At 37.7% G+C, this 1,153,433-nt stretch overlaps 8 protein-coding genes, 1 long non-coding RNA gene and 1 pseudogene across 31 annotated transcripts; 7 read left to right on the top strand and 3 right to left on the bottom strand.

Annotated features, from left to right (window-relative positions):
- The first annotated feature begins 14,658 nt into the window (after positions 1–14,658).
- On the top strand, positions 14,659–174,474 carry PPFIBP1 (PPFIA binding protein 1). 16 transcript variants are annotated; one of them, XM_045554127.1, is made up of 31 exons: positions 14,659–14,910; positions 64,658–64,743; positions 117,595–117,692; positions 121,689–121,894; positions 132,613–132,699; positions 133,770–133,883; positions 135,346–135,477; positions 139,635–139,727; positions 140,058–140,150; positions 141,816–141,930; positions 143,640–143,672; positions 145,066–145,127; positions 147,823–147,907; positions 151,091–151,245; positions 155,802–155,917; positions 156,536–156,592; positions 157,853–157,913; positions 158,271–158,300; positions 159,908–160,076; positions 160,551–160,583; positions 162,858–163,005; positions 163,315–163,443; positions 165,208–165,358; positions 166,042–166,153; positions 166,268–166,356; positions 170,211–170,333; positions 170,869–170,994; positions 171,589–171,777; positions 173,065–173,244; positions 173,922–173,987; positions 174,129–174,474. In XM_045554127.1, the coding sequence occupies exons 3-31, from the start codon at positions 117,629–117,631 to the stop codon at positions 174,213–174,215; spliced, it is 3,105 nt and encodes a 1,034-aa protein (XP_045410083.1). In that variant the 5' UTR covers positions 14,659–14,910; positions 64,658–64,743; positions 117,595–117,628; the 3' UTR covers positions 174,216–174,474. The 16 variants fall into 16 exon arrangements, with proteins under 16 accessions (XP_045410083.1, XP_045410092.1, XP_045410085.1 ...); XM_045554129.1 differs by having other exon boundaries at positions 14,707–14,910; positions 147,823–147,898; XM_045554136.1 differs by lacking the exon at positions 140,058–140,150.
- C6H12orf71 (chromosome 6 C12orf71 homolog) lies at positions 79,377–80,729 on the bottom strand. Its single transcript, XM_045555180.1, has 2 exons — positions 80,202–80,729; positions 79,377–79,685 (listed from the first exon to the last, which is right to left on the bottom strand). The coding sequence occupies exons 1-2, from the start codon at positions 80,727–80,729 to the stop codon at positions 79,377–79,379; spliced, it is 837 nt and encodes a 278-aa protein (XP_045411136.1).
- Positions 174,475–176,451: 1,977 nt separating the features above from the next.
- On the top strand, positions 176,452–177,868 carry REP15 (RAB15 effector protein). The gene has a single exon (XM_045554126.1). It carries the CDS (start codon positions 176,969–176,971, stop codon positions 177,677–177,679), a length of 711 nt encoding a protein of 236 aa, XP_045410082.1. The 5' UTR covers positions 176,452–176,968; the 3' UTR covers positions 177,680–177,868.
- An 8,461-nt stretch (positions 177,869–186,329) lies between these two features.
- MRPS35 (mitochondrial ribosomal protein S35) lies at positions 186,330–222,840 on the top strand. Of its 2 annotated transcripts, XM_045554124.1 has the most exons (8): positions 186,330–186,454; positions 190,367–190,404; positions 191,503–191,670; positions 195,258–195,318; positions 199,164–199,303; positions 203,261–203,370; positions 205,071–205,140; positions 221,716–222,840. In XM_045554124.1, exons 1-8 carry the CDS (start codon positions 186,355–186,357, stop codon positions 221,983–221,985), a joined length of 957 nt encoding a protein of 318 aa, XP_045410080.1. In that variant the 5' UTR covers positions 186,330–186,354; the 3' UTR covers positions 221,986–222,840. The 2 variants fall into 2 exon arrangements, with proteins under 2 accessions (XP_045410080.1, XP_045410081.1); XM_045554125.1 differs by lacking the exon at positions 190,367–190,404.
- A 4,491-nt stretch (positions 222,841–227,331) lies between these two features.
- On the bottom strand, positions 227,332–233,728 carry MANSC4 (MANSC domain containing 4). Its single transcript, XM_045554123.1, has 3 exons — positions 233,203–233,728; positions 230,569–230,703; positions 227,332–228,193 (listed from the first exon to the last, which is right to left on the bottom strand). Exons 1-3 carry the CDS (start codon positions 233,432–233,434, stop codon positions 227,520–227,522), a joined length of 1,041 nt encoding a protein of 346 aa, XP_045410079.1. The 5' UTR covers positions 233,435–233,728; the 3' UTR covers positions 227,332–227,519.
- A 6,681-nt stretch (positions 233,729–240,409) lies between these two features.
- Positions 240,410–262,541, top strand: KLHL42 (kelch like family member 42). Its single transcript, XM_045554121.1, has 3 exons — positions 240,410–241,633; positions 252,456–252,649; positions 257,340–262,541. Exons 1-3 carry the CDS (start codon positions 240,762–240,764, stop codon positions 257,789–257,791), a joined length of 1,518 nt encoding a protein of 505 aa, XP_045410077.1. The 5' UTR covers positions 240,410–240,761; the 3' UTR covers positions 257,792–262,541.
- Positions 262,542–321,605: 59,064 nt separating this feature from the next.
- On the top strand, positions 321,606–324,359 carry LOC123640580 (annotated as a pseudogene).
- A 73,958-nt stretch (positions 324,360–398,317) lies between these two features.
- PTHLH (parathyroid hormone like hormone) lies at positions 398,318–412,421 on the bottom strand. Of its 3 annotated transcripts, XM_045554119.1 has the most exons (6): positions 412,212–412,421; positions 411,631–411,722; positions 409,784–410,019; positions 409,121–409,243; positions 403,073–403,495; positions 398,318–398,794 (listed from the first exon to the last, which is right to left on the bottom strand). In XM_045554119.1, exons 4-6 carry the CDS (start codon positions 409,222–409,224, stop codon positions 398,785–398,787), a joined length of 537 nt encoding a protein of 178 aa, XP_045410075.1. In that variant the 5' UTR covers positions 409,225–409,243; positions 409,784–410,019; positions 411,631–411,722; positions 412,212–412,421; the 3' UTR covers positions 398,318–398,784. The 3 variants fall into 3 exon arrangements, with proteins under 3 accessions (XP_045410075.1, XP_045410076.1, XP_045410074.1); XM_045554120.1 differs by lacking the exons at positions 409,784–410,019; positions 411,631–411,722; positions 412,212–412,421 and adding an exon at positions 409,441–409,733; XM_045554118.1 differs by lacking the exons at positions 411,631–411,722; positions 412,212–412,421 and having other exon boundaries at positions 398,650–398,794; positions 409,784–410,114.
- A 26,230-nt stretch (positions 412,422–438,651) lies between these two features.
- LOC123639897 lies at positions 438,652–456,771 on the top strand. Its single transcript, XR_006735832.1, has 3 exons — positions 438,652–438,692; positions 439,723–439,774; positions 456,707–456,771. It is a non-coding gene; the product is annotated as an uncharacterized LOC123639897 (long non-coding RNA).
- A 173,804-nt stretch (positions 456,772–630,575) lies between these two features.
- On the top strand, positions 630,576–1,118,210 carry CCDC91 (coiled-coil domain containing 91). 5 transcript variants are annotated; one of them, XM_045554112.1, is made up of 15 exons: positions 630,576–630,632; positions 665,830–665,873; positions 667,948–668,026; positions 697,799–697,888; positions 698,830–698,960; positions 699,932–700,135; positions 700,876–700,980; positions 743,640–743,717; positions 765,489–765,596; positions 820,405–820,497; positions 820,593–820,661; positions 822,774–822,950; positions 840,897–841,010; positions 942,293–942,356; positions 1,118,087–1,118,210. In XM_045554112.1, the coding sequence occupies exons 2-15, from the start codon at positions 665,844–665,846 to the stop codon at positions 1,118,206–1,118,208; spliced, it is 1,464 nt and encodes a 487-aa protein (XP_045410068.1). In that variant the 5' UTR covers positions 630,576–630,632; positions 665,830–665,843; the 3' UTR covers positions 1,118,209–1,118,210. The 5 variants fall into 5 exon arrangements, with proteins under 5 accessions (XP_045410068.1, XP_045410071.1, XP_045410070.1 ...); XM_045554115.1 differs by lacking the exon at positions 697,799–697,888; XM_045554114.1 differs by lacking the exons at positions 942,293–942,356; positions 1,118,087–1,118,210 and adding an exon at positions 897,358–898,454.
- The last annotated feature ends 35,223 nt before the right edge of the window (positions 1,118,211–1,153,433 follow it).

Here is a 1,153,433-nt window from a genome sequence, read left to right as displayed (position 1 = left end):
CTCCTAGGTATTTACCCAAAAGAATGGAAAATCTATGTCCACATAAAAATCTATACATGAAAGTTCCTAGCAGCATTATTCATAATAGTCAAAAAGTAGAAACAACCCAAATTTCTACCAACTGATGAATAAACAAAATGTGGTGTGTCTGTAAAATTGGAGTATTATTCAACCACAAAAATGACCAAGGTACTGATACATGCTACCACATGGAGGATCTCTGAAATGTGTTAAGTGCAAGAAGACAGACACAAAAGGCTGCATATTGAGCTGGGTGCAGTGGCTCATGCCTGTAATCCTAGCACTTTGGGAGGCTGAGGTGAAAGGCTCACCTGAGATCAGGAGTTTGAGACCAGCCTGAATAAGAGTGAGACCCCATCTCCACCAAAAATAGAAAAAAATTAGCCAGATGTTAGGTGCTGTGCCCCTGCAGTCCTAGCTACTCGGGAGGCTGAGGCAGGAGGCTCACTCAAGCCCAGGAATTGGAGGTTGAAGGGAGCTAGGATCACGCTGTTGCACTCTAACCAGGATGACAGAGCAAGACTCTGTCTCAAAAATAAATAAATAAATAAAAAGGCTACATATTGTGTGATTCCATTTATATGAGTTGTCTAGAACAGGCAAACCAGTAAAGACAAGGTAGATTAATGCTTGGCAGTGACTACAAATGGTTATTGAGTTTTGTTTTGGATCCATGAAAGTATCAGAGTATCCTGAAATTTGATGGTATTGATGGTGACACAACCTTGTGAAGATACTAAAAACCACTGAATTATACACTTTAAAATGGTGAATTTTAAAGTGTCATCTTCTTAATAAGGCCTATATCACCATCATGTTTAAAATTGCATTCCTCTCATCCCCACTCCGACCCTCCCAATCCTTCATCCCTGTTCTATTTTTTGTCATGACTTCTAACGTAACATATAATTTACATATTTACTAGATTTATTGTTTATCTGTCTCTTTCCATTAAAATGTAAGCTCCCCAAGAGCATAGACTAAACTGGGACTATATAAACATCACATCATATGTGATATAACATCAGAAAATATATCTACTTGAAAGTGGGGATAATATTAATAGCATCACAATTAATAAGAAAAATTTCCTGAGAGTGATTGTTTTGCTCTGAATGCTAAAAGGCTAAAGACGAAGAGGAAGAAGCTATATCTAGGATGAGTAAGTCAAGGTTTAAAAGGGGTAGACATACATATAACATAGTATAACAATGTGTAATGATAATATAGAACTAACAACTGTCATGCTGTTTTTCTAAATGATTACTATGTGTCAAGCACTGAATTAAGCACTTCATATACATTTTATTATTTGATCCTCACAATTATTTTATAAGCCAAGTATTATCATTATCCCCATTTCTATACACGAGGTAATTAAGACACAGAGAGGAGAGTAGCTTGTTCAGGGTCCCACTGTAAATGGTGGAGTCAGGGTTTGAATCCAGATCTATCTGGCTGCAAAACCTGTGTCCTTTTCAGGTGACACAGAGCCTCCCCAAAGTGGACGGTAAGCTCTGTGAGAGCGGGAACAATGCCATGTTAAGTCCTGTATATTTAACATATAGCACTTAACTTAGAAGATAGTAAGTGTCCAAAAATATTTATTAATGACTCAATGAACTAACATTTACTAAATATCAGGTGCAGCTTCCACCAGTGCAATTGCCTTCAGAAACCACCCGCAGCACTGGCCTTCTCTGGCATCGTCTCTGCCATTGGCCACTACTCCCAGAAGCCCTATTTATTGAATCAAAGGTCACTGACATAGGCTAGGAATGGCCGGTGGCCCCACTCTCCACCCAGCCTGGGTGGGGGGCACAGGTACAGCCTGTATGTGAGACACTCCAGGGGCCACAACCTTCTCTGCTTTCTCCTCTTTCTCTACCCCAGGACTGAATCCCCTTTTGGAAGGCAAAGCGAGTCTCAAGCCCACTTACTTTTTCCAGCACTTAGTGCCTCTCCACACCAGAGAGTGACGTTGGCCTCCTCTCTCACTTTCTGGGCAGGAGCTCACATTGTCTGTCCCAAAGTGGAAACTTGTGTTCCCTTTAGCTTTGGCTGGCGAGATTGCCACATGCTCATAAATCAGAGTTGGTCTCATGACTTTTTTCCTTTGGAAGGGCTTTTGCTACGTGTCTTGATAAACAAGCAAAGTAAGCAGTTGCATTATCTTGTTTAAGAGTAGAGGTTTAACAGTTGGGATGCTTTTGTCTGTAACAGAATACCTAAATTATATTAGCTTAAAAACTAAGGACATTTATTATTTCATGTGGCAAAATTTCCACAGCCAAGGTGGTTCTGGGGTTGGTAAATTGAGCAGCTCAGTGATACGATTTCTCTGAATCATCATATCGTCCATTCTCCTTGGCTTTTCCCTCATGGTCCCAAGGTGGTGACCACAGCTCCTAACATCTTTACGTGACACAACACATAACAAAATAAAAGAATGAGAGAAAATCTTTCCTAGAAGCTCCCAGCAGACTTCCTCTTGGGAATCACTGATCAGACTCGATTATAGCCCCAATAAACCAGTTACTGGTCCTCATCTGCCACCCTTCCCACCACCCTGGACTTGCGAGCCAAAGCCCAACAAATGCTCACGCTGCCCAATTGTCATCAAAGCATTCTTTCCTTCTAAAGTCATCAGGTATACACAAAAAGCTAACAGTTATCTCTGGGTGGTGGGATTGCAAGTGATTTTTCTTCTTCAGAAAATTTTATGCAGTGAACATGTTTTTACTTTTTAAAAACCTTTTTATTTTAAAATAATCTCAAACTTGACAGAAAATTTGCAAGAATAGAATGAGGAATTTCCATATACTCCCTTTATCCAGATTCACCACTATTCAAAATGTTGCCACATTTGCTTTATTAAATTTTCTTTGTCTATATTTTTTCTGAATCATTTGAAAGTCTACATATATAGTTTCTCCATAATATTTGAATGTATACATCCTAAGAACAAAGATATTCTCTTACAGATCAACAGCATGGTTATAAAATTTAGGAAATTTGACATTGATATATTACTTTAACCTGGTACTCATATTCTAATTTTGTCAATTGTACCAATACTGTCCTTTATAGAAATTCTTTCCCATACAGGATCTTTTCTAGGATTGTGTGTTACAAGTCTTGTGAAGTCTTTATAATCTCCTTTTATCTGGATGACTTCCTCAATCATTCTTTGTCTTTCATGCCCTTGACATTTTTTAAGAATAGGCCAATTATTTCATAGAATTTCTCTCATTTTGGGTTTGTTTGATGTTTCCTTATGGTTAGATTCAGATCATGTATTTTTAGCCAGAATATTACTTAAGTGGTGTCGTATCCTTTTCAGGGTATCATCTCTAGAGGTGTACAAAATCCATCTGCCTCTCACGGGTGATGTTAATTTTGATTACTGGTCAAGGTGTTGTCTGGTTTCCCCACTGATGTACAATTTTTTTAGTCATAAAGGAAAATTATTTTAAAATAAGAGATTATAGCATCACATTATAACAACTGAGAACTGAATTTAAATGAAAAATTGCATCATGCTCTCTTGTTTGTGGAAAGAATACTTACTCCACCCCATCAATGATACTGAACTTGAGAGACAGAATAAGACTTGAAAGCATCATGTTGCAGAAAAGAAACTAAGGTCTAAAGAAGTAAAGTGGCTGGGCGCGGTGGCTCACGCCTGTAATCCTAGCACTCTGGGAGGCCCAGGGGGGAGGATTGCTCAAGGTCAGGAGTTCGAGACCAGCCTGAGCAAGAGCGAGACCCCGTCTCTACTAAAAAAACATAGAAAGAAATTATCTGGACAACTAAAAATATATAGAAAAAATTAGCCGGGCATGGTGGCACATGCCTGTAGTCCCAGCTACTTGGGAGGCTGAGGCAGGAGGATCGCTTGAGCCCAGGAGTTTGAGGTTGATGTGAGCTAGGCTGACACCAGGGCACTCTAGCCCATGCAACAGAGCAAGATTCTGTCTCAAAAAAAAAAAAGAAAGAAAGAAAAGAAAAGAAAAAGAAGTAAAGGGTTAGTGTCAGAGCCAGGACTAGCACCAGTGTACTCTGTCCCTGATCTGCCACCCTTTCCACTCCACTGTACTCATAAGCCAAAGCACAATAAATGCTTTCTCTGCTCAGCTGTCACCAAAGAACTCTTCGAAAGAAGAAATCCCATCCCTCCTCTCCTTGTCACTTGGCATGACTGGATAACAAACACTCCAAGTCTTCAGTCCAGACTCCAGATCTGGTCACATTAAAACACTATCCATGTTCAAACTGGAAATGAGTTTCCTGTTTTATCATTTAAATGAGTTACCTTAATCCCTGGTTATCTCAGCAAACTTATTTCTCACTGCTCACCACAGCTTGGAGCCAGCCAAGAATGAGATAAAGAGGCTAGACGACAGTAGGCTGGATTCATTCCACAGAGGTGCCTTTGTATGACTTGTGAGTAGAAGAGTAATGATGTTTTTTTTCCTGGCTCGAAACAGAATCGACTGTGCTATTTTGAAATCTACCAAAGGCAGACAGCCCAAGAACCTATAATTGTGGAGAGACACGGTCTTTTCTGGCAGCAGTGTCTGTGTGTGTGGGTTGTGAAAGGCAGTACTGGCCCAGCAGCACACGCGGTGCCAGGCAAGCTGAGATTTGGACCCGGTACTATCATTCTACTAACATATTTCCTGTATCACCATTTTGTTCCTGATAGCAAGTGATGACCTTTCTGTGCTTCTGCTTCTCCAGCGAGTGACAGTGAGAACTTCTCTTACATGTTACACGGGTATTTTATGAGGACAAATAGAGCAGAGTGAATGGAACAAATCTTAGTGGTTCTTCCACTTATTGGCTGTGGGACGATTAGGGGCCGAACTGTGTCCCTCCCAGATTCATATGTGGAAGTCCTAGCCCCCAGTACATGACTGTATTTGCAGATGGGGTCTTTAAAGTGGTAGTTAATTTAAAATGAGGTCATTAGGGTGGGCCTTCATCCTAAAGACCATGTGAAGAGACAGTGAGAAAGAAGGCAGCCATCTACCAGACAAGAAGAGAAGCTGCAGAAGACACCAACCTGCTGGCTTGGACTCCTGGCCTTCAGAACTGTGAGGAAATACATTTATGCTGTTTAAGCCACTCAGTCTGTGGGACTTTGTTATGGCCACCCAAGCAAACGGACACAGGGACCTCAGGAAAGTGACTTAACCCTTCTAGGCAGAATCAATGACACAAATTACAGGGACTACTATAAATGAAAATGTGGGACCCCTTGTTAAAAAATCATTAAGAATTTCAAGATGGTGGATGGTGACAGCAGAACATGAAACCAAGTGTGGGGACCCTTTCAGCTTGGGGCCCTATGGAGCTAGCTGCACACATCACCCGCCCACGGAGCCGGTTCTGCTTCTAGACTTCAGTTTCATCATCTGGAAAGTGGTGATGATAATTGCACTTACTTTTAGGGTTGTGGGGAGGATTATATCAGATTTCTAGGACTCAGCTCTCAGAGAACATGAAAGGGTGACCAGGAAGGGTGTTCAAAGTTTGACATTAATTGTCTTGCCTGGGTTAAGTGTCAGGATCACAAGAAAGATTAGTTTGTTTGCTTTTTCTCTGTTTATAGCCAATGAGCCATGAGCTTCCTCCGTGGGAGGAGAGAGTGTGTATGGGGAGGGAGGGAACATGGGCATTTTAGGGCTGAGAGATTCTGCTGGGATGAACAATGCAGATTGTTTGATAATTTACTTATAGTCTGAGGGTCTCTGCTGCAGGGCAAGCGATTTCTTTCTCCTCCTTCTCTCTTGCCTGCTACCCAGGAAGTATGCTCCGCTGAGAGTGGCATTTGGATCCGTGCTGCTGCCTGACTTTCTGACAAAAGTATTATTATTTCCACACATATGACTCTTTTATGCTATAAATAAATAAAGCTTTAGAAGGCAACTGAACACAACCCTGATGTCTAAAATAGGACAAGACAAATAAAGACAATGCTTATAAGATTAATCCTCATTAGGAAGTCAAGAAAGTGGGAGGATTTTGAGTGGCATTTTGGAAGGGGGCAATTATTTTATTTGACATATTTATAAGCTTCTAAAATAACTTAGAAGCCAGTGGGTTGAACGGATTAGAATAAAATGCCCAACACTAATACTTTTTCAAAGAATAATATCATTTGGCAATAACTTTTAGTGCAAGACATAAAGTTCTAACTACATCTTCTGCTGGTATTTCGGCAGACTTCACAGCGTAGTGAATAGAACAAATGTTAGCGGTTCTTCTTTGCAATTTCTTTGCAATTCAGCCTCTCCCGAGGAGGCCTCAATCTAGGTCCCAACTCTTTTTCTTCTTAAAATGTTGATGGAATCACTGATTCACGATATCCATTGATTGCCCTTTTTTTAGGAATGCTCAGAACTTTATAAATGATTCCTACAAGGAAGTAGCACTTTCCTTGGACCACGGCTGCTCTCACAAATGTACTCAATAAAAGTAAAATGGGCTCTACGGAGGGAAGTTGTTTTTTTTTTTTGTGACACGAGATATGATATCCCCTGATTTTGTTCTGATCATAATTAAAATAAATCTAAATTCCATCAAGGCTCTAAGTGATCTGGCTGCTGTTGTAAGAAGTTGTTGAAAGATAAAACAATATTCAAGCTCCTTTTCTCTTGGCCTTTGCTCATTGCCCCTATAATCATAGCCTCTTCATTCTAGTTACCCAGGGAAGGAATGAGGTAGAACAGGGCCATGTAATTAATATAATGATATTTAATGAATATGCAATGATAATTACACATTGTAAACTAAAGCATTCTAAAATTCCCGAAGTGTGTGGCAAAAATATAGTACCAGGATGGACTAGGCTGACCCAAAATAATGTCACAAAGAAACATCATTTATAGACAAACTCAATCTTGATCACCAGATACCAGCTTAAGAACTTTCACTTCGTTTCAGAATAAAAACACTTCTTTTTGTCTTGTCCATTTCTTTCAGGGAAGGTAAAATGCTCTCGCATTCAGTGTCACATTTAAAGTCACGGCATCAGTTAAGCTCTTTCAGGTGGCGAGGCATTAAGGCAGTCAGGTGTTCAGATTACCTCAGGTGGTAGAGATTTAGTGTGAGCACCTGAAGAATGAAGGAAATGCAGGAAACCACGGAACCATCAAGCCTCATGAGAAATGGAATACGGTTCAGGATGTGACAGTAACTCTCCTAGTCTACCATTCTGGGAACTCAGCCTCTCTCTTGGCACAGACTGAAATTCAAAACTGGGTTGGATCATGCTGCTTCCTAGCTATGTGACCTTGGCAAAAGAGTTACTTAAGCTCTCTGTGGCTCAGTTTCCTCATCTGTGAAATGGAAACAAGGTTGAAGTTAATATAGTCAAAGCATTTGGAATACAGGTTGGGTATCCCTTATCCAAAATGCTTGGGACTGGAAGTGTTTAGGATCTCAAGTTCCTTCAGATTCTGGAATATTTGTATTTTACTTATCAGTTCGGCACCCCTAATCTGAAAATTGGAAATCTGAAATGTTCCCATGACCATTTATTTCCTTTAAGTGTCATGTCAGTGCTCAGTTTTAGATTTTGGAGCATTTCGGATTTGGGAGTTTCAGATTAGGGATGCTCAACCTGGCACACAGAAATTGGCATGTGTTTGCTATCATCATTATTATTTTTATTATTGTTGTTATATTTTCGATTCTTTCCGTGACTGCTGTCCACTATACCCCCATGATGTCTCCTGCCTCGTGGCTTCTGACTTCGGTCTTTTCCATGTGTGTCTCTTAGCACCTCCCTCCTTCTGCTTTACATTTACTTCAGCTACTGACTACTTTCTTCTGACCTCATTTTCTATTCCTAATGCTCATGCTTTCTCATGCTTCTGTCTATCACCTATATTCTACGTGCCCCTTTGCCCTACTCTCTTGTCTGGTTTTCTGTGTGTCTCACACTCCACGTCTTGAGAGAAGATGTGATGGGCCAGTGGGTTGCTATTTGCATGGACCTCTGCTGAACGGTTCCTGTGCTTGTTTGCCCCGCGCTGTTGACAAGTTTGAGCCAGACTGTCTTCGATCCAGGTGGGAATTCATGCTCTAATCAGTACTGTGGGAGCTGCCAAGACTTAGGATGTCAACCGAGGAATCCTGTGTGTAGGGAACCATTTCAGCCTCTCAGAAGGAGGCTGTGGTGTAGCAGTACCCAGGGTTTCATGGATCCCTTTAATACACTTTTTTTTTTTTTTTGCATGAATGTCGTCCCGTTCATAGATGAAGAAACTGAAGCTTAAAAATGTCAAGTGATGCTTGGTCTTATAACTCAGAGCACAGACTTTATTTAATTTTATCAAGGAAGAAGTGCTATTTCTTACACTTCCTTTTATTCAAGAATGGGTGAGGATCTTTTTTCAGAAATGGCATCTTGTAATGTGAAAGGTACTCCCATGGCTATTACACTATATCTAATTTAGAATTCAAGCAATATAGGGCCAAATGGAAATTATCTAAGGTGAAATAAGAGTAGAGAGGTTTAAAGCATTGAAAAGACAGATACACTAAAGTGATGGTCTTGATACATTCTCTTCGCTTTCTTAATACCTTGGCTGGTTTAACAAACCACAGTACTAATTATCTGGCAATTGAGAAGCTGCACAGTCATCACCCCGTCAGTGGGAAGGCTTTTCTGAAGACAAAATCTGGAGGAACAAGGGAAAGCAGCAGAGAACCTAATTTTTATAGGACTCGGGAGACAGACGCTCTACCTTGATGATTTACTTATCAGCAACTTGTTTCCACTTGCCAGGAAAATTCCTTCAATGAAAGCATTTATTTAAGCCCATTGTCCCATCCTCATCTTACATCTGTTTTTTAGCTAAAACTTTTTCTTCTTAGTCCTCTTTGACAGAAGTTTCTGGATTGAACTTCACATATCATTTTAAAATGTAAATTCTAGTTAAGTGAAGAATTCTAGTTAAGTATTAGGCGAGACTAAATAAAGAAACAGTAAATTAATGATTGTCCCGGTGAAAAGGTGAACAGAGTAGAAATGAATGGATCAGTCTGAAGCCTGGGAATCATATATGGGACTAGTCTAGGGAATGTCAAATTGGATAATTTTGACTGGTAGTCAGCCATGATGTGTTATTTGAAAACTGAGCCTTCCTGAATATTGTGGAGGGGGGAGTTACTGGTTATCAGTAATTCTCTAAAGAAATCTGTGCACAGTGCACTGTGGTAGGAAGGATGGCAGTGACCTGTCACCCCTGGGAAAGGTCTGACAGCTTGGGGAAAGGCTTGGCCTGCTTGAGATGAACACTATGCATGATCCTCTGCATGGGATGGGAAACAGGAATTGCTCCTATGTATTGGAAGGGCTGGCTCTCCATCTTGGTGGGCTGTCTCAGAATATGGGAACCAGACGTACCTTTTAGGAAATTCAATTAACTAAGTTTGTAATGGGGTTAATTGTTTAAGGGAATTTAATGTGTTTAATTTAGCCATTCATTGAACATTAGTCAAAGACCATGAAAAGCGATTATTCTTATTCTTAATTAAAATTTTCTTCAACATTTAAGTAGATTAATAAAATGAGTAAGTTGAATGTAACTAGGTTTTTAGATGTATCTGGCGGGTAACTGGAGAATAACCAGGACAACTGGGCTGCAAGGAAACAGTGATTAAAATAAGACTCTCCTCTTGGAGCAAGATATTGTGCCTATTTCTGCCCCGCCTCTATGGGCAGGAAGGGAATGCAGAGGGGGGCTGGATTTATAAAAGATGTCAGTGGTGATAGCTGAGTAGTGGCTTAGTATTCAGCTGAAGGATATTAAAATACTGTCTGGATTATCACCAATGCCACGCTTAGAATCAGACAGAATAAGCAGCAATTTCCTTTAGAAGAAATTCTAAAGCTAAGCTTGTTTCATTTGGATTTGGGTTCATGATTCATAACATGTGTTTAACCCATTCTGTGTTTGGCAATGTGACTGGTCGAAGGCCCTAAGATCCTTTGTCATCAGTCTGGTTAAGTTATTCCTGACCTTCTGAAGACCTAGCTCATAGCAGGTTAGGAGTTTAAAGCAAAAGATGGCATTCATTCAGTGAATTTTTTTTTTTTTTTTTTTTGAGACAGAGTCTCGCTCTGTTGCCCGGGCTAGAGTGAGTGCCGTGGCATCAGCCTGGCTCACAGCAACCTCAGACTCCTGGGCTTATGCGATCCTACTGCCTCAGCCTCCCGAGTAGCTGGGACTACAGGCATGAGCCACCATGCCCGGCTAATTTTTTGTATATATATTTTTAGTTGGCCAGATAATTTCTTTCTATTTTTAGCAGAGACGGGGTCTCACTCTTGCTCAGGCTGGTCTCGAACTCCTGACCTCGAGCGATCCACCCGCCTCGGCCTCCCAGAGCTAGGATTACAGGCGTGAGCCACCGCACCCGGCCTCATTCAGTGAATTTTTAATGAATGTCTATAGGAAAAAACATGGTTCTAGATTCCATAAAGGCTGTAAAGATGAAACAAATTAGCATCCTGTTCCCAAGGACTGTGAGGAACTTATAGCCAGCGAGGACCATACGCCATCCATAAAAATAATAGTACAATTGTTTTATGTCATAAGAAAAAGGGAAATATGTTTACTTACCACCTATGATGTGTCAGGCAAGGTGTTCTGTCATCTTGCATATGACATCTCATCAAATCCTTGCAACAACCTGTGAGGTGGATTTTAGTAGAAATGGGAAAAAGTCATTAGTAACCGAAGACACATTATTAGGGAAGATGGGTGCAAAGTAATTTAGTTTGTACAGTGTGGGCACATGAAGAAGAGTGGAAAATAAGTCCAGAAAGGTAAGTTAGAAGCCAGTCAAGAGGGTTTGGGTTTTGTTCCTTGGTCAAAGGGGAGTCACTCTTGTGTTTTGAAAGGAGTCAGCAGTGGTCGGCTGGGCTGTAGAGACCGGCACCTGGAAGCCCATAAAGACCACACAGGCAAAGGACATGAACTTGATGAGTCTGGTGAGCCTTTCCTGGTATCTGCATCTAAACAAAAACTAAGACGGGAATGTTGTCCTCCTGTCTGCACAGGTTTGGGGATGGGGGATCAGAAAGCCTGTTCTCTGTTACTCCAGGGCAGAGGTGAAAGAATGTAAGTGGTGGACAATCAATGCTTTAGATATGGATAGAAAAAATAGCTTTGTAGTCAAATAGACCTTGGTTTCAATCCCAGTTCTGGGTGTTCTAGAGTAATTTACTTATAAAACCTTGCTGCGCCTTTGGCTCCTTATGTTAAAATGGTGCTAGTAACACTCACCTTACGGGATGTTTGTGAGGATAAAATGAGACACGAGACAGAGGTCTTTGGGGGAAAAAGGCAGTAAAGCAAGATCCAGCTTGATAGGAGAAAGATCTTTAGCAGTGGGCTGCTTTCTTAGCTTGGGTGCTCCTTGTTGCCAGGTACGACAAAGCAGGGGCTGGAAACTACCTGCCAGGAATGCTGGAGAAGGTGTTCTTGCATCCGAATAGGTGCTTGCATCAGATGACCTTTAGGGTCAATTTCAACTTCTACTTTTGTTATTCTTTGCAGGTTTTCTCCTACTTCACAGTGTCTCTTCCCCCCTATCCTCCAATAGTAATAGCATCTGGCAAAACTCACAGGTCCCAAAGGTAAGGCTGATTATAGGAATAAGTAGGCAGAAAATAGAGATCTAGACCAACAGCGCTAATTAGTGTTGAAACCACAGGTGTCGTAAATGTGCATTTCTATTAAGCCAGCTTGGATCCAGGATAGTGGGTAAGCTCTGGGTACCTGCTCTTTAGGCATCTTGTCTTGCTTCTGCTGCCACATCCTGATCCTTTGGAGTTTCCCCAAGATACCCAAAGCCAGTGGTTTTGCTATGTTTATTTAAGTGTTTGATTCTCTTTAAAAAAATATTGTGGTGGAGCCTAAATGTAGAACAGATAAGCGCTGTAACTCTGGTGAAAGGGAGGGGTGAAGGAGCCTGAAATCTCACCCACTCTGTGTGACCCTTGGTTTGAACACTACTTCTCCAGACCTGGCCTGTTTTCTGTTTTCCTCTTGAGTCTTTTGTTTTCTGGACTCTGGTGGCAGCTGTTATCACTCCAGCTGCAGAGGGATGGGAGGCAACTTCCTGTTATTCTATCCTGCCATCCCTGTGGGGGTGGGACAGTCCCTCCCCCATCTCCTGTGGCTGGCTGTAGTTTTGGAAGAATGTGAGCCTGGGTGCAGCTCGCCTGTGACTGCATGAATGGTTGCTGGCCACACGGCCACTGTTTGAAGGCATGTGGGGAGCAAGGCAGGCAACAGACACTGACAGTGTGTCCCTGACTGAGGGAGAGGGAAGGATGAGTGGCTAAGAGAGGTTAAGTTATTGATCCAGAAATTATCTGAGAGAGGTAGAGGTAGTTGAATGAATGGTGGATAGGGGAAGGAAAGGGCTCTGGCCAAAGCATAAAAAGAGGGAGAGAGAAAAAGAACAAGAAGAGATAGTTGAAGTTTTTGGCTGAGAGATTATTTGGGGGTTGAGTGCATTTAAGGAACGGAAGGGGAATAAAAGTGACAGAATGATCCATTTTCTGGCACCCTATGTTTTTATTGAGTCCTTTCCTTGGGTGTGAAAAATACAAAGCGGTATTAAGCATGAAACTTGCTCTTTAGAGTTTGGGAAGTCAGGAAAAGTACTTAACTGGACACAAATAACCCATGTTTCCACATCTGCACAGTCTCAATAATCCTTACAACAACATTTGATGTAGGTATTGTCAGCATCATTTTAGGGAAGGAGGGAGCTAGGGTTATGTGGATGGATATTTTAGTGACTTGCCCAGAGTTGGGCCAAGAACCCCAAGTCCTTTTTCTGTCTGCTGTAGCACACAGGTAAATCTTGGCAGAGGACCAGGACTTTAATTTAATTAGGCTTTGAGAGAAGGGTGGGACTTAACACCCAGAAGAGTGGGGATTCCAGTTGGGCCGAGAGGTGAGAGCCAAGAGATCTGTGAGTAGACCTGTTTGACTACAGCAGAGGGGTTCCCAGGGCTGAAGTGAGAGATAAGGTGGGAAAGGTAAATAGCTAGATTGGGAAAAGTTTTAAATAGCTAGCTAAGCATTGCAGGGGAAAGGGGACCTGATTTAGAAGGGAAGATGTTGATGCCAAAGCCAAATGTTTTAGAAAACTCATCTGGTAGTGATGCAGAGAAAGAAACAGAGCTGGGGAAACTGGAGTCAGAAATACAAGTTAGGAGTTTGGAATAGTGTAGGTGCGATAAGTAACCAGTGATAACATAAAGCAGGTCTGTGAGAACAGTGCCCCGAGCCTGTGGGTTTTTTGGAGCATTATGGTGTTTGAAAGAGTGTAGATCATGGACAGTCAATACTTTGGATGTAGAAAGAGAAAAATGGCTTTGGAGTCAAATAGACCTTGGTTTCAATCCCAGTTCGGGGTGGTCTGGAATAATTTACTTGAGCCTTTGATTCCTTATGTTAAAATCGGGCTAATAACACTCAATTTACAGGATGGTTGTGAGGATTAAACAAGACAAAATGCTGAACTCTGTGCATCCCTCTACAGTTTTTGGCAGAACAGTGAATTGTATGACATGTCATAAATCAAAAAGCAAACAATAAAAACCAACAGAAAGTTAATGATCAATTCATTGTATTTCTAGAAGATGATAGATAATATGCTACCTATATCTCATAAATAAACCTGCTTTCACCATTCAGTTCTGCCTTGGATCAGATATCAGGGAAATTGAAAGAACCATCTTCTGAGACTCTTTCTCTTCTGTCAGCCAAAAGGATTATACAGCAAAATATCTGTCAAGGGTAAATGTTAGTTAATTTTTAATTGATAGCTCAACCACTGCAATTGGTTCTATTCAACAGTCATTATTCTCATGTGGTTTGTTGAACTCAGTTGTGAGGTCTCCCCCACCCTCTTTCAGTTGTGCTTAAAACAGCAGACTTAAGGTCTTTAAAAAGGTAAATAGTAATTTTTCTTGCTCCAGAGATTCCATTTTATTTGCCTGGGAAACTTGTGTGGTGTGATTTTCATCCCTAAAAGCAAAAGCAGCCACATGGTTGCGAACGCCACCAGTTAACAATCCAGAGCTGGGTCTCCGTTTCTAGGATTCTCTTCCAAATCTTCCCCACGTGCGTTTGAAGTTCTCGATTCCCTGCCTAAGGGAACACCCAGCAGTCCCAGGATGCAAGGGCAGAAGGGTGAGCTGTGGTTTCCTTTATTTGCATGGCTTTAAAGCTAGCCATTTTCTTCACCACGCGCCGCGGGGCTCGGACTTGCCGGTGACACAGAGGCAATTGTTTCCCACTAAAAAGGGGGGTCGGGGGAGTTAGTTTCATTTCTGACCCGGAATATAGAGTAAATACGCCAGGAAAAGTTTTAAAAACCCGATCCGCTAGGTTCTCTCCCACCGCATTATCTGCTCTCTTCAGAGATAGCAGGAAAGGCAGCATTTTTTTTCCATCAACACCCACTTCCAGCCCGAGGCCGGCTCAGCGAGGAATGTATAAAATGAGTTGACTCCCGTGAGTGACGTTGGCGCGGCCCAATCCGCGGGCGCACGGGCGCCGCCGAGCCCGCCCCCTCGCCAACTCTCTTTGGCCAATTCCTGCAGGGAGGGAGGAGAGAAGGCGACGGTGGGAGGGGGAGGTACCTGGGACTGGGAGTGATGTCAGCTCCCGGCGCGGTGCCTGCCCGGATTCCTGCCATGGTGTAGGGCAGGCAGGGTGGGGAAGGCGCCGGAGAGGACCCGAGCGCGCAGAGCCCGCGGCGGGGCCCGAGTGCTGGGGCTTTGAACTCCGAGGGAGGGAGGACCAGAACTTTTGGAACTAGCGCCGGTGGCTCGCCACCCCCCAGGTAAGGGCGTTTTGCTCCCCTCGGTGACGGGAGAGTAGTGGCACCGTTGTGTGGTCGCAGCTGCTCCTCCTCTTCCCCGGGTGGATTTCCTTTCCCAACTCTCTCCCATTTCCCAGTGGGAACGGGCACTTTTTGGGGGGAGGTAGGTAGGGGTAGGGCTTAACTCCTGGGGCTCCGAGCTACCTTATATGCGAAAACTACCTCCAGGAGGATCGCGCAGGTGAGGTCTCGTCTGTGTCCTGAGACCCCCAGACCCAGCCTTCCGATAAGACTTGAGACCCTCAACCAGAGAGTGTGTGTGTGTGTGTGTGTTGGGAGGGTGATTTTAAAATGCCACAAAAATTTTATGAATCATCGACTCGAAAATTATGCTCTTTGAAAGAAAAAAAGTTCTATGTATTAAAAGCCCCCCCTCCGTGGCCTATTATATATCAAGTAAAATAATATCGACGTTATTCTCATAGCAACGTCAAATATCCTTTTATATAGTCCAGTCAGGATGTGAGAAATTCAATAGGGGTGTATTAATTATGAGCTTCTGGGAAAACTGGTCTCTTGGGGGCACACTTCTAAAACGCCAACTCTTATTCACTCTTACATTTTAACCGAGGATCCCTTTAGTGATCTGGAGGGGTTAGGTGAGGAAGGCTGCGGGAATCTTCAGACCTGTTTCCTGTGGCTGCTTGAGGGGCTGGTAGTTGCGTTTTCAGGGATGATTTTTGGAGAAGGGAGTTTTCACGGGGAAGTGTGGTGGAAGGCGTGGCATACAAACTCTTAATTACAGGGACGTGAGGTTTTCAACATGTGGGACCAAAACAAATCCTTGCTTTCCATAAGAACTGCAGAGAGCAACAGAAAGAGAACTTAAACGTCCACGTTTGGTATTTAGAGAGAGCAATTGACTGTTGGGAGGATGAGAAGTGGAAGAATATAATTCTGATTTGTGTTTGTTTCCTGTTTCAAACCCTTTTCTTTTTCCTGCTTGGGGATTTTGTGTGCGCCCAGGTCACTAACTGGGTGTGATTGATTTTCTGGGGGAAAAAAGTAACTCCATACACTGATTCGGAACTCTTGCTTATCAGTGCGTTAAGGCTTTTTGGGGGGTGGGGAGGAGAACAGAAAAAAAATGTATGAGCTGAGAAGCCTGAGTCAAGTTCCCCCTTTCTTTCACCTCTCAGTTCCTTCTCTGCAGTGAGGATCCTTCTGTTGCCAGGTCTGGAGGAAATGCCAGTGGACTTCATTGTGAGTCAAAATCCACATCCCAGACCTGAATGAAAGGGCATTTCCAGGAGATGGGGAAAGAAAGAAGCCACAATATTACTTATAATAAACCCAAGTCAGGATATGTGGTAGGGGACTTTATAGATGGGGTTATTTATCTTTCTAGCTAGATGAGAATTAGGTTTCAGTGCTAGAAAGAAGTTTTTGTTTTGCAGTTGCTCATTTAACACCTGGGTCTGTATTGTTCTTACCTCCTGAAAACAATTAACTAACACAGGGTGGTTAAAGAGCAGGCTTTTTGAAAAGGGAGAATGTGCTTTACTGGAAAGACCAGAACATTTTAATTTTGGTTTGTGTTTTGGACTAAGACACAGAAATTGCAAATGGCTGCAATAATGGTGAACAAGTCTTTTTTATGTTCTATGGGAAGTAAGTAAAACATACTGTACTTTCCAGTGTACTTTTCAGTAAGAAAGAGATATGGAATTCCTGTGGGCTAATTCCTAGGCTTGCTGTAGCCTAAGCTGATAGATACCAAAAGATGGAGTTGCAAAAACCAAAGTTAAGTAAAGTATCTTTGGGATGTTATCCTGATGTCTCAGATTCAGATTTGGACTTTCTTTCCAAGAAACTAGTTCTGGCTTAGGGACTTGAATGTATCAAAGCTTTAAATTTAATTCACAGGTTAATAGTAGTAATTTTACATATTTAATTTGAATGAATATTTCTCTTGGTCCATGTTTATGAGGCAGATGTGGTATAGTAAAACATGATATTTTTAAAGAACAACACTTAAGATGTTTGAGTTATTGAGAAAAGTGGGATCAGGTTTTGGTTAAATTCTTTTCGACCAACAACTATCATATTTCCAATGGCTACTTTAAAAATTAGAGTCCTCTGGCCTTACTGGATAAATGTTGACTTGAAATCCAGGACACTCTGTGTAGTTCCAGATCAATAGTGCCTAGTTTCAAAGGCATCATAGACATTTTTTGGGAACTAGTTCATCTAGAAAGAGTTAGTTAACTGTTTATGTAGTATTTTTGTCAGTCAGTGTACCAGTAGGAGATAAGGTCATTTTTCTCTCCATTAGCCGACCTTTCTTAAAACTTGTTTTTCATATTCATGAAATATTTGTATTTTTGTAAGTTAATTTAGATTATATTGATAATTTGTTACATTAAAATTAACTTTTTGAGCTTTTTAATCTCCCATGTTTAAAAGTACCTATATCCCAAACAGCACAATTGTCAAACTTTTAACTGAAAGAAGACCTCAGTCAGCATTGTCTTTACAAAGATGTTATTACATGTCTCTAGCCTGGTTTGAATTACCTTTTCAAAACAGTGAATGAAGGAGTGAATTAATGAATACATATCCATTCATGTTTGGGTCTGTGTCTTGATTCTTTATTAAAGAAATGTCACTTCAAGGTAAAACATAGGCAGGAAGTATTGCATAATGAGTTTCATTTCCAGAGATTTCCCTAGAAAGTCGTATTAGTTCTGAAATTAAGAATAAAAAATCACAGTTGAGCAGCTACTTGTGAAATCTTTCAGGGAACCATAATTATTGTTTTTATTTTTGTCGAACAGATGGGTTTAAATATGAGATTCAAAGTTATTTAAGGTTACCATCACATTTTAATACAGGATGTTGTTTGGAACTAAAGGGAACAAAGTGTCTGTCCCCTGGCTAGCATTTCCGTTCAGCTAAAGGTTGATAATTTCACAATGAAATCAGCCATCAAATTGTCTAAAAACTGACACTGTCCAAAAACTGCTCGGGGCTTGTGTAGTTCCCTGCATCTGTGGTGTGTTTTGTCATTTGTTTCTTAAATTCATTGCTGTGCATGTCAGAACCTTCTTCCCAGTAAAAAACCCTTACAGCTTTTGTCACATATATCACCGCCGCAAATATTGATGCTTTATTAAAATGGAGTTTGTGGCTTTAAAAAACTGAAGTGAATTAACCCACGCTATAAAATACAAACAATCTTCTATTTCTTTTACACTCTTCATTTTAAATGCAAATAATTATTGATGCTTAATAGTTTGGCGTTAGATGATGTTTCAAAAAGCCAAGTGGTGAGAGTTTCTTTACTTTTTTTTTTCCCACTTTGAAGGAACTAAAACACTGAACAACTGGATTTCAGATTAAAAAAAAAAAAAGACCTTCCAAGAGTTTTAAGCTTGCACACTTGTTAGTCAGTTTTGGGGAAGAGTGGAGAGTTCGAGTTAAATGTGTACTCGTCTATACCTGTTGAAGAATTTCTATTTCTGAAATGTAGATTTGGACTCTGGTCCAGGTGGGCTTGTTGTCACAGTTTGTGATCTTTGGTTATGTGTCTCCCAGGAACTTGATATGACTCACATTTTGACTGGACCACATGCAACATCCTTGTTTTCGTTGGCAAGTGTAATGAATTCAGAATAGAAAGATCATTTAGTGGTTTCTGTACAGTGGTACAACTAAAAATGCCTATGACCGAAGGAATTGTACAAACTCAAATTGCACTGAGCATCAGTCATTCTGGCGAAGGGTCATGTCTCAGATATAGACCATGTAGGGGGAAGATCAAGTGCTATAATGTTTGGGGCTGACTCTAGGTTTTATGGACACCCTCTGGACTCCAGAGTAGGTCTGGGTATTTTTTACCTCCTTTAATTTAGGGAAGTCAAGCATTTGACATAAAAACAGAATGCAAGTTCTGGAGAGCAGGTGTGCTCATTCTTTTGTGTGTGTGTATGTGTGTGTCTTTGTTAACAGGGCAAACTTAATTTCACTTGGTGAAAGAAAGACTAAAAAGAGGCTGTTTTTAGTGGCAATTCTGTTTCTAAAGAAGTAGCTATCTTTTTTTTTTTTTTTTTAAAGCATAAAAGTTGAACTCTCAAGAAGTGGCCAAATTCTTTAGGCAAGCAAGGTGGTTCTTGGAAAGAACTAGCTAGGCCTATTGGGAAGAGTAGGAACTGTTTCACTGCATGAATGTGATACACAGAAGCTAATACAGTACCAGATCACTAAATGTGCCTGTTATCTTCAGTTTCTGTGCCTAGGATCCAGCTCACTGAGGCCCTGTTGCTGGCACTTTGTCACTCTTCTCTCCGCCTGTGGTACTTTGCACAGATGTTATCTCACCACCACAGAGCTGTGTGAGTTTTTTGAGGAAAGTTTATTGTATTTACTTTATTTGGAAGACAGTTAAAAACAAGGATGAAACTCTGTGGCCTACTTTCTTCATCTAATAACTTGACAGTGTGGCTGCAGTTGCATAAATGATGTCCCTACAACCATTATCTTTCTGTAAAGACACTGATTCTTATACCAACACATAGTAGAGAATTTTATTTTGTTTGAATTGGAATTTGGACACGCTCTATTTTTTCTTATGAATGATGGAAAAGTCAAATGAGCCTGTTAGGTTCTCCTCTAAATTAACCTTGGAAAGTAAGAAGGGAGGACAGGAAACAGTGACAACTCGGAGGAAGCACTCTGGTTGAACTTGTGAATCTGCCAGGACCATTTGTGTGAAGTCACCTGGGTCTCAGTGTTTTTCCTCTGGATCAGCTGCCTGGATGCTTTTGTCAAACTTTTCAGGTTCTTCCATCCTCCACTTCCATCAATATGTGACTTTACACAGCCGGGAAAGCAACTAAGCACACAATTAAGTTTCTCATATTGTTTTTCTCCACTCAGAGTAGTACTTGAATGCTCAAGGACGACTTGCACGCCACATCACCCAATATCCGTCCCACCTGCTACTTCTCTACAGCTGAACCCATTTTGTTTAATTTACCACCTTGGCCAGTTAAAAGTGCTTGATTTCCCCAATCCCTTGCAGCTGGGGGGAGTCCGAGTGCCATAGTCCCGGCCAGTGAGATGTAAGTAGCTGGACAGCCTCTCTGAGCTTGCCTGGTAGGCCTTCTGCTCTGTGAACTGCTTCTTTCTCCCTGGAGAAAGTGGACCAGCCATCTTGTGACCACAGACAAGAAACTGGAAGGTTAAGGGGGACCGTGTAGAAAGTTAGAAGGAGGCAGGGAAGCTGACGGCATTTTGGAACTGCTGTACCAGACCTTGTCCTCCCATTTCTTGGCTTTATGTGAGAAACATAAAGTAAAAATAAAATTTGGTTAAACCACAGAAGTTGGATGTCTTGCAGCCAAATATGATCTTAACTGACTCTAAATTTTAAAAAATCATAGTTCATCTTTTCTGCAAGAATTAAAAGGCATTATTCTGTATGAGGAAAGAAGGGTAGGACTCTGGAGCCACACAGATCCATGAGCCCTAACTTTGCTGTCGATTACAGTCTAATATTGGCAAGTAATGAAACCTCTCTGGGTCTCAGTTTTCCCATCTGTAAAATGGCAGTACTGATATTTGTGTCACAGAATTTTTGCGAGGATTAGAAATTATTAACAGAACTAATAATGGCATATTTTGGCACATACATAGTGGATTTTAAACAAATGGTGGTTGGAGGAGAGTGTAGTAGGGAGCCTCAAGGAGGGAGGCAAGAATTCACCTGTGTCTCCTGGAAGGTTCTCAGTAAGCACAGGTGAGATGGCTGAGTGGTAGATGAGCTTTACAGCTGCAATCACTTCCCTCCGTCTACTCATCCATTTCAACTCCTGTCTCTTGTCCTCATCCCGCCTGCCCCAAACCAGGATGCTTGGAACTCTTCTGTTCTCCACCTTTGACTGAGAAAGCAAAGGGTGCCCTTGTGAAAACTTTATCAGCTGCAGCATAAGGATGGAGAGTGTGGGCTTCAGAATCAGACAAATGTGGATTAGAATCCCTTGTTGTTATCAGCCGTGTGATTTTGGTTAAGTCTTCGGTGAGATGGGAATAATTAGGTAGTGATGAGGATTAACTATGCTGGTAAAACACTAACAGCTGTTTTCCTGGCACACAGCATGCACTGGATTGGTGACAGATATTGTTATTATTTCATTGAACATTTGGTTAAGCAATTCTGAGCCTTGGAACAAAGTCTTCTCGGAGATGTAAGAACAAACACAACATCATCTTCACCCTTAAGAGTATTCATATCCGGGGGGGGCGGTGGGCAGAAAAGGGATGGCATGCCTTACACATAAGCATAATAAAAAGCAGATTAGAGTACTAGTTAGCTGTTAAAAAGATTGAAAAGAATATACTGACTTGTACAGATGTCTAATATATATATTAAGAAAAGAACAAAGCACATGCATATGGTTTACATTTGTCAGTGCAGGGAGAACTGCTAAATGGGTGACTTATGAGGGTTGGGATTAGGATGGTGGGAGGATGAAGGGGCTTTTTTTTTTTTTATAGTATTGTCTATTTTACATTACTCTTGAAATATAAAACAACATCCATTTGTTGGGCCTTTTGGGGGAAGATCATACTATGAACTAGTCTAGTCACCAGAGTAAAGGAAGAGATTGAGTTTAACAAGGTCCCACTAGAGGGGGTGGGATTTGAATGGGCCTTGAAGGGTGGGTAGCGGGTTTTGAAGAGGCAGTGGGGGGAGATGAGTATACTTGGGTTTGGAGCCAAGTGTAGACTATAGTGAGATTAGATTTAGAGAAAAGATAGATCAATATTGTTAAAAGAGATAAGCTATATTGGGGCCAGTTCTTAGAGGGCTTTTAGGGAGAGTGACAAGATTATACTTTAAAATGGGATATTTTTTTAAGGTGAGAAGAAGTGAGAGAACTATTATTTTATAAAGATGACTCTGGAAATAATGTTGAGTGTTACCAGGGAGTGTATGTGGCAGGGGGAAGGGGAGGGTGGAAGACCATAAATCAAGAATGGCCCACATGCTTAAGTTGAATTAAAAAAAAAACTTTTTTTAGAGACAGGGTCTTGCTGTGCTTCCAGGCTGGGGAGTGCAGCGGCTATTAACAGGCACAAACATAGTGCGCTGCAGTCTCAAACTCTTGGGCTCATGCGATCTTTCTGCCTCAACCTCCTTAGTAGCTGGGACTACAGGTATGTACCACCTTGCCTGGCTATGTGATAGTTGAATTTTAATGGGAAATATAAGTTAAGTTTTGAACATATGCGGTGTGAGATTCCATCGTGACCATGACAACCTACTTAGTTTTCTCATTGTGTAAATGGATAAAATAATAACAACTGTCTCATCAGGTTACTAGGAGAATAAAACAACAACAATAATAGGTAACAGCACTGGTTATGTATGGAGCGCTATTCTAAGTACCTTACATACTTTAACTTAGATTATTTGCATATTACAGGTGAGAACTCTAAGGCACAGAGAGGCTAAGCAACTTTCCCAAGGTCACACAGATTGTGTTTGTTGGACTTGGGATTTAAACTCAGGCAGGTACAGCTTCAGGGGCAGTATCTTCAACCACTTCATAGTCCTGCCTCTGGTGTACTTGGCACATTCAAAGCCATTAAGAACTGTTAGTATTATCCACATAAATATGTTTGGCAAGAATTTAGAAATTTAGATTTGGAGTTTAACCAAAATCCTAGATTTCTGGATCATCCCCATAGGGCAGTTACATAAAGAGTGAGGATAGATGAAGTCTCCAAACAAGAGCATGTAGAACAAAAAGAGAAGCAAGCACACAGTCTCCGGGGAACTCTCAACATTTAGAAATGGTCAGGCAGAAGAAAAGTTATTAAAAGACATAGAGAAGTGGAGGAGAAATGTGGCCAAGGGAAGTGACATGAGTGGACTGACATGAGTGGACTGTCCCTGCCATCCAGTGCAGTGACTCATCCCAAGGGTGGGTGTGAGAGGCAGCCCCTGGTCCAGCTGCCAGGTCAGTTTGTGAACTTGGAGAGAGCAGTTTTAGTAGCACTGCAGAGGTGGAATCTAAAGTGCAAAAAATTGAGGGCTACATGAGAGGGAATGAGCGGCAGGTGGCCCAGTGAGTTCATCCTTTCAAGGAATTGACCTGAGAGAGGTGGTCGATCGCTTGGATTTGAGGAGGGTGCAGGTGGAGAGGATGATGTTAGAGAATCGAAGGGCAGGAAGGAGTGAGTGCAAGGTCTAGGGGAGAAGGACAGGGATAGACTAAAAATCCGGGGGAAGGTGGTGGGTTAGCCTTGAGTTCCATAAGAACCCATCCTCAGCTGGGATGGAATAAGAAATGGAAAGAAGATGTGATCTGAAGGGGTGAGAGTTGAGTGAGTTCACTGCAGGCAGTCTGCACTTTTCTGTAGAGCAGGAAGCAGTGAAAAGAAATGCACAGACAGTTAACTCAGGCTCCTGAGAGGCTGGCTCTGGGGATTATTATGCAGGAGAAATTTGAGGAATGACAGAAGTCTCTCATCTAAACAATACAAACTGACACATTTGCCAGGATGTGTCTCTAGGCAGGAAGTTAATTTACTGAAGTGGAAAGTAGTGACACACACACACAAAAAAAAGACCAGGAGAATGAAATTAGACAAAGGAAAACTTGACTGTATTTGAAGGAGGAATTTTTAGGCAACCAGACTTAATGGTTCACAGACCAACTTCCTGGGGAACCCTGAGCACTGAGTGGTGAGAACAACCTGGTTCTGGAGCCACAGCCAGGGTTTGGTTAAAACAGAACCGCTGAGGCACCGGGAGATCCTCTGTGGAAAGGAGTTGTCCAGCAGAGAGGCCTGGGATTAAATGCTGCACCTGAAAGGTTGTCTTTAGTCTTCAGTTTCATTATTTCTAGAAAGATCTTTAGCTGAAAAGACATTGGGTTGTGGCGTTTTCAGCCTGTGGCATTTCAGCAGGTTCCTTGTGGTAATGATATCAGGGGATGGGAGAAAAAGATGGAAGAGATGCAGTAATTAAGAGTGTCATACTAAAAATCACCACCTCATCAGTCCATTGGTGGGTCTTTTGGGGGTTGCTTTGAAAGATGTCAGTAAAGGCTTGTCCAAGTCTGTAGATGTTTAGATAGGTGTAATATTCTTGAATTCAGTGGCTCTCAGCAGAGCCAGCTACATAATTTGAGGAGCCCAGTGCAAAATGAAAATCTGTGACTACTTATTCAAAAAGCAGCAAAAAAATGCGTTAAAGGTACTAAAAGATAATGCTTTTTCTTTTCTTCTACAGTCTTTCTCTCTTGACTTGTGTTTATTTGCAAATTAATGTCATTCTAAGTGAAGAAAAATTAAAATTATAGCATGAATTAAATGTAGAAATTAAATTTTAAAAATTAAAATGGCAATTATCGGCATGAATTTTACTGTTCATCTTTGTTTTGTGCATGCTGGTTTTAAATGCAAATATAAGAGCATAGAACTTGTATGCAGAATTGCTGAAATCCCACCATTTGTATTTTGTAGTTTGTACATGCATATATGTATATTGTTTGTACTAAAACAGTAGGAACACTGCACAAAACTAACTTATCTACTTTTATTTCACTTCTTGGCATGCACACGTTGTAGCAACACCATACCTTTGACTTACAGATGGGTAAGAAAGTACTGAAAGAAGAAACTATGAGTTGTCCTGTCTTTTTTCTTCTATGGTGTCATTTTTAGCAGAAGTGGTTAGCTAATACAGGGAAGTGACATGAGTAAGAGGATATGATAGGATTCCTTGGTCATTAGTGTTTCTTAGACATTTTTATGTGCAAAGCAAGTTCTGGTTCAAATGGAAGGCATAACTTCTTGGAGCTGTGAGCACTCACTCACTCAGTTGCATTTCTAACACACTTACCTTGCTCTTGGCTTAGAGTCTTGCTGAACTCCCATGTGTGGGGAGTTCACTGGCAGTCTGTGCTCACAGGGCATTGCAAACACTGTGTGAATGGGGCGGCCAGGGATGTTGGCCATGTGTATTATGCAGCTCTCTGTTCACATGAGGGATCCATTGTCCAATCAGATCTCATTTCACAAGTTCAAAGTTAAAATTATTAAGATTGTCAAGATGGTGACAGCATTAAACCAAGATCTTGCTCAGGCTGGTCTTGAACTCCTGAGCTCAAGCGATCCCTCCCACCTTGGCCTCCCAGAGTGCTAGGATTACAGGCCTGAGCCACCGTGCCCGGCCTGTAGCAGTGGTTTTGACTGAGGTGATTTTGACCTGTAGGAGTCATTTGGCAATGTCAGGGGACATTTTTTGTCACCACCTGGAGGTGTGAATGCCACTAGCATTTGGTGAGTAGAGTCCAGGGATGTGGCTAACTATCCTACGATGCACAGGACAGTACCCCTGCCTTCCCCCACAAAAATTATCTGGCCCAAAATGTCAATAGTGCTGAGGTTGAGAAAACCCTGCATTGTAGGGAGGGTTGTGAAGATGAAACGACATAATGAATGCAAAGAATTTGGCATAGCTAGCTGTTACTCTGAGAAAGCCACCTCAAAGACTACAAAATCAGCCCTTGAAAGGCGAACCTCAAAAGACTTCATTTCTGCAGCATCTGTGGTTCTCCCCAGTGGAAAGACTGATGTGAGGATCTCATGCTCTCCTGTTCAGAAGTGGTGACAGACTCACTGGAGATTGTTTATGTTACACTGTGTACTGCCCTGAGCTGGCATGGATTTATCAGAGCTGTAAAAACAATTATTAGTTTTTAGGGTGTTCCTAGTAAACTTCCTGCTTGCCTAGCTAGTTTGCTTTGTGGAGATAATTTTGGGGTTTATGTCCTCTGATGGAAAATGTTTTGGTTAGTGAAATCCCAAAATACATTTCGATGCGTGGGACAGGAGAAGTTTTTGTTTTCACATCAAGAAGCCTCCTGTTGTTTCTAGCCTAGCTTTAAAACAAAGCCGTTTTCCCCTCACTTACGGCCTTACCTGCCTGTCTGTGGGAGTGGGGTGGAGAACTGTTGGATTTCCACCTATTGTGTAGTGTGGATTTACACTTGAAATTGTTATTTCAATTTTTTTGTAATTATAAAAATACCTTATAGAAGATTTAAGTAGTATAGGAAAAATATACACAGTTAAAAAGACAAAGTCATCAGTAATCTTCCCACATGAAGGTATAACTACCTACCTTTGGTATGTTTCCTTCTACGTTTTCTATTCATATATTTTTTCCATAGTTGAAATATTCTGAGTGTATGTAAATTTATGTCCCACTATTTTTTTTTTTTTTTTGAGACAGGGTCTCACCTTGTCACCTGGGCTATAGTCCAGTGGTTTCATCGTACCTCCCTGCAACCTCAAGCCACTGGGCTCAAGCCTCCTCCTGCCTTGGCCTCCCAAAGTGCTAGGATTATAGGTGTGAGCCACTGTGTCTGGCCAGTGTCTCACTGTTTTTTGTTTTTGGTTTTTTTTTAACTGAACATTGTTTTATTTGTATTTACTCATACTGCAAAAATATCTGTAGATATTTCTAAGGACTGTAAAAATATTCCATCTGTGGGGACTATTTCATGATTTATTTAATCCCATGGTGAAGCATATAGCCTATTTTCAATTTTAATGAGCATCTGTGCAGTCAGCTGTTTCCTGTATTGGAGGTCGTTCCCATCCTTACAATGGACGACCAGAAGTAAAACCAAAGAGTTTGTATGTGTGTGGACGTTTTGATCAGTGTTGTTATCAGTTGCCCAAAAGCTTCTACTAATTTTTGCTCCCATTAGCAGAGTGATGTTCTCTTTTTAATAATATTTGATAACTTTTTAGAAGAAAAGTTATTTTTTCTTTTTTTATATATTTGCTATTAGTGAGATCAAACATGTTTATATGACCGCTGGCTGTATTTCTTATTTATCAAACTGTTCATGTACTCTGCCCATTTTATTTATTGAGAATTAGTATTTTTCTCATTTGCCATAAACTCTAGTTCATGTATTTCACTTATTAATCCTCTATCATAGTTGTTGCAAATATTTTCACCTAGTTTTTTTTTCTGATTTATTTGGATTGTCTTTTAATTTTGTTTTTAGTGATATAGAGGTTTAAAATTTTTATGTGGTCTAATTTATTGATTTTTCTTTTCCACCTGGGGTTTTCACCTTTCCTCTGTTTATATTAACCCTTTCTGCTCTGGAAGTCACTATTCTGAATAATCAGTGTTTAAAATTATGTTCCAAAGTGGGCTACCACAGAGTTTCCTAATGAGGATACATGGGCCTCAAGTGCTTATGGGCACCCACTACATATCATGGAAAAAACTTTCACATCTGTTTGTGAGAGAGAGAGAGAGAGAAAAAATAGGGAAGGTTGATGAGAAAAGATGAGGCTCTTGCTGGACCAATACTTGTTTGTTTGCTTTGGTTTTTAATTTCCTTTCCCTTAGTGTAGAAATGAGCTTCCTGAAGACAGGGGGCTTCCATAGATTCCTGAAGTGGCCGAGTAACTGGGACCTGCAGCTTGCTGAGCCAAAGGTAGCTCTGCCCAGCACAGAGTTGTGTTAGGTATTTGTTCAGTACGTGAGAAGGTAAAGAGCGCAAAGACTGTGGCCAAGTCCCATCTAATTATCACCCCTTCAGTTTTGCTCTCTGAGGCTCTGGGCTCTGCTCAGCTTCATCCAGGCTCTTCCTCCCTGCCCTGTGAGTGGACTCATAGGAGCCCAGAGCCCTACAGCTCACCAGTTGCACTAAGCATAGCTTGAAGGAGGGAGGTAGCAACTAGTACTTACCTAGCACTCAGCTGTTTTGCAAAGCCCTTTCACCGGGCTTTTATAGATGCTTCTCACCTCAACATTATGAGATTAAATACTGTTTTCATCTCTATTAATTTGGAGGAAACCACTACTCAATAGAAGCATCATTAAAATCTAGAGCTTCTGACTCCAGGGCTGATCCACTCTACTTATGAAACAATTCCATCAGTGAAGTTGCTGGCTGTAATTTCTTGGTGGTGCTATAGTAGGCAGAGGGTGGCACCAACTGTTTTAGATTTTGGAGTCACATACATCTTGGAGAGAACCCCAGCATAGTGGCATCTTAGCATTGTGACTTTGTTACTTACCCAGCCTGAGTCCTGGTTTTCTCATCTGTAAAATGGAAATGACAGCGTCTGCCTTGTAGGAATACAGTAAACCCCCCATATCTGTGGGTTCCGCATCTGTGGATTCAACCAAAGCAGATGGAAAATGTTAAAACAAACAAACAAACATAAAAAGTAACAATCTAACAATAAAAAAAATACAAATAGAAAATACAGTGTAATAACTGTGTAGCATTTACATTGTATCAACATAGGTGTTATAAGTAATCCAGAGACGATGTAAAGTGTAAGAGGATGTGAGGGTGTGTGTAGGTTATATGCAAATTCTACGCCATTTTACACAGGGGACTTGCGCATGTGTGGATTTTGGTGGCGGTGGTGTTGGGGTATCCTGGAACCAGTTCCCCATGGATGGATCCTGAGGGATGACTGTATTAGAAAGATTGAGGTCATATATGCAAGATACCGAGCACAGTTCCTGGCTCATTCCTTGCAGGAGCTCAGTAATGACTGTGTCCTAGTCTCAAAGCTGAAAATGCTACTGTTCTTTTTTTGTTTAAAAATTTCAGAATTGCTGGTAAATCTGCTTGGACTTGGGAAAGTTTAGTAAATGTTACTTATATTTAAATGCCAGGAACACTTCTTCTCACCGTATTTTTCAGTTCAGTAGATTTTCTTTTCTGTTGTGGGTAAGTCATCTGCTTTACTGAAATCCTGCTTAGAATTTCGTGATGAATCCCCAGCTGAGGACTGTCCTCACAGGCAGAATAAAACATGTTTTGTCTATGCGTTCATGTAAAAAACACAGACAGCTCTCTTGAAGGGCAAAAACCCAGTCATTCTTGTACACATAGTTGAGATTTTTGGCATCATTCGTGGAGTTGTTACTTGTCCTTGCTTCATAAACATTCAGGTAACAGAGCAGCCTTAAAAAAAAAGAAGACTATAGAAAATTATGAGAAAAGACAAAGTTGCTAAATAATTCAGAGGAGAAAAGTTGCTAAGTACATTTTCATTGTTCATGTCATTTAAAAGTTAGGTTAGGATTGGTCCTTATGCCAGACCTTCTTACCCACATTAAAAGATCTGCATAATATTATTAAATCATTTTTGCCTAAAGAATTGCAACATGAAGTTGTCTTGCCATTTAACTTATATTGTATGTTTATTCAAGCCTTTCCATTTTACTAAGCTGAGCCAAGTAATTACAAGTAGTAATTACTATAAATGCTCTAACTTAGAATTATATTATAATGCAATGCCGTCTTTTTTCTATGGAGTTAAAGGTAGACGCCCTTTGGGAATCTTCTTTAAACTCTGTCTTGGACCTTCCTGTTTTTTTGTTCCTGAAGCCATGCTTGTATTTTCAACAATAAATCAACTTAGTATTGGAATATGGGAAAGGTTATGTTAATGTGGATGGGGCTTTATTGGGTTAATAACTAACATTCTTGCTCCTATTCTGGGAATTTTAGATCCCTTGCCCTATATTTTTTCCATTTGTCCCCCTTTGGTAGAAATAGATGAGGATGGGAACAACTTTTTTATATAATTTATGTAAAATTATATAAATTAGAGTTTTAGTATAATTGATGCCATGTGTATATGCTTCACCTACAACATGGATACAGTTAAGTGTCAGTGTACATGGAATTTACATGATTTCTAGGTTCCCTTGATATCTAGAGTTCAAGGGTCAGAGTGAGTGAACTGTTGGGCAAGTCTTGTCACTATTGCAAAGCGAGTGCAGGGCATTGTGTTAATAAAATGCCACATTCAGTTTTAATGGTTAGTAGGAGATTATTTTCCTAAAATCCCAAGCCTGTTGCTTGATTTCTTAATTTGCAGCAGAAGTGGACATTTGGGGGCAGAGGTGGTGACAGTGAAAATGGTGAGGAGAGGATGGACAAATAAAATTGGTACAGACTGACTATTAATTGGCAGGGTACAAAGGTCTAAAGAGTACACTTTGTGATCCTGAGATAGCAATCCAGTTGGGCAGCCCTGTGCTGATCCCTCCAAATCATTCTGGCAGCAGCCCTTTGAAACAAAGCCCGGGTAGTACATATGAGAACCCAGCCAGTTTTACCAGGCACTTCTTGTTGCTGGCTGGTTGGCTGATGGAGTAAATAGAGTAATTAGCTCTCATTAGCACTCCCACAGGCTGTAATGCAACTACCTGAGGTGGAGAGATGCTTGTGTTCCTGAAAGCCCGAAAATCCCCATCTGATCTCTTCAGTCCAAGCATTTTTGCATTGCAGAAACAAAATGCCAACTTGGCGAAAGTAAAATGCTCCAAGTGCCTCAAGTAACAGTAGGTGAAACCTATTGACCAGAAATAGAAGGCTTTCCTAGGAACCATTGCTATGCCTAAGAAATAGGTGAGCTGTTTAAAGCTTTTCCTTCTGTGCTCCTCCTTCGGTGCACATGCCTAAAAGGAACCAGACTAGTCAGAGACGTTGACCGTGGGAAGTCATATTTGATCCCCTTAGCCTCTCCTCTGCACTTCAGAAGTTGTGGTGTGCATCAGCAGAGGGTCTGGATTGTTTAGGGTCATTGAAAAAGAGAGAGAGAGAGAGAGAGAGAGAGAAACCTTTGACAGGGATTTGTCAGGACCTTGTGCCTAGGAAATACCAATCTGTAATATGAAGGTGGAAGTCAGGTAGTTAGATAGAATGAACAATATTTGATAGCACAACAAAGTGACTACAATCAACAATAGGTTATACTTTAAAATAGAAGAGTAGAACTGGAATGTTCCTAGTGCAAAGAAATGATCAATGCCTGAGGTGATGGATACCCCAGTTACCCTGATTTGATTAATTCACATAGTGTCTGTATCAAAACCTCACATGTACCCTATAAATATATACAACTACTATATACCCATAACAATTAAAAATAAACTTTAAAAAGTGCTACATTGTACAATAAAAAAAAAAAAAAAGGAGGAGGGAACCATGTTTTAGGAGCTTTGTACAGAAGCCTCAAGAAATGTATAGACGAATTGCAAATCGGCAGATTTTTATAGGAAAGAACCCTGAACCAATAATGTGGCAATCTGACCCCTACGTCGATTGGCTGCATGATACTGGGCAAGTCACTTAACCAGTTATATGACTGATATAATAATGCCAGCCCAGCTCTTATAAGAAGGGCTTTAAGGGTCAAGAGATAATGTGTGAAATGCAGTAAAACATTAAGCAGCAATGTGATTTTTGAGTTGAGTTTTCATATGAAATACATTATCTACATTTTTTGACATTCTGAACCCAAACCTCTGGTAATAAGATACAGACACTGCACAAGCACCTGCTTTTGCTCGGAATTCCAATCCTGTGACAGCTGTAATGCCGTCCCCGTGCCATAAGCTAGACTGGAAGCTGTATGGGTACTAGGCAGTTCCCTGGGGTCTTCTGGAAGATGGTGCTGCCCCCAAGGCAAGACAGTACAGGCAGACAGTGGCAATAGCTCCTGATTCCTGCCCTGGCCTGTCTGCCATCTGCTTTCTTGAGGATGCAGTAAAAACACAAAGTCATGAATACTCCATCAGCTCCAGGAATTGTTCCCTGTTGTTATTAATACAAGTTTGGAATGTTGTGAAGAAAGTGTTCAGTACTCAGTTTCATACTTGGGTGTGAACTGTCCTCTCTGGGTAGTTTTAGAATGAGGAATTGCTAGGATTCGAGGTTAGAAAGCAAGTATGTGTTGTGTGGATGGCCGCACCCTGATGGTTAAGGTTGGGAACCCCAACTCTGGCCTCCTTTGCTCTGGTGGCAACAATGCCACATGATGTGACATGCCAATCGCTACCCTTGCTAGGTCTCGCTGCCCTTACCTGTGGACTTGTAGTGCTCCTGTGTGGGATTTAGCTCCTGTCCCTGCTGACCGGGCTGGGTGAGTGTTTGGAAAGTGATCTGAGCTGGTTATCAAAGATTCGTAGTTTTTTAAACTGAATGGCTGTATGACAAGTATTTTCAAAGACAGTTATCAGCCTTTCTAGGACCTCTGCAGGAGCCTGTGACTTCCTCAGTACAAGTTAGAAGATAATGCTCTCCTTAGGTAATTGCTGCCTGTCTTAAATTAGGTTCACTAGAAGCAGGCCCTGAGACCAGGAGTTGGGTGCTGAAGGATTTGGGGGACAAGTTCTCAGGAGATACACCTGTAAGGAAGGAAGAAGGCAAGGTGGGGCAGAGGAGATGCTGACTGGCAGATGCTGTTGCAACTGAGGCCCCAGCTGCTTTTTTGGGGTGCTTGGGAGGGCCCTCCAGAGTTGTCCCCAGTTGAGGCAAGGAGCTGGACCTTCATATGCCTCCATCACCAGTTGTTGGCAGCTGGCCACCTCTGCAGGGGGCATCACTTTGAGTGAGGTCCTGCAGCTGGCTGAGGACCTTCCCTGTGAGCCATGAGCAGCTGGGGTTGGATGCACCAGCCCTGAAAAGAGGGTCTGGGTGCAGCAATATAGCATCCACTATACTGTCCCGAAGAATCTGACCCCTTGAAAAAGAAACAAAACAATAGGTAGCACCAAAAGCCCAGCACATGGTAAGTCCCTTTATCTGCAAAGTTAGAAAGTTTGGATCCTTTGGCAAAACTGAAAGAAGATTTCATAACCCCTTTCTTAACTATTAAACAGACATCTCCAGCTTCTTGGAAGTTTATGAGATCCTTACATAATATTCACACTTGATTATGGTGTAGCAGGGCTTAGCTTCTCTATTTGTGAAATAGCTGACCCATAACTGAGTAATTTTCCCCAAACATGAATTACTGCATATTAAGAATATTTGTCTAAACATGCAGTACATAATGCAGTTGTTCAACTTACGTTGAATTTATAGAACTGATGGATCACCACAACAGAGTAAAGCACACAAACTGTCAAACCTAGAACCTTTCAGGGGATGGAGGGCAAATATAGGAGATTATAGCTTCTGCTGAGGTTCCCAAATTACCTGATATGATATTGTAGTCATGGTTGAGGATAATGATTTAGGAGTTAAATTGCCAAAGGATAAGTCAATATGCTTTGAAAAAAGTGAATCAGTTTTCTGGCATTTCCAAAAGCCATTTGCACTGAGCAAATGTCTGAAACTGTCTGGCATGGTTTGTGGTGTAAATGGGATGAGTAAATGAGGCCATACATAATCTCTTTCTCAACTGCAGATTTTCATATCTGCAAAAGTTAACATGGCTCTCCTTCTGCATTTTCTGTCTTCTAGTAAGTGAAGGAGGCAGTGGGTTCTGCTCTTCCATCATCTTGACAGTATCAGAGTGTTGCAGGGACTGCAGGTGGGAAGCCCAATGCTTAGGCCCTAGTGGGGGCGAAGAATGTGATGGGGTGTGTGTGTTCTGACCACTGGACTTTGCTTCTCAGCAAATCCCCCCAGTCCCTGGTATCCTTTGCCTACATCTGCATTGCCACCTGGGAGCTCTGTGCTGCCAAGTCCTGGAAGATGTTACTAACCTGTTTCCATTATGAGTGTAGTGGAAAAATAAATAGGTCACTGTTCCTTATTCAGAAACTGAACAGACTCAAGCTGCCATGGTGATGGGTTCTGTATAAAAACACCCATCTTGAAGGGATGTGTGATTTGGTCATTCAATGTGCAGTAGATGATCTGCCAGCTAGTTTATGGTACTGGGTTGAAACAGGAGATGGCATAAAATAAAAAGATTTCAAAGTTTCCTCAGATGAGAAGGAAATTAATGTAGCGGAGTGATTCTGCCCTAGGGGAAAGGCTAAAGGTGAGACGCTCTGATATGTGCACTGTTTCTTCTGGAACTTGTGACTTGGATGATCTTTCTCAGTGTGACCCTTAGAGTCTTGGTTGATCTGAGAGTGCAAGGAGCAAAAAGTTTTAACTTTGTGCACGTCGTCCTCCTGCTTCTCCATCTTTGGAACATGCCTGCACATGTGCCTATGTCCTTGGCATGCCAGAGTTGGGAAGATTACCTTTTGTATAGTTCAGATGAGGAATCTGCAATTCTGACTTTTCATTGTGACTCATGTCTGCAAAGGATGAATAAAGACGAGTTCGTTGGCCAGGAAGGGTGTACTGTGCAGAGAGAAATAACTGTTGTTAGGAGGGAAACTTTTGAAAAACCAGAATTAAAAAGAAAAAAAAAAAAAGGATGAAGAAAGCCTATCAAGAAAAGGAAAGAACCAGAAGTGATCTGTGGGGTGTTGCCTGGAGATGTAGGAAATAAATCAAGAACAAGAGAAATGAGAAAAGGTCAAATAAAAAATGCCGGATAGGACTGGCCCGAGTCCTGGAAAAGAGGCAGTTCCAGTTGGGCTTGGACCCCCCTGAAACACTCACTCACTCGCACAGAAGGGCCTCATTCTTCTACGTCCCCCACCCATTCACCTGTGGTAGGAGGGTCTGACACACTGCCCAGGGAGGATGCTGTTTGGCTGTTTTGAAGGTGAGACCTTGAAGCGTGGGAGAGCTTCGCCTCCTTCCTAAGCTGCTGTTGCGTAACCTCCCTGCGAGTCAGGATATAGTAGTTCAGGACACAGGCTTCGGAACCAGGCAGCTAGGGTGTGACTTAAATGCTGGACCTCAGAAAAATGGGTTATTGTGAAGGGTTTAGTGGCGCATAATGAAGTAAGTGCTCAAAACTGTTAATATTACGTGCCAAGAGTTGTAACTGAATTTGTAAAAAGCACCTTTGTACGTATTTCTAGGCTGCACCGTACAAACTTTGCACCTGAGCTCGGCCTCAGCAGAGAGAGCCGAACGCTAGCAAACGGCCCCGGTGGGAGCTGGGCCGCCCGGGCTCTGGGTGGGGTGTTTGAAGCAGCTTGCAGGTCCCTGCAAAGGGCTCTGGATGCCCATGCTTTGTCCCTGCTGAGAGTTCCTGTACTTAAAGTCCCAGATATTTTCTATAAGCAGCTCCTGCTGGGATGTCTGCACACTCACACATGTTAACCTAAAATAGATTCAGGCACTATTTTAAAATTTGCATGGCCAGTGGGTTGCTCTATTAAATATATATAAATATTTATTCTCCTATACACAAGACATTGGACCCATAAAAGTACAAAATTCGGTGGTGTTAGGGGTTTGTATGATTATGTTATTTATGCTTTACAATAACTCTGAGAGAGGCAGGTAATATTGTCAGTTTTACAGAAATTAAATAACTTGCCCAAGATAAACAGAGATACCCTATTGCACATGACTCTAAGCCACCACTAATTGCAAGATACATTCCAGTGTTGGAGATGCTGAAATGTGAAAAGATATACCTTTTTAATCAGTGAAATGTGTAGCAGAGCCTGGGTTCTATCCCATTCCTGTCTGATGTCAAAGCTTGTGAGTTTTTCCTCCATCACACACAAGGGCTTGCTGTCTGTCTAACTGGTGAACATATAACAAGCACAAATAAGAGGACAACTGACATGCGTAAGACTTGAAAGGGTGGCAATAACGAGAGTAGTTGGTATTTATTGGCTACTTTCATATTTATAAGAACATTTCGAATCCTTACAACTACTCTGAGGTGGGTCCTACTGTTATATTATCTTTTTTACAAACAAGGAAACTGAGATAGGTACTCTTATTCCCATTTTCAAATGACAAAACTGACACAGGTCGCATAGCTAGTACTAAAAGTGAATTCTGTAACATGGTCGTTAAGGGTTCAAGTTTATTTATTTCATGAAGACCTGGTTTGGGTTCCAGAAGAGTGTGATCTGACAGACAGGTGCTCAGGGTTCTCTGGGGGCACCTAAGCCGGCTTGTGGGGGTCAGGAAGGATTCCCAAAGGTGGGGGCACTTACACTGAGATTGCAATGTGCACCTCTCTATCCCTAGCCACTATGCTGCTAAAAATAATTGTGGTTGCCTTATGTTGCAGACCTCCCTTAGTACCATGTCTCTAACCCTGGCATCAGCTAGGAGGAGCTGTTTTTATTTATAATGTGCATGCTTTCCTCTCCCTGAGAGCAACTGAGGTGGTTTTAAAGGAACATTGTACATTAGTTGTTTGAGAACCAGGAGGATGGCTGCATAAAAGGTCTTGGAAATCCAAAACGTAGAAAAACGTATTATTTGATGCCATTGTATAGTGTAAGTCACCTGCGGATGAGTGGCCAGGTAATCTTTCTATAACTGTTATGCTATGTCATGCCTTCTCAGGGCCTGGCAGAGGCCCGTCTGTGCTCACATGCTGGCCAGCCAAAGTCAATCTCTTGGCTTTTCACATTTCTCTAATTCCTTTCATGGAATTAATGATTTTTATCTTGAGTTGATGTATTGCAAAAGGAGGAGAAGATGGTGCATCAAGCTGCCATCTTGAAATACAGCAGAATGTTTACAAATAGGTAGATTTTCTGTCATTAAAAATAAATTTTGGCAGACTTTGGTCCATGAGTAGACAGAGGTATTAGAAGACACTGAAAGAGTCTTCAGAACATAGAATCATAGTTGCTGAGTAACAAATTGCGTTCCAGGTATGTGTGTGCCCCCTCAGGAACCTCTGATCCCAGTTTCCTCATGTTGGTGGGGAATCAGATAGTCTCAGACTTCCTGGGCTCTAAAATTCTTTTGATCCAAACATTTATAATCAATTCTAACACAGCATTTGTTCTGACTTACTCACCAGGGTGCCTGCCTAAGACTAAATGTTGAATTTATTGGTCTCTGAGTTCTGTTGTCAATGAACTGAAGTGGACAGGGTGTGTGTGTGTGTGTATGTATATTTTATTTTTATTTATTTTTTTTGAGATAGGGTCTCTTTCTGTTGCCTGGGCTAGAGTGCAGTGGAGTCATCACAGCTCATTGCAACCTCAAGTGATCCTCCTGCCTCAGCCTCCCAAGTAGCTGGGACAACAGACGCATGCCACCACACCTCACACCTGGCTAATTTTTTCCGTTTGTGGTAGAAACGGGGTCTCGCTCTTGCTCAAGCTGGTCTCGAACTCCTGAACTCAAACAATCCTCCCTCCTCGGCCTCCCAGAGTGCTAGGATTACAGGCGTGAGCTATATTTTAAATTCCGATTGTCTGCATATTGCATTCTGCTGGGAAAGTATTGTGGACGTTCTTCCTCCACATCTTTGGAGAGTGAGACTTTCTTTCTTTTTCTTTTCTTTTTTTTTTTTTTTTGAGACAGAGTGTCCCTTTGTTGCCCTGGCTAGAGTGAGTGCCATGGTGTCAGCCTAGCTCACAGCAACCTCAAACTCCTGGGCTTAAGCGATCCTACTGCCTCAGCCTCCCGAGTAGCTGGGACTACAGGCATGCGCCACCATGCCCGGCTAATTTTTTTTTTTCTATATATATTTTTTAGTTGGCCAGATAATTTCTTTCTATTTTTAGTAGAGACGGGGTCTCGCTCTTGCTCAGGCTGGTCTCGAACTCCTGACCTCAAGAGATCCACTCGTCTCGGCCTCCCAGAGTGCTAGGATTACAGGCGTGAGCCACCGCGCCCGGCCGAGAGTGAGACTTTATTAATGAAGAGAATCAAGCTGCAATAGGCTTGGGGGTCAGGGAGCCTTTTTGCTGGAGTGATCCCTGGCAGTCCCCCCAGAGCCACCATCCCGTTGAGTTGTCCTGAATTGCAGTTGGGAACGCTGACACCATGTAGAGGTTTGTTGGAGGGATGCCTGGATTGAAGAACAGTTGTTTGGGTTACTTTGAGAGAGGCCCCGATGCAACAGAACATTGAAGGTGGGACTAAGGGACAGATGGGGCTGAGGAAGGGAGAGGAAAAACGTACTCATCTTCATCCCACTGTACCAGAGGTGGAATTCTAGTTGTGATTCCAAATCCATGTTTCTCAGGGGAAAAGGCTCTCTCCTCTCTTCTGGTACAAGGCTGTTTGATAACTCTGTACTTCATTCCTTTGATAAATCTGAACCTCTGTTAAAAAATTATTCAATGATACTTGTTAAGCCATGGTAAGGAAGACTATCCAGGACCATACATGTAGGGACCATGGCAGTGGCATTTTGCAGTGCTGGAGAGAGATTGGGCTCAACTCCAAATACAGGTTGGGCAAGTAGGAATTTATAGCCGGGGAGCAGGGTAGGGTGGGGGTGTCAGTGGATGGAAAATTGCTAAGAGGAAACATCAGGATTAAGGAGGATTCTGGCTAAAATGACTTACAGGATTCTTGCTGAAGACAGGGCAGGGTGATTAGACATCACTTGGGGGGGGGCCAAAAGGAGGAGGAACTGGATCAGCTATCAAGGGTGGGGGGTTCTTGCTAAACTGGCTTGTCAGAGTTCTTGCTGACACTAGATTTTACAGGGATGTGCACAGCTGGGCCTAGGAGAGGGTTCGGGAGCCTGGCTAAAGTTTGACCAAGCAAAGAATATTTGCCTCTTAAATAGTTTTGTGACTCTGAACTTAACTCTTTGCTGGATGACCGTGGTCACTGCCCAGGGTGGGGGGTAAGGGGTGTCTGAAAATAAAGATGAACTCGGGTTTATTACAAGTCTAATCTCTCCCACAGGCCCTCAGCAATGCTGCCTCTGTCACCACTCGGTCCAGCTGGGCTGGGGATGGCGCTCGCCAGTGGTCTGGATGAATATTCTGTTGTGCCCTGCCGTGTTGGTTCTTCTGCAGCCTTTCTGGCTTACTGATAGGTTGACCCCACTGCTCTTTAACTGTCCCGAGGCTCAAGGCCATTGGCTTGCCCTGTTGGATAACCTGTGTACCCTGTGTGAACTGATTTCTCGAATTGCCCTGTAGAAGCCAAGAGAGCCCAGTGAAGCTTTCTCTGTGGACGGGGCTAATATGTCATCTGACGTGTGTCGGAAAAGACCCTGGTGCTTGCTGAGTTCTCTCCTTCAGCAGCCTTGAAGTTATGTGGCTAACCCTCTAGGGGTCCTTATGAATTGGTAACCTATGAATTAAGTAGAAAGCCATTCTTGTCTACAAAGTTTATGTCCAATGATAAGGAAAAGATAGCTAAGAAAGCTCACTGATGCTCAGCGGCTCAGCATTCACAACTGCGGGGGGCGCCATTCACATCGGCCTCATTGGGTCCGCTTAGTAATTCTCCATACCTCTTAGAACATTTTCAGGTGATCCTCTGTCAGAACAGGCAGATGGAGATGGAGCTGGCTGCAGCCAATGATCAAATGATTCCTTGAACGTTGCTATTTTTTCTCTCTCCTGTAGCTCTTCCAAATGGAATGACTAGAATGCTTTCTGAATCATATGTGTTATTCAAAAAACTGATTAAAGAGGCAGTTTATAAGCAACTCTTGCTAAGTGCCTGGGGGAAACCTGCTGTCTCACAGTACTAAGCAGGGCAGGAAAAGGCATCTTATGGGAATGCCAGTGTTTCAGCAAAATGTCATTTGATACCAAGGGCTGCTTGACAACACCCATCTGGTTAACACTTAGATGTCTATTACAGTTGATGGCTTAAAACTCGCAACTCATAGACTTTTGCTGGCAGTCCTGTCAAGATTCCTAAGTCCTGGAGATGATACACAGCCTGGTATAATCGAGAACACTGTAGTGGAGACATCAGTGCTGCTAGAGCAGTTACACTCATCCCAACAAAACGGTTTTGAACCAATTATTCCTTCCTTACGTGTTGCCATTTGTCAGGTTTCTCAGCCTAGTGAAGCCATTCCCTCCATTTAAAACAAGTGTTTTCTGAAAATTCGATTTTCTTTGGCAAAAAGATGTCGACTACAGGGAAATGATTTGGAATTTGGAAGTGCTCACCACAACAATTTTATCAGTGACTGGGAGTTGTGGTTGAAACCCAGCTGGGAGAGACAACCAATGACAGTCAAAATTCAGGAAATCTTCCGTACAAGATGACATGGTAAACTGAAGCCGATGATACTTTAATTAACAGAGCTACATGTCATGTTGTGCACTTAGATTTTTAAAAATCAACTGAAATGGAGATGGTTTGATAAAAAGCTTCATGAGGTTTGTAGTTGAGTGCACGCCAAATTTGTGACATCGATGCTGATGGAAAGTTCGCCTAACCATGTTGAGCAGATTTAATGCAAGTTGCTGTCCAGTGTCTGGAGAGAATGGTCCCTTTGTGCTCTGTGTCGTAGAGTCCGCCTCTGCAGCCTTGTGCTCGACTCCATACAGTCCGGTTTAAGGGGAGTGTTGCCAGATTGGGACATTCCCAGTGTTGGGGTGTGGAGACAGTGCTGACCGGAAGGTCTGGAAATTTTGTTCTAGTGGGAGTGGTTTGAAGAGCTAGGGTTGTGATGTCCTAGGAAGTTAAGGGAGACAGGGCTGCTATTATAAAACGTTTGTCTGGTTGCCAAGCAGAAGAAGGAATAGGCTTATATTTTTTGATCCCTGAGGACAGTCCTCAAATAGGGCGTAGGATGCTGGGTTTGGGCGGGGAGGCTCCTCCAGAGAAGGCAGGCCATTCCAGAAACGGAGCCGAGCTGATGAGAGGAGGTGGCAGGATTTATCAAGGTGCCTCAGAAAGCATTTAGGCTCTGAGCCTAGATGTTTGCTGAGGTCCTCTTCAACAATAAGGGTCTATGGTTTTGTAAAACAGCCAGCACCCCTGGTTCTTTTCAATAGTTAATTTATTCAGAGAGGTAGTATGGTAGAAGACTGACTCTCTTTCCTGTGGCCCAGGTCATAGAAAGTACAATAACTGCTTGTTTCTGATGAGAACTGAAAAAGTTCCGGGAAATTCTCTAAATGTGGCTTTTCTTTTTCCTTATTTTCTGCAGATCTTGCCAGAACTATAGATTCCTTATTCCTTTATTTGGTTCGCTGTTGTACATGAGTGGGCTAAATAACAGCGATTATTATATGCAAAAAAGGTTGCTACAGTTTTTTTCCTGATGTGAAAGCTAAGCCTTGTTTTCCTCTTTTTGGCAGAAGTTGTGCTTTGGTTTTTTTTTTTTGGAGGAAATTATAAATCAGGATTTAAGGCAAAAGATACTTTGACCCAATGCTTTCCCATTTCTCTAGGGATTAACCATTACTTGGCTTTGATACAAACTTCAGATGCAGATGATCCAGAATTAAATAGTTTTATCTGTTAGCCAGATTGTATTTTCATTGACTAAAATCCTTTTAAGAAATATTATTTTGAGGGAAAAAACTCACATTTTATATTAATTTTTCCCGTTCCTATTGGCAAATAGGTTTGTTATTCTTTTAAGCAAGTTGGGTACATTTTACATAAAGTGATAGCTGACATCATAGCCTTACGGTTGAAAGAGACTGTGCATTGATAAAAAAGCAAATACTTATTTGCCAATGTTAAACTTAGATGCAGTGTTTAGAACTTAAATTGTAAAGTTTAAGCTGAATGATGAGTAATGAATACAGAAGAATATTTTGGAATTATCTATTAGTCCAGTGAATAAAGCTGCTTCCTAAACATATCTATTGCTTTTGGAGTATAGTATTTTCTTGGCATAATAACATGCTGGTTTTGAGTCATCTTGTTGTGGTTGATATGCTACTTTCTAGATCTGCTAGAGAAATCAAAGCTCCAGTGTAAGGTTTCTGATTTCCCACATGTCTAAGTGTAAGATTTCTGCCTTCCGGATGACTGATAATATTTCCCATAGCCACCTGGGAGTAATAAAGAGCATTAACATTCATTACTGCATGTTAATGAAACACATAAATATTGAAAGAAATAAATATTGAATGACCTGAATCTTTAACAATGTTTCTGTGCTTTGCCAATGATAACATTTGTTATCACAGAGTGAAAAAACCAGTTTTGGAGTGTCACCAGACAGGAGCTATCATGGTAATACCCAGAATATTGACAGAAGACTAGCTGTTATGGGCTTAGCTTGCATTATTAGTTATACAGATTTTTTTGGAGAGATTTTATAGGAGGTTCGGTTTATAGGAATTAGGAATTCAAAATGAAGTCTTATGTTTATTGTTCGTCCACATTAGGATTGTTGTCATTTTCTGAGGGAACAGGAAATTTCCATTGTGCTTTGCTGTTGGCAGTCTGGGTTTGTGTTGTTTTATGAGAGCTTTCCTCTTGCAAGCTACTTTTAGGCAAACACAGCCCTAGCATCCAGGCATGGACCAGGAGACGGCAAGTTAGAAGAATGACTCACAGAATTATTAATACGTCATCTAACCACTCTGCTTCAAATTTCAAACGAGTTACTTCTTGGAACTGTTGGGGGCTAATAAATTAATATGTGTAGGCCTGTGCCTCTAAGAACTGATTATTTTACATATGCTTGGAAGGAGGGGGAGAGAGGAATTAGAATCTTAAAATCTCAATGTAGACTCTCTTAAGTCCCCCCACTCCCCCCAAAATCTTGAAATAGGGCTTACTGATACATTTAAGTGGCTTGGATTTTGTTTAATTTCAAAATCTGAAATTGTGTTGAGTTTTCTTATGTGAAATCCTTCATGACTGGTTTCTATAAGTATTTTAGGAAAAAGAAGAGAGTCGGCTTTAGAAATCTCTTCATGGCTTGATTTGTTTTTAAATTAATGAAGGACAAAATTTTCTCTCCACTTGCTGACATTGTTTGTATCAAACTAAAGCTTTTAGGAAAAGGGAATAATCTGAAAATTTAAAATGTGGTGTTTCCTAGGAACATCAAAGGTCTCTGGAGTGATATTTAATATAGAGGTTTACATGGGTACACTTACAGCTTAGAAGAACTCTGTCTTTTGAATGTCAGCTTCCATACTCATGTTGTTTTTACCTTTGGGTCAGATCATGAAAAGTTTCTAACACTGTTGGCATGTTACATTTTGGCTATTTAAGTGCTAACTGCCCCTCTATAGGTTTTATATGAGAAGTGAATGATGCAGATTTTTGGGGGACAAACCTGCAATTACTAGAATGTGAACTGCCTTCTTTTTTTTTTTTTTTTTTTTGGAGATGGAGCCTCGCTCTTTTTTGCCTGGGCTAGAGTGCCGTGGCATCAGCCTAGCTCACAGCAACCTCAAACTACTGGGCTTAAGCAATCCTCCTGTCTCAGCCTCCCAGATAGCTGGGACTACTGGCATGCGCCACCATGCCCGGGTAGTTTTTTTCTGTATATTTTTAGCTGTCCAGATCATTTCTTTCTATTTTTTAGTAGAGACAAGGTCTCGTTCTTGCTCAGGCCGGTCTTGAACTCCTGACCTTGAGCAATCCTCCTGCCTCGGCCTCCCAGAGTGTTAGGATTACAGGCGTGAGCCACCAGGCCGGCCTGAACTGCCTTCTTATATTGCCAAGTACTCAGGAAAATTCTTTCTCCCCTAGAGAGATCTAGGTAGATTCTCCAATTTTGATTCCTGATAATTCTGGGAGCAGAGAATCACTGTCATTTAAGGAACCCCATTTTATTTGAAGTTCGGTTCCTTTATTTGCAAGAGTCAGTTTTGTTCTTCAACAGAGCCTTGTCATACTCCACAGGACTTTGGGTATTTTGAATGTATAAAGTGTATGGGTTCTTAGATTTTAGTAATACACTGGATATATTTGAGTGGACGTGGGTGTTTAAACTATTTTGGAATGAAATTATTCAGCATTTTATAGTTTACCGATGCTTTATTAGTGTGCTCACATATTCTGTTTCCTATACCTTTTTCTTTTCCCTGAAGATCTTCTGTTTTTTTCCAAGATCATTTGGTGCTTGGAACCTGTAATTATGATTTTAAATGAACAGGGCTACTTCCAGTAGTTAGGTCATATAACGAAGAATTGAAAGTGCTTATTTTCATTTTATCTGCCCCCTTCCCAGAATGGAAGCAGCACAGAAAAGTGGGACTATATGTAATTATATGATATTATGTATTATATAAGATTTTACACACACCCATAATATCTATATAGGTCAGGAAATGTCTTACTCATTGGGGAGGGCGTTGGGGGAAAGAGGTACATGTCCTCCTCCTCCCATGTCCCCACGCCCCCTTCACACAAACATGCGGCTTAGACTTGAGCAAATTATGGATTATATATATTTTAATTTTCTGCAAAACAGAAGCATAAAGAATGCTGTGTGAAGTGCATCGTTGAGCTCCAGTTCGGAAGTTGTTATTGCCAAGCCTTATTAGCATCACTAGACATAATTAGGTTAAACTTACTTAACCTAAACTTGCCATTAACCTATTTTTCTGGATATAAATCGTAGCCATAACAATGATTTTAAAGCACCAAGTATGTATACAATTCTTATCCATGCTAAATACTACTAACAGTTATATTAGCTTAGTTCTTTATTTACAAAAACAACTTCTTAACTGTAAGATTTTCTCATGGTTCTTGAGGTTTGAAGAATGTAATGGTTCAAGGGGAAAAAAAAGCCAACCCAATAACACAGCACCAGAACTCTCTGTTATTTTACAATTGGATCATAGGGATACCTATGGTATTTGAAAACTAATTATAGTTATACCTCATGGCATAATTATAAGCTCCTCTTCTTCCAGACACGAAAATTAAATGGTGAAATTTCTGTGCATATACACAGCACCAGCGTGGAACAAACCCTGCTATTTCTCTCCATGAAAAATAAATGTAATTGGGCTAAGTTGACATTCTCTAGAGAGGACACAAAGACTAGGAGATGACACAGTTGTTTATTCTTCTCCCTTAGAAAACAAAGCATTATAATTGTCATTTAAACTAGAATGTCCAATGCCAGCGGCTGAGGCTTTCCTTAATAATAAAATATGGTCTACGTCATGTTCTTCTGTGGAGAGAATTTGTGTTGACAGGTAAATATTACACATGGAAAACAACGCATTTGACTGCTTTAAAAATTTACAACCAGAAGTTTGGTCCTTGAGTAAAATATATTGTTACTTTTTCATCTTTAAAACACCAAGGTGTTTCCCTTTATTTTCAAATAGCAGTCAATGCCTTTAAATAATTTGAATTGAAAGCACTTTAAATTCAAATTATTGGCTGGTTTAGATCCTGACAGAAAAACTTGAGAGGAATAAAGGATCATGGATTTGTCTGAGGAGAGATGAGTTCACAAAACCTCAGGAATGAATTAAATGCAATATAAATCTATTCGTTTTGGTGGTTTGGATTTGGTATCCTTTGCAGCAAAAGCACATGTATTGTATCAGTTTGGATTTTGATAATTAAATTAGATGGGACTGATATTATCTGTGAGAGAGACTTGTTGAGGGCAAACCAACGGAGATAAGCTCAGGTGAACACGTGATTTGTATCCAGGACACATTGCAAATTAACTGGCGTATGTTGGCTGTTCCAAGCAGGCCTGGCTGAGTCTGTACTTGGAGGTGAAACTAATATAGCACGTTTTGAACTCTTCCTATGAGCTCAGTACTGTGTGAGTGCTTTACTTACATCAAAACAACCCGAAGAATTGGGTATTAAATATTATTACCTCTATTTTAAGACGAGTCCATTGAGGTTGGGAGGGATTGGGCAGTTTGAAAGGGCACAAAGTCAGTGTCTAAATCCAGCCCTCCTGATCCAGAGGTTCAGCCTTGTGACCCTAAGTGGAGCCACTTTTCTCATCTCCGTACTTGAAAACTAACTTGATGTCCTATGTACTAAACCTTTTTAAAAAATAATCAGTAAGTAAAACTGGAAAAAGAAATGCATCACTTTGCCATAAAGAGATGATTATTGCTAGGTTTGCTGTGTTGGGGAGGAAAAGCTTTTCCTCTAACCTCTTATTTTAAGTTCCTGTGGGCCTGCGAATTAAACTGACAAAAGACAGAGTAATAGCAGAAAAAATTTTCCTTGCATGCCAGTAGCTCCCTAAATGGTTAAAGTTAGAGGCATATATACCTCGTAGGGAATAGGGAGGGGTGAGAGAAGGCTTCTGGGAAGAACAACTGGGTTTCTTTAGGCAGAGGAAGGGGTTTCTAGAGATAAGAAAGTTTGTGATAATGTTTATTCATGCAGTTGTGAGTGGTTTTTTTGGTCTTTCTGTCTTTTGCATGGTCATAAAATTCCCTGGAGAGGGGATTTATGGGAGGTTTACTCTTGGTTTCCTTTCTGGGAGTAAAAGCCATCTGAAAAGGGAAATTATGGCAGCCTCATTTTCCAGAAGTTTCTGCCTTTATTTCGATAAGGGAAACTCCAAGAAAGCTGCTTTTTGTATCTGTTGAATCCCAAATGTCTTTAGCTTAAAGTAATCTTTATAACAACTTTGGGGTTCTGGGTCTCTAAAGGTGTTTTAAATGTCCATTTTTAATTTATGGATAAAATATGCCATTTTCCTTGTCTTTAAAACCTCTGATGGCTTCTCTTCTCTGTCAAAGGGAGATCACAAAGCCTTTAAAATGACACAGATGTCCCACATCATCGCCCACCCCCAACTTCTCTGACCTCTCCTCCTGCTTCTCCCAACCTTGTTTGTTACTTTGCTTCAGTGACAGCACCTCCTTTCTGTTCCTCTGGTTCTCCAAGCACACCTCTGTCCCATGGCATTTACACTTGCTGGTCCCTCTGCTTGGAATGCTTTCCGCCAGAGGTGGCATGTCTCACCCATTTCCTTCACAGCCGTCCCTGACTAGCGTACATAAAATAACCAGCCTCCTCTGAGCTCCCTTTTTCCTTACTCTTCTTTGTTCTCTCCATGCTATCACTCTCTCTCATATTTTCACTTGTTTATTTATTTGCTGTTCCTAGGCAGGAACTTTGTTTTGTTTATTGCTGTATCCCCAGCAACTAGATGAGTGTCTGGCACATAGGAGATGCTCCATCCATATTTGTTAAATAAAAGAAAGAAATGAAATTGTGTGTGAAAGTGCACATACGTGCACAATATTATACATGGTATTTTGTAGCCTGCTTAGCTTTGTATCAGGACTAGTATCACAATGTGTGGCCATTTTGTCATTTTTAAAATTACTAAGACTTTTGATAAGGTAAATGGTGTTCTCTACTTCCTCGGTAAAAATTGCTGAGATTTCACTGGACCTACATGATTTGTTAACTTCAGTTTGTTCTTTAAATGTTAGTTGGGTTTCATTTTATTTTTTTCCCTCCACCTTTAATTTACAGAACCGATTATTTGCTAATCCTGTTGTGTGCCCCGCTCCGCTTTAAACGTCAGTGCTCCTTATTCTCATTACTACCAAGTCACTCTTTTTCAAAGTCATGATTATGCCATGTTTTTAGATATATTAAAGGAAATGGACTTTTTTGACTGCTGAAACTGGGTTTAATCCTGATTCTCCCACTTCCAGCTCCTGTGTTCTTGGGCAAGTTACTTAACTTCTGAGCTAAAGTTTTGTTGATTATAAAAATGGTTATGATAATATATAGCAGAATCATTGGCATGTTTAATTGAAATAACTCATGTAAAAGCAGTGCCAGTTCATGATTATACCCTGAAAACTAACTGTCAGGTAGACTGGAATATTGAGGTCCATATTTATTTCACTTCATTGTATAAATGGATTTTTGTTGGCTTAATTCTAAAGATGGTCCTCCGCCCCTCCCACTCCCGAATTCCTCTCTTCTGGTGTTGAGTTGAACACTATGTACTGCTGTGAAGGAACTTTGCAGGTGGAATTAAGGTTACTAATCAGCTGACCTTCAGCTAGGGCTAGTTGCCTGGGTTATCCAGGTGGGCCCTATATAGGTAATTACATAGGCTTTGAAAAGCAGAAGGCTCGAGATGAGGCAGAAGAGGAAGAGACTCCTGTAGGGTGAGAGGGACTGGACCCACCATTGCCCACTTTAAAGGGGGCCATAAGCTGAGGAATGCAGGCGGTCCCTAGAAGTTGAGAACAGTCCCCACCCACAGCCAGCAAGGAAACAAGGACTTCAGTACTGCAGACATGTGGAATTAATTCTGCCAACACCTGGAATGAACTTGGAAGTGGGTTCGTCCCCAGAGGCTCCAGGAGGGAACACAACCTTACTGACATGATGTTTTCTGCTTTGCGAAACCTGGAGCGGAGAAACCAGCTAGCCATGCCACGGCTGTGCCTGGACTTCTGACCCAGGGAAACTGTCAGATAATAAAGGGGTGTTTTAAGCTGCTAAACTTGCGGTAGGGAATTTGTCGTGGCAGCCGTAGAAAACGAATGCTGTAAGTTTGAGAAATAAGATGGATATTGGAAGGGTGTTTGGGCATAGCCGCTGTAAAAGACATCTCATCTTCAGCTGTTGTGGTTCAGAATCAACATTGCCTCACACAGCATTCTCCTTTCTGGAAAGACTAGGAAACTTCTGTAGAATCAGTGAATGAATGCGTGATTCCCCTTGACAGAGGGACACTAATGCATTTAATGTCTAATTCTCCATTTTCTGAAACTTTTTCTTCTCAGCACTTCCTCATGACAAATGTATTATAGTGGTCCCCCTTCTCCAGGATCAGCTGGGGGTCTGAAAATATTAAATGTCAAATTCCAGAAATAAGCACTTCATAAGTTTTAGATTACATACCACTCCAAGTAGTGTGATGCAATCACTTGCTGTCCCACCCAGGATTTGAGTTTTTTGTTTTTTTTCCTAACAGTCACACATTTATTTTTCATGTGAAAGAATAAGAAATGTAACTAGTACATCAGCATGTGGCTGTGTGGATACGTGGCTCAGCGTAAGACTAAAGTTGGAAGAAAAAAAATAGTACATTGACATAAATAACAGTGTATTAAAATAATTTACACTCCCACCCATGATTTATTAATAATAGACTCTCTGGAAGGACACCCAAGAAACTCTTAACGGTAGTTGAGTTCAAGGAGAGTAACTGGGTGTCTAGGAAATAGGGAAGGGAAGGAGACTAAAGTTTTTAAGCCCATCCTTTGTACCTTTTAAATTTTGTTCCATGAGCACGAATTATCTATTCAAAGAAAGAAACCACATTGTTTAGCCTTCCTGTTTTCCCACACCTTTACAAAGATTATGTATTACCACTCTTTGTAGTACTTGAAACAAAGGCCTCATTTTAATTTACATTTCTTTGATTATTAGAAAGGTTTAATCCTAGCACTTGGGAGGCTGGAGGATCCTTTGAACTCAGGAGTTCTAGACCAGCCTGAGCAAGAGTGAGACCCTGTCTCTACTAAAAAAATAGAAAGAAATTAGCTGGACAGCTAAAATTATATAGAAAAAATTAGCCGGGCACGGTGGCGCATGCCTGTAGTCCCAGCTACTCGGGAGGCTGAGGCAAGAGGATTGCTTGAGCCCAGGAGTTTGAGGTTGCTGTGAGCTAGGGTGACGCCATGGCACTTTAGCCTGGGCAACAGAGCGAGACTCTGACTCAAAACAAAAAAATAAAGAAAAGAAAAAATTACAAGTACACTCCCATCATAAAAACAACTCAGACATTGATGGTGAAGCTTAAATTCCCCGATCACAGCTCCCTGGTGGCACTACCACCTGTTACTCTCTCTCCCCAGAGTTGCCAGGCTGTCAGTTGGGGTGTGACTTTATAGAGTTATTCTCTGCTTTTAATATGTCATCACGTGTTTGTGTTTTTAAAACATAAAGGGACTTAAGGAATACGCAGACCCAAGGGCTCAGGCGCTGGGCAAGCCAGCCATAAACACTGAGTTCTTTCCCGTTTTACATGTATTTGAAGTGTGCGACAGTGAGAACTTACTAAACTTTGAACTTTTGATCTCCCTTCTTCAAAATTTGAGATAACGTATACAGTCCTCTGCATATAAGAAAGAAAAAATGAGCACTTTTTTTTTTATCTCCAAAATCACATTCAAGGATATTCAAAAGGAAGTCAAGTGTGTAGTTTAAAAATATTCTTCTTAAACATTCCCATGTCTCATTTCACAAAAATATAATTCTCTGAACTTTTTTCTCATTATGATTTACCAAGTCTGGTCTTGTTTTCACTGTGTTTTTTTTTTTTTTCTTTTTGTTAAAGAAAATATTCTAGTTGATTTCTAGAAGTTGAATAGCAGGGAGACGAAGGTACCCTAAAGGTAAATTTTTATAGGACTTTTTCCCGAATGTGCTAATTATACTTTTACTTTCCTCCCAAAGTCTCCCAATTCATCTTGCCCCTAGCCTTTGATATGTATCTGTCATTTAATATTTTCATACAGGTAATATTTTCAAGTTCCTGCCAGAAAAATTCCAAGGAAAACCCTCTAATCTTGCCCTCACCTCCCTCCTTCTTCCTTCTTAATCTGCCCTTTGCTCTCGTGCTGTCCCCTTGTCACTCTCCCAGGCCACCAGCACCTTTGGTGGTGGCAGGGCCAGGTGCTGGCCAGTTGCCTCACCGAGGTCCCCACTAGCCCCTGGAATCCTTTGTCTTCCTGTCTTGTGCCATGACTGTCCTGTGACCTCTGCTTCAGGCTGCAGGGCACTGCCAGGCAAAATGACGACTCGCTACCGTCTGTTCAGCTGCCTGATTAATACACAGTAGTCCTTTGATTTTTCATCTATTGTTGACTTGCTAACCCATTTCCTTCAAAGGCTCTTACTCTATTTTTTGCATAGTTTTCAAGTTTTAGTCCAGAGTCCCCACTTTCTAGGGATGACATCATCGCCCTGTTTCATAGCAAAGATTTGGGTCAGGGGTCACAAATTCAAATGCCAACAGGGGCCATCGAAATTACTGAAATGAAAGAGGCAGTAGGCAGGGACTGTTGTAAACCTGGCCATGTCGGAGGAAGGGCAGCAGTGATTGTTGTCCTGGGGAAGCTTGGGCCTGGTATTGCTCCATCTTCGGTTTTCTCTAGAAAAATCAAATATCTGGTTTTTTTAGGTGAAATTTCTACTTGTTTAAGTCACATTTTTGGAAACACTGTTTAGGATAACAGATCTGGCAGCTAGTTGTCTTGATTCCAGAGCTTCACTTTCTTTTTTCAGCTCAACACCTTTTTCTGCTTTCATTTGTCACCATTTCTTTGTTTCCAGGGTCACTCATTTTCCTTCCTGTCTCAGGTGTTCATTTGTTTCCTCTCCACCTTTTGTCTGCATAAAAACATTCAGAATGTCCCCTTTCCTAAACAAATAACTAATAACTATTTCTTCAGTGCCCAATATCCCATCTTTTCTCCATTCTTTCATGCTGAGTTTATTAAACAAGGGGTCTATATTCATTGCCTTTACTACTTCACTCCTTCCTTTAACCCCTACAATCTGTCCTTTGTCTTCATGACTCCTCTGAAGCTCTCTCATTCTTTGAATCCTGTGCTTGTACTAACTTGCATTTTCCTCTCTGAACACTACTTCAGCTCACCTTGCTGTGTCCTAAACATTTTATTTCTCCAAGCTGTTCCCACTGGCCTTCTGCACACTGCATTTTTCCTGTTGGTACTGGTGGCCTACTGTGTGTGCTGGTGGCCTACTGTGTGTGCTGGTGGCCTACTGTGTGTGCTGTTGGTACATCAAATTCAACATGTTGAAACAAGATTCATTCTGTCACCCCTCTCCCAACCTCAGCTCCTCCAACTGACTTAGATTTCTCTTAACGACACCATTGTTTTTGCCAGACATTTGGGTTCAAAGCTTTGGAACCATCTCTGAATTCTCTTTTACCTCTTCCACAATTTCAGTCACCAGCTGCTATTTTTTCTTTCCAAGACACAGCTGGTATATTGTGTCTCCCTTCGAAGGCCTTTCTTTGACTTCTGATTAGGGTCTCCTGGCCTCTCTCTGCTTTCTCAGGCATCCATGCCGCTCTCTGTAAAACCCAACTCTGCTCCTGCCTCTCACTGGCTTAGAAAATCTCAGAAGCTCTCAATTACTCAGATGTAGTCCAAGCTCCTTACCACTTCTTGTGAAGTGTCTTCAGGGTCCAGTCCCCGTGAATCTTAGCTTGCTCCCACTGTCCCTGCACGTTTCCTACACGCAGCCGCCCAGAACTACTGAGCACCCTCCACACCTCCGCCCCTGTGCACCTGTTGCCTCTGTCTGGAGTTCTCTTCTTGTTTCCTCCATCCCTTCCTCTAGCCTGTTGAAAGTCTACACTTCGTTCAGACTTTTGTCTTACGCATCTTTCCTTCTTAAATAGCCCCCATAACTACCCTTAACTGTAAGTTATTTTTCCCACCTGGTTTTTCATAGCAGTTCATCTGTCCGCCTTAGGTGACGTCTGCCGTTATATTGTGTTAGATTACATTGCAGATCAATAATATGCCTCTCCTCTCTCCTAGTGAACTGCGAGTGTTTTTTTCCCAGAAAGAGACTATGTCTTATTATTTTTTACTCCCTACAGCATGTAGCCCCGTGGAAGGTACTGAATACATATTTTAAATGAGAACTTTCACCTTATTAATAATTAAAACATAAGTCCATTGGATTCCACACCCCCTGCCCCCAAATCTAGCACATTAGAACTCCTGGGGTTTTTTGTGCTACGTGCCAGGCTTGGCACATGATAGGCACTTAGTCAAAGAAAAAAAACATCTTTGTCCTTCACTTGAATGCTTCTTCCACAGGGAAGATCAGCTCTGTGGTTATATTCAAGGACAGCTGATTCTGCCTGCTGTTTGAAAAACATGGAAGATATATTATCTCACAGCAGGGGTAGCTTTCTGTTCAAAAGTATCACTGTAGATAGAAATTGGCAAAAATTCAAGTGAAGCAGAAGACTTTAGATTAAAATTCCATTTAGAATAGTCACTGAGGTTGGGGGTACAGGGGTAAAAAAAAGAAAAAGAGAAAAAAGAATAGCCACTGGGGTTGGGGTGGGGAGAGTAAGAGGTAGTGCCTCAAAGTGGAGCTTTAGTTTTGAGGAGGAGATTTTAGCTTTTAATTGGAGATAATAACAACTAAAAATGGTTAATAATGAAAACTTTTTTGGAGGTGAGGGAGGGCTTACCGTATGAATGATCTCACTTAAGTCTCACACAGTAGCTGTGTAGCATCTCCCTTTCATAGATAAGGACCCCGAAGCACAGAGAAGTTAAGCAAGCTAGTTTAAGGCCACACAGCCAGGTAATAGTAGAGCTGGCATTCAGCCAAATGGTGAGCGCCAGAGGTCACCCCACTAAGCTCTCTGTACTAGAAAAGGGAGTTGAGGAGGGAAAGGAAGGATCAGTCTCAAACATTTGTTTCCTCTCCCTATTCCTATGATCTAAATACTGCTTTGTAAGTCAGGAGCTCAATCTGTTCCTGCCCAAAGATAATTTTATGACACTTTTGCAAGTCGTCCCTCAGTTTGTCTTCCGTATTTCTCACTGTCAGCAGAGCTAGAAATGTCAGCAGAGACAGAAACACTGGTTTTATTCTATCCATTACCTACTAATCTACTTACATCTATCAATAAAGGACAGGATATCTATCAATAAGGAAAAATTACAACCCGAATTTTAAAGGTGAGCTGAAATATGCTGAATTGTACCTGCAAATGCAGTTCAGACTGTGAGATACTCTCAGGCCCAATAACCAAGTTTCTCAATAAATAACTTGCCAAGAAGAAAGAAAAAGAATGAAGGGGAAACTTATAGATTAAAGCATCCTTTAAAGATCTATCAACCAATTGCAGTGGTGGATCCTGATAAGACCCTAATTTAAGTAAATGGTTTTTAAAAATATAACTTTTATCAGACAATTGGAAATGTGATCACGGACTAGAAATGGGATAATATAGGCATAGAAATCCCTCTTCCTAACAATGGGAATTATGGCTAATTTGGAGGAGTATGATTAGCAATATCTCTTTTAGAGATATATATACTGAAATATTCATGGAAGAAATGATAGGGTTTCTTAGATTTGCTGCAAGACCATATCAAGGTGTGTGGTGGGAGGTCAGAAGGAACCAGGTTGGCATGGGTGGTGAATGCGTGCATGGCATCCATTGTATTAATCTACTTATGTTTGTATATCTTTGAGATTTTCCATAATGAAAATTTTTAGGAAAAGAGTGAGCTGGCAAATTCAACTTACAATACTTTTTAATTTTAATGAGAGTAATGTGATTGCATATACTTCCTTATTTTTAAAAATCTATTTCCACTTTATGATACAATAATTTTAAGATCTATCTGTAAGGTCAATTTATTTAGCTATTTAGGTTGTTAATCATTGAAAAAGTTAATTTATAAGTATATGCAGATCCAAATGTGAGATATATAGGGTTCACTGCTTGCTTGTTTTTTTACCCACTTTACAAAAGTTTTGTTGAAATTAGCCAGTACATTGTAATCTGATGTAGTATTTTAAATGGTCAAAAGTGGACCTTCTAGTGTGAAATGATCTAGGTTAGAATCCTCTCTTAACTATTTACTAGACTGGATAATATGCTTAATCTCTCTGTGTCTCAGTTTCTGTGTCTATGAAATGTGGTAGTAATAATAGTGTCTCCATCAGGGGATAGTGTTGAAGACTGACTGATGAACACACACCGAGCACTGAGCATGGCGTCTGACCCATAGGAAGCCCTCAGTAAATGGTAGCCACTAGTTTCTTCTTTAATGTTCCTCACTTCTTTAAAAAAAAGGATGAGAACATGCTGCATTTTCATACTTTTAATAGGGCTTTAAAAAGCTAGAACTCTAAATTTTATAAATTTTAAGATTGGTTAGAAAATTCTGTGTTTACCTTTTTAGAGTGATTTTTATGGATGCGACATTATTGGGGGGTAAAAAGATGGAAATATTCTCAAACGTCTATTTTCAAAATGCACATGTTTCTTTCAGAAAACTTTCTCACTGTGACACTGTCAACTTTATTTAAGCAGGACCGCTGAATGGGTTGTGCAATCTGAACTATAGGTGTCAGCTTTGCCAACTTCTGGTGTGCACATTATTGATGTTATGATTGCGGTTCTGTTCAGTCCACTTTGTGGGAGTCAGTTTGGTTAAATTATCATGATAACATCATCCATCCATCCCCTTGCCTGGGAGCGTGTAAACTGTACTACTTTGCCGTTCACCAGAGGAACAAGGAAGGAGCACCACTCTTCGCTGTGGAACTCCTGGCCTTTTCTCAGAGACCTCTTTTGTTCTGTGTGACCAGCTGGCACTGGACCGAGAGAGGGTGCCACTGGCAACGCATTCACAAATACTAGTGAAACTTGATTTTTCTTTTTTTTTTCCTTTTCTTCTAAATGGAAATAGAAGTCTGGTATTAACTTCTACGCAATAGAAATAGTTAGCATGGCCAACTGTGCCTTCTGGCCTGACTGCTGAAGGTGTGATGCGATCCGTCCCCTTGCTTTTCTACCGCTGCTCCCCTGTCTAGAAGTCTCCCCTCATCCCCACGTGCCCCTCCTCACCTTACTCATTCCTGTGCCTCTGTCTGTAAATTTTGTATGTATAGTCACAGAGTGTAGATATTTGGGATCCTGTTGCTTTCACTGAAAAGTTTATCAGACTACTTTGTCTCTCCGTGGTCGTCAGCGTTATAACCTTGATGGTTTTATTGCTTTGACTTCTTAAAATTAATTAAACCATTCACCATCTCTCTAGTAACGAGTATTCAGATATTTTCAGTTACATATTTTTATTTGGAATTCTGTAGTGAACACCTTTGTTCATGGCATTTTTTTGTTTGTTTGTTTTCTGTAGATTATTTCCTTAAGATAAATGCATTGGAGTGGAATTAGTAACTCTTACTGCATAGTGCATTAAAGCTTTCCTAAAGGTTTTTTTTTTTTTTTTTTTTTTTGAGACAGAGTCTCACTGTGTTGCCCGGGCTAGAGTGAGTGCCGTGGCATCAGCCTAGCTCACAGCAACCTCAAACTCCTGGGCTGAAGCGATCCTACTGCCTCAGCCTCCCGAGTAGCTGGGACTACAGACATGCGCCACCATGCCCGGCTAATTTTTTCTATATATATTTTTAGTTGGCCAGATAATTTTCATTTCTATTTTTAGTAGAGACGGGGGTCTCGCTCAGGCTGGTCTCGAACTCCTGACCTCGAGCGATCCACCCACCTCGGCCTCCCAGAGTGCTAGGATTACAAGCGTGAGCCACTGCACCAGGCCCAGCTTTCCTAAAGGTTTTAAATTAAATACAGTGACACTAACAATGAATGACCAGCAATTTTACTAGAGTATGCCACCAGTGAGTGTTAGATTTTCTCTGTGTTTTGGATATGTAAAATGGCTGTTTAATATGCATTTTTGGTTACCATTGCAAATGAAATTTTCCCCATGTTTTTATTTATATATTTTTTCTCCCATGAGACTGGGATTTAGATTTTTTCTCTTAAAAAAGTGTATATACTTAAATGAAGTTTTATTTTATATAGTATATGGTATATAGTAATCATTTCCTTTATCCAATATGGAATTCTGTTAGCTTCTCTAAAGATACCTGTGATATTCTGCCCATTTGTTGGATGAGCAAACTTGAGACTTAGAAGGCTCAGCAAACTTGACCAGGATCATGTAGCTAAAAGTTGTGGACTTGGGATGTTAAAATGCAGGCTGATTTATTCCAAATTCTACACTCTTTGTTATTATGCTCTGCCTCCTTTGACAGAAACAATGCATAATGTTTATAGTAAAGTTATAAAATTTAGATAATCAAAATGGAAAATAAAATTACATTTATCTGAAATTTTACCACTTAGAGATAGCCACTGTCAATATGTTGGCGTATATACTAGCATATCTCAGAGGGGGACAGAAGACCCACTGACTGGGAGTGGACGAGGTCTTGAAAAAACATGTGGCCACCTCTCCCTTCATCTCCATTCCCCCATCTCTCTAATTACAGATGTTACTGGTAATAGAGTGCTCTGGGGTCAGTGATGAAGAGGAAAAGAAAGCACTGAAAGCTATAGGTGGTTATCCTTCCTGACTTTTTACCTTATATGTATGTATATTTTCAAAAAAGGGATCATTTAATATATTGTGAATGTCCTCGTATGTCATGAACTATAGGTAACCCCTGTTAACCTTATTCTACCTAATATTCTGTCTAGTGGATGTACCTCAGTGTAGTTATTGTTAGGCATTTAGATTATTTCCATTTTTTTCTCATTATAAATAACATTGTTGTGAAAAGTATATACATTCATCTTTGCTCATTTGTCCAGTTATTTACTTGAAGCTTAATTAATGTTGGATGCTGGATCAAAGGTCATTATATTTTTAGAGCTTTTGATAAGCACTGCCAATTGCCAATGTACCCTCCAAGAAAGCAGCTCCCATTTTGGCCCATGCTAAAACGAAGAGGGGACAGTGGAGATGAGGAGAGAGTGAGCAAGCAAGCGTGTACACAATTTCTTGATCAGATGAGAAGTATAAAAAGGTAGGATGTTAGCCTGGGTTGGAATGGTTTTAAAAGTGGAGTTGCCTTTCATTGTTGACACCTTTCATTATAGAGTTGAGCTGTACCTTGTCCCTTCTAATTTTTTTTCCCCCTCTTTTTGATGGTTGGGTTATGTGCTAGTGAAGCATTAAATGTTTCATGCTATGCCCTTTTTTAAAAATTGCAGTGGATTTTCTCTGATATTTAGAAAATTTACAGCTCATTGTATCTTTCTGGCCCTCATGGAAGCTAAAAATGAAATGGTCAGGTATTTTAACTGCTGTTTTCTCAAAGTAGTGTATTCTATTCCAGTTTAAATAAGTCACTAAAACTCCAGGATCATATACTGGCAGGCAGGATTTTAGCAGGACCTACCTTAGGCAGAAAACCCCCAGCTTTGGACACAACTCTTGGGCACTGGTACATTGTAAATGCTACATTATTTTAAATGCCCCCCCCCCACTCTAAGCTTTTATATACATAGATAGATAGATAGATAGATAGATATAGACAGATATAGCCATTCCTTATAATTTAGTAGCTTAACTCTTAGGAAGTGAGTGGGTGAACTCACCAATTTATTTCTTTTTTAAATACACATGATGAAGAGACTGTGGTTCTAGTCTGACCATGAAAATATGTCTATTCTATGTGGGACAATTTAAGGGAGCAAGTCCTTACTGTTCTTGCTGGGTCAGCAGTGATAGAGTTCATAATGGGCCAACCCACTTTCCAGACCTATGATGAGCTCACTGGGGTATGTTGGTTCATGGAGTTCTGCTGGCATGATAAAGTGTTATATACCAGTGGGCTGAAGTCATTGTTTTTGTTCAAACAATCACTATACAAATTTCACATTTGTGCAGAATGGCCTTTCAGAATGCTTGTGGGATCAGAGTGGTTTGACTTCATGTTTTCTGAGTGATATTTACAATAACACATTAGTTAATGGTTTGGTAGAAGTACTTGATTCTACAAGATTTCTTGGGTTTGGGTGCCAGGGTTTGGGGAGTTGGTGCAATCATTTCTTCCACATTTTCAATAGAGATAGAACATATTTCACAACATTTATAGGATACTTTTCTCTTTGCAGACATGATGACTGACTATAGTCAGCAATTTTTGATTTCTACCAAACTACCCTGATGCTTCAAGAAGTGTGCAAATAATGGTAACATCTACCCTAAGGTTCTTGCCCCAAGTGTAATTGAAATCCACTGTTATATTTTGTAAATTTTACATTAGAGTCTATAATATTTTTATATGAATTCTGTATACAATGTTATGGAAACTTTGCACTAGTCCATGATTTTCATATAAAGTTAATACATGGTTATGTAAATTTTGTACTTTAGTCCATAATGTTTTCATATAAGATAAAGTTTTAAAGTATTTGCCACAAAGAAAGATTGGTACACTAGGATGCTGACCCATGTTTGTTCCCTTACCCCACTGCCAGGACACTGTCCCGTGCGGCACATAACCACGCCTGTGTTTATTTTTATATAAAACTTTATGGCAGACTTTATGGCAGATCATTTCAGTCAATTCAGTCACAACTTGCAAAGAATAACAACTTCTAAATTCCACAACTGCTCAGAATCTTTGAATTAGAATCCTTCTGTGGAAAATAAAAAATAATCTGCCAGGATTGGCCAAGAAAGCAAGCCATTACTAAACCCTACAAATATGATTGTGAAGCAAAATGTTAGTTTAAAAACATGTGGGCCTTGTTTGCTGTAATATGTCAATAGGCATTGCAAATAGTAAAATTTTGAAACATGGAGGGAAGTTGACTATATTGAGTTTTATTTTGGCATGGAAAGTGGGTTCACCGAGGACTTCAGGACATTTGATTATCAGATTATTCATTTGGCTCATATTTACAGCACAGTGGTTGGTACTGTGGGGACAAAAAACTGTACACTAAACCCTTTAAAAGCATGAGAGATGAATCCCAAGCCCTTCATCCATTCTCAGATTTGCAAATATACTATAACATATAATTTTGTTAACTCTGTAATGTATATATATTTTTTGGCTAAGGGCCACCACTTCCTTGTACTACTTAAGTTGATTTTCACTTTCATCACTTGCGCTGCCTGTTGGCTTTTTTCTGACCATCCCACAAAGAAAGACATTTTAAGTCTGCTCCTAAGAGTTACTGGATTAGGCACAAAACAAAGCTGTCTTGGAATGCAGATGTTTGTTGGTTGGCTGGGCCCTGCACAACTAGCCACACAACTCAAGCTTGTGATTTGAATTTGCTTCTCAGCTAAGTTAGCTCTACTCATCAGGGACCGTGAACCTAAAATTTACAAATGCCAAGGATCTATTTGAAAGAATCTATTATTTGTTAACAAAGTCTTATTGGGAAAACAAAACTGACTTTTGGAACATTTAAACAGTGAAAATCAACATGTGATTAAACACCCAAATGGATGGGTGGTGGAAATAGTAAATGGTTTTGGCACTGAGAGAAGCACAAGACTGTATAAGGACGTACTATGAAAAGGCTTCTTGATTTGGGCAAGATTTACAACTGGCTAAATGTGGTTTGGAGCATGATTAGGCCCAACTTCATTTATTTGATCTTAACTCCTACAAGCCCTATTCCAGCCAAAGGAGCCGGGATTTTGGACGTAGGTCTATCTGGCTCTGAAATCTGTGAGGTCAACCCTTCTATATGGTCACCCCTACAGCTTTATAAACTCGCCAACGCAGTCAAGTTTCTCCTTTCCTCGAGGTCCACGTCGGTGATGGTGTCTCTCTAAAGTCCTTCTAGACTTGCAGTCAGAGTCCTGCAGCACTTGAACCTTCAATATATAGATTTGTTTAGTTTTTTGTGTCCCTGTTTCCCCTGCTGGATTGTGAGGATCCTGTGGGCAGGAAATACAATTTTTATTCATGATATTTAGCAGAGAGATTTGGTCTATCCACTGAATGCTGCGATGTTGATAATAGAAAATAGCGTCTTTGACAAGCGTATGGAATGAGTGTGGCCCAGAAGCAGGAGTAGATATGATGCACTAAAGAAAAAGCAGGCCATCCCAGGTGCATGAAAGATCAAAAATAGAAGATAATGTGGGAAAAACAGGAAAGGGATAGGATATGGAGGGTCTTCAGTGTCGACCTCGAGGCTTTGGACTTTACTATGCAGACACTAAAAACCAGTGAAAGACTAGCCTGATGAAAAGGTTAAGACCCATCTCTCTCTGCACCCTATTTATTTGGAACCACATAAACCTATCTTTTAGTACAAAAGGGCACTGGGTCACGTTTAGGTGACACATTTCCTCCGGAAACCCAGAGAGCTTCAGGAAATGGTGGGGATGACTCAGCAAGGGGACATCCTCCTGACCAGGTGGTGGCTGTGGCTGGATGCAGGTCGTCTTACCAGGCTGTGAAGAACAGTCTTTCCATCATTTCTGTTGGTGCTGGCTCAGCCTCTTCCCAGATGGCAACTTGGGGGAGGATAAGACTAGATGGGAACAAACTTGGAAGATTTAGAGTCTCTCTGATAAGCGTTCATCCTTAAGACTTTCTGAAGGGCCTGAACTTCCTGGAGAGGCCTTAACTTACCAAGGAAAAGATGGACAGTGGCAGTTAGCTTGATTTTTTGATTACTTATGATAAAAAAGAAAGAAAATGATGGGCTTTTATAGTCCCAACACTCCGAGGTTAGCTCTAATCTTAGAATCAGAAGGGTCTTAAAGTCTATGGAAGTCCATTTATATTCTTCTTTTAGGTATCTTAACCTAAATTTTGCAGAGGTGTATTTTACTGGATTTAACCTTTTTGATATTTGCTTTTATTTCATATAACTTTTATAAAATTGTCAATATAGCATAGAGATTAAGAATATGAGCTCTGGAGCCAGATTGCCTGGGTTCTGGTCCTGATTTCTCTACTATTTAACCTTTGGCAAGGTATTTAACCTCTCTGCCTCGGTTTCCTCATTTGTAAGATAGGGATAATAATTTACTTCCTTTCTAGGGTTTTTGTCAGAATTAAATGAAGAAATTCATTGTTCATTTACTAAAAGCAAAGCCCTTAGAATGATGCCTGGTATATAAGTTCCTGATAAATATTAGCAAGTAGTGTATCATAAATGAGAAAATTAAAGCAAAATTAAAGGTTAAGTGACTTAGGTAGTTCTCCAGCAATATGACTTAACCAAGATCAGTGTTTCTTGTTTTAAAACAGTCTGCTGAAGTAGCTGGTTTTTTAAGACAAGAGGTTGGCAAATTTTTTCGTAAAAGGCCAGATAATAAACATTTTATACTTTTTGTGGGTCCTAGGGTCTGTGCTATTACTGCTCAAACCTGTTGTGTCTTGCAAAAATCTGCCACAGACAAAATGTAAATGAATGGACATGGCTGTGTTCCAATAAAATTTTATTTACAAAAACAGGTGGCAGGCCACATTTGGCCAGCTTACAGAGCCCTGCTTTAGATACTTAAGTCATGTCTGAAAGGAGACTTTGGATTCCATTTAGGTTTTAAGCATGAAGTATGGCATTATGCATTATAATAAACAGTAACTTCACTTCCTAATGATTATGTTTAACATGTTACTCTCAGTTATGATTATGCTTTGGAATATCAAAGGGATTTAGAAAATAAGCAATAGTAATAAATGCATTTTCCATCTCAAAGGGATATATAGAAGTCACTTATTTAATGGTTGGTGAATTTTCTTGAAATTTGAAACCTAAGGCTGTGGGCAAGATGTTAAGGGCTTGTTTTATTAAATGTATACAAGCATAGACTGTATTTTTTTTCTTTCTGTAATCTGTACAGGACAGGTTTGTGAGTCAAATAAAAAGCTATTTGTAATTATGCTTGTCATTACACTAAGGGTTTTTTTCTTCTAGGAATGTTGTTTGCATGGGTTGGGATTTTTTTATGGCTTGCTTTTCAGTTTGATAATGTGTTCTTGTTTTTAAATTAAACTTGTCAGTGAGCCGTTTTGTGCATGGCTGTGTTTGTTAGTATTTATAGCTTAAGTCTGTTTCTGAGGAAATGACTAAAGTCTCTTGCATTCGATCAAAATTGTATAACAAAGAGCATCTTTGACTTACTTAAACAAGGACTATGATGAAAACTCAAAAAATATAATGGTTTGTGTTTATAAATGTTTTTATGTATTCAGTCCGGTTGGGCCAAAGAATTGGAGCTCTGTGCTGAGGGAGGGATTGAATATACTCAATGCCTCTTAGTTAACGTGAGTTTCCCTGGAACAAGTTCAGGCAATGCTTACTTTCTCATAATGCTCCTCCTTTTTTTTTTTTTTTTTTTTTGCATTTTACATGTTGTTTTGAATTGGCCTTATAGAACATATATTTCTTCTCTTTAAGCTGTTTTACTAATTTTCTCTTTTCTCATTCCTACCCGAGAGCCCTGACATTAGATGAAGCATGTAAACCTTAACCTTGCCCGTGTAATTTTCAGCAGAGGCAGGTGGGGATTGGATTGGGGCAGGGCCTGGGGAGTGAGTGAGTGGCGGAAGCTCCGTGTGTCTTGCTCTCTGCTGGAGCACCCTCCCTCCCCATCTCTGGAATATCCACTGTCTCTCCCCGCCCTAATCTTGCCCCCTTGCTGTTGGTTCAGTCCTCATGGAAGAGTAGTGTCCTTCCTTCTGTTCATTGTTCCAGGGCAGGAGATGAAGGGGCTGCGCAGGGAGGAAGAGAAGGCCCAGCTCTGACCTGGGCTGACCTGTGCCCTGGCCCCCTGGCTGGTCATATCTTCCCATGAAGGCCCTGTGACAGGTGCTGGTTGGATTTTGGTGTATTATGAACTCACTGGGATTTTCTACAGTAGCTTTTTTTTTTTTTTTGAGGCAGAGTCTTGCTCTATTGCCCGGGCTAGAGTGAGTGCCGTGGCATCAGCCTAGCTCACAGCAACCTCAAACTCCTGGGCTCAAGTGATCCTCCTGCCTCAGCCTCCCGAGTAGCTGGGACTACAGGCATGCGCCACCATGCCTGGCTAATTTTTTCTATATATATTTTTAGTTGGCCAGATAATTTCTTTTTATTTTTAGTAGAGACAGGGGTCTCACTCTTGCTCAGGCTGGTCTCGAACTCCTGGCCTCGAGCAATCTGCCCGCTTCAGCCTCCCAGAGTGCTAGGATTACAGGTGTGAGCCACTGTGCCCGTCCTCTACAGTAGCTTTTAACCTCGTTAATGTTTTGGTTGCATTGATTATTTCAACACTTTCATAAGCTGCTCAAAGAACCACTTCTCCAACTATATCTTGGTTCAAAATACAAAATAGAAAACGATGAAATTACTCTGTCCACTGCCACACATCTCACTCCTGCCTCTGTTCTCAGAAGCACTTACAGGGTGGGGTTCCTAGGAGCTCACTTTGAAAACTGCTGACTAATATAACTGTTTACTCTTGGGGCACATGCCTGTCTTAAAATCAGCTTGCTTATGTATGTATCATTAATTACTTAAAATTTGCTAGGATTGGTGCATAGGTATGGACCATATATGAAGCCAGCTTTAGGAGAAGGTAGAATGGACAGATGATTACCTGGTGTGATTTGATGGGCTGTTGAGAAATTCCATGAAGGCAGTCTGCACCCCCATTCATGCCTGAAATTCCATCGTCAGTAATGTATTTGATTTCAATGTTGAGCATCTGCCTTTTCTGGAACACTTTTTTAAAAAAAAACATTAAAATATCCTCAGGAAGGATATGCATTAAGCTATTGCAGCCTTGGAGCTGATCCTGTTGCTTCCCTGCTTGATTAAACATCTGGGGTTACTGAATCCTCAGAAGGGCAGAGAGAGAAGGAAACAGCCACATTCTTACATCATGGTTTTTGTCTAGGACTGGACTTAACTATATATGCATTTGAAAAACGTGTGGCAATATCTCTTACATTTAACTTGGAGACACCTTGCTTTCTCCTTTGGATACAGGCAGTTATGAAGTATTTGAAGAGGGAGCATCTCAAAAGAAACTTTTACTGTTCTTAAATATTCTTTTACTATGAAAATATTAATATATCTTATTACTATATCATGGTGCAGATATATGTGTCCATATATACTAATGGGAATATTTTTAAGTGTTAGTTATTTAAAAGAGATAAGAGAATCAGAAACGCAAGTCTAAAAAATAGTGCAAATGTATCTGCATATTGTCTATACACTGTTCTTTTTGGACAAATAATAAATTACAAGCATTTTTTCATTTTTTTTCACCTTAACAACTGAATATTGTAAAACCACGATTCATTCATTTACTCAACATTCATTCATAGAGTACCTACCACGTGCCACGTACTTTGTGCTGTAAAAATTAATGGTGATGGTTTCAGCAGACAATTCTTCTTAAAGAAATATTTGAGGTTGTCCAGTAACAGGAAGGAAGGAAGAGAGGGAGGTAATGCTGGATGGGGAGAAGGAAGAAAGAGGAAGGATAGATGGAAGGAAGTCTTTAATTCATATTTTCTGGTTTTTAATGACATCCGTGTTATCTAGTTTGTTCTTTGTTTATAAAATAATTTACCATTTGTAGCTTTTATTTTTTTCTGGTGTGTGTGCTATAATTTGAAATTAGTTCTAATTTGTCATTTTTATATTTGTTTCTTTTCAGTATAAAAGAATTTGTATGGATCAGTTTGCTTAGTATAGTCAAGATTTGAAGAGCTAAAATCAGTATTAAACCTGTTTTTTGAAAATGTAAGTAAACTCAGCCCTCGTTATTGTTTATTTCTGACATCTTTAAAGCCTTTCTCTCTCAGTGTGTGAATGTTTTTCTAGTCGTCTGCTCATTAAGTCTACAAGAGTTTCTACCTTCTCCCTGCCTTTAAAAACTTTTTAATTATAAGAGTGGTGTGACTAGCCTAGGTGGTCACAGGATTTGGACATGGTACGGCTGACAATGAGCAAATCTCTTATTTGGCCCCGCGAAGGGAAACGCAGAGCTAGTGGCGTGATCCTACCAGGCACAGTCCTCTCAAGTCCTTCGTTGCTCTACCTCACAGGCCAGTTCTGCGCCTCATCTACTCCAGTGAGAATTGTTGGTCAACCCGTTAATGACTTAATAGGCTTAGAAAATGAGGTGGTGGTTTTCACAAGCCCGTGTACTCCCTTTCTCCCTATTCCTCTTGCTCAGTAATTACTATTTATTGAGGTTCTACCAAGTGACAAGCATCTGATTAAGTCAATTCAGTATTCATTCCACAGATACTTTTTCTGAGTACCAGATTCTGCTCTGATACTATGACCTTATCCTCAGGGCACCTTTGCAGAGTAGGAGTTAATAGTTTAGTGATCTATTAATAGATGAGGGTCCTGAGGGTCAGGGAGAGGGAAGGAGCGTGCCAGAGGTCACATAGCCAATCAGTGTGAGCACGGCACTGTCTCTTTTCCTGATTTGCCGTATCCGAAATAGTGTTTAGGTGCTCTTCTTGGCATGGATGTCAATAGGAGACTGGAACCTTCTGGGTTATGTTAAGAGGAATATGATCCTAATCCTTGGAAACCTCGGCTGTAGTCACAGCAAAGAAGGAGGTTACAGAAACATCCTCCCATGTTCGAGAGGTAGCTTTGGTACCTGGGTGGGGAGTTAAGAGATCTGATGGCCAGTCCCAGCCCTTCTGTGGATTTCCTCTGTGCCCTCGAGATATTTAAGCTCCACGGGACACAGTTAGTCTTCTGCCAACAAAGGGGCACCGACCAGACCAGATGATCTCGGGGGTCTCTCTGGCTCAGCTCTTTATTGAAATACCTTATACGTAGAGGAAAGTGCACACACCGTAAGTGGATGGCTTGATGGAGTCATTGTCACAAAGTGGACACACCTCTGTAACCAATGCCTCAATTAATAGAAAATTACTAGCACCCCAGAGTCTTCCTCCCCTCATGCTCCCAGGAGTAACCAATATGCAGACTTTGTTTAGTTTTGCCTGTTTTTTTAAAATTCATGAATAGAATCACGCAGTATATGCTCGTTTGCATCTGGATTGTTTTGCTGGTTATGTTTGTGAAAAATCCATCTACGATATAGCCTGTAGTCGTTTATTGTTTTCATTCTCCTTCCTCTAATGGTATTCTGTTGTACGTCTATTTTATAGACATTTAGATAGGTTCCAGTTTGGGCATATTACTAACAGTGCTCCTATAAATACTTTGTGTATATCTTTTGGTGATAATTGTATTTTGTTTGCTCAGGGACTACAGAAATTTAGATTCAGTGGCACTGTGGAGTAATGTTGAACTTCAGGTAGCCAAGTGATTTGTCTGCTTTAACGTGGTGTTCTAAGCCTGCTTGCTCAACAGGACGGAAGATGTTTGCATAGATTACTTTTGGTGGGTGTGACCAGGTGGAAGCCCTCTCTGATATGTGAGTGATGTGGTAAAGCCTGTTACCCTGGCAGAGAAGGGTTTTGGTTGCCTGGTACGGGAAAGGCTTACAGAGGGGAAGAGAAAATAGATCTAAAAGAGAGATAGATATGTCTGCACTCCCCCCTTGGAAACTGTCAGGATTTCTTGCCAGCCAGATCAAGAGCCTGGAAAAGTGACAACCAAGGGGAAGACTTACGAGACCTGACGTGTCTAGGGAGGTGAGTAGAGAAGTAAAATTTGATTTGATCAGACAGGCTGGAGCTCAGAAGGCACTCTTAGAGCATTTTCTGAGCAATCCAGTAAGTCCAACTTGTTTTAAGAAGCTTTGAAAAACACCAGTCCCTAAAGTAAGAATCTTGAGTCAAAAATGAACTAACTTAGTGAAACTGTAGAACCAGGAAAAAATGTATTTTCCCAAACAAATATGGGACATGAGCATGTGAGTTTTGCTGTGAGAGCATTCTGCATTCAGACCACGTCTCCAGCACCCTCCAGTCCTGTGACCTCTCTGGATCAGCTTCCACATCTGTGAAATGGGGATGGTAATATGCCCACCTAGAGAAGATGCCCCATCGATTTGCCATGACAGTTTATTACCGTGGTGTTAGCAGTGTGCTGCTGGGCCCATAGCCCCACCACTAAAAATAACAGTGTTTGTTATTATTTTTCTCATTCTTGTTACCAATATTACCTGTTTGTAACTGATACTTCATAGGAGTTTTCAGACAATTTTTTAAAAATATGAGACTTTTTTTTTTAAAGTATGGTGAATACTAACAAAAATGTTTTCCTACTTGCCTCACCTTAGACTGAAACTCAGAGGAAGGATGAAAGGACACATTAGTCCCTGTGTCCTTGGCATGTTGTTCCTCCCCAGGGTGAGTCAGTGAAGACACTCTTGGTTGTCTGAACTGGTTGACTTGGTTAGCTCAAAAAGAGGCCAGTGGAGCTGAGATTCGTGGAAAAGTAGGGTCATTTTGCACAAAGGAAAATCATAATTTTATACATTATGCTCTTAACTCTTGCATGGCACTTTGCAAATGTCCTGGTGTATCAAGAGGTAAGAGGCTATGTGGGTGGCTCTCTGAAGACCAAGCCAGTATAGGGTGTACGTTCCTACTGGTTGCGGTTGGTGCCTCTTTCCACCTCTGTCAGTGAGTTCTGGACTGGCTCTGGGGGGCATATGATACAGACTAAGTGTGATTTCCACCCACCCACCACCAGCTCAGTGAGATTTTGATCTAACAAATGAATAATCTAAGTGTTCTATAAAGGAAATTATTAGAGTGACTTGAGTCAAGGAATATATTTAATCCAAGAGTCTAAATTCTAGTACTGCCTTCTCTACTAACTACCTGTGGAAACTGGTATGTCATTTAAATTTTCTGGGCCACAGTCTCCTCATCTGTAAAATCAGGAGGTTAATTTACATTGAGACTTTGAGGCAGAGGTGGATTCTATGAATTCCCCCAAATGTAATGTCTAGTTTTGAGTACATTTGCATTTTTCTAGACGCTAGATTCTTTCATGGGCCTGTTCCAGATCCAAAGTTCTTGTGACAGCAGATTTTGGTACTTGTGATAGTAGGGGAAGGAATGGTCTTACAATTGGACCTAAGTTCACAGAATAGTTTATGTCCACAGCAGATTAAAAAGCCAAATGACCAGACTGTCATGACTGACTGAAGGCTACATTGAGGACTGTATATATAACTTCACTTTCACACCAATATTTACTTTAATGCACATGCTCTATTCATTAACATGTGTGTATATTTCTATCTAAACTACATAAACAGACATGTAAGACATTGCATATAAATCTGTGGCATAGCTGGATTACGGGAGCTGTATTGGACCTTATCTTACATCTCTTTCAATTCTCAGTCCTCCCATTGAAGTTGCACAACTGGGAGTGTCCCAGCTAAAATTTGGGTTTGTTCTGTTACTCAGTTCAAGAAAATATTTATTAAAATGAATACTTTAAAATCAGCATGAAAATCAGATATTGGATTAAATGGAATTAATACAATTAAAAATCTAAATACTAGTGGTATCAGTTAAGAATTACTTTTAAGTTCTGGTCTCTGTCCTCTGATACCCAGGGGCGTCTATATGGAACTGAGAACAGGAAAGAAATCATGTAGGAAAGAATTATAGTCAACGAAAAGCTTTGGAATATTTGTACTTTCAGTCTTGTGGCTGTTCTGGCAACTGGCAAATAGATGAAATATCATCTGCCTAAGAGTGTGGGCAACACCCTGGTCTCCTCTGTGCTAATGGTTCTTGAGTTCATGGACGATGGTGGTGAGAGCTGTCTGGTGACACCACTTTTGAGGCTGGATGGACCCAGGTACGGGAATGAGGTGGGGCCCCTTGTCAGGCTTCATTTCTGTGTTCTTTTCATTAGACCATGGAAGGCCATGGGATTGTATACTTAGTTACTCGCCCAGGCCTGCCCGTCCACCTTGTAGTGTAGTGGTTTGTAAGCAGGTGATTTGTAGCCTCTGAGATAATGTCATCCCCAAAGAAAAGCATCTATCGTAGCTCTGTCGTTTGTATCCTTTTCTCTAAACCCTTCCTGCAGTCTTTATCACTTTATTATGTGGGGATTGAAGTTTTCTATCTCCTGACTGTCTTTTATGGACCAAACATTGTTTATTTTAGGTAACTCATACTAAAAATTCTAAAAATATGGCTTGGGGCTGGCAGTCTTATTTGGAATTGTGTCACATATGGTTGTCTTGTGCTTTCTTGGCTCATTATAACTTGAAACAATATGTAAGTGAATTTCTTTTTATCCTGTAACTCACAAAAGATTTTCTCTTCCATATTTTTTTTCTTATTGCTCTCTCCTCCTCCTATCAAATATCTAGGCTCACCTTTGCAATCAAATGGTGAGTTAGTTCTGCCATTAGAATGCTCCCTTCAAGCAGATGCTTCTGGTGTGTGAGTGTGGATGGAATTTCTGGGCTGTTAGAAGCTATTTGCTCATCTTGCCAAAGCCATGACAGTCTTTTTATTCTCAGTTGCTTTGCTTTCTCCTCACCTCTTAGGAAGTTGGCAGCCAGTGACTTTGACTTTTTTTCCTTTTCTCCGTGAGACAGATATGCTAGAGTGTAACTGTAGACACAGAAGAACAGTTTACACATGTAGCAAATAATCAAACCAGTGGGGCTACTTACGCACTGGGTCTATAACTGGGCAGGTGTGGTCTTTCTCTCAAATCACCATGCATTTATACATTAACTGGAAGACCTTAGTATCTATGATGGCTCTTAGGTGCGTAGTGTCAACAGTTTCTTAAGAAGAGGGAAGAGGTTCCAAGAGAATTTTGACTCTTACTTAGTGAGTCTGTGGTTTAATGGTATAGGAAATGGGGGAAAGCTGGGTTCTGATACCAGAATTTCAATGAGCCAAGTTTCTCCATTGCTTCAAGAGCAGAGAAGTAGAAGAAGGGATTTCACTGGTTCTTAAATCTATTATTTAGCTCGAGGCTGTGTGCATCATAATCAAAGCAATGAGGTTGGGTCTTTGGGTGTGCTGTGCATTCCTTGCATACCGTAGTGCTATTCTGGTCTCTTGGTCAAGTCACAGCTCAGAGCTTCTTTAGCCAAGAGGAGACTTAAATTAGGGGTGTAGCAATTTATACCCATTGTACTATAGCAATATCCATTTAGTGTCTAGGCAGAAGATAATACGTGCTATCTCTTACAGTAGTTATGGCATCTTTCAGATTGAAACAGCCTTGACAACTTCCTGTGACTAGTACCTTGAACCAAGGTGTAATCCCTTGCCAGTGACAGACTGCTAAATACAGCATGAGCAGTAATCGTCTTCTGTGTTTTCATTTGTATTTCAAAACACAAATTGTAATTGTACCATCAGCTTTTCTTGTTGGTGTATGTGTTTTTTACCTTATTCCCTTACTGTTGTAGTGGTAATTATGTGCTTGGCTTTAGACACTTAGACCATTTGATACTGTGACATTAAGAGATTTTAGAGGAAAAGGTCAGCAGCTGTCTTTCTGGGCTATTCTGGGCATTTTGTACTATATTTGTTTTGGATCTAACTTTTCTTGCCCTGGATTTCTGATTAGCTGGTCTTCCTCTTTGCCTTGGCCTCTCAACTTGCTTGGAAGCTTTTCAACAGACGTGCACTTGTATGACTGTTTTGTTCAACAAACAAACATTATCTCAACCTTGGGGAAGAGTTAAGAAGACACAGGATGGAACTGTCCATTAAATGCTTCTGGGTCTAAGCATGGAATTCCTGGAGCAGGAGCTAAGCTGGCTTCCAATATGTTGATGTCTGGAAGCTGTTTCCTGCGTGGGGAGCTTAGCTTCTACCAAGGGAAATGTGAATTCTGAGGCATTCTCAAAAGTTTTGGATTATTTTGGGGGATTTAAATTGTCTTATTCTTTATGCATTTTTAGGAATTAAAGAATACATTATTTGCTTAGAAAAGTGGGATTTTTGGTTCTTCATGGTCTACATTGGTCTTACCTACGATTGGACAGAACACTCCTTTCAGAGACTTTTCACCCAGACTGGGCCCATGTGGGTGGGACAGTTAAAAACCAAGTATCAGGCAGGAAATAATAAGAGTACCTGACCTTCAGGCATTAGACTTCTCACAAGGGGAAACAGCTACACCCAAGAAAAACCCATTTACATTGACCCATACATAGCACCCCCTGGCCTGTTGACCCCTTTTCTTTCCTCCCATTAGCCAGCCAGAGCAGCAAGCTCTTCTTGGCAAGACTGTGAATGATTCTAGAAGGGCAGAAAATACCAACTATTTCTGCCAAAGTGTCACAAATTCCAGAGGGTGATATTTTTATTTCCTCACTTTTTGGCCCTACTGAATTCTCAGACGGTAAAGTTAAAAAAAAAAAAAAAAATCAATGAGAATGGCTGGATAGTCAACCAATTCTTGGGTTTTTATTGGATGGGCGGGGGCTTATGGTCTATAAAGTCACTGTGAACACTGAATTAACTGAATACTTTTCCGAGGGGAGATACAGAGAGAGGTTCCTGCAAGCCTCTGGTCACAACATTTTCAGCAACTGCTCGGTACATAACCTTGTTTTATGTGTGTTTCTGTATAAAGACACCATATTTAATATATTTACCATTGACCTCACAGCCAACAGCACTGTGAGTGTTGCCTGGACGAAGCCTGCGTCACCGTGTATTTAGTCCTTGAGGCACACGGCCTTCTTGCCCCAGGAACACTAGACAACACTTCAGCACTACACTTGGAGGCCATTTGAAACAGTGGAAGCCAGCAACAAAAAGCATGAAGTTGTAAAAAACACGGCACAGAATAAACCGTCAAAAGGACAGTTTATAGCGTGAGGGCTGAGCTCAAACAAGAAGGCAGAGCATCGCTTTCTTTGTCCTCAGCTGAGAACATGCATGAGGGAAACGCAGATTTTTTGCTGCTCTGTGCATGTCCATAACGACCACAAAACCACCTTGAGTAGTGATTTGGGGGTTGCAAGCAAATTTTAACAAGCGAGCAAGTTCACAAATACCGACTGTATGATGTAAGGAAAGTGATCCCATTATTGTGGCAGGACACTCCCGCAATCTAACTGTACAGTTCATGTAGAAAACCAATCACTTAATGACTTACAAGCTGCGATAGCCAGACCAACGTCCAGAAGACATTTTTAAATAACTTCATGTGAGATGAAGACAGACAAGGAGAACTTGCCCAAGAAATGATCGTTTTTTGGTGAACAAACAATAATTAACACCACTGTCAGGCTTCGGACATGGAGAGAATGGGAACAATATCTTGTGTATTCCCATGTCGTTGGCATGAGAGGTAATCATGGCCAGGACATGGGGACCTCCGCAAGGGGCTGAGTGCGTAAATAAATGAAAGGAAGAGCAAGGAGAATTCTCGTAGTCATGCCTGAGAGCCCACTGTAGGGCACCTTGCGAGTCTGATGCATCTTTTTAGCCTAGATAATTTCCTGTCCACTGTGTTCATTAAATTTTCTTGGGTAAATGCTTACCAGTGGTCAGAAACGGTCTGACCGTGAAAGGTATTAACATGGCACAGGGTGGGAGTCTGTCATACTCATCTTTGTGCACGGTCTCTAGCATGTTAATGTTCATTAAGTGCATTTGCATGCATGAATGAATGAATCTAACCCTCATCTGGAAGATTTAGAAATGCAAAGACTTTAAAAAATTCTTTTAAATTCACAAGAGAGGATAGACTGTAAGTCTCTATTCAGACAAGTAGAAAGATATGGGTATTCTTTTGTTAACTAGCTTTGTCTATTGTACAAAGCTGAGCTTTTCAACTCAGGAAACATCTACCCTATGCTATACTCCCGCTGCCCTTGGTCATCCCCCTAGAAACATTCAGGGACTAGACTTAAAGTAGAAACTAGTTAAGTTTTATGAGAGGAAATGACATTCAATTTCAGATATTATCTGTTTAAATTATTTCCTGCAGATTAACTGTTCAATTTACCAAATATTTGTCATGGAGCTACTAGGTACCGGAAACTGGGCCAGGGGCTTTGGAGCATGCAAAGATAAGTAGAACATAGCGGCTTTTGTCTAGTGGGAGAGAAAGATGTGGATGTGTAGATGTCTGTAAATCAGGATAAAATGTACACTTACTACAGGTAAAAGTGAAGTGTCGTGGCACAGGGAGGGTAAGATTAATTCCAGCCTACTCCATTCTACAGGTTAATTGAATTTAACCTGGGCCTTGAAGGCCCACGTGGAAGTGCCTTTGGGAGTAGGTGGGTCGCAGGGCAGACTGGAGAGGTAGCATGGTTAGGGTAGTTCCAAGAAGAGGGAATGGCATAAGCAAAGGCACTGGGGCAGGAGAGTGTGGGGAACAAGCACTGCAAAGGTTCTGGGGTGTCAGGGATGGGGTTGAGGTATGGCAGAGTTTGTGAGATTATTGGAAAATAGCATCCAAGTCCAATGACAGAGATGTTTATGGGCAGCTTACTTGGACTTTATTCTGTAGTCACTAGGAGCTGTGGCAGATTTTTAAAGCAAAGAAATCACGTGACAGCAACTAGCAGTAGCTAAAATTTGAAACCACTTACTATGTGCCAAGTACTTTTACCAAATTCTTACCACAACCCTTTGAGGTTAGTACTATTAGTATTGCAGTTTGTAGACAAGGAAATGGCCAAGAGAGGTAACTTCTCCAGGATCCACAGCAAATAAGTGGTAAACTGGAATTAGAAGCTGGGAAGAACTTAGATTTTTAACCTGGATTGAAGAGTAGGATTCAGAGAGTCTTTGAACGTACTGAATTATTTGCAAAGTGTTCAGTATATATGAACATATGCATTAGTTTAAGAGAGGATCTGTCCTTTAGTCATATAAGAGGTACATGCTAAAAATGTTAATAAAGGCTATAGTAGAGTACTGTCTTTCACTCTCAAAAGCATGGACAATAGATTATATGATGACTTTATGCCTATTCTTCTTGTTAGTTTTGGAAGAAGCAGAACAATCTAGCACTGCTCAAAATAAAAGGAAATGTCAAAACAGTTTGCAGGAATTATTACTACTGTGTCAGGCTGTTCCTGATTTGTGAGAAGCAGAAAACGTATAAGAATTTCTTTTGAAGGTAGACATGAAATATCCAGACCTTGAAATTTGTGATAATTTGAAAGGGCAGAAGACCTACCTCCCCATTTGGCAAAAATTGTTCTTTTTAATCCCAGCAAAAGCTAAATAAACTCCTGAAATCTCACATGTTTTAGAAAAATGCCTAGCTACTAGTCTGCTTTCAACTGGACCAATTTGCTTTTTATATAGTTAGGACATGAAGGATGAATATTTACCAACCTTTGAGACTAAAAATTCCTTGCAGCCGGTTGTGAATTCAAAGGCAGTTGCCAGGATGAATGAATGAATCCAGATTACAGAATTGCCTAGTTTATATCACTTGAGAAATCAAATTATTGTCTCAGTTTTATTTAGAGTAAATATCTTAAGGTTTTAAATACGTATATCTCTAAAGATATGTTATCACACAAGTATGGCAAATATAGTACTTTAATAGCAGATATCTGGATTCTCCATTTGAGTTTTTCTTTATATTTTCCCCATCTTGGCTTTCTCATTTTCTCTGTTTTTTTCCTGGATCACATGAAGGCAAGATGCAGATATCATGACACTTCAGCCTTTTGAATTTCCTAAGAACCAAGGACATTCTCTTACATAGCCATAATATTCTTATTATACCCAAGAAATATTTAATCATATTATCTAACGTGTAGTCCATATTCAGATTTTTCCAACTGTTAGAAAAATATCCTTTACCATAGTTTTATTTTGCTTTGCAGCTTTGATCAAGGATTCAGTCAAAATCACAAATAGCAATTGGTTGTCATGTTTCTTTAGTCTGTTCTATGAACTGTCTTGCCTCCCTGTCTTTTTTTTTTTTTTTTTCTTATTTTGTGTTTCATGACGTTAACATGTTTGAAAAGTCCAAGGCAGCTGTCTGGTAGAATGTCCTACAGTCTGGATTCACCTGACTGTTGGTGTCCTCATTATTAGATTCAGATTAAACATTGCTAGCAAGTATATACTGCTTCTCTTCAGAAGGTGTATGATGTCGGCTAGGCTAAGTTTAATCACCTGACTAAGTTGGTGTTCACCAGACCTCTCATTGTAAAGGTGCCCAATCCCCTTGATAGCTAATAAGTCATCCGGGGAGTCATTCTTAGAGATAATGTACACATCCTGTTCCCTGACAGTCATTCACCAGTCATTTTAACCATTAAGACATCTAAAGTGTTATCTTTTCCTTTGTGAGTGGGTATACAGGAAAGCTCTACCCTAGAGGGGAGAGAGCTTTTTATTTTAGAGATTTGTACTTAAAATAATAAATCTTTTTTGATGCAAATGAGGAAAAATGAAGTATTGCCATACTGATTTTCTGGACTGAGAGAATTCAGTAATAAAGAGATGAATTTTCTTTTAACAGCCACTGTCTAAAAAGATATATTTGCCCACTCCCATTTGAAAATGCTTTGAAAGTAGTTCTCCATAAAGCGTATTATGTTAAAAATCAAATGGGCATTAAAACCATGGAATTCCTTTGAAAGGTGGGATAAAACGGAAATGGTTTTGTCGTGGGACTTCTCGATCTAGGCTAATAATCTTTTGGGGAATGTATCCTAAGGCTTTTGTACCCACTCTGCTCATGACTGGTTCACTCAGTGAGTGTTATCTGATGAGGATCTTATTTCAGTTCTGAAAGCACAGCATTGTTCTGTTTGTTTGGGGAGTTAGGGGGTAACAGGACAAGATTGACTGCAAGCAATGCAAAATCAAACTCACCCTTCCATCTTGAAATTGGAGATTGTCCTGCATGCTATATATGTTCTCCCACTTGCAGTTCACAATGAGAAGACATGTTTTTTAAAGAATTAAGTATTTCTCCTAAGTAAATAAAATGGTTCTTTAATATTGGGGTAAAGACCTCAATACTCTGTAGGAATTCATTTATAATTTGCTTCATTTTTCTTTTAACTGTTTTGTAAGAGGATTTTAGGCACTATTCTTGTGGCCAGCTAGACTTGGTCCTGTGTACCCTCTTGAGTCATGAATTACCACATTCTGTTCTTGAAGTCTGGAAAAATTTTGCCCGTTTTGCAGATGTGGTTTGATCATACACTTTTTTCTCTCACTAGGATTCTACTGAGCAAGAAATCGGCATGGCATGGTTGGTCTGTAATATATTTACATTAGCCTATCTCAATTTTGTGTTTCAGAGATAGTGGATTACCCCCTACATTTGCTTGATAAATTCTCACACTATATTCTGGCTTATATTACGGTGGTGGTATAGATTCTAGAATACGAATGTTTAAGTTAATACATGGCTAATTCAAGCAGCTGAGCTTGAAAGGCTTCAAAGTTGAGCGACTCTTGAAGGAATGATTTTAGTTTTCAGTTATGAGATAATGGATCTCAAAATGTATTGGTTAATTAGATTAGCATGTCCCCGGCAATCATAATAATTCTATGGGAGGCTTGATATAGCACAGCTAGTATCTGTCAATGACCATTTCCAGTTGGCTGTCAGTCCTTTGGACACAAGCAGTGGGCCACCTCCAGCCCAGCCCTAGCCCCAGGCCCAGCCCCAGGTATGTGGCACAAAGCGGAGGACCTGGTCATAGATTGACCTGCAGCTCACAGCTTCATAACGTATTTGACACTATGATGAATGACGAGGTGCTGAAATCGTTCCTATTTTTAAATATTAATACTTTATCTTGCTTTCTGATGTGTAGCTTCACACTTAACCCCAAAGGGTATGTAAAGCTTACTTTATTGAAAAGGCTTGCAAAGTACATTGCTTAAATCTTAGCAACAGGTTCATACCTGTCAAGCAGGTTTATATTAATACAACACTGAAAAATACAAATATGTCAGAAATCTAAAGAACAGGGCATCTTATTCAGTATGAACAGCCTTTTAAAGTAGTTTGTTCTGGTTGAGTTTTTCTTAGAGCTTAATTGCTAGAGAAAGAATTAAAATAATAACAAAACTCTGATTGCAAGTCCCTTGAGGGTAGGAGATGTTGTCTTTCTTTTAGGCCCATCATCGTCTGTCTATCTAGTCTAAAGCAGCATTAAGTGTCCATGCATATTTGTTGAATTAAATTTTCAAATGAGTTTCTAAATTCCTCTGGTGTTACTAGGTTTCTCAGTCTGTAGGTTGCCGCCTCTCTTGACCTTTTACTGATGGCTATTTTCTCTTCTTCTGGTCTCCTTCCTTCCTCTATTGACCAGTTACTTTTGACTTAAAAGATGCAACTCTTTAAGCTGTTGTATTTCACTTTTTAAAAAATTATATAGATAGGACATACTGAAAACATTTAAAGAATTATATAGTGTCAGATAGAAGGTTACTCTGTACTAGACACAGTGTTAGGATTTTGCAGTAAAAAGGAACTAAAGACCTGGTGCTTGCCCTGGAGAGCTCACAGTCTATAGGTAAAATATACATATATATAGAGAGAGCTGAAAAGTACAGGTGGTGGTGTGAGTGTGGCAGGGTGGAGACTGGGGAACAGCTTATGGAAGGGCATGGTCAGCTTTACCAGGAGGGTTCAATATTGCCCCATAGTAACCCTACAGTAGGCTCTTTAAGGATGGGTTCCCTAGGCAGTCAGGGAACGGAGAAGGAAATCGCTATGGTTTTGTGTGTTGGCCCTAATGAGAAGCAAGTGTGTCCTCTTGGGGAATTTGGATTGAGTATGGATTAAAAGAAGATCTGGGAGAAGGAAGGGGCAGGGCATTGTGGATGTTACTAGATGTGCTGGACATGCCAAGTTTGGGAAGGAGGTGTATGGGTTGGATCTATAGGGAAGTGATTGGAAGTCAGGGAACAGTTGTGGTGATGGGACTCAAAGTCCCAGTGAAGTCAAAGAGTAAGGAAAGGTGCAGGTGAGTGTTCAAGTGAGCTGCTGGAGGGGGCAGGTATTCTCAGAAATGCAGACAGAGTGAGAGGTCTGGCTGGGAAGAGACTCAGGATATGACCTTGAGCACACATTGAGCAATTTGACCTGTTCCCCCCAACTGTACTATCTTTTCTGGGCCAAATGTGCCACACTGTCTCTCACATATGCTACCAACCAACCAAGATCTCACACCTCCACTCCACACCAATTTATCCAGCAGCTTAAAGTCCTCCACCTTAAACTAATCTCACTTGCAACTCAAAGAACCTTCCCTAGGAAACTTTCCAAATCAACCTCTCCCCATGCTGAATGTATTATCCTTTTTTTAGTACCCGAAGTGTACCCCCTACAAACCGTTAGCCATAACCCTTTATAGTCACATGTTTACATGGCTTTATTGCTTAAATAATTATGCACTTGAGCTCGAAGAGTGAGTCATTTTTTTTTTTTTTTGGTAAACAAGAAAAGTATCTGGCGCTCCTATGTGCTAAATATTTGTGGGAGGAAGGAAGAAAGAGAGGAAGGAAAGAGGATAAGGAAATTGAAGTTGAGAAAAGGAAGGAATTTAAGATCAAGGAGTCATGTGGTTTTCCACGTGAGCTCTGAAGGTCACCCAGGATGGTAGTACTAGCTGAACAAGGAGGATGTTGAGTGAACCTGTGAGTGAATGAGGATGATAATAGTGATACTGGAGGCAGGGGGTGTCGATAATAATAACAGAGCCTTCCTCAAAGCAGGTGACATTTAGGGGAAAGTTCAGTGATTACTTGCAAAAGACTTTCCAAGTCTTCTGGGGAGTTCCTCAGGAGAATGACTAATTGCAACAGCAACAATAATAATATTTATCACGTGCTTGCATTATCTCACTAACTCTCGCACCAACCCAGGAGGTATATATTATAATATTATCTCCCCCATCTTATGAATGAGGAAAGCTAGGCTTACAGTGGTTAAGTATTACAGCATTCCCAATCTTCATCTTCGTCCTAAGTGGGCCACTGTGACAGCCAAGGCAACATATGCTAGAACCAGACTGGTCCTCAAATACATCAGAACTGCTGTCTGAGTTCTCAAAACACTACCGATTGAAATTAGCTTCCTCAGTAAGTCACTTTCCTCTGCCACTTCTTCAAGCCCTGGATGTTCAATCAAAGTCATACTGCCACGGCGGGAATCTCATGGGTTGTACTGCTGCCTGCTGAAAATGGGGATTTGGGTTAATGATAAAATGGGTTAAAATACGTAAGATAGATAAAATAGGGTAAAATACAATAAGAAGATGGGAGAGCAGAGAAAAAGAATGCCTTTAAGTTTAGGAAGCATAATACTATTAATATTTCCTAAGAATAAATGTCAGCCTCTAGACACATGTATGCCTTCAGCCTGGGTCAAGATGGTATGCTAGAAGAGGAAGACGTGGGTAACAAGAACATTGGTTTTATTTATTGGGAAAACATAAATCCACAGGAACTGTGGAACAGGGGCTATCAAAAAGTTTAAAAGTCTGGTGGTGCTGTAGGGTGTCCTAGTGTGGGGGATTCTTGGGGTTGGATTCTCCTGCTTCTGCGAGAGTATCTTTTCTTTGGTGCTGGCTGAGGGGGGCTTTGGGTGGCTGTCGCGGAGGGCATTCTCCACTGCAGAGAGGAGAGGACCTGCTGCCTCAGCCAGCGGAAGACCCACCCAAAGTTCAGACAGGATAGGGCTTGTGTGTCGGAAGACGTGTCCTCCTCCTTCACCGCCTGCCCCAGCGAGACTAAGGAACTCCCTGGCGTGCTTGTCTTTTGGCTGCCAGTTGCCTGGCTTATCTGCGAAGAAAATGAGGGATGACTTAGGTATGTGTAACCTCCACGAGCCGTGGTGTCAATATTTACTTGTTTCTGGAGCTCAAATCCTTTTACCAAACATAGCCCAACTGTAAATGCAAAATTTCAATACTCATTAATATTTAAACACATAATTTTTAAAAATATACTTGTTAGCCCTTCTGCTTGCTTCTTACCCTGTTCACTCCCTCAGAGCTCTCTAGTCTTTCCCCTACAATTCCACCCTCACTCCTTTCTGTGTCGGGATTCTGCTCCCACTGCCAGTCAGGTCCCACACTCGGGGGGAGGCCAGCCTGCTTCACGGCAGGTTACAAGGCTCTGTGTGGTCCCACGTGGCCCCCACACTGGCCTGTCCCTTATTGTCCTGTGAGACACCTCTGTGCTTACCTCAGCAAGTTCATGCTCCTTAAGCCTTAGAGGGAACTGGGTAACATCTTCGTTTTTTGGTATTTTGCACATAGGCAAGTGTTGACAAGTATCATGTTCTTGATGGCTGGCCTGAGCCCTATCTGGAGGGGGATTGCTGGACAGCTGGAAATCTTCCTCCTGAGTAGATCCTGGGGACACAGAGTTATCACCTTCATGATCTTTCTGATTTTCTAGAAACGTCTCAAGCGTTTGCACAAGACCATCCAGTTTGCTGAGAGTCAGTTTTGTTCTCTCTCTTGGGTACTTGTCCATCCACTGATTGTCGCCATTTAGATCCCAATTAGTTATGGAGTCTGCACTGTTAGAGCCCACATCAACATCCCAGGCGAGGGCAATGCTTAGTTTGCAGAACTGCTCTGGGCGGTCCTCAATTTGGTCTCGTCTTCTCCTGAGTCTCCCTGTACCTCCAGTCCACCATGTCCCTTGGATAGGAGGGAGGAAGTGGATTGGAGAACCCTGGGAAGGCGTGTCTTCACAGGACATTATGTCCTCACAGAAGGTATCCTCACAGGGGAAATAGCCCACAGACAGGCTCAGGTTGGATTTGCATTCAGACCTGCAATCTTCTGTGTCGCTGCTAGAGGATGAGTCTGCCATGGAGTTCAAGGGCTCAATTCTCAGGTCTCCCTCAACTCAGTAACCTGCAAAAGAAAAAGTGGGATTGAGGAGAAGAGAATGGTGGTACTTAAGCAATAACACCATCTATTCCTTTTTCTATTCAGAACTGTCTCATTTAGATGGAAGTTCATCCTATTTTTGCAATCTCCCACTGAAGGGCAGAAAAGGTGGCCCTCTCCCTTTATAAACTTATTTCCTTGTGTTATAATCCTCTCTACTAAGCATCTCCACCTGGTATCTCTCACCATTTGTCTTATTACAGTTGAAAGAATCTGCATAATAAAGAAAAAGGTTACTATTGTAAAAAATTGGAAAAATACAGGAAAGTATGAAGACGAAAATAAACATGTATGTGATTCCATAGTCCAGGGGTAATGATAACCATCATTAAAACGTTTTGGTGGATTTCCTTACCGTCTTTTTATTTATCTATACATATATGTATACATGTATATTTATACGTGTATGCCCACATAGAAGATGTCACCTCAGTTGAAATTGAGATTATTAAATTTTATGACACAGCCTACAACAAACATGTAGCTATTCTGTAATTTTTAACTACTTGTTATTACCAACCATTAGGTGATTGTTTTGATAAATAAATCTGCAGTGAACCCCCTTGTCCATAAATCCATACCTCTTGTTATTTTCCTATATGTGGAATTAATGGACCAAAGACCACAAATACATTAAAATCTTGTGGTATCTGGTACCAACTTACTTTCCAGAAAGGTGATGCCATTTAGTTGCCCATCGTCCTACCACCTGTGGCACTTTTTAGTCCAGCTTTTTCCATGACGCCCAGGCTAATAAGCGAGGGTGGAAGAACACACACACACACACACACGTAGACTCTGCCACGCCCTGCTCTGATGGCTACACACACGGAAGAGGCGCTGCCAACTCCTGAAGCACATAAACGGGGGATGTTAGAAATCTTTCAGGTCCTGCATCTCAGTGGCTAAAAGTCCAACTGTCAGAAGTCTGTGTTCTGGGACTGTTGGTTACCTTGGCAACACGAGGAAATAAGTCAGAGCCAGAAATGTGGAAGTGGGGGAGGGGAAAGAAATAGAAAACCACAGGATCCTACCCCCTTGCTTTCAAAATATTCTATACCCATGCCATCTCGGGCTAAAGAGGGTCCCTCTTGAGAGCTGAAGGACAAACGCGTGGTGGTTACTTCCCTCTCACCACGTGGGTGTCTAAGATGGTTCCTGTCCTTAGGGAATGTAGAGCCTATTTGGTGAGATGGATGTAATCAGCCTATTATAGGACAGGGTGGTGACAAGAGAATTTAAAACAGATGTCAGGGGAAAATGAAAGGAGAGCACCTTATACAGCTGGGGCCAGGTTTGGGGTGGGGCTCCCAGGATAGGCCACCTGGGAGAGATTCCTTCTCATGTGAGTCGTAAGGGAGGAGTGGAAATTAGCAAGGTGAAGAAGAGGTAGGGGTGGAGGGAGAAGGCACAGTGTGAGCCCGTATGCCCTGGTGAGAAACAGCCTGTTGGGGGTGGGGGGTGGAGAGCAAGCTCCATGGGATCCGGGGCGTCAGTGAGATCATAGAAGGCCTCTTCCCCTGGGAAGGAAGCTGGACTCATCCTCTATGCCTGTGCTTGGATGGTGATATTGATGTATCAGGCATTCTTCCAGGCAATTCAGAATATACTGAAGTATTTGACATGATTTAAAACAAAACAAAGGAAAACTTCCAGTTGACTTGATAGCATGACTGTTGACTTTAATGAGAATGGAATCAATAGATTTGCAGGACAGGAGCCAGATTGTCCTGGGCTGAGGAATGAATGGGAGGAAAGGATGTAGGAGCAGTGAATATAGACTCCACTTTTAGGAATGTCTGAATGAGAATGTGGGGAGGAGGAAGCAGAAGGGTTAGTTTCTACACCTACCTTAATACAGGAAAGAGGTTCAAAACATAAAAGGTGGGCTGCTTTTGGAGGAGCTGAGGGTAGGGTCCATGACATGGTAGAAGGATTGGTTGTAATGAAAGAAATACGTCATCCCCTGATGACAGAAGGAAGCAAGTAGAGGTGAATGTGGAGCAAGGTTGGGGGAGTGCATTGTTGAGGACCTCTGTGTTCTTGTGTCGAGATTGTGCCTCATTCCTGAGATTAAGTCCGTGTCCTTTATGTAAATTCTGCTAACTGAATCTCTGTCCTTGTTCTCCTTGTGCCCATGTTTTACCTGTCTTGACGGCCTCTTGGGTCGTTTGAAGTGTCATGGCCCCGCAGACCTGGAGCTTTGCTTTTCCTTGTCTTCCGTGTCCTCTGTGCCCCCCTGCTGCTCACCATGCCCTTCCCCATCTGTGGTCCCACACCCAGGCTGCTGTTCCTTGACCGCTGTCCTTAACCCTTCCCTTCCTGGTGGCATTATGAAGTTATCTGGGGGCTGATTAAATCAGAGCCCTGCAGTGATCCAGTCTGGTCACTTTGCCTTCACTGCTACAGTGTTCTCAGTGGGTCCTTCCTAGGTGGAGTAGTAAGTCCTTTCATTGTCTGTTTCCAAATGTCTGATCCTAAGCACAAATGTGGGTCACGTAGGAGAGAAGGCTTTTATTTGCGTAGACTAAACCGAAAAAACCTTCTCTAAGAGCAAAATCATCTTGGCCAACGTAGTGATAGCAATATCCTGTCTGCTCTAAACTCTGGGGCGATGGGATGTTGTTTCTAGGTCTCATTCAATGATTCTCAGGAAGGGAGGAGGCAGCAACTCAGTTTCCTAGGAATAGGATACATGTGTGCTTTGAAAAAAGCATAATCTATAATGTCAATTGCTTAAATTTGCTTTTGGTCATTTCTTTATATTTCAAATTTCAAATAGCCCTAAAAGAAACCATACATTTTTATATTTATCAAAAAAGAGATGTGGGTTTGAACACATACATACACGTCCATAGAGAGAGAGAGAAGCCAAAAAACACTTGTCTGACCTAAAAGAACTTCAACTCATTGGACTCTATCAGTTTCTTAAGATCTTTTCCAAATATTTGTCTGTCTCTATTTCCATTTAACAAGATTATATTTAAAGTTTGCCATGATTCACTCTTGGGGTTTTCACTGTTGAACTGGCTTAAATTTCTAGGCTCTGTTAAATAAGATTGTTTTAGGTGACTCTGTTTTAGTTCTGATGGCATGCCATAAGAAGTAGGTGGAATTGGAGTTGGGAGAAACAGTTTCTATCACCCAAATTATGCAGCCTGGCAAGTGTCCACAGACTGCCCACAAGTCCCCTGAGAGATCATGGACCTGGATCATTCCCTGGGTGGGGAGGGGGGTTAAGTCAAGAGCAACATACTCCCTAGCATTTATTGAGCACTTACTATATTTCAGGTCTTGTACTAAGCACTTTACATGTGTTAATTTGTTTAATCCTCACAGCGACCCAGTCCGGTAAGTATCATTGTTTGCCCCCTTTAACAGAAGAAGAAACCGAGGCATGAGCAGTTGTATAACTTGCCCACGTTGCCAGATGATAAACCCAAGAACCTGGATTCAAATATAGGCAGTCTGGCTTCAGAGCCCACACTGTACCCCTACACACCCTTGTCTCTCAGGGGGCTGACCGCCCACCTCCTCCCTGGAAGATTCCTGGGATTGTTGACCCAGTTCAAAATCAAATCCATATCCTGGTTCCTTAAAAGAAAGTCCTTTGAGGGAAATAGCATGTTCTTAGAGACATACAAGAGGTGCAGGTGGTACACAGGACTGGCCCTAGACAATGCTGTTCACATTTGGGGCCGGCTAAAATGAGATTTAAAATAAATATCCAACTTCCTCTTTGGCATAGTGAGATCTAGATTCCTCTGCTCTGGCTTTTCATAAAAACTCTGTGACTGCCTTCCAGAACACTGGGGGCCTAGAGAAGAATGCATGTTAGTTAATAAGTAGCTTTCTCTCCATACAGCTGGGGTGGAGGGTAGGGGAGAAACTGTGTGTTGTACCACTGTATACGGAAATGGAGCACTTTGAACTGAATAGAAACATTTAAGGAAAAAATGATTTTCCAGCCTAAACCACCAAGTTTAGAGGGGTCCTGAAGATAAAAGAGCTTCAAGAGGAGGTAGCCTCTGAGAAAGCTTGAAATTTTATTTACTTTTACCATTTCTCTATAATTTCTCTCTCTCTGCCCCCCTCCATATACATATATATTTTTTTCATTTTAAATATATAACTCAGGTAGTGAAAGTCCCTGAGACCTTCTCTCCTGCCTCAGAAAAAGAAAATAATCATTTAGATTTTTTTTTTCCCCCAAAAGCATCATAGAAATAGGAACAATACACATCATTCTGAGGATGCCATGCGGAGGAGTGGAGTCAGTTCTAAATGACAATTTAGCTCTCACCTCTCAATAAAAGATTAAGGGATTTTTGGGTCCTCATTAACAATACTGCTTGTGTTAATTTCTTTCCTAGGGCCTTAATTTGACTTGCTGGTCTAGCTTCTCTTGGATTACAGCTCCATTATCTAAAGAGTATAAACTGCCTTTTCTCTTGAACCAAGATCACGCATAATAAAGCTTCTTGAGGTTTTAAAAATGATAGTATGTTGTGGATTTATGTTCTAGGCCCGAAGCCAGTAATAACTTTAAGAATTGGAATACTTCCTAAAATCCATTTGACTTGATGGGATTTGGAACCTAAATATGTAGAGTAGGAAGTTTCTAATTTAGAACTTAAGCTATTGTGGGTGGTTAATTTTGTGTGTCAACTTGAGTAGGCCATGAAGTGCCCAGATACTTGGTTAAACGTTATTCTGTCTATGTCTGTAGGGGTGTTTGGGGATGAGATTAATATTTGAATCGGTAGATCCAGTAAAGCAGGTTGCCCTCCCCAGTGTGGGTGGGCCTTAGCCGGTCTGCTGGAGGCCTGAATGGAACAAAAGACCGAGTGAGGGGGATTTTGCTCTACCTGACTATCTTCCAACTGGGAGGCCTCCAGGCTCAGACTGGAACTTACGCCATCAGCTCCCCAGCTTCTTCAGGCCTTCAGACTCAGAGTGGAACTATACCATTGGCTCTGCTGGGTCTCCCACTTGCAGATGGCGGATCTTAGGACCTCTCAGCCTCCATAACCGCATGTGCCAATTCCTCTTTATGTATAAAATCTCTTGTTGGTCCTGTTTCTCTGAAAAATCCAGACTAACATAGCTACTTATTTATTTTTGATTTTTTGAAATTATGAAATATTTTAAGAATACAAAAAAGGGCTATCCCGAACCTGTGATATGATATGCACTGAGGGCATAACATTGTTTCTATGGTGTTCTTGCCAACAATGCATAATTTCAATCCAGTCATGAGAAAATATCAGACAAACTCCTATTGTGGGACATTTGACAAAATAACCGACAAATGTCAGGTCAAGAAAGGCAAAGACTGAGGTACTGTCACAGGAGACTAAAAAGAAATGACCACTAAATGTCATGTGCAATTCTAGATAAGACTGTAGAATAAAAAAGGACATTAGTGGGAAAACTGGGGCAGTTCCAGTATTGTCTGTGTGTTTTTTCTTTTTTTTTTGAGACAGAGTCACACCTATCACTGGGGCTAGAGTGCAGTGGCTTCATCATAGCTCACTGCAACCTCAAACTCCTGGGCTCGAGTGATTCGCCTGCCTCAGCCTCCCGAGTAGCTGGGACTACAGGCACGCCACCATGCCCGGCTAATTTTTCTGGTTTTTGTAGAGACAGGGTCTGACTCTTGCTCAGGCTGGTCTTGAACTTCTGGCCTCAAGTGATACTCCCATGATGGCCTCCCAGAGTGCTAGGATTACAGGCATGAGTGTCTGACACTGGCCCCCAGTACTGTCTTTGTTTTAGTTGGTAGTGTTGTACCAAAGTCTTATCTTTGTACTGTGGTTGTGTAAAATGTTAACATTGGGGGGAGTGGTCTGAGGGGTATGTGGATACCCTGTTCTCTGTAAGTCTAAAATTAGGTCAAAATAAAAGGTTAAAAGAAGAATATATAAAAGTATAGAAAATAATACAACAAACACCTATATATGCAAGACTCAGTTTGGTCAAGTCTTAACATTTTGCCACAATTGATTATATTTTTAAAAAGAAAATGTGGATGAAATTTAAGCCTGCTTTTATTCCTTTCCCGATTCCCTTCTTTCCTTACTACTCCCATGAACACTATGTTGTGTTTGGTGTTTATCTTTTGCATGTTTTAATGCTGTTTTACATGTTAATATATTGTTTTAACTTGGGGACAAAAACTAATGTAAATTTGAATTTACTTGATACCACTGAACTGTACACTTAAAATTAAAATGGTAATTTTATTTTTCATTTTCTAAAGTTATTTTATTTTTAATTGACAATTATATATTTATAGGGTACAGTGTGATGTTTGGATACATGTATATATTGTGCAATTATCAAATCAGGCCAATTAGCATATCCATCACCTGAAATAGAGAACATTTAAAATCCTTTTTGGCTTATTGAAATATACAGTACATTATTATTAACTGTTGTCACCCTGCTATGCAATAGAATCCAGAACTTCTTCCTCCTGTCTAACTGAAACTTTGTACCTGTTGACTGACATCTCCTCTTTCCCTGTCCATGTCCCCAAGATGGTAAATTTTCTATGTATTTTACCATTAAAAATACTGAGGGGAAAAAAGAACCAATGTAAATGGACTACAGGGGTCCTCTTTAGAAAAGAGGAAGTTCCTTTATTCTGATTGCTTATTTTGTTTTATAAGAATTATTGTGACAGGGACATCCTTCTTCCAAAGCAAATTCTTAGCTGAAATATTTATAGTGTTTTTCTCAGGGGTGAGAAGAGGACGGGTACAGTTTCCCATGCTCTGTTTATATGTTCATGCTAAGACACCACCTTATCAAATCTCTTGGACTTAATTAAAGGGGAGGCAGGTGGAGAAAATGGAGCGTTTTGGTGTACTCAAAGTTAAACATTATTAAGCCCCTACCAAACAAACACCACACACACTGCTAGATGCTTTCTTATGTTTGGTCATTTAATTTCATGATAACCCTCCGAGTTATGTATTTTCATTCTGATATTAAGTTGTGCAATTCAGTGAACCCAGATCTGCCTCCCTAGGTGCAGGCGCTCTCTGCAGCCAGGCTGCTGCTACTGAGAACACTCAACTGACGTGTCTGTGCATCATGGGTCGATATGATTGGTGAACAGTGCGGGTACCTGAGAGCTGTAGGTCTCCTTTCCCACAACTTCATCACCTAATGCTGCCATAGAAGCAACTCAGACCAAATTCTGCCACACATACGAGCATTTACTGGCGAGCCACCATAGAAACATCATACAGCCTTGTTCTGTAAGCTCCAGAACCGTGCTGTCCAACAGGGTGGTCCCTAGCCACATGTGGTGACTCAAATTAACATTGAATTAAATAAAAAATTTGTTCTTCAGTCACATTAGCCATGTTTCAGGTGATCAGCGACCACCTGTACTGCTGGCTACCTTGAGAGCTTGTTTGGAGGTTCTAGCAGGGGAGCGCAGCTACTTGTATACCCTTGACCGAAGAACGGTCCTCCTCTATCGGGGAAGGTCGTCCTCTTCGACCAAGTGTGCAGCTTCAGCAGGGATGCACGTGGAGCGGTGAGGGAGGAAGGGGACAGCCGCCTAGCCAGCCAGATCGGCCGAATCAACCCTAGCGATCAATGGGGTGACAGATGTCGCAGCCAGATCGCCCTCACATCTGTGCTGGCTACCTTATTAGACAGGGCAGACAAAACATTTCCGTCATCTCAGAAAGCCCTGTTGGGCAGAGCTGTTCTAGAAAGTCCCTGTGCTCTGTCCTTCAATGCATTGGGAACAACAGGAAGTTTCATGAGAGGCAGATGGAACAATACTCTCCCGTCAGGATTTGACTAACTTTCTTGTCAGGATTAAGTGACAAAATTTCCTCCAAAGCATCCAGAAACAGGACTGATGGGCATCTTCAGCTGAGGACACCATTCTCCTCCCCAGCTTTATTGAGGTATAATTGACACATAAAAATTGTATGTATTTAAGGTGTACAACGTGGTGATATATGTATACATAATGAAATTATTACCACAGTCAAGTTAATACATCCATCACCTCACAGTTACCATTTGTGTGTGTATGTGTGTGTGTATCTGTGTGATAACACTTAAGATATACCTACTCTCTTAGCACATTTCAAGTAGATAAGAGAATATTATTAATTATAGTCACTATGCTATACATTAGCTCTCCAGACCTTATGGCTGAGGGCACCATTTTGAAAGGTTTAGACAACTGGGCTAGGTAGATTCTTTTTGTTTGTTTGTTTGTTTGTTTCTTTGTTTGGTAAAGACAGGGTCTTGCTATGTCACCGAGGCTGGTCTCAAACTCTTGGCCTCAAGTGATCCTCCCACCTCAGCCTCCCAAAGTGCTGGAATTATAGGCATGAGCCACTACACCTGGCCTGGATAGATTCTTATTTTCAGTTTATGCAAGAATGTCTGTACAGTGTTTATAGACCAGTGTGAACACCATTTTATCAGTGAAAATCATTTGCAGCAGCCTTTATGCTAAGTAATAGCCCTCTGGTGTTCATCAGAGATAAACATAGTTGACTCGGTTTTCAGTTTACATGAGCACTGGATTAGTCATTCAAATACTATCTACCCCAGGGTATAGGTTAAAAATAATTATCATCCTTGTATCATGTATCACAACTACTCATGTTGAAGCATTTTGAAAAATTACAGTCACTGTAACCACCTGTGTATAAATGGCCTCTTTCAGTCTTCACAACAGCTCTTTCCAGTAGACATTGTAGGTGTTAATCTCATTGTAGGCTTGATTGAATTCCTCAGTGTCCTGTGGCCAGGCTATTGCATGATGGAGGCAGTTACTTTTTGCTTCTTAAGTGAGAACAAAATGCAGATTATTTGTATAGTTGCCAAACATAGAAGCATATAGCCTTTCTTATTTCCTAATGTCAAGGCTCATAAATTCTTCAGGCCAAGTCTGATACTACCTCATGCAACACCAAATACAGGCAACCTCCAATCCTCTCCTAGCTCTCTGTTAGAATGTTTTGTAGATTTTTTAAAATTTTTATTAATTCAACAACTGTGCGCCTACCATTTGAGTGCCTATCAAGTCCCAGGCCCCATATCCTGCCACTTCTAGCAGCAGCAGATCCCTGGCTTTGCTTCATCTGTAAAATAGAGATGAAGGCTTCCTTGCAGAATTTTTGTAATGACTGGAGATTACATATACATGAGGTGCTTAGTAATGGTTTATTTTCATTCTATAATTGAAGAAACAAACTCCGTCCTCTGTCTTTCATTGGCAGTACCCCTCTGGGGAAAATGTTTTTATATCTTATTCTAAAATTTCAGACATAGGCTGCCTTCCAGCCCTAATCACGTATCAAAATCCTGTACACATGTAATAGTGAAGTCTGTATTTATATGATTATCTGATTCTTTCCCACTGGACTGGAGCCTCTGTGAGAGCCCGTGGACCCCAGTCGTTCAAGGCGTAGTGTCTGCATCCACCAGCATGGTGCCCAATCAGCGAACCTCTCCCGGGTTCTGGCCACCGTAATTGGGGAATCTTCAAAGTTAGTATCCTTCCCCAGTGTATCACTTGCATGAGGGCCACCCAGATTCTGGCGGCCATAATTAGGGAACCGTCAGCATTAGCATCATTTTCCAGTGTATCTCTTGCATGAGACCCACACTGAAGACGTTTCCATTTTAGTGCATTGTCGAGTTGGGTTGGAAATGCCCAGAAAAAATGGTAAGGGTGGAGAGTTAGTGCACGTGCGTTTTGAGAAAGGTTTCTCCAGACAGTGATTAGAATAGAGAGAAGACATTTATTTACTCTTCCCTAGGCAGAAAAATGGCCAGCACAGAAGTGAAGCAGGTGGAGAATGTTGGCAGAGTAAACCAGATATTCAGGCTTTTTGATACAAGGGGTGAAGAAGGTTTATGGCTGTAGCCAAATGAACAGGGTACTGCTGCATCTGCGCCGTACTTTCTTGTTGGTGGCAGCTGATAACAGAAACAAACTGTGCAGGATGTCAAAGTCCAAGAGTTGGCTTCCCCACCTTTCCTTGGAGACGGGATTATGGCAGGAGATGTGACTCTGCCCTAGAGATAGGACCGAGGCCTGAAGCTCATATCCTGCTGTTCACTCAGGAACTTTTTAAGACTGTAATAAAGCAGATTCTCAAAGCGATTTTGAAAGAGAGAGATTTAGAGATTTACACCTCTTTTCTGTCTGTTCAGCTCTTTTCAGAAGTTGTGCAAAACAGAACTCCTGCGGGGTGCCTGTTAGTGAGAGACATTCATAGGATTGGTCTTTAACTGTTACTAGGAAATTGTGGGATTCGATGTCTCCCTGTTAATTTTTGCAAGGCCGTCCCTTTCAGGAATCCTTGTGGGACTAGGCAGAAGTCTGGTGAAAATGAGTGTCATCTAGTCTGGATGTTTAGAAGCCATAGATAGAAATTCGTTGAGGCTAATCGTCGTTCTCCCTTTGACACCTTTCTACATTGAGGGGGGGACAATCCCCTTAGTGGAAAGAGTTTCCCACAAAAAATATTCCGGGCGAAGGAGCAGGGAGGTGAAGACTCCCCGGTGGTTTTAGTTAGCTCAGAGGAAGCCAGAACCCGCAGACCAGAGTAGAGTTGCCATTTTGCTACGCGTACTGGAAGGACTAGTACAGTGCTCAGAACGCAGGGGCCTTTGTTCTGGTTTTTCAGGGGACTATAAAGGAAAGGGGGGTGGAGGTGGAAGTAAGGGGTGGAAATGCTCGAGGTCGAGTCTCTGAGCAGGACCCCAAGGGTTCAGAGGCAGACGGACTGGCATCCAGCTCCCAGACTAATCCAATAGGAGAAAAGAGGGATAGGAGGTGGCTTAGCATGTTTTTCTTAAATTCTGGAAAATCAGAAAGATGGTATTAGGTATACAGTCTCTGAAGAGTGACTAAAGAATGAATGTGAATAGGAACAGGAAATGTGAATGCCTATTATAGTTAATAATCAACTTCAGTTTAATTACAAGGGACTTGAGGACAAGCAGGACAGGAACAGGGGAGCCTCGGATAGGGGCTGGGGTGAGAAGAGCGCTGGAGGTCTCTGCGTCTCTCTGGCCATCATCACCAGCTGTCACTGAGTTCCCACTGGTGGACCTGCCTGCCAGCCCATCTCCTGCCCCGCTCCTCCTCCCAACTGTAAATGTGTGTGCCTATTCAGCGCTTGGCATTTCTGTCCAACCTATTCTTAGCACAGATAAAGCTTTCTCTACACCTCCCTGAGGCTAAATAAAATTAAGCTACAGGAGGCTCCCCACCTCTGGCTCAGATCTCCCACAGCATCTGTGAATAGATGCGTTGTGTGTGCGCACAATGGTCGCCATTCAATTATGAACCACTTGTGCACATCTCTTGGAAGGCAGTTCTTTACTCGAAATGCCTTTGTAGGGCCCACCAGCTTGGGAATGGGTTAATGAAAATGACATTGGTTAGCGAAGAGTATCGGCAAGGCTTTAAAAAAATCTCATAAAGTTAAAAACAGGTTTTTAAAAATAATTATAAAATCAATGCAAGATGGTTGTGGAAAATTAGAAGCTATACAACAAAAGGGGGAAGTATTTTTAAAAACCTACTGAAAACAAAACTTTAGGGATAGAAATCAGATTAGTGGTTGCCAGGAGCTGGGGATAGGGAAATGGTGTAGGCTGCAAAGGGGCAAGAGGGAGCTCTTTGGGGGATAGACATAATCTATGTCAGCACAGTCCAGTGAAAATATAATTTGAGCCACAAATGCAAACCGTTAACTTTTAATTTTCTTATAGGTACAATTAAAGGGAAGAAGACATACTTAAAATTAATTTTACTATGTTTTATTTAACCTTATATATAAAAAATACTATAATTTCACTATAAAATCAACATAAAATTATTAATAAAGTCCTTTACAGTTTTTTTTTTTTTTTTTTACCAAGTCTTCGAAATCTGTTGTATGTTTTATACTTATAGCACATTTGATTTTGGACTAGCTACATTTCAAGTGCTAGCAGCCACATATGGCAACTCTTAATGAACAACACAGTGCAACACAGTTTTGGTGGTGGTTACATGACTGGATACATTTGTCAAAGTTATTGAATTGTACACCTAAAAAGGGTGACTTTTACTATATGTAAATTATATCTCAATTTAAAAAATTTTCCTCCTAGCCGTTATGAGCTAACATATGTTCCTTCCATGAACATATATTAAAATTATCCTCTTAACATGAATCTCAGAAATGGAATTTGACAATGGAATTGCCAAATTGCAACAATAAGAGTTAAGAGCATACTTTAGAATCACCCAAAGCTGGTAATTTTCATAGACTTTATGGGCGTGTGTGTGTGTCTGTCTGTCTGGGTGTGTGTTTTCATTACATGGTTTAGAAAGTGCTGGTGAAAATTGTATCAGACAGTGCAATTTAATAAAAAAGGATTTGCATGCATTTGGCAGGATAAAGATGAGCACAAATTGTTTTGAGAAAGACCCAGTGCTAATTTTAGGAAAGAGCTTGTCATTTTCTCTTTTGTTTTATGGTTACGTCTCTTGCAGTATTGAAAACCACTGTCTCTTGGTGTCTGCTTCTATTATATAACGTGTTTGGGGGTAACTATTTTGACAATGTCAAAAGGCATTTTGGGGCTGTGAGGAGGGTGGGGCTCACATGCCCACTTGGTAGGAGGAGGTTGTAGGGGAGTAGGTTCACCTTTCATAACTAAAGCTAATAAGATTTTTGGCTGTGAGAAAGTATGACACTAGTTATAAATGATGTTATTTGCTCTTTAATAGCTATTTTGATATTTTCTTTCTTTCACCTGAAATTCCATGCTTAAGTTTTGTTAAAGCTTTTACATAAACTTTGTCAATCTACAAATGAATAAGTCTAGGAGAAATAGCCAAAGATATCTTCAAAATGGTCTTAAAGGCCAGGTATCTGGGCTGAAAATAAAAAGGTAAAATTCATTAGGATTGAAAAGTCAATTCCGTAAGTTTGGTCTGGGGAAGAACCAACAGATAAGAAAAGTATCCCACGATATCCATAGACTAAATCTTAGAGAATACGGTGTGATGTAGTTGTTTTAAAACTTTACAACCTGCAGAATACATTTGAGATGTGTGGACCATAGGTGGGGAACAAGGTAAATCCTTCTTGGTTTGTTTCACTTTAGTTTAGGGTTTAGTTCAAGGCTCTGTTAATCCATGAAGCAGTTAATCCAAGTCTGTAGTTGCTATCAAGTAAATTTCATGTATAGCAATGCTAATCAGATTTCAGTGTGCATTGAAGGTGCAAATCCCTGTGCCCCATTCCTAGGAATTTCTGTTTTAATAGACTAGGAGCCTATAATCTGCACTCTCAACATGCATTTGACATGATTCTTACAGCAGCAGACCACACCTTGAGAAAATGGGATCTGGAACAACCAAGTAGACTTTTATTAGGTTTTCTATTAATATATAGAGTAGACACTGTTGTGAATTCCATCAAAAGACAAGACAACCTTCTAAACATACTAACATAACATTAATATAATACAATTACACTCTGTGCCAAGAGGGGTACAGCCAGTGTGAGCTGAAGGAGCTCAGAGCTGCGGGCAGAACCATCACCAACAGTTGAGTCAAAGATGTGGCTAAGATTCAGGTTAGCAGAGACAAAACTGCGTGTCCACCTTGTAAGAAATAGTGTGAGAGCCAAAAGGGAGGATGGCATTACCTAGGGAAGGAGCTTTACTTAGATATTGACCATAATTTTGAAGCACTGAGGACATTTTAACAGGAAAAAAATTATGACAATTAGGAAGCAGGCATAGAGGAATTCCCTTTGATCATTGTCACTGTTTTCTTTTTTTTTCTTTTCTTTTCTTTCTTTCTTTTTTTTTTTTAGACAGAGTCTCACTCTGTCGCCCTGGGTAGAGTGCAGTGGCATCATTGTAGCTCACAGCAACCTCAAACTCCTGGGCTCAAGTGATCCTCCTGCCTCAGCCTCCTGAGTAGCTGGGACTCAGGGCACCACCATGCCCTGCTAAATTTTCTGTTTTTAGTAGAGATGGGGTCTTGCTCTTGCTCAGGTTGGTCTCAAATTCCTGAGCTCAAGTGAACCTCTTGCCTCAGCTTCCCAGAGTGCTGGGACGACAGGTGTGAGCCACTGGGCCCTACCATGATCATTGTCAGTGGTTCTTACACTCCAGTGTGCATTAGAATCACCTGGAGGATTTGTTAAATGTGAGTGTCCATCAGAATCACTTGTCAGACTTATTAAAATACAGATTTCTGGGTTCCACCCTCAGAGTTTCTGGTTCAGTAGATCTGGGGTAGAGCCTGAGAATTTGCATTTCTAACACATTCTCAAGTTATGCTGGTCTTTGAGAACCATTGCTCTTAAGGAATTTGGTGTCTTGATTTATCAAAAATCCATAGATGATGATGGGAACAAATTATATGGGCAAGAATGGAGAAGAGGGTGATTACCAGGATGTTACGTGGCCTTGAACTCCTCCCACATGGGCTACGTTTTCCCCTATTTTTTCTTCTGAGGTTTTTTTTTTTTTTACTCCCAGAGCAACTGGTCTAACCAAAAATACTCTGGGTGTGGGGATAGGAATGTGGCTCTGGATGGAGAATAATTTGAGAGCTACAGATCTTATATTCAGCATGTGGCCAGAGTAGTTCTAAAAATCTAATCAGAATTATGTTTCTCAGATTTTATTCATTTTTTAAAACAAGTATGTACATCATATCTTTTATGAAGGCATTTTATTCCACTGCTTTATAAAGGTCTCAATTTTAATGCAGAACTCATGACCTTAATCCCCCCAATGTTGCTCCTCTTCCCATCTTTATAAATGGTAGTAGCATCTGTCCATTCTTTGGGTACCACAGACTGGTATCATCCTGGACGTCGTTCCTTCTCTCTCACACTTTCATTCCTGCATCCAGGTACTCGTGAAGTCCAATCAGTCCCAACCCCTGACATATCTTGAATCTGTCTACTCCTCTTGCCTTTCCCTGCCTCCGCCTTGTCCGGTGCACTGACTCTCAACTGGACCCTCCCATCTCTTCTCTGGCTCCCTTATGATTCATTATGTAAGAACCAGAGAGAAATTTTTAGAATCCTTTTGCTGAAGACCCCTCAATGCCATCCCTCTGTTTTGAGGATAATCTTTAAATTCTCAAAATGGCCCCATGGCATCGCCACGTTTGTGGCCTCATTTGGAGCCACTCCCCGTTTGTTCTTTACACTCCAGCCCCACTGACTGTTTCACTTCCTGAACTAAAGGTGTTTAAAACCACCGCTCTTCATGAGGCAATTCTAGACCAATATCCCAAGGGTATTTATCCCAATGGTATCAGTGAGAAGAGGGTGCATGTGACACCCTCAGATGACATTGTTATTAAACTTCAAGCTGACAAGTAGCCCCTTCTATTGCTTTTTGAAAAATAAGTCTTGAGAGAGGACCACTGCTTATCCTCAGAGAGCCTGTGCAAATTAGAGAATGGTGCCCCTCCAGGCAAATGCAGCCCCTGAGCTGGAACTGGCCGGGTTGCAGTATCTGCTTGCCCAGGGTAAGGTGCTCTGCTGAGGACATAACCTGCACAGCCAGAAGGGCGCCCCTGACTGGAGATTGGCAGTCGGTTTGCCTTCAGATTAAAATAGGTCTGTTTCTCCTATTTAGAGGCAGAACAATGGGCAACTTTTGGAAACCCCTGGTAGCCCAGTGATTTTGTAATAATAATACATGGGAAAGGCTCTCCCCATGAAGCTGTAGACATTACTGTTTGCATGACTATGGTGACATTGTATATTTGCCTTTGTAAACCAGCATGGTTCCATCTGTGCTGCTGACTCCATAGCTGTTTTTCATAGCTGATCAGGAATGGTTTACAACCTGGAATGTCTGTAGCTGCTAGCATCTAAGTTTGGCACTAAGCACTTAAACCCCTCAGACTATGGTGGTTTTACTTTGGGGAGGAGGGCCTCAGACTCGTTGGAGAGGCACAGCATTCTTTCATCTGACATGTTTGCTCTTGTGGAAATGACTAGAAGTATTTGAGACCTGGCAGCAGAAGAAATGGGAGGAGATCTAATTCTTGCTAAGGATGAGTCATCCTATAAAAATTAAAATTGAACATTTCATTAAGCAGTTTCATTGTTGGGCTAAAACTATTCATTAATCATTAGATTGCTTTGATGTGTATATCATATCTGTGTATCCTCTGCCAGGATCCCGGCATAAACCTGTCCCTGAACAAATACTGCATAAATACTGTTACAATTTTGCTTATTAATAATTTTGTCCTTGATTTGGAGATAGGTTTGTTGCTCATTTTAAACTCAGTGTTGAATACGAATTCACTTATTTTTCTTTTTCAGATTTATGGAAGTGCCTAAATTTTATTTGTAGGTGGGGGTGGAGGGATATAAGAAAAAATGGAAAACAACCACACACACACACTACCTTTGTAATTTCAAAAACTCTGATAGACACTCTCTGGAGGTCATTGCCAGATCTCTCAGTAGGAATAGAATTTGGGAGCAAGTGATAACTCTGTGAATGTTTGTTATTATACTGGAATCGCTGCATCTAATCAAATTTCATTACCGGAGCATACGAGGCAGTTGATTGAACGTTCTCACAGAAAAGAATATATTGTAGCTAGCAGATTGTTGCCTGTCTAGAGCTGCAGGAGCATTTTTCAGGCCAGTTGCCTTCTGAAAAATTCTGGACACTGAATGTGTTGGCAAGGTTGGGCCCTTCTGAGGGCCAGGAGGGAAGGATCTATTCCAGGGTTCTCTCCTTGGCTTGGAGATGGCCATCTTCTCCTTTTCTCTTCATATCATCTTCATTAAAAATTTTTTTTATTTGTAATTATTGTGGGCACATAATAGTTGGATATGTTGATGGGGCACATGTGATGTTTTGATACAGGCATACCTTAATCAAATTAGGGTAATGGGGTATGCATCACCTCAAGCATTTATCATTGCTTTGTGTTCACATCATCTTAATGCATATCTATATCCAAATTTCCGCATTTCATAAGGACACCAGGCATACTGGATTATGGCCCACTCTAATTATCTCGCATTGGTTATCTTTTTAAGACCCTGTGTCCAAATAAGGGCACCTTCTGAGGTACTAGGGATTAGGACTTCAACATTCAAATTTTGGAAGGACATAATTGAACCCATCACACCATCTATAGTTGAGCCTCAGTGCAAACGAGCCTCAAAAATCTAGCTATATTTATTTTGTATTTCTTTGGTTTTTTAGCTATACTTATTTTGGAATCTTGTATAAATCAGCAGCAACAAAATAATCTGTAAACTAGCTGAGTTTCACCCCTTTTCCAGGCCCAGCAAAGCACCATGGTGTTGGTTTTTCAGTCAACATTGCACTCTGTCTCATTTATTTCATGTGTCGTGTCATTAGGCCAAATAGCGTTAGGTAAGTGAAAACAAGCATGAGAGCAGCACCTTTCATAAGGGACCACTCCTTTCTCTCAAGTCCATGACCTATAAAAGGCTTAACACATTCCAAGTTCTGAGGATTTAAAGTGTAACATGTGGATGCGTAGTGTGTTGCTTGACACCTTGTTTTAGTTATAGCGCTCTTGCATATCCGTATCCATTGTTTTGCACATAGGCCTTGTGGAGCTGTGCGGTTTTGGCATTCACAGCTCTCCAGTGTTTTGGACTGTTTATTTCAGGAGTTTGCTTTGCAGCTGACTTTTCTGGCAGGTCATTCTGATGCTGTCCAGTGACTCTTTCAGAAAGGCTGGTTCTTGAGGGTGAAAGCCTCTTCCTTTCTCCTCTGGGCCTTTCCCAGTTCCTGGAAGATTGAAGCATCTCCCAATCCCCTCTCTCTGTCTCTGCAGCCTGTTGGATTCTGTCGTACTTGTGTGCTCCATTTATACTTTTCAACTCACCCCACTCCCCCTTCCCTAGCACGTCATGTGTTAATGTGACTGGTATGGACCTTCTTAGGCTTTTGGGCACTGAGCTACAATGCATATTTTTTTCCTCCTAGCCTAAGAGATCAGGTGGAATAGAAGCTTTTCTCCCCTCTCTGTTAGATGAGTCAGATTTTGTCTTCCTTCAAGTATATTCCAAAATATAGGTGATCTCTGTTAATGAAACTGCCCATCCTTACAGGAAACAGAATATAGGGCTGGTTAGATAACATATACCACCACCACCATCACCACCATCATCATCTGTACCTCTGTAAACCTGTGGAGCATGGATTAGCATGAGCTATTGATTGTACCCGAGCAGAGGAGGGCCTGGGACCCCATCTCTCCACTAGAAATTAGACAGCTTGAGAGATTCTCTTAGGTTTGGGTGATTCCAGGGCCAAGCGCTGAAACCCTGCCATAAGCTGCAGTTAGAATTTTCTTGATTGTCATGTGTGGCTTTCTGTTGGAGGAAATCCCGGAGGAGAACAGACACCCCTAAGGAGCTGGGTAGCCAAGAGAGAGGTCTAGACCTTCCAGCTTCTACCTGGTAACCCGATGGTTCTGATGTTTGACCTTAGAAAAGACGCCCAGGAGACCACATGTGAATTCTAATATCTGAATTGACTAAAACACTCTCTCCAGGGGATATTTTATATCTGAGTGTATGTATAAGGATGTTTTAGATTTTTCACCTAGATACATGAACTATCAGCCCCAGCAATAGTTCTCTGGCCCCTGATATCAGTCCTCTAAGCTAGTTTTCCAGCATTTAGGGGCTCTTGTGTGTAGTGTCCTGCCTCCCCCTGACCTCCTGTCTTTTTGGGGATAGAGGACAATCAAACTAATACCCGGTTCCTTCCTTTGGGTGAGTAAGGACCTCACCTTCCCCACACACTTCCATACAGCTCTTCACCTCGGACCCCACACCTGAGGTCTCTAACAGTCTAGGTGGAAGCTCTAGGTCTAAACTCTCTTCTTATCCCCAGGTCAAGTGACTTTAGCAGAGATTTGTCCCTGGCAGCTGTTAGCAGTTTCCTATCTCCTTACTGTATCAGGACCTCCTAGCTCAAGACTTCTTTACTCTCTGCTTACACATCGGGGCCTCCAGCAAGTTAAGAAAAACTTGATAAGCTCCTGAGCAGCTTTGCTAGGCCTTGGCGTCACCATGTACAAACGAGAGTCCTGGAATACGTTCATGGTTCTACATATGTAGCCTGTACAGAGCTGCCTTCTCTTTTTATTGCTGGACTCCTGGGCCTCTGATGGTCCGGGAGGCACGGCTGGGGGGAGGTAGAGAGAGGCCATCTACGGGTTTTCCCATGCATTCTCTGTCACGTGCTAATTTCAAACAGGCAGGAAAGGAAAGAAAGGTGCAGCCTGGGATGAAGTAGATCTTTTGCTTGGGAGGAGTTTTTTTTTGTTTTTTTAAACTTAGGATAGACTTTACTTCATCAGAGAAGGGTTATGTAACCAGGAGCACAACAATTCTTAGATTTATTTTGGAATAGATATTTGGAAGATTTATTTTCAACAACTCCAAAAGGACAGTTGCTATTTATTTATTTAACAGAAAACGTCCTCGCTGACTGAGAGGAGGAACTGGTGGCATTTGCTGGCGCGTATCCTTTATTCAGTGGCTATCTGAGAAAGCCATCTCAGTTTGGTTCCTTAACCCAGTAAATGAATCTTTAGTAGGAGAGCCAGCCACAGAAAACTGTAGTTCCTGCAGACAGATCTCAGGGAGGTCTGGGCCGCGGGGGTTCCTGGGCAGCTCATCACATTAGTTTCCGCTCCTTGGACCCCAAGGCCTCAGCAAAGTGTACATCTCTTAAGATCCTCTTATTCAACTTTAGCTTCTTTTCCCAGATCCAGAAAATTATACAAGTTGTTCAGAAAAGCCTTGTGATTACATGTTTGCAGAAAGATCTTGAGACGTGAACGATGGCATTCCAGCTTTGTGTTTTGTTGCACAGTGGGGGAAGAGAGTACAGATAAAGTGTAACATCAAAGAGACCATAATCGTGCATGCAGAATGTGTGTCCAAACCCCGAAGATGCGGGAGGGGGCACTCAGGACCAGTTTGTGTTAGATTCCAGAATAAAAAGAGACTAAATGGATATGCCTGTGTTTCCTCAAGGGAGGAATTTGTGGTATTTACTAGCACAAGTCAGTGACTTTAAAGCTGAGTCCAATATTCTCGTACCCATTTATAGGCATATTGTGTAATAAGGTAATGATTTATCTAGTTCCAACTTTAGGGTAATAATCTTGGGTTATAGATGTGGAAAGAGACATTTATCTGATTTAATCTCCTTTTACAAACAAGGAAAATGAAGCCTGGAAAATTTGCCTGAGCAATGTGCTCTCTGTAACATCTTGTATAAGTATCCATTGTCTCATTTTCCACAAAGGAGGTGGCGTGGGGAGAAGAAGATGGTGTCCACAGGCCAGGGGCAGGGAGCAGCCACGCTCCAGTTCCTGCTAGTGGCTGTCCCCAGGCATCCTGTGACCTCAGCGGTGCTTTTTGTTTGTTTTTGGCTGGGATTTTTAGGTTCAGAAGATTTTCAGCATGTTTATTGGTTGACCAGCAGGAAACAGGAATGGAAGAGGTTGAAGGTATAAAAGAGTGAGGGAGGCCGGGCGTGGTGGCTCACGCCTGTAATCCTAGCACTCTGGGAGGCCGAGGCGGGCGGATTGTTTGAGCTCAGGAGTTCGAGACCAGCCTGAGCAAGAGCGAGACCCCGTCTCTACTAAAAATAGAAAGAAATTAGCTGGACAACTAAAAATATATAGAGAAAAAATTAACCAGGCATGGTGGCACATGCCTGTAGTCCCAGCTACTCGGGAGGCTGAGGCAGGAGGATCGCTTGAGCCCAGGAATTTGAGGTTGCTGTGAGCTAGGCTGATGCCACGGCACTCTAGCCCGGGCAACAGAGTGAGACTGTGTCTCAAAAAATAAAAAAATAAAAAAGAAATAAAAGAGTGAGGGAGTAATTGTTTGAAAGCTTGGGGTGAGATCAAGTATATATGGCTGGAGAGTCTTCCCATGACAGAAGGCTAGGAGCCAGGAACAGGCAGTGAGTACCCATGTGAAGTAATGTGCTGAGATTAAGGGTGGGAGGGGAAGGAACAGGTTAGGGGAGAGTGTTATAGGAATTTTTAGAGACAGTCATTATGAGAAATGTGACAGGGAGGGAACTAATGATGCATAAAAGGATTCTTGAGTAACATAAGTGCCCAGTGAAGATTAGATAGCAGGCATTTGAAGTGGAGCCAAGTCGACTTTCCCTAGCCGTGCTTGGTACAGCTAAATCAAGACACAGCAAGGAGTTTCATCAGGAAAAATAAATTTTTAACACTCTATTACCGTTTAACAGAAGTTAGGAATTGAAGCACCCTGAGATGAAGATAATTCAAAGACATTCATTACAGATGCACTAAACAATAAAAATTTAAAAGCTAAGTAGTGTGTTATCCCCCAGCCTTGTTTTTATGCTCAAAAATCACCTTAAGTAGAACGTATACCCCAATACCCCAATCACTTAGAATACTCAAGTTTGGGGTTGTCACTTGCTGTCCTTAGCTGGGGAAAAGGAATGTCTCTGGCAGGTGGACTCCCTTAACCGGATCCATGAGACGAACTTGATTGGAAGCAGATACAGAATTGGAGATGGTAGGTAGAATGAAAGCTCCTCAGTGTCTCGGTCAGTTTCTGGCACGTGGTAGGTAAATGAGAAATATTCTTTGGCTACGGTACAGTTGTCCCTTGCTGTCTGTGGGAATTGGTTCCAGGACTTCCCTGCAGATACCAAAATCCATGGATGCTCATGTTCCTTAGTAAAAATGGCATAGTATTTTCATCTAACCCACGTACATCTCCTGTATGCTTTAAACCATCTCTATGTTATTTATAATGCCTAGTACAATGTAAGTGCTACGTAAATGGCTGTTATATACTGTATTTTTTAAAGTTTGTATCATTATTGTTGTATTTTTATTTTTAATTGGTTGTTTTGGGGAATATTTTCATTCCACACTTGGTTGAATCCACAGATAGGAAACCCATGGATGTGGAGGGCTGACTGTGTATGTGCATATGTGTCTGATTAAATGTATGAACTTATCCATGTCCCTTCGGAGCACTAGTCCTACCAGATTTAGTAAAATACGGAAAATCCTGATTGTATTGGTCACTTGGTAGTCCTGCCAAGTCACTCAACATGTAGCTATGGTAAAAGCCAGCTTTCGAATTCCCGTCAAGACAATTCAACATATTCACTCTTTCTGCTTTTCTTCTCCACCTCCCCATTCCTTCTTTCCTGGAGGCTGTGGGTTGCCAGAACTTTTACTGAAATGAAAACAAAGTCTAAGTTGATGATCTAAGATGTAAAAGAGCCAAACAAGTCCATTAATGGGCCGTTCTTTCCTATGCAGTTCTCCAAAGCTTGTGTGGTGCCAATGGATAATTTTGTCTTGATGGATATAAACAGTTATTCATTTATTCATCAAACCTTTAGTGATCACTGTGGTAAGCCTGGTGTAGACATTACTAGGAGTGGGACCTTGGTCCTTAAAAACCTCAGTCTAGTGGTGACAGCCTTTCACGGACCTAGTTAAGTGAGCCCACCTGCCAGACACATACCTTTTCCCTAGCCAAGCATAACATTTAGTAGAGATAACTAATGGTTCCTCGTGGTACTTGGTGGTAAAAGAGGTTGAGAGAGAGATAGAATGCTATGGGAGTACCTGATGATGTGGTCATGAGTTTTCCTTTGATATTCTTCTGTGACATACAGTTTTTATATACGAGATGCAGGCATGTCAGAACAGCGGGCTGATGACTTGCCTGGCATGGTACTTTTACAGTTCCTCTTGCCCCTTCCTTTGGTGGATGAGGGACGTGCTTGTCATGCTCAGAGTTGGGAGTGGGCAGTTAGTCACCTCAGTAAATGGCCACTCCATCCTTCTGTGGCTTAGGCCCGTCGTGAGGCTGTCCTTTCCCCCAATTCTATATCAAAGGCTGTGAGCATTTACATTAAAATATACATAAGGTGATAAAAATGCTGGTACCTCATCAGGGGGTGTGTTACATAGGTGTATGCATTTGTCAGAGTGTATCGAACTGTACAGTAAATATCTGTGCATTTCTCTCTCTGTAAATTATAACTTAATTCATATATATAATGTATCTTACCCTCTATATAGTGATATACATTTTATGCCCAGTTAATATATGTAATAACATACATCATATATGTATTTACTATATCTGTAGTCACATGCACATAGGGTCCAACCACCACTTCCGTAGCTCCCACCCTGCCCTGAGCCACCCATGGGACACCTCTCATCGGAATTATTGCAATGGTTTTGTAACTGTTCTCCTTGCTTCTACCTTCGCTTTGCCCCTGCATTGTGTTCTTAGGAGTGATACTTTTTAAAGCAGAAGTGAGATCATGTCATTCCTTGGCTTGAAACCCTCCAGTGGCCACCTCCCAACTCAGCGGTCAATAAAGTCAAAGCCTCGCCCTGGCCTGTGAGGCTGCAGGTCCACTGCTCCACCCCACCCCACCCCCCACGTCCTCTGTGTCTCTGGGCCCATGTTCTGTACCAATCCTCTGCCTCACTGCCTCCCAGCCCACCGACCTCAAATACCAAATACATCAGGCTCCCCCTCCTCAGGGCCTTTGCACTTGCTGCTGTTTCTACCTGGAAATAACCTCTTCCTGGCTATTCATGTGACTTTCTCCCCTCACTGTTCTCAGGGCTTTGATCAATGTCACTTCATCAGTGGGGCCTTTCCTGATTATCATATTAAAAATTATAACTCCCTGCCATTCCCTTTCTGCACACAGAGCCCACACAGTGTATAATTAAGAGCATGGGCTCTGGAGCCAGACTGTCTGGCTTCACATCATTGTCTAGCTCGTGGCTTGGTGCCCTGTCTGTGCCTCAGTTTTATCACCAATAAAGTGGGAATATTATGTCAATGAGGTTTTTGTGAGGATTCAATGAATTAATTAATATATGAAAAGCTCCTAAAACAGTGCCTGGTACTTTGTAAACTAATGTTATCTTTATCCCTCTTCCCATAGCATTTATCACCCTCTCACCTGCTATATACTTAAGGCACTTTTTACAGTTTCTTATCATTAGACTGTATGCTCCATCAGCGTAACAACTTTTCTTTTAATTTTTTTTCTTTTCACTGCTATACCCTCATCACTTAGAATACTGCCTGATATATAATAGGTTCTCAATAAATATTGTTCAATCCATGGGTAAGTGATAGGGGTCTGATCTGTGCACCTTCAGGAGCTCTGGGATAAAACAACACCCAAGTAAAATAGAAACCAACAGAAATTACCCATAAGACAAACCATTTAGTTTTTATAATTATTTATGAACACTTACTCCTCCTCCAAACGGTTCCCTAGGTTAGGGAAGGGGCTGAAAACTTTTTCTGCAAAGGGCCAGATAGTAAATATTTTAGGCTTTGTGGGTTATAGCTACCCAACTCTGCTGGTGTAGTGTGACTGTGTTCCACTGCAACTTTATGAAAATAGGTAGTGGGCCACATTTGGCCCGTAGGTCATAGTTTGCCAACCCCTGGGTTGGGGAATAATCTTTTGCTTTACTCTACTGATTCTTATGACACCTCCCTTAAGCCCAGCCCCCACTACAGCAATCAGTGCTGTCCACTCAAAACTGAAATGCACATAAGTTGAAAAGCATTATGTTACCCATTATTCACTTGATTCAGGACTCAACTGCACAGAATTTCCATATGTCCTTTAATATTTTAATCGAAAATAACGATGTCAAGAATACATTTTGTACTTTCAGCTGTATAATTTCAGGGCTCTGGTTTTCATTTTTTCTTCTCCAACAGCTGCGAACACATCGGTACTGATGCTTCTGGCCTGAAGCACGTGCACTATAAAAGAACAAAGAATGTTGGCATTCCCCTTACTATATGACCAAGAGTGTAACTAACAGCCAGTTGAAATAGAAACCAACAGAAATTACCTACAAGACAAACTGATTAGTTTTTAAAATTATTTATGAAGACTTCTCCGCAAAACTGTTGCCTAGTCCACAGTTATTACCACTTTTCCTAATCAATTTGGTACGCCGGCAAGATTCTTCCAGTTTATTAATACAGTGAGTTTTCAACCATGTTGTATGAGTGACAACCTGAAATTTTAACACAAAACGTATAGCTTTTATTGGTGTAATTAAAATACAGTGGACAAGCAATTATACTCATTCTGCTGCTGTGATGCATTGTAATTAGTCGTGGAAGTAGTTCAAGTATGTGACTGCAATTAATGTTAATTTTATACAATCAGAAATGGTTTTTGTGTCACCTCTTGTGAATCTAGAAGTGCATCATCATCATCATCATCATCAGTGCTAACAGTTTTCCACTTGCCATTTAATTATTTTCATCATTTTACCCGTGTGGAAAAAGAACGAACCTAGACCGTGTTCCCCAGGTGCTGGGGCTTTCTCACTCCAAGTGTTGCCCCTTCTTTAGAGCCCTGGGTGCAGTTTCCAGTCAAAGTACCACATGCACCTGTTCCCAAGACAGCTGGCCAACGTATCTTCCAGAGCAGTGCTGTGCAAACTATCTCTGGGGAAAAACCAGTTTGTATTAATATTTCTATCATGGATCTATTTTTTAAAATTCAATTAAAAAATAAAATTGTGTCGTCAGCAAAATGATCACGTAATTGGATATCACAGCAAGGACAAGTTGCTCTGAAATTTTCTGAATGCTTATCCCCAATTTCTATACTTATCTCATAGTAGCCCAGTAACAGTGTGTGGACCAGCTGTAGTCCACAGACCACGTTCTAAGCAGCACTACTTTAGGGTTTTTAAAAATGTTTTTGACCCAGTATAAAGTATACTTTCTTATATCGTGGTATAAAACATATGCACATGCATGTGTACACACACAGATGCACACACACACTCTGAAACCACTGGAATGTCAGTCACCTAACGGCACAGCTTAGCTTTTCTTGGTCTGTCTTTTTCATTGTTCTACCCACAGTCCCTGGCACACGGTAGGTCCTCAATCAATGTTTGTTGTAGGTGTCCGTGTGTAGAGCCAAATCAAAATTTTCACAAAATAATACTTCTTCTGAAATACTCTTTTTTTTTCTATTTTATTAAAATAAATGCTGATGTCAATCTAATAATTCTGTTTCACTATTTTCTAACCTTAGGGGTTGTGATTCATGGTTTATGAAACATTCCTTTAAAGGGTGCTGGTATGTAGGAACTTGTTCTTTTTTTCCTCCCCTTCAGAGCTGTGAGTAGGTATTACCCATTCCTGCCTTCCCTGGGGTGCACGTATCCCAGAACTGCTTACCTCTGGGCAGCTGGCCAGGCAGCCAGCATAGGCTAGGTGGTGGGCCTGGGTGGCAAAATAGGAGACAGATGAGTCTGTAGGTTTTTGAGAGCTAAAAAGAAGGGAAGAGTGGGGTTAGGGTTAGAGTGGGTGGAAAAATCAAAAGTTGAAACAGGCCCCCAGTATTCCTCCATCATATTGGGAACTACGCTTGCAAACTCTTGGAAATAACATCATTCTAAAGCAGCACAATGAATTTTGTTCACCTCCATCTTGAAGAGCATGAAATTTCTAAGATTGTGGGTAGCAAGGCTGATAGCAATGATCACATTTATCCAGATTTATCTTAAAAGTTAAGGTCAGGATGTAGGTTTCTGGTTTATGCAGCTAGGAGTAAGGTGATACCATTAGCTGAAACAGGGGTTCAGGGTCTGGAATAGTTAAGACAGCCAAGTGTGTGTGATTGAGGAGTCCTGGGGGCATAGTATCATGCTGCAAGCATTTGGTGTCCCCCACGCTAGCTACTGGGGAGCAGGGATCAGAAACACAGCCTATGTTTTCAAGGAGCTCACAGCTTAGTCAAGGAGACAACAGGGCTGTCCTTGGAGGCATTCCAGGATGCTGTGGGAGAGTTGGGGTCACCGGGCCCTGGAGGAAAGGATGCCTGAGCCATCTTGAAAGCATGTGTCCCAGGACGTAGAAGGGTGGTCCGGGCAGGGGAGGAGCAGCATGTCCAAGAGAAGAGGGGGCCAGCAGAAGTCGGTGTCCTGTGGGTAGTTTATAATGTTGGGTTGGAAGCTTATGAGAGAGGTCAAGGTCAGTGATCCTAACCAAGGTGTGATAGCTGTTCCATAAATACTACTGAATGAGTGAGAGGTATACTTAGAAACAACATGGGTTTTGCACTCAAATCTCACTTCTAGGGTGACCTTGGAGAGATTCATGACTTCTCCATGTAGTCATAATGACCGCTAGCAAGAGGAGACATGGAGAAATGGGGCATTCATTCAACTTATCACAAGATCATCAAATTTAGTAACATCAGTTTTTCGATAGCAGCAACATCCTTTTACTCAAGAAGTAAAGGATCTTGGCTTATTGTATGAACATTTTAATCAACTTGATTCTAGTTATTGTTACTAAATACTCATAGCAGAGAGCTGGAAGGCTCATTTCCTTCTACCTTGTCCTATCTTCCTTTGCTGCTTCACTTATTTGAATACTTCCCAGCTTTGCCTCTTTGCATTTTGTGGCATTTCATTTTAGCGAACAAGAGAAGTGACTTTTACTAATGCACTGTCATTAGTACGCTCTCTTTTGTGCTCTGCTTTACAAGTCTGTCTGAACAGAAAGGCTGTCCCATTTTCAGAATGAGTGTTTGTGTTTGTGCAGGTGGTTAAAATAAGAAGTATTTTATTATTTGGTCTGTAAATACTTGGTGAACACTTGGTATGCTTGAGGTTGATAGGAAAAAAAATATCTAAGACAATATATGATGGTCAAAGGTGTTTGAAAGTCCTACAGTTTAAATATATGGATTAAAAAATTTAAATATTACACAAAACTTCAAATATATAAAAATGTAGATAGAATTGTATAATGTACCCATCTTCAACAATTATCATTTTATGGCTAATCTTGTTTCATCAATATCTTTACCCTTATTCCCTTCTATTCTATTTTAAAGCAAATTCCAATTACATCATTTCATCCATGAATATTTTGCTATTAATCTCTAAAAAATAAGGACTCAAAAAAGATAACTTTAATAGCATTATTAATAACTTAAGACTAATAATTCCTTAATATCAAATACATAGAGTTCAAATTTCCATATCATCAATACTATGCTTATTTTACAGTTTGACCTGTTTTTTTTTTTTTTTTTTTTTTTTTTTGAGGCAGAGTCTTTCTCTGGTTGCCTGGGCTAGAGTGCCTGTGGGGTCAGCCTAGCCCACAGCAACCTCAGACTCCTTGGCTCAAACAATCCTCCTGCCTCAGCCTCCTGAGTATCGGAGGACTATAGCACGTACCACCACACCTGGCTAATTTTTTCAATTTTTAGTAGAGACAGAGTCTCACTTTTTCTTAGGTTGGTCTCGAACTCCTGACCTCAAGGGATCCTCCCACCTTGGTCTCCCAGAGTGCTAGGATTACCGGCGTGAGCCACCATGCCCAGTCAGTTTGACCTATTTTTAATATGTGTGTTATAGCTGGGTGTGGTGGCACATACTTGTAGTCCCAACTACATGGGAGGATTGCTTAAGCCTGGGAGTTCCAGGCCAGTTTGGGCAACATAGCAAGACTCAGTCTTTAAAAAAAAAAAAAAAAAAACAATTGTGTGTGTTGTAACATTAGATGTCACCCATGCTACCAACATCCCCAGCCTTTTCTGTTTTCAACACTTTCCCCACCCCCAACCCCCACTTCTTACCATGTTGCCCTTTCCAAGTGATTCTAATTAATTTTTTAGGGAGGCTAGAGCAGATTGGAGGTGAGAAGGGTTTGGCCTAATGAAGTGATGACAGATACAGAGCAGAGAACCAGAAACAAGGAGGGTTGTATGTAAGAATCTCAAAAAATGTAGATATGAGGACTTAGTAGTTGAGTTTAAAGGGAGGGATTTTTCGAGTTAGAACCTGAATTCCTTCTTCAAAGCTGTTATTTTTGGATCAAAAGTAAGAAGCCTAGGCGTGGGGGAGAGGAATTCTGCCCATATTTACCTTGGTAGCCAGTTCCCACCTCATCTGGGCGGGGCTCCTTATCCTGAGGAGGAGAGACAGGCGTGTGTGTGTGTGTGTGTGTGTGTGTGTGTGTGTGTGTGTGTGTGTGTGTGTGTGTGTGTGTGTGTGTGTGTGTGTGAGAGAGAGAGAGAGAGAGAGAGAGAGAGAGAGAGAGAGAGTGTGGGGTCCGAAGATTGGCATTTCTAACCAGCTCACAGGTGTCGCTGCTGTGCCAAAACCACCGACCTTGTAGCCTCTGCTACTCCCTTTTGGTCTTTCTGCTTCTAAGACAGTTTATTTTTGCTACGGTTGTATTGCCGCACGCATTAGAAATCATCGTGTCATCGATTAACCTCACTAGGCAGCATCTTGGGGAGGAAAACACTGGGGAGAAATGTGTGAGTAATTTGTGTGAAAATGTCATTAGTTTCCTAATGACCACAGATTAATACGGCGTTCCACCAGCCTCATCGAATATATATAAACATTTTCTCTTTCTCTGAAGGGATTTCTTCTACAGTCTCAGTGAGTTGTGTCTGTCTTGGGCAAGAAGTTGAAAGCTAGTTTTCAAACCCAAGCATTTTACCTAAGGAGAGTTGAGAAAGTTAGGACAAATGTTATTCTTACAAAAGTTTCAAACAAACTTGCTAATTTTCTTACAGCCTTTCTTTTCTTCTCTCAGAAAGCCTGGGCGCTGAGCCTGACCTAAAACATCAGTTAGTCAGCAACCTTGCAAAAAACTGTGGTGCCCTGCCAATGCTTTCGCCACCACACCCATGGCTGGAACTTTCCCTGATACTTTACCCTATTCAAATCCACTCTAAACGGGTCCTGACCAAACTTGAAATAAACTCTGAACATACTTTTGTTGGGTCTTTTTTTTTTTTTTAGTCCCTTACTATATGAATGTTATCCCCAAGAGATTACTCTTCTAAGGCTTTCCTAAGTTTATTTTTAGTAAGGCATTGGAACGGGAAACCACGAGACTGAGGACTCCTGCAAACAGAGCTTGACTTCACTGTTCACGTCACCCAACAAATAAGGGAATCAAGGGGTATCCTCAGTTCGAACTGTGACTTTGAACCCAAGCTCCACGCCTTTGTTCTGGTAGTTATATTTCTTGGTGTCTTGCCCTTCAGCAAGTATTCAGAGGAGTATACGTTAGCCATTTAGAATTCAGAAGTCATTTAGCAGGTTTCTGGATAAGCAAAGAATGAGGACAAAGGGACTTGGATGTTCTGAGCCTGTTATTTTGGACCTCAGGTACATGGATGCGAATTATTTCCCATCCTTGATCATAGGTCCATGTGTGTCCTACCTATATCCATCCATCTACGTATTTAGTTCATTTTTTGAATGTGATTTCATATCTGATTTGTAACAATCATCTTCATTCCTGATTTTTCAAGTACAAAAGGTTTATTTGAAAAGTAATTCTAGGGAACTGTTAGAGAAATGTTGGGAAGTAAAAGAAAAACTGATAAATGATGCGTTATCAAACACGTGACTACTCTGAGTAGAGCTTAATCCTCTGGGTAATTCTGGGAACTAGTGTAGAGTACGTGAATCAGGAGAAAATGTGCTGGGGTATTTAAAGTTGATGACTGCTCCCAGGGGATGGTAATTCCCTGGCATTTCCAGACCACCATGTGCAACGGCAGAGGGCTCCCTGATGCCTTGGGTGGTTAAAAAGTTGGGCTGGCATGCCTGAAAATATGCATGGGGCACCAATAGAGCAACTGCCCCGGGAATGGAACAATGCTAATAATACATGTGTTTTAAGGGAATTCCTGATTAAACAGACTCTGAATGAATTTTATGCTTTTAACATTTAGCCAGCAACTCATGGTTCTTTCCTAGTTAAAATAAAGAATTTAGATGGTATTGACAATGGGGTTCTTAATGCCTGACAAGTTGTAAAGACCATTGCTTAATTTGATGAGTTCGTGCAAATGTATAGACTTGTGTAAACAATACCCCAATTAAGATGTTGAACAGAAATTTTCCCAGTGTCTCCTTCATTCACTCACCCTTTCCTACAAGTAACTGTTTTACTTTCTATCATGGGTTGCCTGTTCATGAATTTCTTATAAAAGGAATCATATGGTACATAGTCCTTTGCGTGTGGCTTCTTTTGCTCAACATAATGCTGTGTGTGTTATTTGTTCGATCTTTTTACTGTAGAGTATTATTCCATTGTATTAGAATACTGTTTCATTATATTAATTATGTGAGGAAGCCCAGGGAACTTCCTCTCAGAAGAGTTTTTGAGGATATAGGAAAGTCTTTATAGAGAGCGTGGGGTTTTCTGAATGCTTTTTATTTTTATTTTTACTTACTGAGACAGGGTCTCGCTCTGTCATCCAGGCTGGAGTGCAATGACATTATCATAGCTTACTGCAGCTGAAAGCTTTTTATTTAGCCTTTTCATTTTTAAAAATACTTTGACCTAGCCATGAAAATTAACATAGCTTTATCAACACAGATGCCTGCTAAATTAGGCTGCCTCTAAAATAGCTCAAGCCATGGGCAAGGCAGAATTTTAGTAAATATGGATGTTCTATTCTTAGTATTAGTACTTGACCACTTTAGGTTGTGACTCTTCTGTATAGTTCTTTAAAACCCATTTGAAATTTATTGAAACTTATCTTGTGCCCTCATATACAGGCCATATCCTGGTGAATATAACATAACATGTGGACTTGAAAAGAATGTATTTTCTGCATTTGGAAGTTTTGTTCTACAAATTGAATTAGGTCTAGATGGTTGATAATGTTCCTCAAATCTATATTACTGGGGTTTTTTGTTTGTTTGTTTTTTGGGACAGACTCTCACTGTTCTGCCTGGGCTAGAGAGAGCAGTGGTGTCATCATAGCTCACTGCAACTTCCAACTTCTGGGCTCAAGCAGTCCTCCTGCCTCAGCCTTCCAGGTAGTTGGGACTACAGTGTGCGCCACCACACCCAGCCTATTACTGGTTTTTTGTTTTTTGTTTTTTTCGTACCTCATCTACTAATCCAAAAGAAGGTTGAAAAGGAGGAACAAACAATAGATGGGACAAACAGTAAAAAATGTCAGGACAGTAGATTTAAATCCAACCATATCAACAATTACGTTAAATATAAGTGGATTAAATTTAATTCTCCTTTAATTCTGTTTGTATTTGCTTCATGTATTTTGAAGCTCTGTTAGTAGTTGCAAAAATATTTGTGCTTATGACTTATTGATGAATTAATTCTTATTATAAAATATCTCTTTCCTTCTGGTAATACTTATTGATTAGTAGTTTTTTTCCTTATATTAAAATATCTACTCCTAAAAAAACCCCTTACTCCTGCTTTCTTATGCTAACTATATGCATGGTATATCTTACTTGTCATCCTTTTGCTATTATATTTAAAGGACACCTCTAAAAACAGCATATAGTTCTTTTTTTTTTAACTAGTCTGATGATTTCTGGCTCATTACTATTTATTCCATTTATATTTAATATAGTTTAATAGTTTAAGTCTAGCATCTTGGCTTTTGATTTTTATTTGTCCCATCCGTCTGTTGTTCCTCCATTACTGCCACCTTTTGGATTGAATAAAATTGAGGATTTTATTACTATTCAGTTTCATCAACTCAATTGGCTTGTTACTTATCTTTTTATTTTATAGTTTTAGTGGATTACATTATATTTTCTTATAGTCTGTGATGAATTAGTATTACACATCTTTGTGTATAATATAAGAATTTTACCCCTTTCTGACATTTGAGCAAGATGGGAGTTTTCTTCAGGAGTCCTAGCCACTCTGCATCACATGGATTGGGGTGCTCACATGTGAAAGCTATATAAATGTGAATCTTCTCTATTATGGTTCCCTTTTCTTTGCTTTTCTTGAGACAGAGTTCAGGTCTGTTGCCCCGGCTGGAATGCAGTGATGTCATCACAGCTCACTGCAACCTCAGACTCCTGGGCTCAAGTGATCCTCCTGCCTCAGCCTCTCGAGTAGCTGGGACTCCAGGCACACACCGCTACACCCAGCTAATTTTTTCTATTTTTAGTAGAGATGGGGGCCTCGCTCTTGCTCAGGCTGGTCTTGAACTCCTGGCCTCAAGCAATTCTACCACCTCGGCCTCCCAGAGTGTTAGGATTACAGGTGTGAGCCACCCTGACCCGGCAGTTCTCTTTTCTTAAGAGCCAGATTCCCTCCAGTTTCTACCTGCTTTTGCTTGCTCCCCCAAATATAAAAATGTTTTTATATTTCATCTAATGTTTTGAATCATTATCTGTGGGACAATTCGTCCACTAATATCTACTCCACCATTATCAAACCGAAATTCCTATTTTGTTATTTTTAGTACTATAGTAAGGACTTTTGCATTTATTCCCCAACTCAAAAACTTGGAGGTAACCTTTTTACTTGGTAACTTGTATGAATCTCTTTTTTCTTTTCTTATACTTATATTGAATCTGTATGTAATTCTAAAATGTATATATATAATCAAAATATGTTGATAATATGATATATATCAATTAGCTGATATATATATAACCAATTAAATGTATGTATATTTAATTGTTTTTAACTTTATAAAATGTCTTGCTGAATTTATTGGAGACTTACTTTTTTATTTACTATTATAATGTGTAAATTTGTCCATACTACACATATATTTCTTTAGTTTGTTTTGACAACTATATGTCATTCCCTTGTGTGACTGTCCCACAGTTTATTCATCCCCCTTGTGTTCATGGACATTTAGGTTGGTTATATTTTTGTTCTTGTAAAAAGAGTCCTTCTACAAACATTCGTGTATTGTTCTTGGTTATATACCTTGGAATAAATATTGGTGTATTGAAAATGAATGTGAATGTTTAATTTTATTAATAGATGATAATACCATGCTGTTATTCAAAATGGTAAACCATCTCACATTCCCACCACCATTCTATAAGAGATCCTGTCAAGCTGGGCGTGGTGGCACGTCCTTGTAGTCCCAGCTACTTGGAAGGCCGAGGCAGGAGGTTTTGCTTGAGCCCAAGAGTCTAAGACCAGCCTGGGTAACCTAGTGAAACCCCATCTCAAAAAACAAGCAAACAGTAAAAGATTCTGTGAATCCATATCCTCTACAACACTTGGTGTTAAATTTTTTTCACGAATTGACTGGGTTTAAAACAGTATCACGTTGTAAATTCCTCAATTGTTGATGGTATTAAGCATCTCATATTTTTATTGGTTAAAAATATTCCTCTTTCAGTAAATGTCTATTCATGTCCTCACCCCTCTCATTGCTTTGTATTGATTTGTAAACATACTACACTTGGAATACGACTGAAGTAGACCACCTATATTTGACTAGATCTTTGTCCTTTGACTCTGTCTCTGCTTTCTGGCCACCTAATGGTGTAAACTCTTCTAAACTGGACCCTCCTATCCTGTTCCATTTTTCCCCCCTTACCACCTACCACTTTTGCCATATTACATACATATTTATTACTTGTATTTACTGTCTTTTCCTTACTACTACCTGTAGGCTGCTATGTGATATATGTAGAAATTGAAAGTAAGCCTTTATAAACTTTCATAGCAATTTAACATTGTCATCATGTTTTTCTTATAATAAACAAAGGATTGTTCTCTAACGAATTAGAAATTTTTGTAAAAACTGGTTCTTCACTACTTTGAAAAACATGGTCTAGGTTGCCTCATGCCTTCACGTCCTAACATTTGAAGGCTCATTGAACAGAACAGAGGAGAAACAGATAACTACTTGTCATACCTGAAAAAGTGTTTGTGCTCTACACAAAATATAGCTGCTAACAAAGATGGATTTTCTAATTTAGTGAGATGGTGATTGTGTTTTTCTAATGTGGGCGTTACTTTGTTTTATTGGTATTCCCATGTTTATAGCTGAGCCTGGTGTGTGTCTCTTTGTTTTACCTATACACATATATCATATGAAATTCAGCTTAATCCTTTATACTCTCAATTTTCATGTTTTGAGTCTTCCACCCTCAAGTGTGGTTATTAAACGTGTGTCCCACCTCTTTGGACTGTACACTGGCTGAGTATGCAAGTCAATTTGTTAGAACCATCTAGGTTCATAACCTAACTTGTTGATTCCTTGGTTTCTGGGTAACTGTAAACACATACCTTGAGTATTTTTGGGTGGTAATATTTCCACATAAAATGGTAGTGACATTTTATACCTTCTGAAAGTGAGTAAAGTTCTAGAAAACACTTCGGTGAAACTACTCTAAAGTCAAAGTAATATTTCACAATAATTTTATGACATTTTGTTAGAATGAATGTACAGTGGGGAACTGATCCAAGAAACTGATATCAGAACTATAAATATATTTGGGAAAATGAGGTGGCAAGTGAGATCTGGCTGCTTGGAAACAGAGGGCAAAGGTTTCTATTAAACAGCGTGCCCTTTCTTTCCGGGTATTTTCTATTCCACAGTATCTGCAAAGTAGCAAGAGCCTTATTCAAGTCTGCTGGGAGAATCTACGTGGGTGCTTAGGCTGGTACCTGAAATTCACCAATTAATGTTGAAAATCATTATCTTCTCCTTTTCTTATAAATGACCAAATTTTTTGCAAGCATAATCTCAATATATTTTTAATAGGTGAAACAATAAGTAGATTGTGACACAATTTCAACATAAACCTATCCTTCAGATAGAATCAGATAAGTAGAAATTCAGTATTATAGTGGAAGTGAGACAGACTTAAAATAAAAATTAGTCGTTGCTGTATTTACTTGCTGTGTTCCATGCAAAAATCAGACATCTTTGATCCTCACTTATAAAATGGAGATGAATTTATCCATTTGATAGGTTTGTTGTCATTATTAAGGATTATGGATAACTTACATAAATGTGGAAGAACCACTATAGGCACTCAGTAATGTCTATGGTGCATTGTGATAGGTATAATTACATTACAAAATACCAATAGGGGTTTGTGTGTGTGTGTTTAATATATATGTTAGTGAATCCTTTTCTTAGACAAATTTTTTTGGAAACAGAGTCTCACTGTTGCCCAGGCTAGAGTGCAGTGGTATAAACCTAGCTCACAGCAACCTCAAACTCCTGGGCTCAAGTGATCCTCTTGCCTCAGCCTCCCGAGTAGCTCGGACTACAGGCACTTGCCACCACACCTGGCTAATTTTTCCTATTTTTTTTAAGTAGAGATGGGGTCTCGCTTTTGCTCAGGTTGGTCTTGAACCCCTGACCTCAAGTGATCCTCCTGCCTCGGCCTTCCAGAGAGCTAGGATTACAGGCGTGAGCCACTGTGCCCAGCCTTCTTAGACAAATCTTAAAGTAAACCCTTATGCAGAAAGAAAAAAAGCAAACTTAAGAGAGCAGAGATTGGTGGGGCTGGTACAGGGAGGAAGGAGTCTTGTCTGGCCAGCACCTCTCATGCCCCCAGCAAGCGTCCACGGACATCCCTGGTGCCCTTCACAGAGTCCTAGAGCTCTGGAGTACAGCACAGAAACCATTGTACTGGGCTTTAAAGACCTTGAGGGCAAGCTCTGAATCTTCTTTATTACCTGATACAGGTATGGCATGTGGTCTTGTGCTGCAGATGATTGGCCACAGCCTACTAAATGGCTAGGTTGATTCACCTCCACCACTTCTGAAGTTCTCTCTCCATTTTTGACTGCTAAGTGCAGGTCTAATTGGAAGCTGAATTATCAAACCCGTTTGCAAGCATGTGTCATGTAAAGGATGTAATGGCAACATCATTATTTTTTCAGATCTAGGTTGGACTTTGCCTTGACAAATAAGAAAATGATGAGTGACGCAAGTGACATGTTGGCTGCGGCGTTGGAGCAGATGGATGGTATCATAGCAGGTAATCTACATCCTCTGAAAGATGGAATCATGACATTTACTCTCTTCACTTGGCTTTTTCATTACAGTTCTTTTATTACCTTTTCACTTTCTCTCATTTCTTTCTTTTTTTTTTTTTTTTGAGACAGAGTCTCACTTTTTTGCCCGGGCTAGAGTGAGTGCCGTGGTGTCAGCCTAGCTCACAGCAACCTCAAACTCCTGGGTTTAAGGGATCCTTCTGCCTCAGCCTCCTGAGTAGCTGGGACTACAGGCATGCGCCACCATGCCCGGCTAATTTTTTTCTCTCTATATATATTTTAGTTGGCCAGATAATTTCTTTCTATTTTTAGTAGAGACGAGGTCTCACTCTTGCTCAGGCTGGTCTCGAACTCCTGACCTCGAGCGATCCACCCGCCTCGGCCTCCCAGAGTGCTAGGATTACAGGCGTGAGCTACCGTGCCCGGCCCCTTTCTTTCATTTCTTGGCTCTCTACAATGCCTTTCTGTTTTCTGTGGTTTTATTTTTGTTTCTCTTCTCCATTTTCTGCCAGAATTATTCTCAAACTTTATTTTAAAATGTCAAAAATTCCATTTACGTCCTAGGTCTCTGATCAAGGATAAAAAGTCTGCATCTCATGTGGTTCTGGTGTAGATGGTCTGTGGACCATACTTTGAGGGACGCTGTTCTACCCAATGTCCATGAATGTTCTGATCTCTTCCTTTGAATTCAACGTTCCCTTTACACCAGTGACTCTCGCATCTATTTTGGTTTTTTTAGAGACAGGGTCTTGCTGTGTTGCCCAACCTGGAGTGCAATGGTTGTTCACAGGTGTAATCCATAGCTCATTGTAGCCTCAAACTCCTGGGCTCAAGTGATCCTCATGCCTCAGTCTCCTGAATAGTAGGGACTATAGGCATGTGCCACTGAGCCTGGCTTGTTCAATTTACACCTATTTACTTTTCCAATTTTTTACTAGGCTTCCAATCCCTATTTCTAACTGCCAACCAGATACCTGCCCTGAAGTATCCTGTAGGCACATGAGCGTCATCATTTAATGCATTGAGCTCATTCATTATCTTTCCTTGGAAGTTTCTCTAATGGTCTTTATCTTGGTTCATTTCATAACCCTCCATCCACAGTTTCCTAAGCTAGAAATTGAAGTCATTTTAGACATTTTTGTCCCTCATGTTCTCCATTTACTTAATAAAGTTCTATCAATTCTGCCTCCTCCCAGATTCTGCCTTTTCTTTTTATCCTCCTTAAATCTGTCCTGTGTGTGCTACCATTATCTTGCTGTAGCCAAGTAACCTTTCCACATGGCACCCCTGAGACTCTTGCTCTCCTGCTCTAGTCCATCCTTCTCGACACCACCAGAATCTCCTTTCTAAAACACAGATCTCATCCTATGATTCCCTTGTCAAGGATCTTCAGCAGGTGTCTATCGTGAAAGCAGAGCAAATGCGGTAAACCAGCACAGCTTTGTCTCGTACCGTGGCAGAGGGGACTGACTAGCAAGAGAACCCTTGAGATCTCTCCAAGAATGGTGGCTCCCCGAGGTCTTGTGTCACATTATAGTTTTTGTCTGATGGGAAGTACTTTTATGTATTTAGGAACCCATTACAATGAGGAGAGGGTTGAATGGGGACCATTAGATGTGGTTGTCACCCTCTGATGATCAAGGTCAGAGTGCGGTTAAGCTCTACTCCTCCTGGATTCTAGTTGTCCTGGCCCCACCTGCTTATTTTTTCTGATCATAAATTTGACCTTGTTGTGTTTTGGTAGTTCTAAGTCTTGTTCAGAAGATTCTTTTTTTTACTAAGGAAAGTGGCATGCCATAGTTTATTATACTTCTATGTCCTGGAGACCCAGCTTCAATTTGACCTCCTTTGTAGCTTAGAGTAGTGCATTCAGTTCTTGTAATATCATTTGCAAAGAGTTCTTGGGAAGCCAAAACTTGTCTAGGGGAGGTGAACATGAAGGCGCAAAGAGTTTAACAACCAAATCTGGTAAGGAACTGGTTAAGTTTAGTCTAGAAAAGTGTTTTCTTGCTTAGGCCATGAAACATGTTTTCAAATACTAGTTGTTAGAACTATTATGTGGCAAAGATATGGACTGACTTAGTCACAATTTCAGAAAGTATTACTAGAACCAATCTAGGCACCAGAGGCTATAGCCTTATACTCTTAGAAAAAGTCTAGTTGAGAGACATGATATTTCTGGAATAGTATTTGAAGGTTTTACATTTTATATATTCTACTACGTTAGTGTATCTGTTCCTTAGCCCCAGAAGGGCTTCAGAATAATGTTACAGTTATTAAGAAACACAGAGTCTCACCTCAAACTAAATCAATGAGAAGCTTTGTGGGTAGGTAGGACCTGTGTTTATATGTTTTCAAATTAACATCATTAATTCTCCAACTGAGGGAGAGAAGGAGAAATGACTGTAAATGTTTGGGAACTTTTTCTAAATGTACATCTCTCCCCTCTGCCCACTTTGTTTTGTGAAGGGAATTTAACAGAAGGGGGCTGTCATGGACACATGTATTCTTAATAGTATCAGAGATCCTAATGCTCAAAACTGCTGGAATAGAACACCACAGCCTCACTGGGTTTTAATGCTCTTCTGTTCCTCCCTCCCCTTGACATACACTTTTCAGTTTATGTTTTTCTGGGTTCTCATCTCAGCCTTTGGGGCTCCTAAGGGGATTGATTCCAGAGGGTCGTGTAATGCAGTTAGCACTCTGCCTAGTGTATCAACAGTGGCCATAATCAGAGTTTGGCAGAATCTGGTCTAAATCATTTGGTCCACTGTTAGGAAGGTGAGTGGAATGGACTAGCTGAAAGAGAATTTCTGTTTCTGTTGTTGAAATTGATCAAGCCCGATGGCCAATTGGGGAGAGAACTCCCACATTGGTTTGTGTGTGTCATCCAACTGCAGGGCCTTCAAACACATGAGGTGATGGCCTGACTATCACCGTGACTGATATGTAAGTATAAAAGTAGTATGTATATTTGACACATCAGAAAATAAAAATCAAAGAGATGAAGAGGTATATATGATTGCTTTCAGAAAGGGCTATGGGTCAGTTGTGTGAATTTCAAAGTAGTAAAAGTGGCTGTAAAACTTTTTTTTTGAGACAGGGTCTCCCTGTATTGGCCAAGCTAGCATACAGTAGTGTCATCATAGTTCACTGTGACCTCAAACTCCTGGACTCGTGCAATCCTTTTGCCTCAGTCTCCCAAGTAACGGGACTACAGGTGTGAGCCACACACCCAGCTAATTTTTCTATTTTTTATAGAGATGGGGTCTTGCTCTGTTGCCCAGGCTGGTCTCAAACTCCTAGGCTCAAGTGATCCTCCTGCCTCGGCCTCCCAAAATGCTAGGATTACAGCTGTGAGCCACTGGACCCAGCCTGTAAAATTATGTTTTAAAGCTAATATTAACAAGAGCATTTGGTGCTAGGCTGCAAACAAAGTCATAGGGAAAATGTTCAGACACACATGCTTCACACATGTACAAACGCACACATGTCATTCAGTGAACTCCAGAGATTAAATTCTGGGAAGTTAACTGGAAACTGGCTTTCTTACCTTTGAAATTATGCTATGCAATTTCCACCTCAGTATAAATCCTTTTCAGGGATTTCTGAAGACTTTATTGGTCTGTAAAATTTGTATTTTCTGGAATGCGTGGCTCCACCTAACTCATCTGCCACCTTGTCTGTGGTTTCCATGAGGCCAGCACACCGCACACCTAAGCCCACCAGGCTCTTTTTCTTTCTATACCACACAATTGGCCTCCTTGTTAGGTATTGGACCATTTATATTTACCATCGATTTTTATTTTTGTACCAAACAGCTATGACTTAGAGAGATTGACGTGATTGGATTATCTTTTTCCTGTGCCTTGTTTTGATTATTCCTCAACGTGGCTAGACTGCTTTATCACCTTTAGCTTTGTTATTAATATTTCATCTACTATAAATCCCATTGCCTCTGTGATTTCTCTTTACCCTAGGTTCTAAAGCCCTGGAATATTCCAATGGGATTTTTGATTGCCAGTCCCCCACTTCTCCTTTCATGGGAAGCTTGCGAGCTCTGCACCTTGTGGAAGACCTGCGTGGACTGTTGGAGATGATGGAAACAGACGAGAAGGAAGGCCTGAGATGCCAGATCCCCGACTCGACAGCAGAAACGCTTATTGAATGGCTTCAGAGTCAAATGGTAGATGTCTACATGGTACAAATTCTGTGCTGTGAATCTTTTGCTTATTCCAAAATTAAGAACACAGCATAGCTGATTGCAACAAGAAAAAAAAATCATAGAGCAACAGGTTTACTCTGATTTTATCCCTTAAGAGATTCCAATTCCATTTTGACTCTAAGGATAGCTTTTTTAAAAGTGCTATTAGTGTACATTTTATGAGTGCCGACAGGTCACCTGATTCTGCTCATAAAAATGGCTTTTAGACTGTGCCTGAATGACCTACCGTGGCTTACCACAAATAATCCTATAAGAGAAAGAACCTTGCACATAATACATGTTTTCTTAGTGATATTAGGAAGGTCACTATAGAGAACCTAGTGGTAATTCTAAATGGAAAGTGTAGTGAATAGACACTTCGAAAAGCAAGAGGTTTGTAGCAGTATTTGATGTGAAGTGCCATCTAGTGGTTTGTGGCAATCATTTCAATTCCAGTTCTCAAGTTAAATTGATCTGGGTGTTATTCACTGAACAGCAAGCCTCTTTCTAGGCATCTTCCCCAAAATCGATGCCGTGGCAGAGCTGCCCTTTCTCCAGGCACAATGGTAAATACCATGGTTTGACCATGAGATGACGACATAAAATCTAAAGAATGTCACAAACATACCTAGATTCAAAGGAAAAGATAGGAAAGGTCCTATCTTATAAGCATTTAGAGGATACTCAATTTTCAATAAGATGCACTAATATGCTTGTGAGTTAATTGTGTTTATATGGAAACTAATGAAAATTGTATGAAAGAATTAATTCTGCTTGTGGATCTGTGGTAGAAATGAAAGCTGCTTGCTTTGGGAACCTTGGTAGTACATCGTATTGTCATGCGCTGTGACACAACCAGCACTCCCAGCCTATGCTAACTGTTCTTATGTCCCCACCCAACTTACCTCTCCACTTCTGAGTGCAAGTAGTACGATCCAGCCTTTCACGGTAGTACAGCTACACCACCTTGACAATTGAGGATGTTTTGCTTTTTGAACTACACAGCGCCTTACTGTTATACTTTATATTTTCTTTTTCTTTTCTTTTTTTTTTTTTCTTTGAGACAGAGTCTCACTCTGTTGCCCAGGCTAGAGTGCCATGGCATCAGCCTAGCTCACAGCAACCTCAAACTCCTGGGCTCAAGCGATCTTCCTGCCTCAGCCTCCCCAGTAGCTAGGACCATAGACATGTACCACCATGCCCGACTAATTTTCTTTCTATATATTTTTAGTTGTCCAGCTAATTTCTTTCTATTTTTAGTAGAGACAGGGTCTCACTCTTGCTCAGGCTGGTCTCGAACTCCTGACTGCGAGCGATCCACCTGCCTCGGCCTCCCAGAGTGCTAGGATTACAGGCGTGAGCCACCACGCCCGGCCTTTATTATACTTTATATTTTCTCTGCCAGTTTCCCCTCCAGAGATTTAAGGGTCCAGGTTTGCTGATTTCTTTGGGGATTGCCTTATGCTCTGAAATTAGGTGTTTTCTAGAATATTCCTTAGCCTGTTTTACATCCTATCTCACCCTTCTTTACTCACGTTTTCCTGATTATTTAGCATGTAGCAAGAAAGGAATTTACGATTGTTAGAAGAACCTATTCCCCTAGCCCACATCCAGAGGTTGCCAATGACAATGACAGCTTACGAGAGTACCTGTGGTTGCATTTTTGACATGTGTCCAAAACATTTCCATTAACATGAGCTTAATCTGTTCTGTCAAACTATTTCTAGAAATGATAAAAAGGGGTGATGATGATCCCTGAATATAAGTGAAATCATATCATTCACTCCTTTTTCAAAATTGCCGGTGGGGTCACATCTTGCTCAGAGTAAAATCCAAAGTACTTACTGTGGGCTGCTAGGCCATATAGGTAGGGTTGGCTCCCCATGACTCTCGGACCTCACCTCATTATGTTCCTTCCCCCTCTTCACTCTACTCCAGGCACATTGGCTGCTTCACTGATTCTCAAACATGCCAGGTAAACTGGCCTCAGGGCCCTTGCACTGGCTGTCCACGCTGCCTGGAAAGCTCTTTCCCCACATATCTGTATGGCTCTTCTTCTCCTGGCATTTATGCAAAAGCTGTGTGCTCAGTGAGGCCTTCCCTTACCACCGTATCTCAAATTACACACATTCTTTGTGTTGCATCCCCCTGCTTCATTTTGTTCTTAGCATTCACCACTTTCTAATGTCCTGTGTGTTTGCCATGTTTATGTCATTTATTTTCTGTCTTTCCAACTGGGATGTAAGCATCGTAAATCAGATTTTTACCTTTGTTTAAAAAAAAACTGTATCCCTTGTGCTTAGAACAATGCCTGGCATACAGTAGGTGCTCCATAATTATATTTGTAATGAATGATGCTCCATGAATGATAAGGGAGTACACATTGAATGAAGTTATTTTAAACTAACTTCTTGGATGGATAATGGCTTATTGGTGTGTGTTTTTGGTTACTTTCTATCTTAATATTTGACATTTTAAACTTAGGAATCCACAAAATGACAAATGCTTTACAGAACTTAAGAAGATGCAGTTTTCATTCTAAAAATAACAGAAACAAAATAAACTAGATGTGGATCCAGAGAGAGAGTAGGGGGTTTTTATTGTTGCTGTTAAATGTATTTATATCTATCTAGCTTATTTACATGTGTTCCCTCATCTTGACCACAGACCTTCCAAATTAAGTGTGTTTTCTCAAGCACACAGAGAATGAAAGTATAAAAGAAGAATGATGGTAAAGACCAAAGACCAAAGCAAGGAGAGCAGGAATGGGTGTTTGGGGTAATAAAGGAATAGGTGTGAATTGAGTGGTCATTGCACACCTACCATGGTAGGCTTTACTTTTAGAACCAAAAGGGTAGGCCAGGACTGATGATAGGAAAAAAAGAAAAAATAAATAACCAAAAGGGAACTTGAGGCAGCATTGAGAATCCAATGAGTATAGAGGGTCTTATGCTTATAATTTAATTATTTGTTGATAATGTTAGAGTTCTCCCATTTACTATTGCAAAATTTGGGATGTGTTTTATGACCTTAACATGGGAATATAGCTGGGGTCAATCCTCCCTCCCGCCCTCCATCCTTTCTTTCCTTCCTTCCTTTTTTATTAATAAAGTACTTAGAATAGTCAAATCCATAGAGACAGAAAGTAGAATGATGATCGCCGGGGGCTGAGGGGAGGGGGAAATGGGGAAGTTATATTTAATGGATGCAGAGTTTCAGTTTTGCAAGACAAAAAGAGTTCTGTAGATGGATAATGGTGATGGTTGTAAAACAATGTGGATGTACTTAACACCACCGGACTACACCCTTAAAAATGGTTAACATGGTAAATTTTAAAAATAAAAATTGATGGCATCTTAGAATTGAAGGAGCACTTAGAATCGTAGCAAATACCCCTTTATGTCGTACATGGGGAAACTGCCCAAATAACAGGTAAAAGGTTCTGGAGTAAGAAAGCAGTGAATGATAAAGAAGGCAGAATTGTATCTAGACAGTGACAGATGCAGGCTGTGGAAAGACCTGAATGTTAACGTTGGCTCGCTCTCTTAGAAGCTTGTATGACCTTGGGAAAATTTTTTAAGCTCTGTGTCTCAGTTTCCCCACCTTTAAAATGGGGGTGGTGGTTCTTGCCACTCAGGGTTTGGGGATCCCATGAACCAGTCTATGCTGAGTGCTTATCAACACAGCTGGCAGAAGGCTAGTCAAAAACGTAATACTGAACAGTAGGTCGTAGAGAGTCGAGGGAAAATGTTTAACAGGATCCCTTTGCAATAGGGAAAGAGAGGTGGGTCCAGTTACAAGGGGAGTTAGGTTACAAATCACCCATACACAGTTCAGTTCCTGTGACAATACAGTACAGGCATTTCTCAGACTGCAGAGATGCTTCTGCAATGTTTTAGAAAAACTTGTCAGTGACACCAGTTACATCATGAAGGTTTCATTCATAGTGTTTAACCATGGCCAGCTTGAGAGTCCATGGACTTTAAGACTGGTGCCAATCTTTTCATTAGTGCAATTGAGCGTTTGCAGCTTAATTATTATTTTGGCCAGGCCAGGGGAGATCCCCCGGTTTCCTGTAGGATGCCAGTCATTTATTCACTGCCAATTGCTGCTGCCTGTTTAATTGTTTCCTGGGATCAGGAGCTGGATGAGAGAAAAGGAGGCAGTAGCACTAGTAGCCTGTTACGGGGAAGAGATACTGAATCTATAAGAATGAATGTTTTAATACTGTTACTGTAGCTGTATCTCCTAGAAACAAATTTAAGACTCAGAAGTTTGTCTCCTGTGATTAAAAAAACCCGTAAAATATGACATATTTGTTCAATTACTGAAGCAGAATTCTATTTTGATTGTGAAATGTTATTGTATGTTAACACAAATATTAATAATGGAGAATTACGTGCTTTATCAAGCTCCAGATTTAAAAGGACAAATAGAAAATTGTTTGGGACAAGTGAGTGGTTTTTGTTTACTTTAGGCCTAACCTGATGAGTTGCCCTAGAACGTTCTCATAATGTTTTCTTCAACAGAGGAAACTGAGGATCATGACCTTGATCCACACCAGCAGGGGATCAGTTAGTGAAATCCCCAGAGTGTCTGATTATTTGGCAGTTTTAATTATGAGGCCATCTCAAAGTCAGCAGAGATTACAAAAATACAATTTTCCACGAAGTGAGTGAAAACACTAATGGTAATAACTGCAAATCAGGCGTCAGAACTCGTGAGATAAGTGGAGTGTAAGTGGGGGAAAGGAGGCATTCTTGACTGACTTCTGTTAAAGCACCTTAAAACATTTGTATCTTACTTAGTTCTACCTTTACTAAATTAGATAATTACAAATGCGTATTTTTAAAAGTTGCTGTAAAAATAAAAATGCTCATAACTTAAAGAGTTCAGCCATGGGACATGCTCTCTGCAGGGCTGCTGCCGCCTGTTGTCTCCGAGTCCCTGACCCCAGCCACACAGGCCAGCGCAGTCCCAGCACCCTCCCATCCCTGCTGTTCTCTGACCCGCTTTGCTTTTCATGTGCACCTCCAGGGAATGTTTTCTCAGGCCTTGACAAACAGGTGATCTCACTGAGACATCTTGGCTAAAATTAAGGCAGTTTCCCCCTTAGGCTTCCCATGAAAATTCTCCATAAACACAGGAAAATAAATTGACCAAGTCAGTAGAATTCTCAATCAAGAGAGATGAAAGATGTACTTTTAATGGAATCCTGGGGTACTGGTATTTGTTAGGATTGTTTGGAAAGAGACTTGCCTGTTCCTTCAGGAAAGTGAGTTAAGACAGAGTAAGAGACAAGAACAGTAAGGACAGCATTGTTTCTTGATCTCATGTTATCCTTCCCAGAGGAGAAGAGAGATTCTTTTGCTGGGTGACTGTATCCTGTCACACATAGCTGGCTTTCAACATGTATTCACTGTTGAATAAATGAATGAATGATGGGTGAATGAATGAATGAATGAATATGCTATTGTACTAGGATAGGGGCTGGCGCTTAGCTTCTGGGGACACTGAGACCTCTTTTCTCTGTCCTGCTATAACTCAGAGGACTTTGGAGTATACTTGTGACCAGGATGATGCTGTATTCTAAACACGTCCCCGTCCACCCACTGCAGAAGCTTGTGCCCTCATTCCAGCACGTCCGGTGCGAGGACAGGGGAGCAGAGTACTGCCTCTGCCTAGTGGCTTGATGTCCAACATTGTTGGTATTGTGTTCTTTGATTCTTTGGACAGTAGCAATGTGAGATGCTGGACCCAAATGCATTATGGCTGTGCTATTCATGGCTGAAGGAATCAAGTACTAATCTCTCCTCCTAGCACAGTGTCGAGTGAAAAGCAGGCATGCAGTAAGTGTTTGCATGCAGTGGTAGAGACACAGTACTGATTAGGACATGAAACACCCTTATAGCAAATATTGCTTTTGGTAGCTCAAGATAACATTTAATTAAAGGCGATTTCTTGGACTGAGCCCTTTCTTTTCTTGATGCTGAATTTTTAAAAATAGAATTCTGAAATCAAGACTGTGTGAAAGTTTTTAGAACCAGTTTTAAAAATAAATATATTGACCCGGTAGGATTTGTGCATGTGTGTATTTGTGTATATGCAATCATACTAACCCAACTATTTCTTCATATTTGTTGTCCTTATAAAATGGACTGATTTTCTTTTCCCAATTTCAATTAAGGTACTTACTATTCTGATTTGGGAATGTCTCATTCAAAAGGACCTTCTCTGTAATAAGTGTAATTGTGGCAAATTTCTGCTTATATGTTGATTTTGGATTTAGACAGGACAACAGAGCTCAGGAAAAAAGAACAAAGCAAAATGAAGGTGTGGGAAACAGGGGAGGTAACTGTAGACTAATGCAGACCAATAGAACCCAGAAAATCAAAGGAAAACGCAACATAATGCTTTAAGTAAAAATCATGGTCAAGACTTCTGCCCACCATGAATTAATAACTTAGTATAATAACTATGGAAATTGAGTGGTGACTACATGGGGTTTCATCTTACTAGTTTCTCTCATTTTACATATATTTGAAATTTTCTGTAATAAATTTAAAAACAGGCACAAAGGCAAGATGTTAACATTTGTTATGTCTTTATGCTTGATTGTGTGTTTATAGTACTCAGTAATTAGAAGGAAATTGATGAATAGCTTTCACTTTGGTAAAGGAAAAGGTAAATAATGCTCTAATGTTATGTGTAGCATCTGCTGTGTGAATTCAGGCAATTCATATTCCCAGCTGAGGCTCCTGGCTAGTTCTAGCATTCTGTAATTCTATGAGGAATAAAGCTTTTTTAGACACTTTTCTCTCCATCATGCCAGGAAAACCTGGTGAAAACCATAAGTTCTTTAATTAAAGTATCAATGTTATAGTCAAGCTGGATCTCCCACCCTGACCCTCCACACACACTGGTAGTTGGACACTGTACTGTTGAGATCCCCAATCTGATTCCAGTTTGACTTGAACTTTTAGCCGGGTTGAATAAGGGCTTGCACCATGAGCAAGGGTAGAAAGGGTTATTTTGAAGGCATCTCTAGGATTTTGCATGAAGTAATTTAAGCTGGTCTTCAATGCTTTGGAAATTAAATTGACTCAAGAGTTTATACTTGATACATTTTAAATTACATGTTCAGGACTTCATAAGTATCATGGAATAATCAAAAGAAATGTAAGACAGTTTTGCACTGAGAAACTATTAGGAAGAATAAATGACCAGCTCACATAAAATTACTAGTCAACTATATATGGCAGAATATGATGAAACACTAAAGTGTGAAGTTCGAGACAAGACACAGAAGGGAAGCCAGTAGAGGGGGACAAGAGAATGGCACACTATGAGAAGGAGGAGGTGGGAACTGTTTACGAAAGATGGATTTATAGAAGCGGAGGGGAGTAGAATGGTGGGCACAAAACCTTGGGGTAGGCCAGGCACGGTGGCTCACGCCTGTAATCCTAGCCCTCTGGGAGGCCGAGGCGGGTGGATCGCTCAAGGTCAGGAGTTCGAGACCAGCCTGAGTGAGACCCCGTCTCTACTAAAAAATAGAAATAAATTATCTGGACAGCTAAAAGTATATATAGAAAAAATTAGCCGGGCATGGTGGTGCATGCCTGTAGTCCCAGCTACTCGGGAGGCTGAGGCAGTAGGATCGCTTAAGCCCAGGAGTTTGAGGTTGCTGTGAGCTAGGCTGATGCCACGGCACTCACTGTAGCCCGGGCAAAAAAGTGAGACTCTGTCTCAAAAAAAAAAAAAAAAACCTTGGGGTAGGTGTTTGAAAGGAGAATGGAAGAAAGCTCATTAATAGGAAGAAACTGAGAATGATAAGTAGAGGCAACAATTATAGGTCTCAGGGAAACAGGAAATCAAGGGTCCAAAGTAGAGGTGGAATGATGAGGTTTTAAGAAGGAGTTAAAACTTAGTCCCCCCAAGGCTGGCAGGAAGAAAGGAAGGAAGGAAAGATGTAGGAAGCAATGAATAATATTGTGCATTGAAGAAGCAAGCGTATGAGGGAGTTCATGCGAAATAGCCTCAACTATTGTCCATTAAAAAGGCTCTGAGATCACCTCCTAAACATGATAGGGACAGAGCTTGAGGAGAACGGAGCTAGTCTAGAGGTCAGCCATGGATTCACAGTTCCTCTACGATCTGGAGAAGCAAGAAGGCCGGGTTAAAACTAAACATGGATTTATCTTTTTATTCAACCCATGTTTATTGAACACTTATCATTGTTCCTTCATTCAACAGGCATTTAGTTAGCACCCACTGTATGTCAGATGCAAAGACAAACCTACTCAAAGAACGCAGAGTATTAGAAGAGAGAAACGTGTGTAGCCAAGTCTAACCTCAGTCCATTCAGTGTGATGCTGCTGTAATGAAGGGTCCTCCAGATGCTGCAACTGACATATGAGTAAACAGTTAATTCAAGGAAGACTTCATGGACCAAGCCCCAGTGCAGGTGGACCTTAAGGAATGAGAAGAGAAAAGGGTGGGGAAGACAGCCCATGCAGAAGGAATAATACTAGTGTGTGAGAGAGCATGCCATGTGTGGGAGGTTTTGAGTGATTTGGTAAGGGAGAGCATGGGAGTTGGAGAAAGAATAGAGGTAGTAGGGCATTTACCTAATGGACTTAACTCCAACATTCTTAATCCAAAGGTAACAAATTGGCAGAAATATAAATAAACGTGGATAGAAAAAATCTTTACCTACTTAAGTCAACACAACTTTGTAACATCAGTGTCTCTTAAATTTTGCTTTATTTTTCCTATAGTAACTTTTAATGTTTAAAAAAAGAACCCCTAAACTACCCTTTGAGCATTATGAGTGCTTGTACATATCAATACAGTTGAAAAACGTTAAGTATTCTCATTTTGGAATCCAAAATGATTAAATGGGGCCATCCAGAGTCCGTTTTCAGTATCTGTTTTCATTTGGGGATAATTTTGGAGCGCTGGTTTTGGAACATCTTATTTCCATATCACATGCAGTAGTTTGAGAGGAAACACTGCTAATATTGCTGTAATTTCCTCCGATCAGAAGAGAGACAAGTTTTACTTCTTGTCCTTGCTGAACAGAAAGTGTTTTTTCTACCTAATGAGATGTGTCTGTTTCTAAAACATGGCTTTGTGTGGGTTTTAAAAACAGATGCCTGTTAATGTTCATAACCAAAATGAGGAATCTACAGCTGCTTAGGGCCTGTCGTGGTACTTTCTTAGATCGTGACGCCATGTATTTTGCATCCTGACTCTTCTCCAAAAAACTGTCCTCAAGATGCTGTGTACATTTCATTTCTGTGATAGTACCCAGGGATGAAAGTGGTCCAGGCACTCCATCACACTCTTCATGATACTTGTAATTTAAATCTGGGCACTTCAGTTAACAATATAAACAGAATTAATTATGCTGTGGTCATTGTGCAGGTATGTGGTCAAGCAGCGGATGTTAAACGTTTCATCTGCTTTAAATGTGAATTGCTCATTTACTAAATTGGCTTCTGACTCTTCTGTGGCCTTTTGGAAAATGTATCCAGTGTGCCTAAGTTTTTAGAAGAAACATCCTGAAATCTTCTTTTTCGCTAAAGCGCTGTTTTGTTGTTTTGTTTTTTTCCTTCCCAGCACATGACTTGTTATTCTCAGAATTGATACTGGAAACTGCATTAATTCAAGAGGTAGAATAATAGATTCAGTTAATTCTGAAAAAATAGCAGATGTCATATCAGATGTGCCCTGGGCAGTAAGAATGTATAGTTTGTGTTTTTTCCTGGTTCTAAGTCTAGAGGTGTTACTTGCTTTTTAAATTGGACTGTGGATGGCCTCATTTAATCATTTTGGATTCCAACTGGCTTTTATCCCTGTTTTATTTGAGTAAGGAATCAGAAAATCTATTGGGATTATATGTTTTATAGTTATGAATGATTTAAAAGCTATTAAACATCACGTATGCTACTATGTTGCAAAATGACGTTTTTTATGTTTCTTTCATGACTTGCATATGACAGCCAAGGAAAAAAAATCTGTACTTCCTTTCTCAGTCTCTACTTCCTGTGGCATGTATACCATGCATAAATATACCTAAATCTTATTTTAAGGGGGGGCAGGAGGAAGGGGAAGAAAGAGTGAGCATCAGTATATGCAGATGAGCCAGCTGCTAGGGAGGAGGGTACAAGATGATTTACAGGGTCTGCCCAGGAGCTGAACATAACATTATACAAACAGGCAAACTCACAAGAAGTTAATGCATTCAAGACAGAAAGTGATAAAATGCTGATAAGCGTGGCTAGTCAGCGCTACCAGGGACGTCGTTTGTGGACTGAGTGTTTGAGCTTTCTGGGGCAGAGAGAAAGGCTCAACAGTTCTGGGTGTCCCACTGCACACTCACAAAGCTTTGCCCGCTCCTGGGTGTGTGTCTGTCGTCAGTGAAGAATATTTCTAGCCATTGTTCCTTTGGGGTCATTATTTTCTCCTTGATTAGAAATTGTGTAGTGTGGTGAAAACATGCCTAAATGCTTCACGTGCCTGTCTTACCTATTTTGAGGTAAATGAACGAAATTGCATGCTCCTATTTTCTGTTTGGCAGTGACAGCTGTGCTGAATTCAATTCGGGCCCCTTGGATTAAAAACGTGTGATTTTCATTTGCCCACAATACATTGATTGTGAAGAGGGTCAGCCTCACCCGTGTTATTTCCTTTTTCAGACAAACGGACACCTTCCTGGGAACGGAGATGTGTATCAGGAAAGGCTGGCACGTTTAGAAAATGATAAAGAATCCCTCGTACTTCAGGCAAGTGATTTTTTAAGTGTTGATCTTTCCTCCTGACATAAAGACTGTTTTAAATTGGGATGGCAAATTCAAATGTTTCCTGCTGATGGCAATGAGAGCAGTAGGGAATGGTGAGTGAGGCCTGGGGCAGCCCGAGGGCAGGTGCACCCAGTCCAGAGGGAGCTGCCCTTAATCAGCTCCGCTCTTCAGGGCCAGTTTGAAGAGAGGCTCGGTGTCATCTGCTCTGGCTTTCTGATCTCATCTGTCATCTGATCAGATTTTTAAATACATTTTAATATATAGCAGAAAGTCAGATATATTAATATCCATAGTATAAAATCTGGATATATTAATACATAAGTATATATTTCTTAATCTGGATATCTACATTGAATTTTTCAATTTTTTAATATGAGACCACGGGCCAGACAAAACACAACAGTGAGTGGAGTCCTACTTGTGGGCTAAATTTCAGTTTGCTGCTTCATGTTTTAAAATGTTTGATAGTTATTTTTTTGTCTTTAGAACTAAATGAATTGAAGTGTATTTACTAGGCTTGTGATTGTTGAGGAAAAACTCGGAGATTTGCAATAAGCACCAAGGTTGAAGGAGTCACCAATAGCCTTTGGATGTGTTGAGTTGTGATCAGATTCATCTTGAAAGATTGCATGGAATTTAAATTCCCTTGTTCCTTTTCCATATTCTTCTTGAAGTATCAAATTGGAATACTGCTTTTAAACACTAACTTCATTTCCTCTCTGAACACCTAATACTATCTCCTCCCACCCCCAAGAAAGATCATTTGTGTGTACTCTTTCTCTCATAAATGGTTGAAATGGTTTTAACCTATAAAGTAGTGTACATCCCTAATCAACACTTTCTCCAAAATTGTGTAGGACTCTTAGATCAAAAAGCAACGTATAAATGGGAATGTGAGGGACCACTGTCGTCTTGTTAATTTTCAGATTATTTTTCTTTATAGCCGTATGAGTGGTGGGATCATTGCAGTGTTTGTTCCATTTAGAAAAATAAAGTGTGCAATAGGACCCACATTCTTTCTAACTCATTGCTTTATTTTACTCCAAACACAGGTAAGTGTGTTAACAGACCAGGTGGAGGCTCAGGGAGAGAAGATTCGAGATTTGGAGTTTTGTCTGGAAGAGCACAGAGAGAAGTTGAATGCCACAGAAGAAATGCTGCAGCAGGTATGTGTGGAAGCCGGCACCAAGGGGGATTTTCCAGCTGAGCTCTTTGAGATGCTACGTTTCTACGTTGTGTTTGCTCTGATGCAGCAGTAAATTTCAAGATACACTTAGACTAGCACATTTTAAGCAAAAATCTAGAGTAGCAGAGTCTCAAAACACACACCATATAAAGTGTTTATGTAATTAGACTCTGGAATAAAATATTAATAGGATTGTAGGTTATTTTAATTTTCTTTTTTTTTGGCATCCAGATGGTTTCCTAACTCTGAACCAAGAGCATATATTTTATGATTAAGAAAAAAGGCAAGCACCACATATGACCTTTGTTATTGGGGAAAAATTCATAACATATGCACATACACACAAACGGTGCTCACATAGGAGAGGCTCTGTGATACAGCGGATAGTGTACATGCTGGAGCAAAAACCGCTGGGGTTTGAATTCCTGCTCTGCCATATCCTTGCTGTATAACTTTTGGCAAATTCTTAACCTTTCTGTTACTCGGCTTCCTCAGCTTTTGAATAAAGATAATAGGAGTTTCTGCCTGATAAGATTGCTATGAGGATTGAAGCTCTATATGTCAGAACAGTGCCTGGCACATGGTAAATGCAAGGTGTGTCTGGAAAGTTTCCAGCCATTGTTAATACAACAAGAATGGTTTGCGTGACATGGATGTAACCTGGCAGCCAAGGAGAGCGGACTGGGATGCGCATGCATGAACAATGACCTCACTGTACTAATCAGTGGGGCGCTTGATGCCGTTGAGTGAGCATGCGTGGCCATCACATTCAAAATGACTGATGGACTAGAGTAACGAATCTCCGTCAAATTTTACGTTAAGCTTGAACATTCCTCTGAGGAAACTGTTCAGATGATTCAGAAGGCTTTCCGGGACAATGCAATGAGTGCCGCTTCAAAGACAGTCGACAATCTGTTGAAAGTGATCCACGTTCTGGAAGCCCTGCAACAAGCAGAGCACCTGAGAATGCTGAACGTGTACAGTTAGGTTAAGAGAAGCTGGGAGAACTGTGTGAGGTCTCAACATGCCTACTTTGAAGGAGACTGAAGCATCATTGTCCTATGTACAATGTTTCTTGCATCTTGTATCTTTTTCAATAAATGTCTCTATTTTTCATATTACATGGCTGGATTCTTTCCAGGCACACCTCATATAATATCGTCATCATCAGTGTTACCATCAGGCTTAAGAATACGTAAGGTTTATATATGTGTGTGTATCTATGTAATAGGTCTCCCCAATAAACTCACATGTGTTTATTGCTGCTCAAAAAAAGGGTACCTAAAGTAAATCATTTTTTTAAGTGTATATATATATATTCAGTAATTATACTTTACTACATCCTTTACTTGATGGGTGCTGTTTTGCAATCATAAGTGAGATAAATTCATGTGTGGCTGCTTCTAATAAAACAATTTTGGATGTATCTCTTAAATTAATAGGAGCTTCTGAGTAGGACATCCTTAGAAACTCAGAAATTGGATCTGATGGCTGAAATATCTAACTTGAAGTTGAAATTGACGGCTGTGGAGAAGGACAGATTAGATTATGAAGACAGATTTAGGGACACAGAGGTAGGTGACACTGTCTCTCTGTCTCTCTCTTTTCCCACCCCCTGCCTCCCACACACATTCCTGGGGAAACACTGAAATCCCCTGGAGGTGTTCAGAGGAGGTAGTTAATCACCATATGCCCTCATCCTGCTGTGTTTTAAGAATAAACTTTAATTACGTTGACTTCTGATTACTAAATGTGAATGGCAATTTTTATTTTAAGACTTTTACAAACATTTTTATAGACCTTTGATATGAAATACTAATTCTTTCATTAACCTTTAAAAATACTTTGGACTTTAGGCTATTTGGAGCATCCATCCATTCATCTATACTGGTTTTCTTAATTTTATAAATAATGGGTTTAAGTACATGGTTTTGCTAGTGTAGGTATTATTTAGGCACACTGATTACTTATTATGTTACTGAATTTTGTTTATCCATATAGAGAAGATGCTTATATTATATAATCATAAAATCATAGAGGTTTTTGGAGGTCATTTAATTTGGCCTTCTACTTTTGGTCTATTCTACACATAAATCCTTACAGTTAAGTAAGGCTTTCTATACTTTTATGAAATTCAGGGTATAAATCTACGACTTGAAGTACCCATTTTAGTGGCTAAACAAGCTTTTTTGTTTGTTCTCCCTATTTTGTTGTTAATCCAGATCTTCTAGTTTGTTTGTTTTGTTGGTGGGGGAGGGAGCATATCTATTTGAAATCTGTTCGTTTGAAATGAAGTGTGAAGAGCTGCAGAAATTTCTTCTGAGGGCCATCCTCCCTCCTTTTTTCTGTTTTGTTTCTTTCATTGGAATATAGAGAGATGTCACACTGGATTAGAAGACAGATACCAAGAAAGAGAGAAGAGAGGAAATTGTTTATTTTTGCTCTCTGTCTTTATCTCATTTATTTTACGCTGACCATATGCCATCATGATACTGGGTATAGTACTTATATTATCTGCTCTTTGAAAGTTCTTTATTGATTTAGAAATAATGAGGTTTACTCCATTGCTATTTTCAAAATTAAATTTTCTGTCACTGATCCAGCTATAATAGGAAGTCTTAATAATATGTCTTGCTTCCTCCATAGCAAAAGGAAATCTCTAACTTGGTCTTAATCTTAAAGCTCGTTGTCAGTCACCTAGATGAGCATGTTTTCCATTTGATTGAGACAGGGGCTCTTAAAATAAGACTTAGAAAGTTACTCAGTTTTAAAATTCTTGTTTTGTGCTTTCTTTAAAAATCTGCTCTGATGTTTTCCTCTTTCCCCTCTTTTTGTCATTCCCTGATCCCATAGTTGCTATAAAAGGTAGTAGTAGAACTCATTCAACAGATGAACAACACGGCAGTGGGGCTAGCTCTGCTGCAGGGAAGAAATTACAATAGATGGGCACAGAGATGGCCTTCTCCGTGTGCACGCAAAGTCTGGGGCAAGTCTTATGTGTGACTGTTGTTAGTTTAACTTGGGTACAAGATGTTAATCAAAGGTTGCGACTACATTATAGTAGTGTTTTTTTGTTTTTTTTGTTTTTGAGGGGTAAGACTCCAGAGTAATATTTACATCTCTTGAGTTTGGCTGCTGATTTTATCAGACTCTTCCCCCCACTGCTTCCCTGCTTCACTCATGCATCCCCAGTCACATGCAAAGTGATCTTGTCAGCAAACTTCCGGTAAACTCAATGCCTGATCATTTTCTAATAAAAATTCAACACTCCTGGTAAAATTTCGTATGCACATACCTGGAGATTATGGAATAGTTGATAAACTTTGTGGTGTTATATATGAAAATAATTAAGATAGTCCTCAAAAGTTAAAACTGAATTGAATATTCTTACGTTCCTGTTATTGTTCCCTTCATAAAAGCGAAATATTTTCCTGGATGTTTCATGAATCAAAAATCTTTAACTTTGTCTTAGAATTTTAGATTATTTTGATATTAATTTCTAAGAAAATATTGTCATGGGGAAGAAGTATATGCATTTCCAAAGGACTGGGGGTAAAAGTCTTGAAACCTTGGAAGATTCAGGCCTTGCCTGTCCCGGGAATTGTGGATGGGAGATGGTTAGCATCATCCAACAGTGCCCCCTTCTGGTAAGGGCACGCATGTCAGAGATTGAGTTCCTTGGGAGGCCTGGAGAGTTCTCTGAAAGGGAAAAGGGAAAATTAACAGGGATTTTCTTTTTTAAAAGAACTGAACTTTTGCTAAGAAATTAATTGAAATAATTTGTATTTTGTTTTTTAAAGTTTCACATTAAGGAGCTATTTCCAGATTTTCCAGCTTGAGTTATCATGGGAAGATAAGATTTTTTTTCAGGTTGGAAATCTAGATTCATTTTGAAAGTGTTGTAGCAAAGATAATTAGGTAGCTTTTTTAAAATAGAAAAAGCATCCCAGTTTATAATTTCATTTTCTTCAGTTGTTTCTTCTTTGCAAATTGCCACTATTTCTAAAAGTGGTAAAATATAACACATTTTCTCCCTCTGTGTGTGTGTGTGTGTGTGTGTGTGTACACACACCATATTGATGAAGGAAGACTACTAAGGACTCATATTGTGCAAAGATGATTCATTTAACAGTAAGTGGGAGAAACTGCCCTTTGTATAAACTTGAATTCTGAGCTGTTAGAGAAGGAATCACAAATAAAATGTTACTGAATGTCAAACAGTTCTTGTCCTCATTAATAAAAGGAGAAAGTAGATTTCCTCTTATTGGAATATTATATAATTATTAATGAGTAAGTACATAATAATGGTAGGTAATACTTTTCCCCATTTTACAAGGGATCAGAATTCAAAAGCCTATGGGTTTACTGGGAAGTGTATTTCAGTATAGCATCCCTTTTCCTAGTCTTTGTGAGGTCCAGTCATTACACTTGGAAGTTTAGAATAATCCCTAGTCACAAAGTTTTACTTCTTATAGCATTGTTCTACTTTTTTTTTTCTTTTGCACTCTTTTTTAATTCTATTATGCAGTTTATGAATTTTTGGCTCAGGAATAAATGTCTTGTAAAGAGAAGAGAGCAGAAAAAGATTGACCATCGGAGGGATCTTTGTTGCTTGTAATAAAGAAAATCATCTTCTACACAGAGTATATGAACTTCTCTTTTAGGGGAGTTGTTATTATTTAGCACTCTAATTTCCTTTTCCTACTCTCTGGGCTCTGGACAAAAATACAAGACTATTTCTCAGAATATTTAGGCAAGTTTTATAAGTGAATTTTTTTTAGGAACAAAGAGGCAGTAGGAAAGGTGTCAAATTGTATTGTATCGTAAAAACATTAGAATTGCTTTCTCTTTCATTTTCCAAATATAAAATTATACTATGATACTGAATATATGCATAAACTACAGGGCCCTCATCCATCTTCAAATTGAGAATCTGGCTTAAAGGATTTAAATTTCATTCCATTGACCCAGATTCAGTTGATAAGCAATCTGTATTTCTGTAGACCAAAGAAGTAATTATAAAAAATGTTTTTTTAAATACCCATATATCGCTAAAAAGGCCCTAAAAGTAAATGGCTTTCCTAAAGAACGTGGCATATTTTAAAAAGTAGAGTTCATACAGTCATTTTTGGTCTAGAAATATTTGACAGATGATAATAAGTCAGATATTAAGCTACTTTTCTTAACCAAAATTATAGTCACCTTTTATTTTCATAAGCCCATCTTTTTGGGACAGAGGCATTGGGAATTCAAAGCAATGTTTTAAATCAGCAGTCCCCAACCTTTTTGGCACCAGGAACCAGTTTCATTGAAGACAATTTTTCCACCCACTGGGGTGGGGGTGAGGGTGGCGGAGCTCAGGCGGTGATGCGAGCCATGGGGAGCAGTTGTAAAAACAGGTGAAGCTTCTGAAGCTTTGCTGGCTCACCCACCACTAACCTGCTGTGTGCTGCTTCCCCCGGCTTTTTTCTCCACTGACAGACTAGGGGTAGGGATACTCCACAGCCTGGTCCCTAAGAGGCCACAGACCAGTACCGGGTCTTGGGGACTGCAGTAATGGAAAGATGGATTGGTTCTTAAGGAAATACACTTACTCCATTCGTCTGATCTAATTCATACAAGTTTAACCTAGGAATCATTGTCGTCATCTTAAGATTTTCAAGCTGCTATTGTGGTATATATAACTGTGTTACCACTTTCCTAATGTATTTCCTTGTTTCTTTCTGGACAGGGGCTAATTCAGGAGATCAATGATTTGAGGTTAAAAGTCAGTGAAATGGACAATGAGAGACTTCAGTATGAAAAAAAGCTTAAATCAACCAAAGTAAGTTTTCTCACTGGTTAAAATTTTTAAACAAATGGCTCTACTACTCACCTATGACCAATGTTATAAGTAAAATATATTTTCTAGTTAATATATGCTAAAGAAGGCATTTTGTAAGTGAGTGAACTTTTCCCCCGAGCTGGGAAGCTTCTTGAATTTAAACACTGCTGTTCTGAATAAAAACCAAGGCTTAACTAATCGGACAGAGCATAACCTGCCATTTCTGTGAGTGATACCTAACCTCCTTGACAAACTGATGCTGTTTTCTTGGTTATTTAGCTTGTCTTTTTCTATCTGTAGTTTTCTTTCACTCCTCTGTCTCTCTACCAGTCTTTAATGGCCAAACTTTCTAGCATGAAAATCAAGGTGGGTCAGATGCAGTATGAAAAGCAGCGGATGGAACAAAAACAGGAGTCACTGAAGGTGTAGTAGTCTTGGGTCATGGGGTCCACGACCTGTTGCTTTCTGGCTTGTGTCGTTTTGCTGTGATGGTGGTTTTAGTGGTGTGTGCATTTGTTTGGTATGTGTGTCACCTGTTTATGAAAATTACATTTCAAGCTGATTAAAGGGACAGCGTGATTGCTAATAATTGTTTTCTAAAACATATGAAATAATTAGTGAAAAATAATACACAAGTAAATAAAAGCATTAAATCTAACTGTCATAGACTATCTGAGACCCAAGCATGGTAAAATAATTGTAGAAGCTCACCTGTAAAAGAATTCTCTTGTATATCAACAGCAGAGACTGCTTTCCTCCTTAGAGACTTTCTTGAAGGTAAATGTCCAGTAGTTTACTGTATCATGGCAGTGAACAGAAATTACTGCTTAGAAGCAGGACTGTGAGAACAGGGTAGCACTTCTTGCTAGTGCTACTGAAAATTTCTTATACTTGGTGTCCACTCTTACCATAAGTCAACCTAGGTTTTCTGGAGAGCCATGTTTTCATGTAGTTATATGTAATAAATATCTTTATAGACCTCTGAAATAAAATGGGATATCGAATATAAAGGTATACTTATTAGCATTGCATAGTTCTATTTTCTATGTTAAATACAGCCCACAAAACTTAAATTTGCTGAGCCAGGCGTGGTGGCTCATGCCTGTAATCATAGCACTTTGGGAGGCCGAGGCAGGAGGATCCTTCGAGCTTAGGAGTTCAAGACTAGCCTTAGCAAGAGCTAGATCCCATCGCTACTAAAAATAGAAAAATTAGCTGGGTGTTGTGGTGCATGCCTGTTGTCCCGGCTACTTGGGAAGCTGAGGCAGGAGGATTGCTTGAGCCCAGGAGTTTGAGGTTGCTGTGAGCTAGGCTGACACCATGGCACTCTACTCAGGGCAACAGAGTAAGTCTCTGTCTCAAAAAAAAAAAAAAACAAAAAAAAAACACACCCTTAAATTTGCTAAAGCTAATTCTTTACTAAAATGAAACTGAAAATTAAAACATCAGTAAATAGATCAATGGACTTGGGATCTTTTACAGTTGCATAGTTAAAAAATAAAAAGGACTTAAAAACCTGTTTCCTAAATTTATTTTTTCCCATTATTGTAGGAGATTCTGTTCTTTTATCTTAGTGATGAAGATGAATTATTTAGTTCTGAGATTTGGCTAAAGTTGTTCATGACTTGCTGCTGTACCCACTAATTAATTTCTGTGCTTGTCCAAGAAGCATGAGTGCCATCTTGAAATGCTGAGTAAATGTCAAGCAAGTCTTTTCCAATTTGCATTTTATTTTGCTTTTATGACTCTAAGTATCTAATTTGATTATCTTCCTTGATTAATTTTCTTTTTAAAATTTAACCTAAGATTTAAACTTTAGGGCTCCCCTGGCCCTAATTATACTGTAAAAGATTTAATTTGATCACAAAGAAACTTGAAATAATTATACTATAACTATTAATAATTGGACTTCTATTAATAGTCTTGCTTCCTGTTTCTCATGGCCCATAATTTCTGATGTTTGTGTTTAAATTCTCGTAGATTCTTGCTTCGTTTGTAAAATTTAATTATTGATTTAAAGAGCTAAGATGCTCTCTGAATATTCTCTTTTGGTCATAATCTATTTTAAAATGAATTTATAATTTATAGGATGAACTGGCATCTTTAAAAGAACAACTGGAAGAAAAGGAAGCTGAAGTAAAAAGACTACATGAAAAATTGGTTTCCAAGATGAAAGGAGAAGGGATTGAAATTCTTGATAGAGGTAAGAATATATGTTGAACATTTGTTATCTTGTTAAAATCCTCCAAAATCTGTAGAAGAAACTGATGTTAGTCAATGTGTAATTTTAGCATCAAAGAAAGGGTAACAGAAGCCAGGTAGGCCCGGGACCACAGGGAATTCTCCACGACTCTTCACTATGTCTGGGAATCCATGAACTTCCTCTTCTGCAGCTGGAGAAGGGCAATTCTGTAGTTTATGGGGTGGTCCTTTCAGATTACTAAATTGTAAATTCTCATCACAAGAATGTACTTGTCCCAACTGCAGCACAAGGGAATATCAAAATAACGGAAAGGAACCACTACTACATCCCAAGATTGTTTCCCTCAAAAGTAAAATCAAAACAAAATAAGGAATTTGGAAACCTTTCCTGTTCTTTTGAGAGAAGAGACAAATGGCTCTGTATCTTTGGAAAATTATTGAAAATTTCATGGCATGGGTTGAGCCCTCAACCTTCTAGAAAGCAAAAATAGACTAATTCTGCCTTTAGAAAAATGTATGAATTTATTCAAAAAATTTTTTTCATACCTGAGGAGGTTCTGAGTATGATATGGACTATAATTTCTAATAATGTAAGGTTATACATGATAGAAAATATCTTGAATGAAAGGTGGTTTTTTAAAAGTTGTATTTGGAAATATAATGCATGTAACATCTGACAGCACTAGGTCAAATTTAGCCTTTCTTTGTGATTACAAATGAGAACTGTGGCACTGAGACATGAAACCAACTTCTGACTCATTCAAAAGAGCCTGCTATTAATGTAGCTTTGGTACATTTTCATCTGTTGTGTGAAAATTAATGACATTATTGTCTGTCCATTGAGGGACTTGAATCAGATTACCTGTAAAGTCTTTCTTGGCCCTAGAATACCGTGGCTTTATATACCTGTAGGTCTCACATTTTCCTATCCATCAGAAAAAGCCAGTTCATCAAACTTGAGGGAAATGGATTCCCCTCTCCTGTATTTTGGCATAGGTAGAATTGTACATTGTTAAAGGACATTCAAAAACAGGTCATGCATTTAGGGTTTTAAGAATAAAATGGAATCACAGCACTTAGGGGCTAGACGATGTATTAGGGTAGTGCTAGCCAGAGTCTGATCCGGGGACCGGAACCAGTCTGGGGGCTGCTTGTTATCAGTGCACCCCCAGGTAACTACAGGGTTGACAGCAAGTGTTCAGAAACTTCCTGGCAATCTGCTGTTGGCACAGCATCTGACTGCATCCTCAGTGCCCTCATCTCATTGAACAGGAGAGAGACTGTGTCAGTGTTGTTGAACTTGAGTGGGGAGTTGGACGTGACACAAGCAGTGGAGGACCAGGGGTGTCACTGTGATGGAAATGTGAAAAACAGCCGAAGTGACATTGACTGGTTTTTCATCACATGAGTGCTTGTACTCCGTAAGCCTAATTTTAATGCGAGAAAAATCAAGGTTTAGAAAGATGATGTAACAGAGGTAGTAGCTCGAATTTAGGTCTTCTGATTAATTACAACACAATCTCTTTCCAGCCTCACACAGAGCATTATTAGACTGCCAATCCTGAAGTCACAAAATAGTGCTTAATGTTCAGTTTTTATGAGGTTAGAGTTCCTTTGTTTTAGGTTAAAGGAGACTAAATAATCGTGCTTTGGAAATATTATTTATTGTAATGTATGCTAATTTACAATTCGATGGGTTTTCCTGAACAGATGAAAATTTTAAAAAGAAGCTCAAAGAAAAAAGTAAGGTTTTGGAGTATTTCCATCAGCCTTTACATTCACCAAAAGTACTGCTTGGACTGTTCTTTGCATGTATTATAAAACATTTCTCTCACCAAAGATGTAAAGTTGCTTCATCAATAAGCCCTCCATTTCTTCAAAGTGTGCAAAATAGAGGGTAAACAATCAAAACAAGGGGTAAAAAATCATTTTGCAGATTTTGTTTGATTCAGCCCTTTTGCTCTACAGAATACAACAGGGCACACAGAGTAGTGGATATAAGAACACGTTTTCCTTGTGATCCAGATGACATAGGGTCAGAGAAGAAAATAACTTACATACTCCTGTGAAAACCCACTTTTGTAAAGGTTTACCAGAGTTGAAAAAATAGTTTTGAACTTTGTTTTTGCTTTTCAATGTTTTGAAGCCCACTGTTTGTCTCAGATCTTCACTGGAAGCTCCTTCGAACGTATCTTCTTGGCTACAGCAGAGATTTTATCCAGGCTGGTTAATGGAGCCTGGATTATTTAGTGCAACATCCAGATAAGTCCTTAGTGAGCTCTTTCCCCCAGACACTGAATTTTCAATTCCTGTAGGCTATATCTTAATCAAAAATGTTATGTCAGTGCTGAATGATGTACCACTGTTGTAAAAATTATCTAGAATAGTATTTTTTTTTTCCTCAGAAGCAGGCAATTTTAGCTGAAACTTTTTTTCTCTGTTTCAATTTTTTTAGTTTGTGGTTTCTCTTTGGGGTGACTTTTCATCTTCAAAATGTTTAAGTGTTTAATTATTCAAGTAACATGCTTTTGTATTTGAATATCAAATTTTAAGGAAAACCACATTTGACCTACTTTGGCCTTCATGTCTTGAAATCTGTTTTAAGATACTATTGGAAATGAAGTTTATAGATGAAGCAAATACTTACTGCCCTTCTGTATGGAACCACAACCAGCTTCCTAGCATGAGTACTCATGTAAATATCACACTCCCTCAGGCTCTCACCGGCCGTGCCTCCCTCTGGGTTATGACTGAATATCATTTTCTCTGCTTTTGTCATTATGTGTACCATTCATTGCTTTCACCCACTGCCTCATAGGTTCCTTTTTTGGAAAGTCTATATTTTCATTGTGATAGCACTGAAATTTCATCTTCAGTGTTCTTCGTGGAGATTTTGCTGTTGCTCTGAGAGAGGATAGCTAGCTCTCACATACCCTTATTTTCGTTCTGGAATGATGACTGTTGAGGGTGAGATAGAAGGTGTTCATCTTTCAGATTTTCCCTAAGAGAGAATCTGGTGTAAAAAACAAATCATTAACATCTCGACCTTAAAGTATTTCAATCTGAAGAGTAAGTAGCTTCTCATCATTGTCACATGTGTTAACTGACTTCTGACTTGATGTTGTGTTACTTTCAGATGTTGAAGTACAAAAAATGAAAAAGGCTGTGGAGTCTTTGATGGCAGCAAATGAAGAAAAGGTATTCAGATTCAGAAATTCAGAAAAGTAATGAAATATTTATGTGGATGTTTTGTAACAACATTCTGAGGATCCCATGCAATTTTGTGAGATATCCCATTTTGCAAGAACATACCCCAAACACTACTGACACTAAGGGGCAAGCGTGCCCTGTCCCCGCCCAGGTGTACACACTCCCACTGGTGGCAGCTGTCGTCGTGGCTGTGTGCACAGGAGTAGGCGCCAGTAGCACCAGCTCAACCAAGAACCCCTACCAGCATGAATTTAGGAAACATTCCAGCATTCAGATGAGTTCTGCATTTCAGGTGACAAATACAGGAAAGGATACATTCCACAGCACATCTTTTCTGTGGTCACTGGAAATTCTGAGGGAGGGAGCTCCATGACAGTCTTGGCTTCATAGTCAAATGGATTTCTTCTCCATAGACACGTTATTTCCTTCATGCTCCTGGCTGCTTTCACATCTGGGATTGTCTCTGCTCTCCTGAGAGATGAAATACCAGAAAACAGAGACACGGGCTTTGTTTTAGCTACATTGGCCTAATACCAAGGTCTCCACGGGTTCCCTGCCTCAGTTGGATCTCCTCACCCACATCTGGTGTTTCATCCTGCTAAGAGCACGGATGCAGTTACCCCACTAAGGCGTGTGTTTGTCATGGCTTACCTGACCATGCGTGTATGTGGCGCAGCCACAGTCAGGCTGAGCTCATGTCATCAGAACTGCTCTCCCCTTATGCGCCTGAATGATTAGAACAAGGGGATGTTTTCTCAAGAAAAGAGAAATTTCAAAGAAGTAAAAAACAACAAAATGCCAAGGAACTTTGGCTTGATCTTTTTCTCTTATTATAAGTTTCTTTCTTAAATTCTTACCTGCTCTGTTTTTCTTATTTATTTTTGCCTTTCGTTGTCTTTATTTGCTCTTTATAGAAATACACTCATTGTCATACCACTTCCCTATGTATAGGCTCCTTTTTGCTAATCTTTCCTACTCTAGAATGAAAAGTAATTAGCAAGCTGCCCATCATAGCTTTTATTTTTTAAAAAACAAACAAAAAAAATCACTGAAATTTATTTTGTTTTAATTTCTCTCCCTCAGAAAGCAACAGGCTGGGTGCAGTGGCTCACACCTGTAATCCCAGCACTTTGGGAGGCTGAGGCAGGAGGATTGCTTGAGGACAGGAATTCGAGACCAGCTTGAGCAACATAGCGAGACCTGGTCTCTATGAAAAATAGAAAAAATTAGTCAGGTGTGGTGGCACGAGCCTGTAGTTCCAGCTACTTGTGAGGCTGAGGCAGGAGGATCCCTTGTGGTCGGGAGTCTGAGGTTGCAGTGAGCTATAATGACACTACTGCACTCTACCTTAGGCTACAGAGCAAGACCCTGTCTCAAGAAACAAACAAACAAAAGCAGCAACAACCAACAAAATTCCCAGTGTTGAATGAGGGCTTATTAGATGCTCCAACTGCTACAGGAGAACCAAGAGTATACCCTAACTACCTTGGGGCTTCCAGAAGGCTTCAAAGAGGACATATTTGAGCAAATTCTAAGGAAGAGTGAGAAGTGTTCATCAGGAAAATGAAGCCTTCTGGGCAAATGGTCCATGAGTCCAAACATGTCTGAAGACCCAGGCTTGACTCAGCGCAGTGCATGCTGGGAAAGGGGCGGGGCATGAGGCACAGGTGGGGTGGGGGGTGTGAGGCTGACCTCAGAGCTCAGTCAGAGGGCAGTTGGCTTGGTATGCTAGGCTTATGATTTGGGGCTTATCTTACAGACTTTGGGCAGTGACATAATTAAACTGCCATTTTAGAAAGCTAACTCTGATAGCAGAAAGAAAGAGTGAGGACAGGTGGAACAATTAAGAAACTTATAAAAATAGTCTAAATGAGAAATGAAGAGGGCTTGAAACTAAGGCAGTGGCTGTGAGGCGGTAAGGATGGAAGAGATTTTAGAGAAATTTACAGGTTGACAAGGTTTAGAGATCTCTGGATTTGAGAAATAAGAGTAAATTTTTCTCGTTTGGGCAACTGGGTGAATCATGGTGCCCTTAAAGAGTTAAGAAATCCAAGCACAGGCTCAAGTACTGAAGAGAAATAATGAGCTTAATTTTAGATACCTTCAATCTGAATGGGACAAATTCAAGGGATATTTTAAAGGAGATTTCTCATAGAAAGTTGGAAAATGAATCTAAATTTTAGAATTAATGTAGAAATATAGATTGGTGGGAAGTGAACCCTATCAATTTTAGGAGAAATACAGAATTGTAGATAGGAGGTCACTGATGACTAATCGAAGCAGCTTTGGGGAAGTGTTTTGAAAAGGGAAGAGCCAGGTGGTGATTAATGATGACTAATAAAGACAGCAGATGTAGGCTTTCCTTTCAAGACTTGACTTAAAAGTTAGAGAGGGGAGTAATTAAAGTTGATTTTTTTTCTTGGGTTTTTTGGGTTTTTGTATCTTATTACCTTGTTTTCGTTTTTTAAAGATGGCAGCTAAAGGATAGGATCTCTACATTTAGAGGTACTTTTCCCATATTTCCAATGTATGTAGGAAACATAGTCTAGATACTACCAGTTTTACTAAAGTTTCAAAGTATCATTCAGCGTAAATAATTCATGTCTGCTTATTCTTTGTGTCACAATTACTTTTACTGTTTTAAGATCATCGGATTAAAGATGACAATTTATTTTACTCATAGGATCGGAAAATAGAAGATCTTCGACAGTGCCTGAACAGGTACAAGAAAATGCAAGATATGGTGGTACTGGCCCAAGGTAAAAAAGGTAGAGTGTAGCTCTGAAGATTTTTCTGCTTTGCGTGATTCTAAGTGGCTATGAATTTATACCTTTGGCCTGTCCCTCTCCTGGATCATATCCATTGTTCTAAATTAGGTAGCTCAGTCATTTATTGAAATGATATTAGGCAACTGTTCTCTGCTAGAAAGTATACAGGCGGCTGATGAGTGAGTCTGCTGTGATTTGGTCAGGGAGAGCCTCTCTAAGGAGTTGATCAGATAGCATTTCAGAGAGAGAAAACAACAGCACATGCAAAGAGCCTAGGGACAAAAGAACTTGGCACATTTAAGAAGTAGAATACCAGTGCCGTTGCGAGGCAGTGGGCAGGTGAGATGAAGTGAGACAAAGAGATGAGCAGCAGCTGGTTGTGCAAGGGGCAGAGTTCAGCTCTTGCTCAAGTGCAGAGGGATCCACTCATGGGTTTTAGAAGTCAGCAACACGATCTTTGTAACACATGGGCCGTGGGTAGGGAGGCAGCAGTATTGGGAGAAGGGGATTCCAGACACTCTCGCAGTATTCCAAGTGAAAAAAATCTGGTGGTACTGATTTGGAATATATTATGGTGTTAGAATCAACACGTGGTGTGATGAATTTGAGGAGAGTGAAAAAGAAGAAAAAATCAAGGATAGACATTTCTTTCTTTTTCCCCAATAGATTTAGGTGGTACAGGTCAAGTGTTTTTTATTGCATGGGTGAATTATATTAATATAATGCTGAAGTCAGGGCTATTAGTGTACCTGTTACCAGAATAGTGTACATTGTACCTGATAAGTAGATTTTTTTCTCACCTCCCTCCCAACCCCCCCTTTTCTTAGTTTTCAGTGTCCATTATACCTTTTTATGACCATAGATACCCCTCATTTAGCTCCCACTTGTAAGTGAAAATGTGAAGTCTTTGTTTATCCATTACTGAGATACTCCACTTAGGATAATGGTTTCCAGTTCCTTCCAAGTTGCTGGAAAAGACATTGTTTCATTCTTTTTTATGGCTGAGTAGTACCCTGTGGTGTATATACATACCACATTTTCTTTATCCGTTCATCAGTTGATGGCCACGTAGGTTGATTCCATATCTTTGCAATTGTGAATTGTGCTGCAATAAACATTCAAGTGCAGATATCTTTTTTATAAAATGACTTCTTTTCCTTTGGGTAGATAACCAGTATTGGGATTGCTGGATGGAATGGTAGGTCTACTTTTAGTTCTTTGAGGAATCTCCATACTTTTTTCCATAGGGGTTGTGCTAGTTTACATTCCACCAACAGTGTCTAAACATTCCCATTTCACCTCTTCCACACAAACATCTATTGTTTTTTGACTTTTTAATAATGGCCACTCTGACAGTGGTAAGGTGGTATCTCATTGTGGTTTTGATTTGCCTTTCCCTGATGATAAGTGATATTGAGCATATATGAGGGGGATAGAGTTCAGCTTTGAATATTAAGATCTAAAAATTCCCTTAAGACATGTAAGTAAAGATACTTATGCATTTTGTTCTATTTATTATTATTTTATCTGCACATAGGCTAATTGGCCATCCTCAAGTGTGGAAAAGCTTTGAGGGTTATTCAAACAAACAAAAAGTTAATAACTCTGAAAGTGCTCTTGTTTATTAACAATGCATATGTAGAGTTATTTGCTGTCAAGGTAAGCACCAGCAATAAATAAGTCTTCTGGAAGGTACTCATAAACACTCACATTTTGAAATTTTAACTCAGATGAGATGACAATATCCTGCTTTGGACTAGAATTTTGGTGAGGGGGTGGACAAAGGATCTTCATCTTTTTGTGCACAGGGCCTTGCATGTTATTAAGATTTTATGAATATTTGAGTGAGCAAATGAACATCTAATTATCAGTGTTGACTATAGCAATTCTCATCACCCAACATTTTCCACACCTTCGAAACTGTCTTTCTTCTAAGGAATATTGCAAATTTGCAAGTGATTAATTTTTACATCTGCATAGCATTTAAAATACTGTTTGATTTCATAGAACTTCAACACTGTAATTATTATGTTTAAAAACAAAGGAAGAAAAGATGAATTCCTGTGACTAACTATATTGTGAAATGCTTGAAAAATAGAGAAAAAGGGTAAAAATCACTCATCATTGCATTGATATGATCACTATTGGCATTTTTGTGTATTTCTTTCTAGTCTTTCTGTGCATATGAACATGCAGATAAAGAAAATAGTTTTTAACTATGTACAGCAGGAGAGATTTTCATAAACCATTGAAAGTTATGTCCTGTTCCAATGAAGAGTTGTATAAACAGTGATTTCTCACTAGGATTTATATTTATTGAGTTAAGCCTCACACAATTCTAATAACACCTAAATTCTAATAAAATCAGAATAACATTCTAGTAAAACCTAAGTTAAGAAGCTATGGTCTGGTTAAGATCATTAAACAAGTATGTGATTTACCATTTTCGTATTATTCAGAGATGAGAGATTTAAGTATCATTCTTTTATTTTTAGAAAAGAATATCTGTCTGGCACTGTGTTGTTCGGCCCTTAACCCTTTTCATTTCTAGAGATGTAAAAAGAAATTCTAAAGGTTGCTGCTTTAGTGGATATGTGGTTGCTTTTTTCTGTGCGACTCTTTTTTCTGCTTTAAAAATAGCATAAAAGGATCCTCTAGAGAGATCAAAAGTTGTCCCTCTGTCTTCCTTTTTTCCTTTCTATGTTTTTTCAACAGTACAGCAATGATGAAAATTGAGTTGTTTCAACGGTGACTTTGTTGCTATTCAGAATTAGTTTTTTGTACCAAGTATTTCTCAGCTTGCTCATTTCTAAATTAACATTGGTAGAGCCCCTAATTTTAGGACAGACTTACAGGAGTGTTACTGGAATACATTAACTTTTAACTTTCTTTCAATCTTATGATTCAATGGTTGTATCAAGTATGACTTCCTCTGTTAATGCCACTGGTCGGCACTCAGTGTGGCCAAGAGCCCCTGGGCCTTTGATGTTCGCAGTTTAAGATGCTGTTTCTTAGGTCCCATGTTGTTGTTTCTCAAGTGATGCCCGGGGAAGTTGACTTTTTGATTTATGAAGATCAGAAAAATGTTTATGTTCAATATAATTGGGATTCTTAATCTTCTTCCAAAAATGAAATACAAATGAAAAGCTGCTGTTGTCCTCTTTTCTCTTTGTCTTTTTCTAGGCAAAGATGGCGAGTATGAAGATCTGCTCCATTCCAGCTCCATCTCGGCTTTGTTGGACACACAGGGTTTTAGTGACCTGGAGAAAAGTCCACCACCTACTCCAGTCACGGGATCTCCCAGTCGTGACCCATTTAACACAAGTGCTCCCGAAGAGGTATTTACAGACTTTCAGTATTTCCTTCGCATTGAAGAGACTGTGTCATGGAAAGTTAAAGCACTATTGATAAGGCGAAAAATACGAGTTCTTTCTTCAGTTCGATCCCTTTCTCCATTTGTTCTGGCAGTCTTTGTGTTCTTTTTTTAAAATGTGTAGTTTTCCTCTGTCTTTACTAAATGAATTGGGCAATATCAAAATTGCTTATAAGATTCAGGAAAAACATATGACTCCCTTGGAAATAGATATTATCATAAAGATGAAATTACAATCTACTTCAGAATAAGTAGTATTAAGTAAAGTGGGGATAAAGTGAGCTTATAAATTGATTTTAGTCACTTCTTATTATGACTCTGAAAAATGATTGAATGAAATTTCCCTCTGATGTCTTTAGACTTGGAAAAAGTAACCAAAGGGGAATAAGCAGTCATAAACTCCTTTACATTGCATCAAACTGGCACCAAAATCTGTTATCTATTGTACACACCCAAAAACTCTGTTTCTTGAATGACATTTATTTTGCTGATGGCTCTGCAACTTGGACGGGGCTCAGCAGGAGCATCTGTGTTCGTAGACCCACCCAGATTCAAGGAGAGGAAACATAGACCCTACCTCTTGATGGACAAGGGACAACATCACATTGTAAGGACAGGTGGGATGGGATATATTGGTGCAGACATATTTGCTGCAACCAAAATACAATCTGCCAGTCCACCCTCTGGCTACAACAGTTTACATCCCTCCCCCAAGCAAAACGCATTCATGCCCTCTCCAAAGACTCTTAAGTCACACTCCAATGAGGCCTCCCAGGATCTTGTCATCTAGATCAGGTCAAGATGTAGGTGAAGCTCCTCAGGTACACAGTGCCTTGGGCACTGCTTCTTGAGTACCATTCCATTCAGCTTAAAGAGCTAGGATTTTAAAGGACAAGTTGTCTGGTTATCTGTCCCCCAGACACCCAGCATACAGTGGGGGGATAGGCATAATGTAACTGCTGTAGGCACTCCCATGTAAAAGGAGGAGTTATGGAAGGCTCACAGTGATTCTGAAATCCAGCAAGGCTCCTGTTGCCTGTTCCTGGATTAGGGCTCAGTCCTCTGGGCTCTAGGTTCTTCCCTCCAAGTCATCCTCCCTTTTCCATAAAAGGGAGCCTATATTTGCAGATGAGTAGTTTTCTCAGCTTTGTGCCTGCAAAAGTACCCGTAGAGGTCCAAAGCCTCTTTCATTTTCTGTTATCTCTGTCCCTTGAGTCTAACTTGGTATAATACTTTAAATGTTAGAAATTTCATAGGAATCAATTTGTGATCCACTCCATTAGATAAGAGCACATCCACAGATATCTTTACCATGAGCCTTTCTCTACCTTAGGTTTCCTATAAGGCTGCTGTGGAATTTCCCAGTGTTTTTAGAACCTTTAATCTTTTTTAAAAGTTCAACAGGGACAGTACTACCTTAAATCTTCCAGAGGTGTCATCAACAAAGGGTTTTACAGCCACACCTTTGGCTTCATCTAAAAACCCCATTTTCCTGACAGCACCTGTGCTTAATCTTTGCCCTGAAACCATTTCTTAACTTTCGTGTAATTTTCTTTCTAGAGAGTTTAGGAAGGGGAAATAATTTCATTGTTTAACTAAACAATCTTGGCTCCCCTTAGATTTAGCAGTTCCTTCTTTGGTCATCTCTCCTCTCAGGTTTTATTAATACTGTAGGTAGTAAGAAGGAACCAAGTGGCATCTTTACTCTTCGTATCTGTTGCTGGGAGTTACATAATGAGCAAACAAAATTTTAGTTGAATGAGAATGAATTCAAGTAGAAAACAACTTTTCTCTCTTAAATGTAGGCGAGGTCCAAAATGTTTCATTAATCAAGGAATTAGTTAAGGAATAAGAAATATTTTGGAGGGAAAAAATCTCAATTGTTAAATATGTGTTTATACTGAAGGGAAAAATAACGTTTGGCAGCCAATGAGTGTGCTGCATTTATAGGGAGGGGCTACTGTTACATGTAGGATACACCCAGATAATCTCATATCCTTTAACCAAAAACAAAAGTCTTTGCCATGTGAATTGTATTTTAATGATAGGTTTTGAGTTTGTAACAAGAACGGTTTGGTGAGGATTGTGTGAGTTCAGCCATATTTTTAAAGAAAAGCCAGGAGGGAGATTTGAGGTTGGAGTTGTCAATGGAAAAGAAGCCAAATTCTGTAAAATAATTTAAAGAGGTTTATTTTGAGCCAAACTTGAGGACCATGGCCCAGAGCCACACCCAAGAAGCCTTGAGTAAGTGGACTTGCTGTGGTTGGGTTACCGTTTGCTTTTATACATTTCAGGGAGACAGAAATTATACATAAAGTCATAAATCAGTACCTGGAAGGCATACATTGGTTTGGCCTGAAAAGGTGGGACATCTCAAAGGTGGGGGGCTTACAGGTTATAGGTGGGTTTAAAGACTCCAATTTGTAATTGGTTAAAGAAATGAAGCTAGAATGCTTTAAGTTAAGATTAGAAATTCTGTTAATGAGAGACAAGCTGCCAGACATACACACCCAGACTCAAGTGATTTGTTATGTAAATCAAGGACCTGCAGGTTTGTCTTGTATAGTCTTAGGCCTGTTAAGCATGTCTTTGACTAGAAGGGAGGAGGCATAATGAGGCTTGGCTGACCTTCCTTCTCATGGCCAGCAACTCAGTTTTAGGGTATCCCCTTGGCCAAGAGGGGGTCCATTCAGTCAGCGGGTGGCAGAGAGCCTTAAGATTTTATTTTAGTTTACAGACTAAAAGCCTTAAAATTTGAAAAAGAGATCAAGAAAATGGGTCAGTCTGTTGGTGTAGTTATTTTTCCTCCATGATTAGGAATCCAAGGAGGTAAATGAACTTCAAGAAATGTTACCAAAAGCTCGGCATTTGTCCTTGAGGCCTCATCAGAAGAACCAGAGTGAAGGAGGAAAGAGAAGTTTTATTACTTTGACGGCAAAGGGGGAAAATTGTAGACTCCTGTCTCAAAATCCAAAATTCCTGTCCATAAGCAGAATTACAGAGTTTTTAGAGGGAGGCCATTCAGCTTCAGGCAATTGCTGTTCAACTACATTTGATGATTCTGATCTGTCTCATTTCCAGGGAATACAATCTCCTGACCTCCTCCCAGACCTTGCCTGGAGAGTTCCACTTTAGCCGTCTCCAGCAGCACAAAGAATAAAGATCATTCCTTTGCCCCTCCCAACCAGTGGCCAGAGGCAGGGATGCAGGTTTTTTAGTTCTCAAAAAGGAGTGGAGGATGTTTTAAAGAGACAGAAAATATTTTGGCCATTTTTTTTCCAGGCCATTACCTCTGTTACAGAAACAGTGATAATGGCTAAGTAAGTTGCCCAGGATTAATCATAAAGATGCAAACTGAAAAAATTGATAGTGAAATAATCTCCTATTTTATAATAATATAAAATGTATAACCTTTTATAGTGTAAAAGATGAAACCACCACTCAATAACTGAAACAAAAATCACAAAGCTGAATATGTTACTTCCTTAAGTGAGCTTTGCTGGTCAAGTACATTTTCTTTAAGCTGATCATAGGTAGGGATTTTAGGCTGCTTAGAGCTAAAGGATTGGGGGCAAGAGTAAATTGACATCAGCTGTAGAATGTGAGACTGCTTCTGATTGGTTGGTGTGCAGACTGTGCTCAGTGATGTGAGTCCTTCCAGGGCAGCTTTCAGAAGTAAGAAGTTGTCACTGATTAGTTAACTTGCAGGAGCTCACTGAGGCAAACTTTGTTCATTTATTAGTTTATGATGTGGTCCACAATCTAACTGATCTACAGTTGTCAAAAATTATTGAAAACCAAAGTATTACAGTTCTTTCAGAGTCCATTTTTAGGATGCACAAAGCATTTGTTTGTACTTTATTGCTGTAACATTGTCATTATTAAGCAAAAGTGTTTTAAGTGGTAGCCACAGAGTACATTGTAATTGGTTGTAATTACACTTTCATCCATTCTGTCAATTGAAATTAGTCAGCTAGTTCAGAGATAGAATGATAATTAACTGACTTGAGCAGTGTTCCATGTTAGACTAGTGGTAGAAATTCAAGTCAAAATAGAGCTTTGTAAACAAAGCACATTAATCTAATCTCATGTTAAATCATTGCAACCCTGTAAGGTAAGCATTGTTCTTCTCATTTTACGAAGGAGGAAACCGGTGCCTAGTGAAGTGACCTGCCTAAGACCACCTGGACAAGTGTGTCAGAGCCAAGATTCCAGCCAGGGCTTAAAGTGATAGGATTTGCTATTAACTTGCTTAATGGTACTTAGTATATCTTATTCACAATATTCAGAGTCTTATTCAGAACTAAGTTCAAAAATCACCTTCCTCCAGAATGTCTCTCTAATTGATGCTTCTTCCCTGTAGATGTTTATATTCTGAAATCATTTTTTAGACATTAGAGTTCTAAACACAGGTGTATGAGATTTTATCAATGGACTAATCATCTTATTTATGTTTTGTTACTCTATAGCTTGTGTTTTGTTTGGTTGATTGATTTTTGACTTTTTATCATTATATTACAGTTCCATACCAGCATCTTGCAAGTTTCAATCCCTTCATTATTGCCAGCATCTATAGACGTGGAAACTTCTGAAAATTCAAAGTTGCCTCCTAAGGCAGAGACTTCATTTGAAGAGAAGTATGTCATTTATGATCTAATGTTGCAATGTGAATGTTCAAAAAAGTACAACAACCAAAGACAAGAGTACATTGCATTTATACAGACACAACTTTTACCCAGAGAAGAAAGAAACAGCAAGGCATCCATGGGCAGGGGTTGGGGGTGAAGGGTGGGGGGAGGGGACATAATCAGTTCTGTATTATTGAAATAAAAGGGATGAAACAGGAAGTAATAGGAGATGAGGCTGGGAAGGTGGGGTGGTCGGGTTAGAGAAGGATTTGAAGGAACAGTGATTTTTATATCCTAGGTCACACGTGACTATCCAAGGATTGTAAGCAGGATAGTCACAGTCATGTGCCATAAAGTCATTTGGAGGATGGGTATGAAGGTGACAGAAGAGGGATACAGTAGTTTCTCTGTAGACAAATAGAATTTGTTGCCAACATATTCTCAAATTAATTTGTCTAATCTTAAATGTAAGCCAAATAAAATAAAATATACTGTTTTTTTTAAAGAAACAGAAATAGTTTACTTTGCATAGTTTTTTGTTTTTGACAGTTTTGTTCACTTAAAATATATATGGTCTTTTATTCATGAAGTTAATAAATACCGATTTTTTATCTTTTAACATTTTAGTGATGGAAAAATAATCCTTGGTGCTGCTGTGGAAACCCAGCTATGTGATAGTGTTTTGTAAGTGATATTTTCTTGAATGTGAAAAATGTTATTGAGGCTTGAGAAAAAAGAAAGTTCCGTTATATTGACAATAACCAATATTAACACTGAATGACTGAGGCTGTTAAATTAATGAAGAAATGAATGCAGCCATAATGATTGGCTGGGGGTGGAGGTGAGAAGGCTGTAAATTTACAAAGAAATGCTCATTTACCATTATCTCATGCCAGGGTTTTGCAAATCTAACCTTTTTTCATCAGTTTTTATTTGAAGGCCTGTGCTTTTAATTCCTTTTTGTACTAACATTTTAAGTCCAGCAGAAAAGAATATCAGAGGATGTTGTGATGGCTGGAAAAGCTAAGATAGGTTTCTCTGCACTTTCAGTTTTATAAACTGAACTAATATCTATGTTTATCCAAGTTAAAGTCTGGACATAATTAAGAAAGTCTATTTTTAGAGCAATATTCATTGCTGAGATCTTCTCTGTTCTCAGTATTATCTTTTACTTTATTGTGTAGTTGACACTTCTAGCAACTTAAATACAGGAAAAATGCCTTGTAAAAGTTTATATTATTCTATTTCTTAGAGCAAATACATTCATATTCTCTCTCCCTCTTTCTAAACTGGTCAGATATTCCTTCCTTCAATTTTTGAGTAGGTAGCACCAGCTCTATGTAGTTGAATACTAATTATATGAAAGGAAGTCTCTGGATAATTATGGTGCCACTTTGCCTTCTCTAGGATAGCAAATGGATTTTTATGTGTAGAAATAGGGATTCCTCTATTATGTTTTGGTCAGAACTATGAAATGAATTGCTTTGCCACATACAGAAAAGTGATTCCTTTGTGAATTGAAAAATAAAACTTTCATTCTTTATTTTACTTAGAAGGATTAGATATAAATAGTACATGAGTATTTTAAAAGTTCTTGGTGTAAATGTGTACCTACAAAGGACACACAGTCACTCCATGGAAAACACTGGCTTATCTTCAAATGTTGACATCACAGGGATAGTCTTAAGTATTTTTCCAGCTATTCTAACATGTGCAGGACATTTAGAGTCATTGCCAGGACAATTAACCTCCCCTGCTTTTCAAAAAACTAAATGTTGTAATTTAGTTAAGCACGTAACTGTGACTGCCTGATTCCAGGTTTTCTTTTATTACCTGGATTCAACCCACACTCAATTTTAGTTTCTTTCCAAGACGTTCTACTTAGAAATAGCAGTACCAGAGCCACTTATTATTAATCCTAATTATTATTACTACTATTTTTAGAATTTCAAGTCTGCAAAAGTCCAGCAGCCTGGGCAATCTGAAGAAAGAGCAATCAGATGGGGTAGGTGCTGTGTTTCTTTTGTCTGTTATCCTGAGAAGAACATATTTAGGAATCTTCATCTTTTCCCATTTTGCAAATAAAACTCTTATGAAGGGCTTGTGGTTTCTTTAATGGAAAATTATTAGATGTTAGGGTTAATGATAAATATTAAGTAGTATGAATATAAAGCATAGAAAGTAGTATATAAAACCCCAAATGGAGACTTTAATAAAACATTGTAGGAAATAAATGAAGCTAAGATTTTATAGCTTAGAAGCAGATGTAATTTTTTTTTAACTTATGGAATGGTATATTACAAATTTAGAATATATAATGGATTCCTATAACAACCTTAAATATTGTTGTTGCTTTGAACAGGAAAAGGAGTCTATTCAGAAGCCTTCAGAGGTAATTTTTACAAATTACAATGTAGGAATGTTTTCGACTTCCAGTACATGTAAATTGCTTAAATGTTTCCAGTAGACCAAAACTCTCAGAACCTCCAAAACATTATGCTAAGTGAAAGCAGCCGGACACACAGGTCACATATTCTATGATTCCATTTATATGAAGTGTCCAGAATAGATCAGTGCATAGAGAGTGCAGATAGGTGGTGACCAGTGGGGGGAGGAGGGAGGAATGGGGAGACACCATTTAATGGTAAGGGACTGTACTTTGTGGTGATGGAAATGTATTGGAACTAGGCAAAGGTGGTGGTTGCACAGCCTTGTGAATGTACTAAATGGCACTGAATTATTCACTTTAAAATCATTAATTTTGTTGTGTGAATTTTACCTTGATAAGTTATTAAAAGACAAAACTGTTATCTTCCTGTCATGCTATTTGATGCTCTTCATGACCATAACTGGGCCTCCTTAGACCTCACAAAAAGCCCTTCTTAGCTTGCCGGCAGTTTATTTTATACAACCGTTGTCCACTGAAAGCAAACATTTTGGTATTTTTAAAAGATGTAATTAATAGGTGCTCCAATTCTTCTTGACCTTGATTTTCGATCAGTAACCTTTGCAGGTTATAGTCCAAAAGTCAGGCTACTTCCCGATGTGTCTCATGACTGTTGGCTCTTAGTGCCTGAGTCACGTGTGGACAGAACTGACAAAGCAGTCAGTGGCGACAGCTGTAATTAAAGTCCTTTTTGCCTCGTCGGTTCAATAAATGGTTAAATGATTTTGACGTCAGTGTTGAGACATTGATTACAATACCACTAAGTTGTGCCATCTATAAACTTTCAGTCACTATGAGCAGTATTAATGTAGGGTAAAATAATAAACGCCTGTGTCCCCTCGCCTTTCTCTCCACTTCTGCAAAAAGAGAGACAGAGGGCAAGAGATATCAGAGAAACGAAAACAAGCAAACCAAAGCATCTTTGTATAATACTAAAACAATGTAACATACTATATTACTATACCTGCCAATTCAAATAACCAAAAAGCTCAAAATAAACACTTCCTGATTGTGTCTTCATTTTTCATTCTTTGGGAAGAATATTTAAAATGAGTAGAATCTCCTTATATTGCTGGCAGAAACGCCGAGGAATAATACCTGCTTTCTAGAATAATTATTTTGGGTTTCTATGGATGTAATTTTAAAAGTAAGTGAACTGCATTATAGCCAAATCTGTGTCATAATTGTTAGATAAGTAAGAAATCCACTGGTAATTATTCCAGTTATGTGATATCTCCATGCATTTTGAGGAATAAGGCAAATAAAATTTGAGAATTTTTATATCCTTAATACTTAAGGCCCTAAACACATTGATTTTCAACTTGTGATGAATGTGTTTTTCTTGTTGCTTTTGTTGTTGTTTCTTAAGTAGCTCTCAGAACTGATTCTTTCAACTTCTAATGTGGCATTTGATATCAATAATCAATGTGTTAGTTCAGTTATTCTTTCAAATAAGTTCATGTGTGCAGCATGGCTGTGTAGCATTGAGCCTGGCAGGTACTAGCGATGGTGCACATTCATGCTGAGATTCATTATCCTCACCTACCCCTCAGGATAAACCTCCAGCGGAAAGCCCGTTCGGGAGCCTCCCTCCCAAAGCTCCAGGACACAATGCCTCCATGGATGACAACCCCTTTGGCACTCGAAAAGCCAGATCTTCCTTTGGCCGGGGCTTTTTTAAAATCAAAAGTAACAAGAGGACAGCAAGTGCCCCAAACCTGGGTACGTGTAGCCAAAATACCTTCACCCTAATTCTTTCAGAAGGAGGAAAGAGCAGTCTCTTCCCTTCCCTTATCCCCTTGTTCATTTATTCATTTCTCTTTCTCAGAAACAAAGGTGAATGACTTGGGGGGAAAGTTAGCAAAAAATGCTTTGGAGGATTTAATTTAGTGGTGGGAAGATATATAGCCGCTCACCCCGCCCTCTCCTGTGGTATAAACTTAGTGGAAAGACCTAAAATCGTGATTTCCTTTGACTTCATTATAGAGTTTCCTGTCTGTTTTGGTAGTGGATAAATTAACATTGACAGCCCTCCTGGAGCCTGTGCGTAACCTCAGCAGCACAGTGTGGTGCATGCCTCTCCTCCGCCGTGTGCATTTCGTGAGGACGAGTCTGATCTGTGTTTCATTTTGTCATCCCCCTGTGTTCTCTCCATTGGGCTGCGTGTGATTGTGTGCGTTGTTGGGATATCTGAAGATCGTAAACGAAGTGCCAGTGCACCCACCTTAGGTATCGTACCCCTGCATGCCGGTCTGTGCCAGTGCTGTGCTCCAAACCCGTCTAATCCCCGCTCGTGGCATCTGTGATCTGTAGAAAGCGAGCTGGCGGCAATCAGAAAATGGAGTTCTTGATGCCAGAGTGTTCCTTTCACTTTCCGCTAAAAGGGACTCTGTAGAGGCTTCGCTTCCAAGCCTAAACGCTGTTTTAACCAATGCTAAGGACACCCGTGAGTAGCACTGAGAGGACCTAGAAATACACAGCATCTCTCTGAGTGCAGGGCAGGAACGTCCTGGCGTTGTACCTTCCGGCTCTTTCACCCTTGAAATGCATACATACCATCACATGCTAACTCCCAAGTCTGCAATCCTTCTTCATACTTACATTTCCCCCACCCTCCAAAAAGAAATGTTTTTAGCCTAAGGTTTGTAGAAAATATTGAAGATGATAATTTTAGGCTTACTTCTGTTAGGGGAACATTTTTCCAACACTTTATTTCTTTGAAGATGGAGGTAATATCTAGTGACAACAGAGGTACCTGTACGTGTTATGTGATAAGTCACCCCCAAAATGATTTGAGGAGAGAGCGAGCTCCGTAGGGCACAGGACAGCTGTAGGGGAAAGTTCTCAAAATAAAAAGTAGAAATATGGTGGTTTTAAGATGGGAATGAGCGAGGCACCATTGTCAGGGGCACCTGTACCCATCGTGGTTGTAGGGTTTAAATTGGAAAAATTCCTTTGGGTTTTTCCAAGAGGTGCTGCTATCTCCTATGGATGTCTACGTATCTGTTCACGAAGAGTGACTTCTCTCTTTGTAGGCTTAAATGTCCAGAATGAACACTAGATGCATAATATAAATTCATCTATTCAGACAACTATTTTCAAATAGTTTTTTGCATGTTTCTTAGAAGAACTATATTGTTAACGCTGAGGCAAATGCTGCTTACTGTAACCTAGAATCACAGCTATGCTTTGTAGAAAAGTCAACTTCTGCAACTCGTATATCTCGCTGAAACACTGTTCTGTGATTTTTGTACAACTTTTACTTTCCTTTATAAAGTATTAAATCTCACATTGAGGAGAGCAGTAGCCCTTGTGTTTGCTAGTGTGGGATCGCCCACTAAGGGACAGCTGAAAGAACTCAAATACTTAAAGCTTGGAGATCTGGGTATGACACATATGGGTGTTATCCTTTTAAGGTAAAATCAATAGGCACTAAATCAAAAGTTGGTTTTCTTTATATGAAAAGAAACACGCATATCTAGTTTCTTGTTCTCTCAGTGCCTAGGACGTAATAGGTTGGAATACATTTCTTAAATAAAGAATTGCTAGAACTTGGTAATGTATTTGGTGTAAATGCCAGAGGAGAAGAAGGAATAAAAAGAAAATGACACCAAGTAAGGTAGCTCACGCCTATAATCCCAGCATTTTGGGAGGTTGAGGCAGGAGGATTGTTTGAGGCTAGGAGTTTGAGACCAGCATGGCCGACAGAGTGAGACTCCATCTCTTAAGAAAAAAGAAGAAAATGGCATATAGTCTGAACTAGAACAACAATGAGACTGTTAGTTAAATATCAAGTAAGAAAATATGAGAGGAAAAGACTCTCAGGGAAATCGGATGGGTTTGTAGAGTCCCAAATATCCCTGACACACTGAATTGGGAATATACACATTCAGATATGGAGGCTGGAGAGAGAGTTGAGGCCCAGGGGTTTTAATGTCACGTCCTTACAAATGAGTAAAGCCATTATTTAGTTCTGAGTTTAGATTTGAGTGAGCTTGTCAAGAGATCCTGCAGAGTGAACTTAGAACAGAATCTTGGAGCAGAATGGAGGAGGGAAAGAAAACACGACAGCTGCAGCAAAGAAGGAACTGTCAGTTGACAGATCTTAGGAGACAGTCATGACAGGAAGCTAAAGGAGATGATTTTAAAGGATGCAGGAGGTAATCAACGGTACCAAGTGCTGTAGCAATGTTGAGTCTGATTTTATGAATATTATGAATTCAGATCACTTGAGGAAAGAATATGGCAATCCTATCACACTCTTTTAATCTTCAAAGGAGTTGGAATTTTGAGTTTATTAACTTTACACACAATAAACTGTAGAGTAGAACATACATTTGTGTTCCATTTTTAATACTTACAGGGTGCCCTTTGTAAATCACTGATTTGTAGACCAGCAGAAGAAGAATTCTTAACAGTTGCTAACACCAAGAAGATTAACATGTAATCATGTTCATACCATATTTAAAAATTCATCAGGTCTTTATTCTATTCTTGGAATAGCTGAAACAGAAAAGGAGACAGAGCACCTAGATCTGGCAGGTGTGTCTTCTCGGCCAAAAGGTTCCCAGGGGAACAGTTCCTTCCAGATATCTCCACCATCTCCGGATTCCAAAAAGAAATCCAGAGGTATCATGAAACTCTTTGGAAAGTAAGTAAAACAGCAAACAAGTGGAGTGGGCCTTGTCTTATATGTGGCTCATATGTTAGGGATAAGTGGAAAACTGGCTGAAAATGGGTATAGAATTGTAAGACTTTTGTATTCCTCTTATGGAAGGAAGTTTGTGATTTGGGATTCGTCAACTCATTGGGTCTCAGCTAAAGTTTAAACTCAAATGTCTATGTTAATGACATACAAAGAGGATAGGCTCAAATATATGTGCCAGCTAAAAATGTTCTGATTAGCAAGTCTAAACCCTCCTCAGGGCTAATAAGGCAATTTGTGTTGTGTCTTCTTCAGACTTAGGAGAAGTCAGTCAACGACATTCAACCCAGATGACATGTCTGAGTCTGAATTCAAAAGAGGAGGGACAAGGGCAACTGCAGGGCCCCGACTGGGTTGGTCTCGAGACTTGGGACAGTCTAACAGGTAAGAACAGCCGAACTAATGGACTTTTTGCATCTGCACCATTCATCAAGGCCTCATGAGCTCCTGCAGTGTTCGTACCGTCATTGGGTTAAACAGAGTCATTGCTTATGCTATTCCTAGCGGAAGGGTCCATCATCTATAGAGTGGTGCAATTTGTCAGTGGTTGATGAATGACTGTACCGAGGTGAGGGCTATGCAAACTAGCTGAGGAGCCAGAGCTAAAGTGTCAACAGCATCTGTATTAGAACAGTTCTTGGACATAAATTTTACATAGATAGGAATTATAAGTACTCTACAGCATAGCTTTAGAAAGAGGGAATGGCATAGTGGTTAAGAGCAGGTTCTAAAAGGAGACAACTTGGATTTGATTTCTGGCTTTATGATTTTCTACCAGCTGGGTGACCTTGAGCAATGACTTCCATGCTCTGTGCCTTAGTTTTCTTATCATAGTAATTAGTACCTACTCGAAAGGGGATTAGTGCAGATTAAATGGGTTAATATGTGTTAAATATCTGGCAAACAATAACTGCTCCGTAAACATTAGTATTTGATGGAATCTGTGAAAGCACTTAAAGACATAAATTCTATCAGAATTCTTAGATTTATCAAGACTACATAATGTTTTACCTACTAAGTCTCTAAGAACAGCTGGGCACGGTGGCTCATGCCTGTAATCCCAGCACCTTGGGAGGCCAAGGCAAGAGGACCACTTGAGGCCAGGCTGAGCAACTAGCCAGACTCCGTCTGTACAAAAAATAGGAAAAGTTAGCTGAGCGTGTTGGTGTACTCCTATAGTCCCAGCTACCCAGGAGACTGAGGTGGGAGGAACGCTTGAGCCTGGGAGTTCAAGGCTGTAGTAAGCTCTGAATGTGCCACTGCATTCCAGCCTGGGCAACAGAGCAAGACCTTGTCTCTACTAAAAAAACAAAAAAAACCCACAAGACTCTAAGAACTTCCACAGTCTTATCAAAGTTCAGGGCTGGTTTATAGCTACTACACTGACTGAGCATAAAAGGGTGGGGTTGGTAACCATAAAGTACAAAGTGTTGATAGCAAATCTTTTAAAAGTACAATGGGCTAGAAACCTTTTAAACACAGTCCCTCCCACACGGGCAGAACACTGGACACAGGTTTCACCAAGGAGGAAACTGTCTTTGTCCTTCTTCAAATACCAAATAGTCTCATTTGCCATATGTTCTCTTAGAACACAACATCAGGGGACCTCCTTGTGCTGGTTTAAAAAAAAAAAGTTCATGTTCACCTTTTTTTTTTTTTCAAAGAGAAACAGTATTTGTGTGTCTCAGTAGACGAAAACAGAAATTTTGCTTTGATTGCTCTTTCAAACTACACTCAGCAGTGGCTTATTGCCCTCTTCTCATCTGGTACCATCTGGAGAGAAACCATAATTCTGCTAAAGTTAATTCAAGTTGGACTTGAGTTTCTTTCAGTCTGAGTTTCCTGTTTGGGAATCCAATCTTCCAACAACATTGGTTCAACCTGGTCTTTTTCTATAGAACGTGGTCTTGCTGTATCACATTAAATCTTTTGTGGTTTCATTGATATGAAGACAGTGGTCTTAGAAGGTAACTTTCAATTCCAGTACCACTTCCTCCTCCAATATATACTAAAAATTAAGCTTTTCATGGTGAAATGTGCATCATCAGGGAATTTCATATCTATGGAATGTACAGTTTTTCAGAACTGATGAAAAGCCAAAGGACTGGCTTTGGATTGTTTTTCATGCAGTTATTCATTTTCCCACAGTGACTTGGATATGCCATTTGCCAAATGGACCAAGGAACAAGTGTGCAGTTGGCTCGTGGAACAGGGCTTGGGCTTCTACCTGAATTCTGGCAAGCACTGGATTACATCTGGCCAAACGCTTTTGCAGGCTTCTCAACAAGATCTAGAGAAGGTGACTGCTTCACTATTTTGTTTACAAAGTGGATACTGAGGGGAAGCGAATATGAATGTAGGATTGTTTTATACTCCAGAAAGGGATGTGGGTGAAGCCAGTAAGTCCTCTTGAAAAAGTTTGGGTTTTCAAACTGCTCCGTGCTTGTTTTATATCATGGACTTAAAAGGAAGTACCTGGTCTTGATGGAACACTTAACCCACTGGGTGTTTTAATGAAAAATAATTATATAGGCATAATAATGAGCGTTAAGCTCATATTTCTCAAAATCATGTTGTGCCTTTATCGATGGCCTATCTTCTCAATCTAATAGATGCAATCCAACTTTACTTCGCAAAAGGATCAAAAAGCACCCTACATTTTATGTCCGGTTATTTAACATTTTATTTAACATTTTGTACAAAATCAGAGTAAAATTCCTATTACGCATGCTACAGATCCGGTCTTACAAAGAAAAGGAGTCACTAGGGAATGCCTACCACAACACTAAACTAATTGTGGTGGTCTTCGCTTTCTGGCGACCCTTTGTTCAACATTTTACTGGCCCAAGTTACTATTCTGATTTAATGAAGAACTGGGTCTTTAATGTTAGCTTTATTTTGGAGTGATTTGCATTCTTTGTCAGTGCCATCCAGCCTGTATAGGAAGCATTATAAATTCAGTGTTTCTGTTCATTGTTTTAGGAACTTGGAATCAAGCATTCCCTTCATCGAAAGAAACTCCAGCTGGCACTGCAAGCCCTGGGATCCGAAGAAGAAACCAATCATGGGAAGCTAGATTTCAACTGGGTCACTAGTAAGAAGTTTTATTGTTTTTTAAAAAATAATATTATAGATAGCTGCATCTTCTTTTTAATCCTAAGAAGAGGTGTTTGGTGGCCTGGTAACGACCCTGTTTTCTCTCTCTCAGGATGGCTGGATGACATTGGCCTCCCCCAGTACAAGACTCAGTTTGATGAAGGACGGGTAGATGGTCGAATGCTCCATTACATGACTGTTGTAAGTGATTCCCCTTGAGGGGCTTGGGGGAGTAAAACTTTTTTTCTCTGAAAAACACAGAAATAATATAAGCAAAATATAATGTTTTCACAATGATTCCACCAGAGTTTGAAGGTGTTGCTGAAGAGAGAGGTGCGAATATTTCCTGTGAAGCTTAAATTGTAACATTTGGTGATTGCAATGGCCTTGGGATAATTTGAAACCCTAATTTAATCTAAGTGAAACCTAATTGAAACCAAGCTCTCCAGAAAGTTAATTTTATGTATATTCAACAGTGTAAACATTGGAGTGTACACTTTGTCTTGTGTGTGCCTTTTTTTTGAAGTATATACTTTGAATGAGTGCCTTTTATGGTATGTGAATTATATCTCATAAACATATTTAAAAATAGAGAGAATGTATAGTGTTGAAGCCCTGGCCGTTTCTAACTTGTGTGTGTGCAGTGACCACTCAGAAGAGGCTGCTCTTTGACCTGACATCCACAGGGACTTGTCTTCTCTTTTCTCCCTTCCCCTCCGCTTTGGACAATGGTTAGGTGAAAACTTCTGATCCTTCTCCCTTCAGCCCAGTTCTGCTAGGGCAGAAGTTACTGGGGGTAAAGAAGGAGGGAAGAAGGCTGGACTCACTCTGGTTCCTTCCTTATTGTCCATTTCTAGCCTACCAGCCACTGAGTAGGAGGACTATTCCCTACTTTATAACAGTGGGAGAGATGGGTTCCAGCAGAACTTTGCTTTAGATTCCATGATATTAGTGTTGTATTTAAGTTATTTTTATTTAGATAGCCTTTTGCAAACTAGGCTATGGACCCAACTACCACAAGTATCTTCTTTAAATAAATGGAAAGTTTTGAACTGCCAGGGTAAGTAGGAATTTCTCAATATCAGCGAAATTTGGAGTTCAGCTCATGAGATTTGTTTTCTTCTCTATCATTGAGCCCAAGTCCTTACCTTGGTGGGCCCATCATGGAAACCTGCATATGTGTAGAATGTTGCACATTTACTCTGTGTCAGGCACTCTTTTAAGCATTTTACTCCATAGTCAATTATTAATTGAGTTATTACCATTATAACCCTCATTTTTTTGGATGCGTAAACAAAGGAATCGAGAGATTGGGTAACTTGGTGGCCAAGTTTCCAAAGTTGGAAAGTGACAGAAAGCCATTGAACTCAGGCTGTTTCCAGATCCCTGCTTTTAATAGCTCCCTGTTCTGCCTGGAACAAATTCAGTAAATATTTGCCTACCAATCTGACTGTGAATATATTCTCCTGGGAATGTGAGCGAATGCAGGCTTAAAATTATAAGAAGCATATGTATAACTTTAATGGCTATAAAAGAGTAACTTACTTTGGGAAATTTAACCCCAGAAGTTCTAGGTCACAAAAAGTCTGCTTTAATGTGATATCCTGGATTGCATCCTAGAGCAGAAAAAGGACTGTATTGGAAAAACTGGTGAAATCTGAATAAAGTGTGTCGTTTAGTTGATTGTACTATTGTGTATATTAATTTCTTAGTTTTGATTCATGTATCATGCTTATATAAAATGTTAATGTTACGGTAAGCCGGGTAACAGGTATATAGAATACTATCTCTGTCAACTCTTCCATAAATCTAAAATTATTTAAAAATAAAAAGTTTTTGAAAATCCAAAAATTTCAAAAAAAATCACAAAAAATTCTGTTTTGATTTAAAAGAAAACAGTCTTTCCTTTTAAGATCCTTTAAAAAATAATTTCAAAAATAATTAACATTTTGGTTACATTATAAACGTTATACATTTTTTTAGTCTGATAGACTTTAGTTAGATGAAAATAGTTTACACTGAAATGTTTGCAATGGATATCCCAATCTTAGATTAAAATATATTAAATATTGGCCAGGTACAGTGGCTCATGCCAGTAATCTCAGCCCTTTAGGGGAGAACAAGATGGGAAGATGGCTTGAGGCCAGGTGTTCAAGACCAACTTGGGCAATGTAGTGAGATGCCCCCTCTACAAAAAATAAGAAAAATTAGGCAGTTGTGGTAGTACCCACCTGTAGTCGAAGCTACTCAGGAGGCTGAGGCAGGAAGATTGAGCTTAGGAGTTTGAGGCTGCAGTGAGCTAATGATCAAGCCATTGCACTCTGGCCTGAGAAACCGAGCAAGACCCTGCCTCAAAAAAAAAAAAAAAAAGTAAATACTAAATATCTTTCCTAACTTATGAGACACTACTTTTAAGAAATTAATCCAGAAAAAATTAGGAAATACTTTTTGCTCAGTTAGTAGCCTCAAGAATTTAATCTGAGCCAGGCACCGTGGCTCACGCCTATAATCCTAGCACTCTGGGAGGCCAGGGTGGGAGGAACGCTTGAGCTCAGGAGTTTGAGACCAGCCTGAGCTAGAGTAACACAGCATCTCTACTAAAAACAGAAAAATTAGCCAGTGGCATGGTGGCAAGTGCCTATAGTACCATAGTCCCAGCTACTTAAAAGGCTGAAGCAGAAGGATTGCTTGAGCCCAGGAGTTTTAGGTTGCAGTGAACTATAATGCCACTGCACTCTACCTGGGGCAACAGAGCAAGACTCTGCCTCAAAAAAAAAAAAAAAAAAATTAAACTGATCGTCTAATATTTTTATTTTAAATGTATTTCTGTGGTAGACTTTTTCCTTTTTATTTGTTTTATTTATTTATTTATTTATTTTTGAGACAGAGTCTCGCTTTGTTGCCTGGGCTAGAGTGAGTGCCATGGCGTCAGCCTAGCTCACAGCAACCTCAAACTCCTGGGCTTAAGCGATCCTCCTGCCTCAGCCTCCCGAGTAGCTGGGACTACAGGCATGCGCCACCATGGCCGGCTAATTTTTTCTATATATATTTTTAGTTGGGCAGCTAATTTCTTTCTATTTTTAGTAGAGACGGGGTCTTGCTCTTGCTCATGCTGGTCTCGAACTCCTGACCTCGAGCGATCCACCCGCCTCGGCCTCCCAGAGTGCTAGGATTACAGGCGTGAGCCACCACGCCCGGCCTTCCTTTTTATTTTTCATAAGAAATGTGTTATCAGTAAGGTGTGTCTAAAATGGTTGTTTTCCTTGTTTATTTTCTGGGTGCATTTAGAAGTAGACTGGTGCTTATCTTGACACAGGACCCCAAATCACCTTCTTCTGAAACAATTTGTTTTGGTGTGTTTGGTGTATTTGAAAATGTTCCCAATAGCCACAGACTGGTGAAAGTTTTTCAGGGTTAATTGCTCATATATGTGATAAGTATAACTTCATTTCTCTTCTCCTCCTTAACTCTCACCAAAACCTTTGCACTGATTGACATAGTTTTTCCAAAATTGTTCACAATGTCTGCTAGATAAAGCATGATACTCTAGAACTAGAGAATTTTTAGGGCCAGAGAATAGTATAATAAGAGCAACTATTGTGATTTTCCCCAAAACTATGATGTGCCTTAGTTCAGAAAAACCAAGCCTTGATCACCAATGGGCATTGCTTGCTCTCACCTGTCTGCTGAAAGGAAAAAGAGAGGGCAGTTTGTCCAGTGCCCAAGGATGTGCTTTATCTGCAGATAAAGTTCTCAAAGCTCCTCAAAGCTCAGGAGGAAACATAGGAATTCCAGAGCGTGTCTGGAGGAGAGAGAAACCACTGGGAGTCAGCTTCATTGGGAACAGCATTCATTTGGGGTGCTGGAGAGGATTTTGTTCAGAACAGGAAAAAGGGTTCTGTTACTAAATAAAAGCTTTGAAAATACAGACAAGCCCTTGGGGCATGTTGGTTTGAGGGGCTCTTCTACTTCTATTGCAGTTTTCTGGGATTCCCTAAGAAAGTCCCCTGCCATAGGCCGGCACAATGAGCTCCTCCCTCTGTTCTTTTTTACAGGATGACCTGCTGTCTTTGAAGGTGGTGAGTGTGCTACACCAGCTCAGCATCAAAAGGGCCATCCAGGTCCTGAGGATCAATAACTTTGAACCAAACTGTCTCCGGAGGCGCCCATCTGACGAGGTAGCATTTAAGATCGAGGCTTACAGGCTGCACTTCCACACATGTGTCTGTCCATGTGTGTCAAATTCAGACCTGTTTCTTCTTGGAGCCTGCAGGAGAAGCTGGCCTCGCAGCCTCCAATCCAGCCGCATTTATTCTTAGACTTTGTTTTTCTGTACTCCTTCCTCCCCACTCCCGCGTGGTGGTGCCACTTGTGCAACTAAAGCCAAAGATGGTTTTTCAGTGGTGCTTCCTCTTTTCCTTGGGTGCATTTTTTTTCCTGCCTCCTTAATCCACAGACATAAATATCACAGTAATGAGTTCCTTTCCTAAAGCAATAGTTTATTAGTGTGAAGGAAAGCTTGAAACCTTGTGACATGAAATCTTTAAAAGAGAATTCAAATTAGCAAACACTTTTTCTCCTTCCTTTAAGCACTGAGTGAGATGTCGAGTCACTGTGCTCCATGGGGCAGACCTTTTAGACAGAACATGCAGCTTAATATTTAGGATCCTGTGGTCAAAAACTTATGCTCTTGGTGGCTGTTTGTTCCCATAGAATAGCATCGCCCCATCAGAGGTTCAGCAGTGGACCAACCATCGAGTGATGGAGTGGCTACGCTCCGTGGACTTGGCCGAATACGCCCCCAACCTCAGAGGCAGTGGTGTCCATGGTGGGCTCATGGTAAAACTCTGTTTCAATTTAATAATGATTCATTTTGTTTCCTTTGGTCTAATGTGTAGGATATTACCAGTTTGCATGTCATGATCCTAAAATCATCTGGCCCAACCCCTCCTGCATTATTTCTAGGGGATCTTTCCTTTCAGAGTATTTTTATTTATGGCACATAACTCTAGATTGCATTTAAGCCCAGTTCTCTTTTGTCGTCTTTCTTGCTGAATAACATGTAGCCACTGTGTCTCATACGATCATGTTTTAAAACCCCTGCAAAGATACAGATTGTATTTCTGCGTATTGATGTTGCTTGCATAAGGAGCTGGCTTCCAAACGCAGCACCCCAGAGAGACAGAAGCACTGACGTTGTAATGCCTGAAGCCTGGATTTCAAGACCAGCTCTACCACTTATTAACTCAGGCAAAATGAAGAAAAGATATGTAAATTAAAGGTCATAGTCCATACCCTGACTACCTCACTGGGCTGTTGACAGGGTCATTGGAGATAATCGAAATGAAAGAGCTTTACTAATTGTACAGCACAATACAAACACATATGACCTATGGTGCCTTTTAACAATCTGAATTTTTTTTTCTTTTATAGGTTCTAGAACCTCGTTTTAATGTAGAAACAATGGCTCAGTTATTGAACATCCCACCAAATAAGACTTTGTTGCGAAGGCATTTAGCCACTCATTTCAACCTTCTGATCGGTACTGAGGCCCAACGCCAGAAGCGAGATGCCATGGAGTTACCAGACTATGTACTACTAACAGCTACTGCCAAAGTGAAGGTTGGTTCAAGCCCATACCGTTTAGTAATTGCCTGAAACAATGACTCAGTTTTGACCATTACCTGGTTATTCTATCTTCTGAGGTTTACTAAGTGTTATAGATAAGTTGAAGGTATATGTATCTTTAAGAGTAATTGCGAAAATGCATTTTGAAGGTTTCTGCTAAGTCATTTATTTTATTAGGGTTAATAGTAATGAAGGGCATGATGTTGGTTTCTGTGATCCATGTATTGCTAATGCAGAAAGCAATGACTTGGGTCCAGATACTGCAGTTGTCCTGTTTCCCTACTGATAAGTCAAATATAAGAGGAAGATTTCTCCTTGCACAGATTCAGCTTGTCTGGCTTATAATTGACCAGCATTTCAAGTCAGGAAAAGACACTTAAGAAATGGTTGAAGGATGATCAGCAGAGACTGGATATTTCCTAATTTACCTGGATTTGTGGATCTTACCAAATTCAGACTGTTATTTCTTCTTTGAAATCATTCCTACATGTTATCTCAGCGAACTTAATGTGGAGATAGGATTTACAGCTCCTCCAGATATATGTACTAGTTTCTTTTTTTTTAAGCCCCTCTATCTGCCTGAGAATCTTGTCTTTGGATCCTTTTCTCCTTTAAGAGAGCTGCCAGGTTTGAAACCTCAGCAAGAGTCTGTTAAATCTCAGTCATTAGCCTGATCACCATTTCCTTAACAGGATAATCTCAGGGACAGGATAATCTTAGTCAATGGATATTGACTAAGATGGAATTTCTCTTTTAAGCATCACTGGAGTTTTCTCTCCAAAGAGTGAGAATTCTTTTAGCAGGCACTAGTACTGTATGGAAGCAAAACAGGCATACAAGATAAGCATAGCCTCACCCAGAGAGAAAATATGGTAAGGACCCTTTCCTTTTGCTGATCTTAGATTGGAAAATCTTGCAAAATTGTATTCAGCCCTGAGAAATCTCATTGCTTTAAGTCCTGTCTAATCAAAACTAAGATTCTTGGCATATTTCGTTTATCAGAATGACTATCCAGCTAGTTGGTGTGGATAAGAATAAGGTTAATCTTCTGAGATTTGGAACAAGGATCATTTAGCATATTTTAATGCATCACTTATATGGCTAGGATGCTGTTGTTTTTATTATACGAATTAACTCATCCAATTGCTTTTCTCTATATTACAGAGTGAATAATTATACATGTAGGGGAGGGGAGGTACAAAAAAATTACATGTTATCTATCCTTTGTCATATGAATTTTATTAAAATCCCTGGATGTTTTTGTTTGCTTTTCTTTTAAAGCCAAAGAAACTTACCTTCAGCAATTTTGGGAATCTGAGAAAGAAGAAACAAGAAGATGGTGAAGAATATGTTTGTCCAATGGAATTGGGACAGGCATCAGGAAGCGCATCTAAGAAAGGATTTAAAGCTGGTTTGGACATGCGCCTATATGATGAAGATGATTTGGACCGATTAGAGCAGGTAAATACAAGCCTATATGCCTCTTTGAATGTGCTTCCAGCACTCAAACACTAAATGGAAACTTTGTGCACTGTGTCTGCTAATCAAAGATGTTTTCTTCAAATAACTAAACATGAAGATAATAAAATAATAATGAACACTTTCAGATCACTTACTACATTCCGGTACTATCCTAAGCACTTACTATATGTTAATATTAATGTTCATGGTAATCTTAAGACATAGGGAGTATTGTTATCCTCATTTTAAAGATAAGAAAACTGAGGCATGAAGAAATAAGTGACTTGCCCAAGGTCTCCAACCTGTCAGGCTGGCTCCAAAGCCTGTGCTATTTACCTATCTTATACCATCTCAGTATTAGGGAAATCTATGTATTAAAACAAGTCAGGAATAGACAGGTCATACTATCTAATCTTTTCAGAGTAAAGTCACAGGACTGCATAGAGCTTTGGTACTGTTACCAAAGTCATTAGACTAGATGTGTCAGTAAAATAAATGTTTCTTATTTTTCACTTCCAACGGCATTAACAAGAAGAGATTATCATCAAAAGTGTTCTGTTGCTCCTACCTCATTCAGTACCATTTCCATTATTTCTTCTTGGACTTTTGTTCATTTTGCTGCGCTCTCCCTGAAATTATGAAAATGAATATGTCATGTTGTGGTTTGTTCTTTGCAGATGGAAGATTCAGAAGGGACAGTGAGACAGATAGGTGCATTCTCTGAAGGCATCAACAATCTGACGGTAAGTTAGTAAAATGAATTGAAAATGTTATTTTAAAAATGTCTTTCAGAATAACCCCAAAGGACTGCGTGCATTTTGGAGAATGCATAGTTCTGAGCTCTTGGTTCTCAGTGTGTGACTCCCTGTCTCCTTGTTTTCCAGCACATGTTAAAAGAAGACGACATGTTTAAAGACTTTGCTGCCCGTTCCCCCAGTGCCAGCATCACAGACGAAGACTCAAATGTTTGACCCTAGCACCTGGGTGAACATGAGGAGCTCTTAGTCTTTCCTCCACTTTCTTCTCCAAACTCTCACAGTATATATACAAGCAACAGTCTGTATATTGTTTATCCATCCAGCTTCTGCTTACTGAGAAGCAGGGGAGACGTGCCAATTCTGAAGGTGCCACGCAAAATGAGACACTGGCAAATGAGAGTATAATTGTTTTTCCTCTATTTAATGTAAAAATATGTGATATATTTTATTTAAAGTGTTGCATTTAAGATGAGTCCTTTACCACAGTGTTTTCATTCATACCCACAGTACGGAGGATTTGGGGAGCAGGAACCAAAACCAATGTGATTTTGTCACATCCGTGTTCACTGCAGCCATCTAAGTAGGACGTTGTGTGCTTTCGAAATGAGTACGTGGAATTCCTTTAAAAAGCATTCAGTGCACACACTAAATGCCAGCCATACCTCTACTTGCCTCTTACTGTCTTTTTCTATATTTTTCTAAATATATGTATATATACAGTACATAGAAAATAGAACTTTTATTTTGTGACATAAGGAAGATGGTGAAGAGGTCACATTTTTAAAAAAATATGGTGATCAAAATTTCCATATGCCAGCTGGTTCCTGAAGAGGTCAGAATGGTCTTTCTTTCACCACAACTGAATTTTAACAATGTTGATCATTGAGGCTAAATTAATATATAAGAAATAACCCCTTTTTGATGATGCACGACAAAGTTGTTGGACAGTTTAAGAATATCAGCGTTAATCTTGGATCCTTTTACCTCATAAGGAAGAACTCGAGGGACATTAATATAAGTATACTATTAACTTGAATACATCCAGAAGCCCTTCCCCCACAAAATTTGTAGAAATAATTTCTGAAGAATCCAAAAACAAAACAAAAGCCTTTACAGTGTTAAGTTTCTTATTTTTCTCCTTTTTTAAATACATCATCACATCAAAATACTAACAGTCTGCCTAAACATATTGTATATTTCTCAGGCTTTCAATGAATGGAGCTTTTTAAAAAGCTGAATATTTGTCTGAACATTTTGTTTCAGCATTCAAAAAAACTGAGCCTGCAAGGCCGGGCGCGGTGGCTCACGCCTGTAATCCTAGCCCTCTGGGAGGCCGAGGCCGGTGGATCGCTTGAGGTCAGGAGTTCGAGACCAGCCTGAGTGAGACCTTGTCTCTACTAAAAATAGAAATAAATTGTCTGGACAACTAAAAGTATATATAGAAAAAATTAGCCGGGCATGGTGGCGCATGCCTGTAGTCCCAGCTACTCGGGAGGCTGAGGCAGGAGGATCGCTTAAGCCCAGGAGTTGGAGGTTGCTGTGAGCTAGGCTGACGCCACGGCACTCACTCTAGCCCGGGCAACAGAGTGAGACTCTGTCTCAAAAAAAAAAAAAAAAACCTGAGGCTGCAAAATTAGTTTTATAATGGCTATTTTGCGATGATAAAATATAGGTCATGTTTTCCTGGAGCTAGCAATGGGCCCAAAAATTCTTTGTAAAGAAAACAGAAAGCTGCAACAAAAAAACTTACTGTTTAATGTTTTTTTAGGAATATTAGAAAAAATATTCTGTTTTTTATTCAGTGCTACATAATTACTCATGGTAGCCAACTCTGGAAAAGACAGGTTTTCACCAATTAGAATGGAAGTGGGCAGTTCAGGATATGCCAGTGGACTTGGTTTTAAACTATATTTGAATATCAGTGGTATTATCTTTTAAGTTACCAGCAAGTTACCAAGCTATTCATCAAGGAACTTCTAATACTAGATTACTATTTATTCATAACTAAAATGATTTGATGCTATAATAATAATTTTCTTTGAATCCTACCATTTGGTAACTGTATTGGCCTCTTACTGTATTTGGGTTTTATTTTAATATGACTATATGTCAATTTGTTGTTAGAACCTGATTGCAAATACCAGGAGACTGTTACAGATGCCAAATATTTTTTATTCCGGACAATATAACATAACTGATGATCTGTAATAAGGTTAAAAAATTGATGATGTATTTTATCTACAAAATATCATATACTGCTGGGATTACCATATGAAAGGAAATAAAGTCAACTGATAAAATTGCCTCATTTTTATTGTGGTTACTTCGTTTTCCTTTGTTTCTGTTATAGGAGACAATAACACAGACTCTTTATAATTTATAAGTGGCCATAGATTCATTTGAGTAGGGTTTATAACATGTATCAATAGATAGAGTTTGAGGGCTTTCTTTGAGAAACTTTTATAGGAAAGGAAATGGGCAGCTGAGCTGGGGAATTAAGGAATCATGGCACAAGGGCTACAGGGAAAGTAAACAAATGATTCACCTCTACAAATCTGAAGAAAGCAATTGTAGAAAGAGGTGTATGGGTCTTTAAAGAACCAGCACACTATATTTAATTTAACTAAAATTGGGAAAAAGGAAACATCTCTTGGAAGAGATTACCAAAGATTAAAAGTAGGGACTATAACCTAGATAGAACAGATGTTTTGTGTGAAATTTAATATCTCTAAGCCAGCAGGAATCTATGAATACAACACACCCAGTTGACAAACAGGGACACCTAATATGTTTGCTTAGCTGCATGTATATATGCTCAGCTACACCAGGTCAGCTGTAGAGTTAGAAAACTGGGACCGTATTAATAAATGTGACTTCATGGCAGAACTTTTGCTTTGAAAAAGCTAATTCTGAACCAAGTTCACATGTTTGATATTTGGGTACAGTATTAATTGGGTGCAGAGAAAATGGGGCAAAAAGCATCACAACAATTGGCTCTGAAGGACAGCAATGAGGTCGTCAGCATCTGTGAGGTGGTCAGTGGAGCCATAGTCCACGCAGCTCAGAAACTGAAGGAGTATCTTGGATTTGAATATCCTCTGAGCAAACTCTGCCCAGCCGCAAATACTCTGAATGAGATCTTCTTAATCCACTTCATCACTTTCTGCCAAGAAAAGGGAGTGGATGAGTGGCTTACCACCACGAAGATGACCAAGAACCAAGCCTTACTGTTTGGAGCAGACTGGATTTGGACCTTTTGGGGATCTGATAAGCAAATAAAGCTTCAGCTGGCAGTGCAGACTCTGCAGATGTCTTCGCTTCCTCTCGTGGACTCTAAGTCTTGTGACCTCTCCAACCCAGAGCCAAGGGTAAAGCAGTCTTCCTGGAAGGAAAGTAGATTTGATAAGCTGGAAGAATTCTGTAGCTTGATAGGAGAGGATTGTCTGGGCCTGTTTATCATCTTTGGTGTGCCGGGAAAGCCTAAAGACATCAGAGGAGTTGTCCTGGACAGTGTCAAAAGTCAGACGGTGAGGAACCATCTGCCAGGAGGGAAGGCTGTGGCTCAGTTTGTCCTGGAAACTGAAGATTGTGTCTCTATCAAAGAGTTGCTTGGGAACTGTCTGAGTAAGAAAAATGGGCTAAGAGAGGTGGGCCAGGTTTATATTAGCATCCTCTGAACTAGACATGTGTGATGTGACTGGCCTATAAGATGAAAAGAAATTTTATTCTAATAAGCTCATCTACTTGCATCATTCCACTGTGGGACATTTTTTTTCTTTTGTCATTGATTGAAAGTGATTACCAGGGTTAAAGCATATTAGTGTCACAATTGTGGACAGAAAAAAAGACCCTGGCTGTATTTCAAACTTATAAGCTTGTCTTCATTTTTTCAGTAATAAAAATGGGAGGAGAGAATAATAAAGTCATACTTAAAGTTTGATTTGCAAACAACCAGTGTCTTTGAAATAAGTCTGGCACTCAAAAGTATAAAGTGTATTTTGGTGGGAGGTGGGTAGGGTGAGGTGTGGTGGGTAAGGCTACAGAGCAGGTTTAATTACTTTCATAGTACCACCATAGTTCGGGACTCTGGTGTAAAACTCACATCAATCCTCTCCTCTAACCCTTGCTCTAAGCCCTTACTTGCTCCAGCCCCTCCCTAGCTGCTTCCTCTGCACAGAGAGGACTTGGGTGGAATTTACTTTGGGATTCACTTGAGTGTTAGCTTTACCTATGATTTAAAAAGTCATTCATATAACAATTCCTTATAGTATTATAATAATTAGGTTACTGGTTGCAGTAAGGAAAGTGCATTCACATATAATAACCATTTATACTTAAAACCCAATGTGGGATTATAACAGTACAAAGTGGAATCACCATTATTGTACTCATATGCCTGGCCAGATGCTTCACATCTATTAGTGGCATTTACATATCTCTTCCACGACTCTAAGAGGTTTCTATTTGACAAATCAAAGAGGTTAACTCTCAAGGTCCTAAATCCATTTAAAAAAGTGGCCCATAACAAGAAAAAGTGAAGTCTGTCCAGTTACAAAGCCCATAATCTTTTCTAGAGTCTTGTAAAGAAAATACTTTGACTAAACTACTGGGATTGCGGAGAACGCAAAGATGTTCGCCTGCGAAGATGCCAGCTGGGTGCTGCTGCTCACGTCTTCTCCGCTTCCTGGCCTTAATCTGCTCCTGTTGCTGAACAACCTGTTCGCTGACAGGCAGCACTTTGGAAACATGGGCTGAATCCTGTCAACTGCAACCAAACGCTTAAAACATTTTCTGTTTGTGACAGTCTTCCCATGACCGTGGCCCTTTCTGTGTTTGGGAATTTAGGGCACATTCCTGTGAGGCTGAATTAAGATACAGGAGGGCAATATGGTATCGGGCAGTGTATTTCAAAGTAAGAAATACATTCATTGTGGTCTGTAGGATGGAAACATGCTGAGGTGCACTCTGATAGTTTGTTGTATGTCATTTTTTAAAATGCTGATTCCAAGTCACTAAACTGATATATGACCAGTAATACATCACGACCCAGAGTTGTAAAGATTCTGTCATAGTGGAAGGGTTGAGAACTTTTGAGTTTGGAGTGCTCAAGATCAGAGAGCAGCGAGGTTGGGAATGTATTACCCCACTCTCCCTGCCTCCTGGCTCTTGGTTCCAGACACTCTATTCCACTGGCCCTCCCTCCTCCAAGACTCCGGCTCCCTTCCCTTGTCAGTTCCCTGGGTGCTCCACCATCCTTTGTCAGTCCCCTGCCCCCTGTCCCCACCTCAGTAGAAGTCCTCTTTCTTCAGCTAAACCTTCTGAGTGTGCCATTCATTTTCTTCTGGAACCTTAATGCCTCCTGATTCTCTCATCTAAAAACTGGAGATGACAATACCTACCTCATAGGACTGCTATTAGTTATCTAAGATTAAGAGTATTCGAAGTGCTTAGTACAAGAAAACAAATCCACTCTTTGATTCTTTATCCAGCACAATAAACAGGGTTCACGGAGAACACAGAGCTGCATCGTTAACTTCAGTCTAGAATTAGCCTCAAGAGCCTGCTACCGTTTTCTCTGAGCCTGGTATTCTTCAAATTAGAAGAAGCCTTGCAACATTAGGGAACACCTGCCTCCAAATCCCTCCTCCTCAGCTCTATGACCCAAAGAAGTCCTGGAGGAAAGGGAGGAAGGGAAGGTTCATGACCCTGTGACACCTCCTGCTACAGAGGGGGTGTGGCCTCTTCAGCCTCCAAGAAATGGCTTTGTTTCCCCTCCTCTCAGTGCTTATTCTCCCCCATAGAAACTGGAATGAGGAAGAGCACATCTGCAGCTCTGTGGTTGTCCTGCACTGGAAATTAGCATAAAAGGTAGGGTTTAATATTGTAATAAAGATGAAATATTAATATACACAATTATTTGTCAATTAAAATAATTATTTTGGCCAGGTGTGGTGGCTCATCCCTGAAATCCTAGCACTCTGGGGGGCTAAAGCGGGTGGATTGCTTGAGGTCAGGAGTTCGAAAACAGCCCGAGCAAGAGCGAGACCCCATCTCTACAAAAAAATAGAAAAAAGAAGCCAGGTGTGGTGGTGTGTGCCTGTAGTCCCAGCTTCTCAGAAGGCTGAGGCATGAGAATCACTTGAGCCCAGGAGTCTGAGGTTGCAGTGAGCTACACTGACACCACTGCACTCTAGCCCGGGCGATAGACGGAGACTCTGTCCCAAATAATAATTACTTTCTCAAAAGATGATGTGGTGTTGATGGAGAAGTCCATTTCTTCTTTCTGTCGGCGAGGTCTCCAATAGCATAGAGTCAAGCTCACCCTTTGCCATTGGGTTAATACATTGCAAAAAAAATAAAAGACTTAAAAGTATAAATGGAAGATAGATTCATTCACCCATAATTGCTAAACATATGCACATATATTTAAATGCGTATTTTAAAAATGTCAGAGATGCTGCAAAGAAAGCATGATTCAGGGGATAGAGAGTGCAGGAGGGGCGGGCTAGGCGTGGTGGCTCACACCTGTAATCCTAGCACTCTGGGAGGCCGAGGCAGGAGGATCACTCAAGGTCAGGAGTTCGAGACCAGCCTGAGCAAGAGCGAGACCCTGTCTCTACTAAAAAATAGAAAGAAATTAACTGGACAACTAAAAATATTTAGAAAAAATTAGCCAGGCATGGTGGCGCATGCCTGTAGTCCCAGCTACTCGAGAGGCTGAGGCAGGAGGATCACTTGAGCCCAGGAGTTTGAGGTTGCTGTGAGCTAGGCTGACGCCACGACACTCTAGCCTGGGCAACCGAGTGAAATTCTGCCTCAAAAAAAACAAACAAACAAAAAATATATATGTATATGTGTGTGTATATATATATATGTGTGTGTGTGTGGGTGTGTGTATATATATATATAAGAGAGTGCAGGAGGTACTATTTTGTATATGCTGGGTGGTAAAGGAAGACCTCGGCAAGGAGGGAGCAATTGGCCAGAGATCTGAGTGCAGAGAGTGAGCATCAGTGCAGATATCTGGGAAAGTGTTCTAGGCACAGAGAACTGCAAATGCAAAGGGCCTGGGGTGGGGGTGGGTGTGATATGTGAATAGCAGAGGAGACTAGTGTGGACGGAACAGAGTGAGCCCAGGGGGAGACTGGTAGGAGATGGGTTTGGAGAAGTAGCCAGAAAATTGGTCAAGCTGATCAAACTTGTAAGCCAAAGCAAGGACTCCAGACTTGATTCCATATGGGGAGAGGAATGCCTTAACTGACCTACACTTTGAAAATGTCACTTGAATGCTGGGTGGAGACCTGATGGTAGGGAGAAAAAGAGAAGCAGAGCCCAGACAGGCAAGTAGGAAGCTGTTACAGTAATCGAATGAGAGAAAAGGTGGCCTGGACCAAGGTGGTAGAGAAGGGGTGAAGAGGTCAGATTTAGGACATCGTTGAAAGTAAAGCACAGAGCAATTGCCGATGATTGGATGAGGGATATGAAACATGCCACAATTAGATACTTTACTTCCAAAGGCCTTAAATAATAAGAATACATGCAAGGGTAGAAATAATTTGTCTTTAACATTTTTGTATCCCAAGAAACCAAAAAATCAAGAAAAGCATTTTAGCCCTCACCGTCAGTAAATTGGACATGAATAGACCCAGGCAGCATCTCTTGACATTGTTAAGCAACGATTATTCCCACTTTGAATGCTTCTGGAAGGTTACAGTACCCAGTCAATGTTTTCTTGGTGTACAGTGACCCCTGTCTGCGGAAATGCTGTGTAGCATAAGCTATCAAGAAGGTGGTGATGTACAGTAAAAGAACATTCAACTTGGAATCAGATGTGGATTTGAGTCTCAATTCTCCTAAGAGCAGAGTCAAGTGGCTTAACTCTTTGTTTTCTTATCTGGAAAATAGGAATAAATCCAACTACATTTATGCCTTGCTTAACAATGGGGATGTGTTCTGAGAAATATTATACATTGTTAGGTGATTTTGTCCTTGTGCTAACATCATAGAGTACTTACATAAACCTAGGTGGTATAGCTTCCTATACATCTAGGCTATACGGTACAGCCTATCACTTCTAGACTACAGACCTGTACAACATGTTACTGTGCTGAGTACTGTAGGCAGGTGTAACACATATTAAGTGTGCATCTAAACATATCTAAACACAAAAAAGGCATAGTAAAACTACTGTGTAAAAGAAAAAAAACAGTGTATCTGCATAGGGCACTTATACTTACCATAAATAGAGCTTATAGGGCTGAAAGTTGCTCTGGGTGAGTCAGTGAGTGAGTGGTGAGTGAATGTGAAGGCCTAGGACATTACTGTGCACCACTGTAGAGTTTTAAACATTGTACACTTAGGCTACAGTAAATTTATTCAAAAATTAAATAATTGCACTACAATGTTACAACGGCTGCATCGTTAGGCAATAGGAATTTTTTAGTTCCATCATAATCTTATGTGATCACTGTCATGTGTGGTTGGTGACTGAATGAAATGTCACTATATGGCATGTGACTATTTCAAAGGGGACAAAGGTTGTGAAAATATTTTATATAGTAAAGTTTCAATTTACCAAAATTTCAGTGAACCTGGTACAAATTCTAAATATTCATGTTATAAATAGCTGGAAGGCATAAATCAAAGACATATCACATTTTTTTCCTAAGTGAAAATAAAAATGTGAAGCTTTTACTGACTTTAAAAATACTGCATTCTCATTTAATTTTTTTAAAAGCTGCATTCTTGGTGTAAAAATACAAGTACAAACATGTGGAAAGTGTAGTCTTTAGGAGTCTCACCTCTATCCCCATATCCACTTCTTAAAATTTACTGTTTACCCTTCCAGAACTTGTATTGCATATAAAAAATATTTTACACAAATGGGATTAAATAACCCATAAGTGCCTTATAACCTGCATTTCAAAAAACCATATATTGTGGACAATTTTCTGTGCTAATAGATTTATATCCACTTAATCCTTTTTAAGGCTGATATCAGTGGTTCTTAATCCTGCCTGAATATTCAACTCACTTGTGGAACTTAAGAAGTAAACAAAAAACAAAACAAGCAAACAAACAACCCCCCCCCCAAGCCAAAGCTCCAAACACACCTAGACCAATGGTTCAATTTCTCAATTAGGGAGAAGGTCTAGACAATTGTTTTTAAAAATCTCCTGAGATGATTCTAATGTTCAACCAGGATTAAAACCCATGTACCTTAGTACTCTATATTAATACACAGTAATATGTCTAACCAATATTGTTTTTTTTCTTTTTTATCTTTTTTTTTTCTGGAAGCCCTCTTTAGATTCTAGAAACCAATACTGTTTTGAGGGACATTTAGGTTGCAAGGTCAATCCTCAGACCTGATATTTGCATGCTGCCTACCATACTCGTGAATAGACATAATTTGTTCACCCACTTTTTATAAAGATGTTAGTTCTGATTAAAAGTACCTCTCTGCCAGGCACGGTGGCTCACACCTGTAATCCCAGCACTTCAGAAGGCCAAGGCGGGAGGATCACTTGAGGCTAGGAGTTTGAGCCCAGCCTAGGCAACAGAAGGAGACCCCATCTCTACAAAAAGAAAAAAAATTAAAGAAAAAGTAGATTTCATTGGATTAATCCTGGTTTTAAATATAGTAAAAGCCTACTGTAAAAAAGCTTAATCTTTAAAATTGTTCTACATAGGATTGGCTACATAATTTGTAAGATTCAGGGCAAACTGAAAATGCAGAACTCCTCATTCAAAAATTATTAAGAATTTTTAGCCAGGAATAGTGACGCAAGCCTGTGGTACCAGCTACTTGGGAGGCTGAGGTGGGAGGACAGCTTCAGCCCAGGAGTTCAAGGCTGCAATGGGCTATGATCATTCCACTGCACTTTAGCTTGGACAACAGAGCAAAACACCATCTCTAAAAAAAAAAAAAAAAAAAAAATTATTAAGAATTTTAAGACAGGGACAGCAGAGCATTAAGCCAAGCACAAGGCCTTCTAAAGTGTAGATAGCCTGGCTTCTATGATATGTTGCATTATTTGGTCATTAAGCTTGAATAAATGATTTTTATCATGAATGAATGAATGATTGCACCTCTAAGGTCCTTCCCAATTTAAAATATATGTAATTCTCAGCAACCCCTATGTGCAAGATTGTAAGTGCTTTACTCTTTACACAGCACAAAACAGATATCATTGCCTATTGATAGCATTGCAAATGAGTTTTTAACTTTTAATATAGAATAAAATTTACTGTGTAGGATGTCAGGGAAAACAATAAGAAGTATTTTTCTGGCTCCTCTACCTCGGGCCATCTATCCACTTTAGTCTTAGGGAGAGAGTAAAACAAAAGACAGAAACCATAACAAAGTAGAATGGAAACTTAAGTCTCTTAACATCTTGCTCAGAAATTAAGAAGTCTCTGAATATAATCATATTCCTTTTGCCCCTAAATTTCTATGGTATAGGGCTTGCCCTTTACTAAAATATACAGACTTGACAGAGAAAAAGAGGTTATTGCATTGACCCTTAGCTTAATTCTAATGACCACCATTTATATTATGCCTTCTGAAACATGTTTAATTAATTATACATGCTTAATTATAACTGTCCTGAGAAAGATATTGTTCCCATTTTCCTTGAAATTGAAATTCAGAGGGGTTAGGTGGATTTGCCCAACATCACAAAGAAGCAGATCCTGGATTCAACCCCATATTCATCTGACCAAAAAGGCTATGATTTTAATCTTAAGAATAGTTAGAAGAAAGGAGAAAACACCATGTGAGGACGGAAGCAGAAGTTGATGTGATGCATCTACTAGCCAAGGAACACCAAGGATTGGCAGCAACCATCAAAAGCTAGAAGAGAGGCATGGAACAGATTCTCCCTCAGAACCTCTAGAAGGAACTAACACTGCAGTCACCTGAATTTGACTTCTAGACTCTGGAACTATAAGAGAATAAATTTCTGTTGTTTTAAGTCACCCATTCTGTGGAACTTGTTACAGCAGCCCTAGGAAACTAATACACAATGCTTCTGCTTTGGAGACATAATGGGATGGGAAGAGTCCAGAAAAGGTGAGGATGGTGATTATTACAAATTCTTGTTCATCTCATGCCATTTATCCCCCTCCTTACTGAATGATGCCCAAGGCACACTGAATACTCACAGCTAGAATACTCTGGGACACCTGCGTACCTCTGCTCTACTAGTTGTATGCTTACTGAAAGTCAGTTGTGTTTATTCCCAGTTGTTCTTGTTAGTATAATTTTGTACTCTGATTTAAAAAATAGGGATAATTTTATTAACAGTTGTATGTTAATCCATTCTAGGGTAGAAAATAAGAGAAGAGAGTTCATTAAAGGATAAACATTATTTTCTAGCTCCTGATGAGTTCTGACTTTTTGTAATTCTAACCTAACCATGAACAAGCTAACCAAATCATTAAGTTATAGGCTACGTGCACACAATGTTCACTGTATGTCTATGCAGTACCCAGAGTTTTGTGGGTTTTTTGGTTTTTTTGGACACAGAGTCTTGCTCTGTCACCCTGGGTAGAGTGCAGTGGCATCATTGTAGCTCACTGCAACCTCAAACTACTGAGCTCAAGCTATCCTCTTGCCTCAGTCTCCTGAGTGGCTGGGATGACAGGTGCGCCCCCAGCTAATTTTTCTGTTTTTATTATAGTAGAGGCGGGGGTCTCGCTCTGGCTCTGGCTCAGGCTCAGGCTCAGGCTCAGGCTCAGGCTCAGGCTCAGGCTCAGGCTGGTCTTGGACTCCTGAGCTCAAGCGATCCTCCCGCCTCGGCCTCCCAGAGTGCTAGGATTACAGGCATTGACTTGCTTAAGATCACACATTCTGGAAATGGTGAAGTTTCAAACGTTAGCAGTCTGGCTCAAGGGACTATCCTTTTAACTACTACAGGAATACTGCGTCTCTCCCCTTGGTGTATATCATTTGTACCAGTTTAGGATTTCTTTAATCCAAATAAACGTAGAAAAGTAGCAATCGCAAAGAATCAGGGCCCTGGGGTAGACGGCCTAACTCCTCGGCCACGTGAGGTTGGACGCAGACCTCTGTGAGCCACATTTCCCCCATCCCTTATGGTCCTCCTTTGCAATTGTCTTGGAACTCACTGATTCAATTTCTAAAGGTCCTTTTTGTTTTCGTGTCATTATTTTTTCCTATTTTGGGGGTAGCTTCCTGCACATTAGATTCCGCGCTCAGTTTGCAGACCCACGTGGTTCCTGTTTCTCCATCCTAGGGGCGGGGCGAGAGCCGGTGAGCCCGCGCCCCCAGCCCCGCCCCCTTGGCGCCGAACACGTTTGTCCCCCGCGGCTCGCCGTCCGCGCAGCCATGGCGGCCGCCGCTCTCGTGGCGTGGCTGGCCTTGCAGCCGGGAGCCAGGACCCTGCGTGCGTTCTCCACCACCGTGTCCGCGGCCACTCGTAGCCCGCGTGAGTGTCTGTCTCGTCGCCTCCGGGCTGTGGGGGCGGTGCGAGGGCGGAAGACCGGCCCCACGATGGCTGCGGCGGTGGCTGAGCCAGCGCCGCCCTGGGGAGGCCGGTACGTCCTCTGGCAGCTTGTTGCTGGCCCGCCAGTAGGAAAGCTGCGGATGTCGCTCTGTCCTGTGCACCCGCGTCCCCTTGCTGCCAGTCGCTGGTTTCCCCTCTGGGCCCTCTGGGCCCTTGCTCAGAAAGCTTGCCCCTTCCCTCCCCCGGGAACTGCTCCTGCTGGGGTTCTCTCAGTTGCTGGCGCTCAGTAGTGATTATCGGGCAGTGTTGAACCATGGATTTTCGTGAACATTGAAAGAGGCACGTGGCTGTGCCAGAACAACCTGCAGCTCTGAATTCTGAGCCGGCAAATGGGGTGACCTTCATGTAACAGGTTATGGGGATGCTTGATAGTGTGTTTGCCACGGAGAAGTCTAGTGGAAAAGACAGATTTTTCAACGGTGAAGTACTGTGTAGAGTGAGAGGCGCTGTAATAGAAGTGTGAAGAGTGACAGGGCAGCGTTGAGGAGCTGGCAAGAGTGTGGAAAGGCTCAGCCAAGGGGTGGGCACCTCAGTGTATCAGCAGGTCCTGTCTGTGCTGCTTCCTGTAATATCTCCAACTTACTCTCTTCATACTATCAGCAGCCCAGTCTAGGCCACCATCCCTCATTTCTGCAATAGTTTCCTGTTTCCTATTTCCCCCTTGCTCTCCTGAATTGAATTCTCACAACAGCCAGAATGAGGTGTTCAAGATGCAGATCTTGTCTTGCTACTCCCTTGTTCAAAATCTGTAAATGGTTTCCACTGTTTTAAGATAAATTATAAATTCCTTAAAGGTTCATAGTGGCTCTTCCTAGTCTTAACACTTGTTTATTTTTTATTTTTCATTCATTCTTTCATCCTACAAATGCTTAACTCTCACTATATGCTAGGCAGTGTAGACACTAAGGATATACAGCAAGGTCTCTAATCTCATGAGGTTTCCATTCTTTTAGGAAACCAGAGTATAAACAAGTGAAGAACTAAACAAAATGTCAGGTAGTGTTTAGTGCTATGAAGAAAAATAAAACAGAGTATTGAGAATGATGGATTGGGGGAGTAGTGGCCATAGGGTAGGATAAGATAAGGTAGTCAGGAAAGATCTCTCTGAGGAAGTGACATTTGAGCAGAGCCCAGAGCCCTGCAAAGATCTAGGGGAAGAGCACTGTTGTCATAGGGAACTGCAAGTGCAAAGGCCCAAAAGTGAGAACAAGCTTAGGGGTGTGATCAAGGAACAGAAAGAAGGCCAGCGTGGCTAGAGCTGAGCAAAGGAGAGAGTAATAGTATAAGACGTCATAGAGTTAAGTCATGGCCTGATTTTATAAGGGCTTGTAGGCATTCTGTTTGGATTTTTGGCTTGGATTTTATTCTGAGTTTGGGATCACATTGGAAGGCTTTGAACAGGGCATGGAAGTGATATAAGGTGATTTACACTTTCAAAAGATCACTGGCTAGTATGTGGAGAACTAACTTTATTGGGGTAAGAGTGGAACCAGAGAAGCGTGTGGAGGCTGTTGCAGGAGTCCAAATGAGGTGATGGTGACTTGGATTGGGTGAATAGCGGAGAAGGTGGTGTGGTTGGATTTGGGATATATTTTGAAGGTAGAGATGATAGGACTTACTGATGGATTTGATGTGGGGCCTGAGGACAAGTCTCAAAAAAGCCTATGAGATTTTTGTCCGAAGCAGTTGGATGAATGGCAATACCATTTACAGGGATTGGGAAGACTGGAAGAAGGAAATCAAGAGCTCTGCCAAGGATGTAGTATAGTTGAGAAGCCTATTAAGTATTGTTTGCCTCTTGTTTCAGTGACTCTGTGTTCTACTCTTAAATTTCAGCCATAGGGAATTTGTGCATTTACTTTGATTTTCTGTGTTCTCTTGCTCTCCTGAAACTCTTTTTCTTACCTACCTGTCTCCATGGCTCGGTAAGGTAGGTGCTCATCCTTCAGGTTTTAGCTTAAGGTTAATATCTTCAGGAGATTTCCCCCCCACTGTATTAGTCAGGGTTCTCCAGACAGACAGAACCAGTAGAATAGATACAGATGTAGATAGAGATACACAAATATATCAGAGGGCATTTATTAGGAGAATTGGTTCACATGATTATGGAAGCTGAGAAGTCCCTTGATAAGTCATCTGTAAGTGAGAGACCCAGAGATTCTGTTGCATGGTTGACTTCAAGTCTGAAGCCTTCAGAACCAAGGAAGCTGATGGTGTAACTCTCAGTCCCTAGGCCGAAGGCCTGAGAGCCCCAGTGCCCAGTGGGGAAGTCAGGAGTGGGTGGGGTGGGTTGTGGTGCTAGTGTAAATCCTAGAGTCCAAAGGCTGGAGAACCTGGAGTTCTGGTGTCCAAGGGTAGAAGAAGAGTGTCCCCACTCCAGGAGAAAGAGAGTGAATTCTCCTTTCCTCTGCCTTTTGTTCTATCTGGGCCCCCAACTGATTGGACAGTGCCCATCCACAATGAGAGCAGGTCTTCCCCACTCAGTCTGCCAACTCATACAGCATTCTCCTTTGGAAACACCCTCACAGACATACCCAGAAGTAATGCTTTACCAGCTACGGAGGTATCCTTTAATCCAGTCAAGTTGACACCTAAGATAAACTGTCACATCAACTAGTTGACGAGGTTCAGTTCCCTGCTCTATGTGTCCATAATACGTATCACCGTTTATTGAAATTACTTGTTAAAAACTTGTCTTATTTGACAGACTCTACATTCTGTCAAAGTAAAGATTATGTCTGGTTCATTGCTGCCTTCTTATTTTCTGGTATGCAGTATCAAATGACTTTTTAATGAATGAATGAATATTGCAGGATAAATAGGAATTTGTCAGATGAAGAAATGGTATGTATGTGGGGGGCAGGAGCTAGGCAGATGGGAGGAAAGCACATTCCAAGCAGAGAGAACAGAAAGTTCAGAGAAAGACTAAAACGCCTGGTACTGGAAGTTCAGTGTAACAGCGGAGCCTTTTAAAGGGAGGTGAAGGTAGAGATAGTGGTTTCCAGTATGATGAGCTGTGTACACTATGCTAATGTCACCTTAATCCTTGCTTCTTAGTTTTCTTGACTGTAACTGACTTCTAAATAAGGATAATAATAGTACTTATATTCGTTGTAATGAATAAGATTAGATGAGGTAATAACAAAAAACATTTAGCACAGTATCTGCATGTGAAAGTGCTCAGTAAATGTATCTCTTGTTATTTTAGTATAGTAAAGCGTTTATTTAGAAAGGCATAAGGTTATATAATATTTTAAAACGTATTTACTGGTAAGTAATCTACCCTCTTCTACAGTAGTGTGTGATTTATTAGGAATGGCTGTGATTTTTGTTATTTATATTACTGTCGCATTGGCAATTCTAATATGCAATAGGGAAGGAAAAACTGAAGGAGTTTTTTTGGTAGAAAGAATAGAGCAATTCCAGATATGAACAAGTGTATGTATAGTTAGAACATTTCAAACCAAGTATCTTTAAAGATTCAAGATACTTCATTTCTAACTAGATATTTTAACTTGGGAGAGTGAGTTTATTTAAGTGAACCTTAAAATTTATTGAAAATATTTCTTTAGATAATGAGTTCATTATATCAGCAATCACAATAAACTTTATATTTAAATAACTAGAGAATTCTCTTAGCTACTTCTAATTTTTTGTTTTCCTTAAGATGGTTTTACTCCTTGAGCTTACACGAAATGGGTTACTGTTTCATTTTTGTGTCACCAAATACCTTAAGTTGTATTAATACTAGAATAATGGGATCATGAATGGTTTTGAAGAACTATATGTTGTAAAATTCTCTATAACTAACATGTTGTCTTTTGGGTACAACAGAAAGAACATCCAAAACTGAAAGGCAGTCGAAAAGAAAGGTAAACAATATTTATACTTCACTATATACTACCTTAATGGTTCCTGAAGTTCTAACGTGAGGCACGTGTTCATTATGAGGCAAAAGGGTGCTGTCAGAGAAAGCTTTACAAGGTCATGTTTACAGGCTCCAGCCCTGGCAGGGGTTAATCTTTAACTGTTTTTTTTTGGTGAATACTCAAAGAATAGATCATCTTTGAGAAAGTGGGCTCACTCACATACTCCCAGGAAACAGGTGTATAAATCAGAATATAGAACTATTTTTGATGATGGCTTTAAAAGCCTTGCAGCCTGGGATGTATGCATGAATCTAACCAGTTTAGTCTCACCCTGTGGGCATCTCTATGGAGAAATCCAAATTATAAGGTCAGTTGGTGAGCATGGAGTCAGAACAAAGCCATATTAGTTGGAAGTTAAATGATACCAAATTATAATCATTTAGACCAATCATTTTCACAGGAATATTACCTGCTTCTAAGACATATACAATACTGGTTTTGATATTGCTCAGATGGGCATTGCTGAATGTTGCTACTTTAAACCCTACTTTTGTATGCTGGTCTTCCCTTCCTATTTATTACAATTAAAAAAATGATTGACTAAACTATCAAGTACCAGTTTGTCTCTGAGCCTAGGAGACATATAATTTCTCATTATGTATTTATTCAATCAGTTTAGCCCTAATTTACTTATTTCCATGTTCCTATGCTTTATTTTCCATATTCCTATTTCCAAGTTTTTAATGTCCTCTCATATATTGACTTCCATCAAAGCAGTTTTAGAGATTATTTCAAAAATATATTAACTCACTCCTTCATAAATAAAATGTAAAAATTTTGCTAAAAGTCTAGTTAAATAAATAGCGAAATTTTTAGCGAAGGAGATGTAAAAGGAAAGGGGATCCTTGCCAGAGGGTCTGAGGAGAGCATGCAGAGATATTTACATAGATTTAGTGTTTTTTCATTTTAACAACAGCAGCTTTGTGAGAGGTTAGATTCGACATAAGTTGCAGTTCTGCTTTAACTTCTTGTAATTGCTTTTTTGCATCAAAATTAAAGAATATTTCCATTTAAAGTATGAAACTATTTTATGTTTTTTAGGCACTACCTCCTAGGACAGAAAAAATGGCTGTTGACCAGGACTGGCCTAGCGTTTACCCTGCCGCAGCGCCATTTAAACCTTCTGCAGTCCCTCTTCCTGTTAGAATGGGTTATCCAGTAAAACAGGGTGTGCCCATGGCAAAGGAGGGAAACCTAGAACTCTTAAAGGTAAGATAAGTTGTTGATTCATTGGCTAAATAAATGCTGATCTTCCCCCCCTTCCACTCTCCTTTACTTCAAGGCTTGGTATCTAGCAGCTTATCCTATTTTAACTTAAAAATTTGTCCAGGTCACAATGAATATTGTATTTTGATTATCCATGGTAAAGAAGACTCGAAGAATCCTAAGCATTTAAGAATGTAATTAGTGAGTCCTGTGTGTATCTTTCCAGTAGAACTAAGAAAAGTGAAATCACCTAATTTGAGAATGAGAATTGGGAGGTGAAAAGGAATTTTAAAACTTTCTGTCCAGAAAGATAGGTTATTTAGTAGTATCATTATAATCCACCAAATTTTCCTTCTTTATATTTCTTGAAGCAAAATAGGTTACAGTAAACGCTTCATTTGATAGAATCTACAGTGATTTATGAACTATAGGTTTTAAAAAGAAAATATAAATGCTGAGTCTGGGAACGCATATCTTAGATGGTGTTCTTTAACACTGTGGTCCCCAACCTAGCAGTCTGTGGCTTGTTAGGAACTGGGCTACTCAGCAGGAGGTGAGCAGCAGGGAGCAAGTGAAGCTTCATCTGTATTTACAGCCGCTCCCTATCGCTCGCATCACTGCCTGAGCTCTGCCTCCTGTCAGATCAGCGTTGACATTAGGTTCTCATAGGAGCCCGAACCCTACTGTAAACTGTGCATGTGAGAGATCTAGGTCTCGTGCTCCTTAAGAGAATAATGCCTGATGATTTGAGGTGGAGCTGAGGCAGTGATGCTAGCACTGGGGAGTGGCTACAAATACAGATCATCATTAGCAGAGAGGTCTGACTGCACAGAGACCATAATAAATCAATTGCTTGCAGACTCATATCAAAACCCTATCAGTGACTGGCAAGTGACAATTAAGCTGCATCTGGTGGCAGGCTTTAAGTCAGAATCTGACACTTATTTTAGTCCATGTATGGCCCTCCCCCCTGCCCCCATTATTTTATTTACCACTTCCATCCTCGCCACTTTTCTGCACTCCGCTCTTATTTCAGTCACAGTTTTGGTAAGCCCACAAGCTAACCAAAGCAAAAATGTGTAAATAACAAATGTCGCTGGAGAGCTTCTTTGAAAAGGGGGAAAGACCTAATGATGAGACAGCAGAAGACTCTAAGACTGCCAACAAAATGAAAGTTGCATTTATTAATAAAAGAAAATACCAAGAGTCCTACTTAAATTACGGGTTCATTGCAACAGGTGATTCACATTCTCCAAGCCCGCTTTATATGATATGTGGTGACCGGCTATTCAACGAAGCCATGAAACCTTCAAAACTGCTTTGCCACCTGGAGACCAACCACCCTGCATTAAAAGACGTGCCTTTGAAGTTTTTCAAAAGAAAAAAATGTGATCATGAAGAACAGAAGCAATTATTGAAGGGCATCACTTCATCAATGTGTCTGTACTGAGAGCATCATTCTTAGTGGCTAACTGCATTGCTAGAGCTAAGAAGCCCTTTACTATTAGTGAAGAGTTGATCCTGCCTACTGCCAAAAACATTTGCCGTGAACTTTTAGGAGAGACTGCAGTTCAAAAGGTGGCACGTGTTCCTCTTCCAACTAGCACCATAGCTAAACAAATTGATAAAACAGTAGAGGATATTGAGACACAATTGTTAGAGAGGATTAATAAGTCACTGTGGTATGCAATCCAGGTTGGCGAGTCTACTGATGTTGACAACAAGGCAACAATGCTTGTTTTTTTTTTTGTTTTTTTTTTTTGTGATACATTTGTCAAGAGGATGTGCATGAGGATATGTTATGTGCACTTTTGTTGCCAACCAACACCACAGCTGCAGAACTATTCAAGTCTCTGAATGATTACACATCAGGAAAACTGAAGCGGTCTTTTTGTGTTGGTATATGCGGCTGCCATGACTGGATGGCTTTCTGGTTTCACTCTTTGGGTCAAAGAGGCCACTTCTGAATGTGAGTCTATGCACTGTGTTGTCCGTGGAGAAATGCTGGCTAGCTGAAAAATGTCACCTGAACTAAAAACAACGTTTTGCAGGATGTGTTTAAAATTATCAACCAGGCTAAAGTACATGCTCTTAACATGTGTTTGCACAGCTCTGTGAGGAGATGGACGCAGGGCACACATGTCTTCTCTTATACACAGAAGTGAGATGGCTTTATAGAGGTAGATCACTGGCCAGAGTTTTGGAGTTACAAAGCCACTCCAGAGGTTTATTTTAGAAAAACAGTCACCACTGGCAGCACATTTCAGTGATATAGAATGGGTCACAAAACTTGCTTACTTGTGTGACATATTCAACCTGCTCAACAAACTCAATCTGTCACCTCAGGGGAGAATGACAAGTGTATTCAAGCCAGCAGAAAAAGTGGCTGCATTCAAAGCCAAACTGGAATTATGGGCACAACGAGTGAACATTGGGATTTTTGACATGTTTCAAACATTAGCAGAGATTTTGAAAGAGACTGAGCCAAGGGCTTCTTTCCCCCAGCTGGTACATGATCACCTATCTCAGCTTTCAAAACAGTTTAAGCATTACTTCTCAACTACAAAAGACCCCTGAACTGGGAAGGAATGGATCCGTGATCCATTTGTGAATAAGCCAGGTGAATCGACTTTGTCCGTGCTAGAAGAGGATCAACTGCTTGAGATCGCAAATGACACTGGCCTTAAAAGTATGTTGGAGACAACTTCAAATCTCCATGTGTTCTGGGTTAAAGTCACGGGATATCCTGAGATTGCCACAAAAGCACTGAAAAGCCTGCTTCCATTTCCAGCATCTCATCTTTGTGAGGCAGGGTTTTCTGCAGTGACAGCAGCTAAAACAAGATTACGGAGTAGAGTGGATGTAAGCAACACACTTCGGATGTCACTGTTTCCCATCACCCCCAGATGGGCCTGTCTAGTTTCAGGAAAACAAGCTCAGGGCTTCCACTGATTCTGCATTATGGTGAGTTGTATAATTGTTTCATCATATATTACAGTGTAATAATAATAGACATAAAGTGCACAATAAATGTAATGGGCTTGAATCATCCTGAAACCGTCCCCCTCTCCCTGGTCCATGGAAAAAGTATCTTCCATGAAACTGGTTCCTGGTGCCAAAAAGGTTGGGGACCACTGCTTAAACATATAGTGAAAGTTGTGCAATGAAAAATGAACCGTGTTTTCCCCTAGATGAGAGTCTTCTTGTCCTTAAGTCCTTTCAGTTTTATAAGAGATATATATGTACATCTGTAGATTCATGGCAGGAAGAATACCATAAAAATGATGTTTATTTTTCCAATATGATTGTCACCATAAGATACTAAGTAAAAGGTGAAAGATTTTATAATCTGAAGACACATCAGAACATCAGAGTATCATCACAAGTTACATGATACTGAATCTATATTTGAAGAAATTCATTTCTTGAATTGACAATATCTGTGACATAGAATTAATATTGTAAAAAACCTATCATGTTTTATTTACTACATGGTTTGCTGGGCCTGTGATTTAGTTTTATGAGAAAATTATCTTCTTTATATTTTTAATACATTTAGCTAATTTGTCCTTTAAATTTCTCTATTTTAGATCCCCAATTTTCTGCATTTGACTCCTGTAGCAATTAAAAGGCACTGTGAAGCTCTTAAAGGTAAGTGGTTGTTTTCTTATATGAACTTTATATTGACTTTGACCATAAATTAAGAATCTCAGTTTTAATATACTATATAGCCTTATATTCTGAGTCATTGTCAGTTTCTCCTTTTCTGAAGGATTTTTCAAGTTGTTTTCAGTGAATTCTTGGATGTCAACTCTGCAAATTGCTTTTGCCCACCCTTCTGCAAGGTGCTATGAATAATAAATAGAATTAGAAGCCATAACCCTTGCTCACAAATAGGTTTGAGATTTACCTTTGAGTTATAGAAAGCATATACATAAAAAGACTGAAGAAAATACTACAGAGTTTTGCCAACAGATACAATTCAGTGTTATCCAAACTGAAGTGTTAAAGCATGCTGACTAGCAGAATAGTCAGTAAGTTCAGTAATGAGGGACTTCACAGAGAAGAGTTATCTTGAAGAAATTGTTAACATTTTTTAAAAAATTAAGTGATTACATACATGTGTAAATCAAATAGATGTTATAGAGAAAACCCCATCCCAGAAATGTTCTCTTTTAATCATTATTTAGTTATAATAATTACTTCCAGAGAGAGAGAGAATAGAGAATGTATTATGTTTACTTATATTTATAATATATACTCTATGTAGTATGTGTATATATATTATATATTTTATATATAAAAGAAGTAATCACTAGAATATGATTATACGTCCAGTTCTGGATTTATTGATTTTGAACAGTATCTATTGATTCCTAGATAGAAACATAGATTTCATGCACTTATACTGCTACCACTTCTCCTTCCGATATGCATGGAGGTAAAGGGAAATAACATTTTTTGGTTCATAATTCTATGTATGTTTTCATAATTATGTACATATTTCAAGTTCTGGTCTGATTTGCACTAGACTGTATATAGGATAAGCACATCTGAATTGTTTCAAGTTCACAGATACTAGTGATTGATTATGTAGTTTAATTCAAAAGTTAATACCTTTGGATAAAGTCTTAATATATTCGTGCTTATTTCAAGGTGTTGTATAAATGCTCAGTATACTTTTTAAAGCTTTTCAGGAAATAAAGTGAAAGCTAGAAACACTTCACAGGTAGCCTGATTATGTTGGAAGGAGAAATAGGATAGTGAACATAATTAGGAATAAATTTGAGCTTTTGGAAAGGCCTTCCATTTAAAATATAAAGAGGTCCTAACATATAGGAATAATAACTGGAGGAAAATATATTTCTTTTCATTTATGCGGTTTTTTATTTTGGGATGCTTTTCTGTGCCTTTAGAGTGTATGCTTCTGTATTCATTTGTGTCCAGAATTGGACTAAAACTGATCAGTGTTCTAAATTTGTATCTTATTTGGCACAAATCATATATCACTGTTCGATCCTTTGTAAAGCCAGTTAACAGATGCATTACACTGTGATAAATTCCATTTTTCTTCTTTTTAAACATTATTTTTAAATGTGTTTATAATCTAGAAACTGTGTTTTAATGAAATATTGCTATAATACTTCCTAATTTCTAAATGAAAGGCTTTCACACAGCACATTCAGAAGAGTAGCAATGTATTTTATAATACTTAAATGAGTATTTTAATCTTTCCTTAATTATGCCTTTACACTTCTGCCAGCCTCTGGATTTAGATTGTATCCTCCAAATAACTCAAAGGCTTTTCGAATATTTCTTCTCAGTTTTCTTTCAAAGTAGGTCAGTTCAGATTTTATATCTAACTTGCAAATGGAAAATCTGAAGCGCAGGAAAAGTTAGGTAATTTACCAAAACCTTAATAATCAGCGGCAGAAGTTAAATAAAAACCAAAGTCTTCCAAAGTCTAGTCTATTGCTCTACCTATCAGATGAGTAAAGGCTAATAGGAGTTTATTATGTGCTTTCCAGTTGGCTGCATTTTTTAGACATATAACTTAGGTAATTTAAGTTAAAAACTGTAATTATCATCTAGTGATTGAAATGACTTATTCACAGTTAAAAAAAAAAATTCGGTGCAAACCCAAGAGCTCATAAAGTTCCCCAAACTAATTTCTCTCATAAAGTGCTTGGCAGTGTTTGCATCTCATAGTGTAGGATTTTGGAATTAGTATGTGTTGGGAATGAAATTTAACCTCAATAATCTTGCTCTGTTCATTTTTTAATGTCGAAATGTTCTTCATTGCAAAGATACTTCTTTCCCCTCAAAGTGACTGAGTACTGATCTTTTAAACAGAGTATTTAGGGAATGGTGTGAGCTATACTTAATTTGCTAATATGTATTTTAGTCAGATATCACAGAGTCTTTGTAACCCAGAGTGACATTTTGCTGACTCTGATTTTAAAGCCTAAATGGGAGCTAAATATATTACCTACTATAAGAAAAATGGTTAGCTTGGGGAAATGTTATTGGCAAAGTACCTCTGTCTATCTCTTAGATTATCACCTAGCACTCCCACATCTGCCTGTGATTATGCTGTTTTGGAGGAAGCGTGGATCCATGAGGTCCAACATGTTTGACCTAAGAAACCAGTTACTTTCAGCTGTTCTTAGACTGAGGCTATTTAGGGAATGAAATTTCCATTGAGGGGAGCCTGGGAGTACTAGAGTTTTCTTTTTTTTTTTTGAGACAGAGTCTCACTTTGTTGCCCGGGCTAGAGTGAGTGCTGTGGCATCAGCCTAGCTCACAGCAACCTCAGACTCCTGGGCTTAAGCGATCCTACTGCCTCAGCCTCCCCAGTAGCTGGGACTACAGGCATGAGCCACCATGCCCAGCTAATTTTTTTGTATATATATTTTTAGTTGGCCAGATAATTTCTTTCTATTTTTAGTAGAGACGGGGTCTCACTCTTGCTGAGGCCGGTCTCGAACTCCTGACCTCGAGCGATCCACCCGCCTCGGCCTCCCAGAGCTAGGATTACAGGCGTGAGCCACCGCACCCAGCCAGTACTGGAGTTTTCATCCCAAGTCAGCAGCCCTCTACCATACTAACTTGGTAGGAACAGGGAGAGATGAAATCAGCTGCTGATACCTGGGGGAGGCTGTCAGCTACCTCTTTTCCATTAAGTTGTTTTTTTCCCCCCAACTTGGGTCCTGAGTTTATACTTCTGTGCTATGGAGGTAGAGAGCCATGTTCACACTGCTTAGAGTTTCCTGTTGTGTCCTAGGTCTCAGACCTAATCCCACCTCCTCTCTAGGCTGGCTTGCCCGAATATGAGGACAAGAAATACCTCTTTCCATTTAGCCCCTTTGGAACATAGAAGTCACATAGAAGAAATACATATTATCATAAGGATGCATTTAGGGATGAACTAGGCTTTTGTACCTGTTTGAGTCGAGGCTCTGTTCAGCTCAATTTCTGGAAGATTGTTGAACACTTCTCAGTTCCCTCTTAGAGCCTTTCTAGAAGCTTCTTTTAATTCCCTTCAGCTGATCTTTAGTAACCTTCGTTTGGAAGTGAATTGATATTATCTGTTGCCTGTTCAAAACCAATAATGCTCTGGGCAATATGAACTGTTTGCTTTTAGTTGGTAAGGAAGAACTAAACTGTCCATAACAGGTCTGTACAAAGCTATAATAAGCCTTCATCAAGGTACAGTTCCCTTTTAACTGAACATACTACTCCCCACCAAACCTGCAGTGTCCCTTCTTTAAATCATCTAAATCATTCCCTTCTTTAAATTCCCTAATTAGGATGCACCTAATAAGAAAAGGGATGAGGGATGATGGTATATATGTAAAGTGCAGAAGACAATCTGTTCTTTCATTTCATGTGACCTGAAAGTGATCCTCAGTAACTTGCTATTTGTCTGGTAGTATGCATTACAATGAGAATGTACTTGCAAAACTGTAATAGAGATCATGTTTTTTAATTCTCAGATTTTTGCACTGAGTGGCCAGCTGCACTAGACAGTGATGAGAAATGTGAAAAGCATTTTCCAATTGAAATTGACACTGCTGACTATGTTTCATCAGGAACATCTATTCGAAACCCCAAAGCACGAGTAGTAACCTTAAGGGTAAGAGATTATTTTTAAAAATAAGAATCAGGCTGGGCGTGGTGGCTCATGCCTGGCACTCTGGGAGGCCGAGGTGGGAGGATTGCTTGAGCTCAGGAGTTCGAGACCAGCCTAAGCAAGAGTGAGACCCCGTCTCTACTAAATATAGAAAAATGAGCGTGGTGGTGCGTATCTGTAGTCCCAGCTACTTGGGAGGCTGAGGCAGGAGGATTGTGTGAGCCCAGGAATTTGAGGTTGTTGTGAGCCAGGCTGATGCCAGGGCACTCTAGCCTGGGCAACAGAATGAGACTCTCTTAAAAAAAATAAATAAATAAAAATTAGAATCACTATAATACATTGTTTTAAAATGCATTTGGTATGTGCGATTATAAAATTATAGTATGTATATGTATTTATAGAAAATTTGGAAAATATAAAAGTTTTAAATTACAAAATAAAATTGGCCTTTAAGAACTTTATTAATTGGCTCTTTGGTTCCTTTGCCATGCCCACATGGTTTGTTTTTTGAACACTTCCTTATTTTCTAGCACTACAAAATGCTCCAGGCTAATCTTACATAGTCTCCGTCCCAGTCCTAGATTCCACCATTTCTCCAAAGAGCCCCGACTAATGTATTTGATTTGTCTGGAAGATGACTGCCCACCTCTTTGAGGTGCCTTCTAGGACCCTCAAAAAATGAATTTTTGTACTCTGTGTAGCCTATATTTTAAGCCAGAACATTCTAAGTATACTGCAAAAATATGTTGAAAATCTATGCAGCCATTTTTACATTATGTGCTAATGAATAGACAATCTTTAATTTCGAGAATTTTCTTCAGTGATATAGCTGTGATTGATTTGTAATTTTCTTTCTTTGCTAGGTTTTGGTATCATGGTTATGCCATCTTTATGAAATGAATTCATGAATCTTTCCAGCCTTTTTTTATTAGAACAATTTAAATACCATCGCAATATATTCATGTTTTTAGATTGAAAATATTTTAAAATCACGAAGACAATACATGTTTACTGTATAAACTTTAGGAAATCCAGACAAAAGGAAAAAAGAAAAGAACTTAAAATTCTACAATGCTATGATTACCTGATATATTTTTAAGAACATGCTAAACGTTACCTGTTTTTCATGATCATGGTAACCACCACCAACAGTTGTTGAGTTCTGTTTTGTGTTGAAAAAGCTCTGAACAGGGAGTCGGGAAACCTAGATTCTAATTCACGCTGTTTGCCTCACTTACTGTGGGCCACAGTCTTCGGTACTAGGGTAGACATCTGGAGTCCCTGCCAGTTCTAAGTTTGCTTATTTTATTTCACACAAAAATAATCTCACTGCTTTATTTGTAGTATGGCACCAGATACCACTCACAACATCATGCTTTCCCTCTTGTCTCCTTTTTGTGTCTCATGCCACCATGTGATACCTTCATTGCTCTTTCTGTCCCCCCTGCTGCTGACTCATGTCAGCCCTACCAGGCTCTTTTTGCTACTCGCTGACTGTTGAGGCTCAGTGTTGTTGTCCTTGGTGGTGTGTAGTTCAAGTGTAAAAGTAGGTAAAACAGTTGGGCCAAAGCATGTGCAGTTCAGCATGATTAAAGCAACATTGTGAAGATAGTCAAATATTGTAAAATACTATTTAGAGATACTCAATTTTTAATTTCAGAGAAATAAAGGTATCATGTTTTCCTTGATAGTCATAAAAGCAGTTTAGAATTAACAACTTATATTTGTATAGGACTTTACTTTAAAAGTGCTTTCTTCTATTAATCTCATTTATTCCTGACAAAAGTCCTGTGAATTAAGTGGTTCTGAGGAAACTGAGTCTCAGGGAGGTAAAATGATTCATTTAAGGTCACATAGCAAGTGGCAAATGTAGAAATCAAACCCAGTTCTTAAGTGTGATACCAGAATTCTTTAACCACACTATACTTGCATATAGAGCAAATATTTCACATATTTAGACACTTCTCAATTTATGTAGCTCTTGTTTTAAAATATAGGCATTTGAAGATACACATATCATAGGAGTATGATTTGAAATGTCAACATTATTTTGGGGATAATGTTAACAGCACATTCTTTGTAATATAGCTTCCTGGGGAAAAAAGTCTAAGGATTCTTTTGAATTTTGATAAAAGACAATGAATGCCACTCAACTTTGAAAGTCTGAGTATTAGTCCAGTTTAAAGACTACAATTTTGCAATGCCTTTGAGTGCTAGCAGGTGGCGTGAGTGTACCATGCATGTGTTTCTGAAATATTTATGATTTTTGGCATGAACTCCGTGTAGTTTTGAACAGTAAAACATTAATGTGAATGTGAATTTTAAAGCATTTGTTACCGTAATGATCAGCATTGCTGCCATTTTTTGAGCCCCTCTTACATAAAAAGCTAGAATATATAAGTTTAAAAATTTTTTAAATTTATTGTTAAACACTATTATGAGTTCATTAAAGGGAGTTTTAAAAGAAAAAAATCACTACATTCTCACTATCCTAATGTAAAAACTTCATGTCTTTCTGTACTGCCTCTGTATACATGCATGTGTACATATATTTGCATAATTATAATAATAATGTAGATATATTTTATTATTTTCTTACAAGTAATTCTCCATATTGTCAGTAATAGGAGTTATCATAAAATGGCTTGTTTTGTCTATCAGGCCGATAACCTGGTTGTTGATACATATTCTTCCGAGGGCACTATGGTGTTTTACATTGTCTACAACTCATAAACATTCTCTTGGATTAATACTTAATAGTCAATATTCATACTACTTGAGTTCTTTTTAGAAGTCCATTTATATTTATTTATTTTCTGTTTTCTCTACTTCAGATAAAAAATACACAGTGTATTATTAAAAAACAATGTATCTTCCCTTTTTAAAATTTATGTATTCACTCAGCAAATATTTGTTGCATGCCTTTTAAGTGCTTGTCCATTGCCAAGAACAAGATAGACATCATTCTTATCCTCAAGGGTTTTGATTCAGTGGGAAAATAAATAGATACTATACTATGGTGTCCTGAAGGAAGTGCAGGGTTATTGAAGCTAGAGAGAAAAACCAAATGGAATTTCAAAATCCTGTTTAGTCTTTTTTTTCTCTATATGGTTACAGCTCTTTCTTACGCTTAATGCTCTCCATGGAAAATTAATCTATGCTTTACCTTATTTATTAAATAACTGTATTCTAGTGTGTAACATAACCTGTTTTCTTAGGTCAAACCTATTCATCTCTAGGTTTGAAGATAGTTTCAAATAAATTTGAAAATCCTTGCATACAAAACTGCTTCTTGACATTTCAAGGTACTCATTAGCATATTTTCATTCTAAACCCTACTAGCTTAAAGAACCCAATTTAACTCAGCATTTCCTAAATGTATTCAACAGAAGGATACTTAAAAAAAAAATTCTTAGCCTGTGGGACTAGTATTAACATTTTGAGAAATGTTCAGCTGAATTGTTTCTGTTGTTTTGACCCTTCCCTGATGTTATATTCCAGCTTCCATGAGATATCTGTAGCTCTTAATGTCCCTATCTAGTTGCAGTGATATAGGTCTCATAATTACATGGTAGGAATTCTTTAAAGCTCTTATGTTTTATCCATTTATTTCTATATTCCAGCTTTACTAACACTAATTGAGTTTAATTCCGTCAGTGCTATTCATAAGCACCATAATTTCATTTATTTAAAAGACATGTCATTAGCTCTTTCAGGGAAGGTACTAGTGCCCAGAACTTTCAAAGAACTTCAAACAGTGTGTTCCCTTCCTTTTTTTTTTTCACGAGTAAGATCAGTCTTCACAATGTGTGCCAACTGCTAACTCCGTATAGAGAGAAATTTTAAAAGGTTTCTTTTTAGTGGGTTTAATGTTAATATAAATAACATTGATACTTTTTTTCATTAAACAAAGTATATGAAATAATTTTTTTCAAATAATTTTTCTTTTGTGTTTTTAAGGTTAAACTTTCCAGTTTGAATTTAGATGACCATGCAAAGAAGAAACTTATTAAACTTGTAGGAGAGCGATACTGCAAGACCACAGATGTGCTTACCATCAAAACAGATAGGTAAAGAAAGAAAAGTTCAGCAGACTGGCCACTGGTGGTCCCTTATTGTCCTCTAATCCCCTGGCAGTTCTTTGTAAAGAAACTACATTGAAGATGGGAGTAGCCCTTTCTTATATCAACTTAGTGGTCAGAATTGTTGTATACTTCGTATTTTTAATATCCTCACACTTGCCTACTGTTGCTGTGATCTTTATATACAAGGGGAGGCTTGCTTAACTAAGTTAAGTTGATGTTATTTTTAATCTTGATTTTAATATATCTGTGTATATAAAACTCAGGGAAGATGTTAAAAGAAGATAGATTTGCTAATGATTAAACAGGCTTTTACAAAGTCAATGTATATAAAAACCTTATAGCCCAAAATTTAAATTATTAAATGATCTATGTGGAAAATTTTCAAGGTACTTTTGTAAATAAGCAGAATTTCAGAGCCAGTTTGTAAAAGCAGTATTCAGTTTTATTGTGTATCCATTTATAAATTAGATCATTTACATTTGAGATAAAGGTTATTGGTATATTTTTACTAAATGGCTGCTCTATTTCTAGAATTATATTTTGGGTGTTTCTAAATTATTTCAAAATATAAAAGACCTGCCTTTAGACAAAAGCAAGTGGGCAGATTGCTCTCTCCCTGCCTATCCTAGTTTCTAAGCGTTTGGAGGTGTCAATATCAATTAGGTCTTATATCACGATTCTTAGTGGTGGGAGGGAGGAGGCTGATAGACATGCAGAGATGGCAACATGTGGAGGCAGGAAAAGCTTGGGAACCATGGTTTTTGATTATTGCCGTATGGGGAAAAATTGATTTGAAATATATTGGGAATAGTCCTTTACTATCTTTAGATAATGTTGTATTTTTAGTTTGTGCAACTTAAAAAATACCTTTAAAATGTTATTGTTTGAAATTCTTTAAGTATACAATGATGTCGCTTCTGTTTCTAAGTTTATAAGTATTAGTGTGTGTGTGTTTTTATAGTAATAACTATTGAGAGTAGAGACATTTTAAATAAACTTAAGTACAGAATAAACAGTATAGTTAGAGTCATTGGTCATATGATGATTTTATTATTTTATATTTCAAGTGATTAGAATTGTTTCCTTTTCTGTATTATTTTATTACCCTAAAAGCTTAACATATCATCTCATATGTATGTAGAAGTTTTACCTAACTTTAGGTTATTAGTTCCATTTTAAATATAGCAGCAACAGTGTAGCATTGTATAGTGTAGTTCATTTTTAAAAGAATCACCTCTGGGGAAATCAAGATTAACATTTAGGTTAGCATCTATCATCTATTTATGTCTACCTTTTAAATGAACTCATCAGATATGTTCATACTGTCTGGTAGATTATTAGCACTGAGATGGTGAAGGAAACTTGGACTGGATTTAATCATATTAAAAATAGCATAAAGCTGTTATCAATACAGATACCTCCATTACTCATATGAAAGCAAAGAGATACTTTAAATTAAGATAAAAGTGAGATACTCTAAATTAAGATAAAAGTAACACCAGTATTCAATATCTTCAAGTAGTGAACTACATAGAATATTTTTATTACAAAAACAGAATTTTCCTGAAGCAGAGAAGGAATACCTGGAAATGTTATTTTCTGTATGTAGTATATTGTATATTTTGCAAATTATTCTATATACTGAGTTTTTAGAATTTTGACTTCCTCCATCTTTCTCTTTAAAGGTGCCCTTTAAGGAGACAGAATTATGATTATGCAATGTATCTACTAACAGTTTTATACCACGAGTCTTGGGTAAGTGTGTGTGAATGTTTAATGATTTTGTTAGTGTAATTTAGATGTCAGCCTTTCAAAATATTCTGTGTGGCAAGTACTCAATTGAGTATTTTATGAATCTAAGCATATATGAAGTGTCATAGGTAGCTTCTACTGATATTAAAGGTGAGAATCTTGAAATAGATTATTCAGTCCACCTGAGGACCTTACTGAAATCCTCTGTGTCTAAGCCAGGCACAGTGACTCACACCTGTAATCCCACACTTTGTGAGGCTGAGGTGGGAGGATCACTTGAAGTCAGGAGTTCGAGACTAGCCTGGGCAATATAGCAAGACCCAGTCTCTACAAAAAAATTTAAAAATTAACCAGGCATGGCGGCGCATACCTGTACTTCCAGCTACTCGAGGGGCTTGAGGCAGGACAATTGCTTGAGCCCAGGAATTTGAGGTTACATTTGAGTTTACAGTGAGCTATGATTGTATCGCTGCACTCCAGCCAGGGTGACAGAGCAAGACCCTGTCTCTTAAAAAAAAATAAATTAAAAAAAAAAAAAATTGTATGCCTAAAAGCCTTTAAAATTCAGAGTTTTTGACTTTGGTTTTTGGTTTGACTTTGGGTGAAAGTTCTCAGTTATGAAGACAGTTGTCATCATCTGTATGATTTAAGAATTTATATTAATAATTCATCCTGTTTTTTAAGTAAACTGTAGAACAAAACTCCAAAACTTTATAAAAGGTATTTTAAATGTTTACTAAAATTTTTAGTTAACATATAGCCTTTTATGTGAACATTTGTTAGGGATAATTAAAGGAAATTAATGACAGGTTGATATCCCTTATCTAAAATGCTTGGGACCAGAAATATTTTGAATGTTGGAATTTTCCAGATTTTGGAATATTTGCATATACCTAATGAGCTATCTTGGGGATGAAACCCAAGTCTCAACATGGAATTTATTTATGTTTCATATATACTTTATAAACACAGCCTGAAGGTAACTTTATACAATATTTTTAATCATTTTTGCATGAAATAAAGTTTTGACTGCAACTCATCACATGATGTCAGGTGTGGAATTTTCCACTTGTGGCATCATGTCCGTGCCCAAAACGTTTTGGATTTTTGAGCATTTCAGATTTTGGGTTTTCAGATTGGGGATGCGCAACCTATATTTAAATAGTACTAAAAATAGTCTTGTATCTGAATTTATTGGGTTTTAGTTTAAGTATATACATTTATAAGCAAGATTTTGCTATGCTTGAGCATTAACTCATCTGATTTAAAATTGGTAACTAACATGTTTAGGTAACTCAAAGTTTTAAATATTAATTTTAAAAATTAAAACTTTTAGATACACATACAAATTAAATTTTTTATAGCTTGCCCAACATAGACAGTGAACTCAGGACAGTGAACTCAGTAGCATTTCATATTAGGAACATTTGAAGGAGTAGAAATAGCTGGAGAAGGGGGTCACTCTCTTTAGATGTTCAATGGACTTCATACGAAATAGAGCTTAGATTGATTCTTTTATGACTCTTAGAGATACAACAAGGTGGAAATAATAGTGAGACAGATTGCAATTCAATAAGTGAGAACTTCCTGAGAGAGCCATGGAAGATGCAGGGGGCTACTTTGATAGGTAGAAAATGTTCTATTCATTAGCCACTTAGTGGAGATAGATAAAAGAAACATGCTCCTTGGATAGGTAGTGGATAGGTAGTTAGGTTACAAAGCCTTTGGAACCTCCTTTCAGCCCTGAGATACTGTGATTCTGTGAACACATGCAGCTATTCACTAAACCACTCACAGCATTTCATTGGTATTAATAATAGAACAGTTTTAACGCAAGAGGATAAGTGGGAAGTGAAAGGAAAAAACCTTATTGTGAAATTAGTGAAGAATAAAAAGTAGCTGGTAGCCCTTCTCTTCTTTTGAGGTGTTCTCATTATCATAATTCTTCTGGATTTTCTAGTTCCTGGCTTTAGAAGCAACATCATAATAGCAGTTAATCTCTGTTTCCTGTACAATTGATTTTAGAAATGCTTTTGGCTTAAAATGATTAAGTTCCCTTTTGAACCAGCAGTATGGCTGAAGTAGCTACAACTTGATGGCTGCCGCTTAAGGAATTAATAACAAACAATAAAAACCAACCAGTTTTGAGTCTCTTATTTTGCCAGCAGCCTGTAAAATGAATGTGCCCCAAAGGAAATGACAGGCATAAATAAATTCAGTGAAAGTCGATTTATTGGATTCTTTCTGTGGTTCCATGACATAAAATCCAAACAAGCTTGTATTCTGGATTCACTCAAGAAGCCTTTGATCTTTAATGCTAATTACATTGATGCCAGGATAAGTAAGTATATACAACTGTCCAAAGCAGATAAAATTAAAGAATTCCTATATTAAAATTGGCTCTTGGTCCTTTCTAAACAAGTACCATCAGAAAGAAGCTTTAAGAGAACGTAGATGAGCCGTGAAATTTTGCAGAGCTGGTGGAACAGAATTTTTATTGAATTGAAATTCTTTTTTTCTTCACCAACATGGAATTCATACTTGAAATTGATATTACCACCTGGTATTTAATCAAATATTTAGAGAGCCCCTTTTTAATCTATTGCTTTATTTTTCATAGGCTAGCTTCTGAGCATTTAATACCCAAATATGTGCTTCCCTGAGCTTTTTAACTTTCCCTTGGAGGTTACCTCTAAGTAACATTGAAAGGAAAGTAGTTGGTAGTTTTATGTAGCACATAGTTCTGAAACCCCCCTGAATAAATGTTCATCTAAACTTCAGTATGAGGATGCTTCTGTTGTATACTATTTAAAACAATTTAACTAAAGAGGTATCAAAGTAGACTTCAATAAGCATAAACTTCACAAAGCATAGGCTTCAGGCACACAGGCCTAGGTAATGCTTCAAAGAATGATTATTGCAGTGCTAGGAAGGTAACAAAAGACAAATGTTCACTAGACCAGTTATCCTTCAGCAGTTTAAAGAAGCAGAGAGACTTGTAGAAATTTGGTTTACTTTTTCAGTATTACATGTCGTTAGCATAGGAGTGTATTAAGTTTTAGTCTTTGGAGCCATACAGATGTGGATTTGAATCCCAGGTCCCTTACTCAGTCCTTGTGTAACAGTCAACCATTTAATCCTTGAGGCTCAGTTTTCTTCTAACATTTTTTGGGTGGATAAAGGAGAATTTACATAGTGTCTGGCAAATAGTGGGCTCTCAGTAAATGGCTATTAATATCATTAATAATACAAAAATGAAGAAAAAAATGTTTTTTAGAATTTCAAATTCATTTATTCTTAGTTCCTATATACAACTTATATTTAATTTGACAGAGTTTATACAAGTAAAGTCAGATCTGTACCCTGCTGTATTTAAATTTTCGAACATGTATCCTCATAATCTGACATAACCAATAATAAAACTTCCTTAATTTTAACTTTTTTGTGATATTCTTTAATTTAAACCATCCATAAGGGATTAGGTTAAGAAATGATTGATTGAAACATTTTGCATAGTGACTTACACAAAAGATAGACTAAAACACAAACACTGGGGAAAGGAAAAAGCACTTACTTTAGAAAACTTAGAGATCTGAAATACAGTTTCAGAGGTCCTTAGATGATTTTGATATTGAATTACTGATGGTTGCTTTTTTTAATTTTAAATTTTTGGCTCTTTTATTTGGATTTTTTGACAGTCTTATTGCCAAAACTTTATCTAGCTTTGTAATAAAGTGATTCTGAAAAGTCATGTTACAAAAATTTCTAAGATAATTGTACACTCACTAAGAGTCCGTTTTTAAAGGGGACCTTATTATAAATATTTGTGATAAAAATGAATCCTTTTGCAGAGCTATAATCACCGTTTAATCTGTGAGATTTATGAGTTCATTGTGATTGTGTGTATATGCTCATACACACATGCCTTTCCAAGGTCTATTAGAGACCACTTGAGCAACATTTGCTATGTTGTTTATTCTTTCTTGTATTCAACAACTATATAGTTCTTGTGCACAAGGTATGGTGCTAGATGTTGGTAAAACTCTCAAGAGTAACGATGCTTTGCCCTTACGTGCCTTGATTTCTGGAGGGAAATCAATGGTTATAATATAGTCTATTGAGCTAGGTAATGGAAGTGGGCACATACTGTTATGAGAGGCACAGACAAGGATTAATTCTCCCTGAAAGCTTCATAGGAGTGGTGACTGGTTTTGGAAGATGAGTAGGAGTATGCAGTAGAGAAATGGGTGAAGAACTTTCTAGCCTTATAGCAGAAGTTTGGTGTGACCAGGGCATAGGACTCACAGGGCCGAGGCAGCGGATGAGACTGGCATTTTAAGTGAGAGGCAGATTGTGAAAACCATTGTGTAGCTTATTTAGAGTGTAGATTTGTAACCAGAGGGCAACATTGAGCTGATGTAGCATTTTATGAGTTGTTTGACAATGTACCTTTCACTATTTTAGTGCTTAGGAAAAAGTGAACCATCCTATGTCAAATGTCAAGTGTACTTTCATTAAAAATGGCAAATGTTTGTTGATTGCAAATTATTTGCTTGGTGGTGTTGAATATGGGGGTTAATACATAATGGAAAAACATAATCTCTAATTGACGAACACTGTAGTGGAAGTAAGTGGGTTTGGTAATAAATATTGCAAAAGTGTTAAGGGTTGTTGTAGTTCAGGCTACTGTAACAAATGACCATAGATTGGGTGGCTTAAACAACAGAAACTTATTTCTCACAGTTCTAGAGGCTGGGAAGTTGGAGATCAGGGAGCCAACATGGTTGCTTTAGGTTAAGGGCCCTCTTCCTGGTTTCTGGATGGCTGTCTTCTTGCTGTATCCTCACATGGCAGAGGGCAGAGAGAGAGGAAGCAAGCTGTCTCCTATCTCTTATAAAGGCCCTAGTCCCATCATGAGGACTCCATCCTCATGACCTAATTACCTCCCCAAAGCCCCATCTCCAAATACCATCATATTGGGGAATGGGGTTTCAACATATGAATTTGAGGGGAGGGGACACAAACATTTAGTTTTTAGCAAGGGTTGTCTAATTCCCTATATCATTTTTTATTCTTCTCTTATTCATTTCTTTTATATCCTTCAAGGCTTTAACCTGCCTTGAGCCTCTTATTCTTTGTCTAACCCTTACTTTGTATAGGGTTTACAAGTTAAACTACCTTATTTTACTTTCTAATTATTGGTCACTAGAGCACTTGATTATAGGCATTTGTCTTAGTCACTGTTTTCTTCTATGTATGTTTTGTTTTTCTAACTAATTGTAAGGCCCTCATTAATAGGGATCTGACCTTATATTTTGTACTTCATAGTAGCTAGGTCACTGCTAAGTAAGAAGACTAAATGTTTAATAACAGCTATTGAAACATTGCTTATATTTTGAATTTACATAAATAGGCTTTTGAAATAGAAGGTTTTCAGCTCTACATATATTCTAACGTAAGGTGACAAATCAACAGATAAACTCTCTTTTCCGTAATATAAAATGGAGCACACTTGTTAGATGTTAGCAATAATGAACTTACTGGTATAGATTATTAATAATTATTAGTAAAATTATTACTAATGGTCAAAACTTTACTCTCAGTTTTTAAGAAATGTCTTTGCAACAGTTTGAGATGACAGTTTTCATGAATGTATGATTTGGATTATGGGTAGATAAGGTTTGTTTTTCATTTGATTATTTTTAAAAAATATTTAAAAGAGACTGTTGTAATACTACATTGTTTTGGAAGTTGTCCATAAATTTTTGTTGCCATGAGTTTCTTTCATAATGTAATTTACATTTGACAATATTAACAGAATTTCCTTTGACCAGTAACAGTGAAGAGTGATACCATGTTACAGTTTTACTTGATTCCAGACACATACATCTGGCTTTGTTCTAAAAATGGATCTGTGGTGTGGCTCTGAGAGTCAGCTGTCTCTCTCTGTCTGACGACTTTCTGAGGTTCTTTTTGAATTTCTGTGCTGTTTCAAATGATCACCTTGATAAACACAAAAAAGGAAACCAAAAGGGGGTGAGGTGTAGGAGTTGTTCCATCTTTTAAAAGTGCTTCAAAGTAAGTGCTTCAAAATGGTACTTTTTTCTTTGTTTTAACACAAAGCATTTCGTGTGGCCACCCATTTTAAATTAGTACTAACTTTGAAGATCAGGAGTTAAAAAACTTATCTTATTATAACCTCTTCATTTTATACCTCAGGAAATTAAGACTTAGAGGAAAGATTAGGTACTTTGCCCAAGGTTACAGAGCTTTTTAGTGGAGGAACAGAGACCTGAACTGCAGTTTCAGAGCTTCATATTCTTTCCACGGTATCATATTACTTAGTTTTGTTCAACTTTGACTTTCAGAATGTTATGAAATAAGAGATGAAATCAAATCTGCCTTTAACTGCTTAGTTTGCTCTCTTCTAAAACTTACCAATTGACTAATTGAAAATTCGTCTATCTCTATAACCTGTTTTCAGCTTGGAGTTATATCAGCATCACCTGTGAAGCTTTTTAAAATGCAGATGCTTTTGAAAATACAGAATCAGAATCTGTAGCTGTGAGAACTGGGTGTGTATGGTTTGAAGTCTCCACAGGTGATTTTGGTGCTGAGCCCCAATTGTGAATAACTTCCCCAGCCTTTAAGTGTTGTTCATATGGAAACTGAGTAGAAAGTTGGGATATCACTTTAAAAAAAATCCTTTTAGGCATATTGCTTTTAAGCTGGTTTTTGTACACATATAGGTTGAGAATCCCGAATTCGAAAATCCAGAATCTGAAATGCTCCAAAATCTGAAACTTTTTGAGTACCAACATGACGCTCAAAGGAAATGCTCATTGAAGACTTTCAGATTTCATATTTTCAGATTAGGGATGCTCATCCAGTAAATATAATGCAAATATTCCAAAATCCAAAAGATTAGAAGTCCAAAACACTTGTAGTCCCAAGCATTTTGGATAAGGAGTACTTGACCAGCATCTGGTATCAACTGAGAGTGAGGGGTGGGAATTAGGATGAGGGGCAGGAAGAAATGGGGGGATTTGTCTCTCATACGTACAGCGGAGTTTAGACTTATGTGGTGGGCAGTGGACAGCTGTTGTAGACCCTTGGGGTGGGATGATGCTACATTGAAGATGACAGTCTCATGTCTCTTTGCCTTCAGGCAAGACCTCTTTTTATTGTATAAAGACCTTTAAGAAAAACTCGTGTTCTTCTTTCCCACCCAGTGGTCATAAATCTGAGGGTTATTCTGTTTTCCTTCTCTCCTGATACCTGATAAGTTACCAAATCTTTTCAGTTTTTAGTTTTTAGATAATCTGTTAAAACTATTTCCCCCTCTTTATCCCTACTGCTACTGCCCTAGTATAAGGTCTTCATCATCTTTGACCTGCATAACTGTAATGGCCTTCTGATTGATTTCCTTGTCTCATCCACCTTCCATATTACTATCTGTGGTACCACAGTCGTTTATAAAATCCTTCAGTGGTTCCCTGTTCCCTAGAATAAAGTCTATACTCCTCAGTATGCCATTCACAGCAGTTTACTGCCTCATCACCAGCTGCTCAGTAAACAGGTTATGTACCCTTTACCTCAGCCATTATGGATATAATGTGTTCTTTCATAAATTGGCATATGTTATTCTCTTTGCTTGCAATCCTTTTTTCAAATTGATCAGCCTTGTAAATTCATACGAATCATTTAACACACCTCAAATGTAACCTCTCTTACCTGTTTCCTGCCATCCCTTTTCCCTCCTCCAGTTAGCATTCCTTTTATTACTTTTATGGTAATTGCCTGTGCATGAGTCTGCTCTCCCCATTAGACTGTGAGATCACTGAGGGCAAGAACTGTAGGTTTCATTCATCTTTATATTTCCAGCATCTACTGGAAATATTTCCCCCATCCAGTGTCTGGCATATTTGTGTTCAGTAAATGCTTTTAAAAATTGATCTAAACTGAATTGCATTTCTCCACATATTCAGTTAAAAATTTAGCTTTGGTAGCTGAGAGAACTGACAGTATTTTTTTTTCACTTTTTAATGAATATTTGCCTCTTCCCATTTATTATGATTTTCAAATTACTTGGGATTTTTTTTTTAATGGCTAAACTGTTTTCTCTCATATAGCACAAGGCCTTACTTGTAATCATGAGAAGTGGAATATTACTATGATTCATGTCCTAGGCAAAGGGAATTGTAAATAAGATGGTAGGAGTTGACAAATTTGTGTGTTTAGTGGAGCAGATATTTCTTTGCTTTCTATTACATCAGAATACATTGGCCATTGCATGAATGAGCTGTTATGTTTTTCTTTGTATTAAATTTATGTTTACAAGGAGACAAAAAGATGGTAAGTTCAAATTAAGTTATTCTTTTGTTCTTGTGATGTTCTTTTTAACATGTCTCTAGGTTCCTTAGAACATGTTGTTCAGACACTAACAAGCAGTGTGGTTTTGGGCAAATTATTCAATTGCTCTAGGCTTTAATTTCCTGTTCTGCAAAACAGATAATAGTACACATAAGGTTGTTGTGAGAGTTAAATGAGTTAATCCGTGTAAGGCACTCAGAATATGCCTGGCACATGGTGAGTATTCTAATAGCTGTTCAGCCTCATCCTGTGCCACTCCCCTCTTGTTGGCCTTCATTCACTTCCTTCACTGTGCTAAGCTCTTTCCTGCTTCAGAGCCTTTGTGGATGCTTTCTCCTCTACTGGGATCACAGTCTTCATCCGACTGGCTCCTGTCTAACTTCAGGTCTCTTGTTAGACTGGAAGTTCCAGGAGAACGCAGTGCCTGGCACAGTCATTTTGCAATAAACATATACTGAATGAATGAGTAAATGAATAATTGAGCCAACTGCAAAAGAGAACAGGATCTCATGGAATGCAAAGTTGCCCCTTCATTGTTTGTGGTCAGGGCAGGTTCTCTCTTTTCAGGCAGGGAAGAGAAGAAAGAGTGTGTGTGTGTGTGTGTGTGTGTGTGTGTGTGTGTGAGAGAGAGAGAGAGAGATACATAGAAATTAAATGGTGAAATTATAAATGTTTAATGCTTGAAGTATTAAAATAGGAGTCTACAAATTAATCGAGCTCTGCCTGAATGATAATCAATTTGAGCTTAAAATGATATTTTTACTTGCTCCCAGTAATTTGGATATGCTCTTGTTTGTGCTTTAAAATTAATACGTTCCACAGGCTGGGTACAGTGCCCCATGCCTGTAATCCTAGCACTTTGGGAGGCCGGTGCAGGAGGATGGCTTGAGACCAGGAGTTTGAGACCAGCCTGAGCAACATAGCAAGACCCCATCTCTACAAAAAATAGGAAAATTAGCTGGGCATGGTGGTGTATGCCTGTAGTCCCAGGCTGAGGCAGGAGGATCAGGTGAGCCCAGGAGTTTGAGGCTACAGTGAGCTATGATGATGCCACTGCACTCTAGCCTGGGCAGCAGAATGAGACCTGTCTCAAAAAAAAAAAAAAAAGAACAAAAGAAAAAGTCAGTACATTCCATCCATACTTCAAAAAAGAAGCTCTTAAACAAACTGACCACTTCACTGCCGGGTGTGGTTTTAGAAGCTAAAAATTTGAGAGTAAATTATAAGGGCACAAAATTGTAAATAAAATTTCATCATAGCAATGTTTTAAAAAATGCATTTAGGACATACACAAAGTGTTACCAGTATTGGATTGGCTATCTTTGGGTGATAGAATTTTAGATGATTTTTTTTTTCTTCTACTTTTTAGTAATTTCCATCTTTCCTGTAAAGATTTATATAAAATTGCAACTAGGACAATGTGAGGGTTCTTAGGCTCTGGGCTTTGTTACTTCATAGGCAGTTGCCTAATTTTTTTTCTCTCTGTAGACCAATTTCCTCTCCTCCTCCAATCTGTATGTCAGAAAGCATGACCTTGACTATTTCAGAATTTACAGGACTAACCACCCAGAGGCAGGGGACAAGGAGAGAGAGAAAACTAAAAACTAAACTAAGCTGAATTCTCTGTTTGGATTCAAACTCCAAGGAAAGTACTCTGTTTCAGTCAGGTTTTGTCCAGTAGCTGTGGTCAGACAGGCAAAGTGATACATAGCAGGGCAACAGCTGTCAGGAGGCAGCAACCTGCATGTTGGAATTGCTGGGTAATTGATTGTGAATGAATAAACTGACTTAACTTAGGCTCTTGTGCATCAAAATACTACCAAATTAATAATGGGATTACAGGTATTATTTTTTAAACCATCCATATTTTTTTAAAGAAAAATATAACATTATGGATGAAATGATAATGTCTAAGATTTCCTTCAGTATAGTTCAGTGAGGACATGGGAAGGGGCAGTGAGTGGATACAGGCATACATAATATGAAACAAGCTAATTGTTGAAACTGGGTAATGGATATATGGCAGTTGTGCTTTTGTATATGTTTGAAATATTCTTTAATAGACTTTTTAAAATCACAAAACCGTATTTATTTATTTATTTATTTATTTATTTTTGAGACAGAGTCTCACTTTGTTGCCCTGGCTAGAGTGAGTGCCATGGCGTCAGCCTAGCTCACAGCAACCTCAAACTCCTGGGCTTAAGCGATCCTACTGCCTCAGCCTCCCGAGTAGCTGGGACTACAGGCATGTGCCACCATGCCCGGCTAATTTTTTCTATATATATTTTAGTTGGCCAGCTAATTTCTTTCTATTTTTAGTAGAGATGGGGTCTCGCTCAGGCTGGTCTCGAACTCCTGACCTCGAGTGATCCACCCGCCTCGGCCTCCCAGAGTGCTAGGATTACAGGCGTGAGCCACTGCACCCGGCCCAAAACGTATTTAGTAGTATTAATAGCCTCGTGTAAAATGATTGGTTTATAAATGGAATTAATTTTGTTCCAGTATCAGTTGTGTTTGAATAATGAGGTGTTATTTTAGCCAACTCTATTCTTTATTTCAACTGAAGGGAAATTTCAGCAGTTTAATATGAATGAGCAAATGTATCTTTTTCTAAAATATTTGGATATGAAAACATTAGTTTATAGCTAGGGTGCGCCCTAGTGGTGTTCAGTTTCAGCTTCTCCTAGAACTGCCCAAGCACACAGTAGGTTCTCAGTGAATGTTTGTTGAAAGAATGCCCCATAGTGGTCACAAACCAAAAGAGAGGTTTGTGAACTGTTCTCTTGCAATTTATTTGTTGAAGAAATCTTGTTTTGTGGTTTTCTTGAGGGGTTTCTACCATTTTGATTTTGCTGATAGTATCACCATAGTGTAATTTAACATGTTCCACTGTTACCTATATATTTTTAAAATTGATAGTTGGATCTAGAGGCTTAATCAGATTCTGATTAGAATTTTTGGTAAAACTACTTCGTAGTTGATATTGTAGTCTTCCAGCAGGAGAAGTACTGATATCTAATTGTTTCTCTTTTTGTGAACTTAGCATCCTATCTTTTTAAAATGAGAAGTTTCAGAAAAATTATGGGTTTTTGAAGGTGAAAATTACAGATTTTTATCATAGTGATAGCTACTGTAAAATAAATTTAGGAATTGCTGATCCAGACTAAATTCTCCAAAATTTGGTTTTGCAAACTTTTTTAAATTTAAAAGTTTTTTTTGTATAAGACATATAAGAATTGTCTTCTCAGTTTTAGGTTTGTTGAACTTGGTAAATAAAATCATGGTAAACCTTAGAGGGAGTTAATTAGTATAAAAAAGCTTTAGAATGTCATAGTTGTAATCCCATAGTACAGATTTGATAACTATGTTATAAAGTAACTCTGTCATATATATATATCAATGTAGTTTTCAATTGCCGTCTTTGACTTCTGTTGTATCCAGACTACATTTAAACCCATCTAAGATTTATTAATTTTAGATACATTTTTCAATTCTAGATGTTCATTTGATTCATTTTTATAGATATCAATTATGTTGAAAGTCTTCATTTTTAAATCCATGTTGTTTATCTTTTTCTCTATTTTCTTTAATACGTAGTTATTTTAAAGTTTTGCTAGCTTCATTATCTGGATCAGCTAAAAGTCTGCTTATATTGTTTGTTTTTCCCTTGATTATTAATTACATTTTTTTCTCTTCCAATGTCTACTAATTGTTTATTGCATGCCAGACATTGTGTATAAAAGACCCATAGAAGCTCCATTTGATATTGTCCATCAGAAAAGATTTTCTCTCTTTTTTTCTTAGGCAGACAGGATCAGGGGCTTATCCTTTTAGTCCAGTCTGGATTGGGTTGGGCCATTGCAGCTTTTGTAAGATGTAGTCTTATACTACAGGCATAGCCTTCCAGGCTTTTGATTGGGAACTTGATAAGTCTAACTCTACATCTCTGACAGACTGCTGAAGAGTCACTTGGACCCTTGAGAAGTTTTGAGCTTAGCTTGGTAACCTGTAGCCCCCTTACAGCCTCAAAATCTAGCAGATGTCTTGAGAGGGAGATTGGTTGAGTGGTTAAGCGGACATTCTTCCTTTAGCAGGACTTTGTCTCCTAAACACCCAGATGAGATTATAGATTTCACTCTGCTTTTTAGAAGCCTGGTTGTGACTCTCTAGCTTTCCATATGTAGCCCCAGAATAAAACCAGTCATGTTTGGGGCTTCCCAGATTCCAATCTGTCACACGTTTCTCTTTTCCTAAGTAGAGTCCTTCTGCACGGGCCAAATTCTAGTCTTGTCTGCGCAGAATTAGAAAATGCTCTCAAGGAATAAAATGGCTAGGGATTTCCAGAAGGATCCTTTGACTATTCTTGTAGCCTAGAATTAATATTCATCTAGTCCTCATTGACTCCATAGCTCTCTGATATCCTTAGGATTTTTTGTTTTGGTCAGTTACCTGGGTTTTTCCAGTTATAGCAAAAGTACAACCGTGCTGTGACCTACTACATCCTGTTTGAAAGTGGAAGATGTAATGTAAAATTAAAAGAAAAATTTTTTGGAGCTTTTTCCCCCCAAGCATTTTATATTTATACCTCTTAAATGAAAAACATTCCAAAGTGACAAGTTTCATGGAAAATATTATTGCCTTTATGTCATTGACAAAGTCTAGAAGGTGTTTTGGAATAGCTTAAGACATCATTTCCAGAGCAGCAGCTATTCCAATTAGCTCTGTTCTCTTCACTGACAAGACCCATTTGGTTGACACTCATCTGTGAAAACTTACAGATTAATGACTAGAAAAGATTTCTGTCAAAAGGCAAATATAGTGATAATGCTTAGCTTTTATTTTTCCTGCTTGAAAAACTAAGAAATTCTAAAGATGTAAAGATCTTTTCCTACATTTACCATGGGACTTCAGAAAATTAGATGTCTTTATTAATCATAGCAGCAGCCTGGTGCACAGTCTTGAGTCTCATCATCTTTGTAAGAGGGGCATGTTGTCAGTCGTGTGAGAGTGTGTGTCTGTCTATGTGTGTGTTTTCTAATCTAAATTTGTTTGGACATAAAAAACTTTCACCCAAAGGAGACTGTAGGAAAACTGGAGATAACCTAGTTATGTTTAAGAACAAGTGTTGGCCGGGCACGGTGGCTCACGCCTGTAATCCTAGCACTCTGGGCGGCCAAGGCGGGTGGATCGCTGAAGGTCAGGAGTTCAAGACCAGCCTGAGCAAGAGCGAGACCCCGTCTCTACTAAAAATAGAAAGAAATTATCTGGCCAACTGAAAATATATAGAGAAAAAATTAGCCGGGCATGGTGGCGCATGCCTGTAGTCCCAGCTACTCGGGAGGCTGAGGCAGTAGGATCGCTTAAGCCCAGGAGTTTGAGGTTGCTGTGAGCTAGGCTGATGCCACGGCACCCACTCTAGCCCAGGCAACAAAGTGACACTCTGTCTCAAAAAAAAAAAAAAAAAAAATGTTTAAGCCAAGCATGGTGGCTCATTCCCCCAGTCCCCGCGCTTTGGGAGGCTGAGGTGGGAGGATCACTTGAGCCCAGGAGTTCAAGGCTGCGGTAAGCTATGATCATGCCATTGCACTCCAGCCTGGGTGACAGAGTAGGACCCTGTCTCAAAAAAAAAAAAAAAGCCAGGCATGGTGTCCTGTGCCTATAGTGCTGGCTACTCCAGAGGCTGAGGCAGGAGGGTCACTTGAGCCCAGGAGTTTGAGGTTTCTGTGAGCTGTCATTGTGCCATTGCACCCTCCTGTGGGCAACAGAGTGGGACCCTGTCTCCAAAAAATAAAAAAGAAAAAGAAGAAGTGTTTAACTGAGAAAATTAAATCTAATCTGTGATACATTTATCTGCCCTCTAAATATAATTCTAAAACCCAGAAGGTTTGGAAATAACTTATTTGGGGGCAAATGTGACCTGAATGGATGAGAAGCTTATTTATATTTTTTGTTTATCCCATTTAATGTGAATATTCATATATGTTGCTGCAAAAATTGTAATGTATTAGATTAGAGGCTGCTGCTGTGAACCCCTTCTGGAGGTGTTACAAAATATATGTGCACTGCACATTAACTTTCTAGAATACAAAAGGTTATGAAATTTGAAACCCTCCAAGAGATTGTGAACCTCTATTTAACTTCCATAATATTTAGTTTTCTTATCTGTAGAGATGTTAAAATCTATCCCAGTATGTCTTAATAAGAATTATATGAAATAATTAATATATATAAGCATTTGAGGTACCTGGTATATTGTAAGCATTCAATTTGTTGGGAATGTTTTTATCATTATCTTGGAATTTATATTCAGCTGTGCAGAGTTTGGATCCTAAAGCTAGAATATACTTCACCTGTAAGTTAGAATTGTGAAGAAATTGTGGCATTGTTTTGAAACATTTAAAACATTTCCAAGAGTGGATAGGACCAATAATATATTTAATTTGGAGCATTAGATTTTTTTAAGGGGCTGGCATTTATTCTTGCCCCAAATATTACAGTAAAAATCAGGTGGGGTAGGATAATTTTATCAGTTTTTTTTTTTAAATGTATACATTCAGAGTTTGACTGTTAGAAATTATTTGCAACAGTTATTGCTACCTGCCCCCGACCCTGCCACGGCTAAAGTCTCCTTACCAGATAAAAAAGGGACATACAGTTGATTCTCAACTGGGTATTTCTAGAACATGAGCTGGGACACTGTCCCCAGCCATAAATTCAGTATAGGGAGGTAGGGCAAACAGGCAGGAATTTTGAGTACAAATACCCCACTTGGTTCAAGAATTTGGGAGGCAGGGGTAACATACTCTGTATCTTTTTTCTTTTTTCTTTCTCTTCCTCCTCCCGACACCCTGTATCTTACTGGTTTCTCTTGAAGGAAAGGCACTCAGTTTGAAGGATTCCAAGGAGGATTTCTTCTTCTTGGGGGTCTCTGTGGTGTGGGGAGCCTCTTCCTTGAGTCTCAGTGATCTGAATGGGGTTTGCTGATTCAGTGACATCCCCAGTGACCTGTTTGTGGTTGGCGGGGCTCCTCTTTACCCTTTGAGGGACATATTTCCAGTGTTTTCTTCTCTTTTCATGGGCACTTGTAGTTGGGGTGGGAGTGGGAGTGTGGCACGGGTGGAAATTTTACCTGCTTCTTGGTGCTCACTTAGCTCTGAAGAGCCTTGGAGCTGTGTCTGGTGTCTCTCAAGCTGGTGTCTCTTTCAAGGGGACTTTTCAGAGGTAGAATATTGTTTCCGACAGCCTTACAAATATACTTCTCTTTTAATACTTTACCACCTTTAAAAGAAGTTACTCAGAATAATGGACTATTCCAACGTGGCTTATAGCTCAGAATATTGTGATGTGTTAATTTGGAAAGAATGTGGCTAGCATTCAGCACTTCTTTGAACCAGGGCATATTACTTATTGGCTGCATTGCTTGATTTTTCACATAATGTTACATCTCCATTTAAATCGTAGATCTGGATTATGCTGTATTACTATAGAACCTACCTGTGTTCCCTAGAATAGCATGGTAATAATTTTTGTAAGAAAAAACAAGTAGTAACAATACATTGTTTCTATTATGAGAACAGAAAGTAAAGATAGGCCAGCTGTGGAGGCTCATGCCTATAATCCTAGCACTCTGGGAGGCCGAGGAGAGCGGATCGTTTGAGCTCAGGAGTTCGAGACCAGCCTGAGAAAGAGTGAGACCCCCATCTCTACTAAAAAAATTGAAAGAAATTAGCTGGACAACTAAAAATATATATAGAAAAAATTAGCCAGGTAAGGTGGCGCATGCCTGATAAATACATTCTCCTCTCAGCTCTCATTTTTTTTAACCTCAGAAATGTGAAATATTTTTGTGTTGGGGTTTAGGGAACAAGAATTTTTGCCCTGCAAAAAATGGGTTTTCTATATGTTGGAAAACAGTATAGCTTCATAAATGCAATTTGCAGGGCAGGTAAATTGTAAATGACATGGCTGGCGTTAGTGAGTGGTAACAGAGCTTGACAGGCCGGTGTTGGCAGAACAGCGTGCAGCCCAGTGCTGCCCCAGGTGGGTGGCAGTACTCGGTAAGAGGGTCAGCCAGAGTGCACACGCAGGTGTTGGCCAGCGGCTGGCCACATTTTGCCCACTTCTCTACCCCTGAAAACAAACAAACAAAAAACCTTTGTCTTTTGAATATTTCTCAGAATTCAGAAATTATTTTTTCCTTTTCAGAAAACCGAAGAATGGGAAAAATATAAGACTGAAGCAGACATGGAAGAGTATGTATGGAAAAATAGCTCCTCAGAAAAAAATGTCTTGGAAACACTTCTCCAGATTAAAGCTGCCGAGAAAAATCTGGATGTAAATAAAGAAGAACTCCTTGGTACTAAAGAAGTTGAAGATTACAAAAATTGTGTTGTTACTCTGAAGAATGAAGGGGAAAATGAAAATACCCTTTCTCAGTACAAAGAATCAGTGAAGAGACTATTAAATTTGACATGAATTACAAAGTAGAAAACTCTGCTTTATTTGCTAATTTGATGATATATGTAATCAATATCTAATTGGATATAAAATTGAAAATGTTAAAAAAATCATATCAGAGTTAAGATTAATTCCTTTCATACTGCTCACTGGCAGTAATTATTCCAAAGTTTTCTTATTTGTACACTGGCACAGTTAGACTAATTAGATCTCTGATTTCTTCTGATGGTAAAGTATTTTGATTTTATTTCTACACAATAACTTTAGTATGCATATATACATATACTTAATTGTTACTTTGTCACCTGCCACATTTCTTTCCCCAAGCTGGCATTCAGTGGCTGCTTTCGAGTAATGATTTTGGTTATTTGGGAAGGTAGGCTCAGGACCCAGTGCCCTGACTTACAGGTCAGTACCGGTTCACATGGCTGCCGTCTAGCTGATCCGTTTTTCACAGTTGCCAATTCTGGTCAGAAACAGGTCCTCAGGAGTATTTTCTAACTGGAAATGTTTGTTCCATCCCTCCCTTTTGCGGGCACTTTATGTTGATTCAACTCTGTCGAGCATTCTACTTTCTACATTGTGAGGCTCATTTTGCCAGGCCCAAGCTTGCAGAAAAGTAGAAGTGGAGATGAGCTGGTTTTCATCCCTTTGGATGCCCCAGTTAGAGCTGCCACAGCTCAGAAAGAAGTGACATATAGGACCTTGAATTTAATTGGACTAAATGACAAAATAAGAACTACCCTAAGATATAGTCCGTTGAATTTCGCTGTCAGTTCAGTATTAAGTATACCTGTAAGCTTTTTCTTACCACTTCCATAGTTGTTGACAAGTGATTAATTTAAAATCAAAATAAAGGAATTATTGAGAGTTTATTTGCCTAACAGACTTATTTTGCCTAACAGAATTAGAGAATATAAATAAAAGCCAAAAGGAATTTCAAAACAGTTGCTTAAAACATTTGCATAAAATGAAGGTTGAGCTGGGCACACAATGGGTCCTGCCTGTAATCCCAGCAACTCTGAAGGCTAAGGCAAGAGGATCACCTGAGGCCAGGAGTTCGAGACCAGCCTGGGCAACATAGTGAGACACCCCGCCGCATTTCAAAAAAAAAAAAGAAGGTATGATTTGGTATTGGTAAGGCCAAGGCTCTATAGGATATAAAGGACAATAGGGAAGGAGATATATGTTGTATTCCATTTTATGGAAATAGTGAATGAAAAGCAAAATAGGTAAAACAATTTTTAGATCATGTTTGAACACACTTTAAGAAATATATCAGTTCATTTAGAGACTCATGTGCAGTTAAGGAAAACTCAGATGCAGAAACAGGATTGAAGACAGAAACATTTTGAAAAGAGTAGAAGCTAAGAAGAGGTGTCACTTGGGAACATGTGAAGAAGCGGTAGCTTAGGGTGGTCCATCTGTGTAATGATAGTGTAGATGAGACCAGAGGGAGTAATGATCTGTAATAAAGAATTTGACCAAAGAGAGTTCTGGCCTTTGCCCTCTCTGATAGGAGTGTCTTTAGTCAGGGTGGGTGCTGGCCCCAGAAGATCTGAGGATGGGGCCACCCATGCCAGAAAAACCAGCCACGTGATCTAGGATGATGGCTTTGGGTCAGGTTGTATCAGTCCACCTGGCAGCTGAGATCAACTGCCCAGGCAGACAGTCAATCATACCTACATAATGGAACCAAAAGCTCTGAATACTGAAGCTTGGGCAAACTTCTCTGGTTGGCAGTACTCCATGCATATTGTCACACACTGATCCTGGGAGCTAGGCATTTTGACCCTTCCTGAGCTTCAACCTATGTGCTTCTTCCCTTGGGTGATTTTAATTTCTGTCCTTTCCGTGTAATATACCATAATCATAAGAATAATAGCTTTCATTGAGTTATTCTAGTGAATTTTTGAACCTGAGTGTGTTTTTGGGATGACCACCAAACTTATACAGTCGATGTTAGCAGTGAAGGCAATCATGTAGAGCAGCGGTCCCCAACATTTTTGGCACCAGAAACCAGTTTCATGGAAGACAATTGTTCTACAGGCAGGTGGGGCGGGGGGAGGCAGAGCACAGGTGGTGATGCGAGGGATGGGGAATGGCTGTAAATACAGATGCTGCTTCTCACCCACCACTCACCTGCTGTGTGGCCCAGTTCCCAAGTTTTATGGAAGACAGTTTTTCCATAGATGGGAGTGGTGGGGGGAAGTCTGTGGCCTGGTCTGCGGCTTGGGGGCTGGGGACCGCAGGTGTGGAGGACTGTGCCCTCTTACAGTTTGGCCAACTCCAAGCAACTGACCTGAAGGCTCTGGGGTTGCAGTCATTGATGCCTAATGGCAAAATCTTAGAGCTGAAAGATGAACACAAAACGCCTCAAAAATATAACAGGTGCTATCATTGTAATTTCAACAATAATAAAGCAGCACTTTTTTTTTTTTTAAAGGCTGGTCTAGTGAAGCAGTGGAGTGGAGAAGGAACAAAGGAATCTGAACTGGTTGTGATCAATTAGTTGTAAACACCACTCAGACCAACCCAGCAGCACTATTTGTCATTAATTAAATCCTTGTCCTTTAAAATCTTAATTGATCCAGTGTATACAATGAACACTATCATGTTCATCCTTATAATGAGCATTCACAGAACACTGCTGTATTGATAATGTGGTTATTTCTGACTCCAGCCTCAAGTTGTATATAGCTCAGAAGTTGCTTAAACACTTAGGCAACTAAGATATAGATCAAATATCTTTCATTAATTGTAGGGTGCTTTAATTCTTTCTTTACATAATTTCTTTCCAACATTGGTATTTCATAATACTAGACAGTTATAGGGTTTTTATTGTTAGAAAAAAGGATCTTTTTTTCTAACTTTCTTCCAATAGTTACACCATTGGAAAGATTTTATGGTACTACATGGGAGTAACTACCTTAGCTTTAGTTATTGACTGGGCCCTGAGATCTTTGTTTTGTTTTGTTTTTAAAGAGATGGGGTCTAGCTCCGTTGCCCAGACTGGAGTTCAGCAGCACAATCATAACTCACTGCACCTTCGAACTCTTGGCCTCAAGTAATCCTCCTGCCTCAGCCTCCCAAGTTGGTAGGACTACAGGTGTAAGCCACCCTGCCTGGAAATTGTTTCTTTTTTTCTTTCTTTCTTTCCTTTCTTTCTTTCTTTTTCTTTTTCTTTTATTTATTTATTTATTTATTTTTGAGACAGAGTCTCACTCTGTCACCCTGGGTAGAGTACAGTGGCATCATCATAGCTCACTGTAGCCTCAAACTCCTAGGTTCAAGCGACCCTCCTGACTCAGCCTCCTGAGTAGCTACAGGCGCGCACCTCCACCCCTGGCTAGTTTTTCTATTTTTAGTAGAAATGGGGTCTCGCTCTTGCTCAGGCTGGTCTTGAACTCCTGACCTCAAATGATCCTCTTACCTCGATCTCCCAGAGTACTAGGATTATAGGCATGAGCCACTGGGCCAGGCCCTATTTCTTAATAAAATTTTATTCAGAAGTTCTCTTTGGTCCCTTATTCTTCCAGTAAAAGTGTAGTTTCTAGCCCCAGTTGTTTTTGCTTATTGACTGACTGGTCTGTTGTCTCTCTAGTCCAAGTTTACTCAGTTTGTCTGATAGTCAAAAGTAGGGACTGAAGAAGAGAAGGAGTATGTTTGTTTTCTTACAAAGGTAAATACGTTTGCCCTAATTATGGTCATTTCTATGAAACTGCCAACTTTAAGGAACAAGTAAAATTCTGAGAAACTCCAAGGAAGAAAATCTTTTTTTATTCTAGCTGCCCTAGTTTGTTGGAAGACCTCTAAGCAATTCATATATACTTAAAATAAAATAATTTTGTAAAATGTATGTATGAAAATTTATAAAGACAGCTTCCTGAATTATTTATTTAAATATAACTTTAATTCTTGATATCCCTCCCCCCAAATATCATGTTTTTTCCCCAATATATTACAAAAGAAATTAATAAAATTTATAACACCTAAGATAATCATTAGCAAGTTTAGATAAATTGATTATATTTTTAAGTCAGATTTTTATTTGTGGTTATTATTCTATTGATAGAAATTTTTTATATTAAAAGAAAGAGACATTCTCTTTTTCTACCCAGTATCAATACTAGAGAAAGAAAAAGAAATATCTCCTAAGCCAATTTGCTTTAACATCGGAGGGAATAGTAATATTTTGTAAGTCTTGTAGTAGGATTTCCCCTTATCTATTCTTTATTATTATTGGCTGTCTTTTAATATCTGTTCTCAAATGAAAAACAGGTTTCAGGAAGGAGATGAAGGGCCTAAAGTTTAAGTTCTTTAGTGACTTGAATGACAGTATTTTACAGGTAATAATCTAAGATTTAGGGTATAAATCTGGTGAAAGATTTGGACAGAGCTGAAATACCGAGCTGATGTTTACACCTGGGGAAACAGAATGTATACAAATGATAGATATAAACTAAAACTCCCAAGCTTTATTCAACAGAAATCAGTACAGAAAATCCAAAAGAGCTCAGTGCCATTATTATTGAAAGCAGGATAAAGATGGATTGGGACTGAGAGAGATTAATGAACTCAACCTTGAAAGCTAGATAAAAATCAGGAAACATTTTTTTATGGGTTAGTAACGGTAATAATGCTCTTTTGTTCAAACCACTAAATGTTTTTATTAACATACGTGACAATAATTGGACCTTGGCTAATGTGATGATGTTATGGTGTTTTCTTCCTGGTATCTTTTTTTTATGCTTATTGGGAAAACAGAGGTTCTTAGTCTAACTGTGATTTTTGAGCATAGACTTTTGAACCAGATTGCCTATGTTTAATTAAGTCCTGGCTTCACTACTTAATAGCTGTGTAACTTTAGGCAAAGTGCTTAACGTCTCTTCGCCTCAGTTTCCTCATCTATAACATGTGATAATAGTATAATGGTTAATAATGGTATAGCTAACTCACACAGTTGTAAGGATTCAGTAAGTTAATACCCTAAAGCACTGAGAACAAACAGTATCTCTCACTTGGCACTGAATAACGACTGCAAGGGTGAGAATTTTGGAACTTTGGCAAAAGGAACACTACTCAAAAAAATGGAATAGAAGTGGGTATGGTGGCTTATGCCTGTAATCCCAGGCACTCCGGAGAATGAGGCAGGAGGATTGTTTAAAGCCAGAAGTTTGAGACCAGCCTGGGCAACATAGCAAGACCCTTGTCTGTAAAGAAATTTTAAAAAATTGACCAGGTGTGGTGGCGTATACCTGTAGTCCCAGCTACTCAGGAGGCTGAGGCAGGAGGATCACTTGAGCCCAGGAGTTTGAGGCTGCAGTGAGCTGTGATTGCGCCACTGCACTCCAGCCTAGGCAACAGAGGGAGACTCTGTCTCTTAAAAATGGAAATAATCAAAAAAGCAGTTATGTTTATCAAGCACCAACCATTTTTTAGAGATTGGCAGGAGTGGGTATCCTAATGTAGTTTTCTTTAATCAAACTGCCCTTGTCTTGCAGAAAACTAGAAATGATAACCCTTGAAAGCTTACAATCTCACTACAACTTTTAAGAGTTCTCCTTCAGAGTGTTACATTTTTCAATTTGCCTGAATCCTGACTTTCTCCGTCCTAGCTTATATTGGCCCTGCTGCTTTTGACAGTGTCCAGAAGCAAGGATGGCCACACAACAGCAAAGAAAGATGACAGAGGTACAAAGGGCCACGGGAACCAGCCAGGCCTTTGCAGTCACAGATACCCCATCAGGGGTCTCGTTTCCATTCGCAGACGTGTGGTTTCTGCTGCTGTACCCCTTGGTTTTGTTCAGTAACTGTTTGCTACTGTTGAGTTGGGATAGGATAGGCTTATGGGAAAGTTTGGTGCTTACAGGCATAAAGAAAGGAAAAATAGTCTTGTTATCTGGATTGTTGATGAAATCAGTACTTGGTGACACCATATTTACCTTTGTGGTAATGGAGTCATTCAGGGAAGTGAATCTTGCCAAAAAATCTGTGGTTAACTCCTTGGAATAACCGGTATTGTTTGTATTCACAACCAAATCTTGATGTGTGGTTGATGATGGAGCCTCTATTGATGTCATCATAGGGTTTATCACGGTGGTTTGTTGTTTATCTAAATTCATAGCTTTTAGAATCCTTAGTCTGTCCCACCTATCAGAGGAAGAGCGGGTATTTAGGTATGTAGAAGGTGATTGTCCAAAAACCAGCAAATCTGGATCTATACCTGAAAGATAAAGAAAGCATCAATCATTTTATTTTTAATTTAGAAGAGAAAACCTTAAAGCACAGTTTGGAGAAGTGCTGGATTTTGCTATTATGAGTTACTGAACTAAGCTGAATTCAAGTTCTACCACTGCAGACTTCTGAAAGGCTTGGAAACATACTAGCTACATTGAATTTATCTGAACTTTCTAGGGCACTTTATGTTATGAACAAATGTGGCTACATCCAAGGAGAAGGCTTGGTGTCTGTCAGGGCTTTTGCAAAACAACGGGGAGTGTTAGTGTGAAAGCTGCAGAAACAGTGAACATTTGAGATACAATATCACATTTTTAAATAAAGTTACAGGAAACAGGGCCTGAGAAGGGTGCCCATATTCAAAATCATGAGAAAAGCCTTAAATCTCATCCTCTTTCAGTTTGAGGGTCCTGGTTTGTCTTTAGTATTTTCTCCCTTCTTGTATACTAAGTTCTTTCCCTTGGACTTCAGACGTGCACACAAACTGCTTTGTCTTTCAGCGGAAGAATAAAAACCTCCCAGCAGCTTTCCAGTGGTCCCTGCTGGCGACCATTTCTCTCTCTCTTCCTGCAAACATGCCCACATCCATTGCTTCTGAGGGAATTGTGTCCTCATTTCCTGCTCACTTGAGTCTCGTTGCTTTGGCTTCTTTCTTATCCTTGATACCTCTGGCCATCCTGTCCTTCAGATTCTTCTCCCAGGCCTCCCTGGACCACAGACCCGCCCTGGCATTTTACCCCAGGTTGCCTGCCTCTCCTTTTTACTTTCTTTTGCTAGTTCTATTCTTGTCCTAACTGGTTGTGCGGTTTCCGCAATCTTCACTCCTTGGTCTTCAGCGGTATTTTCTCTTTAATACCCCCTCCCCCTACACACACACAAAGAGATTGTCCTCAACTGTCACCACGACAGTAAAGGCACTGAAATCCATATTGCCAAGTTTTTCACTTTTTCTTGAGCTCTGATCTCATTTCTCCAATGCTCTACTGGAGATTTCCACCTGGGCATCTCACATCATCTCTACCTGAATATGCCCAAAGCCAAAATCATCACGTTGGCCTCCTGTCTCTTTTGTTGGCATCACCATTCTAACATCCCCTGCCGGAGTCTGTGCTGCAGAGTGATTTGGACTCCTCTCTCTCCTTCATTTCCTTCATTCAAAAGGTAACCAAGTCCTATTCGCGCTTTCTTCCCAGTATTCTGGTGATATCCCTCCTCTCTGTTGTAACTACGAGCACCTCGTCCAGACCCTTATGCTTCCCTGGCCAGAGTTTCTACCCTCTGTCCTGCATATAGTTATGCAGACTAAGCTAAGACTTAGTCTATCCCAGACTAAGATAACCAGACATCACTTTATGGTGTTTTCTCGTTAAATGTCTTTGTGGTTCCCTGTTTCTGACAAAGTCAACCCCAAACTCTAACCACAGTGCTTTAGATACCTGGCCTTACCCTACCTTAGCCATATTTTCACTGCAACTGCAAACGTCCCCTTATTGTAGCCAGACCAGTTTTCCTGCTTTCTCACTGTGATGTAGAACGCCTCATCTTGTCTCTGCCTTCCTCCATGAAGCCTCCCCTGAATAATCTAGTTTTCATTGTTCACCGCTTCTTGAGCCTTTGTACTGAGGCAGTTTCACACATTTTTGCATTTAGTTACATGTTTTACACTAATTGTAAGACTTGTCTCATCATCTAGATTATAAGGGAAATTGAGGGCAGAGAGATGACTGCAATCTTCCGCAGTGTGGAGACTAGCCTGGAACATTAGGTGTTCCATAAATACAGACTGTTAAGAAATGTATCTCCTTTGGATTTTGATGGCAAAGTCTATTCTTTTGTGGTGACTAATTTGCACCCTGAGATTACATACATGGGCGAAGGACACTTAAATATGTATTTTTCTAAAATACATTGGCTATCTTGGGACCAAGGATATGCTAATTTCAGTAAGTGGCAGTAAGTTTCCCTGTCCCTGACACCCATCTTTGCAGAATCCTTGGATGCAATGTCCACAGCCCTCAAAACTGCCATTTAGCATTTTCTTTATTTCCTAGTGGCACCCTCAGCCACTGCAGTAGAAATGCCTACTTTGGCTCTTATGGAGGGTTCTTGAGATACATGAAATACAGCGGGTAAGCTCTTGTTTAATCACATACGATTTATCATCTGGAATGAACTCACTGCTGAACATGCCAAACTAAAGGGAATTTTCTTTCAGGTTTCTGCCCTAGTTATCCAAAACTATTCCAGACAGAGTTTACTGGAAAATAATGATTTAGAGACTTATACACGGCTATTGGTGGCCAGTTTCTAGGCTACATGTCTTACTAACATTCTTCAAAAGTCTTTAAATAGAGTCCTTACCGTCTGTTACGTTGTACAAAATGGCACTGGTTCCAGGTTCCAATATGCAGCTCTCCAGCGTCGGGCAGTGGACATGCAGGCAGTTGACATTGTCATGAATTGGATCATGGTAGAAGACAGCCAAGTTACAGGAAACTGTAAGGGAAACAGGCAAAGTACATCTGCAGATGGTTTTGGTTTCCACCGGTGCGATGAGCTCTGAGTAACTTACAAATCTTTTAGGAACACCGGATAACCAATACGTGGCAGGGCTGTGTTCAGACATTTTACAGAATGTTATGGACTACTGTACCTGCTTCTACGAATATGGAAAATGTCTTTTTAAAAGAAAGTATCTACTGATTTCCTCTAAGTAACCTTTCATACCTTCCATTCCACACAGGATATCTGGAAGCACTATTTTCCAGTCGCCGTATTTTATGTTCATGAAAACTTCAACTAGCTACCAAACCCTCTCGGGACTCATGTATCAGGTTTCTAGGTGCCATGCCCTCTCAGAATGCTAAGGGACTGGGGATCACCAGAGAAAGAAGTAGGAAAATAAAGGGATAAATGCAGTAGAAGAAGAGGGAGGAACAGGAAGGGCGAAAGAGTAACTCCTGGGAGAGGCCCCGGTGCTGCAGGGCAGGTGAGCGTCTCTCTCGCTCCAGCTGCAGGTGCAAAACCCCATCCAAGGACAAGCCTAGTCAGTGTCGTCTAAAGAGGCAGTGAGTAGACAGGCAAGGATGTTAGCAGGTGGAATTCTAGGGGATGGGGGCACTCAACTGTCTTGTGCTGTCTCCCCTTTTCTAAGCAAGCTTGCTATTTAAAACATGTTCTCTTATTTATGGGAAACCTGAAGTCACCTTTGCCAAGTGTAGATCTTCAATCTATCCTCCCTAAACGGCAACACAGATTTTACTCCGGCTGCAGTGCAGTAGGACCACGTGATGTGAAATATCCATTGGCCAAAGGTATCGACTTCTTTAATAAACTAAGATTACAGAGGGATGGCGCCCGATTACCAGACCTCAGCACGCCTAAAGCTCTGTGGAATCGCTGCTGGCAGAACCTTTACTGCTTCTGTGTAAGGGAGTTACCTTCGGACATCCTCATGTTTCACACCCTTTATTTTTCCAGAAGGAGAAGAATAGAGCAAAAGCTAGTTAATAATACATTGCTAATACATTATAGTTTACAAATACATTCCCTGAGGATTATACTGTAAAGTTTAAAGGAAAGGAATAATTTTTAAAAATTCAAATTTAAGACGTTTAAATTTCTGATAAAGGAGTAGTTGATTCTGTAGAGAACAAGTTTGAAAGATGTTTTACATTCCTTATATAAATTTCAGAGTGCCAGCTCTGAGCAGGATTGTGGCATTTTAAAGTTATGGCTTCCAATAAAAACTGGGCTGTGCCTTCCTGCCCTTTCTTGTTGTGAAGGAAGAAAGCCACACAACTGGGAAGTTACAGAGGCTCTGAAATCATGGATTGTTCTGGATGATTACATGGGAGTGTCCCTGACAGTCCAGAGGCCACAGCTTCCCTGGTGTAGAGAGTCGGGTAAATTCGTGCCCTGGGGAGACTCAGAAACCGTACCGCCCTTCCCTCAGCTCCCCTCAGTGAAGGCTTTTGGGAGTTCGAAGCATCTAGAAGTTGAAAATCAGAAGAAGATTCCCCCTTATTAAGTTAATTGTTCTCTTTGTGCCTGATAACTTTCGAGGCCTTGGCCTATGATAGCTTCTCACATTGTGGTCTGCTGACAGTCTGTTTATATTCTCCAAGGAGCTCCGATTTTCATCTTGGAAATCTCACATGCATAATTGGAAAAGAGGTGTGGGCAATTAATAAGTTTGTGTCAAGCCATGGACAGAAAGTGTGGCACAACCAAGGGAATTATTTTAAAGTGCTATGTTGCTTTTCTTGTTTCTTTTCAAGTAGCCTTAAAATCTTGGAAAAATGAAAAAGAAATAAAAGAGGTCTTTAGGCAATTGTAACTTGAAATTCTGCAACAGTGAAATGTTTTCCTGATTGCAGCCCTTGATCACATTGTCTGGGGGATGACTACACCCAGATTCTATATGACAGACAAAACATCTATTAGGAAAATCTGAAAATATGATTTTTTTTTTCTTTTTGCTATTTGACATATATTGCCCTATTTCTTTCAAAACATGAATCACACTCTAAATTCCTGTTGAATACATTTCACATTTAGTTAACTCAAGCAAGCACATTTTAAAAATTTGATATGATACTAATATCAACAAAAGGTACTTTAAAAGGGAAATTATTATAAACATTTTTGAAATCATATATGTTATATTTTGGGCTGTAAAAATACTGTTAGTTAACCCTGGAGGAAATATTTTCATTTAGCACTTTGTTGAAGAAAGGATTCTCTGTTTCCTGCAGGTTCTATAGCATTCTGGGTCATTAATAGATTTGTAAATAGAGCCTGGTTGGGTCCAGACTGCAAAGTCAATTTCAATGGCGCCTCTCTCCTCCTCCTTCCCTCCCCTCTTCCTCATATCAGGGCATTTTCTCTAGTCCTTTTCAACTATTCACTTGCCTCTGCCTAGGACTCCTTACTTAGGTCTTCAGTCTTGGAAGTTTCCTCTTATTTTTGCTCAAGCATATCATTAATACTTACCATCCTTCCTAAGACAGCAGCTCCTGCTGCACTTCTGGCCAGTGTTTTCAGAATAATACTTCAAGAACTGGGCTCCCAGCTTCTGAGACTCCTCCAGATTGATCAGAAGCCCGGGGAAGCGACGGATCCAGCAGTCTCTGTAAAAAATGGTGGGTGAGCAGAGAGAGTCTGATGTCCACCCCATGCTTAGGAGCAATAATATCACATCTGCTGCCACCACTACCGCGTGCATTTCTCTGGTGTGCAGGAAGACTCAGAGATAAGTCTGGTTTCCAGGTAGAAGCTAAACATCAGGAGTTAGGACAGTCTCTGGAACTTCTGGGCTGTTGCTAAGGGAGAACTTCCTTGGGGTTTTTCTGGAGGGACACCGTCTAGAAAAATGAGGCCATTCTTTGCATATTGATTTTTCTTTTCTTTCTTCCCAAATGAGCCGGAGGTGAACATTTGACTTCTTGCCGTTCTTTCTGGACAATTTCCAGGCGATTTCAATACTTTGTCCCTTTGCCTCTTGAAGACGTGGATTCTCTCCTCTGCTTTTCTTCTTTCTCTGAAAGTGAATAGTCACAGACACCTTTTGCTAAGTAAATATAAAGACAAGTGGAAATCCTACTCCAGAGTCTTTCTGAGGAAAACAATAGTGTAGTCACTTGACGTCAGATAAAGGAAGGATCCATTTCACTAGAAACAAGACAACTTTTTGTGAGGGCACTTCTGTATGGATTTTAAAGAACTTGTGACTGCAGATTTTTAAAAAAATTATTTCTTTATTTTTTTGAATTTAAGTTCTGGGATTCAGGTTCCAAGAAAATCAGTTTGTATACTGGTTTAGGTTTTTTTTTTCCTTACTAAAAAAAAGCCCTTGAAAATAAATAAAATCTGATAATGAACTAAAATGTAAAATTTTAATTTTACAGGGATTGAGAAAACATTGAATATAGACCCTAGTTACTTCTTGGGGCCAGGAATTTTTTGTAAAGGACAGTCACAAGTTTCCTTCTTGAAAGAAGAGTAAAGATTCCACCAAAAGAATATGCTAATAATGTAGATAGAATACCCATTAAGGTACATACTGTTCAACCAAGGATAAAAAGTGTAATTTACAGTGAAAATTGTGAATAGGTTCAAGGTGGGTGATTGTCTAATCTGTTTTCTGATGTTCACATTTGCAAGCTATAAAGGAGATTCCTTCATGAATACATAGATAAAGGCATAGCATCTCTGATTGAAACAGAAGTAGTTACTAAGAAATATGCGTTAGGGAAATGGTGAAATGGTTTTAAATTTCTAAATATTAATAAAATCACTTCAACTGCAATGCCAAACATTTGAAAAGGCAGTGAAAAATGTCCTCTTGCTTTTGTGAAGGTTGTGGGTTCCATATCCCATGATGTTCGAGGTAACACATTAGTTCAAAGCATAGTACTGTTGCTTTTCTGTATCCATTTTTATATGAAGCATTAGTGATAATCAGTTTTTGGGATGAAGTACTGTTCCTTTAAAAAAAAAGATGAAACTTTTTCTAACCTGAGATCTGTGTTTCTTTTATACCTTTTTGTACAATGACTCATTCATCTCCTTAACACAAAAATGTTAACATTCTTTGAACTTTCGTCTTTCCACCTGTTTCCTAATAATAGGCAACCTAATTATCACATATCTTTTGATTTTTAGAAACATACAATATTAACAATTGATAATGAAGAGGAAAATATTTATGACTGAATAACTTTAAAAATGAAACATCACTTTTTTCTGAGCAAAAATTATATCATGCACTAATTCCTAAACTTGCATAAACCACATAAAATACACTAAGAATGACAAATATATCATTCTAATGAACTTCTTACAGAAAGCAAGTTTCATTGCTTACCTGCAAAGAGTCAGACTATTCCATCTGTTCTGAAGGGAAGAGAGATTTTCTAATGGCAAAGCATGGGACAGATGAGTAACAAAAAATTACTCTGTTTTTTGTGAGAATCTATAGCTATTTCTATTAGAAAATGCCCTTGAGACATAAACCGGAAAGTCTATTTTCTAATCTAATGACCTCTAAGTCTTTGAGTCAGATTAAATGTAGCTTCTTTTGTGTAATACGTAATTCCTTGAAGTTCTCATGTTCCCTGCAGGAATAATGGAACAATCCACAATTGTTTAACCCTTTTGCTGTCAAATAATATTCAAATGGAGGTCAAAGTTTCATTTTACAGGATCTACAAGTTCCAATATGAAAGCATGCTTCAAAATTTTAAAAACATATTTTTGTGGTGACTGCATAAAGATTAAGTCAAGAAATGGGTAACTTCTTGGGGCTAAGTATTTTGGAAAGGAATGGTAGAAACTGGAATGCAGAGGCAGAGAGAGGAACCCACAACAGTTTCAAACTTGTCCTTGTGAAATGAAATTGCAGAAATCAGGAAGCAACTGCAACTCTAAGTCAAAAGTCAGCATACAGCCTTTGTTACAAATCTTATCAAATACCCAGAACCATTACACTTTGCAATGTGGTGATATATTATTAACATATTTACTTCCAAGAAACTGCTTTTGAGAGGGGTTCAAACATGTGATTCAGACCTTAAAAACCACTTATCTCGTCTGACAGCCTGATTCTGTAGCCCCTGGGGGTGTAAGGGAGGGACCAGGATTCTTATTTTTACAAGTGTCCCAAGTGATTTCTTAATATTTTTGGAAAACACTGATATAGATGACTGAAATAAATGGAAGTCTTGCCTAACAAGTATGCTTAACTTGAATTAAATAGAGCCATTTTTAAGACCTTGTACTACTTTTATTTCACTTAAATCACTTCATAAGCTTTAATGAATGGAAGGCATTTCAGTTTTGCTTGTTAAAAAACAAAAAGAAATAAAGTTGTTTTAGAAATATTGGAGGAACTAAAAAAAACCAAAGATAAATAATTTTTAAGTGGTAGTGAAGTAATAGCATAGGTTTACTAAATTCAAAAGACATTTGGAAAATAGACAATATTTCACCCTTATTTTAAAATTGCAAATTATCTTATTTACTTAACATTTCCATTTCATTTGTGATAAAATTAATGGATATTACTTTTAAAAATGGGGCTTCAAAATTTTAATTATGTCATTAATTTTTGTTTAAAATCTTTTTTGCTCTTATTATAATAATTGGTATATGTTCACTTTAAGAATTCAAACCATAGAGAAAAGTACAAAAAGAAATAAAATAAAAACTATTTAAGCTCTTACAATCTTAACATCTTGGTAAACATTTTTCTGGATATCACTACTAAAAAATATATAAACTGTCAAAAGACAAAAGTATAACAAATTTAGTTTAAAGATCTTAATTGGCTTTTACTTGTGATTTGAGAATTGAGCAACACTTTATTTTATAAAATCCAATAAGCCCAGCAGAGGAGGTGAGCTTTATTGACAGAAAACAGCCAAGAAAGCAGAAACAAAACAAAAAGCAGATTGGTCATTTAAAGTAACTTTTTTGGTAAAAGTTAAAGCAGAGGGCCTTTCCTTACCATCCTGACTAAAACTGGCTGGTTTGGGGTTCTGGCTATTATCTCTCTTCTGATTAGATCTTAGTGTTGGCCAGTGGTGAAGAACTTTAGCATGATTAACCTCATTTTGGTTTGGTCTGTTGGGACTAGTGCAGTAGTCAGTTCAAACCAATGACCTCCTATAAATTTTATTTAACAGTATGTAGTTTTACTTAAATGGAATCATACTGTTCCAGAATCTGTTTTTTAAAAAACAACTTAATATAAAAATTTTCAGGGCCTCAAAAGAAAGATCTACATTAAAAGTTATAATGACTCTATGGTATTTCCTTTTACCATGCCAAAATGTACTCTGCAACTCAGCTTTCTCAGCTGTAAAAAAATTTGTTTTTAAGATAGGGTCTCCTTCTGTAGCCCAGGCTGTTCTCGAACCCCTGACCTCAAGTGATCCTCCCACCTCAGCCTCCCAAAGTGCTGGGATGATAGGTGTGAGCCACCACACCCTGTCATGCTGTAAAATATTATAAAAATAGTATTGTAATCCTTGTAAAGCATGCACAACAGTGCCTGGCACATAGTAAACTCAATAAATATTAGCTATTATACATTATATTGTTTCCTGGTTTTTTATTATTAAAAGCAATACTGTGATAAACATCTTGTACTAAGATTTTTTCCACTTGCCAGGTCAAAAGGTATGTTTCCCAAAAATTCCTTGAAAAATTGCCTGACTCTGTTTGACTATGACTTTAGTCTTTAGTAAAATAGATGGTGATATAAAGTGCTTGATCATAGTACCATGTTTAGTATTCTTTAGTATTCAATGATCAAAGACAGATCTATAAAATTATATCTCCAGTGATATAAAATAATGTTTTCATGAAGTCTGGAAATAATATCGTAGGTCTTTGTAAGTAAAGTAGTTTACATTGTTTTGACTTTACATTTCTAGTTTAATGGAAAAATTACTGTGTAATTTATTAAAATGATTTGATTGTTTAAGATGCTCCCAGGCCTAAGTGACGTTATTGTCATGTCGGGAGCCAAAAAGCTTGCAGGATCAGTACCCAGTATTGTCGGACTAACACCCCAGACTCCCTGTCCAATCTGATCTTGGGCTGATAATATTACTGAGCTTGAATTGCCTTTCTAAAGCACATCATTCTTTGAGCATGATTTTTTGGCCTGTTTTAAAAAGGCAAGAAAATACCAGTCTGAGGCATATCTATGACAGTTGGGAAACAAAAGCAGCCATTAGTAAAAGATTCTAGAGACAGAGAGAGACTAAGAGCCTGTTCTTCATGGCTGACCCTCGGAATCTGGCATTTGTCACTGATTCAGGCACAAACAAATCCCAGGTCCAAGTCTTTCTGATACTGGGGCACCTCCTAGCAAAAGTCCCCCAGCCTAATGCCTAATACTAGATGTTATACTTTACCTTCCCAAAGAGGCTGCTAAATCCATGGTCATTTCCCCTTCCCTCCAAAGCTTATAATGTCTCACTGCACTGTCATTGAGAATGGAAGTGTGAGAGAGGTCCATGTGAAAATGGAGTTTTATCAGTAATAATTTAAAGGCCAGATGGAACAAGGTGAAGAGCTGGACATGTAATTAGACCAGTCATAGATCCATTTTTGTTTCCTTCAATTTTTTCAAGGAGGCCAGAATCTACTAGAATTGTTTCTGTTTTAAATTTTAGTTCTTTATCCCTGGTGTATTATAAGGAAAATAATGGATGACAACACCTTACTGTGAAGCCACTCAATTACATAGTAAGAAGCACAGATGGGGCCGGGTGCAGCTTTGGGAGGCTGGGGCAGGAGAATCACTTCAGCTCAGGAGTTCAAGATCAGCCTAGGTGACACAATGAGATCCTGTCTTTACAAAAAAGTAATAATAAAAAAATTAGCTGGATGTGATGGTGTATGCCTGTAGTCCTAGCTACTCTGGAGGCTGAAATAGGATGAGTACAGGAGTTCATGACTGCAGTGAGCTATGATTGCACCACTGTACTCTAGCCTGGGTGAGCGACACAGACTCCATCTCAAAACAAAACAAAACAAAACAAAAAGCACAAATGTAACCAATGTGTTGTTGAAAGGATTTATGTTTTATCTATATGATTTTCTTTTCCGGTTGTTAACCCTTCCTCCTTCCTAACATAAAATGTTAATCAGCATAGGGGAAATGTACTCATGAAGAAAATATCATTTAACAACTCTTCATTCAAGAAAGCTGAAGCTTATAATTTTTTTTTTTTTTTTTTTTTTTTTTTAGAGAGAGAGTCTTACTCTGCTCCCTGGGCTAGAGTGCCATGGCGTCAGCCTAGCTCACAGCAACCTCAAACTCCTGGGCTCAAGCGATCCTCCTGCCTCAGCCTCCCGAGTAGCTGGGACTACAGGCATGCGCCATCATGCCTGGTTAATTTTTTCTATATACATTTTTTTAGCTGTCCAGATCATTTCTTTCTATTTTTAGTAGAGACGGGGTCTCGCTCTTGCTCAGGCTGGTCTCGAACTCCTGACCTCAAGCGATCCTCCCATCTCAGCCTCCCAGGAGTGCTAGGATTACAGGCGTGAGCCACCGCGCCCAGCCTGAAGCTTATAATTAAAAAAAAAAATCCAAACACATCTCCAAGGACTATTATAGATGGTTCTCAAATCTTCGGTCTGGGGAAGATTTCTTCAAGATTTTTTTTGTAAAATAAGAATGAACACACCCTCTGCTTCCTCCCAGTCTTTGTCTCTCCTACTCAAAGGTAGTCTGACGATATTTTTCTCTCCTGTCTTCTGGGATTAATCCATGAGCAGCACAGGTGCTTCCTATTACTATTTGGGGTGAGCCTTCTAACTGCAATGTTCAGTGAGAGAAGATGGGGAAGGAGCAGTGTCTCCTGGTAGTCCTGACGATGGGGCGAGCAGGTAGAGTTAAGAGGTGGCAAGAAAAAGCCACCTCCGTAGGCAAATACGAGCAAAAGCAGCCACACCTTCGGCCCAAGATAGCATTCCGTAATGGCTAGCCCAACCCAACTGAAGCAGGAAAAGCAATGGCCATTAGAGAATATGATTTTAAAACAGAAAGGCACGTGATCTAACTTCAGTTAGCTGAGCTGTACTTCTGTCTTTCTTTTCATAACAGAGAGCGGACAACGACCCGCAGCAGCAAACGCAAGCTGCCCTGCTTCCCAACCCTGTGCATGGTGCGCTGTGCACCCAGGCGCTGGGCCCTGCAGAACCTGCTGCCATCTGCCTGGACCTTGTGTAAGATGGCTCCTGCACAACGACCTACCGAGGAATCAGCTCTAGGTGCCACCAAAATGCCCAGAGACGGCCTGCGTGCCTCAGCGCACTGAGACAGGATGTCAGGCTGGGCCAGGAGGGCGACCCCAGATTTGATGTCTTTTTGATTCTCTGGTCCCGAGCCTGCCTTTGTCCCTTTCCCCCAACGCTCATTATTTTTTGTTTTGTTTTGTTTTTCCTTTCGCCCCCGTGAAGCAGCGTGGCAGAGAGGACAGGCTGGCTTCCTGCGCCCTCCTGTACCCCGCGAACATCGCCGCAGCCCCTGGCGGGCTGCGGGGCCGGGCGCCCCCGGCGTGCGGAGGGGCTGCGGCCACGCGCGCCCTCCCGCTTCCCGCCGCCCCTCCGCGCGCCCGCAGCCCCGGCGCCGAGGCCTGCAGCCTCCCGGGCCTCCCCGAGAGCCGGATCCGGTCGGCAGGGCTAGCGGGCGGCCGGGGTCCCGCGGGCGGAAGTGCGAAGGGCGGCGGGGGAGGAGGCTGCGGGCTGGGGGTTGGGATTCCCTCCCTGCCTGACGCGGCCCGGGGAGCCCGCGCGAGGACGCCCGGCGCGCCAGCGGCCCTTTTTTGGCGTTGAGGGAGACCAGAAGGGCAGGGCCGCCGCTCTGGCGGAGCGAGGCTGAGCCGCCGCCGCCGCCGGCACCGGGAGGAGGGGCCGCCAGACCGGCCGGGCGAGCGCGGGCGCGGGCGGCCCTTCTCCGCCCCGCTCCTCCCGGGCCGCCATCCCTCCGCGCGCACGGCCGGCGGGAAGCCCCGCGGCCCCGGCCCCCGGCCATGTCGGCCGAGGAGATGGTGCAGATCCGCCTGGAGGACCGCTGCTACCCGGTGAGCAAGAGGAAGCTCATCGAGCAGAGCGACTACTTCCGCGCCCTCTACCGCTCCGGCATGCGCGAGGCCCTGAGCCAGGAGGCCGGCGGCCCGGAGGTGCAGCAGCTGCGCGGCCTCAGCGCGCCGGGCCTGCGGCTGGTGCTGGACTTCATCAACGCCGGCGGGGCCCGCGAAGGCTGGCTCTTGGGCCCGCGGGGAGAGAAGGGCGGGGGCGTGGAGGAGGAGGAGGAGATGGACGAGGTGAGCCTGCTGTCCGAGCTCGTGGAAGTGGCCTCCTTCCTGCAGGTCACGTCCCTGTTGCAGCTGCTGCTGTCCCAAGTGCGGCTCAACAACTGTCTGGAGATGTACCGCCTGGCGCAGGTGTACGGGCTGCCCGACCTGCAGGAGGCCTGCCTGCGCTTCATGGTGGTGCACTTCCACGAGGTGCTGTGCAAGCCCCAGTTCCACCTCCTGGGGTCTCCTCCCCAAGCCCCCGGGGATGTCAGCCTGAAGCAGAGACTGCGGGAGGGCCGGATGACTGGGACTCCTGTCCTTGTGGCCCTGGGGGACTTCCTGGGAGGACCCCTGGCCCCGCACCCCTACCAGGGGGAACCCCCGTCCATGCTCAGGTACGAGGAGATGACTGAGCGTTGGTTCCCGCTGGCTAACAACCTTCCTCCCGACCTGGTGAATGTCAGGGGTTATGGGTCCGCCATCCTGGACAACTACCTCTTCATAGTGGGCGGGTACAGGATCACTAGCCAGGAGATCTCTGCTGCGCATTCCTACAACCCCAGCACCAACGAGTGGCTCCAGGTGGCCTCCATGAACCAGAAGAGGTAAGCACACCTGCAGAGTGCTACTGCTTTCTCATTCATTCACTTGTTCATGAATTCATTCCCCCAGTGTTTCCTGAGCGGTCAGGGAGATTGTGCTGAGGTGGGAATGACATCGTCAGGAGTTTGCTGGCTTTGACCCTGGCAAAGTTCCCGGTGAACTTAGAACTTACAAGGAGGAGGGAGGCCCCAGTGAGGTCAGCTAGCTGAGTGGTTTCCTTGCAGGTACTGTGCCGTTAGCAAAACTGCTTTCTTTGCCTCCATTATCCTAGTGGAAAAAAGATGTTGCAGTTTCCAAGAAGGATACTTTAAAAGAAAACTCCTTAATTTTTTTTATTTTCACTTTTTTCAGTTTTTAGGCTCTGATCCTGATTATGATGGCACGTTGGACAGTGTGTGACACTGACTTTGGGGGATGTTTTTGTTGTCAGTGACTTTGAAGCCTTCCACACTTGGGCAGAAGTCAATGATCAGGAGATATTCATTAGAAAGTGATTAATACTTGCCATGTAGGATTGCCTGTCTTATTTTTTATCTTCTCTTTTGCTTCTCACCTCTTTCCCAGACAGGCATCATCATTGACCCAAAGGTTGAGCCTGGCAGTGGTCAACTGCAGAATTGGAGTATTTCCACCCACCCCAAATTTCTCCCTTCCTACCCTGCAAATCTCTCCGGCCATGAGCATGGGTAACTCTTGAAGAAAGAAAAAGAAAAGGAGAAGCTTGGGGGGTGGGGAAGTAAGGAAAAGAGTCAGGAAAGGAATATGAAAACATGAGCAAAGAACAAATACAAGAAAAGTTGGTAGGAAATAAAGATGGTAGGGCCCAGGAGGCCTGAGAGCCATTCAGAAGTGTGGAGAAGAATCAATGTACCACCCCTCTAAAAAAAAGGCAGGATACCCTTTCTTTCCGTCCACCTGCTTCCATCTCAAGCCCCACCACATGGTCCCTGCCCTGATGTGTGGAGCAAGGAGTTGGGGGACTCAAAGCTAGGCAGAGTCCCAGCGTTAATGGGGAATCCTTTACACATGGTTGCTTGAGGGTCCCCCCAGGCCAGGGATTATTTGGGGAACATTTGCTTCATTTCTACTATAATATAAAATTCATTTTGGAAAGTATGCTTCTTTTTCCGATAAAAATAATACATAGTTATAGAAAACTGGAAAAGAATGGAGAAGCAGAAAGACTTTCACTCTTACTCCCCCCCCCCAGGCAATAACTAGAGGTTGGCACATTATCTTCCAGCCCCTTCTTAATGCATTAATTACATCATTGAGATGATACTGTATGTAAAATTTGGTATCAGAAGTGTTATTATCAAACATATTCTAAGAGCTTTAATTGAAACAACAAAGCAACGTTCAGTAGTTATGCATGGTGCTCAGATTGAGGATGGTGGTCCTGGGTTCTTTGTCTCCTTTTCAACATGTGTCTCCAGTGACATCAGTTGGTACTCAACATGCCACCCTGAGATCCACAACTCTAAACTCCTCACAGAGTTCTTTTTTTTTTCCTTTAGAAATCCTTGGTCATCTTTGTCTTTTTTTTTTCTCTAAGAATGCCCTTTCTGTCCTCTTCATAAAAAACAAAGCTTTCAAGTAATGCATGAATACATGCTTCTTAGAAAAACTACAGATGACACAAAAAACTACAGAATAAAAAGCACAAGTGTATCTACAAACGTATGTTATATTTATGTGTTATGAATGTGCAAACATTTATAAACTGTATGCTTATATAAATACAGTTGACCCTTAAACAATATGAGGGTTAGGGACACTGACCCCCACACCGTCAAAAATCTGCATATAACTTTTGACTCCTCCCTCCAAATTTAACTATTAATAACCTACTGTTGACTGGGAAGCCTTACTGATAACATAAACAATTGATTAACACGTATTTTGTATACGTATTATATATACTGTATTCTTACAATAAAGTAAGCTAGAGAAAAAATGTTATTAAAATCATAAGGAAGAGAAAATATATTTACTCTTAAGTGGAAGTAGGTTATCATAAAGGCCTTCATCCTGGTTGTTTTCATCTTGAGTAGGCTGAGGAGGAGGAAGAGGAGGGATTGGTCCTGCTGTCTCTGGGGTGGCAGAGGTGGAAGAAAATCTGTGTATAAGTGGACCCCTGCAGTTCAAACCCATGTTTTTCAGGGGTTAACTGTATAAGTATGTTGATAGTGCTTAACAACGGGGTAAAAATATATATGTATATTCATGTGCATTTGGGAGTGTGTATCACCTTCTACATACTTATTTTTACTCTAAGATTGACTAGATTATATTAATTATTATGGCACTTGCCATTTCCACTTAACAGCGTATTGTATCTGAAAGTTTTTTCTGTATCAACAAATGTCGATCTGTCTTACTCTAGTTAATGGCTGTGTAGCACTCCAGCCTCTGGATGTACTGTAATTAGCATTTCCCTTATACATGAACATTTAGGTCGCTTCCATTCACCATTATAAATAATGCTATATTGAACATCTTGGTGTGTATGTATCTTAGTAAGTAGGTATATGTGAGTTAGTTCCATATGTCAAATTCCTGTAATTCCTGGGTATGTGAGGCAAAGTGTATGCATGATTAAATTTTGGTAGCTCCTGCCAAATCACCAACCAAAACATTGTTCTAATTTCCTCTACCATCAACGGTGTCTGAGCTTGCCAGTCCCCCATACTCTTGCCAAGACAAGATATTATCATCTTTTTTTCAAATCTAATGGGCAAAAACACTGGTGTGATTTTCCCTGATTAGAAGAGAGACTATTCTTTTCATGTTTATTGGCCATTTGTATTTCTTTTGTTCATGGTCTTCTCCAGTTTTCTGAATATTGGCATATCTTTTTCACATTTATCGTAGAAATTCTAAGTATGATAATTATCAGATATTAATCTCTTATATGTACTTTGCATGTTTTCCTATGCCTCTGTTTTTCTGTAGAGTTCAAAAATGAAGTCTCAAAGTGGCCAGGCAGGTGGAGTCAGTGAGTAGAGGGGTGGGCGGAGTTATGAACCAGAGCGCTACTGCCCCACCGAGAGAGGACGCCACATATCAGCGACAGCTGGTTATTTCGAAGTGAAAGTGAGGAAATGGTGTTGCCATACATCCAAATATCACAATTTTTAAATGTTGGCAGCTTACTCCATTTAAAAAACAAATAATCATCAACAACAAACAAAAACCTGTAGACCAACGGTCCCCAACCTTTTTGTCACCAGGGACTGTTTTCATGGAAGACAAATTTTCCACGGACTGGGGAGTGGGGAGATGGTTTAGGGATGATTCAAATGCATTACATTTATTGTGCACTTTATTTCTATTATTACTACATTGCAATATGTGATGAAATGATTATACAACTCACCATAGGTTGGGGACCCCTGTTGTAGACCAAACAAAATGCAGCCCAGCCCTGGCCTCTTGAGCACCAGTTTTGGAGTTCAGGTTTATAGTATATTCTTGTATGAAGAAGTTTTAATTTTTTTGTAGTCAGATTTGTCATGTGTATTCTATGAATTTTGTCTCTTGTGTAAGAAAGGCTTCTCCAAGCCAAGAATATAAAAATACTCATCTGTATCAAGTTCTATTACGTTTATAATGTTATCTTTTTACATTTAGATCTGGATCCATATGGGATTTATTTTCATGTATAGTGTAAAGGTATAACATTTTTCCTGAACGTTCCAACAGCTGCCAATCCTCACCGTGATTTGCGAAATCAATTGTCCTATGTTAATTTTCCTGTTTACAAATTGGCAGATTGATTATTCCTGCACTAATAACACATTTTAAAATTATTGTAGTAGTTTGGTAATATATTGAATTGTCTGATAGAACCGAGACCCTTTTGTTCTATTTTGTTTTAATTCTCTTGGCTATTTTTTTTTTTTTTTTTTTTTGAGACAGAGTCTCACTCTCTTGCCTGGGCTAGAGTGCCATGGCGTCAGCCTCGCTCATAGCAACCTTAAACTCCTGGGCTCAAGCGATCCTTCTGCCTCAGCCTTCCGAGTAGCTGAGACTATAGGCACGCAGCATGATGTCCGGCTAATTTTTTCTATTTTTAGTTGTTTGGCTAGTTTCTTTCTCTTTTTAGTAGAGACGGGGGTCTCGCTCTTCTTGCTCAGGCTGGTCTCGAACTCCTGACCTCAAGCAATCCTCCTGCTTTGGCCTCCCGGAGTGCTAGGATTACAGGCGTGAGCCACCGTGCCCGGCCTCTCTTGGCTATATTTTTGCACATTTTTCCCTTCAGATAAACTTTAGAATCAGCTTGTTGCTGGGCATGTTGGCTTATGCCTGTGTAATCCTAAGCACTTTTGGGAGGCCAAGGCAGGAAGATTGCTTGAGGTTAGGAGTTCAAGACCAGTCTGAGCAATAAAGCAAGGCTGGAGTTGGAAAAAAATTATAAGTTAGGGTTAGGGTTATCCTACAAAAAGTAGAAAAATTAGCTATGCTTTGTGGCACGTGCCTGTAGTCCCAGCTACTGTGTAGTCCCAGCTACTCTGGAGGCTGAGGCAGGAGGATCACTTGAGCCTAGAAGTTTGAGGTTGTAGTGAACTGTGATGATGCCACTGCACGCTAGTCCAGGTTACAGAGTGTGACTCTGTATCAAAAAAAAAAAAAGTTAGGTTGTGAAGTCCTGTTGGGAATTCGAGTGGGATTACATTGTATTTGTGGCTTAATTTAGGTGAGGACAGTTTTATAATACTTTGTAGCCAGAAAAATGGTGTGTGCGTGTGTGTGTGTGTGTGTGTGTGTGTGTGTGTATTTAGGATTTTTGATCCTTTAGGAAAGGTTTCCTTTATTATCTTCATATAGTCTGTATATTTTTTGTTAGAATTATTCTTAGATATTTTATAGTTATTTTTTCCTATCCAGATACTTTTTCCATAATATTTTCTAATTGATTATTGGTGGTGTTGGAAATTGTACCTTTCTTTATCTTCCTCATGCTTTGCCTCACATCTGACATCATCCTTCCCAGGAGTTCCTTCCTGAGCTCACATTTGGGCTAAATGTTCAACGCTGTGCTAACCTCTCGTGCATACTTCCCACCTTGAATTGAAATTCTCTGTTTATGTTGTCTGTCTGCCTTCTGATCAGTGGGGAACTAGGACTTATTCAATGCCTATGTGTATGCCTACTGCTAACAAGGAGTAGGTGCTTAAAATACATGGGCGTTTTTTTTAAATTATGGAATATATTTTTATATTATTGTAATAAAAGTGAATATATAATAATTTTACATTCTTCTTTGTAACATTCTAGTGAACATTTTTACCTGGAACACTCATTATATTTATTTATAGTAGCTGAGAAATAACAATGGATAGCATTTAATTGAACACTGAGCTCTGCACTAGGTGTAGTTTCTAGTGCTTTGCATGTATTATCTCACTTATTCTTCACAAGGGCTCTTTTAGTCAGGTTCCGGTTTTACAGAGACAGCAAGTGAGGCACAGGAAAGTTAAGTAAATTGCTCAAGGATGTGGAATAAATACAGTAACCAGAATGTCAATATCCATTGACTAATTATAACCATTTAAATTATTTACAAGTTTTGGCTTATCAACTTGCAGCAACCATCTTCATACCAAACATTTTATCTCTTTTTTTATTTTTACTGTTTTGTAGAGACAGGGTCTTGCTATGTTGCCCAGGCTGGTCTTGAACGGGCCTCAAAGTGTTCCTCCTATCTCAACCTCCCCATATGCTGGGATTACAGGTATAAGCCACCGTGTTGATCTCCCACTTTTTTAGAAAATGATTTCCTTCCAAGAAGTAGAGCCCAGATAGTTTGTGGTACTGTTCTGCTTTTCAAAATTTCACCGTGTCTGCCTCGGCCTCACCAGAGCCTTTAAGTCCACATTTTTCTAGTCACTATTGGATATACAGAAACCCATGACACAGTTGCTGCCTTCAAGGAGTTTAAGTTTAGATGAGACAAATAAACATAAAACCTGGAATGGGATTGTTCCTGGACAATGCATCCAATACAGGTTCCTTGAAACTTGGAACCTTGAGTAAGAAAGGCAGGTTTTGGCCTCTGGCTGTACAGAATTTTATATCTACTTCGATTCACCTTTATCAGGGACTGCCTTTGGGATGTGTCAGTCCTTTTATTTTGGTAAAGGGGCCCAATGTAGAGCAGCTGACTTGCCCCGGGAGCTGAACAGCACAGTGATCCAGAATCTTACGAAGCAGGAGCTCTAGAATTGAGAAGTTTTATGAAGCCTTTTGCACCCTGGAGAAAACGGTGCTATATGACCAGCGGTGGGTGAAAAACAAATGTTTTGTGCTGTGCCCATGTCCTTAAAGATGGCAGCATGAGTACATAGCCTTCTTCGAGAGGGCACTTTGACGTCCCAGTGTCCTGAGGGCCTGAATGGGGATTTGATCTCACCAGTTTTCAGGATGTGTCTCTTCACATGTAAAAGCTTGTGTGACCACAAAATCGCTTGCCTTCCTGCCTCATTCTAATCAGTGATAATTTGCAGGAACTGGCCACTGTTGTGGCAGTTGGTTCATTAATGCTTTCCCGTTTCTAAAGTTGTTGCTGCTAGTTTCTTCCATTGCCCTGCACTTTTGTTCTGAAAATGGAGTTGGGGTGAGTCCTATTCTGTGTGTGAATATAGCAAGGCTGAGAGAGTGTCTCCTGGCAGAGATGGGGTTATGGTTGTCAGACGTAGCATTTCCTGAGCTGTTGCTTATCCTCCCAGCCAAAATTTAACATTTTCAGAGCATTTCTAGATTTGGGAAAGCCCTGAGAGGTTTTGTGCTCTCTGGTTAATGTTGCAGTGGAGCCCGGGAATGATTTGTGCAAAGCAAAGAAAACTGTACATCTATTCATCCCATCTCCCCCAACTTAATTTTGGCCAACAATTTAAATTGCTTTTTGCGTTTTTGATTTTTGAATTTCCAAGAGGTGGTAGTAGGGGTAGTAGGTAGCAACAATGCCTACTTCTGTTTTCTAATCTCCCCCCTCTCCTTGTCCCCAGGGGAGGTTAATACTCAGGGAAATGGCAGAAGGCAAGCAGACAAAGGGGAAGGAGGAAACAGAAAGACCTAGATGGTCCGCAGACTGTACAGTCACCTTGTGAGTGGTTGAGAAAGGACCAGTGGAAGGATCCTAGTATTGCACTCTAATTTTTGCTCTGATGGTAACAAACTTCTCTGTGTAGTGAGTTGTAACGATAGTTACGTTTCTTGCGTTCTTACCCTGGGTCAGGTACTGTGGTTACTACTTTAGGTGTCACTTATGTTTCATGCTCACAACATCTCTACAAGATACGTATTTTTATCGGCCCCATTTCCCCAAAGAGCACCGTGAGTTTGATTACCTCCCACATAATCGCGGCTACGCTCTAAGCCACTCAGACTTCTGTGTTATCCTGCCTGCCTACAGTTGTGTACGCTACTTTTAATCATTAGTACCTATGGACTGATACTTAGCATGTTTCCTGTTACTTAGGTTTTTTTTTTTTTTTTTTTTTTTTTTTTTTAGAGACAGGGTCTTGCTCTTTCTTGGCCAGGCTGGAGTGCAGTGGCATCATCGTAGCTCACTGTAGCCTTGAATTCCTGGGCTGGAGTGATCCTCCTGCCTCAACCTCCTGAGCAGCTGGGATTACAGGTGTGCACAACAATGCCCAGCTAATTTTTTTAAATCTTGTTTTTAATAGAGATAGGGTCTTGCTATGTTGCCCAGGCTGGTCTTCAACTCTTGGCCTCAAGCAATCCTCCCGCCTTGGCCTCCCAAAGTGCTGGGATTACAGGCATGAGACTTATCATGTTACTTATCTTTTAAGTATTTAAAGAACTTTTTATTTCTTTTAAGTGAAATTGAAATTAAGTTGCTGTTTTATCTAATTTTTCCTCACTCGTATTTCTATTTATTGCAAGTAAATCAAGTATATAGCTATGGCAAATGGCTTGTTACTTGGTTTTAAAATTCGTTTTCCCTCCTGAATGTAGAAAGTCAGGGATCAATATTAAGAAAACACTGTGGAGATAATAAATTTAAAAAGTGGTTGATAGCGTGGATTTATATCTTTACCATTCAGGAGGTGAAGAGTGGAAGAGTTATTTTCAGAAAGTTGGAAATGAGGCGCTAAGTGCCAAGAATTTGTGGATGAGAGAGCACTGTGTACAGAGTTCCAGAGTACATCATGGCCAGTGACTGTTGCAGTTGACAAATGAGAAACTGACCCTCCTGAGGTTAAGAAACTTAGACTTATGACACATAGAGAAGCATTCCCTAGAATGCCAACAGGGAATGACTTCTTTCTGCAAATGCTGTCCTTTTTAACTCCTACTGGATTGAAGAGATTTTGCTTTTTTTATCCCCACTTCACAGATGGGAAAACTGAGGCACAGATGAACAGATTCATTAATTTGTCCAAGATCACACAGCTATTGAACCATGGGTCTGAGATTTCTCTGTGCAAGCCTGGGCTTATAGCCTTTAGTAGTATGCCTTTTTTTTTTTTTTGAGGCAGAGTCGTCTCACTCTGTTGCCCAGGCTAGAGTGCAGTGGCATCAGCCTAGCTCACAGCAACCTCAAACTCCTGGGCTCAAGCAATCCTCCTGCCTCAGCCTCCTGAGTAGCTGGGACTACAGGTGTTTACCACCATGCATGGCTAATTTTTTTCTATTTTTAGTTGCCTGGCTAATATTTTCTATTTTTAGTAGAGACAGGGTCTCGCTCTTGCTCAGGCTGGTCTCGAACTCCTGAGCTCAAGCGATCCTCCCGCCTCGGCCTCCCAGAGTGCTAGGATTGCAGGCATGAGCCACTGCACCTGGCCAGCAATATGCCTTTTTAATAAATGATCTGTTTTTAGGTGGCAATTTCATCTTAAAATAAATTCAGCATTAAAAAGTGTTTCTCTTCAAGTGAATTTGAGCATGCTGGGGTCTAGAGAGATGGAATTTTTTTACTTTTAACTGCCTATTCATTCAGCATCAAAAAGAAGCCCCTTATATATTTGCTTAGGACAAATGATTATGCTGGATAAATACTAAATACTGTTTTGATCTCACAAAATTTACTATCTGTGTACTTTTGGGGAGCAAAAGCAAATTGTGGGCTGGTAAAATTTAGTGCTTATTTACAAGCTTTATTTCCTTTGGTTCCCCAAATTTGCACACATGGAGAGGGCATCATGGTCGGATTGTAAGGACCATTGGCAGTAGGAAGGTAAGCAACATGAATCAGGGACCCCCAGTAACTGCCACCCTGGCGGAGTCTGTTGGCTTGAAAAACTGAATGACTGGCTGGGTTTAATGGACAGGATGAGGCTATTGATGAAGAATACTCTATTTGCTCTGATTTGAAAAACAAAACAAAACTAAAACACATTTCAATATAAACATTATAGGAACCTTTTAAAAATCTTAATTTTTTAGGAAGTGGCCGTAACTAATATATTTGCTATGTGTACCAGATTGCATCAGTGTTTATTGAACACCTGTTAGGGAAATCAAGCATGGGCTGCTTGTTCATGGCTTCTTCTTAACTACTCTCTTATGTAATTTTTGTTTGTTTGTAGCCTCTACCTCCATTCTTTCTTAGGATATTGTTATTTTTGAAGACATCATTGTGTTGCAGTTAGATGTGGCCTCGAAATTCACTTGGTCTAGCAGCTTTATTTCAAATACTCGAAAATGAGAAACTTCAGTGATAGTGTCTTATCTCTGTGTAGTATTTTCCGATAAAGTATTTGATTTAATCCTCTCGACCACCTTGTGGTGGCTGTTATCGCCATTTTAGAGATGAGGAAGTGAAGCGGTTGGGCCAGGGTCAGATAGCAGGTGATCAGCAGAGCTGGGCCTAGGACTGACTGGGGTCTCCTGATTTGTGCTCAGGTCTTTTCCTGTTGCGTCTTGCAGCTGCTCATACTCCTGTGGATTGCGACTGTGGCACTTATCACAGCAGACTCGCCCAACACCCCCAAATGTTTAGCCTCCTGGCTTTCAAAAGACCAATTAATTCCTTGTATGCTTCATCAGAACAATTTAATTTCGGCCTACTTTTCAATTCAGAAGTCATGAGACTTATTTAGTGTCGGAAGCTGATAAGCAGCATTTAAGTCTAGACTGACTATGGGGCTTGAAACCAATGTATTGCTCTTTTTAAAGTTATTTACTATTATGACAGATGAGTGTCTGTTGATATAAGTATTTGTTAAGTTAAATATTCATGAGTGCCCTAAGAATGCTGGATCACAATATTTTCAACTGTCTTGTATGCTGTGAAGCAATAGGTTAAGATGCCCTGGGGGAAAGAGGCAGGGCCCGTGGAAAAGGGGTCTCCCAAACCACCCTTCAGGAACCAGCCTTTGCATTTGCCTATCTGTGTAGGCAGCACCAGTGTGCCCCTAAGATGGAACCTTCCCACTCAGTAGGAAGAGTGAGATAACCATTCTGAGAGGAGAAAGATGGAGGTGGGGGTTCAGGGGGCTGAGGTGGGTGCTTTCCTCCCTTGCCATTTGCACCTGCCCCTGAAAGAAGGTACCGAGTTTAGTGTATACAGTTGTCTTTGGTTCCTGGCCTAAGGCAGAGCAAGATTGCTTCTTGTTATAGTGAACTGCTTATCTTCAGCTGCTCATGTTTGGACGATGCACCATTCGGGGACAGGAGTGAAATGTGAGAAGCCATCCTTTCATCCCTTTGTCCTCAGGCAGAATGGCCCCCAACTTGAAGAGCTAATTGTCTTCAGCTATCCAGCAGGGTCCGCACTATAGTCGTTCATGCCATCCTCATACTTCTTCATGACCAGAGGAACTAACTTTGTGGGCCCTTGTGTCTCTCTTTCAGGTCTAACTTCAAACTTGTGGCTGTTAATTCAAAACTCTATGCCATTGGTGGGCAGGCCGTTTCTAACGTTGAGTGTTACAATCCCGAGCAGGATGCGTGGAATTTTGTGGCACCCTTACCAAATCCTCTGGCTGAGTTCTCTGCGTGTGAGTGTAAGGGGAAAATTTATGTCATTGGAGGATATACCACCAGAGGTAAGTGAACGGCCGAGTAAGCCGTCTGCTCGTGTGTAGGCTTCCGGAGCCTGGGAAGGGCGGGAGGGTGCCAGAGGAAGCTCTCTGGTGTACACAAGTGTCATTTTATGCATTAAATCCTATATATTTACACATCTGGAAGGAAGAGAGTCCTGCGTGACAGGAGGGGTTTGGACAGGTGGGGCCCCTGGTGACCTTGCGTGAGCATGAAAATTGAGTGGGTAGGGAGAGCTGTGAAGAAAACATGTATTTTCTTTCTGCTTCTGGAAACCCAGCCGTGTGGTCGGCCACCTTGTGACTGGGCCGGGCCTGGTGTGTGAGGTTTGCTCGGGTCTCCCGGCTGCTCTCTGAGGTTGGTAGGTCTCCAGAGCAGTGTTATCCAGGTAACTCCCATCCTCCCAACACACACCAGATCCGCCCCCATCCACCACTGTGGAATTGGTGCCAGAGCATCCTTGCAGGTCCCCGTTTTCATTTTCTCCCTTTGTGAGCACAAACGCAACAGATAGAGGTTCCAGAAACCCAGCTCCAGGGCGTTGTTCACATATCATAGAAGGAGCAAGAACATGAATACAAGAGAATTCTTTCCTGACCAGCAGTGGGAGGGGGATGTGTTAATTATTCAACTGCACAGGTGTGGGCATTTTATAGTTAATAATTTGGAAATAAAAACTTTCTCCAGCACGTTTTAAACTACTGTTCTTGGTAGGGAATCATCTCAGGTAATGGTGATAGAAACAGCATGGTTGTGGGAAGACAGCCAGTGGTCGACAGCCAAGCAGAGGGGTGACTTCCTCATTTCGTTTCCACATTACCTCTTAGCCAAGGAAATGTATTTCTGCATTCAGTCTGTCTGACTGTAAGCCTAGGACTTACAGAAAAAGTGTAGCGGGACTCTTTTTGGACTTTTAGCCACACTAAAGTGTTAGAGTTGCCCTCATATTTGACAGTATGAAGTAACCTAACACTCCCTTATGGTACAATATGGGCAGGACAGAGCATTCCAACCCTGGCTGATACAAGTGTGAAGAAAACTCTATTAAGCCGCAAGTGACCATATGTAACTTCATAAAGGACAGAAGTCTACATGCAGAGATAGTGTTCAATAGGTGACAAAAATTCTTTTCATCATATCCAAATATGTCCTGTTTTGGGTTTTAAAAAAATTATTATGGGTACATAATAATTGTGTGTCTTTATAGGGTACATGCGATGTTTTGATACAGGTATATAATGTGAGTTAATGTTTCGGGGATTTTTGTTAGAGAAAGAAGTTAAACGTAAAATATTTTATAAGCATCTGATTTTTTTTTTTTTATGTAACAGCAAAAGATTTTGATTAACACTTCTTGGAGTACCTTTTATGGTGGGCAGTGTATTCATTTCCTGTGGCTGCTGTAACAAATTAGTATAAATTGGTGTTCCAAAATGCCAGAAATGTATTCTCCCACAGTGCTGGAGACCGGAAGTCAGAAATCCAGGTGTCATCAGGATTGTGCTCCTTCTGAGGGTTCTAGGGGAGAATTCTTTCTTGCCCCTTTCGGTTTCTGGCTCCAGGTGTTCTTGGCTAGTGGCTGCATAATGCCAGTCTCTGCCTCCATCTTCACATGGCCTCCTCCTCTGGTCTGTGTCTTCTTCTATTCTGTCTCTTGTAGGGACACTTGTCATTGGATTTGGGATGGTCTCATCTCAAGATCCTTAATTACATCTAGAGACTCCTTTTCCAAATAAGGTCACGCTCACAGGTTCCAGGGATTAGGAGGTGGACATATCTCTTTGGGGGCCACCACTCAACCCACCACAGGTGATGTGTGTATTTATGTGCGTAAGGAGAGGCAGTGATGAAGAGGAGTACACTGAAAGCAATGAGCCTTCCTCCCACCCCACTCAAGTTTTCATCACTTGTGGAGCTATTCCAGTGTCCTTCTCTAGTGATTCTCCACTGAAGATAATTGCCACTTTTTTTTTTTAAACAAATAATTGAAAAAGTTATGAGCCTTAGCAGTCATTTCTTTTACCTGCAACATTGGTGTTCAGGTTGTAGTGACCAACTTTGTATTCTTAGACTAAGGCATAGAGCCCCCTCTCCCCTAGAACTCCTATGTGTGTATGTACTTCCCCTCTCCTGTGTGTGTGTGTTTTCTCCTAGGAAATTAAATACAGCCATTTACCTATGCACATTTCTAAAAATTCTGATTCCCCCCTAGTTTGAGTAACATAGAATGCATCCTGGGCTTGACGCACATATGTCTCTCGACTTCTCTTTTAACCAGGAGCTATAAAGCACCGGCAGGCAGCACTGTAACCTGAAGAGTACTCTGCTGGTAGATTTCCTAGTTTTTCCATGACCCTGGCTGAGCAAACGTTCTTTAGATTTGACCTAGAAAACCCTTCTTGTGTGTTTTGTAGCTTCACAAGCCACTGCTAATGTACCTTCTCCACTTGGGCCACCCACTGTGATTTCTCTCCTGGACTCCCTGAGCCAAATGCCCACGATGGGACGGTTAGGTGATGTGGATGGATGGCTGTTTGTGTAAGGGCTGAAAACTAGTTTTCCAAGATGACAGAGCAGGGCAGGTCCTTGTACGCTGAAGGCCTCTTCCTGCTCTCCTGGGGCTTTTCCCAGCATTTTCTAATAGTTCCCTGTATTTTAAAACGTGTCATCATGATTGCTAAGAAAAAAGAAATTAAGACTTAAAGTGGTGTTTTTAGCCTCCTGACTTAAGTTAGGTGAGACTCTTAAAATTCAGTAAATATTCATGATTTTTATGATTGTCATTTGATTATTTTAATTCTTTGGCAGGCACTGAAGAAATTCAAAGAAATTCAATAGAAAGTAATAGTAACCATCAAGGGAAGAAGGGTGATTTGTCAAACTTGAGAATCAACTTTAAATGTGAAAACAAAAAGATCATTCCACCAGCTCAAACCACCTCATCATGGTCTGAGCCCTTGTTGAGTGAGGAGAGAAAACATTTACAGGAGACCTGGAAAGACCTTCGGTCCTGGAACTGAGAAATATGTGAAAGCTTCACCAGAATGAGTCCTTTGTTCATTCGGTGGAAAGCCAGGTTACCAAGGAGCACTTTTTGATAGATTAGTAACCAAACTCTCCTTAGGCTATCTCCTAGGATGGTCTTTACCACGACAGCTGCAGTAAAAAGAAATATGGAAAGGCATTAATGTGGGTGGAAATCAGAGGGACAGTTTTCTAAAGCTATAACACTTCTGAAATTTCGACAGGCATAGTGACATGTGCACACACAGGGCTTGGTCTCTTGGACCTCTTAGGAGGTACGTTAGTCGGTACCAGCTCTGGCTGTGAAGCTCCTTATGCATTGCTAACTATGTGTGGGTCCTTCTGTCTCAGGCAGAAGTACTGAAGGAGGCATAAGCCTTTCTAGAAAATGAGCCGTCTTCTCTAACCAGCTTCTGCAGCAATCGAAATGCTGAAGTCTTTAGTCGTATGCCAGTTCCCAAGCTGAGCTGTCTCCTGCACTGATAGATTTGTTGTTTGTTTAAAAAACGATGACAAACAGAAAGTTCATTCTATGTATAACTCAGAGCATTTTTTTTTCATGCTGAGGCTAAACTACTTATTTATTCTTTCCTAGAGAAGAAAAGAAAAAAAAAAAAGAACAATTAAAGAAAAAGAAAAACTAGATATTCTAAATTTCACAAGCATTTTTCAAAAAGAGACTAAGCAGCATTTTTCCTTAAAGATAATTGCTATTGGCCAGGCACGGTGGCTCATGCCTGTAATCCCAGCACATTGGGACGCTGAGGCAGGAGGATGGCTTGGGCCCAGGAGTTTGATACCAGCCAGGGCAGCATGGGGAGACCTCTGTCTTGACAAAATATATTTAAAAAATTAGCTGAACATAGTGGTGTGGACCTGTAGTCCCAGCTACTCAGGAGAATGAGGCAAGAGGATCACTTGGACGTAGGCGTTCAAGGAATGAACTATGATTGTGCCACTGCACTCTAGCCTGGATGAGAGAGAGACTCTGCCTCTTAAAAATGTAAAAATAAAAAAAGATAATTGCTATTAATTAAAAACATCTGAGTGGCTGTTCATCTAGTCTTTGGTTCTGTTCACACAACAACTAACCATCTGTTGTGAAATGGGCAAGCGGAGAGGGACTTTTTTAAGTGCCTCTTGGGTGCTAACAATTGGGAAACAGAATTGCCAACTGATTCCATGGTTTGTTGGAAGGCCTGAGGTGAGACTTTCTTGCATTTCTCCCGACTTGTAACTTTGTGTCCTTCTCTCTAGATAGCCCCTGGAAATCCTACTTTTGAAATTGCTACTTGTCATGGTTTTTAGGATCAGCTGTCAAGAATAGATCCGCTCTAGGCATAGTCTGTTTTCTGTATTAAGTAGTCAGGAATTCTGTAGCTATTGATGCGGGTTCTGCAGCTCTTGTTCTTTTACATTGACCTGGTGGTTCGGAGGTGTGAGAGTACCACGTGCCGCTCACAGCTGCTTTACTGATTCTTAAGTCTCCCAAGGAGGGGACACGCCTAGGTGGGTGGGGATGAATCTAAATGTTTCTCCAACTTCTGCTTTTCTGAAATAATTTTGCCTCTTTGTTAGGAAATGATCCATGTAGAGCTAAATGTTTACCTGCAGCCCGGCAGTCAGTGGTGTTACTGGTGGCTGTGTCATTGTTCGGCTTCTTTGTTTCAGACCGGAACATGAACATTTTGCAGTACTGCCCCTCTGCTGACATCTGGACCCTCTTTGAAACTTGTGACGTCCACATTCGCAAGCAACAAATGGTGTCTGTGGAGGAGACCATCTACATCGTCGGGGGGTGTCTCCACGAACCGGGCCCCAACCGGCGGAGCAGCCAGAGCGAGGACACGCTCACCGTGCAGTCCTACAACACCATCACCCGGCAGTGGCTCTACCTCAAGGAGAACACGTCCAAATCGGGTCTTAACCTGACTTGCGCGCTCCATAACGACGGCATCTACATCATGAGCAGAGATGTTACCCTGTCCACCAGCTTGGAGCATCGAGTGTTCCTCAAGTACAACATCTTTGCAGATAGTTGGGAAGCATTTAGGCGTTTTCCAGCCTTTGGACATAACCTGCTGGTTTCTTCTCTTTATCTGCCCAATAAAACAGAAACATGACTGAGTTGACTTCGTATTTGAAAGAAACCTGGTTTGAGATAAAAACCAAAAAACATGATGCCCCATTTCAAGGGAGACTGATTTCTAAAGGGAAAATATGGGTTAAAGTACATCACATACATACACTAGTAGCTGTAAATAAGCTTACTTGAACTAATTACTTGAAAACTCGTGGAAAAAAGAGACCAACTTTGTCATTTTTTAAATTATGGGAGCAAATCCATGATGATGTTTTCTCCAAATGTGACACTCCTGGGCCAATGACTAAAACTGATCGTCAAAAAGTAGATTTATTTTGTCTGCTTGGTAAAGGGCCAAAGTCAATAATTGGAATGAATGATAAGATGATTTTAAATTATTTAGGTCCCTTGAAAAATATCATTAGTACCTTAAGTGAGAGATTTTCTTTTATCAGTTTACTTGATAAAAATGACATTGTCATTCTCCCTCCTTTCTCTCAACATATCGAAGTATGTATTTCTGTACATACTTCCAGCATATTTAAAATAGGGTTCTATGTTCAGATATTTTATTTGCACACTACTTTTCAGGAAACTTACAGTGATGGAAGCATACAGTGAATCCTTGCAAGATTCAATTCTCCCAAAAACTTGCATAAAAACATTATCAGCTATTCTTTCAGTCTGTTTTGTGATTATGAATGCTGGTTGAATAGACTGATATAACCTCTTATTTATGTGGCAGATTACGTATTTATGTGGTCACAGGTTGCATTGCTAAGCCTTCTGTATAAAAGAGAATTTGTTTAAAAGAGAGGACATACTGTGTAAAAGGACGGATGTGTGTATATTTTAAAAATTTAAGTCTTAAAATTTAAATGGAAAGGGAAGGAAATACCAAATAAGAAAAAAATTGCCTTTAAGAGTTACTTTTTTGAATGTATTTGACTTAGTTCTTATTTAAGACTGAAAAAACAACTTTATCATATTTACGTCTGGCAGTTTTTTAATTTAATCTTAGCTTTGTAATTCATGTTTTGCTTTTGTGGGCTAAGGTGAGGACAGCTGTAAAAAACGTTTGTGCTGGAGAGAGGAAGAAGCTCTTACAGAAGTAGAGTGGCCTCTGGTAGTATTTCTGAAGTTAGGTAAAGCGCTTTACTTGCCTTGGTTATTAACTTAAATAGAACTCAGCTCATGCAGTTATTTGCTTTCTCTAAGTCAGTTAACAATGAATAAAACCTTCTGCCAATCATAGATCAGCATCTCCTAAAAATATTTATACTCATACTTATGGCAATTTTATTTTGATTGAAACACACTTTCTGAAATTACCTGATGTTTTGTAATGGAATCAGTTTAAACTGTGAGCTGGATTCCGCCTTTCTGCACGAACAGCAGGCAGAACCACGTCAGTTATGGCGTGCCTCCCTAAGAAAGTCCCATAGCAAAACAACAATGCGTAGCAGATTCATGCCTTCAACAAACACGTACTGAGTGCCTGCAGTATGCCATTCACTGTGCAATTGGAGGACAGAGGAGCTAATACCGAACTGAGTTCTCAGTTTATTAGAGGAGTCACTACAGGGTTTCTTGGCAACTATAGCCTCTAATATATTTAAAATAAGGGTCCAGTTATAAAAATCCTATTTGCATAACTTTGCAGATATGTTTGTATTAGGTACAATGAGGTAAGCCTTTATTTTGGACATAGAAACAGATCTTTGTATCTTGTCACCAAATAACCTCACCAGTAGTCAACTTATAACAATTTTTAAGGGTTTCTAAGCTGTGCCCATTTATTCCCAAATATTATGCTTTTTTTAAAAAAAAAAGTCTGAACTAAAATCTTCCCAGGAATAGTACTTAAATAATAGATTTATATTTATGTTCATTGTAGAATTGAATTTCCAGTAACCTATAATTTCATTACATATATTTAAAAATCTAATTTATTTTAGATGGTGTTAACTTCTGTTGCTGTAGAGCTTAACTTTTTAAAGGTCTAATCCTATGTATTCGGAAGACTCCAGATAGTTGAATTAGTACTGGACAAACACTTGGATATTAGTTTGTAAATAACCCTATTGTATAAACTATGTGTTATTATTCCTGCCAACCAGTTCTCTTCCTGATGACAGTCTTTGGGTCTGTTTTCCTAATGCTGAGAATTAGATTCTTGGACCAAGTGAAGGTATACTCTGATCCACAAAGCTTTTTTATAAACCAGGTTTGCTGTGTGTGTGTATCTGTGTGCATATGTATGTGTGTGTGTGTATGTGTACATGCTTGCATATTGTAGCTCTCTCTAAGATACAGAGACTTCTAACAAGATTTTGTTGTTCTGGGCTGCCAGCAGTGCTTGGGAAAGGTGGAATGTGCAGTAGGAACAGATCTGTGCGTTTTGTGACATCGTCAGCTGTGTTGACATTTTAGGGTAGTTCTAATTTAGCTCTGTTCTCTTGTTGGTGCCAGTGTTACAGTGAAGACTCTACCTATGATGATGAAGGCAATGTTTATTTGAACGTCTCCCTTCATTCCCCAAGACTGTCTCTTACGTTTTGAGAATATCTTTCTATTTTATTCTTAGTCCCCTTCTCTAAATGCTTTATCCTTTTTTTTTTCTAAGATGCTTCTGAGGGACACTGACTTCCCACTCTGGGGAAGGGAGTTGCCGGGAGGACCCCGGTGGCAGCCCCCTGGCCCGAATCACCCTGTTGTACAGAGAATGGTCTCAGTGGCAGAGAGGGAGACCTGTGTGTGAGCTGGTAGAAAGAGGTTGCTGGTTCTTCCTGTCATTCTTTCTGGCTTTCCTTTCAACTCCCTTAGTTTCAGAGGCCTCTCCCCTTAGCATCTTTTAAAAGGTTTTCTGATGAATATGAGGGTTATTTCAACAGCATTGGTTAAGTCATACAATGAAGTACTGAGAAGGTTATGGATACTAGTAAGAAACAAATAAAAGGCATAAGATTAAGCATGAAAACCAAAGAGAATTTAACTCTGCCATTGTTTTTTTTTTAAACAACCAAGATCCCAAGTAATTTCAAATGCCTTAGATGATTAAAGCTATACAGTACCGAGATAGAGAAACTTCTTTCTCTCTAAAGGGAGTAATCAAGTAAATGCCTGTGCTCTTTCAACACACAATGCTTATTGAGCGCTGTGGATGCAGTGTTTTCAGATTTCTAGGTAAAGTGACGACCCTACCTGTTTGGCCAAAGAGTTAAATTGAGAAGAAAGGCTTTGGTCTTCCTGATCAACCAGCATTTAAGGAACAGTGGCTTAATGCAGATCTCTTGAGAGAGAGTGTAGCAACATAAAGGGAATACCAGTGAGTGTTGGATGCCTTTTTCCTAGACCAGGGATAGGGCGTATAGAACCTCTGTGCACCATTCTTTCAGGGTGGCATTATGAAAGAGTGTAGCACTCCTTTCCTCTGTGCCAGGAGTTTGGTCTTAGAATTCCTGTCAAATCAATGCTTCTAGACATCCATTGCCAATCCATCAGAGCAAAATGTAGCCTATTTGTCACCCTTGCCTCCGATACAGGAGTGGAGGACCTAGGTGGGTATACGTTGAGCGGATTCAGCTCAGCTCCCTGTTTACCGGAAATGCTTACTGAGAGCCTGTCATGTGCAAGACAGTGCTAAGAACTGGGAATACAGACCGAAATAAGCCACAGTCCATGACCTTGAAGAGTTTACAGCCTTGTAAAAATGTTCAGTGTCATTGTCTTTACCAGGGCATCCTTCTCAAAGATGCCTACTTTTGTCAGGCACGTTGGAGCTGTCTGGTCTGGTGGCCTCTTCAGCGTTGGCCAAATCTGTCTTTTGCTTCCATGATTTATTAACAATCATCACGAACCAGTTTTTTGTTTGTTTGCTTTTTAAATTTGAACACTACATCCTATGTTTAGTTTTTTACTGTATGCTTTTTCCCCCTCACTACTTTTCATAGTCTTGTCTACTTCATTTTTGTGAAAAAATGAAAATTACACGTAATCTGCTTTATTTAAAAATACTCACCAGGCACCACAGCTTTTGCAGCCAAGGGCACAGTTGAGCTAAGGGCTCAGCAGTTTGAAAAGTGCTGAGTGAAAAGGCGGAGGGGAGGAGGAAACAGAAAGAAATGTTCACTCCGACCCTGGTCCCCACTACGCATCAGTTGAGTTTGCCTTTGTGATGATCATGAAGGGTGTGGTTTTCCATCTTTATGTTTCATTCACATAAGAGTATTTGTTTTGTATTTTCTTGTGTTAACTTAGGAACACAATTAAAGTTCACAGTGACACATGCTGACTTCTGTACTTGACATAACCATTTTTATTCATTCCTACAGGAAACACTAAATATAAAAGATGGTCAGTTCTGAAGAGCAGAAGGGTGCTGAAATGACCTGTAGTGTTGGCTGGTGCTTTCTCAAATGGATGCCATCGCTTACTACTAGCAAAGAAAAGGAAGATGTGATTTGTATTATTGTGTCATTTTTTAAAATAAAAAAACCTTAAGAATAGGGCACTTTAGCTGTCACTACAATGTTTTCGTATCTAGTAGTCATGTTAGGGAAGATGATAATCTGTAGAATGAATAGTTACGTTTTGTTATGACTGATACTTTGTTCAAAGGTTGTATTGAGTCTTTAATTTCAAGTGTAGCTTAAAAATGTAAACATTACCGTATGATTCATTTGAATACAATGACGCCTGTGAAGCACTCGCTATAACAGCATTCATTTTGTGTTTATAACTACAACTATAGAAGAAAATCTCTTCAAATAAAATAGTTCTAAATCCGTTTTTGTTGTGTGTTCTGTGTACCAGCTGTGTGTTCAGGGCTGTGTAGGGGAAGCATGAGATGAGTCCTGCTGGTGAAGAGCTCTTGGTTCACACGGGATGGGAGACTAACGCCTACGAGCCAGGGAGGGAGGGAGCAACGCTGTTGGAAGGAAGAGCCAGACTGGGTGGTGCAGGTAATAAGAGCTGTTTGGAAGAGAGAGATCTGCAAGGAATAGATGTGTTGGGAAGACTAGTTGGGGTCCTTAGCATCCCTGGATCTTTCTTTAGCCGTGTCATATAGTCTTTGAGTCCTTATAATTCTAAATAAAAGAATAGAGCCCAAATCCCACAGGTTAGCAATTATGGTCCACCACTATCTGCTCCTGTTTTCAAACTTTTCCCACCTTTTAAGCACCCTTCACTGCAAGAACACAGAAACACAGGACTCCTTGCCTTTGTGTTGTTAGTTACAACTCTGGCCATGAGCCTGGGAGGGGGATGTGGGGAACAGTGCTACAAAGTTAAGGTTTAGTTACTAGGTGATGTTCCACAGATGTTCATTTCTTTCCAGTCTTTGATTGCCCAACCTGTGGGAACACACATTTGTGTGTGCACACACATTCTTTTCTTATACATACAATTTTAACAGTGATCCCACTGTTAAATAATGCTACTACCCCATAAAAAAACAAAGACATATCCGACTTTCTCACCAAGGGACACAATTAAAAATCTGATCCAGCTACTGTATCTAAAGGTGATATGGCTCACTGACTCCCAAGGCCAAGGTTATTAGGGGATATTCACCCCTGCTAAGTCCATGGGTGGCCACTCAGTTCTGACAATCCATGAATCAATAATCATTTCCCACACACCTAGGACATGGTGGAGAAGGACGATGGCTGGCCCAGAAAAACAACACCCAATGCTAGTTGAGCACTTATTCTATGCCAGGAATAGCATCTAGCATTTTGTATTTAACTTATTTAAGTCTCGCATCAATCCCATGTGGTAAATGTAAATATTATCCCCACTTTACAGTTGAGGAAACTGAGGCACTGTAAGTAACACGTGGCCATTTGGGAAAAGAGAAAACTATGGACAGTGCTCACTGGTCCAAAAAGTATACTTCTCCCTCCTGGTTGGGGCTAGCAGGGACCCTCCCTTTCCAGTAGAGGAGTGGGCTTTGGGGCCAGCCAATCTGGAAGGCCTTGGTTCTGCTTTGCAACAGGGTGTTCCATGGCTGTGCCTGAGTGGGGTGTACCTATGTGGTAGCCACCTTCCTGTTGGCATGGTTCTAGGAGGGAAGCCCGGAAATTTCTGTAGAGGCTAAGGAATCCCAGGCTCCTGTTTGCGGTCCATAAACATTTCCTTGGCAATAAAACCCCTTTAAAAACCCAGCTAGATGCTGGTAGATATGATCTCTGGCCACTCTGGGCTAAAAGCCAAGATGTAGTGGAGCCCAGCGTCTTGAATTTAGGGCCCACCTTTATGATTTCTGTCTCTTAGCCACAGGCTTCCTGCTCGTACCTTCACCCTCAGCCCGATGGCATCAATCTCTCCCTCAGCTTTGGGACATCTGGAACAGTAGGGGTCTGCCCTGGCCAGACGACATCCCAGGCAAGGCTGCTTTAGTGGGAATGATTACCTCTGTGTGGCAGGAGGGCTTTGGGAGGGGCTTGGAGAATGAAATTCCCACCCTATTTCTTTGCTTCCTGCAAGGGCCCAGTCCAAGGTGTTTATGTGAGCACCTTTGTTTGACAAGCGGAGAACCCGGCTCCTATAGTTCTGCAAGGCACATGCTGTCTGTCCCTCTGCAGTCTGCTGGCTGCAGGCAGAAAGGTTAAAAGCATGGACGCGAGAGCAAGACTTTGCTTCCCAATTCTGCCACTTTCTCAGCTATGTAGCTCTGCTCAGGCTACTTCTCTCTGGGCCTCAGTTTGTCTATAAAATAGAGATAACAATAGTATCCACTCTCTAGAATTCTTGCAAAAATTGTATGAGGAAATCCATGTGAAATGCTCAGAGTGGCATCTGGCACGTAGGTAATGAACATGAGCTGTTGTCATTACCAAAGCTGATGGCTGTTTCCTTTACACTTTCACATGGGCCAGTTGGGCTGGAAGCTTATGCCTTTCCTAAAACACCTTACTGAAGTCGTTAAGAGGTAGCTAACAAATTCCAGGATCCTGGCATGTTTCTATCACTTTTCCCAAAGAGCTGGCTTGAATGGTCTGAATCCTAAGATATGTCAGTATTGTCAGTTGGTTTGCTTCCAACATGAGGATAGGGATGGGAGAATCCTGCCTAGATTTAGCTTGTTGCATATTTCAGCTTTAGATATTTGCAACATCCCATCCCAAGTATCAAACCCTATATTAAGACTTTGATTGGACCAGCTCAGGTCCTGTGGCCGGGGGGATGGAGGAGAAGCTCCAGCTCCACCACGTGGAATGAATTCAGCTCAGATAACAGGGGTTCTGCTTCCCAGAAGAAAAGGGTGTTGACTGCTGACTTGCCAAAGCACCAGCTGAACATCCTGTTGATCAAACAAAGCTAATTTCTTTTGCTTATTGTGGTAAGGGAGGACACCACCTTGAAAAAGCCTTGGCAGGATCTCAGAAGGGGGAAGGTCAGGTTTTTGGGCCCAGGTTGGGTAATTTTAAAGTAGGTCTTAAGACTGGGCAGAGTTCGTGACTTTGGGCACAGGACTGTGTGGGCACAGTGCAGTGAAAGTCTTGAAGCTGGTCTTTAGGAATCAGCTGCTAGCCTTGGTAAGTGAGCTAATTAGTTGGTTCGTAGTGTTACGGAAGATAAGTCTTATGAAAAACCTTGTTGTTTCTCTCTCAGGGCACATGTATTTGTCTTACAGAACAGTTCTTATGTGCCTATCTTATTTTTGTTCTAGATTGTTTGTAGACAGTGTTTTCCTTAATGGTAGAGAAAGTGTTTCTTTTCTTTTCTTTTCTTTTTTTTTGAGACAGGGTCTTGCTGTGTCTCCCAGGCTAGAGTGCCATGGCATCATCACAGCTCATTGCAGCCTCAAACTCCTGAGCTCAAGCCGATCCTCCTGCCTCAGCTTCCCGAGGAACTGGGACTACAGGTGTGTGTCACTATGCCCGGCTAATTTTTCTATATTTTGTAGAGCTGGCGTCTCACTCTTGCTCAGGCTGATCTCAAACTCCTGGCCTCAAGTGATCCTCCTGCTTCAGGTTCTCAGAGTGCTAGGATTATATGCATGAGCCACCCCGCTCATCTAAAAGTGCTTCATTTATCTTTTTGTCATCTTATGTCAGGGGATACACAACAGGGTTTCATACACAGCAGATTCTTAACATTTGTTGAATTTGAAAGGTTTTAAAGTCTCCTCAAGTTTTCTTTCTTTCTTTTATTTTTTTTTTTTGAGACAGAGTCTCGTTCTGTTGCCCAGACGAGAGTGAGTGCCATGGCATCAGCCTAGCTCATAACAACCTCAAACTCCTGGGCTTAAGCGATCCTCCTGCCTCAGCCTCCCACGTAGCTGGGACTACAGGCACGTGCCACCATGTCCAGCTAATTTTTTCTCTCTATATATATTTTAGTTGGCCAGATAATTTCTTTCTATTTTCAGTAGAGATGGGGTCTCGCTCTTGCTCAGGCTGGTCTCAAACTCCTGAGCTCAAACGATCCACCCGCCTCAGCCTCCCAGAGTGCTAGGATTACAGGCGTGAGCCACCGTGCCTGGCCTCCTCAAGTTTTCTAGAAAGAAATATATAGGTTTTTGGTTTATACAGCCCTAAAATTTCGTTATGGGAAATAACATAGTGCTTTCTTGATGAACAACTTTTATTAGGAAAACAGTGTACTTTTCTACCAATGTATATAACCCTTCTAGCAGACGGGAGAAGTTTCAGCATCTGGCTGGGGCTACAAAGGAAACCCGCCCACTAACAATAGTGAAGCTAATGTCTAGGAGCTCAGGGGCACTGCAGGGAAATGGCAATTGAGCCATTATTTTCTTGTCAATGGAATCAATAGTAGGGCTTGCGTGATATTCCTGTAATTTAGAGAACCATTTTTTCCTAAAATCTGAACTGAATGTCACAAATACAGTTTCCAGAATGTGGATGCTAGCGGGAAAGAGATGTAGAAAAGGCAGGGGAAGTTGTCACAGCCAGTGTGTGGGTCTGTGACAGATGGCCGGCTTCCCGCCTGCGGGCCGGGCCCCTGAAGGGCTTCCTGAGGGGAAGGAAGTCTGGGGGCAGAGATAATTCTGCTCGTGTCACTTCCAGTCCTGGTGGATTCTGGGGTGGTTCTAGGTGGAAGGACAAGAAGTCAGAGAAAAAGACTCCATGTGTTTTCCCAGCTCTGTTTTCAGAGAGGCGAGATGTTTTCTAGTGGTGCTGATGTTTATTTGTTCTGAAGTCTTTTCTGTTCTGTTGTGGGTCTCACACTTCACCAATCTTCAGAGGCAGCTTTGGAAAGCAGCGCTTTAATGTCTCCTACTCCTGGATTGGTTGCCTTGCTTCAAAATATAATACTTCCCATCATGGTGCCTGCCCAGGGGTCTCCGTAAAGCGTGGTGGGTATTGTTTCTCTGGCACCATCACCCTTCTGTTTCCTTCTGAGCTTTGTAAAGTTATTCAGGCTCTACCATGTGAGGAGCAGGGTAAATCCTACTGGCAGGAGGCTACCATGAAACGGCAGCAGCTGCGAATGTGGTGTAAAGTAAAACCTGGTGCCATACACCCCCTATCTGCTTAGATCCAAATGCATTCAACACAGAAAAATCCAAGTGAAGAAAATTTCCACGTTGAAAGAGAAAACTGGAGAAAATTACCATAGGGTTAGGTTTGGTTGCATGGGACAGAAATCCTAAAATAACAGAACCTTAAGATAGAAGTTAATTTTTCCCCAAGGACAAAGAAGCATGGAGGCAAGCCCTCAGGAGCTGGGATGGCCGGTGGTGTGCTGTGGGTGGCGCATTGTGACCGTGAGAACCCACTGCTGGCATCTGGTCCCAGCCCTAGGGTCAGTGATGTCACACTGGTAACCTGAAATCGGCCATGGTGGAATATTTACATACAGACATCAGCAAATGCTACAAATAGGGCTTTCCCTACCAGAGAGCCAGTTGTTTACCACTTACCAGCATACCACTGGGGCTGGCTCTCTAACGGGGTTAGGGACTCCAGGTCCTGCTCCACCATCCTAGTATGTGACTCCCACTTTTATCATTATTTCATATCCCAAGTTGATGCAAGAGTTCCAGCCACTAAATTATACACTCAGGTGGCAAGAAGGAATCAAAATATAATGGGACAAATATTGAACACCAGCAGTATTTTTAAGGAGGTTTCTTGGAAGCTGTGATATAACATTTCTTTGGCAATATTAATACTTACATACATGGCTGCACCTAGCTATCGGGAGGCTGGGAAATGCTGACTTCATTAGGGCACCCAATAGGTTGAGCTAAAATGTGGGGGTCTGTGGTAGACAGAGCTCTAAGATATCTCCAGTGATCTTTACCTTGTATAATCTCCTCCCCTTGAGTGTGGGTGGAACTTGTGAATATAACGATATATCACTCTTGTGATTATGTTATGTACCAAATTAGTTGACCTTAAGAGAGGGAAATTATCCAGGTAGGCTTGACCTAATCAAAGAAGCCCTTTGAATCCAGTCTAGTGATCAGAGATGGAGGAAGCCAGAGATTAGGAGCATGAGAATGATTGGACATGCCGTTGCTGGCTTGAACATAAAGGGGCCCTGTGGCAAGGAGTGCGGACACCCTCTAGGAGCTGAGAATGGCCCCACTGACAGCCAGCAAGAAAATGAACTCCAGCCTACAGCCATGAACCAGATTCTGCCAACAATAAAAATGCTGAACTTGGAAGTGAATTTTCCTCCAAAGTCTGCAGATAAGAACTCAGGCTGGCTAACACCTGGATTTTAGCCTTGGGATGCTCTGAATAGACAACCCAATCATGCCATGCCAAACTTTTGACCTACATAACTGTGAGTTAACTAAACGGTGTTGTCTTAAGCTGCTAAATTTGTGGTAAATTGTTACATAGCAAATGAAAACAGATATAGGATCTATTCCTAAGGAAGAAAGAAAAAAGAAGATATTGGAGTATACAACTTGAAGTCATTGATTCATCAATGCAGTAAAACCCCCAAGCATGTTAAATTTGAAGGAAATGGAGGTCGGTGAGCCCTACCCCTACTCCCATTGAGAGCTCTGCCGTTGGTATGCCTTTGCTATATGGCCTTCTTCCTGTTGGAATGAAGAGAAATGGTATGGCCAAAAGAAGTCTCTGTATTTCTTTTCTTTTCTTTTCTTTTTTTTTTTTTGAGACAGAGTCTTGCTCTGTCACCTAGGCTAGAGTGCAGTGGCATCATCATAGATCACAGCAACCTCAAACTCTTGGGCTCAGCTCCAGCATATCTTCTTGGGGAACCCAAGCAGTTGGTGAGAAAATAGTGTGTTTTATCATTTTGTGAAGAAAGTCCTGCCCCCCTCTCCATTTAGACACTTAAATGATATTAAAGCTGTCAGTGTCTTAACTGCTAGCATATTTTGTGCTAATTTGAACATGTAAATTCTTAATCCACAAATATTAAGCAACTATACTATATCATGGCTGCCACTGGAATACAAAATACAGTTGACCCTTGAACAACATGGGATTGAACTGTGAGGGTCCACTTCTATGCAGATTTTCTTTCACCTCTGCCACCCTTGGGACACCAAGATCAACTTCATCCCTTTTTTCCTCCTCCTCAGCCTACTCAATGTTGCTGTGATTGCCACTGGGGTCTTTTTCATAAATTCTTTGCCTAGGCTGATATCTAGAGGAGTTTTTCCTATATTTTCCTCTAGAAATTTTATGGTTTCATGCTTTAGAGCTAAGTCTTTTATCCATCTTGAATTAATTTTTGTGAGTGGTGAGAGCTAGGAGTCCTGTTTCATTCTTCTGCACATAGCTATCCAATTTTCCCAGCACCATTTATTGAGTAGAGCTTCTGTTCCCCAGTGTATGTTGCTGTCTGCTTTGTCAAAGAACAGTTGGTTGTAGGTAGATGGTTTTATGTCTGGGTTTTCTGTTCTGTTCTATTGGTCTATGTCTCTTTTTTTGTACCAATACCATGCTGTTTTGGTTACTATAGCCTTCTAGAATAGTTTGAAGTCTGGTAACGTGATGCCTCCAGGTTTGTTCTTTTTACTTAAGATTGCTTTGGCTATCTTTTGCCTATCTTGCTGTTTTCTGGTTTCAAACAAAGCATAGAATTACTTTTTCTAGATCTGTGAAGTATGACTTTGGTAGTTTGATGAGGATTGCACTGAATTTGTAAATCACTTTGGGTACTATGGACATTTTAACAACATTGATTCTACCTATCCATGAGCATGATATGTTTTTCCATTTGTTTGTATCCTCTGTGATTTCTTTCCTCAGAGTTTCATAGTTCTCCTTGTAGACTTCTTTCACCTCCTTGGTTAACTATATTCCTAAGTATTTTATTTTCCTTGTAGCTATTGTGAATGGTATTGAGGCTTTGATTTGATTTTTGCTTTTGTTGTTATTAGTATATAGAAATGCTACTGATTCATGTACATTGATTTTGTATCCTGAGATTTTGCTAAATTTATTTATCAATTCCAGGAGACTCATGTTGGAATCTTTGGGTTTTTCTAGACACAAGATCATATCATCAGAGAAGAGCAATAGTTTAACCTCTTCTTTCCTGATTTGGATGCCCTTAATATTCTTCTCTTGCCTGATTGCTCTGGCTAGGACTTCCAGGACTATGTTGAATAGAGTTGGTGACAGTGGGCATTCTTGTCTTGTTCCAGCTGTTAGGGGGAATGCTTTCAACTTTTCCCCATTCCGTATGATGTTGGCTATAGGTTTGTCATATATGGCTTTTATAATTCTGAGATGTTCCTTCTACGCCTAGTTTATTGAGGGTTTTTATCATGAAAGGGTGCTGGATTTTGTTGAATGCTTTTTCTGCATCTAGTGAGATAATTGTTTGGTCTTTGTTTTTTTTTTTTTTGATGTGGTGAATCACATTTATTGACTTACGTATGTTGAACCATCCTTGCATCCTTAGGATGAAGCCCACTTTGTCCTGGTGGATTATTTTTTTGATGTGCTGTTGAATGTGCTTTGCTAGAATTTTATTGAGGATTTTTGCATCTATATTCATAAGGGATATTGGTCTATAGTTTTCTTTTTTTTGTTGTGTCCTTTCCTGGCTTTGGTATCAAGGTGATACTGGCTTTGTAGAATGAGTTGGGGAGGATTCCTTCCTTTTCAATGTTATGGAATAATTTCTATATTATGGGTACCAGATCTTCTTTGTAGGTCTATTACAATTCAGCTGTGAATTCTTCTGGTCCAGGGCTTTTATTATTCGGAGGTTTTTTTATTGCTGATTTCTTCTCACTGGTTGTTATTGATCTGTTCAGGAGTTCTATTTCTTCTTGGTTGAGTCTTGGGAGATTGTGTGTTTCCAGAAACTTGTCCATTTCCTCTTTGTTCTCTAGTTTATGTGTGTAGAGATTTATGTAATATTCATAGATGATGTTTTGTATTTCTGTGGTGTCAGTTGTGATGTTATCTTTTTCATTTCTGATTGAGCTTGTTTGGGTCCTTTCTCTTCTATTCTTTGTTAATCTAGAAAAAGGCCTGTCAATTTTGTCTATCTTTTCAAAGAACCAACTTTTTGTTTCATTAATCCTTTGTATTGTTTTATGTTTTCCAATTCATTTAGTTCTGCTCTGATCTTCATTATTTCTTTCTTCTTCTGGCTTTGGGTTTGGTTGATTCTTCCTTTTCTAATTCTTTGAGGTATGATATTAGGTTATCAATTTGTGATCTTTCTGTCTTTTTGATGTGGGTATTTAAGGCTATGAATTTTCCCCTGAGGAATGCTTTTGCTGTGTCCCAAAGATTTTAATAGCTTATGTCCCCTTTGTCATTCAGCTCAAAGAATTTTTTCATTTCCATCTGTATTTCATTCTTGACCCAATAATCATTCAGCAACAGGTTGTTTAATTTTCATGACTTTGTGTAGGTTTGAGTGTTTCTGTTGTGATTGATTTCTAGTCTTATTCTGCTGTGGTCTGAGAAGATATATGGTATGATTTTGATTTTTTGGAATTTGTTGAGATCTGTTTTGTGGCCTAAGATATGATTGATCTTGGAGAATGTCCTGTGTGCTGCTGAGAAGAATGTGTGTTCTGTAGTTTTGGGGTAGAATGTTCTAGAAATGTCTGTTAGGTACATTTGATTTAGAATGTAGTTTAAGTCCATTATTTATTTATTTTCTGCTTAGATGACTTATCAGGCTCTGACAGTGCGGTGTTGAGGTCCCTAGCAATTACAATGGTACTATTTATTTCTTTTCTTAGCTCTAGTAAAATTTGCTTTATGTGTCTGAGAGTTCCTGTTTTAGGCACATGTATGTTTAGGATTATTATGTCTATTTGTTGGATAGCTCCCTTTATCATTATATAATGACCCTCTTTATCTTTCTTTACGTTTGTTGGCTTAAAGTCACTTTTATCTGATATGAGAATGGCTATACCTGCTCTCTTTTGATTTCCATTTGTGTGAAATGTTTTTTTTTTCCATCCTTTCGTGATGAGTCTGTGTGCATCTTGTGGCTTAGATGTGTTTCCTGGAGATACTTGGGTTGTGTTTCTTCATCCTTTCAGCTAGCCTATGTCTTTTGAGAGGAACATTCAGTCCATTCACATTGATTGATAGCATTGAAATGTGGGATGTTGTTCTGTTCATCCTATTGGATAGTCCCTTATTGCTTTGTTTTACCTCTTGTAATACTGTTTTATAGGAGTTGTGTGTTTTGGGTTTTTTTTTTAGGTGAATATACACTGGTTGGTATCTGTTTTGCTGATTTGTACATAGTGCTGTTCTGAGTATTTGGTGTAGAGCAGGTCTGGTCATGACAAATTCCCTCAGTGTTTGCTTGTCTGGAAAGGACTTAATTTCTCCATATTGTGAAACTTAGTTTTGCAGGATTCAAAATTCTAGGCTGGCAGTTGTTCAGTTTAAGTCAATTGAAGGTGGGGCCTCAATCCCTCTGGTTTCCGCTAAGAAGTCTGCAGTTAGCCTGATGGGTTTTCCTTTGTAGGTTGTATGATACTTTTATCTTACTGCTTGCAGAATTTTCTCCTTCATTTTGACTTTGGCCAGGTTGATTATTATGTGTCTTGGAGATGACCTATTTGCTATGAATCTTCCCAGTGTTCGATGTCCATCTTGTGTCTGTATGTCTGAATTTCTGGTGATGTGTGGGAAGTTTTCCTCAATAATTTCCTCAGATAGGTTTTCCATGCTTTTGGCTCTTTCTTCTTTACCCTCAGATATAATTCAAATGTTAGTATACTTCGCATAGTGCCATATCTCTCTCAGTGATTGCCTGGACTTTTTTATACTCTTCTCTGCCTCTTTGACTGACTGGGTTATCTCGAGAGCCTTGTCTTCAAGCTCTGAGGTTCTTTCTTCTCCTGGGTTTAGCCTGTTGTTAAAGCTTTCAACTGCATTTTGAAATTCCCTGAATGACTCTTTCATTTCTTTAAGTTCTATTATATCCTTCCTTACGTTGTCTAGCTCCCTAGTGACGTTTTCATTTTTTTCATTGATTTCCTGAAATTTTTTTGGCTTCTTTTTGTTGGTTTTCAATTTTCTCTTTAATTCCAGTCATCTTATTTGCCATCCATATTCTGAATTCCATTTGACAATTTCCTCATGGGTGGAGTCCACTACCGTAACCCCATTGTGTTCTTTTGTGGGTATCGAACTATTTTGTTTTTCATGTTGCCAGTTTTTTTTTGTTTGTTTTTGTTTTTTGCTGATTTCTTCTCATCTGTCTTCTTTTCTCTTGTGCCTGGGTTAATAGGTATGCAGGGCACCTGTTCTCCTTTGCTGGGGACTCTTGAACCAAGTCCAGGAGTGACAGCTGCTCAGGGCTGGAGGTTCCTGAATGAAATGTTGGACCTCAGAGAAGTCCTGCAGGCCCAGTGGTAGTGGTGGGGACTCAGTTGTGGGGTCTTGGGGCTCCAGGCAGAACTCTGGAGTGTCAGGGGTGGAGTTGTGAGCCTGGTGAGGGCCCTAGCGCTACAGGGGCAGAGCCTCGGACTTTGGCACAGCGAGAGCTTCAGAGCTGGCTCTGAGGATTTCAGGAGCAGAGTTGCCCATATAGAGGGCTGTTCCACCAGCCCAGGAAGTGCTGGTGCTCAGTCACGCAGGCAGGGCTTTCTGTCAGCAGCCTAGGTTCCACAGAGGCGGGCTGGAGCTCCTCGTTGGCCAAGGGTCTCCTGCTACACCTAGGATCCACTGAGGCTGTCACCTGTGGCATCTGAGGCTCCCCGCTCTGTTTGCCTTCCATGCCAGGGAGGAGGCATGCTCAACTCCCAGTCACAGGGCTCAACACAGGGCGGAGTGTCTGTTTCCTCCCCAGCCTGGTGGGGGTGATGCTAAGGTTACTGCTGCATGGCTGAGTCCTGAGCGGAGCTGGCTCTGTGCACCAGAGTGATCAGGCTGTCGTCAGTTGCAGAAGCCTGGTGTTGGCAGGCACTGGATCTCTACCGCACCTGCTCTCTGGCAGAGTGTCTCTGCACAGACTCTGAGCAGCTCCCCAGTCAGCCCAGAGGTCTGCAGTGGAAGAGGGAGACCCCTCACAGCTTGAGCTGCCCATAACTTTTGTTTCTCTCCTAATAAACAGTGTCCCCTTAGACTGTGTCTATCCTGCTGTCTTCACCTCTTCCTAGCAGTGTGAATTATACTGGGTCCCTCAGCTTAATCTCCAAAATGGTGTGTGGTACTTGTGAGTGAGAATCAGGCACACCTGCTTAATTGAGTCGGTAGACGCTGTGAGGACCTATAGAGCTGTTCTCCTTGTCAGTGGTTGATGTTTGTATGAAAGAGCCAACTGCCAAGAAGTTCTTTTGTGCCTGTGGTAAACTCCAGTTGCTCGGGTGGCACATGGTAAGTACTCAGTAAAAGTCTGATGAACTGAACTGCAGTATGCCCTGGGCAGAAAATGCCAAGTGACATTATGGGATTGGAGCGTAAGAGCATGTGTGTGCATGCACATATGTGAGTGTGTAGGAGGTGGTAATGGGGGACAGTAGGGGATAGACTGTGGGAGGCTTTGCACACTACGCTAGGGTTCTTGACGTTGATTTTATAAGCAACAAAGAAATAAATGTGTTTTATTCATAGATGTAATTGGGGCCAGGGTTGGTAAACTAATTTGCAAGCTTCTATAATACATAGTTCAGAAAATAAATAACACATAGCTGAACTAGGGTGATAGCAGTAGAATTAGAAAGGAGGACTGGCTCGCAAGAGCTTATTGTTAAAATTTAACAATAAGTTATTTTGTAAGCCAGGTGTTAAACCTTTGGTAGCTTGAAAGTAGCTGTAGTGGGAATATTTACACCACAGAAATTGGCAAACATTACGAATTAGAGCTTTTAAAAATTTCATGTTTTGAAAAACCATTTTCCCAGTATATGACTGAGAAAGATGGCAGAGAGACATTTGGGTAGAACTGAGAGGGCTTCATGATTGGTTGGGTGGGGGTGAGTTTGGAAAGTTCTTTTTTTTTTTTTTTTTTTTTTTAAGAATATATAAGTTTATTTCTCTCATTCGCAACAGTTCCAAAAGAAGGAATCTATGTTGATAGGGAAGTTCTGTTCCATGCTATCTGTCATGAACCCAGGTTCCTTCCACATTATTACTCCCCTCATCGCTATTGCAGGCATTGGCAAACTATGGCTGGCCAAATTTGGCCTGCTACATGTTTTTGTTTGTTTTTTTTAATTTCAGCTCATCATGGGGATACATAAGTTTAGGTCATATACATTGTCCATGTCCCGCCCATCCCCCTGAGTCAGAGTCCCAAGCGCGTCCGTTCTCGTTCTCCAGACAGTGCGCCTGGCACTCATCATGTAGTCATACCTCCATCCCCTCCCCCCCCACCTCCCCGGGTCTGCACCTTCAAGCATGACCATTCCCCAGAGGGTGTGCAACGCACTCATTATGTAGGCATACACCCATCCCCTCCCCCCACCCCACATCCCAGTCTGATATCCAATTGGTATCCTTCCCCGATGTACATTTAGGTGATGATCAGGGAAACCAGTTTTCTGGTGAGTACATGTGATGCTTGTTTTTCCATTCTTTGGATACTTCACTTAGTATAATGGGTTCCAGCTCTCTCCAGGAGAACCAAAGAGATGTCGTATCATCGTTATTTCTTATAGCTGAGTAGTACTCCATGGTATACATATACCACAGTTTACTAATCCATTCGTGGATTGATGGGCACTTGGGTTGTTTCCACATCTTTGCGATTGTGAATTGTGCTGCTATAAACATTCGGGTACAGGTGTCTTTGTTAAAGAATGACTTTTGTTCTTCTGGGTATATGCCCAATAATGGGATTGCTGGATCAAATGGTAGGTCTACTTGAATCTGTTTAAGGTATCTCCATATTGCTTTCCATAGGGGTTGCACTAGTTTGCATTCCCACCAGCAGTGTATGAGTGTTCCTGTCTCTCCGCATCCACGCCAACATGTGTTGTTTTGGGATTTTTTGATAAAGGCCATTCTCACCGGAGTTAAGTGGTATCTCATTGTGGTTTTGATTTGCATTTCCCTGATGATTAGGGATGTTGAGCATTTTTTGATACGTTTTTTGGCCGTTCTTATGTCTTCTTTTGAAAAATTTCTATTCATGTCCTTTGCCCATTTTTTGATAGGATTGTTTGATTTTTTCTTGCTGATTTTCCTGAGTTCTAAATAGATTCTTGTTATCAGTCTTTTATCTGATGTGTAGTATGCGAAAATTTTTTCCCATTCTGTAGGCTGTCTGTTTATTTTCATGACTGTTTCTTTGGCTGTGCAGAAGCTTTTTAATTTAATCAGGTCCCATTCGTTTATTTTTGTTGTTGCTGCGATTGCCTTAGGGGTTTTCTTCATAAATTCTTTGCCTAGACCAATGTCTGTGAGAGTCTTTCCTACATTTTCTTCTAGAATTCTAATCGTTTCCCATTTAAGGTTTAAATCTGTTATCCACCGTGATTTGATTTTTGTGAGAGGTGAAATCTGTGGGTCCTGTTCCAGTCTTCTACATGTGGCTATCCAGTTTTCCCAGCACCATTTATTGAATAGGGACTCTTGTCCCCAGAGTATGTTTTTGTCTATTTTGTCAAAGATTAGATGGTTATATGAGGATGATTTTATATTTGGGTTTTCTGTTCTGTTCCACTAGTCTGTGTCCCTGCCCTTGTGCCAATACCAAGCAGTTTTAAGAACCACAGCTTTGTAGTATAGTTTGAAGTCTGGCAAATCAATACCTCCCATTTTGTTTTTATTGCTTAAGATTGCTTTTGCTATATGGGGTCTTCTCTGATTCCATACAAAGTGTATAATTATTTTTTCTAAATCTGTGAAAAATGATGTTGGTAATTTAATAGGAATTGCATTGAATCTATAGATTACTTTGGGTAGTATAGACAATTTAACGATGTTAATTCTTCCAATCCATGAGCATGGTATGGATTTCCACTTATTTACGTGTTCTGCAATTTCCTTCCTTAGCATTTCATAGTTCTCTTTATAGAGGTCCTTTACCTCTTTAGTTAAATATATTCCTAGATATTTTATTTTCTTTGTTGCTATTTTGAAAGGTATTGAGTCCTTAATTTGGTTCTCTGATTGAATGGTATTGGCATATATGAATGCCTCTGATTTGTGTGTATTGACTTTGTAACCTGAGACATTACTGAATTCGTTAATTAATTCCAGGAGTCTCTTGGTTGAGTCCTTGGGGTTTTCCAGATACAACATCATGTCATCAGCGAAGAGTGAGAGTTTGATCTCTTCTGTCCCTATTTGGACACCTTTGATTCTGCTCTCTTGTCTGATAGCTCTCACAAGGACTTCCAATACTATGTTGAAAAGTAATGGGGACAGTGGGCAGCCTTGTCTGGTTCCAGTTCTGAGTGGGAATGCTTTCAGTTTTTCCCCATTCAGTATGATGTTGGCTGTGGGTTTGTCATATATGGCTTGTATTATTTTTAGGTAGGTCCCATTTATGCCTATGTTGTTAAGTGTTTTTATCATAAAAGGGTGTTGAATTTTGTCAAATGCTTTTTCTGCTCTATTGAGAGGATCATATGGTCTTTATTTTTGCTTCTATTTATGTGGTTAATTACATTTATAGATTTTCGTATGTTGAACCACCCCTGCATCACTGGGATGAAGCCTACTTGGTCGTGATGAATTATTTTTTTAATCAGCACTTGGATACGATTTGCTAGGATTTTATTGAGAATTTTTGCATCTACGTTCATGAGAGAAATTGGTCTGTAGTTTTCTTTTTTTGTTGCATCCTTTCCTGGTTTTGGTATCAATGTTATATTGGCTTGGTAGAATGTGTTGGGGAGAATTCCATCCTTCTCAATATTGAAGAATAGTTTATGTAGGATGGGCACCAGTTCATCTTTGTATGTATGGTAAAATTCAGGTGTGAACCTATCTGGACCAGGGCTTTTCTTTTTGGGAAGGTTTTTTATTGCTGTTTCAATTTCAGTTCTTGATATTGGTCTATTCAGGAATTCTATTTCTTCCTGATTGAGCTTGGGAAGGCTGTGTGTTTCTAAAAATTTGTCCATTTCCTCCTCATTTTCCAATTTGTGTGCATAAAGATTTTTGTAATATTCATAGATAATGTCATGTATCTCTGTGGCTTTGGTTGTGATTTCTCCTTTCATGTTCCTGATGGAAGTTATTAAAGATTTTTCTTTTCTGCTCTTGGTTAGTCTAGCCAGTGGTGTGTCTATTTTATTTATCTTTTCAAAGAACCAACTTTTTGTTTTATTAATTTCCCTTATAGTATTTTTGTTGTCTTTTTCATTTAATTCTGATTTGATCTTAACAATTTCTCGCCTTCTGCTGGGTTTGGGGTCAGTCTGTTCTTCTTTCTCCAGCTCTTTGAGTCTATTCATTAAGTTGTCTATTTGTAAGTTGTCTGTGTTTTTGAAATAGGCATTTATGGAAATGAATTTTCCTCTCAGGACTGCTTTAGCTGCATCCCATAGATTTTGATAAGTTGTGTCACCTTTGTCATTTAATTCAAAGAATGTTTTGATTTCTGACTTAATTTCTTCCTTTACAAAATTGTTATTCAGAAGAAGGTTGTTTAGCTTCCATGACTTTAAGTAGGAATGAGAGTTCCTGTTAGGGTTCATGATTACTTTTATTCCCTTGTGATCTGAGAAGATGCAGGGTATGATTTCTATTTTTTTAATTTTTTTAAGACTTGCTTTATGACCTAGGATATGGTCAATCTTAGAGAATGTTCCGTGAGCCGATGAGAAGAATGTATATTCAGTGGATTTCGGGTAGAATGTCCTATAGATGTCAGTCAGGCCCATTTGTTCTAGCATTCTGTTTAAGTCTACTATGTCTTTGCTTATTTTCTGCTTGGAGGATCTGTCCTGTGCTGTCAGTGGGGTGTTAAAGTCTCCAACTATTAAAGTGTTGTTGTCTATCATTTGGTTTAGATTGAGTAGGATTTGCTTTATGAATCTGGGTGCACCTAGATTGGGTGCATATATATTAAGTATGGTTATGTCTTCTTGTTGAATTGTGCCTTTCACCAGTATGTAGTAACCGTCTTTGTCTTTTATTACTTTTGTTGGTTTAAAGACTAAGTTATTGGAAATTAAAACTGCCATACCAGCTTTCTTTTGGCTACCATTTGCTTGAAATATCAAGTTCCATCCTTTTATTTTCAGTCTAAATGCATCTTTGCCGGTTAAGTGAGTTTCCTGAAGGCAGCAGATACTTGGTTTGTGTTTTTTTATCCATTGGCCCAGTCTATGTCTCTTGAGTGAGGAATTCAGGCCATTGACATTTAGTGAGAGAACTGATAATTGGGACAGATTTCTGTTTATCTTATTGGGTAGAACTTCTTTGCTATGTTTTCTCTCTTGAGCCATTGTGGTGGCTAGAATTTGATCTTTAGCTCTTGGGTGGTTTTACATTCGTGGGTCTTTGTTGTGATGATCCGTGTGTAACTCTCCTTTGAGTACTTCTTGGAGGGGTGGTCTTGTCTTGGTGAATTCCCTCAGTCCTTGTTTATCTGAGAATGTCTTAATTTCTCCTTCATATAGAAAGCTGAGCTTAGCTGGGGGTACAAGATTCTAGGCTGGGCATTATTCTGTTTCAGAAGAGTGAGAATGGGGCCCCAGCTTCTTCTTGCTTGTAAAGTTTCAGTTGAGAAATCTGGCGTAATTCTAATGGGTCTCCCTTTGTATGTTACTTGTTTCTTTCTCCTTACAGCTCGAAGAAGGGTCTCTTTAGTGGATATTTTGGTCAGTCTGATGACTACGTGGCGTGGTGTTTTCCTATTTGCTATGAATCTGCCAGGGGTTCTTTGAGCTTCTTGAACCTGTATATCTAAAGTTTTAGCAAGGCCTGGGAAATTTTCTTCTATTATGTCTTCAAATAGTTTATCCAGCCCTTGCTTATTATCTTCTTCGCCTTCAGGGATGCCTATAACTCTCACGTTAGGTTTCTTGACATAATCCCACATTTCTTGAAGACACATTTTCTTATTTCTTTGCTCTATCTCTGTGACTGTCTTATTTAATTGGAAAGAGTTATGTTCGATCTCTGAGATTCTGTCTTCTATTTGATCTACCCTGTTCTTGAGACTTTCCACTGTGTTTTGTAGCTCCCTGAATAAATCCCTCATTTCTAGGAGTTCAGTTTGGTTTTTCTTCAATATTTCTATTTCTTTAGTGAATTTTTCTTCCAAATCCTGGAATTTTTTTGCGGTTTCTTTGCGTTGGATATAAATTTTTTCTTGTATATCATTCAGCTTACTTATAACCCAAGACTGAAATTCTTCTGGCAACATGTTGGTATTCTGAAACTGGCTGGTGCCAATTGGAGGAGAGTTGGTATTTCTCTTTGGGGGCGAGGTTTCCGTTTGGTTTTTTGTGCTCCCCATATTTTTCCGCTGAGCCCTTCCCATCTGGCTCTATTGTTAGATCTTTTCTCACAGCTTTAGTCTAGTTAACAGCACGTCTTGTACTCTGTTCTTAGGCTGTGAAACAGTCTAGGTATGTTGCTTCCTTTATCTAGAGGGGGAGACTGTTGTGTGTTGTTTAGAGTTTTTTTTTTCTATCTCAGTTGGGGGACTGCTTCTGATGGGTCCACCCCCAGAGGGTTGGCTTGACCTAAGACCAGTTTGGCAAGTTAAATCACTGTGTTGTGGACTTTCAGTTAGTAGGCAGGATTCACACTATTTGCAAGCAGAAAGCCTCTTCTCCCTCTCTTTTTCTTTTTCTTTTTTTTTTTTTTCCCCCCTGACTTTTGGTTCTTCCTCTGGATGTGTGGTTTCTGTCTCTTTCTGCAGGAAAGACACTGGCTAGGCGGAGGAGGCGGTGCCCTCACTCCCTCAGTGCCCCAGCTGCTGCAGCTCCCACGGACAAAGGTCTACCCTGTCCCAGTGTTCCCAAGGTCCGGGCTCCACACTCTTGCGTCTGGGGAAGCACTCAGTGTTCACACCTGTGAAGGGGACCTGGAGAGGGTCTATGGATCAGGGGATGGAGCCTCCTGGGGAGCCACCTGGCACCCTATGGCTCTGCAGCAGTTAGACCTTGGCCCGCACAATTGCTGCTGCCCACCCGCAGATCACTGGCACTGGGGGGCAATTTTCAGGCTCCGATAGGAATCAGAGCTGGGGGTCTGGAGCACTCAGGGGTGTACAGTAGCTCCAGGGCTGGAGGGCCACCGGAAAGGAGAAAAGAAAAAGAAAGGAAAAAAGAAAAAAAAAAAAAGAAAAAAAAAGAGAGAAACAATATGAATAACAAGGAGAAGAAAGAGAAAACAAGAAAGAAAAGAGAAAGAAGGAAAGAAAGAGAGAAATTAAAAAAAAAAAAAATCCCGCTTTAATATTTCACGCTCCCGGCCCCTCGCCTCGGTGCAGGTCCGCGTCTGTCCCTTTAAGAGATAGGGCACCGGAAACCCGCCAGAGTCCAAGGTTCTTTCCGCTTAGCTGTGGGAACCAAGATGGCGACCGCGCGTCAGCCGGTTGGAGGCGCTGGGGGAGAGTGTTCAGAGCTCGGCAGGCGCCAGGGCCCACAGCAGCTCCCCGGCCGGAGAACTGCCGTAGGGGCAGAAAAGAGCAAAAAAGTCCCGCTTTAATATTTCACGCTCGCGGCCCCTCGCCTCGGTGCAGGTCCGTGTCTGTCCCTCTAAGAGATAGGGCACCAAGGAGAGCCGCCCGAGTCCAAGCTCTCGCCCGCCTATGTCACCTGTCCTCGGAGCTCCACGTCTCCCGCGGTGATTCTGCACCAATTTCAGCCAGATCCCTGACCGAGTGGATGTGGGGGTCAGTGGGGAGATCAAGCCGCTTTGCTGTGGGGCTGAGCCCGCCCCACTCGCCGGTGAGGCAGGTACGGCCGTCCCGCACTCCGCTGTCTGTTTTCCGTCCCGCGCACTCCAAACTATCTCGGTCTGATTTCCCACTCGCCTCTGTTTTTTCCTGTTCCCCGTGTCCCACGGTGATTCTCCGTGGGTTCACCCCACCCTTCCTGTGGAGGAGCAATCCTCTAGCGTTGTGGCAGGTCGAGATCCACGCCTTCCTCTCCGGGAGCACAAATCCAGGAGGTCACCTCCACTCCGCCATCTTGCTATCTCCCCTGGAAAGTTCTTAAAGATGATTCTAAAGTTTCTTATCTAAGATTTTAACGCTGGGTGACTTGGAAGATAAGGATGTCTGTTGGTGGGAACCCCAGGAGACTAGGTTTTTGGGGAAAAGAGGATGAATGTGATTCCCCACGTGAATTTGGAGGATTTAATGTGCATGTGTTTTATCAAAAAAAAAACAAAATTGAAGCCTGTGTTTGGTGCTCCGATCATTCAGACCTGGAGTGGAGATTTGGAATCAGCTGTACAGAGATGGTGGTGGAAAATTTATGAACAGGTACAGTTTCCAAGGATGAGGATCCTAGTGAGAGAACAGGCAACAGAGAAGCTCTGGGGACACCTGCATGTAGGGGGCTGGCAGGGGAAGAGGCTTCTGAAGGAGACGAGACTCCAAGAAGTCAAGAACCGTCTCTCCACAAAACAGAAACACACCCACCTTTTCAAATCCTCATTCTAGTGTTTCTTCCAGACATATTGGCTTGGTCTTTTTCTCCGCTTCTGGCACTTAGGTTCCAAGGAAATTATCTGTCCAGTAGTTTCAACTCTATCAGATTCCATATTTCCTTTTTATTATGTTTTCAAATGTTTCCTTTACATTAATTGTTTAACATGCAATCTATAAATAATATAGCCTCCCTACATACGTAATTAAAAATCAATATTTTGCCCTGATGGTAAGAGAAAGGAGAAATAAAAGGAAAATAATTTATAATTAAATAATATGTAAATGTTTGGGTGCAACTACCCTAAAAGAGCCATTGAAGTAGTGAGATAATTTTAACTAGACACCGAATTATTGCCCGTGTGACAGTTACAAATGCAGAGTGATAATGTGTTGTACCAGTGACTCAAGTATGTACAGTGGCTTTGCCATAAATGACATGGATTTCCACAGTTGTAAACAACTCTTGGCAAAATTTTGAGTACAAAAAAGTACAAACGTCTCTTGATTTGTGCAGTTGCTGTATTCCTGGAAAACTCAGTATGTGTTCATACTATGCAAAAAAAGCCCTTGATGCCTATATGTTAAACGGACTTAGGTTCTCGGTAGGAAAATTATAAACAGATTTTTTTCACCTATGTACTTGGACCACACAGAGGTTGCATGGGATGCTGGACAATTCTTTGTATAGGACTGTTCTGTTTATTGCAGAATATCTAACATTTGACTCCTGTGCAATAATGTGTTGGAAGTGTTAACAATCAAAACACCCTGCCAGTTCCCTAAATCCCCACTAGGGGGCAGTACTGTCTGCATCGAAAACGTCTGGTCCTACTCAGTGCTCAGTGCTTTTGGTGATTTAAAAAAACCGGTGGAACTGAGATCAGATTGCAGAGTAACCATAGTGTATAGACACCTCCCATTCCTGGGGAACTTGGGGCAGATGGATCTGCAAGTCAGTCTGGCCAAAAGGAATAGACAAAGGATCATAACCAGGGAGGTGGTTTGCTTCCTATTAGAAAACATTCTTTAAAAAAGTTATAATAATGTAGTAATAACAACCCAAGCTGATTGTTTAAAATCCAACCACACACATATGTGCACACACACACACATACACACACTCTTCAAGTCACTTATTGCAGTTGTCTCTCCTCTGCATTTTGTTTCCTTCCTTTAACAAGATTTGAGAATATCAAAAAACATATATTAACTCTAATTCCTGGCATTAATTTTCTTACATTTGTTTTAAATTTTAAGACAGAGCAACAAAGAGGGATGCCAGAACGACATTGTCTGGAATAGGTATTCAAGACGTCCATGTCGCTATCCGTAGTGTAGGGGAGAGGCTGGAAATACCTGCACAAGTCCCATGCACTTCACTCCTCTCTCACTCTCTTCCTGCCAGTGACCTCCCTGCCTTCTCCTGAGGTTCAAAAGTGTCAGCCCCGACTTGGCAGCAAGTCTGGAGGGCAGCAGGAGCCAGGGTGGCAGCAGCTGTAACCTCTTGCAAAATCACTTCTTTCTCCAAGTCTTAATTTCACAAACACATAGTTCAGCAGTTGCTAAAAACACTCATTGGCTCTTGGCACCTAAAGAAGGCATTTCAGGACTCCTCAATTCTAATTAACTATCTCAAATATGAAAGCAGTTTGCTGAGTCTGGTGATGAGCCACATCCAGATGCTCAAGTGAGTCTCTCTGCAATTCCCGCCCTCACATCCCACATTTCCAGACGAAGCCTTCGGGTGTGGAGGGGAGATGTTCACAGAGACAAATGCCACTCATGATACGTGACCATTTACGAACACTTCCTGTTTCATTTAGTATGAATTAACCTCACAAGGGGAGACAGCTGAATAACTTTGAATAGGTATCTTTGAAAATAGATTGCTGATGTGCAATATTTGCCCATAGGATCAAATATTTCTGGTTTTCTGATATTAGTGTTAGGTTTTCCTTTGTATACGGGCAAGGAGATTTACTTTACCCCCAAGACCAAAAAAGAATGGCCCTACCATAACTACTTATTAACTACTTAACTACCTTAACTACTTATTACTCATTGTGGAGAAGTATATTTCCTCTTTAGTGTACTAGGAATGTTTAATTAATGGCCCCGTTAGAGTGCTAATTTGGCACTCTCGTGTCACTTATTGACTTCTTCTGGCCTTGCCACCACAGTCACTCCCACTGCCTGACTTCTTAATCACACAATCATTTTCCCAGACAGACATATTGGGAAAGGCAGCACTTCCCAAATGAGAGTGTGTATACAGTTCTCCTGGGCATCTTGTTAAAATGCACATTCTGATTCAGTAGCTTGGGAGGAAGCCCCTGGTTCTGCTTTTCCAACAAGCTCGTTCTTCATGCAGATGCTGCTGGTTAGAGAACCATGCTCTTGAGTAGCAAGGTATAGTGGAGAGACAACAGGTGGTACTAAAAGGGCAGATCACCTTTCAGAAACCCCCAAGTCACCTGGGAAAATAGTATACCAGGAAGAGGTGAGAATAGATGGGTATACATGATTATGTATTTATGTATAAGATATGTATAAATATATATTTTAAAAATAGCACCATTGAATGGATGTTTTTCAAAAACATTTGAAAAGGAGGCATGGAGCTGTTTAGGGATGTTTTATAGATAATCTTTAATATTTGGTATGTTGTAGCTTAAAATGAGTTATGTATTTACATATATATATAAAACACTTCGTATTAATATAGTGACTGGTTTATCTTAAGTGCAATGTGTTCCTTATATTTATTATTATTATAGTTTTATGCTGGTTCTAGGATTTAATGGTCTAGGAATTAGAATGGAAAGGAGTTTCTTGCAGAAAGAAATGATTGGCAAAGGACAGTTATGGGGATAGTCAGAGGAAGTGGAACAAATCAAAGAGCCACCTATTTCTTGCCTAAAAAAGGCTTCCATCACACAATAACCATTCTAGACTGCAGAAGGACTGGGAAGTCAGATCTTTCCAGGAATGTGCAGCATATGCATTAGCTGTAGCATGAGAAGCTGTTGTAGCTTTTAACTTCAGTCACATTTGCAGTCTGAGACTCTCCTGACAACTTATAAAAAAAAAGGAAACAGGAAAAAAAATTTAAAGTTTCCCTCTTAAAAATAGAAAAAGTAAAACCAAGATTAGATTCAGGAATAACCAGTAGTAATTGAATTATAGTGAGAAAAGCACCAAATTATAGCAATTTGAAAAAGGTTTCTCTTTGTCCAAAATCAGATTAGTTAATTGTTATGCTTTTGAAAGAAAGAGGTTATTTTTACAAAAGAGCATAATTAAGTTGGGATTTTGTGTTATAAATTAAACTGTTTATACCACATGTTTTTATTGTTCTCTCACCTCATTTAAATTATAAGGTCTTGTTTTTCAGTGGAGCTTATAGTCTTTAATTAAAGATGGTATAACCGTCCTTATAAATTTGAATGTTTATTGGTTGCTGGGGAAAGCTTACTAGTTATTCAGCAAAACCATTAATATACAAAGCACTACCATCCACCTAGTGGTAAAAATCCAAATTGCAAGCATTGCACCTAAATTGAGAGGCTCCAAACCGCTTTTGAGGAGTTAGCCAGACAAATTCCAGCCTACCCAACCGCAGGGGCCACGTGTGGTCACCCGTGGCTCTATCATTCCTATGGGGGTTCAGCGGACCCAAAGAAACATGGGCTACTCAGGCACTGCCTTTGAGGCTGGAGTTCATACACCTCCTGAAAAAGTGGGCTCTTCATTTCCCTCTTGATTCACTAATATGTGTTAGACCTGTCTGTATGTGGGAGAAAAGTAGATAATACTCTAATTATCATAACTGTACTCAAGATTGTGTGGTAGATACTTTCCCAACTTTGCGAATAGAATGGAAGAAATGAAATAAGTATTTAAAAGCTCTGTTACTACTGCTAGAGCTTATCTATTAATAAACTGAAGTGACAATGACCATACTAAAAATTATGACTAGGAGGCTCACAGAAGGCTTTGTACTATTTAAATTCCTGCTTACTGCTTCTCATTGGGAGACAGGGTAATATATATAATGTGTAATACTAATAGAGCACTGGTAATGTACAAAGTTGGCTGTGGGACTTTGGCAAGCTCTCTGAGCCTCAGTTTCATTATCTTAAAAATGGGGTAATAATTTGGGACACATACTATTATAAGATTAAGTAATATGGGCAAAGCAATTATTACAATATGACCGCAGAGCCTGGTTTATGGAGCAGGGGCAAAGGTCGTAAGTTTTTCCTTAGTTTCTGTCTATTTGTGAGACGTTCAGCACCTCCAGGAACACAGTATCCTCGACACCACCTGGGCTCATGAGCTCAGTATTGAGTCAGAGGAAAGGAGGTCTCTTTCTGATTCACAGTTCCACTTCCTGAGGTCCCTTAGTCATCTGAGCTGGTCCAGACGAGGCTGCCCCTACTGAGAAATGTTCATGTTCTGTTTTGAGTCAAGTTACATTATTTACTGATAGTCTTGCCTGGATGTCAATGCTGTTTGTGTATGGGTCCATGATGTGGCCAAGGTAACACATATGTTCTTCTGAAACTGGCGTTTATTCTTTTGGAGAAAGTTATGAATAGCCACAGAGAACTGGAAACTGTCTTTCAGCGCGGGGGAACAGCGGAAGTCGGCAGTAGGTGGAGCAGAGGCTGACTAACTTGCAGGGTAACCTCCGGGGAGGTGTTACATAATCTCTGGGTTTGCCACCTGTCCAGTGAAAGCCATGACTCCAGGGTCGCTCCCCTGCTGCCGGTGAGGGGTAACTTACTAGAGTGGTCTCCAAGCACTTTTTTTAAACGTTAGCATTTCAATAATAATGATCATCACACGTGTGGCTGTCAGCACTATCTGATTGTGGTGGTAAGTAATTTCAATTATGTGAATTTTGCTTTATGATTTGAAGGAAAAGAATAGACGTCCAAGAGAGTTAGAACTACAGGTTTCTTTCTTAAAAAAAAAAATGGTACACAATGCTGTCCCTCTGCTTCTTAAAGTAAAACATACTCAAGGCAGAATATTTGATATACAAATGCTCCTTAAGTTACAATGGGCTTATGTCTGGATAAACTCATTGTAAGTTGAAAATATCTTAAGTCAAAAATGCATTGAATACACCTGATCTAGCAAACATCATAGCTTGGCCTAGCCTACCTTAAACATGCTCAGAACACTTACAGTAGCCTACCGTTGGCCAAATTCATCTAACACAAGGCCTATTTTGTAATAAAGTATAGAATATCTCACGTGATTTATTGAATACTGTACCACAGATGGGCATCTTGTAGACATGATGGGATGTGAAAACACGAAACACAATGTCCAGAAAACACTGGCAACCGTGCGCTGGAGTCTTGCTTGTACCTGCGTGATTGCATGGCTGACTGGCAGCTGTGGCTCGCTGTCCCTAACCAGCATCGTGTAGAGTAGCCTACCGCATGTCGCGAGCTGTGGAAAAGATCAAAAATTCAAAATCTGAAGTTACAGTTTCTACTGAATGAGTATCACTTTTGCACCATCAAGTTGGAAAATTGTAAGATGAACTGTCACAAATTGGGAACTGTCTGTACATAGCATGATGAAAACAGTCACCCACAATCGGACTGTTCATCCTAGTGCACCCAGGACAGTTCCAGCCCACTTGGCACCACTTTCACTCTCAGAAGTGTCCCAGTTTGGGTGATAGGTTATGTACTCACTCTATTACTAGCGTGTCTCTAGTTCTGCCTCCCAGGAGTAACTGCCATGCACATATTGGCTAGAGAATCCTTTTTCTGACAATATGGTGAGGAAGAGCTATGCTGGGGAGATGGGCAAACCAGGCTCTGGAGTTTGGCTGAGTCACTTACTAGCTCTCTGACTTTAGGCAAATGCTTTTTTTTTATAAAGCAATTATTTTCTTGTCACGTATTGTCAAATGGCTGAAAATAATATATGCCTGTGATAAAAAATTTCTAACAGTATAAAAGGGGACAAGATCCCTTTCGCTGAACCCCTCCCTACTCCCCAGAGGTAGTCGTCAGCTGGGTTGGTTCTGTCACCTCTTTGTATCTCATTCTCTCATCTGAAAGTTGGGGATTCCAATACCCATCTTATATACTCATCTGTACTGACCTTATACACTCAGCACAGGTCCTGATGTATAGTAGATGCTAAAAAATGGTTATTAAGATTACTGGCGAGGTCTTTAGTAGCTTGCCTCTTTTCACTTAGCAAGTATATAGAATGGTTTCTCAACTTCATTGGTAATAAACAAAAATCCCCCAGTAAATATGGAAATGTGAGTTTTCTGAGGGGCCTCTATTCAAATGTTGTTCTTAAGCAAATATTGCCAGGCTCAATGAGCATAGAAATGGAGCCATCATCCCCCTGCTAGAAGCTGGTCCTTCCAGGTGGGGTTTGGGGCAGTCTGGGTGTGTGGGAGGCGGTGGGGTGGAACATTTACTCTGCTGTTTGTGGTGTACCTGTTCAGTCACAAACACAGAGCTTTAGTGTCCATCTGGCCCCTCTTACTGGCACTAAACTCACATTCAGAAGAAAGAGAGAGAGCAATGAAAAAGAAAGACATCTAAACTGCTCCTTGGAGAGGGTCAAAATAACTCTGGTCCAATGACCCCAGGTTCTAATGTGGTCAGAATGAAGCAGGAGATGGAGTTTTCTGAAATAAAAGAACCCAAGGAGTTGTATTTTGACTATGAAGAAGACGAGTTCTTGTCAGATCTGAGTGACGAGTGCTCCTTACTCTGTAGTCAAAACATCCCGCTGAAACGGAGGATTGCTGACAAGAACGTCCTCCCTTTCCTGTTGCTTTATTTAGTTGCAGTCAGTTCCAGCTTGTTTTGTCACAGTCAGACGCCGGGGAGATGCCTCAGTTATCCTCAATATCATGGAAACTTTGGTTCACAGAATTCACTCTTTTTAGGTTCTTCCAGCCCCCTGTCTCTGCTCTCCCGGGCTCCACCCTGACTGTTCTGGGTTTGAAAATCCTTTCTCGAGGTTGGGGATCCAATATTTGAGTTATGGTAATTCAAATGCCCGAACCCTGTACTCCTATGTCTTTTTAGGCTCTTTTAAGTGGATGAAAATCCAGTACCTCCTTACTCCTAGGTGGGGAGCATGTGAAATAATAAACACTAGCATCTTCCTCCAATTATAGAGCTGTTCTGGCACCCAATGTATATCAGTAGGAGTTTATTCAAGACACATTCTTGGCACGCCATCAAAAGCAAAAGATTTTTACCTCTCTGACGAATAATAAGTTATAGGTCTGTTTTCCTTTCTCCAGTAGCAACACCTTGACTCTTGAAAACATTTTCTGTATGTTGATGTCCTTTACATGTATATGGTGACATGTGACAAACAGGCCTTAATTATCACCCTCCATGTCTGTTATTAAAATTCATCTTTAGATTAAAAATATACACACTTTTAACCACACAGACATTTGCTGTTTTTAACCACATTAATGTAACACTTTAAAGAAGTTTTTCTATATCAGCTATATGTATTCGTGACCTAGTGCTAGGTAACAAATTACCCTGAGACTTAGCTTAACAAATATTTACTATTCATATACTTTCTAAGCGTCAGGAACCAGGAGCAACCTCGTTGAGTGATTTTGGGCTCAGAGTCTCTTGTGTGGTTTCAGTCACGATGTTGGCTGGGGCTGCAGTTGTCTGAAGACTTGGCTGGTCTGGAGACTCTACCTCTGGGCTCATTCACGTGGCTATTGGCTGGAGGCTCCAGTTTTCCACCATGCGAGCCTTTGCGTAGGGCTGCTCAGGACATGGCAGTTGGCTTCCTCCAGAATGAGTGATCCGAGAGAGAGAACGAGATGGAAGGCACAGTGCCTTTTATAACCCAATCTCCGGAGTGTGGTAACACCACTTCTACCATATTGGGGGGTCACACAGACCAATTCTGGTATGATGTAGGAGGGGGTTCAAGAGAGGTGTGAATCACAGGGGGCCATCTTGGAGGCTGGCCACTACAGTCCATCCTTTCGGTCCTAATGATCCACATCATTTTCACATGCAAAGTACACTCAACCCCTCATAAGTTCCCCCAAAGTCTCATCCCATTATGATGGCATAAGCTCAAAGTCTAGAATATTGTCATCTTATTCAGGTCTGGGTGCAGATGAAGCTTGTCAGATCTGGTGTCCTATGCACAGTTCCTCGAGTGCTGTTCCTCTCTATAGACCTGTGGGCGACAAAGACAATCATCTGCCCCACACACTCACCATACGATGTTTTGATGGGCACAGGATAGTCCTGCCAAAAGATGGGCAGAGTGGGAGGCACACAGATATCCCTACCAGCTCTGAAATCCACCTGGGCAAACCTGGAAGTTCCCTGATGGGGTCTCCGTCGTACTTCTGACTACAAGTTGTTCTAGATCACTCTTGGCTCTGCCTTCTGGATTCTTGGTTCTGTCCTCTGACTCATCCTTCTTCTTTCATGAAAATTAGTGTGTGTTTGTAGCTGAGCGTTTTTCTCAATCTGCTTCTCATCTATAGAATTTTTGGAGTCCAGTGGCTCTTTTCATTTTGTCTTTTTCTCTGTGCCTTTCCATCAAAGCTAGGTGTGTTTCTGCTGATCTCATTCTTTTAAAAATTTTATGAATCCTATTGGGGTTTACTTATTCTATTAGATAAAAATATGTAAATATCTTCAAAAGAAGCCCCCTTTTTACTATAAGCTTCTTCTGAGGAACAATGTCCTTAAACTTCTTAAAAGTCTTATTGTTTAATTGAATGACTCTGTGATTCAAACCCTTAAAATCTTTATAGGGTCTTTAGTCTGAGGCACAGTGTCTTCCTGACAGTGTCCTGATTCTATTTTTGCTTGAAACTCCTTTCTAAAATTTATTTGTGTGTGTCATCTGAAGGTGCTGAGAATTTTCAGAACCCTTGTATTTAATGGTTTTAATGGTTTCTTGGCTTGTTCAGTTTAAGTCTTTTATATTACAGTCTTATCTCTTACAAGCAGCAAGAAGAAACCAGGTGGCGCTTTAATACTCTGGCTGGAAATATCCTCAGCTAGATCATCCAGTTCATTGGGTGCATTTTCTACTTTCTGCATAATTACAAGTGACAGTGTCACTAAACTTTCTACCGCTACATAACCAGGATCTCCTTTCTTGTAGTTTCCAATAAGATTTTTCCTCAATTTCCTTTAAATCTTCACCAATAGCTAAAGCTCAGAATTAGATAACCCATGTGTTCAACGCATTTTAATCTTTCAGTGACATTCTCCTCAAAGTCCTTACAGTTTTCTGTCTGTTTCTATTAGTTCTAACAGTTTCTATCCAGTGCTCAGTCCTAAAGCAATTCCCCCGTTTTAGATTTTTGTTACAATATTCCACTTACAAGAGCCAAAATCTTTACAATAATTCTTCCAGATAAACATGTTCATTCCCAATTTATTCCCAGTTCCAGATTGGGAAAGGGAGGTGCAGAGGGCTTGTGACTCAGGGGCACAGCCAGTGTGTGGAAGAACCATGACTCAAATCTAAGAATGCCTGACACCAAAAGGCCTCTTCTTTTCATCACACCATGCTGTCTCCGGAGGAGAAAAGGCAAACAGAATTTATTCACAATTTGGAATCACACTGAAGTCTTGGCAGGAACATTAAGTCGCACAGTTCCAAATGGCACCATTTACGTCGTATTCGATTGTTTTGTATTGTGCAGTGCAGAGGTCCGAGCCTTTAGATGATCCCTCCACTTTAAAATAAACAAACTGAGATTTCTCAGGATCACACAGCTAAGAAGTGTTGGAGTCAGGATTTCAGCAAGGTCCAACTGACTCCAAAACACCTTATCTTCCGAGTGTTCACATACGCACAACGCATCTTATTCACTGGCATTCAGACGGGTGTCAAAGGCATTATGTTTACTGAGGAGGGACCTTAAATCCTCTGTACTTGGTGTCCCTCATGTCTAAAAAAGGGAAATGGTAGGTTTCTCATGGGGACATTGTCATGACTGAATGAGGCGACGCCTGCAAGAGTTAGCAGGGCCTCCGCCTCGCCTGTTGTAAGCTTCCCGTCACTGTCCTCGCGTAGCCGGTGCCCAGGAGGTTGGCATCCTAGCTCCAGTCCTCGCTGGCCCCCTGAGTTATTCAAGGCCCTGCTTCGGATCTGCTTGAAAACAAAGATGGAAATGATCTATCCTGGATGTCACTAGGATTTGATGCGAGAAAATGAAGTGACAAGCACTGAGGCGCTCCGCAGAAAGTTATTCCAGAAGTCTGGCCCCCTATATGGCCATGTCCGAGGGTATGAAAGAGCCTCATTCTGCGTCTGTAATGCCCCTTTGGCTCCAGCCGGGAGCCCACGCTTCATTAAAAACTGCGGGCTGTGCCAATTTGTCTGGGGCTTTATGAGGTGGATGAAAGGGGGCCTCGGAAGAGACTATCGGTTCCACCCTGGCCCAGGCTGGTGTTTGCCCCCAGACTCATGTGGTGAGCTGAGAGCCCCAGCTCACCCACTTCGCCTGGGCCGGACTGCTCGCAGGGCCAGGGCATTGATCTCGCCCCCGGGCTTGGAATGCGGCTCCGGCCTCCTCCCCCGTCCTCTTGAGGCTCCACAGTCGGCCTCACACTTTCACAGGTTTATTCTTGGTGGCAACTGGTCTCACAAGGTAGGAAAGTATGAATTTGGAGCTTTGCGGTCATTTTTATGTAACAATGTTTTAATACATAAGATGTTAGAGTCAAGCTTTCTATGCTTTCCAAACGGTGTCTGTATTTTGATTTTTAATGTGCTCCTGCACGAGGCTGTCTGCCAGCACCGGCCGAACCTGGTTAAGAAGGGCTCCTGTACCTGGAAAGGGTCCCTGGAGAAAGCACTTCAAGTCATTTATCCAGTGCTGGCCGCTTGTGCTCTTGGCTTGGAGACTGTCAACTTTCCACCAGACCTGCCGCATAGTAGAGCACATCCTCTTGGAGAGGGCAGGAGAGCCAGGCGAGAGCAGGTTGCAGGAATGATGGCTATAAAGCAGATGTTATTAGTGAGCGCTGGGTGAGGTTGCGAGGCTGAGTACAGTAGCTTTATTTCAGCCTCCAAGGTGGGCCACAAGACTGTGGTCTAGAAGGAAAGCTGCTCCCATTTGGCCGAGCCTGGCGTCCTGAGAATCCCCAGGCGGAGAAACACTTCTGCCTGGTGTGTAAATTCGGAGCTTGGGTCTGGAAGGAGCGATGTGGACGACATGCAGCATTTGGGGCACAGCCTTGAAAGCTGTCAGAAAGACACCAGTGGGGAACTAGAAGTGAGGAGTTGAAATGTCTCATGACCACCCAGTTTTCATTTTGCTTTGATTTTTCTTAAAGTAATAAACCTGATTTAAAAAAAAAAAAAAAAGGACAAGAGAAAAATCAGAATCATCAGAATTGCAGCAGGGTGGAAACTGGTTTGCCCTCATGAAGTGGGGCTTAACTGTGTGAGTTATACATGTTGCTGGGTCTGGCGACAAGAAGCTCGTATGTAATTTAGGCTAGGATATATGCCCCACATTTACTGCATGGAACTCTGGGTGATCTTTCTGTCACTCTGATTTTCTCACTCTGAAAGGGAATCTGGGTCAGTGCAGTGTCCTTCCCCTACCAGCCCTCTTGTTGTCCACAGCGATTCCCTCGTCACATGGTGAGGAATTGGACTACTCACTGCACAACTGAACACTTGCCTGGTAGTTAATGTTTGCATTTTTTTTCCCTCCCAGAGAATTGACATAAGGATAATTCTTTGTCTCTGAATTTGATTTGGCTTTAGAAAAGATTACCCTACATCATCTGGGGGTCTATAGTAGCTCTGAGCACTTTATGACCAACCCCCTGGGATAAAGCCTTCCCTGATACGTACCTTGCCATGGTCTCTCTCCCACCTCTCTTATTCATGTATTTCCTTAGGAAGAATCTAGTAAGTCTAGAATTGGAATCACACAATGAGATGGAATGAAATATGCCAAGACTGAACTTGACTCACTGAGTCGTGTTTGAGGATTCCAAACTCAAATGATATGACTGTCTGTATATAATGAACAACAAATCAATGATCTCAGAAAGATTTATGCATAGTACTGCATAGAATATACCATAGATGGAGATGTTGTTCCCCGTGGATTTGTCTGTTGTACAAAATTACCTTTTCAAAAATTAATTATATTTATAATTTTTGCCCCATTTCTTGATCTCATGGAAATCAGGGCCAGTTCTTGATGTTCCTTTTTATCTTTAAGGCTAGTACACAGGAGTGCTCTCTGTGTAGTGGTATCACTAATTAGGCTGCCCTGGTTATTTAATCTGGAGAAAGTTAATAGGAAGTAAGTCTCACTTTCCATACCTCCTCAAAGAGAAGTCTGGAGCCGTTGGGGGCCAAGGCCTAAATGTACAAAACTGAAAGCAGTAAGACAAACTGGAAGCACTGGGCACATACATGAGAATCATTTTTAACCTCCCAGACATCAAGTGTGTAGTGCCAAACCATTAATTCACTGCTCTGCGCATTCATTCATTCTGTAGTCCTTTCCTTGCACTCAGCATGGTTCAGCTTCAGTCTTCTAAGGTGGCTTCTCTTTCCCGCTGTGATTAGTGATGTGGCTGCATTAACTTCACAGTTGTGTTGGTGCACAGTTAGGAGTGGGCAGTTGACCTTTCCAAATATAAACAGAGTGGAGATTAACTCAGCATAAATAGGATTGAGGTTTAATGTAGAGAGAAGCATTGAACTAAGAAAGAGATGAAGCTGGGCTCAGGGAAAGATCTGAAGGCTGGGAGAGATGCTCTTTGATCTCAGCACTCAGCCTTTCCACGGTGTTCCTTTCCCACCGAGTGCAGTTCTGTGCTCCTGCCTCGTGCTCTCATGCTGCCCGTCCTGCCAGCCTCTGACCCTGGAGTCCATGCAAAAGTAATAGTGACTGAGGCCTCCCTTCCCTGGGGGCCCATAGGTGTAAAGTGTATTGAGTGCAGAGGAGAAGGCTTAACTCTAAGAGCAAATGCCTAATGATGGGCTTGGATTCTTGTGACAGACGATTAACACAGGCACTTTGGAGGGCAGGCCTTTCCAGTGAGCCCGAAAATCTACTGGGGAATTGTCTGCTCAGATCATTCGTGCACCATCCTGCTCAAGGAGCTTCACGTTTTCTATTTTTCAGTATGACATGAAGGTAGACAATAAGTTGACATGTTTCCCACTGTTTAGCCCACAGGAAATCGAGGAACAGAGATCTTAGAGAAACTAAGAGAATGGTCTAGAAACCATTGCTGTTTTTGTAAGCTAATCTCTTCTTGCTGTGTAGCCTCAACACATACTTGGCAATTTCCAGGAAACAGATCTCTTAGGCTCTTGTAGATGAAGGCTTTTAGTAATATGCTGGCAAATTAATATTAGATAATTACTGGCAAAACCACCTTTCTGTATGCTCACTATGGTTATAAGAATTTTGAATTACTGAATGCTTTCCCTAAGAAATTGTGATCAGGCAATAACCATACATTTTTTTTCTCTTTCAATATGTATATTTATTGTGAGAATTTATGATTATGTTGGATATCAGTGTCTGTACAAATGGATATTTGTAAATTAGCTTTTGGAAAGTTATTGTATTAGGGATAAAGGTGAATGGTTCAATATTTTTAAATTTATAAACTGAAAGCCAGCATACAGAACTCTTTAGAATTTTCTTTATACCAGGGATTACATGATCCGTTTTCAGTATTCCAGTATTTTGGTGTACTGTACTGTTTTCAAGTATCAAACAATCCCATTTTACTTGATGGGGTACTGTTATTTATTATTTTAAAAAGCTGAAATCTGACTCCATTACAGGCATACCTCATTTTTATTGTGCTTTGCTTTATCATGCTTTACAGATACTGCATTTTTTACAAATTGAAGGTTTCTGGCAACCCTGTGTTGAGCAAATCTATTTGGATCATTTTCCCAACAGTATATGCTCACTTTGTGTCTCTGTGTCACATTGTGGTAACTCTCACAATATTTCAAACTTTTTCATTATCATTATATCTGTTATGGTGATCCCCTGTGATCAGTGATCTTTGATATTACTATTGTAATTGTTTGGGGGCACCACAAACCATGCCCATATGAGACTGTGAACTTAATTGATAAATATTGTATGTGTGTTCTGACTGCTACACTGACTGGCCATTCCGCTATCTCTTTCTCTCTCTTTGGGCCTCCTTATTCCCTAAGACGCATTATTGAAATTAGGCCAGTTAATAACCCTACAAGATTCTCTACGGGTTAAAGTGAAAGGAAGAGTCACATGTCTTTCACTTTAAAATCAAAAGCTAGAAGTGATTCAGATTAGTGAGGAAGGCATGTCAAAAGCTGAGACAGGCTGAAAGTTAGGCCTCTTCTGCCAAACAGTTAGCCAAGTTATGAATGCAAAGGAATAGTTCTTGAAGGAAATTAGAAGTGCTACTCCATTGAACACACAGATGATAAGAAAGTGAAACAACCTTATTGCTGTATGGAGAAAGTTTGAATGGTTTGGATAGAAGGTCAAAATGGCCACAACGTTCCCTTAAGCCAAAGCCTAATGCAGAACAAGAACCTAACTCACTCAATTCTATGAAGGCTGAGAGAAGTGAGGAAGCTGCAGAAGAAAAGTTTGAAGCTAGCAAGTGTTGGTTCATCAGTTTTAAATAAAGACGATGTCTTTGTCATGTAAAAGTGTACGGTAAAGTAGCAAGTGCTGATGTAGAAGCTGTAGCAAATTATCCAGAAGCTCTAGCTAAAATCACTGATGAATGTGGCTACACTAAACAACAGATTTTCAATGTAGATGAAACAGCTTTATATCGGAAGAAGATGCTATCTAGGATTTTCATAGCCAGAGAGAAGTCAATGCCTGGCTTCAAAGCTTCAAAGGACAGGCTGACTCTCTTGTTAGGGGCTAATGCAGCTGGTGACTTTAAATTGAAGCCAATGATCATTTACCATTTTGAAAATCCTAGGGCCCTTAAGAATTATGCTAAATCTACTCTGCCTGTGCTCTATAAATGGGACAGCAAAGTATGGATGACAGCACATCTGTTTACAGTGTGGTTTACTAAATATTTTAAGCCCACTGTTGAGACCTACTACTTAGAAAAAAAAATTCATGTTGAAATACTACTGCTCATTGACAAAGTACCTGGTCACCCAAGAGCTCTGATGGAGATGTACAAGGAAGTTAATATTGTTTTCATGCATTTATTCTGTAGCCCATGGATCAAAGAGTACTTTTTGTAATGCTATCGTTGCCGTAGAGAGTGATTCCTCTGACGAGTCTAGACAAAGTAAATTGAAAACCTTTTGGAAAGGCTTTACTGTTCCAGATGCCAATAAGAACATTCATGATTTATGGGAGGAGGTCTAAATATCAATGTTAACAGGAGTTTGGAAGAAGTTGATTCCAACCCTCATGGATGAGGCTGAGGGGTTCAAGACTTCAGTGGAGGAAGGAACTGCATATGTGGTAGAAATAGCAAGAGAACTAGAATTAGAAGTGGAGCCTGAAGATGTGACTGAATTGCTGCAATCTCATGATAAAACTTGAATGAGTGAGGAATTTCTTCTTATGGATGAGCAAAGAAAGTCGTTTCTTGAGATGGAATCTACTCCTGGTGAAGATGCTGTGAACATTGTTGAAATGACTACAAAGGATTTAGAAGACTACATAAACTTGGTGGATAAAGCAGTGGCAGGGTTTGAAAAGATTGACTCCAATTTTGGAAGAAGTTCTGTTGTGGGTAAAATGCTATCAAACAGCATTGCATGCTACAGAGGACTCTTTCGTAAAAGGAAAAGTCAATCCATGTAGCAGACTTCATTGTAGTTTTATTTTAAGAAATTGCCACAACCAATCTAACCTTTAGCAAGCACCACCTTGCTCAGTCAACAGCCATTGACACTCAGGCAAGATACTGTACCAGCAATAAGATGACAACTTCCTAGAGGCTCAGATGATTTTTAGCATTTTTTAGCAATAAAGTATTTTTTAAATAAGTTACGTACATTGTTTTTTTTCAGACATGATGCTATTGTACGCCTAATAGACTGTAGTATAGTGTAAAATGAAACTTTTATATGCACTGGGAAACCAAAAAATTTGTATGATTCACTTTATTGCAATCTTAGTTCTATTGCAATGGTCTAGAACCAAACCTACAATATCTGTGAGATATGCCTATATATCTCAAGATTAAGAACAATGACTCATTTTTTTAAATCAAAATGAAAAGACAATCTGCTACACAGTCTACAAGTACAGACAGATCTGTTCTATGCAAGATATGATAATTGTATTGTGGTACTGCAAGCTTCTGTTGCAAGAATATTTCTCATCCTTGTTCAAAGTGTTTTCAATCCAGTGGAATATGAACATAATAATAATGTATTGTATATACTGTATGTAGATAGTATACTTTCCATATATAGAGTATTGAACTCTAAGCATGATAAAACAAAGAAGACGAAATAAATGATAAATGTATTCTTTGAAACAAAAACTACAGATTGCTATCAATAGAAGACACAACTTTTGCAAAAAAAAAAATAATGTTCAAAAAGATATCCTTAAAATTGTTAAATAAGAGATGGTATAATTTGAAGCTCTGAGAACCAAATGAAAATATCTGCAGTTGGTTCATAATTATTTCCTTACTAGTCCGCAGACTATTATAGTCATAAAAAGCTTTCTTCAGTGGCTGGAATATTTGTGTGAAAATTTATGTATGATTTAAAGATGACACACTTTGGTTTTTTTTTTTTAATAAAAAAGAGAGCATTTTCCTTATTAACTTTTCACTGTTCATTACATATGTATCTTTTGGCATTAACCCTGTATTTCAATCTTTTGTTTTACCAATTTTATACATTATATATTGACTTCCTCTTCTCCAGTCCGCAATTTCTACTCAACTATAATATTCAGTCTTTCCATTGTTATGACTGTGCTAATATTTTCCCACTAAGCAAAGTAGTATGCTAAGATTATTTTTCCTGTTGTACAGCTTTTTCTTCTTCCTGGAGGCAATATTATTATAGTGACTTCGTTTCTTTATCCATTTAGTTTTCCAAGATCATATGATGAAGTCGTCCCATACTTTCCAACAACTTCACAAAAACCTTGTCAATACATTTGCTTGTACAGTCAAAGCTGTTGAACATTTTTCTTACTTCTATTCCCTCTACCTTCAGGGAAGGGAAGGGTCTGAAGGCATAATCTGTTTATTCTGTGGAACATCACCCCCACCTTTCTCTGTGCCTCATGGCTGGAGTCTCTGGTTCAGTTTCTCCAGGGGAAACACTGTTAGAGAGAAGACCCCTGTCTCCTGCAGGGGTTGGAGAGGGAGAGTTCCTGACAGTGTAGGGTTGGGCAGGACTAGGATCTCAGACAGACTTTCCTTATAAAGACTTCCACACAGGCCTTTTCAGTGCCTTGGCCTCATCCCTAACACAGATGCCTTGAATTCTGAATTTCCCAGGGTTTGCTTCTCAAAGTCATATCTTCCCTCATCCCTGCACCCCACCATTTCAGCACTGAGTTTGACCTTCCTCCTCTCAGCTAAGTAACCTATAGTTCTATCCACTTTTACCATTTTGATTCAGGACTATAGATCAGTGGTCCCCAGCCTTTTTGACAGGAGACTGGTTTCTTGGAAGACAATTTTTCCATGGTTGGGCCTGGGGTCAAGGAGAGGCAGAGCTCAGGCGATGACCCAGCAATGGGGAGTAGCTGTAAATACAGATGAAGCTTTGCTGGCTTGCCCACCACTCACCTCCTGCGGTGCAGCCCCCAACCCCTGTTTCATGGAAGACAATTTTTCCGCGATGGGGATGGGGACCACAGCTATAGATGATTATAGTATCATCAAAAATAGGCCAGGCGTGGTGGCTCACACCTGTAATCCTAGCACTCTGGGAGGCCAAGGCGGGTGGATCGCTCAAGGTCAGGAGTTCGAGACCAACCTGAGCAAGAGCGAGACCCCGTCTCTACTAAAAATAGAAACAAATTAGCTGGCCAACTAAAATATATATAGAAAAAATTAGCCGAACATGGTGGCGCATGCCTGTAGTCCCAGCTGAGGCAGTAGGATTGCTTGAGCCCAGGAGTTTGAGGTTGCTGTGAGCTAGGCTGATACCATGGCACTCACTCTAGCCAGGGCAACAAAGTGACACTCTGTCTCAAAAAAAAAAAAAAAAAAAATATATATATATATATATATATACACAGTATTGTTCCGCATATATATATATATATATACAGTATTGTTTCTGTTCCCTATTTTCCTTGTTTTGAGATGATTTTTGAGAAGAGATTGGAAATATCTTTGTTTTTCCAACCTGGAACTAGATGCCTCTTATAGACTTTTGTCTTTTCAAGGCTTTGTTTTTCTTTTCTGGCCAGCAGTGTATGTGTGACAATTCAAGCTATCTTTCACCCATAAGGATTCAAAGAATTTTTTTGTATTCAGGAAAAGTTTCTGTTAGGGCGCTTTGGTAACAAACAACAGAAACCATCTCTGGTTAACTTAAGCTTATAAAATCCAAGGGCAAGCTGAGTGCCCAAGTCTCAGAAAGGGCAGAGACCAGGGAAGCTCCCAGGATCTAAGCTGCAGGAATAATGGGGAGTTTCTTTACTGGGATGTTTTGAAAGGATTGCCCCCCAACCACTCCTGTCCTTTTGTCACTTCACGGAAGGCTCAAATTGCAGGAGAGAAAATATGATTGTCCAAACTAGGATCCCATGTGCATTGCTTGAGCATTCTTAGCCAAAAGAAAGGGGAAGTGATGTTGGCAGGCAAAACAAAGCAAACAAATAAACAGATGTCCACCCAGGTGATAATTTTATAGGGTTGGAGAGGTTAATGGAAGCTGGGTTTGCCTTTTTGAGATCTTCAGGCAAAATTCTCCTTGGGACGTGCCAGTGCTATTGGCAGGTCACTTTTTATTACAATGTGCCTGGCTGGAAGAGGCTGTACACATTAGAGAAGCACAGTGCACTTGCCACCAAAAACTCCTGAATTCTCTTAAGTAGGACTCCCTCGAAAGGGTTTCCATAGGATATTTGGGCTAGGATTCTTTGGAGTGGAATTAAGAAATGTTTCTAGGGAGGAAGTCCTTTTTTTTTTTTTTTTCCCCACTTGAGTTTGAGCCGTTTCTTTCTAGGAAGGGTCCCTGAGATAATCACGCAGTTGTCAGTGAGAAAAAAGTTTAGTTCTTGACTCCAGGTTTCTGGAGGGTCATGCATCTGAAATCACAGGGCAGTCAACAGAGTGATTTATGACCCATAGCTTCAGGAGACAGCTCGACTTGAGCCTTTAAGAGAGGAAAGAACAATCGAATGTGTTTTCCTAAGTCCTTCTCTTTGCAGATCAAATGGTAATCTTTGTAGCCAAGCACCCATCTAAAATAACAACAATATTTCAGTCTCAAGGGGCAAGCCAGTCTCAAAAGCTTGTGAACTGTCAGCACACTTAAACCAAGACTCTGGCATGGCACAAAGACATTTCCCAGAAACCTTAGGCCCCAAAGAAGACTTATGTCAAACATCTGATAGAATAGTTTCAGATTTCTCAAGAAAAGGAAAATTACAGTAATATTTATAAGGGGAATCGGTACAAATCCAATGTTTTTCTAAAGTCATCAGTTCTCAGCATGAGAGTTTTTTTGAATAAATAATGTGGAGTTAGTGTGAGTTTTTGGTGTTTGGAAAATTTATTAGCAAAATTAACCTCAGGAACCTTGCCCTCTTCTGGAAGTCCTTTTAAATATCTTTTCTGCAGAGAGATGTAATCATGCAATATGAATTTAATGAGGAACATATACATACCAGGTCTTTTTTCTAAACCTCGCCAATCAAACATACATATTTCAGTCCTTTCCAGTTGCAATACAAATGGAAATGTCACATTTCAAATGCTGCTAACATTAGAGTCTGAGAATTGTAATGCATGCAGATTATTTTTGCTGTTTTCAAAAGACTTGGCATTTAGCAAATTAGTGTGTAACATCATTTATCTTTGTTAGCTTAAGCAATCTATATATAATTCTCATTTTCTAGAAGAGGAAGTGGAACAAGTAAAATAATATGAGAGACAAATATTGAAACTATAGAAGGATTGAATGAGGCAGATACCAAAATGACTTCAGTTTTTGTTCCCATTGGCTTTGATAGTGGAACACAAGCTCTGCTTATATGAAGCCAGAAATTGTTTAGGATAATGTGGCCTGAAAGTAGTAGACCGAATTGGGCAAGAAACAAAAGTGGATTGAGGGTTGGGGAGATTATCCAGTTAGCAAACTAAGTCTTACACAGTTACAATAAGATAGGAAATGATGTTTTTTTTCTTGCTAGACTTTTAAAAGACATGGCACTGAAAGGGCTTTTGGACAACCTTGTCAGCTAAGTGACCTAAAAGAGTGGAAATACCACGGGCTGCAACAGCTGAAACAGAGCACTTTGCCGTGCTGAGATGTAAGAGGTCTAAGCAAGGAATTTGTCCCACTCTAATGGCAGCCTCAATCATCCCATGAGGATAGGATGAAGTCTGACAAATTATGGATAAAACCAAATGCAATTGAATTTTCACTCTGATGCCCTCATGCTGTTTTGCTTAATGTGCTGCAATTCAGTTCAGTGAACATTTTTGAGCACCTCCAATTTTTTTTTAATGAACCCTAGTGCTACTATCAATGCTTCTAGAATATTTATAGTAATGAATTTCTTGTGCAACATAGCAGCAGGTCATTAATCTCTTTAAAGTACAATTTAATGCAATGCTTCATGACAGGAAGCAAGCAAGATAATAAAAACCTTTACTGCTTAAAACCACACTTAATATTTTTATAGCCCAGCCAGCTTGACAAAATATTCTTTGTGAGTCATCACTTCAAAGTGAAGCCCTGGGGACTTATTAAAGGCCTAACAGCAGGCCTCATGACCATTGTAGAAGGCCCCCCAAATGTGAACTGCTCAGGCAAGACCTTTTAAGCAAGAAGAAATACATCAGAGGGACCCTGCAGAATGCCCTTGCGTATCCCATGGTCTAGGAAGCCATGTGACCAGATGCATTTATTTTAAAACTTTCAATCATATGTTTGACAGCTTAGCTTTTGTATGGTTTTACCTTTCCTTATAACTGATCACATTCTACTGACTAAAGAGATTATAAAGCCTTACATCTGCAGTCCCCGACTTCCAGGCTGTGGACCTATACCCGCCTGTGGCTTGTTAGGAACCGGGCCACACTGCAGGAGGTGAGAAATGGGTGAACAAGGGAAGCTTCATCTGTGTTTACAGCTGCTCCCATCACTTGTATCACCGCAGAAGCTCCACCTCCTGTCAGATCAGAGGCATTAGATTCTCACAGGAGCAGGAACCCTACTATAAACTGCGCATGCGAGGGATCTAGGTTGCACGCTTCTTATGAGAATCTAATGCCTGATAATCTGAGGTGGAGCTGAGGTGGTGATGCTAGCACTGGGGAGCACCTGCAAATACATATTATCATTAGCAGAGAGGTCAGACTGCCTGATAAATGTACTGCACTTGAATCATCCCGAAACCATCCCCACACCACAGTCCATAGAAAAATTGTTTTCCATGAAACTGGTCCCTGGTGCCAAAAAGGTTGGGGACTGCTGCCTTACATGGTCCTATCTAGTTTGTTTAGAATGTAAAAAATTTTGTCAAGTTCATTAAGATAAAGATTTAACTTGGAGCTATTTGCAAAGCATGGGCTGAGAAGAGAAACAATTTGTAATGAACCAGCCATTGCCTTAGTCTTTGGGCAACAGCCAGGACAGCCTTAGCACTGATTGTAAACAAAAATAAGAGCAAATAAGGGAATATAGAAATCTCTTTGGCTTGTATATAGAACTTAATAACCTTACTATCACAAATATATCGATGATCTTTTTCTAGGAGTTAGAAATTCTGTAGCTTATATTGAAACTCTTAATACGGTCAGAAATATTTTCTATCTACATCTTATCTAAGTCTTACAATTTGTTGTTTGAAAGCCATTTCCCCTTCTCTTTAGATTTCAAAGGGAAGGGAGTCACTCCTCACTTACAAATTATTTATTGAACATGTTCCACGCACCAGATGCTATTGTCGACACAGGCCATTTAGCAGGGAGCAAACAGAGTCCTGCCCTTGTGGTGTTTTCATTCTGGTGAATGTTGTCTTACGTGGTGTGAACCTTCTTACATGTGAACGTGACCCACCAAGCTCTTCTGTTGCCCAACAGGAACCTTCCACGTTCCTCAAAGGAAGCCACTTATTAAAACGAAGTGGTTATCATCTGGCTTTCATCCCCTTTCTCTACAACTTTCCAATTTCTTTTTCCCCACTCTCTGCTTTCCCTACTGTGTAAATTACCTCTTGGGTTTCATTCTTCAAATACCCTCAAAAGGAAAAGAAAGTAGAAAGTAAACAAACACAATACCCCCATATAAACAGATGCTTGGGGATTGTTGTTCTCCACCTTATCTCTTCAGGAAAAAAAAGCATTTGGAAAACAGGAGCTAAACCTATTTCCAAGTAGACTTACTTGGGTTCACTTATTCACTCATTTATTTATTCATTCAGTAAGCATTTAAAATTATGTATTTATTTTTAGAAATGTCTATACTGTGGAAACCTACAAGGAGAAAGTAACGCACGCTCATATTCCCACCATCCAGAATCAACCACAGTTAACATCTTGGCATAATTGTTTCCAGTCTTGTGAGTATTTAACGTGGAATTGTAAGAACAACCCTAAACCTAATAATAAATACTTACCCTGTTCAACAGCACTTAGTAACAGTATCCATTAGGTGCTTAATTATACTCATTTACTAAGAAGAGTGAATGATTTTCGTGGAATCTTCTCAAAATGTTATTTCTTGAGATGCAGCTGAATGACTCGCTGTAGCTCTTCTTGCAAAGTCTTCATGTCCCGACTCCCACTTCAGGGTCCTCACCACACTGCCACAAGGCTTGTCTGTGTACATATGAGCACAACCCGGCAATGGCTCTTCTGTTATCTACAAAATATTTGGGTGTGGGTTTGGCGGTTGGACGCTCCTGAACTCAAAGACTCTTGTGAACTCAGACTTAACCGCAAATGATTAAAAACACACACACACACACACACTCCTCTCTCTCTCTCTCTCTGTAGCGCACACACACATACACACCCCATTGGCTAAAATAATTAAAAAATGTTTAAAATAAATCATTTTTGACAGTGATTGCCCCTGGGGGAGGGGTAGCAAGTTACACTGGGAACTGCCCCAGTTTCTTCCCAAGTCATGTATCCACTGGCTGGGAGGAATTTCCCAGCAAGCCTCTCCCACCCATTTGATCCTCTGGCAGCCTTATTTCAGGGGTTGAGTATGTCTGAGTTCAGTTCTGATAAGTGACAGAGAGAGAGGATTTCAGTGCTTCTCATGATTCTTGCAGGGAAAGGGATTTTTTTTCTGTCTTGGTTGGGGTTATGATGGGGTGTTAATATGGGCAGATTAGCTCCAGGTGCAGCCTGTTTCATTCCTTATCTTTCCTTCTCCCTTCACCCCTGAACCAAGTATAGGATCAGACAGGTTTGGTTGGCCCTTCCCCCTGCCCAAGAGGGAGACCGTGCTCACAGAAGGCAGCGAGAGCCCTGATCTGAAGCCCTTGTTTGACTCCAGGCCAAGTGTTTCAAACAGCAGGTCTTTCATAGCTGGGAAAACCCCAGCTAGACCTGCCGGACACACCACACAACCACATACGGCTCAGCTCATGTCAACAGAACTGATAACCAAATTGGGCTTCTTGGCTTCCTGTCCCGGGCAGCCTTGCCAGCCCGCTACCCTCCAAGTCCCAATTAACACGCGGCTACGCTATAACCATAAGGCAGGAGCCGAGGGTTTGTTTACCACATAGTTAACAGGCAAATACAACTTAATCACAAGGAAAACAGCTTTTATGAGAATCATCTTGAAGTCCTTCTACAGCCCTATTAAACTATCCGGAAAGCCAAAACCTAGCGTTCCCTCCGATTTCATCCCTGTTAGAGGAGAGGCCAGCGGGGACAGGTGGAGAGGCCCATGGTCTTGCTTCTTGACTATTCCAGCTGCCAGGCTACGTGAACCTCTCTCCCCACGCTGAAGGCCTCTCCAAGTGCACAAGTATGCTACAGGACCCTTCTGTGATGGGCTGTGGGTGACTTTGGAAAGAACCCCAGGTTGGTAAGGAATCTATCTTTTAAGCAGATCCTGCTTTTGCACACAATCTCTGTGTGGAAGACCCTTGTGTTACCCGCTTTTAAAAAGGAGAAAACCAAGGCTGTGTAAGGTTGAGTAACTTTAGAAGATTACACAGATTTAGTGCAAAAACTGGGATTTGAACACAGGTCAGATGGACTCCAAAGGCCATTTCTTTCTATTCCACTTCTTCTTCTATCAGACTGTCTTGATTCTATGAGAGGTGAAAGACGAGATCGGGCGCGTTCAGGGTGGTGTGGCCCTGGACTGTCTTGATTCTAGCTTCGGGCCTCATGGTGGTTGGTCACTGGATGCTGAGCAAATCCGTTAATAGCTTAGCACCGATTTCTTCATCAATAAAATGTGGTTGTGGGAGAATCAGGTTTGATAATGTATACTCGGAAGGTCTTAACGCCAAGCCCAGTGGTATCACTTGCATTGAAGAAAGAAGCACTTCCGGGCCACATAGTGGCCTCTCAGAATCACAGTTTATTAAGGCTTGTTGGTTGAAAATGAAGAGAGTGGATATTTTACTTGAAATTCTGATTTTTAAAAATTAGTAGACATTTATACAACATCCACAGCATGTTTTAAGCCATAGAATACTTATGAATAGAAATGATGTCTGTCCTTCAGGTTTATAATCTAGCCATGGGAACTCAAACTTAAGTGCTCAAAAGAATCAGTTGCATTGGGGAAGGGCTTTGCAGACATCCTTAGTTACTAACCCAGCATCCATTTGCCCGTTTCTCTTTCCTAACAGGGTTTTGATTTTGTCCATCAATTCTCCCTCCTGCATACTGACCTCATCCCTAGCTCCAGGTACAAAGGTAATGTGGGGGGAAATTTGCTGAGCCTCTGGGAAAAGTTCTTTAGGGAGAATTGGAATTTCAGACCAGGTTAGGAGGATTCATCATTTCTCAAACTGTGATCTACGCTTACTGAAGTTTTGCAGAGAGGTTTAAATCATCTTCCCATGTGAAAATTTTTTTTTGCTCCTTTTCACATATATAAATATGATTGTATTGATACTGTCATTTATTTAACCTAACTTTTAGCATTACCAAGACATGAAAAAATACAGGGAAGGAAAAGTTGTGGTCTTGCAATTCAATTTTCTGGTTGTAATGCGGTGGTAGCATGCATGACCCAAGTGCTGAATGATTTACAATGCTGAAGGTCTATGTGATTCAGGGCAAAATGGGTGGAATTAGATATTATTGCTACAGGAATTCTAAGAAGAAAGAGAGACTGGTAAAGTTGGAAAGGAGAAAAGTCTTAACTGGGGTCTTGAAGGGTAATTAGAGTTTATATATTTAAAGAGGCAAGGTGGGTCTTTTCAAACATGGGGAAGGAAAATAGCTTAAGTAAAATCACAGAGATAGCAACAAGGAAGGCATTTCTGGAGAAGAGTGTCCACTCTTCACTAAAGCTGGCTATGTAGGCCTTGAATACGGCAGTAAGGAATATGGCTTTTATTCTCTGGCATTGGTGAGCCATTAAAAGTTCCTGGGTGGGGAATTGCATGATGAAACCTTTGTTTTAGAGAAAATAATCTGAGGGCATTAGGAATTCGTAGTCCCCAAAAGTACCATATAGGTGCTATGGCCTATTATTAATTATCAACATGATAATTTCTTTTAGGTTTTCAATGATTTTTTTCTACGTCACTTGGGCTTTTGGAGCTGTGTTGATATACAGTATGCTAGCTGAGTCTAGTTTTTGTTGGCTCTTTTCAGTTTCTTTCCTTTTCTTTGTCTCTACCTCTGCCCACCTCTCTGTAGCACCCACCAACACACACACAGATATATGCATGCCCCCTCCTTCTCTCCCCCATCCCTAGTCAGGCAGACTTGCTTCTGTTACCGTCTACACTCTTCATCCTTGATTCTTCATTTCCCTGGTCAAGTCTTTTTTATAAAAGGTCATAAGAAAACCCTGGAATTAATTTACCTCTTTACTATTTCATCTATTCTACATTTATTGAGATCCTATTGGGTGCCAGGTACTGAGGTAGCTTCTGGAGACACCAACTTAAGACATATGTCGATACAGTGGGAAAGATGAATATACAGTGGGTACTCACTTAAGGTCATTGATAGGTTCTTAGAAATTGTGCCTTTAAGTGAAATGTGGTAGAGCTGGCCCTTGAATAATGTTGTCATTTCATTCAAAGTCATTTAGTAACAAGGTTGATGAGGAAAAAACACTGATTCCATTGTATGTTGTTTTGGTGCAGGGGAATTTGGGTCTTATTGGACTAAAAGTAGTAAAAAAAACCCAGAATATAAAGGCTGATAAACTGCAGTTCATGCAATACATAGAGAAATAACTAATTAAATTATGGTTTGTAATAATTTGGAATAAAGTGTGCCTTGAAAGCCATTGCTATAGACCAAGGTGAAGGGCATGAGAGCATCAATAGCCACGGGGTTAGTGTGCTGCTTCTAGTGGCCCTGAAAAGCTTAAAGAAAGAGAATGTGAAGTTCGAGTGTCTGAATTATTGGCCCCGAAACACAGCCTGAAATTCAGGGAGTTTCTATGATTGTGCTAAAATAATTCCTCGTCTCTTGCAGCTACAGAACTGAGGTTGCTGCAAACTGGAGTTTTATCCTGTGTGTTGTTAAATTACAATATCAGTTGGATTTGCAACCTTACCAGATCTCTTATTTGGTAATAAGGATGTATATTGGGAAATAATGGACTCCGGAGACTTGAAAGGAAAATTCAGGGTATGTTGAATACCTAACCTTAAATGAAGTTTCATTTTCCAGCTGTGGTAGATAAAATAATACCCCAAAGTTGCCCATGTCCTAATTCCTGGAACCTGTGAATATGTTCACTTACATAGCCAAAGGGCCTATGCAGATGGTTAAGGACCTTAATATGGAGAGACCATCCTTGATTATCTAGGTAGGCCCAATCTAATCACATGAATCCTTAAAGACAAATAATTTTTCCCGTGTATAGTCAGAGGGAACTTGACCTGAAGGAAAGGTCAAAGAGAGATGCAACATTGCTGGCTTTGCAGACGGAGGAAGGGAGCCACAAGCTGAGAAATGAGGGCAGCCTCTAGTTGCTGGAAAAGGCGAGGAAATGGATTCTCCCCTGGAGCCTCTGGAAGTGAGCACAGCCCTGTCGACACCTTGATTTTAGCTCAATGAGAACCACATTGGACTTCTATACTATAGAACTGTAAAATAATAAACTGGTGCTATTTTAAGCAACTACATTTTTGGTAATTTGTTACAGTAACAATAGAAAATACATCACCCAAAGAAGTTTCTTCATTTTCTGGTAAGGCTGTTCTTTCTTAGGTCCCATAACTCTCTCACCTAAGGGATTAACTTGCAAGAAGCCAATTTTATTTATACTCCTCCTTATCTGCTACTGATCTTCTTTAGACCTATAGCCAGAGTTAGATCCCAGCATGACTCAGGGACAAAGTATAAACTCACACTCAAGAGGAGAATGTTACACATCAAAAAAGTAAGATTGTTTCTAAATTATGTCAGCCAAAATCTGTCAAAGGTGTGTGGGTGTGGATTCTAAAGGGGCTAAACTAAGGAGAGAGGAGTATACAGTCGTCCCTTGGTGTCTTCAGGAGATTAGTTCCAGGACCCCCAAAGATACCAAAGTCCAAGGATGCTCAAATTCCTTAAATAAAAAGGGGCAGCATTTGCTTAAAACCTATGCACATCCTCCCATATACTTAAAATCATCTCCAGATTACTTATAATACCTAATAAATTATAAATGCTATGTAACTGGTTACATTATATTTTTGTATATTTTAAAATTGTTGTTATTTTTTCCAAATATTTTTGATCCACGGTTGGTTGAATCCACAGATGTGGAACCCATGGATATGGAGGGCTGACTGTAATTTTAAATCAATCTAAATTTCTTAAGATGGTAAGAGAGTCAAAATCCAATTGGCTAGCTTGAACAGCTAGGTGAATTCTTATTGACTGCTCACTGAGTAAAACTTGGATGCAACAATGTTTTATTTTGGGTGAAATAGAGATGTCATAAATACCTTGGTATAATATCGTGGAAGGAATCTTAAGACTTAGGAAGGGGCCAGACACAGTGGCTCAGGCCTATAATCCTAGTGCTCTGGGAGGTTGAGGAATGCTTGGGCTCAGGAGTTCGAGACCAACCTGAGCAAGAGCGAGTCCCTGTTTCTACCAAAAATAGAAAAAATTAGCTGGATGTGGTGCACACGCCTGTAGTCCCAGCTACTCAGGAAGCTGAGGTAGGAGGATTGCTTGAGCCCAAGAGTTTGAAGTTGTAGTGAGCTGTGATGACGCCACTGCAGTCTACCTAGGGTGACAGAGTGAGACTGTTTCCAAAAAAAAAAAAAAAAAAAAAGAACCACAAAAATGTAGGAAGATAAGGAGTGTTGGAATAGATTTATCATATGCTCCTTTGTTCTCACAGGAGACTCCAAAAGATGCTTCCTTCACCCAGGCCTTAGTAAGCACATGATTGTATTTACCCTGAAAGGTACTTTCCTGAATGTTTTTTACAGGCCAGGAATGCTAGTAGGAGGTTCTATACTTAAAATAAGCTCCTGTGTTTTGGTGAGAATGAGAGGACCTCAGGATGATAGAGGCCAAGTATAGGCACTTAAACCACAGTGAACATGGCCACCAGGACGTTTCTCAGAGTGGCCAATGGATCACATGTTCCCTAGGCCTGAGATAGATGGACAGCCCACTAGTATTCTGCTTGATTTGTATAACAGAAAAAACTCTACCTCTAGTGAGTAGATGAACAGTGACCTGACCTGGCCACCCTGATGGAGATCACTCTGCCTCTCCCAGTCCCAGACCTGGGCCAATTCACAGACCCAGAGCCCCTGGAGTAAAGAGGAGGCTGGTGGTCCTGAAGACAGGTATTAAGAAGAAACAGAAATACATACTGTGAATCTTCCTACTCTCTCTTCTTAAAGGACACTGTGGACATTTACTGGGTAATTGTGAATCAGGGAAAGTGATTATACCAAGGCTGCTTGAAATTATTGGACATGGCTTTGGGCTGACACCAATTTATGTGACCTGTGACCCCATTGCAGTCTCCCAGTCAGAGTGAAATCTTATGGGTGATGAAAAAAAAAAAAAATGGAGCTGGACCTGAATATGCCTAATGTAGGTCTAGGTAGACCTTAAACCACCTCCAGCTTATTTGTCCAGATCATGAATAAATAATTGAAGTAGGTATTTTTAACATCAGGCAGAGTTCTCACATTGACTATTTTGATATGAAGAGCCAGGTAAATAGTAAATCAAAGTAAAATGGTAATAGTAAATAGTAGACCAAAAGGAAAACCACATCCTGGGGGAACATGAATGATATCTCCATCCCTTCACCTTGCCTGTCTGGCTTGTGCAGAATATGGGTGGGTTTTGAAGAAAGCCAGAGGAGTGTTGCAAGCTCATGTAGGTGTTGACTTCAGTTATAGTTGCTGCTACTGGTGAGGTCTCTGCTCAGGTTAATGCCATCCTTAATACCTATTATATAGCTGTTGGGCTGACAAATACTTAATTTTTATTCCACTGAGCTAACAACACCAGAAAGGTTTCTTCTGATTGTCTCAAGCTTTCATCAGCTCTGGCTTTGGGGCACTATTTTGTCCTCAGAGATCTTAATCATCTTACTGTCCTTCAACATCTACTGGGCCACACACTCATTATACCATCTGACCATTTTGAAGGGTAGGAGGTAGCAAGATACATCCCTGTTGCAGGGTGACGGAGTGTGCCCACAGCACAGGGGCTGCCACTCAGTCATTTCTGGAGTCCAGCGATCAGCAGCATGTTAGAATAGCTCCTCCACGGTGAAGCCCAATTGGAGGTATTTTAAGTAAGAGGCACACCATTTGGTAGGCCTCTTTGGATTCTGAGAAAGCATGCACCACATTTGGATGTGTGGCTTGCAACTGGTTACCAAGTGAGCGCCAAAGCTAACAGCTTTGAATGGAGCCCAGAACCAGGAAGGCTCTCTGGTTAGGCCATGGCACAGTTCAAGCAGTTCTGCCACTTGGCCCTTCTCCCAGTGGACATCTGAGTACCAGATGCTGGAATGGAACCCATGGGAAACCTTGTAAAAGGGTGACAGCAAGGACCCAAGAGATTTGGGATAAGCTATGCTTTCTTCAGCAAGTAACTTTATCCTCTTGAGAACTAGCTATAGGCCAGCCCTAGGGTCCTGATAGAGACTGAATGCCTGACCACGGGGAAGCAGATTACCTTGCAGTCTGAGCTGTCCTTTATAAACTAATCTTACTATCAGTTAGATGTCTCTAGAAGCATTCCATCATCAAATGGAGGCTTCAGATGCAGAAATGCGTTTGAGCAGGTCCTGAAGACACAAGTAAGTAGCATTTGCAGGTGCTTATTCCTGTCACACAGCAACTGCTTCCCCAAGCCACACCTGTAGTGTTATAGGGAGTCTCCTGGGACCAGTTGACAGAGGATAAAGTAAGTTATGTTTAGTTTTTAGGTGACTTTGCCTAATGTGCTGGCACCAGGCAGAAGCAGATGACTGTGGCACTGCAGCCCCACTGACACAAAGCTGTTCATAATAGTGGGGAAAAGAGATGCTGAAATCCTCCTTGGGGGCAAAGTGTTGAGCAATGTGCCTCATCCAATTTGTTTGGAACAATGGGTGGCTTAAAAGAAATATACATACAGATCAATAGTCAGGGAAAGAGGAAGGACTGACAGGCACAGATTATTGATTTGACCAGGTGTTTAGAGATTTGGAATGATCAGGTCAGAGATTTAATGATAAATAGATTTGGGGGTTAGGTAGGGGAGATCTAAAAGATATTTAACAACTAGCATAAGATACAGCAGAGGCTTCGGCTCCCATGATCAGCCATGTAACGAAATCCTAGAGGGAAGCTGGTGAGCCATGAGCAGCTGCAGCCTCAGGACGCCCCAAGGCCCCGGTGAGCACAGATATCACCTGCTAAGGTGTCCGTGTCCCACCAGCAGGGCCTGCTCCTGGCATCTGGCCCTACTTTACCTAGGGAGGTATGCAGGTCTGGGACCAGTCTGAGGAGCCCCAGTGAGCTTGCTGGAGGGCCTGCAGGATGGCAGGGGCCAGGGTAAGCTGCTTCGCCTAGTGGAGACCTAGGGTCTCTAGGATGGGGAAACCAGGGTTCAGGGAGTGAGCACGCTGGTGACTTAAGCCACTATTTACCAACCAATATGGAAGCATTTCAGCATTTTAATAACTCATATAGACCTACTGGTATGTACTGGCTGAGTAACAGCCCTGGGAAACAGGATGTGAGTGGATCTTAGAATAGTCCCAGAGGGTCTATTAGTAAAAGAAAGCTTTTAATAAGCAGGTGAACCAAATGATTGATGCTGTGGATATCAGTTGGGCTCTCTTTCCACCTCCCCCAGTGCTAGTCTGAGAGGCTCAGGAGCAAAGTAGCCACAGAGACAATGGTGGAAACTGTGAAGGGCCATGGGTTCAACAAAATGAGCTTTGCTTCTCAAGGCAGACCTGGCTATGCCACTTCTGAGCAGCAGCAGAAAAATGGTTCTCAGCAGCAGAAACTATCCCTGAGCCTCTAAACCAAGGGGCAGCCAACTGGGAGTCTCATTGGACCCTGCTGTTGGCCAAGGCCGTGCCTGCTGCAGTAGAATCTCAAGTAGGCCCAGTGACGTAGCAAGAAGGAAAACTCAGCCATCTGTTACTGTGGTGAAAGAAGATTCTTTCAGGAGAATAACATGGGCCCTTGAATGTTGAATGTGAACTTCCCCCTATGTGAGCTGAACTTTGGGTATGTGCCTTTAAGAAGAATAAGTATCCTCTAGTACCGTGTCTGTGCCCACTGCCCAGGGTCTGCTAGTGCAGTAGAAAAACAAAGTGAAAGTAACACCAGCTGACAGCAAGTTGCTTGTTGATGTTAACCCTGGACCATCTCTGCTAATCTGGCTCAGCTCAGAGAGATTCTGACATAGAAAGGGCAGTGGTTTGTCCTCACTAGAATAGTCACTTATTTTGGATTTGGATTTGCTTTCATTGCCCACCACATTTCTGGCACCAGGGTTGATTTTACTGAATGCCTTACATACTGTCACGGTAGCCCACACAACATTGCTTCTGACCAAGGGAGTCACTTTACAGTGAGAGGAAGACAATGATGACTTGTCTTATTATGTGCCCCGTCCTCCACGCCACAGACTGTACAAACATCTTGTAAGGACAGACTGGAGAGAGAGAGAAAATGGAGGTAGGGGCCAGTTAGGAGGATGCTGAAATAGTTCAGTGACAAATGATGACGGCAAAAAATCACAGTGGCAGAAAAGGTGGAGAGAGTAGTAGGACGGATTAAAAGATATTTGGGAAGTAGACTGTCCAGGAGTTGATGACTAGATTGGCAGAGAACAAGACAGTGAAGAATCAAGATGACTTGAAAGCTTCTAACTTGCGTGAATACATGGATGGTGGCACCATTAATTGAGAAGCTGTGGGTTTTTGAGAGAAGAGAGTTTATGCATGTTGAGTTTATGAAGCTCTTATCCAGGTGGAGATGCCCAGTAAGCAGCTAGAAAAATGGAATTAGGAGACTGAAGAAGCAGATTTGGGAGTCAATGTAGTGTTGGGTAAAGCCCAATAAGTAGAAACCAAATAAGTACAGAAAATTCTCAAGGAGAAGGAACAAAATAGGAACTTCTTCAGGAATTTGAAGACTCTGAATTGATGTGAACCACTTATTGGGTAGGAGTTTTTATTTAATGCTGTAAGTGTTCACAGCGCCTTATGATGACCTTTGTGGACCCAGTTGGCTCTGATGTCTATACACTACCTGCCAACCTCTTGCCACATTTCCTCAGCACTCTCTGTTCCAGTATGCACCTCCTTTGAGCACCTGTGGCTCTCTGCCTCCCAGTCCACAAGGAGGGCAGCCAGAAGTGCCAGGGAGTTAATGTCCCTGGGAGCAGCCCTCAGGCATGAAGGATGAGCATTGGAGGATGAACATCCCAGATTCCTCATGCCTCATGTGGAATGGCTTGGAGGCCAGAGTTACCCAGCAGGACTGACCCTCAGCTGCTCACAGCGCTGAACTGCTCCATTATGCACTGTTGGCTTTCTGCACTACCCTCTCCTCTTCCCATCCCCCAGTGGTACTTCTCAGGATCACCTCCCAAACAAACTACTTGCTCTCAAGTCCCTATCTCAGGATCTGCTTCTGGGAGAATCTGAACTAAGACTGCCTACCTGCTCTTCCCAGTCTTCTGAGGGTGAACCATTGCAAATGCACACACTGCTCATAACATGTCTCATCTGCTGCCATATTTTCTGTCTTATCCTATGCCATCTTCTCTCAGTGTTGCCCCTCTATAATCTCTCCAAACAGACATGATATTATAAATGAGCCCCCTTGATGCAGCAGACACCAAGGGATAATAGACACCTGGATAAAAAGTCCCTCATCTGTTCTAGGAAACAGGTGTAATGATAATCATATTTGTATTTATTAAAATCTTTCCTTCTAAAGAGTTCAAAGTGTTCCGTGGGTATCCCCTGTGGGTAAGAGCAGGGCTGGCTTCTAGCACAACTGTCAATTATGTGAAGTGTAAATTACGTGAAATTGGGCTTTAGAAACCATCCCGTTTCCCCTTCAAGTGGCCTTCTCCCTGTTCCTTTGCACCCTGGCTCCGGGGTTCCTCCCTGCCACCCCGTCTCTGTTGTCATCCCCGCTGCACTCCTTCCCATAGTAACTTGTTCTTAACCATTTTTCAACCAATCTCAGCTTACGGGGTGATTATTAATATTATTAATATGGCATTATTTCCCCCAGGAATATTGGCATTTTAATAGGACACATTTACAAACGGGAAATCCAGTAAAACCCCTGAAATTGAATAGCAAGATCATAGGTAATAAGAACTTACTATAATAAGAACTTAAATATGGTATTAGGCCTGTTGGTAATCTACATGATTCCAAATTGACCAATGGGGAACTTTCAAGAGAAAAAACATGGATTTATGGCACTCTAGCCATTTCTGTTTCAGAGACAAGTTTAAAAATAAAAATGGAACCACAACCTTTTTACACAGAATGCCATGTAGAAAGTTCTGTGCATTTGATTACCCGAAGTGAGTTAAACTTGTGTGTTTTAGATTAAGCTTTACTGAATATTTACTGTGTAGACAGCACTCAGGCAGAAAGTGGAAGGAGAATGCGAAAGAATGGACAGGTTTCCTGTCTTCATGGGGCATACTTGTGACAGCTTCTCTTTAGATCTGGGCTGGGGAGGGATGACTTTAGTTCTCAGGATGGGCTCCAAAATTAGCCTGCAAGAGAGAGGTGGGGACTTCAGATCTGATTGGAATCCAGAAAGTCTGCCTGAGTTAAAGAAAATACTGCATTTCCCGTGAGGATGGTTTTAAAAAGGCATCTCCTTTTCCTTAAACTCAGAACTCGAGATGAAAGAGTGTAGCATACGTAGAGGGCAAAAAGCCTCTTCCTTCTACACCCTCTTTTCAAAAACAATGGTAGTGAGAGGATATAAAATTCTCCCCAAATATGTCTCCCTTAAAAAATATACTCCACCAAAGAAAGATGTTGATTGAAAAATAGCACAAATATATTGTTTGCCTCTCCCCTTCCCAAATATGAAACATCAACTTCAGGAAAAAAAAAATATTGTGCCAGCAACTTAGCAACACAAACAACCAACTTCAAACCAACAGGGAATTTCCCTGCCTAGGGAAGGGGGGTGTGTGTCTTTGCTGGGTACAGCTAAGACTTCCTGTTAGAGACAACTGTTCAATGCTGCTTCTCAAGACTGTGGGACAAATGCTTTGTTAGTCCAATGCCTCAGAATGTACTCAGCAGAAGGTTTATTTTCAAAATGTTTGAAGGCTAGAGAAGCAGCCACCCTGTTTTGGGGCTTTCTTCTCCCCCAAGCCTTCCCTGACCAAATTGATTTGAACTCTGTGAAAAAAAAATATATATATAATTTTTCTTCCAGAGACCATAACAACTATTTCCATAAAGAGGTCCAGATGTTTAATTTTTCCAAAAGAAATTTTAACAAAAACAAAATAAAAGTAACTGAGGAAGGATCATTTTTCCATTGACTTCTTAACCCAAATGGGACTGGTTACGCCAGTCAAAACCACAGATTCACTTCCCCCGAGCACGCATCCCTTCGTCTCTTCTTGTCTGTGCCTGGACACAGGTGCCTTCCCATAATGCCGCTGGCCAGGCGCTCGCTGCATTGAATTTCAACAAGCTGTTTTTCAAAGGCCAGCTGTGGACAGCTGTAGGTTGTCACACTGTCTCCCCAGCACTCTGGGTCTAATAATAAGTACAACATGGTTTCATCAGCTTGAGCTACATTTTCCTAAGTCAGTTAGGAAATCCCCACATCCAGGGGCCTGAAAAAAAAAAAAATAAACAAAAGCAGCCTCAGAAAGAACAGATTTTCAAACAGGCATTGACCCACCCATATCTCCTGTAAGCGAGAGAATTCACTGGGTTAATTAATCAGAGTGGGAAACTAGTCGTTTTAAATAGCATCAACCCAGTCAGAAAGTCATACTCTGGAGTTTTTATTTCTCTCTAAACATGTTGTGAAGCCTGAGCTTAGAAGGAGTTTCTCTTCCTGAAGATTTTAAACTTTCTTATGATTTTTATTAAGATTAATTTCTGTGGAAATAGTGAAGGTTTCAGGCCTCTCTGTGAGCAGTAGGATACCTGGACACCTACCTGGGCCTTCCTGCCATCCAGCGCCATAAAAATAAGAGATGCCTGTGGGTGTCCCATAGCTTGTTTGGTTAATGCAATGGCTCATAACTAAAATGCCAGTTTAACCACCAGTTTGTTTTGCTGGTGTTTGGTTTATACATAAACATGAGTGGGAAGGGACCAACAATTTTTTTTTAAGTACAAATTTTATTTTTATTACTGCTGCTTTGTTTTTTGTTTCAAAGGGATGGCATGGACTCAGGGTACAACAGCTGTACTCAGCCCAGCTGGAAGGCCCCGGATTTTGAACTTCTATTTCTTAAAAAGGGGTTGTGTGTTGAACATTCGAGTGTTGTTAACCATCTCTATTTTATTTTCCCTACAGCTCCTTGTAGAGCAGAATCCAAGACCACCTCCAGCTCAGACAGAGGGAAAGGCTGGGGTGGAGGAACTGGCAGAGGCAATTTAGACCAGGACATCTCATGAGGAATTGAGTGTCTCCCTTTGTCCCTTCTGACGTGCCCTTGTTATTCAGGGCCACGCATTGGTTTTGGCTTTGTTCCTCCCGTTCTCTCCCTAGCTCGGGGATTATGTGGCCCAACTTCTTACTATGTTGTGTCCATCCGTCATGAGTAGAACAATCCGAAACTATAACACATACACAGCAAGCACTCAAGGAATACTGACTGACTTACATACAGGACCACAAAGTGATTAGAGTAATTCATGGGTCTTTCTAAGAAAAAAACTCAATCTTTGCTACTTCTCAAGGCCAATTTGATCTTTTTAAAACGATCAGACACACAGGCCTAACCTTGAGCAAAATGTAATTCCTGAGGTGGGCCTGGAACAAAATAGGTCCCTTTGAAATGGGTTGGGGAGGCAACTGAATTCTCTTCCTTGCTTTGTGTTCACTTAAATTATTTTTATGTCAGCTATTTTATCAAAGCAAAATCCTGAGTATTTTTGAGTGACGGTGGTCATTCAGTGACAAAACAAGGTTTATAAGGATATATTTAAATCTAAATGAAATAATTTAGTAAACCTTAGAAGACTAATTTTTCAAATGATCTTATCATTCTTCCTGGACAAGAGGGAACCCAGGTTCCTGTGTTCTAAAATGGGTTCCTGCGTTCTAAAATGGGTTCCTGCTAAGAATTCTGGCCTGAGCTGAGGATATTCCTTGGCCATAGGTCACTGTATGGGGAATCAAAGGGGTTAATCCAAGAACAGCATCTTAGGAAGCAGATAAAGCTGAGAAAGACTTTCCTAGCCACTTGTCCATTTGAAGGGGCTGAGAAGTCAGGGGAGAAATCTGTGTACACGTGAATGAGATGAAAACTGGGGAGATTTAGCTAGAGTGAAAGTCCAAAACAGTGAATAAGTGACCAAGTCGAGAAATAGCCTGAATGGTGAGAAGGTAATGGAAGCAACAGTTTATGGGGTGGTGGTGGTTTTGGGTGTGGTCCGGGAGAGAGCCATTAAATGCTCCGACATGGTGCGAATGCCTCTTAAGTTTGTTTCTAGGAAAAACATATTAAAAAATCAATTAAATAAGAATAATGGGAAGATGAAAACAATGAGCAGAATCAAAAGAACAGGGGAAATAAGAGGGAATACGGTTAGAAGGTGGCTCATCTCACTGGAATAAAAACATCTCACAGTATGTAAGTGATCTGGAAGGAGTACAATCGAGCTTCTGGAATAAGTTATTTCTATTCTCCTTCCAGTGTGGACAGACTATAAAGTATAATCCTGGGTTATTTTGAGGGAGTAGCAGTATTAGTAGCCTGAAGGTAAGCCATTCAATAATTGCCAGGGAGACGAAAGACTTCAATTTTTATTTTATTTTAAATTTATTTATTTTCAGTTTATACTTTATTTCCTTTTATTTGAGTTTTTGGGTAGACTCATTTATTTATTTGACATGCAAAAGGTACACATTTGATGAGTTTGGAGATAAGTATACACCATAAAGCTATTTCCACAACCTATCCCATAAACATGTCCATCACCTCCAAAAGTTTCCTCCTGCTCTCTTTGTTGTTATTGGTAGTACTAACACATAACATGAGATTTCTCCTCTTCGCAAATTTTTAAGTATGTAATACAGGATTGTTAACTACAGCTACAATGCTTTATAGTAGATCTCTAGGACTTATTCATCTTGTATAACCGAAACTTTCTCCCCTTTGACCAATGTGCCCCCATTTCCCCCACCCCCTGCCTTTGGCAACTACCATTCCACTCTTTGCTTCTACGATTTTAAATATTTTTGATGTATCATTCGTTTTTTTTATTTTTATTTTTCTGAGACAAGGTCTTGCTCTGTCACCATGGCTAGAGTGCAGTGGAGTCATCATAGCTAACTATGACCTCAAATTCCCAGGCTCAACCAATCCTCCTGCCTCAGCCTCCCGAATAGCTGAGACCACAGGCATACGCCACCACACCCAGCTACTTTTTCTACTTTTTTGTCTATTATTTGTTTACTTGACAAGGTCTCACTATGTTATTCAGGCTGATCTTGAACTCCTGACTTCAAGCGATCCTCCTGTCTCAGCCTCCCAGTAAGCCATTTGATAATTGACATGGAGACGAAAGATGTGAGCCACTGCGCCTGGCCTCGAATTTGGTTTTTATAGAGCTTTTTCTCTAAGTACTAAGTAGGAACTCTACTCAAGATAGTGGACAGATCAGGTGGAGACTAAATACCACTTAATCTATTTTACAATGACAGAAGATGCCTTCAAGGCAGGACCAAGAATGTTATTGCTTCATGATTGCATTGATTAGAAGTTTTTATATTTGTAGCATTTTTTTTCTTTGCTATAGACACCTTATTGGTCACTGAGGTGCTCAGATTCTCATGGCTGTGCAGGGATTTAACCGCCACCATGTCTAGTAAAAGGACAAAGGCCAAGACCACAAGAAGCACCCTCAGCATGCAACACCCAATGTATTTGCCATGTTTGATCCGTCATAGGTTCAGGAGTTCAAAGAGGCTTTCAACATGATTGATCAAAACAGAGATGGTTTCATTGGCAAGGAAGATTTGCATGATATGCTTGCCTCACTAGACAGTTGGAAAAATCCAACTGATGGGTATCTGGAAGCCATGGTGAATGAGGCTCTTGGCCCCATCAGTTTCACCACGTTCCTCACCATGTTTGGTGAGAAGTTAAATGGCACAGATCCAGAAGATGTCATGGGAAATGCTTTTGCTTGCTTTGATGAAGCAGCAACTGGCACCATTCAGGACGGTTACCTGAGAGAGCTGCTGACAACAGTGAGAGACTGGTTTACGGATGAGGACGTGCAGGAGCTATACAGAGAAGCCCCTATTGACAAAAAGGGGAATTTCAATTATGTTGAGTTCACGCACATCCTTAAACATGGAGCAAAAGACAAAGATGACTGGAAAGAACTTCAGATTCCAGCCAACTGTTCCTTGTTGTCGCTTTGGGTACTTCTCAGATTTTCTCTTAGAGCCTGTTGCATGCCTTTAGCTTTACAGCTTTTGCTTTTGTTGTATTTATTCTCAGCCATTTTGGGCATATGTATCTCTATAATCAGACTGGAAATGGGACTTTTTATCATTTTCAGAATAGAAAATATGGTAATTTAACTTACCAGCTCCTCCTCCCCAATAACTGCAGTCTACAGAGTCAATATATTTTTTTCAGAGAAAGTTATTCACTCAATTTTTTCTGAACCATAAACTTTATAATAAAAATTAAAAAAAGCTTATTAATTTCAAATTATTTTGTTCACCAGTACCCTTAATATGAATCCAGTTCTATGCCTTAAAGATGCACATTTAACTTATTTCTATATTATTTCATATTAATTTAAATTGAAATGCAGATCTATTTTCTTCTGATTAGAAAATAAATACAGTTATTAAAAAACTGCAAATGATATAAAGGTATATAAATAAAAAGTCTTCACTAATCACTAGGCGATAATAGTTCTTAACAGTTTGAGTCAAGAAATTTTCATGGAGCACCTACAACGTATCATGCTCTGGGACAAGATCTGGGATAAAATATCAAACAGGACACAGCTGCTGCCTTTTAATTTGTTTGCATATTATCTATAGCTGCTTTGCACAACTAGAGCAGAGTTGAGTAGTTGTGACAAAGACTCTGGCCCACAAATCCTCAAATATATACTATCTGGCCCTTTAAAGAAAGAGTTTGAGGCCAAGTATGGGGGCTCATGCCTGTAATCCTAGCACTGCAGAAGGCTGAAGCAGGACGATCACTTGAGGACAGGAGTTTGAGACCAGCCTGAGCAAGAGCAAGATCCTGTCTCTACCAAAAATGAAAAAATTAACTGGGCGCGGTGGTGTGCGCTTGTAGTCTCTGCTATTTGGGAGGCTGAGGTCAGAGTATTGCTTAAGTCCAGGACTTTGAGGTTGCAGTGAGCTATGATGATGCCACTGCACTCTACCCCAGGGAGACAAGAGTGAGACTCTGTCTCAAAAAAAAAAAAAAAAAGAAAGAATTTGACAACCCTTGGACTACCCAAAAGTAGTGGAAATGGGGAGAGAATATAGAAGTGAGAAATATTTAGAAGTTGATGACTGATTGGATGTGGCTTGTACTGCTGGGCGGATGCGCATACTGCCATTTTCCGTGGTTGGTATTGTAGAGTTGGAATGGTGTGTATGTGTTTCTGTGTGTGCATGTGTGGCAGTTCCATCTCCTAGGAGGAAAGTTAGGATTCACAATGTACTTTTGCTGAAAAAATAGCTTTGGTGAGTCTTGGCGTGTGACTATTGTTATGCGCCCAAACCCATGGAAGTCGTTTTTAATATTTCTTCACAACTTCAGAAAGCCTAAGTGTTTATTTTCCATGTTTATTAAAAAGCGTGCATACAGGGGAGGAGGTTTTGATTCACTCTGTCTATGCTCGGTCTGGATATCTGATCTGTGTAACACATTTCCTATTTAATCCCAGAGGACGTGTTTGGGGAACAGGACAATTACATGAAACTGAGGCTCTGTTCCTCTATCTCCTTCTCTGAAACCAACCGGGAGATGGTTTCCTGAACCGGGAAGCATCTCACTTTCCAGCTTGGTGATTTATGATTCTGCTAGTTGCATCTGTTTATTTTGCTTGCAGCCAATTCATGTTGGTTTTAAAGAAATATAAGTGCAGCAAGAGAGGAAACATTGAAATGGCAGAGGAAGGAAGACTTTGGGATATGGTAAGGGTGAGAAGAATTTAGGAAAACATAAGCTCATCTGGATCGGGGCGGTGGGGGGGGGGAGGCTGCTCAAAATACAAAGACCAGAAGGATAAAGAAGTAAGAGGAGAGGGAAATGGAGGAACAAGTTGTGCAAAACCTTGTTGAACCGGGCCTGAATCCAGTCCAAATTGACCCCTGATCTCATCCAAGTACTGTCCGGCCCCTTTACAGTTTGTAAGATTTGATGGAACCGCAGGCCACAGTGGTGTGGCCAGAGGCCATTGGCCTTGGGGAAGCATCTTGCCAGTGGGGTGATGTGGGAAGACAGAGTGCCAAGCTGGCCAGACGCTGGTCTCTAATGCTATGTAACGCAGGCTAAGTGACAGACGGATATCCACTTAACTGCTGATTCCTTCTCTTTACACCCTGTTATCATCTGCAGGCTGCTTTGTAAAAGGCAAATTTTGCCAGAAAATGTATTTTAGGTCACTTGAGTTTTTTGGTTCTTGATCATGAAACAACTTCCCTTTCCCCCTCCACTGATGTCAAGCTACAAGCTTGAGATGGTGCCATTCCAGAGCTGTCCATGTAGTCATTCCCTGGAGATTTCAGATGACATTTGGGAAACCTGCAAAGACGAAGCATTAACTCTGAAGACAGGAAGCAATTTCCATACAGGGAACCCTCTGAAGCCAAAGTGACTCTTGTGGATTATGTGTGTGTGTGTGTGTGTGTGTGTGTGTGAGAGAGAGAGAGAGAGAGAGAGAGAGAGAGAGACATTTCAGAGGGCCTGGGATTGAACGGCTTGTCTGCACAATCACTTGTCTTTGCTTGTGTGTGAGCTGGTGTTGCACTTGTTCCAATCAGTTTGGCATCTGTATTTTTGCTTGCGGGAGCTCAATAAATCCTTAGCCATTGGCATGAGAGACTGAAGAGTTCAAGGAGTGCAGGAAGCAATTGGTAGCTAAGAGGCTAAAAATGAGAAATAAATCCCTTTTTACAAACTCTCTTTTAGAAGTAAGAATCTTTCTTTCCTAAAAACAAAACAGAAAGCAACCCTCCCCTTGCTTCTTTCTGGCTGTTTATTACTTGCTTATGACCTTTTAACATTCAAACTTGGTCTAACCTATGTAAACACAATCAAAATCAGAGAGGACTCTGCAAGTGGAGGCCAGGGTATTCATATGTAGTCTTTAGGTAATTTCAGATAATTGTGAGGGGATTCAACGCTGTCTTAGGAACAACAGAAATAAAAAATGCCCGGAGAGCCTGGAGGGATAGTGGGTTCTCCTGAGAGCTGCAGCTTTGTTTTCCATGTACAGAATAAACAACCCCCATTTCAGTGAGTGGGGTGGAGGTCCTTCTTCAAGGAAGGCAAATGATGGAGATGCTTTTTCTAATTCATAAAGTTCTTGAGCCACAGTTTGAAAAAGGTTCATTTGCCACCACCTTGAGTTCAGCCACTGCGCATCCTTTCTTCCACCCTTCTCTCTGCCCCACTGTTTTCTACGCTTCCTTCTTCCCACAAATGTTTATGGAGTGTCTATGATATGTGCAACATGAGTAGGAGCAGAGAATACAGCTGTGAATCAGGCAGACATGCCTTTATGGAACTCGCTATCGACACTGCCGGGATTTTCTTCATATGTTCTTTTTTTTTTTTTTTCTCTTCATATGTTCTTAATCCTTAAAATGTCTTATATATAAGGTCTTCTAATTAGATTACAAGTCCTTTGAGGACTAGTATTCTTTTTTGTATAGAATGCATCCAAAATAAGTGTTACAGAAACAATAACTGTCATAATAATGCTGATTATTGAACTTTAAGCTCTATGGAGAGTTCATTATGAGCATGAATTGCTGTCATGTCAAGTAAAAAAAGAAATTTTTTTTTAGTGATATATTCTAATATGCCTTCCTTTTAATGGACATACTTTGAGTAGCTTCCAGAATCCTTCCAGGACTGTCCAGGGAGTTTTGTACATGTTTATCTTTAAGGGGTTCCAACAGCAAAGGTGGTTGCACCCAGGGGGAGCTTTCCAAGAAAAGTCCTCCATCTTGGAGAGAGGAAAGCATAATTTTTGGGTGACACCCTGTCTATTTTAAATCACTGGAGAGGGGAAAAATATTTGTCTCTAAGACTGTAATTTTCCAGATGACGCCATATTGTTGCACAGTTGCCATACCATGAGAAAGAGCATTCTTGTGGTTTCTGTACTGGAAATCCTGTAGGAAAGCTATTTCTGGCATCTCTTCATAACGAAGCCCAGTGAGGATGGGGAACAGACAGGCCAACCAGATACAGTCTGTGGTCTGTCAGCTTTTTAGCAAAGTCCCTTCAGTACAGCATTTTTCATAGGACTTCTCCGTCAGCGTATGAGGTGTTGAGTGGGATGGATGATGAGGAGTAGAGGGAGGAAATGTTAGTCCAGATCGAATCCCAAAGCGGTGGTCTGGTCAGACATACAGACTTTCACATGATTATTCTCTCATAAAAATAATTTTGAATCTTCAATTTTGTCTATTTTGATAGACATATCTCTTTTCAAAATTACATTTTGATAGCTAGGGACCACAACTAAGTATGCATTCTCATAAAAGTAAGAGTGACTGGATGAATACACTGATATTCAATACTAATTTTTCAGATGGAGTTTGGTTCCTGTGAAAACCTGCTTTCTGAATCTGAGTTGAATGCATGTTTAAGGAAGTAATGATCTGGTAAAAAAAATTATATGGAACTCTTTTTTGAAATAGGAAAATTATAAATTTTAAAACTCTGGCAACATTTTGCCCAGGTAATATTTTTCTCTTTAACTTAGAAACTTGCCTTCCTAGGCTACCTTGAGTAGCAAATTCCAGAAATACTTCCAAATTGTATGCAGCCTTTCTCCTCTGGGGTGAAGACATTAATAAAGAAGGTACAATATTCAGGAGGGACTGTTTAATGTCTAAGTATAGGTCTAAGTATAGGCATTATTTTGTGAACAACACTATTTTAGAAGACATGTCCTGGGTGTTTCTGGCATCAGAGTGTAGAATTGATCTAACTCAATAGCTGAATTATAAATGAATTAAGCCTCATTCACAGCAGTCTATATGCCTTTTTGCCAAGTGTTCTTCGAATACAACTTCTCTCCTCTCTCTTTCTCTTTCTGCTTCTTTCTCTCTTTCTCTGGCAATTCAATAGCAGAAAAATAGAAACAACCCAAGCTCAGCCCCCAAACTTGCTCTTCCTCTGCCTCTGTGCTTGGGGTACTGTGGGTGGTTGAGGAGATGATAAGGTTGGCCCGAGGGGAGGGTGTGGAGAGACCATATGGTTTCTCTGGCAGCTGTTGACAGGCTTGGGAGCCAGCCGAGCCTGTCTCCACTGCCAGCAGGAGGACCACAGTGACTGACGCAGAGCCCTGTATAGTAGGAGTGAAGCAGGAGCCTTGAGAGGCCCAAGGCTCTGGAAGGTTTGGGTTTAATACCTAGTTAAACTCTCCAAGCAAATAACCTTGAAACGAAAAAAATCCCTCTCTTTGTACTAGGGAGGGTGGTCTCCATCTTTTAGGCAATTCTTTGCAAATGAGAAAACTGATGATTGTTTGTATTAGTATAATTAATGTAACTAAGAAATTTTAAATGTTAGTCTAGGAAGAGATTCCTCGTTGAATCATAACTTTTACTAGACTGAAGGAAGAGAGAAGGTGTGTATAGCTAGATCCTGGTTGTCATTTGAAAAACCTTTCCTGGATTTTCAAGAGAGGGATGGAAAATATTTCTGGAAATTTCTATAACTACGTGGGAAAGATGGTAAATTACAAAAAAAAAAATGGTGTTAAGAAAGTTGGGAAAATGGTGCTTGGAGCTGTACTTTTCAGTTTTCATGAGTTAATTAAGAAAGCAACAAGTGTTTTTGAGAAATGATTAGAGGTAGTGCATAGACAAAAGGAGAGATCTTCTAGTACAGTCCGACCCGAGGCTCTTAGGTAGGCTACTGGTCTGCTGCATTATGACTGGATGATAGAGGAGTCTGCTAGCACCTGTTTCCTTCAGGAAGAAAGTGGGTCTTAGGATGTCCCAAAGCAGAAGGACGTTAGAAGCTGCCCTTCGGTGATGCCATGGTCTGGCTCCAGGACTTCAGAGAGCCAGGGAGAAGAAGAAGCTCTAAGTGGAATTTCAATGGAATATTTTGGTCTCCTCAAGGGCCTCTCAGGTCACACATTACAGCCCATCCAACTGTGAGCCAGCAGAGATAATTTGCTCCACTCTATTTTCTTTTCTTATTTTCATTATGTCACTTTTTCTGCTTCTCTCCTGTTTTTTTTTTTTTTTTAAATAAACATGGAAGACAGATTCTCACTCACAGAAACTCAAGAGAAAGGCAGCAGGGAAAGAGGCAGAGGTGATTGTGTTTAACATTCTGATCAGATTTCTTCAAGCCTCCATCTGATTTCCTTTTGGGTTGCCCTGTTTTCTTTAGTATCCTGACAATATAATTATGTGCATGGCTGGTCAGAAAGAAATGACAGACTTAGACAAAAACATAATTTCAATTAAAGTCACAGAAAGAAAAATAAGTGACTATCACAATTACAAGTCATCTGTTAGCCAGCAGGGCAAGTATATTGTGCCATCTCTGCTGGTTGGCCATCCAAAGAGTTTTCAAGGATTAACAAGGACAGTTAGTGAGAAGATCTGTGGTCACATAAGAATTTGCTACATACCTTGTGGGCTTTTCTGGAACTAGATTTGTTTTAGCGGAAAATGTGAGACTGGATTAATGCCACTTGCGGATCTTGATACCTTGATCTCAGCTACATCTACAGGCCTGAATTGAAACCTATGTTGGATTGGATGGCCCTTCTGATGACAGCTTGACCAAAATATTATGAAATAATGGAAGAAAAAGTACAACTTAATGATGGAGAATTGGCCTGTGAATTTCTGGTTTGCTCCTCAAAATGGCAAAACTAAGTATAATAGTTAATGATCTTTTTGTAGCTTGTGGGAACAAAATTGTGAATGCATTTTTACTCATTGCAATTGTCAGGCTTGATGAAAAGATTTAAAAAGTTATAATTAGAGAAACGATGAAAACTGTATGTATCACAGATAATCTTTGATTCTTAGAAGTATGGATATAGTCTTGGAGCATATGATATTTTCTTGACACTACTAAATAACCTTCCAGGAAAGAATCATCTCTTTCTGGGAAGGCCTTGTGCTGTATAATGTGGGTTTTGACAAGGGTAGATCAAGCTTCTTAAGATTTAATAATTTTTTCACATTTAACAAGTCAGGGCAAACAAAAAAAATGGCAAATTAGGCTGAGTTTTCATTATGATGAATTAAGAGAGTCAAAAAGCACTCCCGTTTTGTACCCATGCACTGATTTTTTTCTTACTAGGCAGCCAATATGTTTGTTTCCAAACAAAATGATTTGATTCATTTTATTAATTTAACTTCACCCCCCCCATTTAAAAATTTAGCTTCTCCATGTGACCTTTCACAAACTGAAGAACATACAAGGATGTAATTATAATGAACTGGTATGTGTGAGGGAATCAAGCCCTTTTTCTGTTATGGTCAATTAAGTACCTGTCAAACTCAGGCAACCCTTAATTTTCCTTGAGTGAAAGCAGTTGATGAACTTAAAACTAATCCTACCCTTAAGGTTCTCTTTATGAAAGCCCTATAATTAGAAATAAAGGTTCATCCAAACTTAAAAGTTTTTTCTCTTTTTTCTTGGAAAGGTTTTTACTTTGACAAAAGCTGTAAGATTTTGTACTTAGTGTTGCTGGGCAGAGCAACCAGCACCTGAGGAACGGACGTGTGTGGAGTGTAACTGAAAGAGATGTGAGGGGATGTACCTGCCGTTGCTGTCTGTGACATTGCTGCTCAAAGTGTGGTCCAGGGACCAGCAACGCCAGCCTCTCTTGGTGGCTTGATAAAAAAAGCAGAAGTTCAGGTCATTTCCAGACCCACTGAAATCAGCAGTTACAATTTGTTAAGAATCCCACATACCTTGAATGCACATTAATGCTTATGAAACACTGTTTTATAAAACTGATTGGTTTGTTGAGGAAAAGGTGAATGTTAAAGGAAATAATTAGTTGATTCTGTTCTTAGGGGAAGAAAAGTTTGCAAATTAAGGAGGAATCAAATTTATTTCTGGAATATCTTTAATTTTTCCCAATATGGATAAGAAGTAAAATCTGTGGTCCAGAGGGCAGATCTAGCTCTTGGTTATTTTTCTCACAGGAAATGTAATTTCCATTCAAGTGTGTCTGGCTGAAAGTAGTTAGTTGCTCAGTAAGTACTTTTAGAATGAATTGACAATTATACTCAGGTCACAGGAAGTTTCATAAAGTGAAATGCGTGTAAGGGACTCCATCCTTGACTCGTTTTTCATCCCTGAGCTGCCAAAGCATCTGTGATTATCTCCATTATGGTGCCTATTGTTTTATGATAATTTATCTCTTTCTCTCTCTCTCTCATCATACTATGAGTTATCTGAGGGTGTCTTTGTTTCCCAGAGTCTTGTACAGGGCTGGGAATGTTTGGTTACTCAATGACGTGTTTTTTTTCAATTGTGCTAAAATATACATAACAAAATTTATTATCTTAACCATTTTCAAGTGTACAGTTCAGTGGCATTAAGTACATTCACATTGTTCTGCAACCATTAGCACTATCCATCCACAGAACTCTTTCATCTCACAAAACTGAAATGCTATGCCCATTAGACATTAACTCCCTGTTCCCTCTTCCCCCTGCCCCTGGCAACCACTCTTCTATTAATACTATCTGTCTCTGTGATTTTGACTACTTTAGGTACTTTATATAAATAGAATTATACAGTATTTGTCTTTTTGTGACTGTTTTTTTTTTCCTTAACATAATGTCCTCAAGGTTCATTTATGTTGTAGTATGTGTCAGGATTTCCCTCCATTATAAGGCTGAATAGTATTCTGTTATACATATATGTCACATTTTATTTATCTGTACATCTGTCACTGACGCTTGGGTCGATTCCACTTTTTAGCAATTGTGAATAATGCTGTTATGAATGTGGTATACAAGTATTCATTTGAGTCCCTGCTTTCAATTCTTCCTAGAGTGAAATTGCTGGATATGGTAATTCTATTTTTAATTCTTTGAGGAACTGTCATACTGTTTTTCATGGAAGCTGTACTATTTTATATTTCTATCAGCAGTGCACGAGTGTTGCAATTTCTCTGCATTCTTCCTTACACTTGTTATTTTCTTTGTGTGTGTGTTTGTGTTTGTAATCCTAATGGGTATGAGGTGATATCTCATAGTGGTTTTGATTTCCCTTTCCTTAATGATTAGTGATATTGAACATCTTTAATGTACTTATTGATAATTTGCATATCTCCTTTGCAGAAATGTCTACTCAAGTCCTTTGCCCATTTTTATATCACTTTTATAAGTTCTTTATATATTCTAGATATTAACTCCTTATCAGATATATGATTTGCAAATACTTTCTCCCATTCTGTAGGTTGCTTTTTCATTCTCTTGATTGTGTCCTTTGATGCATAGAAGTTTTAAATTTTGATATAGCCCAATTTATTTTTCTTTTATTGTCTATGCATTTGGTGTCATACCCAAGAAATTATTGGAAAATCCAATATCATGAAGTTTTTCCCCTGTGTTTTTTTCTGAGAGTCTTGTAGTTTTAGATCTTATGTTTAAATCCATAATTCATTTTGACTTCATTTTTGTGTATGGTGTAAGGTAAGGGTCCAATTTCATTCATCCAGTTTTCTCAGCACCATTTGCTGGAAAGACTGTCCTTTCTCATTGAATGGTCTTTGCATCTTTGTTGAAAATCATTTGAGCATGAATACGTGGGTTTATTTCTGGGCTCTTGATTCTGTTCCATTGGTCTATATGTCTGTCTTTATGCCAGTACCTCACTGTTTTGATCACTGTAGCTTTGTAGTAAGTTTTGAAATGAGGAAGTGTAAGACCTTCAACTTTGTTCTTCTTTCTTTCTTTCTTTCTTTTTTTTTTTTTTTACTTTGGAGATAGGGTCTTGCCCTGTTGCCCAGGCTGGAGTGCGATGGCATCATCATAGCTTTCTGCAGGCTCAAACTCCTGGACTCAAGCAATCCTTCTGCCTCAGCCTCCTAAGCAACTGGGACTACAGGTGCATACCACCATGCCTGGCTAAATTTTAAATTTTTTGTAGAAATGGAGTCTCACTATGTTGTCTGTTCTGGTCTTGAACTCCTGGGCTCAAACAATCCTCCCACCTCACCTCCCAGAATGCTAGGATTATAGGCTTGAGTCACCACACTCAGTTTTGTTCTTCTTTTTCAAGTTTGTTTTTGGCTAATTGTGGTCCCTTTGAGATTCTATATGAATTTTAGTATGGATTTTCTATATCTTTAAAAAACTTTGTTTGGGATTTTGATTGGTCAACAGTGTTTTTTGTATGCATAAATGAATGAACAAAAGATCAAATGTTAAAAGCTGGCTTATGCCTATGGTTATAGAAAACATGTTAACTACAAAAATCTTTAACACCAGTGTCCTAAATATGGAAGATTTTTCCATACAAGAGAAATTGAATGAAATTTATTATACTTTTTTCATTATAAATAAAGTTTTGTTTGATTTTACTTATCTTGATATTTCTATTTTTCAAAAGGATTTGACACAAGTCACAATTAAAAGAAAGATAAGAGAATAAAATTCAAGGAATTAAAAAGGTAGTAGAAATGGGAATAGGAAGTGAGATGAGAGAAAGAGACAGCCCTTCTTTGTGCATCAGCTTGGTTTTATGTTTCCTGGCAACTGAGCAAGAGGGAAACATAGCAAGGCAATTCAGCATCTCAGTACCTAATAAGAGGAAATAGTTTCTCTTGTTTATCAAGAAAGAAATTGTAAGCACCTGCCTTTCAACCTACCCCTACCTGTGCCTACCCCAGTGGCTATTGAGCTCCTCAACTGCAGGCTTGGTCTTTTATTGATACTGGGAACTGGCCCCTATTCATACAGCAATAAGGATTTCAGAATGGGAGCAGTTAAATAATCTCAAACCACACTATGACAACTAACACTGCTTAAAAGCTAACTTTTTTCCAGTGCTTACCATGGCCCACCACTGAACTTAACTCCAAATGATATCCCTACCAGATAAGTATGGAATCATGTTCTTCACATTTCCAACCAAGGATGCCGGGCTCTGGTGCTGGGCATAGGGCTTGAATCCCAGCTTCCATCCGCTTTGTGGCGCCCTCACTCTGTGCCTGGGTTGCTATGTCTGCCCAGGAGTGTAATTGGCCTTCTGCCTTGCCCACTCTTTCTCGGTTTATGTTGGCACCCTAGCTGCTCTTCCAAATCCAAATCTATCCTAAGACCAGGCCTTGTCTTGCTTTTGCTTTACCCCATCCTGGGCCATAATCCCAGCACTTGGTGGACCCTCTTCCCCTTGGGCTGGCATCCCCATCAATTCTACTCCATGGCTGTCATCACTGTGGAATATAATTTATTAGATGTATTTCTATTCTCGGCCTCTGGTGCTGACCATTTGCCTGAACCATAATGGGTACTAGGTCTCTTTACAAAAACTCTGCTGCCAGAGCTTGTCCTCTTAGGTGCTAGTCTTGCCCTGTCTATCTTGTCTTGCCTTGAGAAAGCTGCCATGGTTCATCAATGAGTTACAAAAAAATGACAGATGCATTCTTGATCCTTTCTTGTAATAGGCATTGATAAAACAAAGGGATAATGCTAAATTGATTTCTGGTGACATAACTTTTTTCTATTTTAAGGGGTTATTGGAAGGTTTAAATGAGCTAATGAAGGCAGAAGGCTCAGCACGATGGAATGACTTCATAAATGCTGCCCATGTTGATCATCAATGGTGCCCTGCAACCCAGGGCCATAAAGGAAGTTCTAGGGGCAGAGAACTCATATGCTCTTCACTCTCTCCTCCTCCCTACCTCACTGCTCTATCCCAAAAGGTGTCTCCCCTCATGTCCCCGTCATTCTGATTTACTAAAACTACAAACCCAGATATCATCCTGGATTTCTCTCTCTAGGAAGATATTTGGCTTTCTCACACAGTGACCCAATTTGGGTTTTCTAGGAAGCAGACTCTGGGACAGTGTAGTGTTGAGAATGTTTATTGGGTGTGCCCTTAGGATGAGCATCTGTGGATGGAAAGGGATGGAAGTAAGATTGGGCTGATGGAGAAGGTGAACTGTGATGCAAACCCAACAGCCACAGCCAATCCCCTTGGGGAGTTCTAGAGTTAAAAAGGCTTATTAAGAATGGTCAGGATTTTATCCTCCTGCCTCAATCAGTCATGGTAGTGGGCTGCTCCTGAAACGGTATGATGGTAGACCAGGTTGTGGCCTACAGCTGAGACAATCCCTGAAAACTAATAGCAGGAAGCTGTCTGCTGATCGTTCACCCAGCAGCTGGGCAGCAAGACCTTCCTTGAAGGAGGATCTGGGCAGTGTATCTGGGTGTCTACTATGCTCTAGAAGGAACTGGCACTATATTGTAGAAGTAAAACAAGGATTGGATTTGGCATAGAGATGGAATTTAGATAAATTGACCAGAGAAATATCCTTTAATCAATCCTAGAATATAGATTATCTCAGAGGAGCTCTTGACTGGCGCTGAACAACAACAAAAAATTAGAGATTGAACTTGCTGTGGAATGTGAAAATGAAGACATTCTTCATGATAAATGCAAAGAAGCTTCCTATGCTTAGATATCAGGCATGTATTAATAGTTAAAGGAGTTATAGTTAGCTATTATATAAAAATCAGGATTTTTTTGGTATGAAAATTTTATTTATTTTTTTAATTCATAAGTAAAAATTGTATAAGTTTGTGGTGTACAACACAATATTTTGATATATGTATATAGTATGGAATGGCTAAAAGATCAAGCTATTTAACATATGCATTACTTCACATACTTGTCATTTTTTATGATGAGAACACTTAAAATCTATTCTTTTAGCAATTTTCAAGTACACAAGATATTGTTTTTAACTGTAGTCACTATCACCATGATGTGTAATAGATCTCTTGAACTTATTCCTCTTGCCTAACTGAAATTTTGTATCCTTTGACCAACATCTCCCCAATCACCCCACCCCCATCCTCTGTTAACCACCATTTTATTCTCTGTTTCTATGAGTTCCACCTTTTTACACTCCACATATAAGTGATCATGTGCTATTTGTCTTTCTGTGCCTGGCTTAGTTCACTTAACATAATGTCCTCCAGGTTCATCCAATGTTGTTGAAAATGACAAGGTTTCTTTCCTTTTTAAGGCTGAATAGTGTTTCATTGTGTTCATGTACCACATTTTTAATATCCACTTATCCGTGATTGGAAACTTAGGTTAATTCCATATCTTGGCTAGTGTGAATAATACTTCAAAAAACATGGGAGTGCAGATATCTCTTTGACATATTGGTTTTATATCCTTTGAATATATACCCAGTGGTGGGATTGCTGGATCATATGGTAGTTCTGTTTTTAATTTTTTGAGGTTTCCCATATTTTCCATACTAACTTACATTCCCATCAATAGTGTACAAGGGTTCCTATTTCTCCATATTCTTGCCAACACTTATTATCTTTTGTCTTTTCCATAATGGCCATTCTAATAGGTGTGAGGTGATATGTTATTGCAGTTTTAATTTGCAATTTCCAGATGATTAGTGATATATGAACATTTTTCATATACCTCTTGGCCATTTGTATGTCTTCTTTTTAGAAATGTCTATTCAGGTCCTTGTCCATTTTCCATTGGGTTATTTGTTTTCTTACTATTGAGTCATGTGAGTTCCTTATTTTTTTGGCTATTAACCCCTTATCAGATGTATGATTTGCAAATATATTTTCCCATTCCATAAATTTTCTCTTTGCTCTGTTGATTATTTCCTTTGCTGTGCGGAATCTTTTAGTTTGATGTAATCTCATTTGTCTATTTTTGCTTTTGTTACCTGGGGTTTTGGAGACATTTCTAAAAAATCTTTGCCCAGACCAATGTTGTGGAGATTTTTCCGTCTTTTCTTCCAGATCTTTTATAGTTTCAGGTCTTACATTTAAGTCTTTAATCCATTTTAAGTTGGTGTTTTGTATATAGTAGGATAAAAGAGTCTAATTTCATTCTTCTGCAGGGGGATATCTAATGTTCTGGACACCATTTATTGAAGAGACTGTCCTTTCTTCATTGTGTGTTCTTAGCGTCTTTGTTGAAAATCAAATGTGGGGATTTATTTCTGGGCTCTCTTTTGTGTTCCATTGATCTATTTGTGTATTTAAATGCTTGTACCATGCTATTTTCATTACTATAGTTTGTAGTAGGTTTTCACATCAGGTAGTACGATGCTTCCAGTTTTTATTTTCTCTCAAGGTTGTTTTGGCTATTTTGGTGTTTTTGTGGTTTCATATGAATTTTCAGGTTTTTTTCTATTTCTGTGAAAAATGTCACTGAAATTTTGACAGAGATTGCATTGAATCTGTAGATTGGTTTGGGTAGTATGGACATTTTAACAATATTAATTCTTTCAATCCATGAACATGGGTATTTTCCATTTATTTGTGTTTTCTTCAATTTCTTTAATCAATATTTCATAGTTTTAGTATATAGATTTTTCATCTCCTTGGTTAAATTTATTCCTAAGCATTTAATTTTTCTGTATCTATTGTGAATGTGATTGTTTTCTTGATTTCTTTTTTTGGATCAGTTGTTAGTGTATAAAAATGCTACTGATTTCTGTATGTTGATTTTGCATCCTGTAACTTTATTGAATGTTATTAGTTCTAACACTTTTTTGGTAGAGTCTTTTGGGTTTTCTATATATAAGATTACGTCATCTGTGAACAGAGACAATTTGACTTTTTTCCCAATTTGAATGCGTTTTATTTTTCTCTTGCTTAATTTCTCTGGCTAGAGCTTCCAGTACTATGTTGAATAGAAGTGATGAGAGTAAGCATCCCTGTCTTGTTCCAGATCTTAGAGGAAAAGCTTTCAACTTTTCACGATTGAGTATGATGTTAATTATGGGCTTGTTGTATACGGCCTTTAATTGTGTTGAGGTACATTTCTTCTATATCTAATTTGTTAAGAATCTTCATCATGAAATGATGTTGAATTTTGACAAATGTTTTTTTATGCATCTATTGAGATAATTGTATGGTTTTTGTTCTTCATTATGTTAATGTGGTGTGTAACATTTATGGATTTTCCTATGTTGAACCATCATTGCATCCTACGAATAAATCCCACTTGATCATAGTGAATGATTCTTTTAACATGCTATTTAATTCAGTTTGCTAGTATTTTGCTGAGGATTTTTGTTCATCAGGGATATTTGCCTGTAATTTTCTTTTATTGTGCTGGCTTTGGTATCAGAGTAACACTGGCCTCATAAAATGGGTTTGGAAGTTTTCCTTCCTCTTCAATTTTTTGGAAGAGTTTGAGAAGGATTGATATTAGTTCTTCTTTAAATATTTGGTAGAATTCAGCAGTGAAGCCTTCAAATCCTGGGTTTTTCTTTTATGGGAAAATCTTTATTGCTGAATCAATCTTCTTACTCATTATCATTCTGTTCATATTTTCTATTACTTAATGATTCAGTCTTGGTAGGTTGTATGTGTCTAGGAATTTTTCCATCTCTTCTACATTTTCCAATTTGTTGGTGTATAATTGTTCATAGTAGATTCTTATGATCTTTTGTATGTCTGTGGTATTGGTTGCACTGTCTCTTCTGTCATTTCTGATTGTATTTATTTGAGTCTTCTCTTTTTTTCTTAGTCTAGCTGTAACTTTGTCAATTCTGTTTGTCTTTTCAAAAGAGCCACACTTCATTTCATTGATCTTTTCTATTGTTTTTCTAGTCTCTATTTCCTTTATCTCTGCTCTTACTTTTATGATTTCCTTCCTTCTACTAACTTTTAGGCTTAGTCTTCTTTCTCTAGTTCTTTGAGGTGTAATGTTAGGTTGTTTATTTGGGATCTTTCTTCTATTTTGATGTAGGCATTTATTGCTATAAACTTCCCTCTTAGAACTACTTTTGCTGCATCCCATAAGTTTTGGTATGTTGTGTTTCCATTTTTGTATATCTCAAGATATTTAAAAATTTTCATTTTAATTTCTTATTTGAGTAGGAGTATGTTGTTTAATTTTCACATATTTGTGAATTTTCTAAAATTCCTTCTATTATTTATTTCTGGTTTTATACCATCAATGGTCAGAAAGGATACTTAACATGATTTTAATCTTGTTAATTTTTTTAAGACTTGTGTTGTGACCAAACATATGACTTATCCTGAAGAATGTTCTGTGTGAGCTTGAGAAGAATGTGTATTTTCCTGACATTGGATGGAATGTTCTGTGTGTCTGTTAGGTCCATGTGGTCTAAAGTGTAGTTCAACTCCAATGTTTCCTTATTGATTTTCTGTCTAGATGTTCTGTCCATTGTTGAAGGTGGGGTATTGAAGTCCCCTCCCATTATTGTGTTGTAGGCTATCTCTCTCTTCAAATCTATTAATATTTTCTTTACATATTTAGGTTCTCTGATCTTGGATGCATATATATTTACAGCTGTCATATCCTCTTGATCAATTGATCTTTTTGTCATTATATAATGTCCTTCTTTTTCTTTTCTTTTTTTTTCTATAGTTTTTGAATTAAAGTCTATTTTATCTCATGTAAATATAGCTATACCTGCTCTCCTTTGGTATTTATTGGCATAATTTTTCCCCTATTCTTTTATGTTTAATCTCTGTGTGTCCTTAAATGTGAACTGAGTTTCTTGTAGGTATCATACAGTTAGATCTTTTTAAAAAGAAATCCACTCCATTTTGACTGGATAATTTAATTCATTTATATTCAAAGTAATTATTGATAGGTAAGGATTTATTGTTGCCATTTTGTTAATTGTTTTCTGGTTGCTTATAGATACTTTGTTCCTTTTTTCTCTTGCTGTCTACCTTTGTGATGAAATAATTTTCTCTAGTGGAATGCTTTGATTCCTTACTTTTATCTTTTGTGCATCTACTATAGTTTTTTGCTTTGTGGTTACCATGAATCTTATATAAAACATAATTTAGTTAAAGCAGGCTATTTTATGCTGATAGCAACTTACCTCTGATTGCATACAAAATCTCTACACTTTTACTTCACTCCCTGGCATTTAAAATCTTTGATATCACAATTTAAATATTTTTATATTTTGTATTCCTTAACAAATTATTATATCTATTGTTATTTTTTCGAACTCCTGACCTCGAGTGATCCTCCCGCCTCAGCCTCCCAGAGTGCTAGGATTACAGGTGTGAGCCACTGCACCTGGCCTATTGTTATTTTTTAATAGTTTTGTCTTTTAATCTTCATACTAAAGACATAAGTTACATACCACCATTACAGTATTACAGCATTCTGAATTAGAATATGTGCTTACTTTTACCAGTGTATTTTATACTTTCATATATTTTTGTCCTACTAATTAATGTCTTTTCTTTTAGCTTGATGAATTCCATTTAACATTTGTAAGACAGGTCTGGTAGTGATAAACTTCCTCAGCATTTGTTTGTTTGGGAAAGTAATTATCTCTCCTTCACTTCTGAAGAACAGTTTTTTTCAGATAAAGTATTCTTTGGTAGTTTTTTCCTTCAGCACTTTGAATATATCATCCTTCTCTCTTCTGGATTATAAGATTTCTGCTGAGAAACCTGCTGCTAACCTTATCAGAACTCCTTTGTAGGTAAGATGCTTTTATTTTCTTGCTGCTTTCAGGATTCTTTTTTGTCTTTGAATTTGGACAGTTTAATTAAAATATGTCTTGATATAGTCTTGTCTCTACTGGATTTGATTAGAGACTTTCACTTTCCTGTACCTGGATATACTCTTTTGCATTTTTCATTGCATTCATTGTATTTTTTAGCTTCAGAATTTCTTTTCTTTTCTTTTTTTTTTTAAGTTTTTATCTTTCTCTTAAATTTCTAATTTTGGTCATTTATTGTTTTTCTGATTTTGTTGAATTGTTTCTCTGCATTTCTTTGAAGGTTGCTGAGCTTTCTTAAAATAATTATTTTGAATTCTTCATCAGGCTCTTCATATAGCTCTATTTCTTTGGGGTCAAATACTGAGAAATTATTGTATTCTTTTGGTGATGTTATATCTCCTTAGTTTTTCATGTTTCTTATTGCTTTATGTTGATGCCTGCATATTTGGCGGAGCAGTCACTTCCTGCAGACTTCATGAGCCAGTTTCATGGTGGAAAGACCTTCCCTTATGGGCTTGGGGGTTGCAAGGCCAATTTCTTGGCAGGGGATGCAGCAGTTCTGGCACCAGTAAGGGTTCGTCTGTGTTGTCTCTGTGCAGCTCTGTCAGCTGAGGTTGATGTTGACAAAGACTGGAGAGCTCCTCAGTTGCAAATGCTGTGGATGTCTGCAGTGATAGTGAGAATTGTTGGCTTTTTTGGTGGTAATGGCTCTTAAGGTTCTCTCAATCTCTTTTTCTCCCACTGGAGAAGTTGTGACTGAAGGGATCATTCTTGGCACTGGTTCTGCCTTACATGCTCATTTTAGGTGGTGATGGCTCCAGTGTCTGATGAGTAGCACTTGTGTCTGATGGGCAGCCACAGAGCTGAGGCCTGAAATCATGGGCATGTATGGAGGACTAAGGCTCTGGTATTCAGACTAGTAATGGTACTTGTGCCCAGGGGGCAGACACCCCCACTGCCATGTTAGTAACAGTATGTGAGGTATAGATGCTTATGAAGCAGCCAGGTTGATTAGAAGGGGAGCACAGTTATGTGCAGAGTTACACCAGCTCTGGGTTTGGGGCAGGGTCTGGCTCTCTATGATGGCTGAACTGGTGCCTGGAGAATGAGCATGCTCACACAGACCTTGACTCTGGGGCCTGAAGTGTGAACTAGTTTGCTATGGCAATGACCCCAGGGTCTGTGTTGTGGGCAGGTGTAGTGAAGCCACACAGCTTAGGTCTGGAATGTGGGCACTCAAGGGGTGCCTGAGGCTTGGGGATCAGGGCATGCATGAGTTTGGGAGAGGTGGTGGCTGTTTTCTTGAAGTGGTTCAACAGCAGCTGCTTCTTGAGGGAAGAGGTATGTGTAGCCAACATCTATTGTTTTTTACATTTTTTTGTTTTTGTTTTTTTGAGACAAGGTCTTGCTCTGTTGCCCTGCAACCTCAAACTCCTGGGCTCGAGTGATCCTCCTGCATCAACCTCCTACGGGGGACTACAGGTGTACAGTACTACAATCCTAATTTTTTTCTATTTTTTGTAAAGATGGGGTCTCACTCTTGCTCAGGCTGGTCTCCAACTCCTGGCCTCAAGCAATCTTCCTGCCTCAGCTTCCCAAAGTGCTACGATTACAGCAACCATGCCTGGCCTGATTTTGGACTTTTAAATTATTACATTCTGATAGGGGTAAGGTGGTATTTCATTGTGGTTTTAATTTGAATTTCCCTGATGACTGGTGATGGTGAGCATTTTTTAATGTTTGTTGGCTACTTGTAGCTCTTCTTTTGAAAATGTCTGTTCATATCTTTTGTCCACTTTTTAATGGGTTTATTTGTTTTTTTCTTGCTGATTTGTTTGAGTTTCTTATAGATTCTATATATTAGTCCTTTGTCAGATGTGTAATTTGTGAATATTTTCTCCCATTCCTTATCTTGTCTATTTATTCTGTTGATTATTTCTTCTGCTGTACAGAAACTTTTTAGTTCAGTTAAGTCACATTTATCTCTTTTTATTTTTGCTGTATTTGCTTTGGGGTCTTAGTCATAAATTCTTTGCTCAGGCCAATGTCAAGAAGAGTTTTTCCTAAGTTTTTATGTATAATTTTGATGGTGTCAGGTCTTACATTTAAGTCTTTAATCCATCCTCAGTTAATATTTGTGTGTGCTGAGAGATAGGGATTCAGTTTAATTCTCTGCATGTGGCTCTTTAATTTTCCTGGCACCATTTGTTGAATAGGTTATCCTTTACCCAGTGTATGCTTTGTCAAATATTAGTTGGTTGTAGGTGTATGGTTTTACTTCTGGGTTCTCTATTTTTTTCTATTGATCTATGTGACTGCTTTTATACCAGTACCATGCTGTTTTGGTTACCATAGCCTTGCAGTATAATTTGAAGTCAGGTAATATGATGTTTGTGTCATCAATGGTTTCTTTCATTGGTGTTTTGTAGTTCACCTTGTACAGATCTTTTGCCTCATTGGTTATGTTCCTAGGTACTTTTTTTTGCAGCTATTATAAATGGTATTGAGTTCTTGATTTGATTCTCAGCTTGACTGTTATTGGTATATAGAGTTGCTACTGATTTGTGTACATTAATTTTGTACCTTGAGAATTTACTGAATTTATTTATCAATTCTAGGAGTCTTTTGGAGGAGTATTTAGGGTTTTCTAGATATAAGATAATGTTATTGGCAAACAGGGATAGTTTGACCTCCTCTTTTATGATTTGAATGCTCTGTATTTCTTTCTTTTGCCTGTTTTCTCTGGTTAGGACTTCCAATACTATGTTGAGTAGACGTGGCAAAAGTGGACATCCTTGTTGTGTTTCAGTTCTTAGGGAGAATGTTTTCAATTTTATTCTGTTCAGTATGGTGTTGGCTGTGGATTTGTCATATATGCCTTTTATTATTTCCTTCTATGTTCCTTTTATGCCTAGTTTTTTAAAGGGTTTTTTAAATCTTGAAGCATTGCTGGATTTTATTGAGTGTTTTTCTGTATCTATGAAAATGATCATATGGTTTTTGTTTTAAATTCTGCTTATGTGGTGAATCCCATTTATTGATGTGCAATGTTGAATCAGCCTTGCATCCCTGGGATGAAACCCAGTTGATTGTGGTAAATTATTTTTTGATGTGTTATTGGATGCGGTTTGCTAGTATTTTGTTGGGGATTTTTGCATCTGTGTTCATGAGGGATATTGGTCTGTAGTTTTCTTTTTGTGTTATTTTCTTTCCAGGCTTTGGTATCAGGGTGATATTGGGTTTGTAGAACGAGTTAGTGAGGATTCCCTCCTTCTCAATGTTATGGAACAGTTTTAGTAGGATGGGTGCCAGTTCTTCTTTGTAGGTCTGGTAGAATTTGGCTGTGAATCTGTCTGGTCCTGGGCTTCTTTTATGATTGGGAGATTTTTTTTGATGATTGATTCAACCTCACCACTTGATATTGGTCTATTCAGGATTTCTATTTCTTCCTGATTCAAGCTTGGGAGGTGGTGTTTCCAAGAAATCATCCATTTCCTCTAGATTTTCTAATTTGTGTGTATAGAGGTGTTCATAGTAGTTTTAGAATTTTTTTTTTTTTGTATTTCTGTGGCATAAGTTGTAATGTCTCCTTTATCATTTGTGATTGAGCTTATTCGAATCCTCTCTTTTCTTTTCTTGGTTAATCTGTCTAGTGGTCTGTTGATTTTGTTTATCTTTTCAAAGAATCAACTTTGTTTCATTCATCTTTTGTATTTTTTTTCAGTTTCAATTTCTTTTAGTTTGGCTTTGATCTTTGCTATTTCTTATGTTCTGCTAGGTCTGGGTATGAATTGTTCTTGTTTTTCTAATTCCCTGAAATGTGACATGAGATTGTTAATTTGTGATCTTTCTGTCTTTTTGATGTAGGCACTTTTATTTCCTCTTAGTGCTTCTTATGCTGTATCCCAGAGATTTTGGTAGCCTGTGTCACCATTATTATTCAATTAAAATTTTTTTTTCAAAATATTAAGGGAGTACAAGTGTTTTTGTTACATGGGTGAATTGTAAAATGCTGAAGTCAGGGTTTTTAGTGTGCCCATCACTAGAGTAGTGTACATCATACCTGATAGCTACACTTTTATCCCACATTCCCATCCCACCCTGAGATACTTCACTTAAGGTAATGGTCTCCAGTTCCATCCAGGTGCTGCAAAAGACATTATTTCTTTCCTTTTTATGGCTGAAAAATACCCATTTTTTTTGTGTGTGATATTTTCTTTATCCATTCATCAATTAATGGGCACTTAGGTTGATTCCATATCTTTGCAATTCTGAATCCTGCTGCAATAAACATTGAAGTGCAGGTGTCTTTTTGATATAATGACTTACTTTCCTTGGGTAGATACTCACTGGTATCAAATCATGGTCTGGATCAAATCATGGGTCTACTTTTAGTTCCTTAAAGAATCTCCATATGGTTTTCCATAGAGATTGTACTAATTTACAGTCCTACTAACAGTAAGCATTCCTTTTTCACCATATCCATGCAACATCTTTTGTTTTTTTGATTTTCTATTAATGTTCATTCTGAGAGAGGTAAGGTGGTATCTCATTGTGGTTTTAAGTTGTATTTCATGATGATTAGTTATGTTGAGCATTCTTTCATATGTTTGTTTGCCATTTGTCTATATTCTTCTGAAAAAACTCCGTCTTTTGCCCACTTTTAATAGGTTATTTATTTTATTTTATTTTTGCTTATTTGTTTGAATTCTTTGCAGATTCTGGATATTAGTCCTTTGTCAGATGTGTAGTTTGTGAATATTTTCTATTTACTCTGTTGATTATTTCCCTTGCTGTGCAGAAACTTTTATTTAAGTTCCATTTATGTATTTTTATTGTTACTGTATTTGCCATTTGGATCTTACTCATAAATTCTTTGCCTTGGCCAAAGTATTAAGGAGTTTTTCCTACAATTTCTTCTAGAATTTTTATGGTTTGAAGTTTTACATTTAAGTCTTCAATCCATCTTGAGGTAATTTTTTTATATAGTGAGAGATAAGGATCCTGTTTCATTCTTCTGCATTGGCTATCATTTCTGAAGGACAGCTTTGCTGGATATAATATTCTTGCTGAAAGTTTTTTCTTTCAGCACTTTGAATATATCAACCCATTCTCTCCAGAGTTTCTGCTGAAATATCTGCTGATAGCCTAATGGATATTCTGTTATATGTGACTTGGTGCTTTTCTCTTGCTCCTTTTTAAATTTGCAATTTGTCTTTGACTTTTGATAATTTAATTATAATGTGCCTCTGTGAGGACTTCTTTGGGCTGAGTCTGTTTGGAGATTTTTTTTTTTTTTTTCCAGACAGAGTCTCGCTCTGTTGCCTGGGCTAGAGTGAGTGCCGTGGCGTCAGCCTAGCTCACAGCAACCTCAAACTCCTGGGCTTAAGCGATCCTACTGCCTCAGCCTCCCGAGTAGCTGGGACTACAGGCATGCGCCACCATGCCTGGCTAATTTTTTCTATATATATTTTTGGTTGGCCACATAATTTCTTTCTATGTTTAGTAGAGACGAGGTCTCGCTCTTGCTCAGGCTGGTCTCGAACTCCTGACCTTGAGCGATCCACCCGCCTTGGCCTCCCAGAGTGCTAGGATTACAGGCATGAGCCACCGTGCCCAGCCCTGTTTGGGGATCTTTAAGCTTCATGTATCTGGATGTCCATATCTGTTCCAAGAGTTGGGAGGTTCTTGGCAATTATTTCGTTAAATAAGCTTTCTCTCCCTATCTTTGTGTCTTCTCCCTCTACATGTCCCATCATGCAAATATTTGTTTGCCTAATGGTGTACCATAAGTCCTGTAGACTGTCTTCACTCTTTCATTCTTGTTTTTTTTTTTTCTCTCTGACTGGGTAATTTCAAAAGACCTACCTTCAAGTTCAGACATTCTCTTTTTCTGCTGGATCTAATCTTCTGTTGAAGCTCTCTGTAACAACAAGAAAAAGTTTAAAGTTTTCCTTATTTATTGTTTGGGTAGTTTACTTTTTTCTGTCTCTCCTCTGGCCATTTTGAAACTCCTTATCACTGAAAAGAAAAAATGGCATTCTGATTAGTTATTTTTGTTACTTTATTTAAAAAGTTCATTTGGGGAGATATTATAAAAGGGAACACTTTGGAATGTGTGTGGATTCCAATTTTTCATGCCATTTCATTGTCCCTTTATTATGGATTGTTGGTTGAATTCTTGTTCATTTTGAAGTTATTTTTAAAATAAACCTTAGGACCTAAGATATTGTGTTCCAAAGTTGTGACTTGGGCATCTAGAGAAATTTAATTCAACACAGAATTTATCACATTGCAATTGTTTAGCTGCAGCTTCTATTGTACAAGGTAAATAATAATTGACGATTATAACTAAATAATATATTGTTTAGTATTTATTATGCCTTATTTCTAGAGGAAGAACTTTTAAAAAGTAATTCTTAGTGCTATATTGAGACATATTTGTGAATTGTTTGGTTTTTCTCTTTTTAAAAAAGAGAAAATTGATATGAAGGTAAATAATAGTAAAGAGGGATAAGTAAGAATACCATGAAAGATATTCGGTCCAATCTCTGCTGGTGTTTGCATCACTGATTAAATGATGAATATGAAAAGTGAAGAAAGGTAATGAAGACACAGAGCACCAACCTTGTGCTGGACACTCTGTCAGGCATTTGAGATGATCATATTTAGCTTTTACAACAACCCTGTAAGGGATTTATTGTCCCCACCTTTTAGATAAAATTCCATATCTAATATCATACAACTAATAAATAATAGGACCCAGATCTATTTCCAAAATACACAAAACTTTCTTTCCACTCGGTGGCCCTCCCAGATGGTAAGGCTATAAAATTGAAAAACATTTTAAAAAATCAATTGAACAAATAAGACTATACATCATGGTTATTACTGGGATTCAAAAAAATACATACACATTACATACTATATATTACCTACAATGTATATGTTATATTTTCTATACATTATATATACATATATGTGTGTATAATGTGTATATACATATATATGTACACAAACATTTTTTTGCTTCAAAGAGCTCACTAAAAAAAAAGTGGTTTCATTTCCACAGCCAGTGAATACCACTTAGAAATTTGCAAATGCATAATTCCCCTTAAGGACATAGAAGAGACCTTGAAAGAACTGGGGATTTTCCTTTTCAACTGTCACAGATTCCTTTTTTTGGACAGTGACATGATGTTCTTCCTATATGACCTCTACTTCCATAAATGTGCTCATTTGACTTTTTATGAAAACTGAATATATCTTTCTTTTTTTTATAAGCTAGTGAAAATGTTGCTTCTCCTGTTTTGCCCTCAAGCTTCCTAATTTTGGAATGATTTCATCTAGCCGGTGTTAAAACATTTTGTACATGCTGACTATGCCTTACCTTTATAAAATTCCTCACCCTTCAATCAATAGGATTTTGGTGTTTTGTCTATAGTCAGGCATAAAAAATGACTTTTATGTTGTAAGTAAAAATCCTGGTGTGATGTTTTAGCACTTTTTCATCAATGCTGAATAATTTAAACTAATCTGTTTAATGGAATTTATAATTTTTTTTTTTAAGAAAAAAAACCCCAAAATATCAATATCAGATTTTTTTCTGGGTTAGTTATGAAAAGGAAGGAAGTGACATGGAAAATTTTTAGAAGACCCAAGAGAGTTGAATAATTAACACTTAATTAATAAGTCAGCATTAAATGACAGTCCCTGGTATTCTGTGCTATTTGTGATACTGTAAACCTTATAGATTTTAGCCAAATTATTTAAGTGAAGGTATTTGTGCATGCAATGCTTTTTAACAGACCTGTTGGTATTGTTAACTTTCTCTAGGCAAGTTTGGAAATTGAGAAACCCAAAAGCTGTTTTAAAAGCCAGTGACAAAGCCAGAATTACAATTTTCCAACCCTGCATTTGAATCTTTGCCATGAAAATATTCAAAGGTTTTCAGGTGTTACAGAATCATAGAATTTCAAACTGGAATGAGTTTCAGAAGTCATCTAATTCAATTTCTTCATTTTGTAGGAAATGGAACTGAGGCTCAAAGAAAAGTTGAGCTGGTTTTCCCAAGGCAGAACAGAATGAAGGCTGAAACACGTTTCTCCACGAACATGTTTCTTCAGCCTGGGGCTCTGTGGCCTGGTCCACTGTCCCTGAGATGTTCTGAATTAGCAGCAAAACTCTATGGTGATGGGGTCAGATAAAATGAACGATAGACATTAAAATCTGTACCCATTAGTAGGAAATGTTTATTTCCCCACCCCCAGAGTTATAGTATCGTATTTCCAGTGGAAAAAGTTCTTTTAAAGGAGTAAGTCTTGAAATCTAAATAAAGAATGGACTTTAGTTAATAATAACATATCAACATGGGTTGATTAGTTGTGACAAATGTATACTAATACAAGAGCTTGACAACAGGGAAACTGGGCCCAGGGTAGAAGAGAACCCTCTGTACCATCTGAACAACTTTTCTGTAAATCTAAAACTCGTATAAAATTAAACCTTTATTTACAAAAAGTAAGTCTTGATGCTTTGTTGAAATATTAGTGTAAAATCTTTATTTTTCTTTAAGGAGTTTTCTGAGGAAGCACTTCAGATGAATGTGAAAATGACCAGTAAAGGGAGGTTAAGAAGGCAAATATTGAAAGTACTCATTTTTCTTCTCCTCTCATAGAGTGTGCAGTCACAAGGGGTCCAGGGGATAGAATGAAAAATATTAGAGCAGGAGAACCTTAACAACCCAAGTCAAATAGGCATTTTGCTATTAAGCAGCACAATATTGATTTTTTTGTTGTTGTTATTAAAACGTAGAGGTTGGGGAAATTCCAAGGTACAATTTCTTCTGTAACAGTCATTTGCTTGCAGAGATTACACTGATGTAGATTATGGTATCTGATTTATAGATGATAACATCTAAAATTTTTTATTCCCCTTTTCAATTTTTCTCCCCCTAAAGCTTAGGAAGAGTCCCTTCAATAGTCTAAGATTTTGGGTTGGCTCTAGTGATGTGAGGAAGTGGTTAAAGTGACAGGGACAGATCCCCCTCTCTGAATGGCAATGGTTTGTGCTACAAATATTGCCAGGAGGGATGGTCTGTTTGTAAGATCATTTATAATACTCTTCATGTTTATCCCCACCTCTTCCCCTGCTCAAAGTTGTATTCTATGTAACAACTTTAAAAACACATTTTAAATCATGGACTAATACACATGTAGAATTCAAAATAAATCTCAGAGTGAGCCTAGGTTTCTCTGTGCAGGGCTTAATTTGTTTTTAACTGGTCGGAGCCCCTAGCTGTGCCAAGTAACATGACAGCTAGCCCACTTGTTTATCTTCTTGAATGATCTTGCTACTCCAGCACCCGCTGTTCCAAGCTATAGCGTTACATGGGTGTTGTTTTTTCATGTGAAATCATCTGTCAGCATTGACTCTGAAGTCAGCGGGACCAACTTCCCGCTTCGTGTTCTCACAAAGGAAAATGTGAGCTGAGGGAGTGGGCTTGGATTTTCAGTCGCTTGCTCAGATGTTGTCACCGTGATGACTCTTCGTCCACGCATGTTATGGCTTGAGAGGCTGAAAACACAAGCCAGGCCTTGTCAACATTGTCAACCATGTGCGTGTGTGTGTGTGTGTGTTTGTGTGTTATGGAATAGGGGAGGAATTCGCCTTCCGCCTCTCTGTACAGCCCTGTCCAAAATACCTTGCTTCCTGATTATGGTACCCTTGGGGATGGGCCTTATTTTCAGATGACAGTTTAAACTTAACTTTAAACTATGGGATGGCTCCACCTCCTATAATTGATTTATTTGTCATACATATTCTGGAAAAGGCAGGATATGCATAAAGGAACCAGAATCTGATTCATAATTTATCCAACCATTTAAAAAATATCTCTTGAGCACCCATCGCATGCTAGACACTGCCTTAGGCACACAGTAATGACTGAGCTTGGTTGTTTAACATTGCAGCCTCAAATATGCTGTATTTCTGCTAATATCTTCTACTTGCCACTCCACCCTTCTTCCTCCTGGTCTGAGCCCCAGGAGGCTGGTGGTATAGTCTACATGGAAGGATGTTTTTATCCTCTGGCTTTCTGTTGTGTTGGCCAAAGAAATGTACCGCCAGGAGACTGGAGGGAGGGAGGAGAGTGAGGTTGGAGTGTTTATTCTCTGGCCTCTTCTTTGGGGGGAAGTTGCAGCTCCCGTTAGCCTTCTCCACACGGTCTTCCCTCTGCAGGTTCCTCCAGGCTGCTCTGAGGTCTGTACTATCCCCCACGCTTCCCCTACACCCGGCCCTACTGCCTTGGGGAAATGTCCCTTTGTTAGAGTCTTCTCAAGTAGCCCCTCTGTGTCCTGCAGGAACCTTGACTGATGCAGTAATCGTGACTAATACTGAGCACATACCATGGACCAACAAGTACGACTTTCACATATATTATTGGACTTGATTATTTCCCAAACCCAAATAAGGTAAATGCTATTCTCTTAACTATGACAAATAAAGAAATCAAACTTTGGAAGGATCTGGTGCTCTCCCAAGGCAGAATCAGGTCCTATGACTTCCAAATCCTTGTTGTTAATTGCCTTTGTTCTCTTTTCTGTCCCTTTCTGTGGGTTAGGGTTGTCCATTGCTGTCATTATCACAGAGCCAGGGCAGATCTTCCATCATCCTCCGTTACAGCTCACATCTCAGCATCAAGAGCTCTGTTACATTCTATTCAGTCTTGAGATGTGGAAGTAAGAACATGCAATTATGTTTGTTAATTCTCATAATTCTGGAGTTCAAGCCCTGGGATATAATTACAGAAGAAACCCTAGATCATTATGATAAATTTAATTACATGGCAAATAAGTAGCTACAAGGGCTTCTCCCCACCCCCGCCCCCATCCAAAGTCAGCAAAGCTAGAAGAAGAAATGGCCTAATTGTAACCCCAAATATAAACCCAGATATTAAATTGGCACACACTGACTTGCATTTCATGGGGCTCAGATGACTTTGGTAATCAGCATGGAGATGCTCCTTGTGTCTGTCATGCTCGTGGGCACAGTAGCCAGGGAAAATCTGCTACCAACAGTCTAGGATGTCATCCCCTTCCTCAGGAGAGAATTCTCCAGGGTGTCAGTTTTCATGCTTTGATTTTTTTCCAACATTATTCTCTGCCTCGTTTCTAGACAGATGTTGTAAATGCTCACAGGACAGGAAAAAAAATTAAACTCCTTGTAGAAATACACACACACTAGGAAGCAAAGTTAGGGTCATTTGTCACATGCTGGTAAAACTTTGGTTCTTATTAAAACACTTACAGAGTTAAAAAATCATTCAATCTTTAATATAGACCTGGACTCATGACAGCACGTGTCCCACTAATTTTTCCTCTTGTGAACATGCACTCAAGTTGTTTCCCCTTTCCTTCTTTACTGTCCTTTCCTGTCCTTTCTTCTCCTCCACCTTTGTGGTGTTTTAGTTTTGAGCTGATGCCTCCCGGGAAATCCTCACATTTCAGGAGTTTGGGGCAAGCTCAGAGACTCTAGTTTTCAGTGATCTTTTTTTTTTTTTGAGACAGAGTCTCACTCTGTTGCCCGGGCTAGAGTGCCATGGCATCAGCCTAGCTCACAGCAACCTCAGACTCCTGGGCTTAAGCTATCCTCCTGCCTCAGCCTCCCGAGTAGCTGGGACTATAGGCATGTGCCACCATGCCCAACTAATATTTTCTATATAGATTTTTAGTTGGCCATATAATTTCTTTCTATTTTTAGTAGAGATGAGGTCTCGCTCTTGCTCAGGCTGGTCTCGAACTCCTGACCTCGAGCGATCCACCCGCCTTGGCCTCCCAGAGGGCTAGGATTACAGGCGTGAGCCACTGCGCCGGCCTCAGTGATCTTTTAAATGGTTCTCTTCATATTTAATTAGCTTCTCTAAATCATCTTTTGAGTCTCTACTGCAGGCATAGGTGGGGACGGCAAGCAAAGGATGAAGCAGTCAGAACCCTGATGCTAAAAATGGATTTCACCTGTAGGACAATGGGGGCTGTTGGTAGAAAATGAGTGCTCTCTGGTCACCTCGGGGATCTTATATTTGTTAACTTAGCTGCTGATGTCTGCTATGAGACTGCTGCTAATGAAACTTTCGGACAGTGAGTTTGGTGGGGGAGGGAGAAGTGTTCGGTAAGGTAGGTCGTTCACAGAATAGGTGGCAAAAGGCCTGACTTTACAGAGTTCCTATAAATCCTTCCTTGAAAGATAGTGGCAAGCATCAAAGCAGCTTTCTCTCTCTGCTTAAGAGCCTTTTTATGGGATCTTATCTTCTTCCTATACCATCTCCTCATTGTTGTCCATTATGTTTCTACCTATTTCTGGCCGATAGCACAACTTCCCTGTTCATATCTTAATCTAGCATGAATGAGTATAAAACACCATATGGACTGCCTACACTTGACTTCTTTTTACTCTCATTTTTTTCTTCTTTTCACCGTTTGCTGCTTTGAAGCGCTACAGCCTCCCAATTTACACACCCAAGTCACAGTAGGAGGTAATTTCTAAATAAACTGAACATTAGACCTTTGACTTTCCAATAAGTTATTTTCCATGTTTGCTGTTTTCCCTCTGCCGGTCCTGTCTGTGTACAGTGTAGGTTTGATTTCTAAGGTTCGTATTGGAAGTTACTCCTTTGGGTTTTTTCCTTGGTGTTTTCAAAGGCAGGAAAGAATTTCTCACCTCTGGGGTTCTACTCTGCTGCAGGTAAAGAATTTAGCAGCTATGGGAGTGATAATTAGAGCCAGCAATAATTTGACTGACCTACCCTAGGCCCTAAATTGTAAGGCAGATCTCTCTTTCATGTCTTAAGATGGTTATTTAACTCTCTAAGTATGTAGTTTAAGAACTCTACAGTGCCTGAAAGTCACTGATAAGGTGATTTAGTCCAGGGCATCCAAGTGAATATTGCCATACACATTTGTGTGGTTGAGCTGCAAATTGTCTGGCATAAGTTATTTTGAAAGAATTTAAAAATATTTTCTCTTTAAAATGTTGGGATGAAGGGCAGTCCAGAAGTTGGTGATCTGTTTTGGCCTGAGTGTTACAGGAGGAGTTGGGGACCCCTGGGTTCAGAGAGGTGAAGCAGGTGCATTGATTAAGAGGATCCGCAAGGAGGACATGGAAATGGGTTCCCCCAGCCCAAGCCAGAGGCCTCAGATTCATCCTTCATTTCTTTCTTTCTCTTACTCTCAGATTCAATGTCATCTCTGAAAAGTCTCTGCAATCTGGCCTCCTTTGCCATCCCTATAGCCACCACCTTGATACGTCCTCATCATGTCTCACTTGGGTTCATTATTGTACTGACATCCTGACTGACTAACTGTCTTAGTCCTTTTGGGCTGCTAAAAGAAAATACCGTATGCTGAGTGGCTTATTGTTACAGTAAGTGTTATAGCAAGAGGTCCCTGAGGACAAACCGAGCGGCACACGGAGAGTTGGAGAATTACGGTTTATTTGTCGGCGGGCTCAGAGGGGTCTCGCCACCAAATTTTGAGCCCTCTCTACCCAATTTTTCCCACTTTTATTAAGTTGGGGTGATTCAAGGGGTGCGGGTCTCAGGTGACTAATGCTGGCCAGGTAATAGGTTAGGTTAGTTGCCATACCAGGGAATAGGTTTAGTGTTATGCAGGGGTGGCTCCCAGTCCCTGTGCCAGGTGAACACTCACCCCCGCTTGTGGCTTTGCCTCCTGTGACTTCTCTCTTGATGCTTTGTCTCCAGCCCCTTCTCTGTCATTTTTCAAAACACAGAACAGCAAGGCTGCTGGCAACTGGGGAACACAGAGGGCGATCATGGTGTCATGTTCATGGGTTGGCTTTTCCTGAGACCTCTCTGTTTCCATCTCAGTCAGGCACCTTCCTTCACCAAGACCATGTCCCCAGTGCCCTCATCTGCCCTGAGGTTCCTGGGTCTTTCATCCACTGTCCCAGGGGTGCCATCTGAAAATTCCAAGTTCCTGTTACTATATGATAGGGAGATATTTAACTCTGGCCCATTTCCTCAGTTCTAGGCCAAACTTTGTATATCTAAAAAGGCTTGATAACAAGTTCCTCTAGAGAGAAACATATAGAATTGATAGATCTGGAAAAATGCTTGGCAGTGTTCCTCTAACTTGGGTCAAGTCTAATTCTTATGCAGGGCTACCCATATCTGCTGCACACCCTCACTTTCCTGTTCCTGCCAAGACCACCAGGGAGGGATCTTGGCTTATTTCTTTCTTTTCCATTAAGATGACACTGATGATATTATTATAATAGTAGTATCAGTAGCCTGAGTAAATACAAAGTCTTGTGAAATGCTGATTTCAAATATTAAAATTACAAATAGAATTTTCTTGCATCATAATTTCTTTTCAATCCTAAATCTGAAAGTCTCTGTGTAAAGGAACAAGTACTCTTCATACTTGTCAGCAGGGCTTTTTACCTCTATTTGGTATTACTTATCTGTTTTTGATCTATAAGCAGAAAAATTTGAAATATGTGAAACTATAAACCATGGGTATGGAAATAGAAATGAAATGTACTATGTCGTAGGACCCTCAGAATGGAGGAGGAGACAGTGAATGTGAAAACACACATTCTTTAGCCTGAGGGGGGAAATCTAGGGCAGACACATCAGAGAGAAGTAGTGTGTTGGATGGACCCTGTCTTTGGAGTGAGAAAGACTTGGGTTTCAGTATCAATTCTGTTTCGAGTTTACTGGGCAAGTAACCTTGGACAACCTCCTCTGTATCTCAGTTTCTTTGTTTATACAATTGGGCATTCACCTCCATCTGAGAGTTATAGTGAAGATGAAACATATTAGCAATGTTCCTGGTACACAGCAAGTGCTCCATGAATACCAGTGTCCTGTTCTCCCTCCTTCTCTTCCTCCTTAGGTGAAATGCCGCGGCAGCATAAAAATACAAACTTCTGTAACTTAGAAATTTTTATAATTAAGATGAGGACAATTTTTCATAGAAAGTAGTATGCACACATATATATGCTCATATTTTAAGACAAACATTGAGAGGATAAACTAATTTAAAATTTTTTATGTACAAGGAATAGGAGAGAATATAATGGAAGGAAAATGGATGTAAACTAGGCTTCTCTGTATGGGATTGTTATGTGTGACTTTGGGACTGTGAAAATAGTTTACATGGTTGTAAAACAAAATTACATTTAAAAAGCAATCTCTAGACAGTAAAAACTAAATGAAACAGGATCAACCTTATTGGTATTCAGTTGTTGGTGGAAAAGAACTGTATCAAGTGACTTTAAATCCAGTAATTGGACAGTATATGCCTAGTGGGACATATTCTAGACAGAGGAGAGAATGAAAATCTTTTTATAAATTGTTTTCAAAAGTCATATTTCTGCTTGCTGCTATTCACCTGACACTGTTTCATGTGTATTGTGGGATAAAGAAAATGGATAATTATACGACATTCTAAATCAAGTCCTAGGATTCTTGACTTGGGAGATACAAGAGATTAAACGAAAATACTCTAGTCCTGGATTTGAATTGCAAGTATCAGTTGAATACATGAGAAATTTTATCTTAAAAGAAATTTTCTAGTTCTGCCTACTTAAAAGGCCTAGAAACAGTAGCTAACCCAGTAGCAATGAATAAACTTAGCATCTAGATTGTGATCTCCAAATAGCATTTCCCACTAAAAAGAAACTAGGACCCCTGTAGAAATGTCTGATGACAATTTGGGGCAGGCAATGTACAAAATGAGCCTAAGATATCTTGTCATGTCAGAAAGAAAAGAAGGTCTTTGACCCTAGTTCTTGGCACAGAACTCCTAAAGCCCTTTGAATTTCCAGAGTGATAGGAGTCCCTTGTGTTACTCATTAAGGGCTCCTTTCACCTATACCTGAGTTTATGCTAATGAGGTGGCTTTTGTTGGGCCCACAGATAGCATTAGAATGGGGGCCATTGCCAGAGGAACCAAGTACATGATTACAGGGTTAGAACTTTCAGCCCTCCCTCCTCAATCTCCAGGGAGGGAAGAGGGGCTGGAGATTGAGTTCATTCACCAGTGGCCAGCGATTTAATCGGTCATGCCTACATAATGAAACTTTGACAGAAGCCCTAAAGCAAGGAGTCTAAGTGAGCTTCCGGGTTGGTGAACACATGGGTGTGCTGGGTGGGTGGCATGCCAGAGAGGGCATGGAAAGTCTGTGCCACTTCCCGCCTTGCCCTGTGCATCTCTTTATCTGGATGTTCATTTGTATCCTTGATAATAGATTATATAAATATAGAACTTTTCTGAGTCCTGTGAGTCATTCTAGTGAATTATTGAACCTGGGACCGGGGGGTCATGAGAGTTCCTGAATTTATACTTGGTCAGGCAGAAGAGTGTGTAGCCTGGGGACCCCATTTGTGGCTGGTATCTGAAGTGGGGACAGTCTTGTGGGACTGACCCTTAAACTATGGGGTCTGCATTATCTCTAGTTAGTGTCAGAACAGAATAGAATTGTAGGACACCCGGTTGGTATCTCAGAATTGGAGAATTGTTTGGAAAACCAAACGGAAGTGATCAAAGATTACTTAGAGTCATATCAAATGGAACCAGGGGATACATTGGGACTCCTATTGGACATAGATGTGGCAATTTAAATATTAATAAGAATAATGACAGCAAATAAGTAGAACTCCATAATTCATAATCACAGTAGAAAAAAATTGATCACTATTGGAGGATGCTAGGGAATCACCTCATTATTTTGAGAACTGTTAAAAATATCAGGCATTTATCCTAATTTTCCTGTGTGAATTATACTATGAGGTAACCAGATAGAAGCATTGTAACTAATAAATGAAGAAGAAATGATAGAGTATCCCTATGAATGAATAAATGGATCTTGACATTCCATTCTACATCAAAGATGATTAACACCACAAAAAGAGAGAGATCTAAAAATTAACTACTTCTTAATGGAAGAACTCAATAACACTTATAAAGTTCTTGCCCCCCCCCCCAAATGAATCTGATCAGGTCTCTAGATCCAGCTATCAATTTACAGGAAGTGCAGTAACAGAGAAAATTATTAAGTTATACTGTGGGGATTCAATCAGCAAAATTCAGACTGTGGGAAACACTAGAGGATCAATGACTCTATTTCTTCAACATGTCAATTGCAAGGAGAAAAAAAAAGAGACAGAGGAAGGAACCTACCCACTACAAGAGGTACCAACAAGTTGCAATGTGGACCTCATTTGGATCCTAATTCAAGTAAAGAATCTGTTAAAACCAAAATAAACAGACAAGTCATTTATGACATTATGAGACACATAGAAATTTGAATGCTATTGCAGGTTTGCGTCTCTGGAAAGTAGACCGAGACAAAGATTAGCAAGCAGGATATTTCCTGGGGAGTTCTGGAATTAGCACCTGTGGGGGAAGGGAAGGCAGCAGGATTGGGCAGAGAGAGAAGTTGGGCTGAGATGCAGTTGCCACAAGTCCTCTGCCCACTGACCCCACAGGAAGTGCTGAAGCCTGGATAGCTCCTCAGAGAGGTCCTGAGTTGGGGTATGGGCTCTTAACCCTGCATTGAGCAGTCATTGGATGTGGGCTGCCCTAGGGAAAAGTGTGTGACCCTGAGGGAAAAGGTTAACAAGCTGAGGGCTGTCAGCTGGTAGCACACTCAGCAACTGGGGGCATAAGCCCTTCAATCCCAGAGGGAGACCTTAGTGCTGCAGCACAGTATCCACTACTGATGCTGGCAGGACATTTGATGAAATAAAAAAATTACTTTTCATTTTCCTTTAGGTGTGGTGATTTTATTATGGCTACTTTAAAAAAACAAGTCCTTATCTTTTAGCAATATTTACTAAAATTTGCTGAAATATTTGCTAATGAAATGATATCACAGATGGGATTTATTTTAAAATAATATTAGAGGGGATGTGGGAGTATAAATACAACATAAGTTGATAATGATTGAAGCTGGGTGATGGGCACATGAGTTCCATTGTACTATTCTATTTTTGAATATTTCAACTTTTTTCATAATAAAAAATGTAGGAAAAGATGATACAATTAAAAAATAATTTATAAAACAAATCTGTCAGTGTGGCACCACGGTTGAAATTTCTATGAGTAGGGGTTAATGTTTGTATCGATACAATTCTTTCTTTATATGTATAAAGTGTTATTAATTAGAGGGAGATTTACATTATGTTCTAATCTCACAGAGAATATAGTAAGAAAAAAACAAATTGGAGAGGGATGAATTTGGGTTTGAATGAAGGACAAATGCCCTAGGAAGGGAAGGGCTATTAAATATCAGATTACTGAAAAAGAGTATTGTGGGCATCTGAAGGATGGGGCAGACAGACATCCTTCTCAGTAGCCTCACGTGATATCTGACAGAATGCACTCAGGGCAATTGTAGCCCTCAAACTGTGTTTCATGTTCTAGCATACAGTTGTTGGGGTTTCTTCGTTTTCAACATACGGTAATTTCTCTGCCCTTTGAAGGGAAAAATAGCTTTTATGTGTGCCATGAACAAAAGATAATTTTTGTTTTTGGTAACAAAATATTAGTACATCCCATTTCAGAACCCATGATAAGTAAAGCCAAGTTAAAAATAACAGAGCTTTCACCGATGCAGAGAGTAGAATTGTGGTTATTAGAGGCTTGGAAGGGTAGGATAGTTGAGAGGGGAGGGAAGTTACAGCTAGACAGGATGAATAAGTTCTAGTGTCCTGTAGCACTGTATGGTGAATATGGGTCACAATAATTTAGTGCATATTTTCAAAAAGCTAGAAGAGAGGATTTTGAATGTTCCCAACAACACAAAGAAATAATAAATGTTCAAGGTGTTGAATATGCTAATTACCTGATTTGATCATTACACATTGTATACGTGTATGGAAATATCACTAAGTACCCATAAACAAGTACAATTATTACATTTATTACAATTATTACATGTATTATATACAATTATTACGATTATTACATGGCAAAACTAAAAGGAAAAAACCCAGAACATTGATGTCCAAATGTTATTTTATTTTTTAATTTCAGAATTTTACAGGGGTATGCACATTTTGATTACATAATTTGATTTTGTACAATTTGAGTCAAAGTTATAAGTGTGTCCTTCAGCCAGTTAGTGTGCACTGTACCCATTAGGTTTGAATTGACCCATCCCCTCTACCCCTATTACACCTATTTGATTTCCCTTGAGTTTTACTTCCATATGTGCACATAAGTGTTGATTGATTAGTTCTGATTTAGCATTGAGTACATGTGGTGTTTGTTTTCCACTCTTGTGATACCTTACTAAGAAGAATGGCCTCCAGTTCCATCCAGGTTGTTACAAAAGATACTAAATCACCATTTTTTAAAAATGGCTGAGCAGTGCTCAATGATATACATATACCACATTTTATTAATCCACTCATGTATTGATGGACATTTGGATTGATTCCACATCTTTGTGATTGTGAATTGTGCTGCTGTAAACGTTGGAGTGCAAGTGTCGTTTTATAAAATGTCTTTTTTTCCCTTGGGTAAATACCTAGTAGTGGGATTGCTGGATCAAATGGTAGGTCTACTTTTAGTTCTTTGAGGTGTCTCCATACAACTTTCCATAGAGGTTGTACTAGTTTGCAGTCCCACCAACAGTGTATAAGTGTTCTTTTCTTTCTGCATCCTCACTAGTATCTGTTGTGTTGGGACTTTTTGATAAAAGCCATTCTCACTGGAGTTAGGTAATATCTCATTGTGATTTGCATTTCCTTGATGATTAGAGACATTCAGCATTCAGCATTTTTTCAGGTGTTTGTTGGCCATTAGTCAGTCTTCTTTTGAAGTTTCTGTTCATGTTTTTTACCCATATATTAAGGGGATTGTTTGATTTTTTTTCTTGTCGATTTGCTTGAATTCTTTGTAGATTCTGGTTATCAGCCCTTTATCAGATGTATAGCATGCAGATATTTCCTCCCATTCTGTAGGTTGTCTATTTGCTCTATTTTTTGTGTTCTTGGCTGTGCAGAAGCTTTTAAATTTGATCAGGTCCTATTTATTTATTTTTATTGTTGCTGTGATTGCTTTTGGGGTCTTCTTCATAAATTCTTTGCCTAGGCCGATATCTATAAGAATTTTTCCAACATTTTCTTCTAGAATTCTTATAGTTTCATGCCTTAAGTTTAAGTCCGTTATCCATTGTGAATTGATTTTAGTGAGAGGTGAGAGGTGCGGATCCTGTTTCAGCCTACTACATATGGCTATCCAATTTTCCCAGCACCATTTACTGAATAGGGATTCTTAACCCTAGTGTGTGTTTTTGTCTGCTTTGTCACTGATAAGATGGCAATACGAGGATGGATTCATATCTGTGTTCTCTGTTGTGATCCATAGATCGATGTCTCTGTTTTTTGTGCCAGTTTTTGTGCTGTTTTGGTTACTATAGCCTTGTAGTATAGCTTGAAGTCTGATAAAGTGATGCCTCCCAATTTATTCTTATTATGTAGGATTGCATTAGCTATTTGGGGTCTTTTCTAGTTCGACACGAAGCATAGAACTATTGTTTTGAGGTCTGCAAAAAATAACTTTGGTATTATAATAGGGATTGCATTGAATCTGTAAATCACTTTGGGTAGTATAGACATTTTAACAATGTTGATTCTGCTGATCTATGAGCATGGTATGGTTTTCCATCTGTTTACATCCTCTGCAGTTTCTTTCCACGGTGTTTCATAGTTGTCCCTATACACATCTCTCACCTCTTTAGTTAAACATATTCCTAAATATTTTATTTTCTTTGTTGCTATTGTGAAAGGTATTGCATTCTTGATTTGATTCTCAGCTTGACTGTTATTGGTGTATATGAAAGATACTGATTTGTGTGCATTGATTTTGTAGCCTGAGGCTTTGTTGAGTTCAGTTATCAATTCCAGGAGTCTCTTGGTTGAATCTTTGGGGTTTTCTAGATAAAAGATCATATTGTCAGCAAAGAGAGATAGTTTGACGTCTTCTTTCCCCATTTGGTTACCCTTGATTTGCTTCTGTTGTCTGATTGATCTGGCAAGGGCTTCCAACAGTATGTTGCATAGAAGTGGTGATAGTGGGCAACCTTGCCTGGTTCCAGTTCTAAATGGGAATGCTTTCAATTTTTCTCTGTTCAGTATGATGTTGGCTGTGGGTTTGTCTTACATGGCTTTAATTATTTTAAGGTATGTCTCATTTACGCCTATTTTGTTAAGAGTTCTTATCATAAAAGGGTGCTGAATTTTGTCAAATGCTTTTTCTTCATCTATTGAGAGGATCATGTAGTATTTGTTTTTGCTTCTATCTATATGGTGAATTACATTTATAGATTTGCATATGTTGAACCATCCTTGCATCTCTGGGATAAAGCCCACTTGGTCATGGTGAATTATTTTTTTGATGTGCAGTTGAATTTGGTTTGCTAAGATTTAATTGAGAATTTTTGCATCTATATTCTTAAGATATATTTTTCTGTGATTTTCTTTTTTTGTTGTGTCCTGTCCTGGCTCTGGTATCAAGGTGATATTGGCTTCATAAAATAAGTTGGGGAGGATTCCTTCCTTCTCAATGTTATGGAATAATTTCTGCAGTATAGGTAGATTAATGTCCAAATGCTATTTTTTAAAATGAAAATTCTTATATATAGCATATTTCCTGACTGTGCTGTTTCTAATTTCTGTCTTAATACTTGCACTAAAGTATCTTATCATCATTAGGAGGAAAAGTGGATCATACTAGCTACAAACAATGTTACCTTGAGTCCTATTCCATTATTATGATCCAGTGGGAATCGTGTGTGTTTGTGTGTGTGTGTGTGTGTGTGTGTGTGTGTGTGTGTGAGAGAGAGAGATGCTGAAAAGCATTTATATAAAAAGCTTAAGTTAAGTTTTTAATTGACATAAATAATTTCAATGGCACAATAAAGTGAATTTGTGTACGCCATGTGCATCATTAATAATTGGAAAATATACCACATTTCCCAGGCTTCATGTCATTCCACATGGGGGACTTGTCTTCACATTAAAAGGATAAAAGAACATTTGTTCCCTGGCAGCTTTGGCCTCCCTGGAGTTCAATTTGGCCCTCTCTGTTTGGACCAGATTTCTACCAAAATGGGATATGGGCCCTACATCCTCTAATTAATCTTGCTGTATTTCTTGCTCTTTGCATGGCTGCTTTTCTTCTAACCTTCACTTTGGGTCCTTGTCTCAGATGTTATGCCAAAATAAGTTGAGAGAACCTATTGGTAGGCCAGGAGAAAATCCAATGTCTCATGGGTTTTCTGAAACATTAAGGTTTTAGACAGTGCTAAGTAGAGTAAAAGCAGAATATTAATGCTAATGCTCTAGAAATCTGCACTGAACCAAACATTGCTAATATTTCACTGCCATTATTATGAATACCTTGGTTAGGCACTAATGGGGTGGTTTGTTCTCTTCATAGCATGGATATGAGGGGCTCCATACTACCACAAGAGGCTCTCTCACCCAGCAATGGGCCAGGAAGTACTTTGTGAATAGGCATCAGCTGGTTCCTAGGTGATACTGCCATTCTGATACTTCATTTCCTATTTCAGTTCTTTGCTCTTCTTTCTACCATTTTCCTCTCTTTCACTTTCCTTCCTGTACTCACTTTCTCTTGTTACATCATCCTTTTCCCCATCACGCATCACTTACATATAAGGCTGGCACAAAGCCAAAGCCTGAAGTCAGACAAGATGTCTTGGGCTCCTTTCTTTCTCTTTGATTTCACACCCCTCCTTATGTCAAGAATTCCTGCCTCACCCTCCCACCTGTTAAAGCTTCCTGGCAGGTAAGAGGCTACGGGACTCTTGGAAACACTCAAAGGTAAATTATGATGTGGAGTTCCCCTCCCAGTGCTGTTTGTATTAACAATTGACCCCATAGACCCATTTTCATAACTGACCTTCCTCTTCATTACCCTTCCTTTCTACCTTTCCTTCTCTTCTTTCTTCTTTCTGGTTGCTTTTGTATTATCCTTTCCCCAAACTCTTCTTACCAAGTACCTGACATAATACCTTCTTCTCATTTTTGCTCACAGCATGGTCCTAGCTCTTTTTTGCTTGCAACTCTACTACTTCTAGAGTCCCATGTAGCCCAGTATCTCTCAAACATGAATTTCTTCTTTGACATTCAGGGTCTCTTAATATCCATCAGCTTTTAAAAGTCTGTGCATATACTACCCAAGGCAATCTGCAGATTCAATGCAATCCTTGTCAAAATACCAATGACATTCTTCACAGAAACAGAAAAAAAAATCTTAAAATTTGCATAAAACCACAAAACACCCCAAATAGCTGAAGCAATCCTGATCAAAAGGAACAGAGCTGGAGGCATCATACCACCAAACTTCAAAATATACTACAAAGCTGTAGAAGCCAAAACAGCATGTACTAGCATAAAAACAGACACACAGACAAATGGAACAGAATAGAAAACCCAGAAATTAATCCACATATCTATGGCCAACTGAATTTTTACAAAGGTGCCAAGAGCACTCATTGGGGAAAAGATAGTCTGTTCAATAAATAGCACTGGGAAAACTGGATATACATATGCAGAAGAATAAAACTGTCCCCTTACCACTCACCCTATATAAAAATCAACTTTAATCAAAATGGATCAAAGATCTAAATGTAAGACTTGAAACAATAAAACTACTAGAAGAAAACATTTCCCAGACTAATGTCTGGGAAAAATTTTATGAATAAGACCTCAAAAGCATAGACAACAAAAGCAAAAGTGAACAAATGGGGCTATATCAAACTTAAAACTTCCACACAATAGAGGAAACAATCAATAGAACGAAAAGACAACCTACAAAATGCGACAAAATATTTGTGAACTATTCATCTGATGGAATTGAAATCCAGAATATACCAGGAATTCAAATATTTCAACAGCAAAGAATCCCGAACAATCCAATTAAAAAAATGGGCAAATGATCTGAACAGACATTTCTCAGAAGACATACAAATGGCCAACAAACATATGAAAAAAATGTTAAACATCACCAATCATCAGGGAAATGCAAATCAAATCCACAATGAGGTATCATCTCACCCTAGTTAGGATGGCTATTATCGAAAGGACAAAAAATTGCAAATGTTGGAGAGGATGCAGAGAAAAGGGAACTCTTATACCCTGTTGGTGGTAATGTAAACTAGTACAGCCGCTATGAAGAACAGTACAGAAGTTCCTCAAAAACTACAAATAGAACAACCATATGATCCAGCAATCCCACCACTGGGCATTTATCCAAAGAAAAGGAAATCAGCAATATTGAAGAGACATCTGCGGCCCCATGTTTAATACTGCACTATTCACAATAGCCAAGATAGGGAATCAGTCTGTGTCCATCAGCAGATGAATGTATAAAGAAATTGTGGTATGTGTACATATACACACAATGGAATACTATTCAGCCATAAAAAAGAATAAAATCCTGTTATTCATGGCAACATGGATGGAAATGGGGGACATTATATTAAGTGAAATAAACTAGGAATAGAAGGTTAAACACCACATATTCTCATTCATATGTGGGATCTAAAAACAGTTGATATCATAAAAGTAAAAAATAGAACAAGAAATACTAGAGACTGATAAGTGAAGGAGGAAGGGAGGGATGGGGAGAGATTTGTTAAAGGATACAAAATTACAACTAGATAGAAGGAATAAGTTCTAGCATTCTATATCATTGTAGGATGACTATAGCTAACAATAATACACTATATGGTTTCAAATAGCTGGAAGGAGGATATTGAATGTTCCCAACACAAATGATAAATATTTGAGGTGTACTCCATCAATATGTACAATTATTATATTTCAAAGAAACTAAAAATCTATGCATGATTAAAAGAAAGAGAAGTATTTATTTCTTTGTAACTTGTTTTCCAGCTGCTTGGCACTCCCAATTATCATCAATGACAACAAACTTATGTGGTTGCAATAGAATTATGTGGATGCAGATACTTTAAAGAACCTAGCAATCTAAGGAAGGGAACAAGGCTTGCATCAGTTAGGGTCTTTGGTTGTGAGAAAAAGAGACACATTCTGACTAACATAGGAGGAAAGGAGTTTTTTAAAGGATCTGGAGAAGCTCAAGGAAAAAGCTAAACAAAGGAGTCCCAAAACGACCACAAATAGGGGCAGCTCTGGGTATCTGGGCAGCAGGAATTTAGGCACATGCTCTTTGAGGCACTGCAGCCTGATAAAAATACTGTCAGCCATTCTCTCCTGTCCTGGATTCATTCTGCTCAGGAAATGAATTCCAACAAGAGAGAATGAGAGAGCCAAGCTTGGGTCCCAGGCCTACCCCTCCACTGGTAAGGGGTGGGGGACCCAGTGGTGGTTGTGTGGGCCCACTGAATGGGACCCTACGCAGTAGATAGCCAAGAGCACAGGGGAGTTCCCCAAAGCAAAATCATGATGCTGTGACCAAAAGGAGCTGAGGGGGCAAAGCCCACAAATGGGCACCAGAACTAGGTAACTAGATTCAAATGAGGACAAAGTAGATTTAAACAACATCCATTTTTACCATTTTTCTGAGGTCCATTGAGAGTATTGCCCTTATTTTGTAAGAACAGAAAGCCAAGATGCTAGGGTGAGTGTTCAAGGTCACGCTATTCAAGAGGACTAATTGGATAAGAATAGCAAACTTGATATAACCCTATGAGTCAGTATATGCTAAGTGTCTTTCATATGGTAACTAATTTAATTACCATAACAGCCCAAAGAGATAGACATTACAGAGGGGCAACTGAGGCACAGAGAAGTTAATCAGCTTCCCCAGAACTATGCAGGTGGTCCCACATATGACAGAGTAAGTGTCCAAACCTGGGCAGTTCGAGGCAGTCTGGCCCTCATCTACCATGCTATGTACCTCTGGATCTTTGCATAACAAAATACTCAAAGAGAAATATTTTGAGGAAAATGTGGGACTCTGTTAATCTCTCCTATGTCGGAGCGAGGGATCAATAGGAAAAGGGACATCTTAAGTGATAGTTAATCCCTGCCACATGGACCTCACTTGGGGAGTTTATCAATAAACACCTGTTCCCACTCAAATGTAACACACGGAGACAGAAATTGCTGGCATGCGAGGACACAACCTCACATCCTGCGAAGCCGGCTACACGGTCGTATTTCCTAAGGGCAGTTATTCGAAAGTACTGTCATTTTATTTTTAGTTTCCTTCAGATTGTAGCCCAGAGCACATCTCTTCACTGTCTCTCCCAGACACTCCTCTGCTTTTCAAAAGGAGAAACACTGGACCTTCTCTCCTCCACACTAAAAGGCCTTTGTCCAAAACCACACATGTCGATTTTAAACAGAAAATAATATTAAAGCACAGTGCTTCCTTTATGTGCCTCATGCAGCTTTCTGAGTTCCTGTGTCCTTAGATTTATGATGTGCTCCACACTTTCCACCTTCTCAGTGCTGTTTTCCCACATTTGAAGGAGAAATGATCAAGAGATTTGTGCCGGAGTAAATTTATTCTGTCTTGAGCTGGGTGAAGTTTCCAAACTCACCACAGCATGGAAAATATAAATGCTGTAAGCATCGTGCTTCCTTCCTAGACCCTGCCGGCAGGGAGACACTGGGCCTGGGGTAGAAGTGAACGTTGCATTCTTACAGTCACTCGCTGCTCAGGAGCCCGATGGCTTTTCTGAATTGAGCGACAGAAACCTACCCAGATTTCATGACCCTCAGGCTTCGTTTCACACTGGAGAGAAAAATCTCCCAGGCCCCTTTTTAACACCCTCGCTTTCCTTAGGGATGAGAGAACCATGACTTTGGGGGTTAGGGGAGATTTGTTCCTGGGATCAGGACAAGATGCTGAAGTGACAGTAGGAGAGTATGTGAGGCGGAAGTTCATTTTCACCTTTCAAAGAAGAAAAATTAAACCATTGACGGTCACGCATAGCCACAGGTCATTCCACGTGACTGAGAAGCTTAGGCAGGGGAGCAGCTCAGAAATAACGGTTTGCGAGGTGGGATTTCCTCCCAGTCGTGTCAGGACACCTCAGTCTCCCATGTGTGATGCGACTGTCCACCTGCTCCCGCCACGTCAGAAGCCTCTTATCCAGTGGACTTGGCCCCTCAGTGACCAGAGGGGACAGTCACTGGTTGCATGGGGCATTAGTCACAGGTCACATCCTCGATGTCTGCAATCAGGCAACCCCCCACCGTAAAGCATCTGTAATACATGAGTTCGGTTATGCAAGAGGGTCCCGGCTTTTACATCCTTCATGCTGTGCTGCTTTCCTTCTTGCCCCTCTCTTATTAAAAACAAATCACTCCTGCCGCAGCTTCCTCCAGTGCCCTAACAGGAATGGCACAGCGCGAGGGCAGTCCGTGATCTGCCTTTGGGGATCTGCCGTGTGAGATCAAGAACACCTTTCATCAAAAGCAAGGGCCCCCCATCGAGTCTGTCCCGTTTGGCCCTCGTCCAGCCAGGCGGGGGTCCTCGCTGTTTCTGGGGCCCACGGGGCGCTCTCCCAGCGCAGCGTCTTTGCCGAGGCTGTTCCTGCTGCCTGGAACGCTCTTGCCCCAGGTCCGTCTGGCTAATATCCTCACCCTCCCCAAGTCTTCGCTCACTTTCGCAGCGAGGCCGACCCCAAGCATCCCATTTCATCCAGCAACAGTCTGCCCCATCCTCCCCACTTCCAGTCCCCGCTCCCTGCTCTGCGTTTTTGTTCCCTAGCGCTTTTCCCTTCTAACAGCGACAGCACCTGCTTAGTTACTGTGTTTAATGCACATGTGTGATGTTTCTTCCCACTGGAATAAAAGCTCACGGGGGCAGGGATCTTTCTCCGGTTCGTTCACTGATGTATCCCGAGTTCCTAGAGAAGTGGCTGACACCGTCACTCATAATGTTTGTAGGACCTCAACAATATTCCGGCGAAAGACCGTTATGGTCAGTCAGAGCTTAGCAGTGTGTCGTGACCCTCTGATGGGCCACAAATGGGTTACAGATGTGCTGAGCGGTTGACACCCTCAGCCTGCGAGGTGGCCAGCCAGGGTCTGGGGCACCCGAATGCCTCAACAATTATGTCCTGCCGCAAGCAGCCTCCTTCATTTACTCCAACCTACTTTATGATATTGCCATTTTCTAGGTGTGCCAGGATGTTAAAAAGTTTGGGGAGCACTTCTCTGGCTAAGCTGTGTCTTGCCATGTAACAATGGATGTCATGCACTTTTCTCTCTGTTAGGTGAATGCCTGTGTCCCTCCCTGGAGGTGCCCATATAGCTTGACATCAGTATTCTCCAAGTTCAATCAAGCATTAGTTCGATAACAATTTCTGTTTTTGGTCAACAAAATGTTCTTTTTAAACAAATGATTTTATGTCATAAATTACATATTTTAAAACATCAAGAGTCTATGTTAAATGAAGAAAAGAATTAGTGAATATGTAACAACAGAGTGAGGCTAACTATTCAAAACGTTGAAATTATTGACAGTTGGGGAGGTGATGGTGATAAAATCAGGAGGTCTGAAACATGGTGCTAATGGATTTTGTCCTAAATTTTTATGCCTGGTTGCTCTAAAATGGCAGTTCCTTTAAGAGGAAGGAAGTGTTGGGGGAGGAGGTGATGGGAGACTTTGCCTATAAAGACCTCAGTCTGGGGATCTGCTTCCCAAAATATTCCAACTCCCTCCCCCCATTTTAATCACAAAGGAAACTCTTAGCATCACCTTTAGGTTAATCCTAACCTAAGTATAATAAGAAGGGTCATGGTGCTAGATCTCTCTGTACTAGGTTGCTTAAAAAACAGCACTGTGGGGGCATATGCAGGGTCTTGGCTGCTTGGTGAGTGGGTAGTAAACCAGAGCTATAAAGGACTGAGAGGCAATGAGCCAGAGATTGAGAATCAAGACTACAAGAGCCAGGGGAAGCCTGGGAGGAAAGCTCGGGGCCAGACAAGGCACTTGGCTGGATTTGGGAGTGCCCGGAATCTGGCAAGCATGAAGGAGCTCAGAGCCAGGAGTTAGGCAGAAGCCAGGAAACTCTGGGTTCACGAGGTGAAGGCTAAATGGAGTGGGGAGAGAGGGTCAGGAACAAGACAGCAGGAACCAGCAGCAGGGATGTCTTGAAACCAGGACAACTGCCTCAGCCAAGACGCCTCATCTGTGCCTCTTGCCAAGGCCAAATGCAGTACCTGGAACAGTGTGCCAGGCCCTGCAGGTGGGAGCAGGGTAGAGAGGCTGACATGGCTTAATGGCCAGGGTGGAGCTAGAGCCAAGCGAAGGTTCTGGCAGTCAGCCTCCTTCTCTGGGAAGGCGATCGCTTCCTTCGCCTCTTTCTAGATCTTGTGCAGCACTTTTGACCTAAACTCTGGAGCAAACAGATCAGGAAGCCAAAAGTGAGGATGAATGATCTCTGAGGTCCCTTCAACAGTGGGATCATGGCCAGAGGAGCACTGACTGTCAGCTTGGAGGACTCAGGGAAAGCTTGACCTTCTCTGAATAGGGAGAGTTCAAGGTGGGATGCACCCGGGATCTGACCATCATACAAAGGGCCTCAGTTTTACAGTTCTGATTTTAAAAATTAATGCTCATTAATTGATACAATGAACACAGTTTTGATCCTCCATTTATTCAACTCTTTCTTGCTGAATACCGACTCTACACCAGGCCCCCGCTGCTCCCTAGCAGCGTTCACTGGACTCTTCTGGCCAACCCTCAATATTTTTATTTTGTCATTGAACTCCATTCTCCCTTTAGCTGATACTTTCCTCTGTGAATGGAGTTTGCTATAACTTCATTTATGTTACTCTTACCTGCTGCTGATTTTTGCTGGTATCTGCATTTCTGACCATTTTGCAGCCATTTAAAAGATGACTTTGGCTTTTGCATGTTCTTCTGCTATGATATATTCCAAAGCTATACAGAAAGTGTATTCATAAGGAAGATGGAACCCAAGAGGCAGATGGTTACAAGGCAGCCTGTACCCTGTCCTCCAGCCTCAGACTCACTGGGGCTTGGTATTCTAGGCCCTGTGAGCCATTAGGGCACAGATGATTTGGGTGACCTGATTGGAAACTGGGAGCAGATGGATTGGATAGAATTGGTCTGAGTTAGCAAAGGATGGATAGAGAAAGAGAATAGATGATGATAAAGATGGTGGTGATTATAACAACACTACTAATAACAATCTGAGAGTCACTATATCATTATCACAGAAAAGACCACAAACTTTGAAACCAAGAAGTCGTAAGTTCCAATACCAGCTATGATACTTCCTATCTGTGTAATCCTGACCAGGTCACTTAACTTTTTGGGTCTTAGTGTCTTCATCCTTAATATAAAAATAATGACACCTGCCTCACAGGGAGGATTGTTTTGAAGGTTAAGTTAGTGATGTCATGTATTTAAAGTGCCTAGGGGACAAATCCTATGGTTGTGATGTAAGATGGTCATTGACAAATGATTGTTAATAGTAAGAATAGCTGCTGATAACACTCTAGACTCTGTAGGTGGCACAATTTTGTTTTCTTATTTTCTGTCACCAGTGAGGAATTATCCCCATTTTAGAACTGGGGATCCTGAGACTTAGGGGAATTAAATAGTTTACTTAGGTTTGCACAACTAGTGAGAAAGCTAGACTAGGCAAGTAAGAAAGAGAGATGCAAATGAACATTTACTGAATGCTTAATGTGTACCAGGCTCTGTACTAGATGCATTACAAGCATTAATTCATTGAATCAACATAGTAATCCTAGGGGACAGGTGTAACTAGCCCATTGTCCATGAGGAAACTAATTTTCTCAAGATTGTGCAGATGTCTATCTGCGGAGAGTCAGAATTCCAGCTCAGATCTGGCCACCTTCAAAACTCATGATCTTTTTCATCTTGAAAAGAGGGAGAGGAGTTAGGGCACTGGTTTTTCCCAGTATGAGATAAAGTTTGGGTTTTTAGAATTAAAAAATATATACCTGATTTCAGGCATGGAGAAAAGATTTTTTGACTTTTGAAATTTGTGACTATTTTGAGATGCATATCTCCTCTGATGGTTTGTTTTGCTTCCATTCTTAATCACCCCGGGTCTACTTCTGGTAAAAATAGGAGCTATCCGGGCTCCTTCCTGGGGGATTACATTTTAGGGGCATTCTGGCACCTGGTCATTTGGAGAATCATTGTCCCTGGCTTATTGTGTGGTCTAGACTGATGTGTCAAACTAGTCAAGGCAGATGCTCTCTGTACCTGTAACACAGGACGGAGCTTTAAGAATGAAAAGAATGCAAAGAAAACTTATTTTATCTAGAGAAACTGAGAATATTGCTTTTTAGAAAAAGAAAACCTAAATAAAAAGTAGAGAGAGGGAAACTCAGGTCAGTGGAGCCCACTCGGTCTGGCAGGCTATCCGTTTAGGTCACTCTCTTCCCAGGATGGCTCGATCCTGACTCAGAATCTTTGGCAAAGTGACTGCAGCCGCGGGAGGTGTGACTGTTAAGGGAAGCAGGAAGAGAAAGCAAAGCGTTCTCCACCAAGTGCGCTGTGACAAAAAGCAGGATAGGGAGGAAGATGGAGAAAAAAAAACAGTGCTGTTGGAAAGTCCCCATCTAATTTATGTACCTCACAATGGCAGGGGTGGGGTCGTTGGTCATTGGTATGCTCTGAGCTGGAGGTCTTACCCACCAGCCCTGCGCTGAAGGCTTTACACCCATCCATTCAACATTCAGTAAGTGGTTATTGAGTACCTACTGCGTGTTGGATACAGCAGCGGGTAATCCTCATATGGGGTTTACCTTCTAATGGCAGTGGGATGTACAGATAATTAACCAAACTAAATAAATAAATCATAGAGTATTTTAGAAGAGGGTAACTTTCAAAGAGAAAAACGAAATTTAAAAAATTGGGATAGGAGCCGAGTGCAGTGGCTCACACCTGTAACGTCAGCTACTCCAGATGGGACACTGAAGAGGGAGGATCACTCAAGGCCAGGAGTTCATGACAAGCAGGGCAACATAGTGAGACCCCTGTCTCTAAAACAATAAATAAAATAAAATAAATGGAGATAGGGAGCGCCAATACAGCCACTGTGAGAGGAAGCTATTCTTCTTATATTAATGTTTCCGGTGACAGAACTGAGGCCTGGAGGGAGTTCATTTCTGGAGGTCACAGAGCAGCGTGGTAGAGCTTCAACTCTAAACCAAGTCTTTTTGAATGAAGCTCATTCTCTTCTTTGCTACCCTCTGCCTTCGCTGGATGTCGAAACAAAGAAAGACTAGAGAGTGCAAGGCACTCTCTCTAATTTTTAGCTTTTTCTAATTGCCTAGAGGGCAGTTACAGAACTCTTTAGCACATGGCAGGGGAGATTTTATGAGGACTATACGTTTCAGTTAAGAAACGCTCTTTTCCCTGCTAGCAATAAAGGTGTTTTTGAGGTCAGCCTTTCAGCCCTGGAGCTGAAGATGAGCTGAGATGAAAATCCAAAAATTCTATTTAAGAAGATAGTTTGTATTTCCATGAGTGCAAACCCACCAGCAAGCTTGCATTAAGTTCTGCACTTTGTCGTTGACAAGCGTTGATACCAATCAGCGACCCATTTCCAGCATTGTGGTAATCATTTGATCTTTTATTAAAGGAAATTCTTCCAAAAATATTAATTTAAAAATTAATGTCAACACTTTCTGACATTCCATCCCTGAATGGTGAAGAAGAAAAAAAGTTTTAGAGTTTTTTAATAATCTTGGTAAATATTATTTGAACTTTACTTCAAGCCAAAACAAGTTTCATGGGGGAAAAAAAATCCTTTCTTCGGCCATGGGCAATAAATTTGGCCAGGAGGGTCTGGAAGCGAGAAATGAACAAGCTAAATACTAAGTGGGCATTCATACCCACAGGCACTGTGATTTTCAGAGCCATCGATTCTGTTCCCCTAAAATAAGAAATGTTTTCAACCAAATACTCAATTCTTGCCTATTGGGTCTTTATCTTCTGTATGGCTATGTGGATATACCACATAAGCCTTTAGTTTTTTTAATAACCAGTGGTTAACAAAAAAGCTACTCACTGGACACATTATCCAGTGTTCCTCATGTTTGGTGGAAAGAAGAAAGAAATGGGAGGCTAATGATTCACTCAAAATCCAAACATCTCTCCCAAGATCAAGGTTTTGTAAGGATTAAGGAAAGGGTGTACGTGTGCGTGTGAGTGCATGTGCGTGCACAAGTCTCTGTGTTTGCAGAGGCTGGTGCAGTAGCTAAGCTTTACCTCCTTTACCGTAAATGGAACTTTTACTTTTCATCTCTTTTCACTGTTGTTTATTAGCAAGATATATCAATGCTTGAAGCAGGAGAAAGGGTCCCAAAGATTCTTACCCACCAAGGAGAGTGTGTTTACTGTCTCTTATTTAGTAATTGCTCGAGTCAGTGGAGGAAAAGGGAAGATAGACAACAAAAACAAATAAGAGTAAAGAAGAAAGTGCAAGAATGAAGGGAAAAGTGGTAGAAGGTCCTGAAGGGCTCTGAATTGGTTCGGAAGTGGAGAAGAATGAAAATGGTCTAAAGAATTGGACAGTAATTTTTTCAATCCCAGGCTCTGGATAAACCTGATCCAATAAAATAAGGTACAGAGGGTGAAATGAAGTTAGCTCAGTGGCATTACTTGGTGAAGAAGAAAACCAGCAACTTTTGTTTTCTCACATATTGGAAGTTAGATCTATTTACAAGAAAGCATGGGATGAGAAGACATATAACCTGGGCTTCAGTCTGACTCTGCTGCTCTCTAGCTGGGTGACGTTGGCTAAGCCACTTGGAATCCTTCAACTACAACACGCGGACAGTAATATTACTTCTCAGTCCTAACTTGTAGGCCTGCCTTGAGGATCTAATAAAAGAATTTATTACATATTTTTCTTTTATTCAATAAGCATTTATTGAACACCTATTATGAAAAAAAATGGACAAATCTCTGACTCATGAAGCTTACATTCTAGGTATATTCTAAAATAGATTTCAATATATATTGTGATATTGGAAGTATATATTTATATATACTATATAATATATTGTAATATATAGAATCATTTTATTATGTAAGGGCAATGATTATCCTACTCTCACTTATGGTAGAATTTAATAAAAGCATCTTTTTTTTTGTATTACATGCTATATATATTTGGGTGTGGATGTGTGAATTAAGTTGAATTTAGCCACATTTGTGGATGGGTGGCATGCCACCTTCTCAACACTTGGCTGAATGCAGCTTATGTCTATTCATTTAGGTTTTCCAATAGATAACCGGTGCTGTCAGAAAAAGAACACCTTAGAAGCAAGAATGGGAATGTTTGCAAGTCACCCACACTGAAGATATTAGCTGATTAAGTCAGCTTGAACAGAATGTTTTCGCCCATATAGGCTCATCGCTCTGAGTGAGCCCCACTGAGAGAAGTACTGTAGACTGCTTTCTTTTAGCTGAGACAGTATGACACCTTTCTCAAAGGCAAGAAGGGCACTGCTACAATTGTTAATATATGAAGAAAACGTACTCAGAATTAGCCGTTGCTTGAAAATTACAGGGTTTCTGGGAAAGGATCAAGGTTCTCTTTTAGCCTTCTTGCTCCTTTACCATTCCAGTTTTGTTCAGGTAATTTACAAGACAGGGGAATCCAAGGTCAGGGGCAATGGGGGTTCATCTGTTTGGGGTGTGTGCACTGTGATTCCATCTCCTGAAGGTAGGTGAAATGGCAGCCAAACAGCAAATCAGGAACTGCAAACCAAAGGACCTTGGCTCCAGGCCAGTGACTATGGACACAGGTGGGTCCCAGCTGCTGAAAGGGATGAGATGGAGGATGGGAGAGACAATGCCATTGGAGAGGGAGATTTGTCAAGTGGAAAACAAGTCTGTGAATTATTTTTACTTCTATTTTATAAAAAGGTGAATGAAAGTTCTAATTGAAGATCTTAGAAAAGTGATTGCCAAGAGGTATGTTCTTATAATTAGCATTTTTCTTCGGTCGTGGTCTATTCCTGGAAGTTGTGCTGTGGCTCCAGGATACTTTTTGCATGACCTTGTAAGTTTGTTCTCTGTCTTACTCCAATTGGGCTGCTATAACAAACTGCCATAGACTATTCTGTCCTGTGGCTTTAAACAACAGAAATTTATTTCTCACAGTTCTGGAGGCTGGGAAGTCTAAGAGGAGAGCACTGGCAAATTCAGTGTCTGTGAGGATGTGCTTCCTGGTCCACGGATGGCCATCTTCTTGCTGTGTCCTCACATGGTGGAAGGGGTCAGGGAGCTCTCTGGGGTCTCTTATTTGGGCATGAATCTCATTCATGAGAGCTCCACCCTCACGACCTAATCACCTCCCAAAGGTCCCACTTCTTAACACCATCACATTGGCAGTAAAGATTTCAACATAAGAATTTTTTTGGGGGGGACACAAACATTTAGTCTATTGTGCTCCCTGAATGCACTTTTCTATGCATCCGATTTCTGCTACCACATCTCTCTCTCAACACCAAAGAGAGAAACTCAACATGTAAGATTGCAGGAATGAAGTGAAGAAAATGAAGCTTCGGTTTTATTTCATTCTATTTAACCTCCTCTGTCTTGCTACTACTAATTGTGATAATAATCTGGACCACTTACTGATCACTCACTATGTGCCAGAAATTAATAAGTTAATAGTTTTACATCCATAATTTTAAATAGTCCTTCCAACAACCCCGTGAGGTAGATTTTAGTATTATTCCCATTTACCATTGAGAAAACAAGCTTAAAGAGTTGGTTAACTTGCCTAAGTTACCCAACTGGTGAGTGTCAAAGCTGGGATTTGAAATCTTGACTTAATAACATGTTCTTCCTCATTTGGCCATTCTTCCTGGCCTTCAGTTTTTCCCTTGTTCTGGCTCCACATCACTCTTCTTTCTTTGCTTCCTTACACCTCACTCCCACCCTCAGTCCTCCACCCTATTAGGTAATTATAGAAACCAATGGTAATATTTAATTAAAAACAACACCCTAAAAAAAGCTAAAAATATACAGAACATTAATTTTTTTCTCACTCTTTTATGTTTGGAAACATATGTGTTGGTTTTATGATTGCTTGAGAGCAGAAACAGTCCTTTCCCTTGGGTAGTCTGCACCAAGCCTACTACCGGTTTCAATGATAATATTCTTAGGCATCCTCAAGGAAGACTCCAGGCATGGCCGAGAGCTTGCCTTTTATTAGAGAGCTGGTGTCTAATGGCTTAGCCCTTGCCAAGAATAGCACTTTAAGATGATTACAAGCCATTGGTGGTCTATGGTAACCAAAGTGACAGGCCTTCCTGTTGCCCGCCAAGGAGAGACAGTGAATATCGGAAGACTTATGTGAACATGAATTTTCAAACTTTATTAAATGAAGTAAAAAACAAAGAGATAAGTGAAGCTTCCAGAAAAGTTTTCAAAAGTAAAAAGAGCAAATATAAATAACTCTGAAAGAAAGAAAGAAAATACCCCAAAGAAAACTCTCCATACTTATGAACAGTATCATGAGTATTTTTTTAAAGCAGTGGTTCCACTGAGTTGGAGTACTTGAGCTTGTTCCATTGGGATTGGGGTGGTCTGAGAAAGGGAAGGGCCTCCATGGTTCAAAGTTGGATGGGGTGTAAAGAGCATGGCTCCAGTTGAGGGAACAAGCAAAAACAACGTGGATTTACAATGCGCTAATCCTCCATCTAGACCTGGCCCAGATGTCAGGCCTGAATTAAATTAGGATGGAAAATTTTGGTCTGCTCAGTTCATTGCAACCCATCTATGTGAGGCATTTAAAGTATATGACTGGCAGATGTGTTGGGACTATTGCTAAGTTTTTTGGTGAATATATAAAATCTATTTATAAAATCCTAATACTTAATATTTTTGCCAGCAATTCACATATCATCCACTAAACTAGAGTTGAGAGCTGGTGTTAGACCCTTTCATGGCTCTTTCCCCTCCCTGGCTCAGGAAAGGTGTCTCCAAATGCCCATGGTGGCCTCAGGCTCTACCTCCCAAGCCTGATTTTTCTTGTCTGCCTCCTTGTGGTTTTGCCAGATTTTGTTTTGGATTTTTGTCTTGCCTTCCACTGTGATGCTGATTTGATGCTTTGGATTTGCTCTTGTTTTCTGGACCATCTTCACTTAAAGTAGAAATTTCAGTTATCATTTTCTTTGTGCCTTCACAATTGAAAGTCAACCCTGCCTGCTCCCAAGATCAGAGAAACTTCCTTCCACCCAAACCTAGGGCAGAAACCTGGCCTGTTGTCCCCACTCAAATGTGGGAAGAGGCTCCACCATTATGCATACTTGCAATGGATAGGATTTTCATATAGATTGTGTTTGCCCAACTTACATCTGCTCCTTACCTACAAATTTAGGGTGGGCCCCAGAATCTCCTTACTTCCTAAAATCAGAGATAAAGTTCTCTTTTCTTTCCTCTCCTTCATTCTCTCTTTTCATTCCCATCTCATTGTAGATGTTATTTGCCTAGAACTCCTCTGAGGCAATGCCTGGTATTGTGCCAAGATGATGTCTTGGTGTTTTGGAAGGAGAAAAACAAGTGTGAGAAACAGTTTCTTCCAAGCCTATCTAGCCACATGGGCATATAACACTAGGCTCTATACAAAAACATCTATTTACTAGAGACAAAGTGGAAAAGAAGGAAATCGGGGTACAGCACCCATCTCCACTGATCTTCCACCTTGGTCCTAGCTCATTCTGTCCTATATGTTGCATTGACTTTATTTGGGGGCTGAATTCCCTCATAGTTGCAAGATAGCTCTAACCATTTCAGACAGTACAACCAGACGTCATCACATCCAGAGGCAGAAACAGAACGATATCTTCCAGGGTCTTCTTAAAAGCAGGTAATACTCTCCCAGTATCCCTCAGTGGACCTTTTCTTACCTCAAATAGGCCCAAATTAAGTCATATGCCTGCCCCCAAGTGATGTGGCAGCACGGAAAATGGATGTCAAGTTTGGACAAAGCCAGTACCTAGAGTGGTGTGTATGCTGCGGGAGTCAGCAATCCGTGTTCACCACACAGCTCTGGTACACGAGGCTCACCCTTGTCTTTCTGCACAAGATGTGTATAAAGCACAGGAGGTTTGAGATGGGATGAGTTACGACTATCTGTGTTTCTATTTTTTGGTGGGGGATAAAGGCTTCAGAAAGTCTTGGGGGGCTTGGTTCAGAGTCAGGAGAGAAGATCAGGAGCTGTGAGATTTCATTTTGTTCTTCACTGCGAGTGGATGGATCTAGAAAAGGTGGGGAAGGGAAGTGACATTCCCTGAGCCCCTCTACTGAGCACTGACAGTCTCTATCTCACCCTCCCTCTAGGAGGCAAGACGCCGTAGCTGAGCCTCCTGGATGGGACGAGACTCAGGAGAAGGCCTAAAACTGCAGGATTTAGTAGGAAAAAGGAATGTAAAATACCTCGCTAATAATTTTTATCATAATCACATGTTGAAATGATAATATTTTAGAAATATTGGGTTAAATAATATATGTTATTGAAATTAATTTTGCTAGTTCTGTTTACTTTTTCAAAATGTGGCCACATTTTAAAAATTTTAAATTTTCTATTTGTGGCTCACATTTTATTTCTATGGGAAGTGCTGATCTAGACTATCTGTGTGTAGGTAGTTTTTTTGGTGCTAAGAGAGAGATCTATATACTTGAAAGGCCACAGGTTGCACTGCTCAATTATTGGCAAGTAGTATAAATTTACATAACACCTCTTTGGGCTTATAGGGACCTAGAGGTAGAGAAAGATACAACATTATTCTCTAAAATAGTTTTCTCATTTTTATTTTTTGGGAGAGGGTAAATACATGTCCACTAGAATGTTTTCTCATTCTATTTTTGGTATGTCTTTCCACCCCTGAAGATTTTATAGAGCTTTAAAAAATAGTGTGTATTAGGAGAGCAATAAAAATATTGCTTTTCCTAAAGAGCATATTTCTTCCCACCACCGTGGGTGATCATATCATCCATGCTTTGGAAATATTTCTTCCAAATTAAAACTAAAATAACAATTGGATACAGCCAACAGCTAATGGGTTTTTCTAAGTTGCAGCTGCCTTGACAGGGCAAAGAGTATCAAACTGTCGATCTTTGAGATGGTATATAATAAACGAGTTTGGGCCAGGTGCAGTGGCTCATGCCTGTAATCCTAGCACTTTGGGAGGTCGAGGTGGGAGGATCGTTTGAGCTCAGGAGTTCAAGACCAGCCTGAGCAATAGTGAGACCCCATCTCTACTTAAAAAAAAAAAAAAAAAAAAAACAACCCAGAAAAGAAAGAAATTAGCTGGACAACTGAAAATATATAGAAAAAATTAGCTGGGCATGGTGGCGCATGCCTGTAGTCCCAACTATTTGGGAGGCTGAGGCAGTAGGATTGCTTGAGCCCAGGAGTTTGAGGTTGCTGTGAGCTAGGCTGATGCCATGGCACTCTAGCCTGGGCAACAAAGTGACAGTCTGTCTCAAAATAATAATCATAATAATCATAATAATAATAATGATAAACCAGTATGGAGAGATAATAAGGCTAGATCAATTGATAGAAATTTCAATTTTCCTTAAAAATCCAGGTTGGTAGATCAAACACATTCAGATTTAAATAGAAAGATTCTCAGCAGTAAACTTAATAGAAATTGTGATATTCAAAATGTCTTTGCCACTATCTAGTTGGGTGGACTTGGTCAAGTCACAGAATTTAACTTCTTTATGCTATATATCTATTTTTAAATATTTATTTGCTTCTTTGAGTGGAAATAATGCCTGTTCTATTTAAGGAGAACAATGGATTAAAAAAAACATAAACTGTTAACAATAATACAAGGAATAAGGAAACAATTGCTAAGTAGAAATGCAAACAATGAACCTCAAGCTTAGAATTAGTTCTGTGGAAAAGCAAGTTTGAAAACTACTGATCTAAAATAATAAGTATAATAAGTAGGTGAAAGTCAAAAATAATATACTGAGTATGTGTGTGTGGGGGGAGGGGACACAGAGGCAGTTAATAAGGGGAGACTAGCCTTGCCAGGTGTTGAAACAGATTTTCAAGCAAACATCGTGAACCTTAAAGAACATGGGAATTCCTGGAACAAAGAAATAGTCTAGAAATTAGCCAAAGACAGTTAAATAGAGAAAGGATAGATTTTTTTTTTTTTTTTAAACAGATGGTGCTGGGACAACCTGTTATCTACATGCAAAATAATGAAGTTGGATCTGTACCTCACACCATATACAAAAGTTAACTCAAAATGGATCTTAAACCTAAATGTAAGAACTAAAACTGTAAAACTCTTAGAAGAAAACATAAGCATAATCTTTATTACTTTAGATTAGGTACCAGTTTCTTGAAATAACAGCAAAAGCACAAACAACTAAAGAAAAAAATAGATAAATTGGTCTTTCTAAAAATAAAAATATCTCATCTCACCACTGCTTTTCAACATCATACTAGAAGTCCTAGCTAATGCATTAAGATTGCCAAAAAGGAAATGAAAGGTGTATAGATCAGAAAGAAAGAAGCAAAACTTTCTTTGATCACAGATCAAGAGAATGAAAAGACAAGCCACAGACCGGGAGAAAATATTTGCAAGAGACACATCAGATAAAGGACTATTAACTAAAATGCACAAAGAACTCTTAAAACTTAATAATAAGAACACAGAAAACTCTTAAAAAATGGGCCAAAAACCTTAAGAGACACTTCATCAAAGAAGATATGCAAATGGAAAATAAGCATATGAAAAGATGCTCCACATGATGTGTCATGGGGAAGTGCAAATGAAAATGACAATGCCATACCACTACATACCTATTAGAGTGGCCAAAATCCAGAACACTGACAACACCAAATGGTGGCAAGGGTGTGGAGTGATAGGAACTCTCATTCATTGCTGGTGGGAATGCAAAATGGTATAGCCAATTTGGAAAACAGCTTGGCAGTTTCTCACAAAACTAAACATACTCTTACTACATGATTCAGCAAATTCTCCTGATATTTACTCAAGTGAGTTGAAAACTTATGGCCACACAAAAACCTACATATGATGGTTATAGCAGCTTTACTTATATTAATAATTGCCAAAACTTGGAAGCAACCAAGATGTCCTTTAGGAGATGAATAGATAAATAAACTGTGATACATCCAGACAATGAAATATTATTCAGCACTAAAAAGAAATGTGCTATCAAGCCACAAAAATACATAGAGGAAACTTAAATGCATATTATTAAGTGAAAGAAGCCAGTCTGAAAAGGCTACATACTGTGTATGATTCCAGCTATATGACATCTGGAAAAAGCTAAACCATGGAGACAGTAAAAAGATCCATGTTTTCCAGAGTTTAGTTGGGAGCGAGGGATGAAGAAGTGAAGACAGAGGATTTTTAGGGCAGTAAAACTACTCTGTATGATACTATAATGGTGGAAACATGTGATTATACATTTGTCTGAACTCATAGAATGCACAACCCCAACAGTAAACCCAACACTAAGGTATGGACTTTGGGTTATAATGATGTATCAGTGCAGGCTCACCAATTGTAACAAATGCACCACTCTGGTGTGGGAGATGTTGATAATGTGGGAAGCTATGCACACGTGGGATAGGGTGTATATGGGAAATCTCTGTCCAATAACTAATAAATGAATAAACAAAATGTGGTATATCCATATATTGGAACATTATTTGGCCATAAAATACAATGAAGCATTGATATATGCGACAGCATGGATGAAACTTGAAAATAAGTGGAAGAAACCAGTCTCAAAAGGCCACATATTATACAATTCCATTTGTATGAAATGTCCAGAGTAGGCAAATTTATAGAGACAGAAAGTAGATTAGTGGTTGCCAGTGGCTGGTGGGGAGGGGAGAATGGGAAGTGACTGCTAATAGGTGTGTGGTTTCTTTGGGGGGTGATGAAAATGTTCTGGAATTAGGTAGTGGTGATGGTTGCACAACCCTGTGAATATACTAAAACCACTGAATCGTACACTTTAATTTGAATTATGTGTCAAAGTTATTTTTAAAGTAATTAGTTCATGTAATGACTTTAATATATAATTGAAGCATTACAAAATAGTGAGGAAAGGAAAAATTATTCAATAAATGGCATTGGGGCTATCTATAATTTTGAAAAAGTAATAAATTTACATCTACATGCTTCAAAATAAATTTCAGTGGGATTAAAGATTTAAATATTAGAATTGGTTTTAGATAGAAAAACCAAAACAAGAAAGTAGAAAAATTCATCAGACATTTATATATGGAGATAGAATAAATTTTTATGCTAAGAAACAATAGAAGAAATCACAAGTTAAATAATCAACATAAAAATGAATATGTGAAAATTAAGAACTATTTGATAAAATTGGAAAAAATAATAAAAAGAAAATAACAAATTGGCAAAGCACATACTGCAACAAATATGATTGATGAAGGGTTAATATCTTTATTCTAGAAAAAGTTAAATTATTTGACAGGCTAAAAAATAAAAAGGCAAAGGACACAAATAACTCACAAAAGAAATAATCACACAATTCAAATAGTAACTTTTCTTGTGGAAGGGCTATGACCTATTGTTGTGCAGAGAAAGGACATATCCATTCAGTGTGGGGGAGGGGAACAGTAAGGGGCAGGGTAAACAAAATATGAAAAAATATCCATCCGTACATGTAATCAAAGGCATGTACTTTAAAATAATAACTATTCCTTCTCCTTCTACTAAATTAGCAAACATTATAATTCGCAAAGCTGTTGTGAAGAACGGTAAAAGTGATATATTCCCAAACATAGACAAGCAATGCAGTGTCATGAGAAGATCCATACTGGTTTTGCAGTCAGGCAGAATTAACATCAAATGATAATTCTGCCACTTACAAGTTGTGTGATCTTGGTAACTCATACAGTCTCTCTGACTTTATATTATTACCTATAAAATGGTGATATTTCCTACCTTGTAGCATTGATGTAAGAACTAATGACATTATGCACAAAGAATCTAGCTAAGTGCTTGGCACACAGTAGCTATTACTAATATAATGTTAATAGTTGGTCATGGAAATTAATAAGAAAGAAATTTAGAAATAAGTATTAAAACCCATAAAATGTTCATATTATTTGATCCAACAATTTTACATGTGGTAGTATATTCTGAGGAAATAATCATTAAGAAGAAGGAAAAAAACTATATGAATAAAATTATTTTTATGGCATTATCTAGAATAGGAAATAATGTTTCATAATGGAGGAATGATTAAGTAAATTATGATGCTACCACTTACTGAGTGGAAGGATGATGTGGCTGCCACAAAGAATGATAATTGGGAAAACTACGTAGTTTCCTTTTTAAAAAAATTTCATTACTTCTGTGCATCGAAGGACACAATCAACAGAGTGAAAAGGCAGCATATAGAATAGGAGAAAATATTTGCAAGTCATGTATCTGATAAAGGGTTACTATCTAGAAAATGTAAAGAACTCCTACAACTCAACAGCAAAAAAACAAATAACTTGACTAAAAAAATGGGCAAAGGACCTGAATAGACATTTCTCCAAAGAAGGCATACAAATGGACAACAAACATATGAAAACATGCTCAATATCACTAATCAGAGAAATGCAAATCAAACCCACAAGAGATATTATCTCACACCTGTTAGGATGGCTATTATAAAAAAAAAAGCAAAATATAAGAGAAGTGAGTACATAGAGAAATTGAATGTAAAATGGTGTGGCTGCTACAGAAAACAGTATGGGGATGTCCTAAAAAAATTAAGAATAGTATTACCATATGATTCTGCACTCCCTCTTCTGAATATGTATCCAAAAGATCTAAAAGGAGGATGTCAAAGAAATACTTGCACACCCATGTTCATAGCAGCATTATTCATAAAAGCCAGGAGACGAAGGCAACCCAATATCCATTGATGGATGAATGGATAAACAAAATGTGGTCTATACGTACAATGAAATATTGCTCAGCCTTGAAAAGTGAGGAAACCCTGTCTCATGCCACAACATAGATGAACCCTGAGGATATTATGTCAAATAAATCAGTCACAAAAAGACAAATACTATATGATTCTCCTTATACAAGCTATCTAAAGTAGTCAAATTCATACAAACAGAAAGTAAAATGGTGGTTACCAGGACTGAAATGGGGAGGGGAAAAAAGGGAATTGTTTAATGAGTATAGAGTTTCAGATTTGCAAGATGAAAAAGTTCAGGAGCTCTGTTGCACAACAACATGAATATATTTAACACTACTGAACTATACACTTAGAAATTATTAAGATGGTAAACTTTATGTGTTTTTGACAATTAATAATTTTTAAAAAGTTTTAAAAAAAGATTTGATAAATATAAATTGAATGCTTTTCACTGTGCCAGGTGCCACAGGCTAGGGAAGGTGACTTTGGAGAAGTAATGGGCCAGAAGGACCATCGAGGGCCATTTGTGCAGGAAGAAATCATTGACATTTTAAGCAGGGAGACCGAAGTTTCAATATATATTTTAAAAAGATCAGTCTGACTGCAGTGTGAAATGGATTAGAAGAACATAAAATTATATGTTCACCATAACTACACAAAAACATGTATATAAAGGAAAAAACTAAAGGGAATGAGACTATGGATGATTTTTTCCCTCCATTCAAAAGAAATTCTTGTTCTTGTCTTCTCTAAGCCGTGAAGGGACTGGTCAGCAAAGCCATACATCTGAAATTTATAACAGAAAGAACAGTATTGTTTATTCCTCTTCTATACCTTTCTCTGGCCTGGCTTAACCCTTCAGTCCTGCCAGTTCAAGTTCAGCTCAAGGATGAGTGTCTCCTGTGCTGCCACCTAGTGGTCACTTCCAGGCTTCAGCTGAATTTAAGATTATGCCTGTATTTTGTTTCATGTCAAGTAATCAGAACAGTTTATAAACACGATTGAAATTATTCTGATAAATAACCTTAAAAATATATCTCTTAGATACTAGTCTTAATTGTAAGTGGTTGGGGAATGAACCTTGTGACTTCTTTAATTCTCTTCCAGCTCTCTTTCGTGTGGTTTAAATTGGGGCAAGGGGGAATTTTTGAAACTCTGAAAATCTTACATTACCATGGCATAATTCACAATAAAAATTCTGTTGGTTTGGGTTTTTTAAAAATTCGATATTTGATAATGATGAAAATACACTAGAACTTTTACACAAAAAGAGTGATGATCTTTAGACATAGCTATCATGACTAACATTTTTAAGTTGGCAAATTCAATATTTTTTTTTTTGCCAATTTGTTATTTTGTGATAAAAAAACTTCTCAAAGTGGATGATCAGATAATCTTCAGGATGGTCTATGTTGATATTCAGAAAAAAATAATATTTTAATATAAGAATCTGTGCTGCTTGCTAATTAATCAATTTTAAATAAATGTGGCATGAAACAAGGATTTTATTCCATAATTTAGAACTGTTTTATAATTAATGGAAAATGTCAAATTTTTTCAGAAGACAAATAGACCATATATATCAAATCATTATAAGAAATTTCAAAATCTTACCTTGTGCTTCTGGTTTTTTCTTCTTTCTCTTTCATGTATATTTATCAATTGTAAAGACCATGTAGCAAACTTTTCTACTTTTTAAATTCCCGAATGATAGCTGAATTTATGAATTAATCCATATTTTAGGAAAGATAGAGGCTCTGGCCTCAGATTGTCTGCTTCCAGTTCTGACCTGACTCTCCTAGGCACATGTTCTTTGAACCAAAGAGTTTAATGGTCTTCATCTGCAAAATGGGATAAAAGCCCTACCTACCTCATAGGGGTTTTGAAGGATTAAATGAAATAATGTATACAAAGCATTCAACACAGTGCTCGGTACAAGAAATGCTCAATCTTAGGTAATATTATTACAAATGAAGAGAACCTATGCTAATGACAAAGAACTATAATTATCACAGCATCATGGTACTCTAATATCGCCCACCAGATCAGTGGTGTGATTCTGTAAAATTGTATGTGTGTGTGCATATGTTGAACGATTAACATCTACCTCTAGAAATTTTTACTTAGGAGATACTTTAAATAAATTATGATCACATATGCATGTGATAGCCCATTCTTCCTTAAATATTGATCCTGCACCAAGTGTTTAGAATAAAAACAAGAAAATGAGCTTGACCTAGCACATGACCTATTATATATTATATTATATTACGTTATAAACTTTTAATTTAAAAAGTATAATAAAATTTCAAATATTACATATTTAAAAGTTTTTTCCTACACCATGATATTTAAAAACACTTCTTGTACTTCAGTGCTAGGTAAAGCTTTAATATTTCCTGAATCACCATTTTTAATTAAAACCTAGAAATAATTCTGGTAAAAAACCCTCTCAAATACCACTTAAGATTTTTTAAAGTATTGGTTGTCATCCACCATGTTGTTGTCTAATTTGGGAAACAGAACAACTGAGGAATCTTTTATGATGTGATGTACCAGAAGTAAAAATATGTATGGTACAAATTAAGTACAGAAATCAGAGGGATGCAGAGAATAGCTCAAAGTCATGAGTAGAGAAGGTGGAAGTCGGCTAGGGAATGTTCCTGAAGGTGGTACATTGGTGAGGTTCTAGAGTGCTGGGGAGACTGTCTCTGGCAACCAGTAGTTCACAGGGAGAGGCCTGATGGACAGAGAAGGTGGAATCTCTGCTGGACCCTGAGAAACAGGCAAGACGGATCAGCGTTCTAAGCAGGGGAGATGGAGTGAGCAGAAGTGCAGTATCTGAACTGTACATGGTGTGGTCTGGCTGAAGAGAGAAGGTCCAGATGGTGCAGATAAAGATGCTAAACATCAGAATTAAGTCTCAGGTCCAAGTGTTCTGACCCAGATTCGGTGAATCCTGAGATCAGGGACGCACTGCTCATGTAGAGAGCTACGTCCCATTCATTAAGTCAATACATGTTTATTCAGCTTATTATCCAGCAGAAACTATTCCAGACACTAGGGAATACGACATAGTCCTTGCCTCAAGAAGCTTAGTGTGAACATACAATTGCAGAATAGAGTCATAGGTGACGCATAGGCACTATAGCAGGACGCTCAGAACAAGAGTTTCACACTTCTGGACACGGGCTCTTGCTATGTAACCTTGGTGAGTTGCTTGACCTTCTAAGCTTCAGGTTCCTCATCCAGCATATGGAGGCACTAACAAAACCTGTTTTATTTGGGTCGTTATGGGATCTGTGTGAGATGATGCCAGCCAAGTGCTTAACACAATCCTGATTCATGGTGGGGGGCACCTAATAAATGTTAGCTATTGGAAAGGAAACACAGAGCTATGGGATATAGAGGAAATAGCTAGTCTAATTATGGCAAAGGCAAAGAAGGCATAATAGAAGATGTGCCATAAGGTGAGATCCAAAGAAGTTAGCCTGACAAAGGGAGGGACATGGGGATGGCAGGAGAAGGAGTGGTTCAGAGAGAGTATTCTAGAGGTGAGAGAATAAAAGGCATGTTGAGGGAATTAAATATACTGGATAAATGAACAAAGGTGGAATTTGGAGAGTGAGGCAGGGTGCTGCTTATGCAAGGTTGCATATGTTATGAGTTCTTGAAACTCACAAGCACAGACCTACCTCACTGACATTGGCTTGACATTCCTTCCGCCTGGATGCTGTTCCTCCAGGTACGGCATGCTTCTGTCCCTTACTTCCTTCAGGCCTTTGCTCAAATGTCCCCACATCAGAGAATTCTTCCTTGACTACCCTGCATCAAATAGGATTTAGGCAGTACAGGACAGTGGGGAAATAGGTAGAATCGGGAGCCAGGTTGCCAGGATTCGTATCCCAGCTCTGCCCCTTCCCTGCAGCAAGTTCCTGAACTCTCTGTGCTGCAGTTTCCTCATGTGCAAAGTGAGGATATTAACAGCACTGCTGCACAGAGGTGTTATAAGGATTAAATGAATTAACAGAAGTACATCCTTGAGAAGATGGCTTGACACACACTAAGTATTCAGTAAGCATCTGTTGCTGCTATTGTCACTGTAATAACTATTATTATTAAAGATCGTAAAGGAGGCATGCAATAGAGGCAATTTCATAGTTAAGTCGGCACCCCTTTCAGTCTGCTCAATGCTTTGGGCAAGCTGCTGGGACCTAGAGTTCCATGAGAGGGATGACGTTTTTTTGTTGTTGATGCTGTTTTGTTTTCATTTTTGTAATTAGAAAACGTGTCAAACACATCACAAAGTATATAGAAGTATGGAATTAATATGTATATAACCACCAGCCAGCTTAAAAACTAAAACATTACAAATACAATTGAAGCATCTTAAGGTGTTTTCGTTCTGATGTCTTTATTATTGTTCTACACCAGTTTTTTCCAAGTGAGCCACTTGGAAGCCACTTCTATGGGGTGTTGACAGGTATTATGTGGGGAAAAGGTTGGGGGAATTCTGTTCAAGTAAGTTTAGGAAGTACTGGGTTTTAATGAAGTTAGATAGGATTCTTTTCTGCAGAATTTACTCAAAGCCTCCCAAACTGAATATAGACATCCTTTTTCATGCCATGTCTTTTGGGACTGTGTTTCATATAAAACAATTTTGGAAACACTAATCTATGTTATACTATTGCATCAACTCCAGAAAGTACCAATAACCTGATAATTTTCACATCATTCAAAGAGGATGAGTTAACTTTAAATATTGAATAAAAGTAGGGCTTAATAATTAATAATCTTAGTGCCAAGAAGATCAGTGCCAAATGGGCAGTCCAACTTTAATAACCATGGAGTTATGGCATGATTATTTACATTTCAATTTTCTCCATAATTTTTCTATTTTATTTCATCCGTGCTTTCCCTGATCTTAATATTTATTTATTTTTAATTGTCATTGTATTTTATGTTACTATAAGCCCTCTCAAATCCCTTGTGGAACAACATAGGGAATAAATTCATTAAACTCAAATGAAGTATACCTAATTGTCTTCATTTGAAAATGCTATATTTTACAATGCTAATTGCAAAATGACTATTGAACATTTCTTTTGGTTCTTTCCAAATTTAACATTGATTAATACTGAGATTAGGCCTTTTAGTATTGACGTAAGTCAGAAATTGGACGACAGCCACACCATACTTATAAATTCAGTCATTTCAAGGTTATGTTGTGGTAGCAGTCTGGGTCAGTGATGATCTGATGGATTGGAAGATGGGTGGGGAAACGCTGCTTGGAGCAGCTGGTCCTTGAGCTGTGATTTAAAGAGGAGAAAGTTGTGGTTTGGTTGTTGTTCCATAGATATGGAAAAAATTGAGCAAAGGCTCACAGCCAGGAGAGGAAGAACCCGTGGAAGGAACCACATGACAATAAATTTAGTTGGTCTGGAAGGTGAAGGCTAGGTTAGAGGAGGAGATGAAAGCAGTCAGAGAGGGCGAGTCAAGCTGGGAGAGGCCTTTTGAAAGAAATATTCGGAAAATTGTGTTTGACTCAAAGTGTAATAGGAAATCAACGTAAGGCTACAGTTCATCAGAGGATATGGTCAGAATGATGAACAAGGAAAACAAAAGGAGAAAAGAAATGACTTTGGAAATTGTAGCCCTACAAGCGTAATTTATGTTCCAGTAAATATCATATAATGTGTTTGAAAACAAGTAAACTGTAATTTGTTGAATGGATGGACATATGAATGGTAAGTGAACAAATGGTTATGCTCACAGTGGTGGGCAATTCAGCTTACAGAACCCAGGTGATACGTGACCATAACACGAGGGTGGTTTATCAGAGACTCCCCATGGGAAAGCCATGAGGAATGCTACTACTGATGATTATATCCATATATACACATGTATATAATGTCAGGCACTGCTCTGAGAAAACTATAGTAAAAGATGTGAGGTAGGGAAGGTCCTTGTCTTTGGAGATCTTAAATTTTAGAGGTAACACATTCATACTCGTTCAACAAATTCTTACTGAGCACCCCATACTGGCCAGAATATGCTGTGTGTTGGTGGTGGAACAAAAGATATAGTTCTCATGGAGCTTACAGTCTGCCAGGATATAAAAAAGTGGCAAGCAATTAACATACAATGTAAGAAGAATCTCTACAGGGAAAATCACAGAGAGCCACAGGAGACAGAACAGAGCGAGCTGTGTTTCTAAAACTCAGGGGTGTTATGGTTGTGATTGAAGAACGATAGGCACCTTGGTGGGAGTAGGGGAGACCTCCACAGGGCATGCTTGAATAACAATAATGGATCATTAAATTGCTTTCTAAAGAGGTTGAGGCTGGTCATTTTCAGGGCTTTTCTTTTGCTCAACTGGGGCTGCAAATGTGATGCTAGAGGGAAACTGTTCACAGGCAACAGAAGGGAAGCTAACTGCTGGCTGCTTCAGGAATTTTCCCTCTCTATTCTTCCGCCACATAGCTATGGCTTCTCCTCTATAGAAACATTTAAAGATGATTGATTTTAACAGGCTCCCATGGTTAGCTTGTATTTCTTGATCTTGATTCCATTCTGCAGTGTATTGTTGGGTTGGGGCTGGGGCGGGGGGTGGACAGTGCTTGAAGATATAGTCATCCAGAATGACCAAAGGACCTATGGTCCTAGGGGCCAGGTGCCAGAGGACGCCTTGAAACCCTTACCAAACAGGAAAAAATTATAGATAAGAATTATTTTGCATTACTCTCTGTTACCTACAGGTCACTGAGTTGTGAAATAGCTCCCACAGTGTCAGAACCTGATAATTCAGAGGAGTTTTCTCTAGAGTCTAGTTGCGCAGTTTTCAACTGGAAGCACAAATATTTTGCCTATACCAGGCAGACAAATAACATGTGTTCACTAAACAAGGGGTGTAGTATTTGAGGGAGAAATATTTCCCCTCCTCATTCCAGGTGATACCAGCAGAAAGCTTACCTAAATTTGATTATAGTAGGTAATCTCTTTGTTCCTTGAAATCGGGTCTATGCCTCAGTTGTCTCTGTGTCCTCTGGACATAACACATGAGAAATGTTTATTAAGTGTGTGAGATGAATGTTGAATAGGGCACCTGCTGTGTGGACTTTCTCTGAAACAACAGAAAAGCATCCCCACCTTAGGTTGCTCATATATAACTTAGAACCGTTTCTGGAGCTCTTAGTTCTCAGCTAGCAGGAAAGTCCTACAATTTTATTGCTACAAAGTATATTGCATGTATGTAAAACATTAGAAGCTTGGATTTGTGGATTCAATAATACTCTATGCATTACAGAGTACAAGGTTAATTTTGGTTCTGCATAGATATTATTTATATAGTGAATGGCTACAGTAACACTAAAGCATGAGAAATTATTGTTGTTGCCATTATAGCTACAGTAAAAAAAAACTAGTAAACAGTAAAAGATGATAGAAAATGGGATTTGCTTTAAACTATAGTCTATATTGAATGCAAGCAAATGCAACTTCCTACTTCAACCAAGATGATGTTTCCAAGGGATCTAGTCACTCCCAAACAATGAGATACATATGTACTAGACAATAGGTAGGCTGCTTCTGGGCTAATCCTCAAAGGAAAACATAAACTCAATAGGAAATAAAGGTTAAAAATGTATAGAGAATAAGAAGAGATAAAATAAACAATTGTGGATTCAGTATAGTGTCTAGAAAGACCAAGCAATATATGAACTGCAGGCCCAACAATCAAACTGGAATCAAGACTTCCTATTGTTTACCATAATCTGTTTTGACATTTACTTCTCATCCTAATTGCCTCGATTGTGACACCATACAACATGATTATCAGGCGAGTCAGATAACCAGCATAGTAGTTACCAGCGGGAGCAGATAGAATTGAATCTGGTTTTAGGTTCAAGGAGTAGCCTTCGCTGCTTGGGCGGATGAGTCTGTGTGATTCTTGGAAAATGTCTAATGAGAACTCGTTAATTTTAGGAACATGGTGGTCTTTTAACTAAAAAGGTAAAAGTATCTTTCCCCCCTATTCAGTGAGTCAACAAAGTACATTCAGCCATTATCCTAAGACTTGTGTTTTCCTTTGGGCAATAAAATATATAATTCGTTGTGAATCTCTTTAAAAGGTTCACTTAATGTAAAATGGAGAGACAGCTTTGAGCAGGGCACAATTCTTCACAACTGGACTGGAAGCTATAAAAGTGGAAGAATAGGTAACAGATTTTAAAAGGTAGAGAGTTTCAGGCTCTGGGAGAGGAATCTGGGGAGAATTCAAGCGGCTTCAGCAGATGGTGCTTTCAAACCCAAGGCAAGCCGGCAGGCCCCTCACCCCCTGACCCCCGGCTGATTTCCGAATGGAAAAAGGCTGAAACCCAAGTCAATCCTGGTCCATTGTCTCCACAGCGCCCCCCCGTGACGAAAGGCATCCTTCTTCCCTACAGCAAGTCGATCTCCATGGAAACGTTTTCTCTCCTCTTTTCCATGTAATGGAGAAATAAATACATAAGTCACCCAAAGTCAGCCCAGAGATGAAAGCCCACTGACAAGACACGCTGACGGCCCGTGCGGGCAGCGGCTGGGGGAGGGCGCCCAGCGGGCACGCACGTCTGTTTGCCGGGGAAATCATTAACTGCTGACATTATTTCTGACTGCTCAATGAAGGCGTAAAACTGCTCTGCCGTGTGCCAAGTGTTCGCATAGAAAATCAGCATACCCCAGGGAAGGGGGGGAGGCTGGGTGAGACTCGGAAAAACTGAATATTGGAGGTTTGGAGCAGGTTGAGAGGTAACAGGAGGGGAAAGATTTCATCTCTGAGGTGGTCCCATTTTAAATCTGTTTTGGCCTTCTTACAGAAAGTGGCTCTCTGTATACGTTTACATGCCCGCCTGCCAGCCAGGGCTCCCTCGCCTGCCTCTGCCACACTCCCTTTAAAGCAACAGCTGCCCATTCATGGGGCCCGGGCAAACACCTGGGCTTCTTGGCGCTGGCCCTCTCTCTCTCTCTCTCTCTCTCTCTCTCTCTCTCTCTCTCTCTCTCTCTTTCACACATACACACACTGAGAGAGAGGGAGAGAGAGAGAGAGAGAGAGAGAGAGGGCGCAAGCATTTCAGAGCTTTGTGGAATCTAAGGTGGCAGTCAGCCTTAGAAGATGCCCTGAAGGACAGGAGCTGGCAAAACGATGCCCTCCCCGGGATGCAGAGAAGTGAAGCAAAGTAGGATTGTCTCAGACTTGTGATTGCCTTGAACTTGCTGACAGCAAAACAAAATAGCTTTGTCTAAAAGATGTTTCATCTGAACCAAGCTTTCCTGCAACATTTGTAAGCTGTGGCGGGGTCAGCTGAAGTTTGCTTTGAGTCCCATCTCCACTGCTTACAAACCGTGTGATCTTGGGCGAGTTGTCCAATCTGTCAATGCAAATTTGTTTCATCTGTAAAATGGCGACAAAGGCTATCTTCCTCACGGAATGCTTGGAAGGATTAAATGAGATAGAGTACGGTATACATTAGTTAATGTAACACGTGTATAATAAACTCACAGAAAACAATATTTGCTCTCTATTTGTTGGCTAGGCATTATGCTAATTTATTTTGACATAATAGTTGTTATACCATTGTTATAAAATGTTGTTATAAAACACATATTCTAATCTTGGGGAAAATGGCAATTAAAAATCTTACTGTGTCATCTGAAGAAAAGAAAATTCTCCCTAAGAAACCTGCCTGCTTCTAGTTTCTTTCACCTGTAGGTAGCCAGGATACTACCCTTCAATGTATTCTTTTGTATTCTACGTTGACTCTAGGGTTCTGCTAAAACTCATGATGAATGGAAGAAAGAGTAATGTGAATATAGGGTTATTAAACCCAAGGTGGCATGGTTTGTTATTGTTTTGCTTTTATTTTGCAGAACATGGAACTCAAAAGAGCCACTTCCCAGCAGTTTTTCAATGACAACCCAGTGAGTTGTGACCATCAATTACCTTACTCAAATGGAAGATGAATGGACTATTTTGCTTTTCAGACCCCAAAGCAATGTAGATTTGGCAAGGAGTAGGAGTCACCATTATTAAAACAATCCATTTTTTAGGGGTGACATATTTTGTATTTATTCCAATTTATAAATGCCTTCCAGTTTAGAGGAAAATGTAAGAAAACTCTTTGGAAGATGTTTTGAAGTTTAATGAAAATGCAATTTGAAAACATATCCCTTATGCTTTGCACTTGTAAATGTGAGCATATCAGGAACTTATACAGAGATGTGAATGTTCTCATCCTGATGTTGGGTAGCTCTGGTTGGGAACTGTGTACATTAATCTTCTGTCAAAATAGCAGTGTGCCTCTTTTGCACAACTGGGCCCTGTGGGTAACTTCTGTACAGTGTATTCATAGGAAGAAAACCTGATATTTTAAATTCTCCTCCCTTCCTCTGGGAGGTTGCTGTATACTCAACACAAACCCTTGCTTCTTGTACTTACAGGGCTGGAAAAGTTCCCATTAAACCAGAGGCTGAAAAACAAAAGGCACTCTGGTGAATAGTTGATAACTCAGAGCAGTTATTCTCTAAGCTGCTCGTTATCTGAATAAGAAAAGGACATCCCATGGGAATCTGAAATACTCAAAATTCTGATCCATCTCCTATCCCTAGCACATTTTTTGTATAACTCTGCTTTTCAGTGGATTAATCCAGAAACTGAAAGAACTTTTATATTCTGTTCAGCAAATATCGATTGAACACCTGCTGTGTTAAACCAAACTAATGTTGTTTACTGGTGTTGGATGGTATATACTGAAAACAAGGTTCCTGCCCTTAACAAGTTCACAAAATAATTAGAGAAGTAATGTTGACAACTTGGAAGAAATAGTTCTCTTAAGGAATTAAACCTAGGACATAGGATAATATAATTCTTTGAAGTAATACCTTTCACCTTTGGAATCTCAGTGGCTGCTGGTGTTTAATACCTCCTCTGAAATGTTCAATTGAGTCTTTAGGAGTAACTTATCATATGGCAGCATTTTGCTAATTGGGTAATAGAATCTTTCATAATAGTCTTGTACTGAACACCTTCTGGATTATGACATGAAAGGAAATGGCAAACATTTGTGCTTGGAATGTCTTTTACCCTTTATTTGAGGAAGGAGTAATGGCTCTGCTAGGAACATTGCCTTCTTAGAGCTCTCAATAAAAGTGTACACCATTTACAGAAGATGAGCACTCTGAGTACATTGTTTTTGTCCACAGCTGGTTCTGTTTTCCCATGGCCTTTGTGACCAAATAGGGAAAAAGAGCAGTTTAACTGTAAGCTACTCTAAAATTAAATTCTAGATTACCTGAAAGTTAATATACTGTGATGGTATAAGTACTCTGGAATTTTTTACAAAAGGCCATGACTTGAGTTCTCTAAGCACGTGTGGGTATCTCTTAAACCAGCAATCCCCAACCTTTTTGGCACCAGGGACTGGTTTCATGGAAGACAATTTTTCCATGGACTGTGGTGGGTTTGAGGGATGGTTTGGGGATGATTCAAGTGCATTACATTTATCATGCTGTCAAACCTCTTTGCTAATGATAATCTGTATTTGCAGCTGCTCCCCAGGGCTAGCATCACCTCCTCAGCTCCTCCTCAGATCATCAGCATTAGGTTCTCATAAGCAGCGCTCAACCTAGATCCGGGGCATGCTCAGTTTACAGTAGGGTTTGCACTCCTGTGAGAATCTAATGCCACCTCTGATTGACAGGAGGAGGGGCTTATGCGGTGACGCAAGCAATGGGGAGCGGCTATAAATACAGATGAAGCTTTGCCGGCTCACCTGTGGGTCACCTCCTGCTGTGTGGCCTGGCTCCTAACAGGCCACCAACTGGGGATTGTGGACTGTAGTCTTAAACCATATTTTAGTAGTTATTTAATATATTGACTATAAAATAGGTATTGAAGTCATACTTGACTTTGTTGTTCTTGTTGTGTTCATTATAAAGAACACTACAGAGAGCACTTTAAACTTTAAAAAGATTGACTCCTTTTGTCCTTGAACAGTAAACACAGGAAGTTAAATAGCTGCTTTGCTCAATTCATACAATATCATACAAGGAACAGGGAATGGAAAATCAGAACTGAATTTTTAACCACCAAGGTTATGTTTACACTTTCTCCCAAGAAAATCTTCAGTTTCTCCGTATTTCTTAGATTGACGTGGCCTATATTCCAAACTAATTTTTATAACAAGGAAGGAAGATGTCAATATTGACTTTAAATGTTTTCAAGACCAATCAGTCAAAACTGATTTTGATTCATAACAATGTAGCTCTGAAGACGTTAGTTGTGTCCTAAGCATATGCTTTAAAATGCACTTCTTTTACAACAATGGCTAAGAAAACAGAAGAAAGGAATAGAATCTTCACACTTAAGTGTTGCTAGGTGTCTTTTGAAGAAGGCCTGCATAACATCCATAAGTAACAAATTTCTGTCTGAATAGAATGTGAGGAGAATAATGGTATGTTAATAGATTAAGTTTTATTTCAATTCCAGAATACTTAGTCCAAATTGCCTTTATTTAAATTGTTACTGCTTTATAAACATTACTTAAGGATAAGCTGTATTCACTTAGATCGTAATTTGCTAAGAGTTTAATTTACATTTAAACACTTAAATTATGGATTTCAGTTTTTCTTTCATAAAAAATGACATTTTTATCCCAAAGATATTTTGCTTCATCTCCACACTCCGTTTCTTATCCTATGATTGTACTCTTTATCTCTGCTAGAGGACTCAGGGTATGATGACGGGCAATAATGGTATCAACAATGCTTGGTAAGAATTGACAACTACAAATACCCAAGTTCCCTCTTCCCTCTTTTCTTTTTAGGAACAGGCTACTTGTGAAGAAAAACTTAAAGATGACTTGTGTTTGAAGGTGCATCTGTTGCTTTCTTGCCTTAATATCCAAGTATTTACAAAGCTAGTATTTAAAAAAACATTTTTCATGTGAACATTGCATAAGGATTTGATGCAATCTTACTTAAGACGTAGAATTTCAGGTGGAGTTTTGCCAAATGTGGTTTTAAGACGTTCCAAATTACTTGCTTTATACAGGGTTAGTGTATTGGCCTTAAACTTCTAAATATTCCTTGGGTGTAAAGACCATCTCCAGCAAATTCATAAGAGAAGCTAAGCACAAATTCTCTTATTTGTCTACTAATGTAGGTTTAAAATTCTTACCAAAAAATGTAAAATGAGTCCTATTTTGAAGGCTATAGGACTCAAGTAAAAACATGAATCAGTTCAATCTTAGTATATTCCTCCTCGAAACATAATCTTACTCATGCCTGGCCCATATTAATCTCTCTGTATGTGTTTCTTTTTATTTCCCCGTTTTAGACATTCACAGAATTTTAGATCATTTTAGCATGTAGTTTTTTCATGTATACACATGTATAGTCTACGTACTGGAGTGAAGGGGTCTCAAAGGCAGTAACAGCATTTTTATTTCTTGTTCACCCCCCAAATATTTAATAGGCATTGAACATTATATTGGGTATATTACTAAATATGTGCTTGCTCGAATCATAGGTTTTTTGTTTTGTTTTTTATTGATGTCCTAAGCTCCAAACAGTTAAAAATTCTGTAGAAGGAAATGTGTTTGTGTGTTCATCTGAACTTAGAGGTAGGAACAATTAGGATGATAGTCAAAATGGAACAGGGATTCCATATGGCATTATACCCATGCTGTTTGCCATCTGAGTTCCAGGAACTGTGATATCACAGGAAAGCAACCTTCACCTTTGAGAGCTTTTTGAGTGGTCACATATCTGCTGAACCTGAGTCTCTCTTCTTTCTCTGGTAGGAACCTTAACTGGCAAAACTCTCAAGTAGCTCTTTTATGTTTATTATTGTTGTTATAGTAAGAGTGAGATCTTTCAAATTAAACTTTACATTGGTTAAAATGATTGATGGCCTGGCCGGCGCAGTGGCTCACGCCTGTAATCCTAACACTCTGGAAGGTCGAGGTGGGAGGATCATTTGAACTCCAGAGTTCAAGACCATCCTGAGCAAGAGTGAGACCCCCGTCTCTACTAAAAATAGAAATAAATGAGCTAGACAACCAAAAATATATAGAAAAAATTAGCCAGGCATGGTGGCACATGCCAGTTACTCGGGAGGCTGAGGCAGTAGGATCGCTTGAGCCCGGGAGTTTGAGGTTGCTGTGAGCTGGGCTGACACCACGGCTCTCTAACCTGGGCAACAGGGCAAGACTCTCAAAAAAAAAAAAAAAAAAAAAAAAAAAATTATCAGTGGCCTTTGAGTCCTTGACCCGGCTCTTTCCCTTTTTTCAGTTCTGGCTGACTTTCTGGATTAAATTTCTTTAATCCTTTGTCCTAACTTTTCTCTGCTGCTTTTCTGGCTGCCCCTGTCTGCACTTCAAATTGAACATACTTTATAAAGTAATGTCTAGGTAGTTCAGCCATGCTGCTATTGACTTGAACTGAAATATCGGGTAAAATGCATTTTAAGTGGTTTTTAACTAAAAACTAATGTGGAAATGTTGGAATATGTACCAATATAAACATATTAAACTTAAGATTGTATTCAAATAGCATTTAAAAAACTATATCATGTTCCTTCTACTAGAAATTTTAAATGATATAATTCACCCTGAGTCATGATGTAATTAGATTATATTTTATTAGACATTCTTTACAAATTTAAAATACTGCTACTTTTACATGCACAGAGGGAAATCAGTTTGGATAATTATATTTAGGCATTCATTAAAATCAACCACAAAATAGAGACACTTTATTGTGTCATTTATCAACATACTTGATATGTATATCTAAAGTGCATTATGTTACAAAAAATATAGAAATTCAGCAGCACCAAGATACATTTACAAAATAAATACATCAGTTGACAAAATAAATTATGGTAAATGTGATAATAATAATTGGATTAGCCTTGGCAAAAAAAAAATATTCACAATGACCAATGTGCAGTTTCATAGAGCAATGGGGGAGACAGTTTTATTCCAATGCATTTACAGTATTTACAGACAATAAATATTTCTAATACTTTCCATATGTTCATTATTACAGAATTCTGCAATATGTCCTTGGAAGGTCTCTGCTGAAGATTTCAATGCCTCCTGCAAAAAGAAGGAAGAAACAGAAGAGGAGAAAACAGGTTAATTTTCCTTACAAATGAAAAGACATATAAAATAAAGGATATAAATTAAGGAACATGGAATCACAGTGGAAACAGATTCAGGGGACTCTTATAAATATCCCCTATAGGAAGTGCCTGTGGGATTCACCTGACTCTCCGAAACCTCTGCTACAGGCAGGGTCTTCAACCCGACTAAGTGATCAATGAGGTGCAGAAAGGCAAAGGGCCTGAGTTTCTACTTATGCTCTGTCAGAAAAAAAGGGACCCTGTGAGAATTTTCCATAGCTGGCCTTCTTTGGGAAAAGAAGGGACAAATTTGAGAATCTGGAAATAAGACTAGGTTGGGCCATCCATCATAACATACAACTCGCTTAGAAGTTTATTCCCCAGTTACACCTGATTTGGGTGATCCAAAGTTTATTTTGTCCAGGTGGTCTTTTGGCCAATTTCTCACTAACATAATGGACCGTGGTGAGGGCCGTGAAAGTATGCGACTTTGGGTCAAGGTTGGAAGGATGTGTAGTTAAAGAGTATGTTTAGTTGATGAACGGCTGACACCTGTCATTTCTTTAGTTGTCCTTAAATACTAGTTATTGAATTTTAGTTTTCAAAGCTAAAGCTAAAATAGGATCATTTGTCTCCACTCTGCTGATTTTTTCGATAGATACATCATTAGGATTGGGAAAAATCTATTTTAAATGAGAGAATAACTAAGAATAAATTGATTTAAAAGTATAAAAGAGCAGTATTTCATATCACTGTTTGTTTTATTATTCAGAATAAGTTATCACTTGGGATTGACACCTTTTCTAAACTATGTAAATAGTGCACTGATGGTATTTTAAGACAGGCTAGCACAGTTTCCTCTGCTTTTCTCTTTCCCTTTCTCTTCTCTTTGTGTGGTCCATTTCAGTGAATATGTATTCCTTTCTCAGGAAACAACTATAGAATGGAATTTGATTGGCTGTGTCATTGGATTAACGAGCCAGAGTTGTGGGCAGTTTTACACGGCAGACATGTGTGGGTATGAGACCTACAAAACAGCAAATTCTTAACAATTTCAAAGTTTTATGTGCAGCTTAAGGAAAGAAAAGCAAATTGAACATTAAGAGTGTTTTCATGTCTTAAGGAACTGACCCCTTCACCAATGGTTTTGGTTGGAATGTTAAAATACCTCCTCACTACAGAGAAAAGATGAGTTTAAGATTAAAATTTTAATTGGTAGATAGATGTGGATGGATGTTATGTATAAAGCCAAAAAGATGACCTCAAAAAACTCAATAATTTGTGTACTGTACTGATTTTTAAATGTTTTTGTACTAAATGGTATTAAGTAAATTGAGTTTAAGAATAACACAAAGAGAGAATGAATAATATTTTGAAATATTAAATCCTTAGAAAGAAAAAAGAAATAAGTTAAAGGACCAAGGAAAAATCTTTTAATTATATTTCAGCCTGCCCAGACAGTGTGTTTGTTCTCCTTCCTTTTAATCTTTCCTTTAACAAAGGCACGTATTGGAATAACCAAGTAAACCATATAACATGACCTACAAGTAAACGTGTTTACTTGTTTATTATATGTGTATGTATGACACCACTTTAGAGGCCTAGATGTTTTGACTCCTGAAAAGCATTTTGTATTTTTCTAAATCAATATTTACCAAGGCAAAACATATGATTTCTAGTAAATGAATCTGGTTGTATCTGGATCTTTCATTTGCAACATCAAAAATTCTAAAATGTAATTCCCCAAATTTAAAGCTATATATTTTCCACTGAATGGTTCATGTGACAGGAAACAGATAATTTTACCTCAGTAGTTTCCTTAAAAAAACACTGCATATATTATAATAAAATTCATGTTTGCCGTCTCATTAGACCTCTCAGATCATCATATAATAATACAAAGAAACTAAGGAGAGGACATTAATAAAAGATTGGTCACATAAAACTTTAAAACAGTTATTCTGAAAAGATTTTATTTGGGTTACAAAATTTACATGGCCCTATACATTCTCATCAATACACTCCAAAATTTCTCCACTCTTCCCTGCACCTCTGTTGGGTTGTACTGGGAGAGTGCCAACATCTGGCTGCCAAACAAACAGTTCTTTCCATGAATGTCCCTCACAAACAGGGAAGAGAAAGGAAAAGCAGAAACCTTCCATTTCTTTCAGTCCTACGTCTGGATTTGATTAGGCCACTGCCTGCTAAACCTACTTTAACTTAAGGGTAGCTTTGGGCATAAGAATTGATGAGTATTGATTTTCATCAATTCTCCAGATACTTAAAGAGCATTGTAAATTTTAAATGAATAAAAACCGTAAGAATTACTTATACTTCTGTTTTTATAAACCGTAAGAATTACTTATACTTCTGTTTTTATAATTCATATATATAGTAAGACAATGGATAAAAATAGGTTTTGGCAATAAAGTACAGTTCTTGTGTTATGAATATGTACAGTTAAAATACACTGAATATGTTCTGTGAGCCAGAATTTATAGGGTTTGTTACCCCTTACAGATCCATTAGATGTTTGCAGAATAGGTCATGAATAGGTCATTCACTGTGCTAAAGATTTTTCTAGTGCCACTGCCCATTGATTACTGAAGCTGTACTTCTTATCCAATCTAATTGCTATTAATATTGTATATGCTATTTAATGATGGGTTTGTCAACTTAACTCAAGGAGAGAAATAATGGTACGTAGCAAACCCCCTTTGAAATATCACCCCGTAACTCTATCTGAACCAGAGTCAGAGGAAAGGACTGAAGAAGTAACAGGGGACTCTTTAAATAATGACATCATTAGTTGCATATGATGTGTTCTTGTGCTGTTTTCCTCTTTCTTTCAAGCCCCATAGAAGTGCTGTACTGAAAAGTAAAAAACAAAACAAGGTCCTATCAATGAAAATCATGATGAAAAAGCAGTGAGGACATAGCGCAGGTCTAAGCATCAGGAAATGGAGAAATAAATCCAGTTCTAGGGCTACCTATTTCAATTCCAAGAGCTACTCAGGTTCTTTAGCTGTGGAATGCCTTCATTGTTTATTTCATAAGATGAAATGAGTATTTGCCCGCTTTTTTTGCCTCACAGAGACACCCCCACTCCAATATATATATATATATATATATATATGCATATATATATATACATATATATATGGCACAATCAGAGCTAGGTCTAAAAGCACCAGAGTAATAATATGTTGCCATTTATTGAGTGTTTACTATATATGATAGGCATTCAACTCATATGTAATATCTCATTTAATCTTCACCCAACTCTATGAGGTTGGTACAATTATTATCTTCATTTCACATAAGACGAAAGTGAGTCTTAGAAGGACTAAATAACTTGCCCTAGGTTGTGAACTTTAATAAGTTTAGACCTAAGACGTGAGCCTAAGTTGTTTTGATTCCAAAGTCTGTGAGTGTCATTATTAACTGCATCTGTGAGCTCAGGATAAACAAGCCACATAAGTGTGAAGTTTTATTATTCTTACTGCATTACCCTAGAAAAATTATTCAACTTGCCAGTAGACAAAGAGATACGTGAGAAAAACTTATATCCCTCCAAGGCAATATTGCAAAATTTTCAGAAACCATTGTTTTTTTTTCCCATGAGTTGGTAGAAACCAGAGTTAAATTTAATTAAACAAACTTAAAGCGTGTGTTTAAAAAATAATTTAATTTCTTTAAATTAAAATAAATTTAAAATTTAATTAAATACACTTAATTAAATAGAAAATGCGAATGGCTCAGAACTGTTCATGGTAAGGTACTGTTCTGCAGTGTTTGTAGATAACATCAAATCCTTCTGTGTTCTCCCTTCAAGTGGGAAAAAGAAAGAAATGAGAAACTATCAAGAAAGTTTGCCAAGGTGTGAGAGTGGGGGAATATATACACTTCTTCAGCAAGTTATGAAGATGGTCACTAGCTTCTGAAGCTTGAATAAGATATGGAATTATTTAGTAGCATATTAAAGAATCGGTGTTGGGGTTGGTGATGGTGGAGAAAGATTATGGGCTATAGAGCCTGTGTGTGAGAGTGTGCGCCCGCGCGTGCGCAGCATGCATGTTGGGGATAAGTTAGGGGGACATTGCTTTAAGGCAGACAGTATTCTGGCTTGTCATAAGCTTTTGAATCATATGGCGACTGACAGAGAGGAAAAAACACAAGGCAAGGCAGAAGGGAGGCTCCAAAGCCCAGCTGAGAGCACCAGGAAGAGGCCGTGGGCCAGGAAGCCTGTTACCGTGAATTGAGCTCCAGCAATGTCGCGGAGGGGTCAGACAGGTGGTCCCCTTCTAGCCCACTCCCGGTCACTCCAGAGTTTAACCAGGCCGATCGAGTTCGCCGTTTTTTCTTTTCCTGTTCCTTGCGTTTTCCGGGCTTGCCTTTCTTTTTCTTGCCAGGTGTCTTGAGTGGCTGCTCTTTGTACGTATCCACCTTGTTGGTTTCCTGAGTTAGGTATCTGCCCTCATCGTCGGACCCGAATCGGACCGGGTGGTTCTTTGTGTTGGGAGCGGGCTTGGAGTTAGGGGAAACCTCCGAGGTAGCTCTGATTTCAGCTGTGTGGATTTCTGCGATCAGATGGTGAAGGAAGAAGCGTCGTCGTAAATCTTGGATGGACTTCCCCTTGTCATGGAGGAGCTGGTGTTCAGACACAGCTCTTTTGCTGTAAGAAAAAAAAAATACCAAGAGGGGAATAAAACAGTTAAATTTTAGTTGTGGGTAGAGGCAACAAAGACATGAGTAAATCCCTTTAGCTTTCTAGTTGGTCCACACAGGACACAAGTGGAAGGGGAGCAAGCTGGAGGCACAGGGAGGGGACCGCGTGGACCCAGGTCCCAGTTCTGCCACTTACTAGTTCTGCCACTTACTAGGTGGGAACATGAACATTCTCGGGCCTCATGGGCCTCATGTGTATGAAAGGGAGGGGTCAGAGTCAGGGATTTCTATGCTCCTCTCCCAATTTCAAATGCTATGCTTCAGTTATGCCCAGAAATGGACAGAAACCACCGAGCATCTCTTCACATTTTTCAGAGTTCTTTTGGGGCAATAAACCCAGAAATCCCAGCTTGGGAAATAAAAAGGAGACTGCTTTTACCTGAGTACTCTCCCAAGCCTATAACACACACACACACACACACACACACACACACACACACACACACACACAGTTGCCTCATTAAGAAAATAATAATAATACTGAATTTCAAAGAACTGCAAGCTGTAAGAGTAAAAGCAAACAAAGGCTGAAGGATGAAGTGAGCAGTGAAGCCTGTCTAGGAAACCAACTGACTAACAGGCTGAACTTTAACATTTTAGACTACTGGCTACCAGGAACCTGTATTTGAAGGCCAACCGTCAGAAAGAGTATTTTTCTGTGAAGTAGTGGGTGGTCTCCTTAAAATGGGTTTCTTTGTGTGCTTAAATTAAATGAGATCATTCTTTCTATTTCTTCTGTGCTTCAAGATTTTTTCTCTTTAATTTAGAATTCTAAAGAGTATTATCCTTAGGACTTAACTGAGAAGTTCACTTTTCTCCATGCTCTCTTTATCTTAAAATATGTTTAGGAACAAATATAAAGTGATTTTTCTATTTAAACAACACTCTAACGAAAATCTAGTGAAAAATAATGAACTGATTCCCTATCAGTCCTTTTAGATGACACTCTGACTCTTGCTTCCATGTCCATCATGTATTCTTTTATTATTCTGTGTGTACATTATTAGCCATATTTAAGGAATGCATACATTAATCAGTCATATCATGCCTGCTTCAACTCTTTCTGACCTGACTCCAATCTTACAGTTAGAATAGCCCTCCAACTGGCTCAGCCTCAAAAGCATGGGAGGACAGTTCACAGGGCTATATCTCCTGTATTCTTACTTCCCTGACACAATGGTGTCTGGGTCCCTTGTTGCTTTTGTTAGTACAACTTCTTTAACTCCTTAGAGCAATATGACAATAATAAAAGGCATTATTATCTCCATTTTAGACATGAGAAAAGTAAGATCCAGAGAGATTAAATGACTTGCCCTAATTCACACAATGAGAATTGGCAGAGCTGGGGCTCCAAAAACTAGGCCTTTCTGATTCTAAAACCAAGATTGCTTTTTTAATTTCTTCCATCCTTTCTCCAGCCAAAGCCAAAGCTAAAGTCTCAACATGTTCCTCTGTTGAGGGAACAAGAATGGGAAGGCATAGGGTGATAAAACCACCATAACAATGGGTGAATTGGACAGAAATGCATCAGTTTCCTTGAAGACCAAGCTTATTGCCCCCAAAGTCCATTTTCATCACCAAAGTAAGGAACTTGGATTCCTAAGTTTGGATTATCACTGGAGGAATAAGCCAAAGAAGAGAGTAAGAAATGAAAATGCAGTCATCATTTCTCCAGCCCTTCTAGCCAGAATGCCAGCTTCCTTCTAGTATTTTAGTGTGTGGACTGACTTTAAGCCATGTAGCTTGTTCAAAAAAGACATGACTTCATGGAAAGGAATTTAACAGGAGCCTGGTTTAAATGAGGCATGAAGGAGTCTCTCTTCCTTTTTGAAGGTGCCACATGTGACTAGATTAAAATTCACTTACTTGGTGGCATAGTTAGTATTCTGGAAACTTTTAATAATCTACAAGTTTGAGGCTTTGGTACAATGTATTTATATCCTCTAATAACATGTTTAAAGAATATGGCTGATATAATTGAATATTGCAGAAGCATTGCAGTTTAATAAGCATCTTTTAGCAAAATGTCATGTTAAAAAGAAGTTCTTAATCAGTAATAATTTATAGTATTTGGGGCTTTTATTTTGTTCTCAATTCCTGGCAGATACCCTCCTCATCTGTACTGCTCTCCAAATGGATAATATAGCCCATTCCAGCTTAACTTGAAACCAAAACTTTAATGGTTAGTCTGTTCTAATCAAGCCACCATTGCTCATGCCCCCTCTGACAGGCATATACGCTTGTCATCATGGCCAGCCTGTCAACTGTGAGTCACTGTGCCTTCCTAACTCAAGAGCTGCACTTTCCCAGGATGGTTCTCATGGGAAATGCAGTAATCATCCTATCCTTCTATTTTATAAAAAGCCTACGATATGGCACAACTTTGTCCAATTTAAAATAGTACATCTCTTGTGAGGGACAAAGCTTTCCATCTACCGTTTAGGGGTAACAGTATATTAGAAAAGAAGTTTTCCTAAATGCTAAGTCTGAAATGCTGTTAGGTAATTTACCTAGTATTTCAAAGACTTCTGCACTTAAAATATTGTGAAGAATGAATCTGATTGGGAAACTGCATTAGAGGATCTGGAATATAATGGTATCTTTACCATCAACAAGGAATAAGGCCCATAAAGTGTTTTATTTATTTCCAAAATAAGACATAAACTTACAAAGGAATAAATGACTGGGCTTATGCAAACTAGATGTACATGGATACTGAGTAATAAATTCAAATTGAGGAGGTTTTCAATTAGGTAACTCTGAAATATTTAGGTTGTAAATATGGCCTGAATAATAGCCTGTTATTAAGTATGTCTGTAAATGTTACATAGCACAATGGTTCACATGCCATTTATTATATACCTAAGCTCCAAAATGGAAAAACAACTATGTTATATGTGATGCTCTCCTTTGATTATTATAAAAAAAAAGAAGTGCAAAAATTTGGGAAAAATGCTTAACACAGATAACTCTAAATTCTGTCAAAACATAGCTCTTCCTCTTTAAAGAAAAATCACTCTTAAGGGAGTTTTCAGGGAAGAAGATTAAATTTCTAAGAAACTATCAAGGAACAGAGGGCATAAACAGTGATGGAAATTCCTCTTCCAGCACAGGAAGAAGCAGCACACTTGTACTGATGCTGGGCTCCTCCGAAAGAAGGATTCTGTGTTTGAGAAGAAAAATTTTGTGGTACATAGAAGAGACAGGGTTAGGGTGTTAGAGTTAAGATGACTCACCAGAAGTCCCTTCCAACCCAAATGACTCAGTCAAAAGTTACGCTTCTCATTAAGTGGAGTAGACCCAGTCTGGCTCCCAAGCAAATCAGCCAATGATGTTTCAGGTTTCTGGAGCCGCTGGGGTTCCCTCTCTCACTTAAACACAGAGATAGCCACCTCCCAAAGCCTTGTTCATCTGCACAATAACATCCATAGGCCTCACTTTCCAATATCCAACTTGATCATGCTCTAGCTCCATCAATTAAAATCCTTTGGACTAACAGATCCAGAAGATATACAACTTATAATTGCCTCTTTCGTATGGTTTAGGAAATCTTGTCACAGCAGGGTCCTCTCCATTAGAAGTTAGCACCTAGTTAAAAAAAATCTATACTTCTAAAGCAGTTTTCCAACACTTTGTGTCAAAATTGAGGAGTAACATGGTTTGATTATATGTTAAAATTTCTTTGAGAAACTAGCTTGATTTAGCGTAATAGTAGACTACTGTTTTGTCTAGCACACAAAATTTACTGTTACTTGGCAGCAAAGCAAAAATAATGACTTGTTTTTTTAAACTCCATTTGGCTATAATAATTTGATGAAACATCTTCATCTACAGATGATTTCAGCCTCCCTGAAAAACCATGGTTGTAATGTGATGATCTATTACCCATTAACTATGAGAATGTTTTGTGGTAGTTTTATAACCATCTGCTGAGTGTGAGTGTTTAACTACAATATTATATTTCACCCACAAACAAAACTATAACAGTCTCTGGCTGCTAAATGGTTTCTGATGTGTATTTTGTAAGGTGCAACAAAGAAAGAGTTAAAAATAGCCTTTAGGACTACTTAGCAGTATTTTTATGCTGTAGTTGTGGATTTAATCATGGCTCATTTACTGTTTCTCAAAAGAGAAAACAGGTATTTCTTAAAGCAACTTTAAAGAAAAAATTGGCTCTGTTCCAAGATAGTATTTCTTAGCCAAATAAATACAGTATTTAAGTGTGCTTTTAAAAATTTAGTTTTCATCTGTATTTCTACATGGATTTTAAATTATTAAATTTAACACAAGTTCCAAAATGAGCAAAAAGTCTGAAGACAATTTTCAGAAATACATCAGCAAAATGTTGAAGAATACAATGAAGCTTTATCTTCAGTACAATGTTCTACATGATTTGCCTTAGGAGATTCATAATAGATTTTCATTTTGGTGCCAAGGCTCAGACATGTCTAAAGTAATTTCATTTAAGGATTTTCTGCTTTAATAATAGACCAGGGGCACATATAAAACAGTTGCCTTTTTGTACACCCTCGGGAATTTACAAGGAAGCACCATGAACCTGATTGTAAATATTAGATATTGCTGTTTTTATTGTTAGTGTAAAAGGTCTCCTTAATTCCTTCTCCAGAGTCAAACTCTTCTCAATTTTAAAACCTTATGGTATTCACATCCTGAACACTGAGTCCGCAGCTTAAAGATCACCCAAAGATGGTATTACACACATTAATGAACTGCTAGGTCCAACAGATTATTAAGATACTCTTACTCTCCCACTCTTCCAACTTTTCAGTCATACAACATAGTGATATTTCTCGGGTGTACTTGGATGTATGATTATTTCAAAGTCGAAATTATCCTTAAAAGAATCACCAAATGAGAATGCCAAAATACAAGTTTCCAGTCTACAATGCAAATATTTGACTCCAGATTAAAGAACTGCTAGCAATAGTTCCAAGGGGGAAAAAAAGTTTCCACACCTAAAACTCAGTTTGGAATCAAACACTCTAGCGTTCCTGAATTGTATCAATACTAACGTTGGAGTTGTGCCACTGCAAAGTTGTTACTACTTTATTATATAATATGCTTTCATTATGTAATGTGGTCCCATTTTATATGCTTAAAATTATGTCATTCATAATAAAATTAGATGTAAGGAGTTTGCTTTTTGCACACAAACTGCCACCCACATTCAGTATGTATATATACACGCGCGCACAGACCATATGTCCCCCGATCCCTCAGCTTCCTCCGACTTTCAAAACCTTCCCGGGTTCTGAAAGTAATCCTTTTCTTTCACTACAGGAGATTTCCTAGAGGAGATTCTGTAAAACGCTCCCTCTTATGGAAACACACACAAAATCTGTCTCTTCCCTGTCTCCCCTTGAAGTTCAACCGGTTCTCCCGCTAGGTTGGAGGACCCGGGCTCGCCCCCGGCAGGTAGCCGGATGGCCCCTCACTTTTAACCCGGGCGAGGAGCACCGGTGACCGCTGCGAGCCCTCGGCAGCGTCCCAGCCTGGCAGCCTGTCCCACTAGCCTCCCTACCCCGGCGCCTAAGGGAGGATGGGCACTTACAGCCGGCGGTTGAGCCCCTCCACCGAGCGCCCGCAGGAGGGCACCGAGTAGCTCAGCAGGAACACCGCGACGCTCCAGTGCTGAACCAGTCTCCGCAGCATCATATCCTCTTGCGCTCGGGACCTGCAACACAGTGGAAAGGGACCCGAAGTGTCAGTCCAGACTGTCCATCTCCTTGCACGACTCCGTCCCCCCTGTTAGCCTGCTCTCAAATAGCCTCTTCAGCATCAAGGGCATCTATCTCCCAAGTTGCGAAGAAAAGAAAAGAAAGAAAAAAAGAAAACAACACAACACTTTCTCTGGAGCCTCTCTGCACTTACTTATTTAGCAAGCAGCTACTCCAACTGTGCTTTTTCCAAACCACACAGGCAAAAAGAGACCAAAAAGAAAAAAAAAAAATCAGAGGCGCTTCCTCTGAAATAATAGCGAAAATGAAATGGTTTTATATATGCATCAAGGATGAATAGTGTGTTTACGTGTCTCCCATAGCAATGTCTAATTAATCTGGCCAGCAGCTCTCCTGAGTTCGTGGAACAAGACTAACCTCCTCCTAAAAGAAGAAAGTCTCCCCCCCTGAAGTCAGCTTCTTTGCGAACCCAGGCCCTCTTGTTCCTGAGCCACTTGTAGCGAGACCCACATATATATACATAGCTGTCTGTCTACCTCCTCTGGTGGGCTGGTTGCTTCCGGAAAGTTGATTCCACACACCCTGAGAACAAGTTTCAAGTGCGTGTGTCGTCGATCAGGAGGGCCAGGTGGCAGCGAGGGCGGGTCAATCGCGGCGCGGAGGGGCGGCGGCGGCCCCGCTTCACGGCCGGGGAGGCATGCTGGCCCGGCGGCGCAGGTTGGAGGCGAGCTGAGAGCCGAGCAGAGGAATGTTCACACGCTCTGAGGCAAACCTGCGGGAGAAGTGAGCGAGTCGCAAAGAGGTGGCGCCCTAGGAACGCGCGCGGGGCGAGCGAGGGCGCGGGCGGGCGCGCGGGGGGCGGGGGCGGCGGCGGGCGGCCCGAGCGGGCCCCGCGCCGCCGGAGCGAGCGGAGGGGAGCCCCGAGCCCGGAATGCGCCGCGAGCGGCGGAGCTCCCCCCTCCCGCCTTGCTGCCCCCGCCGCCCCCGGCGCTGTCCGGAGCACTGCCGGGCCCCACCCCGGAGCCTGGGCCCGGCTGCGCCGTCCCCCGGGCCGGGGGCGTGGGCGGATCCGCTTGCTCCCTCCCCGCCCGGCCGGCTCCAGCTTGCGCTGCGGATCCGGGAGCCGAGGTCCCCGAGGGCGTGAGGACCGCCTCTGGCAGCCGGCGGCCCCAGGCGCGCCTGGCTGGACGCGCGGGCGCCAAGACCGCCAGGGGCGGACGGGCGAGGAGGACTAGGAGCGGGGGCCGGGGGCCGCGGGGGCCTGGGAGCCCAGGCGGAGAGGACGCAGGGACTTTGGCCTGTGATTTTAAGGAACCCTGACCTCTCTTGGCAGTTTGGGGCACTAGATGCGCACCCTCCTCCCTGGCCCTTTCCTGGGACAAGCCGAGTAGAGAACATTGGCTAGGGAGGGAGAGATCGTTTCCTTGTAAGAGCAAAAAACGGTTTCAGACTTCAGGTCGAGATTCCACTTCTTGCTGTCTCAGAACAGCTGGGGACATCTGGAGCCCGTTCAAGAAAACCCGCGCATAGGATGGAGACCCTTTTTGAATTGCGGAGGGGGAGGAGGCGTGCATACGGCCCTTTTCACCCATCGTCCAGAGTCTGACCCACCCTCTCTCTGATACCCTACTCTGTTGTTCCCTCCCCATCCCCAAAATCCAGGGTTACAGATTCTAGGATGACTGTATTCGAGTCGCTTCGGCCGGCAGATGTAGCGGAACTATCGCTGTACGCTGCTCTGCCTTAGAGAAGCGAAGGGAGCGCGGGGGGTTCTTCCCAATAGCTTTCTGTTGGGCGGGGAAGAAAGACTGCGGTGAATTACTGGGTAGTATCATCTAGGAAAGAGTTTTAGCGGGTGTGGGTACCCGCCCCGGGATCTCTTCTGTCTTTCTGAAATGAGCACTGATAGCTCAGAACCGTTCCAGGGATGTTTGTCTTCTAGACAACCCTGCTGGTAGGTTTCATTACTCTCTAGAAGGCTAGTGTGATTTAGAGAGTCGATATGATTAAGGAAGTCTGACCTTTATCAAGCCTGACTTTCCGGCTGATGCTCCACAGAGTTTACCAAGGGTGGGTGAAATAGCGCCCTCTCAACTACCCTTGTTCATCTCGGCTCTTTTTCCCCCTCGTTCACTGCAGCTAACTAGCAGTTAACGTTTGCTACTTAGGTGGGGGGTTGGGGGAGGGCACTTCTTCCAGAACTCCTATCTCCTTCAGTTGATTACTTTAAACGCCATACTTTGAAAAACTTGGCTTCCTCCCACTGGAAAAAAAAAATCTCTGGGAATTTCCACAACTTCCCTTGAACGTTTAAGAATTTCTAAATGTTAGACCTGTTTGCATAGCATGAAAAGACAAAGTATCAGCACTTAGAAATGTCAACCTTTGAACCTCTAACACTTTCTGATTTATAATAAGTTCCTTCCAAAAAGACACAGGAGCTTTAATGTAATCATTAGATCTGAAGGGAGAAATCTGTAAAAAAAAAAAAAAGTACATCACAAATGAGCCATTTAATACTTGCAAGTTGTTTAACATTAAAATGATAATATTTGCTTCCACAATAAAAAATCCAAAGGTACTTAGCCAAGTTTCAAACTACGAAGCTTATGAAAGTCAACCCTCCCCCAATAAAAGGTTAAACCAAAAATCAAATTGAAAGTATTAAATCACTTATGATGTAAATAAATTCATTATACTCTCAGAACATTATAAATTAAATACTGGCATCAATAGACTGCTTTGATTTATGTTGCTTTTTCTACTAATTAAACAAAATTAACCTCCCTTTCCCTCCCTCCTTTCTTTTTCCTCACACACTTTTCTGATGTTAATGGCAAAACATCTATCAAATATTTTTAGAATTTCCTCTCCTCCACAAAAAGAGAAAATATAGACACAGGAAAAATAAATAGTCTTTATATACTCAGAATACCAAAGTTCTCTCCTAATTTATTACTTCACCTTTTCCTTGATTTACAATCTTCTCTGTGCTCTTCTGGCCAAAGAAGGGAGATCTTCTTAGCAGTCTCTTTCAAAAATATTTTTTGTTGTTCTTCAGAAAAGTAAAATTAAATCTTAAATGAATTAAAAACTTCTTGTATGGAGACTTTTCTGTTCCACTACAGGCAATCATTAGAAAGCAGGTATCTCTTTCAAGCTCCCCTGCTTATTACTTTCAGTAGAAATTCTCCTCAATATATACCCAGGATCCTGACTTTTTTCTCTCCTGAAAATGATGTTTTCTGACATCATAATCTAGCTCCTAATATAACTGAGTAACCTCCTTAATGCTGAGGACACATGACTGTAAATGAGACATGGTAGGAGTCCTTTTTTTTTTTCTTTCTTTCTCTCTCTTTTTTTTTTTTAGGGTTAGGAATAGAATAAGTGCCAATAGAGGCTAAATGTTTGCTTAGGCCTTGCTGTCATGTAAATGCACTTTAGCAAATGGGAGGATCTGAAGGCCTGCCTTTAATCTGAAGTATTTCCATGTGAAGACAGCTTGCATTGTGAGATCTACACCTACACGAATGCCTAGCCCATGAGCAAGCTCCAGACTTCCATCTTGCCATCCCCAGTGGCAGTTTATTACAGTATATCCCAATCTTAAAAGAGGTTTAAAAAAATTTGAAGTGTTTTATTCTTCAGTTTATGTTGAATAACCAGTTGATATAGATCTCCAGGGACATTTCCTCTTAAAACTTAGAACAAAATTAGCTACTATTTATGTTTAGCTTCTTCATCTTTCTCCCTTCTTTCCTCCTTAGCCCAAACAACAAACAAATACGCATTACAAACCAAGTAAGTATCTATAGCTTTTTAACCAGTGCACCTGGGCTCAGGAATTCTCTTATTACCAATAAACATCCAGATTTAACATTTGCTAATCTGTAGCTCCAAGTGTTATCTCTCAAATCCTCTGAAATCAAACAACTAAACTCATCCCTTTTCTTCTCCAAACTCCTTCGATATTTAGATGGAGAAGTTGCGTAATCAGCTCAAGTAATGTTCTCATTTGATTCCATTAGAACGTGACTTGCCTTGACGGAGACTTGAGAGGGGGCTATTGCCAGGTGACCACAGTGTAGCAGAAAAGAAAAAAGGGTGTAATGCCTTTAAACCCCAAGTAAGGATATCCTTATAAGAATAAGTCTCAAACAGGGGCTGTCTTGTCCAGGAGCAGTCTGGCTGCTACCGTCTGGAGGAATCGCCTCAGGGAGTAGTGCCCACAGCCGCATCAGGCTCATGAGATCCTCCCATGGAAAAGTGGGCCTCACACCCATCCTCACCCTTCCCTACTTCCTGGGCAATTCAGCTTCCTCCAGACAGGACCAGAATGCCCAACAGGGAAGCAGTTTTCCCGGGAGGAGCTCAAGCCAATGTGAAATGAGAAGGTCTTTAGGAAATGAGGGTCCTAAGTGCCAGTTCTTCGAGGTCAAGCACTGGTGTGCCTCCCACTGAAACATAGCTGAGGAATCTTCTCTCTAGGATGTGTGTGTGTGTGTGTGTGTGTGTGTGTGTGTGTGTGTGTGTGTGAGAGAGAGAGAGAGAGAGAGAGAGAGAGAGAGAGAGAGAGAGAGAGAGAGAGAAAGACACAGAGAGAGAGAGAAACTGAGAGAGAAGAATGTGCAGTGTCCCAGTCCTGCTCTCCTGGACTGGTGCCTGCTATGTGCCCTTGCTGGGTCAAGTTTTTGGCTTCCTGAAATAGGCAGCTCTGGACTTGTGCGAGACCACAGAGAGAGTTCCAATCCCCACCTGGCTCAGACGACAACCCTTCAACCTGAAACTGATCTCAGGCGGTGCCACAGAACCCTCCTGGCCATGGCCCAGCTCCCCAGTGAACGGAATAGCTCTTTCTTAAATTTTGAGCTGGGGCTGCCCGGAAGGCGCTGCCCCGGGGCGTCGCTGGGACCCTGGAAAGCCTTTTACCTCCCTAACACCATTTTCCACCCCTGCCAGACCGGCCAGCTCGCAGTCCCTCCCTAAGGCAGCACTGCGACTAAGATGCCCATCCTCTCAGGCAGGAAGGCATCCAGACACCCACATTTAGATGGGGTGTTGTGTCTACTTCGCTCTGAGCTGGTCATTACGGTGTCTTTGGACTCTGCCTGCCTTTCCTTGAATTTTTGTCAGAAATAAGGCCTGGGGAGAGCAAGCCTGACAGTTGCTGCTGCTTCTCTGGAGTCTCTTGGCCTCGTTGATACACTCTCGGTGCAGCGAGGGGAGGCTGGAGTCTCTTAGGGCAGAGTTTGGGGTTTTAAAACCGGCATTAGGACAACGGGATGATCTTTATCAGCCCCACCCCCACTTCCTGCCTCCTGCGACAGCCTTGGGTCGCCCATTGCGCACACGATCCGCAGGCAGGGGGCAGGCTTGGCTCCCTGGGATTTTAGGCTTGTTGGGAACTTCAAAGGCCTGGGAAGCCCCTTAGCGGGCCTGCATACATTTCCCCGATCTCGCTGGGCTTCCCTTCCCTAAGAATCTGGACTCCTGTTTGCCGCACAGAATCCGTGTTTTGCCCGGAGCGGTGTTATTGAGGCCCCTGCGCTCGGTCCCATCTGGCCGCGTTGTGTGCGTGGTTTCGAACCCGGCTCTGTCGGAGTGGCGGGCCCAGCGCGCGCCCCTCCTGCCGGGAGAGCCCCGCATCCGGCTGGGGGTGAGGGAAAGCTTCGGGCATAGCGAGATCCAAGGGCAGGATCCGTGGGCCAGCGTGAACTTCCTCTGAGCGGGGCTCTCCCTCCCCTTCCTTCTCCCTCCAGGTCAGTTTATGACTCAAACATGAGATAAACTCTAGGCAGACGGTGACGATAAATTCCCGGTGGGGGTGAGGGGAGAGAAGGGTGGGGCAGGGCAGACGTACCCCCACCCAGCCCGGCCCTGTCCGGTGCTCATGGGGTGTGGAGGGACAACTCCCCTCCTCCCGCAGCCCGGGGACCCGCTGTCTCCCAGCCCGCCTACCCAGCGCCCGCGAACTTCGGCGCTGCCGGAGCCCCGGGGCCCGTCTGTTTTATTTCATTTAACACGATCTGCAAAGCCAAGGCCGGTGAGGGAGAGGAAAGGAAATGAGGGACGTGGAACGAAATTCTGTCTGCCAACTCTCTCCGTTGGATTCTTAGAATCCGGTGGCACTTTCAAGGACTGATTTGAGGGCAAGGAGACGGTTATTAATCCCTGAAACCCGTGTCGGTATATAACTGCTCCGGTTGCATTCGGCGATCGCAGGGGGTGTAGACCGTGGAACACATGGCATCTCTCCAGGCTTAAAAATCAACCTTGCCGGTGGCTCCTATGGAGTTTGTAAATTGCGCGGAGCTGGCTGGGGGAAGCCAGTGAGCTGTCCATGGTGGTTAAGACTCCTTGACGTGCATGCTTGGGCAGTCCTGGCCAGGCGCAGACCCCCCCACCCAGGGGACGCGATGCCCTGGAGCCTGAGCCTGCCAGCGATCCAGCCCGTGTGCGCCGGGCACGAGGCTGGACGTGTTCGTCTGCACAACTCCGGGACGCGCTCTCGCACAAAGGCCGAATTCCAGAGATAGACGGAAAAAACTCCGGAGTCCAAATTGTGGGGTTTCTTTTAACTCCTTCCTGAAGGTGTCTTTCCCCCTCAGGAAACATTTCACATGCTTTAAGAAGCATCCGTCCATCACAGCAGCCTCCATCCCTTCGCTTTTCTAAGGTTCTGTTCTCTAAAGAGCGAGACGCTAGTTGATCTTGTTATGCTTCCCGTTTGTTAAAAGCACCCACGAATTGACCACTGCATTTGTACCCGGTGGCATGGCCCCAACGCTCATTTTTATTGAGTGGGGAAACTGGTGCCAGGAGGTTGTCTGATATCTCAGGGATTTTGGTCAGTTCCTTTCCTAGGGATGGTGGGGCCGTTTGTAGCGTATGATCGTTCAGAGGAGCGACTTCTTCATTGTTCACTAGAATCCTGAGCAGTGTCTGATCGCCACGCGAAGCAAACAAGAAAACAAATTGCCACGGGAGTTTCCTTGTAGGTGCATTGTTTGTGAGATACAATCATGCCCAGTTCTTGTGACATATACTTATGAAAAGATGTTTACAAACTTAATTGAGCTTTTACACATGTTTAAGGGAAAGGATGATTTGCTTATTTAATTATCACCACATTTTACCTTGTTGTCTTAATTTCTCCTGGCAATTTCATCCTTACTTATCTCTATTAGAGATCCCATCTCCATCTGAATAATGAATTACCTTAAATACTACAAAATTGCAAAATACTATAAACATATGTAACTCTTATTTGTGGTCTGTGCCTTTATTTATGGGGATGTGTTTAATAAACATCCAATACATACGAGAAACTTTTATTTAGTTCTGTATAAGACATCAGATTGGAACATATCATTGCTGCTTTTACCCTTCTTTCTAATTGTGATGTGATACTTTAAAAAAGTGTGTTTGTGTGTATGTCTGTGTGTACTTATAAAAACATTGAGAATGCCTGATATTACATAGAAAGTACTATGATTCAATAATTTTTAATAGCTTTTCTCTCTCTCAGTTTCTGGGTCTATAATATGAAAATATTCAGTGAGGAAAAATGGAATATTTCTATAAATTCTTCTAAATATTTTCACAAGTCAATAAAATTGATGTAAGTGTGTACCCAGTTCCCTGAAAAGTAAGAAATAAACCAGTATAATAATATTTTTTTATTATTATTTTTCAATTTAGAAGTTTAATTTTGTTCTATGAATTCTTTGGCAGTTAGCCTTCCCCTATGCATCTCTTTACTTTTCTATGAAAGAAAAAAGATTAATGACATAAATAGATTTCATTCTCTTATATTTTATCTGCTTATATAACTTAGGGTGCTTTTTTTTTTTTTTTTTTTTTTTTACCCTCTCTTGGTAGCTTAGTACTGGTGATATTAGTTGAGAATTCTCTTTAAAGTTCAATCTAATTTCCTTCATTTTCTTTTTTTAAAGAAAATTTTCTCCAACAGCTTGTTATTAAATTTCGAAGATCTCATTCTTTTATCCATTAAATTCAATACATTTATTAGGGAGAGTATGAATCCACTCCACCAGCAGCTCTTAAAGCTACTAGACTCCTCTGCCCCTTTCTCAATAGGAAAGGATTCAATTGGTAGGATTGTCCATGAGCTAAAAAACAAACAAACAAAACCTCATCAGTTTCTTGTTTGTATTCTGTTCACTCCCCCAATGTACCCAGCACTGCTATGAGCCCAGAGTAGGTCCTCTGAAGATATTTTTGGAATCAAATTGAATAGCAGTTTTTTTTGTACCTGCCTCCTCACTTTTGAGAGGTGAAAGCATATTTTTAATTTATCTTAGACCCCTTTTCCAAAAGTCATATGTAAAACTCTTTGATCCGTTGCTGGGAACCTTTTGTAAAGCATATTCTTTTCAAAATCGTGATAGATTTGGAGGCATCCTGTGTCTCATTTAGCCTGAAAAATCTCTCTTTCCCTATGCTTAATTATACACTCTACTGAAGATGGCTCCCCCTTCACTTCATTTGTGCTTCTCTTCCCAGAGACCAGCAAATAAGGGGGAAAAGTGTGAACTCTTGATGTATTATAATATATTGAGATCACTTATTATGTAGGAGTCCTTATGCTAAGAAAATTTAAACTGACCTTAGCTAAATTCTGTTGCACTTTGCTCTTTTTACTTCTCATCCTGCTAAGCTGTTAATTATACAGAGAACTGCCAAAGTACTTTCAATGGTTAAAAAAAGGAGGCTGCTTTTTGTGGAAAGGATAAAAAACTGTTTTTGTCCTATAAACACAGGTCACATTCTTTGTAAAGCTGTTCTGAATAGGCAAAAATGTACATGTCTATAGAAGTTAAATTGCTCTTTAAAAGACCTATGATGGCCTTAAATGGAGCAGGAACTCAAATGCGGTTGATATGGTTCCAAAAAACCCATGTCTTAAAAAGAGTTTCATTGTCGAGGTGCACCAGGGTGTACTTTCAGGTCTATAATACACAGTCTGGGCATCACAACCACATATTTCCCTCATCTCTTTCCAACCCCGGTGTGGTAAAACCAAAGAGACACAGGATCAAGGAAAGTTTGAGGATTCACAGGGAAAAAGCTGTGTAAGTACAGTGAGTACAGATCTTTAAGATCTTCCCCAGACTTCTAAACAGTTGAGAAGGTAGCTTGTTTGCTAAGTAGTGCAAAGTGTCTCCAGGTCTATCGCTGGGGCTGCTGACATAATTAATGATTTCAGTCGGAGCCTGAAAGAAGGTACTTGTATTCCCTCTGGCATGGGCACGCCAAGTTCATGTCCAAATTCTAATACCTTGGGTTGATTTTAGCTAACAAGACTGTTGGTCCTCTTGTTGTACACCCAAAACATGAAAGCCAAATATTATATTAGGCCTTGATACTTCCCAGCCTTGAGAAGGTTGACACATCCTAAATATACAGACAGCCACTATTATCTAAAGATGGATTACATTTGGAGGGGGGGAAGTCATTACTCTTAGGTCAAACAGGGAAAAGTAAAAACCATAGAATACCCCACCCTACCAAACACATAACAAACTACTTAAAAATCATTACTTTTCACTCAATCCTTATGAGCAAAACTCTCTTGCCCTATCTTATACTATGAGGTTAATGGCAATCCTTGAAAATTAATTATGTATTGAAAAGACTTCACTAATGTTTCTGCTAAAAATAAACTGGAGGCAGAGTAGTGCTCTGGATTCATGATTGCTTACATCTGGTTTCTATTTCTGTGAGTTTCATTTGGTTCTCAGAGAGTTCATTCACAGTCATCACAGGTCCAGTTTCCTGCTCTCCAATGGGAGAACTTGTCTTGATGACCCATATATTTTTCGTCTGAATGCTGCACTTTTCTACATTAGGATATGTGGAAAGGGAGAATGAAAAAATATATCAGGTCTAATCCAACCAAACTGAAACCTGAATAACATCTTTCAGCACCTGGCTTATCCAGAGTCCAACGGCAAACAACAAAAGAAGAAATCACTCCATCTTAGATCCTTGTAAAATGAAGTGGGAAAGAAAAAGAGAAAATATAAGGGAGGAAAAAGAAGGAAAGATGTAAGGAAAGGAAGGGAGAGGAAGAATGGAAGAAGGAAAGAAATAAAGGAAGAGCTTCCTTGTCGATGCCAGTCCACATGCCCACTCCATCATATTTCCTGTGCCCGTAAGCCAGGGGAGAGTGTGTTTCTTTCTTGCCATTTTAACTTTCAGACCTTTGTTAAAGAAGGGATTGAGTTTTACTGGCTGCTGGTTGAAAACAATCTCTTGTACTCTTTCACACACTTGGGGAGGAAGGGGCAGGATGTCACACATTAGTCTCTGCTGATCTGGACTTATGCAGACCAGTGTGACTCTAGCTTATAAGCCATCCTATTTAATATCCTTTTACACTATCTAGAAGTTCTCAATTGTTCACCTCTGTGTAAGCAACACTTGGACCCCTTTTGAGATGACTGTTCTATCTAAAGATGGTATCTAGATGATATTCCAAAACCTCATGAAGCCTGTTTTTTCACCCCACCATATGATTTTCCTACATTTCCTTCCTGATGATAGCTCAGAAACCAAGCCTCCAAAATATCCCAGATGCAATCTACATTTAATAACAATAATTACAAATATTATTGAGCCCATGTACCTAGCACTGTGATGGCTTCAAAATAGTATTATTTCATGGACAACAAATTGCTACCTTGCTTTGGACTAGAACTAGGATTGGAATTTGTTTTATCTGACATTACATTGTCACTTTAGGATCAGGCCCATCCATTGATCTCTTAGCATTGATTTGGCCGATGTGTCTGGCTAGGCAATTGGTATCTTCTCTCACCTATCCATGTGGGTTCCTGAAAGCTATGCACTGTGTCAAAGAGATTGAGAAGAGCCATCATTTCATAAAGTACTATTAAGATGCTGAACTCCTCTGCTAAAAAGGACACCATAGGATGCTCTAACTCTCCAAATCAAAATAACAGGAAGAGCATCCCCTCTTCTGCTAATTACATGGTCTTATTACAATACTGTAGAAATAGGCTAAGAATCAACTTCATCTGAGGGTCTTATGTCAACATTTATTGAGAGTCTACTTTATGCTAAGTTCTATTGTTGGAACTTTAAAGAAAGCCACAAACATTAGATCATTTCTCCAATGCCCATAGGAATGCTTTATTTGATCAGTTTTTTTTTCTTTTCTTTCAAAATCACATTTGGATCTGTGCATCTCATCTATTGTTAAGGGATATAGTATATTTTTTTAAGTCATGTGAAAAATATGTATATGTATTTTGAGAAATTGCTATTAAATATACTTTCACTTAAGCTATTGATCACCTTCTGTGTTCAAGCCCTGTGTTAAAAAAGAAAAGAAAAGCCATACACCATGACTAGATTTCATCCTTCATTGCTTGGGCCACATTGTTTAACTTTTTGTAGTAAGTTACTTCAAATCTTCTTTGGAAGTAAGCAGGTACAAAAACAAAACCTAGTATTGAGTTGAGATACAATGTCAGGGCTATTTACAGAGAACATAAAGTCTGTTCATTTGTTCATTCAGTCATTCAACAAATATTTCTTAAATGTGTATGAGCCAGGCGCTGTGTTAGATTCTGGGGTTACACTGATGATGTATAATTTGCATTCTATTCAGAACTATGAATCCTTTAAATCTTGTTTACTAAATTTTTTTGTATTTAAATTTTAATATTTATTTTTCCCCTTTTATTATTATTTTTTATTTTTTATCTTATTTTATGTTTTTAATTTCAAAATATTAAGGGGGTACAAATGTTTTAGGTTACATGGATCACTTTTGTAACACTTCAGTCCTGGCTAAAGGTGTGCCCATCACCCAAATAGTGTTCATACTACCTGTTAGGTAGGTTTTTATCCCTCACCTCCTCTCCCCACCTAGCTGGTTGATTTCCACTCAGTTTTACTTCCCTTTGTGCACATGTGTGCTCATTGGTTAGTTCCCATTTAATAGTGAGTACATGTGGTATTTGTTTTTCCATTCTGGAGACACTTCATTTAGGAGAATGGTCTCTAGTTTCATCCAGATTGTTGTAAAAGGTATTAATTTATCTTGTCCTTTACATACATATCTTGGCATATGGATATATATACAAATATATATTTCTTTGATAAGCCAGATTTCTATCTTAAGCTGACAATTTTCTTCATGATTACCACATCCTTATTATTATCTTCTGTCAATAAACTAAAGAATTACTGATATATGAAGAAAATGTCGGGGTAAACATGATGACCTGTTAAAATATCCTATGTGATAGTAAGTTGGACATGCCCCAAAATGAATTTTTTTTACGATCAAAGGCAAGTCCTATTTTCATTCCTGTGTATATTTATTTTACATCCCAAACTATAACACAATTAAAATAGTGTCTATGATCAGATCATGTAGCCAAAGGGGAGAATGGTGTTTTACCGCACCCCAGTAAGGATTCCTACTAGTGGGAAAGACTGACTATTGTCCTTTAGGTGGTACCATCATAGCTGAATCATTAATCAACCAAAGCTTTATGTGTGTTGAACTTGTCTTTTTTTCCCCGACAGTAAGTAAATACATTTCATTGTCATGGCAGATGAGTTGGGCAGAATAGTATCATACCTGAGTCAGTTCTCCACTCCTTTCTCTGACCGCCACATTCAATTGTCTAATAATGCCTATGAATGCGTTTTCAGTAATTTTTTTAAAACCACATTTTCCCCTCAAATGACCTATTATAGCTGTGGTTTAAGTGCTACATTTTCCTTACAATAGCTCTGAGCAATACCCTTCCACTTCACTGTGCAGTTACGAGCTTGATATATTGGCTATGTTGGTTCAGAAGAATGCAGAATTAGATTAAAAACCTAAAATAAATCTCATCAACAAATCCTATCTCTTATAATTCTACATACTATCTTTTCATTGAGGTTTCGGACATCTGTGAATATGTGAAACTTTATTAAATCCCATTAAAAATGGCTATTGCATGGCCCGATAGGTTAAAACCTCAAATGCAAGCAACATTACATTGCCTGTTAGAAACATATCATTGGATAGGACTTGAAAATCATAGTTGCTCTCTTGTTCAGTCATGATAGACCTTGGCCTAGTTCTTGGCAGGAAGAGTGTTTGAATGGGGGCTGTCTCAAGCTCTAATAGAGGCTGCTGGATGAATAAAAGTTGGCAACATTTTCTGCAGAGTGCCAAGGGTAGTGGAAACTACTTTCGTCTTATAAACTGGAGATAATAGAGCAACATGGCCTTAAATGTTGCTTTTAAAAGGAACATTAGACCACCCTATGTTTAATAAGGAGTCACACTCGTGATTGAGAGGATGAATCTCAAATATTTAGATCTTCAATGAATGTATAAATAGTGAAGACTGGGGAAAGGGAAGTGCTTTAACAACTTCAACAGGAGAATATTACCTATTGTCATTCTGCCAACCATGAGCACATTGTACTTTCCAAGTCTCCTTGGGAATATTGTTCATTCATAAGGTTTTCTCTCAAATGTCCTCGAAGAAACACCATTGTTAACTTACACTGAACCAAAGAGAAATGATAGTAAGGCAAAGCCACAGGCTCCATGTAAAGGAAGAAGCATCTGAATTGCAACCTGCAGTCTTCCAATTTTTGCTACATTTGTTTAGGTAATAAGGACTGTATTTATCTTTTGTCATGAACGTACATTGGCAATGTGAGCTGTGGAAAGAGTAAGTCAAGAATCTGGATTTTAGTCTTGGCTCTTCCTTTTACCAGCTAGTTTTATAAACTTATAAACGTCACAGAACTTCTCAGAGTCTGAATTTATTTATCTGTAAAATGGGAATAGCATTAGCACATACTTCATAGGGCTGTCATAATGATCACATGAAATAATTCAAGTAAAGTTGCTTTATAAGCTAGAAAGCCCTACTGAAATAATTAATTCAATACATATATTACATCTGACCATTATTCTATGTAGAAATATTAATATATAGATCTTAATCTAAATTTTTCCTACTACAGGCATTCAGATTAGCATTTAGTAACACATTGGGATAATTAGACAATGAAAATGACCTTAAGACTGGAAATTTTTATTGGGCTTTTTTTACTGTCTCAATATTTTCCTTTCTTTACCTGATAATATTAGTATTGTGTAAATCAGTTCAGGAAATACCATCCTACCTTGTTCCCAGCAGGAATACCATGCTGAATATCTTTTAAATAAAGGGTAGCTAATTGATTTGTAACAGGGTTTTGTCGTCTTCAATAGCTGCTATTATCTAGGCATCTTTGTTTGGACAGCTATTTCAGCCGTGGCTATTACAATCCCTGTGGCATCCCATGAGTCAGCAATGTTCAGTTTTGGGGAGAGTAAGTTTGACTCTTTGGGTAACCATGGTATCTAAGGACTTTTCAGACATAACAACAGACTTCTAGGCGGGGGTCAGAATAGAGAGATAAGAATAGAAGTGAAGGAATAAGAACCAAAGGGCATGAATCAGGATATTTAGCAATTACACTGTGCCACAGGAAAGGGGAAAAAATTCTCCAACGCTTTTAACTGGGGAGATTAAATAAGGGAACAGGATAGTAGAGAGAAAAAGAGAAAAATATCAAATTATGTAGAGAATTTCATTTAAACTTACTATTTTTGTGTACCTCTGTCTGAACTTGTTAATTTTTTGATATTCCTTCCTAGGGGATTTTCAGCCCACTAAATTCTTAGAAATGAGGATACATCTAGATGGGAGAAGCTAAAAGGACATGGATTGGTAAGATCTGATCAAAGTCTGAATTTCTCCGGAGATTACTTGTCTGACTTAGGGACTAATTTTTTCCCCACTTCAGCTAAACTTATGACCATAAACAGCATTAAATTCTAGCCTGAAAGGCCCTGCATCTGGGTGATATTTGTGATTGGAAATGTGGAGAGGAAAGTATCCTGAAGCCAAAGGATCTTTGCTAACGCACACAGGCTGGATACGAGCTGCACCTAGCTTGGAGCCTTCATTGTTGCTGTCATAAAATTTATGTTAGTCCTGAAAAGAATTAATGAGGTTAATAATTCAGCTTATCATTTATTATTGAACTGAATTTCATAAGTTACGTAAATATGAAACAGATACCATCTTTTCCCTTGAGGGGTTTACAGACTTGTGTGTATGGGGACTTGGGTTATATAAAATAATTAAGCCTTCCATTTTTACTCTTCAGAATACAATAAAATATTTATCACAGGAATATATCGAATAAATAAATTCAGCCATATGCAGTGTTGTTTCTATAATAAGAAAAAAAGAACATATAAAAGCCTCTAGCTCCTTTTCATGCCACCAGGCTTCCGATGGAGAAGAAAAGAGCCCAATGTGCCACAGCACAAAAATGCTCATTCCTAAAGAGCGGGGAGTAGGGCTCTGTTAATATTATCATCAATACTGATTAGAATGTACCATCTCTAAAAGAAGGTAATATTTTAGAGAGATTGCTTACATAGTAGATACCTTGGTTAACTAACATCTTCCTCATACATCCTTCCTCCTTTCCTAACAGGATCCTGATTTTGCTCAGAGACCCCCAGCCCCTTCTCCATGTGAATGCATTCTTTGGGGTGGGCAGTCCCCAGCACTAACCCTCTGCCCTGGGGGTGGGTCCTGGCTGGTCTAAGCCAATCATGGTGGTCCTATCCCCTTACCAGAGATTTATTAGGCATAGGCATGTGATCCAATTCTGTTCAATAAAATCTTGAGTGGAGGAGCACTGGGAAATTCTGGGAAGAGTTTCTTTGCTCCTAAGAGGAACATGGAGTATCTTCTTTTCCTCCTGTAAACACTGCTGTATCTGGATATGGTGCCTGGATCTGTGGCAGCCATCTTGCTCACAGCCAGAAGATGAAGCTAACATACAGAGGAAGGACCCTAGAGGGTCTTAGAGAAGTAGAGTGGAGGCCACTTATGTGACACCTGGAGATTGGCCTACCTATGAAATTTTTGTTATGAGTGATAATAAATGTTATAAATATTAAGCCATGTTAGGTTGAGTTTTCTGTTATTTGCAGCTAAGAAATGTCTAATGGGTGGTTACTGAGTGAGGGAACCAGGGATCCATAGCTCTCACTGATGTTCCATAGTTGGAGTTGGGCTGGAGAAACCACCTTCAGCCTTGCCCATACTTGAAGCTCATCTTTCACCCAGAGGTCATGAGATTGAGCAGAGGTCAGTAACAGTGCTGACATAATTGAAACCCAGGCTATGCCTTGAGATGGAGAATTCAGAAAGCAATCCAATATCAGACTCTATCCTGTGGAGGTAATGAAATTTTCCTGAAGGAAGAGTTGGAGGTGGTTGGTCTGAGAGCCTTGAGAAGGGTGATGTATGTAGGAATCTAAGTTTTAACGTGCCTTCCCCACTGTAATACAGTGAAAGTCCAAATTAGCTAAAATTATATCTTTTGCTCCTCCCCTCTGAGAATACTTGTTGTAACAGTTCATTAAAATACTTTGAATGTATATCAGTCTTATGTGTTAGACTGGTGGAAACTGTAAGACAATGGGCCAGAAGTAGAGGTGTTTGCTACATTTTATGGTCTTTTGAGCACCACTAACCAATTTTTCATTGGATGTACTATACTACATCATAGCAATGAGAGTCACTCATAACCCTAGAGTGACCAGAAAAGATAGAACACATTTCATTTTTTCTAAGACACTTTTTTCTTCCCTATTGTTGCCTATTCACAGGTATCAACACTCATAGAATTAGTTAGTGCTAGTGCCTTGGAAGAAATTCCTAGAGATGATAGTGGAGCACTCTTTTTTTTTTTTTTTTTTTGAGACAGAGTCTCACTCTGTTGCCTGGGCTAGAGTGCCGTGGTGTCAGCCTAGCTCACAGCAACCTCAAACTCCTGGGCTTAAGCAATCCTTCTGCCTCAGCCTCCCAAGTAGCTGTGACTACAGGCATGCGCCACCATGCCTGGCTAATTTCTTTCTATATATATAATTTTAGCTGTTCAGATCATTTCTTTCTATTTTTAGTACAAATGGGGTCTTGCTCTTGCTCAGGCTGGTCTTGAACTCCTGAGCTCAAACGATCCGCCCACCTCGGCCTCCCAGAGTGCTAGGATTACAGGTGTGAGCCACCATGCCCGGCCAGTGGAGCACTCTTTTAAGAAATGCTGCATCACTAACAGTCGCAGTGGCCCACAGGATGATATTATGTGCAAAAACATGAACATGGTTGATTTGAGTCTGAAAGTCACTCAGAAAAAACTCTGAATGTGAATAACTTAGCCAATAAATTTTATGATAAAACCTATGCCTATGTGTTTAATAGTTTTCCTATAAGTATTAAACAGAAATTCCAAGTTATAAGAACACCTCGTGTCATAGCTTCATTGGCAACATTAAAAAATTGTTTTAGAGGGACTTGAAGTAATGGTGCATTTTTAGTTGATGACATCTTAGAGTCAATGAAAAATGGTAACTAAGAAGCTCAGACCCCATTGTCACTGAAGAACCAGGTACTTCTTTTACCACTCTTGCCAGAAGATTCCTTTTCCTGATCATAGTCATCCCTCATGTTGCTTTTATTTTTAATCAGTGTCTCAAATGGGTACTCCTAATTGGCTAGACTTAGTCACATGACTGCTGACTGCTTCCTAGCTATGAAGAAATCTGGAGATATGATTTCTAAATTCTGTGGTGGGAGATGAGATTCATGATATGCGAATATCACAAACTGTAGAAAAGTAGCTATGCTTGAATACAGAAATAACATTTGAGACAGGCTTCAAAGGTTAGGTGCCATTTTTAACAAGTAGCAATGAATAGCGAAGATGTTCCTGGCAGAAAAATTAGCATAAAATCAGGAAAGTATTGCCTATGTTTAAGGACAAAGAAAGATTGTGACATGCTTATGCATATTACAGGAAGGTATGCTGGAGCTAAATGGTGGAAGGGTTTCAGGCTTCGGAGTTTGTTTATTTTCCAGGGCCATATAGATCCATTAGGCATGGGGAGGTGGAGGAGTCTGTGGTTGCTTTAGTCTTAGATAATCCATTGACATACCCAGAAGGACAGGATTGGTTCAATGATACTTCTGGGAACTTAGCAGGGTTCTGCATTCAAACTGAATTTTTCTTTGCAAATAGATTTTTTTTAAGGACCTAAAAACACATATATTTAATTGGATACCTCAGCTTCTGGGTAACTTTTTTAGTGAAATGCTTACATCATATGATTTTTTTCTAAAACAATCATTGTGGGGCTTGGTATGGATGTGGGCTCTATCCTTTATGCATTCCCCTACCTTTTCTTCTACCCTCTAGCAAGAGAATTTGAGGTAGTTTGAGGCTTGGAAGAAAGGTTGGAAGACACATGTTCAAGCATGCCAGTCTTCAATAACTGAATGAGTGTTGACATAACTATTTCTTCCTTTCTCTTTGTTCTTTTCTCCTCTTGGCCTTCAAACCATAATTCTTATTTTATGCTATAAAAAACTGCAAGTGAAGTTTCACTGTGATGGGAAATGGATGTAGGTAAAGGGTTATATTTAAACTTGAAAGAGTTGAATCCAATCACTTCAATAAGGCAGAAGAGCTGCCTCATATACTCATTACCAGCTTAGCTCTCTAAAAAGGATGCACTGGGAGAAGTAGTGAATCACAGCTCTTTGCTATCAATAAATCAAATGGTTGAAGCTGCTGTAGCTATTTGTGACTTTTTTCTGTTAGTACTTTCAAAAACAAGCCACTATATATAAAATTTATGTGCATTTTCTTCTTTAAGTATATTGCTAATGGCAACTACTAATTCTGAGTCTATGACATAAAAAGCTGATGTGATTAGCAGTCTCTATGCCACGCAGGGTGTCTTTTTGTTCCCTAGTTTTGCTGCTACTTATAATGGCTGTTGCTATTTGTAAATGGCATCTTAGCTTCATAATCTGCCTGATTCTTTTGCTTCCAGGATCTCTTATTGTATCAGTTAGCTGTTTCTATAGACAAAGCACCCAAAATACAGTGGCTTAAAACTACAACCACTTATTATTGCTCATGGGTTACGAGTAAGTTTGGTGCTTTTGCTGCTCTGAGGTAGACACACGAGTAGCAAGGCTCACTCATGTATCTGTGGTCAGCTGGCAGCCCAGCTGGGCACTGTATGTGGGTGTGTCTGGTGGTTGCCTGACTGTTGGCTGGGAAAATGGGCATGACTGGGTCATGTTTCTCTCACCATCCAACAGTCTGAAAGCTGTCAGGCCTGTTGAGGCTCAAGTGCAGAACTCTCATGTTGTAACCTTCTCCACATTCTGTTGATCCCAGTAAGTCACATGACCAGCCCAAATTCAAGAGGCAAGGACCAGCTCCACCTCTTGATGGAGCAGCTGCAGAATATTGTGGCCATTTTCATAATCAGTCACAATCCCTTTCTGTCAAGGTAGAGTGACTGTATGTCTTCCCCTGTAGTTTTCCAGTTGCAAAATCTATGTTATTCACTTTGTTTATGGCTGATTTTATGGTTATATAATAGATTGTAAGTTTCACTCTTTTTCCTTTTTCTTAAACACTCAAACAAGTACACCCTGGCTCAGCCAGTGTGGGTAGTGAAAAGAGCACTAAGTTTTTGGTTTTCTTTGATGTGTCAAGAGGCAATGAGAGAGCTCTTGCAAATAAGACTTTTGCTATAATTTTAGAAGTTATGCCCCGCACAAGGCCACATGGGTGACGTGGAGGGGGCACTCCACTCACGAGATCAGGATTCTGGTTGTTTCCCTCCAACTGAAGGGTAAAATTCATACATGGGCATCATATAGGCCAGTGGCATCATGTTTAAAATCTCTCTGAGTCCCAATTTCATCAACTGCAAATTGAGAGAAAAAAACTTTTAGTTCAACAGCCTTTCATGATAAAAATCCTCAACAGCTAAGTATAGAAAGAATTTACCTCAACATAATAAAGGCCATTAAGTGAAAAGCCCATCATACCCAAGAGTGAAAAACTGAAGGCTTTTCCTCTAAGGTCAGGAACAATGCAAGGATATACACTCTTGTGAGTTCTATTCAACATGTAACTACTAGAAGTCCTGGCCAGAGCAATTAAGCAAGAAAAAAGAAATGAAAGGCACCCAAGTTTAAAAGGAAGAAGTAAAATTATCTTTGCAGAGGACATGATCTTATATGTAGAAAATCATAAAGACTCCACAAAAATACCTTATTAGAACTAATAAACAAATTTAGCAAAGTTGCAAGATACAAAACCAAAAAATCAGTGGCATTTCTATATACTAAAAACAAACTATATGAAAAGGAAATTTAAAAAGTCCCATTTACAATAGCATAAAAAATAATGAAATATTTAGCAATAAATTTAAGCAAGGAAGTTAAAGACTTGTATACTGAAACTACCAAACATTGATGAAAAAAATTAAAAAAGACAAAAATAAATAGAAACATATCCTATGTTTATGGGTTGGGAGACTTAAGGTAGTTCACATGTCCATATTACCCAAAGCCATCTACATATGCAATACAATCCCAATCAAAATCTCAATGGCATTTTTTACAGAAATGGAAAATTCATATGGAACCGCAAAAGACCCTGAATGGTCAAAGCAACTTGAGGAAGGAGAAAAAAGCTGGAGGTATCACACTTGCTGATTTCAAAATATATTATTACAAAGCTATAGTAATTAAAACAGCATTGCACTGGCATAAAGACAGATACACTACACAGAACAATCAAACAGAACAGGGAGCCCAGAATATACCCACTCACATACAGCCAACTGATATTTGACAAGGGTGCCAAGAATACAGTGGAAGAAAGATAGTCTCTTCAATAAATATCATTGGGAAAACTGGATAGTCACATGCAGAAGAATAAAACTGGGCCCTTATCATACACCAAACACAAAAGTCAACTCCAACTAAATATTTAAATGTAAGATCTGGAATTAGGCCGGGCGCGGTGGCTCACGCCTGTAATCCTAGCTCTGGGAGGCCGAGGCGGGTGGATCGCTCAAGGTCAGGAGTTCGAGACCAGCCTGAGCAAGAGTGAGACCCCGTCTCTACTAAAAATAGAAAGAAATTATCTGGCCAACTAAAAATATATATACAAAAAAAAAATTAGCCGGGCATGGTGGCTCATGCCTGTAGTCCCAGCTACTCGGGAGGCTGAGGCAGTAGGATCGCTTAAGCCCAGGAGTCTGAGGTTGCTGTGAGCTAGGCTGATGCCACGGCACTCACTCTAGCCCGGGCAACAAAGTGAGACTCTGTCTCAAAAAAAAAAAAAAAAAAAAAAAAAATCTGGAATTAAATAACTCCTAGAAAAAAAACACAGCAAGCTGTGTTGCATGACATTGGGCTTGGCAATATTTCTTGGATATGACACCAAAAAGCATAAGCAACAAAAGCAAAAGCAGACAAATGGCACTATATCAAACTAAAAACCTTCTGCATTGCCAAGGAAATAATTGACAAAGTGATAAGGCAGCCTATGGAAGGGGAGAAAAATACTCACAAACTATATATCTGACAAGGGGGCTAGTATCCAAAATATACAAGGAACTTCTACAACTCAATGGCAAAAAAACTACATAACACAATTTAAAAAATGGGTAAAGAGCTTGAATAGACATTGCTCCACAAAAGACATACAAACATGTCAAGATTCCCAGCATCTCTAATCATCAGGGAAATGCAAATCAAAACCACAGTGAGATACTACCTCACATCTGTTAGGACGACTATTAACAACAACAACAACAAAGAAGAAAACAAGTGTTGGTGAGGGTGTGGAGAGATTGGAATGCTTATGCATTGTTGATAGGAATGTAAAATGGGGATCATCAGCTATGGAAAATAGTATACATTTTCCTAAAAAAATTAAAAATAGAACTACTGTATGATCCAGGAATCCCACTTCTGGGTATATACTCAAAAGAATTTAAATTGTAATCTCAAAGAGATATCTGCATCCCCAGGTTCATTGTAGCATTATTCACAATAGCCAAGATATAGAATCAACCTAAATATCCATTGATGGATGAATGGATAAAGAAAATGTGGTATATACTTAAAATGGAATATTATTCAGCCTTAAAAAAGAAAGAAACTCTGCCACATGCAGCAACATGGATGAACCTGGAGGACACTATGCTATGTGAAATAAGCCAGTCATGGGTGGACAAGTACAGCCTGATTCCACTTATACAGGGCATCTAAAATAGTTAAACTCATAGAAGCAGAGAGTAGAATGGTGGTTGCCAGAGACTAGGGGGAAAGGAAAATGGGGAATTATTGTTCAACGTGTATATAGTTTCAGTTATGCAAGATGAATAAGTTCTAGAGATCTTCTGTAAAACTTGGTGCCTATAGTTAACAATACTGTATTGCGTACTTAAATATTTTTTCAAAAGGTTAGATCTCATGTGAAGTGTTCTTACCACAATAATAAAAAACAAAAAATCAAAACCAAAAAACAAAACACTTTCCTCACCTTTTTCATAAGGGGATCCAATGATATAATTCCTCTGATATCTTTGGAAAACTATAAAGTACAATAAAACTACCCAGTAGCTATTATTATTGCTATTTTAATACTGTTTAATACTGATGGTCAGCTTATATTTCAGAATCTCCCGGTAATGACTATGCCTTTGCCTTTTTAAGGATCACTCATCATGATTGATGAAACTATTCAGGAAGACAATATAATGTGTTTATTGCCATTATTTAATCAAATAACTATTTACTAAACTTCTGTTGTGTATCCAGCAGTGTTCTACACACTGTGGGAAATAAAAGTACTGCACTAGATGGACAGCATTCTTGTCTTTAAGCAGTTGAACAATTTATTGAGGGAAATGAAGCAATCACGTACAAGACAATTAGCAGGGAATGAAATTGTAATGAATCAAGTAATAAGCAGTCTGGGAGCCCAGTGGGAGTTTGTAAAAGAGGACGATACTAGAGGTGTACGTGTTCCATAAAATCTTCCTGGAAAAGATGGGACCTTGAAGAGTTTAGAAGAGCTGGCTAACTGGAGAGGAGAAAGGTGATTGCAATGGCAATGGCCACACTATGGTGGCTGGTACCATTCTCCATTTTATTTATTTATTTATTTACTAACTTACTTACTTTCTTACTGACGGGACTCACTCCACTTCCTGGGCTCACTGAAGTTTCAAGCTCCTGGCTCCAGCAATCCTTGTGCTTCAGCCTCCAGAGTTGCTGGGACTACAGGTGTGCACCACCACGCCTGGCTAATTTAAACATTTTTTTTTTTTTTGTAGTGATGGGGTCTTGCTATATTGCCCAAGATGGTCTCAGACTCTTGACCTCAAGCAATCCTCTTCCCTCGACTTCCCAGAGTGCTGGGATTACAGACGTGAGCCATCATGCCCAGCCCATTCTCCTGTTTAGATTCTCCAAAATTATAAGAGCCTTCTTGATTTATTGTCAGTTATCAGAAATTGTGAGGTGTAAAAGCAGAATTCCTTCTTTAGCCTGGAAAGAAGTTTCTCACTACATGTAAGGTTTGTTTGGTGCAGGCTTGTTCATGACCTTGGCCCCTTTTGGATTACACCATGTTTTATAGGATCTCTGCAGCCAGCATAATTTTTGACAGGAGGTCATCTCTGATCCAGAAGATACTCTTCAGAAATTGACATTGTTTTGTTATGTTTTCAGAAGATGTGCAGTTACTAAGTAGATTTAACCGGAGAAACTTATTAGTCAGCAACAAAATTAATTGGTTTCCTGATCTCATGGTGTTTCTTTCTGTTTTCCTTCAGCAGTTTCTTAATGCAGTGTTTCTCAAAAAAAGCTTAGGTATTACCATAGCTAAGCTATGGTAATCTGTGGGGCATGTACACCAGAGTCCATTGGATGTGCTATTAAACAGTTAAAAATGTAGGTTCCTGAAACCCATTCCAGCCCTCCTGAATCACAGTCTCTGTCAAGGGCTCAAGAATACACATTTGTGCAAGCTTCCCAGGTGATCTTTTGCGCATCAGTGTTTAAGAATCATGCATTAATTCTTGGTGAGCTTATAAACATTCTGATATTCAGGTGTTCCCCCCAAGTCCCAAAAAGCAGGAACTCAGGCATCAGTGTTTTTAAACCTCTGTGGCAGTTCCAATGTGCAGCCAAGGCGGACGACCATTGGCTTACAATAACACTTTTAAAGTTTTAATGTGCATATTAACCACCTGGGGATCTTATTAAAATGTGATTCTGATTTAGGAAGTCTGGACTAAGGCCTTAAATTTGTATTTTTAATAAGTTCTTAGATGATACATATGCTGCCAGTCAATGAACCACACTTTGAGTAGCAGGGCTTGGAGAAAAATGCATTTAATTTTTTAATGATCCCATTCTTCACTGGCATGATCTTCTGCATGACTTGTATATGATTGAACCTAACACCATTTTAACTAATTTATGGCATAGCAAAAGCTCCATTCCAAAGGATCATAATTTCATTGACCTATTGTAAAGACAGAAATCTTTTTCAATAATTTTTTATTGAGGTAAAATATACATAGATAATTTACTATCTTTACCATTTTTTCAAGAGACAGGGTCTCACTCTGTCACCCAGACTGTAGTGTGGTGGCGTGATCATAGCTCACTGGTCTTGAACTCCTGGGCTCAATTCATCCTCCTGCCTCTGCCTCCTGAATAGCTGGGACTACAGCTATGCTCCACCAAGCCCGGCTAATTTTTAAATGTTTTGTAGAGTCAGGGTTTCACTATGTTGTCCAGACTGGTCTCGAACTCCTGTTCTCAAGTGATCCTTCTGCCTTGGCCCCCCAAAGTGCTGGGATTACAGGTGTGAGCCACTGCTCCTAGCCTATCTTTACCATTTTTAAATGTACACATCAGTGGTAACAAATACATTTTTTTATTTTACTTTTTTTCCCTCTAAGAGAGAAATATTAAAAAAAATTAAAGTTTAAATGAAAAAGCCTTCCTAATCTGTCAATGAGGCAACAGGGGCAAAAAATGAAGCAGGGAGACAGACAGAGTGAGTGTACAGGGCAGTAAGAAGAAATGCAGCCTGCCTAGGAGGGTGACAAGTAGCCAGGGTGAGCAACTAAGAGGGCACCAGCCAGCACAGGACATGTCAGGCTTTTGTGTCAAGTGAGCCAGGTAGGAGTGGGGTCATGCCTGCTGTCCTGGAAATCTAAAGTTCTGGATGGGTAGATGGGCATTGGGAAGACATCACTTCACACACCACTCATACACACACACACACACACACACACACACACACACAACACACCCCTCTCACATACACACCCTGTGAGGGTTGATTTTCTGGGCAAACTTGGCTAAGCTATGGTGCTCAGTTGTTTGGTCAAACATCAGTCAAAATGTTGCTGTGAAGGAATTTTTGAGACGTTGCTGACATTGAAATCAGTAGCCATTGAGTAAAGCAGATGATCCCCTACAATCTGGGTGGGCTTAGTTAAAGGCCTTAAGAGCAAAGACTGAAGTTTCCTAAAAAGGAAGCAATTCTGCCTCCCGACGGCAACATATAAACCCTGCCTGAGTTTCCAGCCTGCAGGTTTTGGACACAAGACTGCAACATCAACTCTTCTCTGAATTTCCGGCCTGCTGGCCTGCTCCATAAATTTTGGGCTTACCAGCTCCCACAGTTGTGTGAGCCAATTCCTTAAAATAAGTATCTCTCTTTCTCTGTGTCTCTCTGTTTTTCTCTCTGTCTCTGTCTCTTTCTCCCTGCCATCCTGCCCCGACACTTGACCCTGTTTCTCTGGAGGATCCTGACTAATACATCGCGCGCGTGCACACACACACACACACATGCACGCACACACATATATGCACGCACACACATGCACACACACCTCTTCTCTCCCACTTAAAATCTTTTGCTAGCTGCCCATAAAGTTTCTTTCAAACTTCTTACACTGGCCAAGAAGATCTGCATCTCTACTTTGATCTCATCTCCCTCATCTCTAACCTCTCCCTCTAAACCGGCCTTCTTTCTGTCCCCATGTGTGCCCACCCACTCCGGCTCAGGGCTCTTCTCCCAGCTCATGGCAAGGTGGGCCCTCTTTATTCTTCCAGAACTGCCTGAGATGTTGTCCCTTTAGTGGGCACTTCCCCAACTGTTTTCCTCTCTCCAATCCCAAATATACATTCTCCCATCATCATGTTTGGTTTTCTTTACAGAACTTACTATATGAAATTCCTGTCGATTTATCACTTTACTTTTAAGTTTGTGTGTCTTCCCCTCTACTCCCATGTAGACCACATGAGGGTGAAGGCCGAGTCTATCTTGTTCACAGCTGGGAGCCCAGTGCCTGACACATGTTGGTTGATCAATAAGTACTCTTGAAGGAATGAATGGCAGTCGGTAAAATCATCTGGAGGAGAGAACTCAGAATCTGTGGGGTATTCATGTAAAATGCGAATTCTTGTGTTGCAACAGCAGAATCTGTTCCAGTAGTTTTGGGATGGGCTCCAAAGACCCCCGATTGAGAGTCCTAAAGTGTGTGTTCCTTTCTTGATTGAATTTTCTTGGATAATCGCTGTGGATTGAGCACTTCTTTTAGAAAGACACAATTTCACAAAAACAGAATATTTGGGATGGATAGGTGAATCTCAAGGTAGCTCCCAAACCATGAGCACCACTTCAGACTGGATCCATGATTTACTGAAACAATATTTCTGAGTATTAGTTCCAGTAATCTCTTTTCTTAAAAGATCCCAGGTGATTCTGATAAGTATCCAGTATTGTTCAGCACCAGAGTGTGAGGGACTCACTATTAGAATTGATGAGACATGAAGCAAGCCTTGGTATGAATTCTTCACATGCATATGCATACAAAAGCCTGTGCATAACACGCCGTATCTGATAGAAGTGCTTTCGGGGCAAGCAACAACAACAACAAAGTCTGATTAACAGTAGATTAAACAATAGGTGCTTTTTGCCTCTCATGACTGGAAATGTGGGGTTAGGTGTTTGCTGGCATTGGTTCAGTAGTTCCGCAGAGTGATCAAGGTTGTTTCTCTCCTTATCTTCCACCATCCTCATGTGCTTGCTTCTTCCTCCTGCTTGTAACTCTAGGTTTGCATAAAGCGGACACAGCTTCAGGCATCACATTCACATACCAGGCGAGATGCAGAGTGAAGGACTATCTTTTTATCTAGAAAGAAAAATCTCTGCCGGGAGCTCCCTCAGTAGACTTTTTGTTTTTCTTCAACCAGAACTTGGCATTTTACCCTAGTGGCAAGGAAGCCTGAGAACGTGAGTAGATAGCTCTCCAGACTCCATAGTGGGAGGTGGCCAGTGAGAAGGGGATTGGAGTGATTTTTAAGTCGTCACGGAAAAGCATCTGCCACATATGTCTGTCGTGGGACACTGTCCAGCCCAGATAATGTCCAAGAGGGAGACTTCTGCCTTTTCCTGCTCTGTTCAACCTTTGCTTTTTTAGGATTATTTTTCTCTTTGCATAGAGAATTTTCCCCAAGTGATTGATTCTTACCTCCAAACTCTTCATTTACCTTTGGTGATAGCAACAACTTACTATATGCTAGGCATTATTAATAAGGTATATGTATTTATACACACACATATACCATATAAATATGTATATATACTTTATAAATATATGTACCATCTATAAACTCATTTAATCTTTACAACAAACTTATGTAGTAGATTCTATTATTATCCTCAGTCAACAGATGAGAAAACTGAGATACAGAAAAGTAGAGAAGTTAAGTAATTTATCACTCAGCTAGTGAGCAGCAGAGTAGAATGCAAAGCCAGGCATTTGGTTCAAGAGTCTGTGCTCTTAACCAGAATGCTATAATGTACTCCCTTGCATGTGTACTTGAAGTAAAGCTCACTGGCTAAAGGAACATAACTTTGTCAAACAAAGTCAGGTTTTGCTAGCTGCTGCAGGAAAGGAATTGCACATCAGGGTGACTGTGAGGCACCTCAAAGGGGAGAACCCAGGAAAGATACTTAAAGGGTTTGGGGGCAGGAGTTAGTCACAGGATGGTATTAGCAGGGGTCCCTCAAGAATTTGTAAAGTAGGTAAGTTACTAGCACTGTCAGGGGGTCTTACCTTTAGAACACATGAGTCCCTGTAAACTTCCTGTTGGAGCAATTGTCTGTGATCTTATTCAAAATTGATGGGTCTAAATGAGCTGGTGTTAAGAGAGTTTGTGCTTAGATGGTTTGTTTCATGTCACAGTTTGGTACTTTTTATCTGTTTTGTGAGTTGTGCAGTTTTGCAAGTTGTGATTTATATTTTAATTCTCGTACTCTCCTCACCAGTTAGCTGCCGGAGGAGCCATTCTTCATTGATCAGTCTCCCTTTTTGGTCATTCTTCAGCCTAAATGGAAGGATAAACCACTACTTTTCAGGAAAATAGCAAGTCCAGATCTGCATCACAGTTCAGTTGGTTGTGATCGCGTATTGACTGCTGGCTGTCTCAAGTGGCAGGCCTTCTGATTCTTTTTGTTGGATAATTATTTGTGAAATCTTCTGGAGTGAAAGTGAGTCTGGAGTTATTCACACTTAGTGACTGCAACACAGAAACACTGAGACAAGAATTATTCTTTAAGTGAGAGATGATTCATATGTCCCTTAAGCTACTTAAATCTTCTTTAGATAAACAAATGGCTTTTTCCTTTGATTTGATATAGGTAGTTCAACTTGGCCAGTGTCTAGAGGATGAATATTATTTCTGCTAATTGTTGGGGGTAAGGATATTGGGTGTACTATGATTATGGGGTAAGAATGTCTTTTAATAAGTTAGAATTTTGAACCATCAGAGAAGGAACAAAATGACCAAGAAGATAAGGAATAAAAACTTACAAAGAAGCATGTGACCATTAGTGGCTTTGGGCATCTGGGGGCCTTGGGCATAAGCCATTAATTTCACATTGTCTTCTGCTTCTGAACCAAAAACAGCCCTGCAAACCTCGAGTCAGTTGTGGGTGAATATCCAAAGTGATGAAGGCAATGATATCCACACATTTATTCTCTGTAGTATCAATGGTCCTTTACTGAAAGTCTTTAGATATTTTTTCCAGAAAACTTAATTCTTCAATACCTTAGTTAGTACTCCTAAAGATAGATGTTTTGGCCAAGAGAGAGGGAAACTCCATGACAAGTACTAAGAAACAGCTCTGAGTTCATGTTTTGTGTACTTAAAGTCAGAACTACACCAGTGCAAACACACAACCACCTATTTGTCGTTAATCCGTCACTAATTTCCCCTAAAACACACTTGCACCTGCAGACTTCCTGGAGGTTCTTGTTTATTAAAAAAATTTTTCCTTGGGGGGAATGTCTTGAAGTACAGGACTCATAAGCACCTGGAGGCCAACAACTAACTGCAGATGTCTGCCTGAAACCAAAGATTTGATCCGGTTTATGAAACCAGCATGGTATGTCCTAACAAAACAATGATCTACAGAGATTATACAGTTTGAAATGTTTTTAATTCTGAAGATATGAAAACCCTATGACTACAAAAGGCTTGGGAGATTCTGAAAAAAAGCATAGAATGATTTCTATCTGCATACTCAAGAACTAGAATTTTGGTTGACATTAAGAATTTTGTTTTATGCACATTAATTCTATGTTGTTTGAATATAGTAAGAAAGTCTGTGATGGTCTCAAAGGTGGCTTAAGTAGAGAAGAAAAGAAGGTTCTTTGTTGTCATACATTCAGAATCTGTATTATTATTAATAATTCAAAATTGGACTCTCTAAATTTTCCTCAGAATTTAAACTATCAGTTTTTTAAAATAAAAAATATCAATATTTACTTTAAAAACATCTCTAAAAACTTCTTGGCTACATAAAATCTAACCTGTCAAAGAACAATATTTGGAATAAGTCAGAATTATTAAGTATATTTTCTTTGTTTGATAAATTGTTTTTCATTTAAAACAAAAGAGGAAAACAAAACTGTTTTCTTAGAATCAGCCAAGATGTTTGTCTTAAAGCTATTTAGTTTGCCTATCAGTAATTTTTCCTTTCTGATTCACACAGAAGCCTATACTATTGCTAACAAACCTGACCATTTTGCTAAATTACTACAGTTGCACTGCTGCAAGTTAGATTCTTTATGGTACTGTGTAAAAATTAAGCATTTAGCAGGCTTAGTCACACCGCATAATTGCAAAAGTTCTTAAGTCTAGGTCAACTTGAACAAGTTTGTTCTTGATTTATGTGCTACCTCCAAAAATATGTCAAGGTATTTATTTGCTTTCGGAATAGTTTGCATCTCCCTTTCAGAGGAGAGGCGAAACATAGGTTGTGACTGGCGATTGCCCATCCACCTGCAACTCTAGGAGCTGTTTTTTTGATTTTTGTCACATGGATTTAAAAAAATGTAACTCTTATGATCACTTATTGTTTACTGATGCCATCTTCTCAGGTTTGTTCTGAACTATTTTCTTTATTTTTTAAGCCCAAGAACTATGAAGCCAAAACCTTCTGCTCCTCTGATCAGCTAAATGCAGGTAATTAGGTGGCAATGCCCCTTTAAACCCAGGTGTGAGTACACCAGTTATAATTCTCAGACTAATCTGCATCTAAGAGTTATCCTAAAGAATGTCCTGACCCATGCTATAAGATTTTCAGGAATATTTACTGGGAAAAAAAGTCCAAACTCTGAGCCAACTATCCCACAATCTCTTCATCCATAGACACCCACTATCATGCTGTTCACCGAGGTAGGGTGATACAATAGAGGACTGACTGATCATAATTTATGTAATTTTGCTTCAGGAGAACTAAGAGGCATCTCACAATGGAAGAGTCAAAAAAGTTGTTTTTTTTTAAACTGATTTCTGAACACTGCTTCAGACAAATTCTTTTCTATTGCTATCAATAGTACTTTCAGTTAACTGCAGAGAATGAAAACAAACCCATCCAACGAATAAAGCAACATATTCAGAAAGCATTGTATTTTTTAAAGAATGTGATATATTCTCTCAGATTCATCTAGGAACTGATAAAATGCCAGCGACAAAGGCAAAGCTGCCAATTGAGATTATTAAATAATGTTTCCAGGCTCTCTTTTCCCCTCTAGCTGAGTTGATCAGCTATTGTTGCTCTGTAGGGTAGAGCAAGGGTGACATTCACTCCTGTATTGTGCCTTGTTTGGCAAGAAGCTGATATTTGGGAGGGATGAGCTGATTGGACCACTTTTAGAGCAGATAAGAAATGACACACACCTGCTCAGATGCACACAGTGTGCTAAGGAGTAAGTTTCAGACACCACTCACCCTTCTCCACAGCTCTTTTGAACTAAGAAAATTCAAAAATTAACTGCATATAACCAACTGAAGCCATAAATGGATTGAGTGCTCTTTAGGAATAGATAAAGCTTTTTTCCTGAACATTTGATTACTGAGCAACCAGAGAGAACGCTGCCAACCTAGCCTTGAATAGGAGCCTAGGGAAGTTCTGTTCTAACTAGGATTTCAGAAAAGGTATCTTTTTAGCTTTATTTTCATAATAATATTTTCATTTATTTTCGTGAGCAATGGCTAGACCAAATGGCTATTATGGACTGTGCCTCCTCCAAAGTCACAGTGATCTAGGGATAAGAACACAGGGCTTCATGGCCCCATCTGCCAGCATCTAGTCAGTCTCCTCACTGTACTTTATCCTCCATTTTTTTGCCACAGTTATCTTTTTAAAATTCTAATCTAACCATGTTATCTCCTCACTGTAGTTTATCCTCCATTTTTTTCTTTTGCCAGAGTTATCTTTTTAAAATTCCAATCTAACCATGTTATCTCCTCACTGTAGTTTATCCTCCATTTTTTTTTTGGCCAGAGTTATCTTTTTAAAATTCCAATCTAACCATGTTATTTTTCTGAAAGTCTTTGATGGGTGCCCATTCTCTTAGAAGATAAAGTCAATCCCCTCAGCTCTGCCCTCGAGACCTGTCATTATCTGGTTCCAACTGGGGTTTCCAGCCTCTTCTTCTTTGACCCAGCTTGCCCTCAGTCACATGAAGCCTTTCACTATCTCCTGAACATAATCACTCTTTTTTGTGGTTCTCTCCACCTGGAATGCCCTCTCTCCACTGAGGTCTACGCATCTTACACAACAACCCCTCTAGGGAGTCAGTCCCTTGTCTTAGCTCTTCCTATTTCTGCCCAGAAAAAAAAAAAAATCAATGCCCCCACTTTGAACTTGTCACATGGCATTTTTGGTAGTTAGTTACACACTCCCCAGTTTGTCCTACCAAGTTGTGAGTTCCTTGATGAAAAGGATAATGTATTATTCCTCTTTATCCTCCCAATTTCTTGTGCAGATGTGGAATATAACCCTCATTTAATAATTGTTGAATTTTAAAGTGTATGTTGAATAGCAAGTTCAGGCAGGATCTGATGCAGATGTTTTGTGATAAGAGTTTTAGACTACTTATTTATTTTTGGTTCCCATTACTTATTCTGGGAGAGCAGCACTGCCCAATATAAATATAATGTAAGCCACAGATGAAAACCACATATATAATTTTAAATTTTCTAGTAGCTACATTAAAAAAGCGAAAAGAAACAGGTAGAATTAATTTTAATAATATATTTTACTTAACTCAAATATAGCCAGATATTGTCATTTCAACATGGCCTTAACATCAAAAATGACTTGTGAGATATTTCACATTCTTTTTCTTTTACCGTCTTTGGAATTCATGTGTATCTTTCACATCTCAGTTCCAACAAGCCACATTCCTGTACTTACTAGCCTCATGGACTTGTAGCTACCATGATGGACAGCACAGCTCTGAAGATGCCACTTGTATTCAGGACGTTGCTGGGTGCTCCTTGACAACTGCTTCAAGGGAGGGATGACAAACTAGAAGGATGGGAACAAGGGCTTTTTCCCTGGCTTTTGAGTTTTAAAATTCTAGGCCCTCCGTGGGGGAAAGGAAAGCCTCAGGCAGAGGAAATGAAACAGATTTGGGAGAAAGCTTATGATGCAAGAAGAAGGTTGACTGTGGCATCCTCCCATCCCACCTCACCCCCAGGCAAACACAATCAAGTGCCTCGACAGACACTGCATGTGCATGACGAGTACACACACGAGCAAAGATTCCCTAGCCTGGGAGTGGGGAGAATTTAAGGGGAAGCAGGAAGTGAATAGACAGTGTGGGTCCTTGAGAAAGAAGGGCTTATACCCTTCTCTCTTTCTCAGGTTCAAAGTAGGGGAAACTGGAATCCAAGCTGGTTTGGAGGATTTGAGGGCAATGGAGACCTGAGTCCCCTTTCCCAAGAAGAGGTTAGGGAGTTGGCTAGTAGAAAGGCTGCTATGCAGTGTATCCACGCAGATGGACTTGTGATGGTCTCACAGAATTTCCACATGCCCTTGGAGCTTTATAAACACATCCATGTGCCCAAGAGTAGCCCAGATGTGGTGATGGCCTGTCAACAGTCCCATTGGGTTTCCCGTGGTCCTTCCTTTTTGTGAGGCAGAAGGATCCCATGCCCCAGAAGAGAGAGCTAAGTACAGAGAAGCACATAGACAGAGACAGGCAGATAAACAGAGTAAACATGCAGACATGGAGAAGCCCTATGGTTAGGAAGGGGGACACCTGAGCAGTGACCTATGTGAACATGGCATCAAAGACCAGAGAGAAACAGAACAGCTGGACAGATGTCACCTGGATAGGTGATGACTCTGATAAGATGACGCCCCTCTCAGGCTTTGATACCACATAATCCTTCCTGGAAATCAGACACAACTCCTGGGAGAGGATGACAGGGCTAAACTGACTGCGCTTAAGCTTCTCCCACCTGAAGCTTGAGGGTTTATAATGAAAATTAAGTTCAGTTATAGAAAAAGGAAGTTAAACCTTTTACACAGCCCATTTTGTGGACTAAGATTCATGACCACCATTTGAAGGATATTCTGGGCTCTCAGTGACTCAGATATATATTTTTAATAGTATTTAGAAAATAGTCTTACTATCACCCTTAATTATTTTTTTATTTAGGAAGGCCTTAATGTCACAAAAGAACTCTGAAAATATTTTTAATTGTACATTATAGCTAACTGTAATTAACTACATGTCTCTAAGTGTCTACTAGATTCATAGAATCTAAAAATTAGAAGACAGATGCTTTGGCATGTAGTAAAGGAATGGATGGAAATTGAAAATTGATGGTGTTGATAGTTGAGAAATGTAGGGTCATTGAATTTAACTGTTTCTAGAGCTGTAGAGACGAGATAGTCAGGAGCAGATACAATCTGTCTACATGGCATCATTGTGCCTGTTTACTCTTGCTACCTTGCTCTAGGAGTTATTAGAGAGAGAAGAATGGGAAATATAACCTGTACAAAATGTGGACACTGTGGTAGATTTCTTATAAAAGAGGAACTAGAGATCACAGGGCCTAAATTCAGAGGAAGTGGGTGGTGCCCTTTGCCTAAGCTCCCACCCACCCAAATTCTGTGGTCTATCTAACCATCTCAGGTGGTTGGAGTTTAGGGGGCTGGAGAGGAATGTAGGTAAAACAAGCCTAGACTAAGGATAGACTATAGTTAAGAGCCAAGATTTGACAAGGTGAGAGATAAATGCAAAAGGTATGGTGAGTCTCAAAAAGATTTATGTCAGACATGTGACATCCTCTTATCTTCCAAAACTAAGAGAAATAATGAAAAACTTAGTGGTTGCAGAATAAAGATCTTTAACCCACTATCTCTGGAAAAACTTTGGCTCTAGTCATCCTAGGAGTCCACCTGACCCAATTAGTCAAGAGAAGATAGATTCAAAACTTTCAAAAAAGCTCAGAAACGTACAAAAGAATCAGCAGGGAAGTGACACACTGAGAACATTCTCTGAAACCCTACCTCAAATGACATGACTTCTCTGGAAGTTAAATATATTGAAAATCTTTAAAAGAACTAAGAAAAAAAAAAAAGAGAGAGAGACTAAATTACCAGGAAAACAGTTGTCCCTAAATAACGGTGTTGCTTATTGCCTCACAGGGCGCTTGCTTCTTTCTACCGTCTGCCCAGGGAACCCGCCTTCTCCCACCCCACACCACCGCCAGGGGCTTATTGAAGCCTCTTTTTTCCCTTTTTCCTTAAATGAGATAAAGGAGAGAGAAAGTAAATGCCCACTTGTGGGATGGGACAAAGGAACACAGAATAGTAAGCAGACATTTTTACTTGACTGTCAGAAGTCTTTCAAAAGATCTAGTTTTAATGATTATTGCTTGTGGAGGGAGTCGCAAATGCTCTTTTTTTCTTAAAAGGTAAATTAGCAACTTCAAGCTTTCAGAGGAAAAGAAAAGCTAGCAGGGAAGTTTGGGAGCTCGAATCAATACGAGCACAGAACATTCCAGAAGGCATGACCATGTCAACATCTCTTCCTTGGAATCCAGTTGATTTTCATGTTAGTTGTATTAGTAGTATTAGTAGTGGTAGCAGTAGTAATAAGTGGAGTATTGAATATTTGTTAAGACTTTATTTGTGTTAGGTGCTATAGCAAGCACTTTTATTATATATTGACAAATTATAGTTGTATATATTTATGGGGTACAAAGTGATGCTATGATTCTTGAATACAATGTGGAATGATTAAACCAAGATAATTAACCTATACATCAAATATTTGACAATTTTTGTGATGAGAAGATTTGAGATTTACTCTTACTGATATTAAAATGTATAGGATTGAATTATTAGCTGTATTCATCACACTGTAGAATAGATAAAAAAAAAAAAGAATTAAACTTATTCCTCCTGTTTAACTGAGGCTTTGTACCCTTTGATTATCATCTCTCCATTCCCTCTAGTGCCAGACTCCACCATTCTACTCTCTACTTCCATGAGTTCGATTGCTTTGGATTCCACATATGAGTGAGAACATGAGGGTTTGACTTCCTGCATTTGGCTCATTTCACTTAGCATACCTGCAACAACATGCATGGGATTGTAGCAAGCACTTAACCTGGGCTATATAATTTAGTTTTTATTATCACTATTATTATTATTATTGTTCCAGTTTTACAGATGAAGAGACTGAGGCTTAAGGAGCTTAAATGACTTTGTCAAGGTAACATAGATAGCAGGTGGCAGAGCCAGGAATCAGTCCTTGAACTATGTTGTTATTTACCTTAACACTCAATTTTATCTTAATACTGAGTGCTTACAACAACCAGAACTAGATACATAATTTGCAAGGCCCATTGCAAAATAAAAATATGGGCCTCTAGTTCAAAAATTATTAAGAAAGTCAAGATGGGGACAGCAGAGCATTCAACCAAATGTGAAGGCCTGTGTGGCTGGTAGCAGAGGTCACATATCCACCAAGCTGGCACTGACTACATTCTAACTTCTGGGGATACAAATGTCAACACTATATAGTTCATGTCCTGTCAGGAAAACAGACATATAACCAGGAAATTTCTATGCACAGTGGTAAGATAAGGCCACAGAAGTCAGAGACAGAGCAACCACCACCCAGTCTGGGCTTCTGGAAATGCTGGTTATTGTTCCTTGTGAAGGCAGTAATGGAGTGACCTCTCTTGGTTGGTCCTATCTTTCCCACTCTTTTCTTTCCTTGTCTGGTTGAGAAATATGGGACTGAGAGATGGAGATAAATGCCAGCCTTACTACCGAGAAGCTGACAGAAGAACGTGGCTTCAGACGTGTGGCCGAATGTACTTGCCCCCACGCCACTCCTGAAGGAGACAGGCAGCCGCCCGGTGGCAGATGCTGTGGGACAGTTTGGAGCCCTGCAGGCTGTCAGGGTAGTGGGGGACTTGGTCCATGTGGCCCATTGCACAATGGAGAGGAGGACAGATCCTCTCTGCAGGGTATGCGAACAGAAGTGTGAGTGAGTGGGGGACAGCTGTCAGGAGTGGTGTCCAGTGAGGCCCCTCTATACAGAGTCCCAAGGAGAGCAAAGGAGTGTTTCTCCCAGCAGGGCTTAATGAGCTTTGTTTTAGGTAGAATGGTTCGCATTTTAATCTGAGTACCAAACCTTTACCTTCTGGCATTTTGCAGGGCCATCGAGCAGGTTGAAAGTGCTTTGTTCTGTTTTGTTTTGTTTTACTAAAGTCCATGATCTTTCCTATAATTGTATTATGATTTTTGAGGAATGAGAAGAGTGTCTGAAATCAGAATATCATTCTCTCAATTGTTTTTAGTCCCCAGAGAGTAGGGAAAGTCTTTCTTCTCTCTAGATGGTGGGAAGCTTCTCCTTTATCCTTTTAAAAGCAAAAGGTTTCATTTTAATGATCTGGGTTAGATTGGAGAACAACAAGGCTTAGTGAACAGGGATGGGTCTGAATGGGGTAAGTGGATGAAGACACTAAAGGCTTCTTACTTACAGATGTTTATTATTCCAGTAATTAGGAATTAGGAAACAAAGTTTTATTTTTTTTTTTTTTATTTTTTTTTTTTTTGGTTATATAAAACTCATGAAGAGTAATTTTATTTTATTTTATTTTTTTATTTATTTATTTTTTTTAATATTTTTTTTTATTTCAGCTCATCATGGGGGTACATAAGTTCAGATCATATACATTGTCCCTGTCCCGCCCATCCCCCCGAGTCAGAGTCCCAAGCGCGTCCGCTCCCACTCTCCAGACAGTGCGCCTGGCACTCGCCATGTATTCATACCTCGATCCCCTCCCCCCCCCTCCTCCCCGGGTCTGCACCCTCAAGCATGACCATTCCCCAGAGGGTGCGCAATGCACTCGTCATGTAGGCATACACCCATCCCCTCCCCCCACCCCCCCATCCCAGTCTGGTATCCAATTGGTATCCTTCCCTGATGTACATTTAGGTGATGATCAGGGAAACCAGTTTTCTGGTGAGTACATGTGATGCTTGTTTTTCCATTCTTTGGATACTTCACTTAGTATAATGGGTTCCAGCTCTCTCCAGGAGAACCAAAGAGATGTCGTATCATCGTTATTTCTTATAGCTGAGTAGTACTCCATGGTATACATATACCACAGTTTACTAATCCATTCGTGGATCAATGGGCACTTGGGTTGTTTCCACATCTTTGCGATTGTGAATTGTGCTGCTATAAACATTCGGGTACAGGTGTCTTTGTTAAAAAATGACTTTTGTTCTTCTGGGTATATGCCCAATAATGGAATTGCTGGATCAAATGGTAGGTCTACTTGAATCTGTTTAAGGTATCTCCATATTGCTTTCCATAGGGGTTGCACTAGTTTGCATTCCCACCAGCAGTGTATGAGTGTTCCTGTCTCTCCGCATCCACGCCAACACGTGTTGTTTTGGGATTTTTTGATAAAGGCCATTCTCACCGGAGTTAAGTGGTATCTCATTGTGGTTTTGATTTGCATTTCCCTGATGATTAGGGATGTTGAGCATTTTTTGATACGTTTTTTGGCCATTCTTATGTCTTCTTTTGAAAAATTTCTATTCATGTCCTTTGCCCATTTTTTGATAGGATTGTTTGATTTTTTCTTGCTGATTTTCCTGAGTTCTAAATAGATTCTTGTTATCAGTCTTTTATCTGATGTGTAGTATGCAAAAATTTTTTCCCATTCTGTAGGCTGTCTGTTTATTTTCGTGACTGTTTCTTTGGCTGTGCAGAAGCTTTTTAATTTAATCAGGTCCCATTCGTTTATTTTTGTTGTTGCTGCAATTGCCTTAGGGGTTTTCTTCATAAATTCTTTGCCTAGACCAACGTCTGTGAGAGTCTTTCCTACATTTTCTTCTAGAATTCTAATCGTTTCCCATTTAAGGTTTAAATCTGTTATCCACCGTGATTTGATTTTTGTGAGAGGTGAAATCTGTGGGTCCTGTTTCAGTCTTCTACATGTGGCTATCCAGTTTTCCCAGCACCATTTATTGAATAGGGACTCTTGTCCCCAGAGTATTTTTTTGTCTATTTTGTCAAAGATTAGATGATTATATGAGGATGGTTTTATATTTGGGTTTTCTGTTCTGTTCCACTGGTCTGTGTCCCTGCCCTTGTGCCAATACCAAGCAGTTTTAAGCACCACAGCTTTGTAGTATAGTTTGAAAGGCTTCTTACTTACAGATGTTTATTATTCCAGTAATTAGGAATTAGGAAACAAAGTTTTAAAATATTAGACTCCATAGTAAGCTTTCATTTTCCCTCTTTTTAAATGAATGTTGTGAAAATGTTTCATTTTTGTTTGTTTACTGATAGTGTGAGCAAATTCCAAGGATAGTTTCCCTGGTCTCTGTGTATGTGTGTATCTAAGACAATATCTCTCAAAGTGTGATTCTTAGACCAACTGCGCCAGAATTACCAGGGGGACTAGTTAAAAATATATATTATTAGTAGCAGTATTAGTATTATTTTTGAGACAGGGGCTCTGTAGCCCAAGCTAGAGTGCAGTGGCATCATCATACCTCACTGCAATCTCAAACTCCTGGCCTCAAGTGATTCTCCTGCCTCAGCCTCCCAAAATGCTAGAATTATAGACATGAGCCACTGCACCCAGTCTAAGCCACTGCACCTTAGACTTCACCCTACTAAATCTGCAGAAATCTATATACACACACATATGTATATATGTATAGTATGCTATGCTACTTAGATGACTGTTTTGCAAATTGGAGTTTCAGAGGCCCAGAAATCCATTTAAAATGACTGATCTCTGATAATATTCAGTAACTTATGGTGCGTGTGAAGTGGGGAGCAGAGGTAATGATGGTGCAAGGATGCGATGGAAGAAGTGTCCACCTGTGGCTGGGTGGTTGAATGAAACTTTGAGCAAAGGAAGGAAATAGACTTGAACAGAGGGAAGGGAGAAGGGAAGGATGTTTCAAGTGGTGAGAGGACAAAGGCTAGGGGAAAGCTACTCACGAGTCCTCTTCACGAGACAGGAGATCTGTAGTTCATGTGTGGTTGGGGTGGGAGGTGGGGACGGGGAGCAGATGGATCCCTGACCTCAGAGTTGAAAACAGTTGCTCTTTCATGGGCCTGAATAATAGTTACCCCTTGGTCCTCCATAGATGGTGTACTTAGAAAGAAATGATGGATAGAGATGCTCTCTAGGAAGGAAGGTATTACAGTGACATATTGACCATACAGTCTCTTTTGTCTGCGAGACCAAAGAAAATGAACAAATCCATTTCCAAGCCTTCTTTGAAGCCATAATTTGGGGCTTTTCAATAGTTCTAATCTGGGGGCTTCACTTTGCTCTCAGTCTGCACACCAAGTCCCACACAGCTCTTTCACCCCCTACCTTGTGAGCACCTGCCGTTAGCAGCACCTTTCCTTGGGAAAGCAGAACCAAGTTTGAGGCCTGTTCTGGGGTTGAAGTCAAAGCTGGTCTGTCAGTCAGCAAGCTGGAGGTTAGTAAAATTAACTCATAAACCCATGACCTTGTATTAGAAATACATTTTAAAATTTATTTACAGGATTCCTGACTCCTCCCGTTTTATATTTTGCAGCCAGGGCTGAGCATGTTTTCTGTTTGAGTTTATAGCATCATTAAAAAGAGAAGGGGTAAGCCCACAGTGGGGACTGTGTTTTTATTTTAATATTATCTCAAAATATCACACATTATAAAATATGTACAGATGAAGGTGCTGTTTTATTTATTTTTACACCAGATTATTAGCCCAAGACTGAGGTCCAGTCACAAGGCTTATGAACAATCTTAGAAGAGCTGCCTTTCCTTGCCCAGGTGCAGGAACACCGAGATGGCCTTTGACATTTGGGCTGGGAAGAGAGCACCTGCATGACTGCCCACGGGCCATCTTGCATTGCATCACTCCCTGTCCCAGACAAAGTCTTTTCTTCCCCTTCTCCCCTTTCTCACGAGGAAATTCATTTGCTCTCTCCTCCGAGAGATATAAAAAGAGGGTAGTATAGTTGGTTGAGGGCATCTCCTTTGATCCTGGTGCCACTCAGGAAACTCTAAAAGGACTCTATTATCTGGATCCACACAAGACTTTCCCACCAATTGGCTCCATCCCGGGGTCCCTTGAAACCACCTTAACATTCAGTTCTTTTTCTCAAGGACTGCCTTACCTGAATTCTTTTCCTCCCTCTACTTCTAGAAATGTGCATACTTGGGGGTGTGTGGGGGGTGGTATAAGGTAGGAAAAAAAGATCAGAGGTCAGTGAGATGCTGGCAGCATGTCTTCTAGTACCGAGAAACCTGTATGTTGAGATTTGAGCCTCCCAGGTGAATCATTCTGGTTGCTGGGCTGCTGCGGTGAGTGGCAGTTCTGGCTTCAGGCAGAATTGTGGGGAAAGAGAAGTTTGTTTGAGTGTCTCCTACATTGCTGTACACACCCCTCTCTCTCCAGAGCTCTCTGTATTCTGTGGTACCTCTCTCTTCGGACAGACAGAACAAGGGATCATATAGACCAACACAATGGCATTTGATTTGGACTCTGTAGTCTTCATGTTTTCTCAATTGGCACGATTTCTCTTTATCATAGCAATCTCATCTTATATGATCCTATAACTCTTAGAGCATTTACCACAAACTTAAGCATAAAACTCAGAAAGTGCTCAGTAAATATTTGTTCATGGAGAACCAAGTTTTTTTAATCAAAGAATAAAATCTCTCATGGTGACATTTCAGTTATTTTGACATGAAGATGCAAGTCATTTTGGGGAAAGAAAGCCTTTTTTATACTTGCAGTCACATCCATGGTGTTCTTACAGTGTGCAGAGAACCAGAAACTTCTCAGAGCTGCAAAGATGTCTATTGGGGCTGTGATGGCTCAAGCCGTCTTATTGCAACGGTTGTAGCAAATATGAGGCCTAAATATTGGGTGAAAAATATAGAGGGATTTCAGGTCTTCTGAAGATATCTAAATTACTTTTAGATCTTTAAAAAAAAAGCCTCTTCCCACCATTCAGAAATAAACAACTTTTTTGGAATCAGGAGGTTTATAAATGCTAATATTTGCATCCTTATTGGTGTAGGCCCCTGAGAAGCATATACAGAATATCTTTTTAATAGCCATGGACCCCATTGTCTAATTACTTGCATTAATACTTCTTTAAAAACGTACACTTTCATAATGATTTTTATAGCGGACTCTAAACATTTGTTTAAGTGTCATAGTTTCTTAATCCCAACTAGTATAATTGATTATTAGCTGATTTTTCCCTTGTTGAATTATTATTTTTATTGCCAGCTAAAATTACTATTTTCATTTGCGTCACAAAACTTTTAAGTGGTTTGGTAAAGTATGAAAACATCGCAAAACTTCCCTTGAGGTGCATTAGATACTTACTGGAGTAATTTTTATTCCTCTGAGTAAAAAATGGAGAATTTGGCTGTCCTATGAATTCTTACCTCAGCAGATTTTTTTGGACAAAGATAATTGCCATAACAGAAATTATTTTCCTTATTCTATAAGGGTCAGTTTCTAGTATAGAGTTTATTCCAGAGACATTTCTGCTTTACAAAATGCATAGGAAATAGATCCAGAGATCTTTGGAGATTGTAATATGGCACAGTAGCTAAAGAAAATAGTGATAATTATTTTCTCGACAACTTGCGCAGTCTTGTCACTGTAAGAGGAAATGCTAATTAAAAGCTAGAATATTTAAATATATGGTTTCCTTGTAGCTGTGCAATGTTAATTAAAAATGGAAGGATACCTTTTAATTTTTAGTTATTTTTCACGGTTTCTAGGTTAAATTTCAAATTACAAGAAGTTCCTCATTTTGATTTATAGCTCTTCCTGAAATGGGAACATATTTCCATTAGAAAGAAAAAAAGTAGGTCAAGAAGTTAAATAAGAATCAACAATGCCCAATTCAAAACCTTGAGGCCAATTTATCTCACTGCGCCTCTGGCCCCTGTCATCCCTGGCCAGGACCCAAATGCATACCTCTTGAGCATCTATTTCCTTAATGCCCAGCCTGGAATGGCACTGTACTTCTTCCCCTGACCTATTCTTTTTCCACTGCGCCTTCTGAAAACCCGTTTCAGTATGTACCAGATGAAGTCCTGTTTTTTCCTCTTAGCAACAACCTGTGAGGTGTTTTGTTGTGTGAATGCCTAAATGGCCCCACTTAGAGGCTGGGGCTCCCGGACCTATGGGCAGACTGATGCCCAGAGAGAACTGGGAAAGAGCTACAGTGCTCTGGATAAGAAAGGAGCCGGGATAGATGTAAGGGCCAGGAAGAAGGCCAAGTGAAGTGTCTGGAAAGAGAGAGTGAGACTCAACAGTTAGTGGTCCAATGAGTGACTTGGAAAGATTTATCTAATGAGTATCTTTGGAAGGAAAGGCTATGTACTGAGTGATGTAATGTCCATGTTCAGTCTTCTCAAATTCTTAAGCAAATTGTATTCGTTTAGCTGATGCTCTAGGTAGTAGTTTTTCCTTGGGGGAGGGGAGAATGTGAATAAGTGCAGAATCTTACCTCATGTCTGGCATGAGGCAAAATATAAAGTTGCCTGCTATCTAATGTGTCCCAGAAAAATTTTTCAAAGGAATGATCCACTGAGAGAAAATGATCCATTTTCTCTCCCCTAGTTTACTTGATTCACTCTCTTTGGTCAACTTAACCCTATCTGTGGCTTAAACTACTAATAACATGTGTAGATGATTCTCAAGGCTGTTCTCTAATCCAATCTGCTCTCCAGAGCTTTGAGCTTGTATATTCATTTCTACCTGGATGTTTATAAACCTGAACTTCATCTTGAAACTTCCAGGTTCCTCATCAAAGTCAACATGTCCAATTCACAATTGCGTGAAGTACCCCAAGAATGGAAAAATAAGCACCACATGTACTCACCATCAAATTGGTTTCACTGATCAACACCTAAGTGCACATATAGTAATAACATTTATTGGGCGTCGGGCAGATGGGAGGGGATGTGTGTATACATACATAATGAGTGCGATGTGCACCGTCTGGGGGATGGACACACCTGAAGCTCTGACTTGGGGGTGGGGAGGAAGGGCAGCATACGTAACCTAAACTTTTGTACCTCCATAATACGCAGAAATAAAAAAGAAAAAGTCAACATGTCAAATCTGAACTCCTGCTCATTTCACTTCCCTTCGTCCTAAACCTAGTCCTCTTCAGGGTTTCCCCAGCTTAACCTTACCAGTATCTATCAAGCATTCTAAAGCAGACACCATATTAGCCTCCTTCTTTAATCATCCCACTCAGTCATCAAATGCTATTGACTTTAACCTCAATACCTTATAGCCCCTTGTAATTAGCCCTTTATAATTCCTTGCTTAGAAAATTGCATGAAACTTAGTATTCATTTCTCAAAGGATGACTTTTATGTTTGTATTCCTCACTGGTCTGTGAATTTCATGATGGCAAAGACTATCTTATTCATCTTTCTTTAGCTATCTCTTTCTCTAGAGTCTAGCATTTAATGTGGTGGATCAGTTATCTATTGCTACATAACAACAGACCGCCCCAAAACTTGTAGTCTACAAATACCACCTCTTTATTAGCTCATGATTCAGTGGGTCAACAACATGTGCAAGACTAATCTCTGGTGCTGGTCTCTATGTCATGTGACATTGGATAAACTCACTCACAAATCTGCAGTCAGTTGGTGCATCAACTGGGGACTGGGCTGGTTTTATTTGGCCTCGTGTACATGTCTGGCACTTGCTGGGGCTATTGGCTGGGGTATCCTGGTTCCCTGCCACATGACTCCTCATCTTTAAGATGGCTTGCCCAGGCTTCTTGGTATGGCAGTCCCCAAGCAGCAAGAGGAGAGCAGAAGCTGCAAGGTCTCTTAAAGTTTAGATTCTGAAGTTGTATAATGTCACACTCACTACATTTTTAAAGTCAAAGCAAGTGACAAAGTCAGTCCAGTTCCAGTGGGTGGGGAAATAAACTCTACCCCCTGAAGGGAGGAACAGAAAAGTCATACTGCAAGGAGTGTGCACATAGGGAGGAATGATTCACTGGGGCCACGCATCGTTTCTGGCAGAGTTAAGCTGCAGAAATGTCTGTAGAACACACTGAATGGACGGCTGGGTGGATGGACAGATGAAAGGATGGGCGAGAGGCTAGAACACCGGATTAGGAATCTTAGTCCTGATGCTAATTTTCACTAATTATTTGACCCTAGGCAAGCCACTTTACCTGTTTTACTTGTGTTTCCTCACTTATAAAATAAAAGTAGGGGACTGGATGTAGTCTAAGGCTGTCTTTGAGCTAAATTTTATGATTCTGTAGCTATTAATCATATTACTAATATTACGCCACAGGTAGCAAGAATTGCTTTCTTGACATGACTTGATTCATCCACGGGTGCTAAGGAAAAATCATGTTGGTGCTCATTTCATAGGAACATCCCAAATGGAGTTTCTATTGTTAGTCAGCCAGCTAGAAGTAAGAACATGCCCATAATAGGCATTCTTTCCACCCTATTTTTTTAAAAATTAATGATTCCTTTGAAATGACTATCAAGACTTTCTATTTAACACTATTAAAAATGTAATCCCTGTCCTGAAATATAATATAGACTGTACAGGCTTCCTGTCCATTCATACTCCTTAATGGAGACAGTTTGAGAAATATTGTCGGGTACTTAGAAAAGATTAGGTCTGCTTAGGATTGTACTTAACTTTGCAAAATACTTTCTTTTAACTCTTTTCAACTATGTCTGTGTTTGGTTTAAATCAAATAAAACATGTTGGCCTATGAGTTTGCAAAGGCTTAATTGCCAGGTATCGAGTAAGTTATTTCCTTTGCACACTGAAAATAATATTTAATCTTTTAACCCCCTGAAAGATCTTCAAATTACACAGTTGGATAGAGTATAACTATATAAATATTATTTGGGTTTTACTTTGCTAATTCCTTCTTTAACATGAAATAGCATAAGATGCTGTTGACTTTTTCAATTCTCTGTTAGATATCAATTTATACCAATGGCGGTAGGATGGATGGTAAGGGTGGAAGACAAGGTTGGTAATGGTCTTAGGGGTTCAAGGTCATTGTATCTGACTTAGTCATTTCAGACAATTAGTCATTTGATATTCTCCTTGAACTAGTCTCTTCCTATATGATTTAAGGCTGGTTTTATTTAGGTATCTTCTTTTTTTTTTTTTTTAAAGAAGCCTCCATAGAAAAGAGTGCTAATAAACCTTGAAAGAGAATCAGATACAACTAGTTCCTACATACTCTTACATTGGTTAAGTCCAAGAGCTGTGTTAAAATGAGCAACTTGGTTCTGTGAGTGGAGTGGCTTACAAAATGAACAACCGAGTTATGTGACTCTTGCTTTTAGTGAATGACAAAACAGCTAAAAATATAAAGCATTAAAATGGAGCAAGAAGGATTAAAGCAGAGGTCACATCCTGAGAGGAAAAGAGCTTGTGGGGGAGGAAGGGGGTGGTGGCATGGAAGGGAATGGGGGGTAATGTCCCGCTGGAAGCAGATGATGCCATGAGGTTCAGCAGGTCATTAATGCTGACGGCACATCCTGTGCTGAGGTAGTCACTGCTGTTACAAGTTTAAAATAAAAAAACGTCATGGGTAAGTAATGCACTGGAGTTTTGTGTAAGGGTGTTAGTGCTTCTTGGGGGAGGGAGGGAGGTGAAGGTTGGAAGTGCAAAGGAGTTAGCTTTAATTAGCATTCAGATGGTTTTCTAGACATCCAATGGCATCTGCTTAATTCCTTGAATAATGTCTTAGTCTTATGCATGGCTCACTCATTATATGGTAATCTTTATTGTTATTTATTTATAATTCTTCTACTTCCAAATAAGATTTGAAGCAATTTATTATAAAAGGCACAAATGTAATAAATTTCTTAAACTATTAAAAGGAAGAATAAAAAGTTAGAACTAAGCATTAATAGAGATAAAGGTTAAGGGGAAAATAATTATATTAGAAACAAACAGCTAAGGAAAGTTACTACAGCTCTGAACTTCTTAATGGTCAAGCCAGGAAATTTTGATAAATTTTAAAAAATTTTTCTTGGCTTCTGAATAATTTTAAGAGAAATTTAGGTCATTTTTTGAGATGAGCATAAGCAATTTAACAACCACATTAAAGCAAATTGTGAGAAATGATTGAAGAAAATCTCATCCAATCACTCTAACAGAACCATTAACTTTTGTTTTCAAATACATTAACTTCTAGTCTTTGTCCTATGCAAGCACATCTTACCATAGGGCAATAACACTACATTTATATTCAGCCTTTTTTCCATAATGGACAAATATTCTTCAAGTTTCACCGATGACTACATATTATATTGTTTTTAGACTGTGAAAGTCAGTCATGTTGTTATAAGGCCCTTCATTTAACCATTTCCATTTTCCTGACCTTGTTTCTAATGTTTTACTATTGTAAAGAATGCTGCAATGAATGCCTCCATACATATACCTTTTTTTCACTTCTGATGAATTATTTTTTCATTTAGTCAATAAGTATTTATTGAGAAATTTTTTGCACATGTCAGTCACAATTGCAATGCAGTGGCAACACAGAGATAAATATTTTCAAGGTACAGAGGAAGGGTGTATAACTCTACCTGGGCAAGGAGACACCAGAAAGGCTTCAGCGAATGTGATGTCTGGACAGTCCCAAGGAAAAACAAGTGATTACCAAATGTCTTTCCAGGTAGGTTTCATCACATCATAATGTTGATATGGTAAAAGGTTTCTTCCTTTTCTACATTCTCAAAACTATACTGATATTTGTGTCATCATTAAATTAAAAACATATTTTAGATTGCTTAAAATTTACCTCAGAACTGCTTTAATTTACTTCGGTTACATTTGAGGACATTATAACATCTACGTAGAGTCTGTTCATGACCATGCTTTTACTTATACGGCAATACCTGGCAGAAAAAATGTAGACTTTGGAGTCCCATTTAAAAGATGCCTCTGCCACTAACTAAGCTTAGGTAAGTTACTTAATCTTGCTTAGCTACAGTTTTCTCAGCAGCAAAACTACAGTAACAATACTAGACTTTGCATGATTATTGAAAAGATTAAATGAGAGAATGAATAAAACGTCTGGGATATAATAGGGGTTTTCATAGTAACTATGATTGCTTATATTGGAATATCGACATTCTCCTTATATATTTCAAAAGTTCTTTATATGTATTAACTCTATGTCCTATATGATGTTGCTCTTCTATTTTCAACTTATAGTATAAGAATTTTATAGGTTAAAAGCTCTCTACTTTTATTTCCTTTATGTTTTAAAGTTGGGTAAGTTATTGTTCTTCCACAGTTTTTTTAAATATTAGTGTTTCTAATTGTTTTTCTATTGTAAGATAATATGTAATTCTTTAAACCATCTGGGATCTATTTGGGTTTATAGCAACTTAATGTTTGACATTGCAAATATCAGTTGAAATTTTATACATATTTTTCTACAATAAAAGCTACTGCCTCAAGACATGAGAGTTCAATGTTGCTAGTGTTGTCTTTTCAGTACCCAAGGCTACAGATTTCCGAAGTAAGAAACAATAGATCTGCAGCTTGTTGAGATAAACTTTTAATATGAGACTGAACACCTGATGTGAGATCAATGAAATCATAAAGGCTGAGATAATATTTGCAGAATTATTCATGTCGACAAACATTAGTAAGCTTTGTTCGTTGTGTATTTACTTGTCATAGAGCCTTATAGAAAAGGTAAATATTTCTTAGAACTGTCTCTGTTATAGTCTGAGTCTAAAACCTTTAATAAAAGTCCTGGGCAGCTACAAGGCCTAACTTACATAGTCTATAAATTTAAATTCTATTTTTTTGAAATGGCATCTTATTATTTTATATTTAAGAGCTGAAAGATAAAGGACGAGTAACCCAACTTAAAAATTAGTGTTTTGTTTAATGGGAAAAAATCCTTTTGCAGTCTAAGCTTATCTATTTACCTACCGCAGCTTTGAACTTTATATTAGAAGTTCTCAAATTTGAAGATCTTTTTCTACCCCATATGCCTTTGCAGTTGTTAGTCTTTCTGCCTATAAAGGACTTTCAATTTTTAGAGGTCTGATCAATTTCTTATCCTTCTAGACCTAACATAAATACAAAAACTTCTCTAAAACTTTTAGGTATTATTGCCTGACTCTCTCCCTTGGTCACCTCTGGAGTTTTTATATACTTTCTCTGTTGCGTGAAACACATTGGATGTGCCTGGGAGGCAGTATTCACTGACTTTGGAGCAAGGACTCTTAAATCAGATGCAGACTTGAGTTCTAGCTCCTCCATTTACTAGCAATGTAGCCTTGAGCAAGTTAAGTGACTTCTCTATGTCTCAGTTTTCTCACCTATAAAATGGGAATAACAATAGTATCTGATAAAATTATTGTGAGAGATAAATGAAATGATGCATGTTAAACATTTAATCCAGTTTCTGACACATAATAAAGACAATGCATATGCTAGTTACTCTTTCCTTATATAGCTATATATTATTATTATAACTATATATAACTATACTGTATATAATAATATATGGCAGTGGTCCCCAACCTTTTTGGCACCAGGGACCAGTTTCATGGAAGACAATTTTTCCACGGACCAGGGGTGGGGAGGACTGTGAGATACTCACTTGCCACTATAAAGCCTGCCAATAGATGCAGATTAATTGTCATTTGCCACTCACTGATAGGGTTTTGATATGCGTCTACAAGCAGTTGATTTATTATGGTCTCTGGGCAGTCAAACCTCTCTGCTAATGATAATCTGTATTTGCAGCCACTCCCCAGCGCTAGCATCACCACCTCAGCTCCACCTCAGATGATCAGGCATTAGATTCTCATAAGGAGTGTGTAACCTAGATCCCTCGCATGTGCAGTTTACTGTAGGGTTTGTGCTCCTATGAGAATCTAATGCCACTGCTGATCTGACAGGGATTACATTTTTAATACTGTTAAATAGAAAGCCTTGATAGTCATTTCAAAGGAATCATTAATTAAAAAAAAATAGGGTGGAAAGAATGCCTATTATTGGCATGTTCTTGCTTCTAGCTGGCTGACTAACGATAGAAACTCCATTTGGGATGTTCCTATGAAATGAGCACCACCATGATTTTTTGCCCAGCGCTCACCTCCTGCTGTGTGGCCCAGTTTGTAACAGGCCACGGACTGGTACCGGTCCACGGCCCAGAGTTGGGGACTGCAGATATACAGTATATAACTATTACCCCCTTGGTTATCTATTGCTGTATAACAAATTACCCCAAAACTTGGTGGCTTGAAACAACAAAGATCTATTTTCTCAGTTCCTGTAGATCAGAAATCAGGGTGCCAATTAGCTGGGTGCCAATGGCCCAGGGTTTCTCAAAAAGCTGCAATAAGGATATTGGCTGGGGCTACAGTCACCTTAGGGATCTGCGGGGGGAGGATACATTTCTAAGCTCGCTCATGTGAACACAGGCAAGAGTCAGACTCTTGTTGCTGTTGACCAGAGACATCAGTTGCTTGCCACAGGGGCCACTCTGCAGGGCAGCGCCTACTGTGACAGCTAGCTTCCTGCAGGACAGGCTAGAGAGAGAGTGAGAGGGGATGCCCAAGATGGAAGCCACGTTTTTTTTGCCATCTCATCTCAGAAGTGACAGCCCATCATTTTTGACGTACTCTATTCATTAGAAGCGAGTCCCTAGGTCCAGCCCACACTCAAGGCCAGGACATTGAACAAATGAATACCAGGAGGTAGAAGTGTCAGAGGCCGTCTCAGAGGCTGCCTGGCCAAAGGAGCGCTGAGGCTTACTTACTAATTTTCGTGTTTTTATGTTTTCAATGTCTGACGTAGTATCTGGCTAGATAAATCCTTACCCCTATGGCTAAGATTGTCTTAGTTCTGGGAAGGTGTGAGAGAGTCTTAATTATCGGTTGCCCACACAGTGTTGTTTTTGTTGTTACACCTTAGGGGAACAGCAATTTCCAAAGCAAGACAACATGGAAAGAGGAAGAATGCTGGCAGCGGCCTGTCCTACCCTTTGTAACAGGTGGGATGAACCGCAAGCTAGCATGTGCAAAGAAGGTTAAAAAATGGGGGAAATTCACACACATCTTTTGTTCATCTAAAACAGGCGCTGGGCATAGTACTTAATCTTTCAAAGTCTCAGCCTCTTCACCTGAAAAGTGAGGCCCTTTACCTCACACAACTGCTGTGACAATTAAATGAGACAAATGAGTGTACCATGCCAAGATGCCAAGATGATATATGAAATCTTAACTGGTGCCCACCCATCTCCATTGCCCTCCATTATTTCCCCTTCTCTGTCCCAACCCCTGCCCCTTCTCCCTGCAGCCTTGCATCCGGGTAGAAGTGTGGCAGAGAACAAAGGAGGGAAAAAAGGGAGTCTCTTTTTGTTTCAAAATCCCACAGCCTTAGGGGAATGGAAAGGACTCTGTAATTATCCAAATTGTTGAAAGCCAGATGAGTATTAGGGTTCTCTAGATTGTCACCTGGATTCCCTCCAGGGAAGATGGGGCATGCAGGGTAGCCAGGCACTGGTCCTAGATGCCAGGTGAGTTCTGAAACCTGCCTTGTCCAGAGGACATGTGCTTAGAGCCCCCGGACACCACGTAGCCTTAGAAAGGGAACGGCTGTGCAGTGAGTCTCGGCAAAGAAGGCTATAGAGAGCCGCACAGGGAATCCCACACTCCACCCTAGCAAGAAAGCCACAGCATGTTTGCGCTGCTCCAAAGGGTGGCACCGGAAGTGGCCAGGACACTGGAGCTCTGGCTGTCTCAGGAGTGAGCTGGAGGATGCATGCCTGAGGGGCCACAGAGGACTCAGCAAAGACAGACACACTGAGACCCAGGCACATCATCAGGCCCTGCACCGGCTTGAGGCTGTGTGAACCCTCCGGTGCTCCATGCAACCCTTGAGAAAAGGGGATTCCAACCGAACTGACAAATTTCTGCAGCTCCCAAGAAATAGAAACTCCAAACAGACATAAAGTTGTTACAGGGAAAACAAAACTCAAGAAAATATTTTTCTTGCACATCAGGCTTGTGGACTGAGACGTATATCCACTATGTTATTTTAAAAGCTTCACATTGACGTGCAATGTTAAGTAGTAAAATGAAAACAACACCGGAAATCTAGGTGCTGACGGGTGTGCACTGCCCTGGAATAGCATCGTATAAGGGCTCTGAAATGGAGCCTGGCTGTTAGGATTCTTTAATTCCCTATTCTCAGCCTCAGAACAGTAAAACTGCGGCACAGCTGTTCTGCTTGTAAAGGGCAGCTATGTAGGGCAGTTTTCCCAGAAGCTTTCTGTGTTCCCAAATCAGCTCCATAAAAAAAAAATAAGTGTTCTAAATATCAGGCACGTCGATACTGACAACCACAGCAAATTCAGCGCCAAACGTTTTTATCACCGCGGCAGATGGTGGCCTGTTTGTGAAACAGCACTTCACAGAGCAAGGATGCCCTTCCACACTTGAAATAGCCGAGCCCAGCTATCATCCCTAAACTCAGGGGCAGCACCCGGGGCTGAGACAGGGCAGCGTGACTCTTGGCACAGCCGCCTTGTGGAAGACCACCATTCCCTACGGGCACTGTCTTCCCTTCCTTAGCTGAGCATTCCGTATTGATTCAATTAACTGATATTTATTCGACACCCTCGTTGGGCTGGTGATACACAGTAAAAAGGCAGGGCACCCTTCCTCCACAAACTTAGATAATTCTTATAATATGGGTTAGTGACAACAAACCTCTAAGGTAAGCAGTATCCTTACCCTCATTTAACAAATAAAGGAACTGAGACTTGGAGAAGTTGGGGAACTAGCCCGAGGCCACACAGCTAGGAAGAGGCAGACTAGAATCCGGATCAGCCTGGATCCGAAGCGCACGCCCCTCACCTCCCCGGCCCAGCGTGCCGGGGGGATGGAGACCGGCAGGTCGCGACTCCCAGGCAGCGACCCGGGAGCCGGGACCAGGCACCGCGTGAGAACGTGAGGGGCCTCACCTGTCACAGAAGCGTGGGGTTCCTAGAGGCAGCCACGGTTAACAGAAAGGTTGCCGCGCTAAGCGCGAGTCGGAGGGTTTGCGCTAGGTCCTGGGTCGTGGAAGTCGGTTTACTGCCTCCATGCAATCAACGCTCAGTGCCTATGTTGCCTCATATTTTCCCTCTGTGGTGCAAGAATAGCCTGGATTCTCTATCAGCCATCTTCTTACCCTGAATATAAACATGGGATATTCTGGGTCACCGTCCGCGGGTACCACCTCAGGGCTGAGGCGGAGGGTGGCCGGGCCGCCGTCACGCAGGCAGCATGTGGCCTCGGTCCAGTCCCGGGTCGGTGCTGTAACCCCTCGCCCGGGAACAAGACTGTGGGCGGGCGACTGCCGGCCTCCATAATGCCGGGGGAGGTGGCTGTGGGAGGCCACGCTGGCCCCGCCTGACCCACGGCCGGCCTGTGGCCTCCCCGCGAGTCTGCGGGGACTCGAGGCCCAGCGAAGGCGGAAGCGCGCCGGAAGCAGGCGGCGGGAAGCAGCGCGGGACCTTCCTTCCTGATTCGCCTCTGAGAGGAAGGAGGAAGGGAGCCTCTGGGGAGAAGCAACGTCAGACCCGATGTCACACATGCAAGTAGCGTTCACTGGGTGTCGCGCGGGAGTTGGGGGGAGGCGGGGAGGGGCAAATTCACACCTAACGGGTGCGGGGCGCGCTGACTGGAGGTGGGCACGTTTGTAGCTATGACTGAAACGGTGCAAGGGCAATACATGTAACCTCAACATCTGTAGCCCCATAACATTTTGAAATAAAAAAGAAAAAGAAAAAAAGATGATTAGGCATGGAGAGCCAATGCTCTCTCCTTCTAGGCTTAGCCCTTGAAAGTGCCCAGAAGTTCCTCTCAGCACTGCTATTGCTACCCACTATCTTGTCTTCTCTGATTAGATTTGTTTTTCCCTCAGGTGTCAGATTTAAAGATAACTAAGACCAGTTATCTAATTATGGTTTCAACATCAGTTAGTTACAAATGTCCCAGTACGTTTTATTTTTAAGATATATTTAGAAGGTGTAGGTTTAAATATACAGTACAGCTAATATTGTGACGGAAATCTGTTGTACAATATCATTTTCTCTTTTTGATTGCGAGTATAGTGTTTCAGCTACACAGGGACTGAATACATTTGGGAAAGAAGACAGCCTGGGAATCTCACCACCATTTGTGATGTTTCTTTGGAAAATATTAGACGTTATATAATAGTATCCACTCTTAAATTTTAGTGACACGTATTAAGTAGGGAATGGCATGCATGTGTTAAGGCACTTGTGATTTTCCATTAGTCTGCTTTTTGGGGTATATGTGATGCGGAGTTTAGCAATACGCACCAATTGGCAGCTGTTTTTTCTGTGTAGCTGTTGATGAAGGAAGGAGCAGCTCTAGCACTCTAGAAGTCAACAGAGTTGTTTAATACTCAGGGAGAAATGGGGCCACCCTCAGGGCTTTTGTGGCTTGCTTATGATGTTTTAAAGAGGCCTGCCTGGAACAAAACAGGCAATATTTGTGTAATTGTAAACAGATCCTTAGATCCTTTATAGCTGAGGTAATCTGCACAAGAAAGAGGCTCTCTTTATTGTTTGTAATGGAATGGGACCTTGTTCACTCACTCTGTAAGTGCCCATTGAGGCTGTGGGGTGATACCCCATGAATTAGAAAAGCCTTCTCTACCTAGCGGTAGGGTCCTGGCAGTGCAGTACCCTATCTGTTGCTGATGTCTGCACAGGTGGGTTAGGCAGAGTGCTTGGAGAGAGGCTCAGGTGTGGGGAAGACTGTGAAGTGGGCTTCCAGCAGGCAGGTTCCTGACCTTCTGCCATTTACAAATGATGTAGCCTTGGCCAAGTTCCATAACTTTTCAGGAGTAGGTTTTCTGGTCTATAAAACACATTGGAGCAGAATCTCTAAACTGAGGTGAATGCTAGCGTCAAGTTTGGTGGCGAGGAACACAGACTCTCTGGATCCAGCTTGTCTGAGTTCAAGTCCAGCGGTGTCACTTAATAGCTTTGTAACCTTCAGCAAATCGCTTAGCCCAGCACCTCAGTTTGGGTCAAACAAACATAAAGTACCTGTCGCAAGGTTGTTGTGAGGATTGCGTTAATATGTAAAGATTGGCACACAGTAAATTCTATATAAAAAAAGTTCCTTATCGTTGTTACTTTTGCACTTTCTGAACCCAGTTCTGCAAGTACCTGATTTGAATAGTACTTCAAAGCATGTTTTTGATTATTAAAAATAACATGAAAGCCAAAATACGTTATGTGTCACCACACAGCGCACTATCAACAACCTTTTAATTTGTGCTACCTGTTGAAGTTTTTTTCTTTGTAGACTTTGAGACAAAGTTTCTTCTGCCATGTCTTCTTGTAAATATATTAATATTGATTAAGAATGCTGGTGTTTCTTAAAATCTAGGCTTGCACATGTACTCCCAGTGCAGAAGTGTACAGGATACTACATTATTATAGCAAACATACCAGAGCCTCAACTAAAGGACAAGAAAGCCAGCCAGGCCCACACACATTAATACGTGACACTGGGATAGTTAAACAATAGAAGTGAGCCACTGGCATGTTACATAGTTTATATATATATGCAAATATATGAGGTATAACAGAGTTCTTACACCCTTCGTAAGTTTTGGATGCCTCTGATCTGACCTTTGCATTTGTTATAAAGAATGTGTTAGATATTGTTAGTGATTTGATATTAAAACAAACATTTTGCTTTTCTTCTTACAAGCCTCTGGGCCAGTCTAATTAGAAAGAATCCTGAGCTTATAAGGGAGACTGTTAAAATAATAGCAACAAACTATCATTCACAACTACTTATTCATGGGAATCAGAATTTCCTCAGTTGTATGACTCCAACATGAATAAAAAAATTAAGCTGGATTCTGAGACTCATATAAGAATGCAACTATCACTCCCAATATTATTCTTTTCTTTTTGTGGTTATGGAAATGGCCTTATTTTTTAACTGATTGACTTAATAAATGAATATATGAATTTGTATTTCTAAAATACATCTATACTGGCAAAACAGAGCTTCTGTGTAGTTTGTAATAGGATGACCAGCTGACCTGGTTTGCTGGGGACTGTCCCAGTTTTAGCCTTAAAGTCCTTCATTCTAAAGCCTCTCCTTTGTTCTGGTCGAACTGGCCAGTCACCCTGCCTATATATCAGCTCTCTGTGTAAGATTTAGTTTGAAAAGAGGATTCTGCTGCCAACATTGTTTTAAAAACACAGTGACAGATGATCTGTATGGTGAGCAAATGATTTGTTATCCAAACCCGGACAACCTTGATAGTGAAGGAGCATAAACTGGATGAGAAGCTCACACCCTATCTCTAAGGTTCCTTCCACTTCTGAAAGGCTAGTGTGCTAAAAACCTTTTAGTTGAAATCATTCCGGATCTCTCATACCACTTCATGCAAATGGAGCATTGATATGAGCATAAATTCACAGTCTTTATTTGCTCACAAATACAGAAAATGTACAAGATGAGCCAGAAAAAAAAAATACTTACTAATACCTGGCTACACCAGGTAGCCCCGTTAAAAAGATGAATTGCTAATGTCAAATGACTTTCCTGTGATTCATTTCATTTCTCATGGAAGCTAAATGAAAAGGAAAAATGTTAATTGATGGTTGTAGTAAGTCAGGCTCCAGTTGACTAAGTCTTTCTTTTGTCTAAACCAACCTCTAGGGTGAATAAATGGAACTATTCCATGAAAGAATAAAATTCATGTGGTCTGTTACCTCTGGATAATCTCAAGGAAGAATACTTTCAAAGCCTAGCAACTTGCAAACTTCCTGTCTCTGAAAGATTGGTGGCAGGGGTGCCTGGGGGCATGACACTCGTGCCCTGCACACCCCACTCCAGCTGCTTAGAAGGCAGAAAGCTGGACCCAGTCCTCTAGCAAATGTGCTTTACGGGATCCTGTCCACACACATGTGCGTCTTCACTGACCTTTGCTTAAACTGCTGTATTTTAGTGACAGTTATTAACTTTCTCAGCTCTGAATCAGCAAATCTGCTCACCCTCTTTCCCTGAAGGACACTCAAAGATCATCCAGCCCACTTTTGTTAAGGTAGGAATAGTGACATGGTGGCCGTGGGTCTGGTGGTGTCACTTCAAAGCAGATGAGATAACCTTGATGATTCTGGCAAGGAGTGGTCTCTTCCACTGTCCATCTTTCACCCCAAATAGGGTTGGGGTACTTTTTAGGCTGTGAAGCAATGTTCTTGCCCAGTGCTACTTAAGAATATATACTCTACATTTTAATTTTTTTTTTGTTTTGTGTTGAGTATCAGAAAGTTATATAAATGATGAAAATGAGCACCGCATTATTCTCAAGACTTTTCCTTAGTGTGTCTTTGCTGTCAGCATTTGCAAGGATCCAGATCCACAGCATCACTGATTCACCTGGCTGAATAATCTATTCTGTCTCTGGTCCCTTTGCTCCATTCTCCCAACTCCCTACTCAAGTTTGTTTTTAGGTGATTCTAAGACCCACAGTATCTTCTACAGAGAAAGCGCTTTTGTGAAATTCCTGGAGAGTGTAGTTTTCTGATCAGTGGATTTGAGCAATGCGTGGGTGGTTTATATATGAATTTTAATCTATGGATTTAAATGATGGAGAGCATCCATTTCTTTTTTATGGCTAGTAATTGGGCTATTAGTAGGACCATGATGAAAACAGGGAGGGGGCTTGTTTTGAATAGTTGCATATAAACACATACTAGAACTGACATGTTACTTAAGGTCACATTGCTGACTGAATAGATCACAGACAATAAAAATCACTCATGTTCTACACAATTTGTATTTATTACTCATTTTATCCTCATAGCAACTCTATGAGGTAGGTACATTTATTGCCCCCACAGAATTTAGGTACCGTATACAAGTTCTCCTAACTGGCAAGTTGTAGAGCTAGGATGAACAACTGGTCTGGTTTGCTCAAGACTGAGGAGGCTCTCCACAAATGGGACTTTTGGAGTTGAAATTGGGAAAGGCCCTGGCAAACCGGGATGAGTTGGTCTCGCTCTAAGTAGGCCCAGGCACTGGACCCAGGAGGTCAGGCTGCAGAAGGTACGCTGCTAACTATCATGCTATACTGCCTCTCTTGGATGAATTCAATAATAAGTCACAATTTGCAATGGGCATGCCCCGACTTTTTCCCAAAGCAAATATTCAAGAGCTTGAATAAACCATTAATATTAGGGTAGGCTTGGGCACATTCTCATTGACAAGGTGTCTTTGCTTCCCTTTTTAATTGCATAAACCTGAGCATGTTCTTATGTAAGTCAACTCAAAATTATTATTTCCCCCATTCAGGTTATAATTTCTTGAATCCCTTTTCTTGTTTTTCCTACCTTCCAAACCCCAATTCCTAAAGCTTAGTGTTTCCAAGCACCACTTTATCCCCACATAAAGACGGAGCTTTTCAAAAGTTGCTCTGTGCTGTAGAGCTCTGCTGTATCAGGCAGAGCAGTCTGGCTATTCGTGACTTTAATCTGCTGGTTTACATGATTAAGCGTGCAGAAAATTCAAGGGTTTTCTCCAAAATCCCTGAAAGAGGAGGGCCAACAGGGTTTCTTTCTTCTTTCCAAGCATGATTTCTCCTTAAATTCTGAGCTCTGAATTGGAGTTAATCTGTTCTTCCCCCAAAGAACTCCCTCTTAAAGACCCATCCTTCGCCTGAATATCTCCCATGCTGGGGTCCTTGGGAGCTTGCAAGGCAATCCTTTACTTTTAGAAAGAAATAATTCTTTTGCAGTATTGTGCTGAGATTTGTCCCTCTGCAATTTCATTAATTCACTCTTCTACTGTCTGAAGCAACCAGAATAAACAACTTCTCTTTCAGTTAGACAAAGTCAGCTTGAATGTTTCCCTTTAGCTTTTTTCTCTCTAGATTAAAGATTTTGGTTTCTTTACTTATTCTTCTATGTCAGTGGTTTTCACATACTTTTTTCATGTGAAATCTTATGTTGAAATGAGGGGATGAAGCTAGTGTCTAATATTTCCTTACAGTAAAGTCAATTAAGGATAGTAAAGGGACTATACATTAAAAACAAAAAATGGAAACAGAGGCTTAGAGATGATTGCTTAAAGTTTGCATCAGCATCCAGTTATCTTCTGTACTGAGGAAATCCTGAGTCGCTAATAGTATTCGTATCTTAAAGCAGTTTCCCTTGCAATCTTAGGATTCTCTTTAATTAAACTGAATCTTAATTAAACTTAGGATTCTCTTTAATTAAACTGATTAAACTGAAAGATGTTTAGTAGGACATTTTTGTTTCAAAATTTAACTACTCTTAATGTTAATAATACTGACCAACTGCTTGCTTTTCTTGAGATACATACATGAGTCATATAGAAAGCTCACAGTAATCCTAGCATTCTGGGAGGCCAAGGCTGGAGGATTGCTCGAGGTCAGGAGTTCGAGACTAGCCTCAGCAAGAGTGAGATCCTGTCTCTACTAAAAAATAGAAAGAAATTAGCTGGACAACTTAAAATATATATAGAAAAAATTAGCTGGGCATGGTGGTGCATGCTTGTAGTCACAGCTACTCGAGGGGCTGAGGCAGAAGGATTGATTGAGCCCAGGAGTTTGAGGTTGCTGTGAGCTAGGCTGATGCCACGGCACTCTAGCCTGGGCAACAGAGCAAGACTCTCTCCAAAAAAAAACCAGGAAGTTCACAGTATGTGCTCAAACTGTCTTTAACATGGTGTCACCATGACTATACATGTCATGGTGGTCTCTTCTTTTTATACCCCTGATTATAATATATACCATGATGAGGGCATGCACTGAATGTACGTGCCAGAGCCTTACCTGACATTTATTTGAGTGCGGCACACCTGTACTCAACTCTCTGCACAAAAGTAGTATGCTTATAATTTTATGTAAGTAGATAAAGATGCAGAACTGCATTTGTGTGTGTGTGTGTGTGTAATTTTGAGTAATTTTTTTCTCTTCTTTATTATTTTCAGAATGTTTCTCAGTAAGCATATGACATATTAACTTTACTCTCAAAAATTGTTTTTGATTTTTAATTATCAGTATATGCATTTCTTAATACACTAACAATGTAAAAATAGTTATTGAACAAGAAATTACAGAGAAAATTACTAATATAACTAATATACAAGGTGAGATTATGGGAATGTTTCTTCCTACTGCTTTTCCAGGTTTTCATGTAAGAATATGTAATATATTTTTTGATGATTTATTAACTTTTATTTAATGGGATAAAATTAAAGAATGACTACCAAATGTAGACATTAGTTAGGCAAGACTGCATTAAAAAAAGACTAGTGCAAAGCTGCAACATTTCCGATGATATTGTGAGTAATTAAAATATATGTACAGGAATGTCAGAAGTGTTATTCTGAGAGATACACAATAATGGTACAGTGTGGCAGTGCAAATTAATGGAATCAAGGCCTAACATGGGCCAAATATTAATACCTAATACATTTGAATTTTTTATTAAAGTTTTAAAATATTTAAAATATAATTTACAATAAAATTAAAATTAGGCATTTACAAAACTCTAAACTATCACTATGTAACCTAATTGAAAACCTATGATCTATTAATATAGTATAAAATTATCTATTCCATCAAATAACCTAAATTATGTTTTATATCTCTAGACATAATTTTAGGTGTAGAGTATATTGATTTGCTAGGGCTGCCATAACAAAGTCCCACAGAGTGAGTGGCTTAAACAACAGAAATTTATTTTCTCAGAATTCTGGAGGCTGGAAGTCTGAGCTTAAGGTGTGGGTAGGTTGGTTTTCTTCTGAGACCTCTTCTCTTTGGCTTGTAGATGGCTGTCTTCTTCCTGTGTCTACTCCTGGTCTTCCCTCTGTATCTGTGTCTGTGTCCAACCTTCCTCTTCTTGTAAGAACATCAGACATATTGAATTAGGGTCCAACCTACTGACCTCATTTTAAATTAATTACCTCTTTAAAGACCCTATCTCCAAATATGGTCACATTAAGAGGTATTGAGGGTTAGGACTTCAACATATGAATTTCTGGGGGACATAATTCAGCCCATAACATAGAGTTTCATAATTTTCTATATCCTTGTTAAAGAAATTTCTTCCTAGGCCGGGCGCGGTGGCTCACGCCTGTAATCCTAGCACTCTGGGAGGCCGAGGTGGGTGGATCGTTGGAGGTCAGGAGTTCGAGACCAGCCTGAGCAAGAGCGAGACCCAGTCTCTACTAAAAATGGAAAGAAATTATCTGGCCAACTAAAAATATATATAGAAAAAAATTAGCCGGGCATGGTGGCGCATGTCTATAGTCCCAGCTACTCGGGAGACTGAGGCAGGAGGATCACTTAAGGCCAGGAGTTTGAGGTTGCTGTGAGCTAGGCTGACGCCACGGCACTCACTCTAGCCCGGGCAACAAAGTGAGATTCTGTCTCAAAAAAAAAAAAAAAAAAAGAAATTTCTTCCTTTTACAGAAAGGACCTTCTCAATTTTTATTTAATTATGTATTTATGTAGAGACATATCTATAGAAATAAATGTAAATGTATTTATGGGCCACGTATTCTGCGCTCACACAAAATTGTTAAATGTCTTTAAAGAATCATTTGACATTTTATGAAAAAAACTGTTTGGGGGGTTCTGGAATGACTTCACCTTTGGCTATATGCAATTATCACATGGACTTGTATAAACCAACCAGTATCAAGTTAAAAGAAAATCAGATCAATGGTTAGAAAAATCAAAACAGATGCTCATTAGATTCGTCTAAGTCAGATTAACTCCACCTTTCAAATTTTGTGGGAATTGTGTTTAACATCTGCAGAACAAAGCAAATATATTTAATTCACCACAGGCTCTAGTTTATAGTTCAAATTTGGCCTCTCTGATCTATTATATTTGTGCTAAAAAGCTAAGGAAGTAAGTTATAAAAACAGAGAAACTAGAAATATTAATTTTTCTAGTCCAAGATAATCATCCTCCTTAGGTTTCACTGTGTGTAACTCGGGGAAGTTTTTGGTATTAAAATGGAATACTGTCCATTCTCAACTTACAAACCAGCTGTGTTCCAAAAATTCATTTGGAAGTCAGTTATTAGGCACTCTCAAGAAATTTTCCCATAGAAATCATGTTATTTATGATGATTACACTCTTAGGCCAGCCCATAAAACCCTGTTAAACTCCCATCACACAAAATACAATATTGATAGTATAGTGCTATGAAAACTCCTGACCAACTAAAACACTGTCTTTATGGAAAAAGAAACAGTGTCATGAGGACAATATATATTTTTAAATCTATCAATGTGCTTTTCTTGTTTGTATTTCTCTCTGTTTTGCCAGAGGCATCCATTTGTATCAGAGAGGTTTAGGATTATTACTGCAGGAATACAAAGAGTCTGTATTCAGTGCTTGACAACAGGAATAGAATTTTTGAGACCACAGCAAGACAATAGTCTTCAAATCTAGAATTTATCTAGAGAGGAAAGGTTTTTAAATTTCTTAAGCAGCTATTATGTACCTACATACCTACAGTGAATTTGACTTTTAAGGTCCCATAAGCCAGGGCAGGAGAGGGCTCAGTGTGTTGTGGAACAGGCCACGGGAAAGTGGGCAGGAGCTTCCCCAGTCAGCCTTGAGGGGGGATGGAGAGAAGGAGAGACAGGAGGGAAAGCAAGTCTTGGATGTTAAAGACCAAGGAGGGATTTAGAGGGATTCAAGGAAAAGTCACAATAAGGGAAGCTGCTTCATTTCACTTGCGATTTTTAGCTCTGGCAAGGAGACCACCACATGGGCAGCCTGCTGCAACAAGAGACAGCCACCACTGGTCATTGAGCAGGCACACTGAGCAGAGTACAGTCCTCACACCTGCCAGCCAGCCCCCAGCATAGCAGTTCCAGGAACTTGACCAGATGTTCTGCAATGGAAAGCGGTGACAACCAAGGGGCCGAACACAGATCCAAGACCCCTTGCAAGGCACAAAGTTGTTGTCACTGGACAAATGTGTCCTATTCAGTTCCCTTCATTTCACCCTGCCCCAAGCAGGGTGGGAGGGAGCTCATCTGGGGCATTCACTTAGTTATATGAAATAAAAGAGCTTTATTTTCTTTGTAAATCATTGCACATTTCGTACATCTATAAAACATTTATCATTTTAAAAGCATCAACTATGTTCACCTACTATATGATTAACCTCAATTAATCTTTCGAAGAGTCCTGTAAGATAAATATTATACCTTTACCACTGAGAAAATTGAAGCCATTGTGTCCAAAGTTTTACGGCTTCTGTGAAGGAGAGCTGGGATTTGAATCAAGATTAGTCATGCTGTGAAATCTTCCTGAGGATTCAGAGTTATAGTTTGGAGAGTATCTGGAGCACAGATTTCCCTTATCTCTTTTTTTCTGGAATGAGGAAACAGGGTGGCCCTAGGTGGTGGCTCTCAGGGCCTTGGGCTGGGAAAGGATGAGGGTCCAGGTGTATGGAATGAAGAATGAGGTTGAAGCCTTAGAGGCTAAGGCCGCAGGCTGATATCATTTCTGGATGGTTTTTCAGTTCTAAGCTGCTTTGTAGATACCTTCGTTACTTCTTTAGGAATTCATTTATCTGCATTTTTTTCCCACTGCCAGCACGTGACGAGGGGCGTGTCTCTTTTGTTATTCCGTACCTTCCTAAAGTCTTTTACCTTAGTTCTATTCATACTTTTTCAATGTGGCAATGTTATTATGAGGGGTACAAAATGGCACGTGATGATTTGATGCATCTTCCTGGAGACTATTTGACTCAATGGTAACTAAATCTTTCTCTTTTTTTTTTTTAACATTTAAATGCAGCATCTATATAGTAAGGGGGCAAAAGGAAAACTTGGGTGAAATTTTAAGTTATAGTACAAGAGACTGCTAGTGAGAGATGCTTTGGGCCACAACCCTAGAATCCTGGGGGATGCACTTAATTAACTCTCCTGTTTAGGGTAGTGTATTTTGGTGGAAAACTTAGAGAACCAGAATGCTAATGGAAGCTTTGATGGGCTTCTCTGCTAAGAATAGTAGACAAGCCAGGCATTCCTCCGAACAGTAAGTAGGGCAGGGATTTACCCCAGGAAACCAAAATATGGAGAGAAGGTGGCAAAAAAAATTGAACAATGATTTTAAAAGCTTAGCACTTACTTACCAAGAATAATTAGCTAAAATAGGAAGCTACCAGATGGCTCAGCCTTATTATTAAAACCCATCTGTGAGCCACATTATGAATTGGGGAGCTTATTGGAGGAAGCTTTGTCCTTATGTCAGCTGCTCTGTTCCAGCTCCAGAATTGCCAGAGAAGACTCTCTGCTCCTGGAGCCCCCTGGTCACAGATGTCTTCTTTCTCTCCTTCTACTATCCCTTGATCCACTCATGAGGGGGGAACCCTCATGACCTAAAGGTCTCACTTTAGGAAGGATTAAGTTTTCAACACGTAAACTTTTGGGAGACATATCCAAATGGTAGCAGGCTTGAAACTTGAATTTGAAGATTCAAATGACTTCACAGTGGCAGGTATTCTGATGTGCACATAATGTTTATTGCTGATTAACACATGGAAGGAAAAACACCCCAAACTTTTCATGAGACACTTTATTTACTAACTCCTAAGCATTCTCAGAGCCAGATGCTGCATTGGTGCTTAATACATGTATGTTTCTGTCCTTATAATAAGTTCTCCTTTTCTCCCCCTGAACCAAGAGTGGCAGAGGGTTATGAACCCTATCACTCCATGGGGCCTATATTGATTAGATTAAATGAGACAGTGCATGTAAACTACTGTTCAGAGTCCTTGACACACAGTGAAAGCTCACTGAATGTTAATCAGTACTAGTGTAAATGCTCAATGCATCATAATTATTGTTGTTCTAATTATGTGGTCATTAAATCTTCCTATATTCATCAAATACCCAGAATTCTTGGATATTGCCAAGTGTTGGAATAATGGCAAATACTTTATTCTAATTTTTGGAAAATCTCTGCACCTTTTTACATGGCATGTGCTTCTAGATGCTTTGGCTACAAATCATTGTTATAATAAAGGTATAATTAGTTCATGAGCCCCACAATGTGAGGGGTTCAATGTAAAGTCATTAGTGTCAATTTAATCGAGGCAAAATTTGATCTTAAAGGGTTACTAATATAAAGGAAGACATGAATTTCAAAGAGGAGAAAAACAAAAGGTCAAAAGTGGGTGTTAATTTATTATTGTCGGTAGAATGAACTTATACATTGTGACTGACAAGTCAGGCAAAACCACATAGGATATCAAGATTTCAGTTGGATATCATTTTAGTATCCCTAAGACTTGTGTAGATTTGATAAAATAAAAATGCAAAAGGAATACAGAAATGAGTCAATCTCCAAGGATTTTAGAGTTGGAAGCCAAATAAGAGCCTAGGATCATCAAGTGGCCACTCTGGGTAAGAGTTTCAGATGTCTGTGAGATAAACAGAGACGAGGACCATTTTGGGCATGAAGTCAGGAGGGCCATGCAACCAATTCTTAAGTTATGAGGTCTCTGTTATAAACTGTAAATGAGATTCAGTGTGTTCCCCCAGAGTTACCAACAAGAACCCAGGCAATATCCCAGGCCAGATCTCTGATGGAGGAACAACTTCAGCTAGCCAAGATTTCCTAGTGGGTAGATTTAGCACTCATTATAGATATTAAAGAAAATCAAACACATGGCATTAATACTTTTATAATAAAGAATCTATATATGTATTATTTTATCTTATAATATTTAGAAATATTGTTACCTATTGCAATAATAGGTCAATGTTATCATTCCAATTTAAAATGTATGATTGTATAAGTAATTTAGACTTGTGCTTTTAAGTGAAATTGTACCAAGATTCTTTAGAGTATGGGAAGAGTTAAAGAAACATAAAGTCCATCATACTTATAGGTTTAATTTACTAGAACAATAAAGTTCTAAAATTCTCAGAAAAAAGTCATAAGAGCAGTACTTTTAAAAAGCATTTAAAATGTATTAATGTAGTTAAAATTATCTGTGTTTAATTAACAAAGTTTATAAATGGAACAAAATATTATTCTAAATGATTTTCAAAGAAATTACTAAACATTTTTTGGCTTATAAATAAAATAAGAAGACTTCTAAGGTGAACTTAAAAGCCCAATGTTTTTAAGTTTGTAACTTCAATGAATTGAAAGTTAATTTTTTAAAACTCAAGTGAACTTACAAGTAATCTTTTTTGACCAACAAAATACTTGAGAGCTCAAAAAGTCACGTTAACACAATTATACACATTGGAAAGCAAGAAAATTGTTTTTGCTGGAATGGAGAAGATATTTAGGTAAATTTAAACACACACACACACACACACACACAAGAAATACAACATCAGGACAGGTCAGTAGTGCCTTCCGACCAACCTGCCTCTTGCACTGGCATAAGGAAATATTAATATATTGTGGAGAATCCCTCCATATACTGAACAAATTTAAACAACAAAGTGCCACATTAAGTCTTAATGACAGCAAAATGATGGTAATGCCATATAATTGGGGAATTCAGAATTATTAAACATTGCTGATGGCAAATCTTAACTGGTAAATCTTTTCTAAACTAATAGGGCAAAACGTTTTAAGAACTATAAAATGTTCTTACTTTATTTTACGCAAATTTTCCTTATTGGGATTTATCCTAAGGGAGTAATACAAAGAAAGAAAAATTGACCTACGTGAAGACATTAATTATAGAATTATGTATAAGAGCAAAAATTAGAAATATCATAAACATCCGTAAGATTCAATGAGCAAATTATGTGTGAGTAACATACAGGATATTATAAAATAATTAATTCTAAAAACACTGTTTTAAAGTTTTAAAATAAATTTAAATTATAAATTAATTTATAATTAAAGACTCTGAGGCAACCTGGAGAAGTGTGCATGATACAGATAAAGGGGGATGTTCAGAAAACATGACTATCTTTATGTTAGGATTTTACATATGTATGATCAAATGTTGGAAGAGGACGTAGGAAAAAATGAGTGATTTTGTCTTATAGAAATGTTTGTATTGCTATATATGTAAAACAGTAAATACTGGTTTTTGTTGTTAAAGTTAGGCCATGACTCATAATCCTGACTTCATTGACATCCTATTGTATTAATAGATCTACCATATATGAACTTATCTATATTTAAATCAAGACTCCAGGAATTTCTAAGCAAGTTTATTTTGAAAAATTTGATGACTCCTATAGCTATAACATTTACTGGAGTGTGTGTGTGTTGCATTCCTGCCTCACATGATCTCTTTTTGCTGGCAACAGTGTATGCACTGTGGTTCAAAGAACAGCCTCACCTGCTTCGTTGGATTCAGCCTTACTGGTATTGTCAATCAAAATGTTTTGACCCTCCCTGGACAATGAAAAAAGCATCTTTAGTGTCTGTTCCCTGGAACCCAAGAGCTACCCAGGTTCCTGTTGATTCTAAAATCTGGCTTTTTGACTTTCCTTTTCATTCTTGGAGTTGTTCCGTATCCTACCAATAAATTTCTATCTTTGCTTGTATAAGCCAGATTTCTCCCATTGGTATCTTTAAGTGTCTCCTTTTCTCAGGCCCTTTTCTCAGAAGTTAAGTGCTATGGCAGTACAGATAATGGGGGGGTAGAATTCTGACTTTGAGGTTAGAGAAGGGCTCCCATAGGAATTAGCTCTGAGTATAATAGAATTTGCACCAGCAGCCATAGGGAGGAAAGGACATTTCAGGAAGGAAAAACAGTTCCATAATTTTGCAAGGTTACCTGACATCTTTGAAAACAGTTAATAGCCTGGTGTTTATTGCTAGTGCTCAGGATACTGGAAATGAGTTCCTAGGAGGTTCTTAGTTTGAGAAATTTTCTTCTTCTTTGTGGTGCCAGCATATACCACAGTGCCCAATATATTTAGGAGTTTGATATATATTTGTTGAATAAATGGCTAAAGCAGGGAAATGGAAGTAGTGTGAAAAAATGAGAGGTAAATCATAAAGTTCTTGAAATGCCATGCTAAGGCATTTGGATTTCTTCTGAAGCCACTAGAGGGTTACCAGTGTTTACAGTAGAGAAGTGAAATGATCAGATGAATGAAAATATAAAGGAGGGAGACAACTGCATGATATTGACACAAACCTAAACATTGGAGCTGTAGGAAAACAGAAGTGGCCCATTCTGCAAACACATGGGTTGTATGTGTTGCACACTGAAAATATTAAAGTGGAGACTGGCCATCTGTTGGGGACGTGGTGTAGATTTTCCCACTCCTGAGTGGGCGTTTGAATCAGATGGCATTCCAACACCACACTGCACACTTCACTTACCTTCGGAAGAACTAACTTGTTTCTTTGACCCACTGGAAACAATCTCATGGTTCTATGATGTTATACTCGTTTCCATTTTCAGATCTAGTCAATAGGCACTAGTCTCATTTAAAACAGAATCCTGAGAAATAACATGATTAATGCATTTAGGAAAAGGTTTGGATCATAGAATCTTCTTTAGTGCTGTTTTATGCAAATCAGTAGAAATGATGTCTAAAACAATTGTACCATGTATTTGGGCGGTGAACTTGGCTAACTTTTCAAGTTACCAGGGAGTGGAGTGATTTTGGCTCTGAGGATGATAGTTTTATATCAGAAGCCTCAGGCAAGGGCTGGCCAGATAGAAAGGTTGAGCAATGAGTCTTATTGTGCCTTATTTTTAAGCCTTATTGTGCCTCACCTCTGCAGGGCCCAGCCCGGAAATTCTGAGGATGAGGTGTCAGCAGCAGTGATAGCTGTTTCAAATTCCCTTTCTTTCTCTCTCTCATCCTAACTTTCCTTTTTTTCCCAATCAACAATAAACCACTGGCAAAGAAAATCCTCAAGAGTCTGCCTTCTCTACATGCCCTTTCTTTGCTCTAGTAAGTATAGCAACTCGTGATTAGATGTCATTGCAGATATTTGCTTTTTACTCAGCATACACAATGACAGTAATCTCTCCTAGGAGAGCTGACGTGAACCATGCAGTCCATTCAGAACAGAAAAGAGATGTAGCTCCAGTGCAGAGCATTCTTGCTATTAAAGGAAGGTGTCTCATCTAATACTGATGGATTTGTTCACTTGGAAATTGTGGAAATTAACATCAATTCCCTGTTTCAACTTTTCTCTATTTATAAATCTTATAAAAAGAAACACGGACATTTACAACAGTGGTAGGAAAGGTAAACAACAAATGAAAATGGATTAAAGACAGAAAAATCATCTCAAAAACCTTGTAAATAGGAATGTTTTCTTAATTTATTTTTGCTCTACGATGTTGAACAAGAGGTAGGCATATGTGAAAGTAGAAACATATTGTGCAGCTTTTCAGTTTAAAACAACAAAAAAAACCCACCCCACTTCTTTCTTTTTCCAAGTTAAATTCTTCAGTTATACCAGTAGGCATTAACAGTTACTGGATCTGGGTGAATTCAAAGGAGCTTTCCTGTATGATCAGGCATACAATTCTGTTGGCCTAAAATGATACAGTAAAGGAAGCCTTAAGCTATGCACGATTATCTTTGTGGTTAAGATTATTATTTTTGAATGAACTATTTGGGTCTGAGTTGGTGATACATGTCCAATCAAACTGATAAATGTCATCATGCCAACCATGAAAGGTGGCAATTTAAGACTTAGTTCCAAATAAAACTACAGCCTCAGCTGTTGCATTCTTGTTCTGGAGTAAAAGGTAGAGTCACTATAGCCCAGTCCAGGGGGCTTGAGTCCTCTTTGCCCCTTTTGTGGTCTCCTGCTCTCATGGTGTTCTCCACCCCCTCCTCACATCCTCAGGGTGGAAGGATGCTCCTTTTGGAGCACTCCCCACAAGAATTCCAACACAGGGAGCACCCCTTTCTACCTCAAAAAGATTTTTGTTCTATTAAAGCTCGATGGCTTTACTCTTCTTTCTGAAAGCTTAAAGTCTTGATCCATCACCAAGCAACCTGGTAAACTGATGTGATCAGGAGTGTTCATGTGTCACCCTCCCAGGTAACATATTGGCCTTTTAACACGCGCCTCCGGGAGACCTGGCTTAACTGGGAGGAGTGACTAATGCGGGTGGGGGAGGCATGCTCGACAGTCACTGTGGGAAAATATCTTGGATCAGAGGCCTCCGAGTCCGATGTTTCTGCCCCCTTTACTTAGTTTTAGGCCTGTTATTGCCCCAAGGGAAGTTTCTATGGTGGAAAGTGTAATTTTTCCATAGATTTTCTGTATCTTTGGTCTTTCCACAGAGGAACTTGGGTCATCTTTGTTCCAGCTCTTATGGGGGTGGTTACACTTTACCCTTCTGTCCATCACAGAAACGATTTGCCAACCAACTTACCCAGCAGGTGTCAACAGGTAACCACCTGGGGTAACTGCTTTTCATCAACACCCTGGGATAGATTCGTATTAGGCTCTCAATGAGGTGGAAACTCCCCCTCAGCCTCTGATTACCTATCTCCTGGTTTAACTCTTTCGACTTAGATGGGCTTTATTTTCCTGAGGTTTTATTAAAATTGTTTAGCTTGTATGACAGCTAATAATTCTAGTTTGTGGGAAGGAATTAAGTGGCTTATGCTGTACCTTGGCAGCAGTACATTTGGAAATAAAAGCAGACTCAAAGCACTCTGATTAATCTAGGAAAGCGAGCCGCCTTCCCCAGTGGGTATGCCTTCCGCCTTGGCAGACTAATTCCTGATGCCAGAGCCTGATCTTAGGATTTTTTCATCTTTTTTTCTCCCCTCTGTTGTTGTTTTCTTAGAAGAATGAACTAAGCACTACAGTCATGGCAATTTTCCTGTATTGAATTAGGGTTGTGATTTTATTCTTTCTAAACTCCCTTTGATCTCGATGTTTTGGCTTCCCTTGGGGTAAGGGCTGAGCAGCTGCAACTCACTGAGCAAGGCTCTGTGGGATGCTACCTGCTCCCTTGCTGCCTTGCCCACTCATCCTGCAGTATGAATGTACACTTAGCACAGGGCCCACACTCCTAAGCTCTCTATGAGAGAAAGACGTAGTCATCGTAGAGTAGCGCACTATAAGCCTGTTCCAAACAGTGTGGTAATTTGGGCTGCAGCTGCTACAGTGATGGCTAAATCTTACCAGATGACATGAGAAAAAATGAGTTAAATAGACTGGAGCCCACGGATCCTTGCTGAGAATAATGGATTACATAAGGGGCACTATTTATGGACTCAGAATGCTAACATTTCAGCAGTGCCATCTCGTCCACAAATGTGGTACTTCCTTAGTTCATTTCTGTTGTGAATTCACACTCTTTAAAAATCTTTGTATAAATTACAATAAATAGAAAGGCCAAGAGAGTGACACTGCATGTCATATCAGGAGATTTAGGGATTAGCAGAGTTTCTGTTTGGGAAATGACTTGGTAGGTTGGAAAACAGACACCAAGGCTTTCATGAATAGGTCATCAGTTTAAATTCAGCACAGCCAGTGGTGGATAAATGTCACTACCCATGTGGCTTGAGTCCTTTGGAAATGCCTCTTTCTTCCTGCCTTATGGGGCAAGTACATATCAACCATGTGCTGGTGGACCAGGATTGAGAGGTATAGAAAGGGAAAGAGTAGCGTTGGTACTAGTAATTTGGCTTATCTTTATCTCTGTTATCTGATTTGAGAATCACATCTACGTCATTAGATCTTATCATCACCACTTTACAGATGAAGAAAATGCTGCCCAAAGAGATTAAGTAACATGCCTAAGTTTGTGCAGCTAAAATGGCACAGACACAATCAACCCCGAGGTCTCCAAGTACCTACCCTGGTTCTGACCCAACTCAAGTGGAGTGCAGTGTTTCTTCCCCAACCTGAACTTTTCAACTCATGGGCTGATCCAAGTCTGTGAAAACTGTGTTAGGAATCTGAGTCCATAGGTGTACTAAGCACGCCTGTGACTTAAAAATATCTTCTACATTTATGCACTGTGACACTTCAGATGGATATTAGATGCCCTTATGATTAACTCTTAAAATTAATTAATTGAAATATAAATTCATTTAAAGCTTTCTGAACACACAGTAGCATCTGATTAATATATATTTTACTAAATAACATACACAAGAAGTATAACCACAATCATGTGTGTTTGTATTTGTGTGTGGGGGTATATGTGTTCATGACTGGTTTTTAAATTAAAAAGTTATGGCAATCCTGGAGTTTGAAATTAGCTTGTTTTTTTGTATCTTTTTCTTTCTCTTTCTTGTCCAAATTAGTGGATTATATATACTGCAAAAAGGAGGTTACTTTTCATTTATCCTCCTTCCACGCAAGTCCCCCTGTCCCTGCAACAATGACAATTCAATCATTCAAGTATAAGAGAGGAGCTGGGATATAGACAATAAAAGAGGAGATTCTCCATGTCCTTTGTTGGTAACTGGCAACATCTGCTAGAGAGAGTAGACACCAGTCCCAAACTCACAGTGCTGACATTTTAATCACGAAGTGTCTGCACACCTGAGCATCAAATCCTACCCTTCTGCCTTAGCTCACAAGCAGGAAACAGAGGGCAGGCCCAAGAGAGGTGCCACAATCTTGGAAACAAACAGATACATGGAAACTTAATGGGTGGGGAGACAAATAATTTATAAACATGCATCTGTGTGATTTGGTAAGGTTGGTTTTCCCAAATTTAATTTTTGTAACTTGCTTATTTTGGACAGTTGTGGAGGAAAAAAAAAGGCATTAAGAGCTCTCTGTAACTTCCAAGGATTAGAAGGTTGAAGAGATCTATCTTCAAAAAGGCATCCAACCTTTTGAAGGCAGGAACTCTGTGTGGTAATTTGGGTGTGTTGTATTGATAAGGATGGGAGAAACCTGCTACACCCAGAAATCAGCTTAAAACATGCCTAGGGACACCCACACATGTAAAAATCATGGAGAAGTTTCCATGGAAAAGAGGCAGTGTTCCTTAAGACTGTTAGGGAAAACAGTCGTAATTTCTGAGTCCTTTCCAGTTAGATAGAGCATCTTCTAGGTACAGATCCACAAGAGGATGTGAGGGGGAAAAAAAGACCAAAAAAACTAAAAAAAAACCCAACCAACCAACCTATTGCCTCAGCATCAGCAGCGGGTTTAAACTACCTTCCAACCTGGAGACTCTTTTTACCTGAATATCACTCTAATTTGAGCCTGCTCCCATTATAATGTGAGTTTCCTTATCTTACAATATTTCACTGGACATGTCTTTCAGAAAATCATAATGGGGTTGTTAGTTCCTCTAGTCCTGGTGTAAAGCTAGGAAGTACAAAAAGACTTGAAGACATTCATTTGAAAAATTCAGATAAGAGGACTTTGATCCTCAGAAAACATTTCTCATTTCGTTTTCCTGTAAAAGTGGGGTTTTGTCTGTCTTGCTCAATGCTAAATCCCTAGCACCTAGAAGACTTGCCAAGTCTATAATAGGCACTCAATAAATATTTGTTAAGTGAATAAACGAGCCCATCTCAGTCCCACATCTCTTCCTATAAGATTAAAAACACAGAGGAAGCCTGGCAACAGTTGTTAGGCTGGGCTGGCTTCCCCTGGCATTCTCTCCAGCTGCAGAAAGGACAAATAATTGCCCCATTGCTTGATTTCTATTAACCTTTCATCATGAATACTGTTATTTTGCCTGTTTTGCCAGGAATCAAATTGCATGAGATGAATTAATCAAACAGTTGTTAAGTGAATATTATGTTTCTGATATCAGGCTCTCTTGACCTCTTACATCCTGTCTCTCACCTCCAGGGGCCCAAAGAGCCAGCCTAGAGGAATCTGAATTTGGTTCTATATGGAAAACATTTGTGTCGAATTAAAGTCTTGTGATTTTCTTGTATTGAGATATATTAACCAAATAAAACCATCCTATCAATTATGGATGACTTAATTATTAATAGTTTTTATATACTGTTTTATTTTCTAAATTATTTTATATCATGGATATATTTTTCTAATCACACACAAAAAAGTGAAAAACATTACCTACCCCACCTAGGACTTCAAATAGAATGTGGCATTTAGAAGACATGACCTGATTTTCTCCTCTGAAGGCCCAAATGGCACATCTGGCTATACAGAAGAGCAGTAAAACAATGTGCTTTGTAAATGAATGCAAAAAATGTGATCACTTCAGCAGTTGTTCTGAATTGGTATTTGTGACAATTGTTCTAGTAATAGCTTCCAAACTTGTCAAGGTCCACGGTCACACTGGTCCTTCTGGTAATGGAAAAAATGCTGTTTTATAGAAATTCCAAATTACAGAGAAAACACCTGAGACCAGATAAAGCAATACACACATATGAGGTCTGTCTGGAAAGTATCCAGCCATAATTTTCATAATTTTTCATATTACATGGCTAGATACTTTCCAGACAGGCCTCTCATCTATCTATCTATCTGTCTACCTACCTATCTATCTATAGCTCTCTCTTTCTCCATGATTTTTTCTCTTTCTCTGTGATTTTGGGCAACTTAGTTATTTTAGCTTCTGTTTACTCATCTGAAGAGAGGGCATACCATTACTTTCTATGTATCATTGTAAGGATAAAATGCACTAAAATACATGAATGCCTAGGGCAAAGCTTGGAGCATTGGAGGCACTCGGTGTTAGTTCTCTTTGATTCATAAGCGTTTTAGAGGTCCTAGGGAAGACATACTGTGTCTGTGATATCTCTCCAAAGAGGGCAGATAAGTGGAAAAGAGATATTATAAAAATCTCTGCCTTCATTTAGCAACTTGAAAACTGAGATATTTTGAGATCTCATTTGTGTGTATGTGAAGGAGATATTCTGCAATGGTTTAGATGTAATACATTAGTTTTTCATTTCTCTTCAAGGCTTATTATGAACCTTTAAATACAGGAAAAGAACCAGCCAACTGCTTCAGATCTTATGTCTACTAGACAGAGCGGAAGATGCATTAGACAATGTGACAAACCTATACCCTCTACCCAGGGAAATGCAAAGGAAGAGGCCAATTAATATCATGTTTGATTATACACATTCATTCCTGCTCTTTGGCCCATTGAAATGGTGATAAATGAATGAAAAGTCACAAATATTTTAGTAAACTAAGACCAACGTGCTGAAATAATTTTCTCCGTATTTTAGATGAACACAGAAGGCAATAAAGGAGATTACAGAGATGAGAGGAGTGGGTGAATAAATCTAGTAGGACCAAAATAAGAGTTTATGAGAGAGTTCAATCAAGGGGGAAATTATTTAAAAATAAGATTTTTAAATTTGCAAATGAAGTTCTAAATTTCAGTTCCCTTGAAGTTTTTAAATGTGTTGACATTTGTTTTTGCTCCTCAGAATCGGAAGCTCTCCCTATTAGGGCACAGAGAGCTAGGGTTGAAGCACATGACCCAGGCTCAGCCACCAGGATACTCCCACCTGGAAATCTGAATTTTGAGGGAATGGTTCAAAGACACAAAGACAGCTAAATCATTCCCAGGAGCAGTGGTTACTATTGTTTAGTATAGTGGTGTCCAGCAGTGGCCCGGGTGGAGATGTCAGTGGCAACGTCTTCCACAGTTTCTTCATGTGGATCCATTCACGGTTTCTATTGCCTGGTCTTCTTGGTTTCGGCACTTTTCTCCAAGTTTTTGTTCTACAGTCCTTGTATTGATTGTGTCTTATAAATCCTATGTACCTCGAATAATATCCTCTTTTCTTAAGTCGGCATATGTTTCTATTGCTTGCAACCAAGACCCGACTGATACATATTGAGTTTTTTAAAAATTATGTTTACATTCAACTTTTCAGGAACACATGCTTTGTGAGGAAAGATACACCTATGCTTAAGTATTGAGGAGTAAAGGAGAGTAGTGGATGGACTTAGGTTGATCTGTAGAGCCTTTCCAGAAGAATGTTTTCATAGTGTTTGCAAGGCACCAAGGGCTATGGATAAGCCTGAAGAAGGTGGGACGCAGGGCAGGTGGTAAGCACATCAGTCCCCATACCCAGCCTGGTTCCAGCTCCTTTAAAAGGAACAATTCTTTAAAAAAAAAGAATGAGAGCTGCTAAGTCCTCAGAAAGAGATCTCTAGTCTGCTTGGTTGAGTGCTATTCCCTATTCAATTCTTCATGCAATAGCCTCACTAACTACCACCCAATTTCAAACCTCCCATTCCTGGGAAACACAATTGAGAGGGAGGAAGTTGGCCAACTTAAAGAAACACCTGGAGACCAACAATATCTTTTTTCAATTATGCTTTTGACTTGGACAGGGAGTGGAAATTCCAACGAGAGCCCACAGGTGATCTCCTTTGGGCTATGGACAAAGGCCACATGCTCGTGCTACTAGTTAAGCTACCTGTTTTTGTGTCCCAGCCAAACACAATATGCTGCCTATCTGAATAGAAGATGCAGTGAGTCATGCAGCCTCAGAAAGTCACTTTCGTGAGAAGGTGTGTATCTGTGCCTGTGTGTGTGTAATCTGCTCATGACCACAAAATACCATTACTGGCTTTCTGAAAGGTAATTAAATAGCATATCCCCAAGGGATTGGAGAATCCCCCTAAACTTCCAGGAGAAATTGCAAAGTATTAGGGCTTTCAGTGCCTCTGAGAGATGAGAATTTCTATAGCCAGCTAAAAAAGTGGGCTCTCTTGGGCCCTTTAACAATTGGGGTACATACAGCCATCTGGAGAGTACGAGGCTTACTTCCTCCCCGCATTTGTTGTGTGGTCCTTAGCAGCTGTCAATACTTTGAGTCAAGCTAGTTAGGAATGAGAACAAAGAGCTTTTGTTTGGCCTTTAAATTTTTAAGATATAGAAATGGCAACTTCAAGTGAGGACAGGGTAGGCAATTGCTGTTGAAAGTCAACAGGAGACTTTGAAAGCACACATTAGAGTCTTTGCTTTCCTCTCACTCTGTGTTCTGTTAAGGCGTGGATGAGAACTTTGATGTCAGGGTAGTGAGGAGTGTTTAAGCATACAATAGGTTGTTTGTTTAAGAACTTGGTTAGTCCTCTACTCTCTGTTAACTTTCGGTCACTTTTTACTTTGTTGTAATTTAAAAATTATTTTTAAAAAAGTTGCAAGAATAGAACAAGGAAGTGATATAGATTCTTTTTCCAGATTTACTGATAAAATGAATGTCCTATTTGCTTTGTCATTTCCTCTTTCTGTTTCTAAATACACACACACACATATATGTGTGTGTGTGTATATATATAACTTCCTTGTCCTATTCTTGCAACTTTTTAAAATAATTTTTAAATTACACCAAGTAAAAAGTTACCAAAAGTTAACAGAGAGTAGAGGACTAACAAATTTCTTAAAAAAACAGCCTATTGTATGTTTATTTTTATATATATATATATATATATATATATATATACACACACACACACACATACCCATACACACACAGATAAATATATATACATATAAAGAGAAAAATACATAAATTTACATATTCATATACATATATAAATAAATATATGTGTGTGTATATATATATTTATACTTATTTTTTTCCTGAACGATTTGAAAGTAGGTCAGAGGTACCTTGACTCTTTATGCCTCTATATTTCAGTGTGTAAGAACAAGAACATATCTTCTATAATCATAGTACAGTTATCAGGTTAAGGAAAATTAACAATATTAAACTTTTATTTAATCTATAATTCATATTCCAATTTTTAATTGTCCCAATAGTGTCCTTTATAGTATTTTTTCTTTACTGCACAGAATCTAGTCCAGGGTCACATTTAGCGTTCAGTGGTCATGTCTCTTGAATTTCCTTTAATCGGTAATAGTTCTTTAGCCTTCACTTTCTTGATCTTGATATCTTTAAGGAATCCCTGTATTACTCTCAAAAGTGTGGAACCCCTACTCTTGTATTCTTAATTTCTCTAAATCTCATTGCTAAATTCCTGCTACATGTTTCAACAATCGACCCTTTGGCTCCCTTATCTCTAGTAGTCTTTCTGATTTCCTATTTGTTCCTTTTCTCTATCCTGTCATCAGATTTTCTACACTTTTTATAGAAAGTGAAGAAATTGTTCCTAACAGTGTACTGAAATACAATAGCTGGTTGCAAAACAGTGCAAGTGCTTATAAGGACATAATTGGTTTACTTCCTTCCTTTAATTGATCAAATGATTGGAAGGTACTTCTTTAAAATATAGAAGTTTGTCCACCCAGAAAACTTAGTACAATTTGCACAGCAACCTAGGTTTTTCTCCAACAGCTAAACATTAGGCTCATTTGTAAAGATTTTAGCAACTGGACACTTTAGAGATGTGCATTTCAAAAATTATTTAGGATCTGAATTCAATTGGGATAAATTCATAAAATACGGTAAATACAACCATCCAGATGGTCTCAATCTTCTCGCTCCTTTACACTGAAGAAAGCAAGGATCCCAAGTTAGTTCCTGTTAGTTTTCTCCTTGAGAGATTTCTTTTCTTGGAAACACTTGAGAGATGGAACAGCTCTATCTCACGGGGTTCCCAACGATCTGTGTTTGGCGTTCCTTATTTGCTCCTCATGGTACTATCTGAAGTCCAGTGGTAGCTCTGGCAGTTGGTTCCTGGCAATACGCAAGATTCAACTCACCACTCCAAGGTCAGTAAACAGGAGAATTATATGAGGTATGTGGAGATGAGCTCTTAATAATTACCCTTGTTTTTATGAAATTTGAGTGAGGTCAGGATGTTCAGAGTCAAATTAAAAACCTCTCAGCGTTCACTACAGTCTGTGTGAGAACTGAGACCCAGTGTTCTGAGTAGGGAGCCATGATTTCTGCCCAAGACCCGAATTTCCTGGGTATCAGAGCAAGTTACTTTACTTCCCTTAATTTCTTCCTCTGTAAAATGGAAATAATTGTATCACAGAGATAATCTGTGAAACAGCCAGAAAACTGGTAGCAAAGATCCAAATACAGCATTCCATAAATATTCAATCAGGGCAGTGATAATTTATGAGATTTATTGTGAACTGCTGACCCCGTTTCACACAAAGAGTGGCTTACTGATAGAGTGCTACTCACCTCCATTTATTTACAGTAACCTCTGCAAGAGATTATTGTGAACAATGTCTCTACGTTTTTGCTGTCAAACAACCTGGATTAAGCAGCATTATTCAGAATATAGACTGGCATTATAATGAAATGGGCATTTGTGGTGGCTGACAAAAAGATGAAGCTTACCTTATGAGCACTCTTAAAACATATTGGAGCCTTGTCTGGGCTTGGTATATGTTGTCCCCCTCCTCCCATCCGTCAAATGCATAGATTCTTGGTTGCATTGCACAGATTCTTGGTTGCATTGCACATGGTGGGACACACATGTTCATACATGTCACACACACACACACACACACACACATCCCCCAAACGTTGCCCTTTCTTCAGTCCCTCATTGCCTCTCCTTCCAACTGCTGCCTCATTTTCTCTCTCTGCCCCCAAGCCAGCCCTCTCTAGTAGCAATCCTGTCCTGGACCTTCTTGTTCTCTCTTCTCCACAGTGAAACATATCTAGTGGTGGTCTTATCTCCACAAAATCTTCTCCAAGGTGACAGCTGCCTACATTGCTAAACCAATCTGTTCTAATGAGATAGTGAACAATATTGGCTTTATGTGTTTCCCCTTCTCTTGCCTTATTTCAACAAAAGCTTCTTGCTGTTGTTGTCTTCAAGTATCATGACAGAACCGGTGAGGCGAGGAATACTTTTGGTGGTTGGAATTCTCTTTTGCTTTAAATCACACTGTTTAGGTGGATGGTCTGCCAGGGGCTAGCTCTCAGTCACTGCACTTGTTCCTAATCAGAGAAACATTCTGAGTAAAGGTAATCCCTGAAGTAGGGCCTCATGTCCCACCATTCTTGGTGATGGAGAATTTGAATTCAAGGCCAAAACAATGAAGAATGACCATGACCCATGTTGTACATGAAGTCCCTGGTCTGAACATTTCTAGAAGATGCTCTATCACTCATTTAGGATAATCTTCATGTCTTAACAGAAGAATAGTTCCTACTGTGCCAGCACTCACTATCATGTCAGCATGATCTTCTGTTAGGTCAGAAGGAGTTGCTCTTTTGATATTGCAGGGAAAAAAGTGACTAAGTGAAATAGCCAATTTGAACTGTTGAGGGTTTTGGAATTCCTATTTATAGTGACCAAGGTTAGTAAAAGTACTATTTGCAGGCTTGGAAAGTATAAGATTATTTTTCATTCATTGATTTTTCCCATATGTATTAATATCATCATCTTTCCTTAATAATTCACTTTTCCCTTCTCATTTTTGCATACATGTATTTTCCTCTTATTTATTTATTTATTTCCAAGCATGGTTGCTCACCTTTTATGACTGATTTCCCTGTTCCTTTATCTTTCAGTCCTGGCTCTGCGTATCTAGTTTTAAATGTATCTTCCAAACATACAGAGGATGTAGAATACTTTTCTCTGCCACATTACAACAGGCTGCCATTGAGACAGGAAGTGAAACAATCAGCCCTGTGTTGGAATGAGTTTACCTTAGCACCAGCCACTTTCAGACCATCACAGAACATACTCATTCTGTAGTAAAGGTGTCCTGATCAGCATTATGACCTTGGAGGGCATGCATTCCTGATTCACACCATGGCTACCTCCCTGCCTTTGTGTGTACATGTGCAGACTGACATATCCACAAACACACAGTTACTCTTATAAATGGGATTTCATACATCCTTTAATTTGTAGTTTGCCTTCGCAGCATTTAGTTGTAGTACTTTTAGACATGCTCCCTCAACTGAATCAGTTTTAATAAAACACAAATTAGTGGATGAGAGCTTAAATTTGCCAATCCAGATAAAGTGTACAGGATCATGGTAATGTGAGCTTTCTAAATAAGCATTTGCTGGAATAAATATGATGCCTGGGGGAGAAGTTGGCAATATCATCAACTAATTAAGGAGAAAGAAATAGTGACACCACCTTTGAAAGGAATCTAAGATGCCATATAATTCCACTTTATTCTTGGGAAACCTTGATTACTATGACATAGGTGATCCAGATAAAACATAAGACCTTGAGGGAGAGAGAAATTGACTTGTTTCCAGTTTCCGAGCATATCAGTAGAAGCATCAAGACTTGATCCCAGTTCTTGGCAATTCGCAATACAGATATTTGGATTTTTTTTTCCCCTAAGAATGTTACCTTAAAGTTCCTATGAACTCCTTTATTCTTAAAAGTCTTTATGTCGTCTCAGATAGAAGCATCTTCATGGTAGCTCTCTGGCCACCCAAACCAGTATGCATTGAGATTAACACACATGGAAGCATATGATTGAAAATAAAACACACTTGGAACCGCCCAATCTGACATTGTTAGCACTGCTATTGATGACATAGCCTTTTTTCCACCTGGCAACTCTTTCTTATTAGGTTTGATGTATATCCTCAGCTTTTGTTGAAAGGAGAATAACAACTTTATTCTGAAGTCAGGCAGAAGTTCACTGGCCTGGAAATTATTAAGTGGTATCTCTCCTACTTATGTGATGAGCAATCATTTGTGTAACAGTAGTGATAATAGGAAGTTTTCTACAGCAAATGTACAGTATACTATAATTTAGATTTATTGGTTCATGTTTATGTGTTTTTAAAGGTTTGGGGCAAATTCATACAGATGATAGCAAGCTTTATGTTTACTTATTAGGCCACCCTAACAATTCCATGAACATTAAAAATCATAAATACAGGAGTCAAAAACAGCATTTAGGGCAAGAAGTGAGCTTATTGATCATACAGTGCAACCCTTCATAAGGGCACCGGGGCCCAGAGAGCCTAACTGACGTCTTCTGACTCAGAGAGTCTTGTACTCTTCTCTCTGCTACCTGGTAAGAAGATGTCACAGAGTAAATCAAATTTCTCTGACATCAGAAAGACATTAGTAATTCTCTTTTTGAAGTTGAGCAATATGTTTCCCCAGTCTTTCTTGGGACCGAGAACTAACATTTGCTGGCAAATTGGCTAGGACGAGATATACAGGAAATAGCCGTAGAACAAGGAGTATTTCCTGGGCAAAGTCTACTGGCTTAACCAGAAATTGCACCCTTGATTTCACATTAAGTTGAGAGTTAAATCTTCCCACAACTTGGCATGTGGGGCCACATATCTATGAAACACTTGATATCCATGAAAATGGGGAAGATATAGAGATACTCTAGGAAAAGGAGAAACACAAATATTTTAGTGTTTAGCTTTTAAATGCAGTGAATCTGAAAAATCCACAGGATTAGACTGATTTTCAAGTCCAAAGAAAAGCTTTACACCATTCTATTTATAAACATAAATAGAACCATATGAAATTGCCTTTTTTGTAGGTCAAAAATGGTTAAATATTGGCAATTTCTTGTAGTTAAACCTAATATTATATAATAAAAATCTTGGGAAACTAGAATACGTATATACATTTTAAGTGATTATGGCTTTTGTTTTCCTACTGAGTTCCTTAAAAATTAATTGGACTATTATAGGACTTAGTTGACTGCAGTGACTTGATATTAATTCTGAAAAATAGCAGTGAATGAATAAGCTATGCTCGTCTGTTCTTCACATTGTCTGGACCTGACCCCATAACTGCATGTTTTTACCCCCACCAAAGCATTAATTTCTTCAGGATAATCTCATGGTATTGCAAGGAAGCCAGCTACCTTCTTCAAAAGTAATCATGCTGCTGTTTCTAGGCAGTTTGACTTGCCTTGTGCTTTGTGTTTGAGTGCTCCTCTTTTCCTCTTCGCTTTGTCCCTGGCGTGCTCCTAGAAACGTTCCATTGTCTCTTTGTTCCTACATGCTCTGACACTTCTCCTCAGCTAAACGATGGCTAATAGCGGTGGGATAGGCTGCCAGCTATTATGGGTGCTTTGTGTGGAGCCTATCTGACCTTTTTATTATATAAAGGTGTTAAGCAAGTTATTGAGAGAAGAGAAACTGAAAAGAACCTGTATAAAGAAAAAAATGGCAGAGCAAACCTGCTTATAAATCTGCCGACCTTTAATTATCTCGGAAGCAAGAACTTCCTCTTGAATGATGGAAGAAAATAAAGTGGAAGGCTTATCACCTGATGATAACCCTGTGTTGGCATCAATTACAGGTTTTATGGATTAATGCATTGCATTTCAGAAGCTCAGACCAGACTTTAGTAGTCAAGAAAGCAGGTTACTCATAGAGGGATACAGAAAAGCCAATTGAAATGTGGACTTTGCTGAAAAGAGCGTTACTGTTTGGTAACTTAGGTCTTGATCTTAATTCAAACAGGTGATGTAACCTCAGACAGCACAAGAGCTGATGTGTATTGAAAATGTCTAGATTTCACTTAAGTGCTTTAAGTATCCCCCACCGCCACCAAGTTAAATTCTAAACTGTGCTCGCTTTTCTCTCTTTCCCCTTCTTTTACTTATTCAATATATAGTAAAATTTTTGTTTGAAAAATACCAACCTTATTTTGGCAAAGAATAAAGAAAACTTACTTGGGCTTTTCACAATATATCTTTGCCCCTACCCTTTTAGCCTTCACCCAAGCATTCGCTAAACCAAACGTTTTTGGAGTTTGAAAGTGTCTGGTTCACTTTTTTCTTATTATTATTTTTCTTTTGGGTACACCTCTGCATTTCAAGATCATAGTTTCCAGGCCAAACACAGGCAAAAAGTTCTGGAAGAACACAATTTTGCAAACTAAAGATTTTTAAAAAAAATTAGATAAGCTATATATAAACATCTAAATTTTCGGGTACTTAAAATAGAAAGTATCAAAATGTATCACTAGCCCAAATCCTCATCTGACCCAGATCCTTTCACGGTTATAGTCCTTGAAGGTTGCCCTTCATCAGTCTGCCAAAGAGCCCTGTGTTCTAGTCAGGATTGATTTCTTGGTTTTGTAAAATACGAGGGTCAATGTCTCTAAGGAAGCTGCTGTTTATTTGGTAAGCCTTACTAATCGTTTTCTATTATAACAAAAAGACAATACAGTTTATCAAAGAAGTAAAAACAGACTGTTGCCAGATATTTTCACATGCTAACTGGCACTAAAGTCTTGTACGTTTTGTTTTCATGAGATATCTAGGTTACATGAATAATACACTGGGAGGTTTGGGTGATTTCTCAAACATTATTTTTGGTAGTTACAGAAACCAGACCCAAGAGGAATGTATATGTTTGTGAACATTTAATTACATGTCTATGGGCATAGGAGAGGAAACATCATTCAACCAATATTTAAATTCACCTTGTTAGGATGAAGCTAACCTGTGGTCTGTGTGTTTTGAACCAGATTCTATTAAGCTTTTTAACCTTTCTGATACTGTCATTCAAAGATATTTTGTATTCTTTTCTTTTTCTATTTATCTGATTTGACTCCAATCCATTTTGTGGTGTTGGCTGGGTTTTTGGGTTGAGTCAAATTTTCCATACAGCACAAAACTCCTTTGCTCCCACTGTGAGAATGTTCCTTAAATCAAGAATAGAGAGCAAGGGATGAGCTTGTTTTAACCTGTCTGGGAAGAGATTTTGTGTCTTCTTTTTCTTCTTCTTCTTTCTTCTCTTTTCATAAAACTAATAGCTAGAGGTCTGACTTGAAATAATGGAGATATTAAAAGCGGATATGAAAATGCATGGTAGCTACTTAATCATGCTTGAACTTTCGAGTGGCTCACTTGTCTCATGCTTTTTAATTGGAGCAGACATGCTGAGTGTTTGGAGATGAACTGATACATGCCTGGATTTATGTGGCCCAGAGGCTAAGTCTGAACTTGCTAGCTAGTGGGAGAGAGGAGTCGCCTTCAGCTGTGGTTGGGGCTGAACTGCTGTTGTGCAGTTCATTTAGGGAGAAAAGTCATTTTCCAAAGGACAGTTCAGTCTGCAGCAGAACCACAACTTTTAGTCCCCTGATATGCCAAATGCAGAACCAATGTAATTATCTGGGTAAATCAAACCACAAATTATTTCATACTCTAAGGTCACTCTGAAAGGTTATTGACAGTGAGCCCATGCATTTCCTTTTCTTTCCATAAGCTTTCTCTCTCTCCAAACCTCATCTTTGTTTGTTCCCCCCTTTTCCTAAAAGGTGTATAATCTCCGTGTGGTTCCTTTCTCACAGCCTCTTGGGGACATATGAATTTGGTGGATTTACTGTTTCTTCTCTTCAAATGACATATAGGGCTTACTGCCCTTCTCTTCAAATGACATGTAGTCCTCAAAATAGCATTTAACTGACTGATCCCTATATTTTAATTTATTAATGTAGGAGAGGAGTAATGAGTAAAAGGGAATAGAGAGGAAAAAGAGGAGAGGGAATTTATATTTATTGAGAGAATAGCTATGAGCCAGGCATTCTACTTGGAATTTTGTTAACATCGTCTCATAAACTTCTAGAAGTAATATAATCAATATATTGTAGGTTAAAATCATTATGAGTAACAGAGTGATGTCAGCAAGATGGTAGAATAGGAGGTCTCTGGCTTTACTGACTCTCACCCAAGAAATCCAACCAGCAACTATCCACAGGCAAGAATACCATCATGAAAATCCCAGAACTCAGGAGTGAGACTGAGACACATCTTTGGACCACAAAATTGAAAAATGCTGTGACTGAAGGATAAGAAGGTCAATTCTCTTTGATTGCACTGCCCATCCCCACTGGCTGGCATGGCACCACATGCAAAGAATTCCCCTGGGCCCACAGTTTCTTCAGTGGGAGGGACAGGTTAGAGGTGGACATTCAGCTCTCCCCGCCCCAGTCTGAGACCCTTTGCTGGAGAATTGGTCCTGTCTTGTCCTGTGGAAAATGTTGGCAGTGCCAGCAGAGCTGGACCACCTGGGGTCAGTTGGAGATGGACAATGAAGGTAGGGCTCACAGCAACTAGCATACAGATCTTGGTGGTTGCTCTGCATTCTGACCAATTCTGACCACACCAGAGAAATTAGCCAATAGCATTATGCTGCTGGAAACAGTACAAATTCCAAAAAACAGTATGTCCCAGCCTGAGAAGACAATCTGCAAATCCGCCCGATCAGAGAGAATCACAGAGACCAGCCAGCAGGCTCACCTAATGGCAGAGTCCAGCCAGTAGTCTTATCAAACCATGGAGCACGGCCAGCATGCTCATTCAACCTCAGCACAGGAAATGATCCAGCCCAACTAAAGAATCCAACACCAAGGCCTGGCTGTTCAGGGTTGCAGTCAGCTGGCCCATTCAGAATCCTAGGCTAGACTAAACAGTAAAGTTCTAACCTGCAAAGGCTAGAAGAGGTGCCCAGCTCCTCATATGTGCAGGCATCAATGTAAGGACACAACAAGTACAAAAAATCAGGGAAATATGACACCACCAAAAGAAACTAATGAAGCTCCAGTAATGGACCCAGAAGAAAAGAAGAACTGTGAAATGACTGACAAAGAGCTCAGAATAAATTCTCTTGAATAAATTCTCTTAAATAAATTTAGGTAACTGTAAGAAAATATGGATTGCAAATTAAATAAAACATGGAAAACAATTCATGAACAAAATAAAATTTGACAAAGAAATAGAAAAAAATGAAAAAAAAACCAATAGAATCATAGAGATAGAGAATAAAATAACTGAACTGAAAAATTGAATAGAAAGCTTTAACACAAGACTTGATCAAGGCTAAGAAAGAATCAGTTAGCTTGAAGACAAGACATTTGAAATTATCCAATCATAGGAGCAAAACAAAAAGAGAATAAAAAGGAATGAAGAAAACTTATGAGATTTATGAGATAGCATCAAAAGAGCAAATAAATATTTGTATCATTGGTGATCAAAAGGGCATAGAGAAATATAAAGGGGGAGAAAACTTAAAGAAATAATAGCAATATAATATTTATATCTTTCTCCAACTTTCTAAACCTGGAAAGATATAAATATCCAGGTACAGGAAGATAACAGGCACTGATCAGATTCAATTCATATTGACACCCCAAGGCATATTATAATCAAATTGTCAAAAATCAAAGACAGGATTCTGAAAGCAGCAAGAGAAAAGAAGCAAATAAATTATAAGGGAATTCCAATATGTACAGCAACAAACTTCTCAGCAGAAACCTTACAGGCCAGGAGGGAGTGGGATGATATATTCAAAATGCTGAAGAAAAAAAAAAAAAAAACAACCTGTAAACCAAAAATACTGTGCCCAGCAATGCTGTCCTTCAGAAAGGAAGAAGAGGGAAAGACTTTCTCAGACAAACAAAAGCCAAGGGAGTTTATCCCCACTGGACCCATCTTACAAGAAATGCTAAAGGGATTATTTCAAGCTGAAAGGAAAAAATGCTAATGAGAAACACGAAAACATCTGAAAGTATAAAACTAACTGTTAAATGTAAGTACCAGTCATATTTAGAATACTCTAACATTGTAATGGTGGTGTGTAACTCTCTCATATCTTTAGTACAAAGGTTAAAAGACAAAACTATTAAAAATAATAATTACAATAATTTGTGAAGGGAAATGAAATACAAAAAGTTGTAAATTGTGACATGGCAAGCTTAAAATGTGGGGAGGGGAGTGGAATAAAAGTGTAGAGGTTTTTGTTTTGTTTTGTTTTTGCAATCAAAACTAAGTTGTTATTGGCTTAAAGTAACTTGTTATAAGATATTTTTTTGTAAACCTTATGGTAACTAGAAAACAAAACCTACAATACATATATGGAAAATAAAAAGCAAGGAATCAAAACATACAAGTAGAGAAAATCACTTAATTACAAAGAAAGTAAGAGAGGAATAAAGGATCTATAAAACAATCAGAAAGCGATTAACAAAATGGCAGTAGTAAATCCTTATCTATCAGTAATTACCTTGAATGCAAATAGATTAATTCTCTAATTAAATGACATAGAATGGCTAAATGGATTAAAAAAAAAGACCCAACCATTTGCTGCCTAAAAAAGACTCACTTTACCTGTAAGGACACACATGGACTAAAAATGAAAGGATAAAAGTTACATTCCATGCAAATGGAAACCCAAAGAAATAATTATACTAGATAAAATAGAATTTAAGTCAAAACTATAAAAGGAGACAAAATTGATTGTTGTATAATGATAAAGGGGTTAATTCAGCCAGAGGATATAACAATTGTAAATATACATACACCCAACATTGGAGCACCTAAATATATAAAGCAAATATTAATAGATCTGAAAAGAGAGATAGACTGCAAAATGATAATAGTAGAAGACTTGAACAACCCACTTTCATTGATGGACAGATCATCTAGACAGAAAATCCCAAAGGAAACATCAGATTTAAACTATACTTTAGGCCAAATGAACCTAATAGACACATATAAGAACCTTCCATCCAACAGCAGCAAAGTACACATTCTTCCCAACAGCACATGGGATTTTCTCCAGGGTAGATTATATGTTAGGCCACAAAATAAGTCTTAAAAACTTTTAGAAGACAGAAATCACATCAAATATCTTTTCTGACCACAGTAGTATAAAACTGGAAATCAATAATAGGAGGAACTTTGGAAACTTCACAAAAACATAGAAATTACAAAATTTCTTGAGACAAATGAAAATGGAAACACAACACCAAAAATCCATGGGATACAGTAAAAGCAGTTCTAAGAGGGAATTTTGCGGTATAAATGGCTACATCAGAAAAGAACAAGGATCTCACATAAACAATCTAACATTGTACCTGAATGAACTAGAAAAATAAGAACAAACTAAGCCTAGAATTGGTAGAAGGACGGAAATAATAAACATCACAGCTGAAAGAAAGGAAATGGAGAATAAAAAATCAACTGAAAGGATCAGTAAAATGAAGAATTGGTTTTTTATAATATAAACAAAATTGACAAACATTTAGCTAGACTAAGAAAAAAGGAGAGAAGACTCAAATAAAATCAGAGATGAGAAAAGGGACATTACAACTGATACCACAAAAATACAAAGGATCATTAGAGATTATTATGAAAAACTATATCAAACAAATTGGAAAACCTACAAGAAAAGGATCAATTTCTGGACACATACAACCTACTAAGACTGAATTATGAAGAAACAGAAAATCTGAACAGACTCATAGTAAGGAGATTAAATCAGTAATAAAATATCTCCCATCAAAGAAAAGCCCAGGATGTGATGGCCTTGCTGCTGAATGCTACAAAAAATTTATGAAACAGCTAATACCAATTCTTCTCAAATTCTTTCAAGGAATTGAAGAGGAGAATATACTTCTAAACTTATTTTACAGGGCCAGCATTACCCTGATACCAAAACCAGACAAGAACTCAACAACAACAAAGAAGCTACAGGCCAATATCTTTGAACAGAGATGTAAACATTTTAATCAGTGTACTAGCAAACAAAATTCAACAGCACATTAGAAAGATCATTTGTCATGATCAAGTGGAATTCATGCCAGGAGTATAAGGATGGTTCAACATGCACAAAGCAATAAATGTGATAAATCACATTAAAAGAATAAAGAACAAAAAGCATATGGTCATTTCAATAGATGTAGAAAAAGCATTCAGTGAAATTCAATATCCCTTTATGGTAAAAATGCTCAAAAAATTAGATACAGAAGGAATGTATCTCAACACAAAAGGCCATATATGACAAATCCACAGCTAAAATCATAGTGAATGGGGAAAAGTTGAAAGCTTTTCCTCTAAGATCTGTGACAAGACAAAGATGCTCAGTCCCACCACTTCTATTCAACATAGTACTGGAATTCCTGGGAAGAGCAGTTAGGCAAGAGTAAGACATAAAAAGGATCTAGATTAAAAAGGAGGAAGTTAAATTGTCCCTGTTTGAAGATAACATGGTCTTACATATAGAAAGCCCTAAAGATATCACTGAAACACTATTAGAACTAATAAATGAATTCAGTAAAGTTGCAGGATACAAAATCAACATACAAGACTCAGCAAGGTTTCAATATACTTACAGCGATCTATCTGAAAAGGAAATGAAGAAAACAATCCCATTTACAATAGCTAAATATAAAATAAAATACTTAGAAATAAATTTATCCAAGGAGGTGGAAGATCTTGTATTAGCCCATTTGTGTTGCTATAAAGAAAATACCTGAGGCGGGGTAATTTATAAAGAAAAGATGTTTATTTGGTTCATAGTTTTGCAGACTGTACAAGAAGCATGGTACAAGCATATGCTTTTGGTGAGGGTTTCAGTGAACTTCCAATCAAGGCGGAAGGTGAAGGGGAGTGGGAGTGTATCATGGTGAGAGTAGGAGCAAAAGGGATAGGAGGTGATGCCAATCTCTTTTAAATAATCAGATATTACATGAGTAAATAAAGTGAGAAAGCACTTATTATTGCAAGGAGGACACCAAGCCATTCATGAGGGATCTACCCTCATGATGTAAACACCTCCCACCAGGCCCATATTCAACACTGGGGATCAAATTTCAACATGAGATTTGAAGGGGCCAAACATCCAAACCAATATCAGATCTCTACACTGAAAAGTGTAAAGCACTCATGAAAGAAATTGAAAATGACACAAATAAATGGAAAGATATTCTGTGTTCATAAATTAGAAGAATTAATATGTTAAAATATCCATACTATCCACAGTGATCTACACATATAATGCAATTCCTTTCCAAATGCCCAGGGCATTCTAACAGAAATAGAAAAAGCAACCCTAAAATTTGAATGGATCTACAAAAGACTCTGAATAGCAAAAGAAATTTGGAGCAAAGAGAACAAACTGGAGGCATCATACTACCTGACTTCAAAATATACTCTAAAGTTATGGTAACCAAAACAGCATGGTACTGGCATTAAAAATGGAAATATAGACCAATGGAATAGCAAAGAAAGCCTAGAAATCATGCATGCACATCCAACTGATTTATGACAAAGGTGCCAAAAAAAAAAACACATGAGAAAAGGACAAAATTTTCAATAAATGTTGTTGGGAAAACTGAATATCCACATGCAGAAGAATGAAATTAGATCCTGATCTCTCAATATATACAAAAATGAATTCAAAATGGATTAAAGACCCAAAACTACAAGACTACTAGAATACGACAAAGGGGAAAAGCTCCAAAATATTGATCTGGGAAATGATTTTCTTGGTATGACCTCAAAAGCACAGGCAACAAAAGAAAAAATAGACACATGGGATTGCATCAACTAGAAAGCTTCTACAAAGCAAAAGGAACAATCAACAAAGTAAAGAGACAACCTACAAAATGGCAGAAAATATTTGCATACCATACATCTAATAAGGGGTTCGTATCAAAAATATATAAGCAACTCAAACAACTCAATAGGAGGAAAACAAATAACCTGATTGAAAGGTGGACAAAGGATAGGAATAGACATTTCTCAAAAGAAAACATATAAATGGTATATGAAAAAATGCTCAAATCACTAGTCATCAGGGATATGCAAATCAAAACCACAGTGATATATCTCCTCACTCCTGTTAAAATGGCTGTAACAAAAAGACAAAAGATAATAAGCATTGGCAAGGATGTGGAGAAAAGGGAAGTTGGACACTTTCCTTGGGAATAGAAATTAGTACAGCCATTATGGAAAACAGTATGGAGGCACTTCAAACATTTAAAATTTACTACCGTATCATCCAGCAATCCTGCTACTGGGTATGTATCCAAAGGAAATGAAGCTAGTATGCTGAAGAGATATCAGCACCTCCATATCTATTGCAACACTGTTCATAATAGCCAAGATATGGAAGCAACTTAAGTATCCAACAGCAAATGAATGTATAAAACAAATATGGTATTTATGCCCCATGAAATACAATTTTGCCATAAAAAGGAAAATCCTGCCATTTGCAGCAACATGGATGAATCTGGAGGACATTATGTTAAATAAAATAAGCTAGGCACAGAAAGACAAATATTGTATTTATGGAATCTAAAAAAGTTGATCTCATAGAAGTACAGAGTAGAATGGTGATTACCAGAAGCTGGGGTGGTTAGACGGGAGAGGGGTTTGGGGAAATGTTCAAAGGGGAGGGGAAAATGAGGAGTTGCCATTCAATGGGTATATATTTAATAGTTTTATTTACACAAGATGAGTAAGTTCTAGAGATCTGCTGTGCAACTTAGTGCCTATAGTTTACAATACTGTATTGTGCACATAAAATTTTGTCAAGAGGATAGATCTCATGTTAAGTGTTCTTACCACAAACAAACAAACCAAAATACTAATCTGGTGGGTTATGGAAGGCTGTCTAGACCATGGTTGTGAAATTTGATGTTTAGTTCCTGGAAGGATAAATGACTAGCTCATTGATTCTTTTGTATATTTTTCTATGTGTAACTCTAGGATGGTTCCTGTCAAGGAAACCATTTGGAGAAGCAGATCAACTAAGAGTGTTATGAAATAAGGGATTTATTATAGGAAGCAGACTTTACGTAATTGTGACAGCAGCTTGGAAAGTTTAGGTCCAGAAGTAAGGATTGGAAAAGCAGAGAATTAAATTACTAACCAGTCCTCCTGAAGCACTGGAAGGGGTAGACCTCTTTCTTATTAAATAACAAGGGCCAGAGAGAGCAACTTTTAAATTCATCTTGTACCAGTAAAAATTTCACTAAGATGGTAGGTTAAGATTTGTTAAAAGCAACTTTATTGAAGTACATTTAAGTACAATAAAATACACCCATTTAAGTCTACAGTTTGATGAATTTTGGCAAATACATATATGCTTGAATAACTCCTACCACAATCAAGATATAAAGGTTTTCCATCACCCTAAAAAGTTCTCTTGTGTTCCTTTGCAGTTCATAATTCCCCACTCCTTGGGTCCAGACAATAGTAATCTTTCAGTCACTATAAATTAGTTTTCCCTGTTTTAGAATTTCACATATATGGAATCATTTGCTATACACTCTTTTATAACTGGCTTCTTTCACCCATGGTCAATGGTTTTCAGTTATTCCTTGTTGTTGCTGGCATCATTAGTTAATCTCTTTTTATTGTTATTATTCTATTGTATATACCACATCTATAAAACAATTAGTTTATTAATTTATTTTATTAATTCAGCATTTGAAATGATTCTAGCAAGGTGATTTTTATGTCTTGCGATTTCTACACACATAATCATTCAAATACAGACATTTTTACTACTTCCATTCCAATATTTAAGGGTTTAATTAATTTTTCTTGTTTTATTACACTAATTAAGACCTCCAATACAGTTTTGAATAGAAATGATGAGAATGTACATTATTATCTTGTTCCTGACGAGGGGAAAAACATTTATTCTTTTACCATTGTTATGATTTTAGCAGTAAGTTCTTTGTAGATGTCCTTTATCAGATGGAAGAAGTTTGCTTTTATCCCTAACTTGCTGAGGATTGTTGTAATAAGTATGTATTGAATTAGTTTTTCAAATATTCCTCCATGTCGTCTTTAATCTGTTATTATGGTGAATTACATTGATTTATTTTCAATAGTTAAACCAATTGTGTACTCTTGAGATAAACCCCAATTGATAGTGATAGACTATCCTTTTCAAATATTACTGAATTGCCGGGTGTGGGGGCTCATGCCTGTAATCCTAGCACTCTGGGAGGCCGAGGCGGGCGGATTGTTTGAGCTCAGGAGTTTGAGACCAGCCTGAGCAAGAGTGAGACCCCGTCTCTACTAAACATAGAAGAAATTAGCTGGACAACTAAAAATATATAGAAAAACTTAGCCAGGCATGGTGGTGCATGCCTATAGTCCCAGCTACTCAGGAGGCTGAGGCAGAAGGATTGCTTAAGCCCAGGAGTCTGAGGTTGCTGTGAGCTAGGCTGATGCCATGACACTCTAGCCCAGGCAACAGAGCAAGACTCTGTCTCAAAAAGATAAATAAATAAATAAAGAAATATTACTGAATTATATTTATTAAGAATTGGTAAAGAAACTTTTGTCCATGTTCATGAGGAATGTCAGACTTTAATTTCTTTTCTTGTAATGATTTTGGTTTTGGTATCAGGGAATTCTGGCCTTGTAAAATATGTTAGTTATATATTCCCTCTGTCTCTATTTTCTAAAGCAGTTTGTATAGGATTGTTATTATTTCTTCTTAAATATTTGATAGAAGTCATCATTGAGAAAAATTGGGCCTGGAATTTTCTTTGTTTGGAGGTCTTAATTTCAAATTCAGTATCTCTAATTGGATACAGGATTGTTCAGATTTTATATTTCTTCTTATGTTAGTTTACACAATTTTGTCTTTCAAGGAATTTATTTCATCTAAGTTGTTCATAGTAACACTGATGTCTGTAGGATCTGTGATAATGTTTCCTCTTTCATTCCTAATACTGGTAATTTTTGTCTTCTTTCCCCCTCCCACTCCTGCCCCATGGTCAGCCTAAGTGGGGAGTTTATCAATTTTTGTCTTTTCAAAGGAACAATTTTTGGTTTATTTGAATTTTGTCTATTTTTGTGCATTTTTTTACTTCAGTGATTTTTGCCTTTATTTTTTATTATTTCCTTCAACTTAGTTTGGACATCCCACAAATGTTGATATTTTATGTTTTAATTTTCATGTTGTCCAAAATATTTTCTTTTGTCCCTTATGATTTCTTCTTTGACCCATGGGTTATTTAGAAGTATGTTAGTTAATCTCCAAATTTTCCAGACATGTTCCTGTTCTTGATTATTAATTTATTTCATTGCGGTCAAAGAAGATGTAGAGTTTCAATAATCCTAATTATTGAGACTTAATTAATGACCCACAGCATGGCCTATTGTAGTGATTATTTCATGTCCACTTGTTACAAGTATACATTCTGCCTCTATTAGATGTAGTGATATATAAATACTAATTAAGTCAAGTTGGTTGATAGTGTGCAAATTTTCTACATCTTTACTGATTTTCTACCTGTCTATTTTATCAATTGCTGAGAGAAGAGTGTTGAAGTCTCCAGCTACAATTACTGATTTGTTTATCTTAGTTCTGTCAATTTTTGCTTCATTTTAAAGCTCTGTAACCAGTTATACACTTATTATGGTTGTTGAGACGTATATATGAATTGACCCACTTACTATGATGTAATGTCCTTCTCTATCTCTGTTAATGTTTCTTATCTAATTTATCTGATATTGCCACTGGAGCTTTCTTATCATTAGTATCTTCATAGCACATCACTTAGCACCTTTTTACTTTAAATTGGGCCTACATCATTGTATTTTAAGTGAGTTTCTGATAAATAGCATACAGTTCAGTCTTGTTTGTTTAGTTTAAAAATCACTGCTCTTCAATTAGTATTTTAGTACATTTATATTTGACTTAATTAAAATATGGTTAGCTTTAAATCTATCATCTCGCTCTCTCTCTCTTTTTTGCTGTTTTTCATCTTTTCCTGCCTACTTTTAGATTAACTGAATGTTTTAGTATACTTTTAAATTCTCTTTTATTGGACTGCAACATATCTTTGTTGGGGAAATAATTCAACCCATAACACCAGTGTCTTAGTCAGTTTGGGCTGCTATAACAAAGTATCTTAGACTATAAACAACAAAAATGTATTTCTCATAGTTCTGGAGACTGGGAGTCTGAGGTCAGGGTGCCAGCATGGTCGGGATCTAGTGAAGGCCCTCTTCCAAGCTGCAGATTGCTGTCTTCTCATTGTGTCCTCATGTGATAGAAAGACAGTGAAAAAGCTCTCTGGGATCCCTTTCATAAGTACACTAATCCCATTCATGAGGGCTCCAACTTCATGACCCAATTACCTTCCAAAGGCCCTACCGTCTAATACCATCACAGCGAGGATTAGGATTTCAGCATATGAATTTTGGGATGATACAAACATTCAACTTAATTGCAACTAGTACAGTTATCATTACAGATATTATATATACATTTTTTACTTCTAGAAGTTCTTTTTCCTTTTTTTAAAAGCCATTTTTATTCTCATATTTATAACAGCTGTTTTAAATTCATGTTGTCTTGATTCCATCATCTCTGATATTTTTGGTTCTATTTCTGTTGACTGATTTTTTTTTTCTTGATTTTCCCACTTATTCTTGATTGAATGTCATGTATTGATTGTGAATACAATGTTGTTGAGGGCTGGGTTTCATTTGTTTTTCTTTAAAGTTTATTGGACTTTATTCTGGTAGTCAGGAAAGTTATTTGTGTTTCCTTTTTTAAGCTCTTTTTAGGGTGAGCCTCATATAGCCATGACTCTAGGGCTGGTTTATCCCCATTACTAACATGTGGCTCTTTCTGGAGTCTCTCTTGAATGCTCCAGTCATTCAGTGAGGTCTGTCTGCTCTGATTGGTCAGAACAGGAATGTCTCTCTCCCCTGTGCGAGCACTGGCAATTGTTTATCCTATCTCTCCCCAGTGGTTTCTCTTTTCCTGGTCTCATGAAGATTAGCCCCACACATGCACAGTGTATTAATTAGCAAAAGACTTAAGAGAATCTCTTTTGTGCTCTCATGCTCTACCCTCTCTCTTTTTCTCTTTCTCTTTCTGTCCCCATAGCTCCCTTTTCTCTGGTACTCAGTCCCGCAAATTGCAGTTGCCTCATCATTCTCAAATTCTGATTTCTGTCTTCTCAACTCAGCAAGACTACTGTGCTATGTGCTACAGGCTAGAAAATACTTCCAGGCAGAAATCCAGGGTGTTCCTAGTCTTACCTTGTATGTTCCTTTTCTTATAGATCATAGTGTTTTGCTGCCTGTTTTCCCAAAGTCTGAACAGTGTTGTTTTATGGTTTCATGTATTTTGTTCAGTTTTATAACTGTTTATGGTAGAAGGGTAAATCTGGTATCATTTACTTTGTCATAGGCCCCTGAGTTTTTGTGGGATTTATATTCCATCTTCTAGTGTATATGTGTCTTACCAAGGTTTCCAGAGTAATTGCTATTTCTTCCTCACCACGTTTGTTTTGTGGAATAGAGAGATGACCAAGGTCTTGTGAACTAACTATGGTTGAATATAGCACTAAACAGTGGTAAAACAGTGAATGTATATTGGTGGCCCTTTAAGTTGAATGCACAAAGCTTCTGGTGATTTGTATTAACAGGCTAAATAACAATAACAACAACAACAATAAAACATTTACTAGATCAATAATTGCATACAAAGTATCAGGAGATGTATTGATTTGTTCCAGCAAAGAAACTACATCTGTAATAGCAGCTGCAATTTGAGTTACCACCTTATTGAAATTATGATTATACACTGTCATTTTCCAGAATCCATCTGTCTTATGCTCAGGATTAAGAGGTTATTTGAACAGGGATGTGTTAGGCATCACCATCTTCCATCATTCAAGTCCTTGATGATGTCATTAAACTCTACGGTCCTTCCAAGAATGTGGTATTGCTTTTGGTTTAATATTTTGGTAGGCAGAGGAAGTTCTAGGGTTTTCCACCTGGCCTTTCTTACCATAATAGCTCAGAAAACCAATATGGAAATTCTGCCAGTTGTTGTTTTATGTATGTTCCAGCTACACTTTCCGGAATTTTGAAAATAAACATGATATCGTTTTAGAGCCCCATTGGCCTATGTGAGACAGCTTTGTGCCAAAATTACATTGATCACCTGATTTCCATTGCCCCTATTCTGACTAATGAGCCATAGCTGCTTTGGGTCTCAGGGATTAGTGTCAGTTCAGAGTCAGTGTGCAATCATTTCCCCCTAAACCTGGTTATTTCCACTTCCTCAATGTACAGTCATGATAATAAATGGCTATAGTTTTCTTGCAGAAGAAGAACTATAATACAAATTTCTGGCAATATATCAAGCTGAATAATGGCTTCTACTAGAGGCACACAACATCTCCAGGGGACCTTTATGTCTGATGTCTTCGTGCTTATATTGATATTTCTATATCTTCCACCCAACCCAAACTTCTTTTTTTAAGGTGTGAGATAGTGGTGAAATGCAATTATGTGGTTCTGACCTCTTCAACTTACATTATTTCTTCTCATAATCCTCCAAGCTGGGTGATACTGGCTTTCTACTTACTTTCCCTCTGTGGAATGGACTTTGCCTACATCATATCCATTGTAGGTGGTGTAGGGGAGGCAAATCTTTTTCTTTTATTTTCAGTGACTGGGGTCCTGCAAATTAAGCTGACAAGAGACAGACTAACAGATCATATGTATATTGAGGCCTTTGTAGAAAAGAAGGAAGTGAAGACTCAAAGAAATGGTTAGACCCAGGGTCTTCTATGTCATTTTAAGAAAGAGCAGCAAGTTGTGGAGAAGAAACTAGACAAAGGGAGAAGTTTGGGCTTCTAGAGGCAGTAAATTGTGGGAAGGTAAATATATGAGTAGAAAGAATGAAAGATTAGGATTATTTAGAAAAATTGGTTATGCATACTCAAGTTGGTGCCTTCTTCATTGAAGAGAGTCTTCCTCTTCCTGGTATGGGAGAGGGAGACAACTTTACAGATGAAAATTTTTGGTACCTTTACAAAGGGAAATTTGTCCTTTGCTTTTAGATTGAAAGGGGGAAGGCTGAGAGCTTTTCCTGCATCTGCTATTTCTCAGTTAACTTCAGCTCAGAATAATTCTTATGCCAAAGTGGTATATTTTGGGGTGGCATCCTCTGATACCCTTCAGTGGCATCTATCCTTCTCCTCTCCTTAATCCATAAAGGTTGATGGGAAACAAAACAGGTAAACTTATCAGGAAAGATATAAAAATACTATCTCTATTACAAATTTATTAAAGCATTTATTATGCTTTATTTTGATTTTAACTAGACTGTGTACTCCATAAATTTTAACTAGACTATGTACTCCTTAACAGCAAGGACTGGTTGTTTCATCCTAGTATCATTATACCTATTACAATTTTGGCACATAATGGATGCTAATTAAATTTTGCTGAATGCAGAGCATGAATGCATGAGTGCAAATGTAAGCTAGTGTCATTATCCGTAAAAAGCCTGAGTCCTAATTGAAAAATTATGCTGATCCTCCTGGATTGGTAGTGACTATGGGTCACTGAGTTTCAGAGGTTTTCCTAGGGAATTAACCATATCAAGAATCCTTTGATATAGGTTAGGTAAGAAAGTCTTGGTACACTGAAACCAACTATGTGAAGAAAGAGTTACCAGAGCTATTAAAACAGAGGGAGCCTGACACCCCCAGATTTTGGAGAACAGAACTCACAGTCCACACTAATAGTTTTAATGATTCCATGTTTGAAGTCTGAAGTTCTGTGAATGACTCACCTTAAGCATATTTAAATTTATTAACCTTTTTGCTTCTGGCAATTTAGTTTTGGAAACATCTTTATTATGATTCGGTTGGGGAGTCTGGCAAGCAGGTATATAGCCAGGTCAGAGTTGCAGAATCAAAGGGAAATGTAAGAAAGAACTGACTTCCTCTTCTGTGCCTACTTCCTACTTATCCTACATACCTTCTTCTTCTGTGGCAGATCAATCCCTGCTGAGGAAAGGAAGTCCAAAGTTACTCTTTTCAGGAAAGAGAAAAGGGCGTGGGAGGAGTATGGTAGGGAACATGGCAGGCCAGGCCTGGCTTGCCTTTGTATAGCTACAAAATGCCTACGATAGTAACATATCATGTCCTTTCTTCATTTTAATGTCATCCAAGGCAGAGAAGTGAGGCCATAACAGGAATGAGATCTAAGTTTCCTCCTTTTTCTTCTATACCAGTTTTTCCTTTGTTGTGCCTTAATTCAGACTTTTTACCCTTCCTCTGTTTCAGGGTGTTCAGTGCTTAAGCTTCCATGACAGCAGGGAACAAGAGTGTATTATACACCATTTATAATACAAATAAAATTGTAATGTATTTATTCAGTTTAAAATTTTAAATGTAATATATATTTACAGGCATTTTTTTTAAAAGGCAAGCAGTACAGAAGAGTGTAAAGTGCAAGATATTTTATCTACACTTCCTTAACTCACTCCTCATTCTCATTCCCCCGGAAAACCACCCTAAACAATTCCTGTTTTTAGTTGTTCTAGTCAGTGTCTTCATATTTATTGATTTATCAGTTTTACACAGTATCTCTGACTCTGCATTACAAAAGATGAGGAATTTGCTCATTTATACCATCTCCCAACTCTTCCTTTCGGGTCCTGATTTTTATAGTTATGTTACTATTTTTGGAAAATAAATGCTGGTGGAATGGGTAAGTACATATTCCAGTTTCCTCCCTCATTTCTTTACCCAAACAATGGTACCCTGGTTTCTAAACCACTGGAAGCACAGGCTTTCCTCTGCCAAACAATGAAAGCACTTCCAAAGCTGAGCCATTGGTTTTTTTGTTAGTAAATCCCCCCAACACGCTTCGTGATCTTCTGATTAATTAAAATATTATCCTCCTCAGAAACATCTGAGGTTTAACAGGTCTCATAGCCATTAGCTGAAGGAAGAAGTCCTGACGCTGGAACTTGAAACCGTTGAGGCTTGCTCTTTAAATCCTCCAGGATGTCCTGTAGCTTCTTAGTGAGCTGCCGATTTGGGCTGGGCAAGACTAAGAAAGTGGAACTTATGCTTAGTGACTATGGATCATCTGCTGTTTTTATTATGTCTGTCTTCTGAGGCTTTCTCTTTGGCTGTTGTCAGATGTATCAAAACAAAACATCTCCAGGAAAAAATATCAAAGGACCTAAAATTAATGTGTTATTTCAATTTTCTTCTAAGCCAGCAAAAGAACGTCCCTCTCTGACTAACGTCTGATAATACAAACTTTTCAGGCCAGCCCCTTTAACGTGCTGATTTAGGGCTCATGCCCGTTTTCCTCTCTCCTCTTTTCATCTCTGTCTCTCTGATGCAATCAGCATGCTGGCCTTAGGCTCACCTCAGTTTTGTTTTATTTTTTAAGGAAAAAGAAAAAACTTCTTGGTTTTTTTCAAGCGGATTTAAGATTAAACTTTTCTCCCCTCTTCCAGCAGATTCCCTAAATCTTAGAGTTTGAAAGTTTTGATTTAAATCTCGCTGTACAAGGAGTCAGAGAAAAGCAAATTCTCATCAATTATCTGCTTTGGTAACACCGTTTGGTTCTTAGCCATGGTGCCCTAAGAAAAGCATTCAACTCAGAATTGGAAAATCTTGCTTGAGTTCTACATGTGCTGTTTACTCGCTGCGTGACTATGGGTAAGTCATCTGAGCTCTCTGAGCCAAGTTATCAACTGAAAAATGAAGATAGTAACATAGTACTTAACTTACAGGGCTGTTGTGTTGGTGCATAATAGGTGTCAATAAACTTAACTCATCTCAAAGTTATTGTGTCTAAAATTGAAGTTTTTATTTTGTTTTCCAATTCTACTCTACCAGTCTTCCCTGTGTCAGTTGATGCCAACCCAACCTTCCAGTTCCTCATGCTGTGCTTGACACGCTCTTTCTCTCTCATGCCAGATCCAGGACATTGATAAATCTTCTTGGCTCAGACTTAAAAATATATTCTCAGTCTTACACCTTGCACCATTTCCACCACTGCCACCACTGTTCACATTACCATTATCTCTCACCAGACTGCTGCCTAACTTATCTCCCTGTCTGTACCTTTGCCTTTGTAGGGTCTCTTCTCCACACCTCCGCCAGAGCGATCCCAATCACATCCCCCCTCCACACAGACCTAACCTGGATCCTTGTTAGAGCTGACATCCAGCTGGCTCACTCTGCAACTGGGGTATGAGTATTGAAATCCTTCTGTTCTTATTGGTAGATATCCCCTCCCAGTCGCCTTCCCCTGAAATTCCCCTGAAATCCATCAGGGAGTGTCTCTACTATGCACCAACTCAAGAGGCAATGCTTGGCATTTCAGGGGACCTCCAGAATGCAGCTTCTATGCAGAGGCCAGACATCCATGCTGATTGGTTAGTATCTGTGCTGTACTTGGCTGTTAAATATTTTGTATAATATCTGTGTTTGTCATCTTATTCAAAATAAAAGCCAAGCCCCCACATTGATGGGATTCATTTCTACATCTTTGACTGCATCTCCAACTTCTTCCAGACTTGTTCATTCCCTATAATCCATGAATGCCTCTTGGCATTTCTTCAATCAAGTTAAGTATGCTCCTGCCTCAGGGCCTTTGCACTTGCTGCCAGTAATGCCCCTATACCAGAGATCCATCTGACCAGCTCTTTTACCTTCTGTAGCTCTCTGCTCAACGGTCACCTTTTCAACAAGGCACTTTTCAACTGCCCTATTTAAAAAAGTTCTTCGCCCTTCCCCACTGGTACACCCTAATCATCGTCCTCAGTCATTATTTTTGCTCCATTGCATTACGTCCATCTGACATGCTATATACTGCACCTGTATATTCATCTATTGCCTGTGTCCCTTCTCTCCACCAACTAGAACACAGGTTCTTTGGGAGCAGAAATTTGTCTATTCTGTTTACTGTTTTACCCTAGTGCCTAGAACACAGAGCAAGCCCTCAATAAAGACTGGTTGGATGAATGAACTCTCCAGTGCCCAGTTTTCCCATTTAAGTAATAACAAAAATAATGCATCCAGATAGACTGTGAAGATTAAATAATTAATGTGAAAGCACCTTGTAAACTATAAGGCCCCAAATAAAGCTTAGCTGTCATCAGTCTCTCCTTGCTGATAAATATCTGTGGACTACAGACACTGTCCTCTGCCAGTGCCCATAATGGTCTCCATGTTTGAAGGGAATCTCTAAATATTCTGTCCTCATGTCCTGGGTGTCACAGCTCTGAATGATACTGCTTGTGCCTTGAACCCTGAGTGGACTAGAAAGTTTCTCAAGGAGCCAGGAAAAGGAGTGCAGGTCAACAGCTGTGTCGAGTGTGTGGCACATTCCCACTCGCCCTTTAGTGCCTCCCCTGTACACATATACATGGGCAGGGCCTCGTCAGTAGTCATCTCTGTTCTGGTCCTTGCATTAATAAGCCTTGCAAAGGGGAAGACACAGCGCAAGAGGAAGAAGTAGACACCTGCTTTATGTTCCACGTCTGGGAAGCAAAGTCCAACAGTAATAATAGGCTGAACATGTGGCAATGTCTACTTAACTTTACAGGAATGTTTTTAAAATTTAAAGATTTGCTTTAGGAGATCTTTTGGGGACATAACTAAGGGTCATGGGAAAAGCAAGAAGAAAACATGCAGTAAGCTTTAGGGGGGAAAAATCTGAATCCCCACATAATAGTTTCCGCTGAACTCTATTATCAATTCTTATTTCTTAACAAACAAATCAACGAACACAGAGTGATGTGTCCTGTGTATTTGGAGTCTAGATGGTAGGCTTTGCCCTTAAGTTAAATCTACTCAAGGTCTGTGAAGACACGTGGTCGATCCCACTGTAGGCAGCATCCTCCTCTAGCACCTTGGACCCCATATGTCACCACTATGTATGCTTGCTCATGTGAGCTAGGCATCCTTGTGCCAGTTATGAGATGAATGTTTGACTCTACAGGGATAGGAGTCTTTAGGTTTGCACAATGACACATAGCTTTAAGTTAGTGGAAAATAATTTTGGAAAGCAGATCTCAGTTTCCATGTCATAAAAATATTTCTCTCTAGTATTTTGTTCTGACAGCTCAAGCAAACATAATATGAGAATACTACCTGTGGCTTGTTTTTTTTTTCTTTTGGTTTCTAATGCTGAATTTATAATCTTCTCTAACTTTGTGTGACCACACATATTTAAAATTCCTGTATCAATTTGACTCTCTGCCACAGTTCCTTCTGTGGAGAAAAGGAAGCTACAGACCTCAAATGGCTTTTACATTGTCGGCATAATACGTTCTCTGTACATATGGAATATCAGATGCCTCATTTCAAGGCTGCTCTTGACATTGCTGTTGTTAATGATTGTTCCATTTGGGAATATTTCCATTCCATACCAAAAACCTATCTAAGGGTGAGTGAAAGTGGTGAAAATGGGTACTATGCAGATGCCAGCAAGTTTCCAAGTTGGTCCTGATCAACACATCATTCCAAAAGGGGGTGACCGCGGGGGGTAGGGGGAGGTAGAATAAAAACAAATTTTGGCAGACCCAAGCTTAGAAGAAAAACAATACTTTCACCGAATTTAGCCTCTGCTCTCTGTCATAGAAAATTATAATAAGTACACGAGAATCGTATTCAATTTTGGTCAAGTATTATTCTTGGAATATGCATTAGTCAGAATTGGCCTCATTAGAAGGGCACTTTTTGAGCAGCAGTGTAGTGGTTCATGAAGCATGCAGACTTCTGAGAGGGTGTGATGTGAAGTTTAACAAGTTTATTTCACGTCAGATATCATTTACATTTCAAACCAGGACTCAAACCAGGGCTTATATTGAAACTTTAAATGACAAGAGGTGGACCAAAACACATTCATAAATAAACATGGAATAATATTATCAGAATTGCCATGAGCCATTAATTACAAACATGGACCTACCTATTAACACTATTGATCAGGCACTGGGCTTTTTTCTCCTGCCCCTTCTTATAAATCAACAATCTCCACTGAACCTACGAATACAGTAAAATTCACATACCAGTCTACACTGAGACACATGTTTTTATTTTGCTTCCCTATTTATAAACTTTATTTTGAAAACAACAATTGTGGTTTGGATTTACCATGAGGCTGAATTTTACACACGGAAAGGTTCATAATATTTTTTTTTCCTGGAGGCTCTTAATTAATTTTTAGCTATATTATCTGATTTGCTATCATCCCATGAGTATAAAGTATGTACATGACACATGACCAAACATATTTAATAGATGAGGAAAATGAAGGTAGAAGAAAAGTAGCTTCCCCAAGTCAACAGGAAATTTTTAGGAGTATTTCATTGAGTTAAAACTGATCTAAGGGGCAGATTCAGAGAAGCATAGAGGAAACTTTTACCCACAGCAAAAAGACCAAGCAAATTAAACTTTTAACATATCCTATATCTTGATATTTAATATCACTTCAGAAATTTGGTAACCCAGAGCAAAGAAGCCAAAAACTCAGACGATATCAAATCTATTTATTTACCTCAGAAGAGATGTTCTGAGGAGAACTCTGGGGCCCTCACATAAGAACAAAGATATTTCCAACTGATCTGGACTCGCCCCTTAAAAAGTTGTTGTTGCCCTTTACTTGTACAATGTGGAAAAAAGCACATTTATGCTAGGTGCTGCTCAAACTATTCATGTTTTCAAGACTGACTCTAACCCTAGCACTGAAGTATTTTTTTCAATGACTCCGTACAGGAAATAGATTGACCTAGCTGAACCCACTCAAGCTTTTATCCAGATTTAAAGAGTGTATGTAAATTTACTTAAAGCTCGTTGAGTATCTCTGAGGTAGCAGAGAGAATGTCAGTGAAGCCTGGGTACTGTCTTCCAAATTAGTTTTTCTCACAGGATTCAAATATTCTGGTTTATGGCTTAAGCCTGGAAGTGCACAGGTGTGTGTAACTCAGTACTAAAATTAAAATCTATGAACTTTAGTTTTAGACCTCACAGGTTCAGGTTTGATTTTATTTTGGCAACTTGGTTTTAGGCAGGTTCTTATTTCTTTTGAACTAGGTCATTCAGGCCCTATTTTCCACCAAAGAATCTCACTTAACTTTGATTTTTAATTCTCAGACACCCTGCTTGCTGAACCACCCACCCTGCCAGTGCCCTGCTCTTTTATTCCATATAAGGTCTTGAAATGTACTCACCTTACTCAGTAAAAATCCCTCTGGGGTGGGAAGCTGCCAGCAAATTAGAAATGTGCTTTAACGTCGCTTCGCTTGAGGTTGGTCATGTCCAGGTTAGAAGACATCAGGTATAAAGTGAGAAAAAAAATTTTATCTCACAGCACTTATCAGACCATCTTCTTGTAAGACTTTTTCTCCTTTAGTTTTTTAGTTCATTTCTTGGTTTTTCTGGAAAAAATGCTGCAGTTATGTTGCTCATGCAGCCAAAAATCTGCACTTAATTGGGCACATAAAAAAATAGCAGACAGGAAGTCTATTTCCTCACAGAGAGATATTGTGGTTTATGGACTCTGCTTTTGTACTGCAAAGCCAGTGCATTATTTTATTTTTTAATACACTCCTGGTAAGATGTCCCTGGCAACCAAAAAGCTGTGTAAGTGCCCACCAGAATCAGTGTCAGCCCAGGTAGAGGTACTTGATTACAAAATATTAGTTTAATCTGGGTTTGATTTTGAATCAACTGTAAGTTCTTGAATTTTTCTGGATGCTAGAGAAATGAAGAATTTAATATTTGTGTATGCACTGATATATGTACCTATGTATGTGTGTGTGTGTGTGTGTGTGTGTGTGTGCATATGTGTGTGTGTGTGTACATTCTCGAGACAGACTGGCTGCGTCCTGCAAATTGAGCTGCGTGGACTCTCCATGGGCTCTGGGAAAACATTTAAGTGGCCTGTGTCACTTCCCCTGCACACACCCTCCTTCCTCTCCCCTTGGGAACCGGAGGCTTCCTGGGGCTATCAAATTACAAAGGGGAGGAAGCACTTATCTGCAAATTGAAGATGCTCACTTCTCCCATTGTCTTTCCTGCTCCTTAGCTCTCAGCTTTACCTTCTTCCTCTTGGTACTTATACCTCTTGTATTTGAGCACTAACAATTCAATTCCCAAGAATCCAAACTCAGATTTTTAGAGTCCAGTTTCCTATTTATAGATGAGAAAGTGAAACAAAAAGGAGTTCATTGATTTTTTTTTTTTCTTTCCAAGGGCATGGAACTCCAGGAGCAGAGACAGGACCAAAACCTGGCTCTTCCTTACACCACACTGCTTTTCTGTGCAAGTGGAAAAACAAAAATGAAACTGCTGTTCTTTTGTCACTTGGTTTGAGCTGTAAGACTGGGTACATTTGGTTCTAGGGCCTATCTGCCTGTATTGGGCACAGTGCCTCATAATTTGGAAAAATTATATAAGCCCCAAATTTTTCCTAGGGCATGTGAGAAACTGCCATTTGTTTTTAGCAACCTAGTGTCATAAAGTTAGTGTGGGCCTAATCCCACTTAAAAGTTAAATGAGAGCTTTTGTGTAATTGCTTTGCCTTCTAATTCAAACTAAGCCACAGGTAATCAAGTCTTTCCCTAATCCCCTGGGCTGTATAGAAACTAAAGTCATCCAGTTTGTATAGGTAGCACTAGTCTCAAACTGGAATTCCCTAACGCTCTGGTCAGCTCAACCCATGCAGGGGGTTTACATCATGCTAGTGTTTTTGCCTAGCCCTTTGTCTGGGACTAATTTTGATACTTTGCCTGCTAGAAAAGATAAAACTTAGAGGCTTTCTCCAGACTCTGTGTTGGGAACTTGATCAAGGGGAATCAGAGAGCTTAGCTTAGACTCAGTCTCAGTTTCTCGAACTTGTCTTTGATTCTTTGGCACAGTCTTCAAAGGAATAAACCTACCAGGAAAGAAACTATTGCATATGGTCATGGCTGGCTGTATTTTGATTTGGCAAACAATTCCCATGCTTTGGTTATTAGAAAGGGAAATCACATGTGGGACTGAATATCTCTGCCAGCTGATTTGGGGACTTGGGAGTGGGGTGGGCATTCTCTTATTTCTACAGTAATGACTGTTCTGGATTTTCTTGGTGCTGGCTTGGTGTAGTTCCCTCACATAAAAAGGGGAAAATAATGATAATTATGACAATTTATTATCAAGTTTTTACTACACATAGGGCTGGTTCCAGAATTTTTATCCATATTATTTAATCCTCCAAATCACTGTACAAGGTATGTTTTATTATCCTTATTTTATGAAGGGGAAAATCAAGTTCTTTCCATCACTCTCAGGATAAAAATCCAAATCTCTTAACAAGATGTGGCAGGAAAGCATAGTGGATAAGGGTATAAACCCCGCAGCTAGGCTGCCTGGCTTTGAATACCAGATCTGCCAGTTACTAGTTATACTAACTTAAGCAAGTTACTTAAGTTTCCTATGCCTCAGTTTCTGAATGTGTATTAAGTCATTAAATATGAAATGTCCGATTTCGAATCAAGTGTAGTTTATTATATCTCAAACAAGAAGCAGTACAATTAATCAAAGTATGTGCCCAAACCAATGACACAGTTTTGCCAGCTTAACGGTAGCTTGTTTATGCCAGCAGCGAAGAAGTCTAAAGAGTGAGGGGTAATGAAATTGCAAAAGGTGTTTTCCACAGCTTGTTGAGAATTGAATATTTTTCCTTGTAAGAAGTGGTCCAAAGCCAGGAAGAAGTGGTAGTCAGTTGGTGCAGGGGCTGGTGAGTACAGTGGGTGACAGAGTTTCCAAGTCCAGCTTCTGTAGTTTGAGCAGCGTTGTTTGTGTGACATGTGGTCAGCATTGTCTTGCAAGAGGATTGTCCTGTCTCTACTGACCAATCTTGGCTGCTTAATCACAAGCATCCTCATCATTTCATCCAGGTGGTTGCAGTAGACATCTATTGTAATCGATTTTGAACAGGTTTCATGAAGCTGTAGCGGATAATACCAGTGCTGGACCACGAAACAGACACCATTAACTTTTTGTGATGAATATTTGGTTTTGGACCATGTTTTGGTACTTCATCTTAATCCACCCATGGTGTTAAACGCTTGCAATTGTCAAAAAGAATCCATTTTTCATCACATGTGACAATATGGTGTAGAAATGGTACACATTTATGTCATGACAGCAAAGAAGGGTGAGCTTGGAGACGATTTTTCTTCTGATGCTCATTTAATTCATGCAGAATCTGTCTATCCAGCTTCTTTACCTTGCCCATTTGTTTTAAATGGTCCAGTATTGTTGGAATAATAACGGCAAACCTTGCTGCTAATTCACATGTAGGTTAAGATGTATTCGCTTCCACTATAGCTTCCAGCTCATCATCATCCACTTTGGTCTCAGGTCCCCCACGTGGCTCATTTTCAAGATTAAAATTACCAGAACAGAACTTCTCAAACCATCCATGTATTGTGCATTCTTTATCCACTTCCTTCCCAAACACTTTGTTGATAATTCGAGCTGTCTGTGCAGCATTAGTTCCATGATGGAACTCATATTCAAAAATAACACAAATTTTTGACTTATCCATGGTTTCACAAAAATTGCTGTAAAAAAATTTGAAAGATAATCACAAGCCAAACCATGTGTTTGAAAGAATGAACATGTATTAATAACTTCACAATAACAATGAAACAAAAAGTGTCAAAGTGAAATGTCAGAGATATCAACTGTCAAACCTAGTACTTAAGGAAATTGAATATTTCATACTTAATAATGTAATAAAATGGGGAGCCAAATTTATATGATTGCTAGAGGATTGACCATCCAATAAATTTAAAGTGCTTAGAGCAATGCCTGGCATGTAGTTATAAATGTTAGCTAATATTGTTTTTATTACCATTATTATTAATATTATTATTAGCAACACAATGTTGAATGAAACTTAAATTTCAGCTAAAGCCTCAAAGTTGGGAATACTAGATGCTAAGTACCCCCATATTTTAAAGAAGTCCCGCAGGACTTACTGAAAGGTACCTAATTCCATCACCCACTACCACTTATAGAGAAAAAAGACTAGAAATTCAAGAATTCAAGAATCTTTTCAAATAGAGAATTCATGGGACTATAATATCTAGTAGGTAGTGTTGTGCCATTTCCCCAAGACAAGTAAGAGGTTCCAAGCATTGTCAGGTGCCTGATAGGAGAGACTGGGACCTCATCCTTATCTAGCAGTTTGCTATTCTGGGACATCTGCAGGCTGCTGCAGTGTCTCCCCTGGAGCAGAGTGTGGAAAGAGGGTTCTGGGGAGCCTGCATGTGATCCTGGAAGTCAGGAGTCTGGTGAACAGAGAGATTTGTGCTTGCCTCTTCCCTGGTAGATTCGCAAGGAGCAGCCCTTGGTGGTAGAGTGAGGAAAGAGGACTAGAATGGACTATGCATGTTTATATTCACAAACATTCATAAAACTTACAGAATAAAAGAACTGGAGGGACATGGAGGTCATTTTGTTAAACTTGTTAATTTAAAGATGAAGAAACCAGACCTTGAAAGGTAAAGCTGGTTCTTTAAAGTCTCAAGGGATTAAGTAGTAAAGTCTTTTTTTCTTATTCCAGTATCTTAATCCCCTGCCCTGCATGATTACTTCCCGAGCCCCTGCAGCTTAGAGTGCTGAGTAGGGCTAGAGGAGACATGTTTCTGGGCAAGACAGCACAAAGAACCCCTTTCTAAAGTTCTGGATGTGACCTCTGCACCACAGGTGGTTACATGGATAGCCTCATGGACAGCCTGAAAGAGGACATCTTTTATTTGTTGGCTTAGTGAAAGGAAACAGGCTTTGCTGATGAGTTGGGCTGAAAGTGATAATTATTGGCAGGCTCAGGCTGAGAGTTGACACATGCTTGTGGGCCTAAGGACAGCTTGGAAGACTGTGGCCCGCAACCAGGAGCTGAGTGGTTACAGCTAGGAGTGAGTATGTCACCCACAGGCGCTCTTTTGACAGAATAGCAGGCTACCATTTAACACCCTTCTCAATGTGGAGCAGAAAAGTGGAAGAGAGTCTCCGCTATAAAAGAATCCTTCCTCTGGGAATCTAAGTGACACTGAGGTCCTTATAAAGATAGAACCTTTAGTCTTAACATCTATATCAAGACCAGACCCTTGGCTGTGATTACCCACACATGGAACTGAACAGAAACAAATGGCCTGGAAGGCATTCATATAGTTATAAGGGAACTGTATTGCCAAGCAAGCCAGAAAACTGGCCTGCTAAAACCTGTGACAAACCAACCCAACTTCTGAATCCATAAATCGACATCGGCAAAAAGCAGAGTGTGAAAGTTGCGGTGGCCCCAAGAAGAAATACTCTCCGATGTCTGCTTCAGATGTGGGCGTGGGAGACAATGGACAAAAAAATCTTCCCAGAGAGCTAGAGCTACAGCTGCCAAATGGGCTGACCAAAGGACACACACCACCAGCAGGGTAGCAAGTTTCCACAGTGCCTTTCCAACGGGACTTGATAAATCTTATAGATTGATGACAGCTGTGTGTTTCTCATTTTCCCTTTTCCAACAGAAGTTTTTATTTTTTGTCATCCTGTTCCTACTCCTTCATTTTATGTTGGGTGTCCAGGGATGGATCACTTGTCCATTAGTTTACAGGCCACAGTGTTACAGAGAGCCACATTGGGACCTTAGGTAGGGGGTGAGTCTCACCCAGAGAAGTGTCAGTCTTGATCTGGATGAGGCTTTGGGGTTGCATTCCTTGGGAAGGGATCCAGGGTATTCTCTGTGGTGGATGAACAATGCAAAACTTGGCCAAAGGGATGGGATGTAGTTGAGACTGTCAGCTGTGCCTCAAGATCTGTTTTTTGCTTTTCGTAGCTTTTGGGTGGACACAAGGGCACTCAGATTAAAAATATGTCCCCAGGATCCCTTTTAGTCAGGGTGGCTGTGTGAAGTTCTACCTAATGGGTTATGCACAAAAACAAAGAAAATAATTCCTTATTCATGTCTCTCTTAATGGAGGGCACATGCTCTTCCTTCTTCCACCTACCCATTTCTTGGAATGTGGATGTGGTGAGGAGCCATTCAGGACCACAAAGACAGAGAAAACCCTAGAATGATAGAGATATAAGACAGAAGGACCCGAGTCCCTGACAACCTCCTGGAGCCTTGGCCCGCCCATCTCTGGACAGTTACATAGAAAGAATTTTCTATATCCTTTATGCAAAAGCTATTTTGGGCTTCTGTTACACACAGCCAATTCTTTATCTTTTAATTTATGCTGTCTTTAAAAATAATCTTTAATATATGCTGTCAGGGAGTTTATAATCCCGGCCCTTCTTTCAATCCCTAAATGGGAATATCAGTTCCTTATACATTTTCGGCTGAACAACATAATGCTAAAATGTAAACTTTATGGGCTCAGGGACCTTAGCCAAGGTCCCTGTCTTGTTCACAGATGTACTCCTGGCACTTAGTAGGCACTCAGTCTTCATTTCTTTGTCCCATGCAAGTAACTGGTCATTGAATTAACCAGTTTAGACATGTTCATTAAGCACCAAGAATGTGTAAGATTTTGTGCTCAGAAATATAGAGGATGGAAAAAATAATAATAATTAGAAGATATTGAACATTTATTGAGTAGTAGGTATCACTTTAAGTGTTTTACATGTACAGTATTTATGCATTTAATCCTCACCATGAACATATGAAACAAGGTCTATTATCATACCATTGTATATATGAGAAAACGGAGGCACTGAGAAGTGACTTTCTTAAGGTCACACAGCTAATAAGGGGAGTATCTGGGACTAGAACCCTGGCAATTTCCCGCAGATTCTCTGCTCCTAAGTATAGCACTCTACTGCCTTTTCAAAGAGTACTGGGCATCATTCTCCTTGTTAAACAGTTAATTTAATTTCAAAAGACCATAGTCTCTCCAATGCATGTTCTGGAAAATGAATGTTCATATTTAAAAATCACAAAGCCCATTTTAGACAGAAAGTGTTATGTATTTGGTTAAAATAGCAATTATTTTGTCAGATAGTAATATAACTTCCAAAAAAACCTAATTTTAATGCAATGGAATTAACTTTCTAGTACACATTTACTTTCTAATTTTATAAACTAGACAATTTAACTTCCTGAGCATTAAACAAAGCAGATTTTAGAGCCTTTACTAATTATTTAATAACAATTTTGGCGAAAACAAGAATAGCTCTTTTTCCTTTAGTAACTACTATTTATATAAACTAAGTAAAGGAATAATTGTCTTATCTGAAAATGATTATCCAAAATGATATAAAAAGTTATGTACAAAATAATTGCTTTTCTTCAATAAATTAAAAATGACTTTTTGAAAAAATAAATATAGTTATTCAAAGTGCAATTCTCATAAGAAAGTCTTAGCTGCTAAATTTAAAACAGCTTAAAAGCTAGATGGAATAAAAAAGAAATAGAAGATAGAGTGCTTATAAGCAGAACACTTAAAATCAGTTGGACAATTTCTGTGGTATAAATGCTCCCACCATGGCCAGTTTCAAGCTACCAAGATGAGATCACTGAACATAGAGTTGGGAAGACATGTGTACAATCTGCTCTGCAGAGCTCATATGGGCAGGTCCAGCACCCTACTGGCTCATAAGTTAACCGGTCACATTCCAGATACAAACACGTGTTTCAAATGCCTACTTTGTGTCTCGTGTTGTGCTGGATACCTCAACAAGGGCTTCAATATGAGTAGAATGGGACCAGGACTCTATGAGTAAGGCTGTCTTGTGCAAGGTCAGAGAAGCATCTCCTGAGCAGAGGGATGTGGAAGAAAAGTAAAGGAGTCTTTCTTTCAAGGAATTTAGGAAGACAAGACGAGCACGCACAAAGCATTTCCAGTGCCTCTTTCAGCGAGTGTTAATTAGCAGTGCCAAGTGCACATTTTAGCTGCTCAATAACATGCATTATAGACCCATATGGATATGAAATGCAAGTCCCTGTCCACCCTACACAGGCATGCCAAACGTCTTTCAAAAGCACAATTTTTACTCTTAGATTTTGTAAGCACCTGTTTTCCTTAGTCTGTTTGGCCTTGTGTTGTCAGAACTCATGTTACTCTTTGTTTCATCTACCTCCTCTCACTCCAAAGGTGGAAAACTGACTGGAAGAAAATTCTTGATCTTCGTTTAGAGAAACAAAATCTAGATCCCTGTGGACTGGGTTTGGAAGTCACCATCTGGGTTAATCCTGGCACATTACAGTTATATATTCTTCTACTTTCGATGTAGAAGGATTACATCTGTGATTTGCAAAATGTGTTCAGGTATTGTTCAATATTATATTTGGATCTATGTATAGAAGTAAATACTACACTTAGTTTAGCAATGCATTTTGTGTGTATGAGGCAAATGGGGGCAGGAGTAGTTCATCATAGCTGTCAGTATCTATAGGGATCTTAACATTTCACCAAATCTCTTTTTGCTACGGTTTTACCAGTTTTTCCTTCTGGCTCCATAGAAAAGGATGATGAGAAGAAACAACAAGAGCATCAACAACTTCCCTCCTTTATTAAAACAAAACTCGGAACCTCTATCCCTAACTTTTCAGTTAGGCTGCTGTTTCAAATGAGCCCGTGGGCTCAGTAAAAACATACTCTTTGAAACCATCTCCCTGTTTTAATGGAAGGGAGTATTTGGTTCTACTGGGAGCTGTTGGCCCTGGCAGTAGTCCATCTGGTATTTTGGAAATGCAATAGCACTGCTGGTGAGAGACTCACAGAGGAAGAGTGACAGCCAGGAAGAAAGGGGAGAAGCTGTTTCATCAGCTGCCTCTTTCTACCTGAGACTTTCCTTCCAATGTTAACCTTGGAGATTCATAGATACAGTTTCACTTGAAGATAGCCGCCACCAACACTGCATTACCCAACTGCTGGGGGCCTTCAACTGTTCTCAACTCTTTTGGTAGTGAACAAATTTCTTTTCTTTTCAGTTCATTAGGGACAATATCAAACTTTTCCCCCAAAATACTTGCATAGTAACCTTTTGCCTACACCAATAGAAAATCTACTAGAGACTTTAAAACTCATCAAAACATGAGTTTATCAGTATACGTTTCTTATCAAAATGCATTTAACATCAGTTTAATTCTATAGGGTTTGGCTAGAACATCTAATGGGACACTTAGACTTTAGTTCCTTTCCTTAACTTGAATTCACCAGCAGTTTGGACATCAGACAATCTTACCCAAACCAGTGCGGTAAAGGAGCTTCCAAATATCCCCACTGCATATAAATTTGGTGAGGACCTCCCTCTTGCCAATAACAGTTTTCAGACTTCCTCTTCTCTGCACTTGAGCTCTCAGATGTTGCCTCCATACCCGGGATTCTCTGCACTTTTGCCTTCTGTCTCCTCAGGGGTCTGTGAGAGCTCCTAGCTCCCAGGATGCAGAAGGAATTTCTGGATCTTTCCCCAAAGATTTCTCTGCTGGGCTTTCTCTTGCTGTCCACTCATATCCTATCCCAGGAATTTTTACTTTTCTCTCTCCCTGCCAACACATTTCACCTTTCCCATCTCCTACAAAACATTCTTCCTGTCACTGACTGTTTCTTTGTACTATTAATGTTGTCTGTGATCTATTCACTAACTTTATGTCCAGGCTGGTTCTATTCTTGAGTCAAGCCAATATAGCCTTTGGGTCTGGTCTCTCTACCATCCAAGTGGTCTTAAAGGCTGCCACCAACTTCCCAGATCCTGTCTATTTCAGGTCACTTCCCCTCCAGGATTAACTGAAGACAATCAACTCTACACATTTCAAAAGTCTTCACCCCAGGGAATCCTCCACTTAATCACCTTTTTAGCTCCTATGTCCAGTTCATTTTTTGACCTTTATAGCTCAGCTTACCAACATCATTGATTACCCCAGGACTCTAATCATTGCCTTATTTGCTTGCTCTCTTCTTTCTTTCAGTAGAAAGAAAGTTCAAAATAGAGAGGAAAAGAATCTTTCACATACAGTAATGGCAGTATATGCATAGCAGCAGGTATCACTTTCCCGATAGGCAAAATATTTTCAATTTTCACCATGTGATATTTCAAATTTTCGGTGGTGCCTTGCAAGCAACAGATCTAATCTGATAACAGAGCAGGTGGTTAGGTCTGAATGTAAATCTGGAATCACTTAAATTTAGGAAGTAATTGAAACTACATGAGCAATGAGTTCATTAGTGCAAATATAAAATTTAAAAAGTAGTTGGCTAGTGTTAAATTGTATAATAATTCCTAGCTTAGAGAACTTCCATTGTTAGTTTATACCTCTCTAATGTTTACCATTGTAATATTTATAGGGTGATAAAGTACATTATACTCATTTAGAAAAAATTTCACAGTAAATAGTGACTAGATTTTAAGTCAAACACAGATTTAAAAATCAGTTCTATTTTTTGCTAGATGTGTGAACACAGACAAGTTAACTTCATTCTTGTCATTCTCAGTTTTCCAATGGGGGTGATAATAATATATATATTGAAGTTGCTCATGTAATGTTAAGATTAAAGTACATTAAATGATACATGTGTACAGTGCCTAGGAGAGTGCCTAATACTTAGTAACATTAAATAGACAGTAGATACTTATTAAAGAATAAGTAATGTTTTAAATATTTGTAGTACACATCTATATGCATACTTCTGAGACTTTTTATTTCTACAGTCCCTTACTTCACTGTTTACTACAGGTCGTGTTCCTGCTCAAAGGAGTGAGTGGCTGGGGGAAGAGAAGGAAGTCAAACACATTAGTATTACTTCTCAAGCTTGCTTTAGTCAGATGAATATGCTGAATTGTTTGAGTGATTTTCAGTTGACTAATTGCTAAGATTCACACTCATTGGTATTTTTATAGTGTATTGATTATGGTGTAGTTTCCCTTGCAGGAATTTACTCCCTTCTAAATAAATGGGTATTAAGTTAGAGTTTAAATACAAATTTTGATTAATATTATTAATTGTTGATACTTTATATTAATACTTCTAGTTAATAGTTACTAGGCATAATATATGACCAGAATAAATTTCTTCATCTTCCTGAAAATTGAGGAAGTGACAATAGTAAGAGGCAGTTAGTCTCATCCTTAGAAGCCAGGTCTCTCCTTCTGAAGTAAGAAGGAATAATTATTTACTAAGTGTGGTAAAACAGACAAATAATCTGAGTAATTCAGTTCCCAAGTTGGGTGGCAGGATGGTGGAATAAAAGGTGATGTGGTAGCACTTTAAAGTTGTAGGTATTAATCAATTTTTCATTACCTAAATATTTCAAAATGGCTGTTTACACTGGAAATATTCTTTAAAATTTTTTCTTTAGTTATGAACTCAGTGAAGGAAGAGTCCAAAGTATTTTACCCATCCTTGCGAGTATGTACTCTCCCATAAGCTAAGCACACGTGATGCTTTATGCTGAGTGAGGAAAATGCAGATTTGATTTGCTTATGCTTATGTCTCTCCTGGGAGGTGAAAACATTGGTAAAAATTTTAGTAGAATGATAAACTTACAAAACTCCTTTTTAATGTCCATCATTGGCAATCTCTTTGGCCTAGTTTTCTCAATTACTGTATTTGAGCATAATAGGGTTTTGCTTATGCCACAAAAAGTACTATACATGGATACATGGAACCATGTTATAGCAATTTCCTTCTGGCACCTACAATAACTGAATCTCTTTGGATGGGATCCAAGAATAAAAGCTTGCTATATCAAACTTCACACCATTGTGTTGTAAGGAGACTCTGGTGTACATGCAGTGTTTTTTTTGTTGACAGTTTATGAGAGGATCTTGATCTCCTGGTCAGTAAATGTATGTTCAAATCACTTTAAAAAATTCAGAATTTATTTCTTGCCTGAGAGGATCATTACTGGCCCCCAAAATGATTTTTTACAAGATTATTTGAAAGTTAAATTAACCTTCTTCCCCTCTGCCCCACCCCATGCCAATGGGAGAAATTCAGAGATTCTAAGGTCTTAAGATTAGTAGTTCATTATACCTCCTGGAACATAAAAGCATATAGTGGTGTTGGTGCTAACATTTCCATTTTTAAGGAAGGAGGGCAAGGAGAGAGCTAAGAAAGATAAACAGGTAGGCAAAGTATTGTCACTTCAAGTCATATTCTTGTGTTAGTTACCACAGTAGCTTTTTCTCAGACAAGCTATTGCTCAATGTTTGATATTGCTAGGTTACTTCATTTAAATTTCATTAATACCGAAAATAAGCCACAGGGTTATTGTTTTTATTTTGCATTTCCATTTTTTTAAATAAACAAATTATCTATTAATTCTAGTGGCTTCTCAACACATTGTACTCCTCCAAAATTGTCCACATTGGATTAGAATTCTAGCTGTTTTTTTTTCCCCTGAAACAGTGATGTGAACATGTCAAATGACTTAGTGGTTCATCTGGCACCAGTAACTGAAAATTTGAATGCTTATCTGAACTTTATCTGAACTATCCTGAGTTTTCTTGGGTCTTTAAAATTGGAACTGAAGTCTCATGGAAACTGGCTTTCTTAAGAAATTTTTGGTGAGCCAGAAATATTGTGAGAGCAGCCTTTCCCGTGGTGTTTTGGCAATTTTTACTTTGGCCCCAGACAGAACCAGGAAGTTCAGAGGTGAATGAGAAAGAAAAATAATGAAATGGTAACTTATCTTTTTTTTCTTTGCTACTTCAGAAAGGTTCAGTTCAAAAATCTTTTAAGAACATGTTGAGTTAGTCTTAACAACTATAGACCTCATGATATAAGTTAAGAGACATTTCAGACACAGTGAATAATTCATCCCATCTATGGTAAAGAAGGAAATTAAAAATTACCATTTCCTCTTATTTTTCACACTGTTTTGCTAAAACATCATTTTTCTGGAACTTCGGATTCTATAAAATTATCAGTCAGTTATATTAGCACATTTCCCCTATCATTAGTGATGACATAGCAGATATTTTAATGAATTAATATTAACTTTCCTTACCGTCCCTCAATTCAGATTTCTACCACCAGGTAGAGTGCACGTACATGGATTCTCACTTGGAGGTTTAGAATCTAGCATTAGAGTTAGTGAAGTTTTCAGCATATGGATTCTCACACATTGTCCTGGAATCCAAGTTGCTACTTGTAAGCCAAATTCATCTAAAAGGTGCATTAATTATATTCACAGAAGCATCCTGAAGGAGAAGGGGATTCTTGTTTATTAAGGTGGTAGTTCTCAAATCTTGGTCCACCTGTGGCACTTTTTAATAGAGATGTCCTGGCCCAACCCCAGTCTACTAAGTTTGAATCACTGATGGTGGAGCCTATGGTGCTATATTTTTATCAAGCTCCATTAGTAATTCTGATGTGCACCAAAGTTCTCATCATGTACCACTGATTTAAATGATCACTTAGATGCCATGAACTTTTCGCTAGGTTGTGAAAGGCAATTCAAAATCACAATTTGTATTTATACAAGCCTTGATTAATTCATCTCATACATTATTTATTTATTTTTATTATTTCAGCATATTGTGGGGGTACAAAAGTTTAGGTTATGTATATTGCCCTTGCCCCCCACCCCCCGGAGTCAGAGCTTCAAATGTGTCCATCCCCTAGACAGTGCGCATCACACTCATTATGTAGTTATACACCCATCCCCTCCCCTCCCCACATCTGTCTGACACCCGATTAACGTTATTCCTGAATGTGCTCTTAAGTGATAATCAGTGAAACCAATTTGATGGTGAGTACATGTGGTGCTTATTTTTCCATTCTTGGGATACTTCACTTAGTGAAATGGGTTCCAACTCTATCCAGGAGAACATAAGAGATGCTATATACCCATTATTTCTTATAGCTGAGTAATACTCCATGGTATACATATACCACATTTTATTAATCCACTCATGTATTGATGGGGACTTGGGTTGCTTCCACATCTTTGCAATTGTGAATTGTGCTGCTATAAACATTTGGGTGCAGATGTCTTTTTTATAGAATGTCTTTTGTTCTTTTGGGTCATCTCATATATTATTGTCTTCAATCCTTACCAAAAATGCTATTACTATTATCTTCATTTTATGGTTGAAGGGACTGAGGCTCAGACAGTTTCAATCATTTGCCCAGTTATTAAGTGATAGAATTAAAACTCAAATACTGCTCTTTTTCCTTGAAGCTGTGGACTTTTGGCACTGTAACACTGATGTACTGCAAGTAGGGAAAGGAGGAATACCTCTTCATACTTTGTAAGAAAACAATTAAAGAGGAACTTATCATCAAGAAAGATAGACTGCTACAAACAACAATAATAATAACATTCAACAGATGTTTATTCCTAAATGACTTCGTTGCCTAAAAAGACAGAAAGGGAATTTCAGGGCAATGTTCACAGATAACTCTTCTCAGATACCTATTCCAATCTGTGGGTGTTCAATGAATGCTTGGTGACAGACTATTGACTTGAAGTTTCTGTTCTCTTTGCAAACTTTTGCAAGTCATAGCAATTAGAGGATTAATTGCCAATTCTGGGAAATGTTCATCTGTCTTGTTAGCCACGCAATTAATTCCACGTTCATTTTTGCACAGAGGCTTGGACAACTACAACTTATAAATATTTATGTTATAGCATAAATATTTATAAATTATAATAAATAATAAGATAGAAATATATAATGTTCCTATAGTGTTCTATAAAGCCAAAGTTCATGAGCATCTGAAAATTTTCAAAAGTTTTGATGAAATTAATGCCCCCCAAAGATTCTTACCTCATTGTTTTTGCTGGCTATATTTTAAAAGCCATTCCCCTCCAGTGAACTAAAAGACTTTGAATAAATGATGGCATTTGGATCCGTTTGTCTGCTCTGTGATTTGCACAAGATTGGCACCCATCAGCTTGGCCTTCATCTCAGACATTCATTTGGAATGTAGTCACATAGGATAGGGCAGGGGCAATAAGACATGAGAGGCAGAGAGAGATGCTTTTCAAGCTGAAAGATGGTCAGCCTGCTGAAAAAGTCAATCCTGAGAGGAAAAAAGCAAGAAATATTTGGCTGTGATCAAAATTAAAGTATGTAAGGTTACTGAGAAACACCAAAGTGCATACAGGTTTCAACAGACTACCCTCAGGCAGGTTTAGCGAGTGTAGCTGGCACTCATACAAAAGATAACCTAACCTGACACTAACCCTGTCAGTAGTTCAGGGATAATATTTTCACTAGGATGAACTACTCTTGAACTGTTTCTGTAATTTATTTGGTGCAAACAGGCTTTCCTTCAACATCAGACATGCATGTCTTATGGCCACCCATTTGTTTATTGTAAAAACATATTTTTTATAGCCAATGCAAGCAAAACTCTCCTTTCCAGTGGTGTTTTAATTCCCCTGAAGCTTTCTCATACTGTGTACCACAGCCCTGATGATGAAGTATACGCAAGCTTGTTCCAAACCATGTCCCATGTTTTCTTTGGATTTAACCTTCAAAAATCTATTGCTAAAGAGCAACTCCTAGTGTTTTATGACCTTTTACCATGATGGTGCTTATCCTTTGGACTTGAAATGATTTTCCTTTTCTTGATGAAAATGTCAAGTGTGCCTGAGAACCCAGCCAAAAGTGGACACTAGGCTAAACAGAGAGAAAGGAGAACAGCTGACTAGATACAATAGAACAGATGTGTTTTAGAAAATCACAGGAGTATAGTAAAGTTAGTAGAATCTATGTAAAGCACTACCATGTATGATCAGTTTCATCGTCACTGTCATTAATATTTACCCTCCATGAAGTCATCAATACTTAGCCTTTGGACTGATCCTGAATTAAAGGAGACTTTGGATGATTCTAGAGATGATGGCTTCTATGGACATTAATTGATTCCCTAAACATTTTCATGAGTAACTTCTATGTAACAGGCAGTAAACAAGCCAGAAAAAGAAAAGTATCATTTCCTTTGCCCAATCCAGTTATTCTTTTCCTGTTTGTAACTGCCCAATCCCCATCTTGTATTAGTAAAACAAATTGTTTTGGGTTTATTCCCAATATTTTGGATGCCAACCATCTTTTTGGATGCCAAAAGAGTCCAAAGATCTAATGAGCATTTTAGACCTCATTTATGAACATGATAAGAAAAGGAAATGACGAATGAGTCATCTGTTCATCTGGCCAAGGAACATCTTAGATAGAGTTGAAGTGGTACTACAGAAGAATTAACACTTTTAAAATAATATGTAGTAGGACTGTTGCGAGCACAGATAACACCTTTTTGCAAATGAGAAAAAAGTGTCCCTTTCTCGTGACACTTTACTTCAGTAGAGAATACTGCCAAAATAAATATGCATATCAATGACATCTATGATGTGAATGTTGCCCTCTTAGATATTTTTCCTTTTGAAGTGAACAACCATATGCAGTGATTCTATAAGGCAGCTGTATCAGACAGTTTAGAGGGACTGCAACCAAACTGGGACAACACATCAATATTAACTATTATGTATCCTCCTAACAGGAAACATCTGCTGATAGTATTCTGTCACCAAACATTTCCAATAAATCTTTCCTTTTATATAGTTCTTTCCCAAGCATATATCTAGCTGGAAACCTGGGTTTATCCCTAACATTTAAACAAAAGCTATTTTTACTACCCTTTCTCACTAATCACCCTTTCCTCTGTAAATTTCCCTAGATTTTTGTCTCACTTGAAAGCTCTGCTCCACCAATTAATGCAATGTAATTTTGCTTTGCTATTCTCAAGATCTCTTCCTTGAAATCAAATGGATGAGAAAGTCCAAGAATTACCTGACCATAAGGTACTAAGTCCCTGAACTATATATCTAAACAGTGTTGTGTCATGGAAATTCTAGAATCACATAATCTCAAACTAAAAAAATAAAAATTTATTTTCCTGCGTATATCCTAAATATACTTTCTATCACATGTGCCATATACTTACATAGCAGAAGGAGAAAAGTAAATGCAAAATAAATTAATGAGGGCCCCATCCTCTTTTCTAGCTTCAACATCTAGTGACCAGAAAACCCCAATATCTAAAATGTCAGGTTGCTTTATACTTAGGTACCTACCTCATGGATTTTGGTAAGACAAAACAGAGCTGATCTCTCAGAATTTGGTTAATTTCTAAAAACATGATTTGTATAATAAGACCATGTTCGTTGTAAATCCAAGACCTATCTGAAATGCTCTAATGACTCCTATTAAACATGAGTCCTTCAAAGGTGTGGAGACATTTGCATGGTGTCTGTCTCATGGTACTCAATCAGCTGGCATAGTCATTTGAGGATAATTGAAGGACAAAACTGACAATAGTTCTTGTAAAATTTTATCATAGAAATTTGAATTTGGAAAGTCTGGCTTGTTTTTCTAACCATCAATTGGTTAGTTCTGTAATATGATAAGAAAGAAACTGTATCAACTACCATCTTTCACTCCTTTTTTTCTCTACATCCTCACTCCCCAGTTCCCATTTATTTCTACTTTAAAATATATTGTAGCCTGTGACATGCCTATTTCAACCCATACAGTGGGATATTGCTACCTACTAAAGTCTGGTAGCATTAAGTATATATGGCCCCAATTACTTGCACAAAATTATTGAGTATGAAATGTCTGGATAAGTTATTAGATTATTAAATATGAAGTGTCCATTTCCTTAAGTATGAAGTTTAACAGTTAATATCTCTGACATTTCACTTTCACACTTCTTATTTTATTTTTATTGTGAAGGTACATCCTCAAGTCTTTCAAATGCACATTTTGGCTCATGATTATCTTTCATTTTTTTAGAGAAATTTTTTTGAAACCATAGACAAGTCAAAAATTCATGTTATTTTCAAATATGAGTTCCGTTGTGGAACCAGTGCAGAGCAGACAGCTCAAAATATCAACGAAGTGTTTGGGAAGGATGTGGCTAATGAACATACAATACATGGATAATTTGAGAAGTTCCATTCTGGTGATTTTAATCTTGACAATGAGCCACGTAGGTGACCTGAGACCAAGGTGGACAATGATGAGCTGAAAACTGTAGCGGAAGCGAATCCACCTCAGCCTATGCATGAGTTAGCAGCAAGGGTTGACATTACTATTCCAACAATATTGTACCATTTGAAACAAATAGGAAAGGTAAAGAAGCTGGATAGATGGGTTCCACATGAATTAAGCATCAGAAGAGAAATCATCTTGAAGCTTGCCTTTCTTTGCTGTCACAACATAAAGGTGAACCATTTCTACACTGTATTGTTACATGTGATGAAAAATGGATTCTTTTTGACAATCACAAGTGTTAGGCACAATGGTTGGATAAAGATGAAGTGGCGAAACACAGTCCAAACCGAATATGCACCAAAAAAAGTTAATGGTATCTGTTTGGTGGCCCCGTGCTGGTATTATCCACTATAGCTTCGTGAAACCTGGTCAGTCAATTACAGCAGATGTCTACTGCAGTCAGTTGTATGAAATGATGAGGATGCTTGTGATTAAGCCACGGAGATTGGTCAATACAGACAGGCCAATCCTCTTGCAAGACAACGCTCCACCACTTGTCTCACAAACAAGGCTGCTCAAACTACAGAGGCTGGGCTTAGAAACTCTCTATCATCCACCGAGTTCACCAGCCCTTGCACCAACTGACTACCACTTCTTCCAGGCTTTGGACCACTTCTTGCAAGGAAAAATATTCAATTCCCAACAAGCTGTGGAAAACGCTTTTTGCAATTTCATTGCCACTGGCTCTCCAGGCTTCTTTGCTGCTGGCATAAAAGAGCTACTGTTAAGATGACAAAACTGTGTCTCCAGTTTAGGCACATACTTTGATTAATTGTATTGCTGCTTGTTTGAGATATAATAAAACTATATTTTTGATTCAAAATTAGACATTTCATATTTAATGACCTAAATACGAGGACTGTCCAGAAAGTATCCAGCCATGTAATCATTCTCATTGTATTAACAATGGCTGGATACTTTCCAGACACCCCTTGTATGTATATTCATAGTAGGGATTAGCAGAATTTTTTTGCCCACTGAGCTGTGCTCTAAAAACCCCAAGAGCCTCCACAGAAGAAACTAAAGAGCTGTAAGGGGTTAAGACAAGGAACCTAGCAGGGGAGATTCATGGCATCCCATTCTCATTTCAATAAGAAGGGCTTTGTTTTTATGTGTCTAATAAATTGGGCTTCCATATAGTATTTTAACTGGGAAAGGATTCAATGACTGCCACAAGTTTTAAAACCATTTGCTTAGGAAACGCTTTGGTATGTAATCCTTAAGTGATTACTTATTCTAACTGTGTTCTCACTTTTGTCTCCATCTAAACCCTCACCTCCTCAAGGCAGGCATTGGGTCATAACTCCAGCTGGCATACTATTTCTTAAATAAACAAGTACACAATACAATTATTAAGGTAAATTTTATTCATATCACCGAAAATAAACTGGCTATCTCATTTTTAATATAATTTCTGGGGATATTGGTTAGATTTAGACTGATTAAGACTGGCCTGAAAAGAATAAGGCAATCGTAATTATAAGATGAATAATTTTCAAAGGAGAACAATCATTTTAAAATGCTTTAATGAATGCTTGGCGTGCCTCCATGGCATTGTGTTAAAATGGCATTGTCTTAAAATGGCATTTCATGTTCTGAAACATTTTATTACTCTAAAGGCAAAAATATTTCATATCTGTGGGTGAGAGTGAAAAAATAGTCTTTGGATGTGTATTTATCTGTGCATGTGCAGTCTGAGTCAAAATGTGCTATCAGATTCTTTTGTGGTCTTCCGGTGATCGGGACCAAGTTGCTATGTATAAAAACAAACCGCATTGGCTTCCGGTCCCCTCCCCCAAATCACAGAAGGGTGAGATAGAATTGGTGCAGCTGTGACAACAACCTGACTGTTAGATAACAAGGATATCTAATTAAAATGTACCTAGGAAGTTTGAGTATGAAATGAAACTGTGCACATCTGGGCCGGGGACTTTTTTCATTTAGTAGGAAATGTTTAGTGGGAAAATATTCTTGTGTGTATTTGTTGATTAGTTATTTTTTCTTTAAAATCCAGATGTAATTTCAAATCTTTCATCTATCTTTATTAGTTTAACTAGATTTATTGAATTCTGGGATCTAGATTTAGTGTTACCTTCGGCCAAGTTGCTTTAATCATCTGGGGACCTAGCCTTCAACCCTTTCCAGCACAGATTACTTGTGGGCCTATGATGGAGAATATCTAAGTGTTCTTGGTAAGCATTAATCACACCACCATTGCCACCCATGGAAAATTTTCCAGAAGCCCAAACCAATATTTAGACTATTGACATTAATTCTGTCCCTCTCCTTCTCTAAGGTGGTGGACTGTAAATTTCAAGATCAAGTTGTTAGACAAGCAAAAACATTTTCATATTTCTGATAATTTTATCTTTCATTTTATGCCAAAGATATAAATTTACATCCAGCATTTGCTACAATCACATGGCTATCCACAGCTATCCAAGCAAGCAGCCAGCAGAAACAGGAAGTTTAATAAAACCCTACACTTCTGTAAATGCATAGTGGACCTAGGCCTCCCCCTGAAAAACCGATAAATGAATATTTTATTTTTTAAAGTTGCCCTATTATTCTAAATATATTTAATTCTTTAAGTGACTAAAAGAAAATACACTTCCAGTGGTTCTATTAATAGTCTTTAATATGAAAATGTATAAGGAAATACTTTTTTTTATCATTAATGGATCATTTATGTGCTACTTCAAAATAATACCTTTTTCTGTCAGCTTACCAATTTCAAATAGAGCATAATTTTTGTGTAATGATCCTTACAGTAATGTAGATATTTTGGAATGAACTGACATTTTATCTGTACATTATACATCATCACATTTTTGTGTGCCATCGAGAAAAAAATCTCTTCACAATTTCACTATCTTTTCATTGAACACATAATTGTAAAATTATCTTAACTATAATTCTATATTAAGAAGTGATAATTTAGAAAAATAACATGATCCTGAAATATACACTAGAGGTTTTAGGCACAGCTTTAAAACTACTCTTTATGTTTTGTAAGGACTATGCCTTTATTTCAATTTAATTGAACAGGATTGAAAATAAGTTGTAGATAGTAATAAAGAAAAAGGAATAAATATGACTAAAGAGTTAAAAATGAAAGAAGTGAAGAAATTCAAAGACAATACTAAAAGTTATTGATCATAGAAGTTCTTTTTAAAATTTTAATACATGATTTGCAGTTGTAAAATAGGTGAAAAAACAAAGACATTTTTTATCCTCTCCTTTTAGAAGTCACCCAAATCAACAAGAAGAACAAGCAATAAAAACCTAAAGCCATAACTTAGTTCTATGACATTAAGAGGTACCTCTAACTCTGAACCCTGCCATGGGAAGAAGGCTGCCAAATCTTTTGATGTAAAACAGGGATGCAGACTGGTGCGGAGGGAGGGCTCTGAAGGCTGCAGATCTAAATCAAGGCTGGCGAAGCCCAACTCTTCTTTGGGATGATACAGTTAGATGTATGGTCTAATAGCAAGAGCTTCCCTAGGCAGAGTTTGGTAAAAAGAAGGGGAAGGTGGGGCTGAATGAGGAAATACAAACACAAAGATAAGTCATGTTGTCAGGAAGCAGTCTATTGGTGTGACAGGATAGAGGAGGAAGAATGCATTGTGAGAAGCCCTGAAATATCAACCTTTGTTAGCTAGGGAGAAGTAACCCAATACTCACAAGCTAGTATCACAGAATTCCTGCCAGTCTAGAATATAGTCCTCGTCCCCCTCAAAATATCACCTTATAAATAGCTACTTCAGGAAGAAGTAACCTTACTCTACAGGAGGTTTCTTTTTTTAAAAACTGTTATAGAAATATCCAAATATATTATAAGAAAGAAGGAAAAAGAATGGCAGGTAATAAGCCCTCATCAGATAAATATTTCTATGAAGTTCTTTAAAAACTATGAACAAGTATTTGCCATGAATTTTCAAATGCTAAGAAGTTATTGCTTTTATAAAATAGGAATTCTAAACATAGACATTAGAGTGTCGGAAAAATAGGGTGAGGCAACAGAACACAATGAAACTTGGATGGCAAGTTCAAAAGAAGTAGAAGAGAAAAGTAAAACCATCACAAAAATAAAGGCCACATTTGAAATAGTATAAAGGAAACAGACTGTACTAAAAACACAGTAAGAAATATGGAATATTGTAAAGGAAGCAAAATCAAATAGAAAGTTAAAAGGACATAGAAAGGATTATAAAGGAAATGATAGACATGGAAAACAGATATGAACAACCCAGTAGACAGAATATCAAAGCTACAAATAATGTTGTCCCCAAGAATAGAAAATAAATTGTGAAAGAGGAAAAATATTTAAAGATATAATTAAAGAAAATTTTACAGCAGTATAAGTAACCTCAGATGTGTAGACTGAAGGGGCACACATAGCATGGCCTAGGAAAAACTGACTTAGAACAAGTAACACAGAGACACATACTAGTAAACTTTCTGGACTTTAACAATAAAGAAAATTTGGGCTTCCAAAAAGATAATAATTTTATATAAAGAATGGATGTTAAAACACAGAAAGAAATACCTTCAAAGACCTTTTAAAAAAGTATAAACTAAGAATTTTATGCCTACCCAAATTTGTTCCAAAATGGGAGAAGATAATATTTTGGAGGAAAACTTTCAGTCAACCAAGAACTAGGTGGAGAGAGAGAAGAAATTACTGGAGTGGTACATTGAATCCATTTAACTGTCAAACCGAAACTTTAAAAAATATAAGTGAGAGTATATTTTTCAGAATAAATATAAACATTTAAAACATCAACAATGTAACAAACAAGCAATTAAAGGAAAAGAAAAGACAAATGTGCCTAAACATTGGAAAATATACTCAGTTTCACTCATAAGAAAATAAATGAAAATTAAAACAGTGATATGCCATTTTTTTAAACTTATCAAATTAACAAAGATCAAAGAGTTTGAAGTTGCACAATTGTTGAGAAAGTGTGGGAAACAGAACTCCCACTGCTTTTGGGAGTATAACTTAATCTCTATGGAAAACAACTGTTCAATAATGTAATATCTATAAAATAATAAGTGCCTATAATCTTTGGCCCAGAAATTCCATTGTTAGAAATTTATTCTGCAAATATACTCCAATATTTCCAAACTACTTATGTACAAAGGTATTTGTTTCATTATTGTTGGTAATAGCAAAATATCAGGAATAACCTAAATGCCCATCTATTTTTCTTTGTGTATATTTATGGGGTACAGGAGCAATTTTGTTACATGCGTAGATTGTGTAGCTGTCAAGTCATGGCTTTTAGGGTGCTCATCACCTGGATAGTATACACTGTACCCATCAAATAATTTCTCATCTTCCACTCCCCTTCCACTCCCCTTCACCCTTCTGAGTTTCCATTGTCTATCATTCCACTCTATATGTGTATATATATATTTAGCACCCACTTATGAGTGAGAGCCAAATGCCCATCTTTATGGGACTAATTAAATAAATGTTGAAAATATACAATGAAATGTTATGCAGTCATTTCATATGTGACGACATGAAGCTCTATATGTACAGATAAACATCTCTGTGAAAAAGAAATTCAATAGAATGAGAAGGTCTGAAGACAAGGGCCTGCTGGGCTCCAGGAGATGGGATAGTCTAACAGTTGAGAATGTGACCTTTGGTATAAGATTACCTGGGGTCAAATCTGAGTTTGTCTGTGCATTAGCTGTATGTCCTTAGGCAAGTCTCATAACTTCTTTATGCTATGAATTAAGTATATGATGAAAGATACACCACACAAATATTAAACAAAAGAATGTTGCTGTATTAATACGAATATCAGACAAAACAAACTAAACAAAAAGCATTAATAGGAAGTAATGCTTACTAATAGAAGTAATGATCCATGAAGAATGTATGCCATGAACTTCTGTATGCTTAACATAATTTCAAGTTATATTCCACACATAAAAAAATAACAGGGATATAGATGCTTCAAATAAAATACATAGCTCTATACCCCCCCAAATAAAAATAAACATTCTTTTCAAGTAAATATGGAATATTTATTTTTAAAAAATTGACCCTGAGCTATATGCCACCAAGGACATCTCAATAAATTACAAGAAATTAATATTATATAGATCACATTCTCTGACCATAATGCAATTAAATAAGAAATAGATATTAAAAAGTAGTTTTAAAGAACACATACATGTTTGGATTTTAAAATATATTTCATCTGTTATGAAAATATTTAAATATAAATAACAGGAAAGTCATACTATACATAATACTTGAGGGACACAGTAAAAGTACATGGTGGCAAAAGTAGAACCTTTAACACATTTAAAGTAAAAACTTAAATCAGTTAAGTGTTCAGAAAGTAACTCAGAAAGCTAGAATAAAATAACAAAGAAAACCAAAAAGTGTATCTACTCTAAGGAAATAAAAAGCTAAGAGTACAGATTAATAAGCAGAAAATAAATAATATGGAGGATCAATAGGCCTAAAAGCTGTAGCTTTGGTAAAAAAAAAAAAATACAAATAATTAGTAACAAATGAAACATAAATGTAGACATAGTACAGATATTAGAAGTAATAAGAATATGCAATGTAAATTAAAAATTTATATAATATGGTAATTTCCTAGAAAAATAAAAGTTACCAAAATTGACTGGAGAAAAAATAGAAAACATGAATAAACCAATAACTATTAAAGAATTTAAATTTTTAGAAATCTCCAGCCCAAAGACATCAGGCCTAGACAGCCTTTACAGGTGTGTTTTAACAAATTTTCTATAGACAAAAATCTGCTATTTTAAATAAGTTATTTGATTAAAAAAAGAAGAAGAAAAGCTGTCTAGCTTAATTTGTAAGGCTAACATGCTGTTGACATCCAAACTAGGCAAGAACATTATAAAAAAGAAGATTACAGAATAATTCCTATGTAGACATAAAATCAAAACATAATATTAACAAATATCATTTGAGTATTAAAAGTACACACCATGTTAAAGTAGTGTTTATTCCAAGAATGTAAAGCTGTTTCAATATTAGAAACTCTATCAACCATATTAGCACATAATCAAATCATAGATGCAGGAAAAAGTAATAAAATTGATACTTTAAAAAAATTTGTTCAACGCATATTGATTTGTGTTAGGTAGTGCCTCAGGCATTGGGGATATAATACATAAATAAACGGAGAAATTCTCTGACTTGTGGATGAATCAGAAAATAATCACATAAACAGATAAACTGTATAGTGCCATGATGTAATAACTGCTACAAAGAAAAACAAAGCAGGATAATGAAATAGAATGTGATGAAGAATCCCATTTTGAGCAGACACCCAGATAAAGTAAGGAGACAAAAATTTGTTAGTCAGAGAGTACATCAAGTGAGGAGAACTGTGAATGCAAAGGCTCCAAGGTAGCAGCTTGCTTGGATCAAGGATCAAGGAGGAACCTTTAGGAGCCTGCTTGGCAGGCTTAAGGAGTGGTGATGTGGATGGAAGGGCTGAGTAAAAGATAGGACATGAAATGGTAGCAGTTGCTGGCACCCAGATCATGTATTATTTTGTATCCCAAAGTAGGGACTTTGGATTTTATTCTAAATGTGATGGGAAAATCTTGGAGGGTGTTCAGAAGAGGAGTGACATGATTTGATTTGTGTTTTAAACAACCTCTCTGGCTACTGTATGGAGAATAATCTATACTAGGGCCAGTGTAATTGATACCAAAACCAACCAAAAAAGGAAGCCCAGGTAAGAGGCAATGACAGTGTCTCAGACAAAATGACATGGTGTCTTGTCCTGGGGCAGTTGCAGTGGTGAGAGTGAATGAATTGATTCATGGATAAAATATATTAGCAAATGTATTAGTTGGGGCTCTCCAGAGAAACGGAACCAATGGGTTGGATGGAGAGAGAGATAGAGGTTTATCATAAGGAATTGGCTCATGTGATTCTGGAGGCTGACAAGTCCTAAGATCTGCAGTCGGCAAGCTGGAGACACTGGAAAGTTGACAGTGTAGTTCCAGTCTGAAGGCTGCAGGCTCAAGACCTAGGAAGAGCTGATGTTTTAGTTTGAGTCCTAAGGCAGAAAAAACTGATGTCCCCGCTTGAAGGCAGTCAGGCAGGAGGAGTTCTCTCTTACTCGTAGGAGGGTCAGCCTTTTTGTTCTAATCAGGCCTTCAACTGACTGGATGGAGCCTTTCAGAGTAGAGGGGGCCGTCCGCTTTACTCAGTCCACTAATTCAAATAGTAGTTGCATCTGGAAACACCCTCACAGACACACCCAGAACAGTGTTTGGCCAAAATGGCTGGACACCATGTGGCTCAAACTAGGAATAGTGCCTAATAACGAATATCTATGAAAAACCTAGAGATATCACACTTAGAGAAAAAATTTTAAAAATGTCCCCAGCAGCAAGAAAAGGATATTGCTATAAACACTTGTAGTCAACAATGTGTTGAAGGTCTCATCCAACGCAATACAAGAAGAAAGGGATTAAGTGGTATAAGATTTGAAAAACAGGCAATAAAACCATTCTTATACAAATAAGCATCGCAATGTGGTTTTAAACAAAGAAGATCCAAGTGCTTTTCTACTACTAGAACTAACAAGAAAAGTTCCATAAGTTTATGGAACTCAAATCAATGTCCAAAAATCATTGTAATTTTAACAAAATAATAATAACCAGCTAGAGAATTAAATAGAAAGAAAAAAACCTATAAAATACCCAGGAATAAACCTAGCCTATGTTCTTTTTTTGAAGAACAATAAAAAAATTGAATACAGAGATACACTTCAACCTTCAAGAATTGTAACGATGTTAACCCTCTCCTCCCAAATGCTCTATAAACTTAATAACATTCTAGCCAAAATCCAAAAAAGACTTTATGGAACTTGACAAGTGAATACTAAAATTAATAAGAAATCACAAAGAATCAAGAAGCGTCAAGATAAATTTGAAGAACGATAAGTTGGGGGAGGGGGATATTTGCCTTACCAAATATATCAAGAATTTATAGAGCTGTAGAAAAGGAGACAGTGCGGTATTGGCACCAGAAGAGGCAAATAAACCAAAGGAACATAATAGAGAGCCCAGAAACACATACTTGCATATGTGGAAACTTGAAATGTGACCAACATGGCACTACAACTCAATGAAGAAAGGCAGGACTAGATAAACGGTACTAGGACAATTGATTAACCATATGGAAAATACAAAATAAAATTGGATCCCATTCTCACACCATATACAAAAATAAATTCCAGATGGATTAAAGATCTAAATGTTAAAAGCAGCGTTTGGTTGAAAATATGGAATATCTTCACAACATTTATATGTGGAAAAATGTCTAAGACAAGACACAAAAATTAGAGCAAAAGATTGGTACATTTGACGACAGCAAGATTAAAAAGAAAAACTTTATGTTCAATAAAGACACAAAACACAAAGTGAAAAAATAAACCACAGCCTTTGAAAAGATATTCATAACATATATAAATAGTGAAGGATTGTTTTTTGCTGAATAACTCAGTACAAGAATGAACAAAGTGTGAACAGACAATACCAAGAAAGTAATCTAAATGAACATGAAACATATGAAAAGATGCTCAACCTACTCATAATGAGGGAAATGAAAAAATAACAGTAAGACATCAACTCAGATTGGCAAAATTTAAATTTTAATGATAGCAAGAGTTATTCTGGTTGTAGAGTAACAGTAACTCTCATATACTGCCACTAAGCATGTGAATTGGTACCACTTCTTTGGAGAGCAATTTTGAAATATCTTAAAGTTGAAAAGGTTCATGTACTCCAACTTAGCAAATCCACTTTTAAATATATAACTTAAGGAAAATTTCACTTGTGCAGAAGGAAATGAGTGCAAAAATATTTATTGCAGTGTGGTTTCTAATAACAAAAATAAAAACCAGGAATATCACTTAAAAAAAGGAATAGAGTAGTAAATTGTGATATAGTCATATAGTGTAGTACTACATAGCATTTTTTAAAATGTACTAGAGATACATGTGTTATGATAAATATCAAAAACAGGCTGATTGGGGAAAAAAGCAAGTTGTAGAATGATATGTTCAATAGTATACCCTTTATGTAAACTTTAAATACCAGTAAATATAACCATATTATGTAGTATTATCTATATTTATGGATATGTACATGTTGAGTGAAGACATAAATTATGCATGGGACTTATAACACACTAAATTTGTGACTATGGTAGGAGGGCAAGATAATACTGAGATCAACAAGTAATACTCAAATGATCTCAACTATATCTGTTAAGTTTCCCCAAACCTGGAGCAAACATTGCCATTTTGTCATGGCTTCATAAAGCTGTGTGGTGAATGGGATGCAAGGCTATTCATTTTTTATTTTCAACAGTGGACTGCCCAACTCCAGAGAAAACCATTCACATCACAGGCAATGTGAAGGTTACCCCGTGGAGCTGTGAGGTCCATGGACTGTCTTGTAATGAAGCAGAATGTTCTCATTTGTATGTGTGAAATGTTTCAAAATATTTTTAAAAATTTAATGAGAGGAAAAAGCAAATTGTCAAACAGACCGAATAGTATCCTATGATTTGTTTTACATATTTATGCTTTTATGAGCATAGCACCTCCCTGGAAGAATAATAAAGACTGCTAAGAGTTGTTCTTGCTATGTTTGGGGGACAAGGAAAGGAGAAAGACTTGTATTTACCGTTTACTCATTTGTACCCATTGACTACATTATACATTTTAAAAATAAAATAATACCTAAAAATTAAGTATAAAAGGTATTTTTCCTTTTTTTTTTTGAGACAGTGTCGCTTTGTTGCCCTGGCTAGAGTGAGTGCCGTGGCGTCAGCCTAGTTCACAGCAACCTCAAACTCCTGGGCTTAAGCGATCCTACTGCCTCAGCCTCCTGAGTAGCTGGGACTACAGGCATGCGCCACCATGCCCGGCTAATTTTTTCTATATATATTTTAGTTGGTCAGATAATTTCTATTTTTTTAGTAGAGACGGGGTCTCGCTCTTGCTCAGGCTGGTCTCGAACTCCTGACCTCGAGCGATCCACCCGCCTCGGCCTCCCAGAGTGCTAGGATTACAGGGGTATTTTTCCTATGTACTTTCATTTTGTGCTCTTCCATAAATCCTTTACCTGAAAGTTGTCCCTTCCCCAAAGGAAAGTCACCTCTCTTTCTTTTTCCTCCAGAATCTATGTTCCTAATTTGATAACTTAAGGAAGAGTTTGAGTTGTATGTGTGTACATAAATATATGTGTGTACATATAAAATAAATACATATACACATATGTGCATAACAGTATATCTTTTGCATTTATATGTCCGTACATTATGTGTGTATATATGTATTAATATACATCAGGAGCTTTACAGTTTGTCAGGGTTTTCACAGACAGTCCTAAGTACACAACTATGACTTGAAATCAAGTTTTATTGCTCAAAAGCTATAGTTCTTTTTAAAAATGCATATGTATATGTATATATATATGTCAGCTATGCACTGCATAGCAACCTTTCAGTGAGTGATGAACCACATATATGACAGTGGTCCCATAAAATTATAATGGAGCTGAAAAATTCCTATCACCTAGTGACATTGTAGCCATCATAATGTTGTAGCACAACACATTACCACTCACTGTTTGTGGTAGTGCTGGCATAAAAAAACCTACTGCACTGCCAGTTGGATAAAAGTACAGCACATACAATATGTACAGTACATAATACTTGATTATGATAATAAACAACTATGTTACTGGTTAATGTATTTACTATACTATACTTTTTATCATTATTTTAGAAGTGTAGCCCTTCCACTTATTAAAAAAAGTTAACTGTAAAATAGCCTTTGGTGGGTCCTTCAGGATGTGTTCCAGAAGGCATTTTTATCACAGGAGCTGACAGCTCCATGTGTCTTACTGCCCCTGCAGACCTTCCGGTGGGACAAGATGCAGAGGTGGGAGATGGTGGTATGATCCTAACCCTGTGAACCATAGACCAATTTGTGTATTTGTGTCTTAAAAAAGTTTAAAAAGTAAAACAATAAATAAATTTTAATTTTAAAAATAGAAAAAGCTTGTAGAATAAGGATATAAAGAAAGAAAATATTTTTATACAGTTGTACAATGTGTTTGTATTTTAAGCTAAGTGTTATTACATGAGTCAAAAAGTTAAAAAAATTAAAGTTTATAAAGTAAAAAAGTTACATTAAGCTAAGTTTAATTTATTGAAGAAAGAAACAATTTTTTTTTATTTCAAAATATTAAGGGGGTACAAATGTTTTGATTACTTGGATAGCTTCTGTCATGCTTGAGTCAGGTCTATAATTGTGCCTATCACTCAAACAGTGTTCATTGTACCTGTTAGGTAGGTTTTTGCCCCTCCCATTTGCCTCCCTCCCCCTACTTGATTTCCAATGACTTTTACTTCCTTCTGTGCACTTATGTGCCCATCTGTTAGTTGCAATTTATTAGAGAGTACATGTGGTGTTTGTACTTGAGATACTTCACTTAGGATATTGGTTTCCAGTTCCATTCAAATTGCTGTAAAAGGCATTAATTCATCCTTTTTTATGACTGAGTAGTACTCCATGGTATACATATACCACATTTTGTTAATCCACGCATGAACTGATGAGCACTTGGTTTGATTCCACATCTTTGCAATTGTGAATTGTGCTGCAATAAACTGTTGAGTACAGGTGTCTTTTTGAAAACAAATTTTTAATAAATTTTAGTGTAGCCTAAGTATGTAGTGTTTATAAAGTCTACAGTAGTGTACAGTAATGTCCTAAGCTTTCACATTCATTCACTACTCACTCACTGACTCACCCAGAACAACTTCCAATCCTGTAAGCTCCATTCATAACTGCCCTATACGTGTACCATTTTTCATTTTTTATATCATATTTTTACTGTACCTTTTTAATGTTTAGATAGACAATACTTACCATTGTGTTACAATTGCCTACAGTATTCATTACAGTAACATGCTGCATGAGGTTATAGCCTAGGAGCAATAGGCTAGACCATATAGCCTAGGCTAGACCACCTAGGTTTTTGTAAGTACATTCTGTGATGTTTGCACAACGAAATCACCTAATGACACATTTTTCAGAATGTATCCTATTGTTAAGTGACACATGACTGTACACACACACACACACACACACACACATATACACAAATACATATACACACACATCACCCATACTGCCCCATGGTTTCAAGAAATTGAGAACTGAACTGGGTGGTTTTTAAAAATCAAAAGACAATAGTATTACTTCTCAATGTAAATACCACATTTCACTGTCTTCTGGCTCCTCCCCTGGCTTCTCAAAGGATAGGACCATTTTACATTTGTCTTTTTACTCTCAGCATCGGAAGAAATGTTTGGTAAATAAATGAGCAAAATAACACTTCTCAAAGTATTTTTTACATCTATGATATAATTGTCTATAGACTACCATGTGTTTCCAGGGGAAATGGGAGACTACCTCTGAGAAACCAAAACCATCCTCATGGAAGATGATTTGTTAGAGAATCAGATACTACAGTTTTCAAATTAAATATATTTCAATTAAAATGATTTAAACTGGAAGTACCAAAGTCATAAAACAATTTCCTATAATGGATATTTCCTTCTCATTTGGGAATAAACTTGGAAGGTGAGACTTATCCTTAAATGAAAGACTGCGGAGAAAATTCAATCTGAAAATAAATGAGCTAAACAGACTGCCCCTTCCTTCAACGTCTTAAGACTACAGTTTTCATAAAGTACAAACTCAATACTGGAATTCACTGAGTTGGTTTTTTTCGCTCCTTTTTCCTGTGTGGCATCAACTTTGGGAGCTTTATTAAAACAGTGTGTCAGAGGCCTTGATGAGTTAATGCCCAGCTGGGTTTTAAAGTCTTAATTCTTCATTCAAATAGTAATTAAACTACAAAGCTTAACTCAGTTAAGACTTTTTTCCCCCCCCATCTGAACAGGTAGCATGCTTGTCATGGCAGGGGGTTCCTAAACTCTCTAAGCCCTGATTAAAATATTTTTTACAAACACACTACACAATCACCTGATGTCATTGCCCTTTTTTTTTCACCTTGTGGTAAAAATGTAAGCTGATAACAGCAAAAATATTTTTTTCTTTCTCACTAATATTACCTGCCAGTTAATTTTTACTGAAGATTTATTTAGTTGAAAAAGCAACTCATACTTGCTCTAGAAAATTTGGAAAATACAGAAAAGTAGACAGTGGAAAATAAATAAAAGCTCCACAGTCCCCTCACTCAAAGGTAACTCCTGTTTAAAGGTTAGTGTATTTCCGTTATTCCCATGTAATCTTTTCTGCATGCACAGTTCTGGGTTTGGGTTTTGGATTGTTATACCACACCACAATTAGCATCAGATTTTTTTGTTTTGTTTTGTTTTTGTTCTTTAAGAAAATGATACAAGCTAAAAAAAAAAAAACCCTTTCAGATCAGTAGGGCTGATCTTTTTTTTTAAAGCATGATCAAATAAATCAAACTTTTGTTGCATTTTCTTTGGCATGATTTTTAATTAGTTTCTTTGGTTCTTACTGATTTAGGATTTAAAGGCTATGTGTTGTAGCAGAAAGAACAGGAGCTTTGCAACCTCACCAACTTAGGCTTGAATTGTACTTTCACCTCCTAGTCTTAGGCATGTTCAGTTTAACAAACATATATGTTTTTGTATGTCAGTTATTATTGTTTAACATGTTTGAAGCAATGTATTTGACATCTAGGAACCCTGTTTCCTTACTTGTAAAATGAAAATAATGTTGTCTCCGTTTCAGGGTTAATATAAGAACTAGAGGAAACACATGAAAAGTGTGCACCGTCAAGTTAACATACACTGAATGGTACCTATTTTAGTCACTTAGGAAAATCTTCATAGATTTTAAACAGACTAGCCTTAAGTTACACAAATGAGCACTATTAATGACAGAAATGAAAGTAGTTAATTCCAAAGGAGTTAATTTACTGCTGAAGGAAGTATTTTTAGTAAATCAACAAAAGGGTTTCTGAAAGATTTCTGACTATCTGCTCTTTGCTCGTGGGGTCTGTTTAAGACCAGAAAGTTGAGACCAAAAAAAGGAGAAGAAAAAGAAAGAGGAGGAAGAGGAAGAAGGGAAGACTGGATGGATGGGTGAGGGAGGGATGAGAGAGAAGGAAGGAAGGAAGGAAGGAAGGAAGGAAGGAAGGAAGGAAGGAAGGAAGGAAGGAAGGAAGGAAGAAAGGAAGGAAAGAAGGAAGGAAGGAAAAAGAAGGAAGAAAGAAATGAGGGAAAAAGTAAGGAAGGAGAGAACGATGGATTTGACTCTGATGGGAAGATTAAAGAAGTATATGCAGTATGAATTGATTAGAAGAAATGAAAGTGTTTGTAAATGGGTGAAGGACATAAAATCTAGGAGAAGAGGAATTCCGCTATGAATAGCAGAAAAGAAGGAAGAAGAAAGTGTTAGAGTAGCTGCACAGCTGGTGGCAGCAAAGGATGAGTTGGGCACCAGTTCAGCTGAGTGGGACGGTCACTGTGATAATATTCCAATATGAAGACCTTTCAGGAACAAAAGCAGAGCATCAGTTGCCCTCTCCTGACATGGAAGTATGGGGAGAGTTTGTGTTACTTCCAGTCCATTGGGAAGAATTACCTTCTGAGAATAGTGTGACCTTAGTTACAGTGTATTATTCACAAAAGTCTTAATGTTGGCTAAACTGTCACACCCCCACCATCCTCCATCTGATCCGCCCCCACGCCCAGAGCACCTCTGAAAGGAAAAGGAGTTAGGAGAAAGGGAAGAAGGGAAGCAGTCGTATACCTTCCTCTCATTGAGGTAACTACTGATTGCAATGAAATAAATAACCTCATCATTAGATTTGTCTTTCTGATCTTTTAAACAAACACTACCAGGAAAAAAAAATATATATCATATGACAAACATATTTATTTATCAATACTAAGTTGCATTAACTTGGAATGTTATTTTCTTTGTTGTTTTTAAAAGAGATCCTTTTAAAATGTACCCACTGTAAGTATTAAAATGCACGTAGCATGTAAAGGCTAATGAAAAGATGAAACTATGAACTTGAATTTGGAGTTGGACAGAGGGCTGCTGCAGTAGATTTATGTGAATTGGTGGCAAGACAGTAAGGTACACTTCAGCGGCTTTTCCTCAGATCCCTTCTCATTAGAACAATGCCCTTGTGCCTGTAAAGAAGTGGAAATTTTTTAAGTATTTCAACATAATTGTTGAAACCATTAGATGGTACTCCCTGCCTAACTCTCTGGTTTATAAAGTTTTTTGTTTTATCTTTTTAAGAGAATTGCCAGCTTGGTGTATTGCCTACCAAATCAAAAGTATGAGCATTTTTATGGCACATTTGAATATTTTTATTCCTTTCCTCTTCCTTTTGCCTCTCTAAGGTAGGTTTGACTTGGTTCCATGTGAAAAATGGAATAAAATCATGAAGGTCTTTAATTCTTACTGACTTTTTCCATTCCTTAACAACTATAATCAGACTCACTTTTAACCAATTTTAAATCGAGGTTGTCTTTTTCTTTTTTCCAAAATGTGAAAAGCTCTATCTTTGCTTAGTGAATTTTAATCTGAGGTTATTAGATGAGTAAGAAAGTAAGAGCAAAACAGAAAAGCAATTTCTACCTGAAGCCAAAATTAAAAATATTTATATACAAAATAATGATGTGAGAAGAGAAATAAAAAAATGAAATAAATTTATAAGAATTCAACACATCTAGAAAATAACTGACGTCTACCAGAAAAGGCAGATAGCATAACAGTAGTTCTTTGTGATGTCCTATTTCTAAGTGTTTTCTTTAAGAATGGGGCTTTAATTATCAAAGGAATGTTTAAAATGAATTACTACATACATGTATTACCTAAAACACTCTATTGTGAATACCATATATCAATCATTTTATACCTTTGAAGTTCATACTTTTGACATCCTCAAAGCGATCGGGAAGAATCAAATTCAAGCCCCAGGGTATAAACAGTAGCAGTGAAAGGTCAGGTTGAATTTTTTTCCATGCTAATAATGGTGAGAGTGGGTTTACTTCTTTATTGAACAAAGTGGACCTTTATTTTGATACAGTTCCTCTTTAGAAAATGGGATGAAAACAACCAACTTACAACAGACAAGAGAGTTTCTTGCTGTAAGGAACAAACGTAATGCTTAATCAAATTTCTCATAGTTTGAGAAGTGCCACAGCATTCTACACAGAGAGGGTAGAATGCCAGCTGGCTTGGGCACAACTCTCCCAGCTTTGTTGAAAACATACACATGCAGTGAAAATACGACATTTCGTTAAATATCTCCCTTTCTCTTTTTCAATATATTGCAAACATTCTGGTAATGGGTTCCCCCCATGCGCTACCCAATTTACTAATAACGTTTCAAATATTGTAGTTCTAAATTCCTTGGCTTGTTACAACTGGCATAACTTGTTTATTCTTCTTCCAAGAAATATTTTATGTCTAACTTTCTTTCTTCATATTCTGATGAACGCTGATAACAAAAGGATCTCTGGTACTTTTTGCGTTTCAGATTAGAAAAGAAAAAAAAAAGGTATCCACACATCACGTATACCCCAAAATAAACAAAACTGCAATGCTTCAAACATCTGGTTTGCTGTAGCTTTCAAGGTGCTGGGCCTTTAAAGGAGGTTCTTTGAAAAAGCACTTTAACAATGGAGTAAACTAAAACAATAAATATTTCTATTATGAGAAAAAACTTCTCTTGAGCATTTTTTTAGTCACCTATGTGCAGTTATTTTTTTCTCCATTCTTATTTAAAAATGAAAGACTAGAAAGTTCTTATGTTAAGTAATTGCAATAATATTTTTCCTTGGTTATTTCAAAGGGTTCTCTAGATTAGAAACTGGTGATGATAGGGTTTGTTAATCTAACACTGTGCTTAACTTTCAATTGATAAATAATGTGTCATTAGTCTTAATTATTATGTGTCCCAAAAATAGCAGCACAGGTGTTTTTCCTTTTGCCGTTTCAATTTCCAAAATATGATTCTGTTTTAATTATGAAGCACTTATAAAATTTTCTTCCTTCACATAAGGAAAAAGTTGAAACATCCAATTCAAGATTTAGAGATTTGTCCATTTTATGGAAATAATTTTTAAACAAAAGATTGAAATAATGCAGATCTCATTGTATAGATGAAATAAAAAATATATGTGTATCAAGATATTTTTTATATGTTTGAATTTTTAAAGCTAATCACTAAATAATATAGGACTCTCTTGGTAATTATAGGTTCTTCAGATTTATTATAGTTGCAGATTATACTAATTTTTTTAAGGTTTGTATAGCTGTATTGTGATAAGGCATTCCTTTAAGACAGAAAAAAATTGTAAAGTTTTTATGTTCTAAATATTCTATACATTAATTACCATTACTAATCACAAAACAAGTCTATACTGAATATATTATACTTCATGTATCATAAATATGTTCTTTGATTATAATTTTCTATTATAGGGAAAATTTTATCTTAATAGTTTACAAACAACGTTGGTGAGAATTTATCTTTGCATCTACCATAAGACCTAGGCACAACCTTGTACATAGTGGGTGCTCAAAAAATAATTGTTCTTTGAAAAAGTGTAAACCCAGTATTATTTCATGTAAAACAATCTTATGCAAACTTTCCTGTTTTGCTTCTCAGAAAAAAATATTATATTGATTAGCTCTGGCCTTATTTCAACCCCAAGTTCTTCCTTTGTCAGCCTTCAACATGGATTTTTCTCCAACTTCAATGTTTGTTTGCAAATTAATTCATTCACATTTGATGTTTCATTTCATTTATAGGGAACATAAATATTCCGTATTCCTCCTTAAGAGACGAAGATACAGGTAAGGATGATTACCTGATTTATACCAGTGGTCTAATGACCAATATATTTTGTTTTCCTCTGCTTCAACAGCTCTGGAAAAAATTAAAACAAATACCCTCCAAATGTAATAAAGGCAAAATTGTATATGTGTGCCTCTTTCCCCTTAATATCTGATTTTTCAGAAATGACTAAGTGGTTTCAAGTGTAGGAAAACATTGAATGCCTTGCATTACAACAAAAATGTCTTTTTAACATAACACCCTTCATCCGAAAAGACTCTAGAATTCTAAATTCTAAAATGCACACACATCTAGAATTTAACCTTTATGGTTGTGGACGAACGCCCCAGCACACACCATCAGTTTCATTCTGCAGTACTGTTTCTGTACTAATGAAACCCTAAGCAATCACTGAGGACAACAGCTGGAACAAAAATGGTGTATTCTTTCTTTGACCAGAAGGATAATGACAGTAGCACCTTCATTTTTTAAAGAAGTGTGAAAGAGTTTTTTCATCAATTTCCATTTTGTTTTTCATCTACAGGAAAACTGTTTCCATGGAGATTACTGGTCCCCTCCTCTCTACTAGTATTAGGCTCAGGTGATTGGCATGTGCAACTTCTGCTTACAAAAGATGCGGAGGTGCAAAGTCCTGTGATCTCTGACTGACACAACCATCCTTACCTTCTATTTAGCTACCCCATGAAAAACAGACCTTTCATAATTACATGCCCATCAGCCAGCACACTGGACTGGTAAAGGCCACTGTTCTCACTCTCTGACCCACTGCTACCTTGAGTGTGTCATTAGCTGTTCTGGGCATCAAGTTGTTCAAATGAAACTGCTAAGCAAGCTATTTGCTGACGCCTACTTCGCAGAAGCCTTGGGAGGCTCAGCTATTAAGCTATTGTAAAGCAATCTCAGAACATAAAGTGCTGCATAAGCACTAATGTACTGACTCTGAGGAAAGGGAGCATGCTGTGTATTGAATCACCAGCCTTGTTTCCTTCTTTCAGGACTTTGTGGTCATTTCCTGAAAAAAAAAAAAAAAAAAAAAGTGCTGTTGCAGGATGACTGGATCTGAGCTTGCTCCTGGAAGGTAACTGAGGATTGAATTGAACAACCACAAAACCATGGGCTATATTATTACACTTTCTTAATTTGGGAAAATAGATTTTTAAAAATTTAGTAGACTTTTTTTAGATTTATAGAAAAATTCATCAGAAAGTACAGAGAATTCTTGTACACATACACACACACACACACACACACACACACATACACACACATGCAAATAATAGTTTCCCCTATTATTTGCATCTTGTATTAGTGTGGAACATTTGTTACGGTTGATGAGTTTCAGGACACGCAACCCCAAAATATGGCCTTTTGGCCATATTTTGAGAAAACAGCAGAAGCAGGCAGGTCACGCTCACCTTCTCCTTGCCCCTCTCCACGAAAGCAGGTTGTGAGACCTTCATGCGAGGGTTGCCCTCCTATATATACTCAGAAGAAAGGAACATGCTTATCTTCAAAGACCTAGGGACACAGAGGAATCTGAGCAAACAGACCTTGCTAAGTTCCCTCGGTTTATTACTATTAGATCATGCTCCCTTTGTCCAATCATACTTCTCCACAACTGTCTACCTCATCATCAAATCTAAGCATAAAAATATACAAGTTTACCTGTTTCTTTGAGTCTTCATTTCTGAAGACTCCGTTATCACATAAAACTTATATTGAATAAATTTGTGTTCCTTTTTTCCTTATTACTCTGGAATAAAAGGCTGGAATAAAAATGCACATTATCTTGATTACCTGGGAAAACAATAACAAAAAATTATAGAAATTTATGACTATAGAGTATTCTGGGGAGTGTGGAATGATGCAAAATTTATTTCAAGCAAATGAGAGAAGATAAGCCCTTAAAACTCTTGCCTACAAAGGGTAGTTAAACATCTCAAGTTAAACTGGGTGTGAAAATTGGAAAGATAGGGTCAAAGAAAAAGAAATTTAAAATGTACACTGTAGTAGGAGAATTTTGAGAGTAATTAGTATCTTTCAAAAATAAGAGCTTGATAATGTTTAAACTATGACCACATGAAGCCAAAAGAAATCTTCAAGAAACAAAATGTTCACCCAGCATGCCGACTTTCTCATTTTCCATTTTTCTTGTACAGAATCAACCTGTACAAGGGAAATCTGTTCAGGGAAAAAATCTTTATATTTTTCCTTCCATAAAATATCAGCTTGTAATTTATTGTAACTACCAATGAAATATAGAGCACTGTGAATAAAAAAGCATTTTTGTGAGAGTTCTCATTCCTTAATGGGCCCCAGGAAGGAGCTTGCTTGCTTTCAAATAAAAAAACAAAAAACCGTCTCTAATAATGAGATCACACAATAGAAAACGAATGTACAAAATATCAGGCTACTCTACCTTGAATCTCAGGAAGTCACCAACTGTAAAAAGCAAAACTATCTTACATATCACTAAGGAAGAGAAAACTTCTCAAGTTAAAATTTCAATAAGTATTTTAATTCAGGAAATGTTAAATATGAAAAGATGTGCTTAGAGCTGATGAAATACAGCTTAACGGTGTAATCTAGAGGAAGAAATACTTGATTCTTTCAGACTCCATTTAGAAATGTACTAAATTGCAGGTAACTTATTACATAGATCCCACAATATTTTCCCACTTAATCTCCATTAGAGAGTTTTTTTTTTGCTATTATGTTTTTTTCCCGTTAGATAGAAGTTATTTATCAAAAACATTACTGAGTTGACTCCGAGTTGACTCAATTTTAACCATCTCATTTTGAGATACTTCTCTTATCAAAAAAACTTTATATTTTGAATCAGTATCAGATTGACTTGATGTTATGAAAAGTTACTGAAACTCACTAAGCTTCAGTTTTTTGAACTGCAAAAATGGTATTATATTAGTGCTTATTTTAAGGGTTTTTTTATGAGGAACAGAAGCACAGCGCCTGGCATCTCATAAGCATTGAATAAATATCAGCTATTAGTTATTATTATTTGGCATGCAGGAATCAGACTGATCTGAATTTACTTCTGGCTCTATAATTTTCAGGCCACCGTAGCTTGGGCAAATTGATTATCCTCTCTACCTCAATTTCTTCATCATAAATGGTGATAATAGAACTGATCTTTCAGATTCTAAGGAGGGTTCAATGAACTAATAAAAACATGTCACCTCCCCTACATTATGCCTGCCATATTATGCTGATTAAATAAAAATTAGGTACTTGTAGATGACATCTATTGAGGATTTATGTTCTCAAATGCTGTATACTCTCTGACTCATTTAATCTGTACAATAATCCTAGGAGGTAACTACAATTGTTATTCACATTTTACAAATGGGGAAATTGAGGCACAAAATGCTAAGTAACAGTTATGAAGCTTTGACAGAACTGAGAACTGAGCCCAGGCACCACGACCCCAGAGCTGAACGCTGCTCGAGCTACTTCTTCACTTGCCTTCATTTCACTACTGGGCATACAACAAGGCAGCCTTACAGAATGAACAAGGCCTTCTGCTAGGCCAAAGCACTGGGGAAATAACAATAATCCTAGATATGGTTGGCCACCACAGACATGCATTTCAGTGGGAGGCAAAGGCAGGACGTACGACGTACAGCTACAGTGGAAGTTTGCTTGCAGCTACAGTTCTTGGCACGCAGCTAATGTTGAGTCATTGACAACTTCCTGCACAGCCACATAAGCTGCGGAATAACACGGAAGGTATTTAACAATCTGTATAAACACGTAAATCCTGTTAAATAATGAGCAATTTGTCACTTAAGTTAACAAAAAGGGAAATAGTTCTAAGCAAATTCGATCCCTTGTGAAGACAACCATGTTGAAGGGTGAAAGGAATGTAATGCTTGTACTTGGAAATATTTAATAGACAAGTCAAATGAAGTTCAGGGGAAAGCAGATTGACTAAAATGATACAGGGAAGTGGGAAGATTGAACTGTACGGGGCTCAGAAAATGACAAGAGAACTAGTAAGAATGAAGGATGAAACTGAAAAATCACTTCAGCTCATGAATGAACTCTGATCTTCCCCCTGTACTTGTAAGTAGCAGTGTAGAGTCTGAAGACTTACTTTTTCTTTGTTTCTAGTGTGTTTATGTGGATTCCTAAGCAAGATTGTAAACTGACGTGGTGCAGTGGAAAATTCATTAAATTGGGATTGGAAGAGCGAAGGCTAAGATCTGGTCTGCCCCCTCCACCAAATGACCACAGATGAGCCATTTACTCAACATCTTACTTTGTTCATTTGTGAAATAAAAATAAGAATATCTATCTACTTAATTAAGCATGTATGTGGAAGAACCTTATAAAATGTGTACTGCTACATAAATATACAGTATTCAGAAGTAGGAAGGAGAAAGAAGGCAGGAGATTAGAAGGAAAAACCTTAAGATCACAAGACGGAGATCAAGATTTTGCCACTTACTAGCTTCATGACATTGGTGCAGAGTAATCCGATGATGCCAGTTAACCTCTATTAACTTTAGATTCCTCATCTACAGAATGGGTTCACAGTACTTAAACACTCCAATGGACTTCTCTGCAAGTCACTTCAACCCCACAAGGTAGACGGCATCACCCCTTATTTTATAGATAAAAGACCATGATATAATATTTTTTCCTGTGATTGTTATAATGATCCTCATAAAGTCTATAACAGTTCTGGACATGAAATAAAAGCAAATACTTATCATATGATCAATTTAAGCGCATCATTATCTTAATGGAAGAGACTATATATCAAGTAGGATCTCTTATCTAGCCATGAAGTGCATGTTGTAAGACTCTTTCACGGAGTGGTTGGTCCAGATGATGGCTCAATGTTCCTTTCACTTATGTGATTCTGGGAAGTCAAATTTAAACAGAACAAAGAACATAACTGGTAGAAATGAAATTACTGCTTTTCTGGAGACAGTGCTATTTGTCTGAAAATGGTAAAATGTAGATGGGAGAGAAGAAATAACAGGTCTGTGATTCATGATACTAAAAGCTAAGAAAAGGTGGGTTTTCTTTGTGGCTCTGAAACAAACAAAAAAAGTCTATAAACCCAGTGTTTAAATGTTAATTTGCTAGAGTACATCGAATGTTTATAGTAAGAATTTGATGGAAGCATCGGATTGAAAAAAACAAATTCTTTCCTATTGCAACGTGCTTATAAAGAAGACACCCAACTGTCTCTAGCAATGCATATTTACATTTCTGCAAGGAACACCCTGACCTTATTTGCTATAATGACCATGAAACAATGCTGCCATAATGAGTCATATGAAATATGTTAGAAGAAAGGAAAACCTTGTGGTTTCTTAGATAAAAGACTACCCTATCTTGCGTGTCTCGTACTTGCTGCCATGTACTTGGTTTATCTATTAGCCAGTGTACCCGCGCTGTTTTGTAACCAGCCTTCGGACTTACTCAACTAACCACATTTTAAAGCAGAAATGTGAAAGTGAAAAATAGTTAACACATTATTTCATATGTTACAGATTTTAGAGAAACTTTTCCAAAAAATTAAATTAACAAGGGATTGATTATTCTTCTTAAATAGAAAGGTTGAGGAGACACATGGGAAGACATGTGCCTCCCCAATCTTTCTTCTCAAGACACACTTTTATTCCTTTCAAGTTCACCTTATACTGCAGCATAAATCAGAAAGGAAAAAAGAACTCACAAAATTTCATAGCATTCCATTTTACAAACTGTAATAACTAGGCTGTCCTGTAAAATGTCTGGTCAGGAAAAAGACTGAAACTACCAAGTAAAGTGAGGTCTGAGCTTCTTCTGAGAATTAGAATTCCTTGAGCTCTTCCAAGTGCTAGATGACATAGATAACGGAAAATTAATTTTAATGCTAATGATATGCTTAAATTGGCAAAGATCAGTAGTCATTATGGACTGGTTTTTGTTCATGACTTAATTTTGCCATTCTAAATCTTTGAGCAGGTTTTAAAATACTTAATACAGCATTCCCCAGACGCTGGTGTTTACCTTCCTCCAAAAATTCATTTTTCATTATTTTATTTTCTTTCTACACAGAGAAGTTAAGTAAGAGTGCTTTGGATCAAGACTGTGACTGGATTCAAATCTCAAGGTTTTTGGTTAGCTGTGTGACTGTGGATAAGTTATTAGGTTATTAAGTATGAAGTGTCCGATTTCCTTAATTACTAAGTTTGACAGTTGATATCTCTGACGTTTCACTTTGACACTTCTTTCTTTATTTTTATTGTGAAGGTACATCCTCAGTCTTTCAAAAGCACATTTTGACTTGTGATTATCTTTCAAATTTTTTTTTTTAGAGTGATTTTTGTGAAACCATGGATAAGTCAAAAATTTGTGTTATTTTCGAATATGAATTCTGTCGTGGAACCAATGCAGTGCAGACAGCTCGAAATATCAATGAAGTGTTTGGGAAGGATGTGGCTAATGATCACATGGTACATTGGTGGTTTGAGAAGTTCCATTCTGGTGATTTTAATCTTGAAAATGAGCCACGTGGGTGACCTGAGACCAAGGTGGATAATGATGAGCTGAAAGCTATAGTGGAAGCGAATCCATCTCAACCTACATGTGAATTAGCAGCAAGTTTTGACGTTACTATTCCAACAATATTGTACCATTTGAAACAAATGGACAAGGTAAAGAAGCTGTATGGATGAGTACCACATGAATTAAATGAGCGTCAGAAGAGAAATCGTCTCGAAGCTTGCCTTTCTTTGCTGTTATGACAAAAAGGTGAACCGTTTCTACACCGTATTGTTACATGTGATGAAAAATCGATTCTTTTTGACAATCACAAGCATTCAGCACAATGGTTGGATAAAGATGAAGTGCTGAAACACAGTCCAAAACCGAATATTCATCCAAAAAAGCTAATGGTGTCTGTTTGGTGGTCCAGCACTGGTATTATTCACTACAGCTTCATGAAACCTGGTCAAAATCGATTACAGCAGATATCTACTGCAACCAATTGGATGAAATGATGAGGATGCTTGCGAAGAAGCAGCCAAGATTGGTCACTAGAGACTGGCCAATCCTCTTGCAAGGCAACACTTGACCACATGTCACACTAACAATGATAAACTACAGAGGCTGGACTTGGAAAATCTCTGTCATCCACCATATTCATCAGATCTTGCACCAACTGACTACCACTTCTCCCAGGCTTTGGACCACTTCTTGCAGGAAAAAATATTCAATTCTCAACAAGCTGTGGAAAACACCTTTTGCGATTTCATCTCCACTTGCTCTTCAGGCTTCTTTTCTGTGGGCACAAACAAGCTACTACTGTTAAGATGGCAAAACTATGTCTCTAGTTTAGTCACCTACTTTGATTTATTGTACTGCTTCTTGTTTGAGATATAATAAACAAAACTTTTGATTCGAACTCGGACATTTCGTATTTAATGACCTAATATTTAGCCCCTCTGTAAGATGGGGATAAAATATCTCATAAGACTGAATGAATGAGGATTAAATGAGATAGTACATGTAAAGTGCTTTGAACAGTGTCTGGGAGAATTTAAGGCTTTTAAGAAATGTTAGCTGTTATTATTATTCCATTCACAGAGGAAAGTATACGAATATTTAAAAATTTTTCTAGTCAATGCCAAAAGTGCTTTTGAGTTTTCTCATTTCTGGGCTAAAATAAAAGTTGGCCTGTTACAACTATGTGAAATTGATGAGCTCCACCCAAAGGAAATATGCAAAATTATATATGTAAAATTAAAAAATTTTAATTAAATGCAAATTTGAATAATAGTAAATTGTTGGTTTTTTAAATTCCAAAGTCTTTTGTAACTCTATAAAGCATGCCTTCAAAACTCATAGATAAGAGAGTTTGGAAATGATTTTGGCTGTGATGGTGGGAAGGACACTTTAGAGTAAAATAGAATTTTAGGATTGAAAAGAACTTTGTAACATTGACTCTATCACTTACAATTAATAGTTTTCAGACCTTGAGCAAGTTACTTAACTCTTTTCCCAATTTACTTAACTCTTCTCATCTGCAAAATGGTGGTATTATTAGCACCAACGTCACAGTGCCACTAAAACGATTAAATGAGTTAATACATTTAAGGGTAGAAAAGTGCCTAATGCCTCCAAATTCTCATTAAATGCTAGCTATTATTCATTTATCATTATTATTATTTTACAAATGAGGAAATCAAGGTTAAGGGAGGAAGGGAATTTCCCAAGGATGGAGTTCATGGTAAGGAGTAGGGTCTAGGGCTTCTGATTCTGTTTACTGCTGTTTCCACTCTAACACCAATTTACGCTTCATCTTGGTCTTGCCTCTAAAAATACTTCAGTCCTTCCACTCCAGGTAAGAGTTTGCCTTGTTTATGGATGGCCTAGCCAGTGAAAATGTGGGTTGTAGTCATTGGTCTTTACTGCTAGTGTTGCAGAAAAATTAACTTTTGACAGTGAAAGAGTTAAGTTCTATACTAGATAGAGTTTGAAATTTGTGCTCAATCACTATCCATGGCCTTTTCCCTGCTCCATCATAAGATACTAAAAAGTCTTCAGCAAAGCAAGGACGAAGATTAAGAAAAATTGTCAAGAAGAAAGACAAACTGTACTTGCCCCCCAAAGAATTCATGAGGTGCTCAAGCAGACTACTTCAACTGCTTCCCAAACCTGCTAAGCATGGGCACATATTCAGAGAATTTTTGGTGGAGATAAACTGGAGAAGGGGCCCCTTTGCATAGTTTTCCCTGAGGAAATCTTCCCTGCAGGAAGTTTGCAGCCAAAAGAAAGACAAGCTTGTATGGGAGAATATGCTAAACCACATTTTCTGTTTATGTTTGCACATCCCAACTTCACCACCCACTGTAGCCCCTACCTACCCAAGCTCCTACTTCACAATCCCAGGTGCACTCATCAGCATGCAAGAAACACACATGAAGGTGGATATATTTGCATATGAAGATGGATAAATCAAATCTGCAAATGGATAATGACATGGGCAAGTCATCAATTTATACTTGTAAACAACTTTTCAGTTAGACCTTGGGAACAGGGAACATGATATTCTCTCTACAAACTAGTGTGGCTTTCTTATTTGAAAGTTTTTTGGTTCTGTTTTGAGGAAATTTTCTGAATCTATTTTGAATGTTAGAAATTGGGCATCTGCTAAAAGGAAGTTGCTTGAGCTTGGATGTTTGTGCTAAGATTTCTTTAGGCACAGCTTCTCCATCTTTTTCACCAAAGTAGTCCTAACCACAGCTGAGAATGAATATCAGGGGTCGGGGGCAAAAACTGAAGAGGTCAGCCAGAAGCAGAATTTTTTTTTCATGTTTCACATATGTGTAGCATGGAGGTTGATTGAACCAAATGGTCTGCTCTTGAGTCTCTGTTTTCCCACTTACTAGCTGGATGACCTTGAACAAGTAGTCTATCCTTCTCCTGCCTCAGTTACTTTATCTGTTAAGTGAAGATAATAATACTACTCTCTTCATAGGGCTGTTATGAAGATGGAATGAGCTAATTCAACTAAAGTACTAATAACAGGATCTGGCATACATGAGCTTACAATAAATGATAGCTCTGATTCTTTTGAGGATAATCACTTGTGTTCTTGCTGTGATATACCCTGGTTTATTTGAAATAAAAATAAAGGCCCCCTATCCCCCAAAGTCATCAAGTAATTTATCCATTTAGTGTTAAGGGCATATTGAGGACCTGCACTGTGGTGGACATTGTGAGAAATACAAATATAGATCACATACTACGAGAAATGCATGAAGTTAAGAATGGTTCCAATAATAGAGCTAGCCTACTTACTGACAACATACAACATACCAACTTTATGTAAATTAGCTAGACTCTAAACAATCTTGTAAGGTTGATACTATTTTCACCATTTGACAGCTGTGGAAACAGAGGCTCAGGGAGGTCAGGTAACATGCCCAAGTCACATGGATTGCAGATAATGGGGCAGGGACTTGGACATGCATCTGCCTGAGTTCATGGCCTACACATTTTCTGCTGCACTTCTGTAATTCCAATTTGTTAAGTCTGTGGCCTTGGTTTGGAAGTTGGAAGCCCCAGATAATGACTGTTAGCCAAGCAGGGGCAGATGTGTGAAAAATTGTATAGGGATGTTTAGAAAATAAGAGGAAAACGATTTCAAAGAAAACTCAAATAATTGGATCCAGATTGGAGAGCCTGGGCCTAGGCAAGGACAATGGGGAGGGGTGGGTTTCTCCTCTTGAGCAGCTCTGTTTGGGGGCTGCTGCTGGGAACACTAGGTAGAGAAGCTTCGTTGGTCACCTAGACTCAGTGGGAAGAGGGTCTTGTCCTATCAGTAATGTCTTCCGTGGGCACAGGAGAGGAAGTGGCAGCGTGGTATCTGCAAGCCCCCGCCTAGTGTAAACAGGGAGCCAGAAAAGCAATTAAAGCAGAAACAGATGAGGATAATTAGAAGGGACAGCTCCGAAGGGTAGAAGGAGGCAGTGAAACTAAAACAGAGAATTGAGTTATTTCTGTCAATCCCTTGATGTCTGGAAAAACAGTCTTTTTGGTCCAGACTATGGTACCACACCCTGAGTAAGACTGAAACATTTCTCAGCACCGTCCCCTAGTTTGGATTCCATGGCATCTCCTGGATTCCGCTACCAAATAACCCTGAACAGGACGAAGGCCTAGTAGACATCTTCATTTGGATGTCCTGCAGGTACCTCAAACTCTGCTTCATCACAGTTGTACTCATCATCTTCCTTCAAGGAGCCTACTCCTTTCTCAGTATTCACCATCCATCTAACACACCAAATGCATCCAGGCACCTAAGTTATAAACTAGCCTTTATTTTTTAATCATAAAATGCTTCCCTCAAGCTTTCTTTTTCTGTTTCTGTACCACTCCTTCCTTTCCCTATTTAAATTGTCAAAAGAGTCAATTCTTTGAATGAAGATATATCATTACCATTATGGGAGGAAAAAAACCCTGTTGGCCCATAGAAGTCCCCCAGAAAGCCCTGGGAAGCATTTGAAATAAAGTCATGGGTTGTCAAGGTTAGCTTCCCATTACCTTAGAGCAATCTAGAAAGAAATACACTTGAAAAGAGGGTCAGAAAAATTCGGAGACATTAAAAACCTTCCAGAAAGAGGAATGGAAAAACGCACGCACAAACACACACACACCCCTTTTCCTATTTGTTATTCTATTTGGAGAAGTTGGTCTTAAAGAAATGGGCTTAGAGCTTTTGAACCACTAGCTAGAAAAAAGTGGTGACTGAAAAAGCAAATTAGATCATCCACTTTCTTCTTTCATTTGCCTATCTCCACTACTTCTTTGACCTTTTAGATGTGTATCTTCATTAGATATGACAGAGAAATAGTAATTGCATAATTTGACTTTTCATTAAAGCCCTTATAAAATTGAGTTTTATTGATATAGCCCCAAAGCGTCAGTGCAATATTTCTATTATGAAAGCACTGACATCATTTTATATAACTTAGTGTTCTTGGCATACTCAATTCAGAAGAGACCAAAATCAAGGGTGCTGCAGGTCAGGACTGAAGTACACTGGCAGGGCTGTTTGTGAGAAACTTCTTGGGTGTCTGATCAGGCTTAGATTAAAGGTGCTACAAATTTCTAAATTGCATTTGTCCTAAGTTTACTGGAATTTTTAAAGGATAAATCATATTCACAGGACAAAGTCAGGGACCTCTGTGATGTAAGTCAATAAATGAGTTGTTCTTTTGAACTATGTTCCTTTACTGATTTTTTTTTTAACTTGCCGTGCTACCTTGAGCAAGTTGTATAAGCTGCTCCGAGCTTTGGTTTCCTCATACGTACAGTAGAGAATTAATACTGCTTAATTTATTGGATTGTTCTGAGGATTAAATAATTCTGGCACATAGTAAAGTGCTTAAATAATATTAGTTGCCTAATAATAATTATAACAATAATTCTACCAATGAATTATTATTAATAATTTTGAGACAAAAGAATTAATTCCTGGAAACTTCCTCTACTTCTATTTCAGGCTGGAATAGTGAAAAAATATCTGCAAAGTACCTTTAATAAAAAAAATTTGAATTTCTCCTTCCCTTTCTTCCCTTTCTATTCCTTTTCAATCAAAGTACTGTAGGAACATAATCTAAGAAGTCAAATAGTCCTATAGGAATGAGGTTAGAAAACAGCAATAACCTACACTGTCCCCCTCTCCACCCAAATTCTGCTCCCTAGGCAATCCTTTAACTCTTGATTTCTTCAGGCATTCTGCAATTGGAGAGGAGACCAGTGATCTAATTTCTGTTATAGGAATTTCAACTGATCTGCACTATCCTATTTTTCAAATCTACCACCCTCTTCTGAGGTACCTGGTGCCTCCAATTTCTGAGACTTTTGAGATTCTGTGGTATGACTCAGTTGGCTGGTGCTGGCGTTCCATCTATTTCTAATGGCAATAACTGCTACGAAGAAAAATAAATTAGGATGAGAGAACTAGGGAGTGATGGAAGTGCTATTTTACATGAGATATACAGGGAAGACCTCTCCCAGAGGTAGCCTTTGAACAGAAACCTGAAGACAGTTGGGGAAGGAGATATGCAGATATCTGAGTGAAGCGCATTATTAGCAGAGGGACATTCAAATGCAAAGAGCCTGAAGAAGGGGCATGCTTGGTCTGTGTAAGGAATAGCAAGGCAGCCAGCAAGGCTGGGAAGGAAGAGGTGAAGTCAGTCAGAGAACCACAGTGATGACGGTTTGTGCAGTCTTACAGGCCTGAGCAAGGATAATAGATTTTAATCTAAGTGAGACAGGAAGCTATTGATAGGTTTTGAGTATCCAATGTTATCTCTTTTCCTGCTATTTTGGTAAGCTTTTATCGTTTTATTGTAATTTTTATAAGGTTTGGTGTGTAGATAAAGGCGAGCGTTCAATCCACTCTGTCTGATCAGAAATCCTCGCCTGCTTACCTTAATAATCTTCTAACATTTGGAGTGGGCTTAAAAAATGAAAGGAGCAGAATGGCCTACGATAAAAGCCAGAATTATGGATAACTGCAACCATTGTAAATCAAATGGAATTTTCCTTTCTATGGCTTCCTGTGAATCTTCATAGCTAAAATGGACTAAAGAGACAAAGTATTATTCTCAGGATATCCCAAAGTGCAGTGGTTCTCACGTGGGCTGGGATGGACCTCCGAGGGAGCATTTGGAGAGGTACGGGGACTCTATAGTTTTCATTCTGATTGAATACCCTTCCTTCTGCCACTATCATGCCACAAAAAATTAGACCACCCAAAAATCCAATAGTGTGACAATTGGGAAACAGCTTCAGATCTTCCCCTAAGAGGGAATCCAGGAATCCTAAGAGTCTTTCCACCATTTGGGGATGTGAGTGAGTCTGGGTGCTGGAGTTGGGCGCTAAGCATTCAGTTCCTGAGATGCATTGATTTACACATGGAGATAGTGTTTTAGTCTATTCAGGCTACTATAACAAAATATTATAGACTGAGTAGCTTCTAAACAACAGAAATTTATTTCTCACACTGGAAGCTGGGAAGTCCAAGATCAAGGTGCCAGCAGATTAGGTGTCTGCTGAGGGTCCATTTCTTCATTCACAGATGGCGCCTTCTCACTGTGTCCTCACATAATGGAAGGAGGAAGGCAGCTCTCTGGGGCCTCTTTTATAATTCCATTCATGGGGTGCCGACTTCATGATCTGATCAGCTCCCAAAGGCTCCACCTCCTACTACCATCACATTGGTGATTAGGTTTTCAACATATGAACTTGATCGTGGCGGGGGACACAAACATTCAGCCTATAGCAGGTAGCTACAATCCTTGAGGTATAATGGATTGTAAAATTACATGTATTTTCAAGTCTCAGGCCTTTATCCTCTAAGTTAGACTAAGAACTTCTTAAGGAAAAAGAAGTGGTTCTAGCATTCATCCTAGTTACGGATACATAGCAATTTCTAAATAAATACTGGTGGAGAAATCTGAGTTCTGATGCTGATTTTGCCATTGGGGCAATAATTGTGGAGCATTAACTTTGGCAAGTCAGACTTCTGTAAACTAACTTTTTTAATGAAAACTTCACATGGCACTTAAGACTGTTACTCATATGTAGTCATGAAACTTACTTCTTCGAAAGTCTGTGAGAAATAATTGCAATATGACTACAAAGCACCGTGAGAGGGTGAAATATTATGTAAGAAGGAGGTGAGGTAGGTCGTTATTACATAATGCCGTTCTGCCTATCATGGCTTGGCTGTGCTGTGGCAAGCCGCAGAATGTCATCAACATACATCGGTTCTGAAAAATGAACACTCACTGCTTATAATCATAGATACAGCTTAGCCCACAGGAAACACCTAACCTGCAATCAGTTTCCTCCTCACTGTGGTCTGGCAGGACAGGTGATACCTGTCTTCATGAATTTTTATGTGGGAAATTCATTTTTATCTTAAAATCAAAAACACAAACCTTTATTGACTAGTTGGAAACATGTCGAAGGTCTATCTTGCTGTTATTTGTTTTCAGAACAGCCATAGACCATCCACGGCCACTGCACTTTGTTTATATGACAGTCTTTTTCATGTAAAAAGTTGTTTTCTTTCAAAGGAGTTTTAGAATCTGTATCTTAGTAATCCAATCTTCTTGTGAACTGGTTAGTAGAAGTGGCTAGACCCCTACAGCAAATGAAGACCCCTACAGCCCAGGATCGCAAATAATGTGCTTACCCTGTGTCATGAAAAAGTGAATAAACAAATGATAACAAACCCGTGCTGAACATGAGTAAAAACATCACATTATTTATGATATTGTAGTGCTATTTGCTATGATATAAATATTTAGTTTGGTTTTTCTGTCTATCCATTCCAGAAATTCTTATCAAGGGCCTGCAGTGTGTTGTGTTTTAAATCTCCTTTGAAATATACAGATAAGCCTACATTTATGTAGAGTATAGGAAAAGAAAATAAATCTTTCCATAGTTTTAAAAAGATATATATTGTTTATAGATCTAACAGACCTTGCTTACAATGGACAATAAAAAGAGCAAGGAAAAAATATGAGAAAGAATGAGGTAAAATACTATGTTTAATAGCATTAAACAATTAAGGAAAGCAAATACAAAATGGCTTATTTCAGTATTAATGTAATGCCTATTTAGACTGTGTTGAATATTCAGAAATTCAAGTCAAAATATTGCAGAATAATGTTTGCTTATAAAAGAAGCAAGAATATTTAAATAAATTCCAGATGGATTAAAAATTTTAATGCATATGAGAAACAGTAATATTGATAGAGATAAATTGTTCAATAATTTTGAGTCAGAGAAACCAGTAATTATAAAGGGAAGGATAAATAGATAAATGGATAAGAATTATACATTTCTATAATGAAAAGAAAACCTATGCAGACTAATGGCAAACTGCACATAAGTTTCATATTTATGTAATATATGGTAATGTTTAATATACCTAAGAAATGAGAAGCATTTACAAACTAATAATAAAAGTAAGATACCCCAATAGAAAGGTGAGCAAAGACCCTAAACAAGCAATTCACCAAAAAAGAAATATATATGACCAATTTTTAAATGTATAGACAGCTATACTTACCCCATTAGTAATCAAAGAAATGCAAACTTAAAGGATATAATTTTCACATATTAGATTTGCAAAGGTGAAAAGGATTGAAAGTACTCAGTGTTTACGAAGTTGTGAGAAAATGAACATTCTAATTGGTAGAGACAAATTGATAGTTTTTTTTCAGACAATACTCTGACAACAGATTCCAACTATTTTTAAATATATTCTGTTTGACAATGCCATTCCTAGGAATTCTGTTTAAGAACAAACAAGTTTACTAAGAGATAGATGATAGATACATTAATATTCAAAATAGCATTACTTATAAGGTTATTAAAAGGGAAATGTCAAGCAGAGGGAACTACTTTAAAAAATTGTAATTGATTGTCACAGTATTATGCAGCCATTAATATGATTTTCTACACCCATATTCATCTTTTCTAAAATGCAGTATTTTTGTTGCACAAGATTCTCTGTATTCTCAAACAGTACAAAAGTGAAAATGAGCCCAACATCCTCAAATCCCCAAATTCCAGAGATAACTTCTGTTAAGATAGACATATGTCTTTTTCAAAAGATTTTGCATGTATATAAATATACCTAGAAATGTATCATTATGATAATTGAGAATATATTGAATATTCTGTACTGTTATTTTTTTTTTTTACTTAAAATATATTGTGGACTTTTTCTTTGGAGACTTAATACACTATTTCATTGTTACAGAAAAATGTTTATAACATATGATGAGAGCTCCATCCCCCCTCAAAAAAGCAGGTTATAAAATATCATCACAGCCATGATTCTTTGTTTCTCTTTTTGAGATAGGGTCTCCCTCTGTTGCCCAGACTGGAGTGCAGTGCCATCATCATAACTCACTGCAGCCTTGAACTCCTGAGCTCAAGTGATCCTCCTGCCTCAGCCTCCCTAGTGGCTAGGACTACAGACATGCTCCACCACACCTGGCTAATTTTTAAATTTTTGTAGAGATGAGATCTTGCTATGTTGCCCAGGCTGGTCTCAAACTCCTGGCCTCAAGCTATCCTCCCACCTTAGCCTCCCAAAATGCTAGGATTACATGTGTGAGCTACCACACCCAGCCATAGCAGTGATTCTTGAATGGAGAGATGGGAAGAGTGGGAAAAGGGGACATATCTTTAACTCTTCTTTACTCCCATTCCTAAAAAGTTTGATTTGCCTTTGCAGAAGTCATATTAGAGTAAGACAGGGAACCAAGTATACTTTGAGAAAGATCCAAAGATGGTTCTGAATCACCATCCCCCACCCCTGTCCCCACCCTTTTTTTCCCCCAGACTCTTTTCAGGTTGAGAATCACGGCTGCTTTGTTTTTGTTTTGTTTTTTTCCTTTTAGGGAAATAATATACAAGAATACTAGCACAGAAAAAATATCCAGAAGAATGTCAATTGTAATTATCTTTGCAGGGAAGATATTCTGGATTTTCATTTTTATATTTTTTGAAATTTTTATTTGTTAGACTTTTTAATTAATAAAAACCATAATTTTATTTTAAGAAATCAAATAAACAAGATATGTGAAGTCCTTGAAAACTGCTGTTGGATAAATCAGGTGACAGCAGCCCATTAGGCAACCACAACCAAAACAAGTTTAAAAAGTTCCTAACAATGGATAGCTTTTGTACTAAACCATAATTATATGCTTTAAGCCAAGAAGCTAGATAATGAAGTGCACGGCATAAATAATCTAGACGAGAAGAAAAAGTTAAGAATCAACAGCTGGAAAATAATGGCTAAGTGTCAAAAAAATCTAAGTTTCTAAAAATCTTGAAGTGTACTGAAAATTTCCTATTAAAAATGGGAACATACAAATAAAATTTGTCAAGCAGAAATTTAGAAAAAAAAATGTGTATCTTTATATGATGGACAGAAAATTTGAAACTCACTCCCCCCAGAAGAGGATGGAGATAGCATAGATTTTTGCATAATAAAATTAATACTCTTTTATGAAGAGGAAATGAAGAATCTGAGAGTATAATTCTAAACATTTTAGTTTGACATTAGGAAAGTCAACCACACATTTCCCTGTAAAACATCTTTTATTCTTCCTGCCAGAGACAAGAGACCTGAGTTGAATGAATCTGGGTCTGACCAAAATGGCAAGGCTTTCTTTTTTTTTCCGTTATAAATTCCAAATTGATGGAACACAAAGTAATGATAGCTTACCATTTATTATTTGTGCTCAAAATTCGTAATTTAAGGATTTAAGTGGAAATATTAGTGGAATAATTTTTTATAGCTTTGCTAAGAAGATTCAAAAATAACACATAAGGTAATGCTACTCTATTTTTTGTTTTCTATGCATTTGCTGTTCAAGTTAGACTTGTGGTTTAACAGAATTTGGCTGTGCTTGTGCCTGGTGCTTCTGGAATCAGTAAAGTCACCCCTCTCCCCCAATACAAAGAGAAAAATTATTAGGGAAGATATAAGCAATTACTATAAACAGATAAAAGAGGGGAAAGGCATGGGGTTAAAAGTGGAGTATTGCAAGCGAGGAGTGAAGGAACAGTTTAAAATATGAGTATATTTAAGAGAGAAAGATTCTGGCCCAGCCTGTGGCTCGTGGATGTTCTTTCTTTCTGCTTCCTATTCGAAGAAATATTCTTTCAGCTTGTCACTGCTTTTTCAATCTAAGATTGCACATTGTCCAAAGAAAGAATTTTTTTGATTTAGATGGAAATTTCTTTTGCAAATTGATCTTAATCTGTACTTCTGATTGTTATTCTTCACTCCATTCTTGTCCAAGAATTAGTAGAAATCTTCTTCCTGAAAAGCTATATCTGTCATTACAATTATCCAGGTATTGGATTGTTTAAGTTCTTAATTCTTTGCTCCAATAGTTCCCAGAATTATGACAAGTCATTCTTTTGTTAATATGCTTTTTTCCTTGTTCCTTTTTTGCACAAGCATACAAATGCCTTTTCTATTTAGAAGTTTACCCGATCTAGGCTCTATTCCCCCACAATCTCCACCCCTGTTGAAGTCATAAGTTTCTGAATATGACCTCTTAGTCTAGACTTACTGTTGATGTGTTTATTGTCACGTACAGGATCTTATAAAACCAGCGACGTGCATGTAGATACAGGCCTGCTAGAGGATTTTGCAAGTATCATGGTGACGCACATGTCCATGTTTTGTTCACTGGGCAGAATTGACCCCACAGGCTGTAAGATCAGTTACTATTTTCCAGATATTTCTAGTGGAAGAATTAACAATGAGAAAGCCAGACCTAATTGCTCTTATTTCATCGGTTAGTAACAACAGGCAAAATTTTTTCCTTTACATTAGTTCAGATACTTGTCTTGTGTTAAGTAACCGTTTCTTTTGTTATGAAGGTGTTTGGTTTTCAACCTGTTGCTTTATTATGAAGTTCTCTGCTTCTCTGAAACTTTAGCTTTTAAGAGATTCAAGAAAACGATTGCAGATTATTACATGGAGTCCAAATGGCACAGGAAAGTAGCACCAAAAACCTCAATTAGCTACTCCCTTTTTCTAGTCATTTTCTTTCTCCATTTGTTATTAATTCAACCAACATGTGTTGAGCAAGTCTTATGCTCTAAGCATAATTAAAGACTGAAATAAAGATGAGTGTGACATGCTCCCTACTTTCAGGAGCCTCAAGGTTTTTGTTTTTTTTTTTTACTCATCCATAGAAGATCTTTTTTTTTTTTTAATTTCAGGATATTATGGGGGTACAAACATTGGTTACATGTTATGACTTTGCCTCACCCAAGCCAGGATTAGAGGCGTGCCCTTTCCCCTACAGTGCTCACTGCATCCATTAGTTGTGAGTTTACCCACCCCCACCTCCCCAACCCCCAGTGAATATTACTACCATGTGAGCACCTTAGTGTTGACCAGTTAGTGCCAATTTGATGGCGAGTACGTGTGGTGCTTATTCTTCCATTCTTGTGATACCTCATTTTGGAGGATGGGCTCAAGCTCTATCCAGGAAAATATAAGAGGTGTTAGGTCACTATTGTTTTGACTGAAGCCCCCTCATGTTATAAACTACCACACAATGAGAAAAATGCTAATGGAGACTTGTACCTCCATGCTTATGGGTGAGAATGGTCATAGGAAGATGCATGGGGGGTGATGTTCATGGAATCTTCAAAGACTGAACAGGAATTTACCAGGTACATAAGAGTTTGGAAAAGCATTCCAGGCAAACGTACCAGCCTGTCCAAAAACTTGGAAATATGAATCAGCATGCCATGTTTGGGAAATTGCAAGGAGACAGTTAAGGCTGAACCATAGGGAGTGAGTAAGAGAAAGTGTGGAGATACAATTAACAGGGAGGAAGGAGCCAGATCACCAAGGGCATTTATGTTCAAGGGAAGGAGCTGACAGTTTTTTCTCATGGGTGATAAAAGCCATTGAAAGGTGTTAAGCAGAGAGGTACCGTAAGTAGTTTTGTGCTTTAAATACTGGAGGCAAAAATGTAGACTCCAAATTCAAGAGGAAAGAAGGATGGGAAAGCCTGCAAACAGGGAGACTTGGTGGGAGGCTACTGCAACAGAATAGGCAAGAAATGATGAGGGTGAGCAGTAAGACAGAGCAGTGGTCACGGAGTGGATTCCACACATATCCATAGACTCACCCAGACTTAATGATTGACTGGATACGTGAGTAAGGAAGAGGAAGTGATTCTGAATTTTCTGACTTGGACACTAAGACATAATTAAATGAAGAGAAGCAGGATTGGAAAGAGGAAAAAAGAGAATTAATTTTGGATATGGTAAGTTTAGGGTGTTTGTGATTTACCTAGTAGGATGTCTATTAACAGCCCAGAAGCACAAGTCTGAAGTTCACGAGAAGGATCTGTGCTAAAGATAAAAAATCAAGAGTCATAAATATGTGGTACTTGATATTATCGGAGTGGATGAGATTACCCTGAGAGAGTGTCAAGAGGAGAACATACAGGCCAGGTACAAGGACAGAATCTTGGAGGAAAGTCAGAGGGTAAAAGAACCAAACGTAGAAAAAGAAGCTAAAGAAAGGGAAAAATATAGAGCAAATAGTGGTACAAGAAGATGAAGTAATGGCCACATAAAGAAACGTAAACCTTCCAAATGGCGTTTGATAAATATTTTCGATTCTATTGAAAATAGGTGGAGACAATAATTGAAAAGTGCTCATCAGATTTTGTAGCTAGGAGGTCTTTGGAGGTCATCACAAGAACAATGTTCTGGAAGCAAAGGAGGGAGAAGCCAGACTGTAATGGATTCAAGAGCAAAAAAGAGAGAAGAAAGTGACATCAAGGTGGATTGCTTTTTCAAGAATTTTGAGTATGAATAGAAGTAGAAGAGCTCACCTTCCTCCTCCTCCTCCTCTTCCTCCTTTTCCTCTTCTTCTATTCTCTCTCCCTCTCTTTTTAAGAAAGGAAACATTTTTGGCTAAAATAAAGGAGAGAGACTCTATTCCAGAGAGGTGCTTTGATTTGGGAAGTTGCTATAAATATCTGCTTTTGAGAAAAATTCTTAAACCTTAGGTTTTTCTCACCTATAGTTATGTTTCCAGGAGTACATTCTGGTCTGTAATACTTACCTCTCTGTTAATAGTCTTTTGTCCTACAACAAGATTCTACTCCACTTACACAGAAGAATATGTGGAGCGAAGCCACCAATTAGAAATTCCAAGAATACTGAAATTGAAAATCACTCAGTAAATGTAAATCCTTTCAGTTCAATATGTAAGAGTGTAATCCACATAGTATTCTTTATTATTTTTTCTTCACTAAGTTCATTTGATAGATCAATTTTTAAAACTACTCAATAAGCTTTTATTTTATACAAAGTTGGAAGTGTTAGAGGTAATTTTATGACCTCTAATTATGTACTAACATACTTGAGTTTCTCTCCTCATTTTCCTTATATATGTATTTTTTAAAAAAGCAATGCATAAAGTGCTTTGAATCCATATGGTTCTTACATTTGGGAAATTTAAAACCTCTTTCAGATATAACCTTAGCAATTCTCACAGCTTTTTACATTTTTTTTTCTGAACTTTATATCATCACCTCAGGTGGAAAGTAAGATATGTGTCATTATGACAAATTCTGCCATCCATCCCAGGAAATACAGCTTTTGCAAACAGTTTTGGCTGACTACATGGTTTTTAGAGTCCCACTAAACTGAACTACTCTGTTAACTGCTTTTCCACTTACAGCCTCTGTTTTGTAGATGAGAAAACTTGAATGCATAGCTTCACAGAATTTTAGGGCACAGGTGAATCTTGAAGACTAAGACTGCTCATTGCTAATAACTAAAGGCAGAACGACTGGAACTGGTAACAGGAAGACTGTCTTGAAACCGGGCAGATTCTCTTCCTTATCTCTTGTTCCTACTTCATTTTTCTGTTTTTCTCTAATCCTGCTTCCTCTGTATCCTGTGCAGAAAGGCAGATTATGGCCCAAGTTTATATGCTAAACATTAAATATGCCCAATAACATTAAATACTGAATCTCTCTCCAACCACAGGTCCAAGCCCCTGGGGGAAAGACAGTGACTGGCTCAGTTTGGACTTGATGCACTGTCACATAGTCCAGTAGGCTGTGGTCCAGAAATAGGGATCCCATTGTCTAAGCACATAGCTTCTAGGCATGTGTCTCTGTGGTTGGAGGGGGAAATAGTTAAGGGGGTCAGTGTAGGCTAAGCAGATATGTGTCTATCAGAAAAGCTACTCCCACCTTGACCCCCATCCAAAACACACCATTTTATAGATAACAGAACATTTCCTAAACGATGAAATTATTTGGCCAACCGCATTAAGGGAGAATTCCCAATCCAGTTCTCTTTTCATGATGTGATTTATCTTTCTCGACAGTAGGCTGATTAACTTTAAGTAAGCTGTACAAAAATATCACACTAAATCCCTTTCCTCAACTTTCCTTCTCCTTTCTTTCTAAGAAATTAACGAATATTCTAGATGTGAGAGAGACAATTTTTTTCAGATGCTCTTAGGCTAGTAAGTAACACATAGTTATTTTTTTGTGTCAAGTAGCTAAAATCTGCTTATTTAACAAAAATCTAACCCAATATAATTTTATCTTTAGTTTAATACAATTTTAACTTTGGTCCTCTTGTACATTAGTTCTCTAAACTTGTTTATCCTTCATATTGGCTATTTTGTATCCGTTGACCTACATCTCCCTATTTCCTCCCCTCTCTCCCCCACCTGTAGAACCACTGTTCAAGACTCTATCTCTGTGTATTTGAGAGTTAAAAATATACATATTTTTAAAAAATATTTTTAAAAAATTCTACATATAAGTGGGATCATGTAATATTTTTCTTTCTCTATCTGGCTTATTTCACTTAGTATAATGTTCTCCAGGTCCATCCATGTTGTGGCAAATAGCAAGATCTTTCTTTTACAAGGCTAAATAATATTCCTTATAAAAGGCTAAATAATATATGCACACACACATACACATACAATGAAATATATATATATATATCTCACACCATATTTTCTTTATCCATTTGTTTGTTGATGGACATTTTAGGTTGTTTCTATATCTTGGCTATTGTGAATAAAGCTGCAATGAACATGGGAGTGCTGGTATCTTTATGAGGTAGTGATTTCATCTCCTTTGGGTATGTACCCAGAAGAGGGATTGCTGGATTATACGGTAGTTCTAGTTCTAATTTCTTTGGGAACCTCCATACTGTTTACCATAATGGCTGTACCAATCTACATTCCCACCAACAGTGTGCTAGGGTTCCCTTTTCTCCATACCCTTGCTGACATCTGTTATCTCTTGTCTTTTTGATAATAGACATACTTATGGATGTGAAATGATATCTCATAGTGGTTTTAATTTGCATTTCCCTGATGATTAGTGATGTTGAGCACCTATTCATATACCTTTTGGTCATTCTTATGTCTTTTTTGAAGAAATGTCTGTTCAGGTCCTTTCCCCATTTTTAAATCAGATTATTTGTTTTTCTACTGTTGAATCATTAGAGTTCTTTATAAATTTTGGATATTAACCCCTTTCAGATATGTGGTGTGCAAATATTTTTTCCTAGTCCATAGGTTGCTATTTTATTTTGTTGATTGTTTCCTTTGCTGTGTAGAAGCTTTTTAGGGTGATGTAGTCTCATTTATTTATTTTTGCTTTCGTAGCCTGAGCTTTTGGTATGAGATCCAAAAAAATCATTGCCAAACCAACGTTGAGGAACATTTCCCTATGTTCTCTTCTAGGAGTTTTATGGTTTTGGGTCTTACATTTAGGTCTTTTATTCATTTTGAGTTGATTTTTATGTATGATATAAGTGTCCAATTTCATTCTTTTACATATGGAGATCTGGTTTTCCTATTGAAGAGGCTGTTCTCTCTCCATTGTGTCCCCTTAGTGACCTTCTTGAAAATTAGTTGACCATATATATTTGGACCTACTTCTGGCTCTCTATTTTGTTCCATTAGTGTATATTTCTGTATTCATGCCAGTACCATACTGTTTTGATTACTCTAGCTTTGTAATATACTTTTAAATTAGCAAGTACAATGCCTCCAACTTTTTCTTTTTCAGTATTGCTTTAGGATTTTTTTGTGGTGCCATACAAACTTTAGTATTGCTTTTTCTGTTTCTGTGGAGAATGCCACTGGAATTTTGATAGGGATTTCTTCTGCTCAACCAGCATGTTGTGTATGTATATAAAGTGGAGAGAGATTATCTCTAGAACACAAGGACAAAAGAAGCAAAACAAATGACTCTTACTTTCCCAAAATAAACTGTAAGAAAGATATAAGCTAAAAATCTTTTTAGTCATGTAGGTAGGAGATAACAGTTTAGATAAAGGTAGTAGTTTTGAAGATGGAAAGAAACAGAAAACAGGACTAGCAGGTTAAGACAAAAAGGGTTAGACAAGAACTCTGCAGAAATAAGTATGAGACTACTGTTTCCACAGAGAGTAAGAAAATTGGGGAGAAATGGCAGAATCTAACATTCTATTACAAAGGTGGTGAAATAAATAGAAGCTGGTTTTCATATTAGCACACAGCAGTTCACAGTCCTGTTCATTGGTTTATTGCCTTCCAGCATAGTTACTCATGGCTCTAGCTACTTGACCGTGCCGCTTGTCAAGAAAGGAACAAGCAGCCATATGGGGTCTTCTGTGTTTTATTCATTACAGCTTCTTTTATTTGTTGTTTTAATGTATTTAATTTACTAAATTATTACAGATGTTTTATATTACAATGCTAATAAGAAAAATACGAAAAGATTCCCAACTTCTTTTAAGTGTGGTAGAAGTGGAAACATTTTTCCTTCTGCCTGTTCGAGTTTCAGTTGATCCTTTTTGAAAATGCTGACTTAAAATGGATGGTCTATACTAATCTTAAGTAGAGGGAAAGGGGAACAAATTTTAAGTGACATTTTGAAGAAATCATTATACATTCTGCTTTGAGAAAATTCAAAACATTGAGAATTTGCAAGCCTCATGAAGAGCACCACAAAACGCATTATTTTTTTTCTAGTATCTTCACTACTATTTGAGAACATTAAATATATAGGAAATGCTTATAGTATGTTAGCATTTTTTGGTGTTCGTGCTTATTGGAGTGTGTGAAAATCTTAGAGCCAGTTTTTATGGATGGCTTTTGTGGTAAGTACTCTGCATGTTGAACAAAGGGAAATAGTCTTCCAAGCACTGCATTTATGTGTGATTCATATATGTGGATTAGACCACTTAGAAAAAAAAAATACAACAAAGAAAAGAAACTTTCCCTCTGGGCTTCATGATTTATATGAATTAAATTTGTCACTGTTAAGGTAGATGCAGAAGGCGCACTTAAGATTGTACTCTCCAAACACTGGGCTGCATTAAAGCTTATGATATAGCCACAGGTAACTATGTTAGATTTTCTTTGAACTTGTTTTCTAATTGGAGCCCTGTCACTGCAGAAAGCAGTTTAAATTTAATTAAGGGGCAGGAAACTCTCAAGTCTAATTTTGTCCCTGAGCTGCTCTATGGGTTGGTTGTCTCTCAGGACATTAACAGCTATTGAGTGAAGGTTTTGGTGCATTTGCTAAAGCACAGCCCAGTGAAGCACATCACAATCACAGTCCAGCATAGTGGCTTCTTTCTGTGTAGATGACTCTCCAACTATGTGGACCCATTGTGCTAAACCACTGGACTCCTGCTTACCTGGATGCTGTTTGTAAGGGCATCACCTTCAGGTAAGGACCAAATTTAATAACGATAAAAGTAAGTTATGTAAACAAAGAACTCAGTTTTTCTTTCTTCTATTCCAGTTGCATTATAATTTTCCTAGTTGTTTTTGGTACTAAATTCCCCCAAAATAATCAGCTCATCTGAAATGCATCTGAAAAACTGAAATGCAATCAAATGAGAAAATACATGTAAAAAAATCTTTTCAAAGAGTTAGGAGGCTTTAAGATATTATCAAAGTACCATTTCAATAAAAACAAACTTCCCGAAGACACATTTAAAATTTCTGTAAGATTGATGCCAAGGGTATAGCCAAACTCTCATTTCTCCATTAGCTCCTTGGAGTAGGCCCAATGTGCTCTCTTATGTCTTCCACTGTGGTGGATTTCTTCAGCCACTCTCCATCACGCGGGAAGGACTGGAAGTACCTGATTGGTCTAGGTTACACAGAACATAACTGATTTTTAGCAATCTAATAGACTACTCTGCAGAGTAATGTACTTTATAGATATGAAACTCACCATGCAAATCCTCCAGATAGTACTAAAAACATTGTGTTCATCTTTTCATAATGTGAATAACAATTGCCAATGAATAATTTCTACTTTATCACATGATCTGATATGCATGTGACTACTGACAAATTAAACTGGACTAAATTTTTGGAATGGCTAAAATCCTTGCAGATCAACTTGAGATGATAACAGTCATATAATGAGCAAAGCCCAGGTTTCAGAATGAACTATGCCAGGACAACCCTTCAAATGTAAAGCAAAGACTGTGAGTGCTGCTTTTGTTCACTTGGCTTCCTTAATATCTATGCCTATGGTATCAAATGGAGCAAAGTATAAATGTAGGATATGGCTTCTCACATATAATATTATAGAAAGTCGGATTCCTGAAATGCTTTTGGGGTACCAGTTCTGAACTCACTTAGCTGTTCCATTTGGGGGGAAATATTAATACAAGGGAGGCAGGGAGTTGGAATGGGAATAATTTGGGCCAGATTGCCTGGGGAGGCAAGAGCCTTGTGATGTACTGATATGGGTGACTTGCACTAATGTGAAATAAAATTTATAGGAGGCCATTGGTTTGGACTGAACTCCTGCACGAGGCCCAACAGACCAAACCAAAATGGTGTTAATCATGCTAAAATTTCATGCCACTGAGCCAAAACTAAACCATCTGGTCTTCCAAGAAATCAGGAGAGGAAGAGAGATAATAGTCAAAACCCTGAACGGGCCAGTTTTAGCTGGCATGATAAGGAAGTCCTCTTTGCTTTAACCTTTACAAAGAAAGTAACTCGGAAATGACCAATCTGCTCTTCGTTCTGTTTCTGCTTTGTTCAGCTCTTTTCTGCCTATAAAGCCGAAATTCTCTGTTCAGGTGGTTGGAACACTCTTTCTGTTTTATACAATGAGGTGTTGCTCAATTCTAAAATCACAAATAAAAGCCAATTTGATCTTTAAATTTGTTGTAATAGTCTTTTCACACTAACCATGGCTGTTTGACCTTTTTCAGTGGAAATTATGTTTGCATATAGAGGAGATATAATTAGTAAGCATTTCCAAATTGTCAATTTTGATGTTTCAACAATACTAACGCTTCTAAAAAACTAGAAGTTTTACTTCAAATGAATAAAACACTGGGATAATTTCATTACTCTTTCACTCTTCTTCCAGATATGTTGCTTTGAGTAAATACAGTTTAAGAATGTCCCTAACATATTGTTGCCATGTTACTGTGTGCTGTAAATGCAATAGATGGTTAAAGAGTAACTTCTAACTGCAACCATGCATTTCCTTTGTTTTATATATTTAGGTCAGATGCTTAACATGGCTTTAATGTATTTTCTTTGTGGTTTAATTTCCTTTGTGATTATTTCTTTTATTTAATGGGAGTGTAAAAATGTCCCAAGGACCGAAAACAAATTGTAGCTCGTTTTTTAACATAGGCATTAAGAGGTACTCTGTTTTTGGGTCAAGAATAAACTTTCAGGATCATTTCAGGGAAAAATGCAACACTGAAACATTCTCATTCTCTTAACAAAACACAGGGGAATATATGCATGTGACATTCTTTCGCACCCCCTTGGGTCCAAGTCTTATAACAAACAAGGAATGAGAAAATGTAGGTTCCTCAGTGTGCAGTACTACCCAGCAGCTCATAATGGCTCCCTGGAGATGTGGAGGGATTCCGGGCATATGAAGAAGGAAAGGCAAAGTAAGTCATCAGGGCAGCACCCCAGGACCGCCTTGAACTTCATAGCAGCACACAGGGTGATGCTTAGTGTTAAAGTTGCAAAGAGGTTTTTCACTCCAAATTTACTATCAAGCCTATTAATATGTGTTTGCTTCTGGCACTTTGTTCACTTTATACCCTGATAGTGAACAGGTCTGTTTTAAGGTATGTGTAATTCTCATTTCTCAGTAGAAGTGTTGAAATGTTTGCTTCTTAAACAGGGCAGGAGGTTTTGTTTTTGTTTTTCAACATTCATTTACCTGTTCATTTAGTAAGTAGCAGAAATATGCATATATTTTCTTATACTTTGGACTTTATGAACATGATGTATTCATCAAATCCAAAAATGCACCCCTGAAAGAATGTCCCTTGATTTTACCCAGGACTTAACAAAACTTTAACACCTGGATAAATTTAGAGTTCTTTTGAACTAAATGAAATCACTCGGAATCTAACAGTTACCATACAGCAATTAATAGTTTTAACAACTTTTTGTAGTTGCCGCAGAAGGAAGAAAATGCCGTCTCTTTCATATCTATATGTAAAATAAAGTGATTTTCAATGGGAACAATAGTTTAACTTTAATAAAAGGGAGGCTGATTTATTTTTATAGCACACGCATTTCAGTTAGTTAAAAACTAAGAATCATCACTTTCCTTAAATTAAAAATAAGAATCCCCTAAGAAGTAGATCTATCAAAAAGTTAGTAATGATTTTCTTCCTATTCATATTCTCATTATGGGTGGAGAATATATTTTGAAATAACATGGAAAAGTATTTTTCTAAAAACATTTATTATTTGAATCACAAAGTGTAATTTTTCTAAAATGTAGTAAAAGTCAATATTATGTTAAATTAATGGTGAAAATAAACATTCAGGCAATTTTAAATAGACCTTGTCTTTTTATAAGAGGATATAGGATAGTCAAAAAAAGAAAGATTATTAAATAAATATTATTCTAAAAAATACACAATTAACAAAAGCAACATTTAAATAGCTAATTAAAAAATTTTTAAGATTAAACTTTCATAAGTTCTTATTTTCTTCACCCAAGAAAGTTATAAGTATCACTTATTTGAGAAGATGTGTTTTATTATATAAACAAATAATTGCATGTAAACATGACTATGCAGATTCAGTTCACAATGTTGAAGACTAATCATATTGATTTTAATAAAAATATTTTCCTAATAAATTCTTATTAGCTTTTTTTTTCATGAAACATATGTTTCCACTACTTCCAAAGGTCTGGTAATCGTTCATGCAAATGAAAAAAAAATGTATGTTTTCCATACATGCATAAGTTGTTCCACAAACATCTGGTCATGAAACTTTGAAAGCTGCTAGATTCTGAGCCAGCCCAGGTGTTCACTACAACATCTCTAGAACTCAGCAATTGCCTGCAGTAATTTGTTGCAACTCGTATTGGCATTTTTACGGTTATGATGAGGCAAAGGGTGATGACATCATGTACTAATGTTACGAAGGTGCTGTGAATTCAGTGTGAAAATTCCATCAATGAGTGATTGTTACTGAAATTGACTACATTGGTGGCCATCGCATGTTGCCAACTGAAACATCTGGGCACAAAGTTAGCAGTGGCGCACCTTGTAAATAACTTAATTGAAATTAATTGCCAGAAGTTTGCAGCACTCTAGGCAGTTAGTAAGTACCATTTCTTATTCTACCGCAGTGTTTTAGGCTTAAGAATCTTGTATTCTCAGATTCTGTTGTAGCAGCCTGTGATGAAAGTGCAAAGTGTAGAAAATATATGATGAAACAACAGGACCATAAGAAAATAAAAAACATTATATAAGGAAGAAAACATTTAATTTTCAATACCTTCTTTCACTAATAAAATATTTTCTTCCCAGAAATAATTTTTAAGTCTATGTATAAAACAAGCGTTTAAAAAGAGAAATTATTTGAATAAAAGAGAAATTTTGCCCATGTTGTAAATGTCAAATGTTTACTGTGTTGATAAAAACATTTGAAATTATTATGTACTATAAAACCAAATACCTGAAGAGATCAAGAGGCTATTCTATAGAAAAACTAGGAGACTGATAGGGAATATAGGTACTATTTTTATTGTACAGATTCTTAGGCATTTAAAATAATTTTTAACCCAGCCTCTTTATATGTCATAAATTCAGGAAAAGATAACCAAAAATGTACTACAAGGATGCTGTAGTCAACACAAATGTATTGCTGTATACCTGATGTAGCATTGTTTAGCCTTTAGAAGTTGTTCAATAAATATTAATGTCAATTCCTTATTCTTTTTTCTTAGTTCTCTTTGCCTTTGAATTTGGCTTCTTAAAAAAGTTTTGGAAATGTAAAGATGTTAAAGATATTGAATGTTGATATTTTAAAATTGACTTGAAACCATGAAAATCCAATTAATAAAGTTTAAATTTGCCTTGAAAGTTCCACAATTTATATTGATACACTGTGGCATTAACTTCTGTAATGCCCTCAATATTTCTGAAACTTTTATAAAATCTCTGTTTTAAAAAATAACTATTATTTTGTTCTGCATGCTCAATATGAAGATTCATATGACGAACTTGTTTTAAGGTTTAATGCTGGGAAGACGTTTATCTAACTAGTATGATTCTTTTTCTTATGTATTTTAAAAATCCTGTGTAACTCATATATATATATATATATTTGGTGGGGGAGGGTGGCGGGGCTTGTCTACCAAGAAGGTCAAACCTAATTTTTTTTTTTCCTTGAATCAGTAGCTATACTGAGCTCAGGCTTTCTGGTGCAACCAAATTGCTTTTTCTGCTATTCCTGTTGTATTTCTTAGATTTTGTGCTTTTCTATTTGCTTCAATAATTAGTTATATCTGTGTTTTCCGTGTAAAATAGATAGAGTTTAAATAATAAATACTCTAGTTTAGAATACCTAAGACTACCAGTTGGTATTTTTCCATATACATATTTATAATTCAAAAAGTATGTTCTTCCTAGAACTGTGGGATATTTCATATCTAATTTTTTGTTCTTTGTAGCTCACTATAGCAAAAATTGTTCTTTATAAAAATGTTTTGCTTTGTATTTGATAAGAGACCCTTATGTTCACAAATGAGCTTTTGATATAACAATAAGACCTAGCTGTTACCAAAAAAAAAGATTAGGTTTTTGTTCCTGAACAAAAAAAATTTATATATCTATACCCATTCATAAAAGTAACCTTGGTACGTTGTCATAATGGACATATTATATTGTTCAGGCCGAGTGAGTTAAATGCGTTATCCAAATGTAAGAAAGGATTCTATTTAATCTTTGCTTTTTTTAGGAACATGCATGGAGAATATGGGCAAAGAAGCCATTTTCACTTATGGTTTTAATCTTAAATGTTTGAATTCCTGTAAGTTTCCTTGAGGATAATGTTTTAATGGTATCAGATCAAATTAAATAGAATTGGGATTATGTGGAAGGAATGGCAGACAATTAACAGAGCCATATGAAATCAATGACAGTGCTTTTTAATCAGATTTCCACTCAGCTGGTTTTCACTACAAATGAATGTATTTTCCAATAAAAATATATAACTATTTTGGAGTTGCATATAGACCTATATGATTTTAGGGTATATCTTCATGATTTAAGGACTAAAATAAGTTCTAGTTCTTAAGGATCTTGCTATTAATAACAACGGCTATATTTATTAAAGCTATACAAGAGCCGAAAGGAGAAAAATGAGTTAAGGATTTTGCTAATGAATTGCAGAATTGACAGACAATTCGGGAAGGTTGTTAAGAGGCAGTCCTGAGCAGCACTAGAAATAATGAGCAAGATGTGCTACAAATGCTGAAGGAAGCATCAAGCTAAAAGATATCTCTCAAATAGAGATAAATTAAGTTTTAATTCTTTTTTTTGATACAGCATTTTTCTTGCCAGTATTCATACACAGTAGGAGAGTGATTTTTTTAGCTTTTTTTTTTTTTAATCCTCAGCAGTTGCGATAGCCTTGAGAAAGTCAGATAAAGCCTGGGAAGTAGGAAGGTTATAGCATGGTAACCGACTATGAAAATCTATTCTTTCATTCAACTAATTAAGTAGCACCTATTGTGCTTCAGGCCCTTTGCCAGGATCTAGGAATATGAGGCCAATAAGGCTATGCCTTATCCTGTAATTAGTGCTCATAACAATGATCCTGAGTTATAGAAAAAAATGTTAAATTACTAATAGATTAGCTAAATTTCATTTTAAAAGACTGGGGAGTACAGAGTCAACAAACTGATCTATGGTATCAAAACTCAAGTTAATGGTTACCCTCTATAAAAATGGGGGATGGGTAGTGAAAGAAGGGATCACAAGAGAGGCTTTTGAGGTTCTGGTGGCGTGTTTCTTGCCTGTGTGTTGGTTACATGATTGTACCAGAGTGTGTTCACTTCCTGAGTATGCACTGAGTTGCGCATTTGGAATTCGTGTACTTTTCTGAATTTCTACTTTAATAAAGATTTACATAAAATGGAAAAACAAAGGCAGGGAAATGTTTAATAGGTAATTAAAAGATACATCTTCCTTTCCTTTCCTTTTTCACCCAAGCTTCCTCAGCTTTTTCTAACTCAAAGCCACTACAAAATCCCAGTAGATTCCACACAGTCCAATGACCCAGCTCTCTACGATTGTTAATGACAGAATCTCCATCTTCCACGGTCACTCTTCAGTCCTTAACTCCTGTGGTCACTCTGGTCCCTTCTGCTCTTTGGCCATTCTTCCCTTTTAAAACTTTCTCCTAATTTGGCTTTTGTGACACCATACTCTCCTGTTCCAATTCTAATTATTAAGTTGTTCCTTTTCAGAACTCTTTACCAGATTTTCTTCTAACCACTCTATATGTGTTGGTGTTCTGTGCTCTATCCTCTGCCTTTTCTCCTCCAATTCCCTCTTCCTACTTGTAACTACAGTCTATTGATGATACTCAAATCCATGTCTCCACCTCCAAACCTGAGATCCAGTTCCATATTTTGAATTGTCTGCTTGGCATTTCCACCTGTTTTTCTTATAAATTTATCTCAAATTCTGTAAGTTCCAACCTGAAATTATTGTCTAAACTCCAGAAGTCTGATTTTCCTCATTTATTTTCTGTCTCAATCAGCAATCTATCCTTAGCCCAGTCGTCTGAGGTGGATATTTCTGAATAATTCTCTGTTCTGCCCTTTTCCTCTCTCAGTCCCCAAATAAATAAACTACCATGTTTGTTGTTAGTGCCAATTAAGTATGTCTCAAATATACTTTCTCTTATCAATTCCATTTAAATAGCTTTAGTTTGGACACTCATTTTTTTTTTTGATAGAATATTTTTATATCCTAATAAATAGGTCCCCTACCTAAGATTTGAACATCCCTGTTGTCTATTTTTCACACGGCAGCTGGAGTCATTACACTGCTATCAATGCTGTCTTTAGCACCATTCAAAGGGCATTTCCTGATAGGATGGCAACATAAGCACAGATGTCTAACTCCTTAGTTAACATTTTCCTATCAAAATGCAAGAATGGTTTAATCCTAGCATCAGCCCTAGAACCTGTGGAAGGCTATCATTCACCTGTCACAACACTCAAAAGAATTTCTATTGGTTGTAGGGCAAATGGGACCATATTGAAGAAAAATTCCAGAGAATCTGCTCTTATGAAACAACAGAGGGGATAATGGACAAGTCTATAAATTGAGACAGAGGGAAGTAATGTAAAAAAAGGACAAAATTTAAAAGTAGTTGAATGAGAAAAGGGAAGATTTAATAAACTAAAAATGCTAAAAATGCAATGGGATTTTTTAAGTCTCCATAAGAAAAGAAGAAACATTGTAGAAAATAAAAATTGTTTTCAGAAAAACAGGGTAGGGAGACAAAGGGATGAGAGAGAAGATGATACAGATCTATTTTTTTGTTATAAACAAGAGTGTAAAGACCATCTTTATATATAAATATTTGCATGTTATCTGCTGATTTCTTTAAAATTTCTAATTGTGGAAATACTTGGTCATAAGTTATGCATTTAGAAAAATTTTGGAATGTGTTATTAAATTATCTTATAGAATGATTTTGTAGATTTATCTGTTTATCAACAGTGAAAAAACAAATTAACTCGTATTCAATCTCTTATGACTGTTATAAATTTTTTTATCCTAATGTTGTGATACTGTTTTAAATTCTATTAATGCTTACCTTCAGTATTTGAAAATATTTCGTATTACACATCTCTTAAAGTTTTTGAACAGTTGTGTTAAGTTTGCATCAGTAATTCTAACAAATATTTAATTCAATGTTGAACTTCTCTTGATAGTCATCCCAATTCTCTTTTTACTGTCATTTCTCCTCTCTTGTTTATTTTGATGTATCTCTCATTGGGCTGGGGCACCTCTTTGAGAAATTTCCATTAAGCATATTTGGGTGGCATGCTTTCTGAGCCCCTACATATATGAGAATGTCTTTCTGTTGCCTTCATATGTAAACAACAATTTGGCTGAGTTTAAAACTTTTGAGTAGTAAAACTTCCTCTTAAAAGGATACATTGTTTTTTCTCCTTTAATGTTATAGTCAAGCCCAAAGCCAATCTGATTTTTATTCCTTTAGAGGCAATCTGTGTTATTGTACCACATGCTGTAGGATTTTTTTCCTTTGTCTTTGAAATTTAAAATTTTGATTATAGTCTGTCTAGGTATTAGTATTTTTTCATTAATTTAGCCTGACTCAGACATTGAACCCTTTTGATTACAAATGTACACATTTTTTCAGCTTTGGAAAGTTTATTTTTTTCTATTATAATAACTGTATTGGTTAAATTGAGAAGAGCATCAATATTTACTTATGGAACTGAAAAAAAAGGTATTGGGCTCAGATGTTTTTGTGAGTTATTTCTAATTATCAGGCATCAGGTAATTATTACGTGATAAATTTAAATTCTTTAAGCACACAGAAAAAAGATGGAAACTTTTCCAATTTCCTTTTTAAAGCAAATAAAATCTTGGTTTCAAAATCAAATAAAGATATCACCATACAATATAACTGAAACACTTCTTCATAACACAAATAACCCAAAAGTATAAAACTCCTAGAAGAAATATAGGGGAACAACTTCATGACATTAGAAGTGGCAATTATTTCTTGTATATGATACCAAAAGTACATGCAACAAAAGAAAACATTGATAAATTTGACTACAACAAACTAAAAAACTTTTGTGCATCAAACGACAACCCTTTGATGAGTGAAAAGACAACCCAAGGACTGGGAGAAAAATATTTTCAAATCATATATCTGATAAGGGGTTAATATGTAGAATATGCAAAGAACTACCACAACTCAATAACAAAAAATAAACAACCCCATTTAAAAATGGGTAAAGGTTTTGACTAGATATTTCTCCAAAGAAGATATACAATAACCAATAAGAACATGAAAAGATGTTCAACATCACTAATTTATTAGGTTAATGCAAATCGAAACTACAATGAGATATCATTTCACAGTCATTAGGATGGCTACTGTCAAAAAAACTAGAAAATAAGTGTTGGTGAGGATGCACATAAATTGGAACCCTTGTGCACTGTTGGTGGGAATGTAAAATGGTGCAGTCACTATGGAAAACAGTATGGCAATTCCTCAAAAAATTAAAAATAGAATAACCGTATGATCCAGGAATTCCCAAACAATTGAAAGCAGGGTCTTGAAGAGATATTTGTACACCCCCATTCATAGCAGCATTATTCACAACAGCCAAATGGTGGAAACAACCAAAGTGTCCACTGATTGATGGATGAATAGATAAACAAAATGTGGTATATACATACAATAGAATATTATTTAGCCTTAAAAAGGAACAAAATTCTGACACATGCTAAAACATGAATGTACCTTGAGGACATTATGCTTAATGAAATAAGCATAAACATCAGTCAGAAAGAGACAAATACTATATGATTTTACTTACATGAGGTACTTAGAGTAGTCAAATTGATAAAGATAAAATGGAATGATGGCTGTTAGGGGCTGGAGAATGAGGGAAATGGAAGTTATTGAATGAGTTCAGAATTTCCATTTTGCAAAAATAAAGGGAGTTCTGAAGATAGATGGTGATGATGGTTGTACAATGTGAACGTATATAATGTCACTGAAGTGTATACTTAAAAATGGTTAAAATGGTAAATTTTATGTTGTGTGTATTTTGCCACAATTAAATAACTACATAAATTCACATATAAATACATAAAGATGTATTAGAGAGATATCTAATAAAAGAAAGACCAGAGATTTTTAACTCTCTTATGCTTTCTGATTCTTAGATAATAACTATAACCTCATTTCCCTGGTACTCCCTTTCTCTTTCGTTAGCAGAATGCCAATTAATATTGTGAATTTTCCCACTGCCAGAAGTCTTGGCACTAGATGACTTTTCCACTCTCTCCTTGTTTTCTAAAGAGTTCATGCATTCAGAACACTTGAACTAGACACTGTCCTTCCTCTCAGATGGCTTACATTCCACTGGGGTATATTAGCAAGAGAGGGGGCAATCGCAGTACAATGTGGTGGTCTCATTTTCTAAAACTTAACCTGATGTTCTGATGGTGTGGAATTGATGAATGCATTAGCACATGTAGGTGACCAAGCAAAGCAATGATAACAAATTGCATAAAGCCTTTCAATTCCCACTTGGCAAGACATATGCTAAAATATCAAGTACAATAGCTCATCAAGATGAGAGGCTATAATTTTGTGCCAAATAATTATATAGGTATGGGCCAGGATGGAGAGGACATGGTTAATATGTAGAAGACTCTTCTGTGGTTTATATGGAAAAAAAATTTCAAGCTAGAGGGTCTACAAATATGGATAAGAGATATATGATTAGTAGATGGTTTTTAAGGGTCAAGAGAGAAAGATAGGATTATAGAACTCAAGAGGAGAAAATTTGCTACTAGATTTACTTTTTAGTGGCCAAGAAATAAGTCCATGCCACTTATGATGTCATTTATTTAATTTGAGTACAAAAACTAACAGATGAACTCAAGGCAACTCTGAAACTTCCTATATGATTGATTAAAAAAATTGGCACAAAAGCAGATGCTTCAACTGGAAAAATTTCTTTCACAGCTTGGTCTCTGGGTTTTGTAACTGTCAGCTAAGTTGGGGAAAAATATTACAATGAATTTGAGCAGATGGAACTCTATCACAGCCATTTTCGGTTAATACATAAAAGAGATTTAAAAATATTAAAGGAAGTTATATTTTATTTTATATTTTTTATTTCTTCAATAAAATTATTGATTACTTTAAATGTTCTATCACTTTTTTCTATTAGAAAAAAATGTATAGAACATGGTTGCCTCAGAAAAAGATTATAATTCTTTCCTTTGTGTTAACCAGAAATTCACTATTTGCTAAAATTAGGACAGATTTAAATTTTTAATAAAAATAAAGTTTAATAAACCTTATTTTCTTCAGGTATGGGAGGACAACTTGCAGCTATTTATCATGATGATGTAATTCAAGTTTGTTTACCTTGAGTGCACAGTGTACTCCTCTTGGATTTTCACATTTAAAAATTTCAAACCATTTTAATAAACAAAAAAATGTATTGTTTGAGTAGACTTTTCATGGCTGGTATCAAGAGTAATGAGTCTTCCAAATTCACCTGAATTTTTTATTTGGAAAAGATGAAAAAATAAGTGACTTCATAAGATGAAAAGATATTTAGCTTCATAAAGATTTCGAGTAGGATTTTCTAGTTAAGATTTTTGGTAAACATATCAATTTCTTTCCCAAACCTGCTTCTCCTGGATCCTATATTTCAGTGAATGAAGTCATCATCCTCCCACTTGAGCTCAAAACCTCAGACTATGTTTTGACTCCTTTCTCTCTTTACCCCACCCACATCTAATTAGCTTTTATTCATACCAATTCTACTTTGACAGAATCTCTTGCTTGCCTTCTTGTTCAATCCCAAAGCCCAGAGGATTATTGAAATTAACTGATTTCCCTACCTTTGGGTGAACTTATCAGTCCATCACACACAAAGCTGTTAGATCAAATTTTTAGTATACAGTGGTAAAGCTGATCTTTTACTCCGGCAACAACTTCTCATTGTCAGTTCAGTTTTTGGAGCATGCCAGTACACTCCAAAAGTAGAGTGTTCAATACACTCAGGGACCTATTCACAATATAGCTCTCTAGCATTGTTTCCCACTGTTACCTTTCACATACCCTAAACCTCTAGGTCTTTTAATTTTGCACATCCATGATGTTTCCTTTTTCTGGGATGTGCTTTCATTATTCCCAATATGTCCAAATGATTTCTGTCTCACCTGGGAGACTCAGCTCAGATTGTGAACCCTTATAAGCCTTTATCTTTCCATCCTCTGAATTCTCTTAGTAGTTTATATGTATCTTTAACTTTATATAATTCTGATCCTGTATTTAATTTTTATTTACTCTTTAATCCTTTGATAGATTTTAAGCTCCTTGTGAGCAGGATTTATAGGCACTTTATCTTGTTATATCCCACATTGTATAATAATTGTTCAATTAATAGTCACTGAATTCATTAATGTATAGGTAAGGTTGGAAACCCTTGAGAATTCTGGTGTGAGATATGTGAAGGAAGGCAATTTATCCACCATTGGATAATAATATGTATTTTACATCTAACAGGAAGAATTGATTTCAGTAATCCCAAAGCAAATGTCATAAACTTGAAACTATAATACAGAATTTACTAAAAACATAACATGATATGTCATGTGGTGATTGAGTAATTTCTCAATATTAATGCTTCCATGTAGGGAGCACAGATACAACAAATCTAACAAACAACTTCTATAATCTATTATGTTGTCTGTTGGCTGGTTCTGATGATTTGACCTTGGCTTTTCCATAGGAGACATCTGCAGGAAGCAGTAGAGCCTATTACTGCACACTGCCCTCTGGTGAGCCACAACGGTAATCTAGAGAGGAAAATTCAGAGTTGAGAGTATAATTCACTCTCCATGCCCAGGCTGGCAGCTAGTGCCAAAGAATGATGTCACATTTTGTGATGTGATCACTTCTCTCAATTGTGTGCTCCCCTGAGTCTACTAATTCTTTCCATGCAGGTCATCAAACGGCCATCAGTTGGTAAAATTTTCCTCTTCATTTAGCCAAAAATGGATCCAGAATATTTGTAATGAATCTTACTAACCCCTGCTTTAAAAAAAAAAAAATGTACCATAACGTCTACCATGACATTTCCCTGCATCTTCAAATATCACCAAAGCATTACGTGAAAACAATGGTAAAAAATATTCTCCTCAGTTTGTAAGGAAGCCAGAGTCTTTGTAATTGACATCCTAAATTCTTCTACATTCACATAAAGGAGTCCTATTTCACGTATGAAAATCTGGAACTTTCTCATTTGTAAAGAGAAGGCCAAAAACCAAATAACTAATGATATTAGAAGTACTTTGATTTGGAAGGACCACATCTATGTCTGGCTTTTGAACATATCGATACTGCCATATTGTAGGGTGATATTAATTTATTCGTTACCACCTGACTGAATAACATCTAGGGCTGAATCAATACTGAAAAGTTCTACAATAGACATGAAACTGCTCAAACCTCACATTCTAGGTGGAATACACATAACCCACTGTCCAATGAGGTGTTTCATTAGCTTCTGTAACAAACTCTATTTGCTATTTGTACACAAATACATTTGTCATTTTCTTATACTATTTCTAACTTCAGGAAACTACGTTTTGTAAAAGTGATACCAGTAGTGGATGATCATCAAGTAAGTGGAAATTTCCCTTATGAAGCAAAAGAAAAAAAAAAACAGACTTGTAGTAGTATAGAATAAATGCCTTCCTGTTGGTTAATGAAGTGCTAATCTTGTAAAAATCAAATCCCTTTTTATCAAAATTTTGACTCTTCAAACTCCAGGCAACTGATTTATTATCCAGAACCTTCTAAAATAGAAGTGTAATTTTTCCTTATATTCTTGATCATGTAGTCGAAAGTTTAAATTATATTAGAACTACATCCTTTTTTGACTCTCAATCTTTTAATTTTCTGAGACTATTTACATATAAACCCAGTAAACTGGCTTTTACTTATTGTTAATTTATTTTACTTTCAAATAAGAAAGTCTTCTGTGAGAGAGTTTTGGGTGCTTTCTGCTGACTTGTTTAAATATGGGTAAGAGATTTCTGAATTTAGAGAGGAATTTAAATAAAATAGCATTTATTTTAAATTATAAAATTCTGTATTTCTAACAGTATCATACATTAGTGAATAATTATTTTAAACATTTAAATATTAAGTATATGTGTAATATGTATTTAAAGTCACCCTTTGTATTATATATTACATAGCTTAAAAACTACCATAAGGAGAAATGGTATAAGTCAAATTTTATTTTCCCTGTAGAAATAATGTTACCCAGTTTTGTTTTGATTTTGTCTGTTTGTTTTCAACCTTTACTTTTGACTATATTTGAGAGGGAGTTTCTGGCTGGCACAGAATCTTTTTCAGTTTATTTCACTATAATGTGTAGAAGATACACTTGATTAATTAACTGATTAGCAACCTCTTTAATTGTTTTCCAGTAGTTTCTTTTCATAAATAAAAGTTCAGTCCTTGATTAAATATCTCCCAATCTATGTCTAATCACTGTATATTTTAGAGCAGTTTTAGGTTCACAAAATAGAGCAGAAAGTACAGAGGGTCCCTATGTCCCCATATATTCCCTGTCATGCACAAGATCTTTTACTACCAGAGTTCACTTGTTACAGTTGATGAACCTGCACTGACACATTATTCCACAAAAAGCCCATAGTTTACATGAGAGTTCCCGCTTCATGCTGTATATTCTATGGGTTTTGACAAATGTATAATGACATGTACCCACCATTGTGGTACCTACAGAATAGCTTCGCTGCCTGAAAAATCCTCTGTACTCTGCCTACCTATTTATCCGTCCCTCCTCCAACTACTGGCAACTGCTGATCTTTTTACTGTCTCCATGGTTTTACCTTTTCCAGAATGTCACATAGTTAGAATCACAGTATGTAGCCTCTTTCAGATTGGCTTCTTTCACTTAGTAATATGCATTTAAGTTTCATCCTCGTCTTTTCATGGCTTGATAGCTCATTTCCTTTTAGTGGTGAATAATATTCCATTGTCTGGATGTACAATAGTTCAATTATTCACTCACTCACTAAAGACCTTTGGTTCTTTCCAATGTTGGCAATTTTGACTAAAGCTACTGCAAGTATTTATATGCAGGTTTTCATGTGGACATAAGTTTTCAATTAATTTGGGTAATTATCAAGGAGCCTAATTATTGGTTCATATGGTAAGAGTTTGTTTAATTTTTAAGGAACTACCAAACTGTCTTCTAAAGTGTACCATTTTGCACTCTCCCCAACAATGAATGAGAATTCCTGTTGCTCCGTATCTTCACAAGTATTTGATGTTGTCGTTTTGAATTGTGGTTATTCTAATAGGCATGCAGTAGTGTCTCAATGTTGTTTTAATTTGTAATTTCCTAATGACATACAATGTTCAACATCTCTTCACGTGCTTACTTCTCATGTGTATATCTTCTTCAGTGAGGTGTCTGTTTAGATCTTTTACCTATTTCTAAAATCAGGTTGTTTGTTTTCTTATTACTGAGTTTTAAGAGTTCTTTATATACTTTGGATAATAATCCTTTACCAGATATGTCTTTTACAAATATTTTCTACCAGTCTGTGGCTTGTCTGCTCTTTCTCTTGATATTGCCTTTCACAGAGCAGAAGTTTTTAATTTTAATGAAGTCCAGCTTATCAATTATTCCTTTTATGGATCATGACTTTAATGTTGTATCTCAAAAGTTATAACCATACTCAATGTCATCTAGGTTTTCTCCTATGCTGTCTTCTAGGATTGTTAGAGTTTTGTGCTTTACATTTAGGTGTGTGACCTATTTGAGTTAAATTTTTGTGATGAGTATAAGATCTGTGTCTAGACTTACTTTTTTGCAGGTAAATATAAAAAATGGTTGTTGAAGCACTGTTTGTTAAAAATAGTACCTCTACTCCATTGTATTGCTTTGCCTCCTTTGTCAAAAATCAGTTTACTGTATTTATGTGGGTCTGTCTATTTCTAGGCTGTCTATTCTGTTCCATTGATCTATTTGTGTATTCCTTCGTCAACACTACACTGTCTTGATTACTATAGCTTTCAGTCCTCTAACTGAAAGTTGGGTAGTGTCACTTGTCTAACTTTGTTCTTCTCCTTTAAAATTGAGTTTCCTATTCTGGGTCTTTTGCCTCTCCACATAAACTTTAGAGTCAGTTTGTTAATATTTATGAAATAACTTGCTGGGATTTTGACTGAGATTGTGTTGAATCCATAGATCAAGTCAGGAAGAACTGACATCTTGAGAATATTGAGTCTTTCTCCCTGTGACCTTGGACTATCTCTCCATTTATTTGGTTCTTCTTCAGTATCTTTCATCAGAGTTTTATAGTTTTCTGCATATAAATCTTTTATATATTTTGTTAGAATTATACCTAAGTACCCAAGTTTTGGGTGCTAATGTAAATAGGAATGTGTTTTTGCTTTCTAATTCACTTGTTTATTGCTGGTATACAGGAAAACAATTGAATTTTGAATATTCATCTTGTATCTAGCCACTTTGCTATAATTGCTTATTATAGGAGTTTATTTGTTGAGTATTTCAGATTTTCTATATCAATGATTATGTCAGCTATGGACAAAGACAGTTTTATTTATTTCTTCCCAATCTATATGCCTTTTGTTCCCTTTTCTTATCTTACTGCTTTAGCTAAGACTTCTACTATGATGTTGGAAAGCAGTGGTGAGAGAGAACATCCTTGCTTTGTTCCTGATCTTAGCATGAAAGCTTAGAGTTTCTCACCATTGAGTATGATGTTATTTGGGGAAGTTTGATAGATCATTGATTTTAATGGAATAAGTCTGAAGATAGGAAGATCACTTAAAATTTGTCCAGAAAATTAGAAAAGTACATGAATTGACCATTAGCATTAGAGATAAAAAGGAGAACACAGAGCTGAAATAATTTAGAAAGTTAAGTGATCAGGATTTGGTAAACATGGACAATGAAAGCAAAAGAAGTCTAGAGAGACTTTCAGTTTTCTACCTGGGTTGACTCAGTAGTGCCAGTAAGGGAGTTGGAGACTATAGAAGAAAGAGCAGGTTTGAAGACCCACAGAATTATGGAAAAGGTTAACAGATGTTACAACACTAGGGGCAAAATGGGCAGTGACAGTGAAATCACTCAGCATGTACCAGCAGACGAAGTCAAGCATTAATAACTGGAAGGCCACCACAATAAAATGTCATGATCCCTTACCCAGTTTATGGGTCTGAGCCAATTTTCAGCCTCGGAATTCATTCATTAAAGTGTTTGGGTCTCCATGGGGATGAATCCTGTGATGCCATGGCAAGTACACCTGGTAATGATTTCTAGTCCTTCCCCTAAATGGACCAAAAGCAATTTATTAACACATCGGTAATGGGCACCCAAACCTTTCACAAACAGTTGAACATGGACATTTAGTTGACATTGATACCAGGAGACCTAACACATCACCAGGGCCCCTCAGTTGGAGAGGGAATGCAGTTTAAAAAATGAAGTTCTGTCCAGGTTTGACTTACCTTGGGTTCACTTATTGCAACAGGGACCACATGCCCTATAAAGCTTAAAATATTAACTACCTGTTTCTTTACAGAAAATAATTGCTAACCCGGATCTAAAGGATGGAGGAGTGGTGGTTCCCATCTGATATGGTCTGGATGTTTGGCCCCTCCAAATCTCATGTTGAAATTTGACCCCCAGTGTTGAATGTGGGACCTGGTGGGAGGTGTTTGGGTCATGAAGGCAGATCCCTCATGAATGCTTTGGTGCCCTCCTTGCAATAATAATGAGTTCCTGCTTTGTTAGTTTAGGGGAGAACTGGTTGTTTAAAAGAGCCTTGCACCACCTCTTCCCTCTCTTGCTCCTTCTCTCACCATGTGACACATCTACTCCCCCTTTACCTTCTATCTTGATTGGAAACTCTCTGAAGCACTCATCAGAAGCAGATGATAACACAATGCTTCTCATATAGCCTGCAAAACCATGACCCAAATAAACCTCTTTTCTTTATAAATTGCCCCAGCCTCAGGTGTTTCCTTTATAGCAGTGCAAAACAGACTAAAACATCATCTTATCTCCATTTGATTCGCTAGTCTGGCTTCTGCAAAAATTGGATGGATCTTGAAGGATGACTATAAACTGCCTCAAGCCAAACCAAGTAGTAGCCCTCATGACAGCTATTATGCCTGATGAGGCCAGATGTGGTATTAGGATCAATCAGTGTGGCCTTAGGTACATGGTATGTGGCCACTGGTTTGTTGAGTGCATTGTTTTCCATCCCACGCACATTCCAGGATCAGAAATCATGCAGTATGCGCTTACATGGGAGGAATAAATAAATACATAATAACAAGGCGGCTGCAGCAGTGAAGCAGAGGAAGGAGAGTGAGAGTTTTTTATGGAACTGGATGTGAAATGAACCAATGGTTATTCTCCAGTACACATCATCTCTTTCCTCTTTGTAATAGAATCTCTGAGTTTTAGCAGGCCACAAAGCTGCCCAGCCAAAGATGACATTTCCCAACTTCTCTTGTAGCTAGGTATGCCTATGTGGCCAAGTTTTGCCAATGAGATGTGAGTTAAAGCGAAATGTGTGCCTTCAGAGACTTGCTTTTATAAAAAAGTTTGTCCTTCACTTCCCCCTTTCCCTTCTTCTGCTAGTTAGAATGCAGACATGACGGTAGGAGCTGGAGCATGTGTATTAGACCATGGGAAGGAAGCTATGTGTTGAAAATGGGAGAACAGCAAGATATAAGGAGCCCAGGTTGAGTCTCCTTACATGGAGCCATCATATCAGCCCCGGATTGCTTAGGCTTATGGTTTTTTTAATTTCAGGACATTTTGGTTAGAAGTTATGACTTTGCCTCACCCAAGCCAGGATTAGAGGCATGCCCTTCCCCCATACAATGCTCACCACATCCATTAGTTGTGAGTTTACCCAACCCCACCTCCAACCCTCAATGAATATTACTACCATGTGAACACCTTAGTGTTGCTCAGTTAGTGCCAATTTGATGCTTTCATGTGAAATAAAGACATCTAGTTCAAGCCACAATTATTTGGGAGTCTTAGTTAAAGGAGCTGAAACTAGTGTTTTAACTATTGCAGGTGCTTACAAAGGCAATTGAGCAAAGAAGTTTCATAAGTTTTGTGGAGGACAGATGATGAAAATGTTTTGGAATATGTAGGTTTTCATTTCCTGTGGGACACCTAGGTACCTATCTAGTGAGCAGCTGTAAATCTATTCTGAGCTCAAAAGATAATTCTAAGCTGGAGAGTTAAAGGAAAACAAAACTTCCATAAGATCATTAAAGGTGGGTATGGTACATGGGGTTTGGTTGGGCATGTAGAATGCATTCATGTAGACTGAAAAAGAAGATTTTATGCATAAGATACTTGTGTATTCTAGAATCATTTACATTAAGGGGATATAATTTGTGGTGAGTAGAAAAGATTATGCATCGGGAATGGCTAAATCTGAGTGAGAAGAGAGCAAAGGATAGAAACTTGCAGCACAGCTACACTGAAGCAGAGGGTAGAAGAAGGGGACTGTGATTGGATAAAAAATAGCCTGAAAAGTCAGAAAATCAGGATAGAATAATTTTGTTGAGGTCTATACTGGAGGGGATTTCCATAGAGAGACAAGGTAATCACATGGTGACCAAGAATTCATAGCATTTTCCTAGAAAGCAATGAGCGTGCCATTGTTCTGATTCCTCTTATCAGAATTCACATAATTCATATTATTAAATATTTCCATAAGAGCTCAGATTTTGGGGTATCTTCCAAACCTAATTTTACTAACAAAAACGTCTTCATTAGTGAAAAGTTAATTTTATTGTAACTTAATCTCTAGTGAAGTAATTAGTAAATTGTAACTTTTGGTAGAAAAATATCAGGCATATTATTATACAAAGATGGGTTTAAGATATATATCCTAAGCAAAGATTCTGATAAGTGAATGTAAAAATACAAAAATTTATAATATGAATAATAAGCAAATAATCCCTTATTTCTTAGTGAATTTCCCTTTTCCCTCAAAAAATGCAGTGGGCTTATAGCTTATTAGAAGCAATAGATTTGACATTGCATGCTTAATATACTCTGTGACTTTATATCCCTATAACTATGATTTCAAACTTATAAAAATGTGATCAAAGAAAAATTTTGACTAGCCTTTTATTTATTTATATTGTAAATTATAAGCCAAATACTCCTGAATTGACAATATAACAAATACACAGGGAGAGTTGGTCTGCAATAAAGATAACTTTCTTTCAGATGTTTGATGATTTTTTTTCTAAGCTAGGTTAAAATTTGACATAAGGACATAAAATTCTCTATTATTATTAGAATCATTTAAAATCCACAACCTTAAGAAAGAGAAATAAACAGAAGGACCTTCTACTGCTCACATATAATACTTTGCTTTTTCTGGTCAACTTAAAAGAGGGATCAAACTCTCAAGAGAATGGTGCTTGGGGTTCCACCGTGTTCTTTAAAACTCCATTTTTCAAACTTCAGAGTTTTCTCATGATGTGTTAATTTTGTGGTGCACCAAAACTTTTCAAAAAGTTTAGTTCAGACTCAACTTATCTTAGTCATAGTAGCTCTTGCATGGCTTTCTGCCCAGATATTGCTTGCTACATCTGCAAAAGTGGTGGAGTAACTTCTAAAGAAGCAATGTAATAATTTAATATAGATATAAAACCTAACCCACTTTTTGATTTTTCAATATGTATCATAAAAAGTAGCATTTAGCAGCCAGAAATATGACATTTTATTAACCATTGAGAATTTTGTGAATAACTTAGGTGTTACAGTTAACCCAGAATATAAACAATATTCTAACATTAATTTTTAATGTATTTAGAAAGTTTAATTCCACAAGTATAATTTATTTGTTCAGATAGTTTTTAAGGCTATAATAGAGAATAAGGAAAATAGAATAGATCCATATGCTTTCTACCCACAGTCACTACATGTTTGAGTTATTTTTTGGAGATCATAGTGAAAGGCTACTGATTATGTAAGTTTTTATTAATTTACTATGATAATTACATGGATGAAATGATGGCTTGTCTTGCTTTTCTTTCTGGCTTGGGCTTTCTTTTGTATTAGGCCCTGAGATACTAATAGGAGCAATTCATGTTTTCTGACATTAAGGAAGAGATCTTGCCCAGTTGTGAATTAAGCTAAACTCTGCGACTCCATATTGTGGCCAATGACAATTTTCAAAAGAGTGAAAAGTTAGGGGTTTTGTATACCCTATGTAAAGGAGATTTCATAAATGGTTTATAAGCAGCACAGACTATGAAGGAGATCTGACCGGAGGAAGAGCTGGAAAGGCACTTATTTAAAACTTTCACAGTTTACTCTTTACATACTTTGTCTATACACAATGTTACAAATCACTATATGAAATACTTTTGCATTGGTTTAATGTGAAAACTGAGTATCACATGAATCTGAGAGAACTGCTCTCAGGGACAATAGCTCATTTTCAATCTCACTCCAGCATGAGCACGGACAAAAGGAAGGTGGTTAGGAGATAAGGCTCTTTTCTATTTTTAGAAAATGACAATTCATTTTCCAACATTTAATATGGAGCTAGAAATACAGAATCATTTCGCCAGTTAAAATGCTTGGGATTTCAGGTAACAGAAATACCTAAGTCAAACTAGATTAAACAATAAATGGGACTTGTTCACATAAGTGAAATGTCCCTTGGAGGTGAAGGAATCTTTAGAACTGATTTGATCAAAGCTTCAGCTCCATTTGTCTAAATTATATCAATTTAGTTTTACTATCTGTATTTTCTTTGTCCTCAGATTGGTTTCCTTGGTGGTCACAAGTTGGTTGTTAAAAGCAACAGGAGTTACATGCTTCATAGCTTATATCCTGGGGAAGAGAGAAGTTTCCTCCCAACATCCATTGAACAATTGTCCTGAGCTTTGTACTTGTTGAATAATCTCTGAAATAATTCATCTAATTAGGGTAATGCCATGATTGGTCTATGACTAGGTTTTCCCCCACAACAACTGTGGCAAGGAGGTTGGGGTAACTTCTGGCTTAGACCAATCAGGACTCACTCTTGGAAAAGGGATGGGATCAACGTCACCCAACACACCTGAATGCTACACAGTAAGGGAAGGGTGAAATGCATGTTTGGATAACAACTATCAGGTTCTCTATGGTATATATACCCTTTTGCTGCCCAACTAGTATATTAATAATTAGTGTCTCTCTCTTCTCCCCTCTTCCCCAAAATGTGTTAGGTTCACCTGGAGATCCTTATGATCTAGCAACCAATGACAACCATCTACTCCCAATAAATGCAAAATGCAATGGAAAAGAAAGGTCAAAATAACTGCAATAAAAATTTCCAATTAAGAAGGGGATATGTAGAAACATTACACAATGGTCTCTGATGCCTATCATATTCTACAGACAGGAATAGTGAGGACTCCTGGCTGGCAGTGCATATGTGTTTTTTGGAAGTTACTGTTTTGCTCTCTGTGTCTTCCATGGTCCCCATCTGAGATGGTCATTAGGCGGGGGTGGGGGGTGGGGGGGTGCTCTTTTTGGAAGGTTACATCATTTTGGTAGCTCATTTCCTATTAGGTTGAGTATAAATGTCTGAAGATACTTCTAAGATTAAATAGTCACAGGCTGTATCGATCAGATACATTTTCCCTTAAATATTAGGTTTTAGAACTCTTTGCTTTTTGTTATTTTTTATAGGCAAGTAACTGGTCAGGGACAATATCTAGCCCTTGTTTTTCTATTTTGGAAATTCTGTTTCCTAGTAGACCATGTTTTGCTAGTCTAAATGTAGTTTAATGGCTCCTCCTGGGATCTCAGTCTTATGGCACCTGCATTGAGGATATTTCAAAACTGAACTTGCAGAGGAGAAGGAAAGGCACCGATAGTTTATTCCTTGTCTCCATAATGGGCATGATGTCTCTAGTCATCTCCACGATGAGCATGATTCTTCTTTTAGTTATGCAGAACATTGATTTTTCCACGTTTGGCATACTAAGATTATTGGAATTTGCCACAATTAGGTTTGAAATCTGAAGGGTGCTGTCCCTAAGTATGTAGGCTACAGGGCTTGCTATCTTCTTATAGCCTTGGTCATGCAAGGCAGGGATTGTCTTTGAAATCTTTTATACAGTCTACATATCTTGAACATCACCGATTCAGCAATGAGAGTCCATTTATAACATCCATTATGCTAATTAACAAACCACTAATTTCACCAATGAAAACCTTTTAACATTCATTTTATTGATTATCAAGGTTTCAGGTGTTAATGGGAAAGAATGATATCTGAAGCACTTAGAGTGGCTACAATTGGAGTGCAGCTTTTCTGATTAAATATCAGCTGAAAATTCCTAAAGTGTGAATTCCAGATTAGGGCAACTGACGACCATTGGAGGGTAAGGTAAATCCAGTAACACTCATGTACACATTTATATCCCATTATGTACATGAATATTTTGAGGTAAAGTATAATAATAAGAAACTCAAACTGACTTAACCAATATTCAGTATCAGTGAGGATCAGTAGAAAAAAACCAAACCATGATAATTGGATTTAAAGGCTGACAAAACTGAAGAATCCAGTAGATGAAAAGGGAGGAGGCAGAAAAGTGTTTATTTAAAACTTTGACAGTTTACTCTTTATATCCTTGTGCCTATATACAAAGTTATAAGTCTTTATTTATTTGATCAGGGTTCCAGCTTTGTGTGTCTTTCATTTTCTTGGTCACAAGATCACTGCCTCAGTAACAAGGAACACATGCTTTCTCATTCACATCACAGAAGAGAAAGGAGCTATATCCCACAGTTTTGAGGGCAAAAGTCTTGTGATTGCTGTTGATTTGCTCAACCCTGAACAATTTTTTTTTTTTTTTGTGGCCAGGGGGACACCATAGGCTAGAATTGGACTATCTTAATTGGACTAAATTTGGCAATAAGGAGGAGGTAATTTCACCCAGACTTCTCAGATGTGTGCTGCACAATGTGGGAAGAGTGGAATAAATGTTGGGAAGGCAACTACAGTGTCCACTACAATCATTTTCAAAGCAATTATATACACACACACATATTACATATATAAAACACTACTATATTATTTTGTTAGTTGGAGTTTTTAAAAAAACTAGATCTAAGTCTATGTAATAGTCTGATTCCATTTTTTACATTTGTTGACAACTTTCAAGCCCTAGCCCTCACCTCATATCTGGGCAAGCTGATAAGAAAGCCTACCTGGGTGCTCCCTATTTTGGTGCCAGTGGGGAATTTAAGCTACACAAGCCCTGCCCCCCGTGTGGAATTTTTCACCATAGTTCCATGTTCTTACCAAGAAAAAAATCCAAAAAGCCTTTTCTCCTGGTCTCTCAAGCCATTTTAAAGCCTGCTTGGGAAGTCTGCTCTACTCTTCCTAGAAAGCCTCATTATGTGAGTAATAAATCTTCTTATGCCCTCTTGGTGCATATAAGGCATCATAAATCTTGAAATATGAGCCAAATTTTGGGCGAGGGTCCATCTTATTTCTGTGGGTGATTGCAACAGCATATAAACTACAGTGGTAGTAAGTTTAAATTAGTGCAACCTACCTGCGAGGGTCTGAATGTTTGTGTCCCCCTAAAATTCATATATTGAAACCTAATCCCTAATGTGATGATATTAGGAGGTGGAGCCTTGGGGAGAGGATTAGGTCATGAGGTCAGAGACCTCATGAATGGGATTAGTGCCCTTATAAAAGAGGCCCCAGAGAGCTGCCTTAACTCTTCTACCCTGTGAAGACAGCCAGAAGGCACCATCTATAACCCAGAAAGTGGGCCCTCACTAGACATTGAATCTGCTGGTGCATTGAAGTTGGACTTCCCAGCTTCCAGAAGTGTGAGAAATAAATGTTTGTTGTTTATAAGCTACCCAATATTTTGTCATAGCAGACTGAACAAACTAAGATACCATCATCTTAGTGTTTCATTATTTTCATCCCCCAGTGGATCTTCCTCCTGAATCTCCTACCTCTTTGACTAGCACCAGAAACTTGGTACATCTTCAGCTATTTCCTCTTGTTGCCCAAATGCCTTTGAAATCCTCTTTGCCAACTACATGGCTATCATCTTGGCTCAGGCCTCCATAATTCCTCATTCTAGTTATTTCATGTCTTCTAACTGCTTTCTCTGTTTTTCTAGTCTTGGCCATCTCTCCCCCACCAAATAATTCATCTTCTACACTTCTGTTGAAGTAATTCTCCTCCAACCTTGCTTGACTGATCAAGCAGTTTTCCACTGCCTTCAGGATATAGTTCAAACTTCTTAGCACAGTTTACAAAACTCTTCATCATCTTGCCCCATCTACATTTCCCATTTCTCCTGCCACATTCCCACACACCACCATCTTTGCTTCCAGTATACATACCTACAAAGTATACTTACCTCCACAGTTCACAGGCAAGGAAATACATACAAGAGTGTATGTTCCTTTGTATGGGGCATATTCATATCTCTCTTTAGCGTGGTCACTTCCTACTGATTCTTTAAGACTCATTTTGAGCTTTATTACTTTCTATGAAAAGTATTCCTTGTTTAACCCAGGTTAAGTGGGGTGCTCTTCCTCCACAGTTTAGCAATAAACTTGATTTCAGTGCTCATTATCATTCTAATAACCAATTGGTTTGTCTGTATCTCTCTCCAGGTTTGATCCTTTTGAGGGTAATCACCATGCTTCTCATCTAAGAAGGTCACAGTGTTTTAGGACAATAGGCCTGCAGATACATGCACAACAATGGTAAATAATAATACAAGATGGCTTATAGAAAGTACCCTGAAAAGTAATAGAGGCATGTGTTCCATAAGAGACAAGAAAAGGCACAGTAGAGAAATTAGAGCCCTCCTACATTGGTGATGCGAAAGTAAAATGGCATAGCCACTTTGGAAGACATTCTGATAGTTCCTTCAAAGGTTAAATGTACACTAACCATATGACCCAGCAATTCTACTCTTAGTATATATCCAAAAGAAGTGACAACATGATGACACAAAAACTTGTACATGAATATCAATATAAGCATTATTCATAATATCCAAAAACTAGAAGCAACCCAATTGAAGAATGGGTAAATGAATTTTGAAAACATGATGCTAAGTGAAAGAAGCCAGTCACAAAAGACCACATATTGCATGATTCCATTTATATGAAATGTTCAGAGTAGACCAATGTATAGAGACAGAAAGTGGCTTAGCGGTTGCTTAGGGCTGAGGAGAGGAGTGGGAAGGATGGGAAGAGTGGCAGGTGACTGCCAAAGGGTAAGGGGTTTCTTTTTGGGGTTATGAAAATATTCTAAGATTGATTGTGGTGATAGTTGTACAACTCTGTGAATACACTAAAAATAACTGAATTGTGTACTTTATAAAGAAAGACACAGATTAGTGTAGGGAAGGCATAAAGATTTCATGGAGGTAGTGGGATTTGGATTCACTGATAAACAAGTGATACAAAAACCAGAATGGTGTGTTCTAGTGAATACAAAAGTTCTTCTGTTGGGCAAATCTGGCTTTACCTGCTCTGTCATTTGGCCAATTTACCCTCCCTAAGTCTGTATCCTCATCTAAAAAGTGAATATGTTAATACACCTACTTTGTAGAATTATTGTGATGACAAATTAGATAACGGATTTAAAATATTTAGCCCAATGCCAGGCACATAGCAAATAATAAACATTAGTTACTCTTATTATTATAAATGTTTAATATTGAATATTGGATTAGGTGGGACAGAGTGAGCATGTAGACACATCAATGGAAACTCCCAGAAACTCATCTGAAGTTTCCAGCAGAAAGAGATATGAAGGACAAAATGATAAAAGGTAATTGTATTCAGTTTAAGAAACATTTATTCAATAGATTTTTTCTAATTTCTAGATACTTTGCTAGATTTCTGGATATAAAAAGACAAATGAGAAGTAGATTGCAGATATACAAAGGAGAAGTGGTCCTTGACTTGGTGATCTAGTGGACAGGTAAACATATATGTGTAAGAAAGCATCATATTTCTTATAATAGAAATATGTTTGTTGTGTGTACAAAGAAAGGGCTGAGCTGGAAAAATAGTATAGAAAAGGTGACCTGCTCAGTATTGAAACTGTTCATTAGCCACTTGGGCCTGGACTTACTGGAGGCTTGTCAGGCTACCTTGATGTCTTCCATTTCCAGTACAGAGATTACAGATTTGAGCCAATTTTGTTCAATGGAAAGATGAGAAAAACAATGTCCAAGGGTTAAAGAATGACTGCTGTACAATGAACATGAATATTCCAGAGATTTATGCTCAAAGTACTCTGGTTACTCGTCCTTCTTTCTCACTAGACTGTAAACTCCTTTACGGCAAAGATCTTGAGTGTATCTTTTTCAGTCTTGAATTGTCACAACTTGGCCCAGTACTGGGAATATGGTATACCTTCAATAAAAATTTGTGAAATGAATGTTCTCCAAATCTCTCTCATGACAAAAATGGAAAACTCTTTAACAAGAGAACTGCTAGTTGAGAGTTTCAATCTAATAGCTATTGATAGTCTGAAAGGGCCAAAAAAAAAAAAAAAGAAATCTATATAACCATTCTTCCTTTCAAATAAAAATCTGTCAATTCACTTTTCTTTTCGTTCAGGGAAAGCTATTTTACTGAAGGCTTTGAAAAAAGGGGGTAGCTTGGCAGCTGAAAGTAAACTCTCTGTGACAGAGATGGCACGTACAAATTGCTGTGATCTGAAGTTGAGGACAAGAACAAAAGTAATTCCAGAGCAGAGTTCTCTGAAGTCACAGTAGTGGTCTGACAGGCTTTTCCCGCTTAGGTGCATCCCTATGCTGGAGAATTCAGATACGCAGAGATGCAAGAGAGCAGCTGTCTCGTCAACAACCATTTCTTGAGCACTGACTACAAGTCAGGCACTTTACTCAGTTCCAGCTTTTATTGAACTCTGCTTGCAAGTGGAGAAGAGATCAGGCAGGCTCATCTTAGATCAGATGGAACTCATTTTGGTTTGGAGAATGGTGTTATTTGCATGGATTAGGCATAGAATCAGGGCCTGTCACTCAGGAGGAACGAGAAGCTGTATTTAACCTGAGGTAGCTCTTGAGAGGGAGCAGGGCAGTCACAAACTCAAAGGCCACCGCCGTCTCCCACTGCATTGAGCAGCCTTCTAGGGACCACGCCAGCTGGGGCTGCGCGGGTCACGGAAGACAGTGCCCCAGCTCCGGTATCCCGCCGGGCCCACGTGACGCACGTGTTTACGCTGAGTGACGGGCGCAGGGGTGGGCGGGCCTTGGCGAAATCAACTTCCGGGGGCAGAGGTGTTGGAAGCCGGGTGGTACGCGGGCTACCCTAACTTCTGAGATCGGGGCCGTCGCCCGGGTGTGCGCGTGCGGGTGTGTGTGCTGGGGGTGGCTCACCTGGCCGCGTGGGCGAGCGGCGCGGCGGCGGCGGCGGCGAGCGAGAGCGGGAGCAGGTAAATGGACGCCCGCCGTCCGGGGCCTGGGTCTGGGGGCCGGAGCCGCGCGAGGCGGGCGGGGAGCGCGGCTGAGCTGTCGCCGCCCGCCGCCTGCCGCCCGCCTGCGGTCGCCGGGCCCGGGAGTCAGGGGGCGTGACCCGCCGCTGGCGGCAGCGGAGCCTGGCTCCTGGGACGGAAATGGCCGACCCGTTCACGCTCTCGCCGGCCGACATCGGCACCTGCACGTTCCGGAATTGAGTGTTTCTGAAAGTCTGTGCACAAGTACACGTGATTGTTGTGTCACCAAAGCTCCCACCGAACGGAGAACTTGATCCTTGCTGAGGTTTCACCGAACTCGCTTGGTTTATGTGTCCGCTTTTACTTTGCCAAGTACACCGGGGTAAAAAGCTCTACAGCGTCCGCCACTTACATTTCCTTACAGTTACTTAGGCCGCATGCTGTAATAAAAGCGGCATTTCGGGGTTAAGGCAGGAGCCAGAGACTTTGCCAAATGGTGAGGTATCCTGCATCTCTATCAGTGCGCCCCCCTGTCCCCACGGTAAAGATGTTGCCTTCCTCTGCGCGTGTCGCGTACTGGGGAGGAAAGCTCTGGACGTGAAACCTATTTTTGGCTGCACTTTAAGGAGTGGAGCTCTATTAAAAGCACAAGTAGTGTTTTTTTGGTAGGATGATGTTGCTGCTGCTACTCTCACTTGGTTCCCTGGTGTGAGTTGGGGCAGAGCCTGATTTCCTGGAGGGTAAAGTCTTGGCCCCAGCTGTAGGTGACTCAGCGGCCCCTTACGAATCCGACTCTTTCCTTCCCTCCCCCCATCAGCTGTGCAGATACTGATGCCACCTTCCTCTCCAAATATTTATCTGGGTGGGAGTTGGATGATGGTTTTTGGAAGCAGTTTGTTTGCATGTTGCCTGATGGAGTGATTGGGGTGAGCTGACTTTTCATCTTGTCATTGGGTGGGCTGACATTTCACTGCATAATTTAAGACAAAACAACAACAGCAACAACAAACCCCAGAATAGTTGAGTGGGGTGATAAGGACTGACAATAAATCCGCTGTGTTCTCTGCCATCCAAGAGCTCTACACTTGTATTCATTTCATTGCCCTCTGCTACAATTTCTGTTGCATTGGGGGATTGGTAACGCTGTACCTGTTAGGTAAATGGAACACGGGATGCCAGGCAGAGTGCACCTGCGTGGTGCCGGCTAACCAGTTATTGCATAGTAGAGAATTGCCCTGGTTACAAAGTTTGGTATACTCTAGGCTGGCTAGGGGGGTGTTCTGTGGGCTGGGAAATCTTATGAATTGGTTTCCTAGCAACAGTATAAGCCAAATGGAATAAACAGAAAGCAAAGTGATGAAAGTTACAACTTACCTCTTAATTTAGTAAATGAAAATGTAGCTTCTTATTGGAGTGATCATTTCAAAACTTGTAAGACCTTTTTGTTTATTTTGATCATTTTAATAATAACAGACAACAAGAAACAGAAAATCATCACCTAGAGGCATCACATTTTTTTGTGTGTGGCAGTAAAACAGAGAAGAAAGGTGGTTAACAATGAGCTTATCTGGAACTTAAATGGCTAAATATGAATTTGTCTAATAAGAGGCATTTTAAATTACCTCTAGCTGCAGATGTAAGATTTGTAAAGTATATACTATTGTTATGATTGAAGGTTTATAATCTTTCGTTAGCAGAAATTGGGTGGGATTGGATTGGGTAGATAGATGAAAAAGACCATTTCCACTTAGTAAAATGCAAGGGGAGTGTTTAGGTACGTTGTTTCCAAATTCTAGCTTAAATTCACAGTGCACCTTTATCAACTTGTTCCTAGTGACCTTTGATCTTTCTTGAAAGCGCCTCAAATTTTATTTTCTGCCTAAAAAATGAGAACTTAATAAAAAAGGCACCTCTCTTTAGATTAACTCTCTGAATCCATGTATATCTGTTTCTTATTTACTAAGGATAAATTTTAAAATTTGCAATATTTTAAGGATTTTTGGTCTCCTTACTGTTCCTCCCTGTACCTCTCTCATACCCAGTAAGCTAGGTTTAGCTCATTTAAATTGATATATATTTTTAAAAAGGTCATATGTTCCTTATTTTAAAAATTAAGGTTTATTGAATTATCATTTACAAGTAAAAAGTCATTTTTAGTATATCATATAAACTGACAAAGGCATACGGTCATAGAGCCACCACGACAATCCATTTCCATCATTCCAAAAGTTCCCTACCCTCACCCACAGATCCTGGCAACCACTGGTCTATTTTCTGTCACTATAGGTTTGTCTTTTCTGGAATGTCATATAAATGGAATCATACAGTATGTCATGTTTTGTTTCTGATGTCCTTCACTAAGTGTTTTTGTGATTCATCTATGTTGATGCATATATTAGTGCTTTGTTCTTTTTTATTGTTTAGTAGTATTTCATTGTATGAATATATCATAATATGTTTATTCATCAATTGATGGACATTTAGGTTGTTCCCCGTTTTTGGCATTTAGGAATGAAGCTTCTATAACATTCATATGTACCTCTTTGTACATTAAGATACAATTCCTTGTGTAGATATATTTTTTCATTTATTTTGGTTAAACATCTAGGAGTGGGATTCTTGGGCCATGTGGCAAATGCGTGTTTAACTTTATAGGAAATTACCAAAGTGCTTTCCAAGGTGGCTGTTAATTTTAGGTATTCTAATAGATACTTAATGATAACTCATTGATGTTGCAGTTTGAATTTTCTTATTGACTCTATGTTGAACATTTCTTCTTGTGCTATTATTTGCCATCTGTGTATCTTCTTTGGTGAAGTGTCTGTTCAAATCTTTTGTCCAGTTTTTACTGGGTCATTTATTATTGAGTTTTAAGAGTTTCATACAGTCTAGATAGTTTATATAAATAAATCAATATTTTAATATTGACCTCAAACTTCACAATCTTATTAAACTCACTTATTATTTCTAATAGTATTTGTAGACTCATTGTGATTTCTATGTAAACAATCATGCTGTCTGCCAGTATAGAGAGTTTATTTCATTTTCCCATCTGTTAGCCTTTTATTTCATTTTCTTGTCTCATTGCACTGGCTAGGACTTCCAGTTATATTGTATGGGACAAGTCAGGGAAGACAATCTTGTGTTATCCGTTTTCTTAGTAGAGAAGGCATGTAGTTGTTTTTTTTTTTTTTTTACCATTGAATAGTTAACTGTAGGTATTTTGTAGATACCATTTTGATCCAGTTTAGGAAATTCTCTTTAACTCCTAGTTTTCTTAGAGTTTTTTTACTTAATCATAAAAGGGTGTTGTATTACTTTTTTTGACTGTACACATTATAGTTGATTATGGTAGAAAATGGGAAATAAAGAATCCTATAAAGAAAAAGTTACTCCTATTTCCATTAATCAAGTGTAACTCCTGCTAACATTTTGTTGGCTTTTCTTTCAGTCTTCTTTTGTTTCCAAAGATATATTAAATACAAAGTTGTAAATATTGTTTTATATTTTTCCTTTTTCACTTGGAATCACAATGTGAGTGCCTACAACTTCATGGATTTTTTTAAGAACTTGATTTGTAATGTTTACGGGCTATTGTGTCATATGGATATACCCTCATTTAATGATTTTTTTTGTCAGATATTAACATTATAATTAAGTTTTCTTCATTGAAATTAACATTAAATATTTGTGCTTAACTCTGATAATTTTTTAAAATTGATTACTGAAAATATGTTTATCACTCAAAATGTATGAAATTTTTTCAGGTTCTTGATATGCATTTCCTCTGTTTTATTTGGTGTCCCTGGAATTTGTCTTTTAGGCTATTTACTGTTGTAAGCTTTTTGGATAGGTGGTGCCAGAGAAAGAAAGATGAACATAGTTGAAAGGGATAAGCAACGAGGCTTTATTGGGGTGCTCCCGGCTGAGGTTCACGGGCCCAAAGAGAGAGACAGGCCCGAGAAATTGGATCACCCAGAAGTTTTGAGTGGGCTTATGTATGTTTTTAGAGTTGGGGGATGGGGTTTCTTTGGTGCGAAGAGTTTTGGTGCAAAGAGTAAGGAATTTCTTTGTTGCAGTTTTAGGGCGGGTATTGAGAAATAGGAGGGGCTGGTGGTATGTGTGGACTCCAGGAACCGTGACTCTTATCAGGGTAACCATCCAGGTCTGCTCATCCTTTTACTTAGCTGGGCCTTGCAGGCATTGTTCTCGGCAGGTCTCCTGGGCTTCTTTTTCCATTAGGAAGGGGAGGGGTGCCCGCCACCAGCCTCACAATTGTAACAAATTTTAGAGTATCATTGGCTTTTTGGGCATCACATTAAGGTAGAATCCTTGAATTTCAGGAACTCAGAGTTCCTTAGAGATTATTTAGTTCAAACCATTTATATTATAGGTTTAGAGTCTGCAATTATTAAATAACTTTTCTGCTCCATGCTCTTATTTTGTTGCCACTGATCCAGATAGAATTTCTGATCCATTCCATATACTGTAATATACTACCCATGCTCTTCTTTTAATGAGAATTATGGAAATCTTTGTGTCTAGGAGGTAAAACTGTTATATATGTTGTTTTATTAAATTCCAACCACTATTTGATAGTAGTAGCATTTTTCACATTTCATAGACAAAAGACACTGAGTCTCTGACAAATGAGGAAACTTATCTAAGGTTGTATTAATAGTAAGTGGTGAAGGTGGAGTTTGATCACAAGTCTTCATGATCTATGCTTTTATTTGTAGGCTACTGACCAATATTAAATTCTTTTAGTATTCTGTATATATTATGTTTATTTTGAATCTATTCATTTTAAAGCTTAGAATAAACTCACTAAGCAAAGTAATAAATCAACCTGAGAAGGTATCAATATTTCTGAAATTTCTAGATATAAGATTATATTGTCGGCAAAGAGCAATAATTTGACCTCTTCTGTCCCCATTTGGATGCCCTTGATTTCCTTCTCTTGTCTGATTGCTCTGGCTAGGACTTCCAGCACTATGTTGAATAGAAGTGTGATAGAGGGCAACCTTGTCTGGTTCCAGTTCTAAGTGGGAATGCTTTCAGTTTTTCCTTGTTCAGTATGATGTTGGCTGTGGGTTTGCCATATATGGCTTTTACAATTTTGAGGTAAGTCCCATCTATGCCTATTTTGTTAAGCGTTCTTATATGAGGATGCTGAATTTTGTGGAATGCATTTTCTGTGTCTACTGAGTGGATCGTATGGTCTTTGTTTTTACTTCTATTTACATGGTGAATTACATTTATAGATTTGGGTATGTTGAACCATCCCTAAATCTCTGGGGTGAAGCCTACTTGGTCCTGATGGATTATTTTATTTGATGAGCAGCTGAATTTGGTAGGATTTTATTGAGAATTTTTACATCTATATTCATAAGTGATATTGGCCTGTAATTTCTTTTTTTGTTGAGTCCTTTCCTGACTTTGGTATCAGGGTGATGTTGGCTTCATAATGTTGGGGAGTATTCCTTCCTTCTTGATGTTCTGGAATAATTTTGGCAGGATAGGCACCAGTTCTTCGTAGGCATGATAAAATTTGGGTATGAAACCATCTGGTCCAGGACTTTTTTTTAAAGATGGTTTTTTATTGCTGATTCAATTTTGGTACCAGATACTGTTCTCTTCAGGAATTCTATTTCTTCCTCATTGAGGCTAGGGAGGTTGTGTGTTTCTAAGAATTTGTCCATATCCTCCACATTTTCAAGTTTATGTTCATAGAGATTTTACAGTATTCATAAGTGATATTTTGTATTTCCATGGTATCAATTGTAATTTCTCCTGTTTCATTCCTGACTGAGCTTATTCCAGTCCTTACTTTTCTGCTTCTGGTTAGTCTACCAAGAGGCATTTTCAGTTTTGTTTATCTTTTCAAAGAACCAACTTTTTGTTTCATTAATCTTCTGTATAGTTCTTTTGTTTTCAATTTCATTTAGTTCTGATCTTTGTTATTTCATTTCTTCTGCTGGGTTTATGATTGGTTTGTTTATTCTTTTCCAGTTCTTTGAGACGATTCATTAGATTATTCATTTGTGATCTTTCTGCCTTTTGCATGTAGGCATTTATGGCTATGAATTTTCCTATCAGGACTGCTTTAGTTGTGTTGCACAGATTTTGATAACTTGTGTACCCTTTATAATTCAGTTCAAAGAATCTTTTGACTTCCATCTTAATTTCCCCCTTGACCAATTGTTCAGCAGGAGGTTGTTTAGTTTCCATGACTTTGTGTATAGATGAATGTTTCTGTTGAGTTGATTTCTAATTTTATTCTACTGTGGTCTGAGAAGGTGCATAGTATAATTTCTAGCCTCAAATGTGGTCAATTTTAGAGACTATTCTATGAGCTGATGAGAAGAACAGATATGAAGAGGTTTTTGGGTACAATGTTCTGTAAATGTCTATTAGGCCCATTTGTTTTAGAGTCCTATTTGAGCCCATTGTTTCTTTGTTTATTATCTGTTTGGGGGATCTGTCCTGTTCTATAAGATGGGTGTTGGAATCCCCAGCTATTGTGGTGCTGCTGTTTTTCATTTTGTTTAGATCAAGTAGGATTTGCTTTATGAATCTGGGCATACCTGTGTTAGGTGTGTAAATATGTAGAATTGTTATGTCTTCTTATTCAATTGTTACCTTTACAAGTATACAATAACTATCCTTGTCTTTCATTACTTTTTTTGATTTGAAGACTAACTTATCTGATTTGAGAATGGCTACACCAGCTTTCTTTTGGTTTCCATTTGTGTGGAATATTATTTTCCATCCCTTCACCTTGAGTCTGAATGAGTCCTTGTGGTTTGATGTGTTTCCTGAAGATAGCAGATACTTCATTTTATATATTCATCCATTCACCCAGCCTATTTCTCTTCAGTGACCAGTTCAAGCCATTCACATTTATTGAAATAATTGATAAATGGGGTGGATTTCTGTTCATCATGTTGAGTAAAACTTTGTTGCTTTGTTTTATTTCTTGAGCCATTGTGGTGTCTGGCCTTTGACCTTCAGCTTTTGGATGATTTACACTGGTGTTACACTGGTGAGTGTGTCTTGTGCTGATCCATATATAATGCAGTTCTGAGCAATTCCTGTAGGGTAGATCTTTTGACAAGTTCCCTCAGTGTTTGCTTGTCTGAGAAAGAATTTATTTTCCCCTCGTATAGGAAACTTAGTTTTGTAGGCTACAGAATTCTAGGCTGGGTATTATTCTGTTTGAGAAGATTGAGAGTGGGCCCCCAGACCCTTCTGGCTTTTAAGGTCTCTGTTGAGAAGTCTGCAGTTAGTCTGATGAGTTTTCCCTTGTAAGTTACCTGCTGCCTTCATTTCATAGCTCATAGGAGGACCTCTTTTGTGTTTATCTTGGCCAGTCTGATGACTATGTGTCATGGTGTTTGTTTCTTTGCAATTAATCTCCCAGGAGTCCTTTGAGTTTCTTGTACCTGGATGTCTAGATTTCTAGCAAGGCCAGGGAAATTTTCCCCAATTATTCCCTCAAATGAATTATCCAACCCTTGTGTATGTTCTTCTTCATCCTCAGGGATGCTTATGATTCTTATGTGGGGCCTCTTCATATAATCTCAGATGTCTTGTAGGCTTTACTTGTTCCTCTTATTTCTCTGCTCTCTCTCTCTGTAACTGACTTGTTTAATTGAAAGGAGTTGTCTTCAAGCTCTGCGATTCTTTCTTCTGCCAGATCTAACCTATTCTTAAGGCTTTCCACTGTGTATCATAACACCTTGGGTGAATTTTTAATTTCCAGAAGTTCTGTTTGATTTTTCTTTACTATTTCGATTTCTGTAGTGAATTTTTCATTCATTTCCTATATGGTTTTTGTGGTTTCTTTGTATTGGGTTTCCATTTTACCTTTCATTTCATTGAGCTTTCTTACAATCCATGTTTTGAAATTCTTCATCTCTCATTTCAATATTCTGATTTTGGTTGGTATCCATTGCTAGAGAGCTAGTGCTCCCTTTTGAGGGTGTCCTTTCTTTTTGATTCTTCATACTTCTGGAGTTCTTCCACTGATTTCTTCTTATCTGGATCAGCTTTTGCTTCTTACCATTGGATTTTCTTTTATTTATTGATACACCCAGTTTAATCTCTGAGCTAATAGGTGGTGCTTACGTTTGAGAATCCACTGCATTCTCTGTGATGAGTCAGTAAATGTAGTAAAAGGGTATGTAAATTGACCTCCCTGTCAGGAGGTGGCACCTGTTGGAAGGAACAAGCTACAGTGTTGTTTTTGGGTTCTGTGACCGTCTGTAATTACTCATGATAGCACTCTAATGCCTCAGATAGTATGTGGGGCCCTGGTACTTCCAGGTGTGTCCTTATTCTCCACCTAAGTAGGGGCAGGTAGGAGAGTGAGACTGGGCGTGGTTGGGTTGAGTGAGCCTGCTCTCAAGCTCCACAGATGCTTTTAGCAGGGGTTAAAGGTCTGTTCCCTGTCTCTGGGCCAAGTTGCCTGGGAGGAACTGAAGTGGCCCCACTCAACCAGAACGTATGCATGTAGAAGTGGGGCTGTCTTGAGACCCCCGATCAGGCAGTCTGGAGCAGGCCTTGCTTCTTTCTACCCTCCCCTATTCCGAGACTTCTCCTGGGCTTCTGCCAGCAGGCAGGACCTCAAGCCTGCCTACCTCCTCTATGACATAGGTGCGGGCCTGGAGGTTCTCTGCCCAGGATCCCGGCCTGAGCTGGGATTGTGGCCTTCCCATGGTTGTAGAGGTGCCCTGCGAGTGTGCTGTAGTACCCACACTGCATCCCCCCCCCATCTGCTCCTGCAGGCACCTACACCTCATGAGACTAATTTACAAATATCCCCTCTGTACCCCCAGGCAATTCATAAATATCTCCTCTGTGCCCCTGGGCAATGTGATTGAGACTTCGCTGTATGGGATTTGGCCTGCAGGCCCATGCCCTGGGCCCTGGAGATCAAACCCTGATCCTGTCAGGGAGAAGTATGCTTGTCCCAAGTCACCTGTGTGGTGCCCAAGCTGGTTCAATGTCCCTCGTCCTTGGAGTTTGCCCTGCTCTGCTGGAGTCGCTGGGCAAGCGGCACCAGGGAGGGCCAGTGGGCAGGGCGCTCACAGTCTGAGCGCCACTCAGTCCCCTACAGGACCCCAAAAGGAAGGGTCAGGACCCTGTTCCCTGTGGATGCCTCCTTTTGGTGGCTCAATTGTCTCTCTTGCCAGCTGCAGGTTGGGGAGGGGAAGGGGTGAAAAACAGTCTAGGTGGAGGAAAGGTTGTCTCTGACCCTCTCTCCAGATGCAGTCCACCCAGAATGACTGGGCTCTGGAGTCATGCAGATTACCCAGAACCCACCGGACCCCTGTGGCTCCTGTAGTCTGGGTTGGAGTTGGGAAACATCTGTGTGGGGATGAGCAAGACAGAACCTGAGGGGTTGAGGCCCCCTGGGGAGGGCAAAGGTGCCCGGTGGGTAGAGGAGCAATATGGTGCCTGCCATCCAGTTCGGGTCTGTGGGGTGAGAGGTGCCCCGGGGGGTAGGTGGGAGCCTGGTGCCCTGTTCGCAAGAAGCTCTCCACTCGCTGGCAGCAGCTATTTCTGGGTTCACTTGGGCAGAAGGTCTCTGCAGCAGCTTGGGAGCCCCCAACAGTCTGAGATGTGAGGGAGGGGGATGTCAGCCAATCCATCTAACCTTCTCACTGGTCTCCGAGCCTCTCTGGGCTTAATGGATGCCGATGCCTTTCTCCTTCCAGTCCTGTGCCACGGCCTATTCCTGTAGAATGTGCTGTAGGTTCAGGGACCCTTCCTTCAAACCCTCATCTTAGCTATGTGTGTTTGCTTTTTTCTCTTTCATCTAAAACTTCTTCTTACAGAGACATTCTAGGTGGTGGTGTTTCTGGTCCATCGTCTTACTCTTCCCTGCCTCAATGGTTTTTAATGAGAAATCAGTCATAAAATCTTACTGAGAGTTCCCTGTTTGTGGTGAGTTGCTTCTTTCTTGCTGCTTTGAATATCCTGTGTTTGTCTTTCAAAAGTTTGACTATGATGTGTCAGTGTGGGTCTCTTTAAATTTATTCTACTTGGAATTTGTTGAGCTTCTTGGATGTATAGATTAATTTTTCTTTATCAAATTTGGGATGTTTCCTGGCATTATTTCTTCAAATATTCTTTCTGCCCTTTCTCTCTCCTTTTTTATGGTACTCTTATTATGCGTATGTTGGTATTCCTGATAGTTGCACGTAGGTCTTCAATGCTCTGTTTATTTTTCTTCATTCTTTTTTCTTTCTTTTCCTTAAGAGAGGATAATCTCACTTGACCTATCTTCAATTTCACTGATTCTTCTGCTTGCTGAAATGTGCAGTTGAACATTTCTAGTGAATTTTTCAATTAAATTATTGTACTTTTCAACTCCACAGTTTTTCTTTCTTTTTTTTCTGTAATTCCTGTCTTTCATTAATAATCCTTATTTGATGAGATATTATCATACTTTATTTATTTAGACATGGTTTCCTTTAGCTCTTTGAGACTGTATCTATGAACATATTTAAAGCTGATTTTAATGTTTTTGTCTGGTAAGTCTAATGTCTCTGCTTCTTTTGGGACAGTGTCTGTTGACTGCCTTCTTTCTCTTTCTTCATGGATCATAACTTTCTTCTTCTTGCATGTCTCATAATTTTTTGTTGAAAATGAGACATTTAAATGATACCTAATGTGGTAACTCTGGAAATCAGATTCTCTCTCCTCCCAGGGTTTGTTGTTGCTGTCTGTTGCCACTCTTGTTCCTGTTTGTTTGATTAGTGACTTTCTTGAACATTTTATGTAAACTCTGTATTCTTTTTTACGTGTGGCCACTGAAGTCACTGTAAGGTTAGCTTGTTGGACAGCTAATGATTGGGCAATTATTTCCTTAAATGTCTGGAACTAGTGAGTTTCCAGCCTTTGCTGAGGGCTGGAAGACTCTGTGTGCCTGATGGGGCATGCCTTCAATTCTTAGGCAATTTACAACTCTGCCTTAGCTATCAGTTTGTACTTGTACAGAGTCTATAGTTTAGCAAGATGTGAAAGCTTAGAGCTGTTTCAGTTCTTTCCTGAGAGTGCACACAGCCTTATATATGAGCTTGGCCTTCTAGATTTCAAAGAGTATGTTGGACCTTATCAAAAACCCCTATGGACATCTCTTTACCCAGCTTTTCATTTTAAAATTTTGTCAGCTTCTTGTTTGTCCTAACTGGTATTGTCACCTCAGACAGCTGTGATGTGAAACAATTGGCCTGGTTTGTTTTTGACAAATGCCATCTGGGGAAAAGGTTATTGATATTTGCCAAGCTGAGTCGGGTCAAATAAAGACAAGCACAGGAGTGATGTTTTCCAGGGAACTGCCAGACAACTTAATAATGACGCTTTCTGGGAATGGGGCTTTGGAGGATCTCCAGCCCTATTCTGCCTCTTCTGATGGTTGTTAGGCTGCTGGATTTTATCATGATTTTGAATCTCCTGGTTCTCAAGGCTGTCATGGTGGTTGGGGGAGTGGGATAAGAATAGGACAGGTTAAAATGCCACAAAGCTTGCTATTCTTATCAACATTCAATAATTTTTCTTGAATACATGGTCCCTAGATTTTTGTAAGCCTTTGATTAATATCTAGAGTTCTGGAAAAGTTGACTGACAATTTTTGCCACTGTTGTTCTTGCTTTATGGAGGAAAGGATTTTGAAGTTCCATACTTCCTCCATTCCTGCTGATATCGCTGTGTAATATTTAATAGCCCAAATTCTTCTTAATGTCACCTTATCCCAGTTATATTATGCCACTTTCCATCATCTTCATCAACTGGTATAGTGCAGCCTTATGTAAAAGATCATTTAGGGATTATTCTAATTTACATATGTAAAAATTTCCCATGTGTATGCAATTACTTAGCAATAATAAGGCATCTGCTAAGTGCTGTGAGAATTCTACACTATAAAAATTACAGTATGTTCCTATGTTTAGGTAAGTGGTTACAGTGCAGTTAGGAACTTACAAATGTAAAAAAAGAATAGTTAATGATAACATGAGTAAAAGAGATCTGATAAGGTAGAATGTAAGCTACTTTTATTGATAATAAATAGTATACCATAGTCATAAAACATTGTTAGACATTATATTATGCCATTTTGTCCTCATGTAATTGGGTCAATTTAAATAGAGGAAACCTTCAATTTAGGCTTGTGAATTATGGCTAAAAAGTTAATTGACCTGCTCAGATTATTATGTTGAACATATTGGTGATTATTAAACACTGTGTGCAATGCCTGACCATATACTTGGGGAAATTGGATTTTCTGGTTAATGGGATTTCGTAGACAACCAGAAGCCCAGTTTTTTTCTTGATTTGGTAAAAATATCTAGACATATATTCATGGATTTTGATGCCTTAGTTATTGAAGGTAATTGAATTTTTTAAAAAGCATTTAACTGAATGTTTAGCATTTTATGGTACCTGGGAATCATAATTGAGAATGTTATTTTCTATTGCCATAGAAGAGATTCACATGATTGTTACTCTCAAGAAGGTGATAAGAAAGTGGGGCTAAAATGTAGTTGTATTGTATCTTTGGGTTCTTACAATATGAATGTGTGTGCCTTTTTGTGTTTTGCTTAATTTGTATCACCTTTCTACTTGCGGAAGACATAAATGGTTTATAGATGTTGTAAATGATCACTAGAGATGCTTTTTCATACCCACATCAGACTGTCCTGATATGCACTTACTTTTATTTTTATTTTTTCCGATGAAGCATACTAGTATTTCTTTGGGAAGTAATGCTGTTACATATTTCATCATTCAGAATGCAAAATTAGCAATTCCTACCAGAAGCAATTTCACATTTTCACACTCACCCATCATGAATTTAAGGATGCTAAGGACCTGCTATATTTGAACAAGGGAGAGTCATGTTAGGTACTTCTAAGATGTGTCTGTCTCTTCTCTTTATTCCCCTTATTACATTTGTGTCATGTATAGATTTGAACTAGATATTTATGTACTTTTTTATTATTTATTACCAGAGAGACATCCCATGTTTAGGTGGTATATATTGCTACCAAAGGTTCACCATAAAGTTGCTGAAGGTGATAGGTAGGTTTCTGGAAGTATAGCTAATTCTGTGGTTAATGTCAAATATAAAAGCACTAAGCAAAGATATTTATGCACAATTAAAGGAATACATATCCACAATCATAGGAACTTAGTAAATAAAACTTATTAATATCATTGCTATCACAAATAGCTAAAATTTTTTGGGTTTGATTATATATTTACTCAGTAGAGGAACAGAGTCAGTTGACATTTCTGTAGGACCCTGACATTATGGCATATGAAGAATGTTGGGAGTGCCTAGATTGTCTGTTGGAAAGCCTTACTTTTTTAGTGAATGACTAAGTCTTTGTAATGGTGAAGAGGTGAATATTCTTTCAAATATTGCTCATAGGGTGACAACTTTGTCAGGGATATACTCAATAATAGAGAGAAAGGAGAATGAAGGTGTGCTTCAGATAGGGGTATTTTTTTTTAACATGCAAGTCTAATTGTGTTTTATTGGATGGATTAGAGTTTATAAGGATTAGAAGTCTTTTATAGATAGAATTGGTACTCTATTACTTATTAGGTATGGAGGTGAAAAAATTATAGGTGATTCTTACTAATGTCAAGATTAGATGAAAAAATGTGCTGAGGATAGTGGTACCTTTAATTCAAAGAGAAATGAAAATGAGTGGTTAGAACAAGTTTTATATAATCTTGGAAAAATGTGAGCGAGTAATGCTTTATGTGTTTGCCTTGGTGAACAAGTCTGTTTTTTATTAAAGAGGCACTATTAGTAGATTAAGACCTTGATACATATATAAACAAGGATTTAATAGCCATCAAAACTGAGCCTATGAAAATTAAATAATGGAGAACTGAAATATGTTGAGAAACAAAATTCAATTTAATGGAAATCCTTATTGAACCCTGATTTTATTTCAGATACCTGTACTAGACATTGGGGGATCTAGAAATAAATGCCTCTCTGGGTCTTCAAGGACCTCACGTTAATCACATAATAGTAACATTAACAAATACATTATTGTGAGGGCATTGATTGCGAAGGAATGAGATCTTGAAAGTTGGAATAGGGAAATATGGAAAGACCCTGATGAAGCTGAATTCCAAAATTCTTTCTTTTTTCTCTCCTCTCCTCTCCTCTCCTCTCCTCTCCTCTCCTCTCCTCTCCTCTCCTCTCCTCTCCTCTCCTCTCCTCTTCCTTTCCTTTCCTTTCCTTTCCTTTTCTTCCCTCCCTCCATCTCTCTCTCTCCCTCCCTCCCTTCCTTCCTTTCTTTTTTTTTTTTTTTGACAGGGCCTGGCTTTGTCACCCAAGCTGGAGTGCAGTGGCATGATCATAGCTCACTGCAGCCTCAACCTCTTAGGCTAGGCAATCTTCCTGCATAATTTTTTGTAGAGACAAGGTCTCACTTTGTTGCCCAGGCTGGTCTTGAATTCCCGGGCTCAGCGTTCCTTCTGCATTGGCCTCCCAAAGGGCTGGGATTACATGCATGAGCCACCCTGAAACATAGACCAAAAGGTGGTCCATAGTGAGCAAACTGGAAATCCAGACTTGCCTTGGTTTAATACAGAATGTATTCAAAGGCTTAGGGAGATGGGATTGTTAGGATTTGTCATTTCAGACTTATTCACCCACACTGAGTGGGGTCTAGAAGACATACATTTCACCATGACTGAGAAATAAATTTGTGAGGGAGGTCCCAGAATCCTTGAAGAGCTCTGTGATTGCTCTTCTCTGTATGCCAGACCTTATGATGGGAACTGCAGCCATTGAATTGGGAAATCTAAATGCAATGGGAGTAATTGTATCCCAGTGTCCGGGGCAAGTGGCAGCACTCAACTGTCAAAGGCAAGGTGCGTGTGGTTACTATAATGGATAGAATCAAAGCAGCAAAAAGAGTAATCTGACTCCTGCAGACCTATGGCACTGGCTAACTGATTGTGGTGTTTTGAGAAGTGAAATAGATAGGAAGCCTCCTAAATTGTTACTTGATCTGTATAAGCAAACATGTTCTAGATAAAGTGAACAAAAGTCTAACCTGAATCATAAAAGTGGACAATTTCCAGACTTGAGCCAGTTTACAACCCAAAATCCCTTGAATGAAGGGGAGGCTGGATTACCTTGAAGAACTCTAGTACATTGCCATAAGTTTATACTGTCAATTATTTTCTTAGACTTCCTATGGCCTTATCAGGGTAACTGCAGTGGGGAAAAGGAAATAATCAGATCTTTGGGGGACTACTGGATACTGGTTCTGAACTGACACTAATTTCAGGAGACGCAAAACATCACTGTAGTTCACCAGTCAGAATAGGGACTAATGGAGGTCAGGAGATCAGTGTAGTTTTAGCTCATGCAGGTCATCTCACAGTGGGCCTAGTGGGTCTCTGAGCTCATCTTTTGGTTATTTTCCCAGTTCTAGAATGCATAAATGGAACACATATACTTAGTAGCTTGCAGAATCCCCACATTAGTTCCCTGACCTATCAAGTGAGAGCTATTATGGTGAGAAAGGCCTGGTAGAACAGCCTCTACCTAGGAAAGCAGTATATCAAAAGCAGTATCACATTCTAGGAGGGATTGCAGAGATGAGTGCCATAATCAAGGACTTGAATGATGCAGGAGTGGTGATTCCCACCACCTCCCCTTCAACTTTCTGTTTGACCTGTGCAGATGGATCTTGGAGGATGACAGTGGATTATTATGAGCTTAACCAAGTGGTGACTCCAGTTGCAGCTGTTGTATTAGATGTGGTTGGTTTTATTGCTTGAGCAAATTAACACCTTACCTGGTACCTGGTATAAAGGTATTGATCAGGCAAATGCTTTTTTCTCCATCGTTGTCTATAAGGCCCACCTGAATCAGTTTGCTCTCAGCTGGCAAGACCAGCAATACTCCTTCACTATCAAGTATATTGATTTTTTTTTTTTTTTTTTTTTGAGACAGAGTCTCACTCTGTTGCCCAGGCTAGAATGAGTGCCGTGGCATCAGCCTAGCTCACAGCAACCTCAAACTCCTGGGCTCAAGTGATCCTTCTGCCTCAGCCTCCCGAGTAGCTGGGACTACAAGGCATGCGCCACCATGCCCGGCTAATTTTTTCTATATATATTTTTAGCTGTCCATATAATTTCTTTCTATTTTTAGTAGAGACAGGGTCTCGGTCTTGCTCAGGCTGGTCTCGAACTCCTGAGCTCCAACAATCCGCCCGCCTCGGCCTCCCAGAGTGCTAGGATTACAGGCGTGAGCCACCTCGCCCGGCCCTATATTGATGTTTAACAACAGTCTGTAGTACTGACAAATACCTGCTTTGGCTTAAATGTATTTGGTAAAACTCAGTCATATTATAGCTATTGTTCTTTGAGCTTTTATTTTCACCACAATCCCATTTTAGATTATAGAGGATAGTCATGCTCTTATTTTCCCTATTGAGGGCTAAGATGTTAATCAGATATATTGGGAAAGAATTAGCAAATATACTAAAATGGAATTTTTATGCTGAATAAGGTGCTACTTAAAAAAGAAAAGAAACCCATTAATAGCTGCTCTCAGTACTTTTTTTGTTTTTTAAGTAAGGAAGGAGTAATCATGAAGACTATAGGATTTTTCCTTTTATAAAAAAATTTTAAGGAAAAAGAATGATTGTTTGGATATTTTCAGCATTTAAAGCTGGTTAATTACCACACATTCTTTCCATTGTGATTGTGTAGCAATGCTGAGGTCTGGAATCACGCAAATCATTTGAGCTTTTATGTTGTTCATCAACTCTCACTGGAATTTTTTCTCTGTGTCTCTAATGTTGGACTATATAGCAAGCTTTTGTTGGTTCTCAGTTTTAGAAAATGTATAGCCACTTTTAAAGCAGAGCAAACATTCATTTCTTTTGCAATTCAATTACTTCAACATGGTTTCAGTAATTAAAAGAAAATATGTATTGTGCCTCAAAATATCACAGAATTCAGTTATTCTAACTAAGAAAGCAGTGCCATATGTGATGAATTTGTAGACTTTCTCTGAGGAAGATAAACATAACCATTGAATAAAACAGCACTAATTGGTTATACATTTGGAGAAGCTGGGTTGTATGTTTGTGTGTGTAGGAATTACAGCATTCTTTTTATGTAGTTATCTATTCTTATCCATTCTTCTAATAAGTTAATGGGCAATTGTTCAGGACACTGCTGTTGTAATTGTTCTTTATGCCTGAAACTGAAACTGAAATTTAGTGATGGTTTTAAGTGTGTATGTGTGTGTTAAGGCCAGAGAAAGTCATTGTGAGGGAAGTATTATAAATAGAATGTTACTTTCATTTTAAGAGATTCTTTGTTTTAGTCTTCTGGAATATCATGAAGTGTCAGGATTATCATAAGCATCAGGGAATCAGTTGTAATGGTGATGAAGGAACCAGTACTTAGGAGAATTGCACTTTTATTCACAATACTATTACTGCTTTTCTGTTACCCATAGTGTATACACCTTTCCCTTGTGATAAGAAAATTATGGCCCAAGCTAATCTCTTAACATATTACTAGGAAATATGCAAAAGTGAGCGAGATGGTAGTATCGTGGTAATGACAGTAGAGATGCTAGCACCAAATATTATTGAATATATGTAACATGTAAACATACAGATGTACATAAGTGTGTGTTTCACATTAAAATGCCTAGAAATATTGAAATTCTTTAATTCATCGTGTCCTTTAAATATCCTAGGGTACTAATAGTTTGCAAGTGAACCAAGTTTGGTTATACATATTTGAGTTGTATGTAGCTTTGGGAAATTTTCTGAAATAGCAATTTTGAACTGACTGCCCAATCTTATATTCATAGTTGCTGGTAGACTTCAGATTTTTTTTCGCATGTATTTGAGAAGTTGAAGTCAGTACGTCAATCAAAAAATATTAAGTATTTATTAATGAACTGTTTTTTTAATGCTAAGGAAAAAAAAGGCAAACTCAAAGAAAGGCGGAAGATAAGACTGTATAGGAAAATTTGAATCAGATTATGAAGGGCCTCTGGGATCTCATGGTAGGGATAGATGACCAAAAGCAGAGTGTGGAGAAGTGCAGGCATGAGCCTGAATAAGTCAACCCTAGATAGGCTGGGATGATGCCCTTGTGCATTGCTTGGGAAATAATCAAAACTGTATGTGATCATTCTGTTACGTGGCCATATGAAAAAAAAATAAGGCTTTATTTTGGATGAAACATGGTAGTATACTCTTACTTTCAAATTAAAAGTAAGATAGAGACTCTTACTAAGTAGAAATATGATTATAATTTGGGTGTGCCTGATAACTTTCACTGTCTCTGGCAGCCTAGCTTACTGCAGAGAACTTAAAAAAAAAACCTGATGTAGGTGATATACCTATCTTACTTATCGTATAAGACTGTCTTCCTGATGCCTATTATACCTGACTCCTCTTCCAGACTCCCTTGTTTTCTAGTTTGGTGACTCCATGCTCTATTCTCACTTCTTCCATCTTCTGGGTTCAATCCCTTTGGAAATGCTTTTAAAGCTTACTTACCTGAGGCACTTTACATCCTGCACATCTTTTCCCTCTTAATTCCCAACCCGTTCACTCTTTGATTTTGGTAGCTACTGTAGTTCTGCCTAAGAGATAATCTTTTCCTTTGGCTCCACTTTTAAGAAATGCCCACTAGACTATTGGCCTAATGTGCTCTTTCTACTCCCATCTCTGCTAGAGGAAGGGACTTAGCACTAATGGCAAGCATCCAGGCTGTGATAAAAGTCTCCAACAGAAACTTCTTTTCTGCTACTTAACTTATTTCTGTATATTGTAGTGATATAAAAATCATTTTTATATATATAAAATTAAAATAATTTATATAAAGTATGTAATTTGACAACTTTTGACAAATATTCACATACGAGAAAACACTGCCGTATGATGATCCAACATTTTCATCACTGCAGAATGTTCCTTTGAGTCTCTTTACACTAGATGCATGTCACCATCCCTGGTCCCTGGCAACCACAGATTTGCTTTTTGTCACTGAAGTTTTAAGCCTTTTGAAGGATTTCATATAAAAGAAACATTACACATGGTGGTTTTGTGTGTGTGTGTGTGTGTGTGTGTGTGTGGCTTCTTTCACTTGGTGTAATTAAGAGCCATCCATGTTGTTGCATATATAAATATGTTATTCATTGTTATTGCTGAGTAGTATTCTATTATATGGATATAGCACAATTCCTTTATATATTTACTATTAATAGTTGATACACATTTGAGTTGTTTCTAGTTTTTCACTATTATGAATAAGACTGCTATAAACATTTTCTGACAGGTCTTTATGTGGGTCTGGTAGCAAATATTTCTCTCACTTTTTGTCTGGAAAGTAATCTTTTTTTCCCCTTCAATTTTTTTTGTTTGTTTTTGTTTTTCTTTTGTTCAACTTTTAAAGATACTTTCTTTGAGCAAAGAAGTCTATCTTGTCATATTTTTTTTTCTTTAAATTCTTGAAAGATATCTCTCCATTATCTTCTGGCTTGCATGGCTTCTGGTAATAAATCTGCTTTTATTCTTTAGTTCTTTTGTATGTAATTTGCCTTTTTTCTGAGCTATTTTGAAATACTGTCTTACGTTAGTTTTCTGCAACTAGAGTATGAGGTGCATTGGCATGATTTCTTTATGTGTGTTCTGCTTGGCTATTGTTTAGCTTCTTGGATCTCTGAGTTTATAGTTTTCATGAAATTTAGAACATTTTCAACCATACGTCTTCAAATAATTTGTCCTGTATTTCTCCCTCTTTTGGGGCCTCCAATTACATATGTTTTAGACCACTCGAAATCATCTCACTTTTTTCCCTTAGTATTTTATCCTCCTGGCCTTCATTTTGGATAGTTATTATTGCTGTTTTTTTAACTTCATGATCTGCAGTGTTTAATCTGTTAATCTCATTCTTTGTATTTTTTATTTCAGAAGTTTCCTCTGTAAGTTTCATTGGAGTCTTTTTCATATCTTCCATACCTGTCATCATCATGGCCATTTTTTCTTTTATTTTTAGAAAGTTATGAAACGTATTTACAATAGCTGTTTTCATGTCCTTGTGTGATGATTCCATCATTTCTTTCATTTCTGTGTCTGTTTCTATTGAGTGAGTTTTCTCCTGGTTATAGGTCTTATTTTTTTTGATTCTTTGCATGGCTGTTAATTTTTTATTAGATGTCAGGTATTTTGGATTGTATCTTGTTGATTGCTAAATTTTGTTGTTTTATTTTAAGTAGTGTTATATTTTGCTCTGGCTCTCTGTTATGTTCTGTGTAATCGGTTGGACTATTTTGAGACTTACTTTTAAGATGTGTTAGTGTGGCTCCAGAGCAACCTTTTGTTTAAAACTGATATAGCCCCAGTACAAAGGAGATCTCCTCCTGAGGATTCAGCCAAATGTTCCCTATTACATGGTTTGTCCACTCTGATTGGAGAGAATACAGACAGTTGCCAGCTGTGTGTTAGGTCCAGATGTTGTATCCACTCACTTTTGTTCTTTTCCCACCCTTGAGTAATTTTCTTTCATGTGTGTACAGGTTAGAACTCAGCCTAAGACTTGAGAAGACCTTTCTAACTCTGGAGCTGTTACTCCCAAGTTCTTGGCCTTCCAATTTCTAGGTGCTTTGTAAACTCTTAACTCTATCCCACCAGATCAGTAGAGGGCAGCTTTGCTTGGGATCCCCTACCATGTGCTTTGGCCTGCAAACTGACTCCAGTTTGTAAGTTGGCAATTACAGTGCTTCCTTTTTTTCATTTCTTTAGGAATTACAAAACTATGCTGTTGTCGAATATTTGAAAACTATTGCTTCATAAATTTTGTTCAGTTTTCTAGTTACGTAGAAACTAGAGGTTAAATCTAGTCCCAGTTTCCACTTTGGTTGGAGGCAGAATGCTACCTGTATACTGTAGTTTAAATTTTCTTCCACACTTTATCATACTTTTGCTTTGAAGTTACCACAGTGCAGAAGATAATGGACTGTGGGGGTGGATGGTGGTGAAGTCTGTGAGTGAACTACTGATGGTATGTGGGAGGTGTATGTTTTAATCTTTTGCTTACTCTGTTCATCTTTTATTATGCTTTGTACTTTATAAGTTATCTACTTTATAAAAAGTAAATCTCTCCCCTCAACCTGTCATTAAATATTTGCATAGAAGTTACATGGTAGAGATGTGTACCACAGTTTTTGGTAGTTTCCTGTATTTTAGGCATGTTACTTTCTACGCTCAGTAAGCCTTGAAAAACCAGGCATTTCTTGTTTCTATATCCATAATAGATAATTGTACACAGTAGCTATTTAAAAAATAGTTATTTTACCATAATGTGAAGAATTTTGTTACAAATTGTTTGTATACAAATTTTATGCTGTTTCGTTAATTAGAGATCTTTGATATAGTTATAGGGCTTCCCTTTTCATTTTCTGAAATGAGTTTAATCTGGTCTTTCTTTAGTTTTGTATTTTTTCTGACTAGGTGACAATCCCAGGACTTTCCATCCTTGGTGTTATTATTCTTTTCTTTTCTTTGGAACTATAGTTTGTAAGATAACTACAGTTGCCTTGGATGGCTCTTAATGCTTTTGTCTCTTTAGGATTCATACGTGTATTCATATGTAGTATAACAAATACCACCAGTAACATCAACTTTAAAGGAAGAAGACTACAGATATGTACAATTTAAAATTATTTCTTTTGGAAACTCATCTATTTTTCTATTCTTCCTCTGTTTCTTCCGAAATTGTGTCCTTTAAGGTTATGCAGGCTCTGTCAAGCTGAGCTTTGCCAGCCTATCCAAGGGAAAGTCAGCACCTCACATAGAACCAAACAGAGGGGGGAAACCCTCCATTTTTACGGCATTATGTCAGGAAATTGAAAGCGTGGAGGAGTATGTGTGCAGATGTGTGTGAACTTGTAGCTCTTGTGTGTTGTTGGGTTTTTATGTATTCTTATCTCTTGTAGGGATAATATAATATAAGCTATGGTTAAAAATAATCTTTTTTTCTTATTTAAAGGAGTGTGTGGACTTTTCATGATGCTGAGGATCAAGGTAAACTTTCTGGTTTATGTTAATATTTCTAGTTGCTGAGATTTCCATATGTAAATTAGTTCCTTTTGTGTCCTTTGCATTTTACCTAGGCATTGCTTCTGCCTAGACTGTGTTTGGCTCTGATTTTATTTGGTTTCCTTTTTCTTGGTCAAACTGTTCAGTGTACCTAGTCTAGCTTGTAGTGTTCCAGTGCAACCACCTGCTACCCATTTCCTGCTTTCTCCTTTTGCGTGTCTCCCGAATAGTATTCCTTCCTTTATATTTATTCTTTCCTCTTTTGCAGCTTACCAAAAAATAGTATATCTGATACAACATCTTACTAGGGTATTATTATATAATTTGATAAATTGAGTAATCCTAATGTATTAATTATGTAGCTCCTGATAGCAGGGAGTTTTGGTATTTAAATTGACAATTCCAAGAGGTGTTAGCCTATCATATTGTAATGTTAAGCACTTTGAGTGAGATTTTATTTTATTTTGAAAGCCCGTTTTTAAGCTTTATCTGGATTCTTACTGTGAGGAAAAGAAATGTCTTCTTGAAAGAAGTAGGTAATCTCTTAAAATGTAAGATTCTCCTTGGAGAAAATGATTTCTCTTGAAACTCAGACCACTGGAGGTATGTTTGCACTGTTTTCTTACCAGCTCCAAATCAGATATTTTCATGGACAGTCTGTTTGTCTCAGAAAGGGAGCCTAAAGCTGAGTCTTTTACTTGAGGAGTGCTTGAATGATCCACAAATCAGTGACTAGAATCATTTCATTTTGTGCCCATGTGGTTTCTGCGGGTGGTTTGTTGTTTTAAAAACTATTTCAAAGAAGTGCGTTTTTTTTTCCTGGCAATCATGTGTATCCTGTGTAAGTATTTTTCATTATTAATAATTTTGAGAAGAACCAACTCCAGGTCATAATGCAGTTGGCTAAAGTCATGGGGTTTTATCCAGAGTCATCCCATATGATTTTGTGTCTGCTTTGCCAAAACCTATTAATCTGAGGTTCCCAAAGGACATGGTAATGGTTTCCTCTCCTGTTTCTCACTGTCACCAACCTGTTTTTGGAAATTATTTTTATCCATTTTGTGTAAGTCAATAGTCTTTAACAAAAACTCATGAGACTTTTAAGTTTAATTTCTTCTAGGCCTATATTTTTGGGGGAGTATATTTTACCCCCTTTCTAACTCTGTATAGAAATTTCCATTTCTGTTTGTGACTTGAATTCCAGCTTTTTCATTGTGCTTTGATTTCCATCTTCTTCCTCATTTAGGCTTTAGTGGTTAGAAATCTTGTCTTTAATTGAATTTCAAAGTGGTTAAGTTTCTGTCATTTTCCATTCCCCTGTCCAACAGTGAGGATTTGCATCTGTAGGTACACTACAACCTTTTAATAATGAATTTTGAGTTTAAAGAGAAGTTGAATTAAATTCTTGAGTTATTTCAGAAGTTGTAACATCATTCTATTTACATTTCTGGCGACAGTGAAAGTTTTCATGAAAGTGAAGTTTTGTAGGAAAAAGCTTCATGTGTCATCAGCCCATAGTCTTGGAAGCGTCTTGGAAGCGATCTTTAGGATTTGGCTAGCCCAGAATTACAACTTTAAATAGTTCACATAAATCTTCCAGTTAACAAAGGAGTATTATTTCTAATTAGGAATTAACCAGAAATCAGACTTGAGATATCACCTCTCCTAACTTGCTCATTTAACACAGGAGGAAACTGAACCCTAGAGTGATTAGGTGACCGTCTGTGATAACACTGTAGTTTAGTGGAAGAGTTGGGACTAGAGTCCAGTGCCCTGACTCCAAGTTCAGTGTTCTTTCTACTACCTCGGAATCTCTTATCATCTTATCCCTAATACAATAAAAGTTAAAGTATAACATGTAATAGGGTTCTGGTTTGAAAATACCCAAATATATTTTATTTTTGTGATATAAGTTTGAGTGATGAGAGCAAGCTTACACTCATACTGCATTTTTGCCCTTGACATGTAAAACAGTACTCACAGCCTCTAAGGTTATCATTTGGTTATTTGAGGAAGAAAATTGTGTGGCCCTTATTTTGTTCAATTCTATTCTTCATTGTAGTAAAATAATTTTTAAACATTCTTGAGGAAAAACATGCAAATAAGAACTTCCTGTATTGGCTACTATTGGTTGCCTATTTAGCATTGCCCCTTTCCTTGCTACCTTTTTAACAGATTCTCTATTTTATTTAGGCATCTAACCTTCCTTTACATGACTCAGAGGAAGGGGACCTCATTCCACGTTCCAGGATTGATTTTGGTAAGCCTAAGTGAAACATGATAATTCCCTTCCTTTGCTGGTGACATCCTTGAGAATGGGCAGATCACAGTCTCGAAATATTTCTGTCATCTTGCTTCCAGTTTGTGGTTGAAGCTGCGCCTAAGAGGCTAGATCCAAAAGAGTAAGAGAGAATTTCTGAAGCTCTGACTTGTGGTGCTTAGAGACTGCATTACCTATGAACTTCTTGTTATATGTGATACTAGTTATACATTTCTTTATTGGTTAAGCCAGTTTGATTTCAGAATTTTATGTTACTTCCAGATGGAAGTATTCTGTTTGATGCATCTCCTAATACTTTGTGTTGTGAACGAAGATTCAATAAGAGTTATGTTTTGACAACTAAATGGATGTGAATTCAATGAAGAGGGAAGACTCTTAATGGATTTGAAACTAGTAGACTCTTTTAAGAGATTTTTAACTGGGAGAATAATAAAATCATGGCTTATAAGGCATCATAAACTAACGGTGATTTATTTTTCATCCTTACAGCTCCAGTGAACTTCTAATTTCTTTTTGCAATGGTCTCCTGAATACAGTGGATTCTATTTATTTCTTATTTTTTTTGACCTCTGTTATATTGGAACTGTTTCTGTTTTTTTGTATTTCTGATCATTCCTTTTAAATTTCTTTTACTGACTTATTTTCCTCTTTCTATACCTTGAATATTAATAAATTTCTATGGTTTTATTCTTGGTCTAATTTTTAAAAATTAAACTTTATTATTTACAACAGTTTTATATTTACAGAAAATTGTGATGATAATACAGAGAGTTCTCATAAACCCACACCCAGTTTCTCCTGTTATAAACATGTTACATTATGGTATGGTACATTTGTTTAAATGAATTAACCAATATTTATACATAATTATTTACTAAAGTGCATACTTTATTCATATTTTCTTGGTTTTTATCTAATTTCCTTTTTCTGCTCCAGACTACCATCTAGGATACCATATTAAATAGTGGTCATATCTCCTTAGGCTGCTCTTGGCTGTGACAATTTCTTAAACTTTACTTGTTTCTGATGTCCTTGACAGTTTTGAGGAGTATAGGCCAGACAGTTTGTAGATTGTCACTCAGTTGAGATTGGTGTGATATTTTTCTCATGATTAGACTGGTGTTATGGGTTTTTGGGAAGAAGAGCACAGAGGTAAACTGCCACTTTCATCACATCATATTAAGGGTATCTACTATCAATTTATTATTGTTAAGTTGTGACTTATCATTGTTGATGTTTATGTTGATATTTGGCTGAGGTGGTTTTTGTTAGTCTTCTCCACTGTAAAGTTCTTCTTATTCCCTTTTTCCATATTGTGATTTCTGGGAAGTCACTATGTGCAGATTACACTTGAGGAGTGGGGAATTATTTTGCACCTCCTTGAGAGTGAAATAGCTACATAGATTATTTGGAATTCTTCTGCATGGAAGATGTGTCTATTCATCGTCATTTATTTATTTAATCATGTATATCAGTACAGACTCATGGATATTTATTTTCTACTTTTCTTGGCCAGAGTTTTAATTGCTGATGTATAGTGATGAATTCTAAATATATTTATCCTAGCAGTTCTTTCCACCTCTATTTTGAACTCTACTTCTTTCTAATCAACTTCCTATTAGACTTTACATTTGGTCTTTTCTTTTATTAAAACCTAGAACTCAATGTATCCACATTACCTAAGGCCAAACTACTCATTCTGTACTTTATCTCCTTCATTTTATGACTCTTTTCACCCAAACATGCTTTTCCTACCCATCTACTCAAGCTAGAAACCAATGGAATCCTGTAGTTTTCCTTTCCTTTATTCCCACTCCCTCAGTACCTCTTACTTGAATTATATTTACCTATTGCATTGATTTCCCTAAAACTAGCCTATTTCACTTCCACACTTTCATCCACATTGCCTCATAGCTGTTTTTCTAAAATACATGTCACTTATTGAAAATACTCCTTATTTCCCACTTCAGAATCCTTCAATGAGTTCTGTCTCTGCCACTGATTTAACTGTGATTTCAGCCAAATTACTTGATATCTCTCTAGCCTAAGTTTCCTTATTAAAAAAGAAGAGATGGTGATAAGGATCTTCTAAGGATTAAAAATGGTAGTGCCATTCCACCTTCATGGTTCCTGTGTCACCAGAGTTGCCCACCCAAAGTAGCTCCACCTCCACAGTTCCTGTGCTGCTGTCTGACCACATGGCCATGCCCACATGGCTCCTGCACTACCTCTAGGCTACAGCTTTACCTCTGAGGCTCCTGCTGCCCTAGGCCCATAACTCTGCCTGTGAGGCTCCAGTGCTGCCCCTGTTCTACCCCTGAGGCTCCAGTGCTTCCATTGGGCCCCCAGGCTCTGCCACTTGGCTTCACTATAGCTGCTGGGACTGTGGCTCTGCCCCAGAGGCTCCAGTAGTGCTTCTAGGCCCCAAGACTTCATCCCTTAGGTTCTACTACTGCTGCAAGGCCCATGGAACTGCCCTGTGGTCCAATGCTCTGCCAAGGACCCTGCAGCCTCAATTTGCCATTGCACCTGACATGGTTTAAGCAAATGTCCACAGAGCAGACACTCATGACTGCTGCCTATATAGCCTCACCTAGCTTCTACTGTCACCTCTGCAGGGAGACCCTAGGCAGAGCAATGCCCTGAAATACCAGTCACCATGAGGAGGGTCTCACCTAGCACCCAACTTGAGCTTCTAAGAATAGTCTGGGGAACAACCCACCACTCTGCACAGAGGTCATCCAGTACCAGCTTGAACTGTGACAATAACAGGAGAACAAGACAAGACAGAACAGCCACATTACAGGTTCTCAGTGTGCCCACCCCTCCCCTGACATGTCAGTCTAACAGAGGACACAAATGCGCCACCTAGGGACCTCTCCTTCTCACTAAGTAGGAGAGTTCCCAGCAGAAGAGAACAGGTGCCCTATAAATCTGTCAGCCCTGAGCCAAGAAAAGAGATTCAGATGAGGAACAGCCAGCAATAGAATTCTGATATGAAAAAACAAAACAGTTTGACACTCTCAAGGGATCACACTGATCTACAGCAATGGACCCCAATCAAAAGCAAATGGTTGAAATGTCAGAAATAGAATTCAGAATATAGATGGCAAATAAGATGAATGGAAATGAACAGAAAGTTGAAAACCAACAAAAAAGCCAAAAAAATATTTCAGGAAATCAATGAAAAAATTGCTAAAGAGCTAGTTATAATAAGAAAGGATGTAATAGAACTGAAAGAAGTGAAAGAGTCACTTAGGGATTTTCAAAATACAGCATAAGGCTTCACCAACAGGCAAAACCAAGAAAGAATCTCAGAGGTTGAAGACAAGGCTCTCAAGCTAATCCAGTCATTGAAAGAGACAGAAAGGAGAACAAAGAGGACTGAACAATCATTCAGAGAAACATGGGACTATGTGAAGTGAACTAATCTAATTATAGGTATCACTGAGGGAGAGGAGGAAAGAGCAAAAAGCATGGAAAATCTATTTGAGGGAATTATTGAGGAAAACGTCACTGGGATTGTCAGAGATTCAGATATCCAGATACAAGATAGTTATTGAACACTGGGAAGATTCACAGCAAATAGGACATCTTCAAGACACATAGTCATCAACTTGGCCAAAGTCAAAAAGAGGAAGAAAATTCTACAAGCAGCAGGACAAAAGCAGCAACTAATCTACAAAAGAAAACCCATCAGGCTAACAGAAGACTTCTCAGTGGAGACCTTACAAGCCACAAGGTATTGGGGCCCCATCGTCAGTCTTCTTAAACAGAACAACTAACAGCCAAGAATCTTGTATCCTGCAAAACTAAGTTTTATAAATAATGGAGAAATGAAGACTTTTCCAGACAAGCAAGCACTAAGGGAATTTGTCACTACCAGACTTGCCCTACGGAAATACTTAGAACTCCATGGATCAGCACAATACATACTCAGCAGTGAAAATCACCAAAAAGTTAAAGCTCACAGCTCTTATAAAACAGTAGGACAAGAGGGAAAACAAAACAGTAAGATATGACCCAGCATGATGAATAGAACAGCATGCCGCATATGAATACTAACACTTAACATAAATGGTCTGAATGCCCCATTTAAAAGACAGACTGGCTGAATGGATGAAAACACATAACCTAAGTATCTGTTGTTTCCAGGAAACACATCTAACCCACTAGGACTCACACAGACTCAGGGTGAAGGGATGGAAAAAATATTGCACAGAAATGGAAACCAAAATAGAGCAGCTGCAGCCATTCTCATATCAGATAAAATAGGCTTCAAATCAACAACGGTAAAGAAAGACAGTGATGGTCACTATAAAATTGTAAAGAAAGCAATTCAACAAGAAGAACAGGGAATAGGGACAAGATGGTGGACCAAAGACACCACCAGCCCGAACATCCCTGTAAGATGGAGAAATTTTAGATGAAAGAGGAAAAACAGACAGACAAACAAACATAGATTGGATGAGGGTCTGAAGGAAGGGTGCCTGGACCTACAGGAGATTCCACAGGAAGAAGTTGTGGAGCAGAAGTGGAAGGAGAAAGGCGCAGAGACCAGTGAGAAGGTTAGGTGGATTGGCTGACATCCCCCTCCCTCATATCTCAGACTGTTGGAGGGCTCCCGGGTTGCTGGAGAGACCTTCTGCCGAGGTGAGCCCAGAGATGGCTGCTGCCAGCGAGTGGAGAGCTGCTTATGGACAGGGTACCACGCTCTTACTACTCCCCCTCCCCGGGCACCTCCCACCCCACAGACCCAAACTGGACAGCAGGTGCCATATTGCTCCGCTACCCACTGGGCACCTTTGCCCTCGCCAGGGAGCCTCAATCCCTAAGGTTCCATTTTCTTGTCTCCACACAACTGTTTCCCAACTCCGGCCCAGACTGCCCGAGCCACAGAAGTCCAGTGGGTCCCGGGAGACCTTCATGATTCCAGAGCCCTGTCGTTCTGTGTGGTCTGCCTCCCAGACAGAGGGTTGGAGACAGCCAGAAGGTGGACTTTCCTCCCCGTAGACTCTTTTTCGCCCCTTCCCCTCCCCCACCTGTGGCTGGGGAGAGAGACAATTGAGCCACCACACGTGAATGGGGCTCAGACCTTTCATTTTGGGGTCCTGCAGCAGACTTAGGGCAGGTCAGACTGTGAGCTCCCTGCCTGCTGGCCCTCCTTGGTGCTGATTGCTGGTGTCTCCAGCAGAGCGGAACATACCTCAACGTGGAGGGACATTGAATCAGCTTGGGCACCCCATGAGAGAGACTTGAGACCGGTATCCTTCTCCCTAGTATGGTCAGGGTTTGATCTCCAGGGCCCATATGTGTATTAATCAAATTTCAGAAGCTTCTTGGTTGGAAATGAAAGAAACCTGAAACCTGCTAGCTTAAGAAATCAAATTTGTTTGTTAACACTGGTTGTCTCTAGACTTTTTTGATTGTTCTTCTCTATCAGAAATACATTTTTTGGAATGCAACCCCAGTGTGGGTATATTTTTTATATACATATATGACTATATTATAATCTATTATAATAATACATTATGTACATTATAAAAAGACACAAATATTTCACTTTTCAAAGGATAATACAGAATAAGACTTCTACTTCTTTTTTGTTTTTTTACTTCTTACTCTCTTTTTTTTTAAATGGCTTCACTGTTTCAGATTGGCTTTTTGGGGGGGCTAGGACCATGGCTGCTGCTGGCATTGGGCTCATTTCTTAACAGTCTGCATTTATTTATTCAACAAATTATGAATGGAGTGTATACTCCAGAAGATTGGGGGAAAGGGTGTTGGGTTGGCAAAATTAAGAGATGCTACTTAAGCCTTGTGGGCCAAGAGTATGTTAGCTAAGAGTTCTTTCGTGACATATCTGAAGATGCCTATTCTTTATCTTTGTTGACTTTTTATCAAGGCTAACCTTTACACTGTCTCTACATTCTCTGAAATGAATCTTTAACCACATGTATTACCTTAACCTTTTATAGTAGTAGTGAGGGTGAAAGGTAGAAAAAGAAGATGGAAATCTCTGGTATTTTATGAACATATCCAGTCTGTTCCCTGAATGGCCATTGATGTATAAAGGGTATATTTAATTTGAAGACATTCCATACTTTATTTCCTAAGGCATGGAAATTGGCCAGTGTATTTTTTAAAGCACTTCTTAAATTAAATTTAAAACAAAAGGAATTTCTAAATGTCTCTGCATAAATGAGAAAACTTTGTTAACCCGTAATGTTTCATCTTCCACATTTCCAAATATTCTGAGTAAGCAAGTTTTGGGGGATGTATTTTTGTTTATTGGATTTTGATAGTATTAAAAACATTGATCCAATATGGTGGTGAGGGCTGCATTATTTGAATTCTGTATAGTAGTGAGTGACATAATATTAACTCATAGTGGTATTCACTATTAGGGGCAAAACTGAGTACTAGATTTTGATGTTTCTGAAATGGTGACTATAAAAAGCATGAGGCTAATTTCTGTAAAGAATATGATCTATACTGTTACTAAACTGTTTAATAATTATAGTATTTGATACCATATTCTTCTTAAAAAATTATGCCATTATTTAATTTATAGTGTTTGAGCTAGGTTGGGTTTGGTTCCATTGTAAAACAAGGACTCTTATATTAGAGCAGCAAGGTGAGCGTCATGTGTTTGAATACTTAATTTAGATGTGGAATATTGTATATTATGGATAGGATGTTAAACTAGAGGCTCTAAAAAGTTCCTAAGTAATAGAGTTCGTTGGTGAATTTCTTTGCGTTACTATTATAGGATTTTGACAATGCTTTTCTATGTTGTAGTTTTGGGTTTTGTACATGTAGTTGGTGAGAAATAAACTGGAAATTCTCTGTGGGTTGGAATCCGATGTGGCTTCAAAAGGCAATCAAAATATTTTAGCATACATGTGCCAGGTAAATTTTTAAGTGGACTTTCCATAGGCTTCAAACTTTGAGGCCAAATAATGTAGAGTGACTTTATAGTTGCAAACAGACTCCTGTTGACTTACATTTGGTTTTTAAATTTGTGGTGGGAAATCAATAGCTGATTAAGCAAACAACAAAAAAAATATCTTTGTGCATTCTTAGTACAGCTTGTTCCCATTCACTTGTGACAAGCTGTTTGGGGAAGAGTTCTGAGATGACATGCCAAGACTTGATTTCTTCTAGTGGGTTTTCTTCATATTTTTAAAATGATAGGTGTATTTCAAGATTGAGAATTTTCTGAATTTTTAAAAGACTTTCCCCAGAATAATTTAATTGAATAATTTTAGATTTTTTAGCAGTACCTAAGTGCAGATATATGTTTTCCTCCCTCTTTTCTTCTAATTTATTTGAGAGTTTGAGGAAAGGAATATTGTAGTACTATTATGGTGGCCAAATTTAGAAAGATGTAGGTGAATTTATTGTCTTTCAGATTACATTATTCTTATTTATATGAGTAAATAAGAATAGAGATAACACATGTAATTTGAGGTCTACATCTGGTTTTGAGTTAAGTGAATCTGTTCCAAGCTCAGTTATCTTCAATGGTGATTTTCCCAGCTTTAAATTAGGAACTTGGCATTGAACACCATGTGATTTTGTGTAAGTAAATTGTGATGTTTCAGATTGTGATGTTTTCTGTCACTTCATAATTCTAATTTTAAAATTTCAGTTTTTAAAGTAGGATAATTCACTCCAGAAAAGTCTGAAATCTGTGATTTTCTATATACTGCCAGGTGATTTGATGGTCAAGGGTTTGAATCAAACTGAATATCCTTTATTAGAAATATGGTAGCTCATTTTATCCACCCACCCATAGAATTGTAACCATGGATTTTCTGTCTTTTATTTATAAAACTATAGGAGACCCTTTGTATTTGTATTTGAAAATTTCTTGAAAACTCAGAAATAGAGATATTTATGAACTTTTCCTGCACTGGTAATATAAAGTGAAGAATAGGGGATAAGCTTAAAGCACAAGCCATTTACTACTCTTTTGCCTTATTTAAAAAAAAGTTTGCTTTTATAATTATTGGTCTGAATTGAACAGGGTTTCATTTTGAATATTGCAGGTACCACAAAGTCTTTTCTTATAGCTATTATCTACTTGTATAATGCCATCTACTAAATTATAAATGCGTTGAAGATAGATAGGGGTTACTATAAATTCATCTATGTATTCTATTATACTTAACTTCTCTTATAACAGCTTACATAGAATAAGTTTGTTGAATTAGTAAATAATGAGTTTGTTGAATTAATTTAGATTGACTTGAATTAGAGGGGAGGAATTAGACAGATTGAATAATAAGAATAAACTGAGGGAAGCTAAGTCTTATAGTCATTCCAGATGTCTTCTTATTTTAGTTTAAGTAACCGAGAATGGTGATGTTTGATTCACCTTTGAAATTGTTATGACTGAATGATCAGAGATAGTAGCAAGTCTTTGTTCTGCAATTTACCTTTCAATAAGCTGCCCTGTGTAATAATTCTGGTGTTAAAAAATACCGTTACTATATTTTGTTTCAAGGGATAAGTTTCATGAATTAATGTCTAGATTAATCTCCTAAGTTTCTTTTCTCCTAACCCTACTATTTAAAAAAATTAATGTGTAATTTACATATATTATAAATGAACATATTGAGGGTGTATAGTTTGTTGAGTTCTGATAAATACGTACCTGTGTTACAATACTCCAATCAAGTTATAAAACATTTCCAATTCCTCAGAAAGTGCCCCTATTTGCCCTGCAGTCAATCTTTCTCCATATACTCTACCCTACCCCCAGCATCCACTCATCTGATTTCTATTACATAGATTAGTTTTGCCTGTTCTCAAACTTCATATACATGGAATTTTATAATATATGCTCTCTGTGACTGGCTTAATTTGCCCAACATGATGTTTTTGATTTATTATTATTAGTAGTATTGTGAAGACTTTTTAAATAGTGTAGTGAGAAGTGTTAGAGAACATCCCCCTGGTTAGTGGTGAGAAAATTCCTGTGAATGTCATTGTTTAATTAAACGATCAAAGAAAAAATCTATGTTAGTGATAATACCTATAATATCCTTTTGCAACCTAGATAGGAAGTATTTCTTTTGGTAATTGTTATGGGCATCTACTGAATATTCACAAGGTCCATTTGAATCTGGACATTAAAATCTTCATTTTATTTATTTTGTCAGAATAGTCAAGTTTGTCTTAATTACTGAATACTGACTACTCTGAAAATATCATCTTTTGGTTTTGGAAGAAAGAAAACTCTATTTTTATTTAGTTTTTATTCTCACATTTGGTTTTGATCTTGGTTATAGCTAAGGATATGTAGAGATGGGCCTTTGTCTGTTTAACAATGCCTATGGAATGGGTCACACTTCATTGGGAGACATAACTCAGGTGTGAGTGCCTTAACTCTTGGTATCATCTTATTTTTTTTTTTCAAATTGTGGAAAGATACCCATAACATAAAATTGATGATCTTTACCATTTTAAAGTGTACAATTCAGTGGCATTAAGTATAATCACATTGTTTTGCTAGCATTACCATCATCCATGCACAGAATTCTTCATCTTGCAAAACTGAAACTTCATCATTCTTAATTTAAAAAACATTTTACAAAAAGAGGTTATAGTACTAACTCCTTTATCCAGCTCAGCTGGGCCTGGTAATTGTTAAGTTTAGAAAAATACTTTTTGCTAGAGTGTGGGTGGATAGTCATGAAAAAGTGGTATGTACATAACTTAAAACACAATATATATTTATAGCCCGGCCTTTTGATATTAGACCCAAAATCTTTTCTATGAGCATAGGACTTCTGATTAGAATTTATCATGGATTTTCTTAAATCACACCTTTAAATATCATCTTCAATTTCTAGTTTCAATTTCCTTTTGAGTGTAGTGAGACAGTTGCAAAATAGTCTCAGTGGAGATTATCCTAAATTTTTATAAATAGTCTTGCCTCTTGACAGCAATTTTTTTTCAAAGCAACTAGTCTTTATCAAGTTGTTATAAAGTAGTGAACTTTCTCATGGAAGCAACTACTTCCACTTCTATTTATAGATTTTAAAAGTATATTTAATGAAATTATATAATTATATCAAGAAATAAAACTAATATAAAAATGGGAACAAAAACAATTATTTCTTAATGATATACAATTCAGCTGATAGGAACATAAGTGCAAGCTTTTGCCTTAGTAACCATGACCCTTTCCTTCACACTGTGAAAATCAAAGGTAATGGGAAGCATTGGCTCATTTCATGCTTATCTCATGAATTACTTACATTAAAGACAATGAAAACAACTTTTAGCATGGATAGTAAATTGATAATTTGAAAGTTTCTAAAGTTTCAGTATCTTACATTAACAGGTACAAATGGGCCTTCTGCTTTCTTTCCTATTGTCACAAATAGTGAGTCTGTTCATGCCATAGAATGAAATTACAGCTTTTGTTTTAGTTACCTGTTGCTGTGTAACAAACTACCCCAAAACTTTAGTGGCTTAAACAATATTTTGTGTTGCTCATAATTTTGAGGGTCAGGTATTTGGGAAGGCTTTTGCTGGTCTTATACTGTTGAAGTCAGATGGTGGCTCTGGCTGGAGACATCTGAAGGCCTTTTCATTCACGTCTAGCATCGAAGCCAGAATAACTGGGTAGAGTGTGAGATTGATTAAGTGGTTCTGTTTTCATGTGGTCTCTCCATAGGGCTAATTTGGGCTACTTTGTAGCTTGGTGTTCTCAGATTCAAATTTCTTTTATGGAGGGTCGTATTCTCCAGAGCAAGTGTTCACGAGACAGTAAGTGGAAGCTGCCTCTTTCTTAAGGCCCGGGCCTAGAAAATGGCCACATACTACTGTTTAAAGCAATCACAAAGCCCACCCACATTCAAGGGGAGGAGACATAGACTCTGCCTTGCTATAGGAGGCATGCCAAAGAATTTGTGACCATCTTTAATATGTCAAAGGATTAAATGGTGTATAATGAATGATAGTCTTATTTTAAAAAGCTTGAGAATATTTCTGGTGGATGTCAACATTTCAGACATTTTTTTTTATTTCTTCCTTGACCGAATGATCATTCAGGAGTGTGTTGTTTAATTTCTATGTATGGTTTCTGAGGTTCCTCTTCGTATTGATTTCTGGCTTTATTCCAATGTGGTCTGAAGAGACTTGATTATGATTTTGATTTTTAAATATTTTTTAAGACTAGTTTTGTGGCCTAAACTGTGATGTATCTTGGAGAATTTTCCATGTGCTAATGAAAAGAATGTATATTATGTAGTTGTTGGGTGGCATGTTTCATAAATGTCTGTTAAGTCCATTTGGCCTAAAGTCCAATTTCAGTCCAGTGTATCTTTGTTGATTTTCTGTCTTGATGATCTGTCTAGTGCCGTGAGTGGCAAATTGAAGTCCCCCACTATTATTGTTTTGCTGTCTATCTTTTTCTTTAGGCTAGTAATATTTGTTTTGTGAATCGAGGTACTCCAGTGTTGGGTGTATATATATTTAAGATCATTATATTCTCTTATTGAATGGGTCCTTTTATTATTATGTAATGACCTTCTTTGTCTTTTTTTTTTTACCGTTTTTTATTTAAAGTTTATTTTATCTGATATAAGTATAGCTATTCCCATTCACTTTTGGTTTCTGTTTGTATGGAATATCTTTTTCCACCCCCTTACTTTCAGTCAATATGTATCTTTATTTGTAAGGTGAATTTCTCGTAAGCAACAAGTATTAATAGTTAAATCATGTTTTTCTATCCATTCTGCCAATCTGTATCTTTTAAGTGGAACATTTCATTCATTCATGTTCAGGGTTAATACTGATATGTTAGGCTTTGTTCTTGTCATATTGTTAGGTGATTTCAAGTTGTTGTATAATTTCCTTGTTTCTTTCTTTTTCTGTCTTTTTTTCTTTGTGGTTTGCTGAAGTTTTGTCAGGTTACCATCTAATTCCTTTCTCTTTTTCCTTTGTACAATTTTTTTTATAAGACCTGTGAGTTTTATATTTTTGTATGTTTTTGTGATGGTGAATATTGACCTTTTGTTTACCTTGAGTATTTCCTGTAGGGCTGGTCTTGTGGTGATGAATTCTCCCATTGTTTGCTTGTCTGGGAAAGACCTTCTTCCTTTTTCATTTATGACACTTATTCTCCAGCAGCACATAAAATTCTCAGTGGCAGCTTTTTTCTTTCAGCACTTTGAAAATGCCATACCATTCTCTTCTGACCTGTGAAGTTTCTACTGAGAGGTCCACTATTAGTCTGATGGGGTTTCCTTTATAGGTGACTAGATGCTTTTCTCTTGCTAGTTTTGAAATTCACTCTTTCTCTTCAACTTTAGTCATTCTGATTATAATATACCATGGTGAAAAACTTTTTACCATGTATTTGCCTTCAGATTGTTGGGTCTTCTGTGTCCGAATATCTAACTCTCTTGGTTATCCCGGGAAGTTTCATTGATTATTTTCTTAAATAGGTTTTCTAAACTTTTTGATTTTTCTTTCCCCTCAGGAATACCGATAGTTTGTATGATTCATCACTTTATGTAGTCCCAGAAGTCTCAAAGGCTTTGCTCTTTCCTTTTTTATTCTTTTTTCTCTTGTTTTTATGTGAATGGATTATTTTAAAAGTCCTGTCTTCAAGTTTTGAGATTCTTTCCTCTGCTTGGTCTAGTCTGTTCTTGAAGCTTTCTAATGTGTTTTATATTTCCTTCAATCAATTTTTCAGCTCCAGAATTTCTTTTTTTTTTAAATTATATCCATCTCCTTAGTAAATTTCTCATTCATATTTTGAATTAATTTTCTGAATTCTTTGTGTTGGTTTTCAGATTTCACTTCCATCTAATTGAACTTCTTTAGAGTCAATATTTGGAAATCTTTATTTGGCGTTACGAGAAATTCTTTTGGATTGGGATCTGTTGTTGGACAGTTGTTGTAGTCCTTCGGTGATGTCATATTTCCTTGCTTTTTCATGTTTCCTGTGTCTTTCTCTTGACATCTACACATCTGATATAACAGTCGCTTGTTCTGATTTTTTGAAATTGCTTTTGAAGGGAAGAATTTTTTCTTGAAGATACATATATATGTTATTGGTTGAGTAGGACACTTTGGCTTTGATTTTGGGTGCCTGCAGTAGTGTGATCTTTGTTTGAATTCTTAGGTAGTACACAGGGTCAATGGTATCTGTGGTTTCCTTGGTGGCTTAGGAAACAGTTATTTCATTTGAGGCTGTGGTGAAGTTTTGCTGGAGATTTAAATGGCCGCCAACTCTGTTTGTGCCCTAGTGGTGGAAGCAGTGGGCTGAATGTGCCTGATTTTGGGCTCCAGGCAGCTTATGCTGGCAGCATTGTTAATGTGTCCTGGGGGGCCAATTCTTAGGCCTTTTGGTAGCTTGCTCAGAAACTAGTAGTTGGAGCAGAGGCCCAGGTGAGTGGGTGGGTTCTCAGTCCCCTGAGGAGTTGGTGTGCTGTAGGACGTGGCAGTAGAGTGGTGGAGCCCTTCATTAGGATTCAAATTGTCCATGTTGGTGTTACTTGGCACCCTGGTCCTGTGGCCAAAGAGGGTGGGGCCCTTCTCAGGCAGCCTGTACTAGCTGGGAACCATGGGAAGTGCAGTTCACTTGAGACTCAGTCCCACAGCTGCCAGCTGCGGGATGATGGGCACCATTCCAGATGTCTCCTGGAAAGCTTGGTTTCCCAGGTGGGCCTGCAGCTTTATCCATCCTGTGGGCATAAGTTCCCTTTCTGATACGATGCCTCTATGCAATCTCCAAGTAGCTCCCTATGTTAGGCCCCAGAGCTGCATGAGTTAGGTGTTCTCTTGTAGCCAAGATTGTAAAAGCTCATGGAGCACTGGGGCCTTCTCTTTTATTGTTGCCCTGCATCGAGGATCTTCTCCCTGCTGTTAGCAAGTTCCCAGCTGGACAAGTTGCCCTGAACCTTCTCCTTACCCATTTTTGGTGCTTCCTATTGCGTCTGTGGTGAATCCTAGCATTCTTTCCTGATGATCTGTTCAAAATGTGAGAATCGGCTTAGTGTTCTGGTTCCTCTCTCTGGAGGAGGCATATACTACCTGTGTCTAGTCTGCCATCTTGATTCGAGTTTCCATAACAATAAATTTTAGTAAAAAAATTATTCACAGCTCTACCTCCCTTACAATGCTGATCATTGTTCTATGCCCTCCTTCAATTTCTTTTTCTTTTTTTTTTTATTTCAGCTCATTATGGGGGTACAAAAGTTCAGGTTATATATATTGCCCATGCCCCTCCATCCCCCTGAGTCTGAGCTTCAAGCATGTCTATTCCCTAGACAGTGCTCATCGCACTCATCACGTAGGTATGCACGCATCCCCTCCCCCCCTCCCCCCCCAGTCAGAACTTCAAGCGTGTCCATTCCCCAGACAGTGCGCATTGCACTCATCAAGTAGGTATACACCCATCCCTTCCCCCCAGCCCCCACCTCTGTCCGATACCCAATTGGTGTTATTCCCAAATGTGCACTTAGGTGATGATCAGGGAAACCAGTTTGCTGGTGAGTACATGTGGTGCTTATTTTTCCATTCTTGGGATACTTCACTTAATAGAATGGGTTCCAACTCTCTCCAGGAGAACCAAAGAGATACCATATCACCGTTATTTCTTATAGCTGAGTAATATTCCATGGTATACATATACCACATTTTGCTAATCCATTCATGAATTGAACAACTCAATTTCTTTATTATGAATGTAATAGGTGTTGTTTTTAGAGACTTTCTTATAGAAAAGCAGTATGTAGAAGTATATACAGCTATGATATTGCACATGAATGGAAATTAGAAATTAATTACTAAAACGTTTATGTATCTCAAGTGGTTGAATTGTTTTCTTTGATTTTCGTGCATCCCTCACTAATGGTTATGTTAATTTCTCCCATCCAGTTACCTTAATATCTTTCTTTTACTAAACTGTGGTAGGCAGTCCAGTGTCCCTTAAAGATATCAGATTCTAATCCCTGGAACTGGTAAGTGTTATTTATCTAGAAAAAGGGTTTTTGAAGATATGATTAACCTAAGGATCTTGAGATGGAGAAATTATATTAGATTATCTGAGTGGGTCCTAAAAGCTGTCACAAGAGAGAAACAGAGGCATATTCTGCAGACATACAGAAGACAAAATAATGTGAAGACAGAGCAGAAAGAGATTTGAAGATACTAGCCTTTAAGATTAAAATGATGTGGCTATACACCAAGGAATACTGGCAGCCACTAGAAGCTAGCAGAGTCGAAGAACGGGTTCTCCTCTAGGGTCTCTAGAGGGAGGCATCCTTGTCAACTCTTTGAGTGGAGCCCCGTATGGACTTCTAGCCTCCAGAATTATGGGAGAATAAACTTCTATTGTTTTTAGCCATCATGCTTTTGATAATTTGTTACATCAGCTACAGGAAACTAATATATATAAATATATATTTCTATAATTACTGAAAGAGTTAATCATAAAAGAAAAGATTCAAGCAATCTGATCCTCTCTTCCTATGACCTGAACATAATCACAGATGACTTCCTTACTTTTCTTACTGTTAGTGCCTCCTTATCCTTTGGGTCATAGCTTAAATTTCAGCTCTACAGATGAACCTTCTTTTACCACCCAGTTCTTTATTTTTTTTTTCTATATCAATTTCTTTTTTGTTTTATGTATCATTCATCATTCGTGTTCTTGGAGTGAGAGAGACTTTCTTAACCGCCATTGTAAATCTACAAGTTATAAAGAAAGAAAGATATATTTGTATGAAACTTAACTTTCGAATGAAAGAAATATACCACACAAACAATGGGTTTAGTAAAAATATTTCCAATGCAGAGAAAAGAAAGAGTTGCCATCTGTTATAACTGCTTAGATATTGACAAAAAGGAAATAAACAGCAATGTAGGAAAATGAGCAAAGAATATGAAGAAGCAAATCCAAATGGCCAACAACATATTATAAGATGTTCTAATTCACTAGTAAAGGAATGTAAATTAAAGTATCTATGTGATATGTAACCTCGTACCTATCAAACTGCCTCCTTCACCCCCACCCTGAACCCTGTCCCCAGTGAATAAAGAGAGGTGGGTGAGAAAAGAACCAACATTAATGTTTTACTGGCAGGAACCTAAGGGAGAAGTTATTTTTATACTTTGCTAGTAGAAATGTGGATTAGTAGAGCTTTTTTGGACAGTGATCTGACAACATCTATTAAAATTAAAAATTTATATACCAGTTGACCTGGCAGTCTTATTTTTTGGAATCTAGCCTGTAGAAACATGCCTCCACATGTAAGGATTTCTGTACAAGCATTTGTAGTGGCAAAAAAATAGAAATTTGGTATATGTCACTCAATAGGGAAATGGTCAAATAAATATGTGTTTGTTATGTATCTACATAATGGAATCTAAGTAGTCATTAAAAAGAGTGAATCAGATACATATCAGTAAACTAGGAGGGATTTCCATGGACCATTATTACATAAGAAAAAATAAGATGATGAAAAATGTGTGTGGTATATTATATTTAAAAAACATACAGTGATAGCACCATTTTAAATGTAGACATGTTTATGAAAATACATATTTTTATATTATTATATCAGAATAGAGATACAGGCTAGATACATAGTAGGTTTTTAGCTTGGACCATCTGGGTGGGTGAATGGGTAGAGCTGTCATGTTGTGGGAGGGAGGGTAGGGAGGGCATGTGAGGTGGGGAACCATGCGTTCAAAGGAAAATGAAAGACTGCATTAAAAACAACAGTTTTGATGGTATCATATTTATATGATTTAAAGTTGAAATTAAAACTTAGGTGTAGAGATTTTTTAAAAATTGCGTGGGATGGTATTAATTATTATAGCTTTTTTGGAAAGTGATTCAGCAAACTATATCAAGCAGTGTTCATGCTCTTTGAGCTAATCATTTTATATTTGGGAGTTTATATTTAGGTGATAACCTGAAAGAAGAAAAAAGTTAATGCATGAAGACATCATTGTGATGTTAGCTATATAATAGGGACTAAATTATATGCTAGGGAATATAATAAAATTTATCCAGCATAAACTAATGTTTAAACTTTCTCTTTTTAAACTTTAATGTTTAAAAATAGGAAAATGGTTAAATTGTCGTATTGATGAAATATTATATAGACATAAATAATACAATTATGAAGGCCATTAATAACTTAGAACTTTATATTATATAATTGAAAAAGAAATTTATAATTGCATATACAGTTTGTATATGCATTTATTTGAATACTGCAGGTAAATAAGATAAAATGAAAACAGTATGGTGGGATTATAGTGAATTCTGTTTATCTCATTTTGACAGTAAAATCTGGAGAAAAATGTTGCTCAATTATCAGAAAGCAAAATTTAGAAGAAACACTCATTAAAAATTAATATCTAGCTATGTAACTTCGTGGGGCAGATTTTCTTTGTTAGAAAAACACAAAGAAATTTTGTAGTTTAGCCTTAGGCATTTGCAGAATGTTTAAATTTGGAATAAGGTTGGCATTTTTTATCAATATCTTATTCTGAAAATTGCAGTCTCTTCATGATTTATTAATGAGAAATCTCTGGTTTCATGTGTCATATTTCTTAACTAGGAGAAAATTTTGGAGTAAGTCTTCAGAAACAATTAGCCTAACTTCTTAATTTTACACTCACAGAATTGGTACAGATTTAGACAGCCAATTTTGTAACAGCTTAGCTATTGTACGTTATTTAATCATTTGACAATTGTATTGGTGTTTCTAAAATATACTAATATGTTATGGAGCTAAGGCAAACAGGTGATAAATTTGTAAAGCAATTCAAGGAAAAATGTAGTATAAGCCAAAACACATTTAAACGAGATACATTTAAAGTTTATTTTAATAAAGTACATACCTTAACTTTTTGAAGATATGTGGAATTAAAAAAATTTTCATTTTGAAATAATTATAGATTCACAGGAAGTTGCAAAGATAGTACAGAGAAGTCTTGCGTACTTTTTACTCAGTTTCCCAAATGGTCAGATTTTATATAACTATGGTACAACATCAGAACAACAGAACAAGGATAGTGTGTATATAGTTCTATGCTATTTTATCACATCTGCAGATTTATATAACCAATACTGCAATTAAGATACAAAACTATTCTATCACCACAAAGATCTTCCTTGGGCTACTCCTTTACAAGTACTCCCACCCACTCCCTCTCCACCATCCCTAACCCCTAGCAACCATTAGTTTGTTCTCTATCTTTATAATTTTGTCATTTTGAGACTGTTACATAAGTGGAATCATACAGTATGTAACCTTTTGAGATTGGCTTTTTTTCACTCATCATAATGCCCTTGAAATCCATCCAACTTGTTGCATGTAACAATAGTTCTTTCTTTTTTACAGTTAATAAGTATTACAGTGGTATGGATGTGGCAAAATTTGTTTAACCATTCACTTATTTTAGGACATTTTGGTTGTTTCTAGGTTTTGGCTATTACAAAGCTTTGAACAATCACGTACAGATTTTTGCATAGATGTAAGTTTTCATTTCTCTGGGATAAATGCCAATGAGTGCAATTGTTTGGTCTTATGTATTTAATTTCTAAAGAAACTGAAAAACTGTTTTCTCAAGTACCATGTTACATTTCCATCAGGAATATTTGGAAGATCCACTTTGTCTACATCCTTGCCAGCATTTGGTACTGTTACTACTTTTAATTTTAGCTATTCTAGTAGGTGTGTAGTGATATATCATTGTGGTCTTAATTTGCATTTCTCTAAAGACCAGTGATGTTCAGCATCTTTTTATTTGCTTAGTTGCCGTCCCTTTTGTATATTCTCTTTGAAATGTCTCTATATCTTTTGTCCACTGAAAAGAATACACATTCTTTGCATATGTACATGGAACTTTCACCAAGATAAACTATATCCTTGGTTATAAAACAAATTTCAGTAAGTTTAAGAGTATTTCCTGTTCTTTTTTTCCTGAAAAAGTTTGTATAGAATTAGTGTTCTCTCTATTAGCTCCTGATATTTGCCTGGGTACAGAGGGTGGGAAGGTTTTCTGCCTTTCCCCCAGGTGGCAGCTTGGATTTGCTTTGTATGAAGAATGAAGCATGGGCTGTGGGTAGCTAATCATTTTCTTCAGTCCTGTACAAAAAGAAAGGTTCTTTCAGGTAATCTGTCCTGCCCTAGTCTTTCTCTTGAGTTCCTAGTGGAGTTCTTGGTGGGCATTTGGGTTGTTTCTATGGATTACTGTTGCAAATAGTGTTGCTATGAATATTGTTGTGCAAGACTTCTGGTACACGTGTGAGAGTTTCTCTAGGGCATGTAACTGGAAATGGAATTTCTCATTAAGTTATACCAGTGTTCAGCTTTACAAGGTAGTGCCTGGTTGCTTTTCAAAGTGGTCGTACCACCAATTTAGCACCCCCTACTTATAATAGCTGTCACTGTTCCAGCATTGTTATTATCTACATCTTAAATTTTTCAGGTTCAGTGAGTATGAAGTAACATCTTACTATTTTAAAATGTATATTTCCTTGATAATCTTTGAGGTTGAGAATCTTTCATTTGTTCATTCAACAAGAATACATTGAGCACCACCTCTGTGCCAGGCAGTTCTAGATGCTGGAGATACATTAGTGACCAAACTGATAAAAGTGCCTTTCTTCGTGGAGCTTTATATTTAGTGGGGTGAAGACAGATAATAAACATAATAAATAAAGAAATAGATAAATTCAGTATATTAGAAAATGGTGAGTGCTGTGGAAAAGTCAGCAGGGAAAGGGGAATCAGGAATGCTGAAGCAAGATCTGTATCATTTAAAATTCGGCAGTTACGGTGAAAGGGATATTTTAACTAAGACTTGGTGGAAATGAGAAAGTTAGCCAACCATCTATCTGAAGGAAGACCATTCTAGACAGAGAGAACAGGCTGTGTAAAGACTTAAGGCATTAAAAAATAAAGGTGGCTTAGCTATATTAATATTATCCCATGTCAACTTTAAAATAAAAAGTCATATTAGGACTGATCATTATAAGGTTAAATTTACTGTCCTATTTTTCTTTGATTTGGTTTTGAGATCTGTATCTGGAACATGGCTATAAACTCTAACCCTTCCCTGAGGGGGCTCTAGGGGGTTTGGTTGTGGATGTTTACAATGTGCCTTTAGCAGGATACTTCTTCATCCCTGACATGGCCTAATGCCTAAGTGTCTTCTGACCCATGACCAGGTATCCCTCTGACAGGAAACTCATTTATACTGGCAGATGCCCTGTGGCTCTTCTCTGACCTGTGTCTAGTTTGGTCTTACCAAGATAGTTACTCCTTAGGAAAGTTAGGTTTAGGTGTGTTGGTCAAGTGAGACACAGAGGAGGCAGCACAGCAAAACATATGAAATAATAGAAAAAGTGTAATACTTACACATCTAGAGAAAAGAGGACAGCATGCTTTTCAGGACCAGTGGGAAGGTGGGGCAGCATCTGGGATATGTGTGCTCAATTGGCAGGTGGCAGGTGAGAAAGAGAGAGAGAGGAACATGTGGGCCAAAAACTTTATTAGGGTTTAAAGCATTACCCAAGAGGTTTCCTGCAGGGAGTTTTAATTGGCGGATTTATAAGCAAATAGACACAAGTTCCCTGGAGTCATGCTGTAACTGAGAGTGGGTCATGGCAGCATATCTGGGCAGTCCAGGCAGGGTGTGGGGATCAGTGGGGTGAGTCAAATAGGTTGTGTCTAGCTGTCCCATAGGTAAGTGGTCACTAGGAGGCAATTATATAAGGAAGATATCTGGAACAATCACGTAGAGGAACTGGGTGAAGGGAGACCTGGAAACCATGTTAAGGGAGACTAAGCCCTGTTTCTGGTATGAGAAAGTTAAACTTATATTTAAAATGGATGCCAAGGCAACATAAAATTATCAGAATTCACTACATTCGCCGAGAATGTATAACATCAAATATGCAGGAAAAAATTGACAGAATTTTATGGAGCAATAGTACTTCTGCTATTAAAGTGGAACATTTCAACTCACCTCCTGTGATTATTGATAGATCAAGAAAAAAAATCAGCAAGGATATAGAATTACTAAATAATACAGTTCAGGGACACATATGGAATTCAATATACATAGAATGAAAAAGAGACATAACCACAGATAAACCAGAGATTAAAAAGATAATCAGAATACTGTTAATAACTATATGCCAACTATTTAAAAATAAATAGCGTTTCTAGGAAAATATTACTTACAAAAGCTGAGGGAAAAATTAAAAGTCTGAATCGTCCTGTAATTATAAGAAATTGAATCTTCCCACAAAGAAAGCAACAAGCCCAGATGACTTGCCAATGAGCAAGTTGCTACCAATATTTCAAGAAATAAATTATGCCAATCTGATGCAATCTCTTAATTAACACAAAAAGGGATGATTCCCCAGCTAGTTCTGAAAGCCCAGCATAATCCTGATGTCCAAACCAAATGATGACATTATAAGAAATGAAAATTACATTATGACTAATAAAATTTTTTGACTTTCTTTAGCACACACACACAAAAAAGAAATGAAAATTACAGATGTATTTCACTGCTGAATGTAGACCTGGTAATCTCAAACAAGATGTTAGCAAATTGAAAACAGCATTTAAAAGAAAACATCATTACTAAGTTAGGTTTATCCCAAGTATGCAAGGATGGCTTACTATTAGATGATCCATAAATGTAAACAATGACATTGATAGATTAAAATAGAAAAAAACATATGATAATTTCAGTAGATACACCTGAAAACATTTGAAAATCAATGTAAATTCATGATAGGAATGCTTAGCAAATTAGGAAAAGAAGGAACTTTTTAAAAATTGTCAAGGAATATTTAAAAAAAACAACCAATGAAACAGTCATCATCAGCAGCCATCTTTTTAATTAGGGAAATATTAAAAAACTCCCTTTAAAATCAGGAATGATAAAAGCATGTTATCACATGTTCCAGTTATTGCTACATAACAAAACATCCCAAATTTAATGGCGTAAAACAACCATTTTATTATGCTTATATATTCTGAGGGTCAGAAACTGGGTAGTGCAAAATAAGGTTTTTTACTGCTCTACCCTTTTTTAATGCCTCATCTGGGATGATTTGAATATTGGAGGTGACTTTTGATAGCTGGGGACTAGAATCAGCTGTAAGTGTCTACATTCATATGTCTGGTGATTTGATGCTGGCTCTTGGCTGGGAACTCAATTAGGCAGTCAGTGGGAAAATTACACATGGCTTTTTCATGTGGTATCTGTGTGGGTTGGTTTGGTCTTTCTCAGATCATAGCATCTAGTTTCCAAGAGGAAGCAATACAACAGTACAAGATAGAAATGCACTGCATTTTTATGACCTAGCTAGGGAATTCACACAGTGTTAATTCTACTATACTCCACTGGTTGTGGAAGTCATAACAATCTACCTAGATTCAAGGGGGAGAGGGCAGAAACATTCTTAGAAGAATATGGGAGATATTTTTGAGACCATCTTTGGAAAATATTTTTCTGCCACATTACTTCATGTAATTAGCATTGCATTCCCTATACTGCACATTAAGACAAGAAAAAAGTTAGAGGCTTAAGAATTGTAAAGGAGTAAATAAAGCTGTTGTTAATCTGGATGCAGTATGATCATTTACATATAAAAGCAAAATAATACACAGATACTTTATTAGAAATAAGGGTTTACAAAGGTGAGTGGATACAAGGTTAATACAGAAGTCAATTGCATTGTTATACAATAGCAACAAAGAGGTACAAAGTGTAATTTAAAAGAAGACATTAAAAAGTATAATAGAATATCAGTATCGAGGAATAAACCTAACAGATGTGCAATAATTCTTTAGGAAAAATTATGAAACTTTATTAATAGGCATTTTAAAGAAAAACTTAGCATGGTATATCTTAATGATAACTATGTTTATGAATAGGATTACTGAATATCATAAATATGTCAGTCATTTCTGCTGAAATATAATTCTAAAGTTAGTAATAGATCCATATATTTATGAGTCTGTTTATACCAACATAAATTTGGTATATGATAAAGATGTCATATCAGATTAGTGAGGAAAGAAGTTACTATATAATAAGTGAAATTGAGAAAAATGATCCATATCAGAAAAAAAGAAATTGGAACTCTGCTTCCATTATATATAAATATAAACTTCAGGTGGCTTAAATACTTAAATATAAAAAATAAAATTTTAACTTTTTTTGTAGAAAATACAGAGTATATCTTTTAGATCTAGTGATAGCAAAAGATTTTAAAAATAAGACTAAAATTAAGTCTAATAAGATTGAGAAATTTTGTACATTAAAAGCTTCATTAAAGATTATAAACTAGGTGATTGCAATCTACACAGCTAACAAATGATTAATATGAAGAATATTTTAATAATTCATACAAATCAACTAACAAAACACAGACAACCCAGCAGAAAAATAATTAAAGATATGAATTAGACATTTCACAAGAGGAACCACATATCACTTCATATCACATGAAGAAATTTTAACTTCATTAATGATCAGGGAAATCAAATTAAGTACAAAATGAGATACTATGTAAAACCAAGCGTTGGGAAGGATGAGGATTTACAGGATTTTCTTAAATTGCTTTCACAAGTAAAAATTGTGCAGCCATTTTGGAAAATACTTTGGAAACTAAACATAGACAAACCTTTCAACCCAGTGATTTTACTCATAGGTGTATACTAGAGAGAAATTCTGTGTATATACAAAAGTATATGTGTTGAAAAATGTTCATAGCCATTTTTGTTATCCCGGCTACCTGGGAGGCTGAGACGGGAGGGTCGCTTGAGCCCAGGAGTTTGAGGCATATCTGTTCTCAATAACAAAACCTTATAAACTACCCAATGTCCATTGACAAGAAAGTGGTGAATAAACTGTGGTATATTATAGCAGCCAAAAGAATGAATAATAGCTACAGTAATATCAGCAACATAATGTTATATGAAAAAGTTAGGTCCCCCAAATTTACATACTGTAGGATACCCCTTAAAAGATAACTCAGATAAAAATAGTATGATTTTTGGTAATAGGTATAGAAGAGATGAAACTTCATTTATTTCAAAGTGAGGGAGTGATGAGAAAATAAGTGAAGAATTTCCAGGTAAGCACAGGGAGGAGTTATGTATGACTTCTTATCAGGGTCTTCAGTTTTATGTTGTCAACACTGATTCTACTCTGATTGTTACGTAACATTTTTCTCTCTTTTTTTTGTTGTATAGAGGCCTCTCTTGTGCCTTGATGTTGTGATATAGTTGTAGACTTTTTACAGGACGTATTTTTACTTTTAATCATTAGTGTCAATGCAATTCACAATTTTATCTTCATGCTTAATTTGCTTACATGTGAGGCCTCAAAGCTCATATCCCATTAGAAGGATGAATTTGACATTCTTGTTTTGAAAGATTTGGAGTTGAGATTGACATAATAATAGTTTTAGGGTCTAATACATGATTATTCTAGAAATATTTATACAGTGTGATGAATGGATTGGAGAGCAGAATGCCAAGAAGTAAGTTCTGGTAATTTTCAAGAAATAAGATCTTGAATAAGATGGAGATCTGAATCACAAGAATGGTCACTGGAGGAGAAAAGAAGGAATAAGTAGGAAAATAATATAGGATTGAATGACTTACCTGCTACAGTGAAGTGTAAAGTGAAGAGTAAAAGATGATACCTGGGTTCTGCACCCTGGATGGACTAAAGGAGGATAATACTATTGACTGAAAAGAACAGATCCAGGATAGAAAGTAGTTTGTGAAGAAGAAATGAACTTGATAATAGTACATTTAGAGGATCTTACACTGCAATACCTTAGAAGTCATCTGGTCAGTCTGTTCATTTTACATAGGAGGACAGTATGGTCCAAAGAGGTGTAGTGATTTGGCCAGAGTCATGTGGTTTAAATACAAATTTCTATTAATATATGATTGCAGGATGTGGATGTGGTAGAGATGAGGATAGTAGCAGCCACTAGGTCACAAAGTTCCAGTAATTCATGTTAAGAATTTTGACTTCATTCATAAAATGATGAGGAGCCATTGAAAGGTTTTTTAATATGGGGAATATTTAGAAGGACCACTTGGGTAGCAGAGTGGAGAATGAACTAGGAAGGAACAAAACTGGAAGCAGAGAGCTGCTTTGAAGGCTGATGCTATGAACCAGATGAAAGGTAAATGGTGGCCTTAACTCAGGTGGAGGTATTGGGGAGTGAGCGGAGCAGGTGGTTAGAGGTGTTTAAGAGATAGGATTTGGTGATTGACTGCATGTGTGGAGTGAGAGAGAGAAGGAGGAGGCCAAGATGACTCCAAGTTTTTGTCTTGACGAACTGTGTTATAGGTGGTAGTACCAGTCACTGGGCCACGGAATCCTGGAAATTTGAGGTTGGTGGGGGAGATCTTGAGTTCAGTTTGGTTGTATTGAATTTGAGGTGGCCTGTTAGATTGAAAGAGAAACTATTCAGTTGTCTCTCGGGTATGTGGATCTGGAGCTTGGGAGACATATCCAAATTAGAGATACCTTAGCTTGTGTTTGTAAATGAATCCAAAGGAGTGAATGAAGTAGTCCAGGAAGTATATCTGAAGTGTAAAGAAAAAAAGGGTTAGGTTGGAGCCGTTAGAAACACCAACATTTAAAGAGTAGGTAGAAGAACCTGCAAGAGAGATTGAGAAGCAGTCAGAGAACTATGAAAAAAGAAGGAAGGAGTATGGTTGTCTTGCATATCATGGGGTTAGAGTGTTTTGAGAAGGAAAGACAGATCAAATGCTGTTAATGTTCAAATAAGAGAAGGAATTGAAAGTGTCTTTTTGCATTTAGTGAAAAGGAGGTAATTTGCAGAAATTGGATGTAAGAATAGAGTGTCTGTGAAATTGAGCTGTGAAAAGGGAAGGACTGTGATTGGAGAGGACAGTGTAGTTGAGGAAGGTTTTGCTTTTGTTTTTGTTTTGTTTCATCTTTAAAGACTAGGACCTGAAGCATGTTTCAGTGTTGATGGAAAAATGCCAAATAAGAGGGGGAAGTTGAACATTTAATAAGGAACAATTGAGAAATCTGTTTCCGAGAGCACAGATGGAGGAATTGGCCTTAAGTAGGTGGAGGGATTCTTTTTTCTTTGTGAGTAGAATGCTGGTAACTATAGTTTTAGTGGGAAGACATTGAGGGACTTATCTTAAAAGGTCTTCTGTTTTCCCTGTTTAGCAGGAGACTTGACCATTTGCCTTGATTGCCAAAAGGAATAAAAAGGTTGGGAGTTTGAGGAGAGTTGGCAGTCTCTGGAGAATGAAAGAAAGCTTTAATAAGAAATGGTGGGTGTGGTAAGCAGCACTGGGAATCTAGTTGAAGATGGGAGACATGAATTTCATGGTGATTTTTCTATGATGGTTCTCATCAGAAGACAGGTAATTGGATATTGGTGGTGGTTCTTGGGGGTGGAGGGTGGGGTGTTATCAGTTGCTTTGCAGCCACTCTGTATTCTGAATTAATGGAGGAATAGAATCAAGAGTCATGCAGAAATCAGAGTAGTGGTTCTGTTGTTAAAGCTTTAATGTAAATGTGGCTTAGATCTAAGTCTGAAATGAGGTCTCCTATGCATTTTCTTCTAAATTGAATTTACCTATCCATCATCACAGGCACAGTAGCTAAAAAAGCAAGTCTTCACGCTAAAAGAATGAAGTTTTTACCTGGTGAGCTTCTCCAGGGGAGCTATACTAGAATAATAGTATATTGTTTATGGGCACCAAGTTCCCAGTGAGGAACTCAAAGATCTACTTTGCATGCACACTAGACTCTATAATCTCGTCTAAGAGACAACTATGGATGTCCTGCTCTCACCATTGTTATTCTTACTCTTTTTTGGAGAGGAGTAAAGAGGATAGAGGGAGGGACCATAGTATTTCTTCAGTCTTGTTTTCTTTCTATCAAGAGACCTGCATCTTTTAAAATGTGAGGAGAGGAAGTGAAATATCTTCCCCCTAACATTCATCAGGGAATGGGATTTTGCCAGATAGGAGTGTAGTTCATACGGTGAGAATTTTGAGTTGATGGAGGGATAACTCCATAAAAATGTTCATTATTTGGTTGTGAATATATAACTAGTCTCTGAGAGGTGGTTAGTTCTGGTAAATTTGTGCAGACCATTAAAATTATGAGAGTGTTTGCATTCTTTGAAGAAAAGGATAATGAGATAGCATCAGAGGGTGATTAGCTTGGGGAAAGATTGCTATTAAGGCACTAGAGGAGGCAGAAGAATTAACCAAAGAGAGCGGAAAGTAGATAAGGTTTTGGAGACTAAGTGCCTTATAATTTTTATCTTTCTTATTTTCTCCAAATAGGTAAATTTTTTGAGTGAAAGTTGATAGAGACAAAAAACTTAATTGATAACAGATGAAAATTATATAAAGGAAAAATTTTAGTTATTAAAATTATTTGTGGTTGGGATGTTTTCCTATCTGATCATTTATGCATAGAAGTTTTTCAGGTAATAAATTTATACGTTATTTTTTGTACTTGTGATAATATTCTGCTACTGGCTAAGGTTCATTGGCAGTAGAATTTGTAGTGTAGCAATACTTCTTTAATTCAGCTTCATAGGAAATTTCAAAATTACCATTAGCCCCAGTAATGATTGTGTACTTGAAGAGAATGGAAAGTAGCAATGTAATTTCTTTTAAGATATAGGTGTTTAGGCTCATATCTTAATATGAGTAGAGCTGTTTTAGTGCTAGCAACTTGATCTTCTATTGCCTGAGCTCCAATGTATTTTTCTTGGAAAAATAAGATGGAAAAGGAAGTCATGTGGGAACTATTAGCAACTCATTTACTTTCATTTGGTTATTTATTCCAAAAGCATTGATTCAAAAATAATCTACGAGCCCTTCTTATGTGCTAGGAACTGCTCGGTTCAAGGTGCTAGGGTGTAAAAAAAGATTAACAAATGGTCCCAATACTACTTCCAAATTTCTTGTGCAAACTAAGGTAAACAAATAATTTCCTTGAACTGATAACCCTGAAATTTTGATCTTGTATGTTTAGAATCTTCTAATTTTCTCAGTCTTAATGGGTATTATTAACTCTTAAGTAAGGGGTGTGTGTGTGTGTTTCCTTTGTTCTGTTTCCTCTTTCCAATTTATGTTTGCACAGGAGAGTCAGAAAATGAAAATCACTTGTTTCATTTGCTTCTAGGAAACATGGCACCAAACAGGATCAAATGGAAAAATATTATTGCAGCTATGAGGATGCTGGTTAGCAAAGTAGTTTTACAGATGGTATAGAGATTTATTTAAATGCTAAGTGGACAGTGTTAACTAATAGGGTACTTTGGGTTGCTTGAATAACCTGGATGATCTCTTGAGACTTTATTTTTTGAAGTTGGTTACCTCAGTGTCTTTTTCTCTGTTAGGAGTTTTTGTGTGTGTGTGGACGGGGAGGGGATTGGTTTTGAGCAACTGGTGTCTAAAGATACAGTTTTACATTGTGTTTTAATTCTTGTAATATGGGAAAATGGTATAATGGAGACTAACATGAAAAATTCTAATTTATTTATTGAGTAAATGCTAATTTAAAGCATTTGTGCCTCTTTTTATGGTTAGTTTTGTAAAGGGATATTTTTCTTGAGTTTTTTTCAGAGTATTTTGATGCAGATCTCAGCTAGTTGGCTCATCATGCCATATTGTTTTTTGTGTTCATAGTTGCAAGTTGTGAAAGGCTTGCTGTGATGTACAATAGTCTCCTATGCCCTCCCTTCTTTCCCTGTCCTTCCATTTCCTGCTTTCTAGAAGCAAGATATTTAACACATATAGCTAATTATTTTAGTGTTTACCAGTGTATTTCAAAATAACATGTTTTTATTGCTACTTTTTGATTTTCCAATTTCAGACAGATCAGCTTTCCAACGTGAAAGATGAGGCTTTAGCTGTCTTTCACCACCCCCATCTACCCTCACCCCAATCTTCTTTCTCTTACATTCCCAGTATGGTTATATTATAATTTTGCTTCAATTAGTCACTGTTTACATTATTATGACTAGGTAAATACCATGCACAGCTGAAAAATATAGGGTATAATGTTTACTTTTCCTGTCTAACATAATGGTTTCTCTCTGTTTTCATTTGGTTAGTTCTCTCATCTCTAATTCAACCCTAAATTTTCTCCCAGTTGCTTAAAATTACACTCATGATGGTAAAACCTATGAGATAGTCTATTAATTTCATTTGCTTTAATACATCTCCCAGGAGGTTTCTGATCTACTCTAACCTGGACTGGCTGATATGTATTCTTGGTACGTAGATACTGTGGGAACTCATTTCACCCTCATTCTGAGAGAATTCCCTTTGCTTTTCACTTTAGTTGGATCTCTTATTTTCTAATCCCATGTCCTCTTTCTTGTACTATTCCCTTGGTTTCCTCCATAGCTTTTTAAATAAAGAGTGTTTGGGAAATCAAAGTTGTTTTGAGACCTTATAGATATGAATATGGCTTTATTCTTTCCTCAAATTAATTATGTGTTCATTTGGCTAATTATAGAATTGTATGTTTGTAAGTCATTTTTTTCCATCAGAATTTTAAAAGCATTGCTCCATTGTTTTTCACCTTCCAGTGATGCTATGTTGTAGTCTGATGCCATTATAGTCTTGATCCTTTGTATGAAACCTGTTTTATGTCTCTGGAAGCTTGTAGGATTTTCTCTTCTTCTCTGTTGTACCTTGGTGTGGGTTTTTTCCTTTTATTTTCTTGGAAACTTAATGGACCTATTAAATCTGGAAATAATAGCCTTTAGTTTTAGAAAAAATTTTCTTTATATTGATAATTTCTTTGGTTTTCTTTTCTCTGTTCTTTTTTTTTCTAGAACTAATAATTAGATATTGCATATCCTGGACAAGATCTTGTATTAATAATTTTCTTATGTTTTTACTCTGATTTTCCATTTTTCCCTTATAATTTTCTTTTTCAAGGAGATTTCCTTATTTTCCACCCTGCAGTTTTTCATTTCTACAATTATACTTTTTTATTTATAAGACTTTAGTCTTGTTGTCCATTCCTTCCTCCCCACCCAAATTAGGGTATCCTATTCTTATTTCATGCACAAACTATCTTCTGTTATTAACTCTCTGAAGATATGTTTGAGGTTCTTTTGTTGTTGAAGATTTTCTCTCTTGGGTAGTCTTAATTTTTTTCATCCTTTTAATCTTTTTTTTTTTTTTTTTGGTCTCTGTTTTTAATATTTGATGCTTTCTTCATATCTTTGGTTGTCCTTGGGAGTCTGCTCATATGTAAGAGTGAAGCAAACATTTATATAGTGCTTAGAATATGTCAGATACTGCTTTAAGCTCTTCATCTATTTTAACATATTTAATCCTTATAATGACCTTACAAGTTAATTGCTATTATAATTATTATCCCTAATTGACAGATGAAGAAACTGAGGCAAAAAATGTTTATGTGTCCAGTGTAACACAGTAAGTGGCAAAGCTGGAATTTTAATTGAGGCATCCTGACTTCATAATCCCTTCTTTTAACCTTTACACTATTCTGCTTCTTATTGAAATCAGGAACTAATTGGGAATTCTGTGCACGTGGTGGAGTTTGTCAAAGTAGTATTCCCTGAGGTAGCTTTTTCTTTGTGGAACTTCTGATGAGGTTCTTTTCATGGGTGGATTAGATTCACCAGAGAAGAATCCATGGATCCATTGTAATCCTTTGGGGATGTTGAACTAGCTTATTTTTTCATGATGCCAGAATTTTTTTGCTGGTTTCTTCCTATCTGAAACCTCTTCTGTCAGCTCAAGGCTGATAGGATTGCAATATGCCTGGTATCCTTTTCTGGGAACTCTCCCACTTAGAAAGAGGAGAGATCCCTAGACAACACTTTTGTGTCCTACTCCAGTGGATTGACCCAGCAGATATACTGAAAGCCTGTAACTTAGCTTTTCTACGTCATGTTGATCCCATGTGGTTATCGCAGTCCAAGCCAATGCTGGAGGATAGTCTTTTGGATTGGTGGGTTCCTCCCCGGGCCACTGTAGGGAGCTCAGGCAGCGGGTTGTGCAAGTCCTTTTCCATGGCAGTGGGTGGTGTAAACTTGGCTGGTGCCTGGGCCAGTCATGGGACCTTAGCAGGCACTTGGAAATGTCACGGGACTTCTGCCAGCGGTGGGGCATGTTACTGGACCTTGGTGGGTGTCTGTGTGCTTTGCAGGACCTTAGCCAGGGACTAGGCTGGCCGGGGGGACTGGGGCCAGTGCTGGGGCATCTCCCTATGGAGTGGTGTGCTGGTCCCTAGGCTGCTGTTGGAGGCTCTAGCAGGGGTTTGGGTGATTCTTTCTCCATTGAGGCAGGTGTTGCAGGAGGTTGCTCTGCCCTGGTCTCCCCTGGTGTTAGCAGTGGCTGTTTGCTGAGGCTATCCAGGTGGTGGCCACAGGTGTCAGGGCTGAGGGTGTTTGCTCCATCCAGGTCTAGGTGTAGTGGTAGTACATCATGGGAGCGGCTTGTGGCTAGCAGTTGTGTAGTGGAGAGCTGGACTGCAAGCATGGTGTCACATGGTGCTGTGGAGTCATGGCCCTCTGGCTGGCACACAGGGCCAGAGGACTTGTTCTGCTGGTTGAGCTTGGTTCTTTGGTAGCATGGCTTGCTGGCTGGCACACAAAACCAGGGTGCCTGACCCACCGCTGGGTGTGTAGTTCTGTGGGGCTGTGGACCCTGTGTGTTTGGGACCAGGGGTATTATTCCTTCAATTGGTGCACAGCACTGTGAAGGTATTGCCTGTTGGCTGGCACATAGGTCTACCGGGGCGTGGATCTCTATTCGGGTATGGTATCCGGGGGTAGACCTTGGGGCGGCAGCACACGGGCCTGGGGCTTGCTCCATTGGTTGGCACACTGGCCCCAGGGGCTGGGCTGCTGGATGGCTAGGGCTCTTTCCCCACACAGGGCCTGCTGAGGCTGCTATTGTGGGACCTCTTGAGTGTCCTTGGAGTGCTCTGGTTGGGGATGAAGGGAGGGGGGACAGGACGCCTGGCTCCTATTCACAGGTGTGTGAGAGCGTCTACTCTCCTTGTTTCCTCCCTAACTCGGCAAGGGGTGATGTTGGGGCAGCTGGAGCGAAGCCTGGGAGCTCCGGACTGAGAGCTCAGGGTGCTGTCAGCTGTTGCAAACTGGGAACTGAAGCCAGAGGGTCCCTACTGAGCCTGCTCTCTGATGCAACTTTACCATGCAGTCTCTAAGCAATTCCTCCACCGGTACGGAGGTCTGTAGTGGTTCACCCCGCCAGTTCGAGTCGCATTGTCCATGTGGGGATCATAGGGCCCTGGGGCTCTTTCCTTTATCCCTTCTCCACTTGTAGGGGTCTCCCCCAGGCACCTTCAGATATTAGTGAGTGAACTCCTCATCCCTGTCTCCTTCACTGTGTCTTCTGTTGGTTCTCTGATGATTTGCAATGCTCTCCCCAAGAGAGTCCATTCATAGGTGGGCATCTACTTGCGATTTTCCACCTTCTCCTAGAGAGCGTGTGTGCGGGCCATTTCCAGTCTGCCATCTTGGACCCGATCTGCATTCTTGTAATATTTGTATAATAGTTTAATGGGCTATAATGTTAAGTGCCAGCAATATTCTAAAAGGTTTCATAAAAATTCTTGTTAGATAAAATAATGGTTTAAATGTATCTGAGTAGCTGAATCCATAAAGAAGCCCACACTTGTAATATTTCCTTTTAAAACTAATTTTCTATTTTTGTATATTGTAAATTTGATTTTTATAAGTCAAAATATTGTTAATTTTTCTTTCCTCTTATTCTTTAAAATGTTAAGAAGGAAACAAACTATTGTAGGATTTGAAATCTATATGGAGAACGATTATTGCTTTAACAATAATATTTATTTCTCTAGTATTGTATTTTAAGAAACTTTTGACACTTTTTTTACTGTCTTAATAATTCTTTGAAAATAAAAAAGAGGATGACTGTCATCTGCCTTTTTATACATAAAAGTTGCTGGGTGTGGACAACATCAGTGGTCACTAATACGTTCTTTTGTAGAGCTAAATCAGTACTTAGGAAACTAATGATATTTGGTTCATTACCACAGGCAAACATGCTGAAATGATTGTTAGGCATGGACATTTGTTTTTGTTTTCAAATTTTCTGGCACCTTACAAATAATTGATTGGGATGCAACTTATGAAAACACACAGAAACATTACTCTAAAAGTTCTTCCTTTTGAAGCCATATTATTTGTGTGTAGTGTGTGTAGATGCTAAAAATATTTTTTAATTGTCTCTTGAGATTCATGGGATACGTATGGAAAATACAAACTTGGTGTTTATAATTTGACTTGGTTAATTCTCAGTGTCCATATCATTCTTCAGTAATTTCTTCATGAAAAATGTAATCACATACAGATTTCTATTCATTTGCAACACAAAATTAATGTGGAATGCCATTTCAAACTAACCATCATCAAAAGTTTCTGAAAATCTGGTTTATATTTTTTAAGCACTGTATATGGATGGCTTAGTTTTAATTTTTGGAGAATACATTTTTAAAACATTTTTGTCAGATTGCTAAATTGTGAGCAATGGTGATGGTACTGTTTTATTCTGATTAATTTAATACCCTTACTTTTGATAATATATTTCCATCGTCATATTTTTTTAGTGTCATTACCTACTGAATTTCTGTGAAAATAAAGTTGCTTTGCCTATTAAAACAAAATCTTTGAGATTAATGTTTTTTACTATTATTTTATTAACAACTTCTTCAGTTTTCTTTTTAAAAGCATTAGTATTCATTTCAGTGACAAGGCACAACATGGCTATAGATAACTACTTAAAGCAAATGATCTTAGAAAATGCCTTTAGGATTATTGTTTAATATATAGTTTAATTTGTATAGCTATTTATTTTAGAAATGGGAGAGTATCGTTTTCCTGTAATCCAGTCCGTCTTGTATTACTGATTTCATTGAAACCTAACTGATACCTGGATGTGTTCTTTTTTGAAAGATAGAAAAAGAAGTTACTAGGCTGATCAAGATAAATCAAGTCACATATTCATGGGAGACTGAAGATGAGAAAAACACAAGCAATATCCAGAATTCCTCTCTTCTTTACTGTTAAAAGTATGTAAGACAGACAAGCAGTAGGATAATACATGCTTTATTTTGTCCTAAATGTATATCATAGAAAAAGAAAGTATCAGACCAGAGTATCACTTGAAGCTACTAATTCACAATTATGGGTTCCAAATCATAGATTCAGAAGCAATCTATCTGAGAATTTATTTTAATGTATGTCATCTATTATTTTACTTCCTCAGGGTTTATAGCTCTTTCATGGTTTGTTAGGTAAAGCTTATTCTTTTTTAAAGCCCAAGTACTAAGGGTTTTATACTTCCATTTTTATGATATACATTTAGGACAAAATAAAGCATGTATTATCCTGTTGCTTGTCTCTCTTACATACTTTAAGAGTAAAGAAGAGAGGAATTCTGGATATTAGCTTGTGTTTTTCTCATCTCTAGTCTCCCATGAATATATGACTTGATTTATCTTGATCAGCCTAGTAACTTGCTCCACATTTTTCCAAAAGTGCAAAGCAGTTTCAGCTAAAAATACACATATCAAAATGCTCCAAAAGTTGTGGCCACAGCTCAAAAATGCTGATCAATTTTGAAAATCTAAATCAGCCTCGGCCATGAAACCAAGGGAAGAACCTTTGTGGTGGGGGACAGAGTTCCAAAAATTCACCACAGTCCTGTTCTTAGCTGGAGTTTGTGCTGATGTTGCCAGACAACTGAGGAATAGATGCAAAAAGCAGGAAGCATTATTGAATTGAGCCCTAGTGCCAATTTGGGAAAAGCAAATTAAAATGTAAAAGAATATTTTTCCACTCCTGGCGTCTGAACGTAAAATGGCAAAATACATGGTTGCTGAAAAAGTTACAGAAATTACTAATTTTGCCAAAAAGTAAAAGCTGATTACCAGTTCTTTTTGTGTTAAAAAACACATAAATAAAGTTTTTTTTAACCCAAATGAAATAGTTTTAATTTACAAATCAAAATATACATACATTTAAGTTGGAGAAGTGTTTTGACATAAATGTGTGTATGGGCTTGTTTCAGTATCTTTTGATATTTTTCAGGCGCAACTTGAAGAATGGATGATGATGATTTTGGTGGTTTTGAGGTACGCACTATTATTTACATTAGTTTGTTTTAACTTTATGGTTCTATAAGGGAGTAAACCATTTTGAAAATATATTATTTTTCATTGGCATTCATGATCTTTTCCTTATCATTTTGAAGGTAATTCTGGAGTAAAAGAATACTATCAAGGAAAATTAAAAATATCCTTTCTGAAAGTTAAAATTGACTTATTATTATCCAACATTTAGTCTTGCCCATAGGAATGGTTTAAATTGAGGTAATTAAGTGCTACCAGTGGAAGCACTCACTAAAGGAAAGATTGAAAAATTGTCAGCAGATGATTTGCTGGGATACATCTCTCTTAGGAAATATTTTTGAGATTAGGGATGAGTATTAAAGATCCTGTCACATATTGTTATATTTACACCTGTAATGAGTTAACTTAGTATGTTAAGTACATAGTGTTTTGGTGGTTTATAAAGCTAATTAGTATGTTTGTGTTGTTAGATTATTCTCTCAGGTTTGAGTTGGATACTTTTTAAGTGGAAATTGTTAGCTGAAGAAGCACTGTCTTTCCCTTAATCCTTTTCAATGTGTGTTCATTTTATTGAAATATTTTATAACCCAGTTATTTTTATGGAGCCAGTATAGTCTTGTAGGAAAATCTCTGGATTAGGAGTCAGGATGCCTGAGCTCAAGTCCTGGAACTACCATCAAGTGAAATCTATGATTTTTTTTTTTTTTTAAAGACTTTCACCTAGTTTGGATTTGGTAAAATGGGATTGTAAAAGTTAGGGAATGTGATTAATAACATTAGTAGGAGAAATAAACTATTAGGCATATATTTAATGGTCTGAATTTCATGAAAGAATGGTGTGAGTTTAGGTTGGGATCTTTTTCTCTTTTGTCAATCTTTCATATCTGTTAATATGGAGAATGGATATACCTTTTTTCTGTGTCTCATCTAAAAGTGGTTTTTGTTTAGCACATTTTTATGTTTCCTGCATTTTGTTTACTATTTTAGGCTTTGCTAGGTGATTGAATCTTATTTATGTTACTGAAATGTAACATTTAAAATTTTGTTAAAATGTCTTCCATTTTGAGGAAAATATATGTTTCAGATATCATCTGACTTAGTTTATTATTTGGAATTTGTTAGTTATTTGAAAGTTACAATCTAGCATGGTCTCCTTTATTTAAACCATGCTTCATGTATTTTATCAGAAAAGAATAGAGTGCCTAGCACCCCTTAGAGTATTAATTACACACTGTTCTTTTCAGTATTACATAAATACAGTGTCGATCAACATTGCAATTTAATTGTAGTTATAGGTCCCCCCCCACATGTATGTTCATTTTTCACAGTTTGTGGAGAGTACCTTCTGTGTTCTGTGTTACTTAACTCCTGTGGTGATTGCCCCACTTAACATCTCGTTGTCTGACAGCTCAATGAAGAATCCAAATTGAAATTCTGGCTCTAATTTTCAGTAATAATTTTGCTGTGACCTGAGCACTTAACAGACAGAAAACTCTGAACTCTTACCCACAAATTCAACATTTAGTAATTGTCTGAAAATTGGATGGCTTGTTGATTGAAAATGTCAGCTTTAGAATTCTCTAAATGTAGGAATTCTCTACTAGTAAGTCCAGTTAGATTATTGAAGATGGTAGATGAATCCTGTTTATTTAGATTAATCTCTGTGTCTTGTGCTAATTAATTAGAAAGATTTGGTCTCTAGATTTTTAAAGAAAAAACTGTTTTTCTTACGTAGATGGGTAAATGTTGTAGGGAGTTAAGTTAGAATACTTAGATATAAAGTTCACAAGTGATAATGTGGTTAAGGATACATAAAATAAAAATCTTATAGAGAGGAGATTTATTTGAATAAGGAACAAGAATTTTTACTTGAAGATAATAGGGCATGGATACTGGGGGTGGTGAGTTGTGGTGGGTGGTAGCAATGAAGACTGAAAAGCAATTGAGTATTTAAAGAGAATATGAAAGTGTGTGGTATATTACAGAAGATAATGCTTGTAGAACTTGGATGCTTTGTCACTTAAATAGCATTACTACTTTTCAGATCTCCTAAAATAATCTTGCCTTTGCTTTGTAGGCTGCAGAGACTTTTGATGGTGGAAATGGTGAAACTCAAACAACATCACCTGCTATTCCTTGGGCTGCCTTTCCTACAGGTACTGGTATATAGTAACTAGGAATTTTTTTCCATTTAACATTTTCATCTATTCTTTGAAAGCCTGTTTCTCACCTTTTCACTTGTCCTTCTCTGATCTGAAAAATGGAATGATCCAGATTTACTCTTGAATCTAGGTTTTTTAAAAATAACAAACTATTAATTATATAACAAATTCCATGATGGTGGTTTGAGCTTGATTCTAAAAATGATATGAACATTAAATGATATTAAAGTACAATTTACATTTTCTAATTTATCTTAATTTTAGGAAGGTGAAGTACCAAATAACTTTTTTTAGATTGTCTAGCTCATTAGTTAGACTCCCTTTTTATATTCTGAAAATAATTTATTATCTCTACTTATTTAAATTTCTAAGTTTTTTTAAATAAAATGATTCAAAAGTTTTAAAAACTAATATTGTCATCTAAAAAATTAAATATTAAAATAAATTCCATTATTGACAGACATTTCTTGGAAGACCTAATATTCAATGTGAATATTCATGTCTAAAAAATATTTTGAGGTTACTAGACTTTTCTGTCAAATCATTTTAAAGTCAGGAGTAGAAGATGATAGTATTTTCAACAGCTATACCTAGTTCTAGATTGTTAGCGTTTTTGATCCTACAATTATTTATCCAGTGCTTCTAATACATTAGGCACTATGGGGATATAGAGATGTATAGAACATGATCCATAGTCTAGTAGTCCTTTACTTTGAAGGTAGATAGGGCAGGAACATGTATATTTGTAATATGAAGCAGATTTGTCATTTGGAAAGATTGCAGATTTTGCCATCCATTCGTTTAGGAAATGGTTATTTCATGTCTGGTATGAGTCAAGTAGTATCCTCAAAGCTGGCTACATATATTGCTGATCTGGACTTTGAAGGATGCATATCATTTCAACAGGCAGATATGGGAGAATGGGGAAAGATTTTGAAGGGAAAAGATAAACAGAACAAAATAGCAAACGACAGAAAGGGATGGCATTGTTAGGATGCTCATTCTTGTTTGGGGGCTTTATATATGTTATTTGCTTTGCTAAAAATTGTCTTTCTTAGTTTTTCACTGCTACTCTTTCCCACTCCCTTACCATACTAACTCTTATTTTTTTTTAATGTTTTATTTCTTGCTTTAGTATTTATTTTTTTGGGACACCTTCCCAGGGAACCCTCTCATGCCAACGTACACCTATTATCTAACTTTCATGTTAAATTGTAAGTTTTGTGGTGTTAAACACTATGTCTGCTTGTCTTGTTGTTGTATCTTAAATGCTGAGCATAGTGTCTAGCTTATAGCTGGCTCTTAATATTTATAGAATGAATAATTAAAGAAAAAAATGAATGAATTAGTAACTGAATGAATAAATAGGATGGCAATGGAAATGGATAAGAAGAGCTGGGATAACAAATGATATTTATATAATGGCTCAGGATTTTTAATGTGCTGTCGTGTTTTTGTTTATGGTAAGGTAGGCAAGGCAACTATAGTATTGCCATTATATGGATGACAAAATGATGATTTTAAACAGTTTTATAGTTTGATATGGGGTAAATATGTTTAGGGATGAAATCTAGTCTTTCAGATTCTGTTTCAGTTCTTTTTCAGTAACTCAGTTTTTTGTAAAAAGTATCAGCAGGACTATCTGACTTACTGGTTGTGTCAGTGAAGGAGTTGTCAAAATTGGTTTTTGAGGTTTCAAGTCTTGATTCTGAAAGAATGGTGTTACCATGGACAGAAATAGAGAATTTGAGAGTTGGTTTGGTACAATATGAGGCCTTAATGAATTTATTTTAGACATATGTATTTAAGGTACCTAGAACTCAGGAGAAGGTTTTCCTATTGATAATGACAGTTTAAGTTGTAGGAGATTGCTGGGAGAAACAATATGTAGAAAAGATAGGTTGAGTAAATTAACTTGGATGTCTGTAGTTAGGGAATAGGAGGAGGTTAAAAGAGGTCGAGAAAAGAGGAGAGTGGGCTAGTTCTACAACCCAGAAATCAGAAGTACAAAATTTCAAAGACCCTATGGTGGCTAATGTCAAAGGCTATAGAGATGTCAGTGAGATTGAAGGCTGAGGAAAAATCCACAGATGGTCATAAGTGGCTTTTGAGGAAATGGTTTCAGTAGGTTGGAAGTTGGAGCCAAACTGCACTTCTTTGCATTTTATGAAAGCAGAAACAGGATATGGCTTCCTATAATAAATTGTGACAGTGTACTAAAGAATTGTATATTGTGGGCAAGTTATCTATTAATAGTTCCTGTTCTCCAGGAATGAACACTTTATGTCACATCTGTACATGCCTATATATTAGTAGGTCATGTCCTCAAAGCCTGATGACATTGGAGTTAACAAATCTTCTCGGGTCGGGCGCGGTGGCTCACGCCTGTAATCCTAGCCCTCTGGGAGGCCGAGGTGGGTGGATCGCTCGAGGTCAGGAGTTCGAGACCAGCCTGAGTGAGACCCCATCTCTACTAAAAATAGGAAGAAATTATCTGGCCAACTAAAAATATATATAGCAAAAAATTAGCCGGGCATGGTGGCGCATGCCTGTAGTCCCAGCTACTCGGGAGGCTGAGGCAGTAGGATCGCTTAAGCCCAGGAGTTTGAGGTTGCTGTGAGCTAGGCTGACGCCACGGCACTCACTCTAGCCCGGGCAACAAAGTGAGACTCTGTCTCAAAAAAAAAACAAACAAATCTTCTCATGCACACACACACTGTCTCTCCCTCATTCCCTCAAATAAATCAGATCTGAAGAAAGTACTCTTCCTCAATTTCCTCAGTGACTTGCAGAAATGGAGAAAAACAAACCTGGCTAAGGGCTAAAGATAAAGACATGGTATGTGTTCGCTCAGTCAAAGCAATCTTTCTCCTTTGTTAGATAGTTTGTCTTCTTCTGGCTGCTGAAGAAGTCAGGCCCTGATTCAGGCAGCCTCAGGTAGCGGGAGGTTGAAAGTTGTAGTATTATAGAGGGGAAGGGCATGCCTCTAATCCTTGCTTGGGTGAGGCAGAGATATAAAATGTAACCAAAATGTTTGTACCCTCATAATATCTTGAAATAAAAAAAATTCCCAACTTATTCATTTCCAAACTAAAGACCAGAGATAGGAACCCTTAAGAGAGCTAAGGCAAATTCTTTTCAGTATAAGAAAAGACTAATTTTCTTTTTTTGGGGGGTCTATGTCTCTACCTACAGCTCAGCTGTCTATAATCTATATGGAAAATATTGTTAAAAGAGAGGAATATTAACCAAGTTTTACCTAGCTTAAAATCTAAGAAGATAACTTAGAAACATTTAGTTTAAGTTTTTAATGTATTTGGGGGAAATAGAAATCTTCCTTCTTGGGGTTAGGGTAAAGGATTTTTGTTAAGTAAAGAGTGTACTGGGCTTAGTGTGCCTAGTGATTATACTTCTTCAGGACTGGCGATTAGTTGGAAGATGATTTCATAATAGCACCTGGGATAATTCATGTATCTCTCCAAGTGTCTGTTTATAGCCTTGATTTTGTCAATGGGTCGAGTTACCTGAAGACATGCATCTCACTGTATATTAGCATCATTTACATGGTGTACTCTTTTAAATGCTAGCATTGTATACAATGCTGATGATGAAATTAATGAATTGCCAGTCAGAATAAAGAAAATGTGCATGTTGACTCTTTACATAAACTATTATCTCTAGGTCCATATATCATTAAGGTATGGCATCTAACCTATAAAATGTATCTTTATACCTCTATTATCATAGAAATTGGAGAATGTAAATAAGAGATGAATGAATATGAAATTATCACTCTCTTTTCCTATTTTCTCTAGGGCTCAGTTAACTTTCCCGATCATTCTCAATTCAGTCATTTGAAATGGAAATGATGATTAACAAGAATAGTCAGATTTTCTGAAAGAAAGAACAACTATTTTGTTGGTCTTTTGCATAGCATATAATATAAGAAAGTTTTTGAGTTGGCTACTCATAGCAATCTATTTTACAGAAAAAGATCTTTTTATTTTTGGATAAGATAGCTCTTATTTTTTGAAATTGTTCCCAATTAACTATCTTTTCTAAATGTTTATGAGACTCATAATGTTCTACTTTTTAGGAGACTAAGAGCAGAGACTTTTCAGAAGGAATGGTTATCTTTTGATACACACATGTACATATAAATGCACAAATGTGCATGTGCCTATATATTAATATATCAATCAGAATTTAGGTATGTATATATGGATATATATAGCTAAATATTCTGATTTCTTTCGTTTTCCCCCCTTTTACCTTCCAATGCAGGTTCTCTACTTATACTGTTTTGAAAGGACTGTATCTTTACTTGATCTTGCAAGTTCTCAGAACTGTTAGTCTTAGTTTGGTGTCACTACTTTTTTTTGGATTATGTTTTCTAGTTGCAACGGACTCAAAATATCAGAATCCATGGAATTTATTTTAATTTTTTTTATTTGTTCATTCACTTATCATATATTTGAATATATGCTGTGTATGAGACACTCAATGCCACATGCTGTGGACCTTATTCCATTTTCAGGGATGCCATGTGAAAGTTGTCATCCCAAAGGACAGGATGTTTTATAAAATGTGTTGTTAATATTAGCAAACACTTTAATCAGTAACTTTAGTTTCAAATCTTTGATAGCAGTTACATGAAAAGAATATTATGTCAGAAAGTGTTGTCATGGAGCTACCAATAAAAGGAAGAAGTTGAAAAAAAAAAGTATTGTCATGTTGCCATTGTGTACAACATGGGTGGTGCAGTATTAGAGGCAAATGACTGTTTGCTTTTGCTTTTAACTGTATCACAATATAAATTGTCTAGAAGGCAAGGTGGGAGGCAAAACCTTGAACACTGTCCTTTCTAATATGTTTCTAAGTTCTTTGTAGCACAACACAGACCACATTAGAATGCATTGACCATCAAAGGGAAAAACTAGAGATCCAGATAGATACTTCAATCCAAATTAGCTCCTTCAAAACAGCCTAGATAGAGGGCAAACTAAACTGTCACAAGCTGACCCTTTAGAAGGAATAATGGGAATTGGACCAGCAGATGTTGAACTGAATAACTTAGATGTGGTTCACTTTGCATCTGGAGCTATTTGCATACAAAGCCAACAGGAAAGTTCAAACATTTTTCTCAAGACATTGGCAGAGAACAACCTGGAAGACAGATGCCTTTTTGATTTCATGGTTGAGTTTTCCATTCTCCATTCTCCTGTCCAGGAAAACCTAGGACAACAAATCGGTCATTTTATTAATATCCCATTACTGTCCTTGCTAACCCTGTTTTTCCAGTAGAATCTGTGTTACACATCTACGAGAGCTCAGAACCTGAGTCCACAAATTTTTGTTTGAGGAAAAATTGTTTCGATATTTTTCTTCAGATTAATCTGTGGTTTGTACATAGTAATAATAAACATTAATCAAATTCATTGGTCTCATCTATATTTGAGGTAAAATATGAAAGTGACTCATTACATAGTCACATATGTGCATTATAATAGGCAGTGTGGATGTTTAAAAACTTTTCATCCCTTCTACTTTCTATCTACATTAGACATTTTTGTTAGATTATAAGCCAGATTTCTATTGTAGTGTATTCATTTCGTAGTATCTTTACTCAGATTATTTGAATGTGAGTTTGCCGTTTATCTTCTTTTTGCTACTTCCTATATTTTCTTTTTACCTCCCAGGTTATTAACTCACCTTCTTTTACTGTGGAGCCAGTTCTTTAAAATGATACTTAAGATGATAGTTTCTATAAGGCTGTACATTATTGCTGTACATATCAGTATTAGTCTTGATGTGGGTTTTCAGTAATTGTGGAAGTTTATGCCTTCATTAATGCATACAACAGGGAATATACCAGTGATATTTCTTATGATTTTGAAGATTAGGTTTATAATATGGTTCACAGTCAAATATCCCAGACTGGAGTGAAGAGTTCTGGCTTTGCCTTCAACCAACTGTGTAACTTCTCTGAAACTCAATTAGCTAAAATATAAATTGAAGGATTTATGTAAGTATTCTTCTGGATTTTGAGTTCTGAGTTTATTTTTAATTTTATTTTCTGGTTACAATATCTGTAATATGAGTAGCTTCCTCCAGGTGAATCATGGTGCCTGGTTTTAACTGCATGGTACAACTGACACAGTACTAATCTAGTAAATTACATTTGTTCCGAAAACATAGCTACAAACATGGAACACACATGTTAATGTGAAGAACTATAATACTTAAGAGAAACTTTGTCATTTTCTATATATTTTAATTATCATTTACTGTTTACACTGATTTTTCTTACAGTATTTTATGGTACCATCTTTATCTGTTCTGTCTGACTCTGAATTTGCTTTTTTAAAAGACTGTAGTGTGCTTTTTAGGATATTTTAGAATATATTTAAAGAAAAATAGTTTAAAATAGAGTGTTTTGGGGATTATCTCATATTACTAAAACATGTTTAGCAGCAAGTATTTTTTCTACAATGATTAATGTAATGCCCTGACTCTTTATCATTATAATGTTAAAGTAGCAAAAGTAAAAGGCTATATTTGGCTCAGTAACAGTAGGAATCATTCTGATACCAATATATACATGTCTATTTAGGTATTCATTTTGAATTACATTTCTTTGTCTTCAGAAGATATACTTTTTATAGTTTTCACAGACAGACAGGCACATACATACATATATGAAGCACAAGGGCATGAATGTAAAGGGAAATAATACAAAAGATACACAGTGAAAATTTTTCTTTTATTGTAGTTTTCTAGTCTCACTTCTGATACAAGTAGTTTTACAGTTTTTTTTGTAACCATCCAGACATGATCTAGGCATGTAAAAGTGTATACTGTCCTTTCTATATAGATGACAGTGTATTATATATACATACTAATACCCTTTGCTTTTCTTTCTGCAATAACTTAAAGAAATTTCTACAGAAATATTTATAGATCTTCCAAATTTATTCTGGTGGTTGCATAGCATTCTTTTTCATGGATGTACCGTTATTCATGCAACCAGTTATTTTCCCTTCAATTTCTTGCTGACACAAACAGCCCTATAATGATTATTCTTGTATGTATTTTCAGCAAACATATTTTAATTAGGGTGATAATTTACATTGTTTCTGTGACTTGAAAGATTACTTAAAATTAATGAATAGTTTACTTATTAATTTTACTAATATAAGCATAGAGCAAAACATGCTCTTTAACTCTGAATAGTGTCAAATTTTATATTTAAGGTCACACATGAAAAAACATTGGCCATATTGAAGGAGATGATAATTTTATGAGTGTGTTGAAAATAAAGTCATACTTTATTATTACCATGGGCAAACTAGTAGTAACATGGTAGTTTGAACTGTTCTTTAGTTATGACATTGAATTTTTTTATGTTTAAAATAGTTGTTCATTGAACAATTGTTTATAATAGCCCCCATCTAGAACAACCCAAATGTTCATCAGAAGTAGAAAGTTTAATATTTTGGGTTGTATTTATATAATAGAACATTGTACACCTGGAAAATTAACAAACTACAGCTACATATAATACCATGGAAGAATCTCATGAACATATATACTGTCCTCACAGTACCTTTAGGAAATCAGTAAGAGGTCTCAACTGGCAGACTGTTCTATAATGTAATAGCAGATTCTGTAATATGAGATCCTTCACACAATCTGTGAAGTGTAGAATGTCAACCTCCCCTTGGGGTTCTGGAATTCTTGTTCTTCATTAGAATGAGGGCTCCATTATTTTGGTTAGAGAGTCAGACCCAGGAGTGGTTCAGAGAAAGCCCCATGTCTGAATCTTCCAAAGGACAGAAGTCATCATCCTGCTTACTCAATTGGGATGGCATGGGGAGGAGAGAAGGGAATAGATTTTAGATGTAAGAACTATGGATGAATAGTGCAATATGGGACTAAGAAAAATTTTAGAGCTTGACCTAAAGTCTCTGGTATGGTGGTCAGAGACCAAGGCTGAACCTAAAGCAGACAAAAAGCCTCCATCACTCAGCTCTTCCCTCATTACGCCTGAGATTCTTGTATTGGACTCTTAGGCGTAACTGTGGCTGGAAACGGTAAATTCTTCTGCTGTGGGAATTCTCAAGTGGCCAGATAGAGGGTTGAAGGACCCACAGGAACTAAGACTTACAGGACAATGAGACCAGCATAACCAGAGGCTGTGACTGAAGTGCTATATACACAGTTGGCTTGATGTCTCTGGACTGATGCTCTTAATGAATATTATTAATATTATTGCTAATGTGGATTAAAATCCATTTATAATTCATGCTCACCTAGGATGAGTTTTCAGGCACTTCGTCCAAGGTTAGGCCTTTCATCTTCTCATATAGCATCTGTAACTCTTGGTATTATTCTTGCTATTACTCTTGGAAGCATTCCTGGTTTCCTCTTGTGGGGGAAGTTATCATGATTTCTTGAGATTCTGGAATCTTCTAATACTTTTGTGTACCCGTTCCTTCCTTGTGATTATCTATTCCACGTCTCATCTGTCAGAGAATTCTGTAGTTTCTAAGTTCATTTAAACGTGGGACTCTTTTCACTTCTCTCCACTTCGCTGGTCTCTCCACTTCCCCCAAACCATCAATCTTTCCTAGATGACTTCTGCAGCTTTTTCCCTGCATCCACTCTGTCTTTCTTAGTTCTTTAAGTGGCACCCTTTAAGAGGGCTAGGACACAATGAATGACCTTTAAATATTGACTGTTTGTGCCATTTGATTTTAAAGTTTAGACATGTTCAGAATTTTTTCATTTTTGTGGATTCCTGAATATCAAAGCATAAAACATTATTTAGCTATAATTTTGGAGGTTGTAATTTTGAACCTATTGTTACGGTATTCTTGTGAATCTCTTGTAATTTCTGCATTGAGTACTAAAGGTTTGTACCTATTATTTATACAGTCTCCTGAATAAATCATATAAACTAATTGCAGTTATCAACTCCTGCATGGTTTGGCATTGCTCTTGTGCCTAATCAAAGTCTTTTTTAATCTGATTTCTGCTTTAATTTACATGATTCTTTTGGCTTGTAGCTATTATGTGTTAAATTTTTCTTCCTTAATAAAGCATTGCTGAAGTGAAGATATAATAATTTTTAATATTTTCATTGTGACTATTTCCTTCATTTAAATTAGAATTGAAAATCTTCTAGGTTTGTTCTTTTTGAAGTAAATTTGTTAAAGGCCAGTTTTATTGTGGTCCTCCTCAGATAGATCATTTTGGTTGATGGACCTTGCCAAGTAATTTTAGGATAAATAACACAGAGACTGCATAAAATACTTAGAAATTAGAACAGAAAGATGTTTAGGTATATACTTTAGAACTGTGAATAAATAGTGAAATTTTTACCAAATCTTAATCCTGTAGAAAGTTTGCTTAAGACATGAAAGTTTTGATCATTTTGAATCTGTCAAGTCTGAGGTCATAGAAAAGTGAGAAAAAGGTGATTCAACTGATTTGAAGGAAATTTTAATTCAATTTGGTTGACAACACAGAATTGACAAAACACTGTAATCAAATATTAGGTTATTAAGTATGGAATGTCTGATTTCTGTAAGTACTAAATTTGACAGTTGATATCTCTGACATTTCACTTTGACACTTTTTTTTTTTATTGTGAAGGTACCTCCTCATTCTTTCAATGCACATTTTGGCTTGTGATTATCTTTCACATTTTTTAAGAGCAATTTTTGTGAAACCATGGATAAATCAAAAATTCGTGTTATTTTTGAATATGAATTCCATCCTGGAAAAAGTGCAGTGCAGACAGCTCGACATATCAACAAAGTGTTAGGGAAGGACATTGCTAATGAACACATAGTATGTTGATGGTTTGACAAGTTCCATTCTGGTGATTTTAATCTTGAAAATGAGCTATGTGGGTGACCTGAGACCAAGGTGGATAATGATGAACTGAAAGTTGTGGTGGAAATGAATCCATCTCAAGCTATGTGTGAATTAGCAGCAAGGTTTGACATTACTATTCCAACAATATTGGACCATTTGAAACTAATGGGCAAAGAAGCTGGATAGATGGGTACTGCATGAATTAAATGAGCATTAGAAGAGAAATCATCTTGAAGCTTGCCTTTCTTTGCTGTCACACGTAAAGGTGAACCATTTCTACACTGTATTGTTACATGTGATGAAAAATGGATTCTTTTAGACAATTGCAAGCATTTGGCACAATGATTGGATAAAGATGAAGTGCTGAAACACAGTCCAAAACCGAATATTCATCAAAAAAAGGTAAGTGTCTGTTTGGTGGTCCAGCACTGGTATCATCCACTACAGCTTCATGAAACTTGGTCAATGGATTACAGTGGATGTCTACTGCAACCAGTTGGACTAAATGATGAGGATGCTTGCAGTTAAGCAGCTGAGATTGGTCAATAGAGAGAGGCCAATCTTTCAAGACTACATGTCACAAAAAGCAATGCTGCTCAAACTACAGCAGCTGGACTTGGAAACTCTCTGTCATCTACCGTATTTACTAGACCTTACACCAGCTGACTACCACTTCTTCCAGGCTTTGGACCACGTCTTGCAAGGAAAAATATTAAATTCTCAGCAAGCTGTGGAAAACACTTTTCACAATTTCATTGCCACGTGCTCCCCAGGCTTCTTCCCTGCTGACATAAGCAAGCTACCTTTAAGATGGTGAAACTGTGTCAATGGTTTAGGCACATACTTTGATTAATTGTACTGCTTCTTGTTTGAGATGTAATAAACTACACTTTTGACTTGAAATCGGACATTTCATATTTAATGACCTAATATCACATATAGTTTGGTTATTCCTGGCTACTGCATTGTACCTAGGAAGGCTATCAGACACAGAGTTTGAGTCCAAGTAGGGATCAGCAGGGCAAAGGCCTAAAATGTTTAGGGAGGCAGGGCTTACCTAAAAGCTTTGCAGCAGAGACAGAGGGAGAAAGAGAACATCTTAAGAACTTTTTGTGTTAATCTTTGGCAGTGTAGATACTCTCTCATTTTTACATTTGTTTTAGGATATATTAGTTTTTCTTTTATGATTGTTATTTCCTTTGCTCTATTTTGTTGGCTTTATTTTACTTTTTCTGATTTTTAAAGTTTTGATGCCTATCTCATTAATTTTAGATATAAGCATTTAAGGCTGTAATTTTTCTCTTTGATTACTGCTTTTACTGTATCCTGCCAATTTTGATTTTTTAATTTCAATTTTGTGATGAATTGATCTTTGAGTTATTTTGGAAGTACTTTAGAAGTTACTTTAGAAGCTGGGGTTTACAAAGTTTGGAAAATGTATTTAAGGGTAAAATTTGTTTATCATTCCTTGTTAGTTTCTTTACTTAATTTTTGCCCAAGTATTTCGTACTCTTTTGACTGATCCTTAAGTTGATTTTTTTTTATATTGACCTTTTTTGCCTTCTATGGGTGGTTTAGCCAGGTACCTATTCTATACTTTCAGAAACGGAAATTTTAAGTTTTTTTTTTTTTTAAACTCTTTATCAATATAGTTTACTAGTCTTATTTTAGTTATTGTCAAAACTGAAAAACTATATAAAAAATGAAGCATATGGGGCTCTTGCTTGTTAGATTATGATATTAGTGTATCTCGACTGTTAAGACATTTGTATACTTTTGTACTTTGGAGTATTGTATCATCACTGGAATATGTGTTTATGGCTTAATTAAAAATGATGACAAATGTCAAATAAAATTTCTTTCTTAGATCCATGACCTTTGTAAATAATTCATAAATTTATATTCCTTGATGATCTTTAAAACCATTAGTATCTTTATATAATTGAATATTATATGTGTGTGTGTGTATAATTCTTGTAATTTTTGAGTGACATTTCTTTAGAAAGAAAGGGCATTGTTATTGGTTGTGATAGTACTATTTAAAGTTTAAACTTGATGTCATTATGAATTGATTGGGTGTAAACCAAAGAGATATATTTACTTTCCTCTTTTTATTGTACAAATTGTACAGTTTTCCATGTAGCCTATGAGATGGTAAAGAGCTTTGTGGAGGAGTAGATTGTAATTTTTGCCTTATTCAGATTGCTGAGTACTGTTAGGTTCTTGAGTCTGAATCAGTCTTTCAGGGTCCTGGGGTAAATTAATTTTAATTTTCATAAAAGGACAGTGTTTTTTTAAAGATTGGAAGGATAGAAGTTTAACTAGTCAAATTTATTATAATTTAGAAAAACTTCATTGTTTTGCCTATTGCAAATATTAATTAAGACTTAGGGTAATAAAAACTCTGATGTAACAGAATCTATACTATAAACTTTTCTGTGTTTATCTGTTGAAAATTATATGTATATTTTTGAAGGTTTATATACAGTTATTGTATGTAATTTAGAGAAATTTTAGCTTTTTGTTTTAGATTTTTAATTTTATAATTATGTTTTACTTACCTGCTAAGGTTTATGGTAAATTAAATTTCAGAGATATACTATCAGTTTTCCTAAAGGCTAATTGAAGCCATATTTCATAAGCCCATAACTCATAGTGATATAGTTACAAGTTTGTTAAGTAATACAAACATTTCTGTGTAAAATCAAGCAAAGTAGACATTAAAATTAATAAATACTTTAGAACTGAAAAAGCCTTATTTTCAAATGTATTTTTATAAGAATAAGCCACAAACTCACCTTCTTTATAGTAATTGAGCATTGTAGAGATTTCTAGATGGCACTGTTATAAAGGGAATTTCTACTCATCATGGGTTCTATGGGTAGGTGCTACCTCATTTAAATTACAGTTTTGTTTTGTTTTTTTCTAAAATGGGAATAATTAGTTTTTGGCATATCAGATGCTGTTTATTTTAGCTTTGTCTTGAAATGACATTGCCTTTTGGTCAATTCAGTTATTTATCTTTTTGCAAAAGCTGAACGCAACTGCAATGGTTAGTACTATTACAGGATGAGCATCCAAAATCTGAAATGCTCCAAAATCTGAAACTTTTTGAGCACTGACATGATGCTTAAAGGAGATGCTCATTGGAACATTTTAGATTTTGCATTTTCAGATTTGGGATGCTCAGCTGGTGAATACATAGTACAAATATTCCAAAAGCTGAAGAAATCTGTAGTCTGAAATACTTTTGGTCCCAAGCATTTTGGTAAGGGCTACTCAACCTGTAGTCAGTTTTTTCTATTTCTTGCTTCAACACCTTCCTTGTTTTCACTTCCCTCAAACTAGTTTAGATTTATATAAAATCTCATCTGGGCTATAGTATTAAATTAACTGGCTTCTTTGCCTTCTGATTCATTCTATACATAGTTTCCAGAATAATCTTTATATAGTAATCTTGTTATTATAGACCTACCCTGAATTCTTTTGTCTGACTTCAAGGGCCTCTATGATCTGGTAATAGCCTAACCACGTAGACTTTTCACTTACTATCACCCTTGACATACTAGTGGCCCAGTAAAACTGAAATTACTTACTCTTCTCAGCACATTTTCCCAATGTATTCTTACCTCTGGTTCTTTGTTCCAGTTGTGCTCTCCAGCTAAAATTTTCTTCTCCGTTCTCCACCTTTGCATGTCTAAATCACACCCTTTCTTCAAGGCCTCGTTTAAATGTCACTTTCTCCACTTAAGCTTTCCTCAGTCATTCTTCCAACCTCCCCACTCCCAGAAAAATCTGGAAGTGACATTTCTTTTTTATTAATTACTGTTTTTTTGTTTTGTTTTGTTTTATTTTTTTGAGACAGGGTCTCATTCTGTCGCCTCGGCTAGCGTGCAGTGGTATCATCATAGCTCACTGCAACCTCAAATTCCTGGGCTCAAGTGATCCTCCTGTCTCAGTTTGTCCAGTTGCTGAGACTACAGGCACGCACCACCACGCCGGGCCTGTTAATTACTGTTTTGTTTTATCTGTAGCATAGCATTTTATACTATTAGTTATTTTTTAGGTTGAAAATTATGACACTGCATACCTCTGGTTCTTTCCTACTTATCTAATCTTCCATTTTTGATATCTTTACTTGATTATCTCCTTTCTCCCTTGCTCTTAAAAATTGTTTTTCTGGAGTTCTGTCCTGGATTCCTTTATATTTTTGCTCTGATGAAATCTTCTAATTGGAAATATCCAAATTTGTGCCTTCATTCTTGGCCCTTCTTGGGAGCCTTCTTGGCTCGTTCCATATGTACTTTAAAGTCAACATCTCTAAAACATAACATATCTTCCCTTTTACTGCTTCAAACCTACACTATTATCTCTTTTCTCACTTAATAAAATCACTGCTCACCCAGGAACACAAGCCAGATAACTATGTGTATAAGTCATTTGGAAATCTTTTTCTTTATTTGGTACAGCTAATTGACTGGGACCTCTATAATCACCATATTCCTTCTGAGCTCTTTACTTTTCAGTTATACTTAAGTACTTGCTGTTCCTTAAATACATCCTGTGATTTCATGACTCTATAGCTTTTTATATGCTGTTCTCTTTGCCTGGAAAGTCCCAGTAAGAATTATACAGACTTGGGTATGAATTTTGGCTTCACTGTTAATAGCTATGTGACCTTGGTCACATTAATTAGCCCTCAAGTACCTGTTTATCTGTAAAATGGTACCTGTTTATCTGTAAGCAAACTCTGCTTAGAAGAGGTATTGTGAAGATCAAGTGTGAACACACATATACATGCATACATATTATGTAATCTTTATTATATAGATATATTCATATATATGATAATATATTTAATAATATGTACATGTATATAATTAAAAGTGATAATTAAAAATTAAATATGTACATATGCCTGAGATGGTGCTATTTAAATGTTATGTTTCCTCTTTCTGTTATCCTTCCTCTGTCTGGCAAGCTATTTGTCATGTTTTAAGCCTACTTTAGGATCACTTCTGTTGTGAAGTCTTTTTTTATAAGGGTAGTGCAATCCTTTTTAATCTGTACTTAATCTACCACATCTTCTATTATGTGTTATAAAATTTTGCTTGTGTGTCCCTTTACTAGAATGTGATCTTTAGGGTAGGGAAACTGTCTTGTTTATCTTCTTATCCCCTTTAATAAAACTTTAAAATATATCATCTATGAGACCTCTCAAGTTAGGTACAGATGTCTGTGCACATAAAAGTATATGGACTTTCCTGAGAAGTTCATAATTCCTTGTAGACCCTCAGAGGAATCTCTTACTTAAAGAAAGTGAAGACTCATTGGCCTAGCATTGATACACACTAAACAGATATTCCACTGAATTAAACCATGCGTTTCCTAACACCTGGGTGACACCAGCAACTTTATGGTTCTGGATTACACTGTGGGAAAGTAAACTGAAAGCTATTAATCCTGCCCCTCACTTTCCTGCCTCAACCTTTGATCTTCCAAATCTTTCAATGATAAGTCTATAATCAGGTGCTTCTCTGTATTAAATCCCTTTCTGCTTGAAATTTCTAGAATGGTTTCTCTATTGCACTAAACCTTTCCTACCACAAGTACATTAGGATCCTGCTAATCTATCAGGGAATCCTATTACCTATCGTTTCTTCTACTCTTGTCCGCAATAGTTTATATTCTCAACACAGCTATCCCAGTGATGCCTTTTTAATACCTAGATGATATTTACTCACAATCTTAAATTGGCTAACAGAATTTTACCTACCTTTTTTTTTTTTTTTTTGGTGGCATAAATTTGATTTCTGAGACAGGCCTTTTTCCCAAATCTTCAGAGTATTTTCCTCATTTTGTTTTATAGTATATTTTCATAGGATTATTTGTTTTGCCCTGACTCCTTTTTTTCTCAGTTGCCTTTGTAGGCTGGCTTTCAACCAGTTGTTGTCTTCCGTGTTAAGAGAAATGCTGTTGGTCTGGCTTTCAATTTATAGGGGCTACCTTTCCCTTGGTCTGTCGTTTCTCCTACTTGTTAGGGAATTTAGTCAGGGGTCTATCAGACTGTCTCTGCCAGGCATACTATCCCTTTCAGCAGTGAGTGTTTGACATGGTCTGGTTCTTTCTTTCTTTCTTTATTTTTGTTTTTGAGACGGAGTCTCACTGTGTTGCCCAGGCTAGAGTGAGTGTCGTGGCATCAGCCTAGCTCACAGCAACCTCAAACTCCTGGGCTTAAGCCATCCTACTGCCTCAGCCTCCCGAGTAGCTGGGACTGCAGGCATGCGCCACCATGCCCGGCTAATTTTTTCTATGTATATATTTTAGTTGGCCAGATAATTTCTTTCTATTTTTAGTAGAGACGGGGTCTCACTCTTGCTCAGGCTGGTCTCGAACTCCTGACCTTGAGCGATCCGCCCGGCTCGGCCTCCCAGAGTGCTAGGATTACAGGCGTGAGCCACCGCGTCCGGCCTGGTTCTTTATTTTTTAAATCTGATTTCTTCTGTAGTATATTTAACAGAAATTCCTGAGGAGTTCCTCATGTAAGGATGGTACTCTTTCTATAATAATTTTAAACATTCATGATGCAGGCTTCTTTTTTATGTTGAGTAGGTCTTTTCCATTGCACTGTTGGAATGGAGGAGTTTGTTAGGCACATACTTGTCATATGTGGAATATCAATACACTTTGTACTCTTGATAAAATTTTAGTGCACACCAGTAGCTTTGGAACATGCCTAATGCAAATTAGGGTTTCTGGACTTTCCTGCACTCCTTGCTTTCACCATTTGTGATTATACTTTTTTTGTATTTAATGTTTATGTATTGCAATAGTGATTGTCAGCTGGTCTCCATCTCCTTAAATTTGACCAGGCTTTACTTAGTTTTAATGAATTGAGTACATTGGGATGAAAGTAGCACAATTTTATTCATGGTCAACAATGGGAATTAAATAAAAGTAGACTATTTATTCTGAGATGATGTGTTCCTTTTTGCCTAGGCTTTGTACTACGCCTTGTGAAATAACATGGATTAACTCTATCCTCCTATAAATAGCCTCGAATGAAGCAGGGTTTTTATTGTCTGAATCATAACTCTGTTTTTATGAACTTGAAAAGTTTCATGGAATATTCCTGATACGGCATTGTAGTATGGAGGATTGGTGGAAAGAACAGAGCTATTAGGAATCAGGAAATTGCCCATTGTGGTCTTAATCTGTTAATGCTTGGTAGGGTAATTTAGGCAATACTTGATTTTTTTAGACCTCGTTAATTGTAAAATGTAAAATGGAGACGGTTGAGCTTGTTATCTAAGGTTTCTTTTATATGCTGTCTTGCTTATAGACACTGGGATGTTTTAACCAAGTGAGAAGTTTGGCAGGCTTTCTCCAAAGAGGCCTTAGAGATGGGCAGTTATTTTCTTGTTAAATTTGCTTCTGTTCAAGGTTGGAAACTGCCCCTTGCTTATTCAGCAATCTCATTATATTGAGAGTAGAGTCATCTCTCAGAGACAAACTAAGCTTATGAAACTTACATGTAAAAGCTGAATGTCAAGTTATTGATTTACAATGATAAATTTCTGTGCCAGAGACTGGAATACTAAGAGTCCGTTCTCTCCCTACATGCAGAACAAATGGAAAACCACGTTACGATCAAAAGGTGTATAATGAACATGGAATTAGAATAAAGGGAATTAAATACATTGAGTTTAATGACTTTGCAATGATTTGCTAATAGGACTAGAATAATTTAAAATGTTGGCTTAAGTATCCTTTTCTCTGAATAACACTTACATGAACTCTTCCAATATTTATCTGTGTTATTTTTCCTTTTGTTTAAGTTTCTGGGGCTGATCAATCAATCTTTCTGATTAATTGTATCATTTCTTTAAATATATTAACTGGATAAATTAATATTTTGTATTTTAGTATTTTACATATCTGTGTTTTGATCACCTATTTGATGATTCTTCTAATAATTTTAGTTTGTAAAGCAATATCCCAGTTAGTATTTATCATAAAATTTGTTTAGGAAAGATAGTCTTGTTTTGTTCATTTTCTAAATGAGGAAACCCGGGCTCAGTGTCTACCCTGAGGTACTGAGCTCTAAGTTTAGAATTGGGATATGAGTCTAGTTCTCAGAGTTCTGTTCTTGCTATTCTATGCTTTCTCTTTCTAAGTGGTTTGAGTTCTCTTAAAAGGATCACAGAGAACTAAATATATATTTAAAATATTGGCACATCTGTGATCTAAAAGTTTTTTTTATCTGAATTATACATTCAGACATTAAAATACTCTTTTGTCAAGGCAATAGGAGCCAATTGTGTACTATTTTTTGTTAATTATATGTGTAGGATCATATTAAAGTTAAACCGTCACTTTTTTCATGAGTTTAATACCAAATCTAAACCTCAGATTAATATTTACCTTAAAAGATTAGTTTATAAAGCTGCTTACCCATTCTGTAAGTTTTCTTTTTAAATACAGGGGCTTTCAGCATTGATAGTTCTTGTTAACTTTGGCATTTCACCAGACTCTTTTGACAAAACATTTCTTAAATGAAGGCATTTCCCACTTTTTTCTTTTTACTTTGAGAAATAGAAAGTATATGCCATTTTCAATTTATTTTACCCACATGGCTTATTAATTTTAATGAATATAATGATAAAACTTTATTTAAACGGTATATTTCTTCTGGATTTGGGCATATAAAATTGTTTTCAAGGTAATCCAGGAGTTTAGGTGTCCAATAATTGCTATTATTTCTAACCTGCTAGAAAAGAGGAGATAGATAATCACACCTAGCAGAGTTAAGAGCTTTATGGTCTGTAGTTGGCTCACATTTTGCTTTTGAGTCCGCTGTTTTTGGGTTGATGGCACATAACTTTAGATATTTAGTAAGTATATGTTGGTGTGATGGCTAAGTTCTTTTAAGAATAGTATTTTCATCATATTGATAAAAAATAGGCTTTTCTGCTGCTGTTGAGACCCTTATGATTACCAAGTTTATAAAAGCTGCATATATGTAGTATATACATGGTCATGTAGATACAGGTTAATTTTGGGACTATTTAAATATAGCAGTCTATTTGGGTAGTGTTGATGCTTCTCAAATGTTAGACTTAAACTTGGGCAAAATACCCCCAAAACTCTTAAAGTGAACAATTCTGTTTGTATATAACAGTATTCATTTTGTGTATACTCTGAAAATGATTATGGGCAGGTTTATTTCATTTTAGAATGTTGAGTCAGCTTTTCACAAATGGTAGTTATGTTTATAATCTGCTACCTATTAGTATGCTACTGAGAACCTTTGTTTGATATTTATATTTTATGACTTAGATAATAGGAAAAGAAAAGAAAAAAAATTTTAACTCCAAGACACAGTGATTAAGTCAAAAAGTGCTAATATGCATTGTGAAAAGGTTAATAGCAAGAGTGGCTTGGGCATATAGAAAGTAGTAAGAATAGAAGAAACTCATTCAGAGAGTAAGAGAAGAAATCTGCAATTGAAGAAAAAGAATAGCACACATAGAAGAAATAGAGAATTGAAAAAAATCTCCATAGCCTAAATAGAATGGAAATTGTGGCAAGCTTTATATTGAAGGTTCAAAGAAATGGAAGAAAGAAAAAAATAATTGTGTTATAGTTTGCTAATATTCACATATTATAACTAGATTTCCCATTTGATTAAGTCAAGGGCAGAAGAGGACTTTAAAGTAGTTTTGTTTTACTTCATTAAGTTTTGTTTTCCACTGGCAGTAGGATGTAATTAAGAGCTTATTTGAAGACTGCGGCTTTTGTTCTTTTAATGGGCATTATTAAAATCACTATGTATGCTAAGTAGTCATGTTTATGTTTCTCTTTAGGCTTTTAACAACAGAACAGTAACTTCTGTTGTTGGTATTAATTTAAATATATACTTTGAGGATGTTAGTTTATTTAAATTCTTAAGTTTTCATCTCTTTTTTTTAAACTTTATGTTTTTACTGTTAGGTTCTCTATATTCTGTTTACTTGTTTATTTTCATTGTTTGTTTACCTCCTGGAAAACACACTCATATCCCCCCATCCCCACACCTGCCACAGAACCTCACGTGATTCTAACTTGCATTTTTAGTCAATGTGGAGTGGAGAATATGAGCTTTAGAGTCAAACAGGTGAGAATTCTGATGCTGACTCAATAATCTTCTAGCTCCTAAAATCTTGGATTTTAGATTCTTAAACCCAGAAACTTAGATTCTTCATTTATAAAATGGTTGTTATTGTGAGGATTAAAAAAATTGACACATGAAAGTATTTTGTACAGTGTCTGGACCTTAATATATACCCCAGTCAATGACAATTCTCTCCTCTTTCTTTATTTCACTTAGCTTAATAGAAAATTGAGTTATTCTTTTTGGTCATGTAGAAAACAATATTTTTAAAGGAAAACTATTCATTGTCTACATTCACAAATTTCAGGGTTATCTGATTCTAAACCTTTGCGTTGTCTTTGAGCTATTTTATATTTTACAGCTCTTCATATGTTGTATGTAACTGATAGACATGAAATTCTGTTATGTCTAGTAGAAATTTGATTGACCCCTCCCCTTTGGAAAAAGCAGTTTCACCTCCATTTGCAGTTCATTTCAACTTTCCTTTACTGCTTGTAAATTTGTGCTATTTTAAAAGTCTTTGCGTTTAGACTGTTTATAACATTAGCCTGGTGTCCTTATTGTAATGAGTAGAATAAGGTCTTTTACATTATTCATTTTATTTCTGTGAGAGTCAAGGTTTTACCCTCTTTTGAAACTCATGTTTTTATGTTTAAAATATTTAATACTTAAAATGTTTCAAGAAATGTCTAAATAAAATTTCAAGAATAGATTGATTTATTGAACACCTGTTATTGCAGCACACTAATGTTTTAATCATTTGATATTTGGAGTATTCCAACAGTGATATCAACTCTACAAACATGGCAAGTCTTTCCATAATATGTAACAACTAAGTACTCTAGAAAAGATTTATTTGTTTTTCATTATTTCAATGCCAATGTGATAGTCTCAGGGTAAAGCTTTCCAATTTACAGGATTGCTCTGTATCTTACATTACATAGTGTCTTGAATGTAGTGCTACCCTACAATTGTTTTTTGAACGAGTGAATAGCTAAATAAATGAGTTCAAAAAACAACACAAGCACTTTTTTTCTTAAGTGCCTCATCGTGTTATAATGTGTTTCAAGGAAATTCTTTTTTTTGAGACAGAGTCTCGCTTTGTTGCCCGGACTAGAGTGCTGTGGCATCAGCCTAGCTCACAGCAACCTCAAACTCCTGGGCTCAAGCGATCCTCCTGCCTCAGCCTCTCGAGTAGCTGGGACTGCAGGCATGCGCCACCATGCCCGGCTAATTTTTTCTATATATATTTTTAGTTGTCCATATAATTTCTTTCTATTTTTAGTAGAGACGGGGTCTTGCTCTTGCTCAGGCTGGTCTCGAACTCCTGACCTCCAGTGATCCTCCCACCTCAGCCTCCCAGAGTGCTAGGATTACAGGCGTGAGCCACCACACCTGGCCTAAGGAAATTCTTAAGGATCTAGTTTCCATAAACTGAGGAGCCCAAAACTACCTCAGCAGAAACTTAACATTTTGAAATGATGTGTTCAAAATATATCACTTCAACGTAAGTTGTGATATCCCTTTTTTTCCTCCGCTTTGAAAATTGCTTAGAATTTTGGTCACTCCATGTAAGCAAGAGTTAAAAGAAAAAAATCTTAGATTTTGGATAGTAAGTTTGGCTAAAAGATTTTGGAGTATTTCTTTCATATTCTTTAAACTTATTAGACTCGTTACTTTTATTTTACTTTATTAATTTATTTCTGCTTTTACTTTTATTTTTTAGATACTGTGGGATTTTCTTTCTGCTGTGATAATGAAGAAGCAGTGTGGATTGAAATAGCTTATTTTTTTTTCCTGTTCAGAAAGTTTTATTTATGTTTATATTATATGATTTTGTTTTGACCATTCTAGTAAAGGATTGTGGAAACTCCCCCTCTGCATGTCTCTTTTATAAATGAAAACATAGTTTGTTTTTTCATTTGCATAATTCTGAAAATTGCTCATTACAATTTCTCGTATATAGTATTGCCCAAACAGCCTTCAGGGACACACTGTTATTCCTCAAAGCAGCAAGCAGGGGTGGATTTACAGAATGTTCATAACTCTTGGGAATAATTAAAAATAACTAAAATGGTAGAAATTTTATCAATTATGTATCCTCCTTTTATTAAGAAAGTGACCATTTCTATTTCTTGTTTTCCTGCACCTTAGCCTTTTTAAAGGTATTACATATGTCTCTTTTACTCTCCAACCTACATATCCTAGATATGTACTAAAATCCATTAAATTATATCCATTAATTTATAAATCAAGGGTGATTTCCTGAAGGGAGCCTTCCTTTGATGGCGGCAATCATTTTCTAAATACTGACTTTTACAATGTTCTTTGTCAATTAAAAAAACCTATATGCTTATTTTTTATTTTAGTAACAGCTCTTCATATTTAGATACGCTATTTGGATCTTCCTAAACTCTTGCAAATTCTTTATTTTCCATAACTAGCAGTGGTTTCTCTATGTGACTGATTTTCGAAAGTCTCAACAGTGAGTCTTAAACAGGAAGAAGTAGACCTGAAAATAAATCAGAGCATCAGAGGATTTGTGTGAGATGATAGTTTGTGAAGGGGGTAGTCACCATCCTCTCATGTACCTGAGACATAAAAGAATAGGAAAAAAGTGGGTGGTGGTGGTGCTAGATTATGAAATAGGGTGTTTGAATGAAAAATTAAGGCCAAGAATATTTTCTAAGTTAAAATTTATAAAAACCGTTATTTTATTGGCATTTTCCTTTTTATTTTAACCATTAACACAGATAAACAGATTTTCTTGGGTATAGGTAAAAGTGCATGGATATTTACACCTGTTTCTTGTTTAGGCTTTACAAAAGTTATTATGTTTATATAAAACAAAACAGTTGACCACAAACAGAATTACCAGAAAAAAATTGCATACTGTTTGGAAACTTGGTGCTCCTTTGCTTGTGTGATGTTTTGATGTAGTTGGCTTTTTTTGTGCCTTAGAAGAGGTCTGTCAATGAAAAATGATATGTCCCAGTGACTTTGCTAATTACCCTTACAAAGTTAAAGATGAAGAACTGCCGTTCATTGCACATTTGATTTGCTTTATAGCTGTAAAGGAGTATTATGCTGACTTTGTATTTTCTCTGTCTTAGAAAACTAAGGATTTCCTATTTAAAGTGAAGCAAATTTTGTCTATGCCCTGATTAAGACTTAAAAACTAAGCAAGCAAACATATAACCCCACAAAACTAAATATTACAGATTTCTGACTCTTAAAAACTTTTGGCTGTTTTTTTCATGGAAATTGGTGCTGTTGGGTATACTTGATCTTCTGAATTTAAAAGATTTTGGGCATGAGGACTGATGCTAGTCAATTTTTAATAGACCAAAGAATACTGTAGCAGTTTGAAACTTTAGAAATTGTATCTTCTCACTAGTTGAGAAAATAATTAATTATATTTTATGTACTAGAATTTTAAATTTTTTATTATATCTAAAAATTCCAATTTGTTAAGCACACATATATAAAACATGTATATCACCGTTATTTTATTGGCATTTTCCTTTTTATTTTAACCATTAACACAGATAAACAGATTTTCTTGGGTATAGGTAAAAGTGCATGGGTATTTTACACCTATTTCTTGTTTAGGCTTTACAAAAGTTATTATGTTTATATAAAACAAAACAGAGTTGACCACAAACAGAATTACCAGAAAAAAATTGCATACTGTTTGGAAATGGGTGGATGAATTATTGTTATAGGACATTCACCTAAAATTTAATGAAAATATGTGAATTCAAGGATAACAAAAAACTTAGAGGTTTAACTGAAAAAATCTAGGTTTTTTTTTTTTTTTGGAGGGAAATGTATGTTCTCTTTTCTTTCACAGATGATATTCATTTATCTCATTTTATTTTTAAAATTGGATGTGGATTGTGATATGCTTAGTAAACATATTTATATTATCAAGTTCAACAAATTTCTGGAAATCCCATTGATGTCTCTTAAATTGAAAGCACATATAAATTGTAGGCACTCTAGGCTCAACTCTCCATATGTCTGGAATGAGTACAGGTGTGATTAACAGGCTGCTAGAAAGGCTCATACCTCCAAATCTTGTGTTCATTGGTCTGTTGCTGATTGTTGACATTGCTTCACAAGAGCTAATTGGCTCTTATTACTCTTTAGTTTGAAGTAGGTCTTTCCTGTCTTACTGAGAACATGCTTTGATTGGTGGGATAACGTAGCTCATGGGGGTTGACTACTAAAATTAGGAAGGATATTGAAACAAAAAGACTTCAGAATTATATTGTAAGCACACGTACTTATTTTTTCCTTGTTATATTTAAAAATAACACTCATGAATCTGCCATTTAATTTAAGAACTAGAGTATTACCAATTCTGGTAGTTCTCTTCTGTTTTATCCCTGTGCCTTTGCCTCAGAAAGAACCACTGTCCTCAATTTTGTATTATCATTTCTTTGCTTTTGTAAAGAATAATTTTATTATATATGTATATCTATCTCAAAGAATTTTGCTTGTTTATGTGCTTTATAAAAATGAGTTCCTATTATTCTAAGTCTTCTGGGATTTACTTTTTTTACCCAAATTTATGTCTCTAAGATTCATTCATGTTATTTCACATACCTGTTGTTCCTTTATTTTCACTGCTAAAAAATATTCCAATGTATGGTTATGCCACAGCTGTTGTCACTTATTTGCTGTTACGAATAGTACTGCTAGAAGCATTCTGATGAGTATTTTAAGGGGTAAAAAGTCTTTATTTAGCCCTTTTGCCTAGGGAAGATTTTGTTGAGTCCAGATATTTTTCCCTTTAGGAGTAATTCTTTAGATCTTCTGTTGCTTTTCCATTATATAATTTGCGCTTTGATTTTTCCTCTTTAACTTTTTATTTTGATTTACAGAAAAGCCATGTGAAACGGACAAATAATTCCTATATACCCTTCATTCGTTTTCTTCGAAGGTTAACATTTTACCACATTTGCTTTATCATTATTTTTTTTCTCCTTATTTTTCTTTTTTCTTCCTCTTCTTATTCTCCTCAATATTTATTTAGTGCTCTTTTTGTTCTTACTCTGAAGGCATAGAATCAAAATACTGTGTTCCAAAGTAACTTGGGTTAGTTTTTAAACCACCCCCCACCCCCCACAGTGTAGGGTGATGAGGTTATTCATTTGCAATATGGTTTAGTTCATTTGTTGCTCTTTGTATTAGATTTTAGGATTCAATCTTCCATTCCCCTGCTTATTGATTTCATATTTCTTTTGTTGAATATGTGAAAAATTAGTAGTTCTAAAAGTTCAGAACTATATTAAAGCCTATATTCAGGGAAGAGAGATTTCCTGCCATTCTTATCCTCTGTCTTTCCTCCTCATTCCCACCTATCTCCTATTATTGGTCCCATTGGTTTTTGGCTTTATCATTCCTGTGTTTCCTTTACAACAAATGAGTAGATTTATGTATATTCAACTTTTCATATATTTAAGGGCCATTTATTTATTTTCATTTTGGTAAATTGTCTATTCACATCTTTTGCCCATACTATGTTTTTTTTTTAATTTCCCCAATCTTTTTTTGCACAGATTTTAAATATTCTTTATATACTAGGTATATTAGCCCTTACCTGTGATACATGTTACATGTATCTTTTTTCTAGTGTATCAGTTGATTTTTGTATTTCTTTAAGGTAATTTTTGACAGCAAAAGTTTTGTATGTTCTATCGTCAAATTAGTCAGTCTTTTCTTTTATCATATTTGGAATCCAGCCACAATTAGAAAACCCTTTCTTACACTCAAGGTAAAGAGGAGGAATTCACCCATGTTTTCTTCTGGTACTTATATGGTTTCATTTCTTAAATATTTAGATTGCCGGTCTTATCTGGAGTTTATTTTTGTGTATGGTATGAGAGATGAATCTAGTTTTATCTTTCCCAAAGAACTAATCAATACTCCTAGTACTATTTATTTAAAAGCTCATCTTTGCCTCCGAAATTTGAAATGTCACTTTTATCATATACTTGTTTCACACATACTTTTATCTGTTTCTCGACTTTCTGCTATGTTCTTCTGGTCTGTTAATTGCTGTACCAAATAATACACTGTTTTATTTATGGAGGTTTTATAGTATGTTTTAATTCAATTTAATATAGTATATTTTAATAAGATAGTAGTTAATATAGTTTAGTGTATTTTAATAAGAGGGGCTGATATTTCCCTTAGAGCTTTTCTTTTTTAATGTTTTCCTATTTTTGCCAGTTTACTTTTTCACATAATATTTAATTTCCATTTATCTAGCTTCATTATGACAGACCTCACAGGGATTGTATTAAGTCTATAAATGAACAAGGGAAGACTGGCATTTTTATAATGTGTAGGTGTCCTATCCAATTACAAGGGATATCTTTACCTTTATTTAGTTCTACCTGTGTGTCTTTCAGGAGTGTTTTAAAATTTTCCTCACATTTCCTGCTAAATTTATCCTTTAAGTATTGTATTTCATCTTTGTTGAAGTGAAAAACAGTATTTTCTCTACCATTATATCTTCTGAGTGGTTATTATTTTACATATAACTGATACTGATTTTTGTATGTTAAATTTATATCCTGCTACTTTACTGAATGCTTTTGCTGTTTGAGTTAATTTTATCATGGATTCCCATGATAGGAGCATGAGGTAGTTTTCACATTTTTCATATTTTTATGCTGCTATTTGATTTCTCTTGTTTAATTGGATTAGACTTGTGGCTTTAGTACAATGTTAAATGCTACAGAGATAGTAGACATCCTTGTCTTATTCCTTACCTTTGAGGAAATGCCTTTAATTTTTCCCCATTAATTAAGGTGCTGCCTTTATGAGGTTGATATGTTTTATTAAGTTAAGAAGTGTCCATCAGTTCCTGTTTTCTTCAGTGGTTTTAGCCAGAATGGGTGTCTAATTTTATCAAAAGCATTTTCAGAGTCTTGGGATAATCATATCATTTTTCTCCATAAGTCTATTAATAGAGAGTATTATATTAATGAATTCTGTAATAGTTGAAAACCTTTTATGCCTGGAATAAATTTCCTTCATTTTGAGTGTTCTTCATTTTCAATTTTAGAGTATTTCGATTATTAAATTTTTGGTAGAAATAGTCTTGAAATAATCTGAGCCTAATGTTTTGTTTATGGGGTAGTTGCCTGATAACTTTAATTTTTTTCTCAAGGAAATAGATCTATTTTCAGAAGTTTTTTTTTTTAAACTCTAATCAGATCAACTTTTATAAACTGTATTTCTGTAGAGAATCACTCATTTTTCTAAATTTTTAAGTTTATTTACTAAGAAGTCTGTAGAAGAGTCTTATGATTTTCTTTTTAATTTCTTTTGTATAGCTATATACTCCTTGTTATTTAATCTTCTATATTTGTATTCTTTCCCTTTTATTGTTAACTGCTACTTTAATTTTTCTTCAAAATCCAGGATTTTGATTACTTAGATTTACTCTTTTTTCTTATTAATTAATCTACTTCAATGTCTACATTATCTTTATTATTTTTCTTATTTTGCTTCTAAAATTTTCTTTGTTTCTTTTTTAGTTTGGGTTGGGATTTAATTCATTGATTTTTTTGTTTGTTTATTGATGTGTTGTTCAAGGCTATAGATTTTTTTTTCTGCCTTAAAGTATCTCATAGATTTTGACATACAATAGTTTGTCGTTATTTCTTAGATAATGTTTTATTATCTAACAGATGATAGAAAATTAGAATTGTGTTGTGGTTGAGTGGGTAATGGTGAAAAGATTTCTAGAAAAGCTTTTTTGAATGTTGCCAAATGATAACTTCAATGTCAACTTCCATTTACTATTTACCACATACCTGTCACTGGGCTAAATGGTTTGTATATATTATATTTTTTAAGCTGTATAACATCATTTTGTGGTACATATTATTTCCCCATTTTCAGAAGGGAAAACTGTAGCTTAGGGGAATTTATGTAGTTTGTTTAAGACTGTATAACATATAAGTTGTTATTGTTCAAATTTAAATCCATTTCTGATTCCAAAGCCTATGGCTTTTACTTAAGCAGTAATATTGTGAGGTCACAGAGGTGTTGAACAGTATGGCATAATAAGGGAATGTTGGTAGCACAGTGTGACTGGAGTGACGTTAGCACTTAGTAATACTGTTTCTGGCTTGGGCAAATGGTTTATTGAGGTACTAATAACTGATATGGAAAACATGAAGCAAATTAAGTTCATGTGAGATGATGGATAAGGTTGATGTACTTGTTGGACAGCTAAATAGAACTGTCTGGTCGTAAGGTGAGTATATGGATCAGGAGGTTTGCAGAGTGATTTGTGTGAGAGATGTGAATTTGGGTCTCATTAGCTTGTAGGTGGTAGTTTGAATAACGGGTTTTGAAAGTGGTAACCCAGAATATTGTATACGGTGAGAAGATAAGAAGGTGTAGGAAACAATGAAACTTATGATTTAATGGAGGAAGAGCCTGAAAAGAAATCAAGGAAAAAATAGTCAAAATATTAGGAGGAAATCTAGGAGATCATGGTGTCACAGGCACCAAAAGAGAAGTTTCAAGAACACTGGAGAGTCATTAGCATCATGTGGTCTGAAGAACTAAAGAAATGTAAGATTGGAAGTGTTCATTTGATTTAATAGTAACTGAAAGGACAAGTATCTTAACAGTTCCAGTGAAGTGGTAAGAACTGGGTTGAGGAAGAAGAAAATGGAGACAGGGATGATAAATTGTTCAAGAAATTTGGTTACAAAGAGTAAGGACGATAGAGTGGGGGCAGCTGGTATGAGGTTCAGAGTACCTCCATTCCCCCTCCCTCCATTCCTCCTTCAACTTCCTCGTTCTTCTTCTTTTCCTCCTTTCTTTCCCTTGTCCCTCTCTCCCACCTTTCCTGTATTCTACCCAATCTCTGTCCTTCTTTTCCTGATATGATACACTTGAATATTTAAGGTTATAGGATGAGAATTTAACTTGGGGAACAACATGACATCTTGTCTTAAATTACAACTATAAGTATGAATGACATAAAGATATGTTAAAATATTTAGGTGGTAGCTCAGAATGATACTGTTAATAGTTTCTTGAATCCAGGATCACTTGTCCAATAAACTTTAGTAATAATGTTTAAAATAATAATGAAAATAATATCAACACTGCTCTAAATGCTTTACGTATTTTAGACAATTTAAACCTCATCAGCAACTCCATACCCATTTTATACATGAGGAAACTGAGGAACAGGGAAGTTAGGTAACTTGCCCATTATTCTATACTTTGTATGGCAATGTGGTTCTAGAGTCTGTGCTCCTAAACACAAGACCTGTATTCCTTCTCGCCCCACTAGCTATTGCCATACCTTTAGAAATTCATTTGTAATATTTTTGTGATAAATTATAGCTCAGAATTAGAAGTTAGGATATTTTGATGTTTTAGAGAATTCTCTCAGCATGTAGAATAGTGAAGATTAAAAAAAATTTCTGAAAAAGATATACCAAGTACAAACATGAATTAAAGTTCCAGGCCTCCTATATTTGAGTTGAAAAAATTGAAATGCCCATGGGTGAAGTTGGACTGTCTTAATTATACAACTTGTGGCATGTAATATCTCAAAAACACAATATTGCTTCATAATAAAAGTGTATATAAGATAATTAAATGATTGCTTAGAGTACCAATCAGAAATTGGTATATTTTTTAGTTTGTTAATCCCTAATGGCCTTATACATGTCTTTCTTCAGGGAAAAAATGCAATTTCCATTGTGAGCTGCCTTCCAGAATTTATGGTAGAGCTTCGCTGACGTTACTACTGATGCCAATGTGGAATAAAGGTGTTTATAATTTAGAAAGTCAAAACGTATAAATGGGTTGTAGTAAAAAATGACTCAGTTATTCTTCTTAAGTTTTAAAACACATAATACAAATTTATTTGAATTTTTAGGAAGAACATTTGAAAATAAAGTAATATAAATACAACCTGTTTATTTTGCCCTTATCCATATTTTTGTCTTATGTCATACTTGATAGTTGGGTTTTCTTTCATGACCTTTGTATTAGAGCCCTAATCACAATCTAATGATAATGTGTTGTGAGACTAAATATGAAAAAAAACCCATTATTTTCCTAGATAAATAACTCAGCAAACTTAATTTGACTTTATTTTGGCATGAAAAATCTTTTGTTTTTTACAACATAAGAACTTAATGCAGAGATGGTTGGATTAGTTGTTTCAAAGTAATTGTTCTTCCCCCTTACTCATTTTATTGTACTAAATGTTTAATTGGTTGACTTGCCTACTGGGTCATAAGGTCATTGAGTAGTACATGAGAGCATCTGTCTTGTTTGCTCTCTCCTTGGTACCTAATGCCTGTGCTGGCACTAGTAGGCACTCTAGTGCTTTTTTTTAACCGAATGAATTTTTCTGAACTAAATGAATGAATATATAATATATATGACTATTGAATATTTTCTTTGAGTTGGAAATGTAGTTCTGATGGCAGCATGTTTTTAGTATGTAAAAACTAATACATTATAAAACTACTTTTTTTGCCTGGGTCTCACTTGGAAATATGTTAAATTTAGAAACAACTAGTTTTAGATTTCAGATAATGGTCTTTGAGGAACAATCATAGAATGCTGATTTCAGTCTTAATTGCTTTTACTTCCTTCACCCTTTTCCCCTTCTTTCCCTTTATTGTTTCTTCTCTTCAACCTGTCTTCTCTCTGTTTTCTCTTTAATAATCCTATTTTTCCTTTTTGTTGTTTTTCTTAGTATCTGGAGTCCATCTTTCACCAGCTTCTCCTGAGATTGTACTGGACCATGACCATTCTTCTTCAGTTGGCTGCCTCTCTTCTGATGCCATCATTTCATCTCCAGAGGATACACATACAGACAACAACATTGTGAGTCAAACTGTACCTAAAGTACAGATAAAGAGAAGCATATTTTTAAAGAAAGTTTGCATATGTAAAAAATTGCCCACTGATTTAATTGCTGCTTTTCTGATTTCTTTTTGAACTTGTTTTTCTAAAAGAAATATTTCTGTAATAGTTGTTATAATTTTGAGACTAATACCTAGAATTCAAAAAAAAAAACCAAACCCAGATAATGTTTGTTTTGTTGCACGATTACAAAGTATTTAAGCAGTCTTGGTTACCAAAATATTATTTGAGTATCTCAAGTAAGTATCTCTTATTAAAATTGACTTAGCTTAGCATTTCAAATCCTGAACTTCAAAAAGGAAAATCATTACAAAAAAGAATAATTATGTCTCTTTTCAGGGAATCTTACCATATGTTTTCAGGTATTAGACTATTTTAATTTTAGAGTAAAATCGAAAAAGATAGCAGTCATAGGGTTTATTTGTTAAAATACTTATCGAGCTAGGCATTGTGCTAGGTGCTGGAGTTAGTCCCAATTTCCAAAGCACTGTACGCAGTATTGAGTCACCTATTACTTTTGTTAGAAAGTGATGATCAATAGAGGTTATGGATAATTTCAAATTTTGATTTACAGTTTAAATATAAATTCTAAGCTTGTGTGTATATTTAGAAATTGGATATATCTATACTTAATCACATATTTTCAAGTGTAAGAAAAAGTTTTGAGTATTTTATGCATTGCTAGCAAATTAATAAATGCTTTAGACTTTAAAGTCGAGAGAACATTTTATTTCTTCCAGTAAAGACCAGGTTGTTGTAACAGTTTGAGGTCTTCTGTTGATTTACTTAAAGGGTGAAATAATTTCGGAACCTTTGCTACAAGTTCATTTCCAGATGTGGTTTCTGGTGCCCTTTGGATATTTTCATTATTGGTATAGTGTAAACTTTCCTCTCTTATGTTTTCCTCTTTTTTTTTTTTTGATGTGGTTTAGATTCAGCAATCAAGACACACTCATCTGGATATCTCACTTTTTCCATTGGGTTTAACTGATGAAAAAAGTAATGGAACAATTGCCCTTGTGGATGATTCTGAAGATCCTGGAGGCAATGTATCAAACATACAGCTTCAGCAAAAAATTTCAAGTCTGGAGATTAAACTCAAAGTATCTGAAGAAGAAAAACAGAGAATTAAAAAGGTATGTTTACATTTGCCTAAGGAATAAGTGTTTGAATTGCATATACTGGAAATTTGATATAACCCCAAAGTCTGATTAAAAACTCATTAGAGAAAGATGATAATTGTTTTCCCTTGGCTGTAGATTTAAATCAGTCATATGAGCTTATCACTTGGAAAAGCCTTTGAAAAGAAATATATTTTACATATGTACTTTTAAAGATATAAACATCTTTTACCAGGTTTTTTTTTCTCTAAAGTTTTCTTTTTAGTTTATTTTTACTTACTTTGAAAACAGGTAGTATTGTATTTCTCATGAAGATGTAAAATTTTCTGACATTGACTTCTCTCTGTGGGAAGTCAGGCATTATGGGATATTTGATAAGAATACTTAGATATAGTCATTTTAGTAAATTATTTATTTATGCTCTCATCTTTCTTCCCTAAAAATATATCTATAAAAAGACCTTAGAAAATTTATAAAAGATGTATATAGAGATTTATTATATTGATTGAAATTAGTTGAGATGCTCTTATTTATTAGAGTTAGTAATTTTAATGTTATATCAATGTTTGATAGTTGTTATATCAATGTTGTCTGGAAGTTAGAGTGAAGCATACAATTTATAATATTATTAGACTTTAAAGCCATACTTCCTATAGGTTCTTTCCCTGACAAATATTTTCTATGTTCCTTGAAAAAACTAAATATATTTTCTGCTATTAAATATTATAAAGTTTGTGTTTGGATATTTCTTTTAGGATGTAGAATCATTGATGGAAAAACATAATGTCTTAGAAAAAGGCTTTCTGAAAGAAAAAGAGCAAGAGGCCATTTCTTTTCAAGATAGATACAAAGAACTTCAGGTAAGCCCAGTGAATTTAAGATGTAAAATGCAGGCCTTTTCATGAAGAATGTACTATTAATATCATTTCAAAAGTACCTAATAAATATCTTATGAATGAAGAATCAGATATTTAAATATGTAAAACATTGACCAACATGGGTTAAATTAATGAATGCTGCCATTTTGAAAAGTATGACTCTGTGTGAAGCACCAAAGATTAGCAGTTTGAAGCTCAAACAATTTGGTAAAAAATAATCTGTGATGGATGAACTTTGAGAACTAGTCATTCTATATTATTATTATTATAATTACATTTGAATTACCTTTAGAATCCTATAAACCCAAAACTGAGATATTTAACCTTTTTATATAAATTGTTTGTAGTCAGTGTCTCCTCTTCTCCTTCCTAAATTTTCTTACTTCCTGTTTGTTCTGCAGCCTTCCCCATCCTAGTAAATGGAAGCTCCATCTTTCTAATTGTTAAGGCTAAAACCCACTCTTACTCTGTTTTTGTACTTAATCCATGCCTGTTCTTTTCGCAAGACTTGTTGACTCTACCTTTAGAATATCCAGGTTTTGACCATTTGTCATCATGGTCACTGCTGTCAACCTATTCTATGTCATCATTATTTCTCCCTTGGAATATTAAAGCACCTTCTAACTAATCTTTTTGTTTTTACCATTACCTACTTAGAGATCATTCCCCACATTGCAGCCAGTGTGATCTGATTAAAACTTAATGTTGATCATGTCATGCCTCTGCTCTAAAACCTTCAGTGGCTTCTTATCTCACCTACTCTAAAAGCCAAGTCCTTAAAATGGTTTTCAAGGCCGTACACTCTCTTATATCTCTTCTGTATGTCTTTTCCCTGACTTTTCTCCTCAATCATTTTGCATGCTCTCAATATCTGTAATACTCTTCTCAGACACTTGCATGGTTTTCTTCTTTACATCCTTCAGGTCTCTGTTCAAGTATCACCTTATCAGATAGGCCTTTCCAGGCAACGCTGACATCTTTCCACCAATCTTACCATATTCTGTTTTATTTTTCTCATAGCACCCTTTACATCCTACAAACTATGTAGTTACTTGTTTATTTGCTTGGGTCATTGTAATCGTCTCCTAAGTCATCTTCCTGCTTCTACTCTTGCTCTTCTCCCTACTAAGTTTTTAATTCAGCAGGTAGAGTAGGGTTTTCAAAATGTAAATCAGATCAGATACTAATCTCAATTCCCACTTTCTTTCCAATGTAAATTTTCTAGCTTCTCCAGTTCACCACCAGGTAACTGTTGGTTTATTTACACCAAACTTTATAATAAGGTCCAGGTGAATGTGTGAGTATCTGTGGGGAAGAGCATTTGTTGCCTGTCAGAGGCATATGTCTATAATTCACTCATATTCTTTCTGCCTGGAATGCTGTTCCTTCATATATATTCACAACTGTGTTTTTAAAAAAATACAAAACTTGGAAATAAGGGAAATGTTGGGTAGTGTGTCTTTTCAATGTCCTATGGGTACATTGTTTAATAGGCCCCCCCCAGGACTATTTAGGAAAATGTATTTTATTTGACTCATTGTTTACTATTGACTAAAAGTGTCAGATATAATGAAGTTACATGTTTAATATATAGATTTTTTCCCCTAGAAGAGATAGAAATAATTACATTTATTAGAAAAGATAACTTCAAAGAACATAGTTTATTGCCCTGTAGGACATTAACAAATTTTGTCTCTAATCTAGCCCTCTTTCTAAGTTTAAAACTCCATTGTTAAATTTCTTACATAGATATTAGCTCTTCAAATGCTGTTTGAACCAGTCTTAATATCTGATTCATTTCATCTTAACATAAATGATTCGTATATTAATAAGTGAGTAGAATAAATCTTTGATATGCATTCAGTTTGTATTTATATGAATCATATATTAACTTCTTGAAAATTATACTTTTAACAACTCTCACTGAATCTAGCTTCCTTCTGATACCTGCTCAAATGCTACCTTCTTGTGAAGGCTTTCCTTGACCATGCCATGTAAAATAAGATCCTGTGTACTTGCTTAGCATTCCCTAACCCTTTTGCTTTTTTTTTTGTTTTCCATAGCACTTATCCTCACCTGTTATTTTATTTTCATTTGTTTATTTTCTATCTTTTCCTTACTAGAGTGTAAGTTCTATGAGATTAAGAACTTTCCTCCCTGTTGCCTGGAGCAGTACCTGGCATGTAGGGTGTGCTCAGTTAATACTGTTAGATGAATGAATGACTAAGTGAATGAATGAACTAATATCATGCACCTTGCTCCCCAAGAGCTAATTACATTTAATATAGCCATACTTGGAATTATGGTGCTTATTAAAAGGCACTGTATTGAATACTGAGAGACCTTTGTATTTTCTTCTGTTTCCATTGAGTGACTTATTCTCTTTAGTGAGACATACATCTTTGCAAATTCAATTTTTCCATCTATCAATGGGAGCAATAACATGCCTGAGAAACGATCTAAGACATAACAGTGCTTTCAGTTTTTCACAGTAAAGACCAATATAAATGCCAAGTGGCATTATCATTGTTGTCTCACTGCTTTACTATTAATAGTGAAAATCTAAGAGTGATGACTTGAGTCTGCAAAACTAATACTCAATTCAAAAAGTTCTTCCTTTTATAGGAAACAGTACCTCCAAAGAAAACTTTTTTCAGATGACTTTAGTTCAGTACCAATAGGTGTCTCTCCTTTTTATAGGAGAGACCAATAGGCATTTGGATAAAAGAGTAAACTAACTTATGGAATATTTTATCACCTTGGCTAAATAAATTATAGAAAAATTTACTAAGAGGTCTCATAGCCAAATTGAACTGAAAGCAGGCATACTCTTTAGGTCATACGTAACTGCACCATCTCTGAGGAAAGCATTTCTTTCCTCTGTCCCCTCAATTCTGCTGGTGAGTCGATTTTTTGTTTTTTATTTGGTTATTATATTTTTCAGTTCTAAAATTTCCATTTGGTTCTTGATCATATCTTATGTTTCTCTGCTGAAACTCTATATTCTGTTTGTTTCAAGCATGTTCATAATTGCTTATGAAGTGTTTTTATCATGGTTGCTTTAAAATCCATGTCAGATAATTCTAACATTGGTGCCATCTGAGTGTTGCTGTCCGCTGATGGTATTTTCTTATTCAAGTTGAGATTTTCCTGATTCTCTTAGTATGATGAGTGATTTTTAATTATATCCTGCATAGTTTGGCTAGTGTTTGAGTCTTGTGTTTTAGCAGGCCGCCTCTGATACTATAGATGTTGGAGAAAGATGGATAACACTTTGTTAACATCAGGTGCAGGTAAAATTACAACTTTTCCATTCAGCCCGCTTTGGGCAGGAGGGATACCTCCTTACTCCTGGGAGAAGTAAGATTTCAGGGCTAGCGTGGGCCTTAGCTGACAGGACCCTACAGGAAGGAAGGGAGGCACCTTATGACTGCTCCATGGGTGTCTTTACTGACACTGTGTGAGCAGGGGAGGCTTTGTTAACTTTGGTTGGTTATAAGAGGAATAAAGAAAAAGGTGAGTAGTCTATCTTTTCAATGTACTGTGGGGAAATTGTTAAATAGGCCTACCCCGGGACTATTTAGGAGAATGTACTTTATTTGACTTACCATACTGTTGATTAAAAGTTTCAAAGGTTGGGCCATATTTTTATCCATGGTATTTGGCTGGTGTAGGGCATTTACAGTCTAAAAGTTTTTTGTCTTACCAGGTTGTCCCTTTCAGAGGGGTGGCTTGTCTTGGAGCTTTTTTGTGCCCCTTGGTATTTCCTGGTTGCTGGCCATTTCAGTACCCAGTTGGGAGTATATGAGGCTAAAAGAAAACTCACAGAATGCACCACTGTGTCAGTCCTTGAGTTCCCAGGTCCCCAGTTGGTCTGCCTTCTCTCTGCCCTCCAGAATCTTCTGATACTCGTTTTAATATAGTGTCTAAGCTTTTTAGCTGCATTAGTTGAGAGAAACGGGGAGAAATATATCTCTTCAATCTGGAACTGGAATAGAAAGCAACATTTTAAATTTCAGTTATTCTTTGTGGTAGCTACATTAAGAAATTGATTTCAAAGTTAAAATACATATTAATTTAAAGCAGGTAATTTTCATTTAATTTTTTCTTTTAGGAAAACAGTTTAATCAGTTCTCATAGCATCATTGTAGATAGGGGAAGGGTGAATAAAACATTGGTAACTCAAAATGGGAGATAATCTGTAAATCTCTTTTATTTGTTTTATAGTTACCAACTTTGTGCATACATATGTGTATGTGTTAGATATTCTGGAAATGTATTTTCAACAAAAATATTTAAATTGTGTTATAAAAACCTGATTCAGCAAGAATTTAGGAAATCTTTGCTATTTGATCTCCTTTTCTGTAATTCAGATCTTTCTAGGTGATATGGCCTTTTTTCAAACTAGTACAAACTTGGTTCTACCTGATAATCTCTTAGGAATAGGAAACATCATTCAATCTGTGAGTGTCAAAGGAGGCCACCCTATGGTAAATACATATAGGATGAAATATTCACAAAGTAAGGTTTTAAATAGTGAACATATATTAAATTTCTTGTTTGAATTTGTAGTTTGTCAGTCATCCTTCCTATAATTGAAAGCTAATATATTTATCACATATTTTCTGGAGAATATGGTGATTTTTTTAAATATTAAAGCATTTAACATACAGGTCTTCTTTATATGCATGGAGCTTAATGAAATAGAAAAAGTTTTCTTTCTGTTATTTATGATGACAGAGATAACATATTGGTACCTACATCTCTCTGCTATCTTCAATAAAGCAAAACATTTAGGAAGACTAAATTAGCTGAGAAACCCCTTTCCTTAAGAAATAGGAGTATGCATATGTATTTATAAAATTAATATTTTATTCTGGAAAATGTGGGCAATATAGAAAAAGGAAAACAAAATTTATAACTATTCTTCATCAAGATTCCAAGTATTTCACCTGATTTCAGAATATTGGGCTTTGAATTTTCAGTTTTGAAAAGAAATCTACTTAGGCCCTTCTGCTCAGACCAGTGTGGGATGTCCCTTTGTCAAGATTTTAGTCTGACCAAAGAAAGAATAATTAATAAATGGAATGTTTGTAAAACCTTTAAACAAACTTTTCTAAAAACAACATTATCTATTACAGAGAATTCTAACAGTGTTATTTTATGCGATATGGTCTGATTACCAGGATAGGTGGAGAGGCATGAATGTACCGTAACAGAAGGAAATAACGAATACTGTGAACCTCCACAGTACAATGGGGGTGTGTGCTCCGTCCCCTTTTCCTGTTCCCTCCAGGGTGTGTAGCCTAACTAGAGGAAGAAAGTGAGTCATGCTGCAGTTGTCAGAAATAGCTGTTCGAGTACTTTCAGGAAACTTGAATAGAGAACTCTTCATTTTAGTACAACTGAGATTCCAATCCTTTTTGTCTTTTTGGCTCTAATTCCCAGAGCAACTAGGCCAGCACCTGTGACAAGCACTAAGGAAAGCTGGCAGTTTATCAGCAGCACATGTCATAATGCTGCCACATTTTTAAAAATTTAATTAACAGACACAGCTGGTTATAAAGTTATCATCTCTGATAGTTGTCAGTATTGGTAGCAGTGGTTAGCTTTGAGAATTTTTTGTGTAAGGTTTTTAAATACTGGGCCTATTCTTTCAAAATCCATTTGCTATTGAAATGCCTGCTGGTTACAACAGCTTGATTATTCTGCTTGAGAATTTAATTTAAAAAAAAGTACCATTTTGTGAAAATAAAGTGTTTCAGAGGACCTTCAATATATCTAATAAATGGATTTATATAGCTTCAGACTACTACCTAAGTTCTGTTGTTGATTTCACAACTTGTATTACTTAAGTATTAATTGATATTGTTTTCAGTTTTTTCCTGCACTATTTATTGTAAAATGAGTACTAGTCAGGTATTGGACATTGGGGTCCTTGCCAGAGGCTACTATGGTAAATGTGCTTTATGGCATTCAGTTAAGGGTAGATTAGATCAGTGGCTTGATAACCTGGGATATTTAGCTTGATGACCTGGTATGTGGAGAATTAACCAGTTCTGCTTAGGTAACCAAAATGTAGTTTGCAGTTTTATGTAGGAATGGAGAATGCTGAAGGAAATAAACATTAAGCATAGCTTGGAGACATCTTATTTTTTCATGTATTTTTTTTAGCATGATTAACAATACTCTGAAGAGGAGAAAAAAATAAAAGGAGAATAAGGATTTTATGTTTTTGTTGGTCTCATATGCCTTACCTTTTAGTACTGTATTTTAGGTCGAATTATTGGGGAGTGAATAAATTTCACTTGTTAGGAAACCTGTCCTGTTCACAGCTTTTATAAAGGGAGAAGACATTATGAGAGGAGAATCATTGTGAGATACATCCAAGTATTTTCTTTCTTAATCCAAAGATAACTGAATGATTGAATTATCAGATCCACAGGTTAGAGACTAAGATTTGGAAGACCTCTTTGTCAAACTGTATTAGAACAATAAGCATTTACATTGATTGATTTGAAACATGTGTATATGGTCTAGAAAAGTTTATTTAAAACAAACTGGTAGAATTATTTATATAAGAAGAGCAGCATTTTGAGGGTGAGTGTGTCAGTCATACATTCTTCAAAAGAGGACTTTCAGTTCAAAGTAATAAATTTTAAAATAATCCTTCATGTAGTATTTTCACTAATTTCATTTCATCTGTTTTGCTTCACTGATTTGACTCCCTTTAAATTTTAAAACCATAGTCTTCAATCTTGGCTCACATTAGAATTTCTAGGGAAGTTTCAAAAAATGCTCCACCACTGGCTCATACCAGTTTAATAATGCATTTGGTGGTTCAAACATCAAACAATGCATATAGTAAATAAAACCTATGCTCCATCCACCTAGTTCTGTTTCTCTCAACAGATAACCAGTTTTATTTTTTTAAAAATGCTTCCAGAATCTTTTATAATGCACACAAAAGCCAACTACATATATTAAAATACATATGTGTATATGCATATATATGTATATATATGTATTTATATACGTGTGTGTATGTATATATCCCCTCCCTTCTTTCCTGTATAGATGGTAGTGCAGTGAATACACTTTACACTTATTTACTTACATAAGAATATTTCTTGGAGGCCTTTCCACAGTGGTTCATTAAAGTGATTTCTTATTCTTTTTTTCTTCCATGAGTATCTGAAATATATCACTATGTTTTCTTCTATCATAAAGCATTGCTGTCAAAGTCTAATATCAATCTCCCCCAATTTTTTGTTATGTCCTAGTTTTGGTCATTGTGGGTTGATTCCTCTAGGTTTATAGTATATCCTTTTAATATGTGTAGTTTCAACTTTTTTCTTTAAAATTTCAAGATGTTTGTATTAAATTATACATTTAATATTTATTTTATGTCTTACCATGTTTTTTTCATTATGGTGACTCCTATTGCTTGCATGTTGGATAGTCTTCTCTTGAATCCTTTCATCTCGGTCTTCATTTCTTTTGATCTAAAGTGTGTTTTTCCTTTTACTCTATTTCTCTTAAATTTATTTTCAGTTTAGCTTACTGGGTTTTAGCTTCTTTTTTATTTTAATCATCAGTTCTGAAGTGTTATACTCTGTTATAATTTTTTTCTAAAATCTCTCATCATTTCTGAGTTTTTCTAATTCTAATTTATGTTGTTCTTTGGTCTTTATTGTTTATTATTTTCCTAATATCTTTTATCTCACTTTGAACGATAAAAGTTGAGTCTTTAATTTCTTTTTTATGTATATATTTCTGTTTTGCTTTCATTTTCTGTAGGGCTATCGTTCTGTTCCTTCTTTTTTTCCATATGTTAGCATTGTATGGGATTTGAGTAATACTTTTCTGTTGTTTTTACATGAAATTAGTTCTCTTAAACTTTTTAAATGGAGGAGTGATTTAGGATAGTTTTGTTTCCTCATGATTTTAAACTCCTCTCTCTTTCTGGCAGATTAAAAAATATGGTGACAACATTTTTAGAATTTTCTAACTCACTTCCTTTCTTCCACTTTTGTCTTGACCCTCTTTTCCCCCTCTATAGTCTTCAGCTTGGTCAGTTTGGGTTCTATTCCCAGAAATTTCTTCTCAGTGTGGGGGTTTTATCTTTAAAGTATTTGGAGTTTGGGTCCAGTGTATCCAGGGCTATTGAAACCTTAGTGAGAACCACTTGTACTTGCTAGAAATTGGAGTGTAGAGGCCTCTGTCAGACAGTTTCAGGTGCTGTCCTCATATTGGCACGCTGACCTTCCCAATGAGCATCTGTTAGCAATTTTGGAGTTCTCATATCTGTCTGATGTCCTATTGCTTTTATCTTTTCTCCTGCAGATTCTGATGCCATACAGGTCTTGGGACTACTGATGGTTTGTCTTCACATGCTCATATTTAGCAATCACAAAAGATACTGTGACATCTGTTTTTGTGATAGATATTGAATATGAGTTTTTGGTTCTACTTTTTTCTTTTTTTTTAGGTCCTCTCTTTTTTTGTGAGGGAATTTTGAGAGATCTAAAAACTATACTATCACTGCCACTATATTCTTAGTATCCTCTCACTGTTAATAAATTGCTGTCAAAGGGAATTATTTGTGATGATGAGGGTTAAACATGTCCTTTACCTAAGGATGCCTATCTCTTTATGGAATTAGTGGTATATTGCTGGGACTTGGAGATCTCCATATTATCCTAATAATATTTGAGGGAAAAGACTATGTTTTATTCATTTTTGTATGCTAGTTAGCACTTGTTGATGTCTGTGAGAACTGTTGAAAAGGGAAGTATTGGAGAACAAAACTACTTGGAAAAAACTTTATTTTTTTATTTCCATATTAAGTTTTTTAGAAAGTCAATCACATTACATTTACCCAAGAATAACTAAATTTAATTAATCTATTTTATTATAGAAGACAATAAACTAGTTTTTTTTGGGGGGAGGGAGGGCAGTGTTTACAAGCATAGCTATAGGATTCCTACTCATTTGATTATATGTGATGAAACATGTAACTTTTACCTTTTTATCTGTATCTGCAGATGCCGATTACCAACACCATAATTGATGTTCCTATAATAATGAGGACCTTAAGGCAATTCCCTTCTCACCAAAATATTAACTTTTAAACATTTCAGTTTTATACTATTTCTCCTCATACATCATTTTTATTACCTAATTAGTAGTTAGTAACTTTTTAAAAAAATGACCATTTTAAGAAAATAAATATTTAATTTTTTAAATGAAAATAGCTTTAACTTTTTTGTTTCTTAAAAAAACTGGCTTATTGGACACAGTTCAAACAATAAAAAATTATAAAAAAATGTCAACTTTATCATCCAAATAGGTAGTTTTTAAAAGAAATAAAAGTAATTTCTTTAGTACTTTTTTAACTATGGGGCAAAAAGATATACCTTAAAATTCCATTATTTGTTATTGAATAACAGTAGTAATAAGAAAACTCATTGACCTTTAAATCTCAAAAATGCCAAGAATTGGGGGCATTTTTGAGAATTAACAATATAAATATAGTTTTTTGAAATTTTGTGCTGGCTTTTACTTTGATGACATTAATGTCATTTTTTATTTCTTATTTAATAATTCAGAAAATCAATTTGTCATTTTATTTCTTAAAATTTTTTTGGACAGCTTTGAAGTCATTGGGAGACTATTATTTTCAAAACTTACATTGACGATTATGCTGGATTACTTCTAATACCTAGTACAATGTAAAAGCTACATAAATTGTTGTTTATTGTTTAGGGAATAATGACAAGAAAAAAAGTGTGTGCATATTCAGTACAGATGCAGTTTTCTTTTCAAATGCTTTTCAGTCCATGATTGGTTGAACTCATGGATACGGAAAGCTGACTGTATTTACTTGATCTACAGTTTTTACTCATTTTTAATTGTAAGTGATTTAAAGCTGGATGCTAAAATTTCATAGCCATATTTTCTTGGAAAGTTAGACAGTACGTGACGTCTTGTGATCTATGTTAAACAAAGGTTTATACATATGCATTTCAGAAGTGCTATAGAATTGTAATTGTGATAATTATTCTGTTACGTTGTTTGATCTTTTGTCTTCTAAATTTAAGCAACTTTTAAAATTGTCTTTTCAGAAACATATAGTTTGGTAAAATATGGTTTTAATGTTTATTTACAGTCATTTTATATGCTGTTTGGTTGTTTTATATTTATCACTTTAGAGGGATGGATTTCATCTTCTTTACTAGATTGTAAGTCACCCAAGGAGCATTCCCAGAGTGCACACAGATTTTTTTTTTGTACTCAGTAAATGCTTTTGAGAAGTGCTTAGTGATAGACTTTTTTTAAAATGTGCATAATGACATTGCCACAAAATGGGAAAACTTGGTCTTACAATGTGGCTAAGCCTCGTTCTCATCCAGTGGTGGGGCAAACCTGTTATTTTTGAATGCTCTAGTTTACAATCTCAAGGGATGTATTTACTGTATTTCTCTACTTATCTGAGGTCAGACTCTGACCTCAGTCATTCTAGAACAAAGCCACAGACCTCAGCAGTAAACGAAAAGACTGATTTGAAGCAAATTCTCATAAAATCCATACACTTTATTTGGTAGGTAAGTCATGGAACCTTTTTGTTCTTAACAAGACTGTTGAGATAAAATAAAGGAGAAAGGATGCATTTGCACTCAAAGTAGCCAGAAAAGAATGCTCGAGGAGAATACATATTCAAAGCTTGGAAATCTGAGAAAATTTTGTCAGAGGTTAGGTGGCTTCCAGGGTCTGTGTTTTCTGTATATTCATTTGATGGATTTTGAATTTTGGACTTAATCAGGTGTAAGTGTTTAAAGGGAAAAGAAGTGATTTAAGGGATATTTGGTATGTGTTGATAAGAGTTGATTTGAAGAGCTGTACTCTTCCTTCCTTTTGAAAGTTTACTTTTTCAGAAAGCCATGTGTGTTTATATATTCTATGTGAGGGAAGAAGAATATTGTGGTTGTGAAAGTAATAGGTAAGAAATCTTCTATCTAAAACTCTTTGAGAATACAGAGTATAGTGCTCTGAATCCCAAACTTTGGAAAGAGGATTATGTAGAATAAATGTTTGAACATTTTGTGATTGGTTTAGTTTGTTCATTGCTACTTCATCTTCATTATTTAGCCCTTAATTTCAAGGCCACTTCTGAGACAGCCTTTTTCTGACTTTTCTGGCCAAAGTAGTTCTTTCTCCCCCTATCCTACTCCTGTTTATTTTCCTTAAAATTTAGCAGAATCTTACTTGCTTATGTAGTTATTGTTTGGCTATTTCCCTTTACTTCCAGAACGTAAGTTCCTAGAGGGAGACATCTTTTGTCTTATTTAAACATATTATCAGCTCCTTGAATAGTGCCTTGCACATAAAAAAAATATATGTTGATTGACTGAAATGTGTGGTTTATAGAGTGCTATAGATTGAATTGTGCCTCTTCCCCTACCCCCAAATTCATATGTTCAAGCTCTAACCCCTAGGACTTCTGGGAGATAATTAGGTTTACAGGAGGTCATTAGGGTGGGGCACCAGTGATGGGATTAGTGCCCTTTTAAAAAGAGACACCGGAGAGCTTGTTCTCTCTTCCCCCCCATCCCCCACCAAGTGGGGACCCAGTGAGAAGGTGTCTGTCTTGTAAGCCAGGAAAGGAGCTCTCAACAGAAACTGACCATGCTGGCAACTTGGTCTTGGGCTTATAGCCTTCAGAATTGTGAGAAAATAAGTTTCTTTTGTTTAAGCCACCCAGTCTGTGATACTAACTTTTTGTTATAGCAGCCCAAATATTCTAAGACATGGAGTATAGGTGTTTTATATTTAAAGCTATAGTGTATTTTATCATCGATTTAACATGCCCTATTGATCGAGCTTTCTGCTGAAATTTAGCTGGATTCATTTTTTTAAGTAAATAAAATACTTTTTGGATCACATTATAAAGCTACTAAAGGAATTTACAGTTTTTAGAGGAAGTTTTTGTGATAAAAGTATTAGAAATGTTTGTTTTCTTTCAACCTAATATATGACTTCTTTTAAGTGACATCTAAGAAAATATGAAATTTGCTTTTAGTTATAGATACAGAGTAGAGAACATTCTAATTATGAAAAACAGATGTAATTATGTTACCTACTCCATCTGCGTCTAAAATTATACACTAGCTGCCAGGGAGTTTCACAAGTTAAAGCAATCTCTGAAATCTCAGAGCAGCATGAAACCTGCAGAATCTGAAAAAAGCAGCCTTCATGGCAAACGCCAGCCTGCTCTTTACTGCATAGGAATTTATGGATGCGGCGACAGCTCCAATCCTGCTTCTGCTTCAAGACATTACCAAAGACTTCACACATTTTAAAAATCATTGACACCACCCTCCTCTTTTACTTTTAGTTTCATGAAACCTTTTTTCTCTATCATTTTAGACTTGTTCCCCACTTGGTTTTTGAAGTCTCTCTCATTTTTTACAGTTTCTTGTTCTCAAATAATATGCTTCCTAGGTAGTTTATTTTTAATGTGTGTACATTTTCTGTGTGTCTAAGTGTACCTTCTTTGCCTTCCTTTTTTTTTTGTCTGCCATGTAAATTTTCTTTTGCTCTTTTTCTTAAAACACACATACTTTTTCTAGCAACATTTAAAAAAATGTTGTCTAGTAAAAAATTTAAATATTATATAATAGAAATCTGTAACTTAGGAAGTGAAAGATGCCCATAATTTCACACCTTACAGATGACAACTTTTAGACAGATACTATTAATTTGTCCTCCAGAATGTTATACAAATTTACACTTTCACCAAGCAATAAATGAGAATGCCTCTTTTACCGTACCCTTGCCTATGGGGTATTGCTAGTCTTTTTAGTATTTGCCAGGTAGAGAAGTAAAATATATCTCTTGATATTTGAATTTTTATTTTCTTATTAGTGTGTTGGATTTTTTTCATATGGTTATTGACCATTTCTGTTTCTTTCCAGCCATTTCCTATGTCTCTCCTTTTTTAAAATATATATTTCTAGATTTCTGTTCATGTTATTTTAAATGATTTATAGGAATCTTTCTATATTAAGTTTATTTATATTTTTCCAGGTATTATAGAGCATTTTTCTGATTTGTTTTTCTGTGTTAGTGTTATATTTTACTATGGTGAATTAAAAAAGTAGAGTATTATATATGAGTTTTGGGTTAGAATATGAAATAATCTATCTTTTCCCTTCATATTTGGAATATACCTTTGCCATACACTGAATTTCTATATATACTTGGATATATTCTGGATTTTATTTTTATTTCTGTTGCTATATGTCTGTGTTTACCTGTAGTAGGACGACTTACATTGTTTTAATTACTATTTTATTGTACCCTTAGATATTCGGTAGGGCTGTGCTTCCTTTTCTTAGCTATTCTTGCCTGTTAATCTTAACAGTTGAATTTAACAATCATTTAGTCAAACTGCTTTTTTGTTAAACCCTGTTGGGATTTTGATAGAAACTTTGTTAAATTATTAGATTTATAGATGGAAAATTAACATTATTCCCTATTTCTATTCTTTCTACTTAATAATAAGGTATATTTTTCCATTGATTCTTGACTTTTAAAATATCCCATAAAGGTTTTCTTCTTAGAGCTTCTTGCAGTCTAGAGGGTTAAAAGTCCTTTAAGCACCTAAAATTGTTATCAGTTTTGTGCCTAAATTTGTTGTAACAAACTAGAATGTATATATTCTTCCAGAAACTATGTCAGGAAATGAAGGTACAAACATGTAAATTCATTGGGTGAATGAATAAATGAATGAATATAAACAAACAATCAGCATACAGTCTGATAAGGTTTCTGATGGAGATAGTATACATGATATGAAAGATTACAAAGGGGGTGGAAGTCATTAGAATTTAGACTCAGAATGATCAGGTCTTTGTCAAATAGTCAGATGGGTAGTGGAGCTTCTTGTAGAGAGAGTCGCATTTGAAAAGTCCTGCAGTTGTCAAACAGCATGACCTATATGAGAAACTGCTAGGATTAGAGTTTGAGTTTCAGTAGTTGAGGGTACCTGGTCTGGTATTTTAGCATAGGATATGAGGGGGAGTATAAGGCAATTTTGTAGCTGAATCTGAAAAGGTTGCAAGAGGCTGTCAAAATGTTTTTAGCGGTTGAGTAACATTGAACATACCTGCATTTTGGAAAGATATTTCTTGCAATTGATAAGGATGAGCTGGAGGGAGATGAAATGGAGTTAAGGAGAGCTCTTTAAAGCCTGATGAGTTAGTCCAAGAGAAATATGATGGAGATATTAATGAAGTGGGGAAATACAAATAAAGATGGAAAAGGAAGAGGAAGAGATATTTGAAGATATTTAGGTAGAAATTTTAGAGAATTGAACAACTATTGGAAGTGAGAAAGAGTAAGGAATTTAGAATGGCTGGGCTTTCAGATTTGTGAAATTTTTCAGGCCCTAATTTGTAAACTTTCCTTGAGAAAAAATTTTTAAAGGCATGGTTCACAAAAATAATGATTGTTTCATTTATTCTATAGCAAATCAATAACAGCAAGGAGATATGAAATTGGTGGTGTAGAGGACCATCAAGAGGTGGACATATAACCTCTACCTGAATTTAATGATTAAATCTTCTTGCTTATCTTCCTTACTCTCTCTTCAATCTTTAGCACTCTTTTGCTCAGCAATGCCCTTACTCTAGCCTAGGGAGCAATCACCTTTCACTCAGATTACTGTAGTTTTGCTTTACTGCAATGAAGTATCCATTGCTGAAGCCAGAATAATTCTTCAGATCTGATCATTTCATCCTCTGGCTTAAAACTTCAGTGGCTTTCTCTTTTTCTTAGCATTTAGGCCAACCTTTCAAAATGCTTTACAAGGTCTCATGTTTCTTACTTATAAAATAGGAATAATAATACTAATAATACTTCCTCTTTGGGTTATCGTGAGAATTAAGTTAGTTCATGTTCTGAAGTGTTTCAGAACAATGCCTGGCACACAGCACTATATAAATTATTTGCTCATGCTATTTTTATTACTTGTTTAGTATCTTACTTCCTATCTAGACTGTAAGAACCATGAGGTTTGAAATGATGTCTGTCTTTCTTTTGGTATTATGTTCTCAGGATTCAGCACAGAATATATTAGTATTAAATGCGTAATAAATAGTCATTTTATGAATGGATGAATGCTATCTGAAAGCACGGTAATGAAGCATTCAAAAACTCTAAAGCAGAGGCAGAATTGTACTATTTGTTAAAATGTAGTAGGAGAATGAATGTTCATAGTATCCTGTGTTGCTAAGAAAAGGACCAATTGCATTCAGTTGGTTCTATGTAAGTTGGTAGCACTGAAATGTTTTGATTGTTTGAAGAAAAGTATTGGATAAATAGAGAGTAACATATGAATATGTACGAACAGAAAAGGAAAACAATGGCAATATTGGGTTAACTAAAATTAATAAATATTTTAACGTGATTTTTTATGTAAGAAAAAGTTGATTTATTAAGGGATTTGAATGTACTCTTTCTCATGAAATAGTTAAGAAACAAGTTTATTCATGTATTTGTTCATCCAACAAGTATTTAATAGGTACCTTCTATGTTCCAGGTCCTGTTTTAGAGAACTGGAATGTATTAGTAGAAAAGGAACCAAAATCACTACTTATGGAACTTACATTTTAATGCATTAATGAGTCAGTATTTAATAAACATAAAAATAAATTGTTAATATAAAATAGAAAGTGAATAAGTGGTGAAAAAATTAGAGCAAGGTCAGGGGTATTGTGAGTACTGTGGTATAGAATGAGTGGTTTACCGTTTTAAATGAAGTGATCAGGGTTTCATTTAAAAAGTGACTTTTGAGCAAATAGTTGAAGACGGCAAGGGGAGATTTGGACATAAGGAAGAGCCAATGAAAATGCTCCAAAATAGAAGCATATTTTAAAAAACAAAACAAAACAGGGTGGCTGGAGCAGAATAAATGAGGAGGATGGGTAGTAGGAGATGAAGTTATCTAACAATAGGGGTAGGGCAGAGGATGGGGAGGCCTTAATGACTGGTTTTTATTTAGGGAATATTGTTTTATTTTAATTGTGTTTAATTTTATGTTTTGAAAAATATGTGGGTCTAATCATATTGTTTAAAGAGTATGCCAGAGGAAGATGTACCGTAGCAAATAGACTTTACATTATGCAAGACAGGATATCTATAGTCATTTGATGACATATATATTTTTCTTTGCAAATGAAACCTGGTCAGCAAAAGTAGCTCTTTTTATTGCTTTATGGTTGATGCAGGCATGCCTGAGCATACTTTTTGTCTCCAAAAGCTCTTTTTGTCAAAAATATTTTTGTGGTAATCTGTATTTTTCCCTCTAGTGGATCCCTCATTTTTTTTTCTATGCCATTATGTACATGATACTGAGATTCTGCCTAGAAGTAAAGTATAAGTCCATCTTTACTTTACTACAATTGTGAGACATGGCCATGGCTCAAACTTGGATGAGTTTTTGAGTAAGATTAAGTTTGTTGGTCCATCTGGGATATTTCCTATATAGTACTTCTTTTGTGAATATATGACAGATTTAATATTTGAAATAATTTTTAAGGTTATTTTCTGAGAAAATTTTAAATCTCCCTTCTAAATAGAAAATTTTACAACTAATTTTTTTATTTAAGAAACGAGGTGTAGATGAAATAGGTTTTATTGTAAGTAGAATTCAAAGAATATTCTTGTATCATATCCTTGATAATATAGGGGTACTCTATTAATTTTAACCCTGAAAGTTTACTTTTAAATTTCTGTGCCTTTCAAGGTATGACAATTTAATTGATGTTTGCGTGGCTGTCATCCTCTTAGACAATACAGGAAAAATGAGTCTTAGATATGTTGCTGTCTACCTTACATCATTATTAGAGAAAGGTATTTGAACTACATTTCAATTTAGATTTTCACTTCAGCTATTTGTAGCTTTGGTGGTTATTTGTTTTCTGGGAGCAAAACATATTTACTGCATTTTTTACATTTACTTATTTGTAGCTCATTTCTTTCTACAAGAGTTTTGATGTCTTTTGTGATTTTAAACATCAAAGTAGAAAACTATAAATTTTTTTAAAAAATAAGAATTTGTAAAAAAAAAAAAGAATTTGTGAGTATACATATAAAATGGAATATGAAGGCCAGTAGAAAAATAAATACATATGTAGTTATTTTTTAAACATTTATTAAAATTGAGCTACAGGTTTTATTCACAGATTGCAAATTCTCTAAGAACAGAAAGGGCAATATAATAATTTGTAAAGAAAAACCAACCACTTCCTTAGTGGAAGTTCCATGGAAGTTTCATAGAATGCGTAGTAATGAGGACTTAGAATTTGGGTGAAATGCCTGTGCTTAAAAGCAGTATATTTGTTAGGATGTGTGAGAGAATGAAACTTTTCCTCTACCCCATGATGTTATGTTGTTGATTTTATGAGAGAGGCATCACATTTTCCATATCTCAATGACTAACAAGAATTATTTTTTATATAGGTATTAGATACGATATAAACAGAGTCAAATTTTTTTTTTCTTTTTAGCTGCTTTTTTGTGTGTAAGCTAAGAATAAATAAATTCCTAGTTTTGTTTTTTAGGCTGCTCAGCTACAGGATATTTTATTGAAAAGAGATGCTTAATATAAGAAAAAAATATTTTCATTTGGTGGTTTGAAGGTAGGTTGCAAATGATAAGCTTTAGACAATGGAAAAGAAATGAGAAATGATGGTGTTTGGGAAAAAAAGTGTAATCTATTTACCTTCCACTAACCTCATAAAATTTGTCTTTTCAAAAATAAAAATGCATTTTTCATACCTGGACTCTACATATGGTTTTGAATGGAAAATAAAGAAGTCTTCCTGAAATAATACTGAAAAAAGCAAGTTAAAATGTGAATCAGTTGCCTGTTATGCAAATAATGATTCAGTTCAATGTCGGATTTCAAGGGCCAATAATTTTTATGAAAGTTATTACTAAAGCAAGGTGTTTGGGTTGGATTTTAAAGTCTTTGTCCCTTGGTTGACTTTCCTTCATTTTATTCGTTTTAGAGGGCTTGTTTATAGTATTATGGCATGTGTTTCATTCCCACTAAATTCTTCCTTTTGCATCCCTGGCAAAAGCTTTTAGATCCTGTGGACATACGGGATCTAAAACCTAAAGATATATTCCATAAGCTAAACTGTTTTTCCATGTGCCATAGACCTTCTTGCATATACCTAAATGTATTCTATTTAATTTTATATCATTAAGTCCACATACACTTGGCATGCTTTTTATTGAAATAGGAGCTGAATCAGTAATTAGTGACCGCATGACAGAGATAGTATGTATAATGCCAATTATCAGATTATTAAGGACATTATTAAGGATTATTAAGTGCTATTGAGATGGTTGCTAAAATGTTTCAACAGAGTGTCTTGATGGGCATACTACTAGTAATAGATGTTGCAGCTACCCTGAAGAATGAGACACTCAGGGTTATTGCTCTTGTAGAGCTTATTCAACCTAATGGGTTATAGGGATTTAACTATTATCACTTGTTATTCTTCAAAGTTTTGTCCCTGAAAAAGCAAGCACAGAAAAATGCTCAAGTCATTGAAGAAAGCCCTTTGAAAAGAGATTGTCATCACAAGTGAGGATAATAAAGTTGAGTTTTGCCTGTTCTTTTTGATTTTCTTTTATTTCAGCAAGAAAAATTTGTGCTTCCAGATTAGAACTCATTTTTGTTTTCAGTTAGATATCTAAGTCAAAGGCATCTGTCAAAGTTGTGATCTAGTGGCTTCTAAATTTTATTAAAAAGATCAGGAAATATTCTGAGGCAAAGACAGTTATTCACAGATTTCCTTTTACATTTATTTCACCTTGGTCATACAAAAATTGATGAACTACAGGCTAAATACTACTTTCTAACCCCAATACTATCTTAACTTCATGCTTGTGGTTTTGAGTTGTCAGTAATCTTCAGGATGAATATTGTAGACTGGTTATTTGCAGCCAACACAGCTGTCCTTCTGACAGAGGTTCATGTGAGGAAAAAAAGTCAGACTGGGCTAAAATTACAGGACAAAAGAGAAGCAAAAGTATTGTATCCTATGAAAATGGTGATGGTGTTGTAGTTTTTGCCATAAACCCTTTTGGAAAATCATTTTTAAAACATTGTGGAAATGCCACAAATCTTGAAATATAATTTTTTCCCATTGTTTTGAAGCTTAGGATGTTATGGGGATGATAGTCATAACAAATTAGTCTATTTTTGGAAGGATTACTTTGTGTGCCACAGTTCTTTACCCAGAGCTAGGAGACAGTTCACTGTTTTTGTGTAATTATAGTCCTGATATTCTTGTTTAGTAACCATGAGATGATATATAAAATTATGACCAAATATTTATTAAATAGGATGTTAATATTTTTCACTATTATAATACCTTTAAAATCATTATTGGAAACTCTGTCCTTTGAAGTGTGGTGCTTCTTTGGGAACAGATTTCTTAGGGCTTGAAAATAAATGAATTTTTAGCAACTGAGCTCCTATTTTACTCTAGGAATGAAGTTTATAAAATATATGAGGAATGGCCCCTAATCTTTAGACTCTAACATTAAAGATATGATCATATATTATAAGAAAAGCCAATATGTGATACATTTCATAAGGATAGAGTTTAGTAATTTGTATATGGGGGCTACGATCCCCAATTCTTCCTTAAAAGAATTATTTCATTCATAATCAGAAAATACTTAATGTAATGAAATGTTTTACTAAGTTTTTACAAATTAATATATAAATTTATTTCTCTCCATTCAGAAAGTATTCTAGATGCCTAATTATTCTTACTAGGAAATTGCAAATATATGATATATGATTAAACTGTGGATATTATAAATGAAATAGTGACAGAGGGTATATTGAAAACAGATTTGGGATTTATTGCTTCAGTAATGACAAAAAATGTCAGTAATTAAAAGGTACAAATAGTAACATGATGATACATTAGCTTGAGTTAAGATATATTTGACATCTCTTAAGCATTTTAAGAGTGACTTTCTTGCCTAGTTTTTTCAGATTACATTTTAAAACAGATATTGAAAAACTTGGAGGGGTTTCAGAAAAGAGTCTCATAAATAATTAAAGGGAAAATATGACCTGAAAGTGTGGTGAACTATTATATATCTTTAATTTTTTGAGTATTTTACAAAAATGGTAAAATGCTTTTATATACCTGTATATTACCTTTCATAGGAATAAATTAACAAATGAGAAAAAATTTCTTGTTTAGACTATTTGTCTTGATTTTTCATTTGGAAAATGTGCTCCATATTTTGTAAAAGTTAAAGATTGGGAGTATCAGTAGTCTAAAAATGAAACAGTCTAGTTTGATGCCCTGTTCCCCTCTGACTTTGAGGATGTAGCTCCTCTAGTCATTTTCCTCAACTGATTAGTGTATAACTTTGTTTTATGTGTGTTTCTGTGGAAATTACCTTATTTACTATATATTGCTGATTTATTAACATTGACCTCATGGCCAACAGCAGTATAACCTATAACTCATGCCTAAATGAAGTGTTTTGTGTGTAAGGCATATCACAGCCTTTGCACTTACGAACATTAGGCAGCACTCTAGCACTATGCTTGGGAACCATTTTTAACAGTGACATCACCAACAATAAGCACAAAAATGTGGAAATCATGGTGCTGAAAAGACTGAAAATGATGCTTGTTTACAGTATGACAGCTGAGACAAGACAGCAGAGTACTGTGTTTGACCTTAGCTGGGGATGTGTGTGTTGGGCAACTCAGATTTTTCACCACTTTGCACATGTCCACGAATGACCACAAAAGCACCTGTAATGATTTTGGGGTTACAAATTTAGCAAGTAGGTGAATTTACAAATATGGAATCTGTGAATAATGTAGATTGACTCTGCTTGGGAACAGATGACTGTACTGATGTCTCATCTTTTGCTTTTCACATTCATCTCTATCTTTTTGGAGATTTTCTTCAGGGAATCTCATCTTTCATTATTTTATTTTCTGCACTTTAAAATCTATTTTTTTCTTTTTGAGACAGGGTCTTGCCCTATTGCCCAGGCTAGAGTGCAGTGGCACGATCATAGCTCATTGCAACTTCGAATTCTTGGGCTCAAGCAATCCTCCTGCCTCAGCTCCCAAGTAGCTAGGACTACTGCATGCCACCATGCCTGTCTAATTTCTTTTATTTTTTGTAGAGATGGGATCTCACTGTGTTGCCCAGGGTGGTCTTTAACTCCTAGCCTCAAGTGAACCTCCTGCCTTGGCCTCCCAAAGTGCTGGGATTACAGGTGTGAGCCACCGGACCTAGCCTAAAATCTGTTGTTGATTTCCTTTATTGCAGCTTTAAATTTAGATCATTAGGATTCTTTCTGAACAGCCTTCCTTACCTCAGAGCGTATAGGGTTTATGATTGTCTAGTCTGGTTTTACATGTGTATTTGTCCTTTTAAGTTCTAATAAGAATGTGAATTATAAGTTTTCCAAAATGTTTTCCTATTTTTTATTACATTTCTGTTAAAGACCTTTCTATAAGCACTCAGTTATTACCATTTAAAAAATATACCTGATGATTTATTTTTATTTGTTTCTATACTTTTACGACAGATATCTGTGCTTATCCTTTATTTGGAGTTGAAATGACTTCTGGCAGAATTTGTGTGTGTGTGTGTGTGTCTGTCTGTCTTTTAGTCTTAATGTCTCTAGTAGGGGGAGGGGTTTATGAGTTTATTTGTCAGAAGTCTAATAGCCTGAGGAATGTGAGGAGCTTATAGGTAGCAGGGAACTTTTCTTCTGTTTGGAAGACTTGCTTTTCCATATTTAGTGTGGGAGTCAGGAGTTTGTTTGCATAATTCCATTGTTTTTTTAATCTAGTTTATTGGCTGCAGGCAATTTGAAGGAATGGTTTTTGAAGGGGAAAACAGGTTTTATTTAAAGCAATTTTTTTTTAGCAACTAATATGAGCTCATCATTTTCTTGGCATTATAAATAAATAGTCCCTTTTTTCTAAAGAGTTCGGGTGGCTTAAAATCACCTATTTTTGTTTCTTTCCTATCCCTGCCTATAACATACTCTTTTCCTTTCCCTTTCTAGTCTGAAGAAGGCGTAGATAAAGTAACTAGCCTTGTTGGAATGACTTGAAGAAGGGCAAGTGACTTTTGTAGTAGGGTCTGGGGACATTCTCCTTGCATGTAAATTCTGAAGCACATACTCTTTACACTTGTATCTACTCCTTAGGATGCATTTCTTTTTTTATACTTCAGAAAATGGTTTTCTGGATTTCTAGTTTGACTAATAAAGCAAGGAAATCTAGTGGAGTGATACCATATACAGTTAGCTTACAGGAAATTTAAGTCAATGTACTAGCAAAAGCAAAAACATTTGGGCACCAAAGCAAGCAAACATAATAACAACCTCCCTCTCCAAATGGACAAAATTAACACAGAGTCTGAAATGATAGGTATAGCTGTGCAGTTCCATCAGTCAGACTTTCCAAGTGTCTCCTATATAGTGTTGTTAACGTTTTACTCTCTATGGAGGTGAGATTTTAATATAATTATTTGCTTAGAGAAGATACCAAATATTAGCAGCTGTTTTGTTCAGAGTGTAAAAGTATTTTATTTAAATACTTTAACCATTTTGAGTAGAACTCTAGCATAAGGCAAACATCCCCCTCCCCCTTTTTTTCTTTTTGTTTTTAGAGATTATATTAACTATCAGTTACCATTTGTTTGGTGGAGGAACAGGAGCACCAGTTCTTACGCTGACACGTAAACCATGTTACCATCATGGCCTGTAGAGGAGTCAGGACTGTTTCTTCCTAAAAGGAAACCAGGAAAAAAAAAAAAAGAAAACACCTTTTTTTTTTCCCCTCCATCTTATATATACCAGAGATATTTGCCATAGATTTTTATTTCCTCAGAAATGATTATTGGTTTATTATCAGAGAGTAAATTTGTTATACTTTGAGGGGTATATTAAAAAACAAAAATCAGCACCTCTTGCTTTTTTCTTACCCTTAGTCCCCTTCCCAAAGGAACACAAATAGATCATTTTATCTAATTTCTTAGTAATAAATGGAAAAAATAAACAGGCAACTCCCAGTCACTAAGGCCCTAATTCAAAAGAACAGGATACTCCCAAAGTGGAATTGGTTGGAATATTTTATGCTTGTCTAGCCTGGTTAGCTGTGAGCAGAAAATAATTAGTAATTGATGGCAGAGCAGGAAGAGAATCTGATTCATAGGTACACTAATCAGAATAATAATTATTGGAAAGTTGGGACATATCCATATTATTCTGTTAAATGTGAATTTTTAAAGTGTTCCTTCAGTTCTATTAGAACGAACAAGACTTATATGTATATTATTATACATATTGGAAATTTTAGCGTTGATTAAAGTATGGTGATTTTTATAGTTGTGGTTACATTATCTCTTAAAGAAAACTTTTATAGGCTTAATATTAAATAATGTAACTTCAAAATTTTGTTTTAGGCTCACATTTGGCAGGGTTAGGCTTAATCTGTTGATGACTAATTTGTTTTCTAAAGCTTGAAGCTTTGTTCAAATTGTATAATATGTTATTTCTTGGATGTATGGCTTTTTTTATTCCTAGAAATGAAGAAATCTTTTTGGAAATATTTATAAGCATGAAAGTAGACAGGAGAATAGGAAGGTCTGTTATTGTTCATGCTTTTGCAGCCACATGTACTTCATTTCTGGATCACCTATCTGATCCTAATGTAACATTCCCATTCATGAAAGTAGAGAACAAAAAAAAAAAAAAAAGTGGTCTTTGCCCTGTGGTAAAGTCTTTTTTTTTTTTTTCCCCTAAACTAAAATTTGATAGCTATTCCAATTTCATATATTTATATGGATCATTACATGTAATTTTCACCTTTTTAAAATAGAGTTGTTGCTAACTTAAAAAAAGTATTTTTCATTTTTCAATGTATTTAATCAAATTAATTCCCTCTATATTCTTATTAGGATTTTTATTTTAATAGGGCTGTGCATATCTGATGATATGCAAAATACTTTTCCAGCATCGCTGTTGGTTGTTAAAGCCTCAGTGTCAAGTAGCTTTTCCAGCCAGCTCAATTGTCCGCAATTTGAAATAGTTAATTTTTCTAGATTTCCTTCAATTTTAAGCATAATTTTGGAAGTAATCACCGTTCCTTGGAGATGAGTATTTTTCATTGCCAGAAATCAGTCTTATTGTTATCTGTAATGCTTCTACCAAATAAGAGTATGCATTTGGTATATTTTTTCACAATGAATTATTTGAATGTGATCAAATTCATACTATTCATATACCATTATCCATCTAACATAACAGTCCCAATTTGTAACTCCATAATATTCCATCATAGGGATGAACCATACTTTTCAAAATCATCTCCTTGTTGTTGTATATTTAGATTATTTTTAATTTTCTTACTCTTAAAATCATGTCATCTTTGAATATTTTTATGCAGAAAAGTCTGTCTTGATTTATGACCTTTTTTAGTTTAAATTATGAGGAGAGGAATTATTGGATCAAAGGATGAAAATACATACATAAAATTAAATTGGTTTCATGAAAGATTGGGCCACGTTACATTGTCAGTTCTTGTTTCATAGTCCTCTATTGGCCCACTTAAATTAAATGTGAAAAGAGTTTTATTAGTTGAAACTCAGAAAATAGTATTACCTTTAAATCTAAATTTTTAAAAATTATACATTTTTCAGTATATAATTTAAGTCTTGAACTTAAAAATATTTTCATCAGTTACTTTTTTGTTTTTATGAGTTATCTATTTCTATCTTTCAAACATTTTCCTTTTGGTATTGCAATATTTCTTATAAATTTCTATAGATACTTTTTATGTCATGAGTATTAATTTAAACTCTTTATTATTTAAACTCTATTATTTATATTATAAATATGTTTCCTAGATTAATCATTTAATGAATGATTAATAAATACCAAGCACCAATTCACCAGACATTGTTAGGGGAGAAAATTCTGAACCCAAGAGACAAAGTCCCAAATTTGTAGAGTCTACATTTTAGTGGGGGTGTAGACATAGAACAAATAGATACATTTATAGTTTGTCAGGTGGTGATGGTGCCATGAAGAAAAATAAGGAAGAATTAAGGGAGATGGAAAATGATAGGATATGACATTTTATATATGATGGTAATGGAAGGCCCTTCTGACAAGGTTATATTTGAGTAGAGACTTTAGGAAATAAAGATATTAGTCTTATGAATATTGGGTATGTGTGCACAAGGCAGGATCTGTGTAGAAATTAGTAAGTGTAAGGGCCCTGAGGTAAGGTTGTGTTTCATGTGTTTCAGAAAGAACAAAGACTATTGGGTGCTGGAAGGGATAATCATAGCAAATAATAGGGACATACCATGGAGCCATATTGTATAAGGCCTTGTAGGTCAAGGTAAGGATTTTGGATTTTACTCCAATTGATATAGAAAGCTATTTTAAATAAAAGAGTGCTATGATTGTCCCTAATTAACAACAAAATCCCTCTGACTGCTGTGGAGAAAACATACCCTGTAGGTGGGGGGAGACTGGTAGGAGGCTAGTTCGGATTAGGGTAGTAGCAATGGAGGTGGTGGGAAGTGGTTGAATTGTGGTATATTTCAAAGGCAGCACTGTCAGAGTTTTTTGTCAGACTATTGTGAAGCATGAAGAAAGGGCAGTAGTAATTCAAATCTTTGGTCTGAAAAGCTTGAAAACTTTCCCATTTACTGATATGGAAAATCTGAAGGAAGAAAATGGGGAGGTGAAGAAATCAGTTCAGTTGGGGGAATGTTAAATTTGGCATAACTTGTAGTCATCTAGTTAGACAGTTGAATAGGGAGTTGGTACATGAGTCTGGAGTTAGGGACTTGGGGCTGGAGTGTTTAAACATGTGGCTAGATGATATCACCTTCAGAGTAAATGTAAATATGGTCTTCCCTTTGTTTCCACAGGTTCTGCATCTGCAGATTCAACTAATTGTAAACAGAAAATATTTGGGGGGAGAAATAAAAATAATGCAACAATAAAAAAAACACAAATAAAAAACAATACAGTGTAACTGTTTATATAGTATTTCGATTGTATTAGGTATAATAAGTAAACTTTAGGTATAAGTATAATAAGGTACTTATCATAATGTCTTATTAGGTATAATAAGTAATCTAGAGATGATTTAAAGTATCCAAGAGGATGTAATAGATTATATACAAATATTATGCCATTTTATATAGGGACATCAGCATCTTTGGATTTTAGTATTTGCCTGGAGTCTTGGAGCCACTGCCCTGTGGATACTGAAGAACCACGGTAGAGAAGTTTGAGCCCGAAGAGGCAGTATTCAACTACAGACTTGAGCCAGACTGCCCAAGTTTGAATCCTACCTTAGCCAACCTTGGGCATGTTGTATACTCTTAATGAGCCTCAAATTCCTCATCTGCAAAATACAGATAAACACAGTACTTATCTTTCAGGGTTATTGTGAGGATCAAATCACTGAATTAATATATTAATTATTCTGTATCAGTGGTTCTTAAATATTCTGATATTAGGACCCCTTTATGCTCTTAATAATTATTGTGACTCTCAAAGAGCTTTGGTTGATATGGCTTATATTTATTGATATTTACCATATTTGAATATAAAACTGAAAAATTTAAAAAATATTTAACTCATTTAAGAAAGTGAGTGCCGGGCGCACTGTCTGGAGAATGGACACGCTTGAGGCTCTGACTCAGGGGGATGGGCGGGACACGGACAATGTATATAACCTGAGCTTTTGTACCCCCATGAAAAGCTGAAATAAAAAAAAAAAAGAAACAATAAAAAAGAAACAATGATAAACCCTTTATGTGTTAAATAACATTTTTAGCTATATTTTCCAAAACAAAAATAAACTTAGAAGAATGGCATTGTTTTATAATTTTTTAGATATCTTTACTTCCTGGAAGGCAGCTGGATTCTTGTATCTCTTTGGTGATATCATAGGTCATGCAAACTCTGGAGAATTCCACTGTATATTCATGAGAGAATGAGAGTGAAAAAGACACATAACATCTTAGTAGTTTTATGAAAATAGCTTGTGAGCTCTCTGAAAGGGTTGTAGAACACTCAGTAAATTAGATATCCTTTGCTGTTATAACAGCCCTCATTCCTTGGCTCATGGCCCCCTTCCATCTTCAAAGCCAGAAATGGCTGCTGGAATCTTTCTCATATTGCATCACTCTGACACTGACTCTTCAGCTTCCCTCTTCCACTTTCAGGGACTTTTGTGATGACATTAGACTCAGCAGAATAATCCTGGGTAATCTCCCTATTTTAAGGTCATCTGATTAGCAATATTAATTTTATCCACTACCTTAATTTCCCTTTTCCACGTAACCTGATATATTCACAGGTTCCAGGAATTAGGATGTGCAGATTAGGTGGTCATTTTTTTTCCCTCTTAGGAAGCCATTATTTTTTCTATTTCACTTAGGGTCCCTTGACCACACTTTAAAAACTAAAGTTCTATACAGATATTTCTTGTTGTGGTTATTTCATCAGCCTCATTATTTCTGACATTTGAGGCATTCCCACATTTAAGAGAGATGAAGATGGACCAGTAAAAGGAGGCTGATGGTGATTGGCTAGTGGGGTAGGAGAACTGAAAGTTTGCTATCTAGGCCAAGAAAAGACAATTGCAAAGAAGTGTCAAATGCTGCTGAAGGTTATGTAAAATCAGGACTGAGAGATGACTGTTGTATAGGTGTAGTAGGCAAAATAATGGCCACCTTAAGATGTCCACATCCTAATCTCCAGAACCTGTGAATATGTTACATGGCAAAAGGTTCTTTACAGGTATAATTAAGGTTCTGGACTTTGAGGCAAAGAGATTATCCTGGATTCTCCTGATGCGCTCAGACTAATCATGTAAATCCTTAAAAATGTAGAATCTTTTTTGGATTTGGTGAGAGAGACGGAGAAGCATGAGAAGAATTTGATGCCCTGATTTTGGTTCTGAGATGCAGGAGCTGTGTGCAAGGAATTGAATTTTGTCAACAATTTGGATGAGGAAAAAAAAATCCCTTCCTTAGAGCCTCCAGACAGAAATACATCCTTGCCAGCATCTTGATTTTAACCCAATGAGCCGTGTTCACTTTTGACTTATAGAGTTGTAAGATAATACATTTGTGTTGTGTTAAGCCACTAAGTTAATAGTAATTTGTTATGGCAGCAATAGAAAACTAATATAGTAGGCCGTTTGTTGTCTTAACGAGCAGTTTTGGCATAGTAGTGGGGAGGAAAGTCTGTTGGAGTGGATTTAAGAGAATGGGAGGAAAGGAATTAGAAGCACAATGAGTAATTCTTCTACAATTCTTCAGTGTATGTGGGGCAAGAGAGAATTTTGGGGGGGGGCTGGAAAATATTATAACATGTTTATATCATTATTGGATTGATTCAGGTGAATGGGAAGGTTGATGATCAAGTGAAAATCAGAGGAAAGTCTCTGAGAAGATGAGGGAATATAGGATCTAGTAGATAAGTAAAGGCTGTTATCTTTAGAAGGAACACTTCAGCAGTTCTTTTATCATAACAGTAGAGAAGATTGCATATGTGGGTACAGATACAGATGACTGGTAGATATGATAGGCACATGTTTGCCTCCATTTCATGAGAATGGAGTAAAGAGGGCTGAGGAGATATGGGAGATTTGAGAATAAAGAAAGTGTGAAATAATAGGCTAAGGTTTATTCACAGACAGGATAACTAATACTACATGCCTGAATTTGACACACTTATTTGCTTTTTATTTGGCATAGCTGGGCATTGTTAGATACTCCTCTTCGAAGCCTGGCCTAGCAAGCTTAAGGCACTGAAGAGTAGAAAATGCATTTTGTGCAGTCAGGCGTGTGTGTGTGTGTGTGTGTGTGTGTGTGTGTGTGTGTGTATGAGGGAGCGAGAGAGAGAGAGAGAGAGAGAGAGAGAGAGAGAGAGGGAGAGAGAGAGAGGTACTGAGAGATATTGAGAGAAAGGTAATGAGAGAGAGAGAAGAGAGAGACTGAGAGACAGAAATAGGTTGTAGAGAGAAATTGAGAGCAAGAGAGGGAAAGAGATTGAGAGAAGGGAATACACATGTACACAGACACATCGTATATACACGCACATATACACTCAAATGCATATATATATATTCACCTCTCTTAATATCCCTATTTCTCATATGTAATATATAACATAAGGTAACATATACACACGTTTGTATGTGCATATGTACATGTATCTATACATACACTCATGTATATATGGAGGTGGGAATGGGAGAGATTGAAAGGAAGAGATTGAGAGAGAAACTTTGAGAGAAATGGTGCTGAGCTTTGCATTCTCAGCTTTTCCTTACTAACCCAAGGATTATACAAATCACCTCACCTTCTGTGTGTAGAGAGGGAGAGAGGAAGGGAAAAGTGGGTGGGTGGGGCAAGAGACCAACAGAGATGCTGAGTTTCCTATCATACAGAAAAATGAACTTAGGGAAAATGTCTCCCCAACAGTTCAGTTTCATCATTTATAAAATATGGGGTGGGAGAGAGAATATGCCTTCTTCGTCTTTATAGTCTTTTCTAGTTTTATAATTGTGTAACTAAATTTATGTAACTGATTTGATAGCCAATTTTATAATACAGTAAATTATTTTAGAATATTTGCTTCTCATTTTATAAAACAGCTTCTCTACAAATATGTGTTATCTGACCTTTTGGTGCATTGAGGATTTTATAGTCCTGTCTAGGCTGATGCCTCTGTTTTTCAAAATACAGTATGCATTATTCTAACATTAATTGTAGAAAAATTGACATGACTTTTCTAAGAGTGAGGTAATGTTTTCACTGGCTTGCCAGCTACTTTTGCCAGAATAGAAGAGAGAGAAAAATAGTTTAACAGCTAAAAGATGTGATTCATATTTTATGTCACATTTTTTCTGGTATTTTAATTTCCTATCTATAATAATTATTATTTTTATACTTGAGAACCAACAGGTATTTCAACAAAAGGAAAAAAAGTGTAGTGTGAAATTTTAGGAGCATATTTATAGTAAGAAGTCAAAGTTATACTAAAGAGGTAACATTTATATAAGAATTAAGTTTAGTGACTTGTAAATCTTAAGTAATATATCTGATTTGGAGTTAGTAGAACCACATACTAATCATTTACTTGACTATTTTGATAAGGAAATAGTGAATTTTGATGATTTTTGTGCCAGGGGATATATTTGCCTGTTTTTCTTTCTGTTTCCTTTTCAGCATTATGAAACTCCAACAAATATGTATTAGAAGAAACATCATCTTTGTGGTCACATACAGAGAGTAGAAGAAATTCCCTTACAGCATGGGCTTTCTCCTCATTTCTATGAATAGTTTCTTCTCTCATTTAAAAAAGATTTCTTTTTTATGTATAACATGCTTATCCATATTCAATGTCAAACTTGATCAGTATATATAGTCTTCACTCTGAGACAGAAACTTAACATAAAATCTCTTAGTATTCTCCCAGTTTTCATCAAAAGTGAAAGGAAGATGATGAGGAAAACTAATATTTACTGACTTGTTACTGTGTGCAAGGCACTGTGCTATCTACTTTGCATGCATTATTTATTTAATTTTTACCTTAACCCTATAATATTATTATTCTTTTTACAGATAAGGAAATTCAAGCTTAGCTGTTGGCATTTAAAAGAGGTCTTTTTTCTAGGCTGATCTGCCTTCCACTATTTTCTTCCTCAATAATTATTTACTGAACATTGATTGTTTATATCTGTTGCTTAATGTCAGCCAAATGCCAGTAGACAGAGAAGGCATCTGCCTACACTGAGTTGAGGGAAGCTGGGATTATTGCTTCTTCTCTCAAAATGTCAACCTTTATCCCTCAGTCTTGGTGTCAGAAATCTAATCATTAGATGTTTATTTCATCGAATTAGGTTTTTAAGGTAGAAACTTTGTATTTTATTATTTTAAAGGATAATCATTTTTGAAATGGCAATATAGTCATGTAGTTCAAAATGTTAAAAAGTACAAAAAGTTATATGATATTAAGTCTCCTTCCCACAATATCTGTTGCCTAGTTTTCCTCCCTGATGTCAGCCAGTGTTCCAAAGATATTTTAGATATGAGCATACAAATATACTGTGCATATATGTGTGTATGTGTGTATTCACATACATACATATATGTTCACTTCTCTCCTTTCTTCTTTAATACAAAAGGTATCATGTGCTCTTTCACTTAAGAGCATCACTTATTCTATGTTAGTATAATATTATAAGACCTGCTTCTTCATAATCTGTTGAATGGGTATACTATCATTTATTTAACCAATTTCCTGTAACGAACATTTAAGTGGTTTCAGACCTTTTTTTAGTTACCTTATGTATTGACTTCTTTCTAGCTAGGAAAGTCCTAAATGGTATCTTCCTCCAAAAAAAGGCTATTTTGTCTACATTGAAAATCTGTTGTTTAGTGTAGCTACCTTCATCAATCATCTTAGCCAGATCTTCTAGATAACTTGCAGTTTCTACATAAGAGTTTGCTGCTTCACCCGGCACTTTTATCTTATGGAAATGGCTTCTTTCCTTCAATGTTATGAACCAACCTCTGGTAGCTTCCAACTTTTCTTCTGCAGCTTTCTCACCTCTCTCAGCCTTAATAGAATTGAGGAGTTAGGGCCTTGTTCTGAATTGGGCTTTGTCTTTGGGGAATGTTGTGATTGATTCAGTTTTCTATCCAGACCACTAAAACTTTCTCCATATTAGCAATAGACTGTTTCTCTTTCTTATCATTCATGTGTTCACTGAAGTAGCACTTTTAATTTCCTTCAAGAACTTTTCCTTCGCATTTGTAACTTGGCTGTTTGGCACAAGAGGCCTAGCTTTTGGCCTGTCTTGACTTTCCACATGCCTTTCCTTGCTAAATTTAATTATTTCTAGTTTTTGATTTAAAGTAAGAGCCATGTGACTTTGTCACTTGAACAATTAAAGGCTCTTTTAGGGTTATTACCTGGCCTAATTTTAATATTGTTGTGTCTCAAGGAAGAGGAAAGTTTGAGGAGAGGGAGGGAGAGGGAGGAATGGCTGATCGTTCAGTCCGAACACATACATTTATTGATTAAGTTTGCTGTCTTATATGGGTGTGGTTCATGGCGCCCCAAAACAATGACAACATCAAGGATTACTGATCACCGTGATAAGTAGATTAATAATGAAACAGTTAGAAATATTGCAAAAATTACCAAAGTGTAACACAGACACACAAAGTGAGCACATGCTGTTGGAAACATAGACACAAATAGACCAGCTTGACACAGGGTTGCCACAAACCTTTGATTTGTAAAAAATTCAATATCTCTGAAACACAGTAAAGTGAAGTGCAATAAAATGAGGTATGCCTGTATTAGTTTCTAGGGCCTCTATAACAAATCACACACTTAGTGGCTTAAAACAACAGAAATTTATGTTGGGTCTAGGTCTATGGCAGGGATGCACTCCAAAGATTCTAGCAGAGAATATATCCTTGCCTCTTCCAGCTTCTGCTAGCACCTGATGTTCTTTGGTTTGTGGCAGTATAACTCCATCCTTTACCTCTGTCTTCACGTGCTTTTCTACCCTATATTTTTATGTCTGAAATCTTTCTCTCCTTTCTCTTGTAAGGACACCAATAATTGTACTTTGCACACATGCTAAATCAGGATGATCTCATCTTATGATTCTTTACTAATTATGTTTATAAAGACCCTATTTCTAAATAAGGTCACATTCACTGCTACCAGGGATTAGAATTTGGATATACCTTTTGGGAGAGTCACAATTCAACCCACTGCAAAACACTAAAGATGTATTTTAGTGTTTTTAAATATATAAAGGCAAATAATGATACCATGGACAGAAATACTCTGTATACAGAGAAATGACCACAACATTAAAAAGTGAGTTTTATTAAGCCATTTTATTTTAATTGATCAAAGTAAAATATTTTGAGAAGCTATGTTAATAGAAAGTTCATTTCTGTTACTGAACTTAAAATATAAACCTTTGGAGAGCAGGCTTGAAATGGGAAAAGTCATAAAACATTAGAAGAATTTTAAAGTGGCTTAGATTCTTACTTACTGGGATAATGTTTGTAGATTTATTGCATAAATAAGATATAGGCCTTTTCTTTAACATTAGGTGGCTGGGAATTGCTCTTTGTTACTCTGATGCCAGCACCTGGAACCACAAAATTAGGGAAAATTTATTGTAATTGTCTTGACACAAGTAGGCACAGCTGTTCTTAGAATTTCAAACTTTGTCCTTTTTTCCTTCCTCCTTTTTCTCCTTCCATCCTCCTTCCCCCCCCCCCCCCGCTTTCTTCCCCTTTATTTTCCTCTTTCATCTATTTCTTCCTCCTTTCTTCCTTCCATTGCTTTTTTCCCCCTTGCTTGGTTTGAGTTACTCAAGTCACCTTGCCTTTGAAGATCTTACTAAAGCTGAAGACAAATCATAATCTTCTGAATCTGGTACAGTGTGGAATTTCTTTGTTTCCTATTGGAGCACTTAATAAGGTGACACTGAAGTAGCAGTAGGAACAGAGCCAATCCAATCAACAGATTAGCCAGGATCTCAGCCAAGGTTTTGCAAGAGGCTACATTTCTCAGGCAGTGCAGGATTTGGCCTTTGTTCTTTAACAGAATGTGGTTGGTAGAGGAGATGTTGTGCTAATGGAGAAATGACAATGGCAGCAATCATGGTACTGTTGTAAATGTATCTTGTGTTATGAACTTCACTGGAGCAGCTGTTTTCATCTTCAGAGTGATAAATTCGGTGTGACCTGTTTATTCATTCCTCATTTGCTAACTACTAATTCCTTTCCTTAAAGTTGTGGCTTAGACATGGATGTGAGATTGTCATATCTGGGTTAACATACAGAAAAATTAATTCTGTGCTGGTATGAGCAAATGTGGGCTTCTTTGCATACTTCATCATTGTATCTGTTAGGAAAATTTCAGGAAAAGTTTGCTTCTTTATCCTGTTTTTGTTTGTAGGTGTTCAGCAAAGCTGATAGTTTTGGATTCTGCATGCTGATGAAATTCATGCATTGTGTTAAGGCAGCCATTAATGGGATTAGGGCCAAAGATTAAAATTCATCTTTTGAGATTTTGGATATCCTAAGCTAAAGTCTTACTAAGGGCATCTATTTCAATACTGGGGACAGAGGACTATGGCAAAAATGCTTTATTTCCGTTTGTAATACTACTTTATACCCTTAGAGTGATTCTTACATGTTTGTGTTATTTTTTTCTCCCATTTTATATTTGACTAAAATAATGGAATTAGTCTGTGAGACTGACTGGGGAAGATTTTAATGGGTTCTGTCATGCGTTGTTATGTGTTACCTCATGTATAGAAAGAAAGACTGAGAAATGATGTAGAATGGAGAGGTAGCGATTAAACATTTATTCAATGGGAAAGATTTTCTACTGTATAATGTGTATCATGCTGGTAAAACCTACTTTTCTTGCGAGGATTATGTCTCCTTTAGGAAACCAACCAGGCTTATTGAAGTTGTTTAAATGGCGGGGTCAATGAGAGAAGGAAAGTGTGTTTTTGTTGTTTTTCTTCTGTTTTGACAGTATATACATTTGTACTACTATGGCCACTTTGGGGTGTTGGATTCTTCAGATTTTGGTAGGGGAGAATTTTACACCATTTCTCAGTCAGAATTTTTTAGCATATTGGTTGAATGTTATTCCACTATCTTTATTTTGATTTTTTGACCCACAGATTTCCTTTTGGAATATCTGGAGGTGTTTATGCCTGCCTTCTCCAATATGGTTGATTAGTTGTTGTGAAAGGGATGTAATCTTGTGGCTACAGAGAAAGTGGTGGTGAAGCCTGTATTGGAGAACCTTCCTCATTCAGATGATATTTGCTAATTATGTTCTGGTAGGCTAATTATAGACTGGCTCTTGGCCAAAGCATTTGGAAAATGAGAAGCAGTGGCTTTCTCACAGGTGCAGTAATGGTTGATTGGTCTTTGCAGGTTTTTTTTTTCTCTCTCTCTCTCTCTCTTTGTTTTCCTAAAGCACAGTAATAATTCATTCCAAACACATCAATCACATGTTGGCTTTTAACTGTCTTTGTGGCAGAAGATCCTGTTGCTATGCATGGATTAATTTATTAGAGGTGATTAGTATGGGTTCTACTTGGCTTGACAACAGTCAACAAAAATAGAATGTGAGAAATGTTTTATCAGTTTGTGCTACAGCTTGCGCTTTTTAAAGAAAGTCTTGATTCAGATATTTGAATTGAGTGTTGTCATCAGTACATCAATGATGGTTATAGAAAAATTTTTTTGCTAATTTCTCATTTTTCTTGAAAGCACCTATATTTGTCGCTTGTGTCATTCCTGTTTACATATGTATCTATTCAACAAATATATTTTGAATACCAATCATGTCCAGGCATATTGAGGGTATGAGACTTAGGTGTATTTAATTATTTTGGCAATAAGGAATTGGGATTGGAGTGATATGGGTAGTGGAGGATTGGTTGGAATGTGCTTCTGCTAACGTTTGAAAAACATCTTTCATCATTTTTGTAGACTAAAGTTTCTGGTTGGCAGTAATGGACTCATGAATGACTATTTTATCAAGCATTACTAATTATGTCTTAGTTTTATCGACGTGTATGACATATGATATGTGAATCTGTGTATTATTGTGTTTTATACAGAAAAGAAATCTGTTGATGAGGGATTGGGAACATTTAAATAGTTCAGTTTTTGAGAGGATATTTTAAAATAAACATTGGGCTGGCTATTGGGAGATTTGATTTAGGCTATATCCTGCCCTTATTGAACTCAGTGGCCTTGAACAAATTTCTTGACATCTCTTGGCCTCCATATCCTTATATATAAAATGAATACATTAGAATAGTTTACCTTTGAAGTCTCTTTTTATTTAAAAAATTCTGTAGTTTTATTTAAGGTGAGGGCATTTTCCTGAGTCTTTCTCCTTTCTAGTGATGCTTTAAGGTTTGACATTTTGAAAGAAAGCTATCATTATGGTCAAATTTGGTTTTGGATACTTTGAAGATAGAGTGTAGAGTTTTGGCTCTCAATTCTTAAAATAAAAATTGCAGGCCCTGTGTGACTACTTGGTTATTTCTATGTTTTTCTTCTGGTAACTGAATAATCTGCTGTGTTATAATATGAATGCCATCAGTAACTTCGAAGTAAATAAAGAGGGTTGGTTGATGTAGTTGTAGCACATTGTGTTGTAGAATAGCATTAAGCAACTGTAAAATTATCTTAGAAATAAGTTAATCCAACTCCCTCACTTAACTGCTGGAGAAACATGCCCCAAAATGTTTGTTAATTTATATCCTTAGCTTGTATTAAAAAAGAACATTGATCATAGTCTCATTCATTCATTCAAGAAAACATCTGTGTGAACCTGAAAAGTAGCCTCCTTTTTCAAGACCAGGTTCTACATAGCAGTTTTTACATTTTTATTTTGATGTTAAATAGTTCTCTCTCTCCTTGATGAAGAAGGAAACACTGTTCTCATTTCTCAAATATATTTGGCCTTCAAATCCTGCCTATCTTTTCTTTATTCAGTTCTTATTTATTGAGCTGACATTCTATGTGAGGCACCATTTGAGATACATATATTCAATATCAAGCAAAACTTCACCTTCTCATGTTGAAATTACTATCAAACTTTGAAACCTTTTCGTTACCTTTTTATCCTCATTTTCCTAAGTTACCTTTTTATCCTCATTTTCCTAAGTACCAGAATGTTGGAGTGTACTATCATTATCTCTCCCAATATAATGGGGGGCACAGCAAATAAATAATAAATGTAACACATTTGGTAGTGATAGGTGCTATGATGAAAAATAAAACATGATTAGTGGATAGTGATGGTTGTGTACTATTTATATATGTGAAAATGGTCAGGGAAGTTATCTATGGTGAGATGATCCAGACGAAGTGAGTATGCAATATCTTGGGGGCATAGCATTTGAATCACAGCACATAGCAAGTGCAATAGCTTTAGAGCAAGACTGAGGAAAACCAGTGACAGCAGATGGAGGGAGTTAGGAATAGAAGAGTATAGTTTTGGGGCCATGAGAAGGATTTTGGATTTTATTTGCAGAAATATGGAAGCAGTGTGGGGATTTGGGGCAGATAACGTGATGTTTAATTATTCAACAGATATTTGTGACCACCCGATGTGCCAGGCACTATTTTAGGTGCTATGAACACAGCAGTGAATAATTCCTGCCATCTTAGAGATTACTTCTTATACTCTTCATGATTGCCCTTAAGTTTTAAAAGGATTGTTCTGGCTGCTTTATTAGAGAAAGAGTAGAATCTCAGCCACAAAGATATTATTGTAGTAGTCCTGGTGAGAAACGATTGTGTTGTGGACTAGAGAAGTAGAAGTAGAGATGATGAATGCTCTAATGGGTCATGGGATTGGTATAATACGTTTAAATAAATTAAATGAATAAATGTTTGTAAAGGGTTTAGAACAGTGCCTGGCACATAGTCGTATACTTTAAGCATTTCTTAAAGAAATAAAAATGAAGATTGAGCCAACAAGATCTTTTGAAGGATTCCATGTGGATTATAAGGGGAAAAAAAGAGAGAAGTTAAAGACGATTTCAAGATTTTTTTTTTTTCTGAGCATTTTTTTGGTAGAAGAAAATCAAAATTTTGACATTAAACTTGTTAACTTTGAGATTCCTTTTAAATATCTATATAAATATGTTAACAGATAATTAAATACATAAATCTGGGCATCAGCCATGGCAAGGTTGGAGATATGAATCAAAGAGTTATATATAGATAGTATTTAAGATAATAGAATTAAGATTAATTAGAAGTTGAAAAGGTTGCAGAAGAAGTCCCAGAAGAATTGATCTCAATCTTTCCTGTTAGAATTCATCAGTGAAGCCATTGGTCCTGGAACCTTCTTTGTGGGAGTTTTTTTGTTTACTGATTCAATCTCTTTACTTGTTATATGTCTATTTGGATTTTCTGTTTTTCCTTGAGGTAGCTTTGGGAGTTTATGTATTTCTAGGAAATTTTTCATTAAAACCTAATTATCTAATTTCTTGGCATACAAATATTCATAGTATCTTTTAATCCTTTTAACTTTCTTAATGTCTATAAGTAAATCCTTTCCTTCATTCCTGATTTGAATACTTGAGTCTTCCCTCTTTTATTTTTGGTCAGTCTAGATAAAAGGTTAACAATATATTGGATTTTTTGAAAGAACCGACTTTTGGTCTCCTTGATTTTTTCCATTAAAAAAAATTCTTTATTTTGTTATTTTTCATTCTAATCTTTGTTATATTCTTCCTTATGCTTTGAGTTTAGTTTGCTCTTTTTCTAGTTTCTTAAGGTGAAAGCCTAGGTTATTGATTAGAGCTTTTTCTTCTTTTCTTAATATAGGTGTTTAATTTCCCTTGTGATTTTTTTTTTTTGTCATTGGTTTTTAGGATTCTGTTGTTTAATTTCCACATGCAATATTTATGAATTTTCCAATTTCCTACTGTAAATTATTTCATATTTCATTCTGTTATAGTTGAAGAAAATACTTTGTATGATTTCAGTATTTTAACATTTATTTAGACTTGTTTTGTGGCCTCACCTATGGTCTATCCCAGAAAGTATTTCATGTCTACTTGAGAAGAATGTGTATTTTGCTGTTTTGCGGCAGTAGTTCTGCAGATGTCTGTTTCTCCTATTTGGTTTATAGTGCTGTTCAAGTCTTGTATTTTCTTGCTTATCTTTTCTCTTGGTATTCTGTTCATTACTGAAAAGTGTCAGTAGCAGTAGCGGATGTCATATTAGTAGCACCAGTAATAATAATTAATTTTTTAATCTTCATTAACAAAATCATTTCATACACTTTATCACTTTCAGGTCATTATATACAGATTACTCAATATTCTGTGCTACCAGAATAATGATAACTTTCATATTTTTATCATCTTTTTATAAGAGCATAGCACAGTCTGATATGTAGTAATTATTTAAATTTAATCTTTACTGAGAAAATTTGGTACAAAATAATGGCATCTGTAAAAATTTTAGGTTAATAGTAAATGTAAATTTCATGTCACTTGGAGTATCTACATTTTCTACCTTGAATTATGGTCGATATTACTGAATATCTTTACAGGAAAAGTTTGTTTTAATTTTATCAAGTGCATATTGAATATAACAGTCAAAATTTTGGTTATAATGTTTAAAATGACTTTAGAAATCCTTTATATCAATAATGAAAATTTCAGATAATCCAGCATTTATCTGTAGCTGGTATGTTCTACATCTCTATGCAAAGCATTAACATGCTATTCTTTCAAGGCAAAAAGATACAGCCATTGGTAAAGTATCCACTTTTGGTTATAATGAAAGATAATGTCATTGAACATTTTGATCATTGATAAAATGACTCAAAGAAAAGACTTTTTACATTAATTGTTTAATACATTATGTTCTGTGTGCTCCTTTTAATTGCACATAATACTTTTTAATGATTCTTGTCATTGTTCAGAGCATAGATATTGGATGATCACACTTTATAATTGAAATATGGTGTATATTCATCTTCAGTATGTAATTAATTAGGCCAAAGAAGAATATTCCCAGTTTCACTTAATAGATCTAGGTTAATGTGCTTTGTTTTAGACTAACTCTAATTTAAAAAGCTTTTTTAACTTTCTGGCTAGTGTCTTCCATTCTAAAGAGATTAGTTAGTAATAGGTATTGTCAATAGAAAAAAAGAAAAGTAATATTTGATCAGATAAGTTTGAAAAATGCTGGTTTTAGTAAAGTTTAACAGGTTGCTTTACTTCTGGGTTTGTGAGAAGTTTTAGTATGTGAATATATGTTGTTAATTTGCACAATTTGTTTGATCATGGTAGTCTATTTTATGTAAACTTTTCTGTTTTATAAAGTACCCTCTGGGTAACACTAGTGTATATCACTGGCCCTGAAGGTGGGATATATGCATCCCAAGAACTGCATAAGATGTTCCACTATGATATAAACATAAAATGTCAGAATATCTATTTCTATTTACTTTAAAAAATCTTGAACAGCAATAAAAAATGCTATGCTAATATTTAGCATATGGATTTGTACTTTTGTCCTCCCTAGACTCTTACATGAAATAGTCACCATACCATTTGTGACATAACCTGACATGAATGGGTGTTCTAAAGTGATGAGTTCATAGTGATGATTTGCTTGCTTGTTTATAGTATAGTATAATGCCTGAATTTTCTTAACCAGGTAATTGGATTTAGCTACTATGTTATCTAACTTTAACTAAAACATCTTACCAAAGTAGAAAAATATATTTAAAAATATGGCTGTCATGAACCACAGATTGATAATCATACTGACAAAAATTTGTGTGTATAACATCTACCCCTCTTGGTTCTTTATGATTAGGCAGTTTTGGTAAATAGTGATTTAGCTGTAATGAGACAAGATAAAGGTCTATAACAGAAAGAGGAATTAGATGTTAATACTAAAATAGAACCTGTTGAATCAGTAAGGTATAATAAATGGAATTGACACAAGAACAAATGGTAGCAGTAAAGAGACAGGAATTATTAGCATTATTTTTTACCCTAAATATAGCTGAAGTTTAATTTTCCCTCAGATTTCAAGTGATGGTGCAGTCATTCCTTATAGCCATTCAGAGTCCCAGGCTAGCAAAGGCAGGCGGCACCAGTTGCAGCATGTGGCTTCTACTGTCATTTTAGGTGTTGACACGCAGCAAGCAAATGGCAGAAGAAAGGGAGTTGTGTGGAGGGTTTTGTAGGTTTTTGTGGTTCATCACTCTGACCAACATAGCATTCCTGTAATAAATCACATTTGGTTGATTGTATTCTTTATATGTTGCTAGATTTTAATTGGCTAATATTCTGTTTAGGATTTTAGTTTCTATATTCTATAGTCATAATTTTATTTTCTTCTAAATAACTGTGCAGATTTGAGTATAACAGATATGTTGACCTAATTAAATATGCTGGGAAATGTTCCTCTTGCCGATTCTCTGTAAGAGTTTGTGGAAGATTTCTGTTACTTCTTTCGTAAATGTTTGTTAAAATTCACCAGTTTAGCCATCTGGGCCTAGAGATTCCTTGCTCAGAAGTTGTAGTGTGTGTGTGTGTGTGTGTGTGTGTGTGTGTGTGTGTGTGTGTGTGTGTGTTTGTTTTTTTAGTTAGCGCGCACTCAATTTCTTGAACACATATAGGACTATTCAGATTTTATAATTCTTGTTTCATTTTTGGTAAATTGTGGGAGTTTTTTTGGTAGTTTTAAAATGTTATCTAAAATTTCATATTTATTGCTATAATATTGGGTAATATCTTGCTTTTTAAAAATATTTGTAGCTTATGTAATGTTCTGCATTTAAGCCTGATGTTAGAAATTTGTATTTTCTTTTCACTTTATTTTTTATAATCTTACTACTAATTTCAGGGTTTTTCTCCTTTTTATTTATTTATTTATTTTTGCTTTCTTTTAGATTATTCTTTAGAGTCTTCTGTTACATCTCAATTTGATTTTTTTATTCTGTCCTGTGTGTCTTTTTAAAGTTTTTTTTTTTTTTTTTGGTATTTTTCATCATATTTTTCTCTTTTTGCTGTAGCTTGTATTTTTTCACTATCTTTTGCTTTCTCTAATCCTGTTTTCTGCTCTTTCATCTGTTCACCTCATCTATTGAGTTATAACTAGTACATATTTTCGGATCCAAAATTTCTATTTCAGAGATTCCAGTTCTCTGACAAAACTAATCCGTTTTCTCCATTTCCCTTCTATTTTTTTGACATATTAAAAACTTTTACGTACATATTTGAAACTCTTTGATAACTGATATCAGGATCATTCATGAGCCTATTTCTTTTATCTTCTGTTTTCTGCAGAGAGAGTGAGAGAGAGTGTGTGTGTGTGTGTGTGTGTGTGTGTGTGTGTGTTTGGTCCATCTTGTCTCTTGTTAGCTGTGATAATTTTGTATTGAAAGCTGAACATTGTATTTGAAAAACTGGAAAGGCTCTGTAGGATGTTAACATCCTCCAAAGATAGTTCATCTTGTCCTTTCCTAGGCAGGGAGAGTTATAGGCTAATCACCTTAATCCAGTGGTTCTCAAACTTTGGAATATATTAGAAACACCTGACAATGTTAATGAAAACCATAAAAGCTTGTTGCAGTAACAATTGTCTCTTGATCCTGGTCAAGAATTGCCACATGCCCCAAGAGAAAGCACCATGGAGTACCTGTGTTATTTTACCTCTTAGCATGTTTTTCCTATTTCAGTTCCTGTTTCTCTTTAATTCCTCATTGCCTCAGTGTTTCCCAATGCTTTAAACAGAACTTTAAAAAAAAAAAAAACCTTTTCCTTTTGTTTTCAGCTGCAGTGTTGGTGTGTCACAAACTACTCACTCATTCATGGAAGCAAAAGTCAATGGTTTTATGCTTTTGAAAACAAAACAGAAGAACAAATCATGGTTTTAGTTTCCTTTTTCTTTCAGGAAAAACATAAACAAGAATTGGAAGACATGAGGAAAGCTGGTCATGAAGCCCTTAGCATTATTGTGGATGAATATAAGGTAGAGGTTTGAGAGTCTATTGTTTATTCTTTTACACCTTGGATAAATTTAATAAAAATTTTACACACGTAGATATGTGCAAACATATACAAATCATAGATTTATAGTATAATCTTATTTTGGTTTATAATTCCTTTCCAATGGCCAATAAATGTTCATTGAAATTGTACTTGATAGGTTACAAAAGTAATGCTAGTCATTGCTCTGCATTTGAGAAACTTTTAGAGTATTTGATGATATAATATCAGCAGGTGAAGAAGTTTAAATAGAAAATACTATAGAATTCATTGCTAGATTATCATTTTTGTCTCTGCTGTGGTCCCTCTGTCTTATGGGAAAAAGATTAAGGCATGATATAAATCTGAAAAAATGCTATTATACCTTTTTTCTTTTTTAAAATAAATAGATTTGTGTACACTGAAGTAATAATAGAAATTATGATAAATCTCAATATCAGTGATACGTAGTAAAATTGATGTAATTTAAAATTATTTAAAAAACTATTCTTTTGATTCTGTGCCTCCTACATAAATTTAACCATTTAAAGCTAATTGACAGTTTAATGTCAAAGTCTTTTTTTCCCCTCTAAATTTCATGTTAGATCTTTTTTCTTTCACAAGTAATGGAGGAATACATTCTTACTGAAACAAAATTCAGACAATTTTCCACAGAGGGAACCACTACTGGCAGTTTGGTATACATTCTCCTAGGATGTTTCCCCATCTTTACATACATATACACTCACCTGTATGTGATTTGATTTGCTTTTACAAAAATGTTGTCTTACTCGATTTACTCATTTTTTTCTTGCTGTATTTACTCAATATGATTTGAAGATATTTTCATGCCAGTACATATAAACTTACCCTATTTTGGTTATTGTTCTGGAGTTTTTCACAGAATAAATGTACCATAATTTAACCATATATGTGTAAATAGACATTGAGTTTGTTTTTGAGTATTCATTATTATAATAAATGTAAAAAAATTCTTCCTATTACAGGGGGAATATAGAATTTTTTTCTTGTTGATTAAACTTCATTACTAGACTTGATAAAAGTCATTTTAGTTAGTTTATAATTTAATGTCAAAAGCTTTCTTAAGAACTTATTTGGGTAAAAGTAGAAAAACAAGTAGATCTAGATTTAATGTAAGTGAAAAGTGCCTTTTTTTTTTAACTTAAGATATTAAAGTAGTCTACTAGATATATCTTGGGACGTGAAAGGTCATTTTTGTGACCATACCCAATAGAGTAACTGGTGCTCATTGTCAAAAAGGTCATTTAAAAAATTTCTGTTTTTTATAGCTGTGATTATTGGCTCTTTTTATAATGTTAAGAATTTTTATTCTAATAAAAACCAGCTTTACAGTTGTTGAGTTGAAGAAAAGCCCTATATGTAGTATTTATTTTGAACTATCCTCTTTTTTTTCCCTAAGGCTGAGAGTGGGAAGAATTAAAGTACAGTTGGTTCTCCATGTCTGTAGCTTCTGTAACCACAAATGGAAAATATTCAGAAAAAAATAACAATACAGCAGTAAAAACTAATACAAATTTTAAAAAACAACACACTACAACTATTTCTATACCGTTTACATTTTATTAAATATTATAAGTAATGTAGAGCTAATTTAAACTATATAGGAGGATGTGTGTAGGTTATATACAAATATAGTACTATACGATTTCCTATAAGGAACTTGAGCATCTGTGGAGTCTTGGAACCAATCCACCCTGGATAGTGAGACTAGGGACAACTATATTTGGATTTATATAATTCTCCTGGTGCTCTAAGTGATATATTCTTGCACAAATTTGTATTTTACTTGTTTTATTCATTAGTTCTAAATTGAAGGTTTAGAAAATATAGTTATTGTGGGTGTGCTTATGTTTTTTTCTTAACAGCTCAGTATTTGATGTTTTATTTATTTATATATTATTTTTTATTTTTTAATTTTTTTAGAGACAGGGTCATGCTCTGTCAGCCAGGCTGGAGTGCAGTGGTGGCCTAATTATAGCTCATTGTAACCTCGGATTCCTGGGCTAAAAAATCCTCCTGCCTCAGCCTCCTGAGTAGCTAGGACTATGGTTGCATGCCACCATGCCCAGCTAAATTTTTTTTTTTTTTTAGAGACGAGCTCTTGCTTTGTTGCCCAGGCTGGTCTCGAACTCCTGGCCTCAAGCGATTCTCCTGTCTTGGCCTCCCCAAGTGCTAGGATTACAAGTGTGAGCCACTGTGCTCGGCCTAGTATTTGGTGTTTTAAATTCTTTTGTGGTTCTAGCTCCACAATACTTTCTTTGCTACAAACATGTTTATTTATATCACTTTCAGTACTGCCAAGTAAGGAGGCTTAAATCCTATGTGAAAACTTTTCTAATATTATTTGCAAATGGTATTTTGAAGACACTTGGATGAGAGCTACTCATTTTATCTATTGTCTAATATTGTTAACACTCAAAGAGAGATTTAAAAGTTTCAGATTTATGCATTGCTAAAAGGGATTAAGAATCTTGTCTTTTCCTAAAGTTATATTCAATTTGTCATATTACAACTTACATTAATAGTTGACTTATATTCAAATAATATAAATGAATTCTTTTACATTAGTGAACTTTTGTGTGAATATATTCCATGTAGTTGTTCATATTGATTTATTGATGAGTTCCACATCTTACACAATGATATTGCAGTACTCTGAGGAGAAATATAATCAGATATGTTGCTTACCGTGTAAAATGTTGCACCCAAAATGTTCTAAAAGCATACTGAGAATCAACTTTCACAATAATATGGAAAAAAAATAAATGATTTATGTAGGAAAAAAAGGCAGTGTTTTCCTGATAGGTGAGATGTCATTATAATTTAAATGTTGATGGTTTGTGTCCCATTATGGAATAAGAAAGGAAATTATTATTTTTTCATTCTAGATTCAAGCATGAGATGGTCATGTGATAATTATTTTAGTATGCTTCTCTTTTTTTTAGACAGCAAGTTACTTTGCATTAATATTTTTTAAGCTTTAAGTATTTTCAAAATATTTTGAAATATATATGCATTTTTTGGATGATTCATTAATCACTAGATATTTCAAAGGGAGACTAAAATACCTCTAGTTATTATCACTGACAAAAGTTCTATGACCATTCTCCTTGGATTTTTTCATTCCTTAATTTAACAGATATTCATTGACAGTCTTCTTTGTGCCAGGAACTGTTGCGGATACAGGACTAAACAAAATATTCAATGCTTTTTTTCCAGTGGAATATATATTCTATACCTACATACCGGTACACGTGCACACATATCATATTCAGGAGGAAAGGAACCCCAAACCGTAGCTTTCTTTGACATTTCAGTTTTCAGGGCTTCACACTTTTCCCTCTTCCACTTCTGTAGGTGTTTATTCAATTATGCAACTGGAATAGAAAAATCTGATACCATCTCACCATTATTCTTGGCTTTTAGATTCTGGTTATCCTAGACTAGATGTAGTCAATCATTTTTTATTTTCCAGCTTGAGTTGAGATATTGTTGAAGAGTTTGAAGAAAGGTTTCATTAGAAAAGCAAGTAGAAAATACCAAATGGAGTAAAACAAAAAAAATGACAACCTAAAAAAAAAAACGCACAGGAAGATGCATTATTTTTGTATTAACTTCTGATTCCAGAAATATGAAGACATACCTTTCCCTATTTTTCCTGCTAAGTACAGTTCAAAGACCCTAGTCATTTTGTATAAAATAGACATAAGCCCCTGAAGGTGAGAAAGAAAAAGGCAGACTGACTAGGATTCTTGGGACCTAAGAAACTACATGTGGTGGGTTCCCTGGGTTTTCTTTTTACCTTATTTGCACCAGCATAGGTGCTAGAGAAAGAAGTAACCCAGAAATACCAACTGGCATCTAAAATACAAGCCCCAAGAAATACCCACTCTCACTAGCCAAAGTCCATGAAAGCCTCCACCTAGTAAGACAAAAAACTATTGGATCATACCCATTCCACTCCCATCAAACACTATAGAAAAACTGCAGCCTCACCCTTAAACCTGCCAACAAATGCTGGTTGGGGAAGAAACCTAGACTTCCACTCTTACCATGCTATAATGAGGTACCCTTCCATCTCCTGACAGGGGTGTGGTATTAAAGAAGGTGGAGTGGGGAACCAGGATTTTCATTCACACTGAGCAGTAAGTTTCCTTCTCACTAGTGTCAGAGTAGATCATGTAGGAACCCTAGACTTCCACCCCAACTTGGTGGTGATGAGGCAGTCCTCCCTTTCCATGTTGGGGACGTATCAAGGGATACTTAATGGGAGTCAGAACTTTCATTACTGTTCAGTGGTGATAAGGCTACCCCACCTTATTTCCCCAATAAGGAAAGAATCAGTGGATTTGAAAATGTAGAATAGAAATCACCCAATTTGAAAAGTGTAGAGAAAACAGACTTAAATAAATAGGGATTTAGGAACCTGTGGGCATATAAAAAAAGAACTAGAATTTATGTCTTTGGAGTCCTGGAAAAAGAGGAGAAAGAGGGCAGAGCTTAAAAACATTCAAAGAAAGAATAGCTAAAAATTTCCCAAATTTGGCAGAAGACATAAAACTACATATTCAAGAAGCTGAATGAACTCCAAATATGATAGACAAAACCAAACACACACACAAAATATCCATGCCAAGGCACATTGTGATGGTTAATTTTGTGTGTCAACTTGATTGGGGAATATTTGGTTAAACACTATTCTGGAAGTTCCTATGAGGGTGTTTTTTTGGACATCAGATTAGCATTGAAATCTGTGAACTTTGAATAAAGCAGGTTGCCTTCCATAAATTGGGTGGACAATATCCAATCTTTTCAAGGCCTGAATGGAACAAAGCTTGACCTTCCCCAAACAAGAAGGAACTCTGCCAACAGACTGCTTTTGGACTTGAATTACAGCATCAGCTATTTCAGATTTTGAACTTGCTAGCCTCCATAATCGCATGAGCCAATTCCTTAAAATAAATCTCTGTCTATATTTGTACAAATCTTATTGGTTCTGTTTCTCTGGGGACCTTGATCAATACACACATCATAGCCAAACTTCCCTATAGACAAATTAAAACTCTTGAAAACTGCCAGAGAAAAATGACATTTTACCTGTAGGAGAAAATAATTAGAATTTTTATATCAGAAACCATGGAGACCAGGGAACAAGTGCTGGTGCGTGGGGCAAACCGGTCAACCCAGAATTCTATATCCAGTGAAAATGTACTTCTGGAATGAGGGGTGAGGGGAGTCAGTATGTTCTCAGATAAAGGGAAACTAGGAAAATTTGTTACAGCATACCTATTCTAAAAGAATGGCTAAAGAAAGTTGTCTAGGCCAGGTGTGATGGCTCATGCCTGTAATCCTAGCATTCTGGGAGGCCAAGGCAGGAGGATTGCTTCAGGCCAGGAGTTCAAGAGGAACCTGAGCAAAAGTGAGACCCCATGTCTACAAAAAAATAGAAAAATTAGCCCAGGTGTGGTGGTGCCCACCTGTATAGTCCCAGCTACTCAGGAGGCTGAGGCAGGAGAATCACTTGAGCTCAGGAGTTTGAGGTTGCAGGGAGCTATTAAGATGCCGCTACACTCCAGCCCCAGCAACAGAGCGAGACCCTGTCTCTAAATAAATAAATAAATAAATAAATAAAAATAAGATGAAATAAAAGAAATTGTCTAAACAAAAAGGAAATGATAAAGGAAGGAATCTTGTAGCATAAGGAAAGAACAAAGAAAAGAGCAAAAATATAGATAAATACAATAGACTTTACTTTTCCTTTTGAGTTTGCTAAATTATACTCAACTATTTATTCTAACACTGATGTGCTCCTCAATGTATGTAAAACAAAGTTTATGAAAATTAGACTGTACGTAAGAAAGGGTAAAAAATATAAAGGGAAGTAAGGATTCTGCAGTTCACTTGAACTAATAAAATGCCAACAGTAGTGATGCTATGACTTTTTATTATTAATATTCTAAATGTTTCTACTCATTCTTCTACCTATCCTATGATAAAGCTTAGTGCTTTCTTTATTAATGGAATTTGAATGTAGGATGCTAAACTATTAAAATCCATTTGGGGCCAGTTTGCATTTATACATATGTATTTCAGAAATGATAATCAGTTTAAAATGTAGTATGAGAGTCTTTTCTTCATTTATCACTGTGATTTCCAAGAACCTGAAGTAATATCCAACAACAATCACTACAAAGTGAGGTTTATTAATCATATATTAACACTGTATTTAGAATAGGCTAGTGATACTACTTTAATATTTTATAATCTGAATTTTTTTATTTCATAATATTATGGGGGTATAAATATTTTGGTTACATGAATTACTTTTGCACAGTTTGAGTGAAAGTTATAAGTCTATCACCCAGATAGTGTGCATTGTACCCATTGGGTGTGAATTTACCCATCTGCTCCTCCCCTTCCCACCTTCCTGATTTCCATTGAATTTAACTACCATATGTGCACATGAGTATTGATCAGTTAGTTCCAATTTAATGGTGAGTACATGTGGTGTTTGTTTTTCCATTCTTGTGATATTTCATTTAGGAGGATGGTCTACAGTTCCATCCAGGTTGTTACAAACGGTATGAGTTCACCATTTTTTTATGTCTGAGTAATACTCCATGGTATACATATACCGCATTTTATTAATCCACTCATGTATTGATGGGCACTTGGGTTGTTTCCACATCTTTGTGATTGTGAATTGTGCTGCTATTAACATTCAAGCGCAAGTGTCTTTTTTATAAAATGTCTTTTTTTCCTTTGCGTAAATACTCAGTAGTGGGATTGCTGGATCAAATGGTAAGTCTAATTTGAGTTCTTTGAGTATCTCCACACTACTTTCCGTAGAGGCTGAACTACTTGCAGTCCCACCAACAGTGTATAAGTATTCCTTTCTCTCTACGTCCACCCTAGCATCTGTTGTTTTGGGACTTTTTGACAAAAGCCATTCTCCCTGGAGTTAGGTGATATCTGATTGTGGTTTTGATTTGCATTTCTCTGATGATAAGAGATTTTGAGCGTTTTTTCATATGTTTATTGGCCATTAGTGTATCTTCTTTTGAAAAGCTTCTGTTTGTGTACTTTGCCCACTTTTTTATGGGGTTGTTTGATATTTTCTTGCTGATTAACTTGAGTTTTTTTGTAGATTCTTGTTACTAGCCCTTTATCAGATGTCAAGCATCCAGATATTTTCTCCCATTCTGTAGGTTGTCTGTTCGCTCTATTGATAGTTTCCTTGGCTGTTCAAAGGCTTTTTAATTTAATAAGGTCCCATTTATTTATTTTTGTTGTTGCTGTGATTGCCTTTGGAGTCTTCTTCACAAATTCTTTGCCTATGCCAATATCTGTAAGAATTTTTCCAACCTCTTCTTCTAGAATTCTTATAGTTTCATGCATTAGATTTGAATCTGTTATCCATCGTGAATTAATTTTTATGAGTAGTCGGAGGTGTGGGTCCTGTTTCAGTTTTCTACATAGGGCTATCCAATTTTCCCAGCACCATTTATTGAATAGGGATTCTTTTCCCCATTGTATGTTTTTGTCTGCTTTGTCAAAGATCAGATGGCAATATGAGGATGGTTTTATATCTGGGTTCTCTGTTCTGATCCACTGGTCTAGGTGTCTGCTTTGGTTACTGTAGCCTTGTAGCATAGCTGGAAGTCTAGTAAAGTGATGCCTCCCAATTTGTTCTTTTGGCTTATGGTTGCTTTGGCTATTTGGGGTCTTTTCTGGTTCCATATGAAACGTAGACTTATTTTTTGTAGATCTGTAAAAAATAACTTTTGTATTTTAGTGTAGATTGCATTGAATCTGTAAATCACTGGGTAGTATGGACATTTAAACAATGTTGATTCTGCCGATCCATGAGCATGGTATGTTTTTCCGTTTGTTTACATCCTCTGCGATTTCCTTCCTCAGTGTTTTGTAGTTTTCTCTGTACAGGTCTTTCACCTCCTTGGTTAAATATATTCCTAGGTATTTTATTTTCTTTTTTTTGCTATTGTGAAAAGTATTGAGTCTTTGATTTGATTCTCAGCTTGACTGTTGTGTACATTGATTTTGTAACCTGAGACTTTGCTGAACTTATTTATCAAATCCAGGACTCTTTTGGGGGAATCTTTGGGGTTTTCTAGATGTAAGATCATATCAGCAGCAAAGAGCGAGAGTTTGACTTCTTCTTTCTCCGTTAGGATATCCTTGATTTCCTTCTCTTGCCTTATTGCCCTGTCTATGACTTCTAGCACTATGTTGAACAGAAGTGGTAACAGTGGGCAGTCTTGTCTGATTCTAGTTCTACACAGGGATGCTTTCAGTTTTTCCCCATTCAGTATGATGTTGGCTGTGGGTTTGTCATATATGGCTTTTATAATATTGAGGTATGTTCCATCTATGCCTATTTTGTTAAGATTTCTTATCATAAGAAGGTGCTGAATTTTATCAAATGCTTTTTCTGCGTCTATTGAGAGGATCATATGGTTTTTGTTTTTGCTTCTATTTCTGTGGTGAATCACATTTATAGATTTGCATATGTTGAACCATCTTTGCGTCTCTGGGATGAAGCCCACTTGATCTTGGTGGATTATAATCATTAACAGCTCTGAGATATAATTCATATACCATAAAGTTTACCCGAAGTTTTTAATCAGTTTTTAGTATAGTTACAAAATTGTACAACCATGATCATAGTCTAATTGTATAAGATTTTCTTCACCCAAGCATGAAACCCTGTACCCATTAATAGTCACTTTCTACTTCTCTTCAGCTATCCCTACCCCCAGCCCTAGGTAACTACTGATTGACATTGGGTTTCTATAGATTGCATCTTCTGGATGTTTCCTATAAATAGAATCGTACAACTTACTGTCTTTTGAGACTGGCTTCTTTGACTTAGCATAATGTTTCCAACAGAAAGAGATGGTGGCCCAGCTCTTCACCTGGGCTCCTGTTTAAAAGCCAGCATTCTTTTGTCCATTTAGAAAATAAATAGCTACTACAGACTGATGAAAAGGACATGTGAAATTCTGTTCAAGTACAGAAGAAAACAACCTAAAACTATCTACCCTAATGTGCTGTATGCCAATTTTTCCCATAATGTTTACTTAATTTTGTCTATTTTTTTCCTTGATGCTATGATTTTTAAAATCTTTTATTCTGATAATTAACAATAGTAAAGTAAATGTCGATCTTGGAAGACTTTCCACAGGAACATGACACATTAAAGTTTGTTTACTACAAGCAACATAAGAATTTTCTTTTACTTGTTTAATTGGGTTTTGTGTCTTAAAACTGTCATTTTCCTACATACGTGCTGGCTCAGACTTCATGGGTACTTAATGTCTGTAGTTTTCTTTAGCAAAGATTACTATTTTAGCCATGATATAGAGTATCTTTTCTTTTTCTTTTTGAGATAATGAGTAGTTGTATTAGCCTGATGCTTTTTGTTTTAAGATGCATCCAACAATTGTCATTGATCAGGTTCCCTTAATCCTTTGGTTCTCCACCTTTGCAGCACATAATAAATTACTTGTGTTGCTTTAAAAAAAAAAAAAACTCATTTACTAAAGTGGTTTTCTTCCTTGGAAATTCTGAATGTGTAGATTGTAGGTGGGGGCTAGGTATCTGTCTTTTTTTTTTTTTTTTTTTTTAAGTTCTAGAAGTTATTTTGCTACCCCAAGGAATTGTTAATCATTGTCTTATCCTTTTATATTTATTTGTCTGTCAATTTATTCTATTTCAGCTGTTACCATTTTTCTAATTTTTATCTCTTATATTTACTCTGCCATTGACTGTGACAAGGTTGCGTGGGTGTTTGTGCCTGTCGGCATATATGTATGTTCTTATATTATATCCCATTGAAATCACTTGGAAATTTTTCCATATAAGAAAGATGAAAGAAACAAACTCTAGCAGAAACTAGTGTTAGATGGACTGCTGTCTGTTTTTGAAAGTTAAGAAAAAAGTGAGTTTTTGCTGTAACTAAGAAACAAGAATTTGTCCTACATCAAGATTAAAAAAAAAAAAAAAAAAACAACTTATTCCTTGTTTTCCTTGATGTGGGATAAGTGATCACAGTAAGAAAAAAACTTTATAGTGAAGGATTCTTACAATAGCACAGAGGGACTATCACAGAAAGTCATACATGGAAAAAATAGAGGCATATTTGCTAAAATAGATGTAATTTTATAACTTAAGAAATATGATGCCCTGTCTTTTTAAAGAGAAAGTATCCTCTTGCAGAGATGTATTTCCTTCTTGTTTTTCTGTTCAGAAATATCTCTGTATATATCTATTCAGTTAATACAGTGCATATAAGTGCTTGAGGTAAAGTAATTTAAATGCTAACCCTTTTTCAAAATGACTTTTCTTTTCATCCTAAATAACTTTTAGGAAGAATTTTCCAAAGGAAGTATTTAGTTGACTCAATCAGCATGTTAAAATTCAAAGTCCAAATTCCAGCTAACATGCTATAATAGTGAGTGGAAAGCACTCAAGAAATTAACTTCAACATGTTGTTTTTATTTTATTTCGCTTTGAGCTCAGTTCATTAAAAATTCCAACTCGACACAAATAATATATGAACATATTTTTAGGTTAAAATTTTTATTTTGCTACTGTTTAAAGAATCTTCTTTTTCAAGGTAATAATAGCAGCCTCCTCCCTCCTCTTTTTTTTTTTTTTTTTTTTTTTGGTTTAGAAAAATGCCTTTCTCTTTTGAAATTCTTTTTATATACATTATAAAAATTTCACACTGTAGTAACATTTATTAAATACAAATTATTTTCTTGGTTCTGGCTCACCTTGTTTATTTTTTGATTAAATTACACTCTCTGTTGTTTTTGTTGTTGTTTAATCATAAGGGATTGAGGCACTCTGCAAATCATACCAGATAGAAGTGTTGAAACATAGAATTTTGACATAGTTGACAGATTAGCAAAGTTGCTGATTAGAAAAATATCCTGAAAATGCAAAAAAGAAAATGCAGTTTGGTTTAATGTTTCTATGCAAATAAAATAACACCAAATAAATTATAGCTATAATGATTTAAAGGTATATTATATGTTTCTCAGCGTATTTGTGGGTACCTAAATTACACATTTTCTGTGTTCTTCTTTGGTGATGTGAATATTAGTTACTGGTCATCACATTCATCTTGAAATTATCCTCTTCTCAAACTCTAAGCCTTCCTTTTCTCTTTTGGTGTTTTGTTTGCACACATTTGGCCAAGTGGAATACATTTTAAAAACCTATCCTTATAGATATTTATACATTTCAAGATATCTCCACCACAACTAGACATACAGACACACGTACCCATTTTCCTTTTGCAGTCTTTGTTTCTGAAGCTTAACTAAATTGGAGATGTAAATCTCTGTATTATAATCCAGATGCCAAAAACTAGTCAGTGCTGGCCACTTGAATAGTGCTTATAAATACTTGACTATTTTAATGAGAAAGCAAGAAATGGGCAGATTCTTTTCTAAAGTCTTAGAGCATTTTATGAAGAGAATTTTCTGACATAATTTTTCTCTTCCTCTTATATTTAACTATTAGGGTATTGAATCAGATACACCGACATTTTAACTTAATAGGCACATGAGATTTCTGCTACTTATAGTGAAAAATGATGCAAAATTGCTACATATTTTAAGTTGCTCTGAAATAAACTTGATTAAAATTCTTAATATACTAATTTTCCATGTTAACCAACCTTTGTTTTATTTAGAATGTTGTCCTCTGTGCATTTTCTGAAAAGGTCTAATATGCCTTAAATACCTTTGGTAAGAATTGTTTTGAATTTTAGCAGTGTAACATATGTTACATTCCAGCTTAGAGTATCACATGACTGCTGTATTCTATTTTTCAAAAGCATCCACTTGCTAGTATTTTATTTGAACTCTCAAATTGTTTGTACTGTTTCATAAAGGAGAACATAGGAGACCAGTTTTTTTCCTAGGGTGTAGAATTACTTGTATTGTATAAAGTCCTTTCCCAAGGAGGGAGAAACAGCTTTGTTTTCGCTTCTTTTGATATTTTCTCTTGATTAGATATTGCTAAGTTTTTGTTCAAAGAGAGGGAAGGTAAAAATTAAGATACGTGAGACCTGACAATATATCTTTATTTGAATCCTACCATTTTATTAACCCAAAGGGGAAATAAATTTATAGTTTCATTTATTTGATTGAACAAGGATTCTCATAAATTTCAGTTTTTATCATATGATCAGATTTTTCCTGGACAAATAAAGGTGTCAGTTGTTGCCAGTAGAGTTTGGCCTAACGGCATGCTAGATACTAGTGATTGGTTTGGAACTAGAGACTTGGCTTGTCCTTTCTTATCCCTCCCACCAAACTTAACCTCAGTGGAGGATTGGGAAAGATTTGGTAGTTGAGAATAGTTCTTATGTGCCTCTGAGTTTCCTGGGCTAAGCCAGAATTTTGCATGCAAGGCTATTCTTGTGGTTTTTCTAGCCAGGCCAAAACCAAAAGGCATTGGAAACCTCACAAGAAAACTTGTACTAATATAGATTTAAGGCTTGCCTTTATATTGTGACTGATCATTCGCCTGATAGTCAAAGGAATGAAGGGAAAGACTTCATTCTGTATTGAGGGTACAAATTTCAAGTTTTTGCTCCATAGCAGACCTTTAAAAATAACTCTAAAATAATTTATAGTTAATAGAATTTATTTAGTTAGTTGTTTCATAGGACACATAAGACCTACTTTTTCTCCTGTAGTAATTTTTTACCCATTTTAAATATTATAGGTTCCTTTCTATACTATATCAGGTTAATATTTGTGACTAATAATTGGCTAAACTTGAAAATTGTATCAATATGAATCCTATTCTGCCATAATATTGCTGATTAATTATTGATTTCTGCTTATTATCATAAGAATTCAGGCTACTTTATCATTAGTACCTTCTGAAGTCCATAATATTTTTCTCCATTTTGACCTGATTGAGGCTTGACTTGTTATGATGGAGTCGAAAGTTTTTTTGACTCTTCATATTATCTTAGCATATTTGACACATTTCTATCTCTGGTAATGCTGTTGTTGGACTGATTATGTAGTACTATCTGTAAATAATATATTTCAATAACTATTTTAATCAATATAATATGTCAATTATATAGTTCTTAATCTTTCATTATTATCATGAACTGAATCAGCAGGGTCTCTCTAGATTCAGGCATTTGCAATTTTAGATAGTGTCTGAAAAGCACTACTTATTAGACTTTAGGAAAAAAATTAATATGTGTGTGTTACAGATTTATTTTTATTTATTAGCCACCAATAGTCCAGTTAGCAAAAGGCTGCATACCATAGTTGTTATAGGCAATGAAATGAACCGATGAAAATTAGACGTTCTTATACTCTCTAAATTTTGTAAGTCTGAGTGAGGATATGTATACCAAAATCTATTTGTAAAGATGCTAGTCTATGAGGCTACTTTTAATTTTTTGCCTGTTTAAAAAGATACAGAGAAAAATGGTTACATTTACTATTTATTCTGAAATATTAATAACAAACTCTGAGAAGGAAACCAGAGATACAATAAACAATAACATTTGGGAGAATAGCATTTTAACATGTCCATTTCATTTCTAATTACAGTCCGTTATCCAAACAGAGGGCTGGTTTTGATTTTAATCCCTATGTTCTTAGTAATCACCTTTAGGAAAACTTGAGATATCAGAATATTGATTTTATACCAACGGTAAATTATTAGGGGTGATAATGATTTGCCTTGTTCAAATACCATATTTTTTGGCATGGTAACATAAGCATGTAGTGCAAAATTCAAAAGATAAGGAACTACGTATTCTTCCTGTTGCTATCAGGCATCAGTTTCCTCTTCCTCCCAGGCTTTATCTTTTCCAGAAGTGGGATAATTTGCATAAAATTGTCACATTTCTTATTTGCGGTGAGTTGAATATCAGGTTGCTGTATAGCAATGAGAAAGGAATTCTATTTGATAAATAATCCGCATAGAGTCAGATTTAGTACATTTTAGTCAGAACACTAAGGTCAAAGGTTACATTATGTTGATATTTTAGAGGGATATTCATGTAGCCAAATTTTTTGTAATCAGTCCATTGTAACAACCCAATCTGGGCTAATGTAAGCCAGCAAGCACTACTTTGTGCCTTCTTACAATACCGAGTTACTTCCATACTGTACTTGTTAGTATTGTAACAATTCCTCAGAGCCACTGTGTTGACTTTATCTCTTCCCCTGGGGCTTCCTCCTAACCTACAGTCAAGCTAGAACTTGGCACTGCAGGGGACCTCTGATGCCTGCTTCAGTTCTGGGATGGCATCTCTTCTGATATTTTTGGTGTTCCCAAACCAATGGATTTCAACTATTTTACACATCACCCTTAATGTAATCACTTCTATAATATGCTGTCTACTTTTAACTGGAAAAGAAACTAGTAAAAGTATCTACAATTGTCCTTTAAGTTCACCAGCTTATTCTCTTTATGAATAAATTAAAACATAAAGGAAAATTAGTTGTTAATGTTTTCTCTAGTAAAATTTATTTAAATCAAACTTAATCCCTTTCTTAATGTTGTTGATGGGTATTCAGTATGAGGAAAATTTCTAATCTTTGAGGCATATATTTGATAAATAGATCTCCATTAGTTTGGAGGAAAATACTTATTGTAATAGTATTAAATCTAGTAATTAATAAAATGTTAATCCTAACTTCAATGCACATCACATGAATTTAGGTCTCAAAAATCATCAAATTGTTAGAACAATCCTATTTCAAAATATCACCATTAATGTAAAGAATTAAATTAGTTTTTAATATTTTGACAGAATTCCTTCATCATTGGCAGAGAAGAAATTGTTATTCTCCCCATTAATTAGCTAAAGAATCTGAGACTTGGAGAAACACTGTGCCTTGATCAAACACATATAAGCAAACAGAAGAGGAGTTTAAATGATTCAGGGCTCTATTCAACAAAATCATTGCCTCCTTGCATAATTAATACATGTGTATTTAAAACAAATATTTCTGACATCTAGATGAGTTTGTTTCTTCTCATGGTCTCTGATTTTTTATTTCAGAAAATAAAATGCATAGGCCTTTACTGTATAACCAGGTGCTTTATTAATCCTATGATAGACTATGAAGAGGTTGTTTCAGTCAGAATTCTTTTCTTCCTTTTTCTTCTTTCCTTAAAAAAAAAAACAACAAACTGAAACTATAGCCCTTATTCAAGTCACAAGGAACAATATTGTGGCATCTGAAGGGGAAGCATATCCATGTGGCAGATTTTCAGAAGGTTAAAGTATCTGGAAGGCAGACATGGAGAGTTTCTGTGCTGTACTTAATTTTAGAAACTTCTTAATTTTAATGTGTTGTCCATGGCACAAAAGAAATTTTCACTGGGAGACTTTTGTGGTGTTTGAGGTAACAACTCTTATGTTACTAGATTCCCTTAACAACAAGGCCAACAGGACTGATTCCCTCTGTCCTGAAGATTTTCTTTGGCTTTCACAGCCTCCAAAGAACTTTATAGCATGGCTAGACTGTATTGAATTTCCATGTTTAGATCTACACCCATAGTTTAACATTTTGCTTTTAGAATTGTATAGTACCACTGCACCGTAATTCAAATACACAGAAAAACCTGAGATTCACTGCAATTCCAAATGCTTGAGATCTATAACAGGATAAATGTTCAGCAGCCTCTATGTGACCTTGCTACTTCTCTTCCTTTTTTAAATTAAGGGAAAAGGAAGGAAGAAATTTTGTGTTTCTCAGTCTAGTTTTTCTAAAATTTTAGGTAATAGTTTCTGTCCTTTCTAAAAAGAAATCAGATGTAACCTATTACTATCACTCCTCAGACATCTGGAGTTTACTCTTGAAAAACATGCACCTTCATTCTCCCTAAGGGTTGAGCTTACAGGGTCTGTTCATGATAAAATGTAGGTAGGTATTATAGAAGAACTGTATGTTATATAGACAAAGTGTTCAGAAGGAGATCAAGTAATTATTACTTGATAGGTATACTACTAGTAAATATATCTATAGCACTTCTTGTAAGGACATATACAAGGAAAAAAAAAAACCTCATGTAGTTTTTAGTAGTATTAACTCTCATTATCCGAGAGGATAATTGTATTACTCTTAATTCTACAGTATAAAAAGAAAGTTCATGCATGGTGCATTAATTGTAAATTTCTAACTTACTTGTATTATGTGTAGCTTATAAAAAATCAATGCTACATATTTTCATTCTCATAAATTGTCCATTAATAGAGGAGTTTTTAATGGCATTTGAGTACATTTGGTACTTTGCAACATTGTTTCAGGGCTTCTGCAAATATGTCAGATTATAGAAACTTGCTTGCCTAAAGCCTTCAGTGGCTTCTCATTGCAATTCGAGTAGAATTAAAATGATGCTTGGTAAATAAATGATGCTTGATAAATAAATGATGCTTGGGCCTACGTGATCCTGGCCCTTTACCTACTTTTCTGATCTCTGATTCACTTGTCAGGCATAGGGCCCAAGAAGCCCAGAGGCCTTTTAAGAAGGAATTTGGCCTACCTAGTGGAACAAAAAGAAGTCCAGTGTGGCTATAGCATCTGATGAAATTCCCTAGTTCATATGATCTACGCTGGCCTCTTAAATAGTTCTTAAACTCACCTTATTTCTACTGTAGGACTTTGCACTTTTTTCTTTGATGGGAATGTTCTTCCCTAAGACTTTACATATGGCTGAGTTTTTCCTCACCTGTGGCACCTCAACTCTATTTTTTATTTCTTAGCCCTTTATTTACTACCTTTTCTGAAAAATTTCTCCTCCACTCTTCTTTAATTTTCTCTTTTTATTTTATTCATAGCATGTAACACCATCAGAAATGATTTTTTTGTTGCCTACTTTTAATTCTTCCTTACCCTCCTTGCCCTCCCCAGCTCAGGAAGGTAAGACCCTTGTCCCCTTTGTTCACTGGGTGTCCCCATTAACTAGAAAAGTGTCTGGAATAAAGTATGCACTCAGTAGATATTTGCTGAATAAATGGAGAGTGAATGAATAATTGAGTGAGTGACTGATAAAAAAATGAGAACAGGTGCTTAGTTTATGAAGAGAGAAATCTGCTTCGTGAGTTAGAGTAGCTAAGACAAACAGGGAACCAAATGGATGGAACTAAATTAAATTCGTTGTTCCACTGTGTCTTTTCATGTGATTTTGGACACATTTCTTCACCACAGTGTCTGTGTCTTTATTTGTAAGGCAAGAATGTAAAGTTCAGAGAGAAAAATAGATGAATGATTCAGTCAAATGCCTGAGAGCCATCATTTTTACAAATGTGTCCCACTCAAGTAGGTTCTGGTTTTGAATAACAGACTTACTTACAGTATGTTTGCAATTTTTAAGGAAATATTATGACATGCTAACAATTTAATATCCTTGCAAAATTTGAAGTAATATTTTGCTCAAAAAGAAGGCTTACACCAGAAAAAATGTAAACGTATCCCTTCACAGTTTTAACATCTATTTTTGCAGATATCTTTCAGTTTTGCTCATTTGATTTGTAGTTAAAGATGGGAAAAGTTCGAAGAAAAAAGATTGAAATAAAAATAGGAAAAAATATATGTTTGAAAAGCAAATTGTGATATTTTTCCAAGAAAGGTGAGATTGTGCTTGATTTCAGATGATAATTTACAATTATTTTGTCTGTACTACTGTAGTCAGTAAGCTGAACTAAGTGTGTAATTACAGACAGAATCAACATAAATGTTTTAATTTATTGTTTTAATTTTATTTTTCTATAACAAGGCAAAATAATCAGGCTTGCCAAAATCATGATCCATTTATTTAGGTTTTCAACGTATTTGTAAAATATCTTCTATGTGGCAGACACTGTTATAGGTACATTGGGTATATCATTGAGTTAAACACTGATTCCTGTTCTCCTAGGGCTTAAATTCTAGTGGCACGTTATCTTTACTAAACAGCTTGCTCCATAGCTTTATATTTTTCTACATTTATAAGGTATGACTTAATCAATAGATAAAATATTTTGTGACTTTCAAAATAATCTAATTATTTTTGCTTACGATTAGCTACACAGTGTTATTTTAGGATCATGTAATAAATACCAACATGATATTAATGTTTCAGAGACCATCTGGTTCTTGACACACATCTGTTCTGGAAATCTGGACAAGTAATTTAATTTGATGAAGCTGGAATCAGATCTGTAGGAATTGGGCTATTTCAAGCCAGAAGGAAAAGCTGTGGGTCTGTTGGGACAATGGAGTGTAGTGTGGATTGCAGTAGTCCGCTTTGGCTCTACTTTTATGCCACTTAAATTCCAGCATATATTCAGTTCCACCATAGAACTATGCATCTACTGGTATGTGTATTAGTTGGGGCGGCATCATTGTTTACTTCATACCTTTGTTTTCTATGAGTTTAATAATTCTAGAATTTATAACATACTTTTCCTTCCCACAGTAGTCCTTCACACTATTTTATTTACTCGCATTTGAGCTTGTGGAGTAGAAAGAATGGATATTTCTTGTCTAAAATAGTGACTTAAAAAAATTGAGATCTCTTGTAGGGATTAAATGTACTTAGTAACAATTTTGGTAACCAGACTTGGAAGTTATAATTTGAAGCTTAGTGAAAGTTCCAGTAAATATTGGTGCTGTTGATACTATGTATTTTCTTAATATCAGTTTTCACACAAGGATCCTCATTCATCAAATAACTATTACATTTGTGACTATGTACAAGGCACTCTGTAAGAAGCTGTGTGTAATATATAAAGATGAGGAAGATATAGATCCTGTACTAAAGGGACCTACAATCTTGTTCATACCTTTAAAATCATTCTTAAATTGTAATAAATAATTCTCGTTAAGTTAATGAGTTAAGTCCTCTGGAAAAATACTATAAATCTGTGCTAGAACTGTGACTAAGATGTAAATATGTTGAAAATCAACAAAACATTCCCTGCCCTTGGTTGTTTTCAATACAGAATATGTTGGCATACATCTTGGTTTTTCTCACTACGTATCCCGTGAGAGTCCTAATGCTTTATGTGTGTTGAGAATAGTTTAAAATAGTTTAGAAAGGAATTTATTCTTTCATATATCCTTATATAGTGTTGTATAGGCCCAAGGAGGAAAACAATAAATTAGTAAATTATAAGATTACTGTTCATTTTTATACTTAAAATTTATGAGAAATTTAAAGACAATCATTATGGCTTATTACAGTGGAAGGTAAATATTCAATTATATAATAATAGAGCAAGCCATAAACGCAGGTGGCTAGTACCACCAATGTGTATTTGTAAGTATGTCCACAATAGTTAATCTACTGGTAGGAACAGTTTTTGGAAATTACCTCATTTGCTTGGACTATGTACAGCACTAATAATCCCACTGTTGAGTAGTATAGGCCAAATTTTTAAACTCCTTGTTGTGGCATACAAGGTCTTTTAATATCTGACAGATGCCTACTTTTCCAGCCTCCTGCGTTACCATTTTCCTCCACTCTTAACTCCGCTTCTATGTTCCAGCTATTCTTATCTATTCAGTGTTCTCTGTGTATCAAGATGAGCCTAACAGGAAGGCTTGGGACATCTTTCTCTGATCTGCAGCCTGCACATATTAATATCTATAGTATGGGATTATCAAGAGAATGTTTGCCTTCAATCTGAGGCAGAACTCAGTGAAGAAAGACTTAAAAAAATCTTTATGTACCTACCTTTGTGTTCCTTTTATTGATGTAGAGATTCAAATGACTGAATGGGGCTAAGATGAGGCATTTGAATTATGTAAGAGGACAGTTACTCTTGCATAGCTTTTCTTCATGTTCCGTAACCACAGCTTTGGTTCCTAGTTGACTCATTATCCTCCTTGACATTGCAAAGAAAATGAGTATATGGTGTACAAATCAATCACTAGAGGAAAAACTATTCAAATTGTCTTTCTTAATTATGGAGAGAGAATATTATTTTATCTTATTAATTTACTTGTCCTCCAAAGGATTTAATCTACTAAAAAAATCACAATTGAACATTTAGATTATGGGATTATTTGGAACCCTTGTAAATAGGGAAGTGAAAACAGTTCCTTCCATTAAGCAAAATAATTCTGTCACACCCAAGTCACAAAAAAGAATGACATTTTTCTCTTTACGAAAGATGCTATGATTATTCCAAGAGAATGCTGTGTAACTATATCATTCTTTAAATTTTCTGAAGTCTAACAAATAACATATTTGCTAAAGGTAAATTAGAGATTTACATTACCTAGTCATAGCTTAAGAAAATCAAGTTTTGGTGCCTTATATAAATTAATCATTACGGAATCTGTAGGAGTTACTTATTGTATAAAAGCAATTATAGTAGTAAGCATTTCCTTATATTTTATTTAAACCTCCGTTAGAGCTTTATTTTTCTTTACTAATTTAAGGGCAATTCTGTAGCTTCATACTGACAACGACTGAATTGTAGAAGTAGTAACATTATCAGACAGTCTAACATTTCCAAAAGAAAGGTAATTATCTGAAAATTTGAGACTTATCCAGAAGTTTTAAAAATATTTTTGTCTCAGTTTTTAAAATACATGCTTATTTATTTAGCATCTTAATGCATGTTGTTTCCAACCAAGTAAATCTATTTTCAAAACAGAGATTAAGAGATTTGGCTGATTTTTCTTTTCTTGGTGAATGTGCCAGTGGTCTGTTTTCTATAAGACATGTGTCTGTTTCAACTTTCTATTTGATTATGAGTAGTTTATTATCCAGATAGACCTTTAAAAATAGAATATTTGCTTGAGTTCTTATGTATATGGTTGAGTACATATTTTAGAATGATTTAGGATTTATAAATAGCATGTAAGATATTATTGGGAACACGTTAGTATAACATATAAAGTTTAAAAAAAAGAAAAAGAAAAAAGATAATATTTTAAGCATCTCCAATAAGGAAATGAGTGGGTGGAACATCTTCAAATGCTGATTTGGCTTTCCTTAGAACAGTGGTAACGTCTTTATATTTAACTGACTTAAGTTCCAGCATTTATACTACCCAGTTAAGTTTGTCCAGTCTCCCAAGTTTTATTACTTTTTATGAATACTGCCTTGAGATTCTGACTTACACACTTAGACTTATACCTTTTCGCATTAGGGGCGTGAACTTCCTGGGGGGCAGTTCTTTTATGTTTGAAGTTGCTCAGAGTTTCCATCTGCTTTTACTTGACTTGTGGTCTTGAAGATCATGCTTGGCCCATGGGATATTACAGTGTGCCGAGAGGATGTGGAGTTTTGTCAGCCAGTGAAATATGTCTGGCTTTTTTTTTCCCCCCTTTTTTCTTTTCCTTTTTCTTTTTTTTCTTTCAGCAGCTTTCATACGCTCCTCATCCTGTGTGGTCTTCGCTGAAAACTGAATTTATATTTAACAGAACTGCTCACTCTCTTTATCATCTTCTATGACTTAGCCTTTTTTAAGGAGAAGGTGTGTGGAAGGAACATCTGAGCCAAAAAACTGTAATCTTGGCAACAGAAAAAAACCTAAATCGAAAAGCTTAACGTAGTGTTATATATAAATGTGCTTCAATATTCACAAATATATATTTTATAATGCAGAAGAGTATCATATTTCAGATATGTACAACTGTCAAAAAAATTCCCATGCCAGCAGTAGATTCCAAGTTTTGTCTGTGATCCAAATGACTTTTTTTCTTGTTTTTAGGCACTACTACAGTCTTCAGTTAAGCAACAAGTAGAAGCCATTGAAAAACAGTACATTTCTGCAATTGAGAAACAAGCACACAAGTGTGAGGAGTTGCTAAATGCTCAGGTAATAAAAGTGCATGTCCATTATATATTTATACTTCTCCCCTGACTCCCCTCCCCTGAGGGCTCTATAACTGTTTATTCAGTTTCGTTCCATTTACTTCCCTTGGTGTATTTTGGAGAAAAAAACATGCTTATGTAAACTCAAAGTTTGAGAATTTTATGGTAGACTCAAAATAGGACTAAAGGTCTAAAGTATGTGACTCTCTCCCAAATTAATGATTATTCTTATGTTAATTTCTGGGTTATAATAATATTTACCAACAAAAGCAAAGAGATACATAACTATGAATGCATTATGGGACATGAATGATTTTTCATGACTTAAGATTTATAAATAACATTTGAATTTTTAAAGCACTTATATATGTTTGAGTTACCATATAGGCAATGGTTTCTGTTTGAATCTTTCTATTTAATTTTTTTCTTTTCTTGATTTAATATCTTAGAAGGCTTGAATGCCTAGCTGCTTTGCATTAAACAATCAGTTGAAGGGAAGGTATGGATGAGTCATAGTATAAATAATGTATGCCATAAGATCCTAGCAACGATTTTTAATAATATAAAACTTGGTAGGTGAAAATTAAATCAACTTTATTTAAAGGATCTGTTTTATATTATGGGAAGAAAATTTACTAGGAATTAGGAAATAAAATTAGGCATAGGATTTAAATAGAGATGTATAAATATACCACCCCATACTCAAGAGTGGGTTCAATTCTATGAAATATTTTTCAATGTCATTTTAATAAATGGCTTGAAAGAGGAAATACACAGGGCATTTTATAAATTTGATGTAACAATTATGCTATTTGGGTAGTGTAATACCAGGCTATTTAGAGGTATGAAGTATATAACTATACGAATGGATAAAAAGAAATAACAGATAAGAAATAAGATTATAGAACTGTGAAATAGCATACGGCATTTATTAGCCAGGATAGGCTTGGTTATGCCCTCAGCTCTCTTCAGATAGCAAAAGTTAATATTTTACTTATCCTGCATACACATTGAAGGTTGTCTTGGGGCTCTGTCTCATGTTGTCCTCACCCAAGGAATTGGGTATAATTCCAATGTGGAACATTACCTGGTATCATTGCAGAGTGAAAGAGAGCCTTGTTAGATTTCATATCAGTAATTAAACACTCTGGACTGGAAATGACAACATCTAATCCTAACTTATGGCCACATGGCCCCACCCAATCATAATGGGGCCAAGTAGGGAGATCCTACCATAAACCTCTGGAGGGGAGAGAGGAACATCACTAATAGACACATTCTGCTCTTTTGGTCTCCAAATATTCGAAGTTTCCATCTCTCAGGCAAATTAACATATCTTGTCTCCATGGAAGAAAATCTGAAAGTTCCCATCTAGCCATGGCCTCAAGCTCAAAAGTCCAGACTCTCTGGGTGATAAGAGGGGAATAATGTACTGCAGTCTCTACTTTCTGAGGTCCCAGTATGGTCCCTTTCAACCTGAAGAATTCAGAAACTAAAATACAAGTTGTTTACCCCTAACACATCTAATAAATATACAATGGTGAGACAAAGGTAGGGTATTAACTGTAAACATTCCCAATAGAAAATGTGAAGAGTCAAAGATGCACAGCTACCATTAGTATGTAGCAATTTTAAAATCTCATTATACAGATTAAATAAAAATTTCTGCCCTAGGAGTAGGGATTGATCTTTGGTTTACCATGATTCTCTTTTCAGGGTTTTGGGACAAGGTTCCTAGTCCATTGTTCCCTGTGCTCTTTTAGGTTGTTCATTGTTCAGTATCTTTGTTAGCTATACTTAATATGGATATTGGAGATTATACCCTTTCTCAGCCTGGTTCCTGTCTATAGAAAATTGGGGGCACAAGGGTCATTTTAGGTATCATATAGTCACAGTTCAAGGTATTGGCATCTTGTATATCTTATGACAGTCTGCTCTATTTGTTAAAGACATATCCACAGTTGTTTTAGATAACTACTTCCTGGATTTAATATATTATATGATTTCTACCTCATGTTTGTCTGTCTTCCTGGTTCTCTTTTTTTTAATTTGATTGCAGATATTAATTTTATCAAACCTGATGGAAGAAATCCCTGTGGTCTCTTTTCCCCCAACCATATAGTCCAAATGAAAGTATATACTGAGCAGTCACAGCTTTATTGAGTCTCTGCTTGGTAATATTTTAATCCATTGAGTTTTTAACAGTGCGTGTGACTAACATACAATTGGTTTAATACCTGCTGCAAGGCTGAATATATTTGGTCTCCGCTGCTGAAAGGCATTCTCAGTTGTTTCTTTCATAAATTGGAGTAGAGAAGTGGCTGTCCATGCAAGTTCTCAAATTTCTGAACTTTTAAATTTTCTTTGATGCTTGTGAATTGTCTTTTTTCTGTGAATTCAATGTGAACTTGTCTTGTTCTTGTAATGCCTTGTCATAAATAGCCAACGGCACAGTTATTAAATGGATTCAGCCAAGTTGCAGGTTAAAAGATTAACACATAAAAATCAGTTGTATTGCTACACACTGGCAATGAAGAATTGGAAAGGGAGTTAAGAAAGCAATTCCATTCACAAGGGCATCTAAGAGAATAAAATGCCTAGGAATGAGTTTAACCAAAATTGTCAAAAACTTGTACACTGAAAACTACAAATCATTGCTGAGAGAAATTAAAAATGATCTAAATAAATGGAAAGGATATCCCTGGTTTGTTGATTGGAAATACTTGGTGAAGAGCACTCAAGATTACTGCAGGATCTTTATAGATCATAAGGTCCTATAATCTTCATCATACTAATATAGTATGATAGTATAATGAAATATTATTTAAAAAGCAAAGCCTGAAAGAAGATATGATTAGTAAGTAAAACCATGTAAAATACAGTAGTGATGACTACCTAGCAACAGACTCAGGGAAAAAACAAAGAAATGATGATCCCACATTGTTTTATAAAATCATATTTCTGGAGATGCCGTTTGAAACTTGAAATAAGTCAAGTTAACAACAAAGAAGGAAATATTTTTGAGAAAAGTGCAAATGTAATAGCTAGATGGTTCCTTAGGAATCATTTAGTTCAACTATTTCTCTTTCTTGCTCTCTCTCTTTTTTCCAATTAAGAATTTAAGGGAAAAGCAAGTTAATGCAAAAAGTAGTTACAAGCATGCACTCTGGAGTCAGGCTGTGTAATCTGATCCCTGGCTTTGTCACTCAACTGTAATTGGGACAAGTCTCTTAACCTTTCTGTCTTATTTTTCTCATCTCTAAAGTGGATACACAAGAAATTCCTACCTCAAAGTATTGTTGTAAGTATTGTATGATATCACATTTGCATAGTGCTTAGAATAGAGCTTGGCACAGTCTAGGTGTTTAGTTGATATTGGCTGTATTATCATCTTCATTATCTCAGCAAAGATCATTTGTATATCTAGTATTAGAGCCAGGGCTAGGACTCAGGTTTTCTATTTTCCACTGAACAGAAGAAAGGCTCTTTATTGGTAGTTCATATTTTGTCTTATGATTGATGTCAAAGAACCTCTTTTATATTTTTAAAAATTTACTTTGGAGCCATTGTGATATATGAATACTATACCAAACTATTTGTTCCTCTGTACTGTTTCAACTTACAACACATCCACACCAACCAGTTCTCCAACTATCTGGATACCAACATGTCTCCTCCAATTCAGTTAAATTCTGAGACTAACTCTGATGAGTTAGTGTCCAACTCTACAAGTTTTAAGGGCTCAGTCCCAGAAGATTGCCCTCATTTCAGATGCCATGGCAAGTATTGGGTCCTCAAGTTACCCACACTTCTGCCTGACTTGACAATGAAGTTAGGGATTTCAACAACTGCCTTCCCCTTCTGGTTTGATAATTTGCTAGAATGGCTCACAGAACTCAGAGGAACACTTTTTTTATGTTTTCTGGTTTATTGTAAAAGACAGTTCAGGAATAGCCAGATGGAGGAAATACACAGGACAGGTTATAGGAGGAAGGGCTGTGTGGAACTTCCATGCTTTCTCCGGGCACAGCACCTGGCTTCTCCCACTCCCTCGATGTGTTCAACAGCCCAGAAGCTTTCTGAACCCCTTCATGTAAGGGTTTTATGGAAGTTCCATTACACAGGCAAAATTCATTAAATCATTAGATATTGAGGGGATGGAGCTGAAAGTTCCAACCCTGTATTCTTGTCTTAGGTTTTCTGATGACTAGCTCCCATTCTGATCTTCAAGTTTTCTAGGAGTCCTCAGCCACAAGTTTTCACATTAGCATATTAAAGATTCTCTTATCACCCTGGGATTTCCAAGGGTTTTAGGATCCCTGTGCCAGAAATCAGGGACAAAATCCAAATATGTATGTCTTATTGTATCATAGTCACTCTCTCCTCCTTATTTAATAAGGACCTTTTATCTGACAGCACTATTCTTGGTTATAAGGATATAATGGTGAGTGAGAGAACAAGACATAGTCCTCATAAGCAATAGAGACAGAGGATACAATACAATTGCAAAATAGTGTGATAAGTTATGATGGAATAAAAGTTACATGAGAGTACATTCAAGAGTATATAGCTCCTTTGTATTAGGTAAAGGAAGACTTATTGGACTAATAATGTGTTCTCTCAAAGTTCATGAATCTAAGTGAGATCAGAATTGAGAGTTAAGCATAAGAGAGGTAGATGGAATAACACATTTAAAATCCTTTCATTGAGAAAATATAAATGTTAGGGATGAGGCTGTTTAAAAGTGCCAAATGGGCCAGGCGTGGTGGCTCATGCCTATAATTTTAGCACTCTGGGAGGTTGACATGAGAGGGTCTCTTGAGCCCAGCCTGAGCAAGAGCAAGACCCCCGTGTCTACAAAATATAGAAAAATTAGCCAGATATGGTGGTGCATAGTTGTAGTCCCAGCTACTTGGGAGGCTGAGACAGGAGCATCACTTGAGCCCAGGAGTTTGAGGTTGCAGTGAGCTATGATGACACCACTGCACTCTTACCTGGGCCAACAGAGTGAGACTCTGTCTCAAAAAAAAAAAGTGTCAAATTTAAAATCATTATATGCCATAGGAAGGTTTATAAAGGACTTTGTCTGCCACACTCTCTCATGGGAAATTAGGTGCTCTTAAAAGGCATTACCCAGAGAAGTGACATTTGTTCAAATTTACGTTTTAGAAATACTGCGCTAGCTAAGGTATAAAAATTGAATTGATGGGAAAGAAAATTAGAAGCATATAAATCAGTTAAATAACTATTTTTGTTATCCAAGTGGGAATGTTGGTGGCCCAAACTAAGGTGCATGCATGGGAATAGAGAGATTTTGATGGCTGTGAGTGGTATTAAGGAAACAGAAACCAGACTTAGTGGGATTACAAGAGAGGCAGTAGAGGTTGATGGATAAGGAGACTATTTATAGTCATTTCCTAAGGTGGAATCTTAGATTATTGATTTTAGATCTTTTTTCTTTTCTAATATATACACTTAAAGCTCTAAATTTCCCTCTAAGCACTACTTTTGCTGCATCCCACAAATTCCGATAAGTTGTGTTTTCATTTAGTTCATTGTTTAATCTCTAAGTATTATTAGATTTTCTAGCTACCTGTTATTGATTTTTGGTTTAATTCCAATATGGTCTGAGAACAGACACTGTGTGATTTATATTCTTTTAAATTTCTTAAGGTTTGTTTTATGGTCAGGAACGTGGTCTATGTTAGAGAATGTTCCTTGTGAGCTCAAGAAGAATGTTTATTCTGCTGTTATTAAATGCAGCCTATAGATTCCATTATATTGAGTTGACTTTAGTGGTGTTGAATTCAGCTATGTCCATTCTGATTTTCTACCTGTTAGAGCTGTCCATTTCTGATAAAGAAGTGTAGAAGTCTCCAACTGTAATAATGAATTCATCTGTTTCTTCCTGTGGTTTTGTAAGTTTTTGCCTGGCATATTTTGATGCTCTGTTGTTAGGTGCATACATGTTAAGGATTGTTATGTTTTCTTATAGAATTGACACCTTTATTGTTATGTAATGCCTCTCTTTTTCCCTGACAACTTTCTTTCCTCTGAAGTCTGCTGTTTCTGAAATTAATATAGCTACTTGTGCTTGTTTATATTAGTGCTTTATAATTAGTGTTATCATGATATATCTTTCCACGTCCATTTACTTTTAATCTACACATGCCTTTGTATTTAAAGTCGATTTCTTGTGGACACCGTATAGATGGATCATGTTTTCTGCTCTTCTTTATCTTTTAATTGGTGTACACACACCATTGAAAATTTACAATGATTATTGATATAGTTCAATTAATATCTACCACATTTATTTTCTATTTGCTGCCCTTTTTCTTTGGTCCTATTTTTGCTTCCTTTACTTTTTCTGCCTTTCATGATTTTAATTTAACACTTTATAAGATCCTATTTTTCTATGCTAGTTTAACTTTTATAGTTTTTCTTTTTCAATTATCTAGTGCTTGTTGCTAGGACATAGAAATATAATTGATATCAGTCTTGTATGCCTTAATCATCTAAAATTACATACTAGTTTTAGCAGCATTTTTTGTAGAGTTCATAGGATTTTATACATACATATGTTGATGTGGGTTTTTTATGTGTGCGTTTGTTTGTTTTTTGAGACAGAGTGTCACTCTGTTGCCTGGGCTAGAGTGCTGTGATGTCAGCCTGGCTCACAGCAACCTCAAACTCCTGGGCTCAAGTGATCCTCCTGCCTCAGCCTCCCAAGTAATTGGGACTACAGGCACTCACCACCAAGCCCGGCTAACTTTTTCTATTTTTAGTAGAGACAGGGTCTCACTCTTGCTCAGGCTAGTCTCGAACTCTTGAGGTCAAGCGATCCTCCTGCCTTGGCCTCCCAGAGTGTTAGGATTATAGGAGTGAGCCACCGCACCTGGCCCATAGATATGTTTTCTGAGTAGAAAGGTATTGTTGCATCTTCCCTCTTAATCTTCATGGTTTTTATTCTTTTTCTCATTGCACTAGCTGAACCTCTAATACAATGTTAAAATAGAAGGATGAGAAATGGATATCATTGCCTTTTGCTTGAATATGAGAAAAAAGCATTCAGTTTTTCATAATTAGACATAATTTTAGCTAGAACTATGTTTGTTGAAGTACTTTATTATGTTTTTTTCTTTCTATTCCTAGTTTTTATTCAGGAATAGATGCCACATTGATTAAGATGTGTATACATATTTATCTTTGTTTAGGTACATGTGTTTGTAAGTTTTTTATAATATTTCCTTATTATCCTTTTAAAATATGTACAAACTTTGGTGATATCTCTTGTCTTAATACAGATATTGATAATCTATGTCTTCTATTTTCCTGATTAGTTTGGTAATGGTTTATCAATTTTCTTTACCTTCTCAGAGACCATCTTTTGATTTTATTGAGTCTTATTTTTTAAATTTCTGTGTGGCTAATTTCTTCTCTAACCTTTATTATTTAATTTCTGTAGCTTAGTTGGCTTTCAATTTACATTTATTCCAGTGTCTTAAAGCAGAGACTAAGGTTATTCAGTCAAGAACTTTCTTTTTAAATGTAGGCATTTAATAATATAAATTTTCTTGTAAGTACTACTGCAGGTGCATGTCTCACATTTTCAAATGCCTTGTTTTCATTTTCAATTAAAAATAATTTTAAATTCATCTTTTCTTTTACCATGAGGCTATTTAGAAGCATTTTATTTAGTTTCCAAATATTTTGGTGTTTCCAGATGTACTTCTTTTTTTGATTTCTAATCTCATTTCAGTGCTGACAGAGAACATACTTCACGTGGTTTGAATACATTTTTGAGGTTTGTTTTATGGCCCAGAATATAGTCTGTTTTGGTAAATATTTGTTATCTACTTGAAAGTATTGTACATTCTGCTGTTGGTGGAATTATTTATTTTTTTATTTTTATTTTTTATTCCAGCCCTACTGAGTAAAGTGGAATTTTTTATAAATATTATTTAGGTTAAATTTTTTGATTGTCTTGTTCAAGTCTTCTATATTGTTACTGAATTCCTGTCTACTTGTTCTGCCAGTCATTGAGAAGCAGGCATTGAAATCTCTGACTATATTTATATATATGACTAATTATCCTTGCCATTGTAGCAGGTTTTAATTTTTTTCCCAGTAGTTTTGACACATTTGTATTTGGTACACAGTTAGGATTATGATGTCCTCTTCATTGAGTTTTTCATTTATTGCTACAAAATACCAATCTCTTTCTCAGGTAGTATCCTTTCCTATGAAGTCTACTCTATATGATATTAATAAAAGTTCTCTATCTTTATCTTGATTATTAGTGTGATATATTTCCCCATCCTTATAGTTTTAACCAGTTTGTGCCTTTATGTTTAAAATGGGTTGCTTGTAGGAAGCATATATTTGTATCTTGTTTTTTATCCAGTCCAACAGTCACTGATTTTTAATTGTGTTTTGAAAACCCTTTACATTTAATGTGATTATTGATATTTTTCATTGTTAACGTATCATCTCATTGTTTTCTGTTTATTCTTTGTGTTCATTGTTTTCCTCTCTCTTTTTCTGTTCACTTTTGCATTGGGTATTTTGATGTCTTTGGATCATTTTATGTCCTTTGTTGGCTTATTATCTATAATTCTTGTATTTTAGTGGTTGCTTTAAAAGAGTGTTGGCAAAATTTTTTCAAAAAGGATCAGAAAATAATTATTTTATGTTTTCTATTGCTACTATTTAAATCTGGTGGTGAGTGAGAAAGCAGCCATAGGCAATGTACAAATGAATGAACATCACTGTTCAAACAAAGCTTATTTGCAAAGTCAGTGTACAGATTAGATTTGAACTGGGAACCAAAGCCTGCCCACTTCTGCTCTAGAAGGAGTGAAACTGGTGTAACTTGGAGGATTTTAGGATCTTGAGCTCTTAAATTTTCTCTTTATGTTAATTTTTCCTCAAATTTTCTTTATAATGAACATTCCTTGGACTGCTTAATAATGTTCCCTTTCCTTCAAAGTCTGATGTTGTACATCCAGTGGGATGAAAGAATATATGAGGTTGGACCATATGAAATTGGCAATATTTAGCTATTTTTAATTTACAAAAACAGTCTATTCATGTGCTTCAATCTTTTGTATTTTTAACAAGAATCTAGGTTATTCTATAGTTTTTACAATGTTAGGAAACATTATTTTGGGCAAGTTTTCCAAATTTTTTTGATAATGAAAATATTGGTGATGTTTGGTGACTACTCAGATTAACAGGTTTCTCCCCTGTTGATTTTGATTCTTTATGATTTAGTTGGAGCCCATGTTGTGTATTTTTAACAGACATATCAGATGATAGTTATCAAAGACGTCTGAGAAACACTGTTTTAATATTGCTTTTCTATCGCTCATATCTAGCAATCCTCATTCTTAATTTCCCACTATTCAACTTTCAGAAATTTAAAAGAACCCCATTACCCCATTTGTTTAAGGTGTCATTAGCCTCAAAGTAATTAAAGGGATAGGTTGGTGGAAAAATACATGCGAATTTTTGACATTTTTGTGCGGTAAGAAGCCTCGTTACATCATGTTTTTATCCTTTATTTGGATTTGGACAACTATATAATTTCTTTATGCTTCATTTTTTAAATCTCTAAATTAGGGTTAATTGTATTACCTACCTCATAGATGCTATGAGTGGATTAAATGGAGAGCAATGCCTAGTGTATAGTAATGCTCAATAACTAATGGCTATTGTTATATAACCACAAATTCCTGGTGGCTACATTTATGTAAAGTCTATTTTCCTGAAATACAAGAAATAATTCACTCATATATTATTGCAGATTTTTTAAGTTTTCTATTTTGAAAAAAGTGTACACTTTTAATCTATTAATAGTTGCTATTTACGATTAGCACTTGACAGCTTTGTTTTTTCAAAAGCATATGATTTCCTATAAAATTTGGAGATTTTTTACCTCATTGATTTTGGAAGTTCCTATATCACATATTTTAATTATAATTTTTTCAATTTAATAGAGCAAATGCAAAAGTGATATTATAGGTAGTAACAAGATTTAATAGATGATTTTATTATGCCATGTATGCCCTAGAACTTTTATATTTGGGGAAAAAGTTACAAGTAGAGCTAAGTCTTGACTTATCTTCCATATTTCACTTCTTCTTCCTTCCATAAAGGACCAACATTAGACAGACTTTATCATGTTTTTACTCTTGCCTTCCTGTACTCATAATTATTTGGTACAGTCTCATGCTGCATAACATATGATTTCAGTAACAACGTACTGTGTGTGTATATATATATATATATATATATATATATATATATATATATCTGACGGTAGTCCTATAAGATCATAATGAAGTTGAAAAATTTGTATTACCTAGTGATGTAGCTATCATAACGTCATAGCACATTGTGTTACTCGTGCCAGTCTATGATGAAAAAAAGAAACAAACCAAGCAAACCACCATGGACATATTTTTGAAAAAAGTGATACTTTCTCAAGAACAACTTCAGGCAGGTCCTTCCAGAGAAGGTATTCCAGAAGAAGACATTGTTATCATAGGAGATGATAGCTCCATGCATGTTATTACCCCTGAAAACCTTCCAGTGGGACAAGATATGGAGGTGGAAAACAGTGATATTGACGATCCTCATTTTGTGTAGGCCTAGGCTAACACAAAATGTGTTTGTTTGAGTCTTAGTTTTTAACAAAAAAAGTTTAATAAGAATAGTAAAAAGCTTATAGAATAAGGATATAGAGAAAGAAAATATTTTTGTACAGCTGTACAGTGTGTTTTAAGCTAATTGTTATTATAAGAGTCAAAAAGTTAAAAAGCTTATAATGTGAAAAGTTATAATAAGCTAAGATTGATTTATTTTTGAAGACAGAAAAATCTTTTTCAATTTAATGTAGTCTAAGTGTACAGTGTTTATAAAGTCTATAGGAGGGCACAGTAATGTTCTAGGTCTTCATATTCACTCACTATTCACTCAGTGACGCACCTAGAGCAACTTCCAGTCTTGCAAGCTCCATTCATGCAAATGCCCTATAGAGCTATACCATTTTTTATCTTTTATAGCATATTTTTAGTGTACCTTTTCTATGTTTAGCTGTTGTCTTAGTCTGTTTCATGTTGCTGTAAAAGAATACCTGAGACTGGGTAATTTATAAAGAAAAGGGGTTTATTTAGCTTATAGTTCCACAGACTGAGAAGTTCAAGGGCATGGTCCTGGCTTCTGGCCTGGGCTTTCGTGCTCCGTCACAACATGATGGAGGAAGTCAAGGAGCAAGTGAACATGTGCAAACCTGAGGGATCATCAGATGGCTTTGTAACAACCCACTCTTGCGAAAAATAATCCATTTCCACTGAACTAATCCATTCTCATGAGAAAAAGAACTGATTCACAATCCTGACAACAGGACCTCATATTCTCATGAGAACAAGCCACTCATAAGGGATTCACCCCCATAACCCAAACACTTCCTACTAGGCCCTCCCTTTGAAGACCTCCACATTGGGCAAATTTCAACGTGCATTTTGGTCGGGGTAAACAAACCATATCTAAACCATAGCAGATATGTTTAGATACACAAATACTTACCATTGTGTTACGGTTGCCTACAGCATTCAGGACAGTAACATGCTGTACAGGGATATAGCCTTGAAGCAGTAGTTGTATAGTAAACTATACCATCTAGGTTTGTGTAAGTGTATACTATAAAGTTTGCATGGTGAAATTGCCTAACATTACGTTTCTCAGACTGTATCCCTATTATTAAGCGATGAAGGACTATATTTAGTTCTGAGTTATTCTTAAATTTCCCCAAAATATTATCATTGTTGTTTACATTATCAGATTATGCCACCCCAAAACATGAAGAATTGTTGAGTTGAAGGCAATTAAGAAAAAGCAGATACAGGAAAGCTCTCTGCCTAAAAACAGGACATAGATTTACAAAGACAAAAGGTATCCTGACACCATCCCCTCCCCAACTGCATCCAGTCTACCAGGGAGAACAAAGGTTAACCACTGAAGATAACCTTAGATGCTTATTGGCCTGGATATGGTACTAGAGGAAACCATAATAACAAGCTTTACTACTTAGACTTTATCTGTCATTTTTTGCCTTACCACAATTTGCTGCCTCTAGAGACTCAAAGTCCTTTTCCTTTGTCTTGTTATTTCACCAAAAATTAGTGGTTCTTTGTTGAAGATCCAATACAAGCTAGAATTCAAAGCCACTTCCTGGAGAACTACTCAATCCCTGGGTATCTCCCATATATATAGGAAATATATATGCTCATAAATTTCTGTTTGTTTTTCTTTTTTTGAACTTTCTTTTTGCAGAGGTCTTTTCCAATTAAGAAACTGTAGAAGTAGAAGAAAAAAATTATTATTCTTTCCCTAGAGCTCTTACTGGGTTTTACCTTCATATTTTTAACTTTTTTGTTCCCTTTTGCATCTTGCTTTCTTTTCCTCCTCATGTGTCAATTGTAAAGTGCAAACTTTATTAATATTTTTCTGAAAATTTTTGTTATATCATTAATTGGTAAATGATATTTCAGTACTATATAAAATTCTAGAGCAGTTGCTTTCCCCTGCAGATATTATTCCATTGCCTTTAAATCTCTATTATTGTTTATGAGATGTCTAATGTTGATTTAATTGCTGATATTTTGGAAATAATCTGTCTTTTCCCTTTGTTCATTTTTAAATAATTTTACTTATCCTTGATGTCTTATAATTTTACTGTGATGATCTTATAATTTATTTTTGAATTTATTTTTTGTACATCCTGCTAAGGATAGCTCACTGCCCATCAAAATTTTTTCTTCCTCTCACTTGGTATAGAGTTGTCACTGGCAAGTTGCTGCTACCCCCAGCATTCTTTTCCCTTGCTTCCATCAAGTGATTGCAGTTCATGAAACCTGCTTTTGCCTTTATTAAAACAATTGGTATAAAATATACTTTTCAAATTCAACAGTTTAATTTATATTATGATCTTCCTGGACAGTAAACAAGGGTCAAGTAGCTTAGTTTTCACTAATGATTAGTAAGTAGAAGTATCACTGCCTGACCAAAATGGTAAATGCATTTTCTCTGCCATCTCTTCCCCCTTCTGCCTGGTAGAGAAAACATTAAGATCTTTGTCAATGGCAGAAGCACAGGTGGAAGGATTGGGTCTGTGAATTATCACATGGAATGAATATGTCATTCAGGAACATCTCCTTGAATAAGAAACTTATGTGTGTTGTCACTGGGATTTTGGGGTTTATTTGTTGGTAGCAGCTACCATTATTTTAATACATCAAAACTCATTTGTCATATATTTTTTAAAACCCCAAATTTATCTTGGAAGTATACGCATCTAGAAATCTGCAACAAAGCTTAAAAAGTTGAAAAATATTGTAATGATAAATGAGTATAGGCAATAAGTCAGACAGTTTGGATCCCAAGCAAGTAAAAAGTCCATTATTTTGTCTGTGTATGGGGGAAAGGGGAAGGTGAAAGTCTCTTTTAGTTTGAAAGTAGATATAAATTAAGATTTACATATTAATGTGTGAAAGTATTAAAAATTTAATTGAAATGATCAAAAAGTACTCCAACATTTAAAGAATTGTATTAATTTAAAAATTATATTTTTCAACCTGAATAAATCATATCTGGGTTTAATTAAAATTAAGCAATGGGTGCTTTATGCCTGGTCTCGTGCATATCATGTGGCTCTTTTCTGTATGGCACCGGCATTTGATCACACTTGGCTTTTCATTTGAGTATCAGTCATTACATCTCCAGATCACGGGAATGTTTTAAAATATTCCCTTGTATTCATTTAAAGGAAAATTGGTAATGATAGATTGTTACAAGACACCCACTCTCATTCTGCTTGGGCAGAACAGAAAAATATTGTGGTCTTGGCACCTTAAATGTAGAGAAAAGAAGCATTGAGAAAAGAACATAGAGTAAAGAACTTAGGGCAAGAAAGTACATATAAAGCCATTGCAATATTGTTAAATCACAAACAAATAAGCTACTCCATATGGGAATCTCCTAGAAACAATGAGAAAGCCACTTCTCCTTGTTTAATGCATTAATGCTTTCAAACTGAAAAATTGAAGTCTTTTTTTTTCTTTGGGAAGATAATTTTTCTTCCTAGCCAGATAATATGGAACACACTTACATAGAGATAACTCAAAGGTTTCAAGTATAATTAGCTAACATTTTCGTAATATATATTATAGGCTAAGGCACTCAAGTTATTTTTTTTCCTAGTTTACTTTAGGGTTTATCTACTTTTTATTATTTTTCCCAATTTTCTTTAAGGCTTATTTCTTTGGATCCAGTTTAGGAACCAGTTTAAAATATTAATTATTTGTTTGTAAAGTATATTTTAAAATGAGCATTTTAAAGCAAGTTTTATTGTTAATGAATATCTATGAACTCATTATAAAAACATGCAAAATATTTTATTTGCAATATTGATTTATATATGGCCTTTAAAAATGAATAAATGGCATTTAGAAAGCTTTACACTTATTTAAATTTATTTTAAAGAACTGAAAAAAAATATTTTGAGTTGAAGTTTATCCCTCTACCTGAAAAAATTCTTGTTGTCATCTATGTTAATATATCGTGGTTATGACGGGGGCGGGTAGGGAGGCACATTTTCATGTTGAAAGACCGCATTAAATTCAGCTGTAATCAAATAAGGCCACATTCAAGAAACTTCAACTAGATATACTTAAAAATGTACATTATTTTGTAAAAATGGAACTACTATGCACTTAATAATTTCAAAAATGAAAACTATTGGTTCATTTTAAAGTTAACTAACCTTTGAATGACTTTGTTGTGTTTGCTTTTTGTTAGAAAGCATTTGAATATTTAGTTGCTGCATGCAGGTCCACAGTTTCAGTGATTCTCTAGATGGGTGTCAGTCATTTGTGACCTTAAGGGCGCCTTGATTTGGGTTAGGTAGGAGAATGTTGATTTGCAGCAGTAAGTGATTAAAAAGCAAGAAAGCATTTTTCAGGCATGTTGCCAAAAGCGTGGATATTCCACTGCATTTTGCCATATTTCAATCTGATCTTTCTTAGCATCAGATAATGCCTTTAAAATGTCATCTACTGAGAGCTGAATCAATTCCGTCTGTAGTTCTTTATTGGCCTTGGTGATATCAACTAGGTGAGGCTGAAATGCTAATTTGAGTGTGATGACATGATTCTCAAAGTCTGTAAACCTTCACTGTGTTCTCCAACTGTCCAGCTGTCTGTAACAGCTGCATGTTCTTCATATGATTCGCATCTGTCATCTTGCTCATCAGTGACATTTGCTAACTGGGGAAAATGTTCGTCCAAAATTTTACTTTTGAAGAAGAAGTGTTTTGAAAAAAGATATCTTTTTCCGAAATGCTTGATTTTTTTTTTTTTTTGCCACATATCATATATGGACCTAGTTTTACTTTGCAAAGAAGTATTTAAGTCATTCTGATTTGACATGTTTTCACACAGAAATTCTGCATTCCTACAGAAATCTTCTTTCACTAATTCACAATGCTGATTCTGTTCTTTATAAAATTTAACTATCTGTTCTCGCAGAGATAAAATCTTGGCTAACACCTGTCTCTGTGATAGCCAACTCACGTTAGAATGATAGGGACAATCCACACTGAATACCTCGTCGTTCAACTTCAGCGTGTCACAAAAACTGACGATGCTGTGTTGCATATGCAGGAATATAGTTAACAATTCTTACAACTTGTTGCAAAGTGTCACTTATAATAGTAGGTTTAGCACAGAGATTATGCTGATGCAATGTACAATGAAAAGAAATGAGAGCATTTGGATCTGTTAATACTTTTTTAATCTGTGAAATAAACCTTTCATGTTTTCCTATTATGGAAGGTACACTGTCTGCACCTACACTCACTAAACTTACCAAATTCAGTCCAACTGCATGACATTTATTTTAAAAGTTGTAGAAGATGTCTATTCCCCATGTTCTTTTTGCAAGAGTGTCCAAAGCAAGTAACTCTTCGTAGCAAAGAAAATATGTTATGACCCAAGTGAAATGTAAAACCTGTGCCAAGTCAGTAGTATCAGTTGATTCATCCAGAGCAATTGAATAATATATATTTTCCTTCTGAAGTATTGCCTATGAAGTTGTTCTGTAAAGTTGAAGCTAATTCATGCTACTGATCAGTTATGGTTCTCTTCAAAAGAGGCAGTTTGTACTTTGAAACATATTGGGGTCTAAGCATCCTACAACTTTGACAGTACATTCTTTCACAATTACTCTATCACTGAATGGCTTCCCTTTGTTCCTGAGTATATAAGCTATTTTATAAGTTGCCTCAGTGGCATTATTTTCAGGTCTTATTGCTGCTTGAAAGAATGGTCTTTGCTTTTGCTCTTCATCTTTTAATTTCTCCAATACAACCTTTTGCGCTTCTCCCTGTAATTCACAATATTTGTGTTCCTTATGCGTGTTATGCTGATGAGCATTGATTTCTTTAATGTTGGTATTGCAGTATCACAAAGCAAGCAAATCATCTTAGCTTTAGCAGAAACAAGATAATATTGCAATTCCCAGTCCTCATTAAGAAATCTGTTTTCTTCCTTCAGCTTTCTCTTAGTCTTTGACATGATGGCTGTTAAGCAGACAGAATTAAAAAAACACTATCAAGCTGTGTAACTGTTCACAAATTCCACTTCAGACAGAAACACAGTGCACAGTTGTCAAAAGCTGGTAACAGACTCATGCTCGATCCCCCTAAACTCTAGCCAACCAGTCTCTTGCAGTAGTGGTGCCGGTCAGGAGGGGGAAGTTAGAACTAAATCATGAACATAGCAACTGTCAGTTTAGACCTTATGGCTTACTACTGTTCTAATTGTGCTGGTGATTCTGGGAGGATTATTTCATGAAATTTATTTTATTCTTTGGTATTTTAAATATGTTCATTTTAAAAATAAAATAAAAATATAGAAAACAAAAATATATCAATAAAAATAAAGGTATTTGTTCTGTAAAATTTGGATTCAGTCTAAAGGCTGCACTTGAGGATCTGGAAAGCCACATGTGGCCTTAAAGTTGCAGTTTCCCCATCCCTGGGTTACGATCAGTATGGAAGATATGATATTAATAAACAAGAACAAAGTCAGAAAAAGGCAATATTCAAATTATTTTCTGGAGTTTTGGCATATTTTACAAAATAAGTCTAATTTTATTCCTGATATTGTTTACTACAAAAGCTATTGAATATAGTTGTTAGGATACTTTCTTAGTAATCAGTACTGAATAATGATTTTTTTTTCTTTTTCCTTGGAAACTCAGTCATGAGATAATTTATCATTAAGCAGGAATGGCTTTTTGAACTTATATTTTGATGAGGAGTCAGCACCTACATAGCACTGTCCATCCAGTTCATGCTTGGGCCTTTCAAAAAATCTTACACAGGAAAAAAGGGCACTAATGCCTTTACATCTAATAGGCTTCTGATTAGGTATTATGTTTTTACAGCATTATTTTTGACAGGAAGGGGTTATACCACTATCACTGTTACCATTATTGCTGCATTGGCTTGATATATACAGGTAGAGGGTGTTTTGGGAATTGAACTTTCCTTTTACCAATTCTTTCCTACCAAAAATCTTCCTGTGTTTAATCAAGGAGTATAGATGTGTGTGTGTGTGTGTGTGTGTGTGCATGTGTGTATGTGTACTATTAACGAAAAAATTATTCTGACACTTATTAAAATGGAAAGGAAGACTTTATTCAAGATTATTGTTTTATTGTGTCTGGAGTATTGCAATAGAAGGAAGAGATTGGGCTCAACTCTGAATACAATAAGAATAAGAGAAGATTTATAGACAAAGAGTGGGTGGGGGGTAAGTGGGTGTATGGAAAATTAGTAGCAGTATACATCAAGGGTAGGGGCAAAGTCTTGCTCAACTGGCCTATCAGAATTCTTGCTGAAGGCAGGATAGGATGTGCAGATGGCAAGGATGGGAGATGAAGAATTTGATCAGATATCAAAAAGTCAGGGGATTCTCTCCAAACTTACTAAGTAAGATTCTTGCTAAAAGTGGGTTAAGCATGTCTAGCAAGAACAGAGGCCAAAGTCAAGGCCTAGTGGAGAAGAAGGTTTAGAGGAATCTATTAAAGAGTTTGGTCAAGGAGAGTGTCTTGTCAGTACTCAGACATACCCATCTATAGCATAACAATGATTATACACATATGTATCATATTTATGGCGTTATATATAAGAATATATATGATTATAGGCATACATATATGAACTGACCTTCTCCTGTTGGTCTTGATCTTTTGTGTTTAGTTATGTTGCTTTGGTGGCCTCTGGTCTCATCCTGTTCTGTGCATGTATCTGGATCTCTTGAGCCTCTCTACCCATCTTCCCATCTACACCAGCATTTGCTCTGTCTTGAATGTTCGGTACCTTGAATTATGGCCATAGGAATCTGTATGAGCTTCTAAATACTGGGCCTGGAATTTAGGATATTTACTTCCACGTAGTTCTTTACATTCAAAATATGTGGTTATTGGTTTTTCTTTATTTTTTCATTATAAAAAGCTATAATTTGAATGCAGTATAATTTATCCTTTTGAAAGTATAGTCATGTGAGTTTTGACAAACACAGTCATGTAACTGCTGCCACAATCAGAATATAAAAGAATTCTATCACTCCAAAATATTTCCTTGTGCTATTTGTAGCCATTCTTATTCTCCATCCCTGATATTTGGCAATGTCTGATTCTTTTTATGTCCCTATGATTATACCTTTTCAATAATATATAAATGGAATCAAATAGTATGTTGCCTTCTTTTTGTTTCACTTTGTTTTCTTTTTTCTTTTTCCCTAGCTTTATTGAGGTATAATTGACAAATAAAAATTGTGTATCTTTGAGGTGTAAAATATGACGCTTTGATACACACACACACACACACACACACACACACACACACACACACATTGTGAAATAATTACCACAATCAAGTTAATTAATGTATCCATCACCTCATAGAGTTGCCTTTTTGTGTGTGTGGTGAAAACATGTAAGGGCTACCTCTTAGAAAATTCCAAGCATACAATACAGTATTCTTAGCTATAGTCCCATGCTGTATATTAACTATATTGCCTTTTGATTCTGTTTTTTTTTTCATTTAGTATAAAACATTTCAGATGGATCCATGTTGTACATTTATTCATAGTTTATTCCTTCCATTGCTGCGTAGTACTCCATTGTGTGGTGTGTATGTGTCACGCTTTATTCATCCACTTACTGAAGGAAATTCAGATTGTTTTCATTTCTTGGCTATATTTTTCACACGTATATACTCTGGTCAGTACTCAGGCAAAAACTCAGGGGAGGGGACCTTTCTCAGATCTCCAAAGATCTCTCTCTGTGCAACTCTTTTCTCATTAGTACTTTACTAGTACTCTGTCTTGCATTGGAGAGCTTGATAGAAATAACAAAGCTTCTCTTTGCCAAATGCCTAGAAAACATTCATAAAATTTAAATAAATAATTGAAATCAGAAATAGAAACTATAAATTGAATGAGACACTACTTTCTCATTATGCTATAAAATTTATAAATAAAAACAACCTTTAACAGGTTTGAATTTTTAAGGTTCTCCTTAAAAAGTGTTAGTAACATTTATTGTCTAGTATGGATTATACTGTATTACTTGCTTTACAGACAGATTACTAAATCCCTAAAATATAGTTCCTATCCTGAGATAGGCTTTATTTCTTCCATGTTATGGATGACAAAACTATAGGTTAGAGAGATTATGTATCTTCCCCAAATCACACAGCTGGCATAAAGAAGAGCTCATATCTGTGATTTCAAATATTATGTTCCTGTTACGATGCTAATTCCTTGCACTGCATGGACTTAAAAAAATGCTGATTCTTTGGTCACAGTTTTTGGCATTTCTTCTTCAGTTTTACCATCCACCTAAATTGCTGGTTTAGTTTACAGCTACCTAAAGTCCTGGTATTGTTATTTTCACTTTAGCATTAGCCCTTGTAAAACTCCAATGGGCCATAATCTTTATGTCAGAAACAAATACTCTGGGCATTTGTCAGTCCCTTACTGCATTTCAATATCTTTACTAGACAGGTATTATAAATTTTATTCCTAGAAATATTACATTCTGTAACATTAGTTTTACTCACAGTAGTTTTTTTTTTCCTCTCCAGTAAAATAAACTACAAAGGTGCAAATTTCTACCAAGTTTTTGAAAATGTCAAATGTAAATTGAGCAGGTGATCACAATGAATATTTGACTCAAATAATGGAACTTATTTACTCCATAGATTAGCATCTCTGTTTTTAAATCTGCTTGAAATTGCCTATACCTTTTTATATATTCTGTTATCTATAAAATATGTAGAAAATTTGATTTATTCACAATTTTGTTCTGGGTGAAATTTTTCTGGTATGTGTGTGTGTGTGAATAGAAATTGACATTTCAGTTGACTTGAAACTGTTACAGAAATGGATATATTTTAGCACTGTTATCAGCTGGACTTTGATGCCTACATAGCTCTAAATGAAAATGAAATAGAAATGTAGAAACTAAAACTGTACATAAATTGTTTAAAATGTTGTTGTTTTCTTTTCCCAATTTTATAGGTGTAGTAATCATTAGGAAAATATTTATGTTCCATCTGTATGTATCAGACACTGCTAAGTGGTAGAGATATTAACAGCAAATAAGTCTTTACCCTCGAGGAGATTTTAATTTGTTGCCTTCAGAGTTTACATGTTCTTTGGAAAATGAAAGGTAAAGGAAGAAAAAGAAAAAAATAAAAACAAACCCACAATCCCACCACTTAAGAACCATTTATGTTATTCTATTTCCCACCAATTTGTTCCTTTTCCCATAGTTGTAATTATAGATTACATAAAATCTTCCTGTTTTCACTTAACAGTATTGCCAGTATACATTTTAAGTTTTTTTTTTTTTTTCCAGTACCCTGAAGCTTACTGAGGGCAATGAAATTTTCATCGAATATTTTATTCTCAATTTTGGAGTCACTCAGTAAAACAATTTTTAATGTAAAATGTATTTTTAGTTCTGAAGCAACTTTTTACTGGTGGCTTCCTACTATAGGAAGCTTAGGTTATTCCTAATTTTTTTTCTAGTATGTAGAATGCTGTAATAAATAATTTTGCCCATGTTATTTTCCTATTTTGCAATTTTTTTTATTAGCATAGATTTCCAGAAGTGAAGTTATTAATTATATGACAAGAACCTTTCTTCTCTTCCTCCTCCTCCTTAATTTTATTATTAATATTTTATGACCTTAGAAAACTGTACTTATAACAATTTATAAATCACAAGCAATACAAGAGGGCGATTATTCTCTAAGCTTTTACCAACAAAAACTGTTAATTTAATAAGCAAAACGCATTAGGTTTGTGTGATGTTTAATTTTATCTCAGTTTAGCTAAGCTGTACTATAGTGGCCAGTTGTATGGTCAAATACTAGTCTAGGTGTTGATGTAAAGGTATTTTATAGTTGCGATTAACATTTATAATCAATTGACTTTAAGTAAAAGGAGGTTATCCTCAATAATGTGAATGGGCCCCATTCAGTCAGTTGAAGACCTTAAGGTCAAAATACTGTAGTTTCCTGAAAAAGAAGAAATTCTTCCTCAATACCATAACATAGAAATTCTACCTGAATTTTGAGCCTGCCTGCTTGCCCTAAGGATTTTGTATTTGCTAGTACCCACAATCCTGTGAGCCAATTCCTTAAAATCAATCGTTCCCTCTCCCTTTCTCCCCTTCCCCCCTTTCCCCCACTCCCCACTTCCCTTCCTCCTCCTTCTTCCCCTCCCCGTACTTTTTTGGTTCTGTTTCTCTAGAGAATCCTGACTGACATACTTTGTAAGTTTGTCTCTATTTGCTTATATTTAAGGTTGACATGAGATTTTAAGGATGCTTAAGCACTTGTGGTGCTTTTCTGATTTGTCTATACATGTTCTGTGCTACTTGTCTATTATTGCAGTTTTGTTTAGATATTAATATACTCCCTGAAAGTGGGGTGGTAGAACCCATATTCGCATCTGTCACTCTATTGCTTTAGGACCTGCAAAACGCTTGATGTAAATCATGTAATATATTTATCCATTTAGGCAAACATTGAGGAATTCTGGTTATCATTTTAAACATCATATCCAAAAGTACTATAATCACCTCAAAATAATCAAAGTTTTGTTTCTGAGAGATTCAAACAGTTTATCAAGTTATATTCTATTCAATACTTTTTAGTAATTATATTTTCATACCAATATATTGGTAACAGGAAGTAAAAGGATAGGTATCAAAATTAAAATTTTATAAGAATTAATGGCAGATATTACTCTTTTTGTCTTTTACTTAATTTCACATAACAGTGGTTATAAAACACTAACAGTACTAATTTTATTACTTTTATAAGAGTTTTGGAGTTATTATTCTAATCTTAGCATACCATCAGGGTCATTTGATTCTCATTCTTATAAAATAGGTAGAAAAAGTATGCCTTGAGACCATTTATTTGCCAGGAAAAACGTATTTTATTAACTGCTAATTATTGTCCCAAATGTATATAGTTATATGTTAGCAGATTGTGGCTAGCCATAAAATTGTTTTACTCTTACCACATACTTCACTTTTCTTTATTCTCCACATATTTTTAATTTAAGAGAGTTATTAAGAAGTGAAATTTTAAATTGAAATCTATCTTACAAGAAATAAGATGCTTATTTTCTTTTTCTCTTGAATGCATTCTCTCAGAGAATAGACAAATTATCATTCTCACTTAAAAAAATATACATATGTGTGTGTGTGCACGCACATGTATGTGTGTGCAATGTTCATGTTAAGAAGAAAGCCAAAGAAATAATAGTCCTACTCAATGCTTGGGGAAAAATTTGTAATGATGTGAAGGAGAAATTAGAACTTACCAACTCCTGTTTCATTTTTTCTTCCCCAATTCCTGTTTTTCTTTTTCTTCACTAATCTGCCTCAGCACAAAGATCACTTCTTTTTGATAGGGGAAATTGTTAAAGTAGAACAGAAACACTATAGTAGTAAAAAGACTACAACTGTGCACCAACCTGGTGTTAATATGTATATAATTGCCTGTCTGAGGGAACTGTGATCAAGGAACATGCAAATGAAAACAGTGAATTATTGCCTGTGGTCTTTAGAGGTGTTTTAAAAGCATAGGCTAAGTACTCTAGACTACAGGTGGAAAAGAACTTTCAAAAAGAATATTTTGCAAACTTGTGATCATCTGACTAACCTTAACTTTTTGAAAGGCAGATTTGCTGGGCTACTCAGTCAGGAGAATGGGGAAGGACAGATTATCAGAACTTTAATAAGTTAAGTCTCTCGCAAAATCTTTGTGAACAAAAGCATGAAATATGTGAGGGCAAGTACAATAGAGAAATAATTGGCCCCACCAGCTATTTCAATGTGCAGATTGATATCCACTTAGAGGAAAGGTCTATAAGTAGAGTGCCATATGTGCTATCTGTATGCTTACTCTGCTCAATAGTGTTATCAATGATTGGGATGAAAATATTAAAAGTGTATTTTCACATTGGTATATGACACGAAGTCATATTTAAAGTGTTTAAAAAGGATAGAATACTGGAACTGTATCCAAAGTGAAGTTCAAAAGGAATAAAAATTAGTGTCTTATATTAAAAACTTCCTGATCAGTAGAGGATTAGGAGGAGCCAAACTCATGTATTTAATCCTACAACATGTATTTAATATTTAGGGTTTTTAAACAGTAAGTTTTAAAAGAAAATTTTAAAAACTAATGGAATTTTAGTTTCACATAAATGAAATTTGCTTTCTAAAAAAATGGGAAGAGGAGAATCCTACTCTAATTTGAACTTCTATCACATAATTCCCTTTAGTTCTGGGTGTCACACTTTTAAAAGGTTACATTCAAATTAGAACATATTTAAAGGACAGTGGATACAGAGTTGAAGAACCATGACCATGTATAGTATGAAGAACAATTGAAAGTAATGGAAATAAATTGCCTGTTTGGAAGATTGTGATATGGAAGAAAGATAAGGTATTTTTTGGATCATTATAGAACTAGGGTCAATGTATTGAAGCTAGACATGAAAATACAAAGTTGTATTAGAGTGAATCTAATTATACTGATATGAAATCAGCTACATTAGACCATTTTTACATGTAAAAATAGATCTTTTGTATGATCCAACCTGATATAAAGAGGTACTGAGTGAGTAATTTTCCCTTGACATAGCAAATTTCCTTTTTCTGGAATAGCCTAATCATAATATAGGCAATTCTTTAATAGATATGTAGAAGGGTTTCAAGCATTAGATGAGTAGTCAGATTAAGTGTTCTTTCAAAGATTTTGTAATTCTAAAAATTGAATTTAATTTTGCACTTGCTGTGTATGTTTGTTGAATGGACATCCAGATAGACCTGGGCGTGACTATATTTTACATTATTATTCTTGACTTGGAATGTCTTCATTCGTCTAGATACATGCACATTTTTCACTAGATTTAAAAACATGGTAACATTTTATGTAGTAGTGGGCGATTTCTTCTAGTCCTTAACGGGGATATTTTTAAAAACTATTCCTGCTATCTTTACATTGATAAGTTAACAAAAAACCAAGAAATTATTTATATAAACCAATATCTTAGATGTTTTCCTTTTGAAAGATTTATATTTTCTTTAAAATACTCTATAAAATTCTTTGGTTGAATTATTTTATTATAAAATACTTTTTATTAGCTTTAGAGGAAAAAGTATTAAAAGTAGATTGTAGAAATGATAGTAAACTATCTGCTTATTGTAGAAAAATTATCTTAAAACTAGTTTCTACCTGCTAACTTTGTTTCTTTGCTCAGAGATGTTTAAAATGAGGTATGTCTTATTTTAAATAACAATTTTGATGAAAATATAACACATGAAAAAATCTTTATGCAGGATGGATTCTCTATCAAATAGGGAATTTATTCATTTGATTGGAAAGTTATTTATTATATTTGGTACCATAGAGTTACAGCCTGTGAATCAGAAGTTTGATGTTAAAGAAAACATAGTTATTAGATGGACCTTCAATAAAAGAAAGAATTTTTTCAGTGACTACAAAGATTATCTGAATCAATCTCTGAATTAATATTCTTCATTTAAATTCTTAGCATCCAAACCCCTTTCAAGGTCTGTTTCAAGAAATGGTGTTGCATTAGGTATCTCATAATTTTTTTCATAGATTTATGAAAAAAATCTATCTTAACTTTTATAAAATCTGTAAGATTTTGATAGTATAAGTCGCAGTGAAAGAGGAAATAAATTGCTAGGAAAAGATTGAAGTTTTAGATTATAAAATTATTAGACTAACCACAAGGAACCTGTCCAAAAGATCATATGCAGTTACATTATATAATATGTGCATGCTCTAAGCATTTTACTGGCTTGATTCATTGAATATTTACATTTTACTTTAGATATTATTGAAATGAGACAAATAGATTAGACTATCTACAACAGAGTTACATGAAGAGATTGCAGTTGTGCCCAAAATAACAATCCCATCAGTTTTCCTTAAAGTGGAAGAAGGACATGGAGTAAATAGAAGGTTCTAGAGTGGCAGCAGCTTCTAACTGCTCCAGAACAGCTTCCTGTGTGTACCCCATTGTGCTGTACTGTTAAAGCCCATGAGTCAGAGGCTACTAGGAACCTAGCTGCAGTCTAACAAAGTTTGGTTTATAAGCTTACTGCAACAGGGATGACATATACCAGGGGAACTATTAGTGTCTCTAAAATGGGGGAGTAAGGAAGAGTAATTATAGGATTTGAAGGGCTAGATTAGTCACAGAATGATCTTGCAGAGAATTGTCAGATTTTATAAAATAGAGTTGCTGGAACAATCTGTGATCTTTTAAACACATGAGTCTGTGCAGAGTTACTGTTAGATTCTTTTTTCTGTGATCTTATCTTGGAACATATGGGTTTGAATGAAATATTGTTAAAAGATTTGAGCTTATATAGTCTGTTACCCACATCATGGCTAGGTCTGGCACAATTTGTCAAGTGTTTGCAAATGTGATTTCTGTTTTCATTCACAGTTCTCTCTCATTATCTATTTTTCAGCAATATTGTTTTTTACTATGTCAGTATAATTGTAATCTTTTTCTATTTTAAACTTAGGTGACTGGAGTTAATCATACTCCTCAGTTCATGGCATATTATCTGTTTGGTGTTGAAAGGCCTTTTCTTTGTGTGATTGTGTATACCTAAATTTATATATGTGCACATATATCAGATTTTTATCTTCATTTCCCATTCCCAATGTCTTCCCTTCCATAAGGGGAACCATTTTATGTATTTAATATATGTCCCTATTTGAATGTGTTCTTGTTATCTGTGTGTTTTTATGTTGTATGCATGTATTTTTTTTATTTTACAAAATGGTATTATGTATAGAACTCATTCTCCTTGCTATTTTTTCTAAGTAATATTTTTCTGAGGTCCACTTAAACACTACGGTTTTAAAATCCAAAACTATTGTTACATGTACATATACTTTCCATATTTTTAACATCCATCTGTTACTATGTGTAAATCTAATTACTTTCCAAACTGAAAAATACACTGTAGTATGAATCCACCATGTTTTTCCTACCTTCTTTCCCAGTGATGGACATCTAGGTTGTTTAACTTCTCACCAATCCAAGAAATTGTTATGTGCCCTTATGGTCCAATGCAAGAAAAAAATAATCATTTCTGTCTGTTCTTCTGTCTGTCTGTATCTATCTATTATATCTATCTATCATCTATCATCATGTCCATTCAAGAGTGTAATTGCTAGATGATAGGTTATGAATGTATTTAAGGCCTGCCAATTTGTTCTCCAGAATGGTGGTGACAGGCTACAGTCCTACCAGTAAAGTACAGACAGAAGTTCCTACATCCCCATTTTGCCAAAATTCTTGACATTATCTAGTTTCTAATTTTTTGCTTTTAATAAGTGATAGCGTATTCCTAACTTGCATTTCTTATCATAAATTTCTTAACTTTTGGGATTACCTTTTCAATCAATTGCCTATTTATTAGCCTTTTCTTCCATTGAAGTTCATCTATTTTCCAACAAATTTTAGTTCTTTGTAGTTTGAAATATTAATCCCTAAAAGGTTTTGGATAAAACAAATTTCTTTCATCTGTAAGGTGAATACTACATTGTCTTTAGCTAAACAAAATCCCTAATTTTGATAAAATCTAATTTATCAATTTTTGCCTTGTGGTTTTTACTGTTTTGTTTAAGAATTCTTTTACTTCTCTTATGGTCAAAGATTGGCTTGTAAATTTTTCCATTAACTATATAATTTTAACTTTTACATTTTGGTATGTTATCCTTGTAGATAAAGTTATAGAATTTAGTATTGTATGTGATGTTAGGTAAAGATCCAATATCCATTTTCATTTTCCTCCTTAAAAGAAGCCACTTGTCCTAGTAGCATATACTTGATGAGTTCAGCAACTGGTTAAAAACCTACGTGTGATTTTTTTTTCAGCCTAACCACAGGGACTTCCAACAGCTTTTCCTGGCAAGGTAAAACTACTCTTCGCACACCAGACTTGATGCACAGCCAATGCATTGTAGTCCTTGAAATGAGTTGCAGTCAAGCACTCAGCACCTCCTGGCCAGCCATGTTCTTCACATATTAATATTTCCATTCCTAACCCAGGCACTTTTTTCCCCTAGGTCTCTTTATCTGAGGGATGTGGTGGAGATCTTCTTCCAGCACTTCTGCTGAGTCCTACTTATTGGAGGGAGGAGGAGGAAACGTTAGAGACACTTTCCCCCACTCTGACTCACACTCAGTATTTAGCACTTTCTATTCCTAGCCTTCTCCCCTTTCTTTCTCCTCTACTCCAGGGTTCATAAAACTGCCAGAGCCTTTTGTTTGGGGCTCCCACAGCAGTAATAGGACCTCTTGTCATCCACCTGACCCTGGATTTGTGCACTGTTCCTTGGGAAAATTGGAACAGGGAGGAATTAGTGTTTTCTCCAGTTTTAGCCTCTTGCTTATTCTACAGCAGTAAGTGATTAAAGACTTCCTTTACTTTAGTTGTGATTCTTTGTTGCTTAATTGGCTTCTCTGACACCTGAGAGATCAGTGAACTCCAACTCTGGTGAGTTCCTGATAATACTAAGGCAGTGGTTCTCAAAGCATGGTTCTTGGATCTGCAGCTTCAGTATCAGCGTTACCTGTGAGCTTGTGACAAATGCAAGTTCTGTAGCACTACCCCAGACCTACTGAATCAAAAACTCTGCATTTGATTCCATCAATCTGTTTTTAAAAAAAACCCTCCGTGTGATTCTGATGCACGTTAAAGTTTGAGAACCATTGGACTAATATACAATGTGCTCTTTAAACAATGTTTCATGGGCTCTTTATCATATGTTAATATTTAGTTGGGGTATATATTATACTTGGGTCTGTTTTGGAGCTTTCTATTCTACCTCATTAGTCTGTTTATTCTGCATAAGTACTATAATACTTTTATTACCATGTTTTATTACAATGTGGTATATCTTAAAATGTGGTATGGCAAATCTCTACTCTCTTCTTAGTGTTTTTTTTCTTTCAGTGCTTCAAACATTTTACTCTTTTTTTGCTTACATGGTCTCTAAAGAGAAATCTATTATAAAGGTGTTTTGTTCCTCTGGCTTTTTTCAAGATTTCCTCTTTTTCTTTGATATTCTGTAGTTTGAATATAATACATACACTTAGGTGTGGCTTATTTGGTGTTTATCCTGCTTAGTGTTCCCTGAGCTTCCTGGATCTGTGGTTTGGTGTTTGTCATTCATTTTAGAAAATTCTTGGCCATTATTACTTCAGATATTTCTTCTACTTCATTCTTTTCCTTTTGGTATTTCAATATATGTTATATCTTTTACAAATGATGTCTCACAATTCTTGGCTATTCTGGTGGGGTGTTTTTCCATTTTTTTCTAAATCTAAACTTTTGCACCAAATGTAGTAAGTTTTTATTGACCTATCTTCAGTTTATGATTCCTTTTTTTTTAGTCATGTTGAGTTTACTGATGAGCTCACCAAAGACATTCCTTTTTGTTTTGATTCTAGCATTTTCTTTTGGTTCTTTGACTTTCTATCTGTACATTATCTGTCTGCTCTTGTATTTTGTCTACTTTTTCCATTAGATTCCTCAACATATTAATCATTATTATTTTAAATTTTCAGTCTGATAACTCCAAAGATGTCTGTCAAATCTGAAACTCAGAATTTTAGCCTTTTAACATGCCTTATGATTTTTTGTTAAAAGACCAACATGATGTATTCTATAATAGGAACAGAGGAAGACAGATTTTAGTGGGATGTTTTATGTTAATTTGGCTAGGAGTAGGCTCTGTTTAATGCTTTGTGTTGCTGTAAGTTGCCAGAGGGTTCAAATTCATTAAGTGTCCTTGTTTTTCCTCCCCCATTGTCTTCCCTAAGAACTCCTCTGTATAGCTCTTTCAGCTGTTATTTATTTTTAACATAGGAGAGCCCTATTGGTTTGGCGGTAAGGTGTTGGGTGGATGTGGAAAGGAAGTGTTCTACAATATTATAATTAATTCTCAGTAAGCCTGTGATCTTTACAAGTATTTATTGGCTTTTCCCCCTTCCTTTATGTGAGATAGGATGGCTAGAGGGAGCTAAAATCTTGGTAATGCCCTTCCCCCAGGTGAGATAAAGTTTTGATAAAGTCTTTTCACATGAAGGATAAGCCTTTGTTATAGAGAATGATCTGGACATATTTCACAATGGTTACTTTTTCTCTTACCAGAGCCAGGAGGGGAACTTTCTTGGCTCTTTACACTGAGATCCTGATAGAAGAGAAAACCCATAAACATGTGAGGAACCCCCTAAGACCTCTGCCCCCAGGAGTTCTCATTTTCCTCACTCAGCCCCCAATAATTGCTCAAAATCAGATTTTGGTTGTGATTCACTGGATTTGCCTGTTTCTCCAGATTTTTTGAGGTGACAGTTTGCCTGTGACAGTTCTGAGGGACTTAAGGAACATTATGTATGATATTCAGTTTGTTCAGTTTTTTCTTGTAAGGATGGCAGTGATGATGACTTCCAGGCTCTTTACATGTCAGAGTTGAAACCAGAATTCTGAATATGTGTTTTCATTATATACTTTAGCAGTTTTTCTAGTTTATTTCAAATGTTAAAACTTTTCTCAAATTAAAAGCTTCTATTGAACAGCGTGCTTACAAATAAGACCAATAAAGGCATAATGGTGCTAACTGAAGTGAGGATGGGGTTGTCTAGTACTCTGCCAGACAGAATTTGAAAGCTATTGGTACTTAACTGTAAACTGAGCAGGACCAGGGCTGAACTGTTCTGAACACTATTGTTTGTTTGTAAAGCGATATGTTTGTTATTGATGTCAGTATTTAATATTATATTTTTCACTGCATTATACTGTCATATTATTCACAATGTTCACTGTGTGCCCTTATATACTTCCTAGAAATATATTAGGTTGTTAAGTTTGAAATGTCTGATTTCCTTAAGTACTAAGTTTGACGGTTGATCTTTGGCATTTCACTTTGGCATGTCTTGTTTTATTTTTATTGTGAAGATACATCATCATTCTTTCAAATGCACATTTTGGCTTATGATTAACTTTCAAATTTTTTTTAGAGCAATTTTTGTGAAACCACAGATAAGTCAAAAATTTGTGTTATTTTCAAATACGAATTCCATCATGGAAACAATGAAGAGCAGACAGCTCAAAATATCAACGAAGTTTGGGAAGGATGTGGCTAATGAATGCACAGTACATCTATGGTTTGAGAAGTTTTGTTCTGGTTATTTTAATCTTCACAATGAGCCACAAGGGCGACCTGAGCCCAAGGTGGATAATGATGAGCTGAAAGCTGTTGTGGAAGCAAATCCATCTCAACGTAAGCATGATTAGCAGCAAGGTTTGATGTTACTATTTCAACAATATTGGACCATTTGAAACAAATAGGCAAGGTAAAGAAGCTGGATAGATGGGTTCTAGGTGAAATAAAGGAATGTCAGAAGAGAAATTATCTCAAAGTTTGCCTTTCTTTGCTGTCACATTATAAAGGCAAACCATTTCTACACTGTATGGTGCCACGTGATGAGAAAAGGATTCTTTTTGACAATTGCCAGCATTTGGCACAATGGTTGGATGAAGATGAAGTGCTGAAACATGGTCCAAAACCGAATATTCATGAAAAAAAGCTAACGGTTTCTGTCCAGTGCTGGTATTATCCACTATAGCTTCAGGAAACCTGGTCAATGGATTAGAGTAGATGTCTTCTGCAACCAATTGGATGCAATGATGAGGTTGCTTGCAATGAAGCAGCTGAGACTGGTCAGTAGAGGCAGGTCAATCCTCTTGCGAGGCAACGCCTGACCACCTGTCTCACGAACAGCACTGCTCAAACTACAAAGGCTGGACTTGGAGATTTTCTGTCATCCACCATATTCACCAGACCTTGCACCAGCTGACTACCACTTCTTCCAGGCTTTGGACCACATCTTGCAAGGAAAAATATTAAATTCTCAACAAGCTGTGGAAAACGCTTTTCACAATTTCATCGCCACGTGCTCCCCAGGCTGCTTCACTGCTGGCATAAGCAAGCTACCGTTAAAATGGCAAAACTGCATTGACAGTTTAGGCCCATACTTTTATTAATTGTCCTGCTGCTTGTTTGAGATATAATAAACTACACTTTTTATTTGAAATCAGACATTTTATATTTAATGAACTAAATTGTTTATTTTGGAGGAAGGGAATAGGGTATGTTTTATTATAATATATATGTTTTATGTGACTGTAGAAAATAAAATATTCTACTTATAATTCCCCTTCTGATCTAGGGAATGTGTATTTTTTGCATATAGGAGAGAAAGAGGCATTTTTTTTTTAATTTACTACATTCTTTGTCTAGATAGAAATATATCTTTTAAGGAAATATGTCAAAGGAGTTTCACGTGATTACTTCATTTCCTATCTAAATGATATTAAAGATTTGATAATCTTTCCTAAGATGTTATTTACCAAATCTGCATTTTATGATAATTATAAGAGTTGTGTGAGAGAACAAGTAAACCTTTCTTAAGTCTTCTAACAACTTCACAGTCTTAAAACTTTCAGCTAAATTTTGAGGAGTGGGGCAGGGAGTCTGATATATAAATTTTTTTATTGACCTTCCAATTTCTGTCATGTTATATATGCTTCTGACCTGTTTTTTCCCTAAACCAGTAATTTAGTCCATTACAGGTCTGTGTAAATCTTAGCCACAGCTATTTCCCAAGGTGGTTTTGGGTCTAACGAGTGGTTGGTGTTGATGTCCGGCAGGAAATCTTGCAAACCAGATGATTGGTGTGGTTCAAACTGTAACCTTGTTAAAGCATTGGTCAGGTTGCACTTAGGGAAGGTATTTAATTAGTTTCCCAATAATATTTGCGTACAATTTTTAGGTGACCACTACTTTTTTTTTTCTTTCATCATGATTCAGAAAAAGACTGTTGCTTGTTTTTATCAGAGTCAAGTTTTAATCTAATATTTTTTTTTTCTTTATCTTTAAGCAGTCATGCTGATAACTGGTCAAACTTCTCTAGAACACTATTTTCTATAACAGTATCATAAACTTAATTTGAGAGCTTTAAATATTCCAGGCAATGTGTTAGAAAGGTTTTTTAAAAATATAAGACATTCTGTGCCTTTAAGAAGCTAATAACCTTATCATAGAAGAAAGATATAAAATAGATTATAATACAGTATAATAAATAATGCACTAGAGATAGAAATAAAATATTCATGGATTACAAATAAAAAAGCAATCAACTGAGTTTTGGGGAGGATTATACAAAAGAGGTAAAATTTTAATGGGACTTAATAGATTGGCTTTTGACTGGCAAGGAAAGTAAGGGTATGATTATAGAGAGAGAGTGTAACTTTAAAGTTAAGTTACTTAAATGCCTATATAATTTTTCTTTGAGTTTATTGAAATATTATTCACACATAGTAAAATCCATCCATTATAGGTGTATCATTCTATGAATTTTGACAGACTTACATGATTTTGCAGTTACTACCTAAATCAAGATAAAAAACCTTTTCATTGTACCCAGAAAATTCCCTTGTACCCTTTTTAGTTAATCTCTACGTGTATTTTTAAAAGATGTCAAGTAGAATCTTAGTGGAAATTTTTTTTTGGCTTTACTTTTCTGATAGTGAGTCGTTTCATTCTGTATGGTATATTTTATTGGCAATTTTTTTTTCTAGCCTTTGAAATTTGGCTTAGTTAGATGTCTTAATAAGATATTTTAGGAAAGACTATTATAAAGGTTAATCTTTTAATAATGTTACTAACATATATTAACTTTCATGTTATGTTACAAAGGCTATTTCCAATAGCAGAGGGAAGTGATGTGATTAAAAACCATAATCTTAAATATACAAATTAGTTCTGTGATTTTTTTAATACCCAAGGCATGCCAAAAGAACAAGCTGATGGTTTTAGAGAAGGAGATGGTAGAAATGGAACAACAGCTGATAGTTAAGGTGAATATTTTTGATTTACAAACCTAAAGATAATAGTACCTAACATGTAGGATTTATTCTATTTTATCAAGGTCATTCTCAGCACATCCTTGCATGATTTGCAAAAGCAGATATATTCTCTGCGCTAAAGGAGTTCATAGTCTGGAATGGAAATCTTATTTCTAGCATTATATTTATTTACATTCAACATTATTGGAAACATCCATTGAATTTGCTATAAAGATACTGGATACTGTATATATTAGAAAGAAACCTAAGACATTGTATATATTAATAAATTCAATTAAATTTTTGTATATGAAAATATTACAGTTTACTGTTTTAAGTCTAGTAACCTCCATTACAGGATGGATAATCCATTGTTGAATTTTTCTATAAAGAGAAATGTACTTATATCTTGGCATACAAATTATTTAATACTTCTCTGTTACTTTTCCTGGAGAAATATTTCTGGACATCTCTATCCAACATTCACTTCTACCCAGTGAAGGAGAAAACCGTTATTATGATTGGTGAATTGAGAATAAATAAATGATGTTGGCTGATTTAGTTTCTTCCCCTCCCTGCTGCTTTTCTTGGGGTCTGTTCACCTACAGAGAGTACATTTTTAACAATTTTAACTGCTTGTGTTTATACTAGGTTACGTAGCAAAATGCTCTGCCCATGCCAGGGATGGCCTGTACTTGCTCAGTACTATAGTTGACTGAGACTGATAAGTGTGTCTAATTCAGTACAAAATTTTATTTAGAATTTTTAAGAAAATTGCAAGTATGACATTTTTCAATTTTTCTTCATTATTGATTCCTAATTATTACGTTGTGTTCAGAGAGTTATATATATTACATATATGAATATGTATTACATATATGATTATATATAACATATGTACACACATACATATACTCACGCTACAGAGTCTTTGAAATGTAATGTCCTACTGTAGGGAAAATTTTCTTAAATGTTTCATGTATGCTTGGAAAGAATGTGTATTGTCCAACTATTGATTTTAGTGTTCCATATGTATCCACAAATCAAGCCTATTGAGATCAAAATTTTGTTACCATACTGATTTTGTATTGCTTGATGCCTTGATTATTGAAAGAAGTGGGTTAAAAACCACTTCTATAATAATGGGACTGTCAATTTTTCTTTGTAGTTCACTCAATTTTTGCTTTATATACTATGAGGTTATGTTATTAGGTACAAACAAATTTAAAATGTTCTGTCTTCCTAGTGTCATTTTGTAGTGATGCCTAAAGTCTTTTGTTGATATTAATATAACTATTTCAGTTTTGTATTGGTTAGAAGTTACCTAATACCCATTTTCCCATTCATTAATTTTCAGTTTTTATGGGTTTAGATATATCTCTTAAAAGCAGAATGTATATGAATTTTTTTTTAATTTGGCCTGACAACCTTTTTTTTTTTAATAAACAATTTTTAGAGCAGTTTTAGGTTCACAGCATAATTGAAAGTACATAGAGTTCCCATATTCCTTCTGTTCCCCAAACACGCATGACCTTCCCCACTATGAACTTCCTATACCTTTGTTAAATTCCACGAACCTACATTGACATATCACTATCACCAAAAGTCTATAGTTTACATTAGGCTTTAGTCTTGGTGCTGTAACATTCTAAGAGTTCTGACAAATGTATAATTTCATGTACCCAATGATGTATTATCAGACAAAATAGTTTCATTCCCCTAAAAATTCTCGGAGCTCCACTTAGTCATCCCTTCCTCCCCTCAACTCCTAACTGACACTGGTCTTTTCACTGTCTCCATAGTTTTGCCTTTTCCAGAATGTTATATACTTGGCATTGTATAATAATATGTAGCCTTTTCAGATTGGCTTCTTTCACTTAGTAGTATGCATTTAAGTTTCCTCTATGGCTTGATAGATGATTTCTTTTCGTCACTGAATAATAATAGTCCATTTTCTGGATGTACCACAGTTTATCCATTTACATGCTAAAGGGCATCTTGGTTGGTTGCATTCAAGTTTTGGCAATTATAAATAAAGCTGCTATAAACATCTGCATGCATGTTTTTGTGTAGACATGAATTTTCAACTTATCTGGGTAAATAGCAAGGAAGGGTGATTATTGGATTGTATGATAAAGCTATGTTTAGTTTTCTAAGAAACTGCCTAACTCTCTTCCAAAGTGGCCGTATCATTTTGAGTACCTTGTTCCATGTCTTCACTGTATTTAGGGATGTCAGTGTTCTGCATTTTGGCCATTCTGATAGGTGTATAATGGTATCTCATTTTAATTTGCATTTCCCTAATGACATATGGTATGGAGCACCTTTTCATATACTTTTTGCCAGCTCTATCTCTTCTTTGGTGAGCTGTTAAAGTCTTTTACCTATTTTTTAATTAGTTGTTTTTGTTCAGTTTTAGGAGGTTTTTGTATATTTTAGATAATAGTCTTTTTTATCAGATGTATCTTTCTCACATATTTCCCCCAGTCCGTAGCTTGTCTTCTCATTCTCATGACATTATCTTTCACAGAAGTGTTTAGTTTTAATGAAGTCGATATTATCTGTTATTTTTCATCAGTTGTGCCTTTGATGATATAGCTATTAACAAACAGCCATTACCATATCAAGGTCATCTAGATCAGTGGTCCCCAACCTTTTTGGCACCAGGGACCTGTTTCATGGAAAACAATTTTTCACAGATAGGTAGGTAGGGGGTGGTGGAGGTGGAGCTCAGACAGTGATGTGAGCCACGGGGAGCGGCTGTGCCCTGTTCCTAACAGGCCACAGACCATACTCTTCACTGGCCTGGGGGTTGGGGACTGCAGATCTAGATTGTTTTCATATATTATCTTCTAGAAGTTTTACAGTTTTGCATTTTACATTTAGGTCTATCATTTTGAATTAAATTTTGTGAAGGTTGTGTGGTCTGTGGCTAGATACATTATTTTTGCATGTGAATGTTCAGCTGTTCTAATACCATTTTTTGAAAAGACTATCTTTTCTCCATTGTATTGCCTCTGCTCCTTTTCAAACATCAGTTGACTGTATATGGATCTATTTTTTGCCTCTCTAGTCTGTTCTATTTATCTATTTGTTGATTCATGCACCAATACCACAGTCTTGATTACTATGGCTTTATAGTACATATTGAAGTGAGGTAGTGTCAGTCCTTCAACTTTGTTCTTCTTCAGTATTTTGTTGTGTCTACATCTATTGAAATACTTATGTGATTTTTCCTCTTTAGCTGTTGATGTGATGAATTACATCAATTGACTTGAATATTGAGTCAGTCTTGCATACATGGGAAAAATTCTACTTGGTTATAGTGTATAATTCTTTGAATACATTTTTGGATTTGATTTGCTAATTCTTTTGAGGATTTTTATATCCATGTCCATGATATTGGTCTGTAGTTTTCTTGCAATATCTTTGTCTGGTCTTGGTATTAGAATAATGCTGGTCTTGTAGAATAAATTAGGAGGTATTCCCTCTGCTTCTATTCTATCTTCTATTCTATATTCTATCTATTCTATCTTCATGAACATATTGTAGTGAGTAAATTTGATTTCTTCCTTAAATGTTTGTTAGAATTCACCAAACCTATCTGAGTCTTGTGCTTTCTGTTTTGGAAAGTTGTTAATTTTTTATTAAATTTCTGTAATAGATATAGGCCTATTCATAGTGTCTGTTTCTTCTTTGTAAATTTTGGCAGATTGAGTCTTTTAAAGAATTGGTCTATTTTGTCTAGGTTATCAAATTTGTGGGTGTAGATTTGTTCATAATATTCTTTTACTTTCCTTTTTATGTCCATGGGATCTATAGAGATACCTCCTCTTTCATTTCTAATATTAGTGATTTGTGTCCTCTCTCTTTTTTGGCTAGCCTGGCTAAAGCCATATCAATTTTTATTTATCTTTTCAAAGATCAGCTTTTAATTTTTTTATTTTCTCTATTCTCTGTTTTCAATTTCATTGATTTCTACTATTTTCTATTTTCTTTGGATTACTTTGTATTTAATTTGCTCTTCTCTTTCTCATTTCCTAAAGTAGAAACTTAGATTATTGATTTAGATCATCTTTTCTAATATATTTTAGCCTTTTTTGAATGCTTAAAATTTCTTCTAAGCACTGCTTTTAATACATCCCACAAATTCTGATAAGTTGTGTTTTTATTTTCTTGTAGTTGAAAGTGTTTTTTAATTTCTCTTGAGGTTTTTTTCTTTGTTGCTATGTTATTTATAAATGTGTTGTTAAATATCTCTACATTTTGGTGTTTCCCAGCTATCCTACATCTATAGCTGTCTTGATTTCTACTTTAATCCCTTTGTGGTGGGAGAATAAATATTGTTTGATTTCTATTCTTTTGAATTTCTTAAGGTTTGTTTTATGGCCTAGAATGTGGTCTGTTAGTGAATGTTCCATGTCAGAAGAATGTTTATTTTGCTGTTGTTGGATGAAGTAGTGTACAGATACCCAGCATGTGCAGTTGATGACAGTTTTGTTGAGTTCAGCTAAGGTCCTTACTGATTTTCTGCCTGCTGGATTTGTTCATTTCTGATAGAGGCATGTTGAAGTCTCCAACCATAATAGTGGACTCATCTTATGCTCCTTGCTGTACTATTAGCTTTCTTCTCACATATTGATACTCTCTAGTTAGGTGTGTATATATTCAAATCGTTATGTCTTCTTGGAGAGTTGACCCCTTTATCATTACACAGTGCTCCTTTTTATCCTTGATCGTATTTTTGCTCTGAAGTTTTCTGTGTCTGAAATACAGCTACTCCACCTTTCTTTCAATTAGTGTTAGCATAGTATATCTTTGTCCAACCCTTTATTTTAATCTATATATGTCTTTATATTTAAAATGAGTGTCTTTTATATATGACAACATATAGGTGGGTCTTGTTGTTTTTGCTCCATCCTGACAATCTTAGCTTTTTAATTGGTGTATTTAGGTGTATTTGGTGTATTTGGTGTAATTGGTGTAATTGGTGTATTTAATTGGTGTATTTCTATTTGTTACCCTTTTTTCCCCTCCTATTTTTGTCTTCCACACTTTTTTGGCTTTTGTGGTTTTAATTGAGCATTTCATATGATTCCCTTTTCTCTCCTTTCTTATCAAGCTTGTCAGTTATACTTCTTTTTTTACTTTTTTACGTTGTTGCCCTGAAGTTGCCCTATACATTTACAATTAATCCAAGTCCATGTTTAAATAGTACTATGCCACTTCACGGGTAGTGTGAGTACCTTATAATAACAAAATAATCCAAATTCCACCATCCTGTCCCATCTGTCTTTGCTGTCATTCATTATAATTATGCATAAGCATGCATAAGCACAGACATATAGTAAATATACATACCATGTATATTGCTGCTATTATTATTTTGAACAAACTGCTATCTGTTAATTAAGAATAAGAAAAATAAAACTTTTTAAATTTTACCCACATTTATTATTTCTTTGATGTTCTACTTTATGTAGGTCTGCATTTGTGACTTATACCATTTTCCTTATCTCTGAAGAACTCTTTTAACATTTCTTGTAAAGCAGATTTTCTGGCAACAGATTCCCTCATTTTATCTGATAAAGTTTGTATTTCCTTTTCACTTTTGAGAGAAAATTTTGCAGGTTACATAATTCTAAGTTGATGGATTTTTTTTTCTCATATCTTATAACATGTATCTCAGCATAGAAATCTAGGATGTTCTGTAGAAATAAATGGTAATAAACACTTTGGAAATCATGTATACTCTTTTCCTGTCTAGTGGTTTATAATGCTCATCAGGTTATTAAAGTTTCTATATTAAAAATGCATAGCTTACAATCAATATGCATTGATCCATGAAATCTTTTTTGACATGGGGACTATTTTAAATGTCTAGAGAAAAAGGGAAATGGTGGTATAGCAAAGAAATATAGAAGAAAATAAGTTGATCATCAATATGTCAAAGTGACTTTAGAGATAACTGAGATTGAGAAAAGAGCATGTTAGGGTCACATTATAGAAGGGCTTAAGTTTTAAATGTCAGATTTTATACTGTAGTCCAATTAGGTGAGATTTGACAGGTAGCTTTTGTGTATTTACCAAAGAAGGTAAACATTATCCAGACTATCCCCTTTGCCTATGTTACCCTGCACTTTATTAAAATCTGACAGCAAAGAATAAACTTCTTGTGAGACATCTTCATTTTAAAGATTTTTGTTTCTTAAAAAGAGTTTTCGCTAAATTGGAGACAAAAAGTAAGATTATTCAAGTATTTTAAACACATCTTAGTCCTATCTACCCTTTATTTCCCCTGTAGGTCAGTCCTAATACTTTTACTGCTATTTTCTATGAAGTTCTCCTGTACTTTGTTTTGAATTGTGATTAAAACAATATTAAATTTAAAAAGAATAAAATTCCATTCACCAGTTTCCCAGTAAAACAGTATTCTTTTTCTTGTGGGCCCTTTCAGTATTTATTCAGGTGTTTATCATTTTACATAGTTATAATGGTGATGATGGCTTCAAATAATTTTATGGCTTTTCTTCAAGTAACAGTATCTTTAAACATGTATCTAGCTCGATGCATAGTTTTTATACCTAAGATTTTAATGTGTATGATGTTCATTTTAGTTGACATACCATAATTAATTGTACCATACCCCCTATTGGACATTTAAAATCTTTTGGATTTTGTACTTTACAAGCAATGCTGTGTATATATTTATACATATTATTTTTATTTTGTATTACAAGCAGTTCCCTATGTTTATAAATAGTGCATTTTTGAAAATACAGTAAATCTGATCTATAAAGGTAAGATAAAATTACTGATGCCAAAATTTTTAGCTGTCTTTTTTTTTTCCTACACAACCAGAGGTGGATAGCTGTCTTGAAAATAAAAATCCTTATATAAGTTTATTGATCAGCTTTAATTATATTATTTCAATATTGTGTACTGGTCTTTTAATGGAATGTATATAGTACCTAGTTAAGGCTGACAATTCATTCTTTTTAAAAAGTTTAATGTTTTCTGTTTTATCACAATTGCATTCAATTGTGTGTGATATGCCTCCTGTGTCTCCTATCACTTGTATCAACACTTTCCTTTTCATTTTTCTGTTTTCCTTTTTAAAAGTATAATAATATGGGCAAAATTCAATTTTATGTTATAGAAACACAATACAAATAGTAAAAAGTATGCTCCTAAAACTGATTTTATATCTGATTGCAGATCCTCACTCTGCAATAAAGTACTCCTTTGTCAACTACTTTTAAGAAAGTCTAAATCTAACTGGTTTAAATATTTTACTGTTCAAAGTATGAAAGTGGAGGCTATGAAATAGACAAGCATGAAAAATTGAGAACTAACTACATAATATTTTCTGATGATAAATTTTTAGGAGTAAGAATCACAGTGCATGAGGATTTTTATGACACTTAAGTGAAGCATCAAATTGTTTCCTGAAAAGTACTAAACCAACTATGTTACCCTTTCTTTTTAAGTGTGCATAAGTGTGTGTTTCTTCTTTTTTTTTCTTTGCTGGTGTGGTGTGAATAATTGTGTCCCCTCTAAAATTCATGTTGAAACTTAATCCCCAATGCAACAATATTAAGAAGTGGGCCTTTAGGAGGTGATTAGGCCATGAGGTCTCTGCTCTCATTGATGGGACTAGTACCTTATAAAAGAGCTCAAGGGGGCAAGTATAGCCCTTCTGCCCTTCCACCCTATAGTAACACAGTCTTTGTCCATTCTGGAGGACATAGTGTTCAAGGCACCATCTTGAAAGCAGAGACTGGGTCTTCATCAGACACCACCTGCCAGCGTCTTGATCTTGGACTTCCCAAGCTCTAGAACTGACAGAAACAAATTTCTATTATTGGCCAGTCTGTGGTATTTTGTTATAGTAGCACAATTAGACTAAGACAGAAATTGATACCAAGAAGTAGGGTGTTGCCATAACAAATGCCTGAAAATGTAGAAATAGCTTTGGAAGTGGGTAATGGATAGAGGCTGGAACAGTTTTGAAGTTAATGCTATAAAAAGCCTAGATTGCCATGAACTGAGGATTAAGGATGAATTAGTACTCAGAAGAAGAGAACTGTAGAGAGAGCCTAGATCTTCTTAGAGATTACTTAAGTGCTTGTGATCAGAATATTGGTAGAAAAGCCTTCTACCAATAGAAGGCCATTCTAATAAGGTCTTAGACGAAAATGAGGAATATCTTATTGGAAACTGGAGAAAAGGCCATCCTTGTTTTACAGTGGCAAAGAACTTGGCTGAATTGTGTCTGTGACCTCGTACTTTGGGGAAAGCAGAATTTAAGAGTGACGAAACAGGGTATTTGATGAAAGAAATCTCTAAGTAATGTGTTTAGGGTGCTGTATGGCTTCTCCCAAAGCCTACAGTAAAATTTAAGAAAAGAGAAATGAACTTTGGATGGAATTTTTAATCAAAAAGGAAGTAGACCTTAAAGATTTGGAAAATTCTCAGCCTGACCACATAAAGAAGAAAAACAGGTCCAGGAGAGAACACCAAAGATTTGGTCAACTAACCATTTGATAAAAGAGTAGTCTGGATAAAAGGAAACCAGATGCTTTCTCCAGACAATGGAAGAATGACCCTGATAGCATTTCAGAGATTATTGATGTTGTCACTCTCATCACAGGCCCAGAGTGTTGGGCCTTAGGGGAAGAAAGTTTTCAAGGGAGAGGCACTTTGGGACCTCAAGGCTTGCTGCCTAGGGCCACCTCAACTTTCTGAATGACACATTCCTGCACAATGCTCTATAGCTACCCCCACTGAGGCTCAGGTGGGCCCAGGTGCACCTCAGACCACCACTCCAGAGGGCTGAAGCTGTAAACCTTGGTGGTGTCCACATGGTACTAACTAACTCTCCAGGTATATACAGTCCAAGAGCTATGGAGGCATGACTGCCTCTACCTAGATTTTAAAAGATGCCTTCAAGAGCATCTGCGCACAGGCAGAAAACTTCTGTAGGGGGGGACTGCCACAGAGGGTCTCTACTAGGGCAAGGCCTAGTAGAGTTATGGGAGTAGCAATACTGAAAAGAGCTCCCACTAGGGTAATGGTAATGCCTAGTGGAGCCCTGAGGTCAGGGCCATTGTAGAGAGACCACACTAAGGCAATGCTTAGTGAAATCAAGGGTGGGCATCCCTGAGACCCCAGATCTGTAGGGCCCCCAGTGTGCAACACTCGCTGAGGAAAGCAGCAGGCACTCAACTCCAACCCCTGAGGGCTGCTGCCTCGGCTGTGCCCAGTGAACCCATGGAGGTATATTCAGAAGGTGGGACATGGAGTCAAAGATTATTCGTAAGCCTCAAGATTTAATGTTGTCTGCCTGTTGGATTTTGGACCTACTTGAGACCTATTATCTCTTTCTTGTTTCTTATTTCTCTGTTTTGGAATGGACATGTCTGTCCTGTGCCTCGCCCACCATTGTATTTTGGAAGCATATAACTATTTCACAGTTCACAGCTGGAGAGTAATTTGCCTCAGGATGAAATATAGCTTTGAGTCTCACCCATACATGATTTTACATGATATTTAGATGAAACTCTGGACTTTAAACTTTTGGGTTGGTTCTGAAACAAGTTGAGATTTTTGGCGCTATTGAGATGTGATATGTTTGTATGTGGGAAGGACATGAATTTTGGGGGTCAGGGGTGGTTTTAATGTATATGTCCCCTCCAAAATTCATGTTGAAACTTAATCCCCAATGCAACAGTAGTAAGAGGTGGCAGCTTTAGGAGGGGAGATTCATACAGTCCTCCTTCAGTATTCACAGGGGTATTGGTTCTAGGACCCTTCTCAGATACTGTAATAAAATATGACGCTCAAGTCCTGCAGTTGGCCCTCACATCCTTTGAAAACAAAACGTCAGCCCTCTGTATCTGTGGGCTTTGCATTCCTCTAATACTATATTTTCAAGGTGAGGTTGGTTGAATTAACGCGTGTAGAACCTGCAGATATGGAGGACTGACTATACCTTATAAAAAGGCACAAAGGGGCAAGTTCTGTCCTTCTACCCTTCCATCATGTTAGAACAACAGTCTTTGTTCTCTCCAGAGGACACAGCATTCAAGGTGCCATCTTACATGCAGAGAGTGCCCTTACCAGATACTGAATCTGTTGGTGGCTTGATCTTAGACTTCCTAGCTTTCATAACTGTGAGAAATCCATTTTTATTGTAAATTACCTAGTCTGTGGTATTTTGTTAAAACAACATAAATAGACTAAGACACCTGCTAAAAATTATCTTATATACACTGATTATTTATTGCAAATGCCAATTTGAAGGCTACTGTTATGTTGAGGTAAGTTTATGGATGTTCTCTGAATTAGGATGGTTAGACTTAATGATTTTTCAACTTTATGATGGTGTGAAAGCCATACATATTGAAACCGAAACCCCATCGTATGTTGAGGGAGTTACACATTTCAGTACTTTCAACTTACAGTGCATTTTCAGTTTACAGTATTTATGACTTATCATGGGTTTATCAGGGCATGACCCTATCATAAATCAAGGAATATCTATACTGTCTTGTGCTTAGGTGCACGGAGGAAATAATAGAATTGAGATACATTTTCAAAGTCTATTTATTTCACTTGGAAATGGTTTAAACAGAAATACCCTTCTGCTTAAATTCAGGATTATGACAGATATTTTGCATTTAATAAAATGTTCACTATCCAAATATAGAGACCTCATTATGGAAATATAAACTAAGCCGGACTTTTTTATGCTGATGTGTCTCCCAGTTATGCTTCATTCCTTTTATCACTCCCTAAGTCAAAAGCCTATTTAAATAAGGGGAATAATTTTATTTACTTATACTTTTCCATGCCTATTAGTAATATGACTATTGGTTGAAGTAAATCTGCTAGTATAGCTTATATTATAGCTTTATTTTATTCATAGTAAGAAGCTTATTGATATTATTTAGGCTTGTGGTAACTTCTTTAAGTAGATTTAATCTCATAGTTTATCTTTTTTAGGTTTTCTTTTCAAATAACACTTAATATGTTGGCCTATAAATGGATGAAATGTCTGTGACTCATTTTATTTTAAGAATTTTATTAAATTTATTTAGTATCTTTCAAATCATGTTAAAGGGAGGCATATATATGAGCATGTGCTTTTAAAACAATCTTTCCAGATCATTTGATCTTGTTCAATGTTTGAGCTTTATAGAAGGTGAAAGAAGATGCTTGTTGAATTTGCATTACAGAATTTATACTATACACACACACACACACACACACACACACATACACACACTAATGTGAAGTTTGTGGATGTGTGATCAGCGGATAACTATGTATGTGAACATGAACCACCGTGATTACTTAGTCTAAAATTTAATGAAAACTTTCAAGTGTGATTGAAATTTTATCTGTTTACAATATCTTTATGACTCACATTCCAGGAAAGAGATTTTTTTTATATTTCTTTTTTTTTTTTTTTTACAGGAATCAAGTAAAAACCACAGAACCTCTATATTTATATTTGAGTTTGAATCAAACATTTTCACTTGGAAGAATTTTTTCCAAAGCAGGGAAAGCATAACTATTTCTGAGTGCTTTATTTTAGGCTAAATTTCAAAAGATTATTTTTTATACCCTTGCATTAAGTATCTACTCTGTAAGATTATGGAACTCTATTGTTTGCATTTATTTCTTCAATTTACTAAAATTTCAATATAATTTAAAGACACAGTCAATAGAATATCTTAGATGAGTGAAATGTAATAAACTCTTCACTATTCTTAGATGAGATCTAGCATAGATTTCAGTTAATTTTCATAATGTTTTTTTAAAATGCTATAAAGCCAAATCTTGTTAACCAGAGCAATCAGGGGAAAGCAACCACACATCACCTATATCACAGTGAAAACAAAGCAGCAGTTAACTCTATCTTAACCAGTAGCTTTGTTTATAAGTCGGAATAAAAGTTAAGCTGTTAAGGCTGTTTTGTTTCAACCATATTGCCTTTCTAGGTATGATAATAAGTACAACCATTTAGTTACTGCCTAATTACAGAGCCCTGCTGGGAAATGAATACAGCCTAGGTGTGTGCCGAAGCTTTAACAAGTTTGTATACAGAGCAATTGGTATACCAGTCTAAAGTTAGAGTTAATTGTTACACAACTCTTAGTCTGAGATACATTATAGAATTAAATGTAAAAGCTAAATTCATAAAGCTTTTAGAATACAAGAGAAGATCTTCTTGACCTGGATGTAGGCCATAATTTTGTAAAACACACAAAGCAATAGCCATAAAAGAAAAATTGAGAAATTAGGCTTTATCATGAAAACTTCTGCTACTTGAAAGACACCATTAAGAAAGTAAAAAGGCAAGCCACAAACATCCAAAAATATTCATGAAATGTATATGAGACAAAAAGTTTATATTTAGAGTGCATAAGGAACTCCTATAAATCAGCAATAAAAAGGAAAATAAAATAAATATGGTCAAAGTACTTGAAAAAGACAAAAACTTAGACAAATATAAGAATGGAAAATAAGTACACGATAAACCACTTAACATTTTAATCATTATGGAAATTCATATAAAAATCCTTTCAAGAGACTTTTCAACACCCACTAAAATGGCTAAAATTAAACTGAAATCACCAAATGGGGTATGTGTACACACATACATACACATGCACATGTACATATACATATAATATATATAAATATATACACACATACATGCATATATACATGCATGTACTGTATGATCATATATATATCATATATATATATATATATATATATATATATATATATATATATATATCACATATATATAAAGTTCTAAAATGGGAGGAGAGACAAGATTGCTGACCTGATATACCAGCTGCCAGATAATCTCAGAAAGAAGGAAAAGTTTTAGATGAAAAAGAAAAAACAAAAAATCAGATCTGGTGTAATTCTGGGGGAAAAGTGCCAGAACCTACAAGATATTCCACGGGAAGAAGTTGTGGAGCAGAACAAGGAGCAAGATATCATCAGAGGTCAACCCCCCGAGAGGTTTGGAGTCCTGTGAAAAGAGTAGGTGAAACAGTTTGTTGTTGCCTCCCTCACATCTCTGGCAGTCAGCAGGATCCTGAACTGCTGGAGAGCCTTTCTACCCTCATGAGCCCAAAAGCTGCTGCCACCAGTGAACTGGTAGCTTCTTGAGGACAAAACACTAGGCTGCCAGGCCCCTAGTGGTGCTTCCTATCACTACAGACCCAAGCCAAGATGGCAGGTGCCATATTGCTTCTCAACACACTGTATGCCTTTGTCCTCCTCACAGGGCTTCAGCCCCTCAGTTTTCATCTTGCTTGTTCCCACATAAACATTTCCCAACTCTAGCCCAGATTGTAGGAACCCCAGGGGGCCAGTGAGTCCTGGGGAATCTGCGTGACCACAGAGCGTGGACATTCTGGGTGGGCTGCTTCTGGAGAGAGGGACAGAGACAAGCAGAGTGCTAGCTTACGTCCATTCAGACTCTTTTCCTCTCCTTCGCCTCCCCCACCCATGGCTACTGAGAGAGATGCTTGAGCTGGGGCTCTCAGGAGATTCTGCTTCCCCTCTTTTGGGGTTTCCACAGAGAGTGGGGCTCAAACCTTTACCCACCAGTGTAAAACTACCCAAAAGCTAAAGCTCAGAGCTCATATAAAACAATAGCACAAGAGGTAAAACAAAGCAATAAGGTACTACCCAACAGGATGAACAGAACAGCATCGCATGTATCAATTCTGTCAATCATTGTGAACAGTCTGAATGCCATGCTCAAGAGATGCAAGCTGGATGAGTGGATAAAAAAATACAACCCATGTATCTGCTGTCTCTAGGAAACACATCTAACCCACAAGGACTCATACAGACTCAAGATGAAGGGATGGAAAAAATACTCCATGCAAATAGAAGCCAAAAGAAAGCAGGTATAGCCATTCTCATATCAGATAAAATTGACTTTAAATTAGTAATAGTAAAGAAAGACAAAGATAGCCATTATATAATGGTAAAGGGAGCAATTCAACAAGAAGACATAATAATCCTAAATATTTATGCACCTGACACAGGAGTAACCCAGATATATTAGGCAAACCCTACTAGATCTAAGCAAAGAGGTAAACAGCAGCATAGTAATGGCCAGGGACTTCAACATACCACTAAGAACTGGACAGATCATTCAAGCAGAAAATAAAGAAACACTAGACTTAAACAGGACTCCAGAACAAATGGGCCTAACAGACATTTACAGAACATTTTACCCCAAAACTACTGAATATACATTCTGTTCATCAGCATATGGAACGTTCTGCCAGATTGATCATATTCTTGGCCACAAAACATGTCTCAACAAAATTCGAAAAAACTAGAAATCATTCCATGTATCCTCTCAGAACACACACAGGAACAAAACTACAAATCAACTCCAAGAGAAACACTCAATTCTACACAAAGTCATGGAAATTTAACAACCCACTGCTGAATGATTATTGGGTAAATAATGAAATTGAGATAGAAATGAAAAGATTCCTTGCAGTGAATGACTAAGGGGACTGAAGCTATCAGAATCAATGGGATTCAGCAAAAGCAGTGCTAACAGGAAAATTCATAGCCTTAAATGCCTACATCAAAAAGACAGAAAGATCACAAAGCAACAATCTAATGACATGGCTCAAGGAAATATAAAAGGAAGAGCAAACCAAACCCAAAGCTAGCCAAAGAGAATAAATAACTAAGGTCACAGCAGGACTAAATGAAGTTGAAAACAAGCAAACAAAATGCAAAGGATCAATGGAACAAAAAGTTGATACTTTGGAATGATACACAAAATTGATAGACCTCTGCCTACATTAACCAAGAATAGAAGAGAAAGGAACCAAGTAAGCTCAATCAGAAATGAAAAAGGAGATATTACAACTGATGCCATAGAAATACAAAATATCATCTGTGACTTAACCAAGGAGGTGAAATATCTCTGCAAAGAGAACTGTGAAACACTGAGGAATGAAATTGCAGATGACACAAACAAATTGAAAAACATATCATGTTCATGGATCAGTAGAATCAGCATTGTTAAAATGTTCATATTACACTAAGTGATTTACAGCTTCAATGTAATTCCCATCAAAATACTCAAGTCGTACTTCACAAATCTAGAAAAAATAATTCTATGCTTCGTTTGAAAGCAGAAAAGAGTGCAAATAGCCAAAACAATCTTACAGAAAAAGAACTAATCTGGAGGCATCACATTACCAGACTTCAATCTATACTACAAGGCCATAGTAACCATAATAGCATGATATTGGCACAAAAATAGAGACGTAGACCATTGGAACAGAACAGAGAACGCAGATATAAAACCATCCACATACGTCCAACTGACCTTTGACAAAGCAGACAACAATATACAGCGGGGAAAAGAAGCCCTATTCACTAAATGGTGCTGGGAAAATTGGATAGCCACATGCAGTAGAATGAAACAGGATCCATATCTCTCACTACTCACAAAAATTAATTCAAGATGGATAAAAGGCTTAAATGTAAGGCACAAAACCATAAGAATTCTAGAAGAAAAAGTTAGAAAAACTCTTCTAGATATCAGTATAGGCAAAGGATTTTTGAAGGAAGACCCCAATAGCAATCACAGCAATGATAAATAAATGGATTTTGATTAAATTAAAAGGCTTCTGCATAACTAAGGAAATTGTCAACAGAGCAAACAGCCTACAGAATGGGTGAAAATATTCACAAACTATGTATTCTGTAAAGTGCTAATGTCTGAAATCCACAAAGAGCTCAAACAAATCAGCAAAACAAAAACAAAGAACCCCATTTAAAAGTGGGCAAAACACATGAACAGAAGCTTCTCAAAAGAAGATAGACGAATAGCCAATAAACATGAAAAAATGCTCAGTATCACTAATAATCAGGGAAATCCAAATTAAAACCACAATGATATATCACCTTACCCCAGTTAGAATGGCTTTTTATAAAATACCCAAACACAATAGAGGCTAGCATGGATCCAGAGAGAAAGGAACATGTATACACTGTTGGTGGGAGTGGAAAATAAATACAAAGTACAACCCCCAATGTTTTATTCTTAGGTCTATTAGATATAAAAATTAATAAATTTCTATAAATTTATTCTATAAAGACTAATTCTGAACATCTATACTGTAGTAACAGTAGTTTACATAACCAGAGTTCTGGCTTTTGACCACACTAGTTCTCTACCCCTGAGCCCTTCAGTAAAGGGGAATGGCGATAGCATCACTGGCCACAGACCTAGAGCAGTAGCGTAGCTCTATTTCTGTAGGCTTATTTAACAATGTGAGTGATAGCTCAGTAGATTCACTTAATATGCCCTTAAATATATTGCTATGCTAAAGAATTATTTGTGTTAGAAGTCTGACCATCAGGACAAAATTAAATTATATGTTAGAAAGCCTGTTGAGGTAGGGAAAAATAGCATACTTTTAGAAAAATTTTCTATTACAATTTTTAAATGCAGAACTTGCCTTAGAGGCATAGTTAGAGTAATTTATAAATTTATTTTCTACTGAACAAGTCATATTTCAGTTGTGATGGGTAAGGTTGTTTAAACCTAATATTTGTGAAAAATAATCACAAAATAAAACTTGGGCAGCTAACCAATAGAGAAAGATAGCATCTGGAGAATGCTACCAATGTAAATCCTGTGAGATTTTAAGAATTTTTTAAAAGCAATTCCTTCTGCTCAATTTTGGGTGGAGAGAAAGATTAACAATTTATTGAAAGCAATAACAAAATTATACCAGAGAACATCATATGTCCACCACCTTTCTTTTTCCTTCTTGCTTCTATATTAGCTAAACAATACCCTTTCTGATTCTGATGTTTTGACCTAGTGTCATCTTAAAGAAAATTAAAATGTTAATTGATGTTTTAATCTGTTTTCAAAGGAATGCTATCTAACATTTATAGTATGTTTATTATTGAAAGATGCTGTTTTCAGCACTGATATCAAATGTGTATTTAGTCAAAATCCTCATAACAACATATTAAGGTAGGTACTAGAATTATTCAGGAAGATTGGATAACTTGCCAAAGGTTCACAGCTAGGTTTGGTGAATTAAGATATTCATCTGCCCTATCTCCTAGCTACCACCCCCCACCTTTAATATGACATGTAAAGGGACCAAAATAAAACCAAAAAGTAAAAACTGACCAGAATGACAAAGAAATAAGAAAGGAGATAACAGAGGGACAATTATCAGCTGATTCAGCAGACGCTAGCAAGTTGTAATCTTAACCCATTGAGGTAAAAACCCATGAAACTACCTGATTTGTCCTGCAAAACCCTAGAAAACCTCAGGAAATAGAGGCCTAGTGCTTCTATTTCAATGCTATGTAGCTCTGAAAACAGGAGGAATGGTTGAAAGTCCATATGACTAGCAGTTAGGTTCTCAGGTCCGCTTGTACGCTGCCTTAGTCAGCTCAGGCTGCCATAACGAAACACCCACCATAATTTGAAAAATAGAAATTATATTTACAGTTCTGGAGGCTGGAAGTCTAAGGTGCCTACCAAGTAGGCTTGTTCTCTTGTCTTTAGGTGGTCACAATTTCACTATGTCCTCATATGACCTCTTCTTCGTGTGTAAAGAAGGAGATTAAACCAAAGACCATTACTGAACTGCGATCTCTTCACTGCACCTTTACCCCACATTGTTCCTAGAATGTTGTATGTTTACCTCACAGCACCACTTAGGAAACTGAAGAATTTTTAATTTTTTTTTTTAAGCAAAAATCCAGTTCCCAGAAAGTACTTATGGAACTAAACCTTGGGAATGGCCACCACAACCATGAAAAAGCCAGTTCAATACTTTTTGTGCCTACTGTGAAGCTTACCAACATACATAGAATTTCCTGTCAACATTTTTGTGTCTTAGATTTTAATATGAACATAAATATATTACTAAACATAGGAGGAATGTCTCAAATGAGAAAATTACTAACTCAACAAATAAAAAGAAACTTTGAGGAAACAGAGACAGTATAGAAGTAAGGGGGCCCTTACCCCCTCCAGAAACTATGTTCAATGAAATAAAAAAGAGAGGGAAGGAACAAAATAACTGTAAAAAAATTGCCCATTTCATAATGGGAGAATGGCAAAATAAACAGCAGTGATTGATTCATAGCAGATAGCAAATATTTCTGGTCAAGAATAACATGGATTCCTTTCTCCGAGAGTGGGACAATTTTCTTAATTAGTTGCTCTGATAATCTATGATTCTTTTCTGTAGGGTAGTCTCCTTTCTCCATTGTCCTATTATTGTTAGTAAAAGTATAACTTTGTATTTTCTTTCCTGAGTATAATTTGGGAAAATATAAAACTTGCTCAATCTTCAGTCTTGTAATATGACTTCTAGGAATTTCTCATAAGGCTGTAATCTTTTGTACAAGTTCACAAAGATGCATGTACAAAAATAAAGATTTTTTTTAAAGTAAAAAATTGGAAACAACATAAATGTCTGTAAGTAGGAGAATCATAAAACATATAAATTTAATAAAACAAAAATAATAGTATAGAGTTATATGGAAAAAAGTCAATACTATACTGGTAATCTCAAAAAGATTGCATAATAGTATTTATATATAAACTCATTATATAAAATGTTTTCAAAAACAGCTCTTCAGAAAGATGTTTGCTTAAATGCTATCAGTGATTTTCTTTGGGTAATAGGATACTGTGAAAATTTTACTTCTTTATATTTTTCTCAAGCATATTTCAGTTTTAAAAAAACAAAAATCAAAATATATTTCATTGAACTTTATATGGTTTTTAATTAGCCTTTTGTGGATTATTGGATTGTTCACTTTATAGATTAACTATGTTTATTTTTAAGGCCTAACTTTTCTCCATGCCGTTCCGTATTTTTCTGAATCGTCTGTCCTAATATCAATTGCTGCTCAGAAAATTATATTATTTTAGTAGTACTGTGAAAAGAACAGAATCAGAAGCGTGCATTAGTCAAATTCTATTACAGCGAACAGAAGTGAAGCTTTACCTGACATACTACTTACATTATGTAGCTTTTAATTACTATAGGTGATAACTAGGTATACCATACTGGGGCTGCTTTTAGTATTAGGTAATTACCACGACTGATAATGAGTATATAGAATGTGATTATTGTTGAAATGATTTATTATTAAAGACCTGGCAAGTTTCCTAGCCTAAAGTCTCAAATCACTCATCCGAAAATGACTAGAATGTAGAACAATACAGCAGTTTGTTTTGAGAGTTTAATGTGGTATCATCACACATAAAGCACTTTTAACAGTGCTTGGAACCTCAAAAGTGCTCAGAAACATGTTAGCTATGATTATCTCTAAGTATGAGAAAAGCCAGTAACGTAATTGTAATTTCTCAAATGGATCAATGATTTTACTTAGGATATATTTTAAGTAGAATGCTTCTTTCAAATGGTAATTTTAGATTTATTCTTGTACAAACAAGCTCAGAAATTGTCTCCTATTACAGTATTCTATCAGAACTAAGAAATGACATTCAGGAATGAATTTTTTAAACATTATATTGTCATTTTAGCTAATATACCCTCTTCAAATTTAGTTCTCGTTGGACCACTGAGGAAATTTGGCCCAATTATAATAAATTACTTAATGATTTCCATTAGTCTAACTTGCAAGCATAACAATTCTTTTTAGGGAACAATTGTTCTCAAAGTTATGAATGACTGAAAAGTTTATTCTGTATGTTAATTCCAATAATTTTTGTTTTATTTGTGTTATATTTATGCCCCCTCCCAAGCCTAAACTATTTTCAGTCTCATAGAATTGTATTTATTATTTTTAAGTCTGATTATTTGCCTGGTATGTTATCTTTGCGTGTTTTCTCATGAGTGTTTTTTAAATAGGATTAAATATTGTTTCTGATCCTATGAAATTCTGTATGCATCTAGAGTTACATAGACTAAAAACTTAGAGTCTCAATTATTATTGCTTATACATTATGTGGTAAGTCTACTCATTTGTTAGTCAGCTGCCTTTCTCAAATTCATATGGTACTAATAATTTCTCAGGATCGTGTCATGATTTGTATCACAGTTGGATTTGTTTTTAAGGCAAAACCTCATCTTTCATGTGATTTTTCTTTTTACTCTCTTGAAAAACATAGATGAAATGTAACATTATAATTAAAAACAGGAATAATAGAGACTGGTCACTTACTCTGAATATAGACTTTCTCCCTAAAAAATATTTTAAATGAGAACAACTTTGAAAGATATAAATCTGTTTTAAAATATTGGGTATCAGAATGTGTTCATATGTAAAGGACACGTGAATGTAAATGGCATTTTAAATCTGAGAAAATATCTTACTTGCCTTTTGTAACTGAATGAAAAATCCATGTGAGTAGCAATATATATTCTCAGGTTTTGTTTCTACATCGGAGCACCGCTGTTCCAGAACAGTATATGGCTCATCTTTATTGGAGGTCTTGAGGCTGCAAAAGTTGAATTTTCTTAGAAAGTTGTATTCGAACTCCAAGCGTGAGCCATGATAACCAGCTAATATGGTTCTGTGTACTTTTTCACTAGTACCTTGGAATAAAAGTAAATATATGAGTTCTGTACACATTAACATTAGCTATTACGTAATATTTATTTGACTGACTTCATAGATTTAATGTTTGAATCTGTGGTAATATCTGGGGTGAGAACAGCTATGAACCTTTCAATTTCTTTAAAATTGCTTTACTAGAAACACAATTTCTTATGATAATCATTCATCAAGCATTTTTTCTCAGTTATCATCTAAATGCTTCTGTTGCTGCAAGCTAATTATAATCACTGTAGTGAGTAATTTTTCCAAATTTCATTTTGGAGAAAGACATTTTATCATTTTCTGATTAATTTTCTAATTTGGAGTAGTTAGCCTTAAGTTAGATCTCATGTCATATACTTTGTCGAACTTGGGGATAATTGTAGAAAGGCGAATTCAATGTTTTTGGCTCCTAAACCTTCATTTTAGCAAACTTCTCATTGTTTCCTCCAGTAACTACTTCAGTACTTCTGAGCAAATGAATTCTACCAGCTCTTCTTCTTGTTGATAGATAATCTGTCTCAGAGCCATAATCATAATTCAGTTATCTTTTCTTGTAGCATCAGAGGCTTCTTGAAATGCTAGATACAGAGAAGGAACTGTTAAAAGAAAAAATAAAGGAAGCTTTGATTCAGCAATCTCAAGAACAGAAGGTAATACTCTAAGTGTGCTCAGAGTATGGAAAGAATGTGCTTTATTACTTCAAATAATACATTTAGTGTCTTTCCAACTATTTTATCATTTACAGGAATTATTGGAAAAATGTTTGGAGGAAGAAAGGCAAAGAAATAAAGAAGCATTAGTATCTGCTGCCAAGGTATTTCCATCTGTAATTATGGGTTTCTTTGTGAGTAAGTGGAATTAAAAAACTGAATTCATTAATAATATTGTCAATCTACTTTTGTAAGTTTCATTCCAGAAAAATCAGAAAGTTTTTTTTATCTTTACTTTTCCTTTTAAATTTAGGACATGACTATTCATATTCTTATTAAATTCACATTCTACAAGATTATGATGGCATTGAAATGCTTTACAATAAAGATTATTAATTACTTGTTAAAAGAACATATATGTCAGGACACTAATGGCCACCTGGTATTTGATAGATATCAGAGGCTTTGTGTGTATGTGTATGTATCAAGGTAAGTAATTTTTAAAGCCAAGTTTAAAATAACTCACCAAAATAGTGTATTCATACATATGAAATATATACACACCAGCAAATACATTTATAGCACTAACTTTTGGGTTTTAGATTTAAAATTAAATTTAATAAACAAATATTGAACACCTCTTATGTGCATATCACTATACCAGGGGCAGAAGTTTAAGAATGACTATAATTTTGTCTTTCTCTTAAAGAATTTACCATCAGATAAGTAAAATGTTACTTATATACCAATAAGACAAGGAGGAATATGTTAAATTATTACAAGTGTGTACATAGTATGTCTATGTTATGGAAGTTTTTAAACAATAAATTACTTCTGAAGTGAACCTTAAAGAATGGCTAGCATTCTGAACTAAGTGTGGATTTTATTCCATACGTCAGGTAGACACCCGGCAAGGGTAAGAAACCTGCGGCCTTCTGATTTCAAGATTGTTCTTTTTTAAGCACCAAAGGAGGCAAAAAAAAAAGCTTCATCTTTCTCTACTTCTTTTCTCTGTTCTGTAAAATTTGGATTCAGTCAACAGGCCGCACTTAAGGACCTAGAAGGCCACATGTGGGCTTAAGGCTGCAGTTTCTTCACCCCTAGATGGGAAAGAATTAATAGAATGCATCAGAATTCTGGATAAGAGATAGTGGTAGAATAGAATATTAGTAGTGGCTTGGAAAGGAAAGAAATAGGTAAATTCTAGAAATAATTAGGAGATGGAATCAACATGTATGTTTTGTGTGGATATAGAAGACCAAATTGTGAACTCCCAGAGTATAGATTTAAGAATAAAGTGGAGAGAGGTACTTTTTAACTTGGAATGGAGTTTGAAGTGCTCTAAAGAAAAAAATCAAGATTTTGAAAAATGTGTATCTGCTTTCCAATACTTAAAGACTTTCCTGATGAGATTTATGGTAATAGCAAATGTGGCTTTTAAAAATTAAAATATGAAGAAATATCTCAATGTATTTCTCAATGTGTAATCCAATGAATCAATATTTTGTGAATATCAATATTAAAAAATTATACATCGATGAAAAATTCAAAGTACAGGAAAGGATTATAATGTAACAGTATGAAAATTTTATTTAATATAATTTCATTTTCCTCCTTTTTCTGCTGCATATCTGTGTGAGACTGGATTTTCTTCATGTATTTCAGCCAAAAAACATACCATGACAGATATGATATAGAAGGCAGACATAAGAATTTAGCTATCTTCTATTAAATATTAAAGAGGTATAAGAGATTTACAAATAACATATAATGATGCCATTCTCACTTTTTTAATTTTGGAAAATATAGTTATTTTTATAAAATATATTATTTGTTAATATATAATGCATTTAATGGTATTAATTTCAAATGAATTAATAAATAGTTTTATTTTTCTTGATTTGAATTTCTAATATGATAAATGTTAATACAGTATAATCAACATTTAAAAAAAGCTCTTTGACATCTTCAACAATTTCTGAGATTATAAAGGGATCCTAAGACCACATAGTTTGAAATCTGCTACTTTAAGCTAAAGCTTGATTTCTTTGAAATTTAGAAATACCATGGAAGTATGTTGGAATATTTATATAAAAAATAAATACATATTTTATTTCATAGCCATTATTTACTGCATAAAAACAGCAATATCAGAACTAAACCGTGTAGAATCAAAATTTTGTGTCTTTTAGGTTAACCAAGTCTATCTTATTCAAGACATCATTGTGCAGTCACTCATTCAGATATTTTTGTTTTGCTTATTATTTATTCTGAAGCTTGAGAAAGAAGCAATGAAGGATGTAGTTTTAAAAGCCATAGAAGAGGAGAGAAAAATTTTGGAAAAAGCCCATGCTGAAGAAAGGGAATTGTGGAAGACAGAACATGCAAAAGATCAGGAAAAAGTATCTCAGGAAATTCAAAAAGCTATAGAAGAACAAAGAAAAATAAGTCAGGTTAGTAAAATTAACTCTTTGTAAATATTTTTTTCTTATTTTTCTCAAAATGAATTATCCTTACTATATTATCTTACTTAAAATCACCTTAATGGACATACCATTTTTTAATTTTTTTTTTGGTGTTGATACTAATATTTTGAACTGACAACTTTTAATGTTTCAATGTGCTTTCATCTTTCTGTTACTGAAAACTTGGTAACTTACCATTTTACCTTTTTATTTTATTTTCAGAAAGGTCAGAATTCTAATTGATGTTTAATCGTTGCAACTACATTAAGCTTTCTGGTTTTTCTCCTTTTCACAAACACACATACACACACACACACACACACACACACACACACACACACACACGCACACATACAAAATACCAAAAGATGTATTTGCATAGAAAGACAGTTTTATTCAATTAATTTATAATTTTATTTTGTGTGTCTATATACTTTTAATTGGTAGCAAAAATTAATAAAACCTCACAGATACTCCTTTTAGTCTCATAAGGGATATATAAAGATCAACAAGCATGTCCTACGTAAAAAATAACTTTGATTACTTATCTGAAAAATTAAAAACTCTACCTTTTATTTTCTATAATCAAATTTGCATGATTTTGTTTTACTTGTATTTAGTCTTTTCTTTATGAAGGCAAAGATGCTTAAATAAATCTTCCCTTAATCAAGTATAAAAAACAAAAATAGCACTCATAGAAGTCTCTTTGACATGGTCAAACTTACATATACTACCATTGTTCATCAACCATGCATTATAAATGTAGCTAAAATGACTAACTTTTGAGAACAACCTAGATTTTTTTGTGACTCATTAACTAATTCTGATGAAGTCCTAAAAAACTCAGTGTTTCCAATATCCAGGATAAATGTTACATTTTTAAAAGATGTCACTTAAGTTTATTCTCAGGAGCACATAGTTACCTATTTAGTATAGAAATTAAACAGGTCTGTAGGGTAGCATCTATGGTAAGATAAGAGTAGCTACTACTCTTATGGTTTTTTCATTAAAGTAATGATTATCTTCTAATTCTTACTGTATCCTACCAATAAATATATATTGAACACCTATTGTATAAAAGATGTTTAATTGTCTGTTAGTTTAGTTCGTTGAAATTCCATGCCAGTAAGGTCTAGTTCATTGGTTAAGTTCTTATTTGGAAGAATTTATTTAAAATTCTTTTGTGACCACAGACCACTCCTCTAACCTCATGTAAATGATGGCCATTAATCATTATGAAATTGGGCAAGAGGGCATGAATAAATCAGCATATATTCATCACCCAAATGGAAAATATACATCTTAAAGAGCATACCTCTCTGCTGGTTTGCCAGGAGTCTCCAAGAAACACTGAAATATATTATATACTACTTTAAAATTTGTTTCCCTAAAGGATCAGAGTATGGTGAAGATAGTCCAAACATGTCTTGAATAAGTACATTATGTTTATTTTCTTACATATGTTTTTACGTTTTGCTAGAGATTGTATGTGTGAGTGTGAGTGTGTGTGTATGTGTGTGTGTAATTGCCGTGTGGCTAAGAAGATTGAACAGGGAAGATCTATACCAGAAAACAATGTTGCCAGGTAACTCTCAGGTTTTTGAAAGTCAGACAGTAGTGTAAAATGCACTCAAAGTTTTCTTTAAACAGCCCATTCCTTCCATTTTCATATGGTTGCCTTTACTACAGCCAAACAACTGTCATTCCATTAGCCCCTTAAAGCTGCATAGTCCTATCCTAGACTGTTGATCAATAAATTACTTTTTGGGGGTGGGGGCTAGATGAAGCTCAGATCTCCTTTTATTTAGACCAGCAGGATAATCAAACAAACTGCCATAGTCAAACTTTTCTTTGGTGTTTTATATTAATAATAGAAATGATTGCCTATATTGTGCCTATAATATTTTATATTAATAACAGAAATGATTGCCTACTATATTGCAGGCACTATACTTATTTCTGGGGATAGAGCCTTGGGAAAAAATTCCTCCTATCTTGTGAAGAAGACTAGTAGGAAACTAATAAAAGTATAATGTCAATTAGTGGTCAGCATCATGAAAAATAAAGCTAGAGAGCGAAGGAACCAATATATAAAGAGAGGGTAATCAAGTAAGGGATCTTGAAGAGCTAGCATTTAAGCCGAAGCCTGCATTGATGTGAAGAGTTTGCCTCATAAATAGCTGGAGAAAGAGTGTTTGAGGAAGGAATAGCATTTCAGAGGCAATCCCTGAGGCAGAAAGATGCTTGATGTAATTAAAATTGTATGCTATTGTTATGGCAATAGACAGTCAAGAGGACCAATGGACCAGGATAGAACCAGAAATAGACCCAACTTTTATATAATTTTCAAATCTGTAAAGATGATGTTATAAAATTTGGGATTAATAAGCATATAGGTGTTATTTGAAGCCAAATTAATAAAGAAATATTTTGTGGATGGAGCTCTATATGACCTTCTTTTATGGAATGTGTCCATTTTCTACTTAGAAAGAATGTGGCCACTTCAGATTAGTTGTATAATAGTGGAAATGGTCTCACACTTAACAATTGCTGCATTTCAGGTGACATGATGGGCATATTAAAGTTACTAGTGCTTTCTGTATCACACTGTTACCCATGACTGAGTGGCCATGCCTTCATCCAAACTTTCTAGGAAGCTCAGGGTCACCAGTGTGAACAGCAGCTTCTGCTATCTTCTGCTTAGCCCCTGCCTAGTTACAGAGACCAATGCTCATTCTGTCCTCGAGTTCTTTGGCAGCTAGTTGGGATACATAGAGGCTGAAGAGCCCCTCTCCAGGGACCTACAAATTGCTTAAGTATTGACTGTAGTGACTTTACTTTTCAAAAGCCTGGACACCATTTTTTTAATTCTAAAGTTTAGGTTGCTTCATAGTACTGAAATGTTTTTGTAATGAAATCTGAAAATAAAACATAGTTAAGAGCAATTAACATCATTCTTAGGCCACTAAATCACAATAGAATGGAGGAAATGGTAGAGTGTGGCAATGCAAAAACACTGTGTAACTTATGCAACTGAAATTATTCCTGAGAAATGAAAAAGGGAGAAAACAGCTTCTCCTTTATAATTTACCTTGAGATTTTGCTGGCTTTAACTGAGGAGACAAATTTTAAACTGTAACAGAAAATACAATATCTAAGGATTGTATATATAATTCTCAGAGCTTATTTGAGAGATGTTTTTGTTTGGCCTTGATCATAAGTTAACACTGAGTCATAGCGCTGATTGTAGATAATACTTTTTCCCTGAGGTATTACGAGGAAAATTTATGACTCTAGCTTATTGATTTTCGTATTAAATTAATGCTGTGGCACTTGAAAATCTTTATGAAAGAAAGAAAAGTACATTTGTTATTGACACCAAATTGGCAAAAAGATGATAGTCATTAATTTTGCTGTTCTAGCAAAGTCCTGTAAAAGAACTCCAGTGTGTACAGACACTCAAACTATGTCTGATGCTGGAAGTTCTTCATAATAGTTTATAACCACAGCCACTATAATTTGGGGTTATGTTTTCCCCAGAAGCCACAGACATTACAATCAGTGGTTAAATTTTCTTTAAGAAATTGAGTATTGCCACCTGACCCTTCTTTTACAAACGGAAATAGCATTTCTATTTTAGTTTAGCAGTCTAGATAATTTCACAACCCTGAAATTTTTCCGTGCTGACTTCTTGAGTTTTGATTCATTTGTTTGTTTTAAAGTTTTTATTTACAATAGCAATGTAATTTATAATAGGTAAAATAATAATGATATTTTAAATTATCAAATATATCATATCTAGGGACAAATGAAAAAAAATGTATCAGCTTACCTTCTCATCCCTCAAGACCTTTTGTCCTCCATATATTTTCCTCCTGTTATGTTCATTCAGTGAGATAACCATCTGCCAAGTTATCCAGTCAATAGAATTAAAATTCAGCCTAGAATCTCCTTCACTCATTCTCATTTCCGTACTTTTATAATCATCAGAACCTTCCCATTTTATGAATCCTTAAACATATATACTTCCTTCCAACCTACTATCATTGTCTTAGTGTTCTTATTGCTTACCTTGGTCTCCTATATATACTTCTTTACCTCCATTTTTTTGCCTGTTCAATTTGGAATAAAGATGAATGTCATTTTCCAACTTTAAATTCTTCAATGCCTCCTCATAGCCTGTTGCATAAAGTTAAAGATAGTTAGCATGAAATATAAATCTTTCAGTGATCTGGTCCATACCTCTCTATCTCATCTTCTGCCGCTCTGTGTCATACTTCATGCTTTTGGTGCCAAACTGCTGGTTCCCTTACAATGCTATTAGGTTATTAAGTATGAAATGTCCAGTTTCCTTAAGTACTAAGTTTGACAGTAGATATCTCTGACATTTCACTTTGACACTTCTTGGTTTATTTTTATTGTGAGGGTACATCCTCATTCTTTCAAAGGCATGGTTTGCCTTGTGATTATCTTTCAAAAAAAATTTTAGAGCAATTTTTGTGAAACCAGGGATAAGTCAAAAATTTGTATTATTTTTGAACATGAGTTCCATCCTGGAACCAATGCTGCGCACAGTTCGAAATATCAACAAAGTGTTTGGAAAGGATATGGCTAATTGATGGTTTGAGAAGTTGTGTTCTGGTGATTTTAATCTTGACAATGAGCCACATGGGCGACCTGAGACCAAGGTGGATAATGATGAGCTGAAAGCTGTAGTGGAAGCAAATTCATCTCAAACTATGTGTGAATTAGCTGCAAGGTTTGACTTCATTATTCCAACAATATAGGACCATTTGAAACAAATTGGCAAGGTAAAGAAGCTGGATAGATGGGTTCCACATGAATTAAATGAGCATCAGAATAGAAATTGTCTCAAAGCTTGCCTTTCTTTGCTGTCACAAAGTAAAGGCAAACCATTTCTATACCGTATTCTTACGTGTGATGAAAAATTGATTTTTTTGTAACAATCGCAAACATTTGGCACAATGGTTGGATAAAGGTGAAATGCTGAAACATGCTCCAAAACCGAATATTCATTACAAAAAGCTAATCGTGTCTGTTTGGTGGTCCGGCTCTGGTATTATCCACTACAGCTTCACGAAACCTGGTCAGTCGATTACAGTGGATGTCTACTGCAACTAATTGGATGAAATGATGAGGATGGTTGTGATTAAGGATCTGAGGTTGGTTAAAGCACTCTGTCATTCAGAATTGCAACAACTCATTTACTTGTCTATCTTACTAACTTGATATCCCTTTGAAACCAGAGAATATGTTTATTACAAATCATATTCTAACACTGGAACTCTAATATCTGGTACAGAGTACAGATGCACAATTTGTCTTAAAGAACATGTGAATTTGTTTCCCTAATTCAAAGAAAATCTACTTAAAGGTAAGGACTATACCTTAAATTTCTTGCATCCCCCAGAGCACCTTTAAAAGTGGGTACACACTAGGTTAGAGCTTCCCTAACTGTCTTAGTTCCTGGCTCCCTTGCTGTCTCGGCAAGTTTTTTTTTTTTTTTTTATGGCTCCTGCTAGGCCAAAAGAAATTGTTCCATTTATTAATTAGTTAGATTATAACATCCATTTGAAAAAATAATACATAAAAATTGAAAGAAAAATATTTTAATTTCATCTTTAACTACAATTACTCATCAGAATTTTTTATGTGCTGGGCATTGCACAACTTCTTAAACCTTGGAGTAAGATTGGAACTAACACTCTCATGTCCTATTCCACAATGATTTTTGCATGGTACTTGCTTTTTATCTCAGCAACCCCCAAAATCCAACTTCACAAAGATATAATAAAAGAGAATGAAATGTAACATAAACTAATATTGACAAGCTGGTAATTCACCTGGTTTCAACAGTTCTCAAGTATTGCTGTGTTGCTCCTTAATATTTTTTAAAAACCCTGCAGTATCCTTGTGAGCTCCTTGCAGCATCCCATGGCATTTTGATACAAAGTTTGGAAACTGGTTTCACCAGTAACCATCTGTTCATCCACTGCTTATTATGCATCCCACGATGCTGGGTGTTAAAACTGTGAAAGTGAATAAAATGGTAATAATAATGATGATGATAATAGTATCAACAACAGTAGTGGCCACCCTAGCAAGAGCAACACATACTGTGTTCCAGGCACTATGCTAAGTAAATTAAGTGAATTTTTACTGGATTATTGGCTCTTGAGTGGTATTTAAGATTATGTGATTTAACAGATGTGTGTGAAAGATACAGCAGAGTTAAGCAAAACAGAATGTAAAAGGTATTAAAATAAAAATATAAACCAATGTTTATATTTTGTTCTTTAAAGTTAACAAAATGGTCACATATATTTTCATTACATCTTCGGAACTATTTTGAGAGGCAGGTACACCCTGAGGTTTAGAGCAGTTAAGCTATTTAACCAAAGTTATACATTTGAAAAAAATGGCAATATAAATATTTTAAAAGGATTTTACAGTATTTCTGAAAGCGAATGTTCTACAATTAAATTATAAAAATGATAGACTTTTGGAATGTTAGTAATTGGGTACAAATCTGTCACAGTGAAAAGTGTACATCATCTCTTGGTATTCTTCCCTAAAATCCATAAGCCCAGTCTAATGAGAAAAAAAGGAGACAAATCCAAATTGCTACAAGATACAGGAAAAGTGTCAATGTCGTGATAAAGAAAGACAGACTGAGAAACTGTCATGGATATAGGAAAAAACTAGTGAGACATGATGTCTAAATGGGTGTTTTACTCTTGATAGATCCCAAAACAGAAAACAGGTGTTAGTGGAAAACCTGGTGAAAATCAAGTGAAATCTGCAATCTCTTTAGTAGTGTTATATAGTGTTAATTTCTTAGCTTGACAAATGTACCATAATTATGTACAATATTAATGTTATAGGAAGCTGGATGAAGGGTGTGTAGAAACTCTTATATTTGCAACTTTTCTGTAAATCTAAAATTCAAAATAAAAGATTTGACTTTTTTTCAAACACATATCTAGTTTAAAAGAGCATTTAAAATACTCATTTTTATCTTCCTCCTCCTGAAACCCCACTGGAATGAAACCCCACTGAAATGAAACCTTACTGAAATGAAATTCTAAGCTATAAGTGGAGATAGCTAAGAAGAAGACCAAGGTACCTTGCAGAAATTCCAGAAGGCTTACTAGTTGGTGGCACTAGATACCTATGGAAGTGGGAATGAAGATGAGGCAGCAAATAAAAGGAAAGTTTGAAAGTCTGTTTAATAAACAGTTAGAATCCAAGTCATTTTTTTCAAACCAAAGACTGGGAAAAAAAATTAAAATACAATTGGAGGTCTCTGGACCAGAGATCCCCAAGCACAGTTGAAAGTATAAATGCAGTACTGAAAATTGGGTTTGGGGAAAAGCAAAGGTAAAAAATTTTTATGCTGCTTGTTGAGGACTTTAGCCTTTTTTTCCCCATCCCAGCTCTCAGAATGCTGACAACTCGACAGGAAATTGGAAGATTCTTTTGTGAGGAATGTGGACAGCCCAAGATAAAAGATCTAAATACACTGGTATCAGAAATTGCCCCAAAGAAACAACCCAGCCAGATTACTCTGCTATTATATTAAGATCACAGTCCACAAACCACAGCTGCATGCACAGGGATATTACTCAGCTTTTTAGTACTCTTGTTCTTTAAACATGAGCAGATAGTCAAGTATGAACATACAACTTCTTATGAAAAGTAGAGAATTAAATGAAGATTTTGTGGAGATACAAAAGCAATTTAAAAACTATCATTAATTTCCTTAGAGATAGAGTAAAAAAAAATAAAATAAGAGCCAGAAGATAACGTTGTAAAAGTTTTCCAGTGAAAAGAGCGTGAAAATACAAAGAAATGGAAAATAGGAGTGAAAAGACCAGAAAGTTGGGCATTCAATTTAGGAGATTCTTCAGCTGAATTGTAGGATTATGAGAAATAAACAGAAAATACAGTGCAGGAAATCATGATACTATGTTCTTATCTCATTATTATTATTAAAGTAAATTTAGAGTTAACATGAATTTCTAGGTTGTAAGAAATGAGTTTCTAGGTAGCCCTAAAACTAGGTTCATTATGAAATTTTTGAGAAACAGAGAAAAAGATACATGAAAGTTCTCTTACAGGGAAAAAGAAATGTGCAAATGATCAGCAATCAGAATGTAATCAGACTTCTTGACAACCTATAAAATTCTGTGAAAATTTCCAACCTATATATTTATACTTGACCAAACCTTCAATTATGTGTAAGGGTAAAATAAAGGCATTTTTTCACATACTGGTTATCAAAACTTTTACTTCTCATATACTTTTTCTCAGAAATCTTCTGAAGGAGGTACTCCACCAAAGCAAAGGGTAAGCCATGAAAAAATAATCCACTGGGATCTACAAAGCTGGAGATTCAATTCAAGAGAGACATAGGAAATACTCTAAAATATAACTGAGGGAGATCCCATGATGGACAGCTATGTAACAGACCTAGAGATCAATTAATCCAGTTTGGACATATGTGCAGGAGATATGTCTCCAAGAAGATAAATGGAATGCTTGATATCTTTGAACATATTGAGAGGATATGTAGATAACTAGGGAGAATTTAGGAATTAATTCATAATAAATATTTACTTAGACCAATATAATGTGGCTGAAGTGACAATGTATTCTGTATTATATCCATGTCTTAAGAGGCCTTACCAGCTTTCACTCTTTGTTTTGAAACCATGTCCATCTTCCATATGAAAAATCCTTAGCTAGACTGCTAGAGAATGGGAGACAGCAAAAAGAAGAGGCAAGGCTTCCTACCTGAGGCCATTCTAGTAGCAGCCAGGCACATTAGACCCAGCAGCTGATTGCAGATACAATGAAAGAGCCCAGCCAAGACCAAGCAAACAAACAAACAGAAAACTGCACAGCTGAACCCACCTCAGCCTAATCATACTAAAAAGTCAAAAATAATGCCTAAAACTTTAAAATTAACATAAGAATGCTATTCAGAGATATTGAGAGGCCATGAAAAGAATATAAAGAGGTAAAGTGCTTTCTTCTGGGGGGCACAAAGCTGGTGAGGATGGAATTCATGATGGGTACACAGACTTCAGCATTATTGGTAATGTTCTAGTTCTTAAACTGGTGAAGGGCACATGGTGTGCATGTTATTTTATATACCTTATTTTATATGTTAAAATTTTTCTGTTACATATATTAACATTTAATAAAAAATTTTTAAGAAATTAGAGAATTATATTTTATTCAGGGGAATACAGGTATAGACTTATTTTTATCTGACTTAGAAGTCAACCCTAACTCACTGCCTTCCTTCATTTATAAGATTTACCATCACCTTGAGAAAATCATGTTTCTAATCATATGAATAAATCTGCAGGGATAGACCTTAGGATGCATGAATTCACACCAAGGAAGGAGGAAACACGGGGATTCTTAAATAAGTCGCTGTCAGAGTATTTATGAAATATTTTAGGTCCTGCCTGTTTTTTTCAGAGGTTTGTATTATACTTTTAAGATACATGGTACCTCCTATCTATTAAAATCTTCAGAGGGTTAAGATTGTGGCCGGGCGTGGTGGCTCACGCCTGCAATCCTAGCACTCTGGGAGGCCGAGGCGGGAGGACAGCTCGAGATCAGGAGTTTAAGACCAGCCTGAGCAAGAGCGAGACCCTATCTCTACTAAAAATAGAAAGAAATTATCTGGCCAACTAAAAATATATATGGAAAAAATTAGCTGGGCATGGTGGTGCATGCCTGTAGTCCCAGCTACTCGGGAGGCTGAGGCAGTAGGATTGCTTAAGCCAAGGAGTTTGAGGTTGCTGTGAGCTAGGCTAATGCCATGGCACTCACTCTAGCCTGGGCAACAAAGCGAGACTCTGTCTCAAAAAAAAAAGATTGTGGGATTTATTGATAGAATTTACAGATGGGCTTTCAACTCCTTCCCAGTAATAAACTTTGGCGTTAGTTGAGAACAATGTAGAACAACTTAAAAATTATGTGTATTGCAGGAAAAAACTCATTGCACAATATCACATATTATTACATTTTTTCATTTTTAAGAGATGGGTCTCTGTCATCCAGGCTAGAGTACAGTGGCCTGATCATAGCTCACTGCAGCCTTGATCTCCTAGGCTCAAGCAATCCTCCTGCCTTGGCCTCCTGAGTAGGTAGGACTAGAGGCACACTCCACCATGCCCAGCTAATTTTTTAAATTTTTTTTTGTAAATACAGGGTCTTGCTATGTTGTCCATGCTGGTTTTGAACTCCTAGCCTCAAGCAATCCTCTTGTCTAGGAGTGCTGGGATTACAGACTTAAGACACCATACCCAGCCTTATCACATCATTTTCAACCTATGGGAGTTTAAAAGTAAAGCAAAACAAAACAAAACAAAATTTTTTAAAACAAATTTACATATTCAAATTACAAGTGATTTGTTTCTGTCAACACTACTGAGGAAAGCTTCAACTTGAAAACACTCCTACAGATATACTATACATTGTATATTGTAATTATAGTAATGATTATAAAATATTTAGTGTAAGGATTATGTGTTCTACAACATATAAGTGACTGGTACAGTAGTCAATTTTTTCCATTGTTTATTATGGAATCACATGCGTGATTATGATAGTGTCCGTTCATTACTTCATCTCAACAAATACTATGTGGTACGGGCACCACTGAAATATATTACTGAGGAAAACAGGCATAGTCTATTCCTTTATGAATTTTATGTTGTATTAGGTTAAAAAAGCATCAGTCAAATAAGTACACATGTAAATGGAAAATTGCAATTGCGATAAGTACTAAAAAGAGGAGATTTTCTGAGATAAAAATAACAGGAAGATGTGATTTAGGCTTGGAAATCAGGAAAGCTTTCTCCAAGGAAGTGAGAATTAGGTTGAGATCTGAAAGATGAGTAAACATCTGTTACCGAAAACTCAGCACTTATCCACGAGGCCGAAGAAGAACAGGATAACCGCTTTGAGGAGGAAGGAAAGAGTTACTTTGCTGGCAAAGGAGGGAAAATGGCAGACCTTTCTCATCTCAAAAACTCCCAAATTTTTTGAACATTCACGGAAACACAGAGCTTTTAAAGGATGGGTTCTCAGCTTCAGGCAATTACAGTTGATAATTCTGATCGTCCCATCCCCACTGAAGACAATCTCATGACCTCCGCCCAGGATTTCCCTTTACCAGGTCTGGCTGGGCCACCTCCTGTTGCACAAATAAACAAAAGACTTACCCTGCCCCTCCCAACCACGGGCCTGAGGCAGGGATGCAGGCTTTAGAGACAGAAAATATTTTTGCCATTTTTTCCAGGCCATTCCCTCTGTTACACTTCTTTAAATGAAAATAGGTAGGGAATGTTTGCCTGCCAACGCCCTGAGCCACAGAAGCATGGTACAGAAAAGGGCCTGGAAAAAGTGCAGAACAGGCTGCAGCATTACTTGCACCTATTAGTAGATGTAGCATTTACAATTTTCCCAGAGATACACTGTGAAATTCACTTGAATCTGTTTCAATAACTATACATACAGTCTTTCAAATCTTTCAGCTGATTTAGGAAAGTATCTGTAACAACTTCAGTTTGAAATTAAGATTTGAAAAATAATCATTCTGGCCTTCCATGAACACAAATCATCTAGTTAGCCAGGGAAAAGGCTAACCTAGCCCTGGATAGATACACTCATGTTGGGGGAATTATTTCCAACATACATGGAAAAGAAGCAAGAAAGATGTCTCTGGAGAAATTCTTTAAAAAATTTTATGCTCATGTCCTGTAATTTGTTTTATCACTTAAAAGGATATGTGAAAGTCTCCATGGACTAGTTTTATTGGAGCAATAAAAGTTAATATCATGCCTACACTAGTTATTTCCTTGATTATTTGGTTAATTGGTTGTTCTTATATAATTAACTCCTCCCATCCCTCACTCCCGTCTTTAGTTTTTGTTTATTGACTGTGTCCCGCTAATTTTTTTCCTAGACATTTTAAAATAGAAGTTAAATGTTGCCCATTTACTCCAGTTTAACTGTGTTTGTTGTCTTGACTACTGCAGTAGTTTCCTAACTGGTCTCCTTGACTCTAGTTTTATCCAACAGAAGTCCATCTTTCAAAGCTACAGAATGTTCGAACATACAGATCTCAGCTGTATGGTACTCTTCAGTGTTGCACTATCATACATAAGATAAAGTCCAAAATATTTAACAATAATTTAGATTCACTGAGCCCTTACTATGTTCCTGGCATAGATTTAAGTATTTCATACAAACTAACTCTATTAATTATCACTACCACCTACATTAAAAGATACTATTCCCATTTTATCAGTGAGAAAACTGAGGCATATGGCGTGCAGGCACATGACACACAAAGCTGTCTGTTATCCATCCATTGCTCACCTCACCAGCTTCATCTCTCACTTTTCTCTGCCTTGCACTTGTGCTTTTGTGATACGAAAATATCTGTGCTTTGTACTTCTGTGATCACAGAGCGCTGGTGCCCCATTGCCTCAGCTTATCCTTGTCCGTTTCCTTTACTTGAATTATTTTGGTTTCTTTAAGACAGAGTCTTCTAGAATCTTTATATCTTCCCCTCACGTAAGTATCTTTCTTCCATAATATTTATACGTCTATCATGACATTTACCGTATTTTAAGTTAACATCTGTATATTTATTTGTTTTCTCAAATAAATTGCTAGCTCTTAGAGTGCAGAGACTAAGCCTGTTTACAGAATTCAATAGCTACTCTCTATAAATAAAGGAAAACTTTGTCCCATTTCTTGCCCCATGATTAAATTAAGTTAAAATTAAATATAGTAATTGATCTTTTAAAAAATCTATTTGCCTATTGCTATGGTTTGAATGTCCCCTTCAAAACTCATGTTGAAATTTAATTGGCATGATATGTAGCGGTGGGCTCTTTATTAGGCAGTTAGGTCAAGAGGGCTCTGACCTCATGAATGGATTAATGTTCTTACCTTCTGGAGTGGGCTCCTTATAAAAGGATGAGTTGGGACCCTATTTTCTCTCTGTCTTGCACTCTTACCCTTTCCTGCCCTCATTTGCCCTCTTGTCATGTGATACATTCTGTGTCATGTTCTGATGCAGCAAGAAGGCCCTCACCAGACCACATAAATCTCTCTAAGACACGTACTTAGTAATGCCTATGAATGTGGACATCATAGTCACTAAAAAATTACATTTCTGATTATATAAGCTTATTTCATTTGTGGATTGCTTGTTATAGACACTCAAATGATGCCTATTTTTCTTGTTATCGCAGGTAAAAATTTACATCCAATACAAGGACTCTAGTTTATTACCCCCAAATCACTCCACTCATAATACTGAATATTAGTTTTTCTATTAATATATATTAAAATGTAGAAAAGAATGGAAGTTTGCAGTCTAGAAGATTTTCTCACAACTTTAAAGGAAACTATTCTATTTGTATATTGGTATAACAGAGATACTAATTTCTGGCGTATATACCCTAAATCACAGTTGCTGGCTGTGGACATAGGACAGTACTGTCTAAGTACTCCTTCTTTGCCTGTATAGGAAGGGAATGAAAACTTGTCCCTTCTTTTCCTTGTTTAGACCATTGTTTAATTAAGAGTTAGTGACTTTTGAGAGATATTGTGGTAAACATACAACCCATACTTTTGATACATCATTTGGGGTGAGGCAAGGATGACTATGTTCGGTATTCATAAAGACTATTTGCTGACTCACATAAAGACCATGTAAGTGGCAGAAGGAGCAACCAGTCCCCGTGACATTACTGGTAGCTCTTTATTAGGTTGCTGATTCAGCCTTAAGCCTTCAGGCTCTCCACGACCCAGTCCCAGCCTGGCTTTCCATCTTCTTTTCTTTCCGCTTTTCCCACAAGAACCCTCATCTGGAGCCAGAACCCTCAAACATATACTCGGATTTTATCTTTGCACTGTTGTACTAATTGTCATATAAGCTTTATTTCTAAATATCATTCAACATGACCTACTTTCACTGATCCCTCAGTCTTCATCCTCACGCTTCGGTATACCCAACACCAGCTAAAGCTAAGGTCAGAATCCACCGCTTTTTTTAAGACTTACTCAGATCATTGTGGACATTCTGATATTTCCTTCCATATAACTAACTCATAATTAGTATCACCACCATCACTAACCACCATATCTTTTGAGATCTTTTATTGTAGTGTTATTTCAGTTTCTCGTATGTTTATGTTTTATTTCCACAAGTAAATTATAAACTCATCAAGAGAAGGGGAAAAAAGCCTTCAGTATCTTGGACTATTCTTTACACAAAATAGGTATTCAGGAAATATTTGTCAAATGAGTGTGTGAACAGAGTATGCTACCAACCACAAACTAAAACACTGTATAACTTGTGATAGCTGTCTTTGCCTCTCCAGTTTATCACTCATTTTCTAAGGTGCATTTCCATAACCACGTGCAACTTTGAAAATAATACATAATTAGATAATGGCATATATCATGTATAAAAACAAAAAATAAGTGCACAACTGCCCCAGAAAATTAAACCACCACATGATACTGTGGTTTATAACCCACAGACCAGAATTGAGTTGGTTGCTGATATTTGTTTCCAGTAAATAATTTAACTGTATTTACAGTCCTTAACAAAATTGCACTGATAAAGAGCAAACAACCACTGACCTTTTTTTGTTTAGTGATCCTGTGATTACTGAAATATATTGTAGATTTGTTAGATACTAAAACATAACTATACTTTTAAGCAATAAAGAGAAATTATAAAATCTTGTACAAAATGTCACATAAGCTTTTAGTCCTGAATGACATTCAACATGACCTACTTAATCATAACAATATAAAAACTTATTCCAGTCATTCATTTTTAATTAGTATATAGAGTTTCTCCACACTTATAAACCAGTTATATAATCATTTGGATATTATATTTCTGTATACATTTTAAGATGATAAACAATATTCAAAATATGACATGAAATGTGACTGATATATCTTTACAAATACATCATAATATATATGCAATTGAGTGTTTTTCCTTCCAAACTATTCTCCTTAGGGTAATGTTTCTCAGCTGGAGAAACACTAGGGAGTCTAGGGAGTAGATGGATACCCCCTTGTCAATAGTGCTGAGGTTGAGAACCCCTGCCTTAGAGAATATGCCATGTCCCAGTGGTGTTGCCATCATTAAAATAATCTGGAAAATACCCTTTCAGAATTGACTATTTGAATGTACTCATTGGTATCAACTCTTCATTCCTTGTAAGCTATGTTTTATTTTAGATTAATTCTTATGACCATTAAGGACAATATAGTTCGTTCATGAACTATGCAGGCAGAAAAATATGCAGGCAGAAATTCACAAGCACTTGCATACATGCAAACAATTTGTAATCAATTCTAACTAATTTAGAATTTGGTTTGATTAGAAAATGGAAGGCTTAAATTTTACTTTTGTGTGTAGTCAAAGGAATTCTTTATTGAGAAGTAGTTTTTCAGGATAGGCTTCACAACCTTGACTGAGACCTAACTCCCAACTGAGGAGGATAGGATCAAGGGAAACTTTGTACTGTGAATAGTGACATGCCAGCTCAAAAATGAAGAATGGAAGATCCTCAAAAATTTGGACTGGGAAGATAATATAAACTTTCAGCCCCCCACAAAAAAATGTCAACTGAAGAACATTAGCTGACTCTTCATGTTTTTCTGGATGTAGCCCATTTATTTAAACTGATGCTTTTGTATTCAAACAGGCCTGGGTACCTTTACTGATATGTTCCTTATTAGAAAATCTTACCTTATTCTAAAATTTCAAAAGCCCTGAACACTAAGGATTTTTCTAACTAAACTGTTGGCAAAACCTGACCAGAACTAATTGAAGCTACTTATACTTTTAATTTATGTGCATAATGTGAATATTCATACTCTTCACTGCAAAACTATTGATGTGTTTTATTTCAGGGAGTTTAATAAATATGTAATATTTTTTACCTTTACCAATCTGAAAAACTTTAAATTCCAAATTTATAAGTGTGAAGTCAATAAAAATTGTAATAGCAGATGTTTTTACTTTAAATAGTCTTATTTTCATTTTTTCTTTAAAAATTATTATAGTTTTCCAGCTCAGTATTTTCAAATAATTATAGAAACAACTTTGTACTTTATTATTTTATCAATGTACTCAGTAATTATAAATAGGAAAAATTTTCAAAGTAATCATTATATAGATTTCAGAATTGTCACTTAATTTTATATATTAAGAAGATAATCCAAAAAATGATGAATATACCAGTATTAAAGTGGGCAGAGGATGTGATCAAGAGAATGACAAGAGAAAATAAGCATATTGTCAATATTTCTATGAACTAAATGCTCAACATCACATAATAATCTTTTTAAAATACAGAATAAAATGGATGCCATTTTCCCCAAATTAGTAAAAATTTTAAAAACTGATGAAAGTAAATGTAATCAAAGATGCAAGAAAATAACCATTCTCATGGGCTGCTTATGGGAAGAAATTTATACCAAATGTCAAGAGCTATAAGAGAGTTTATATCCTTTTGTCAGAATGATTCCACTTTTTGAATCGGTCCTAAGTAAATACCTAAGGTGCACCACAATGATACGTAATATGGATGCTCTGCCCTGTTTTATTTTATTAAAACAACCAAAATACCCATAATTAAAGGTTGATAAAATAAATTATTATGTTGCCCTGTAATGGAATAGAAATCATATTATGTTAAACTATATAATGGCTTAAAAAATATTCAAAATATATTTTAAGTGAAAAATACCAGAATTAGAAAATAGTATATATAGTTTAAGTCTTGTTTCCTTTATATCCAACTATGTATATCTATGTATGTTGCTTGGTGTTCATATTTTTCTGCATATTCAAATTTTTTACAGTAAATGTATTCAGAATAAATAATATCATTTTATATTTTCTGGTTTTTATATATTATATATATATATACATTTCTAATATTAATTGGGAAAACTAAACTAAGCAAAAACATTTATACACACCACAGAGTGAAGAGCCTTCAGGAATCAAAAATGAAGGAAATATTCTGAGAAACACAAGGCATTTTCTAATTGATTGCGTTCCTGTCCAATAAAAAAAGTATGGTACCTATATAAAGAGACAGAAGTTAAAGAATTTTATTTTGTGGCATTCATTTCCAATCCATGAAACACTATTTGAACAGAAAATGTCACTACTTCCTGTGAAGTGTATTTCTTTTTCAAAATTATACTCTTTCTCTCTATCTGCAATTCTGAAATTCCTTAGGTACCTGATTACTATTTCAATAAAATGAGGAGTACCATTTTCCTCCCTGCATCTCCCATTTCACATATTAGCACACAGGGAGGAATTTTTACCTCTTATTCATGGTGTCCAGCTCGAAACATCTTAACCTGGCAAGAGGACCAAACTAGCTATAAATCTTACCACCCAGACCACACTTGATTATTGTATGATGGCAAAATTAAACGTGAATAAAACAGCTAGAGCATTAGGCTGTTCTTGGAAGAATAAACACAAGTTGGAAGTCTTATGTGGATAGTGCAAAATACCAGAAGGCAATCAATCATGTAAACATCAAATGAAAGCTTGGTAAGGAAGCCATTGGAGTCTGTCAGGCACTCCCTGCAATAAATGGCTTATTCCACTTCTTTTCCCTTTCACTCAGTTTAGGAAAGGGAGTTCTTTGAAATCTCTAACAGATCCCAAAAGATTTTGTAAGTTCTTATTCCTACTTAAAGGTATGCTTTGAATAGCTTAAGCTGCAACCCATTGAAGAGGATTTTTAGTTTATATAAAATGGACACAAATATGTCATAGTGCATACCTCCCTGACTTTTTCCTCCTCCCACAAACAGGAAACTGTTAAGGCAGCAATAATAGAAGAGCAGAAGCGAAGTGAAAAGGCTGTGGAAGAGGCAGTGAAAAGAACAAGAGATGAATTGATAGAATACGTAAAAGAACAGAAAAGGGTAAGTATCTCCAGAAGAGTTTTAATCTGTACTTCCATAAACTCCATCACTGACTTCCCATTCAATAACATGAAATTTTAAAATATTTTAAAATGTCCTTTGCCATCTAATTTAGGAATCTCCATCTGAGATTATTGTTCTTATATAATTATATATTCTAATAATTATGGCTATAAACAAATCCTTTCTGTCAACAGAAAAGCAACAGTGAATTCTTTCTTTCTAGATTCCTAGAAATGGAATAGCTTTTCCAATTTAATTTTTACTCACAAAGATATTAGACAGTTTTAAATTTTTAGGGTTTTTTGGCCATATATTTGTTAATTTCTCGCAATATTTGTAGAAATTTGCATGTATCTTTTAAGCTTTCTGACTATATTAACACCACTGTGGTTCAAATGGACTTCATTAGTTAGCAAATTAAGGCTTTTGCCATAGTTCCATGTCAAAAGGATAAATCACAATGTGCTTGTCAGAATTCAGAATGCATACTGAAGCTTTGCAAAATAAATACCATTTCGTGTAAGTCTGAGCAGTAGCTGAAGATAATGGATCAAACTTGATTTGTTATGTTTTCAACAAATCTTTAGTCTTCAGAAGTAATGTGCAAGATAAACTTTAAGATGAGACATGGTAATCTCTGTAATAAACATAATAAATTGTATAATAAAATTTCTCACAATGTTTTAATATGTTTAACTTATATGCTTAACATATGTTATATACTATAAGTAGTTTATATATGTAAATATATTATAAATTTATAACATGTCATGTGTTATATAACAAACATAAAAGATAATGTATATGATGAAATTTGACATAATATCTGAACTTAATTGGTTGTCAAAAAGGCAAAATAAATAAAAAACATGAGATATTAGGCTGCATTTGGCAGTTAAGTAGTAGGTAAGGAGCATACTAAAAACTCATGACACCGCTTAGTTCTATATGCTCTTAACTTGAAGTCAAATTTGATATAACACAAAATTCCCACTTCTCAATAGCTACCGTTAGGTCTCAACAAAGGAGATTTGTCACTAGAGTAAAACATTGCTCTAGAGAAATTAACCATTCTCAGAAGCATTTTGTGAGGGATTAAATCTTTGCACAGCTTACCTCAGGATGTTTTCAAAAGGATTTTCTCCGAATTTCCTGGTAGGTACCTAACCTTCTGAAGAAAAAATTCTGAGCCAAAAGAGTCAGTTGGCTTTTCAGGGTATAATATGTTCTCACCCATTTCCATATGCTCACAAAGAATTTGTTTTAAATAATCTGGTTCAAAGGTAATCATGCAGCAAAGGAATTGGTATACTTTTTACATGCATACAGGGATTGCAGTCATGCAAGAGCATAGATATGAAATAAATTCAATACTTTCCGTGGATATATCCTTTCTCATCTTTTCTTCCTTAAATTATTTATTTTATTTCATTTTATTTTACTTTAGTAAGAATACTTCACATGAGATCTACTCTTTTAACAAAATTTTAAGTCAACAATAATGTATTGTTGAATATAGATGTATAATGTTCCACAGATCTTGAGAACTTATACGTTTTGCTTGACTGAAACTTTATGCCTTTGGTCAGTGACTTCCCATTTCCCTTTCCTCCCCACCCTGGTATCCACTATTCCACTCTTTGATTCTATGAATTTGACTATTTTAGATACCTTAAATAAATGGAATCATGCAGTATATGTCTTTCTGTAACTGGCTTATTGCACTTAACACAAGGTCCTCAAGGTTCATCCATGTTGTTTCATATTACAGAATTTTCTTGTTTTTTAAGCTGAATGGTATCCCTTTTTATGTATATACCACATTTTCTTTATCCATTCATCTGCCAATGGATATTTAGGTTGTTTTCACATTTTTATTATCTTTTCTTAATAATAATGTGGCCAATCCTTATTTCAGCTCTAAATCTGGACAAGGAATTATATAACAAAGCAAACCCATTCATAGGATTTTTTAGACTAGTATTTCTTTGGTCAACATGAGAGATTTTTCTTAAAAAGGATTTTAAAAATTCTATTACTTTCCCATCAAAGGGAGTTTGTAGCTGTCATAAATGCTTAAAATAAGAGGAAGAAATGCCTTTTTAAGAATTTAGTGGTCCCTGTGTGAGACAAATTAACTTTTGAAAAGAACTGATAATGAACTCTGTCATTTAATCTGTGTGTTCTTGCAACTCATATTAATAGTATTCGTTTGTATTAATTGGTAAACCAGTTATCACATATGGAGATGTCCATCAAATAACAACAATTAAATCATGACATTAGGCTCCTTTTTCACCAAAGTTCCACTTCTCTTGCTTGTTTCCTTTATGTTAAGAAGAATAAATTTATTACCCATCTTACGGAGTTGTTATGAGCAATAAAATACAACAGCTATAGTAAGGGCTCAATAAATATGTTTTGTGATTATTATCATCTTTACCACATTATTAAAAAAACTAGTAGTATTTTTGCTAATTAAGAATGTGCTTTTCTGATAGTTTGGCATTCTGTTTCCTCTGAAGTTTACAGTGTGAATTCTAAGATTTTATTTCACCCCTGTTATTAATTCACAGGAGATTAAAACTGATTATATCAGTATACTTGTAGAAAATTTATTACTTCCACTTTGGGATTTTGGAGTTTTATTAATAATACATATTGTGGAATATTTTTAATATTTGAATGTTTCCATCTCTCCAAGCAGAAAAGCTATAAAAAAAAGTAGATAAACTATCTGAAATGAAAGCACCAACTAATTACTAGATCCCTTTATTATGTAACTCTTAAAAAACTAAGATTCTCTATACTCTTTTCCAAAAATGTATTTTAGCGTTTCAAGTTAATTTTTATGAATATCTTGGGATTTGGAAAAATTTCACACAAAAAAAAGACATCTCAGAGCTTATGAACTAATACTTAGAAGAAACAAAAGATTTTGAGCAAATTCATGATATTCTTGTCTCTTCCCAAAAGACTAAATTAGAGCAACTCATCTTCACTTCTTCCTTTGGAAGATGGATTTCTGTTTGCATCAGAGAAGAACACATTTCCAGGACAAAAAGTTTCCTTTTGCCTCTCCAGGATTTTTTTTTTTTAACTAGAGAGTCAACTTGAGATTTTGAACATCAGAGGACTGACTCAAAAGCCCTGTAGACCTTGGTTCCAGCAGGGCTTACATTTCAGTCTATTAAGTAATCTTCTTCCCCTCTTGAAGATTTCAAAAATCTTTGAAGGAAGACTAATGTGTTAGGTTCTGTCTTTACATTTCTTTTATCCTAAAAATCTTTCATTTGACATCAGCATACCCTTACAAAATTCACTAAAAGTTTGAAATGAAGACTTTCTTCCCTACATCTTTTCCTTCAGTATTTTAAAAGATTTCATAAAGTGAAAAATTCAAAATGCTTAATTTTTCAAATAACTTACAAATTATCCAAAAATATAAAATCCAATGAAATCACTCGTCACCATAGAGGATAAAATAGCTTTTACTGTGTATGTGAAATCAGTGAATTTTTAATCAATTATCCAGTCCTGATGAGTAGTAAAATTATGCTCAAAATTAGAACTATATTAGAATTAAAATTAGATTTGTACTGAGAAAACAATTCTAATTTTAAATGCCACTTACCATTTTTTTGTGTGTTAGAACAGTATAAGTACCCACTATTCATCTGGTCTAAGTATCGTAGGACAAAGGGGATACCTGTATGTGTCCTAATTAAGTGAATTATAATTTATATTCAAATTACATCCTAAGTTATTTACTAAGTCAGATACATAGTGCTTGCAGCATTAGTCCAAGTCATAATCATAACCAAAAATTAGTATTTAATCAAAATATCCAAATAAGGAGAGATTTTTAAATGATCAACCAGAAAAATAATTCAAGTTAATGATGAATGAGTTTCAATGACAAAAATGCCTTTCTTATAAGTATTCTACCTGATAGTCTTTTTAAAAATTTCTCTGTAAAATCTGTCTCACTAAGCCCAGGAAGAAAATGTTATTAACAATGAATTCAAAAATTTAGTATGGAGTCAAAAAACTAATATTTTGTGGCCTCAGCCCTCATAAGTGTTCCATAGTATATGATTGAAATTGTCTCTTTTTTAATGGATTTATACATCTCCACTATAATTTATATAATAGAGAAGAAAAGGCAGTAAGTTTTGCCTACACCTAAAAATACATACTTAATTTTTTTTGAGAATCAACTAGGTACCTGTAAGTATAGCAATTTGCATTGGAAGACCATACTGTGTTTTATTAAAATTTCAATTTTGGTTTCAAACTCTCGTGAATCACTATAAATTCTAGATAAGCAGTTATAAACCACAGCTTATGGGTCAAATCTGGCCAGCTCCCTGTTTTTGTAAATAAAGTTTCATTGGAACACACAGACACATCTATTCGTTTATGTATTGTCCACTGGATGGTTTCACACTACAGTAGCAGGGTTGTGTAGTTGATAGAGACATCTGGCCACATAACTCAAAATATTTACCATCTGGTTCTTTACAGAAACAAGGTTGTCAACCTCTGTTCTAGACGGTCAAAATTGTCTCGTGGGGAAAATTTCTTCCTCTCAGCCCTTTAAAATATTTATTCTTTCATTATGTCTCAAAATAACTAGATAATTGAAACCCCGTAAGTGCTATTCTGAAAAAAAAATTTCTCTCTTCATATTAATTGCCAGATAAGGTATTATAAGATATCAGATCTGATCATTAGTGCCATAAACTTTATTTTACATAAAGGATATTGCAGAAAAATGAGATGGGAAAGACCACATCCCTGACATTTCCCTAGGGAGGAAGAATTTGTGGTTTACAATGACCTATGGCCCTTGGATTAGAATGAAGAGTTCCAACCCATTCCACAAGTTGAGACTGTTACACATGAGCCTGCTATGAGGGAGGAAGTGTGAGTAACATTCAGCAAGCAACAACTACTCACAGCCAAGGAGTGATTCCTAAAAAATAAAATCTCATCCAAATGTAATAAAAGATTATTTTTTTTTCCTCTTAAGAACCAGAATTATGGCCTGTGTTTTCTAAATCACCTCCAGGAAAATAATCTTCACTTTAGAATATTCTTTTAATTTAGATCTTTAGAGAGGAGTAAGGAACAGTAATCTTCACTTCAAAGATTTTGTGGTCAAGGCATTGTCAGAATTTCTTAATTATGAAAGGGCTCTTTTAATACAGTTTTGCTGCAATATTCTTGAGTGTTTGTATCTCAAACTATTCATATTAAAAGGTAATATTTATCTAAAATGAACCAACTTTCTTTAGTTTCTGATCAGTTACATAGTTATTTGAATTAAACATGATTTCAACATGTTGTTTAACATCTCATGGTGCCTTACTTTTCTCATCTTAATATGGAAAAAGTTTGATCTTTAATGTCTCTTACAGTCCTAAAATTCTATTAAGACTATAAGTAACATTTTCTTTGACAACTGGTAAACCCCTTGAGGGATTTTTAATTCTTGTTATAAATTGTTTGCATCATAGTGATTTTACAGACTATTTATATATTAGTACAAACAAATTGTACTTTTCTGCCATTCCCCCCCTTCCATTCTCATTCTAATTAATTAGTCTTGTTTCTGTTCACCTTGGTGCAGGCTTTATGGTTGCGTATGCAAAAAGGAGCTTAGTAGCATTTCAGCATCTGTGGTCTAAGGCAGTGGTCCCCAACCTTTTTGGCACCAGGGACCAGTTTCATGGAAGGCAATTTTTCCATAGATGGGGGAAGGGGGGATGGGATAGTTTGGGGATGATTCAAGTGCATTACATTAATTGTGCAGTCAGACCTCTCTGCTAATGATAATCTCTATTTGCAGCCATTCCCCTGCACTAGCATCACCGCCTCAGCTCCACCTTAGATCATCAGGCATTAGATTCTCACAAGGAGCGCGTAAGCTAGATCCCTCAACACGTACACCTGACCGTAGGGTTCACGCTCCTATGAAAATCTAGGCAAATCTAGGGTGCTCACCTCCTGCTGTATGGCCCAGTTCCTAACAGGCCACAGCCCGGGGGGTTGGGGACTGCAGGTCTAAGGCATCTGCCCTTGTAACTTTTGATTTAGGTCTCATATTTGAAAATGTTTTTATTTGGCCAAGGTATATTAAAATGAATAATATGCTCTCATATTCACTTGTTGCCTGTGCTTTCAGTTCTACCTCATTTTTCGATGCCAAAGGGAATTTAGCCTACTCTACATAACCTGAATTTTAATTCAAACCACCAGAAGTTTACCATCCAAATTTGTAAAAGTTCATCCATTTCAGGTGGCACAATAACAAAAAATCGAAAGAGATTTGGGTTTAGAAAAATAGGTGGAACAAACCATTTTGCCAAATGATATTTCAACTAGGTCATAAATTTATCCTCACCCCTAAATTTAAGGAGTAGAAAATTTGATTTGGAAGAGGGGTTAGTGAAACAAATGAAGTAAATGGGTTTTAGAAGGTTTTATAGTTTTTAAAAGTTAATATAGTTATGATTTTAAAACTTATTTAATATTTTCGATCTTTATCTCTCCTTTGAAAGTTTATTTCATAAAATATACTTTAAAAACAAACTTATTGCTCTCTCCCACTTTATGTTTTAACAATCTTATTTATCTTCTTTCTTGTTTTACTGGACTCACTTGCATAAGATTAATCTTAAAAGAATTTATTGACATGTGAATAATCACAGACTTTGGTGAGACAACTCTACTGGTCATTTCCATTTCAACAGTGGGGTGGGCAATTGAGATCATATTAAAAATAAAGCTGAATGCTTAGATTAATACTATTATTCCTGTATCAGGGAGTATAAAGTATATTTCAACTTAAAATGAAAACAAAAATTTATGCATGTGCATATAAAAACTAGCTTGGCTCAGCAATCAATATAATGTTTTTAAGCTGGTTTGGGGATAGCGTTTTTTTTAAACAAAAAAAATTCTGATCAAAGTCTGATAAAGACTTTCTTTGGGGTCAGCTAGTGTCTAAAAATGTTTATCTCTGTTTTTATGTAATAATTCAAAATGTTCATCTAAATAATCACTTCTTGAACTTTTACAATGACAATTAGGTTTATTCTTTGGCAAAAATATTTTAACTTCAAAAAAATATTCAGATGACTTTTATTACTGCATTATACTTAAGTTCTTAAAACTTGGATGGTGATAAGATTTGATTCAAATCAAAGACCAAGCAGCAAAGTAAGTGACAACTTTGAGTCACAGTCTATGGCAGTCAAGAATTGGCACACCCGGTGGGTGTACTATAATTGAAGGTCCATAAGTGGGTGTAGCTTTTTGAGATGAGTCAAACCATGTGGAGTTTTGACTTAGAATGGCTAGAAAATCCGATAATATAAATGGTGAAAAAAACTACTAAAAAAGGAAAACAGAGGTCAGACATAGAAGAAGCAGTAGCTATCAAAAATTGAAATGATGATGACAAATGATGAGGAAAGCTAATATTTACATAGCATTTACTAGGTTACAGGTGCTAATTTACAGGCATCAACCTAATGATATTATTTAAGTGTGCATGTGTGTGTTCATTACAATAATAGATGTTATTAGCCCCCAAATCACAAAGCCAGAAAGTGATAGTCTTGCTCAGGAGTGTAAGCTGTTAGCCATTAGGCAAACTAGCTCTGTGGGCAAGATGTGGAAGTAAAGATTAAGGACAAAAGTTCATGAATAGGTCAGAAAAGAGGAATGAAGGTTTCAGGTTGAATGCCAAGAACAAGAGGATAATAGGGACTCATTTTAATGTTTTGTTAGCTGTATGGCACTATGTAATGTCTACCAGATCAAAGCAGCTGCGGGGGACCAGGAGCACTGTCTTTTAAAAGCTTAAAGTCTTGTTTTGGAAGAAAAGTGTAAGAACATATTTCTTAAGTAATTTTATGAGGTCAAAATAATGGCTCAAAGCAATAATAGACGCCATTAACCCGTGGCAATGCTTGAATAAAAGTTAAGTGCATTATTCTGACAATAATTGGTAGAATTCTAGAAGATCACATACGCTATGTCTATCAGGATGGACTTTTGATTTCCATCAAATGGAAACTAAAATTTGGACTAAGGTATATAGTAAAAAGAGGATAAACAATAAACTGTGAGAAGCCAAAAGATTTGGTCTCTCTTTGGAATAAGCATATACATGAAGATTTTTATAAAGAAGTCTATTTTCTATATTCCCATTATATGTTTTGATTACAGTTCTAGAATATATTGGCTCATGAATCTGATTATTGGAGGCAGTGGAAATGGAGAGATTGTGTATGTGTGTGTGTGTGTGTTTGTGTGTTTATTATGTTGACAAACCCTTCAGCCCCCTTAGAATTTAAAAAGTTCATATACATATGTGTCTGTGTGTGTATCTATATGACCTTAATTTATTGATGAGCCATTTATTAAGGGCCCACAGTTCCCTTCAGTGTGCTACTCCAGCGAAAGCTACTAAACTGTTTAGAAGGAAATGAAGAATGAAGTGGTATTCTAAATTTCCAGCATCTTGATTTGTCTAAATATCTACTCATCATGCATCTGCATGTACCCATCCCTATCCCATCTTAGGCTAGGTACTGGGAAGATTCTGTATAAATGTATTTTTTCGTTCTGTAAAGAAATATGGAGTACCTTTAATACAGTACTGTGCTCAGGATACAAGGACAAATAAGATAACCAAGAAAGAGCTTATTTTCTAGTATCCATAATAGTGATATGTATTTGTTCGGCAACTAAAGTTTATATTAATAGATTTTTACATACATTATTTGGCTCTTACAATCATTTGCCATGTTTATTATTAATTTTTGTTATGCTTGAGTCAGGGTTATAAGTGCCCATCACTCAGATAGTGTTCATCGTACCCATTAGGTAAGTTTTGGCCCAGCCCTTCCCCACCCCTCCCCTCTGCTTGATTTCCACTGAGTTTTACTGCCGTCTGTGCACATGTGTGCTCATCGGTTAGTTCCAGTTTAATAGCGAGTACAGGTGGTGTTTTTCTATTCCTTAGGTACTTTGTTTAGGATAATGGTTTCCAGTTCCATCCAAATTATTGCAAAAGGCCTTAATTTATCCTTCTTCATAGCTGAGTAGTATTCCATGGTAGATATATGCCACATTTTGTTAATCTACTTATGAATTGATGGGCACTTGGGTTGATTCCACATCTTTGCAATTGTGAATTGTGCTGCTGCAATAAGCATTCGATTGCAGGTGTCTTTTTGATAAAATGACTTCTTTTCCTTTGGGTAAACACCCAGTAGTGGGATTGCTGGATCAAATGGTAAGTCTACATTTTAGTTCTTTGAGGAATCTCCATACTATTTTCCATAGAGGTTCGACTAATTTGCAGGCCCACCAACAGTGGATAAACATTGCTTTTTCTCTGCATCCATACCACCACCTATTGTTTTGGGACTTTTTAATAAAGGCCATTCTGACTGGAATAAGGTGATATCTCATTGTGGTTTTAATTTGCATTTCCTTGATGATTAGTGATGTTGAGCATTTTTTTCATTTTTATTGGCCATTTGTCTGTCTTCTTTTGAAAAGCCTCTCTTCATGTCCTTTGCCCACTTTTTAATGGGTTTATTTCTTCCTTACTGATTTGCTTAAGTTCTTTTAGATTCTGATTATTAGCCCTTTATTGGATATATAGCTTATAAATATTTTCTCCTATTCTGTAGGTTGTCTATTTTCTCTCTTGATTATTTCCTTAGCTGTGCAGAAGCCTTTAATTTAATCAAGTCCATCTCCTTATTTTCGTTGTTCTGGTGATTACCGCTGTGGTCTTCTTCATAAATTCTTTGCCAAGGCTGATATCTAAAAGGGTTTTCAAACACTTTCTTCTAGAATTCTTATGGATTCATATCTTACATTTAAGTCTTTTGTCCATCGTGAATTAATTTTTGTGAGTGGTGGGAGATATGAATCCTATTTCATTCTTCTGCATGTGGCTATCCAATTTTCCTAACACCTTTTATTGAATAGGCATCTTTGCCCCAGTATACGTTGTTGTCTGCTTTGTCAAAGATCGGTTGGCTGTGTGTGGATGGTTTTATATCTGGGTTTTCTATTCTGTTCCATTGGTCTGTGTCTCTATTTTTGTGCCACTACCATGCTGTTTTGGTTACTATAGCCTTGTAGTACAGTTTAAAGTCTGGTAATGTGATGCCTCCAGATTTGTTCTTTTTGCTTAAGATTGCTTTGGCTATCAAAGCTCTCCTCTGGTTCCAAATGAAGCATACAGTTCGTAGAGTTATTTTTTCTAGATCTGAGAAATATGACATTGGTATTTTGATGGGGATTACATTGAATATATAAATTGGGTAGTATGGACATTTTAATGTTGATTGTAATGATCCATGCGCGTGATGTATTTTTCCATTTGTTTATGTCATCTGCGATTTCTTCCTTTAGTGTTTCATAGTTCTCTTTGTAGAGATCTTTCACCTCCTTGGTTAAGTATATTCCTAGGTATTTTATTTTCTTTGTAGCTATTGTGAATCATATTGAGTCTTTGATTTGACTCTCAGCTTGACTATTATTGGTGTATGTGAGTGCTACTGATTCGTGTACAGTGACTTTGCAACCTGAGACTTTGCTGAATTTACTTACCAATTCCAGAGTCTCCTGGTGGAGTCTTTAGGGTTTTCTAGATATAAGATATGATTAGCAAAAAGCAACAGTTTGACCTCTTCTTTACCAAGTTTTCCTATTCTTGATCCAGTGCTCTTTGTGCTATATCACATCAACTGGCCTCATCAAGTGCTTATATACTAGTAGTCTGACTGTACCATCTAGGATGAAGCCAATATCTAAATGTAATTATCGCAGCCCACAGTAGTTAGAACCAGTAAAGAGTTACAACCATAAAACCAACAGCTAAGAGACCTAGAAGGGCATGATATACTCAGCAATACAGAAAAAGACTGGTCAAGAAAACAGTGAGCCCACATGTCATCAATATATTCTTTTCTTATAATATTGTAACTATAAAACTGCCCAGGATTGAGTTCTATATTTAGGAAAGATGTCAATATTTTCATGGAAATCAGTTTTCAGAGTGAACCATAAAGGAGATAACCTTGGAGAAGAGTTTGAAACATCTGAGCTTGTTTAACTAAAGAAAAAGTTGTTTGCTGTAAAAATTCAGCAATACAGAATCTTAGGAAACCTTAATATGACCTCAACACCAAAGGAATGCCTAGAAAGCCTAGAAATGCTTAACTTAAATGGAAATCTAAGTTGTTTAAGTAAAATGTTCTACATTAGAATAAAATAAAAAACACCATTTATTGAGTGCCAAGTTTGTCCAAAATAATATAGTGGGTACTTTATATTTACTGTTTCACTGAATTTTTAAAACAACAGTAAAATCATATCTGCATTTTACAGTTAAGGAAAACAGAGAGTCAGGTATATTAGATAACTACCCAAAATCAGTAAAAGGGAGAGTCAGGATTTTAACTTAGTCCTATATGAATGTAGACCATGTAGGGAGATTGTAGGATCTTCCTCTGTAACTCTTTAAGATTGATTGAATAATTTAATTTACAAATTATTTTCATATAGTATTCTAGGAATTATTAGTGTCTCCACTAAGAGGCTTTTACTATACCTTTCTTCTTTTATAGGCTGCATCTAACTTGCATCTTTTCAATACATAAGACTCAGATAAATTATGAAGGAAAATAGAAAAGTGGACAGAACACACACACCCCTCACTTGGAAAACTGTTTGAAAATATATGTTGCATACAATTTGTAAATAATTTTAAAATACCTTTTTCACCATTATGAACTTTTGAATATCATAGCAAAGATTATTGATTTAAATACTTTAAATACTATTTTATTCCTGTAGGATTTTAAGATTATGATTTTGATAATAAACAGGCCTGATGTTTCCCTAATTATCATGACCATATTAGGTGGTGATAAAAGATTGTAAAAATCTTAATGTAAGGTTTCTATAAAGCTGCAACATAAATTGGGCTATGAAGTTACAAATCACCACATGTTTACATGGTACCAAGTGATAAGTAGATAATAGTTTGTTTTTTATTTTTTTTAAACCCAGTCTAGCTCTACTATTCTAAAGTACCAATATCAGTACCTTTTGTACTTTCTAGCCCATTAACACCAGTGTTTAAAACTAAACCCCTAGCCTACTCTTTTTGGTTCTCATAAAAGTCCTCATAGGTATATCCTTGGAATTAATGTACATTTCTACTGACATATGAGCCAGACTCCCTTTAAAATTATACTGCCTAGTCTGATATCCAATTGGTATCCTTCCCTGATGTACATTTAGGTGATGATCAGGGAAACCAGTTTTCTGGTGAGTACATGTGATGCTTGTTTTTCCATTCTTTGGATACTTCACTTAGTATAATGGGTTCCAGCTCTCTCCAGGAGAACCAAAGAGATGTCGTATCATCGTTATTTCTTATAGCTGAGTAGTACTCCATGGTATACATATACCACAGTTTACTAATCCATTCGTGAATCGATGGGCACTTGGGTTGTTTCCACATCCTTGCGATTGTAAATTGTGCTGCTATAAACATTCGGGTACAGGTGTCTTTGTTAAAGAATGACTTTTGTTCTTCGAGGGGTGAGTGTATGCCTACATGATGAGTGCGTTGCACACCTTCTGGGGAATGGTCATGCTTGAAGGTGCAGACCCGGGGGGGGGGAGGGGATGGAGGTATGACTACATGATGAGTGCCAGGCGCACTGTCTGGAGAATGAGAACGGACGCGCTTGGGACTCTGACTCGGGGGGATGGGTGGGACATGGAAAATGTATATAACCTAAACTTATGTACCCCCATGATGAGCTGAAATAAAAAAAAAAAAAAATTATACTGCCTTTAGGAATTAAAGGAAAAAAGTCAAATATGTCAGTTTTTTCAGTCCTTTAAAATGTATCTAAATATACATATCATTATTGCAAATAAGTTTTTTATGTAGCAAGTTAAGAAAACTGAGTCATGGTCACAATACAGTCTGTTTGAAAGCTACCCATTTTATTAAACTTTGAAGTTAAATTAGCTTGGAGAACATTTAAAAAAAAAACAACTTAATTCTAATTTAGTAGCATGAAGCTAAGCAATATAACCTTAGTATTTACAACTTCTCTTTACTGACCTTTAGTTCTTAATTCTGTCTTACTAGGTAGAGAGAACAAATTGTTTTCATTTATAGGAAACATAAAATGATTAAGTGGCATTTCAGGATTTGTACTAATTTCCACAATAATTTCTTATAACATTTAGAAATACAATAAGCTCCCCAATTGTGTACTTTAGACAACTGGACTGTAGAAATCATATCTATAGGATTGTAGGTTTATTCCATAAGAGGTTAATATTGTCAATCCTAAGTATTTATAAAGATCTGTTGCCTCCCATTCTTTGACTTATTTATCAGATATACAGTTAAGAGACAAATGAGTTATTTGTCATGTGCTGTTTTTTTAAACAAAACTCTTGAAATTACTATTTTGTTATTTCCATTGACTATCAAAATCTCTAACTTTCAGTAGAAAGGAGATGGTGTTATTCCTAAAAGACACTTGGTAGGGTTTTAATTTATTCTGTTTGATTTACTGTGTAGTTCTTTTTCATCATACGTATCATTTCAGCCATCAATTCTTTCCTTGGAAAAAAATACAAAAAAAAAAACCTAATTTGGTTTGTAACTAATAATGTCTTAGAAACAGCATGAAAAAAATCATTTTCTAAGAGATGCGGTATTTTTCTTCTCATATAAAAACAGAAAAAAAAGCTTACTGACATTCTGTTCATTGCTGATTCATATGTACTGACATGACCTCTCTGTGCTCCTGCACCGGTCTGCAAGCTTTGTGGTCACTTCTTAAAGGAAAACCAATTATTTAATGTGTGTGAACTCCAGTCTGTAACAGAGAGGAAGAAGATATCTCATTTATTATCATCACATTATTTTTACATGAAGTCCATTATATTGTGGGTGTATAACGTGTCTGACTTAGCCTTCGACTAAACTGTCAAACTAGTTTTATTTTTTTAAAACAGAGAATACTAAATGGATAGTTAAGAGAGGAATTTTACTAGCACTTCTTTTCCTTCTCTGAGATTGCAATGTACATGTCTTCTTGTTCTTTTTCTTTTTAAAGATATTTATTGTCATTCTGTATTCTTTTCCAAGTAATTTTCATCCGTTGCCCTCACATTGATTGGTTCAATTGTGATTCCTTCCATGAGACTCCATGATCCTCAACTTTATACCTAAAGCCCTAGCATTCACATTGGTTTACCCTCTGAGAACTTTTTTTATCATTGTATCCCTTTATCAGAAAATTTGAAATTAATCTAAGATTAAGGTGATATAAATACTTAGCAGATAGTTGGTCCTTTTGAAAACTACATGTATATATTTTTTACTTAGGATTAAATTCTTATTAATAATTTTAAGCAACAGAATCTGACACTGACTGATTAAGCAGAAAAGGAGCTTATTTATTAAGAGGGTATTTGAATGGAAGGAACAGTCTTTGAAGCTCAGCTTCCAGAGGCAAAACCCAAAACCATGACATAGACCCAGCCTGATGAGGAAATCCCATTGCTGCTGCTTCCCTACCAAGCACTTGAGAAAACTATTGTTGCTTCCACTTCCCCACTTATGCCACTGTGTACCAACTCTTCACAACCTCTGCTGCCCCCCAAAGTCTCTGCCACCACCCTCAGCAGCAGAGAAGGTTCCTCATGGTGTTTCCCTCTTCAAATTGCTCATTTCTTTTTGAAGTCTATGGGGTAAACCTGATTGGTAGAACTTGGTCACATGCCTATATGTATAGTAGACATGGAAGAAGCTAAGAAAAATATTTTGGTGAGTTTTGCCTTGTAGAAACAGAACTTACATGCATGGAATATCTCCCAATGTGTTAAGCATTTTCAAAAAGTGCCAAAACAATAAAACATAAAAAAAAAAAAAGTGCACTACCATACACTACCTGATTATCCAACATAAAGGTATACCCTTTGCCGATACTTAAACTTAACCTTCAAAATACATTCTTCTTCCGTACTTAAATGTATTAACAGTAACATTAACTAAAATAATAACATAATATTCCAACTATCCCTTATAAAAACAAAAATGTGGTCCCTCTTTGCCCACAAAAGGGATGACCTAAAGTCTCTTGTGGCATCTAACCACAAGGCAAGTATTGCTGAGAGTGTGAGTGGTCTGATAATTCAACTTTTGCTATCATAACCTTCTTAAGTCTTGTTCCATATATATCACAATCATTTGATATGGCTTGTTATTGAGCTGCCTGATTTAAGAGTTGGATCTTAAATCAGCTAAATTAAGTTCATTTTGCACAGTTCACCGTCACATTTGTTGTTTGACATGTAAATATACAGTCTTGAATAGCACTTAGTAGTGAGCTAAGTGCTGCTTTTCAAAGGGACAAGAGTTTCTTGCCTGATGACTTTGTTCCAAAACCTTAGAGAACTCCACTGGGATTGCTTTATCAGAACTCGCCACAGGCTCCAGATAGCATCTGATAAGCTATTGACAGGTCTAACACCCATTGAATCTCTTGCTCCTTAATTAGGACCCGGTAGATGCACTATAGTCAGGACTAACAAGGAAGCCTCCTTTTTCTCCAGATCCTACTCACAACCAGGGGCTTTCAGGTCACTTCATAAATAGGTCAAAGCAGGATTCCCAAAGCAATGTATAATACTAGAAAAGAGGCACACCTAGCATTTGTGCCTCTTTCTTAGCTGTAGGAAGTACAAGACATGGTAAGTGATCTTTAACTTTGTAAAGACTGTCCTGGTATGCACAAATTCTCTGAACCCTGGAAACATCATTAAGGTGTAGCTCTTATATTTTCATGTGATATATCGTCCACCTTACTGGACTCATAGGTATGCCTTCCCAAAGACTCTTGATTACTTACTTCTTTCCATGTCTTGGAGACATATGTTATCAACGTAGTTCTCCTGTGTGATGGTGAGACACTAATGATCTTTTTGGAATATGTTGTGGTACAGAGCCAAATAACTTACGTAACCCTAAGATAAAATGGTTTACTATTCTACCTGTCATGTAAGAATAGCTGTTATAGGTGTTCTTTATCTATTGGGTTAGAGGAGAAAAAAGCATTTGCCACATTAATGGTTATATACTGGTGCTAAGAGCTCTAGATGTGCATTTTTTAATGCACCTCTGCAACAGCAGCTGCATTGGTTGTCACTATCTGATTAAGCCTCTTGTAATTCACTCTCTTTCAATTTCAACTATATAATCTAGAGATAATTATATCTTGTGTTTAGGGTCCTACTGGGCTGGATATGAGACAGATTCAGGTTAAAACTTCATTCCACATTAGATTCCACAAGTATCCATTCTGACCAGTAGTCCTCAGTGGTATTCTAGGACCCCAGTTTTAGTCTTGTTCAGACCTATTATACAACAGTACCCAAAATACCTGGTGTTTCCCTTTCTCCAGTGTAGTTACCTTGATGAGGACGGCCAAGGTGAAGGTTTACAGTTCATACCTGTGATGTTATTGCAATAAACATCTTCAAGGACATGCATTCTCCCCTTTACTCAAAAAACCCTGGGTCTGTGAATTGACTCAAGACTAGAAATTGAAAAAGACTACAAATTTTTGTTGCAGTAGCTCAAGTCATGCATTTATTCATTAAACCTGGATATTTTATAATTTTACTAAGTCAGACTTTTTGGATGCTTATCAGTTTTGTCCATATGGATCATCTGATCAAGTATTCAAAGCCAGTGCCCCTATAGGTCAGAGCATTCTGATTACAACTCAACCCTGCCAGTAAAAACTGTAACAATTTCCTCCCCTCTCTTCCAATTAAGCGCTACCACTTGAGTTGCGCCACCTCAGAATCCCATTGTCCACATTGAAAGCATTGTAGCCCACCGTATTCCTAACCTACAGAAGGGAGACGTTGCTGTTCATAGACACTGGCTTTTACCTCTCAAGGAACAATGTTAGAGAGTAGCTAGTGGCTGTGATTCTTGCCTTGAATTGAGAAGTTAGGATTACAAGATTTTCATTATCTTTTTAAAGCTGTACTGTGAAATTAGGAGCAACTAATTTTGTCTTTGAATTTGTCATGTTCATCATGTTGTTCCATGTCAGTAGCCCCTAGATCTCCCAGAATTTTACCTTCAGTGGTCACTTTATTTCAAGTAGCTATAGTTAATAATGTTACTTTGCTACTGCAGACCATGGGCTGCCAGGTATTACTTTTTTTGTTTTTCCAGAATACTAACTGGATTTTTAGAGTCATCAACCCTTACAGAGCCAGATAACTAATGAGAGACTTTCTGATTTTACTGAGGTTGTATTGCCTTCAGCCACTTCTAGAACCAATTTTTGTGTCAACCAACATTCTTCTTTTAAGTAACTACCTCCAGCAGTTAAGCAGCAGAAGAGATTATTAAAAGGATATCAGGTAGTTGACCATATTGTTAGAGGGCTAGAAAACCAAAGTCAAGGATAAGCTTCCATGAACAATGCCAAAAACTACACCACAACACTGGCTTAAGATAAACCCCCGCTTTGCTGCAACATTCCCATCAAGCAGTGTGAGAAACTATTGCTTAATTCAACCATTTTCATGCCCAAACTTTGGATACGTCTATCACCATCCTCATGAGCAAAATGGATGCTGTACAGAGACCTCTAATTGCTCACTTATGAACTAAAGTCTCGCATGTTTGACTCTGGTTAGTAGAGTTTTAGGAGTAGAAGCAGGCTAAATAACTGAATTTTCTGGGTTTCATCTAGGGGAGTCATACCTCATAAGGCTTTAAATTCATCAAACATAGGAAGGAATATCAAAAATCAGAAAACATTACCAATGGTCACTGCATTCTTTTGTAATTTCTTCTAAGTTGCTATGGTTACTGAAGAAATATTTTTCCAGCTTTTCAGTCTCTTGGCTAATTCTAAGACTGATCCTTTGAAGTCAAACTAGGTAGGTTTCATTCTTACTAAACTGGAGCTTTAGCAATTGCCAGGTTCGTCACATATCTTGTAGAAAATTTGCAACCTGGCCACCATAATATCATTTTTTTAAGCAATCTGAGATTTTCTACAGTGAATGCTTAAGTTATGCAGCACTGTTCAAAGGAAATGCAATATTTTGGGTAGATAAGGTTTTTGGTTCCATGTACTTATAATAAAAATGGATAGTTTTAGAAGGTATGTGTATACAGATTTCTTTTTAAGTTTTGAAATTTTAGTGATTAAACTTATCCTTGTGTTAACAGTTTTTCCCATTGGTTACTCAGGGATGTTTTATATACATTAGTTATAGCACTTTTTTTTTATAGAATGATGGCCACAAAAGTTACTAAAGTAAAAAGAGCTTGATGAACTTTCTTTCTACTGAATTCACCTAGATTAAATTTTAGTTGTTTCTTTAGCATTATCTATGTTATCTATATTTGTCTCACTTTATCACTGAGTCTGTTTTTTCTGCCCTCCTCCCCATTTTCTTGTTATCAAACCTGTTACCCATAGTCTCTGCTATTTTTTCAACTCTAAAACTAAAGAAAAATATGAAACTAAAGAAAATGATGAGAAGCTAGACAGCAAAGTACTATTTATGAAATTAAGCCTTATATATCATAAACTTGTAAAAGGAGAGACTTCACTTCTTAACCTTGTAATAAGTATAAAGGTTTTCTGGTGTCTATTTTTATTGGTTCTTATCACTTACATCTTTCTTTGAGATTCTGGGTTGTTACAGAAGGTTGTGGCTGGTCAAAACCTGGCTGTCAAGATGTAATAGTAGTAAATTTTAAAATTGGATTCCTCCAATCCATTTGAGTCTTTTCCAGATGATGTTTTCCAATATAGATGACTTTAGGAACATTTGATTTGAAGTATAATATTCTAGGATAAATCCTATATCCAGCAGTGTACATTGAGGCTGATTCATGGAGTAGTCCCACTATTCTTATCACTGTGGTCTTTTATTATTTTTGATTTTTATTACTATTTTCCATGTATATTGTGATTAATACTTTGAACTAGGAACATATTAATCATAGCTTTTTGTGCCATTTTACAAGAATTTTAATGTCTGCTTTTTATTCATCTGTGGGGACATTTGGCATTTAAAGTAACTTTGTTGCTTAGTTTTTCCTTTGTAGTTTAGAGCGTTTATTCATTTAAGATTCAGTGTGACTATAATATATTCAACACTTTGCTTTTGTCCTCAATATTTATTCCATTCCTGTGGTTCACATTTTCCTTTTCTTATGTATCATGTGTTGAAAATGAAAATATCTTGTCTGGGGTGGAGCTTAGCCACCGGACTAAACAAACATGCACTTTCCTTCTGCTCTTAGTTGGTTTTACTGGTTTTAAGTTACTTAATCCTGTTAACCACAACTACAAAAAGTTTTACATCTACTTTTTTTGTTATATACTTCTATAGTTGGTAAAAATCTGTTCTTCCTCTTACCTTCTCACCAGAATGCAATCTGGTTCACTCACTTCTTTTATATTAAAGGCTCCCACATCAGTAGTCAATTAGTGAAAATAGCATATATTTTAGTGAAAGAAATTAAGGCACTTGAATTTCTAAAACTCAAAAGGAAATTATGATGGGCTACGCAAGCATATTTTTCTCATGTCAATGGCAGAAGTACGAGAGAAAGCCCAAACACATAAACACTGTAAGCCTGTGATTGCATCGTATCTGCTGACATCTCCAAAGCAAGTCATGATGGCCGGGCCCAAGATCAAGGGGCAGGGAAGTACACTTCATATATCATGATGCCAGAGTGTGTTACACAGTCAAGCTCAACATCAATGGAATGCAAACTCGTATTCCTGTCACGGAGTTGGGAGAAAAAATGGATAAATATTTGCCACAATAATTTTAATCTACTGTACCACCCAATCTGAATTAGCTACCAACCTCACTTTTATTATATCACCACCCCGTTTTATTTTCTTCTTAGAACATGACAGTCTAAAATTATGTTAATGTTTTTATCACGTTATTCACTCAGTGCACAGATTTCATCAAATACCCTATATGTACCAGGCAGTACTCTAAGTACTAAGGATATGTCAAGAAATAAAACACTCAAAAATTCTTGTTAATTATCTGTTTCCCCTACTAAAATATAAGCTCTAAGAGGAAAAGACCTCATCTGTTTTGTTCACTGCTTTATTCTCAGTATGTGGAATAAGCCTGAAACACAACAGATGTTTAATAAAATTTTGTATAATGAATAAAGGAATGTCATTAAACGTTTATGTACTCTAACTCCATTTGTTCAGATTCCGTGCTCAGTAGACAACTTTCTGATTGTGGTTTGTTTCCAACATAGAGGAATTTTTTATAGTCAGTCTCGTGAACTTGAGTTATTTCAGTCTTCTCTTGAGAGAGATCTGTACTTGGTATTTTGATAAATCTGTACCTGCACAGCTGAAAACCGATCCTCGAATGTAGTAAACTCACTAAGGCAAAACCATCCTGAGGAACTTCCATTGGTTAAGTATACTTTAATTCCCTTCTAAACAGGTACTATTATTAAAGGTAATAAAAAGAGTAATAAAAAGAGTTTTACTTGGAATATAAGACACCCCATTTCTCATGAGAGTTGTGCTCACTTTAGATATATTGTCTTCTTTGCTTCAAGGTTTCTACTAAAAATAAACAGTTTTAATGATATTAGTCCTCTTTCATTGGGCTCATACCTAGCAACCACAGAAGGTATAAATAGCTAAATAAATAGATACCAAGTTTTGAGTCTAATAAAAAGTCATGCAACTCATTTACTTTGGTCATTTTAGCTCTGTTTCAAGAACTTTGTCTCAGAATATATATTTACTGTACAAAACCAAGTAAAAACTTCACAAAAGATTCTCAGAATAAAGTTCCACAGAGAACTGAACTGCATTATCAGCAGTCAACACAAGCATGTTCCCAGCCCCCATCTCTGAAGCTGTCGTCATTTTATTTTTATACTCAGCCTGTTGGTGTCTGACAAATCTCACATTTCAAATGAAACAAGTGATAGCAATTCTCATATATCCTTTTTGTTCTTAAAAATTTTTCATGCATTAGGTTATGAAAAATCTTAGATCCCCATGATAGAATCATTCAAGACCTACCACTGGCCGGGCGTGGTGGCTCACGCCTGTAATCTTAGCACTCTGGGAGGCTGAGGCAGGTGGATTGCTCAAGGTCAGGAGTTCGAGACCAGCCTGAGCAAGAGCGAGACCCCATCTCTACTAAAAATAGAAAGAAATTATCTGGCCAACTAAAAAATATATATAGAAAAAATTAGCCGGGCATGGTGGCGCATGCCTGTAGTCCCAGCTACTCGGGGGGCTGAGGCAGTAGGATCGCTTAAGCCCAGGAGTTTGAGGTTGCTGTGAGCTAAGCTGATGCCATGGCACTCACTCTAGCCAGGGCAACAAAGTGACACTCTGTCTCAAAAAAAAAAAAAAAAAAACAAAGACCTACCACTATTTGGTGAAGAATATACTATTATTTAACTATAGTGGTTCATAATAAAATGCAAGTGATTATGAATTCTTTTATAGAATTGATGATGTAGCAATGTTGAAAAATAAGAAAGATTCTGTACAATCCTGCACACCAAGAGAATTTGTCCCAGTATTTCTATTACCAACAAAGTATTGAGTTATGTTTTAAAGATTTTGCTTATTTATTTATTCATTCATTAGTAACTGTTTGTTGAATATTTTTATACTAGATATATGTCAGGACTCTGGGATGGGGATTAACCAATTCCTAGTGGGTCAGAAAAACCTTCTGGGCATAATAATGTCTGAGCTAAAATTTCAACAATTACTCCTGTCTCCTCTTCCCCTATATCCAATACATAGGGAAATCTATCTTCAAAATGTATCCAGAATCTGACCAACTATATTGCTATTGCCACTGTCCAAGCCACTGTCCACGGCCCTGTCATCTCTTTCCTGGACTTCTGCAAGAACTTCCTAACTGGTATCCTTACTTCTGCTCTTGCACTCCAAAGTCTATTCTCAGCACAGTAGGCAAAGTCATTTTTTGAAACTTAAATCTTTAGAATTGCTTCATCACAAAATACTAAACCAAGTTTTTCAACCATAATTCAATTCCATTAGGCTCACTTTTTTTACAGCACATATTTTATAATGTACATAATATACTAGTAGAATAATATGTATATATCAATTAATAAATAAGTATTTCTTTGGGGTACAACTTTTCTATTTTAGACCAGTGGTTTTCTCCACAGTTATATCTAAGAAAAGAAACCCACAAAGATTTTTTTAAAAGGAACAGCATGGAGAGGAGCACTTACACACTTGTTGAGAAAATGTCAGTCTTTTTTTTTTTTTTTTTTTGAGACAGAGTCTCACTCTGTTTCCCAGCGTAGAGTGCCGTGGCGTCAGCCTAGCTCACAGCAACCTCAAATTCCTGGGTTCAAGCAATCCTCCTGCCTCAGCCTCCCAAGTAGCTGGGACTACAGGCATGTGCCACCATGCCCAGCTAATTTTTTCTATATATATTTTTAGTTGTCCATATAATTTCTTTCTATTTTTGTAGAGACGGGGTCTCACTCTTGCTCAGGCTGGTCTCGAACTCCTGAGCTCAAACGATCCACCCGCCTCAGCCTCCCAGAGTGCTAGGATTATAGGCGTGAGCCACCATGCCTGGCCATCACTGTCTTTTTGAATACTCTGTAATTACTGAGTCTATTCCCCTACTTCCTTTATTGGATGATAGGATTGAGAAGGAAAATCAAGATAGAGATAAAAAATAGTTGTCATCATTGATTTATACTACAGTGATTTCAATGTGTTTAAAGAAATTTTCAAATATATCTCTCCCTAAGACCTTGGATATAATGCAAGACACTGTTTTTATTTGTTTTGTTTTGCTGTTATAGTGATAGGAAAGCTATAAGCTTAGAGAACATAGTAGAGAATAAGCCTTAAAAGCAGTTCAGAGAACAGCTAGATTGCTTAGGGATGAGTCAAGAATGAAATAAACTTTTAAAGCAAGAGTGGCATGCTGCTTACTTTTTTAGAGAACAGGATTGACATGAAAAGAATTGTGAGTGAATTCATTGATAAGTCAAATATTTATCATATTTATAAGGTACAGAAGTAAAATAAAAATTGGCCCCCATTTTCAAGAACTTGTGAGTCTACATATATATTAAAATATTAGTACATTGTATAAGGCAATATATACATAATTATCATAATATATAACTCAGCCTATTGTTGCTGATAGGATTCAGAGAAAGAAACATCGAGAAGGGCTGAAATGTAACAGGGAGGACTGTGTAGAAACTATAATTCTTCATCCAGCTTTGAAGAGTGATGTGGCAGGCAGCACTGATTACCTACATCATAGGAAGTCTCCTCTTCTGCCCTACTAATAGAGCCCAGGGTTATTAAAGGTGGCAGCGTGCAGTTACAAACATGTAACTCTTCCAACACCTCTGCAGTCTTGGGTGGCTGTGTATCCTAGTTCTGGCCACTGAGGTTCCAATGGGAGTCTATTGAGTGAGGCTTCGAAGAAAGCTATTGTTTTCCTGGTAAAGGGGGTAGACTCCTTTCGCAAGCATGTTTTGTCTGTCCTCCTTTCATCACTGGAACATAGACTGATGCCAGAACGTGCAGCAGCCATCTATGACCATAAGAAAAAAAAAACATGGTAAAGATACCCATGTGGGAAAAAAGAGTCTGGTTCCTTGACTACTTACCAGCTCTGGACTGCTTGCTCCCAGCAACCATGGTATAATACATTAAATAACAAACCCTTGTTTAAGCCACTGTTTGCCAGATTTCCATTACACATGGCTGAATGCACTTATGACTGATAAAAATGGTTGGGATTTGGATAAATAAAATAAGTGAAAGGGGAAAAAAGCACAAGTCACAAGTGACATCAACAATATGGACACAAAGTTCAGAATCAGAGATGGTTGTTACTTGTCTGAGTACAGTGGGGAGACTAAGGCCCCAAGTGAAGTTTGTATCAACTCAGTTACTTTTAAATGTACAAATTGTCTTCAGTCATTTTGGAAAAATATTTTTAATTATTTTCTTTTTCATCATCTATCAATCTATCTGAAAAGCATGACGTTCTTCTATCCATTTTTCTTTAATGAAGGCACAATTTCATATTAATATGTTCGTGCTTTTAGAAGCATTCAGTGGTCCATCAGCCAGGTGTAGACTTCTTTAGGCTTCTCCCATTATTAAAAGTTCTTATGCTGCCATCAAGAGTAGCCCATGACAGTCATTTTGCCTCTTTTTTGAACAAGTTTACCGCAGAAATGCTATATTCAAACAAGAACTAGAACCGGATGTAATTTTTCAGCAACATTATGGCCAAGGACCAATTCATATGACACACTGACACCCAGCATTACTTCAAAAAAACTGTATGTTTTAAGTGTTATAATCATCTTAAGTGTTATAATCATCGTTTTAAGTGTTATAATTTTCTTAGCTACAGTATGGTAGTCTCTGAGTTAAGCTAAGGAAAGAGAAAATCCTCAGATGTAATTAAATATATAAGGTAGTGAGTGTGCTAGTTTAATTGTATTTGATTGAAATAGAAAATACATCAGTTTTACAAAAGAGGAAAAGCCTAAAATCATGTAGTTTAATAAAAGGGGTTAGCATTCAGCTTGCCTCTGCTGAGAAAGGCATTTCATGTAGAAAATAGCAGGACTCACAGAGGTACCTCATTCCTCTGTTGCCCATGGGAAGTGAAAGAATAAATGGGTGCAGCAACAGTCTGAAGAACATTTACTCTGCTTTCATGGTTGAAATTAGTGAATACTAAATCTTATGGCATGTTTTTGACTAGGCTGTATTTATTTGCATAGTTAGATAATGGGTTTAAAAAGTACCTGGTGAAATAATTAATGATGCATGAATTTTTATTATAAATAAGGTTATTACCATAAGACATGATGTTGATAATGTCACTCTGGGAATCAAAAAGATCTCTTATTATTGAGTTTTGTTATATGTTCAATACAGCATATCCATAGTATATGAAATCCATAGTAACCGGGATCCTTATATTAATACTTCCCCCAAAATGAAGAATTGCTTTTTGAGAAAAGAGGGTACATAACTTAAGAAGAAAGGAAGAAAGAATGGTCAAAAGACCACCCTGAATCAGTTGATTTCTCATCACCAGGGGGTAAAATATTTCCTAGGAAAAGGGATACATTTTATAATCACTAAATATTTCCATACCTTCTATAAAGCTTGCTTCCACACCCCCCCCCCCCCCGGAAAGTTGTTGAACCAGTTATTGAACTATATGCATGGGAAAGCTTCTGTCACTTGAAAGATTCGTATGCATATGTTTCACTCATCAAATATAGATCAAGAAAAAAATGCCCTTATCTGGCAACAGACTTAATGAAGTTTAGCAGAAGAACAGCTTCTCTATAGCTATAAATTAATCTGTAGAGATCCTTTTGGAGTTGCCATTTCCGCTTTAGAAACTTGCAACAAAATCGACAGATGGGTAAAGGTGCTACAGAACAACCTAAACTATACACATTCTAACAAGTAGAAGCTGTTTCAGTAGTACTGAAAATAAGAACTGTTACCCATTGTAGTATCTGCTGAATGGACTTCTTTTCCCCTTATATTTTTAAATACAAATCTAGTGTTTGGCAAACGTACTCAGCAAGAACCAGGGAATCATTGACCTTCTTAAGTTATGTATTTAATATTTCCAAATTTCCCTCCTCAAAGAATTATTACTATTTGCCTTTAGAATAATCTAATTTGGGATATAGGAAAACTAACAGAACACTGAATTTTGTATAGCAAGTGATGGGAAAGAAAAGATTTCTGTACCCTGTGCTGAAATGGCACGTAACTAGCTTCTTCATATTGCAACTGAGCTGAAAGAGTCACAATATTCCACAGCCTTGAAAGAGTTATTCTGGGAAGTGAATGCCAAAGTAATCCAGAGAATTGCCATTCTATCTTTCCACACTAAAAAGTGAAGTGAATCAAAGCATATGTAAAGTGAAACCCAAAGTGATTATTCATTTCTTTCCTTGTTCAAGAAACATGCAGTTACTGCTGCTACACTCCTCTCCTTTGACCCTGACGCCAGTAACTGAAGATTCAGATTTACCACACAGAGTCTTGACCCATAGCTATACCCAAAGAGCAACCACATCCAAGACATAGAAGTAAAGCCAAAAATAATGAAAGGCCCTGTATCTGAAAAGATTCTTATTTAAGATCTCAGGTGAGCCTATAGAATTGTGGACTCAGGCAATCAGACATCAATCAGACATTCAGTTTCTTTTCATTTGCCTTGTATTTCTTGAAGTCCTACCAAGAAGTGCTCCAACAGAGAGCAAACAGAGATGATTGCTTAAACACCACCTTTGCTCCACAGGAAAATTTCTTTTAGGTAAACAGTGTTTCAATTTCTATGTAGATTTTACTGTATGTGGCTATGTATTAGGGCTAAAATCAAAAGGCAAATTAATGACTAAACATATTTCTGAAAGCAGAAAGAAGTCACTAAATCTTAATTTAGTTGAGTATCATTTAGATTAAATAAACATTTAATCTAAACATTTGATGCTAATGTGAGACATAGCTACTGTGTATCTGTAGGGCTCTTCAATTGCAAGCAATAGAAAATAGGTCAGACTAACTTTAGGAAAAGAGAGTTTGTTGAAAGGATATCAGACACTTGGTGGGAAGCTGTATACTAGTTTTGGTAATGGGCAAAGAAGCAAGACATCTTTAGAAACTCAGAGGCAGCAGCGTTAACAATGGTCCCATGATGAAAAATAGACTGGCCAGAGTATCATAACTAGGAATGGAAATCTAGCCCCTAATTGCAGTCCAGTGAGCAAGAATTAATCCCCCAAATGGAACTCAAAGTGTCATTAGGAAGGAGAAATACATGCTAGAAGCCAAAAAGCAAGGAATGGTTAATGCAGCTATTATTTATTCAGTGCATATGGTTCACCAGTCATTGTATTTCATGTGTGTTATCTCATTTAATTCTTATAACAGGCCTAGTAGTCAGAAAGTGTTATAATCCACATTTATAGGTAAGAAAACTAGAGCTTTGAGAAAGATTAGGTAATTTGTCCAAAGTCACACCACTGGACAATGGCAGAATTGGTACTCCAGAGAGAACACTCCAAGCAACTAGATTCCATATTTCCTCTTAACAGATGTATGTGTTATCATTGGTGATAGTATTTACTGAGCCTGTCTCTCAGGGGTGAAAAGATAAAACAAAAAAGGCAAAAAGTGTGATATGTAAATATATTAAATCCACCAGTAGTCCCATACAATGTAGAGGTTATTTATTGTAATCAAGCTTTGAGAATAAATGTAATATAAATGCAGAATTTATAAATATGCAGATGTTTTTTCTCTTATGCAAATTCACAAGTTAGTTTCTTAATACAGTGAAGGATTTGAATTTATTAGCGAAGAACAGTCTCGAGCCGGCAGCCTGCACATCAAGCTTTATAAACAGGCTGTATCCTCTTGATTTGTAGGGAAGAGATTAGGGGAGATAAAAAGCTTCTATTGTTCCCCAGTTACACAGTGACTACCGTCTGGTGATGCTAACAATTTCAATAATCCCAAGAATGAAATGAGATAATGAGCAAAATGTGCCTGGTAAACTCTAAACCAGGGTTTTGTAATCTTAGCATCATTGACATTTGGGGCCAGATAGTGCTTTGTTGTGGGACTGTACAGGCATTGTTTGATATTTAGCAGCATCTGTGTCCTCTACCCAGTAGATGCCAAAAGTAAACACCCCCAGTTGTTACAAATAAAACAACTGATTCCAAAAGTCCTGCCAGTTTTCTCAAGGGCATTCTTCTAATCACTAAGTATTCTGAGTTATTAAGATATTTTTCCAGGAGATTCATATAAACTATTCTGAATGTTTTTTAGCCATCTTCCCTTCCCTTCCCTCACTTCCCACCCCATTTATTTTTCTGAATTCATCTTTGGGGGAAAAAGCTTTATCATTGAGTAGAGTGTTCTTCCTAATCCCTTCCCGCTCTAGAAGTTGATTAATGTCTTTTACTTTGCCATAGCCAGATCTAATAATCAGCTGATACTAATACAGTCTTACCAGTTTGTCTTAGGTCAGATGCCCCCCAAAAGAGACTCTACGATGGAGATTGATATGCAGGGAGCACATTAGGGAATTCCCTTAGGATCAACACCTATAGGGAGAGAAGAAAGTAGGATTGGGCAAAATACAGTTGTACAGGGCTTTTGCTGATCCCTTAAGGAGCCCTAGAGCGAGATGGCCCTTCAGTGTTGAATCTCCTTGGGGAAAGGGGATGAGCCTTTGCACCTCTGCACTGACCACTCATTGGATGTGGGGGGCTCTCAGGAAAAGTGAGTGATCTTGGCCAAGGTAGCAGTTCCTGGAGAGGGACTCAGATGAGTACCATGAGCCACTCATACTTCCAGCATCTGGGGAAAGTAGTCCTGAAGGTGGGCTCTGGGTGGTGTACTACAGTCTATATCTTGTACCACTCAGATCCACTTCTTTTATGTAAGTCCTTGGAACCGCTCCTCCAGGATGCTGTTTGGTCCTCTTGTCTTCTTTCCTGGGGAAACTTAAAAGAGGAAAATTGGTGGGCTGAGCTGTAACTCCTATTGCTGTAACAGTTTTGAAGGTACAACTGATTCTCATCTCCCTTTTCTAGTGCTTTTTCTAGATTCCTCTTACTCTTGGTTGAACTCTGCTGTTTTAGGGGCTTATCTGATGGGATAACCCAGACCTGTATCCATGAAACTTCTAAGGCTCTGGTTGTCATGTCTTTCTCTGGCTATGACTGCTCCATTGTCTATTTATACTCAAAATTAGTCAAGGGAATTTCAAAAGATGCCCTACTGGATCACCTGGATGCCAATCATAGTTTTCCTTTACCCCAGTGAATAACAGCCTATCTCCTCGTGTTGATCAGGATCAATTCCCCCTGCCTTCCTTTCTGGCCTACTGTTCTTGGCATGTGGAGCCTGAAGTGACCAGGTGACAGTAATAACATAAAGTTTAATGGGACTCGTTATACTGTGTCCTTTGGTGGAAGCATCCCCCCTCCAGGAATCAGGACCTCTAAAGGCCAGAGTTTGCAGGAGTGAAAACACAAATTGTCCAAGTCAGTTAAGAATGGTAAGTAAGTAAGGCCACTCTTATATCTACCCCTTGGTTCCTGGACTCCATGAATTCTACTTCTTGGAAACACAGCTTCTTATAATGCTGTTGATTTAGGGTATATTCTGTGACCTAGAGAGTGAATTATGGGTTATCATCTCCAAGGTAGGGTCTCAGCTGTGCCTTCAATAGACCATTCCATCACTCTATTAGACCAGCAACTTCTAGTAGTATAGTCTGTGGTAGGACTTTTACTCTCTGTCACAAAGGTTATAGTATTTCACTTCACGTAATGTAGACCATTGCTTTCTGTATGCTTCTACGAGTCATCATAGCAGTGTTTCAGCATCATCTCGTGTAGTCTCACTAGGATGTTAAATCCCGTGAGAGAATGCTCGCATATCAATAAACTCTCCATTATCCAAACTTAGGTTCTGTCTTCTCTGATATGGAACTCTCTCATCCATAGTCTCCTGCCTCTTGCTGGTACATGCTGGCTAAGTCCTACAGTTCCTTTGATGAGTAGTCCTCTTTCTTCTTTTAGCAGGCATAGCACTTCCCAAGCTGGGTTATAATGTAACTCAATCCCTTGCTTTGGTCTGGGATCCAAGTGAGGAGGTGGGAGCAGATCTTAGTGACAGTAGAGGGGTGGTAGTAGTGTAGGTGCCTGTGTCATCTTGCAAGGCAAAGAACTGTTCATTATCTTCAAACAACAAGGGAATGCTAGTTTCTAGGCAGGGGTATGATACACATCACAGTTTGATAGAGCTTATTTCTGGATAATGACATGAATGACTTAAAGGGTTTTATTATATCATTTGTTTTTTTAAAGTTCTCTTTAAAAAAATAATTCTCTATAGATAATCATTGTATAATTGTACATGGTATTTATTACAACAAGCTATATATAGGCTGTACACTGTATAAAAAGATATGTGTGATAGCTAGCTAGCTACTATTCAAATGAAAATATTTATATTGCTCTTCAAGGCTGATAATTATAAGAACAAGGGGGGAAGATAGGAAGGAATTACAGAATGCCTATTTCTTATTAAGTAGGTATTAATATAGTAGGCTCATGTCTCAAGACTATATCTAGTCCAAAATGTTTAGTGAAGGAGTACTGTTTTCACATAGATGTAAAATCTATATGTCTTGATCCAAGAACTCTTCTCCTGCTTCTAGACTGGTAATAGTTTTGCCTGGTCTAGCAATGCATCAGTTCTTATTTGAGAACATTTGCACTCTTCTCTCTGAAGAATAGCATTATTCTAGCAGGTAAGGATATCCATGTAGAAGGGAGTAGAGACACCAAGGGCTAAATCTTGAAATTGGAAAGGATAGAGAAGCTGGTTTTTAGAAAAGAAATGAAATAAAAGAAAAGATTTCCCTGAAAGCCTTTCATGCTTCTTGCTTAACATGCAGATTTCTTTCAAATAATTAGACTTTGAAAATAGTTAGTGTCTTAGGGTTCTCCAGAGAAGCATAGTCAATAGGATGAATGGATGTGTGTGTGTGTGAAGAAATTTGTTATAAAGAATTGGCTCATGTGATTATAGCGGCTAAGAGTCCCAAGATCTGCATTCAGCAAGATGGAGACCCAGGAGAGCTGACACGTGGTTCAGTCTGAGTCCAAAGGCCTGAGAACCAGGACAGTAAATGGTGTAAGTTCCAAACCAAAAGCCTACGGACTTGAAACCCAAGAAGGGCCTATGTTTTAGTCTGAGTCTGAACGCCAGGAAAGACCAATGTCAGACAGGAGGAGTCCCTCTTACTCAGCCTTTCTTGTTCTGTTTGGGTCTTTAATTGATTAGATGAGGCCCATCCACATTAGGGAGGGCAATCTGCTTTACTCAGTCTACCAATTCAAATGTTAACATCATCCAAAAATACCCTCATAGATTACACCCAGAATTATGTCTGATCAAAGGTTTGGGCACCACATGGCCCAGTGAAGTTGATACATAAAATTAACTACAACAGATAATGACTTGCTCCATAAATTCATTTACCATGTACTTATTGAACCTCTGTCATGTTTTTAATCTTTTGAATGATATGAGATAATCATTTTTCTTTGAGGAACACAACATCCAGACTTCCTCTCTTAAGTCTACATTAGGACATAGACTGGAAAGAAAGAATTCATATGTCCAAAACAGAATTCTTGATTTCTACCATCTATCCCCTGCCAGATTTACTCCTTCACAAGTCTTTCTTATCTCAATAAGTGGCACCAGTTGGTCAAACCAAAACCCTAGAAGTCATCCTCTTTGCACAACTCACATGTAGTCTTTTGAAAAGACAACTGACAAACATGCTCCAGAATAATTCTGAATTCATCAACTTATTGCTGTTTCTTCATTGCATCCCCTCTAGTCCAAGCCACCATGGACTTTTACCAGGTCAGATGTGCCTTCAGAATGTTTCCTAAATATGTCATTTATCACTGTCTCCACTACTGTCAAGGCCAAGCCACCATCATCCTTACCAGGACTACTTGCTTTTTTACTCTTCTACCCACTCCCACCACCTCTTCAGTACAGTTTCCACACAGCAGCTAGTGATCTTCTCAAAGCACAATTCAGATTATTGTATTACCATACTTGAAATCTTCCAAAGTTTTCCCAAATGTTACCTCTTCAGAAAAGCCATCCAATGCCATCATAGCTAAAATAACCCCATACTCTCCAACCCCCTACCTGGCGTGCTCTACCATCAATGCCTTATTCTTTTCCTAGCACTTATTAGTAACAAATTATCTTATTTACTGTTTCAAACGGTTGTTGTCTGTTTTCCCCTCAAGAAGAAAAAAAAATCCCTTAAAAGAAAACAGCCATGTGTTCCCAATACATGCAACAGTGCCTGATACTTTGTAGGCACTCAATAAATATTTGCTGAATAAATGGGAGTGGAGGTCACACCAGGGACTGAGCCTGGGGCAATTCCACTTACTGAAATAGTTGTTCTTTTCAGCAGAGTCTGAGGAAAAAAAAAAAAACTGTACTTGTTTTGTTTTGTTACTTTGTTTTATGAAGAACCCCCTACACTGGGTCTGCATCTCATATGTCAGTTTTATGTTGGAAAAACAATGTGTTGGGGTGGTCCTTTGCTGTCATTTTATGTTACTCGAAGGCTTCTGTCTCCACCATAATCATGAGCATTGCTTGTCACTGGCAGATGAACATGATTTTCAGCCATGAGAAAATAATAAAAGGTTCTCAGTTCTAGGGTTCTCTAGGACTTTTCATAATGTTTTCAATGAAATAAATTAACTTTTGTTCTTTCATTTTATGGAAATGGCTCTGAATGTCATTAAAAGCACACATGTGTATGACTAGATGGATTTTGGTACTTAACATCTTGTGTTAATCTTATTTTTTAAATTCCACTGCCAACCACTTTTGCCTGGTTGGCCCACCCATATTTGGGTTTCTATGGTGCATTCTTTTACAAATAGGTTCTTTTTTCCAGTGAATTTTCCTACCTTGTATACAGATGTGTCTTTTGTACTTTAAAGGGAGAAAGTATCACACTAACACCAAAGTTTATGTTTCTCTGTCACTATTATTATAATTTCTTGTCATTTTTTTTCCCCTTTACCTAAGGGACAGCTTCTCAAATCAGTAGAAAGAATATTCTCTATAGCTCACTCTAGAATCTGATTTAGGAGAGAAATTGGTGCATTCCATGTTCCCTAATTCCTGCATTTTGACGCTTTGAAGCAAGATGTATTTACTAAGGCCAGCTATTTGTCTAGCACTGCAAGATATATAGTGGGATAAAGCAGGAGTCAGCAAAACATGGCTAATGTGCCAAATCTGGCATGTCATGTGTTTTCTTAAATAAAGTTTTGTTGAAACACAGCCACACCCACTTGTTTACATATTATCTATGGCTGCTTTTACATGCTGCAACAGCAGAGCTGAGTAGTTTTGACAGTGCCCATATGGCCCACAAAGCCTAAAATATTTTCTATCTGACCCACTACAAAAGTTATGAACAAATTGGGTTGGTTGTTAAAACATGAAGCAATTAGTGAATCAATACATTTCTAAATCATTTGATACTGAAGGAATTAGATGCCACAGAGTAGTTATTGGTTGGGAAATAAATCTCATATATAGATTAGTTAAGCGTGTTGATGCAGAAAGCTTTCTCATACGGCCTTTCCTCCCTCATTCTGTACTTTTATTTAAGTCTCAGCTATCCTATAAAGTTGAAAGATATTCAGAACTTTTAACAAAGCTTTTCCTGGCTGTGTGTCCTCCAGGACTCCCTCCCAAAGTGAAACATGGGAGAAATAGGACAGGATGAAGAGTGACACGTTGGTCAGAACCCTGCCTGGCATATATCACAGATCCTCAGCTATTGTTTGAATAAATGAAAGACCATGCAAACTGTAAAGGGAAATTCTGTGCAGTTACATAACAATAATAGCTAATATTATTGAGTATTCATAATGTGCCACGTGAGAATGGAGTATCCAAAATGCTCCTAAATTCAAAGCTTTTTGAGTGCCGGCATACGATGTTCAAAGGGAATGCTCACTGGGGCGTTTTGGATCCTGGATTTTCAGATTTGTGATGCTCAACCAGTAGTTATAATGCAAATAATCCAGAATCCAAAACACTTTTGGTCTCAAGCATTTTGGATAAGGGGTACTCAACCTGCATTTTCGTTCAGAGAGAGCGCTAATTGCACCAATACGCATGAAAGCAAGAAAAGAGATAAACTGACCCTTGATTGCATCAGTCTCTCAATTAAGTATTAAGGAAACATTTGTATTTAGGAAGTACATAGCATAGTGATAAAGAGTAATCTAAAACTATCTGTTGCAGTTTCATAAATGCAGAATCACTTTTTATTTGGTTATGCTGATTATCAATAATAACCCATTAATGTGTTTTAAATATCTATAGAAATTAACTATAGTATATGAAGCTGCATCTATTCACAAGCTGCTTTTATAAAAACGTAGTTTAGTTTAACATAGATTCTAAGAAAACCACTCAGTGAATTTTCATGAAGGAAGCACTCCTGTGTAACAAAAAGCACCGAGGTCAAGAAGCAGAGCACAGCCAACATCCCAGACCCAGACCCTCCTCTCTCCACCCCCCTTCCAATCACTGATGCCCACCCCCAAAGGCAACCACTCTCTTGCCATAAGGAACATACATTGTAAAGACTGATTGGAAGGTGTCAGTGAGCGTGTTCTTTTCATAAGTTCACAGATGTCTTATAAAAACAATCTGACATTTTAAAAAGAGGAGAATAGTCTTCTGACATTGAAGCATTTCATGCTGAACATGTCAAAATGCTTTCTACATCCTCAGGATTGTGCTTGGACATGTTTAGTATGAAAGCCTTCAGGGCAAACAGTTATTTTCCTCTGCTTAAAAGAGTGAGGCAGTGTTTACCTGAAAAAGTTTATGATTAAAAAAAATCTGTTACGGTTTCATTAGGATGCTGTCTTGGTCTGTTTTGTGCTGCTATATCAGAATACCTGAGAGTGGGTAATTTATAATGAACAGAAATCTATTTCCTCACAGTTCTGGTGTTGGGAAGTCCAAGATCAAGGTGCCAGCATTTGATGAAGGCCTTCTTGCTGCACCATCCCACAGCAGAAGATGAGAGGGCAAAGGGAGAGAAGGGGACCAAAACTCATTCTTTTATAAGGAACCCACTCCCTCAATAACCTTCACCTATTCATAAGGGCATGACCCTCATGACCTAATCACCTCTAGAGGTCCCACCTCTTAATGCTGTTGCAATGGCAATTGAATTTCAACATAAATTTGGAGGGGACGTGCAAACCATAGCAGATGCCCACTAGTCAGTCATACATGCTTAACTAAAAATGGAGACGGGAAAAGTGGATTTAAATGAATCTTTGTTGTTCCAATACTCCACTCATTGAAGTAACTTTACTTTTGTATTTTTTCTTTAACGTCTACAATCAAATTCATCTCTCTTCCTTTCCCTTCTCCTCTCTTCCAAAAGTTGTGCTAAAATCTGACAATACATATATGCTGTATATAATGTATGAATATCCAAGAGAATGCTTTTAATGGCATCAGGTTTCCTATTTCTTAGCAACTTCCCCATCCTAATTTTTCTTTGTTTTACTTCATGTTATATGTTTTTAAATTACTTAAAACAAACAAACAAAAAAGGATGTCATTACAATTCTTGTTCACAAATGTTTAGTTTGGCATCTGATGCAAGACCTCAGTTGCAGGCTGAAGTGCCAGAAGCTGAAGCTGAAAACAAGAATGTGGTGGACAAGCTTGATATTTGAATTCAGAAGGAGTGTTTATATTTTCCCAAGGGCCTCTTTAATGAGAGTCCAAGCCCTAAATGTTACTACCAGCACGTTTTAACAGACTGACTTTTCTGTTTTGTCAAGTAGTGTATTATTTTGTATGTGTACTTCTTTTAACAACCTTCTCTTGCCTTTCAACTGCCCTTTAAGCTACAAAAGAAACTGATCAAATCTGAGGTTGTATTTGTATTCAATATTCCATGGCACATATTCACACAATAGAGTTTTATTTTTTGGTATTTGCAAAATTAGCAACCACTTAACTGTCCATGAAGGGGACTAGTTAAATGAATTATGCTACAAGGGAATACTGTACATCCATTAAAAAGAATATCTGTATTTGTTGATATGTTTGCAAAATCACCTGAATAATATGATCCTGCCTATTTAAATATATTTTTCTTTATATCCCTGTGTATATACACATATTGCAAAATATATTTAAGTAAGCAAAAGACAAAGGTGATTGATCTTCTCTGAGAGGTCAGATTAGGAGAGATTATGCTTCCTGCTTTATGCTTCTTTGTGTAAATATATGAGATATTTTATCTTGGCTTTAAAAAGAGAAAGGCAATTTAAACCAACTATTGTTTTGTGTTTATTTTTTATATGTCCAGTATTTCAGTGTTTTTCCTTTAAATTTAAAAAAAAAAATGTTCAGAATCCTCTCCAGAGCTTTGCCTAGAGTAGCAGACAGGTGTAGGCTGGAGTTTTGGTTTCCCAGGCCGTGCTTAGGGGGAAATGCTGACCAGTGAAGTCGGCGCCAACACTGACAATGGTATTGGGGTCAGAGAGTTCTTTAGCTCAGTTTTCTACTCATTCATCTGGGTCTGTTTTGTGGCTTTAATAGGATTAGAGACACATTTACATTGAGGGTTTAGAAGCATTTTTACACTGCTTCAACCCACAGGATTAAGAATGGGATTTACATAAAGTCATTAGGGTAAAATGAGTGCATGCACCTGGTTTTCCTTGTTTTCTACTTGCTGGAAGAACTCTGAAACAGTGGGGACGGAAATGTATGTGTAGCAAGGGCACATTTTTCAGGGAGACATGATGTGATGTATTCTTGAGTAGAATGAATTTAAGAAGAAGGGCTAAGCCTGTTACAAGTAGTTTGTGGAAAATAAAACTAATATGGAGAATAATTTCTCTCTCAAATATATTGTCTCTATTGTTATTTACTAATCTTCCATATATGTTGTCTCTCAACCTTGTTTTTTCCTGCATTTTGAGTCCCAGGAAGTTATTCTTCCTGACTAGAAACGAGAGAGAGATATCACCTCTTGTAATTTGGGTGAACACTGATTTACTCCAATAGTCATTTGAACTGGAGACAGGATTAACACTCTCAGGAAACTGAGAATGCTAACAAATGGTACCTAACTAGAAATTATGGCTGATTGTATTTTCAAAAAAACGGCCACGGTGTTTCCAGTCCCGCATTCTCCCTGTCAATTAGAAGAATCTACTTCCCTTCTACTTCAATCTGGGGCTGAACTTCATGACTGCATCAACAAATAGAATGTGATGGATATGACACTGTGTGACTTTGAAGCTAGATCATAAAAGGCAATAAGTCTTCCACCTACCTCTTCTTTTCTCTTAAAACACTCATTTTGGAACTACCATGCTATGACAAAATTCAAACCAGCCTTTGTTGTGGGACCACATGGGGTAGCCCATGTGCAGAAGAGCTGAGGCCTCCAGCCTTCAGGCAGCATCAACTACCAGATGAGAGAGTGAGTGAGCCTTCAGATTATTCTAGCTCCTAGCCTTTTAGTCTTCCAACTGAGGTCCCAAACATGGAACAGACAAGCTGTCCAACCTGTGCCATGCTCAAATTCCTAACCCACAGAATTCATGAGCATAATACGTGTTATTTCACACCACTGAGTTTTGGGGTAATTTACTTTGCAGCCATTGTAACTAGTACAGGGCCACTTCTTCTTCACTCAGATATGGAAGAGGAAGTATGTGCATAAAAGGACAATATTCTTTTGGGTGGATAATTTTATATCCCATGGTGTGGCTTGGATTCAAAGAATAATTTTTTAAAGGCATATGTAGCTAAACTTATTTTGAAGTACACCAAGAAGAATGACCACAGGACTGGTTATTTAAAAAGTGCTAAAGAAATCAGAGCTCATAGGTCCAGAAATCACTGACAGAAGTCTCCTTTAGGTCCAAATAAGTACTCAGTGCTGTGGTTTGAATGTGTCCCCCAAAAATCATGTGTTGATAACTTAATCCCCAAGGCAATAGTATTGAGAACTAGGGCCTAACAGGACGTGTCTGGGTCATGAGGACTCTACCTTCCTGAATGGATTATTGCCAATTATAAAAGGGCTCAAGGCTGCAAATTCAATCTTTTACTTTCTCACACCCTCTCTTTGCTCTTTCACCATGGGATGACGCAGCAAGAAGTCCCTTGCCAGATACCAGTCCCTCAGTCCTGGACTTCCCAGCCTCTAGAACCATGAGCCAATAAATTTCTGTTCTTGATAAATTACCTAGCCTTATATTTTCTGTTATAGCAACACAAACGGACTAAGACATTATGATTCCAGGCTGTTTTAGGATTTGGAATATTATCCAGACTGATGAAACAATTCAGAATACTGTTTTATGTGCTTTTCAGAGAGATTTCAACATGCCATCAACTAATTCTCCAATTTCAGAAGCACAAAATTGGAAAGCCCATTAAAAAATTAGGCTAGAGCACTCACTGTTTTAAATAGATCTAACAAAATTTATAAAACTTTGATTTGAATGATCCTCAAGAAGTAAAGATTTTAGGTGAAAAAAAATTAAGAATCTTGACAGATTTTCTAGTTTTGTTATAAATTTCAAAATGTATATAATTTTCAAATAGTCTTAGAAATTATTAAATTAATAATTCTCTTGTATTCCCTTTTGGTTGTGGCCCCAAAGGAAAGTTAATTCTATCTATGTATCATAAAAATAAAGACAACTTGCTGTCCATTATTTGGCAATACAAACCTCTAGTTCATGTGACATTGTATTTTATTAATAGATGGGGTAAAATTTAAACAGCATTACCACTAGTATACTAAGTACTTTTTAATTTTGTTTCTTTTAATTGTTTTCTATTCTTTTGTACCTATTATTTTTTGAAGGCAAAAATACTGTTTGACTTCTGAAAAATTTAAAAATGTATTATAGTATTTTTTCTAAAAGAACGATTGCTAAAATAAAGTTAGTAATTATCTCTTCTACTTTTGTTCTTTGTCCAATAAATTCAGCTTCATTATGTACCAGGTACTGCTCTAGGTCTTGGAAATGTAGAAGTATTTCCTCAGAATTGTTGTGTCCTTAGGGTTTCTTAGAAAGCTTGTTTTAGTGGGGAATCAGACTGACAATAAACAAAGTATGATATTTGGGGTTGGTAAACACCATGAGAATGGAACAGAGTAATGAATTAGTGATGCAGATGAAGAGCTGAGATGCTATTTTAGATAGAGTGAGTGAGAATGGGCCTCAGAGATGAATTGAGTTGGCATTTAAGGAGACTTGAATGTAGAGATTAAGTCTTACAGCTATCTAGAAAGTACAAAGGGCTGATGTAGATGAGAACCTTAGAGAAAAGGCAAGGAACACAGGATGGCTGGAGCAAAGTAAGCAAATGGAAGACTTTTAGGAGATGAAGTCAAAAAGTTGGTGGCCCAAAAAAGAAATGAAAAAATGAGATTTAGATGGAGAAGTGAATATCTCTATCAAATATTGCTTATGTATCCAGAAAATGTGGACTTACAATTGAGCAGTCTTTAATTCATGTAATATCTGATGATCTCACATTGAAGGGACTCGAAAATTATATAAATAATTTAATCTCTAGAAGGAATTAGTGGATTTATGGTCATAGCAATTATTTTAAATTTTTAAACATAAATACACTTCAGAGAAGTAAGATAGATGATGGGAGGGCAGAGGCATGAATACAAAAGTTTAAGGAAAGAGAAAGAACAATTCTCGACTTTAAAGAAGGGTATTTTATATATTTTTTTAAATGGGTGATGGTGGGGTATGCATAGGATACATCTAAAACAGTATTCTAGTTATTATATCAATAAGTAATGCACTGGAAATTTTGTGCTTTATAACTATGAAACTTATGATAAAAAGTTTTAGATGTCAACTTAAAAATATGTGAGGAGGCATACAAGACCTAAGTATTTGAAGACCACTGAATTAAGCCAATTTGAGAACAATGTCATGGATTTGTAATGTACTAATGTATAGTTAGTTTCTCTATTTCATATAACTCAGTGTACCTCTAACCTTTATCAGCCTTGAAGAAAATGGGTATCATTGGCCATATGTTGGTCCATGAAAATAGTATTAGGATAGGTCAGTGTAAGTTCTATCTGAAGAACTTCTCAAGCACATAAGTCAGTAGCATTCATCAATTCAGCAAACTTTTATTAAATACCTACCAAGAAGATCGTGCTATTACTATTTCCTTGCAGTATGCCATATTTGGACTACTGATTAGTTATGGTAGCCCTAGTGCCATATTTGATCTGGGAATTATGTCAGTGCATTTCTTTAACATTCATGAGGCTTAAATTATAAGTAAAACATGTCTATGAGAACTTTAATCAATTTCTGCTTTTACTTATAGCATAGTTCTATTTTAAAACGTTTTCACTGAGGCTCTTTTCCATTTTTTGAAATTCATAGAATTGTGCCTGGCTTATTCATAGTCAAAACCAGATACCTGCAGTCTTAATTAGGAGCAAATTTTCAATGCAAATAGTCATTATGTTTTACATTAAATTTGTTCATTTCATTTTCTATCAGTAGTTTGCCTGTAAAATATATACTAATTTTTAAATATTTGCTTCTAGGCTAATTTTTGTGGTTTTTTGTCTATTTAATAAGTACTTAATGATTAAGTAATTTTACCAATAAGTCACACTTAAAATGTTTGCTATTGGTAACTATCATTTTGATATTTTGATTATTTGATATATACATTTATCAACTCTACTTTTCATTCTTTGCATTACCAAAGATTATTTTGATGTGCATGTGATTTAAAAGTATGTGATTCCCTTTATAAGAAGTCAAGAATACAGAAATATAGCCATTAAAATGATTTTTAATATTAATTTGTTTCCCTTTGCCCCCTGCCTTTTTTTTTTTGGATAAAATAGCAGAGTAATGAGAACCAGATTTTAAAATGTTGCTATGCTGTGATTTGCTTTTCAAGCTTTATTGAAAGATGTTTCCTTTGCCTTTCCAGTAGATTTACTATTTGATTTGAGCAACAAAAGTACTTTGTAGTCTTTATCACATATGGATATTTTGAAATAATTTTCTAATCAAATGTTTTTATTCATTAATTTTTTCATGTACTTTTATGTATCTTAGGATTTGAATAGTCTTTTACTATATTATTCATTCTTCTTATACAACTTAATAAAGTTGATTTGAAAAGATAACCTCCCCACAAATATTATTTTTATTATATCTTCATCTTCTACCATAAGGCTATGTACTTCAACTCAGAGTATAAGTTCAGATTTTGGAGCCAGTAACTTACATGTTCTAAATAGGGTTTTACTACTGATTTTCAGACATAGAACTTTTTGATGTTTTAATTTCCTCATCAATAAAATAGGAGTAATGATTATAATTTAGTCAGTGTTTACTTTCCCTTATACTTTTGAGACTTCCTTTGAAAATCATCAATGAACCTGGTAAAATGAAGAAAAGAATGCTGAGTCAGTATTTTATACAATTTTTGTGTGTATGTGAAGAGTTATATACCAATGACTATTACAGGCCATTGGCTTTTTCAATAAAGGAACTTTATAGAATGATTATCAAATAGTAGGATGAAGTTCCCACAAGGCAAAGAAATGCCAGTCAGCTTTCTTTGCATTTGGGGACTTGATCCACTATTTGATGATTGCCCCAAATGGTTCAGTTCCTCAATCAAATGAAAACTTGTGATTTTGTTTCCTGTCTACAGGATACTGGTAGTAATGATTCCTGATGTTCCCTGGAGGCCTCTGTCCTTCTGCTGATCTTAACTAAGCAAAACTCAAACATGTCTTTTCCTAACTATGGTTCAAGGTCCTTTAAAAATGAAACCCAGATTGGTACTTTTTAGACTAATCTGTGAACTAATAATGAACTTTTAATAATCCTAGCAATTCTGCTGCATTCGAGGACAACTTCTGCAGAGATCTCTGAGATCTGCAATAGTGTAGCAATCTTCCTCTTTAAATGTTATTGCTACCTTCCCTCATTTCTCTCTCACCTAACCAACCCAGGCAAGGCTGGACACTTCATTTTTATCTAATGCTTCACTTCATTTCATTATCTAAAGCTCTGCTATCACCAAAAACAGTATTTTGGGGGGTAAAATTTTTATTCTTATGTATGCTCACCATAAATTTAAAAATATACATCAGTATTTTCTTTGAAGAAATAAAGAACTGTAAAATGAGACCTCTGTCTTGCTTGTGACAGCTAGATTTTCATAGAATAGTAGGGTAGGACCTCCAAGTGTTCAGAGAATATGATTAAATTTACAGCTAGGCATGCTTATATTTAACAGATTTTTTAATGTGTACTGTTCTTTTCAGTGTAGCTATCTTGGCATTTCCTGAGGACTTTAAACTCCGTAATGTCTTTTCTTTAGAAAAATATGGAAATACTTCTGCAAAACTATATTTTTCATTCAGGCTTAGTGATACCTACATAGTAAATGAAGTGGTGAGTCATTTGGATAGGTCATACCCATGGAATTTCTGTATGATAATAGTCTTCATTTTAATCTCCACACACCATTGAGATTACTTGATCCTTCCATTCCCTTGCATAATGTCATTTGTTTACATTAAGACACAGAAGAAGAAAAAGAGTTGCAGTGCATTTGCTGCATGGCCTTGATTAATTGGGTCCTTAAAGAATATACTGTGCAGCAGAAAAAAAGATTTCTTGAGTTGATGTGGCTAATTCATATGGTATTTTTGTGGCATCCCAATTGCAGTGTGCACTTTTGGTTAATGATTTTTTAAGAAAATTATTCTGCCCTTCCCCTCTTTTCATCTTACTTTCTAGCTCCAATGTATTAGAAATGATGCTGAGGAAAACATTTCAAGTAATTTTTACCAGCCTTTCTTCTAAACCTTTCTCACCTGTAAAATATAGGTGGGAAATAGGAAGTTTTATCAATTGAAATAATGTCTTCAAATGCAGATATGGCAAAGGAACGGTTTCTGCAGAATTCTGTTTATAACAATTTTCTTGTTTGGGATGCATAAACATCAAATATGGTAGACCAATGTTCCTTAGTTAACAAGAAATGTCTGAAATAGAAACAAAAGCCATATAATAGCTTTTATGCCAGCCTCATCAATGCCTCTGAGTTATGGCATCAATTTATGAAATTTCTACCCAAAATGCCAGTTCTACTCTGTAAATGCCCCACAGATTTTAGAAGAAAAGGACAGAAAGATCATGGGCCTTTCTTTGCTTTCATTTAACATTACTACATTGTCTCATTTTACTCAAAAGCCTTTTAGCATTAAACATTAGCATAAAATAAATACTTTCATCTTAGTGCGAGAAGTATAGTATATGATTAGGAGTATGGGTTTTTTCATCAGATTTTCTGGATTAAAACCACATTTTCTTATTTATTACATTTGTAAACTTAGGCAAGTATTTTAACCTCTCTGGGCCACAGTTTGTTCATCTGTAAAATAGAGATAAAAAATACTGCCTCCTTTATATAGGATTATTATGAGAATTAAATGAGGCAGCACACATAAAGTGCTTACAATATTGCCTGGAATTTTAACAAGTTCACTTTCAGTGTTAGCTATTAATGCTGTTATTATTGGGATGAGTTTTCCTAAATGTATGCTTTTGATCAGAATGTCTTTAGCTCTACCCATTCTGTCATATTTATTAAGTATTTATTAATTTAAATACCTCTTTGTTTCAGAAGTGATTGTGGCAACTTAAAATATATGTGCTGTAAAAATCATGGTGTATAGAAAATAAGCATCAAATAATAAGAGTATATCTGATAGAGATTCAGTAAAAATATATACATGCTATGAAAGTACTGTCTACTTATCAAAGTTGTTCTGCAGAACCATCTTGTAGTTTCCGGAGACAAAAGTGCTATCATGGTTTATCCACAATATTCATAAAATTAAGTTGATTCGGAACCTTATTTTTTTTTCCAGACATAAGTTAAACTTGTTTGTTCTGGAAAACTTTCATTGCTCTAGTTTTAAATCTATCCACATTATTTATTTTTTAACATTTTTAGGTGGCTTTTTTTTTTTCACTCTTCTAGCTGTGGATGCATATGCTCTACGTAGCAGAGAAAAGAAAAAAAAGGCACTTGCCAATGCAAGTTAACGTACATTATCTTGTATACATATATGTTCAGGTAGTCTGCATCACCTGATCCTTAGAATTATTTTATTTTTATCTTTTACCACTTATCAACTCTTAAACTGTTGTAGAATGTTATATTCCATTGGTTGTTTTTCAGTTCCCAAAATTTTCAACTCACCAGAAATTGCAGTCTCATTCATTTAACATTTTAAATTTGTTCTCAAATTCACAAGCTGATACTCTAAAAACTAAATTTTTGTTTCCATTATAATAGATATGCACAGTGTAAAGTTGGTACCTTTGTCATTTGGGATTTATATTTATACCTCCATGTAACAGAAATTAAAAATAACAGTTGCATAAGCTAATCCATAAATAAACAGTTCAGAGCTAGTATAGAAGCTAAACAAAGTCATAACAGATTCTGGATCTTTCTGTCTGTATACTTTTTCTATCCTTAGCCCTGATTTACATCATTAAGAGTGAAACATGGCTGCTAGAGCTCCAGTAAACATATTTGTGATGGCGGAGGAAGGAAATATGGAAGGAACAAAAATAGGGAAAAGAACAGATGTCTATCCCACTTTTAAGGAGCTCTCTTGAAGATCCTACCCAATAACTTGCACTGACATTTCTTTGGCTACCCCTAGCTGGAACAGTCTTGGGAATGATGGCTTGAGGATGTGCATGTTGTTCCTAGAATTAAACTGGAACTCTACTGGTAAGGAAGAAAAGAAGAGGCAACTAGAAGGCTTTGCCATTATCCTTGAGTTCTAATATCTTCTTTTTGGCAGATGTTTAGTGTTAATTATTTTTCAGTATCTCCTCTTTGAGCAGATGCTATTGCCATTTTTAGGCAATAATGTCCAAGTTTAGTTTTCTTCACTGAAGGTGTACCTCCTTTACTTGTTTACAAGAAAGAGGATGTTAGGATTTTCTTATATTTCTACATCCATTTGGGAGGCAGTAGAGATTTTAAGAGGACTGACAGGGAGGGTGTTTTTCCCACTTGGTTCTCTCACAGTAGGATAAATCTGTTGTAAAATGTGCCGGACAGATGGTATTGTTTGTTTTGGGTTCTTTTTTTAAAGTTTCAGTGGTCAAGCACACATGATAAAATCCTGGATGATGAGGAAGAACAGCTCTATTTATGTAAAAGGAGGGGGAAAAAGTCTGTTCACAATAAATTCCATTTGATTAAATGGTGTTTTTGTGCCATTGGTTCAATTTTGGATGCTAAGGAATCAGAATTTCTAATGGGAATCAGGTATGCATCACAGCTGTGGGCCAGCTTACACCGGAGTATTTAGCCAGTTTTATCAGTAGTGGAAATATGAAAGTAAGCAAGCAAAGATTTTACAAGCCTAGAAGGTAACATAAGGTGAGATCTGTACCCCGCATTGTCTTTATGAAGGTTTCCTCTTTATTTCATTATGAACCTAGAAGGAAGTAGTCTGTTGTTTTTATATGCAGCCACTGAGGCTTACAGGTTATTTAAAGCACTGACTTCTTATGTATTTAATATGCCAGTTTTTCTTTAAGTGCTTCTGTTGCATTTTCAGGGAACCATTTGTATATTGTTATAAAGAAACCTTCCTGAATCTACTGTTTATGAAGAGAAGATAATTACATGGTTTAATGGCTGCATCTATAGAGCTTTTGGCACCCTGACAGGCTTTTGCACTAGAGTAATGCAATGCAAGAAAGCCCTGCATATTTGTACCAAAACAGCTATTGTGCCAAGGCCCCCAGCCATAACTGAAGTTCTTATCTAAGAAGGCAGTGTAGTATTGTGGTTTAGAAAGTAGGTTTGAGTGTCATATACACCTGGATTTCAGTCCTAGCCCTGCCACTTGGGCAAGTCAAAACCTCTCTAAGCTTTGGCCTCATTCATACAGTTAGCAAGAGAATAAAAATTTGATAATACATAGTAGACATTTCCCAGTGATGCCCTACCCTTATTTAATCCCCTGCCCTTGAGTCTGGGCTGGACTGAGTGAGATTGGGCTATAAAAAGATGTGGCTTCTCTCTCTCTCACTCTCATTCTCTCTTGCATTGCTTGCTTTGGGAAAAGCCAGGTGCCATATCACTAGGCAGCCTCGTGGAGAGGCTTACATTGGCTAGATTACAGTTGGATGTTTTGAGGCTTGTTGATAACCACTGAGTGAGCTTGGAAGCAGGTCCTTCCCCAGTTGAACTTGGAGATGACTAGAGCACCATCCTACAGCTCTCTTGCAACCTCAGTAGAGAACATGAGGCAGAGGCACTCCCGTAAGCAATGCACAGTTTCTTGACCCACAGAAACTATGAGATGGTAAATATTTGTTGCCTTTTGTTTTAAGCCACTAGGTTTTGGGATGCTTTGTTGCATAGCAATAGATAACTAATACAGCACATAAAGAGGTTCACCTGTGCATAGCAGGTAGTAAGTACTACCAATCAAGAAGCATTAACACCATTCTTAAAACAAGAAAAGGTCAGACTTTAACATTACAAGATTGTCCATCATGCACTGTAAAATCAATTTCAATATATTTGTGCAAAAAACTCAAGAATAAGACTTGTGGACAGTCCCTTGCTTGTTTTTATATTAATAGATTAAAAAACATAAGGCAAAATGTCAGTCATTTGAGAATTTAAAGGTAGTATGGGAAGACAAGAACTCAAGATACGTAATCCTTCTGCCTCAAAATAAAATTAAATTTAAATTGCTAAAGGTGAAAACAAAAGGAGAGATATATAGTAATTGGCAGATATTGTTCTTTAGATTGGTATAATAAGATTGCTAAATCTTTAAAACCTAAATTGATCAAAAAATACAGCAAGAGTTTTGTTGGTTACTTGAACAGTAGCCTGAACGATATATATTTCATTTGGGACCTCTATGTTTATTTAATTTACAAAAAGTGATCCTATAGATTGCAATATTTGCACTACCATAATCTTGAAAAAAAATAGAAAAAGGTTATTCATGGTTTAGGAGCATGTAACAAATTATATTAAAAACTTTATGTGAGATATCATCTTAAAATCAATTAGTCTGCCTTGCCAGAACCAATTTATCTTGTATTTGAGATAAATTGCCTACTTGCCATTGAACTCTACTAGGATATGGAACTTGTTTATTAATATGTAAATATAGCCTTATGGATCAGAGTCCTAAGATAGGACTTCTATGCAAGTACTATACAATTTCATCCACCTTTACTTTTTCCTAAAGTCCCTCTGAATCTGTGGCTTTCTTTTTTTTAAGTTGTTTTGGAAATTTTTTAGATTTTCTTTGGAAGTTGACAGAATTAGTAATAAAACCGTTGCTACCATAATTCTTTTCTTTTCAAATTCATTAAACTTCACATATGGAAACTTAAACTAGAAAGTCTAGTTAGTTTCTGCTGTTAGGCAAGCAAAAAGAAAATCTTCACTCACTACTGCAGTGCATCCTTCTCTGGCCAAGTGCTGCTGTTTAACTTGTAAAATCGAATAAAATTTTATTCCAAGGTGGTGTGCCTGCACATTCGAGTCTGGAATACATATTCATTTATTCTGCCCATATGGTTTAGTGAAGATCAAAAATGAGTATTTCCATTTCCCAGTGGATTCTATGGTAGTTTGGGATAAAAAGGCAGAACTACCCAAATATGTAGAACTTACTTTAGATGACTCAAAAACAGAGAATTTACTTACCCTAAGACATCTTAAAAGAAAACAAAACAAAAAATAGTTCTTTAGTTGTGGCCAATTGGGTTTAAAACTCTTTATACCCGTTTTCATTTACCCTAAAAGAGCATCTGTATTTCATCTTGTGCATGCTGGAACGTTACACAGCTTCTTTATATGTTGACATTTTTTTAACTATCTAAATAGTCCGATAGACATGAAATATACTTTAAAGTTGGAAAGTATCCTCAAAGAGAATAGGAGATGTGAACTCTGAATTGAAAGTCTTCATGGGACTTGAACGATGGCCTTGGATGTTCTTTCTGGTGAGGAGGTTAGGCCTAAATTTTCTGAAGTTCACGGTTGAGGAACTGGCGCTGCCTTAGTTCAAACCACTACCTAGACTAGATTGAATCTTTTAGAGTTGTAGTTATTCTAAACATGTATTTTATATAATTCTATTATTCTGAAGTTGGTTCAAAGTCTCTTTCAACATGATTTATAATAATGACATGGTTATATTCCCAGAAAGGGGATTTCATGTCTAACTTCCAGCTTTACACACAGTTTAGCCCTCTCACATCAAATTTACTTACCTGAAAATGTAAAGAAAGACTGTTTAAAAAGAGAAACTCTTTATGGTGAATGTACCAGTAATAAAATAGGTACTAGAGAACCTCCATTAATACAGCCAGTAATTTTATGTAGATAAGTCTCAATTTTCATAAGCTGCAATGATGAGCAGAAGAATTCAAGGATACAACAGAAAAGTAAGGATGATGGTATTTAAGGCAAAAATGATTAAATATCACAATAAAAATAATCACCACTGGAGAATAACTTGATCTTCAGGTTTACCAGCCCTTATTTTGATGATTTTATAAAGCAAACTATATACAATATTGTATGCATATTAAGTTTCAAAATTGATCCATAATCTGCTTTCTTCGTGTCTACACCAAGAGTAAGGTAGTCATATCATCTCACCTGGAGTAGTTTTTAGCACCTTTCTGGCTATAGTACTAGTACTCTAGGGATTAGTCAAAAACCCATTGTCAAAAACTTGATGAGGCCATAGAATCTCCTTGATATATAGTAGGATTCTTGAGCAAAGATGAACTCAGTTTAGTACATTGAAATACATTTTAAAGAAGCAGATTTTTTTAAGTATAGAAGGGCATATTAGGAATATCTTAACCACTCAGAGCATCAGTTTTCCACAACTGTGAAATATAGATGTTAGACTAAGCAGTCTCAATATCTCTTACGATTTAAACTCCACAATTACTTATTAATAAAGGGAAAACTAAATCAGTGTTTTTTTCTCCCTATATTTGCAATTCTTTTTTTTTAGTCTAGAAGAGTTCTCAAAAGAAGTTAATTTGTGGGGTATTTTCCAATGTGTGCTTTACACATATATGCATATATAATTTCAAAGTTTAAAAAGTTTGGGAAACATTACCTGTACCATAGTCATTTTGGCAATTTACAATATATAAGCACAGAGGCTCTGAGAAGTTCTATGGAAAAGGAACTTTTTAAATTCTGCACTTCCCAAATGTACTTGATTGAAGGGCGTTTTTTTTTTTTCTTAGTAAATAAAACACATGCTGCACAGAAATGATGTTTTGCAGAACAAATTGTGAGAAACACTACTCTGATATATAAAGACCTTAACGATCTGGAAAATAATTGTATTAGTTTCCTAGGACTGCTGTAACACTTTACAACAAACTGAGTAGCTTACAACAAGAAAAATTTATTTTCTCACAATTCTAGAGGCTATGAAGCAGAAATCAAGGTGTCAGCAGGGCCATGCTATTTCTGAAGGCTCTAGGGGACAATTTGTTCCATGCCTGTCTCCATGCCTGTCTCCTAGCTTCTAGTGATAGCTGGCAGTCCTTGTGCTTTGGCTTGCAGCTGCATTACTCCAAACTCTACCTCTATCTTCACATGGCTTTCTCCCCTGTCCTGTGCCTCTTCTTATAAGGACGCCATAAGAAGTCGTTAATTAATAGTAATTGGATTTATGGCCTACCCTAATCCTATATGACCTCATCTTAACTTACATCTTAGTTACATCTGCAGAAACCCTGTTTCCAAATAAGATCACAATCACAACCTGAACATATCTTTCTGGAGGACACAGTTCAACGCATTACAATAACGTCTGTTGAACTTCATGTCCCACTCTTCCTTTGAGATCATGTGTAACAGTGCCCCAGGACTTAGTCCTTTAACCTTTTCTCTTTTATCTACATTCATTGCCTAGGTATTTTCATCTATGCTTTAAATGTCTTCTATATGCAAATGATTTCCAAATTTGTATCTCTAGTCCTGATTTGTCCCCTGAATTGCAGACTCTTAAATCTGGTATCTCCAACATATCTGATAGGATTAGAAAAATCTATCATATGCAAAATAAAACTCTAATTTTCTTCTGGCCAACTCAGTCTAGCTCCAGTCCATCATATCTAAGGAGATGGCACCATCATTTTAAGGATTGCTTTTTATTTCTCTTTTTCTTTCTTCTACTCTTCAAAACCATCAGCAACTCAAGGTGATCCTATCTCAAAATATATCCTAAACTTGACCTGCTCTTAAGCCTCCACTGCCAGCAGTCTGGTTAAATTTATATTTTTCCCAGACTAAAAGTCTCCTAACTGGCTTTTCTTTTTCCACTCTTGCCCCACTAGTCTGTTGTCCACATGGTAACAAGTGTGATGTTTTTCAAACACAGTTCATGTTCACATTCCTGCTTAGAAGTCTCCAGTGTCTTCCCATCAAAGTACAAACCTATAGGTCCCTACGTGCTCTAGCCACTACCTACTTCTCTAATCTTCTCTCCTACTAGTTTCCTCTTTGCTTACTTTTCTCCAATCTTACTGAATTTCTTCCCAGTCCTCCATCAAACCAAGTCTGAACCCATTTTTGGAGTTTATCCTTGCAGTTTAATCTGCTTTGAAATTCTCTTTCACCATGTTTTTGCATGGCTCCCTTCTTCCTTCAAGACTCTTAATTACCACCTTCTCTAAGTGATCTTCTATAGTCACTCTACCCAAAGGATCTCCCCTCTGTCTCTGTCTTACTCTTTATCCTTTGTTATTTTTATAGCATTGATTTCTACCTAAAGAGTATTAATTTGTCTCCTTAAACTAAAATATAAACTCTATAAGAGTAGGGAATCCTATAGGGGCATATATGTAGTGTTGTCTTATTCACCACTATATCTCTAATGTCTAAAACAGTGCCTGGCACATAGTAGGTGCTAAATAAATGTTGAACAGATGAGTAAATGAAAGAATATATGTAATCAGACTTTCTCCATTAGATTCCAGACTCTTTTTCCAGTGTCTGAATAGTTCTATGTCTTTGTTTTTGATAATCTGGTTTTCCTGAATTTTCTTTCACATGTTGTTCTTCTTTGTATAAGGAAATGCTCTCGAGCCTCTATGAGCCTATTCAAGTCCCAGCACTGAAGTTTTCTCTGCTGTACTTTTCCACCATGACCTCTCCCCCTTCTGATCTTCCAGTGGACTCAGTCTTTACTATACATAACAGCACCTAATTGTTCTTTAATTGTTGCATGTGTGTCTCTCCAAGGAGATCATAAACCTCTTTAAAGACAGGGAGAGTATTGTATACTATTTGTCCAAGCCTCTGAACAATAATGCACAAATATTGGGGAGTCTTGATTTTTTATTGATCAACCAGTAGACTAATTGATTAATTGGTTGGCTCAATTTCAAAACATGTAAATAAAACAGCAACTTGAGTGTATTTGTTTGTAAAGTCAGATAAAGAGAGGCATTCATATCCGAACAACGGTGTTAAAAAGGGCAGTGTCATAATAAACAAGAAGCTGAAGAACTATTTCCTTCCTCACTAGAAAGTAAACAACCCTTCTTACCCAATATGAGGTTAACTGGAAAATCTGCCTGTGTATTTATAGTTCCAGATCATCATACTTGACCTTTCTTCAATGCCTATGAAAGAGCTTGTTAGTGAATGTGAAAACTGAATCCATAAAACACATTATTACTAAACTGATAACATTTGTGTATGAGTCACTGTCCATCAGTGAATTTGCCAGATATCCATTCTAGCTTTTTTGAAAAATGAGATCTTTTTTTAAGCCTATATTTAAAATATACAGGTGTGTAGGTTGGAAAAATAACATTGATAAAAGTAGATCTGATATGTTCACATTTTTTGGTAGAAGCCCAAAATATATTGAAAGCACAATTAGTACTAAGTGTGTTACATATGTATAAGTATATATATTTCAAAAACAGACTGTGAATAGTATTCTTAATGAACAGTCCCATTAAAATAAGCCAGATTTGTTTGTAATTGACTTTGAATGTTGCGCTTTAGACAAATACAAATTCACCATCCTTCATATTGCATTTAGGTGACTGGGAAATAAACACCAAGGTCAAGAGTTTTTTGTTTTGCTATGGTGTGAAACACTAATGGAAAGGTAAATCCAACACAGGAAATTATTAGGAAGTCATGTGTTCTTTTCCCCCCTAAGCTTATTAAACTTAACAACTTTTATAAGTGGTATGCTTCCAAATGGCTTTTAGAAGTATGCCAACAAACTAAAGAGATGACAAAGATGAAACAAAAAAAGATGTATAAAGCCCACGTGTCTATTTTAGAGACCTCAGAATTTCCAGATTTTTGCAGGTATCTATAAGAGCTGAATGGAAGTTAATGGGAGAGAAAACAAAGCAGTTGGAGCTGCACTATTATGAAGAGATTTTAAACCCCATATCCAAAAATGTTTGCCACCACTACTCTGGACCTAATATTTATCAGCACTATGTCACAGAATACAAATCTTTGATTCACTTTGAAATGAAAGCCACAAATACAGAACTAAGTCCTATTCTTCAAGGGGCAAAAAAAAGTTGAATGTTTTGCCAAAATTCTTGCCTCAATGAAGGATAATAAGGTCATGCCTAATAAAATAGAAACTGTTGAAATTCAGAACTTTGCCAAGAACATCAGTTTGATGTGTTTGTTTCAGAGAGAGGAATTCAACATCCTTAAAAGAGAAAGGTCATACACGATCCCTATCCAGACGTGGTCTTATATACCATACCCTGGAAGGACCCACTAAATTGGAAGCTCGGCTTCATGATGGCTCAATTTCTATCTTCCTCCTCATAGAGTATCGGTGTCTCCTAGTTGCTCTTTAAAGTGTTGAACTCCTGTTTATTTAAAGTATTCTTGCCTTCAGAGTGTTCTGGGGAGGAGTGGTAAAAGATGTGAAGTGAGTCTTGGCAGCTGCCTAAAACCAAAACCTGTATGTCTGTCATCTTACATTCAGTAATTCCAAGGTGACTTCTAACACAAGCAAGAAAGGAGAAGTGCTTGGTATGTTTAAATAGAAATCTGTCAAACTTTTTTGTGCTGATCCTTTTTTAAACATTGCAGAATACTCATTGTGAAAGCATACATCCAGATTCTCGTTACTTAGCGACAGTCACAGGTTGATGCTAGTTACACCATGCGAATTTGTACTGTATGGCCTCAAAGGGAGACAAGCTTCTCTTTCATCTGACATCCAGAAATTCTAAGATATTAAGTCAAATTTGTTTTTGTTTTTGTTTTGTTTTGTTTTTTGAGACAGAGTCATGCTCTGTCTCCCAGGCTAGAGTGCCATGGCATTAGCCTAGCTCACAGCAACCTCAAACTCCTGGGCTCAAGTGAAACTCCTGCCTCAGCCTCCCAAACAGCAGGGACTACAGGCGCACACCACTGTGCCCGGCTAATTTTTTTCTATTTTTAGTAGAGACGGGGTCTCGAACTCCTGATCTCAAGTGATCCTCCTGCCTCAGCCTCCCAGAGTGCTAGGATTACAGGCATGAGCCACCACGCCTGGCCTAGTCAAATTTGTTTTTAATGAAACTCCTGATCTGTGCTGGAAGATTTTGAATTTTGAATTATTAAAGCTAGCACATATGATATATGTACATAAGTCATGAAGCATAATAGTAAAACGAACACCCATGAGGCCACCTCCCAACTGAATATACATATGTCATCCTGTCTAATTCCACCCTCTGAATACAACTGTCCCCAGTTTTGATTGCATCATTTCCTTGCCTCAAAAAGAAATGTTTTTTTTTACTTCTTTATATATCTCAATATATTTCTGAGTTTTGTTTATTTTTTTGTGCTTATGAAAAAACAATATGAGACTATCTGTAGTTGGGTCACTTCCTTTTAAAACTCAATATTATTATAAGTATATACTATATTCTTCTGAAATATTTTATATTGGCAACAGGTAATATATTAAGATTAAATATAATTTGTAGTAATTAAGATAGCATTACATTAGTGTAGAGATAGCTGAATTATCCAAGGGAACAGGATAGAGAGGCCAATGACAGATTCATACATGTATGGAAACCTGGTTTATGATTAGAAGTAGCATTGCAGATTACATATTCTTTTGCTGAAGCAATTTCTACAAAATATAGTAGCACATGTATACAGAGGTCTGTGTTGAAGGATGTTCATTATAGCAGTGATTAGAATAGCCAAAGATACGGAAAAGTCCAAGTGTCTGTCAATGGAATACTTTTAAAATATCTATAACATATATTAAATTGTAAACTTACAATGGAAACTATGCAACTGTTTATAAGAAGAAAACAGGAGAAACTGCTCCTCTCATTCTCTGTAGTTAGGAGTGATAACTTGGTACATTGCTCTGGAAAGCACTTTGGTAATATCACAGTTTACAATATGCAAATCTTATGACATAAAAATTCCACATATTGGAATCCATCCAAAAGAAACCCTTGAACATCTTCTGAAACGTGTGCATTCAAGTTGTAAATTTTCTTATTGCTTCAAAATCAGCAAAACAAAGTTGGAATAAACTTATGTGTCTGTCAGTGAGAGAATGGCTAAAAAAATCATGGAATACAGTCAAGCAATTTTTTTAAAACGTGATAGGGAATAATTCCAGTAATGGCAGTAGAATAAAGTGATTATTCCCACAGTTAACAATTATAAGATCTGGACTAAATATTTTTAAAAGGCCATATTTAAATGCTTGAAAATATCCAAAAGTAGACAGAAATCACTGGGGAATGGATTGGAAGTGAGTGTTGGTACATTCTTCTGTGCTGTTTGAATTTTGACAAAGTGCAGAATAATTTAAAAAGCTGGAAATACTTAAGATTTCAATCTGTTTTACATAGAGCAAAATGAAACTTTTTAAAATCCAACTTTAATCTCCCTCATATCTTTTAGGGTAGGTTAAGCGTACTTTCACTGTTAGCATTAAAAGTGCCTCTGTCATTTCCTAGGGTTATGGATTCCTATGCTCAATTAGGGTTATGGATTTATTGATTCATTCAATCTCAACAAATGTATAGTAAGTGTCTAACATGTGCCAGACTGTCTTCTAGATGCTGCGGATACAGTAAATTAGCAAGACGGACAAGATTTCTGCTCACCTGGGGCTTACCTTCTAAGAATGCTCTTATTTAATAGTCTTATAAGCATAAGGTATATATATATATTCACCTAAAGGCATCATCCGATAGAGGTAGAAGAAAAAAAAAAATGAGGAAAAAGTATAAACAGAAATCCTATTTATGTATGTATGTTAAAATCTTTGAATATTAGAATTGAAGAGAGTCAGTATAGTTCAATCTTTTTATATGAGCATTTTGCTAAATATAATGTACTGTGTTTTGATCAGTTAATGCTTAGGATACTTCACAATTTTAATCTTCCAGTTTTTCAGTCATTTTGGGTATCAGTAGGTTATAGAAGTATAAATTAATAGAGAATTCTTGTTTGGATTTGGCTTTTTTGTGGGGGGAAGCTTGTGAGAAGAATGTCAACTTTACATAAATATGACAGTTATATATTGTAAAATGGAATTTATTTGGCTTTCTTTTTAATTCCTCTATTATTCTGTAACCTGTAAGCAAGGTGTTGTCATTGTTTGATTATTTTTACGCCATGGGAAAATTTTTTCAGGCAGAGGAGTTAGAAACTTTTTGTATTGAACTCAATAGTCTTTACCATCCAGAATGTTCTTTATTATCTATAACCCAAATAACTTCCCTTACTAATCCTCTTGTATTGTTCACTATATTTCTATTGATACATTAAAACATCCTAATAAAAAATCTCTATCTTAGCAAAAGAATGAAGACAAATAAGTTTCAACAATATCAGATATTTCTTAAAGTGTACCTTTCCCCAAAGCTTTCTCTCATTTCAGCAAATTATTTATGTCCTCACTTATCATTTGTTCTACTAAACCCTATGCATGATATGAATATCCTGTTTTTCTGTACCATATATTTCTTTTGTTACTTGCATCTGTGGTATTTGTGTGATCTTTGTGGGTGTTTGGTCTATATATATGTTAAGAACTGGCATTTTTTATACCATTTTATATTTTCTAAAATCATTCTGATCAAATCTATTTCTCTAATAACTGAATATCAACATCAATTATAAGACTGTAATGATTATCATCTCATTTTAGATGATAAGCCAGAAATAGTGACAACATTGTCATTCAGTTTAAAGTATTATTTGATTTCCTAAATCATCTCATCTGAAAAGATTTTTCTAGTGGGCTTCAGTGACAATATTCTTTATCCCTTAACTAAGTGTATTTTTTTCTCTTTCTCTATCTCTCTCTCTTTAAAAAAAATTGACAGCTTGATCAACTCATCCGCCAAAGAAGCCTGTCCAGTTTGGAACTCTTCCTCTCCTGTGCTCAGAAACAGTTAAGTGCTTTAATAGCTACAGAACCAGTTGACATTGAATAAAGAGAACATGACATGCTAACCCACACCGGCATTGGATAAATCATTAGACCTTTAAAATACATGCTATAAATTATAAAGATGTTTTGTTTTCTTTCCAAACCTTGTAGAATTGATTTCTAATTCAAGGATAAACCAAAACAATATTTAGAAGAACTATCAAGTGATCTGATTTATTTTCTTTTGTTTTCTCCTTTACATTTACTATTATTTTATTAGTAGTGATAGTAGCAGCAAGAGAGTATAATATGGACCCAAAAGCCACTGAAAAGTGCTACGTTATCAAAATTAAGTAAACTTGATAGCCTCTTGTAGCCTGTTATATTTGGCAAAAGTAGTAAATATTGCTTCATGATGACTCTTGATGAAATGCTGGAATGTAACCATACATCTATTTGATCTTGAGGACAGAAATAGCATGGATTTCAACATCATCTATTTATCTGTATAACTTGGATATAAAACATTGATATGATAATCATTCTGGCATTACAAAACTTCTTTTCTGAAGTTAGATCTATGTATTTTATTTAGTCTACTGGAAAAAAACAATACCATTAAAAGCACTAAAGAGTATTACATTAATTCACCTTTGATCTGATGTACCACTTAAAAACTAAAGGAGTATGTGTTATATATGCTTACTTCCTATGTCTGCTCTTCAAAGGCACTACAAATCAATAAAGTCATTTTTCTTATCAATCAAACCATGAACTTAATCCCTAGAAAGAATATGTAACTCAAACATTTATAGGAATTCAGGTTCAAATACAGGATATATGAAATCTTTTCCCAGTACTTCAGAATATACTTAATTCATGAGCAGTGTGCTTCAATGCAAAATCATGAATACTTTTAACAACAAAACTAAAATGTCTTTAAGGTATATGTATGCAAATGTTTTGTCTTATTTTCAGAAACGCATCTGCTTTCATTGGCTTTGTACTTTTCTGAGATTTCTCAGTGTAATAAAAAGCTCTCAAAACTTATTTGGTTATTTTTTTTCAATTTCTTTTTAAAAAATTCTTTCTTAATTCTTTTTTATTTTTTATTTAAAAATGTTTATTAATTCATTTAAAAATAATATATCTATTGCATGCTTATATATATAACATTTTAATGAAAATAACCATATTTTTCAAAACAAAAAATAGGAAAGTGGCATTGTTTTATATTTTAGCAAATGTTTTTAATATATTTCTTAATAGAAGGCAGCTGGATTCTCATATCAACTTCTGCATTCAGTTTGCTGCAATTTGTTGTTTTGGTTGCAGTACGTGAAGAAAATCCAGCTTCTTGGAGATAGGTAGTTAGAAAAGGGAGAAACGTCTTCATAACTTTTTTAGAGAATTGTGGATATTCTTTGGTACCACACCAAAACTAGATAAGAGGTGGTTTCTTAAAGATTCATTATAATGAGGAATATGAAATATTTCCTTAATTCTTTTTAAAGATTTTTCTTGCTCAATCCTCTAGATCCATGTATGATGATGTTTTATAATACCATATATACTTCTCCTTAAATATGTACAATAGTGTTTCCCAAAAATCTTTAGTAATAACTGATCAGTTTTCTCTTATAAATTTAAATAAAAATTAAAGCAACCAGGCCATTGACTTGAAATGCAACGTAGTATAAAAGGGAGCTTTTCATTCAGGAACAAACCAGTTACACAATGTTATGGTCATTATTAAAATCACTGGACTCTCTTTGTCATCAAATTACTAATAAATGATAGGATATTTTTACAATTACTCAGATATGATTTAAATGAATATAAAGCATATAAGGTTACCGTAGCTAAGATCCAGAGACAGTGGAAATATCAAGAGACTGTAGCAGTCATAGTTTACACTTCTCTTTCATCTCTAAACACCACAGAATGTTTTTTTTTTTTTTCTATTTGTGGTTCCAACTTTGCTGTTGACATAGACTAACTGTTGTCTGAAGGAATTTGGAAAAAAATGATACCTATTAGTCTATATGTATTTGCAGAATACCTACCAGGTACAATAACATTGCTATAATGCTACAATGCTTTTTGCACAGAGATGTTCTTAAAGACAACTGAGAAGTATATTCTGGGCACGGAATTCTGATTATCTGAATACATTAATTCTTGTGAACTTTATTAGCTAATAAATTATTTCAATGATGTTCAAGTTATAGATTTCCACTTTAAGAACCATATTCTCTTTTTGCTCTGCTTATCAAAAGGACATAGACCATTTCCAGTAGTATTCATGATTAAGTATTGTGCTACTACAAAGGTAAAAGTTTTTTCCTAAAATGTAAACACCCAAGTCTTAAAGAGAAATAGTTAAATATTTTGTATCTAAAACTTTCTTTGCGTAGCATATGATTTCGTTACCCCTTTTTACGTAGCATTTTCTACCTTTATGGTTAGATGAATAAGGCACTGTTTTGAAAGACTGCAAGTAGGAGAACAGTTAGGATTTTTGAATGATAAAGCCACTACCAAACTGTGACTCTGTTTTGCTTAAGTAGTAGCAAAAGTCTACTTTGCATTAGTAGAAATGTTCTTTCCCCCTCCCCTCCCCAAAAAAGATGCATGTCTGTTTTATGCCAAGTACTTTCGTAAGTTATCTCAATAACCATGTGAAGTTACAATAACCCTGTGAAGGAGATGATATATACACATTTATTAATGGAGAAGATTAGGTTTCTTCTTGGCCATGGTGACAGGGTGGAGTTGGGAATCAACCCCAGGGCTTTCAACACTTAGTTCTACCCTTTCCAGTAGCCTGTAGATACCTAATATTTTCTCTATGAGAAAATATCAGGTATTCTTATCACATTATTTCAATATTTTAAGAATGAGATTAGCCTGCGTCGTAGACCTACTTCATCTTCTAGCTTTACCACATTCTAATTGTGGAACCTTAGATAAGTTGCCTAACCAATTGGAGTCTAAGTTTTCTTCTTTGTGAGGTGGAAAGAATGATTTTTATAGGCTTTTTGTGAAATTAAATTAAGCTTGTAAAGTGCCCCATATAGACCTCACTGGTATGGCTGCCAGTTTACAATCATTCACCCTTCTCTGGAAATTGCCCACAAAATACAGGTATGGTTGCCCACAATCAAATCATTCTGCCCCTCTAACTTTGATTGACTGATCTACAGTTGAAGACCTGGGCCCAGCTGGGCCTCCACTGAAAAGTCATGTGATGAGTCACTTCAGCTGCTTTACCATGGCTATACAGGCATGAACCCTGATTTCTGAGGTCACAGACCCCCCATCCCTGTCTTTGCTGAGTCTTGAATTCTATGAGATACCCAAATATTCTTGCAATATGCTAGCACTACTTACTTTTTCCCCTTAAGCTAGCCAGAGCCAGTTTCTATTATGTACAACCAAAAAAATATTAACTAAGGCAGTCCAGCACCAAGCCCAGTGTGTAATCCCTGGATACTCAGCACTTCATTTCCTCCACCATACCAATCCCCATCCAAAATGGGAACACTCTTTGATTTATTTTAAGGAATGTTAAAAATATAACTGAACCAAAGCCTCTATTGTCTAACAAAGCCAAGTAAATCACAGATACCCAAAACTATGAACAAACAGTGTCCTATTTAGAAGTTTTCTGTCACTCAGAATCTAGAGTAGAGGTTTAAACTCAGCTTTGCTAAATGCTGACTCATGTTCCAATTCAAAGGAGGCTTACTCAGTGATTGCTTTGAAATCAAAACCAGAACAATATCCCTGTGATTGATGTCACTCTGCACTGAGTCAGTTATCTATAATTATAACTTCTTTTTGGTTGTTTTTTTTTTTTAATCTAACAGTTAACCTGAATGAAACCAGGAAATGCTATCTATATTTTAAAGAACGATAAAAACAAAAGCATTATTCATTCACTGGAAAAAAAGATAGACTTTGCATAATAAGTTCTAAATAAGAAAAAAAAAAAGTATGTAAAAACCTGGAAAACATTTGTAAAACTCCAAGAGAAAAAGGAGACTTGGATGAAAGAACTTAGCCTCTAGTCTTCTGTTTACATACCAGTAAACAACTCTACTGTATCTCCAAAGACTCTGCTAACAAGAAGCAGAAAAGCATTGTGCTCTGAATCCTTGTGTGCATCACCATTAGCATCATAGTAAGGGGGTAGAATCAATATACTAGAGCTCACAGCTGTGACTGCCAGATTTCTTCTATAGCCTGGCAAAACTAAAACTTTTCCTTGTATTTAATTGAAAAATAAACACTTTTTAACATACCCATTCCCCCATAATGTAGGGGCTACTTGGTCATCAATCATTGGTACATATAAATAGAAGGAAAAGAGCTGGTAACATTTTCTTTGATCTGGTTTTCTGTTTTCTTTTTCCTCCAAAGCATCCATCTCAGCAAGTTTATCCCTGTTAAATTGCTCCCCTTCCTGGAGTCATTACATACTGAACTTTTCCTACCTGAATAATTAAATAGTATTTTATGTTGTTGTTTACAATTAATAATTTGTGTTCTTATTTATATCTGCCTCCTCCTGAAGAGAGGGCCCATATCTGCTTTGTTTATTGTATCCTGAAGGCATTTTATAGTGCCTAGCCTGTGGTGAGGAGTTAGCATATAAAATTAAGTTAATAAATAATTGAATAATTCAATAAAACAATCATTGCACCTGCAATATAATGAATCAGCCAATCCCCATTAAATAGCTTCTGACTATTGATTTAAATGATTTAGCTAAGATTGCTGTGTTTCTAAATAAGATTCTATAAGAAGCTTAAATAACCCTCATAAAACAGTAAGCAGCCTTCTATAAATCAACAAAATTTCTGAAAAGTCCAAAATTTCCAAATGCTACTAGAATTACTAAATCACATTGATAGAAATGTGCCCCCCCACCACCAAATTTAGAAGATCCTCTAAGAATGTAAGTAGGAAAGAATACATGGGAAATTATATGTGAAATGATTTCAGATGGTGCTGAGAGGTGCCTAGCTATATGAGTAAGAGACTGCCTCCACTTGAGAGGGCCATAGAGTAGTATTAGAACCCCTGGTCCATCAGGTTTCTGTTACAACAAGGAGAGAGCAAGAAAGCTTGGAGGAGAGACAGTGCATGAGGTTTTGTGATCAGGAGTAGGAGATTCAGGGGGCCCAGTAGTCAGAGTTACGTATTAGGAGAACGGGTGTTTAGGATTGGGTCAACTCAGAGTGTCCAGAGCCATGTGTGTGGTAGTCCTATGATAATGGATACCAAGAATATCTGATAGTCTTTTGAAATACATCTCAGACTCCAAATTTTGATACATTCTGGTCTTGTTTTGAGAAATAGGCAGAAATCAAGAAACAAACTCATTCAAAAGGTAGGAAAATTTGACTCAGTCCTGGCAAACATTCAGTTCTCAGAAGTCTGGGAGCTGACTTAAAAAGAAAAAAAAAAAAAAATAAAGCCACAGAATGTACAAATTGCTGACTTCAACACAGCTCAGATACTGAAACAGATTATAGAAAATTCCTTGTGGCAAGATATGTATGTAATGAATTTTGAGTTTGTGCCCCTTTTATTTAGGTACTTTTTTCTGAAAATATTAGCAAGCACTGGGCCCTATGGGCAGCACTACATTTTATGATACATTTTCCTGTAATATTTTTTGGTCTTTTGTCTGCTTTCCATAACTGCATTCCCATTATATTTTATAAATATTTAATTCAAACTCTATAAAAATTTTAAGCACTAAGTGATTCAATTAATAAATTTATAGTTACTGTCTCAGTGAGCTATTCTTTAAAATTCATTATATGTTATAATTTTATAGGCCAACTAATATATTTTTATGTTCTTGGGCTTTTCAATAGCTAAAAATAAGCAACAACTCATTTTTTCTTATAATTTCCTCTTTTTCTCTCATAAAACAGGGAAATAACTTGTGCTCTGTGTCAAATTAAAACCAGTAGTTATAGAAAATGAGGTAAACTAGGTGGAAATATCAAAGCAGATTTTTTACAAAACTCTGGTCTGTATGGTTCTAAGCAATCCAGATAAATAAATCAGCCACAGTCATTGAAGAGTAAGATGTATCCACTTTTATATGAATGAAATTCTTTCAAAGTGTCACAGTGATTCCACCTAATATAAACCCTTTGTTAGGCCGGCAGTTCCCCATGTGAAGAAGAGTTGCGTTCAGAAATGTGTTTTATGTCTGTTCTTTAGAATTTTAGATGCATACTCTCAATTATACATATTAAGTAGTCCACAGAGAAGCCTAAAAATTCTGTAAAACCCATAATGCAGTGTTATATAGACCCTGACCTCACATGTATCAGGGCTGGTACCCTCATTATGATTTTACTCGCTCTCTCCATGGGCCTCAACTGATTCCATGGCTTTAAATCCTCTCCATATGCTGAAGACCACCAAATTTGTATCTCCAGCCCAGTTCTTTCTTTTTAAGTCCGGAGTCCTATATTCAGCTGCCTACTTAATATTTCCACTTAGATGTGGTACTTAGCATGTCAAAAACAGTCCTCTTCATCCCCACCCCACCTTAGCCACCCACAGGTCTTTTCTCATTTATGTCTTTTCTAATATTTCTCATCTCAGTGAGAGGCAGCTTTATCCCTCCCTGTTTCTCCCCATCGCCCCTAACTTCCTACTGCAGACTCAGTGCTGTCAGCTTTACTGTAAAATACAGTCTGAAGCCATCTCCCTTTTTCCATTCATTCTCTCTACTACCTCCCTAACGAAAGTCTTTATGATCTCTTGCCTAGACTTTTGCATCAGCCTCCTAAGTGAGCACTTGCTTCTATTCTTGCCCCCAAATAATTCTCCATATTACGGCCAATAATCTCTTATAACCTAAATTTATTGAATCGGCAAACGTCGCTATGGGAAATGCACTCGTTATTTCACTTTGAATTCTAGGAATGTAGTAGGAATAGATTCAAGCCATTTGTGGTGGTTATGTCACAGGGGCAGGGATACTAACAGGATCAAGTCTGCAGATGGCAAAAGTACAGCTGGGATAAGAAAGGGAGAACGTTGGCAAATAAATAGCTAAGAGACCTGCATTTCTGCAGTGGATATGTATTAATATATAACTTCTTGGGAGCCGGGTGTCTTCTTTTTCTTCCCCTGTTCTTCTGTATGGCTTTAAGTTTGACCTGCCTGCTTCTTTTGCCTCTACCATTACTTACTTTCAAACCAGAGTCTCTTTCCTTGAAGGATAACTAGGGAACAGAATTCAATGTTATAAATATCCACAATCTCTTAGAAATATTCACAATCTCTTTCAAGTTTGGTTAAGACTTCCATTTGTGATAGTGACAAAATGAAGTAAAAAATGGGACCTTTTCCTGCTGTCCTTTCCTCCCTAGCCCTTCACCTAATGGTGAATATTTTCATACAGAATTATATATACTGCAAAAGAATATGCAGCTTCAGGCTGTTCTGGCCATTTTCTGACCACATGGGCATGTAGAGAAAATAAGGCCTAGATAAAGGGTAATGAAGGAATAGCCGGCTGGGGCACAAAGGGCCAACAATTTCTCAGCTTCACTGGCCATGAAAAGTTTATTCTTTTTTCACCTTGCCATGTGCCACCACCAATTCTGTCATCATGGTAAACTCTGACCAAGAAATACCAAGATAGGAAGCATAAATTAAATGGGGATGGGGTTGGGAGGGAGGGAAAATAGCAACATACAAGAGATTGCAAACAAGAGCAGAAGGAGAAAAAAGGAGCCATTATATTGCCTAAAACCACCTGGCTTAGGTAACCGTTCCAGCTGAAATCACTGTCAGGTGGCCATGCCAGGCTTCTTTATGACAGGTGAATTTGATAAGCTCACCAGTAAAGCGTGGAACCACAGGATTGGAGCCACTCCATTCCTATGAAATAATTTAAGCAAACCAAAACAAAGGGTAGGAATGAAAGTATGAGATGGTCTTTGGTCTTACATTTTGTGCTGTAAGTAATTTTGCATACTTCTTTCTCTTAAAGAATAGAGGATGCCTATATCTTTGTATGTTCAGTGAGAAAGAAAAATTATACTGTAAGTAGATTTCTTCACTGTCAGTCATTTAGCAGTGTTACCTGATAGAACTTTCTGAGATGATGGAAGCTATGTCTATACGCATTGTCCAATTTGGTAGCCGCTAGCTACATGGGGCTGTTGAATGGTTGAAATATGACTAGTGTAACAGAGGACACTAATTTTTAAATTTTATTTTAAGTAATCTAAATTTATATAGCCACATGTGACAAGTGGCTACTATATTGAGGAGTGAAAATCTAGAGATTCCCATGTCAGAAGAAGCAGTGACCAGATTATTTCCCCTAATCTTTCACACAATTACATTTGTTTCCTTCCATCCCTCTCAAGATTGTAGGGTACAGTAGGCATGTCCTGAACACAGATGCATTTGAAACACTTCAAGGAAAGCAGAAAGGTGAGAACCCAGTGCTGTTGATATATTATTTAATTGTATCATGAGTAAAGAGTGAAAGAGGCCATTGAAAAACTTTTCTAATGTGTGACTCTTGGAGCTAGGAACACTTCTAGTTTAGTGCCAGCAAGAAGAGATTTCTCTGATCTTTGGCCAAATTTATCCTAAAAATCAGAATCTATCTCTTTAAATCTGAGGAAATACTATGGACTCAGCCTTGGTTTGCTTTTGAGAGTGGCCTGGAGAGTCAATAGGACTTTAGTTTTTAAAATTAAGCAGAAAATGAATAACTCCATTTAAGGACTCAGACTTCCAAAATGGATTTGGGGCAAATGGAAAATAATGTCTAATTATGAGTCTTCAAAAATATTTTACTTATACCCCCCTCCACTAATTGAATTTGTTGAGAAGTAGCTTTTCATTAAAAAATTGTTGAGCTTGTATTATACATCATGTATTGTGCTAGACATATTACAACTAGCTAATGCTTCTAAGTTCTAGGAGGTAAGTATCTCCTTTTAAAGAAGAGGAAATGGGCCAGGCCCGGTGGCTCACACCTATAATCCTAACACTCTGGGAGGCCAAGGCGGGCGGATTGTTTGAGCTCAGGAGTTTGAGACCAGCCTGAGCAAGAGCAAGACCCCGTCTCTACTAAAAAAAAATAGAAAGAAATTATGTGGACAGCTAAATATATATAGAGAGAAAAAATTAGCTGGTCATGGTGGCGCATGCCTGTGGTCCCAGCTACTCAGGAGGCTGAGGCAGGAGGATCGCTTGAGCCCAGGAGTTTGAGGTTGCTGTGAGCTAGGCTGATGCCACGACACTCTAGCCCAGGCAACAGAGTGAGACTCTGTCTCAAAAAAAAAAAAAAAAAAAAAAAGTAAAAAAATAAAGAAGAGGAAATGAAGGCTGAGAGAGGTGAATTGACCCAGCAGTGGTCACTACTGGTACGGTGTGAAGCTGGATTCCAAGCCAGGTCTGCCCGATGCCAAAGCCTGTGTACTTCACAAGGGCAGGTGTTGCCTTTTACCAGCTGCATTCCCCTATTTTCTTTAACTTAGCCACCCATTTTTTAGGATTCACTTTGGTAATCTGTCTCCCACCAAAGGATGCTGATGATCTTTCTCAGCACAAGCTCCAGGCACAGCCTCTTGGCAACCCATCATGCCGAGTGGCATGTCGCCAAAGCCTGCGCCACGCCCTGTGGCTTGGGGAGTGTCAGGCTTATGCTGATAGGGCAAAGTTGTGGGGAAATCATTTCCCTTCTAGCCCAATTTCATTTAATTGCTGTTGTTTACCTGATGGGAAAAAGACCTATGTTCCACGGCTCAAGCAAATCAATGCTACTTCTATACAGCAGCTTAACCTGGATTTACATTAACTAAATGAAAAGACGGCCTGGCTGGCATATAAAGTCAAGCAACGAACTACTGTAATCACGGCTAATACAATGTAACAATAAAGATTCTTCCAGAGGACTAATCTCTGAATCTCTAATCAATTCTTAAGGGAAATCATCAGTCTCAGATCATTAACTTGATGACATGATGAGCATTCTAACCTTACATTTTCAGAGAAGAAAATAGGAAGGGCTGAATAAAATAATTTCATTCTCTCCTAAATCTTATTCGGTCATAGAACACACAGAGAGCCAAACATCACTCACTTCTTTCTTCTTACCTATTAATTGAAATTGATACAGCCTATCAGTGATATCAACGTTAGAAATCACATCACATAGTAAGTAATTTGGAAATACATGAATATAATTCCCCTTGCAAAGCTTAGCGATTTGTGTTCCTCCCTTTCCTAATTTATCACAGTTGATGCAGTTGGAGCCAGGCTGTCTGGGTTCAAGACTCAAGTCTATCATTTGCCAGCTTAATGTATAACCTCCCCAGTGCCTCAGTTTCCTCGGTTTTAGAAAGAAGACAATAGAATTTACTTCATAAGGTTGTTTGGCTGTGAATACATGTAAAACAATTAAATTAGTAATTGCTAGTTGAGTCGATGTTCTGTGTTCATAAACAGAGTTGCTGTTTACATCATCCTTTTAAATTTGTCATCATTTTTGCTAACATTTTTAGTACTGATGAAATGTTATTTGTTGGCTTTTAAAAATAATTTTGTTACATTGATTTGTTCTGATTGCTAGTTTTCTCTTCTGTTAAACCATGTCTTAATTTATTTAAAGGGCATTTACGATTTGTCATCTTTCAGCCAGATGTCCCATTAACTTCTAAGTAAGAAGCTTAGAATTCTGTAAAGCATTTTCAGAGAGGGTGCATAATAATAATACTTTATTGCATGACCTTTTTCTGCTCCAAGGGCAGCAAATATTAGGAGAATTGTAAGATGGCCTTTTCTTCAACAGTTACCTAAAATCGTAATACTGTGAGCATCTTGGCTGCCATGCCACCTTCATCTGTCACTGTTGTGATCAACTCAGGCAGCTGATCACAGGTATTTTTACCTTCAACAGATTTAGTCCCTTAATTTCTTCCTCCTCCTCCTTCTTTTTCCTCTTTCCCCAGTCTGCTGAATTCCTGTCTGCTGTGAAGAGTGGTGACAAATACTAATCTGAACTAGACCACAGTCATATGAAGTCAGATCGAGGACTTGGCCTCGTATCAAACCTAAAGCAGAGGGGAAGGGTGGAAACTGCTGTCTTGTAAATAGAGAGCCACCCAGGGCGTAAGCCCTGAAAACATGTAAATAGCACTATGTCCCATATGCTTTATTTCTCAATTTTGTCATGCTACCTTTGCCAGCTAGTTTAACTGAGTGTGATTTGCAATGTTATTTTATTGAACGTTTTTTGACAATTTGAGTACAGTTCTGAATGTAATATTAAATCCTCCTCTGGCTCAGCAGATTGCAAAATTGCACGTTCTGTCTACACATCAAATCCTAGGTCTGGAGAGGAATCGCAGACTTTACCTAGTCCAGCACATCCAGAAAATACTGCATTTGAGCTTTCCCATGGCAGATGGTATTTCAGACTATCCTAAATGACATCCAAACAAGATTGATTATATGATTAAAGACTCTATTTTACACAAAGGTTAAAATTAAACTTGGCTTCCATTTCTTATAAATTCATACAAGTTTTTCTTCTTGTTCAAGGATCTCTAGCCAATTCTAATGGCTGGCCCAATAAGCTTAATCACACCTCTACGACTGAAGAAGTAACTAAATATGGTAAATTATGTTAACAATTTAGTTTTAAATTCTTTGTGTCAGCTTTATGTGTCACGTTTGGGATTGCTCAACTTTTAAATCCATCTGGGACCTGGTATTGAAAAGTCCCAGAGAAAAGCTATTCTAAAGAACTCTCAGAGAATCAACTTAATTCTGGTCTCTTATAGATATTTGGGGATGACCAGAAACTACACTGGCATAATACTTCAGGCTTCCACCTAGCACGAGTTTAACTTATATTGCATTATAATGTTTTTCTGAGCATTCTATAAGAAAAAATGTGTATGGTCCAAGGAAAGAAAAATTGCTTTCAATCCAAATCCCAGTGATTGGATACTACATACTTAGTGACAGAAATAAAGATTTGCCTCAAAACAATACATTTTAATTAGCTTTCCATGGGATCTGCCATATCACAATTTCTGTTATTATTTAGAATTCTTTATTCAGCTATAATTGACAAAAGATAGGTTGCTTTCAAATATTGGATACATGGTATTTTAAAGTTGTTATACATTCACATCAATTTTACAGTAAGCTTCAGTTAGGTTTAATGAATGTATTTAAACTGCAGAATTTCTCTTCATAATCAGCATCAAAGATCTATTTATATTTATGATTCAGTAGTTTCTTCAATTTATTCTTATAATTTATCCCTCTGTAAAAACGCTTATGGTACTGTTACGCATTTCCTTAGAAACCGTTTAAACTAGTGCAGTGGAGACTGCTGGTCTTGTTGTCTGCAGTTCTCTTCTGCTTCTGAACAAAGGATGGATCGGTTCTGAGTCCCTGCTCCTCGGCAGTCCGGTGGAGCCGTGCTGTTAGTACCGATGGGCTGTGAGCAGAGTGACGTGGGTGGTGTCTGAGCCCAGACGTTTCATTGCTGCTGCCAGACCCTCCAGCTCAGAGCTCTCTTTTCCTTCTGGGTGACAGTGGAGGAGGCTTTGTGTTGAGATTGTGGAGACACAAGATCCAAACAGCATCCCCGAGTTACCACATGAAGGACAGTTCCCTTGGAGGGCCTCCTATGTTTGCAAATGGTTTTAATTGAATGAAAAATAAATGCTGTTAAATCACTGAGTCTGGGTGTTTTCTAGTATTGTAGCATAACCTGACCTATTTTATAACTAGACAAGATAAAGCAAACCTCAGGAGAAAATCTGGCCTCTTTACATTACCAACTTCCTTCAGAATCTCACCAAGACCTACCTCAACGTTGTTATTCCAAAGAAGATCACGTCAACTTTAACAACGATGAATATTTGTTCAGCGTCTAATGTTTGTATGCACCATACAAGATACCTGGGGTACAAAGATAATGAGGATACAACCCTTTGCCTTCAGCTTGCTGTGAAAGTACTTCCCAGGGTTATGCTGGGAATAGCCATTCTCTGTTGGGAAATTTCCCTGAAAACATTCCCCCTTACTGAAAAAATCTCTTAGTTTGAAAAAGGCATGTGCATGTATACACACACAAGCACATGCACAACATTGAATGTGTATGTTATACATGTTATGCATTTAGTCTCTGTTATGTGGATATATACATTTGATGGGGCAAGGGAGATAGATCTACAAGGCAGTACATGCTTCAATTTGTCTTTCAATACCAAAATCCAGACAGACTAAATTGGTAAGCAATATAATTGTAGTTTACTTGACATCCATCTTGCAAAGAATAAAAAATGGTTCCAGGTAATAGGAAGATCACAGAATACATTTCTAGCCAGTTTGTAATTGGTAATTTTCTTTTTGTTTTCTGTTGAAGAATGTGTCAGAATTGTCTGAAATAAATTGGTGCAATTTAAAAAATTTGCTATTACATTGTATTTACACTTTGTAGCAGCGCTTAGTATTAAATCTAACGCACGTTTTATTGATTTACTGTTAATGCCGGGTAACTCCTTCATAACCACATATGCTGTCTCATGGTTGCACCTTCTCCCACCCAGCCTCTGGCCTGGTCAGCCACTGGGTGTTGACAAGCACATCCCTCAGACTTTGCATGGTTAAAAACACTGATTTATGGAAAAGGAAATTATGGAATCTAGGCTTAGAATTTTCTCATTTACTTGAATAATCCAGTTTTGAAAATTATAAGCACTAAAGAGATAATTATTAATGTTTCTATTCTACTTTTCAAGACTAAAGTGTTTGTTTTAACATGTATTATCTTATTCATCCCTACAATTTTTCCTTAGAGTGGCTAATGTTATATGTTGGGAAAGTAAAACTAATTAACTTCGCTAACACACACAGATATCAAGTGAACAAACTACCATCCAAACTCGTCTATGCTTCCCATATAGCTTCACACTTCTAAATATAAAAACTCTTTCTTTACGAATATTCCCTTTCTAAAAGTACTACTTTTTAAATGGCAAAAATTCAAAACTCCAGATTACTTTTGGAATTGCCTAAATAATCTCTAACAGAATTTCTGGAAGTGTAGACTATTGGTCACCTGCATCAAAATTACTTAGGTGCTTGTTAAAAATGCAGATTTCTACATTATTCCCGAACAGTTGGGAGACTATCTCTAAGCAGAGGTGACTCTGACTTTATCAAAAGTATACACTTCAACAAGCCCCTTTAAGTTTACCACTTCACCTATATCAAGAATCTGAACAGTGAGTGAAGTGTAGCTAATGTAGCAGCCAAGGAGATGCAGTGGTAATAGAACAGAAAAGGGGTAATGAGAAAAAAATGTTTTTCTTAATTCAAAGAAACACTGAACATAAATATACTAGTAGATTAATTTTAAAATATGGTGTTGAAGAAATGGAGAGTAGAATGGTGGTTACCAGAGGCTGGGAAGCAGGAGTAGATGGGGAAAAGGGAGATATTGATCAAAGGATACAAAATTTCAGTTAGAAGGAAGAAGTTTAGTGATCTATTGTACCGAATGGTTACTGCAATAAGTAATAATGCATTGTATATTTCAAAATTACTAAAAGAGTAGATTTTAAATGTTTTCATTACAAAAAATTGGTAAGTATGTGAGGCCATGGATTCGGTTGTTAATCATTCCACAATGTAAACATATATCAAAAAATCACATTGTACCCCATAAATATATAACATATACAACTATTATTTGTCAATGAAAATTTAAAAAATTTAAAACTAAAGATGAGGAAAAAAATAAGTTTTTAAAAGAGAAAAATCACCAAAATAAAACACATATTTTATAGTTTAAAAAATATGATGTTGAATGCTGGCTTTAAGAAATATGAAAAAAACAAAATTTATAAATCAGCAAGCTTATGCTAAAGAAAAATTTGAATAAAAAGGAAAATGCAGCAGGTGCCTGATGGAGAAGTTAGGCATGGGTTTGTCTATCCCTGTGTGGAGAGAAGAGAAACAGAAGTGAGGAAAAGGGTGTGGAACAGCATTTGACAACAGAAAATAACCTTTGCATACATTCTTTTAACCCAAGGTTAAGTAATAGTATCCTGTTTTGCAGTTTAAAATTTGAGTCACAGAAAAGTTCCATGAATTGCCAAAGGTCAGTCGGTTAGTCAACGGCAGAACCAGCCATATAATAGTGACTCCAAATCCACTGCTTTTTCCACCCAATTATATTGCATTTTCTTTTGTTTTAAGCCTTCCAACTAGTTTTCAGTCCATCTGAGGATTTCATATCTGCCCAAGTCAATTTGAATTAATGTAGCAGGGCCTTGGGTAACCACATTAATATTTGTGTGCCTTTCTCAGCATGTTGTTTTCCTTCAGAATAATTACAAACTGCTGTGTTTTAATTACAATGACTTTTAGGACGCTCCAGATCTCTTCCAATCACTTAGTTTTTGAATTTTCTTCCTCTACCTTTTCAGTGCAAGAATTCTAAACTCTCTTACACCCAAGTGGGACTGTTCCTTAGGAAGAAACACTGACTGACATAGGCTATCGGAATGGCACGGTGGAGGGTCACAGAAATAGGCTCTACTGAATAGTAGGTATAATTGCTTTCAGGTAGCCCTTCTTGGTTGAAAGCATCATAAAGCAATATTCCTTTCCAAGCCATTTGGAGGCAATTTACAGGCAAAAAAACAATGTGGTCTACATAAAAGTCATAATTCTGATTTCCATGTGTCATCTGCATGTTGCACAACTCCGTAGATTATTCATAGAAACAGAAATTAGGAAAAGAAAGCAGCTCTGCAAATATGCTCTAATTAAAGCATCACTGAGCATCCCTTACTTGGCTGATGATAGTATCTATATTTGTGCATAAAAAATATGCAATGGAATTGTTCCTTCTGTGGTGTTCAAGGAAAATAGATAATTGTCTTATTACAGCAGTTGTGCCTTTTCCATAAATAACCCAAGGGTATAGGATTTCTGTCCCCATTAAGAATCACCTGCCTATGGTATATTTAGGGAAGAAAAGATGATTTAGTTCATATTTGTTTCTGAGTCATCACTGATTGCCACTCACTTGTGATATATGGTTTCGTCACTTCTCCCTTAGCGTGGCAGTGCCACATCTTCAAAAGCTGCCACAGAGCAGGAGATGGTCAGGGAGGTAGTGGCTGAACATCGAGTGGGCCTCTCTTTCATCAGTAATTCTGCCATTACCCTCTTTACTGCCATTTCACAGAGGTATAAACATTTAGCTGGCTATTCTTAAGCGCTAGGAAAAACAAAAGAGAATTATGATATATTATGGAAAAAATGTGACCATCCACTTAATCTTTCCATAGTAAAAAAAAAAAAAAAAATCCCCTAAATTAAGTCTTCACAATCAGTATCCTGTAGCCACCCCAGTTTCCAACCTGGTTTCTCATCCTTGGTTCTCCTTTTCTCTCCAAGATATTAAATACATATCTTTATTCCTCCACCCTTTGCAATCAACACCTATTTTGGGGGAAATTTCACTCTTTATCCATAAGGGTTATTACCCTAGGACATATCCTCCTGGCATTACATTTTCCAAAGTCTAAGCTTATTCTTGGGACTATTAAGAATAAGATAAGAAAGTACTAAGCTCTAAACCTTGTAATGCTGCTCCTTTAGCTTCAGAAAGTCCTGGGCACAGCTTTGAATTTATTCCCTGAATTGTCCTAGTTAAGCTCTTAGACAGATGTTCTCACACCTACCCCCAGTGGGTTCGGCACCAGTATACTCAATGGCCTCTCACCCTGAGCTGTGTCTTCCAACGTGATCTTCCATATCTCAGCCTCATCTCTGCTGCTCCTGTGTCCTATTTTCAAAATGTCCATCACCGTAACAGAGAGGCAAGTACTATTCATTAGGCCTCTGGCCTTCATAGACTACAACTATGAACACTTATTGGGCATCTCATAAATATGTAGGACACTAGGCTACACAATGGGAATAAAAATAACATGAGAAGTATTGACTGTTTTACAAGGTTAGTAATTGATGTTAGGTAGAAGAAGGAAGGGTGGACGAATCCTCTTTCCCTCAAGGAGTGCATAATCACACATAAAAGAGAGGCTCTACAGACCAGAAAGAGTGGCGCAGACAGAAGAACGAAGGAAAATTAGAAGAGAAATTAGGCTGGAAAGCCTAATAGGGAGGTAAGGTTTCAGCTGAGCTTTAAGGAAAAGGTGGTACATGCATTCCAAAAAGCGCAGTGTTATATTAATGGAAAAGTAAGCACGTCAAGCTGATTCTATTGCAAATATGTATTTATAATTACATCCTGTAAGTAACCGAAAACTCTGTCATTAGGCTAAAAAATGTAAAACCTGCTGGAGCAGCCGAGTCCATGGCAGCAGCTGCAACATCAGCATGTTCTGTCTCACTCCTTGCACAGACAAGACAACTGGGTGTGATGTTCACAATGAACTTAGCAGAAATTTTGGCATGAAATAAGCATGATAGTTAAGGAAGAAAAAAACTCTGAAAGTTGATGCAAAAACTCAGGCTTCTCCCATGTAACCACAATGAGCATGCTAAATAAAGATAGAACTATTAATAACTTTAAAAACTTAAAATTTACAGGAGGGGTTGGCCATGCCTCCATCAAAACAGACTGTGGTGGTTGGACCCTGACCTGGCACAGACAGGAAAGTGGGCCGTACAGAAGAACAGTAGGCACAGCACACACTTCCTTCAGGCTGTCCTGAGAGATAAGCAGAGGGTATGAAGCAAGACCCCCAGCAGGAGGAAGGAAGAAAACAAAAATCTCAGAGAGGAAAGCAACTAGCAAGTGAAGACATGGTAGGAGTGTAGAGATTTTGATGTCTATAAATCATGGTTAGCCTTGGAGATGTATGTTTTAATGCCATTGGCTCATGTTAATTTATAATAGCAGCTCAACTTCACTTTCTGCCTTTATGGCATTGTAACAACACTGCTTTTCAGCAGCCACAATGATGTTACTGATCTGCTTTTGCTTAATTTTTCTAGGAGCAAAGTGTCCTTGCTGAGCCAGCCACACACCCTGGCTCAGGCCTCCTTGTGACCAACACCAGGCACTCACATTGCTGCTGGCCAACAGCTGCCTGTGGTCATATGTCAGAGACAAGTGAATACTGATGCTGTCCTCACATTTGGGAGGCAGGGTAACAGTTTACAGGCTCCAGAGTGCTGTCACATCCCTTCTCATTGGACCCTCAGATCACATCTGCTGCTACTCAGGCACATCTGGAAGACCAAGTGTTGATGGACCACATCTGGAATAGTCAGTTTGGGGGAGACACATCTGGCCCTCTCCTCTGCCACCTTTCTTTCTCTCACTCTCTTCAGAGAACTTGGGACATGGAGTCGAGACACCTGGCTTCTCAGCCCTGGTCTTCCTGTTAGAGGATTGTGAGTTCACAGGCAAAGTCATGTCACTTCTCTAGGTGTATTATCTCTTAGGTGATTTCTTTTTTTTTTTTTTCTTTTTTTTTATTTCAGCTCATCATGGGGGTACATAAGTTCAGGTCGTATACATTGTCCATGTCCCGCCCATCCCCCCAAGTCAGAGTCCCAAGCGCGTCCGTTCTCATTCTCCAGACAGTGCGCCCGGCACTCATCACGTAGTCATACCTCCATCCCCTCCCCCCCCACCTCCCCGGGTCTGCACCTTCAAGCATGACCATTCCCCAGAGGGTGTGCAACGCACTCGTCATGTAGGCGTACACCCATCCCCTCCACCCACCCCCCATCCCAGTCTGATATCCAATTGGTATCCTTCCCCGATGTACATTTAGGTGATGATCAGGGAAACCAGTGATGCTTGTTTTTCCATTCTTTGGATACTTCACTTAGTATAATGGGTTCCAGCTCTCTCCAGGAGAACCAAAGAGATGTCGTATCATCGTTATTTCTTATAGCTGAGTAGTACACCATGGTATACATATACCACAGTTTACGAATCCATTCGTGGATTGATGGGCACTTGGGTTGTTTCCACATCTTTGCGATTGTGAATTGTGCTGCTATAAACATTCGGGTACAGGTGTCTTTGTTAAAGAATGACTTTTGTTCTTCTGGGTATATGCCCAATAATGGGATTGCTGGATCAAACGATAGGTCTACTTGAATCTGTTGAAGGTATCTCCATATTGCTTTCCATAGGGGTTGCACTAGTTTGCATTCCCACCAGCAGTGTATGAGTGTTCCTGTCTCTCCGCATCCACGCCAACATGTGTTGTTTTGGGATTTTTTGATAAAGGCCATTCTCACCGGAGTTAAGTGGTATCTCATTGTGGTTTTGATTTGCATTTCCCTGATGATTAGGGATGTTGAGCATTTTTTGATACGTTTTTTGGCCATTCTTATGTCTTCTTTTGAAAAATTTCTATTCATGTCCTTTGCCCATTTTTTGATAGGATTGTTTGATTTTTTCTTGCTGATTTTCCTGAGTTCTAAATAGATTCTTGTTATCTGTCTTTTATCTGATGTGTAGTATGTGAAATTTTTTTCCCATTCTGTAGGCTGTCTGTTTATTTTTGTGACTGTTTCTTTGGCTGTGCAGAAGCTTTTTAATTTACTCAGGTCCCAGTCGTTTATTTTTGTTGTTGCTGCGATTGCCTTAGGGGTTTTCTTCATAAATTCTTTGCCTAGACCAATGTCTGTGAGAGTCTTTCCTACATTTTCTTCTAGAATTCTAATCGTTTCCCATTTAAGGTTTAGATCTGTTATCCACCGTGATTTGATTTTTGCGAGAGGTGAAATCTGTGGGTCCTGTTTCAGTCTTCTACATGTGGCTATCCAGTTTTCCCAGCACCATTTATTGAATAGGGACTCTTGTCCCCAGAGTATGTTTTTGTCTATTTTGTCAAAGATTAGATGGTTATATGAGGATGGTTTTATATTTAGGTTTTCTGTTCTGTTCCACTGGTCTGTGTCCCTGCCCTTGTGCCAATACCAAGCAGTTTTAAGAACCACAGCTTTGTAGTATAGTTTGAAGTCTGGCAAATCAATACCTCCCATTTTGTTTTTATTGCTTAAGATTGCTTTTGCCATATGGGGTCTTCTCTGATTCCATACAAAGTGTATAATTATTTTTTCTAAATCTGTGAAAAATGATGTTGGTAATGTAATAGGAATTGCATTGAATCTATAGATTACTTTGGGTAGTACAGACATTTTAACGATGTTAATTCTTCCAATCCATGAGCATGGTATGGATTTCCACTTATTTACGTGTTCTGCAATTTCCTTCCTTAGCGTTTCATAGTTCTCTTTATAGAGGTCCTTTACCTCTTTAGTTAAATATATTCCTAGATATTTTATTTTCTTTGTTGCTATTTTGAAAGGTATTGAGTCCTTAATTTGGTTCTCCGATTGAATGGTATTGGCATATATGAATGCCTCTGATTTGTGTGTATTGACTTTGTAACCTGAGACATTACTGAATTCGTTAATTAACTCCAGGAGTCTCTTGGTTGAGTCCTTGGGGTTTTCCAGATACAACATCATGTCATAAGCGAAGAGTGAGAGTTTGATCTCTTCTGTCCCTATTTGGACACCTTTGATTCTGCTCTCTTGTCTGATAGCTCTCGCAAGGACTTCCAATACTATGTTGAAAAGTAATGGGGACAGTGGGCAGCCTTGTCTGGTTCCAGTTCTGAGTGGGAATGCTTTCAATTTTTCCCCATTCAGTATGATGTTGGCTGTGGGTTTGTCTTATATGGCTTGTATCATTTTTAGGTAGGTCCCATTTATGCCTATGTTGTTAAGTGTTTTTATCATAAAAGGGTGTTGAATTTTGTCAAATGCTTTTTCTGCATCTATTGAGAGAATCATATGGTCTTTATTTTTGCTTCTATTTACGTGGTTAATTACATCTACAGATTTTCGTATGTTGAACCACCCCTGCATCTCTGGGATGAAGCCTACTTGGTCGTGATGAATTATTTTTTTAATCAGCACTTGGATACGATTTGCTAGGATTTTATTGAGAATTTTTGCATCTACGTTCATGAGAGAAATTGGTCTGTAGTTTTCTTTTTTTGTTGCATCCTTTCCTGGTTTTGGTATCAATGTTATATTGGCTTGGTAGAATGTGTTGGGGAGAATTCCATCCTTCTCAATATTGAAGAATAGTTTATGTAGGATGGGCACCAGTTCATCTTTGTATGTATGGTAAAATTCAGGTGTGAACCCATCTGGACCAGGGCTTTTCTTTTTGGGAAGGTTTTTTATTGCTGTTTCAATTTCAGTTCTTGATATTGGTCTATTCAGGAATTCTATTTCTTCCTGATTGAGCTTGGGAAGGCTGTGTGTTTCTAAAAATTTGTCCATTTCCTCCTCATTTTCCAATTTGTGTGCATAAAGATTTTTGTGATATTCATAGATAATGTCATGTATCTCTGTGGCTTCGGTTGTGATTTCTCCTTTCATGTTCCTGATGGAAGTTATTAAAGATTTTTCTTTTCTGCTCTTGGTTAGTCTAGCCACTGGTGTGTCTATTTTGTTTATCTTTTCAAAGAACCAACTTTTTGTTTTATTAATTTCCCTTATAGTATTTTTGTTGTCTTTTTCATTTAATTCTGATTTGATCTTAACAATTTCTCGCCTTCTGCTGGGTTTGGGGTCAGTCTGTTCTTCTTTCTCCAGCTCTTTGAGTCTATTCATTAAGTTGTCTATTTGTAAGTTGTCTGTCTTTTTGAAATAGGCATTTATGGAAATGAATTTTCCTCTCAGGACTGCTTTAGCTGCATCCCATAGATTTTGATAAGTTGTGTCACCTTTGTCATTTAATTCAAAGAATGTTTTGATTTCTGACTTAATTTCTTCCTTTACAAAATTGTTATTCAGAAGAAGGTTGTTTAGCTTCCATGACTTTGAGTAGGAATGAGAGTTCCTGTTAGGGTTCATTATTACTTTTATTCCATTGTGATCTGAGAAGATGCAGGGTATGATTTCTATTTTTTTAATTTTTTTAAGACTTCCTTTATGACCTAGGATATGGTCAATCTTAGAGAATGTTCCATGAGCCGATGAGAAGAATGTATATTCAGTGGATTTCGGGTAGAATGTCCTGTAGATGTCAGTCAGGCCCATTTGTTCTAGCATTCTGTTTAAGTCTACTATGTCTTTGCTTATTTTCTGCTTGGAGGATCTGTCCTGTGCTGTCAGGGGGGTGTTAAAGTCTCCCACTATTAAAGTGTTGTTGTCTATCATTTGGTTTGGATCGAGTAGGATTTGCTTTATGAATCTGGGTGCACCTAGATTGGGTGCATATATATTAAGTATGGTTATGTCTTCTTGTTGAATTGTGCCTTTCACCAGTATGTAGTAACCGTCTTTGTCTTTTATTACTTTTGTTGGTTTAAAGACTAAGTTATTGGAAATTAAAACTGCCACACCAGCTTTCTTTTGGCTACCATTTGCTTGAAATATCAAGTTCCATCGTTTTATTTTCAGTCTAAATGCATCTGTGCCAGTTAAGTGAGTTTCCTGAAGGCAGCAGATACTTGGTTTGTGTTTTTTTATCCATTGGCCCAGTCTATGTCTCTTGAGTGGGGAGTTCAGGCCATTGACATTTAGTGAGAGAACTGATAATTGGGACAGATTTCTGTTTATCTTATTCGGTAGAACTTCTTTGCTATGTTTTCTCTCTTGAGCCATTGTGGTGGCTAGAATTTGATCTTTAGCTCTTGGGTGGTCTTACATTCGTGGGTCTTTGTTGTGATGATCCGTGTGTAACTCTCTTTCGAGTACTTCTTGGAGGGGTGGTCTTGTCTTGGTGAATTCCCTCAGTCCTTGTTTATCTGAGAATATCTTAATTTCTCCTTCATATAGAAAGCTTAGCTTAGCTGGGTACAAGATTCTAGGCTGGGCATTATTCTGTTTCAGAAGAGTGAGAATGGGGCCCCAACTTCTTCTTGCTTGTAAAGTTTCATTTGAGAAATCTGGCGTAATTCTAATGGGTCTCCCTTTGTATGTTACTTGTTTCTTTCTCCTTACAGCTCGAAGAAGGGTCTCTTTAGTGGATATTTTGGTCAGTCTGACGACTACGTGCCGTGGTGTTTTCCTATTTGCTATGAATCTACCAGGGGTTCTTTGAGCTTCTTGAACCTGTATATCTAAAGTTTTAGCAAGGCCTGGGAAATTTTCTTCTATTATGTCTTCAAATAGTTTATCCAGCCCTTGCTTATTATCTTCTTCACCTTCAGGGATGCCTATAACTCTCACGTTAGGTTTCTTGACATAATCCCACATTTCTTGAAGACTCTGATCTTTTTTCTTATTTCTTTGCTCTATCTCTGTGACTGTATTATTTAATTGGAAAGAGTTATCTTCGATCTCTGAGATTCTGTCTTCTATTTGATCTACCCTGTTCTTGAGACTTTCCTCTGTGTTTTGTAGCTCCCTGAATAAATCCCTCATTTCTAGGAGTTCAGTTTGGTTTTTCTTCAATATGTCTATTTCTTTAGTGAATTTTTCTTCCAAATCCTGGAATTTTTTTGCGGTTTCTTTGCGTTGGATATCAATTTTTTCTTGTATATCATTCAGCTTACTTATAACCCAAGACTGAAATTCTTCTGGCAACATGTTGGTATTCTGAAACTGGCTTGTGCCAATTGGAGGAGAGTTGGTATTTCTCTTTGGGGGCGAGGTTTCCGTTTGGTTTTTTGTGCTCCCCATATTTTTCCGGTGAGCCCTTCCGATCTCGTTCTATCGTTGTATCTTTTCTCACAGCTTTAGTCTAGTTAACAGCACGTCTTGTACTCTGTTCTTAGGCTGTGAAACAGTCTAGGTATGTTGCTTCCTTTGTCTAGAGGGGGAGACTGTTGTGTGTTGTTTAGAGTTTTTTTGTATCTCAGTTGGGGGACTGCTTCTGATGGGTCCACCCCCAGAGGGTTGGCTTGACCTAAGACCAGTTTGGCAAGTTAAATCACCGTGTTGTGGACTTTCAGTTAGTAGGCAGGATTCACACTATTTGCAAGCAGAAAGCCTCTTCTCCCTCTCTTTTTCTTTTATTCCCCCTGTCTTTTGGTTCTTCCTCTGGATGTGTGGTTTCTGTCTCTTTCTGCAGGAAAGACACTGGCTAGGCGGAGGAGGCTGTGCCCTCACTCACTCAGTGCCCCAGCTGCTGCAGCTCCCACGGGCAAAGGTCTACCCTGTCCCAGTGTTCCCAAGGTCCGGGCTCCACACTCTTGCGTCTGGGGAAGCACTCAGTGTTCACACCTGGGAAGGGGACCTGGAGAGGGTCTATGGATCAGGGGATGGAGCTTCCTGGGGAGCTGCCTGGCACCCTATGGCTCTGCAGCAGTTAGACCTTGGCCCGCACAATTGCTGCTGCCCACCCGCAGATCACTGGCACTGGGGGGCAATTTTCAGGGTCTGATAGGAATCAGAGCTCGGGGTCTGGAGCACTCAGGAGTATACAGTAGCTCCAGGGCTGGAGGGCCACCGGAAAGGAGAAAAGAAAAAAAAAAAAAAAAAAGAAAGAAAAAAGAGAGAGAAACAATATGAATAACAAGGAGAAGAAAGAGAAAACAAGAAAGAAAAGAGAAAGAAGGAAAGAAAGAGAGAAATTAAAAAAAAAAAAATCTCGCTTTAATATTTCACGCTCGCGGCCCCTCGCCTCGGTGCAGGTCCGCGTCTGTCCCTCTAAGAGATAGGGCACCAAGGAGACCTGCCCGAGTCCAAGCTCTCGCCCGCCTATGTCACCTGTCCTCGGAGCTCCGGTCTCCCTCGGTGATTCTGCACCGATTTCAGCCAGATCCCTGACCGAGTGGATGTGGAGGTCAGTGGGGAGATCAAGCCGCTTTGCTGTGGGGCTGAGCCCGCCCCACTCGCCGGTGAGGCAGGTATGGCCGTCCCGCACTCCGCTGTCTGGTTTCCGTCCCGCACTCTCCAAACTATCTCGGTCTGATTTCCCACTCGCCTCTGTTTTTTCCTGTTCCCTGTGTCCCACGGTGATTCTCCGTGGGTTCACCCCACCCTTCCTGTGGAGGAGCAATCCTCTAGCGTTGTGGCAGGTGGAGATCCTTCCTCTCCGGGAGCACAAATCCAGGAGGTCACCTCCACTCCGCCATCTTGCTCTGTCCTCTTAGGTGATTTCTAAAGTTCATTCCAGTTCCAAGATGCTATTATTCTATGACAACCTGGAGAAGTAGACACTGAGGATATCGACACCCTCCTTGAAATGGAGACCCTGTTATTCAGAGAATTTAATGACTCCTACCCCAAAGCTACACAGATGATAAGCAGTAACATCTTTGGATGTTTCAGTTAGTGTTTTTTCCACTACACCACACACATGTGTGTGAGCACAGCATGGATTGACTTCGACCTGCTTGGTTCTGGCTCAGAGGGGTGGATACAGATGAAGGAATCCACGCTTTCAGTAACTATACTGGTTACTTGGATAGTATATGGCTAAATAAGATTTCACAAAGTGACAGCCTGCAGACAGGATTTGTCCTGAAGCCCTATTTTATTTGGCTCCTGGAGTGTTATATTTAAAAAAATTGACATACTGCTATATTTTAAGTTTGGGAGATTTTAAATAAAAATCCAAATTTTCAAATTCTCTTAAAAAGCCAGGAGACCTGACAACATGACAATAATTGGATGAACTGGGTTTATTATCATATTGTCCTCTCAGTTAGTGTTTTTCAAACTCTGTACTATTGAAATTTTGGGCTGGATAATTCTTTGTTGTGAGGAGGCTGTTCTGTGTATTTTAGGAAGTCTAGCACCATCCCTGGCCTATACTCACCAGATGCCAGTAGCACCTTTCCCTCTGTTGTGACAAGCATTTGTGACATTGCCAAACGTCCTCTGGAGGGGACAAAACTACCTCATGTTGAGAATCATTACCATAGGCATTTGAACAGTCATCCCTTATAACACAGAATTTTAGAGCTGGAAAACATGTAGTCCAACCCCCTCCTTTTACAGAGGAGGAAACTGAAGCCCAACCCAAGAGGTTAAGTAAGTTGCCCGAGGAAACACAACTAGAACAACTAGTGACAGAGCCGGGACTAGAACCTAGATTCTCCAAAGCCTTGTGCAGTGCACTTTTCACCTCAACCTGCTGCCTCCAAAGCCCCCACCCGCCAGCTATGTGAGATGATGAATATGTCATAATAATTTGTTAATTTCCTACCCACTTTAACTGCAGATCTGGAAGCTCTCTCTCCCTTGCGAGTGAGTCCTGCATCAGAGCAGCCTCCACTCAAAAGGAGCCTTTCCTGGCTATAGACACATATATTCACTTATTATTACATATTACGTATATCCACGTATTATTCACTTAGAGAGGAAGGGGGCATTTCATGAACATTTACGTTGTTCTCTGTTCCAGGCATTGAACATAGGATTTTCCTCATTCCCAGGCAATTTAGATCACCAGTCTCTTCTGCGTTCTTGAATCCACATTTCCTCTAAAGCCATTTACAAAATGTGTAGCCAGAAACACGTGTTTGTCTGAAGTCATTTGTCACTCTGCAAATTCCTCAGGAATGTGGTTGTTATACAACAGTGGGATGACATTATTTATACACTTAGGATATGTTTCATCATTTCAGGTCTTATCCTTTTTGATAAAAACAGTTTTAGAAATATATTAATGTTTTCTCATAAGAGATTTTCTTTTCATACTAGTAGATTCCTCCCATGTCAGAAAGCACCTTACTAGGCTTGCTGGACCGGGAGCCTCCAGTACTTAGGTTTTATTTATTTTGAATAGTTTGACTCTGCCGCCGTCTAACCCTATGGCCTAAGCAGGGCCATGGCTTTCTCAACTGTAAAATAGAGTTTGGGTGATCACTAAGAGTCCCTGAAGCTCTCACATTGACTTAGTCATATTCCTGAAACATCTGTTAGTTAAAAAGTCCCTGTGAGCTTTCTCCCATTATTGAATCCAGTTCTAATTGGTCTGACTATACATCTTTGACAGAGAAAGCCCAGAAAACACCAATTGTAAAATCTTATGCCTTATCCAACTTATAGGGGGACCAGCCCACAGGTTAAGTAGAAAATTTCCCACTTGTCAATGAAATATTAATATCTTTGTTAGAAAGTAACTTTGCCAAATGGTAATCTTAAATTTTAATTTGTGGGTACTGTAGGTCCCCCCTTTATCTGAGAGGGATAAATATTCCAAAACTCCTGGTGGGTTCCCGAAACCGCAGCGCATAGTGAACCCAGTTGGCATCAATTGGAACATGTTTCTGTTCACATCTTCCACCCACAAATTTAATGCTGTGTCCATCTTAGCTATGCACTTATCTTGCACTGTGGCCATAACTTTTGCAGTTTGAAGTACAACAGCAAAACTAATAGGAATCACGTTTTTCCTCTTCACAGATAGATTCATTCTTCCCATAGATCTTAGCAACCTCAGCATGCGATTACTTTTTCTTTCCTTATTAAGTTGAGAACTTTCACCTTTTCACTTAGAGGAGGCACTGATGGCTTCTCTTTGACACATCCAAACTGTCAGCATCACCACTCTTACGCTTTGTGGCCATTTTTAAGTAAAATAAGTGTTCCTTGAAGGCGAACCTTTCGATACCGCAACAGCAGATCTGATAACCAAAACAGCTACTAAGTGACTTACGCACAGGCAGCGTGAACAACAGGGACACGCCGTACAAAGGGAGGATTCAGATCCCAGGTGGGACAGAGCAGGATGGTGCACAATTTAAAACTCATGAATTGCTTATTTCTGGAATCTTCCACATAATATTTTTGTGCCATGGTTGACCACAGGTAACTGAAACCATGCAGAGTGAAACCACAGATAAGGGTGGACTACTGTATGTCCTTCTTGGAAGTCCTACTGAGTGTCAGAATCATTTAAGAAGGTAATTACGCAGGAATCACCCTCCGCCTGCCTCCACTACCCTCATCCCTTCCCGCTGGTATGGTAGGACTTTCCATATGTCGGGATCCCGAGTTTACAGAGCACTGCTGTGTGGCCACCCATTGCTGTAAAGTCCTACTGCCATGCATGAGTTCTTATTCCTTGGCTTCCATTCTGGACACATCTCTTTCTGGCATGGTGTCCTGGATCCTGATTATCTCTTCCATTTCTTGTCTTCAAACTTGGTGGGGGCATCACAGCATGAAGGCAGATGGGTACAAAGGAAAACAGCATAGCAGTGTACACAATGGTCATGTGCAACCTTCCCTTGCATAACGTCTGGGTAGCTTGATCATAAGGCATGTATGAACAATTGGAGAAGGAGAACAAGTGGGAGAGAAGCTGAGATGCATGAGTTGGAGAAATGAATTGGGTGTTAAGGGAGGGCTGCAACTGGGACTCCCCCAAGACACACCAGATTCTGAACACAGAGCCATAAGACTCCCTGCTAGAGTCACCTGGATCAGGGTTAGCTGAGACCCTGGGCAAGGCTGGCCCCAAGGACAAAGCTGTCAGTACCTGGAACTGAGAGGGCCAGGAGGCCAGCACAGTGCAATTCACTTTATCTCTAAGCCCAGTTGTTCTTCTCAATCCCTTCTCAACCCCTCTTTGTGGGTCTCTAGGTGGAAGTACAAATCTCTTTTGTCTCTTTATCAAGAGTGAAATCAAATGAACTGATTTAATATTTTGCATATTAGAAACACAATGTTTACCACCACTTGAACATTGACTTTATATCAAACATTCCATCTCTGTTATTTTAGCAGAAGATCAAAAGGAACTTTACAGGTGGTTGCTGGCCGTCCTTGAGTCTGCATTCTCCCTTTCTTTGTTGGCAAGATAAGTCCCGGGTTCTAGCAGGGCCCGTGGCATCCCTGCTAAAGACTACATCTTCCAGCTTGTCTTACTGATCAATGTAGCCACGTGACTACATGCCCACTAGTGGGATGTGAACAGAAAAGGTGTAAACAACTTGCAGTCCTTGCCCTTTTAAAGGGAAGGCTTGTGCCCTCTCCCACCCCTTCTCCTTTGTTGAGAACAAACAGCTTAGCCAGGAGATGAAGGCCGAGTGTTAAAGATGCTAAACAGGAGAGGAGGAGCCCGGTCCCGAGACTGTGGAGCTGCCTTCTCAGATCTAGACTGATTATGTTCAGACTGTATCATGACAGAGAAATAAACTCCTGTTTCTTTTGAGCCCCAAGTCTTGACTTTTGTTATAGCCAGACCTGTTTCCTAACTTACTGGTATTCGTTTGTGTAGCCTTTGTGCAAATGAGCATCTGAGCCTCCGAAAAGACAAATGACTTGCCTCAAATTGCTTCTGGAGCCATCCCCTCAAGCAGCCCAACTATGACACTTTCCTTTAGAATTCCTCTCTGATATGGAAATGCCAGTGAAATCGCACAGCCGTTTCCCGACACGGAAGGAATGGCCAGCTCTGAACACAGTGTGCCTCCTGGAACATCTGCCTGGCCGGGTGTTCTCGTGTGTGAGCTCACGTCAGGGGTGGGCAGGGTGCATTCTTTGTTAACCTCTATCCTGGGACTCCGACCACAACAGAGGCTGAGCTCATTTGGAGATTAAGATAACCAATATGGTAGGTTAACAAATCATAAAAATGATCATTTTTACCTAGCATCAATATGCCTAGTATTTAAGGGCTTATCTTTGGAATTTCATATATTTAAAACAAAATTGTTTAGCACAAAAACAAAGAATATGTTCCAAGGTATTTTGTTTGTTGACTTAAAATTTTTAAATGTTGCATGTTGATAAGATTTGTGTTGTGAGAGGTTTCGTGGCATCTCTGATTTGTTTTCTTTTTGGAGGTACCAAAGGGCTACTTGTGAGATGTCAAAAAAGAGATCTGGCAGCAGCTTTCCCTCAGTTATCCCCGGCAAGCTTGTTTCCATCTTTGCAAATAGTGAAAGGGTTGGTGCATGGTGACCATAGCACTCCTAATGTCATTTGGAAATTTCTGGGCTTGGTTTAAGAAGATACAAGTGAGCAGGAAAGCTCACTGATACTTGTGACAAGTGAGCAGGAAAGCTCACTTATATCTGTGAGCTGTAACTTAATGCCAGTCATCTCTGAAATAATCTCCACGTTCATCAGGATCTGTGGGCAAACAGAGGGAGAGGCAGAAAGAGAAATTTCTTTCCCTTTTCTGCATGTGTTATGTTAACCTCTTTCCACAGTTACCTACCCATTGTCACATGCCATTTACGTAGAGCAGCTTCATTCTCATTCACTAGACTTTTTTGTAGTTTATTATTCTTTGCCTGTGTTTACTAAGCTCTAAGCATCTCATCACCTTATGTAACTTCACTTAATTTAGCATAGTTAAGTGAAATATAAAGTTTACATTGTCTCTTTCTTCTGCAGTGCTTTAGTGCTCAGAGAAATATATTCCTGTGCTAAATATTTGTGACTGGTTGGTGGGATAGCAAGGGGGAAGGAAAATGGTTCTTAAGTAATTAAAAGGTGACGCTTCTTGTCTGCCATGTCAGCACTGTGACCAGTCATGTAACACGGAAGCAGGGCAGGATGCATTGATGCTACCACAAACATTCTCTAAGGGCCACTGCATGCCATAGTCTAGGGATAAAATTTGGATGAGCAATCTACCTCTGCCTCAGGAAGCTTATACTCAATGGGACAACCCAGAAACAAGTGATTTCACAACAGTGTTCTGGGTGCTGTCATGGGGGTGACCACGAGGTGCTGGAGGAACAGATAGTAGTAAAACCCAACTTGGTGTTGGAAGGATCAGAGGATTTTGGGAGAGGAAGGTGGGTGGCTAAGTGAGACCTGAGTAGAAGTTGCACATGTAGAAACATTCCAGAGATGACAGAGAGTAAGTTTGGGACACCAAGTGCAATAGTTCCTTACATCTGGAGCATAGAGTGCAAATAGCTGAATAATGAAACCTGAAGCTGGAAATAAAAGCAGGGACCAGACTAAACATCCCTGAGAGCCAAGACATCAAGTAGGTAGGGGCCAGAGGTCAAAGCAAATGGATCCAACCAGGCTGAGGTAGATTCACCTGCACGAGTGCTGAAGTTTGAGGCTGACATGAGAAGAATAAGAAGGAAGTAAACATTTTTGAGTGTCTATTATGTACCACCCACTGTGCATCACCTAATTGAATTCTCACACAAATCTTTTAGAGGGTATAATTGTCACCATCTTATGGCTGAGGGACATGGTCTCAAAAGGTAGCATGACAGGTTCCACACAGCTCATGGGCAGGGATTTAGACTCTCATGAGCAGGGATTTAGATCTGGGATTTAGACCCAGGGCTAATTCCAAAGCCTGTGTTCTTTCTGTCCAAGGCAATGACCAGAGCAAGAGGGTAGCCAAGAGAGGGCAGGTTTCAATGAACTGGATGGAAGCTATGTGGGGTCAGACTCAGGCTTTATGTAACCACGTGAAGGCAGAGTAACAGCTGGCACAAGACTTTCAGAGAGTGGGCTATGTTTGGAAAGACATGTTGACAAGTTTCCTGGGGCATGGGGCATGAGGTCCCAAGGTCAAAGTCCAGAAGAAGACAAAGACAAAACCAAATTGCTACATAGGAGAAGTTAACTGGAAGTTAGGATAGAAGCATGGAACTAGACAGAAGAGGGGAGGAGTTGAAAAAAGAGATGGGGCCAAGTGCCATGGTGGGAGACAAAAGCCACAGAAAAAGTGGCCAGTGAGAGAGGATCCTGGTGAGGGGGTGGCTGAAAGATCTTGCAGAATAGGAATGTCTAAGATGTAATAACTGGTTGTTTGGTTGCTGCACCATAAACTCCAACAGTTGCCCCAGTTCTGCTATTCCTTGTTAGTCACCTGGGTCAGGCAGCCTAGAACTTGCTTTCAGAGTAAAAGTACGTCCCACACACTCACACAGCCTTGTGTTCGAGACAGGCTCAAGTGGAAGGCCACACAGGAAGAAGGGGAATGTTCCATGTGGAGTAACAGGGCACGGAGAAGGGACAGCAGGCATAGAAAAGAGAAGGGGTCCATAAATGGAGCGATTAGGCCCTGGCCAGAGCCAGTCAGGAAAATCATAAACAACCTGCCCAGATGTCAAAGATTAACGGAGAGTTTGAGAGAGTTGTTAAATGGCTCACCACATTAGGAATGAGAATTCAAAACAATTTCATTTAAATCTTGAAAGGGCAAGTTGACCTTAGCTGACATGTGGCTTATGAAAAGAAGATATTTTCTAATAGAGCTGCTCAAGGATTAAGGGGACAACCTCAAACAGCACTGAATTTTCCACCCCAGTAGAATGCAGGCAAAGACGGCCCAGACCCCAGGCAGGGCAGTGGTAGAGTGGATTCAGGTTTTAGATGGGGACAGACACCTAATCCATCAAACTCCCTCCCAACCCTGAGAGTCCAGACTCTAAGTCAAGGATAGCAGATTGTAATGCTCTTAAATGAATTAAGAAGCCAAGCAGACAGGAGCTGGATTTAGGACTGGAAAAACTCAGAGTGAAGGAGTAAATAAGAAATCCACCCAAACAGGTTAAAACTAAAACTGAACCTTTGTCATATAAGACAAGGATAAAGTTGCCCTGCTATTCAGGTAAGTTTCTGGTTATATCCAGGCTTTCTCATGTGCTTCCTGCTACCCTAACTACTCACCTGGTTTAGGCAGCCTAGGATTTGCTTTTAGGCAGCGTAGGATTTGCTTTCAGGGCAGATGGACAAATGTACCTGTCTGAATGGGGATGAAGGCTTCACCACTGCTGAAGATGAATCTAATCTGTTGAGACTTTCTTGCCTTTTGAGATTTATGTCTGGGGCCAGCCACACTTTGTCCCACTTCATTAGTGACATTCACAGGACTGGAGGTGCCTCAGGGAAATGAAATCCTACCAGCTAAAAGAGAGAAGGAAACAAAGCTAAGGAGAGAAAGACCAAGAAGCAGCGATCTAGGCAGAAAGTCAGTAACAATGAGTTCTCCTCTCTCGATGGTCTGGCCAGAAAGAAACAACCAGATGCTGCTTCAACTCTTTGCAAGAACAGCGTACACACCAATTGCTAAAACACAAGTGAAAGATTAAATTAAAAAAAAAATGTTTCCTGGATTATTTCTCAAAATGTGCTCAGAACAGTACATGCAAGTTAAAGGGGGAAAAAAAAAACAACTAAGTAAATATAATATCCTGTCAATGCTCAAATTTTACGTGTCAGCCAAGGATGAAGATAGCTTGGGTACATGAAATTCATAGATACACCATACATTTACAAAAAGCAGACTCTTTTGGTTTGAATTTCAGCTCGTAAGGTATTTCTGCACCCACCCGTGGTAGAGCAACAGTGAGAATAGTCAGAAGTCATGAAGGAGGAGGAAGCACGAAGGACCTAAATCAACTGCAGACGAGATCATCAGCTCGATGATATTGACTGTAGACCTCAAACTTCTTCTGATATTTGAATTAAGAATGAAATTTTGGGCCGGGCACGGTGGCTCACGCCTGTAATCATAGCACTTTGGGAGGCCGAGGCGGGTGGATCGCTCGAGGTCAGGAGTTCGAGACCAGCCTGACCAAGAGCAAGACTCCGTCTCTACTAAAAATAGAAAGAAATTATCTGCCCAACTAAAAATATATATATAAAAAAAAAAAATTAGCCAGGCATGGTGGTGTATGCCTGTAGTCCCAGCTACTCGGGAGGCTGAGGCAGGAGGATCCCTTAAGCCCAGGAGTTTGAGGTTGCTGTGAGCTAGGCTGACGCCACGGCACTCACTCTAGCCCGGGCAACAGAGCGAGACTCTGTCTCAAAAAAAAAAAAAAAAAAAAAAAAAGAATGAAATTTTGCATATGCAACCAGTCTAGGAAGGCATTCCTGATGACACTCTCAAACTGTCCCATTTATTAGCATCCTGCGCTGAGCAGCACTGAATGCATCTCCGGGGGGTGAAACCCACCTAGATTAGGTTCAAAGGAGCCAGGAGTTCAGTTCTTGCCCCAGAGCATCCTCCCTTTCTGGAAACTAGAAGCACATTTACAACCCCACCTAGTAATTCCAGATGACAGAATCACATTTAAACTACCCCTCAACTTTAGAAACGTTTTTCTTCCAAGAAACTATTTTTGAATTAGTGAAAAATGTTAAAAGCTGACCACCCACCTTTTTATTTAACAAGCATTTTTGAGTTCCTCACCCAGGCCAGGCAATGTCCTAGGTACTGAAGATGCGAAGATGAAGGCACTGCCAATACCCCCAAATAGCTCAGAGTCTAGTGAATAAGATGTTCGTGCAAACAAGATTAAAACTCAGCAAACTACTCACCAAAGTGCAGGTGGGTCCCATGTGCCGGGGTCTGCACTGGGGTGTCTGGAAGAGCCTATGGCAACGAAGAGGCTGAGTTGAGCAGCTGAGGGTTGAGAGGGGTTTATCAGATGACAAACAGGTGAGTGGCAATGCAGAGGGAATGTTCAGAGGGAACAGTACGTTGCAAAAGTACCAAAGAGGGAGAGAACATGACTGTGGCTTAAGGAGAATAAGTGGTGCCAGGGTCAAGGCAGTATGTTGCATGCTCTAGTTAAGCAGGGGTTTACCTGGAGAAAGAACAAAAGTATAGTGGCAAAATTCAAGTGCATTCCTGTATTTGAAGTTCAGCAAGTCTAAAGGTAGTAATTCAGAGTAAAAAGAAATAAAAAATTTGACCAGTTTCCTTGTGATACCCTAAAACAAGTGCCACGGGAATTATGAGTTATTGTCTCCAGAACTGTCAGGGGTGCTTCAGGGACCTGCAACCTGCCGTCCTGTGGGCCCCGGTACTTGAGTGACTGCTCTGCTGTTGCTGTCTTGAAATTCTCTAGTAAATTTTTTTTTTTAATGTTGTTACATGAATTTTATTTATTTTTTTATTTTTTTATTTCAGCTCATCATGGGGATACATAAGTTTAGGTCATATACATTGTCCATGTCCTGCCCATCCCCCCGAGTCAGAGTCCCAAGGGCGTCCGCTCCCATTCTCCAGACAGTGCGCCCGGCACTCATCATGTAGTCATACCTCCATCCCCTCCCCCCCCCCACCTCCCCGGGTCTGCACCTTCAAGCATGACCATTCCCCAGAGGGTGTGCAACGCACTCGTCATGTAGGCATACACCCATCCCCTCCCCCCACCCCCATCCCAGTCTGATATCCAATTGGTATCCTTCCCTGATGTACATTTAGGTGATGATCAGGGAAACCAGTTTTCTGGTGAGTACATGTGATGCTTGTTTTTCCATTCTTTGGATACTTCACTTAGTATAATGGGTTCCAGCTCTCTCCAGGAGAACCAAAGAGATGTCGTATCATCATTATTTCTTATAGCTGAGTAGTACTCCATGGTGTACATATACCACAGTTTACGAATCCATTCGTGGATTGATGGGCACTTGGGTTGTTTCCACATCTTTGCGATTGTGAATTGTGCTGCTATAAACATTCGAGTACAGGTGTCTTTGTTAAAGAATGACTTTTGTTCTTCTGGGTATATGCCCAATAATGGGATTGCTGGATCAAACGATAGGTCTACTTGAATCTGTTGAAGGTATCTCCATATTGCTTTCCATAGGGGTTGCACTAGTTTGCATTCCCACCAGCAGTGTATGAGTGTTCCTGTCTCTCCGCATCCACGCCAACATGTGTTGTTTTGGGATTTTTTGGTAAAGGCCATTTTCACCAGAGTTAAGTTGTATCTCATTGTGGTTTTGATTTGCATTTCCCTGATGATTAGGGATGTTGAGCATTTTTTGATACGTTTTTTGGCCATTCTTATGTCTTCTTTTGAAAAATTTCTATTCATGTCCTTTGCCCATTTTTTGATAGGATTGTTTGATTTTTTCTTGCTGATTTTCCTGAGTTCTAAATAGATTCTTGTTATCAGTCTTTTATCTGATGTGTAGTATGCGAAAATTTTTTCCCATTCTGTAGGCTGTCTGTTTATTTTCGTGACTGTTTCTTTGGCTGTGCAGAAGCTTTTTAATTTACTCAGGTCCCAGTCGTTTATTTTTGTTGTTGCTGCAATTGCCTTAGGGGTTTTCTTCATAAATTCTTTGCCTAGACCAATGTCTGTAAGAGTCTTTCCTACATTTTCTTCTAGAATTCTAATCGTTTCCCATTTAAGGTTTAGATCTGTTATCCACCATGATTTGATTTTTGTGAGAGGTGAAATCTGTGGGTCCTGTTTCAGTCTTCTACATGTGGCTATCCAGTTTTCCCAGCACCATTTATTGAATAGGGACTCTTGTCCCCAGAGTATGTTTTTGTCTATTTTGTCAAAGATTAGATGGTTATATGAGGATGGTTTTATATTTGGGTTTTCTGTTCTGTTCCACTGGTCTGTGTCCCTGCCCTTGTGCCAATACCAAGCAGTTTTAAGAACCACAGCTTTGTAGTATAGTTTGAAGTCTGGCAAATCAATACCTCCCATTTTGTTTTTATTGCTTAAGATTGCTTTTGCCATATGGGGTCTTCTCTGATTCCATACAAAGTGTATAATTATTTTTTCTAAATCTGTGAAAAATGATGTTGGTAATTTAATAGGAATTGCATTGAATCTATAGATTACTTTGGGTAGTACAGACATTTTAACGATGTTAATTCTTCCAATCCATGAGCATGGTATGGATTTCCACTTATTTACGTGTTCTGCAATTTCCTTCCTTAGGGTTTCATAGTTCTCTTTATAGAGGTCCTTTACCTCTTTAGTTAAATATATTCCTAGATATTTTATTTTCTTTGTTGCTATTTTGAAAGGTATTGAGTCTTTAATTTGGTTCTCCGATTGAATGGTATTGGCATATATAAATGCCTCTGATTTGTGTGTATTGACTTTGTAACCTGAGACATTACTGAATTCGTTAATTAATTCCAGGAGTCTCTTGGTTGAGTCCTTGGGGTTTTCCAGATACAACATCATGTCATAAGCGAAGAGTGAGAGTTTGATCTCTTCTGTCCCTATTTGGACACCTTTGATTCTGCTCTCTTGTCTGATAGCTCTCGCAAGGACTTCCAATACTATGTTGAAAAGTAATGGGGACAGTGGGCAGCCTTGTCTGGTTCCAGTTCTGAGTGGGAATGCTTTCAATTTTTCCCCATTCAGTATGATGTTGGCTGTGGGTTTGTCATATACGGCTTGTATCATTTTTAGGTAGGTCCCATTTATGCCTATGTTGTTAAGTGTTTTTATCATAAAAGGGTGTTGAATTTTGTCAAATGCTTTTTCTGCATCTATTGAGAGAATCATATGGTCTTTATTTTTGCTTCTATTTACGTGGTTAATTACATCTACAGATTTTCGTATGTTGAACCACCCCTGCATCTCTGGGATGAAGCCTACTTGGTCGTGATGAATTATTTTTTTAATCAGCACTTGGATACGATTTGCTAGGATTTTATTGAGAATTTTTGCATCTACGTTCATGAGAGAAATTGGTCTGTAGTTTTCTTTTTTTGTTGCATCCTTTCCTGGTTTTGGTATCAATGTTATATTGGCTTGGTAGAATGTGTTGGGGAGAATTCCATCCTTCTCAATATTGAAGAATAGTTTATGTAGGATGGGCACCAGTTCATCTTTGTATGTATGGTAAAATTCAGGTGTGAACCCATCTGGACCAGGGCTTTTCTTTTTGGGAAGGTTTTTTATTGCTGTTTCAATTTCAGTTCTTGATATTGGTCTATTCAGGAATTCTATTTCTTCCTGATTGAGCTTGGGAAGGCTGCGTGTTTCTAAAAATTTGTCCATTTCCTCCTCATTTTCCAATTTGTGTGCATAAAGATTTTTGTAATATTCATAGATAATGTCATGTATCTCTGTGGCTTCGGTTGTGATTTCTCCTTTCATGTTCCTGATGGAAGTTATTAAAGATTTTTCTTTTCTGCTCTTGGTTAGTCTAGCCACTGGTGTGTCTATTTTGTTTATCTTTTCAAAGAACCAACTTTTTGTTTTATTAATTTCCCTTATAGTATTTTTGTTGTCTTTTTCATTTAATTCTGATTTGATCTTAACAATTTCTCGCCTTCTGCTGGGTTTGGGGTCAGTCTGTTCTTCTTTCTCCAGCTCTTTGAGTCTATTCATTAAGTTGTCTATTTGTAAGTTGTCTGTCTTTTTGAAATAGGCATTTATGGAAATGAATTTTCCTCTCAGGACTGCTTTAGCTGCATCCCATAGATTTTGATAAGTTGTGTCACCTTTGTCATTTAATTCAAAGAATGTTTTGATTTCTGACTTAATTTCTTCCTTTACAAAATTGTTATTCAGAAGAAGGTTGTTTAGCTTCCATGACTTTGAGTAGGAATGAGAGTTCCTGTTAGGGTTCATTATTACTTTTATTCCATTGTGATCTGAGAAGATGCAGGGTATGATTTCTATTTTTTTAATTTTTTTAAGACTTCCTTTATGACCTAGGATATGGTCAATCTTAGAGAATGTTCCATGAGCTGATGAGAAGAATGTATATTCAGTGGATTTCGGGTAGAATGTCCTGTAGATGTCAGTCAGGCCCATTTGTTCTAGCATTCTGTTTAAGTCTACTATGTCTTTGCTTATTTTCTGCTTGGAGGATCTGTCCTGTGCTGTCAGGGGGGTGTTAAAGTCTCCCACTATTAAAGTGTTGTTGTCTATCATTTGGTTTAGATCGAGTAGGATTTGCTTTATGAATCTGGGTGCACCTAGATTGGGTGCATATATATTAAGTATGGTTATGTCTTCTTGTTGAATTGTGCCTTTCACCAGTATGTAGTAACCGTCTTTGTCTTTTATTACTTTTGTTCGTTTAAAGACTAAGTTATTGGAAATTAAAACTGCCACACCAGCTTTCTTTTGGCTACCATTTGCTTGAAATATCAAGTTCCATCGTTTTATTTTCAGTCTAAATGCATCTGTGCCAGTTAAGTGAGTTTCCTGAAGGCAGCAGATACTTGGTTTGTGTTTTTTTATCCATTGGCCCAGTCTATGTCTCTTGAGTGGGGAGTTCAGGCCTTGACATTTAGTGAGAGAACTGATAATTGGGACAGATGTCTGTTTATCTTATTGGGTAGAACTTCTTTGCTATGTTTTCTCTCTTGAGCCATTGTGGTGGCTAGAATTTGATCTTTAGCTCTTGGGTGGTCTTACATTCGTGGGTCTTTGTTGTGATGATCCGTGTGTAACTCTCTTTTGAGTACTTCTTGGAGGGGTGGTCTTGTCTTGGTGAATTCCCTCAGTCCTTGTTTATCTGAGAATGTCTTAATTTCTCCTTCATATAGAAAGCTTAGCTTAGCTGGGTACAAGATTCTAGGCTGGGCATTATTCTGTTTCAGAAGAGTGAGAATGGGGCCCCAACTTCTTCTTGCTTGTAAAGTTTCAATTGAGAAATCTGGCGTAATTCTAATGGGTCTCCCTTTGTATGTTACTTGTTTCTTTCTCCTTACAGCTCGAAGAAGGGTCTCTTTAGTGGATATTTTGGTCAGTCTGACGACTACGTGCCGTGGTGTTTTCCTATTTGCTATGAATCTACCAGGGGTTCTTTGAGCTTCTTGAACCTGTATATCTAAAGTTTTAGCAAGGCCTGGGAAATTTTCTTCTATTATGTCTTCAAATAGTTTATCCAGCCCTTGCTTATTATCTTCTTCACCTTCAGGGATGCCTATAACTCTCACGTTAGGTTTCTTGACATAATCCCACATTTCTTGAAGACTCTGATCTTTTTTCTTATTTCTTTGCTTTATCTCTGTGACTGTATTATTTAATTGGAAAGAGTTATCTTCGATCTCTGAGATTCTGTCTTCTATTTGATCTACCCTGTTCTTGAGACTTTCCACTGTGTTTTGTAGCTCCCTGAATAAATCCCTCATTTCTAGGAGTTCAGTTTGGTTTTTCTTCAATATGTCTATTTCTTTAGTGAATTTTTCTTCCAAATCCTGGAATTTTTTTGCGGTTTCTTTGCGTTGGATATCAATTTTTTCTTGTATATTATTCAGCTTATTTATAACGCAAGACTGAAATTCTTCTGGTAACATGTTGGTATTCTGAAACTGGCTTGTTCCAATTGGAGGAGAGTTGGTATTTCTCTTTGGGGGCGAGGTTTCCGCTTGGTTTTTTGTGCTCCCTATATTTTTCCGCTGAGCCCTTCCCATATCGTTCTATCGTTGTATCTTTTCTCACAGCTTTAGTCTAGTTAACAGCACGTCTTGTACTCTGTTCTTAGGCTGTGAAACAGTCTAGGTATGTTGCTTCCTTTGTCTAGAGGGGGAGACTGTTGTGTGTTGTTTAGAGTTTTTTTGTATCTCAGTTGGGGGACTGCTTCTGATGGGTCCACCCCCAGAGGGTTGGCTTGACCTAAGACCAGTTTGGCAAGTTAAATCACCGTGTTGTGGACTTTCAGTTAGTAGGCAGGATTCACACTATTTGCAAGCAGAAAGCCTCTTCTCCCTCTCTTTTTCTTTCTTTTTTTTTTTCCCCGTGTCTTTTGGTTCTTCCTCTGGATGTGTGGTTTGTGTCTCTTTCTGTAGGAAAGACACTGGCTAGGCGGAGGAGGCAGTGCCCTCACTCACTCAGTGCCCCAGCTGCTGCAGCTCCCACGGGCAAAGGTCTACACTGTCCCAGTGTTCCCAAGGTCTGGGCTCCACACTCTTGCGTCTGGGGATGCACTCAGTGTTCACACCTGGGAAGGGGACCTGGAGAGGGTCTACGGATCAGGGGATGGAGCCTCCTGGGGAGCCGCCTGGCACCCTATGGCTCTGCAGCAGTTAGACCTTGGCCCGCACAATTGCTGCTGCCCACCCGCAGATCACTGGCACTGGGGGGCAATTTTCAGGCTCCGATAGGAATCAGAGCTCGGGGTCTGGAGCGCTCAGGAGTATACAGTAGCTCCTGGGCTGGAGGGCCACCGGAAAGGAGAAAAGAAAAAAAAAAAAAGAAAAAAAAAAGAGAGAGAAACAATATGAATAACAAGGAGAAGAAAGAGAAAACAAGAAAGAAAAGAGAAAGAAGGAAAGAAAGAGAGAAATTAAAAAAAAAAAATCTCGCTTTAATATTTCACGCTCGCGGCCCCTCGCCTCGGTGCAGGTCCGCGTCTGTCCCTTTAAGAGATAGGGCACCGGAAACCCGCCAGAGGCCAAGGTCCTTTCCGCTTAGCTGTGGGAACCAAGATGGCGACCGCGCGTCAGCCGGTTGGAGGCGCCGGGGGAGAGTGTTCAGAGCTTGGCAGGCGCCAGGGCCCACAGCAGCTCCCCGGCCGGAAAGCAGCCGTAGGGGCAGAAAAGAGCAAAAAAGTCCCGCTTTAATATTTCACGCTCGCGGCCCCTCGCCTCGGTGCAGGTCCGCGTCTGTCCCTTTAAGAGATAGGGCACCGCGGAGAGACCCGCCAGAGTCCAAGCTCCTTTCCGCTTATGTCACCTGTCCTCGGAGCTCCACGTCTCCCGCGGTGATTCTGCACCGATTTCAGCCAGATCCCTGACTGAGTGGATGTGGAGGTCAGTGGGGAGATCAAGCCGCTTTGCTGTGGGGCTGAGCCCGCCCCACTCGCCGGTGAGGCAGGTATGGCCGTCCCGCACTCCGCTGTCTGTTTTCGGTCCAGCACTCTCCAAACTATCTCGGTCTGATTTCCCACTCGCCTCTGTTTTTTCCTGTTCCCTGTGTCCCACGGTGATTCTCCGTGGGTTCACCCCACCCATCCTGTGGGGGAGCAATCCTCTAGCGTTGTGGCAGGTGGAGATCCACGCCTTCCTCTCTGGGAGCACAAATCCAGGAGGTCACCTCCACTCCGCCATCTTGCTATCCCTCTCTCTAGTAAATTTTGAAAAAAGAGCCCTGCCTTTTCATATTCCACTGGTCCTGAATATTATGTAACTGATGATTAGAATAAAACAGTGTTTCAGAGAATCTGAAATAGCTCAGTATTGTACTTGAAGTGGAAAGAGGGAGAGCTGGTGGTTGAGGTTGAACAGGTAGGCAGTGGCTTATGTTGAAAGCCTTGGTTGTCCTGCTAAGAATTTAAAATTTACCTGTATTTATTCTTCTCCTGAAAGATAATCATTGAGGAATTTGAGCAAGAAAGTAGCATGAAGAGATTTGTTGTTTAGATCACTCTGACATAATGGAGGTGATAGAGTGGAAATGTAACGAGTTTCCCACTTAAAATGAATGCCCTTTCATTGTCTGAATTTCATTTATTGGGTATAAAGTTTTGATCCACATTAAAATGCAAAGGTCTTTAAAAGGAATAACTGCTATAATTAACTTATATCTTGGGGTAAATTAAAATAGCATGACCTGCGAGCTCCTTTGCCAACAGAACTGGATATAGGAAAGAGAAGACAGAAAACCAGGGGGAAGAAGGTTCTGTGTACAGGTGAGGAGGCCATGGGGAAGCTTGGCTTTTCGGGGAAAGCTTAGCCATCTCTTCATTTTGCACAAGCTCAGCCTGACCCACATGGAAAGATTTTTTTCCCCCAAAATTGCCTTTTAGCATCTTCCCTGTCCATCCCTTTATTGCAGTGGTTCTCAAAGTGTGAGCCCCAGGAATCAGCATCCGTGTCACCTGGAACTTGTTAGAAATGCATTCTCTGCACACTAGTAGCACTGGAGCCCAGCAATGTGTTGTTACAGGCCCTCTGGGTGATCCTCAGGCAGCCAAGAACTATTGCCTCATTGTAAATTTCCTATGCCCTTGGAACTCAGACATTACAAGAAAAAAGGTAGAAATGCCCACTAGAATGAATAATCAAAAATGACCTTAATATCAAGAAAAAGTTCACTTTTGTTCTAAACATATTTTTACATGGATATGCATTCAGTGAGTGATCCAGGGCATAGATGGTTGCAAAATCTTCATAGGTGACAATGCCGTAGCCCCAGAATGACTTTAAAAGGGCATAAATTATTGCACGGGTGATGAATCATAGCTTCTGTAGTTAACAGTGGTATTTAGCAAAACAAAATAAAGATGATTCTTTCCTTCCTAAGCAAGCATAGTCGTTATATGGGAAGAATGTTTTATTTGTACCATCATCTTCCAAAGGATCATCTCTTCTGATAGAGCTGGAATTTTTCATTTCTCTGTGCCTTACGTTGCACCAGTAATATTGCGGCTATGATAACACATGTCCAGAAATCACATTCGTTTACATAGTCCACAATATTTGTGAAATGCACTCTGATTTGCTGCTGAAACCAGCATTTCTCAGATTCTTTCCATTGTCTTCCATGAGCAATCCAATATACATGGAAGATGAAAGAGTAAACAGTTTTGTGATAATCCAAATTTTTCCAATGGAATTTTAAACAGTTTGACAATTTGATCTTCCTAAAAAGTGATACAAAATAAATGCTTCTTAGCAAACAGTTGTCCAGCACATATTATAATTCTGTCTCATATTCTCACAGTGGATTGTTTTCTGAGTCTTTTAGTGGAATTCTTTCAAATTAGAGCTCAATGATCTTCTTTATGCTTTATCCAAGGTTTGAAATACATGAACCTGTCTCTACTTACTTGCACAATGGCCTCTATTATGGTGTCTTTTTCTTTAAATCCAAATATTATATTCAGCATTTTAGGAATTCTCTATCCCAAATACAGGCAATTAAATTGCCTATAAGGTATTCAGGGCCTCAGAAAATGAAATGAAATTGGAGCTTTGTACTTTGAAATGAGTTAAAAAATGTGTACCATTTGTCAATGCCAGTCTCTGTCAAATTGTCCTCATTATCTTCTGGTCTTGCTGCTAACAGATGAAATAATCCAACACAGACTTCTCTAACTTCTCTTCCTAGGAGAAGTCTGGTCTTTTTCAGCAACTGGGAATCAAATTCTTGACCTTGAAAATGGGAGAAAGAACAGAATGTGTCCTGGTGCCACGATAAACTAGATGAAACTTGAAAACATCCCCCAGGTTAAGCAAGGGCAGACGTGGGCATCTGTGTTCTTTTCCATCAACATTCAGGGCTACCTGAGAGCTGATATCCAGGGACTTTAGAACTAGAGAACGTTGAGTCTGGAACTTTGCAAAACCTGCAGATCGCTGCCCAGGATGGGCTCAGATGCAAGGTTCTCATCAATGGCCTGGCCTGACTTTGACACCATGAGTCTGAGTTGAGACCAGAGCAAAAGTGGTCTTTTCAATGAACGTTCAGCCCAACCTCTTAGTTTGGAAGACGAGGGTTAATTCTCAGCCTGTAACTTGCAAAGGAAGGCAGGAGATAGGGACTGGGGTGCAGGCTTTGTGTGGGCAGGGTCAAGTGCAGGGCTCTGAAAGCCCAGACTAGAGTGGCGGAGAGAAAATGAGTGAAGAGGGTGGAGCAAAGGAAACTCCAGACTCTCTTGTCTGTGTCAACAACCGGTGAATGAGGGGTGGAGGGATGATCCAAGCTTCTTCCCTCGGCAGGACGCTCCTCCAGCCCTTCAGACTTGAGAAATGTTCCCATTTCCTTTCCCCTCGGCTTCCAGTGACAATGTTTCCATGTGGCAACACCCTAATGCATGGGATTATTTCAGGGACAGAGCAAGGGTGCACCAGACAGACACGAGCCAGGAGGTGTCATGATACCATCTCTTATAGAACACACTCCAACAAGCAACCAAAAAAAGAATTTGAGTTCATTCATATCTTTACTCATTCTCTCAGGAAACAGTCAAAGATGGGCCTGGGGTAGGGAGAGTACATTTTTATGCCATAAAAAACAGCAAAACATTGTACAAATTCGTTCTCCCCCATCTTCACCACTTTTCCTAACTCTCTAACATCTTCTAAAACTTTCCCTTATTTTCAGTGCCCACCCTCAATTCCTGTTCTCTTTCCAATGTAAATCTTCTAGCTTCTCTGGCTTCTCCAGGTCGCCGCCAGCTGTTTACTTACACCACACTTCATAATAAGGTCTAGGTGAATGTGTGAGTCTGGCCGGGGAGGACATTTTAATTTATTTTCTGTCTTCTCCCACCAGAGTGTAAACTCCTTGAGATCAGGGACTTCACTCTTCATCTGCCCAGAGCAATACGTGGCACGCAGTGAGTACTCAAGGACTACTGAATGAATGAATGAATGTACTAACATCATGCATCTCCACTCCCCAAGGGCTCATTACGTTGTTCTCAGCCACACTTACCAACCCTACACTGGGTTTTTTGCTATGTTGCATATTAAAAGGCACAGTATCGAATACTGAGAGAAATGTCTGTTTCCTTCTGTCCCCATTGAAGTACTTGTTCTGTGCCCTGTAGTGAGACAAATATCTTTGCAAATTCAGTTTCTCCATCTATTATTGAGAGCAATAACACACCTATGAGACCATATAAGGCCCAACATAGAGAACTTTGAGTTTTTCACAGTAAAGATCAAGTGACATTGTCATTGCTGTCTCACTGCTTTTACTATTAATAGAGATAATCTAAGAGTGATGACTTGAGTCTTCAAAACTAATAGTCAACCTTAAAACTTCTTCCTGTTACCTAGAAATACTTCCAAGGAAAGCTTTTATCAGATGGTTTTACTTCATTACCAGAAGGCCTCTCTCCTCTATATACAATGTGAATAAAAGAGTAAACTAACTTATAAAGTATTTTATCACCTGGGCTAAATAAGGGATAGGAAAATGTACTCATAGCCAAACTGAACTCAAAGGAAGGCATATATCTGGGCACCATCTCCAAGGAAAGCATCTTTTTTAAATACACATTTTTATGCATCTCAACAACAGAAAAAAATCAACGTTCTTCGATATATTTTCCCCTCTGCCCAATAGCTAGAAAATGTCTAAGGGGAGAGTGTCTTCCCTAAAAACAATAAACTATTTTCTTTTAGCTCTCTGCCCTCAGTGAAAATAAGACAACCTCAGAGATTTGAGTTTCTGTTGCCTCAGCAGTTACGGACAGTAAGCTGAATAGCAACGGACTTTTCACCAACGGAAGCGATCTGGTGATCAGTGCTTCATTGCCCCACCGGAAATTTGTTTTGGGAAACTAAAATCAATGGGAAATCCTTAACGTGGGAAGGCTCTGAGGTTTAGCAGCTTAGATAGTAGAGCTGGTAATATGCTAACAAAGGTCACTGAAGAAAACCATACATCAGGGAGCAGATTTATTATAATCACATTAGGAACTCTCTAACAATCGTAGAGGTAGAATGGCTCCATCCAAGTTCCATAGAAATTATGAAAATTCTCAAAACATTTGTCAGAGGAGCAGGAGGCATTCTCGATGCCAGACATTCCTGGTCATTCCATCAGAAAGTGGAGTGGTCTGGGGCCTTTGATGGAGAAAGATCAGAGATTATCAGAACATTTGACTCAGTTCACCTCAGCAGGGAGAGTCCCTAAGAACACTTCATACTCTCCTATGGCCGTTACCTCTTTAAATGTCCTATCAACTCTGTCCTCTCTCCATGATCAACTCAGAGATGTTAGCAGGAAGAAAATAGCATCTGACCGTAAAACAGTTGAGGATTTCTGTCCTATACTGTCGGAAGACTGATTCATGGGTGGTTACGTTTTTAGCGTCTTACTGTGGTAGGCTTGTGCTGCAGATTGTGCGCTTCGCAGGCTGATGAGTGAGAAACGTCTCATCAGACAGGCGATGGCGAGTCTACTTGCAACTCGTCCCTGCTGTCACACAGTTACTGAACATAGAGCATATGGTACAGCGCGTGAGTCACGGAGTCAGTGCCTACTTTTCATTCCTGACGCCACTGGTTACTAGTTGTCTGTTTCCTGGGCAAATTACTAACCCTCTCTGTACGTTTTAGTTTGCTCAACTGTAAAATGGAAGTAACAAAAACAACAGCAAACAGTTTATGGTGGTTTACTAGGTGCCAAGCCTTATTCTAATGTTTTGCCTTCATTAACTAATGTAATGCTTTCAACAGCCCTATGGGGTTGGCACTCCTGAGTCCTTTTCTCTCTGCTACCTTGAGTCCCTAGAAACAATAAACATGGTGGGTGATGATGTGCTTTATGGATGCCATTGAATCCTCACAGCAATCTCACGAGGAAGCTGCTCTCTTATTTTACCCATTTGACACTTGAGACAACTGAGGCACAGAAAGGTGAAGTAACTTGCCCAAAGACAGTAAGTCGTGGTGTTGAGACTTATAGGCAGACTGTAAATGCCATGTCCTTTCATACGATGCATCACACCGTAGTTTCTTCCGTGTGTTAAAAGGGGATAAAAGCCACTCGAATCACATGTTTGTGAATGGGAGGCATTTACAAAGCACGACTGAAGAGCTGCCTTCAATGCTTTGCTTCAAAATAAACAGACCTGATAGACACAATCAAAATCTCTGGCTTTAATTTTGTTGTTGTTTTTTTTTTTTTCCCCTTGGTACTGGATTTTATGATGAAGTTTCCATGAGAAAAGGGATCCTGTGGTCTTGTAAAATAATCAACAAAAAGAATGTAGGAAAGGGTACTGGTAAGCCATATGAGGAAATTGCTAACAAGATGTTTGTCTCTCTCTCCACTGACATAAATTCCCCAAAACGTCCTGTTTCACAATCTACAAGATGGCAGTAAATTACCCCTAGAGGGCGCCAAAGGGATCGGTGCGCTTTTTTATTTTTTTTTTTATTTTTAATCTCTGTTTTTGTAGATGTGGCATGGACTCCCTGCCTCTCTGAGGGTTTCTGGATGGTCCTTAAAAAGCCCCTCAGGGCCTTCCTCTGGTTTGGAGTGTGGGCCAGGGTCACCCAGAAAGCTAAATGCAGCCGCTGGGTGATAAAAGGCCTGCGGTAAACTGACTTCCAGCTAACCGCAGGGCGGCAGAGAGCGTCTAATGCAACCACAAAGTGGTTTGCTGGCACAGAACTTTCCCAACACTTGGAACGAGATACCGGGGGATGTTGTTTAGTCTCCATCTTGGAAATCTTTCTCTTAGCAAGAGGAAAATGCTGATATCCATCAGTCTGAGACTACTCGGGCACAGCCTTGTGTGGAAGCGAGGGGACGAGCACACTGCCTGTGGGCTCTCCCGACCCCAAATCCGATGATCTTAGAGGAGATGCTTAATGACAAAACAGACCTGCGTAGATATGCTAGTCGAGACTGACACACTGTAGCAGAATATCAGAGCTCTTTGTAATATGACAGATTTGTTCTGTCATATTACAAAGAGAAATGAAATGTTAATGCAGAATAATAAGTTCTCGGTGAATTTCAGGTTTGCACGCAAGGCTTGAGAGGCACGCTGTCAGCTTGACGTGCACTCCTTCTAACCGGTGTCCTCTGTCAAGGTCACTCTATGGAGCTTGCGGCTGCTTTGAGGACCCTGTTCTGAAGAAATTGAGATTGACAGCATTAAGACCTTGAGTTTTGTTTTTTTTTTTTTCTTTAAAATATAACCACTGCTTATTCTTCAGCACTGCCTTTGAGCTAGAAATTGATGTACTTAATGGCTGGTATTGGCTGATGGGACTAAATTACATGAAAGAATGGCTTTCATCATATTGCTCAATTTAGGGATTTCTTTCATTTCAAAGGCAAGGTTAATTGCCTCTAGAAAATGTTAAGCAATTATCCACTAATAATAGCAGGGAAGACACTCCTGAAGCAGCCAGTTCAAGTCAGGGGTGGGATGTGGTGGGAGTAGAAGCTTTTCAATTTGAACTAATGCTGAAAAATGAAAACTATGTTAAGCTTTTAAAGACTTTAATGGAGAGTGACCAGGCTGTCACTTTAGCCCTTCAGTGGCCTTGGCCATCAGTCCATGCCATTATTTTTGAGGTCTTAGGGTGAAGGATGCATATTCCATATGATCACTGCCATGTCCTCCTCCTCTAACCACTTATGACCCAGAGTATATTGGCCCCACTCTCTGACAATCAGCGGGCTATAGTAGAGATGTGAGCTCCACATGAAAGGTGGAGAAGACTCTAGCCTGGGGCTTTTAAATTACACCCAGGAATTTTCTGCGTTGTTCAGTATTACAGTTTGGCATCATGATTTGGGAGAGTGGGGACTGAGTGGTACTATCCAAAAGCCTGGGCCCGGCCCAGACACAACACACTGTCGCGTCTCCCCACTCTCATGTCCAATTTCAAGCCGCTGAAGGATCATACATAGAAATCTCTGCCATTTGCTCAGCTCAAGGTCCTATGGCAAGTGGATGCAGAAAGCTGAGCAATCAACATTCTCTGTTCTTTCTTTGATTCCTTCAGTGGAAGAAGTAAGGCTGTACTTGGTGTGGCATAACTTGTTAATGCATGCAAGCCTTCCCTCTTCCACTGCCAAGGACACATGGTTTTCATGCAGCCCTGGTATTCCTTAGCAGCCACAAGAAATGGCTGGTCAGTAGCCACCTTGAGATGCTTTGAGGAGTGAGCCCGCCCTGATGCCCAAGGGAGGTCACCAAGATGCTTCTGTTTCCCAGTGCAGAATGACATATGGATACCCCCTAGCACTGTGCCTCCACATGGGTGACACCCTTCTAAACACAGTGCTAGCAGGAGACTGACGACTGCTAAGATAAAAGCCCCTAGACACATGCGTGCATTTCAATTTCTTTCTCCCCCAAAAAAGCAATTCTCTGATTTCATGGGCTAACCATAGGGTGATCTTAGAATCCCTAAATCATAGCTCTTTAAAATCTCAGTATTAATCTTGCACGTGCTTAGGCCTGAATAAGACAGAGTTTACAGGTAATTGATCTTTAAATCGAAGCTCAGACTTTTGAGGATTCTGCAAGGGAGAGAATCATTATTTGCTGTTATAAGTTTTGAGATTTTTGGATTCTTGTTTCCAATAGCTAGCAGCCACCGTCATAATGTAGTGCCTATTTTTTTTTTTTTTAACAGCTTAGGAACTACTGTTAAGGCCTATTTTGTTTTGTTTTGTTTTTCTGTTAATGATGGCTAGTGAATCTTTATTCAAAACCAATAATCTTCGGTAAAAGATGATGGGAAGATTATTAATGCAATGGCTATTCTGAAGAATTCATTTACAAAGAAGAATTCCAAGTATCATTTAATTTCAAAGATAAAAATGTGTCAATTTTGTAGGTCAAGTCTTTCTAGCAAGCCTCTAGTTAGGAAGAAAAATTCAAAATTAAAAATTGATACTCTGAATGTACCAGATAGTATGACTTTCTGCCCTCTTAATAGCCTGACTGTTTTGGGTTTTTTCTGATAATATTTCTTTGCTTCAGGCACTCTGGGTTAGAGGAGATGGTATGGGGATCGTTGTTTTCCTAAATCAATATTTGCCAGTACTCATAAAACATCTGAGAAGCGTATGGTCATTTATATAGTCCCTTCTTCGGCTAGGTTGACTTCCTTCTTAATTTAAACTATCACCTATCATTCTTCTATGTTTTCAATTAAGCTTTTGTGTGATTGTCAGGTAAATCATCAGAAAAGGCACCTGGAACTTCTGCACTTCCAGCTCAACTCAATTTCAAGTGATCTACCTTAAAGGAATGTTATGAACCGTATAATAGATGTGGCTGTCTCTCAAACTTTGTTACAGCAGCTGGCACAACAAACCGTCATTAATGCAAATGCCTATTCACTAAGCTCTATGCCAAAGAGTGGGATGTATACAGCGAGATCCACCAGCTGTTAAGGCCTATTTTGAACATTGGAAATAAGGGAAATAAGAATATGTCTTGCAACAGATCTGCTAGCAAACACACAAGGAAATAAAACACATTCTTTAGCGAGAGAAAGAAATTAGTTAAATTCACTTTATAGAAAGCATACAATCTATACAGACGTGTTTTCCTTCTTTATCTTCTGTGAAGTTCCAAGGATATTCTGTCAAGTAACTAGACTAAGCTCAGTTTCCAACCATTGTCCTTTCAAAAAAACATGTTTTAGTTTTTTTTTCACAACTTTGGGCTTACCTGTGCCTGTTTATTCCCAGTTGTGAAATGTCGCTGAAATGTTAAATATTACACCTGGAAAGAATAGTTAGAAAATTGTAGTCCCATTCTCTCATTTTATACATGAGGAACCAGAGACTTAGAGAAGTGAAGTAACTTTCCTAAGGTCACAAAGCTAGTTAATGGCAAAACTGGGATGAAAATCCAGACGTCCCGACGCCTAGTCCAAAAGGTAGGATCCAGATGTTACACGTGACATGAGATCTTTCCTGATATGTGACCCACTGCTGTAGGACTCCAGGAAGCGAGAACTAAATGCAGCCACAAAGAAAAGGAAAAGGGCAGGAAAAGAGGAAGCTTTGAGATCTCTGAGGCCATCTCTCTTTACTTCCTCTAAATATTGGCTCTTTAGGACAAAGATCCATTATTCTACCTAAGAAATGGCCCTGACACTTCAGATATTGAGCTAGGAGCTTTCTTATATCCATCCATATGAGAAGCCATGGAAGTTTTATTACAGTTAAACCTAATGAAGGTAGATACTAATCCTTAAGTAAAACCATTTTTTTAAAAAGGCAAGTTTCTTTAAGCTTTTAAGCTTTGCAATATAGACTTAGCCCGTGCTTATAAATTAATACAGGTCTGATGACTACATTCATTCATTTCCTCATCAACTCATCCCATTAATATTTATTGAGTGCCTAGTGCATGTCAGGAGATGATGTGGTGAACAGGACAGACACAGCCCTGGCTCTCTGAGAACTTACTATTTAGTGAGTGTGACAGACATTGAACAAGTATTTACGATAATTATGGGGGAACATACCACAGAGCTGCATCAGGAATCAAATCCCTGGATTGACATTCTAGCTCAGTGGTCCTTGGGGAGGCTATCTTGGGAAGTGGTGGAGCGTTTGGGTTGTTATGGGCCGGGGAAACACTACCGGGCTCTAGGTAACAGGAAGCAGGGGTGCCAGTCGGGCTGTACTACGCCACCCACCACCCACACTGCAATACAGGAATTGCCCCACATCCCTCATGGCTTTTGAGTCCTTGCTGGGCATTCACCAAGGTGAACGCTCTCTTTATAATTACCTGAGCCTAGACTCTAACTCTGTTTTACAAATCTACATGCAGTATCTTTTTCACAACTTTGATATATACTGAATGTTCAAGGAATGCATCTAACGTGAAAGACCTTATTTTGTTTTGTTTAAAACTTAGGAACACAGTTCACAGTTCTGTAAAAGCATGTCACCAGTAGCAATGCTGCCAATAAAATGCACAACATAACACTGAAATTTTTATTAGGCTACATTTAGAGCTCTCCCAGCCATGAACATTGAGGCTACAGGTGCCATGAAATACATTTTAAAATGTAAACTACTTTCCTTTTTTACTTCATGAATAAAGGTAGGTTCTTTTATCTGTGGATTTCATTTCTGGTTTATTTGTGAACGAAAGTGAACAGCTATCAACGCCAGGTAGAGAACTGTACCTGCCCTCCTCTCTGAATGCCTTTCATGGTATTTCTCAACTCACAGCTTCTACCTGCTAAATGATGACTTTTTTTAGATAGAGCAGAGGTGCTTCCAGATCTTCTCTTCTCCTGTTTTAGTGACCCTGGCTTGGGAAGATGACAGATTGAAGAGAAAACCAGAAACTCGAAGGGGTGTACACAGTGTGACTGCCCAGTGCTATGTCATCTTCAGGCTGCACCATCCAGAAAGCACGTGTCAACCTAGATTTGGGATAGCTACATGAATGTACTAAGACAGGACTTTTGTGACTAGTGTAAAAAAAGATATACAGTGGAGCTAGCACCACAAGAAAGAGCCCACGAGGCCAGATGGTGGCAGTGAACACCAGGAGACCCAGCAGGGTGGGCAGGGGAAGCCTTTCCTCCAGCTCTACCTGCTATTCCATTCCTCCAGCTGAAGCAATGCAGGGTAGTCTGAATTGACGATGGATGTAAGTACTGGATTGTGGCTCAGCGATGCTCAGGGGACCTCAGTGTCTCTCAGAAGCCCACCTGGAAGTTCAGCACCCACGGGTCTCCTGATGCTCACAGGCATCTTTCTGATGACCTCTTATTTCCTAACTTTCTGAGAAACGACAGTGTAGCAATGCTGGACAGCTGGTACACAACCAACTTCCTAGCAGATGGAGAGAGATAGCAAACCTTTGGTGACTTAATTTTATTCTTTTTGCTCTGAAAATTCAGCCATTTGATAAGTTAGAGTGGAACCCTTACCTGCACTTGAGTACAGGGAAGACTTGGCTTCCACACAAATTAACTGAGCTCCTGATGGCTTGTTTGTCAAAGCCACTGTGCTGCTTTCTAAAAAAAAAAAAAAAGCCTGATTGAAGAATTTAACTTGTTGTGGAAGAGCTTGATTTTTGTCTTTTTTTTTTTTTTTTAATTTGCAACCTTGACTCTCCAGAACGGAAGGCCCTTTTGGTCACAGAGTTGGAGTTTGTGATTAGAACATCCTTCGAATAATGTTAGTGGGTTTCCTATTGCTGCCGTGAGAGTAAATCTGTAGCATGACAATGTGCATCAGTTGGGATTTTTGACTTTTGGGATGTAGCCCCTGTGTGTGAGGTCAGCTATCCTGGTAGCTGGGATGAGATGACCAACTTGTTTTTCCAAGGCCTGCAAATTGTCTCAAATGGCAACTAATTTTATTCAAAATGGACTTAATCCAAATTTGAACCAGGGACTGAGAAGAGCAAGGCTCCATATCCCATTACAAGAGCTATCCAGATTCTCCATATTACCGTATATTAAATCCTTATAATAAGCTGCTTTGTGAGTCTTGGTGCTGGTTCAGTATTTTCATTGCAGTGATTACCGTATGGTCTGTTGGCCAGCTGAAGCTGGAGTACTCTTTCTCTTGATACATTTCCATAACATCTCTCATCGGCCCAGTGAAACTTGTTGTTAAGGGCAGAGCTAATCTATTGCAGCCTTCCTTGCTGCACTATGCCAAGAAACTTGATGTGTTTCTTTCAGCTATTTCCGTGAGGACAGTTCACTTCTTTGGGAGAGTTTTAGCTCCTTCAAGTTAGTGAACAATGCAGCTGCAAAGAGCAGCTCTTGAAAACAGCTTTCCCACCCCATCCTAAAAGCGGGGTCCCTGTTGCCTAAACTGACACCAAAATGGAGGCATTATTTTACATACTGGATTTTAATATATGTTTGCACGTAAATATTTAAATCTCTATATTATCCCAAAAGGAATTTGTGGGAACTTCTAAAATAAGAGCTAGGATTTATATATCCCTGAATGATGTTGCTTCTTAATTCCAATTCCGTGTCTACTGACCACCATGGCTACTATTTGCTTATAGCTTGTAACTGTGCTGGGCATTGGCAATAGGGAGATGATTAAGGTGACTCAAGGCTAGTAAAAGAGAAAAACAAGTAAATAAGTCAGATTTCTGTGTGATTGATGTAGAGGAGCCAAAAAATTCAACATTACCAATCAATTTTTAGAAAGCCCAACTGATTTTGCTTTGAGTACTAGAGCCGGGGAAGTAAACACATTTGTCAGCAGCTGGGCAGCTGGAGTGTCCCAGATGAGGGATGTGCAGTGAAGCTGTCTCACCCAGCAGGAATGATGTGGGCTTTGGGAGGACACTGCCTATATACCCCTGCCCCTGTCTATCCCACCCTGCATCTGGCTTGCCCCCTCACCCTTATATTTTCTCTAGTAGCTCATTTATGATGCTTTCGCCATTGTGATTTGTCCCTGGCTCTATTGTGATTCTCTGGCATGAGCTGCATTTGGCACCCTGTCTCCTGGACCCTGTCTCAAGAACAACATTCACTCCCCTGGCTTACCATTCCCCCTCTACCAGTTATCTAGGGCTCCACCCAGGCTGTCCTCCACCTGATCCCTTGTCTCTGGGCTCCAGGAGTAGGTGCCAGTTCGGTTCCAGCCACACCCTCACTCAGTTCTCAGCAGGGCCAAGAGTTTTTGTTTTGTTTTGTTTATTCCCTCCTCGGGCCCAACCCTCACCCTCTTCATGCCATTTTGAAAGAAAATCCGGTGCTCTATGTCTTGACAAAACAAACTGAAAAACATAGTAAAGAACCAAAGTCTGGGTCAAAAATCAAAACAAAACAAAACTAAAACCTAGAAAACTTTTACTTTTGTTATAGGACTTGTGCCTTTTCCTTCCAGCTCCCAAAGCATTAAGGGATATCAGTGTAGTGGATACATGAGAATGATAAGGCCAAAGAGAGGCTGCTGAAGAAGTGTTCCAGCTATAATCTCTGTGCCCTGGAGAGGCCTCCATTAGCTAGAGATCTTGTGGCTTATGCTTTTAGGATAATTTATAACAGTGTTGTCAATAGAAATATAACATTAGCTACATATATAATTGTATTTTCTAATAACTACATTGAAAAAAAGTAAAACAGAAAGAAAATTATTTTTAAAAATATATTTTATTTAACCAAAAACATCCTTAGTGCAAAATACTACCTAAAATTATTACTGAGACATTTTACATTGTTTTATTTTCATACTAAGTCTTATAAATGCCAATTCAGATGCTATATTTTCAGCAAAGTATAATACAGTCTTATTAAAGGGAATGATGTCAGCAAGATGGTGGACTATAAAGTCCCAGCCCTTGGTTCCTCCACAAAAACACTGATTTGACAAAAATATATGGGCCAAAATACATACATGAGAGGTCCAGAATCCAGTTAAGCAGTTACAGTACCCCAGATGAGCACAAAACCAAGAACAGCCATACTGACATGAGTAAAAAGAGCAATTTTTTGTGTCAGCCCCTCCCCCAAGCCAGCACAGTTCACTACTGAGAGAAAATGTCTCAGCCCTCAACTTGTCCCTTAGGGGAAAGACAGAATGGAGCACGATGATCCAATGTCCACAGCCTATCTTGGTGCTGCCTGAGGGACTGGCTTCTGTCTCACCTCTCACGTGGGGCACAAATAGAACTGGTATAATTTGGATGCCTGGAGACAGCTAAGAACAAAGGAAAGAGACATGTGATTTGCTGCAGTCAGCATGGCTCTGTCAGACTGGAGAAGGCACAAAACCTGAAGATTATCCCCCACGAGGGAGGGAGAGAGTGGAGTGTGCCTCTAATGTCCTGACCTATGGTACAATAGTCAGACTCCAGAGGGTGCAAGAGATTACTGGTTCATGAATTAAAACAAAGAAAAGAAGCAATAAATCTCTCTAGGAATCTACAAACACAAGTCCAGAGAAGACACACCATAGGAAAGGTCTGAGAGGCTCCCACAATCCTTAGCTAGGCTGATTGGTGAAGTTCTTTCCATGTTGAAGCCAGTCCATAAAAATTGAGAGAGGTGGGAAATGCCCAGATATTAACACAAAGCTGTAAAGAACGTGAAGAATCAGGGAAACATGACCCATTCTAAGGAACAAAGTAAATCTTCAGTAATCATCTGTAAAGAAATGGAGATTTTGAGTAAGAGCGAGACCCTGTCTCTACTAAAAACAGAAAGAAATTATATGGACAGCTAAAAATATATATATAGAGAAAAATTAGCTGGGCATGGTGGTGCATGCCTGTAGTCCCAGCTACTCGGGAGGCTGAGGCAGAAGGATTGCTTAAGCCCAGGAGTTTGAGGTTGCTGTGAGCTAGGCTGACGCCACGGCACTCACTCTAGCCTGGGCAACAGAGTGAGACTCTGTCTCAAAAAAAAAAAAAAAAGAAATGGAGATCTATGAATTAATTCAAAATAATTTTCTTAAAGAAGCTCAGTAAGTTACAAGAGAACAAAGACAGACAACTAAATGAAATCAGAAAAATGATGCATGAACAAAATGCTAATAACAACAATGACATACTATTCAAAAGAGCCATACAGAAATTCTGGAGATAAAAAATAGGGCCAGACTGCAATATCCACTAGAGGGGTTCAGCAGCATGTTCAATCAAGCAGAAGAGAGAATCAGTAAAGTTAAAAAGACAAGACATTTTAAATTATTTAGTCAAGGGGCCAAAGGAAGAAAAAAAGAATTTAAAAAAGTGAAAAAAAATCTAAGGGACTCATGGGACACCATCAACAGAACCAATAAACACATTATGAAAATTCAAGAAGGAGAAGGGAGAAAGGAGCAGAAATTTTAAAGAAATTATAACCGAAAACTTTCGAAATCTGGAGAGAGAAAAGAACATTCAGATTCATGAAGCCTAACAGACATAAATATGATGAATCCAAAGAAGTCTACACCAAGACATGTAATAACTAAACTGTCGAAAGTCAAAGATGAAGAAAGAATTTTGAAAACAGCAAGAAAAAAATGACTCAGTACATACTAGGTTGCCTTGTAAGACTATCAGTGGATTTCGCAGCAGAAACCTTGCAGGCCAGAAGGGGATAGGATGATATTTTCAAAGAAATGAAAGAAAAAAGAAAAACTACTAACCAGGAATACCATTCCAAGAAAAACAGTCCTTCAGATGTGAACAAGAAATAAAGACTGTTTAAGACAAACAAAGTCCGAGGAAGTTCATTACCACTATATCTGCCTTACAAGAAATGCGAAAGGGAGTTCTTCAAATTGAAACAAAAAGACACTAAACAGCAGCATGATATCATATGAAAGTACAAAAGTCACTGGCAAAGGTAAATATATAAACAAATATAGAATACTTAAATATTGTAGTGGTGGTATATAAATCACTTTAATGCCAGTATAAAAAAGGACAAAAGTATTAAAAATAACTGTAACTATGAAATATGTAATGGAAACACAATACAAAAACATGGAAATTGTGACATCAATAATAAAGTATGTTAGGAAGGAAAAAGTAAAAGTATGCTCCTACCAAAAGAAAGCTGTGTTGAATGAAAAAATATTTTACAGTGATTTATCTTATTTAAATTAATTAAAATAAGACAAAACAAAACATTTCTGTTTCACTAGCCATATTTCAAGTCCTGGCTAATGGGTAACATACTATACAGCAAAGCTATGTTTAAAGGGCTTATTAATAAGCTTTACCTCACATCAGCTCAGCAAAATCCAGAAACTGTTCTCCCCAGTGAGCCAAAAACCGTCATTGAATGGGAAGAAGGGAAGCAGGTCCCATCTTCATTCTCTTGGTCTTTCAAAAGTCTCCACAAATGACATCAATCTGCAAATTATTTCCTGTAATTTTAAACTTTTTTTATTAAGCTTAACTTTTTTCAAAGAAGAAAAAGAAACTCTAACACAACACAGATGGCATTTATTAGCAAAATATAAATTCTCTTTATCCATAAACTAACCATTTTGGGACTCTAAGAAAATAAAAACTATTAATATGATGCACGTAAAATATTTCATATTCACCAAATGGAAAAAAGGAATCCAAGAAAAGATAATTATTCCATTGGAAAAGAAAAAAAGGAGGAATATAAAAAAAGTAGAAAAAATGAGAAAGCAAGGTAAAATACAAAAAGTAAAGTGAAAGATATAGGTTAAAATTTATTATGAATCACGATAAATGCAAATAAGGTAAATTTATCTATTTAAAGCAGTAGGCTCCCATTAAAAAAAACCTAGCTCTAATGCTATTTACAAGAGACCTGCTTAAGACAAAATGACACTAAAAGGAAAATAAAAGGACAGATAAAGATATAGAAGATCTACTAATCAAAAAATCTAATGTTATCAATATCTATATCCATCAAAATAGAATTTAATATTGGGCTGTTATATAGCTATTGAAACAAATGAATTATAGCTATGTGTGGCAATAACTGCAGATCTCAAAAACATATTTAGTGAATTAAATGAGTCACATAACAAACAGCATGATAATTTATATATAAATTTTTAAAAAATACAAAAGTGCCATCATAATTATTTCATGGATATATACACTAATTTATAATAGTGATTAACTCTCAGAAGTGGGGAATATTTTGAAAAGGGGGTACAGGTTAAAGAGGACTTCTATTGCGTATGTAAGTTTTTCATTTTTTTTTTCAAGAAGACAATGTAGTTATATGATGCTCTTGTAATTTCTTTTAACATGCATACATAGAGAAAAAAATAAAGTAAAATATTAATAGTGTTTAATTGTCAATAGTGGAAGTAAAGTTGTTTGTCATTTAATTCTTTGTACTTCTCTGTATTTTTCAAATTTTAAGAAAGTAAAGAAAAGGAGAGGGCAGGAGAGATCAAGAGAGGGGGAAAAACTACAGAAATGGATGCTCTGTTCAACTATTATATTTTATGATTATAAAATAAACAAAGGCACAGAAATCTAAACCTAGAAAGTCAAGAAGACCTTGGAATACTCACAACTGGTCACAGCAGTGAAATTGTCCAACCTTCTCTGTCATTGCTTGTCCAAAGTAACCAATATTTATAGTAGTTAATAAAATAATGCCAACATTTTTGGCTGTTTAAAATTTTTCTTAATGTTCTCCTCCATTCAAAGCCATGTGTTTAATTAAAAGAATCTTTTAATATTTTAAGTTGCCAATATGCTGCTGCCTCCAGATTTCAAAGAACCAGGGGAATAATATTTAATAAGCCCATAAAAAATGTTAAAAGTCTTTTACCATTTAATTACATTACACAAAGTTATGGCTCCAAGCTTAATGGCTGTTGTAGAAGAGAAAGAGGGTTTTGGTAAAGTCCAGAGTGGCCTAGTAAAGCGAGCACTACTACATTTTATTGCTGCATGTAACTTTACTTACAAGATACATTTGCAATAAATCTTGCATAAGTTTTCATGACCATGTGAATAGGTAAAACTGAGAAAGTGGTTATAGCTGTTCCATTTTAAATATTAGAAGCACAGTGCTATGTTCTAACTCATCAACTGGAATATTATATTACCTTTGAAATCATTAATTGGCTCTATTTAAGAAGCATTACACATGAGTTTTCACCAAAGACTTTAGATAATTGGTGTCCAACCGTGGAACAACTTTCCATATTACTCTTTTTGTATGCTATCACAAGACTATTGTATTCTATTGGACAAGATATTTCAATCAGCCTAGTATTTTCTAAGCAGCTATTGATTTTCCCTTTCCTCTTCCCTCACAAAATTATTTTATTCCATTATTTTATATGTGTGCTGTGTGTGTGTGTGTGTGTGTGTGTGTGTGTGTGTGTGTGTATGTGTGTATAGACCTAAATTCTTTCAGTGGTAAGTTTTGTTTTTCAAGTTTAAAGACTTTATAGAGAAAATGGGCCTTTGAAGGACAATTTTACTTCACGGTTTCTGTAAATATTGTTGAAACAATTTAAAAAGTACAAAATAGTACCAAATGACACTGAAGCAATACAGAGAGGAAATTCATAGCCATTTGAGAATAGGTTATTAACAGAATCATCGTAGGGCAGGACGTGTTGATGTATTTCTGGAGCATGGAAAGCAGGTAGATTGTTGGGAAGCCTTGGCCAGAACAGAGAGGAAGAAATCAGGGAAGGTGAAACCCAGTTCCCTAGCTGAACCCCAAATAAATTCCAAGCTTGTTATTGAAGGAACTCAGGAAATGCCACCCTAAACAAAATATGACACTTTGGTATGCCGATTACTTGGAACTGAGGGCACCTGGGGCGTAGCAGATGCAGGGAGAAGCAGAGGCTTTTTCTGAGCTCCCCTTATCTGACTGAAAACTAATCCTCCAAAAGGAATGCCATCATGAATCCCTTTCACGGAACTTAGCAACTTGGGTCACAGGAGAGGAGACTGAAGGTTGACCCCGTACCCAGAATATCACCTCTTCTTCTGAGGATTGCTCTCAGACAACTTTCATTATCTGAGAGAATTTTTATCTGCATAACAAGGCAACATTTACTTACTGTACAGTTCCTCCTCTCAGCATCCCAGGACTTGTGCCACCGCCCCCGGAGGAAGCCCCAAGCCCCTGTTCTTTTCTGTAGCTCAGGATGCTATATACGCTTCAGTCACCTGACTCTTAGAGTCACATATCTTGCGGGACTCCCATGTGTATGTATATAATTAAACATGGTTTTTCTCCTGTTAATCTATCTTATGTCCATTTAATTTGTAGCTCAGCCAAAGAACCTATAAGGGTGGAGGGAGCCACTTCCCCCTCCCCTACAGTATTAAAGAGTAAAAACAGTAGGAGTATAAACTTGGGTATACATTGTGCATTAATTGCAAGTCTGCTATGGAGCACCCCATCCCCTGATCATCCTCCATTCTCCTTTCCCACCTCTGCATGTACAGGGCAGCTGACAGTGGCAGTATTTAGCCACAGGTCACAACCAAAGAAATGCTCTGAAGAAGTTGAACAAGCTGCCTGGAAATAACCAGGCTTTCGGTACGAATGTACATGAACCATAGCAAAGCTATCTTCATCTTGGCAGCGATGACCACTCTACCAGTCCCCCTGGCAAAGCCATTGTGAAGTCTGACGGGAGGCTGGCCCAGCCCATGCACAGATCTCAAGTACAACCCTCCACTCAGCAGGGAGGCCAGCGGAGAAAGCAAATGACCCCTCATCAGAGGAAATCAGCACAAGCTACCAGTATCAATCAACCTAATTCCTTTATGCCAACCATAAACGGGCAACCAAGATAGTGAAGGAAAGCCAATACAAGGGAAGGACTGAGAAGAAATACACACCACATTTAATCCTGAATAAAGGTAATTCAGAAAACTGAAGAGAAGTTTTTAATGAATTGGGAAATCCAAGAACAAGAAAGATTTATTCAAACTGAAATTCTGACCAAAATTCATTCAAATTGAAAACTAGAATTGCCAAATATTTTGATAGAAGACTGAAAATAAACTCATGGAAATTGCCCAGAATGTAGAGGAAAAAGAAAAGAGAAGAAAATGTACTAATAGGTTATTAAGTATGATATATCCGATTTCCTTCAGTACTGAGTTTGACAGTTGATATCTCCAACATTTCACTTTGACACTTTTTGTTTTATTTTTATTGTGAAGATACAACCTCATTCTTTCAAATGCACTGTTTGGCTTGCGATTATCTTTCAAAAATCTTTTTAGAGCAATTTTTGTGAAACCATGGATAAGTCAAAGATTTGTGTTATTTTTTTATTATGATTTCCATCGTGGAACAAAATGCCATGCAGACAGCTTGAAATGTCAATGGAGTGTTTGGGAAGGATGTGGCTAATGAATGAATACACAGTTTGTTGATTGCTTGAGACGTTCCATTCTGGTGATTTTAATCTTGAAAATGAGCCATGTGGGTGACCTGAGATCATGTGGCACAAACAATGCTGCTCAAACTATAGAGGCTGGATGTGGAAACTCTCTGCCATACACCATATTCACCAGACCTTGCACCAACTGACTACCACTTCTTCCAGGTTTTGGACCACTTCTTGCAAGGAAAAATATTCAATTCTCAACAAGCTGTCAAAAATGCCTTTCACGATTTCATCACCACTCGCTCTCCAGGCTTCTTTGCTGCTGGCATAAACAAGCTACTGTTAAGATGACAAAACTGTGTCGATAGTTTAGGGGCATGCTTTGATTAATTGTACTGCTTCTTGTTTGAGATATAATAAACTGAACTTTTGATTAGAAATCAGACATTTCATATTTAATGACCTAATATGGCATACAGAGACAGAAAAGACTAATTTAGCAGATCAGATATCTAAGAGAAATTATAGGATCAAAGAACAGAGAAAATAGAGGACAGGAAATAATTTTAACAATTTCTGAAGAAAATTCTTCTCCTGAGCTGGAAAAAGACATGAATCTTTTTATTGAAAGATAGCATAGAATACCAATCTGAAATGAAGGAAAAACATACTCATACTTGTACATAGACTACTGAGTTTTTTAAACACAAATGATAAAATCTACAGAGTGTGGGAAAAATAAAGCAGGTAATATAGAAGGGGATAAAAATTGTGTTTGCATCAAACTTCTTTTCAGAAATGCTGCATGCTAAAACCGTAATGCCTCAAAGTTCTGGGAGAAAATTATGCTGAACTTAGAATTCTATACCCAGTTAAATATCAGTCATTAGAAGATAAAATAATGACATTCAAATATGTAAGGTCCAAGAAAATGTTGCTTCCTCCTTTCTGTAAAATGTTCCTTGAAAATACACTACTGCAAAACCAAAAAGGGATCCCAGAACAGAAAGACAAGTGTGTCAGGACCCAGTTTGTTCTAACATAGAAATATTATAAAAAGAATTCTTAGGATGATTACTATGCAGCAAGCCTAGAAAGAAATCACTCAAAATCAGAATAGGAAACTAGAAGATTCTATGTAGAATGCCTTCCAGAAGAAAATGAATTTACTATAACAGACAGCATGTTTAATAAGCTGGGTGTGCTTAGTGATCACTAGAAGCATAGTATTATCCTGAGAACTGCAAAAATAAAAAAAATTAGAAACACTAAGAAAAATCCATACAAGAAAGTTATGGAAAAAGTATAAAGCAAACTAAAAAGGTATTATTTTGAGAAAATAATGGAATGCAATAAAGGAATTTATTTGAATTTAATGTTTGAGATTGTTTCCTTCAAAAAATCCAGGCTTTGTGTCATAGAATTACATTCCTTCCTCCAAGTTCCAATCTTACATACTATGTATTTCTGCAGTCTGTAATGCTTGCATGATCATAACATAATCAATGTTGTTTATGGGTTTTCAGATTTTAAAATCATTTCATTGACACAGCACAGAAGACTTAACTATAGGTACTGAGCAAGATACATGTCTTATAAAGTTTGATAATTTTAGAGTGCTGATATAGCTGACAAAAACTCAGAGGTAGCAGAGATGGGACCGAGAGAAAAAGAGAAAAGCCAGGTAGGGACACTTACTTTCTAATCTTATAACTATTAATAACTTTCTTGAAAAGTAGAAATAGAGGCTTCAGTACATTACCTAAAGATAGAAACATACGCCCTAAGAACTCAAAAAGTGTAACTAGCAACTATCAGTAGACATAGGGGAGAAGGGAAGGTAGAGATTGTCTTGGGGAAAGTACATTTGCACCTTTCAACGTGGGTTGAAGTTACTTGGATTTACGGAGATTGCCAAAGAGGGATTAACCATGAAACCAGTGAAACATAAGCTTCAGGGCTCCTTACTGGCCCAGGCCACTTCCAAGGCCTGAAGATGTATACACATTGTCATGTGAATTGTGCTCCTTTAAAAGAGTTCCGCGGAGTAAATACCTTTCAAGCCCCACAAAGCCTAAGTCTGGCCCTCTAGGTGACCAGCTGAAGAGATTGAAGAGGTTGAACAATTTACCTCCCGGGAAAGAGTTGGGGAGATGGAGTTGTGAGAAGCTTTTGTCCTTCAGTTTGACTTAATACTGTTTAAACTCTTGAGTGTGTTTACGCGTAGCTTGTTTGGCAGTATGATTTATTTTGAAGTATTAGATTGCTTTCCCCTTTCTGTGTTCATACTCCTTCATCGTACCCTAAGGTCCGTCACTTCCCCCATTTCCCCTTCCACAACCGCCTTCCCTGAAATCCCCCATCCACCATCCTAAACACTTAGACTTAAAGTCACTCACGTGCAAAACGGAGGCTACAAATACTCCGTTAATTTCAATACACGTTATTCTAATTGTAAGACAATATTAGGATGTTATTTGCAGAATAGGGATTTTTGTTTATCTTTAGAGAGCAGGAGGTTGAGGGGCAGGAACCGTGGCACAGGAAGACACGCGATGAGTCGCTGAGGTGCGTGCTCCATTGCCAGCACCGTTGGAGGTTGCATTAGGGCCGATTTGTCCTCCCTGGTGAGTGTGGCCAGCATATCACCCATCTGTTGCCCATTCTCTATTGCCTGCATCTGGAGAGTCTGTCTGGCAGCCCCATCAGATCTCCAGTCCAATGGCCAAGGATGGGTGGAGGCCCCTGGAAGACAGGGGGCTGCTTGAACACTCAGCAGGATGTGATAGCATGAGGGGGTAGTCCTTGCCCTGACCAGAGTAAGTGTAGACAGAGGCAGAGTGCTGAAATCTGCTGTCTTGACCATGAACAGTGTGTTTCTCACTGTGAGCATCTGAAGGGGAGAATGCTGAACCTTAGTGCCAATTCTCCCCATTCTCCCCAACAAACATTTATAAATACTAATAAAATATATAAACCTTTATATATGTATATATCTTTTTGCAAAAACATTTACTCAACTGTGATTATTTCCAAGGTTAGTCTGCTAAAATTGGATTGATGGAATCAAATGGTGTGACTATTTAAAAGTGCCTAATATATTATGCCTAATCACTTTCAGTAAGCTTTGTGCCAATTCATACTTCCACTGGCAGTATTTGAGCTTACTTCCTTCAGGCAATGCTATTTTAATTGCTAGTTATTTTCAGGGCCCATATAATGAGGCTAAAAAAATATTAGATTCTGTTCTACCCCTGCTTCTTGGCTGTCAAGTGTCTTTGGAGAGCCCCTTCATCCCCCCAGGCCTCAGTTTCCTCATCTGAAATTTAAGTGAGGTTACATCATTGGTTTTCAAAGCACTATTCTCAGATCAGCAGCATCACCTAGAATTTGATAGACATGCAACCTTTAGCTCCCCACCCAGAGCTATTAAATCAGAAACTCTGGAACTAGAGTTCACCAATCTGTGTTTGAACAAGTCCTTAAGGTGGTTCCGATGTAGCTAAATCGTGAGATGTGTTATACTGGATGATCTCTAAGTTCCATTTTAGCTCTAACACCTTATTTATTATTTATTACTTATTGGTTTATTATTTACAAGCAGATAAGAGAATTAAAGGACTTTTTAACATGGGTTTATTGGCATGACTCGCTGGGTGTACATGAGAATTGAACCTGACAGAGATACTACATCTGGCTTCATTTTCAATAGCATCGTCTATTGTGAGATTTCAACATAGCTCATAATATGTCTGATTTTACTGTAGAAAAACATGATCACCAACAATGAGCAGTAATGATAAGAAATAATATGGTGTGGTAGATAAAAGACTGTTTTGACATCAGATAAACTTGAGTTTGAATCACGGCTCTGATGCCCTTGGGGCTCTGTGTCCTATTCTGCAAAACGGAGGTAATTAGAGAGAATATATACGCCACAGAATTGCTGTAAACATTAAATAAGATAACTACACATAAACTAAACCCGGTGCCTGGTATAGAGAAAGTATTTAATGAATATTAACTATTACCTATTATTAATAAGATATTAAAGGCCAGCTTAGTTCATCTGCATAAAAGCAGTACTTGTTACAGCACAAGTACACTAAGAAATAAATAACACTAAGAGCTTGGGGAAAAAATGAACTGGTGACTTAATCTAAGCAAAGAAACCTGGGTGAGCTGTAGAATGGCGGGAAGCCACAGTGGTAGGAAATATGCCGTGCAGGTTGCATTGCACAAGGCACCTTATGCCATGCATCACCCCTCTTTGCTAGAACCCCTATGGGATAGAAAAGGGTAAGTGTTTTCTCTTATAAGCCTGGATCCTGAACTTTTTTCATTCTCTTTGGCAAGTCTGTGTCTCCTTTCCATTTTTTTTTTTTTTTCATGAAAACTAACACACTATGATAGTGTCTATTTATAATCCAATGGCCTCATTTTCAGGGACCTTCAGGGTAAGTGTAGCGGTGTTGGAGCACAGCCTACAGCCATGGCACTAAGAAGGTGTTTCCAACACAAGTGATAGCACACCTTTTAATTGCAAAAGAATTCCTTCCAGGCCCAACCCAGCTTCCCTCCCTCATACCACAGCCCTGCTCCATTTCCTAGAAATGTGGACCTTAATCTCCTCTACCGTGTAACATCCATTTTCACTCCTGTATTTAACTCGATATTAGTGGGTTCCTTCAAACAAACAATATCTCTGTTACTTTAATTCTCACAGTAAAAATGGGGCACTCTTTTGCATTTTCTCAATTTCTCAACTGATTTTGCTGAGGATTAGGATTTGGAAAAACATACATATTTCCCACAATATGCCAGGAAAGAATTTCCTCATGGAAACGCTAATCCCTATAATTTACAATCCCATCTTGGAGAGAGGTCACTTGTTTTAAACAATGAATGATACAAGCTCATTCTATTTTGCAAAACAATTTTGTCACATGTCCATCTTTGTTGTCATGCAAACATGTATGACTAAACTCTTTGTCTTTGAAAACCTATTTTCTGATGTTCCAATAGCTAATCGTGGTGCAAGTTTTATCTGCTTTCCATGTCACCACAATTCACTCATTACCTCCAAAGTCCAGGGGCTCACTGATTTCAGAAAACAGTGGTTGGGGAGAGAACATTAATTTGAAGAATTGGGACCCACAAACATTAATTCATTCTACAAAAATGTATAGACCGTATAATAAAAGTCACATATGCTAGAACTGAGATCGTCAAAAAGAATAGGACCTAGTGTCTGTCTTTGATTAGTTATATAAGCAAATGATAAAAATGTGTGCTGTTGTAGAGATATGTATATCTGAAGTGGTGGGATGGGAGAGTTTTGGTAGAATTTCACAGAGGGTGGAGGGTCTTGAAGGTGAGTATGAATGCATATGGAAAGAAAAGGGAGAAATATTCAAGTTTTAGGGACTAGCACGTATAAAGTCATTTCCCTTTAAAAATCCTTAAGTTAGAAACCTGTCAATTCGAAAAATTTATTTCTAATTCAATTCCCCGAAAGAAACCGACTTAACTGCTCCAATTTCAGTTTTGCTCAGTAGATATTATGGAAGTTGGTAGAATGTACAAGGCCTGTTGTGGTTGCAAATGTGCTGGCCCGTGGCTGGAGGGATGCACTGAGCAGAGCTACCATTGTTGAGGTGGGGCTTGAGACAATTTATTATCCAAAGACGATGGTGATGGAGCTGCACGGCCCTGCATGCCATGCTAACTTTAGACAATCTGTGAGCAGTGGAAAGTTATTGGAGTTTACTGATACTATTCAATTAGCCATGCCTCATTACCTTTCCTTATCCAGCAATTTGATAGAAGAAGCTTCTGAAGCTGTTCTCTGTGATTCTTGGTTCTGTTAGTTAGAAAACTGTCAATTCGAGAAATTTATTTCTAATTCAATTCCCCGAAAGAAACCGACTTAACTGCTCCAATTTCAGTTTTGCTCAGTAGATATTTATTTAAGATCTTCCATATGCCGTGGATTATTGTTGGTATTGTGTGTGCAAAGATGGGTAAGGCAGTCTCCACCGCAGATGGTTTTATAATTTAATGGAACAACAGACATCTATGCAGATAATTTCAGAAAGTATGTACGAAGCATTATGTTTTGTACAACTACGGCTTATCCTAGTTGGGCTTTCCTGGGGGTATTATGAAAGATTTCTTAGATTTTGTCATATTTGACTATTTACTGTGGGTCATTAATAAATCAGAGTCAGATTTCCAAAAATTAATAAGGTTTGCTAAGGGGAGAGAGGACACAGATGCTGAAGTAAATTCTCTCTCTCATCCTGTCTCATAGTAAAAACATAATTTTTAAAAAAGTAGATGATCCTCATTTGGAAACTCTGTAAAAGGATAGACAGTTTCAAAATCAAAAGTGAATTATGAATTTTCTGGGGTTGTTTTAGAAATATGGCTTTTAGAGGAACTGGAATTCATTTTAAAAAATTGACTAGTTGAACTATCTTATTTATCTAATGAGGAAACTGTTCCCAACTACTATAAAATGTGTGTTTCAGGTTATACATAGCCCTTCTTTGTTCATACTTGAATGATTCTTTCTTGTCACTAATTCATTGGTGAATACAATACCCCTTCTGTGCAGTCAGTATAATCTCTGGGTTTTTTTTTTTAATAAGGAAAAACAGAGAGGGTAAGTAATTTATCCAAGGCCACACAGCAAGACAGTGTTTGAGAAAGAGCAAAATTGAACTTCCTGATTCCCAATCCAAGATGCAGTTCATTAGGCCAGGCAACTTCCTTTTGAAAATAGTTATAAAAACTATAAGGCTATTTTTTTCTTGTTTTAACAAAACATGTAGTCACTGTTTTTTATATGAAACTCTTGGAAACTCTGAGAATAAATTAGTTTCCTTGCAAATAAAAAAAATCTTTAAAAAAGATTTCCTTTAAAAATAATTCTGTCCACATTAGTTTGTTATTTTAGGGCTGTTCATAAATGTTGGATTGATGGCATTGTTTTTTGTTTGTTTGTTTGTTTGTTTTTTCTTTTTTTTTTTTAAGGGAGTAGTGATTCCTTTGCTTTTGAAAATGTATATCTAGAATGAGATTGGCTTACTCTCTTATTTTGCATAATAAAACTTTTGCTAGATAAAGCTTTATTGCTAGATAAAGCTTTAAAAACTTTATTGTTAGATAAAGCACAGTGCTAAGGATGGCTCTATTTCTAGTTTTGCTGTATAGTAATCAGTTATTTCTTGCTTTTTAAAAATACTTTGACTCCAAGGTATTGGGATCTTGTAGGACAATATCTTCTACTCTATTCCTTTCATTTATGTGCATCGGCAAAAACAAATCTAAAAAGACAATGAAAAAGGTAGTTTGAGAGAGCCACGTTAAATGGCCCATGGCCAAATAACATCTAAGCACCCAACACCTCCTTTTCTTGAGCAGAAATTGCCTGTCTGGCCATTTCGGTACTGATAGAGGACCAATCAAACAGTGGTCTGTAATAAATGGTGATTATTAGGGTTATTTTTCCCTTCCTTTCAAATTTTGTTTCTTTCTCCCATACTGCTCCCCTATCCCTTCTCCTCCCCTTCTGTCTTCTCTGAGCCTTTTCTTTCTCTTTCTCCCCGCTTCCTTCTTTGAGCTTCTACTATGTGGCAGGCACTCTACCAGGCACTTGGAGGTAGGGATTTAAGACATGTACTCCGTTTACAAATATCTCATCAGTTAGTCTTGTGGTTTTCAAAAAGTTTTCTCAACTGGACTCACATAGAAAAAGCAAAAAGCTCACCAACCTCATTATCTAACTGTTCCTACTTTTTAGTGAAAAAAGAAAATGATAATAACAAAGAATTAGAGAGAGAATACTATAATTAAAATATCACTAAATTTTAATATCTTAGGTAATTTTGCTTATCATTAAGATTGTGGACCCTTAAGCCCAATTAGCTGAGTTTGAATCCTGGCTCTGCCATTTCGAGTTATTTCATTTTCTAGTGCTCCAGTTTATTTGTCTGTAAAACAGGGATATGAACAATTCTTATACCATTGGGCTGTTAGGAGGATTAAAGCTTATAGAAAAGTACTTGGTACACAGTAGGCTTCATATGCATAGCTATTATTATGGTCACGGTTATTAATAACATTCTCAAGTCATTTGAATAAGTAAAGTCTATGCACTTAAAAATAGAAGAAAGGTGTTATATGCGAGCACACTGGGAGGCCTGTTGTGATTCTTGGGGCCTGAGGACCGCATTAGAGAATCATGTATTAATCAAAAAATTAGTAGTAGAGATGCTATACTAGAAACATGTTAAGGAAAAATTTCAGTGAAGGCACCACCGTTGAGAGAAACATAAAGATCTAGGGTTAGATATATTGGTTGTTCTGAGAAAGGACTGCACTGCTCTAAGAGAACATAGGACCTAAGGAAAGGATGCCAGAGAGAAGACATGGAAGGGGTTCACTGGCAGAAGGCAACAGAGGGTCCATTGTGAGAGGACCCTTGAGTTCAGGGTACAGGCAGAGACTAGGGATGGGTCTGGTGGCCTGAGCCCAGCGTGAGTCTCCTCCCTCTCCTCACTTCCTTTCCTTCATTCTGAACGTCTGGAAAGATACCTCCATGGGAGCTACTATAGGAGATATTCCAGAGTCTTGACACATGGTTTGACTGTCATTACCACATGCAAACTGTAGGTCTGGTATTTTTTTGGTGATAGGTTTTGTTTTGTTTTGTTTAATCCTCTTCCTATAATATTGAGTTATGAGTAGAGAATTATAAGCCATCCTTTTATCTCCCTACCTTTCCTCCAGCTAGGAAGTGTTGGGGGAGGCAATCTTCCATGGGCCCTGGGTGTCCCTGCACATTCTCACTGGGCATGCCAAGAACACAATGCCCTGATCACTCTTTACCTGGGCCATTTCTCAGGAGTCTCATAGTCTAGTGTTGTGGTTGCATTTACGGTGTCGTCTCAGGGCTGTATTTGCAGTGGTGACTTTGAGGATTGAGACAACATATTCCTTCACATAAAGAGTAGTCTTACTTACCAAACCCTATAAAAGTGCTAAATACCTCAAGCTCATTGTTCCTCTTCTGTAATGAAACAAAATGCATGTGTAGAAGTGTATCTAGTCCCGCTTGTGTCACCCAGGGGACTTACGGCACAATGCAAACCAATATTATGCTTATGCTGCTTACTGTGTGGTGAGTAATAAAGTCCTTTATTTCTGATTCATAAATTTCATGTTTTCTTCCAGCAACCACAAAACAGTAAACAAGCTAACTTGTTAGCTTGCCAGTAGAGTAAAATAGAATTTTTACCTAAGTGAATTCTTTTTCAGAAATCAACAAAAAACAATAGCATTATTGCACAACACAGACCATGACAAAAAAAAAGTACCTTGGAACTTTATGGCTGGGATGTCTTCAATGCAAGGGTTATACAGTTGTGTAAGTTATTAGCAGACACTCAAGACACGTAACCTCTTTATTCTTTTAAGAAGCATGCTTTGTGCCTGGGGAGATGAAATTAATACTAATTCAAAACAAGAGAATATAAGATGATAGCTCAAACAACCATCGTTCTGGTGCTTTGTATTTCAATTCTCCATTCATCCAGCTCCACGGTGAACATTACTTCAATTCTTAATACTTTACCCCCCATTCTTGGTTACTCTAACTCCATAATCACTGGAGTTTATGGCATCAGCTAAAAAGAGTCTACAGTAATTAACACATACTTCAGAAGGTCTTGCTAACGGATTCAAATATGCCAATGATCATCACCATTATGGCGGCGGCCTTGTCAATGGCGTGGGGATATTTGAAGTCCATTTCACTTCCTTTTGACTATGCTTGGATCTTTATTGCAATTATTTGTCTCTTTGATGCTTTTTTTCTCTAGTTTCCTTGTCTGATTTTTCTCCTCCTTTTTTTATGACTGATAGTCCTTTAAAAATGTTAATCTATTTTATGAGATTATATGTACCTTAAAAATATGAACTTGTTTTTTGCTCAAATCTCTGTGTGTTGATTTTTATGGTTTAATGCTGAGATTTTTTAATGCTGAGAGTTTTAATTAAATTTATTCATTTATTTGAAATAGAATTTCTTTAATTCATTTAGAAATAAAATATATATGCATCTTTCAGATGGGATTGCCACTATTGTGATAATACATTTTAATTATAACCTATAAAAGAATGTGATTAGATTCTGGAAGAAAATCAGTAATCCATATACTACACTTAAATCTTGAATGATAAATAAAAAATTTTAAAAACCCAAAAACTAGACGAAGCAAGGAATATATAGCTCTGTCATCAATCTTTAAATTTATGTTTAGTTACAAATAAGTTTTACTATGTCTAGCTTCTGAGAAGACTTGTAAACATAATCAGGACAATACTTGTCATTTTAATTTACAGTGAGTGAAAAATGAAGATATTCACTTATACTCATGCTCAAAATTTTATTCCTCTATTTATTTATGTATTTTAATTTTTAAGCTTTATCGAGATATTATTCAAATACCATATAATTCAACAGTTTAAAGTATACACTTCAATAATTTTTAGTGTATCCATAGATATGATTTTTGTATATGGTGAAAGATATGGAAATCTAGTTTCATTCTTCTGCATATGGATATCCAGTTTTCCAAGCACCATTTATTGAAGAGAATATCCTTTCCCCAATGCATGTTCTTGGTTCCTTTGTCAAAAATCAGTTGGCTATCAGTGTGTGGATTTATTTCTGGGCTCTCTATTCTGTTCTATTGGTCTATGTATCCGTTTGTATGCCAGTACCACACTGTTTTGGTTACTATGGCTTTATAGTATAATTTGAAGTTAGGTAATGTGATACCTCCAGCCTTGTTCTTTTTGCTCAGTATTGTGGTGGCTATTTGAGGTCTTTTGTGGTTCCATACAAATTTGGGGATTATTTTTTCTATTTCTGTGAAGAATGTCATTGGTATTTTGATAGGGATTGCATTGAATCAGTAGATTGTTTTGGGAAGTATAAACATTTTAACAATATTTATTCTTCCAATCCATAAACATGGGATATCTTTTCATTTTTTTGTGTCCTCTTCAATTTCTTTCATTGGTGTTTTATAGTTTCCATTGCAGAAAACTTTTACTTCTTTGATTAAATTTATTCCAACACATTTTATTTTATTTTTTTTATAGTAATTGTGAATGGGATTGTTTTCTTGATATCTTTTTCGGATTGTTTTCTATTGATGTATAGAAATGCCAGTGATTTTTGCATGTTAATTTTGTATCCTGCAACTTTACTGAATTTGTCAGTTCTAATAGTTTGTGTGTGTGTGTGTGTGTGTGTGTGTGTGTGTGTGTGTGTAGTCTTTAGGTTTTTCTGAAGGTTTTTGGAGGAAGTTTATATCACTCCTTCATTTTTTTTAAAGACATGATTTCTGGATATAATATTCTTGGTTGACATTCTTTTTCTTTCAGGATTTTGAATCTATCACCCCACTCCCTTCTGGTTTGCAAGGTTTCTGCTGAGAAGTTCACTGATAGTCTGTGGGAGTTCCCTTATATGTGATGATTCACTTTTTCTTTCCTGCTTTCCACATTCTCTCTTCAACTTTTGACAATTTGACTATGATGTTTTGTTGTGTAGGCCTGTTTCTGTTCATCTTATTTGGTGTTGTATGGGCTTTCTGGATCTAGCTTTCTAATTCCTTCCCTAGATGTTAGACTTTTTCTGCCATTATATCTTTGAATATGTTTTATGCTCCTTTCTTTCCTTTTTCTTCCTTTGATATGCCAATTATATGTAAGTTTTTCTGCTTGATGGTGTCCCATAAGTCCCTTAAGCTATAATTACTCCCAATTTTTATTCATTTTAATCTTTAAATAGAATGATTTCCAGTGATCTGTCTTCAAGTCCACTGATCCTTTCTTCTGGTTGATCTAGTCTGTTGTTGAACTCCTTTATTGAATTTTTTACTTTGGTCATAGCATTATTCAGATCTATGATTTTTCCATTTGGTACTTTTTAATACATTCTGTCTTCTTCTTGGCATTCTAAGCTTGTTCTTGCATTGTTGTCTTGACCTCTGTGAGCATCCTTTTGACTGCTGTTTTGAATTGTCTGTTGAGCAAACCACAAAACTCCAATTCATTTGGGTCAGTTTCTGGATATTTACTTTGTTCTTTTGTTTGGAACATTCCCCTGTTTCTTCATTTTCTTTGATTCTCTGTGTTGGTTTCTGCACATTAGATAAGATACCTACCTCTTTCTGTCTTGTTAGACTGGACTTTTGTAGGTGTATTAGTCCATTTCATGTTGTTATAAAGGAAATACCTGAGACTGGTTAATTTATAAAGAAAAGAGTTTTATTTGACTCATGGCTCTGCAGACTGTACAAGAAGTATGGTGCCAGTATCTGCTTCTGGTGAAGGTTACAGGAGCTTCCAATTAAAGCAGAAAGTGAAGGAGAAGCAAGTGTGTCACATGATAAGAAAAGGTGCAAGAGAGGGAGAAGGTGGTGCCAGTGTCTTTCAAACAACCAGCTCTCACCTGAACTACTAAAGCAAGGACTCATTATCTCAGGGAGGGCACCAAGCCATTCATGAGGGATTTGCCCTCCATGTTCCAAACACCTCCCATCAGGCTCTGCCTCCAACACCAGGAATCAAATTTCAACATGAGATTCGGAGGGGCCAACCATCCAAACCATATCAGTAGAAGACGGTTTTCACTAATCTATCCAGCCAGAGATTTCCAGGTTCCTTTCTAATCTTTGTTTTTGTTCACACTGCTATCTCTATTTTTGGTGACCTCCTGGAGTTTAAGATATTCCACATCTTGTCAGTATCTTGAGACTTGAATAATGGGTGCCAGGCTTTTTAGATGTAGCTGGAAAAGTTGCACTGATTAATATGAATTCCAGTTCTTTCTACTTTCATGGTGAGGCATTGTGAGGCTGGGTGTAGGCATTTATCTCCTACTCTTTCTGGGCTAAGCTGGGGATAGTATCTATGGGAAATACCTGTACTCACTTGCAGGCTGCACCTTCTGATCTGGAGGGATAGCTGCTGGGAGGGGGCCAATTATATATCCCCCGGTTTTTTTTTCTGTGGTCTTAAGTCACTCAGGATCACAAAGCCCCCTCAAATTCCAGAGCTTTGTCATTAAGGAGACAGTCTCTTGGGTGGGAGCTATGGAAGTTGTGGCACTCTGTACATGGCCAAACTTCTTCCAAAAAGACTGGCTTGACCTGGATTTATCTCTGGGGTGAGCCAGGGGAAGTCTTGTGAAGTGCCAAACTTTGGTTCCAGCTACTGAAAAGCTATTGTTTGTTTGCTGTGTAAGCTCCCTAATACAAGTTCATTAGAGACCAGGCCATTAAGTAGCCACTGGGAGTGTGTGTCATAAGCCCATTCCAGAGAGAACATGGGAGCTACATGCTGCTGTCCCTTTTCTGCACTATTTCAATGGAGTGTAGCCCCTGGAAGTGTTTGGATGCCCATTTAAAACCACCTCTTTGTTCTGGTATCAAGGAAGACTTGGATTTGCCCAGTCCCTTCTGTTCCCAGAGTCCTATGCTTCTACACTCCATTCTAACTGGGTGTTGAGAATTCCTTTCCCAATTTGATGGCACAGTGCCCAGAGTAGAGCCCATGCCCAAGTGTGCCTCAGCTTCTCCTACCCATTTGATAAGGATGCTTTCTCAGTTTCCCATGTGGGTAAGATTCTCTTGACTGGTCTCTGACTTTCTCTCAGAGGGAACTGATCCATGGATAGATGTTTATTTGACATGTCCATGGATGAAGGGAGAGTCAGAAGCTTCCTATTCCATCATGTTAGTGATGTCCATATTAATAAATTTAAACTGTAAAAGTAACACATGCTTACAGCAAAACATACAAACAAACACTATGAATAGGAACTAAATGAAAAAGAAAAGTTCATCTCTTCCCACCCTCCTTCCATTCCTCATTCCCTCTTCCCAAATATATCAACTCTTCACTGTTTTCTGTGTAGTCTTCTAGACATTTTCTATACAAATTCAAGCAAATAATTGTTTTTCCATCTACCTTAAAAATTTAAACATAAATAGGAGTAGTCTATACATAACTTTTCTGCAAATTGCTTTCTTCCCTTTAACAATGTCTCTCAGCCAATTAACAGAAATATATTAACTTCATTATTTTTTACCAGATATATTATTCCAATGAGTGGGCATACACTGGAATAAGTACTTAACAAACAAAAATGTGAACATCGTTGTCTGTATCTGTGTGTATTTATATATTAGTGTACCTCTGTGAGTAGAATTTCTGGGTCAAGGGATTTTTGCAGTTTAGATTTTGATTAATATTACCAGATTGTATTAAGGAATAATTTTATTTCTCCTTTTTCCAGGTTCAGAAAGGGGCAGGCGCTTCATCAAAACCCCTAAAAAATGAGCACACATTGCAAATGTGATGATTTGGATTTGGATATGGTTGGGCTAAGGCCACTAGGATAGTGAAGACTTTCATAACGGCTTTATAAAATGAGAAAGAAAATGAGAATTTAGCCTAAGAAGAACTGAAACAGGGCAGGGAAAGGGGACAGAAACAGAGGTTTAGCTTCAGCAAGTTGACACATACAAAGGAAGTGGGCTCTGGGGATGAAAGCCAAGTAGGCAAAAGGTTTAACTGTAATGTTTTAACTTTTTTAATAAAGAGAATGTATTTTATTATTTATGCAGATCAAATGAATTAAAACAAAAAGACAACAAATTCAATTTCTCCATATACGAAATAGAAGCCTTGATGTGTGCAGGAAGCAGATTTCCCTTCAGTCAGAGGAAGAAATTTCTCCCCAGGGCTATCCGTACGTGGAATGGCTGTCATAAGCCATGGGTGGTCTGAGAGAGACTGGGCTCCCAGCCCTCCGCCAAAGCCCTTCCTGCACCAGGCGGGAGTAGGTGTGTTAAATGACCTCTAAGACTCTATTATATTATCATTCCTTAAACTAACATTTATTGTTTTCTTTGTACCAAGTATTCTACTGGAGGGCTTAATGTAGGTTATCTCATCATGACTCTGTGAGGAAAATAAATATAATTAAATACATACAATATTTCCACTTAACAGACAATGAAATCACAGTTGAGAGTTTTGTTTTGTTTTTTCAATCTGACCTTCTCCTCACCCCAGCTTCTTTCAATCCAAGTCTTTTGGTTTTAAACATGGTGACTCAGAGACACCAGCCAGTTGCAACATTCTTCAACTGGGAAGATACAAGGAGAAAAATTTCCTGACGATGTAGTTGGCATGAGTGCTCTGAGGGGAAGAAGGAGGGATTCTTCATTTGAAACGTATTAGTTGATACCTACTGTTGCTGGATACTGCGTTTGGAAGTGGGGTGGGGGGGACCCTGGGGAAACCATGGTGACCAGGACTCAGTCCCTGCCTTCAGTGAAGCTTCAGATTAGAGGGAGAAACAGGCAATTGAACAGAAAATTACAAAGTAACAAGTGCTTGGTTTGGGGTTAACAGAGAGAGTGAAATTCCCTCCAAGTTTTGGGGGCTCAAGGAGGACATTTTAGAATAGAAAGGCTCTAAAGCTGAAGGAAAGTCAGAATTGCCTAAGGTGGGAGGAGAGTAGGGGTACTTTGAGATGGGCATTCAAGAGAAAAGGAAGGGCTGAAGCTACACTTCTGGCCAACAGCCAATGGTTTAGTTTGGCTGGAGGGTAGCATGGGAGGGGCCAGAGAAGCCGGGTTTGAGTTGGGAAAGCAGGCAGGACCTTTTTATGGCCTAGCTAACGAGTTTGGACCTCTTCCTGAGGGCAATGCTTATTTAAATTTATATAATAACTTTATTATATATATTACAAAATAAAATTGCAGTTATACCCCTATATTCCCAACAATAACCCCCTTCATATTTGAGTTAACTTTCAATGGGCTGCATTTTATCTAGAAGCTGAGAGTCCAGCTTTCACCACGTTTAGCTTAGGTAAAGGGAGGAACTGGAGCTCATGTTGACAGTGACATGCTGCCTCTGCAGACTACTTCGCCCAACAGGCTACAAAGTCAAACCGAAAGCAGCACCCCCACTGACCTTCACAGGTGAGGGTGGGCTGAGGGGTTGCGGTAGAATAGGTCTGTCAGGAAGGATCGCCCCTTAAGTTGGGCTGTCGAGTTCATCACACACATAGTTCCTCAGGGCAGTTAGTGGGTCTGGGGAAGTGGGAGATGGACCGAGGAAGCATCTAGAGGCACAGCCTTGGGGAAACACTTCGTCAGCCTCATCCTTCCCTTTGGAAGCCTGAGGCCGTGGGCACAGACCCTGGTTTCTCTCCCTTGCGCTGTCCCATGAGGAAGATCCTACACCCAGACCAGGGATTACACGCGTGTCAGTTGCAGCACACGTGTGTCAGTTACACCACATGAATGAAGTATTGCACGTGGTACTGGGGCATGGGGACATTATATCTGGGGTAGATTCTGGAATTCCATCCCAGCGTAGTCGTTTCTTGGTCGTAGTTTTCTTGCTTTGTCCCATGAAGTATTGGGCAGAATTTGAAGTAAAGAAAACCAAAAGTCTGGTAGTCTGAGTTCTTAGAGATAGAAAACATATTTCTATAAAACAACCTCCAAATAATTCCAAAATGCTCTCAATGTCCTGATTTCTGTCAAGGCGTCTACTGACAAGAAAGCCTGTTGCTTATCCTCGAACGGCTCCTAGCGAAGGATGTCAGATAATGCAAGCATGTTTCCTTTTGAAAATTTTATCATTTTTGAAATTTCAGTTTTTACATAGGAAATATATGGCATCTGGCGAAATTATTTCACCCTATTTGAATTTAATTCCTTCCATCAGGGGGCTGATGTAGATTTCCACTGACTTCACTAAAAATTCTGTATTTGTGTCTTAGATCAAACGTGCCTAATGGGTATAGATATCATAAAATATTTTTTTCTGTGGAGAAGCTTGTACGTGAAATATTTAAATGCTCGCTATAGTGATGACGATCCTCCCCAACCCTATGTGTGCTGGAGGGAACAGCAGCACTCTCTCCCCTCCCATCAAATCTTACACCTGTTGAGTAAAATAAGACATTCAAAGGTATCAATTTTATAGTGAGCCAGGAGAGAGATACTTTTGATTATAGGCACAAGAGTGTGAAGCCCGTAAAAAGACTTCAAGGAGGAACATGTGATATGTGAGACAGGATTGAACTTAAGTTTAAAATATATAGATATATTTACATACATGCATTCATGGGGCAGAGATAAAAATAGAGGCAAATGGTAGGCATTCAGGAGGCCAGCAGGTGGGAAGAGGAAAGATTGCTGTGAGCAGTGCTGGCTGCAGCAAAGGAAAGGTTTGCTACGAAATGTCATAGGATTCTAAGTATAGAATCTATGTGATCCAGCTAATGGCCGATATAGGTATAGAAAGGGCAGTTCAGCCTGGAGCTGAAGATGTAGCTTGGAACAACTCTAAAGGCCTGAGTTCTTTCCCAGTGGTAGCCTCTGGCTTGGAAGATAAAATAGGTTCAGATTATGAAAGCTAACATTATGTATCAAGTTAGATTTAGGGAAAACTGAGTACCTGTATCTACTGGTGTATATTTTTTATCTCTAAGTGCTCTCTACCGAAAAGGTCTAGATCTAGTTTTTGCGGATGAGCATCTATGCGGAGGTAGGGTGCAGAGTAGGGAAGAACTGAGCTTGGATTCCAAATTTGCACACTAGAGAGAAGAACCAATATTTACATTCTTAAGCAGGGTGTATTAAGTTTCCTAGAGCTGCCATAGGAAAGTACCACGAAATGCATGGCTTAAAGCAACAGAAATTAATTCTCTCATAGTTCTGTAGGCTTTGAGGAGGAGTCTGCTCTCTTATGGCTTTTGATGACAGCTGCAATCTCTGGTACTCCTTCCCTTGTGGAAGCATCATCACAAGAGGAAACAAGAAAACCATCACAGAGAGAAAGGGAAAAAATGGGTGGAAATTAAAGAAACATAGGAACTTCCAAAACACTTTCTTGATATTACAGATGTTTTATCAGTTCAACCAAAGCTAATATTCTACTTAGATTTACAGAACTTTAAAACCACAGAAACAGATATACACTTGAAAGATGGAAGAGGGAGGAAATCCTCAATAAAAATCATTGTAAATATTTCAAAAGCACACTATGCCATAACGAGAAATTCAAGGTAGGTTTAGAATTTTTGTTTTGTAAAAGCCTAACCATTAAAGTATCACGATGAAGATGGAGAATGGGCTCCAATAATGGCTGTTCTGCCATTATTAATTCACCTGTTGGGTCTTAGCAAAATATACCAGTATCTCCACTTCTCAGAGGACTCTAGTCTTCCATTTTCCTATATGCTTTTAGGCCTTCAATTGTGCCTGCAGGCCCATGTGTACAATATGTTCTGTATTGTTGCCCTCAAGGGTTTAATATAAATGTAACATCAAGTTGTGCAAGAAGAATTGCAGTGTGATTTAATAACTAACATTCTCAGAGGGAACCATTATTTAAAACAGCATAAGAATTCAAGAACTATTTGGCTGATGAGATTTGAGCCAATTGGGATCAACTACCCTGTCATCATTCATGCAACAGAACATAAATATGGATCAGATGAAAGGAAATGTGTAGGTCAAATGCAGTGGGTAGTTCCAAACTGTCACAATTGAAAGATAATGCTTTGCTTGAGTAGAGAGGAAGAAATAAGTAGACAGTTTCTGAACAATAAATACCCGAGTGAAACCAGAGCTATCGAACTGGAGCAATTGCCTCAGCCTAATGACTTCATTTCTGTCTTGAAATCTGGGGAAGCAAGATGTCAAAAATAATCTATTAAAAAACTGAGCAAGAAATGTGCAAGACCTACATGAAGGAAACTGTAAATCTTTACCAAGGACCTAAAAGAAGACTTAAAAAAATGGAAGGGCATGCTGTATTCTTGGATGTAAATACTCAATATTGTAAAGATGTCAAATTACTTCAAAGTAATCTATAAATGGCACATGATCTCACAGTTCCAGTGGAATATTTTATAGAACTTAATGAATTGTTTCTAAAATTTATCTGTACTTGCAAGAATAGTTAATGGAAAACAATTTTCAAGTAGAACAATTATGCGGGTCATGATTAATTAAGATAGAAGGTACTGATGTAGGAATAGAGAAATTGATAATTGAAACAAAACAAGGCTCAGTAATCAATCTTCTTATACATAATAATTTTAATTATGATAAAATAATTCATTTGATTATGATTAGATTTGGATCAGAAGGGGAGATAATATCATGGGGAAAATTGGCAGCCCCTTTGAAAACTACTACTATGAAATATTTTACCTGGCTCACATCATTCATTAAAAAAATTTCAGATGGATTAAAGTATAAAGTGTAAAAAATGAAATTAAAGAAGTATTAAAAGGAAATGAAGGACAATTTTTAAAATCATGTGAGAGAAAGATTTTCCTCTCAATGAAACCCAGAAGCTATAAGATAAAATGATACATAATATTTTTAGAGTTCTCTACTCTAGAGACACAAAGATGCCAGACTGAGTTGGAGAAAACATCTGCATCACGTAATATAAAGATTAATATTTAGACTATAGTAAGAGCTCTTACAAATCAAGAAGAAAGGATAAACAACCCAAGAGGATAAAGGTAAGGTCAGAGTAAGCACATCACAGAAAAACAACTGAATCACAAAGGAAACAATCAAATAGCCAATAATTTCATGGAAATAAATGCCCTATTTCAATACCAATCAGAGAAATTTAAATTACACACAGTAGAATATTTTGTCTATCAGCCTATGAAGAGTAAAAATGATAATGTTATCTATTATAGGTGCTCTGGCCAGGATATAGGCACTCTGCTTCTGACAGAAAATATTTAAAATCTTTCTTTGGAAGAAATTTGGAAATATCTGGTAGAATATAAAATGTGCATATTCTCTGATTTGCAATTCTACTTCTGACTATATCTATTCCAAAATTATTTAAATATACACAATGATGTATTTATAAAGATCTTCATTTCAAGATTATGATATCAAAAAATTCAAGCTAACTATAATTATAATCAATATGACATTGGTTAACCAAATGAAGGAAAAGCAGGCAGGATGGGCTAGGTGATGCAGCTATAAGAAAAAAACCTCAAACTCTCAGTAGTTTAAATAAACAAAGATGTATTTCTCACTCATGGTACATATTCATCCTGGCTCAGCTGGAAACTGTGCTCTGTGTCATCTTCACTTTGGGGCCCAGGCTGATTTAGCTGCTGCTATCTGGAATATTGCCAATCACTGTGACACAGGAAAAGACAGAAAGTGCTGAAATGTAGACACTGAATCTTTAAAGCTTCAACTTAGAAGAAATATGTGTCACTTATGGTCACATTTCATTTTATTAGGCCATACTTCACTCCGTGGGGCAGGAGTGTAGAGTTAAAATAATTAGTATATAACACTAATGACTATTACAAACACTATGCAGTTATTTAATAAGAATAAATCAGATCCATATGTACTATATATGAAATGATATACAAGATACATTAAGTGGAAAATATAAAAAGAAAACAATTTGAAGACTCTGTAAATATACTAACCTTCATTGAATCATATACCTAAAATGAGTAAATTTTATAATATGTAAATAACATTTTTTAAAAAAGATGCAGAACATGTAGGTATTACTTAATATTGCATTTGGTTCCATGTATAGTGGCTTCATCAAAAGAGGTTTTTGCTTTTTATAGATCCCAGAAATACAGGGGAGTCAAAGCCCACCAAGCTATCCTTGATCAATGTGGGTTGTAAACTGGTAAATGCTTTTTCATTTTATTCCCTGGACAAACTGTTCAGATATGTGTTTCGTAAAACTCCTTCAGAGAACAAGATTGAGCTCCATTTTCGCACAGTCATAGCCAACTTTTTATCCTTCTCTGACCTATTTTATTTCTGCCTTTTACTGCTGCTTCCTAGAATCACATCTCAAATTAAGTGCCTTTCTTTTAGGTTCTGCTTTTAAGGGAAACTAGTCTAAAGCAAACTGGAAGGACAGGAAAGCTATTTCAAGCAGGGCTTTACAGAATGACACTACTTAGCTTGGTCATCTGTGGTCCAGAAACATAGTTTTATTTATTCATTATTGTAAATTTGACCCATGGGAATTTATCCCCCACGAGACCACCAGTGATGCTCCAGTACCTCGCACAATTCAAGCACAAAGTAGGTGCTCAGTAAAGCTCCATGCAAGAATAAAAGAATGACTTAAAAGTATCCATTTGAAAGCCCAAGTGCCAAGCTTACATCAATATACATATCTCAATCAGGGATTTGTATCTACTTGTAAAACCAAGTTAGAATTAGAAAATTACTTGGAAAATATAGAATTAGAATACAGTTGGGTAATTCAAGACACAATGCCATGAAGCAAATGCTGACTAATAGCTAAACCAATCACTCCAACATGAATAACTGTGTGACCCATTCACCCACTTTTCTGGAAAAAGCTATATAAACCTAGAATTTTCTTACTCTCAAATGCTTTTTATCCCCTCTAACTTCATCAGCCTACCACATTGGAACCAACCTATTCCCCCATTTGGTAGCAATACCATAATTTTCAAGCTGATAATTTACCTTTCTTAAACTCAGTTACATTTTAAGGTTGTCTTTGTTGGCCTTTTCTATATCATCGATCAGCTGACTCCCAATCACAGTAAAAGGTGAGCTGATGTGGGCCCATTCCTGCAGGAAACTCATCCCACACATGGGACATTGGTTTTTGAATCTTCAATTTTGAGATAAAGCTGACTGTTGAGTCCTCTATAACTGACTTTAGTCTTACAGCCTGATGGATCACCCTCTGCTGAAGAGGAGAGGCTCTGTCCTTTCAACCTTTTAAAATTATAGATCATGAATACTGGGCAAAGGCCTGCTGGACCACCTACCGTACCACCACACACATGTACAAAATCTTGGGCAATCTTTTCTCAAATTAATAATCATTGCTGAGGTTACAATTTTAAAATATTGATTCTTATATTTTGATTTAAATTCAACAAAGTAAATTAAAATAAATTTAAAACACACATTTTGACTGATTTTTTAGAACTATTTGTAATTGGCCTACAGGACCACCTAGGACATAATGAGACCACCAATGGCCCTGAGATCCCAATTTGAGAACCATTCATCTATACCACAGCAAATACACATTCTGGCAGAGAGTGATGTGAAATAAACATGTCTCATATTTGTTAATTTAGCTTTCATCTTCTTTTTAAAAACAAACTTTTTTCTTATTGTTCTTGATTGGCTTGCATAGAGTCAGCCTTAACATCACCACCTTCTCCAGTTCTGGGAAAACAGAAACCAGAGGGGAAAAAAAAGAGAAAGTCTAACAGTAACCTTAAGATACAACATAGCTTATTGACGAGTCTGAAATTAGTGAATTAACCACTCCAGAGAGCTGGCTGAGTCAACTTGTTATATACTTCTGAAGATAATGAATTTATGTCCAGTAGGTGTTAACTATAGTTCATGTACATTTGCTCATTTAGGTGTAGTGAAAAGTTTTAAATGAATGGATGGGACTTCTAGGTGCTGGTCTAGTATATGTTGCATCATTCCTTCTGATATTTTGCCCAGCTAAAAGTCTAGATTACCCAGCACCCCACTCCTCCATTCAGCCAGGGGTGGACATGTGACTTGTTTTTTCCTTCTCATGACCATTACCCGATGCCAACAGTATCAGTGGTGTAAACTGTGGTACTTGGTGTTTGCTATAGTGTCCTCACTGGACAGATTCTGTATTGTAATTTTGATCATGATTCTTTGTTATTGACCGTTCTCTGAGGCCAGCTTTGCAATCTTCCACGTAATTTTATGAACCATCCGATACCCTATCAATACATTTTTTTCCTGTTGGCCAGAATCAACTAAGACCCTAACTACTTTCAAGACTCTTTTCTTGGGTGTTATAATAATTATTTCACATCAGAAAGTGAAAATAATATAGATAGAAACTATTCAAAAGTGAAACACCTATAGGTTCCTTAAAGTAGTGTCACATTTTTTGCTCTAGGTAGGAATATATCCATTTGTTAATTTCTATTGTATGCTAAAGGCATTTTGCTATATTAAAACTTTAATGATATGATTTTTGAAAACCTCTAGGCTCCATGTGAGTGATGAGTCTTTAAAGAGAATCTGGGAGCATAGCTGGAACTATGAAATCTGAGCTGACCACTTCTGAGTCTCAAGGAAGTCCCACTAAAGGAGTTACTTTACGAACACAGAACAGATGCTATACCTTCGGCAGGAAATAGAAATATAGAGCATCACCCTGAAAGGGAGCAAGGCTTTGAATGGGGCCTTATTGCAGCTTTCAAAAGCAAGTTCAAATAAAGCTGAGAACTTGGAACATAAGCTAGTGCTCCACAGCTGGGGAACCCGGGTGCTGACTGAATAATTGGTGACAAAACAAGCCTCACAGGCCAAAGAGTCTGAGGAAATCAGAACAGGTCAGGTGTGAGAATTGAATATCCAGGAGTCCAGGACTATGGACTTCTTGGAAATGATGAAAAGAAGCATAGGTGAAAAGAGCTAAAGCCAGGGAAAGATTCTTTAGAATCAGATGAGTAAATGCCTTCTTCACTTGGGAAACAGGGAAGTCACAAAGAACCTGGAGCAATTATTTGGGGCTAAGAGATGGATGTAGGAACTCCCATCTAAGGAAGAAACTGAGAGTATTGTGTTGAATGGTGCCCTCCCACAATTCATGTCCTTTCCAGAACCTCATAATGACCTTATTTACAAATTGTGTCATGGAAATTAGTTAAAATGTAATTAGTTAAGATGAGGTTATACCAGAGTAGGATGTTCCCTTAAGTATGACTGGTGTTTTTACAAGAAGAGAAGAAATACAGAAACAGACACATAGGGAGAATGTCACGTGATGATGGACACAGAGGTTGGAGTAATACGTCTACAAGCAAGGGAATGCCAGGATTGCTAGCAACACCAGAAGCTAGGAGAAGGGCATGGAATAGATCCTTCCCTAGAACTTGTAGTGAGAGCAAGGCCCTGATGACACCTTCATTTCAGACTTCTAGCCTCCAGAGATATGAAAGAATAGAATCCTGTTGTTTTATACCGCCCAGTTTGTGGCAATTACTTATTGCAGCTCTGGGAAACTAACACACTGTGATAAAGGGTGATAGAGACAAGTGTTACTCTTGCTAGACCTGGAAATTCATCTTAAAGTCATTTTGTGCGTTATTATAAATTGTGTTTGCTCAGGACCCCTCTCAGAAAGAGATAAGCTTGGGAAAATGTGTGGATGCTGGAAAGCCTACAAATTCATGGTAGAAAACCTACCCTTTACTTAGATATAAGATAAAATATAGTTCAGATATCTGTACTTAATTAAGCTATTGGGATAATTGAGTGTGTGTGTGTGTGTGTGTGTTTTCCTTGCAAGCCCTCCTTTTATCATGAATTATAATAAGCATAAAAGGGATTTCTCCATTCTTTGTTCAGATGGGGACATGTCCAAATGCCCTGGGAAACTAAGGGCAGTGACACTAGCAGGAAGATACTGCTCTGGAACCTAGAGAAGAATGTGACCTCTTGGGAAGAATCTATGGCTTCTTGAGAAGATCCATTTGGTCTTATTCATTTTTCTTCTTCCAACACAGTGTATAGCATATAATGAGCACCCAATACCTATTTGTGGATGGAATGAACTAACACTCAGGGCAAGTAAGACAGGTACATTGAGCACCTGTATACAATACATGACTATTTGAGTGCCGACTTTGTCCACATCTCTCTCATACAAATTGCCTCATTTCCTTCCCCTGCCGAGGAGGCAATTCTCTGCAGACTCGTTAATGTCCAGGTGACCCTGCCCACTAATCATGACTGTGTGTGCCAGGATCTGGCACCTAAACCAGGACATAGTCAATCTGCAGACGGGGTACTAATTAATATAGGATCTATATATGGTTCCAGTTTTTGGAATTTCATGGAATTTTTTTCCCCTTGTTGCTTTGCCTGACACTTTATAACTTCCCAGGCTTTATCTGAGAAAGCTAAAGGGATGATATTATATTTCCAAAAAGCAAACAGCATAACTAAAATACCCTCCTGTTGGCCAGGAAGTGTTGCAGGCACTGGGAAAGCACAGGTGGTGGTGAGGGGCAGGTGAAGGAGACCATCTCCTTGCCCACACCTCACCCCACCCCTATGTGTTACAGGTGAGTGGGTGAGGGGGCAGAGACAGGTGGCAAGCCAACAATTACAATGCAATGACAGAAGGGTCAGTAGGACTGTCCCCACTCATGGGTCTTGGCTGCCTTCCTACGTGTGAGGCTCCCCCTGCCCCTTCAGGTTTCTTAGTGTTCTGAGGCTGTGCTGTGGGTGAGGAAGGCGTGTAGAAGTTTCATGATCAGGCAAAATCTGAGGGGACTTTGGAGGAGTGGCTGGAAGTTGCTCCTGCTGACCTGGCAAGAAGAGAGGAAATGGAGCCAAGTCCTTCCCTCTGCTGCCAGAGCAGGCTCATCAAAGGGTGTCTAGGACTCTGGGAAGGAGACAACTTCCCGCCAGTGAGGGCTGGAGGCAAGTGGGCCATGACTCAGGGCCTTGTGGGCTCCTGGGCACCCTGCGAATATGTCCCCCAGAGACTCTTTACAAAGTCCTTCCTCTACACAGCAGATCTCCTCCTTCTTGGGCAACCTCCTGGGATCTGTACCTGCACTCCAAGGAACCTTCTGGTTCTTTCCCCTTCCTCTGCTATTTTGGGAGAATCTAATCCCACCCCCCACTCACTGTTTCCTCCTTGTGTACCCTCTATTATCTCTTTTTTTTTTTTTTTTTTTTTTGAGACAAAGTCTCGCTTTGTTGCCCTGGCAAGAGTGAGTGCCGTGGCGTCAGCCTAGCTCACAGCAACCTCCAACTCCTGGCCTCAAGCAATCCTCCTGCCTCAGCCTCCCGAGTAGCTGGGACTACAGGCATGCGCCACCATGCCCGGCTAATTTTTTCTATATATATATATATTTTTTTAGTTGGCCAGATAATTTCTTTCTATTTTTAGTAGAGATGGGGTCTCGCTCTTGCTCAGGCTGGTCTCGAACTCCTGACCTTGAGCGATCCACCCGCCTCGGCCTCCCAGAGTGCTAGGATTACAGGCGTGAGCCACCTCGCCCGGCCCCCTCTATTATCTTTTGAAAATTTCATAAGAGGTTTTGAAATTTCCATAAACCTTGAGACAAATCTTGGACAATGGCAAACCTGCTTCCCTTTCCTCTAGGGCAGGGAGAGAAGGGCTTTTCAAGTCCTTTCAGGAGGTAGGGGCAACATTTGTATTCTATCATCCTAATGTAGCAAAGAAATTTAAGAAAAGCAAAAGAGCTCTTTTTATATTAATATTTAAAAAATTAAACTTTCATATACTGTCACAAGAGCTGCAATAAGAGAACCTGGAGAAAGGACACCAGATTGACCCTCTAATTGAAAGGAAGAGTGAGTATGTTTTAAACAGATAGACAGACAGACAACCAAGGAAGTTCATCACAGGTAGAGGAAACTACGTGTTCTTATGCAGAGAGGCATAACACAATGGACATGACTTCCTTACAAGAGTGCTGTACAAACTACTTTGGTTGAAAACAAACAAGCTAGAGGATACAATCCCTACCCTTACCAATGTGTAATTTGATTTGAGAATGCAAAACATACACTCATTCAAAAATAAATCCCCAAATCAAACAAAAACTTCATCATGTGTACACAATAACAGCTAAAATTTATCAGGCATTTATTAAGCATTTAAAAATATTGTCCTATGTATAAAAACATGCTATGTCTTCTTTAGTCTCCGCAACAACTGAGGTAGATGCCTTTTAATCAATCTTATTTTACTGAGACTATAGAGAGATTAAATCACTTTTCCACCGTTACTTGAGTGAAAAGTGTTGGAGCCACCTAAAAGCAACAGGCTCACCCACACAATAAGGGAGCATGAGGAGAACATTTGACTTTATTTGAATTTCAGACCATGCTTTAAAGAATGCAGCCAGATGGAGAACTTCTGGGGCCCATGACGAGGTGACTGGACACCTAGGGGTAACTTTTGCTGAGAAAATGTGTCTGCCTGGTCCGTGCCAAGTTAGTTTGTACCCTTGCTAGCCAGACCATGAGAAGCCACTGAGTGTGAATGACACAAGGTCTGACTTGGGGGCAAAGACCAAACCTTCAGAAACAGAAATGTGTTTCAGTTTTCAGGTTCAGTTCACGATGCAATGAACAAATTGTAATATTAGGTTTTCTCCTCAATTGTCACCAGAGTGGGAGCAGTTATGGCAGAGAGGAAGCTGTTCTAACTGGAAAACCTTTCGTTAGATTGTCCTTGAGGAAGGACAGCTAGTTTCTCTCCTTGGAGCAGAGAGCTATTGCTACCAAAGCTTCTCTCCAGGACACCAGTAAAACGATGCCCAGGAGATGAGGGTCTCAGGATAAAATTAAAGAATGACTTCCACTTGGGGCCACACTCTGCATTAACCAGGGAAGCACCCTTGACGGCTTGTAGACCAGGCAGACACAGAAATGCATAGGAGCTGAAGAGGCTAAATATCTACCTTCTGCTTACCCTCTCTGTTCAAGACTGTTTCCTCCGTTTAGTATTCATACATCATGATGTGTCACAATAATCATAATTACAATAGCTGCCACTAACAACACAGCACTTACTATGTACGTATGGTACTGTTCTAGGTAGTTCTCACAAATTAATTAATATTCAAAACAAACTCTTGAGGGAGGGTGCCATTATTATATCCATTTTATAGATGAGAAAACTGAGGCTCAGAGAGGTTAATACTTTCCCATTGTTCACACAGGTAGCAAGGCAGCTGGCCAGGGGATCTAACCTGTGCATTTTGGCTCCAAAGTGCATGCCCTCAACTCTACCTCTCTTTAAATAACTTTTGTGGGACTCCAGAACTATATTCAGCAATAATGAAAACAACTTCCTTTCTTATAATTCATCTTTGACTCAGCTTCCTCTACATGAAATGGGTATAATATTATGATGATTATTTATATTAATGTAATCCATAATGAGATTTTTAGAAACATATTTAATGTTTATATAGCACCTGGAGGCCCATTAAATGTGTAATAAAATGTAGACAGGGAAACATTTTCTGCATTGCTTATTGATGATGGCAGTGAAAGTTGAAGTTTCCTGTAAAGTTTTTTCTACTCCAGTGATTCCTTCTTTGTAATATTGCCTGGGGCCCATTTTTCTAGCTCTCCCATGGAGAAGAAAATAAAATGGCTGAGTGAAGTCTTTTACCCACATCAAGTCAGCCGCTCATAATTAACTTCTTTAATCAAAGGTAACTCTCCTTTCTTTGATTAATCATCTTTTTATCATACACTTAAGGGGAAAAAGAACCAAATGAAAATATTAAGTTGGAGGCAACACAAACTAATTTGATAATATTGCCATTACAACTGAGTAAAGAAATACATGGAGCTCCCCTTGAAATATTTTCCCTGTCAAAATTTATGTCTTTTCTAAAGGGTGTGTGCAAGGGGGTGTTTTTCTCCATACACACTATGTGGATGTAATGAGTAAATGTTAGCTTTGTGTCTTTTCTTGGCCCATTAAGTCTTATGTACCATGGCAATCTACAAATAAGAGGGGGACCAGGTAGGCAGGGCCAAAAGAAGTTTGATGAATCAGAGGAAAATGACCGATTATTTACAAAACAGGATTGGGGAGCTCAAACTGCCATATCACACTTTGGGGGAGTACAGTCACTCCCTACGAAGTGATGGGTTCAACCGCATTGGCTGTTATCTTTAATAGTGGGGAGCCACAGATTCCCCATTTGCAACAAAGCACTGTAATATTTTTCAGGAGCAAAAGCACTTTTCACTGGCTGCTCCCGAGTAGCTCATTGAAGTAAGAGCCAGGCATGTAAACGACCTCCTGAAAGAACTGGCAGGCCTGAAGAACATTGAGCCCCAAAGCGCATGTTGTTTGCTAGGTGTTCCTCCAGCCGAAACCTGGGGAGGGGAGGCCAGCAAGCAGGGAGGCAGGCAGAGGTAGGCGGCTGTCTGCGGGTGGAGGGTGAAATGTTTATACAAAGCAAGTCAAAAGGTGGACGACGGACAAATAACGGTGTGGGGCTGCTCTAAGGGCGAATTTGGGAGGTGCTTACTCTACTCCCGAGAGGAGAACAGAGATGCTAAAGCCAGAAGCAGTTTCACCTAAAAGCACCTTTCCCATTTGGGGTTAAAGTCTTTGCTTCTCTGCAGAGGTAGGCACAGGCTCTCCTGCCCCAGATTCCCTTGGGCACAAGGAGTGCAGAAAGTTGTCTTTGGTAGCTAAGTTGTTTTTACGTGAAACCATTTTGGCCAAGGTGGGGATTTTTCACTTGGGTGTCAGTGGTGCCCTTCTGATGTTTATAAAACGTAGCAAATGTACAATTTGAACAGTTATTTTAGGTAAAAACATCAATTTCTTCATGGAGTCAGGCACTCTAAGCTCTGTGTGTGAGACAAATTCTTAGATTTTCCAGGGTTGAGAAAACTTTCACCTTGCTTCACACGGTTCTCAAGTTGAATTATGAGCCTGACATCCCTCTGCTCTCTGAAGTGCACTGATGGAGGTCAATTAAAAATAACTAAAAAGATGAAAATATGATTTTCTGTCTCATGAGGGGAAGGGGAGATAAGACAGATCCCTTTAAGGTGGAATTTCAGCGGGCAAGTGACCTTATTCACTTCCTTCCTTCCTACCCCTTCCACACGTCTAAAAGGCTTTTTGGAACTCAGCCACCTTGATTGATATGAGCACCCCATTGGGAGTCACTGCCTCGACACTCTGTCTGTGCCTTAAACCCAGGTTTTAAAGCTCTCTCCATCTCAATCTCTCAATCCATACCTAGGAATATGCTTTTACAACCACTAAAATGTCTAGGTGAATTTGATATACAGAAACGTTTGTCTGAATCATTTCCATTGTCCTTTTTCTTTTGCAATACCTTTCACCCCCTTCAAATCCCTCAAGTGGTCTCCTGGTCTACCTTGTGTTTCTCTTTTCACTTCCTTCCAAAGCTGTTCAGAGTCACTCGTATTCACTTGCATTACTATCTTGAAACTCGATGTGTTTTAGCACATAGCTCTGCGACATCCATACCATCAAGGCTAGAGGAGTCAATTTATTTCAAAGATTAATGGGAAAAAGATTTCATGCTATCATTCATTACTATGATTCAGAGCTTCTCATGCTCAGAAACTCATTTCTTCTGCATTTCTAAACTTAAATTTATATCTTCATATGGATTAAGAGAATGGCTTTTCATCCCTTTTCCCACCCCACTTATATATTTTGATGGTGATTAGCGTTTTTCATTAGCCTTCATTTTCATATTAAATAATTCCATTTTCCTTTTTCCTTGAGCTACACAAATTATTTCTTGCTTCAAACTGTACTTTGTATTTTTAGATAATTCAGGCAGATATTGAATATGGGATTTTACAGCCATATACTTTCTTATATTCTATCTTGATTTCTTGTCCATCATGGTTCGTTTTCAAAGAGGCTCTTCACAGGAATTGCCACCATTTACTGATTACCTTCTCCACGTTTTATATTTATCAGTTCATTTACTCCTTGCAACCACCTCACAGGATATATATTAACATCTCTGTTTTGTAGATGAGGAAACAGATTCAGAGCAGTCAAAGTACTTACCCAAGATCCATGGCTAGCACGTGGTGATGCGGGGTTCGCACCCAGACCTGCCCAGCGCCACACTCTGCTCGTATACACAGTGAATAATAAGACTGATGTGTGGTCAGGAACATTTCTCAACCAGAACTCTTCTGCTGCAGATGCACGCTGAGCTGGGACCACTGTACTTTCCCCATACACTCAGGTGAGCTCAGCTGGTAACATAATCTGTCTCCAATTGCGGAGTTTTCGGTTTGTGATGAGTTATTCTGCTATATTTTCCTTATTACCTTTCTTCAGTCCCTAAGGTCCACTTCATCAGTAAGTGTATGCTATCTCAAGTGAGCAGAGATAAAAGAACCAAATGCAGGGAGCATAGTCTGTTTCGTCGCTGTTTCACAGTCTGTTTCATAGCTGTTTTAATTTCTTAAACATTTAAATTCCAAAGTAATATATGAGTACATGTCCTTTGTACAAATTTCAAAGAATACGGAGGTATACAGAAGGAAAACATACAAATCCCTCTTCAGCAACTTGGGTACCAGTGTAGTTTGGTAGGTATCATTTTCCTACGCACTTAAATTATTTGTGGAAACAAGTAGGGAAAACATAAACAAACAACAAATACTCCATTTCAACTTTCCAACCAAAACTAACCACAAAAGATTTGAGGGGGCCCCAGAGGTATTTCATTCACCTGTTAGACAAGAAACCAGTAATATCATCTTTGACCACTCGCTGAGCTTCTTTACTTTTGGTTTAAAAAAAATATGCTTTTACTACTTTTTCCAGTGGAAACTCTTGGATACACCCTTGTGCAGACTCATCCCTTGGTTTTCCTTCTGATCCTCTCCCACCACAACTTATCACTGGAGAGCAGATCACCAGCGTCTGCCAGTGGGGTGCTGGGATCCGAGGCCTGTGCCTTCAGACAGTAGTAGGATATGCATGCTCGTAAAACACAACAGTGCATGCAGGCTCCAAATTTCAAACAGAATGAAAATATACTCCTCGTTAGAAAATTATGATCTGCCTTCATGTTCACCTTTACTGCTACACCTTCTTGTTTATTTTCTGTTTTTGTTTCAATCCCCTCCCCCTAATATAGACGCTGCCCATCATTCACATGCTTGCTTGAATTGTATTTGGACTGCTCTTATTTCCCTTGTTATATGACCTTCGCCTCTGCCTTTCTTTACAACCGCAGAGTCCAGGTTTTATTATAACGTGAGGCTCACGATCAGTGGCATCTACTAGTGATAATTTCCCCAATGATCTCTTCAAAACACTATAATTTTTTTTTTTTTTGGTTTTTGGAGGGAATGAAACCGATTGTTCATTTTACACTACAAACAGCATTAAAAATTTGTGACTGTACTCTGTATGTACATACACAATTGACCCTTGCACAATGTGGGCGTTAGAGGGACCCACTCCCATTTAGTCAAAAATCTATATAACTTTTGACTTGCCCCAAAAGTAACTACTAATAGCCTACTGTGACCTGAAGCCTTACTGATAACATAAACAGTGGATCAACACCTATTTTGTATGTTACATGTTTTATATACTATATTCTTAAGATAAAGTAAGTTGGAGAAAAGAAAATGTTATTAAGAAAATCATAAGGAATAGAAATATATTTACTATTCATTAAGTGGAAGTGGATCATCATAAAGATTTTCATTCTGGTCATCTTCATGTTGAATAGGCTGAGGAGGAGGAGGAGGAAAAGGAAGGGTTGGTCTTGTTATCTCAGGGGTGGCAGAAGTGGAAGAGGAGGAGGTTGAAAGGGGAGGCAGGCGAGGCAGGCACACTTGGGGTAACTTTGTCAAAAAAGAAACCACATATAAGTGGACCTGCATAGTTCAAACCTGTGTTGTTCAAGGGTCAACTGTATGTAGATGTGTGACTAAATCTGATCTTGGCTACATAATAATTGCAATGAGAATACTTCATAGGGCATAGATCTACTCTTCTCCCTTGCTATATCAGTCAGGATAGGACAAGTTCTGCTGCAGTTGCAACAGACCTCAAAATCTCAGGGGCTTATAACAACAAAGATTTATTTCTTGCTTGCGTTACATGTCTATAGAGGACCCTTTAGGGACTGCTCCATATTATCTAAGGAAATATTCCTGTTACTGACTAGCTCTTACAACACTTGCTTAAGTTATGATTACTTTATCTACAAGGTGCAGAGTGTGCACTGCACTGCCATGGTGATTCTTGTTGGGCATTTTGTATTTAATTCACACACTGTCTGGAGGATGGGCACACCTGTAGCTCTGATTCAGGTGGTGCAAAGGTAATTTTTGTAACCAAAGCGTTTGTACTTCCGTAATATTCCAAAATAAAAAAAATTAAAAATTGTAAAAATTATGTATTCCAAAATAATCTTATTTATTACATAATTGCTTCCTACCCTTCTATCTTTTCAGGTTCCCTAGTTCAGTGAACTGAAGTAATTCTTTATTAACTCTTTCAAAAGAAAATACTGTTGTAAAAGAAAACAAAATACTCTAATCCTGATTTTTCAGAGTCTTACTTAAGAATTTCCATCTCTCAGTTTAGGTCTTTTCATTTTTCTTATTCTTATCTATCAGGTTCATTAAAACTTACAAAATATTCTTACATCATTGTCACAATATTTGCTTTTCAATTTTTTTAACCTGTAAATGCTTTCTCAATATTTATACCCTCATAAGGAGTCATCTTTGTTTCAATTTTTCCACATTCTTGAATAAGTTTTTCTTGTGTTTCATACTTTGTGCCAGTGAAGAATCTTCTGCTTCTCTAAGATCTTTTTGCTACCTTAAGCTTCCTTTGCACGAATACTTCTGTTTTTGGATTTCATTGTTCTTAGTTCTTTCTTCATGATCATTAATTTTGTCTTGTTTTAAAAAAACTATTTCTTCCATTTTTATAGACTATGTTGTTTTTCCCTGCTTATTGAATGTCATGTAACAATAATGTCATAAATAGAATGACAAATAACCAGGGTCATATGTATATGTATATGTGTATATATATCTGATATACTCCACGATATACACATGTATCTGGCATGCTCAAAGAATGTTTCACTGAGATGAATATTTGAAGTGTTGTTTAAAATGTTTATAAATATGTCTTCATTGTCTATACTTACATATCTACTTCTCAGGTAGGACTTATTATTTGGTTGTACATTATTTTTGTAAAAGTTGCTAAATGTATTGATGTAATGGTGAACCAAAGACAGAACACCCTTGCTTGGGAGCTTACAATCTCTATATCTTGCTATTGACAGTAGGTCAATGAGATAAATTGCTAATGGAATTTACTGATTAAAGAGTAATATGGTATTAGACTAATATAGTGTATTTGGCTGCCTTAGGATACATATACAAATTATTATAATATTTAATTTAATAACCACTTCCTAATTGGATTAAGATACTGAGATTGATGACTGGATTGCATTATTAGTTCATGCCCAGTCCATTTGCAGGAGTTTAGGGCTTCTGCCTAAGAATATGTATGGATTAATGTAATCAAATACAATTTATGCCCTTTAAGTATTTGATTGCATAATTTTATACATGTATTATAATATGTGCCCAGGCAGAGAGATATATATGTGACTACAAGAATGCTAAGTGTGTTTCACTTTCTCCATCAACACATAATATCCTCCTATACAATATATATAGTGTGTCATATATGTGTGGGGGTGTGTGTATGTGGGCATGTGTGTTTTAATTTGGAAGTGCCTGAGAATGATATGTGGAGACCAGCTGCAGAGCAGCAGTGTTTTCCCTAATGGCTAGAATGATCCTTGGAGATGGTGCCCAGTCTGAGGTTAGTGGATGGGGGTCAGAGAGGCAGGGCTCTCCAGGGTGCTTCTCATCTTTTATCATCTTCATCCATCAAGGCTGCAGTGTCACATCTAACATTTTCCATTCTTTTTTGTCCCTCTGTTCTGGTACTGCTCAACAGCGGCAACCTGTTGATTCTGGACTGCTAAGTACCCCTGGCTGGCACACGAGGCTGCAGGGTGACTTAACTGTGGTAGACAGACAGAATTGTTTCCAATGTACACCTAAGGAGGCCCTCAGCAAAGCAAACATTGATTTTGGAGGGGTATTTTTTTTCTCTATTTGCTTGCTGCCAGGAGCCTCTAAATAGGATCCCTATTTTTTTTTCCTGTTAATATTAACCCATTTAGAGGCTGCACGATAAAGTTCAAGCCAGTAAGTCTTGCAGGATGTTATAAGACGCCTTCACCTCCCCAAACAGAGCAACTCCTAGTGAGGATTCAGTAGATGATTGAACACGAACTAAAACCTCGGAGGCATCCTGAATGCCTGGGTGGCCTCTGGTTTACTGCTGGTTCACTGGGTTCCTCCTGCCTCAGTGGGCCAACTCCCAGTATTATAAATCATATAGATGTGAACTTCTTCCTGAAGTAACTTGTTTGCTTTATTTATTTGGAAAATTTTGGTAACTGCTCTCTCAACGGCCAGGCTGTTGAATTTGCCATAACTGAGGCTTACTCAAGAATGTTTAGTCTTAACACTGTGTGGTTTCCTTTAGTGAGTCCTGAGCCACATTTTGAAGAGAGACGTGCTGGTACTGAAGTATGGTGAATTCACTTCCAGGTAACCAGGGGCACCTCAGAATACCTTTGGTTTTGAGACAGAGTGGGTGGCAATGGTGAAGTGGAACCTCTCCCTAAACAAACCAGACCCACATAACCATAAACATACGCACACCCACATACACCTTGATGTTTTAGGGGTTGAATATGCAAAAACGAAGACAGTTTTAAATGGGAATTTTAGACAGAGTAACTTTTAATATTTTTTAATGTAAAGGCAGTCACGTAAATCTCTCTTCTGAAATAAACTTATTCCACTTCCTCTTGGTGTATTACATGTCTTAAAAAGTGTATTTGAATAAAAGAAAATAAGTACTTTAAAATGAATAAAATCATTCATTGGTAGCAGTGATGTGAGTTTACATTTGGGGCTCCCAAGCCAAACTGTCAGAAAAGACCACATTATTCTTTGTAATTTGCCAAACAGCCTTCTGGTGGAGAGCAGAGTAAGATGGAGGGATAGAGGTGGGGTGGGGGGACTTTACTTAAGAGACGACATTACTCTGTATTAAGAAATACAGAGGCTACGTATGTATCTTCTGTACCTGTGATTAGTAGATACATGAGGAAATTTTTACAAACCTCCTTTAAGTCAGTGAAAATTTTTCTTTAGTTTTTTAAACTAAAGCATTGGTGTAACCTAAGCAGGAAAATGTAGTCTGTTTTTAACTTCATGTGGACTTTTATAAGAGACATTTTTCATGTCTGGATTTTTGGCCTTTTCCATGTAGTAAATTGCACCAGAAATAAAACAAAATAAAACCAGCATACATTGGTCAAGGAACCTGGTGCTTCCCAATGCATGGAGAAGGTGATGTTTTCCCAGATTGTTGCAAGAACATCTCCTCTGTTCGTTCCTTGGAGTTCCTTGGAGGCAGATTGTGTTACACGTGATATTAATTGTTTTGAATGTACATGAGGAGACAATGAGGAAGCAGAGTAAGGCAAAGAGAAGGAGGATTTTTTAAAAAAGAGAGACTCAGAGGACTGCAAAGGAGAGCAGAAGGTGGCAGTCCCTCTAAGAACAATGGCTTCTATCCCTCATACCAGAATGACTCTGTTTAAACTGACAGGTGACTGTAGGGAAAAGTGAAAGATTCTTTTGCATAATCCCTTGGATTTCTGTGTGTATGTGTTTGTCTAAGGGTAAGTTTTCTTTCAGAAACGGGTTGCGCTTTCCAAATCTTCCAACTACTAAGAGCATAATTAAAGAGTTACATAGAGTAGAAATAGGTACTTGAAATGGAATGGTCTTGGCCAATCGAGAACTATAATCTGTTTGAAATTATGAATTTAGCTATCTCTTTATAGGCAGAGATATTAAATCACCTTAAAACAATGCTAGTCAAGCTTTAATGGGAATAAGACTCACCTGGAAAGTTTGTTAAACAGAGATTCCCATGTCCCACCTTTTGAATTGCTCATTCGGAATGATAGAAATTGGACATGAGAATTTGCATGTTCTAAAAGCTCTCTGGTTAAACCAACTGATGCTGCAGGTTCCTGGACCACACTCTGAACAGCACTTCCTTAAAACATTATTTTGTTCAAGGAAATGGAAGGAGGCGAGGTAGTGTGGTGGGCCAATAGTGGGGGTTAGGTAAGTATTTATTTACGTGGGTAGCTCAGGCTCACACCACGATATAAAGATATGACCGAGGGGCCTGAGTTGTGCACAATCTATGTCTGATGCTGGAAGAATCTCAAAACCGATTGTCTTTTGCAGTGACTATGCTTGGGGAACACTAGCTGAGCACTGGATTATAAAGTAGACTGTACCCTTCATGGGCTTTTCTGCAGCCTGTGTGGGAACCTTCCCATGGTGCCCAAGTAATAATGGGCATGTTGACTGCAGGACCACTTTTAGACTAATATACCACATGGCAGCCAGAAGAAAAAGCAATGGTGACCTCCAGTTTGCTTCATGCATTGCATTGTCTTTGAAAGAAGAACATTTGCATAGAATGAGCCCAAAAGTTCTTTGATAATTTGGGAGTGGGGGAGGAGAGGAAAAAGCTTCAAAGGGAGACTTTTCTTCTTCCTGATAATAAGATTAGGGATGGGAGAAGAGGTTCAGCTATTGGTTGGAATTCAATGTGACCTCACTTGGACCGAGTTTGTAGAGCATAACATCCTAGTCTTACAGGGGATCGATTTGTCAGTCTGATGGGAGCTGGCCACCAGGGAAGAAGAGAAAAGAGTTAGAGTGGAAAATATGGGCACAGCATCTTCAGCAGTGTCTACAGAAGAAAGTGTGCACTAATCTACAAACAGCAGTATTTCTTCCTTCCAGAAACTGTTTCCCATCATAGGATACATTTGTCAGGTAATTTCTATTTAATAATACCTGCCATTATGATCACCCAGCTAGATCCTCTGCCTCATACTGCAATTCATAAGTAGTTTTGTCAATCTCTACAAAAGACCTGCTGGGGATTTTTATTGGGATTAAATTAAATCTATAAATCAATTTGGCAGAATCCACATCTTAACAACATTGAATCTTTTAATCAATTAGCATAGCATATTCCCCTATTTATTAAGTTCTTTTAAAATTTTCCTCAGTAATTCTCAGTGGTTTCCACAGTACAAAGATATTTTAATCTTTTGTTACATTTCCCCCTTGGTGTTTATTGGATGCCTCTTGATGATCTTATTAATTGTATTCCTTTTAAGTTTCGTTTTGCAAGTGATTTTTACTAGTATATAAAAACATAATTTATTTGGGTTATGTAACAAAACAGTTTGACTCCATGTTTTGATGTTTGACTTTTGACGTCATAGGAGCCCCACTTCCCTTTTACCCTTTTGCCCCATATCTGGACAGACTGGTGAGAAAGCCCATGTGAATTAATTCCCTCCTTTGGCACCTGTGGGAAATTCAAACGTGGAAAATCCCTGGCCTTTGCTTGGGAATATTACCCCAAACCCACCCTCAGCCACTGTACAGGCCCTACCCATACTCTCTATATGTTCAAGCCTGCCTAGGCCTGCTTGTGCCCCCCACCGCCCTCCTCCAGAAGCCCTTGTGTGAATAATAAATTGTCCACCAAATTCTTTGTTTATATGGAGTGCCATCAGCCTCAAAATCCTACCTACTAACGGGGAAGGGTCACATTTTGCCTTTCTGGGGAGAACACAAAACAAAGTATTGACCTTATATCCAGCAACCTTCCTAAATTTACTTATATCTCTATTAGTTTATGAATTAATTTGAACTTTCTATATACACAATTATATTATTTATGAATAATGACAGTTTTACTTATTTTTCAAAGTTTTTTACTGCTTTATTGTACTAGTGAGGTCCTCTAATCTCGAATAGAGCTGGTGGTTGTGGTCATCTGGTTTTCTTGTTATCTCATGATAGAAAATGGTCAATATTTTACCATATAAGTCATTAAAATTTTATTTTTAGATACCCTTTGTCAGATTAAGAAAATTCTAGCTATTTCTAGTATGCTGGATATTTTTCTTTTAAATAAAAAATGGGTGTTGAATATTATCAAATATTTTTTCTGTATTTACTGAAGCAATCACATAGCTTATCCACTTTGTTTCCTTACTAGGGAAACAACATTGGTTGATTTTCAAATCAGTCTTACTTAGTTTTGATGTATTATCAATTTTATATAAAATTAGATTCTATTAGCTAAGGTTTTATTTAGTATAATAATATCTATGTTAATAAAAATATTGGCACATATTTTCTTTTCTTATAAGTCATTTTCTGGTTTTGGTAGCAGGGTTTTGATGGGTTTGTAAAATGAGTTGGTAAGTTGGCCATATTTTCTTTTTTTTTTTTTTTATTTCAGCTCATCATGGGGGTACATAAGTTTAGGTCATATACATTGTCCATGTCCCGCCCATCCCCCCGAGTCAGAGTCCCAAGCGCGTCCATTCTCATTCTCCAGACAGTGCGCCTGATACTCATCATGTAGTCACACCTCCATCCCCTGCCCCCCCACCTCCCCGGGTCTGCACCTTCAAGCATGACCATTCCCCAGAGGGTGTGCAACGCACTCGTCATGTAGGCATACACCCATCCCCTCCCCCTACCCCCTATCCCAGTCTGATATCCAATTGGTATCCTTCCCCGATGTACATTTGGGTGATGATCAGGGAAACCAGTTTTCTGGTGAGTACATGTGATGTTTGTTTTTCCATTCTTTGGATACTTCACTTAGTATAATGGGTTCCAGCTCTCTCCAGGAGAACCAAAGAGATGTCGTATCATCGTTATTTCTTATAGCTGAGTAGTACTCCATGGTATACATATACCACAGTTTACGAATCCATTCGTGGATTGATGGGCACTTGGGTTGTTTCCACATCTTTGCGATTGTGAATTGTGCTGCTATAAACATTCGGGTACAGGTGTCTTTGTTAAAGAATGACTTTTGTTCTTCTGGGTATATGCCCAATAATGGGATTGCTGGATCAAATGGTAGGTCTACTTGAATCTGTTGAAGGTATCTCCATATTGCTTTCCATAGGGGTTGCACTAGTTTGCATTCCCACCAGCAGTGTATGAGTGTTCCTGTCTCTCCGCATCCACGCCAACATGTGTTGTTTTGGGATTTTTTGACAAAGGCCATTCTCACCAGAGTTAAGTGGTATCTCTTTGTGGTTTTGATTTGCATTTCCCTGATGATTAGGGATGTTGAGCATTTTTTGATACGTTTTTTGGCCGTTCTTATGTCTTCTTTTGAAAAATTTCTATTCATGTCCTTTGCCCATTTTTTGATAGGATTGTTTGATTTTTTCTTGCTGATTTTCCTGAGTTCTAAATAGATTCTTGTTATCAGTCTTTTATCTGATGTGTAGTATGCGAAAATTTTTTCCCATTCTGTAGGCTGTTTATTTTCATGACTGTTTCTTTGGCTGTGCAGAAGCTTTTCAATTTAATCAGGTCCCATTCGTTTATTTTTGTTGTTGCTGCGATTGCCTTAGGGGTTTTCTTCATAAATTCTTTGCCTAGACCAATGTCTGTAAGAGTCTTTCCTACATTTTCTCCTAGAATTCTAATCGTTTCCCATTTAAGGTTTAAATCTGTTATCCACCGTGATTTGATTTTTGTGAGAGGTGAAATCTGTGGGTCCTGTTTCAGTCTTCTACATGTGGCTATCCAGTTTTCCCAGCACCATTTATTGAATAGGGACTCTTGTCCCCAGAGTATGTTTTTGTCTATTTTGTCAAAGATTAGATGGTTATATGAGGATGGTTTTATATTTGGGTTTTCTGTTCTGTTCCACTGGTCTGTGTCCCTGCCCTTGTGCCAATACCAAGCAGTTTTAAGAACCACAGCTTTGTAGTATAGTTTGAAGTCTGGCAAATCAATACCTCCCATTTTGTTTTTATTGCTTAAGATTGCTTTTGCCATATGGGGTCTTCTCTGATTCCATACAAAGTGTATAATTATTTTTTCTAAATCTGTGAAAAATGATGTTGGTAATTTAATAGGAATTGCATTGAATCTATAGATTACTTTGGGTAGTACAGACATTTTAACGATGTTAATTCTTCCAATCCATGAGCATGGTATGGATTTCCACTTATTTACGTGTTCTGCAATTTCCTTCCTTAGCGTTTCATAGTTCTCTTTATAGAGGTCCTTTACCTCTTCAGTTAAATATATTCCTAGATATTTTATTTTCTTTGTTGCTATTTTGAAAGGTATTGAGTCCTTAATTTGGTTCTCCGATTGAATGGTATTGGCATATATGAATGCCTCTGATTTGTGTGTATTGACTTTGTAACCTGAGACATTACTGAATTCGTTAATTAATTCCAGTAGTCTCTTGGTTGAGTCCTTGGGGTTTTCCAGATACAACATCATGTCATCAGCGAAGAGTGAGAGTTTGATCTCTTCTGTCCCTATTTGGACACCTTTGATTGTGCTCTCTTGTCTGATAGCTCTCGCAAGGACTTCCAATACTATGTTGAAAAGTAATGGGGACAGTGGGCAGCCTTGTCTGGTTCCAGTTCTGAGTGGGAATGCTTTCAATTTTTCCCCATTCAGTATGATGTTGGCTGTGGGTTTGTCATATATGGCTTGTATTATTTTTAGGTAGGTCCCGTGTATGCCTATGTTGTTAAGTGTTTTTATCATAAAAGGGTGTTGAATTTTGTCAAATGCTTTTTCTGCATCTATTGAGAAGATCATATGGTCTTTATTTTTGCTTCTATTTATGTGGTTAATTACATCTATAGATTTTTGTATGTTGAACCACCCCTGCGTCTCTGGGATGAAGCCTACTTGGTCGTGATGAATTATTTTTTTAATCAGCACTTGGATACGATTTGCTAGGATTTTATTGAGAATTTTTGCATCTATGTTCATGAGAGAAATTGGTCTGTAGTTTTCTTTTTTTGTTGCATCCTTTCCTGGTTTTGGTATCAATGTTATATTGGTTGGTAGAATGTGTTGGGGAGAATTCCATCCTTCTCAATACTGAAGAATAGTTTACGTAGGATGGGCACCAGTTCATCTTTGTATGTATGGTAAAATTCAGGTGTGAACCCATCTGGACCAGGGCTTTCCTTTTTGGGAAGGTTTTTTATTGTTGTTTCAATTTCAGTTCTTGATATTGGTCTATTCAGGAATTCTATTTCTTCCTGATTGAGCTTGGGAAGGCTGTGTGTTTCTAAAAATTTGTCCATTTCCTCCTCATTTTCCAATTTGTGTGCATAAAGATTTTTGTAATATTCATAGATAATGTCATGTATCTCTGTGGCTTCAGTTGTGATTTCTCCTTTCATGTTCCTGATGGAAGTTATTAAAGATTTTTCTTTTCTGCTCTTGGTTAGTCTAGCCAGTGGTGTGTCTATTTTATTTATCTTTTCAAAGAACCAACTTTTTGTTTTATTAATTTCCCTTATAGTATTTTTGTTGTCTTTTTCATTTAATTCTGATTTGATCTTAACAATTTCTCGCCTTCTGCTGGGTTTGGGATCAGTCTGTTCTTCTTTCTCCAGCTCTTTGAGTCTATTCATTAAGTTGTCTATTTGTAAGTTGTCTGTCTTTTTGAAATAGGCATTTATGGAAATGAATTTTCCTCTCAGGACTGCTTTAGCTGCATCCCATAGATTTTGATAAGTTGTGTCACCTTTGTCATTTAATTTAAAGAATGTTTTGATTTCTGACTTAATTTCTTCCTTTACAAAATTGTTATTCAGAAGAAGGTTGTTTAGCTTCCATGTCTTTGAGTAGGAATGAGAGTTCCTGTTAGGGTTCATTATTACTTTTATTCCATTGTGATCTGAGAAGATGCAGGGTATGATTTCTATTTTTTTAATTTTTTTAAGACTTGCTTTATGACCTAGGATATGGTCAATCTTAGAGAATGTCCCATGAGCCGATGAGAAGAATGTATATTCAGTGCATTTCGGGTAGAATGTCCTGTAGATGTCAGTCAGGCCCATTTGTTCTAGCATTCTGTTTAAGTCTACTATGTCTTTGCTTATTTTCTGCTTGGAGGATCTGTCCTGTGCTGTCAGGGGAGTGTTAAAGTCTCCCACTATTAAAGTGTTGTTGTCTATCGTTTGGTTTAGATCGAGTAGGATTTGCTTTATGAATCTGGGTGGGCCTAGATTGGGTGCATATATATTAAGTATGGTTATGTCTTCTCGTTGAATTGTGCCTTTCACCAGTATGTAGTAACCGTCTTTGTCTTTTATTACTTTTGTTGGTTTAAAGACTAAGTTATTGGAAATTAAAACTGCCACACCAGCTTTCTTTTGGCTACAATTTGCTTGAAATATCAATTTCCATCCTTTTATTTTCAGTCTAAATGCATATTTGCCGGTTAAGTGAGTTTCCTGATACTTGGTTTGTGTTTTTTTATCCATTGACCCAGTCTATGTCTCTTGAGTGGGGAATTCAGGCCATTGACATTTAGTGAGAGAACTGATAATTGGGATAGATTTCTGTTTATCTTATTGGGTAGAACTTCATTGCTATGTTTTCTCTCTTGAGCCATTGTGGTGGCTAGAATTTGATCTTTAGCTCTTGGGTGGTTTTACATTCATGGGTCTTTGTTGTGATGATCCGTGTGTAACTCTCTTTTGAGTACTTCTTGGAGGGGTGGTCTTATCTTGGTGAATTCCCTCAGTCCTTGTTTATCTGAGAATGTCTTAATTTCTCCTTCACATAGAAAGCTGAGCTTAGCTGGGTACAAGATTCTAGGCTGGGCATTATTCTGTTTCAGAAGAGTGAGAATGGGGCCCCAGCTTCTTCTTGCTTGTAAAGTTTCAATTGAGAAATCTGGCGTAATTCTAATGGGTCTCCCTTTGTATGTTACTTGTTTCTTTCTCCTTACAGCTCGAAGAAGGGTCTCTTTAGTGGATATTTTGGTCAGTCTGATGACTACGTGGCGTGGTGTTTTCCTATTTGCTATGAATCTACCAGGGGTTCTTTGAGCTTCTTGAACCTGTATATCTAAAGTTTTAGCAAGGCCTGAGAAATTTTCTTCTATTATGTCTTCAAATAGTTTATCCAGCCCTTGCTTATTATCTTCTTCACCTTCAGGGATGCCTATAACTCTCACGTTAGGTTTCTTCACATAATCCCACATTTCTTGAAGACTCTGATCTTTTTTCTTATTTCTTTGCTCTATCTCTGTGACTGTCTTACTTAATTTGAAAGAGTTATCTTTGATCTCTGAGATTCTGTCTTCTATTTGATCTACCCTGTTCTTGAGACTTTCCTCTGTGTTTTGTAGCTCCCTGAATAAATCCCTCATTTCTAGGAGTTCAGTTTGGTTTTTCTTCAATATGTCTATTTCTTTAGTGAATTTTTCTTCCAAATCCTGGAATTTTTTTGCGGTTTCTTTGCGTTGGATATCAATTTTTTCTTGTATATCATTCAGCTTATTCATAACCCAAGACTGAAATTCTTCTGGTAACATGTTGGTATTGTGAAACTGGCTTGTGCCAATTGGAGGAGAGTTGGTATTTCTCTTTGGGGGCGAGGTTTCTGTTTGTTTTTTTGTGCTCCCCATATTTTTCCGCTGTGCCCTTCCCATGTGGCTCTATCGTTAGATCTTTTCTCATAGCTTTAGTCGAGTTAACAGCACGTCTGGTACTCTGGTCTTAGGCTGTGAAACAGTCTAGGTATGTTGCTTCCTTTATCTAGAGGGGGAGACTGTTGTGTGTTGTTTAGAGTTTTTTTCTATCTCAGTTGGGGGACTGCTTCTGATGGGTCCACCCCCAGAGGGTTGGCTTGACCTAAGACCAGTTTGGCAAGTTAAATCACTGTGTTGTGGACTTTCAGTTAGTAGGCAGGATTCACACTATTTGCAAACAGAAAGCCTCATCTCCCTCTCTTTTTCTTTTTTTTTCTTTCTTTTTTTTTTTTTTCCCCCTGACTTTTGGTTCTTCCTCTGGATGTGTGGTTTCTGTCTCTTTCTGCAGGAAAGACACTGGCTAGGCGGAGGAGGCAGTGCCCTCACTCACTCAGTGCCCCAGCTGCTGCAGCTCCCACGGGCAAAGGTCTACACTGTCCCAGTGTTCCCAAGGTCCGGGCTCCACAGTCTTGCGTCTGGGGAAGCACTCAGTGTTCACACCTGGGAAGGGGACCTGGAGAGGGTCTATGGATCAGGGGATGGAGCCTCCTGGGGAGCCGCCTGGCACCCTATGGCTCTGCAGCAGTTAGACCTTGGCCCGCACAATTGCTGCTGCCCACCCGCAGATCACTGGCACTGGGGGGCAATTTTCAGGGTCCGATAGGAATCTGAGCTGGGGGTCTGGAGCACTCAGGAGTATACAGTAGCTCCTGGGCTGGAGGGCCACCGGAAAGGAGAAAAGAAAAAGAAAGGAAAAAAGAAAAAAAAGAGAGAGAGAAACAATATAAATAACAAGAAGAAGAAAGAGAAAACAAGAAAGAAAAGAGAAAGAAAGAAAGAAAGCAAGAGAGAGATTAAAAAAAAAAAAAAAAGAAATCCCGCTTTAATATTTCACGCTCCAGGCCCCTCGCCTCGGTGGAGGTCCGCGTCTGTCCCTTTAAGAGATAGGGCACCGGAAACCCGCCAGAATCCAAGGTCCTTTCCGCTTAGCTGTGGGAACCAAGATGGCGACCGCGCGACAGCGCGTCGGGCGGTCGCAGGCGCCGGGGGAGAGTGTTCAGAGCTCGGCAGGCGCCAGGGCCCACAGCAGCTCCCCGGCCGGAAAGCCGCCGTACGGGAAGAAAAGAGCAAAAAAGTCCCGGTTTAATATTTCACGCTCGCGGCCCCTCGCCTCGGTGCAGGTCCGCATCTGTCCCTTTAAGAGATAGGGCACCGCGGAGACCCGCCAGAGTCTTTTCTCTCTCCCGCTTATGTCACCTGTCCTCGGCGCTCCACGTCTCCCGCGGTGATTCTGCACCAATTTCAGCCAGATCCCTGACCGAGTGGATGTGGGGGTCAGTGGGGAGATCAAGCCGCTTTGCTGTGGGGCTGAGCCCGCCCCACTCGCCGGTGAGGCAGGTACGGCCGTCCCGCACTCCGCTGTCTGTTTTCCGTCCCGCACTCTCCAAACTATCTCGGTCTGATTTCCCACTCGCCTCTGTTTTTTCCTGTTCCCTGTGTCCCACGGTGATTCTCCGTGGGGTCACCCCGCCGTTCCTGTGGAGGAGCAGTCCTCTAGCGTTGTGGCAGGTGGAGATCCATGCCTTCCTCTCCGGGAGCACAAATCCAGGAGGTCACCTCCACTCCGCCATCTTCTCCCCTCCCCATATTTTCATACTTTGGAAGAATTTATGTAAGATTGGTATTGTTTCTTTAAATAGTAGAAATAATTTATCAGTGCAATCTGTAACTAGAGTTTTTATGAGAAGATTATTTTTTATAATGCATTTGATTTGATCTAGGAGGACTATACAGATGTTCCATTTCTTATAATTCAGTTTTGGTAATTTGTGAATTGTATTTGAGTTGGTAAATTTATTGGCATAAAGTTGTTTGTAATATCCTCTTATCCATTTAATATATATCAGATCTGTAGGGATGCCCCGTTTTTATTCTTCGTATTAGTGATTTGTGTTCTCTCTCTCTCTCTCTCTCTTGCTAAATGTTTATCAATTTTATTAATGTTTTCAAATAAACCAAGCCAAAGCTTTGTTGATTTTTCCACTTTACTGATTTCATCATTTGTTTTGATTACTTTTATTCTTCTACTTTCTTTGAATTTATTTTGCTTCTATTTTTTTAGATTCTTGAGTTAAGAGTATAGATCATTGATTTTAAATCCTTCTTCTCCATTATTTACATTTAAAACAATATATTAATAGATTCCTCTAAGCATCTCTCTCTCTCTTTCTCTTTCTTCCTTTCTCCTCCCTTTCTTTTCTTTCTTTTCTTTCTTCCTTTCGTCTTGCTCTGTCATCCAGGCTGGAGTGCAGTGATACAATTAGAGCTCACTGTACCTCTAATTCCTGGGCTCAAGCGATCCTCCTGCCTTAGCCTCCCAGGTAGCTACAGGCATGTGCCACCACACCCAGCTAATTTTTCTAATTTTTTGTAGAGATAGGTTCTTGCTATATTGCTTATGCTCCCCTCAAACTCCTGGCATCAAGCAATCCTCCCACTTCTGCCTCCCAAAGTGCTAAGATTACAGGAATGAGCCTCTGGCATGAGCCCCCTGGAATGAGTCCCTGGCCCCTTTTGTGGTTTTAATTTAGCATTTTATATGATTCCATCTTCTTTCCTTTCTTAGCATATTAGCTATACTTCTTTTCCAACTTTTTGTAGTTGTTCCCATAGAGTTGGTAATATACATTTACAGTTAAATACAAGTCCACTTTCAAATGACACTACATGACTTCATGGGTGTGTGAATATTATAACAAAATAATATTAATTAATTTCTCCCTTTCCTTGTATCAGTGCTATCATTTATTCCAGTTATATATAAACATACATATATAATATATATACACACATAATTGAATCCATTTTTGCTATTACTCATTTGATTAAGTGTAATTTGTTCACTTATTTCAAACAGATTATTATTTTTAGATCAATTAAGAGTAAGAAAAATGAAAGATTTTATTTTATCTTCATTTATTCATTTTGTGATCTTCTTCTCTTTACCTAGATCTGAGTTTCCGACCTATATCATTTTCCTTTTCTCTGAAAAACTTCTTTTAACATTTCTTACAAGCCATGTCAATTGGTGACAAATCCCCTGAATTACTGTTTGTGTGAGAAAGTATTTCTCCTTTACTTTTGAATGATATTTCACAGGATATGGAATTCTATGTTGGTGTATTTTTTCTCTCAATAATTTGAATATTTCACTCCATTCCCTTCTTGCTAGCATGGGTTCTAAGAAGATGAATATAATTCTTATCTTTACTCTATAGGTAAGGTGTTTTTTTTCCTTTGACTTCTTTAAGAATTTTTTCTTTAGCTTTGATTTTCTGAAATTTTATAGTAAAATGCCTAGGTGTAGGTTTTTTTGGCTTTTTTTTTTTTTTAAACTTATCCTGCTTGATGTTTTCTGAGCTTCCTGGATCGGTGGTTTGTTGTCTGACATTAATTTGAAAATATTCTCAGTCATTCTTATTTCAAATACTTCTTCTGTACCTTTCTCTCTTCTCCTCCTTGCATTCCCATTACATGCATATTACACCTTTTGTAGTTGTCCTACAGTTTTTGGATATTCTTTTAGTTTTTTCAATCTTTTTTCTCTTTTCCTTTTCAGTTTTGGAGGTTTCCATTGAGATATCCTAAAGCTCTGAGATTTCTTCCCTCAGCCATGTCTAGGCTACTAATAAGCCCATCAAAGGCAGTCTTCATTTCTGTTCCGCATTAGAGATAATCGGTTACATATTAGAGATAAATGAATCGCCACTATTCATTTTAAGAACCTGGTAACACTTCAGGAAGTAAAACTCACAAAAATGCAAAGGCCCCTAATGACTGATCCTTCTGGAGGTTTTAATCTTTCAGACTTCTCTACACTGAGCCTCCGGAAATTCATTTGTTACTGTTCCATGTGGCCCTCCAGATCCCCAAGTGCAGCCCCTCGACCAAATCCAGATTTGGTCTGTGAAGTTTGGATGCGGTCGAGGGGCTGCACTCAAGAATCGAGAAGGCCACAGGGGACCCCAAGGCCCCAGGTTCTCCACCCCATCGGCAAAGTGTTAGTCCTCTGAAATTATTTCCCAAAACCTAAAGTATTGTTTGTGAGTCATTACAAAAAAGTATAAGCAACATAAATGTATCATTGTAAGAGGAAAAATCAAAGCAGAAAAGGTCTTATTTGAATAGGAAAACAGAACTCAAATGTCTTCTGTTAGGTCTTGAGACATGTGGACATGCTTTAAACCTTTTCTATTTTGTTTGGACTTTGATTTACCCAGGGGAACAACTGGCAAACATATCAAAACCCATTATTTCCAATTTAGTTCTGCTTATTTATGCAGTAATTATAAAGATTGTATGACAATCTGTTTTGGTCATTAAGACAACCAATGGTAACCAGAAATCACTGATTTTTTTTTTTAAAAAAAGGGGATTTGTGTGATTTCCCTCCAAGTGTTGATATGACCCTGTTCCATAAGTTTCCGTTTCCCTTAGATGGATTATCTGAAACATAGTTGAATTTATCTTCTAAAAATTATTATGAAATATTTAAACACACGGAAAGTGTGCATAAAAACAAAATGACACCTATTTATCTATCTCCCAGATTTATCAAATCTTAACATTAGACATATTTGCTTCAGATATTTTTAAGGAAATGAAATATTTCAGGTACATTTGATTCCTGTGTACACCTTCCAGGTCTCACCTTCTCTTTTACTCTCCACCGATAATCATGAGGAATTTATTGCTTCTATGTGTTTCTGTATGTTACTAATATTTATATACCATGAACATAGATGATGTACATATTTTTGCTATTTTAAACAACATTGCTAAAAATCTTATGTATTTCTCCTTGTGCACATATGGGAGAATTTCTCTGGGGTGTGTATCTACTGGGGGAGCTGGACCGTCTTTAACTTGATTAGATATTGCCAAATTGCTTTCTAAAGTGTTTCTGTCAATTTACAACCCAGCTGGAAGTACATGAGTATTTGGGTTGCTCTACATCTCACAAACACATTTATTTATCAGAGATTTTAATTTTTATTAATCTAATGGGTGTGAAATAGTAATTCATTGCATTTTCACTTGCATTTCTTTCTAGTGAGGGGGAACATCTTCGGCTAGGTTTATTGGATTTTTTCCTTCTGTAAACTCCTTGTGCATATCCATCTCTATTAGGTGGTATAAGAGTTTACAAAGTATTGTTTTCTACATTGAATAGCATTCTTTATCCATAACACATAGATGTGCTATAAAATAGCTTTGTGTAACTTGTGGTTTATTTTAACTTTTCTTATGATTTCTTTTATTGAAAAAAAGTTTTAAACTTTAATCTAATCATTTATTTAAATTTTCTTTCATGGTTTCTGTTTTCTGTGTTTTATTAGGGCATAATTTATTAACACTAAATCATAAAGATACTCTGTTATACTTTTTCTAAAGTTTTAAAATTTTGCTTTTAATATTGTCTAAAATCTGCCTGGAGTTTAATTTTGCATATGGTATGAGGTATCCAAGAGTATTTTTTTACTTGGTTAACCACTTTTTCTATTTTTGAATAATCCATTCCTCTGCTTGACTGCACCTCTATCAAAATTGAGCTTTTATTTATTCAGAGGTCTGTTAGGGGATTGCTTATACAGTTGTATTGGCCTATTGTTCTATCCTTCTGTTTTTCATCCTATGTCTTAATTACAGATATTCATCATAATTTTTAATATCTGGTGAAGCAAATCTTATCACCTTTTTCACAATAGCTAATTTTTAGCTATTCTGGACTCTATGGCATTCCACATGAATTTTAGGATCATCTTGTCAGGTTTTACACAAAACAACCAGAAATTAGGGGAATTGCATTGATCTTACAGATTAGTCTGAAAGATATCCTTAAATTTTCTCTTACAGGAACATCGCATAGGTCTCCATTTATTCATGTTGGTAGTGTGCATCAATAATTTTATATTAACTTTTCTCCATAGATTTTGCATATTTTTAAATTAATTTCTGAATATCCTGTTACTTATGTGATTTTTCCACTCCATTTTCTACTATTATTACCGGTATGTAATTGTGGTGTTCCTTTTATATGTTCATAATTTATCCAGAAACTTCGCTAAATTCTCATATAATAGGTTTTATATACCTTCTATTGGATTTTCTATGTAGATATTATCAACAAACAAGAATAATTTTGTCTTTTTCTTTCCAATTATTATACCTTTTGAAAAATAGCATGATGTTGAAAAGAAGCCACAATAGGAGTCTCTTATCTTGTTCTGACATAGTGTGAATAATTCTAGTTTCATCACTTTGGGTGAAAATGGAAGGAAGCTGAAGGAAGCTCCATTCTGTGTTTATGTTCTTGTGCAAAGTGCTCTCACTTGCTTTTGTTATGAATAAAAGGTTTTATTGTGCTATTATGGGCTTTTATTATGTGAAAATGTGTTTTTATATGAATGTTTACCTAAATGAATATTTTCTCCATCTATTGATTAATTCCTACATTAGGAGATCATATGTGTTATTTCCTTCATTTTGCTAATATAGTGAGTAATATTAGACATTCTGATGTTGAGTTATTTACGAATTCCTGAGATAAACCCTACTTGGTTAAAATGTATACTTTATGCACTGCTGAATTTAGCTTCTTATTATTTAATTGTCTTTCCATTTATGTTTACAAGTGACTTGTTCATTTATGTTCATAAATGACTTGCCTGGCCTTGGTATGAATTTTATTGTAAATTCATGAAATGAATTAGATAGCTATTCCAATTTTTATATTATTTGAAACAAATTTATGAGATGAGGATTACTCATTTCTTGAAAGTTTGGATAAAGCATTCTCTAAAGTTATCTGAGTCTGATTCCTTTAGGATGAGGTGATTTTTAATTTCTTTAATGGTTTTTTGGTTTATTAGGTGTTAGCTTTCTTCTTAAGTCAGTTTGGGAAAACTATCCTTTTCATCTAAGTTTCAACATGTTTTTTCATAATATCTCTTATGATTTTTAAAATCTCTGTTTCTTTCAGGTTTTTCTTCTCAATGCATTTTAATCTGCATTTTTAGAAAAGAAGGATTCATAAGTCTCAAATATACATCAGCCAGTGCAACCACCCAGTTCCCTCACTATTCTGCAATCCAGGTCAGAGCCTTTATTTAATCATTTTTGTCTTCTGAGTAGCATCTTTATAAGAAAGATTGAGCCCAATTTGATTTTTAAGATTTTTACATTAATCATGATTTCATAGTAATCATGCATTTTATATAAATACAGAATTTCTTCACCTGAATAGTACATTCTTGTCAAATTTAGAGAATATTACCATGGCACCATATAATCACATTTTTTAATAAAACAGTTTCCAGGCAATCTGTTCCTTATAATTAATTGGACCATAAACTACACGGAAATGAGACAAGATCTGGAAAGTGAAAGATGAGCATGGCAAGGCAAAGCTAAGTGCCAGCTGGGTATGTAAACAAAATAAAGTCTGAAGAAAAAAGTGACATCTTCTAGATTAATATTCCATTCCCAGACATAAACATGTCAGAATTAACTCTGGAATCTGTTTTGATTAAAAACCACTATAAATGAATATGGTTAAGTTAGCAGACACTTAAACAATTTGCTCCTCGGCCAAAAGGGATGCTGCTTCCTTTCTCTGATCCCCAAATACCTATGGTTCAAGCATTATTGGCTTTTATAAATGCTTGTAAGATGTGTCTTCCTAGACAGTTTCTATAGAATGATATACTGTGGGTAAAAAGTAAGAAAAAAATGCAAATTTGTGTGTTCTTTCTGGGTGGTGGTTTAGCCCTATCTCTCGTGGCTGCATGATATAGATGAAATTATTTAACTGCTTTATTCTAAGGGGTAATATTAGTAGTTACTTTATAGGGTCACTGAGAAGAATAAATAACATATGCAAAGCATATATTTGCCATTGAGGCTGGGTTTTAATTAATTATCTGTATAAACAGAGCCACTCCCAGCTTCTCGTGTTAGCACAGTGAATTGAGCATTTCTCATGTGAATATCTGTGTTGCCACATTTAGTCAGAAGCAAAAGTGTATATTTCCACTCTTGTTCTAAAACCCTTAGAATTCATTACTGTGTATATTCTCCAGTATGTTTTTTTCCTGATATAAATAAATTCTTGCAATCCCTTTAGGGACTGAGCCTTCTCTTTCAAGTTTGACTTTCCAATTGGTCCTCTGAGAAATGCTAGGGTCTGACTCTCAGTTTAGGTGTGGAGGCTGTGCTAACTGGAGAGATGAGGCTCCAGGAGAAATGGCGTTTCCTTGCAGGTAACTACCTTCAGTGAGATCAGTACTTGTCTTCTAGCTGAGATGACCCATTTCATCAGGTGGAGCCAGGGAGTCTCCTTGAGATTTAGAGGTTAGAGATATTCCCCCGTCTTCCATATCAAACAAAATTTTGTAATTCTATTTCTCAGGGCTCTAACTTTTCCCAGTCAATGCCCTAAATTTCACAACCTTCAAACAAGAGATCAGGTGAGGTTGAGAGTTAAACCTTCATTGTAATTTAGGCATGTGAAGGTTCATCTCTGCCTCTGCTTTTTGACTACATCATCACTGTGGCCATAAGAGACATATTTGTGGGGACAGTCATATAAACTTCATAATCATCTAATCATTCTTGGAACTAAAAATTAAAAAACTTAAATTATGTGATTTTGCTTTAATGTTCAGTGGGGTTTTGCAAGCGATCCCCCATCCCCCTATCCTGCAGTCCCATGTTTTACCTGCTATACATACTATGTAAAGGCAGTCACCTCTTGATCTACCAATGCCACACCTTCAACTGCCCTTTATTCTAGGTGAACACAGGCAATAATTCAAATTTCCCTAGATTATCAGTATCACATTCTGTAATGCTACCCAGCTTGTCACTGCTCAAAACCAAGCAGGTCAGATATTAACAATCTCCGACTCTCAACTTTGAAAACCTGTTGTCCACAGCCACTTCTGGTGCCAAATACTTACGTCAAGATTCAGAGAAACATATCTGGCTAGTTTAAGGGGGGGGGAAAGAATATAATACAGCAAATTAGATGCTTCCATAATTGGATGAACTTGAAAAGCAAGCTCTAGGCTGGGCTTCTGGGAGAAACTCCACGAAGAACAGTGAGTGCAGTGTTGGCCTGCCAAGAGTGTTGCTACCTATTTTTTATTCAGTTGCTTTTCATTTTCCCCTGTGATTTGATTTGTCATTAAATAATTTGGACATCAATTATTTATGTCTTTTAATTTTTATGACTTGTTTAAGCAGCCCTATCTACCCTGAGGTCATAAACATATTCTTCCGTATTTTCCTTATTCTGTTTTTGTAGCTTTGATTTTTATGTTTTAACTTTTAATTCAATTGTAATTTTTTGAATGTTGTGAAGTGATCTTATCTTATCCATTTATTACAATAATTAACCTTTTGCCTCAGTATCATTTATTGAATAGTCCATTCTGACTTCAAGTGCTACTTTTATCATAAATTAAACTTTTATATATCATAAATCTTGTTCTTGCTTCTCTTTGATTCTACTGAATAATCCTACAAAATCACAGCCCTGTTTTAATTTTGGTAGCTTTAAAATATACTTTTATGTCTTGTAAGGCAAGTGTTTCCCTCTTTTTAGTCTTTTCAGAATTATCTTAGCTACTTTATTCTTTCATATAAATTATCTTATTTTTATTTTATTCTTTCATAATGATTTAACCTTATTTTTATTTATCTAACCTAATGTAACTTATTTTATTCTTTCATAACGATTTAACCCTAGCATTTCCATAATATATTATTTTAGGATTTCTATTGGGATTGCATGGATTTATATGTGTATAAATGACTCATGTATACATGAGTAAATGTAAAATGTAAAATGTAAAAATGACTCATTTATACATGTATAACATTACGCCTATGACATGGTATTGGTCTCCTATGTCTTTTAGTAAAGTTTTAATTTTATCTCAATAGAGATCTAAATTTCCGATTAATTTTTGTGTTGGTCAAGGTAAATTATGCTAGATGATGTAACAAACAATTATGTTTTCTCCCTCACATCACAGTGCAGGTTGAGTGGCTTCTGGCTTTATTCAGCCATTCTGGGAATTTAGACGGGCAGATGCTCTGTCATTATTAATGAGAAACTCCCAGGTTGCCCTCTGTCTTGTCATCCAGCAGCAAGAAAATAGAGAAAGTGTGAAGGGTAGCTCAGGAGATTTTGTGACCAGGCTCGGAAGTGGTGCACACAACTGTTGTCCACATTCAGAGATTGCCTCACGTTGCTGGAGGAGAGGTGGGGAAGGTGGTCCTCGTATGAGTCCAGGAAGAAAATAAAATAATTTTGGTGAACTCATAAAATTGTCTCCCATACCTATTGATAAAATCCAAGAGAACTGATGGAAAAATTATTAAAACTTGTAAGAGTTTAGTAAGGTAATTGGAACCAAAATTAGCTTACAAAAAGAAGTCATCTTTTTGTATATTAATGATGACCAAAAAGAAAATATAACAGCCAATATGACAAAGAATTTTCTTCCTGTGTTATTTATAATGTTCACAGAGAGTAAATGTATTGACTTTTCCTTTCTAATTTTTCAAATTCTTACTTTTATTTTAAATTTTACATTTAAACACAGGAACATTTCATGATATTGAATTGAATGAGACTAACTCTCTTATTTGTTAGAATGAAATTGCAACAGGTAGAAAAAAAAAAATTCCTGGAATGCTGCTGGCTGCATTTCTGAACAGTTTGTCTTAACGAAACTTTTCCCTTCATAATACAAGACATGATTTTGAGATCATAATCTTGATAATGTGACTCTACTTGTGTGGCTCTGAGCTTTCACTTTCCAAGAGACAATTTTCTTATTGTTGAAGTGGATTCAGCAAGTGTTTATGCCTAGAGGTTTCTAGAAATTAAAGTTCTTCAGTTCTTTTTTTTTTTGGTATGGTTCATCAAAATAACAGTTGAATGAAAGTCTCAGTGATTGTCTAAATACAGGCTGCTTAATTTACTATTTCCCTCAGAATTATTTCTGTATTTTAATTGCCCACATGGCTTATAGGCCATCAACTTATATTATAGATATAATTAGTTGTTGTTATTACTTCTTATGGTTATTGGAAATACTAAAATTTGTATGCAGGGGACCCTTTAGAGTTCAAGTTCTTCTTTCACCATTTGTTACTAATATTTATTGAGCCAACTACACACCTTTTCTTGCCTTGACTGGATTTTTAAAGAGATTAAAAAACTTCCTGACTGAATGATGTAGACTGAACAGACAATGTCTCTCTATCCAGTTTCTGTGGTAAACTCATCTTTTTCCAAATTTTTTACTACCACATATATAATACTGCTGACTTCCCAAACTATACCTCCAGCCCTGATCTCCTTGCAGAGATCCAACTAAGATTTCCAAATCCCTGCTGGAACCATTTGAATGAAAGATAATAAACCTCAATTATTTTGCCCAAAATATATCACCTCGTCTTTACCCTCAGACTCGATCTGGTTGCTGGGTTGTCAATCTTTATACACAGCATAATCATTCGCCTAGTGGTTCAAGAGAGAAAACTTGGAGTTACCTATGGCTTGGTGCCCACTCCTCCTCCACTCTAATTGTTTATCCTAGTTTAGCAAAATGTAGACTCTTATGCCTCTGCCCTGAGGTAAGACCTCAACACAGTAAGCTTTGATTTCCTCAGCTGTGAAATAGTGCAGGTAGCTGTGAAGATGGATTGAGGCGTTACATCTAAATGCTGCTTCCACTCCTGCCAGTCAGAGCTTATTAAAGTGAGCTCTTTCACTCTGAGTCCTGTGGCTCCTAGCACAAGGCTCTGCTCTACACACTTGGCACCTGACAAATAAATGATCCTGTGAATTTGAAATATTTTCTTTATCTCTCAATTAAGTATCTCTACTTCATGCTGTGGGGAGTGGCAGAGCTGCTTTTAAACTTTTTCATATATACTTTGGGGAGGGGCTTTCTTCTGAGTCTGCCTAGAGTGAGACTCTCGATCTTGTTGGCTTGTAGTTGTGCAAGTCAACCCTTTCTGTGATTAAATCAATGGGCCAGAAATCAATCACCAAGTTCTGGTTCTCTTAATCAATGGGCCAGAAATCAATCACCAAGTTCTGGTGATCTTACTGTCTCTTGACTCAGGCCACTTCTCTCCATCCTTACTGGTATTGCGTTATTTAGGTCATCATCTCACTTCTAGATTGTTGCAATAGCCATCCGACTGCTCTCCCTGCCTCTGCTCTGATTCACCTGCAATCTTGTCTCCAACCACTCCGTTAACCAGAACAATCTTTCCAAAATCTAAGTCTGATCAGGTTATTTTCCTGTTCAAAGCCTTACATCCTAACACGGCTTGCAAGAGGCTTCCTGTTGTACCCGTGGCTATCTTCAAACCCCATCTTCTGCCACTGACCTTCCACATTTTACTAGAAACCACTTCAGATCTCAAAGGTGTTGTGCTCTCTCTCACTGCTGGGCCTTTGCAAGGCTGTTTCTTCTGCCTAGAACAGCTTTCCTAATACCCTTCCCATCATCTCGTAATTTTTTCACTTCCTTTCAGTTTCAATTTCTCTGACTGGCTTTTTTGACTCCCAATCTCAAGACTTGGTTTGTCTCCACTCTCATGATCTAAGGATCCTTACTCAGTCTGTATTTTAGTACGTATCACATTGTAATGTAACAAAGCACTATGACTGTAACCTTGTGTGTCTTTTTTTTTTTTTTAATCAAATTGTTAAGTGCCCTGAGAGCTAGGAGCAGAGTTTGTTTTGCTCATATTGTATCCCCAGTATCTAGGACTTGTCTGGCACATGGTGTCTGCTAATTATTTGTAAAAAAAAAAAAAAAAAATAGTAAAGATCACCAAAAGCATTTGGAAAATACGAAATATTATATGTAAATATTTCAAGCAGTGGTAATAAAGAGTACTTTTTAAAAAAGAAATTGTATTATTATTTATGTATTGCCACTCCTGCCTGAGTTTAAATTAAAAACAGGAAAGGACATGCTCTTTTGGAGTTTTCTGCAAACACTGAGTTTCATGAACTTTTCTCTTAGAGGAAACTTGTAAGACTGGAATTCCAACTAAATATGTGAAGAGTTAGAAAGAGATTCAAAATAAGAATTGTTTACATTATCAGTCAACGTTCAACATTTTCATTCTTATCATTTCCTTTTCATATATTTTCATTGTCTGTCTTGCTTATATTCTAATTAATTTTTCCTCAAACATGTCCTATTATCTCTTTTGTATTAAGTAGGACATACTAATGAAATAATGGCTTTTTTGCTGACTAGTACATAGAGTGTTTGAAAGGCATTAGAGATTGTATGAAAGGATGCAGTCTACATAAGACCATTTTTCAGATTCATCATCAAAAAGACAATTAATGAATATTCCCTTAAATGAATAAGTTCACTCAGTATATATATCTGATTTCTCAAATAAGCCTCTGAAAATAAAGCAAAACAAACAGAAAAATAAAAGCAAATCCACAAAATGCTATCCCTGCTTAGTCCCCATAGAGGGACTCCTACCTGTACACATGCCCTGTCCATATACCCAGATCATCCACACAACCTCTTAGCGTCCTACTCTAACATAATAGAAACAAAACAATGGAAGAAAGGACACAGTGCATGAAACAGAATAGTTTTTAAAATTTAAATCAGTGGAAAAGGAATCTGTATCCAAATTAGTGAAGGAAATATCATAAGAAAAAGAGGGATAAAAATGTCATCGGTAATAAAACATTTCACATTCTTTAGGCTAAAATCAACATAAATGTTCACCATTAAACTTTTAGGGGAAACAACAATTTCATCCAACCAAAGAGTAAAATCCATTTACAACTCAGTGGTTGGAATTTATTTACTTTGTAAAACAACAGCAGAGTACCATGCACAATTATAACTTAATTTTTAAATGCATTTTTTATGGTTCTACTAATAGCTCATTACAGAAAATTGAAACATGAATTACTTAATTGCCTTAGAGCCATAGCTAGCACACAATTAGCTAACACATTGGTTTGCTCTGTTTGCACTTTTGAGGGTGACTTGTTAGCTAGCACAACACACTTTTAATTAAACTAAACCATATAGAGAATCCTTCTTATAGTGAGAATTTCAGGTATGCAAACAGTATTTTTTACTTCTATCTGCTTAACAGCCCATCATGTCAAAGAAGATCAAGAGAACACTGAAGGAAGAAAACGGATTTCTTAATGAGGATTGGGAATTGCAATATTATCTTGTTTCTGCTAAAGATAAGATGATTTGCTTGCTTTGTGATACTGCAATACCAACGTTAAAGAAATTTAATGCTCATCAGCATTATAACACTCATAAGGACCACAAACATTTTAAATTAGAGGGAGAGGAGCAAAAGGTTGTATTACAGAAATTAAAAGATGAAAAGCAAAGCAAAGACAACTCTTTCAAGCAGCAATAAGGCCTGGAAATAATACCACTAAAGCAACTTATAAAGTAGTCTATATCCTCGGGGAAAAAAGTGAAGCCATTCAGTGATGCAGAAACTGTGAAAAAATGCATTGTTGAAATTGTAGGATTCTTAGACCCCAATAATGCTTCATAGTACAAATAACTGCCTCTTTCAAGGAGACCCATAACTGATAGGCAACATGAATTAGCCTTCAACTTAACAGAACAACTTCATGCAATACTTCAACAAGAATATATATATATATATATATATATATATATATATATATATATATATATATATTATTCGATCACTTTGGGTAAATCAACTAATAATACTGACTCAGCATAGGTTTTATGCTGCATTCTGGTCATAACAGATTTTCTTTGCTATGAAGAATTACTCACTTTGGGCACTCTTGTGAATAGAACACAGGGAATAGATATCTTCAGCAATTTTCAAGACAAATGTTGTGAAGTTTGACTGAATTTGGTAAATTTAGTGAGTGTATGTACAGACAGTGCACCTTCATGACAGGAATTTAGTGCACAGATAAAAAAGTATTAACAGATCCAAATGCTCTCATTTCTTTTCATTGTATCTTGCATTAGCAAAATCTCTGCTAAAGCTACTATTTTAAGTGACACTTTGCAACAAGTTATATGTATTGTTAGCCATATTTGTGCAAATGCAACAGGGCATTGTCAGTTCTGTAACATGCTAAAGTTGAATGATGAGGTATTCAGTGTGGATTTGCTCTACCATTCTAACCTGAGTTGGCTATCCCAGGAACAGGTGTTAGCCAAAACTCTATCTCTGCAGGACAGGAATGCAGCATTTCTGTGTGATATGTCAAATCAAAACAATTTGAATATTTCTTTGCAAGATAAAACTAAGTCTATATTATTGTGGCAAAAAATCCAAACATTTCAAAAAATCTATCTTTTTTTAATATATTTCTTTTTCAAAAGGAAATTTCGGATGAACATTTTCCTCAGTTTGCAAAGATCACTGATGAGCAGGATGATATATGCAAATCATTTGAAAAATATGCAGCTGTTATAGATCTATTAATTGGAGAGTACAAAGAAAGGTTCACTAACTTTGAGAATCATGACATCACATTTAAATTAGCATATCAGCCTCACCTAGTTGATATCACCAAGGCACTTAAAGAACTACAAATGGAATTGATTGAGCTCTCAGTAGATGACATTTTAAAGTCATTGTTTGATGCTAACAAAGATCCACTTGAAACATGGAAAAATGCAGTAGAATACCCATGCCTTTAGCAACATGCCCCAAAAATGCTTTATATTACAAATGAAAAAAACTGAAACCCAATTTTTTGGTCAACGAATATTTATTGGGTACCTTTTAAAGACTTGGAATATACATATTATATACCATAAATTAATAGAGTGGTATCTCTACTTAGGGAGCTAGCAAACTGACAGATAATTCTGATATATCATTTATAGTTCCAGAGAAGATACAGGTCCATGGATTCTTTTCTGCCAATTGTTTGGATTTAATAAAAAGTATCTATCTTCCCAAATTCAGATAAAATTAAGAGAAACAAGCAGGAGAGAGAAATTGAAATAACTTTTTGAACATAAGAGTTCATTAGAGAATGAGTATGAGCTTTAGGCCTAATGGGCTCATGACACTTGCTCCCTGAATGTGCAAACTTACCAGCTTAGCAGTCCCGGATAGTTCAGGACACCGGCAGTCTTCCCCGCACAGGAGCAGAGCCATTCCCAGTAGCTGATCTCATTTTGGGAAAAAGCAGAGTCAAATGCACACTTTCTGCAGGCAAAAAGATTCCAACCCAAATGTAGAAGGAATTGAGCCATGCACTTCCAAGTCCTTCTCCCAAACTCAGAAGACCTGGGGAAGGATAAATAATGGGGCAAAGAGAGGTCAGAAGAGTTACCGTAGTGGAGATTTCTTCTACAGAGAAGTATGAGCTGTGAGGGACAGGTGTTCTCCCCAACACTGATCATTTTACTGTCTGACAAGTCCTTTCTTCTTATCTTATGCATATTTATTGAAGGTCTCTCAAACTCCAAGCCTCTTGCCAATGCTTCTTAAGACCCATGATTCCTACTATTGCCCCACAACTCACAGATGGGAGACCTCACGTAGGAATAAAAACACCATCCTTGTATAACTAATTAAGAAAGATCAAAGAAAAGCAAAGAATTTAGCCATCTTAATATACAAAAGGTGCCCCTTTTATAAACAAATATTTTCTCAAAATATATAATGGTGCACATATTAAGTGCTAAATAAATGCTTGTTAGATAATGTTCAGATAATTAGCATAAGCTCATAGGATAAGAGTCTAAAACTAGTTAAACTGATGGCAAAATTCCAAAAATACAAACTGATTCAAGCAATAGGCATTCAAAAATATTGATTTATATTTTAGGGTCAAGACTAGGTGGAGAGTGTGGATTTTAGACTCCAGGCTTGAATTCCAGCTCTCCCTTTTGAACAAGTTGTTATAACCCCTCTGAGCCCAAGTTCTCTCATCCGTACATTAGGAACAATAATATTATCTATCCCAAACAGTTCTGTGAAGGCAAATGAGATAATCCCTTTAAAGTACTTAGCCCACAGTGTCTAACACATATTGCTCAATAAACATTAGCTAATAGTAATAAAATAGTGGCATTACCCAGTTGAGCACAACCACAGAGCTCTCTTGATTTTTGATCTATGAAATAGAATAATTATAATTCCACTCCCTCCCCAACAGTTCTTTCGGAGGATCAAATAAAATGTTCCTGAAAGAGCTGAATGGGTACAAGATATCCCCATTAGTCATATTTTTGTAGACTCCCACTGCTCTTCATTTACTGATGACCCTAATAAAGATGTGAAAAGCTAAGGATATTTGAGGTGAGATAAGTGTTTTAGAGGCTCGGAGGCTTCTCTGAGCCCATCTGCAAATCTGCTGACAGTGTTTTTATTGGTGACGGTTGCACCCGTTCACAAGGCTGTCATCATTTCTTTTCTCCAACTGAGTGGGGGTAGGGGAGCCACAGCTGAGAGGCAGCCTCTGTGGGTGGGCTGTCTGCTGCTGCTGGGCTGTTGCTGCTGTCATTTCTTAAGTAATCCTCTCCTCAACTTTTTTATGGCATTGACTTCCCTTGTATTCGTTGACCTCTCTTGCAGATCATGCAGTTATTAAACTGTATCAGCGGCAAATGTTGACAGTCAAATAATTCTGAGGACCGAAAACCAATTTACAAAGCAGAACTTCCCTGATTAAGCATATATACGTACTGAGAACAACACATTATCATAGGTGGGCAAAAGGAAAGAACATTATTTCAGTACAGTGAATTGCTTGATAAAATTTGCACTCTTAAAACAACTCTGTGACCAAACGTTACCATAAGACATTGCAAATTGCAACATGTTCTAGTGATTAGCCCTTTGAGAATAATCTCTCTCGACATAGATCATCCCAATCTGAAGTAACTGCCTGATATACTTACAATTAACCCATCTCTGCTTAATGACAACTCTCCTGCCCACAGCTTCATCATGTACTGAGCTGTAAATAATAGAACCAAGCCGAAAGTGAGATGCATAACAGAACTTCTGGATGCAAACAGACCTTCATCGGTTTGCATGTGACTTAAAAGCATCTGCCTTAATCAAGGCTTTTCTGGTTGGCAGTTTCCGAAATCACAGTAGCATAAAAGGAAAATACACACGGATTAGGGTAACCATCACTCCCAATTTGTCTGGGACTGAAGAAGGGTTTCCCAGGATGCAGCATTTTTTATGCTAAAACTGGGACAGTCTGGGCAAATGGGGGTTGCTAATCTTTGGAATATTGCAGGGGTGGAATCGAAAAAAATTAGAAAAATAATTAGGTATCTATGGAATTCAAGGGCAGGACACACAGACTGGCTTCTTAAACTAGAACAAGAAAGTGGAAATCCTTCAGAGTCAAACAGCTATTTTTTCTTTGCTTTCTTTGTATACTTCAGTTTTCTCTGAATGCATGTCTCCTTTCTTAGGGATCATAGTTGCCCATTGTCAATGTCTGAAAAATCTTTCTTTTGTCTATATTGATGAGTTTTCCATTTGTTTTAGACATATCAATCAATTCAGTGCCTGTTACTCTATCTTTACTAGAAGTCCTACCTGCATTTTTTTGACCCCATAGATCCCTCATTAGAGTCTCAGGCTGATCCTTGTTAGAGCTTGAGAGAGGGAGAGAGAGAGAGAGAGAAAGAGTGAGAGAGAGAAAGGAGGAGAGAAAGAGGGAGAGGGAGAACACACATGCTCTCATGTCTCTTCTGATAAGTGCTTAGTATCACTCATGTGGGCTCCATCCTTACGACCTAATTATCTCCTAATAACCAACCCCCACTTCCAATACCATTATTTTAAGGGGTAAGATTTCAACATATGAACTTTGGGAGGACACATTTAGTCTTTAACAGGAAATAATGCTTATTTCAGGAAAGAAGAAAGATCTCAAATCATAAGTTGGTCAAAATCTCTACTTTATGGGACTAGATAAAGAAGAGTAAGTCAAACCCAAAGTAAAAATAAGGGATGAAATGACAAGAGCAGAAATCAATAAAATCAAAACCAGAAAAAAAAATTAGAGGAAGTCAATGAAACTAAAATCCGATTATTTGAAAAAATTAAATAAAATTGATGAACTTGTAGCCAGACTGATCAAGAAAAACTGAGAGAAGACACAAATTACAAATATCATGAATGAAAGACCCTAAAGACCTACAGACATTAAGAGGATTGTAGGGGAATAATATGAACAAGTCTATGCCTACAGATTTTACAACTTAGAGTGGGATTTTTCAGATATTTTTATGCTGTGTTTGTTGAGTGCTTTCAGCAGCAAATGATAACAAACATGGCCGACAGGAGCGTATGCAGTTTATGTTTCTCATATGACCAGGCAGACACTAAGAGGCAGATTGTTTCAATGACAACAATGTCAGCATCTAAGATGGCATCTGTGCCATTCTCTGACCTTTTTCTCATGGTCTCAGGCATCTAAGCTGAACTAGGGGGCTGGGAGCAGGACTAGCCATGTCTATCCATTTTATCGAGAAAAGCAAAAGCTTTCCCATAAGCTCCCCCACACCAAGCAGACTTCCTCTGACAGCTCATTGGGCAAAACTGGGTCATTTGACCTTCCTTAGTTTAGAAAGAGATGGGAAAATCTAGTGTCCATTCAAGTGATTTGAAATGGAGACCAGGCCTGGAAAATCCCTGAGCAGAGAAAACCATTAGGCCTTGAAAGTAACCTTACCCTCATTTGAATTGCAAACATAAGTGAAACTTAACTTGGCATTTACAAGCATTTCTTGTAGTAAAGAAAAATGACACAATCTCAACCAACAAAAACCCACCAACTAACTGAGAGTTACATAACAAGGGACATTCCAGAAGGACAGACCAAACAGGGCAACTGTATAACTAACCAATTAGACGCTGTCTTTGCTTTGCTTCTGCATGTACCCTATAGAACTCTGTCCCGTGTGCTTCCTCAATAGAGCCCCAAACCTCTTTTGGTTTGGTACTTCCTATCCATGAATCACTCTTTGCTCACATAAACTCTTTAGAATTTTTGTTGTGTCTCAGTTTGTCTTTTAATGTTTCTAGCAAGGGGCAGCACAATTTGAATATTACCAGCCTATATTACCAGCTGAATATTGTCCTGCCCAAAAATCTATATGTTGAAGCCCTAATCCCCAATACCTCAGAATGTGAATGTATTTGGAAATAGACCTTTAAAGAGGTAATTAAGGTAAAATGAGATCATAAGGGTAGGCCCTAATCCAATCTGACGGTGTCCTTATAAGAAGAGGAAATTTGGACACACAGAGATACCAGGGATGTGTGTGCCCAGAGGAAAAAACCATGTGAGGACACAGCGAGAAGGTGTTCATCTGCAAGTCAAGGAGAGGGGCCTCAGAAGAAACCAGATGTGCTGACACCTTGATCTTAGACTTGTAGCCTCCAACACTGTGAGAAAATAAACTTCTGTTGTTTAAGTCACCCAGTCTGTGGTATTTGGTTAAGGCAGCCCAAGCAGACCAAAATAGCTTGGCCAAGGGTTTCTCAACAGAGAACAGTACAATCTAGGCAAGCATTTGGAAATTATAGAGAATATTTTCTGGTTATCACAATGACCAGGGAATAGCACCAACCTTTAGCGTGCTATGGCAAGGGATAAAAATATTCTTGCCATGGGCAGTATAGTCCTGTAGAACTAAGAATTAGCTCCCACCCTTCTACTGACATTAGCTTTCATTGTGATAAATGATGCTTTCAAAAATCATAACCCATCGATTAGGACTGTGCACATTGTTGTCCCCATCCCCCCAAAAATCAAAGGTCTCATTAGCAAGGAAGAAAGAAATGACCGTTGAATAGAAATCAACAATATCTGCCAAATGTACTTTGATGACATATGGTCACTCCTGCTATTAGACAAGAAGGGGTAATCTCTCGGGTTGTAGACGTCACAGAAATAGAGATTAATTGTCAATGTTTCTTTCACTTAAGAGGTACTGGATTACAAATTTTTTTAAAAATTCCTTTTGAAGCCAATCCATTTTTCAAGATCAATTTCTTTACAAAATGTAGTGACACATGACATTTGGCTTCCTCTTCAATCACAGAATTTGCAAAGGTCAAATTTATCATCACGGTTTTCAGTCTCATAATTTTCTAACAAAGTTAGTTTGGAACAAAAATAGGTTATAAAGGATATAATTTAATATTAGCTCATTGCATAAAAAGCAAGAAAAATCAGGTAAAAATTCATTGGTTTGGAAAAGTAATAGTAATGAAGTATTCTGGATCTGAGACATTTTCAACTTTTTAGGGAGCCCATCCTCTCTCTCCTTATCCTTTCTAAGTAAGATAAAGATTACGTACTATTTTACAAATTTTGAAAATGTAAATAAAGCAAAGCTGAGCAAATTGCTGTAATTATATGGTGAGTCAGTGGTTGAGCTGTCTGGGTCTTGAGAACTAGTCCTCTGTCCACTGTCCCTGTTCCCAAACCACATCTGGACAAAGCACAATGGGATAGCTGCTTCTTCCAAAGCTCTGCCTTTACAAGAGCTTCACCTGATTAGGCTTATTTGAAAGCCAAGTCTTGTATAAAAGCTTATTTCAATATTCTCCTTTTCTGTTTAATTCTCTCCCAACATAGACCTGCTTTTTAAAAATGTTCTCTACTAACTTAACCTGAATCTGCAAGTCCTATAACTGACCCTATGATGTGGAAGGCTATTATGTTTTTGTTTCTGTAAATTGATATGTTTAGACCATCTACCTTTAATATCTTTATTGATATAGTTGGATTTAAATCCACCATCTTGCTTATTGTTTTCTATTGTTCCATCTGTTCCTTTCTCCAGTTTTTCTGCTTGCTCTTGGATGAGTTGATTATTTTATATTATTTTGTTTAATCTTCAAGGTGGGTTTATTTATATCTCCTAAAAAATTTTTCGGGTAATTGCCCAACAGTTTACTATTTGTCTTTATCACAATCAAATCCAAATATTATACTACTTCGTATGTAGTTTTAGAACTTTACAACAGTGTGTTTACAATTCCCCCTTTTTATCTTGGTGCTATAGTTATCACATGTTTTGCTTTCACATGTGCTACAAACTCATAATACATTGCTACTATTTTTGTTATAGACAGTAAAATTAGCATTTTTTAGCATACAGTTCTACAAGTTTTGACAAACGCGAACAGTCATACAACCTCCACAATCAAGATATATAGCAACTTCATCACCCTCCTACCCAGATTTCCCTGTGTCTTTCTGTAGTGAATCTATTCTCCCACTCACAACTCTTGGCAACACTAATCCGATTTCTGTCCCTTAGGTTTTGCCTGTTCCATAATGTCCTATAAATGGAATCAGACTCTGTAGCCTTTTGTGACTGGCTTCTTTTGCTTAGCATACTGTCTTTAGGATTTATCCATGTTGCATATATCAGTAGTTCATTCTTTTTTTATTGCTGAGTGGTATTCTATGGTATAACTATATCACAGTTTATTTATATTAATATTAAGGTTGAAAAATATTAGATTTTTTTCCAGCTTGGGGTGATTATTAACTAAAGCTACTATAAACATTTATATATATGTATTTTTATAGACTTAAGTTTTATTTCATTTGGGTGAATATCTAGGAATGGGATTCCTGGATTATATGGTAAGTGTATGTTTAATTTTAGAGGAAGCTTCCAGTTTGCTTCCCCAAATGGCCATACCTTTCACAGTCTCACTAGCAATGTCTAAGAATTTCAGTCACTTCACTCTCTCAACAGCACTTGTTTAATCAGTCTTTTTTTAATTTTAGCCATTGTAATAGGTGAGTAGTGATGTCTCATTGTGGTTTTAATTTGCGTTTCCTTAATGACTAATGGTGTTGAATATCTTCTCATGTCTTTTTCACCACCCTGTGTTTTCTTTGGTGAAGTGGTTATTCAAATTTTTTGCCTTAGTTACGCATTTTCTTATTATTGATTGTAAAAGTTCTTTGTATGTTCTGAATACAGTTTTTTAAAATAATCAAATGTGTTCTTCACATATTTTCTTCCATTCTCTGGCTCCTCTATTCAACCTTTTGACAGTGTCTTTTAAAAAGCAAAAATTCTTAATTTTGATGAAGTCTAATTAATATTTTTTTCTTTTAAAGATTGTGCTTTTGCTGTTGCTTCTAAGAACTCTAGACCTAACCAAAAGACAAAGATATGTCCTTATGTTTTCTTCTAGAATTCTATAGTTTCATATTTAAGTCTACAGTTCATTTTAAGTTAATTTTTCAAGAAGATATGTGGTATGAATTGAGATTCATTATTTTTCATACGGTCATCCAGTCATTTAGCACCATTTGTTGAAAAGGTTGTTTTGTCCATTTAATTTAATTTGTAACTGTGTCAAAAATTAATTTATCATAAATATTTGGATTTGTGTCTGGAATGTCTCTTTTGTTTCACTGGCATAATACCAATACTACTCTTACTTATCAGTTTTCATTTGAACCATATTTAGAAATCTTCATGTCTTTTTGGAGGTCCAAATCTGGTATCATATTCCTTCTGCCTGGAGACCCTCCTTGTATATCTCTTATAGCACAAGTCTCCTTGCAGAGAATTCTCTCAGCTTTTGTTGTCTAAAACAATATTTGTTTTTATTTCTGAAAGTTACTCACTGGATATGGAATTCTAGGTTGATAGGTGTTTTCTTTCTTTCTTTGTTTTTCTCTGTTCTAAAAACAAATGTTTCTCACTGTCTTCTTCCTGACATTGTTTCTGATGAGACATCTTCTATCATCCTTTTCTTCGTCCTTCTCTCTGGTTGTTTTTGAGATTTTCTCTTTATCGCTGGTTTTCAGCAATTTGATCAGAATGTGCCTTGGCGTAGCTTTCTTTATGTTTCTTGTTTTTGGCATTTCTTGAGCTTCTTGGATCTATAGGATTATATTTTCCACAAAATTTGGAAAAATTTCAGCCATTATTTTTTCCAATATTTTTTCTGCGTCCCCCCTTCCGCCCCCGCCCCCCCCCCCCCCCGCCTTTACATGAGAACTCCAATTACATGCCTATTAGGCTATTTGAAGTTATCTTACAGCTCATTTATACTTTGTTCATTTTTAAAAATTCTTTTTTTCTCTCTCTCTTTTTAGAAGGATAGTTTTTATTGCCATGTCTTCAACTTAAGTAATCTTTTCTTTGGCAATGTCTAATCTGCCATTTATCTTATCCAGTGTACTTTTCATTTCAGACATTACTGTTTTCAACTGTGGAAGTTTGAGAACCTTTTTAATCTTCTGTGTCTCCACTTAACTTTTTGAACATGTGGAATTCAGTTAATACCACCTTAATATTCTTGCCTGTTAATTACAAGATGTGTCAGTTCTGGATAAGTTTTAATTGATTTATTTTTTCCATGTTAAAGATAATACTTTCCTGCTTCTTCAGATGCCTAGCAATTGTTTTACAATTTTATTTTTAAAAAACTTTTCATTTTATGACAGTTTCAGATTTATAGAAAATCTGTGTAGATAGCACAGAGTGGCCATATGACCCACAGCAAATTTTCCCTACTGTTAACATCTTACGTTAGTATGGTTCACTTGTGATAATTCATGAACCAATACTGATACATTATTACTAACTAAATTCCATAATTCATCCAGATTTCCTTTAGCTTTTATGAAATATCCTTTTCTGCCCCATGATACCATCTAGGACACATTACATTCAGCAGTCATATGACTTTGGGCTACTCTTGGCTATGACAGTTTCTCAGACTTTCCCTGTTTTGATGACCTTGACAAGTTCGAGGTCAGATATTTTGTAGAACGTAACTCAGTTGAGATTTTTCTGTTTTTCCTATGATTAGACTGAGGTTACGTGTTTTTGAGAGGAAAACTGCCATTTTCATCACATCATACTAAGGGTACCTATTATTAACATCATCCATTATGATTCACATTAACCTCGATCACCTGGCTGAGGTAGTGCTTCTCAGATTTCCCCATGGTAGAGTTATTTCCCCCCTTTTCATACTGTATGTTTTTGAAGGAACTCACTATGCACAGTCCATGTGTAAGAAGTAGGGAGCTATTCTCCCCCTCCTTAAGGGTAGAATATCTACATAAATAGTTTGGAATTCTTCTGCATAGGGAAAATTTTTTTACTGGATGCCATACCTGTTGAATTTTACCTTTGTTACTGAGCTTTGTTCTGGGATGTAGTTATGTTACTTGGAAACTGTTTAATAATTTTGGGTTTTGCTTTTAAGATTTGTTAGGTGGGACCAGAGTGCCGCATAGTTTATGCCAAATTATTCTCCACTCCTGAGGTAAGACCTTTCTGAGTAACCAATGCCCTGTGAATTCTGAGGTTTTCCAGTCTGGCTGGCGGGAACAAGCAATGTTCCTGGCCCTAGATGAGTGCTGGGTACTATTCTCTTTAATTCTTTTTGGGTGATTCTTTCCCTGGCTTTATGTTATTTTCTTACATGAATGTGGTGATGTATAAACTCTGCTGAATATTGAAGCAGTACTCTATGAATATTTGCAGTTCTTGCTCAAGGCAGCACTTGCTTCTCCAGTACTCTGTCTTATTAACTCAAGCCATTGTGGTTTTCTCAGACCCTCAGCTCTGTATACTCAACTCCAGGAGTTTACTGGACTCTACTAGAGTTCTCTCTTCTGCTCTGAGGCACATAAACTCACCAAAAGTACTGAGCTTGGACAAAATCATATTCAATTCGTATATTTCCCATTTCTTAAGGATCATTGCCTTTCATTGCTTATGTCCAGACAATGTTTTAAAAATATTATTTCATATATTTAGTCCTGTTTTTTTTTTTTTTTTTTTCAGACAGGAGGGTAAATCTGGTCTGTGTTAGTCCATCTTGGCCAGAAGTGGAAGTCCCCTCTGTTGCATTTTTACTCAAACTTCAAGTTACATTGACCACCTGCCATTTCCACAATATGCCATGTTCTCACCTGCTCTCTTTCATGTTCCTCTTTCCTTTCTGATCTGGCACATTTGTCATCTTTTATATCTTATCATGAAAATCTTTTCATTCATTTATTCACTCATTCATTGGATAGCTCTAAAGGTTTACTAGATATCTTTATGCTATCATTTTGATTCTCACAACATTTATAATTAGACTTTCCCAAATATATCCAGTCAATAAGTGATGGAAGAAGGGCTTGAATTCTTGTCTATATGATTTCCCATGTTCTTTCAGTTATGCATTATTATCTTCCTTCATAACTTTTGGGTAACTACAATATTTCTAGCCTTGAATTTGAGTGATTTAGAAGTTGTCCTTGTTCTAAAAAACATAATTCATACCCTCAAATATTTTAAAATACAGTTAAAAGAACAATACTACACTTAAAACAAATAGAGAATAGTATCAGACAGTATAGGACAAAGGCTTAAATGAAGTGGGGCAGAGGATCTTTGAAGGACTTTTTAAGGCATCATAAAATGGAGATCAATAATAGGCTAGAGTAGTTGAAGGGTGATTCATGGAGGACATGCAAGAGGAAAAAGGTTTTATGAGTAGAGGGAATTTGACTAGATCAGATCTTCCTAACTAGTTTGCTGAGGTCCAGGAGTGTTTCACAAAAGAATTAGAGGTATCCAAGATATCAGTTCCCTCACACTCAGAGTAGCTGACCAGGACTAATCATCCAGTTACCCCTTAGTGCCAAATAAGTAGTATTGTCTTTTATGAAGTGAAAGGCATGGGAAGTAGGGAGACAGAGAAAAGGGACAATAAGGTACAGGTAAAACATAGTGAAGATGGTAACCAGAATAGAGGGGAGAGAGGGGATAGTATAAGGTGAGCAATTATAGGGAAGTTCAGATAAAGGAGGAGTTGTAAAATAGTGAAAAGGCATCTAGACCTGTCACTGTACAAATATAATGGCCATTTCTAATACTATTTGATAAAAAACAAAAGAAGGAAGTAAGGAAAAAACACAAAAGAAAAGAAAAAACTAAGATAGTATACAGAATGTCTCTCAAATAAAAATAATGGTCTCTAAATTCTTAAATTTTTCCTTCCCATTCCAGTGTTTTGTCTCCTTACTTTCCTGTAGGATTTTATGACATTGGTTCTTTGAGCAAAAGGAGAATGGTAAAAGTATTCGATTTTTACTTGAAGGCCTTTAAGCTGTTTTTCTGTGGCAGAGCAACATTGTGCAGTACTAACTGGAATATCTTAGACTATGTGCTTGGGGAGAACTAGTCCTCATCTCTCTTCCCAGCTCCTCAAATTACAACAAGATCCTTTAAGTTTGGGCAAGTGGAAGAAGAGCTGGGTAGGAAGAAGAAGAAGAAGAAATTCCTTATGCAGCTCTCTGAGCCCAACTGCATCCTGCTATATCCTCACTTCTCAAAGTAGCCTCCAGGGATGGAGGGTGGACAAGCTCCCAAGACGTCTTTGTGGCATGGGAGAGAGGAACTGAAACAGCTGCATGGCGTATCTAAGGGAGATAGAACTTGGTCCCTCTCAGAGTCCCTGAGACTCCCCCTAAGGTGTGGATACAGCCAAATATTTCACAGTGGTAAATGATCAGATGTGATATTGAGAAGGATCTGAGGGTCTTGTGTTCAGAGTAAGGGATACCCTCAGCAGATGGGAATTCAGACAGCTCAGTGGGCGCAAACATGGAGGAAGAGCAACAGAGAAGAACTAGATTCAATAACTTGTGTATCAGCAGATGACAGAGGCCTCTTTTCACCCCATCCCCATTCCACTGACACAAACTGACATACCTCACGGGACGTGAGTGCCACCCTGGTGAGAAAGAGCCCTGGGGGAAATTTTGAATTTACTAATGATAAATTTTATATTACTGGATTTACCTGGAATTGATTAGGATTACATTTCCTAACACCAGGCACAATGGGGATTCAAAGTAGATGTATTGCTTTGTAGAAAAACAGCAGAGGTTTTGCACATCTGAATACATGTCTTGAAAGTTTGTGAACTCTGGACCGCTACTGTTGGAAGTAAATTTAACTACCAGCTCAAAGAGATTGAGAGATCCCTGGGTCATAATTCTAGCTCTTCCATCAGTTCCGTATGGTGTTTTGCCTCAATTTCTCTATTTATAAAAGCAAATTTGGCATGTTTCCTTCTTATACACCAATGGTACCTGGAATCAGGACACCATGTGGTTTCAATTTTTCAGAGTACTGGTTCAGCCGGGTAAATTTCACTGCCAGCCTTAAAGATAGGAGGGAATTTTATGTATGACTTTTCCTGAACTTGGCATTCATTTTCCAAGTTTTTGCTTACTTGGTGACTTATAATATGGAAATGTATTCCTATGACCTTGGGAGAGATGTATATTCAAGGTAGAGGCTTATGTGAAAAAAGTCTTTGATTTTATTTTTGAAAAGGTAATATGATGCACTGCCCCACCTTTGTAATATGAATATCCTCAATGTGCAGAGTCCTCAGGTTTGAAAGACATTAAAATTGGGCCACTTGGGCACCTGTAATTAAAAGCTATTAATGTTTACCATACATCAGATGCTTTGATTGACTTGGTTAGGATGGGCCCCCTAGCTTGATGGGAAAAGGTTTCCTTGTACAGAACGTTCCCTGCCTCCATTCAAGGAGGGAGGCTGGCCAGAGGAACTGGCTGTTTATTTTTGAGCCCATGTAAAAAGAGCTCATGAGTAGACACCTCCTGCTGCAGGCCAAGCCTGGCAAAGAGGTCATCTTTGTTGCAAGTGGCTAAGGCATTGCCTCCCCTGCTGATGATTGGGGATATTTTTAGCAACAAGCTGAAACTTTTCATTCTTGAAATTGTTTTCATTTCCACTCAAAGAGGCAAACTGCATGAGTAGGGGAAAAAAAAATAGGAGGCATAAACGCTAATAAGAGCCGTGTGTCCCGTGTAAAAAGAAACCTGATGAAATTGCTTCCCCTGGTGCTGACAACTCAGTCGTGGCACCAGGGTGGTTCTAATAGCTGTAGGCTAAAAGAATCATTTCCATAGTGCAGCTCATAATGATAATGTAAATTTCACTTAAGTACACATGATTACAGAAAATTGCACAGAATTGCAACAGACTTTGTGCTACACTGTTTATGGAGCAATATAGATTTACCATTTTTTTTTCTCTAAATTTAATGAAAGACAAACTATTTTGACTCTGGGAGAGGATAAAGGTCTACAGCATTGTGTTAATGCATATTAAAATTTGAACTCAGATTTGCCACACATTTTCTGAGTGCCAACAACAGGGTGGGAGATGGGGAAAAGGGTTCCTACCACATTTATCTGCAAAGCTCTACTCTGACTGAAGTATTTTATGGAGCCACCAAGAGTCCTAGCTCTATATGTGTGTTTATGGCAGGTGTAAACACTTCCAAAGCACGCGTGGTTGAGGAGATACATGTTAGGTTATCTGTTTTGTCACTAACTCCTCTAACACCATGTGCATGTCTCTCCAGGCACTTCTTTGACCCATCACATATTTTTGTGGTTTGTGTACATGTTGAGCATCTCTCCCATCTTACATGTTTCTGAAGACCAAGCACTGTGTTTTCCACCTTTGGCTCAAACTCAGTGCCTGGCAGATCTTCAATAACTACTTGTTGAACTAACTTGAACTGGAGTGGGATGATTCCCTATATAAAAATACAGAAAAACCTGTGGCACAACTAATATTGCAATCATTATTACCATCTGATTGGATTTCTACAATGGCAGTGTTGTCTCTCAGGTGTGGCAGAAAGGAGATATCAGATAACGTGTGTTTTGGGAGTGTTTTGACAGAGCTGGCAGAGGACTGTCACCTGAAAAGAAAGGAAAGGGAACCAGCCTCATCAATATGGATTATTACTCATTCACCCATTTAATCCTCACAGCAATTCTCTGAGATAGATTCTTTTGTTTTCATTTTACAGATGAGGAACTTGAAATTTAAAAAGGCTAAACACCTTTCTCAAACTCATGCAGCTAGGATTTGACCCTAGTTCAGTGTACATTCTAATCCTAATCTACCACTGTGCCATGTTCTTTACAGAAGAGGAACATCTTACCTGTGTCCCAGTGGCTGGACCAAGCATCCATTCTAATTTACTTTTTCAAAAATAACATTAACCAAGCCATCTTCAGAAAGAGGAGTTTTAAGATGTTGACTTAATAATATTTCAGCCAAGAATACAAGAAGAATCCCATCCACTTCTATTGTTTTGATGATTGATGATTGGCTCACATTATAGGTGATCTCTGGAAGGCAGAGTGGCATGTAGCTCTCACAGTCAGCTGCCTCTTGCCCTTTTCTCTGGGTGCTCTGGGACTCAACTGTGGCTTCTGGGTTGTGGTGAGTAACAACATTCCCCAATGGTGATAGTGAAGGCAGAGGTGTTGAAACTGGCTTCCGGAGGGTGGAAGGCTTCTCTGTGGTTTTGATGGGATGGAACAGTGAGGGAGAAATTGCAGATGGAGAAGCAACATCACAGGACTCTGCTGTAATAGAAAAAGATGACTCTCCTTGGCCATGAGTTGTCTCTTGGGGGGAAAATAAAGAAGAAAAAGATATCTAAAGGGAATACTTCTCTACCCCCCACACATCCTATCACTCACTAATATATTCAGTAGTTAGCATATTCATTTTCCAGGTACAAAAACAAAAGGCTCTGTGTAGTTAGTTATTCCATAATTAGCTGATAATTACAATGTCACAAGTGAATATCCATAAATGTTTCTAGACCTTCCAGCCTACTTAGTAATTAGACCGGGAATTCTTAAGAGAACTTCAGATCTTTGAAAATGCTTTCCAACAGTATTTGTTATTGGTGCCATATGAAACAGAGTGTGACCGAAATGCACTATGACTTTTGCAGCATTTTGGTTTTTAGGCAGCATTCCCAGATATGTATGAATGTTGCCAACAACTAAGTCTGTGAGTTTTTTGAAACTAAAATCACTAATACTACATACTGATTTAAAATAAGAACAAATTTTGGTTATGAAAAAAAATCCATATATTTCCTCTTTACAATCACAGTAGACACCTCACTACCTCCTATGTGGGTGAAGAATCAGGGGAGGTGACCAAGTGTAGGTTACATGAGAGGGGAGTCCTGTCAGCTTGTCCATGACATGAAACCCTATGTTCCTTTATGAATTCACTCCCTCTGAGGTTTTTCATCACCTCTGATCAAAGGTTTCAAGTGTGGGGCAATCATTCTGGAAAACTTGAATATAATAGTAAAATGAATTTATATTCAAATCCTGCCCAGAAAAAATTTCATGTGCAAAGGACATCTCTTATTCATCTCTGTGTTCTCTGTGTATGCTCTCTGCTGCCAATTATACAGTGCAATCCTGTGGTTTCTGACTTTACTAACTTCTTGCATGTTGCTCAGTTAGGACTAGTTGCTCAATAAACATTTTGGAATGAACAAGGAAGGAAAGAAATGAGAAAGTCCAAAGAAACACCAGTATTTATAGTAGGGAGACTGATATTCTGAAAGTCAATACCTTTAGCCTTTCTGATTTACACATGAGGGTTGAAAACTAAAAGTTTATTTGCAAAATTTGTGACATGACAAAGAAAAGGGAGATAATCTCTATACCCATTTTTTAAGAGTAGAGAATTAAGAAGTAGTTCTTGAACTCTTTTTCTGGAATGCCTCATTGCTTTTATTTAAAGGTAAGTTTCTTTTATCATGTATAGGAGGTGTTTCAAAATGTTTGTTACAAGATCTTGAATTCAAAATTATATACTAATCAGCATTTGACATGCTGTAATTACATTCTTGTGGTATCTTTGGAAATTTTCAAGGTGTTTATTATTTTTGACCCACAAGTTATAGGATAATAGTTCCCAATTTGCTGGTTCTCTGAGAAGTTAAAGCTGTGTCCTTATTTCTGTACAGCAGGAGTTCTCAAACCTGGTTTCAATACCTGCTTATAGGCTTAAAGTTTTTGAGGACCCCAAAGAGCTTTTGTTTATGTGGGTCGTATCTTTCAGTATTTAACATATGGGAAATTAAAACTGAGAAAGTTTAAAATATTAATTTCTTAATGCATTAAAATAAACATAAGAAAACGATTAAATATTGATGTAAATTTTTAGAGTAAAAACTAATTATTTTTTTCAAAACAAAAAACAGTAGTGAGAAGATTGGCATTGTTTTATAGTGTGGCACATTGTTTAAAGTTCTGACTTAATAGAAGACAGTTAGATCGACATTTGCTTTTGTATTCAGTCTGTTGTGATACGTTGTTTTGGCTGAATTATATGTAACTTGAAAAGTGAGGAGTATTTTATAAGGTTTTCACATAATTATAGATGGTATTTGAAACCATCTCAAACTCATCAGGTGGCAGTCCTTTAAAGGTTAGTGGCGATGTGGAATCTGCAACTCGAATGAAATTTCCTACTCTATTATATTAAAATCAATTGGTCCATATTGTATCTCTTTACACACTCATGATTTTGTATCATCATTACTACTCATTAGAAAAATATTGGTTTATTGAGTTATGCAGATCTTCCAAATATTGACACATTTTTACATACATCTACATTACATAATGTAAAAAAATGCATTTTAAAATAACTTCACCTATTTTATAAGGGAAATATTCAGGTATGAAGACACTATAAAGCTATCAGTGGTAGAAAAATTCATTGGCAACAAAACTATCCATTGTTTTCCTTCTTGTGACAGGCTCACTTAGATTTTTTGTTTTGTTTTGTTTTATGAGAGATTGTCTACCAAATGCTCCATTCTGGATAACTATAGTTTGTCTATAAGGTAATCTTTCAAGTAAAAATGGTGTTCTATTAAAAAAAAAAAAAGCTGCAAGTTCAGTTCACAAAACAAGAAAGAACATCAAAGAACTCTTTGATACAATCTTCCTACTTTGGTATGTGTCCTTCCCATTTCATCAAGTTTCAGAAAGTCTGAGGAGTCCAGATTTGAGATTCAATAAAATTAAGAACGTTTACTGTTTATTCAATGACATTCTTAAGTGAAACAGGCTTTTTTTTTTTTGACAAATATGTGAAGGTGATCAACATAACTTCTAGTACAGCTTGCTGCCACTTCTTTAATTTGTGCTAAGACATGAGCAATTTTACCTATTGTTGTCTTTGCAGAGTCAGTGCCAATGAAAAGGCAGATCGTGTCTTAGCGTTATCATGAAAATAGTTTTTAACTTTGTAGGCCCCAGTAGGGGTCTTGGGAGCCTCAGAGGACTTAGCCTATACTCTGAAAACTTGGTGTTCAACCACAATTAAATATTAAAATAAGATTTAATTCTATCCACCAAATATGTTTTCAGCATGGATTCTGTAGAGACAGTGGTCCATCAAAGAGAACTATATGACGTAGTCTTTGTCTTCAAGAACTTGAGAAGTGGCTCTGTTCAGTTATGCTTTAACTGAAAGCCCACATTACCTTAAAAGCATCATAACGATCTTAAAAATGTTTCTTGATTTCATGTACTTATGCACAGTGAAAAACAATGAGGGAAGCACAAATATTTAGTTGATGTGTTTTTTAGATGCTTACCATTGTGATGATGAGAGAGACAGCCCACCGTGGGTAATACAGTGTCACAGGTCTTGAAAGAGAGGCCCGTAGGACATGTATGGACCCTCGTGGGAGGGATCCTCACTGGGCTCTGGATTGACTGAGCTCTCTGGAAATGGTTCTTTCCAAAGGATGGAAAAGCCGCCTCTGCAAATCAACCATTCGTTATCCCAGAATGGCTTAAGTTGTCTCTCCTGACTCCCCCAATTGTATTCATGCCCTCCTCTTGTCTGCACCCCATATTTTAGCTGAAATTCCTTCTTCGTCTCAGCAATGAAAAGAGCAGTGCATTTTTTTTTCTCAGTAACCTGATCTTACGCATATACATGCATCAGACAAAATAAGTGGAACTGAGCTTCCAAAACTATATTAAGCTTCATTACAACCTTTCAACACAGTGCTTTTAGAAAAAAATTTCCTCCTCTGTATTCCTCTAATACCACTAAATAGCTGTGGGGCAGTGGGACACAGTTATTAACATCAATAACAAAAAACGGCCATCATTTGATTCTTTCCATTCCAATTTTTTTTTGAGTCAGACATACTGATTTCACATGGTAGAAGATAAAATAAATATTGAAAGACTATTTTAAGTTGCGATGATTTACTTGGTTTCGTATAATCCTCAGGTTTCTGTCTTTATATTAACTTCTTTCATTTTGGTATATTCCTGGTAAAGGCAGGTATTAATAATTATTTAGAACTACTCTGAATCAATTCTGATCATCTCTCTGATATAAACACAAACACATGCCACACAATCACATATACAAATCTATAAGTATATGTACACATACACACACATACATATGTATTTGAATATGAAGTATTAGGTGTTGATACTTTTGATAATTTTTGTGGATAAGGACTTTCGATTTGGCTTATTCTATATAGGAATACTTAGTCATTCCTACTGATGAGTCAGTGTCACGAACTCATCAATATAATTGGGAAATGTTGTAGCCAGGTCCCATGAAGAAGTTGATTATTTAAAAGACTCAAATGTCCTTCACCTCTAAGGAGTCATCTCTAGTTAGTTTTGAGATACATGTGAGTGGGGAAATTCTCTTGGTTGTTTCCTATCTATGTTCCATCTGAATAAAGAAACATCTAAGTTTTTGTTACTCTACCAGCACTTTGTATCTTAAATCAAAACAATATATATTTTATAACAGAGGCAGAGAATGGACAGATGAATTGCTTACTGCAATAAGATGAGCCAGTCTTTTTGTTCTTTATTTATACATTTTTATTCTCCACCCAACTCCCTTTCTCAAGGGACTGGTCAAGATCATTCACAGAAAAACAAGGCATTGATTGTTGAGTTTGGCTTATTCTGCTGTTTAGAAGGTGTGACAATTTTATTCCTGAAATGAAAGAGACAGATTTTTGTAAGCCAGAACACACAAGGGAAATCCACTTTCCTTGAAAAGTCTGGCATCTTCTTAACCTGGCACTTAAGGCAGTTCTACAAAAGGTCTACTTTCCATTTCCACATAGAGTCGGAGAATTTTTAAAGCCAGTTCAGAAGCATGGCTGCATAGAGTAGAGCTGGAATCTTCAAGAAATGAAGACTATGCATCCAACTTATCCACTACCCAGATGTTCTTAGGACCTTTCTCTGCTTGCTTAGTATTTGATCTGGTGCAAAGATACCATGTATTTCTGAGACAGCTCCAAAATATATTAGAGGACTTTATCTTTGTGTAATAACTAGAGCCAGCTGGCTAATTTCTCTTGTCTACCACTACCAAGATTTTTTTCCCCTAGAAAATTGTACTGCTTTTTATTCTTCAACCTGACACTGCTGTGGGTTTTCTGAAACTTAATTTGATAAATTATTATAATATATTCCAATAGGAGAAGATAGATGTTAATAATCTACCCTACATTTTTATAGCACTTTAAAGATTTTGAAATATTCTCACATACTAAGTTATAAGAAATCTCAGAACATCAGCAACTGCTCTGAAAATCTTGGTAATATTTGACAAAATAACCTCCATAGCTATCCAATCAAACATCTTTGTATCTTATCCTGAAAAACATGTATTTCAAACAATTTATTAACATGTTGTACAAAATAATATGTACAGAGTGAGACATCCCCTATTCAAAACCATAAAAGAAAATACATTAATATCAAAATATACTTTAAACATCCATCACTTAAATATTTGGGGGTTATGATTAAGGTCAAAATATCAGAAATGTAAAAACAAAATAAGCTCAGTAGGCATTTGTACTGAAGCTACTATTTGATGAATAACTGGGGCAATCATCCTTCAAGGGTATTAAAACTTTTCTAAGGCTCAAATTTTAGATCGTTTATTTCTCATTAAAACTTTACTATGTGTAGATGTTTGATTGTGGTGGTGTCTAAGTGACACCAATGAAGCTAATTGAAAAGTGAAATAACTGAAATTAGTGCCAAGCAACAGTTTTGATGGACATTCCTTAAGTGAATTGACTAACTTGGCTTGTTGTTTGGCCAACTTCTTTTTTATGTAGACATGGTCTAAGAGAAAAATAGCTCCACTTATTTCCTTTGGCATTTATCAGGCAAATAGGTTCCTGTAGTCAAGTTGTTCTCCAGTAATAGAACAGCTAATAAATCTAACCTGAAGACTCTTCTCAGGCTACTGATTATTCCTAAGTGTTTGAATCTTGCTTTTATCCACTCACAGTTTATAGGAAACTCGGGTATTTTTTGCCATTCGTAAATCCCTACTTTCCTTCTGTTCTTGGCTGTATATGGATAGAATTTGGTGCTTACTGAAACTTTAGAGCCTCAAAACATTAACTATAATTTCCAGGATTTGAACATTCCATTATCCTAATGGTTTGGTCAGTTGCTTTTTAAATCTCATTGACCCTCCTTCACTATCTAGGCAAGAATTCTCATGGTCTTCCTGATAGACTCACTAACCAATCAAATCAACACAAAAGCAAACTTTTGGTTCTAAAGAGGAGTTGTAACAGAGCCACCTTTCTGTTATCTTGATGTTCCTAAAGAAAGAAGTGGAGAGCTTAGGCTGGACAAGCTCATTTTGTTAGTCATATCCTATAAAATATACACACTGAGCAACATTGTTTCACACTGCATGGGTCCACTTATATGTGGATTTTCTTCTGCCTCTGCCACCGCTGAGACAGCAAGACCAACCCTTCTGCTTCCTCTTCCTCCTCAGCCTACTTGATGTAAAGATGACCAGTACGAAGATCTGTATGATTCACTTCCACTTAATGAATAGTAAATATATTTTCTCTTTTTTATGATTTTTAATAGCATTTTATTTTCTATAGCTTACTTTATTGTCAGAATATAGTATATAATGCATATAACATACAAGATTATGTGAATCAATTGTGTTACTGGTAAGGCTTCTGGTCAACAGTAAACTATTTGTAATTAAGTGTTTGGGGCGTCAAAAAGTTATCCATGGGTTGTTGACCATGTGTGGGGTTGTGCGCTTAACTCCTGAATCATTCAGGGGTCAACTGTTTATAGATTTTTAAAAGGATGAATTCTGAGACATAAAAGTTGCACTTGTAAGACTCTCTGCTTTCACTACAGTCACTGTCCTGTGAACTCTCATCACAATGATAGTATCATAGAACATCCTGTTGATATAATGATTCTACCCACCAGCAATTCCCTTTCTCCTTGCCTTAGAAAAGGATCCCATATGTCAGCCCACTAGTCATTTCAGTGGAAGGGCCAAGTGGTTTGGATAAAACAAGATCTTAGTTGAACCTCTGCCTTAAACTGAAATTGAACCTGAATCATGTTTGAGGTTCAAAAAGTTAACTTTTTCCCCTTTATTTTAATTTTTGTGCATCTCTGCACTTCCTGGTTTTGATTGGGAGTAGAAACCAAAATACCGCAAGAAAAGCTATTCTTGTTGCATTTCCAGCCTTTCAAAGCCAAAAAGAACTAGAAATCTCATGAAGAAAACAGTTCCCACCTAATTTCTAGCCCTAAAAGGTTCAGATAAGTTTGAATAAACTTTGGATAATGTTGCATCTATTACTAAGACAGGCGGTGGTAGAAAAGCTTTAAGATGATAGAAAGAGGGAAAGAATAAGATGACAACAAATTGAACATTTCTTCTAATTAAATTAAAGAACCTATCGTAATCAAACCAGTATTTGCTTCAATGGCAAAGAAAAGCCAGAATGAATTTTGGATGAAAAATTTGAACTCAGTTTTTAACTTTTTAAATGTTGCCATTTACAAAATACTCTTCACATTTAGATTACCATCTTTAAACTATTTAAAGTGTAATCACCAAAAGCCATTTTAAAATAATCTCCCTTGTTACCACATCAGGGAGATGTGGAAATAAACCATGCAGGGTATAATTATTATGTTTCTTGAGCTTAATTGTGTAACTACCCACTGGTTCATTCAATGCTGTGCAATAACGATACACTTATTCGATAAGTATATATTGAGTACATAGTATGAGTGAAGTGCAATGTAAGGTTCTGGGGAGCTAGCAGTGAGTACGATATATGCTGCCCCTCAAAAAATATAAACTTTCACTCATACTTATGGGGGAGACAGTCAAGTGAATAAGTGGAATCTAATGGAGTTTGCTAAGGGTTGTGACAGGACTAGGAAGGGCAGATTTGGGGACCTTCTAAGGAGGTTCTTAAGCCAGCCAGGGTGCTGTAATATCCCCTGAAGGAGCTGAAGTCTCAAGGAGTAGGACTGAGAAGGATGAAAAACCCTTTCTCTGGACCAAACATTTCCCTTGTCTTAGTTTTCCAGCAGTAACTTGACAGAATCAAGACTTGGCGGCACAAGAGTTCAAATGGAAATGATGGGATTGTGGAGGCAAAATGAAGACCCCACGCTCCAGACAGGAGATTGGGGAGGGCAAGGGTCAAGTTGGGAAGATGGACAAGCACAGTGTTAAGAGTACCTGACAACAGGTAGCAGCCAGACCCGAGCAGGGAAGACACTTGGGAGGTGGGCAGGCCCTGAGCTAGGGAAGATCGACATAAACCTACCGGAAGACCCTTTTAGGGACTCAGGTCCAGCTTCCCTGTAGACTCTGCAGGAACAGAATTATTATGTTTATCATTATTATTGATATTATTATTTAATGCAGTTTGATGTTACAGAGAAACATAGGCTTTGGAGTCAGACAGATACAATTTTAATTCCTGCCTCTATATCTCATAACTTCTGTGGCTTTGAATAATTTATTTACCTTTATTTAGCCCCTGCATAATGGGAATGATGATATCTCCATCTTAGGGTTCATGTGAAATGAGGTCTGTGCTGTGAGTGTGCCTACCATGCTCTCTGGTACATAGAGATGCTCGGTAAATAGTGGTTTCCTTCTCTCTTACTTCAAGGACTGAGCATTTGGCCTCTGGACACAATTTCTCTCTGAGCAGCAGAATGTGTACATTACCTACTCCTCAGCTGTCTCTCCTTAGGAACAGCATTTTCTCTCCTATCTCATTGCAGCCTTTGCTATTGGGATCTCACAGTTGTTACACCCTTAAATGTCAATGGCAGTCACCTCATTTTAGAAAAGAAAAAACAGGATCAGACCAGATATGCAATTTGCCCAAGGGTGTAGCTGATAAATTGTGGTGTTAGATTCAAACCTGAGACTATGTGAATCAAGAATCTGTTCTTCCCAGCCATTCCCACCCTGCATCTGTATAACATGTAAGAGGTACATTTACCGGGGAACTGATTTTATAGTTTGGAGTCTGTGTGCTGCAAAGCAGATTCCAGAACACTTGCACTTAGAGGTCCCATGTTGTGAGCGGTTCACATACATTTCCTTATTCTAACAATATAGTAAAAACAGAATAAAGAAAATCTTCATAATCTTTACTAACAACTGGGAGGGGTTGAGAGCTAAACCATCCTCTACTCTTTTATCCAGTCAAATGAGTACTTCATTCTTTGAAGATAAATGCATATCTGTTTAAAGATATTCTATATAAGCTGGTTCAAATATTAAAAATATGCAAGGCAAATAATCCAACAGTCAGTATTCTTGCCAAAAAAAAGAAGGAAAAAAAGGGCTTTACTCTGAATACAGACAGCTCATATGTTGGCCACCAGGGCAGATCTGAAATTTAAGTCTGTCTGAATTCATTGCATGAATTTGCAGCTTTTTGCCCTTGGGTCCCTGAGCTCATTTATAGAGAAGGAGAGAGTTTATCATCAGTAGCACCAGGGTTTTGCCATTTTCTTCTCACAGTGATGGGTACTTTGTCCAAGGAAAAACACTTTAATTCTCTATGATTTTGTGGCAAAGAGACTGCCACAATAGAGAGATATATTCCTAAACAGATGGTATGACATGTATCTTTGGTTTTCATTATATATTAGGATTGCCTCAATTTTTTAAACGAACTTTCTCCTATGAAAGGACTCATTCACTCTTTTAAGGAAAACCTTTAAGTAAAGACATACTCATAGCTGTCTGTTTGCCAGAAAGTGCAGTTTCAGGTTTCTCCAGGGGAGGATGACCACAAATGCCACTCACCAGCCTAAATTAAAGCACTCATCTATAGCTGGTGTTTGAGGTTGAGCCATATACAAATAGAATTAGGGCCAGACTTTACCAAGATGACTCAAGAGAAGTGCCCTGAGTTTTGCACTGAGCAGGGACTCTCATCTACAGTGGACTTCCTTGGTTTTGTGGTATCCCAAGCAGAGTGTTTTGTGGAAAGAGGGGAGATGATGAAAGAGTCAGGGGAGGAAATTGCTGTTCTTATGCAAGAAGTCTCAGATCTCTGTGGCCCTTTCTCATACCATTTACATATTTTGACCTAACTTAAGCCAATGATTTCCCTATTTTGTAGTAACATTCAGAGAGAATAGTAATGAAAGGTACTTGTTATGGGCTGAGTTGTATCCCCCACCTCCAAATTCATATGTTGACATCTTAACCCTCAATACCTCAGATAGTGATTTTATTTGGAGAAAGGATCTTAACAGAGGGAATGGAGTTAAAGTGAGATCATTAGGATGGGCCCTAATCCAATACGACTGGTGCCCTTATAAAAAGGCAAATTTGAACACAGATATGCACGGAGGGCAGATGACGTGAAGACAGTGAAAATATGTCCACCTACAGGCCAAGGAGAGAGGCCTGGAACACTCCCTTGACCCTCAGAAGGAACCGACCCTGCGGACACCTTGATCTTGGCTGTCTAGACTCAAGCACTGCGAGACAATTACATTCTGTTGTTTAATCCACCCAGTTTGTGGCAATTTGTGATGGCAGCTCTGACACACTAATCCAGTGCCATTTGCTGTCCACTTACATGAGCCAAGTACTGTCTTAACTGCTTCACATACATTATCTCATCTAGTTCCTATAAAAACCTATTAGGTGAGTTATTTCTAACCCCTTTTCTAGATGAAGAAACTGAGACTCAGAAAGTCTTAAGCAGTTTACCCAACGTCACATATTGCGAGTGGCAGAGCCCGAATACCATCCCCGGCTGTTTCTGAGATCCATGTGATTTCCATTATGCCAGCTACTTCATAAGGCCAAAGGGCTGGATACTAAACTATATCAAAGTAACCTTTACATACCGTGTTGTTTACCTGTTATGGAATTTAGAGTTATGAGGATAGTTTATTTAACTGCAATTTATTTAAAATAAAAGCCTATGATAATTCTCCAGCCTTATTTCCTTGTAGAAATTCACCAACACAGATGTAATGAGATTAGAAGAACTGCAATTATAAAAAAGTTCCCATTTTAAAGTTTTTTTCCTTTGCCAGAGCTATTTATTTATTAATGAGAGATAAGGTCTCACTCTGCTGCCCAGGCTAGAGTGCAGTGGCACAATCATAGCTCACTGTAGCCTTGAACTCCTGGGCTGAGATCCTCCTGCTGCAGCCTCCTGAGTAACTATCACTACAGGCATGCCTCACCATGCCCAGCTAATTTTTTAATATTTTTTTAGAGATGGGGTCTTGCTATGTTGCCCAGGCTGGTCTCAAACTCCTGGTTTTATCCAATCCTCCTGCTTTGGCCTCCCAAAGGGCTGGGATTACAAGCATTAACCACCACACCCAGCCCAGAGTTATCTCTTTTTTTTTTTTTTGAGACTGAGTCTCACTCTATTGCCCGGGCTAGAGTGCTGTGGTGTCAGCCTAGCTCACAGCAACCCCCAACTCCTGGGCTCAAGCGATCCTCCTGCCTCAGCCTCCCGAGTAGCTGGGACTACAGGCATGTGCCACCGTGCCCAGCTAATTTTTTCTATATATATTTTAGTTGGCCAGATAATTTCTTTCTATTTTTAGTAGAGATGGGGTCTCGCTCTTGCTCAGGCTTGTCTCGAACTCCTGAACTCGAGTGATCCGCCTACCTAGACCTCCCAGAGGGCTAGGATTACAGGCGTGAGCCACCGTGCCCGGCCCAGAGTTATCTCTTTAAATGCAACATAGTTGCTATGTCCTCAAAGCAAACATTAATATACACTACTTTTGTCATAAGTTTTCATTGAAGATATTTGTTGATTGGTCCCTTTAAATTTCTTATTTGCAATTGTATTGAGGACATTGAATACAATATTTTAGCTGGTTTGAATTTGTTTTCATACTTTCATATGATTTCAAGTATAAATTCTTCTTACTGAAATAGTTAAATGTGTCACTGTACATCTAATAATATTCCTTGCATTTATTTAATCTGGCATATATAATATATACCTGGTATATAATGAGTTAAACATATATTATATTGTATATATAAAGTATATATAAAACACAAGTGCACTTATTGTACTTAATGACCTATTTTGAACTCTTTCCTGACATTTTATATCGCCTGTTTTCTCTGCTTTCCTATTGTGTATTTTTCCACTTTTAGTTGGAACAGTTGATTTTTCTTTGCTGTGTTTTTTTCTTCTAATGGTTTGGAAATTGTATATCACTCTCCTATTATTTTATAGGTACACTCAACATTTCATTAAAATGTTTATTGAGATTATTGAAAGAGGAAATCCTTTATCTCTTTTCCTCTTTAGATTTTGGCCTTACTGAGAAATAAACATAGGATCCTGTCAGGCGTTACAACTGGATGGGAGTTGGGACTGAAGCTGAGGCTGAATCAAAGCTTCTTACTTCTTTCCCACAACGCGAATATACGCACCTGCATGAAGACAAGCAGGGAGGAAGAGGTTTACATAGCTGAGCTAACCTCATGGTTAAACAGAAATGTTTAACAGTAGCAGGAAGCACAGAGAACATGGGCAACTCCCAGCCGGGAACAAATAGAACCATCAATAACTTTCACTCAGCCTCACACGTCAGATAAATCACTCTGGGACCGTTTTAGGACCTTTGTAGGCCTGGAAACTCTTATTAAGGAGGCCCCTATACATCAAATCAAATGGATTTAAATGTACTCACTATATCTATAACTATAATGTATTTTTATAATTTTTAAAAATAATTTTTGAAAGATTTTTGTGACTGACTTTGGAAGCATTTTTCTCTCAATAAGTATTACAATTTATGCTCAGCTATAATTTCTTGTCAATCCTTATGAAGAGTCAAGTATTCTGATTAAATGACAAAATATAATCTGTAAGTTATTTCCAAAATTAATTTTTAAATGTCACATTTAGCAATTAATAAAGTTAATATATGGTATGTTGTTAGACATATGGTTATACATTTGTTAAAATTTCAACTTTGCAGCTTTTTTTTCCTTTTGGAAAAATCACTCCCCCAAGCCCTATTCCATCATTTTCCACGGGGCCTAGAAACTGGATAGTACAGTTCTGTGGGAAGAAGTCAGGGCGGGTTGAGTGACAGAACATTTTCCAGAACTTCCTAGAACATTTCTGGAACAATTTCCTTGAACTTCTCTAAGAGAATAAAAATTTCTGTTTTAGGGAGCAGATGGGATACTTGAGTTAGAGAAGAACTTCCAGTGACATAGTTATACTTCTCTAGTATGTGTTCATTTAGTCAGTATCTATTAATATATTCTTCCACAAATAAGACAAAAATATGTATTGTGACTTTACTCCCTGCTGACAGCTCCCATGTTGAAATCACTTATGGTTTTCAATTCAAATGCAATTATTTTTTATTTTTACATTATGCATCATCAATTATTTAGACTTAATAAGATTTACTGAATTTCTTGCTTTTTAAATAAGAGTTTTTGTTAGATTCACTTTTTGTTCTATAGTTCATTCATTGAGATTAGATGATGAAATTCTGAGCATAGACAGAGTGGGTCTAGGGCTATAGACAGATTCAAAATTATATTTCCTCAGAACTATGAAGTTATTCCTCCATGGTCTTTTATGTTTGGTGTTGCCAATGCAAAGTTTGATTGACAGTTTTATTTTTCCATTCCTAGTATATAACATATTTTTTTCCTTCTCAAAACTTTACCATTTACTTTATATCCTCAATACACGAATATGTAGATCTTGGTTAATTCTTCTTGTTCAACAGTTGGTTGACTTTTTCAATCTGAAGACTTGGGTTTTCTTCACCTGCAGAAAGCTTTTTCTATTGTTTCTTTAACTCTATCCTTGCCTCAATTTTTTCTGTGTCCTCCTTCTGGGACTACTAGTATAGATATGTGTGAAATTCTGGATCATCCTCGATGTCTTCTAACTCTTCTCCACGTGGTTGTTCTTGTCCTCTCATTGCATTCTTGAAGTTTCTGGCCTTAATCTTTCAGCTCTATATTTACTCTTTAACTGTATCCATTATGATACACAGTCCATCTTCAGAAATTTTTTAATGATCCTCTTTGTCACTTTTGAGGTGTCTACTTGGTTCTTTTTACAAAGTCTTATTATTATATCATAAATATGAGATCTATGGTTACCTTTCTAAAGTCATTCATTATTCTTTTTAGAAATTTAAATGGTTTTATTGGCATACAATTAAAATACTATTTTAATTATAGCATATTTGCATGTAATTTAATGGTTGTTAGTATTTTCACAGAGTTGTGCAACTAACATCACAATTATTCTGCTGTTGCTGGGTGGAGTGTCCTATAGATATCTGTTAGAAATAGTTGGTTTATAGTGTTGCTCATCTTGTATGTCCTTGTTAATCAGCAACCTAGTTGTTCTATCTCTTATTGAAAATAGGATATTGAAGTCTAGCTGTTACTATTGAATTTTCTATTTATCCCTTCAATTCTGTTGGGTTTTACTTCATGTATTTGGGGGCTTTGTTATTTGTTATATATATATATGTTAACAATTGTTTTAGCCTCCTGATAAATTGATCATTTCATCATTATAAAATGTCCTTGTTTGTCTCTAGCAATGACTTTTTTCTTGAAGTCGATTTTGTTTAACATTACTGTAGTCACTTGAGTGCTCTATGGCTGCTGTTTAGATGAACATAATTCTTATTCCTTTCAGTTTCAACCTAGTTCCATCTTTGAATCTGAATTGTTCTTATTTAGATAGCACATAGTTGGATCTTATTTTTTTTAATTCATTCTGACAAACTAGAGTTTTAATTAGATTGTTTAATTCATTACATTTAATGTTATAATAATATTGACATGGTTACCTTTATGTCTGCTATTTTACTACTTATATTCTATATAGCTCATATCTTTTTTATTCCTGTCACTTTTTACTGATTTTTTTGCATTAAGTAAAAATTTTCTAGTCTAACATTAAATTTCTTTATAGATTTTTTTTACTACGTTTTTTTATTTATTGTCTTAATGGTTGCTCTAGGGCTTACAATGTACATTTTGACTACTCAGGATCTTCTTGAAATTTATACTAACTTAATTCCAATTAGAGATACAAATGTTACTACTATATAACTCTATTCCTTTCCCATTTTGTGCTATTAATTTTATACCAATTATATTTATATATGCTAAAAACCAAGACTATATTATTATAACTATTACTTTATATTATTTTATATCTTTTAAAAAACTGAGAAAGGAATGCAAGTGTAATAGTTTGTTATATTAACTTTATTATTTATTATTCCTGTTTCCCTTCGATTGTTCCTGTGAATTTATGTTTTCATCCATTATCATTGCCTTACACTAATATATCTCTTCTCCCAACAACCTCCTTTCTGCTATTACTGTCAAACATTACATTTCTATGTGTTATAGACTCAACAGTTCAATTATATACATATCGTTTTATACAGTTGCTTTTTAAATCTGTGTGAGAAGAAAAAGGAAATATGCTACCCTACTATTTCTTGTAATTTCCTATATAATTATATTTACCGACATGTTTTATTTCTTCATATGAAATTACTGTCTCATGTTATGTGCTTTCAGTCTGGAAAACTTCCTTTGGGATTTCTTCTAAGTCAGATTTGCCAGTGACCAATTATCTCAGCTTTTGTTTATCTGCAAATGTCTTTATTTCACTTTCATTTTTGAATGATAATTTTGTTGGATACTAGACTCTTAGTTGACAATTTTCATTCAGTACTTTGAGTATGTCATCCTACTGCTTTCTGGTATCCATTGCTTCTGATGAGAAGTCAACTGTTAATTTTATTAGGGTTCTCTTATGTATAGTTCTCTTATGTATAGTTAGTCATATTTCTCTTGCTGCTTTCGAGATTTTCTCTTTGTGTTTCAACATTTTGACAATGGTGTATATGGATATGGCTGTCTTTACATTTATCCTACTTAGAATTCATTGATCTTCCTAGACATTTACATGAATGTTTTTCATCAAATGTGGGAAATTTTCAGCCTTTATTTCTTTGAATATTTTTCTGTTTCTTTTTTACTCTTTTCTTCTTCTGGTACTCCTATTTCAAATATGCTGGTTTGCTCAATGATTTCCACATTACTCTGAGATTTTGTTAATATTTCTTTTTTTTTTTCCTCTTTAGTCCTCAGATTGCATAAGCTAAATCAATCTATCTTCAAGTTCACTGATTTTTTTATCTACCAGCACTAATCTACTGTCAAACCCTTCTAGTGAATTTCTCACTTCAGTTTTACTTTTCCACTGCAGAATTTTCTTTTGTTTCCTTTTAAAAAATAATTTCTATTTCTGTGTTTCTATACTCTATTTGTTGAGACATTGTCATTATCCTTTCTTTTACTTCTTTTAGAATGTTTTTCTTTTGTTCTTCAAACATATTCATAACAGCTACTTTTGTTTGTCTGTGAAGTTCAACATCTGGACTCTCTCAAAAGCAGTTTTTTTTTTCCTGCTTTGTCCCCCCTGTGTATTTATAACACTTTCCTGTTTCTTTGTACATCTCATAAGTTTTTAATAACTGGACTTTTTAGGTAATATATTGTAGCAATTCTAGATACCAATTTATGTAATCCTTACCCTTCCCTGGGCCTTGTTGTTATTTGCTTAACTTGTTTGTTTCATGATTCAGATGGACTATTTCAGTGCAGTCTATTTCCACAGCTATGTGCACCTTCTGATTTTGCTGCTCAGATGGTGTAGCCTTGGACACGTGCACACTGACTCTGACCCTTTTCTCCCAGGAAATGACAGTGTATTCCATTTGGCTATTTTTTACACTCTTTTTTCTTGATTTTCCTGTTACATTTAGATGTTCTGCCTCCATTGGCACCACACTCAGCTGTTAGCCTCCACTAATTGCTCGATGATTGCTCTGTTGTTTTTGACAACACTCTGTGGCATAATTTCCCTCATTCTTACCCAATCAAATTTGGACCCTTTTGCATTAGTGGTCTTTGAGGGCAGTTTTGGGGCTTGCTCTGACCACAATAGGAGTCTTCTTGACTGCCTCTTCCTCTTGTTTTCTTAATTAAAATTCTAGCTGGTTTGCTGTTCTGTATGTTGCTACCATGGAGCTACAAGTCCTCCTTAATTGCTCACCACCAAAGTCTCCAGTTTTTTCAACAATGCCCTTAGGCTTGCACTTCAGTATACCCTGTCATAGTTGAAATCAGTCCCCTTAAGTTACACAGTTTTCTGTTCTTATAACCAGCATCTCCACCTGGGCAGAATCTGAACCTTGGAGATATTGCAGGTTTGGTTTCAGATCACCACAATGAAGAGAATATTGCAATCAAGTGAGCCACACAAGTTTTTTTGGTTTCCCAGTGCATATGAAGTTTTGTTTATACTATACTGTAGTCTACAAAGTCTTTGGTAGCATTTTGTCTAAATAAACAATGTATATACCTTAATTTAAAAATACTTTATTGCTAGGAAATGTTAACAATCACCTGAGCCTTCAGCAAGTTGTAATCTTTTTGCTGGTGGAGAGTGTTGCCTCAATGTTGATGGCTCCTGACTGATCAAGGTGGTTGCTGAAGGTTGAGGTAGTTGTGGCAATTTCTTACAATAAGACAGCAATAAAGTTTCCTGCTTCAATTTACTTTTCCTGTCTTGAAAGATTTCTCTGTAGCATGCACTGCTGTTTGATAGCATTTTAGCCACACTATAACTTATTTCAAAATTATAGTCAGTCCTTTCAAACACTGCCACTGCTTTATCCATTAAGTTTATGATCTAGTCTAAATATTAATACTTTGTTGTCATTTCAACAATGTTCACAATGTCTTCATCAGGAGATCTCATCTTAAAACACCATTTTCTTTGCTCATTCATAAGACGCAACTCCTCATCTTTTCAATTTTTATAATAAGATTGCAGGAATTAGGCTCCACTATTAATTCTGGTTCTCTTGGTTTTTCCACCACATCTGCAGTTACTTCCTCAACTGAAGTCTTGAACCTCCCAAAGTCAGTTATGAGTGTTGGAATCAAATTCTTCCAAACTCCTGCTAATGTTGATATTTTGACCTCCTTCCATAAATTATGAGTGTCCTTAATTGAATCTGGAATGGTGAATTATTTTTGGAAGGTTTTTAATTTACTTTTCCCAGATTCATCAGACGAATCCCTATCAATGGCAGCTGAAGTCTTACAAAATGTATTCTTTAAATAACAAAAATTAAAGTTGAAATTATACCTTGATCCATGAGCTGCAGAAGTGATGTTGTGTTAGCAAGCGTGAAAATGCCATTTATCTCCTTGTACAGCTCCATCAGAGGTCCTGGATGACCAGGTGCATTGTCACTGAGCAGTACTATTTTGAAAGGAGTCTTTTTTTTTCTGAGAAGTAGGTCTTAACAGTGGGTATAAGATATTCAGTAAGCCATGCTGTAAACAGATGTGCTGCTAATCAGGCTTTGTTGTTTCATTTATGGAACACAGACTGAGTAGATTTAGCATAATTCTTACAGGCTTAGGATTTTCAACATAGTAAATGAGTGTTGGCTTCAACTTAGAGTCATTAGCTATATTATCCCCTAACAAGGGTGTCAGCCTGTTCTTGGAAACTTTGAAGCCAGGCACTGTCTTCTCTCTAGCTAGGAAAGTCCTAGATGACATCTTCTTCTAATAGAAGGTTATCGTATCTGCTTTCAAAATCTGTCATTTAGTATAGCTACCTTCATCAATTTTTTTTTATTATTCTTATTTCAGCATATTGTGGGGGTACAAAAGTTTAGGTTATATATATTGCCCTTACCCCCCACCCCCCCCGAGCCAGAGCTTCAAACATGTCCATCCCCTAGACAGTGCACATCGTACTCATTATGTATATATACACTCATTCCATCCCCCACCCACATCTGCCTGACACCCAATTAATGTTATTCCTAAATGTGCTTTTAGGTGATGATCAGTGAAACCAATTTGATGGTGAGTACATGTGGTGCTTATTTTTCCATTCTTGGGATACTTCACTTAATAGAATGGGTTCCAACTCTTTCCAGGAAAATACAAGAGGTGCTATATCACTATTGTTTCTTATAGCTGAGTAGTACTCCATGGTATACATATATCACATTTTCTTAATCCACTCGTGTATTGATGGGCACTTGGGTTGTTTCCACATCTTCGCAATTGTGAATTGTGCTGCTATAAACATTCAGGTGAAGATGTCTTTGTTATAGAATGTCTTTTGTTCTTTTGGGTAGATGCCCAATAATGGGATTGCTGGATCAAATGGTAGGTCTACTTGTATCTGTTTAAGGTATCTCCATATTGCTTTCCACAGAGGTTTCACTAGTTTGCAGTCCCATCAGAAGTCAATTATTTTTGCTAGATCATCTGGATAACTTTCTGTGGCTTCTACATCAGCACCTGCTGCTCTACCTTGTACTTTGATATTATGGAGATGGCTTCAACCTCATAAACCAACCTCTGCTAGCTTCCAACTTTTCTTCTGCAGCTTCCTTACCCTTCTCAGCCTTCAAAAAATTGAAGAGAATTAGGCCTTGCTCTGGATTAGGCTTTGGCTTTAGGAAAGGTTGTGGCTGGTTTGATCTTCTATCCAGACCACTCAGACTTTCTCCATATCAATAATAAGGCTGTTTTTTTTTTTTTTCTTATCCTTCATGTCTTCACTGGAGTAGCACTTTTAATTTACTTTGAGAAGTTTTCCTTTGTATCCACAACTTTTCCCAATGTTTGGCTCAAGAGACCTAGCTTTGGCCTGTCTCTGACTTTCAACATGCCTTCCTCACTAATCATTTCTAGCTTTTGATTTAAAGTGAGAGGCATGCAGCTCTTCCTTGAACACTTAGAGGGCCTTGTAGGGTTATTAATTGGCCTAATTTCAATATTGTTATATCTTAGGGAGCAGGGGGGCCTGAGGAGAGAGAGAAAGCCAGTGGAGCAACGGAACACACACAACATTTCTTAATTTGTTGATAAATTGGGCATTCCAAAGAAATTATAATAGTAACATCAAAGATTAGTGATCACAGATCACCATAACAGATATAATAATAATGAAAAAATTTTAAATATTGTGGTAATTACCAAAATGTGCCACAGAAGTGAGCCTATGCTGTTGGAAAAATGACATCAATAGACTTGCTTGACAGAGGGTCCCAAAGACTTTCAATTTGTAGAAAAGGCAGTATCTGTGAAACACAATAATGTGAAGTGCAAATAGATGTGATATGTCTGTATATTTCCTAGGATATTTGTTCTTCTAATAATAATCAATCCTAGCTAATGGAATGAACTGAGAACTGTTTAAACATACTGATGCTTTGGGCCCATCCCAGATATTCTAGATTAATTATTTGTGGCTCAGTCTGGGCATCATCATTATAATCTAAAGTAGCAAAATGTTCCATTATAAGCCTAAGGAAGAAAATGTCTTACAACAAAATGAATATTCTAGGCAAAATTAGTGCTGCTTTTCTCCTTGGGATTGTCAGGTCTGTTTTGTGATTATCTTATGAAGGCATCATTCTACCATTTGGGGAACTTAAAAAGTATTCTCAGATAATTTGGGCAGGCTGCTAAAGGGAGTAATTTCTTCTTTGTAGGTGATTGTGGAAAAATAAATGAATAGCTTAACAGTGATACCACAGGGTGTATCTGCAAGGCCACATCAGAGAGAAGAAAGAGCTGCTCTGATAGAGGAGGTGGGGAATTCAGTGTGCATAATGCTGACTGAGATGTTTTGAAATGTGCTTGAATGACTTGGGTTGTGGAAAAAGTGTGTGGCTTCAGAGGTGTCAAATTATTTCTCCTCAGCTGGAAGAATCAGCACTTTAGTGCCAGAATTCTGTAGACTTTGGCACATGTCTTATCCATCGTTGGTATATGTGACCTGCAAAATGAGAAAATTTTTCGGTGATGCTTTGTAAACATAAAATATTTGGTTCCTGATTTGACAAGAGCAGTATCTGTCATTATCCAACATTTAAGTCATCAATGGAGTGAGGGCCTGAGGTCTTAGAGGATTTAAAACACTTAAGAGGATTTAAAAGAAAATAGCAAGTCTTTCATATCCAAGAGTTTTTTGGGAACTGGGTATAGATAGGTGGCATCACCAATAGTTTTCATTCCATGATTTTCTATAGCCTCTAACATTACTTGTGACTTCCTTTTGAAAATTTCTGAAATTTGGCTCCCATGATATGCCACTGTCTTGGTTCTTCCCTCAGTTCATTTCTCTTCTGTCTTGCTTTTATTTTGTTTCTTAACTCTTCATTATCCTATACCCAGATTTTATATTTGGTTTTATAAACTTTATCATTTAAAAAAATATCTTTTAAGTTAATATTCCTGGGATTTTAGGATATACAATCATATAAAATGCAAATGACAATTTTTATCTCCTTTTCAAAAGCTTATGTCTCTCCCCTGCCCTATTTCTTTGCCAAGGCCTTAAAGAACCATATTGATAGAATTGAAAATTTGAAATTCCATATTTCTGATGCAGTGAGATCCTACATTTCGCAGCATTTTCCCAGAGGTACAGAGAACTGTTGAATGTCACAGGGAGTCATTGGACCCAGTATGTCCATGGTCAGCTCCTACAAATAGCCTAGAAGGAAGGGGAAAGTTTGGAGAAACCATCATAGATATTTACCTTCTGTCATTTGAAACTCCTCAGAGAGTTATTAAAGACTTTCCCTAGTGAACCAGAGGAAACTCTTCACTGGTAGGAGGGAGCATCTCAAGGAAGCTAAGTTGGCTCAACTTCCTCAATAGTGGCATGTTGAGCTACAGGCATGTGATAAAAGGCTCCCTTCCTCTGTGTAGGTAATTGGATAAACCTCCTATTGTGCTCTCACACCTGCTTACCCCATCCTGTCTGAACTCTTCACTCCAGATTTGGTTCTTGTCTCTCTACTTAGTCACTTTGAAATTGATGCTTTGCTTCCTTATACTGTCTTACCTGAGATGCTCTTTGTGGTTTCTCTTTTGCCCTGTGTCCTGAGAATGAGGACTTCCACTTTCCTAGGAAGGAAATGAAGACAGGTCTTATTTAGGAATCTCAGAGAATTTTTGATTTGTTCACATTCTATGTAGATTTGAACCTATATTAGGACTATTAGTCTATCATTTTTTTTAAAGAGGGTTCTATCTTTGTCAATTTTGCTGGCTTTCTAAAGTGAATTGTACTTTTCATCTTTTTCTATGACTCAGAATAACTTAAACAGTATTTGAATTATGCAGTAGTGTGCTGGTGTTTCAAATAACCAGATCTCAGAAAGAGGGGATGTTGGTAAATTGCCCTAGTTTATAGTGAATGCCAATTTCTCTGGTGTAAATGCTTCCACTGTTCCAACCAATGTGGTGTCACTGCATCTGGAGTTGAGAAGAAATATAATTATCTCCAGCACAGCACTAGGATCATTAGTTCTTTAATGAAAAAGGAGTCATGAAACCAGCCACTGTCCTTTTCAGAATGTATTAGGATAGCAGAATATTGTGCCAAAGACTTTCTATTACAGTTGTTCACTAAATGAACACATTTGAATCACAGATGATTTTGTAGCATCCTTTGCCTAAGACTAGGTTCTGGCCCTGGAAATGTGGGTGATTTATGTAAGTGACTTCTAAGACTGGCCATAAAGAAACCTCACATCTGATTTATGATGTTCTCTTTCTTCCATTGACTTCCTGCCAAATGTAGAGGGGTCAGCAGAGGACTCACAGGCTCCAAAGAATGGCAGGTCCACAAAATGGAAGAGCAAGTAGCCCTGAAAAATTGCTTGGGGAAGTTAATCATACCTGTTTAGAATTGATGTAAATGAGATATAAACTTCCATTTATTAACCCACAGGGATTTCTGCATTTATCCCTTACAGTAGTTAGGCTACTCTGATTAATGCCATTATGAAGATCATTAATTTATTAGTTACCTTTTAACTTTATTAAATTCCTCCTACTGCTTTCTTCTTTTTTATGTTTCCTTTTTTCTAATATTTAAAAAAAAGTACTACATACCATTATTGGTACTCTCTCCTGAAGATATTTCATGCTGTACATTTTCTTCTGAATAGATTTTTAGCTTTATCTTATAAGCTTTGTTTTGAATTCTTGCTTTTCATCACATTCAGCTAATTTGTAATTTCAGTTTGGTTTATCATTTGCGGTAGGTCTTATTCAGAAGCATTTTTAGCTCCTCAAAACTTTCAAAAAAGGTAACTTTTAAATTCAGTTTAATTTCATGTAATTTTCATCAGAGGATGTGACCTGTAAAATCTCTATTAAAAAATCAGATTTTTGTAACTTTTGTAAATGTTCAATGGATGTTAAAGAAGTTTATTCCCAGTTTTTAAGATAAACGCACACACACACACACACACACACACACACACACAATTTTGTTGATCAGATCACATGTTACCTGCTAGATATGTTTATATCTGAAAAAACTCCATTAAAATATCCCACAAGAATGTTTTAATCAAGTTGTCCTTGAATTTCTAATAATTTTGTTTTTGGTATATTTGGATTTATTTCTGACAAATTTTCTTGCTAAGTATTTCCTTTATCATTACTCATATCTCTCTCTGCTCTCTTCCAAGTGTTTACCCTTAAAGAAACCAGCAGCCAGACCTGCTTTCTTTTTGTTTGCTTTTGCACATGATTGCTTTACTTATGTTTTTCAATTTTTCTTTCTATATCACTTAGATTTAAGAATGTTTCTTTTAAACAGTGGAAAGCTAGCTTTTGTTTCTGTATTATATTTTGACTACTCCTGTCTTTCAATAGAGTAATTCAGACCACTGAGCTTGTTGGTTTACTCCCAATGTATTTATTACTGTATTTTTCAGTTCTTATCTCACTTAGATTTTATTTCTTATCTCCTTATTTTGTTATCATTACACATTATTATTTATTTCCATTTTCTCATTATTAGTTTAGAAGTTATATTGCACTTTTCAATTCCACTAACAGTTACCTTCTTATTCCTGAAATTCAACAATACTCACCTATTTCTCTGGTATTACATATCAAATCACAATATTCTGATTTGAAGAGTGTGCAGATTGACAGAGATCAAAATCAGGATACCTTTTCTCTATTATTTCTTTTATTATTGCCTCTCCATTTCCTGTTTCTTTTATTCCTTTTGAGGATATTATTATTTAGATGATTGGTGGTTACTTTGTTCTATTTTCATGTATATTTGCTTAGCGACCATCCCATTTTTAGTTCATTCATTGAGATTTTTCATATAAAAATCAGAAATTGTATTCTGTAATAGGATTTCTGTAAGTGTGCACATTATTGTCATTATTAATATTATTTTTGTTAATATTATCTGTCTCATCGGGCAACTCTATTTCTTTAGAGGTTTCCCTAGTCTAGGTACTCTCTTTGCTATTCTTTTTTTTTTTTTTTTTACTTTTGGGTCCCCCTTGTGTGTCAATATTTATCTTTGTCTACTTATGGTTTGATTTATCTTGGAGTTTACACCAAGCAATTGGCATCTGCTAAACAGTGACAGACATGTGGAGGAACACCCACCAGTTTGTGTTCTGATGAGCTGTTGATGCACCCAGTAGTCTCATTTGGAAGTCCCTAGCTGAGTTACCAGGGAAAAGCTCTCTGCCTCAGTGCTTCTGTGACTCAAGAGTTATGACTCTCAGAGATAGGGATAGCTCTTCAGAAGTCCAGGAGACAGAGAAAGTCTTCCTAGGAACACATACTTTGGGGTTCCATGGGTCTCTCTTGAGTCTAGAGGGCTCAAATCGTTATACCTTGACTTTTTTTTCTCTGGCTACTATCTGGTCCAAAATGGAGCAAAGGCTTGTGCCTCAGTAGACATTATGGCCCAGCACATACTTTCCAAGCTCTTACCACCTTTTGGTGGTGCTGTTCCACTAGACAGGTAGATCAGATTTGGAAGAAGGTGTAGAAACACCAAAATACTTCTCAACATAGTTCTTTTCTCTTTTAATAGGGAGGTTAGCTCATTGGTACTAATTTTTTTCTTTCTTTTATTCCATAAACAATGATTTGTTTGCTTTACTCTTTTGGCATGACATGAAAAGAAATATTTAAAGTATGTCAGTGGTTGTATTTGAGCTCAGTGAATATATATTTAATCCTACATTTAGTCAAATTATCAAGGTATCAAGCTTTTTTTTTAAGGGAGTACAACTAATGACTAGGGAGGTAGTTTTTGAAATTAGAATCTTTGTATTTGAACTTGGGGTTCACCACTCACTTGCTGTGTGACTTTATCAGTTTCCATATCTATAAAACGAAGACATAAACCTCATACATTTATTTATTTGAATGAAATGAGATAATACAAGTAAAGAACCTAGAACAGTGCTAGAACACTGTCTGGCACATAATATTAAGTACTCACTACATATAACCATTCTTATTAGTCATAGTTATAGCCATTATTTATTATTAATTCAGTGCTTTATTTGGTGTACATGATTATCTCTATTCCTTTTATATAGAAATGTTTTATATGCAGAAGTTTTTTTAAAAAAAATAATATTGAGTGAGGAACATATTTTAGATTCACAATACAATTTTGGTCATAAATCTAGGTCAGTAGAGATCTAGCACCAAGTTCTCATGGAAACAAAACAAAACAGAACACTCTTGCTTTGCAATATATCTACTTATTTTCAAAGGTGTAATTTATCACAATGTCGATGATAATGGTAATAAGCATATGTATTAGGCATTGTAATGTGCTACTGTTGTTGGTGATAGGACTGGTGATTGGTGAGCAAAGTTAATTGTAAGCTACTGCTGGAATTCTTCAGTAATGTTCAGGTTTCATGGTTATAAACTGTAATGGCTCTACACTCCCTTTAGTGAGATTTCTGTAGGAAAATAACTGAAACCCCAATTTTCTATTTAAATTATTATTTTTATAATGTGTTTTTCAATAACCCTAAGTTTCTTATAAATACAATTATCACCATATAGTAGAAGCAATTACATTATCACATTTCTGTTCTTGGTTTTTGATACATTTTTTTTTTTTTGCTCAACTGATGAATAATCAAATAATTTTCTCAGGAAAAGGTATGTATTTTTAAGTCCTTGAATATGATAATGTCTTTTTACTGCCTTCCACATTAATGATAATTTAATCATATAAAATTGCATTATGAACTTTTTTTCTGTCTGGAAGCTTGTAAGATATTTTTCTTTTCCTTTAAATTTGAACAAAAATCTAAAATTCTACTCAGCCACAAAAAACAATGGTGATTTAGCACCTCTTGTATTATCCTGGATAGAGCCGGAACCCATTCTACTAAGTGGAGTATCACAAGAATGGAAAAACAAGCACTACATGTACTCACCATCAAATTTGGTATTAACTGATCAACACTTATGTGCACATATAGGAGTAATATTCATTGGGTGTTGGGCAGATAGGAGGGGGGAGGAGGGGATGGGTATATACACACCTAATGGGTACAGTGCGCACTGTCTGGGGGATGGACACACTTGAAGCTCTGACTCAGGTGGGGCAAAGGCAATATATATAACCTAAACATTTGTACCCCTGTAATATGCTGAAATAAAAAAAGTTTAAAAAATAAAATAAAATAAAATTTATCAATGTGTGGGATCCGTCTCCTTTCCCCAAACTCCCTGCAATACTAGCCATGATTATATAGGAAACTCAGGAATCCCTTTAATTTGTAGACTCAGATATTGGCATAACCAAAGGCATTTTTCTTATTTATTATATTTTACTAGTTTTCTTTTCTATGGTCTGTTCCTGTCTCTTCTGGAATATTTATAATTCTTAAATGGGATCTCCCTTTTCGGTCTTTCATATATAACATCTCTCTTATCATTTTTATCTGAGAACTGCAGTAGCCCTTATAAATTCAACACTTTCTCTAATGTTTTCATCTCGTTGTTGCCTTGTCTAAAACCAGGCTGTTCCCCGAGGTCAAGTTCTCCCCACAATCCTCTGACTTAGTTTTATTTTTCTCTTACATCCCATATACATCAAGGCCAAGTACAAGTATAAGCTAGGCATATACTCCCTGCTTGTCATCACCTTCAAACAATTAATCTCCCCTTTCCACTGAAGCAAAAACAAGACTAAACAAAATGTCTTCTCCTTTGAAACACCTGCCATCTTTGCCCCAGCTTGTTGCTGGCATTTGTTGGCCCTCTCATCTCACACTTCCGTGTGGCAAGTCTTTTTGTGTCTTGCTACTTTCATGATTTCCTCTTATCTTTGGCTTTGAACAGTTTGACTGTGTTGTGTCTAGGGGTGCGTTTATCCTAGCTTGAGTTCATGGTGCTTTTTAATGCTTACATTAATGTTCTTCATTGAATTTGGAAATTTTTTATTCACTATTCTTGAAATATTTTTATGTATGCTGGTATTCTCTAGCCCATCAAAAGCTCCCCATTACACTTATAAAAATACCTTTTATATTTTATGATGGCCTGTGAAATCTGTGAATCAATCTTTAGGATTTGATTCCTGTCTGTATTTTCAACTTCATCTTATGTCACTGTCTCTCTCGCACCCATTATCCTCCAGTTAAATGGCCTTATAATTGTTCTGAGAACATTTATGATGCAAGGCTGTGTGCCTAACAGCCTTTGCACTTGCTATTATCTGGGTCTTAAATGTTTTTTCTTATTATTTACATGAATCTTTTGTCTTATCCTTACCATAAAGGCCATTCTCAAAGAGGCCTTTCCTGACTATCCTATATACAGTAGCTTCTCCTCTGCCCAAATATTTTCTATTATACATACAATATATGTCCTGCATGTCACTTTTAAAAGTCTACAATTATTTGTCTATTTATTTGCTTATTTGTAACTGTTCAATCTCTCATTAGAATGTAAGCACCATGTGGATGGAACAAAACTATCTTATTTATTCTTATATCTCCAGTGTCCATTACAGTGTCTAGCATGTAGTAGATTCTCAATAAATAAATTTTTTTATACGAATAAACTAATTCCTTCAATCATTAACTCTGTATTGTGGGAGGTTCTCGAATTTATGTTTTAGTTTACTGACTCGATGAAGATTTTAATTCTGTTATTAAAACTGAGGTTTCTTTATATTCTGGTGATTTTTTTCAAAAACCTCTCAGGCAGATGCCTGCATGTATACTGTTACTTTAAACTGTTTGCTCTTTACGAATCTGGATCCAGGTTCTTAATGTATAGTTTTAGGTCACAAAGACTATGCCCTGTAATTTTTTTCCTTGTTTATCCTACATATAATATGTGTGCTCTGCTAGGTCATTGTTCTCAACCAAAGCTAGTTTCTCCCTAACCCCTGGGGCATTTGGCGATGTCTGGAGACATTTTTGATTGTCCCAACTGGGGTGGGTGCTGCTGGCATCTAGTGAGTATGGACCAAGGATGCTGCTCAACATCCTACAATGCATGGGACAACTCCCCCATAACAAAGAATTATCTAGTCTAAAAGGTCAATAGTTTCAAGGTTGAAAATCCTGGTCTGGGTAATGCAAGGGAGAAAAGAATACATTCAATGACACTATAAATTATTACATGTCAACTAAAATCAAAGAAAAAAATTAAAAAATGACGCTACAGAAATGCAGTCAACAAAATCCAGAAAATGGGAAATTGAACATAATAAACAAATACATTGCAAGGAAAAAAGAAAGATAGGAAGGAAAGTGGGGAAAGAGATATATATATATAAGGAGAGAAGACAGCTACAAACTAAAAGAAACTTAAGATATCTATATTCAATGCATAGACCATATTTAAATGTTGATTTGAAGAAATCAATTGTAGAAAAACATTTAAGAGACAAATAGGGACTTGGAACACTGAATATTTGATAATGTTAAAGGATTTTTTTCCCATTTATAAAGACTTTTAATTGTGTTTTACAAAAGCACTCATATTTTAGGGACACATACTGAAATATTTATGGATTAAATGATGTGCTAAGATTTGCTTCAAAATAATCCCCATGGTGTGGGCAGGGATAATCCAGTGGGATTGGGGAAAGTTGGTATGGGGTATAGATAAAACAAGAATTACTCATGTATAGTTGTTAAGTCTCATTTACTAATACTATCTGTATTAGTTTTGAGTGGCTGTATAACAATATTACTATAAATGAAAACAATACACATTTATTATCTCACATTTTTTATACATCAGGAAAGCAGGTGCAACTCAAATGAGTCCCCGGCTTCATGTCTCACAAGGCTGCAACTGAAATGTCAACCAAGGCTACCCTCTCAACTGAGACTCCCCTAAGGAAGGGTCTGCTTCCAAGCTCACTCAGATTGTTGGCAGAATTCTGTTCCTCATGGTTGTAGGATTGAGGGATTTAGTTTCTTGCTGGCTGTTAGCTAGAGACCACTCTCAGTTCCCCATTGCCACCCACAGATCCTGACATGTCAGATTCCCCAAGATGGACACTAGTCTTCACAAAGCCACTAAGAGAGAGAGGGAGTGAGAAGGAGAGAGAAAGAGAGAGAAAACAAAATGAAAGGGGGATGGATATTGGGCTCACCAAATTCTACTGACAGGAAAGAGGCTGATAAAACTACTTAGGTACAAACTCATGCTACCTTTCATGGAAAAAGAAGGATGACTCTGAGGGCAGAAACAAGAGCCCAGAAGAAGGAGCCAGGAGCCACAGAGAAATTATTTCTAAGCTTTGAAACTTAAGAAACTCTCAATATTTGCATTGCTGGATTTCAGAATTGCTATGGAGCAGTGACTCCTTTATATCTTTTATTTCACTGCATAGAATGGAAATGTCTTTAGCTGTTATCCTGTTTGTGTCCCAATCATTAATTATTGAAAATTTGAGGGACAGATTAGAGATCCACAGATCAAGACAAACTATACCCGTGGAGTCTCATTCATACTTGGACCTGATTTAAAATATGAGATTCTGGATTTTAAGCAGATATGGTAAAGAGATGAAACTTTTGGAGACCTTGGGAGAGGGTGAAACTATTTTTCAGGTGATAAATACATGAATCAATAGGGGCCTGAGGGCATATTGCAGCAGACTGACTCTTTAATGTGGCTCCCCATTATCCGTATCTCCTGATGTTCATGCCTTTGTGTTATCACTTTCCTGAGTGTGGACAGAAACTGTAACTTGCTTCTAGCAATAGCATATGGTACAGGTGAGGAATGTGCATGACTGCATGTACATGATTATGTGACTACATTGCCCTGGCTAAGACAGAACAAGAAACTCAGTCCTATAACCACAAGGAAATTAATTTTGCCAATGACCTGACTGGGCACAGAAATAGATCCTTCCCCAGGTGAGTCTCAGATGAGAGCATAGCCCTGGATGGTACCTTGATTGCATCCTTGTGAAACAGAGCAGAGGGCCCACCTAAGCCATGCCTGGATTCCTGACCCATATTCACTTAGGCACTAAGTTTGTGGCAATATTGTTGCACACCTATAAATGACTAATATACTATCCTTTTTACTTTTAAGTATTTTGAAATATTTATAATAAAATGTTATTAAAACATGTCTCTTTCTTTTTTTATAGTTTTAAGGACTCTATTCCACTTACCTTATATTGTCATTTCATAGGCTTTGTTTATTTTATTAGTTTTGTTTGCTCATTCTTTACTAGGAAGGGGCCCCTCCAGGCTCACGGTTTGGTCTCAGAGTGGACAGATGGTCTAAAGCAGTTGTCTGTTTCTATCAATGCTGGATGCTTCATCCATTTGTACCCCAGCCCATCTTCTGACATTAAGGTTGGTTTTCACCACTTTCTCAGTGTGATGGCCAGTAGGCATTCATGAATCTGCATGTCTTAGGTAGCGGTTTTCCCTGGCTCAGATTGTCTGGTTCTGTGATGAAACTGGAGACTCAGGTGCAGTTTACAATGCTCCTTTGAAGTATATAGAACATGAAAGACTTCACCCCCAGCATATACTATGCTTTCTCTTTGTGCCCCATCTTGCAATACCTATCCTTAGGTGACAAATTATGCCAGCATATAACTTTTCTGTACCTGTGCACTCCCTTCAATTTCTTGCAATAATGTCCAAGAATATTGGTTTCTAAGTGGAGATAATTAGATAAGGTTGTTGATTTGGGAGAAGGGCTGAATGGGATGGGAGAGGAGACAATGGCAATGACTTTGCCTGACACATAATAACTAAACTAAGCATTTGTTGAAAGGGCTCCTATCTTCCCGAGTAGCACACATCCTGACCTTCAGGGTTGAGGCAAAGTTTTTCTTACCTTCTTTGGGGCCTTCTGTCCAGTTCTGATTCAGAGGGTGGAGCATATGTTGTGTGATCCAAGAACATGCATTTCATCCCATTCTCATGGGTGATTCATTCAGTGGAAATTCTCCCTGCATTTTGGCCTACGGTTGTTTGTGTTTTTTTATTAACAGCATTCTCATCACTTCATATTTTTGTTTAAATTCATACATATTTTAATTTAGTGGGAAATTGGAAAAACTTTATTAGACACAGTATCCGCTACAATTGTAACTCAAAAATTTTAGACTCCTTTTTTGCTTTTACAAAAAGGCTGTGGGATTGGAAGAGGACACTGACATTTTAGACACATTCTGTACAGAATCTACATTTCTGTTTATTATTTTTTGTCTATCTCCTTCTACTATAGGAAAGGTATGAAGGAAATACTGAGTATCGAGTACCTTAAATATGCCAGCTATGGTATGAGGCATTTTCACATATAGTTTTGTATTTAATCTGGACAAAAACCCTGTGAGTAGGTATTTTCCATTTAAATGAGGAAACTAGGTCTTAAAAAATATAAAAACCTTTTCATAGATGTTTGTGTTGAAAGTAGAATTTAAACCAAACTCCTTTGGCTTAAAGTGTTGTAGTCAGAAAAGTCAAAGTCTGTGAACAACCTGAGTTATTTCATCTGCTCCCACCTTGATCAGGTGTGAGTGCCATCTCGTCCTCTATGCAGTGGGGCTTTTGAGTATCCTAGACCTTTGAATTGTGATTGTACAAATGAAATGGCCTCATCGGAGCTGCTGAACTACCTCTCTGGCTGGGCATAGCATCACTCAGATGAGCTCCACATAACCTGGGTAGTCTCCAATTGTACCTTCTCCATTTGGACACAGAAAGGCTGGCCAAGTTTTCTCTCTTGGTGCAGATATATTTTGGCAGATTCAGATATCAGAGCATATCTTGGCTTGGACAGGTGGCAGCCTCCTTCTTAGCCTCCCATGTCTGGAAGGGCTCTACCTCCTCCCTTGGTAGCAAGACGGTTCCTGCTCCCGTCTGGCGTCCCACTCCCACTCAGGCACAGTGCTTCACCTTCTCAGGTGCCAGTCAGGAGGTCTTCTCCAAGCTCTCCCTTAAGGTTTAATTCTAATTTTCTTCTATTAGATTTCTTTAGGTCCCAGTCACTTTCCTGACTTGGCAACCACTGAAACCTCTCCTTCCTTTTCCAGCCATGTTTTTTAAAGTATTTATACTGAATTACATTTTAGTGACATGTTTTCTGCCATTTATAGAGAAAAAACTATTTCTTAAAATATCAAACTCTGTTCATCTAAAGCTTCCTGTAATATCTCTATGATGCCCAAGGTGTTTGCATCAGATTTCTGTGTCAGCATAATCCTCAAGCAAAAGCATCGCATGTATTGACTTTAGCAGTTTTGGGTCCTTTGTTTTAAGGAGGGTTTCAATCAGCTTTCCCTCTACCCCTGTCCAAGTGCAGGTTAGATCTTCAGTGTATAGACGAGAGGTCCTCATTTCTTTTTATTTGTTCTATACAAAGTCCTCTATTTTCTGTGGATAAAGCTGCAATATAGATCTCCAAGATTAACAGTATAATTAATATATGGTGGATCAAAGGCAGGCAAGTTACCCAATTTCTAGATCAGTCGGCCTTGGCCTAGGATGAAAGTCAATACTACAAATTCCAAGGCCAAAATCTCATAATGGCTTATAGATATGGCTGAGAAACAGTAGAGGGCATTAGACCATTCAACTCATTAATGCATGGCTTGGTCAACTTTTCTGTAAAGTACCAGGTAGTGCTTTAGTCTTGTAGGCCACATGGTCTCTATTGTAACCACTCAACTCTGCCACTGTAGCGTGAAAGCAGTCACAGACTACATACATGTAAATGAATAGGTTTATCTGTGTTAAAGTAAATTAAAATGGAGACTTAGGCCTAAAGAATCCCTGAGGGGACAAAGCCAGTTAGGCCTCATGAGTGGTCTTAACCTTGTTTGATTTGCAACAGAAGCGGAACTTAACTTGAGCTATTTCTTTTAAATCCCTATATTAAGGAAAAACAGAACTTATGCTCAGTCAATGGTAGGCAGCCAACAAACTTATATATATAACTAGAGACTTCCTAGTGAGATAAACTAAGTAAGGCAACCAGATATTTTCTTTTTATGACTTCAACATTCACTCTATAAAATCTTGTCCCTTATATGTCTTCAATGGAGCCCCTAAACCACTTCTGGTTTGGAGCTTCCCAATTCATAAATCATTGCTTGCTCAAAGAAAAACTTAAAAAAATTTTTTTATCATGCCTCAGTTTACCTTTTAAAAGCTGTGTTTCCATAAAACTTCTTTTTGACAGAAACAGGTGGCAGGCCATATTGGCCTGTGGGCTGTGGTTTGCTGACCCCTGCACTAATGCCTGACAGCTGGAGAACAGAGGCTGTCCTGAAGTGAACCTTCAGAAGAGTTAAAGAAACCAGTCAAGGTCAGAGGTACATGTCCCTCATTAAAGACAGCCCTCACAGCATGCGTCCTGGCTTCATCAAATACCTCTAGGCATTGTTTTGCTTTGTTTTGTTTTGATCTGCAAAATTCCACTCCCTTCCTCTTTTTCTCAAAATTAATGGTCCATTACACTAGATATCGGTATCATGGGAAGAAGGACCAATAATAACATCACCTTTTCCTATCCAAGGTCTGAATGAACTGAGAAATAAAACAAAAAAGTTGGCATGCAGAAACCAACATTTTACTTTTATGACTATGAAAAGCCATATTGAAGACAACGAATTATAACTACAGGCAAGTAAGCTTCTTCATATTGAGTACAAACTTAGGCTTTCTTATCCATCTAAAACTCATACTCCCTACTGGCAGTCTGCGTTCAAGAGAGAGAAAGAAGACAGGGCTCTGCTTACTTGTTCTATTCACATTCACCATGCAGGTGAGCAAGGCCACCTAGCCTGGGCAGGACTGAGAGAGGGCGCCAAGAGAGTCCATGCACGCTCTGCCAGTCAGGGTTTCCTCCAGAGGGGGAAGAAATATCCCCCTCAAACAATGTCAACTGAAGCCATGAGTTTGAAAGGACCATTTTGCATCAAGGTGAACAAGGCCATTGAGGATACCGTAACAGATGGGGAAGGCCAGCAGGACTTTTAGGCTGAATGACAGCCACAGAACTATTTAAAATTTCTATGTTTTAAACAGTGGTCCTGCTCTGTTGCTCCCCAAAGGACATGGGAAAGTCAAGAACCTTTTCAAACTCATGTGTCTGATGAAGTTCCAAGGTTCTTGTCTTTATGATAATGTCTTCTGCAATAACCCAAAGCCTTGAGAGCAACTTTTATGGATCTACAGCGTCATGGCTAAAAACCCTTTCTTTTTCCTTCTACCAGCGCCTAAACCACTGATGGTCAAACAGAAATCCTCAATAAATATTGTTTGAACAAATGAATAAATGCAATCCTTCTAAGGTCTTGGTTTCCTATCTTCACCATCTTTTATAAATAGTTAACAAGTCTCTCTTAAACAGTATATGTTAGTCTCTTAAAGGACACTACTGTCATCCCCTCCAACTCATAGACATTTAGATTCATCTTACTATCTTACTTTCCTTCATTAACTGCTCTTGAGAAAAAAAGGGGCAACAAAGTAACAGCAGTATCCAATGCATAACACATAGTGAGAGGTGATGGTATAACTAAAAACTGACGATCATTTTTATAATAAAGAGATATCTGCTAATTTGTTGCTAATTTTTATTTGAAAATTGTTGTTGTTTCTGAGGCCTTAACAAGGTCAGGAAAATACAGAGGTTCCTTTAAAAAGGGAAAATGAAATAAAAAAAATAAGTTTCATATTTTCCTTGGTCTCTTGCTTGAGAAGGTTACTGTAGGAAATGTAAATAGACCACAGGAAGCTTTAGAAACTCAGCTCCTTGATTGGAAAAATGGAAATTCTGTTTTTTACGGAAATAAAGTAATTCAATGAAAATACAAAATACAGTTGGTTATCATTTAAAAAGGGTTAGTCTTTTGGATTATGGTTTCTTTGATATAGTACAACTCTGGTGCAGGCCATTCCAAGTATATTTCTGAAAGCAAAATAAATGGAAAACTGTTTTCTCTCTTCATTAATGTTTTGCTCAGTTCTATTTGTGGAATGCCAAGAGAAGGAGCATGCAGAGTTTCCCTGGATCATTTTCAGAGACGGAAGGATGAATGGGATGAGGGAGTTGACCCCAAAAGAAAAGAGTCACTCAAATGAAGAAATAATCCTTCCCCAAGGCTTTGAGCAGATGTGATTCTCAAATTGTGAGAAATAACAACTTTTCTAGACTTCTGATACCAGTCTCCCTAAATGAAAAGAATCCAAAAGAATGTGGGTAGTGGAGGAGAAAATGTCTATGTTTGTTTACTGACTATAAAGTCCCCATGACACCACCAGGCTAATAAATTTTTCCTTGTGGATGATTCTTTGTTCTCCCCTGATCACTACCACCACCACACCCCCTGCCCCAACACACACACACACACACACACACACACACACTCACACACACACACTCACACATCCCTTCTTTTTCTCCCTCTCCACTCACCTTGAACTTTATATTATCTCTTAGTGAAATTCAACTTAACTCCTTTTCTTTCTTGGAACAAGCGTTAGTATAAAAATTATAATATCTTAAAGAAGGTCTTTTTAAGAAGGCCCTTATCATTTTTAATCAATATTTTTTGATCAGTGCTTATATGCCAGGGCCTGGGCACATAGTGGAGAATAGGCCAGACATCCTCTCTGTTCTCATGGGGATAACTGACCTTCTGGAGCATTTAGAGCAGGAGTCAGCAAATGGGGCAAATTTGGTTCATCACCTGATTTTGTAAATATAGTTTTATCGAAACACCGTCACATTGATTTATTTACATATTGTCTGTGGCTGCTTTCATGCTACAACAGTAGAGTTGGGTGGTTGTGACAGAGACTGTTAGGTCCACAAAGCCTAAAATATTTACCACCTGGTCTTTTACATAAAGTTTTCTAACTCCTGCTCAGGAAAGAACACCAGTTCCTATAATACGCAGAGCTTAAGAAAGAGACAGCAAGTGAAGGATTTCTGTAGAAGGGCATGTCAAAGCTTACTATTAATAGTTGGCCCCAGTTTCTACTCTGCCCTTCTTTCTTAGATAAATAGACCTGATTTTCAGTTGGGCTTTATCACCTAGAATATAGACTGTCTGGAATATGTTCCAGTCTCTTTTGCAGGTAGAGGTGGCTTTTTAATATTAAATTCTGGCTAATGAGAGGTAAGCAAAAGTATTATGTGCATCTTTCTGGAAGCTTCCATAAAGGAGAGGGCAGGTCCTTCTTTGGGACTCCTTTCTTCTTCATGGTTGCAGTACAGTCATAATGGCTGGAGCTCGAACAGTCATCTGGGACCGTGGCACACAGGACTGGTGAAGCAGCAAGAGTGCAGGTATATAGGACTGTCTCACTCTGAATTTCATTTATGTGAGGGAGAAACAAACATCTATTGTGGTTAAGCTACTGTATCTTAACTTTTCTGTTAAATGCAACTGAACTCCAGAAGCATGTGTATCTAATATCCACTTTTATTCCCCTTTCATATAAACCTTTGATAATTTTTAAACCTTTTTTCTAGGAAGATAAACACAATTTTATTTTATTTTTTACATTTTATCCTATTTATTTGTGTATATTGACAGATAAAATCGTATGTATTTACTGTGTACAACATGATGTTTTGAAGTATATATGCACTGTGGAATTACTAAATCCAGCTAAGTAATGTATGCATTTCTTTGCATAATGATTTTTATGGTGAGAACACTTTATATCCACTCCTTTAGCATTTTTAAAGAATGCAACATATTGTTAATTATAGTCACCATGTTGTATGATAGATATCTTGAACGTATTCCTTCTATCTAACTGAAAATTTGTCTCTTTTTATCCACCTTCACACCAACCACCCTAGCCCATGGTAACCACCATTTTACTCTCTACTTCTACGGGATCATTTTTTCAGATTCCACATATGAGTGAGGCCATGTGGTATTTGTATTCCTACACTTGGCTTATTTCACTTAACATAACGTCCTCCAGGTTCATCCATGTTGTTGCAAATGACAATTCTTTCTTTTCTTAAGGCAAAATAGGCATATTCATTGTATGTATATATCATGTGAAATATATTTCTTGGCTATTGTAAGTAGTGCTGTAATAAACATGGGAGTGCAGATATATCTTTGACATACTGATTTCATTTCCTTTGGATATATATATACCCAGTAGTGGGATTTTTGGGATACATAGTAGTTCTTTTTGTAATTGTTTTGAGGAAGCTCCATACTGTTTTCCATAATGGCTGTATCAATGTACATTCCCACCAACAGTGTGTGAGGGTTCCTTTTTCTCTGCGTCCTCACCAACACTACTCATAATTTCTCTTTTTGATAATAGCCATTCTAACAGACATAATGTAATATCTCATTGTGGTTTGAATTTGCATTTCACTGATGATTAGTGATGTTGAGCATTTCCTTATATACCCATTGCCATTTATATGTCTTCTTTTGAGAAATGTCCATTCAGGTCTTTTGCCAATTTTTAAATTAGGTTATTTGATTTATTGCTATTAAATTGCTTGAGTTCCTTATATATTTGGGTATTAGCCCCTTATCAGATATATAAATAGTTTGCAAATATTTTTTCCTATTCTGCATGTTGTCTTTTCAGTCTGTTGATTATTTGCTGTGCAGAAGCTTTTTAGTGCAATATAATGCCATTTGTCTATTTTTGCATTTGTTGCCTGTGATTTTGTGGTCATATCCAAAAAATTGCTTAGACCAATGTCATGGAGATTCCCCCTATGTTTTCTTCTAGTATTTTTAGAATTTTGAGTCTTTAATCTATTTTGAGTTCATTTTTGTATATGGCAAGAGAAAGGGTCTAATTTCATTCTTTTGCATGTGGATATCCAGTTTTCCCAGCACCATTTATTGGAGAGACTATCCTTTCCCCATGGTATGTGTTTGGCACCTTTGTCAAAAACTATTTGGTTGTCAAGCACAGAAAGACAAATATTGCATGTTCTCACTCATACGTGGGTCCTAAAAAAGTGGATCTCATGAAGTTAGAGAGTAGATTGGTGATTACTAGAGACTGAGAAGGGTAGGGGGACTAAAAGGATAATGAGAGATTGATTAATGGGTACAAACATATACTTAGTTAGAAGAAATGACCTGGTGATCAATAGGGTGACTATAGTTAACATTAATCAATTATACATCTCAAAATAGCTAGAAAAGAATAATTCAAATGTTCCTAGTGTAAAAAAAAGATAAATATTTAAGGTGATGGATATCCGAATTACCCTAATTTGATTATATGAATATATCAAATTACCACATGTACCTTAAAAATATGTGCAGGTATTATACATACATAATTTTTTTAAAAAAATCTATTGGCTGTAAATGTGTTGATTTATTTCTGGACTCTCTATTCTGTTCCATTGACCCATGTGTCTGTTTTTTGGCCCATACCATGCTGGTTTATTTACTATAGCTTTATAGTATATTTTTATTGGCTTGTTTGTTTGTTAGTTTGTTTGTTGAGACAGAGTCTCACTCTGGCACCCAGCTAGAGTGCGTTGGCATCCTCATAGCTCACTACAACCTCAGACTCCTGAGCTCAAGCAATCTCCTGCTTCAGCCTCCTAAATAGCTTGGACTACAGGCATGTGCCACCATACCTGGCTGCTTTGTAGTATATTTTAAAGTCAGGTAGTATGATACCTCCAGCTGTGTTCTTTCTGCTTAACATTGATTTGGCTATTTGGAAGGTTTGGTGGTTACATTCAAATGTTATGGCTGTTTTTTCTATTTCTGTGAAGAATGTCATAGGTATATAGATAGGGATTGCATTAAATCTGTAGATCACTTTGGATAGTATGAGCATTTTAACATTATTAATTCTTCCAATACATGAACATGGGATATTTTTCCATCTATTTGTGTGTTTCCAATTTCTTTCATCAATGTTCTATAGTTTTCAGTGTAGAGATCTTTCACCGCCTTGGTTAAGTTTATTCCTAAGTATTTTTTTTAGTAGCTACTGTAATGAGATTGTCTTCTTGATTTCACTTTCAGATAGTTTGCTGTTAGTCTATAGAAATGCTGCTTATTTTGTATTTTGGAACTTTGCTGAATTCATTTATCAGTTCTAACAGTTTTTTGGTTGATTCCATGGAGTGTTTCCATATATTAGATCATGTCATATGCAAACAGGGATAATTTCATTTCTTCTTTTCCAATTTGGATACCTTTTGTTTCTTCCCTTTGCCTAACTGCTCTGACTAGGACTTCTAGTACTATGTTGAATAGAAGTGGTGAGAGTGGGCATCTTTGTATCCTTCCGGATCTTAGAGGAAAAGTTTTCAACTTTTCCCCATTGAGTATACTATTAGCTGTGAGTTTGTCATATATGACCTTTATAATGTTGAGGTACATTCCTTTTATACCAAATTTGTTGAGAGTTTTTGTCATGAAATGATTTTGAATTTTTTCAAATGCCTTTTCTGCATTTATTGAAAATGTCACATGGTTTTTGTCCTTCATTCTGTGAAAGTGATGCATCACATTTACTTATTTGCACATGTTGAACCATCCATGCATTCCTAGGATGAATCCTACTTGATCATAGTGAATGACCTTTTTAATGTGGTATTGAATTTTGTTTTCTAGTATTTTTTGAGGATTTTTGCATTTATGCTCATCAGAGACATTTGTCTTTGTAGGCAAATTTTTTTGTAGAGATTTTTTTTTTTTGTAGTGTCCTTGTGTGACTTTGGTATCAGGGTAATGCTGACCTCATAAAATGAATTTGAAAGTATTCTCTCCTCTTCATTTTTTTGTAGAGTTTGAGAACCCTAAAAGCATTTCTATCTAATATGCATTTTTTACTCCTCTTCTTTGGTGTAAACCTGTGATAATTTTAAAATATTTTTATTGAAGTGTAATAAAGATGTAGAGAAGTGCAAATATTGTAAGTGTATAGTTCAGTAAATTTTTCAAGCTGAACATAGCAGCACAATCAGTAGCCAGATAGGAAACAGAATATTACCAGTACCTGAGAATGCCCCCATTCCCTTCCAATAGCTATCCCCCATGCAAGAATAACCACTCTCCTTACTTCTAATAACATTGATTACCTTTTCCTATTTTTTATCCAGATGGAATCATACAATATACAATATGTAATATTTTATATCCTGCTTTCTTTTTTTAAGACAGAATCTCACTCTGTCAAACTGGGTAGAGTGCAGTGGCATGCATGATGGTGGCTCACTGCAGCCTCAAACTCCCGAGCTCAAACAATCCTCCTGCCTCAGCCTCCTGAGTAGCTGGGATTACAGGTGCATGACACACACCCGGCTAATTTTTCTATTTTTAGTACAAAACGGTTTCACTTTTCCTCAGGCTGATCTTGAACTCCTGAGCTCCAGCAGTCCTCCCATCTCAGCCTCCCAGAGTGCTAGGATTACAGGCATGAGCCACTGCACCTGGCCTATGTCTTGCTTCTTTTGCTCAACATTATATATGCAAATTTTATCCATATTATAGAGTATAGGTATGATAGTTCACTCTCCCTGTTATATATTAATAGTATTCCATTGAGTGAATATACCACAATTTATTTATCAGTTCTACTCTTGATGGAAATTTGAGTAGTCTGAATTCTTTGGCTATAATGAACAATTCTATCATAAACATTTTAGTACATGCCTTTTGGTGAACATCTATTTGCCTTTCTGTTTGGGACATACCTAGGAGTGGAATTGCTGCTCATAAAGTGTGCATAGGTTCAACTGTAATAGATACTGCAAACAGTTTTCCAAAGTGAATGAACCAGCAATGTATGAAAGTTCCACTTGCTCTAAATTCTTGTTAACATTTTGGATTTTCTTTCTTTTCTTATTTGAGCAATTTTAGGGTGTGTGTAGTAATGCATTGAGATTTTATTTGCCAATTTTTTGTGACTAATTGTATCAGTTATCTATTGCCACAATAATGCTGCATAACAAAGCAACCACAAAATGTCAGTATTCCACAGTAAGCATGTATTAATCTCAAGTATGGAGTCAGTTGGGGATGATTTGGCAACTGTGCTATTCTTGGCTGACCCTGCACACATGACTAAGGGTGTCCACTGATTGTCAGCTGATCTAGGCTGGCTGCAGCTGGAGTTATTGGCATGACTCCTCTCTGTTCTGCAAGTCTCTCTTTCTCCAGCAAGTAACCCTAGCAATCTCATGGAAATGGCACAGGTGCAAAAGCAAACAGACCCAATTGTGCAAGTGCTTTACAAAACTTCGTTTGCATGACATTTATTAATATCCCATTGGTTAAAGTGAGTCACACAGCCTACCTCAGATTCGGAGTTAGTCAGTACTACCAAGTTACATGGCAAGGGGAATGGAGACAGGGTTGAGAGAAAAAATGAATCATTTTTGCAATCTAACATATTAATGAAGTTAAGTACCTTTCAGATGATTATTGGCCATTTAGATACCCTGTTTTGTGAAGTGGCTGTTCAATTTCTTCATGGGGTGTCAATCTATTTCTTAGTGATTTACTTATCTTTATATTTCTATTAATAGGTATGAGTCTTTTGTTGGATATGTGTATTGAGAATAGCTTTTTCCCCTCCATGGACTATTTATCCCTCAAAGGTCTTTTGGAAAATGGAATTTCTAATTTTACTATCATCAATTTATCAATTTTTTTCTTTATTTTTAATTATTTTTTTGTGTCTGTTAAAAAAAGTTTTCCTACTTTAAGTAATAAAAATGTTTATGTTTTTCTAAAATCTTTATTATTTCATTTTTTGTATGTAGATGATAATTAATTTGGAATTGATATTTATAATTGGTTTGAAATAGGAGTCAAAATAGATTCTCCTTATCATTATACAATTAATTAAGTAGAATTTATTGAAAAGATCATCCTTTTCCTATTGCATTACAGTTTCACCCTTGTCATAAATTAGATGGCTTATATGTGTGTGTCTGTTGATGCACAATCTTTGATAACAGTTTGATAAATGTTATAACCTGGTTTTGTCTACACTTTGGGAGTTAATATCCAGTCCTGTGTCTATGCCTGGAAAGATGTGCTACAGATTAAGTTGGATGGATGCAGATTCTCACCTGAAGCGAATTTTAGTGAGGAATTTCAATTTGAAACAGTGCAAAAGTTTATTTCATACTGCCTATCAAATGACTATGGGTCAGAATAAACATGTCATGAGGAAATCTACTTTTTTATTTTATTTTGTTTTGGGCAAACTACTTTTGAAGTATTTATAGCTCAAAAATTGTCTTTCAGTTGAGTTCACAAAGCTTTAGTTATTATATCTATTCCTAGGGTGGCACCGTATGCCTCTTATGGATGTTGATAGTTTTCACACCAGGATTCACGTAGGTACCAGTGTATAGATGATTTGCCTGCTTTCCCTCTGCCCAAGGATAGTTATGTAATAGAAACATTACTATTTTGCTACAAGATCAGAAATTTTATGATTTGTAAAGTAGTAAGAAATGTGGTCTCTAATATCCAGATGGAGAATCAGCAGCAGAGAATGGCACTCCAAATTTTCCAGACCATTTGGAACTACAGTCTAATAGACCAGAAAGAGAAATTTTCATCACAATATGCCTGAGTTACTCTGATTCCCATTAAGTCCAGAACCTAAAAGGTTTTGTTTACTTATGTTGTCTGCCAGGGATGGCTATTAAAGAGAGACGGTGTAGTATAAATCTAGCATAAATACTATGATCAGATGCTTGAGGGTATTTTATTAGTGAGAGAAATACCTGCAAATGCAGGTGGCTGACTTGCAATTGCAAATGAATAAATAAATGTTTCGGCAAGAAGAGCCGAGACATTCTTGAAGCAGTCTAATTCATCTGCAAAATATTTTCCTTACTATCATTCCTCGTATAGAATGCCTGTGATGTTTTTTAACTATGAGGATGATATGTCTTAAAATATTTTAACAAACCAAGAAAGATAGATTTAATTTAAATAACTTCTATTGCAGGTGATGAACCGTACGACCTGTGAAAAGGAGGCACAAAAGGAGCCTTTGTTCAGGGCTGCACAACTTTAAGAGGTTGGTTAAGGGAACTTTCTTTATATAATTTCCTCTTTGCATCTTAATTCAAGGAAAGAGAAGGAAAGGCCATTTATCTGCTGGCTCAGTGTCCTTTATTAATCCATAAAAGAAGAAATATTTCTTTGTTGGCATATATATTGACTATGCTCAGCTGGTGTTGTTTATGTATCAATGTCAATGGTGAATGAATGAATCCTGCCTTACATCATTTCTTACAATTTTTATATGTATATGTTGCATCTCTCTAAATTGATTTTCAGTCTTCAAGGATAGGAATTATATCTTAGCATAATGTCCTCCAGAAATAGTAAGTATGTGAGGTGATGGATATGTTAATTAGTTTGATTTAATCATTTCACAAGGTGTGCATGTATCATTACATCACATTGTACTCCACAAATAAATATGATCATTTGTCAATTAAACAAACATTAAAAATAAACTACATCTTCATCATTTTTGAATTCCCTTCTATTTAGCATTCTACTGAGCCAACAACAGCATGTACTCAAAAACAGTCTAGAAAGAAAGAATTCCAACAGAGAATTAAGAAATTCTATCATTTTCTTCCAGTCTCCAAGATAACACTTAGATCCCAATACCCAGAGAAAAGATGCACAGTATATGGTGAAAAGTAATAGGATTTACATTGTGGGAAGCATCAGTAATAGCAGGAAAGGAGAGGCTGGGTGGTAATTCGAGGAGATGGAAAATAATGAGTAAGACTTTCAAAGGGGAGTTTAGGGAAAAGTGTAGTTTAGGATCCAAGGAAGAGGAGAGCATCAGAGAGAAGAGAATAGGCAATGATGTCAGTGTCCTGGAGAGGTCAAGTTAAGGGAGGGAGGCTCAAAATAGACACTAAAATTTGGTAAATAGGTCACTTTTGACTTCAGGGAAAGCCATTTCAGTAGAATGTCCGAGAGTAGCAAGGTCAACAATAGTGAACTGAGTGAGGGAGAGAGGGCATGGGGGAAGTGAGAGAAGGTGTTGTTTCCAGAACTTTAAGTGTTTCAGAGAACAATTAGTGTTGCAGGAGTTCAGAGAAGGAAAACAGCAAGGAAATTTCACAGAGAAGGGATAATGAGGGGGAGGGAAATGATGACACATTGGGAAGAGAGCGTAAGTAATAGTTTGAGCTCAAATGGCACACGTAGGGTAGCATTGGGAAAGTGAAAGAGAGGAAAGACCTTAGAAGATCATGAAGAGAGAAGCTATAGGACATGGTAATTGGTTTAGTGTAGGGAGGTTTGGAGGTGGACGATTTAGAAATTTCAAGCTTGAGGGAAAAGAAATAGGGCACGTTAAAGAACAAATAGATTTTTCAGCAGGCAAGTAATGAGTTTAATCTAAAAGCTATTGAATATGAGGTGCAAATGCAACCTGTTTGTGTGGATGTCAAGGTGGCAGTGGGAACTGCAGGCTAGAGGAGTGGTTTTACACCATCCCCTCATTATATCTTAAAGCTCGATTTCCTGGAATTTGGAGTAAGCAATGTCTTTAGTTCTTATTCTAGCATCATTCTTGTTGCTACTGTTTACCAACTGATTCCAAAGCACCATTTCTAGCCTACCTCACTAATAGCCTCTATTGATAGTTCATCTAATAGTTATTTACTACACAAAAAGACCTCTTCTGTGTGGCATGATGCGTGGAAAGCACTGACACAGTGCCTGAAACACGACAAGCACTTGATAAACCTTTTGTCCCCTGACTATAAGACCCTCCCTGGCCCCTTACCCTGGTGAAGTCCTATTTACCCTTTGCATTTGTTTTTGTTTGCTGCTGTAAAAAATTACCACAGACTTTGTAGATTAACACAGCACAGATTTATTATCTTTCAGTTCTGGAGGTCTAAAATTTATTATCTTACAGTTCTGGAGGTCTCACTGGGCTAAAATCATGGTGCCGGCTAGTATTAGGGTTGTGCTCCTTTCTGGGGGAGAGAATTTGTTTTCTTCCCTTTCTAACTTCTAGAGGCTTCCTACATTTCTTACCTCATGGTCTCCTTCCATCTTTAAATTAAGTAATATGAGTCTTTCTCCTATCACAACTCTCTGACACTGACTCTTCTGCCTCCTTTAATTTTTAAGGACTTTTGTAGTTACATTGAACCCACTCAAGATAATCCAGGATAATCTCCCCATCTCAGAGTCAAGGATTAGCAATTGTAATCTTATCTTTAACCTTAATTCTCCAACATATTTACAGGTTCTGTGAATTAGAGGGTGGGTATCCTTAAGAGGCCATTATTTTACCTCGCCACAGCATATGTGAAGCCTATGATGACTCCCTAAGATAAAGTGAGTCATGGTCTTCTCAGCATTTCTTCCACATACAACGGTTACCTCTTATTCCAGCTCTTGGCAATTTGTGCTGTCATCATTTGTGTAATAGTCTAACACCTTCTTCACTCAAGGGGAGTAAGGCTTTTTATTCCCGTGTCTTCATTCCTCACCTCTTACTTGCCTGGAGTTTCATCAAAGTGGCAAATAGCAAGCTCTTAATAACAAAAAAAAAGTTGAATTAACAAATGGGGAGTATATAGATAGAATATTGGTAGGTTCTGTTAATAAAGTAAAGGGTTTATGATGGAGAAGTGGATTTCAGGACCATTTGGCAATAGGATAGGGATATGAGAATGAAAGTCCGATAAACCGTTATATTTGGAGACAAGATGCAGAAGTCGTACTCAATGAAATAGACACAAACAACAACAGTCAGTGGCTGATGTTTGTGTAATTTTGTCTCATCCTATATTGCAATTTAGGAATAGCTTATTTATGACATCTTAACAGGTTAGGAAGAGAGCACCAAATGAAAGCAAGGCTGAATGTAATAACGTGCCACAAGGAGACACCATGATGACACAAAATCTGGAAACCAATAAGTGTTTTGTTTGTTTGTTTGTTTGTTTTTAAGTATTGGCAACTAGTGCAAACAAACAAATAAATAAAAGAACCATCCCTGTTTATCCATAACTCCCCAGGGAGATTGGTGCTTAGATTTTGATGGTAAGGATAGTTCTAGTTCCTTCTTAGTCTGAGCTATCCCTTGGATGGAAAAGGTCAACACTGTTGGCTGTAGTATGACGCATGTTTCCTTCAGGCAACAATCAATTTCCTTTTTCTGATTCTGTGCTTCCCACACACCCTCTGATAAATAGTCTGGTCTCCCGGGGGGAACCACTCACCAGGAAGGGAGTGCCTGGTTCAGATCTGACCAGTCCTGTTCCCAGGCCTGGTGTTGGTTGGCCCACTGAAAATTAATAAATCTGTGCCCTAGTTTATAACTGTCTCCGTGTGTGTTATTAGAATGAATCAATTTTCCAGAGTCTACTGGGCAGTCTAAGAAATAAAATGCACCTAAAACCACATTGTCAAAGACCAGCCCCTTGATCACAACCAGAATACGAGGATATAACCCTCTCTGAGGCCTGTAGGTACTTGTGGCTTTTCTGTGAGTGCTACTGTGACAGTTAATTTTTTGACTAATATAGTTATGCCAGCCAGCTGAGAGCATGATTTCACGTGGCAGGCAGTAAGTAGCCATTGTAGCTTCTTAAGTCATTAGAGAATTAAGATGGGGAAAGCAGAGCTTTAGACAGATTACCCTGATATTGCTATGCACAAAGGATTAAAGGGCTTTGAAAGGCAATAGGTAAAGAGGTTGTGAAGATGTAGCCTGAGTGGAAGAGGGTCTGGAAGAGAGCGGGTGATGTTTAGACATTGTGAAAGAATAAATAAACCACTATCGTGGATATGGGGTACAAAGAGGAAGCAGCAGCCCATGATTTTAATCATGGACACCTGAGTGAGGCTAATCTGATAGAATGTGTACTTAATTAGAAACTTAATAAAACTCCTGGTGGCCCCTGAATTAAAGGTATGAGATAATTTCAATTATATATATATATACATATATATACATATATATATATATATTTTAAAGAGAATGTGACATAATTTTTTTCCATAAGATTTATTAGCAAAAACTCAGGTCAAAGATACCCAGATAAGCTTTTGAACTATTATCATTCAGTTTTACTGTTTCCATACCTAAGCTCTCATTTGCTTTTTTATTTATTAGTAATAGCAGATAAATTATTTCAGGAAGGAACTGTGAAGCTAAAAATATTCTCTGAAATATGATACTCAAATTAGTAGGAAACACGATGCTCATATTAGTAGGAACTGATAATGGTGTTTAAAAAAATTCAATTGCCTATCAGGAAAGACCAACTTTAAGTGATTGGTATGTACCAAGTCTCTTCCTAAGTTATCTAACTGCCTAGAATCATACAAGAAATATTTTGCAAAACCATGTGGAATTCTAACCAATATCTAAGAAGCACGATTTATTTGTAGGTGAAATCTCAGCAGGTTTTAGAGGCCTCAATGGTACCAAAGCATGTAGCATCTTTAGGAGACTTGTGCTTCATTTATAATCAAGATCCCTTTAAATTTTGTGTAAACATTCTTTGGCTGGATTCCACATCCAATATGCTTTTTGAAAGTCATATGAACACAAATGTAAAGTTAAAATAAATCAATATAATTCATACAGAACAAGAGCCTCATTGTCTGGCTTGGTGAATTTACCTGAAGCTGTTCTCTTTCTCTTTCACATACACACACTTTTTTTTTTTTTTTTAAATCCTTAATTGAAAAATTGAGCCTCTGGCAGCCAAAACATACACTGCAAAGCTAAAGACGTTTGGGCATTGGCATTTCCAAGAACCTGGCACTTGTGACTGCTGTAGCTAGTTTTCACACTGTGGGGCTGCTTTTGATTTATTGCTGTCATAAAACGGGACTAGGTGTAGTGTTATGATGATTTGCGATTTGTTCCCAGCTCAAAGGGCTCTGGTGGCCTCTTAAACTTATTATAACAACTCATATTAGGAAAATGGAACTAACTTGACAGGATTCATTCCTTCAGGTCATATGGAGATTGTGGGGATTTTCCCTCCTACGTGTGGGGTTTGAGTAAAGCGGGAGGATGGAGAGATCTAGTGAAGAGATAGGAAGAGAGAGGGAGAGTGTGGCCCTTTGATGCCCTTACTCTAAGGCAAGCAACTTGGGGTTGTAGAGGTTGAGTATTAGGTATTTAGGCCTGTGCAATTTAAAACATTTCTAAAAAATTGTGTAATTTCTCATTTCATTTGCTCCCCTTGACATTTTTCACTCTGCTGTGAGGGTTCCAGTGGGGCGGGTTTCCTGCCAACACTTGACAACAATATCCATGCTGGCTCATGGCAGCTTGATGGGACATTGGGGAGAGAGCAGCTCAAAGGGGCTGCCCAAGACCTCAGCATGAGTGAGTGATTGTAAAGGGCTCCCCACCACGTGTGTTAATACTTAGAAATACGGAACTCAATGTCAACACTTCGCCTCTCCCAAGAGCACTCCCATCTGAGCACAGAGGCTGAGGGTAACACCACGCCAGCCCAGAGTTCAGAAAAGAAAGGCTGTGTTATCTGTTTTAAATCACTTGTCAAAAAGGAGTTTTTCTGGAGCTCTCTTCTTTGGGGAGAAAAAATTATAGAAGAGACTTTGGCATCAGCCACTTGCCTTAGCACTGAATAGCAGCTATAAATGTTGAGAAAGGGCACCGCATACTAGCATGGCTAACACAACCATCATCACTCAAAAACAAAGCATCTGTAGACAGAAGATTGGGTTGACATCCTCATTCTGCTGTTCTAATCTACAGCATGCTGCAAACTTCTCTGAATTTCTGTTTCGTGATTGATAAAATGGAATATAATCTTTGTCCATCTAATAGGTGTGCCATAAAGAACAGTGATTCTGGTCCTTGTTAAGGCTGTGTGTGTGTGCATGTGTATGTGTTGGGGGGAGAGAGGAACTTGTGCATTGTGCAAGTGTCATGGCTTTAGTGGAGTTAGAAAGGGATCCCATACCCACTGCAGCACTGAATTAACACTATGAGTAAGATCGAGCCACTGCTAGAATATTAATATTAGTATCATTTGGAGGGGTGAAAGTGTTAAATCCCTTGACAACATCATGGTGAGCAAGGAACTGCTTAGGGTCTCACACCACAGATTCCTCTGTAAAAGAAAAGGTAAACTGTAGGAAAGAGGTATCTGAAGCGCTCTACTTTTCTTCCCAAAGTCCTTCGCCCAGTTAGTGTGTCAAAAGAAAGGACAGCACCGTTGGCAAGTCATAATGATGATCCTGGCTTGTCTGACCTCTGTCTATGCAGCTTGATGATTCTCTGTGATGGGCTGCACAGAGCCCTCTGCCCAGGCTTGTGCAACCCTGGGGTTTGCCCTCTGCTCTGGTTTGATCAACCTTCCTGAAATAAAATATCTTAACTTAGTTTAGCTTAATGGAAATAGCATTGTATCAGGAACCAGCATAAAACCCAGTTCTAGTCCGAAATCTGCCACTGACTCTGAGCAAATCACTTACCCTCCTGGAGTCTTAGTTTCTTGGTCTACAAGGGGTGTGTATGTACGTGTGTGTGTGTGTGTGTGTGTTGGGGGTGGAGGGGCTGGGTGAGTAGGTAGACTAAGAGTTTGAGAGTTCAGACATTTCTGATAATGATGTCCTAATGCAAGGATGCTATAATGGAATAGCTAAAACATGTTTAGTCTGTTAGATGGAGACTATTAGAAATAGCTACCAATCCTTTAGTACTTTCTTATGTGGAATGGCCTTTTCTAAGCAATTTACATGCATTATCTCATTTCCTTCTCTCAACAACCTTATAAAATAGGTGGTATTACTATACATATTTTACAGATGAGGAAATTGAGGTACAGAGAAAGATTGATTTTTCCGAATAATGTATCTAGGAAGTAGTAGATGCAACATTTCAGCCTAGGTCCCTTGGCTCCAGAGTTTATGTACTTAAGCTCCACACTACAGTGGCTTTTTTTGCAACACGTTTATAGAAGAATTTTAAAGGCTCAATGGGAAAGAATTCTGTGATTGATTATTGGTGTTTGCCAAAGTCTTGGAAGTGTGGAGTACCGTGTGTCTGTTCATTCTGAGTGTTACAGTATTCATCCTCCAGAAGCATCCCTAAACTATCACACCCAGAGTAATATTTCCATTTTTGCATGCAATGCCTAGATATCTTTACTCAAGCCTCCTAGCAGGCTAAGACAGACAGAGGACAGAGGCAGTCATGCTTCTCATTGAAAAGACTGTGGCATGTAGCATTGTCCTCTCCCCAACTGAGATCAGTAACATCAACATCTATTCTCCCACCCCTCACTTCATTGCTTGTTGACTCAAGAATTTCATAAACCTTTGAGGGGTAACCCGAAGTAATTCCTCTTCAGGAAAAGGATGGCATCTTTTCCTTTAATGCAAAAAATAGGATTCAGGTTAGATGTCCCAAACGGTAGGAAGGAATTGGCAACTATGGAAGTGTTTCCTGGGCAGTCCAGCCTTGGCACCTTGCACTTCCATATGAACTAGATTTAAACATGGAGAAAGGATATATCTTGTCTATTCCCAAGTGGTTTGGATATTTTCTTGGCTGCATTGAAAGACACATTTCTTATGTTGCCCATGAATAGAATAGAACTCAAATCATGGTAGAGATTTAGTCTAAGTTTAATCTCGGATCTGCTGTCATTTTGGAGTATGTGTAAATGTATGAGGAGAAAATGATTATATTTCAAACACACACTTTTGTAAACAAACACAATTATTAACCAATAAGAGCTGAGATTTGATTGGTTATATAAAAGGTCCGTTTTCTCAGGAAATATCTTTAAAGCTAAATAAAGGACTAGTATAAACTAAATATAGTGGAACTCTAATTCAGTGGCCATCCAGTTTTTTTTCATGAATTTGTTTCTCTTTTTTCCTGTAGTACCTGGTCCATACCTCTTGTACCACTAACTATATTGTGCTGTTTATGTACATCTCCTCGTTAATGGACCCAGTTTCTCAATGGTAGGAGTGGTCTCTAATTCTTCCTGATATTCCAAGGGTCCAGCACAATCACCAGCACATTATCAACAATTACTGCAAAAACGCTCTATAAGAAACCACACCAGAACTCAGCATCATACAAATGTTAGCATTTATTCTCCAGAGCATGGATCTGTGGTTGACTGTATGTCAGCAGATCTAGGCTGAGCTCAGCTGGGAGGTTCTCCTTCAAGCTATGAATCCAGTTGGCTTGGCTGTTCGCTATAGGCTCAGCCCAGGTCTGTTCCCCAGGGACCTAAGCTGAATGGATAGTGGCTAATTAGAAGAAAATTTTCCCACAGCAAAGAAAGGAGACAAAAGGCCAACCCAACAGCATATACATGTCAAACATTTGTTTATCTCACGTCCATTAGATTTTATTGGCCAAAGCAAGTCACACAATCTTACTTTTATAGGGTAAGAACATATACTCCATATATAGTGGAAGAAATTGCAAAGTCACATGGCAATAAGTGTGAATACTGAGTAAAAAGTTGGAAATAGGAATGTAGTTTTTACCACAATAGGCACTCAATAAAAGCTTATAGCATTAATGAGTGCATGTGGCTACCCTGTCTATTCATACCTTTTTTGAGTTCCTAACTAATGAGTACATCAAATGCTGCGGGTTTTCTTTGCTCAGAGTATTATTAGTGGTTGGTACATATTAAATAATTTGAGGTCCAGAAATTAGTCCAATGGGATCTGCACTAGAGGGGTTTACCAAGGTGGGGTTGGAAGCTCTGCAAACATTCTTTCTGGCAATGTATAGTATTTCTTTTCATGATCCAGACCTGAGCCAAAAAGAAAACTAAAAGAATCAAAAATGGAAAAGATTTATAGAAATGCCCTCTAGTATTTGAGCTCATAAACATGTGAAGTCTGTTGTTTTCGGTTCTCTTATTTGAGGGTGATGGTTTGAACTAGTTGGCGTGACACACCTATCCCCATCCCAGGCATAACTAATAGATTTTTCAATCCAGTGGATGTCTGTGATGTGCAAAGCTAGAGCCCTAACAGCAAAGACCCTCCAGGAAGTGGCTGCCCTGTGGGACCCTAACCTTTCCAGAACCACTGAATGACTTCTGCCATGTTCCTATGAAGCTGGCACACCTGTTTTGAATAACAATTTGCCCATGCCTCTGGATTTCCAGCTGGTGTTTTTTATTGCTTTCGAAAGCATGAAATTTGAACTCGAGTTTTCCCTGATGTCAGATTAGCAAAAGCACCTTAACACTGAGCTTTTTAAATAAAGCGGCTATTTCTGGTGGTTACCTCATATTTTAAGAGCCCATTAGAACTATATAGAGAGTTTTCGAAAAAGCAGGGAGAAGAGTGTTAGACATTTAACGTTTCAACTGGTCATCTTTCTATTAAAATATTAGGTGTAGACTAGCTTACATAGTTTTTTATGTTACATACCACACACCTGATGATAGAATCATAAGCTTCACAGGCCAGAGATGGAGCTTCCTCCCCTACTTTTCAAAGAAACTTCGTATCTTTTATGTTGGAGAAGGGGTAGAGAGAAAAACAATTCTAGATGGCACAGGGACCCTGCTGGCTGCTACAGTGTGAGGTCATTTCACACTGTTAAGTCACAGAGCACAACACAATCCTTATAAACTCATAACCTATTTTAGCGAACACGAGTAATTACAAACAAAACACCATGCAGACTGAGATTTTATACGGCACCTCATTTTACCAAGGCTGAAATGTAAAGCAAATAAAATAAAATGGCACTACTTGCCATGCAAATTGGTTGCCTGGGGTATAATTATCTGATTAGTCCTTGCAAACCCTTGCTTGTATGTGCAAATTTGATTTAGAGGCCTCTCACAAGTTGATAGCTAACTACTTTGTGTAAATACTGCCTTTACTACTCACAGCATACCACGGAGACCACTTTGCAGGTCTGGTTATGGTTGTTCTACGTATGAAGCAATGGAATTTGTAGGACTGGCAATGCAGCCATAAACACAAAAATAACCTGCTTCTCTCCTAGGAAAGCATGCCTTTGAGCCATTATTATAGTTCTAATCTTGTCACAGACCCTTTCCTGCAGAAAATCAAAAGCATCTTTGGCACTTCCTGAAAAAGCTTTATCTTAAATCAGTAGATTTCTAAGATTTTTACTTCTATCTCTGTGAAGCAACAATACTGACTTTAATAAATATTTTAATATTGTCTCGTCTACTGGACAAGAGTGTTAAACATGCCCTAGCATTTTTTGAGTGCAACCATTTCATTTTGCAGCTGAAAAAACTAAAACTCAGAGAGCTAAGGGCCTATGCAGGTAACACAGCACCCAGACTAAATGTCAGATCAGCTGTTTTGTCACATGCCCTGCTCACCATCAGAGGCTGCCTCTCACAGTGAAACTGTAGTGCAATTTGGGTTGGATTTTAATGGTCTTCAGACTGAAACTGAGAAGCCTGGGACTAAGAATGTGGCCTCCCCCATTCTTCACTCAAACCATTCCCTTCAAAGAATTTATTTTGTCCTTTCCTTATACATTCAAAAAAAAAAAGAAAGAAAGAAAAAGAAGTATACATGAACATTTTTGCTGCACCCTAAAACTGTATTATTTATGTAATAGCCACCAGCCACATGTGGCTGTTTGAATTCAAATGAAATAAAATTTTGAAAGTGTTTTTAAACTTTTCAGTTTCCCAGTCAAGCTAACCATGTTTCAAATGCTCAGTAGTCACATATGGCCAATGGCGACCGTATTGATAGCACAGGAAATAGAACATTTCCACCATCACTAAGAGTTGTATCGGACTGTGCTGCTCCACCAGCAGGAAGTGAGATTTTGCACTTTTTACTCTCTGCCTTATGCCATCGTCAGAAACGTTTTTTTCAGTTACTGGGGTTCTGAAAAATCCGTCCCTAGGAAAGTCCTGGCTTCTGTCTCAGTTACAACCTTCATACCACGTGCATGTGACGCGTATTCCTGTATGCAGGAGTTTGCTTTTTTAGGCTTCTCATGTTCGTATCAATATTTTTCTCTCACAAAGACATATTTCCATTGAGTCAGATGTTAATGAGAACTTAGTGCTATATTTTGTTGGAAACATACCTACAGACTATTAAATGAAAATTTATCACTTTCATTTTTCCTTTCTAGCAAAAAATAATCAGTATATTTGAACGTGAGACATTTTAAGAGTTGCCACTGTGAGTTTAATATTAATATCTGTACTTAGGGTGGGATCATGAGAAACTAAATGTTTATGTCAGCTTTACTGGTGAAATAAATACCTGGAAACCACAGAGTCCAATGAGAGCATGTTGTCGTCAATATTGTACGTTGCAAATATCAGATGTCACTGGATGCATCTTGTATTGGCACTTCTAGGTAAACAAGTGGTTAAAAGTATTTGTGCTTCTAGAACTGCACAGTTGTTGCAATGACTTACTCCTCTGACAACTTGAAATGTGTTTGATCTGTCAGGTTTCAGAAGGGAAAATAATTCCCTTGTACTATGATCTACTAGAGTAAAAGTCTTTGCAAAGTAAGGGAAATTAAAATAGTGACAAAAATAACATGAGAACTGCCAGGACTCTGGAGCATTAAAAAAAAACATAAAAATAATTAAATATAGTTATTTGATGGAGAAAATGATGAAAAATTTCCCACTCGTAGGTAGTATGCACAGTGATTAAGAAGACAAGCCCCAAAGTCTATCCAATTTGCTGCCTAGATTCCAAATCTGTTCTACAATTTTGTGTGACTTTGAGGAATCTAATTAACCTCTCTGAGGCAACTCATAATGCCCTTATAAGAAGGGTGCTGCCACAAATAGGCCATATATGTGAGATAATCCTGTTATGGACCCAGTTGTGTCCCCCTTGAAATTTATGTGTTGAAGCCCTAAACCACAATTCGACGGTATTTGGAGACAGGACTTTTAATGAGGCAACTAAGGTTAAATTAGGTCATAAAGGTGGTAGGGCCCTAATCAGCTAGGACTGCTGTCCCTATAAGAAGAGGAAGAGACACTAGAGAGCTCTCTTTTTGCTCACCATAGAGGAAAGGACAGGTGAGGAAACAGCAAGAAGGCAACTGCCTGCAAACTGGGAAGAGAGGCCTCGCCAGACACCAGCAACCCTGATGGCACCTTGATCTTGGACATACATTTCTGTGTTAAGCCACCCAGCCAGTGATACAGTAATTCCCCCTTATCTGTGGTTTTGCTTTCCACGTTTCAGTTACCCAAAGTCAACCGTGAGAATATTAAATATTAAATACTAAATATTAAAAATTCCAGAAATAAACAATTTCTAGAGAATCCCAGAAATAAACAATTCATGAGTTTTAAATTGCGTGCCATTCTGAATAGTGTGATGAAATCTCTTGCAGTCCTCCTTAGTCTCTCCTGGGACGTGAATCGCCCCTTTTTTCGGTATATCCATGCCGTCCAAGCTCCATGCCTGTGAGTCCTCAACATGGTTTGCTCCTGACCTCCAACCGTCAACCGTGGTCACAGCCGGATGATCTAGGATCACCCACAGCACATGATCCTCCTACTGACGTATCATCTGAAGGTCAATAGTAGCCTAATGCTATGTCACAGTGCTGATGTCATTCCCCTCACTTCATCTCAACACATGTACAGTACAGTAAGTACAGTGCAGTAAGATATTTAGAGAAAAAGAGACAGAGATCCCATTCATATACCTTTTATTTTAGTATATTGTCATAATTGTTCTATTTTATTATTCGTTATTATTGGTAATCTCTTACGCTGCTTAATTTATAAGTTAAACTTCATTATAGGTATGTATGTATAGGAAAAAACATGGTATATATAGGGATTGATACTATCTTGAGTTTCAGCCATCCACTGGGAGTTTTGGAATGTATCCTCCACAGAAAGGGAGCAACGAATGTACCATACTATGTTTATTCATTGATCTATCGAAAGACATTTTGGCTGCCTCCAAATTTTGGCAATTATGAACAAAGCTGTTATAAACATCGGTGTGCAGATTTTGTGCGGAACGATTGCATTTTCTATGTCTTAGTGCCTTAGACCTTCCTTCTGCCTGAAATGTCTTTCCCTCTCTTGTCTACTTGCTAAGCCCATTTTCATAAAAGGAATTCAATTTACCACATTTTATTGTGGCAGCCCAAGCAAACTAATATATATCCCCAAACCAATTTTCCATTTATCAGGGCCTCCTCGTGTTTCTGACATCGAGTTTTCAATCCCTACTTTATTTTCATCTTTTTCTATACTCCATCCATCCAGCTTACCATCCACAAAGGAACTTCTCCTTCTGGGTCTGGATCATTTGTGTTACACATACAGTGCAGAACTGCCCTACTGAATCTAAGACCTCTGGTATTTTTTACCAGGACAGCCACTAAATGTTTGCGCTCCTGAAGAAGGTGTTCCTTTAAAATCTAAGTCTGACAGGGTATCTTGAATGGACAGCTTGAGAAACTGGGCCTATTCCCCACACAGCTCAAACACCGCCCCACGTACTGCCACAAGGTAGTTCTGACCCAGCGGGGAGTGTCCCTAACAGCCTGTCTCTCCCTCTTCCTTCTAAGGCTCTGAGGACAAGCAGGGACTTCGCCTAATTAACCTGTCACCTCCTTGCCTGGCCCAAACAGGAGTGCAATGAATGTTAACTGAAGCAAAGATGCTCCAAATATAGAAGTCAGGTCTGCTACTCCTTAAAGAGGTGTTTATATATTTGTGCTGGGGATTCTGGGGAATGGAAGTCATTTAAGACATGATCTTTTCCCAAGTACCTTAATATTCATTTAGGAAGGTCAAACACATTTGAAAGTGTGTTGCAATAGTAAATATAGACTTCTAGATTCCATGGCTACTCATAGGCCCTGTTCCAAAAGCTGGCCTTGAGGAAGTTTCCATCAGCTTGCTAGGAGGGAACGTTCCCCACCCCACAGCGCTAAAACTTCTTCAGATGTTATAGCTACGGGAGATTCAGGAGAAGGTCTGGTTCCCAGGAGATAAGCTGAGTTTACGATTGTAAGGAAGGGAGTGAATGTAGCTAGTCTTCCTGGCACCAGAAGGGCGAAGGGTGAGAAACAAAGAAATTTTCTTATTAATGTCAGCAGAGCCATACAAATCCCCAGGGGGTGAATGCTCTTAAACTGATGATGTCAGTTATGATAAATGATAATTTATTAAAGTGGCCATGTATTAACATTTGTAATCTATTAAAGCAAATAGCTTTTCCCTGTTGGCATTTGTGTATGGCCAGTACAGTTATGTTCTCTGGTGGAGAAAGTCATTGAATTAGTTGCAAAGTCCTGACTCGAGACCAATTGCAGGAGCTGATTCTGCTGGGCTGGGTGAGGTGGCTCAGGAGGTACCCACGGCGACGGAAATAGAAGGGAGCCCTATGAAAGAGACAGCCTCATGGTGGAACTCACACAGGCTGTCCAGTGAGTGTGAAAGGAAGAGATCGCTGAGCATAGCAGTAGTTAGGCAAAGCTTATCAATGATCTGGGCCTTGGAGGATGGCATTGTGTTTTATGATGAAGAGAATTTTGTATAAAATTAAGGAAAAACAGAAGAAAATCAAAGTACGTGTTGCATAAAACCCCTCTCGCCACAGCCAACTTTCTTATCAAGTTCCCAGGTCCTGTTCCATTGCACACTCAGCCTGGGAACTCTCCTTCCCCCTCCCTTCCTCACCCCTCCCTTCCACTGGAGGCGTCTTGGTCACACAGAAAGAATGGGAGAGAGGACCCGACGAGGGGAAAGAATGATGTCACCCCATGTGTGAAAATTTGTATGATTGCTGTAGCATTTTCTGGACTGTATTTTCCACAGCAGTTTCCTTAATGGCAGAATGGAGTCAACCAGGACACGTGTCATATATGGGCTATCCTCACATTAGATGGCCTTGTAGTATCCATCGGCTCAAACTGAGCAGCTGATATTGAAGAAGACCAGAATTAGGGCTCAAAGAATGATGCGCTCTCTTTTTGTGCAAAACTTAATGGGGTGCCAAGGAAGTCAGTCATCGAGATAAATAATATTTTAATATTAATACATTATTAAAACACAAAAGTAATATAAAAAATCCACAAGGAAGGAAACATTAATGTTTTACATACAGACAAAATAATGTTGTTTGTTTTATGACCTTGCTTTTTTGCTCAATGGAGGAGAGTCATTTTCAATCAGCCCATGGTTCCTGGACCTTGTGGCTTTTGTGACCCTCACCAGAGCATCACAGGTAGGTTTATGAGGGCTGACAATGAAGTATGAGCAGATTGTGCATAGCTTTATATGTAGTCACATTTTTTGACTGTAGAATTTTTTTTCCTTATCTTTTCCTGCATGGTTCAAAATATGGAAGGTTGTTTAATGTATGCAAGAACAGATGAATTTCCTTTTGTTTCAGGCTTTGGTATGACTCAAGATAGCACTGATATTGAACATTCACTTTTTAAAGAGGCAGTAGGAAGGGAACTTCCTACAGAAGAGGCTAAGGGTGAGGCAGGTAATGGCAGACATCTCTAGGACATTGTCTATAAATTAAGGAAGGGGAGCAGTAACCCAGGAGGATTAACGTGACAGTGGGAGAGGTCAGCCTATGATTCAGATGCTGACTAGAAGTTGAAATTTGGAGTAACAGAATCAGGGCTCTTTGGTAAGCCCACTCCTCTACACTTGAAAATTCCGCTTCTAATGCTAACATATCAAGGGAGTATATTATTGTATTGAAGATGTTACAAACCATCCGCAGCACTCCCTGAAGCCAAAGCCTTATTCAGAACAACATGCTAACTCTCTTCAAGTCTCTGCAGGCTGAGAAGGGTGAGGAAGCTGCAGAAGAAGAGTTGGAAGCTAGCAGAGGTTGGTTCATGAGGTGTGAGGAAAGAAGCTATCTTCATAACATAAAGTGCAAGGCGTTTTTTTTTTCTCCAGGATGGTGGATTAGAGGATTTGTTAGTGTGCCTCACCCACTCGGAAATAGCAAAATAGTGTGTAGAGATTCACACTGTGAACTTTTATCCAAGAAGGAACATGGGAGTTCAACAATAAAGTGAAAGAAACTTTGGATATATTGAAAAATACGGTGGGCATCAGTGTGCACTGCGGATCCAGCAGAAAACTGTGAGTCCCCATAATGTGAGAGGGAGAGAGATCGCCTCTGCAATACATGTTGCCACCAGGGAGCTGGGCAACCCAGGCCACAAGGGAGTTCCTTGACCCTGCTCACTGCTGGATCTGACTTGGTGAACGGTGGGGAAACTGAGAAGGAGCGGGATCGGGCAGTGCTTTGTATGTGCTCCCAGACCCCAGCCCTGATAGGAGGAGGCCATTCCTGATCCTAACTCACAGAGATCTGCCAGCCAACATGGTTGGCAGTTACAGGTTTTGAGAGGCTCCCTACTGAGATTTGTGATCTAGGAGGAGCCCCTATGGCCAGAACTGAGAGGCAGATCAGGAAGAGTGTGGCCTGAGAGCCATAGCTTTTGTCCCGGGCAGAGAGTTTTGCAGCCTGGGACAATTTTAAGATCTGAGCACAGACTGCTGGTAACCTGGCTGACTGTTTCAGTTTGCTGTCAGCAGTGGGCCACCGGAGGGGAGACCTGCTAGGTCAAGAGCATGAGGGTGAGGTGGGCCCCTCTACCACCTGCTAGGCTGGGGAGTCCAAGCCATCTCTCTTTCTCCATGCTGGCCCTTTGGCAGGACAGAGGTGATTCTGCTCCTCCCTGGAACGTTGTTGGCCCAGTGGCCTAGGAACTACCTTCGGAGCCCTGTCAGGGCTGGTGCTTGCACCTGCCACTGGGGATCCTAAATACAGGGATGCCCAGCCCGCCTCCAACTGGCTTTGCTCTTCCTCTCCACCTCAGTGGCAGAGCATGGGACAGGAACCCCTGGGAGTTACACCTCCCAGTCCATCACCTGGGCCTTCCGAGTACTTCTCATGGTTAGCAAAGGCCAAGCATAAATCCCATGGCCACCAGCACAGACGCCTCTCACCCGCAAGCACCACCTACTCGCTGGGAGGTCAATCTGCACAGCCCATTACAACATCTGCTGACACATGCACAGCGCTCGGGTAGGAGACAAGTTTTCCACAACCTCAGTGACCACCGTCACCCACAATATCCCAGCGACTCAGGAGGCCTTGAGCCCGCTTACCCTCGTGGTACATTACTACGAGAGCTGGAATTTGAGAAAGCCACCACACAAGGCTATTTATAACCAAGGAAATCTTACAGAGTCTATGCCACTCCCCCACCACCCCCATCGGAGCTGGTGCTTGCACCTGCCAGCGAGAGCAGGCCTGGTCCAGTTCTGCCCAGCTTCACCCCCTCTGGGGCTAAGCACAGAGCCTAGGCCACTGTGCATCCCACAGACCAGCCATGGCCTGAGACACTGGCGAGCTTCTCCTAGTAAACAAAGATCAATCATATACCCTGCTGCTACTGCCACAACCAGCTCTTATCTGCAGGTGCCAACTAGTGATGTGGAGGTTGAACGGTACAACCTAATACAAAATCTGCTGCCACAAGTGAACAGTGCTTGGGAATGAAATTAGCTTGTTGAGACCTCTGCCACCCTGGCGCTGCAGAAGGCTGGGTTCCTGCTCATAGGCCCAGTCTGCTGCTATAGAACCAGCATTTGATTAAACCACCACACTAAGGTTATCTGTAACCAAGGAATTCGTATAGAGTCTTGGCCACTGAAAGTACCCAGAAGCAAAGTCAAACAAATCTACTCAATAGACACTATAGTCACATCCTCAAGGGAAAAAAAATTACCATCCAAACAACAGTGCATTCAAAAATAAGAAGTGACAGTTTCTCCAGATGGGAAGGAACCAGTGTAAAAATTCGAGAATTATGAAAAAACAGAATGTCATGGCACCCCCAAAGAATCACACTAACTCTAGCAATGGATCCTAACCAAAATGAAATATGTGAAATGTGAGATAAATAAATCAAAATATTGATTTTAAATAAGTTCAATGAGATCCAATAGAAATCTAAAACACCATATAAAGACATCAGGAAATCAGTTAAGGATATAAGTGAGAAATTTAATAGACTACAGTATAGTGTAAACATAACTTTTATATGCACTGGAAAATCAAAACAAATTTGTGTGACTCACTTTATTGCGATATTTGCTATATTACAATGGTCTGGAACTGAAACTGCAGTATCTCCAAGGTATGCTTGAGAGTGATTAAGAAGTTAGCTTTTTTTCAAATTGCAACTTAGAGACTGGGTGTTTATCTAACTGTATGTTCATCAGTTAGCTAAATGTTTCTTTGTTCTTCAGTTTCTTTGTCTAATTGTGTGGATAATAACAGTTAATCTTTGGTGTAGTCATAAACATTAATTTAGTTAATGCATACAACATACCTAAAAGGTCTATAAATGCTAGATTTTAGTGTTACCACGTCTTCCTATTACAATTTGCTTGTGTGCAACCCATGAAGAGAACACGTCTTCTATTATTTGTTACTACCTTCACCAGCTACTTTGAGTAACCAGTACAGTGCAAGGCATATATGTTGGCTATTGGAAAAGTGGATAATGAAAAAGACATATTTCCAGGAAGAATGTATGAGAATCACAGGTGATGTTAGAAGTAAAAATCAAAACTAAAGGTTAAAAGAAAAAACAAGATTTGTTTTTAGAGTAAAAAAGGATATTGGTTATGAAAATGTCATGTCAATGTGCATTTGAATAAGACTGAGAAACGAGGACACATGAGCATAAAGAAGCATTTCCAGCTCTGGGCTGATACTTGCAGTGTTCTGAGTATCAGGGCATCCATGAGGGGAACGTATGGGAAAACTTTTTGTAAACCCTAATGTCCGTATAGTACTATTGCAGGTTGAGTATTCATAATCCCAAAATCTGAATTCTAAAGTGCTCCAAAATCTGACGCTTTGTAAGTGCTGACATGACACTCAAAGAAAGTGCTCATTGGAGCATTTTGGATTTCAAATGTTCAGTTGAATGAAGGATTCTCAGCTGGGAAATATAATGCAAATATTCCAAATCTGAAAAAAAAATCCCAAATCCAAAGCACTTCTGGTCCCAAGCATTATAGATGAGGGATACTCAACTTTATTGGATTAAGGAGATGATCTGTGAGTCTAAAAGTGAGTTACAATTAAGCCTTAGTTACTTTCCTGTGGATCATCTAAGTCTAGATCAGGAGAGTTTTCACCCACCAACCTGCTGAGGGTCCCTTGTCTTATTTCCTGGGTGCCTGCACAGCTAGGGCCCCACCTCTATTTTCTGGTTTCAGGCTTGGACTTGGTGGAAGAAAACAGAGCCATTTCAAGATGAGGTAGCATGGTAGAACCTGAACCAAGGAACTCTTCCTAAAATAGGTAGGTGTTCCAGCACTACCTTGCCAGCTCAGGAGTCAGGTCTGTCTTGGATCAGCCTTCTGAAACCCAAGTACAGGGTATGTTCTTAGCTCAGTTTCACCAGCTGAAGAAGAAACTGTGCTCTTAAAAAAGTAAATTCATCTCCAACTTTTCACAGGATTCAGACTGGACCAGGAGTTTATTCCTAAGTATTAGAGGACCGGTTTCCTGTTCTCCACATTTTATAGATACCATTTGGAGATGGCTAAACTCCTGATCTAGTGAGAAAGTTCCCCTCGCCCTTCCTTTATATTTAACTGCATTATTACACAGGAATACATCATTGTTGGGGCTGTCAAAGGATGCTTGAGGCAGATGGGCAATCCTAAGAAGCAGACCTTGTGCCCCTGTGAGTGGCATCTTGCCTGAATGATCTGAGCAGAGGATTAGTATGAGCAAGTCTGAAGTCCCTGCTCCTTAAGCCTGTAGCTAGTTACTTCTGGTAAAGGCTCTGTGTCAGGTTCCCAGCATTGAGAATGGGATCAATACCACTTGGGAGGAAAATGGTCTAGAAGTGACAATTGCTGCTTTTTTGGTTATTCTTTTACTTTTTTGGATATTCTTTTTATTCTGTTTTGCTCAGTTTTTTTTAAGAGAGATAAATTACTTTTCTACTGAGAAGTTATCCTTTGCATAAAAGTTGATTGGGAAAGTTAACATGTCTCCTCTCTTCTCTACTCCCTCCTCCTAGTTCCTCTGACCCTCCTAACCTTCACAGTTCCCACCAACACATACCTTTAGCCCCTGTAAAGAGAATCTTTTCAGGAAAAACATTTCCATCTCTAAAGGAATGAAAATTTTTCTATAATTCTGAGCTGAGGAAAATGTCACTGCATAGTATGAGGCTATGATAGTACATAATTCTTTGGCAAGGTATGTAAATGATTTTACATTCAATATATTCAAATATAAGCATGATATCAGGTTATGACAGTACATGACTCTTTGGGAAAGTATGCACATGATTTTAGGTGCAATATATTCAAATATAAGACAAGCTTTATAACTGAATTCTTCCATATAAACATTTTGGGATTTAAAAAATTATGCAAATTATTTGCCCATTATTTTAGCTTGCATATATTTTCAGGCACATTAAATGGCCACTGAGATTTTACTAATTAAATTACTCCTCACAGGCTTATAAAGATAACCAAATATCAATTGAAGAATGCCACTTCTTTGGATAATACAGCAATAAAGAAATTATTTTATTTTTTCAAATATTTAGAGTGAATTCAGCTTGGCTAATAAATCATCAGTCAATAACACTATGATTCATGCTAAAAGATATGGTCCCTGTTGTCTTTAAATTTACAGACCCAGTGACAATACATATGATGGTTAATTTTGCGTGTTAACTTGACTGGGCCATAGAATGCCCAGATATTTGGTCAGGTATTATTTTGGGTGTCTCTGTGAAGGTGTTTTTGGATGAGATTAACATTCGAATCAGTTGACAGAGTTAGGCAGTAAACCATAATGTGGGTGTGCCTTACCCACTGACTTGTTCCAGTCAGTCAAAGGCCTGGATAGAACAAAAAGTGAGCACGGGAGCCACACGTGCACGCACATACACCCACGAGTACAGAGAATTATGTTGCCTACCAGTCTTTGAACTTGAATTCGGACATTGGCTCTTCCTGGTTTTACAGCACCCCACTGGCCTCTGTACTCAAACTGGGACAAGAGGTGTTAGTTGGTTCTACAACAACTTCCAGCCTTTGGACTTGAAGTGGGACATCAACTCTGTAGATTTTGCACTGCTAGGCTTCATAATGGCTCACTTGCTATGAGTCAATTCCTTATGATACATTTTTATACATATATGTATATGATATCCATTGGTTACGTTTTTCTGGAGAACACTGACTAATGCAGCTCACCATGGTTGACTTTTTGCTATTTCTTGGAGTATTATATATAGTGTGATTGTATAAATGGTGGTGTTTGGGATTTTAGAGAGATCACACTACATATATATATATTTGTCTTTGTGCTTTTTTTACTTAAAATTACATCTTTTTTTCTATATCATACAGTTATTGAAAAACAATAAACATTAGTATTTTTTTAGACAGGGTCTTGCTCTGTTGCCCTGGCTACAGTGCAGTGGTGTCATCGTAGCTCACTGTAACATCACACTCCTGGGCTCAGGGATCTTCCTGCCTCAGCCTCCCAAGTAGCTAGGACTATAAGCATGTACCACAATGCTGGACTAAGTTTTCTATTTTTTTCAGAGATGGGGTCTTCCTTTAGCTCAGGCTGGTCCCGAACTCTTGACCTCAAGCAATCCTCCCAACCTCGGCTTCCCAAAGTGCTATGATTACAGGTGTGAGCCACCGCACCCAGCCAAACAATTTTAAAATTCTATATATTTCATAATATGGATATGCCATTTCCCTATTATTGAACTTCAGGTTATTTTTATTTTTTTGCTGACATACGTAAAGCTGCAATGAATATCTTTGAATGCAAAATTTGTCCTCATTTCTGATTATTTCCTTATGGTAGATTCTTAGGGAATTACTAGGTCTGCTTCATGCTCTGGCCAGCAGTACCTGGAAGTATCTGGGTCACCTGAGCAATGCACGAGGCTCTAGTACGTGAACAGCACCTTTGACAGGGAGGCTGCCTAATTCAGGTGCATCGTAGTGGGTTAAAAAAGATACCCACACGCTCCTCCCCACCATCAGAATCTCCTAGCAGTGGGACCCACGTACTTATATTTGTAAGACCTTCAAAGGGGTTTCAATGGTCAGCCATGGCTAAGAACCATGTGAAAGCCTTATACATGTTTTTGACATCTAGGCAATATGCATACTTGTCTTAAACTTTTCTCCCAACTATAACCAGTTAGAAAGCCCACGTATTCTTCAGTGACCCAACTCCAAAATGAGTTTTGTCCATCTGTAATCTTAGGCTTGCTTTTGTATGCTCATTCTTCTCAACTCTCACTTTTCTGTAACCATGCTCTTGGCACTATTTTGATCCTCTTCCAGTCCTGTTCATGTCCAATGTCAGGGAAGTGAACAACATCCCACTGTCCAGACTCCTAAGGGGCCACCTCCCTCCCCCTACCCCTCTCAAAGGTTGATCTTATTTGCCTTGAAAAAGGGCTCTGAGTCAATAGTCCTTCCTTTCAGAACTGGTTTGCTTTTCTTCTTTACTGTGCTACGATTTCTTCAGAGATCATCCAACCATATAAGACTACTCCAGTCCCTCCTTTTGAGCTCTGTCATACTTGAGAAGCTCTGGGCCCTTTTCTTTATTATTCTTATTAAAACAACTGATAGTATCAACCTACAATGTCTGGATGGGGATTGTATCTTCTGTTAAATCTAAAGAAACAAATCTTTACAGATAGTATTTTTCAGAGTGTGGTGGTCTGGTAGGGATTTAGGGGAGATTTTTGATAAAGGTGACTCATAAAATGTCATCAAAGAAATTAAAACATGATATATTAATGAATGAGAGGGTTTTGAATTACAGACATAACATATCACCTTTGTAACTACCTTCTAGCCCATAAAAGACTGTGCTTTTTATTGGTATGCAATTTAAAATTCAACAACCCACAACACCAATGCAAGATATTAACAAGAAGAGAAACTGAGGAGGTATATAGGAACTCTCTATACCTCCTGTTCAATTTTTCTGTAAACTTAAAACTGGCCTAAATATAAAGTACATTAATTTAAAAAAAAGTTCAACAACCCTATGAGTTAGGAATTTTCATCTCCATTTTACAGATGAAGAATCAGACTTAGAGCAAAGCTGATTGGAAACTGTACAGACAGAGCTCACTACCTCCACCTAGGCTGCTTCATTTCCTCCCTATAGAAGGAGAATCTCAATCAGGTCTATTTATGCTTTTGTTCCATTTCATCTTTAAGGACCTAGAAAGATTTGTCCCTGAGTTGGAAGGGAAAAAACAACAACAACAACAACAACAACAACAAATGTTCAGTGAAGAACCAGCACATGGGCCTGCAGAGGATTTGTGCAAACTCAGAGAACTTGGATCTTCTTAATGGTTCTTCTTCCCTCCTATGGTGAGAACATGACAACGCTTTGGAGACTCACAGCATTTTGAATTAGTTCTAAAACAAGTGCAATCAAGTGATCCACCTTTGGTATATAGAGATTTTCCTGTGCAAAAAATAAAGAAAACTATTCTTCTCAGAAACCAAGGGTGTAATCTACAAGGGGGGAAGACACCAGCATCTCTATTGAAAGAGCCATCATTCCTGTTTACGATGGCAGAGAGGCACAGGAAGTTCCAAGAGCCTGCGATACTTTTAACAGGCATCTGGCATTTGAGGCAAGACCATTTATCCAGAAAACTGCCTACTCTTTCAGCTTGGTAACCATGGACACTAGCCAGAGTGATTTTGGCTCATAACCATTCTTTCTGAATTTCTCTAAAAGATGAAGGAGGGAAAGGAGGAGAGATTTTTTTTTCCTTTTTGGTAAATTAAATTAAAATAAATAAAAATACCTACTTCTGTAGATTGAAAATCCTTGGATAAGTATGAAATTCTGATTGTATGACCTGAAAGCCAACTATTTGATAAATGTAAAAAAACCAAAAACAACAACAACAAAAACCCAACAACACCACATACAAAATCTTTTTTTACTTTTTAAAATGGGTTGAGACCTCATAGTTCTGAAGCCAGGGCACAGAGATTTTAGCTTACCTTCTCTGGTCTGGCACCTTCCTTCTGCTGGCAATAAGTTTGGCTTGTACAGTGAGATTTTTGAAGAGAGGTCTGAGTTTGATTAACTGTGCCTTTATGAATAACATCCTCAGAGAATTCCAAGTCGTGTTTAGATTCTTGACCGCAGCAGCCATGGAGGATTGCTGTATGGCTAAGCTGTTCCTTGCAACAGAAGATTCTGACAGATCATAATTCTTCCAACCTATAGCAGTCATCACCTCTTTCTGCAAGGTGATAGCCCCAAAATTTTCATTTTACTCACTCCTGAACTGATTTGTTGGTTTACTGAGAAGCATCAAATCCATTTTGATACGACGTTCACTCCCTCCTGGGAAGTAGCTTATCAGACACAGACTTGAGATGTTCTCAAAGGATGAAGAGGTGGTTAATTAGATGGTTAAGAGAAGAGAAGAATTCCTAATAATTATGCTCAGCTGATGCATTTCCTACTAGTTCAGTCCTAGAGTCTTCCCTCAGAGAGTGACTGTCTGTGGACTATTCAGATCATGGGGAATCAGCCTTGGGAACATGCCTGGGCCACACCCATGGCCAATCCAGCTACTGGATGGAGGAACTTTCCTGCTTGGTCTGTCTGCCAGTTGGTAGATGCAATTGAGTGGAAAATCAAATGGCAGCTTATGTTTTTTTCTCCTCAACAGAGACCACCAAAGGGAAAAAAAGCCATTAATCTTTCCTGTGTTAATTGAGAACACTGGATGCCATTATGCAGCCATTTCCCTCAGAGTCACGCTACTCGTTTGAATCCCAGTTTAAGTTTGTTGAAATTGTAATGGTAGTAGGCGTTATCATATCACAGGGTACCACATTACAGCTTGATTGCTTTCATTCTACATGGTTCATAAAGCAAAATAAATTTTGAATACCCAATAGTGTGGGTTATAATTGGTATATGAGTATATATTTTCAGGAGAAGAAAATATTCCAATTGCAATATACTGCATTGGTAATTCAGTAAGTTTTCTCTTCACTGTGCTATTAAAGATTCAAGAAATTCATACTAGGTTCTCATATGCAACCTCCTGTCTGCAGAAGAAGCAAAAATCTCAGCACTACCATATGTTGTGGGTATGCGTATTTTGGAGGGCAAAAAGATTGTTTGCCTTGTTGATTTTTTTTTTTTACATCAGCAATTTCTCTAAGGAAATAATTTTTAGAAGAAATCATCTTTATGGAGTTCATTTTAGTGGGGAAATCCAGACTGGCTAAGCAAAATTGCCAAGTAGATGAGTTTATTTGCAGTTCCTACCCAATCTTTTTTTTTTCTTTTTAGGTGCATCTCCCCTCTTACCCTAGCTACCAAGCATAATACACTAATGTCAGTTTCTGTCCACTCTCCTCTCACTTTCTTCATCAAATTGTATTATTTATTCCTTCAGAAATAGTAACCAAAGAGAAATAAACAGGATTTCATTCAGTGCCGGTGCATCTCATTGGCAACAATGAAGAAAAACCTTCAGACTTCTATAGGAAGCTTACTTTCAATGCAAAATTTCATATTTAGTCAACCATCCCTCAAATTGGAGGCCATCATGAGAGTCATTTTCACAAAGGCAAGTCAAGGACTCCAAATGTTTGCATTCCATGGACACTTTCTTAGAAAGTTACTTAGACATGTTGCCAATAAAACAAGAGAGCAAATAAAAAAAAGGCATGGTTTTCAAGAACTACTAGATTAAAAGCAGGAAAGCAGTGGCATCTTGTCCCAGATTCACTGATTTTCAGCAGCCCTAGAAAATCCAGATTGGAACAGAAGAATGGAGCCCTCTAGTTATGACTTAGAAAAATTTGAGTTCTATCAGAGGCAAAAGACAGATTGTAGAAACATGCCAACTTGACTGCAGGATCATTTTTCTTTGAGTGACATAGAAATTATGATATTGGATTATGATGTACACTGGACATGTAACAAAGACATGTAAATAAAACACGTAATGCTCTCAGAGTTGAACAATTTTTACATGGGCACAATGTAAAGATTGTTAACTGGATTTCAACTTCTAGAATCAAATTATAAACAAAGCACGGGAGATAATTATAATTCAGGATCTGAAGGATAAAAATTTATGATAAAATCAGCAACAGTCATAGAATTCTGCTTTTTCAAAAATATATTAATCCCAGAGAGTGGAATATAAATGTTTTTATCTTAGAAGAAGGGAGGAGATGTGAAAGCAAGTATTGGAGTACCAATGTCTTCACTTTACAAAATGGGAAGTTCTATGTGCTCGAGCATAGTGGACGCTCCATAATGTTACTTAAAGTCGCAAAGTGATCAGTGGAGAAATCTGAGGGCAATGGTGTTATTGTATAAGGATTAGATAGTATGTCAGTCAGGATTATTAATTGTCAGCAACTTTTTGGCTCACCCAAAAAGAAAAAGTAGCAGACCTGGAGGATTGGAGAATCTGGTGCTTTACAGCCAGGAGCAATTTGAATAATCACATAGCAGAATTGGTCTAATAGCAGAATTCTTCTGGTAGTTGAGCACAAGGCAAAACAGATTGCCCTATAAACACACCTGGCACAGGAGGCTAGATGCTTCTGTTAGCACTGCTGCTGCTGATACCTAGAAACTCGGTCTGACCACAAATGTGCCACTATTCTAGATCTGAGGTGGTATGTCTCATTTGTAGAGCTTAGTTCATGTGCATGGACCCAGGTGCAAGGAAGTCTGAGAAAGGGAGTATATGGTGTTTTCAGCTTCTCTTGCAAGAAGCTACCTCTGCTTCCTGTCACATAAGGTGGAAAATTACCCAAAATAGCAATTGGGCTCAAATGCTGGGGAGCCAAAAAAGAAAAAAAAAAAAAAAGACAGATGTCCACTAAAGGTTGGGAGAACAGTAAATGAGAATTGGTTTAAGAGAGCTAAGTTCTCATCTATCATAGTAGGAAATCAATTTAAAATTCCTCTAGTTGGTAAATTTAAAAAAGTAGTATAAATATTACTTAAGCATATAGAGGTAACCACTCAAAGAACCTAAAACAAATATTAAAAAATTAAAATGGTTGGTTAGATGTGATGGCTCACGCCTGTAATCCTAGCACTTTGAGAGGCTGAGGCAAGAGGATTGCTTGAGGCCAGGAGTTCAAGACAAGTCTGGGCAACATATTGAGACCACATCTCTACAAAAATTTTAAAAAATTAGCCAAGTGTGGTGGCACCTGCCTGTAGCCCCAGCTACTCAGAAGGCTGAGGTGGGAGGATCACGTGAGCCCAAGACTTTGAGGCTGCAGTGAGCTATGATCGTGCCACTGCACTCCAGCATAGGCGACAGAGTGAGACTCAGTCTCTTAAAAAAAAAAAAAAAATTAAAATGGCTGTTTTAGGGGAAGTGAGAATTCTGCAAGGGTGGAAGAGATTAAGGAAAGTGTTGATTTTTACTAGAATTCTTTTTCTATAGGTGGTGATTTTGTTACCATGTACAAGTATTACTTGGAAAGAAAGGTGTTTCAATTCAAAAGAAAATTACAAGTCAATTTTGGCTGCTATGTGAAAAGTGAATAAGAATAAAAGAACTTTGGGATTAATATATCTCTAGGAAAGCAGAATTCTATGACTGTTGCTGATTTTATCATAAATTTTTAACCTTGAGTTCCTGAATTACAAGAGATATAACCATATAGGTATTTGTTGAGTGGATAAACGTGTGAAAGAAAATATTATTTTACATCCAAAAATAATATCAAGAATATGAATGTAATCATTTCCTGGGGTCCTATTTGTGGAATGAAATGGACAGCTAGACTTAAGAACTATTAAATTATTCCCTTGTGTAATCCTTGTTCATAAAAGCAAAATGCAGTGTTTGTGGAGGTCAAGCACTGATTGACCTTTGACCAGTGTGTTCATCTGGGGAGGCAGCATCCTGAGGTTTTATTGATAATAGAATGTAAATATCATCCAAATAAATGCTTGTTAATGGTTGTTGACTGTTTACAGAGATAACTCAATCTCAGTTCTTATTGCTTAAACTATCCCAGAATATGTCCTATCTATAATTTCAAAAAAAAACAAAAACAAAAACAATCCTACCTATAATTTCCACAAAAAAGAAAAAAATGCCTTTAGAGTTAAAGAATTGAAGCAAGTGTGAACATTTATATAAATATATATTGAATAAATCCAATTCATAGAGAAGTAAATGAATGTAGGTATAGCAGATAAAAGGCAAGGCATTAAAAAGAAGTAGAATACATTAGGGAAGAGAATTAAGAACAGAAAAAATCTTGAACATTTTAGAACAAATTCATGTCATTCCTATAGGGTATAAGAAATGTTAAATTTGTGCCCTTTTTTTGAACAGATAAAAATCTGATCAAAAGAAACCCTAAGGATTGTGAGGAATAGGGAAGACCCAAAGAGCATGCTTTGATCAGGAAAATGAGGCCAGGACAGGTAAGGTAGGGGAGAGAATAAGGACAAGGGGGAAAGGTGTGGGAAAATTCAGGAGGCCCAAGGCTTATGTGATACAAATGAGTAGTGTCCGGGTGGTCTGACACATCCCGCTGCCCATGAACCCTGCAGCACTGCTGGGGGAAGAGGTGAGGAAACAGGAGAGGTAGGTGGCAACACGGTTAGACACATAGGATCTTTCCTTCGTATGGGGAAAATTGACTTTCCTCTTGAACTTCCTTTTTCAAGAGAGAAATACCAAAGATAGTGAGAGTGTGTGGAGATTAATTACAGAAAACAAAAGCATAAAATCTGTTTGTTTTTTTTTTTTTTTTTTTTTTTTTTTGTCCCCTGAGAACAACAAAAGTCCTGGGCTTTCAGAACACTAATGTTTTCTTTCCCAATTCACAGTGGAGGGACATCTGGTACAGTACTGGCCCAGCCCCTGGCTGGGATGGGTGTGGCAGGTGAAGTCATCCAGGCCTTGGTTGGGCAATGGGTCTTGGGGGTGGAAGGAGCTGCCTTCTGCTTTTCCAGCTTGGACCCCAGAGCTTGGCACCAGCTCACTGGCCTGTCACCAGGGAGCCCTTCTCCCTTCTGTTGCCCACCGTGGGGTGAGTGCAGCCTGGGAGGGGAAGGTGCAAACTCTCTTTCATCAGGGCCAGGATTATGTAATTTATGGCTCTTTTATCACCACACGGGTGTGTCTCCTGAAGCTGGAAAGGAAGGCAGTAAATAGCTTGCAAGTGTTTCATTTTAAAGTTTCAAATAAATACACTTGTTTTTACTCCTTTTCCTTTGCAAGGCTTTTGAGCTTTATTAATTTTTTTTGTTTGTTTTAACTTGGGAGCATAATATTTTAACCCATCAGCACCAGGAGTCAAGACAGCATGTCATCTTGAGCAAGTCATTTAACCTCTCTGGAACTCATTTCCTTGCTTGTAAAATAGATTAGCTCTCTTCTAAGGTTCTTTTCATTTAACCTTCTGGGATGCTATGATTCAATTTTATTTATTTATTTATTTATTTATTTTTGAGACAGAGTCTCGCTCTGTTGCCCGGGCTAGAGTACCGTGGCGTCAGCCTAGCTCACAGCAACCTCAAACTCCTGGGCTCAAGCAATCCTACTACCTCAGCCTCCCGAGTAGCTGGGACCACAGGCATGCACCACCATGCCCGGCTAATTTTTTCTATATATTTTTTAGTTGTCCAGCTAATTTTCTTTCTATTTTTAGTAGAGACAGGGTCTCGCTCTTGCTCAGGCTGGTCTCGAACTCCTGAGCTCAAATGATCCACCCACCTCGGCCTCCCAGAGTGCTAGGATTACAGGTGTGAGCCACTGCGCCCAGCCTGATTAAATTTAATAATCTATTTTATTTCCTGTGTATTATTTGCAATTATTTTTCTCTCACTAGTGAGAGACATTGCCAACAGTTTTGAATTTTAAGTACAAACAAAAATTTAGCTTTAAGATCTATTGCCTACCTCCCCCAACCCATCACAAAGAACCCACTGATTGTATACACATACAGGTCTACGAGAAGCATGTAAGGAAATTTTTTTGTGTTTTTAGTGGCTTAAGAACAAAGCTTCACATTAATCATGAAAGCCAAAAGTTAAACAACCTAAATGTCCATTAACTGATGAATGAATAAATTAAATGTAGTATATCTATACAACATAACATTATTTGGCAATAAAAAGAAATGAGGTACTGATGCATACCACAACAAGGGATGAATCTACAAAACATTCTACATGAAAGGAGCCCATCACAGCAGACCACATATCATATGATTCTATTTAGATAAGATATCTGGAGTAAGCAAATCCATAGAGACAGAAAGTAGATCAGTGGTTGCCTATGACAAAAAGGAAAAACAGATCTTTTTCTTTTACCCATCTTAGGTTTCTTGGCTGAGGCAGGCCCTGTACAAATTCACAAGATTCATAAGATAGAAAAATACAAATTTCCATGTGCCTCTGAGACACCCAGCCATATGCTGAAATCCACTCACTGAGCTCAATGGCACTGAGTCTCCTGTCTTTGAAGAAAGGTTGCAGCAAGGACAAGTTCCCTCTGACACTGTAGCCTTTATCTGGTCCCCATCCTGTTGTCTGACATGACTCACTAAGGTCAGATGCTGCCGGGCAGCCAGTGCCTCTGGGCACCGGGATGGGAGCTGGAGGTCTTCCCCTCTGGACGTTCATAAACTATTGAAGCTCCCTGGATAGATCAAGAGGGAGATACACAAGGTGTTAGAATTGGCTGTGGATACTGATACTATTCCTGGAATGGGGAGTGCCCCCCTACACTCTGGGAGATATTGTGTTTGCACTACAAAGTAAGTAAAGTAAAGAGAGTCTTCAGTTAGGCATTCTTTCATTCAGTCATTTATCCAGTGAACATTAGTTGAGTACGTACTTACTTGGCTGCATTCTAAAGGGGCCAGAAGAAAAAGATGCTTCACATGTCAGTGCTGTCCTGAGGTTGTCAGGATCTGCTGGGGAAATTAAGCATGTGCATAAACAGTTATAATATAAGGTAGAATCTGGTGCATTTTGGTTTGACGAATGAGATACCTACTTAGACAAGTAGTCATTAAAGCTATTATTTGAATGATGACATTAATCCATACACAGCTTCCATAAACTATCAATGACAGAATGTGAGGCCCTAGACAATAGTATTTTATAAAAACTTCACAGATGAGTCTAATATGCAGCCAGAGTTGAGAACCCATTGCTCTCAACAATTTATTAAGAAGTACAGAAATGATATGGCCATAGGTACTACATATTCTGAAAGCGAATTTGGGCTACATAGCTTAATACAGAATTATTTTCTGACTTGTGAATTTATTTATGTGAAAAAAATTTTGCCAAGCAATTGATTTAAATTAATAGTTCTCAATTTAAGTTTTAGTCTCAGGACCCATTACACTTTTAATTATTATTGAGGATCCAAAGTGTTTATGTGTGTTATATCTGTGGCTACTTACTGCATTGCTGCATTTACTGTATTAGAAATAAAAACTGAGACACTTTACATATATTTCATATTAGCTCATTTAAAAATAACATTAACAAACCCATTACATAGTAATATCAACTGCATAGTTTTATGAACAATAGCTATGTTTTCAAAAACAAAGCAAGTCAGTGAAAGGAGAGGCACTCTTTCACATGTCTGCAAATCACTTTGACGTCCGACTTAATAGGAGACAGCTGGATTCTCACGTCTGTTCTGTAATCTGTTGTGATATCTCACATGATGTAGCCTCTGAAAAACTCCACTGGACCCTCATGAGAGAATGAGAGTGAACAAGGCAAATGACATCTTAAAATTATTATGAAAATAGTTTTAACGTCTAGACTCAACTGAAAGACTCTCAAGGATTCCCACTATTGAAATCTTTATATTCATTGTCATAGCAATCCTATCACTTAAAAACAGACGAGGAAACTGAGGCTTGGGGTTGTGGTGATGAGCAGGGCTGGGATTTGTCCCCAGATAGCTAGCTGCTGCTGGGTGGGAGCTGGGCCACCACTGCACATGTCCCCTCTCAATGGTTCACACAGTACTTCATAGTCATTTTATTTCCTCACTCATGAACTGTTGATGTTTATAGGATATTGTTCCCCTTAGACTTGTCTGAAGAACTTAACAAACTCGAGCAGTTATTCTTAATTTTCTTCAAATGTTTCAAGGCAACTATCTGACTAATTCTTTTGGATTAATATGAGACATTTTAGAGTTTTGATGGTTATTAGATGACTTTTCTCATCCCCACAAATTGTAAATCATTGACTAATACTGGCAATAAATGCTTGACTAAAAAATTTCCTTTAGTTTTGAATACAGTCTGTTCTATTCCAACCCAATATTTGACATCATAATAAACACTATGTTTTACTAAAAAAAAAAAAATTAAAAAGGCTCATTGTTTCAATGAAGTACAAAGGAATTAGAAGCCTCAGATTCACAATAAAATTTTTTTTCATGCAGGAATTATAATAATAAAGCCTTTTTATTTAAACCGTAAATATACAGCTATACAGGCTGCTATTATTGAGCAAAATCAGGCTCTGATCATATTCTCCCTTCCTGCGAGAGCAATGTCTTTTCCAGTTAGTCACCAGCACTAATCATTGCTTCTAGCATGTTCTTACATGTTAGAAGCATTGACTTACATGTTAGAATAAATGTTCTAATGTTCTTGCACACACACAGGAAAACATTAAAACATGAAAATACATTCAAGCATTTTTTATCCATAAACACTTTCTCTTCTATCTTTCTAAAGTAATTGTTAAGATAAAGCTCTGAACACAAATTCATTTCCAAGATAAATGCAGAAATATAACGGAAAGCTCACTTAAAAATTACTATTTGTTTCCCAAGAGTTTCTCATTTAATATTTCTTTATTTCCTTATGAATCCTAGAATAACTGATAAAGACAATCAAGATTTGTCTTCTAAAGATTTAAACTGGATGAAGTACAGCATTTACAGAGCAAGAATCTTTACAGGTTATAATGGAGTCAAATAGCTGTTTATATATCATTAGCACTATTTATCCTTTTTTTTTTTTATTTCAGCTCATCATGGGGGTACATAAGTTCAGGTCATATACATTGTACATGTCCCGCCCATCCCCCCGAGTCAGAGTCCCAAGCGCGTCCGTTCTCATTCTCCAGACAGTGCGCCTGGCACTCATCATGTAGTCATACCTCCATCCCCTCCCCCCCCACCTCCCCGGGTCTGCACCTTCAAGCATGACCATTCCCCAGAGGGTGTGCAACGCACTCGTCATGTAGGCATACACATATCCCCTCCCCCCACCCCCCATCCCAGTCTGATATCCAATTGGTATCCTTCCCCGATGTACATTTAGGTGATGATCAGGGAAACCAGTTTTCTGGTGAGTACATGTGATGCTTGTTTTTCCATTCTTTGGATACTTCACTTAATATAATGGGTTCCAGCTCTCTCCAGGAGAACCAAAGAGATGTCGTATCATCGTTATTTCTTATAGCTGAGTAGTACTCCATGGTATACATATACCACAGTTTACTAATCCATTCGTGGATTGATGGGCACTTGGGTTGTTTCCACATCTTTGCGATTGTGAATTGTGCTGCTATAAACATTCGGGTACAGGTGTCTTTGTTAAAGAATGACTTTTGTTCTTCTGAGTATATGCCCAATAATGGGATTGCTGAATCAAATGGTAGGTCTACTTGAATCTGTTGAAGGTATCTCCATATTGCTTTCCATAGGGGTTGCACTAGTTTGCATTCCCACCAGCAGTGTATGAGTGTTCCTGTCTCTCCGCATCCACGCCAACATGTGTTGTTTTGGGATTTTTTGATAAAGGCCATTCTCACTGGAGTTAAGTGGTAGCTCATTGTGGTTTTGATTTGCATTTCCCTGATGATTAGGGATATTGAGCATTTTTTGATATGTTTTTTGGCCATTCTTATGTCTTCTTTTGAAAAATTTCTATTCATGTCATTTGCCCATTTTTTGATAGGATTGTTTGATTTTTTCTTGCTGATTTTCCTGAGTTCTAAATAGATTTTTGTTATCAGTCTTTTATCTGATGTGTAGTATGCGAAAATTTTTTCCCATTCTGTAGGCTGTCTGTTTATTTTCATGACTGTTTCTTTGGCTGTGCAGAAGCTTTTTAATTTAATCAGGTCCCATTCGTTTATTTTTGTTGTTGCTGCGATTGCCTTAGGGATTTTCTTCATAAATTCTTTGCCTAGACCAATGTCTGTAAGAGTCTTTCCTACATTTTCTTCTAGAATTCTAATCGTTTCCCATTTAAGGTTTAAATCTGTTATCCACCGTGATTTGATTTTTGTGAGAGGTGAAATCTGTGGGTCCTGTTTCAGTCTTCTACATGTGGCTATCCAGTTTTCCCAGCACCATTTATTGAATAGGGACTCTTGTCCCCAGAGTATGTTTTTGTCTATTTTGTCAAAGATTAGATGGTTATATGAGGATGGTTTTATATTTGGGTTTTCTGTTCTGTTCCACTGGTCTGTGTCCCTGCCCTTGTGCCAATACCAAGCAGTTTTAAGAACCACAGCTTTGTAGTATAGTTTGAAGTCTGGCAAATCAATACCTCCCATTTTGTTTTTATTGCTTAAGATTGCTTTTGCTATACAGGGTCTTCTCTGATTCCATACAAAGTGTATAATTATTTTTTCTAAATCTGTGAAAAATGATGTTGGTAATTTAATAGGAATTGCATTGAATCTATAGATTACTTTGGGTAGTATAGACATTTTAACAATGTTAATTCTTCCAATCCATGAGCATGGTATGGATTTCCACTTATTTACGTGTTCTGCAATTTCCTTCCTTAGCGTTTCATAGTTCTCTTTATAGAGGTCCTTTACCTCTTTAGTTAAATATATTCCTAGATATTTTATTTTCTTTGTTGCTATTTTGAAAGGTATTGAGTCCTTAATTTGGTTCTCCTATTGAATGGTATTGGTATATATGAATGCCTCTGATGTGTGTGTATTGACTTTGTAACCTGAGACATTACTGAATTCGTTAATTAATTCCAGTAGTCTCTTGGTTGAGTCCTTGGGGTTTTCCAATTACAACATCATGTCATCAGCGAAGAGTGAGAGTTTGATCTCTTCTGTCCCTATTTGGACACCTTTGATTCTGCTCTCTTGTCTGATAGCTCTTGCAAGGACTTCCAATACTATGTTGAAAAGTAATGGGGACAGTGGGCAGCCTTGTCTGGTTCCAGTTCTGAGTGGGAATGCTTTCAATTTTTCCCCATTCAGTATGATGTTGGCTGTGGGTTTGTCATATATGGCTTGTATTATTTTTAGGTAGGTCCCGTGTATGCCTATGTTGTTAAGTGTTTTTATCATAAAAGGGTGTTGAATTTTGTCAAATGCTTTTTCTGCATCTATTGAGAGGATCATATGGTCTTTATTTTTGCTTCTATTTACGTGGTTAATTACATTTATAGATTTTTGTATGTTGAACCACCCCTGCATCTCTGGGATGAAGCCTACTTGGTCCTGATGAATTATTTTTTTAATAAGCACTTGGATTCGATTTGCTAGGATTTTATTGAGAATTTTTGCATCTACGTTCATGAGAGAAATTGGTCTGTAGTTTTCTTTTTTTGTTGCATCCTTTTCTGGTTTTGGTGTCAATGTTATATTGGCTTGGTAGAATGTGTTGGGGAGAATTCCATCCTTCTCAATATTGAAGAATAGTTTATGTAGGATGGGCACCAGTTCATCTTTGTATGTATGGTAAAATTCAGGTGTGAACCCATCTGGACCAGGGCTTTTCTTTTTGGGAAGGATTTTTATAGCTGTTTCAATTTCAGTTCTTGATATTGGTCTATTCAGGAATTCTATTTCTTCCTGATTGAGCTTGGGAAGGCTGTGTGTTTCTAAAAATTTGTCCATTTCCTCCTCATTTTCCAATTTGTGTGCATAAAGATTTTTGTAATATTCATAGATAATGTCATATATCTCTGTGGCTTCAGTTGTGATTTCTCCTTTTATGTTCCTGATGGAAGTTATTAAAGATTTTTCTTTTCTGCTCTTGGTTAGTCTAGTCAGTGGTGTGTCTATTTTATTTATCTTTTCAAAGAACTAACTTTTTGTTTTATTAATTTCCCTTATAGTATTTTTGTTGTCCTTTTCATTTAATTCTGATTTGATCTTAATAATTTCTCACCTTCTGCTGGGTTTGGGGTGAGTATGTTCTTCTTTCTCCAGCTCTTTGAGTCTATTCATTAAGTTGCCTATTTGTAAGTTGTCTGTCTTTTTGAAATAGGCATTTATGGAAATGAATTTTCCTCTCAGGACTGCTTTAGCTGCATCCCATAGATTTTGATAAGTTGTGTCACCTTTGTCATTTAATTCAAAGAATGTTTTGATTTCTGACTTAATTTCTTCCTTTACAAAATTGTTATTCAGAAGAAGGTTGTTTAGCTTCCATGACTTTGAGTAGGAATGAGAGTTCCTGTTAGGGTTCATTATTACTTTTATTCCATTGTGATCTGAGAAGATGCAGGGTATGATTTCTATTTTTTTAATTTTTTTAAGACTTGCTTTATGTCCTAGGATATGGTCAATCTTAGAGAATGTCCCGTGAGCCGATGAGAAGAATGTATATTCAGTGGATTTCGGGTAGAATGTCCTGTAGATGTCAGTCAGGCCCATTTGTTCTAGCATTCTGTTTAAGTCTACTATGTCTTTGCTTATTTTCTGCTTGGAGGATCTGTCCTGTGCTGTCAGGGGAGTGTTAAAGTATCCAACTATTAAAGTGTTGTTGTCTATCGTTTGGTTTAGATCGAGTAGGATTTGCTTTATGAATCTGGGTGCGCCTAGATTGGGTGCATATATATTAAGTATGGTTATGTCTTCTTGTTGAATTGTGCCTTTCACCAGTATGTAGTAACCGTCTTTGTCTTTTATTACTTTTGTTGGTTTAAAGACTAAGTTATTGGAAATTAAAACTGCCACACCAGCTTTCTTTTGGCTACCATTTGCTTGAAATATCAAATTCCATCCTTTTATTTTCAGTCTAAATGCATCTTTGCCGGTTAAGTGAGTTTCCTGAAGGCAGCAGATACTTGGTTTGTGTTTTTTTTTATCAGTTGGCCCAGTCTATGTCTCTTAAGTGGGGAATTCAGGCCATTGACATTTAGTGAGAGAACTGATAATTGGGACAGATTTCTGTTTATCTTATTGGGTAGAACTTCATTGCTATGTTTTCTCTCTTGAGCCATTGTGGTGGCTAGAATTTGATCTTTAGCTCTTGGGTGGTTTTACATTCATGGGTCTTTGTTGTGATGATCCGTGTATAACTCTCTTTTGAGTACTTCTTGGAGGGGTGGTCTTGTCTTGGTGAATTCCCTCAGTCCTTGTTTATCTGAGAATGTCTTAATTTCTCCTTCATATAGAAAACTTAGCTTACCTGGGTACAAGATTCTAGGCTAGGAATTATTCTGTTTCAGAAGAGTGAGAATGGGGACCCAGCTTCTTCTTGCTTGTAAAGTTTCAGTTGAGAAATCTGGCATAATTCTGATGGGTCTTCCTTTGTATGTTACTTGTTTCTTTCTCCTTACAGCTCGAAGAAGGGTCTCTTTAGTGGATATTTTGGTCAGTCTGACGACTACGTGGCGTGGTGTTTTCCTATTTGCTATGAATCTGCCAGGGGTTCTTTGAGCTTCTTGAACCTGTATATCTAAAGTTTCAGCAAGGCCTGGGAAATTTTCTTCTATTATGTCTTCAAATAGTTTATCCAGCCCTTGCTTATTATCTTCTTCACCTTCAGGGATGCCTATAACTCTCACGTTAGGTTTCTTCACATAATCCCACATCTTGAAGACTCTGATCTTTTTTCTTATTTCTTTGCTCTATCTCTGTGACTGTCTTATTTAATTGCAAAGAGTTATCTTCAATCTCTGAGATTCTGTCTTCTATTTGATCTACCCTGTTCTTGAGACTTTCCAGTGTGTTTTGTAGCTCCCTGAATAAATCCCTCATTTCTAGGAGTTCAGTTTCGTTTTTCTTCAATATTTCTATTTCTTTAGTGAATTTTTCTTCCAAATCCTGGAATTTTTTTGTGGTTTCTTTGCATTGGATATCTATTTTTTTCTTGTATATCATTCAGCTTATTTATAACCCAAGACTGAAATTCTTCTGGTAACATGTTGGTATTTTGAAACTGGCTTGTGCCAATTGGAGGAGAGTTGGTATTTCTCTTTGGGGGTGAGGTTTCCGTTTGGTTTTTTGTGCTCCCCATATTTTTCCGCTGAGCCCTTCCCATGTGGCTCTATCGTTAGATCTTTTCTGACAGCTTTAGTCTAGTTAACAGCACGTCTTGTACTCTGTTCTTAGGCTGTGAAACAGTCTAGGTATGTTGCTTCCTTTATCTAGAGGGGGAGACTGCTGTGTGCTGTTTAGAGTTTTTTTTTTTTTCTATCTCAGTTGGGGGACTGTTTCTGATGGGTCCACCCCCAGAGGGTTGGCTTGACCTAAGACCAGGTGGCAAGTTAAATCACTGTGTTGTGGACTTTCAGTTAGTAGGCAGGCACCCTATTTGGAAGCAGAAAGCCTCTTCTCCCTCTCTTTTTCTTTCTTTCTTTTTTTTTCCCCCTGTCTTTTGGTTCTTCCTCTGGATGTGTGGTTTCTGTCTCTTTCTGCAGGAAAGACACTGGCTAGGAGGAGGAGGCGGTGCCCTCACTCACTCAGTGCCCCAGCTGCTGCAGCTCCCACGGGCAAAGGTCTACCCTGTCCCAGTGTTCCCAAGGTCCGGGCTCCACACTCTTGCATCTGGGGAAGCACTCAGTGTTCACACCTGGGAAGGGGACCTGGAGAGGGTCTACGGATCAGGGGATGGAGCCTCCTGGGGAGCCGCCTGGCACCCTATGGCTCTGCAGCAGTTAGACCTTGGCCCGCACAATTGCTGCTGCCCACCCGCAGATCACTGGCACTGGGGGGTAATTTTCAGGCTCCGATAGGAATCAGAGCTCGGGGTCTGGAGCACTCAGGAGTATACAGTAGCTCCAGGGCTGGAGGGCCACCGAAAAGGAGAAAAGGAAAAGAAAGGAAAAAAAAAAAAAGAGAAACAATATGAATAACAAGAAGAAGAAAGAGAAAACAAGAAAGAAAAGAGAAAGAAAGAAAGAAAGAGAGAGACAAAAAAATAAAAAAGTCCCGCTTTAATATTTCAGGCTCGCAGCCCCTCACCTCGGTGCAGGTCCGCGTCTGTCCCTTTAAGAGATAGGGCACCGCGGAAACCCGCGAGAGTCCAAGGTCCTTTCTGCTTAGCTGTGGGAACCGAGATGGCGACCGCGCGTCCGCAGGTCGGAGGCGCCGGGGGAGAGTGTTCAGAGCTTGGCAGGCGCCAGGGCCCACAGCGGCTCCCCGGCCGGAAAGCCGCTGTAGGGGAAGAAAAGAGCAAAAAAGTCCCGCTTTAATATTTCACGCTCGCGGCCCCTCGCCTCGGTGCAGGTCCGCGTCTGTCCCTCTAAGAGATAGGGCACCAAGGAGAGCCGCCCGAGTCCAAGCTCTCGCCCGCCTATGTCACCTGTCCTCGGAACTGAACGTCTCCCGCGGTGATTCTGCACCAATTTTAGTCAGATCCCTGACCGAGTGGATGTGGAGGTCAGTGGGGAGATCAAGCCGCTTTGCTGTGGGGCTGAGCCCGCCCCACTCTCCGGTGAGGCAGGTATGGCCGTCCCGCACTCCGCTGTCTGTTTTCCCTCCCGCACTCTCCAAACTATCTCGGTCTGATTTCCCACTCGCCTCTGTTTTTTCTTGTTCTCTGTGTCCCATGGTGATGCTCCGTGGGGTCACCCCACCGTTCCTGTGGGGGAGCAATCCTCTAGCGTTGTGGCAGGTCGAGATCCATGCCTTCCTTTCCGGGAGCACAAATCCAGGAGGTCACCTCCACTCCGCCATCTTGCCCCTCCGCACTATTTATCCTTAATTCTTCTTCTGTGAGTTAGAAGACGCAATTTTTTTTCTTTCTTGTAAATTTAGGAACAAGTATCAGTATTTCACATAGAGTTCCCATTCTGATATTCTATTCTATTATACTTTGAAAATAGCTTACTGGAAGAGATGGTTAACAATGCAAGAATGAGTAGGAAAATTCTGACATAGCACTCTCAAAACTTTCTTAAAAATGAGAGCATTTTCGATTTTAAAAAAACAAATAAGCCTATAAGGATTTGGTTATTAGTTTCATCTTAAATGTCATCAAGCTTCTCAGAAATCATATGTTTAGGGACAAAAGTAACATTTTGCTTAAATAAAATTTTAAAATTATTTTTATATCTCATTTGGTACAAATATAAAAAATATTTAAATATTTTCTCATCTAATAAAATACAGAATACAATTTTAGAGACATATGGTATTTTGTTCTCACTAATGTAGAAATCACTTAACTCACTAGTTTAAACAACCAAAAAAATAAGCCTAGAACTTTTATTTTTGCTTTTTTGAACGCAGCATTTTTAGTGAATACTCTAATGATCTTATCAACAGGTCTGCTGCTTCTAAAAACACAGGAAAGCAATCTTTCACCTAGCAGGATCACATTAATTCGAGGACTTTTATGGAAATATCTAACCAAGGTAAGAAAAACAGCTTTTTTATATTTGTTATAAATCTGATAAAATAGTAAAACATGGAGTTTTTTTCCAATCCTTGTTGCCAAATTGCTGGAGCGTCTATTAACATTTTACACAATTATTTCACTTTTTCTTTAAACAAAATAAAATTCCCAATGAAAATGAACATTTATTTCCAGGGCAATCTGTGGTTTGATGTGGTAGCTGGGCTTAATGGGCAAGGTATGCAATTTTGGTTTCTTTTGCCACAATATCTCTTTTAATAGAATTATATTTTAAAAGAAATTTCTTCATTGAATCTTTGAGATCAAAAGAGCTGAAAGTGAACTGTATTTGTTGGATATCACATTCAAAGCCTAGGTAGATTTCAACCACAGGAAGCAAAGTTTATCTGCTTAACTAATTTGGATGCAATTATTATCTGAGTTCAATCACATTTCTTTTTAAAAGGGTATTTCTTTTTCACAGCCCCATTTAAAGTAGATTTAAATTGTCCTTGTCACTAAAATAGAACTGTACTATTAATTTCAAATATACCTCAAATAATTGTGAACCATGGGCAAAAATCTGTATTGTTTAATGCCTCAAAATGCTCCTTCATCTTTTTTGCCATCTCATTAGGTTTGCTTTTTTACAACTGCATAAGCATTTATTTTTGACATGGTATTTGAAACCCATTGCTTTTTGGGGGAGGGAAGTGAGGGAGTACCACTAAAGTGTATATACAAAAAATTATTATATTTTGCAAATATGCCTGTTTTTTTCTGAGTAGTAATGCTATTTCTGAATTTCAGCCTTAAAGGCATATAGAAAGTTGGAATGGAGGGGGCCTAATAAATAAAACTTCTGTATTATCCTCTTTAGTTCTAATAGTTGATAAATAAAACAATAAATCAAATGGGAACCATATATCACATTTATTATATGTAAAGGCTATATTGGAAAATTGGGCTTTTATCTGTAAGCAAGTGGACTCTTATTACTCAACTCCAAAATTAGGCAAAATTAGTCACCTAGACACTGGCAGTACTGGAAAGTTACAGCTTCCTCCTGGCAGTTTGAAGGGGCAAAACCCACTGCAAGTTTTCTGAAGGCAGCTAGCTCCCAAGAGGAATAAGATATGTCCAAGGTCTAGGAAAGTGGTTTTCAAAATGTGTTTTCTGCACCATCATCATCATCATAATCTGGAAACTTATTAGAAATGCAAATTATCATGACCCATCCAAGACCTACTAAATCAGAAATTCTGGGGGCAGGGCCCAGCAAATCCTCTAGGATTCTAACAAATCCTCCAGGTGATCCTGATGCAAACTGAAGATTGAAGCCCACCAGTTTATCTCAGTTTCTTCTCTCAAACTGACCAATTACATTGAGTTATGAGGAATACCTTTACATGATGTTGATGACAGGGAAACATCAGTGAAGGTGGGGAAGAAGTGTATTATCTCTAAAACATATTCTGAATTAAAGTGATAATGCCTTTTTACCCAACTCAGGTAGTAGAGTAGTATTATTATAGTGGCGTAGTATTATTGGAAATTCCAGATCATTTCAATAGTTTATAGGCACAAAGAAACAGAATAGTTGACACTGGCTTATTCAGTAAAATGCAACACACACACACACACACACACACACACACACACACACACACAGGATGGAATACTATTCAGCTGTAAAAAAGAATGAAATCTTTTTTTTTTTTTTTCAGAAACATGGATGTAACTAGGGGCCATTATCTTAAGTGAAACAACTCAGACTCAGAAAGACAAATACTGCATGTTCTCATTTATAAGTAGGAGCTCAATAATGTGTACACATGGAAGCAGAGTGTGGACCAATGGACAATGGAGTCTTGGAGGGGTGAGGGGTGGATGATGGGAGATTGCTTTGTGGCATCAGTGTGTTTTGCTTCAGGGATGGATGCACTGAAGGCCCTGACATTAGTATAGTGCAATATATCAGTGTGGCAAAATTGCACTTGTACCCATGAATATATACAAATAAAAAATAAATGGGAAAAATAAAAGTTAAAAAGAGAAAATGGGTTATATAGTGGGTGTAAATGTGGAGGATGACTTAAGCCTTCATAACTATGCTTTAAATAAGAGTCCATGTTTACAATGTTTTGTCTTCTTTTCTATGATTAGCATTCAGGGCCTCTCCAGTGTCCAGGAACTAGAGCACATTTCTCAAAACTACAGAAATCAGACCTCACAAGTCTTGTGCTAATCTGTGCAGCAGGGTGATACAGAAAAGCTGGGTTTAATTGAACACAGTCTCCTTCAATTGGTGGCTGTATATATTATCTTAGGTATATTACTAAATTTCTTGGCTTATGATAACAGACAAAAACTTGGTGTTTTCTTACATGAAATGTGAATGACTAGGGAGTTCAGAGAAAAATTGGGAGCCTGCTTGTGATGTTTATGCGTTAATCTTAAAGTGTATAATTCCTTGTATTAACTTCCTGCTTTTATTTTGCTTTTGACCTGATTTCTTTTTCTATTTTATCTTACAATATTACATCCCACCTTTATTGTGTGCCTTCTGTGTACCCTGTTCTATGTTAAGTGCTTGACACTCATGTGTTTGCAAAAACTCTCTGAGGTGGGTAGTTATTTTATTGGAAATCATTTTATAAGCATCCTTAAATTCTTTTGATTGGGGAAAGGATTAAATAGACAAATACAAAATTAACCTCTCAGATCCATATATTTCATTCTTAGGTTGAGAATAGTATCATATATACAGTATGCACGGTGACACAAGATGCTATTCAATTCTTTATCTGGTTTGCATGTTGGACTGATTTACATATTGGACATAGGTGATGTTTTCATGAATAGATCCTCATGTAAGTAGACCTTCAACTTTTAGGAGAATAACTGAGGAGAGGGATTTCCTTAGACAAAATGGAAAGGAAAAGTTAGAAATTAATTCATATGAATTAGAGATATCTTAGTAATTTTTTAAGATATTTCCAGGGAAAAAAAGGCACCCAGATTTTTTTTAAAGGCACTCACAAAGAGAATGTTAAATAGCAAAAAATGAAAATATAGGGGAATGGCTTGGGGTCTCAGTCTGAGAGAACAGAGGCACCTACAAATCCTGGCTGGCTTTGGTGTAAAACAGTTTTTAGAAAGGCTGCAAAATGTCTGTACTTCCAAAGAGGAATTTTCAAATAAAACGAGAACATTTATCGGCCCACATAACAGAGAAGTTTGAGGGTTTGAACTTCAAATGTGGATGAATCCAGACCTTCAAGCAATACAGGTCTCTCTCCTTCAGCTCTTTCTTTTGGTTTCATTCTCAGCCAGGTGCTTCCCAGCTGTGGCAAGATGTCCATCAATAGTTCCAGGTTTAAGTCCCATCGATTTTGCAGCCTCCTGTGAAATCAAGCACCTCTTCTTCAATGGCTCTTCAAAAATCCTAGTTATGGCTCTTAATTTGTCTAGCATTTGGTCATGTATCCACCCTTAACCAATTAGTGAAACTCAAATTGGCAGCGTTGGATTAAGAAGCCAGACCTGAAGCCAGGGGTTCTAGCTCCTAAACCTACAACCCGATGAAAGGAGGAGTGGGTTCCCAAAAGGGAAATCAAGATGTTGTATAAAGGAGAAGGGAGGCTATATGTTGGGAAAAATAGCAGATATTCATTGTAGCACATATCATTTCATATCTTTATCCCTCTGAGAGCCTAATGCATTGTCCTGCACACATGACCATATTAAGAGTAGAGTCTCAATAAACAGCTACTGTGCTTGGGGTTTAAAAATTGCAGGGAGCCTTCAGGAGTGTTCCTTATTTTTTTTTTTTTCTCTATAGGTAGGTGTCATATAGGTAGGTTAATAGCAGCTGCCATCTTGGCTTCCCTGTTTATCCCTATAGCACTATTGCAAATTGTTGGCGTGAGACTATAGGTGTTCTTTCAAGTATATTATTATCATCACCACCTGCTTGTTGTGCAATCTGTAATAATAAACACCATCACAATGGAAGTCACGGAGTGTAATGGATGCTTATAGCAGCCTATCCAAATAGATATAAACAGTTAAATATGAAAACATATTTTCACATGAACACATTTAAAACCAAATCACAGAGTCATCTTTTAACAAGGAGAGAGCAAACATTTGCACAGATCCAGCTAATTGCTAGGCTGACTTAACAACATACATGTACAATACCATAAAGGAAAATAATATTTCTGTATATAGAATGCTCAAGGCAATACTTTTTTTTCTTTCTTTTTGGAACATAACTTCATGCTGTGGTGTATTTTTCTAGGAGTGTAATGAGCCAATTTTAGAGGAGATGAGAGCAGCAAGAATGACAAGATTGGCTCCAAGGACTTCATTCTTGCAGATTTCCATCATTTCTACCACAGCATTCCTTTTGTTAACCTCAAAAGATCATACATGATTCAATTTGGGGGTGGATATTTTTGCTCCATTGCATATCCTACATAATGAGCCATTTGTGTCATGAGTTTCTTGTCCCATCCTCCTACCCAGTATGATTTCATGTCTTCTTTAAGCACTAACCTTAGCAACCCTTATTGAGCGCAGAAGGAAGGAATGCCCCTTTCTGGAATTTACTAAATTAGAGTCTGTGAGGTCTTAGACACTGGGTTCTGCCTTTTGAAACAAAAAGCAAATAAGCATATGCACAAAGTCCAAACAAAAATGCCAAGAACCTTCTAAGGGCCAAAAAAAATTTCCTCTGAACTCCCTACCCTCTGTCCCAGACCCCTCCCCACAAAAAAGTATACCACTCTTTTTGCCTGTGGAAGTAGTCTTCCTGAGCAAACATTTTTATTTTTTATTTATTTATTTTTGCATCAGCCAGTTTAGTTTCCCTAAAAGAAAAAAAGTTTTCCAGTTTCCCTCCTTCAGGCCCTAAATGTGGAAAAATCTCTGCTCTAGCCTTCTCCTCCCTGAGAGCCTGCAAAGTGTGCCAAAAGAGTCAGGGGCAGAACAGGAAGGAATGATTTCTCACATTTTCTTTCCAGGCATGTGGGAGCTCTAGAATTCATCTTCCCATATGCAGCCAGCAGCACTTAGACCACGTCTGGGACATCAGTCTCGACCCATATTCATTCACTAGTTTATTAATTTTTTTAAAAAAGCAGCTCCAGCTAAACTATCATTATAGGCAATAGGCTTACCATCTCCATGCCTCAGTAAAATGGGGTGATGATATTATCAACTTTACACTATTGCCATGAGGAGTAATCGATAAATGTCAAGCACTCAGCACAAAGCCTGGCACCTGGGACAGCGAAGAGCCTGTTGGCAGGCATGTCATTGTCACTAGAGAAACTGACTCTTTTAAATGTCAAGTCATTCAGAACAAAGTCTCTCCCAGGAATCCTGTTTATTTTGGAATAGAAAGAAAAACATGATTCAAAAAACAAAGGAGGCTGAGATTTTTGCTTTATATTCTATTTGCCCTGTCCAATGAGCTAGCCACTAGCCACATGTGGCTATTTATATTTAAATTTAAATTAATTAAAATGAACTAAAACTTTAATTTCTCATTCACACTAGCCACATGTCAACTTAATAGCCACCTGTACCTTAGGGACCACCAAATTAGTACAGATAGAACATTTCCATCATCACAGAAAGCTATTGGACAGTGCTGTTTTTAGAGTGTGTTCTTCATATAGGCGTATGCATTAAAGTACTCATTGATCTCCATATATTCACAAAGCACTGTGTTATAGTCAGCAGGTTTATAAAGATAAATATCACTGCCTTTAAGAGACCTAAAGCTCACCATCACCTAAACAGAGAGGTAAGACATGCTTGTAATTAATGCTAATATACACAGCAGGTGATGGCTCAATATTTATTAGTATGTGCAGCACATAGGGCTAATAGTGATGGATCTCTACCAGATTGATGGATCTCTACAAGAAAGAAACTTCTGTTAAAAATAAAAACTGTAGGAGTTTCTGAATTCTAGGGTGGAAGCAGAAATCAGCCCATGTAGGAATGGGGTGGGTGAGGGGTTCCCAAATTCTGAAAAAGATCACTTCAGGAAGCTTTATAATCATGCAGTTATAGAAAAAGTATCTGGCTGTTTTCCTTGGGAAGTTCTGAATAGGAAAACTAACACACATACCCATGTTTAAGTGCATCACTACCAAGATAATTGAAACATCAACTGATTTTTTTTTAATTTCCCAGCAGGGGAAGCCAGATACTAGTCAAAAGTTGAGGCATCTAGACTGAGAGAGAAAGGACATCAAAAGAGGATTCTTGATCTAGGAGATGTGTACACCCTACTGCTTGGTGGCAGCCTGGCAGGACTGGCAGGGAAGGAGGAGGCATATGGTTTGTGGGAGAAGTGATACCTACTTATCCATATTTGGTGTCCTCTTCCCTATTGTGATTTCTTCATGATATTTTCTAGCGTTTGTAAAGTTTGCCAACATGATCACTCAATGTGTGCTGTGCTTGGGAGACGAATGTGAGGAGTGTGTGTCACTTGGGCTTGCAGAAAGCTGAGAGACCTACAGCAGTCTGAGACTCAGTGACAAGGCAGCATGCAGTGATTAGGAGAGAATATTTGAGCAGCACCCAGAGTTCAGCTAACAGATTTATATTGTAACTTGCAAGTTGGCATTTTAATTTCCATATGCTAGGCTTCTGATAATATGGTTGTTGCTGACATAGTCTGATCACCTGCAAAACAGGGAATAACTAGTGCAACCCCTGTGGAAAGCATTATGGAGATACCTTAAACAGAATCAAGTAGACCTACCATTTGATCCAGCAATCGTATTATTTGGCATCTACAAAAAAGAAACAAAAGTCATTCTATAAAAAAGACACCTGCACCCGAATGTTTATAGCAGCACAATTCACAATTGCAAAGATGTGGAAACAACCCAAATGCCCATCAATTCATGAGTGGATTAGTAAATTGTGGTAAATGTATACCATGGAGTATTACTCAGCTATAAGAAATAACAGCGATATAGAATTCCTTTTGTTCTCCTGGAGAGAGTTGGAACCCATTCTATTAAGTGAAGTATCCCAAGAATGGAAAAATAAGCACCGCATTTACTCACCAGCAAATTGGTTTCACTGATCATCACCTAAGTGCACATTTGGGAATAACACCAATTGGGTATTGGACTGAGATGGGGGGTGGGGGGAGAGGATGGGGGTATAACTACATGGTGAGTGCAATGTGCACTGTCTGGGGAATGGACACGCTTGAAGCTCTGACTTGGGGGGATGGGCAGGACATGGGCAATATATATAACCTGAACTTTTGTACCCCCATAATAAGCTGAAATAAAAAAAAAAAAACAGGGAATAAGGCCACAGCATGCGAGAGCTCCACAGGTACTGCCAACTTATGGAGATCACGTTAGACATTTCTGAGATGAGTTGGCTTTCTATAGGCCAATTTTCACACTCAACTTTCCAACTATGTAAGTAAATGAAGTTAGATGAAGAGACTTTTGATTGGATTGACTGAAAAATTTTGGAGTGACTTTTGTGTTTGTTAATAACAGCCTTATCTACAAATGTCCTTCCCTTTACCAATTTCCAAACAATTGCACTCTTATTTGGGTGGTGGAGAATATAGAAATTCTCTTGCAGTATCCCACAGTCTAGTGAGGGAGTCAGAGAGTGCTAGTTGATTCCCATATTGCTTCTCCTCTTATACAGTAATAGAAACCACTTTTGTTGCTAGACACATCATCACCTATAATAATAGCTCATGTATCAGTTCTTCATTAGCAGGCATGGAACCCTGTCCTTAAGTTCTGGGCAATAAAATATAAAAGAAACAGGCATATTCAACATCTGCCCTTAAAAGATGCTTTCTTTTTGTTTCATTTCTCCCTTTCCCACTGGCATAGTGGAGATCTGGTGGTAAACCATTTGGATTATTCAGAAAGGGGATTATCCCAGGAATGTTGGAACAACAAGCTAGAAGAAGACTGGGTCCTTATAATATTGCTGAGCAGAGCTCGCTTACCAGTTTGGATTTATATGTGAAAACAGAAATAAATTCTAATCTATTTCAAGCTATGTTACTTGGGCTCCCTGTTCCACTCAGCCCAAATAATCACATAATAAAATCTATCACAAGAGAAGGAACTGGCACATATTAAGGACTTAGTATTATTATTGTTTAAAAATACTAATGTAATTCATCTTAATAAGCATATATACTTGCCAAATTGTACATAAAAACAATAAGGAAATTAATTTTTGATTGAAAATATATACAGATATTTAAAATATTCCTTCAAGTCTTAATCCAGTAAAACTCTTAAAGTCCACATGAACAGCTAAATGGTTCACTTTGCTTTAAAGTTTGCCAAATTGAATATATCTAAATTTATTCCACAGGAAAATCACTGCCTTGCTATTTTAAGATACGAATCAGGCAATGCTAAAAAGGATACTTTCTTATTTCTATTACCCAGATGTCAGTTTGGGTCACCTTGCCCTTAAGAAGTCTTTTGCCTTCCCAAGGTTTCTCCAAACTGTAAGGTGTTTGTTTTTCTCTAAGTGACATCTGGCTCTGGTTCCTGGCATCTGCTGATGTTGTCCAATCTGTAACTTGCGTCCGGGTCATTATCTCTTCCTTGTATAATACCTTCTCCTTGATTTTCTTCCTCCCAAATACCACTCACATATGACATCTGTGTATGCTGACTAGGGATTCATTGGAAATGCTAAGAGGGTAGGAACCAATCCAGCAGTTAATTTCAACCATTGTATTAGACCTCTCTGTTCTTCAAAAGCCTCTTGGCCATTTCCACTGGCTTGGGTTCCATCCTCCCACCACTTTGCCACATTTTTACTTCCTTCTTTCTTCTATTTTCCCCAACATAACTTAAGGTTGACTTCTTGGACAGAGAAGTTTAGTTTTCTCATTGTTGAGAGTATCTAATCCACGTTCTCAGGGTCACACTTTCCTTTTCTAAACATTTTATCACAATATTTTCCTAAAAATGACCATTCTTTCCCTCAAATGAACTGCGGTATCTACTGACAACATTTGGACCCATCAGCTACGCTCAGGGGGAAAATGAAATTCAATCCATCTTATTTTGTGGTTAGGTAGTTATTTTTTTGGTTTATAACTTCATAGCTTAAAGTTTAGAAAAATGTTTTGATGTCTTAGCTTTTTTTTTTATTAGAATAGAACCCACTTTAGTATATTCAAATCTCAAATTGCTATTGCACTGTCTCAATATTTTTGCTTTCCCTCCGAGTATGATCATGCTTATCTTACCTCCTTCTACTGCCTGTACACTCAGAAGGATCAGTTCCATGATCATGATAGGTCTTCAAGATCTTGACCTTGCAACTTTAGCCTCAGCCTTCCAATATGTCTCATGTCCCTGGGAATAGCTCTTGGTACCTCATCTGGTTACTAACTGCTAGCTCTCCTTTTCCATTTCCTTATATCCACTTCACTTACCTTCTTATTAAGGTTGGACTCCATACATTTATTTGAATTCACTTATTACCATAGTAAAATTCCCTACTCCTTTAAGCATTTTGGAGACGTACTCTTATCTATCCATGTCTCTTACAGCCTTCGGTATAAAATACTCACCGATAAATATTTGTTTTGTTAAAAAGAATATAAAAAGTACTTCTTCCTGTTGTTAAAAAAATATTTAAAGTATCAGTTGTTAACTTGTGGAAGAATCCAATTTGTTTCACCCCAGAGAATTCAATGCCAAATGCAGGGAGCTTTTGATTACTGTATTAGTCAGGGTTCTCCAGAGAGATAGGACCAATAGGATGGATGGATAAATAGATAGATAAGGGATAGGGGATTTTTAGGGGAATTGGCTCACATAATAATGGAGGCTGAGCAGTCCCACAATAGCTATCTGCAAGCTGGAGAAACACAGAAGCCAGTAGTGTGGTTCAGTCCCAGTCAGAAAGCCACAGAACCAGGGAAGCCTGTGGTGTAACCCTGAGTCTGAGACCAAGTGCCTGAGAGCCATGTGAGACTGCTGGTGCAGGTCCCAGAGTCCAAAGGCGGAAGAAACTGGAGTTCTGATGTCCAAGAGCAGGAGAAAAAGGGGATCCTGCTTCGGAAGGGAGAGAAAGAAGATAAAAATATTTGTTCACTTGTTCATTATTCTTCCATGTTTTTGTTCCATTTGGGCCCCCAGGCAATTGGATAATGCCCACCCACATTGAGGGCGAATTTTCCACACTCAGTCCACTGAGTCACGTGCCTATCTCCTCCAAAAACACTGTCACAGACACACCCAGAAACAATGCTTCACCAGCCACCTAGGTCTCCTTCAATTCCGTCAGGTTGACACCTGAAATTAACCATCACCAGCTACAGAATCCTGTTCAAGACAATACTCATTTTTCTCTTTTAGTATAATTTAGCTGTTTATATAAGTGGTTCATGTTCTCATTAGAACTTGTGAGATTGATTATATTTTTCTTCTTTTTCGTTTGACCCTCTGGAGGAAAAAGTCAGATTTAGAGTGCTATGTTAAGATCGATTTTTGAACACATTCCAAGGACAGTTGATATTGGCCAGTTTCCTTCCTTTACTCCTTTCTCACCCTAATCACCTATGTAAGACCCTACTGGCTTCTCTGTTCCTCAGTTTCTAACATTTTACATTTAGGATTCTAAAGAACAGAGAATTTTAGAGGACAGATTTTCTTTTCCTTTTTTTAAATTTTTTTAAAATTTCAGCATATTACAGGGGTACAAATGTTTAGATTACATACATTGCCTATGCCCCACCCAAGTCAGAGCTTCAAGTATGTCCATCCCCCAGACAGTGTGCACCGCACCCATTAAGTGTGTATATACCCATCCCCTCCTCCCTCCACAATCTGCCCGACACCCGATGAATGTTCTTACTACATGTGCACTGAAGTGCTGATCAGTTAAAAGCAATTTGATGGTGAGTACATGTGATGCTTGTTTTTCCATTCTTGTGATAATTTGCTTAGTAGATGGGCTCCAGCTCTATCCAGGATAATGCAAGAGGTGCTACATCACCATTGTTTATTTTCAATGTTCTGGTATATGCAGGGATTTTAAGTGCCCTTAGTAAGATTTTATAAATGGGTTATTAAAATTAAGTATGTAAGTGGTAATGAGTGTTTTCACTTATCATTTCAGGGTAAGTATTAAATATATATATATATATTATTTTGTCGACTACTTTGCCAAGAAACACCCCATGCTCCTTATGGTACCTTTGGTGACTGAAGTGTATTCCATTGTGCCTATAGCCACTGAAATCTCCTCTGTAAGCCTGCAATCTAATCATGCATAACATGGTGGGTAAGCAAGAGCTGTATATATGAAGGTGAAGGAATTACCATTCAGTGTGTTTCATGAGTATGCTCTCATTCATAACTGTACTTTTGAGGCAGGAAATAGCACAGCTCCATTGTATGGTGCAAGATTCACAGAAGCCTTCACAGAAAAAGTCTTTGAGTATCATACCCTTGGCAATAGCTTAGGTTATTTAGTTCTTCTTCCTCTAGTCAGTCTTTTCTGAGGAATGTAGCTGGCAATAGATTCAATTTCTTCTGAACTTCTATAGTTATTTTAGCCTACCACATAATTTAAACCTCAATTATATGCTTTTTCATGTTAATATTGTTATAATTGTGTAGTGCTGGGAGTTTTCATGACATTGGAAAGAGAACAGAAAAGCTTAAGTTTGAATGTTGACTTACTATTTACTATACACTTGGTTTTGTCCAAATCACATCCTGTCTGAACCTCTGTTTCTCATGTGAAAAAATGGGAATAATAACTTACTTGCTGAGTTTTTAGAATAATTTTATGTAAAGTACTTTTTGCATAGTATTCCCTGAATAAATATTAACTGTTATTATAAGTTGCTATATTTTATTTTTATCTCATCCAATATAAATGTAAATTGTACATTCAGCAAGTATGTATCAAAAATGATGAAGGTTCTGAGATTTCACCCTACTTGCAAGCCCACAAATTTAGTCTAGTATAGCTTCATGGTGTTAGAAGACATGACACTCCTGGGTCAGAGACAAAAGACAATTTATTACTGAAAGCAATAATACCAGACAGAATATTAGCAGTTTGCACCAGTTCTTCAAGCCCCAATTTCCTTAGTGAAGAGGGTCAGAAGAGGCTTTTAAATGCAGTGAGTTGTTTTACAGGGCCGGAGCCCTGAGCTTAGGCAACACAGTTTTTTTTTTTTTTTTTTTTTTAAGAGAAATAGTATGTCTGCCATTGCTTCAGAGGACATTGTCTCAATCTTCTAAAGCTGTAAGGAAACCTGCCCTTTGGTCTGAAGGACACTATCTCTGTCTTTCAAGACTGTTTGCTGTATAAATATCCTTGAAAAGATAGTTGAGAACAAAAGGCAATTACTGCTTTGCTCACAGGACATGTAGAAATGTAAGAGAATCACAGAAAATTAGCTTCCACAATATGATTTATGGGACATAATCAAAAGACAACTTTAAGGTTTAATTAGTGTCTCAGCCATGATAGAATCACTGGGATTAGACTTAGTATTCTATAGTAAACAATTAGAAAACTGGAAAAACATGTGGAAATTGTTTTTATACATTGGACAAAAGACAAGAGAGAACTCTGATTCCTGAGAGAAGGCAAATGAATGAGGTGAGCCTTACAACTACCCTTTCTCTCTGCTTAGAGGCTTGTATAGATCTCAGTGCAGGTGGGAATATACCAAACAAAGCATGGCAAACTTGCTGAATAAATAAGATAGGGAGAAGAGTTTAGGGAGACTGATGTATCTGGCATATTTAGGGAAGAATACTCAAAAAGAGGGAAATGCATAGAAAGAAAGCTCCAAAAATCTACATCAGGGCTTCCTTTTAGACGATAGCAGAATATTATGCTGCATATGCATAGGTTGAACCTACAAAGCTAGGCAAAAAGAAAAAATGATTTTGAATTTTTAATATAAATAGTTCCTAGAGTTCATATAGGTCTGGGAAACATTTACATTCTAACTGTCTAGAGCAGAGCATCCTGTTCAACATCTGAGCCATCAGTAGAGACTCCAGAAAAGTCATGCTTTGTAATGGGCTAAGCAGTCTTTAGAGTAAAGCTACTCTAGACCTTCTCTTTAAAAGCTTGAAATCAAGGCTCAAAAGGATAAAGCTGATTACAAATAATTTAACTTGCTAGAACAAAAGCCAACAGTCTTTAAAGAAATACAATATCTAGCTCTTGAAAATGTAAAAATCACAATCTAATAAATATTACTATACCTACAAAGAAGCAAGGTACTGTGACACAGTAACAGGAGAAAAATAGGAACATTATAACACCTAACCAGTCACTAGAAACATATCAAGAAATGACAGACACGACAGATTTAGCAGAAAAGAACTTTAAGTAATCTAAGTATTTTTAAATGCTTAAGAATTTAAAATAGGCCACATGATTGATGGGAAAGTCATATGGACATCTGAGTACCCTCCTTTACCTATTTTCATAAATCTATTGTTTATAAACTATAAAAAAGAATTTAAAATAAAGCAATAAAATAATAAATGGAAAAACAGAAAATATTTTTAAAAGTTCAAATGGAACTTCTAGTGATGAAAAATACAATATCTCAAGTTAAAAATACATACTTTAAGAAATAAAAGCGTGTTAGCAATTGTGAAAAAATAATCCATGAACTTAAAATATAGTAATAGAAACTATTCAAAATAAAGCAAAAAAGGGAAAAAGGGCTAAAAATTTTAATGGAACCTCTGAAATCTTGACAATATCAAGTGGGAGATAATACATGTAATTGGAAATCAAAGGGGAAGAGAGAGAAAATATTTGAAGAAACAATAGCTGAAAATTTCCCAAATTTGATGAAAATTATAAACTTACACATCTAAGATTCTCAGCAAAAAATTGGACAACTACTAATAAAGACAAAAATTTAAAAGCTACAAGACACAATAAGAAGCACATTATATACAGATGAACAAAAATAAGAATTATAGCTTATTTATTGTCTGAAACTATACAAGATAGAAGATAATAAAATTATATATTTAAAATTATATAATAAACATAAAGTTAACCCATAATTCTACATCCAGTCGCAATATAGTTAAAAATTTATAGGTGAAATAAATAATTTTTCAGATTAAAAAAATTGGGAACATCATCCCCAGTAGACTGACACCGTAAAAAATATTAAATAAAGTACAGTTGGTCCTCTGTATCTATAGGTTCTGTATTCATGTATTCCAACAATCACATTAAAAATATTCAACAACAACAAATAAAGGATAGTTACTTCTATAACTGAACATGAACAGACTTCTATTTTCTTATTACTCTCTAAATAATTCAATATAACAACTATTTACATAACACTTATATTACTTGTATTAGGCATTATAAGTAATCTAAAAATGATTTAAAATATATGAGAGAATGTGCATAAATTGTATGTAAATACTTAACCACTTTATGTAAGGAACTTAAGCATACATGGGTTTTGGCATTCTCAGGGGGTCCTCAAACCAATCTCGCATGGATACAGAGGAACAACTATATTTCAGGCAGGAGAAAATGGCACTAACTGAAAATTTATATCTATATAAAAATGAGCAGTGAAAGCATTCAATAATGAGTAAATGTAAAAAAATATTTTTATCTCTTTAAAAAAGCCTTTCAAATAAAATGGACTGTTTAAAGCAAAAATATAAACAATGAATTGTGGTGTTTATAGATAACAGTAAATTATATGCCCACCAAATAGCACAAAGGATGGAAAGGGAATTATATTTATAAGGTTGTTACATTATACATGAAGAAAAATATAATATTAGTTGATGGCATATTGAGATGTTTTTAAATGCATTTTGTAAACCCTGGAGCAATCAACACAAATTACAACAAAGATGCATAGATAATAAGCCAAAAGTGGACATAAAATGGAATAGCAAAAATTAGTCAATAAATCCGAAAGAATGAAGAAGAAGACAGGAAAAGAACAAGTGGGACAAGTAAATATAAACTAACAAAATGGTGAGTTTAAATCTGATCATATCAATAAATATATTAAATATAAGCCACAAAAATTCTAACTAGAGGTGAGATGTGAGACTGAATAAAAAAGCAAGACCTAATTATATGTTGTCAACAAGAAACCAACTTTATATATAGATGAAAACAGCTTAAAAGAGAAATGGAAAAATATATAACATGAAACATTAATTATAAGAAAGTTGGAATGGCCATATAAATTTTAAAAAATAGAAATTATACCATGTATCTTCTCATACTATAATGGAATGAAACTAGAAATCAACTCTAACAGAAACACTCAATTCTACTCATAGTCATGCAAATTAAACAACCTACTGCTGAACGATTATTGGGTTAAGGAGGAAATTAAGGTAGAAATAAAAAGATTCCTTGAATTAAATGACACAGGTGACACAAGTTATCATATATGTGGGATTCACCAAAAGTAGTCCTAAGGGGAAAATTCATAGCCTTAAATGTCTACATCAAAAAAACAGGATGATCACAAATCAACAATCTAATGAGTTGTCTCAAGGAACTAGAAAAAGAGGAGCAAACCAGTCCCAAACCCAGCAGAACAAAAGAAATAACTAAGGTCAGAGCAGAACTAAATGAAATTGAAAATAAAAAAGAATACAGAAGATCAGTGAAACAAAAGGTGGTTCTTTGAAGATACACAAAATTGACAGAACTCTCATTAGATTAACCAGAAATAGAAAAGAAAGGACCCAAATAAGCTCAATCAGAAATGAAAAGGGAGACATTACAACTGACACCACAAAAATACAAAATACCATCTGTGAATACCATAAAAATCTCTATGTTCGTAAATTCAAAAGCATTGAGGAAAGGGACAAATTTCTGGAAACACACAACCTCACAAGGTTCAATCAGGAAGAAGTAGAACTTATGATCAGACCAATTACAAACAACCAAATTGAGGCAGCAATAAAAAATCTTCCAACAACAACAACAAAAACTCCTGGACCACATAGTTTCAGAGCTGAATTTTATCACACCTACAAAGAAGAGTTGGTACTCATACTGCAGAAATTATTTCAAAACATTGAGAAGAAAGGAATACTCCCCAACTCATTCTATGAAGCTGGTATCACCTTGATACTAAAGCCAGGAAAGGACACAACAAATAAAAGGAAGCTATAGACCAATAACCCTTATGAATACAGATGCAAAAATCCTCAATAAAATTTCTAGCAAACTGAATTCAGCTGCATATCAAAAAAAATAATCCACCCTAACCAAGTGGTCTTGCCAGGTATGCAAGGATGGTTCAATATATGTAAATCTATAAAAGTGATTCACCACATAAATAGAAGCAAAAACAAAGATCATATGATCATCTCAATAGATGCTGAAAAAGCATTTGACAAAACTCAGCACACTTTTATAATAAAAACTCTTTAAAAAAGGCATAGATGAAATGCATCTGAAAATTACAAAAGCCATATACAGTAAACCTACAGCCAAGATCATACTGTATGGGGAAACATTGAAAGTATTCCCACTCAGAACTGGAACAAGACAAGGAAGCCTACTGTTACCACTTTTATTCAACATAGTGCTGGAAATCCTAGCCAGAGCAATCAGACAAGAAAAGAAAATTAAGGGTACCCAAATGGGGACAGGGGAGGTCAAACTATCGCTCTTTGCTGATGATATGATCTTATATCTAGGAAACCCCAAAGATTCTGCCAAAAGACTCCTGGGATTGATAAATAAATTCAACAATGTCTCAGGCTACAAAATCAACATACACAAATCAGTAACATTCCTACACACACCAACAACAGTCAAACTTAGAATCAAATCAAAAACTCAATATCTTTCACAATAGCTACAAAGAAAATAAAATACCTAGGAATATATTTACCCAAGGAGTTGAAAGATCTCTACAAAGAAAACTACAAATCACTGAGGAAGGAAATTGCAGATGATGTAAATGAATGGAAAAACATATCATGCTCATGGATCCACAAAATCAACATTGTTAAAATGTTCATACTACCCAAAGTGATTTACAGACTCAACCCAATCCCCATCAAAATACCAATGTCATTTTCTACAGATCTAGAAAAAAATAATTCTGTGCTTCGTTTGGAGCCAAAAAAGAGCCTGAATAGCCAAAGCAACCTTAAGAAAAAGGAACAAATCTGGAGGCATCATGTTATGAGACTTTAAGCTATACTACAAGGCTATAGTAACCAAAACAGCATGGTACTGGCACAATAATAGAGACATAGACCATTGAAACAAAAACAGAGAACCCAGATATAAAACAATCCACATTTTGCCATCTGGTCTTTGACAAAGTGGACAACAATATACACTGGGAAAAAGAATATTCAATAAATTGTGCTGGGAAAACTTTATAGCCACATGTAGAAGATTAAAATAGAATCCATCTCTCTCTCCAGTCACAAAAATTAATTCAAAATGAATAACAGACTTAAATCTAAGACATAAAACCATAAGAATTCTAGAATAAAATGTTGGAAAAATTCTTCTAGATGTCAGCCTAGGCAAAGAATTTATGAAGAAGACCCCGAGGATAATCACAGCAACAATAAAAATAAAGACTTGATTAAATTAAATAGCTTTTGCACAGCCACGGAAACAATCAACAGAACAAATAGATAATCTACAGAATGGGAGAAAATATTCACAGGCTATACATCCAAGAAAGCACTAATAACCAGAATCTATAAAGAACTGTAGCAAATCAGCTAGAAAAAAAATCAAACAACCCCATTAAAAAGTGGGCAAAAACATGAACAGAAGCTTTTCCAGAGAATATAGACCAATGGCCAATAAACATATGAAAAATGCTCTATATCACTAATCATCAGAGAAATGCAAATCAAACCCACAATAAGATATCACCTAACCCCAGTGAGAATAGCTTTTATCAAAAAGTCCCAAAACAATAAATGCTGGCATGGATGCGGAGAGAAAGGACACTTATACACTGTTGGTGGGTCTGCAAACTAGTGCAACGTCTATGGAAAATAGTATGGAGATTCCTCAAATAACTAAAAGTAGACCTACCATTGAATCCAGCAATGCCACTACTGGATATTTACTCAGAGGGGAAAAAAAGTCATTTTATCAAAAAGACATTTGTACTAGAATATTTATTAAAGTACAATTCACAATCGCAAAGAGGTGGAATCAACCCAAGTGCCCATCAATTCATGAGTGGATTAATAAAATGTGGTATATGTATATCATGGATTACTACTCAACCATAAACAATGAATTTATATATACATACACAAATAATGTCATCCTAAAATAGAAATAGTTCTATTCTTGCCTTTCCAATCTTGATGCCTTTTATTTCTTTTTATTGCCTAATTGCCCTGGCTAGAACCTCCCATTTAATGCTGAAAAGAGTGATGAGAACAACATCCTTGTCTTGCTTCTGAGGCTTTCAGTCTTTATTTTTAAGTATGATGTTAGCTGTGGGTTTTTCATAAATGACTTTTGTCAGGGTAAAAGTGTTTCCTTCTATTCCTGGTTTGTTGTGTGTTTGTATCCTGAAGGAGTGTTAGATTTTGTCAAATGCCTTTTCTGTATCCATTGACATGCCCATGTGGTGTTCATCCTTTACCTTAACATGGAGTAATGCATTGATTGCTTCAAATATGTTGAATTAACCTTGCATTCCTGAGTTGAATCTCACTTGTTCATGGTGTGTAATTCTTTTTATATGGCATTAATTCTTCTTAAAACATTTGGTAGAATTCACCAGTGAACTCATCTGATCCTGAGCTTTTCTTTGTGGAGAGGTTTTTTTTTTTTTATTACTGACTCAATCTGTTTACTTATTATGGGCCTACTCAGATTTTCTCTTTCTCCTTGAGTCATTTTTTAGAGTTTTAAAAACAACAACTTCATCCATTTTATCTAGGATATCTAATGTCTTGACATACAGTTGTTCATTATACTCCGTATTTCTATAAATTCAGTAGTCATGTCCCCTCTTTCATTCACATTTTTAGTAATCATGGGTGTTCTTGAAGGATTTTTCTCCCATGGCTAATGGACACTCTTCCACTTGGTCCTCCTCTTTCAGTACATTTTTCAGTGTCACCTAATGGCTTGCCTTTCTCTCCCTGCTAAATAATTGTGTCATCCAGGACTCTGGCTAGACTTTCTTCTATTCTTATTTTAGATCATCTAGTGCTATGACATAAAACACTTCATATATGCTGTCAACTCTCAATACTTTATTTCTGGAAGAAATCACTCTTCTGAGCTCTAGACAGTATCTATAATTGGAATGTCCAGCTTAATGTGCCAAAGTCACACCCCAACATATCCCAAACTAAAGATACCGACTTCTCACACTAAACTTGCGGTGTATGCATTATCTAATTCAGGGAATGGTGAGACCATCAGTTCAAGTACTTGAGCCACATGCCTAAGTTTCACATAACTTTTTACGTCCTCCAGTGGTCAAGACCTAAGATAATACTTCCTTATAACTCTCAAATCTTTCCCCTCTTTTGAATCCCCACAGTTTTTGTACTCATCAGGCCTTTACCATACTCACATGGATAATTATAATAGTCTATTAATTATTCTTTTTGTATCTGATATTCTATCTCCTTAATACATGCTCCAACCTGCAGCCACAATGCTTCTAAAACAAAAGTCTATTCAACTTATTGATCTCTATGACTGTAGGACAAAAATTCAACTCCTTCCTTTGGTTTCCCAGCATCCTCCAGACACGTAACTTACTACATTCTATCACAAAAGACACTCTCACCACATCAGTCTTCTTACTAAGCTGTTTCCTACCTCCATGTCTTTGCTCTTAATGTTCCTAACATATTTTCTGCTTTAAATTTTCACCTACCTCCCCCAAAGTTTGTGTAGTAAACACATTCATTTTTGGATACAACAGCTCTTCATTTTTTCATCTTTTCTCTCTTTTTGATCTCTCAGATGGAGTCATTCACTTTCTCCTTTTGGCCCACATTTTATCTTCACCTCATCTCAGTCCCTGTAACATTTTATTGAATGTATTGATGTACATGTCTCTATCTATCTCCTATATTGTAAAATGACTGAGGGCAAAGGATCTGTCTAACTCACCTTTGCATTCTTGTTTGGGAATAACAAGTGCTTGAAAAACGTGATATGTTGAGTGAATAAATGGACAAGTGAATGTGATGTTGCTAGATCTCAGTTCTGTTGGACCAGGAAGCAGTGCAGCAGGATATAAAATGGGTTGGGAGAGCATTGAAATATGAGGGAACAAAGGGTACAAAGGCTTAGAGCAATGACATTCATGGGGTATTGCAGAAACTACAAGTTTAAAAAAATTGATGATGAGAAGGAAGTGAAGAATTACAGCATGGTGAAGTGCACCATTTTGAGGGTTTTGAACTCAACTCCAGAGGAAGTGGAGACTTGTCTTAAGGAATTGTGTCTGAGACTTCTCTAGCTCCTCCAGAACGTGTCTTAGAGAGTTCCATTCATCTTATGTTCTAATCACTAAAGCCATTCCTTTCTTTAAAAGCTATTATTTGCATATTATACCAACCAAAATTTGCTATCAAATTACCTAAAGCAGATGGTGAGTAGTCTAAAGAACATATTATTTCAATTGTGGGAGAAATAGCTATCACTTCTCATGGTTAGCTGAGTTCAGTAAATTAGAAGTAGATGTAAATCAGAATGTACCTGTCTTTCTTTCTTCTCTTTCTGGACATCAACCTCTCTACATATGCATGTGTATTTTAAAACTTCATTTTAGTTGTTCCTTATAAATTCACTTCTTCTCCCATAAGAATAGTCTGTAACCTCAAACACGTCACCAAAAGCTAGTGCTTGACTATTAAACATGTACTTTTACATAATTTTAAAATAATGCTTATATAGTCACCAAACTATTATAGTTGCCAGGACACACAATACTCACCAGGGATATTTTCCTCCTCTCTTTTTTTAATATCTTGGAAACTTTGAAAATACTCTATTATCTATTTATTTATCTGTCCATCTACCTAAGATCAATCTGTCTACCTACCGATCTACCTATTTATTCATCCATTGCATTATTTAGAGAGCAAAGAATTCATCTAGAATAATCTGAGTGTCTGGGGAAGGATGTTTCAAGATCTTAGAGTTTTAAAAGATAGCCACATATTTTTTAATCTATCTACTCTCAGGTCAGGCCATCACTGAACGATAGCATCGGGAGGAATTCAGTGCAATAACATCTTTCACATTTAAAAAAATTGAGTTCCAAAGAGGTAAAATGGTTTGTCTGGGGGAAACAGCAGGTATGGAGCAGAGCTGACCCTGGAAGACTGGTTGCCTTCTCCATTGCTATTTTCCTGTCACTGAAACATGGTATGAGATTGTAATTGTATTATGTCCCATTTCAAATTCCATACTTTCTAACAGTTCTAGAAGAAATAGAATTGAGAAGAAAGTAAATAAAATGAAATTTTTTTTTCAAAGGCTTAATTTAAAAGGATCAAATTATTGCTTTTGTATTTCAGATTATAAAGTTTGGATCAGTTACCTAACTCTCTTCTGGTATATGAAAGATGATTTCAGAGAGAATATTAAGCAGCTCCCTAGTGTCTTAGCTGGGGTTAGAACAAGAAAAAATGGACTTCATATTAGGGAGTTTGGACTACAAGTGAAGAACTTTCCAACTCCAAGAGTTGGAGCAAATACTAGATTCTATGAGTAAGGCCATAGAGGCCCCTTCTTTGGGGATTTTTTGTAAAAAGACAGGCCACCATATTAAGGTCATATAGCCCTATTGAGAAGGAGAAAGCTGATTTTGGACGACATTCTGAGATCTCTAATTGTATAATTCTGCAATGTTGGCAATTGAAAAGAACAAATTCCCATGTGATAACTTTCAGACAACAGCTGAACTATGACTAAAGCTGTGAAATATTGCTGATAGATTCCAACCCTTTTATTAGAAATTTTTGATATTATTATTTTAAATTAAATGTTTTTTACATAACAGATAACATATTGGCATCAAATGGGTAAAACTTTGTAATATAAATTTGCATTTCTCTTTTGGCCTTTAGCCTTTATGCATTTTAAAGAATAAAATAATGAAGTAGTCACATGAAGCCTTATAAATGTATATGAGAAAAATTAAAGTAATTCTAATAATTATAAATAGCATGGTACTATTTATAAAATTCCTTCACATATATTAAAATATGTTTTTAATCTACACAGATACCCTAAGTGACAGGTGAGGCAAATACTATCCTCATTTTTTAGGTAGGTAACTAAGGCTCAATGTGATGATGATGATTTTCCCAATTCAACAGATAATAAGCCATCAAGGTGACACATTGGTTCTACATTACCCAAATAAAATCTTTCTATTCTAAATCTTACTAGTTCTTCAATGCAGAAATTCCCAACCAATTCGGTGATCCCTGAGATTTAAAAGTAATTCTGTATTTTTGAATGTTATATATGTTCTATTAAATTCAACAAGGTATTTTTTAAAATAGCTGCTCTATGCTACATACTGGAGCTATAAAGATGAATAAGATATGGTCCCTATCTTCAAGAAACTGGTTGTTTAGGAGGGGAAAAAGATGTTCCTACACTATTATTGCACCTAATGTAAAGAATACTCCTATGGGGGAAAATGCATTATTTTGGTTTGGAAATGAGACAAAGAAGAATGTCACAGGCTTTCAAATACATGATTGTCCTCCACTAAGGCTTGAAAAACTTGTATAAAATTAATCCTAAAGAAGGCAAATGGTCCATTTTATCGCCTATAAGGGGAAAACACAGATGTGATATTTTATTTTAAAAATGTTGCAAAAGGCACTATTTCATTAGAAAAAGAAAAAAAATAGCTATGAGAAAAAGGTCTCCTTCATCTTAGGATGTATAATATCCACCACAGGTCTGTCTTTGGAAAATGTCCCTGGAAAGCACATTATGCTCCATCTGTGAATTCAAGGAGCTAGGAGCTGTACTGGATGCTTGTTACTTTAAAGAAGAATTCCCTTTACTAATATGGACAGTGCTGAATGCAGAAAGAAAGCCTTTTCTGGACTGGAATCCTGTTGCATGATGAAATTCATTGAAACCAATTATATGAGAAAGGAAGAAAGCTCTCGAAGAGTTACCATACTACAGAAAAAACTGGGGCATGTTATTCAGGTTTTAAATTAGAAGAAATAAGAAGCTGTTGAATTTAAATATCATGGCCTTAAGTAAAACTTCTGAACTGGTGCAACCTGCTTTAACAGGCTGGATTATACACAATGTCATTGGGCAGTGGTGTCCCAAGAAGTCCAGTCTTCTCCACCCTCCTTCCCCTCACCCCCAAGAATCTCCTTGGATGCTTACTCATATCCAAAGAGCCATTCCTGATTGCTGGCTCCTCATCAGATGGGATGGAAGGAAGATGAGACACTTTGAGGATGGAGGAATCCATATTCACTGCCCAAACTATTTTCTCCAGATGTCCTGCCCTACTGCGATTGCTGTCACTAAAGCCAGAGATCGGAGATCCCGCTAAAACCAATCCTTAAGAAATGTCTCCCCATTTCACCTGCTGCCTCCCGTACTTGTTGCTGGTACCATTGATAAAGCCAAAGCGTGTTGTTGCCTCCTCCTAAAATCCTAGCAGTCCTAAGTCTGCAACCACAAGCCCAGATAGTCCTTGGCACCTACTTGCTGCAGTTGTGAATGCTAAAGCCACAGTTTGGTGTGGTATCTGTTCTAACCTTGGCTGCCCTTGGAAATATGGCTTGATAGCAGACTCTTGCTCAGGTCTGAAATAGATCTTTGCTCGGAATATAGCAGTTTCTTATAGTATTCTCTGTGATCCATTAAGCTAAGGGTATCCTGAACCAAAATTGTCCTGGGCTCTGTGGATTCACCAGCACAGCTACCTCCCCAGACAAGTCCATTCTACAATGGCTGGGTCAGAGAAGCTGTTTGGAGCAGCTGCTTACTTCCTAGACCATGGAGACTCATCATATCTGAGGATATGTCATTACGGTGGAGTCTGTCTCAGGTGAATTCTTCCTCTATAATCTCGTCTGTGTTCCGACTTGACCTTCTTCAGGGCCACCTCAGGTCAACTAATATGTTTTAATTACTTTGAACTTGAAAGACAAGGGGACTCAATCCTTTTCCTCCTTAGAATGCCTCTATAACATTATGTAAATTCATTTTTCTCCCAAACTCTATATACAAATGGCTGTGTCAGGATTAGGATAAAGAAACCATTCACTTAAATGTCCTTTTGAACACTACAGAGCTTATTTCTGTAAATCTGTAACGAACTCTAAGTTCTTTTAAAAATAACCCATGTAGAACTTGTGCGTGTGTGTGTGTGTGTGTGTGTGTGTGTGTGTGTTTTAGCACTGAAAAGGAGCAAGGAGGTCAGCTCAGGGTTCTTAGTTCTGGCTGCCTCACTAACTGCTGTTGACTTTGGATAACTCATGTAAAAGTCTCCGTGCCGTACTTCCCTCATGCAAAAATATGGAGGGGTAGAGCTACATACTTGCTTGGTTGCTTCCAGGTCTAGATAATACTATAATTCTTTTCTATGATCTAAATTTAATTTTTAGGCAATCACACCCTTGTGGGTTGTTCTGGAAGCGTCATTCCTGACTATTAGGTTCATTTTTGGTCATCAGCTTGATCTAGCCAACTCCTGATTACCCACTCTCAGATGCTTGTGGATTACCCACGGGTGGTCCAGATATTTATAAGCAACAGGTTGGACTGGGGGGTGCCCCAGGGCCTACCATAGGCCAGCTCCACTCAAATACAGAGGCAGAACCAAACCCACTCCACAGATTGGGGGAGTCCAAGGCAAGGGACACCCAGCTCCGCTTCAGAATGTTCATGTAGAAATGGCCTAAAAGTTTGTTCGTAACCACAAATTCCTATGGCAACCTAATAAAAAAAGAATTGAGAGAAGAGGGAGGGCTTCACAAAATGCCTCTAGACTCCTCACAGGAGCTGCTTTGCGAGACTGTCCTAAGCCCTAATGCAAGGGTGTAGCGCTTTCATGAAATTACCCTGTACTGTTTGTGTTTTCCTGATGTATGGTGCTCATGTCAAATCAGAAATGAATCCAAGCCTTCACTCTCAGACACAACGTGAATGTTTTGAAGGTTCCAAACAACTCTGGTTTGTTTTTAAATTTTAATAAGTTCAGTACTTCCTGGGTTTGGCCAGGCCAGACACACCACAGGACGTTTCCAGCCTGAAACCAGAAAGCGTGCAGGCACTCACAGAAGAGACTGATGCAGGGAGCTTTCCATCCCACTTGCCAGACCTAAAAGCATCCGTGTGGTTAGCTGAATCGTGGTTGTACCTACCAGAGCACAAAATATATGAAGGGAGAGTTTATGTATCGGCTGTCTCTGGTGCCCTGTGTGTGCGCTAGCCCTCGTATGTGAGCTACTCCTCATAATATTTCGAGGAAGGAAGGTAGACTGGCCTTTTCATTAAGTAGATGAATGTGAACGTTTCTTGACAGCAAGGACAATGTTTCCATGTTCAATTTACTATTAAAAGAATTCCAGTAGTAATTACTGTTGATGAGGAGGAAATTGAGGCACTGACATTTTAAATAATCCAGTTTAGTGTTGTGAGTCACCCATCCACAGTATTCAATTCAACAGTTCTTTAATTGAATGCTACTGCCTGGGTACCGGGATAATTATAGACACTGTGGAGGATTAGTAACTTGTAAAATTTTAGGGCTTTGAGAACGAAGTGACCACTCAGTTCATCCAGGAAACCACGACGTAGTATCTGGCCTCAAAAAGGTTACAATCCAGCATAAGAGACAATATTAACTTCCATGAATCCCATGGCAAAATAAAAGGTGTGGGACAGGTGCCTGCTTTAGACGCTGTTCTACCTGTCTACTTTCCTTCACAGCTAAGCTTGTTTGGAGAGAAATTTGTACTGATGATCTCTACTTTCTTACTTCCCAAATTCCAGGAACAACACCCAGACCTTCTAACCATTCAGTCCAAATGTGTACCTTTCAGTCTACATCTAACGTATCTTCTTTGCAGCATTTGACACCCATAATAATCCCTTCCTTCTGGAAATTCTCCACAAGTCCAAGATTAAGTATGTCGTCTCTCCTTTCTATTCCACCACTGCTACAATCCCCTAAACAGATCTTCCCTCCTGTATTTTGTATTTTAGGAAAGAACATCACCACCTCTCCATTTAATCAAGCTAGAAACGGTGGCTGGTGGAAGATTTAGGGATGGAGGGATCAATCACTAGTTCCTTTTTCTTTTTTTTTTTTTGCCTTCATGCCTAATAAGTCACAAAATTTTATAGACCTTCTTTATTAACACTACATGTATCCCTTTCTCTGATTCTCAATACTGTTATCTGGACTCAAGCCTTTATCATATGTCACCTATACTATCGAAGAATCTATTATTAATCTGGCTTTGGACTCTCTCTGTGTCAATTCAACCTGCAGAAAAATTGTAATCAAGCTGCTTCCCATTTAAAGCACTTCATTGGCTCCACTTTACTGTAGGAAAAACCCAAAGTTCTTAGCGTGATACGCAAGACCCTTCATGACATGGATGTTATTTATGTCTTCATCTTCACTTGCACAGGAGTCATTCCCAATGGCCTGTGTTCCGGGACAGTGTGAGAGCTGCCCTACGTCTCAGTGCTTTTGTTCATCCTGGCCAAAACTCACCTTTCTATACCCAAGAATCCCCTTTTTACATTCTAATACACTTTGTCCATATATCTATAGTAGCACTTACCAAGCTGTACAACTTTTACAAAGGCAAGGATTAAAAAGTAAACAGACAAACAAAAAACCAGCATGGCATATTTAGGAGAGTACAAATAGTTTCACTTGGTTGAGCTGAGGGCCTTGGTATCCCTCAAAGGTACGGAAGATGAAACAGACAGTCATTTATAGATTTTAATTGGGGAGGTTAGTTGATCAAATTTACATTTTAGAACCTTATTCCAGTAATATGTAAAAGAGATTAGAAAAAGTCTATGATAATTAAAGCCTAAATGAGGGTAGGCAATGTGGCTATAAAAAAAAGAGGAATTATTCCAGGGATATTGATATAGTAGAATTTGTAAATCTGAGAGATCAGTTACATGAAGCAGAAAATTTACCTATTGATTCAAATTATTGAGTATTAGACATTGTTGTAGTTCCTAAATATGTAAAAAAAATTATAAGACAGTATAGCTTCGAGAAGTAGACTCAAATATAGAAAAGAATTTAGTAAATGATAAAGATTAGATTCTTTAATATGTAGTTTTAGAATAACTGGCTAATCATTTTGGAAAAATATATAAAATTTTATTTGCCCATATATTGTTCATCAAATTAAGTTCCAAATGAGGTGAATGTAAAGTGTGAAATAACAAAAACAACAGAAGAATCATGGGTTAATATGCATATATATTTATGGCATTTATGACCTTTCTAAACAGAACACCAAAGACATAAACCACCTGAAGAAGAGCAATATGTTTTTCACATAGAATTGAAAATATTTTGCAACGCAAAAGGTAGATAAGGAATTAATATGATACTGAAACTTCTGCTGTAATATTACACACTTGCTTTTTGATTTGGCTTGTTCCAAAGGTTGTCAGGAAAAAAGCCCATGTATGATGGCTGAGGATCTGTTTGATTAAACATGTAGGTAAAGGAGAACCATGAATATTTACTTGCTTTTGTGAGAGTGTTAATTGAATACCAAAATAATAGTGACAGCTTTGTACCAAAGAACTCTGGAAATTCAAGGGCTAGAGGCAGAGATTAGAGTCTTCCATTACACGCTTTCTTTTTCAGGCAAAGAAAAAAGTTACTTGAGCCTAATCAAACATTTCTGCTCTGAAGTTTCCCACTGCTATACTTTCAATTTCTGACACTTAGTTTCAGGAAAGAAATAATTTTCATCCATCTGTTAAGCAATTAATGAGAACCTATTATGTTCTGAGGCACTGTGCTAGATACTGCCGTTTACACAGTCAGTACAAATATCTTCCTCAAAGATGAGTAAGACAATGCCCTTGCCTTCAAGAATTTCATGTAAAGGCACTTAATGAAGAAATTATATTAAATACTTACGATGAAATCTGTATTTTGCTGACATGAATGTGCTTGGAGTATTCAATGGTCTCAACCTGGCTGGGTTAATTACTTTTTGAGGACACTAGAGAGAGAAAATGCAATAGCTACAGCACAAGCTCTCTCCTTTTTGGTGCAATGGACCCTCAGTTTGTGAGGTTGTCGGCACAACACCTTCTAAAATGTCACATTCCCTTTCTATGATGTTTAAGAGGCAAAGGGAGGTGGATTTAAGAGAGGAAGAAAGTGATGCTTATTAGTTTGAATGAGGTCATTGGAGTCACCCTGCGGGATGCTTAAAAGAGTAGGTAAAACAGAGCTCACTGCAGACACACACTAGTTAAAATGACTGCAAAGGAGTCCAACAACATTTTGGTGAATGAGTATATATACTGTTATTGTGTTTTCCTCAAATGTGCTTTTATGATAAACCTAGAGTCGTCTGAATTTTGACTTGCGCACATTAAACATATCCTATGGCAGGAAGCCTATAAGCATTTCCATGTAGGCATCTCGCCGTCACCCAAAACCTCACGTACCTGCGCTGCAGCCCATGAAGCCCACCCAAGCCAGCCGGGCCACCGTCTTTTCTTGGTTTCCATTTGCCAGATTTGCCACCTTCACTCCCTCCCACCCCTCTATCTCTGATTTCCCTAAGTTCTGTTGAGCCTTCTTGCTTTGGGATGCTTCTCCCTTGCACTTTTTTCAAAGGTTTGCTTGGGACTGTGTGGACTTTACATCCCAGCTTTAAGCACCAGCTTCCTCCCAGCATTTTCACATCATGCCCTCCCCGCTCTCACCCTCCTCATTCCTAGTTCACCACGTCATCTTTGGGATTATGTTCTACAAACTCTGTTTTAACATTTTCTTCTTTTTCTCTTTATTCAAAATTTCCCTCAAGACTTCCCTCCTTCCAAGACTAACTCTCAGAGTTTGGGTAAAGTAAAACAAAGCTAAACAAAACCCAGCCATGCAGAGACCTACAAAAAAATCTGTCAAACTAAGAAGGGGTCAAGACACCATGGCTTTCCTTAATTGGCTTCATGGCTAAATGCTGTGCAGAAATCTCTAAATGGCAATTAAGAACACATACTGTACTTACTCTGCCATTATTTCCCCATCCCCTTCCACATCCGAGGTAAGCTAAGGACGCAGATTCTGGAAGGCTTGTGGATTCTGACCCTCTGTGATTACTAAATAGCCGATTTGGGTTAGAGTTTCCCCCTTTGCATTGCAGTCTATGTGATTAAGTGATGTACTACATGATGTTCTTGCAACTCCAACTACTGACATTTTTACTATTTGTATCTGTTCATTATTTTTCTGCAAAAAAAAAACAATAAAAAAAGGAAAGAGGAATTCAAAAAGCAGAGATTCTGTTCTTCCTTTTCTTTTCTCTTGCTTACATTTGGCAAACCTTTAGAAGAAATGCTCAGCAAGATGTTGTTCTGAGATATCAGTATTTCTGTAGGTAAACAAAGGGAAGCTAACTTTCTATGGCAAACTATGGAGCAGTCACCCTGCATCCACTCTACCAAGGAATTAAGCAGTTTCCAAAGTTTGCGTCTGTTTTCTGATTTGCAAGAAAGGGAGTAAGGAGGTGAGAAAGAAGAACTGTGGAAGAGAGGGGGAAGGACAAAGAGAAAGAGAAGGAAAAGAAGGTGGAAAAGGAGAGAGGAGTGGATGACATAAGGGAACAGTGTGTATCGAATGAGGCTGAGTTAGTCTAATCTGGCATCTTCCTTCCCATTTTGGCCACTGGGTTGCAAAGGTGGTTAATTTCCCATCTTACTCTAGGCCACAATGTTGCTTCACGTTATACCTGGTACTTTTGTATTTTGAATTTTAAAAAAATGATGCTAAATATTTGACATTGAGCTTTGCAAAACAATAACAGACACAGCTAGAATGCCGTTGGTTTTTTTGGTCACGACAGTTCATTTGTATGATTCCCAGCACAATTTAAAGTGGCTTAGTTTCAAAAGGGTAAATGTTCAAATCAGCATGTCCAATTCAAAATATTCTTAAAAATATACAGATCTGATTATAAGAAAAAGACCTCCTCAAGGTGGTATATTTTGCTTGAACACAGAAACAAAATTGAGCATGGCCTTCCTAAGTTGGCTTTGTTTTTCTGAGGTTATTGAAGAAAAGAGAGCTTTGCCAAAATTAAACAAAACACAGAACCATTTCTTTGAACCTGAGAACTCTCCAATGCCCAAATATGATTAAAAACCATCTTGGTTAAGCCCTTTTGATCAGTGTGCGTGTCATAAAACCTGTTCTGAGTCCCTGGCAATTTTATGGTCTTATCTGTGTGGTCCTTTTCTTTAGAAAACATTCAGCATGATGGTGTCCTGCTAGAGCTCAACCAAGTGCTTATGGAAGGTGTGATATATAGAGTTCAATGCCCATGGAGAACGATGCCACCAATGCACCTATATGCCCCAGCAAACCCAAGCAATTGTACCTTCTCATCTCTCCACAAAAGAGACTTTCTGAGAAGGAAAAAAGGGAAAGAAGTGGAAAGAACCTAAATGAGTAACTTCAAGATGGCATAAAGAAATATGCAGACAAATGCTTGGCATTTGGGGAGTTTTCTTTATTAAAGACTCTAATTGAATTTCATTGACTGAAGTCTAGAGCACACAGCAGATCTGTTATTTTCCCGTTCTATTTATATGTCTATGAAGTAGATCATTGTAATGAATACAGATGGGCAATAAGTACAAAGTTATTGCACAATTTTTCAAAATTTTATGATTGCTTTTCCTACTTCCTCTTAGAATAATGGCCTCTCTGTGTAGCCTGTAGACCATTCAGTATATCTTCAGTATATTTTACCATTTCAGCAGATTTTAATTTATTAGAGACATACTAGAAGTGGTGTGTAAACAATCCACAGAATAAAACTGATTCGTAAGACATGGATGACCTGAACCAGTATTAAGTTACTTCTGCGATGCCTTGGAGAATGCAAGTGCATATGTAGTTTTCCCCCCTTCCCCTTACTGCCTGCTTCTTGATTTGGCAAAGCCTGGGACTTGAGAACTGGAGGGAAAACCAAATTAAAGCCACCCACCAGCCCATAGCAAACAGAACAGAAAATGTCAGGCTTATGATGGGAAGTGTAACAAGATGGAAAGTTCCTCTATGGGTTTGCATTTTCTAAACCAGGCTTCAGCTTCAGCAAGCATTGAAAGGAGCCAGGTCTGAGTAAACAAACAGAGATTTACAAGATGAAGTATGCTAATGGCGTGGATTGGCTGGGGTGGAAAATGACCTAGACTTTAGTTTGTTCATCTGCTATTCCTTACACTTCATTACTCCTCTCTCTCAGCTTCCGCTCCTATCTAGATTTGATCTCAGCAGGAAGAGTTGTCTAATGACAGTTCCAGAACCTGCCGGACTGTGCCCATATGGGTCGTGTCGTGTCCAGAAGGGTGGCCTTTGTCTCTTTGGCTCTTTCCTCCAATTTAGGCTTCCATTGACTTTGAACTCAGCTGAAATGATTTCATTCTACTCACCTGGGCATAATGGACGAGGGTTTTGTGTACTGTGGAAGTCCCTTAGAGCAGTGGTCTCCAACCTTTTTGGCACCAGGGACCAGTTTCATAGAAAATAATTTTTCCACAGACTGGGGGTGGAGGAGATGGTTTCAGGATGATTCAAGTGCATTACATTTATTGTGCACTTTATTTTTATTATTACATGGTCACCTGCAACTCACTGATCAGGTTTTCGTATGAGTCTGCATGCAATTGATTTATCACTGTCTCTGTGCAAACATCTCTGCTAATGATAATCTGTATTTGCAGCCTCTCCCCAGCACTGGCATCACTGCCCCAGGTCCACCTCAGATCATCAGGCATTAGATTCTCATAAGGAGCATGCAACCTAGATCCCTCACATGTGCAGTTTATAGTAGGATTGCACTCCTATGAGAATCTAATGGGGCTGCTGATCTGACAGGGGGTGGAGCTTATGCAGTGATGCCAGTGATGGGGAGCAGCTGTAAATACAGATGAAGCTTCACTGGCTCACCACCACTCACCTCCTGTCATCTCCTGGTTCCTGACAGGCCATGCACTGGTATGGTCAGAAAAACGGCCTGGGGGTTGGGGACCGCAGCCCTAGAGGAAGTGACTGATCCTGCCTGACAGTGCAGGGAAAAGGCTCCATGGAGGAACAATGTGAAGAGTTAGTTGAAGCTGCAGAAACCAGAAGCTGGGATACTGTAGCTGATGAACCTGAGCATGCTCTGTATGAATCATCATATAGACAGGGCTTAAAACGGTGTGTTTTAATGGAGGTACCTATTTTCCATAAATATGAATATTCACATAAAAGAGGAATAAAATATGGAAAGCTACAATTAACTGCAGGGTAAGTGTGATGTGTATATTTTTGTTAGTTTAAAGAGAATAATTTAAATCCATATTGAAAATATTTAAACTTTTAATACATTAATGCTTTAATACAAGCTTTTTAAATATGGATTTAAAACTACTAAGGATGCATGGAAAGACTAGAGATATCAGCAGTAAATTGGCCTGCAGAGTAAAGCAGTGGTCCTCAAAGCATTTTCCCATGTCATCCCTAAAAAATTCCAGGAAATCTGAAAAACCATAACCCTCTGACACATTTTCAAATTGACATCTAAAAAATTTCAGCATAAGTTTAAATAGTTGCAAATGATGTAATTTATGATAGTTTATAACATTGATGTTTTATATTTTTTGAAGTTAATCAAATGGAATCTAAATATCACAGTAGGTTGATAAACACTATCATCTGTTATTTTCTTCTTCTCTTTTAAATGAATAAGCTGCTTCTCAAGAGTTGGAGATTTTTTTCCCTTGAACTTATATTTTTAACCCGCTTTCCCCACAATATTTATTTTCAAATGTAATATATGTCTAGGCTTGAAATTATTTTATCTCTCACCTAATCATATTTCTATGCAACCAAAAAAAAGTATATAAATCTATCTTAAAATTTTTTCTTTGATATAAAATTATAAATTCAAAATATTTTCCTTTGGATTGAGTTATTATAATTATTATTACTAAAACTTGATCAAATTGTAAGTCTATTATAAGCTTTGGAAGAAGATTCTTAAATATTAAAGTGAAATTTTTTGGAAATGTATTGCTATTAAAGATGGGTAGGGCTTTTTTGGTTTTCCAGTGTATCCATATGTCTAGCTATTATGTGTTGTTGAAATGAGCACTGTTCAGCATCACTTCTATTCCTATTTATTTTTATTGTTATACCATAAGTGCTGATAAAGGTTGTTCTCATAAAAAAAAACAAATTAAGGACTTCAATTATAGTGAATAATGAAAGTTCATTTTGAACGTCTGAGTCTGAATTAGAATCCTGAGAAGCACTTATTTTTAAGGGGTAGATGATGAAAAGTAGCCAGTGAAACAAATCAGGTGTAAGGGAGGGAGCGATCACCTCCACCCCCCCCCCCACTTAGGCCTTCCATGGGATTTTTGGCTGGATCTAGAAACCAAATTCACACCAGGCAGATTAACAAGAGAAAAGCATACACATTTTATTAGTTTTATATGTACATGGGGATCTTCACAAGAAAGTGAAGTCCAAAGAAGTGGCCAAAGCAAGATGTTTTTATACATTTTGGACAAAGAATGGTCAATTTGAGACGAAATGAGAGGACAAAGGGGATCTGGCTAGGGGCAGTGCATTTCCAGGGGAGTCACTAGGAGATATACGGGGCAGTGTAAAAGTAATGGAAGATAAAGGTTACTTCATAAAGTTTATCTGTTCCGGTCCATTGCAGCCCCCAATTCCCAGTCTCGGGTAATAAGGGTTATTTTCTTGCCCTGGTATAGGGAGGGTATCCCTCCCAGATAATCTTTATGGCTTGCTGCATGCAGGAAGAGACTGATCACCCAGTTGTTTCTGAAACTGCAATTTCTCCAGTGTTTTCAACTTGAAATAACCAATATATCGATTTGACAAATTTTTGGATGACACATGCTTCACTCCTTCAAAGAGAACTAGAAACCTGAAATGTATAATACAGTATCATGGAAGTCAAAGGAGAAGAGAAGGTTTCAAGCAGGAAAGGAACTTAGCAGTGTCAAAATAATTCAGAGAAGTCAAGCTTGAGGTGAATTGCAAAGAGGTCATTATTCCTCTGAGGTTCTCCCCCAAACAAAAATAAAGAAATCAAATTTTTCCTGTATGTAAAACCATGAATTTTGGGATTTTAATCATGGTATAGAGGATCTGACATTTGAGAAGTTGAAGTGTAATTTTTTTTAATCCAAAATCATATTTTATGTGTTTTTTTTTAAGGATTTTTATTCTGACCCAATTGTCTATTTGTCTCTAGCTGGGGCTGATAACATGTTGTCGTACTATTGCTTTACATGATGTGTTGATTTAGATTTGGGGGCAAATTTCTCTCATTTTGTTCCTTATTGAAATTCTCAAAATTAAATCTTTAAAATCATGAGTTTTCCCATTGATAAAAATATCACATTTGTCTATTTCTTCATTTCTTTTCATTTTCTTTAGTAATGTTTTTGCAATTTTTCCTATAAAGGTCTTGTATGTTTCTTATTATTGTAAGGACCAAGGCCCTTGGTCCCTAAAGGTTTGCTGAAAAATCACTGACATGAGGCAGATCAATTAATAGGAGAAAAGGGCATACAAATTTATTTAACATGTATACACAAGAGCCTTCAGAATGAAGACTTAACCTCCCAATGAGGTACAGAAGTTTATAAGGTATGGGAGCTTGGATTATGGCAAAAACAGGTTTTAGTGGCAAGACAGGCAAGAAGCTTGGCTAGTAAAAGTAGTCTTGTTATGTCAATGAGACCCTACAGGTAGCCGCACTCAGAGAAAGTAGATGATACATGTTTCTTTTCAACCTTTAAATGTGTCAAACTCTCAGTTAATCTTTCCTAGATTGGACATATCTTCCCCTATGCATTTGTTCCATGTGGCTGTTCATCTCTATCCTTTGAAATATCCTTTATAATAAATGGGCAAACATGTATAAAGTGTTTTCCTGGGTTCCATGAGCCACT

Source organism: Lemur catta, chromosome 6, assembly GCF_020740605.2.
Source record: "Lemur catta isolate mLemCat1 chromosome 6, mLemCat1.pri, whole genome shotgun sequence".
Taxonomy (NCBI): domain Eukaryota; kingdom Metazoa; phylum Chordata; class Mammalia; order Primates; family Lemuridae; genus Lemur; species Lemur catta.
Note: the sequence above shows the minus strand (reverse complement) of the source record. Positions and strands in the feature narration are given on the sequence as shown.

Excerpts from the sequence above, each read along its gene's own strand:
- PPFIBP1 (XM_045554127.1), top strand. The coding sequence starts at position 117,629 with ATGATGAGTGACGCAAGTGACATGTTGGCTGCGGCGTTGGAGCAGATG. Across the intron at positions 147,908-151,090 it reads ACTGGCCCAAGGTAAAAAAG|GCAAAGATGGCGAGTATGAA; the intron begins GTAGAGTGTAGC and ends GTCTTTTTCTAG. Across the intron at positions 166,357-170,210 it reads TGCTCCATTACATGACTGTT|GATGACCTGCTGTCTTTGAA; the intron begins GTAAGTGATTCC and ends TCTTTTTTACAG.
- REP15 (XM_045554126.1), top strand. The coding sequence starts at position 176,969 with ATGGGGCAAAAAGCATCACAACAATTGGCTCTGAAGGACAGCAATGAG.
- MANSC4 (XM_045554123.1), bottom strand. The coding sequence starts at position 233,434 with ATGCACGCGGTAGTGGTGGCAGCAGATGTGATATTATTGCTCCTAAGC. Across the intron at positions 230,704-233,202 it reads CTGCTGTCTTAGGAAGGATG|TTTCCTGTAACTTGGCTGTC; the intron begins GTAAGTATTAAT and ends TTTCCCTTACAG. Across the intron at positions 228,194-230,568 it reads TTTGTACAACGTAACAGACG|GTATAGATCCAGATTTGCTG; the intron begins GTAAGGACTCTA and ends TTTATCTTTCAG.
- MRPS35 (XM_045554124.1), top strand. The coding sequence starts at position 186,355 with ATGGCGGCCGCCGCTCTCGTGGCGTGGCTGGCCTTGCAGCCGGGAGCC. Across the intron at positions 195,319-199,163 it reads GCACTGTGAAGCTCTTAAAG|ATTTTTGCACTGAGTGGCCA; the intron begins GTAAGTGGTTGT and ends TTTAATTCTCAG. Across the intron at positions 199,304-203,260 it reads CACGAGTAGTAACCTTAAGG|GTTAAACTTTCCAGTTTGAA; the intron begins GTAAGAGATTAT and ends TGTGTTTTTAAG.
- C6H12orf71 (XM_045555180.1), bottom strand. The coding sequence starts at position 80,729 with ATGGCAGACTCATCCTCTAGCAGCGACACAGAAGATTGCAGGTCTGAA. Across the intron at positions 79,686-80,201 it reads CCCCTCCAGATAGGGCTCAG|ATAAGCCAGGCAACTGGCAG; the intron begins GCCAGCCATCAA and ends TTTTCTTCGCAG.
- CCDC91 (XM_045554112.1), top strand. The coding sequence starts at position 665,844 with ATGGATGATGATGATTTTGGTGGTTTTGAG. Across the intron at positions 697,889-698,829 it reads GATGCCAATGTGGAATAAAG|TATCTGGAGTCCATCTTTCA; the intron begins GTGTTTATAATT and ends TGTTTTTCTTAG. Across the intron at positions 743,718-765,488 it reads TTATTGTGGATGAATATAAG|GCACTACTACAGTCTTCAGT; the intron begins GTAGAGGTTTGA and ends TCTTGTTTTTAG.
- PTHLH (XM_045554119.1), bottom strand. The coding sequence starts at position 409,224 with ATGATGCTGCGGAGACTGGTTCAGCACTGGAGCGTCGCGGTGTTCCTG. Across the intron at positions 403,496-409,120 it reads GAGGGGCTCAACCGCCGGCT|CAAAAGAGCTGTGTCTGAAC; the intron begins GTAAGTGCCCAT and ends TTTTTCTTACAG.
- KLHL42 (XM_045554121.1), top strand. The coding sequence starts at position 240,762 with ATGTCGGCCGAGGAGATGGTGCAGATCCGCCTGGAGGACCGCTGCTAC. Across the intron at positions 241,634-252,455 it reads GCCTCCATGAACCAGAAGAG|GTCTAACTTCAAACTTGTGG; the intron begins GTAAGCACACCT and ends TCTCTCTTTCAG. Across the intron at positions 252,650-257,339 it reads TGGAGGATATACCACCAGAG|ACCGGAACATGAACATTTTG; the intron begins GTAAGTGAACGG and ends TCTTTGTTTCAG.